The sequence below is a fragment of the Scyliorhinus canicula genome, chromosome 2 (genome assembly GCF_902713615.1).
Source record: "Scyliorhinus canicula chromosome 2, sScyCan1.1, whole genome shotgun sequence".
Lineage (NCBI taxonomy): Eukaryota > Metazoa > Chordata > Chondrichthyes > Carcharhiniformes > Scyliorhinidae > Scyliorhinus > Scyliorhinus canicula.
Window position 1 is genome coordinate 192,648,513 of NC_052147.1, and position 1,153,433 is coordinate 193,801,945.

Here is a 1,153,433-nt window from a genome sequence, read left to right on the forward strand (position 1 = left end):
TCCCTGTCTCTTATTTTACACTGCCATACCTCTCATTTTTATTCCCCCCACCCTTTTCTACCCCCTCCCTTTCTGCTGACGTTCAGTTTTCCTTAAAAAAGTCGATGAACGGCTGCCACCTCAAAGCAAACCCCTGAATTGAACCTCTCAAGGCAAACTTAATCTTTTCCAGCCTGAGAAACCCTGCCATGTCATTCACCCACACTCCTGACTTTGGAGTCTCCGAGTCCCTCCATCCCAGCAAAATCCGTCTCCGGGCCACCAGGGAGGTAAAGGCCTAAACATCGGCTTCTCTACCCCACTGGGCCCCCGGATCCGCCGATACCACAAATGTTGCCATTTCTGGACTCGGAGTCACCCTCCCTTACAGGACCTCTGACATGACGTCCGCAAATCCCTGCCAGATTCCCCTCAACTTCAGACATGCCCAGAACATGTGTACTGGTTCGCCGGGTTACCCCCACACCGCCCACACCTATCCTCCACTTCCTGAAAAAACCTACTCATCCGGGCCAGAGTCATATGAGCCCTATGAACCACCTTGAACTGGATCAAGCTAAGCCAGGCACACAACGAGGATGAATTGACTCTCTTCAAGGCTTTTTCCCATAGTCCGATTTCCAACTGCCCTCCCAACTCCCCATTCCACTTCCTCATCACCTCCTTGATAGGAACCCTTTTGCACTCCCTCAACTCCTTGTATATCTCCGAAACCCACCCCTCCCTAAGCCCTGTTTCTGACATCACCTTATCCTGTAGTCTCCTTCAGGGGAGGTGAGGAAAGCTTGGAAACTGCCTCCGGACAAAGTCCCGTAACTGCACGTATCGAAACCCGTTCCCACCCGGCAACTCAAACTCCTCCTCTAATGCCTCCATGCTCGGGAAGCCCTCCTCTGTGAAGAGATCTCCAAATCTCTCAATCCCTGCCCACTGCCACCTCCTAAAGCCCCCGTCCAGTCCCCTCGGAACAAACCCGTGATTATCACAGATCGGTGACCACACTGATGCCCCCTCCAATCTCATGTGCTGTCACCATTGCCCCCACACGCTCAGGGCTGCCACCACCACCGGCCTTGAGGAGTACCAAGCTGGCAAGAACGGCAGGGGTGCCGTTAATAAAGCCTCCAAACTTGTACCTTGCGAGATGCCTCCTCCACTCACTCCCACATTGGGCCCTCCCTCACTACCCACTTCCTAACCATATAGCGAGGCATCTGGATAGAAATTGTCCCATTGGGAAGACGCAGCATGGGTTCATAAAGGGCAGGTCGTGCCTAACTAATTTAGTGGAATTTTTTGAGGACATTACCAGTGCAGTAGATAACGGGGAGCCAATGAATGTGGTATATCTGGATTTCCAGAAAGCCTTTGACAAGGTGCCACAAAAAAGGTTGCTGCATGAGATAAAGATGCATGGCATTAAGGGTAAAATAGTAGCATGGATAGAGGATTGGTGAATTAATAGAAAGCAAAGAGTGGAGATTAATGGGTGTTTCTCTGGTTGGCAATCAGTAGCTAGTGGTGTCCCTCAGGGATCCGTGTTGGGCCCACAATTGTTCACAATTTACATAGATGATTTGGAGGTGGGGACCAAGGGCAATGTGTCCAAGCTTGCAGATGACACTAAGATGAGTGGTAAAGCGAAAAGTGCAGAGGATACTGGAAGTCTGCAGAGGGATTTGGATAGGTTAAGTGAATGGGCTAGGGTCTGGCAGATGGGATACAATGTTGACAAATGTGAGGTTATCCATTTTGGTAGGAATAACAGCAAACGGGATTATTATTTAAATTATAAAATATTAAAGTATACTGCTGTGCAGAGAGACCTGGGTGTGCTAGTGCATGAGTCACAGAAAGTTGGTTTACAGGTGCAACAGGTGATTAAGAAGGCAAATGGAATTTTGTCCTTCATTGGTAGAGGGATGGAGTTTAAGACTAGCGAGGTTATGTTGCAATTGTATAAGGTGTTAGTGAGGCCACACCTGGAGTATTGTGTTCAGTTTTGGTCTCCTTACTTGAGAAAGGACGTACTGGCACTGGAGGGTGTGCAGAGGAGATTCACTAGGTTAATCCCAGAACTGAAGGGGTTGGATTACGAGGAGAGGTTGAGTAGACTGGGACTGTACTAGTTGGAATTTAGAAGGATGAGGGGGGATCTTATAGATAGATCGTTTTTTGAAGAATAAAGGGATTAAGGGTTATGGTGTTCGGGCCAGAAAGCGGAGCTGAGTCCACAAAAGATCAGCCATGATCTCATTGAATGGCGGAGCAGGCTCGAGGGGCCAGATGGCCTACTCCTGCTCATGGTTCTTATGTTCTTATGATATGTTGGCAGCCCAGTAATAGTTAATAACATTCGGAAGACCCCCTCCCCGCGCCCCCGTTCCAAAAGTACCTTCTTCACCCTCGGGGTCTTAACAGCCCATACAAAACCCGAAGATTGCCGCGTTCATCTTCCTGAAAAAAAGCCTTCGAGATAAAAATTGGAAAACATTGAAAAACAAACAGCAACCTCGGGAGGACTGTCATCTTCAGTCTGTATCCTCCCCATCAATGACAGTGGGAGCATGTCCCACCTACGGAAGTCTTCTTTCATTTGCTCAACCACCCTGCCCAGATTTAACTTATGGAGCTGACTCCAGTCCCTAGCCACCTGGATGCCCAGGTACCTAAAATTCATCCCCACCACTTTAAACGGTAACTCCCTCAGTCTTCTCTCCTACCCCCATGTCTGGATCGCGAACACTTCACTCTTAGCCATATTTAACTTGTAGCCTGACACACAAACTCTTAGATAATCGTATCCAGCTTCCGGAAAAAGGCCTTTGGTACAAAAATCGTAAGTGTCTGGAATATGAATATGAACCTGGGCAGAACATTCACCTTCACCACATGGACTCTCCCTGCCAGAGTAAAATGCAGCATGTCCCACCTCTTTAAATTCTCCCTAACCTCATCCACCAGTTTTGTTAAATTCCACATATGCAACGTTGCCCACTCTCCCATTATCTGGATGCCCAAGGATCTGACCCTGTCTCTTGCTACTTTGTGATAGCCCCCTAGGTTGGCTCTCCGACCCAATTTGTTTACCGGGAACATTTCATTTTTCCCTACGTTCAACTTGTATCTTGAGAACGCCCCAAAACTCCCTAATAGGCCCATAATCCTCCTCATGCTCTCCAGCGGGTCAGACGTGGTCAGTAACAGGTCATCCGCATGTAGTGACACCCGATGCTTTCTACTCCCCCTCATAATCCCTTGCCACTCTGCCGACCCCGAGGGCCATTGCCAGAGGCTCAATTGCTAGCGTGTACAGCAGCGGCGACATCGGGAACCCCTGCCTTGTTCCCCTTTGTAAGTCAAAGCTTTGTGAGCTCATATCGTTAGTGTGTATACTCGCCACCGGTGGCACATATAACAGGCACATCCACGTCACAACTTTGACCGAAACCAGAACCTTCCCAGGGCCTCGAACAGGTACCGCCACTCTTCTGGTCAAATGCCTTCTCCGCATCCATGGACACCACTACCTCCAGTACCTGTTATGTCATCGGAGTCATAATCACATTGAACAGCTGCCTTTTATTACTGGAGAGCTGCCTGCCCTTTATGAAGCCTGTCTGGTCCTTCGCGATCAACTCCCGGACACAACCTTCCATCCTTCCTGCCACCAACTTAGCCAGCACTTTTGCTTAACATCGATATGGACCTATATGACCCACATTCTAACGCGTCCTGCCCCTTCTTTGGTATTAATGTGATCATCGCCTGTGCCATCGTCTCCGGCAGCTCCCCCTTCTCCAATGCCCGCTAAACACCCCAATGGACGTGATGCTAATTCCGCCTGCAAACTCCTTAATTCTGCTGGGTAACCTTCCGGCGCTGGGACCTTTCCTGACTTTTTCAGTCCAGTGCCTCCCTGAGCCCTAAAGATTCTATGAGCGCCTTCCTCTTCTCTTCCTCCAGCTTCAGAAACTCCAGCCCATCCAAAAACCGCCCATGACCCCTTCTTCACACCCCGGGTCCACCCTGTATAGTTCCTCATAGTATTCCCTAAACATCTCATCTCCCCTGGCTGCGTCACAACCTCCCCTGACTCTGCCTGTATCCTGTGGTTTGGATGTGGCCTGACTCTGCAGTTGGTGTGCCAACATTCAACTTGACTTCTCCCCATACTCATACTGCACCCCCCTTGCCCTATGCAGCTGCCCCACTGCCATTCGTGTTGTCAACCTATCGAATTGCCCTTGTAGCTTTTTCCTTCTCACCAATCCATCCTTGGTGGGTGCCCTCGAATAATCCCTGTCTTCTTCGACTATCTTATTCCATAAACACTCTTACTCCTCCCTCCTTTTCCTATCCTCATGTGCCTTAAACAAGATAATCTCCCCTCTGACCACCACCTTCCGTGCCTCCCAAAATATGGCCGCCGACACCTCCCCGTTCTGGTTCAACTTTAAATAATCTTTAATCACGACCACATCTTATCACAGAACCCTCTGTCTGCCGACAACCCCGAATCAAGCCTCCATCCCAGCCTCTGCTCCCGTTCTGATCTAAGCCAAATCTCCAGCCAGTGGGGCGCATGGTCCTAAATTACTATCCCCGTGTACTCTGTCCCCTTCAACCTTACCAACACCTCAGGGCTCCTCACAAAAAAGTTGATTCTGGAGTATACACTGTAAATCTGTGAGAAAAATAAGTACTCCCTTCTCCTTGAGTTCGCAAAATGCCACGGGTCCACCATGGCCATCTTTTCCATGAACCCTCGCAGCTCGTTTGCCATCCGTATCCTTCCCATTGACCAGGGGCTCGACCTGTCCATCTTCGGCTCTGGAACACAATTAAAGTCTCCTCCCATAATCAACTGGTACATGGCCAAGTCCGGGACTGCTGCCAGCAAGGGAAATTGCAAATGCACTTGTGATAATTTACAAAAATTCACTAGACTCTGGGGTGGTCCCGGCGGATTGGAAATTAGCAAACGTAACATCACTGTTTAAAAAAAAAGAGGTCGGCAGAAAGCGGGTAATTATAGGCCAGTGAGCTTAACTTCGGTAGTAGGGAAGATGCTGGAATCTATCATCAAGGAAGAAATAGCAAGGCATCTGGATGGAAATTGTCCCATTGGACAAACGCAGCATGGTTTCATAAAGGGCAGGTTGTGCCGAACTAATTTAGTGGAATTGTTTGAGGACATTACCAGTGCGGTAGACAATGGGGAGCCAATGGATGTGGAACAATCAGGATTTCCAGAAAGCTTTTGACTTGGTGCCATACAAAAGGTTGCTGCATAAAATAATGATGCAAGGCATTAAGGGTAAAGTAGTAGCACGGATAGAGGATTGGTTAATTAATAGAAAGCAAAGAGTGGGGACTAATGTGTGTTTCTCTGGTTGGCAATCAGTAGATAGTGGTGTCCCTCAGGGATCAGTTTTGGGCCCACAATTGCTCACAATTTACATAGATTATTTGGAGTTGTGGACCAAGTGCAATGTGCCTAAGTTTGCAGACGACACTAAGATGAGTGGCAAAGCAAAAAGTGCAGAGATTACTGGAAGTCTGCAGAGGGATTTGGATAGTTTAAGTGAATGGGCTAGGGTCTGGCAGGTGGAATACAATGTTGACAAATGGGAGGTTATCCATTTTGGTAGGAATAACAGCAAAAGGGATTATTATTTAAATGATAAAATATTAAAACACGCTGTTGTACAGACAGACTTGGGTGTCCTAGTGTATGAGTCGCAAGCAGTTGGTTTACAGGTGCAACAGGTGATTAAGAAAGTGAATGGAGTTTTGTCTTTCATTGCTAGAGCGATGGAGTTTAAGACTAGGGAGGTTATGCTGCAATTGTATAAGGTGTTAGTGAGGCCACACCTGGAGCATTGTGCTCAGTTTTGGTCTCCTTACCTGAGAAAGGACATACTGGTACTGCAAGGTGTGCAGAGGAGATTAATTAGGCTAATCCCAGAGTTGAGGGGGTTGGATTACGAGAAGAGGTTGAGTAGACTGTACTGGTTGGAATTTAGAAGGAAGTGGGGGGGATCTTACAGAAACATATAAAATTATGAAGAGAATAGATCGGATAGATGCGGGCAGGTTGTTTCCACTGGCGAGTGAAAGCATAACTACGGGGAATAGCAACAAAATAAGGGGAAGTAGATTTAGGACTGAGTTTAGGAGGAACCTCTTCACCCAAAGGGTTGTGAATCTATGGAATTACCTGCCCAGTGAAGCAGTTGAGGCTCCTTCATGAAATGTTTTCAAGATAAAGATAGATAGTTTTTTGCAGAATGAAGGAATAAAGGGTTATGGTGTTCAGGTGGGAAAGTGGAGCTGAGTCCACAAAAGATCAGCCATAATCTCATTGAATGGCGGAGCAGGCTCGAAGGGCCAGATGGCCTACTCCTGCTCCTAGTTCTTATGTTCTTATTAACCCCCTCATGAACCCTACATCATCCCAATTCAGTGCGTATAGATTAATCAACACCACTGCCGTCTCCTCCAATACCCCGCTGATCATCACATATCACCCCTCTGGGGTCCCTCACTTCCTTCATGCTTACAAACTCCATCTTTTTGCTCATCATGATAGCCACCCTTGCGACTTCAAGTCAATCTCCGAGTGAAATACCTGATCCACCCATCCCATTCTCAACCAAACTTGGTCCTTCACGCGGAGGTGTGTCTCCTGTAGAAAGACAACCCCCCCCGGCTTCAAACTCCGAAGGTACGCGAAAACCCGAGATCTTTTCACTGGTCCATTGGGCCCTCGCACGATCCACATTATACACCTTACCAGGGAGGGCTTATGTCTCCATTCCCCTCTACCATCTGCCATCCTCTCCTTTCGGCTCTGCACCCTCTAATTTCACCCTGTATCAGGCCCATCCAAGATGGCCACCTTCTCCATCCCTGACTACGTTTCTCCTCCAATCCTCCCCATTGCATTTCTCTCCCTCACCCTCCCCCCCCCCCCGATCCCCTTCCTCCTCTCCCACCTTGACCATCACTCGCAGCCATCGCCCCACCTAACTTCTGTTCACAAGCATTACCTGCCAACGTGGCAACTCCTGTCCAAAAGCTCCTCCCACCGACGTCCCCACCCCTCCCCCCACCATCACCTCTTTGTTCTGTGTAGAAGGCTCCCCACAGACCTCCCCCACCCAAACAAAGATACATCTCAAACCACAGGTTGCTTCCTCTGAAAAAATAAAGAAAAAATACTGCCACAGGCAGCGGGGGAGGGGGGTATGTTGACTGTCCCCTTGCAAATGTTTCACCCCGCTACCCTTTGTCGACCCAACAAAAGAAAAACCCACCACCTGGGAGGAAAAGAACCCCTTCTCCCACCTTCAATCCCCCACTACGCGTTTCTTCCATTATTCCAAAATGCCGGCACATCTGTCTCCCAATATTGTTAACTTCTCCCCCAGTTTGTGCTCTTTAAGAAAGTCATTGGCCACTTTTGGGGTCTCAAAAGTAGTATTTCTGGCCCTCATTGTCACCCACAGTTTTGCCAGGTAGAGCACCCCGAACCTGATTGCCGTTGATTCAGCACCGCCTTGGCCTTTTTGATCCAGCACGCCGTTCTAACAGTTCAACTCCAATGTCCCAGTATATTCGGACTTTGTTCCCCTCCCATTCACAATTCTGCTTCTCCTTGGCCCACTGCAGGATCTTCTCTTTTTCCACAAACTTGTGGAGTCTTCCGATCATCGCTCCTGGTGACTCCCCAGCTCTTGGCTTCTTCCTCAGAGGCTTGTACGCTCTATCCACCTTCGGGGACTTGTCCAGCACCCTATCCGCCACTAACCCTACAGGTAGGGCTATGATGCCCCTTCTCGGCCTGTTCTCTTGCTCTTCCACCTTTGCTCTCAGTGTCTTGCAAAGGTCTCCTCAGAGCCTCATCGCCGCCTCCAATGCCACCACTTGATCACTGTTGTCCGACATCACCCTCTCCATCTCTCGGATTTGCAAACCCTGTGCCTCCAAGCACTTTTCAACCCTCTCCATAGAGCCCTTCAGAGGTGCCGCAGCCCCCTAGATGCCTTTCGATCTGTCCTCCAGCATCTCTTTCCTTTGTTGACGGAACACTTCCCAGACGAAAGCCACCAAGTGTTCCATCTTGACCCAAGATGGTGCCGGAGCGAGGCAACTTCCTGCAAGTTGTGCCCAGCATACCCTCTAATTCTATCTTTTACTCTCATTCTATGCTTCTAAAACTGCATTCTAACTGTTTTAAACTCTCTAACAATGTTCTAATGGACCTATCTCGTATTAAGTTGATCTTTTCTCTGCACCTTGCTATAACTGTAACATTATATTCTGCAGTCTCTCCTTCCTTCCCTATGTACAGTATGCATTGTTTGTGCAGCATGCAAGAAACAATACTTTTCACTGTATACTAATACATGTGAGAATAATAAATCAAATCAAAATCTGGAGCTTTCCAACCTGAACTGACCCTTCCTCCTCCGCCATCTTTCCAATAGCTGTTGTGCCACAGGTCTCTTCCAACGTCTTGGTGAGATCTTTCACCTTTTTCTGATGTGTTTGGTAACCAGCAGACATGCCACACCTGGGGGGGGGGGGGGGGGGGACTTCTCCTCCGACCTTCAGCTACACATTTCTGTCGATGTTTCTTACGTTTTCAGATAAAAAGAGTTATTTTCTAAGCCTTTGAGCAGGAGCTGCCCTGTGTGAGATCACTCACAGCACGGCTGCCACCGGAAGTCTCCATCTGTCTGTTGACAATAACTTGAACTGTGTCTGTAGCTTTTGCCTACTTGCCAACAACTCCGGGGTATTGGTGATCCACCTCAAGAATGGAATCCACTAGTCTCTGCTGCTCCACCCTCGCTGTTTTCACCATGTGCACTTTATAGGAGATAATCTCCCTCCTGGTCCAAAATCACAATTGCTATGTAACCAGCCACCACCATAGAAGGCAGGCGAGACCGATCTACCACAAAACAAAATTTGATCTGGGGTTATACCTGATGCACATGTGATGAAAATGAAAACTCTATCACCTATGTGTAAAAAGCGGCAAGCCACCCCCCCACCCCCCCCCCCCCCCCCCCCCCCGCCGAATTTGTTCCATGAATACCATCAAAGCTCTGGCCACTCCTGATGGAGTTCGAGATTTGGTCTTGGTTAGATCCAGACCAGGGTTCAGAACACAATTCAAGTCCCCATCCAAAATAAACTGATGTGAATCCAAATCGGTGAGCGAGGCCAGTAAATTAATAATAAAACTTGTATTTCTCAATTTGGAGCATAGATGTTAACCAGAACCATCGGAGTGCCTGCCAGAGAGCCACAGACAGTAACGTGTGTCATTGGTGTCACCCACGACCTTCGTGGCAGAAAACGGAACCCTTTTATTAATTAATATCCCCACACCCTACCATCGAAGACTAAATGAAAGACTTGTCCCACCCACACCTTCCTCAGCCTTGTCTGGTCTCTCACCCGCAAATACGTCTCCTGCAAAAACACCACGTCGAATTTACTCTTAAGGTGAGCAAATACTCTCGACCTTTTCAATGGGCCATTCAACCCCGAGACATTCCAGGTGACAAAATGAATTGGGGGTCTTTTAGCCCACCCCCCCCTCAATCAGGACTCAGCCATTTCTACCAAGAAAGATTTCCCAACAGATACAAAAATGGTACAGCAATCCCAACCACCGCCGCCCCCCCAAGATGACCACCAAACCAAATTATAAAACGAAACAAAGAGAAATCTGCAGTCACTGTCAGCAAACTACTGCCACCCCCCATGTCCTTGAATACAACTCCACCCAAATATCCTTACATATAACAGCAAGGCAAACGTTAACAAAAATATACTTTTAACAAACCTAAAGTTAAACAAAACAAGAACTCTTAAGCTCATTATCTGAACACAAACCGACTATAAGGAGCTGCAGCCAAGCATTCAACACCATACCTGTTAGCTAACTCTTAGGTTACCGGGGGGGCTCCCAACTACAGTGAAGAAAAATGGTTACACACAGCAAAATATTAAAACCCCATAAATGACTGGGCTCCAACAGGGAGCTATATATTATCATAACAATTAGAACAGAATTCCTCATAGTACTAAACCCCAAATATGAGCCCAAACTGTAAAAATACAACCCCAAAAGGAACGGGAAAAAGCAAAAATAACCATGGAACCACAATAAATCAACATGTCTGTCCCCAACACCTAAAAATCTTAATCACATTATGTCCAACCCATGTTTCTGTACAAAGGAATCCACCTCCCCCGGCGCATCAAATAAATCGTCCTTTCTCTCAAAAGCCACTCTTAACTGTGCAGGGAACACCACACTGAATCAGACTGCACTTTTGTACAGGGCAGCCTTGGCTTTGTCGAATGCAGCCCTCTTCTTCACCAGCTCCGCTCCCACATCCTGGTAAAACGTGATGGCATGGCCTTCCCATTTGAAATCACTCATCTCAGAACCTGTTCTTTCTCTTTGAAGCTATGAAGCTTCATTATTACCACATTTGGTGGATCCTCAGGATGAGGGAGGCCTCTGCCGGAGTATACGGTAGGCCTAATCCAACTCAGGAGGGGATGTGAATCCACCCTTCCCCACCATTTTTCCAAACATCTCCGCAAAGTACTCAGTGGGCATTAGGCCTTCCCTATTCTCTGGCAGCTCCATGATTCGAACATTCTGCCTCCTGGATCGATTCTTTAAATCATTCACCTTAGCCTTCAGTGACTTGTTCACTTCGCTCACCAGAGACATCTCCACGTCCAATGAGGCAATCTAATTACTATGCCATAAAAGGGCCACTGTCTTTTATCGTAGCTCCATGAGCTTTCAGAGTTTTGTTGGTTTTCTCCAGAGCCACTTGGATGGGGACCAAGGCCTCCATCGATTTGTGGAGGTCCTCCAATACATCATGCCAGTGCTTCTCAAACTATTTCACCAAGGTACTGGAAAGCACCTCAGCTGTTAGGGACTGGCCGAAGCCTCCATCATCTTTTCTGCTGATGAACTCTGAGAGACCTTCAATTCCGTCGACGACCTTCTACTGTTTGCTATTTGCCCCCTGGTTTTTCTGGGTATTGCACCTATATAGGATCCTTCTCTTATTAATTCTGTGGATTTTCAAAATAAAATACCCCTCTTAACTACAAAAGGACAAAAAGAGCAGTACTCCTGCAGGAGTCACCTTGTGCACGTCTTTACCCTACATAACCACCAGAAGTCGTGTTACAATGTTGACCGTAGGTCTTCTTCTGTCTCTGTTCTTCTCTTCTCAGAATATAGCACTAGATTTGGATGTTCCTTACTTCCAAAGGGTCCAGAATGCTCAGATGGTTAGCTACACTTATGTTTTATTATAAAAGTCTGACAACCTGGATATCTTATCTGCTCTTTTAAAAAAAAAGTCATGGAATGTGGACATCACTGACAACGCCAGCATTGGTTACCCATCCCTAGGTGCCCTCGAATAGTGTTGTTTTGGCCATTTCAGAGGGCAGTCAAGAGTCATCCATATTGTTGTGGTCATGAGCCAAATGTTTGCAGATTTCCATCCCTAAAAGACATTAGTGAACCAGGCGGTGTTTTACAACGATCAGTGATAGTTGTCATGGTCACCATTACTGAGATTTATTTTATAATTCCAGATTTTATTAAATGAACTTAAATTCCACCAGCTGCCTTGGTGGACTTTAAAGCCATGTACCCAGAATATTAGCCTGTGTCTCTGGATTCTTCATCCAGTAATATTACTACAACACCATCATTTTCCTTCTTGAGGGCTGATATTTGATGCCTATAATGCAGAGACGATTTGCATAGTCTTGGGAGGGGTGGAGGCGATGGTGGGGAGGGTCATGTTTCAGACAGAAAACTCAGAAATGTGGGTTCCCCACATATGGGTGGCATGGTAGCACAGTGGTTTGCACTGTTGCAGAGTCTGCATGTTTTCCCCGTGTCTGTGTGGGTTTCCTCCGGGGGCTCCAGTTTCCTCCCACAAGTCCTGAAAGACATGCTTGTTAGGGAAATTGGACATTCTGAATTCTCCCTCAGTGTACCCGAACAGGCACAGGTGTGGAGACTAGGAGATTTTCACGATAATTTCATTGCAGTGTTAATGTAAGCCTACTTGTAACACTAATAAAGAGTATGAGATTATTATGTTGGGGATTTTTAACTCCACTATGTGCAACTTTTCTATTCTGCAGGCTCACCACTCGGATGTCAGCTTTATTGACAGGCTTGACTCCTAGTCAGGTGAGGACTCCAAAGTGAGCCACAGGAGCAGATAACTCATCTGCAGCTGCTACTTAGGATCTTGGCAGGAATAGAGTGGGTTTCAATTCATGATGATGGAGGATGGGAGGGGTTGTAATCCTTGGGAAGTCGTCCAAACAAAACATTAGGTTTATTGTGAGAACAGTAACCATGTTTAACTCTTAACTTTCAGGAACCTATTTAGATTTTGAAAGTTCATGGTGCCTTCTGAAGGTTCAGTGTACTTAGGAGACCAAACCTAACGTTTTCTGCTCTGACGATAGGTTTTATGGCTTAAACATCTGATAGATTTTAATATCATATATTTCCTCCATTTAATCAGTGACCACACTTCAAAAATACTTTGTTGAATGTAAAGTGGCTTGGGACATCCTGAAGTTGGGAAAGGTACGATGTAAATGAAAATATTTTTTTAATGTGGTACCTGATAGGGAAAGTAACTCTGCGACGATACTTTTCCGTGCGGCGTGCATACATGGCAGATGGGACTGGCAGTGGTTGCGTTTCCTGGTTCCATCCGAGATAAATGAAAAAATACAGTATCACACTGGCTGGCTACAAAGTGCTGGCTAGCATAAAACCCATCTGATAGGATATGCAAGGCCTGCAGGGGTGGGAGCATGGCAGGTGCCGGGTGCAATGGCAGCCCAATGGGAAGTTTAAACGTGGCTGCCAGTCACCACTAAGACATCGGAGGCAGCCAAGGCCTGCATCATATCGCGGCAGCACCCAGAAGACACTCCAGGTGGAGGGAACTTAAAGTGAGCATGAAGCCGACAGATTTTAGGATATTGTTTGCGCATCCTTGTGGAGGTGGTGATTGCCAGGAGGGACATCCTGATTCCATGGGATAGAAGGAGGACGCTATCCCACCTCACCAAGGAGGCCTAGGCAGAGGTGGCAGAGCTGAGGTCAGCAGGCACAACCTGGCCTGGTGACTCATGGATGCAATGCCGGAAAAGGTTCAAATGATCTTCTACGCTCGGCAAGGGTGAGTTCCGAGTTGTCCTTGTCCAACGTGGAGAAATGAGGAAGGGTTCCCGTCCTTAGCTGCACTCATGGGTGTAGGAATAGGGAGTCTCAGAAAACACCTCTACCCATGTGTGTTAAGGCTGGAGAGAAGATCTGAAGCACTGGATCTATCAAAGGGTCAGGTATGTAAAAAGGTTGGGAACGTCCACATTGTTCGCGGAGATGAAGGTGTGTGCGAAAAAGTATGGTATGGTGCTGGAGGCGGAGAGTTAAGTATTGAATGGAGCATTGCACTTACAAGAAAAATGCAGCCATAACAATGGCAAGAGATTTGTCACTGATGTTGGGGTGGCAAACCTGGCTTTCCCACCAGCCATGGACTGGAAGCCACAGAGCTCGAATGCGAACAAGGAAGGTCAGTCCTCAGGTTGTGGTGAGTCTGCAGTCTCTGAGGAAGGTAATAGTCCAATGGGCAGAAGCAGGACAGGCTGAAAGTGAAAAGAATGTAGGATTGTCTCATCCCTCAAAAGGACTTCCGTGAAACAGTGTCCAATGATTCACCAATCACTAAACCACTGTGATGCCATTGATATCACTCGCACCCGGATACATAGCATGGACATTGGTGTAATGACCAATAGGACTGACTGATTGTGTACATCCCTCACATAAGCCATCCTCCAGAGCCAGCCAGGAAGCTGGCGACCTTCCCTTAACACCAGACCAGATGCACCAAGCACCAGTGCAGATACTCACACATTGCGGTAAGGCACGGTGACAAAGGCACATCAAACTCACGAGTAGATGGTGGAGGCAGGGAATGCAGTTAGAGGACTTGCTTGAGACAAGGGCCATGCTGAGTCTTCGGAGTGGTCAATTAGGCAGCAAATGCTGGATGCCCAGTGGGATGCGTGGGGAGATTCCGAGGTTCTGTATGCCATAGTCTCTGTCATGGAGGAGTCTATGTGGAGCATAAGCACTACATTGAACCTGAACTGTGAGCACACAGCTGTATCCATTGAGAGAGCACTGAACAGCATCAGGGGTTTCTGTATTGGGCTCATGACATGGATAGGATTAAGATGCTTGGAAATGAGTTAGTGCCCTTGGTCTCAGACAGAAGGTAAATAGCAGCTTTGCTGAAGGAAGGCTGGATCAAAGCCTCTCCTGGTGTCCCCATCTCCCTGAAGGTTCCTCATCTTAGTCTCTTCATCTTCACTATTTGCCTGTCCAGACTCTGCACCGGAGTCATCATTGGATTCCTCCTCTGAGGCAGGTGCACTTACTTCAGTATTCTCCTGGTCCAGTGGTTACCCCTAGAAAGAGCAAGATTATGCAAAGCACAGCAGAAAACAACAATAAGCAACACTTGCTTTGATGGATTTTGCAGGGCACCCTCGGAGCAGTCCAGACGTCGGAACCTTATTTTAAGCAGACCAATTGTCCTGTGCACTACTGCCTTTGTGGAGAAATGGCGATGATTGTATCTTACCTCAGCTTCTTTCCTCAGGTGCCTGAGAGGTATCATCAGCTACCTTTTCAAAGGATACCCCTCATCACCCAACAACCATTTATCAAGGCAAGTTGGAACCACAAACAGCCTTAGCACTTGTGAGTGCCTCAGTATTCAAGTATTGTGGGAGTTGCCAGGATACTTTTCACAAACCTGTAGAATTTGGCACCTGTGGTTGCACACAATTTGAGCATTCACGGAGTGAAACCCCTTCCTATTGACAAAGTTGTCCAGCTCACCAGCTGGTACCTTGATGGTCACATCTGGCACTCTGGATGGGAGTGAGCTCTGCAATTGTTACAAAGCCACTGACGCACGCAGCCTGATTGGCTTCCATCCTGAAATTGATGAATGTGTTCACCTGCCTGAACAGAGAGTCAGTCACTAGCTTGACACAGCTATGTTCAGCTGACTGGGAGACTCTGCAAAGATCACTCAATGACCCCTGGAAAAATCCAGAAGCATAAAGGTTAAGAACGACAATGACCTTGAGAGCCACATGAATTCCGTGTCCACCACTCAGTTGGAAGCTACCTCTGTCTCAATCATCTGGCAAATGAACATGACACCTTACCTTGAAAGCTAGAACCTCCTGTGGCACTGGACCTCTGTCACGTCTAGGTAGCTGGATCATTGCCTGTGTACCCTGGATACCAGAGGATGGTGATTGTCTGGAATGCAGTGCCTGGGAGGACGTAGAAGTGGATTGCCTCACATCCTTTAAAAAGTACCTAGATGAGAACTTGGCACGTCATACCATTCAAGGCGATGGGCCAAACTGCTGGCAAAGGCGATTAGATAGACACATCAGGTGTTTTTCATGCGTCGCTGCAGACTCAAGAAAGGGTCTCTTCAGCACTCTATGATTCTGTGGATAGTAGCATCTTCTGTGAGGCCGCCCACTTTATCCCTCTAACTTTGGCCACTGTCTTCCTCCGAGGCGCTCCCGACTGAATAGACTAGACCCATCTACAGAGATGCAAATGAGGATGCCAAAGGGTTAGAAATCTCAGATGTCACAAAGTCTGAAATCCCCTGGAAACTCCCAACAAGATGCGCAAACGTCCAAAGAAAGCAGTGAAATCACCAAACTCTCAATAACTCTGATGAACTCAGCCTGCCTGTGCTCCTGCCCTTTTCATCCTACCCTTGGTGCTGTAATTTTTCTTTGTTCTTTAGAAAATAGGCGGCAGTTTTAGATAGAGGATTTGGATTGGTGCAGGCTTGGCGGGCCGAAGGGCCTGTTCCTGTGATGCAACTTTTCTTTGTTCTTTGGATTACAAAACGACAAAAATGATTTGGTCACCTGCCCAGGCTGCCCACGCGTCGACCTAAAAATCGCATGGACGTGAAATCCAGGTCAATTGGAGTTTAATCCTCTTAACTAGCTTCCTAATTATCAGTGGTTGCCCATCCGTTATCCCCATGACCAAAAAAGTGCTTGCGTGCATGTCGGAATGCAATTTCATGTGCCTCCAAGTCAGACGCACACCTGCCTGAGTAGTATAAAATTCTGTCCCACAATTCAATGTCATCTCAAAGCCAAAAATCCTTAGTTAGCTCCTTTGGTCATATGGTGTGATTTTAGACAGTGGTGGATTAGTTCTGTCAAGGTTTTAAAAATACATTTGAATAAATGGTGGCTTGGGTTTGGGTTTCAGATCAAGAACACCACAGGCCTCTTGGAGTCTGCATCTTGGCATTCCGAATGTTTTCATCAATGACAGCGAGGACAGCATCTCTGGCAGCAGAATGGGTTGTATTGGCTGTGTTCCACAGCTTATACATCATGTGATACTTATAACTGGCACAATGTACCTGGTAGCTTGCCATTCTTATCTCAAGTGTTGTCTTGGGCTTAAATTTGTACATGGAGGCACTAATATATTTGTACTCCCATCTGGAAGCACTATTCTCAGAGAGCCTTGGTGCTATGACTTGCTGACTATGGTTTAAATCACAGTAGAGATCAAAAACTGTGTTGAGGAAATAGAAGTTGTGAATTGGTCCTAAGAGATCTTGTACAGCATGCCAACTCCAGCTGAATAAGCAACAGCTTTTTCTACTCATATGTCCAGGTGTCCAATGGAAATGTGGCATTCCAATTACACACTAATGGAAGGATCCAAGCTATTCAATTGGACAACAATAAAAAATTATCCATTATTTATGTTTTGCCTCTCCAGCACATCCAATAGATCTATTTTTAATGTGTGCTAACAATAGTTAGAAGAATATGGGTACTTTAATTTATCACTACTTCTACTCCTTGAATTGCAGTCCAATCAGAATCATCAACGTTTGACCAACTACGACTAGCTATATCCCAAAGGGTACCAGGCACTCAGAATCAAAACTTTAGGATCCAGGAAGGAGATCTTTATCGCTTCAATGAACTTGCATCATAAAGACAGTGAGGTTAATTGCTGTCCAGGCTGATTGACAGTTTTGTGACCATCTCAAGTTCCAATTCTGATTTTCAATTTTTCCCACTTGCAGGTAGGAGAAAATATGAAGTCTGTTACCTCTTAAAATTGTGATTTCAATAGTTATATTGAAACTGAATGACAAGATATTGGGGGACTTAGGAATAGAACCATGGCACATAAATTATTCTCAGAAATAGCCTCACCAAGATTTAATGGAACTACCTATTCTGCAACAGAAAGTTTGGGGTATTGTGTTGAACATTTCTCCAAAGGTTTACATACAATTCTAAGTTTAATTGTAAAGAGGCACACAGAACATCTAGCTCTTTGACTAGTAAGATAGTTTACTAACAAATTGAACACATGGAAAGATAAGTACCGAACTATAATACAAACGGTAACAAAGTGAATTCTCCTGGAGCTACTTCTAATGTGACTGTCGTCTAGTACAACTTACTATGAACTCCCGGTTCTCTGGAGTCACATGGTGGATCTCTATCGCCACCTGTTGGCCGGAGGTCATATAGATAACTATATATACTACTGTCTGCATATCACCACATCTCCTTTCCTTTGGAGGTGTTAACATTTATAAATGCAACTATGCTCTACCAAATATGATATGCGTAACAATTTCAAACAGGTAACTGTACACAATTCACTACAAGCTCAGTCTCTCAGTTTTATGACATAATCTGGTTGATCTGCTGAGAAATGGCTGAATAGGCGATCGTGTTACACTTTCATTTATTGTTGGAGTTCCTGCTTGTTCGATATTTATTGCTGCGGATGTTTCCCTGAGTGCTGGCTCTGATTGGTGGTCTGTATCCTCTTCAAATGTTTTGGGATTACATACCAACTCTTCTGTTGGACTCAAAACAAAGGGATGTTGAACTTTAAACTGCACTCTTCGGTTTCTCCGCAGGACTGAGCCATCCTCAATGATGATGAGAAAGAAATGTGGACCTGCCTGTTGCAGTACCTTTGCATAATTGACCATCCATTGGCATCCTCCAGTCTAACCGTGTCACCTGGATGCACTGGCTGGAGCTTCCTTGCGGATCTATCGTAGAACCCTTTCTGCCTCCTTTTCTGAAGAAGCAGTTCCCGCTCCAGTCCTCGATCCACAGGGTGAGTTGTAATGGATGGCAGGTTGCCTATTCGTTCATTGTTCATAGTTGCCTATTCATCAGCAGCTGTGCTGGTGACAGCCCATTGACAAGTGGTGCAGAACAATAGCTCAAAGGGGCCAGATACATGTCTTCCTTGCTGTCAATGGCTTTTTTCAGCAGCTGTTTAAAAATGTGCACACTCTTTTCTGCCTTCCCGTTTGACTGAGGACATAAAGGACTTGAAGGAATGTGCTAAAAGTCATAATGACGGGCGAACTCAGTCCACTCATAGTTTTTGAAGCAGGGATCAATGTCAGTCATAACAGTGTTTGGTATCCAATGCCGGGAAAAATCTTCCTTAGCATGTTGGATAACACATCGAGCAGTCGTGTTTGCTGGCTGTTTTACCTTCGGATAATTAGAGAAGTGGTCAATGACCAACAGGTATTATTTTCCATTGAAGTGAAAAAGATCCATGCCCACCTTCTACCAAGGATTGCTTGCCTCTTATCTGCTCTTGTAGCCACAGTATTATATGGCTAGTCCAGTTAAAGTTCTGAGGTAACTCCCATCATGGTGATAGCAACAGTTAGCTGTGGAAAGGTAGGTCGGGAAAGGTATTAAACAGCCTAACCACTATCTCCAATACGAGTTGAAAGCTACCGCAATAAGTACTGATTGCTACACAGGTTAGCAGTAAACCATGATGACTGTCAACAAAATACTAACAAGTAATTCTAACATTGCTCATGCTATAACGTGGGTGCTCAGTTCAGCAGTTGTAAAAAGGCAAGTGAGACTAGACAGCTAAGCTAGAGTTTTCTCATCTGGATCACATGTGAGAAAAGTCAAATAGCACCTATTTTGATGTTCTGATTCTTTTGTACAAATCTGAAACTGCAAGGCAAACTGATAAAAATTAGCTGCGTGTTACAAAATTTAAATTATATGATGTATCTGCACCTGTTCATGTATGACATAAGAGGATTCTCTTCTACGTTAAGACCAATGGCATTAACAGAAGTTACAAAAGTGGTAGTCTTGCCCTGTCTAGCAACCGTCCGTATATGTTCCCACAGTTCCCCCCTTCATTACTGTCCAGATGATTAGTTCCTCTAGGAGGTTGTCTCTCGGGGCCCTGGGTACTTTGCCGTCTCCTTGCTGAGAAAGTGTTTAATTTGGAGGTGCCCGAGCTCTTGCCCAGTCGGTAATTCCAGGTCCACAGTTAGTTTGTCCAAGGGCGCGAGTCTGTCCCCTACATAGAGGTCCCTAACCGCTAGCGTCACCCCGTCCTGTCTCCATTTTTTAAAGCTGGCGTTGAGCATGGCTGGAGGGAATTTTTTTTTACTATAAATTTAGAGTACCCAATTAATTTTTTCCAAGGGGCAATTTAGCGTGGCCAATCCACCTACCCTGCACATCTCTGGGTTGTGTGGGCGAAACCCACGCAGACACGGGGAGAATGCGCAAACTCCACACGGACAGTGAACCAGGGCCGGGATTCAAACCTGGGACCTTAGCGCTGTGAGGCAGAGGTGCTAACCCACTGCGCCACCGTGCTGCCCGGGCTGGCAGGAATTTGTTGTTACCGCAGATGGGGGGCTTGGAGGACATAAGACATAGGAGCAGAATTAGGCCACTTGGCCAATCGAGTCTGCTCCGCCATTCAATCATGGCTGTTATTTTTCTCATCCCCATTCTCCTGCCTTCTCCCCATAACCCCGATCCCCTTATTAATCAAGAACCTATCTATCTCTGCCTTAAAGATACTCAGTGATTTGGCCTCCACAGCCTTCTGCAGCAAAGAGTTCCACAGATTCACCACTCTCTGGCTGAAATAATTCCTCCTCATCTCTGTTTGAAAGGCTTGTCCCTTTAATCTGAGATGGTGTCCTCTGGTTCTAGTTTTTCTTACAAGTGGAAAATCCTCTTCATGGCCACTCTATCCAGGCCTCGCAGTATCCTGTAAGTTTCAATAAGATTCCCCCTCATCCTTCTAAACTCCAATGAGTTCAGACCCAGAGTACTCAAGGGACAAGTTTCTCATAGGACAAGTTCTTCATTCCAGGGATCATTCTTGTGAACCTCCTCTGGACCCTTTCCAAGGCCAGCACATCCTTCCTTAGATATGGGGCCCAAAACTGCTCACAATACTCCAAATGGGGTCTGACCAGAGCCTTATACAGCCTCAGAAGTACATCTCTGGTCTTGAATTCTAGCCCTCTTGACATGAATGCTAACATTGAATTTGCCATCCTGACTGCTGACTGAACCTGCACGTTAACCTTAAGAGAATTGTGAACAAGGACTCCCAAGTCCCTTTGTACTTCTGATTTCCTAAGCATTTCCCCATTTAGAAAATAGTCTATGCCTAAATTCCTCCTTCCAAAGTGCATAATCTCACACTTTTCCACATTGTATTTTATTTGCCACTTCATTGCCCACTCTCCTAGCCTGTCCATGTCCTTCTGCAGCCCACCCACTTCCTCAATACTACCTGTCTCTCTACAGGTCTTTGTATCATCTGCAAACTTAGCAACAGTGCCTTCAGTTCCTTCTTCCAGATCATTAATGTATATTGTAAAAAGTTGTGGTCCCAGCACAGACCCCTGAGGCACATCACTAGTCACCAGCTGCCATCCAGAAAAAGACCCCTTTATGCCCACTTTCTGCCTTCTGCCAGTCAGCCAATCCTCTATCACACCTTGTGCAGAGAGCCTATCCCCTGAGGTGGTGATGCTGTCAACCCCAATTTGACATTTTGCGTTGTTAAGCTTTAGGCCATTCTTCTTTATACTTTTTAAGACCCGGAAAAGCCTTTTGTCATGCGCGCCGCGTGTGGACCCCAAATTTATTACGTCATCCACATAGACTCAGACACTTGGCAACCCTTCAACTATGTCTTTGGCATAGGTAGCACAGTGGTTAGCACAGTTGCTTCACAGCTCCAGGGTCCCAGGATCGATTCCCAGCTTGGGTCACTGTCTGTACGGAGTCTGCACGTTCTCCCTGTGTCTGCCTGAGTTTCCTCCAGGTGCTCTGGTTTCCTCCCACCATCCAAAGATGTGTGGCTTCGGTGGATTGGCCATGCTAAATTTCCCTTTGTTGTCAAAAAAGGTTGAGTGTGTTTACTGGGTTATGGGGGTAGGGTGGAGGTGCGGGCTTGGGTAGGGTGCTCTTTCCAAGGGTTGGTGCAGACCCGATGGGCCAAATGGCCTCCTTCTGCACTGTAAATTCTATGATTTATGTGTTCCATGGCACGATGGAGAATTTCTGAAACAGAAATTATGCCAAATGGCATCTGAAGGAAACAATCGCGCACAGTTTTAACTGCCAAAAGTTTTGTGACGCGTCCAACTTGCTGAAACATGTCGCTCCAGCCATCTCTCATGTTATTTCCTCCCTCTTCGGAATCGGTTAGTGCTCTCACTTGATGTTAAGGTTCAGGTCTTTGGGGTCCATGCATATTCGAAGGTCATTATTCGTCTTCTTGAGGCACACCGAGAGTTAACCCAGTCGGTAGGTTCCTCTATGCGTTTGATGACTCTTAGAGCCATCATTCTCTCTAACTCGGCCTTCAATTTGTCCTTGAATGGAGCTGTCATTATCAATTTGCGCATTCCTGGAGCTGGACACGTCTTGGCATGTGTATGACTCTCTTCGCCTTCTCCTCCAATTGGATGCGGTATGTAAAAGACAGAGTGCCATATTGAAATATTTCCGGAAAGCCCTTTATGATAGACTCTATGAATGCATGTTGGCACGGTACCAGGCTTTCTGCACTGTAAACCCACTTAACACGGTACCAGGCTTTCTGCACTGTAAACCCGCTTAACAAGCCCAAAGCGCTTCACACACTTCCACTCCAATAAGCAAGTCGCGCTGTTTCCACTATGGAAAATGTAATCATACAAGTTCTGTCTTTTTCAGTTACTGTGAGCTCACAGGCTCCCAACATTGTGATCTCATTACCATTATAGTCCTGATATAGCAATGAGGTTGGCATTCATTCCCATTTCGAGCTTGCATTTGATTAGTGTGCCATTAACCATCAACGGAATCGCCCATCTGTCTTCTATAGTATTTGCATCTGCATCACTATGGCTGTAAATTGTGAGAAAAAATTTGCCGTTTTGCCTGTTTGGACTATTTGTGTCCTCAGTCGAAATTATACCAACAGCAACCAGGTCTATGATGCATATCTCATTACTTAAGTTAATTGGTCCTGTTTTGTCCATTGTTGGACGGGGAAAACATTGCCTAGCAAAGTGATTTGCTCTTCCACACCTAGAACACAGCTTCCAAAACACTGTCATGGCAAATGTCGATTGCTGCATCGCTGAGACCACATTTCTTCTTTGACTGCGTCATTATGCTTATGGTGCTAGTGTGTTCTGCCATATTGGCGCCAAAATGTTTCAGATTGAGCGCGCTAATTTGCTGTGCAGCTAGCTCGCTCGCATGACAAATATTGATAGCACTTTCTTGCTGAAGCTCTTCTTCCCTCAATAGCCTCTCGCATACCTTATCATTCAATATCCTGAACACTATCTGTTGCGGATCATCAATTACCTTAAAGTACTAAAATTTCACAACTGTGCCTTCAACCGCAAGTTGGTTAAAAAACTATTGAAAGATTCGCTCACCTTCTGAGAATGCGTGCGAAAGATATAACGCTCGAACATTTCATTTTTTTGGGGGGAGCAATAAAGACCAAGCTAGAGTCGCAGATTAGCATCACACAGTTGTGGCAAGGCTTAAGCAACACAACAGGCTACAAAGCGCAGCCGAGCAGAATCTCCGGCAGCAGCACACCCCTCCCCGATGAACTCAATGCATCTATGCTTGCTTCAAACAGAAAACCATGAAACCGCTGCCGACTGCCTCAGCATCCCCGGACACACCCATTCACACCATCACAGCTTCCAAAGTCAGATTGGCCTTCTTGAAAGTGAACCCTCGGAAGGCGACCCACCGGACTGAGTCTCTGAATGGCAGATGCATTTGTGAAGATCTTCTACCTCTCCCCACTCCATTCCGAGGTCCCCACCTGCTTCAAGAAGACCACCATCATACCGGTGCCAAAGAAGAACCAGGCAACGTGCCTCAATGACTATCGTCCGGTGGCCTTGACACCGATCGTAATGAAGTGCTTTGAGAGGTTCATCATGAGGCACATCAACTCCATACTCCCAGAATGCCTAGATCCACTGCAATTTGAATACCAGCGCAACCAGTCCACAGCAGACGCCATCCCCCTGCCCCTACACTCATTCCTGGAGCATCTCAGCAACAAATACTCCTATATCAGACGCTTATTTATTGATACAGCTCCGCCTTCAACACCATAATCCCAGCCAAACTCATATCAAAGCTCCAAAACCTAGGCTCCTTGCTCTGCAACTGGACCCTCGACTCTCTGACCCATAGACCACAATCAGAAAACCAACACTTCCTCCACGATAGTCTTCAATACTGGGACTCCGCGATGCTGTGTACTTAGCTCCCTACTATAATCCCTATACACACAACTGTGTGGCAAAATTTGGCTCCAACTACATCTACAGGTTTGCTGATGACACGAACATAGTGGGTTGGATCTTGATCAATGATGAGTCAGAATACAGGAGGGAGGTAGAGAAACTAGTGCAGTGGTGTAACAACAACTATCTCCAAGAAAGCATAACAGCGCCTATCCTTCCTCAGGAAACTAAGGAAATTCGGCATGTCCACACTGACTCTGAACAACTTTTATAGATGCACTATAGAAAGAATCCTATTCTGGCTGCATCATAGCCTGGTATAGCAACAGCTCGGCCCAAGACCGTAAGAAACTACAGTGAGTCGTGAACACTGCCCAGCCAATCACACAAACCCGCCTCTCATCCGTTGACTGTCTATACCTCCCGCTGCCTTGGGAAAGCAGGCAGCATAATCAAAGACCCCTCCCACCCGGCTTACTCACTCTTCCAGCTTCTTCCTTCGGGCAGAAGATACAAAAGTCTGAGAACACGCATTAACAGATTCAAAAACAGCTTCTTCCCTGCTATTATCAGACTCCTGAATGACCCGCTTATGGACAGATCGGATCTCTTCATACACCTTCTCTACTGAGTGCCATACACTCCTGTATGCTTCATCCGATGCCTGTGTCTATGTATCTACATTGTGCATTTTATGTTTGGCCTATGTACTTCCTTTTCATGTACGGAATGATCTGTCTGAGCTGCACACAGAACAATACTTTCCAATGCACGTTGGTCCATGTGACAATAAAGAAATCCAATCCAACCCATGGAGGTGCAAGAAGTTTTTTCTCTCTTTCTTTGGTCAGCTTCGTCCCATTTTCTCCGTAGTTATCTTCAATTGTTCTACAGTTTTGATACCATGTTGTGTTCTGTGTTGTGGCTGTGGTAAGGATGCACACAGAACATCTCATTCTTTGACTAGTAAGATGGTTTATTAACAAAGTGAACTTTGTGCTTCTGATTTCCTAAGCATTTCCCCATTTAGAAAATAGTCCATGCATCTATTCCTCCTTCCAAAGTGCATAACATCACACTTTTCCACATTGTATTCCATCTGCCATTAACAAAATGATCACGTAGAAAGATAACTAACAAACTATATTACAAATTACTACCAACTCCCAGATCTCTGAAGGCACATGGTGGATCTCTATTGCCACCTGCTGGTCGGAGGTCATATAGACAACTATATACATTAATAGATAACTATATGCACTACTGTGCAGATGCATATCACCACATACGTGACAATAAATTTAAATCAAACAAATCAGCACGATTCCCCACTGCTGTGCCAGGATGTGGAGGGCACAGCAGACCACCACAATGTGGGAGACCCTCTGGGGGTGTACTGCCGTGCACTACCAGAGTGGTCCAAGCAGTATAACTCCATTTTGAGCAGTTTGATGCACCGCTCAATGACAGCACGGGTGGCAACATGGGCCTCTTTATATCGGGTCTCCAGCCTCCGCACTGGTGTCATAAGCCAGAACCTCATCTGGTACCCCTTATGCCTCAAGAGCCAACTCGTTATCCTGGAGTGGACCTCAAAGATTCCGGGGAAGGGTGCACACACGTGCATGATCCGGAGGCAGTGGTCACACACAAGTTGAACATTCAGGAAGTGGAACACCTTCCTGTTAATGAAGGGAACTCCCTGATGCTGCGGTGCACTGAAGGCGACATGTGTGTCATCAATTACCTCCTGGTCCTGGGGCATTCTGGTGATGGCAGAGAATCCGGCATCGGCATCTTGGTGGGCTTGGTCCAGCTCAAAGTTGATATAACCTGATGCCCAGGCATACAGGGCACTTCTGGCCTGTAGCTTGGGAAATGCCGTACAAATCCCTGCTCGAGCCCTGGAATGAATCGGTTGCATAGAAGCTCTGGGCTGTGGTATACGGTTACTGGGAGCGGGTGCATGGGGTGCCATGTCTGCAAGGATGTAGCACAGGTGTTGCACTGTCTCTTTGTTGAGATGGAGTCTCCTGCGGCACATGCTGTCCGTCATCTCCTCAAAAAGAACAACAACGCCTATATACCTTAGACTGTCGTTGGTGTCCTTCTCTGGGTTCCTCCGTGGCCTGATGGGCAGCAGGGTCTTCAGGGTGTACGGTGGCCCCTTGCACATGAGGTGCCGCCTCAGCCTGCGTCAAATCTGCTGTCGCCTTCTCTAGCGTCCGGCCAACCGGGCTGCCATCTGCATTGCAACGGCAGCCTCACGCGGGGCCAACATAACCTGCCATATTATTATATCTGTAAAGAATTGGAGAGGGAGAGACACCGACAATCAGTTAAGGTTTTCGCTCCGGGACATGCAATTCCTCCAAGCCTCCCCACTCTTATCTGTCCCGCCTTCTCTCAGAGTGCCATCCACAAAGCCAGCTGTGCGGGAAAACCTAGCTCGGTATAATCACCCCCAGCCACAGCAGGAGCCCCGAGACGGGAACATTAAGGCGACAGTGCTCACTTACCCAATGGTTGCAAGGAATTCGCCAGTGCTGAAGCCCAGCTTAAGAACATAAGAACTAGGAGCAGAAGTAGACCGTCCGGCCCTTCGAACCTGCTCCGCTATTCTATAAGATCATGGCTGATCTTTTCGTGGTCTCAGAACCACTTACCCGCATTCTCGCCATATCCCGTAATTCCTTTATTTTTCAAAAAAACATCTACCCTATCTTTAAATATATTCAATGAAGTAGCGTCTACTACTCCTTTCGGTAGGGAATTCCATACTTTAACCACCCTCTGAGTGAAGAAGTTCCTCCTTGATTCAGTCCTAAATCTGTTCCCCCTAATCTTGAGGCTATGCCCTTTTGTCCTACTTTCACCTACCAGTGGAAACATCCTTTCTACTTCTATCTTATCCATTCCCTTCAAAATTTTATATGTTTCTATTAGATCCTCCCTCAACCTTCTGAATTCCAGTGAATATAATCCCAATCTACACAGCCTCTCCTCATACGATAACCCCCTCAACTCTGGAATCAGCCTAGTGAACCTCCTCTGCACCCCCTCTAGTGCTAGCACATCCTTTTTCAAGTGTGGAGACCAAAACTGCACACAGTACTCCAGGTGTGGCCTCACCAGCACCTTGTACAACTGCAACATTACCTCTCTACTTTCAAACTCAATCCCCTTCGCAATGAAGGACAAATTCAATTTGCCTTCCTAATTACTTGTTGCACCTGCAGACCAACCTTCTGTGACTCATGCACAAGTACACCCAGGTCCCTCTGCATAGCAGCATGTTGCAGCTTTTCAACCATTTAAGTAATAATCCGTTCTATTGTTACTCCTACCAAAATGCATGACTTCACACTTATTGACATTATACTCCATCTGCCAGACCTTCGCCCACCCACTCAATGTGTCAATGTTCCTCTGTAAGGTTTTACAGTCCTCAGTACACTTTGCTCTGCCACACACCTTTGTGTCATCCGCAAACTTGGATACCTTACACGTAGTTCCCAACTCCAAATCGTCTATATAAATTGTAAATAATTGTGGTCCCAACACCGATCCCTGAGGCACATCGCTCGTCACTGATTGCCAGCCAGAATAGCACTCATTTATTCCCACTCTTTGTTTCCTGTTAGACAGCGAATCCTCTATCCAAGCTAGTACTCTACCCTTAACACCATGCATCCTTATATTATGCAGCAGCCTCTTGTGCGGTACCTTGTCAAAGGCCTTTTGGAAATCTAGGTACACCACATCCACTGGGTCCCCTTTGTCTACCTTGCTCGAAATGTCTTCATAGAATTCCAAGAGATTCGTCAAGCATGACCTGCCCTTCATGAATCCATGCTGCGTCCGTCCAATGGGACAATTTCTATCTAGGTGCCCTCCTATCTCTTTCTTGAAAATAGACTCAAGCATCTTCCCCACGACAGAGGTTAAGCTAACCGGTCTATAATTCCCCATCTTTTGTCTACTTCCCTTTTTAAACAGTGGCGTCACATTTGCTATTTTCCAATCCTCTGGGACTGCCCCAGTGTTCAGCGAATTTTGGAAATTTACCGCCAGTGCATCTGCTATTACTCCAGCCATCTCTTTCAGTACCCTGGGATTCATTACATCAGGGCCAGGAGACTTATCTATCCTGAGCTCCATTAGCTTGCCCAACACTTGCTCTTTCGTGATAGTAATGGTTTCCAGGTCCTCACCTACCTTCTTCTCTCGGTCAATTGCTGGCATGTTATTAGTGTCCTCCACTGTGAAGACCGATACAAAATATTTGTTCAATGCCTCTGCCATTTCATCATATCCCATAACTAAATGACCACTCTCATCCTCTAACGGACCAATGTTTACTTTAGCCACTCTTTTTAGTTTTATATAATTATAAAAACTTTTGCTATCTGTCCTTATATTCTGTGCCAGTTTTTTTTTGTGTTCTATCTTACTTTTCTTTATGGCTCTTTTCGTGGCTTTCTGCTGATCTTTAAAGTTTTCCCAATCTTCTAGTTTCCCGCTGATCTTGGCCACTTTGTAAGCCTTCTCTTTCAACTTGACAGCCTCATGTATCTCCTTCGATACCCATGGTAAATTACCTCTTTTCTTACAATTCTTCCTTCTCACTGGAATATACTTTTGTTGAGCACTATGAAAGATTTCTTTGAAAGTACTCCACTGCTCCTCAACTCTCCTACCATAAAATATTTGTTTCCAGTCTACTTTAGCGAGGTCCTTCCTCATTCTATTGTAGTCCCATTTGTTCAAGCATAGGACCCTGGTATTGGATTCTATCATCACACTCCCCATTTGTATACTAAATTCAACCATGCTGTGATCACTCCTCCCAAGAGGATCCCTAACGATGAGGTCATTAATTATTCCTGCCACGTTACACAGGACCAGATCTAGGATAGCTTGCTCTCTCGTCGGTTCCATTACATATTGTTCCAGAAAACTATCCCGGATACATTCAACAAACTCCTCTTCAAGGCTACGCTGACCGAGCTGATTTGACCAATCTATATGCAGATTAAAATCTCCCATGATAACTGCTGTATCCTTTTCACAGGCATTAGTTATCTCTTCATTTACTGCCCGTCCCAGTGTGATGCTATTATTTGGTGGCCTATAGACTACGCCTATCATTGTCTTTTTCTTCTTAGAATTTCTAATTTCTACCCAAATGGATTCAACCTCATTCTCCATAGAACCTATATCATCCCTCAATGCCACCCTGATGTGATCCTTGATTATTAGTGCTACTCCACCTCCCTTACATACCTGTCTATCCCTCCAAAACATCTGGTACCCCTGGATATTTAACTCCCAGTCGTGACCATCCTGCAACCATGTTTCCATAATGGCTATCAAGTCATATTCATTCGTGATGATTTGTGCCGTTAATTCATCAACTTTGTTACGAATGTTACGAGCATTCAGGTAAAGTGCCTTAATGCTGACTTTCTTATCATTATTAGAGGAAATTGGACATCATGCGATGTCCTACGTTATCCTTCCATTTGCTTCATTCCTAGTCTGACTTGAACTTAAACCCACCTGCACACATGCTAACCTGCTGCTTATCCGTCCATTTAACTCCCTACTCCCTGTCGCTTTCCCTTTCCCTTCCCCCCGACTCAGACGTTTAAAGTCCTACTGACCACCCTATTTATCCTTTTCGCTAGAACACTGGTTGCAGATCAGTTCAGGTGGAGACCGTCCCAACGGTACAGATCCCCCCGGTTCCAAAACTGGTGCCAATGCCCCATGAAATGGAATCCCTCTTTCCTACACCAATCCCTTAGCCATGTGTTTACTTCCCTAACTTTCTTATCCCTATGCCAATTAGCACGTGGCTCGGGCAGTAATCCAGAGATTATGACCCTCGAGGACCTGTTCTTCAATTTCCTTCCTAGTGCTTGATAATCCCCAAACAGGTCCTCCACCCTAGCCTTGCCTATGTTGTTAGTCCCAACGTGGACCATGACAACTGGATCCTCCCCTCCCACTCCAGTATCCTTTCAAGCCGGTGGGAGATGTCCCGCACCCTGGCACCGGGCAGGAAACACACCATGCGACCATGTGGGACTCCCTATCCGGCTTGCAAAGGATACTATCTGTCCCTCTAATTATAGAATCCCCTATAACAACTACTTGCCTTTTTGCTCCCTCCTCTTGAATGGCCTTTTGCACCATGGTGCCATGGTCAGCTGGCCCATCCTGTCCACAGCCCTTTTCCTCATCCGCATAGGGAGCAAGAATCTCATACCTGTTGGACAAGGTCAAGGGCTGAGGCTCCTGCACTCCTGAACTCTGAATCCCCCTACCTGCCTCACTTACAATCACACCCTGTTTTTCCTGAACACTTACTGAATTTGAATTATTTAATCTACCGGGTGTGACTGCCTCCTGAAGCAAAATGTCCAGGTAACTCTCCCCCTTCTGGATGTGCCGCAGAGTTTGAAGCTCAGACTCCAGATCATCAATTCTGATCCGGAGGTCTTCCTGCAACCAACACTTGCTGCAGATGTGGTCACTGCCGTTCACAATGGGATCAACCAGCTCCCACATCATACAGCTACAACACATCACCTGTCCAGCCATCTCTACTTATTTAATTAACGTTTACAAATTTATGTTAAATAATTTCTAGTACTTCTCTGCTAAATAAAAAGCTTAATTCAACTACTATAATACTCAATAATAAACTTATACCAAATAAGAGTAAAACAAAGAACAACTTTACCATATCAAATTGGTTAGAGGAGGAGGGCGGGTGGGAGACACTACACGTGTAGTGTCTTGGTTTTAGCCGTCGCCCAAATATATAGGATCACTTACCTACCCGGCAGCCCTCCTGGTCCACGTCACCTCCGCTCCTGCTCCTCCCTGCGAAGAAAAGGCCGCTGGCATCGACAGGTAAGTAATTTAAACAAAACGCTTACCTTCCCGGCAGCTCTCCTGATCCACGTCACCTCCGCTCCTGCTCCTGCTCCTCCCTGCGAAGAACAGCTTGCGCGTTTGATTGTTGGCTGCTGTGTCTGACGGTTTTAGAGTTCAGGCAAATCATTCAGACTTCAAAGTTTGATTGAAAAGTGATGCAATAATCATCTTCTGAGACATGCCATGTGTACCCACGAGCTGCAAAGTACTCTCACTAACAAGGCCAATTCTTCATTCATCTTTAGCTGTGAAGCTAGAGGCAGCTCACAGTCAAAGTGTGTTAAAGTGACCTTCAGTGTGGAACCAAGAGCAGGGCTCTGTCCTGGAAGTGTTTGGCAGGACAGACAGGCAGCAGCTGTAGTTGCCCTCTTATGGGTCTCCTCAATATTTAGAGATGGCTTGATGGTCTCACAGACGAAAAACCCCTGAAACTCCCTTCCCTGCCCAGGGGCACCCCCCCCGACTTGGAATGCTTCACCCTCCTTGGGGTCCAATCACCTGAGGGGTCCCCCACCCCCCAAGCACTGGGGTAGCAGCTTCAGTGCCCTTCAGCTGCATGCTGGAAAATGGAAATGGCTACTCACCTCCTCAGTTCCCCATAGTAATCACTGCACCAGCTTCACTTTTTAAAAAGAAGTGCTAAACGACACCTGTGTGATTTCTCACTGAGGAGCTGGTTAATTCCAGGGAGGCTGTAACATTCGACTTCAATCTCGCTAATGAGATGGAAATGAATGCAAATAAGGGTAAACGATATGCTCACCATATTTGTGCGTGATCCGGAACTTGCCATCGGTAGTGGGCCAGTTAGATAGCAAACTGGGTGCGAGAATCAATTGTGGCCTTTCCTGTCATTTAAGCGGTGAATCCAGATGCACGCCGGGCGCAATGTGGTGGTTATATCGCTGCCTTTATTTTTTGATGTAAACAAAAGAATGCCATGGGTGCTATCGAACGGCCGCAATGTGCCCCACTCAGGATGCAACGCGGCCAGTAAATCATCTAACCTGATCTTGATGTGTTTTCATCTGGATGCTGCCCACAATGGGAGGGACCTAAATTTGCGTATTTCAATGTGCAGTTAGGCACACTTGAATGCGCACTCGCTGGATCTAACCAGTGCCCGGGATCAAATCCTCTTGCTGAGGAGACCCCAGTTGTGAAGGCAAGTGCAACCTCAATGGGGAAGTTCCGTTCAATAGTGAGGTTGTTCTCAGCGCTACAAGTGCCGGGAAACACCCTGCTAAACCCACCCACAACAGGACTCTTTTCTTCCCATTTAATTGTTCCCTTAAATGTTGATAATCGTATTTTAAAATAAATCTGTTAATTTCTATCATCCACCATTAAAGTTGCTTTTTATTTAAGATTCGGGGTGAGACTACAGCTATTTGATCTCCAAAGTATTAGTGATCATGCATCAGCTAACGTACTGGGAGAAACCTATGCCAAATATCTATCCAGATTACTTACAACCAACTAATGGTAGTCTAGGGATGACTTTCTCACTAATTTTCACTCTACAATTTTCTCAGAGTTGCACAGCTGACATGGAATCTCAGTATTGTAAGTGAATAGAAAGGCATAAATGAAAATTCACTATTCATATATTTAAATACTTGTTTACAAATACTTGTTACAATAATAAAAAAGAGCTATGTAAAAAAATATTGATGAGATCACTATCTGGTGGTCACAACATATTAAGGTGCTATATGCAACCAGATAAGGATGTTTAAATGTTGATTCAATCAGGTAGGTTCACTGGAAATCAAAATAATTCGTAAACAGAGATCTGTTAACACATTCAGTGAACAGTTAGATTTATCAATGTGGTGTTTTCCCAACACAAACATTATGTGGCTGAGTGATGCGAGCTCAATGTGCATTGATTGTGAAATCCATCAATTATTTAAATACAGAGAAGGTTGACAAAATGGTCAATGAGAATATTACCCACTCCATTGATGCAGGTTGATCTCACTGACGGAGCAATCTCAATACCAAATGAGCAGGAAGAAAGAGGCTTGTCTGCTCTGCGGCACAGTGGTTAGCACTGCTGCCTTGCAGCTCCAGGGACCCGGGTTCAATTCCAGTCTTGGGTGACTGTGGAGTTTGCACTTTCTCCCAATGTCTACGTTGGTTTCCTCCGGGTGCTCTGGTTTTCTCCCACAGTCCAAAGAAGTGCAGGTTAGATGGAGTGGCCGTGCCAAATTGCCCCTCAATGTCCAAAAGGTTAGGTAGAGTTGCTCGGTTAAGGGGACAGGATGGAGGAGTGGTCTTAAGGAGCGTGCTCTTTCCAAGGATGGGTGCAGACTTGATGGGCCGAATGGCCTGCTTCTGCACTGTAGGAATTCTATGATGTATAGCAAATGTAAGATTCCTTCAGACATTTATTTGTCTATTCCTTCACTTAAAAAGTCTAACAGCACCTACGTTAATATTTAAACTCTTCTGTAGAATAATCTGGTATCAAAGTTTTTAAAAATGCAAGTAACTTCACCCATTCAACATACAGAAAAGCATAAAGAAATACCAGCAAAAGTTTTGCCTCTAATGCTGTTATAGTGCAAAAGAAATGTCAAGGGAGTGAAAGGGAACAAGAGAATGACACGTAACAGTACAGAAACAAAATACAGCATACTGTGTTGTTAAATGCTACACAAAACTTTCCTTTAGGAATATATGGATTATAATGGGCATCCATGTTGTTTGGAGTAGAATAAATATAAAATATTCCAAAAACATCCATCTTCTAAAAATGGTGTTTCAATATATAGTAATAATGAAGATACTGCTATATGTATAAAATAATTTCTACTTTGGTAAACATTTTATCACATAGTCTGTGGTTGGATTTAAACAGTGACATTTGTAGAATGTTCTATTAAGAGCCTGCAAGTTAATTCAATGTAATACTCATTAAAATATGCCCCCTGCATAACCACCCTTAGCAGCAATGATCACCGAATGACAGAATGATTTAATGTTCTATTAGTTGATCAAGACACTCAAGGTTGCATTCTGAACCTCTTTTTTTTGGCTTCACTACTGGTTTTGTTCAATTTATAAGACAGATTCTACTTGTATTCTTTTAATATTTCTAAACATATGCATACATAAATAAGCCTGTAGCTTAAGTTCGCCCATCGAGCTGTACTTGAAAATCTGTGCTCACTCACAGGTGTTGCACCTTGCATTATACCTCCTAAACAAAATGACAAAGTTATTTGAGTCTATTTTTTAAGCAGGCATATATCTAATTGATCAACTGTGGGCAAATCAAAAATAAGGAATGAATAACAGTCTTAAAATTAACCAATCAACTCCCTCTGGGAGCTGAATTGGATGGCCCCCAAAATTAGGTGTGAGGATAGCGATGCATGATTAACCCTCACCCATCAAAAATGGTGGAGGAAGCATAAAACTTTGTGCTGTCTGCTAATTATAATGATCGCAGCATGTAGCCCAGAGCTAAATGTGCTGCCGAGTGGCTGCACACCTCAGCAGGAGGCCCAAGTTCATGTGAAGCTACCACCACATAAAGCTAGCGGCACTACTTAAAACCAGACTTCACCTCTTAAAGATGAATGCAGCTTCACATGTCATATTCTTACAACTGCACGTCTAGCCTCACATACTGATACCATACCCCTTCACCCATCACCATCGATCGCAATCAATCACAACTCATATCTCACATACATAACCTTGTCTCATGTTCACACATTTAGCACAGCTGCAAGCTGCACACAGTGCCAACTATTCAACTGTGGTTGGCACATCACCTAAACACATTACATGACTCTAATTGACACACTTCCCTCTCTCTTGCAGAACAAAATGGCCCATAATAGCCTGTAGAACAAAGAACAATACAGCGCAGGAACAGGCCCTTTGGCCCTCCAAGCCTGTACCGGTCATGATATCAACCTTTGCCAAAACCCTCATCACTTCCTTGTGTCGTATCCCTCTATACCCATTCTATCAATGTGTTTGTCAAGATGCCTTTTGAATGCCATTAACGTATCTGCTTCCACAACCTCCCCAGGCAATGCGTTCCTGGCACTCACCACCCTCTGCCTAAAAAACCTGTCTCACACAACTCTTCTAAACTTTGCCCACCGACCTTAAACCTATGCCCCCTGGTGACTGATCCGTCCACCATGGGAAAGAGTGCCTTCCCATCCACTCTATCCATGTCCCTCATAACCTTGTAGACCTCTATCAGGTCACCCCTCAACCTCCGTCTTTCTAATGAAAACAGTCAGAGTCTATTCAGCCTCTTTAACAGCGGCTAACTGGCCAGAGCCAGGTATGGCTCATCACCATGGAGAAGATGTTGCTGGCTTAATTGGAACAACTGAGGAAGTGACGTGGAATAGTTCTTAAAACAGTGTGGATGTTAACGTGTTCCTGCTTAATCCACCTGTTCAAGCTTAATTTCACCCTCATCCTGCAATTTGTTCTTATTTACAATCTGCAAATGGTGTAGCCATGTTCACTTTCCCTTCTCCCATCCTAACTCTGCCTTTGTGCCTTTATATTTGCAGCACCAAGGAACAGTTGCCTGGACAGGCAATGATGTACGGGGCTGAAGGCTTGGATGATGAAGTGACTGAAGAAGAAGAACCACCATCACTTGATCTGACATTTGCAACCATCAGCTCAGGTACTGGCATTGTGTGAAATTAAAGGGTGGCATAGAGGTAGGATCTGCATGTGGGGAGTCACTGGGCATAAATAGCCTGCAATTCGGCTGGAGGAAAGGATAGTGAGGGTGTCAGCCCCTAGATGGTGAAGTCACACATGGGTTTTGCTGGAGAACACTGATTGGACTTTCATGAGCAGTGTGCAAAAGAAAATTGTGGGCAGGCCTGCCAGATAGCTAGCAGTCGTTGTCGAGGAATGTGGATTCAACTTTGCACAGGCCTTTGTGCAGAGATTCGAGTCCAATACTTCCAAGGTGGAAGTGGTGACTTACACTGTGGTAACATTTGCAGATTCTACCATGATGCAGTATTGGACGGTCGATGCGTCAGCTTCCATTGCAGCCGAAGAAGAAGCAATCAATTGTCTCTGCATGACATTGGAATCACAGAGTAAAGTTATGCAAGATCAGCCTAGTTCCAACATGACTGTGAATGCCAGGGCTCAAAGTGACATTCAGTGTGTCGCAGCAGTGATGCACGATCAATTGAACGAAGACTAGAGTTGGATACAACTGAGGCTTTATTGCTCTGAGATGTGTGGCCTCCCACAGCAGCTGGCGAAATGGCTGCTGCATGGAGGACACACATTATTTATACTCCGCCTACTAGGCGGAGCCAGCAGGCAGGGACTACCGGTGAACCTGTAGTACAGGTCCTACCATACATCACCTAATAAAGGTGCAACAGTGGTTTACCACAAGCAGTTTACTGGGATTGCTGAGGTGCTACCCTGGAGATATGATAGCAATGCCTCGGAGAATAATCAGCTCTCCTCTCTCAAGATAACATTCATTCTCTGAGCATGCAAGTATACCAGCGGCCTTGTTATTGCCTGTCAACCAGCTAGCCCAGCCTGCTGCAACACATGCTGAGATGGTGCAGTCCAAAGCTCAGCCTTCCATGCTCAAAACTGTTGGAGGTTGTCTTCCAAGGCCATCTGAATGCTCCTCTAGTTACAGTCAGCAGCCTTTCCAGCAGCCATGCTGCAGCCACTAGTATAACGCTGTGTAAGAACACTAAGCCAGGCAAAGGTGCAGCAAGACAGACTCTAAAAGAATTCACAAGTGTGATCAATTAAGTACACTATTATTGGATGTATATTAGATAAAATTGAAATTGAATGATTGTTTTATGATTTTAGTTGGCAAGCGTTCATTGTGATGGTCTATAATATGGATGGTAAAGTGTGGGATTGTTGAACAATGGGGATTGGTTTAGCTCACTGGGCTAAATCTCTGGCTTTTAAAGCAGACCAAGCAGGCCAGCAGCACGGTTCGATTCCCGTACCAGCCTCCCCGAACAGGCGCCGGAATGTGGCGACTAGGGGCTTTTCACAGTAACTTCATTGAAGCCTACCCGTGACAATAAGCAATTTTCATTTTTTCAATTGGGGTTTGATTCACAGGCACTGGAGTTAAATGCTGCTCTCACAGGCAACCTGTCTGGTATGTGAATATGCTGGCTACCACCCTTCATTCCTCATCCTCTTCTTCTGTCTACTCCTCTTCCAGTTCTTCCTCCTCTGACCAAGGTGATTGCCAAATGTGTGGTGGCAAGAGCTGTATCCTCAACATAGCCAAGTTGTGGAGGATGCAACAGACCACTACAAATAGTGGAGAGCTTCTCCAAAGCAAGTGAAAAGCATAGCTGTTGCTTCAGCACATTCCCTGACATACAGAAACCCTGTCACCTCTCTGATGCAATGCTGGATGACAAGTAGGAGATATTAGTTATGTTGCCTGTGCCAGCCTGGAAGGCTCTGGTCATGAGGAATTTGAGGACCAAAGTGCCCTTCATGGCTTTGAGCAGCACCAGCCTCAACTTGCTCAGAGGCTGAAGGTCTGGTTAAAGAAGTGACACAGCTCTATGACTGTCTCTATGGTGAAACACAGATACTGAACACACTTCTCCTGGCTTACCTAGGAGTGCACCTAGAAGATCTTTGGTGGGTAAGGCCTTCTGCACTTCCCTACTCCTCATTCTGTGAGTATCTTGTCTTCCTGGTTGATGCCTGGTCATGATCAATGACTTCAAAACAGGGTCAACAGAAAATAATCAGTGACTAACCTGCAAGTTGCTAATGTTCCCTTTAAATAGTGCTGATGGTGTTCTCTATTGTGCTCCTGAATGCACGATCAGCTGTGCATGTTTACGGGAGCGCAATATCTAGAACTAAATGGCAGAACTGGCTGCAAATCAACTTTAGACACTGACCGATGCTAAAATCTATTAACACTGTATACTTGCTGTACACATTCTTCACATCCACACGAATGCCCTTATCAAAATGGCATTTAGCATGGGTTATGCTGAAAGTGGGTGGGGACGGCATTGACGTAGTTTTCCACTTAGCTGACAGTACATGACTGGTTTAAAATATTATTCACTTATTCATGTAAAAACGTATGCTCTATAGCCTGCAGCTTCAAGAAAGGTGGAAAATCCATCATTGAAATCTATTTAAATAAAAACTCTAAGCTAACATAATTAGTTTAGATTAGTTATTTTGTCTTGCTAATGGGTATTTACATTTTCACCAATGCCAAAAAGACACTTTGATCCTGTCATTGGAGACTGCAGGCAGAATCAAATCGATCAGTCAGCCCTAAATCTGTAGGGTTATTATTGGAGAATAATAATCTTTATTATTGTCACAAGTAGGCTTACATTAAAACTGCAGTGAAGTTACTGTGAAAATTCCCTCGTCACCACACTCCGGCGCCTGTTCGGGTCCACAGAGGGCAAATTCAGAATGTCACCTAACAGCAAGTCTTTTGGGACTTGTGGGAGGAAACTGGAGCACCCAGAGGAAACCCACGCAGATACAGGGAGAACGTGCAGACTCCGCACAGACAGTGACCCAAGCCAAGTTAACAGCGGGACAAAACTTCACTAGGGGGCTCTACACTGACCATTACAGAACTAACTACAAATCCACTGTGGGAAGTAGGGTAGAGAAAATAAAGCTTTAGTTTATCTTATAAATGAGTAAAATAAGAAAGTTTTGAGAAGACAAGGAAAGAATAAGAAAAGAAATAAAGTAGTTGCCCATAGATATTAAGACAAATCCTCCCAGGGAGTTTAAAGAAAACAAAGAACAATATTCCGTAATGTAAATAATTGGGTACATAAGGTTAGAGAAGAACAAAGAAACAACATTACTTATAAAGCATATAATATCATTAGCTTGAGTCAGCCATATGACATACCACCTCAGGAACTTAGCCAAATTAAAAAATAAACAAACTGCTATGTTTAGGCTAAATTGTCCATAATACATTATAAATAAAAAAGGCATCATATAAATACACGTTATTTCATGTCCTTAGGACATCCCAAAGGGCTTTATAAACCAAATAAATTAGTTTAGGTGTGTATTTAATGCTGTTATGTTGGTAAACACAACAACCAATTTGTGAACATCCCAGTCACACAAATAATAAGATCAATAACCACTTTTAAATTACTGTTTTTTTCTAGTGTTTGGTGGAGGAAAGATATTGGTCAGGCTCTTTATGTATATCGATAATACCTAGCTCTACCCCAGCACGCTCAGGCGACTCCTTCACTGTCTAAATTGTCAAACTGCTTATTTGACATTCATACCGGATAAGCATAAATTTCCTCCAACTAAATATTGGGAAGGTCAAAATCTTTGCATTTGGTCCCAGCCACAAGATAGTTTCAAATGAATAGTTTTAATGTGACTAGCATTTTGTAGCTTGAATTAATAGGTCATGAAGCATTTTGTGCTAAATTGACAAAAGCCATTTAAAAAAACTAAATGCACATCATTGGAAATCAGCCAAATTAGTTAAGTAGACAGCCTTAATTGTGAGATAATTAAAGAATCCATAATTCATTGGTATGTTAGGAAGGCTGGAAATATAATTTAGAACACAAAAGTTCATAACTTTTATAATTATTAACACATTATTAATACTAGATTATTAATAGAGATTCTTAAAATGCCATGAGAATTATAAGATGTGCTCTTCCCAGATGGACACGAAAACATGAACTTGTCAGTTACTTGTGTAACCTTTGTTTTAAGTGAGTAATTACTTTGAGTGATTACTGCCTCGATGCTCTGGACATTGGCATGCCACTTCAGCAAATGCCTTTTTCATAGTCGCTTCTTTGCATCATCCACTGCAAAGTTGAAAATGGGCAGGCTTGGGACTACATAATTAATCAAAGGATTGCAGAGTCAGGTTCTCTTCTAACTTTTTTCATAATTCTTTGCTGGGTTTCTAAAATTTGTCCAATCTTCACAGTATTGAATGCTTTTACTTTCAATTTCATACAGTCCTTAACTTTCTTAGTAACCATGGAAGATGCATACTTCTACGCATAGCCATGGACTGGACAGCTTGTTTTTTGTAATAAATTTAGAGTACCCAGTTTTTTTTTCCCAATGAAGGAGCAATTTACTATGGCCAATCCACCTATCCTGCACATTTGGGTTGTGGGGATGAGATCCAGGCAGACATGGGGAGAACATGCAAACTTAACACAGACAGTGACCAAAGGCGGGAATCGAGCTCTCGGGTCCTCTGCGCCGTGAAACAGCAGTGCTAACCACTGCACCACTGTGTTGTCCCGACTGAACAGCTTATTAGCAGGACTCATGAACAGCTCTAAGCATAAATAAATTATAACAGGCTAATATGAATACTAGAATCCCTGAAAGTTAATTGAAGACAGTGAAGTCATAAAACTAGTCATGGTAAAGTAATCTTTTATTGTCACAAGTAGGCTTACATTAACACTGCCAGTGAAGTTACTATGAAAATCCCCTAGTCGCAACATTCCAGCGTCTGTTTGGGGACACAGAGGGAGAATTCAGAATGTCTAAATGACCTAACAGCATGCCTTTCGGGACTTGTGGGAGGAAACTGGAGCGCCCGGAGGAAATCGACGCAGACACGGGAGAATGTGCAGACTTCGCACAGAAAGTGACTCAAGCCGGGAATCGAACTAGGGACCCTGGAGCTATGAAGCAACAGTGCTACCGTGCTGGGCAATAGCTTCGGATGATGTATATCCAATCTTTAGTAAAAAGGGAGAACACACATTTCTAATAATCCAATTGAAGGCTTTGGTCAAGAATACAAAAACAAGGCGCTTCTGCTATTCTCTGTAATTTTTTTGAAATTATCTCAGGGTAAAGATCAAGTGTCATCTTGGGTGAGTTTGGCGGGATATTTCCCATCGGCTTTCTGGTTGGGACCCAGACTGGCATTCACTTTAAGTCATTTTTTGGGCCTTGGGGAGTTTCTGACCGGTCTAGCCCATTCTTGGAATTTGTTTTCAGCAGTGGAGAGCTGAACTCGCCAGTCAGACTGGTTCCTCAGAGATCGGGCTGCCACTTTGAAAAGGTGCCCCAATCTCTAAGTGAGCTTCAGGTTCCCCACCACTCCCCCACCCGAAGCCAATGTCCCCCCCCTGCACACATGGGCATTACCACCCCTCTTCCCCAAATGTGGACTCCTTGCTATGGGGTTGCTGAGGACCCTCCATCAATCCAAACTTTAAGAGACCCCTTCATACTTGCCCTTCACCCCCATCCTTCATACCTCTCTTTTATGAGCATGGCCCCCCTCAGGCCCTTATGCATGGGTGTGGAATCCTGGCACCTGAGCATCCTGGCACTGCCGCCTTATCCACCTGGCAATGCCACCCAGGCACCATGGCAGTACCAGTTTGCCGTGCCAAGGTGCAAGGCTGACAGTGCCAAGGTGCTTGGGAGCCAGAGGAAGAGCCAGAGTGCCACCCTGCCCAGTTGAGGCCTTACTGGGGAGGCCGTTAGTTCCTGGGAGCCCAGAGAATCCGTCACAAGGATACTTATGAAATATGCTGATCTAGATCTCACCAAGTCCGGGTGAGATCCAGACCACGATGTTTCATGAGGTTCGGTCATATCTCGTGAGAGGTCTCGAGCATCGAGGGAGGTCTCTCGCAAGGTTCAATGGTCTTGTCACAACACCCAGTTGAGAGTGACGATATCGATAAATCACACCCCATGTCTGTGGTTGAACCACCAGCTCTGAATCCACACAGAAAATATTAATAGGATAAATAATAAGAGAATCTATACATCTGTCAGGTCAAGGGGCCAACAGGTTGTTTAAAGTCCTATAAAAATGACAAATGTATCAAATGTACACTTAAAATATCAACAAATTGCTAAAAGGCTAGAATTATGACAGACTCGGCTTTGGTTTGAAAGCTGCACTTAGTACAATAATAATAATCTTTATTGTCACAAGTAGGCTTATATTAACACTGCAATGAAGTTACTGTGAAAAGCCCCTAGTCGCCACATTCCAGCGCCTGTTCGGGTACACAGAGGGAGAATTCAGAATGTCCAAATGACCTAACAACACGTCTTTCGGAACTTGTGGGAGGAAACCGGAAACCCATGCAGACACGGGGAAAACGTGCAGACTCCGCACAGACAGTGACCCAAGCTGAGAATCAAACCTGGGACCCTGGAGCTGTGAGGCAACAGTGCTACCCACTGTGCTACCGTGCTGCCCATACAACACTGGGTGGGATTTAGCAGATCTGTTAGCCGCGGTCGCAAATTCTGTCATGGCTACAAAATCTCTTGAGAGGCCAAAAAGTGGAATTTGTGCCGGTAAGATTTTGGAAAGCAATCTCCCAGACCCTCTACGATGATGTGCTCAGGTTCATACCAGGAAAAGCAAGAATCTGATATTGCATCAATTTGAATGCATTATAATATATATAATATACGTGGATAACGTTGCATCTTCAGCTCTCACTAAAGTATGAAATGAAATGGTTGAAGCATGAGAAGAGATTAATCAGTTTGGGTTTATACCCGCTGGAATTTAAAAGGATGAGAGGGGATCTGATCAAGGTACATAAAATATTAAAAGGGAATAGATGAAATAAATATAGACCAAATTGCCCCTGTGGGGCAATCTAAAATGAGAGGTTATGGATATAGGTTGAGATTTAGAATGAGCTGAGGAGGAACTACTTCTTCCAGAGGGTGTTGAATTTGTTGAACTCGCTGCCCCATAGTGCGGTGGAATCTGATTTATTAAATGGTTTCAAGAAGGAGATAGATATATTTCTGATTTTTTAAAAAACAGTTTAAAGGGATATGGGAACAGGTGGAGAGGTGGATTTGAGACCAGGAAGAGATCAGCCATGACCTGATTGAATGGCGGGGCAGGCCCGAAGCACTGAATTGCCTACTTCTGCTGATAATTCCTTTGTAAGAAGGCTACCTATTAGCTTTTTCTATTCCTGGAGCGGAAAGCAACTGACCCTCTAACATTCCTGAGACTCGTGCTCGTGCTAATTAGCCATCAAGCGTTAATCCTTATCAATGTCAGCTGCCCACAGGTCGATTTTGGTGTGACAGGAGGTCTGGGCTCGGGGGGAATGTTTCTGGTACCAGCTCCACAATAGCCCTGCCCCGGCCCCTGGTCCAACCACTGACCCGACCTCGCCACTGCCGCACCTCCACCAGCATTAAATGGCCTTGGTTTGATTTCAATCTTGGGGGAACAAATTGACGACAGAAAGGACCTTGAACCGCGGATAAGGCAGAACTGGACTTCAGGGAGGACAAGCTGTGATCTCAGCACAAAAAGCCAATGGATTAACATCCCAAGATTGAGGTGTGGCGAGGGGCCAGTTTCTGTTTGCTTGGCACCATGGTGGCTCTGTCACTGAAGATCTGTGTCCGCCAGTGCAATTCGCATGCCTGTCGAATAATGCCTGTCGCATAATCCGAGAGCGAGCGCCCAAGACTCAGATGGGACAAGCTTCCGATTATGGATTGTTCCTGTCGGATGATGATCCAAGAAAGGGGATTGACTGGAGTCTGGCCATATTCTGGATTATTACATGCTTCGCAGTGGGAAAATTCTAGAGTATAAGAAAAAACAGAGGCCGCAGAAAGTATGGATGCTGGACGGAGCCGTGCAGACTATCATGATCGATGACTCCAAAACCGTTGGTGAACTACTTGTTCCTATCAGTTGATAAGCATCACAAATTGTGAAGAATATTCTTTCATCTAAGATACAATTGAAGAGGAAAAAGATGGAACAGCGACACTGAAGAAATACAAAACTCTCCTGCGAGACGAGAAAAAGATGAAACTCAAGGAACCCTTTCATACTGCACGGAAGGGTTTCCTGCTGCACCACACCCTTCATTTCCTTGCCCTCACCCGCAGCCTGGACATGCCTTGGCTTGCCTTGTTGCCGTTTGGTGGCGGAGGTCCCCACTGGAGGTCCCTCAACAGAGGAGTCCTCCCCCTCAATCTTCGAGTCCTAGGGTGGAGAGGGAGCATGCGGTGTCCACTGCCACCATCACAGCTTTTCATGTACGGTGGCACCGCAGGGTCTGAGGTGTTTTATTGACCCTTTTTTTTTAAAACAAAATTTAGAGTACCCAATTCATTTTTTTCCAATTAAGTGGCAATTTAGCGTGGCCAATCCACCTAACCAGCACATCTTTGGGTTGTGGGGGCGAAATCCACGCAAACATGGTATCGAACCTTTTAATTTAGTTGAACCTTAAATAGTTCAAACTCAAGGAATGGGATGAATACCCAGAGTTCAAGGAGGGCTAGGGGTGTCCTCATCGCCTTCTGCTTCTTGAACTAGCACCAGCATGTCATGTTCAAATGCACAGGTGAATGAAATGAAATGAAAATCGCTTATTGTCACGAGTAGGCTTCAATGAAGTTACTGTGAAAAGCCCCTAGTCATCACATTCCGCCGTCTGTCCGGGGAGGCTGGTACGGGAATCGAACCGTGCTGCTGGCCTGCTTGGTCTGCTTTAAAAGCCAGCGATTTAGCGCAATGAGCTAAACCAGCCTCTGGTACACAGGATTGAGAAGCACTGGGCTTGCTTATGTGCCAGACCCCAATGCCTGCCAGTGAAGATCCATCAGCCCTCCAAGGCAGGTATTACTCTCCAGCAGATCTGTAAGCATATAAGCCTCCTGTCAAATCCCCAGTGAGGTAGAGAGTAAGGGAGGAGAGAACCAGATGGGAGGCCAAAGGCGACTCTGACTGGGCGAGATCACAGGTTGGAGCCAGTCATGCTATGGAGCTGTGGGCGCCTGAGCTGAGTGAGAGGTAGCCACTGGATAAGGTGTGAGACTGGCTGTTTCCATGTTCGGGAGGCCAAAGAGTCAAGGGGGGTACTGATTCCATGCAGCTGCAGCACCAACATTATTACCTAACCCTCTCTTTCTCACATTCCTTGCAGATCACCGAGAGATATCGATATGGAGTCAGTGGGTTTCGCTATTTTTTTGCTTTGCAGCACTGGAGGAGCACAGATTCCAGCAACAACGAGCAGCAGCACTCAGGGAAGACCCAGAGGCAGAAGATCAGGGGGGGTGCAGGGCAGGCTCAGGGGCGTAGGCTGCACCAGTTTACAGGGAACACAAAGGTGAAGAAGATCAAAAGTGTACAGGACTCAAGTGTCTTTCATGAAGCTGTCAGATAGCATGTGCCATAGAAGACCAGGTGACACAGGAGATTCTGCCTCACCAGACTGTGCAGTACCTGTATCACATCCCTTTAGACTTGGCGCCACGTGGAGATGGAGGGCACCCGCTCCCTGTGGTCGTGAAGGCCACAACAGCACTTAATGGGGTCGTTCCAGGACTCCACAGGAGTCCTGTGTGGCATCCGTCCGTCATTGCAACCATGAGGTAACGGATACACTCTATGCAAGGGTTTTGGACTTCATTAATTTTGACCTGGACCAAGCCCAGCAAGATGCGAGGGGTATGGGATTTGCAACAATTGCTAGTAGGCCAGAGGTACAAGGGGCAATTGACTGAATCCATATTGCTGTGTATCCTGTGGCATTAGGGTGTCCTTTTCATAAACAGGAAGGGTTCCACTCCTGTGCAGCTGGTGCATGACCTCATATGCATATTTTCCAGGGAGCGTGCATTACAGTTACATCCTCGGACAGCCACAGATCCTTGGATTTTTGAGGGTCTCCTCAGGCTGCAGGGGTGGCTTGTAGGGGACAATGGATATCCCCTGAGTTCTTGGCTGATGACATCAGTGCAGAGGCAAGATGCCACTGCAGAGGGCTGGTACAACAAGGTTCACAATGCCACCCAGTGTGTGGTAGAGCAGTGCAGCCTCCTGAAGATGCGCTTCCTCTGCCTCGACAGGTCCATTGGGGTCCTCCAGTACATGCCCCCGAGGGTCACCAGCATCATGGTGGATTGCTGTGCTATACAGAACCTGGTTCTGCAGTGGGGCGACAACCTTCATGAGGAGACCTGGAATAGCAGCACATGTCCTCGGATAAGGAGGACATTCAGGAGGGAATTGAGGATGAGGTCGTTGATGATCTGGAGGATGGAGGCCAGGCAGGGGCGTGGGCAGGAGGGCTAGGGATGCCCTCATTGCCTCCTGCTTCTTTAACGAGCACCCCCCCAAAAAAAAAGAACATGATAACCCCTCCACGACCAGGGGTTGAAAGTTGTATGTATCCAGCTCATCAGGGTGCTGGGGTGTCCTTGCTGCACAGTCATTTCAGGAGGGTGATGATGATGACTCAGTGAGGAATGGTCTGTGATAACCCTCAGCTATTGCTTATGGCCGACTCCTGTTGTTTGCCTGAAGCCAGCCGCTGACTCCCCAGCTCACTTGTGAGAGAGGTTCAGCACTACGTTCCTTTTAGACCTTGGCTCAAGAGGGGAATTAGCAGTGAGGGTCATGAGTTCACTGATTAATCTCCGAATCGTACGGTGGGCAAGGCCATCTGCCTGACACTAAGTGCCAGTGAAAAGAACTTTGTCCTGATGGGGAGTAGTGCTCTACCACTAGCAGGTGGATTCAAGAATGTGGAGTGTTAAGATGGTGAGTAATAACTGTAGCGCTAACAATTATACTCAAAGACAAGACTAGTACAATAGAGGCTTTATTGCTGTGCAATGCTATTCCTCCATCTGCAACTGTAGACTAGGGTCTGAGTGACTCACACGCATATTTATACACAAGCTCCCTGTGGGCGGAGCTAGCCGGCAGGGGCTTACCGGAGGAACCTGTATTACAGGTACAGGCATACATCCCCCTACTGCAAGTACACATCACTACAGTGGTTATATCACCACATTCACCCCCGGTAAAAAAAATGAGTCCGGCGGGGGTGATGTGTAACTATAATACAAAGGATGAGCTATTTACAAGAGGGTCCAAACAAAGAAAACCAAGAGTCCATCCGGTTAGCAGGTTACAGGTTGAGCCAAATCAGCGGTCGAACGTTCCGCTGTGATCGGCGTAGCTGTGGTGGCAACGTCGGCCCAGGCGGTGATGGCAACGATGTTGCAAGTGCTGGCGGTGTTGGTGCTAGCTGCTGGCGGGATGACTCCGAGAGTGAGCCGAAATCTTCCGTGTCCTCCAGTGTGGGCAGGGGGACGAGGGATGGACCTGGTGGGGACGAATAGGGGGGCGCCGGGGAAAAAGGGGCATGGGCATGGGATCGGCACCTGAGGGAGCCAGGTCCCGGAGCGAGACTGTGTCCTGGCGGCCGTCGGGGAACTCCACGTAGGCATACTGAGGGTTGGCGTGGAAAAGGCGTACTTTGTCCACCAGGGGTTCCGCCTTGTGGTGCCGGACATGCCTACGGAGAAGGACTGGGCCTGGAGTCGTGAGCCACGTCAGGAGCGACACCCCGGATGTAGACTTCCGAGAGAAGGCAAAAACACGTTCATGGGGTGTACTGTTAGTTGCAGTACACAGTAGCGACCAAATGGAATGGAGCGACTCAGGGAGGACCTGCTGCCAGCGAGCGGCTGGGAGGTTCCTGGACCGTAGGGCCAGCTGGACGGCCCTCCATACCGTCCCGTTCTCCCTCTCTACCTGCCCGTTTCCCCGGGGGTTGTAGCCGGTCGTCCTGCTGGAGGCGATACCTCTGCTGAGCAGGAAATGACGCAGCTCATCGCTCATGAATGAGGATCCCCTGTCACTGTGGATGTAGTCGGGGAAACCGAACAGGGCGAAAATAGAATCCAGGGCCTTGATGACGGTGGCAGACGTCATATCCGGGCATGGGATGGCGAAGGGGAACCTAGAAAATTCATCGACCACACTAAGGATGTAGGTGTTGCGGTCGGTGGAGGGGAGGGGCCCTTTGAAGTCCACGCTGAGGCGTTCAAAGGGGCGGGACGCTTTCACCAGGCGCGCGCGATCTGGCTGGTAGAAGTGCGGCTTGCACTCGGCACAGATCTGGCAGTCTCTGGTGACTGTCCGTACTTCCTCGACGGTGTAGGGCAGATTGCGGGCTTTGATTAGATGGTACAAGCGGGTGACCCCCGGATGGCAAAGGCTCTCGTGCAAGGCACGGAGCTGGTTCACTTGTGCGCTGGCACATGTACCTCGGGAGAGGGCGTCTGGGGGCTCGTTGAGCTTGCAGGGGCGATACAAGATCTCGTAGTTAAAGGTGGAGAGCTCGATTCTCCACCGCAAGATTTTGTCATTCTTGATCTTGCCCCGCTGCGTGTTGTTGAACATGAAGGCTACCGACCGTTGGTCAGTGAGGAGAGTGAATCTCCTGCTGGCCAGGTAATGCCTCCAGTGCCACACCGCTTCAACGATTGCCTGGGCCTCCTTTTCAACATTGGAATGCCGAATTTCGGTGGCGTGGAGGGTGCGTGAAAAGAATGCCACGGGTCTGCCTGCCTGATTCAGCGTGGCGGCAAGTGCGACATCTGAAGCTTCGCTTTCTACTTGGAAAGGCAGTGTCTCGTCTACTGCGTGCATCCCGGCCCTGGCTATGTCAGATCGAATGCGGGCGAAGGCCTGTTGTGCCTCGGCCGAGAGTGGAAAATGTGTGGACTGGATAAGTGGGCGGGCCTTGTCCGCGTATTGTGGGACCCACAGGGAATAATAAGAAAAGAACCCAAGGCAGCGTTTGAGGGCCTTGGGGCAGTGGGGGAGGGGGAGCTCCATGAGGGGGCGCATGTGGTCGGGGTGGGGCCCCAGTAGTCCGTTTTGGACTACGTAGCCGAGGATGGCTAAGCGGTCTGTGCGGAACACACACTTCTCCTTGTTGTACGTGAGATTAAGGAGAGATGCGGTGTGGATGAATTTAGAAAGATTGGCATCATGGTCCTGCTGGTCATGGCCGCAGATGGTGACTTTGTCGAGGTACGGGAAGGTGGCCCGCAGTCCGTACCGGTCAACCATTCGGTCCATTTCTCGTTCAAATACCGAGACTCCATTCGTGACGCCGAAGGGAACCCTAAGAAATTGGTACAGAGGACCGTCTGCCTCGAAGGCAGTGTAAGGACGGTCCGATTTACGGATGGGGAGCTGGTGGTAGGCGGATTTCAGGTCAATAGTAGAGAAGACCCGGTACTGTGCAATCTGATTGACCATATCAGAAATGCGGGGGAGGGGGTACGCGTCGAGCTGCGTGTACCGGTTGACGGTCTGGCTGTAGTCCATGACCATCCTGTGCTTCTCCCCGGTCTTAACCATTACCACCTGGGCTCTCTAAGGGCTGTTGCTGGCCTCGATAATACCCTCCCGAAGCAGCCGCTGGACTTCGGACCTGATGAAGGCCTTGTCCTGGGTGCTGTACCGTCTGCTCCTGGTGGCGACGGACTTGCAGTCTTCAGTCAGATTGGCAAAGAGTGAGGGAGGCTCGACCTTGAGGGTTGCGAGGCCGCAAACGGTGAGGGGAGGTAGGGGTCCGCCGAATTTGAGGGTGAGGCTCTGGAGATTGCACTGGAAATCCAGGCCTAGTAAGAGTGACGCGCAGAGGTTGGGGAGAATGTACAGACGGAAACCGTCGAATTCCACGCCCTGTACAGTAAGTTTAACCAGGCAGAAACCCTGGATCGGGACAGAGTGGGACCCGGAGGCGAGAGAGATCTGCCGGTTGGCGGGATGAACTGCAAGGGAATAGCGCCTTACTGTGTCCGGGTGGGCGAAGCTCTCGGTGCTCCCAGAGTCGGTGAGGCAAGAGGTCACGTGGCCGTTGAACAGCACCGATGTGGAAGAGGGTGCCAGGATGCGAGGACAGGACTGGTCGAGCGTAACAGAGGCGAATAGCGGGCGATTGGCGGTCGAGTCAGATGAGTCTGACGAGGAGCGGTAGCGACCCGTGTCCCCGTCCCGGGGGAGGACAAAATGGCGGCATCTGGAGTACCTGTGGGTAAAATGGCGCCGCCCATGGAGCGCACGTTGTGGGGTCGGGACAAAATGGCGGTGCCCATGGAACGCACATGCCGGTGGTGGATGAAGATGGCGGCGCCCATGGAGCGCACGTGGCGGGGGCGGCGAAAGATGGCGGCGCCCACTGATCACACGTGGGGTCGAGGGAAGCGGACGGCGGGGCCCATTTAGCGAGCGTCTGAGGCGAGGGGACGCGATAGCGGCAACCGTCCGGGACTGACACACCGCTGCAAAGTGGCCTTTCTTCCCACAAGTTCTGCACGTCGCGGTGCGGGCGGACAGCGCTGGCGGGGGTGCTTCTGCTGACCGCAGAAGTAACAGTGGGGACCCCCAGGGAGCACGGTGTGGCGGGCAGCGCAGGCATAGTGCGCGGGGGCGGCTGCTGGGGGGCCATTGCGGGCGTCCACGATGGGTAGGACAGGTGGGCTGAGTGGCTAGCGGAGTAAGATCGCGCACTACGGGAGGCGGCCGTCATGGAAAACACCAGAGCCTTTCAGGCCGCGAGGTCGGGGGCGGCCCCTTCCAGCAGTCATTGCCGGATGGGGTCCGATGCAATGTCTGTAACAAAGGCATCGCGCATGAGTAAGTCAGAGTGTTCCGTGGATGTGAGGACCTGGCAGTCGCAGTCTTGTACCAGAGATATAAGGGCCCTCCAGAAGCCCTCAATCGACTCACCCGGCTGCTGGACGCGCGTAGAGAGTTGATGCCTCGCAAACAGGGTGTTCGCTGACTGTGCATAGTTCTCCTTGAGCAGTTCCATAGCTGTGGTGTAGTCAGTCGCATCTTGAATTAGCAGAAAGACACTGGAGCTAAGTCTGGAGTACAGGAGTTGCTTTTTCTGAGCCTCCATCGGGGGAGGGTCCGTTGAAGAGATGTAGGCCTCAAAGACTGTAAGCCAGTGAACAAAGTCTTTTCTGGCGTGAGGCGACTGCGGATCCAGTTGCAGATGGTCAGGCTTGATTCTGCTGTTTATGGTGAACGGAAAATCACACAACAATAAATTGTAGCGCTAACTATTATACTCAAAGACGAGAGACTAGTACAATAGAGGCTTTATTGCTGTGCGATGCTATTCCTCCATCTGCAACTGTAGACTAGGGTCTGAGTGACGCATATTTATACACAAGCTCCCTGTGGGCGGAGCTAGTCGGCAGGGGCTTACCGGAGGAACCTGTATTACAGGTTCAGGCATACATCCCCCTACTGCAAGTACACATCACTACAGTGGTTATATCACCACAATAACAACATTTAATCAACTGACAAATCAGACAATATCCAGGCTTGGACTGACAAGTGGCAAGTTACTTTCGTGGCACACAAGTGCCAAGCAATGACCATCTCCTACAAGAGAGGATCTAACTAGCACCCCTTGACATTCAGTGGCATTCCCATCGTTGAATCCCCCACAATCGACATCCTGGGGGTTACCATTGATCAGAAACTAAACTGGACTAGCCACATTAATACTGTGGCTACCAGGTCAGGTCAAAAACCAGGAATCCTAAGTCGAGGAACTCACCTCCTCACCCCCTCCCCCCAAAAGCCTGTCCACCATCTACAAGGCACAAGTCAAGAGTGTAATGGAACATTCTCCACTTGCCTGGATGAGTGCAGCTCCAACAACACACAAGCTCGACACCATCCAGGACAAAGGAGCGTGCTTGACTGCTCCCCCTTCCACAAACATTCAAATCCTCCACCACTGACGACAGTGGCAGCCATGTGTACCATCTCAAAGATGCACTGCAGTAAATCATCAAGGTTCCTTCGACAACAACTTCCAAACCCACGACTATTACCATCTAGAAGGACAAGAGCAGCAGATACCTGCGCACCCCACCACCTGGAGGTTCCCCTTCAAGTCAGTCACCACCCTGACTTGGAAATATGTCGCCATTCCTTCACTGTCGCTCAGACAAAATCCTGGAACTCCATCCCTAAAAGCACAGTGGGTGTACCTATACCTCAAGTTCTGCAGCGGTTCAAGAAGGCAGCTCACCACCACCTTCTGAAGGGCAACTAGGGATGGGCAATAAATGCTGGCCTAAACAGCAATGACCACAAACCGTTAATGAATTTAAAAAAAAACAATGCTCCTTTAAAGCTAGTTGGGACACAACATAACTCATTACAATTATACTCCAAATGATTGATTCAGTTATCTTTCAAAATGCAACAAACTAATTTAAAATAATTCTGAAAATAATACACAGTATCATAAAATTGTGCGTAGAATTATACACCATTCAGCCCATTGAGTTTACGCTAGTATGCTCACAACTTAGGTGTCAATTTTCCATTAATCAGGATTATCTATTACAAAAACGTTAAGTTAACCTCTTGAATTTTTGTACAGAAGGTGACTCTAATAACTCCACCAAGGTCAGGCTTCATACAAACTCTTCTATTTGGATAATGAAAAGAGCCACAATGTACAATGCTTGTGTCCCATCCTGGGGACCATTGGGAGGAACCGGTCTGGTCTGGGCTGCAGGTTTTAACTCCTGCCGAATAGTTCAGCCCGCTCAATAAGGGAACTCTTATTCCACGAACCTCATGGGAAAATCTGTTAACGATCCCATGTGGCCTTCATGGTCATCACAACAATGAACCTTGTGCTGTATTTGAAGTCTGATCTACTTTTTCAGTTTGTATTATCAATGGGTAACTATGCATGGATAAGTGATACGAGTTTTTAATAATTTTTTAAAAATAAATTTAGAGTGCCCAATTCATTTTTTCCAATTAAGGGCCAATTTATCATGGCCAATCCACCTACTTTGGATATCTTTTGGGTTGTGGGGGGTGAAACCCATGCAGACACGGGGAGAATGTGCAAACTCTACACAGTGACCCAGAGCCGGGATTGAACCTGGGAACTCGGCGGCGTGAGGCAGCAGTGCTAAAAACTGAGCCACCGTGCTGCCCTAAGAGTTTATAATTATTTAATTTCTTCCTGTATCATACAGCTATATTTTTTAAAATATAAATTTAGAGTACCCAATTATTTTTTTCAAATTAAGGGGCAATTTAGCGTGACCAATCCACCTAACCTGCACATCTTTGGGTTGTGGGGGTGAAACCCACGCAGGCACGGGGAGAATGTGCAAACTCCACACAGACAGTGACCCAGGGCCGGGATTCGAACCCGGGTCCTCAGCGCCGTAGGCAGCAATGCTAACCACTGTGCCACCGTGCTGCCCTTACAGCTATTTTAAGGGGGCAAATAAATAACCTGCTTCAGCCTTTTATCTATTTCACTCTTGTAAGTAGATGAGAGCTGATAGTGTGTTTTACCACTGGATTTCCTCTTGTTCTTGTCCAACACCTTCCTGTCATCAAACAGCATTAAAGGAGATTAGAAAGCCACTTGTAAAACAACAAGAAAATATGCTTGCAGGACTTTTGTTCCCTTGTTGATTTTGAAATTGGAAGCGAGAATAAATCAATATTATTTACAACTTTGAGACTAGAAAATATAAAAAATCAGTTGTTCTCAGCATGTTAAAGTTTGCAGACATTAGCCATCTCAGATTTGATCACACGTCTCAAAAACCCACAATAATGGTCAGTCCAGCAGTATCCATAAAGTTGTAAATAAATTATATTTTATACAAGCTGGTCATGTTCTGAGATTCATAATTTTGGGAAAAATGAATTGTGCTATCATCCATAATGGTTTTAATTTTTTTTGAAGGTATAGAATGCATAGGTGGCTTTAATACCACTTCATAATCTTCACTTCTGGAATACTACGCAAGATTTGCACACTTTGTGCTGACACATGGGTTAAATAATACACAGCATTACCTTTATGACTTCTTTTTTATGGAATTCTTCTTGGCTATAAATATACATCAATTTATTTTTAATGAACAATTAAAATCTATCAAATCTTTTCGCTTCAAAGATTATTTGTGCAAAACAAAATGTATCAATGTAGTTTAATTCTAATACATTATAACCCATTAATTACAACATAATGTTCAAATAGAGCAGAATTATGATCCCCATTTCATAAATATATCTGATTTTGACATGTTTTCCACCCACTTCAACCTAGTATATTAACATGAGAGTTATTGGACTTTTATAATGTGTGACATGAAAAACCATGGATTGTTATTGAGACGTATCATTAATAAACACTTGCTGGAACCAGTCAGTATTTTGTTTAATCGAGAGATTAAATTATATAAATTCTATCAGATTTTAGTCATTAAAATTTTGATATCGTTAAAGTACAGATTTTGTTAAGACTACAAAATGGTTGGAAGTGGTAGCAGCTGTTGTGATATGACAATAGTGGCAGCAACCTGCATGTGCCTGTGGTGGTGAAGTGAACCAAGATTTCACAGATTGGGGGAGGGAGAAGTGGAGGAGAACAGAATCGGTAGGCAGAGCAAACAGCCAGGATATAAGGATGGAGCAATAATATAGTCAAAGATAGTTTGCAATTAAAAATTGAGCACAACGATTTCAGAAAAATGGAAAAGGTGAGGTAAAATAGAAAGATAACAGAAATATATATGATAAAGAAAAATGCATTAGTTTAAATATGAAAAAGAAAGAAAACTATGCTCAATACATAAAATTTAAGCACAGATGTAAACTGTGGCACCCATGTGCCTTAAAGGTGCAGTTTCTCATATAGTGAGCTCCTGATCTGGGCTTTCCCTCAGTGTAAAGATTAAATGGCCTACCTCATCAACGCAAAGGCAAAGTGAATAAGAACATGGGCTTGAATTGCTCAATCTGTCCATCAACTCAAGGGAATCAATAATAGAGACCGGAGGATAGGTCACCTGTCGGTTAGGATTGCATTTGCTGGAGTTCAGAAGAATGCGGGTGGGGGGGGGGGGGGGGGGGGGGGGAGAGGGGGAATCTCATGGAAACCTATAAAATTCTATTAGGACTAGACAGGGTAGATGCAGGAAGGATATTCATGATGGTAGGTGTGTCCAGATCCAAGGGTCATCACCCGAGGATACGGGGTAAACCATTTAGAACAGAGATTTTTTATTTTCCCAATTTAGGGGCATTTTCACGTGGCCAATCCACCTATCCTGCACATCTTTGGGTTGTGGAGTGAGACCCACGGACACACGGGGAGAATGTGCAAATTCCATACGGACAGTGACCTGGGGCCCGGATCGAACCCGGGTCCTCGGCGTCGAGACACAACAGTGCTCCACTGTGCCACCATGCAGCCCCATTTAGGACACAGATGAGGAGAGATTTCTTCACCCAGGGGGTGGTGGGGAAATGGATGTTGCGGATACAGTAGTTCAGGAGGAACACTGAGATACTGGATGAGATCATCATAGAGAGGAAGTACTCGATGGATTGAAATGCTTTAAAATTGATAAGGCGTCAGGGCCAGATGGATTGTTTCCGAGGCTCCTGAAGGAGGTGAGAGAGGAGATAGCAGATGCTCCAAGGATGATTTTCCAATCCTCACTAGACACAGGGGAGATAATGGAGGACTGGAGAAATGCAAATGTGGGATTGAGGGAAATGCGAAACAATTATAGGCCAGTTAGTGTTATGTCAGTGGTTGGCAAATTTGTAGGATCAATCCTGAGAGATGAGATTAACTGTCACATAGAAAGGCATGGACTAGTCAGGGAAAGTCAGCATGGATTTGTTAAAGGAAGGTCTTGCCTCATAAATTTGATTGAATTCTTTGACAAAGTGACAAGAAGGGTTGATGAAGGTAATGCAGTGGATGTGGTGTACTTGGATTTTATCAAGGCATTTGACAAAGTCCCAGATGGCAGATTCATCAAGAAAGTAAAAGCCCATGGGACACAGGGGAATGTGGCAAACTGAATAAAAAGTTGGCTTAGTAACAGGAAACAAATGGTAATGGTTGGTGGCTGCCCTTGCAATTGGAAAGTTATTTCAATTGGTGTTCTACAGGGCTCGGTGTTGGGACCCTTACTGTTGGCTATATATTAACAATTTGGATGTGAACATGGGAAGCACGATTGGGAAATTTGCAGATGCCACAAAGATTGGCCGAGTGGTGGACAGTGTAGAGGATAGCTTATCATCTTCAAAACAATATAGACAGATTGGTGGAGTGGGTGTTAAAGTGGCAGATGTAATTTAACACTGAGGTCATGCATTTAGGGAGGTCAAACAGTTGTAGGGAGTACACAATAAATGGGAAGATACTAAGAGGGGTAGACAAAGTGAGAGATCTTGGGATCGAGGTACACAGATCCCTAGAGGCAGCAGTTCAAGTAGACAATGTTGTTCAGAAATCATATGGAATGTTCTCCTTCATTGGCAGAGGTATAGAACATAAAAGTAAGGACATAATGTTAGAATTGTATAAAACATTGGTGATGCCGCAACTGGAATATTGTGTGCAGTTCTGGTCGTCACATTACAGGAAGAACATTATTGCCCTGGAGGGAGTGCAGAGGAGTTAAAAGAATGCTGCCAGGGCTAGAAAAGTGTGGCTACGAGAAGAAATTGGATAGGCTGGGGTAATTTTCCTTGGAACAGAAAACGCTGAGGGGTGACTTTATTGAGGTGCACAAAATCATGTGGGGAAGGGATAGGGTGGATAGGATAAAATTGTTTCACTTGGTGAAGAATTCTAGAACCATGGGACAGATCCAAGAGAAATGGCAGAAAGTGTAGAGGGGACATGAGGATGGACACTTTTACACAGAGGGTTGTGGGAGTCTGGTATTCGTTGTCTGAGTTGGAGGTGCAGGCAGAGACCCTAAGCTCTTTTAAAAAGTACCTGGATCTATACCTCAAGTGCTCTAAGCTACAGGGCTATGGATCGGGTGCAGGAAGGTGGGATTACAGTGTCCTCAAGTTGGCATGGCTGTAACTTTTCTATGATTCTATGAGTGGTCGGCTTCTGGAATCTTTACTGCAGGAAGTAGTTGAGGCCAAAACATTGCATGTTTTCAAGAAGCAGTTAGATATTGCACTTAGGGTGAAGGGAAACAAAGGATATTAGCTGGGGAGGCGGGGCGGAAAGCAGGATCAGACTCAAAGGGCTGAATGGCCTCCTACTGCTCCTATTTTTTAATGTTTCTAACCCTTTGCCAGCAGATATTATGACACACAATGGGGAAAGGGCAAGAGTAATTTTGGTTAATACACAGTGGCAGAAAATGATAATATTACCAGATATTCTTTTGATATGTATTTAATTTATTTTGACATCAATCTCCATAAACCACTTTAATGACATAACCTTTTTTTATTCATTCATGGGATGTAGTTGTCACTAGCTGGGTCAGCATTTATTGCTGATCCCTAATCATCCTGGAACTGATTGGCTTGCTCGGCCATTTTAGAGACCAGCCAACCACTGGATCTGGAGTCATCTGTATGCCAGACAAAGTTAAGATGGTAGGTTTCCTTCCTTAAATGGACACTAGTGAACCAGGTGGGTTGTACAACAATCAACAATGGTTTCATCTGGGTCACTGTCCGTGTGGAGTTTGCACATTCTCCCCATGTTTGCGTAGGTTTTGCCCCCACAACCCAAAAATGTGCAGGGTAGGTGAATTGGCCATGCTAAATTGCCCCTTCATTGGAAACAATTAGTTGGGTACTCTAAATTTATAAAACAAAAAACAATAAACAATGGTTTCATGGTCATCTTTAGACTTTTAATTTTTATTGTTCGAACCCAGGTCATTACCCTGGATTACTAGTCAAGTGAAAATACCACTGCACCACCACCTACCCCTTTACAGGAAACAAACTTGAGCAGCTCCGCAGCTCCACTAGAAATAAAAACAAGATTAATGTTGGTTTGAACCACAATTAGGGCGACTCTGAAACTAGCCAACTCTTGGAAATCTTGATGAATTCAGGTGTGTAAATTTTACATCCTGCAGTTACTTTCCCGGCATTGGTCGACTCTAGAGTACCCTTTAATCAAGGCTGAAGCCACCCAACCCACCCTCAATATTGCTCCATGTGCAACTGATGTCATTAGACACTTAGCAAGTAGAGACCCTGGAACTACAATTAAACTTCGATACAAAACTGTGGAGGAATCTAGGTGGGGCTGTAATGAAAAAAAAAATGAAATGAAAATCACTTATTGTCACAAGTTGGCTTCAAATAAAGTTATTGTGAAAAGCCCCGAGTCGCCACATTCCGGCGCCTGTTCGGGGAGGCTGGTACGGGAATTGAACCATGCTGCTGGCCTGCCGTGGTCTGCTTTAAAAGTCAGCTATTTAGCCCTGTGCTAAAACAGCCCCTGTAGGCCTGATGTTAGGTTGTGAGTAGGGACAGGGAACTGATTGGATGCAAGGCGCTACTAGAAAGGAAATTGAAGGTGGTGCTCCACCCCTGCTGTTGGTTGTTTGCTCCCACAGATTCACATCCTTTTCATAGGAATGCAGGAACAGAGGAATTCGGAGAAATAGGCAATTCAGCCCTTTGAGCCTGCTCCACCATTCGATCAGGTCATGGCTGATCTCTTACTGGTCTCAAATACACTTCCCCACTGTTATTTTACGTTATGTAAAATCTTATTACTCATTTGCTTTCTGCCAAGATGGTCAATAACTCAATGTTCATTAACACTCAAAGTTTTCAAATAAAGCAAATACTGTTTATTGAGTAACGATAACAATTTAATAGAACATAGAATAGTACAGCACAGAACAGGCCCTTCGGCGCTCGATGTTGTGCCGAGCCTTGTCCGAAACCAAGATCAAGCTATCCCACTCCCTGTCATTCTGGTGTGCTCCATGTGCCTATCCAATAACTGCTTGAAAGTTCCTCAAGTGTCCGACTCCAGTATCACAGCAGGCAGTCCATTCCACGCCCCAACCACTCTCTATGAGTAAAGAACCTACCTCGGACATCCCTCCTATATCTCCCACCCTGAACCTTATAGTTATGCCCCCTTATAACAGCTACATCCACCTGAGGAAATAGTCTCTGAACGTCCACCCTATCTATCCCCCTCACCATCTTATAAACCTGTATTAAGTTGCCTCTCATCCTCCTCCACTTCAAAGAGAAAAGCCCTAGCTCCCTCAACCTTTCCTCATAAGACCTATCCTCCAAACCAGGCAGCATCCTGGTAAATCTCTTTTGCACCCTTTCCAATGCTTCCACATCCTTCCTATAGTGAGGTGACCAGAACTGCACACAATACTCCAAATGTGGTCTCACTAGGCCATGTACAGTTGCAGCATAACCCCACGGCTCTTAAACTCAAGCCCCCTGTTAATAAACGCTAACACACTATAGGCATTCTTCACGGCTCTATCCACTTGAGTGGCAACCTTCAGAGATCTGTGGACATGAACTCCAAGATCTCTCTGTTCCTCCACATTCCTCAGAACCCTGCCGTTGACCCTGTAATCCGTATTTAAATTTTTCCTACCAAAATGAATCACCGCGCACTTATCAGGGTTAAACTCCATCTGCCATTTTTCGGCCCAGCTCTGCATCCTATGTCTCTTTGCAGCCTACAACAGCCCTCCACCTCATCCACTACTCCACCAATCTTGGTGTCATCAGCAAATTTACTGACTTACCCTTCAGCTCCCTCCTCCAAGTCATTGATAAAAATCACAAATAGCAGAGGACCCAGCACTGATACCTGTGGTGCACTGCTGGTAACTGGTCTCCAGTCTGAACATTTTCCATCCATCACCACCCTCTGTCTTCTATGTGATGGCCAGTTACTTATCCAATTGGCCAAATTTCCCTCTATGCCACACCTCCTTACTTTCTTCATGAGCAGACCATGGGGAACCTTATCAAACGCCATACTAAAATCCATATATACGACATCAACTGCTCTACCTTCATCTACACACTTAGTTACCTCCTCAAAGAATTCAATCAAATTTGTGAGGTAAGACTTACCCTTCACGAATCCATGTTTACTATCCCGGATTAAGCTGTATCTTTCCAAATGGTCATAAATCCTATCGTTCAGGACCTTTTCCATTAACTTACCGACCACCGAAGTAAAACTAACCGGCCTATAATTACCAGGGTCATTCCTATTCCCTTTCTTGAACAGAGGAACAACATTCGCCACTCTCCAATCCTCTGGCACTATCCCCGTGGACAGTGAGGACCCAAAGATCAAAGCCAAAGGCTCTGCAATCTCATCCCTTGCCTCCCAAAGAATCCTAGGATATATCCCATCTGGCCCAGGGGACTTGTCGACCCTAAGGTTTTTCAAAATTGCTAATACATCCTTCCTCAGAACATCTACCTTCTCCAGCCTACCCGTCTGTATTACACTCACATCCTCAAAAACATAGCCCCTCTCCTTGGTGAACACTGAAAAGTATTAATTCAATGCCTCTCCTATGTCTTCTGACTCCATGCACAAGTTCCCACTACTGTCCTTGACCGGCCTAACCTCACCCTGGTCATTCTTTTATTTCTCACATAAGAGCAAAAAGCCTTGGGGTTTTCCTTGATCTGACCCTCCAAGGACTTCTCATGCCCCCTCCTAGCTCTCCTAAGACCTTTTATTAGCTCACCTGGCTACCTTGTAACCCTGAAGTGACCCACTGAACCTTGTTTTCTCATCCTTACATATGCTTCCTTTTTCCTCTTGACAAGACAGTCAATCTCTTTTGTGAACCATGGTTCCCTCACACGGCCATTTCCTCCCTGCCCGACAGGCACATACCTATCAAGAACACGCAGTATTTGTTCCTTGAACAAGCTCCACTTTTCATTTGTGCCTTTCCCTGACAGTTTCTGTCCCCATCTTATGCTCCCTAATTCTCGCCTAATCGCATCATAATTACCCCTCCCCCAATTATAAACCTTACCCTGCCGTATGACCCTATTCCTCTCCATTGCAATAGTGAAAGACACCAAATTGTGGTCACTATCTCCAAGGTGCTCTCCCACAAACAAATCTAACGCTTGGCCCGGTTCATTACCCAGTACCAAATCCAATGTGGCCCCCCCTCTTGTCGGCCTATCCACATATTATGTCAGGAAACCCTCTTGCACACACTGTACAAAAACTGCCCCATCCGAACTGTTCGACCTATAGAGGTTCCAATCAATATTTGGAAAGTAGTTAGTTAACTGAGTCTGTTCTTTCTCAACAACTAAATTATAGATTAAATTAACAAGACTAAATACATATTAACTATGATTAATGACACCTGCACATTAAGCTACCTCTCTCTACCTCTGGTCACCAGTCACTCCAAACACAAAGAGTCGGGAACTCTCTCTGAGTTTACCTTTTATACCCATCTCTAGTGCTGCCATCTAGTGGTTATCTAGTTGTTACTTCTGTATATTAACCCATTACATACACAGAGATATGCAGATCACTGCACCCACCTGTTCCCAGATTCCTTTAACCCTTTTTTTTGTCCTCTTTCAGGTTCTTACATTTGCATCACTTCCACAAAATCTCCGACATCCTTCTACTCCATTGTAGCAGCCCCTGACCCGATAATTCACTGTTGCCATTCATACGTTTTCCACCAACATTCCATCTAGACCCCCCTCAACGTGACCATCCTTCACTAGCAAAACCCTCATATTTACTTTCCTCAACTTCATAGAAAGATTTGGTGTATTTCGCCTCCCAACCTCTCTTCTGCTCTTTCAACATAGTTGTGCAAGCTTTTCTTCAAGTATTTTTTCCAATTCCCCTTTGAAAGTTATTTTTGAATGTGCTTTCACCAATGTATTTCAGAACCCGATAATTTGTATAAATATTTTATTTTCCTCATGTCACTTTGTTTTTGTCAGTTTATCGTAAACCTGTGTTCTCTTGTTACCAATCTTTCTGCCATTGCAAACAAGTTTCTCTTTACTTACTCAATTAAAACCATTCATAATTTTTAGCACCCGTAACACCACTGAGGAAGATAGTCCTAGTTAGTCTTTCTAGATAACCTAGTCTTTTATCCCTGGTATCATTCTAGTAAATTTATTCTGTGCCACCTTTAAAGCTTTGACATCCTTCCAAAAAAATGTGGTAGCGCAGAATTGGCCACCATACTCCAAATGGTATTGGAGTTTGGTGGGCCTAGCTATTATGTTAAAAAGTCTCAGCATTGCTTCCTTGCATTTGATCTCTATGTTTCATTAAAAAGGATTCCTCAGCCCTGTTAACATCCATCTTTATCCCACCACTTATAAAGACTTGTGTATGTACACCTTCAGGTTTCCCTGTTCCTGTATACCTTTAAAATTGTACCGTATTGCTTCTTTTCATTCTTCCTAAATTAATCACTTTAGATTACTCTTCATTAAAATTAATTGGCTATGTGTCTGTACATTTCACAGTCTATGTACCGCTGTCTATGTATTCCATAAACTTTAAAATTATGTCCTGCATTCCCAAGTCCATGTCATTAATCTTCTCTACTTTTGACTCAAGGCATCCACCATCTTTTGCAGCTATTGATTTTCTTACCATCCTTCCGTACAATCACCCCTACCTTTTTTGCACTCTCCCTTGTTCACCTATTGCTTACAATGAACCTTATCTCTCCAAACCCTCATTTCATTCCCAAATCCTAACTTCCATTTCCTCACCTCATTGCATTAGCCATCTCTTCCAATCGCATTGTCTTCAGCTGCATTTCCATACCTCTTATACATTCACCCACAAGAACAAAATTTCTAAAATTGCTTTCTCTCTCCCCAAAACTACACCCAATTACCACCATCCAGTCTTAAAGGTGAATAAGTGGTTCAGATTTGTCAGTCAGAGTTTGCTGCCGTTCTATGCCGCTTTGAGGCCTGCACTCACCGGAAGTATTGGAGCAGTTGTATTTGTTCATCAAAGGAGGTCAAGTTTGGTCTCTGGGCAATTAAAGTCCTCCTGCACTTCCATTGCCACCAATTTAATTGGCAATGAAGAAAGATCTGGCTTGTTCAGAAGATAAACACCCTTTTCAGTGCTTTAATTATAAGAGGCTGTATAGTCTCTCTGAGAGGTGAGTGGCTCTAAGGCTGATTGACAGCAGTAAGGATCATTTACAAAGGCCAAAGTGGAGCATAGCACCATGACAGATGCCGAGGCAACAAATGCGATCCAAGAATCAAGGAGCATATTCAACCAATTTCTTAATAGGCTTGCCAATCTGGCTGGACATATTCTGGGAAATGTTATCACATTTCCCAGCAGCATGGTAGCATAGTGGTTAGCACAAATGCTTCACAGCTCCAGGGTCCCAGGTTCGAATCCCGGCTTGGGTCACTGTCTGTGTGGAGTGTGCATGTTCTCCCCGTGTGTGCGTGGGTTTCCTCCGGGTGCTCCGGTTTCCTCCCACAGTCTAAAGATGTGCAGGTTAGGTGAATTGGCCAGGCTAAATTGCCCTCAGGGTCCAAATTGCCCTTAGTGTTAGGTGGGGTTACTGGACTATGGGGATAGGGTGGAGGTATGGGCTTGGGTAGGGTGCTCTTTCCAAGAGCCGGTGCAGACTCGATGGGCCGAATGGCCTCCTTCTGCACTGTAAATTCTATGAAATCTATGATCTCCTACCTTCAGCTGCCCCTCCCCAGACTCCTGTCACTGCTCAAGGCTTTTCAATGTGTTCTGGTTTTGCCTTTTGAAAATCCCATGATTATTGGACAACCCAAAGCACTTTATGGCCAATGAGAAGTACTTTTAAAGTGCAGGCCCCATTTGTACTGTTCGAAATGTTTCACACTCGTATTTTAAGTTCACTAAATTTGGGGGAGGGGATCTTTCAAAAGCAATCGGCTAGTTTGAAGCTACAGCAAACTGCAGATGAGCTCAGTGATCACTGCAGCTGATTTGATTTGATTTATTGTCACATGTACTGAAGTACAGTCAAAAGTATTTTTCTGCAGCTGAGTAACGTACACAGTATGTACATAGTAGACACAAGAATAATTAGCAAGGAACATTGACAAATGGTACATCGACAATGCTCCACTTAATACAGATCTTTGTAAGATTCCCCACAATGCAAAGTGTTGCATTGTGATCTTGCCGTTGCAACAATGTACAGAGAACATCTAGTTGTTTAACTAGAACAATGATTTATTGATGAACATGTGGGAAGATAACAAACAGATGACTATACAGACAACATTACTAAATGAGTTTAGTGCACTCTCCTGGAGCTATCCTATGTGCGGCTGTCCTGTTATACGCTTTACTACCAACTGGCGAGAGTCTCACGTGACATGACCGATGTCTGACGTCACCTGCTGGCTGGAGATCGCATTATTAACAATGTACAAAACTATTCAAAGGCATATCACCACATCCCCCTTCCCCTTTCTTTGGAGATGTTAACTTTTTTTAAAATATAAATTTAGAGTACCCAATTATTTTGTTTTTCAATTAAGGGGCTAAATTGCATCATTACTATTATTATTATTAATAATGGGGAGAATGTGCAAACTCCACATGGACAGTGACCCAGGGCCAGGATTCAAACCCGGGTCCTCAGCACTGCAGTCCCAGTGCTAACCACTGCGCTACCGTGCTGCCCTGATGTTAACATTTATATACAAAAACATGATTTGTATTATTCTTTAACACAAGTTATGTATTTTTTATACAGATGCAACTTTGTTTCAATCAAAATGATATGCCTGATGAATGTATCCATGTTGCACAGCTCATTGTGCATCTCTGACAGGATCACCCCGTTGATCTTCTGGGCTCTCATCAGATTCCCATCATCTCTTTTGTTTCTGGAAGACCTGTTTCCACGCAGGTCTTTTTTATCTGAGCCTTCTGACGCGATGCGTCCTGAACACTGGTATCCTTGCTAGCCATGCCTGTGTCAGCAGTTTCTTTAGTTTTTTTGACACATTGCTTTATGTTGCGTCGTCGTGTACTTTCTGGGTGTTGGCCACATTGCCAATGTCTTCTTATTTAGCATCACAGGTGGTGTGACTCATGGTATCCCCCACTCTCCTTTTCCTCTTCTTATTCGTGATAATGATTTTGTGACTGCGCCACTTCTTCTGCTTGGCTTTGGTAGCACCCGTCTTGCTGCGAGTTGAGCTATGGGAGCAGGGGTGGATTAACCAATAAGCAAAATAAGCACGTGCTTAGGGCATCAAGGGAAGGGGGCACCACAGAAATTTTCCATAGCCGAATTTACCATGGTCCATGGGCCATATGGTGCAGTACTGCAAATGGTGCAGCTGAATCAGGATCCGCAAAAAGGGGCCCCCACATTAAATGAAAAAATTACATACAGATATATACAATAATAACAAGAGCACTCAGAGAGTGCAGACCTCCGCCAAGGGTTATGAAATCGAAGGAAAAAAAAATCCCCCCCCCCACATAAATGAAAGCAGGGGAAACTTTGTATGCAGTCTGTGAAATTTGTATACAATCTGTACGTCAGTGGAAAAAAAACAAACACACACATACTCCGACAAAAACATAACCTCCTTGGCGGAAGTAAAAATAATAATAATAGTAATGATAGAGATTAATGATATACATTAATCTTGGGAATGCAACAAGATTAGAATCTGGTAACTGCCCCACGGTCCACGGAGGCTCACGTGATCGTTCTTGTCTAAGTCTTTTCATGTCGGCTGTCCCGTTCAGTCGTCCACTGAGAATGAGACTGTGCAGGGGCGCTAGTAGCTCACTCAGCGTCAACAGGCAACAACACACGTGCCAACATTGTAACTTTATAAGTAAGCTGATTCCTTTTTTTTAATGACACTGCCTATGATATGTGTAACTGTGTTGATTGCCGCATAATAATTCAAACAAAATATTCTTTTTATTTCTGTATTTTACAGACACCAAGAACCAAGATGAAACGTGTTCAGTTAAGTGGTGCACAAAAGCGAAAACTATCAAAAAAGAAACAAGAGAAGGCTTTGGATTTAGAGTCCAAGACTGCAAAGCTGACTGATTTCTTCACACAAGTTCCACAACATGATATACCGATTCCGGGTCAAAACCAATCTCCGTCATCAGAAGTGGACACAAATATGGTAAATACCACTTTAATGGTCACAAATTGCTCAGCTGAGCGTTCATTTTCTCAGTTGAAGTATATTAAAAATCCCATCAGAACAACTATGCAACAAGGCAGGCTGGATGCCTTATCTCTATTAAGTATAGAAGCAGATGTGTTACATAAGATTAGTTTTGAGGATCTGATCAAAGACTTTGCAATTAAAAAAAGTAGGAGAAAACTTTTCAAATATAAATAAAGTGGAAGTATACAAAAATAAACATTATTTTCCATCTTACTGTAAGTTTTGTTTAATTTCGATAAATAAAATTTTATTTTATGGTTTATTATTGTTTATATTTTGAATTACATATATATGGGGGCACCAAAATCTTTTAAGTGCTTAGGGCCTCTAAGGGTCTTAATCCGGCCCTGTATGGGAGTGGTTGCTTGTGGATCGTCTGCCGAGACGTCGCATGTTTCCATACTTCTGAGGGACTGTGCGGTTGTGGTCAAGTTTGCACCTTCAGTAGCGGCTGCTGAGCCTTGCACTCTGGTGTTTGGGTTCTGTTCCTGCATCCTGTGCTTGAGCCCCAAGTGATGGCTCCTTGTCACTCGAAACGATAATGCATGGGTTATCTTTTTCTGAAGAACCAAGTAGTGGCTCATCATCATCTGGTAGTATGATATAAGTATCACCTGTTGTTGTAATGCTGCATACAGATGCACCAAATCTTATCTTTCAGTAGTGTGGTCTTGAGTATTGGGGAGTCCACTACCGGAACCATTCCATAGGGCTGAGATGACTCATTGTATCCTCTGGAGCCAGTTTCTCCAGAATGGGTATTATATCTTCCGTTACTAGTTTTTCACAGCTGGGTTGTTCTCATACAAAGTGTCTGCTACTGCAATCTCATTTTCAGTCTCTGCATATGTCATCTCAGAGCTTTCGCACTAATTGGTGTCCTGCGCAGACTGGGCGCCACTTGTGATCACTTTGTCACTCCTGCCAAACCACCTGAATAGCTCTACAAGGGCACCCTCATTTAGTTTGCCGTCACTACCGTGAAACAGCCTGACCTGCATTTCATAGTTGTCCTCATCTGGTTCACCCTCTGAGCCTCTACTTTCCTCATCGTGCTCATGGTCTTTTTACATATCGTAGTACTCATCATTGGAGTCTGCATCATGTCATGAGAATGTCACTTTAAGAAATGTTTGTCTGCTCCTGTTACTGCAGTGACGTCAGAGTGTAGGTGGAGCTGAGCTCTGGCTCTGCTTTTTAGTTTCACTTTAAGGCAAGCTTGGGTGCATCTGTTTTTTTGGTTTTGTTTCAGTGTTGGAGCTACAGTCAGCCGCAGGAGGTGCAATGTTGCTCTCTATGCCATTTAAAGACTATCTCTTGATCATTTGGCAAATTCAGAGTGATAACTGTTCTCAGTAGTGAATTTAAACCTGATGTGTTTCTGTTAAAAGTTTTTAAAAAGTCTTATGTATGTTAAAAGGAAAGCTTAAGGATTATTTAGTGTTGTATTCTTTGCGGGTTGTATTTGAATTGATGGTTGCTAAGGTGTTCACTGTATGTTTTAAAAAGGTTAACTTGAGTTCATAGAATAAACATTGTTTTGCTTTAAAAAATACTTTTCCATTTCTGCTGTACCACACCTGTAGAGTGGGCTGTGTGCTCCCCATACCACAATCTAGTAAAAGTTGTGGATCAGGTGAACTCCATGATACATTTTGGGGTTTTCTAAACCCTGGCCCATAACAATCATCACACTCATCATCATTGTTGTCCGTGAAGTATAACACTGCCCGTGGAATTTTGTGTTCATGCAGGAAATTATTGATTTTCCAGTAACAGCGAGTCTTCCTACAGAGCTTCCATCTAGCACTCCATGCTCTGGAACCACAAGAGTGAAGAAATTGAAGGAGTCATTTAGTTCAGTTTTCAAAACTGTTTTACGAGTACCCTGACTGTTATGTGACTGCTTCATTTTAATGGTTTCCAGTGTGGCATTTTTGCTTTTTCTTCCAGTCGATGTGGCAGCCATCAAAAGATTTGGCTGGTTTTTGGGTACGTGTACAAAATATGTATCTTTCAAATGTTGTATTTTTGGAGATCAATGCCGGTCGAAGTACTTTATCACCTTATAGCAGCTCTTGCTTTCCTCTTCACAATCAAAGCAAAGGTATTGTGGATTTTGATTGCTTGTGCACCTGCTACCATGAGCAGCAACACAATGTGCCTCTTGTCAGGCTGTGCCTGTTGGCCAAGGGCTGAAACATAGTTGTTTGAAAACCCGTCAGTTTCCATTTACGTTACCTGAGACTTGAAGCTGGTGGGGTGCTTTTAAACCTTCTATCTCAAACTTCACCATCATTTGTTGCGTTGAGTCGCATATAGCAGTCACAGATCTGCAGAAGAATCTTCTCTTTTTCGATCTTCACTCTATTTCTGATCGCCTTTTCTGTTGTTACCTTTAAATGAACTGAACACCTGGTACCATGTCGTGTTCTGTGATCTTGCCATTGCAATGATGCAGATAGAACATCTAGTTGTTTAACTAGAATGATGATTTATTGATGAACAGAAGGAAAGATAACAAACAGAATACTATACAGACAAAGTTACTAAATGAGTTTGGTGAACTCGTCTGTGCGATTGTCCTATTGTATGTCTTACTACCCACTGGTGAGAGTCTCGTGTCACATGACTGATGTCTGATGCCACCAGCTGGCCAGAGGCCGCATTACTAACTATGTACAAAACTATTCACAGGCATATCACCACACAAAGTACTACCATCATTGCTCTGAAGAATGTGCTATTTGTTTGGATCTAAAGAGATGAGGCAGAGCGAAGAAAATAATCTAAGCAGATCCTATACCAGTGGTTCCTAACCTTCTATCTCTCACGGCATACCTTTATATTAGAAAACTCTTGAGGCAAACATCTGATATTCTCCAACTGAGCTGCCCTAATGCAAAAAGCTTTAAATCTCTAAAATCTCATAACACCATTTAATGCAATTTTCATTCATTTAAGAAGTTTTCAATGGAAAATTATTATTTGCCTGTGACATATTGGTTGATAACACGGAGGATTACTGTAGACTGCAGGAAGATATTAATGGGCTGGTCAGGTGGGCAGAAAAGTGAGCAATGGAATCAACCCAGAGAAGTGGGTGGTGATGCATTTGGGGAGGTCAAACGCAAAGGAATACACAATAAATAGGATACTGAGAGTTGTAGAGGAAGCAAGAGGCCTTGGAATGAATGTCCACAGATTCCTGAAGGTAGCAGGACAGATCAACAAGATGGTTAAGAAAGTAAATGGAATCCTTTCCTTCATTAGCTGAGGCATGGGATGGAAGAGTAGGAAAGCTATGCTGTAACTACATAAAACATTAGTTAGGTTACAACTGGAGTAGTGAGCAATTCTGGTCACCCAGTTACAGAAATAATATAATTTTACTAGCGGGTACAGAGATTTAGGAGGGTGTTACCAGTACTGGGAAATTACAGCTATGAGGAAAGATTGGATAGGTTGGGGTTACTTTCCTTGGAATAGAGGAGGCAGAGGAGAGATTTGCTTGCGATGTACACAATTGATGTGCTTGGTTAGAGTCGATGGAACGGGCTTATTTACTTTAACTGGTCAGTGATTAGGGGGCATAAGGTGTAAAGTGATTTTCAGTAGGATTACTAAAATGAGATAAGGAAAAATGTTTTCACTTAGAGTCTGGAGTCTGGAATTCACTGCCGGAAAGGGTGGTAGAAGCAGAAAACCTCACCTCATTTAAAATGTGCCTGGATCTGCCCCTAAGGTTTAATCTGTAGTGCAATACAAAAGAAAAATACTGCAGAATGCTGGAAATCTGAAATAAAAAAAGAGGTAATTTTTCAGCATCTTTTCTACATTAAATATTATGTCTTTGTAATTTATGTGAATAATGTGTGGTGCGTACGTCAAATGCTAGGTGCTGATTTTATGCCCAATATTTTACCTGTTTCAGTACTACAAAGATTCTGTCAACCCGTTCATAGATCTTCCACAGCAGTGGGAATATGAGCAACTGTTCGGAGTGAAATTTACGATCAAAGTTCAGATTGCAAAGACATTTTAAACCCGTTTTTCCAAAGTGATAAAAAATGAGAATGGAGGAAACTGGCTGGAGTGTGTAAGTCACCTGTAAGCTAAGAGGCGGCCCCAAGCCTTTCCAGTTACGGGGGTTAAAGGAGTAAAAACTTACCTGGAGATGCAATATGTAGAATCACAGAATTTACAATGCAGAAGGAGGCCATTTGGCCCACCGGCCCTAAGGAAAGAGCACCCCACTTAAGCCCACATCTCCACCCTATTCCCATAACCCAGCAACCCCATCTAACCTTTTTGACACCAAGGGCAATTTACCATGGCCAATCCACGTAACCTGCACATCTTTGGACCGTGGGAGGAGACCGGAGCACTCAAGAGGAAACCCACGCAGACACGAGGAGAACGTGCAGACTCCGCACAGACAGTGACCCAAGCTGGGAATCCAACCTGGACCTGTGAAGCAACTGTGCTAACCACTGTGCTACCGCGCTGTCTCTGGAGAGTACAGATAAGGTAATCATTTTTACTCCAAAATATTTACTCTATTCATAAAACTTGTAAAAGTACATTACAAAACATTTCAACTTGAAAATTGCAGAAGATGGATTAAAATATATGTTGTCTCCATACACATGGTCCACTCTTAGATGCCTTCTATACAACTGTAATGCTCTTTCTACTTACAAAATACATTCCCTGTCAGGCATATAGCCTGAGCGCAAAACATTTCCCATTGAAAGAATGTGCAAAAACTTGAGCTCTACTCTGCTTTGTCGACAGGTAAGCGAATACACTTTACTCTCATAGTGAGAACCTTCCTTATATTTAAGTGGTCATCTCCCTCCTTTCCACCGAAAAATAACTTCACTGCAGAGATTTGCTGAGGTGAGGGTGGAGTCTCGCGGGCAGCCGATGGTCCGCGCGCGCTTCCAACGGTCGCTCCAGTGAGCCCAGCGACCGTACGCGCGCCCCCGCCCGCAGGTCGGTCACGCTCATAGCGGGACCGAGCGTGAGGAGGAAGCGTTGCTGTGACGGTAACAGCGTAAACAGGACGGGGCTGAGCAGGTCGGAACGAACGCAGTCGTGACCCATTTTGCGGTTCGCGCGATGTGTGCTGTCGGGCGGCGAGCAGTCACCCCCCTCACTGCCTGGTCTGAGGCAGAGGAAGGCGGCGCCGGGCGGGCAGTTTTGCAGCCCCCCGCAGAGTCCCAGGAGGTGAGGGGCACAGAAGGGGGCGGTCCGGAGGATCTGATCTGCAGGGGCATATTCCAGATAGAAAAAAGAAGCTGCGACGTTGTGTTGACATCGAGCAGATTGAAATGGACGCCGATTGAGCCGGAGAGCTTGGCAGGTGGGTGGCAGGGGTCATTGGGTTTGCCAAGAGTGAGCTGGAGCTAAGAGCAGGGATCCTGCACTGTTCACACAGCTCAGCGTTGCTGATGGAGGCTCACACATGGCTGCAAGATCCATCTAGAAGTTTTGGATTCCTGCAACATTACGGTGCAACACCTGTAGGGTTTAGCTAAGTTTGTTGGATTTCCGAAATTGTTCACGCGGGGCAAGATAACTGAAAGATCATTCTTTTTTTAAGACAAAGTTTTTAACAATAAAAGTACTCTGGGCGGGATTCTTTGATCATGAGGCTAAGCGTTGGCGCCCGTCGGAAACGTTGTTGTCTTTCTCGATGGCGTCAACGTGGCTCCAGGATCAGCAATTCTGGCCCCTACAGGGGGGCAGCAGGGCACTGGAGTGGTTCACGCCACTCCAGCTGCTGATCCGGCTGTGGAATGGACACCGAGGGATGCGTGCATGCGCAGTGGGCCCGGTGCGAACCTGCGCATGCGCAGTCCCACCAGCGCAATTTCCGCGCATGTCTCCCTTGTTCGTGCTGGCCCCGACCCAACATGGCGCAGGAGTACAGACGCTGGCACGGAACAAAGGAGGCCGACCCGCCGATCAGTGGGTCCCGATCGTGGGCCAGGCCACATCGGAGGCCCCACTGGGGTCGGACCCCCACCCCCCACCCCCCGGCTGCCTCCGGACCCTTCAACGCCGAGGTGCCGCCGGCTCAGAGAATGTTAGAACGCCGCCGGTGAGACTCGGGTTTTTTTTTACGGCCGCTCGGCCCATCCAGGTCAGAGATCACGGGGGGTGCGGGCGCGTAAATCAGCCCCCAACCGGCACCGCGCCTACCACGCTGGCCCCAATGGCGGCGATTCTCCGCTTATCGCGTCAGGGCTGTGTTGTTCCTCGTGTCTTAATAAAGCTCGCAGTCTCAAGTGTGGAGAAGATGCTTTATTGTGGGTTCGTTCAGTTTCCAGAGCTCGACCTAGAACTACCTTCCAGTGCTAACTACCAGCTTTGCTTGCTGTGTGTGTGCTTGCCAGCCCGCCTGCTGTGAAGAGTGTGTCCTCACTTCCTGTCCTGATGTATTTATATGGCTCTCCCGTGCTCCCTCTAGTGGTCGCTCAGTTGTGTTGCATCTGGTTAACTTGTGATCACCACATCCCCCTTTTTCTCTTAACATATTTTCTGAACATCGTTAAAGAAAATTGTATATCCTGTCCCAGTGTATTTATAGCTCTCCCGCTCGTGTTTGCTCTGTTGTTTTTTTTGTATCTGGTCAATCTACGATCACCACATCCCCCTCTTTCTCATTACATAGTTTCTGTACATCATTAAGGAAAATTATACAAAACAGTAACTTATGATATGCGTATCTATACAAGTGATGATGCTATTGCCTTAGTTAACAAAGCCAATGTATTTATATGTCCAAACTTAATAAACACATTTATGAGTCCAAACTTGATGAATTTGTTCAGAGCTTTTTTTTTTTTCTTTTTGTTGTTGATGACGTGGTGATATTGATATTGCAAGTCCGCTGTGAATGTTGTTGGTGTTCCTTGTTATCTTAAGTACCCAATGCGTCATCCCGAGGTGTTTGCATGGTCACATCACTGATGTTGACTGGCATGGACTTTTTTCTGTGCTTGTGGTGTTGATTTATTGTCTCATCCGCCTTGGATGCTGGTGTGCTTTGCCATTGTGTACAAGTCGTTGTTTCATTGCTGTTGTTTCTGTCGTTCCTGTTTTTGTTGTTTCCGTTGCCGTACTTGTCGCTGTTTTTGTCGTTTCCGTCTTTGTTGTTGTCGCTATCTTTGCTCCTGACTTTGTTGTGTTTGTTGCCATTCTTGTTGTTTCTGTCTCTGTCGTTGTCGCTATCTTTGTTCCTGACTTTGTTGTGTTTGTTTCCATTCTTGTTGTTTCTGCCTCTGTCGTTGTCGCTATCTTTGTGCCTGACGTTGTTGTTTGTCTTGTTGCGCTTCATGTTGCTTTTATTCTTGCTGTTGTCGTTCTCGTTTCTGCTGTGCTTCTTGCTATTGTTGTTTGTCTTGTCGCGCTTCATGTTGCTTTTCTTCTTGCTGTTGTCGTTCTCGTTTCTGCTGTGCTTCTTGCTATTGTTGTTGGTCTTGTCGCGCTTCATGTTGCTTTTCTTCTTGCTGTTGTCGTTCTCGTTTCTGCTGTGCTTCTTGCTATTGTTGTTGGTCTTGTCGCGCTTCATGTTGTTTTTGTTCTTGCTGTGTTTCTTTTGACTTTTGTTTTTCTTGTTGCTCGTCTTCCGGAGTCAAAGTCTTCTTGATTACATTTGACGCGGTGTCTGTGGACTCTCGGCGCTCCTCTTCTGGAGTCCAAATCTGCATGATTTCAGTTGAGGTGGTTTCTCTAGACTCTTGGTGCTCCGCTTCTGGAGTTAAAATCTTCATGATTTCTGTTGATGTTGTCTCACTGGACTCCAGGTGCTCCTCTTCTGGAGTCAAAATTTGCATGGTTTCTTTTTGTTTGATGTCTCTGGACTCCAGGTGCTCCTCTTCTGGAGTCAGAATCTGCATGGTTTCTTTCGGCATTGTCTCTGTGGACTCCAGGTGCTCCTCTTCTGGAGTCAAAATCTGCATGTTTTCTTTTGGCGTTGTCTCTCTGGGCTCCAGGTGCTCCTCTTCTGGAGTCAAAATCTGCATGTTTTCTTTCGGCATCGTCTCTCTGGACTGTTGGGTGGCCCGACTCTGTGCTTCTGTACAGACAAGCTGAGAACTGTCAGTCTCACTGTGATCCCGTACGTCGAGTGCGAGCACCTTGTCACTGTTTTCGCTCTGTGCTTCGGTACAGACAAGCTGAGAACTGTCAGTCTCACTGTGATCCTGTACGTCGAGTGCGATCACCTTGTCACTGTCTTCGCATGCAGTGGGCAGAGGTGCATTGTCTTCTTCTTGTTCCTGTGAGCGTGTTGGACTTTCATAGTCCGCTCTTTCTTCTTGTTCCTGTGAGCGTGTTGGACTTTCATAGTCTGCTTTTTCTTCTTGTTCCTGTGAGCGTGTTGGACTTTCATAGTCCGCTCTTTCCTCTTGTTCCTGTGAGCTTGGTAGACTTTCATAGTCTGCTTGCGGTGGCTCAGGTACAGCGGGTTTACCTTCATGGTCTTGTTCATGCTTGGTGTCCGCCCGGGAGTGTTTGCTTGCATCCCTGTTGGCGTCTTTCATCACCCGCACTGTGGAGCCTGTCATCGCTCGCTCCGTGGAGTCTTCCTGTGCTCTCTGTGTGGCGTCGTCTTCGTCTTGGGTATTGCTGTCATCCAATGTATCGACGAGCTGCCATGGCACCATGGTGTTGGATTCATCCACCATGAGTAGAGTCGTGTTGAGCTTTGCAACGGTGTCGCTGATGCTGTGATCAGCATGTCCAAATAACTCCTCCATGTCTGAGTAGTATTCTTTGAAACCCATTTCATCTTCGTTGGCTTCTTCTACCACGAGTTGATTCGTGTTGAACTTTGCGACCGTGTCGCTGATGCTGTGATAAGCATATCCGACTGACTCAGCTGTGTCTGAGTAGTATTCTCCGAAAACCAAATCATCCTGGTTGGATTCTTCTACCACGAGTTGATTCGTGTTGAACTTTGCGACCGTGTCGCTGATGCTGTGATAAGCATATCCGACTGACTCAGCCATGTCTGAGTAGTATTCTTTGAAAACCAAATCATCTTGGTTGGATTCATCTACCACGAGTTGGTTCGTGTTGTGCTTTGCGACCGTGTCGCTGATGCTGTGATAAGCATATCCGACTGACCCAGTCAGGTCTGAGAGGTAATCGTCGAAAAACAAATCATCTTTTGTTGTTTCGGAAGTCTTTTTGTTCGCTTCACTGTGTGTGGTGAAGGCAGCTTTTTCCAAGGTTATGTGCAAGTTGTTTTTCAATGTTGGTTTAACTTCAGGCGTTTTTCTGTGTTCTGAGGCAAGAAAATTTGGTTTTACCACTTTAAGTGTCTTGTTTTCAATTTTCGGGCATTTCCCTTTTAAGTGGGCGTGGTCAGGATTCTCAGACGTCATGACGTCACGCGTTGGAACGACTTGCACATGCGCAAATCGGCTTTCTTTCCTTGTGCGGTTCGGTGTCCATTGCGCATGCGCGGCTTGCGCATGCGCATGACGGTCCGCGACGAAGACTTTTTTTGACTGCGCATGCGCGGCTTGCGCATGCGCATAACGATCGGCGCCGCGATCTTTTGTAAACTGCGCATGCGCGACTTCCGGTTCCGGCGCATGCGCGACTTCCGGTTCCGGCGCATGCGCGACTTCCGGTTCCGGTGCATGCGCAGACGCGATTTGTAGTTCTTTGTTTACCATAGACTGCAAAATGTGCTCCGACGCCATTTTATCGCTGATTTCAGCGTTTTTTCTTTCTAAAAGTTGTAAGTTACCTTTTCTTTCCGATCTGGACTGGATTTCAGCGTTTTGGCTTTGTGAAAAATTCCTGTTATTTCTTCTTTTTGATCTGTACTGTGCATTCGCGATTTCCTGATCTTTTTGTGATTTTTTAAGTTTTGCATCACTCAGTCTCTGTGCATCACTCAGTCTCTCTGCATCACTCAGTCTCTGTGCAGGTTGGACTGTGAGCATGCCTTGCTGTTCAAATTTCTCACAGTACTCTTCAAATTTGTTTAGTAACGTTTGTAAGCTGTTCCTGTCTTCACCTTTTGAGTATTTAAATCCATTATACACTTTCCTATTGACAGGCCCTTCGATGAGAATTGCTATTTTAATTTTGTCTGAGGCTTCTGCAACATCATTAGCTATGAGATAAAAATCGAACATTTGTTTAAACCTTTTCCAGACATTTCTTACATTGCCAGTCGTGTCCAGCTGAGGTGGGTATCCATGCCACATCCTCGAATTAGCGATGTCTTCCCCAGTCGAATGTCCAGCAGGAGATCTCCATGCCATTCTTGGTTGAGATTTCCATGCCATTTTGTGCTTTCTGTATCTGCAGCTGAGTTGTCCTGTCGTAAGCGTCTGAAATCACTCCTAGGTACCATGTGTTGTTCCTCGTGTCTTAATAAAGCTCGCAGTCTCAAGTGTGGAGAAGATGCTTTATTGTGGGTTCGTTCAGTTTCCAGAGCTCGACCTAGAACTACCTTCCAGTGCTAACTACCAGCTTTGCTTGCTGTGTGTGTGCTTGCCAGCCCGCCTGCTGTGAAGAGTGTGTCCTCACTTCCTGTCCTGATGTATTTATATGGCTCTCCCGTGCTCCCTCTAGTGGTCGCTCAGTTGTGTTGCATCTGGTTAACTTGTGATCACCACAAGGGCGACCCGGTCGGAGAATCCTGCCCTCTGCATTTTCTTGTAGATTGGGTGACCAGAAACTCAACTGGACTTGCCATATAAATACTGTGGCTGCAAGAGCAGGTCAGGTTTAATGCAAGGAGTATAACAGGCAAGGCAGATGACCTTAGAGCTTGTATTAGTACTTGGAACTATGATGTTGTTGCCATTACAGAGACTTGGCTGAGGGAAGGACATGATTGGCAGCTAACTGTTCTGGGTTTTAGATGTTTCAGGCGGGATAGAGGGGGATAGAGTGAGATGTAAAAGGGGTGGAGGAGTTGCGCTACTGGTTAGGGAGAATATCATAGCTGTACTGTGGGAGGCCACCTCAGAGGGCAGCGAGGCTATATGGGTAGAGATCAGGAATAAAAAGAGTGCAGTCACAATTTTGGGGGTTTACTACAGGCCTCCCAACAGCCAGCGGGAGATAGAGGAGCAGATGGGTAGACAGATTTTGGAAAGGAGTAAAAGCAACAGGGTTGTTGTGATGGGAGACTTTAACTTCCCCAATATTGACTGGCACTCATTTAGTGCTCGGGGCTTGGACGGGTCAGAGTTTGTAAGGAGCATCCAGGAGGGCTTCTTAAAACAATATGTAGATCGTCCAACTAGGGAGGTGGCTGTACTGGACCTGGTATTGGGGAATGAGCCCGACCAGGTGGTAGAAGTTACAGTAGGGGAGCATTTCGGGAACAGTGGCCACAATTCAGTAAGTTTTAAAGTGCTGGTGGACAAGGAGAAGAGTGGTCCTCGGATGAATGTGCTAAATTAGGGAAAGGCTAATTATAACAATATTAGGCAGGAACTGAAGAACCTAGATTGGGGACGAATGTTCGAGGGTAAATCAACATCTGAAATGTGGGGGGTGTTGAAATGTCAGTTGAAAGGAATTCAGGACCAGCATGTTTCTGAAAGGAAGGGGGATAAGTATGGCAAATTTCGGGATTCCTGGATAGCGAGTGATATTGTAGGCCTCATCAAAAAGAAAAAGGCATTTGTCAGGGCTAGAAGGCTGGGAACAAACTGAAGCCTGCGTGGAATATAAGGAAAGTAGGAATGAATTTAAGCAATGAGTCAGGAGGGCTAAAAGGGGTCATGAAAAGTCATTGGCAAATAGGGTTATGGAAAATCCCAAGGCTTTTTACACTTATATAAAAAGCAAGAGGGTAGCCAGGGAAAGGGTTGGCCCACTGAAGGACAGGGGAGGGAATCTATGTGTGGAGCCAGAGGAAATGGGCGAGGTACTAAATGAGTGCTTTGCATCAGTATTCACCAAAGAGAAGGAATTGGTGGATGTTGAGTCTGGAGAAGGGTGTATAGATAGCCTGGGTCACATTGAGATCCAAAAAGACGAGGTGTTGGGCGTCTTAAAAAATATTAAGGTGGATAAGCCCCCAGGGCCTGATGGGATCTAACCAAGAGGAAATTGCTGAGGCCTTGACAGAAATCTCTGGATCCTCACTGTCTTCAGATGATGTCCCGGAGGACTGGAGAAGAGCCAACGTTGTTCCTTTGTTCAAGAAGGGTAGCAAGGATAATCTAGGGAACTACAGGCCGGTGAGCCTTACGTCAGTGGTAGGGAAACTACTGGAGAAAATTCTTCGAGACAGGATGTACTCCCATTTGGAAGCAAATGGACGTATTAGCCAGAGGCAGCACGGTTTTGTGAATGGGAGATCGTGTCTCACGAACTTGATAGAGTTTTTCGAAGAGGTAACAAAGATGATTGATGCAGATAGGGCAGTGGATGTTGTCCATATCGACTTCAATAAGGCCTTTCGAAAAGGTCCCTCATGGCAGACTGGTACAAAAGGTGAAGTCACACGGGATCAGAGGTGAGCTGGCAAGATGGATACAGAAGTGGCTAGGTCATTGAAGGCAGAGAGTAGCAATGGAAGGGTGCTTTTCTGATTGGAGGACTGTGACTAGTTCCGCAGGGATCAGTACTGGGACCTTTGCTGTTCGTTAAATGATTTGGAGGAAAATGTAACCGGTCTGATTAGTAAGTTTGCGGACGACACAAAGGTTGGTGGAATTGCGGATAGTGATGAGGACTGTCAGAGGATACAGCAGAATTTAGATCGTTTGGAGACTTGGGCGGAGAGATGGCAGATGGAGTTTAATCAAAAATGAGAGGTCATGCATTTTGGAAGACCTAATACAGGTAGGGAATATACAGTGAATGGTAGAACCCTTGAGTATTGACACAGAGAAATCTAGGTGTACAGGTCCACAGGTCACTGAAAGTGGCAACACAGATGGAGAAGGTAGTCAAGAAGGCATACGGCACGGTTGCCTTCATTGGCCGGGGCATTGAGTTTAAAAATTGGCAAGTCATGTTGCAGCTGTATAGAACCTTAGTTAGGCCACACTTGGAGTATAGTGTTCAACTCTGGTCGCCACACTACCAGAAGGATGGGGAGGCTTTAGAGAGGGTGCAGATTTACCAGGAAGTTGCCTGGTATGGAGAGCATTAGTTTTGAGGAGAGGTTGAATAAACTCGGTTTGTTCTCATTGGAATGGCGACTTGTTAGAGATCTACAAAATTATGAGGGGCATAGACTGAGTGGATAGTCAGAGACTTTTTCCCAAGGTAGAAGGTCAGAGTTCACGGTCATTACTCACTGAAAGCCAAATTTTTTGATTATGATAAAAATATACACATTTTAAAATGAATTTTTAAAAGTAGCTTTATTTTAGCTTCTATATTAATCCAATCATTGATTTCACCATCTAAAGTTTTAAATCAAAAGAAAAGGGTTCATTGCTTTAACTTCCTAATTTGCTGTTGGTTAGAATATTTTAATGTGATCAGTTGACATCACTGCTGCATCTTTGAGATTCCTTCATTTTCCGGATTTTAAGTTACCTCTCAGTCTTTTTAAAAATAAATTTAGAGTTGCCAATATTTTTTTTTCTTTTTCCAATTAAGGGGCAATTTTGGTACTGAGGGTGGGTACCCTGTTTCTCCAACATAAAATTAGTGTTTATACCTTTTGGCCTTGTATATATTTTTTACTGTTTTAATAAAAAGATATGGCCAATCCACCTGCTCTACACATCTTTGGGTTTGTGGGGTGAAACCCACGCAGACATGGGGAGAATGCGCAAGCTCCACATGGACAGTGACCCAGGGCCGGGATTTGAACCCGGGTCCTCAGCGCCTCAGTCCCGGTGCTAACCACTGCGCCACATCCCGCCCCACTCAGTCTTTGTGAACAACTTCCTTTCAGATCAACCTTTGCCTTAACACCGACTGCAAAATTGGGATCAGTAGATCCAGATATATCAACCTAACAAATATCTAAGGAAAATAAATGAGGCAGTAACAGTTCTACTACCGCCTAAAGCTAGTCTGTAGATAGTGTCCAGTATGGGGACAGCACTGCCAGTTACAGGCGACATCACCACACCCTGAATTTATAATTCTTCAGATTCAACATCAGTTAATTTGCAGTGCACAGATGCATCAAGATTACTGATGTCACTTCACAGGCTTCATGGATACTGGGCAGATGTCAATGTAGCTGGGGTCCACATTTGGGTGGAACAGTAGCATCAAGGTGCAGAGACCTCTGGAGGGTCAAAGGAGAGGGCAAAGGAGACCTTACAGCATGAGAGCATTTCACCTGTGTAGCATGTCCTACACTGCTCCGATGTCGGGTTTGAGGAGGCTGTGTGTAATTCAAAAACAGAAAATGCTGGAAAAACTCAGCAGGACTGGCAGCAGCTGGGGAAAGAGAAAATAGTTAACATTTTGAGTCCATTTGATTCTTTCTTCAGAACGGTCCTAATTCATCAGTTTTGGTAGGAATTGGAGCCAAATGCCAGAATGTGAACAGCACTGTCTGTGTTATTAGTTTATGGTGGCCCTGAACTTTTATCTCTCAGGGTCATACCAGGCTGCAACAGGTAATATTAGTAAGTTTGTTATCCTTATGACCATCAAGCAGATGACAGATGACTTATTCACAAGCAAAAGCAACATCATCTCAATGCAGGCTGATGATCAGGAGGAGAGAACTGTCAGATTTGCCAGGCATACGGGTTTTCCCAGATGCAAGGACTCATTGATTACATGTATATTGCCCTGTGTCGTCCCCATCAGGAACCAGCCATATTTCTTAATATGGAAGGGGATCCATTCCCTGAGTATTTAGCTACATGGTCTCTGTTATTGTGTGCAAGTTTGCTGGCAGGCTGCCTAGAGCAATTAAAAGGTTCTCTTGTATAGGAATCATTCTTTTAATGTAGGCTGTGCCCTCGAGGTCTTCATCTGTGCCCTCTGCAGCACAGCGAGGATCCAAGCTCTCCTTCTGGCAAGCTGATTTCTGGGTTGTCACATTTCCCTGCTCACGCTCCTGCACACTATTGCTCAAGATTTTGCAGTGCAGACCTCTCTAGTCTCTCCAGTAAAGTACATGTAGTGCCAGTCTCTGAGTTGGTATTTGTTAAGGTAAAATAGAGTGGCACTGTTATCATGAATGTTGCTCTCCTCCAGTTCCACGTACTCTGGACATTCTACATTTGTTCGCCTGCAATACAAGAGAGGGTCATTTAGTGTCAAGGATAAGCAGAGATAGACAGCTGTAATATGCCTTTGCAGCCAGCATAACAGATATGTATTGGGAGCCTGTATTGAAAGCACAAGATTCACAAAAGAACTTCATACTTTGTTATTGCTCCATTTGTGATCCGAGAAAGATGGAAACAGAATGTCAGGCCACATTCTTTTTGCAATTGCATGTTGATCCTTTTAAATAATATGTATTATTTCCAACAATTTTGCATGTTGATGTATGAATAATCCTGAAAATATGTTGCGAAAACATCCATTGAATGGTGATAACTTCAGAAGAAATCACAGAAACATCAATGTGTGCTTGTAAAAATTGTTTAAACTGAGAATCGGAAAGAGGATTGCAATTGTGAGCAGCACAAAGATGCAGCCAGATCTCATTACCATCAAGTGAAACTGAAACATTTTAGCCTGTCCTCAAAAGGTTCATTATCGTTGTCAGCAGGAACAGACATTTTCACTTCCACCTCATTAACCACTTTCCCATTCAAAAGAAGGCATATGGTGGTACAAACCAAGGTATTCAAGGGGAATGGTTCCGATAGCATGCATGTTGCAACAAACATTTTCTTTCCATTCGTTGAAAAGACTACAAGACTTGGACTAAAACTCAACATGTTCAAAAATGTGTTATCTACTAACATTTTACTGTCCAAAGCCCTTTGTTATATGACACAAAAAATAGCAACTTCTGCATTTGTCTGTTAATCTGCTGGTTTTCTGGACACAAAGGCACACAGAGGGAAGACAGAAGCTTCTGAGAAAAGCAGAGGAAAAAACTTTTTTTTTCTCATTGTTAGCCACCAAGCAGGATTCTGCTGAGAAATAGATCTCTGTTCAAAGAAATGGGACTTGTAGAAATTTAAGCAACAAGGATTGCTGGATTGGGCCTTGCTGCCGGAAGTCAGTTCGGGTCTACTCTGAAGACTGAATGGAATTACCTTAATAATAATAATAATAATAATAATAATTAATAATAAGAATTAATCTTTATTGTCACAAGTAGGCTTACATTGCAATGACGTTACTGTGTAAAGCCTGTTGCGCGTTTTACTGGAGTGTATTAACACGCCTCAGTTTAAAGGCCGTGTGCTTAACACTGCTATGGCTCTGTGTATGTAATTATGCTCAGGAGTCGCCAGGTGCCATATTTAGACACCTCACAAGTATATCAAGGTCAGGTTCAAAGTAATAAATCTATACACCAATTAGTAAGTCCAAACGATTGATATTTATTATGACAAATATAATAAATACACATGCATACGCTAAAGAGACTAACTTACTTCTAATACTAAACAACTAAAATACTTATCTAGACAGGAACAGGCAAGGTCAGGGAGCAAGGCCTTCGTCCCGTTCTTGGTCTGCAACTCTCAGGTATTTAAAGTTGTCAGGGTCTAGCAAAGCCTGGATCCCGTAGCGATCGTCGTAGTGGCACTTACAGTTCGATGGCTGATGGCTCAACGGCTGGTGATGGAACTGGAGTCAGGATGCGATGTATCAGCAAAGCGAAGCCGGAGCGATGAAAACAGCAGAGAGCCGGAGCCAAAAACAGACCGAACCATGTGCGGGGTCTACTTTTATAGGTCCCCCAAAGTCCGTGCCCCTTCGGGGCGGTCTTTTACCTGCCATGTATCGATTGGGCCTTTTCCCAATCGATATCTTCCAAACCCCCCAATCTGAGGGTCGCTTCTCGATGGGTGGGGCGGTACCTATGGTTCTTTGTGTTGGATACTATGGTGCCGTTCTGTCTGGGCGTCTACTCAAAAGTATCCATTCATACTTAAATGTTTCTATTGTGTGGGGTCTGGATCTGGATCACCTCATTACTATGTAGATCTTGTTGCCATTTACACCTTTGGCTGACACTCTGCACCTGGCCACAAACTGGTTTCTGTACGTGCAGAATGCTAATTAGTCTTCTGCAAACTGCTTGTCCTTGCTAAGACTGTTTTCTCCCTGCAGCCTTAGCAGTTCTCCATTTTGTAGCCCAGTGTCCATCTTAGGTGGCTACAAGCCCCAAGTCGCCAAATTCCTGCGCCTGCTCGAGACCTTTAATGGAAACTGGAAGACTCTCCCTGATGTAGCAGGGAGAAGGGAACCAGCTGTAAAGCTGGGAGGAATTTGGAACTTAACATATCTGCTGGGAGCATGGCATAAAGTAAAAATGTGTCATGAAGTATTTTGATTGTGTTGGTTAGTTAATTCTACGCTCTGCTATTCATGGTTCACAATAATTCCAAGATGATACTTTATATCATCTGCAAATTTTGAAATTGTGCCCTATACACCAAGGTCTAGGTCTCTCACGTGGGACTTGGTCGACAACCTTCTGAAAGTCCAAATATACCACATCCACTGGTTCCCCCTTGTCAATTCTACTCGTTAAACCCTCGAAGAATTCCAGTAGATTTCCTCTTCATTATACTTACTCTGTCTGATCCTGCCACTATTTTCTAAATGCTCTGCCATAAAATCTTTGACAGTGGAATCTAGAATTTTCCCCACTACCGTTATCCGACTTACTGGTCTATAATTCCCTATTTTTCTCTACCTCCCTTTTTAAATAGTGAAGTTATATTAGCTACCGTCCAATCTGCAGGAACTGTTCAGAGTCTATAGAAGATATCCACTAATGCATCCACTATTTCTGGAGTCATTTCTTTAAGTACTCTGGGATGTAGGTTATCAGGCCCTCGTGATTTATTACCCTTCAATCCCATCAATTTCCCTACACCATTTTTCTGCTAATATTGATCTCCTTCAGTTCCTCCCTCTCACTAAACCCTGCGTTCCCACCATTTCTGGTATCTGATTTGTGTCCTCATTTGTGAAGACAGAACAAAAGTATATGTTTAGTTCAGCAGCCAATTCTTTGTCCCTATTATACATTCCCCTGTTTCTGACTAAGGAATCTATATTTATCTTCACCAATTTTTTTTTCTTTTCATGTACATATAGAACCTTTTACAGTCAGTTTTTATGTTCCCGGCATGCTTACGCTCGTCCTCTATTTTCCCCATCTTAATCAATTCCCTGGTTCTTCTTTGCTGAATTTTAAACTGCTCCCAAACCTCAGACCTGTTGTTGTTTTTCTTGGCCAATTTGGATGCTTCTTCCTTAGATTGATTACTATCTCTAATTTCCCTTGTAAGCCATAGATTGGCCACTTTTCCCATTTTACTTTTGTGCCGACAGGAATAAACAATTGTTGCAATTCAATGCAACAATTAGAACATAGAACAGTACAGCACAGATCAGGCCCTTTGGCCCTCGATGTTGTGCCGAGCAATGATCACCCTACTCAAACCCACGTATCCACCCTATACCCCCCCCCCCCCCCCCCACCCCCCCCTAACCTTACTTTTTAGGACACTACGGGCAATTTAGCATGGCCAATCCACCTAACCCGCACATCTTTGAACTGTGGGAGGAAACCGGAGCACCCGGAGGAAACCCACGCACACACGGGGAGGACGTGCAGACTCCGCACAGACAGTGACCCAGCCGGGGTCACTAATTGTTGCATTATCTACTACTGTTTCTCCCAATATTCTTTGTGCCTTGATATCCCTTTCTCCAGTGTTACCTCCTGGTTCCCACTCGTCTGCCAAGTTGGTTTAAACCCTCTGATAGGTGCAACTCATCTGGCCTGTGCAGGTCCATTGCCCCCAAAACTGATTCCCATGTCTTAAGGTCCAAAGAAGACCTACGTGCCAGCGGTGGCTTTGTTGGCAGCACTCCTGGCTCTCAGCCAGAAGGTTGTGCTTTCAAGCCCCACTCCAGAGACTTGACAACAGTGACTCCAGTGCAATATGGAAGATATGCTGCACAATTTTGGATGCTGTCTCTTGCCTGTACATTGAGTCTCTTCCGAAATGCACTGGTCATATATTCTTCATTCAGCTGCATGGATTCAATTAGGGCATGCAGCATCTGTTTATAAACCTGGGGTATTCTGCAAGAGCTGTCCCAAGGCTCTCCCTCACACACCATCTCTCCAACCATGCATTCATTAACTCTATCCCTTTTTTTGTATACTCACTTGCATTTCGTACCAGGAGTAATTGAAGATTATTATTTTTGAGGTCCTGCTTGCTAGTTGCTAGCCCGGCTGAGCTATTGATGGGACGACGACTTTGCACCAGGTTGAGCCTGCTGTTTCTGAATTTAGTGGGGATGGTGGAGTCCAACAGGAGAATCAAACAAAAGAAATCATGTTGTAATGAGATCTGAGAGAGTGTTTAAGACTGAGGACGCTGCTATGTGCGGAGCTTCGAAGATGGCTCCAACTCGGTCCCTGGAGTCATACCAGAAAAGCCTGGGCCCATATCCGACAAGAAGAAGGTTCAAGCGAAAGTCCTGAGGAAGCACCTGGACCACTTAGAAGTAAAGAGCCCACTCTCGCTGAAACCACATCTCCGACCCCAGTCGCGGCCGTCTCTGGCACAGGGCTACAGCCCACCGGGGCTCCTTTGCCAATCTCCCCATATAGTGAAGACTCTGGTTCTGGCATGAAAGCAGAGGAATCAGGTTTGTCCCCGGTGGCCGGTACTGATAAAGTACCTGAGTCGGTGACCCTCAGGCGCTCTCTGAGGAAGTGAGTGTCACCTATCCGTTTCACACATCGTGATCTGGATTCACCTGCCGTGGATCCGAGGCCAAGCACAAAGAGGCAGAAGAGACCTTTATCGCTGTGAGAGTGACAGTTATGAAACGGACTTGAGAGGGGAGGGATGTTATGATGCCCATGAAGACCATGGTGGATTGTCAATTGATCTCCTCACAGGGTTCGTGGAGTACAGGTCCCATATTGGGCAGGCGGAGGCTCCCCAACAGGGACTCACTGGCAGACCTTTAAAAAGCATACCCAGACCCCGGCCGGTGTTCCCTGTGCAGGAAGGGAAGCATTGCACGCCACGGCAGTGGCTTCTTTTTGTTTCAGGAATAACCCAAGTATATTGTGTTAGCCTGGCTTCGACTGAAGTTATTATAGTATCCAAACAATTTTGCGGTTGTTCTCCACCCCAGAGAAAAGTGGAGATCAGGTCATGAGCATATTCAATGCTGAATTGGAGATAATTTTTAAAAAAAAATAATTTTTATTGAAATTTTTGACAAATGTATAGTAACAGAACAATAATAATAATAACAATAATAAACACCCCCGGCACCCGTAACAACGCATATAACGAACCCCCCCAAACCCAATAAACAACAAAATAAATTAACAATAAATTAAATTAACATAAACAATGCCCCCCTGAACACCCCCCCCCCCCCCCCCCCGGTTGCTGCTGCTGCTGACCTAGTTCCCTATCGTTGAGCCAGAAAGTCGAGGAAAGGCTGCCACCGCCTAAAGAACCCTTGTACCGACCCCCTCGGCGAATTTGACCTTCTCCAGCTTAATAAATCCCGCCATTGATCCAGGTCTCCACGCTTGGGGGTCTCGTATCTTTCCATTGCAACAAGATCCTCCGCCGGGCTACTAGGGACGCAAAGGCCAAAACACCGGCCTCTTTCGCCTCCTGCACTCCCGGCTCCACCCCAACCCCAAATATCGCGAGTCCCCAGCCTGGTTTGACCCTGGATCCTACCACCCTCGACACCGTCCTTGCTACCCCCTTCCAGAATTCCCCCAGTGCCGGGCATGCCCAAAACATATGGGCATGGTTCGCTGGGCTCCCCGAACACCTAATGCACCTGTCCTCACCCCCAAAAAACCCTCTCATCCTCGTCCCGGACATATGAGCCCTGTGCAGTACCTTGAACTGGATGAGGCTAAGCCTCGCACATGAAGAGGAGGAGTTCACCCTCTCCAGGGCGTTCGCCCATGTCCCCTCCTCAATCTGCTCCCCAGCTCCACTTCCCACTAAGCCTTCAGCTCCTCTACCGACGCCTCCTCCACCTCCTGCATCACCTAGTAGATATCAGACACCTTCCCATCCCCGACCCACACCCCCAAAAGCACCCTATCCCATACCCCCCGCGGGGGCAGCAAAGGGAACCCCTCCACCTGCCGCCTAGCAAACGCCTTGACCTGAATGTACCTGAACATACTCCCTGGGGGAGCTCAAACTTCTCCTCCAGCTCACCCAGGCTCGCAAACTTCCCATCAATGAACAGGTCTCCCAACTTCCTTATGCCCGCCCTGTGCCACCCCAGGAACCCGCCATCAATGTTCCCTGGGACAAACCGGTGGTTCCCCCGCAGCGGGGCCTCCACCGAGCCCCCCACTTCCCCCCTGTGTCGCCTCCACTGCCCCCAAATCTTGAGAGTAGCCGCCACCACCGGGCTCGTAGTGTACCTCGCTGGAGGAAACGGCAACGGCGCCGTTACCAGTGCCTTCAGGCTCGTGCCTCCACAGGACGCCATCTCCATCCATTTCCATGCTGCCCCCTCCCCATCCATTACCCACGTACGTACCATCGAGACATTAGCCGCCCAATAGTACCCAGAGAGGTTGGGCAGCGCCAGCTCCCCTCTATCCCTGCCCCGCTCCAAAAAGACCCTCCTCAGCCTTGGAGTCCCGTGCGCCCAAACAAATCCCGTGATGCTGCTGTTCACCCTCCTAAAAAAGGCCCTCGGAATGAAAATGGGGAGGCACTGAAACAAAAACCAAAACCTCGGGAGCACCGTCATTTTAACGGACTGTACTCTACCTGCCAACGACAGCGGCAGCATGTCCCACCTTTTAAACTCCTCCTCCATCTGCTCCACCAACCTAGTAAAATTATGCTTATGCAAAGTCCCCCAACTCCTAGCCACCTGAACCCCCAGGTACCTAAAACTCCTCACTGCCCTTTTTAGCGGGAGCCTACCAATCCCCTCCTCCTGATCTCCCGGGTGTACAACAAACAGCTTGATCCTGCCCAGATTCAACTTGTAGCCCGAGAAACTCCCAAACTCAGCAAGAATCTCCATCACCTCCGGCATTCCCCCCACCGGGTCTGCTACATACAGCAGCAAGTCATCTGCATAAAGCGACACTCGGTGCTCCTCCCCACCCCGCACCAGACCTCTCCACCTCCCCAACTCCCTTAGCGCCATGGCCAGCCAGAGGCTCAATTGCCAACGCAAAAAGCAAGGGGGACAGAGGGCACCCCTGCCTCATCCCACAGTAGAGCCTGAAGTACTCGGACCTCCTCCCATTTGTCGCTACACTCGCCATCGGGGCCTCGTACAGCAACCTCACCCATTTAATAAACCCCTCCCCAAACCCGAACCTCTCTAACATCTCCCACAAGTACCCCCACTCAACCCTATCAAAGGCCTTCTCCGCATCCAATGCCACCACAATCTCCGCCTCTCCTTCTGTCGCCGGCATCATTATCACATTTAGCAGCCTTCGCACGTTAGTGTTCAGCTGCCTCCCCTTCACAAAACCCGTCTGATCTTCATGTATCACCCCCGGCACACAGTCCTCTTCTAGTGGCCAAGATCTTCGCCAGCAACTTGGCGTCCACATTCAGCAGTGAAATTGGCCTATATGATCCACACTGCAAGGGGTCCTTATCTCGCTTCAGGATCAGGGAAACTAGCGCCCGTGACATCGTCGGGGGCAAAACTCCCCCCTCCCATGCCTCGTTAAAGGTCCGAACCAACAGGGGGCCCAACAGGTCCGCGTATTTTTTATAAAATTCAACCGGGAACCCATCCGGTCCCGGCGCCTTCCCCGACTGCATGTGGCCAATCCCTCTAACCAGCTCCTCCAACTCGATCGGTGCCCCCAGTCCCTCCACCTGTTCCTTCTGCACCCTTGGAAATCGCAGCCTGTTCAAAAAGCTCTCCATTCCCCCCCCCCCCCCATCACCGCCGGCGGCTCCGACCGGTACAGTTCCCTATAAAAGTCCCTAAGGACCCCATTGACCTCTGCCCCCTGCCGCACCACATTCCCACCCCTATCCTTCACTCCACCAATCTCCCTAGCCGCGTCCCGCTTGCGAAGCTGATGCGCCAGCATCCTGCTCGCCTTCTCTCCATATTCGTAGACCGCTCCCTGCGCCTTCCTCCACTGTGTCTCCGCCTTTCTGGTGGTCAATAAATCAAACTTGGCCTGCAGGCTACGCTGCTCCCCCAGCAATCCCTCCTCCGGGGCCTCCGCATACCTCCTATCTACACTCAGCAGCTCCCCCACCAGTCTCTCCCTCTCCCTCCTCTCCCTATGGGCTCGGATGGAAATCAGCTCCCCCCTAATCACTGCCTTCAGAGCCTCCCACACCATCCCCACCCGGACCTCCCCAGTATCATTGGCCTCGAGGTACCTTTCAATACATCCCTGGACCCTCCTGCACACCTCCTCATCAGCCAACAACCCCACGTCCAGACGCCAAAGCGGGCGCTGGTCCCACACCTCCCCCATCTCCAGATCCACCCAATGCGGAGCATGGTCCGAAATCGCTATAGCCGAATATTCGGCATCCTCCACCCTCGGGACCAGCCCCCTACTCAGGACAAAAAAATCAATACGGGAATAAACCCTGTGCACATGGGAGAAAAAAAAGAGTACTCCCGAGCCCTTGGCCTCCCAAACCTCCAAGGATCTACCCCTCCCATCTGGTCCATAAACCCCCTCAACACCTTGGCTGCCGCCGGCCTCCTGCCTGTCCTAGAACTAGAACGATCCAGTGGGGGATCCAGCACCGTACTGAAGTCCCCCCCCCCCCCCATGATCAAGCCCCCCGCCTCCAGGTCAGGAATGCAGCCCAACATACGCCTCGTGAAACCAGCATCATCCCAATTTGGGGCATACACATTTACCAACAGCACCCTCTCCCCCTGCAGCTTACTGCTCACCATCACATATCTGCCGCCACTATCAGCCACCACCTCATACGCCTCAAACGCCACCCTCTTCCCCACCAGGATCGCCACCCCCCGGTTCTTCGCGTCGAGCCCTGAATGGAAAACGTGCCCCACCCACCCCTTCGTCAGACGAACCTGGTCCGCCACCTTCAGGTGGGTCTCCTGGAGCATGGCCACGTCCGCCTTCAGCCCCTTCAGATGCGAAAAAACCCGGGCCCGCTTAACCGGCCCATTCAACCCCCTCACGTTCCACGTGATCAGCCGGATCGGGGGCACCCCTCCCCCATCGACTAGCCATAGCCCATCGACTGCTCGCCCCTGGCCAGCACCCCCCCACTCGTCCCGTTTCCCACGGCGAAAGAACCTCACCCCGACCCCCCCCGACCGGCACCAGCTCCTCCCTGGCCAATCCAGCAGCAACCCGGTATCCCCCCCCTCCAGGCTAGGACCCCTCCTCGCCGCGACGCTCCCTCCATAGTACTCCCGTGAGCCAGCTGACTTCTGCTGATCCTGGCAGCTCCCGCCCTAACAGTTGGAGATCATTTTTAATCAACATGGCAGTTGAGGATTATGGGGCCAATCAGGGAAATAGAGTTAAGGTCACAATCAGTTCAGCTATGATCTTATTGAATGGCGGAGCAAGCTCAGGGAACCAAATTGAAGGCAGTAGTGAGGGGGAAGGTGATTTTGTTTAAGGCTAAGGACAAGGAGGAGAGAAAGCAATGCCAAACATTGATGGAGGATATGCTGGAGTTGGATAGGAGGTAAGTGGAGGACCCGGATCTGGCCCTCTTGGCCAACAGGAAGGAGCTTCAGGCGAACTTTGACCAGTTTTCCACAGGGAAAGCAGTGCGCCAGTTGAGAAGGATGAAGGTGGGGGGGGTCGCTCTATAAGCACGGGGAGAAGGCAGGGCGCATGTTGGCCGGCTAGTTCCGGAGGGAGGTGGCGGCCAGGGAGATTGCTCAGGTGTGGGATAAGATGGGGAACGCGGTGGTGGCCCCTGAGCAGATCAATAAAGTATTTAATAATAATAATCGCTTATTGTCACAAGTAGGCTTCAATGAAGTTACTGTGAAAAGTCCCGAGTCGCCACATTCCGGCGCTTGTTCGGTACGGGAATTGAACCGCGCTGCTGCCTTGTTCTGCACTACAAGCCAGCTTTTTAGCCCACTGTGCTAAACCATTTGAAGAGTTCTATATGAAGTCATATAAGTCACAGCCACCGGGAGAGGAATGAGAGATGAGGGAGTTCCTGGATGCATTGGAGTACCCGAGGTTGGGTGAAGAGGATGGAGGAGGCTTGGAGGGGCCGGTAGGGGAGGCAGTGAAGGAGGCAATTGGGAGGATGCAAGCAGGGAAGGTGGTGGGACCGTTCCCCCCCACTCGGGTTCCCAGTAAAATACTATAAATTTATGGATACATTGGTGCCGCTGATGGTGGGAATGTTCGAGGATGAGATAGTCAGGGGTATCTTGCCACACATGATGGGACAGGCTTCGATTTCCCTGCTGCTAAAGAAGGATAAGGATCTGGTGGAGTGCGGGTTGCATAGGCCCATGTCCCTATTGAATGTAGATGCCAAGATATTGGCAAAGGGTTTGGCGGCAAAGCTGGAGGGATGTCTCTGAAGGTGCTAGGAGAGGATCAGTTTGTGAAGGGAAGGAAGCTGTTTTTGAATGTGAGGAGGTTGCTAAATGTCATCATGTCTCCGGCGGGAGAAAGGAGGCGGAGGTGGTCGTGGCACTGGTCGCAGAGAAGGCGTTTGATTCGGTAGAGGGGTTATTTGATGGCGGTATTGAAAAGATTTGGAATTGGTCCTAGATTCTTGGTGTGGGTACGACTGTTGCACAAGGAGCCGATGATAATATGAATTCAGAGTACGTTGCTCTGCACCGGGGTATGAGGCAGGGGTGTCCTATGGCTGCCTGTTGTTTGCACTGACTATAGAACCTTTGGCTATTGTGCGAAGGAGCTCGGGTTGTGCAAGGGGATAATGAGGGGGCTGTGGAGTATATGGTATCCTTGTATGCCGATGATGTGTTACTCTACATTTCAGAACCAAGGACGTCGATGGGAAGTATGGTGGAGCTGCTTCAAAGATTTGGGACGTTCTCGGGGTATAAATTGAACCCTGGCAAGAGCGAGTATTTCATGATCTCTCGCTGGGAGTAGGGGTGGGGGGTGGGAGGGCGGCCATTTCGCCTGGCGGCAAACTGCTTTAGGTACTTGGGAGTGCAGGTGGCTCGAGACTGGGGTGGGCTCCGAGAGTATAATTTTGCTAGTTTGGTGAGGAGGGTAAAGGCCGATTTGGCAAGGTGGGACAACCTCCTTCAGTTGTTGGTGGGCCGGGTGCAGGCAGTTAAAATGAATGTGTTACCGCGATGTTTGTTCCTATTCCAGTGCCTGTCAGCCTTTTTACCAAAATCATTCTTCAACGGGATGGACAAATTGATCTAGTTTTTTTGGGGGGGTGGGAGGGTAGATGTGGCCAGGATTAGGAGGCTGGTCTTACAGAGAGGCCAGCAGGTGGGGGCCTCCCAAACCTACTGCACTACTATTGGGGAGCGAATGTGGGGAAGGTGCGGGGCTGCACCAAGGAGGGGGAGACCCGATGAGTTAAGATGGAGGAGGGCTCTTGCAGGGGGTCGGGGTTACGGGCACTGGCAAAGCGCCGCTCCCGATAGCTCCATGAAAGTACTCGGTGAGTCCGGTGGTGGCGGGCACTTTGAAAATCTGGAAGCAGTTTTGGCAACATGTTAAGCTGGGGGCCATGTCAGGGGGGAACGCTGATTAGGGGGAATCCTGGGTTCAAGCCAGAAAGTACGTGAGGTTTCGGAGATGGGACGAGAGGAAGATCAAGGAAATTAAGGACTTGTTTCTTGGGGGACGATGTGTGAGCTTGGAGGAGTTTGGGGAGAAGTACAGGTTGGTGCAGGGGGAAGGGTTTAGGTACCATTAGGTTCGAGATTTTTCTGGAAAAGTTTTTCCTGACTTTCCCGATAGCACTGGCTTCCTCGTTGCTGGAGTCGGTGGTGTCAGTGGGACGGTTAGAGAGGGAGTTGTTTCAGCGATGATGGGAGGACCCCGGAGGAGGACAGGGTGTCTATGGAGGGGATTAAAGCAAAGTGGGATGAGGAGCTGGGGGGTGGGGTGGGGCGATGGAACAGGGACTGTGGTGTCAGGTGCTGTGGAAGGTAAATGCCTCAAGCATTTGTGTGAGGCATGGTTTTGATACAGTTGAAAGTCGTGCATAGAGCGCACCTCAAAATCAAAGATGAACCTGCTGTTTGAGGGGGTGGAGGATGTCTGTAAGCGATGTGGAAGGGCCCCGCAAACCACATTCAGATGTTTTGGTCCTGCCCGAAGTTGGAAAGGTTTTGGTGGAAGGGATTTAGCACAATCTCGGGGGGCAGGATTGCATACGGATGTGGAGCCCAGTCCCCTGGAAGCCATTTTCGGTGTGTCAGACTGGCCCAGGTTGCAGGCGCAGATGTCTTAGCCTTCACCTCGCTGATCGCTCAGAGATGGGACCTGTTGGGGTGGAGGTCAGTCTTTCTACCTTGTGCCTAGGCGTGGCAGGGAGACTTACTGGAGTTTTAGACCGTGGAAAAGGTGAAGTTTGAGCTGAAGGGTGGCGCAGGAGGGCTTCTACAATTCTTAGGGTTTGTTTATTATGCATTTTCGGGAGTTGGTTGCCATTTAATGTTGGCAAAATCGTCAGGGGAGGGATCTAAGTGATTGTGCTAAGAGTTGAATACCGCACTTTTGGACTGAGTGAAGGGGAACTCTTCTAATTTGTACTTTACCAAATTGAGATCACTGCAAAGCAGAGACATGTTAGAAAAACTCAAATGCCAATTGAATAATTTGGGCACTTCAACTCAAAGTGTGCATTCTTCATGGGGATGAGAGAAGAGCTAGCTAAGGTAGACTGGGAGCAAAGACTTTATAGTGAAACAGTTGAGGAACAGTGGAGACCCTTCCAAGCGATTTTTCACAGTGCTCAGCAAAGGTTTATACCAACAAAAATGAAGTACAGTAGAAAGAGGGAAAATCGACCGTGGATATCTAAGGAAATACGGGAGAGTATCAAATTGAAGGAAAAAGCATACAAAGTGGCAAAGGTTAGTGGGAGACGAGAGGACTGGGAAATCTTTAGGCGGCAACAGAAAACTACTAAAAAAGCTATAAAAAAAGAGTAAGATAGATTGTGAGAGTAAACTTACTCAATACTTCGCGAGTGTTTCCCACCCTACCTCCTCCTCTAACCAACCCCCCCACCCCACGGTGGTTGGGAAGCGGGAGCAGGGGCCTGTCGTGAAGGTGAGTGAGTGCCTTTAAATTTGCTTACCTTTGAGCGGGAGCAGGGTTTGAGGTAATATCAGGTAAGCTCTTCCTTTCTTTTTCTTTTTCTTGTTATTTTTTAAATCTAGAGGTGATGTCAGGGAAGGCAGTACAATGCTCCTCCTGCAGAATGTTTGAGGTGAGGGACGCCGTCAGTGTCCCTGCTGATTTCATCTGTGGGAAGTGCACCCAACTCCAGCTCCTCAAAAACCGTGTTAGGGACCTGGAGCTTGAGCTGGATGAACTTCGGATCATTCGGGAGGCAGAGGGGGTCATAGATAGGAGCTTCAGGGAAATAGTTACACCAAAGACTGGAGATAGATGGGTAACTGTAAGAGGGACTGGGAAGAAGCAGTCAGTGCAGGGACCCCCTGCGGTCATTCCCCTGAGTAACAAGTATACCGTTTTGGATACTTGTGGGGGGGACGACTTACCAGGGGTAAGCCATGGGGTACAGGCCTCTGGCACGGAGTCTGTCCCTGTTGCTCAGAAGGGAAGGGGGGAAAGGAGTAGAACATTAGTAATTGGGGACTCAATAGTCAGGGGCACAGATAGGAGATTTTGTGGGAGCGAGAGAGACTCACGTTTGGTATGTTGCCTCCCAGGTGCAAGGGTACGTGATGTCTCGGATCGTGTTTTCCGGGTCCTTAAGGGGGAGGGGGAGCAGCCCCAAGTCGTAGTCCACATTGGCACTAACGACATAGGTAGGAAAGGGGACAAGGATGTCAGGCAGGCCTTTAGGGAGCTAGGATGGAAGCTCAGAGCGAGAACAAACAGAGTTGTTATCTCTGGGTTGTTGCCCGTGCCACGTGATAGTGAGATGAGGAATAGGGAGAGAGAGCAATTAAACACGTGGCTACAGGGATGGTGCAGGCGGGAGGGATTCAGATTTCTGGATAACTGGGGCTCTTTCTGGGGAAGGTGGGACCTCTATAGACAGGATGGTCTACATCTGAACCTGAGGGGCACCAATATCCTGGGGGGGAGATTTGTTAGTGCTCTTTGGGGGGGTTTAAACTAATTCAGCAGGGGCATGGGAACCTGGATTGTAGTTTTAGGGTACGGGAGATTGAGAGTATAGAGGTCAGGAGCACAGATTTGACTTCGCAGGAGGGTGCCAGTGTTCAGGTAGGTGGTTTGAAGTGTGTCTACTTCAATGCCAGGAGTATACGAAATAAGGTAGGGGAACTGGCAGCATGGGTTGGTACCTGGGACTTCGATGTTGTGGCCATTTCAGAGACATGGATAGAGCAGGGACAGGAATGGTTGTTGCAGGTTCCGGGGTTTAGGTGTTTTAGTAAGTTCAGAGAAGAGGGCAAAAGAGGGGGAGGTGTGGCGCTGCTAGTCAAGGACAGTATTACGGTGGCGGAAAGGATGCTAGATGGGGACTCTTCTGAGGTAGTATGGGCTGAGGTTAGAAACAGGAAAGGAGAGGTCACCCTGTTGGGAGTTTTCTATAGGCCACCTAATAGTTCTAGGGATGTAGAGGAAAGGATGGCGAAGATGATTCTGGAAAAGAGCGAAAGTAACAGGGTAGTTGTTATGGGAGACTTTAACTTTCCAAATATTGACTGGAAAAGATATAGTTCGAGTACATTAGATGGGTCATTCTTTGTACAATGTGTGCAGGAGGGTTTCCTGACACAATATGTTGACAGGCCAACAAGAGGCGAGGCCACATTGGATTTGGTTTTGGGTAATGAACCAGGCCAGGTGTTAGATCTGGAGGTAGGTGAGCACTTTGGAAACAGTGACCACAATTCGGTGACCTTTACGTTAGTGATGGAAAGGGATAAGTATACCCCGCAGGGCAAGAGTTATAGCTGGGGGAAGGGCAATTATGATGCCATTAGACATGACTTAGGATGTGTTGGTTGGAGAAGTAGGCTGCAAGGGTTGGGCACACTGGATATGTGGAGCTTGTTCAAGGAACAGCTATTGCATGTTCTTGATAAGTACGTACCAGTCAGGCAGGGAGGAAGGGGTCGAGCGAGGGAACCGTGGTTTACCAAAGAAGTGGAATCTCTTGTTAAGAGGAAGAAGGAGGCCTATGTGAAGATGAGGCGTGAAGTTTCAGTTGGGGCGCTTGATATTTACAAGGAAGCGAGGAAGGATCTAAAGAGAGAGCTGAGACGAGCAAGGAGGGGACATGAGAAGTCTTTGGCAGGTAGGATCAAGGAAAACCCAAAAGCTTTCTATAGGTATGTCAGGAATAAAAGAATGACTAGGGTAAGAGTAGGGCCAGTCAAGGACAGTGGTGGGAAGTTGTGTGTGGAGGCTGAGGAGATAAGCGAGATACTAAATGAATACTTTTCGTCAGTATTCACTCAAGAAAAAGATAATATTGTGGAGGAGAATGCTGAGACCCAGGCTATTAGAATAGATGGCATTGAGGTGCGTAGGGAAGAAGTGTTGGCAATTCTGGACAAGGTGAAAATAGATAAGTCCCCGGGGCCGGATGGGATTTATCCTAGGATTCTCTGGGAAGCCAGGGAAGAGATTGCTGAGCCTTTGGCTTTGATTTTTAGGTCATCATTGGCTACAGGAATAGTGCCAGAGGACTGGAGGATAGCAAATGTGGTCCCTTTGTTCAAGAAGGGGAGTAGAGATAACCCCGGTAACTATAGGCCGGTGAGCCTAACGTCTGTGGTGGGTAAAGTCTTGGAGAGGATTATAAAAGATACGATTTATAATCATCTAGATAGGAATAATATGATTAGGGACAGTCAGCATGGTTTTGTGAAGGGTAGGTCATGCCTCACAAACCTTATCGAGTTCTTTGAGAAGGTGACTGAACAGGTAGACGAGGGTAGAGCAGTTGATGTGGTGTATATGGATTTCAGTAAAGCGTTTGATAAGGTTCCCCACGGTCATCTATTGCAGAAAATACGGAGGCTGGGGATTGAGGGTGATTTAGAGATGTGGATCAGAAATTGGCTAGTTGAAAGAAGACAGAGAGTGGTAGTTGATGGGAAATGTTCAGAATGGAGTTCAGTTACGAGTGGCGTACCACAAGGATCTGTTCTGGGGCCGTTGCTGTTTGTCATTTTTATAAATGACCTAGAGGAGGGCGCAGAAGGATGGGTGAGTAAATTTGCAGACGACACTAAAGTCGGTGGAGTTGTAGACAGTGCGGAAGGATGTTGCAGGTTACAGAGGGACATAGATAAGCTGCAGAGCTGGACTGAGAGGTGGCAAATGGAGTTTAATGTGGAGAAGTGTGAGGTGATTCACTTTGGAAAGAATAACAGAAATGCGGAATATTTGGCTAATGGTAAAATTCTTGGTAGTGTGGATGAGCAGAGGGATCTCGGTGTCCATGTACATAGATCCCTGAAAGTTGCCACCCAGGTTGATAGGGTTGTGAAGAAGGCCTATGGTGTGTTGGCCTTTATTGGTAGTGGGATTGAGTTCCGGAGCCATGAGGTCATGTTGCAGTTGTACAAAACTCTAGTACGGCCGCATTTGGAGTATTGCGTACAGTTCTGGTCGCCTCATTATAGGAAGGACGTGGAAGCTTTGGAACGGGTGCAGAGGAGATTTACCAGGATGTTGCCTGGTATGGAGGGAAAATCTTATGAGGAAAGGCTGATGGACTTGAGGTTGTTTTCGTTAGAGAGAAGAAGGTTAAGAGGTGACTTAATAGAGGCATACAAAATGATCAGAGGGTTAGATAGGGTGGACAGCGAGAGCCTTCTCCCGCGGATGGAGGTGGCTAGCACGAGGGGACATAGCCTTAAATTGAGGGGTAATAGATATAGGACAGAGGTCAGAGGTGGGTTTTTTACGCAAAGAGTGGTGAGGCCGTGGAATGCCCTACCTGCAACAGTAGTGAACATGCCAACATTGAGGGCATTTAAAAATTTATTGGATAAGCATATGGATGATAAGGGCATAGTGTAGGTTAGATGGCCTTTAGATTTTTTCCATGTCGGTGCAACATCGAGGGCCGAAGGGCCTGTACTGCGCTGTATCGCTCTATGTTCTATGTTCTATGTAATATAAAAACAGACAGTAAAAGTTTCTACAAATATATAATACAAAAAAGAGTGGCTAAGGTAAATATTGGTCCTTTAGAGGGGGGGGGGGGGTCCCCCGATCCGGCTGATCCCCCCAATCCGGCTGATCCCCCCCGATCCGGCTGATCCCCCCCGATCCGGCTGATCCCCCCGATCCGGCTGATCCCCCCCGATCCGGCTGATCCCCCCGATCCGGCTGATCCCCCCCGATCCGGCTGATCCCCCCCGATCCGGCTGATCCCCCCCGATCCGGCTGATCCCCCCCGATCCGGCTGATCCCCCCGATCCGGCTGATCCCCCCCGATCCGGCTGATCCCCCCCGATCCGGCTGATCCCCCCCGATCCGGCTGATCCCCCCCGATCCGGCTGATCCCCCGAACCAGCTGATGTGGAACGTGAGAGGCCTGAATGGGCCGGTCAAGAGGGCCCGGGTGTTTGCACACTTAAAGGGACTAAAGGCAGATGTAGCCATGTTACAGGCGACACACCTGAAGGTTGCGCATCAGACCAGGCTGAGGAAGGGATGGGTGGGGCAGGTCTTTCACTCTGGGCTGGACGCGAAGAGCAGGGGGGTCGCAATCTTGGTGAGCAAGTGGGTGACTTTTGAGGCGGCGGGTATTGTGGCGGATAAAGGGGGCCGATATGTGATGGTGAGTGGTAGGCTGCATGGGGCCTGGGTGATGTTGGTGAATGTATATGCCCCAAATTGGGACGATGCAGGGTTCATGAAGCGGATGTTAAGCCGGATCCCGGATCTGGAGGCAGGGAATCAGATGATGGGGGGAGACTTTAACACGGTACTGGACCCGGCACTGGATCAGTCTAGGTCGAGGTCGGGTAAGATGCCGGCTGCGGCCAAGGTCCAGAGGGGGTTTATGGATCAGATGAATCAGATGGGGGGAGTGGACCCGTGGAGATTTGCTAGGCCAAGGGCGAGGGAGTTCTCCTTCTTCTCCCACGTGCACAAGGCCCACTCACGAATAGACTTTTTCGTGGTGAGCAGGGCGCTGATCCCGAGAGTGGAGGGGACGTAGTATTCGGCCATTGCGATTTCGGATCACGTCCCGCACTGGGTGGAGCTGGAGTTGGGGGAAGAGAGGGGCCAGCGCCCGCTGTGGTGCATGGATGTGGGATTGTTGGCGGATGAGGAGGTCTGTGGACGGGTCTGGGGGTGCATTCAAAGGTATATGGAGGCCAATGACAACAGGGAGGTGCCAGTGAGTGTGGTCTGGGAGGCACTGAAGGCGGTGGTCAGAGGGGAGCTAATTTCAATCAGGGCTCACAGAGAAAAGAGGGAGAGGATGGAGAGGGAGATATCGGTGGGGGAGATACTGAGGGTGGAGAGGAGATATCCGGAATCCCCTAAGGAGGGGCTGCTGAAGGAGCGCCGGAGCCTCCAAACGGAGTTTGACTTGCTGACTACGGGGAAAGCTGAGGCCCAGTGGAGGAAGGTACAGGGTGCAGTGTATGAGTATGGGGAGAAGGCGAGTCGGATGCTGGCGCATCAGCTGCGAAGGAAGGAGGCGGCTAGGGAAATTGGGGGAATCAGGAATGGGGGGGGGAACACGGTGCAGAGTCCAGCCAAAATAAATGAGGTCTTTAGGGACTTCTATGGGAACTTGTACAAGTCAGAACCCCCGGAGGGAGGGGAGGGGAGGGGATGCGGCAGTTCCTGGACCAATTGAGGTTCCCGAGGGTGGAGGAGGAGCAGGTAGAAGTTTTGGGGGCCCCGACGGGGATGGGGGAGCTGGTTAAGGGGTTGTGGAGCATGCAGGCAGGCAAGGCCCGGGGACTGGATGGGTTCCCGGTTGAGTTCTACAGGAAGTTCTCGAAACTGATGGGCCCGTTGCTGTTCAGAACCTTTAACGAGGCGAAAGAAAAAGGAACTCTTTCCCCGACGATGTTGTAGGCTCTGATCTCGCTTATTCCCAAGCGGGACAAGGACCCGCGGCAGTATGGCTTGTATAGGCCGATTTCACTCCTCAATGTGGAAGCCAAGTTGTTGCCGAAGGTCCTGGCCACTAGGATTGAGGATTGTGTCCCGGGAGTGATACGTGAGGATCAGACTGGGTTTGTGAAGGGCAGGCAGCTGAATGCAAATGTGCGGCGGCTCCTGAATGTGATTATAATGCCCTCGGAGGGAGGGGAGGCAGAAGTGGTGGCGGCAATGGACGCGGAGAAGGCCTTCTGGGTGGAGTGGGAGTACCTGTGGGAGGTGCTGGGCAGGTTTGGGTTTGGGGAGGGGTTCATATGGTGGGTTAAATTGTTGTACCAGGCCCCGGTGGCGAGTGTATCGACGAACCGGCTGAGGTCAGAGTACTTTAGACTGTACCGTGGAACGAGACAGAGGTGCCCCCTGTCCCCCCTGCTGTTTGCCCTGACGATTGAGCCGCTGGCCATGGTGCTGAGGGAGTCCAGAAACTGGAGGGGTTTGGTCCGGTGGGGGGAGGAACACCGTGTCTCACTATACGCGGATGACCTGCTTCTGTACATCGTGGATCCGGTGGAGGGGATGGGGGAGGTCATGCAGACTCCTTAGGGAGTTTGGAGACTTCTCGGGATACAAGCTCAACGTTGGGAAGAGCGAGCTCTTTGTGGTGCATGCGAGGGGCCAGGAAAAGAGGTTGGAGGAGCTGCCGCTCAAGATGGTGGAGAGGAGTTTTCGGTATTTGGGTATCCAGGTGGCCAAGAGTTAGGGGGTCTTGCATAGGCTCAATCTGGTGCGGTTGGTGGACCAGATGGAGGAGGACTTCAGGAGGTGGGACATGCTGCCACTCTCCTTGGCGGGCAGGGTACAGTCTGTTAAGGTGATGGTCCTGCCGAGGTTCTTGTTCGTGTTTCAGTTCCTGCCTATTCTCATCCCTGAGGCCTTTTTCAAGTGGGTGAGCAAGAGTATTATGGGATTTGTGTGGGCAAATAAGACCCTGAGGGTTAAGAGACTGTTCTTGGAGCGCAGGGGGCGGTGGGCTGGCGCTGCCGAACCTGTGCAGCAACTACTGGGCAGGAAACGTGTCGATGATTCGGAAATGGGTAATGGAGGGAGAGGGGGCGGCGTGGAAAAGACTAGGGGTGGCGTCCTGTGTAGGTACTAGCCTGGGGGCACTGGTGATGGCACCGGTGCCGCTTCCGCCGACGCGGTATACCACGAGCCCGGTGGTGGCGGCGACACTGAGGATTTGGGGGCAATGGAGACGGCACAGTGGGGAGGTGGGGGCTTCCGTCTGGCCCCCGATATGGAACAACCATAGGTTTGCTCCAGGCAGGATAGATGGTGGGTTCCTAAGCTGGCACCGGGCGGGAATTAGAAGGATGGGGGATTTATTCATTGATGGGACTTTTGCCAGTCTGAGGGCGCTGGAGGAGAAATTTGGGTTACCTCCGGGAAATGCCTTCAGTTATATGCAGTTTCGGGCGTTTGTTCGGAAGCAGGTAGGGGAATTCCCGCTGCTGCCTGCCCGGAGGATACAGGACAGGGTGATCTTGGGCGTGTGGATCGGAGAGGGTAAGTTCTCGGAGATATACCAGGAGCTGCAGGAGGCGGAGGAAGCCTCGGAGGAGGAGCTGAAGGGCAAGTGGGAGGAGGAGCTGGGTGAGGAGCTGGATGATAGCCTGTGGGCAGACGCCCTGGGCAGGGTCAATTCCTCCTCATCTTGCACCAGGCTCAGCCTGATCCAGTTTAAAGTGGTGCATAGGGCGCATATGACAGTGGCGAGGGTGAGTAAGTTTTTTGGGGTGGAGGACAGATGTGTGATGTGTTCGGGGAGCCCAGCAAACCACGCCCATATGTTCTCGGCGTGCCTGCCGCTTGCGGAGTTTTGGAAGGGCTTTGCAAAGGCTTTGACCAAGGTCTTGGACACTCGGGTAAAACCGAGTTGGGGGATAGTGATATTTGGGGTATCGAACGATCCGGGAGTGCAGGAGTCGAAAGAGGCCGGAGTCCTGGCCTTTGCCTCCTTGGTAGCCAGGAGAAGGCTTTTTGTTAATGTGGAGGGACGCAAAGCCCCCAAGTGTAGAGGCTTGGGTCAACGACATGGCGGGGTTTCTCAGGCTGGAGAAGATAAAGTTTGCCTTGCGAGGGACCTTGCAGGGGTTCTCCGGGCGGTGGCAACCGTTCCTTGACTTTCTCGCAGAACGTTAGGTGGAGGTCGATGGCAGCAGCAACCCGGGGGTGTGGGGGGGGGGGGGGGGGGGGGGGTGCTGACTTCTTTTCCTTTTTGTAAGGGGCGCATGACCCATTCTGTTTTGAGTTGGGTGTTAATTTGTTAAACTGTTTATCGTTTAGAGGGTTAAATTATTTTGTTTTGTTGGCATGTTGCCCTTCTTTCTTTGTAATATTTTCCTTTTTGGAGTGTTTTGTAAACTTATTGAAAAATTTTGAATAAATACATTTTTTAAAAAAGGGAGGTAGAGCGAAAGCAAGGAATTATAGACCAGTCAGCCCGACGTCGGTAGTGGGGAAAATTCTAGAATTCATTATAAAGATTTTATAGCTGAGTACTTGGAAAGCAGTGGTAGAATCGGATAGAGTCAGCATGGATTTATGAAAGGGAAATCATGCTTGACAAATCTACTGGAATTCAGTGAGAATGTAACTAGTAGAGTTGATTAGGGGGAGCATTGTGGATGTGGTTTATTTGGACTTTCAGAAAGCTTTTGACTAAGGGCGCGATTCTCTGGCCTCGTTGCGCTCTCGCTCGGGCGAAACGAAGCCGGTGAATAGCGGAAGAGGCCAAAAACGAGAACTGCAGCAGGCACCAAACAGTTCGCAATACAACCAGCCCGCTCCCGTAAGCGAAATCGGGATCTCGCCGGAGTGTGGCGAGTAACCATTTATCACCACTTAAGCCCTATTTCCGTACAATTACTGGAGCCACCCCTTATCCAACTCCTCCCGCCATTCTGCAGCCTCCCCAGTAAGTAGTCATGCTGGCACCGATTAGTACTCCTTTTGAAAAATGTGAACCTGGTGGAAGGGCTTCTGTGGGGAGCTGAGGAGATGAGTAGCCATCTTTGTTCACAGGGAAAGAGCCTGTGGGTCCCTTTGCCTAGTACCCCAATCACATCTTAATGCCTGAGCACTGTGCTTGAACACTGCGGGAGGCAACACCACACATGCAACAGTCAACATCCGAACAGCCAGGGGATGGGACACAGTCCCGGGACATGTCCACGACCGGCTGGTGGGGGGGGGGACTGTCACAGGGAGGGGGGGGGATGCCTGGAGAGATGGGCCAAGGGTTCGGAGGTCGGCCCACATTATGGAAGAAAGTGACAGAGGCATCATACTAGTGCACAAAGGTGTTTATTTTGGGTAACAATACCCCACTCTCCCGATGGTGCCGCACCCTTCGCTCCACTCACCTCTTCCCCCCCCCCCCCAACCCCTCACCTCCCCCCAACCCCTCCACCCACCCCCGGTGCCCTCCATGATCCTCGATGTGTTTGGCCCTCCTAGCTCTACCAAAACGTCTAGGTGTGTCTTCAGGATGCACATCAGAGGTGGAGGCGGCCAGCTGCTTATCTTGTCCCGTGTCCTTTGATGCCCTGGTTGGTATCCTCTGGGGCTGGAGGGCTCCGGCTCACTTGTCAGCGGCACATGCCGCTCTGTTCCATGATCTGATTTCTAGATGCTGCTTCATCATAGGGTGGAACTCTGGGGAGCTGGTGGCCACCGTCGCCACTCCATGGGACAGGTCCGGGATGGCTTCCAGTGCCCCCATCTCCCGCTCAGTGACCATAGGTCCCTTGGGTTCACCTTGGGATACAGGGGCAACTGGTTTGAGCCGCGGCTGCCCCTGCATCATCTGGCACTACCAGCCCTGGCGACTCCCCATCGCCTGCACCATTGTGTCGAAGGCCTCAGCAATGCTTTTCAGTAACCGGGACATGCTCTGCAACGCCTCGGCAATGCCCACCTGCGATTAGGACAAGCTCCGCACCACCTCGGCCATTCCCATCTGAGAGCAGGACATGTCTCGCAGAACCTCATCAAGGTCGGCCTGGTACTGGGTGACATGCCCTAGAGTGTCGGACATTCTGCCAAGACCATCTGGCACCGACTGCGCAACGCATTGGACACCTTTACTGATGCTGCCAACGCCATGCACCAGGCTCTCCTATCTGGGGGGTGGGGTGAGGTTGCTGTTGGTGTCAACTCACTCGTGCTGCCCGGTGTAGGGTTGTTGATCTTTTCCTGGCACTGGATGCCAGTCCTCCTGGTCACACTCCTGGAGCTCACAACCGCGACCATCTCATCCCAGGCAGCACTGGCTGCCCTATGGTTGACCTTCTGGTACCCTCGGGGGGACAGGACATCCCTCTGGCCTACACTGCGTTTAGGAGTCTCCCCAGATCTGCATCCACGGGCAGCACAGTAGCACAAGTGGATAGCACTGTGGCTTCACAGCGCCGGGGTCCCAGGTTCGATTCCCTGCTGGGTCACTACCTGTGCGGAGTCTGCACGTTCTCCCTGTGTCTGTGTGGGTTTCCTCCGGGTGCTCCGGTTTCCTCCCACAGTCCAAAGACGTGCAGGTTAGGTGGATTGGCCATGCTAAATTGCCCTTAGTGTCGAAAAAGGTTAGGAGAGGTTATTGGGTTATGGGGATGGGGTGGAAGTGAGGGCTTTAGTGGGTCGGTACAGACTCGATAGGCCGAATGGCCTCCTTCTGCACTGTATATGTTCTATGTTAATAAAATCAAATCCCTGAATCATGGGGCCAATCTCCTGGCGCCATTGTTGAGAGCTGGCTGGGGTTGACTGAGCTAGTGCAGCATAAGTGCTTCTCGACTTTGTTAGCGGGGGGATGGCAAGTGCGGTGCCGGCGAATCAGCTGGCGAGCCTTCATTTGCAGCGAGAAGCCCGTGGGGGTTCATTAATTGGATCAATTAACGTTGAATAGCGTTGCCAGCCTCGCTAGGCCGAGCGTTGGGAAGCGCGCAGAAGTTCCGCTCGCTACAACATTTATAAACCTTTCCAGATAATCGCGCCACATTAGAGATTAGTGTGTAAAATTGAAGTGCAAAAGATTGAGAGCAGTGTATTGAGATGGGCAGAAAATTGCTTGCAGACATGAAACAAAGAATATGAATAAATGGGTCTTTTTGCAAATGGCAGGCAGTGACTAGTGGGGGCCTGCAGGCATCTGTGCTAGTACCCCAGCTATTCACAATATATATATTAATGATTTAGCTGAGGGAACAAAATGTAATATATCTCCAAATTTACAGATGATAAAAAGCTAGTTGGGAGGGTGTGCTGTGCGGAGGATGCAAAGATGCTTCAGTCTGATGTGGGCAAGTTGAGTGAGTGGGCAAATGCATGACACAAATGCAAGTGTAGAATAATGTGGATAAATGTGAGGCTATCCACTGTAGTAGCAAAAAACAAGAAGGCAGATTATTATCTGAATGGCTATAGACTGAGAGAGGGGAATGTGCAACGGACCTGGTGTCCTTGTACACCAGCCGCTGAGGGTAAGCATGCAGTTGTAGCAGGCGATAAAGAAGGCTAGTGGTATGTGGGCCTTCATAGCGAGAGGTTTCGAGTACAGGAACAGGGATGTCTTGCTGCAATTACACAGGGCCTTGGTGAGGCCACACCTGGAATATTGTGTGCAGTTTTGGTCTCCTTACCTGAGGAAGTATGTTATTGCTATAAAGGAAGTGCAGAGAAGGTCTACCAAACTGATTGATTCCTGGGATGTCAGGACTGACATATGAGGAGAGATTGAGTTGGTTAGGATTGTATTCACTGGAGTTCAAAGAATGAGGGGGAATCTCACAAAAACCTCTAAACTTCTAACAGGACTAGACAGGTTAAATGCAGGAAGGGAGGGAAATGCGCATATCAGATGAAGATTTGAGCCAATTTGTTTGTGCATTCATCATTTTTATAAAAACGGAAAATCCAACCTCACACTTGAATGACGTCATGAAGAGCAACAGCAACAAAATGCTTGCTTTACTCAGCACTAGATACTCCTGGGAGATGCTACATCAAAATGCTGACAGCCTCATGCGCTTTTGTTGTGTTTTAATGTTCTATTATATGTTATTGTTATAGAGGAAGTGCAGAGAAGGGCGACCAGACGGATTCCTGGGACTGATATATGAGGTAGTCTTTTAATTTGGAGTCAGCTCTAAGCTAGTAACTGAATCTGGGACTTCAACCTCAAAAGGAAATTTTTACCCACCACTAGTACTCTTTGAAAATCTGAAATGTCTCCTCTCATTTCCCAATACTTTCCTGCATATAGCACAGTTATTCGCACAGTTGACAAAAGTATACCTCAAGAAATCATCTTTATACTACTTTGTTCCTGAGCTAAGTGTCTTCATTGTAGGCTGTAAGCAGCAGCCCTGGTGTTTTGTACAGAGCTAGCACTGCTCCATCCTGCCCTGGACTCTTCTGAGCAGCTTTCTCTAGCAAATTCTGTTGTGAGATCCTGTCCAATACATAAATTGCGTAGTTGATGCTCTGGCTGTCTCTTACTTTTAAGAAAACCACTCAACTTCACAGTTCACTTGCCTTGCTTGCCAGCAGCTGGAAAATGGAAGCAACACTGCTCCATGATTTAGCAGCAAAAACACGTACCTGGAGGGCGCTTGATGTGTAAACTGCTCTCTGCTGCCGCTTCTGGCCAGAAGACTCCACTGAGCCTAATTTATTTTCATTTAAAAGGTGGCAGCGGCCACCATTCTCAATGTAAAAGCTGGTAGCGGCAATTGAGTGCTTCTCCCACAATCAGGACCACTGAGGGGATGCTGCGACCTTCCCGACACTCATATGCGACCCACCCGGGGGTCATGACCTGCACTGTGCAAAACTACAAGAAAGTTTTGGGTGATAACAGTGTGTGGTATATGTTGACATTTTATAAGTTTAGTCGATTGTATGAAAAGTATATTTTTTGATTTGTTTTGGAGAAAACTGGTGTTGCCCTGACTGTAAAGCATGGGTAAAATCTTTTTAGAATTTGTCATTGTAATCTCTCGCTGCTTCATCCATAATTCTGAGCTCTGTATGTGAATGTTTACTCTTCTAAATTCAGTCGTAATTATCAATCCCCTTCAAAATTATGTTAACTGTCCTTTCATATGATATGTAAGTAATTTGCCTGTAAACTTTAATCAATAATTTTTAACAAACGTGGTCTTGTGGAAATAGTGAACTTGAAGATATGCATAATGTATAGGGGTTTTGCATAAAGGCAATTTGCTAATCAGCTTTCAAAGCAGCAGATGCTACTTCTGTCTCCATCATGAGTGGTACAAATGTTTCACAATGGATGCCACAACTTGGTCATAAACTATTTTGCAGCTTTCTTCTTTTTTTAAAACTGCTCTCTCTGGTTGGGAATTTTTATTGTTTGATCAAAACTTCCATTAAGAAGAAAAATGGTATGGTAAGAATTTCCTAGTTTTTATTTGTTGACACGTTTTTAAAAAAGTCAAATATTATTCAAGACTTGCTATTTGCAAGACAATATGGTACAAGTGGAACTGAATTTATTCATTTAACTATTCAACCGTGTCCCAAACTAAAACATTGAACATTAATGCAATGATAAGTTTCCCTTTAGATATAGTTACAAAACCAGTGTAACTCTTTATGTCAGCAGTGTTTTTGGCATGATAACTCTACTCATGATTGAGTGGTAGCTGCAACTGTGTTTGAAGATTAGGATAGTAATTGTTGCTGTGAGTCATCGGCAATGTATTTTGCCAATTTTTGGTATTAAGCTCTGGTTACCCCATGCATACAGTGAACATAATTAGTGTTATGATGAACCTGGTATCCATCTGGAGGGAATAACTTTTTTTTACATAAGATTGCACACTTTTATTTAATCTTTAGACTTCTCACTGTGACTGAAATTAAGATTTGATCCAAACCCATTCTGTCATATTAATTATGTTAATCTAAAGGGGTCCTGATTGTGAAGCGTAATTTATTGTAATGAAAAACCTTTTGTTTATTTTTATTTTGATTCTGATATTAGCCATGTAGCATATATAAAAATACATTTACAAATAACAAGAGTTACCATAACTGATTCAGTCTAGAGTTCAGGAGAACTAAAACATTACAAAATCAGTAGAAAATTATGCTTTCACTGCACTATGTAAACATTTCATTAAATGAAGTAAAACTTTAATGAAATGGGAAAGAAAATCACTTAAGAACATTATTATTTATTTTTAGGATATGCATACCAAGAATAAATCTTTTAAGTAGCAATTGAACTTTAAGTTACTGTTGCTGATCCGTTAAATAAAATATAGATGAAGTGGAATGTTGATTGTAAAGCATATTTGTTCACAGGAATATTAACAATTGTATTACAATAGTTCTTCATCATTTTTGAAATGGTCTGACTCTTGTGTTATTGCTTTTTATATGCGATGATGTAACAGATATGTGACAAGTTGTCTCACAAAGTTGTCAAATTTTTTTTTGATGCCTTTGATGCCTTATGAAAACAAGAGTTTTATTCTCTTGACATATTCTAACATCCCTTTTACTTAATTTGGAAAATATCTTGTATGTAACAAAAAAAACACTAATGTAAAAGCAGAAAGAAAATATAGGTATTAAAATGGCAATTTTATTTAAAATGCTATAATGGAAAATTACAAACATTTATAGGCCTCCTGTCACATCTTTTGATGTAGGACAGGGAAAAGTCACTGTCTGTCACTGCAAATAGAAAAAGTTGGAAAACTCAAAAATAAGATGATGAAATAATTGAAGGGAATGAAACATTACATAAAATATATATATTAAAATAACTGAGAATTTTATAGCCTTGAACAGAGAGGACATTTTAGGGAAGACTGACAAAAATACACTATAATCTCTCCAGTCCGGAAATTTGAAGTTCAAAACAGTAGTTCCCCGCAAATGTTTCTATCAGAACCATTAACTCGTGACTCTTCGGGCGCTGCAACAAATGGGAAGACATCGGCTCACCTGATGTGGTGGATGGGTAGTGTGGGAAAATGCAGTTGGCTACAAAACCCTTTGTCTCTGTCTGTCAGTCTTTATCTCTCTGTCAGTTAATTTCTCCATCTCTCTGTTGGTCTCTATCTATCTCTCTCTTGATTTACCCCTCCTTTTGCAATGGTACTTTTGAGCAAACCCAAGAATTTCCTGTGTATAGTTAGTTTTTTGTAAACCCTTACCATGACTTTTAACAAAAGTGCAACAAAACATAAACATGTTATACTCACAATATCGGAAAAGGTGGAAATCATAAAGAAACTAGATAAGGGTGCTTCAGTGAAACATTTGTGTCAAGCATATGGTGTGGGTGTCTCCACAGTTTACGAAATTGAGACGCAATGTGAAAACCTGGAAGATACAGCATTTGGATAAGTAAAACAATTTTACTGACAATTTTTAAACACTTTTATGTTTCAGGTAAATATTTATCTTTCTGGGTTTTTCCAGTTCCAACACTTGTGATTAGGCATAATGAAATTATATAATCCTAAAAATCCACAATCTAGAAGTGACTTTGCCCCAAGCATTCGGACTAAAATCACAGAAAAATAAGTGCTAATCGAGTCTGCACCGGGACACATGAAAACACCTGACCAACCTACCTAATCCCATTTGCCTGCACTTGACCCACAGCCTTGAATGTTATGATGATGTGCCAAGTGCTCATGCAGGTACTTTTTAAAGGATGTGAGGCAACCCGCCTCTACTACATTCCCAGAAGTTGCATTCCAGAACGTTACCACCCTCTGGGTAAACAAGCTTTGCCTCAAATGAAATGAGATGAAAATCGCTTATTGTCACGAGTAGGCTTCAATGAAGTTACTGTGAAAAGCCCCTAGTCGCCACATTCCAGCGCCTGTCCGGGGAGGCTGGTACGGGAATCGAACCGTGCTGCTGGCCTGCTTGGTCTGCTTTAAAAGCCAGCGATTTAGCTCAGTGAGCTAAACCAGCCCCTCCAAATCTCCCCAAACCTCCTGCCCCTCACCTTGAACTTGTGTTCCCATGTGACTGACCCTTCAACTAAGGGGAACAGCTGCTTCCTATCCACCCTGTCCATGCCCCTCATAATCGTGTACACCTTGATCAAGTCACCCCCTCAGTCTTCCTGTGCTCCAGCGAAAAAAATCTAAGCCTTATCCAACCTCTCTTTGTAACTTAAATGTTCCATCCCAGGCAACATTCTGGTGAATCTCCTCTGCACTCCCTCTAGTGCAGTCGCATCCTTCCTATAATATGGTGACCAGAATTGCACACATTACTCCAGATGTGGCCTTACCAAAGTTCCATGCAACTCCAACATGATTCCCTGCTTTTGTAATCTATGCCTTGATTGATAAAGGCAAGTGTACCATATACCTTTTTAGCACCCTTTTAACCTGCCCTCCTGCCTGCAAAGATCTTTGGACTAGAGAGGTTATTGTGTATTTGAATACTAGTGGTATCTCCTAAGTTATGAATATTGTAATACAATTACTTTTATTTTGATATTTAATGCTTTAATCCAAAAATGTAAATTAACTTTTCATGACAGTACTTGAAATTTAGATGGGAGTATTCCGAATTTGAATAGAATCTGCTGGATTCGCATAATTTTGGTTGCATATCAACTATTCGCGTTATATAAAAAAACATAAAAATCAAAACAAGCATATTTAAACTGATCTTTTTACTTTAGAAACTGGCAAAGATTTGCATTCCCTTTTGTGAGGAACTGCTTTGTTGCACTTTTCTTCACTTAGGGTTGTGATTTACCCTTAACGAATTATGTGTGGCATAGTCCAAGTGACCTGCTGTTTTCAGTGTAGTTGTATATGGTTGACAGGATATAAATGTAACTTTGTTGCCAAATTTGAATATATATGGAGCATATGTATAATGAATTGCAACGGTGATACTACAGTGATTAAGATTGAATGCAGATTTCAGATTTGAATCAAGCTCCATATTTAAATTTGAATTTTGGATTTGGATTTGAATGATGTATTCATGTTTATACACTGACGGTCACTGGTAGACACTTGAACTGTTTGCTGTAGGTGTATTCAGAATGCATAGTCTGTAATCAGGATTTGTAAATTTCCCTAAATTTCCTCTAGGAGTGTTTCACAACACTTCACAGGTAGAATACATCCTACTTTTTAGAATTAATATTCCATAGATAATTCTTTCCATCCTATATATAGTTCATAGGAATTAAAGTAATGAACTTCAGCAGCCACCCCTGTCCAGCTATATGCCAATCTCTGGTGAGCCAAAATATTGATGGAGAGATCAAGGAAGCTGAGTGATTGTGACTCTGAATATAAATATGACAAGTTGTTGCATCACTAGGCCAGGGCAAACTTGTTTTAGAAGTACTGATTTCAGGTCTTTCCCTGCTTCACTGCTCAATTAGTCATCCACATTTTCACACTGTTACAAGGATAAATTACTTCTCTGTAAATGCAATCATTCATTTCCAAACAAAGTTATCCTCCAACATGCAACTTTTCCACGTGATTCCCCTCTGGATCTTAGCCTAGAGAGGAGAAAAAACATGTATATGCCATGTACATTCGTACAAAACCAGCCATAATCAAGGGTTTCTCAGTCTCCATTCTGGATTTCTTCAAATAATTCTGTTTTGCTCAGTTCCTGGACAATAGTTAATCTTAAATTTAATATAAAGAGTAATCCATGGAACATAGGAACAGTAAGTTAAATGTTATATCACTTGAAGGATTACCTTGAAGTGTCCATAATACACAGAGGACAATTTTTTTTTTTCAAAAGTATCTTTTTTTGTTATTTTTGTTCTTTTGTTATTTACAGCACAGAAGGAGACCATTTGGCCCATTGCGTCTGCACTGGCCTCCTAAATGAGCTATCTTGCTAGTCCCATTCCCCAGCCCCATCTAAGTGGGGCTGGTTTAGCTCACTGGGCTAAATCGCTGGCTTATAAAGCAGACCAAGCAGGCCAGCAGCACGGTTCGATTCCCGTACCAGCCTCCCCGGACAGGCGCCGGAATGTGGCGACTAGGGGCTTTTCACAGTAACTTCATTGAAGCCTACTCGTGACAATAAGCGATTTAAAAAAAAAAGTTGCCCTCTAAATTCATTACTTTCAAATATATATCCAGCCTCTCTTTTGAAACCTCCTTTGGAATCGCCTCCACCTCTCTCCCAGGCAGTGCATTCCAAACCCCAACAGCTCTCTGAGTAAAGAAGTTTCTCCTCATCTTGCTCTCCGCTCTCTTGCTGACCATCTTGAAATTGTGACCCACTAGTCACTGACATACCAGCCAGTGGAAACAGAATGTCTTTATTTACCCTGTCAAAACTGTTCATAATTTTGAACACCTCAATAAGGTCACCTCTTAATCTTCTCTCCAAGGAGAACAAGCCCAATTTCTCCAATCTTTCCTTGTATCTAAAATTCCTCATTCCTGGTATCCATTCTAATAAATCTCCTCTGCACTCTCTCCAGGGCTTTAACATCCTTCTTTAAATAAGGTGCCCAGAACTAGACACACTACTTCAAATGTGGTCTGGCCAAAAATTTGAAGAGGTGTTGCATCACTTCCTTGCTTTTATACTCTATGCCACTATTTATAAACCCAACGATGCTATAAGCCTTCTCAAACAACTGTTTCAACTTGCCTGACCGCCTTCAGAGAATTATGCTCTTGAACCCTGAGGTCCCTCTGCTCTGGTACGCTCCTCATGCTGAATATCTTTTTGTACCTGAATTGATACAGCTATATATAATAAAATTATTACCTGATACAGTAATATTTTCTGGTTAAAGCATTTAAGATACAAATAGAAAATGGATTGTATTCTGTGTTACGAATAAAGATGAAGTTATCAGTGCTCACCATTAATTATGAGTGAATTGGACAGTGACTTTCTGTACATGTGCAGTTAAATGCGGAAATCTGGAAGTTGTGGTCTAATTTGTCTTGCTGCTTCACAAACGTTGTTACACCAGTACCTCCCTGATAGACTTGACATCCAAACACATGACAGGTGTGAAGTTGCTGTACTTGCCCAGTGCATTTTACAACCATGACAGAAGAAATTGGGGCTTAATTAAAACAGAAGGGCTGGACGTGTTCAGCAGCACAAACAGCATCTCTGGGAAGAGAAATAGAACTGATGATGTGAAGCGTTAACTCTGTTTCTTTCTCCATAGATACTGCTTGACCTGCTGCGTATTTCCAGCATTTTCTGGTTTTATTTCAGATTTTCAGTATCGCAATATTTTGCTTTTGTGAAAGTTATTGCTTGTCCATGAAAATGCAAGTCATTTTTTCATGAAATGATAAATCTAATTAGTCCCTTGCAGCCCCTGAAACAAACCTCTGAAACCACTGAAAATTTACTTTTACAAGACTCATTTCTTCATATTTTAATTGGTTGAGAAAGTTAAACACATTGGGCGCGATTCTCTAAACCCGGGCCGGAGAATCGCCGCAACCACGCCACGTCGGCGCGCGATTCTCTGAGGTGCGGAGAATTGGCGCCATTTGCGCCGGTGCGTTTGACGTGGAGCCGGCTGCGGGCCGCTGGAATCGACAGGGCCACCGATTCTCCGGCCTGGGTGGGCTGAGTGGCTGCACGGATAAAGCAGAGTCCCGTCGGTGCCGTTCACTGCTGGTCGCTGCCGGCGGGAACTTAGCGCGAAGGGTCGGGGGGCGGCCTGTGGGGCGGGGAAAAGCGCTCCTTCACCGGCGGGGGGGGGCCTCCAATGTGGTCTGGCCCGCGATCGAGGCCCACCGATTGGCAGGCCGGCATCTCTCCCCCCCCCCCCCCCCCCAACCCCCGGCCATAATTTGTTGCGCGGCCGGCCCCTGAACCCCCACGCCATGTTGCGTATGGGCCGGCGTGCTGAAGAAGTCCCCCGCGCATGCGCTGGTTGGTGGGGGCCAGAATCGGTCATCCCCACGCCCGTTTCGCGCCGGCGTGAAACGCATCGGCATTCACGATAGCGCAAACACTTAGTCTCCATTTTGGAGAATCGCGCCCATTATTCTTGACTTTAACTTTTTATTTTCTCTCTCCCAATCCTTCAGTCATGAGACCAGAATCCCTACAGTGCAGAAGGAGGCCATTCAGCATATCGAATCTGCACCGATCCTCCAAAAGAGCACCCTACCTAGGTCCTATTCCCTGCCTTATCCCTGTAACCTCACTAAACCTGCACAAATTTGGAAACTAACAAACAATTATCATGGTCAATCCACCTAACCTGCACATCTTTGGACTGTGGGAGGAAACCGGAGCACCCAGAGGAAATCCATACAGACATGGGGAGAACATGCAAAATTCACACAGTCACCAAGGCTGGAATTGAACCCGGCTCCGTTACTCTGTGAGTCAGCAGTGCTAACCATTGTGCCACCTCGTCGCCTGTTATAACCTATATGAGAGCCACGGGACCGGGCCATTTAGGTTCCCTGTGACTTTCAAGGAATACCAGTTACCCGCTGAGGGGGCGGGGCTTCCTGATTAGCGAGGACAAACCTGGACAAAACATCCTCGGCCCTGGTGTGGGTCGGTCGTGGAGTCCCTTTGCGGAGTGGTGTTGTAGAGTGTTTTAATTCAATGTTTAAATAAACCTTTGTATCCTTTACACTCCTGTATGGTCGCTTCCTTGAATCCAACACTGGCAACGAGGATGGGATGTGCAATCAGATGACGGGGTTCCTTGACACATGTTTAGCACGTTTTCTCTTCAGTTACTGCACCACGCGACCACCGGTGTGGCGCCGGCAGAGCTACTTATGGATCATTGACTCCAAACTCATCTCAGCCTCGTGCTACCTGATATAGGTGGGATGATCTGCCGCGTGCAGGACCAGGTAGCACATGGCGGACGTATGCCACCTTGGTATTTCGCACCAGGGGACGCAGTCCATATTCTAAACTTCAGTCGTGTTAATTATGATGTATCTGCTGCAGTATTTTTAATATCCGTGTATTCTAGACTTTAAAAATTTATGAGAATGGAGTACATGAGGAGAAAAGGTTTGTAATAACTACCAATTTGTTCACAGCTTCCATAGGAAAAGGTGCAGAACCACAGAATTAAATTGCTCAAACACCATGTAATAAATACAATTTGACTAAATTATGATGAAGATAAATAGTTCTGATAGTTTAAGATTCCTGTTTTTCTAACTTGATATAGCTCCTAATTTACTGTGAGCAACAATTCAGGAGTTGTATTAATAGATTTTTAAAAATGTGGCCCAATGTTTCCTGACATTTCCTGCCTAAAATCAGCCAGTGGAAGTGATTGCGAAATTTGAAAAGCATTTAATGGCCATTGCAGATTGAGTAGCCACGATCTTTCACTTCAGTTTAAAAGAAGCATTTTGTTAGAAGCCAGGCCTGCTTACAGAAATAGCCAATGACCATATTATGCCCGCCTGTGGGCCTTTGAGGAGGCTTTAAAATGTTGCATGTTTAGGAGAGGTAATACGACTGGGCACCTTTTAATTGCTTTCAAATGTTTTTCTGATTTACTAAAACTAACTACTGTATCCCAGTGAAGCTAGTAAATGGTTCTGTCGCTCTTTTAAAAGTAATTTTCAATTATTTAAAATTGGTCTTCTCACAGGTGGTGGATTAGAACTGTTGATTAGACATATTTCTTTGTGATAACCGCATTTTCAGCTGTATTAATAAACATGCACCAGGTTACAGCTTTATTCTTGTCTGAGAGAGTTAGAAAATGGAATCATAGAATCCCTACATGACAGAGACGCCATTTGGCCTTTGGAAAGAGCAGCATTCTAAGCTCAAGCCCAGCCTCCACCCTATCCCCGGACCTAGTAACCTCACCTAACCTATTTGGACACGAAGGGGCAATTTAGTATGGCCAATCCACCTAACCTGCACATCTTTGGACTGTGGGAGGAAACCAGAGCACCCGGAGGAAACTCACGCAAACATGGGGAGAAGTGCAAATTCCACACAGTCACCCGAGGCCAGAATTTAACCCGGGTCCCTGGAGCTGTGAGGCAGAATTGCTAACCACTGAGCCAGCATGCTGCTCATTAAAAAATACTCCTGATTAGTTATGTGTTGGTGACTAGAGAAACTGACAGGAAAATTATACTCTAGAACGAAAACTGTAAAATTATTATATTTCATTACTTAACTAATTTTCTTGCCATTATCAAACTATTTCTCTGACTTTCTATGAACAATACCAGGGACAGCCACCGGTGCATCTTGTTTTTTTTTTTCGCCGCGTCAGCGATTGGCAGTTTGTAAACTTTCTTTTCACTAAATGAATTGGCGTAAAATGTCATGGGCTGGTAAGAGAAGAGATTAATCAAGGCCCTAGTAGTCGGCTCTCTGGCACTGAGCCTGGCTCTGTGGCTCAGAAGGGAAAAGGGGGGGGGGGGGATAGAGAAGCAATAGTGATAGGAGACTCATGGTTAGGGGAACGGATAGGAGATTCTGTGGTCGCGAACGAGACTTCCGGAAGGTATGTTGCTTCCCAGGCTCTGGATGTCTCGGATCGAGTCTACAGAATTCTTAAGAGAGAGGGGGAGCAACCAGAAATCGTGGTGCACATGGCACCAACGACATAGCTAAGAAAGGGATGAGGATCTAAAAAGTGATTTTGGGGAGTTAGGTTGGAAGCTAAAGAGCAGGACCAGCAGAGTATTAATCCTCAGGATTGCTATCGATGCCACGTGCAAGTAGATAAGGAACTGAGAGCTAGCGCAGTTGAACATCGTGACGACAGGGCTAGTGCAGCAGGGAAAGGCTTCAGATATGTGTATCATTGGGATACTTTCTGGGGAAGGTGGGACCTATACATGAAGGACGGATTACACCCTAAACTGGAGAGGCACAAATATCCTGGGTGGGAGGTTGGCTAGAGCTCTTTGGGAGGGTTTTAAACTAGTTTGGCAGGGGGATTGGAACCTGAGCTATGGATCATAGGATAGGGTAGCTGTTGAAACAGGCAGAAAAAAGTAGTGCAGCGAGTCTGAGCAAAAGGATAGACTGTTGAGAGGGCAAGTTGCACTCAGTGAATGGGTTAAAGTGCATCTGTTTCAATGCAAGGAGTGTCAGGAATAAGGGAGATGAACTCAGAGCATGGAATCAGTACTTGGAACTACGATGTTGTGGCTATTACGGAAACATGGATTTCACAGGGGCAGGATGGTTGTTAGATGTTCCAGGGGTTTAGATGTTTTAAGAAGAATAGGGAGGGAGGTAAAAAGAGGAGGGGGGAGTGGCACTGTTAATTAGGGAGTGCATCACACCTGCGGAAAAGGAGTAGTCGAGGAGGGTTTGTCTACGAGTCAGTATGGGTGAATGTCAGAAACAAGAAGGAACAGTCACTTTAATGTGAGTTTTTCTATAGATCCCCATATGCAGCAGAGAGCTGGAGGAACAGATTGGGTGGCAAATCTTGGAAAGGTGTAGAAGTAACAAAGTGTGGTCAATGGGTGGACTTCAACTTCCCTAATATTGACTGGAACCTCCTTACTGCCAAATGGTTTGGATGGAGCAGATTTTGTCAGGTATGGGTACAGGAAGGATTCTTGACTCAATATGTAGATCAGGTCGACGTGGTGGGTGGGGGGCATATTGAATTTGCTGCTTGGCAACGAACCAGGTCATATGTCTCGGTGGGAGAGCATTCGGTGACAGTGATCGCAACTCCTGGACCTTTACCAAAGTCATGGAGAGGGATAGGAACCGTCAGTGTGAAAGGTATTAAATTGGGGGAGGGGAAATTATACTGCTGTTAGAAAGGAGCTGAGGAGCATAAAGCGGGAACAGTTTTTTTGGGGAAATGCACAACAGTAACATGGGGTTGTTTATGGAGCACTTGCTGCGAGTGCTGGATAGCTTTGTCCTACTGAGACGAGGAAGGAATGGTAAGGTGAAGGAGCCTGGATGGCACGAGGAGTGGAGCTTCTAGTCAAGAGGAAGAAGGAAGCTCACATAAGGTTGTGGAAGCAAGGATCTGGTACGGCTCTAAGGGTTACAAGGTAGCCAGGAAGGAACTCAAAATGGACTTAGGAGAGCTAGAGCGGAAGGCGACGGGCCCGGACGGGATCCCTGGTCGTGCACTCAGAGCCTGCGCGGACCAGCTGCAGAGGTATTCACAGACATCTTTAACCTGTCCCTACTCCACTCCAAGGTCCCCACCTGCTTAAAGAAGACCACCATCATACCAGTACCAAAGAAGAAACCAGGGCAACATGCCTCTATGACTACCGTCCGGTGGCCCTGACTTCAGTCGTAAATGAAGTGCTTCGAGAGGCTGATCAGAAGCTCATCACCTTCATACTCCCGGAATGCATTGATCCACTTCAATTCGCATACCGCTGCAACCGGTTCACATCAGACGCCATTTCCTTGGCCCTACACTCATCCCTAGAGCATCTCGGAAAACAAGAACTCCTACATCAGACTCCTATTTATTAACTACAGCTCGCCTTCAACACCATAATCCCAGCCAAGCTCATATCAAAGCTCCAAAACCTAGGACTTGGCTCTCCACTCTGCAACTGGATCCTCGATTTTCTGACCAACAGAACCACGATCAGTAAGAATGTACACCAACACCTCCTCCACAATAGTCCTCATACTGGGGCCCCGCAAGGCTACGCACTTAGCCCCCTACTCTACTCCCTGTACACACATGACTGCATGGCAAAACTCGGTTCCAACTCCATCTACAAGTTTGCTGACGATACGACCATAGTGGGCTGGATCTCGAATAACGACGAGTCAGAATACAGGAGGGAGATAGAGAACCTAGTGGAGTGGTGTAACGACAACAATCTCCCTCAATGCCGGCAAAACTAAAGAGCTGGTCATTGACTTCAGGAAGCAAAGTACTGTACACACCCCTGTCAGCATCAACGGGGCCGAGGTGGAGATGGTTAGCAGTTTCAAATTCCTAGGGGTACACATCTCCCAAAAATCTGTCCGGTCCACTCACGTCGACGCTATCCACCAAGAAAGTACAACAGCGCCTATACTTCCTCAGGAAACTAAGAAAATTCAGCATGTCTACATTAACCCGTATCAACTTTTACAGATGCACCACAGGAAGCATCCTATCATGCTGCATCACAGTCTGGTATGGCAACTGCTCGGCCCAGTCCATCACACAAACCTGCCTCCCATCCATTGACTCCATCTATACCTTCCGCTGCCTGGGGAAAGCGGGCAGCATAATCAAAGATCCCTCCCACCCGGCTTACTCACTCTTCCAAAGTCTTCCATCGGGCAGGAGATACAGAAGTCTGACAACATGCACGAACAGACTCAAAAACAGCTTCTTCCCCACTGTCACCAGACTCCTAAATGACCCTCTTATTGACTGACCTCATTAACACTACACCCTGCATGCTTCATCCGATGCCAGTGCTTATGCAGTTACTTTGTATATCGTGTGTTGCCCTATTATGTATTTTCTTTTATTCCCTTTTCTGCCCATGTACTTTTCTAAAAAAATAATTTTTATTGAAACATTTTGTATTTATATAACAACAACGAGCCGCAATAAAATACCAACAATAACAATAATGATAACAGTCATAAACATTCGCCCATCCTCAATGAACAACAAAACATATTAACAACAACTTAAATTAACACAATATTAAGTTAAATAACCATAGAAAAAAATAGAAACAATAAAGAACACCCTCCTCCCTCCCTCCCCCCCCCCCCCCCCCCCAAACGGGTTGCTGCTGCATATTGACCAAGATACCTATCTTTGAGCAGAAAGTCCATAAAAGGCTGCCACCGTTTATAGAACCCTTGTACTGATCCTCTCAGGGCAAATTTGACCCTCTCCAATTTATAAATCCCGCCATGTCACTGATCCAGGTCTTCACACTTGGGGGCCTCGCATCTTTCCACTGCATTAAGTTCCAACGCCGGTCTACTAGGGACGTAAAGGGCAGAACACTGGCCTCTTTCGCCTCCTGCACTCCCGGCTCCGCCGCAACTCCAAAAATCGCGAGTTCCCAACCTGGTTTGACCCTGGATCCACACCACCTCGACACCGTCCCCGCCACCCCCTTCCAGAATTCTTCCAGTGCGAGCATAGCGCAGAACATAATGGGCTGATTCGCTGGACTCCCCGAACACCTGGTGCACCTGTCCTCACCCCCAAAGATCCTACTCATCTGAGTCACAGACATATGGGCCCAATGCAGCACCTTAAATTGGATGAGACTAGCCACTCTCACAGGAAGAGGAAGAGTTGACTCTCTCCAAGGCATCCGCCCAAGTCCCATCCTCTATCTGCTCCCCGTAGTTCCCCCTCCCATTTAGCCTTCAGCTCCCTCCACTGACGACTCCTCACCTCCTGCATTACCATATGAATGTCGACACCTTCGTCCCCTCTCCGACCCACACCCCCCGAAGCCCTCTGTCCCATCGCCCCCCCGCGAGGGCAGCAAAGGAAATTCCTCCACCTGTCGCCTAGCAAAACGCCTTTACCTGCAAGTATCTGAACATGTTCCCTTGGGGGAGCCAAATTTATCTTCAGTTCCCCCAGGCCCGCAAACCTCCCACCAATAAACAGGTCCCTCAATGTACTGATACCCCACCCTATACCACCCCCGAGATCCCCCATCAGTGTTCCCCGGGAATGAACCGATGATTTCCACCTAATGGAGCCTCCATCGAGCCCACTGTTTCCCCCCTATGCCGTCTCCACTGTCCCCAGATTCTTACGGTCGCCGCCACCACCGGGCTCGTGTATACCTCTTAGGAGAGAGCAGCAACGGCGCCATTACCAGGGCACCCAGGCTCGTACCTCTACAAGACGCAATCTCCATTCTTTTCCACGCTGCCCCCCCTCCCCTCCCATCACCCTTTGCGCACCATTGACACATTGGCCACCCAATAGTACCCCAAAAGGTTGGTCAGCGCCCAGCCCGCCTCCATCCCTCCCTCGCTCCAGGAAAACCCTCTTCACCCTCGGAGTCCCATGTGCCCACACAAAGCTCAAATACTGCTAGTAACCGCCTAAAGAAGGCCCTGGGGATGAAGATGGCAGGGACTGAAAGAGGAACAAGAACCTCGTAGGCGAACCAGTCATTTTGACGGACTGCCCCTCCCCGCCAACGACAATGGCGAGCACGTCCCACCTCTTGAACTCCTCCTCCATCTGATTCCACAAGCCTGAGAATTACGCTTGTGAAGAGTGCCCCCAGTCCCAGGCCACCTGCCCCCCAGGTACCTAAACTCTCCCCTGCCCATCTAGCGGGAGCCTACCAATTCCCTCCTCCTGGTCCCCAGGGTGCACCACAAACACCTCACTCTTGCCTAGATTTAGTTCACTAGCCTGAAAAGGTCCCAAACTCAGCTAGCAGCTCCATCACCCCCGGCATCCCTCCCACCGGGTCCGCCACATACAGTAGCAGGTTCATCGGCATACAACGGCACCTATGTTCTCACCACCCCGCACCAAGCCCCTCCACCTTCCTGAATCACTCAACGCCATCGCCAACGGTTCGATTGCCAATGCAACAAGGGGGACAGGGGCAACCCTGCCTGGTCCCTCGGTAAATGCCGGAAGTACTCCGACCATCCTCCCATTCATGGCCACACACGCCATCGGGGCCTCATATAGCAGCCTCACCCATCTAATAAACCCTTCACCAAATCCAAACCTCCCGAACACCTCCCATAAGTACCCCCACTCCACTCTATCAAAGGCCTTCTCCGCATCCAGCGCCACCACTATCTCAGCCTCCCCCTCAATCGCCGGCATCATGATGATATTCAACAACCTCCGCACATTCGTGTTCAGCTGCCTTCCCTTAACAAAACCTGTCTGGTCCTCGTGTACAACCCCTGGCACACAGTCCTCTATCCTGGTGGCCAGGATCTTTGCCAGCACCTTGGCATCCACATTAAGGAGAGATATGGGCCTGTATGAAGCACACTGCTGGGGGTCCTTGCCCCTCTTTAAGATTAAAGAAATCAGCGCCCGCGACATCGTCGGGGGCAAAGTCCCCCCTTCCCACGCCTCATTAAGTGTCCGCACCAGCAGGGGGCCCACTAGGTCCACAAACTTTTTATAAAACTCCACCGGGAACCCATCCGGCCCCGGCGCCTTCCCTGACTGCATCTGCCCGATCCCCTTAACCAGCTCCTCCAGCTCAATTGCCGCCCCCAACCCCTCCACCTGCTCCTCCTGCACCTTCGGGAAAGATAGCCCGTCGAGAAAACTCTCCATTCCCCTCCTCTCCACTGTTGGCTCCGACCGGTACAGTTCCCCGTAAAAGTCCTTGAAGACCTCATTCACCTCTACCCCCTTCCGCACCACATTCCCACTCTTTTATCTCTCACTCCAGCAATTTCCCTAGCCGCATCCCGCTTGCGGAGCTGATGAGCCAGCTTCCTACTCGCCTTTTCACCATGTTCATACACTGCCCCTTGTGCCTTCCTCCACTGTGCCTCCACCTTTCTAGTGGTCAACAAATCAAATTTAGCCTGTAGGCTGCGCCTCTTCCCCCAACAATCCCTCCTCTGGTGCCTCCGCGTACCTCCTATCTACCTCCAGCATCTTCCCCACCAGTCTATCCCACGAATCACTGCCTTCAGGGCTTCCCAGACCATCCCCACCCGGACCTCCCCCGTATCATTCACCTCGAGGTACCCCTCAATACTTGCCCGGACCCTCCTGCACACCTCCTCCTCCGCCAACAACCCCACATCCAACCGCCACAACGGGGGAGGTGCTGGTCCCGCACCTCCCCCATCTCCAAATCCATCCAATGCGGAGCGTGGTCAGAGATTGCAATGGCCGAATATTCGGCCTCCTCCACTCTCGGAATCTGTCCCCTACTCACCATGAAGAAGTCTATCCGAGATTAAACCCTATGTACATGGGAGAAGAAAGAGTACTCCCGTGCCCTCGGCCTCACAAACCTTCATGGGTCCACCCCTCCCATCTGGTCCATAAACCCCCTCAGCACCTTGGCTGCCGCCGGCCTCCTACCCGTCCTTGAACTGGACCGATCCAGTGAAGGATCCAACACTGTATTGAAGTCCCCCCCCATAATCAGACCTCCCGCCTCTAGATCCGGGACACGTCCCAGCATACGCCTCATAAAGCCCGCATCATCCCAATTTGGGGCATACACACTAACAAGCACCACCTTCTCTCCCTGTAGCCTGCCCCTTACCATAACAAACCTACCCCCCTTATCTGCCACCAGCTCAGAGCCTCAAACAACACATTTTTCCCCACCAGAATCGCCACTCCCGGTTCTTCACATCCAACCCGGAGTGGAAAACCTGCCCCACCCACCCCTTCCTCAGACGGACCTGGTCTGCCACCTTCAGGTGGGTCTCCTGAAGCATTGCCACATCTGCCTTTAGCCCCCTCAGATGAGCATGTACCCTAAACCGCTTCACCGGCCCATTCAGTCCTCTCGCATTCCAGGTGACCAACCGGATCAGAGGGCGTCTTGACCGCCTCCCCCGTCGACTAGCCATAGCCCGTCGACTGCCCGCCCCAGGCCAGCACCCCCCGCCCGACCCAGTCCCCACGGCGACAACACCTCACCTCTGTCCCCCCGGCCCACACCAGCTCCTTCCTGACCCTGCCAGCAGCAACCCGGTATTCCCCTTGCATTACAACCGACCCCGCAACCCCCAACCCCTAGTTCGCGTCCAGCTTCTCTGTCCGCACAAAGGCCCACGCCTCCTCCGGGGAATCAAAATAATAATGCCGCTCCAAATAAGTTACCCACAAGCGCGCAGGCTGCAACATTCCAAACTTTATTTTCTTCTTATAGAGCACCTCCTTCGTTCAATTAAACCCGGACCGCCGCTTAGCCACCTCCGCACTCCAATCCTGGTAGATCCGTACTACCCCATTCTCCCAATTGCTGCTCTTCACCCTCTTGGCCCAGCGCAGCACACACTCCCGATCACTGAACCGGTGGAACCTCACCAGCACTGCACGCGGGGGTTCATTCTCCTTAGGCCTCCTGGCCAGTACTCTGTGGGCTCCCTCCAGCTCCAGGGGCAGATGGAAAGATCCTGCTTCCACTAGCGAGTTCAGCATCATGGCCACATAGGTTGTCAGATCTGACCCCTCCAGCCCCTCCGCAAGGCCCAAGATCCTCAGATTATTCCGCCTCATGCGGAGAGCAAGCTCCTCGAAGCGGTCTTGCCACTTCTTATGGAGTGCCTCGTGCCCCTCCACCTTACTCACGAGGACCACGGCCTCCTCCTCTCGTTCAGCGGCCTGCGCCTGCAACGCCTGGATGGCAGCACCCTGGGTCGTCTGAATCTCCGAAAGCTTTTTATTCGTTTCCTGCAGAGAGCTCAGCACGTCAGCCTTAAAATCTGCAAAACAGCGCAGGAGAGCAGCTTGCTGCTCCTGCACCCACAGCCTCCACTCCTCTGGTGCTCCGCCGGCCGCCATTTTGGAATCCTTCCCCCGTTTTTTCTGGGGAGCTGCTGCCGTTTTTTCCCGCTTTCCACTCCGAGTTCGAGGCATGAAATGTGGAGAAAGTTGATCACCACACCGTCTCCCACCAGGAGACGTCGAAAAAGTTCCGTTTTGGGCTCTAAAAAGAGCCGAAAAATCCGTTTGAATCGGGAGCTCCCAAATGTGCGGCTTCCTACGTCATCGCCGCCACCGGAAGTCGTCTTCTGCCCATGTACTTAATGATCTGTTGAGCTGCTTGCAGAAATATACTTTTCACTGTACCTCGGTACACGTGACAATAAATCCAATCCAATCCAATAGAACGGGGCATGTAAAAGCCCTGGGGGGAAGGATTACGGAAAACCCCAAGGCGTTCTACAGTTATGTGAGAAATAAGAGGATGATCAGAGTGAGAGTATTGCCGATCAGGGATAGTGGAGGGAATGGAGGGAACTTGTGCTTGGAGTCATAGGAGATAGGGGAGGCCCTAAATGAGTATTTTCTTCAGTATTCACGAGAGACGGACCTCGTTACCCATGAGAACAGCGTGAACCAGGTTAATAGACTCACACAGGTTGATATTAAGAAGGGAGATGTGCTGGAAATTTTGAAAAGCATCAGTATAGATAAGTCCCCTGGGCCTGACGGGGTATACCCAAAGTTACTACGGGAAGCAAGGGAGGAGATTGCTGCGCCATTGGCGATGATCTTTGTGTCCTCACTCTCCACTGGAGTAGTACCGGATGATTGGAGGAAGGCGAATGTTGTTCCCCTGTTCAAGAAAGGGAATAGGGAAATGCCGAGGAATTGCAGACCGGTCAGTTTTGCGTCTGTAGTGAGCAAAATATTGGAAAGGATTCTGAGAGATAGGATTTATGATTATTTAGAAAAACATAGTTTGATTAAAGACAGTCAGCATGGCTTTGTGAGGGGCAGGTCATGCCTCACAAGCCTCATTGAATTATTCGAGGATGTGACACGACGCACTGATGCAGGTCGGGCAGAAGATGTGGTGTATATGGATTTCAGGAAGGCATTTGATAAGGTTCCTCATGGTAGACTCATTCAGAAAGTTAGGGGACATGGGATACAGGGAAATTTGGCTATCTGGATACAGAATTGACTGGCCGAAAGAAGACAGCGAGTGGCAGTGGATGGAAAGTATTCCGCCTGGAGGTCGGTAACCAGTGGTTCCTGAAGGGATCTGTTCTGGGACCTCTGCTCTTTGTGGTTTTTATAAATTACTTGGATGAGGAAGGGTGGGTTAGTAAGTTTGCCGATGACACGAAGGTTGGTGGAGTTGTAGATAGTTGTCGAGGACTGTTGCAGGTTACAACAGGATATTGACAGGATGAGAACTGGGCTGAGAAGTGGCAGATTGAGTTCAACCTAGATAAATGTGAAGTGATTCATTTTGGAAGGTTGAATTTGAATGCTGAATACAGGATTAAAGGCAGGATTCTTGGAAGTGTAGAGGAACAGAGGGATCTTGGCCCACATACATAGATCCCTCAAAGTTGCCACCCAGGTTGATAGGGTAGTTAAGAAGGCATATGTTGTTGGCTTTCATTAACGGGGGATTGAGTTCAAGAGCCGCGAGGTTTTGCTGCAGCTTTATAAAACCATAGTTAGACCACACTTGGAATATTGTGTCCAGTTCTGATCGCCTCATTATAGGAAGGATGTGGATGCTTTGGAGAGGGTGCAGAGGAGGTTCACCAGGATGCTGCCTGGACTGGAGGGTATGTCATATGAAGAAAGGTTGAGAGAGCTAGGGCTTTTCTCACTGGAGCGAAGAAGGAAGAAAGGTGACTTGATAGAGGTGTAGAAGGTGATGAGAGGCATGGATAGAGTGGATAGCCAGAGACTTTTGACCAGGGTGGAAATGGTTGTCACAAGGGGACATCATTTTAAAGTGATTGGAAGAAGGTATAGGGGAGATGTCAGAGGTAGTTTCTTTATACAGAGAGTGATGGGTGCGTGGAATGCACTGCTAGCAGAGGTGGTGGAGTCAGAGAGACTAGGGACATTTAAGCGACTCTTGGACAGGCACATGGACAGCAGTAAATTGAAGGGTTGTAGGATAGGTTGATTTTAGATTAGGATAAATGATTGGCAGAACATCGTGGGCCGAAGGGCCTGTACTGTGCTGTACTGTTCTATGTTCTAAGTGCTATATGAGCTTTCCTTATGTTTTCAAAATAGGAACCCATTAGGTGTGATGATCATACTAAAGACAACAGGTTACAGTGAGCAAATAGGAAGCAGGACTTATAATTGCCTTTCAAAAATCGGTAGCGAATTACACGAGCAACTTGTATTTCTATTTTGCCTTTAATGTAAAATATTCTGAGGTGTTTCATAGTAGTGTTATGAAACAAAATTTGACACCACATCACATAGAATAGGGCAGGATGCCTATTCTCTTTTGGTCAATGTGGTGGGTTTTAAGAAGCGTCTTAATGGGAAAGAGAGAGGTGGAAAGGTTTACAGAGGGAATTCCAGTACTTAGAGAGCCTGGATTAGTGAAGCGATGAAAATCGTGAATGTGCTAGAGTTTGGAATTGGAGGGACTCTGTTGCTTCAGAGGACTGTAGGGCTGGAGAAGCTGTCACGATGTGAGACTTTATAAGACGGTTATGTTTTAAACTGCTTTCTTTGAGGTCAAACAGTGTGCCGTGGAATGGGGACGGTTTAATGAACTCTGCCCAGAGACACATCCATGTGATTTGGTTGTCATTGGGACCGAGGTCGAGGCCCAAACCCATTGAAAGTCAAGTAGCAGTTTTCATATCCAAGACAAAAGACGGGCAGCTGTTCTTTTTGGACACAGGTTCTCAGACTGAGACAAGCACAGAGACCTAAAAAGGAATATCAAAAAACAACTGCTGCTGTGCCAAGCAGAGAAAATATTGTTTTTGAGTTAAACACCAAGCAGAATGCTGGTGAGAACAGATCTCCTGATTGAAGAGATGGGACTTGTAAAGATTTCAAGTCCAAAGACTTGCCAAGGGATGCTTTGCTGCAGGAAGTGGGTTTGATGTTACTCAGCAGATTGAGTGAAAGGCATTTTAGAAGAATACAAGAAGGCTTACCCTGGTGTGGCATGGAAAAGAGAGCCTGGTGAATCGTCAAGAGGATTTTGGGATTTTATTAACAAGGCTACATATCTGCTGACAGTGAAGCACAACATACAGCTGTGGCATATAGTTTTTGGTTGTTCATTATTTAATGGGATGTGGCGCTAACAATTGTACACAAAGCCTCGAGTGCAGTACAAGAGAGGCTTTATTACAGTGAGATGCTATTCCTCCGGCGGCAGCTGTAGAATGGCATTTCAGTGAAACGTACGAATATTTATACTGCTCCCTGTGGGCGGAGCTAGCCGGCAGGGGCTTACCGGAGAAACCTGTAATACAGGTACGGCCATACATCCCCTACTGCAAGCACACATATATACAGTGGTTAGATCACCACATTCACCCCCTGTAAAAAAATGAGTCCGGCGGGGGTGACGTGGAACTATAATACATAAAGTGATCTATTTACAAAAGGGCAAAACAAAAGAAAACCAAGAGTACATCAGGCAATCCGGTCACAGGTTGAGTCGGTTCGGCGGTCGAACATAGCTGTGGCGGCGACGTCTGCACTGGTGACGTCTGCACAGGCGGCGTTGGTGACGACGGTGCAGGTGCTGGCGGTGTTGGTGCTGGCCAATGGCAGGATGACTCCGGGAGCGAGCCGAAATCTTCCATGTCCTCCAGCGTGGGCAGGGGAATGAGGGATGGACCTGGTGGGGACGAATACGGGGGCGCCGGGGTAAAGGAGGGTGGCGTGGGGGGGGGGGGGTGTGGAGGGGCGTGGGCATGGGATCGGCACACGAGGGAGCCAGGTTCCGGAGCGACACTGTGTCCTGGCGGCCGTCGGGGAGCTCCACGTAGGCATACTGGGGGTTCGCATGAAGTAGGCGCACCTTGTCCACCGGGGTCTCCGCCTTGTGGTGCCTGACATGCCTACGAAGAAGGACTGGGCCTGGAGTCGTGAGCCAAGTCAGGAGCGACACCCTGGATGTAGACTTCCTAGGGAAGGCAAAAACACGTTCATGGGGTGTGTGGTTAGTTGCGGTGCACAGCAGTGACCGAATGGAATGGAGCGCGTCAGGGAGGACCTGCTGCCAGCGAGCGGCTGGGAGGTTCCTGGACCGTAGGGCCAACTGGACGGCCCTCCATACCGTCCCGTTCTCCCTTTCTACCTGCCCGTTTCCCCGTGGGTTGTAGCTGGTCGTCCTGCTGGAGGCGATGCCCCTGCTGAGCAGGAACTGACGCAGCTCATCGCTCATGAATGAGGATCCCCTGTCACTGTGGATATAGTCGGGGAAACCGAACAGAGTGAATATGGAATCAAGGGCCTTGATGACGGTGGCAGACGTCGTATCCGGGCATGGGATGGCGAAAGGGAACCTAGAGAATTCATCGACCACACTAAGAATGTAGGTGCTGCGGTCGGTGGAGGGGAGGGGCCCTTTGAAATCCACGCTGTGGCGTTCATAGGGGCGGGATGCTTTCACCAGGCGCGCGCGATCTGGCTGGTAGAAGTGCGGCTTGCACTCCGCACAGACCTGGCAGTCTCTGGTTACTGTCCGTACTTCCTCAATGGAGCAGGGCAGATTGCGGGCTTTGACTAGGTGGTACAACCGAGTGACCCCCGGATGGCAAAGGCTCTCATGCAAGGCGCGGAGCTGGTTCACTGGTGCGCTGGCACATGTACCTCGGGAGAGGGCGTCTGGGGGTTTGTTGAGCTTGCCGGGGCGATATGAGATCTCGTAATTGTTGCTGGAGAGCTCGATTCTCCACCGCAAGATTTTATCGTTTTTGATCTTGCCCCGCTGCGTGTTGTTAAACATGAAGGCTACCGACCGTTGGTCAGTGAGGAGAATGAATCTCCTGCCGGCCATGTAATGCCTCCAGTGCTGCACAGCTTCAACGATTGCCTGGGCCTCCTTTTCAAAAGAGGAGTGTCGGATTTCGGAGGCATGGAGGGTGCGGGAGAAGAATGCCACGGGTCTGCTGGCCTGGTGTAGAGTGGCGGCAAGGGCGACATCTGAAGCGTCGCTCTCTACTTGGAAGGGCAGTGACTCGTCTACTGCGTGCATCCCGGTCCTGGCCATGTCTGAGCGGATACGATCGAAGGCTTGTCGTGCCTCGGCCGTGAGGGGACATTGTGTGGACTGGATCAGTGGGCAGGCCTTGTCCGCATATTGTGGGACCCACTGGGCGTAGTAAGAAAAGAACCCCAGGCATCGTCTGAGAACCTTGGGACAGTGGGGGAGAGGAAGCTCCATGAAGGGGGCCCATGCGGTCGGGATCGGGCTCCAGTAGTCCGTTTTGGACTATGTAGCCGAGGATGGCCAAGCGGTCTGTGCTAAAAACGCACTTCTTGTTATAGGTGAGGTTGAGGAGAGATGCGGTGTGGAGAAATTTGGCACGGTTGGCGTCATGGTCCTGCTGATCGTGGCCGCAGATGGTGACATTGTCTAAGTACGGAAACGTGGCCCGCAGTCCGTACCGGTGAACCATTCGGTCCATTTCTCGTTGAAATACCGAGACCCCGTTAGTGACGCCGAAGGGAACCCTAAGAAATTGATATAGGCGACCGTCCGCCTCGAAGGCAGTGTAGTGATGGTCCGATTTACGAATGGGGAGCTGGTGGTAAGCGGATTTCAGGTCAATTGTAGAGATGACCCGGTACTGTGCGATCTGATTGACCATATCAGATATGCGAGGGAGGGGGTACGCGTCGAGCTGCGTGTACCGATTGATGGTCTGACTGTAGTTCATGACCATCCTGTGTTTCTCCCCAGTTTTAACCACCACCACCTGGGCTGTCCAGGGACTGTTGCTGGCCTTCGATGATATCCTCCCGAAGCAGCCGCTGGACTTCGGACCTGATAAAGGCCTTGCCCTGGGTGCTGTACCGTCTGCTCCTGGTGATGACGGGCTTGCAATCTGCGGTCAGATTGGCAAAGAGGGAGGGAGGTTTAACCTTGAGGGTTGCGAGGCTGCAAACAGTGAGGGGAGGTCCGTCGAATTTGAGGGTGAGGCTCTGGAGGTTGCATTGAAAATCCAGGCCCAGTAAGAGTGACGCGCAGAGGTTGGGGAGAGTGTACTGGCGGAAACTGGGCAGCACGGTAGCATTGTGGATAGCACAATCGCTTCACAGCTCCAGGGTCCCAGGTTCGATTCCGGCTTGTGTCACTGTCTGTGCGGAGTCTGCACATCCTCCCCGTGTGTGTGGGTTTCCTCCAGGTGCTCTGGTTTCCTCCCACAGTCCAAAGATGTGCAGGTTAGGTGGATTGGCCATGATAAATTGCCCGTAGAGTCCAAAATTGCCCTTAGTGTTGGGTGGGGTTACTGGGGGATAGGGTGGAGTTGTTGACCTTGGGTAGGGTGCTCTTTCCAAGAGCCGGTGCAGACTCGATGGGCTGAATGGCCTTCTGCACTGTAAATTCTATGATCTATGAAACGGTTGAATTCCACGCCCTGTACAGTGAGTTTAACCAGGCAGAAGCCCCGGATCGGGACAGAGTGGGAACTGGAGGCTAGGGAGATCTGCTGGTTGGCGGGATGGACCGCAAGGGAGTAGCGCCTTACTGTGTCTGGGTGAATGAAGCTCTCGGTGCTCCCGGAGTCGATGAGGCAGGAGGTCACATGGCCGTTGACGAGCACCGTCGTGGAAGAGGGCGCCAGGTTGCGAGGACGGGACTGGTCGAGCGTCACGGAGGCGAGTAGCGGGCGATCGGCCGACGAGTCGGTCGAGTCCGACGAGTAGCGGCAGCGACCCGGGTCCCAAGGTCCCGTCCCGTGGGAGGACAAAATGGCAGCATCTGGAGTACCTGTGAGGAAGAAGATGGCGGCGGGAAAGATGGTGGCGCCCATGGAACGCACATGGAGGCGGAGGTAGAAGATGGCGGCGCCCATAGTGCGCACATGGCGGGGGCGGTGAAAAATGGCGGCGCCCACTAATCGCACGTGGGGTCGGGGGCAGCGGCCGGCAGGGCCATTTGTGCGATCGGCTGAGGCGAGGGGGCGTTTTTTGGGCGCGATAGCGGCAACCGTTCGGGACTGGCACACCGCTGCAAAGTGGCCTTTCTTGCCACAAGTTTTGCAAGTCGCGGTGCGGGCCGGGCAGCGCTGGCGGGGGTGCTTCTGCTGACCGCAGAAGTAGCAGCGGGGACCCCCAGGGTGCACGGTGCGGCGAGCAGTGCAGGTGTAGTGCGCGGGGGCGGCTGTCGGGGGGGGGGGGGGGGCGGTTGCGGGGTCCACGAGGGTCAGGACGGGTGGGCAGAGTGGCTAGCGGGGTAGGATCACGCATTACGGGAGGCGGCCGTCATTGATAGCGCCAGAGTCTTTGTAGCCGCGAGATCGAGAGCGGCCCCTTCCAGCAGTCGTTGCCGGATGGGGTCCAATGCAATACCCGTAACAAATGCATCCCGCATGAGTAAATCGGAATGTTCTGTGGCCGTGACGGTCTGGCAGTCGCAGTCTCGTACTAGAGGTATAAGGGCCCATTTTCTGTACTTTAGAGTAATACCGCTAGGTAATATTTAATCGGTTTAATTTTTGTTTTTTTGCAGAAGTCTTAAAATGTGCAACTGTTTCCGTTGTCTCTTGGGAAACTTGTTTGCTTTTTAAAATTATTGGTCTCTACGGGACCTGAACAGACGTTATAGAGATCAAAGATACCATGAAGGGATCTGCAAATACAGAAAATAATTTAAAAATTGAGAGATTGCTGGACTGGGAGCTACTATAATGAAATGAAAATCGCTTATTTTCACGAGTAGGCTTCAATGAAGTAACTGTGAAAAGCCCCTAGTCGCCACATTCCGGCGCCTGCCCGGGGAGGCTGGTACAGGAATTGAACCGTGCTGCTGGCCTGCATGGTCTGCTTTAAAAGCCAGCGATTTAGCCCTGTGAGCTAAACATGGGTGATGCAAACAATTTCTAATAAAGCAATCTACCACAGAGAAGAAAACTCAAAACATTATTTTGACCACATCCCATTTGGTCAGTAATTTGAATTAATGTTATGATTTAGATTGGTAATACTCAAAATATATGCATTATATATTATTAAAGCTTCCCTAAACTTGCTGATGTTTTGGAAATTATCGGGCATGAATTATTCTCCTTTCCTAGAATTTGTTTCATACAGCTTGCACTTCATTATTAATATCCTTCAGTCCTGCCATGAATGGCATGACAAATCTTGTACTTGTTTAACGTAAATGGAATATATTCTAATTGGTTAGGACAGCTGTATTTTGTCTATATTTATGGATATCTTAAAGTAAACTTTTAAGTATCAGCAGAAGTAGTGATATAATATTCAAGTTAGAAAAGAGGTTCTGAATAAATATCTTGAATTTATCAAATTTAAGTAGAAATATTTAGATTTTCTGAGTCTTAGTGGAGACCTACTTTGAGAAAATGACAGATACAAATCAATTTATTTTTTAAAGTTCAGGTACTTAGCTGTATGCTGGTGAAATGATCTATCTGTTTTACTTCCTGGACAAGGAGCTGCTATAATTCGTCTCTCTTTTAAAAACTGCATTGTTTTGAACAAAAATCATACAAATTACCATCTTTCTTTGTGCCAGGTTATATCTCTAACCATGAAGCACAGGAAAAATTGTAGTCATAAATTGTCATGTGTTTGGGACAAGTGCATGGAAGATAAAATAATGTTTTGACTATTTAAATTGAAAGGTCTTTCAAAAAAATCTATAATGAAAAGCTATAGCATGGTTTGTGTAAATTTGTTTATGTAGCCCAAGTGGTATATCCATACTTTTTGGTTTCTTGAAAAAGTGGCTGTTTTATGAACATGAAAAACTGCTTTTTCAGATTTAAAACTGGCAGTGTTGGTTTGATCATGATGAAATTATCTGAAGCACTGAACTAAGCAATTGCTTTAACTGCACACATCTGATGCAATGCTTGAACTAAACAGGGAGCAGTAGAGAGACCAAAAGTACCTAACAATATGCACAGTACTGTGTGAAAGGCTAAGATTTAAGTCATAAAGCAAAAGTTCCTTCTCACCTTATGACAAATGTGCACTGTTTCAGCTCATTCCTCATGTGTGTCCAAAATATCCCATGAAGTGACATCCTTGGAATTGGCAGTTTGTCTGGCTGTTAAAATTTTTTGATTCAGTTTGTTTCCTGGAGCCTCTCCTAAGTCCTAGTTGATAGCAATGAGCGAAACCACAAGATTCCCTCACAAAACTTAATACTTTGAGATGCAAGTCATTTTTCTCTGGTGTCCTGGTAGATTCTAATCTGATAATCATGCACCAAAGTGGACACATATTTTGTAATTTGCAAAAAAAAGAGTTTTGTGTGTCAAATATGAGCCATTTTAACAAAGGATGGACATGTGCTAAAGCTGCAAACACAATTAGTATCAAGCAGATAAATCCGACTTTAATCCTGTTTATGGTCTACATCAGACAGATGTGCCAAGATTGAACAGACAAGGCCTCAGTGAACAGTCGTATTTCACCCTGCAATGGCCCATTGTTTGTTTGCTGCACCCCTGTTTAATGATTGGCTATTACCAGTGTTATTACTAATAAGCCATGATCAAAGTCCAGGTGGAAGATAGTTTAAATTTCCCAAAATAGTCTGTTGAAGGAGATTATTGTTTCTCCATGTAATAAAATGGATTAATTTAAAGGAATAAAAAAGGTAGAGGCACGCACAAGATTCTCAAATAAATAAAATATTTAAGGAATGTACCTAAATCCTATTTAAGAATGGATAGTTTTTTTTAATATTCATTTACAGGATATGGCTGTTGCTAGTTAGGCCAGCATTTATTGCCCATCCTTGGTTGCCCTTCAGAAGGTGGTGGTGAGTTGCATTCTGAAACCGCTACAATCTCTAAGGTTTAGGTACGGCATGGTAGCACAATGGTTAGCACGGTGGCTTCACAGCAGCAGGGACTTGGGCTCAATTCCCGGCTTGGGTCACTGTGTGAAGTCTGCACGTTCTCCCCTTGTCTGCGTGGGTTTCCTCCGGGTGCTCTGGTTTCCTCCCACAAGTCCTGAAAGACTTGTTTGTTAGGTGAATTGGAAATACTGGATTCTCCCTCAGTCTACCTGAACAGACGCTAGAGTGTGTTGACTAGGGGATTTTCACAGTAACTTCATTGCAGTGTTAATGTAAGCCTACTTGTGACAATAAAGATTATTATTGTTAGGGAGGGAGTTCCAGAATGTTGCCCCAGCGGCAGTGAAGGAATGGTGAATTATTTCCAAGTGAGGGTGGTGAGTGACTTGGAGTGGAACCTCCAGGTGGTTGGGTTCCCAGATGTCTCCTGCTCTTGACCTTCTAGATTGTAGTGGTCGTGGGTTTGGAAGGTGCTGTCTAAGAACCCTTGGTGAGTTGCTGCAGTGCACCTTACAGATGGTACACACGGCTGCCACTGTTTGTTGGTGGTGAAGGGTTTGAATATTTGTGGAAGGAGGACCAATCAAGTGGGCTGTTTTGTCCTGGATGTCGAGCTTCCTGAGTGTTGTTGGAGCTGCACTCATCCAGGCAAGTGGAGAGTATTCCATTACACTCTGACTTGTGCCTTGTAGGTGGTGGACAGGCTTTGAGGGGGGGGGGGGGGGGGGGGGGAGTCAGGAGGTGAGTTACTCTCCATAGGATTCCTAGCCTTTGACCTGCCCTGATAGCCACATTATTAATATGGCTAGTCCAGGTCAGTGTCTGATCAATGGTTACTCCCATGATGTTGATTGTGGGGGTTCAGTGATGGTAATGCCGTTGAATGTCAAGGGGCAGGGTTAGATCCTCTCTTGTAGGAGATGGTCATTGTCTGGCACTTGTGTGGCATGAATGTAACTTTGCACTTGTCAGTCCAAGCCTGGATATTGTCTAGGTCTTTCTGCATTTGGGCATGGACTGCTTCATTATCTGCGGAGTTGTGAATGGTGCTGAACATTGTGCAGTCATCCACAAAATCCCCACTTCCCATCTGATGGTCCTCCAACATTGGTCATTGATGAAGCAGCAAGATGGTTGGGTTTAGGACACTACCCTGAGGAACTCCTGCAGTGATATCTTGGAGCTGAGATGATTGACCTCCAACCACCACAACCATCTTTCTTTGTGCCAGGTATGACTCCAGCTAGCGGAGAGTTTTCCCCCTCATTCTCAATGACTCCAGTTTAGCTAGGGTTCCTTGATGCCAGACTCAATCAAATGCTGACTTGATGTCAAGGGCAGTTACTCTCACCTCACCTCTGGCATTCAGATCTTTTGTCCATGTTTGACCCAAACATGGCTCCGGTCTGGTGAGGTCCGGTGCTGAGTGACCTTGGCAGAACCCAAACTGAGCATCAGTGCGCAGGTTATTGCTGAGTAACTGCCGCTTGATAGTTCAAATCCTTATCAAATAAAGCAGAAAGGCTATTGTTGCCATCATCAGTCAAGTTTTGCCATTAGAGCTTTAAGTTTCATTTTGAATGCTGCTATATTTTTTGTATGAACTGTCCTACCTGACAGATTTTGTTAAATAAATATTTTTATTGAAGTTTACATTTACAGGCGATGATTAAAACGGTTTTTATTTACAATTTATATGCTGTTCCTTTTTGGCTCCCTCTCTTTCCCCCCCCCCCCCCCCCCCCCCCCCCCACTTTGTTTCTCCTCTCCCAAGCTCATCCCCTCCGCTTTCTTACTATCTTCGGGCCCTGTCTTAGGCCCTTTCTTCTGCTTAGTTATCACTCATTTTGCACTTAGAGCTTTGTGAGGGGCCCTCTGGTCCATGTGTTGGTCTCTCCCTGGGTACCCTCCTGGCGTTTCCTTGGGCCCCTCTCCTGTCCCCTCCCCCCCTTGTTCCTGTCTGTTTTGTGCGGCCCTTGTCGTTCCTAGACAACTACCCCCCTCCCTTTCTATCTGTTATTGGCTTCAAACAGGTCCTGAAACAGGCTGATGAATTGCCCCCACACTTTGTGGAAGCCATTGTCTGATCCTCGGATGGTGTATTTGATCTTCTCCAGATGGAGAAATTCCGCAGGTCTGCCAGCCAGTATGCAGCTGTGGTTGTGCTGCTGTTCGCCAACCGAGCAGGATTGTCTGGCGGGGGATTAAGGAAGCAAATGCAAGGGCGTTGGCTCTCTTCCCCACATGAAGTTCTGGCTTGTCCGATATCCCGAAGACTGCCACTCTCTGGCATGCCTCTACGCTCACCCCCACAACCTTGGACATCGCCTTGAAGAAGGCTGTCAAAAACCCGACAAGCCTGGGGCTTGCCCAGAACATGTGTGTGTGGTTGGCCGGGTCTCCCTGGCACCGTTCACATTTGTCCTCCACCTTCTAGAAGAACCTGCTCATTTGGCTTCTGGTTAGGTGTGCTCTGTGAACCACTTTAGCTGCATGAGCCTTGCACAGATGGAGGTGGAGTTGGCCCTATTTAGTGCTTCACTGCAGAGTCCCCACCCTATTTGCGTCCCTAGTTCATCCTACCTCTTCTGTCTTGCTCCGTCCAGTGATGCTCCCACCCTTTCTAAAAGTCATTCGTATGTCCAGTAGCTCCTCCAACATTGTGTCTCTTGGGGCTCAGGGTTACCTCGTCATCTCCTTGCGGAGAATGTTTTTCACTTGTAAACGGAGTTCCTGTCCGTTCAGTAATTTGTGTCGCTCTTTAAGCTCGTCTAAGGTCATGAGTCTGTCCCTGATGTAGATGTCCCTGATCGCAAGCGTCCCCCCCCCCCCCCCCCCCCCCCCCCCCCCCCCGGTCCTGTCTCCACCTCTTTTTAAAAAATTTTAGAGTACCAAATTCATTTTTTCCAATTAAGGGGCAATTTAGCGTGGCCAATCCACCTACCCTGCACATCTTTGGGTTGTGGGGGCGAAACCCACGCAAACACGGGGAGAATGTGCATACTCCACATGCACAGTGACCCAGAGCCGGGATCAAACCTGGGACCTCGGCCTCGTGAGGCAGCAGTGTGAGCCACTGCGCCACCGTGCTGCCCTTTTGTCTCCACCTCTGAAAGGTGACATCTAGCATGGTTGGTGGGAACTGACTTCCGGTTGCGGCTATGCGGAGCTAAGCCGCACGTTCGGCAGCTCCCGCTTTAATAGGACTTGTGGGCTGTTTTAAGGGCCCCAAACGCGCTGATTCGACGATTCCCAGTAGATAAAGGGGTCTGATGCAAAACCCCCCGGGATTTATGGTGCAGACTCGGAGTGGGGCGAGGAGAAAAACGGCAGCAGCTCCCCTGAAAAAGCGGGGGAAGGTGGACAAAATGGCGGCCAGTGGAGCCCCTGAGGAGTTGAGGCAGTGGGCGGAGGAGCAGCAGGCGGCCCTGCTGCGCTATTTTACGGAGCTGAAAGGGGAGTTGTTGGAATCCCTGAAGGTAACGACTAGTAAGCTGCTGGAGACCCAGACAACCCAGGGTGCAGCGATACTTGAGTTGCAGCAGCAGGCCTCTGAGCGCGAGGATGAGGTTTCGGCCCTCATGGGGAAGGTGGAGATACACGAGGCGCTTCACAAAAAGTGGCAAGATCGGTTTGAGGGGATGGAGTTTTGATCACGGAGGAAGAACCTGCGGATCCTGGGCCTCGAAGAGGGGCTGGAGGCCTCGGACCTGCCGGCCTATGTGGCCGTGATGCTGAACTCGCTGGTGGGGGCAGGAACCTTCCATCTGCCCCTGGAGCTGGAGGGGGCCCACAGAGTACTGGCCAGGCGGCCTAAGGTGAATGGACCCCCGCGGACGGTGCTGGTGCGGTTCCATCGGTTCAGTGACCGGGAGTGTGTTCTGCGATGGGCCAAGAAGGTGAGTAGCAAGTGGGAGAATTCGGTAGTGCGTATCTACCAGGACTGGAGTGGAGGTGGCTAAGCGGAGGGCCGGGTTCAACCGGACGAAGGCGGTGCTCCACGGAAAGCAGGTGAAGTTCGGCATGCTGCCGCCTGCGCGTCTGTGGGTCACCTACAAGGACTGGCATTACTATTTTGAGTCCGCGGAGGAGGCGTGACCTCATATCGGGAGGGGTCGGAGTTTGGGCGGGAGCTGCTGGGTTCAGCAGAAGTCATCTAACTCACGGGAGTACTATGGAGGGAGCGTCGCAGCTAGGAGGGGTCCTAGCCGGGGGGGGGGATACCGGGTTGCTGCTGGATTGGCCAGGGAGGGGTTAGTGTGGGTCGGGGGGGTCGGGGTGAGGTTCTGTCGCCGTGGGAAACGGGCCAAATGGGTGCTGGCCAGGGGCGAGCAGTCGATGGGCTATGGCTAGTCGAGGGGGGAGGGGTGCCCCCTGATCCAGCTGATTACGTGGAACGTGAGGGGGTTGAATGGGCCGGTTAAGCGGGCCCGGGTGTTTTCTCATCTGAAGGGGCTGAAGGCGGACGTGGCCATGCTCCAGGAGACCCACCTGAAGGTGGCAGACCAGGTCCGTCTGAGGAAGGGGTGGGTGGGGCAGGTTTTCCATTCAGGGCTCGACTCGAAGAACCGGGGGGTGGCGATCCCGGTGGGGAAGAGGGTGGCGTTTGAGGCGTCTGAGGTGGTGGCTGATAGTGGCGGCAGATATGTGATGGTGAGCGGTAAGCTGCAGGGGGAGAGGGTGGTGTTGGTAAATGTGTACGCCCCAAATTGGGATGATGCTGGTTTCATGAGGCGTATGTTGGGCCGCATTCCTGGCCTGGAGGTGGGGGACTTGATCATGGTGGGGGGGACTTCAATACGGTGCTGGATCCCCTACTGGATCGTTCTAGTTCAAGGACAGGCGGCGGCCAAGGTGTTGAGGGGGTTTATGGACCAGATGGGAGGAGTGGATCCCTGGAGGTTTGGGAGGCCGAGGGCTCGGGAGTACTCTTTTTTTTCTCCCATGTGCACAGGGTTTATTCCCGCATTGATTTCTTTGTTCTGAGTAGGGGACTGGTCCCGAGGGTGGAGGAGGCCGAGTATTCGGCCATTGCGATTTCGGACCATGCTCCGCATTGGGTGGATCTGGAGATGGGGGAGGTGCGGGATTAGCGCCCGCTTTGGCGTCTGGACGTGGGGTTGTTGGCTGATGAGGAGGTGTGTAGGAGGGTCCGGGGATGTATCGAGAGGTACCTCGAGGTCAATGATACTGGGGGGGTTCAGGTGGGGATGGTGTGGGAGGCTCTGAAGGCAGTGATTAGGGGGGAGCTGATCTCCATCCGAGCCCATAGGGAGAGGGGGGAGAGGAGGGAGAGGGAGAGACTGGCGGGGGAGCTGTTGAGTGTAGATAGGAGGTACGCGGAGGCCCCGGAGGAGGGATTGCTGGGTGAGCGGCGTAGCCTGCAGGCCAAGTTTGATTTATTGACCACCAGAAAGGTGGAGACACAGTGGAGGAAGGCGCAGGGAGCTATAAATTGAACCTGGGCAAGAGTGAGTTGTTTGTTGTACACCCGGGAGATCAGGAGGAGGGGATTGGTAGGCTCCCGCTAAAGAGGGCAGTGAGGAGTTTTAGGTACCTGGGGGTTCAGGTGGCTAGGAGCTGAGGGACTCTGCACAAGCTTAATTTTTCTAGGTTGGTGGAGCAGATGGAGGAGGAATTTAAAAGGTGGGACATGCTGCCGTTATCGTTGGCCGGTAGAGTACAGTCCGTTAAAATGACGGTGCTCCCGAGGTTTTTGTTTTTGTTTCAGTGCCTCCCCATTTTCATTCCGAGGGCCTTTTTTTAGGAGGGTGAGCAGCAGCATTCTGGGATTTGTTTGGGCGCACGGGACTCCGAGAGTAAGGAGGGTCTTTTTGGAGCGGGGCAGGGATTGAGGGGGGCTGCCGCTGCCCAACCTCTCTGGGTACTACTGGGCGGCTAACATCTCGATGGTACGTAAGTGGGTAATGGATGAGGAGGGGGCAGCATGGAAACGGATGGAGATGGCGTCCTGTGGAGGCACGAGCCTGAAGGCACTGGTAACGGCGCCGTTGCCGCTCCCTCCAACGAGGTACACTACGAGCCCGGTGGTGGCGGCTACCCTCAAAATTTGGGGGCAGTGGAGACGACACGGGGGGAAGTGGGGGGCCCGGTGGGGGCCCCGCTGCGGGGGAACCACCGGTTTGTCCCAGGGAACATGGATGGCGGGTTCCTGGGGTGGCACAAGGCGGGCATGAGGAAGTTGGGAGACCTGTTCATTGACGGGAGGTTTGCGAGCCTGGGTGAACTGGAGGAGAAGTTTGAGCTCGTCCCGGGGCATATGTTCAGGTACCTTCACGTCAAGGCGTTTGCTAGGCGGCAGGTGGAGGGGTTCCCTTTGCTGCCCCCGCGGGGGGTAAGGGATAGGGTGCTTTCGGGGGTGTGGGTCGGGGATGGGAAGGTGTCTGACATCTACCAGGTGATGCAGGAGGTGGAGGAGGCGTCGGTAGAGGAGCTGAAGGCTAAGTGGGAGGTGGAGCTGGGGGAGCAGATTGAGGAGGGGACATGGGCGGACACCCTGGAGAGGGTGAACTCCTCTTCATGTGCGAGGCTTAGCCTCATCCAGTTCAAGGTGCTGCACCGGGCCCACATGTCCGGGTCTAGGATGAATAGGTTCTTTGGGGGCGAAGACAGGTGTGTCAGGTGTTCGGGGAGTCCAGCGAACCATGCCCATATGTTCTGGGCATGCCCGGCACTGGAGGAGTTCTGGAAGGGGGTGGCGAGGACGGTGTCAAGGGTGGTAGAATCCAGGGTCAAGCCAGGCTGGGGACTCGCAATATTTGGGGTTTGGGTGGAGCCGGGAGTGCAGGAGGTGAAAGAGGCCGGTGTTTTGGCCTTTGCGTCCCTAGTAGCCCGGCGGAGGATCTTGCTGCAGTGGAAAGATGCGAGACCTCCGAGCGTGGAGACCTGGATCAATGACATGGCGGGATTCATTAAGCTGGAGAGGGTCAAATTCGCCCTGAGGGGGTCGGTACAAGGGTTCTTTAGGAGGTGGCAACCTTACCTCGACTTTCTGGCTCAACGATAAGGAACTAGGTCAGCAGCAGCAGAAACCCGGAGGGGAGGGGGAGAAAGGGGGGGGGGGGGGTCTTAGGGGGATAGTGTTTAAGTTAATTTGCTTATTGTTAATTTATTTTGTTGTTTATTGGGTTTGGGGGGGGGGGGGGTGGGGGAGTTTGTTAAATGCGTTGTTACGGGTGCCGGGGGGTGTTTATTATTGTTATTGTTATTATTGTTCTGTGATACACATTTTTCAAAAAATTCCAATAAAATTTATTATTAAAAAAAAAAATGGTTGGTGGGAACCTGTGGTTGCCGCAGATGGGGGCCATGGTGGACACCTCGATTAAGCTGAACTGTTATCTGGTTCCAGGTTCTTATCGCTGTTACCAACACTGGGCTGGATGCATGTTTTGCCGGTGGGGGTGGGAGCGTTGACGTGGGAAGGGCTCAGAGGATTGTTCCTGTGCAGGAGGACTTCTTCATCCTCATCCATTCCTTGCTCAGTTCCCCTATCCATCCCCTCACTCTTGGCGGTGGCTGCCCAGTGGTAGTATTGCAAGTTGGTAAGGGCCAGGCCGCCCATGCTTCTTTTTCTCTGCGATGTTTCTTGGATTCTTCCCCCCCCACCATACAAATGCCATAATCATTTTTTCTTTGGAAAAAGGCATTGGGAAGAAGATCATTATGGATCTAAACAGGAAGAGGAACCTCATCAGCACGTTCATCTTGATCGTCAGTACCGTTCCTGCCAGGGAAAGTGGGAGTGCATCCCATCTCTGCAGGTCTTTTTTAACTTCATCCACCAGACTAGTCAGATTTCACTTGTGGATTCATGTCTAGTCCATAAGACCAGAAGACATACAAGCAGAATTAGGCCACTTGACCCATCGAGTCTGCTCCGCCATTCAATCATGGCTGATATTTTTCTCATCCTCATTCTCCAGTCTTCTCCCCATATCCCCTGATCCCCATATTAATCAAGAACCTATCTATCTCTGTCTGAAAGACACTCAATGATTTTGGTCTCCACACACTTCTGCGACAAAGAATTCCACAGATTCACCACCCTCTGGCTGAAGAAATTCCTCCTCATCTCTGTTTTAAAGGATCATCCCTCTAGTCTGAAATTGTATTCTCTGTTTCTAGTTTTTCCAGAAGTGGAATCATCCTCTCCACATCCACTTTATCCAGGCCTCGCAGTATCCTGTATGTTTCAATAAGAACACCCCCCCCCCCATTCTTCTAAACTTCAACAAGTACAGACCCAGAATCCTCAACAGTTCCTCATATGACAAGCTGTTCATTCCAGGGATCATTCTTATGAACCTCTTCTGGACCCTTTCCAAGGCCAGCAGATCTTTCCTTCGATACGGGGCTCAGACTGATCACAATACTCCAAATGGGGTCTGACTAGAGCCTGATTCAGCCTCAGAAGTACATCCCATGTCTTGTACTCTAACCCTCTTGACATGAATGCTAACATTGCATTTGCGTTTCTAACTGCCGACTGAATCTGCACATTAATCTTAAGAGAATCGTGAACAAGTCCCTTTGTGATTTCATAAGCATTTCCCCATTTAGAAAATAGTCTATGACTAAGTGCCTCCTTCCAAAGTGCATGACCTCACACTTTTCCACTTTGTATTTCAATTGCCACTTCATTGCCCACTCTCCTGGCTTGTCCAAATCCATAGGCTCTTAACTTATTTAATAATCTCCCATGCAGCCTCTTGTCAGAGGCCTTCTGGAAATCTAAATAATAAACGTCCACTGGTTCACCTTTGTCTAACTTCCTTGTTACCTCTTCAAAGAACTCCAACAGATTTGTCAGACATGACCTCCCTTTGACAAAGCCGTGCTGACCCAGTCCTATTTTATCACGCACTTCCAAGTACTTCGCATTCTCATCTTTAATAGCAGACTCTAAAATCTTACCAATGACCGAAGTCAGGCTAACCGGCCTATAATTTCCCGTCTTCTGCCTCCCTCCCTTTTTAAACAGTGGGACATTAGCCACTTTCCAGTCTTCTGGGACCCTTCCTGCCTCCAGTGATTCCTGAAAGATCACCATCAGTGCCTTCACAATCTCCTCAGCTATCTCTTTTAGAACCCTAGGGTGTTGTCCATCCGGTCCAGGTGACTTATCCACCTTCAGACCTTTCAGTTTCCCCAGACCTTCTTAGTGATGGCCACGGCACTCACCTCTGTCACCTGATTCACCTGGAGCTCTGGCATCCCACTGATGTCTTTCACCATGAAGACTGAAGAGAGTCGTAGGCTATCTGAATCCCCAGATAGCAGAATTTGTTTTGGGCTATTCTAAATGGGAGACCCTCGAACTCTGTCCCGCCACTGTTCAGGTTCACCAGAAAAACATCACTTATGCCCATGTTGAGTTTGTAGCCTGAGAAGGCCCCGAACTCTTCCAGGAATTCATGATTTCTTTCAAGCCGTTCTACGTGTCCGAGATGTAGAGTAGCAGATCATCTGCATAGAGTAAGAGTTTGTGCTGTCTGCCTCCTCTTTGGATACCCTTCCAACCTTTAGTGTCTTGTAGAGTGATCGCCAGGGGTTCAATTGCCAGGGCCAACCAGAACGGGGACAACGGGCATGCCTGCCTGGTGCCTCTGTGCAACTGAATGTATTCAGAGCTGGTGGTGTTAATCTGAACGCTCACCTTGGGGGCGTTGTACAGGAGTTTCACCCATGAGGTGAACTCTGACCCCAGCCCAAACCGCTCCAATACCTCGATGAGGTACTTCCACTCAACTCAGTCGAAGGCCTTTTCTGCATCCAGGGAGACAATCACCTCTGGTGTTCTGTCCCCCAATGGGATCAGTGTTACATTCAGCAGCTATCTGATGTTCGCAGTTAGCTGTCTACCCTTGGCAATGCCTGTCTGGTCCTCTGCGACCACTTCTGGTACGTAGTTCTCCAGTTTCTTGACCAGGACTTTAAAGAGTATTTTTGCATCTACGTTAAGCAGCAAAATGGTCCTCTATGATCCGCATTCTGTCGGGTCTTTGTTTTATTTGGGTATCAACGATAGGGTGGCCTGTTGGCGTTGTAGGCAGGGTGTCCCTCGCTAGCGAGCCTGTGAACATCTCCCGTAGGTGCGGGGTAAGAACCGGCGCAAATTGTTGAAGTCCACTGGGAACACGTCCTGTCCCGACACCTTCCCCTCCTGCATGGAGTTCATGCTCTCCATAAGCTCTCCCAGTCCTTTTGTGCTTCCAGCTCCCTCCGTCTGTTGTCCCCAATGACTAGCATGTCCAGTCCATCAAGGAACCCTTTCATTCCTGAGGCCCTGTTGGAGGGTTCGGAGGTGTACCGTCCCCGGTAGAAGGCCTAAATGCTTTGTTTACCTTTTTTGGTTTGGCTACCAGTCCACCTTTGCTGTCCTTTACCTGAGCTATTTCCCTCGTGGCTGCCTGCTTTCTCAGCTGGTGAGCCAGTCGGCGGCTAGCCTTCTCCCCGTGTTCATAAAAGGTCCCCCGTGTCTGGCGGAGTTGGTGCATTCATTTCCTGGTGGATAGCAGGTTAAAGTCTATTTGTAGTTTTTCCTCTCCGCTAGAAGCTCTATGGTCGGGGCCTCGGAGTATCTTCTGTCAACCTCCAGGATGGAGTCGATCGGTTGCTGCCTAGCCGCCCTCTCTTCCCTGTTTCTACGAGCCTTGTAGGCTATAATCTCTCCCGCAAATACCGCCTTTAGTGCCTCTCAGAATATGGAAGATGAGATTTCCCCCTTCTGGTTGTTAGTAATGTGGCCTATGGCCTGTGATGTTTTCTGGCAGAAGACCTTGTCGGCCAAGAGGTCTGTGTCCAACCTCCATGTGGAGTGATGAATTTCATTATGCCTGCCTAGCTTAATTTAAAATGTCTTTCTATTTAATATTTTATACATCTTTAAAATATCTTACCATAATCATTTATCAGCCTGAAGGGGAAATGTCAGATGTAGGTTCTTTATACAGAGAGTGGTGGGTGCGTGGAATGCACTGCCAGCAGAGGTGGTGGAGTCAGAGTCACCAGGGACATTTGAGTGACTCTTGGACAGGCACATGGACAGCAGTAAATTGAAGGGTTGTAGGATAGGTTGATCTTAGATTAGGATAAATGGTTGGCCCAACATCGTGGGCCAAAGGGCCTGTACTGTGCTGTACTGTTCTATGTTCTAAGAGCTGTTCTTGTGGATAGCATGGTTTTCGATGTGGTCATCCTGCAGCTAAGGGAGATGCACGTAGACAGCAAAGGAGGACCAAGCAGGCAATACAGGAGCCCCTTGAGTGCATCTTGCTGATATTCAAATCTTTATAGTGGTGAGAATGATGGTTCATTTGGGGAATGTAGCCAAAGTCTTTAAGATGTAACAAATAATGTAGAAATTACTTATGATATTGTTTATTTGAACTTTAAAGAGACTGGCTGCCACATTTGCCTAAAAATTACAACACATAAGAAGTAATTTACTGGGTGTTAAGCACGTCAAGTTTCATGTTAATATAAAAATACTGCAGAAATACATGACAAATCTGTGGATGGCTCATTTGTGCTTGGAGGGACAGGAGGAAGATTGTGGTATGCACCAGAAGATGTTAATTGCTGCTTAAACACAATTTCAAAGAAGAAAATTAGACTAAGTATCACAACTTTTCTTTTTGTAATTTGATGATGAGAAGATAGGTTTACTGAATTCAGAAGCCACAAATTCCAGTCACACTTTTGGGATTTTTAAAAACTAAACTAAATCAATCACTAACAAAGCAAAGAAAACTGAAAAGACACAAAATTATGGATACAATTTACCGGCCTCGGCGCGCACGACTTGTTTACGCGATGAGGCTGTTGAATTTCGCGAGAGGCCCCACACAAGATTCATGGCACTTGTGACGTCTCGCGAGATTCGTCCGAACCCAGCGAGACATCGCAATTTGGATCTCGCCCAGTGTCAGATATACATATTTAAATGTGCTATTGGGCTGATTTCATTATGTCTGGCTGGACCTGGCGTAACGGCACTTGCGGGGTCTCCCAGACCATTGGAGATCCCTGGGTGACCAAGGACAGGACAGGGTGGCTCCCTCTGGACCCAGGCACCTTGGCACTAACAAGGTACCTGGGTGGCAGTGCCAGACTGGCAGGGGCACTTCCAGGTTGCCTGGGTGCCAGTGCCATGCTGGCAGTTGGGAACCCTGGCACTGCCACCAAGGCAACCTTGAAGTGCCCCTGCCAGTCTTGCCCTCAGGGGGGCATACCCATGAAGGGTGGGGGGGGGGGGGGTGAAGAGCGGGATGAAGGGTCACATAAAGGTTGGGGGTGGGAGGTGATGGGTAGAAGGCCTGAAAGGGGGAGGTGTGGAGACCTGAAAAGGATGAGATGGGACCTCAGCGACCCCATAGTCTGGTGTCCTCACTTGGGGAGGTGTGGGGTAATGCCCATGTATGCAGGGGGTGACATTGATCATGGGTAGTGGTGTGGGGCACCCTCAAGCTCACTAAGAGATCCGGGCATCATTTTAAAATGGTGGCTCGACCTCTAGAGAAGCCAGTCCCGCTGATGAGGTCAGCTCCCCAGTGTTGAAAAAATGTTTGTGGGCTTGCCTGCGGGGAAGCTGCCCAAGGCCCGAGAAAATGACTAAGTGGGCACGATTGTACAGTCTCATTGCTCCCGACCCGGGACACGACAAGGCCATTAAATCTCGTAAGAGGCCTCTCGCGAGATTTGCAATGCTCGGACGCCTTGCAAGATCTAATGAGATCTCGAGATTTGTCGCCACCTCGATCATGCCGTCACTGGGCAGCATCCAGATTTGCACATTAAAGTGAGCTGTTAGGACCAGGCGTGACATCACGTTGGGGGAGTCTCCCAGGTCATCAGCCCTGGGTAGTCGGGCTCTGGGCAGAGTGGTACTCTGGCACTCCCAGTACCACCCAGGCACCTTGGCACTGCCACCTGAATACACTGGCACTGCCTGGATGCCCTGATGGCACTGCCCAGCTGGCAAGGCCACTGCCAGAATGTCATGCTGGCAGTGCAAAGGTGCCTGGGTGGTAGGTTGCCCATGTCGGTGATCTGGCAAGGAGGGGCCCTGACCTTGTGAGGTAGGATGAGGGGGCTGGAGGAATCCCGAACAAGTAAGTTGGGGGGGGGGGGGGGGGAGGTCTGGAGGCTGATGGGGATTGAGAGCTCTTCAGTGCAGGAAATTAAGACAAGTGGGGTATTCCTTGCCAACGCCAGAAAAGAAAGAGTTCTGTTTATTAGCAGGGTCGTTCTCAGCGCTGCAGGTTCCGAGGATCACCCCGCTAAACACGCCCAAAATGGGACTCTGTTTTTTTCCCTGTTAAATCGCACCCTTAAGTGTGGTTGAATAGCGGTGTGAATCTCACCCAAAAGACAGCGACAAACACCCTGCCAAACAAGTCCAAAATTACTCTTCCAAATGTTTTGGTTGAATTGCGCTCAACATTTACGCAGTTAAAATTAGTCTTCCAGAACATTCCCCCAAAAGGTCTTCCTACTTGGTTAGACTCTCAAATTTCTCTTCAGGTAACAATCTTTTGTGTTTAACTATGAAAATCCAGTAATATTATCACAAGGCAACCTACTGCGATTGTAGGAAAGGTATGTCACCGGGCTGCTCAACTCCTCCTACTCTGCTCGGGAAATTCCAGAAACCTCACAACAGGCACTTTTCTGGGTTGACTGTAAAGCTGCCTCACTTTGCCTCTTCACAGCTCTTTTCACAGCACAGAGCACAACCCCTGGAGATCTCACATAGCCACTCCCCAAACACAGCTCCAACCTCTATTCCTTTGCCCCTGTCGTGTTTGAGTTCATTATTCTTAACCTATCTTTGAAACTTGGCTTTCCAAGAGTATAAAATCTTTCATGTTCCCCCTATTGCCCCACTTCCATGTCAAATAAAATTAAAAAACCCTTGCCTTATTTATTTACAACCTTTTCCAAGTTGTTTGCTTCCCTTTGGAATTTGACAGCTAAAAATCCAAATACTCACTAATCTCCTAACGCGAATTTATACCCTCAGCTTATTTACTTAGAAAATTCAACTTGTCTATATTTACTTAATGTACATGCCATTCACACTTCTTTGATGTCCCAAACGTTGTAGACATTCAGTACCCATCTTAATTAAATTATGTTCACAGGGATGCACAAGCTTACTTCACAGAGTAACACAATATATTCCAAAAATATGAAACATAATAGGCTTGATTCAATCAAATGAGATAGAAGTCCCAAAGTGAGCGTGCTAAGCCCCGTGTTTCCCGGTGCACGCAGTGCTCAGAAACACATGGCTATGCAACATGATCCGCGTTGTATAAGAGCCACGGCCTCAACAGGGAATGCGTAGCCGAGGCCGCACATAGCCCCGTTTTGTACACTGGGACTATCCAGCAAATGGAGCTCCCCAGTGTAGCGAGAGATCTGGACACCATTTTTGAATCCAAATCTTCGAGGCCCCCGAAGTGGGATCAATGGAGTCCAGGAAGGCCCCAGGTCGAGACGGGTTCCCGGCAGAGGTAGACAAAAAGTTTGGCACGAAGTTGGGACCCTTGCTAGTAGAGATGTATAATGAGCCGGTCGGTAGGGGTAAGCTGTAGCCCACTTCCCAGGCTTCAATTTCGCTCATTTTAAAAAGAAGAAGGAACCAGAGGTATATGGCTCGTTCCGCCCTATATTGTTATTAAACGTGGATGCAGAGCTGTTGGTGAAGGTGCTGGCAACGCCTATAGAGGACTGTGTGCCGGGGCTGATAGGGTTCATGAAAGGTCAGCAGCTGACGGTGAATATTAGAAGGCAAGTAATTTTTTTGTTAATTCTGCCCACAAATTGTCATAGAATCAGAAATCCAAATTTAACGTCGAAGTCAGTTCATTTCGATTCTGAAAATACTTTAATCCGATCGTGATTCTTTTCGATAAAGGCAAGGCCAATGTCACCCCTCTCTTCTGCTTGGCTACAGAAGTGACCTGGGTTAACATCGCCACCTCGTTCTTGTGATTTTGATGTTTTGGAGGGGCAGGAAACTGAGGTGATAGTCCCTATGGATGCGGAGAAAGTGTTTGACCAGATTAATTGGACGTATTTGTTTGAAGTGTTGGGACAGGTTGGGTTAGGGTTTGTAGATTGGGTTAGGTTGCTATATAGGGCTTCCACGGCTATTTTGGTCTGCATTAGGGAACAAGATAAGGGTGGTCACTGTCTCTGTTGCTTTTCATTTTGATGATTGAGCCTCTGGCAATGGCACTTAGAGCCTCGGCGGGGAGGTGGAGTGGAGGGGTATCGTGAGGGGAAGTTGGATCACCGGGTCACCCTATATGCAGATAACCTTTTGCTGTATATTAAGAACCTGGTAGAAAGCATTGATAGGATCACAGGGATATTGAGGGAGTTTGGCTTGTTTTCGGGATACAAACTCAACATGGGAAAGAGCGAGGTGTTCCTGTTCCTGACTCCAGTTTAGCTAGGGCTCCTGATGCCATGCTCGGTCAAATACTGCCTTGATACAAGGGCTGTCACTCTCACCTGACTTCTGGAGTTCAGCTTTTTTATCCATGTTTGAACAAAGGCTGTAATCAAGGCTGTGTCCAACAGTAATTGCATCTCAAAGGTAATTCATTGTTTGTGAACTGCTTTGAGACATCTTGGGAACATGAGTTGCTTTACAAATGAAAGTTCTTGCCTTCTGGCAAAACATAGCGGAAGATAATAATAGTCACAGAAATTAAAACAAAATCAATGAAATATTATAGAATTGTTTCTAAAATGCTCATGAAAGGTAACACATACCACGTGAAAAAGAGCAGCAAAATGGGATTAGATGGTTCACTTGTGAAGTAAGCACCAACACAAGGACAGTGGGATGATTAGCTACTTGATGTGCTGAAATATTTTTGATTTTGTATATTTACTGGCATAACGTAGCAATATACAAACGGTGTACATATTCTATGCTATCACTTCTGTAACCTGTTACAATTTAAGAATTAAATATGGTTATATAAAATATACATTATATAATATGATTACATAATTCGTACAGAAAACAGCGTATTATTTCAGTTATGCACCCGGCCTCCTCTTGCTTTACCCTTGTCTGAACACCCTGCTTCTTCCTTCCCCACATCTGTTTAAACATGTGAATGTTGTAGCAACCTTTGCTCAACCTCGATAATCACTATAAGTGCTGACTGCAATCTTGCTGTTTGATCTGGGCTTTAATAAAGGCAAAAGTTAGAAACTGAATAAATCAGTAAAGCAACCCACATGAAATGCATACAGGGAGCATGAGATATAGAAAAGAGACATGAGAATAGTGACTTTGGAAAGAGGGGAGAACAAAAGTGAAATATACAGAAGGACTCGGTGATAATAGTGGGTGAATGTGTGAGAAGCAGTGAGAGAGTTAAAGTAGAGGAATTGAACGCAAAGGGAGACAGATCGAATAACAATGGGAAACCAGTAAGGAAGACAGTTTTGTGACCAGTGCAATGCAACGTGAAATACTATAAATAGTGATTTATTGATCTCTAAATGGCAAAATGTATTCATAAGACGATGCTATATTTTGATACAGATGACGATAAAATGATTTCTCAACCTAAGACGGTATCTGTGGAAATGAAAGAAGTGTTTGCTGTAAAGATGAAACGTCGACGATCTGCAGGACAACAAAGAGGAGGAACTCTGTTAGGAATCACTATCTTTGTGTGTATTAAAAAGGAACAAAATAAGCTCAAAGATCGTGCTATTCATCTGAGCAATTTAAGTGAAGACTACTGTAACATCTGGTTTAAATATTTGAAAGATATTCTGAATGGTAAGTAAGTATACTTGGTATGACAAAGATACGTAGTGAACTGTCCAGTTTTAGAAAATGAGACAAAATCAAAGCTATTGAATATTTTACTCACTCATCACTTAAGCTGAGGAGAACTATAGTGGTTATCTAAACATGTTTCATTCTCGCTGTTCATTTGGTGTAATATCAGGAAAACTAATTATCAAACCAAGACATGTTTTCTAAATTATATCCTGTTTAATTATCCAGAACTCTGCAGTAATTATTCAAAATGCTGTTGTGTTTTTATCTTCTAAATTCAGTCTGAACCACCCACAACACTAGTTCACCAGTTTGCATTCTTGTGGATTAGGAGTCACTATGCAGTGTGACGACTAGGAGATGTTACGAAATTGGATCAAAGCTGTAGTGGACAACTTAGGAGTTAACAGACTGAGCGTAAAACTACTAGCACTGAGTCAGAGGTATTCCTACATCTGGCCTGAGTTACATTGTCCCATTCAGACTTAAACCGGTTAATGGGAATAAACAGGATATCCCTGTTCACCCAGGGTGATTCACTCAAGATCCATTATCCTCCGGAATGCTCTTGTCTGACCAGCGATTAGCCCATTATGGAAATTGATGGCCTCTTTTGTCCATGAATTGGAGGTTAGTTGCATTTTCATAGCATGACTCTTTTTTGTGTAAATGGGAGTGGGTAATCAAAATTCCAGATAGGGATCATGAGTTCAGTTCAAGTCTGGACACGTCTGGACAGAACTTTCTTTGAGGGGCCGGCGGAGCTCAAGAGATAAAAGAATCTTGTTCGAACAGGTGGGGGTAGAAGGATTTGGAGAACGATTGGGAGAGACCATGAAAAAGCTGCCACAAGGACAGGCTTCCGGACATGGTCTGAAGGAGCCTCACTAACAATAGGAAAATATTCTGTAATGCAAGTATAATTTTTGCCTGCCTGAGTGAGTGTTCATTTTATGCGCAGTTTAATGGAAAAACGTGTTTTGGAGTTAAGAGATACAGGTAAGCTGTTCTTCTTAGGTTTGAAATTTAAAAGTTCAAATATTGTTTTTCTTTTGTTATAACAAAGTTTTGTTTGTAAAAATAATCACAACCTATTTCTCATGCAATCACTCCTCTAGCGAATCCGTCTGTCTGCACAATCCTAAAAATAAAATAGCTATGGAGAATGATAGTTCTGGCCCAAAAATTATAATTCTAAATTGGGACAAGGCCAATTTTGATTATATTAGGCAGGAAGTTGATTGGGGAGCCTGTTTACAGGCAAGGGGACATATGGAAGTGGGAGTCTTTCAAAAGGGTGTTAACTAGAGTTCAGGGTGAGCACATTCCTCTTAGAGTGAAAGGTAAGGCTGGCAGAAGTAGGGAACCCTAGATGACTCGGGATATTGAGGCCATGGTCAAAAGGAAGAAGGAGGCATATGACATGCATAGGCAGCTGGGATCAAGTGGATCCCTTGAAGAGTATAGGGCTTGTTGGAGTTGAGTTAAGAGAGAAATCAGGAGGACAAAAAGGGGACATGAGATTGTCTTGGTAAATAAGACAAAGGAAAATCCAAGACCTTTTCCAGACACATAAGGACAAAAGTGTAACTAGGGAGAGGGTAGGGCCTCTTAAGGAAAAAAAGGGTCATCTATGTGCGGATCCACAAAGGATCTGAGGGACAGGATCTACAGGCATTTAGACAGACAAGGAATAATTAGGGAAAGTCATGTCTCACGAATTTGATAAGAGTTTTTTGAAGGGGTAACCAAGAAGGTAGATGAGTACAGTGCGGTCAACGTTCTCTGCATGGAGGCACAATGGATATTGAAGATAAGATTACAACAGGATCTTGACCAATTGGACCAGTGGGCTGATGAATGTCAGATGGAGTTTAATTTGGATAAATGTGAGATGATTCATTTTAGTAGATCAAATCAGGGCAGGACCTACTCAGTTAATGGTAGGGAGTTGGGGAGAGTTACAGAACAAAGAGATCTAGGAGTACAGGTTCACATCGCCTTGAAGGTGGATTCACAGGTGGACAGGGTGGTGAAGAAAGCATTCAGCATGTTAAGTTTTATTGGTCAAAATATTGAATACAGGAGTTGGAACATCTTGTTGTAGTTGTACAAGACATTAGTAAGACCACACACACGGAATACTATGTTCCGTTCTGGTCACCCTATTATAGGAAGGATATTGTTAAACTGGAAGGAATGCAGAAGAGATTTATGAGGATGCTACCAGGATTTAATGGTCTGAGTTATAAGGATAGGCTGGGACTTTTTTCCCTGGAGCGTAGGAGGCTTACGGGTGATCTTATAGAGGTCTATAAAATAAGGGAATGGGACGTTTTGGCGTGGCCAGTTCGGCGTGGCCCATTTGGCGTAGCCGATTCGACGGAGGAATTTTTCGGCGGAGGGACGTTTCGGCGTCAAATTAGTCGTTATAGTCGTTTTTTGCCAAATAGTCCAGTTCTAATTAGCTCTCTCTCTCGTTCAAATGAGCTATTCTAATTGCCAAATTGTCCAATTATAAGCTTCAGTGCAGTTCCTTCAGTGATTTCCTTCAGTGCAGCTTAATATTTTTCAGTCGTCTAAACCCTTTTATTCCAAATGGAAGCAAATATTTTATCAAAACGTGGAAGAAACAAAGTGATACACGATGGATACCTTTTTATTTTTGACGCAACGAGCAAAGGTGATCCTGAATTAAAGTTTTGGCGATGTGAACAGAAAGATCGATGTAAAGTGAGATTGCATATGAAGGATGGAAAAGTTATTCGCCAGTTGAATGAACACACCCATGCCGCAAAAATAGAGGTTGAAAAGATAAAAACAACTGTTAAACAAAGAAGTGTTGAAACTCTCGAGCCACCAACCGTTGTGGTAAATAAATGTTTGGCTGGCGCTTCTCAAGCTAGTTTAGCCTTAGCTCCAGACTTGCCTGCAATGCGAAAACTGGTGCTGTCTTTTCGTCCGACGTCATTTCGTCCAACGACACTTCGTCCACGTCTTTTTGTCCGCACGTCTTTTGGTCCAACGTCTTTTTGTCCGATGATTTTTTTCGTCAAAGACTTTTTGTGACTTGTTACGTTTTTTTGTCGGATGATTTTTTTTGTCAAAGACTTTTTGTAACTTGACTTTTTGTAACTTGCTTATTAGCACTCCACTCCACTCCCCACATTAACTTTTTGTAAATAGAAATCTTCTCTAATGGACATAGCAAGGTATAATATGCAATAAAGGATTTTTATTACCGGTCTCTTTCCTTTAACGAGCCTCGTTAAAGGATAGTTATTATCGTTCTCTTTCCTTTAACGAGCCTCGTTAAAGGATAGATATTATCGTTCTCTTTCTTAATTCGCCCATCCCGAAATGGCAAAGTTCATTGTGTCAACGAAGAGCAAAAGGAAGGTAGCTGATGGAAATAACTACATCTACGATTTTCATTCGAGCAGTCCAAACCTAGGAAAAGAATACTGGAGATGTGAGAAAAGAAGGCTGTGTTCAGTGCGGATTCACACGGTAACGGAAAACAATGAGCCGAAAATTATTTATTTCTCTAATGAGCACCTTCATCCAGCTGATGTTGATTCGTTAAATGCTAGAAAAGCAGTTGCAGAAATAAAGCATGAAGCAGTGGAAAACATAGCAGCAAGTTCGCGTAGCATACTAGCGGCCAAGTTTACGCAGCTATCAGAAAATATCTGCTCTCAACTCCCTAGGTTGCCCATCGTCTCAAGGACTATTCAAAGGTGCCGACAAAAAAATTCTGGATTTCCCGCTAATCCAGCGGCTAGACACGGTTTTGAAATACCTGACAAATATTGTAAACTTGACAATGGCGAACAGTTTCTGAGATACGATTCGGGCGCCGAGGATCAACAGCGCTTACTAGTATTCGCATCAGAAAGTGCTCTTCAGGATTTAGCATCATATTGTCATTGGGCATGCGATGGGACATTCAAGATTGTGCCACAACAGTGGTTTCAACTGTTCTTCATTCAAGTACAAGTTAAAGGAAGCAGTTTTCCACGGGTCTTTGCATTACTGCCGAATAAAAGAAAGCAGACATACGAATTATTTTTTGACCAATTGAAAATTATGCAACCTAATGCAGATCCGATTGATATCATGGCAGATTTCGAAGTTGCAGTTCACAAGGCAATTAATTCATCATTCCTTAATTCATCTGTCATGGCATGTTTGTTTCATTTGAGCCAATCTGTGTTTCGAAAAATTACCGATTTAGGCCTCAAAGAAAAATACAATACAGACTCTGAATTCTGTCTTAAAATTCGATGTTTTTCAGCATTAGCTTTCCTCCCCGTTGAAGATGTCGAAGAGGCTTATGAAGATTTGATAGACGATGAAGAAATACCTGCTGAATTCATCGTTTACTTCGACTTGACTTACATAGGCATTGTGAGAGGACGTGGTGCCAGACGAAGGAGAGAAACACCTACATTCCCGACAGCTGTATGGAATGTTAATCAGCGTGTTCTACAAGATCTACCGAGAACAAATAATGCTGCTGAGGGGTTTCATTCTGCGATAAAGCGTTCGGCGGGTGGAGCTCATTTGAATATCTGGAGGTTAATCAAAACTCTGAAGGAAGAGGAAGGGTTCATAATAGGCAAAAAGGCTCAAATTCTTCGGGGAGATCAGTCGACTTCATGTACGCGATATAAGAAAATAACTGAACGCCTCAAAAGATTGGTCGTTGAATATGATTCTACAACAAAAATTGATTTCTTGAGGAATGTTGCTTACAATTTACATCAATTTTAAGTAACTTCGGGAATTTTAAGTAACTAGTAAACTTTTAGATTTTTTAACTGCATTTTTAGATTTTTTAACTGCATTTTTCAACTTGCATTTTACTTGCATTTTATCAATTACTTGCATTTTAGCAATTAAATTCACTTGCTGTATTGTACTTGCATTTTGTCAATCAAATGGTTTTATACGGAGTTAATTTGTAATTGGATAATTGGACAAAAAGACGTTGGACCAAAAGACGTGCGGACAAAAAGACGTTGGACCAAAAGACGTGGGGACAAAAAGACGTTGGACCAAAAGACGTGGACGAAGTGTCGTTGGACGAAGTGACATCGGACGAAAAGACGCGACACGGCGAAAACTTATAGCTAGGAATCGAAAATTATTAAACAAGGCACCAGCTAATCCAACTGATTTGGAGCATTTAGTTATACCTGAGTCCTATACAGTATATGTTCCCCAACTGGGTGTGGAAGAGAAATTCTTATTGGGAGACACTGGAGAAAGCAATACTAGGATATTAGTATTTGGAAGAATAAGCTGGCTGCAACATTTAGTCTACTCAGAAATTTGGTTTGTTGACAGGACTTTCACTATTGCGCCTATTCTTTTTCATCAGGTGTATGTTATATCGGCTAAGAAGCGTGATGGAGTTAATCCTATAGTTTATGCTCTGCTTCCTAACAAACAAAGAGTAACTTATTTTTGTTTATTTGAGTTACTTAAAACCATCGAACCTAATTTGAGACCGACTTCTATAATTTGTGACTTTGAACAAGCTGCCATTCATGCTCTGCAAGATGCATTTCCCACCGTTCGCATTAAGGGATGCTTTTTCCATCTAGCCCAAAACATGCACAGACATCTTATTTCATGGGGTTTATCTAATCGCTATAAAACCGATTCTGACTTTGCGTTATGGGCTAAAATGATTATAGCACTCGCCTTCGTTCCATTAGAAAAGATGGATGAATACATGGATACATTAGCAGCAGTTCTTCCTGATGAACTAATAGTCTTGTTCCATTGGTTTGAGGATACTTATATTGGACGACTGAATAGGCGTCGAAATGCAAGGATGACCCCTCTTTTCGCTCCCGAGATATGGAACCTTTATGAGCGAACTCTAAATAATGAAGATTGCACCAACAATCACGCCGAAGCTGCCAATCGACGTTTGCAATATGAGCTAGGAATGCATCATCCTTCAATCTGGAAATTTATTGATGCCTTACGGAAAGTTCACAAAGGACGTGATGCATTTCTCGAAAAGTTGACAGCTGGATATCCGCCCCCCAAAAAGCTAAAAAAATATAGAGATGCTGATGAACGGATCAAAAAAGTCATATTGGAAGTTGAATCATTAGATCCTATTGAATTCCTGAGGGGTATTGCTCATAATTACGAAATGAAGAAGTAATTTCTAAGATTAAATAGCTTTACTAGGTTTTTTAATTAATTGTTTTTTATAATACAGTATTTGCAAAATTTTCAAGACAGTTTAAATATTTTAAATATAGAGATGCTGATGACGTCGAAATGTCCTGGCACCTAAACGGCTGCGCCGAATAGTCCAATTATTTCCCTGACGCCGAATCGGCCACGCTGAATCAGCTACGCGAAATGGGCTACGCCGAAACGTACTAAACCCATAAAATAATGAGGAGCATAGATAAGGTAAATAGTCAACATCTTTTCCAAAAAGTAGAGGAGTCTAGAACTAGAGGGCATAGATTTAAGGTGAGAGGGGAGAGATACAAAAGAGACCAGAAGGGACATTTCTTCATACAGAGGATGGTGAGCATCTGGAACGGACTGCCAGAGGCAGTGGTAGAGGCAGGTATGATTTTGTCTTATAAAAAGCTGTTAGGCAATTACATCGGCAGGGTAGGTATAGAGGGATATGCAGGCAAATGGGAGTAGCTTAGTGATAGAAACTGGGTGGCATTGACAAGCTGGGCCAAAAGGCCTGTTTCCAAGCTGTAAACATCTATGATTCTATCTGAATAAATGAGCTTGCACCATAAAATTATTTTTTGAAGATTAGAGAGATTGTTTAGCAGTGATTACATTTATCTCACTGTTAAAAACTCTGTTGCTTTTAGTGGAGAAGTACTGGGCAACTTCAACAGGTTCACGCCATTGGAGCTGTTTCAATGCCAAATCTGTTGATTGGGACTCCAACAGTGTATGTATCCTGTAAAGGAACAGGGTATCACTGACAACTTCCAGTTTTTAAACTATGCTTATGTGGATGCCAGAAGTTACTTATCCAATTTACACCATAATAATGGTGAATGCTAATAACTCACCTTTATAATTACCACTAAACCTGGAGCATTAAGTATCGGCCAAGTTTTTCAAGCAATCCAGTGAGTTTATTTTGTCTGTCTTTAAAGTTCAATTACGTATTGTTGACTATTTTCCGAAACTGAGTGTCTTTAAGCATTGTCCACCCTTTTTAACTGTTTTCCATGCCTCCAGTGCAGTTATTTGAAGCTGCCCAAAGCCTCCGTTTTGCAACTTCCATACTTGTTAGCAGTGGCTCACAGCTGCTGAGGCCCTTGGGTAGCTTCAGTTAGTCATTCACAAAATACATTGGGTCTCTGTCATCTGATCTTGGATTGATTTAGCACTGTGCAATACAGTCTGCACCATTTAAAAAAAAAAGCATTTTATTAAGGCATTTGTGATTTTATAACAACAGTTTCAAATATAAACAAAACTCAGTAAATCACACACCCCCAACCATACCCAGACAACATGGCTTACACACACAGTTCCCCAGTCGCTCCTCCTCCACTCGCTGATCACACCTAAATTATCTCCCCGTACCCCCCTCCTGCCCTAACCCCCCCCCCATTATCGTATCTGATAACAGTTTAATTTTCCCGAAGAAGTCGATTAATTGGCTGCCATCTCCGGACGAACCCTAACACTTATCCACCCAGGCCGAACTTAATTTTCTCAAGCCTGAGAAACACAGCCATGTCACTAACCCAAACCTCCGATTTCAGGGGCTCCGAGTCCCTCCACGCCAATAAGATCTGTCTCCGGGCTACCAGGAAGGCAAAGGCCAAAACATCAGCCTTTCTCGCCCCGTGGGCTCCGGGGTCTTCCGACACTCCAAAGATTGCCACCTCTGGACTCGGCGCCCCCCTTGTTTTTAGTACCGTGGACATGACATCGGCAAATCCCTGCCAGAATCCCCTAAGCTTTGGATATGCACAAAGCATGTGGACATGGTTTGTGGGCCCTCGTGGACATGACTTGCGCCCACACCTGTCGTCCACCACTTCAAAAAACCTGCTCATCCAGGCCACCGTCATGTGTGCCCTGTGGACCACCTTAAATTCTATCAGGCTGAACGTGGCACATGATTAAGACGTGTTGACTCTACTCAGGGCATCCTCCCACAGACCAGCCTCTAGTTCCTTACCCAGCTCATCTTTCCACTTACACTTTACCTCCCATATCTGGACTCCCTCCCACTCCATGAGCTCTTTATAAATTTCCGAGACCTTCCCCTCCCCCACTCCTGTTATCTAAACTACCTTATCCTGTGATGTACCATCAATTGGACTCGAGACACGATTAAGATCCAAACTGTGGCTTTAATCAGCTAGTTGTTAGCCCGGTGGTCGACTACAGAGAAAGGCCGACCGCCGGGAACTCTGGGTACTTATACCCAGCCTCGGAGGCGGGGTCTACTTGCCTCTCGACCAATTGGCGAGCAGTCAAATGACTAGTCCCAGCCAATCGGACGAGAGGCACATGACCAGCCAGAGCCAATGGGAAATCCATGCTGTGCACCAATGGCAGTGCTCACATTCATACCACCACATTCACCCCTTGTGGAGAAAGAAGACGGGGGGGGGGGGTGTAATTGGAAGAGGGGGGGGGGGGTCCGAGGTCTGGTGGTATGAGCAGCGAAAATCGAGAAAGGTGGGCTGCCCACTGGCTCGTGGCAAAAAAACAATACTACTACTACTAACTTAAGGTGCAACAGAATAACAACAAAGTCCAAAAGAAATGTTCCATGATCGCATCAGATGGACACGATCAGTCTGTCGGGTGCCCGTGGTGTTCTGGAGGACCATCGCAGTGGAGCCGGTGACGTCGGGCCGATGGTTGTCCTTGCCTCCGGGAGCGTCGGTCGTAGATGTGTCTCCGTACCCCGGGCCGGTGGTGGAGACCCTGTAATCGGGGGAGAGGGGGCTTGTGCGTTGGGTCATGGGGGCACTGGGGGAAATTGGGGTTGGGGGGGAGGTGTTGATGTAGGGGGAGAAGACCGCATGCCGGCGGGTGCCAGGTCCCGAAGCGAGACCGTATCCTGCCGACCGTCGGGATACTCCACGTACGCATACTGCGGGTTGGCGTGGAGTAACTGGACTCGCTCAACCAATGGGTCGGACTTGTGCACCCGCACGTGCTTCCGGAGCATTATAATGTTAGGAACAACAAGACTGAATGAATCGGGGACAAAATCTGACTGACCTCATTAACACTACACCCTGTATGCTTCAACCGATGCCAATGCTTATGTAGTTACATTGTATATCTTGTGTTGCCCTATTATGCATTCTCATGTATTTTCTTGAATTTTGTTTAATTCCCTTTTCTTCCATGTACTGAATGATCTATTGAGCTGCTTGCAGAAAAGTACTTTTCACTGTACCTCGGTACACGTGACAATAAACAAATCCAATCCAATCCAAATCCTCAACATGTTCCCTCCATGGATAAATGCCTCGTCTGCACCCAAACAGGATATAGGCAACAATTTATACCTACACACCCATAGCTTAAAACAGAATTACAGAAGAAGAAGACAATACCTGAGAACCCCAGTACTAAGGGGAATTCGGCTAACTCTTACAGCTCAATTTGAACTCTTCTCCAGACCCAGACCGAACGGGCAGCCACACTCATATTGAAGATGGCAAAAGGCAAAGACAAATTCAAGGAGAGGACAGGACACAACCAGATCCATGTTAAAAACCCATGGTCTACCATAGAGAAAATAAAAAGAGAGCAAGAATAAGAGAAAATAACTAAGAATGCTCCTGACCCCTCACCTGGTCCAAAGAAATATGAGGAAGAAGATCCACCATATTACAACAAAAATGGACCACCTAACTCTCAGGAGGAATTAACCTACATTCAGACCTACCCCACATCAACATCTCTCCGAATGTGGACCTCCCACCTCGGGATCCCCCATGACACCCACAAAGGAGGTGCCACTGCCTCAGGAGCAACAGGATAATGACCGCGACACCGGGCCTGGCCTTGCCCATTGCCACCACATGAATGAAAATATGAAAGAACTAGCCCCTAAGACTACCATGACCATCCTTATCCAACAACAACACCCCACCCCAGGCTAGACCCGTCCAGTCCCGTGCGAAACACAGCACCTAAAACTCTACCGAGAGGGCCCGTCCACCAGACACACCACCCACCACCAAAAATAAAGGATGCTAAGACCAACCTCACCACAAAAGTTCTGACAGCAGAAAAACAGTCAAAGAGGGAGGCCCAGAAAACTAGCTGACTCCCCCACCCTCCCCAACAAACCCCTGTCCTAAACAGGATAAAACGCAGTCCGCCTGGACCCGAAGAAGAATAAGCGCAGCCAAAAGAAAAGGATTAGATCTGACTATAGGAGTTCTTCCTCGAACATAGTGAGGAGAAAACTAACCTTACCACCCACACCCTCCAACCCTCACCCTACTCTGTCTCTGCTTACCCGTTTCCCAAGGATACAAAAAGGTAAAGAAACTGCACAAATCTCACATTCTATATCCAGCTCAGCACAACACAACCCCATCAATCAGCATAATTGACAGTGACAGCATCAGCCCCAAAAAATTCATTTCTTCGTAAGTAGATAAAATAACATTAACAGACAGCATCGTGATTATCAGGGAGCAAAGTCCAGGATCACAACTGAGAAGTGAGGTAGTCATCAGGATAACGGATCGCTCCACCAGTGCACAAAAAAAGTAGACATAAAGTATAAAGAGTAAAACAGAAGAACGTCCTTCAGGATCTTCTAAGGACTTCAACGATCCGAACACGAGCTTCATTACTTCCAGCCTGCTGACTCGACTGGTCCCAAGCGGGCAACAACCCAGGCTCCCGTAGTGGGGACAGCCTGGCTGGCTCAGGCTGTCCCCACCCCTCTTGATTGACACCAGACACAGGACCACACAAAACCAGAGGTGGATGGCCACCCCAACCCCAGACTTTGAAGACAAGATTAAATGTGTTCCATCAAATTTGATCTGCTTGCCCTCCAGATCGAGATTCCTGAAACATGGTCACCAGTTCTCCAACTTGGCTGGGAACCTCATCACTATCTCATCAGAGCCACCAGGCCCAACAAGACTGCTCAGCAGTTCCCCCTCGTCCTTACCTGCACCTCTCAGGATGGACAACAGGCCATTCAACAGGACCCCAACCATGCTGAGGCAGGCCTCCACTAAGGACAATGCTCTTTCTGTCACAAGAACTTGCTAATGCACCACCACCGCCATCATAAAGACACTCCACAACTCCAGAAACTGGGTTTTGACAAGCATCGCTGAGTCAAGCCATCATATGCCAGTGAACACCATAATGTAGGGGCAGGAATCCTCCCAAACATAGCTGCATCACCAAAGCAGGGCACCACCCCAAATCTTTCTAGCTGCTGGAATCAACGAGGATTGTGGTGGGCAAGGTGGCACTGTGGTTAGCACTGCTGCCTCACAACACCAGGGACCTAGGTTCAATTCAGGCCTCGGCTGACTGTGTGGAGTTTTCACATTCTCCCCATGTCTGCAAGGGTTTCCTCTGGGTGCTCCCACAGTCCAAAGATATGCAGGTTAGGTGGATTGGCTATGCTAAATTTCCCCTTAGTGTCCAGCGCTGTGTAGGTTAAGTGTGGTTCTGAGGTTGCAGGGATGGGGTGGGAGTCTGGTTAGGGTGCTTTTTCAAGGGGTCGGTGCAGACTTGATGGGCCGAATGGCCTCCTTCTGCACTATAGAGATTCTATGATCTCTTCTATGATCTCTGGTTAAAGCCTTTCAAATCAACTCAATAAAGCTGAAACACTGACCAACAACTATTTGTACATTGCATTAACCATGCAGACCAAGAAAAGACAAAATGAATGCGCGCAAGGATAAAAATAAGGTTTGAAAGATGAGCAGATCCAGAAAATACAGCCACTCCCGTGTTCACATCACATGATCCCCTGAATTGGCAAATTTGATCCAGACAAATTGTTCAAAATTAAGAAGTTAGGACAAAGAATAGAAATTGGATGGAGCATGTCGTCTATCGTGTAATGAATAAATGATCACAGAACTCCTGTTAAGAGAACTGCATCAATAGATTCATGAGGCAATTCTATGCATTTCAGGAGAGATCACATTTTGAGAGATATGGCCTCAACGTGCCTATATTTTTAGAGCTGTACTCCATAATTGGCAACTTCAGCTGAGACGCTTTTCTGGTGCATTTACTTCAACAGCCAGACACGACTCCAGCAAATCTGAAAAGGCTTTCTGAAGAGCGAGACACTGGTAAATGGATTGTATGTTGATTAGAAACTCTCTGGTGTCTCTAATGACTTTAAAAAAAGAATGATCCTTCTGCAGGTGAAATAACTGCAGTATTTTCACCTCACCTTCCGTACATACAGTCAAGAGATTCTAATTATTGTCTCTTGAGATGTTTAAGATTTCTTTTCATTATTAGGAAGTAAGGACTCAGCTGTCGCTGTTGTAATTATGAAAATGCACCAAATGGTATCCCCCATGTGATTGTAGCTGTCTCAGCATCTGTGTTTCTAGTGCCAACACAGTGCCTGTTAGCACCATATTGTGTTGAGATGAACAGTTTTGGCTTTAGTAAGTTCCCACTGATTAATTGGTTAATGCTGATGTGTGCGAGTCTCACTGGTTTATCAATTCTGAATCAATAAATCAAGATCTGCTATTATTTGCAACTTGTGGTTTAAGCCACATCTATCACACTACTTTAGCACTGTCCTGGAGACTGCACTGGACCCAAAAAGGAGCTCTCGACTAATCAAGTATTGCTGAGCTATCTGGAACCTAAAGTCGAGGCATTCCTGCATAGCCTGGGACAAATAGAAGACTTTCTTCTACTGCCCCTCCCCCCAGACTGAAATTTCCTGAGGGTTCTGCGTGGGGTGAAATCCTGATGGAACTGTGTTCTATCCAAATTCTTTCCACCCAGTCTCATTCCCTATCCTCTAGAATTTCAAGGCTTTTTTTGGAAAATAGCCTGATGATATGTTTGAAGTCTGGTCCCAGGGGAAGAGATTTTTTGAACTTTGTTTTTGAATTTAAAAAAAATGTAATTAAAATTTTCTTTTTCTGTTAATTTATCTTGTGATTGAAGAAAGAAGGAGAAAAATACTAAGTGGTTAAGAGATGGCAAAACAGCTGTGAAGAAGGGAGGAAACGCGGGCTCGCCGCCGAAGGAGACGACCAATAAGAGCGCTGATAGATGGCGGACCACGTGGTGGTGCTGCACTACTTACAGTGGAAAAGATGACCAAGATGATGGCTGTGGAGTTGGAGAAGCAATTTGCGAGGCACATGGAAGCGTTGAGGAAGGAGATAGCGGTCGCATTGAGATCATTGGTGGAGGAGGCAATCGTCCCAGTGAGGGTGGATGTGGCAAGGACATCAGCCGAGTTGAGAGAACAAGGTGAAATGATGAAGGAAGTGGAGGAGGCCGTGTCGCAGCACAGCGACCAGCTCACCTCGATGGGGGACAAACTGCGGAGGATGGTGGAAGTCAACAGAGGACTCCAAGCAAAGTATGAGGACTTGGCGAACCGCTTGAGGCTGCACAATTTGAGAATTGTGGGTTTGCCCGAGGGGGCAGAGAGCTCAAGGCCAACTGAGTACTTTGCTGAGATGCTGGCGGAGTTGATGGAGGAGGGTGAGGACCTCTCCCGGTATGAACTGGGCCAAGCTCATCGGTCGTTAAGGCTGAAACCGAAAGTAAACGAGACGCCGAGAGCAGTAATTATCTGCTTCCATAAATAATATTCCATAAATAAATACCACATGAAGGAGATGTGAAGCTGGGCGAAGCAGAAGCACGAGGTGCAGTGGGATGGTGTTAGAGTTCGGATTTACCAGGACTTGACGGTGGTGTTGGCAAAGAGACGAGCGGCGTTCAGCAGAGTGAAGTGGCATTGTCCAACAAGGAACTGCGATTTGGTATGGTATACCCGGCGAAGCTGAGGGTGACGTACAACGGCAAAGATTTTTATTTTGAAACGGTGGAGGCGACTGAGGCGTTCATGAAGGCAGACGGCTTGGGACAGAAGTGAAGAGTGGAGCTGGAAGAGAGATTGTGGACTGTGATTGGGAGCTTAAAAATGTATAAATAACTTTCTTTTCATTGACCTGTATTGTAACTTACTTGACTTCATATTTTTATAGAATTTAAGTTTTTGTTTGGTTCGATTGGCATTTGTGTTCCTTTTTTTTTTGCAACAGTTATATGTTATTTTATTGAATGAATGCGTTAGATTGGTTTTCTTTTTCTTCTGGGACTGGGTGGGTGGGAACAGTACGCCTTTTGGGGGAGAGGGGAACTACCCGTGCTAGCTAACTAAAGTGGGCTAGTAAATGGAGGTGAGGTGAGAGAAGGGCTGCGGACATTGGAGCCAGGGTAGCAGGTTTCGATGGGCCTATGAGGTGAGCACGTGTGGGGGAGAGGATCGATACTGGGTGAGATATTTTCGAGGGGAAGTTAATAATGGAAAGGGACGGGTCAGGCTCATGGGGCGGGGCCCGATGTTATGATGATGGTGAATAAGAGTGGGGAGAAGGGGGAGAGACCCCCAATTAGGATAGTTACGTGGAATGTGAGGGGGCTGGGAGGCCCAGTCAAGAGGTCAAGGGTGCTTGTGCATCTTAAATGTTTGAAGGCCAATGTAGCAATGTTGCAGGAGACTCACCTGAGGGTGAAGGATCAAGTGAGACTTAAAAAGGGGCTGTGTTAGTCAGGTGTTTTCGCTCTGGATTTGATGGGAGGGCTCGAGGGGTAGTGGTAATGGTCAGCAAAAGTGTACGCTTCCAGATGGAGAAGATTGGTGGCAGATCAGGGGGGTAGGTATGCGATTGTGACAGGGGTGGCTGGAGGGAGGCTAGTGACGCTGATAAGTGTATATGGTCCCAATTGGGACGATGTGGGATTCGCGAAGAAGGTGTGTGGGGCCATCTCCAATGTGGACACACAAACTGATAGTGGGGGGGGGGGGGCTGAAACTTGGTGCAGGAGCCCAAGAATGGACAGATCACGGATGCGCCCGTCCGTTGGTCCCCGTCGGGGAGAGAAGGCGTGGCTGGTCTCATGTTGGAAATGAGAGGTTCGCACCCGACGGAGAAGGAGTACTCCATTTTTCTCAGCAGTCCACAAGGTGCACTCGCGGATTGACTTTTCACGGTGGGGAAGCACTGCTGGCTGGGGTTAAAGGGTTGGAAGCTCTTTTCGAACATTAGGAGGGTATTGAACATGGTTATGACACTGGCGGAGGGGAAGGAAAAAGGTGGTTGTGGCATTGGGCGCGAGGAAAGCGTTTGACCGGGTAGAATGGGGTACTTGATGGCAGTTCTGGAGCGGTTTTGGAATGGAACCCGGCTTGTGGACTGGGTAGAGCTATTTATATAAGGAGCCGAGGGCCAGTGTCTGCACAATAACATCAGTTCAGAATACGTTCCTCTCCATCGTGAGACTAGACAGGGATGTCCTATGTTCCCCCCTGCTGTTTGCACTCGCGATTGAGCCATGTGGCTATCATGTTAAGAAGTTCGGGGGTATGGAAAGAATTGTGCGGGGAGGGATGGAGCATAGGCTGTTCTTATATGCCGATGACTTGTTATTATACATGTCGGAATCGAGGTATGTCAATAGGGGGAATACTGGAGCTGCTTCGGGTGGTTTGGGGTCTTTCTCAGGGTACAAATTAATCCAGTCAAGAGTGAATATTTTGTGATGCCTCGGCCAGGGTGAGGGCAGGGGGGGTGGCTGCCATTCTGTACGGCAGTGACTGACTTTAGATACCTGGGGGGTGCAGGTTGCTCAAGATTGGGGGGCGGCTCTGTAGGTACAACGTTCTAGTTTGGCGATGATGGGTGAAGCTGATCTGGCAACGTGGGATGGTCTCCCTCTGTCACTGGTGGGTCGGGTACAGGCGGATAAAATGAATGTGCTGCCGCGATGCCTGTTTATTTTCCAATGCCTGCCGATTTTCCTGCCAAAGGCATTTTTTAGAGAGATTGAAGGGATGATTACCTCGTTCATATGTGGCAGAATTAAAAGGTGCTACTGCAGGGAGGAAGGGCATGCAGGGAGTTTGGGTCTTCCGAGCCTGATGATTTATTACTGGGAGGCAAATGTGGAGAGGTATGAGCTGGGTCAGAGGGGTTGACTCCCAATAGGCCAGAATAGAGGTAGGGTTTGTGTGGGGGTTCGGGATTGAAGGAGTTAGCAATAACGCCGATCCCGACGGCCCCGGGGAGATAATCAGGGAGTCCGGTAGTAATAGCTTCAGTGGGAATTTGAAGGCAGTTCGCCACCACTTCAGATTGGCGGTAGGGGTCAAGGGAAATGCTGATTCGGGGAACCATAGCTTTGAGCCAGGGAAGAGGGATGGACATTTTCGGAGATGGGAGGAGAAAGGAATTGGGACACTAAAAGATTTGTTTCTTGGGGTCGGTTTGCAGATTGAAGGAGCTTGGAGCGGAAGTATGGGCTGGAGCAGGGGAAAATATTTAGATACGTGAGGTTCGAGACCTTTGCCAGAAGGGAGATACAGAGCTTCCAGTAGTCGGCTTACCCATTGCTGGGGAGGGGCTGAGACAGGGATTGGAGAAGGGGGTAGCTATTGTGAAAGAGAAGGCGCAGCTGGACGGGATCAGGCAAAGTGGGAGGAAGAGTAGGGAGAGGGTTATGGAGGAGGGGTTCTGGCGTGAGGTGCTCCAGAGGGTGACACGCCTCCACCTTGTTGCGAGGTTGAGGCTGATACAGTTGAGGTGGTGTAAGAGCACACCTTACAAGGGCGAGGATGACCTGGCTCTTTGAGGGGGTAGAAGAGGTGTGTGAACGTTGCGCGGGGGGGGGTGGCCCGCAAACCACGTTCATATGTTTCGGTCTTGTCCAAAGCTGGAAGATCACTGGAAGGAGATTTTAGGTAATCTCTAAAGTGGTGCGTATGAAACTCGACCCGAGCTCTTGGGAGCCATATTCGTGGTGTCAGACCAGCCGGGGGTTGGAAATGAGTGCGGAGGCAGATGTTGTAGCTTCGACTCGTTGACGGCCCAAGGCGGATTCTGTTAGGTGGAGATCAACCTCTCCACCCTGTGCTCTGGTGTGACGGGGGACCTGCTGGAATCCTTGATGCTGGAGAAGGTCAAATTTGAAACTGAGGGGGAGGATGGAGGGGTTTCCAATTCATGGGCGTTATTCATGAGAATTGGATTACATCGCACATTAGAGTGGGAGGGTGGGGGGAGGGGGACTGTATGTGTTAATGGTGACTGTGTGATTCCTGATTCACTTTTAGTGATTTGTTTATTGTTACGTGGGCTAATGTTTGGGGGCGGATGGGATCATTGTTATTGATATGGGGATTGATATTGCATTTGTTACTGATTATTGTTGCGTGTAAATTTGGGAGAAATTGTGAAAAAGGACGACTAAAATATTTTTTAAAAAAAGTAATTGGGAGCAATGTAAGTCGCCAGGCAGGAATGAGACAGGTGAATGAGGCTTGCTATTATATCATTGTACAAGAAATGGGGACTGATTGTTATGAAAATGTACATTCAGGGTGCCAAATTTTAGGCTGCACTGAGATACCCTCAATTACGACTCGGAGAGAAGATTGGTAATTCAAAGGCTTTAATTACCAGAGACCGGACAGCTGCCGAGCCAGTGTGTTCACAGCATGCTGCCCAGTAAGCATCACCTTATATACCGTTTCTTGGGGGCGGAGACCCCAGGTTCCAAGCCCGGTCTTAAAGGGCCAATGTATTAAAGGCAAGGTACAGTTACAGCAGTTATACCAATACCGTTCATCACATTCACCCCCTGTTTAAAAAAAAAAACACATAGTCCGTCGGGGGTGAAGTGGAGTTATAAGTTCAGTCTTTGGTTGGTCTGACCGTCCCGTCCTGACTCTCGTTCCGGTGGTGGTGCCGTGGATACGGTCCGTTTCGGTGGTGGTATATCCGGGAGCAAGGTTGACTGAGCCTTTGCCCGCTTTGGAGCGTGGGGGGTATCCGGGGTGACTAGGGTGATTGGTGCCGTCGCCGGCTGGGGGGAAGGGGACACTCGGGGTGGGGCGCTGTCGGGGTCGGCAGTTGGTGCGGGGAGGGGAAGGGAGCGTCGGTAGGAGGGGGTGCGGTCGGTGGGGAAGCCAGCGGGGTCGGTGGAAGAGACCAGCGAGGGTGCCAGGTCTCGCAGGGAGACGGTGTCCTGCCTGCCGTCGGGATGCTCGATGTAGGCGTATTGAGGGTTTGCATGTAGCAATTGGACCCTCTCGACTATCGGATCTGTTTTATGGCTCCTCACGTGTCTCCGGAGTAGAACTGGTCCCGGAGTCGTCAGCGAGACCCCAGAGGTGGACTTCCTGGGGAAGACAAACAAACGGTTGTGAGGGGTCTCGTTCGTAGACGCACAGAGGAGCGACCTAATGGAATGTAGGTCATCGGGTAGGACCTCCTGCCAGCGGGCGATTGGTAGACTCCTTGACCGTAGGGCTAGAAGGACAGTCTTCCAAACTGTGGCGTTCTCCCTCTCCACTGCCCGTTTCCCCGTGGGTTATAGCCTCGTCGTTCTGCTCGAGGCGATTGCCCTTGCTGAGCAGATACCGACGCAGCTCATCGCTCATGAACGATGTACCCCGGTCGCTGTGGATATAAGCGGGGAAACTAAACAGTGTGAAGATTGCTGTGCAGTGCCTTGATCACAGAGGCCGAGGTCATATCGGGGCAGGGGATAGCAAAAGGGAAGCGGGAGAACTCATCGATAATCTTGAGGAAATAGATGTTGCAGTTGGTGGACGGGAGGGGCTCTTTGAAGTCCACACTTAGTTGCTCAAGGGCCCAGAGGCCTTTATAAGACGAGCCCTGTCTGGTTGATAGAAGTGCGGTTTGCATTCCGTACAGATCTGGCATGCCTGGTCATGGCCTTGACCTCCTCTGTGGAGTAAGGTAGGTTGCGGGACTTGATGAAATGGGCAAGCCGGGTGACCCCTGGGTGGCAGAAGGTCATCGTGGATGGCTCTCAGGCGGGTCTTTTTGCGCATTGGTGCACGTGCCGCGGGACAGGGCATCCGGGGACTCGTTGAGCTTCCCCGGGCGATATTTAATATCGTAGGTATAGGTGGAGAGCTCTATCCTCCACCTCAGAATTTTGTCATTCTTTATTTTGCCCCGTTTGGGTGTTATCGAACATAAAGGCAACCGACCGTTGGTCGGTGACGAGGGTGAACCTCCTACCGGCTAGGTAGTGCCTCCAGTGCCACACAGCCTCCACTATGGCTTGTGCCTCCTTCTCGACTGCAGAATTGCAGAATTTCCGAGGCGGTGAGGGTTCGGGAGAAGAACGCTACTGGGTCTGCCCGCCTGGTTGAGGGTAGCAGCCAGGGCGACGTCTGATGCGTCGCTTTCTACCTGGAAGGGAATGGTTTCGTCCACCGCGTGCATGGCGGCCTTGATGATGTCGGCCTTGATACGGCTGAAAGCCGATGGGTCTCAGCCGTCAGGGGAAAAACCGTGGTCTTAATGAGTGGTCGGGATTTGTCCGCGATCTGGGGACCACTGGGCGTAATAGGAGAAGAGCCTCAAGCACCTTTTGAGTGCCTTAAGGCTACGGGGAAGGGGGAGTTCCTTAAGGGGATGCATGCGGTCTGGGCCTAGGACCCCGTTTTCCACGACGTAGCCGAGGATGGCTAGCCAGGTTGTGTGGAACACCCATTTCTCTTTGTTATATGTGAGGTTGAGGGCCCGGGCAGTCTGGAGGAACTTCCTCAGGTTTGCGCCGTGGTCCTGCTGGTCATGGCCGTAGATGGTGACGTTGTTCAAGTATGGGAAGGTAGCCCGTAAGTCGTACTGGTCCACCATTTGATCCATCGCCCTTTGGAAAACGGAGGACTCCGTTTGTGACACCAAAGGGACCTGAGAAAGTGAAACAGCCAACCAGCTGCTTCGAAGGCCGTGTAGGGGCGGTCCTCTGGGCGGATAGGGAGTTGATGATAAGCCCATTTTAGGTCGACCGTGGAGAATACCGATCCTGGGCGGATTTGATTCACCATTTCCGCTATGCGGGGAAGTGGGTAAGCATCGAGTTGCGTAAAGCGGGTTATGGTCTGGCTATAATCCACTACCATTCGTTGCTTTTCCCCGGAGCGGACTACCAATACTTGAGCCCTCCAAGGGCCTGTTGCTGGCCTCTATGACCCCCGCTTTTAGTAGCCGCTGAACCTCTGACTTGGTAAAAGTCATGTCTTGGGCACTGTACCGCCGACTCCTGGTGGCGACAGGCTACAGTCGGGAGTGAGGTCCGCGAAGAGGGGGTTGGCGCAACTTTGAGTGTCTCCAGACTGCATACCGTGAGTGGGGGGCAGGGGTCCACCGAACTTCAGTGTCAGGCTCCAGTGGCTGCACTGAAAGTCCAGGACCGAGCAGCAGGGGGGCGCAGAGGTGAGGGAGGGATGTAAAGTTTAAAGCGGGTGTATTCGGCGCCTGAATCGCGAGGTCCGCGACACAATACCCCGTGATTTGGACCCGAATGGGACCCTGAAGCGAAGGCGATAGTTTGGGAGGCGGGGTGGGTGTGCAGGGAGCAGCGCCTTATTGTGTCCGGATGAATAAAGCTCTCCGTGCTCCCGGAGTCGAATAGGCAGGGAGTGTCGTGGCCGTTGATTTGTACCCGCATCATTGAGTTCCGCAGGTGCTTCGGCTGCGATTGACGAGCGTGATCGCTCCTAGTTGCGGGTAGTCAGAGTCCTCGGTTGACACGGACTCACAAAATGGCCGCCGGGAGTCACAAAATGGCAGCCGCCGTCTGTCGCACGTGTCGGGATTCGAAGATGACCGCCGTCAAGATGGCCGCCCCATGACTCGCACGAGGTCGATGATGCGTCGGAAATAGGCGTGTCCGGCCGCGTTGCGGGGCCTGTGAGGCCGGGAGCTTGATTTTCTGAGCCTGGTGAGACTTTTGTTTGTGGCCTTTGGGCCCAGCCAGGCAGACTTTTGCGAAGTTGCCCCTTCTTCCCGCAGTCATTGCAGATCGCGGAGCTGGCTGGGCAACGCTGACGTGGGTGCTGGCCTTGCCACAGAAATAGCATGGGGAGCCACCAGACGTGAGCAGATCGCCACGCGGCGCAGGCCTGTAGTGTGGCCGAGTATGGAGGGATCGGGAGGGGTTCGCAAGTCTGCGGAGTATGTACGGAGGTTACGGTGGGCCGTCTCTAGAGAAGAGGCGATCGTTACCGTGCCTTGGAGGTCCTTTGCCCCGTCTTCTAGGAGCCACTGCCGGATGTACGAGGACGTGATACGGACACGAAAGCATCACGAATATGTAAGTTCATGTGGACTTCTGCCGTCACTTCTTTATGATGCAGTTCCTCGCGAGGCGCAGTGTGTCTCTCCACGTATTCGTCTAGAGTTTCCCCGGAGCGCTGGTGGCAGGTCGAGAGCAAATGTCTGGCGTGTACCTCGTTAATCAGCTTTACGAACGCGTTTCTTTAGTATTTCGACCGCAGCGTTCTCGAGCGCTGTCCATCGTGATGTTTCTGGTAATTAAATTGAGATACCCTCAATTAGACTCGGGAGAGGAAGATTGGTAATTCAAAGGCTTTAATTACCAGAGTACCGGACAGCTGCGAGAAGTGGGCTCTCAGCATGCTCGCCCAGTGAGCATCACTTGTATACAGTTTCCAGGGGCGGAGCCAGAGGCAGAGTCCCCCCAGGGTTCCAAGCCCGGTCTTAAAGGGCCAATGTATTAAAGCAAGGTACAGTTACAGCAGTTATTCCGATACCATTCATCACATTGCACCATAGTCATATGCCGAATAAAAGTATATCAATCAATCAGTCTAACAGAAACACTGAGAGCCAAAAGAAGTACACACGATGAATTTCCAGCATTTGTGTCTAAAGTGTACTTATTCCTAACTTATGGGAGCCAGAAGGCATAACATAGGTGGCACCAGTTGTATGTGAGTACAAACGCAAACATTTTAAACAAATTTAACGCAGAGCTTGATAGAATTAATGTCACAGAGAGAGAGAAAACTGTGTGAATCATGCAAAAATGAAACTAGTTATCATTGCAGTGACACAGACCTGTCCAGCCCAGAATCAATTGGGAGGCTGATGTATCACATAGACATTTAAGAAGAAGTTTAAACAAAAGTGCGGACTGATATTCAGTAGCTTTCTAAAAGGCCATAGCAAAGGGGAAGGATCAGCGACATCCTTGTTTGGCAGAAGAGAAAGGGTTAAATTTATTTAATAACCTGGGAGCTAAGTGAAGACAACAGAATAAACCAAACAATACTTTTGAAAAATTCTATACACTTCTCCAGCCAAAGTCAAATCATTGGACTTACTGATATGAATTTCAAGTACGAAGGTAGAAATCCTGAGCCCTGTTGATCATTTCATAATAATATTGGAAAATACAGCCAAAAAAATGTTAATTTAAGGACATAGATGAAAGGCTGCGAAATCAGCTCAATGGGTTTTAGCACACCCTGAAGTACAAAAATATTTAATCGGAAAGGGCATACTCACAATATCACAGCCTGTCTAGAAACTGCCAGAGCATATGAAGCCATGAGTAGAGAGGTGAAGATGCTGACAATTTAAACGACTAGCTTTCAGTTAAGTGAACCGAAGGTTAATAAGGTGGGTTCAATGAAACAAAAAAATAATGTGCACCAGCAGAGACAAAGATGTTCAGGAGCTGTAGACAACCACATAAGTTCACCGTCAGCAGAAAGAAATGTCCTGCCAAAGGATCAAACTGCAGGGTTTGTGGAAAGTCCAACCACTGGGAAACGATATACGAACAACGAAAAGAAGATGGTAAATGAGTTATCAGAAACGGAGCTAAACAGCACGAATGAGAAGTAAAAGAAACAAAAACATCCAAACCCTGGAAGATATAGAAGTCATCATAGGCATGCAACCATACCAACTATGGTTAGGCAGCACGGTAGCATGGTGGTTAGCATAAATGCTTCACAGCTCCAGGGGTCCAGGTTCGATTCCCGGCTGGGTCACTGTCTGTGCGGAGTCTGCACGTCCTCCCCGTGTGTGCGTGGGTTTCCTCCGGGTGCTCCGGTTTCCCTCCCACAGTCCAAAGATGTGCGGGTTAGGTGGATTGCCATGCTAAATTGCCCGTAGTGTCCTAAAAAGTAAGGTTAAAGGGGGGGGGGGGGGGGGGGGTTGTTGGGGTGCGGGTCTTAGGGTGGATACGGGGTTTGAGTAGGGGATCATTGCTCGGCACAACATCGAGGGCCGAAGGGCCTGTTCTGTGCTGTACTGTTTTATGTTCTATGTTCTAACTGCATAAAATGGCCGGTCGTGAAAATTTGCAAAGAAAAGAAGTGCACACAATCATTGGATCAGGAAATGGGCGGAAACAAGCTCAAAACTATTAATCTGAAACTGAGTTTGATACTTTTTGAGCATACGGTAACCACTTACAGGACACCAAAAGATCTTATCTGAAATTTGAAAGTAAATGGGAACCCAAGAAAGGTATTCTGCAACAGAACACTGTCATATCAATGGCCTATGGGAAGACTGAGATTCGACAGCTAGGAACCACCCAAATCAGAGGGTCACACAAAGGAAACCATGGTAACTATGTTCCACATCACATGCTCTTGCTCGTCAGGAGTTAAGTGAACCATGAGATAGAAAATCTAGGTATAAAGATCCATTACCTAGTGAATGATATAAGCACTGAAACTGACTCAATTAGAGATAGACCAAAAGACAAAGAGTTACAGATGTTCTCAACAAACGATCCAGGATGGCCTGATAAGATCTGGCACGTACAGCCAGCAACTTAAACTGCCACCCTCCCATTTGTGTATTTGTAAAATAAAAAGGGTGGCTAGCCGACTGCATCTACGCCTATCAGCCGAGCTGTCCCCCATATTACATTGCTGGGTAAGGTGTCGCAGCCCACCCTCCCTTAGACCTCTTGAACTCTTTTCACGGCCATTAATGACTGTTAATAGACTGTTTCTGCTTGCTCAATAATACATGTGGTTGGGGAAGGTGGAATGAAGGAGGCAGCCTGCTACTTTCCAACTCCAGCTAAAAGGCAGAAAGGAAGTTTTGGGGTTGGGGTGCCCTGTGCATATCAGGGGCAGCACAACCCCTGCTTCTACCTTGCCCAATTTGGCCTCAGCCACAAAAATCTAGCCCTCCACCCTGCTCCCAATCCCATTTCCCTCCCAAAAGTCCGTAGATTTTAAGACAGCCTGTAGTCCACAAGCAAGAGAAATAGTGCATTCTGGTGCTGCTGGGATATCATCTGCTGACCAATCAGATTGGCTGTCAGATCCAGAGGTGGGACTTTTCCTGAGTGCAGAAGCCTCACACATACCCTTGTTAACCATGTCCCCAACCTATATAGCTGCAGAGCAGCTTCTTTTAAAGTGATAGTCTCAAGAGTGACTTTTTCTGATGGGGTTGGGGTGAGGCGAGGAATATGCGTCCCTGTAAAATTCACCCCAATATCTCTGGAAGACAGTGCTTACTAGCCAGATCCAGAATAATCATACCCAAAATAATGCAGGAGGACATCTCAGAAGATGCATGTAGGCCACATGAGAATGGATCAGTGTAAGCTCCAAGCTAGATTGACTGTACGGAGAGATGTCTACCAAAAACATTGAAATAATGATGAATACATGCAATTTATGCCAGACCTACAGAAATACATAGCAGAAGAAAAGATACTGGACTACTGAAGCTCCACCCCATACCATGACATACTGTGGGAACTGATTAATCATGATCAAGAATGCTATCTCAATATTGCAGACGACAACTCAAAGTTACCATTTATTGGAAATATGAATGATTTGAGAGCTACAATAGTCATCTCAACAGTGTGAGCCCTGTTTGCTGAGCAAGGGATTCCTGAAGGAAGAATATTGACAATAGAACCCCACTTCACCTCGACAATTAAGGAATCACTGAACAGTAGGGTTCTTCATCATGACCACATTACCCAGGGGAACATGGTTTATAGAAATCACGTGCAATACGGTCAAGAGAATCCTCACAAATTGTTGAGTTGAAAAGGAAGACCAAACCTTTTTTGTCACTCGAATCTACACCTTTCAAGGCTGACATAAAACGCCTGTTGAATGGAAGAAAGCATAATACAACTCTGCCAAGCAAGATGCCCCCTACAAGGAGGAAGTAAGACAGCACAAGGGATTTTTCCAGCCTGGACAACAGCAGCATCGTCATGGGTGGATGGGGAAAATGGCTCTCCAAATTTTCCCGTCCCGCCCATGACGATGCCGGCTGATGGCGGGGCCGGAATATCCCGTCCACAACTCACTGATGCACTGCAGATGTTTTGCGGGTCTCTGCTGGTTTCACAATAATATCCTAATAAATGGAGCCAACCGTATGGATCCCTTATTTGCATGGGAGTAGGAGGGGTCACATGGGCATTATTCCAATCAAAACATTTTAGAGAGCAATCTTTTCTGATGTTTCCTGGCAAAAAAAAGTTTATAATGCCAACCTTGTTTCTCTTGAGCGAGAGCATAACAAGTCTGGAAGATCGTGCCCATTGTCACTCTACTAATAGCATTCTGCAGTAAATAATTAAAACCTCACTAATTAATGAAAAGGGTCTTCAGAGATTTCAAGTGAAAAAGATGAATGATACTCTTCCAAAAATTTTTATTAACGCAACACACTAATAAGTTTCGATTCTATTGATTAGTATTTATTTTCGTTTAAAATGTTTATTTTCTATCTGCCCCTGTTGCTGCTCATGCATGTATTATTAACTTGGGTGTCCAAATGTCACTGAATTGAGATAATTGGTGAAGATGCAACTTAAATATATAAAATTAATGTTTTACTTTCTTGTAAACCTTTAGCGGAAGACTTAAAAAACATAGAAGTACAGTGTTATTCAGGCGATTTATTTGTATATGAATTTGTAGTTCCCAAATATTGTTTCCTGAACTGTTATTTTATAAACAATTCTAAATCTTTTATATCTCTCTCCCTGGTTGGTATCCTGGACACTGGGGCATCAATTTTTCACCATGGATACTTAAATGTTTATGGAGTCATAATATGATTACTATATATTGTGTTAATTTCTGATTTTCATGAGTATTTTATCAACATATGCTACCATTGGCAAGACACAAATCAGGCTAGTGCCTGCATTTAGTGCACTGAAGCATGATCTTTTCATTTGAATGATACATATAACTTTGGTCACTTCTATAGTAACAGAAAACAGCAATCAGTTTTTGTATCCTATGATACATTCAATCTTTGTTTAGTTTTTGTTTAAATCTGTCATATTCTGGAAAACTTACACACTGTGATTTATGTATATTTGTTTATTCAGTTTTAGTCTACAGGTACCAAGTGCAATTGAGAAAAGGGTGTGAAGAGAGGCACAGATGTGAGGCTGAAACTAGCGTCTTTGCTGGTCTGACAGCCTTTGTTTCCTCAACACCCTGATTAACCCTCCGTCTTCATGGTTCAGTAGTTCCCTGATAGGTCAAGTATAAACTGGTGGTATTAGCACATTTGTTACTCTTAGAGGAACAGTTGGTCGTTCATTGTGAGCTGTTGTTTTTTTTCCCCCAATTTGAAGCAGTAGTGGGAAAGGCTAAATTATTTAACCCTTTGTGAACCTAAGTAGCAAAAATACCAAAATGTAACAAAATACATCAAATATTTGGATTCACCACCAACTCTACTGTAGAAAAATGTGGACAACGTTTTGCATTGTCATCCATTTTGATATTCAGTACTGTAATTTGCTTTTCGCAAATGACCGTTAGAACATATGCAGACATGTATCATTGCAATGTATTTGTGGGTTCATGCAGCGCTTACAATTTTAAGAAATCAGTTGATAAAGATGAATGAAACTTTAGGATGTTTGAAGTTTGAAATGTGAGCATTCATTGAATCATTTCAAACCTACTTGAATACACACTCAGTATGACTCAATTTTCTAATATATAAACCATAAATTATTTGTAAATTGCTTAGTTCTAAACCAAGGTGGACGACCAAAAACTGCTCCAGATGGGGATTGCAGTATCTCTTGTACAATTCCCAAAGACAGATTTCAATTTATGTATACCATGCAAAAGCAAAGCTCTTCACTTGTGGTTTCTTGTTACATGAAACAAGACCTCCCACATATGTCTCACTTGGACCAAAATATCTAATGGAAAGCAAAGGACACCACTGTGAAGAACATTTACTTTTTGAGGTCATTTTCTTTAATAGGGGCGAAAGGACACAATGATGTTGTTCTTGATCCAGTATTTGGATGTCAACTAATATATGCCGTGGCAGAGGCATATCTACAAAACAGATTTTTATCTCTGAACTTTCAGTGTACCCATTGGTAATGACAGTAATTGAATATGCAAAAACAGTAATATTTTGTCATATTGAAAAACACATTATGGCTGGAAGGGTTGGATTACCCTTGCTGCATGAAAAACACCTTTGTGAACTTGTGATCCATATCTCCTAATCTGCCAGTTTTTCCTCAATGTAGCACTGTTACCTTGTGGGTTCGATTCTGTATCTAGAACTGACATTCAAATCTATAATAATAATCTTTATTAATGTCACAAGTAGGCTTACATTAACATATGAAGTTACTATGAAAATCCCCTCACCGCCACACTCAGGCGCCTGTTCGGTACACTGAGGGAAAATTGAGAATGTCCAATTCACCTAACGCACATCTTTCAGGATTCGCAGGAGGAAACTGGAGCATCCGGAGGAAACCCATGCAGACATGTGGAGAACATGCAGACCACGCACAGACAGTGACTCAAGCCGGTAATCGAATCTGGGTCCCTGTCATTGTGAAGCAACAGTGCTAACCACTGTGCTACCCCGTGCTGCCAATTATTAAGAGTGCTGTATTTCCGATTATATTTTTAAAAAATAAATTTATAATGCCCAATTCTTTTTTTCCAATTAAGGGACAATTTAGCATGGCCAATCCACCTACCCTGCACATCCTTGGGTTGTAGGGGTGAGACCCACGCAGACAGGGGGAGAATGAGCAAACTCCACACAGACTGTGACCCGGGGCTGGGATCGAACTTGGGTCCTCGGTGCTGTGAGGCAGCAGTACTAACCACTGTGCCACCCAATCAGATGATGTTTTGAGCAGACTTAAGTTGTTCCAGTTGCCTGGCCCACGTTTCTCCCTCAACCAAAACCACTAAATACATATTCATTAGCCATTTATTTTGTTGCTTACATGAATGGTCTATTGTATTTGCTGACTTAAAACAGTGACTGCGGGTGGAATTCTCCCATCCTGCCCACGGCCTGTTTGATGGTGGTAGAAGAGAATTATCTAGCGGGAGCCAAAAAGTTGAAACCTACTGGTGTAAAATCATGTTGCAATTCTCTTAATGGCTGGTTGGCCTTCTCACTGGCTGGTTGTGTGAACACCATTTGTATTCATTTGCATCTCACGAATGCTCATTAAAACAGCTGCCCACCAGCATTCCGTCAGGACTTCCAGTTTTGTGTCAAGTCACCGACTGGTGTTTAAATATGATGCTGTGGTCTTCGAACCTGACAGCTGATGGCAGGCATATGCATCGGCTGCCGATTCACAACAAGAGATTTGCAGGGGAACTCACCTGTGCATAATTAATCAGCTTCCAAGTGCAGACCTGGTGTGGCACCTGGCCATTCTCGCCAGCGGGAAAGTGTTGCGCGTTTTACTGGAATGTATTAACACGCCTCCGTTTAAAGGCCGTGTGCTTAACACTGCTATGGCTCTGTGTATGTAATTATGCTCAGGAGTCGCCAGGTGCCGTATTTAGACACCTCACAAGTATATCAAGTCAGGTTCAAGTAATAAATCTGTACACGATTAGTAAGTCCAAACGATGATATATTATGACAAATAATAATACACATGCATACGCTAAAGAGACTAACTTACTTCTAATACTAAACAACTGAAATACTTATCTAGACAGGAACAGGCAAGGTCAGGGAGCAAGGCCTTCATCCCGTTCTTGGTCTGCAATTCTCAGGTACTTAAAGTTGTCAGGGTCTAGCAAAGTATGGATATCCGTAGCGATCGTCGTAGTGGCACTTACCGTTCGATGGCTGATGGCTCAACGGCTGGTGATGGAACTGGAGCAGGATGCGATGTATCAGCAAAGCGATGAAAACAGCAGAGAGCCGGAGCCAAAAACAGACCGAACCATGTGCGGGGTCTACTTTTATAGGTCCCCCAAAGTCCGTGCCCCTTCGGGGCGGTCTTTTCCTGCCATGTATCGATTGGGCCTTTTCCCAATCGATACCTTCCAAACCCCCCAATCTGAGGGTCGCTTCTCGATGGGTGGGGCGGTACCTATGGTTCTTTGTGTTGGATACTATGGTGCCGTTCTGTCTGGGCGTCTACTCAAAAGTATCCATTCATACTTAAATGTTTCTATTGTGCGGGCCTGGATCTGGATCACCTCATTACTATGTAGATCTTGTTGCCATTTACACCTTTGGCTGACACTCTGCACCTGGCCACAAACTGGTTTCTGTACGTGCAGAATGTTAATTAGTCTTCTGCAAACTGCTTGTCCTTGCTAAGACTGTTTTTTCCCTGCAGCCTTAGCAGTTCTCCATTTTGTAGCCCAGTGTCCATCTTAGGTGGCTACATTCCCTCCTTGTGATCCTCACAAGAAATTGTGAAGGATCACCTATGCACGTTTCTTCGAGTGCCTTTGGGTGCCCTCTTTGGGTTCCCTGACCTTAGCAAGTTCCTGGGCGTCTACGCTGTCTTTAACTTTGGGAAGAAAAAATTTTTATCTGACATTTCTACTTGGCCCTATGTCAAAGGGGACATGCATTACCAAAAACCGGGAACCTCTACCTATCACAAGTACTATCCTTATCTTACTTTAAACATTTTATTACAGTCTAAAAACCTTATCTATTCATACCACATTACATATCACTTTCTGACTCGGCAGTCGAGTTCAGAACAATATAATACATTGGTATCCTTTATTAACATATTGCTTTATTCATTGAGGGGCTGGGGGGGATTGGTGAAAACCGAAAATAGGGGATTGAACTCCGTAAATGGTTGAGGGGCAGGAACGGGAGGCTCTCCTTTTCCATTTCCTCAACCTGAGGGTCTGTACAATTACGCAGAGAATTGCAATCACCAGTAGTGATTCAATCACGTACGACATTGAATACCATGTCATAAATTTTGTGCACCAGGTCTGAACTTCGCTGATCAGAGCTGAGCACGGGGAAGTTGGTGTGAGGGAAACATTGACGGCGGGGGTTGTGGGGGAAACGTGACTTGCTTTCACATATACAAATACAACATTTAACAGTAATAGGTAGGCTTCCATCATGGTCTTCTCTTCGTTCTCTTTGTCTTCTTCCTTGTGTATGGCCGATCCCTGCCCTGAACCCTCTTTCGACTCTTCGAAAGCTATGGATCAGCACAGTATCTGTCATACCACAGTTTAATATCCGTACTTGTTAGTGTATCTGTCCTCTCATTCCAATTGACCCATTAAATGACTGGCCAAGTCACACCCTGTGACTCCCCTCATTTTTTTTTTCAAAAGCGAATTTTATGAACAGAATACACCTAACAACTTTCCTCCTGCGAGCCGTCTCGCAGGCCTTGCAAATTTACCATCCGAATGTCCTTGATGTAAATAGCATGTGGGATGGCGGCCTAAGGGCTACCTAACGAAAATGAAAGTAAATTTGGAACAAAAAGGTCGAATGGGTTGCGTATGGGCCGCTACGGATAAGATTTGAATGGAATCCCCGGGTAAGGCGTGCTGTGCCGTACCCGAGCTTGGCTGACCAAGTGGGTTCTCAGACAGGGCGGGTCCTCAGTGCCGTTTTCTCCACTGCCTGAGTAACCTGGAATGAACGGGCAAGAATGTGTTTACCATGGGTTTGCAGCCTCTATTCGCCGAATAGAGGGGCACCTAAAACAAGGGAGGAGCCAAGATGCTCCAACATCTAAAAACAGGGAACAAGTCGTGAACCGTGTCGGTTCACCAGAGGATGCAACTGAAGTTCTCAAAGGTATCTGCAGATAAACTAGTGTGCGTGTAAGGCGGTCACAAGCCTTACAGCTGAAAAGATCTCCAATCAAACCATTGGATTGGGAACTGAAGTTCTCAAAGGTTTCGGTGGACAAGCTAAAGTGCGTGCGAGGTGGTCACAATCTTTTCAGCTGAAAAGAAGGTGTCCAACCTCCAACTGAACCATTAACATTAAAAGACAAACAAACATAAACTAACAAACAAAACATACGTGCAGGTTCCATCAGAAAGGATATCGCTTCCCTCAAGCGGTTCCTATTTTACATCATCTGGACACCTCACTTTTCCTCTGCCTCTGTGAACAGGGTCACAAAGGGGTTGCCGTATCGGGAGTCAGACACTGTGTCGTCCTGCTCTCCCGGATCCCACACCCTTGTGTTGATCAGGCATGCAATTTTTGAATTATGTGACCGGGGGTCACTTGCGTCGTTACGGACAAGTCTGTATGAAATTGTCCCTGTGGCCAAAGTGTTGGGTCTAAACTTGAATGGGCATTGTCGGGGTAGTCGGGGTCGGGTGGTGGGTCTGGATATTTGATATAGGTTGACTTCCATGGGGTCACTGGAGTCGGGGTCATAGTCGCTACAGTGTGGGCTGTAGGGTTGTGTGCTGTGGCTGTCCTCAAGTCAGTGTCAGTATCGCTGTCTCTGCTGTGGCAGTTTGTGGGCGTTTCGGGGCGTGGTCTGTTGTGGTCAGTGGGCGGAGTCGTGGGCGAGTCCGATGATGAACTGGTCTGTGAGGGGGATGGTGGAAACGTGTCTCTAGTGGGCGGGGCGAGATGTTCTGCTGCGTCTAGCAGGACATGGTGTGCGTGGTTAGACTGTGTTCCATATGCCTTCAGTTGGTTAATATGGAACCACGCAGTCTTTCCATTGGGGTATTTTATCCTGTACACTGAGGGGCTAATTTTGTCCGAAATTGATACGGGCCTGAAAATTTTGGTGCCAAAAAACTGCTGGGGTTATACACAGATAGCATTACCTGTTGCCCAACCTGGAATTCTGTGGGGTGTACGTTCTTATTAAAGCAGGCTGTGCTTTGTCTGCGTCGTTTTCCTAGTTGAACTGCAGCTGCGATCTGTGCAGACCTCACAGTCTCAACTAGGTCTTTAACAGCTTTCTCATGGGTGAAGGCCGTCACTTCGGGGCTAGTCATGCCCAGTCCGAAAAGGAATTCTGTACCTTTCATAGGGCGTCCGGTCATGAGTGTGTGTGGGGTGAAACCTGTAGATGTGGAAACCGTATTTCTGATAAACATTAGTGCAAATGGGAGACTGAATCCCATGTAGAATTGTTCTCTTGAACCATTTTTCTAAGGGTCGATTTTAGGGTCCGATTCATGCGCTCTACAATCCCGCTGGACTGTGGGTGATACGCAATATGAAAATTTTGTTTGATGCCGAATATGGTCAGGACGTTCTTCATGACAAGTCCTGTGAAGTGAGATCCCTGGTCCGAATCTATACTTCTGGGTAAACCCCATCTCGTGAAGATGCGGTGGGTCAGGATCTTTGCAGCTGTCTTAGCTGTATTCGTGCGTGAGGGGAATGCCTCTACCCATTTGGTAAAAGTATCAATTACCACCAGCACGTATTTATAGCCATTCCTACAAGGGGGCAAATGGTTCTATAAAGTCGATCTGGAGTTTGTCCAGGGCCATTAACTGGTCGAGTATGCCGAAGCTGTGCCTTCTTGGAATACCTCTCCGGGTTATTCTGGGCGCAAATAAGGCAATTCTCGATGTAATGGGTTACATCGGTCCTTAGGTTAGGCCACCAACAGAGTTGCCTGAGGTGCCTCGTGGTCGTGTCGATCCCTTGATGTCCGTGTCCGTCATGGAACAAGGCAATCATTTGGTTTCTGTCCTGCTGCGGGACCACATAAAGCTGGTCCTTGATGATCACACCCTCATGTGTGGTCAGAGCGTGTCGGAACTTATCATACTGAGGCACAAAATTGCCTTTAAAAATCTCCCTGAGATCCTCATCCTGCTTCTGTGCCTCTGCTAAATCCTTAATGTCTGTCTGTGAGACTTGAACTGCACTCACAGGGGCGCTAGCTGGTGCGCTAGCTGGGGGTGTCCAAAAGTGTCCTCGCCTGGAACCTGCTTTAGCCAGTGCGTCGGCTTTTACATTCCCAGGGGGGGATGACCTATGGTGGCTTCTAACTTTTATAATGCCGAAGGTCCTGTCCTTCGCTTTGTCTAGAATGTGGCGGAGTAAGGGGGCTGATGGAAGGGGTTTCCCGTCTGCGGAGACAAAACCTCGTGTCCTCCACAGGGGTAGAAAAATCCGTCAAACTGTTGCAGACATATAGACTGTCTGAATATATGTCCGCCGGCTGGGGAAAGAATCGGGGTGGTCCACTATGTAAGCTATGGCTGCGAGCTCTGCTGCCTGCGCGCCTAAGTGACCTGGCAATTTTAAAGCTATTTCTTCGAAGTGCGCGACCCTGCGCGTCCTCGACATAGATGCCGCATCCAGTGATACGTCACCATCTAAACCGTGGATGACCGTCCACGTATATCCTTAGTGGGCCACACGTGTCTGTGTGTTGGGGCTTTGTCTTGGGTTCCCTATCTTCCTGGGGGGTGTCTTCGCTATGAAGGGTCCTGTGTGTGTAGGGGTGCTACAATTTCACATTCATGGGCTGTCCTGGATATTGGAGGTTGTCGGCTAAAAATGTGTGTGTCCGGGTCCGTTTTACCGTAATGTCGCGTCCTTGTAAAAGTAGTGTCCACCTAGCTGCCCTAATCTGGCTAACTGAACCGTCCTTCAGTCGACCGTCTAGGAGTAACTGTGTGGGGGTGTGCTCGGTCAAAATGGTGATGGGGTTGAGTCCGGTAATGTAGGAGAAGTATTGAACTGCCCAGAAAACTGCTAGGAGGTGCCTCTCGCAGGCTGAGAATCCTTGTTCTACTGGGTCTAAAAGTCGGGAGGCATAAGCCACTGGTCTTAGCTGCTCGTGCCGTTCCTGAAGTAACACGGCCGAGAGGGTCAGATCTGTGCTCGCTACCTCTATTGCATAGGGGGAGAGTTGGTCTGGGACTTGTAGCGCGGGTGCTGCGCTAAGGGCTCTCTTTAACTCTTCCACAGCCTCTGTATGCTGCGGAAGCCATTCCCAAGGGGCTCCTTTCTTAAGGAGGTCTGAGAGTGGGGCTGCCTTTGTCGCGAATCCATTGATGTGGTTCCGACAATAACCAACCAGTCCTAAGAACGACCGGAGGGCTGAAACATTCTGGGGAAGGGGCAATTTGACAATCTAATCAATCCTTTTGAATTCGATCACGCGTTTGCCGTGCGTGATGACTGTACCCAAATACATCACTTTATTTTCCAAAATCTGGGCCTTTCTGGGGTTAACTTTACATCCAATCGAGGTTAAAAGTTCCAGGAGCTCGGCCAGAAGCGTAATGTGCTCTGCCTTTGTGTCTGTCTGCAGTAATAGGTCGTCCACATACTGTACCAGACATTCGGGGCGGGAAAATGTTTCTAAGCCATTCGCCAGCTGTCGGTGGAAAATGGAGGGGGAATTGTGGAATCCTTGTGGAAGGCATGTCCACGTATACTGCTGTGTTTTGAACGTGAAGGCAAATTTGTACTGGCACGCTTTTGCCAATGGGATTGACCAAAAGCCATTCCTAATGTCCAATACCGTGAAGAATTTGGAGTTGAGTCCCTGTTTGAGCATGGTCTCGGGACTTGTTGCTACCGTGGGGGCTACTGCTGGGGTTACTTTATTGAGCTCCCGATAATCGATGGTCAGACGCCATGATCCGTCGGGCTTTCTCACTGGCCAAATAGGAGCATTATTGGTGGAGGCTACTGTTCTAAGTACCCCTTGCTCCAATAAGCTACCTATCACTTTCTCTATTTCTCCCTCTGCTTCTAGGGGAAATCTGTATTGTTTCTGTGGTCGGGGGTCAGGTCCGGTAACGTGAACTTGTCCAGTCATTCTGCCGCAGTCGTGCCAGTGACTGGCAAATGCTGTCCTGTGTTTGTTTAAAACTGCTTTCACTTGTCTGTCCGTGTTTAGTGTAGTCAGGTCAAATGAGTAGTCGCCTACTGCGCTAATCCGATTAGCGTACTCTCCTACTGTGAGAGTAGCGGGTGCTCTGTCTGATATTGCCATTCGCCAGACACACTGGTTAACTGGGTCGAACGACAGGCTATGGGCATTCATAAAATCTATACCCAATATGTGTTCTGCTGAACGGGGAAGATTTACTAAAACGACTGGGTGTCTGGTGGAAATGTTCCCTAGCTGGATTGCTACGGGTGCTGTAATATGTCCCTGCTGTGAGTGTCCTGTGAAACCGCTAAGTGTGATGGTGGAGGTGGTCGGCCACGTGTCTGCCTGTGCCGTGGTGGTGGAATTAATCGTGGTGCGGGACCCTCCTGTGTCCCAAAGTAACTCTATGGGCTTCCCTCTAACCTTAGCTGTGACTACCGGTCTTCCGGATTGATCCCAAAGAGTGTCCAGACCCAAGTGGGGGAGCCCGAACACCGTCAGTCCGTCCCGTCCACATTGGTCTGTCCTGACTGTATCCCTATACTATGGATCGGCTTTGCTTTGTTTCTATTCAGAGTGCCTGTCTGCTGGCCTCTCTGCGATCTTTGGGGTGCATTGCATTCCTTAGCCCAATGTCCTAACTGGCCACAGTTGTAGCATTCAAGCGACTTCTGTGGAGGGCTGTTCTTTCCTTCATTTACCCATGCGGGGCTTTGGTGTGCTCTCACTGCCTGAATGTCCGCTGCAGCCTGACTTCCTCTGGGGACTTTACTTTGCCTTTGCCCTGAACTGATTGCTCCCAAGCGCGGGACAATCTTTTCAGGGCCCATTTCTCATTGTGGGCTTCTTCTGAGGGGTCATAGCTGTTGCAAGCACTCTGTCCTGCTTCTGTGGCATGGGAGATTATGGTGCGCGTCCATTTAACCATGTTTTCACGGTTCAAATGTGCTCTATTTAAATCGCCGAAAACTGCGTTAAAATGGATCCACAGCCTTCCTGCAAATGCTGTGGGGTGCTCTGTTTTCTTTTGTCGGCATTTGTTAAGTCCTTCAACTGGGTCACCTCGGTTATACCCTATGGCATCTAAAATGGAGGTGTGCATTTCCTCTAGGGTGCCTCCGCCAACGTTCTGTGGGTCGGGGAGGGCTGCTACTACGGACTGGTCTAAGCTCAGAACCGTGAGCTTAACCTGCTCTCTCTCGTCCAGGCCGTACATGGTTGCCTGTTGTTTCACTTTCGCGAAAAATTGGTGGGGGTCTGCGGTGGGGAGAAACGGAGTGATCTTCTCACATGCGTTCCTGAGTTGGGTTACAGTTAAGGGGGTGGTGTAGGTGATATCGGGTGCGCCTTCTGTGGTTGCTTTCCTTTGGGTGGTGACTGGATTCATTGGTGCGGTAACTATCTGATCTGTGGGGGGTTGGGGTACTTGTATTTTCTGCTGCGCTGCTGGCGCACATGTTCCCTGAACATAACTCTGCGCTGTCCCACTTAATTCCTGCCAGTCTGGGGCATTCTCATCTAGCCGTGTTCCAAAAGTACTTTGAAACCCATTCTGCACTGAAAGCAGAGATTGCAGTTCCGCAATCTGCTTTCTACACTTCGCATGATCCACTGTACTCTGTCTTTGTTCTGTGTTGGCAGCATGGAGTGCTCTTAAAGCTGCCTTAAGGTCAGAGCATTGCCTCTGCAATGCCTCTACCTGCTTCTCTGATTCTTCTCTTAACAGGACGGCACGTTGCACGTCCTGATAGGCCTTTTCGTACTGGGTCTGGGAACTGCTGAGATGGGCTAGACATGACTGATGTGCCCTCTTGGCATCATCCACCTCGCTACCCTTCTCTGCCAGCTTCCCTCTAAGTTCCATATTCTCTTTCTCGATGTCCCTGACATCCACTTTGCTCATCCTATTTCGTTCTTCTAATTCTGCCCGGAGCGTCTGAACGACCTCCTCAGTGCCTCGCAACTGTGCCAAACAGGACACGATTGCCATCGGCTTGCGTGATTTACTAAGGTTTTTCTTATGAATTTGAGAGAGGTTCTCCCACCAAGTATGTCCTATACTTCCGGGACCTGTCTCCTCATTCATACAGAACTCTTTCCAAAGGGGCCATCCCTTTCCTTGCAGATACTTGCGGAGTTCCAGCTCCCACACGGGACACTGACCTACTCGGCTACTGCTGGTCGCTGCGACCATAAACCGTTCTGGGTTCATGAGGCGTTCCATTGCCTGCATGGCCATTTTGTCTTTCTCTTAAATTTGGAACAGGGGGTGTTGAGGTTATGTTTTACGAGACGGGTAAGGCTTACGCTATGTTCCGTTCACAATACTCCCGAAAGTTTGTCGCAACAAAAATGCTCTCAGGTTTTCCTTACAACCCTGTTAGTACGCATGCACAAAACACACTTCCGAATTACGTTTATTCGTTTGAACACCTTGATTACTTGTGATTTTTTTTTCTTTTTCTTTACTCAGTTTTCTAATTCAAATTTCTGGGTCCTCGACGGAGTGGGGGTGCCACTTGTAACTGCGTCCCGTCAGGATGTCGCCACTAAATGTTGCGCGTTTTACTGGAGTGTATTAACACGCCTCCGTTTAAAGGCCGTGTGCTTAACACTGCTATGGCTCTGTGTATGTAATTATGCTCAGGAGTCGCCAGGTGCCGCATTTAGACACCTCACAAGTATATCAAGGTCAGGTTCAAAGTAATAAATCTGTACACCGATTAGTAAGTCCAAACGATTGATATTTATTATGACAAATAATAAATACACATGCATACGCTAAAGAGACTAACTTACTTCTAATACTAAACAACTGAAATACTTATCTAGACAGGAACAGGCAAGGTCAGGGAGCAAGGCCTTCATCCCGTTCTTGGTCTGCAATTCTCAGGTACTTAAAGTTGTCAGGGTCTAGCAAAGTCTGGATCCCGTAGCGATCGTCGTAGTGGCACTTACAGTTCGATGGCTGATGGCTCAACGGCTGGTGATGGAACTGGAGTCAGGATGCGATGTATCAGCAAAGCGATGAAAACAGCAGAGAGCCGGAGCCAAAAACAGACCGAACCATGTGCGGGGTCTACTTTTATAGGTCCCCCAAAGTCCGTGCCCCTTCGGGGCGGTCTTTTACCTGCCATGTATCGATTGGGCCTTTTCCCAATCGATACCTTCCAAACCCCCCAATCTGAGGGTCGCTTCTCGATGGGTGGGGCGGTACCTATGGTTCTTTGTGTTGGATACTATGGTGCCGTTCTGTCTGGGCGTCTACTCAAAAGTATCCATTCATACTTAAATGTTTCTATTGTGCGGGCCTGGATCTGGATCACCTCATTACTATGTAGATCTTGTTTCCATTTACACCTTTGGCTGACACTCTGCACCTGGCCACAAACTGGTTTCTGTACGTGCAGAATGCTAATTAGTCTTCTGCAAACTGTTTGTCCTTGCTAAGACTGTTTTTTCCCTGCAGCCTTAGCAGTTCTCCATTTTGTAGCCCAGTGTCCATCTTAGGTGGCTACAAAAGGTGCAGCCGGAGCCACCCACCACTGCACTTCATCTCAAAGGTGGAGAATTCCACCCTACATTTCAGAAGCAATCAATGTAAAAATAAAAGCAATGGAGTGTACATTTCCTGAAAAAAACACGGCATGCTTCTTTAAATAAGTTGATAAGGTAAGCCAATTGAATAATAATGTATCAGGTAGATGGTACAAAGATACATTCCCAAAATCTGTTATCCATGAAAATCCAACCTCTTTCCCTTCTTATCATTTATGTTTGTGGCAAATACTCAAGCTACAACTGAAAGTCATGCATTTTAAAGTGTTTTCAGTGGTACATCTCTGGGGCAGATCTGGAATCCCAGATCCTTGCTGCCTCACTTTCTCAAGACTATTTTCTTGCTACCCAAAGAAAGGCAGCGTCCTCCAAAGGAACCCTTCATAAGATATTGTTCGTCGCTGCCATCCCCAACCCCCTCTTGTTGGAAGTAATTAGCCTGGATAGCCCAGCTTGAGCAGGGCTCCTATCTAGAGGCAGAAGCATGAGGTTGTGGGAAGTGTTCAAGTGAGAGACCCAATGAACCCCACCTTTAAACAGAATGCCCAAATATTTTGATGTTTTCAGAAGTAAGATGGTCCAAAGTCTCAATGTATTGACCCCCAGAAGATATTACGCAGGAGAGAGTCCTTTTCTACAATTTCTCAATTCTTTTCGTTCTTTCACTGTCTGGTTTAGCTGTGTTTTTCTTGAGATTCACTTAAAAATTGGAGTAAAAGCTATTGTTCTTGATGACAAGGTAGACAAGTTGAGGAGCTGTAGGAAGCCTTCAATGGCTGCACGAATTGATGTGTTGATGGAGCTCTAAATAATCTGACCAGTTCTGGAACTTTGTGCAAGGGACTAGCTCCCCCTTTCCATTTTCTCAACTCAGTAAAATATGTTTTTTTTAATCACTTAAGACTCCAGTGTTGTATTTCCCCTATTCATGCCAGTCTTTCAAATCCAATTCGTATGCAGATTAGAACACTGTGGCACGTTGTTTGTTCACCCTCCTGGCTGTAACAGCTCCTGGGATTTTTCAGTCAGCTGTGGTGCTGTTTTATCCTTGGTGTCCTGCTGCCATTAATATATTCATGTGGAGTATATCTTGATTTGTGCCAGTTGCAACAGATCAATTATTTCCACCCTGTAAATGTTGCCTTTAAATTCATGCCCAGAATAACTGTTCATAGCCATGTGGCGAAACATATTCGCCCATGATGCTTCCATATACATTATTAACAAGTCAAAAGTGCCTAACTTACTTTACTTAAAGTTGAATCTGAAACCCAAGTCAAGATTTAAATTCTGAACCCTGGTGCAAATACCAGTGATGGCTGGGAATTAAACTAAGGTACATTATTTGTGTTATACCACTATTCTCATCCCCATACCTATTACCTGAGAATTTGTAGTTTTAATAGTTACAAACAATTAACTGTGGGTTAGTCAATCTTAGATGGGCATTTTCAAATCCGTGCAATCTATTTTAAAGGTGAAAGGGTTAATATTTCTTCATTTCCTGAAGACAAGTAATATTTTCTCTATTAAAATACTGGCAATAGTCATTTTTTTAATGACCAAACAACTCAAAGATATGACTCATGAAATGTAAAATGCTATGTATTTCAATAAACATTATTGGGACATTAATTGTCGACAAACCTTTTGAAATATATACATTTTACAGAGTATCCAAAATATCGAAAAGACATGTAAACTATAACATTTTAATTAGAATACATTCAAAATTTAACTAATTTCACAATATTTATTTTCTTTTATATCCTCTTGAAGTTTTCCCCTATCAGAGTCTGACTAACAGCAGAGAATCTCCTTTTTGCACCTGCTCCTGCTGTGGCCCCAGTGTTTGGCAGACTAGAATGCAGCAAATTGTAGTATCAGATCTCATCACCAACTGTGCGCCAAGGTTATCATTGAATCCCTGTTGAGAGGCGTTCCCTTCCATTCCCCAAGAGAGGATTTTTTTCTGTTGCCTTTTGTTTTAAATCTGATCTGTGATCCCAGTATTTTCCCTTATTTGCCCCTCCATAATTCTATAGAGATGGTGGAATGAGTCATTCCAGCTCTTCTAACATCTTCCTGTACTCATTAGCTGGTCAGGACTTCATCAGCCAGAAGATCATTCAAGTGCCAGAGACATGTAACAAAGATGCTCTTGGAGAAAGTGTGAAAAAGGAGAATAAAAATATTTAAAAAAACAAAGATGCTCTTAGTGAATTAGAGGAAATGTACTTAAAGTTTATTACACTTTGCAGATTTTCTCAAGCTGTATTGAAATTGAAATTGTTAAATCTTAAGAACCTTAACCAATTAGAAAATTTAGAGGCATTTCTTGCCTCCGCACATAATAATGTGACGTGCTGGTGAAGCTGAAAACTCACTTCAAACAGAGGAAGGTTTCTTTCCCTGTATTTATTATCGCTCCAGAAATGATTATACATTTCTAATTCAGCAACCGTCTTCCAGTTGTTCAGAGTCTTGAAATTTTGGCATTATTTACTCAACATCTGATTTTTCTGTGATGTGAAAATAAATTCTAAAATACATTTTGACACAAATTGCTATTTTATTACAAGTGATATGCACCGATGATTAATGAATAAATTCTGAATACTTTTTTTTTAGGATGCTGGATTTTTAGTTGTGTAAGGCAGTGTGGCGGCGCAGCACATCAATTTACAAATGGCGTTAGTTTGCAGAGTAATTGGATTTAAATTGGGATTCTTACGCATAATTAGTTTTCGATCCACATGCCAGGCGATCTATGGTTCAGTGGTGATGTTCACCATAGAACTGATGCATGCTTCCACATGGAGAGTGAATGGTTGGAAGAGGCTGAATCTAGCCTGTCAAACACAATTCACAGAGCAGTATGTGGAAACATCTGGAAGTGGATTGAGGTTTGGATGATTTGAAGAGACCCAAAGAAGGCTGGGACAAGTCTCTGAGGTATTTAGTGTTTTATTGGCTTTGCATTTCTGGCTGTAATAATGGAAAAACCGTCGGTCTTCACCGACATTATTGCATAAATTTGACAGCAATTTGTGGCACATGAGATGCACATGAAAATTTGGAACTTGCAGTCGTCAATACCATGTTACTCCACAGAGTATATGCCAATGTAATCAGCACAGAATCAGTAATTTGATGTAAACTTCAGTATTTTATGTACTAACCTTGCTGCAAAAATTATTGAAAAAAGTTAATGTTCTTGAAAGAAGTGGGTCTGAGTTTTGAATACCGTATTAAATCAGGAGGTTATTTATGAATGCCCGCCTTCTCAACCTTGCCCTTCGCCTGAGGCATGGTAATGCTCAGGTTAAATCACCAGCAATCAACTCTCCCCCTCAAAAGGGAAAGCAGCCTATGGTCATTTGAGACGATGGCAACTTTATCTTTACCTAAATCTGGATTATTGCTGGACAATATTTCTGACTCTGAAAAGCAAATCTAGAAGTCTTGAGCAGCATTCTCTCCATTCCGTGATTAAAAATTCTATAGATTTAAAAACAATTAAAAGTCTTTTTTATATTACCTTTTGAAATTTGTTTGTGGTATTTCACTTCTACTTTACTTCAACATTTAAGCTTTAACCTTTATTTCATTTTCTGTAAAATGATTTAAAAATGAGTGATAATAAGGGTACGATCGAATCAAATGGGAACTATGTCCCATAGTGAGCGAGTTTAGCCACGTGTTTACTTGCACTCGCAGAGCCGCTATCTAATGTGGCTCTGGTTAGATATGGGGCCTCAGCGGGGAATGCACGGCTGAGGTCGCACTTAGTCCCATTTCCTGCACTAAAGAGCCCCACTCACCAAAACTCCTCAGTGCAGGGAGAGATTGGGGTGCCAATTTTAAATGGCGCCCCATCTCTCCAGTCCCCCAGGCCCCAATTCACTGTAAGGGGGTCTTTGTGGCCACACCCACGCAGGGCACACTCCTGTCTGCTCGCCACCACACAAGAAATGCCAGCCTGGCACCCTGACAATGCCCCTGCCAGCGGGAAGTGCCACCTGGGTGTGGTGAATGTGATTCACACCAGATTATAATCTGTATATACATGTGTCTGTATTGTAAGTGCAGTTGCACTACCTGTCCTCCAGGGGGAGTAGCTCTGGGAATGCTCGAGTTGTACGGGGCTTCTCCCTTGGCTCTGCCCAGGACTCCTCCCCCGGAAGCTGCTGTATAAAGATCAGTGCCACATGGCCAGCCGGCCAGTTCACCGAAAGTTCAATGGCTAATAGGCTGGCTCTGTTGTGAGTATATTAAAACCGCTATTCTAATCCTACAAGCACGTGTCCGTAGAATTGTTGGTTCCAACAATTTAATATACTCAGGAAACAGTCGAAGAAATCATGGAAGCAGCCCTCAAGCCCGTACGCCTAGAACTCGACCCAGAGGATGCAGAGGCTAAGAAAATTTTCTCCCACTGGCTGAGATGTTTTAAAGCCTACCTGGCAGAAGCCAGCACCGCCGGAACAACGGAGGAACAAAAACTCATCCTACTGCACGCGAGGGTAAGCCACAGAATATCCACACAGCTGAATCCGGCCAGTTCTTACACCGCAGCGCTGGCAATATTGGACAAAATGTACGTTAGGCCCATTAACGAGGTTTATGCACGCCACGTGTTTACGACCCGCCGTCAGCGGCCTACAGAAACGCTAGCCGAGTTTGTAAGGGAATTGAAAAATCTTTCCAATGACTGTAATTATCAAGCCGTTACCGCGGCTGAACATAGGGAGCTTGCTGTGCGGGACGTTTTCGTGGCGGGCCTTAGGTCTAACTATGTGCGCCAAAGACTGCTAGAAAAGGGGGCCCAGGACTTAGACACTACTGTGGAGGCTGCTACCACTATGGAAGTTTCCTTCCGCAGCCTTACCTCGTTTCCCGCGGACCCCGCGACCTCATCGTTGACCCCCGACCAACAGTCCCCCCAAGCCTGTGCCGCAGGGCCCCCCAGCTACCGCGCTGCCGAAGCCAGTTACTCTGCTGCCCCAGCCAGTTACTCTGCTGCCCCAGCCAGCTACTCAGCTGCTCCAGCCTGCCATTTCTGTGGCCAAAGCCAGCACCCGCGGCAGCACTGCCCGGCCCGTAACGCGACCTGCAGCAGCTGCGGGCGAAAAGGACACTATGCCAGAGTGTGTCTGGCGAAGAAAGCCCCAGCCTCTAACCCTCCCATGGCTCAAAGCACTCGTTCCCTGAATTCACAGGCCTGCAGGCCCCGAAATGCTGCAGCCTGTATGCCGACTCTGCCCCCACCCGACTCATGGGGGCGGCCATCTTGGCAATCCTCCTCCATGCAGCCGGCCATGTGCGACTCATGGGGGCAGCCATCTTGGCAATCCTCCTCCATGCGGCCGGCCATGTGCAACTCATGGGGGCGGCCATCTTGGGATCCATCCCCTTCAAACTCTGAAATTCACCTCGACGACTACGAACTCAGAGGGCAGTCATCACGGGGCCACTCCAGCAGAGCTGATCGAGCCGCCGACTACCCGCAACTCAGCGCAGTCACCCTGGATCAATGCCGCCCCAAGCACCTACGAAGTTCGACGGCGGAGGTCCAGATCAACGGGTACAGCACGCTATGCCTCTTTGACTCCGGGAGCACCGAGAGCTTTATACATCCAGAGCTGGTAAGACGCTGTTCGCTTTCTATTTTTCCGGTGAGCCACACTATCGCCCTCGCTTCGGGCTCTCACTCAGTCCAAATCCAAGGACGCACCGTTGCTACGCTCACAATTCGAGGCGCTAGTTATTCTAAATTTAAACTTTATGTCCTGCCCGACCTCTGCGCGCCACTCTTATTAGGCCTGGATTTCCAGTGCAACCTCAAGAGCCTCACCCTCAGCTTCGGCGGGCCCCTGCCCCCACTCACTATCTGCAGCCTAACCACGCTGCGCTTCTCCCCCCTCCGCTCTTCACCAATCTCACTCCAGATTGCAAGCCAGTAGCTACTCGCAGCAGGCGATACAGCCTACAGGATAGGGTCTTTATCCAATCGGAGGTCCGACGGCTGCTCAGTGAGGGGATCATAGAGGCCAGTAATAGTCCCTGGAGAGCTCAGGTGGTGGTCGTCAAGACCGGGGAAAAATTTTGCATGGTCGTCGACTATAGCCAGACCATAAATCGCTTTACGCTCCTAGACACGTATCCCCTCCCCAGAATTGCAGACGTGGTTAATCAGATCGCCCAATATCGGCTATTTTCCACGGTGGATCTGAAGTCTGCATACCACCAGCTCCCAATCCGCCCGGAGGACCGCCACTACACGGCATTCGAGGCCAATGGCCGCCTCGCCCATTTCCTCCGGGTCCCTTTCGGCGTCACGAACGGGGTTTCGGTGTTCCAACGAGCAATGGACCGAATGGTAGACCAGTACGGGCTGCGGGCCACGTTTCCGTATCTGGACAATGTTACCATCTGCGGCTATGACCAGCAGGACCACGACGCCAACCTCCACCGTTTTCTCCAAACGGCACAGAAATTAAATCTCACTTATAACAAGGAGAAATGCGTTTTCCGCACAAACAGACTGGCCATCTTCGGCTACGTCGTGGAGAACGGAGTCCTGGGCCAGGACCCGGACCGCATGCGCCTCCTCCATTCCAACCCCCAGTACGCATTCGTGGAGTTCCCGGACGTTCGCCAGGACACAGTATCCCTTCGGGACCTGGCACCCGCTGGATCCCCCTACCCCCGCTGAGGAACCCCTTACCCCGTTCCCTATGCTGCCGCCCCCTTGCGCCCCCGATTCCGCACGCTCACCCCACCGGTTCCACGCGCCAGAACCAGCCCGCCCCCAGCGCCCCAGTCTCCGGTCGAGCCAGAGGTGTATAAAGTTCGGACGAGACCCACCCCGGAGTCTGCCATCGTACCTCCGCTCTCAACACCCACACAGCCACCGCAAGAGGCTGCAACCCCGGTGCTCCGCAGATTGAAAAGAACAATTCATCCACCGGACAGACTAATTCTGTGAGCCACCACCCCCGCTGGACTCGATTTTTTTCACAGGGGGTGAATTTGGTGAATGTGATTCACACCGGATTATAATCTGTATGTACATGTGTCTGTATTGTAAGTGCAGTTGCACTACCTGTCCTCCAGGGGGAGTAGCTCTGGGAATGCTCGAGTTGTACGGGGCTTCTCCCTTGGCTCTGCCCAGATTCCTCCCCCGGAAGCTGCTGTATAAAGATCAGTGCCACATGGTCAGCCAGCCAGTTCACCGAAAGTTGAATGGCTAATAGGCTGGCTCTGTTGTGAGTATATTAAAACCGCTATTCTAATCCTACAAGCACGTATCCGTAGAATTGTTGGTTCCAACACTGGGCACCTTGGTAGTGCTTGGCTGGCACCCATCCTGGCGGTGCCAAGTTACCACCTTGCCAAGAGGGGATGCCCCTGGGGGCCTTCAATTACCTGGGAGACCCCATGAGTGCTGTTCCATCTGGTCCCTGTTTGTGGAGACCAGTACTGAACGGCGCTTTCCCGAGGTCTCCAAGGCAAAGGAGTTAGATCCCAATGCTTTGGTTACTTCAGGGAACTGCAAATTAGTGTGAGACTAGCTGTCCCTGTACTCGAAGAGAGGTGGGGGGCTGTCCCTGGCTGGGGTGATCTGCCATGGGGGGAGAGGGTGCTCCGTTGGAGAGACAACCACATGCGGCACCACCATGCCAACCCCAGAATCATGTGTACCCATTCTGGGGGCAACCCTTGTTCCTGCCTGTCTGCCCCAACGACCGCCCATAACTCCCACTGACAGCAGTAGCTTCTGGTCGTATGGCTGAAGGCTATTGCTAATAAGGAATTGGCAGTTGTGGTCAAGTGAGCTCTTCACACATCCCAAGTGGATTCCCATGGGTGGGTGTGCCATTTAGCATGTGGGAGTTATTGCCTTGCAACCCAAACAGACCGTGATGCCTGGATACTGCCTGAACACAGTGGGAGGCCACACATTCAAACACCCAGGGGCTGGGCCCTAGCCCTCGGGACATGCCCATGGCCAGAGAGTGGGTGAGTACAATGGAGAGGGGACCAGCGCCCAGTCCAGGTAACTTTATGTGCGGGTCTGGGGTCCGTGGGCAGGGCGTTCCGGCTGTGAGGAGGGGGGCAAGCAATCGGGGAATGGAGTGCCCCTGGTGAAAGACATCGCTATTTGTCAGTCTAACACCCTCTCCCAATTCCTTACAGATATTGGACGGTATGGATGAAATTTTGGACCCCAAGGAACTTGCCCTAGTGATGCTGCTGGCAGGTCGGGTGGCCAGAAGCCGGCAGCAGCAACGTCAACAGGGCCTGCCCCACACCCTGAGGACCCGGTTGCCCATCAAGCCAGGGTGAGACCCAGAGGGGAAGTCCGTGATGGCCCAGGGTGTACAAGCAACGCTGATCTTTCGAGCAGATGGGGGATAGCGCGTGCTGCAGAAGGATCCGCCTCAACAAGCAGGAAGTGCAGCACCCATGTCATGTACTCGTGCACTTGGTATCATGTGGCGGAGGAAGCCGTAAAGGTCACCGCAGCCTGAACGTTTACACCTTGAGATCCTTCCAGGTCTCCAGCTGTATCCTGTGTGGCATCTCACAGGCGACAGCCACAGGTGCATCCAGCAGGTCATTGATGCCCAGTTTGCCCCGGCAGAAAACTTATATAAACTTTGACACAGATCAAGCCCAACAAGATGTTTGGGCAGCAGAATTTGCCATTGTCAGAATACCCCAGGATCAAGAGCTGATAGACTGCACACATGATGCCTTGCGCTCTCCAGGCCTTCTGGTTGTACCCTACGTCAGTGTTTGTCAAACTTTTTTTCCAGGGATCCATTTTTACAACCAGCCAACCTTTCGGACCCAGCCCGGCCAATCTTCATGACCCACGCCGGACCGACCTTCACGACCAACGCCGGCCGCCCTTCGCGACTCACCATTTTCTCTTACCTTGTAACGTTTAGGTAAAATGTGGTGAACCTCCAATTTCTAGAGGATGAAAACATTTTCAGTTTCTGCATTTTTTTCCTGTAAGTTTTAACAAATAAAAGCTCCCTCAAACTTGTAAAAAACAAAAGGCTGCGCAACGATGAGCGGGCATGCATGTGTAGTGCGGCCGCAGTTTTTTAATATGTTCATGACTATTTTGAAGGCCACTTGCAGCCGGTGTCAGTATGGAGGCCGGAGACCAATGCAGAGACCCGATACCATGTGGCAACCCGGGCTATCATTGAGCGATGCATCGGACTGCTCAACATGTGGTTCTGATGCCTCGACCGCTCTGGTGGTGCCCTGCAGTACACCCCTACCCAAAGGGTCACCCGGTCTGCTATGCCCTCCACAATCTGACGCAGCAGCGGAGCGGTGAGGTGGAGGATGAGGATCACGTGGCCACCTTCGAGGAGGAGGACGTCAAGGACGATGAGGAGGCGCGGGACCAGCTGGGGCTGGACACAATCCCAGGGAGAAACCGGATGACCAGCTGGAGGCTGCAGGACAGGTAGAAATGGCGAGGGTCTGGCAGGCCCGGAGTGCCATGGAGGCCCTCATACTCGCCTGCTTCACATAAGATGTGGTCTGGTCCGTCAGTGCTATCTTCCACCCCACCCCCTCGTTTCCCACCCTCCCACGGTCTGTGTAACATCACTCCAGGGTGCTGGGACTGTGTCAGCACTGCCAGGAGGTCACTGTCAAGGGTAGGGGAGGGGGTGTGATGATAACCCACAGAGAGCTAAGCGCTGTTGCTCCTCAATCTATGTCATAGTCTGACCCCTGCCTGTCTGCTTAGTGCTTGCTCACACCCATCAGCTGCACGCAGTGTGAATGGAAGGTGGGTGGTCGGGGGGCAGGACTACCATGCCTAGGGAGATGGGGTAAGGATTTGGAGGTCAGCCCACATTGCAGAAGAAAGTGATGGAGGCATCAATCTTGTGGTGAAGGATTTTTAATGTATCACACAAATGTCCACACCACTGCCCCATTCTCCCAATGGTGCCGCCTCACTCTCCACCACCCTCACGCTCCCTCACCCCTTACACTCTCCGCTTACCCCCTACTTCCCTCTTTCCCCCCCCCTCCCCCCCCCCCCCCCCCCTTCCTCCAATGCCCTCTCGGTGATCCTTTATGCTCTTAGCCTTCTTTGCTGTAACACTGCGTCTAGGTGTTTCTCCAGGATGCACATCGGAGGTGTACGCAGCAACTGCTTACCACATCCCGTGGTCTTCGATGCCCCTGACAGGCATCCTCTGGGGGCTCGGGCCCAGTGGATCCTCACCTCTGTGACATGCACCAACCTCCACGTTGGTGACCGCTCTGTCCTCGGCCACTCCCGCAACCACAAAGGGCCTATTCCTCAAAGGTGGTGAGGATTCTGATGTCCAGCACCCCGCCGCCATTCTGGGCCCTCTCCTGACGGTTGTGGGACAACGTCTCCCGTGGAGACACAGAGAGGGCATCGTTAGCCGCATATGTGGTTCAACGCAGGGGGCCGGAGGGGGAGTGGATGTTCTAGGTAGGTGGTTGGGGGGAGGTCTTGGGGTGGGGGGGGGAGGGGGAGAAGGTTCTGGTGAATGTACGGCATGCGTGGGCAGGGCACTGTATGGTGCTGGACAGTGGCATTGCCATGTCAATTGCAGCCTTGTTTGCGGGGGGGGGGGGGGGGAAGAGGGGTCCGGTGACAACTGACCCATGTGGCCCGGTGTAGATCGTTGATGTTCTTGTGGCACTGTATTCTCCTAGTGACACTGCCCGAGCTGATGACCGCTGCCACTTTCTCCCAGGTGACACTTGCTGACTTTCTGGGACCCTCGGGGCGGGGATGGGGACGGGGGACGACAGGACATCTCTCCTGGCCTCGACCGCTTCTAGGATCCTTCCCAGGTCTGCATCCCTGAATCATGGGGCCGGTCACCTCGGCGTCATGGCTGCGAGCTGAGTGGGGTTGGCTGTGCAAGAGCAGTTCATGTGCTCCTCTATCTTGTTAGTGGGGGGCTGACGATCACGGTCCCAGTAAATCGGCTGGCAAACCTTCATTTGCGGCGCAAAGCCCGTGGGGCCTCCTTAAGTGGACCAATTAACGGTGAGTTGCGGTGATGGTCTTGCTCGGCCAAGCGCTGGGAAGCTCGTGGCAGTTCCCGCTCGCTACCACACTTTTTGCGGCGGAACCGTGCCCCATGTCTTTCAAAGAAAATACTTCAATTCACGATAGAAGATTAACATCATTTGTTCATATTCTGTGTATGGTTTTGAGGCAGTTATAGACATCGTTATGATATGTTCTGAGGATGGAGGATATTTTCTGGAGATAAAGATCTGCACTCCAATTGACATTGACTTTTGTGTTTTTAAAAAAGATTTTAAAATCTTGCTGAATTAAATCTGCGAATGCTGTCGCTAGGTTCCTGTTTTGACTCAAGAAAAGAGTACATTTGATCTATAAATTCATGCAAGTTTTAAGAAACGAATTCTGCAACTCAATTGTGAAGGTCAACGGAGGAAGTGACTGCAGGGTGAACTTGGAATTTTGTATGATCAATCTAGAAATTTAATTTGTAGGTAAATATAAAATAAAAGCAAATGCAATAAAGCAATTGCTGACAGGTAAATTGAAAATGTATCCATAGGGGACCTATGCACACAACAAAAATATAGTTCTAATTATTGTTAATAATTATTGCAAATAACTAAGCAAACCACAATGGAATAAGATTTGAATTATTTATTTTATTTATTTTACAGGATATTTTCCAAAGAGACCAAAGTTCCTGAAAATTATCATTAACCCACATAGTCACAAAAAGGAAGCTAAGCAAGTCTACTATGAACAAGTTGCACCTCTTTTCAAGTTGGCTGACATCAAGACTGACATCACCAGTAAGTTAGCCAGAATTTCACGTGTACAACTCGATATCTGATACTTGAGACTGGTACCTGAGCATTGGGGATCTTTCATTATCTGCATGATTTAGTATAAGGTGCCAAGCTGAATGGATTGCTAAGCCTGGATTTTCACTGAATTGAGACGAATTAGGAGCCCTGTAAAAATGGCCGGTGGAAACCAATCCCGGGATTGTTTCCCCATTTCCATTTCCAACTATTTTCACTGGCATGGGCTCTGGGTGCTGGTTGTCAGCTCACACCCACCAGTCCTACCCTTGCCAGCTCCATTGCAGGGGTGGGCAATTCAAATCCATCCTGCAATTTTGGTGGAGTTGGGCTCCTTCAGTAAATTGATGTGGTTCACAGCCTTTCAGAGTAGGCGTGAACCATGGCGAAATGGCCATCAAGTGGGGAACTAAAAAAAACAGTCACTAGGTTCTAGAATTCTTCCATTGTAAGCCTTTGAAATATAAGACAAATATTTGTTCTTTCAATTTCAATAGTTAGATACAGTATTCGAAGTTAAATGTGTTTTACTGCAGTGATTGATTATAGGAATTTGTATTGCAACGGTAAGTTGATACATTGGTCAGAATTTTGTAAGTGTTGAGATGCATTTGAGTACATTTCCCATTTGAAAAATAGCTCAAATACATGTAAAACTGAAGAACACATTGTATGGCACCTCTAGTGTAATAATCTGAAGTGATTTTAATGCTCAGAGTCCTAACAAAATGAAAAAGAAATCTTCAGCAGCTTTGACGATGAGAAAAAAAATCCTCCGCCTACTCATGGGCTACTTTGATTAACAGGATGTCTGCTCTTGCTTAGAAACAAAGGCTATCTGTTTTTTCAATTTCAGTAAAGTCCACTGTTTATATTTTCAAGGGGTTATTATAACAGCCAATTATGACTGCTTGGCTGGGTTTGAAAAGGTCAAGAATGACTTATCTCAATGGGGAGCTGTGTTCACATTTTGATTGATAGTTTTAAGACATTACTAAAGGATTATCTGTCTTTGATGTGGTTAGTGAAATAGATGTCTGTTTATTTTTACAACAGATTGACCACTTGAGAGGATTAAAATTTTTAGAATGGATTTTATTGAATTCTTTTCAGTATGAACTATGTTTGAATAAGAATAATTATATAGTTGTCTTTTCATCTCCATTTCAATGGCCTGACTCCTGAGGTCTGCCCACAGTGGAAACTAGGTGAGTGTATATGGATGATATCTGGGTGGGGGGCATGGAGGGGAAATGTGGGTTATGGGGAAATGGAGGTGAAATGGGGTAAATAAGGGGACGTGGAGTCAGGAAGAGGACATTGGGAAATATGAAGTGACACAGATGGGCATGGGGGTTATGGACGAGTATGGGGGGGGATGGAGGTGGAATGAGGAATATGAGGGGCTTGGAGGGGGCATGTGGCATATGTGGTGGCATATGTGGGGGCATGAACAGCATATGGAGGCCTTCTTCATCGTGGCCGGGGACCTCAACAAGGCCAGCCTCACGAGTGTGCTGCCAAAATTCCACCAGCACATCTCCTGTCCCACCAGGAGCGACAAGACTCTTGACCACTGCTACAAAAAAATCAAGGCGCCTACCGTTCCATTCCCCGACCGCACTTTGGGAAATCAGACCATGAGATGATGCTCCTTCTCCTGGCACACAAGTAGAAACTTAAGTGGGAGAATCCGGCTAAGAAGGTCATGCAGTGCTGGTCCAAGGAAACAGAAGAGCTCCTACATGACTGCTTGGAGATAGTTGACTGGTCCATATTTAAGATCTCACGAGACCAATCTAAATGAATATGCCACCACTGTCACAGACTTTATCAGCAAATGTGTGGACGACTGCGTGCCAAAGAAAATAGTATGTACGTTCCCCAACCGGAAACCATGGTTAAATTGGGAGATTGACTCCCTACTGAAGGTCTGGTCTGAGGCGTTCAAGTCAGGCAACCCTGACCGATACAAGAAATCCAGGTACGACTTCTGCAGAGCTATCCGGGATGCCAAGAGAGAATATCAGACCAAGCTAGAGTCACAGACTAGCCGGTTGTGGCAAGGCCTAAACAACATAAAAGGCAACAAAGCGAAGCCGAGCAGTATCTCTGGCAGCAGCGTACCCCTCCCCGGTGAACTCAATGCATTCTATGCTCGGTTCGAGCTGGAAACCATCAATCCACTGTTGAGTGCCCCAGCAGCCCATAACTCACCCATACCCACCATCACCGCTTCCGAAGTCAGATCGACTTTCCTGAAAGTGAGCCCTCAGAAGGGGACGGGTCCGGACGGGATTCCGGAGATAAAGAACCTAGTGGAGTGGTGTCAGCATCAATGGGACTGAGGTGGTGATGGTTAACAGCTTCAAATCCTAGGGGTACAAATTGCCAAAAATCTGTCCTGGGCCACCCACGTCGACGCTACCACCAAGAAAGCATAACAGCGCTTATACTTCCTCAGGAAACGAAGAAAATTCGGCATGTCCACATTAATTCTTACCAACTTTTACAGATGCACCATAGAAAGCATCCTATCTGGCTGCATCACAGCCTGGTATGGCAACGACTCGGCCCAAGACCACAAAAAACTTCAGAGATTTGTGAACACAGCCCAGTCCATTACACAAGCCTGCCTCCCATCCATTGACTCGATCTACACCTTCCGCTGCCTGGGGAAAGTGGGCAGCATAATCAAACACCCCTCCCACCCACTGTACTCACTCTTCCATCTTCTTCACGTACGAACAAACTCAAAAACAGTTTCTTCCCCGCCGTTAGACTCTTACGGACTAACCTGATCAAGACTACACCCCTGTACGCTTCACCTGATGCCGGTGTCTATGTAGGCACGTTGTGTACCTTGTGTTGCCCGATTATGTATTTTCTTTTCTTTTCATGTACTTAATGATCTGTTGAGCTGCTTGCAGAAAAATACTTTTCACTGTACCTCGGTACACGTGACAATAAACAAATCCAATCCAACCCTGGTTGTGCACTCAGAGCGTGCGTGGACCAGCTGGCAGATGAGTTCGCGGACATCTTCAACCTGTCCCTATTCTGCTCCAACGTCTCCACCTGCTTCAAGAAGACCACCATTATACCGGTACCAAAGAAGAACCAGGCAACGTGCTTCAATGTCTATTGTCCGGTGATTCGGACATCAATCATAACAAAGTGCTTTGAGAGGTTGATCTTGAAGCGCATTAACTCCACACTCCCAGAACACCTTGATCCACTTCAATTTGCATTCCACAGCAGACGCCATCTCCCTGGCCCTAACCTCATCCCTAGAGAATCTCGACAACAAGAACTCCTACTTCAGAATCCTATTTATTGACTACAACTCCGCCTTCAACACCATAAACCCAGCCAAGTTCATATCAAAGTTCCAAAACCTAGGACTCGGCTCATCACTCTGCAACTGGATCATCGACTTTCTGACCCACAGACCACAATGAGTAAGAATAAATAACAACACCTCCTCCACGATAGTCCTCAATACCGGGGCCCTGCAAGGCTGCATACTTAGCCCTCTACTATACTCCCTATACACACGACTGCGTGGGAAAATTTAGTTCCAACTCCATCTACAAGTTTGCTGATGACACGACCATGGTAGGTCGGATCTCGTACAACGGTGAGTCAGAATACAGGAAGATGATAGAGAACCTATTGGAGTGGTGCAACAACAACAATCTATCCCTCAATGCCAACAAAACTGAAGAGCTGGTCATTGACTTCAGGATACAAAGTATTGTACACAGCCCTGTCTGAATCAACGGGGCAGAGGTGAAGATGGTCGACAGCTTCAAATTCCTAGGTGTGCACATCACCAAAAATCTGTCCTGGTCCACCCACGTCAACGCTACCACCAAGAAAGCACAACAGCGCCTATACTTCCTTGGAATCTAAGGAAATTCAACATGTCCACAACTTTTGCAGATGCACCATAGAAAGCATCCTATTTGGCTGCATCACAGCCTGGTATGGCAACTGCTCGGCTCAAGACCGCAAGAAACTTCAGAGAGTCGGGAACACAGACCAGTCCATCATACAAACCTTCCTCCCATTCACTGACTCCACCTACACCTCTTGCAGCATGGGTAAAGCGGGCAGCATAATCAAAGACCCCTCCCACCCGCTTACTCGCTCTTCCAACTTTTTCTATCAGGCAGAAGATTTTAAAAGTCTTGAGAACGCGCACAAACAGATTCAAAAACAGCTTCTCCCCCGCTGTTACCAGACTCCTAAACGACTCTATTATGAACTGACCAGTGTGGAGTCTGCACCTTCTCTCCCTGTCTGCATGGGTTTCCTCTGGGTGCTCCGGTTTCCTCCCACAGTCCAAAGATGTGCAGGTTAGGTGGATTGGCTATGATAAATTGCTCTTAGAGTCTAAAAGGGTGAGGTGGGCTACTGGGTTACAGGGATAGGGTGGAGGCATGGGCTTAAGTAGGGTGCTCTTCCCAAGGGCTGGTGCAAACTCGATAGGCCAAATGGCCTCCTTCTGCACTGTAAATTCTATGATTCTATGACCTGATTAATACTACACTTTTGTATGCTTCACCCGATGCCGTTGTCTATGTATTTACATTGTGTACCTTGTGTTCCCCTATTATGTATGTTCTTTTTAAAAAAAAATATTTTCATGCACTAAATAATCTGTTTGAGCTGCTCGCAGAAAAATACTTTTCAATGTACCTCGGTACACATGACAATAAACAAATCCAATCCAATGTGGGTTTGAGGGCCTGATATTCACATTAAAGCTGGGCTGATGTCCCAGTAAACAGAAGGATACTCTAGCCTGCTGGCTGAGCCATCCACCCATCTCCATTGTCGACTTGGGCTTGCCTCCGGAGACAGAGGACTCAATTCCACCCGGATCCACATCCTCAGAATGAAAATATGGTGGCTAGCGGCCTTTTTAATGGTGATGGGTTGGGAAATTTCCTGACTTGACTTTCCCACCTCTTCCACGAAAGTCCAACTCCAAATCCCTGCCTTGACTATGCACATGGCTTCATTAATTAGTGTATATACTAAAAAAAATACAGATGCTTAGCACAATCATTACCTCAATGTGTTGTAATTTGAGAAGTGTGATGCTGAAATATTATTGTGTACAGCTAAATGCTGAAGAGCTAAGTAAAAAACCATGTCTCATTAGATAAATTTAATTCTATAAAATAATGCCTCTAAATTTCCAATCAGACATCCAGATACTCATGGTAGAGCATATTCTGATACTATTTCAATTGCAGAAGGGCTGCTGGTTAAAAATTGCTTTCAGACTGAGGGAATAGGGAGAGATATAAAAAAAGGTTATAAAAAAAAATTTAATTAAAAAAAACAAATTAAAAATTAATTAAATAAAATAGAGATAGTGGGTCAAGTGATGTGTTATTTCTGCATGATGTGGGAGCTGCTGGACCCCATTGTGGTTCTCAGAGACCATGGGCGGGATTCTCTTAGGCCGCGCCGGAGAATCGCCTGGTTGGGCGCGAATCGCGCAATGCCGCCCCGATGGTGGTTCGCCGATTCTTCGGAGAGCGGAAAATCGGCGCCATTGGCACCGGTGCGGTCAGCGCGGCGCGTTGGGGGCCCCTCTACACTGGCGCCGTTCACACCTGGCGGCCTGGTGGGGGGGGGGGGGGGGGGGGGAAGAGGGGTCCGCCCCCAGAGGGTGGCTCCGATGTGGCATGGCCTGCAATCGGGGCCTACCGATCGGTGGCAGGCCTCTCGGGCTGGGGGCCTCTTTTGTTCCACGCAGGCACCTGTGACCTACGGCATGTTGCGTCGGGGCAGGCGTGGAGAAGGGAGGCGCTACGCATGCGCGCATTGGCGCCGGTCCCACTGCGCATGCGCAGACTCACAGCGCCCATCTGACGCCGGGATCGGCAGCTGGAGTGGTGTGGGTCGCTGACCCCCTATAGAGGTCAAAATCGCTGCTCCTGAGGCCATGTTGACGCCGTCGAGAAACGCGACAGCATTTACGACGGCGTCAACACTTAGCCTCTGGATTAGAGAATCCCGCCCCTATCTGTTCTAAATGTTGGTTGCTTGAGGAATTCCAGCTCGGAGTTGATGAGCTGGATTCTGAGCTTTGGATGCTGCGACACAACAGGGAGGGGAGAGGTACCTGGACACTGTGTTTCAGTAGGCAATTACACCTCTTAGAATAACTAACTTAAATTCAACCAGTAGTCAGGAACAAGAGGGTGTGGCTGCGAGTGAGGCATTTAGAGGTATCTGGCAGGTAGTGTTGCAGGAGCCTCAGCTCTTGTCTCTGTCGAACAGGTTTGAGATTCTTGCTCCCTGTGTGGATGGGAACAGGGAGTGCAGGGAGGATGAGCAAATTGATCACAGCACCATGGTCCAGGGAGCCGTTCAAGTGGCGGGAGAGAAAAGAAATGTTGTCGTAATTGAGATAATATAGTTGGGGACATTGACACTGTTCTCTGTGACCAAGATCGAGAATCACGAAGGCTCTGTTACCTGCCTGGTGCTCAGGTTCGGGATATCTCAACTGAGCTGCAGAGGAACTTGGAGTGAGAGGGTAAAGATCCAGTTGTCGTGATCCACATAGGTACCAATAATATAGGTAGAACAAGGAAAGAGGTTTTGCTAAGGGAGTATGAACAGCTAGGAGCTGATTTCTAAACAGAACCAAAAAGGTAATAATCTCTGGATTACTACCTGAGCCACAAGCTAATTGGCACAGGGTCAATAAGATTAAGGAGGTAAATGCATGTCTCAAAGATTGGTGTGGGAGGAATGGTTTGAATTCATGAGACATTGGCGTTAGTGCTGGGGAAGAGGGGACCTGTTCCGATGGGACAGTCTTCATCTGAATCATGGGACCAGTGTCCTGGCGAACCGCATAACTAGGGCTATAGATGGGGCATTAAACTAAATAGTGGGGAGGAGGGTTCAGTTGTATGGAGAATTAGAAAACCAAAGTTAAAGGAGAAGGTAGAAGTGCAAGTTAATGATGAGAACTTTAAACTAATTAAAGGGGTTTAACTCTTCAGGAAAGGTTAGTAAAGTTTCCAGAACACGTCATAGATGTGATATAGGGTCAGAAGGCATAGAATCTGTGTCAGTAGAGTTGAGGAATCGCAAGTGAAGAAAGACCCTGATGGGGGTTATGGACAGGTCCCCTAGCAGTCGTCAGGGTGAGGGGCAGAAAATATATCAGGAGGTAGAAAAGGCATATAAGAAAGGCAATATTACAGTAATCATGGGGGACTTCAACATGCAGGTGTACCGGGAAAATCAGGTTGGTAGCGGATGCCAAGAAAAGGAATTTGTGGAATGACGAGATGGTTTTTTGGAGCAGCTTGGGACAGAGCCCACTTGGGAACATGCAATTCTGGATTTGGTGATGTGTAATGAGGCAGATCTGATTAAGGTGAAGAAACCTTTCGGGAGCAGTGACCACAATCTGATAGAATTTACCCTGCAGTTTGAGAGGAGAAGCTGGAGTCAGGTGTAATGGTTTTAGATCTACAAAGACATGAGAGAGGAGCTGGCCAGAGTTGATTGGAAAGGGAGCCTAGCAGAGAAGACAGTGGAACAGCAATGGCAGGAGTTTTTGGAGGTTATTCGGGAGGCACAAAAGAAATTCATTCCAAAGAGGAGGAAACATGCTACGGGGAGGACGAGGCATCCATGGAGGACGAGGCATCCATGGCTGACGAGGAAAGTCAGGGACAGCATAAAAGTAAAAGAAAAAGCATACAATGTGGCGAGGATTAGTGCGAAACCAGAGGATTGGGAAGCTTTTAAAAGTGAGCAGAGGACAACTAAAAAGGTAATAAGGTGGTTGGGGGGGGGGGGGGGGGGGGGGGGGGGATGAAATATCAGTGTAAGCTAGCTCGCACTATAAAATAAGATAGCAAGAGTTTCTCACCTTAAGTTCCTCAATCAGGTCTGCCTCATTACACATCACCAAATCCAGAATTGCCTGTTCCCAAGTGGGCTCTGTCACAAGCTGCTCCAAAAAAACATCTCATAGACATTCCACAAATTCCTTTTATTGGGATCCACTACCAATCTGATTTTCCCAGTTCACCTGCATATTGAAGTCCCCCTGCAGCATGGTAGCACAGTGGTTAGCACCATTGCTTCACAGCGCCAGGGTCCCAGGTTCGATTCCCGGCTTGGGTCACTGTCTGTGTGGAGCCTGCACGTTCTCCCTGTGTATGCCTGGGTTTCCTCCGGGCGCTCCGGTTTCCTCCCACAAGTCCCGAAAGACGTGCTGTTAGGTGAATTGGACATTCTGAATTCTCCCTCTGTGTACCCGAACAGGCGCCGGAATGTGGCGACACAGTAACTTCATTGCAGTATTAATATAAGCCTCCTTGTGACAATAAAGATTGTTATTATTTTTAAAAAGGTAAGAGAGAGGCAAGAGTATACTTTGGACCACTGGAAAATGAGGCTGGAGAAGTAGTAATAGGGACAAAGAAATGGCAGAGGAACTGAATATTACTTTGCATCAGTCTTCATGGAGGAAGCCACCAGAACTTCAGGAGAATCAGGGGATAGAGGTGAGTGTAGTGGCCATCACTGAGGAGAAGTTTCTGGGGAAACTGCAAGGTCTGAAGGTGGATATGGCACCTGGACCGGATGGACTACACCCCAGGTTCGAAAAAAGTTAGCTGAGGTGATTGTGGAGGCATTGGTTGTGATCTTTCAGGAGACAGGGAGTGTCCCAGAGGACTGGCAAACAGCTAATGTGACACCCCCATTTAAGAAGGGAGGAAGGCAGAAGATAGGAAATGATATGCTGGTTAGCCTGACTTCGGTCACTGGTAAGATTTTAGAGCCGGAACTCCAGTGGCGGCCATGGAGGGAAAGATCGCACCTTTGGCAGCTCCCGCTCATGGTGGGCTTTTTGTGGCTTTTACGCGGGATTGTTGCAGGAATTTTGTAAAGTAACGGTGTAGAAGCGAGAACAGAAGGAGGAGACCCCTAGTTTATGGAGCTGCGGCCCAGAAAAAATCAGAAAAGGAGGAACCAGAAGGTGGTGGTGAGTGAGGAGCAGATATCGAGTGTGGAAATGGCAGATGCACAGGGTCCGGCCCTGTCAGCTCAGTGGTCGATGGACCAGTTGGTGAGCTTCCTAAACGAGAGGTTCACCCAACAACGTAAGGAGTGTGCGGAGGACCTGGCCCGGGCGTTGGACTCGATCGAGGCGGTGGTTGACCGCGTGAAGGCGAGACTGACAACCAAGGAACAGGTGATCCAGAGGCTGGTGGAGCTGGCGGGGGAGCATGAGGAACAGTCCACCTCGATGGTAGCAGAGATTGGATTGCTGCAAGACCAGTGGAAGCGACTGCTGGAGAAAGTGGAGGACTTAGTGAACCGTTCTCAGAGGCAGAACATTCGGATTGTGAGTCTGCCGGAGGGAAGAGAAGGATCGGACGCTGGTGCATTTGTGGGGAAGATATTGCAGAAGGTGCGTTCGACAGACTGTTGGAGGTGGACCGGGCCCACAAGGCGCTAATGTGCAATATCCAGCGGGGTGAGCCCCCGAGGGCGATGGTGGTATGACTGCATCGGTTCCTGGACAGGGAACGTATTATGAGGTGGGCCAGGCAGACGAGGCGATGTATGTGCGAAGATGTCGGGATCCAGGTGTACCAGGACCTGGGAGCAGAACTCACAAAGAGCAGGGCGCTCTTTAATAAGGTCAAATCAGCCTGTAGAACAAGGGCATAAAGTTTGGACTGCTGTACCAGACCGGCCTATGGGTGACCTATGAGGGTTGGGAACTGTACTTTGGCTCAGTGGAGGATACAGTTGACTTTTTGAAAGAGAATAAACTGATAGGAAAAGGAGGTCCTTGAACTTTGACTGCGGGGAACTGAGCTGTGCTTTGTAAAACTTTTAACTTTTGATTTGCAATATTCGGACTTATTTCAGAGGTTCTGTTTGTTTCTTTTCGTTTTTTCGGTTCTGTTTGGGATTAGGTTAGTATATAGTACTTTGTTAAGGGAGGAGGTGTCGGCCTTTGTGCTCGGTCCTTGTGGGGGTTTGTTGTTTGTTTTTGCTTTTTGCCTTTGTTTTGATTGTTTGCACTAAGAGCTGAGGAGAGGGGAACCAGTAAGATGCTAGGCGCCAGGGGCGGGTGCAGCCAGGCTAGCTTGGAGGCTTGTTCACGGAAGCAAAGTGGGGGGTGAGCTGAAGACCGATGTCCGGGGGGGGGGGGGGGGGACTAGACTGCTGACAGGGAGGGGATTTTCAAGGTGGTGGAGGAGGAGGGTTGCTGGCGGTAGTTGCCTGAGCAAGCCTCCAAGCTAGCCTCCAAAAGCTGAGCGGCCCCAGCAACCCAAAAAACCTTTTATAGAACTCAACCGAATATCCATCAGGTCCCGAGGCCTTACCCGATTGCATTGCCCCCAACCCGTCTATAACTTCCCCAAGCCTAATTGGGGCTTCCAAGCCTTCCACCAACTCCTCATCTATCCTCTGGAATTCTACCCCCACCCCGAGAATCGATTCATACTCTCCTCCTCGACTGGGAGTTCCGATTTATATAATCGCTTCTAAAATTTCCGAAATACATCATTCACCCCTGCCGGATCCACCACCATCTTCCCGCCTTGTATCCTTTACTTTCTAATCTCTCTCACCGCCTTCTGTTTTCTCAGCCTATGCGCCAGCATCCTGCTGGCTTTTACCCCATAATCACTGACCGCCCCCTTAACCCTCCTCAGCTGTCCCTCCGCCTTGTCTGTGGACAGGAGCTCAAATTCCAGCTGTAGTCTCTGACGCTCCCTCAGGAGCCCATCATCCGGATATTCCGCATACCTCCTGTCCACCAGCAAAATTTAGCCTAACAGCCTGTCCAACTCAGCCTGTTCAGCCCTTTCCTTATGGGCCCAAATTGAAATGAGTTCTCCCCAATAACCGCTTTTGGTGCTTCCCACACCACCCCAGCCAAGAACTCACCCGTGTCGTTGATCCTTATGTATCCCCGAATGGCCTCCCTCACCCGCTCGCACACCTCATCTTCCACAAGTAGCCCTACATCTTACCTCCATTGAGGCCGCTGGGTCTTTCCTTTGCTAACTTGCAGGTCTACCCAGTGTGGGGAGTGGTCTGACACCACAATTGCTGAGTATTCAGTATCCACCATCTCAGCCAGCAGCGTTTTGTCCAGCACAAAGAAGTCTATCCGGGAATACATCTCATGCACATGGGAGTAGAATGAAAACTCCTTGCTCCTTGGCTTCCCGAATCTCCATGGATCCCCCCCCCCCCCCCCCCCCCCATGCGCTCCATGAACCCCCGCAGCTCCTTTGCCATAGCTGACACCTTTGCAGATCTGGGACTCGACCAATCCAACCTCGGAGCCTCCAAAGTCGGGAGTGTGGGTTAGTGACATGGCGGGGTTCCTCAGACTAGAGAAGATTAAGTTCGCTTTAAGGGGTTCAATTCAGGGGTTCGCTCGGAGGTGGCTGCCGTTCATCGACTTCTTTAAGGAAAACTGACCGTCAGTAGAAGGGAGGGGGGTGCGGGGGGGAGGCATGGCAGTGACGAATATGGGAAGGTAATCTAACATGGGTGGTCAGGAGGTAGAGTGGGGGGAAGTTGGGTATGTTACTGTGAGGTTGTTGCGTGTGTCAGACCGCTCTGTTGTTTAGAGTGTTAAAATGTTAAAATTACAAATGCTTCAATAAAATGTTTTCTTAAAAAAAAAAGAATTTTAGAGTCCATTATTAAAGATGAGATTGGGCAGTACCTGGAAATGTATGATTAAAATAGGACTGAGTCAGTACGGCTTTGTCAAGGGGACATGTCTGACAAATCTGTTAGAATTCTTTGAGGATGTAACAAGGAAGTTAGACAAAGGAGAACCAGGTGGACGTGATCTATTGGATTTCTAGAAGGCCCTTGACAAGGTGCCGTATAGGAGACTGTTAAATAAGTTAAGAGCTCATGGTGTTCAGGGTAGGATTCTGGCATGGATAGAGGATTGGCTGACTGGCAGAAGGCAGAGAGTTGGGATAATAGAGTCTTTTTCAGGATGGCAGACGGTGACTAATGGTGTGCCTCAGAGGTCAGTGTTGGGACCAAAACTTTTCACAATATACATGAACGATCTGAAGAAGGAACTGAGGGCACTGTTGCTAAATTTGCAGATGATACAAGGATATGCAGAGGGACAGGTCGTATTGAGGATGCGGGTGGGCTGCAGAAGGACTTGGACATACTAGGAGAGTGGGAAAAGGAGTGGCAGATGGAATACAGTGTGGAAAAGTGTGAGATTATGCACTTTAGTAGGAAGAATGGAGGCATAGACTATTTTCTAATTGGGAAACGGCTTTGGAAATCTGAAGCACAAAGGGGCTTGGGAGTCCTAGTTCAAGATTCTCTTCAGGTTAACGTGCAGATTCAGTCGGCAATTAGGAAGGCAAATGCAATCTTGGCATTCATATTGAGAGGGCTAAAATACAAGAGCAGGGATGTACTTCTGAGGCTGTATAAGGCTCTGTTCAGACCCCATTTGGAGTATTATGAGAAGTTTTGGGCCCTGTATCTAAGGAAGGATGTGCTGGCCTTGGAAAAGGTCCATTGGAGGTTCACAAGAATTATCTCTGGAATTAATAGGTTGTCATATGAGGAGTGGTTGAGGACTCTAGGGCTGTACTCGTTGGAGTTTAAAAGGATCAGGGGGATCTTACTGAAACTTATAGGACATTGAGAGGCCTAGAAGGAGTGGATGTGGAGAGGATGGTTCCATTAGTGGGACAAACTAGAACTCGAGGCCACAGCTTCAAACTGAAGGAACAATCCATTGAAACTGAGATGAGGAGGAATTTCTTCAGTGGTAAATCTGTGGAACCCATTGCCGCAGAAGGCTGCGGGGGTCAAATCATATAGTGTCTTTAAGACGGAGATAGATAGATACCCGATTAATAAAGGGATTAGGGGTTATGGGGAGAAGACAGGAGAATGGGGATGAGAAAAATATCATTCATGAATGAATAGCAGATCAGACTCAATGGGCTAATGGCCTAGTTTTGCTCCTATGTCACATAATCATTTAGTGGAAAGTTTGGAGCAAGACAGTGCCGCCAAGTTTCTTTGAAAATTGGGATGTCAAACAGCTCCGAGAAATACCCCGCTGTTTAACATGCCTCCAGCTAGATGGGGGGGGGGGGGGGGGGGGGGGGTCTCAGTGGGGAACACGTGGCCGAGGCCGTTTTTTGTACTAGAGATCCGCTCGTCGGAATCCTCAGTGTAGCAAGCGAACCCCCGATGCTGTGGACCACCTCCCCAAACCGTGACTCACCAAAAGGGCCCCCCGACGCTCTGGAGTCTCTGATCACCTCCACAAGCCTTAATTCACTATGAAGTGGTCCCCCCCCCCCCCCCCCCCCCTCGATGTCCACTGAGCACACCTGGCCCAATTCTCGCTGTGCGAAAAATGCCAGCTTGGTGCCTTGGGAGTGCCAACCTGGTCCCCTGGCAGTGCCCTTGCAGGCTGGCGGTGCCACCTGGGTACCTTGGCAGTGCCAAGCTGCCACTCAGGTGACACTGTCAGGGTGCCATCTTTCCCAGGGGGCAAGCACCTGGGGCCTCTGATCCCTTGGGAGACCTTTGTCCAAATTTGTGGAGACCAGTACTAAACGGCAATTGTCCAATGTCTCCAGGGCGAAGGGGATAGATCCCAATGACTCCAGCGCTTTGGGAAACTGCATATTAAGTGAGACCAGCCGCCTCGCTCTAATATGCAGATTTGCCAGAAAGTGATCCCATCCACAGTGGGTGGGATTTGATCTTGCGAGCCGTTGCGAGCCTGGTAGATCTTGTAGGCGGGCTCTCCCAGCTTCTGTCGGCCACGTTGCGCCGCAGCGCGCTGCCTTCTATCGGCTGTTAGATCATGCCCGTTGTTACTCTTGCGATGTAGGAAACACAGCAGACACATGATGCACAGCAGTGGCCCACAAACAGCAATGTGTTAATGACCAGATAACCATTGTTCTTGTGACTTTGATCGATGGATAAATATTAGCAATATATGATGCTCTTCTTGGAAATAGTTCCATGGAATGATTTACATGTATTTGAGAGGACCCTGGTTTCACATTTCATCTAAGAATAGCACCTCTAACAAAGCAACCCTCCCCCAATGCTGTACTGCAATGTCATCCTGCATTTTGTGCTCTAGCCTTTGAAGTAGAACGTCAACCCGCAACCCTTAACTCAGAAGTGAGAGTGCTATCAGTGAGCTACTGCAGTCTCCTAGATTGGGCTAAATGTTGTGAGGGCACAGGGGTTAAAGTGTCCCAAAGGGGAGAAACTAAAGGTGGCACAGCAAGATTACAAAACTGGTTGGAGGCAGGAGGGAAGTGTTCAGAAGTGGCACTGGAAAATTGTGGGATATTTGGTGAGGTTGCAGTGGGCATGTGGATGACTGCTGAGTCCGATCTGCTGCAAAGTGGATAGGATACCGCAGACAATTAAATTTGGATGAGCTGGCTTGGGATTTCTTCTCCTTGCGTGAAGCCTTCAGAATATCCTCATAGTACTTCTTTTAATAGCCATGGGATTGTACGATTGTCGCAGGATTAAAGCATTGTGGCTGCTTTGAAGACAGTGTGCAAGAATGTGCAAGAATCCTCTGAGCTCCTTGTCAGGATGCAGAACTACTCCTTTGAAAATCTAACAAATCAGACAAACTCCTCCAAGATCACAATACAGCACTTTCACAAACCTACACTAGTAAAATTAAATCAAATGCACCTCACGTGGAAGTTGAATGGTTAACCAATTATTTGATGCTACTTGAGTATCTCATGTAGCTGAAGGCATACTTCCAGCGCATGTACATCATGCCATGCTCGTACCCTCTCAGTATGTGCTGCCACACTGGCCAGAAGTGTTCCAACTTGCATTGTTTCTCTTCAATGCTTCTAAACCACAAATATGCTGTTCCAAATCATGTGGGATAGCAGCAAAAGTGGGGACATCAGTGACCAAGTCCAATATCCACACCCCAGTATTAAATTCTATCCTCCAGTCCCTGCTGATGGCTGCTTCGGCCTCACCATCCAAATATTGGCGGGGAAGCAGATGCTGAGTTCCTGACCCATCTGCCACTCCCCAAGATCACCATGGGAAGATTGGAGTGGTGGCAAGACCCTGAGTCCTTTGATGGAGGGAGAAGGACTCTACGTAGGTTGCTTTGCACTAAATTGTCGTGTAATTACTTGTCTGCTGAAGGCCTCTCAGCCTTGTTGCTTATTATTCATGGAATTGATTTGAAAATAATGTACTGCCAAGATTTAGGTACCATTAAGTTGTCCCTGCAGGCTTTTATCTGAAACAAAAAGGAATGCGGATGAGTTTTTGTTTTGGTTATCATTGATGGGTGGGGCAATTGGGCAGAGGCTGGTAGGAATTTTTTGTGGGGGCCAGAGCAAACATCTTTGGCAAGGCTTGTTTATTTGGATTTGGATTTATTGGCACATGTACGAGGTACAGTGAAAACTATTGTTCTGCGTACATTCCAGACAGATCATTCCAGACATGAAAAAACAAATGATACACAATGTGCGTACATAGACACAGACATCGGGTGATGCATATGGAGTGTAGTACTACTCAATAGAGAAGATGCATGGAAAGATCAGTTCAGCCCATAAGAGGGTCATTCAGGAGTCTGGTAACAGCGGGGGAAAAGCTGTTTTTGAATCTGTGTGTTCTCAGGCATTTATATCTCCTGCCCGATGGAAGGGGTGGGAGGGGTCTTTGATTATGCTGCCTGCTTTCCCAAGGCAGTGGGAGGTGTGGACAGAGTCAATGGATGGGAGGCGGGTTTGTGTGATGGACTGGTCTGTGTTCACGACTCTGTGTAGTATCTTATGGTCTTGGGCCGAGCAGTTGCCATACCAGGCTGTGATGCAGCCAGATAGAATACTTTCTATGGTGCATCTGTAAACATTGGTAAGAGTCAATATGGACATGGTTAGGATCATTGTTGTGAGCAGTCTAAAGTGGTCTCTTTAATCACTTTAAAGTGCAGCTGCTCAACACTCATTTTCACTGGACAGTGCGTTCATTCAGTGGAAAGCCAATATGCAACGTTGGACGCTGATTTAAATATTTTAACTTGGCTTGCGCTTGTTTCGAAGAGGAGTATTGATTCTTATTTTAAGGCCTGCCTGAAAATCAAGTTGAGTGAGTAAAGCTGGCAAGTTAGCAATAGTTATTAAAATGGTTCTGCTGATATTTCTGTTCACACTGAAAAATGGTAGGCAGATGAAAAGTGCCTCCATTATCTTTAAGATGTTACTGGAAATACATAATTATATGATCGTTCAGATATGGTCTAAATGTTGCAGCAATCAATTAGCCCTTTGTATACTATATGATATTTGCATGTTTTATTGTTAGAATACAATGTGTGTGAACTAGGGGGGCGATTCTCCGCTCTGCAGACCAAGTGCCCGCGCCATTGTGAACGCCGTCGCGTTTCACGACGGCGCAAACAGGGCCCGCGCACGACCTGTTCTGGCCCCCACAGGGGGCCAGCAAGGCACTGGAGTGGTTCATGCCATTCCAGCGTACCTACGCGGCACCCATTTGGCGCTGCACCAACCCACGCATGCACAGTTGGGGCAGCTCAATCCTGCGCATGCGCAGTTGGGCAGCGCCATCCTGCGCATGCGCGGGAAACCTCTTACGTGCGGCGGCCCCAACGCAATATGGCGTGGGTGTTCAGGGGCCGGCCGCGGCGGAATGTAGGCCCAGGCAGGGACAGGCCGGCCCGCCAATCGGTGGGCCCCGATCGTGGGCCAGACCCCTTCGGAGACCCCCCCGGTAAGGAGTTCCCTTCCCCGCGGAAGGAGGTAGGCCCGGAGGGTTGGGGGCGGGGCGGGGGGGGAAGAGGCTGGCCCGCCGATAGGTGGGTCCCCCCAGTGAAATAGCCCCCCCCCCCCCAACACACACACATGCACACACACACACAGGCCGCCCCCCGAGCGTTCCCGCAGAGTTCCCGCCGGTAGCGACCAGGGATGGACGGCGCCGGCGGACCCTGTCGTGTCGGAGCGGCTGCTCGGCCCATTCGGGCCGGAGATTCGCTGCTCGCCATTTGCGGCGATTCTCCAAGCGGCCCGGCACAATTCGCGCAGTGCTGGTTTCGGGAGTGTGGGAGAATCACGTGCGGGGATCGTGGCGCGATTCGCGCGGCGCCCCGGCGATTCTCCCACCCAGCGTTTGGGGGGGGGGGGGGAGAGAATACTTCCCTAGATCTTTCTACCATTCTAACCAGAATATTCTAAAAAGTGAACTAAATACATGCATTACACCACAACATTTGTTGTTTAAATTTAAAGTTTATATTTTAAATAAAGAGAGTTGCAATATTTGTATAATTTATCTAGTTTCAGTTAGCAATCCTCAAAGGATTAATAAATTGCCTTTTTGAGATGCTGAATAATTATACTGTTCTTGGATAACCACAGATATGTCAGTCAGCATATTCTGCTGAGCAGTTTTATTTACTGTGCCACATGTGCAGTGGAAATGATTGGTCCTATAATCCAATTTATTTAATTGTTCACTACTCCCCCTACAGTTGCACTGAAATGATTGGAATATTTTGCTGTGATACAGATGGACTCACTGGCAATTAAATGTAAAATGGAGTTTGTTAAACTGAGACGGTTAATAATTTTTTTCTTATTTATGCTGAAAGGAAAATACTTCTAATTCAATATGTCATAATTTCAAGGATCTGTTCATGTATTGATAGTCTATTATACTTAGATTAAGTACATTTATGCATGTACATTTAATATGAAGATGATCAGACATTGCACACATTGTATCCTTCATTCTTCAGTGATTCTCTGAACTCATCTGATGGCCAACATTTATGTATTTCTAAAGTAATATATTGCTGAAGGTATAACCAAAAACACACTGGTACCGGAAAACAGGCAAGCATGAAAGATTAATGTAATCTTGCAAATAATGATGCACATTCTTACACAAAAAATCCATCTGCAAGTGTCATGTCAGTCAGCAGAAATCTTTGATGGGTGGATCCAGCTGGGCCGTCTCTTCTGGCAAAGCTGCCTTAGAAAATGCTAAATGCAGTTATGATGCTTAGTGCCATCTGCAGCATGCCAGCTCATTCCATTTTCATTGGCATTTAGAATGCCACATAGGGCATAAACACAGTAGAGATGGCAATGTGGAATGACAGATTCTGATCCTCTGGAGAGCGCAGGCTCTGGTGTGTCGCTTTGCCACCTTCTCCCTACTATCATTTGATGCTGTCACTGGTGTTTTCATGCAGTTCATTCAGAGTAATATTTCTATTCTTGTTTCTCTCGTTTTAATTTAACTTAACCTTAGAAGTAAAAATGCACAAAATCAAATTGTTATATGTTGTAATACATTGTAAAAATAGATACTGAGAAGATTTTACGCAGGAGTATTCTATTTTGTAAAAATTAGTACTGACTGCCTTGGCATCTAATTACGTGTTTGCATTGCTTTTTTCTTAATTATAAAATACACGTTCTAATATAATTTGCCTTTTATAGCCTTACCATATGTTCATACATATGGCAACCGCAAGTTCAAAGGTACCTCATTTTTTTTTAAGTTGTCAAATCTTCAGATTACTTCAATTTCAATTCCTGACCATGTCTTTCTTTTGTAGTTACGGAGCATGAAGGACATGCTTTTTCAGTTCTCAAAGAATGTGATATTCAAGCATTTGATGGGTATGTAAACCCTAAACCAAAACTGTCAAAACATTTGTTGAATTCTGTCAATCTATAATAGGTTTCCCCTGAAATTATCTCCTCCACATGGCTTTCTGATAATGTACCAATAATGCAATAACTCAATGACAATAATCAACCATTTGCAATTGAAATAATTTATTTTAGGCAGAGAACTCTTTGTGTACAGTCACAGCAAGTGCGAATTTAATTACTTGCTCTGTAAGCATTGATGAAGAAGTTTTCTGCAAAGGACAACTGGTGTTAAGGTTTTATACAATAGTTTATCTCCATGGTGCTTATATTAGAGTTAAATTTAACTCACTAATATTTTCAGCTCATGTTTGCAATGTATAATGACACTGGGCTAAATTGTTGGCTTTTAAAGTAGACCAAGGCAGGCCAGCAGCACGGTTCAATTCCCGTACCAGCCTCCCCGAACAGGCGCCGGAATGTGGCGACTAGGGGCATTTCACAGTAACTTCATTGAAGCCTAATCGTGACAATAAGCTTTTTTATTTCATTTCATTTCATTATCTTATGTGATTGAGACTTAAACATTGTCATCCTTTGTTAAAGGAAAAAATGTAATGCTGAGTTTTGACTTCATCAGAGCTTATCTCTGCAATGTGTGCTTCTAGACAGTCTATCATATCTGACATAATTCATATTAGCCCTTTGAATACTGAATAGTTTTTCCAGCTTCATGAAATTTTGTACGGCAATTAAAAAGTAATTAGTGCATGGTTTTGATTATTTTAGCCTGCAGTTACCTCTTGTTTACCCCAAGACACTTTTTCCTCACTGATATCAAAAATTTGTTTAATCCAGAAGATCTTTGGGAGCTGAATTTTTGTCTGGGTGTGGAGATGCGTTTTGTTGTGCGAATGGCCACACCTCATTTCTATTGGAAGAAATCTGATTTCCCTCTGCATTCCTGGTCCATGCTGTTTTCTTTGGTTCTTTTTGTGAATTGGAAATGCTTGGTATGTAAATGCACACTCGCACCCACTAAGGCCGGGTTCCCCATTTTAAATGGGAAATGAAAATTGGATTTCTTCCCTTACACTATTTCCATCTGGCGGTGGGGAATTTTTGGAAGCCCATTTAAACAGTATAAGGGTGAGTGTTCATAAAGAAAATGGACAGTCTACTGAGGAATCTGGAATATTCTGCAAGTTAGTATACGTGATGTCACACCTTCAAATGTTACCAAGAGATGCAGCATTATAATGTAGATGTGGGGCAGCACGGTGGCCTAGTGGTTAGCACAACCGCCTCACGGCGCTGAGGTCCCAGGTTCGATCCCGGCTCTGGGTCACTGTCCGTGTGGAGTTTGCACGTTCTCCCCGTGTCTGCGTGGGTTTTGCCCCCACAGCCCAAAAATGTGCAGAGTAGGTGGATTGGCCACGCTAAATTGCCCTTTAATTGGAAAACATAATTGGCTAATCTAAATTTATAAAAAAATAAATAATGTAGATGTGGTTTTAATGTGGAGATTCGTCACCGGGATCGGTCCTTTAAAGGTAAGTTGACCCCTACATTGACCAGCATTGTGTATTTATTCATATACATTACAGTGTTTTTTCCAATGGAGAAAGCGTTATAATGCAATGACAAATTACATCATCCTATGCTGTCAATGTTTCCACTGTGATTTAAAGGCCGTAGCTGATATATAAAAAAAATGTTGCAGAGATTTTTTAAAAATCTACAGCTGTCATATAGCAGCCGCGTTAGCTGTGGACACAAATCATATAAGGGCAACTAAACCTTCCGAGAGGCCCAAAACAGGATTTGCACTATCAAGATTGCGGTATGGGATTTTCCCCGACTCCCCCTCCCATGACGTGATCAGGTTTACGCCCAGGAAGAGCAAGTGCCTGATTAGCATATTTTATAATAAATTTGAATCTAACTCTAGGGCTTAACGCCGCTACTGCCACCCTCACTGTAACATCCCACCCAGCCAGCATGACGTCAAAAACAAAAACAAGTCATGATGGCATAAGTAAGTATAGCTGCACTGCCCCCAGCACTGCATTACAATGACAGTGCAACTATGGCAGTGCCACCAGGAGCTGGCCCATTGAGGAGCCCCATTGGAATGGGATTCCCATTTGTGTGGTTGGGGGGGGTCGGCGGGAGTGTGCACCCCGATACCTGTGAGGGGGTAAGGGTCATTACATGTGAGGGTAGTGCCCTGGTACTTGTGTGGGGGATGGGGAAGTTCCGCGATACTTTTGTGGGGAGGGAGAAAGCCCTGATACTTGCATGGGGGATGGTCCCCCTGTACATGCGTGGGGGGTGCTGGGGTGCCGGGATAACCATGTTACAGGGGAGGGAGGAGTGCCCTGAAATTTATAGGGGGTCCTGCATTTCTGTGGGGGTTGGAGTTTACTTTTAGCACTGATTGTGATGCCCTATAAAAATGGTACCTGATTTCTTTGGAGCTGGCCTTGCTAACTCTATATCAGGTCTCACTCCACCAGCGTGACGGCACAAACCACTTCCACAGTTTTTCCGTGCACCAAGTGCCAGGAAATCTGGAGTAAAACTCAGCTGTGCATCTGGAGAGGTGCATGCTGGTTTTCAGTCTGAACCTGACATTCTGCCAGATTTGGGGAAAAGTCCACCCTATATTTGGAAAAATAAACTAACCACCTGGTCCTTTACATTGATTGGCAGGCACGCTGCTTTGAAATTGAAATGAACACTTGCTGTTCTTTCCTTCCCAGCTGATTGTTTGGATAGCTGTGGCCATTCTGAATGTTTGGTTGAGTTTCAAGCTAATTTGTTTCAACACAGTAAGTGTTCCGTTCATCTGACAATGACACATTCCAGAAGTTATAATAATAGACTATCCTTTTGATGTAGTTTCTGACTTGTCGGCACACGCAAATAGAATTACAAGAATGACAATATTTTTTTCAATGGAAAAATTCAATTTTCCCTCAGTTCAATTATAAAGACTTTTAATAAGTGGTAAGAGGTTTAGTTTTTCCCAAGAAATTTAAATTATTTTCCATTGCTATTACATGGAATCTGAGGACTGTACTTAGTTCATACTGAAGGTGTAACTCTGAAGGATGCATGGATAATCTGAGGGGGCTTGGTGAAATATGGGGACATGGTTTTACATAGAACATACAGTGCAGAAGGAGGCCATTCGGCCCATTGAGTCTGCACCGACCCACTTAAGCCCTCACTTCCACTCTAGCCCCGTAACCCTTTAACCTCTACTAACCTTTTTTGGTCACTAAGGGTAATTTATCATGGCCAATCCACCTAACCCGCACGTCTTTGGACTGTGGGAGGAAACCGGAGTACCTGGAGGAAACCCACGCAGACGCGGGGAGAGCGTGCAGACTCCGCACAGACAGTGAACCAGCAGGGAATCGAACCTGGGACCCTGCCGCTGTGAAGTCACAGTGCTATTCACTTGTGCGTGCTGCCCACAAAGGTGGTTTGGGTGTTATGAGGGGGTAGTGGGCTGGCATGGGGGTAGCTGGGAAGTTGAAGAGAGGGGTTTAGGGGCCTTTAAATACTGTTGGGAGCTGGAATACTGTTTTGGTGAACCAAAGTGGGTCTTTAACCTGCTTGCCTGAGTACCCACACGCCTCATGCACTCTACCACAGCTTGTAAACTGCACCACGGACCTAACCTCAGTGTGAAAAGGCAAAAATGGCATGGGAAGTCATGCATGGGTCAGGTGTGCAGTTTGCAAGCTGCGAAAGTACGCAGGTCAGGTTTTCCCTGGATCAGAGTACGATTAGGCCCCAAGGTGTCCAATCATCACTCAGAATGATTCAACTGCACTTCTATTTTTGATCATTTCCTCACCCTGTGTTATTCCAATATGACTCGACTATGTCCCCTTCCATTTTTACCTTTTTCAGCACCATAGACCCCAGTTCACTTGAAAACACAGCCAGCTCACCTCTCATAGAGTCATAGAGGTTTGCAGCATGGAAACAGGCCCTTTGGCTCAACTTGTCCATGCCGTCCAGTTTTTACCACTATGATAGTCCCAATTGCTCGCATTTGGCCCATATCCCTTTATACCCATCATACCCATATAACTGTCTAAATGCTTTTCAAAAGACAAAATTTTACACTCCTACTCCTGCCTCTGGCAGCTCGTTCCAGACATTCACCACCCTCTGTGTGAAAAAAATTGCTCCTGGACCCTTTTGTATCTCTCCCCTCCCACCTTAAACCTATGCCCTCTAGTTTTAGATTCCCCTACTTTTGGGAATCTACCTTATATCTGGCCCTCATTATTTTATAGACCTCAATAAGATAACTCAAACCATCAAGTCCCGGTAGCATCCTAGTAAACCTATTACCACTCAAGGATTGAGCCCCTCTTGAGCAAGCACATAACTTCCTCTGTTTCTTCCTTTTTAATCTGTCTCCTTGGAAGCTAATCTCTCTGCACTTAGTCATGGAGGGCAAAGTCAACCCACAACATTCAGGAGAGGAGATGGAGTGATGGTGTGCTTGACCTCAGGAATTTGCCCGCCACAGAGGTAGAGGCGATGGAGATATTGGTGAGAAGTGTACCGCCACCTCCCCCCACCTTGATCAGCAGTCTCTGCCAGCGCAGTTACTATACCCACATTGGTTTGCAGCGGGCTTGCGTTCAGATTCGGGAGGAAAATCGGCTGAGCACAACATAGATATAACCAGCTGCTGAGGGAGACTGTGGGTCCACAGATTACTGTGGGCCAGGACATTGCTGAACCTCGCACTGCTGACACGCCTCTGCTCATTATCACACAAAGCCCAACGGATGAGTAGCAGAGGTTAGGGGAAAATATAGTGCATATACCAGGAATTATGTGCAGCTTTGCACAGGGTATAGGATAGCCCATGCTAGCCATCAGTTCTGCCATGTCTAAGGCATTTGAGCATATCACTCATTTGGGCTCAGTGCAGCAGTGGCTAGGCGAGAGGGGGACGAGGCACTTGGACCTCCTTCCAGGAATGCATTTCCCAAAGGGAGTCAGGGAGGTGCTGTTGTGCACCAAGTTGAAGCCACACAAGTGGATAGCACTGTGGCTTCACAGCGCCAGGGTCCCAGGTTCAATTCCCCGCTGGGTCACTGTCTGTGCGGAGTCTGCACGTTCTCCCCGTGTCTGCGTGGGTTTTCTCCGGGTGCTCCGGTTTCCTCCCACAGTCCAAAGATGTGCAGGTTAGGTGGATTGGCGATGATAAATTGCCCTTAGTGTCCAAAAAAGGTTAGGAGGGGTTATCGGAAGTGAGGCTTAAATAGGTCGCTGCAGACCCGATGAGCCGAATGGGCCTTCATCTCAGGATTCTTCAGATCTAGCGGCATCTCCTCATCCTCTCCACTATTGACCTCAGCAGATAAGCCCTCAAGCCCCATAGGCTGGAGCTTTGAGGCCGCATGCCTCCAAAGGATCTTGTCATGGTCATCCAAGACTACGGGCCAATCACACTGAGCAGACTGTCTCCATCTCAGATGTGTCTCCACCCAGACACAGTGGTAGAAAATATAAGCAGAGAGGTGGCACAGATCTTTTTACAATTATTTTTCACTTGTAAATACATGTATAATATATTGTTTTTGTTATATTCTTGTCTACATAATCAGAATTTTTGAGGTCATCTGTTGTCCGAGCTAAATATTTTTATTCTCCTTTTTTCACATTTTCTCCCGGATTTACACCCACCAACAATAAACAATAATCAGCAACAGATATGTCAATCTAGGGCAGCACGGTGGCCTAATGGTTAGCATAGCAGCCTCACGGCGCTGAGGTCCCAGGTTCGATCCCGGCTCTGGGTCACTGTCCGTGTGGAGTTTGCACATTCTCCCCGTGTCTGCGTGGGTTTCGCCCCCACAACCCAAAAATGTGCAGAGTAGGTGGATTGGCCACACTAAATTGCCCATTAATTGGAAAAAAATAATTGGGTAATCTAAATTTAAAAAAAAACAGATATGTCAATCCCCATAACAATAACAACAATCCCATCCTCCCACCGACCCCCAAACATCAGCCCGCATGTTTACACAAACAAATGACAAAAAGGAATCAGGGATCATGGCCGCGCTCGCTGGTCCCATCAGGGGGGGTCAAAGGCGCTGGCTGGGCTAATAGTGGAAATGGGAGGGGTGGACCCTTGGAGGTTCCTGCACCCAAGGGAATGGGAGTACTCGTTTTTCTCAGCAGTCCATAAGGTATACTTGCGGATTGACTTTTTTGTTGTGGGAAAGGCTTTATACAGAGCGCACCTCACGAGGGCGAGGATGAGCCGATTCTTTGAAGGAATAGAAGATGTGTGTGAGTGTTGCCGGGGGGGGGGGGGGTAATCACGTTCATTTGTTTTGGTCTTGTCCAAAGCTAAAGGAGTACTGGAAGGAGGTTTTTAGGGTCATTTCCAAGGTGGTGCACGTGAAACTGGACCCGGGTCCCTGGGAGGCCATATTCGGGGTGTCGGACCAGCCAGGGTTGGAAACGGGTGCGGAGGCAGATATCGTAGCCTTCGCCTCGTTGATCACCCGAAGGCGGATCCTGCTGAGATGGAGAGAGGCCTCTCCACCCTGTGCCCTGGCGTGGCGGGGGACCTGTTGGAATACTTGACCCTTGAGAAGGTTAAGTTTGAACTGAGGGGAAGCTTGGAGTTCTACAAGTCATGGGCATTATTCATTTGTACTTTCAAGAACTGGATAACATCGAACATTAGTTGAGGGGGGGGGGCTGCCATTCTGTAGGGCAGGGACTCACTTTAGGTATCTGAGGGTGCAGGTTGCCTGGGAGTGGGGGTGGCTTTGCAGGTACAACATCACTAGTTTGGTGGGAAGAGTGAAAGCCGATCTGATAAGGTGGTATGGTCTCCCTCTGTCACAGGCGGGTCGGGTACAGGCGGTTAAAATGAATGTGTTGCCGCGATTACTGTTTATTTTTCAATGCCTACCGATTTTTCTCTCAAAGGCTTTTTTCAGGGAGATTGAGGGAAGGATGACCTCGTTCATATGGGGAGGGAAGGTGGCCAGAGTGAGGAAGGTGTTGATACTCAGAGTCCGGTAATAATAGCTTCATTGAAAATCTGGAGGCAGTTTCGCCAACACTTCAGGTTGGGGGCAGGGTCAAGGGAAATGCCGATTCGGGGAAACCACAGATTTGAGCCAGGGAAATGGGAAGAGAAGGGGATTAAGACGCTAAAAGATTTGTTTCTTCGGATTGAGGGAGCTGGAAGCGAAGTATGGGCTGGAGCATGGAGAAATGTTTAGATACATGCAGGTTCGAGATTTTGCCAGGAAAGAGATACAGAGCTTCCTGGAGGAAGCCTTCCAATGCCTTGACCAGTCGAGAGGGGCTCTGCAATACCCAGAGGGTATCATGAGTATTGCACAACCTGGTGATGCAAGGTGGAATGTGCTGCGACAGGAAGAGTGTGGGGAGCATAATCTCTCCTCAGATGACGTTGAATTGCTGCAGTTAGAGTAGGAGGCCATAATCTCTCCTCAGATGACGTTGAATTGCTGCAGTTAGAGTAGGAGGCCATGAATGCAGATGTGCCCTTAATGGTGACTAGGGCCATGGAAAGTGGTGCATGGGAATTAAAGGGACAACCTGACTCCACATTGCTGGAGGAGGTGCTGACGACAAGGGGACTGGAGAAGGGGGTAGTGTCAGCGTTGTACGGAGCTATTTTGGAAGAGGATAAGGCACCACTGGAAGGGATCAAAGCAAAGTGGGAGGAAGAGTTGGGAGAGGTTATAGAGGAGGGGGTCTGGTGTGAGATGCTCCGGAGATTAGAGACCCCCAGTAAGGATAGTCACGTGGAACGTGAGAGGGTTAGGAGGTCCGGTCAAGGGTGCTTGCGCATCTTAAAAGTTTGAAAGCCGATGTGGCAATGCTGCAGGAGACTCACTTGAGGGTGAAGGACCAGGTAAGACTTAAAAAAGGCTGGGTTAGCCAAGTGTTTCACTCTAGATTTGATGGAAGGGCTCAAGGGGTAGCGGTGTTGGTCAGCAAAACGGTACCCTTCCAGATGGAGAAGGTGGTGGCAGACCAGGGGGGTAGATATGTGATTGTGACAGGGGCGTTGGAGGGGAGATTAGTGGCGCTGTTAAGTGTATACGGTCCCAATTGGGACGATGTGGTATTTCCGAAGAAGGTGTTTGGGGCCATCCCCGACTTGGAGACACATGAGCTGATTGTGGGGGGGACGTTGGCACACTTTTGATGGATCAGAGGAGATAAAAAGGTTTTGCATTTTTGTGCAATTGGTATTGAATGTTCAGGTGTGTTTCCGCTTTGATACTCATCAGATTGTGCAACATGCTTTTGGATGCAGTGTGAACTGACACCCCCTTATACGTCCTACAAAGCAGATTGGCCCAGATTACTCTCAAGGAGTAACTCGCAAGGAGTATCACTGAGACAGGTGCAGCTGCACGGTGCACTTTAAGGATGGTGTTGGATCAGAATGATTGATCAACGTAGGTTGATACATATATGTCCAAGTGCTTCAAAGATGTCCTTGCGACCAGCACTCACTAATGTGTGTGTGGCAAAGCTCCACTCTCTGTTCTAATCTAGGTAGCAGCGGATGTAGGTTTATAGTTAACTTTACAAAGGAGAATGGCAGGGCTAAGTCAACATCCCAGGAAGGCGATGGAGTTCTGGTGATGGAGCAATGAAATGGTTGGGCGAACCTTGTACAGATCAGGTTGTCCCTTTAATTCCCATGCACCACTTTCCATGGCCCTAGTCACCATTAAGGGCACATCTGCATTCATGGCCTCCTACTCTAACTGCAGCAATTCAACGTCATCTGAGGAGAGATTATGCTCCCCACACTCTTCCTGTCGCAGCACATTCCACCTTGCATCACCAGGTTGTGCAATACTCATGATACCCTCTGGGTATTGCAGAGTCCCTCTCGACTGGTCAAGGCATTGGAAGTGCATTATATGTAAGCTAATGGTGTTCTCTATGATAGCTCTGATGGATGTGTGAGATTGATTGTAGTGCTCCTATGTTCCACAGTGAGGGGATGCCTCACTGGTGTCATCAGCCATGCACACACGGGAAAGCCCTTGTCACTGAGGATCCAGTTGAGGATCCACCTGTGATGGTGCTTCAAACTGCCCTGGGAGCTGCAAGTTGTGTAAGATTTGTGTGTTGTGACATCGCCCTGAGAAACTAGCATGGACCTCCTTGATTCTTCTCCTGTGGTCACACACCAGTTGGAAGTTCAAGGAGTGAAAACTTTTCCGATTCACAAAAACAGCTGGCTGTCCTCAGGGAACTCTAATGAGCACTTGGTTACAGCTGATGACCTCTTGCACCGAAGGTGGTATCTCTTCTGCCTGGCTGTCATTATGGGTGGGGATGCGGAGAGAGTCATTTGTATGCCTGAATAGGGCATTGGTCGCCTCCGTTATACAGGTGTGTGTGACAGCCTGTGAGATGCCACGTATGTCACCCCTTGCACCCTAAAGGCAACTGCTAGTGAAGAAATTGAGTGCTACTATAACCTTGAGGGCCACTGACATAAGGTTCCCACTAAATATATGTGGCTGCGTGTCTTGAAGAGCAATCTAATATATCTCAGCTATCATTTTCTGGGAAATCCTCAGTCGTCTCTGGCATCTCTAGGGCATCTGCAGGTAGATAAGTGCTCCTTGTGGTCTCTGGTCCTCGTCATTGTCTTGATATCATGGATGGTAACCAAGGACAGTTTCTTGCACACTATTATCTTAGCCAGAGTATCAGTTGCATTGGCTTCTCCTTCCACTCTGGCACCACTACCTCCACGGATCTATCCTTTTTCTCATCTACAGACTGCCCATGGCGACATCATCTGGAAACACAGTATCAGTTTTCACATGTACACTCAGTGAGGCACACCCAGATCTACCTAACCACCTTCTTTGATTCCTGCACTATTGCTGAATTAAGGCCTAAACGCTCTTTTCAGGTGGGGCAGCACTTCACGTGCACCACCTTCAATCTGGTCTATTGCATTTCTTACTCCCAACGTGGTCTGCTCTACATTGGAGAGACTAAATACAGACTGGGTGACCATTTTGCAGAACACCTATAGTCCATCTGCAAGCAGGACCCAGACTTTGTTGCTTGCTATTTCAACTCACCATCTTGTTCTCATGTCTCCATGTCCGTCCTTGATCTGCTGCAATGTTCCAGTGAAACCCAACGTAAATTGGAGGAACAGCACCTCATCTAGCGATTATGCACATTTCAATCTTCTGGACTTATCATTGAGTTCAACAACTTCAGACTGTGAACTTTGTCCTCCACCTTCACCCCATTTTTATTTCTATCAATTTATTTTAATTTCTTCCATCGATCATTTTCCCTTCACCATTGTACTCCTTGTCATGTGAGAGTACCTTTAAGAAATGGGTGTATATGAATGGGTGTGTACATAAGTATCTGTAGTGAGAATACCTTTAAGAAATGGGTGTTTATTACTGCAGTGATGTCAGAGAGTGGGTGGAGCTGGGCTGTCTGTGAGCTTTTTACTTTCGTTTCAGGCTGTTTGCTGCAGGATGTGTTTTAGTTTCGTTTTCAGTGTTGCAGCTGAAGCCAGAGACAGCAGGTGCACTGTTGAGCTCTCTGCCATGAAAAGACTATCTCTTGATCATTTGGTGAATTCAGAATTATAAATGTTCTCAGTAGTGAATGTAAACCTAATGTGCTTCTGTTAAAAGGTGCTTCTTTTGTCTTCTGGATGTTGTTTGGGAAGTTATGAAGGATTACTTATTGTTCTATTCTTTGGGGGTTGTATTTGAATTAATGGTTGCTAAGACGTTCACTGTATGTTTTAAAAGGTTAACTTGAGTTCATAGAATAAACATTGTTTTGCTTTAAAAAAATACTTTTCCATTTCTGCTGTACCACACCTGTAGAGTGGGCCGTGTGCTCCCATACCACAATCTATTAAAAGTTGTGGGTCAGGTGAACTCCATGATACACTTTGGGGTTCTCTAAACTCTGGCCCATAACACCCTCCCCATCACTCCACCCCACTTGAGCCATTTGTTCCTGTTCCTAGTTGTCCTTTGACACACGCTTACCTTTGTTCTGCCATTAACACATTCTGATGTCTTAATGTGCCACTATCAGCACTCTTCTTAGCTTTGATCACCACCATTTACATTCCCTTTGTCTGTCTCTATTGCTGACCCTCTATCTAGCTGCACTGCTCCACACCCCCTCAACAGTATAAATCTGATCCTATTCCCATTTCTCTCTAGCTTTGACATAGAGTCACCCAGACTCGAAACATTAGCTCCCATATCTCTCCACGGATGTTGTCAGACCTGCTGAGATTGTCCAGTATTTTCTGCTTTTGTTTCAGATTCCAGCATCCGCAGTAATTTGCTTTTATTTTGCTGAATAATCATGCTGCTTATCTGACATTCAGTACTTGATGAGCAAAAATTTGCTCCAATTAAATATTTAGAAGATCAAAGCAATTGGGTGGGATTTTCCATGCAACCCGCCACGTGTTTTGCGGCAGCAAAGGCGACCATTGGCCAGTGGTGGTGTCTTCTGGTCCTGCCGTTGTCAATGGCATTTCTTGTTGAATACATCCCTCACCACTAGGAAATCTGTGGTGTGGGTTGTCTGGACTGGAAGATCTCGCCAGCGTGAACGGCCGGAAAATTCCAGCCATTTATTTCAGCTTCTGTTCCGAATTCTGTTCCTTAACTACAAACTCCATTCCTCTGCTGACACCAGTCTGAGATGAAACCAGTTTGCAATCTTGGTGCCATATTTGACATGAGATGAGCTCCCAACCATATATTAACGCCATCACCAAAACTACATATTTCCAACTCTGTAACAGTGCTTGACTTCAGCCATGCCTCAGCTCAGCTGCTTCTGAAATCCGCATTTATGGCTATGTTACTTTAAAACATGACTATTCCAATGCACTTCTTGCTGGTCTCCTCCAAACTCTATGTACCATTGAGATCATCCAAAATTATGCTACCTATCTTAACTCCAGTCAGTCCTGTTCCCCTATCACCCTGTGCTCGCTCACTACATAGGCTCCCGGTCAAATAATATATTTTTCTAAAATTCAAATCCTTGTTTTCAAATTCCTCTATGGCTTCGCCCCTCCCTTTTTCCAATATTTTCCATGCTCACAACCATCCATAATATCTGTACTCATCTAAAATCTAATTCTGGACTCTTCAACATCCCCTACTTTAATAGCTCTGCCATTGGAGGCACTGTCTTTGACTGCCCAGCTCTGAAAGCTCTGGAATTCCCTCCCTACACTCCTCCATCTTCTCTATCAAATTTCCTCCTTTAAGATACTCATTAAAACCTACATCTTCAACCAAGATTCAGGTGGTGGTAGTGGGGAGGGTGGGGGGACACCACCCATCCTGACCTGTCTTCCATTGTTTGGAGGGCAATGGAGGTGCCGGCCTATACACCCACCCTTGGGCCTATTAAGATATTTAAATGGCCAATTAATAGCCACCAAATGCCTTGCCCTACACCTGTCACTATTTTGCTTGTGGCAGGAGAGGCTCACACTAGATGAGTAACACCCAACAGCTTTTACTGTGCTGGCTGATGTTAGGAAAGAGGGGAGGTGACCACCATTGGATCCTCTGTGTCCATCGGAGGCACCCCCTCACAAGTTTAATCCTGCCCTATTGGCCTCTCTTATCTGACACCCGGCCTTCATTAGTTCCTCTTACATAGAATTTACAGTGCAGAAGGAGGCCATTCGGCCCATCGAGTCTGCACCGGCTCTTGGAAAGAGCACCCTACCCCCTACCCAAGGTCAACACCTCCACCCTATCCCCATAACTCTGTAACCCCACCCAACACTAAGGGCAATTTTGGACACTAAGGGCAATTTATCATGGCCAATCCACCTAACCCGCACACCTTTGGACTGTGGGAGGAAACCGGAGCACCCGGAGGAAACCCACGCACACACGGGGAGGGTGTGCAGACTCCACACAGACAGTGACCCAAGCCGGAATCGAACCTGGGACCCTGGAGCTGTGAAGCGATTGTGCTATCCACAATGCTACCGTGCTGCCTTCTAGGTGGACTGCCTGTTAAGCCAGGATTGGCCACCACTTGAACATGACACTGCTAAAATTACAGAGCTACCAGCCAATCAAATTGGCTACTAGCTCTGTAAGGTGGTACTTCCTCCCCAGATCCTCCCTGAGCCATTAACACCCCATGAAGTGTTTGGATATATTAAAAACCTGGACGAACATTTTTATATATTAAGAACCTTCACTTGGGCATAAAGGCCATAATTTCAAAGTTTGCAGGTGTTACAAGGCTCCTGATCAAAGAAAACAGTTGGGCAAGGTGCAGTTCCCATCAACTGTTCAGGTGATGCAGCGGGAAACACCGCCATCTGAAAAATCCTGCCCCAGGAGGATAGTAACAGATTTCAGGAGAACATAGATTGGTAAATGGGGGAGACATGTGATAGACAAAATGTAATGCAAAGAAGTAATAAGTGAAGGGGGTGGCGCAGTGGCACAGTGGTTAGCATTGCTGCCTCAAAGCACCAGAAAGATTCCAGCCTCAGATGACTGTCTGTGTGGGGTTTGCACTTTCTCCCCGTGTCTGTGTGGGTTTCCTCCAGGTGCTCCGGTTTCCTCCCACAGTCCAAAAACTATGCAAGTTAGGAGAATTGGACATGGTAAATTACCCCTTAGTGACCAAAAGGTTGAGGTGGATTTACTAGGTTAAGATGATGGGGTGGTGGTATGGGATTAGGTAGGGTGCTCTTCCCAAGGGTCGATGCAGACTCGATGGGCCAAATAGCCTCTTTCTGCACTGTAGGGATTCTATAAATTTGGTCTATGAAAAAAATGAGGACAGGCAATGTAAACTAAATGGTACAATTGTACAATTGTATACTGGGGATTGCAGGTACAGAGGATGGTATTCTTCCCCCCCCCCCCACGGCGGGTGGGAGAACTGGCGGGGCGCCACGCGAATCGCACCATGCCGCCCCGACCCCCGCACACGAGCGGTGATTTTCCGGCCCGGATGGGCCGAGCGGCCACTCCGACACGACAGGTTCCCGCCGGCGCCATCCACCCCTGGTCGCTGCCGGCGGGAATGCTGGGGGGGGGGGGTGGCGGCCTGAGGGGGGGGCTCCTTCACCAGGGGGTCCACCCCCCCCCCCGCCCCTCCGGGCCTACCTCCTTCTGTGGCCGGCCCGCGTAAGAAGCTTCCCGCGCATGCGCAGGATGGCGCGGCCCAACTGCGCATGCGCAGGAATGAGCTGTCCCAACTGCGCAAGTGCGGGTTGGCAGCGTAGAGATGCTGCAGTGGCGTGAACCACTCCAGCACGTGCTGGCCCCCTGTGAGGGCCAGAATAGGTCATGCCCGGAACCTGTTCGCGCCGTAGTGAAATGCAACGCCGTTCACGATGGCGCGGGCACAGTCCCGGTAGCGGAGAATACCGCCCATAAGGTTTACATACACTAGTCATTGAAGGTGGTAGGATAAATTGAAAATTTTGCTGAATACATGATAGATTTATGGTTGTTTAGTACAGGTATAAGAGTATAAAAGAGTTAGTCCCCAGCTTGAGTATTGTGGCCAATTTCAGGCACCACGCATTAGGAACATGCCAAAGCCTTGCACAAGGTGCAGGATAGATTTAAGATAATTGGTAAAGGAATCAGAGGCAGCATGAGGAAGAAAATTGTGCAATGGGTTGTTAGGGTATGGAATACATTGTCGAAGAAAGGTGGTGGAAACAAATTCAAATTTACTTTCACAAGGGAATTGGATGAATACGTTAAGTGGAATTAATTGAGAGAAGCGAGGCTAATTCGATAGCTCTTTCACAGAAACAGCACAGCTACGATGGACTAAATAGATCCCATCATGATTCTATGAAGTACAGTTCTTTCTTTTGTTCTTCAAAAGTCTTCCTCAAGTCCTTTTTCTACCATTTTTTGGTTAATTCTCCCAATTTCACCTCCATTGCACAGCCAGAAGTATCATGCATTTTGCTAATTCTCCCACATGCTTTGAGATGATTGTCTATGTTAATGGCACTATATAATTGTAAGTTGTTGCAGTATGTGGGATCAGTTACTATTTCAGAAGTTATATTCTATAACTAAAAGAAGTTCAATGGAGCATCTTTTATATAGTGCAATGAGGAAATTCTTCTGGGTAATAGAAATGAGCAGATAATCAAGAATTTCCCCTCTTACAGGTATTTTGCAATAATACATTGAGCTAGCAATACTCATATGTTTTTCTTTATGGGTTACAGAGGTAGGCAAATATATAAACTCAGTGATTATATAAAAATATCAAATCTCTGTTCCCTTCAGCTTGCATGTATCTCATATTGTAGCTGGTAATAGATATTGCTATTCTGAACAAGGATTTACTCACCAATGGTGCAATAGCACTAACATCATCCCTTTCCAAATGTCCAGGCCTACAAAATTAAAACAGGAGAAGCCAGTGAGCAAGATGTATAGACAGAATTAGAACTGTACCTGGGCATTGAGTGCTAGATTCGAAATATCCAGAGGATATTGTTCCAGAGCTGTGAATTGACTGTCTATGGATTGAAACTCACCAAAGTAGTGGGTTGTTTTTCAAACTTGAGAGCTATGACCAGCGATGTGCCTCAGGGATGAGTGCTGAGTCCACTGTTATTTGTTGTTTCTGTTAATGATTTGGATGAGAATTTAGGATGCATGGTTATTAAGTTCGCAGATGACATCAAGGTTGGTGGCATAGTGGACAGTGAAGAAGATTATCTAGGATTGCAACAGGATCTTGATCAGTTGGGCCAGTGGGCCGATGAATGGCAGATGCAGTTTAATTTAGATAAATGCGAGGTGGTGCATTTTGGAAGAATGAATTGGGGCCATACCTACTCAATTAATGGTAGGGAGTTTGGGAGAGTTATAGGACAAAGAGATCGAGGACTACAGTTTCATAGCTCATTGAAAGTGGTGGGCAGATGGACAGGGTGGTGAAGAAGGCATTCTTGGGGCAGCAGGGTATCGCAGTGATTAACACTGCTGCCTACGGCGCTGAGGACCCGGGTTCGATCCTGGCCTTGGATCACGTCTGTGGGGGTTGCACATTCTCCCCATGTCTGCGATGTGCAGGTTAGGTGGATTGGCCACACTAAATTAATAATATTAATCTTTATTGTCACAAGTAGGCTTACATTAACACTACAATGAAGTTACTGTGAAAAGTCCCAGTCGCCACATTCCAGCACCTGTTCGGGTACACAGATGGAGAATTCAGAATGTCCAAATTACCTAACAGCTCGTCTTTCGGGACTTGTGGGAGGAAACTGGAGCGCCTGGAGGAAACCCATGCAGACAAGTTGAGAATTTGCAGACTCCACACAGTGACCCAATCCGGGAATCAAACCTGGGAGCCTGGAGCTGAGAAGCAACAGTGCTACCCACTGTGCTACCCCACGGTAATTGCCTCTTAATTGGAAAAAAAATAATTGGGTACTCTAAATTGATAAAAAAAAAAGAAGAAAGCATTCTTGGTTTCATTGGTCAGAATGTTGAATACAGGAGTTGGGACATCTTGCTGAAGTTGCACAAGATATCAGTAAGGCCACACTTGCAATACTGTGTACTATTCTGGCCACCTTATTATAGAAAGGATATTATTATTTTTTTAAAATAATTTTTATTGAAAAATTTTGTATTTATATAACAACAAACCGCAATAAAATACCAACGATAACAATAATGATGACAGTCATAGACATTCGCCCATCCTCAATGAACAACAAAACATATTAACAACAACTTAAATTAACACAATATTAAGTTAAATAACCATAGAAAAAAATAGAAACAATACGGAACACCCCCCCCCCCCCCCCCCCGCCCCGGGTTGCTGCTGCTATTGACCAAGATACCTATCTTTGAGCCAGGAAGTCCAGAAAAGGCTGCCACCGTTTATAGAACCCTTGTACTGATCCTCTCAGGGCAAATTTGACCCTCTCCAATTTTATAAATCCCGCCATGTCACTGATCCAGGTCTCCACACTTGGGGGCCTCGCATCTTTCCACTGCATCAAGATCCTCCGCCGGGCTACTAGGGACGCAAAGGGCAGAACACCGGCCTCTTTCGCCTCCTGCACTCCCGGCTCCGCCGCAACTCCAAAAATTGCGAGTCCCCAACCTGGTTTGACCCTGGATCCAACCACCCTCGACACCGTTCCCGCCACCCCCTTCCAGAATTCTTCCAGTACCGGGCATGCCCAGAACATATGGGCATGATTTGCTGGACTCCCCGAACACCTGGTGCACCAGTCCTCACCCCCAAAGAACCTACTCATCCGAGTCACAGACATATGGGCCCGATGCAGCACCTTAAATTGGATGAGACTAAGCCTCGCACAGGAAGAGGAAGAGTTGACTCTAAGGCATCCGCCCAAGTCCCATCCTCTATCTGCTCCCCTAGTTCCCCCTCCCATTTAGCCTTCAGCTCCTCCATTGACGACTCCTCCACCTCCTGCATTACCTTATAAATGTCAGACACCTTCCCCTCTCCGACCCACACCCCCGAAAACACTCTGTCCATCGCCCCCCACGAGGGCAGCAAAGGAAATTCCTCCACCTGTCGCCTAGCAAACGCCTTTACCTGCAACTATCTAAACATGTTCCCTTGGGGGAGCCCAAATTTATCTTCCAGTTCCCCCAGGCCCGCAAACCTGCCGCCAATAAACAGGTCCCTCAATTTATTGATGCCCACCCTTTGCCACCCCCTAAATCCCCCATCAGTGTTCCCCGGGATGAACCGATGATTTCCACCTAATGGAGCCTCCATCGAGCCCCTTGTTTCCCCCCTATGCCGTCTCCACTGTCCCCAGATTCTTGGGGTCGCCGCCGCCACCGGGCTCGTGGTATACCTCTTAGGAGAGAGCGGCAACGGCGCCGTTACCAGGGCACCCAGGCTCGTACCTCTACAAGACGCCATCTCCATTCTTTTCCACGCCGCCCCCCCCATCGCCCATTGACGCACCATTGACACATTGGCCGCCCAATAGTACACCAAAAGGTTGGGCAGCGCCAGCCCGCCTCTATCCCTCCCTCACTCCAGGAAAACCCTCTTCACTCTCGGAGTCCCATGTGCCCACACGAAGCTCAAAATACTGTTAGTCACTCTCCTAAAGAAGGCCCTGGGGATGAAGATGGGCAGGCACTGAAAGAGGAACAAGAACCTCGGCAGCACCGTCATTTTGACGGACTGCCCCCTCCCCGCCAGCGACAATGGCAGCATGTCCCACCTCTTGAACTCCTCCTCCATCTGATCCACAAGCCTGGTGAAATTATGCTTGTGAAGAGTCCCCCAGTCCCTGGCCACTTGCACCCCCAGGTACCTAAAACTCTCCCCTGCCCTCCTAAGCGGGAGCCTACCAATTCCCTCCTCCTGGTCCCCAGGGTGCACCACAAACACCTCACTCTTGCCTAAATTTAGTTTATAGCCTGAAAAGATCCCAAACTCAGCTGGCAGCTCCATCACCCCCGGCATCCCTCCCACCGGGCCCGCCACATACAGTAGCAGGTCATTGGCATACAACGACACCCTATGTTCCTCCCCACCCCGCACCAAACTCCTCCACCTCCCTGAATCCCTCAATGCCATCGCCAACGGCTCGATTGCCAATGCAAGCAACAAGCGGGACAGGGGGGCAACCCTGCCTGGTCCCTCGGTACAACCACTCCACTCTATCGAAGGACTTCTCCGCATCCAGTGCCACCACTATCTCAGCCTCCCCCTCAATCGCCGGCACCATGATGACATTCAACAACCTCTGCACATTCGTGTTCAGCTGCCTTCCCTTAACAAAACCTGTCTGGTCCTCGTGTACAACCCCTGGCCCACAGTCCTCTATCCTGGTGGCCAGGATCTTTGCCAGCACATTAAGGAGAGATTGGGCCTGTATGAACCACACTGCTGGGGGTCCTTGTCCCTTTTTAAGATTAAAGAAATCAGCCCCCGCGACAACGTCGGGGGCAAAGTCCCCTCTTCCCACGCCTCATTAAGTGTCCGCACCAGCAAGGGGCCCACTAGGTCCACAAACGTTTTATAAAACTCCACCGGGAACCCATCTGGCCCCGGCGCCTTCCCTGACTGCATCTGCCCGATCCCCTTAACCAGCTCCTCCAGCTCAATCGGCTCACCGAACCCCTCCACCTGCTCCTCCTGCACCTTCGGGAAAGATAGCCCGTCGAGAAACCTCTCCATTCCCCTCCTCTCCACCGTTGGCTCCGACCGGTACAGTTCCCCATAAAAGTCCTCGAAAACCTCATTCACCTCTACCCCCTTCCGCACCACATTCCCACTCTTATCTCTCACTCCAGCAATTTCCCTAGCCGCATCCCGCTTGCGGAGCTGATGAGCCAGCATCCTACTCACCTTTTCACCATGTTCATACACTGCCCCTTGCGCCTTCCTCCACTGTGCCTCCGCCTTTCTAGTGGTCAGCAAATCAAATTTAGCCTGTAGGCTGTGCCTCTCCCCCAACAATCTCTCCTCTGGTGCCTCCGCGTACCTCCTATCTACCTCCAGCATCTTCCCCACCAGTCTATCCCTCTCACTCCTCTCGCTCCTCTCCCTGTGTGCCCGGATGGATATCAGCTCCCCACGAATCACTGCCTTCAAGGCTTCCCAGACCATCCCCACCCGGACCTCCCCCGTATCATTCACCTCGAGGTACCCCTCAATACTTGCCCGGACCCTCCTGCACACCTCCTCCTCCGCCAACAACCCCACATCCAACCGCCACAACGGGCGCTGGTCCCGCACCTCCCCCATCTCCAACTCCATCCAAAGCGGAGCATGGTCGGAGATTGCAATAGGCGAATATTCTGCCTCCTCCACTCTCGGAATCAGTCCCCTACTCACCACGAAGAAGTCTATCCGAGAATAAACCCTATGTACATGGGAGAAGAAAGAATACTCCCGTGCCCTCGGCCTCACAAACCTCCATGGGTCCACCCCTCCCATCTGGTCCATAAACCCCCTCAGCACCTTGTCCGCCGCCGGCCTCCTACCCGTCCTTGAACTGGACCGATCCAGTGAAGGATCCAATACCGTATTGAAGTCCCCCCCCCCCCCATAATCAGACCTCCCGCCTCTAGATCCGGGACACGTCCCAGCATACGCCTCATAAAGCCCGCATCATCCCAATTTGGGGCATACACACTAGCAAGTACCACGTTCTCTCCCTGTCGCCTGCCCCTTACCATAACAAACCTACCCCCCTTATCCGCCACCACCTCAGATGCGTCAAATGACTAATTTTTCCCCACCAGAATCGCCACTCCCCGGTTCTTCACATCCAACCCGGAGTCGAAAACCTGCCCCACCCACCCCTTCCTCAGACGGACCTGATCCGCCATCTTCAGGTGGGTCTCCTGAAGCATTGCCACATTTGCCTTTAGCCCCCTCAGATGAGCAAGTACCCTAGACCGCTTCACCGGCCCATTTAGTCCTCTCGCATTCCAGGTGACCAACCGGATCAGAGGGCGTCCCGCCCCCCTCCCCCGTGGACTAGCCATAGCCCGTCGACTGCTTGCCCCAGGCCAGCACCCCCCGCCCGACACAGTCTCCACGGCGACAATACCTCACCTCTGTCCCCCCGGCCCACACCAGCTCCTTCCTGATCCTGCCAGCAGCAACCCGGTATTCCCCTTTCCCCCCCTCTCCCTCCCCCCCAGGCTAGGAACCCTCCTAGTCGCGAACTGTCATCCATTGTACTTCCGTGGGTCAGCTAACTTCTGCTGACCCCGGAAACTCCCGCCAAAAACCTGACCCCTCCCAGAGTGGGATCATCCCCCATCCTGTCACTCCTCAAGGCACCGCTCCAGCGCGGGGAGGAACCAGTTAAGGCCCCTCTGGCTGTGCCTTGCAGTACATCGCCCAGGGCGTCTTGCAGTACATTGCCCAAGGCGTCTCCCGCTTTGTGGTGGTTTGCTTTGCCCTCCACAATCTGCCACAGCAGCACGTCATGCTGAAGAAGGAGAAGGCTTTAATGTGTCCTCTTCTGGGGCGGAGGATTAGGCGGTCTAGGAGGGGCTGGAGGAATAGGCTGAGGGGGAGCCAGAGGATGGCGGACAGGCGGTGGCATGCCAGAAGGATCAGAGAGTCCTCATTATCTGCAGTTTCTCCTCGGACAAGGCTGTGTCTGTCAGCTCAACGCCATCACCCCCCGCCCCCCGCGCATTTCCTTCCCCACCCGCCGCGCATTTCCTTCCCCACCCGCATTTCCCTTCATCCCCCCCCCCCCCCCTCCCGCATTTCCCTTCCCTACCAATTCCCTCCCCCGACCAAATCCCACCCCCCCCCACCATTTTCCTCCCTCTCCCATCACACGGCACCTCACTGATCACCCTTTTCCCCCTTCCAGCCCGACTGAGACTGAGCTCCGCACTGTGCCTTTTCAGTGTCACCTTCTCCCATTTTAAATTAACTCCCTGTTTTTCACCCAACTCCAAAGCACTCTCGTTCAACCAAGAAGGCACTGGAATGGAGGGGCAGCTGGAGTGTGAGCACCGAGCTGTGCCTCTGCGCTGGTGGAAGGTGCAGGTGACAGCTGTGACGTCTCACCAGGGGTCGCCTCAGAGCTCTCCTCTGAGGTGCTCTCTTGAGTGGTGGTGGGGCGAATGGGGGGGCGGGGCAGTCCTCATCAGATGGTATCCTGTGAGACAATGGACATGCGGTCAGTGAGAGGGATGGATCATTTTGTCTGACATGAACAACTCACTGAGACAGATCATCTGGGTGATAGGGCAGTGGATCCTCACCTCTCTGGTGGAGGCCAATCTTGGTGTCGGTCACTGCTCTCTCCTCAGGCAACCCCGTGATTTACAGGGCCCGTTCATCCTCGGGGGTGCAGACTCGAATCTCTAGGATTCCTCCCCAATCCTCATCTAGGCCCTTTCCCATTTATTATGGGTTATCTTTTCCTGTAGGGACAAAGAGAGGGCATAGTGAGCTGCACATTTGATAGGCCAGTGGGGTCTATATCAGGTAGCATGTGTGGGCTCTGCACCTGGATATGAAAGGGTTGTGCTGGTGAGTGCCAGGGAGTTCTGAGGAACAAGCATGAGGATCAGATGTAGGGAGGATGCGAGTAGTCAGCAATAAATTGTGGGTGGGGAGGGGGAAGGACCCTTGTTGGCGGTGAGCTGCTTAGGTGCAAGTCGGGCGAATCAGACAGCGAGGAGCCAGTCGTGTCAAGAACCTCATGGGGGCTCAGTTTTGGTACTAAGTGCCATCGCCTATGGGCTGCAATCTTGCCAACACAGCTATCACAAAACTCCCCGCCAAACGCAACCAAATCACTCTCACTCGAGCGAAATGGGGCCAGTGAATAGCGGGGGAGGCGGAAATGAGAACTGTGCAAGGCGCCGAACAGTTTGCACTCGTAGGTGAAATCGGGATCTCGCCATAGCATGGCGAGAAACCAGTTATCACCACTTAAATCCTATTTCCTTACAACTAACGGGAGCCACCCCATATCCAAAGGCCTCCGATGATTCATCGGCCTCCCCAGCAAATGGTCACGTTGGCGTCGATTAGTACTCCTTTTCAGAAACGCAAACCTGGCGAAAAGACTTCTGCAGGGAGCCAAGGAGGTGAGTAGCCATCTCTGCTCACAGGCAAAGACCCCGGGGGTGCTGGGCTTGCCGCCCCAGTGATCGGCAGGGAACCCCTGCTGTGGGTAGGGGACCCTCCGCAGTGTTGAACCGCCATGGGAGGGTGAGGGGAGGCACCGCCATTCCAACCTCTGGAATGTGTGTATCTGTTCTGGGGGCAACCCTTGTCCCTGTCCGTCTGCCCCACCAACCACCTGAAACCCCCACTGACTGCCGAGGCTTCTGGCCATGCAGCTGAAAGCTATTGCTAATAGGGAAATGGCAATTGTAATTAAGTGAGCACTTCACACAACCCAAGTGGATTCCTGTGAGTGAGCGGGCCACGTAGCAGGTGGGAGTCATTGCCTAGCATCCCAATCAAACCGTATTACCTGTACACTGCCTGAAGAATGTGGGAGGCAACACATCACACAGAGCAGCTAACATCTGAACGTCAAGGGGATGGGACACAGCTCTGGGGACTCTCCACGGCCGGAGAGTGGGTGAGTGCCACGGGGAGTGGACAACGCCTGGTCCTGGTGACGTTCTAAGTGGGTGTCTGGGGTACAGGGTCTGGGATCTAGTGAGGAGACCCCGCTCTGGCCAGGTGTGTGTGGGCAGGACGAGCTGGGTGAGGATGGGGGGATCAACGGAAGGAGGAGGGTCCCAGGGTGGGAGCCGCTGCTTTTTGTCAATCTAACACAGGGGTGGGCAAACTTTTCCGTGCAAGGGCCACATTCAGAAATTCACAATTTTAAAGGGCCGCATAGTATATTAAGTAAAATAATTAATATTTAAAATAGCCAAAATAAAAGGTTTTTAAAGAAAAAAAAACAATTAATTTTTATTAATTAATATTTTAAAGTAGAAACTTTACATGAAACACATTTATTTGAAAAACAAAGTATCTCAGTTTAAAGAAAAAAAAGCAATTAATTTTTATTAATTAATATTTTAAAGTAGAAACTTCACATGAAACACATGTTGTGCCGAGCAATGATCACCCTACTCAAGTCAACGTATCCACCCTATACCAGTAACCCAACAGCCCCCCCATTAACCTTATTTAAAAAAAAAAAATTTTTAATTTAAAAACAAAAATTTTTTTTTTTATGACTTGATCTTGGTGGGCCGCATAAAGACCTTTGGCGGGCCGCATGCGGCCCGCGGGCCGTAGTTTACCCACCCCTGGTCTAACACCCTCTCCCAATGCCTTCCAGATATTGAACGCTATGGAAGGGATTTTGGACCCAGCAGAACTTGCCTGAGTGGTGATGCTGCAAGGCCGGGCAGCCAGACGCCGGAGACAGCACAGCAGCATCATCAGATATTCAAGGTGGCCGACCATGTGCCGGACCCCACTCCAAACCCTGAGGACCCGGTCGCCCATCAGGCCAGGGAGGGACCCAGAGGTAGAGTCCTGCCCATCGCGCAACTCCGCCTCTGGGTCACTCCCTGGCCTATGGTGTATTGGCGTTGCTGGTCATTCGAACAGATTAGGGACAGCGTGTGCTGCAGGAGGCCCTGCCTCAATAAGGAGATGGTGCGATACCTGTCTCATGTCTTTGCGGACTTGACACCTCATGGAGGAGGAGGACACCTGCTCCCGGTGGACGTCAAGGTCACTGCAGCTCTGAACTTTTATGCCTCAGGATCATTCCAGGGCTCGAGTGGGGACCTGTGTGGCATCTTGCAGGCCACAGCCCGCAGGTGCATCTGACAGAATACAGATTCCCTGTTTGCCTGGGCGGAAAACTACATCAACTTTGACATGGACCAAGCCCAACAGGGTGCCCGGGCAGCAGATTTCTCCGCTATCGCCGGGATGCCCCAGGACCAGGGGGTAGTGGAAGGCATGCATGTCGCCCTGCGCTCACCGGGCCATCTGGGAGTGACCTATGTTAACAGAAAGGGGTTCCACTCCCTGAACATACAGCTCATGTGCGACCATCAGATGAAGATCATGCGTGGGTGTGCAGGCTTCCTGGGAGTGTGCACAACAGCTACATCCTGAGGCAGGCGGTCATCCCTGGCCTCCTCGAAGACTATCCCAGGATGGGTGGCTGGCTCTTGGAGGATAAGGGCTGAGAACCTGGCTAATGGTGACAGTAGTTTGTCCGGAGACTGAAGTGGAGACCCGGTATAATGAGGCCCCTGTGGCCACCTGGGCTGTGTTTGAGCGGTGCATTGGACTCCTCAAGATGTGGTTCCGATGCCTCGACCACTTCAGTGGTGCAATCCTGTACACCCTCCAGAGGGTCACCTGCTTTGTGAGGTTCTGCTGTGTCCTCCACGACTTCGCACAGCAGCAGTGTGATGAGATGGAGGTTGATGATGAGGGACATGTGGGCTGCTCCGAGGAGAAGGGCGGGGATGATGAGGCAGTGCCGGACCAGCAGGGACTGAAGGAAGAGCCATGGGGGGAACCGGAGGACCAGCCGGCTGCAGGACAGCGACAGTGGCGAGGGTCCAGCAATCCTGATGGGCCAGGAAGGCCATCATACCCACCCAATTCACATAGGACCTGGCCTGGTCTGTTATCGTTACCTGACCCAGTCCCATCTCCTATGCTCCGAGGGTCTGTGGCACATCACTATAGGGTTCTGGGACTGTGTTGGCACTGCGTGCGGAGTACTGTCGAGGGCAGGGGGCTGATGATAACCCACAGAGAGCTAAGCGCCAGTGCTCCTCAATCTTTGCCATAATCTGACCTCTGCCTGTCTGCTGAGTGCTCGCTCACACCTATCACCTGCATGAGGTGTGCCGGGGGAGGGGTATGCGTGGAGATGCGGACACCGGGGAGGGCGGATGCCTGGAGAAGTGGGCCAAGGGCTCGGAGGGATGCCCACACTCCAGATGGAAGTGATAGAGGCATCATACTGGTTGTGCACAAGGGTGTGAATGTGGCAACTAGGGGCTTTTCACAGTAACTTCATTTGAAGCCTACTTGTGACAATAAGCGATTTTCATTTCAGTTTCATTTCATTATAATACCATTCCCCACTCTCTCGATGGTGCCATCCCACTCCCCTCCCTCAGTGCCCTCAATGATGCTCGATGTGTTAGGCCTCCCTAGCTCTACTCTACATCTATGTATCCCCCCAGGATGCACATCTGAGGTGGACTTCGATGCTCCTTACTGGCATCCTATGGAGGTTCTAGGGCCGGTGGGCCCCTGCATGCTTGTCGCAGCACATGCACAGCCGTGCTGCCCTGTTCTGGATGTTGACTGTGAGACGCGGCCTCATCCAATGGGTGGAACTCAGGGGGAGCTGGTGGCCACCGTCGCCACTCCATGGGACGGATCCAGGTTGGCACCCAGTGTCCCCTCCTCACGGTCAGTGCCCATAGGGCCCTGAGGTTCACCGTGGGAGGGAGGGACAGCTGGTTCAAGACCCAGCTGCCCCTGCACCATCTGGCTCTGCCAGCCCTGGCGGCTCCCTGATGTCTGCACCATCATGTCGACGCCATCGGTGATGGTCCTCAGTGATTGGGCTATGCTGTGCAGCGCCTCAGCAATGCCGTCTGTGACTGGGACAAACTCCGCAGCATCTCGGCCATTCCCATCTGACAGCCAGACATGTCCCGCAGAACCTCATCAAGACCAACCTGGAACTGGGTCACATCCCCCAGCGACTCGGACGTTCTGCTCAGGCCCTCTCACATCCCCCAGCAACTCGGACATTCTGCTCAGACCCTCAGCCATGGCCGTCACCTCTGCGCAATGTCTTGGACACCTCCACTAATGGTGCTGACGTTGTGCACCAGGCTCTTCACTGCGGCCACACCCCAGTGTTGGCCTCGGTGCCAAGCATTGTCGGCGATATCTCTAAAGCCCGTAGTCTCTGGGACCCATTCAATCGGCTACGGACCTGCTGGAGTGTCGCTGACATTTTCCTTTTGAATGTCCTGACTGCACCCTAACATCTCCATCAGCTCCAGGTAACCCTGTACCCAGCTTGGTCCTGGGATCCAGCAGCCCTCCGACTGCTGTCTCGCCTGAGGGTTCCTGCCTCCACCTGATGGGCATCAGCAGCTGTGTGGTGCTCACCAGATTGTGCCCCAGAAGCCTGATCACTAACGTTTCCCACTGAGATGCGTGTATCTGCGCTGGCAGAGGCTGGGGTGACAGCTGTGCCGCCTCGATCGTACCTTCCTCAGAGCTCTCCTTCGAGGTGGTCTCATGGGAGGCTCGAGAGGGAGACACCTGAGATGGGCTGGCGCCGTCGGCTGGAGGACCTGCGGAGGAATGGACATGTGGTCAGTGGGAGGGATGGGTCAGGCAGTAAGGCAATAACACCTCCTATTTGATAGCGCCTCCAGATGGGGCCTGGTGGTCCCTCACCTCTGCGGCCTCTGTCAAACTTCGCGTGTGTGACCGCCCTGTCCTCGGCAACTCCGGTCACCTCCATGGCACACTCCTCGAAGGAGGTAAAGATTCTTAAGTCCGGCACCCCGCCGCCAGTCTGGGCTCTCTCCCAACGGTTGTGCGAGTGCTTTTTCCTGAGGAGACATAGAGAGGGCATCATTAGCCACATGCGTGGTTCACAGTGGTGGGAGGGGGATGTGAAGGAAGGGTTGAGGGGTGTTAAGGGAGAGGGGCGATGAACGGAAGGTTTGGGCTGCATGGAGAGTTGGGGGTTTGCTTGTGAGGGGCCGGATAGGTCTTGAGGTGGGGTGATGGTTTGCATTACTCTCTACTCACTCGTGTTGCCCGATGTAGGCCATTTTTTTCAGCACTGCAGGCCAGTCCTCCTGTTCACACTGCCAGAGCTTACAGCTGCCACCACCTCGTCCCAGGCAGCACTGGCTGCGCTGTGGCTCTCTCTCTCGGGGTCCCGAGGGGAATAGGATATCTTTCTTGGGCTCCACTACATCTTTGAGTCTCCCCAGGTCCGCATCACCAAATCGTGGGGCAGGTCTCCTCAGTGCCATTTTGGCGAGCTGACAGGTTGGCTGTTGTTGCTTGGGGGGTTGGTGAGCGTGGTGCTGGGGAATCAGCTGGCGAGCCTTCATTTGCAGCGAGAAGGCCATGGGGCCTTGTTAAGTGGGACAGATTAATGCTGAATAGCGTGCGGAAGCTCACGGCAGTTCCGCTTGGTGCCACACTTAGAAATCTTTCCGGAGAATCGCGCGCATAATCTTACTTGATCAAATGATGTAGAGGGTTTCCTCTTCTGTAATTTCTTGTAATATTCTGTTTGTTGCTCTGCAGAGTAGTGTGCGTGGGTGGTGATGGGACTGTAAGTGAAGTGGCCCATGGTTTACTCCTCCGAGCCCAGACTGATGCTAGGAGGGACATCGATTCCAACTTCATGCCTGTCAGAGCATCACTTCCTCTCGGCATAATACCAGCAGGTGGGCTTCGAAAATACTGACTCATTTGGTTCTGCATCTGTCCTTATTCTGTTTTTCACCCTTTATACTTTAAGCTAAACAACTAGCATTTATTTTATAAAGATATTTTTATTTATGTATGTGCGTGCCTATATATATGCATATATACTGAAATAGGTCTTTTAATCTAAAATAATAAAGTAAATAAATTTATTTTTACTGAAAGAGAAAGGTATATCTCATGAGCCTTTTGATTTTGTTTTGTACTATCTTGCCTGATCTTTAGATATATGTCCAATGAACAAAAGGGGCTTGTAGCTTCCTGGCTCCCCCGTGTTGGATTTGGGCGGGGTACTCCAATGAAGCGCTGGGGAATTCCTTTTGGAATTGCTCAGTGTTAGGCTAATAATAACTTTGAGAAATTTAGAAGAAATAAAAACTCTTCCAACTTAAACATCACCATTTAAAATGCCCAGATCAATCCCTGGACAGGATTCTTCATCCCCGTCCCCACATCCTCCAATGGGACTATCCCTCACCTGACCTGACCCCGTCCTTCTGACTTGTCCCCGTCCTTCTGACTTGTCCGTCCTGACCCGTCCAATGTCTGACACTCCCCCCATCTCACCCTCAGTGTCTCAACACCATCCCCCAAATCCCATCTAGTTACCTTAGACACTTATCTTCTCCTTGAGCTGATATTTTCTTTTTATTAAATTTGGAATAATCAATTCATTTTTTCCAATGAAGGGGCAATTTAGCAAGGCCAATCCACCTAACCTGCACTTCTTTTGGGTTGTGGGGGGCGAAGCCCATGCAAACACGGGGAAAATGTGCAAACTTCACACGGACAGTGACCCAGAGCCGGGATCGAACCTGGACCTCGGTGCTGTGAGGCAACGGTGCTAACCACTGCACCACCGTGCTGCCCTGGGACAATGGGACCTTTCAACTCACCTGCTTGGGCTGTTTAAAAAGGGGAATGCCCTGCTTTTCTGCGATTCATATGGACTCAGATGCTGGACAGTGGGCATGCTGCGCTGCCTGGATCTCGTCCAGCCTGGGTCAGGAAGGTCAAGTGAGACAGGCACTGAAGAAAGTTAACATAGTTAAGTAGATACAGAGTGACAGTGCAGCGCTGATTGCCACTCCCAAGGAAGTTATGACCCATTATAAATCACAGTAACTGTTGGTTTTAGATATACATCAAATCTTCAATGCAATAGGCGGATCAGTTCTGTGCATAGATGGCACCAAAAACTCCAGTTCAAGCAAATTATCCAAGTTTAATATGCAATTGGAAAGTACTACACATGTTAAATCTTTAAGTACAGACCTGATCTGCAAACATGAACTCAATAAGCATTACAAGATGATTTTGCTCCAAAACATATATTGGTTTTCTAACAATAGACTGCGTTTTTCAAATCTATAAGATTGGACTCTTAATTCATTTCCATAGTGATTAAATATTATCATCATAATGGAATTCAATATGCTTAAGTTGCTTAAGTGAGGATATTTTCAATTAGATATCTTTCCACCCTTACTGCTACCCATCAGCTACACTACTACCGTAAAATTGGATTGGATTGGATTTGTTTATTGTCACGTGTACCGAGGTACAGTGAAAAGTATTTTTCTGCGAGCAGCTCAACAGATCATTAAGTACATGGGAAGAAAAAGGAATAAAAGAAAATACATAATAGGGCAACACAAGATATACAATGTAACTACATAAGCACTGGCATCGGATGAAGCATACAGGGTGTTGTGTTAATGAGGTCAGTCCATAAGAGGGTCATTTAGGAGTCTGTTGACAGTGGAGAAAAAGCTGTTTTTGAGTCTGTTCGTGCATGTTCTCACACTTCTGTATCTCCTGCCCGATGGAAGAAGTTGGGAGAGTGAGTAAGCCGGGTGGGAGGGGTCTTTGATTATGCTGCCCGCTTACCCCAGGCAGCGGGAGGTGTAGATGGAGTCAATGGATGGGAGGCAGGTTGGTGTGATGGATTGGGCGGTGTTCACGACTCTCTGAAGTTTCTTGCGGTCCTGGGCTGAGCAGTTGCCATACCAGACTGTGATGCAACCAGATAGGATGCTTTCTATGGTGCATCTTTAAAAGTTGGTAAGGGTTAATGTGGACATGCCAAATTTCCTTAGTTACCTTTTTTATAAAATTTAGAGCACCCAATTATTTTTTTTCCAATTAAGGGGCAATTTAGCGTGGCCAATCCACCTATCCTGCACTTCTTAGGGTTGTGGGGGTGAAGACACGGGGAGAATGTGCAAACTCCACACGGACAGTGACCCAGGGCCGGAATTCGAACCCGGGTCCTCAGCGCCATAGGCAGCAATGCTAATCACTGTGCCACCATGCTGTCCCTTTCCTTAGTTTCCTGAGGAAGTATAGGCGCTGTTGTGCTTTCTTGGTGGCAGCATCGATGTGGGTGGACCAGGACAGATGTTTCGAGATGTGCACCCCTAGGAATTTGAAACTGCTAACCATCTCCACCTCGGCCCCGTTGATGCTGACACGGGTGTGTACAGTACTTTGCTTCCTGAAGGCAATGACCAGCTCTTTAGCTTTGCAGGCATTGAGGGAGAGATTGTTGTCACTACACCACTCCACTAGGTTCTCTATCTCCCTCCTGTATTCTGACTCGTTATTCGAGTTCCGGCCCACTATGGTTGTATTGTCAGCAAATCTTTAGATGGAGTTGGAACCACATTTTGCCTCGCAGTTGTGTGTGTACAGGGAGTAGAGTAGGGGGCTAAGTGCGCAGCCTTGCGGGGTCCCGGTATTGAGGACTATTGTGGAGGAGGTGTTGTTCTTCATTCTTACTGATTGTGGTCTGTTGGTCAGAAAATCGAGGATCAAGTTGCAGAGTGAGGAGCCAAGTCCTAGGTTTCCGAGCTTTGATACGAGCTTGGTTGGGATTATGGTGTTGAAGGTGGAACTGTAGTCAATAAATAGGAGTCTGATGTAGGAGTCCTTGTTGTCGAGATGCTCTAGGGATGAGTGTAGGGCTAAGGAAATGGCGTCTGCTGTGGACCGGTTGCGACGGTATACAAATTGCAGTGGATCAAGGCGTTCTGGGAGTATGGAGTTGATGCGCTTCATGATCAACCTCTCGAAGCACTTCATTGCGAATGAAGTCAGGGCCACCGGACAGTAGTAATTGAGGCACGTTGCCTGGTTCTTCTTTGGTACTGGTATGATGGTGGTCTTATTGAAGCAGATGGGGACCTCAGAGTGGAGGAAGGACAGGTTAAAGATGTCGACGAACTGCCAGCTGACCCGCGCAGGCTCTGAGTGCACGACCAGGGATCCCGTTCGGGCTCGTCACCTTCCGAGGGTTTACTTTCAGGAAGGCCGATCTGACTTCGGAAGCTGTGATGGTGGGTATGGGTGAGTTATGGGTTGCTGGGGCACTCTATAGCGGATTGTTGGTTACCTGCTCGAACCGAGCATAGAATGCATTGAGTTCATCGGGGAGGGGTGCGCTGCTGCCGGAGATACTGCTCGGCTTTGCTTTGTACCCCGTTATGCTGTTTAGTCCTTGCCACAATCGGCGAGAGTCTGTCTGTGACTCTAGCTTGGTTTGAAATTCTCTCTTGGCATCTCGGATGGCTTTGTGGAGGTTGTACCAGGATTTTCTATATAGGTCAGGGTCGTCTGACTTGCACTCCTCAGATCTGTCCTTGAGTACGGATTCAATCTCGCGATTGAGCCTTGGTTTCCAGCTGGAGAACTTACATACTGCTTTTTTAGGCACGCAATCGTCCACACATTTGCTGATTAAGTCTGTGACTGTGGCAGCATACTCATTTAAGTTGATTGCTGAGTTCTTAAATATGGACCAGTCCACTGTCTCTAAGCAGTCACGTAAGAGCTCTTCTGTTTCCTCAGACCAGCACTGAACGACCTTTTTAGCTGGATTCTCCTGCTTGAGTCTCTGCTTGTATGCCGGGAGAAGAAGCACCGTCTTATGGTCTGATTTCCCAAAGTGTGGTCGGGGGATGGAGCGGTAGGCGCCCTTGATTTTTGAGTGTTGTTGCCCCTGGTGGGACAGGAGATGTGCTGGTGGAAATGTGGCAGTACACTTGAGGTTGGCCTTGTTGAAGTTTCCGGCCACGATGAACAAGGCCTCCGGGTGTTCTGTTTCATAGTTGTTTAAAAATTACTCAATTCTAAGAAATGTTCTGAGAATACATTGCCCTGCTACACCAAAATGTTCATGGCACAAAGTGGGCAATTTTAGAGTAATTTTGGCAAATTATTATGAGCTGGAATCCACACAGGCTAGATAATATAGTAATCATCACAGGCTAGATAATATAAAACAAAAAAAAATAAGGCTCATGAGATAAAATTTTCTCTTTCATCAAAAAATAATACCTGATTTATTTTTAAATTCTTAAATACCTTAATTAAAAGTGATGGCTGCCAGTAATTTTCTTCACGTTAAATTAATGTAAATATAACTGACAGTGGCAGTAGCCGAAAACTAGCCAATCCTAAATCACCTGAAATGATTTTCATAGAATCCCTACAGTGCAGAAGGAGGCCATTCAGCCCATTGAGTCCACAGCGACCCTCTGAAAGAGCCCCACCCTATCCCCATACCCCAGTAATTCCACCTACCCTTTTGGATCCTCAGGGGCAATTCTATTTTCACATTTCCTAAATATTCAATTTGACATGAACCAGAAAAGCTGATGGAACAGAAATTAATTCAATCTTGGAGGAGAAAAAAAAGCTTACAAAGATTTTGAAAATTGCAACTGAATTGGGACAATGGAGGTGGGACTGGAAAAAAATAAAGTAGCCTGCATGTGCTGGTCTGCTGCCTCCTTTCCCAGCTCTGATGAGTTTTTCGACGATGGGGGAGGGCAGGTGGTGGGAAAGTGAAGTCGCCGGCCCAGTTAATTGGCCATGTTGAAGCCACTGGGGAGCTCGTTAAGAGTTTTCTTTCTGACTTGTTAAGGTTTTCATGGTGCCGGGTGGCTTTGAAGCTGACCAGTTAGCTGCAACCTTGCCGGAACGGGGGCGGGGCAGCATTGCAAGTTTTATTTGATGCCAAGAAGTGAAAGTTTGGACCACAAATCCCTGAGCAGTAATGAAGTTTCAATAACCAATCTTGCCCTACCCTATCCCATAACCCAGCTCTTCAACAACCTTGGCCACTCACAGTGAAGATCTTCTTACTTTGTTAGACCACGGACAGACAGCAGCCACAGCAATGGTGCCACTTCAGTCCCATCGTGGCCCACTTTCCTGGTATCCACCCCCACCCCCTCCCCCCAATCTGTCAGGTCATTAAAACCTCAAGCCTTTAAAAATCGTGTCTCCTGCGTCAAGGCCAGGTTTAAGACCTGTAATTGAACTTTATTCTTGCCTCCATTGGGAAAACCAGGCCCCTACTGTTGACTCTCTGACCAAAATGAGGTGGGAACAGCTGATTAAAGATGCTTGAACTGCCAAAAAACATTTTAAACAAGACCTTGTAATTTGATGCCATTTGCCCATTATAGACAGTTGTCCATGATAAGTGTGGATGGTGTAAGTGGTTGGGACTTATGTCAAGGCCATTGAAGTATAAGTATTGCACTTATGTCTGCAAAATGCTGCAATCTTCAATATGTCAAAAATCTCAATTTCAAGAACAATGGGCTGGGTTCTCTGATTTTGTGACTATATCCGGAGGAAGCACCTGGCCTTACGACCAAAACGTCGGTGCCGTGGGGGGCTAGCAGCCGCGCTACATAAAACCCTCGCTTAACCTGCAGATATGGATGCAGAATGGCCGGTTCTGTGGGCCACGCATGCGCACAGCGGCAGCCTGCGGTGGCCGCGTCATGCAACATGGCGCCTGCCGTGAACGGACCCAGCCTGCCAGATAGTGCCCCTCTGTAACCCCCCTCGCCACCCTGGGACCACCCCCCACCCCCCGCCGAATGTGGCGTCGCTGGACACAGTCCGCAGCGACCCACACCAGGTTCACGAAGGTTGAGAGGACACACAATCGACGACGTCGGGAAGTCGGCGCATCGGAGGAGCGTGCATTTTCTTTTTGTCGTCTCTGGCCAATTGCCGAACATGATTTTGTCGTCGGCAATTGGAGAATCCCGCCCAATGTACTTATTAACCAGAAGTTCATTTTCTTCATAACTACCAAATGCCAGTGACTCAACTGGGGAGTCATCAGTAAGTCGGTTAGAGAAATTAATGGTAGGAGTTTTAGGTCCTGTCGAGTGCAGGAACAAAGGCAGGCTGGTGCTGAGAATAGCGTTGCAGACCAGCGTGCCAGTTTTCTGTTGCCATTCCTGCTACTGGTGAGTTTCAGCAAGCTGGCTGAATGTTAGTTCCAGAAACCTGCCCAATTCGACAATAAGATAATCATTAGGGAGCATAGGGAGCTACACATTGTTAAGAAGTATTTGATGACTGGCAGTATGCTCTAAAAATGATTGAAGTCAAGGATATACTGCAGGCCATTAGATATTTCTTCTAATATATTGGAAATGGAAATAATTTATGAGGTTTCTCAACCCTTAAGACACCAAAGCTTCTAAGGATAATGGTTACTTCCAGAGAGGCAGTCATTGCTACAGAGACTTGGGGCATGATTCTCCCCCAAACTTTCTGAGTTAATTTGTGGCGGGTTTTTCAGGGAGTTTGCCGCCGGCTCTGCCGGTGAGTTTCCCACTGCTATTCAGTGACTCTCAGTTACTTTCTTGGGCCCTGGAGAGTTTTTCACCGGTTTATCCCACATTTAGAATTTTGTTTAGCACTGTGGAGCTGAACTCCGAGATCGGACTGCCATTTTGAAATGAGTATAATAGTAGGCAGTCGAGTGCAAGTTTGACATACACTTCACTACTGTGATGCTTTGGGAAGTTAAAAAGGGTGATTCTCCAGCCCTGTTAGCTCTAGGCACAAATCCCGCTGAGCAGGTGAATTTGGCAAGAGGCCTAAAACAGGATTTGACAATCCCATCGGAAAACACTCGGCTGGGAGGGCGGGGAATCCCACCCTTTGTCATTTTTGGGGAGAATGATGTCCAAAGAATGACACAGTATGCACACATTTAATTATATTGTTTGGTATGAATAACAAAAATAAGTTGTTTATTGGAATTCCCTCCCTCTCATTTGAAGAAAGTATCGTAGTATCAGGATGTGCACTTGCGAGTATCGTTTCCAATTAGTGCTTATATGATTGTATTGGCCACATCAAATATTATGAACACTTATTTTCGGTCTGTAGATGTAAACTTGTTATCAACTGGAATTCAAAAGTGATATTTCTGTTTAATGTAGATCACGAAGCATTGAACATAAGATGCTGGTTCAGATGTTTAATTTAGTCATTCTGTTATAATAGCTTCAAAATGTTAACTGGTACAAACAATAAAGCTTAAATTTTTAATTTACTTCCATAAATATTTTACTAGACCAATTTGAATGGAAATTGTTTTTAGATATGCAGGACATAACCCTTCTCAGTTGTTCTGTTCACATAAAGACATATGAGGAGAGAAGAATTAAGTTGCATTGTGTTTTAGGCTGACACCAAATTGAAGGCTTTCTGAAGCAATGTGTGAACATCCAGCATGAGAGTTTATAAATTTCAGGCTATCAACATTAAAGTTTGCACACTTTTAGCTCATTGTATAACTGCTTACTTACCAATTAATGTTGTGTGCAAAATGTTGCTTAGTTCCATTTTAATTGATAAATAAGAGAAGTAACCAAGGTGAATCTGCTATTATTAACATAGTTTTTAGAAGAATTTCAGATATGCTTGAGTAGAAAGTCATTACAACACATTTATCAGCTTGAATATGGGAGACATTAACAGCCTTATGAATATGCATGAGTCTGGTTAATTAAGTTAATTGTTCTGCAGAAGTGCTCACACTTCCAAGGACAATTTTTAAAACAATTTCTGCTTGATACAATCATTAGTCGTGCTTTACCTGAACTATTAAAATCTTTGTCTTAATTTTGCTGTGGTTTGAGTTGAGAAGATTGCTATTAAATAGGTCAAAATGGATGGGACCCCGTTGTTTCTTTCGTGTTGATACCAGCTTACGTCTTGCACCTGAGTAAAATTTGTGCAATTAGGTTTTTTTCCTAATGTATAAATTAATTACTTTATCAGCACCCATGTTGAGTAGCGTCATTTTTGCCGCTCTGAAAGTGTTCACAGTGGTTTGAATAGAAAATTAACTACCCATCTCTCTCTCAAGCTGTTCAATCTCTATAGCACAGTTGTGCAGTCTGTGCAGGTAGGACCAGCGTTCAATATTTAAAAGAAAAATATGTGGCATATGGAGATTCCCTGAGAACCAAGAGACTGACAAGTATCTGCGGAGTCATTTCATTAGGGCACAGAAAATCTACGGGCTGGTAGATCACATTTTTAGCATTGCAGCATTTTTAATCTTAGTGAAATTCCCAATTCTTCCAGTGGAGCAGTTAGCCAAATATGGGAATGTGTAAATTGCAGCCCCAAAATACAATTTGCTTATGTTTTTTTTATGCCCTCATGCTTGATTTTTCCAGATTATAGAATTTATGTTGGTAATAGTTTTCATTCTTGTAAAGTACACAGGAAAAAGCTAGACTAGAATAATGAAGAAAATATTTTAATGTCTATATTAGCATTTTCTTTAAACCATTGGAAGTAATACTAAAGTTTTCTGTAATCTGTTATTTGGCTGACTGTTTTGATGAGTAGAAGATTTTTACAGAAGGAAAATACCTAACCTAAAACAGATAGCCGAATGGTGTGGAACATTGTAGCACAAATTTGTGGCAGTGCAGAATGATGGAATGGATGTTTATGATTGAAATGATCTTTTACAGTGAATTCTCAGTCTCAGTTGTTGTACGGTGCAGAAGTGCTGAGCATAGATGGAGGTTGAAAGTGGGTTGGCCATTCACCTCACAACTACATTTGCTACTTGACCTCAGTGGCAAGAAATGTGAAGAATCTAAAGCAAATTCTACCATAAAATACCACTAATGTAGGTAGATTTAAACAGAACTGCCAAAATGTATTCAATATATTTTCTTGCACATAAGTCTGGATTTAACAGAACTCAAATAATTAAGTTACTGTGAAAATCTCCTAGTCGCCACACCACGGCGCCTGTCAGGGAACACTGAGGGAGAATTCAGAATGTCCAATTCACCCAACAAGCACGTCTTTTGGGACTTGTGGAAGGAAACCGGAGCACCCGGAGAAAACCCGCGCAGACATGGGGAGAAAGTGCAAACTCCGCACAGGCAGTGACCCAAGCTGCGATTCGAACCCGGGACCCTGGCACTGTGAAGCAACAGTGCCAACCACTGGGCTACCTTGCCGCCCATTGAATCCTGCCATCTCACCACCACCCCTCCGGAAAACTAGTTGGGGGCAAGCGCATGTCCACTTCGGCTTTGCAGGCATTTGATACTTGGAGTGGCATTAATTGTTTTACGATCAGCCCCATCTGGGCAGGAAGTCACACTTCAGAGCTGCCAACCAATCAAACGACTGACAACTCTCTGCTTCCAACAGCACCACTGGCATTAGTGGTCGCTGCTGAGATTGCAACAGTCCTCAACAGGGAGGAGCTAGAGTGAAAGATAAGTGGGGTATGGAGTATCGCCAGGGTAGACAGGCCAGACAGGGGAGGGAAACAGGTGGGGTAAGGGTGTGCAGCCCTCCAATGGATCCAAGGGGCTTGTTAAGGAGATACACCCTCCACATCACCCTTGCCCGCCACCAGCCTGCGCAGTCAGGGTTGCTAGGTGGTACTCTTGCCATAGACCTCTCTAACCGATGGTTAAATCCTCAAAGTGGCAGAATAAAGTCCTTAAGTGGCCATTAATTGAGAGAAAACATTATTCTCGGCTCTGTCCAGATGAGTGACCCCTTATTTTTAAATAGTGATCCCCAGTTCTAGTTTCTCTCATTAGAGGAAACATCCTTCCCGCAACCATACCCCTCAGGAAATATATGTTTCGCCAAGTTTCAATCAAGTATATTCTTTTATTGGACTCTTAACTTCCCTTATTTCTGATATCTGTGTGTGATATCGCATTTTTATTTAATTATTTTCTCAGATTTAACGGTTATTAAAGTTACTCTTTCTTTTACTGAAGAAAACCTTGTTTGATTGGCTGCTTATTGCTCAATAGTTAAAAACATTTTGATTTGGAATAGGCATACCCTCGCAAAAAGGAAGTGGAAACCTTTATTGTGACCAACTGAGGAGGCTAAATAGAGGGGATCCAGTTCAGTCCTCCACATTTGATCATAACATTGTTGAAAATATGAATCAGAGAGAAGTCTATTTTTGGTGGAAGTAGAAAATCCTATGTACTCTCCCTGCCTTCAAATACGCTGATGGGGAAAATGTAAAATTCACCACATATGAAAAGGATAGTTATAGACCAGCATTTATATGTGTGTTTCAGTTATTACTTGCTTTCATAATAAATGCTATGTTTTTCAGGTTCCACTAATGTCTTATCATTTTCTGTCCATGGAATTAAACATCCATGTACTGCAGCAATGCATATCATCATGGGTATGTATTTCTTGCCTTTAAGCCTTCAGATATTACAGACATTTGTTTCAAAAAGTGTAATTCCACAGTACTATTCAATAGGATAATTGTACCATGCACAAAGAAAGTTCTGAATTCTTCACTTGCTACAAATTTGAATTGCATGTGCCTGTAATTTGCCTGATGCATTTTATGTGCTGCTAATATGGTTTTGCCAAGGTCTTTCTTCCAATCATTATGCCCGGGATTTTCCGGTCCAGTCCTTCATGGGAATCGCCTTGGGCAGGATGGAAAATTTGGCGGACTAGCCAAAGTTCCATTGACTTCTTCAAGTGGTAATTTCTGTGGGACTGTAAAGTCCTGGCCAATGTCTCTTGATTTATATTAAAGATTTTTTTTAAAAATAAATAAATTTAGAGTTCCCAATACTTTTTTCCAATTAAGGGGCAATTTAGCATGGCCAATTCACCTAACCTGCACATCTTTTGGGTTGTGGGGGCGAAACCCACGCAGACACGGGGAGAATGTGCAAACTCCACACGGACAATGACCCAGGGCCGGGATTTGAACCCAGGTCCTCAGCGCCGTAGGCAGCAATGCTAACCACTGTGCCACCATGCTGCCCCTATTTATATTAAAGATAGGACAGGATGAGAAAATAATGAATTTGCGAATTAGTGCCATTGCAAACTACACACTATTTTCGACTATTATTTAAGGGGATAAAAATTTCCAAGATTACAGAACCAATGAGAGAGGCAGTGTTTAATTGTATTTAATGTTTGTGTACCTTTAAGACACCGACCAATAAACATTAAATTTTAATTTTTAAAATTTGCTCTTGGGATCTGGGGATCTCTGGTTATCCAGCATTTGTTACCCGTCCTTAATTTCCCTTAAGAAGCTGGTGTGAGCTGCCTTCTTGAACTGCTGCAGTCCATGTGGTCATAGGTACACCCACAGTGCTGTTAGGGAGAGAGTTCCAGAATTTTGACCCTGCGGCAGTGAAGGAATGGCAGTATATTTCCACGTCAAGATGTGTGATTTGGAGGGGAACTTCCAAGTGGTGGTGTTCCCATGTATCTTCTTCCCTTCTCCTTCTGGATGGTAATGGTTATGGGTTTGAAAGGTGTAGTGCATCTTGTTAATGATACACACTGTTGCTACTGTGTGTCGGTGGTGGAGGGATTGAATGTTTGTGGATGGGGTGCCAATCAAACAGCTACTATGTCCAGGATGATGTCAAGCTTCTTGAATATTAATGAAGCTGCACGTGTTCAGGCAGGTAGAGAGAATTTCATCCACTCTTGACTTGTGATTTGTAGATGGTGGGCAGGCTTTGGGGTTCAGGAAGTGAGTTACTCCTCGCAGGATTCCTAGTCTCTGACGGGTTCTTGAAGACACAGTATTTATATGGCAGTCCAATTCAGGTTCTGGTCAATGGTAACCCCTCAGGATGTTGATGGTAAAGGATTTAGCAATGGTAATGCCAAGGGTGACACGGTAGCACAGTGGTTAGCACTGTTGCTACACGGCACCAGGGTCCCAGGTTCGATTCCCGGCTTGGATCACTGTCTGAGCGGAGTCTGCACGTTCTCCCTGTGTATGTGTGGGTTTTCTCCGGATGCTATCGTTTTTCCCCACGAGTCCCGAAAGACGTAGGTAGTTTGGACATTCTGAATTCTCCCTCTGTACCCAAACAGGTGCCGGAATGTGGCGACTAAGGGCTTTTCACAGTAATTTCATTGCAGTGTTAATGTAAGCATACTTGTGACAATAAATATTTTAAAAAGGGGTGATGGTTAAATTCTCTCTTGTTGGAGATCGTCATTGTCTGGCAGTTGTGTGGCACGTATTACTTGCTACTTGTCACCCCAGGCCTGAATGTTGTCCATGTGTTGCTGCATTTTCTGCAGTATCTGAGAAGTCGTGAATGGTGCTGAACACTGTGCAATCATCAGCGAGCATCTCCACTTCAATTCTTATGATCACCTACCAGCAGGTTTGAAATTGGAGGGAAAAGACTTGTAAAATGCAGTGTATGGCCTGCCCACCGCCTATCTGCCATCCCCAATCTGTCTCCCATTTTGCAGAGCGGACAATGGAGGCACCGGACAGCTTGCCTGCCTTGGGCCACGTAAACACATCATCGCTCACTGCCACTATTTTATCCATGGCAGGAGAGGCCCATACCAGGTGAGTAGCCATACAGCTTTTACCAGGTGAGCTGGTGTCAGGGAAGGGGGAAGAGAACCTCTTTCGGGGGTCCCCTCTGCCCATCGTTGAACCTCCAACAAGACCATATTCCCCCTTTACTTCATCACCCATCTTTTCAAAGCTAGCCTCTTTAGATTATTGACTGACCTCATTAACACTACACCCTGTATGCTTCAACCGATGCCAATGCTTATGTAGTTACATTGTATATCTTGTGTTGCCCTATTATGTATTCTCATGTATTTTCTTGAATTTTGTTTAATTCCCTTTTCTTCCATGTACTGAATGATCTGTTGAGCTGCTTGCAGAAAAATACTTTTTACTGTACCTCGGTACACGTGACAATAAACAAATCCAATCCAATCCAATCCTTCACTTCCTTCACTCACCCTGCTGGGGTCTGCCAGCCAGGCCCCACTGATATCTCCATTAGCTCCTCATCTTTGGGGACTGCACGTAGCACGGAAAGTGACCACTGTTCGAACCTGATGCTACTGGGACTGCCAGCTAATCAGACTCCTCCCGCCATCTTTAATACCCTTGCTACCAAGAATGCTGTTGCACTCTGCCTTGTCATTTAACCTGCTATATTTCCTACCTTTACTCTGGTCTATGGTGCTTCCTTGGGAATTCAGCAGAGGATAAAAAACTAAGAACATTAGAGGACAGGAACAGGCCCTTCGGTGCTCCACGCCTATGCCAATGATGATGCCTATCTAAACTAAAACATTCTGCGCTTCTGGGGTTCCTATATCTCTATTCCTATCCTATTCTTGTATTGGTCAAGATGCCTCTTAAATGCCGCAATCGTATCTGCTTCCACCACCTTCCCTGGTAGCGTGTTCCAGGAAGTCCCCACCCTCTGTTTTTAAAAAAAACCTGCCTCGCACATCTCCTCTAAACTTTCTCCCTCATACCTTAAATCTAAATCCTCTAATAATTGACTTTTCCACTCTGGGGAAAAAAGCATCTGACTATCCACTCTGTCCATGCCACTCATAATTTTGTAAACCTCTATCAGGTCGCCCGTCAACCTCCTTTATTCCAGTGAAAACAATCTGAGTTTATCCAAGCTCTCCTCATAGCTAATACCCTCCAGACCAGGCAACATCTTGGTAAACTTCTTCTGTACCCTCTCCAAAGGATCCACATCCTTCTGGTAGTGTGGCGACTAGAATTGTATGCAATATTCCAAATGTGGTCTAACTTAGGTTCTGTACAGCTGCAACATGACTTGGCAATGTTTATATTCAAGGCCCCTTCTGTTGAAGGCAAACATCCCATATGCCTTCTTGACTACCTTATTCACCTGCATTGCCACTTTCAGTGATCTGTGGACCTGTGTAGCCAGATCTCTCCGCCTGTGAATACTCCTAAAGGTTCTGCCATTTACTGTACTATTCCCACCTGTATTAGACCTTCCAAAATGCATTACTTCACATTTGTCATGATTAAACTCCATCTGCCATCTCTCCGCCAAAATCTCCCACTGATCTATGTCCTAATAATAACCTTTTATTGTCACAAGTATGAAGTTACTGTGAAAAGCCCCTAGTTGCCATATTCCGGCACCTGTTCGGGTGAGCTGGTACAAGAATTGAACCCACGCTGCTGGCCTTGTTCTGCATCACAAACCAGCTGTCTAACCTACTGAGCTAAACCAGCCCCTCCTGCTGTATCCTCTGACAGCCCTCTTCACTATATGCAACTCCACCAATCTTTGTGTCGTCTACAAACTTACTAATCAGACCAGTACATTTTCCTCCAAATCATTTATATATACTATGAACAACAAAGGTTCCAGCACTGATCCCTGCGGAAGTCCACTAGTCACAGCCTTCCATTCAGAAAAATGTGCCAACATTTTGATGACTTATTGGATAAATTGATCAGGAGTGCAGATTTTAGTATCTTTGGTAGAGAACTGTTCTAATGATCCAATATCAGTCGCCAGGATCACATACAACATTTTCGGGTTTTATTAATCTCCAATGCTAAAACTGTTCACTTTTCAAAGATTATCCAGGAAGACAAAGAAACTAGCTACTAGTTTCCACCATAAATCACCTCCTTAAACCACACTCCTTTGCTTCTTCCACCTTCACTTCCAACAGTAAAGGCAAGGAACTCATGGATTTCCTTATTGCAAAGATCAAGACCATCTGCTCATCGTCTTCCCTCTTTTTCCCTAGCTCACCAGGAGAAACCTCTCTAAGATTCCACCTATCCTAACCGATTTTTGCTCTAATTTCTGTATGCAGTGCGCACCAAGCTTGTGGCATTATGCAGATGCACGTCACACATAAAGGGACAGTCTCATGTGCGCAGCCCATTTATTCCCTGCCCGAATCCTGTATTTGTATTATTCTATAGTTTCTCTCCTATCTCTCCTTCTGAGCTTATTCTTGGCAATGAGACTAACCTCCTGCTCTCTAGGCCATATTCCTACTGAACTATTGAACACCCAGCTTTGCTTCCTGGCTTCTGTGTTAGCTTTTAATATTAGAACATAGAACGATACAGCGCAGTACAGGCCCTTCGGCCCTCGATGTTGCACCGACATGGAAAAAAAAAACTAAAGGCCATCTAACCTACACTATGCCCTTATCATCCATATGCTTATCCAATAAATTTTTAAATGCCCTCAATGTTGGCGAGTTCACTACTGTTGCAGGTAGGGCATTCCACGGCCTCACCACTCTCTGCGTAAAAAACCCACCTCTGACCTCTGTCCTGTATCTATTACCCCTCAATTTAAGGCTATGTCCCCTCGTGCTAGCCACCTCCATCCGCGGGAGAAGGCTCTCGCTGTCCACCCTATCTAACCCTCTGATCATTTTGTATGCCTCTATTAAGTCACCTCTTAACCTTCTTCTCTCTAACGAAAACAACCTCAAGTCCATCAGCCTTTCCTCATAAGATTTTCCCTCCATACCAGGCAACATCCTGGTAAATCTCCTCTGCACCCGTTCCAAAGCCTCCACGTCCTTCCTATAATGAGGCGACCAGAACTGTACGCAATACTCCAAATGCGGCCGTACTAGAGTTTTGTACAACTGCAACATGACCTCATGGCTCCGGAACTCAATCCCTCTACCAATAAAGGCCAACACACCATAGGCCTTCTTCACAACCCTATCAACCTGGGTGGCAACTTTCAGGGATCTATGTACATGGACACCGAGATCCCTCTGCTCATCCACACTACCAAGAATTTTACCATTAGCCAAATATTCCGCATTCCTGTTATTCTTTCCAAAGTGAATCACCTCACACTTCTCCACATTAAACTCCATTTGCCACCTCTCAGCCCAGCTCTGCAGCTTATCTATGTCCCTCTGTAACCTGCAACATCCTTCCGCACTGTCTACAACTCCACCGACTTTAGTGTCGTCTGCAAATTTACTCACCCATCCTTCTGCGCCCTCCTCTAGGTCATTTATAAAAATGACAAACAGCAACAGCCCCAGAACAGATCCTTGTGGTACGCCACTCGTAACTGAACTCCATTCTGAACATTTCCCATCAACTACCACTCTCTGTCTTCTTTCAACTAGCCAATTTCTGATCCACATCTCTAAATCACCCTCAATCCCCAGCCTCCGTATTTTCTGCAATAGCCGACCGTGGGGAACCTTATCAACGCTTTACTGAAATCCATATACACCACATCAACTGCTCTACCCTCGTCTACCTGTTCAGTCACCTTCTCAAAGAACTCGATAAGGTTTGTGAGGCATGACCTACCCTTCACAAAACCATGCTGACTATCCCTAATCATATTATTCCTATCTAGATGATTATAAATCGTATCTTTTATAATCCTCTCCAAGACCTTACCCACCACAGACGTTAGGCTCACCGGCCTATAGTTACCGGGGTTATCTCTACTCCACTTCTTGAACAAAGGGACCACATTTGCTATCCTCCAGTCCTCTGGCACTATTCCTGTAGCCAATGATGACCTAAAAATCAAAGCCAAAGGCTCAGCAATCTCTTCACTGGCTTCCCAGAGAATCCTAGGATACATCCCATCCGGCCCCGGGGACTTATCTATTTTCAACATATTATCAGGTACTGTTCCCTTTCCTTCAAATCTGCCATCATCATTGCGTCCTTAAAAATAAACAACTTTTGACTCTCTCAGTCCTTACAAACTACCAACCCCATCCTTTGCAAAGTCCTTGAACATGTTGTCACCTCCTAAACTTGTGCCTTATTTCCTGGAAGTTCATGTTTGAATCTCTTGAATCAGGGACAGTGGGTGCATTTGTTATGATTTTTCAAAATGACCTAGATTCAAGAAAAGAGGGAAAGAGAAAACAGGAAACTACGGGCCAGTTATCCTGACATAGTCACCAGGAAAGTGCTAAAATATATTATTAAGGAAGTCTTAACAATGCACTTGGAAAGGTATAGTATAATTAGAACAAGTCAAAATGGTTTTGCCAAAGGGAAATCCTGTTGGACAAATTTATTAGAGTTTTTTGGGGATGCAGCTAGTGGGGTTGATAAAGGGATACCAGCAGATGTGGTATACTTTCATTTTCAAAAAGTATTCACTAAGGCGCCACACACAAGGTTAATACACAAGACAAAGACACCTGGAGTTTGAAGTGGTACATTAGCATGGATAAAGATTTGATTAACAGACAGGAAGAAGATAGTAGGGATTAGTGTAGTCTTTTTATGTTGATAAGCTGTTGCTAGTGGAGTAGCACAAGGATCAATGCTGCAGCCTGAGCTACAATCTATGTAAATGACTCAGACAAAGATAGGGAGTAATGCATCCAAGTTTGCTGATGATAAAAAGCCAGGTGCAAATGCAAATTGCGAGGACACAAAGATGCTTCAAAGAGATAGACAGCTTAAGTGAGTGGGCAGCAAGGTTGTAGATGGAGTATAATGTGGTTAAATGTGAGGTTATTCACTGGTCAGAAGAATAGAAAAGCAGAATATTAATAAAAAGGCGTGAAACTTGTAAATATTCAGGGAAGCTTGGTTATGCTCATACAATGAACATAAAAAGTTAACATGTAGGTACTGTAAGAAATTAGCAAAGTAAATGGTATATTGACCATTATTGAATGGGGATTGAAGTACTAGAATAAATAAGTATTGCTACAATTGTACAAAGCTTTGGTGAGCTCATCTCTAGAATACTGTGTACAATTTTTGTCTCCATATTTAAGGAAGGATAAATGTCTTGGAGACAATACAGTGAAAGTTCACTAGATTGGTCCCTGGGATTAGAGAGCTGGCCTATCTTGAGAGGCTGAGTAAATTGGGTCTGTGTTCTCTGGAGTTCAGAAGAATGAGAGGTGATCACATTGTTTTCCCTAGCTGGTGAATCTAGAACAAGGGGACACAGTTTTAGGATAAGGGCCTGATCATTTAGGACTGAAGTAAGGAGAAATTTCTTCATTCAAAAGGTTATGAATCTACCCCAATAACATCATGAAATATTTTGAAGGCTGAGAGACAGGATTCAGTCTCGTAATGAGAACAGGAGAAGTTAAAAAGTGGTCAAATACAATGTACTACATTGCTTCTGATGAAAGGTCAAAGACCTGACATGTTACTCTGTTTCTCATTCCACTGATGCCGCCAAAACTGTTGAGTATGTCCAGTATTTTCTGTTTTATTTCAGTTCTATACCATCCACAATATTTTACTTTTATTTCTACAATGAAGCCAAACTTTATGATATACACATGCGCTATTTTAATGCATTTTCTTCTTCACATAGAAGACAGAGGGTGGTGGGGGATGGAACATTTTCAGACTGGAGACCAGTTACCAGCGGTGTATCACAGAGATCAGTGCTGGGTCCTCTGCTATTTGTGATTTTTATCAATGACTTGGAGGAGGGGGCTGAAGGGTGGGCCAGTAAATTTGCTGATGACACCAAGATTGGTGGAGTAGTGGATGAGGTGGAGGGCTGTTGTAGGCTGCAAAGAGACATTGACAGGATGCAGAGCTGGGCCGAAAAATGGCAGATGGAGTTTAACCCTGATAAGTGTGAGGTGACTCATTTTGGTAGGAAAAATTTGAATGCAGATTACAGGGTCAACGGCAGGGCTCTGAGGAATGTGGAGGAACAGAGAGATCTTGGAGTTCATGTCCACAGATCTTTGAAGGTTGCCATTCAAGTGGATAGAGCCGTGAAGAATGCCTATAGTGTGTTAGCGTTTATTAACAGGGGGCTTGAGTTTAAGAGCCGTGGGGTTATGCTGCAACTGTACATGACCCTGGTGAGACCACATTTGGAATATTGTGTGCAGTTCTGGTCACCTCACTATAGGAAGGATGTGGAAGCATTGGAAAGGGTGCAAATGAGATTTACCAGGATGCTGCCTGGTTTGGAGGGTAGGTCTTATGAGGAAAGATTAAGGGAGCTAGGGCTTTTCTCTTTGGCGCGGAGGAGAATGAGAGGTGACTTAATAGAGGTTTATAAGATGATGAGGGGCATAGATAGAGTGACGTTCAGAGACTATTTCCTCGGGTGGATGTAGCTGTTACAAGGGGGCATAACTATAAGGTTCAAGGTGGGAGATATAGGAGGGATGTCCGAGGTAGGTTCTTTACTCAGAGAGTGGTTAGGGTGTGGAATCGACTGCCTGCTTTGATAGTGGAGTCAGACACTTTAGGAACTTTCAAGCGGTTATTGGATAGGCACATGGAGCACACCAGAATGACAGGGAGTGGGATAGCTTGATCTTGGTTTTGGACAAAGCTCGGCACAACATCGAGTGTCGAAGGGCCTGTTCTGTGCTGTACTATTCTATGTTCTTTTCTTTTCTCCTTCACCGAAGGCTATAGCATAATGGAATAATACAAAAAGGAGGCCTTTGGTTTTAGCTCTATTTTGTTCTAGCCCTTTGAAAAAGCTCCCCAATTAATCTCACCACTTGCTCCTTCTGCCCACCAAATGCTTCCTCTTTTTTGCCACCACCCTCCCAAATAGCACATTTAAAGTAATAACTATTCGCTGCTTAATCTTTATTTCTTCAAGATACCTCTGATTTTCTTGCCGATTACCTTAAATCTGTGACTTTAATTCGCAATCCTTCTATCACTGAAACAAAACTTTCCTTATTTTCTCCTTTAAAACTGTTCATGATTTTGAACACTTCCATTTAATCTCCCCTTTCTCCTCTGATCTAAGGAGAGAAAAACAATTTCTCACGATTCTCTATGTAACTGAAATCTCTCTGATTTGACTTCATTCGAGTAAATTTCTTCTGCACCCTTTCCAATGGCTTGACATTTCCTCGAGTCTGGTGCCAAGAAATTGACCATAATAATCCAGCTGGGACTTAGCAAGTGGTCAATAAAGTCTTGGCATAACTCCTTACGTTTTCAATGAATGGGCTGAAATCTTGCCACGGACACAGGAAACATGATCTGGGTCATTTTTTTGGATCAGAATTCCACCTCGAGTAAGAAACTGATTACAGTTCAGATTTTCATGAGGTGAGTCCTTAATTGCCATGGGAGACAAGGGCACGATTTGCCGAAAAAAAAGAATCCAGTTGCGAGCTGGTTCAGTGGAATGGTTCTGGCCCAAAAGCACCAGGAATGATCCTGCTATCGAATGGGACTCTTATTTTTTCCTGCCGAGGCCACACTAACCTTCATTTCCTGCACTGAGAAGCTCTGCTATTTTTGAATGGTGCCCTGATATCAATCCCCTGACATGACCCCTGAACCCCTCCAAACCTACCTGTTGGAGGGTCCTTGAGCTCCCCCCGCACCCCAACTCATAAGGGCACCCCCGGGCCCGATCCCCACGTGGGCAAAATGTAAACCTTGGCACTGCCAAGGTTCCTGGGTGGCAATGCCTGGGTGCCTCCCTGCCCAGAGGCCGACTACGCAGGGGCCTCTGAATGCCTGGGAGATCCCCCCCCAATTGCCTGGTCCACGTCTGTGGAGACCAGTGCGAAAAGTGCTCGGCTGGAGCTCTTTGGCGATACCGTTAGATCCCAAGACGCTGGTTTGCTCTGGAAGAGACATATTTAAGTGTGCTTTAAATATGCAAATTTAGGTGGGATCCGGATCGCAAAGTCTTGTGAGATCCCATTAAATCTCGCGAACTGGGTAAACTGCGTGAGAGGCCTCTAACAAGATTTATTGGTCACGTTGCGCATGCCAGGGTTTCCTGTCCACTGAGAATGAGAGGGCTGGAATAGAGGTGAGTCAGATGAAATTTGGGGCTTATTTAGACACCTCTAAGCAGTCATTACCGAGGTTGCTGGTTGTCTTGATAGAGATTATTCCAAAGTCTTCCACTGGAACTCATCTCTTGTCAACAAGCTTTTTTGTTGATGACTGAATTGATCTCAATTGGGAGGAGAGCAGAATTCCTGTCCTGCCTTCCCTCCCAGACCCTACCTTGAAATTGACAATGATCCCAGGCTCCCACCTCCCCCAAAGCGGTATTTTCAAGGAGCCCTGCCTCTGTCCTCACCTGGGGCAGGATTCTGTGCCCTGCCGTGCCACATTACTGTTTCACCCTGCTGGCGGGATGCCCTGTTTCCGGCGGCTGCTCAATAGGGTTTCCCATTGTGGGGCAGCCCCACCCATCGGGAAACCCCCAGGCTGCCAGCAAAATGGAGCATCCCGCCAGCGGAGAATCCAATCCTTGAGGGGCCACCCAAAATTCAGCTAAATGCCTGTACTTATAAAGCCACGGATCCAATATGCCTGATAAACAGCCTTCTGAAATTGCCTTGCCACCTTCAAAGTCTGTATGCCCACCCAGGTTTCTATGCACCTGTACTCTCTTTAAAATTGTTTGAGAGGATCAATATTTTGTTATTTTTTTGTCTTAAATATTTTTGTAACTTAACACCTTTGGGTGGTTGACTAGAGATCCTAACATTTAAGTCATAGTCCAAATATGTGCAGGTTAGGAGGATTGGCCATGCTAAATTGCCCCTAAAGATTAGGTGGGGTTACGGGGATAGGGTGGAGACATGGACCTAGGTAGGGTGCTCTTTCCAAGGGCCGGTGCAGACTTGATGGGCTGAATGGTCTCTTTCTGTACTGTAAATTCGATGATTGGGCCATACCCTGCAGCGCCTCGGCAATGCCCACCTGTGACTGGGGCAAGATCTGCAGGGCCTCAGCCATTCCCATCTGAGAGCGGGACATGTCCCGCAGCACCTCACCAAGGTCGACCTGGTACTGGGTAACTTCCCCGAGCGAGTCAGACAGTCTGCCAAGACCCTCAGCCATGGCCTTCATCCACTGCGCGACAGTTGGGGCCTGGTGGTTCTTCACCTCTGCAGCTTCCGCCAATCTCCGCGTAGGTGACCACTCTGTCCTCGGCCACCCCTGTCATCTCCTCGAAGGTGATGAGGGTTCTTAAGTCTGGCACCCCGCCAGCAGTCTGGGCCCTCGCCCATCGATTGTGCGAGAGCTTTTCCTGCGGAGACACAACGGGCATCATTAGCCACACGTGCGGTTCACAATGGTTGGGGGAGGTGAGAAGGAAGGGTTGGGAGTGTGTTGAAGGTGGGGGGGGGGGGGGCGATGAGAGGGTTGTGGATGGTATGGAGATGGTGGATGCTTGTATGGGAGCGGAAAGGTCTCGGGCGGGGGGGCATTGGTGTCCATGCTGCGAGCTGGCGAGCGCGGACCCGGCAAATCGGCTGGTGAGCTTTCATTTGCTGCGAGAAGACCATGGGGCCTCGTTAAGTGGATCAATTAACATTGAATTGCGTTGCCGGCCTTGTTGGGATGAATGCCGGGAATGTCGTGGCAGTTCCCGCTCACTACCACACACAAGAAATCTTTCTGGAGAATCATGCCTTCATTCACTTTTTTGGGCCCTGGGGATTTTCTCACCGGTTTAGCCCACACTTCGAATTTTTTTTCAGCACTGGGAAGCTGAGCTCAGAGGTCGGACCGCCATTTTGAAAGAGTGCCACAATCTCGAAGTGAGCTTGTGGGCACCCGACACCCATTGGCAATGGCATCCCCCCACATACATGAGCATTACCTCCCCAACCCCCAAGTGAGGACACCCCGCTATGCGGTCTCTGGTGGGCCCCATCCTTCAGGACCCCCCAAGACCCCTTACAGCACACCTCTTCCAGGACCCAACCCTTTACCCCCCCCCCCCATCTCCCAGAGGCCACTACATACATGCCCTGCACACCCCCACCCTTCAAACCACCCTCCACTCTCCTTTCATTGGCATGGCCCCAAAGGGCCATAACCCGTGGCAGTGGCACCTGGGCATCCTTGAACTGGCATCTGGGCAGTGCTCCTGCCAGCTTGACAGTGCCACCTGGGTACCTTGGCAATGCCAGGGTGGCAATGCCAAAGTGCCAGCTGGGGGTGCAAGGTACCCATGCTCCAGGGGGAGGGTCAGGGGTCCATTTTGCACTATCCCTGACCACCTAAGGGCCTCCAATGTCCTGGGAGACCACCCGGGTGCTGTTCCGCCTGGTCCATATTCTTGTGGATCAGTACTGATTGGCACATGGATACAGCCTCCCTGGGGAGGCCGGTGGATAAAGGGAGGCTGCCAGATCTCATGTGGTAGGTTTAAGACCTAATTAAACAAGTGCTGTTTGGTCTCGCCCCATTTGGGCGGAGTTCTAATTCCAATGCTTCGCGAGACTTTGGTGTATCCCGCGAGGCATGCAGGCTGCTGGGAGGCCCAAGGAAAGCCTCACCTCAGATCTAACAGCCATGTTGCGCTCTCGCTCGAGGGCAACATGGCCACTGTATTGCGCCCGATGTACATTTAGAACATAGAACATAGAACATAGAACGATACAGCGCAGTACAGGCCCTTCGGCCCTCGATGTTGCACCGACATGGAAAAAAAAACTAAAGGCCATCTAACCTACACTATGCCCTTATCATCCATATGCTTATCCAATAAATTTTTAAATGCCCTCAATGTTGGCGAGTTCACTACTGTTGCAGGTAGGGCATTCCACGGCCTCACCACTCTTTGCGTAAAAAACCCACCTCTGACCTCTGTCCTATATCTATTACCCCTCAATTTAAGGCTATGTCCCCTCGTGCTAGCCACCTCCATCCGCGGGAGAAGACTCTCGCTGTCCACCCTATCTAACCCTCTGATCATTTTGTATGCCTCTATTAAGTCACCTCTTAACCTTCTTCTCTCTAACGAAAACAACCTCAAGTCCATCAGCCTTTCCTCATAAGATTTTCCCTCCATACCAGGCAACATCCTGGTAAATCTCCTCTGCACCCGTTCCAAAGCTTCCACGTCCTTCCTATAATGAGGCGACCAGAACTGTACGCAATACTCCAAATGCGGCCGTACCAGAGTTTGGTACAGCTGCATCATGACCTCATGGCTCCGGAACTCAATCCCTCTACCAATAAAGGCCAACACACCATAGGCCTTCTTCACAACCCTATCAACCTGGGTGGCAACTTTCAGGGATCTATGTACATGGACACCGAGATCCCTCTGCTCATCCACACTACCAAGAATTTTACCATTAGCCAAATATTCCGCATTCCTGTTATTCTTTCCAAAGTGAATCACCTCACACTTCTCCACATTAAACTCCATTTGCCACCTCTCAGCCCAGCTCTGCAGCTTATCTATGTCCCTCTGTAACCTGCAACATCCTTCCGCACTGTCTACAACTCCACCGACTTTAGTGTCGTCTGCAAATTTACTCACCCATCCTTCTGCGCCCTCCTCTAGGTCATTTATAAAAATGACAAACAGCAACGGCCCCAGAACAGACCCTTGTGGTACGCCACTCGTAACTGAACTCCATTCTGAACATTTCCCATCAACTACCACTCTCTGTCTTCTTTCAACTAGCCAATTTCTGATCCACATCTCTAAATCACCCTCAATCCCCAGCCTCCGTATTTTCTGCAATAGCCGACCGTGGGGAACCTTATCAAACGCTTTACTGAAATCCATATACACCACATCAACTGCTCTACCCTCGTCTACCTGTTCAGTCACCTTCTCAAAGAACTCGATAAGGTTTGTGAGGCATGACCTACCCTTCACAAAACCATGCTGACTATCCCTAATCATATTATTCCTATCTAGATGATTATAAATCGTATCTTTTATAATCCTCTCCAAGACTTTACCCACCACAGACGTTAGGCTCACCGGCCTATAGTTACCGGGGTTATCTCTACTCCCCTTCTTGAACAAAGGGACCACATTTGCTATCCTCCAGTCCTCTGGCACTATTCCTGTAGCCAATGATGACCTAAAAATCAAAGCCAAAGGCTCAGCAATCTCTTCCCTGGCTTCCCAGAGAATCCTAGGATAAATCCCATCCGGCCCCGGGGACTTATCTATTTTCACCTTGTCCAGAATTGCCAACACTTCTTCCCTACGCACCTCAATGCCATCTATTCTAATAGCCTGGGTCTCAGCATTCTCCTCCACAATATTATCTTTTTCTTGAGTGAATACTGACGAAAAGTATTCATTTAGTATCTCGCTTATCTCCTCAGCCTCCACACACAACTTCCCACCACTGTCCTTGACTGGCCCTACTCTTACCCTAGTCATTCTTTTATTCCTGACATACCTATAGAAAGCTTTTGGGTTTTCCTTGATCCTACCTGCCAAGGACTTCTCATGTCCCCTCCTTGCTCGTCTCAGCTCTCTCTTTAGATCCTTCCTCGCTTCCTTGTAACTATCAAGCGCCCCAACTGAAACTTCACGCCTCATCTTCACATAGGCCTCCTTCTTCCTCTTAACAAGAGATTCCACTTCTTTGGTAAACCACGGTTCCCTCGCTCGACCCCTTCCTCCCTGCCTGACTGGTACGTACTTATCAAGAACATGCAATAGCTGTTCCTTGAACAAGCTCCACATATCCAGTGTGCCCAACCCTTGCAGCCTACTTCTCCAACCAACACATCCTAAGTCATGTCTAATGGCATCATAATTGCCCTTCCCCCAGCTATAACTCTTGCTCTGCGGGGTATACTTATCCCTTTCCATCACTAACGTAAAGGTCACCGAATTGTGGTCACTGTCTCCAAAGTGTTGACCTACCTCCAGATCTAACACCTGGCCTGGTTCATTACCCAAAACCAAATCCAAAGTGGCCTCACCTCTTGTTGGCCTGTCAACATATTGTGTCAGAAAACCCTCCTGCACACATTGTACAAAGAACGACCCATCCAATGTACTCGAACTATATCTTTTCCAGTCAATATTAGGAAAGTTAAAGTCTCCCATAACAACTACCCTGTTACTTTCGCTCTTTTCCAGAATCATCTTCGCCATCCTTTCCTCTACATCTCTAGAACTATTAGGTGGCCTATAGAAAACTCCCAACAGGGTGACCTCTCCTTTCCTGTTTCTAACCTCAGCCCATACTACCTCGGAAGAAGAGTCCCCATCTTGCATCCTTTCTACCACCGTAATACTGTCCTTGACTAGCAGCGCCACACCTCCCCCTCTTTTGCCCCCTTCTCTGACCTTACTAAAGCACCTAAACCCCGGAACCTGCAACAACCATTCCTGTCCCTGCTCTATCCATGTCTCTGAAATGGCCACAACATCGAAGTCCCAGGTACCAACCCATGCTGCCAGTTCCCCTACCTTATTTCGTATACTCCTGGCATTGAAATAGACACACTTCAAACCACAGACCTGAACACTGACGCCCTCCTGCGAAGTCAAAACTGTGCTCCTGACCTCTCTACTCTCAATCTCTCGCACCCCAAAACTACAATCCAGGTTCCCATGCCCCTGCTGAATTAGTTTAAACCCCCCCAAAGAGTACTAACAAATCTCCCCCCCAGGATATTGGTGCCCCTCAGGTTCAGATGTAGACCATCCTGTCTATAGAGGTCCCACCTTCCCCAGAAAGAGCCCCAGTTATCCAGAAATCTGAATCCCTCCCGCCTGCACCATCCCTGTAGCCACGTGTTTAATTGCTCTCTCTCCCTATTCCTCATCTCACTATCACGTGGCACGGGCAACAACCCAGAGATAACAACTCTGTTTGTTCTCGCTCTGAGCTTCCATCCTAGCTCCCTAAAGGCCTGCCTGACATCCTTGTCCCCTTTCCTACCTATGTCGTTAGTGCCAATGTGGACTACGACTTGGGGCTGCTCCCCCTCCCCCTTAAGGACCCGGAAAACACGATCCGAGACATCACGTACCCTTGCACCTGGGAGGCAACATACCAAACGTGAGTCTCTCTCGCTCCCACAAAATCTCCTATCTGTGCCCCTGACTATTGAGTCCCCAATTACTAATGTTCTACTCCTTTCCCCCCTTCCCTTCTGAGCAACAGGGACAGACTCCGTGCCAGAGGCCCGTACCCCATGGCTTACCCCTGGTAAGTCGTCCCCCCCACAAGTATCCAAAACGGTATACTTGTTACTCAGGGGAACGACCGCAGGGGGTCCCTGCACTGACTGCTTCTTCCCAGTCCCTCTTACAGTTACCCATCTATCTCCAGTCTTTGGTGTAACTACTTCCCTGAAGCTCCTATCTATGACCCCCTCTGCCTCCCGAATGATCCGAAGTTCATCCAGCTCAAGCTCCAGGTCCCTAACACGGTTTTTGAGGAGCTGGAGTTGGGTGCACTTCCCACAGATGAAATCAGCAGGGACACTGACGGCGTCCCTCACCTCAAACATTCTGCAGGAGGAGCATTGTACTGCCTTCCCTGACATCCCCTCTAGATTAAAAAAAAACAAGAAAAAGAAAAAGAAAGGAAGAGCTTACCTGATATTACCTCAAACCCTGATCCCGCTGAAAGGTAAGCAAATTTAAAGGCACTCACTCACCTTCACGGCAGGCCCCTGCTCCCGCTTCCCAACCACCGTGGGGTGGGGGGGTTGGGGGGTTGGGAAGCGGGAGCAGGGGCCTGCCGTGAAGGTGAGTGAGTGCCTTTAAATTTGCTTACCTTTCAGCGGGAGTATTTTAGGGAGTATTCTGCCTAGAGGCTTTAAACGTTTTTGTGACTCACTGTCATTTGCGTGGGTTGTTGAGAAATTCGAGGAACTTGTCTTGATGGTGACTGCCATTTAATGTGCAGTCTGTGATGTGTTCAGGCACAGTTTGTTTGCCTGTTAATTCATGTTGGCCTCATGTTAATTCTGATGTGACAATGTAAGACAGAACATTGACTGTTTGCTTTGTTGATTTTTGTACAGTAATAAAATGTCTTCTGTTTGTTTAAAATCATAGAATCTTGTGGCTTTACCCCCTTAGTAAGTAACTGAAATTTCAAATTTCATCAATTTTAACAAAAGATTACTGGTCTTTAATTGGATCATAATGAAATTGGGGTTCTTGATTTGGATTCTATCAAAATTTGGGAGACTGGCCTGAATTACAACATTTGTCCAATTTACTTTATATTGCCTTTCCTCATTCTTTCTACCAAAACTAATCAATTTGCAATTCTCTTACTAGCCCTTTTTCCATATCCCTGCAAATATTTTTTCTTTGGGTATATTTTTAACTCCCTTTTTAAATTTACTATCAAATCAATCCCCAGCACCCTTTCAGGCTGGGTAATCGAAATTAAAAATAACTAATTCAGCAATAAACGACGAGATTCTCTGGCCTCCCAGTGGTGTGTTTCTTAGTGGTAGGGGGCAGCCCGCTGTTGGACGGTGGCGGAATCTTCTGGTCCGGCCGCTGTCAATGGAATTTCCCATCAAATTCACACCACACTGGTGGGAAACCCGTGAGGGTTGGGGGGTCAACGGGGCCAGAAGATTGCACTTGCAAGTTCTCTCTATTATTCCTCTCCATTTCTCTTGTTCTTTTTCCTATACATTAAGTGCGGGCACTCTAGTTACTGACTCTTCTGCCACGGCAGTTTCTCTTTATTTGATAAAAACCCTTCATGATTTTCAACTTTTTTTCCAGTTAATGGGCCATATAGGGTGGCCAATCCACCTCCCCTACACATCCTTGGCGCCGTGAAGTAGCCGTGCTAACCACGGCTCCACCGTTCCGCCCCTCTTCATGATTTTCAACACCTCTATTAAATCATCCCTTGACTTGCTCTGCTTTTGGGGAGAATGACTCCAGCTTTTCTAGTTTGTTCATGTAACTGATGTCCATCATTGCTGATACCATGTTACAGGTACAGTGTCTCAAAACTAGCTATCTGAAAAACAGGTATTTTTATTAGCTGGTATGCATCAAATTTAATTGTTATTAAATGAATAGGATAACTTAGCAGGGCAATTCGTCTGGGTGCTGCATTGTCGCAATGGCACACTGGACTAGTTATCGTCATCGCATGCTGGGCTTTTCCCATTCTCTGAGTAATCCAGCTAACTCTTGACCCCACCTGACCCAGCCTGACCTGCCCAACCAGTACTTTAAATCTAGCACAGCCTGCAAGTCAGGCTTACTTCTTACCTTATTTTTTCCAAATGTTATTTCTTCACTATTTTGAATTCTTTTTTCAAACTTTAATAAAAAGAAACATATTCACATGTTGTCAAGTGTCTCCTATTAATTGAATTAATTCGGATTTTCTTTTCTATGACAAGGAGCAAGATCCAAAATCTGGCGCAGACTTGGCCCCGAGGTTGCTGGTTTTGAGGCAACACCTGTAGTAAATATCTGCTCATCTCTAAGCCTTGAAATCCATCCTAAGGTTTGCTGCCCAGAGTTGGACACAATTCACCAGCTGGGGCCTAGTCAGTTATTTCTAACAGTTTAGCATAACTTCCTTGCTTCTGTACACTATGCCTCTGCCAGTCTATTCGTTCTTAATAATCTCCTTTCAGTTTGAGTATACTTCTTTTTAAAATAAATTTAGAGTACCCAATTATATATTTTTTCCAATTAAGGGGCAATTTAGCGTGGCCAATCCATCTAACCTGTACATCTTTTTTGGGTTGTGGGGGTGAAACCCATGCAGGCACGGGGAGAATGTGCAAACACCACACGGACAGTGACCCAGGGCCGTGATTCGAACCTGGGTCCTCAGTGCCGCAGTTCCAGTGCTAACCACTGCGCCACCGTGCTGCCCTGAGAATACTTAATATTTTGTTGTGAAGTCTGCTGTTTCACTACCACTACATCTCTGTCCCATTTGGATTTAATGATATACAATGACTATGTTTTGTCTAAGTTTTAACATTGTATTTTTTATTCTTGGTTTCTTCTTGTGCTTTAGGTAACCTCCAGGAAGTGGATGTTTGCAGCTTTAGTAGTCGCCACAGGCTGCTTCAATTTGGTTTCTCAGCCATGTTTGGCTTTGGTGGGACAACCCTGGCCTTAGCAGAAAAATATCGTTGGATGCCTTCCAACCAGCGGAAAGAGTTCGCTGTTATCAAAGCACTGACAAATCTCAAGTAAGAGGGTCTATTTGGTGTCTGTTGCCTTCTTTTCACAATTTTGAGAAAAATAAATAAATTCTTCCTTCCTTCAGCTCCAAGTTGGTTCTTTCTACAAATAAATTTAGCCTATTTGTTTGATTTAATCCATGAATGAGAGTTGAGCATTGTCTGGGAGTTTAATTTCAATAAGTAAATCTTTGACACGATACTTAAATGTGTTTCATGATTTTAGGCCGGAGGACTGTGAATTATCATTTCTACCAACAGAAAATGCTCACATGGCAGATCAGAAAGGCAAAAGGTAGGTATAAATAGTTCAGCTTGCTTATTAACTGTTCAAGCTTCAGTTAGCGAAATTCTTTCAGGTAACATTTCCTGTTAACATGATATTCCAACAGAACCAAATGAATTATCTATCTATTCCAAGAAAGATCATCCACATATGAGATGGATTGAGATCCCAAGCCAGGATATGAATCAGGCAATGGGGAGTGAAAAGTAAGGAGACAGTATAGTCAGGGGACAGAGACTGTTCTCTGCAACTGTGATTGGAAATTCTAAAGGTCATGTTTCCTGTCCACAGCCACGGTTGAGAACACCTACCTCCTCACAACTGGAGAACTTGGCGTGGAGGAGGAGGATCCAATACTGCGATCCAAGTAGGAACCAAGGACATGAGTAGAAGAGGACTGAAATTCTGTTGAGGAAGTTTGAGGGACTGAGTCCAAATTAATATGCAGAATCTCAAAGGTAATAATCTCTGGATTACTACCTGAGCCAAGCACAGATCGGCATTGTATCAAATAGATCAGAGAGTTGAATGGCACAGAACCATAGAATTCCTACATATCTGCGGCTTGGTGGCACAGTGGTTACCACTGCTGCCACTGCCAATTACCACTGTTGCTTCACAGTGCCAGGGACCTGGGTTCGATTCCCGGCTTGGGTCACTGTGTGGAATCTGTACGTTTTCTTCATGCCTGCGTGGGTTTCGTCCTTGTGCTCTGGTTTCCTCACACAGTCCAAAGATGTGCAGGTTAGCTGGATTGGCTATTCTAAATTGTCCTTAGTGTCAAAAATGGTTAGGTGGGGTTACTGGATTACGGGGATAGGGTGGAGGAAAGGGCTTAAGAAGGGTGCTCTTGCAAGGGCCGATGTAGACACAATGGACCAAATGGCCTCCTTCTGCACTGTAAGTTCTATGATTCTATGGAGCAGGAGGCCATTAGGCCCATCGAGTCTGCAACAACCTCTGAAAGAGCACCCTACCAAGGCCCACTCCCTTGACCCCACCTATCTCCATAACCCTACTAACCTACACATCGTTGGACACTAAGGGGAAATACAAAATGGCCAATCCACCTAACTTGCAAATCTTTGGATTGTGGGAGGAAACCGGAGCACCCGAAGGAAACTCAACACAGTCACCCAAGGCGGAATTGAACCCCTGTCCCTGGTGCTGTGAGGCAGCAGTGGTAACCACTGTGCCACCAAGCTGCAGATATATCTGAATGAATGATGTGAAAGAGAAGGGTTTGATTCATAGAGGACTGGCAGCAATACTGGCAAAAGAGTGAGCTGTTCCATTGGAATAGGCTCTACTTAAATTGGCTCGAACCTAGCGAACCAAATAGTTAGGGTGGTAGAAAACACTTTAATAAAAAGTGTGTGTTGGGTGGAGGGGGGGTCCGTGTGAGGGAATATTTAGAAATCTAAAAGAGGAATCAAGGCCCTAGAGCAATGTAACGATTTAGGTAAAGATAAGTAGATAAACCAGATGGAATGGAGAATTGAAAATTCTCTTACTCCTGACTACACTGGCGTTAACATTTTTGGCTGCTTTCAATGCAAGATAATGTTGATGCAGTAATTTGAATACTAAATCAATGTGGGGGTGCAGAGTATCTATGATGGCAACTTTTGGATTTATTTTTTATCTGTACTGCAGAAACTTCTATTGCCATCGAATTTCCTCCATAGTAATGATGATCAATGATATCCTTGCTATTATTCTCATTACAAATTGCAGGTTATTATATTTTGCTATCTGAATGGATTTGCTTTGGATAGCAACAGTGACAGATTTCTTATTCTTTCAATTTGTTTTAGAAATGAAGATGAAAGAAATACAATTGAACAATGTAGTAAGTACTGAATGTCAGCTGCAATTTAAAAACAGATGTATTCAGTGGTGGAATTTTATCATTATTGCATCAATTGCTGGCTCAGGCAGGAAAACTGGCATGCAGCTCGCTGGCTGTATGGCCAGCATTTCTTGCTAGATTATCCAGCACTTGATGCAAAGAAAAATGGTAGTGTGTCCCATGCTGGCGGGATGGGGCCAGAAAAAGACAGTAATGTCGGGAATCCCGAGAAAGGATGCCTCCGACCTCCGATAACATCTAAAGATGAAGATCTTCCCACCCCTCTTTCCCCCCCACATACAGGGAAACCCTCCACCCAACACCCTGCCCCTTGGCAGTGCAAGGGGGCAATACCAGGGCAGTGCCCGAATATGTCCCTCTCCCTCCCTGGTGGGTTCCCTTCGCCTGGTTCCATTTTTGAAAACCAGTTGTAAACGTGATGTCATGTCAAAAAGGGGAATTTCCTAATATGGCGGACGATATGGCAGGGAGCCCCTCTAATTATATTTAAATGTACTGAAATGAGGTTCCCTTCCTGGGTGAGAACCTCAATATGTCACTGGCGGGGCAGTGTGGAAAATGAGATCTTGCCAGTGAGATTCTCATTTTCCAGCTCTGGCAGGATTTTGCACCCACGTCAAAATCTGTGTTCACAGGAATGCAGGTGCAAAATCTCCCCCCCCCCCACCCAAAGAATTTGAAATGCAACCATGTCTTTGTAGTATTCTTCTGCAATAACATTATTTTGCTGTGCGTTTCAGATGATGAAGATAAATGGCAAACCATGCAGGCACATTTCCTCAATATTAGTGTTATGGCCATTCCATGTCTTTGTTCTATGGCACCAAGAGGCCTTGCACCTAATACCAGGTCAGTGGATTGAGAGAAATAGGCCAGTACCTATAATATTTGGCTTCCCTCTGAGGTTTTGGATTCCTTCCTAGAAATATGTACTGTGATGTAGATATTCTGGACCCTTATGAGGGCATGCACTGCAGTTGGCACATAAATCTTGTTTTTTGAAATAGTTACTGGTTGTGTCTGCTGAGGTCATGTTTGAAATAATCATTGGATAATGCTCAGATTAGGCTCAATGACAAGTCAGATTTTGGAAAATCACGTCTGCTTCCATTAGTCAAGGACATCATTCAAACCTGCTTAAATGATTAGTCTTCAACCAGTAAAGCAATTCTCTCAAAGCACTTAAAAGCTACAGGTAAAACAAATGCACATCATAAACCATTTGTAACACTAAATCAAAATGTTATAGACTCAGATTATTCATATCAAATACACACTGAAATACTGTAGTCAACTTGCAGCATTTCTTTTTTCCGCTGTTTAGAGATTTTTATGATGTTCATATGACGTGGTTGTCGCTAGCGAGGCAATAGTGCATTTATAATAATTAGTAAACTCTTAACACATTCATGACATGTGTATGGCATCCCTGTTCACTATTTTACTGGCCTCATTAATTCATTCATTTTTAATACTCATCCACTAATATCACCAATAGTAATTTGTTTTCTCCAGACACATTAACAAATCAATCCAGAAACACGTTACCGCAATAATAGTTTTAAATTCATTATTTAAACTGAACGTAATGTGCCTTTGAGTATTTAATTTTCTATTTTAGGTTGGACAATGGAAGCATGTCACTTATTGCTGTGCAAAACAGTTCACGAGCAGATTTTATAAAGCACCTAAAACGATATGGTAACCGACAGAATCAGGTAAACTTAAACATATGGCATTCTTTATTAGATCCACTAATTAGTTTTCCTGGATTAATAGATAACAAATACTATAGACTTCTCCTAATTGCGTTAGCGTGCTTCCCTCCTAAAGGGAATTAGTTTCCTGTCACAAGCCATCAGGTATTGGATTGTTACTTAATATAACACACGGTACAATCTAATCCAGATTAGCTCTTTTCAGGCTGTCTGTTAGTGGAAGGGTTTACAATCCACTCTTTTGCCACTCTATAAACAGTTGTTTATGGAGCAGTATGACTTTTAAACAATAATAAATTAAATTACGTTTATAAAGACTAATGTATTTATGTTTAGGGTAGAGTGGTCAATTACTAGGGAGCATAGCTTTAAGGTGCGAGGGGCAAGGTTTAGAGATGTGCGAGGCAAGTTTTTTACACAGAGGGTAATGGATGCCTGGAACTAGCTGCCAGAGTGGATGGTGGAAGCAGGGACGATAGTGACGTTTAAAGGGCGTCTTGACAAATAAATGAATAGGATGGGAATAGAGAGACACGGACCCCGGAAGTGTAGAAGATTTTGGTTTAGATGGACAGCATGGTCGGCGAAGGCTTGGAAGGCCGAAGGGCCTGTTCCTGTGCTGTACTTTTCTTTGTTTCAGTAATCATCTCCCGTTTGGTTTGTTACTTTTTTGGGTTTTTGCACCAGATAATTTCCTCAGGTGACCATTAAGTGAGTCCTCACTCCCTATGAACTACAGTGTGAATGAATTTGTAAGCTAATGACTCAAAATAAATGACTCCCAAAAATAATTGACAATGGATCAATCACTGTTTTATTTAATTTTTAAATTCTAAGCTGGACAAACATTAATTTATGCCTTTGTACATTGTCTCTCCTTATAGTTTGATTTTCCCTTTGTGAAGACATATACAGTCCAGGAAGTTAAAATCCGTTCAAAGATTGATTGCGGATGGACCGACATGGAATCAGAGGAGAATGCTGATTTTCATTCACATCACTCGTCTGTGATTTCTCTGAAAGGAAGCTGTCCATGGAATGTTGATGGTGACTTAATGGAGGGAACGTCAGAAGTACACATAAAGTAAACAATGAATATTTACAGATACAACAGTCAGATTTTTGATGCAGCCTTTTAATGTCACTATTTTTACATAGTTTCATTTGAGGATAACTATGAGTAAAACATTCAAAAACCAAAGAGAACAAAACCACTTGGTTTAATCCCGTGAGTTGAAACTTATTCAAGTGGTGCAGATGTTTTGTCACATAGTTTATTAATGAGCCATTTATGTTTGTAGTTCATGACTTATACTTTCATTATTGGCAAGTGTATATAATGGATCACAATGACATTTTCTGAATTTTGTAAATTATTTTTTCCACTTGACTTTCATAGAATCCACCCACAGCTAATTACTCTGTATGGAAAGAATATTGAAGAATTTGATGATCATACAGTAAAGTGCAGCTGCCTAACGTGAAGATAATACCAAAATATTCATCAAATATTTCTGAAGGAGATGAATCAGGATTATTTTAGACCATAGGCACAGTGAAGCTCCTTGCAACTAATTTTACTTTCATAAAATGAGTGCACGATATTAAGTTACATATTTAAGTCTAAATTTTATAGTTTTGAAATTTTGTTTCCTGAAAAGTGTACTTTTGAGAATGTATTCGTTGAATACCAATTTGTGATATTAGAGGAATATTTTGTGTGAATTGTGTAGTTGTAATTGTAAATATGTTTGTAGCACAAAAAGAACTGCACATTCTAGGAGAGTAGTTCAAACAATTTCATGCTGCAATCAAAAGAATGAGGACCTGTGTATATGACCTGTTGATTATTTTACACTCTTCAAAATTACAGGGATATTATAGTAAGAAATTGGTAGAATACTCAATCATAGAATTTTTTTAAATTGTAAAAACACAGTGGTGCAGTGGTTACCACTGCATGTCACACGATCCTAGGTTCGATCCCAGCTCTGGGTCACTGTCCGTGTGGAGTTTTCACATTCTCTGTGTTTGCATGGGTTTGGCCCCCACAAGCCAAAGATGTGTAGGGTAGGTGGATTGGCCATGCTAAATTTCCCCTTAATTGGAAAAAATTGTAAAATCCTTTCATGGCAAACTCTGAAAACACAGACAGAAAGATAATTTGGTAATTTAAGAAATGTATTTTATAGTATGCATTATATTTTGAGGCTAAGACAATAGACTTTTACAAGCAGAATATAGATTATGAAATTCCAAACAAAATGTCTAAGCTTCCTTTTATTCCTATTATAAAAGATTTATCTATTTTTTGGATTTCCACATTGTGATGGGACATGTATATGTTTGGTATAACTTATTGAATTTGGTTTAAGATTGTCTTTAAAATTTATGTCACTTCTGTACAAATGCAAAAAATCCTCCAGGCTTCCAATAGTTTATTAATTCATTTTAATCCACTAGAGGGAGAAGTGGAACTCTTCAAGCTAATAGATATGTGCATGATTCTAAGCAACGTCCCTCATCAGTTTGTTATTCTGTTTCACTTGTCCAGTTCTACAACACTTCAGAGTTTAAACTTCTGACTGATTTTTACTCTGGAGCTTCAGAATATAATGTGATCAGACATTCTGTACATTAGAAAATCTAAATTATTTTGTACTTGTCTGTCTTACAAAAATTAAGCTACATATTTCTACCTCATAATTAAATTTGATTAAATAATGGTCTCTTTCAATGTGGCATTTCCAGGTAGGCATCTTCTGAAACTTAAGCTTATCACAAAATTACAGAGTAGGCCCATTGTGTCTGCGCCAGCTCTCCAAAAGAGCAATTGAGTATTCCCCCACCTCCCCATAGCCCTAAACATTCTTCCTTTTCAGCTAATAATCTAATTCCCTCTTGAATGCCTCAAGTGAACTTGCCTCTACCACATTCTTGGGCAAAATGATTCCAGATCTTAACCACTCACTGTCGAAAAGTTTCTCCTAGTGTCTCCATAGCTTCTTTTGCCAATTACCTTAAATTTGTGTTCTTGATCCTTCCAACAGTGGGAAACAGTTTCCCTGATCTACTTTGTCCAGGCCTCTCATGATTTAGAATATGTCTATCAAATCTCCCCTTAACATTTCTTCTAAAGGAAAAACAATCCTAACTTCTCCAATCTACCTAACTGAAGTTTTTCATCCCTGAAACCATTCATTTTTATTTGTTTCCAGTATATGGGCGTAAGCCAGCATTTATTGCCCATCCCTAATTGCCCTTCAGAAGGTGGTGGTGATGAATTGCCTTTTTGAACCGCTGCACTCTCTCTAATGCTTTTACATCTTTCCGAAAGTGTGGCATCCAGAACTGGACACAATACTTCAGACGAGGCTGAATCAATGTTTTATTTTACCATCGCCTCCTTGCCCTTGTTCTCTGTGCCACAATTAATAATCCTGGCATTTTGTACAATTTATTGACCCGTCTCTTAACCTGTCATTCCACCTTTGATACCTCATGCACGTATATATAGCACTCCCTTTAGAATTGTTCACTTTGTTTTATAATGCCTTGCTGTGTTCTTCTGAATAAAATAAGTAATTTCACACTTCTCTGTATTGAGGTTCTACGCTATCAAGTTTAGTATTAAATGCAACAAAGAACAATACAGCATAGGAACAGGCCCTTCGACCAAGTCTGCGCTGACCTTGGTACCTGCCTAAACCCCAGGCAGCGCGTTCTATATATTCACCATCCTCTGTATAAAAATAAAACTTGCCTCCCTCGCACATCAGTTTTCCCCCAGTACTTAACTCTCCTACTCCAGGAAGAGCATCTGATTATCCACTCTGTCCATGCAACTGTTGAAAGAGCACCCTGTAACCCAGGTCTAGATCATTAACGTATATGCGGAAGAACAAGAGTCTTAACAACAATCCCCGGGGACCTCCAGTTCAAAAAACATCCATTAACTGGTACGCTATTTCCTGTCACCCAGCCAATTTTGTATCCACATTGCTAGTGTCCCATTTATTCTATGGACTTTGCTCATAAATCTTTTTTATGGCACTGAATTAAATGCCAACTCAGTACTTTCTCTGTCACCATGAACTGGGCAGCACATTCTTCCTTGCAAAGTATTTATAAGATATCTCAGCTATGTCTCTTCTCCCCAGGCATAAATCCCCTTTATGGTCCCTAATCGGCCCTACTTCTTTTAACATCCTATAAAAGACTTTGGGATTCCCTTTTACATTAGATGCCAGTCTCTTATACTTTCTCTTTGTTTCTTTCATTCTCATCCCCGCTGAACCTTCTATATTCAGCCTGGTCCTTGGTTGTATTATCTACCTGCCACCAGAGCATATTTTTTCTACTGCAGCTTAAACCCTCTCTATTTCATCATCCAGGGAGCTCTGGATTTGATTACCTACCTGTCCCCTTCTTGGGAATATACCTTGACTGTACTTGAACTATCTCTTCTTTAAAGGTAGCCCATTGTTTAATTACCATTTTAGTCTTAACAATGCAAGTAGAAAATCATTGATCAGGACAAGTCTTCATGGTTTTACTAAAGGGTAGTCCCATTTGACAAATTTATTAGAGTTTTTGAGGCTGGAACTAATAGGGTAACAGGAGGGAAATGGTAGTTGTAGCATACCAAGTTTCCAAAAGGCATTTGATAAAGTGCCACTCAAAAGATTAGCAGAAAAGATAAGGGCTCATGAACTCGATGGGAGGTGAATGTATTAACTGAGAATGGGCATAAATGGAGCATTTTCAAATTGACAAAGTAAATGCGTCGTGCCACAAGGATCGGTGCTAGGGCCTTATCTATTTACAATCCTTATTAATGACTTAGAGTAAGTTTGCTGACAATACAAAGCTAGGTGTAAGCTGTGGGGAGAATGGGGAAATGCTCCAAAGAGATATAGATAGGTTAAGTGAGTGGGAAACAAGATGACAGCAGGAGTATTATGAAAGGAAGTGTGAAGTTGTTCACTTTGGTCACAAGAATAGGAAAGCAGAATATTTTTGAAGGGTGACAAACTTGTAAATGTTGATGTTCAAAGAAACTTGTGTTAGGGCTAGAGTTATACTCTTGAAGTCTTCCTCACTGTTTCCTACTTGAATAGTTTTTTTGATAGAGTAAATTAGGGGCAACTGGCAGGAGTGCCAGTAACCAGAGGACGCATATTTAAGATAATTTGTAACAGAAGCAGGGTTGGGGCAAATAATATATTTTTTAATGTGCAGTGTGTAATTATGATATGGACTGTATTGTTTAGGTCAGTGGGCTAGACAGCTGGTTTGTGATGCAGAACAAGGCCAGCAGTGCGGGTTCAATTCCCATACTAGCTTACCTGAACAGGTGCCGGAATGTGGCGACTAGGTGCTCTTCCCAGTAACTTCATACTTGTGACAATAAAAGATTATTATTATGTATTGCAGAAGGTGCAGTGGAAGCAGAGTCAATGGTAACTTTCAATGTGAAATTGGATATGTACTTGAATGGAAAAAATTATTGGGCAAAGGAGAAGATTGACCTGACACAAGCATGATGGGACAAATAGTCTCAAACTGTGCTTTTTATGAAAGAAAGTCTCTTCCAAAAGAGATTTCCAAAACTGGCCAGCTGACACCTTACATATTGGGCTGTAACATCCAAGCTCCATAGCGTCGGATTGGGTATCCCCTCCCCCCCCCCCCGCAAGATTAAATGGATACTCCTCCCAGAAGTTCTCAGGTAAGGCTTTACATGGCAATTGTCCAGAAGTGCAAACTTCCTCTGCACAATTTCCTTGCACTGGGAACCATCTAAAAATGCAATTTAAATCACATACTTAGGTGACACAGTGGCTATTCATAGAATTTACAGTGCAGAAGGAGGCCATTCAGCCCATCGAGTCTGCACCAGCTCTTGGAAACAGCACCCTACCCAAGCCCACACCTCCACCCATCCCCATAACCCCACCCAACACTAAGGGAGGGCAATTTTGGACATTAAGGGCAATTTAGCATGGCCAATCCACCTAACCTGCACATCTTTGGAGTGTGGGAGGAAACCGGAGCACCCGGAGGAAACCCACGCACACACAGGCAGACCGCACAGTTAGCATTGCTCCATCATAGCGCCAGGGACCCGGGTTCAATTCCGTCCTCGGGTTACTGTGTAGAGTTTGCACATTTTCCCCACGTTTGAGCATGTTTCGTCCTGATGCTCTGCTTTCTTCCCATGGTCCAAAGATGTGCAGGTTAGGTGGTTCGGCCATGCCAAATGCCCTTAGTGTCCAGGGATACGTGGGATAGGACACTGAAATGGGCTGAGGTGGAGTGCTTTTTCAGAGGGTCGGTGCAGACTTGATCGGTCAAATGGCCTCCCCCTGCACCGGTAGGTATTCTATGATTCTATGGTTCTAACTTCTGGGTAACTTTTGTAAAGACATCGGCCAACCCCCTACGGGACTCCCCTATATCCCCGATTCCACATGGGATTTCCCTCAGCACATGGGACGCTCCACTAGCCCCCAATCCTCTGCCCACTATAAGGCCTGATTCTTCCCTGTGCCCACCCGAAATCTGACTATCCCACCTGAAGGCCCTAGCTCCTACCCTCCATGCTGATTGCTCGGAGGAAGAGGACAATTTTGCACCCACATTCACAGTCAGCAAGAACGGCAAGGCAGGCACAAAACTTTGTGAGATCCTTGCCCGTGATATCATAGAATTTACAGTACAGAAGGAGGCCATTCGGCCCATCTCGGTTTCTGATTTTTCCTACCCCTCACCAGTGACGTAGGCCCTTTATCAGAGGGCCTACACGCCACATGATTTCCACCAGTAATTGTGCGGGGGTGGGGGGGGGAAAGAAATGTTTCACATCAGCTCTGATCGGGGTGCCCGATCTCTGGCTCAGCAAACTGAAGGCATAAACCATGCCCCCAGATGTTTGTTTTTGTCAGAGTGGCTCGAGGTCTGGTCTGAATATCAGTAGCAATGCACACTGATTTTCAGTCAGAGCCTAACACTGGGAAAATTCCACTTAAAGTTAAATTTTGGACAATGTCGTTGACAGACCATGATACTAAAACAACAGACAACTCCCGGAGAGAGTTTACGTTATATAGTCAAAATTTACAAATAAACTCATACCATTCCTTGCTGCCTGGGCATAAAACTGGTGTTGTGGGTTAGCCATCCATTACAGAAACAACCAGGTTTTAATTTCTGCTGGAGCTAATGCAAATTAAAATCAAGTGTTTATTTAATGGATGGCTGATCTGCAAAACTAGTTCTATACCCTAAGTAGCAGGTAAATCTACTCTACGCCTTGGATTCTTAGCTGATATAACTGTGTCAAAGAACGAACAAATGTTCTGCTTATTGTTACAGGTAGAAAGGTGCATTCTTTTGGAGTAAAGTTGGTAGAATGCATTTCTCGGTAAATTTGATTGTTTGTTGTAAACACAAGGTTCGATTAAAATAAACCCTAATACAGGTAATATGTAACGTAACAAATCTATTCAAACAGAAGCAATTTAAAATACTTGCATGCACAAAAAAGTGCATACTTAGGCTCTACAAATTATAATATGGAATAATCGTAGTGAATTTCTGCAGAATCATCTCCTGCACAATTTTAAGATGTTTTTACTGAAATGTACATACTTTCCACTCTTCATATAATCCCAATGCTGTTTGATTTGCATTTCATATACTTTTCTTGTAAATTTCAATTCTTAGTTATGAATTCTGAGAAAATGTTTTCATCAGTTTCCTCTTGATTTATTGACTTCCATCCTCCTCGCTGGTTACATTTTTCTGTTTCATCATTGTCGTTGCCTTTCAATATTACACTTCTTCGAAAGAATCCACACTAAAGATGGGAGCGAGAATTAATCACAAAATTATCGATCAATTTCTTACTGCTTACATTTTTAATAATAATCTTTATTGTTTACATTAACACCGCAGTTGTCAATGTATGTCCCCTCCCTTCGCTTCAGAAAAATACTTTTCACTGTACTTCGGTACATGTGACAATAAATCAAATCAATCAATCAATTAAGTTACTGTGAAAAGCCCCTCATCGCCACATTCCAACACCTGTTTGGGTACACAGAGCGAGAATTCAGAATGTCCAAATTACCTAACATCACGTCTTTCGGGACTTGTGGGAGGAAATCAGAGTACCTGGAGGAAACCCACATAGACACGGAGAATGTGCAGACTCCAAGCCCGGAGTTGAACCTGGTACCCTGGCGCTGTGAAGCAACAGTGCCGCCCGTTACATATATTTCTAACAGTGGTTTCTGAAAATTCTTAAATGGTGGGTTTTGTCAGTTAATGGCTGAAAGAATAACTAAAATAGGGGAAACTGAAATGGTCATTATCTTGCAAGTTGCAAGTCATCTACGTACTCACCAAAACCCAAGAAAATACCAAAGGTAAAGAACATGAAAAATGAAAATTGCTTATTGTCACGAGTAGGCTTCAATTAAGTTACTGTGAAAAGCCCCTAGTCGCCACATTCCGGCGCCTGTCTGGGGAGGCTGGTACGGGAATCGAACCGTGCTGCTGGCCTGCTTGGTCTGCTTTAAAAGCCAGCGATTTAGCTCAGTGAGCTAAACCAACCCCCATGGTCATCTTTGCAGAATAAACAAGCAAGCAAAAGTGGCATTGGTAATACAAGGATTTAAATAAATATTGATGACAAGACAGAAACGGTCTTTAGATCTTTACCTCACAGATAAAAAAAAATATTTTTTTAAACAAATATTTTTCATTCCAAACACAATCAGCAAATAACAAAGCCAGCAAAAGATACAACCACAGTTTGTCATTTTTCCTCTGAACACCACTCATACTGGATCAGGCTCATCCTGGCACACGATGTTGCTGAATTCACCCAGTGTATAACTTCAGTCCAAACCACCCCCCCCCCCCCCCCCCCCCCAACCAGGCTCTATCCCAGCTTCTCCCGTTTCCGTCTCATCTCCTCCACTGGTGCCTTCTCCGTTTCCAACAACCATCCATAAATATCCACAATCTTTCCTTCCCCAGCTCATCCTGAGTTACCAATCTATCCAACATGGCATACCTTGGCAGCTGGGGAAACGAGGGGAGCTCCTTGAACACATCGGCCTGCACCTGTATGTACTTGAATTCACTCTCCCACGGCAGCTGGTACTTCTCCAGCAACTCTGCCAACCTCGTAAACCTCCCTGACCCGCTCTACTCCTTCCCTATACCAACTCCTGTATGTTGCACCTATCCCTGCTATGATTCCCGCATATCGGGATAGTAGAGAATTACCCTGTAGCCACCTGGGTTGGCCACTTCCTCACACAAAATGGAAGAACGCAAAGATTGCAGGGTAAAATGGACATTGGCAAAGAAACCAGCAGTCTGCAGAATCCCCTGTATTCCAGTTGCCACAGAAACCTGACAGAATTGTAACTAACAAGCTGCACATATTAATGAAGCGATTTACGGTGATTCCCGGGCACAATGGACACAACAGTTAAACATTCTATGGAAGGCCAGACATTCCGGCGCCAGTAGAGTCTAAGACAAAAGACACCAATAAGGTGCAAGGAACCACCCGGTGATCGAGGAACGGCCCCGTAATTGGGGAAATTCAAAGCAATCGATTGGGAAGAGACCCAATCGATTGCAGGTTTATAGAAGGTCCGCCCTGAAGGATGCGAAGCCCCTGGGACCTATAAAAGTCAGGTCCCAGGACTCATTCGTTCTCTTAGCCGGCCCTCCCAGCAGAACATCTTAGCAGCTCTCGAATAACCTTGAGAAGGAGAGGCCTGGCCAACAGCAGCCGCCATCAAGTATCATACAATGCACGCTATGAGAGTAGACACTCCTGAACCCTTTAGTCCACACCGACTGGAAGCCTGCGGATCCAGGATAAAGCAAGAGGCCATTGTTCCCTGATCCGGCAGTTCCCTTATTCCAGATAAGTGTTGGCCTGTTAGTGGTAGGATTAGCCTAGTCTTGTTGTTTTATACGCATAATTAGTAGATAACTATTATAATAAACGTGTCTTGTTTGAACTTACTAACTGGTGTATTGAGTTATTGGTTTGAACTTGAAACTTGTGGCAGTATCTCAACGATACCTGGCGACTCTAGAGCTAAGGAACAAAACAGAGCCAAATTGAGTGTAAAGCACACTCACCCAGAACGAGCAACAACCCCCACTCCAAAGTGCCACTTCAGTTGGTTCTATACCTTGAGGGACGACACCACAAGCGGGCTAACTGTACCTAACCGGGGAGAATGGGAGGGGGGGATTAATGCCAGAGTTTATAAGCCCGCCCCCACACAGGAGGCTTCCTCCACCTGTACCAATTCATTCCCCTCCCCACGACCACCATTGTGCCATCTCCACATTTTCTGCTCAATAATAATATAGCAGGTATGGGAGTGCCAGCCCTCCCACCCGCAGTCAACTCTGCAAAAACGTCCTCCGAATCCTGGACACCTTGCCTGTCCATACAAATTCCGAGATGAACTTTTCTACCCTCCGAAAGAATCACTTTGGAAGGAACATCGGAAGGGACTGGAAAGCAAATAGAAACCTTAGGAGAATGTTCATCTGTATGGTCTGTACCCTGCCCGCTAAGGACAGCAGTAGAGCATTCCACCACTTCAGACCCCTTTTTACCCCTCTACCAACCTGGCCAAGTTCCACATATGCATCATGGGCCATCTGAATTCCCAAATATTGAAATCTTGTTTTGGCCAGCTTGAATGAGTCATAGATGCTTACAGCATGGAAACATGCCGCCCAGTTTCTAGCACTCAGCTAGTCCCACGTGCCTGCATTTGGCCCATATCCAAGGACAAAATTGTACCCACCTCTACCACTGCCTCTGGCAGCCTGTTCCAGATTCTCACCACCATTTGTGTGAAGAAATTTCTCGTTTGGTCTCTTTTGTATCTCTCTCCTCGCACCTTAAACCTATGCCCTCTAGTTCTAGACTCCTCTACCTTTGGGGAAAGATGTTGATTGTCTGCCTTATCGATGCTCCTCATCATTTTATAGACCTCTATAAGATCACTGCTAAGCCTCCGACGCTCCAGGGGAAAAAGTTCCAGCCTCTCCTTATAACTTCAGACCATCAAGTCCTGGTAGCATCTTCGTAAATCTCTTCTGCACTCTTTCTAGTTAAACAATATCCTTCCTATAATAGGGTGACCAGAACTGAACATAGTATTCCATGTGTGGTCTTACTAATGTCTTGTACAACTTCAACCAGACGTCCCAACTCCTGTATTCAATATTCTGACCAATAAAACCTAGCATGCTAAATGCCTCCTTCACCACCCTGTCCACCTGCGAGTCCACCTTTGAGGAGCTATGAACTTGTATTCCTAGACCTCTTTGTTCTGTAACTGTGCCCAACTCCCTACCATTAACTGAATAGGTCCTGCCCTGATTTGATAGACCAAAATGCATCACCTCACATTTAACCAAATTAAACACCATCTGCCATTAATCGGCCCAATTGGTCAAGATCCTGTTGCAATCTTATATAACCTTCACTATGCCACCAATCTTGGTGTCATCTGCAAACTTATTAACCATGCCTCCTACATTCTCATCCAAATCATTAATATATATCACAATTAACAGTGGACCCAGCACTGATCCCTGAGGCACACCGCTGGTCACAGGCCTCCAGTTTGAAAAACAACCTTCCCCAACCACCCTTCGGCTTTGGTCGCCAAGCCAATTTTGTATCCAATTTGCTACCTTGCCATGGATTCCGTGAGATTTAACCTTTTGCAACAACCTACCATGCGATACCTTGTCAAAGGCCTTGCTAAAGTCCATGTGGACAACATCGACCACACTGCCCTCATCTACCTTCTTGGCAACCCCTTCAAAAAACTCAATCAAATTTGTGAGACATGACTTTCCCCTTACAAAGCCATGCTGACTTTCCCTAATTAGCCCTTGCCTGTCTAAATGCCTGTAGATCCTGTCCCTCAGAATACCTTCTAACAACTTAGCCATGACAGAAGTAAGACTCACCGGTCGGTAGTTCCCGGGCTTATCTCTACAGCCCTTCTTAAACAAGAGCACAACATTTGCTACCCTCCAATCTTCAGGAAACTCTCCTGTGGCTGTCGATGATTTAAATATCTCAGCTAGGGGGCCGGCAATTTCCTCGCTTGCCTCCCAGTACGTTCCGGGATATATTTCAGCAGGTTCCAAGGATTTGTCTATCTTGATACACTTTAATACCTCCTTCTCTGTAATATGTACACTCAAGACATCACTTTTTATTTCCCTAACATTTGTGCCTTTCTCAACAGCAATACTGACAAGAAATATTCATTTAGGACCTCTCCCATCCCTTGTGGATCTGCACATAGATGACCCGGTTTATCCTTAAGAGGCCCTACCCTCTCCCTAGTTACACTTTTGCCCTTTATGTATCTGTAAAAGGTCTTTGGATTTTCCTTTGCCTTATCTGCCAAGACAATCTCATGTCCCATTTTTGCCCCTGATTTCTCTCTCAACTTTACTCCGACAAGCCCTATACTCTTCAAAGTATCCACTTGATCCCAGCTGCCTATGCATGTCCTTCCTTTTCTTCCTTTTGACCGTGGCCTCAATTTCCTGAATCATCCAGGGTTCCCTACTTCTACCAGCCTTGCCCTTCATTCTTAAGAGGAATGTGCTCACCCTGAACCCTAGTTAAGACACTTTTGAAAGACTCCCACTGACCAGCTGTCCCCTTGTCTGTAAACAGGCTCCCCAATCAACTTCTGAAAGTTCCCGCCTAACACCATCGAAATTGGCTTTGCCCCAATTTAGAATTTTAACTTTTGGACCAGACTATCATTATCCATAGCTATCTTAAAACTATGGCAGGACTCCCAAATTAGCACTCCTCCCCGGGTGTTCACTGAGAATTCACTTTTACCACATTCAATTTGTACCCAGAAAAGAGGCCAACTTCCCGAACATGTCCATTATTTTCTCCATACACTCCAATGCGTTCAAGACATTTAACAACAGATCATCTGTGTACAATGACACTCTATGCTCCTTACCTCCTCTTTCAATGCCCTTCTACTCTTGATGCCCGGAATGCAATAGCCAAAGGTTCAATAGCCGACACAAACAGCAACGGGGTCAGTGGGCATCCCTGTCTCATGCTCCTATGCAGCCAAAAATATCCTGAGCTCATCACGTTCATCCTCACACTTGCCGTGGGGAAAGCATACAGCAATGGCACCAACAAAATGAATGTTGGCCAAAACCCAAACTGCCCCAGGATCTCAAATAAGTAACTCCATTCTATCCGTTCAAAAGGCTTCTGCGCGTTCATTGAAATAATAACTTCTGCCGCATTTCCCCTGGAGAGAGTCATCACCAGAATCAATAGTCGCCAAATGTTCGACAACTGCCGCCACTTAACAAAACCGGTCTGATCCTCAGTTCCCACTTCCAGCACACACCGCTCCAGCTGCCTTGCCATTACCTTAGCCAGCAAGTTCACAACAAGGGTTTAACAGGAAGATTGGCCTGTACAACCACATTTCACTGGGTCCTTATACTTTTTTGGGATCAAAGAGATTGATGCCTGAGCCAGCTCGGCTGGCAGCTCCCCCCATGCCAATGAATCATTACACATCCCCAGCAGATGGGGCACCAACACTGCCAAAAATTATTTATGATATTCTACTAGAAAGTCATCCGGCCCGTTTCCTTCCCGGACTGCATCAACCCAATGGACGTCATTATCTATCTCTTAAAGTCACCGCAGTGCCTCCAATCCATGGCCCTTCCCCCTCTCCACCTCCGGAAATACCATCCCATCGAAAAAGTGCCCATCTCCACATCCTCCCCTCAGGGCTTGGACCTATACAGTCCCCGGTAAAAGGCCTTGAATAAGACCATAAGACATAGGAGCAGAATTAGGCACTCAGCCCATCGAGTCTGCTCTGCCATTCACTCTGGATGATATTTTTCCAATCCCCATTCTCCTGTCTTCTCCGGCATCGTCACCAATCTTCTGCCCCATACCTCACCTGCGCTATCTCCCGCATGGCCGCCTGTCGCCTCAATTGATGGGACAGCAGATGGCTGGCCTTCTCCCCATACTCATAAAACACTCCCCTTGTGAGATAGAGCTGGCCAACCCCATTCCCTGTCGTCACTAGATCAAACTTCCCTTGTAGCTTCTTCCTCTTTGCTAACAAATCTCTAGTCGGGGTCACCGAGTACAACCGGTCCTCCACGATGACATCCACCAACCTCCGTCTCTCCACCCTCTCAAACTCGTCTCTGTGGACCTTATAGGATATAATCTCCCCCACTGCCTTCAATGCCTCCCAAAATGGTCTGAAATCACAATCGCTGCATATTCCGCCTGCACAATCCCTGGGAGTATTCATTTCCCCACCACGAAAAAAATCTCTGCACATGGGATAAGAAGGAAAACTCTCTCTCCTAGATGCCTAAACCTCCATCAATCCACCCCCCCCCCACCCCATCTGATCCATGAATATCCACAGCTCCTTTGCCTTCCCAACCTGGTCAATGACTTAGGTCTCAATCTATCCATCCTTGGATCGAACATGCAGTTGAAATCATCCACGTTATCAATTGATGTAAATCCAAGTCTAAGGTGGATACCAATTTCTTCCTAACAAATGCCGTGTTGTCCCAATGGGCACATAGAAGTTCACTAGAACAACCAGCGGCCCCCTCACCATCACGTCCCGCCCTCCCGGGTCCCACACCTCGCTGGCCACCACAAATGCCACACGTTTGTTAAACAAAATCATGACCCCTCTTGACTTAGAAGCAAAACCTTGAGGGGAACATCTGCCCCATCCATCTCTTTCTTAGCCTTGTCTGGTCCTTCACTCACAGATGTGTCTCCTGCAGGAAAACCACATCCACCTTTACGCTTTACAGGCGTGTGAATACCCAAGACCATTTAATGAGCCATTTCAACCCCTCCACGTTCCACGTCACTATCCTCACCGGGGGTTTCTGAACTCTGCACCCCCCCCCCCCCCCCCCCCCCCCCCAATAAGGTCCTCCATCCCATCTTGACACAAAACTCTCCTCACCACCAGGCCCCCCTGTTGTCAGGGCCCACCCATAATGGATGCTCCCTCCATTCTTGCCTGCACCTAGCCACAAAATCTCCTGCTCCTCCACCTCTGTATCTGGTTGTTTCTCTCCCAATTTCAACCAATCCCCTCCTACCTCCCATCTCTTACCTAACTGCTTCTGTTTACTAGTATCCCTGCTAGCATGGGAACGCCCACCTGGAGGTCTACACAAAGAATCCCAACCCATAATGCCCAAACCACCCACAACTCCGCCTCCCCCACTTTCGTCCTTCAGAAAGCCCCTACCCAGGCACCCCTGCCTCCCCACCAGAACTGCCTCCACCAACCCCCACACTCCAGCAGGAGAAAGGAGCCCTGACTCTGAACCATCCCCCATCAACCATAACAAAAGACTAGCATGTGCAAAAGCAAAACATTAACAAACCTTAAACATACATATCAAAATCAAATATTCCACCCATTGGAACTTCCCCAACCAAGTCATTCACCTCCACTGGCATCATGAAATATTGTTCTTTGCCCTTGTAAGTCACCCAAAGTTTGACTGGACCTTTCTCCAAAGAGTGCCACCTTGACCCTGTTAAAACCCACCCACTGCTTGGCCAGGTCAGCTCCAATGTCCTGGTAGATCCAAATCCGCTGACCCTCCCAATTACAGTCTCGTGTCAACATCGGCCACCTCAGAATCCTCTCCTTTTCTTGGAACTTATGCATCCGGATGATCAGCACCTGCGGTGGCTCCCCAGCTCTCAGCCTCTCTCGCAGCGAGGTGGTCCCGAACCACCTCCGGCGGTTTCTCAATGAACCTTTCCTCAGCCAGTTTCGTGAACATCCTAGACTCCTTCACCCCCTCTAGAAGTCCCACAAATTCTAAGTTCTTTAGGCTGGACTGATTCTCCTGATCGTCCAACTTCACCTTCAAAACCTTACAGGCTACTCCCAGCATTGCCACCTCTGCCTCCAATGACATGATCCAGTCACTGTCATCAGATACCGCCCTTTCCACCTCATGGATCATCGCACCTTGTGACTCCAAATATTTCTCCATCCATTCCAAAGTCTCGCGAAGAGAGACAACTGCTCCCTCAATTGCCTTGGACCAGTTCTCTTGCCGATTGTGCTAAAACGCCCCCTTGGTGAACTCCATCAACTGCTCCACAGTTAGTGGGAGAGGCGATGACGATGCTCCCGGCTCCGTCATGCTCTCAATTACTGCGCCACACGGATCCTCCTCCTCCTCTTGAGCCAAGGCTTTACTCGACTTCTGCCGGGTATTGTAACTCGTCGGCATTCCACTTTGGAGGAGAAACCAACTCCCTCAAATTACTTAGCATTTTGTCTGGGAAAAGTGCCCATTACCGGGTAGAAAGGGCCAAAACTAAAGCCTCCAAGCAGGAGCCACCTTGTGTGCGACTGATCAGCTCATGGCCACCTCCGTAAGTCCAATTAAAAAAAAACTCATGACTGCAGTTTTAGCTACGGTTTAAGGCCTGAGTGTGTAAAATCCTGCAGATTTTATCTGCCAGGTAGAAGATGCTTGATAGCAAAAGAGGCTATTCAAGATAACCTTTACTTTTCCTGTGTGAGACCTGGAGCGGCATAATAAGGTTTGAACAGAAATTGATATTTTCATTTTTGTCAAAATATAAATTAAAGTATGCAATTACATTTCACCCAAATTATTATACTTTATTGTTCCTTCGAAATACATCCCTGTTGGTTCAGTGTGTATTCCGACATGGGTGTATCTGTGCATTTAACATTGGATAAATTGTATTTGCAGGAAGACTCAACATAAATGGTGGAAACACACAGTACCCAGGGAGAGAGACACAGCATTCCTAGAGAAAGAAGCAGTTAATGTTTCAGGTTGCTGACCATTTATCAGAAAATATTATGGATGTAAGTTTTAAACAAATAAACTAGTAAGGAAGGAGGAAGGGATACATAGAATAAAAGAAGGAGGTCTGTAAGAGGATGGAAGGCAGGAGAGATTAATGCTGCATGGCAAAAGATGAATCATCGATGCGACATTTAAAAAAATGTGAATGGAGGAGGTACAAATGGCAATATAATCATTCTGAACAGCTATTATCCAAGAAAAATGCGAGCAATTATTATATGATCTGAAATCCGTGAACTAGATGTCGAGTCCAGAAGGTTATAAAATGCAAATTCGAAATGTGAGGTACTGTTCCATGAGCTTATATTGAGCTATAGTGGAGGCAGCCAAGGAAAAAACTGTGCATTTTAGTTATAGATGTGGAATAATATTAAACTTACTTTGCAAAGTACGACTACACACATAGCCAATGTCGAAATACCCAGGATCAGACTGAACGTGATAAGTAGCATTGCTACTTTAAGTTTTGGTTTAAAATTATAAATTGCTTCCATGTTAACCTAGGGAAAAAAAGAGGAAAACTGAGTTAATGAGCAGGAAGATAGTCATTAATTCTGAAAGATTAGGCAGAAAGTATACATGATCAGAACAATTATGAACGACAACTACTTGTATTTATAGAGTGCCTTTAACATAATAAAAAATCCCATGGTGTTTCGCAGGAGCATAACAAAATAAGATTTGACACAAGAAGTAGCTTTTTAGGAATGGTTTAAAGGAGTAAAGAGGAGTTTAATGAGGGATTCCATAGCTTAGAATTTTGTCACCTAAAGGCACATAGTAGAAATTGGGAATAGGCCGAGGTCAGAATTGAGGCATGCAAGATCCCAAAGGATTGTGGCATTGCAGGAGATTACAGAGATGGGAGGGTGAAGCCAGGGAGGGATTTTAAAACAAGGCTGAGAATTTTTAAATGGTGAATAATGAAATTAACTTACACTTTTTATAGAGCCTCTCACAACCTTAATTTGTTGTGAAGCACTTAAAAAAGGGCCGCACTGCGCATGTGTGCCCGATCATCAGCGCGCATGCGCGGCGATGATCTGGCACACATGCGCAGTGCAGTCACATTTTTTTATATGTTCACGGCCATTTTGAAGGCCGCTTGCAGCCGGCGTAATTAACAGCCGGCTGCTGCGGCTGTTGTGCGCAGATTTGCGCGATCGGAAGCGCCACGATGGATGGCTCCGCGACCCTCGTGGAATCTGCCCACGACCGACCCACGGGTCACACCCCCCGAGTTTGACAATGCCTGCAATAAAACACATTGAACTCACTTCAAAGTCTGGAGCATCTTTTACTCAAAACTGCATCAAGTGGCAGCTTGTGTTATTCCAAATTACACAACACATGATACCAGGAGTCTGTTCAGTCTAGTTAGTTAAACTCAGCAAGATCCGTGACGACCAGCAAATGTATACCAGCACAATGGAAAAGATTCTGGCTCCTCATCATCCACAAGGACCTGAACGACATGACGCCTCAGTTGCAGAGAATCCTGCTTAAAGTTAGGAGGTATGACTTCAACTTGGTGTACACACCTGGCAAGGAGCTCATCATCAGTGATGCATTGTCCCGCTCCATCACCTCACCCAGTGAGCCACTGGAGATCATCCAGCACATCGAATCGCATGTGCAGCTGTGTGCTAGCACTCTCCCAGTGAGAGATGAGAAGGTAGTTCTCACCGTGATGAGACAGCCAAAGACCCCCTCTTGCAGCGCGTCATCCACAACCTTACCAATGGCTGGCAGAAAGGGCAGTGCCCACAATTTTACAATGTGAAGGATGACCTGACGGTGATTGATGGTACCCTCCTCAAGCTGGACAGAATTGTCATTCTGCTCAGTCTCCAGAGCTTGGTGCTGCGTCAGATTCATGAGGGATACCTAGGCGTCGTGAAGTGCAGATGCAAAGCCCGGAAATCTGTCTACTGACCCGGCATCAGCCTGGACATCACGAACATGATCCTGAACTGTGCTACCTGTCAGCGGTTCCAGCCAGCACAGAGCAAGGAGATGCTCCAACAGCATGACATAGTGACCTCTCCGTGGTCCAAGGTTGGCACGACCTCTTTCACGCGAATGGTTGCGACTACATATTGATCATCAACTATTTCTCGAATTACCCTGAGGTGCTGAAGCTCCCGGACCTCACCTCCCGGACCGTCATCAAAGCCCGCAAGGAGACGTTTAAGGCATGGCATCTCAATCACCGTCATGAGCGACAATGGCCCGTGCTTTAACAGTCAAGAATGGTCCACGTTTGCCAGGTCATACAATTTCCAGCATGTCACCTCCAGTCTGCACTATCCACAATCCAATGGAAAAGTCGAGAAAGAGATGCACATTGTGAAACAGCTCATCTGCAAGGCTGTGGACTCTGCTTCCGACATACACCTTGCACTGCTCGCATACAGGGCAACTCCACTGTCCACTGGCATATCGCTGGCTCAACTCCTGATGAACAGGGACCTGCGGACGACGCTTTCAGTCATACACCTGCCCAACCTGGATCCCCTCCCGGTGCTGCAGAAGATGCAGCAGCTCAGAGACCGTCAAAAACAGGGTTATGATGCCCATGCCACCGATCTGGCCGTGCTATCCCCGGCAGACACTGTTAGGATCAAGATACCGGATGGTGGGCGGTCTGCCCCGGCTGTTGTTGTTTAACAGGCCATGCCCCTATGTTGTGCGTATGGCTGATGGCTCCATCATGCGAAGGAATCGACGGGCACTGCGCAAAGTTGCCTGCCCGCAACCATTTTCTCCTCCATTTCCATATGTTGAATTGCCACCTCCTGATACCTCGCACCACGAGGCCACCAGTCAGGCTTCGATCATGCCTGTCAAGGCGCTGTCGTCCCCTCCGCCACCTCTCCGGCGGTCGACCAGGATCAGACGTAAGCATCAGAGACTGGACCTGTGAACGTTTGTTTTGTTTGCTCTGTTCTGTTGTCCTCCGTCAGTCACTTCAGACAGACTCATTCACATGTAAACACATTCACATATGCCAACAAAACATGAAAAAAAAGACGAGATGTCATGATATGCAAACATGCAACTAATGAACACATAGAATAGGACACGACCAATGAGCAGTCAGGACACTCAGAGGTGGTATCTCACTATAAAAGGGATGAGGCACTCACACCCCACCTCTTTTCCACAGACCAACATCTACAGAGTGAGACAGGGTGTATCCTCAGCTTCACACTCCAGCACGTGGCTTAGAGCAAGGCTGGTTCAGTTAGACTGAGTTACTACATTTAGATTAGCAGAGAGTCGAACTCCTTGAGAACTGGGCTAATAGTTCAATAAAGCACATTGAACGCACTTCAAAGTCTGGCGCATCTTTTACTCAAAACTGCATCAAGTGGCAGCTTGTGTTATTCCAAATTACATAACACAACAGGGCCCAATTCAAAGGCAGTACAGCAGCCATTACTGCAGCAGCCATTAGAAAAGAGAAATGCAAGAACAAAGGAAACAAGGAGAGGCAGAAGCCTGATACCAGGGGCAGGGCTGTCCCTCGCTTCTCAGGTGCTGACATCAAAGTCCTCCTGGAGGTGGTGAGGAAGAGGAGGGACATCCTCTTTCAAGATAGTGGAAGGCAGCGGCTACTCAGCCAAATAAAGCTGGCTGAAACAGTCAGCAGAGGGAGCATAGTCCAGAGGAATTGAATTCAATGCCAAAAGAGGTTCAATTCATTTTGCCCTGGCAAACTAAGTGCAATGAAAGACTCCGATGACAGACCTCTGAATATTCAACCTCCCGAATGTTAGAAGATTGGGTGCCCAGGTACTTACTGTCCCTTTGCAAAGCTCCAAGCCCTAGTGCTGTTGAGGACCTGCAAGCACTGATACACACAGATTATATAAGTGAACAAGCATTGGTCAGAGAGGTTAGCAAGGCCTTGTCCTCTTTTGTTCTTGCGAAGAGCTTACTATGCCAGACAGAGGGCTCTTACTGGAGCTTAATGCCTCAAGTTGCCATCATCACTTTCAGGAAGGAGTGAGCCATGTAAATTACTGGAAAGGCCCGCGGGATAATGTCGGGGAAGAAGAGATGGGCATACCTGAAGGACACAGTGAAAGGTATAGCAAAAAGTGGATAAGTCCAAAGATGTCCAGGTTAGGGGATTGACTATGCTAAATTGCCCTTAGTGTTCAAAATTGCCCTTAGTGTTGGGTGGGGTTACTGGGTTATAGGGATAGGGTGGAGATGTGGGCTTGGGTAGGATACTCTTTCAAAGAGCCGGTGTGGACTCGATGGGCTGAATGGCCTCCTTCTGCACTGTAAATTCTATGAAATGCACTCACCCCCATTCAACAGCCTGCCAAATCTCAGCCTCAGCACAGCAGAGGGTTCTGCTGTCCAAGGTTAGTTCTCACAATCTCCTATTCATGTCACCCATGGATTCGAACGTGGAGGACGACTGCCTGAGGCCTGTCACGGCACCTAGGCCACCACACGAAACAGTCAGCACGGGCTGGATTCTCCGCACCCTGACACAGAAGTCTTATTTGGCGACGGGGCGGAGAATCCAGTTTCCCACATGAAATCAGGACTGGCTCCGGTTCAGTGATTCTCCACCCCCCCCCCCGAAAAGCGAAGTACCCAGGGAGTATGCCGCGCCAATTATCCACCACCGGAGACCATTGCCAGAGAGTGACCGACTTCATAGAGAGCTACATGGGGCAGCACTTGGAATAGATGCAGGAGCAGGTCACTGACATGCTCTGTTGTATGGATCAGTCAATGGCACTGTAGCACACATACATAGAGTGGGTGCCAATTGTGTCCTAGCTGATGCGCCCAACCTACACCTCACCAAAGACATCTGGAGCACCAGCCAAAGGCGGAGGCAGTCACCAATGAGGATGAGGGAGCCTCCTTCCATTTTGCACCATCATGAACCACCTATGCTTGAAGGAAAACAAGGGTCATTAAAGGGGCTGGTTTAGCACAGTGGGCTAAACAGCTGACTTGTAATGCAGAACAAGGCCAGCAGCGTCGGTTCAATTCCCGTACCGGCCTCCCCGAACAGGCGCCGGAATGGGGCGACTAGGGGCTTTTCACAGTAACTTCATTGAAGCCTACTTGTGACAATAAGTGATTATTATTATCTATTCACTGGCAGTAACAAATGAACAGGCTGCATTTTTAATAGAAGTGCTGTCATAGGCAGCTCAAAATGAGTGCCAAAGCATGCTGTTCACCTGCACTAGAAGGGTTCAGCTGGACTAGATTCTCCCTGACATTGATGCAGCTGAACATTGAGGGATTCGAAGCCCTTCCTATTAATGTATCTCATTGGTCGATCACTCAGCACCTTAATGGTTGTGCGGCTGTAATCAATGATGCTCTGCACCTGGAGAAATACAGCAATGGAGATTAATTCCACTGCCCTGTGCCTGCAATGTCCCATCCAAACGTGTATTGACCACTCCCCTCACAGCCTTTATACACCCAATGGCAGTTGCATGTGAACGGTCAAGTGCTCCTCTTAACTGTGCCCCCTCTTATGGCTCAATTTAATTTCTTGGTGAAATCATAACTGACCCACTGTATTGCCACCTCCATGACTCTGCATTGTTCCACATCCAGGGTGCAATCTTCTGGCTGTTCACGCTACCATAATCATCCGATCCTGCCGATGGTACACCACGCCACGGGTTTCCTGGTGGCATGGGGTGGTTTCAATGGGAAATCCCATTAATAAAGTGGTCAAGAAGGCATACGCCATACTTTCCTTCATCGGAAGGGGTATTGAGTACAAGAGTTGGCAGGTCATGTTATAGTTGGTTCGGCCACATTTGGAATACTGCATACAGTTCTGGTCGCCACATTACCAAAAGGATGTGGATGCTTGGGAGAAAGTGCAGAGGAGGTTCACCAGGATGTTACCTGGCATGGAGGGCGCTAGCTATGCAGAGAGGTTGAGTAGATTAGGATTATTTTCATTAGAAAGACGGAGGTTGAGGGGGGAACCTCATTGAGGTCTACAAAATCATGAGAGGTATAGACAGGGTGGATAGCAAGAAGCATTTTCCCCCAGAGTGGGGGACTCAATTATTAGGGGTCATGAGTTCAAGGTGAGAGGGGAAAAGTTTCAGGGAGATATACGTGGAAAGTTCTTTACGCAGAGGGTGGTGGGTGTCTGGAATGCATTGCCGGCAAAGTTGGTAGAGGCAGGCACGATAGCATGATTTAAGATGTATCTAGACAGATACATGAATGGGCAGGGAACAGAGGGATACAGATCCTTACAAAATAGGCGACAGTTTTAGATCGAGGATCTGGATCGGCACAGGTTGGAGGCCCAAAAGGCCTGTTCCTGTGCTGTAATTTTTCTTTGTTCTTTGACAGCAGCGGATCTGGCCAGTGACATGCCATCTCCCACTGCTGAGAAATATGCCATGGGGAGGCCAGAGAATCTCACCCCCAACGTGTAACCCCTGTGCTCCCAGCAACATTTCAGACTGGCACTTAATGAGCAGACAAGAATACTGGTCAAATTTCCAAATCGGGCAACTTTCTAGGTCTTGCCCTCCCCTCAACTCGGGAAAGTTGCTGGAGGCAGAAATAGCAAAATCTCCATGCCTTCCCCATCAGGGTCTAAAAATCCTTCCCCTAATTACTGTTGTAATGTGGGCAATCATAGCAGCCAATTTGCACATAGGAAAAAGCAAAATATTTGGTGCAGCTCAAGGGGTTATATTCTACCTCTTTGAACCAAGAGAAACAGCTGTCAGAAACTAGTGGAGGGAAAATAAAAATGGAGCTTCCAAAGACCCACAGAAACCTAGGTCTATAGGCACGTATCAAAGCAGTGAAACACATAAAATCACTTGCCTGATGCTTCGCAATGGATATTTTGCTGCATGGAATGGGAACAAGGAACGTTGCCTGTTCTCCATTCCAGAGCATCCTTCTTAGTGGTTAGTATAATATCTGTGATAACCACTTGAAGACAGAAGGCAAAGACAGACATTAAGAAAGATATGGCAGCAGAAGAGTATCACATACCAGGCAAAAAGCTTACACATGCATTCTGGAAAGTGTCCATCAACATGCTATGTATTTACAGTTGGCCCATACAAAGCTTTTACACTTCTTTCATTGCTTACTTTGTATGACCAAATCCTAGTTACAGTTTACAACTGAATACTGAAATTTTGAAAAGATTTCACACAGTAAATCATGTTTAACCCCATCCCATTCTCTCAGTTCCTTCACCTGTGTCACATCTGATCCGATGAAGCCACTTTCCAAAACGGTGCTGCTGACATGTCTTTATTCTTCCTTAATTGTGGTTTCGCACCCACTGTGGATGACAGGGCTCTTAACAATGTCCGATCCATCCCCCACACCTCTGCCCTCACCCCTTCCACTCCCTCCCAGAACCAGAATAGTGTCCCCCTTGTCCTCACTTTTCACCTCACCAGCCTCTGCATTCAAAGGATCATCCTCCACCAGTTCCATCAACTCCAGCATGATGCCACTACCAAACACATCTTCCCCTCACTCCCCCTGTCAGAATTCCACAGGAACCATTCCCTTCTGGGCTACCCTGATCCAGTCTTACATCAACCCCAACACTTCACTCTCTTCTCATGCAATTGCAGAAGGTGCAACACCTGCCTCTTTACCTCCTCCTTGCTCACCATCCAAGGGCGTAAATTCTCTTTTCAGGTGAGGCAGCGCTTCACATACATTTTTTTCTGTTTCATCTATTGCATTCACTGCTCCAATGCGGTCTACACTCTATATTGGAGAGACTAAATGCAGACTGGGTCACATTTGCAAAGCACATTGGTCCTCACAATCTCACTTGAATTAGGTGCAAAAGAGGAGAGGACAATGCGCACATCAGGTGTAGACTTCAGCCAGTTCCCTCACAAAGGACAAACCCATACCTCAAGAAATCATCTTTTTATTGCTTTATTCCCAAGTTAGTTTTTTTCTTTGTAGACTGTTAACCAGAGGCCCTGGAGCTGAGCACACACTAGCACTGCTCTGTCCTGTCTTGGACTCTCCTGTACAGCTCTGACGAGCAGATTCTGTTGTGTGATCCTGTCCAATAGGTAAACTGCCTATTTGAGTCTCTGGTTATCTCTTCATCTTCACAGTTCACTTGCCTTGCTTGCCAGCTGCTGGAAAGTGGAAGTAACACTGCTCCATGATTTGGAGCCAAAAGTGCTTACCTGGTGAGTGCTTAAGTCAAGCGTGCGTGCAGGGCGCATGTGACCTGTTCTCAGCTGCTGCGTCTTTCTGGAAAACTTCACACAGCCTGACTTATTTTCATTTAAAAGGTGGCAACGGCCAACGTTCTCTTTTTTTGTTTGTTTGCAATAAATATTTTATTCTGGACAGGTAGGCACCAGAGATCCCAACGTAACCAAAAGTAAAGAGCATTATTTTCTGGTCCGGCAATCTAGCTTTAAAAATCCATTATTTTTCCAGAATGCAGTTCCATTATAATTCACGTCAAAATGCAAAAAAGCTAAATTTGTTCAAGATAGCAATTTTGAGACATGACCAGTTTAATTCTCGAAGGTACAACATTGAAGCCTGTATTCCCCAAACCTTGTGCTCCCCTGCGCAATGCCAAAATAAGGTGTAGACTTTTCAGGGTTCATGTCGCTTTACACCAGTTTGGTTTATATTACAAGATGGAAATCCTTCTCAGTAGAGACGGGGACTAATTTTCTAAATGTGACCTCCGATACTAAAATAAAATATAGAGAGCCATGGTCACAACTCCTGAGAATAACCACGTTGACTGTAATTTCTCAGCCTGGCACTCCATGCAGCCCAGGGCTTTACCAAATACAGCCCCCCAAAAAATAAAACCTGGTGCCCATTATGCCCCCAAAACCAAACTCGCGCTGGGTCACACCCTGAACAGGGAGGGGTGCTCAGCCACCAGGGGCAATCTCAGCAGATGAACTCTCGGGCCTACACAAGCCTAATTTCCCCGGATAAATTACCAAGAGGAGCCGCGCGGGGTGGGGGGAGCAACACACCAAGCCTCGGGCACAGGTGCACCAGCAATCGGATCAAAATACTCACAAAAGGGAACGATCTTCCTCTCGACTGTGGGGATGGAGCGGCCTCACCTCCCCCTCAATCAGTGGTCCCACTCACCCTGAGCGCAGAGCACGAAACCTCCTGGACACCAGTCGACACTCGGACGTCTCCACACAAACCGGGGGGTGAGCCCTGAGCCATGGACATTTAGGTTTCTCTCTGCACCCCGCTGACCACCCCCCATTACTGTCTCGTCCTCTCCGCCGCAGCTACGGACATTTTCCAATTTGGCCGCCATTCTCAAAGTAAAAGACAGGCTCTCCTCCTGCAATTGGGACCACCGCAGGAAAGCGCGCCCAATCGTTCCTCGAGCCTCCCAACACTTGCTGGTGCCCCACCCGCAGGTCACGACCCTGTATTTGAAAAACCCTGCTCCACACGCTGTCAGACCTGCTGGGACTTTCTGTTGTTGCTTGCCGATTCCAGCATCTGCAGAAATTTGCTTTCATCACATTTAATTGGAACGTCAGCTACAGCCACACACCGTAGGTTGAGTACACATCTATGTGCTCTTTAAATTTAATGTCTCATAACTTCTGCTCTGTTTGCAAGATCATTTGGCAATTAATACAGTCTACATTAACTCAAAGTGACGTCAACTTAAGAGAAGGAATGAAACAGGATCTTTATGGCCCTGTACCACATTTTATTTGTTTATGAGATGTGCATATAATTGAAAATGTCAGCATTTATTATCCATCCCAATTGCCCTCGAGAAGGTGCTGCCTTCTTGAAACACAGCTCTCCTTATGGTGTAGGTACACCCGCAATGTTGTTCAGAAGTGAGTTCCAGGATTTTGACCCATTGAGAATAAGTAAATTCGACATATTTTCAAGTCAGGATGGTACGAGACTTGAAGGGAAACTGGTATACTTGCAGCTAATGGTGTTCCTATGGGCCCCATGGTCAATTGTAAGGTGAATCATTTCTGTGGCCACAAACAGGACTCCAAGGTGTATGTTGCCTCCCTGGTGCAAGGGTCAAGGATGTCTTGGAGCGGTTTCAGGACATTCTGGAAGGCAGAGGATGAACAGCCAGTGCTCATGGTACACATTGGTACAAACGATATAGGTTTAAAAAAATGCATGAGGTCCCAAAAGCAGAATATAGGGAGTTTGGAAGAAAGTTGAGAAGTCAGACTTCAAAAGGTAGTGATTTCAGGATTACTACCAGTGCCAAATGATAGTCAGAACAGGATATATTGGATGAATACATGGCCAAAGAGATGGTGCAAGGGTTTCAGATTCCTGGAGCATTGGGACCAGTACAAACTGGACAGGTTATACCTGGTCGGGACCAGGACTGATGTCCTAGATTTATTTGCTAGAGTGGCTGGGGAGGGTTTAAACTAAAAAGGCAGGGGGGTGGGATCCTATGCAAGGAATTAGAGGAGTGGGAATCAAGAACAAAAACAAAAGACAAAAAGGGGAATAAGAAAAGTGATAGTTAGAGAAACCAGGGGCCAGATTCAAACAGGGCCAGTGAAAAATATTTTGAACGGGACAAGTAATGTTAAAAAAACAAGCCTAAAGGCTTTGTGTCTTAATGGGCGGAGCATTTGTAATAAAGCGGATGTACTAATCATGCAAATAACTGTAAAGGGTATTATGTTATGTTATTTGAGTAACACAAGTCGCTACTAACTGCAGACAATGTTGAAGAATACTCCAGTCCTCAAAGTAAGTTGAAAGTATTTATTTAATAATGACAAAGCTAATAAATGAGTTTGACACTCTGCTGATCTAACTCTAGCAACACAGTAAACTTGACTAGCTGTTCAAACTGTATCTAAGCCACATGTGGTGGCTTGACTGTGATCTCTGCTACACTCGTGTTATTCCTCCAGTCTCTGCTGGGACTGAGAGCGAGAGCTTGTGTGAGCTGTAGTTTTATAGTGGTCATGTAATGCCCTCTAGTGGTTATGCCACAGTTGGGTGTTCTGATTAACCCCTAAATTACGGGCGAGATTCTCCGCAAATGCGGAGAATCGTAAAGGCTGCCGTGGGACAGGCCGTGACCCACGGCAGCCTTCACGACCACTTCCAGGGCCGATTCTCCCCCCCGGGCTGGGGGGTCTTGATGACGGTCATCAAGGCCGCACGTCAAGCGTCACGCCGGTTGACGCGGCCGATGATGTCGGCCGCGCATGCGCAGGTTGGACAACGCCAACCCGCGCATGCGCAGTTGCCGTCTTTTCCCTCAGCCGTCCCGCAAGATGTGGCGGCTTGATCTTGCGGAGCGGCGGAGGGAAAAGAGTGCGTCCGTTACGGACGCACGGCCCGTGATCGGTGGGCACTGATCGCAGGCCTATGCCCCCCTTGGCACGGCCGTGGTACTGCCGTGCCAACCGGGCCCCCAGATGCCCCAAACGGGCATTTGGCACCCGTTTCACGACGGCAGCAAGCAGGTGTGTTCGCTGCCGTGTTGAAACGGGCGTGAAGGCCCGGCCGCTCGGCCCATCGGCCTCGGAGAATCGCCGCTTGGCGTAAAAAGCGGCGAGCGGCAATTTGTGGCATGGGTCGGGCGTGGGGGGGGGGGGGGGGTGAGAATAGTGGGATGGCGTGAAAAATGTCGGGAGGCCCTCCCGCTATTCTCCCACTCGGCGTGGGGGGGGGGGGGGGGGGGGCGGAGAATCGCACCCTACATGTCTGTCTACATATCATTACAAAGGGTACAATATAACCGGGATTATGGAGACATGGCTGCAGGGCGATCAGGGATGGGAATTGAACATCCTGGGGTATTCAATATTTAGGAAAGACAGAGAAAAAGGAAAAGGCAGTGGAGTTCATTGCTGGTTAAAGAGGAAATTAACACAATAGTGAGGAAGGATATTAGCTCCGATAATGTGGAATCTGTATGGGTCGAACTGAGAAACACCAAGGGGCAAAAAACATTAGTGGGTGTTGTATATAGCGTTCAAAACTGTAGTGTTGATGTTGGGAATAGCATTAAAAAGACATTAGAGGTGCATGCGATAAAGGAACATCTGTAATTATGGGTGATTTTAATCTGTTTATAGACTAGGCAAATCAAATTAGTCACAACACTGTAGAGGAGGAATTCCTGGAATGTATGCAGGATGAATTTCTGGACCAATATGTTGAGGAACCAACTAGAGAGCAGGCCATCCTAGACTGGGTACTGTGTAATGGGAACGGAATTATTGGCAATCTAATTGTGCGAGGACTCTTGGGGATGAGCAACCATAATATGATAGTATTTTTCATCAAGATGCAGAGTGACGTAGTCGATTCTGAGACTAGGGCCCTGAATCCTAATAAAGAAAATTACATTGATATGAGGCGCAAATTGGCTATGATCGATTGTGAAATTTTACTTTAAAGGGATGACTGTGGATAGGCAATGGTAAATATTCAAAGAGTGCACGGGGGAACTGCATCAATTGTTTATTCCTGTCTGGCACAAAAGTAAAATGTGAAATGTGGCCAAACCACGGTTTACAAGGGAAATTAGAGATAGTATTCGATCCAAGGAAAAAAGAATACAAAATTGGCCAAGAAAAACAACAAGTCTGAGGATTGGGAGCAATTTAGAATTCAGCAAAGGAGGACCAAGGGACTGGTTAAGAAGGGGAAAATGGAGTACAAGAGTAAGCTTGCAGGCAACATAAAAATTGACTAAAAGTTTTGATAGGTACATGAAGAGAAAAAGATTGGTGACAAATGTAGATCCCTTACAGTCAGAAACAGGGGAATTTATAATGGCGGACAAAGAAATGGCTGAGCAACTAAATACATACTTTGGTTCTGTCTTCACAGATGAGGACACAAATCAGATACCAGAAATGTTGGGGAACACAGGGGCTAGTGAGAGGGAGGAACTGAAAGACATCAAAATTAGTAGAGAAATGGTATTGGGGAAATTGATGGGATTGAAGCCTGATAAATCCCAAAGGCCTATAATCTACATCCCAGAGTACTTAAGGAAGTGACTCCAGATATAGTGGATGCATTGGTGGGCATCTTCCAGTATTCTATAGACTGCAGTTCCTGAATACTAGAGGATAGCTAATATAACTCCACTATTTGAAAGGGCAGATAGAAAAGAGGAACCTGTAAGCCTGTCGTTGGTAGTGAGGAAAATTCCAGAATCCATTATCAAAGATCTTTCAGCAGAGCACTTAGAAAACAGTGGCAGGATTGGACAGAGTCAGCATGGATTTATGAAGGGGAAATCATGATTGACAAATCTACTGGAATTCTTCAAGGAAGTAACTGGTAGAGTTGATGAGGGGAAACCAGTGGATGTGGTTTATTTGGACTTTCAGAAGGTTGTTGACGAAGTCGCACGTAAGAGATTATCATGTAAAGTTAAAGCGCATGGGATTAGGAGTAGTGTATTGAGATGAAGAGAAAATTGGTTGGCAGAATGAAAACAATGAGTAGGAATGAAAGGCACTGGGACCCCAACTATTCACAATAAATATTAATGATTTGGATAAGGGAACACAATGTAATATCTCCAAATTTGCAGGTGACAAAAAGTTGGGTGGGAAGGTGAGCTATGAGGAGGATGCAGAGATCCTTCAGTGGGATTTGGACAAGTTGAACAAGTGGGCAAATGAATGGCAGATGCAGTATAATTTGGATAAATGCAAGGTTATCCAGTTTGGTAGCAAAAATGGGAAGGTAGACTATTATCAGAATAGCCATAAATTAGGAGGGGAGAAAGTGCAATGAGACCTTGGTCTCCTTGTACACCAGTCACTCAAGATAAGCGTGCAGATGCAGCATGCGGTAAAGAAGACAAATGGTATGTTGGCCATCATAGCGAGAGGATTCAAGTACAAGAGCAGGGATGTCTTGCTGCAATTATACAGGGCCTTGGTGAGGCCACACCTGGAATATTGAGTGCAATTTTTGTCTCCTTATCTGAGGAAGGATGCTCTTGCTCTAGAGGGAGCATAGTGATGGTTTACCAGACTAATTCTTGGGATGGCAGGACTTACCTATAAGGACAGATTGAATTGGGTAGGATTGTATTCACTTCAGAAGAATGAGGGGAATCTCATGAAAACCTATAAAATTCTAACAGCACTGGACAGAGTAGATGCAGGAAGTATGTTCCCGATGGTAGGTGTGTCCAGACCAGGAGTCATAGTCTGAGGATACGGGTAAACCATTTAGGACAGAGATAAGGAGAAATGTTGTCACCCAGAGAGACGTCGGCCTGTGGAGCTCATTACCTCAGGAAGTATTTGAGGCCAAAACAATGTATGTTTTCAAGAAGCAGTTAGATATAGCACTTGGGCCGAGGGGGATCAAAAGATATTGGGGAAAGGCATGATTAGGCAATTGAGTTCGATGATCAGTCATGATCATAATGAATGGCGAAACAAGCTTGAAAGGCCAAATGGCCTCCTTCTGCTCTTGTTTTCTATGTCTGCCACCCTTGTTCTTTAGATGGTAGTCATTGCAAGTTAAGAAGAAAGCTGTTGACTTCCGGTTGCGGCTATGACCAGCTAAGTCGCACGTTTGGCTGCTCCTGCTACAAAGGTGTTTTCGGGCCGATTGGAGGGCCCCAACGGCGCTGTAAGGACAAATCCCGGTGGGGGAAGGCTCCCTGAAGAGAACCAGACCAACTTTATGGTCGGTACCCGGAGTGGGGTGGTAAAGAAAGCAACAGCAGCTCCCAAAAAAAAGCGGGGGAAGAAGACCAAAATGGCGGCCGGTGGAGCACCCGAGGAATGGAGGAAATGGGCGGAGGAGCAGCAGGCCGCTCTCCTGCGCTTCTTTACGGAGCTGAAAATGGAGCTCTTGGAGTCAATGAATGCGACGACCACCAGGCTGATGGGAGCCCAGGCGACCCAAGAGGCGTCGATTCGGGAGCTGCAACAGGAGATGACTGTGAGGGAGGAGGAGGCCACGGTCCTCGTGGGAAAGGTAGAGGTGCACGAGGCACTCCACCTGAAATGGCAGAGCCGTTTTGAGGAGCTGGATACCCGAATGAGGCGGAAGAACCTGAGGATCTTGGGCCTGGCAGAAGGCCTGGAGGGGTCAGACCTCCCGGGATATGTAGCAGAAATGCTGAGCTCCCTGATGGGGGCAGGGGCCGTCCCTTCGCCCCTGGAGCTGGAAGAGGCCTACAGGGTCATGGCTAGGAGGCCAAGAGCAAATGAGCCCCCGAGGGCGGTGCTGGTGCGGTTCCAGCGACTCAGCGACCGTGAGAGAGTGCTGGAGTGGGCCAAGAGGGAAAGGAGCAGCAAGTGGGAGAATTCGACGGTGAGGGTCTACCAGGACTGGAGTGCGGAGGTGGCAAAGCGGCGGGCCCGGTACAACCGGACGAAGGCGGTGCTACATGCAAAACGGATCAGGTTCGGAATGCTGCAGCCAGCGCGCTTGTGGGTCACCTACAGGAACCAACACCACTATTTTGAGTCCCCAGAGGAGGCGTGGGCCTTTGTACAGGAAGAGAAACTGGACTCGAATTAGACCCAGGGGATACTTGGCGGCCGTAGCCGCTCGGGTACTTTCAGCTGAATTCTTTGTTTGGATTTTGAACTCTTGCTGTGGTTTTTCTTCTGATGTTTTTTCCCCCTTTGCCAACTTCCCTTAGTTATTGTTATTGTGGTTATTCATGGTTATTTATGGTTATTTATGCTGTTTGGTAGAGGGCGACTGTTAAGTACATTGTTATTTGTTATTTATCTGTTATTTATAATGTTAAGTTGGGGAGGTGGGACGGGGGGGAGAGCAGATCGGGGATTTGGGCTCCTAGGGGGGGTTCTTTTACAGGCATGGACGGGGACGGGGGTGGAACTGAAGATGGCGGGGTGGGGTGTGGCAGGGCGAAAGCGCGGGCTTTCCTCTGTTTTCCCGCGCGCGGGGCAGAGGAGGGGGGAGGGGAGGAGTGCGGGGCGTGGCTAGCAATGGCGACCTTTCCCGCGCTGGAGCGGGGCCAGGGAGGAGTGGCAAGGGGGGGGGGAGGCCCCCCCCCGAGCCGGGGGGAGTCGGAGTGGGGCAGGAGCAGCCGGGTCAGCGTGAACCAGCTGACTTACGGGAGTACGATGGAGGGTACATCGCGGCTAGGAGGGGTCCTAGCCTGGGGGGGGGGGGAGGGGGGTTAGGGAGGGACACCGGGTTGCTGCTGAAAAGACCAGAAACGGGAAGTGGAGGACTGGAGAGGTGGGGGGAGGGGGACATCGCCATGGGGAGCGGGTCAGAAGGGGAGGGTCGACCCGGGGCGAGCAGGGAACAGGACATGGCTAATCGGCAGGGGAAGGGGGCGGGTCGTCCCGCGACCCGGCTGATCACTTGGAACGTGAGGGGGTTGAATGGGCCGGTCAAGAGATCAAGGGTATTCTCACACCTGAAGGGACTGAAGGCTGATGTAGCAATGTTACAGGAGACCCATTTGAAGGTAGTGGACCAGGTTCGCCTGAGAAGGGGGTGGGTGGGACAGGTGTTCCACTCTGGATTGGACGCAAAGAACCGGGGGGTGGCGATTCTGGTGGGAAAGAGGGTGTCGTTCGTGGCGGAGGAGGTGGTGGCGGATAAGGAGGGTAGGTATGTGATGGTGAAGGGTAAGCTGCAGGGGGAGAAAGTGGTGATGGTCAACGTATATGCCCCGAACTGGGATGACGCGGGTTTTATGAGGCGCCTATTGGGCCTCATTCCGGGACTGGAGGCAGGGGGCTTGATCATGGGGGGGGACTTTAACACAGTGCTGGACCCCGGGCTAGACAGATCGAGCGCAAGGACCAATAGGAGGCCGGCAGCGGCAGAAGTGCTGAGGGGGTACATGGAGCAGATGGGAGGAGTAGACCCATGGAGGTTTGGTAGGCCGAGGGCGAGGGAGTATTCCTTTTTCTCCCACGTCCATAGAGTGTACTCCAGAATCGATTTCTTCGTGTTGAGCAGGGGGCTGATCCCGAGGGTACGGGAAGCTGAGTACTCGGCCATTGCGATCTCTGATCATGCACCGCATTGGGTGGATGTGGAAATGGGGGAGGCGCGGGACCAGCGCCCGCTGTGGCGGCTGGATGTGGGGCTGTTAGCGGACGACGAGGTGTGTAAAAGGGTCCGGAAGAGCATTGAGAGCTATCTGGACTTGAATGACACGGGTGAGGTGCAGGTGGGGATGGTCTGGGAGGCCCTGAAGGCAGTGATCAGGGGAGAGCTGATCTCCATAAGGGCGCATAGAGAAAGAAAGGAGAGGCAGGAGAGGGAGAGGCTGGTGGGGGAGCTATTGGAAGTGGATAGGAGATATGCGGAGGCACCAGAGGAGGGGCTGCTGGAAGAACGGCGCAGCCTGCAGGTCAAGTTCGACCTGCTGACCACCAGGAAGGCAGAGACGCAGTGGAGAAGGGCACAGGGCGCGGTCTATGAGTATGGGGAAAAGGCGAGCAGGATGCTGGCACACCAGCTTCGCAAACGAGATGCGGCTAGGGAGATTGGGGGAGTGAAGGAGAGGGGCGGGAAGGTAGTGCAGAAGGGGCAAGAAGTGAACGGGGTCTTCAGGGATTTTTACAAGGAGTTGTATCGGTCTGAGCCGCCGACAAGGAGAGGGGGAATGGAGGACTTCCTAAACAAATTGAGGTTCCCAAGGGTCCAGGAGGGGCTGGTAGAAGGGCTGGGGGCGCCAATAGGGCTAGAGGAGCTAGTCAAGGGAATAGGTCAGATGCAAGCGGGGAAGGCGCCGGGGCCAGATGGGTTCCCGGTGGAATTCTATAAGAAAAATGTGGACTTGGTGGGACCGGTACTGGTACGAGCCTTTAATGAGGCGCGAGAGGGGGGGGTTCTGCCCCCGACAATGTCGCAGGCTCTGATCTCCCTGATATTGAAGCGGGATAAAGACCCCGTGCAGTGCGGGTCCTACAGGCCTATCTCGCTTCTGAACGTGGATGCCAAGTTGCTGGCAAAGATCCTGGCAGCTAGAATAGAGGATTGTGTGCCAGGGGTAATCCATGAGGACCAGACGGGGTTCGTGAAGGGGCGGCAGCTCAACACGAACGTGCGGAGATTGCTGAATGTAATTATGATGCCGGCAGTGGAGGGGGAGGCTGAGATAGTGGTAGCGCTGGACGCGGAGAAGGCATTCGATAGGGTGGAGTGGGAGTACCTGTGGGAGACGTTGAAACGGTTTGGGTTTGGGGAAGGGTTTATTAAGTGGGTGAAGTTGCTCTACTCGGCCCCGACGGCGAGTGTAGTGACAAACGGGAGGAGGTCGGAGTATTTCGGGCTCCACCGAGGGACCAGGCAGGGATGTCCCCTATCCCCCCTACTTTTCGCACTGGCGATTGAACCGTTGGCGATGGCACTGAGGGGTTCAGGGGGGTGGAGAGGACTGACTAGGGGAGGGGAGGAACATCGAGTATCGCTGTATGCGGATGATCTACTGCTGTACGTGGCAGACCCAGAAGGGGGAATGCCGGAGATAATGGAACTATTAGCAGAGTTTGGGGACTTTTCGGGGTACAAATTAAATTTGGGCAAAAGCGAGGTTTTTGTGATACACCCGGGGGACCAGGGAGAGGGTATTGGGAGACTCCCCTTCAAGCGAGCAGGAAAGAGCTTTAGGTACTTAGGGGTGCAGGTGGCAAGGAACTGGGGGACCCTCCACAAGTTGAACTTTTCCAGGCTGGTGGAACAGATGGAGGAGGAGTTTAAGAGGTGGGACATGGTACCGTTGTCGCTGGCGGGGAGGGTGCAGTCAATCAAAATGACGGTCCTCCCAAGGTTCTTGTTTTTATTTCAGTGCTTGCCCATCTTCCTCCCTAGGGCCTTCTTCAAAAAGGTGACGAGTAGCATCATGAGCTACGTGTGGGCGCATGGCACCCCAAGGGTGAGGAGGGTCTTTTTGGAGCGGAGTAGGGACAGTGGAGGGCTGGCACTACCCAATCTTTCGGGGTACTACTGGGCGGCAAATGTGTCAATGGTGCGCAAGTGGATGATGGAAGGGGAGGGGGCAGCTTGGAAACGAATGGAGAGGGCGTCCTGTGGCAACACAAGCCTGGGGGCCCTAGTAACGGCACCATGGCCGCTCCCCCCCACGAGGTACACCACGAGCCCGGTGGTGGCGGCCACCCTCAAGATATGGGGGCAGTGGAGGCGACATAGGGGGGAAATGGGAGGTCTGTTGGCGGCGCCAATAAGAGGGAACCATAGATTCATCCCGGGGAACATCGACGGGGGATTTCAGAGCTGGTACAGGGTGGGCATACGGCAGCTGAAGGACCTGTTTATAGAGGGGAGGTTTGCGAGCCTGGGAGGGCTGGAGGAGAAGTTTGAGCTCCCCCCGGGAAACATGTTCAGATATCTACAAGTGAAGGCATTTGCTAGGCGGCAGGTGGAGGGGTTTCCCCTGCTCCCCAGTAAGGGGGCGAGTGATAGGGTGCTCTCGGGGGTCTGGGTCGGAGGGGGGAAGATATCAGACATCTACAAGATAATGCAGGAGGCGGAAGAAGCATCAGGGGAGGAGCTGAAAGCCAAGTGGGAAGGGGAGCTGGGAGAGCAGATAGAAGACGGGACGTGGGCGGATGCACTGGAGAAGGTCAATTCTTCCTCCTCGTGTGCGAGGCTGAGCCTCATTCAATTTAAGGTGCTGCATAGAGCTCACATGACGGGGACAAGGATGAGCCGGTTCTTTGGGGGTGAGGACAGGTGTGTCAGATGTCTGGGAAGCCCAGCGAACCATGTGCATATGTTCTGGGCATGTCCGGTGCTGGAAGGGTTCTGGAAGGGGGTGGCAAGGACGGTGTCGAAGGTGGTGGGGTCCAGGGTCAAACCAGGATGGGGGCTTGCGATCTTTGGGGTCGGGGTAGAACCGGGGGTACAGGAGGCTAGGGAGGCCGGAATACTGGCCTTTGCGTCCCTAGTGGCTCGACGAAGGATATTAATTCAATGGAAGGACGCGAGGCCTCCAAGCGTTGAAACTTGGATTAACGATATGGCTAGCTATATTCAGCTAGAAAGGATCAAATTTGCCCTGAGAGGGTCGGTACAGGGATTCGCCAGGCGGTGGCAACCTTTCCTTGACTTTTTAGATCAGAGATAGACGTTCGGGGTCGTGGCAGCAGCAACCCGGGGGGGGGGGGGGGGGGGGGGAGGGGAGGGGGGGGGGGGGAGGGAGGGGGGGGGAGGGGAGGGGAGGGGGGGGGGGGGGAGGGAGGGGGGGGGGAGGGGAGGGGGGGGGGCAGCAAGGGTCGTGGGGGGACACGCACGACTGTAACGCGGGCAAGCCTGCTCGCTGCTCATGTCTGAAACTGTAGGCTGCCTTGGTTGTTAAGGTTGCCGGGGGGGGGGGGGGGGGGGGGAGGACTGGTGCGCGCGAGAGGGCGGGCGAGGGAGGGACATTTGCCTAGAGGGATTGTGTTGTAAATAATTTAAAAATTAGTAGGGGTAAATGTCTGTATGGAAAAACTCTTTCAATAAAAATTATTTAAAAAAAAAAAAGAAGAAAGCTGTTGAAGGAGCTTTGGTGAGTTGCTGCAATGCATCTTGTATATGGGTACACACTTTTTGCCACTGTCTGGTACAGGTGGAAGTAAATGTTTAAGATGATCATCAGGGTGCTGTTCAAGCAGACTGCTCTGTCGTGGATGATATTGGGTGGTCAGGGAGTATTAAATAGCCAATGATGGGGAGTTGGTCAGGTGGTCAATGGGGGGCTTGTTTGGTCAGGGGTGGTCGGTCGTGAGGTAGTAGGGTGATCAGCTTTGGGGGAGGGGGGTGTAATTGAATGGGCAACAGAAGAGTGGGGTTAGAGTGGTCAGGGGTTGGTGTTCAGTGGAGGTTTCATTACTATAGTTACCCAGAAATTCTAAGTGGCTTTAATTCTTATTACCTCTTCCCGGCAATTGCTGAGCAATCCTTACCTGGGGACCTCTGGGGTGAGGTCATCAGCAGATCTTTGGGTTACCCTCAGGAGCTTGGAAGTTACAAGCCATGGATTGTTTTCTTTCCTTTGCATTCTAAACTTCAGTATATTCTGTAACCCGATCAGAAACTGAGTAATCCATGTGCAGGGTGGTAATTGGTTCAGCTGATTGATTTGCTCTCGCTATGCCAGGTAAAAAAAATCAATAAATCTGCCTGTTCTTGATTGTCATGTAACCAGTGACCCCTGCTGAAAAGGACTGGGATCTGCTGTGATAAGCCTAATTTAGTCAAACACCATTTAGTAACTGGACTTGCACGTGTAGAACGGCCATTGGGCAATGTTCTGGAGAGTTGCTGCCGCGGGTCATGAAATCACATACAGATTCAGGAGAGGGGGAGTGAACTGTACCTAATAAAAATATAGTGTTGTATTTGAAGACTTACAGTTGTGCTTGTTCCTCGTTCATTTTCAATAACATTTGGATTCTGTCCCGATGATGCCACAGCTTCTGTAACAAAATACGTTGAAGAAGCGGTATCCTGTTAAAATAAAATAGGTGTTTTGTTATGTTTTATCAAAAATATTAATTGAGCACTTTATGTCATACTCCATGCTGTACGATAGTTTTCAAATGTAAAAACAAAGCCTGCAAATGCTGTAAATCATAAATTTATTGAAGTTAGAATTATAATTTTATTCCTTATTATTCATTGATGTTATAATGGGGCAATCTCAACTGCAAACATCAGAATGGATGTCATTCCCTGATTATCTGACAGGAGGTGTACTCTGGGGAGCAGAACTGGACCTGCTAATTTCATTACAGCACTCCTCGACTGGGTGATCTCACAAAACTGACAAAAGAGATATGCGTAAAACAGCAGGACAGACTGTAATTCAAACAGAGATTCTTTATAACTACTAATTCACATTCAAGATGCATAAATAGTTTTGCTTACATTCCACAGGAGAGAGAGAGGAGAGGCAAAAGTTGTTGTGTTCCTCATCGAGAATATCACTATGTAGTCATGCCAACAGACATGTGCTCCTCACAGCAATAGGGAAGCCGGAGAGTACAAACACAAGATATAAATACCCTGATCTTGTTTTTGTTAAAATACTTCATACATATATGTATGATATTTGTTTTCCCCACTCCATAATCATTAGAATTTGTTTGCACATTATTCAAAACACCAAGATGATTTAGTATACAATGTTCTTTTACTATACAAGATCTCAAAGATCATATATACACAAAAAACTTACTGATGCCAAAAATGCATAATTGAGCTTCATAGCAATATGGACGGATACAGCTTTTCCACGTTCAATGTCTCCTAACTGGCATCTGATGTTTAAACAGGAAGTTTCATCTCTGAAACAGGACTGTAAAAAAAAGTTACATTTCATTTGTAAAAGGTTGAAACTTAAAAGTGATTGCCCATAATACTCTAACTGGGCAGCATGGTAGCACAGTGGTTAGCACTGTGGCTTCACAGCGCCAGGGTCCCAGGTTCGTTTCCCAGCTGGATCACTGTCTGTGCAGAGTCTGCACATTCTCCTAGGGCGAGATTCTCTGCAAGTGCGGAGAATCGTAAAGGCTGCCGTGGGACAGGCCGTGACCCACGGCAGCCTTCACGCCCACTTCCAGGGCCGATTCACCCCCCCAGGCGGGGCTAGGAGCGCAGCCCCGTGCGTCACGGCCTTAACGACGGTCGTCAAGGCCGCACGTCAAGCGTCACGCCGGCTGACGCGGCCGATGACGTCAGCCGCGCATGCGCAGGTTGGACAACGCCAACCCGCGCATGTGCAGTTGGTGTCTTTTCCCTCAGCCGCCCCGCAAGACGTGGCAGCTTGATCTTGCGGGGCAGCGGAGGGAAAAGAGTGCATCCGTTACGGACGCACGGCCCGCGATCAGTGCCCACCGATCGCGGGCCTATGCCCCCCTTGGCACGGCCGTGGTACAGCCGTGCCAATCGGGCCCCCAGATGCCACAAACAGGCATCTGGCGCCTGTTTCTGGTGTGTTTGCTGCCGTGTTGAAACAGACGTGAAGGCCCGGTCGCTCGGCCCATCGGCCTCAGAGATTCGCCGCTCGCCGTAAAAAACAGCGAGTGGTGATTCGTGGCGTGGGTCAGGCGTGGGGGGGGGGGGGGGAGAGAAGAGCGGGAGGGCGTGAAAAATGTCGGCAGGCCCTCCCGCTATTCTCCCACCCGGTGTGGGGGGCGGAGAATCGCGCCCCTAGTGTCTGCTTGGGTTTCCTCCGGGTGCTCCGGTTTCCTCCCACTGGTCCCGGAAGACGTGCTGTTAGGAAATTTGGATATTCTGAATTATCCCTCTGTATCCCCAAACAGGAGCCAGAATATGGCGACTAAGGGCTTTTCACAGTAACTTCATTGCAATGTAAGCCTCCTTGTGACAATAAAGATAATTATTAACTTATGAAAAGCCTCATCTGGAGGTGCAGAACACATGCTCATATTCAAAATACTCCAAGCAAAGTTACTAATCTCGTCCAACTGGCAATGTGCAATCTTACAAGGAAAGTGTGCTTTGTGAATAAAAGTAGAGTGGTGCTTTACACTTCCTACTGGATAGTTACAGTAACTTACATCCATTTCCACCACTCTGGAATCAGCAGATTTTGTTATAACCACCAACAGGAAACGAAAGGCAACAAAACTTAGTGTCAGAAACACATAAACAAGTTACTACTCAGTCTTTTGTGGCAAGTAGATTCCACAAAATAACAAAGTAACAAAAATCTTAAAAGGCAGATTAATCAATAGTACTTCACTTTGCACATATTTTCATATTATAAACTACAAGAAACCAAAAGGATTTCACACTTGCTGGAAATTCCATTCTAACTCTACCTATTGACGAGGCACTAATACAAGTTGAAGGAAACTCTTAAAAGGACAGGAGATTTTTAATACATGTTTTGCAGATTCCTTTAGAAATTAACAGGAAGGAACCATTTAAAATGAGTATCCACAAGAAAGGTCTGATGATCTTTAACAGTCAAAAAAAAAGGCAAAAATGGGTTATGATAAATATGTGTAAACAAGAATCTGAATTTATGAACAAGTGCATGAATGTTGCAGCATTTGAACCCACATTTGATGGATCCTCAAAGTGGTTTTAAGGATCGTCTTTTTTGGCATTTCAAGGCTGCTTCTAAAGGACAGTAGTGCATCATGCCTGGCATGACTTGGTGACCAAGATTAATCAGGGGGCAGTATTCACAACACTTAAGAAACAAATCTAGATGATGGTGGACCATTAAGTAAGGCTACCAAGTGACACGTTTACTGCTCCCCACATAAAGTTATCATGCAACTACTTGACACCTCTTTCATTGCACTTGATGTCCATAACAACAAAGACAAACAAACGCCTTTGAAGGGTTTCACATAGAAAATAATTATAACACAGTCTGGCTGCATGAAGCATCATTAGCTACTGGCATACAGGGTGGCTGCACATTGGGTATATGCCTGTCATTGTATATATTTCTTAAGTCACAATATCTCAGGACAAAGTGGCAATAGGAAGAGGGCACCATGAATATCTTTGCTCTAAGAGCATTAAAGAAGTAGTGGGAATTGAAGCCAGAAGGCTTTCCTAGCTCAAAGCTAGTTCACTCCGTTCTAGTTAAGAAAGACCTCCTTCCTCATTGACACAAAAACAGAAATAAAAATAAGCAAAAATATCACATGGTGTGCTCGACCTATTTGAATGCATCAGAGACTTTCTGCACACTGATTAATCTTGGTCACCAAGTCATGCCAGGCATGATGCACTACTCTCCTCTAGAAACTGCCTTGAAATGCCAAAAAAGACAATCCCTAAAACCACTTTGAGGATTCATCAAATGTGGGTTCAAATGCTGCAACATTCGTGCACTTGTTCATAAATTCGGATCTTGTTTACACATATTTATCATAACCTATTTTTGCCTTTTTTTTGACTGTTAAAGCTCATCAGACCCTTCTTGTGGATACTCATTTTAAATGGTTCCTTGCTGTTAACTTCTAAAAGAATCTGCAAAACATGTATTAAAAAGCTCCTGTCCTTTTAAGAGTTTCCTTCAACTTATATTAGTGCCTAGTCAATAGGTAGAGTCGTCTCTGGATATTGCATGGTTAAATTAATGTTAGTCCAAACAAAACTGACATTTTATGAAGGAGAAAAGGGAAACTTGAAAATTAACAGGAGCATGTGACATAGCAGCAGGCCACTTGGCTCCTCAAGCTGATCTGATTGTGGTCTCAATTCCACTTTCCTGTCTGCCCCCCCCCCCCCCCCAATAACCTTTGACTCCCTTGTCTATCAAAAATCTAAGCCAACCTTGTATAAATCCAACAGCCCAGCATCCATTCCCTTCTGAAGGGGAGAATTTTACAAACTACCCTCTGAGAGAAAATAAATTCTCATCTCGGCCAAGAGCATTTTTAACTGTGTCCCCAAACCTCGATCACCTAGTAAACATATTTATGTAATGCCGTTTAGATTGAAATTATTTACCTCTATTTGTGCCACCAGTTCATCTATCTTATTGCAGATGCTTTGTGCATTCAGATAAAAAAAAACCTTAATTTCATTTTTGTTTTGGACTTCTATTCCCTCAATGATCTTACTCACGAATGTAAATTTTTTGTTGCCTCCCTGTCCCACCTGACCCATTTTCCTTGCCTTTATCCCCATCATTATACTGTTCTGATGCCTCAACCTTTCTGTTGGATTTCTAAATGTCCCTTCTCCCGAACCCTTATCTCACTTTGCTAGCTTAAAGCCATGCTTACTGCCTTATTTATACCAGGACACTGGTTTAAGTAAAACTTGTCGCAATGGAATGGCTCTCTTCCCGGAGTACTGATGCCAGTGCCCCATGAATCAAAATCCCTTCTTCCCACACCACTCTCTGAGCCACATGTTTAATTTACTAATCGCTTGACCGCATGCCAAGTGCTGCTTGGCTCAGGTTGCAGATCTATAGAGATGTTCTGAGTTTTAATTTGGCCCAATCCTCAAATTATTTAATAGAACATCATTGCTTATTCTACCTTTATCACTGGTTTCCATGCGGAACTATAACGCCTGGATCCTTGCCGCTTCACCCCTGGTCAGGTCTTGCACTGTCACGCGCAACTTCATCTCCGGGACTCTCCCTGTTCTAAGTTTTGTGATCTCTCCATCATTGCTTCACATCCCAGAGTTACCCTGGATCAAGCACAATCATCACTGCTTCTCCTCTCGACTCTCGCTGATTCGAGTCTCACTCTCTCTCACTGCCTCACTTTTAAACTCTCCCTGATTCGAGTCTCCCGTTCTCTCACCGCCTCACCTCCAGACTCTCCCTGATTCGAGTCTCACTCTCACTCGCTGCCTCACCTCCGGCCTCTCCCTGATTCGAGTCTCACTCTCACTGCCTCACCTGCGGCCTCTCCCTGATTCGAGTCTCACTCTCACTGCCTCACCTCCGGCCTCTCCCTGATTCGAGTCTCACTCTCTCTCACCGCCTCACCTCTAGACTCTCCCTGATTCGAGTCTCACTCTCTCTCACTGCCTCACCTCTAGACTCTCCCTGGTTCGAGTCTCACTCTCGCTGCCTCACCTCGAGACTCTCCCTGATTCGAGTCCCACTTTCACTGCTTCACCTCGAGACTCTCCCTGATTCGAGTCCCACTCTCACTGCCTCACCTCCGGCCTCTCCCTGATTCGAGTCTCACTCTCTCTCACTGCTTCACCTCTAGACTCTCCCTGATTCGAGTCTCACTCTCGCTGCCTCACCTCCGGCCTCTCCCTGATTCGAGTCCCACTCTCTCTCTCACTGCTTCACCTCGAGACTCTCCCTGATTCGAGTCTCACTCTCTCTCGCTGCCTCACCTCCGGCCTCTCCCTGATTCGAGTCTCACTCTCGCTGCCTCACCTCTGGCCTCTCCCTGATTCGAGTCTCACTCTCGCTGCCTCACCTCTAGACTCCCCGATTCCAGTTTTTCTCTCTCACTGCTTCACCTCTGGACTCTCCCTGATTCGAGTCTCACTCTCTCTCACGGGTTTACCTCCTGGACCTTCCCTGATTCGAGTCTCACTCTCTCTCACTGCCTCACCTCCAGCCTCTCCCTGATTCAAGTCTCACTCTCGCTGCCTCACCTCGAGACTCTCCCTGGTTAGAGTCTCACACTCTTTCTCACTGCTTCTCCTCTAGACTCACCCTCGTTCGAGTCCATAAGATCATAAGACATAGGAGCAGAATTAGGCCATTCTGCACATCGAATCTTCTCCACCATTCAATCATGGCTCAGTCCCATGCTCTCTCTCGCTGCTTCACCTCTAGATTCTTCCTTGATCGAGTCTCACTCTCTCTCACTGCTTCAGCTCGCGGCTCTCCCTTTATCAAGTCTCCTTCTCGCTGCCTCACCTCTAGATTCTCCCTGGTTCGGGTTTCACACTCTTTCTCATTGCTTCACCTCCCAGACACTCCAAGGTTCGATTCTCGCAATCTTTCTCCCTGATTCGAGTCTCCCGTTCTCTCACCGCCTCACCTCCAGACTCTCCCCGGTTCGAGTCTCACTCTCTCTCGCCGCCTCACCTCTAGACTCTCCCTGATTCGAGTCTCACTCTCGCTGCCTCACCTCGAGACCCGCCCTGATTCGAGTCCCACTCTCTCTCTCGCTGCCTCACCTCGAGACTCTCCCTGATGCGAGTCTCACTCTCGCTGCCTCACCTCCGGCCTCTCCCTGATTCGAGTCTCACTCTCTCTCACTGCTTCACCTCTAGACTCTCCCTGGTTCGAGTCTCACTCGCTGCCTCACCTCGAGACTCTCCCTGATTCGAGTCCCACTCTCGCTGCCTCACCTCCGGCCTCTCCCTGATTCGAGTCTCACTCTCACTGTCTCACCTCGAGACTCTCCCTGATTCGAGTCTCACTCTCTCTCTCGCTGCCTCACCTCTAGACTCTCCCTGGTTCGAGTCTCACTCTCTCTCTCACTGCCTCACCTCGAGACTCTCCCTAGTTCGAGTCTCACTCTCTCTCACTGCCTCACCTCTGGACTCTCCTTGGTACGAGTCCCATAATCCTTCTCACTGCTGCATCTCTAGACTCTCTGGTTCGAGTCTTGCAGGCTATCTCTTGCTGCTTCACCTGCTTGACCTTCCTGTTACGTTCTGGTGCTTGGCCGGTTGGAATAAGTGTACTAGAGAACATCTAGTTCGTGACTAGTTAAATGTTTATTGTTAAACAATAACAGAATTTACGGTGCAGAAGGAGGCCATTCGGCCTATCGAGTCTGAACCGGCTCTTGGAAAGAGCACCCCACTTATGTCCACGCATCCCTGTAGCCCACCTAACCCAAAAGCAATTTAGCATGGCCAATCCACCTAACTTGCACATCTTTGGACTGTGGGAGGAAACCAGAGCACCCGGAGGAAACCCACTTAGACACGGGGAGAACATGCAGATTCCACACAATGACCCAAGCCGGGAATCGAACCTGGGGCCCTTGAGCTGTGAAGCAACTGTGCTAACCACTATGCTACCATGCCAGCCAACGCAGGTTAGATAACCACCTGAAAATGATCAAAATCTACTAACAATTATAAATTATCTAAGAGCTACTACAAATGGGACTATCCACTATGACAACTATCTCCAGCCTCCCCAAGGTAACTGTCAGGCAATTGTTCTCTGCTGCCACCTGCTGGTTGGAGCTCATATCTATCATTATATACATGATTGGTGTGCATATCATCACATTTCCCAGGTGTGATTCTCTCTCTTTTTCTCTCTTCTTCACCTCTTGCAATCATGGCTGCCATCAATCACTCGGATGTCCAAGAGCTGTCACTCAACCATCTCTCTGATCCAAGTCTCCTTTATGCTACACAATCACCTCTCCAACCCAGGCTCCTTTATGCCACTGCCTCTGATCCCAGACTCCTTTAATTAGAGAATTATTTTGTTCTAGAGTAAGCCACTCAGCCCACCATAAGGTCAGAAGTGGGGATGCTCGCAGATGACTGCACAATGTTCAGCACCATTCACAGTTCCTCAGATAATGAAGCAGTCCATGTCCAAATGCAACAACAACTGGACAATATCCAGGCTTGGGCTGGCAAGTGGCAAGTTACATTTGCCATCGCTGAATCCCCCGCAACCAACACCCTGGGGGTTACCATTGATCAGAAACTGAACTGACGAGCCATATTAATACTGTGGCTACCAGAGCAGGTCAAAGGCTAGGGGTCCTCCAGTGAATAGATCACCTCCTGACCCCCAAAGCCTGCCCACCATCTACAAGCCACAAGTCAGGAGTGTAATGGATTACTCTCCACTTGCCTGAATGAGTGCAGCTCCAACAACACTCAAGAAGCTCAACACCATCCAGGACAAAGCAGTCGCTTGAGTGCTCCTCCTTCTACAAACATTCAAACCTTCCACCACCGATGAACAGTGGCAGCCGTGTGTATCATCTACAAGCTGCACTGCAGTAATTCACCAGGGTTCTTTCGGCAGCACCTTCCAAACCCACGACTGCTACCATCTAGAAGGACAAGAGCAGCAGATACCTGGAAACCCCACCACCTGGCGGTTCCCCTCCAAGTCACCCACTACCCTGATTTGGAAATATATCGCCGTTCTTTCATTGTCGCTGGGAACTACCTCCCTAACAGCACTGTGGGTGGACCTACACCCCGGGGACTGCAGACGTTCAAGGCAGCAGCTCACCACCACTTTCTGAAGGGCAACTATGTTAGAGCAGTAAATGCTGACCTAAACAGGGACAAAAAAACCTTGCTCACAAGGCTGCTGTGTAGCATTTTATGTTGCTCTCCCATTGACTCTCTGATCCCAGTCTCTTTTACGTCTCAGTTGTTTCTCCGATCCCAGCCTCTTTCATATCACAAAGCCACCTCTTTGATCTCAGCCTCCTTTATGTCTCTCAGCCATCTCTCTGTTCCCAGCCTCCTTTATACCATCAAACCCGGAATTCGCACATGGGATAGATTTGACTCTTCCTTGCTGGCAGGTTTGAAGGTGGAGGGCACATTAAATCCAGTGGGTGGCCTGCCTACCACCTACCTGCACCACAATTATATCCATTTAAGAGCCTTATTCTGCCAGTTATAACCCTCACACATATGGGGGAATCACTGATTGATCTCCCCTCGGCATTCGCAGAATACAAGTTCCCGCTCAGCAGCAGAGTCTTAAATATCTACCACCAAACCCTGACTGACAGTTCCCATAGTCCCGGGCTGGGAAGTGTGTTTTGTACGCCACGACTGTGGCTTTATTTGTGTTGGAGAATACGCTTGCTTTGCCTTTGAGCCTGCGCCTCCTGAAATCATTATACCACCAGTCCCCAGATTCTGAGCCCCTGGGTCTAGAACCAGATGTGGGAGGTCTCAAGTCTGGTGGAGAAGGGGGTTTGTGAGGCCCAGGGGAGAGGGCATGCGAGGAGAGGGGTTTGGAGATCATTGAGAAGAGGCTAGGAGGTGAGGGAAGAGAGCACCCACAGGGGGAAGAACTTGAGAGAGGAGGCCCGTGATGGAGATACACTTCCCACTTGAGGCCTCAATTGAAATGAGGGCAACGCGTGACCTGCCTCATGTAATGTTGCAGTGGGGGGCTGGCGGGAAGCCACCTGGAGAGTTTTATGGAACCCCTCCCACCTGCAAATCCACTGGTGAGGGTGTGTAAAATTATACCACATGTTTAACTCCCTCCAATTATACCACATGTTTAACTTCCCCTACTGCAGTACTGAAACAGTTCTTATCAAAGTCACAAATAACATCCAAATAATGTCCATTGTCACTATGACCACTGTCCTTTCTTATCCTTTTAAAATCATCTGTAGCTTTTGGCATAGTTAACCACACAATCCTCCAATGGCTTTCCAACTTCATATCCGTCTCAGATGGGCCGGTGCTCATCTGATTCCACTCATCCATCTAAGCCGGGCCAAAGAAGCAGCGGCAATAGCTTCTCTTCTGGATTCCACACCATTACCTCGGGTGTTTTCCACCCCATCCCCGCAAGGATCTATCTTTGGACCCCTCCTGTTTCTTAATATATGCTGCCACTCAGCAACATAACAACAGTTACCACAAATATGCCAGAATCACCCAGCTCTATCGCAACACTGTCTCTCACAACAACTCCACTGTCTCTCAATTGTCTGACGTCTTATTGGAAATCTAGTTCTGGATCAATGTGCATTTCCCCTAATTTAACATTGGGAAGACTCAAACCATTGTCTTTGGCATCTACCGCAAACTCTGTTCACTAGCTGTCAACTTCATCTCTCCCTCTGGAAACCTTCTGTGAATGAACACAACTGCATCGTTATATCTGACCCCGAGATGAGCTGTCAACCTCATGTCCATGTAACCACTCAACCAGGGTGACCAACTATCCTGGATTTTCCAGGATTGTGCCTTAATCCTGCCTTTCATCCTGCATCCTGGATCAGGCCATCCTGGGATTCATTTTGTCCTGGATTTCCTGTCTCTGCACATGCCTCAACCTCAGCAGGTTGGTGATTTGGGGTCTGAGTTGTGTAGTAGTTTCTGAGCCAACATGATCAGACTTGGAGTGGGTTGCACAGCTGCCACATTAGTGTCATGCACGAGTGAAGGTACAACTCCCTGCCCCCCACTGCCACTATCATTACTGCCTCGCCAGAACCCCCCCAGCTCTGCTGACACCACCACACTCGGCCAGCAGCACCCCCCCCCCCCCACCCCTGCCCTCTTCTCTCTCCCTCCCCCCCCCCCCCCCCCCCCCCAACGTCTCACCAGATGCTGAAGTGTCCTTTACTTTGGTTTGGCCAGAATCAGCTACCTGACTATTTGCATCCATAGTATTATGCAACTCTGATGTTGTATTAGCTCATCGTGCTCCTGTAGTCCTCATCCATGTCTTTGTTATCTCTACTTTTGACTATTCCAATGTACTCTGCTTCACATCATTCACCTTCCATAAACCTAAGGCCATCCAAAACTCAGCTGCCCATTTCCTAAGTCACACCATGTCCTGCTCATCCATGATTGGTGATCTACAGGTGGCTTCAGTTGGGCAATACCGCTATTTTAAAATTCTTATCCTTTTTTTCAATTCACTCCATTGCCTCACCCATTTCTAGATCTGTAACCTCTTCTAGCCCAACAGCCTACCAAGATATCTGCACTCCTCTTAATTCTGGCCTCAATCTTAATACACCCTCAATCTTAATCGCTCCACCATCGTGGTCTTGCCTCGAGCCACCAAGACCTTTAGCTCTGGAATTCCATTCTTCAACTTCTCCACCTCTCTATCTCTCTTTCCTCCATCAAGAAATCCATCCAACCCTACTCTATGACCAAGCTTTTGATCGTTTGCCCCTAAAGTCTCCTCATGTGGATCAATGTATTTTTTTTGGCAGTGTTTCTATGAAATGCCTGGAGACATTTAAGGTGTTTTTTTAAACTGAAAATTGTTATTGAAATGATCTCAGGGGTATGATTTTATCTTGAGCTCTGGATAATCAGTGCTTTGCTATATTAGTTATATCTTTGATTGGATTACTGGCTTGAAATCACTTGCAATTCTCTATTTCATCAATTAGAGCTTAGTTCAATTTATATTGGTCCTTACCAATACTTTTCTTCCAAACTTATTGAAAAGGTTAAACATTTGATGAAATATTGTTACATTCTGCATTTCAGTACAGTTTACTGGATGGCTGTCAAATAGACATTCTCCAACACTGGTCTGCAAAAAAATAAAATCACATTTTTAAAAAAACATAACAAATATCAATATTAGTCATGAATATGCAGCAATTTTCATCAACTAAATTTCATGATAGAACAATCTTTGCAAACATGCAGGAAGTCAGGAAACAGTTCAGGTGGGAGAATCAGAGGGAGTGAAATTCAGAATAGAAAGCTGTACTTTTTAGCTCCACCTGGATTATAGGTCATAGCCTATCTTAAAATACTGAATAAGTGCTGTACTGACAGAGGTGTTGTTCTTCACATTAAACATTAATTGAGATTCCATGTGCCTCTGCTGGTGGCTCTTTATGTGTTGAGACTTGGGGGGGGATTTTTTCTGAGGGGTGGGAAACAGATTTTGGACTGTTTCCAGAACCAAAACCCACCTGGCGGTACATAGTCACTTATTGTGATTTTCATGGGGTGGGGTCTTTAATTGATCGAGAGACAGGCCAACCATGCAATTCAAAAAGGCAGATAGGCTATCAAAGCTGGAGAATTCATCAGGCTGTGGTGAGTAAGAGATGGTGCTTCAAGAGGCTGGTTTAGCTAAGGGGCTGGTTTAGCTCACAAGGCTAAATCGCTGGCTTTTAAAGCAGACCAAGCAGGCCAGCAGCACGGTTCGATTCCCGTACCAGCCTCCCCGGACAGGCGCCGGAATGTGGCGACTAGGGGCTTTTCACAGTAACTTCATTGAAGCCTACTCGTGACAATAAGCGATTTTCATTTCAAGATGGAGTCACCTTCTCTTTAATTTTTAAAACCTAAAGTTAGAAAATAGACTTTGACAGCCAGGCCACCACCATCCGGGGTGGGTGGAAGAGAGAGAGCGTGAGAGCGAGAGAGAGGTGTCCCTCCACAGGACAGCCTTTGGCTAGCTGCCATTTGTGAAGCTGTATTCAAGCTCCTAAACTGGTCTCAACTGCCACGAGGTATCTGTATATGAATTAGATTATCCCATTCAGCCTCCTTAAGGTGATCTCAGGTGGCTGCCATTTCAGCTACTGTCATATGTAGGCAGATAGTACCACGCTCCCAACTCGCTGTACACCCCTTCCCACACCTCCTGAATCTCAGGTCTGTAAAATGTCTTGGAGGCAGAGAACTGGCATGCTCTCCTTCCAATTTGGCCCAACAGATTTGCAAATCCAGACCTTGAGGTGTACAAAATTTGCTTCTGATTTATGATCCATGATAAGCCACTATAAAAATGCAGGTGCTTCTTCCTGGCGAGATATTCTAACATCCCTCTTATAGTTTTGCAGAGGGTCTATCAAAAAAACTGAAAGATTGTTCTTTCTTGCCTCTGATTTCCAATCTCTTTACATTATAATCTTACCGACAGTATCACGTTTCCTCTAGCCATTATTCTTAATATTTCCTCTTCCTTTAAAGTTCCAAAGTACTGTCCTTTAACATCATCTTCTTTACTCAGAAATCATTTTCTTTACCTCGTCACACAGAAGTAAAAAAACAGTTCCTACTCCAACCCTTTCTTTTCTAGGCTGTCATTGTAGAACCTGCTTACCTTTATAAGTCTTCCTATCACATACAATTTATGGACTTTTAAAGACCAACTTTGGCATCACCTGGCTACTTATTTGATTTACCAAATTTTTCACTCTTTTCAATCCTGGTGATGCATTATTTACAAATCAACATTTGGCATATATTCCATGCTACCTTTATACATGACCGAGAAACATAAACTGAAAAACTTGAAATTTGTCTTCACATTGGCATATCACTCAGCTCATTAAGTCATCAAGTCAAATCATATCGTTAATAGTAATTACATCGAAATAAAGACACTACTTCAGCTTCGGGAAATTACCAATTGTTGTATCACTGTACTAGCAAGAGAGAAAGCCAAGTAATTTTACCAGCTATGCAGTTATGTAATGGACCAGTGTGGGGAAAGAAAACTTCCTGGACAAGGTCTCGAGATGTAACACGTGCTCTTTACTTCCTCCCTTTCCACTATACTATATATAATCATTGGGTTTCTCCATGGCCGGGAACCTGAATGACCAGAGTTCAAGTTGCCTCCATGGCAATGAGTCTCATTATTGAATTTAAAAGTATCAACCCACTTTCTTGAAGCAGATTGGCTGTATATTCATCTTTCCACCAGGCGTTATCAGATTCTGTGGGGAATCCAACACTTAAAACTTTAACAGTTCACCTACCACCCCCACCACCACCTCAGCCGCACAGAACCCAAATGCTCAATTGTTTAAAGTTAAAATTCCCTTCATTAACTCTGCTTCTCTGTACACAGGAGGAACACACTTCCAAAGAGCAAGTTAGAGAATGCAATGTTACAGAAATGAAATTGGAAAAACATGTTATGGCCAATTTTGCTCTATACAAAATTGCTTAATCAAATTTTGAGAATCTAACTGTGCTCCAGCGAAGTAATTTATTTTTTTAATATACATCTCAAACAGTACAACAATTATCCTACCTTTATGTCAAGTATTTCAAACAACTTGACACTATTTTCTTTCAGTGCATTGGGCTGTGTGATTTGTAGTTCAAAATTAGGAGCTATGCTGTTCCCCATGTTAGTGACCTTGAAATAAGTTAATTATGAATAGATTAATATATGTACTAACTCATTAATATCAGAATATTTGCTGCAACATTCACACACAGTTATGACAAATACTGGTCAATAGATTATAATACAAATATTCATCCATGACTTCTTGCTGCCTTTCATATTTTATTTCTTATATATGAATTGTCAATAATCTTCCAAGAGCATTACTGACAAAGGCTGATTGTTCACCTTTTTAGGATCAGAAATATGATCTGACCCATTTTATGGGCTGTAGGATGTAAAACAAGAACAAATTAAATCTGTGGAACAATGCCTGTGCCAATTAGCCTAAGAGATGGGAAATACTACGTTGGAATAAAAGGCTGCCCAGGTAGCCGTGGTGTCTGCCTGAAACAGATGTCAGCACCCCGGAATGGCAGTAGTGAGCGATTAGCAGAGCAGTCTTTGGGCACACTCTGCTCAAAATATTTTCAGCAGTTCAAGTGGCCTAAGCAGAATTTGCATCAAAAAGTAATTCTAAGTTTGTATAGAACATAGAACAGTACAGCACAGAACAGGCCCTTCGGCCCTCGATGTTGTGCCGAGCCATGATCACCCTACTCAAACCCACGTATCCACCCGATACCCGTAACCCAACAACCCCCCCCCCAACCTTACTTTTATTAGGACACTACGGGCAATTTAGCATGGCCAATCCACCTAACCCGCACATCTTTGAACTGTGGGAGGAAACCGGAGCACCCGGAGGAAACCCACGCACACACGGGGAGGACGTGCAGACTCCGCACAGTCAGTGACCCAGCCGGGAATCGAACCTGGGACCTTGGAGCTGTGAAGAATTTATGCTAACCACCATGCTACCGTTATCTACTATATTATCTACTATAACAGTGGAATGATTCCAGAACTATTGCAGAAAATAAAAGCTCATGGTGTAGGGGGACCATATTAGTATGAATAGAAGATCATCTGGCTGGCAGAAAACAGAGAGTATGTATAGATCGGTCTTTTTCTGATTGGCAGTATGTAACTCATGGAGCCCTGCAGGGGTCTGCGCTGAAACCTCAACATTTTACAATTGATACCAGTGACGTACATGAGGACAGTGAAGGCCTCAGCTAAATTTGAAGATGACTCAAAAACGGTTAGGAAAACATGTTGTGAAGGAGGTTCAAAGAGGATATGGTCGAGTGAGTGGACAAACATCTGGCAGGTGGAGTATAATGTGGGAAAATGTGAAGTTGTTCACTTTGGCAGGAAGGATAAAAAAAAAGGCAGCGCATTACTTAAATGGAGAACGACTGCAGAATCCAGCGGTACAGGGGGATCCAGGTGTCCTACCGCATGATTCAAAAAAGGTAGGATGCAGGTACAACAAGCAATCAAGAAAGCTAATAGAATGCTGTTCTTCATTATGAGAGGAATTGAACATAAAAGTAAGGATGTTATGCTTCAGTTGTACAGGGCATTGGTGAGACCACATCTTGAATACTGTGTGCAGTTTTGGTCTCCTTATTTCACAAAGGATATAAATGTATTGGAGACAGTTCAGGGTGGTTTACTAGAATGATCAGGTTGTCTTATGAGAATAGGCTGAACTGCTCCTTCTTCATTCACCTGAGGAAGGAGCTGCGCTCCGAAAGCCTGTGTGTGAAACAAACCTGTTGGACTTTAAACTGTTGTTGTGAGACTTCTTACTGTGCTCACCCCAGTCCAAAGCTGGCATCTCCACATCGAGCATAGGTTGGACAGACTGGGCTTGTTTCCACTGTAGTTTAGAAGAATGAGGGGCGAGTGACTTTATTGAAGTATACAAGATCCTGAACGGTATTGACAAGGTGGACATGGAAAGGACGTTTCAGTCCAGAACTAGGGGGGAACCATTTTAAAATTAGAGGTAGTCCTTTTAAGACAGAGATGAGAAGAATTTTTTCACTCAAAGGCTTGTCCGATTTTGGAAGTCTCCACTTTGCAAGGTGGTGGAGGCATGGTCATTGAACATTTGAAGATGGAGATAGATAGATCTTTGTTAGGCAAGGGCATCAAAGATTATTGGGGGAGATGGGAATGCAGAATCAGAAACACAAACAGATTAGCCATGATCTTAATGAATAGTAGATCAGGCTCAAGAAGCCAAATTGCCTGCTTCTGCTCCCATTTCATATGTTCAAATTCCATTTTCTATCCCCACCACAATTTCCCTTTCAAAGGCAAGCAGCTTACGAGCAGTTCCCCCTCTATATTTTCTTACCCCCAACCACTTGCCACAAACAATATTTCCACGTGCTTTTAGCCAATACACACCAACAGGCGCACCCATTAGAAATTTGGGCCAGCCAGGCCAGCTCACTGTTAAATTCAGGTAAGCCTATTGTAGGGTTTTATAACGAATATGAATATCCTTCTGTTTTCCCCATCATCTCAAATGTTACTTTGAATGCATCTATATAAATAGTGAGCATTGATGACAGTGTCTGTAATCTGGCTCCAATTATTTATTTAGCTGTGTGTCTGCAAAATGAACTTTGGTCGTGAACTCAGGGTGCTTCCCGGTTCATTCATTTTCAACTGTGCCCATGGTAACTCTATTTTGTTACTCAATCCTAAAATTCTTCTGAGCAAGTTCTCCCAGTAAAGTCCAAAACATTCACCAACTGAGCTTCTGAAACTCTCAGCCAAGCATCTATAAGGAGTCAGTAGTAATAACAACCTTTGGAAAATGCCAACAATGAACGCTGTTAAACCTGCAGGGACAGGTCGCCTGTCAATCAATGCACTCCAGCAGCAGGTGCCTTCTTTTTTTTTACCCCAACTGAAAGTTGCAGTTTGTTTTTAATTCACTTTTGAAGGGCTCTGGATTCATGTAACTTAGATATCACTCCCACTGCCAGCAAACTGGGAACAGCTGGAAATAGGAGGGCAGAATTTCCACATCTGGGTCATGCTCTCCATTTCTTTTTTAAAATAAATTTAGAGTAGCCAATTATTGTTTTCCAATTAAGAGGTAATTTAGCGTGGCCAATCAACCCAACCTGCACACTTTTCCAGGAGACACATCCGGAGTGAGACTCGTACAGAGTGGGGATTGAAACTTGGTAATTTGGTGCAGTGAGGTAATTCGGTGCAGAGTGTGAGGAGGTACTTTTTAACCCTGGTAAGTAGTCTCTCTTTTTCTTTTCATTGTCTAATTTATTTATTTTTATTTTGAAATTCTAGTTGTTTAAGTTTACCAAGGGTTTAAGACATGGCAGGAGATCCCAGACCCGTGTCATGCTCCTCGTGTGCGATGTGGGAGCTCAGGGACACGTCCACTGTCCCTGGCTCCTTCACGTGCAAGAAGTGTGTTCAGTTGCAGCTCTTGTTAGACCGCTTGACGGCTCTGGAGCTGCGGATGGACTCACTTTGGAGCATCCGCGATGCTGAGGAGGTCGTGGATAGCACGTTTAGCGAGTTGGTCACACCGCAGGTGAAGGTTACTGAGGGAGATAGAAAATGGGTGACCAAAAGAAAGAGCAAGAGTAGGAAGGCAGTGCAGGTGTCCCCTGCGGTCATCTCCCTGCAAAACAGATATACCGCTTTGGATACTGTTGAGGAAGATGGCTCACCAGGGGAAGGCAGCAGCAGCCAGGTTCATGGCACCGTGGCTGGCTCTGCTGCACAGCAGGGCAGGAAGAAAAATGGCAGGGCTATAGTGATAGGGGACTCGATCGTAAGGGGAATAGACAGGCGGTTCTGTGGACGCAATCGAGACTCCAGGATGGTATGTTGCCTCCCTGGTGCAAGGGTCAAGGATGTCTCGGAGCGGCTGCAGGACATTCTGGGGGGGGGGGGGGGGGGGGGGGGAGGGTGAACAGCCAGCTGTCGTGGTGCACATAGGCACCAACGATATAGGTAAAAAACGGGATGAGGTACTACAAGCGGAATTCAGGGAGTTAGGAGTTAAACTAAAAAGTAGGACCTCAAAGGTAGTAATCTCAGGATTGCTACCAGTGCCACGAGCTAGTCAGAGTAGGAATTTCAGGATAGATAGGATGAATGCGTGGCTTGAGAGATGGTGCAAGAGGGAGGGATTCAAATTCCTGGGGCATTGGGACCGGTTCTGGGGGAGGTGGGACCAGTACAAACCGGACGGTCTGCACTTGGGCAGGACTGGAACCGATGTCCTAGGGGGGGTGTTTTCTAGAGCTGTTGGGGAGGGTTTAAACTAATGTGGCAGGGGGATGGGAACCAATGCTGGAAGTTGGAAGGTAGTAAAACAGGGACAGAAACAAAAGGAAGTAAGGGGAAAAGTGCAAGGCAGAGAAGACATAGTCAGAAATCCATAAGGGCGACAGTACAAGGCACAGTGACTGAGGGGAGCACAGTGAATAGGCCCAGTAATAACAAAAGGAATAAAACTGGAGATGTTAAGATTCAAAACAGAGGTAAAAAAACCAACGTAAGTGTACTTTACCTGAATGCTCGTAGTATTCGGAATAAAGTAAATGAGTTGGTGGCACAAATCATCGTAAATGACTATGATTTAGTGGCCATTACTGAAACATGGTTAAAGGATGGTCACGACTGGGAGTTAAATATCCGAGGGTATCAAACTATTCGGAAGGACAGAGTGGATGGTAAGGGAGGTGGTGTTGCTCTGTTATTTAAGGATGACATCCGGGCAATAGTAAGGGATGACATCGGTGCTATGGAGGATAAGGTTGAATCCATTTGGGTGGAAATCAGGAATAGTAAGGCGAAAAAGTCACTGATAGGAGTAGTCTATCGGCCACCAAATAGTAACGAGATGGTGGGGCAGGCAATAAACAAAGAAATAACTGATGCATGTAGAAATGGTACAGCAGTTATCATGGGGGATTTTAATCTACATGTCGATTGGTTTAACCAGGTCGGTCAAGGCAACCGTGAGGAGGAGTTTATAGAATGTATCCGCGATAGTTTCCTAGAACAGTATGTAATGGAACCTACGAGGGAACAAGCGGTCCTAGAACTTGTCCTGTGTAATGAGACAGGATTGATTCATGATCTCATAGTTAGGGATCCTCTCGGAAGGAGCGATCACAATATGGTGGAATTTAAAATACAGATGGAGGGTGAGAAAGTAAAATCAAATACTAGTGTTTTGTGTTTAAACAAAGGAGATTACAAGGGGATGAGAGACGAACTAGCTAAGGTAGACTGGGAGCTAAGACTTTATGGTGGAACAGTTGAGGAACAGTGGAGAACCTTCCAAGCGATTTTTCAGAGTGCTCAGCAAAGGTTTATACCAACAAAAAGGAAGGACGGAAGAAAGAGGGAAAATCGACCGTGGATATCTAAGGAAATAAGGGAGAGTATCAAATTGAAGGAAAAAGCATATAAAGTGGCAAAGATTGCTGGGAGATTAGAGGACTGGGAAATCTTTAGGGGGCAACAGAAAGCTACTAAAAAAGCTATAAAGAAGAGTAAGATAGAGTATGAGAGTAAACTTGCTCAGAATATAAAAACAGACAGTAAAAGTTTTTACAAATATACAAGACAAAAAGAGTGGCTAAGGTAAATATCGGTCCGTTAGAGGATGAGAAGGGAGTTTTAATAATGGGAAATGAGGAAATGGCTGAGGAACTGAACAGGTTTTTTGGGTCGGTCTTCACAGTGGAAGACACAAATAACATGCCAGCGACTGATAGAAATGAGGCTATGACAGGTGAGGACCTTGAGAGGATTGTTATCACTAAGGAGGGAGTGATGGGAAAGCTAATGGGGCTAAAGGTAGACAAGTCTCCTGGCCCTGATGGAATGCATCCCAGAGTGCTAAAAGAGATGGCTAGGGAAATTGCAGATGCACTAGTGATAATTTACCGAAATTCACTAGACTCTGGGGTGGTCCCGGTGGATTGGAAATTAGCAAACGTGACGCCACTGTTTAAAAAAGGAGGTAGGCAGAAAGCAGGAAATTATAGGCCAGTGAGTTTAACTTCGGTAATAGGGAAGATGCTGGAATCTATCATCAAGGAAGAAATTGCGAGGCATCTGGATAGAAATTGTTCCATTGGGCAAACGCAGCATGGGTTCGTAAAAGGCAGGTCATGCCTAACTAATTTAGTGGAATTTTTTGAGGACATTACCAGTGCAGTAGATAACGGGGAGCCGATGGATGTGGTATATCTGGATTTCCAGAAAGCCTTTGACAAGGTGCCACACAAAAGGTTGCTGCATAAGATAAAGATGCATGGCATTAAGGGTAAAGTAGTAGCATGGATAGAGGATTGGTTAATTAATAGAAAGCAAAGAGTTGGGATAAATGGGTGTTTCTCTGGTTGGCAGTCAGTGGCTAGTGGTGTCCCTCAGGGATCCGTGTTGGGCCCACAATTGTTCACAATTTACATTGATGATTTGGAGTTGGGGACCAAGGGCAATGTGTCCAAGTTTGCAGATGACATTAAGATGAGTGGTAAAGCGAAAAGTGCAGAGGATACTGGAAGTCTGCAGAGGGATTTGGATAGGTTAAGTGAATGGGCTCGGGTCTGGCAGATGGAATACAATGTTGACAAATGTGAGGTTATCCATTTTGGTAGGAATAACAGCAAACGGGATTATTATTTAAACGATAAAATATTAAAGCATGCCGCTGTTCAGAGAGACTTGGGTGTGCTAGTGCATGAGTCACAGAAGGTTGGTTTACAAGTGCAACAGGTGATTAAGAAGGCAAATGGAATTTTGTCCTTCATTGCTAGAGGGATGGAGTTTAAGACTAGGGAGGTTATGTTGCAATTGTATAAGGTGTTAGTGCGGCCACACCTGGAGTATTGTGTTCAGTTTTGGTCTCCTTACTTGAGAAAGGACGTACTGGCGCTGGAGGGTGTGCAGAGGAGATTCACTAGGTTAATCCCAGAGCTGAAGGGGTTGGATTATGAGGAGAGGTTGAGTAGACTGGGACTGTACTCGTTGGAATTTAGAAGGATGAGGGGGGATCTTATAGAAACATTTAAAATTATGAAGGGAATAGATAGGATAGATGCGGGCAGGTTGTTTCCACTGGCGGGTGACAGCAGAACTAGGGGGCATAGCCTCAAAATAAGGGGAAGTAGATTTAGAACTGAGTTTAGGAGGAACTTCTTCACCCAAAGGGTTGTGAATCTATGGAATTCCTTGCCCAGTGAAGCAGTTGAGGCTCCTTCATTACATGTTTTTAAGGTAAAGATAGATAGTTTTTTGAAGAATAAAGGGATTAAGGGTTATGGTGTTCGGGCCGGAAAGTGGAGCTGAGTCCACAAAAGATCAGCCATGATCTAATTGAATGGCAGAGCAGGCTCGAGGGGCCAGATGGCCTACTCCTGCTCCTAGTTCTTATGTTCTTATGTTCTTATGAAACCCACGCAGACACGGGGAGAATGTGCAAACTCCACATGGACAGTGACCCAGGGACGGGATTCGAACCCGGGTCCTCAGCGGCGTATTTCCAGTGCTAACCACTGCACCACATGCCGCCCTATGCCCTCCATTTCTAAAGGCATCCGGACTGTGTGGAAATCTGTCTCTCAGTGTCTGACTACCAGTAAATGCAAAAAATGTCAAGTATTAGCCTTTTAAAATGTGGCAAACCTCAAAATGCAGCTCCCAAATTAAATATGAACGTGTTTTCTAGGTACTTACCTATAGACAGAATTGAAACGGAATGGGGGTGGGGGGAGATTTTACTCTCCCTCCACAGAATGTTCTGCAATGGCGAAGGGAGAGTGGCCAGTGGCAGGATCACCTGGTGCCGCCATTGTCAACGGGGTTTCCCATTGAATGAACCCCTCAAAACTAATCAAACATGCGCACATCTATCAATAATCCGAAAATCTGACTTACTTGGAATGAATAATTGATACTCTGATATGTACATGGCGAATCATCGTATGTAAATGTTACTGCGTCATCATCCATGGCTCCCTCATACAGAAATGAAGGAGGATACACCGACCTGTTTAAAGAAAAGTGCAGTATTATTTTAACAGACTTGAGGCAAGTGTTGCTCAATAGTGTTCCATATGCACCCCTAGCAAAATGTACAGCACTGCAAATATATGGAGAAACCAGGTTTCATTCAAAGTGGTTTCACTGAAAGTGACGATTTATAGGAACGCAACCACCACTTGAGTGAAGCCTTGCTGTATAATGATCACCATGTTTTTAACAAGAGCGTTTTATATACATTGCTTTCCGTACTAAAAACAATCCCTATTCTTATACCACCCTGTGATTTAATGTACTTATATTAGTCCATTGTGATGGCAGTAAGAAAGTTTAGCATTACTATCAGTCACTTTTAACATCTTATTTTAGGAACATTAATAATTATAAATATACAAATATGAGTATTAAACAATTACTGCTAATGTTGCAAAGGCCTTTCATTGGGAATCCTCACAAGACACAAATGCAAGTCGGACATGGGACCATAAGAATTATAGTCCCGTTTTCAATCATGCCCTTGCTTCGTAAATCATGTTGAATTGTGCCAGAAGCAAAACAGATGCACTGGATGTTGCACAGCAATTTGTTTTTCTTCACTTCAGGCATGCACATGGCCTGTCTTCAAACACAAAGGAGAAATACAAAACTCTGAAAATGTAAGCAATAATAAGGGCAATATATTTAAGGCAATACACTAATTTATTATCTGCCTGTGCTTTTGTAATAGTTTGTCTTCAATTCTTTAGCCAATATTACTATGTGATGCCATGTTGGATAAATTAGTTGGTAAGAATTTACGAGATCTCTCTGTAGAACCACATTTTATAATTCAGCTGGCTGATAACCTCAGTATATTGTAGCCTAGATTGTCCTATCAATATGGCAGGAATGTGCAGTTTGCTTATTGTGAAAACTGTCCTTTATTGTAGTTCCAATTGTGGGAGCTGATGCAGATTAGAGATAACACCTTTGCTGAAGCCTTCTCAAACTATTAGAGGGTGGCATTGGTGTAGTGGTATTGTCACTCGACTAGCAATCCAGGGACCAAGGGAACTGGTCTACAGAATTATGAGAGGTATGGACAGGGTGGATAGCAACAAGCTTTTTCCAAGAGTGGGGGTGTCAATTACAAGGGGTCACGATTTCAAGGTGAGAGGGGGGGAAGTTTAAGGGAGATGTGCGTGGAAAGTTTTTTACGCAGAGGGTGGTGGGTGCCTGGAATGCTTTGCCAGTGGAGGTGGTAGAGGCGGGCACGATAGCGTCATTTAAGATGCATCTGGACAGATATATGAACGAGTGGGGAACAGAGAGAAGTAGACCTTGGAAAATAGGCAACAGGTTTAGATAAAAGATCTGGATCGGCGCAGGCTGGGAGGGCCGAAGGGCCTGTTCCTGTGCTGTAATTTTCTTTGTTCTTTGTAACCAGAGTTCAAATCCCACTACAGCAGATGTTGAAATCTGAATTCAGTAAAAAAAATTGGAATTAAAAGTCTAACGATGACCATGAAACCATTGTCGTTTGTCATAATAACCCATCTAGTTCACTAACGTCCCTCAGGAAAGGAAATTATGTGGCACTGGACACAGCCATATGGTTGACCCTGAAAGGGTCAGTTCATGGCAATCAGGGATGGCCCAGCCAGCAATGTCGACATCCCACGAGTGCATTAAAAAAAACTAAGTCACGTGGCAAAATACTGCAGATTCCGGAAATCAAATACAAAAGAAGGCAGCATTTGTGGAGAAAGAAAAAGACTTGCGCTGGATCACTGGATGGCTCAAAGTGCTTTACAGCCAATGAAGTACTTTTTAAAGTTTAGACACTATTGTATTGTAGGAAACCTGGCATCTAATTGTCACTCAGCGAACTCCCACAAACAGAAATGTGATAATGGCCAGATAGACGTGTTTGTTTCTGATGTTAGTTGAGACATAAATATTGGCTAGGACACCAGGGATAACTCCTCTGCTCTTTGTCAAAATACTGTCACAGATTCCACCCAATCAGGCAAATGGGGATTGAAGTTTAGTGTCTCACCTACAAGTGCAATGTTCCCTCAGTATTGCACTCAAGTGTCAGCCTAGATATTTAGTCAACTTTTCAGGACCTTTCATCAGAATGGCAACAGGTTTAAAATAAGTACAGGGGCAGGAAAATAACAAAAGGAAGATCTGTTATAGGATGCAAGGCATTAGAGATTAAATGACAATACAGATGATGGTAAGCATTGATCCCATTGAATGGCCGAGCTTCAGGGGCCGAACAGCGTAGCCCTGTTCCTATTTCTTATGGTATTGTTAACAGAGGCCTGGTAAAAGGACAGGTAATGATGGCTCTATAGGAAGTGTAAATCGCAATAGCTGAATCACCAGCAACAGCTGCTCTCTAAAGAAATGAGAATAGTGGTTATGATCTGAAATTGTTCACTCCAACGTTGAGTCCTGAAGGCTCTATTATCTAATGTACTATTTGTCAAGCTTCCAGGACTTCATTAGAAAAGGGTAGCAGACCTCAAGATAGTAAAGGTGGACAAGGAATGCATGTTGTGGGCAGGGGGTAGGGTGAAAAAGGGGAAAAATCTGTACAGACTGTATAGTTGATTGTTGGGAAGTATGTTTCCCGGGGTGTTTGTTCGCTGTAACCTGTTTTAATACATGTTTGTAATAAAATACATTTGTAAAAAAAGAAAAGGGTAGAAGAACTAAGACAGAGCCTGGAGTGGAGTATTAAAATGACAAGCAACCAGAAGCTTAGGATCGTGTTAGAGAACTGAATGGAAGGGTTCAGCAAAGCGATCATTCAATCTGCCTTTGGCCTTCCCTATGACAAGCATGTGGCATCATGAGCAATGGGGGCAGCAGGTAGTTAGCACTGCTGCCTCATAGCACCAGGAACCCAGGTTCAATTCCGACTTGGGTCACTCTCTGCTTGGCTTTCATCTCAGTGTGATCCGGTTTCCTCCCACAGTCCAAAGACATGCAGATTAGGTTAATTGGCTATGATAAATTGTCCCTTCATGTCCAGGGATGAGCAGGCTAGGTTATGGGTTTACAGGAATAGAGTGGAGTGAATCAGTGCAGACTCGATGGGCTGAATGGCCTCCTTCTGCAGGTTAGGGATTCTATGAACAAATACAGGGCGCGATTCTCCACAAATGCGGCGATTCGTAAAGGCTGCCATGAAACTGGCCGTGTTTCACGGCAGCCTCCGCGCCCCCTCCCGGGGCCCGATTCTCCCCCCCCCCAGGTGGGGCTAGCAGCGGGGCCCCGTGAAGCACGGCATCGCGGCCTTAGCAACCATCGCTAAGTCCGCGCGCCAAGCGTCACGCCGGCTGACGCGCACGATGACGTCAGACGCGCATGCGCGGGTTGAACGGCTCCAACCCGCGCATGCGCGGGGCAGTCATCTCCCTCGGCCACCCCGCGGACTGATCCTGCGGGGCGGCGGAGAGAGAAAGAGTGCGTCCGTTACGGACACACTGCCTGCGATCGGTGGGCACCGATCGCGGGCCCATGCCCCCCTTGGCACGGCCGTGGTACTGCCGTGGTACGGGGAGAATGTGCAAACTCCATACGGACAGTGACCCAGAATCAGGATCGAACCTGGGACCTCGGCGCCATGAGGCCACAGTGCTAACCACCGCGTCGCCGTGCAGCCCTCTGTTTTCCGGTAATAATAGCTTTTAATGATATCCTGGATCATTACACTCACCTCAGAGATAAGGGGCGGGATTCTCCAACCCCCTGCCGGGTCGGAGAATCGCCGGAGGTCGGCAGGAATCCTGTCCCCGCCGTCCTCCGAATTCTCTGGCCCCCCAAAAATTGCCCCAGCGTGAATCACGCCGCCCGCCTCGGAGAATGGCGGGGGCTGGCGTGACTCAATGGGCCCCGGGGGGGCCCAAATTCTCCAGCCCATGATGGGCCAAAGTCCCGCCTGCTGTTTGCCAGTCCCGCCGGCGTAAGTTGGAGTAGGTCCTTACCGGCAGAACCTGGTGGCGCGGGCAGCTTCTGGGGTTCTTGGGGATGCGCGGGGGTATCTGGCCCCAGGAGGTGCCCCCACGGTGGCCTGGTCCGCGATCGGGGCCCACCGATCCGCAGGCGGGCCTGTCCCGTGGGCAGGGCCGGCTCAAGGCACCGGCAACTCGGGCAGTCGCCCGGGGCGCCATGTGCTAGGGGCCGCCAGAGACTCGTGTCCCGCGCATGCGCAGTTGGGCCGGTGCCAACCAGCGCATGCGCGGTAGCCGCCCTCCCCCAGGGCCCCCCCCCCCCTCGGTCCGCCCCCCGCTCGGTCCGCTCCCCCCGCCCCCCCTCGGTCCACCCCCCCGCCGCCCCCTCGGTTCCGCCCCCCCGGGTCCGCCCCCCCCCCCCCGGGACCATAAATATGGACAAGGTGTACCGGCACTTGGAGGGATGTCTCCCAGGCGATTAGGGCCCTAGGTGATCTGGCTCTGGGTAGGGTGGTACCCTGTCACCCCAATGCCTCCCAGGCACCATGGCACTGTCACCCAGGCACCCCGACAGTGCCACCTTGGCAGTGCAAGGTGCACAGGTGGAACTGCCAGGCTAGCAATGCCAAGATGTCCAGGTGGCATCATGCCAGGGATCAGGCCTGTCCCTTATGAGGTGGGGTGTGGGGGGCTTGATGACCCCTTTATTGGTGAGTTGGGGCACTGGGGGGGGGGGGGGGGTGGGGGGGGGTGTCAGGAGGCTGTGGTGGGGCATCAAGAGAGCACTGGCAACAACACATTCAAAGACTTTGGAAAGGAATGGAATGTTGGAGATAGGACAACACGTTTAAAATGGAGCAACGGTTTATATATGCTCAGGCTCTAACCTGTATCACCACAATGATCACAATTTTATTGAAATTTATATTGTAGGTTAGATTACTTACCCGTGGACTGCAACGTTAACCTCATATTTCAAGGGCAAGCTAAGAGTAACAAAGTTATCTTCAAGTAAATCCAGACTCCGTTCATTTTCACTGTCGAAGTAAACAGAAGTACACAACTTCAGATGTGTGAAATTAAGTATGTTTATCTGGAAAGTGCATAATAATTAGCTTACACATGCCCACCGGCTTGTTGAAAGAACACTTGTATATCATTTCATATGCATCTTTGGGGGGGGGGGGGGGGAAATCACTGCAATCCTTGCATAAATTAATTCTCATTACTTAAACTGTTACCATCTCATCCTATCGTCAATAAAGTATCTCTTCTCTACAACGTTTCCCTACAGGCTATATAATAAATATGCATCCCTGCAAGGACTTAATGAAGCACACAAACACTCTACCCCAACATCTGCATTTCACCAAACAGTGCATCTTTTCCCTTAATGTGGCACTTCCGGAGTTTATAAAATGCTTACCAGGTCGCATTTACAGTGATGACAATGTCTTCCTCTGCTCTGGTAAATTTACTGGCATCCAGAAAAAAACTTAATCCCACCTGGATAACAAATACCAGAAGAATAAATTTTATCGTAAACTACCCTGTGACAGCTGAATTAAAAAGTAGAAAGATCAACATCAAAATTCACCGTATACAAGTAATGACAGCAACCCAAGGAGTATCTTTTAAACATTAAATTGTTAACATTATAGAATGTATTTCAAACCACAAAACATTCTGTAATGGGATATATAGACAAGGATTTTAATACATTTGCAGATAACAGAAACCATTTAAAATCTGGTCACAGCAAGCAACATTACATCTGTATGTGGTTATCATTATTTGCGGTCATTAAAATATTTATGTAAAATAATCAGAATATATCTAAAATGCATTTTTTCTTTCAGCATATTTTCATGTTTATTTTCCCTGTTTCAATTTTTTTTTAGGTAAGGTGCTAAATATTTTATTTCTGCCACCTACTTTAAGCACAAATAGTCTCAGTTCAGGGGCTGATGTAGAAAAAAAGTCTATTTTTCTCTCTCTGACTATTCAGCTGGACCCTAACCTCAATACAGTATCCTTGTGCCATCAGTGAGAATATTTACTGTTCACCAATATTCTTTGGACTTTCTGAACGAGATTCATAAGTAGTACTAAACAGTATGCAATTGTGTGTTATCAGACCATGGCCTCTGTGAAATCAGTTAAGACCAGGTCACATGAGGGCAGCACAGTAGCACCGTGATTAGCACAGTTGCTTCACAGCTCCAAGGTTTGATTCCCAGCTTGGGTCACTGTCTGTGTGAAGTGTGCACGTTTTCCCCGTGTGCGCGTGGGGTTCCTCCGAGTGCTCCGGTTTCCTCCCACAGTCCAAAGATGTGCAGGTTAGGTGGATCGGCCATGATAAATTACCCTTAGTGTCCAAAAAGGTTGGGTGGCATTCCTGGGTTACGGGGATAGGGTGGAGGTGTGGGCTTGGGTCGGGTGCTCATTCCAAGGGCTGGTGCAGATTTGATGGGCCGAATGGCCTCCTTCTGCACTGTAAATTCTTTGATTCTATGATATCAATTTGTACAAGATAACAGATCAGAGGGAAGGAGTAAGAGAGCAATTTTCAATCACACTAGCCTGGATTAGACTTGGGTAAAAGTGAAAAGGAATGGATGTTAGTTTTTAAAATATGTTTTGGGGAATATTGTGTTATTCTGGAAAGAAGGTTGTATGTCTGTGTGTGTGTAAATGATTTGATCAAACTGGGAAAAGGTTAATGGAGAACATTTGTTTGGAAGGACTGAAGCATGAAAAGGGGTGAAGGTGCAACATGCATGAATTTGTATTGAAACTACGGTCAAGTGGTTTTATGTGCAAATAGGTTTACAAATTTGCATTGGGAGATACATAGAGCCCTGTTTTTCAACTATCGAAGGGAGTAAGGAATTTGTAAAACTTTCAAAGATTTCATAGGTAAACAATAGAAAGTTATTAAATTTCATTTGACCCAAAAGTGTGTGTGTGTGTGTGTGTGTGTGTGTGCAGGGGGGGGCACAGGAAAACCTGGAAATCTTTTATATTTTGGAGAAGTTAAGTTCAAAAACGGACAATAGAAATGTACATGGAAGGGGGAAAGGATATTAGAGGAGAGATGTTGATTTTATTTGGGGTTGTTGGCTGTGAGGGGATGATCTCCCGATGTAAACAGCACTGGCTGCGAGAAGATGCAGTTTGAATCAGCTAAGTCAGAAAAGTCTTCGGTTGCAAAAAGCAGTCTTGTTTCTGAAGGTTTATTGGATTTCCACAGCAGAGCAGAGTTGGAGAAGTCATGTAATATACCTTATTAAAGTGACAGCAGCTTTGCCTTGGGTAATATTACTGAATTTGTACTGTTCCACAAATAAAAGGGAGTGTTGCTTGGATGGAGTTTACTTGTGGGTCAGACCATGTAGGAAGTTTTTTGAGGGAATGTTTTGTAAGACTAATGTTAACTGTGTAACTGTAAACTTGTGTGCTTAAATTTTATTTTCCTGTTAATAAACATTTTGTTTTAATCTTTTAAATTCCAAAATTGTTCCTGGACTTTTTAAAATCGCTGTGACGGTTTTCAGGACACACAAAAAAAGCCAAGTTTCCTTCTGGGATTTGGTTTGCTTAGCAACTGACATCTGCTATGGTCATAACAATGCACTAACCCATTCATCCACATTGTTCTCAATTATGTTCTCCCTTAAAATTACCAATTATAACTTGTGTACCTTTGATAAAGAATCCATATACAAATGTCCAATGGTGCATTCCAGACTTGTTGAATTTTCATCACTGAGCATTTCACATGTTACATGCTTTTCCACCTGCAACCATAAAGCACTGATTAAACATCCAACTACAGTCACGTTATTTTTAATTAATTAATTAGTTATGCGTACCCATACACTTTTGACATCTTCAAAGAAAGCAACATTTTATGTAACTGATCAGTAATATTCTACTTTGCAGATACATTGAAGTCTTACTATCAGTAAGTAATCCCATCCCAGAATCAACAGAAGCCCTTGAGTAGGCAATTAATGCCCAAATAAGGGCCTCATCCTGTCGCTCCTGGGGTCAGGTGGCTCACCATGCAGAGAACATTGCAAGCAAATCCTGGTTGCCAGCTGCCAGAGATATCCCTCATTCAAAGACAAGCAGTGCCTGATCAAGGGACCCAGCCTTGGGGAGGTGGGCCTGCTTAGAGACAACCCTTGCCCTTGCTGCTGACTCTACCATGATCCACACGCTGCAAACCCCTTCCATCATCACTTACTTGTGGCCTGGATCTTGGACCTCAGGTGAGTGTTGTCCCAGCAGCAAACACTGTCTCCCCAGTGGCACTGCCATTCAAAACAGCTGCCAGCATCTGATTGGCTGGCAACTCTTGGTCGGCATGATTTCTGCCTCCAAGGGCCTTATCCTGGGAGAAAGACCTGCCAGTGGCCTGTCAACTGTCTGTTTGGCACATAATATTGGTGAGCCCCCTGCAAAGAGGCAACTTGGAGTGTACCCGACTCTCTAGGCCCAAACACCGGCATAAGATCTCACCGCATATATATATTGCTTGCCATGGCTCTGCAGAGGTGAGATGAAAGCCCACAAAGATTTGCATCTCTAGGGAAAAGACCACCAATATTTTGTACCTCATGCACTTTGGTGTAAGAGTAACTTTGTTATGTTGAAGTGGTATAGTACTGCAATATTCAAGTTATTCTATACAAGAAATTATTTCTCAAAAATAATCTGCTCAGATTAATGAAACTGAAAGTGTTTGCCTTGGCAGGAAATGGCTTGTGGCAAAGATCAACAGCCAAACATAAGGCCATAAGACATGGAAGCAGAATTAGGCCAAACAGCCCATCGAGTCTACATCGCCATTCAAGCATGGCCGAGAGGTTTCTCAGCCCCATTCTCCTGCTTTCTTCCCATAACCTCTGATCCCCTTATTAATCAAGAACTAGTATATCTCTGTCTTAAAGACATTCTATGATTTGGCCTCCACAGCCTTCTGCGGCAAAGAGTTCCACAGATTCACCATCCTCTGGCTGAAGAGATTCATTCTCATCTCAGTTTTAAAGGATCGTCTCTTCAGTCTGTGGTTGTGCCCTCGGGTTGTAGTTTATCCTACCAGTGGGAACATCCTATCCACGTCCACTCTATGTCGGCCTCTCAGTATTCTGTAAGTTTCAATAAGATCCACCCTCATCCTTCGAAACTCCAATGAGTACAGACCCAGAGTCCTCAACTGCTCCTCATATGGCAAGCGCTTCATTCCAGGGATCATTCTTGTGAATCTCCTTTGGATCCTTTCCAAGGTCAGCACATCCTTCCTTAGATACGGGGCCCAAACCTGCTCACAATACTCCAAAAGGGGTCTGTCCAGAGCCTTATACAGCCTCAGAAGTACATTCCTGGTCTTGCATTCAAGCCCTCTCGACATGAATGCGAACATTGCATTTGCCTTCCTAACTGCCGACTGAACCTGCAAGTTAACCTGAAGAGAATCTTGAACAAGGATTCCCAAGTCTCTTTGTGTTTCGGATTTCCTAAGCATTTCCCCATTTAGAAAATAGTCTATGCCTCCATTCCTCCTTCCAAAGTGCATAACCTCACACTTTTCCACATTGTAGTCCATCTACCACTTTTTTGCCCACTCTCCTAGCCTGTCCATGTCCTTCTGCAGCCCCCCCCCCCCCCCCCCCCCGGCTTCCTCAATACTACCTACCCCTCTACAGATCTTTGTATCATCTGCAAACTTAGCAACAGTGCCTTCTGTTCCTTCTTCCAGATCATTAATGTATGTTGTGAAAATTTGTGGTCGCAGCACAGACCCCTGAGGCACACCACTAGTCACTGGCTGACAACCTGAAAAAGACCCCTTTATCCCCACTCTCTGTCATCTGCCAGTCAGCCAATCCTCAACTATGCCAGTATCTTACCCTTGGGCTCTTACTTATTTAACAGCCTCCTACACGGCATCTTTTCAAAGGCCTTCTGGAAATCTAAATAGATTACATCCACTGGTTCTTCTTTATCTAACTTCCTTGTTACCTCCTCAGAGAATTTTAATAGATTTGTCAGACAACTTCCCCTTGACGAAGCCGTGCTGACTTAGTACTACTTTATCATGCTCTTCCAAGTATTCTGCAATCTCATCTTTAATAATGGACTCTAAAATCTTACCAATGATCGAAGTCAGGCTAACCATAACTATAATTACCCGTCTTATGCCTCTCTCCCTTCTTAAACAGAGGTCTTACATTAGCCATTTTACAGTCCTCTGGAGCCCTCCCTGTCTCCAGTGATTCCTAAAAGATCATCACCAATGCCCCCACAATCTCCTCAGCTATCTCCTTTAGAATCCTGGGGTGTAATCCATCCAGTCCACGTGATTTATCCACCTTCAGATCTTTCAGTTTCCCCAGAACCTTCTCCTTAGTGATGGCCACTACATTCACCTCTGCCCACTGATTCTTCTGAAGTTCTGGTATCCCACTGGTGTCTTCCACCATGAAGACTGATGCCGTGTAACTATTCAGTTCCTCTGCCATTTCTTGGTTTCCTATTACCACTTCTCCAGCCTCATTTTCCAGTGATCCAATGTCTATTCTTGCCTCTCTCTTGCCTTTTATTTATGAAAAAAATATTGCTATTTCTTTTATATCGCTAGCTAGCGTACATTCATATTTCATCTTCTCCCCATTATTGCTTTTTTAGTTGTCCCCTGCTCGCTTTTAAAGGCTTCCCAATCCTCTGGCTACGCACTAATCCTCACCACCTTGTCTGCTTTTCGTTTTGCTTTTATGCTGTCCTTGACTTCCCTCATCAGCTATGGATGCCTCGTCCTCCCTTTAGCATGTTTCCACCGACATGGGATGAATTTATGTTGTGCCTCCCGAATACCCCAAAACACGCCTGCCATTGCTGTTCCACTGTCTTCCCTGCTAGGCTCCTTTTCCAATTAACTCTGGCCAGCTCCTCCCTCGTGTCGTTGTAATTCCCTTTTTCAATTGTAATACCGTTAGATCTGATTCTAGCTACTCTCTCTCACTGCTCCCTAAGGGTTCCTTCACCTTAAGTTCCCTAATCAAGTCTGCTTCATTACACATCACCAAATCCAGAATTGCCTGTTCTCAAGTAGGCTCTGTCACAAGCTGCTCCAAAAAAAATCTTAGACATTCCATAAATTCCTTTTCTTGGGATCCACTACCAACCTGATTTTCTGTACAGTTTTGACTCCTCACGGGTAACTTGTAAAAAACTTTAAATGGCTGAGTCTATGTCTGTCTGTGGCCTCTGAACAAAATAAGCTACCATGGCAGTATCACAGAAACGTGTACCTTGTTATCTCTAAAGAGACACTAATGATCTCCTGTGGGCTGCAAAGAACAAATTCAAAGATACAAATTCCAGGTGCATTTCATAAGCCAGGCTCTCTAACTGAGGCTGTCTATCTGGACAAAGGACTCTGCAACCTTTTTTTTCAAGTCTTAATGGTATGAGCATTTAACCATCTCAGGAACCCAGGCATTGGATACACACCCTTTTCGCAGATACTGTGAAGAGGTGGGATTCATATAACATGGAATCTTCTAGCTTGTGTAACCAGCAGTAGTGCCTTGATGTACTAAGAAACCTCAGTCTGCTATTTTACAATCTACATGAAGCAGCACAGGAAAGGGGGGCCAGATTGAATGCCTGGCCCCATCGGCACAGTTTCTACTGGAGATTCTGTACCATCGTCTTGAAGACTGATTCATCTCTGTAGCCGATTACCTCATGTGAAGTCAGCACTACAAGAAAATTGAATTATACACCATTGGTTTTCAACCTGCTGAAAGAATACTTCATTGGACTTTTATTCTCAACACTGGGCACACGCAGAACAATAATTCTTCTCTATGTGGTCTTTGCACTCTAAATTTTTCTTTTTTCTATCCAGCTTTTACCTTTTCTATGTGGCCATCCCCCTTCACAGTTTGAGTGTGTGTAAATAAACTAACCCTCGAGTTCATCCCATCATGTATTTGCTTAGCGATATGAATACAGAATTGGATCACACCAAAACCGACGGTTGGTAAATTATAAAGGGTGAAACAAATCAGAACAACTTTCTGTTCACAAACGGGCAGCGATGAGAAATTACGGCTGTTTAAATTAACCCCCATCCATAACAGGATGGTGAGTGACTTGGAGGCAAACTTGCATCTGGTCTTGTTCCCATGCAACTTCTTCCCTTGTAAGTAGTAGAGGTCGTGGGTATGAAAGGTGCAGTTGAAGGAGATTTGGTGAGTTGCTGCATTGCATCTTGTAGATCGTGCACACTTCTGCCATATGCAGTGGTGGTGAGAATGAATGTTTAAACTGGTAGACTGGGATCAACCAATCAAGTTGGCTGCATTGTACTGGATATTGTCGAGCTTCTTGAGTGCTGTTTGAGTTTCACTCATTGTGGTGAATGTGATTCACACCGGATTATAATCTGTATATACATGTGTCTGTATTGTAAGTGCAGTTGCACTACTTGTCCTCCAGGGGGAGTAGCTCTGGGAATGCTCGAGTTGTATGGGGCTTCTCCCTTGGCTCTGCCCAGGACTCCTCCCCCGGAAGCTCCTGTATAAAAGATCAGTGCCACATGGTCAGCCGGCCAGTTCACCTAAAGTTCAATGGCTAATAGGCTGGCTCTGTTGTGAGTATATTAAAACCGCTATTCTAATCCTACAAGCACGTGTCTGTAGAATTGTTGGTTCCAACACTCATCCAGGCAATTGGAGAGTATTCCATCACACTCCATACCCCGGTCTTGTATGTGATAGATAAGCTTTGGAAAGTCAGGACATGAGCTGCTCATCACAGGATTCAGAGCCTCTGATCTGCTCTTGTAGCCACGGGATTTACATGTCTAGTCCAGTTCAGTATCTGGTAAATGGTAACCCAGAGGATGCTTATAGTGCAGTATTCAGCGATGATAATGCTATTGAATGTCATGGGAGATGGTTAGATTCTCTCTTACTGTCCAGCATGTGCGGCGAAATGTAACTTGCCGCTTGTCAACCCAAGCATGGATATTGTCTAGGTTTTGCTGCATTTGGACATGGACTGCTTCATTATCTGAGGCATTGTGAATGGTGCTGAACATTGTGTAATCACTGGCGAACATCTCTGATTCTGACCTTATGATGGAAGACGGTCATTGATGAAGCAGGTGAAGGTGGTTGGGCTTCGAACACTACCCTGAAGAACACCTACAGTAATGTCCTGGAACTGAGATGATTGATTTCCAACAACCACAACCATCTTCTTTTATGCTAGGTATGACTCCAACCAGGGGAGAGTTTTCCCCATGATTCCCATTGTCTCCAGTTTTGCACGGGCTCCTTGATGCCATACTCGGTCAAATGCTGCCGTGATGGCAAGGGCAGTCATTCTCACCTCAGTCGGAGTTGTGCTCTTCTGTCCATGTTTGAACCAAGACTGGAAGAAGTCATGAGCTGAGTGACCCTGGTGGAATCCAAACTGAGCCGGTTACTGCTAAGCAAGTGTTGATAGCACTGTTAATGACCCCGTCCACCACTATTAGTGATAGGGCACTAATTGATTGGATTGGATTTGTCCTGCTTTTTGCGTACCTGCCAATTTTCCACATTGCTGGGTAGATGCGAGTGTCGTAGCTGTACTGGAACAACCTGGCTAGGGGTGCGGCAAGTTCAGAGCACAAATTTTCAGGACTATTGTCAGAATGTTGTCAGGATCCATAGCCTTTGCAATATCCAGTGCCTTCAGCAGTTTCTTTCTATCATGTCAAGTGAATCCAATTGTCTGAAGACTGGCATTAGTAATGCGGGGGACATCCAGGGGTGGCCAAATGGATCATCCACTTGGTACTGCTGGCTGAATATTATCGCAAATGTTTCAGCCTTGTGTGAAAGGGAGAGACTGTGAGAGAGTTTGTGAGAGTGTGAGAGTGAGAGAATGTGACAGTGACGGTGTGAAAATTAGAGTACAAGAGAATGTGTGTGTGAGAGAGAGAGAAACTGGGAGTGTGAGAGAGATTGTGCGGTAAAGAGAATGTGCGGAAGAGAAAATGTGAAAGAGAAAACGTGAAAGAGAAAATGAGAGAGAAAGTGTGAGAAAGGGTGTGATTCTCCCAAAACATTTCTAAGTTAAGGCTTTTCAGGGAGGTTCCTATCGGCTCTGCCGGTGAGTCTCTCTCCCCCACCCCCCTCCCCCCATTATTTAATGGCACATAGAGACTTTCTTGGGCCCTGGGGAGTTTCTTACCGGTTTAACCCACACTTAAGAGTCTTTTTTTAACACTGGGGAGCTGAACTCCGAGATAGGGCCGCCCATTTGAAAGGGTGTCCCGATCTCTAAGTGAGCTTGTGGGTCCCTGCCCCCACCACCACACATTGGCAATGTCACCCCTGCACACATGGACATTGCCCCACACCCCCAAGTGAGGACACCCCACTCTGGGGTCCCTGGGGGTCACCCCTCTTCAGGCCCTCCAAACCCCCTTACAGCATCCCCTGCCTTCAAGGACCCACACCCATCATCCGCCTAACCTTCCAGAGGCCCCTATTTACCTGCCTTGCACTCCCCATCCAGCAAACACCCACTCCACCCTCATTTCATGCCCCCTTGCCCTTGACAGTGCCACTCTGGCACTCAGGCACCCTTTCAGTGCTCCTGCTGGCTTGGTAGTGCCATTCGGACAACTTGGCAGTGCAGTGCCTAGGTGCCCGCGTTCCAGGGGGAAGGCCAGGGAGCTACCCTGCACTTATCCTGACCATCCTGGAATCTCTAACAACCCTGGAGATTCCCCCCGGGTGCTGTACCGCCTGGTTGACGTTTGTTTGGACCAGCACTCATTGGCGTCTGGTGCAGCCTCCCTGGGGAGGCTGAGGAATCGAGGCAGGACGGTGGATCATGCGCAGGTTGCAAGTAGGTTTACGACCAACTTCCACGAGGGTCGTACGGTCCCGCCCATTTGGGGCGGGCCCCGACTCCCGACGTCTCGCGGGACTTTGGAGAATCCCGGGAGGTGCGGGGATTGTCGAGAGGCTCGCTGGAAGCCTTTCCCAGCATTCTCTGGCAATGTAACGCTCAAGCAGAGCACAACGTGGCCAGAGAATTGTGCCTAAAGTGTGAGAGGGAGAGAGAAAGTGTGACAGAAAGTGTGAGACAGAGAGAGTGAGAAAGTATGTCAGAGAATTGAGAGAGGCGATTTGAGAGATAAAGAGGGTGAGAGTGAATGGATGGACAGGCGAGCATGAAGCTGGCGGAAGGCCCCTGTGGGAATCTGAGGAGGTGAGTAGCCATCTTTGCTTCTGGGCAATGAGCCCAGAAGGCACTGGAAGGAACTGGGGGGCTGGGGGGGGGGGGGGGGGGGGGGGGGGGGGGAGAGTATACCACCACTGGTGGGAGGGGGCGTGCCTGCATAGCTCCTGGAAGGGGGGGTGGGGAGATAAATGGATGCCTCAGCATCCGCGAGTCCGCCATGCCATTCCCTGGATCGTGTGTTCCCGATCCAGGACAATCCCAGCCCCTGCCTGCCTGCCCCACTGACCCCCCCACAACTCCCACTGACAGTGAAGGCTTCTGGCTGTGCAATAGATTGGAATTTGGGAATCAAAGGTATATGAGCACTTCACAGCTCCAAAGTGGATTCCCGTGGGTGGGCGTGCCGTGTAGCAAGTGGGAGCAATTGCCTAGCATCCCAATCAGACTGTGATGCCTGGACACAGCAGGAGGCAACACCACAAATGCAGCAGCCAACATCCGAACACCCAGGGGCTGGGCCCTAGCACCTCGCACTGGGGACATTTTGGCACCAGAGGTTGGGTGTCTGCACCGGAGAGAGGACCCGCATCTGGTAACGTTATGTGTGGGTGTCTAGGGGACAGGGTCTGGGGTCCAGTGACCAGGGGCGCCCCGCTGCAGCTGGATGTGCATGGGCGGGCGTGCACCCCCCCCCCCCCCCGCCTCCCTGTTCAACCTTCCCGGGGTCTGTGTAACATCACTCAAGGGTGATAGGACTGTGTCGGCAAAGGCAGTGGGTCACTGTCGAAGCAGGGGGTGATAATAATCCGCTGAGAGCCGGTGCTCCTCAATCTATGCCATAGTCTGACTCCTGCCTCTTCGCTGAGTGCTTGCTCACACCCATCGCCTGCATGTGGTGTGCCGTGGGGGGAGGGAGAGGGGGGGGGGGCAGAATAGGCATCCAGGATATATGCCTGGGGTATGGAATCGGTGCTCGGCCTGCATGGCAGAAGAAATTGCCAGAGGTACCATATTTCTCGAGTGTAACTTATTTTAAATGTGATACATATGTCCCCAACTGCCCGAATCATCCGATGGTGCTGCCTCACCTTCACCGCCCCTTCCCCCCCACCACCAACCCACCTCACCCCATGCCCTCTCATTAATCCTTGACCTATTTAGCCTTCCGAGCTCTTATCGCTTTGCCCAGATGCGTCCCCAGGTACACATCAGAAGCCGCGTCCCATGGTCTTCGGTGCCACTGGCGGGTGTACTCTGGAGGCCCTGAGGTTGGAGGGCCCTGGCCCACTTTCCACTGGCACATGCCCCTCCATGCCACCCTGTTCTGGGTGCTGACTCCAAAGCGCGTTGTTGTCAGGGGGGAGGAATTGTGAGGAGCTGGAGGCGGTGGTCACTACTCCATAGGGTGGTTCTGGGTCGGCACCGAGTGTCCCCTCTTCCTGGTTGGCGCCCATAGGGCTGACGTCGTGCACCAGGCTCTACGGTTGCCACCCTAGCAGCATTGGCCTCTGTGCCATGCAATTGTCGCCGCCATCTCCTGCACCCGTAGCCTCTGGGACTCCTCCAATCTGCTGTGGACCTGCTGGAGTGTCGCTGACATTTCAGTCTGAATATCACGACCGCATACTATCGACTGCATCAGCTCCAGGTAAACCTGGTTCAGAGGCTTAGCATCAACAGGAATTTCAGACCACGATGGCCTATTTGAAACAATAGCAAAGACACATTTCAATCGCCAATGATGCACATTATGTTTAGTTATACTACCACCTGGCCTATGTTCAACACCCTATAATCTAAATAGAACATGTTAACTTTGACATCTAGAGGCCAAGCTAGGTTTATTAAATGTCACTCACAAAATCAAATTTACATTGTACTGACCACTTTGACCATTTTGATTAAATATAGGTCCTTAGGCAATTTGATATGAAGCGTAGTTGAATATGCATCATCCCCTGCATTGAACAGAGATACATTCAGAATAATCCTCTTCACCTCCTGAACTGCCAGATAAGGTTTGTTGACATGGGACCTAGAAAACAAAATCATAAATCTATATTGCGATATAAACATTATGGGCTGGATTCTCCTGCCCCGCCCACTGCAAGAACCCCACGGGAGACCCGCATACAATGGAGAGTTCCATCGACCTCGGGTGGGATTCTCCGGTCGCCGGGCGGACGCGGCCGGAGAATCCCACCCCATGTTGCACAAGATTTTCTGACCATGTCAATACACATCTCACTGGACAAAGTTGTCCGCTAGGGATGTAAAGTGAGAAAATTGGCCTTTTATTCTAACAAAGTTTTGAGGCAATTATTATCCCCATCACGTTCCTCTTCCAATGCACAATCCCAAAAGTCTCGACAACATTCCAGATGCCGATCAACAAGAAAGATGCTCAGTTTGATAATGATCAAGCAAAGTTAATATTTGTATACTTTTGATTTCAATATTGTCAATCTTATCTTGCATTTGCTATAAATGTAAAATCACAGGTTTCAATATAGACACAAAAATTCAGGTATCGTGACTGTTTCCCTGCCAGAAAAACAAGACATTTGTAAGATATTCTGGCTTTTAACCAGCACATTAGTCACTGAACACCTTTGGGAAGAAACCTGGCACATAGACAAGAAACAGAAGGTGAAAAGAATTGTACGTTACTAGGTTTCAGGATAATTGCAAATTATAAACACAGAATACGAGGAAGGTATACTTTTACCAGAAGAGGAAAATACATTTTCACTTCCAACAACAATTTTGCATTCCTTTTTGTGGCAAAGATTAACATTTCAACTATTTCCCGGAGAATGTGTTATCTGGCTCGTGATGGTGTTTCCATGGTGCTGCCATTGAGATGCCCATCAGCCTGGTGCCAGGCATACAGCAGAGCACCAGGTGTGCATCTGGGAGCGTGACAAGGGTACACTAAAGACTTCCACTGATGAATAATCTTTTTTCTGTCCTCCACAAAAATTATTTGGCATAGCACAAAGTCAGACCCTTATGCAAAGTACTGGCACTGAAATAATTTGATGCAATTGAAACTAAATGGAACAGCAAAATAATTCAGTGTTGTGATCAAAGTGAGAATAAATTACACACAACTTCTCCAATTTATTTTTCTTACTATTGTAACCACTATCATTTTGATCTGACCATCATAGCATTGTCTATTTGTCTATTTCTCATTCCCCAAGAAAAAAATTCAAATTTCAAAGCACGGATTAAGCCCTTTTATAACATCTTCGTGGATCAGAGATGTTTGGTATCATCAGAGATAAGGAGATGTCAGCTCATGTGCAGGTAAAGTTAAGACAAGTGTAATGGAGCTGAGAGCTCACACTATGTTTGATGAAATATATGTGTATATATATATATTGGGGGCGATTCTCTGATCGCGGGACTAAGTGAATGCCGTCGCGTTTCACGACGGCGCGAAACGGGCGCGGGGATGACCGATTCTGTCCCCCACGGGGGCCAGCACGGCACTGGAGCGGTTCATGCCGCTCCAGCCTCCCTTCCCGGCGCCACGCCAACCCGTGCGTGCGCAGTTGGGATGCGCCAACCTGCGCATACGTGGGGGACTTCTTCAGCGTGCCTGCCCCTACGCAACATGGCGTGGGGGATCAGGAGCCGGCCGTGCAACAAAGCAGGCCCGGGGGGAGAAGAGGCCGGCCTGCCGATCGGTGGGCCCCGATCGCAGGCCAGAGCACATCGGAGCCCCCCCCCCCCCCCTCCCCTCCCCCCCGGTAAAGGAGTGCTTTTCCCCGCCCCACAGCTGCCCCCGACCCTTTGCACAGAGTTCCTGCCGGCAGCGACCAGGGGTGAACGGCACCGGCGGGACTCTGTTTTTTCTGCGCGGCCGCTCGGCCCATACGGGCCTGAGAATCGGCAGCCCCGCCGATTCCAGCGGCCGCGGCTGGCGCTGCGTCAAAGGCGCCGATTCTCTGCACCTCAGAGAATCGTGAGCCGGCGTCGGGGCACGGTTGCGGTGATTCTCAGGCCCAGCGCGGGGCTCGGAGAATCGCACCCATAATATCTATATATATAAAATCATGGCTACTTCTTAAAATTTTATAACTGGACAATGACCTTTTAAGATGACTGAAACTATGTCCACCTGGAAACCTGAACAAAAGGAACTTTCTGGCAGTGTCAGACAAGAACAAAGAACAAAGAACAGTGCAGCACAGGAACAGGCCCTTCGGCCCTCCAAGCCTGTGCTTAGCATGATGCCCCAACTAAAAAGAAACCTTCTACCTTTACTCGGACCGTATCCCTCTATTTCCTCCCTATTCATGTATCCGTCCAGATGCCTTTTAAATGTTGCTAATGTGCCTGCTTCCACCACATTCTCTGGCAACTCATTCCAGGCACTCCTTATACTTTCCCTCTCTCACTTTAGCCTGTGCCCTCTTGTAATTGATACTTCCACCCTTGGAAAATGCCTCTGACTATCCACCCTGTCTATGCCCCTCATAATTTTGTAGATCTCTATCAGGTTTACCCTCAGCCTCCGTCTTTCCAATGAAAACAATCCTAGTTTATTCAACCTCTCCTCATAGCCAACACCCTTGAGACCAGGCAACATCCTGGTGAACCTTCTTTGCACTCTCTCCAAAGCTTCCATGTCCTTCAGTAAATGTAGTGGCCAGAACTGCACGCAATACTCCAAATGCGGCCTAACCAAGGTTTTATGTAGCTGCAACATGATTTTCCAACTCCTGTGCTCAATGCCCTGGTTGATGAAGGCAAGCCTGCCATATGCCTTCTTAATCACCTTGGCCACCTGTGCTGCCACTTTTCGGGAACTGTAGACCTGCATGCCCAGATCCCTGTGTATGTTAATGTTCCTAAGAGTTCTGCCATTTGCAGTATAATTCATACCAAAATGTATCACCTTGCATTTGCCCAGATTAAACTCCATCTGCCATTTCTGTGCCCAAGTCTCCAATCTATCTCTATTCTGTTGTATCCTCTGACGATCCTCGGCACTACAAGCTGATACTTCTTCATCCCTGAGGACTCTAATGATCCTGCTGCTGCAGGAACCAAATTCAAAGAGTGTGGTGGTATGATTAACATAGCTGCCTGCCATTGGTGCAGAACACCAGCTTACCATTGGCCCTGGTCGGTCATGTGCCTCTCGACTGATTGGTTGAGACCAGTCATGTGACGGCGCCCCGATTGGTCGAGAGGCTGAGTTAACCCCGCCTCCAGGGCGAGGTATAAATACCCAGCACGCCCGGTGGTCGGCCATTTACTGTAGTCGACCGCAGGGCTAACATCTAGCTTATTAAAGCCTACTTTTGTACAGCAACTCGTCTCGCGTTCAATTGATGGTTCATCAAAGAGAATTAGACAAAGGCCATCTACATTTCACAAGCTAGGTCTGGCCACCACAATCTCCTAGTCTGCTAGGACAAAGGATCCTGAAACTCCCTTTAAAATTCTCAATGATTGGAACATTAACAACCTCAGGAACCCAGGTGAAGGAACATACACCCTTTGTCAAAGTCAAACTGGAGAGGGAGGTGTCATGTGTCTTGAACCTCCCCCCCAACCACCAACCGAACTGGGAGAATCAGTTATACTATCTTTTTGGACTGGAAGACAGCCTGTCATCTTCCATCTTAGCAAACAGCTGCTCAGAACAAAGACTCTGTCTCGGTTTGAAGCCTGCTCCCCCCCTCCCCCATCTGCACTGTCTTTTTGGGACTTCTGAACTTCTATACCATTGCCTACAGGTATAATACATCTCTGCATGCCTATCTCCATGTGAATTATCCAGCATCAGTCTTAAGCCTGTTGATCTCCGTGAAGGAATCATCATTAGAATCACATGAAACAATAAATATTTTTTCTGTGGTCTTTCCCCTGTAAATCTTTCTTTCTCTATCCCACTTTTATTGCATGAACGCACAGGAGGCTACCTAGCAATACCCCAGTCCCATGCTAAGTGCGTGCGAATAAATTAACCCTCTGAGTTTTCCCTCTCTTAAGTTTGTTATGGGGTGATTAATATGAATTGGACCACATAAAAACTAAGTCTATTAATGACCATGAAACTATTGTTGATTGTTGTAAAAACATTAATTTAGGGAAGAATATCTTGTCCTTACCCAGTCTCAGACCCACAGCAACATGGTTGAATCGGCACTGTGGCACATTAATTAGCACTGCTGCATCACAGCTCCAGGGGACCGGGGTTCAATTCTGGCATCTGTGACTGTCTGTGAAGTTTGCACTTTCCCCTAGTGTCTACATGGGTTTCCTTTTGGGTGCTCCGGTTTCCTCCCGCAGTCCAAAGATAATAATAATAACATTAATAATAGCTTGTCACAAGTAGGCTTCAATGAAGTTACTGTGAAAAGCCCCTATTTGCCACATTCCGGCACCTGTTTGGGGAGGCCGGTACGGGAATAGAACCCGCGCTGCTGGTCTTGTTCTAGATTACAAGCCAAAGATGTGCAAGTTAGGTGGATTGGTTATGCTAAATTGCCTCTTAGTAGGTTTACGAGGTTAGGGTGGAGGCATGGGCTTAAGTAGGGTGTTCTTTCCAAGGGCTGGTGCAGACTTGATGGGCCAAATGGCCTCCTTCTGCCCCGGCATAATTCTAAATGCCCTCAGGGATGTGCAATAAATGCTGGACCAATGACGCCCACATCCCATGAACGAATAATAAAAAAATCCTCTCCTCAGCATCCAGAATTAGCAGGAGTTTAAACATTAATTAACAGGCAAATTGTGGATATAGGGCCGGATTTCCTTCCCCTTCCTCAGCGTGTTCTGCAGCAGCGGTGCGCGGCTTGCCAGTGCCGTGATCTTTTCGTCCCATCGTAGTGAACAGGGCTCCTGTTGCATGCACCCCTCCTCCCTGGGAAACCTGCGATGGGGGTGGGGGGTGCACCTTCAGCTGGAAGATCATACGGCCGTAAGAAATTCACACCCATAAAACATAGATCACATTATATGTGACACTTCATTTGTGCTACAGATTATGCGGCAGACAAAACTGAGACAGATCTTACAGATCGGCTTAGCAGTCCACTCTGATTTTAATGACCACAACAGTGGCTAAGAAGAATGGAACAGACAAAGATTAAAAGCTTTTCTCACACATAAGCCAATATCATTGTCGCCATTCTTTTCCTCCGTGCTTGCAGTGGGAACAAAATAGGGTCAGCACCTGATCTCTGTATGGAATTGACCTGGCTCTGGGAAATTGAACAGGATTAAAGTATAGGCAGCACGGTAGCACAGTTTCTTCACAGCTCCACGATCCCAGGTTCGATACCCAGTTTGGGTCACTGACTGTGCGGAGTCAGCACGTTCTCCCAGTGCCTGCGTGGGTTTCCTCTGGGTGCTTCGGTTTCCTCCCACAGTCCAATGTGTGCTGGCTAAGTGGATTGGCTATGCTAAATTGCCCTTCGTGTTCAAAAAGGCTAGCTGCGGTTACAGGGAGGGGGTGAAGGTGTGGGCTTGGGTGGGATGCTCTTTCCAAGGGCCGGTGCAGACTCGATGGACCGGAGCGGCCCTCCTTCTGCACTGTAAATTCTAGGATCTAGGACCAGTCCAGCCATGTTCAGCTTCTTTATTCGGCAAAACATTTTCACATCATTTTGCTTTACTTGCAATGACCACACCTAATCAATTACATAAGACTGCAAATACTGTAACAACAAATGGGCTGGATCTTCCAGTTCCGCCTACCCGGGGAGCTGAACTCCTGCCCGAGGGTCAACAGCCTTTAAATGACCTGCCGGAACCATTCTGTCCTGCCCATCTATTGTGGGGACTGGAGCATTTACCCACTGTATTTTAGATGACCTCCAAATGGACGTTGCCCAATGTATGACAAGTAAGAAAAATGGTTGCTTTAGATATTCTTCCAATACTAAAAGCTTAAAGCATTTTTGACCAATAAAGCTTTGCTGGTGGTAATCTTTAAAACTTTCTTATACATCTGCAGCAAAACAAAGATGTGAAGTAAGACTTTCTGTTTTATTGAGTTTGATCCATACATAGCTGCAAGACTTGAGAATGTGGACATTTCATTTGTGCTACAGATTAAGGAAAATACTTTAAATTATCCTTTTAAAATATTCTTACAATGTTAATTTGCAAGGACTATATAGCATATATGTCTGCAGGAATAGTGCCAGAGAAACTGGAGGATAGCAAATGTCCCCTTGTTCAAGAAGGGGAGTAGAGCGAACCCAGTAACTATAGACCAGTGAGCCATACTTCTGTTGTGGGCAGTATTGGAAACGATTATAAAAGATATGGGGCGCGATTCTCCACCCCCACGACGGGTCGGAGAATAGCGGGAGGGCATTCCCGACATTTTTTCCCGCCCAAACTCCCGACACGAATCGCTGCCGCCGTTTTTTTACGGCCCCGGCAGCGATTCACAGCTGATAGATGGGCCGAAGTCCAGCCCTTTACGCTGTTTTTACGAACGGCAAACACCACCCTGGTTGGCCATTCGTAAAAACGGCGGGAACAAATCGCTTTTTTTATAACCATGGCACCGATTGGCACGGCAGTACACACGGCCGTGCCAAGGGTGCCATGGGCCCCCGCGATTGTGGCCCGCCGATCGCGGGCAGCCGGCCCGATGCCCGCGCACTATTTCTCCTTCCGCCGCCCCGCAGTATCCATTCGCGGGCGGGCTGAGGGGCATCCCGGCCCGCGCATGCGCGGGTTTCGCGCAAATACGCGATGACGTCATCCGCGCATGAGCGGGTTGGAGGTCTTCCAATCCGCGCATGCGCGGCTGATGTCATATGACGCGTCAGCCGGCGCTAACTCCGGCAAGCGGGCTTAACGAAAATTCGTTAAGCCCGTGATGCCGGAGCTTACGGCGTCGGGCTGCTAGCCCCGACCGGGGACCAGAACGGTTCCGGTCGGGAAGGGGCGCGCTTACGATTTCTCCGTTTTGGGAGAATGCGCCATGATTCTCATCATCTAGAACAGGAATAATTGATTCGGGTAGGCAACATGGTTTTGTAAAGGTAGGTCGTGCCTCACAACCTTATTGAGTTCTTTGAGAAGGTCACCAAACAGGTGGATGAGAGTAAAGCAGTTGATGTGGTGTAGATGGATTTCAGTAAAGCATTTAGAACATAGAACATAGAACAGTACAGCACAGAACAGGCCCTTCGGCCCTCGATGTTGTGCCGAGCAATGATCACCCTACTTAAACCCACGTAACCCGTATACCCGTAACCCAACAATCCCCCCATTAACCTTACACTACGGGCAATTTAGCATGGCCAATCCACCTAACCTGCACATCTTTGGACTGTGGGAGGAAACCGGAGCACCCGGAGGAAACCCACGCACACACGGGGTGGACGTGCAGACTCCACACAGACAGTGACCCAGCCGGGAATCGAACCTGGGACCCTGGAGCTGTGAAGCATTGATGCTAACCACCATGCTACCGTGATAAGGTTCCCCGCGGCAGGCTATTGCAGAAAATACGGAGGCATGGGATTGAGGGTGATTTAGTGGTTTAGATTAGAAATTGGCTAGCTGTAAGAAGACAGAGGGTGGTGGTTGATGGGAAATGTTCAGCCTGGAGTTCAGTTACTAGTAGTGTACCACAAGGATCTGTTTTGGGGCCTCTGCTGTTTGTCATTTTTATAAATGGCCTGGAGGAGGGCGTAGAAGGATGGGTGAGTAAATTTGCAGATGACACTAAAATCGGTGGAGTTGTGGACAGTGTGGAAGGATGTTGCAGGTTACAGAGGGATATAGATAAACTGCAGAGTGGGGCTGAGAGGTGGCAAATGGAGTTTAATGCAGAAAAGTCTGAGGTGATCCATTTTGGAAGGAATAACATGAATACAGAGTACTGGGCTAATGGTAAGATTCTTGGTAGTGTGGATGAGCAGAGAGATCTCGGTGTCTATGTACATAGATCCCTGAAAGTTGCCACCCAGGTTCATAGGGTTGTTAAGAAGGCGACAATGTGTTAGCTTTTATTGGTAGAGGGATTGAGTTTCGGAGCCATTAGGTCATGTTGCAGCTGTACAAAACTCTGGTGCGGCCGCATTCGGAATATTGCCTGCAGTTCTGGTCGCCGCATTATAGGAGGGATGTGGAAGCATTGGAAAGGGTGCAGAGGAGATTTACCAGGATGTTGCCTGGTTATGGAGGGAAGATCTTATGAGGAAAGGCTGAGGGACTTGAGGCTGTTTTCGTTAGAGAGAAGATGGTTAAGAGATGACTTGATAGAGGCATACAAGATGATCAGAGGATTAGATAGGGTGGACAGTGAGAGCCTTTTTCCTCGGATTGTGATGGCTAGCAAGAGGGGACAAAGCTTTAAATTGAGGGGAGATAGATATAGGACAGATGTCAGAGGTAGGTTCTTTACTCACAGAGTAGTAGGAGCATGGAATGCCCTGCCTGCAACAGTAGTGGACTTGCCAACATTAAGGGCATTTAAATGGTAATTGGATAAACATATGGATGATAATGGAATTGTGTAGATGGGCTTTAGATTGGTTTCACAGGTCGGTGCAACATCGAGGGCCGAAGGGCCTGTACTGCGCTGAAATGTTCTATGTTTCTATAGCACAGAAACAGGCTGGTTGCCCAACTCATCTGTGAAGATGTTACTATGTCACACATGTCTCCTTCCATTCCATCTATTTCATCCAAATCTTTCAACGTATCTATTCACTCTCATGTATTTGTCAAGTTTCCTTTTGGAAGTGTCCAAGATATTTTCTGTGATAGCGAATTCTAACATTCTAACCTCTTAATATAGAAATTGATGTATTTTCCTATTGAATGCAATAGTAGCTGCCTTTATTTGTAGCATCTAGTCTTCCACAAATGGAAACGTTCGCTCCACATTAACCCTTGCAACTTTGAAAATGCAGCTGTACCTTAAAAGTCATAGGATCAATAGCAGAAAGGTAAGTTGTGAAGCTGCATTTAAAACTGCTGAAATAATCAGCTATGCTAAATTTCCAACTTCAAATGCGCTTTTATAGGGCTAGTGGGGGTAGGCATCGTAGAGGAAAGGGAAATGAGAGGGACAGTTCTCTCTGAGCCCCAACCCGCAGCTTCTAGACATTAGCATTGTCAGAGGCCTCAAAGATTGTTACTCGCCTACTTTTATGCAACATAATATTTGGCCTGTGTTGACCAGGGAACTGGAGACGATTTGAGATTTGTAAGCTTTAAATCAGCCAAAATGTTGCCCAAAATGTTATTGTGGATAACTTTTCAGTACTTCCATCAGTAACATTTACTTCTTAGGACATCTATCTGACGGGATATTCTTTGTTACGATAAAACGTTAAAGAAAAGACCAAGAAAAAGAAAGCGAGCCTTGCATTTATATAGCGCCTGCCACAGACTATATGGACACTCCAAAGCACTTTATGGGAAAAGTAGTATTTTAAAATTTAGTCACTTTTGAAATGTAGGCAACAGAGCAGCTAATTTGCATACAGCCAGCTATCACAAACAGCAATGTCACCAATATGACAATAGCCAGATAGATCATTTGTACTTGTGATGTGATTATTGACCAGAACACTGGGAATAACTTCCCTCCTCTTCTTTGAAATAACGCCATAGGATCTTCAAGGATATCTTCGAGGGAGAGAGGCAAAACATAGGGTACTGTAGACCAGTTAGCTTGACCTCTGTGGTGAGGAAGTTGCTGTAATCAATCAGTAAGGAGGAGATGACTGAACAGTTAGAAAGATGAAGCTCAATCCACCATTGTTGGCGTGGTTTTATGAAGGGTAAGTCATGCTTGACAAACTTGCTTGAGTTCTTTGAGGACGTAACAGCAAGGTGGATAATGAGGAACCTGTTGATGTGGTATATCTAGACTTCCAGAAGGCTTTTGACAAGGTGCCGCATAAAAGATTGATCCAGAAGGTGAGATCGCAGGGGATTTGGGGTAGAGTACCTGGATTGGATTGAGGATTAGCTGACTGGCAGAAAGCAGAAGGTCGGGATAAATGGGTCCTTCTCTGGCTGGCGAACTATAACTAGCTGGGTGCCAGAGGGGTCAGCCCTTGGATCGCAAATGTTTACAATTTATATAAATGATCTGCGAGCAGGAACAGAGTGTAACATAGCAAAATTTGTGGATTATACTAAAACTGGTGGGAAAGCAGGCAGTGAAGAGGAGATAGAGATTTTACAGATGGATATTGTGGCCATCTAAAATGGCCTCCCACAAAAAGTGATGGGAAATTCGACCAAGCTTGAACACACTCAGGCTGTAGCCTGCAAATATACAAACTGCAGCCCAGACTTTATGCAGAAACTCACACCTGCAAAAGCCCATTAAAGGCTTTCTCAGGAACAATAGGACAATCCTGTCCATCACATCATCTACCTGGGGCAGCGGCACCAAGCCCCTGCTCGGAACACTCCCAGGATTGGCCACTGAGTTCCCACCCCAAAATCGATGTGGCAGCCCCTGAATGGAATTGACTGATCAGGCGGATGGAGCCCTGATCAACTGATTGACAGCGACCCAGGGACCGCCTACAAAAGGGGCAGGGAATTCCAAGCTGATTAAAAGGCAATGCAGGCCTTCACTTGCTCTCTCTCAACTGCCCCATCAACAACAGTGAATCCACCAGCCAAGCAGAGCCCACACCATCCGCAGAGGACGACAACAGAAAACGGACCACCTACAGAACTTCTGTGCTGCCAGACTACCGGATCCACATAAGGCCATATCTACTCTGTATGTGTCGGTCACCTGGAAGTTAAGCTAAGGTTGTTTAAGTGTATTAGTTTATAGTCCAATGTGCATGAATGTGTGATTAATTAAGTAAATAACCTTGTGTATGTTAAATAAACTATAATTGTAGTAAACTACTTGTGTGAACATTTGTCCACCGTCTACGGGTTAAACATACTGTGGTTATAAAAGAGCAACAATATAGATAGGCTAGGAGGCTGGGCTAATATTTGGCAAATGGAGTTCAATGAAGATAAGTGTGAGGTTATCCATTTTGGCTGAAAAAATAGAAAGGCAAATAATCTAAATGGAATGCAGATTCAAAATGCGCTTGGGCAGAGGGATCTGGTGTCGTTCATGAATCACAGAAAGTCGGTATGCAGGTACAGCATGTAATTAAAAAGGAAAATGTTAGCGTTTATTGCAAAAGGGCTGGAGTATAAAAGTGGAGAGGTTTTGTTGCAATTGTATAGAGTGTTGGTGAGACTACATCTGGAGTATTGTGTCCTGTTTTGGTCTCCTTATTTTAGGAAGGATGTGGTAGCATTGGAGGCAGTTCACAGAGGTTCACCAGATTGAATCTGGGAATGAAAGGGTTGATGTATGAGGAGAGATATTTTGGGTTTATACTCGCTGGAGTTTAGAAGGATGAGAGAGGATCTGATCAAGATATATAAAATACAAAAAGGGATTGATAAAGTATACGCAGACCAAATGTTTCCTCTTGAAGGCCAATCCCGAAGAGAGCTCACAGATATAGGTTGAGAGGCGGTACATTTAGAACCGAGATGAGGAGGAACCTACTTCTTGCTGAAGGTGGTGAATTTGTGGAACTCACTGCCTCATAGTGGTTCAAGAAGGAACAGATACATTTCGGAATTTAAAAATGGATTAAAGGGATACGGGGAACAGATGGGGAACAGATGGGGAGTTGGATTTGAGACCAGGAAGAAATCAGCCATGATCTGATTGAATGGCGGAGCAGGCCCGAAGGAGTGAATTGCCTACTTCTGCTCCTAAGTTGCTATGTTCTACTTGTAGCTGAGTGAGCCATTGGAGGGTATGATTTAGCAATTCATCCGAAAGTCAGCACCTTGGACTGAAGTGTCAGCTGAGAACCCTGTCATGATGCAGGGTACATTTTACATTATATGGGATTTGACACCAAAATAGTATCACAATATTTAGAAAAAATAATAGGCCATTGAGCCTCTTAAAATTGTTCCGTCTTTGAAACTGTATCTTGGCTGATCTCTGCCAAACTTTGTCAAATTGCACCTAGGGAATGGTACAACTAAATTACCCATCAACTACATTTGAGATGATTAGGGTCATTGGGTTCCATAGCAGCTGCAGTAGCTCCTGCACAGAATTGTTTTTCCAGTGCAGTTTTATATGAAACACTGCTTTAATTAGACAAAGCACTAGTAAATTAACAATGTTGCCAACAAAGAAACGCACGGATGATCAAGTACATACTCAATGATATGGATAGTTAAACTTACTCCTGTGTATGTGATCCTCGCTTAGAACATAGAACATAGAACGATACAGCGCAGTACAGGCCCTTCGGCCCACGATGTTGCACCGACATGGAAAAAAAAACTAAAGGCCATCTAACCTACACTATGCCCTTATCATCCATATGCTTATCCAATAAACTTTTAAATGCCCTCAATGTTGGCGAGTTCACTACTGTTGCAGGTAGGGCATTCCACGGCCTCACCACTCTTTGCGTAAAAAACCCACCTCTGACCTCTGTCCTATATCTATTACCCCTCAATTTAAGGCTATGTCCCCTCGTGCTAGCCACCCCCATCCGCGGGAGAAGGCTCTCGCTGTCCACCCTATCTAACCCTCTGATCATTTTGTATGCCTCTATTAAGTCACCTCTTAACCTTCTTCTCTCTAACGAAAACAACCTCAAGTCCATCAGCCTTTCCTCATAAGATTTTCCCTCCATACCAGGCAACATCCTGGTAAATCTCCTCTGCACCCGTTCCAAAGCTTCCACGTCCTTCCTATAATGAGGCGACCAGAACTGTACACAATACTCCAAATGCGGCCGTACTAGAGTTTTGTACAACTGCAACATGACCTCATGGCTCCGGAACTCAATCCCTCTACCAATAAAGGCCAACACACCATAGGTCTTCTTCACAACCCTATCAACCTGGGTGGCAACTTTCAGGGATCTATGTACATGGACACCGAGATCCCTCTGCTCATCCACACTACCAAGAATTTTACCATTAGCCAAATATTCCGCATTCCTGTTATTCTTTCCAAAGTGAATCACCTCACACTTCTCCACATTAAACTCCATTTGCCACCTCTCAGCCCAGCTCTGCAGCTTATCTATGTCCCTCTGTAACCTGCAACATCCTTCCGCACTGTCTACAACTCCACCGACTTTAGTGTCGTCTGCAAATTTACTCACCCATCCTTCTGCGCCCTCCTCTAGGTCATTTATAAAAATGACAAACAGCAACGGCCCCAGAACAGATCCTTGTGGTACGCCACTCGTAACTGAACTCCATTCTGAACATTTCCCATCAACTACCACTCTCTGTCTTCTTTCAACTAGCCAATTTCTGATCCACATCTCTAAATCACCCTCAATCCCCAGCCTCCGTATTTTCTGCAATAGCCGACCGTGGGGAACCTTATCAAATGCTTTACTGAAATCCATATACACCACATCAACTGCTCTACCCTCGTCTACCTGTTCAGTCACCTTCTCAAAGAACTCGATAAGGTTTGTGAGGCATGACCTACCCTTCACAAAACCATGCTGACTATCCCTAATCATATTATTCCTATCTAGATGATTATAAATCGTATCTTTTATAATCCTCTCCAAGACCTTACCTACCACAGACGTTAGGCTCACCGGCCTATAGTTACCGGGGTTATCTCTACTCCCCTTCTTGAACAAAGGGACCACATTTGCTATCCTCCAGTCCTCTGGCACTATTCCTGTAGCCAATGATGACCTAAAAATCAAAGCCAAAGGCTCAGCAATCTCTTCCCTGGCTTCCCAGAGAATCCTAGGATAAATCCCATCCGGCCCCGGGGACTTATCTATTTTCACCTTGTCCAGAATTGCCAACACTTCTTCCCTACGCACCTCAATGCCATCTATTCTAATAGCCTGGATCTCAGCATTCTCCTCCACAATATTATCTTTTTCTTGAGTGAATACTGACGAAAAGTATTCATTTAGTATCTCGCTTATCTCCTCAGCCTCCACACACAACTTCCCACCACTGTCCTTGACTGGCCCAACTCTTACCCTAGTCATTCTTTTATTCCTGACATACCTATAGAAAGCTTTTGGGTTTTCCTTGATCCTACCTGCCAAAGACTTCTCATGTCCCCTCCTTGCTCGTCTCAGCTCTCTCTTTAGATCCTTCCTCACTTCCTTGTAACTATCAAGCGCCCCAACTGAAACTTCATGCCTCATCTTCACATAGGCCTCCTTCTTCCTCTTAACAAGAGATTCCACTTCTTTGGTAAACCACGGTTCCCTCGCTCGACCCCTTCCTCCCTGCCTGACTGGTACGTACTTATCAAGAACATGCAATAGCTGTTCCTTGAACAAGCTCCACATATCCAGTGTGCCCAACCCTTGCAGCCTACTTCTCCAACCAACACATCCTAAGTCATGTCTAATGGCATCATAATTGCCCTTCCCCCAGCTATAACTCTTGCCCTGCGGGGTATACTTATCCCTTTCCATCACTAACGTAAAGGTCACCGAATTGTGGTCACTGTTTCCAAAGTGCTCACCTACCTCCAGATCTAACACCTGGCCTGGTTCATTACCCAAAACCAAATCCAATGTGGCCTCGCCTCTTGTTGGCCTGTCAACATATTGTGTCAGGAAACCCTCCTGCACACATTGTACAAAGAACGACCCATCTAATGTACTCAAACTATATCTTTTCCAGTCAATATTTGGAAAGTTAAAGTCTCCCATAACAACTACCCTGTTACTTTCGCTCTTTTCCAGAATCATCTTCGCCATCCTTTCCTCTACATCCCTAGAACTATTAGGTGGCCTATAGAAAACTCCCAACAGGGTGACCTCTCCTTTCCTGTTTCTAACCTCAGCCCATACTACCTCAGAAGAAGAGTCCCCATCTAGCATCCTTTCCGCCACCGTAATACTGTCCTTGACTAGCAGCGCCACACCTCCCCCTCTTTTGCCCCCTTCTCTGAGCTTACTAAAACACCTAAACCCCGGAACCTGCAACAACCATTCCTGTCCCTGCTCTATCCATGTCTCTGAAATGGCCACAACGTCGAAGTCCCAGGTACCCACCCATGCTGCCAGTTCCCCTACCTTATTTCGTATACTCCTGGCATTGAAGTAGACACACTTAACTGTCACTTGCCAACAGCCCTTCCACAAACCACCTTCAACTTAGACTGACCGCACTGCACGTATGCAAATTCCCCCAGAACAGCTGATCAGTAGCTTTGCTCTGCTGCCCTCTGCTGGATGCTTGCTTTCACTCAAACTCCTTGGGTCTCCTTCGCCGGTTCACCTTCAACTTAGGCTGACCGCACTGCACGTATGCAAATTCCCCCAGAACAGCTGATCAGTAGCTTTGCTCTGCTGCCCTCTGCTTGTTTTACAAAATACACCAGACTCCCAATATCAACTATTATTTGAAAATATTAGTTTGTCTAGAGCAGTCAAACTGATTTATTTTTCAGAAAAGTTAAAGTCTTGACTATCTTTTTTTTTTTTAAATGTTTTAATTCTCGATTTTCACATTTTCCTTCAAATTTACACCCCACCAACAAGCAGTAAATGGTACCAGATACAAAGTCAATCCCCTTAACATCACCAATTATCCCATCCTCCCACCACCCCAATCAACGGCCCACCTGTCAATATATGCATCAAATAAAACAAACCCTCCCACGGTGGAAAAAAAAAAGGCGAAAAAGACAAAGGAGTCCGGAATCGCCCATGGTCACTATTAACCTATAGAGTGTCCCCCCCCCTCCCCCCCGACCTCCCCGACGACACTCAATGCCACCCAACCTCCAAAAGAGTACCGTAAATGACACCCAAGAGTTGTAAACCCCCTCCCCAAATCCTCCCCTCCACTTCCTCTTGTAAAAAAATCCTTCCCCCTCCAACCTCGGTTCCTTCCCCCCAACTTTCCACCCCGGATAGACCCCTCGGACTCTGTTCTGCCAGGCTCCGATGGCCGCAGCCCCTCTCCCCCTCCCCACCGTTCACTGGCTGGCTTAAACTGGCCAGCATAGATGCCCCCGCCCGGGTCTCTTTCCCCCTTGCCCGGTCCCAGGAAAAACCCAGAAGTTCCCTTTAGCACACAAACCCCGCATACACATCCACACCCTAAAGGACCCTCATTACGACTGAAAGTCCCATTTCTTCCCTTGTCCAAATATATACAACGTTGGCTCCTATAGCCCATACACCAGCACGCAGTGAAACAAAAGAAAAGAAAAAATACAGTCATGAGGCTACATCGGTACATGACCATTTCTCAATTCTGCCACAGTCCTTCTGCCTTCGCAAACTCCTCCGCCGCTTCCGCCGTCCCAAAATAAAAGTTGATTATTTTTCTCACTGGCTTGATTATTTTATCTGCTTTCACTTCTGAGTTCCCGTTTCCTCTCTTTTCTGTGACCAACCCAAAAATGGTTGGCTGATGTTGTATGGTTGAAGAATAATTGAAACTGGTGTGTTTTAGTTTATTTATTTATTTTTTTATATATATATTTTTTTTTAAATGTTGAGTACCCAATTCTTTTTTTTTTCAATTAAGGGGCAATTTAGCATGGCCAATTCACCTACCAGGCACATCTTTGGGTTGTGGGGGTGAGACCCACGCAGGCACAGGGAGAATGTGCAAACTCCACATGGACAGTGACCCGGGGCCGGGATCAAACCCGGGTTCTCAGCGCCATGAGGCATTAGTGCTAACTGCAGCGCCACCGTGTGACCCCTGTGCTTAGTTTAAACTACGATTTTTGATATTTTATATCAAAAAGTTCTAAGATCACCTTTTAAAAAATGCTGCATACCTGCCATAATCATAAGGGGAGTGGAGCGGGGATGAAACGCAAGAGAAGAGCATGGACAGTTTAGAAGGGAAAGTAAATTTTAGCTAAAGAGCTTATAAGGAGATTTAAAGGTTATAAAGAAACTGAACATGAAAAAAAAAAGTGGGGAAAAAATAGGTTATGGAAGAAGAAAAAAGGAAAAAATTGCCAAATCATGGGAATTCAAACGAGAAGGGGCATTATTGATACACATCCATAAGAGATAAAATCATGGCATTAAGATTAATTAAAATACACAACCATTACATAATAGCAATAATTAAAACATGGTTGTCCACTCGGTCAGGCTTGGGCAATGACATTTTCTTGAATATAATTTCAGAATGATATGGAGTGGATAAAATGGGATATTGGTGGTGGTATTATTAGAAAAAAACATCACACCATTATTCCATCAGGATTTGACGGAAAGATGTTGCCCAAATAGAATCCTTTCAGATTCAGCCGAGGAACAGAAAGACATTGCTACATTTTTGGGATCATATTATCGATGATCAGGAACTGGAGGAAGAAAATTTGAGCCAAATTTTAAAAGTTGCAACATCAACAACAGAGCTTGGATTATATTTATGTAAGTATGCTTTATTTATCTAAAAATAGAGAGCAGATGGACTTGGGGACACAGATGCACAATTCATTAAAAAGTGTCAGTGGAATCCTACCTAAAAAGAAAATAATTCTTATATTACATGATATTGCAGACAAAGTACTTGGGTTGTTTGGAAGGTGCAGCAATTTGCATGTGGAAATTAAAACTAATCTGTTTAAACAGAAACATCCAAGGAATATGCTTTGCAAATTAGCGAACATGTTTTCCTCCTTTTTTGAGCTGTGGGAAAAGCATCCTTGTAATATGTTTCTGTCCATGCTACCTAACACTGCCTGGTGCTGTGGATTTCATAGCATGCGGAACTGAAAGACGCTTTGTTTAAGAAACCATGGTCAACAACTAGTGAAGGCCACTCCCAAGGTTATAAAGAATGAAGAAGTAAATTATGACGTAATGATCAGTTCTTTGAAAAGTCTTTTAAAATATCTCGCTATGGATTCATTTGGGCCAATTTTACATTATTGAAATTAACATCAATGGGTTAGACATTGGCTCAAAATGGAGTTGACAGACATACTGCTCAATTGAAATGAAATGAAAATCACTTATTGTCACAAGTAGGCTTCAAATGAAGTTACTGTGAAAAGCCCCTAGTCGCCACATTCCGGCGCCTGTTCAGGGAGGCTGATACGGGAAATGAACCCGTGCTGCTAGCCTGCCCGAGTCTGCTTTAAAAGCCAGCTATTTAGCCCATTGTGCTAAATCAGCCCCTATGGAAGGGAATCCTAGAAAGACCACAGGACCCAGACAGCCAAAGGCACAGCAGCTAACCGTAGGGGAAGGGAGGGGGGTGCACTGCACCAGAGGCATCAAGAGTTCTGATGGGGCTTGGTGGGCTGGAAAAGGTCAGAGGGATAAGGGATGAGGGATCCATGAAATAAATTAAACATGAGAATGAAAATATATAAACTTGATGGTTTGGGTGCCAGGAGCCAACGTACGTCAGCCAAGATGGACAGAGTTTGTATGGGAGAGTTTGGATGACCTGAATTGTATTAAGGGTAGAAAATAGGATACCACAGAGTACTGAATAGTCAAATCTGAAGAGAAGAAATTAATTGAGGAGGGGTTAAATATATTGAGGAAGGAACAATTATGGAGGTGAAAGCAAATTTGTGATGGAAAGGATACGGCGTTGATTAATTCGTACACCAAGTTTGTAACCAGTCTGGTTTAGTCTAAGACAAGGCAAGGAATGGGAACGGAGCAGCAATGAAGGTTTCTGGGATGGGCTGAAGACAATAACTTCAGCTTTCCTGATGTTTAACTCGCTAAACTTGCCTATGTCTGTTACATTTTGGAGTAGATCACAGAGATAAGGGGCACGATCCAAAAGCCACGCTGCACCCGAAAAGCAGCTCGCCGCGGCGCTTCATGGCCGATGAAAGCCGGGAGACCCCGTTCTTGGGATTTACCCAGCTCTTAACGCCTCATGAGATCCAACGTGATCTCGCAAGATGGTGTCATGTGAATCCATTTTGGATGCTAAACGTTTTGGCTAACCTGCATATAGAGTGAGCAGAGGTACCCGAGGCTTGGGATTCATCCCCTTCACCTCACAGACCTTGGGCAACCACCATTTAGCACTGATCCCCACAGGGACCAGACGGAACGGCATGCGTGGGGGTCTCCCAGGGGATCAGAGGTTCCCAGCTGCATGCCCTTTGCCCTGGCACTGTTGGTGCCCGCCTGGCAGTGTTAGCTCACTATGAGACTTTGTTCCCATTTAGTTGAATTGAGCCCAGAGAGTTTCAATTGAAAAGAACTCTGCTGGGGCCAACAGACAGAGAAGATCCAGAGAGCATCCCATAATGTCAGAGTAGCATTTCCAGGGGGAAAACTAGGACCACCATTAAGAAAACCTTCCTCAGCTATGAACACCAGCAAAGGACTCAAACAGTGAACTCTCCATTTTCGACTTTTATATTGAATGTTAATTTGACCAAAATTTAATCTCTTCTACTGTACAACTTGTAACTTTGCATGAATGTGTGCATGTTGTGAATGTCAGATGTATATATTTACCTTTTTAACTTATGTACCTGGGTGTATTTCTTACTTAACAAAAGATATCCCTTTGAATTTAAACTCACGAAAGCCTGTTGGACTGAGTTATTTGCAATCAACATATATATGGTTAGGTACAGACACTTCACCCTCATAAAGACCAATGAAAAAATTCTGTTATGGTCAATCAAGGAGTAGAAAGGAGAGAACCAGCCCTGGCTTCTGTCCGTACCCAATTGGAATAATATATACCAAAATTAGCAAACAGGAAAATAATGCTAAAGAATTAAAGTAAACTGTATTATGCAAGTTACCCACCCTGTTAGCAGCAGTTTTCCCGACATCTGGAGGTTAGCATCACAATCTCCAAATGCACAAAATCGTTCAAAATATGTCTATTCAAAAAAAGTAACATTCAGATGTAAGTGTGAATACCAATATGCAAAAAGAAACACAAGATATAAAAGTAAACCTTATCGTGGTAAAGGACAATTTCAAAGCTGTAAATGTGTAATTTTGGGGGCGATTCTCTGGCCGGGCTGAGTTCAGCACAATTCCACTATGTCGGGAAAATTCTGGGAGATGCCTGAAATGAGATTTGCGCTCGGTGCCAAACAATTTCCAATGCTCCCGGGCCCTCCCAGCAGATGTAATCTGGTTCATGCCCAGTGAGGGAGTGAACCAGATTAGCATATTAAAATTCATGATTAAATATCGAGGATCTGTTGTAAATCAGATTATCCCGGCACCTGCAATTCTCCCACCTGCCTGTGCATCATGGAGCCAGCATGATTCACTACTGGTCTGAACAAACAGAAACCAGACATGATGACCATGCCAGGGGGCTCAGAGGCCATTGTAGCCCCCATAGGGTCGGGGACATGGCAGGTCAGTGCCCTGGCACTGCACCCGGGCACTCTGGTAGTGCCAACTGGGCAGTTCCAAGTGGAGGGCACTTATCCTTTGGTGCCCTCTAGCAGGGCGCCACTCATCTGGGGGGGGGGGGGGGATTATTTGAATCGTGCCAGTTCGCACCAGGTTTCATGCCCGAAATGATATTTCGGAATTTGTTTTTGGACAATTCTGCCCTATATCTCGGAGATAATGGGCAGGGTTCTTCAGCCTCTCCAGCTTCCCAGCCACATGTTTGTCGGGGGTGGGTGATCGCACACTGTTCACTGGGGCGGGAATCTCTGCTCCCGCCGCCATCAACAGGAATTTCCATTTGAGCCACCCTATGCCCGCTGGGAAGGGTGCACTGCCGGCGAACCAGAGAACCCACCAGCAGCAAACAGCCGGAGAAATCTGGCCCATCTCATAAGAACAGATGAGAATTTACGGAAAAGTTGCAAACTGGGCTACAGTTGTATCGTAATTCTGATGTTGATCGAGTAAAATGGAGGGGAATACAGGCCCTTATTTGGGTTCTTGGAGTGAGGAGAACTAAAGGAGGAGAGAATGAGCACAGGCCACAACAGCTCACAGTAGTACTGTGAAGACAAGAGCAATAGTCCTGCGCTTACTCAGTACATATTTAGGTACGTAATACATAACTCTTCAGTGGCTGGCTGTTTCTTTAGGGTCAGCTGCCATCTCACCACTCGGTTTTGTGTCTAATTTGGCTTGGGTCCTAAGACAGGCATTTGACTCTAGTACCATAACTCAGAGGTTGTGGTTGTCGGATTGCTATCTAGCTCACTCCCAAAAAGGAGGTGATCAGGCACCCATAAGACTCAAGACTGGTCCCTCTAACTCTGAATTGCATTCAGATATCAGTGTGACGCATGCAAATTTCTACCCCAAGTCTTAGCTTTATCGCTGGGTGGCAGAAAATATAATTGTGCACACACCTTGTTTTTGACTCCGTTCACTTGGTTTTCTTTTTTTTGCAAAACAGGTTGGAGTGGAGGGAAAGAGTCTGTGGATTCATTCTTTACAATGTGCTTTCCCAGGGAATAGGATGCTTCAAAGTAGACCGGTGTTCTAAAATCTCGGACTTCCCTCTTTGAAAACAGAAAACAGAGTTCAGCGTATAATAGCAATGCAAATGTGAACATATTTTTGATTCATATGATTGCAATGGTGCTTTTAAGAGAGTAGTTGAGTAAAGTTCAGTGAAAGTCTATAGTAGATGCTGTCATGTTAAGAACCAGAAGGTGATAACTGACTCAATAGAGCTGTTGAACATTTCCCAGGGCAGATTCAGGTGAACTGTCAGGACATGGTAGAGATTTTACATGGTCCATTTGCATTGTTCCTTAAATCTCTGGGCAGTGTTCAAACTAATGGCACAGTCTGATAAGGCGAATTATAAAATCTATTTTTGCAAGAGGCCAGTAATCAGAGGACATACATTTGTCACCAAAGAGACAATTAGAAAAGTTTAAGATTATTATTCAATGCAAGGGACTGGTTCAACATGGAATACCATGTTAAAAATAACAAAGGCAACAAAATCTACAAGAGTGTCCAAACTGGACCTAAAAGTCTACCTTGGGTGGGGGAAGCTTTGGCCTGAAAGCAACTTCAGAGGGGAGGGGTGATGGCCTGAACATTACTTCTAATGTGCAGATTTGGTACCCTTGGTGGGGGAGAACAGTAGCGTGAGGTCCTGGGTGTAGGGGGGAGGTTGAGTTTTTACCTCCAAAATGGGGGGAAAGCAAGTTGTTAAAAGAGATAGGTTTGAAACCCAAGCCAACTCTAAAGAGGGCACATAGTTTAACAAAGGTAAGTTTGGATGCCTCAAATAACCTCAGCATGAAAGCTGATCTTTGATTAGTGCAGGTGGCCGGGTGCTTTGTGGTGAAATTACCACCTTCAGAAGATTACACTGAGGTATTTTCAATTGGCATATTTAAATTTAACATTTCCAGTGTGGATTTTCGTGGGACTCTAGTAACTGGCCAGTAAAACACAGGCTCGAATGAGCAGCACTTTAGGTGGCTAATTAAACTCGTCATTTCACCATCGGAATAAAATCTCAGTATTACAGCTGGTTTCTGAGTTGCCACCCAAGCAAACATTTGCCAAAGAGCTCGTGTTGATATGGATTTTTCTGAACCTTGGAAGCTTCCAAAGTGATAAGTTCGGGACGAGAGGTGCATTGAAGATGTTTGACAGTACATCAGAAGAGGAAGACCATTGTCATCCATCACAGTGATAGCATGCTGTGGTGGGATCAGCACAGAAAGAATATGCACAGGAGGAGCACAGACAGGGGCTAAGGTCGCAGGAGCCACTACCCACATAACAGAGGTTACCGACGTTCAGCTTCCTTGACCTCTCGGGATAGCAGGGCTTCTGGAGACAGAGGTTGTCATGTCAAGGCAATGGAACACATCTACAGACTCCCACAGGAAGACCTATTCCCTGTTCTGATCTGCAGGCCACACAGTGATGATGAAAATCACCACAGTCCTCAATACGTTTCCCTCGGATTCCTTCCAGAACACTATCCGAGATATATCAAGGGTCTCAGTCTACTGGACATAAACGCATAAACCAGATGGTGGATGGTTTGTGTTCTAGGTCTTGGAGCTATATAAACTCCCCTGTGATCCCAATAGCCAGAACCAGTGGGCACTCAGGTTTAATCTGACAAAGGGTCATCTGGACTCGAAACGTTAGCTCTTTACTCTCCCTCCAGATGCTGCCAGACCTGCTGAGATTTTTCTTTTTGGCACTCAGATTGATCACTTGGGCTGGATTCCCACAGGTTCACAGTGCCATTGACTGCACAAATGTGACAACCAAGCAATACCACAACAACCAGAATTCACCTTCTCAATCAGAGCCCCCGGGATTCAGTATTTGTGTGCATGGAGCAGAGCTTGGAGAGGATTGTGCTTTCCCCCGCTACCTGAATTCATAGATGTTACTCATGCTCAGTTGTGAGTTGTGAATCACCAGGTTAAAGCCCCACTAACTATCTAAGTGAAGTGAACTTTAATGAAGTGCTAGACACGGTTGTAGGTTTTGTAATGGTGCAGCCTCAGAAAGAATGAGATCCTCTGAGGAATCATTCTAATCAATGACTTAAAATCCATGTTCTTTGCACTAAGACCCTAGAAGAATAGAGCAATATGATTTAATGGTGTCATAGTAATCACCTTACTCAGTCTTCCATAGTTCAGACATTGATGAAAAGAAATCAGCATATCTGCGTCAGAGATATTAATAATTCTGTCACCAGCTATCTGTAAATTTCCTGTCTCTCCATCTCGGATAGAGAGCAACTCGGATTTCGCCACTTATCTCCAGGGAATCCATCTCCGCATTCGTGATCTGGACTATTTGTGGCTGCCCACCACCTCCTCTGCTTTTTCCCTGCATTTTGCACAATCTTCTCCTACAAGTAGTGAGAGAACCAGTCCTGTGTCTGTGAATGAAGGTCAGCTGTTCACCCAATGGAGGTAGTGTATTCTGTAGGGGTGACTGGGGGCCAAATGGACCATGCTGCATTAAGAATTGGGGAGAGTGGCAAAGTGGTGGATGGGTAAAGAGAGGAGTGCAGAAGGGTACAGAAAGTGAAGGCTGGATGTTCCTGGAATTGGACTGGTTGTGAAGTGGTGGAGTGTGTTTGACAGAACAAAAAGCAAGGCAGGTGTGCTTAAAGCACAGAGAAGGCTGGATCAACATGTATACTCAATTTTTCAGACCTCGTTCTGCCATTCAAATCAGTTCTGGTATTGCATCAAAGCTCAGCATGCCAGCTGTTCACCTTCAATCACATTTTCTTGATGGGAGCAATGGGTCTTTTCCCCGCAAATTGCTGAATGTACAAATTAGGAGTAGGAGTAGGCCACTCGTCCCCTCGAGCTGCTACGCCATTCACTATGTTCAGGGCTGATTTGATTGTCACTTCATCCTGACATGTCTACATACCACCGATAACCTTTCATCCCCTTAAGAAAAATCTATCTGATGCTGTCTTAAAAAGATTCAAAGATATGTCGCTCAGTCCTGACTGTATCCAGCAGTAATTCCAGGGATGTGGAAGTAGGCTTGGGTGCTTCTTTGCTCTTATGTGCAGTAATCATAAACACATCCTGACTCCTTCAATTTCCATTCGCATAGCATCCTTTAAACTACAGTGACAAATGCATCATCCTTGCTGTACATCTTAGAGATTTAACACCCAGAATTCAAATCTATTGCTTCTATTCAGTTTCAATCTCAAATTCTGATCCACTGAATTGACTTCCGGGTTTCACCTACATGTGCTCCACTTTAAGATTAATTTCAGGGCCACTAATTCTGTTAACTCATCTGCTTAAATCAACTCCACGCTGATCGTTTATGGGGCATTTGAGAGACTAGAAATAGTTGTGCAGAGCCAGAATTGCACTGTCACATTAATGGGAAAAATCTGATTAAAAAACATGACAAAAGAGATGTCTCCAGGTGTTGACACAACTAACATCAAAATCCTCAGAGAAATTGCTGACATAGAATTTTTGAATGGAAAGACGACAGGATATATGGATTTTAATAAGGTACTGTTTTAGAGCCAGAAAATTGCAGTCGTCAATTATTTATTTGGAAAGTAGGCAGGAGATGGCAAATCTTACAAATAGCAACCTCAAAAGAGCCAGTTTTTCTGTCAATGGATGCTTCCGATGATGGTGATACAAATATACAAACATGAATTTGATCGAGACAGGATTGTTAGCTCCTGTGATGTTGCCTACAGTTAAGTAACAAATTAGCATTTAATATCTTGTGTCACGATGCACACTGATGCTGTCTACGAGGATACCCAACTTAGAACACCAGTTCATGGGGGTGTATAGTTTTGATTTGTTTTGGTGTGAAGAGACAAGTGAAACCTCAGTGAGAATAAACAGCCCAGTCGTCATGTAACTATTATTAAAGACGATTTATTAAAGAAAAGACAAATACACATGATCAGTACTACTCTACTACGCAATTATAGGGCGGGATTCTCTCAGCCCAGGGCAGAGAGAGAATCGGCGCCATTGGTGCGCCGCCGGTCGGAGGGCCGCTCTGCGGGGCCCCCCCCCCGCAGATTCCCGGCCGGGGATGGGCCGAGCGGCCATCGTAAAAGCCCCGTGTCCTGTCGGCGCCGTTCACACCTGCTCTCAGCCGGCGGGAACTCGGCGTGGAAGGGTCGGGGGGGGGGCTCCGATGTGGCCTGGCCTACAATCGGGACCCACCAATCGGCAGGGCAGCCTCTCCGGCTGGGGGCTTCCTTTCTTCCGTGCCGGCCCCTGTAGCCCTGCGCCATGTTGCGTCAGGACCGGCACGGCGAAGGGAGCCACTGTGCAAGTGCACATTGGCGCCAGTGTCACTGCGCATGCACAGACCCCGCGGCGCTCAGTTCATGACAGGATCAGCAGCTGGATTGGCGTGAACCATTCCAGTGCCATGCTGGCCCCTACTGCTGATCCTGAGGCCGCGTTGACGCCGTCAAGAAACGCGCCAGCATTTCTGACGGCGTCAACATTTAGCCTCAGGATCACAGAACCCCGCCCAAGGTGTTTGAATGATTAAACACAGTTTCTATCGAACATACCCCTTGTTACATAGGGCTGGAATTTTCCACCCCACCCACCACAAGATTGCCACGGGCAAGACGTGGTCAAATGGGCAAAACCATTGACCACGGACAGGATTCTCCGGTCGCTCGGCGGAGAATCCCACCCAATATATATCTATGATACCTGAACTCTATGGGTTACCCTGTTCCCCAAACAACATCCAAATTGAATAACCAGTTATAGTTACCACACAATATAGGCAATATACTCCAACGTGGGAACCGACCTTTTCCTGGTCCAGCAAAGACGTTTTTAAACTGTTTTTCTACACTGCCTCGGCTCAAAGACTTAGAAGCTTGTTTGCTGTAAACTTGACCTTCAGGCTTGGTGGCTAGAAACTGGCCTGTCTGTTTTCTGAGACTGCTAGGTGGCAGCTGCCTCTCCTGGCATATTGGGTCTGGGCAATTATATCTTTGTTGGTCTGTGACTTACGCCTTCTGTGGATTCGTCTGGCTGCCCCTATCAACTTGCTTGATTATACATGAATATATCTATATCTCAGAGACTTTCCCAATTGTCCATAATCAGTTTCTCCTCCGTAAACTATTCACGATTATTATCTAAACTCGTTACCAGGAGAGACACATACCAATTGAATACTGTCTACTGTCCAGACAGATTCATGACACTTTTTAAAGAATGGCCCTTTGGCCATGGAAACCCATGGAACTGCACCACCACCTTGTAAATAAAAAAAATAGGAATATGGTGAAAATATATTAATATTCACATCTGTTTCAGCATACTATATCCATTGTGGAACTGAGAAAGCTAGAATAATTAATACAGGACGTACTTATCTTTTCATTGTCCAATGTGCATGGGATAGAAAGGTCAAACAGTAAATCCAGTTCTCCCAATTGAGAGCCAAGCTTAATGGGAAGAATAAAGCACATGAAAACAGCAAGAGCTGCACATCCGGAGCATCATAGCCCCATCTTTCTCTTTACACATTCCAGAATTTGGTACTCTGGCTTCGAGAAGTTGCGTTTTTACATTCAATTTGCTTTGCCAAAAAGTTACGGATTCAGTTCCTGGTCTGTGCCAAGTTATTTGGTGCCAGCTACAGCATTGCAATCGGCCTCAATGCACTAGGTTAGGGAGAGGAGAATGTGCTTGGGTCTCTGCTCCTCATTGCTGTCCAGTCCAGTGAATCTGGAACACACACATCTCAGACAAGCGCAGCATCAGGAACGGATGTGACACCCTCCTCAGCTGAATAGTCATCCAACAACAACTGTTCAGGCTCACAAACGAAGAATAACAGGTAGGCAAGGTACATTTGGACAAGGTACATGGAAGGAGCTGAAAACTGTGGAGCAGGATCTCACAAATAGTGCTTTACATAGTTAAATCAAAAGAAAGGAATTTAACTGATTTCTAACCACCCACTGTACAAAATATCCCAAGCTGTTTTTAAGCAACATAAACAGCTTGAAGCTGTGACTATTACAATGCTGGACTTGATTAAATTATTCCCAGGTGCATGTGACGACAGACAATGATTGTCCTTCCACATGCACACTGTTTTCATTCATACATACATGCTTGCTTTGACCTAAATTGAATGTCATTTAATCCATATTAATTTTCCACAAGGTCTCTCATACATCTGCAGCACATTATCTAAATGTATCTAAATACCGATTGATTATTCTGTTCTCTGAATTGATATAACTTAAGTGCATTCCAGTCAGCACTTCATTTGGGAGATAATCAAACATTTATCCTCAACAGCTTCATCATTAATACATTGCACTTTAGGTAGCGACATGTAGGTTCCTTCCATTTTAAACTAATGGCACTGTTGCAACTGGTTCTCAGACTCTGAAAGTGTGCATGGCAGATATTTGGAGCACCATGGGACATCCAAAACATTCTAGAGGTTTCTCAATCTCTGGAAAATATCTCCTTACAATTTCAAACTGTCAACTTATTCAACCGTATTCAATTACATTGTTAGTACTTAATATGACAAACCATTTTTATTGTATTTATTTTAATTAATAAAATCATTCAGTTTGTTATTATTCAGCAGAGGGTCAGAGCAGGACCTTCCACATATTGCCCGAGTTTCTTCAGGCAGCATGTGGAGGGCCCTACCTGGGAAAGGGCCAAAGATGACCTCCCCTTGGGAAATAGAGCAGGACATGTGACTGAGGTGACAGTGGGGACCACTTTGGGACCAGTGACCATAGTTCTATTAATTTTTAAATAGTTTTGGAAAGGGACAAATCTGGTCCAGACGTGCAAGTTCGAAATTGGGGCAAGGTAAATTTTGATGGAATTAGACAGGTGCTTGCAAGGGTTGATTGGAGTAGCTTGTTTGAGGGCAAAGAGACCTATGGCAAGTGGGAGACCTTTAAAAGTGAAATAGCTAGAGTTCAGGGTCTACATGTTCCTGTTAGGGTAAATGGCAAGGCAGGCAGGAGTAAGAGCCCCTGGATGACAAAATATATTGAGGTTTTGGCTATGAACAAGGAGGCATGGCTCAAGTACAAGCAGCTTGAGCAAGGGATTCCCTGGAGGTGTACAGGGGATACAGGAGTATACTCAGGAAGGAAATTAGAAGAGCAAAATGGGGGCATGAAGTAGCTTTCGCTGAAAGGATTAAGGTCAATCGAAAAGGATTCTTTAAGTATATTAAAAGAAAAAGAATAACTAGACAGAGAACAGGACCCTTTCAAGGACCAAAGTGGACACGTGTGTGCAACTGCAGGAGATGGGCAAGGATCTCAATTATATTTCTCATCGGTGTTCACGTGGAGAAAGACATGAAGACTTGGAACCTGGGAAGGTCAGTGGCGATATATTGGGGACAGTTCATATCACAGTAGAGGAGGTGATGGACGTATTAAAATATATGAAGGTGGATAAATCTCCTGGCCAGGTCGATCCAAGAACACTGCGTGAGGCTAGAGAAGAAATTTGCGGGAGTCCTAGCTGAGATATTTGCATCATTGTTAGCCATGGGTGAGGTACCGGAAAACTGGAGGGTAGCAAATGTCGTGTGCTTATTTAAGAAGGGCTGTAAGGAAAATCTGGGAATTGTAGACCGGTAAGCCAAATATATGTGGTGGGTAAGTTACAAGAGAGGATTCTGAGGGATAAGATACACAGGCATTTGAAAAGACAGGGTTTGAATAGGAGTAGTCAGCATAGCTTTGTACATGGCAGATCATGACTTACACATTTGTTTGAGTTCATTGATGAAGTGACCAGGAAGGTTGATGAGGGCAGAGCGGTAGACGTAATCTATATAGACTTCAGTAGAGCCTTTAATAAAGTTTCACATAGTAGGCTGGCTCTGGAAGGTTAGATCATATGGAATCCAGGGAGAGCTGGCATACTGGATATACAGTTAGCTTGAGGGTATTGGTAGAAGGATGCTTGTCGGACTGGAGGCCTGAGACTAGTGGTGTGCCTTAGGGGTCAGTGCTGGGCCCACTGCTGTTTGTTATCTATATCAACGATTGGACATGCTAGATCTTTTTTCTTTGGAGCTTAGGAAGCTGAGGAGTGACCTTATAGAGGTGTATAAGATCATAAGATCATAGGGTGAAAGCACTCAGTCTTTTTCCCAGGGTTGGGGAATTGAGAACGAAGGGGCATTGGTTTAAGTTAAGAGGGGAAAGAATTAACGGGAACCAGAGGAGCAACTTTTTTTCTTTTTTTTTTTACACAGAGGGTGGCACATGTGTGGAATGAGTGCTGGAGAAAGTGGTTGAGGCAGAGACATTGATAACATTTAAAAGACATTTGGACAGATACATGGCTGGGAAAGTTTAAGAGGAATATGGCCAAATGCACGCAAATTGGGTTAGCCAAGATGGGCTTTATGGTTGGCATGGACCAGTTTGGGCTGAAGGGCCTGTCTTAGTGCCGTAGATTCTATGATCTCTGTAAGTTAGAGGGTCTTGTAGGTAGGGTTAGTATCCTTGTGGGCCAAGATAGGTAATCTTCTGAGTTCATGCTCTCGGCAGCAAGCCTAGCCTTTTGGCAGCACACATTGGAAATTTAGACGTGTTGCTAACAAAGATTTCCTATCTATTAGAATTAATAGACAGAAGATTGTAAAAGGTCATTGACTTGGATTTCCAATAAGTGCTTTGGCAGACATAATTCCCCCGACTGTGCAAACTCACAAAATTCCCTCTCAAAAATATGGGATCAAATCCAGGCCTGGCAGATAACAAAGTGATAGGAAATGCGAAGAGTCTTAAGCAGGAGCACTAATTGACAGATACATTCCCCAACTGCAGGGGACAAAATGGCTGTACCCTTAGCAGAACTGTGCACTCCCATGCTCTTTGGGCAACCACCAACTCCACTGGATGACAGGGGAATTAAAAATGTTAATACATATAATAGGTTGCCTGCTTATTTTCTATTGGTGGAGGGAGTACGTGGCTGTTAGTGGGCAGTAAATCCCAAATTCAGCAGCTCCAAAAGGAATTATTTTCTGCCTGTGTGGTGTGCCTCTGAGCAGCCCGAAGATGATGGCAATCACTGGATTGGTCAGAGAGGAGGTACTGTACTTGGAAGTGGCAATTTTGGATGCTAGGGAACTCCTCTTAACCAATTAGGCAGTGAGCATGGCAAGCCATGCGTAATGCAGGTGGTGAAATATGTTGATGCAGTTTGTCGTGTCTATAGAGCAGAGGAAACACAAGGAAAAGGTTTGTGAGATGGCTCTCCTAGTAGGATTGGCTAATGGATGCCCATTCAAAGGAAATAAATGCTTTTATACAGATGCCAAGCAATCAGTTTGCAGCACCGCAATGGCTTGCAAAGCGCTAGCTGGAACACTGCAATGTTACATCCCCCAGTTGAAGCTGCCAAAGAGAAACATTTATTTTCCCTGGCAGTACAGTTGCAGGTTCTCACACCAAGTCACCACAGCCCCTCAAGTTACTGTCACAATCCTCTCAGGGACCATTAAACTTTAAGGAAGAAATCCAAAGACCCAGCAATTAACTGGCAGAACTATGCCATAGAATTCCACTGTTTTGAACAAAAAACAAACGGTATTGTTTATCAACAAGAATTAAGCAAAGTAAGCATTATTAACTTAACACTCTGGTTTACAACCATGTATGTTATGAAGTCTGTTACCCCTATTATACATTACCAGAATCATGAAGGTACATTCACTTTTCTAGAGGCCAACCCAAAGGTATGTCACAGCCCTCGGGAATTCAATGTAATTTTGTTCAGTGTTAACGTTATCCTCTAAGAAATAATTCTATGGTGTTGTTCTATTATTTTCATTTTGCTATGTGGCCCTTCACCTGTTCGCTACAGGCCTCATGGCTGCGAATGTCTCAACTTCTTGTTCGGATTGCCAGCAGGTACACAACTGCCTTCGTACAGCTTTCCAAGCTAACTCTGCTGACTGCCTTCTGTCACAAGGTTTGGTTCAGATTATTGTAGTGTTGCACTAGCTGCAAGCCAGAGCAAATCTTCCACCTGCCTTTCCTTCGTTGAATCCAAGTGCAGACTGAGCCCAATACATATGCTCTTCAGCAAACAATGAAGTTAGTACTTTCTGTGCTGGAAACGTTGGCCTAAATAACTAGCATCTCCCACGGATTCCCTCAACCTAGTGAATTGCAGTCCACACCAATACGAAGCTTCAACTGCTTCAGTCTGTTCCAAAATTGAACTGACTGCTTCTGTCACCATACACAGATAATTTTCTTGATCCTTGATCCACTATTTCGACGGTAACATGGTATGTTTTGGGAAGGTTCAAAATGTAATTAACCTATTTTACCTTCAATGCTATTCTTTGACTCTGATGTGGAGATGCCGGCGTTGGACTGGGGTGAGCACAGTAAGAAGTCTTACAACACCAGGTTAAAGTCCAACATGTTTGTTTCAAACACTAGTTTTCGGAGCACTGCTCCTTCCTCAGGTGAATCATGCCACTCCAGCTGCCGATGCCGGCGTCAACTGGACGCCGCGGGTCTGCGCACGCACACTGTGACCGGCGCCAATGCGCGCATGCGCAGTGGCTCCTTTCTCCGTGCTGGCCCCAACGCAGCATGGCGTAGAGCTACAGGGGCCGGCGCGGAGCAAAAGAAGCCCCTAGCCCGAGAGGCCGGCCCACCGATCGGTGGGCCCCGATCGCGGGCCAGGCCACACGGAGGCACCTCTTGGGGTCGGACCCCCCTTCCCACTCCACCAGGCCACCCCCGGATGGATGCACGCCGAGGTCCCACTGGGTAAGACCACACGTGGACGGCGCCGGCGGGACTCGCTGGGGGTGGGGGTGGGGGGGGCCTCGACTGGCGCCACACTGACCGCGCCACTACCAATGGCGCTGATTCTCTGCTCTCCAGAGAATCGGCAGATCGGCATCGCGCGATTCGCGCCCGGCCCGGCGATTCACCGGCTCAGCATGGGCTGAGAGAATCCCGCCACCCTGCGTCCATGAAGAAACCCCATGTTTACAAAGCTGCTTTCAGATTTCTTTCATTTGGAACTACATACATAATTTGAATCTTTTAGTGAAGTAAGGGCAGGTCTTTTGGCTCTATTATTTTATGGTTTATTGCTTTTGCTACTCAACCCATGACCCTTGTATGGTAAACATAGGTTCCTTTAAAATACTGATATAATAATCCCAGGCTTGTTTGAACTGCACCTACATAAGGGCTTTAACACTTTTTCAATCAAATATCCACTTACTTTGCATTTATCATCTTGACCCTCAACCTAAAAGTTTTATTCCTGAAACTAAAAGGCATATTCTAAAGCATATGAATTATGAACTAGATTTTCACAACACTACTTATGCACTGAATATTTAATATTCAACCCCAAATTGGACGGGTTAAGATCTAGTGGGGGCACGTAGGTTTAATGTCTGAAAAATCTGTTTCTTGACCCAAACCCACCTCCAAATCCTCACTCAGCAGAGGCATGTTTTAACTTTAAATACATAATAAGGATGCAAGCCTCATTGGCATTCAGGTTAACAACTTTAACAAGCATTGGGAACCTGGCAACTTCCTCTTTGTGAGGATGTTATTGATTCAGGAGATAAGTACTTTCCAAATCTCTGGGATCCAAACTGCTAGTTGAGAAGCATTCAAATTTCCTTCTGGGAATCAAATTCACCCTGTTCCCCATGCCTATCAGTCCCTTTCATTCCACCTCCAATTGACTCCTGCTCCAATCAATCACACAACTTATTCCTCAACCCCTCTTACCTCCTGTTTATCCACCTCTATCCCTCACACATCCTGGGTAGACCTTCATAACTGGCAAAGAATCAGTCCATTGGAAGCTTGGACTTCCCAGGCAATTTCCATGCATATCTCATTTTCCTGATTTGCATTTTCCAACAATCTGGAGACCGGTAGATCTGGGGCTGGTGTTTAACAACAGGTTTGTTTTAAATTTAAAGGTAAGAACAAGGTTACCATATGTGGTAGTCACCACTGTTGTATTATATACTGCATACGAGGGTATTACGGTAAGGCCCCTGTACTACAGGTACGGGGTAGATCCCTGCCTGCTGGCTCCGCCCAGTAGGCGGAGTATAAATGTGTGGGCTCTCCGAAAAGCAGCCATTTAGGCATCAGCTGTGGGAGGCTCCACATCTCTGCATAATAAAGCCTTGATTACGCTCTACTCTCATCTCGTCGTAATTGATAGAGCATCAATTTGTTACGCAGAGATTTTAAAACGATGGATCTCCGCATCAAGCCTGATCGCCTGCAGCTGCACCCTCAAGCAGACAACGCCAAGTCGGCCTTCGCCCACTGGCTAGCTTGCTTCGAGGCATCCATAGGATCTGCGACTGAACCACCCTCAGAGGCACAGAAGCTCCAGATCCTCTCCATGCAGCTGAGCTCGGACATCTTCCCCCTCATCCGGGATTCTCGACATATGCTGAGGCCATGGCGCTACTGAAGGAGAATTACACGCAGGAGACCAACAAGATCTATGCCAGGCACCTCCTCTCCACGCGGCATCAACTCCCCGGTGAGTCTGTGTAAGATTTCTGGCGTGCCCTGCAACTCCTGGTGAGAGACTGCGATTGCCAGGCCATCTCGACCTCTGAACATTCGGACCTGCTACTAAGAGACGCGTTCATTACAGGCATCGAGTCGGCCTACATCCACCAGCGACTCTAAGAAGGGGCTACCCTCGACCTCGCGGCGACCAGGAAACTAGCGCTCTCGCTCACGGTCGCCTCGCGTAATATTCAAGCATGTGCCCCCGACCGCACGGCCCACCCCTCCTGGAGATAGTGGACCCTGCCAGCGAAGGGCCTACCATGCACCCTGTCAGCGACCGCCCCCAGCCAACCCCAGGCCTGCGCCGCGTGGCAACCACACAACCCCGGGGGACCCAAGAGCTACTTCGGCGGACAGTCAAGCACCCTCGACAACGCTGCCTGGCACGGAGCATGCTCTACAAGGCCTGTGGTAAGAAAGAACATTTTGCTGCTGTGTGCCAGGCCCGCTTGGTCGCCACTGTTGCCCCGACGCCCCCCATGTGCCACCCGCGGGTGCCACCACCTTGCTCCCCTCACAACACATGCAGCCCGTGGGTGCCGCCATCTTACTTGCCATCTTGCTCGCCTCACACGGGCGGCCCGTGGGCGTCGCCATCTTCCCTGCCTCAGGATCCATGCTCGTCGGACACCTCATCGGGCTGCTCATCGCCTGCAAGCGCCACCGACCAGCCACGCCTGGCCTCGGTCACGATCGGCCAGACACGACCACACAACCTCACGACTACGTTGACGATGGTGAAGATCGACGGGCACAAGGTTTCCTTCCTTCTGGACACCTGGAGCACTGAGAGCTTCATCCACCCCGATACAGTAAGGTGCTGCTCCCTCACGGTCCACCCCACCAACCAGAGAATCTCCCTGGCCTCCTGATCCCACCCTGTGGCGATCCGGGGGTACTGCACTGCCACCCTCACCATCCAGGGCGTAGAGTTCAGCGGCTTCCGCCTCTACGTCCTCCCCAGCCTCTGCGCTGCCTTGCTACTCGGCCTGGACTTCCAGTGCAACCTCCAGAGCCTAACCTTGAAATTCAGCAGGCCCCTACCACCCCTTACTGTATGTGGCCTCACAACCCTTAAGGTGGACCCACCTTCCCTGTTTGCGAACCTCACGCCGGATTGCAAACCCGTCGCCACCAGGAGCAGACGGTACAGTGCCCAGGACAGGACCTTCATCAGGTCTGAGGTCCAGCGGCTGCTGCAGGAACGTATTATCGAGGCCAGCAACAGCCCCTGGAGAGCCCAAGTGGTAGTGGTGAAAACTGGGGAGAAACCAGGATGGTCATTGACTACAGTCAGACCATCAATCGGTACACGCAGCTTGACGCGTATCCCCTCCCACGCATATCTGATATGGTCAATCAGATTGCACAGTACCGGGTCTTCTCGACAGTACACCTGAAATCTGCCTACCACCAGCTCCCCATTCGCAAGGCGGACCGTCAGTACACCGTGTTTGAAGCGGACAGCCGCCTTTACCATTTCCTTAGGGTTCCCTTCAGCGTCACTAACGGGGTCTCGGTCTTCCAACGGGAGATGGACCGAATAGTTGACCGGTACGGACTGGAGGCCACTTTCCCGTACCTGGACAACATCACCATCTGTGGCCACGACCAGCAGGGCCACGACGCTAACCTTTCCAAATTCCTCCACACCACAAAACTCCTTAACCTAACCTACAGCAAGGAGAAATGTGTGTTCAGCACAGACCAATTAGCCATCCTCGGCTATGTGGTCCAGAGCGGAGTTCTAGGGCCCGACCCAAATCGCATGCGCCCCCTCATGGAACTCCCCCTCCCCCACTGCCCCAAGACCCTCAAATGATGCCTGGGGTCTTCTCGTACTACGCCCAGTGGGTCCCAAACTATGTGGACAAGACCCGCTCACTCATTCACTCCACCGCTTTCCCACTGACTGCCGAGGTTCACCAGGCCTTCAACCGTATCAAGGCCAACATTGCCATGGCTGCAATGCACGCGGTCGACGAGACATTCCCCTTCCAAGTCGAGAGCGATGCATCAGACGTCGCTCTGGCCGCCACCCTCAACCAGGCAGGCAGGCACCCTTTATGCCTCTGAAATTCGGCACTCCTCTGTCGAAAAGGAGGTCCAAGCCATCGTAGAAGCTGTGCGACATTGGAGGCATTACCTGGCCGTCAGGAGATTCACTCTCCTCACCGACCAATGCCTTCATGTTTAACAACACACAGCGGGGTAAGATCAAAAATAATAAACTCTCGAGGTGGAGAATCGAGCTCTCCACCTACAATTACGCAATTTTGTATCGCCCCAGTAAACTGAACGAGCCCCCGATGCCCTATCCCGAGGTACATGTGCCAGCGCACAAGTGGACCGCCTACGCACCCTGCACGACGATCTCGGTCACCCAGGGGTCACCTGCTTTTATCACTTCATAAAGGCCTGCAATCTGCCTTACTCCATTGAGGAAGTCAGGGCTATCACCAGAGACTGCCAGGTCTGCGCGGAATGTAAACTGCACTTCTACCGGCCAGACCGTGCGTGCCTGGTGAAGCCCTCCTGCCCCTTTGAACGCCTCAGCCATGGACTTCAAAGGGCCCCTCCTCTCCACCGACTGCAACACGTACTTTCTCAATGTGGTCGACGAGTACTCGAGATTCCCCTTCGCCATCCCATGCCCCGACATGACGTCTGCCACCGTCATCAAAGCCCTTAACGCCATCTTCGTTCTGTTCGGTTTCCCTGCCTACGTCCACAGCGACCGGGGATCCTCATTTATGAGCGATGAGCTGCGTCAGTACCTGCTCGACAGGGGCATTGCCTCGAGCAGGACGACCAGCTACAACCCCCCGGGGAAACGGGCAGGTGGAGCGGGAGAATGGGACGGTCTGGAAGGCCGTCCAGCTGGCCCTATGGTCCAGAAATCTCCCGGCCTCCCGCTGGCAGGATGTCCTCCCCGATGCCCTTCACTCCATTCAGTCGCTCCTGTGTACTGCGACTAACGAAACTCTCATGAACGTCTTTTTCCCTTCCCTAGGAAGTCCACCTCCGGGGTTTCGCTCCTAGCATGGCTGGTGGCTCCAGGACCCGTTGTTTGAGAGGGTACAGCTACTCCACGCCAACCCGCAGTACGCCTACGTAGTGTACCCCGACGGCCGCCAAGACACAGTCTCCCTTCAGGACCTGGCACCAGATGGGTCCCCGCACACACCCTTCTCTGCCCCGGCACCACCCTCCCTTCCCCCAGCGCACCCTGCCACAGCCCCCGCTCCAGGACGATCCACCCTCCCCTTGGTCCCACCCGTGGATGAAGAGGAGGTCGACCCGCTTCTGGAGTCACCGACGACCGAACCAACGCCGGCATCAACACCACACCAGCAGTGCTCGCAACGGCGGATCAAGGTGCCCGACCGTCTAAATTTGTAGACTCTTTCTAAATTTTTTAAACAACCTGTCTGTAAATAGTTTCCAACAACCTGTAAGGCGTATGGTGTGTTGGCTTTCATTAACAGGGGGATTGAGTTTAAGAGTCGAGGGGTTTTGCTGCAGCTTTATAAAACTCTAGTTAGATCTAGTTAAACTCAAGTCCAGGTCGATTAGCAAGTAGCACTTGGTCTGGTTCTGAGTTCTGGTCATTACAGGAAGGATGTGGATGCTTTGGAGTGGGTACAGAGGAGATTTACCAGGATGCTGCCTGGACTGGAGGGCATGTCTTACGAAGAAAGGTTGAGGGAGCGAGGGCTTTTCTCACTGGAGCAAAGGAGGCAGAGAGGTGACTTGATAGAGGTGTACAAGGTGATAAGAGGCATGGATAGGGTGGATAGCCAGAGACTTTTCCCGAGGGTGGAAATGGCTGTCACGAGGAGACATAATTTTAAGGTGATTGGAGGAAGGTATTGGGGAGATGTCAGAGGTAGGTTCTTTACACAGAGAGTGGTGGGTGTGTGGAATGCACTGCCAGCAGAGGTGGTGGAGTCAGAGTCATTAGGGACATTTAAGCAACTCTTAGACAGACACATCAACAGCAGTAAATTGAAGGGGTGTAGGTTAGGTTGATCTTAGATTAGGATAAATGGTTGGCACAACATCGTGGGCTGAAGGGCCTGTACTGTGCTGTACTGTTCTATGTTCTATGTATGTAAATAGTTTCCTCCACCACGGCTGGACTCTTTTTTAACAGGGGGTGAATGTGGTAGTCATCACTGTTGTATTATATACTGCATACAAGGGTATTACGGTAATGCCCCTGTACTACAGGTACGGGGGTAGATCCCTGCCTGCTGGCTCCACCCAGTAGGCGGAGTATAAATGTGTGGGCTCTCCAAGCTGCAACTATTTCGGCAGCAGCTGTGGGAGGCTCCACATCTCTGCGTAATAAAGCCTCGATTACATTCTACTCTCATCTCGTCGTAATTGATAGTGCATCACCATAGACATTTCCAAAACCTGTCACATCAGTGCTGTCTTTTGGTCAGAAATTCACACATGGCATTCAAGACGGAGGCGAGGCAAAAATTTGGTTGTGGCATAGAAATGCAAATATTCATAATGAAAATGTTTGAACATACTTCAAAAGAAGTTTATGTAAAATAGTGTAATTTTAATTGATTGAGATGCTGCTTACAAATTTATAAAATGTGTGGAGTGTACCATGGCACAGCACATGGAAGTATAGAGTGGAGGACAAATCTATTTGTGTCCACATTACTGATACTCCAATCAATATCTTTGTGGGACAGTGGACCAACACAATCAGAAATATTCTGGAAGATTGTGAAGTAGGCCGGAAAGAGAAGGTTGCTGAGACACAAAACTCACTTTGTGTAATCAAAAACGGGGTGAGAGCAAAAGGTTCACATTTGGGCAATTCACCCAAGATTGACAGTTAATACTGAATTTTTCCAAAGGTATATGGATACTTCTTTCCATTTTCAAATCTACCAAATTCAAAATTCCTCAGTTTTGCAATTCCAGCTCTTCAGTCAGGACTGTAGGAAACTCCTATGCCCCAAATAACCCACCACTCCTGCTCACTAAATTGCTGCCAATTTTGTTATTTTAAATAATATCAAATCCATATCTAAAAAGTAAGGAGTGAATTCATGATTTTAAAATGAATACTGAACTGTGACTGTACAGCCAGGTACATCTATACTTTCCCTCTGACCCTGCTCTTCCGAGGATCATCACCCTTCCGTGGAGGAGAGGCTTGCATGTTCCATTATATACAAGAGCGATGCCACCCTGAGCTGTAGCTCCTGGCGATAAGGGTGAGGGGGAGGTTCTAGACAAAGAACAATCCCAGAAACCCTCAACGGCAGAGTAGGCGGAGGAGGACAGTGTTCCCAACAACTGCGAAGGGTGAAGGCGGCTTAAATGGGGAAGTGTCCCTAGTCATCATGGTCCGCCGTGCCACGGAATCCGGTCACCACCTGCCAAAATTGTGCAGAACCCAGCTGCACATCAGAGTCTCCACATTAAATAAAGTCACACACAGGCCTCCATCAGGCAAATGTAAAAGCTCTGCGGCAATGATGATTGCCAACAGGGACAAGGCTGTGATATGTGAAGGCCTCCAGCTAAGATTCCGCATTCTGGCGACGGATGCATGGTGGTTGTAGGGTGCCTGTGTTGGGACAGGAGTGCCTTTCAGCAGCTGCATCTGTGACTGAGCAGCCCTCTTCAGGGTACCCTCTGCTTGTCCCAACAGGTCTTCAATAACAGAGGCCTTTCAAAGTGAACAAGTGGTTTATAAGGCCGGTGTGTTGTTTGCCCTTCTCCACTGTGGTGAAACCGCGACTGTCTATCAATGCCACAATAAGGCATGCAAGAGCTTCCACCAGTGGTGCTTGCGTCAAATCCTGGAGATCAACGGGAAGGCTGCTGGAACACTAGTGTCCTCCATGAAGCTGTGTCTATCAACATTGAAGCTCTGCTCCTGCGGAACCAACTCCGATGGATGGGCCTTTGTGTCTATTGGCCAAAGCTCTAAGGGCAGCCAAAGGAAAAGTATAAGGATACACTTAAGGCCACCCTAAAGCACGGAGACATTAACACCAATGACTTGGAGGAGAAGGTGTGGACCAATCGGTATGGCTCCACCTGGTCCATCAAGGCACAAGACCCTTTGAGGTTCAGCGACTTGACAGTGAGGCAGAATGACAACAGCAGTGGAAGGAGAGGGGTGCCAACCCATGGCTACGAGTTCCACTCTCCCACGCAACAACTTGTCCCCACTGTGGAAGAACTTGTGGATCCAGAATCAGACTGCTCAGTCATTTGAGGACTCACCAAGCCTGACCAGATGTCACCCTTGATTTAGCGACACTGCCGATGGGCAGTAATTTTAATTTAATTTCCCCACATGCAATGCCACAAGAAAATTTCACAGTTACATAAAACATCGTGGAAAAGTAGAGGAAAGAAAATCTCAATCATTCATTGGATTTGCTTAGTACATGTATAATTACAACCAGAGAAGTTAAGAGTAGAAAGTATTCAGCTTACCTTCATGAATGCTTGATGGGTGTTACATTTAATAATATTGTGATAGAGTGCAATGTGTCCCAAACTACTATTCAAGCTGCTATCAGACATTACATGAAATCTGGATGGAAAACCATCCCTTCTGTTGACATCGGTACTGATGTTGTAGTGCAATACTGAAAGACAGGAGACAGAAAGGATATTTGTTAACAGGCAGTTTGGGATGTTTGCTCAGGACCAGGTTCAACACCATGCAAAGTATTTGGGCCTGTGCATTCAAATATGTACATTCAGAACAGACAGAGCTTCAGAACCTTCCACAAGATGGCACTTTGTTAAGGAGCTTGAACTTGATCTCTTCAGCACCATTCTCTCCCAGCTATTTGTATACACTCTACATGTCTTGTTCTACTGAATGTGGTGAGTTCAGACCTTTAATTTTGAAACAAACCACTTGTAGACATCAAACATTATTCTTCACTATTTTATTCATAGTCTTCATCATAATAAAAGTGCACCTTGTTATTAAAGCATCCTAACAGTCCAATTACGCAAACTTAATGGTGCTATTAAAAAGTTGACAAGATTCTACATGCCTCTTGAAGTGAATTGCCAGCAGAGTGGAATGCTGCAAAGTAGATTCCACAAAGCACATCAACGTCTGTGAACATACTACAAATGTAACTATAAACCTTGCTGTGGTATTACCATAATTATCAGCATTGCAAGGGTTAATGTAGTGTCGAGAGTAGCCACCAGAGGGAGCTACAGTCACAACTAAATAAGGTAGTGAAGCTCGACCTTAGGGGAGGAGTGTATGCAGGAGTTAGCTAGTGAAGATCCGAAGAGCATATAGTGCAAGTAAGGTTAGATTTTAATTTAAACCAGTAGTGAGATTAGCAGTAGATGAGTGTAGTTAGATGTTATTGATCAATTGTGTATCCTTAAGGAGTACATGTCAAATCCAAGTTAGTGTAAATAAAATCATAGCTTTGATTAAGTTAAGGCTATTTTGTGGTCTTTTGTGAACACTATGCCAACCACCCTGAAATAAGCAACACAAAGAACACCACGCTTGATTTACATATTTGAGCACAGCAACATATCTGGAAAAAGAAACGGCACAGATTTGAATGCAATAAAATTATTCAAATAAAAAATACATACAGTAAGGTATTGTGCGCTATATACTACTTGATTGTAATTTAATGGGAACAACAGCAGCAAAAGCACAAAAGGTGTTATTTTACTCTTCCACAAGCACTCATTCACCAGGAATGCATATTGGGGATTCAAGCATGGAGCTCTGTGGACAGCATTTTATAATGCTGGGTTACAGGGATTTACCATCCATTATGGACAAAAAAATCCAACAAAAGCTACTCCTCTCCATCCCAGAATTCCTAATGTGCATAGCTATTGGTTAAAGTGTCAAGCTGGGAATGAGGATTTAAAAGATAAAAGCAAAATACCACAGATGCTGGAAATTTGAAATGAAAACACAAAACACTGGAGAAACTCCACAGACCTGGGAGGAGAGAGAAACAGAGTTAACATTTCGCAATCATATGAAACCTTCTTAGATTTGGGCAGCGGCTGAACCCAAGACACTACATGTGTAGTGTCTCCCACCCGCCCTCCTCTAACCAAAAAAAAAGAGACTGTGGTGTGTTGATAAGGTAAGGTTTTTCTATTTCTATTTCTTTTTATCGTGTGATTGGTAGCAATTTTTCTTTTTTTTTCCTTTTTCATTTATTTATTATTTGATATTATAGTTGGACTAAGTTAAGATTAAAATGGCAGGAGATCTTAGACCCGTGTTATGTTCCTCTTGCTCAATGTGGGAGCTCAGGGACGTGGCTGATATCCCCGACTCCTTCACGTGTGGTAAATGTGTCCAGCTGCAGCTCCTGTTAGACCGCTTGACGGCTCTGGAGCTGCGGATGGACTCACTTTGGAGCATCCGCGATGCTGAGGAAGTCGTGGATAGCACGTTTAGCGAATTGGTCACACCACAGATTAGGATCGCTGAGGGAGAAAGGGAATGGGTGACCAAAAGGCAGAGAAAAAGCAGGAAGGCAGTGCAGATGTCCCCTGCAGTCATCTTCCTCCAAAACAGGTATACCGTTTTGGATACTGTTGGGGGAGATGACTCACCAGGGGAAGGCAGCAATAGCCAGGTTCATGCACCGGGGCTGGCTCTGCTGTACAGAAGGGCGGGAAAAAGAGTGGAAGGGCTATAGTCATAGGGGAGTCAATTGTAAGAGAAGTAGACAGGCGGTTCTGTGGTCGAAAACGAGACTCCCGAATGGTATGTTGCCTCCCAGGTGCACGGGTCAGGGATGCTCAGATCGGCTGCAGAACATACTGAAGGGGGAGGGTGAACAGCCAGTTGTCGTGGTGCATATAGGCACCAATGATATACGTAAAAAACGGGATGAGGTCCTACAAGCAGAATTTAGGGAGTTAGGAGCCAAGTTAAAAAGTCGGACCTCAGAGGTAGTAATCTCAGGATTGTACCAGTGTCACGTGGTAGTCAGAGTAGAAATGAAAGAATAGGCAGGATGAATGCGTGGCTCGAGAGATGGTGCAGGAGGGAGGGGTTCAGATTTTTGGGACATTGGGACTGGTTTGGGGGAGGTGGGACTACTACAAATTGGACGGTCTACACCTGGGCCGGACTGGAACCAATGTCCTTGGGGGTGCTTTTGCTAATGCTGTTGGGGAGGGTTTAAACTAATGTGGCAGGGGGATGGGAACCAAATGAGGAGGTTAGTGGACAGTAAGGAGGTAGTAATTAAAGCCTGTCAGGAACTAGATCATGAAGTCAGCGTGACTAAGGGGAAGAGTAGGCAGGGAGCAGATGATGAACTCAATGGGACAGGTGGTCTGAGGTGCATTTGTTTTAATGCAGGAAGTGTAGTAGGTAAGGCAGATGAACTTAGGGCTTGGATTAGTACCTGGGAGTATAATGTTATTGCTATTACTGAGACTTGGTTGAGGGAAGGGCATGATTGGCAACCAAATATCCAGGATATCGATGCTTCAGGCGAGATAGGGAGGGAGGTAAAAGGGGTGGAGGAGTTGCATTACTGGTTAGAGAGGATATCACAGCTGTGCTAAAGGAAGGCACTATGGAGGACTCGAGCAGTGAGGCGATATGGGCAGAGCTCAGAAATAGGAAGGGTGCGGTAACAATGTTGGGGCTGCGTGAGATAGAGGTACAAATATGTAAACAGATTATGGAAATATGTAGGAGCAACAGGGTGGTGGTGATAGGAGATTTTAATTTTCCCAACATTAACTGGGATACGCTTAGTGTTAGAGGTCTAGATGGAGCAGAATTTGTAAGGAGCATCCAGGAGGGTTTTCTAGAGCAGTATGTAAATAGTCCAACTCGGGAAGGGGCCATACTGGACCTGGTGTTGGGGAATGAGCCCGGCCAGGTGGTTGAAGTTTCAGTCAGGGATTACTTTGGGAATAGTGATCACAATTCTGTAACTTTTAGAATACTCATGGACAAAGATGAGAGTGGTCCTAAAGGAAGAGTGCCAAATTGAGGGAACGCCAACTATACCAAAATTTGGCAGGAGCTGGGGAATGTGAATTGGGAGCAGCTGTTTGAAGGTAAATCCACATTTGATATGTGGGAGGCTTTTAAAGAGAGGTTGATTAGAGTGCAGGACAGACATGTCCCTGTGAAAATGAGGGATAGAAATGGCAAGATTAGGGAACTATGGATGACAGGTGAAATTGTGAGACTAGTTAAGGTGAAAAAGGAAGCATACATACGATCTAGGCGACTTACAACTGATCAAGCTTTGGAGGAATATCAGGAATGTAGGACCAATCTGAAACGAGGAATCAAGAGGGCTAAAAGGGGTCATGAAATATCTTTAGCAAACAGGGTTAAGCCTTTTATTCATATATAAGGAGCAAGAGGGTAACTAGAGAAAGGGTTGGCTACACTCAAGGACAAAGGAGGAAAGTTATGCGTGGAGTCAGAGAAAAGGGGTGAGATTCTTAAGGAGTACTTTGCATCGGTATTCACCGAGGAGAGGGACATGACAGATGTTGAGGTTAGGGATAGATGTTTGATTACTCTACGTCAAGTCGGCATAAGGAGGGAGGATGTGTTGGGTATTCTAAAAGGCATTAAGGTGGAAAGTCCCCAGGTATGGATGGGATCTATCCCAGGTTACTGAGGGAAGTGAGAGAGGAAATAGCTGGGGCCTTAACAGATATCTTTGCAGCATACTTGAACACGGGTGAGGTACCGGAGGACTGGAAAATTGCTAATGTTGTCCACTTGTTTAAGAAGGGTAGCAGGGATTATCCAGGGAACTATAGACCAGTGAGCCTGACGTCAGTGGTAGGGAAGCTGCTGGAGAAGATACTAAGGGATAGGATCTATTCCCATTTGGAAGAAAACAGGCTTATCAGTGATAGACAACATGGTGTTGTGCAGGGAAGGTCATGTCTTACCAACTTAATAGAATTCTTTGAGGAAGTGACAAAGTTGATTGATGAGGGAAGGGCTGTAGATGTCATATACATGGACTTCAGTAAGGTGTTTGATAAGGTTCTCCATGGTAGGCTGATGGAGAAAGTGACGTCTCATTGGGTCCAGGGTGTACTAGCTAGATGGATAAAGAACTGGCTGGGCAACAGGAGACAGGGAGTAATAGTGGAAGGGAATTTCTCAAAATAGAGAACTGTGACCAGTGGTGTTCCACAGGGATCTGTGCTGGGACCACTGTTGTTTGTGATATACATAAATGATCGGGAGGAAGGTACAGGTGGTCTGATTAGCATGTTTGCAGATGACACTAAGATTGGGGAGTAGCAGATAGTTAAGGGGACTGTCAGAGAATATAGCAGACTATAGATAGATTGGAGAGTTGGGCGGAGAAATGGCAGATGGAGTTCGATCTGGGCAAATGCGAGGTGATGCATTTTGGAAGAACCAATTCAAGAGTGAACTATACAGTAAATGAAAAAGCCCTGGGGAAAATTGATGTACAGAGAGATCTGGGTGTTCAGGTCCATTGTACCCTGAAGGTGGCTGTGCAGGTCGATAAGAGTGGTCAAGAAGGCATACGGCATGCTTTCCTTCATCGGAAGGGGTATTGAGTACAAGAGTTGGCAGGTCATGTTACAGTTGTATAAGATTTTGGTTCGGCCACATTTGGATTACTGCGTACAGTTCTGGTCGCCACATTACCAAAAGGATGTGGATGCTTTGGAGAAGGTGCAGAGGAGGTTCACCAGGATGTTGCCTGGTATGGAGGGTGCTAGCTATGAAGAGAGGTTGAGTAGATTAGGATTATTTTCATTAGAAAGACGGAGGTTGAGGGGGGACCTCATTGAGGTCTAAAAAATCATGAGAGGTATAGACAGGGTGGATAGCAAGAAACTTTTTCCCAGAGTGGGGGACTCAATTACTAGGGATCATGAGTTCAAGGTGAGAGCGAAAAGGTTTTAGGGAGATATACGTGGAAAGTTTTTTATGCAGAGGGTGGTGGGTGCCTGGAACGCATTGCCGGCGGAGGTGGTACAGGCGGGCATGATAGCATCATTTAAGATGTATCTAGACAGATCCATGAATAGGCAGGGAGCAGAGGGATACAGATCCTTAGAAAATAGGTGACAGTTTTAAATAGAGGATCTGGATTGGCGCAGGCTTGGAGGGCCGAAGGGCCTGTTCCTATGCTGTAATTTTTCTTTGTTCTTCAGAGCCACAAAGAGAGAATTGTAATGGATTTTGTATTGTTCAAGTTTAGGCAAAACTAAAGTATGATTCTCCAAGCATAACAACTTACTGAAAACAGGAAATGTGTGCACCAAAGCCGCCGTCCCCCCCCCCCCCCCCCCCCCCCTCCCGAACACCCACATGCTGGTTTCCTCAACTTTAATCAGTTCTTTTATCATCTTTCTGAATCTTTTCATGCACGAGACTAAAACAGCCAAGATCAAATTAACAAAATGAAATGAACTGTTTTGTATTGGGTACAGTACTTCAGTTAAAATGATGAATTGTACTTTAAAAAGTCAATACAACAAAAATACGTCTTATACGGGGGCTCCGATTATTACAGACTCCGATAAAATGCCTCAAAAATACCATTCACCCCCTCCAGCTCCAATACCACCGTACCCTTCTCGTTTCTCACCCTTTCAAAATCCTACCACCCCACCAACAACATCTTGCCCAAAACAAAGAAAGCAATACAGGAGTATACCCAGTGCACATGAGAAAAAACAAAACAAAAACTGCTTCGCCCTCAGCCTCTCAAACCGGCACAAGTCCACCCCCCCCATATGCCCCATAAACCCCAACAACTGCTTAGCCATTGCCAAAACATTCTGGGACCGAGGGCACGACCGATCCAAGCCTGGATCCAGAACTATGTTAAAATCACCTCCTCAATCAGCTGGTGTGTGTCCAGGTCTGGAACCTTCGCTAAAACTCACATCACAATATCCACATTGTCCTAATTTGGGGCATATACATTCTCTCGCATCATAGGTGCCCCTCCAGATTCCCACTCACCATCACGATAATTCCCCCCAGATCAGTCACAATACTGTCCACCTCAAAGGCTACCCTTTTGTTAATCGCAGTAAGAAGTCTTACAACACCAGGTTAAAGTCAAACAGGTTTGTTTCAAACACGAGCTTTCGGAGCACGGCTCCTTCTTCAGGTGAATGGAAAGGCTTGTTCCAGAAAAAATGTGTCTGGAACAAGCCTTTCCATTCACCTGAAGAAGGAGCCGTGCTCCGAAAGCTCGTGTTTGAAACAAACCTGTTGGACTTTAACCTGGTGTTGTAAGACTTCTTACTGTGCTCACCCCAGTCCAACGCCGGCATCTCCACATCATGGCTTTTGTTAATCAGCATCGCCACCTCCCTCGTTTTCATATCTAATCCCGTGTGAAACACCTTCCCCACTCAGCCCTTCCTCAGGCTCGCCTGGCTCCCCAACTTCATGTGCATCTCCTTCAAAAACACAACATTCGTCTTCAAACTCCTCAAGTGAGCAAAAACATGCCACCTTTTGACCGGGTCATTCAAGACCCGGACGTCCCACGTACTCCCGCCTGCCCCCTGGTCAACCCTCTTCAACTAGCTCCCCCAGGTCCATGCCTCGCTCTCCCTCGGGCCCTCCCAAGATATTCGCTGCTATCTCCTCCTTCACAACAGCGCTACACCAACTCCACCCACGTCCGCCTCCCCCCCCAAAGACAGAAACAAAAGATAGCCACCCATCCCCATCCCACCCCGAACCCCCAGTTCACTCCAGTGAACTAGCCAAACAGCTAATATGGTGGCCCCACCCGAAGCCTAGGCCTACCCCCTTCCCCCAGGCGCCCCTCACCCACAACTCCCTGGAACACACCATAAAAAAGAGAAAAAAGTCTAAAAGAACACACTCACCCACTCCGTAACTGTGTCCATTAAATACACCCATCCGACCACCATACGAAACAACATTCCCCACATTAACTTCTCCATAGTTCAATGTCCTCACTCACAACCCAGTCCATGAGCGGCATGGTGGCACAGTGGTTAGCACTGCTGCCTCACAGCGCCAGAGACCCGGGTTCAATTCTGACCTTGGATGACGGTGTGGAGTTTGCGCATTCTCCCCGTGTGGGTTTCCTCTGGGAGCTCCAGTTTCCTCCCACAGTCCAAAGATGTGCAGGTTAAGTGGAACGGCCATTCTAAATTGCCCCATAGTGTCCAGGGATGTGTAGATTAGGTAAAGGTTGGTGGGATTAGGCAGGGGTGTGGGCACGGGTGGAGTGCTCTTTGGTGCAGACTTGATGGGCCGAATGGCCTCCTTCTGCACTGTAGGGATTCTATGATCTTTCATAAATTTGGTCGTCTCCTCTGGCACGTCGAAATAAAACTCCCGATTCTGATGAGGGACCCACAAACACCGGGTACAACACCCAAATCGTCTCCGCTTCCTTGTAGAAGCCAGCCTCGATGAGATTATACTTGGCCCACCTCTTGGCCAACTGCACTCCCAAATACTGAGCTTGTTATCTTCCCAGGTGCACTTTCTTGTCTGCTTCACTCATCTCAAATTGTTTTCCTTGTCGAGGAAGCGATGCATCCATACCACCATTGCCCTCGATGCCTTTCCCCTCCTTCAGCCTCCTCCTCGGCACCCTGTGCTTGCTCCACCTCAGGGAGACTGTCAAAGACCCCCTCCCAACTTCTTAAACATGTTCACCACACATTTTGTGGCCTGCGTTCCCTCAATCCATTCAGGCAGCCCCATAATCCATAGTTTCTGCCTCTTTGACAAATTCTCGAGGTCCTACACCTTCTCCCTCAACCTCTTTTGGCTCTCCACCACAAGCGCCATCTTAACCTCCATCGAGGCCAGCCGTTCCTCATATTCGTTCACCGACTCCTCCACTTTCTGGAGCGCATGGCCGTATGGCCCTGCACCTCCAAACTCTGCTCCACTCGCTTGATCGCCTCCCTCAGTGGCTCCATCATCGTTGCCAGGTCCTCTGAGTCCTTTGAGGCCTTCAGCCTCTGCTGCTCAATCTTTCCACCATCTGCCCCAGCACCCTCCACCATCTTTTCTTGTGTCACACCCTTAATACCCTCTCGTTCAAGCTGCTGCCTCCTACTCGTCACATAGAGCACCACTATCCCTCGATGCTCATACACCTTTCACCAACTAACAACCCTTAATTCGGGTGAAAAAGGACCATAGAGTTCCACCTCGAGTGGGAGCCACCAAATATGCGGCCACTCACTCCATGGCCACCACCGGAAGTCTATCAAGTAAAATCTATAACTGAAGGCGTTGAAAATCACAACATACAATTCAAAGCACAGGTTACTGTAAATTTTTCAATTTTAATGTTGCATTTCACTCCTCAGTTTGAATGTCAGAAATCTCAGTTAATGAGATTAACAACGACAGATCAAGGTCATAACCACCATAAGCAGGTTATGCTGTGGCCTCGCCATGTTAATCCAAAATGAACACAGGGTTGTGAGTTTGATCTTATAATGAAAAACCTGTGTACTTGGCAGAGCAAATTAATCAGGAATTAGCAGTGTGCAGCTTGTGTAATATGATCTTACTTCTATTGTTTGTTACCACAGTCGTTGTACAACTTGACTGTCCCCATATATTTAATTAGTTTCACGGAGTCATTTGCAATTTCCAGGTGTTCCTGGTGAAGATGTTAGACAGCAACATCCAATATAGAGTGCAGTGTGTTATACGCATGATAAAGCATACATTCCTTTTGTTTTCCTCCATATTCAGAACGCAGAACAGTATTCTCAGTCTAGTCTGTCGATTGGTCCAATAAAACAAACAATTACCAATTAAATAGCTAACTTTTCGAATACTTGTCGACTATATCAAATTATTATAATTGTTCACATATGATTAAGTTCATATTTTAATTGAATACATAAATAAATTAAATCTGACCTCGTTAATAGCAATTGACAGTGTTGTCCGTGCAACATTACTGAAGAAGTCTTACAACACCAGGTTAAAGTCCAACAGGCTTGTTTCAAATCACTAGCTTTCGGAGCACTGCTCCTCACCTGATGAAGGAGCAGTGCTCCGAAAGCTAGTGATTTGAAACAAGCCTGTTGGACTTTAACCTGGTGTTGTAAGACTTCCTACTGTGCTCACCCCAGTCCAACGTCGGCATCTCCACATCATTACTTTTCAGTAGCTGTTATCTTCAGAAGAGTACAATTATGGAATATTCAAGCCTTTTGGTTCTGTTAGACCATGTTGGCAAATTTAAAATGTTTATTTAGCCTATCAGAGAGCTCTCAGTTTCTGCAAACTGCCAACAGGTACAGGATCGAATGACATCACTTCATACCACTTAAATAGACTAAGGTTCTCATGAAGAACTAAAAAATCATTGTCATGAGTGCCTTTGCTTAATTTTGTTGTTGTTTGTATTAAAGTTGCATTGGATTGAATCATCAGATTGAAAAATATGATACTTAAGATTCTAAAAATGATAATCCTTCATAATCATTTAATTTTGAAAGATCTACCTCAGCTTTTAATAGATTTGAGACTGCAAAACCTGTAATTTGATATACAATTATTTGAAACTACTTTTGTCAGGCCACTCTGAAAGGTTTTTAAACTGTAAATAAAATTCTCATTGTCTCAGTGATACTAGAGTATAGATTTTTTAACTAAATATTAAAGAAAAAAATCACCATTTTGGCTCAAGGGGTCTGGAACTTATTATTGTGAAACAGCATTTTCATAATTGTTTAAATTAGAGATAGTCAATACTTAAATACACAAAATCTTCATTTCAAGCAAGCCATTTACATTTCCATGTAGTTTAAAACGTGTTGTGGAATAATAGAATGGCAGAATTGTTACAGCACAGAGAGGCGCCATTTGGCACATTATGTCTGCACCAGCTCTCAAATGAGTAATTCACCTGCTTTCCATTCCTCAGCCTTCGCCCAGTAACCCAGTTAATAGTCTAATTTCCTTATGAATGCTTCGACTGAACCTGCCTCCACCACACTCAGGTAGTGCACTCCAGAACCCAATCGTTTGCTATATGAAAACAAATTTCCTCATGTTTGGGCATTTCCTCAGGCAGCACAATAGCACAAGTGGATAGCACTGTGGCTTCACAGCGCCAGGGTCCCAGATTCAATTCTCCGCTAAGTCACTGTCTGTGCGGAGTCTGCACGTTCTCCCCGTGTCAGCGTGGGATTCCTCCTGGTTCTCTGGTTTCCTCCCACAGTCCAAAGATGTGCAGGTTAGGTGGATTGGCCATGCTAAATTGCCCTTAGTGACCAAAAAGGTTAGGAGGGGTTATTGGGTTACGGGGACAGGGTGGAAGTGAGGGCTTACGTGGGTCGGTGCAGACCCAATGGGCCAAATGGCCTTCTTCTGCACTGTATGTACTATGTTGCTTCCCCTTCTTTTAATCTTTAAATCTGTGCCCTCCCATTCTCAATGAGTGGGAACAGCTCCTCAAAACCTACTCTGTCCAGACCCCTCGTGATTTTGAATACCCCTATCAAATCCCCTCTCAGCCTTCTCTTCCTCAAGGAAAACAGTTCTAACTTCTCCAATCTATCTTCATAACTGAAGTTTCTCATCCCTGGAACCATGCTTGTCAATCTTTTCTGCGCTTTCTCCAATGCCTTCCATCTTTCCTAAAGTGCGGCGTCCAGACAGAATGCAATATTCCAGCTGAGGCTTAACTAGCATTTTGAACAAGTTTGGCATAACCTCCTTGCTCTTGTACTCTGTGCACCTATTAATAAAGCCTAACCATAAACACTTAACCTGTTCAGCTACCTTCAGTGACTTATGCACCTATACTCTCAAGGTCCCTCTGCTCCTATACCATCTTTAGAATCGTCTCCCCAGCAAAATTAATCACTTCACATTTTTCCACATTGAACTTCATCTGTCACCTGACCATCCATTCCACCAACTTGCCTGTATCCTTTCAAATTTCTACACTCTTTTCCCCAAGTTCACAATGTTTCCAAGTTTCATATCATGCGCAAATTTTGAAACTGTGCCCTGCACACCGAGGTTGAAGTTATTAATATACTTAAAGAAATGAAAGGGTCCCAACACCGATCCCAGTAAACTCCACTACAAGCCTGACTCTAACCTGAAAAACATCCATTCACCACTATTCTCTGTTTCCTGTTTACTCAGTTAATTTGGTATCCATGAAGCCACTGTTCCTTTTATTCCATGAGCTATAACTTTGCTCACAAGTCTGTTGTATGGCACAGTATCAAGTTTCTTCTGGAAATCTATGTACACCACATCAACAGCATTATCCTCATCAGCCATCTCTGTCACCTCTCAACAAATTAGTCAAAAAACTATTTTTCCCCACCAAATCCATGCTGGTTTTTCTTGTTCGCCTGGCTATTACCAGTTTTTGCCCCAAGTTATCATTTCCAGAGTTTTCCCCATCAATAACATTAGCCCTATGGTTGATAAGTTTATTTTTACACCCTTCTTTGTACAAGGGTTGAACATCTGCAATTCTCTTGCAAGTCTTTTGAAACCACCCGAGTCTAAAGAAGACTGGAAAATTATATCCAATGCATTCATAATTTGCACCCGCACTTGAGTCAGCATCATTGGATGCTTCTCATCTGGTCCTTGTTCTTTCTCATCTTTAAAAATAGACAGCCTATCTAATATCTCCTCCTTATCAATTTTAAATCTTTCTCACATATTGATTATCTCCTCCTTCACCATGGCCTGAATAGCATTGTCTTCCTTGGTGAAGACAGGTGCAAAGTATAAATTTAAGACCTCAGCTATCTCCCCCCCCCCCCCCACCCCCCCTCCTCCCCCCCCCCCCCCACCCCCCCACCCCCCCCCCCCACGTCTCCATGGAAATTTCCTTTTTGGTCCCTAATTGGCCCTTCTCCTCTTTTACCACACTTATATTATTTATATGCCTACAAAAGACTTATGGATTCTCTTTTCCACAGAATCCACAGAATTCCTTCAGTGCAGGAGGTGGTCATTCGGCCCATCGAGTCTGCATTGACCCTCCGAAAGAGGGCCCTACCTCGGCCCACTCCCCCACCTTACTCCCATAACCCTACAACTTAACCTGCACATCCCTGGACACCACGGGGCAATTTTATCATGGTCAATCACCTAATTTGTACATCTTTGAACTGTGGGAGGAAACCGGAGCACCCGGAGGAAACCCACACAGACATGGTTCAAGGTCGGAATTGAACTACTGAGCCACCACGCCACCCTTTTTGTGTTAGCTACATATTCCATTTTTTAATAATTATAATATTTTCCCAGAAAATAATTTCAGGAACCATAGAGGTGAGAGAAAGTTAAATCAATTTACTGATTTCAAATAAGGAGGATGCATCAAAGAGCAAATTTATCGCTCCACATTTACTCAATGGTAACCAAGGGCTTTATTGCTTAAACTAGGTTCTTTGCTTAAAATAGGTCCTTCTGTCCTATAAGTTAAATATCACTGATATCTAACAGCAGAACAAGAGCAAACTATTGTCAAGTATAATCTAATATTATCACCTATGTCATCTGCAGCTATGTCACAATAAAATTAATGTTCAAATGCAAACAGTCATAACACAGAGTATTAAAGTTCAAGTAAAGTTCAACAATCACAATGCACTGGTGTGATTATTACCTATGTGACCAGGAATCTTCTTTCCTTTGTAACCAAAGCAGAGAGTAACATTGACACATACAACAGGCTTCCCGTTCTCAAAACATTCCTTTTTTGTACGGTTGATTGAAGGAGGCAGAGACAGGAAGGCTTCAATATTCACAACAGGCCTGCTCCTGCAAGGCAAGGAGAACAGTAATTACTAATCACAAAAGACTGAAAATCAGGAAATGTCATTACCCCGATTAAAATGTGAGCAGTGATTTCATGGTTTGCAACAGTGCCTTTTTAAAAACAATGAGAAAATAACTTGGGTTAATGCAAATAACAGGGTTGGTTACAAAAATATGTTGGGGAGAAAAGCTAGCTCCCATGCCAATTTACACAATTTTGCTATTTTTAGCATGTGCGGTGAGATGCAAGGAGAACCACCTGTACAACAGGCTGGACAGTGAATGCTGAACTGTACTAAATCCTCAAAATCAACTGGGAGCTGCAATCAGGAGATATTTCAGCACCTGAAACAGAAAAAGCTAATTGACCATTTACCACACTTCTGTAGATTTGGGCGTTACTGACTGAAAAAGCCAATTTGTTTGTCTGGGGAATGCAACAATTCTGTAAGCACTTGGGGAGAGACAGAGCACACTTTAAAGAACATATGGCTACCTTCCCAGAAGTGTCTGGTACAGCAAGCATGAAAGGAGGTAGCTTAAAGCAGCCAACACCAGTCAGGCAACACGGTCTCAGATGTGGATGGTCTACCTGCTGATCTCTGTCATTGTGTCATACACAAGAGGTCTGGAACCACTAGAATCCCAGCAGGTTGTCAGTAAATCCTGCAACCAGCCAACACACTTGTTCCTTCCACAAAGGAATTATTTAGAAAGGGTAGCGGCTAGGTGTCACACATCAGAAACAAAATATGTGTATCAAGGGGCAGCATGGTGCCAACTCAATCTGTCAACACTCACACACGACATAATACAGAAAGCAACTGCCCTGCATTTGACTCGAGTATTGTGCTGAGTAATTATTTGTCCTTGCTTACAATAAAGCAGCATAAGATGGTAATAAATGGCACTTTTGAATAACTGAACATGAAAATGTAGAACAAGAGGCCTGGGCACAATTACTCAGCAGATGTGATTCGAGCCTTTACAAAATGGCCTGTCATTGGCAGTCCTTAGAAGTCATCTTGACCTTGCTGCAATGTTGATACAACTGCTAATTGCTCACTGGCATTTTCACCCTCTTCATTTGGCATGGCTTTGCCAGTCTAATCATCAATATGGAAGCTAAGACTTCTTTTCAGGGTAGTGAAAGGAGAATGTAGCAGAGAACAATTACGCGGCATGCCCTTGGGATCAGTTGTCTTGTAGCCCTACCCAAGTAATTCATACACATGAAGTGCTGCTTCAGGATACCAATGGTCTAATGATTTTAGTTGTAGCATGCATTTGCTTGCTGCTTCTGTCTGCATTGCAATGTATAACATGAGGCATGTGGACAAAGGACAATTCTGACCTTCCTAATTCCATTCTTCATTTCCCTTAAAATACTGGTAGAATAGATCACTGCCTTAAAATAGAGGCATTATGACAGCTTCCAAGTAAGAATTAATCTATATCCCTTGGTTGTTACGTACTATGATCGCATTATAATTTAAACCAAGTCTTGGGGTCATAAAGTAGGTGATATATACGTAGTCTTTGTTGTCTTCTGGATTCATGCCGGTCACTGAAAGTGTTGCAGATTAATTTTCCAGATTTTGTTTTAGCCGCTTTCGGAAGATTCCCTGATTGATAGTGGGTGCGTATGTGCGGCCACAGCATGCTGCAGGCATTGTGGTTGCGTGGGCCAGCTTGATGGATCAACTGATTTTTGTATATTCATACATAGGTAGAGATGAAAGGTTAAACCTTGGGCCTTTCAATGTTGGCATGAACGCAGATTTTGACTCTCCGGACTCTGGGAAACCTAGTCGTTCTATAGCCCTCCTAACAATGCATCTATGAGTTCCTTGTGGGTAGCAAACTGAAGAAATGCTCCTGTTCCAGCCTGGAAAGTGATTTAAAAATAAAAGTTGTGATCATCTTGATGGCTGTTAGTACTTTCCTTCCTACATTACAACAGCAACTACACATGCAATCTACTTAAGTGACTACAAAATGTGTTGTGACACCCAGAAGATGTGAAAGGCGTGATATAATTGCTGACATTTCTTTGTTACGATAAGCAGATGCACAGTAATGTAACTGCCTCTTGTTAAACTTGAACCTATGGAATCAGCACATCCTCCATCAGCACCAGGCAGGCTATGCTTGAGAATGTAGATGCAATGGGATGTAAAGCACAAATTCAGGCAGCAAATCTCTGCCATCAGTGATGTCAGATCACGTGTCACTGGAATTTAGAGAGAGAGAGATGGTTCTGGAAGGAGCCGAGTGCTTATTTATCCCTGTACATAGAACTTTAAAAATTAATTAACTTAAGAGACTTTGTTTCCTGTAGTCCTTGTTAAACATACCCTGGGCGCATTTATGATGACACTTCACTATGGTGCAACTTAACCGTCACATGATTACAAATTCTGCCATCAAAATGGTTTGGGACTCATGATGGAGCAAGATGGTCACCCTGTTGTTTTGCCGCTGATTCAACTCCTGAGGTTAATTTGGCCCCCATGGGTCACTGCCCCACTTCGAACTGAGATGGGTGATTCGGGTGACTATGATGTAAGCAGTCGCACAAATGGTGGCTCCCGCCAAGTTACGAGATTTTTGACCATTTCTGCTCGGATTATGAGCGATTATTTGAAGGAAATTGGGGTAGTATACTGGATGAAGCTCCCCTCGTTTGAGTGATGTCTGATAAAAATAAGCAGAAGCCAGGTAAGGGAGTGTCATCAGAATCAAAAGTTCCTCGTGTTTCAACAGGGTGACAACTTCTGCTGAGTCGGAGGCCCCTCAGTGGATGACTGAGAAGTTGATTAGTTTCCTGATTGAAGAATTTAAGAAGCAGTGGCAGGCTGTCACTGAGGATCTGGAGTTGGCAATGGAGGTGGCTTTGACCCCAATTCAAGCAGCCATGAACAAAATGGACCGATGGATAAAAGTACAGGGGATGACGAGACAGAAGGTGGAGGTGGTGCTTTCCAATCAGAGTGATCGGATTGTCTCCCTGGAGGCAGAGATGGCTGAAGGGTGCAAATTCCTGAAGGCCAAGGTTGACGATCTAGAGAACTCCTCCAGGCGGCAAAAAAGAGTAATTGGGCTGCAGGAGAGACTGAAGAGACCTATCTTCATGGACTACATGTCCAAGATGTTCGGAAAGTTGAGAAGGGAGGGGGTCTTTCCGACCCTTTCTAAGTTGGACCTGGCCCATCGGTCGCTGAGGCAGAAGCCCAGGTCTGGATGATCATAGTCAGATTTAATTGGTACTTGGACAAGGAGCGGGCCCGGAGGTGGATGAAGGACCATCGACACTGTAAATGGGAGGGCCATGCCATCAGAATGTCCCAAGACATTAGGACAGAGTTGGTGAGAAGGCGTGCAGCGTTTATTATAGCCAAGGCTGCACTTTACAAGAGCAAAGTGAGATTTGAAGTGGTGTACCCAACTCATCTTTGGGTGATGTTCAAGGACAGGGACTATTACTTTGACGTGCCGGAGGAGGTGAATGAGTTCTTTAGGAAGCATGGACTGGGGGTGAACTTAAGTGCTTACAGAAGTTACAGTGCAGAAGGAGGCCATTTGGCCCATCGAGTCTGCACCGGCCCTTACAAAGAATGCCCTACTGAAGCCCACGTATCCACCCTATCGCCGTAAACCAGTAACTCCCACTTAACATTTTTTGGACACTAAGGGCAATTTAGCATAGCCAATCCACCTAACCCGCACATCTTTGGACTGTGGGAGGAAACCGGAGCACCCAGAGGAAACCCACGCAGACACGGGGAGAACGTGCAGACTCCACACAGACAGTGACCCAGCCGGGAATCGAACCTGGGACCCTGGAGCTGTAAAGCAACTGTGCTAACCACTATGCTACCGTGCTGCCCACCAATGCTTGGTCTACGGAGCTCATTGCCTGTTCTTTGTAAAGTTCATCTGTATTTGTATTTTTTGTGGGAATTTTGTAACTTAGGAATGCGCCTCGGCTTGGTGAGGGGTGTTTTTTTTCTGGGTGAAGTTGGGGTGAGTATACTGCACTGTTGGGAGTTTTGTAATTATTTTTTGTGTGTGAAGGAGGGTGGATAGGTGTCAATTTTCCTTGATGGTTTTGTATTAAAGTTTGGTTGGAGCAAGGGGAGGTGTTGATGGTTGTTCTACCTTTTAGCTGACTTTGATTTCTACTCTGTGCAGGGGTCACCCTGCTAGCAGTATAGCTAGTAAATGGGAGTGGCGAAGGGAGATGTCCGCAGCTGGTTACTGTTTGGGGGGGGGGGGGGGGGGGGGGGGGGGGGGGTTTAATTTTTAAGATAATGGGTGTGGACCTTTTGTTGGGTTTGAGGATAGGGCTGGGGGATGGGGGTTTGCTTTCTTTGTTAGTTAGTTGTTTGGTTTTCAGGGTGGGGTAGAGTTGGGAGGGGGTGGATGAAATATTTACAGTCCCTTTATTTCTGGTCAGGCTTTATGGGAGATTCAGCATGTAGGCCTGGAGCTGGCGCAGGTGGAGGCACTGCTAGATTTCCTCACAGTGTGGATATGGCTGATCCTGGGTCGGGGGAGGGTGTGCCAATGGCCTCCTGTCCGATTGGTAACATGGAATGTGAGGGGTTAAATAGCCCAGTAAAAAGGTTTTAGGTGTTTGCGCAACTGAGAAGTTTGAAGGAGGATGTGATAGAGATAGAACAGTACAGCACAGAACAGGCCCTTTGGCCCTCGATGTTGTGCCGAGCAATGATCACCCTACTCAAACCCACGTATCCACCCTATACCCGTAACCCAACAACCCCACCTTAACCTTACTTTTTAGGACACTACGGGCAATTTAGCACGGCCAATCCACCTAACCCGCACATCTTTGGACTGTGGGAGGAAACCGGAGCACCCGGAGGAAACCCACGCACACACGGGGAGGACGTGCTGATTCCACACAGACAGTGACCCAGCCAGGAATCGAACCTGGGACCCTGGAGCTGTGAAGCATTTATGCTAACCACCATGCTACCGTGCTGCCCTGGTGGTTTTCTTTCTTGCAGGAGACCCATTTGAAAATCAAGGATCAAACAAAGTTGCAGAAGCGTTGGTGGGACACATATATCACTCAAGTTTTGATAAGGCATGGGGTGGCCACTGTTGATTAATAAGAGGATTAATACATTGGCAGGCCCAGGAGGGAGGGATGTGATCGTCAGTGGGTCGCTGGCAGGCACACCGGTGGTGTTGATTAATGTGTATTGCACCAAATTGGGACAACAGCATCAATAAGGTGCTGGCGTCCTTCCCAGACTTTGATTCAGATTGGTTAATTATGTGGGGGCACTTCAGCTGTGTTGGATCCTAGGCTGGATTGGTCGAGTCCCAGGTCTCTTGAGTTCATCAGGAATTGCAAAGGAGTTGTCAGTGTTTATGGAACAGCTGGGGGGGGGGGGCAGACCCATGGAGGTTTAAGTTTCCAAGAGATAGGGAAGTTCTCCCCCTCCCCCCCGACATCCATAGCGTTTACTCTTGGATTGACTTCTTTGTGGTGGGTAGGTCTCTTCTCACTGGGGTAAAGGGGGTGAGGTGTACTCGACAATCGTCACATCAAATCACGCTCCGCATTTTGTGAACTTGTTGGTGGAGCGGGGCTGCTCTGAGCGAACCCGTGAATATTGGACATGGCGTTGTGCATGTATACGGGGTTTTGTGAGTGCGTATACTCAGCCATTGGGAAGTATGTTCAGTTCAGCAGGAGTGCAGTCCTGCCTTCTACGCTCTGGGAGCGTAACCTGTAAAGAGTCACAGTTTAACATTACAAAACCCAAATTCGCTACAGCACTGCAGGAGATGTTAGCAGACATGTTAGCAAGGGACATCCTGCCGCCAACGCTAACACAGGCCACCATATCATTGATACTCAAAAAGACAAAGACCTAACGGAATGCAGATCCTACAGACCCATTTCGCTGCTCAATGTAGATGTGAAAATGCACACAAAGGTCCCGGCTTAGTGGCTGGAGAACTGCATACCAGAGGTGGTCGCAGTAGACCAGACAGGCTTTTGTTGAGGGTAGAATACTAACTGTGAATATTAGAACACTGCCTAACGTGATAATAACCCCATCCGGGAAGAGAACACAAGAGGTAATTGTCTCCCTGGATGCCGAAAAGGCCTTTGACAGAGTCAAGTGGAAATATCTCAGAGGGACTGAAGTGGTCTGGAGTAGGGACATGGTTCGCCTCATGGGAAACTCTTGTTCAACACTCCAAGGCAAGCATTCAGACAAATGCCACCAGCTCTGAATATTTAAAGCTGCACACAGGCACAAGGCAGGGATGCCCGCTCCGCTGGGGTGCCTGGTTTCCTGGCCCTGCCCAAACTATGGTACTACCACTGGGCAGCCCCAGCAGACAGAGTGAGGATGGGTGAAAAATCAGACACGGAATGGGTGAGGGTGGAGGAAAGCTCCTGTACAGGAACCACCCTCCGGGCCCTCATCACGGCAGCACTCCCATCCCCGCCAACAAAACACTCAATAAACCCAGTGGTAGTAGCTATCCTGAGAACCAGGAACCAGATGAGGCAGCACTTCAGTCTGACCGAAATGTCCACCATGACCACCATCTGCAGCAACCATAGGTTCACACCAGCCATGCTTGACCCCACCTTTAAGAGGTGGAGACAGGACGGGGGGGGGGGATACTGACGGTTAGAGACTTGTACACCGAGGACAGACTAGCAACCGAGGGGAACTGACGGAGAGACTAAAATTACCAAACTGCAATTAACTCTTAACATCTACAGGTCAAGAGCTTTCTCCGCAAGGAGACAACAGCATACCCATGGACCCGAGAAGCACAATACTAGAGTAGATAGTGGAGGCAGAGAGTCTAGGGAAGGGAAAGTGTGGGGACCTGTACGTACGACTATTAGAAAGGATGCGCTCCCCACTGGACGAAACACAGGAAAAATGGGAGGAGGAGCTAGAGATGGAAATAGGGTGGGGCTCTGGAGCGAAGCACTGAACAGGGCCAACTCCACGTCATCATGCACAAGGCCTTATGCAGCGGAACATTGTGCACAGAGTGCACCTGACAAGAACCAGAATCATAGAATTTACAATGCAGAAGGAGCCCATTCGGCTCATTGAGTCTTCGCCGACTCTTGGGAAGAGTACCCTACTTATGCCCACACCTCCACCCTATCCCCGTAACCTAGTAACCCCAACTAACCTTTTCGACACTAAGGGGCAATTTATCGTGGCCAATCCACCTAACCTGCACATCTGTGGACTGAGGGGGGAAACCGGAGCGCCCGTAGGAAACCCACGCAGACACAGAGAGAAAGTGCAAACTCCACACAGTCACCCGAGCTGTGAGGCAGCAGTGCTGACCACTATGCCACCCTCATGAGCAGGTTCTTTCCAGAGGTGGAGGACAAATGTGAACCGTGACAGGGAGGCCCGGCCAACCATGGCAACATGTTCTGGGCATGCCCCAGACTTGTCGGCTTTTGGACAGCCTCCTTTGAGATGTCCAAGATGTGGGGGTGAGGTTGGTGTCGTGCCAAGAGTGGCAGTCTGCGAGGTATTGAACCAGCCAGCACAATTCATGGGGAGAAGGCTGACCGCCCTTGCCTTTGCTTCCCTAATCACCTGCACGGGAGCCAACAGGACTGCAGAGAACGGGGCCACAAGACCTGGAACCCCCAAAGAAATGCCGAGAGCAGGATTGGGAAGGGGGAGAGGGAGGGGAAGAGGGCGATACCAATTGACAAAGGGTGGGGAGGGAAGGGGAAGACATCTCACACTTGTAAATACCCCATAACTGCCCATTGTACAATAAGCAACCCAGGAAAGGACCCTGAAGCAACAAATGGAGGGAGCAGAGGGACCAGGGGAGATCGGTACAGAGGAAAAAGACTTGTACTGTATATTGTAACTGACACATATATACTTGCCAAATGTACAGTGTATAAAATCTAAAAACTTCAATAAAAACTATTTAAAAAACATTACGGAGCCCAGAAATAGAGAAGCTATCATGGAGCATTTGTGGGCTGGAGGAGATTACAGAGATAAGCAGGGACAGGCCATATAGTACCCTGGGGCAGCATGGTGGTTAGCATAAATGCTTCACAGCTCCAGGGTCCCAGGTTCGATTCCCGGCTGGGTCACTGTCTGTGTGGAGTCAGCACGTCCTCCCCGTGTGTGCGTGGGTTCCCTCCGGGTGCTCCGGTTTCCTCCCACAGTCCAAAGATGTGCGGGTTAGGTGGATTGGCCATGCTAAATTGCCCGTAGTGTCCTAATAAAAAAAGTAAGGTTAGGGGGGGGGGGGTTGTTGGGTTACGGGTATAGGGTGGATACGTGGGTTGAGTAGGGTGATCATGGCTCGGCACAACATTGAGGGCCGAAGGGCCTGTTCTGTGCTGTACTGATCTATGTTCTAGTGATTTGAAAATTTAAAAAACAGTTCTACACTTAACCGGGCACCCAGGTTTGTCTGTGAGCAGAGAGAGTTTTGGTGAATGATAGGGCGGCAAGGTAGCACAGTGGCGAGCACTGTTGCTTCATTGGTCCGGAGTTCCGGATTCGATTCCAGGCTTGGGTCACTGTGCTGAGTCTGCACCTTCTCCCAGTGTCTATTTGGGTTTCCTCCTGTGCTCTGATTTCCTCTCACAAGTCTTTATAGACGTGCTTGTTAGGTGGAATGGACATTCTGAATTCTCCCTCAGTGTACCCGAACAGGCGCCGGAATGTGGTAACTCGGGAATTTTCACAGTAACTTCATTGCAGTGTTAATATAAGCCTACTTGTGATAATAATAAAATTATTTGGGAAATGAACAAGAGATCGCTTCTCGGCCTTTTGGCTAAGATTGAGTGTGAGGTCAGGTGTAATGCCTGGATCTGGTATGTCTTTCTTATGGGGACCATGAATTGGATTCCATTTGAATTGGTTTTTGGAGCAGGCAAGGCGCTGGATTAAGGGTTTTCCCCTGTCCACACTCTGAGCTCTGGCTTTGTAACTCTGATAAAGTAATAAAAAAAGTTTTAAAAAGGAAATGAACAAGAGGTATGGATGACCCTCAGCTTACAGAAGATAAAATGTGGATTATCTGCCAGGTAAACAAAGCAAAAAACCAATTCTATAAAAAAGGCACAGATAAGAACATAGGAATTAGGAGCAGAAGTGGCAATTCAGCCTTCAAGCCTGCTCTGCCATTCAATCAGATCATGGCTGACCTCTGACTGGTCTCAAATCCACCTGTTGTCCATATCCCTTTAACCCATTTTTTTTTCTTGAAACCATTGAATGATTCAGACTCCACTGCACTATGGGGCAGCAAGTTCCACGTATTTACCACCTTCCCCAAGAAGTAGTTCCTCCTCATCTCAGTTTTAAATCTACCACCTCTCAACCTATTGTTCTAGGTTGCCTCACAAAACGGAACATTTGGTCTGCATTTTAGTATTTTATATATCTCAATCAGTTCCCCCCTCATCCTTCTAAACTCCAGCGAGTATAAGCCCAAACTGTTTAATCTCTCCTCATACGTCAACCCTTTCAATCCCGGAATCAATCTGGTGAACCTTCTCTGAACTGCCGTAAATACCACCACATCCTTCTCAAATAAGGAGACCAATACTGGACACAATACTCCAGACGTGGTCTCACCAACATCCTATACAATTTCAACAACGTGAGGATCAGGATTTCAGCAACAGAACAACATGAGGCATGGGTGGATGTTACTGAGATGGAAACAGAAGATCTCAGTGATAGAACATAGAGCATACAGTGCAGAAGGAGGCCATTCGGCCCCTCGAGTCTGCACCGACCCACTTACACTTCCACACTAACCCCGTAACCCAATAAACCCTCCTAACCTTTTTTTGGTCACTAAGGGCAATTTATCATGGCCAATCCACCTAACCTGCATGTCTTTGGACTGTGGGAGGAAACCGGAGCACCCAGAGGAAACCCACACAGACACGGGGAGAACATGCAAACTCCACACAGACAGTGACCCAGCGGGGAATCGAACCTGTGACCGTGGCGCTGTGAAGCCACAGTGCTATCCACTTGTGCTACCGAGCATGGAACTGTGGTTGACATTTCACTCATTGCAGGATCTAACATGACACAAAGTTTGCAGACTGTGCGGTTCAGCCACAGTTGCCAAAGCAAGGCATAAAGTCATTGGCCAAGAACCAGAGCTTATGGCAAGGACCAAAGACAATGGTTTCAGTTTTCAGAATATTTAGTTCAAGGTGGTCTACGCCTAGCAAGTACTGGGTGTCAGCCAAACGATCAGAGAATTTAGCAACAGCGAAATAATCCAGCTAGGTATAGTCAGTGTGCATGTCAATATGATGTTTTCTTTTCAGTTAGTGTCATTGAGGGGCAGCATGTAGATGAAAAATAGGAGGGATGGGGATCAAGGATATACCCTTGGGGAACACCAGAGGTATTGCCGTAAGTGTGGGAAGAGAAGGCATTTCGGGGATGATTCTCTGGCTATGATTAGATAAATAAGAATGATACCAGACAATCTACCCAGGTGGATGATAATGGAGAGGGGCTGGAGATGAATGGTGTGGTCAACTGTGCCCAAGGTCACACAGATTGCAAGTGGCTATTTTATGTGTGTCCAAGTCACATTGGATATCATTATTCTGACTTTGATGAGAGTTCTCAATTCTGTAGCAGAGGTGGAAACCTGACTAAGGGGTACCGAGAAATATGAACATGGATTTGGTAAGTGAAAGAAAGTTCAAGAACTTGAGGAAAGAAAGATTGGCAATGGGATGGTAGTTTGCAAGGGTGGAGAATTAAGGATCGTTTTTTGAGGAGATGGGTAATGCCTACAAATATGGAGGAGGAGGTAGGGAATAGTATTTGAAAAGAGAGTTTTTAATAATATCAGCAAACATGGGAGCCAGATAGAAAAGTTCAGCAGTTAGCAGTTCAGTGTGAATAGGGTGATAGGTCTCTTGGGCAGGGTGAGCTCAGAGAGGGCACAAGGGATAATAGGAGAGAAACTAGAGAAAGATGATTCCAGGGTTAGGGATGGGGTGAAGGCACTTAGAGGAGTTACTCGGTTTGCTACATTTACCACACAGGTGCCATTTGCCTCCCCTCCAAGGAGCATGATCACTTGCCTGAAGATGTATATTGTATCATTTCTAGCAATTAGGGTCAAATTTCATGATGGGAGTGAGAAATAAAGTGAAGGTAAAGGGACCTTTGGCACAACTGGCATGATTTATTTTCCTTTGTTGTTGGTGTTCAACTAAACATACCATATCAGAATTAGTTAATTTTTAGCAACAAATTCTACTTCACAGTGCAAAATATTTTTAGCACTGTGGTCAGTGTAATTATAGATTACATGTTTTTAATAAAACCCAGCTGTGAATGGGCAGAACTTTGTAAACAACTGTGCTGCAAAAACATGTGTCATCAGATTTTTCTGAATTTTCAGAAATAAATCTAGGCCAAGCTTAACCAGACACATTTGAATTTTTTTTGTTTCATCAAATATTCAACGTGAATTAACACAAATTTATTTTATTTTTCTGATTTTTAATGGCAAACCCAACGTGTTTTCCCAACTTAAATGACAATGATTCAATTGGTAAACCCTTCCTCATCTAATATCATTGATGTATACAGATATTCTGCTTTGAAGTCTGTGATCTTTTCCCCAGATTTCTGACCAATATTCACAGATAATCCCACCCACAGATTTCCACTGTACTACGTCCCTGATTGGGTCTGGAAATGTTTTCTGCTACTTTCAAAATTATCCCCTTCTTCACTTTGCATAAAGTAGCTAAAAGTTAATTTCTCCAAATAACATGACCATAAATATTTTATCTCACTTCTGGACTTCCTGTCGGCAGACATCAATTACATTTAATCTTTATCCACAAATGTCATAAACATCCACATTCTGCCATGCGCTTTTACAATTAAATTTTTAGTTTAAGGTAACAGAATTGTCACAAGAATCTATTTTGGTACCTCATTACATTGACTAATGTCATTCTGATGGAGAATTACTAGTTTAGAAATGACCATCAGCCTGGGTACTATTGAGAAAAGAGCAGCTGGATTAGAACTACCACGCTCACGCACATTATTTACACAAAGTGCAAGCTGTTTGTTGAACCCTAAGGTGCTCTTTGACAACTGGAAGAGCATTTATTTTGCATTGTTCCGAGGCACACTGCTGATGCATTAATGACCAAGTTCAACTTTGAACCCTATCGATATCATAGAATCATAGGCTTACAGTGCAAAAGGTGGCCATTCAACCCATCGAGTGTGCACCAGCCCTTGGAAAGAGCATCCTGCCCAAGCCCACACCTTCACCCTATCCCACAACTCAGCGAGCCAACCTAACCTTTTTTTTTGGACACTAAGGGAAATTTAGCATGGCCAATCCACCTAACCTGCACATCTTTGGACTGTGGAAGGGAACCCAGAGGAAACCGACAGAGACACGGGGAGAAAGTGCAAACTCCACAAGGACAGTCGAATGTCCTGTGTCCAGAAGCTGACGATTTGGGCCCTAATTGTATTTCAATGACTCTTCCTCAGTGACAAGTCTCTGAAGGTTTTGCTTTTTTGCCCTCACCTTAGGAGGTGGCCTTGTATTCTTAAGCAGTTCATTCTGTCTCATTTCAAATTGCAAAATTTCCAGTCAAGAAAAAGTTGAAAAATCGTACTTTCAAAAATCAAGAGTGACATTATAAAGGAAATGTCAGGCAAATTAAAACCTAGTCAACAACTGGGTAACTGCACAACTGATATCCAATCACTCGCTCCTTCCTCCCCCCCCCACCCCCAACTAACCCCTGACTACCCCCAATCAACCCCTGCTACCCCCATGATCATCCAACTATCCATCCAATCACTCGACTACCCCCCTAGCCTGATCAAACCAAACCCCCTGACAACCTGACTACTCCCCTCCACCACTGACCAGCCTAACACGACTATTGCCAACCAGGCCATCCCCCAAATACCCGACTCTAGCTAAGTTGCCATAGTCCTAGGTGACGTTAGGCTGCTTTCCTCTTTTTCAATATATGAAAAGGTAAGAAAGAAGCAAAAATAGACATTGGACCACTGGAAAACGTAGCTGGAGAAGTAATAAGAGGAAATAAAGAAACAGCAGTGAAACTGAATAGTTACTTTGCATCAGTCTTCACGGTGGAAGACACCAGTGGGATGCCAGAGCTCCAGGAGAATCAGGGGGCAGTGATCAGTGTAGCGGCCATCACTAAGGAGAAGGTTCTGGGGAAACGGAAAAGACGGACGGTGGATAAATCACCTGGACCGGATGAACTACACCCCAGGGTCTAAAAGAGATAGCTGAGGAGATGGTGGAGGCATTGGTAATGATCTTTCACGAATCACTGAAGGCATGGAGTGTCCCAGAGGATTGGAAAGTGGTTAATGTAACACCGCTGTTTAAGAAGGGAGGGAGGCCGAAGATGGAAAATTATAGGCCGGTTAGCCTTACTTCGGTCATTGATAAGATTTTAGAGTCCATTATTAAAGATGATATTGCGGAGTACTTGGAAGTGCATGGTAAAGTAGGACTGAGTCAGCACGGCTTCATCAAAGGGAGGTCACGTCTGACAAATCTGTTAGAGTTCTTTGAGGAGGTAACAAGGAAGTTAAGCAAAGGAGAAATAGTAAACGTGATTGATTTAGATTTCCAGAAGGCCTTTGACAAGGTGCCGCATCAGAGACTGTTAAATAAGATAAGAGCCCATGGCGTTAAGGGTAAGATCCGGGCATGGATAGAGGATTGGCTGACTGGCAGAAGGCAGAGAGTGGGGATAAAAGGGTTTTTTTCAGGATGGCAGCCGGTGACTAGTGGCGTGCCTCCGGGGTCTGTGCTGGGACCACATCTTTTCACAATATACATTAATGATCTGGAAGAAGGAACTGAAGGCACTGTTGCTAAGTTTGCAGATGATACAAAGATCTCTGGAGGGTCAGGTAGTATTGAGGAAGCAGGGGGGGGGGGGGCTGCAGAAGGACATGGACAGGCTAGGAGAGTGGGCAAAAAAGTGGGAGATTGTCTACAATGTGGAAAAGTGTGAGGTTATGCACTTTGGAAGGAGGAATGGAGGCATAGACTATTTTCTAAATGGGGAAATGCTTAGGAAATCCGAAACACAAAGAGACTTGGGAATCCTTGTTCAAGATTCTCTTCAGGTTAACGTGCAGGTTCAGTCGGCAGTTAGGAAGGTGAATGCAATGTTAGCATTCATGTCGAGAAGGCTAGAATGCAAGACCAGGGATGTACTTCTGAGGCTGCATAAGGCTCTGGCCAGACCCCGTATCTAAGGAAGGATATGCTAGCCTTGGAAAGGGTCCAGAGGAGGTTCACAAGAATGATCCGTGGAATGAAGAGCTTGTCATATGAGGAACGCTTGAGGACTCTGGGTCTGTACTCGTTGAAGTTTAGAAGGACGAGGGGAGGGATTTAGCACAGTGGGTTAGCAGAGTGGGCTAAACAGCTGGCTTGTAATGCAGAACAAGGCCAGCAGCGCAGGTTCAATTCCCGTACCGGCCTCCCCAAACAGACACCGGAACGTGGCAACTAGGGGCTTTTCACAGTAACTTCAATGAAGCCAACTTGTGACAATAAGCGATTATTATATTATTATTATCTTATTGAAACTTACAGCATACTGCAAGGCCTGGATAGAGTGGACGTGGAGAGGACATTTTCACTTGTAGGAAAAACTAGAACCGGAGGACACAATCTCAGACTAAAGGACGATCCTTTAAAACAGAGATGAGGAGGAATTTCTTCAGCCAGAGGGTGGTGAATCTGTGGAACTCTTTGCCGCAGAAGGCTTGGAGGCCAAATCACTGAGTGTCTTTAAGACAGAGCTAGTTGGTTCTTGATTAATAAGGGGATCAGGCATTATGGGGAGAAGGCAGGGGAATGGGGATGAGAAAAATATCAGCCATGATTGAATGGTGGAGCAGACCCGATGGACCGAGTGGTCTAATTCTGCTCCGATGTCTTATGAGAGAGAGAGCTGGCTGGTGATGATTTAACTTGAGGATCACCACACCTCAGGCGAGGGGCAAGGTTGAGAAGGCAGGGCCTTCATGGATAACCTCAGCAGGTACGGGAATTGAACCTGGGCTTCTGGCCTCGCTCTGCATCATAAACCAGCTATCTAGCCAACTGAGCTAAATTGACCCCCGTACCATAGAATTTACAGTGCAGAAGGAGGCCATTCGGCCCACCGAGTCTGCACCGGCTCTTGGAAAGAGCACCCTACCCAAGATCAACACCTCCACCCTATCCCCATAACCCAGTAACCCCACCCAACACTAAGGGCAATTTTGGACACTAAGGACAATTTATCATGGCTAATCCACCTAACCTGCACATCTTTGGACTGTGGGAGAAAACCAGAGCACCCGGAGGAAACCCACGCACAGATGGGGAGGATGTGCAGACTCCGCACAGACAGTGACCCAAGCCGGAATCGAACCTGGGACCTTGGAGCTGTGAAGCAATTGAGCTATCCAAAATGCTACCGTGCTGCAACCTGCTACCTACACCAGCAACCTGAGCAGACCACCCACTCACCCAAACTAGCCACTCCAAAGGAGTTCCCGAGGAAAGCTGCAATGCGCATTTCTTTTGTAGTCTGGATCGAAAGATCACTGAGGAAATGCACAGCAACATCAAGTCAGGAGAATCTTCGAGCAATTGCCAATCCGTTCATCACTGACGCTGTTCAAAAGATTCCGGCCTAGGATTTATCGGTAAAACACTGGACATGAGCTCAGATCTTTCTTACTACTCAGTGGGGTGGCACATAAATATGTGACAGTCTGCCATTTACTAATATTCTGATTCAAGGAAATCCAAATTAAACAAATTATGTTCACAAAAAAGTTGCCTGCAGGCAGCTTACATACAGCTTATTTGTTGTCTTTTATCTCTGGAATCGAACATTAAATTAGCAGAATGAAAATCTCTTCCCTCTGCTGGCAGTAAAGATCCTAAATGAAAGGGGGCTGAATTTCCACAATTCTTTAGATGCTTTCCCACCATAAACCCATTATGTGTGCCAATGGGTGCAAAATAACCTCGGAGCCACATACTTCGGGTGCTATTTAAGACTACCAGTGTCACTTTGGAGGTGAGTGGAGCCCCATTAACCCAGGCAAATGGAGTGAACATCGAACCAGGAAGCTAAACTTTTCTAGCCTTTTCTCATAACTTGGTATACTGACTGAAAAGTCCTCCGATTCACTAATTTCAGCACTTAAATGATTCTCTTCTGCTCAAGAGAGATGGTGAGCTGGTCATTGGGTTAGGTCAGTGTGGAAAGAGCAGATAAAGGAATGACAGACGTACTGGTCCTCAGAGTCGATGAATGTGACGGTATCTTTGTAGTACATACTGTGCATTCCCGAGACTATAATATTGACTTAAACAAATTCAGATTTAAATTACAACTCCCGCCAATGTTCTCTCACAGCTGCATGATCACATAGCAACATGCAAGTTGTCACAAGTTAACCTCTTACCTCACATGTGCACCAAAAACATTAGAAGGAATGTTTGCTCCCATTTTCCGTATGACTGGCAGTATAAGGCAAGTGTTACAAGATGATGGGTGACTGGGAACATGATGTTATCAGGTGAGCTGAACTCTATCTGATCTTTTCTTTTCTTCCCTCAGGATCCACTGGAACTGGTGCCACTTGGACAGTTTTTTCTACTTCCATTTCTGCCGACTTATCCCTCAGCACTCTAACTATCCACATCTTCTTCAGACCTTAGGACGGTCTTCAATCCTCTCATAATGCCTCCTTTTGTCTTGTTAATATTACTTCAGCTATTTAACATCCTCAGGTTTTATTTGAGCACTATTTGGATTTTTCCATTCCTTCACCTTTGGATTTTGTTGCCTCCTTTTCTTCCCTTCTGTTCCTTTTTAAATGCTGTAATTTATGCCAGTTCTGACAAAGGCTATACATCTGAAATGTTAACTTGTTTATTCTCGCCATGGCTGTTCACTGATCAGAGTGCTCGTACAATTTGCTCCTGTTGGATTCCCACAGCGGGTTTCTTGCTTAAAATGCAATCAAACAGAACACCTTAGGGTTTAAATAATGAACCCAACTCTACCCAGACTCTTCTCTCCTGGCTCAATTCCTATCTTTCGAACCAAAGCCAGAGAATCAAGTGAAATGGCTTCTGTCTGCACTATCACCTCAGGTAGCCGTCAAGGATTTATCCTTGGCCCTCTCCTATTTTTCATCTACATGCTGTCTCTCGAAAGCATAGCATTAGTTTGTACATACACGCTATTGATACCCAACTCTACCTCACCACCACTTCTTTTGTTACAATTCTAGTTAATAATATAACTGGACGGGAAGATCCCAGAATAGATCTCTGGCTCAAAAGACAGTAACTTTTACTTTTTATTTAAAACGGAGGAACAGAGTCTCAGAACCGCTAATTAGTTTTAACAAGAAAAAACATTTATTAAACATGAAAAAAATTGGATTATTATACAATACACCTTTACTCTCTCCTTACTTTATAAATTACACACAGCTTTTAAGATAAACACAGATTACAAAGTACATCTTAATCTACAATGGTCTCATGAACACACAAAGTCCCTTTTAAGCACACAAGATGACTGTGGGCAAATACACTGTCCACTCTGAACCATAAGTGAATGTTTGTGCATGTTTCCTCAGAGTCCCCCAGATGATTGTCACATGAGAATTTCCAAATGCCGTTCCCAAAAACACACTTTAAAATCTCCTCTCATAATTATACTTTCCCTGAGCAATTTGCATTCCAAAATCCAGACCAAGTTTTCCAAATGACACTTTTAAGCAAAGCTTCCTCTCCACTTTCAGCTGACTTTGCTTCCTTAAATCTTTCCATCTTTCTCTCTTTGCTCCTTTAAGATGTTCCTTAAAAATGACTTATTTTGCAAAGCTTTTCAGCAGCTGCCATAATATCTCCTTTGATGGTTCAGCGTCAGACTTTGTTTGATAACATCTTGTGAAGGTTCTTGGGATATTTTACTATGTTAAAAGCATTATATATGATTTGGCAACGTAGGCCAGTATTGTGTATTGCTTTGTTAGGTGCTGTTCTGCAATAACCGGATATGCTTCAAAGTAGTGCTTAGGATTGTAAACTTTAAAAAAAAAAATTAGAGTACCCAATTATTTTTTTTCCAATTAAGAGGCAATTTAGCATGGCCAATTCACCTAACCTGCACATCTTTGGGCTGTGAGGGTGAAGCCCACGCAGACATGGGGAGAATGTGCAAACTCCACATGGAAAGTGACCCAGAGCCAGCTTTCAAACCGGGTTCCTCAGCGCCTCAGTCCCAGTGCTAACCACTGTACCAAGTGCCGCCCATGATTGCAAACTTAACTTCCTCCCAAGTCAGCCCAGTATCATTGCGCATATTCCACATATTATTCTTGCAGGTGGAACACCTTACGTGATCTGTTTTCAATTTTGGCCACTATAATTCTGCTCATTCATAAATGTGGGTCCTTCTGGAATTCTTAGATGTTTTGTTCAACTTCTGTGTCCCTTCTCTTACTTTGCAAACATCTGTGGATTTGAGCAGAATGTTCTGCATTTCTGAATCCCAGATCATCTAGGTAGGGTTTAGCACCAATCACTGGCCATTTTATTCACTGCAGTTTCCAAGTTGTGGGGTCAGTTAGCTCAGTTGATTCAGTCCCAGTGCTAACCACTGCACTCAGTTGACTAGCTGTCGTGCAGAATGATGGCATCAGCAAGGGTTCAATCACCATCCTGGCTGTGGTAGTTCATGGAGGCCTGCCTTCTTGCCTTGCCCGAAACTCGATAGAGAGTGGTACCCCTCAAGTTATATAATCAATTGTCTCTCTCTCTAACGGAGAGATATACACATGGTCCCTTTTAGACTATAGCTAATTACTCCCAAGCTTGATATCAACCTCCTTGCTGCCTTCTCTCTTTCAACCAATTAACTTCCAAACTTTGCTTATTATGCCCATTGCCCTAATCCTATCGAGCTGCCTTAATGTCTTGCTTTATCATAGTCTTTCTGAAAGTGTCCTGCACCATACAGCTTTTCACAGCTGTCCAAATGAAATGTTAACATGAATAGAATAAAAATAGATCTGAAAGCTCTATTTTGAAAGCTGGCCCTGGGTCACTGTCCGTGTGGAGTTTGCACATTCTCCCCATGTCTGCGTGGGCTTCACCCTCACAGCCTAAAGATGTGCAGGTTAGGTGAATTGGCCATGCTAAATTGCTCCTCAGCGCCTCAGTCCCAGTGCTAACCACTGCACCAAGTGCCGTACTTGAGAAGCACGTTATTTTTAATCCTTTATATCCTGAGTAAAAGCAATGTTGAAAGCAAAACAGCTCACAGAATAACCTCATGTGGAATGGCAGAATAAATGACAAATCTACTGCTTGCTCCAAACAATCAGCATGAATAAAAAACAAAAGTTAAAATGGCATATAATGCACCATGACTTTAACCCTTTATATCTTGTCACTTGGTGATTACTATTTCCCATTCACCCAAACCACCGTTCCCGATAATTGTCTTAATCTTACCTGAGCAAGACAACTCTGTCGGACATAAAGGCACCAATTGCTACATCTGTAAAAACAACAAATTGATGATTGTCATTCACTCAAATAAATCAGATTTCAGGCAAATTCATCTTTCAAAGGAGCATTAAAATTACTTGGCCATTAATAATTAGAAGGGAATGAATGACTGGATCGATCATTTAGAAATTCCATACAAATTCAGCAAACCAAAGCTAAATTCATCATAAACTATTTTCTTACAGTCTGCAACAGATGTAATTTTTTCTGTGAACTATATACTTCAAAACTGTGCCCAGACCAAGCCAGAAGGATGCTATATTTACACTCTGCTTCCTGCACAATTCTGCATATTAAAACAAGATTGCGAAGGTGGAGAGATGGTGACGTAGTGGTATTGTCACTAATCCAGATGCCCAGGGTAATGCTCGAGGGCCCTAGGTTCGAATCCCACCACAGCAGATGGTAAAATTTGAATTCAATAAAAATATGGAATTAAAAGTCTAATGATGACCATGAAACCACTGCCGATTGTCGTAAAAACCCATCTAGTTCACCAACATCCTTCAGGGAAGAAAATCTGCTGTCTTAACCTGGTCTGGCCTACATGTGACTCCAAACCCACACAGCGACGTGGCGACTCTTAACTGCCCTCCACTAAAATGGCCGAACAAGCCACTCAAGTTCAAGGGCAATTAGGTATGGGCAACAAATGCTGGTTCAGCTAGCAACACCCACTTTGGGCTTGAAGTTTCGGGTTTGATGGTCAATTCCAGGTTTGATGGTCAATTTTGGGTTTGAAGGTCAGTTTCGGGTTCTGAGTGTAATGGTACCATCTTGAATGGTAGTTACATTTTGGAGGCAGTTTGGCTGTTAAAAAATGTTACAGCACACAAGGCATCTAATAGGCCCATCATGTTTGCACTGGCTCCCTGGATGAGCAACTCATTTAGTGTCATTCTCTCCACCCCTTCTCCCCGTAACCTTGCACATTCTTCCTTTTCAGTTAACAGTGTATTTCCCTTTTGAGTGCTTCAGTTGAACCTGTCTCCAGGACACTCTGAAGCAGAGCATTCCAGACTTTAACCACTCGCTGCTTGATAAAGTTTTTCCTCCTATTACTTTTGATTCATTTACCAATTACTTTAAATCTGTGCCCTCGAGTTCCTAATCTTTTCATGACTGGAAACAGTTTCTCCCCATCGACTGTCCAGACACTTCATGATTTTGAACACCTCTATCAAATCTCCTTGCCTTGTTTTCTTCAAGGAAAACAGCCTTAATTTCTCCAACCTATCTTGATATCTGAAGTGAATCATTCTCCGGAATCTTTTTGGCATCCTCTCTTATGCTTTCACATCTTTCCTCAAGTGCAGTGACCAGAAGTGGAAACAATACTCCAGCTGAGGCTGAACTAGTCTCTTACACAAATTCAACATAACCTTCTTCTTGTACTCTGTGCCTCTGTCAATAAAGCCTGGGATACTGTCTGTCTTATTAACCACTCTTTCAACCTGTTCTGCCACCTTCAATAATTTATGCACATATATACCAAAGTCCCTCTGCTTTTGCACCCCCTTTACAATTGCTACCTTTATTTTATATTGGGCGTGATTTAATGGATATTAAACAGTTCCGTATTGGGTGCGTTTAACCTGGTGTGTCCCAACGCTGATAGCGACCCTGCTATTAAATGGGACTCTGCTTCATTTCTCGGCCCCGGTGAGGAACGTCGCACCGAGGCCACACTTAGTCCCATTTCTGCACTAACAAGCTTTGCTCGCCAGTGCAGGAAGAGATTGTGTGCGATGCGGCTGGTAGATCACGGCCATTGGCTTTCTATGTTCTTCCTATTAAAATGAATCACTTCACATTTCTCCACACTGAACTTCATCTGCAACCGGTCAGCCTATTCCACCAACTTGTCAATGGCCTTTGAAGTTATACATTATCCTCCTCACAGTTCACAATGCTGTCAAGTTTTGTATCAGCCCATTGGAGCTTGGATAGCAGGCGTCAATGGGCCTACGAGGCGAGCGAGAGGGGAGGGTGGGGGGGGGGGGGGGGGGGGGAAGGGTTGGATGCTGGGGGATATTGTTTCTGGGGGAAAGGTGGGGGGGGGGTTTTCGGGAGGGGGGAAGGGGTTCGATGTTAACAATGGACAGGGGCGGGTCAGGTTTATGGGGCAGGGCCCGGCGGTATGTTGATGGTGGATAAGAAAGGTGGGGGGGGGGTGAGAGACCCCCAGTAAGGATAGTTACGTGGAACGTGAGAGAGCTAGGAGGTCCGGTCAAGAGTGCTTGTGCATCTTAAAAGTCTGAAAACCAATGTGGCAATGCTGCAGGAGACTCACTTGAGGGTGAAGGACCAGGTGAGACTTAAAAAGGGTTGGGGTAGCCAAGTGTTTCACTCTGGATTTGATGGAAGGGCTCGAGGGGTAGCAGTGTTGGTCAGCAAAAGGGTACGTTTCTAGATGGAGAAGGTAGTGGCAGATCAGGGGGGTAGATATGTGATTGTGGCCAGGGCGCTGGACGGGAGATTGGTGGGGCTGGTAAGTGTATACGGTCCCAACTGGGACGATGCAGGATTTGCTAGGAAGGTGTTTGGAGCCATTCCTGACTTGGACACACACAAGCTGATTGTGGGGGGGGGGGGACTGGAACCTGGTGCTTGAGCCAAGGTTGGACAGATCACAGCCGCGCTGGCTGGTCCCATCAGGGGTGGCAAAGGCGCTAGCTGGGCTAATGGTGGAAATGGGAGGGGTGGACCCTTGGAGGTTCCTGCACCCAGGGGAACGGGAGTACTCGTTTTTCTCAGCAATCCATAGGTATACTCGCGGATTGACATTTTTGTGGTGGGAAAGGCTTTGCTGGCTGGAGTCAAGGGGTCGGAATACTCTACAATTGCTGCATCAGATCACGCGCCACATTGGGTGGATATGGTACTGGAGAAGGGGGTAGTGCAGAGGCCGGGGTGGAAACTGGATGTGGGGCTTTTGGGGAACCAAGTATTCTGTGAAAAAATTGAAAAGGTAATTAAGGAATATGTAAGATTCAACTGTACGGGTGAGGTGTTAATGGCAGTTGTCTGGGAGGCTCTAAAGGCGGTAGTGAGGGGTGAGGTAATTTTGTTTAAGCCAGGATGGACAAAGAGGAGAGGTTGGAGCAGCAGAGGCTAATACATGAGATGTTGGAGGCAGATAGGAGATATAAGGAGGATGGGGACCCAGCAAGGTTGGGAAAGAGGAAGGAACTACAGGCGAGCTTCGACCGACTAGCCACCAGGGAGGCGGTGCGCCAACTGAGGCGAGCGAGGGGTGCAGCTTATGAACATGGAGACAGGTTAGCAGGTCAGCTCCGGAGGGAGGCAGCAGCAAGGGAAATTCTTCAGGTAAGGGTTAGGGCCGGAAAGTTGGTGGTGGCTCCGGAGCTGATTAACAAGGTTTTTGAGGAATTCTACGAGAGGTTGTACAGGTCAGAGCATTGAGGGGGAGACTGTGAGATGCTGGAATTTCTAGATGGGTTGGAGTACCCGAGGCTAGGGGAGGGAGACAAGGCTACATTAGAAGGAGCAATACTGGAGCAGGAGATAAAAGATGCGATTGGGAGGATGCAGTCGGGGAAGGTGGCAGGGCCGGATGGGTTTCCGGTGGAATATTATAAAAAATGTAAGGATAAGTTGGCACCCCGGGAAGGGAGTGCTGCCGCAAACCTTGGGGCAGGCATCGATTTCACTGTTGCTTAAAAAGGATAAGAATCCGACGGAGTGTGGGTCGTATAGGCCCATTTCACTTCTTAATGTGGACGCAAAGGTATTGGCAAAGGTACTGGCGGGTAGGCTGGAGGGGTGCCTCCCGAATATGATAGGTGAGGATCAGACAGGGTTCGTGAAAGGGAGGCAGCTGTTTTCGAATATTAGGAGGGTCTTGAACGTCATTATGGCACCGGCGGAAGGGAAGGAAACAGAGGTGGTGGTGGCACTGGACGCCAGTGGATGGCAGTGCTGGAACGGTTTGGGATTGGGCCAAGATTTGTGAACTGGGTAAAGTTATTATATAAGGAGCCGAAGGTGAGTGTCCGCACGAACAATATCAGTTCGAGATACTTTTCTCTCCACCGTGGGATGAGGCAGGGATGTCCTATGTCCCCCCTGCTGTTTGCGCTTGCGATTGAGCCGTTGGCTATCGCATTAAGAATTTCTGGAGCATGGAAAGGAATAGTGAGGGAGGGGATAGAGCATAGGGTGTCCTTGTATACCGACGACTTGCTGCTGTATGTGTAGGAGCCGAGTGCGTCGATAGGAGGAATATTGGAGTTGCTGCAGGTATTTGGGTCTTTCTCTGGGTACAAGCTGAACTTGGACAAGAGTGAGTATTTTGTGGTGTCTCAACCGGGGGTGGGGGCAGGGGTGGTGGGGCTGCCATTCCGTAGGACAGGGATTCACTTTAGGTATTTGGGGGTGCAGGTTGCCTGGGAGTGGGGAAGGCTTCGCAGATACAACATCACTAGTTTGGTGGGGAGAGTGAAAGCCGACCTGGCAAGGTGGGATGGTCTCCCTCTGTCACTGGCGGGTCGGGTGCAGGCGGTTAAAATGAATGTGTTGCCGCAATTTCTGTTTATTTTTCAATGCCTACCGATTTTTCTGCCAAAGTCTTTCTTCAGGGAGATTGAGGGGAGGATTACCTCGTTTATATGGGGAGGGAAGGTGGCCAGAGTGAGGAAGGTGCTGCTACAGAGGGGAAGGCAGGCAGGGGGTTTGGGTCTCCCGAACCTGATGTACTACTACTGGGCGGCGAATGTGGAGAAGGTGCGGAGCTGGGTCAGAGGGGTTGATTCCCAGTGGGTCAGAATGGAGGAGAGTTCGTGCAGGGGGTCGGGGCTGAAGGCACTAGCAACGGCCCCGCTCCCGATAGCTCCGGGGAAATACTCAGGGGGTCCGGTAGTAATAGCTTCATTGAAAATCAGGAGGCAGTTTCGCCAACACTTCAGGTTCGGGGCAGGCTCGAGGGAAATGCCGATCCGGGAGAACCACAGATTTGAGCCAGGGAGGTGGGACCGAAGCTTTCGGAAATGGGAAGAGAAGGGGATTAAGACTCTAAAAGGTCTGTTTCCTCGGGGTCGATTTGCAGGATTGAGGGAGCGAAGTATGGACTGCAGCAGGGAGAAGTGTTTAGGTATATGCAGGTTCAGGACTTTGCCAGGAAGGAGATACAGAGCTTCCCGAAGGAACCGGCCTGCACGTTGTTGGAGGAGGTGCTGGCGGCAAGTGGACTGGAGAAGGAGACAGTGTCAGCGGTATACGGAGCTATGTTGGAAAAGGATAAGGCACCACTGGAGGGGATCAAAGCAAAGTGGGAGGAAGAATTGGGAGAGGTCATAGAGGAGGGGGTCTGGTGTGAGGTGCTCCGGAGAGTGAATGCCTCCACCTCGTCTGCGGGGCTGATATAGTTGAAGGTGGTGTACAGGGCACACCTCACGAGGGCAAGGATGAGGCGATTCTTTGAAGGGGTAGAAGATGTGTGTGAACGTTCCGGGGGGGGGGGGGGGGGGGGGGGGGGCGCTAATCACGTTCATATGTTTTGGTCCTGTCCAAAGCTAGGGGAGTACTGGAAGGAGGTGTTTAGGGTAATTTCCAAGGTGGTGCATGTGAAGCTGGACCCGGGTCCCCGGGAGGCCATATTCGGGGTGTCGGATCAGCCAGGGTTGGAAACGGGTGCGGAGGCAGATATCATAGCCTTCGCCTTGTTGATCGCCCGAAGGCGGATCCTATGGGATGGAGAGCGGTCTCTCCACCCTGTGCCCTTGCATAGCGAGGGGACCTGTTGGAATACTTGACCCTTGAGAAGTTCGAACTGAGGGGAAGCTCGGAGGGGTTCTACAAGTCACGGGCACTATTTATTATGCACTTTCAGGAACTGGATAACATCGAACATTAGTTGGGGGGGGGGGGGGGAAGAGTGGGTGGTGTGCGGGAGGAGTGTATGTTGAAGATGGCTATAGGTAATCCCTGATTCCTTTTTTTTTCTTTGTCATTTGTTTATGTTAACATGGCGGCTGATGTCTAGGCATGGTGGGAGGATGGGATTGTTGTTACTATTATGGGGTTTGAGATATTTGTTGTTGGTTATTGATTGTTGTTGGGTGTAAATTCGGGAGAAAAATTGTGAAAAAGAATAAAAATATTTTAAAAACAAGTTTTGCATCAGTCACAAATTTTGAAATTGTGCCCTGAATACCAGTTGGATAACTAATTAATTTCCAGATTGAGATTAATTAGTTAGCAGGATTTTGCCCATTTTAAAAATCCTGGTAGTGAAGGAGTGTGTGTAGGTCTTTTGTCCACCCAGGCCTATGTTAAGGAGATGTGGCTGGGGTACTTCCTGGGCACCTCCAGTATTCTGCCCGATTCAACATTAAAGTTTCTTTGATAGTCTCAGAGAGATAGAAAATAGGAGCAGAAGGCAGCCATTCTGCTCTTCAAGCCTGCTCCACCATTCATTATAACTTGCCTTCTCTCCATATCATTTGATCCCTTTAGCCCCAAGAGAGACAACTAACTGCCTCTTGAAAACATGCAATGTTTTGGCCTCAACTGTTTTCTGTGATGGAGAATTCCATAGGCTCACCACTCTCTGGGAGAAGACATTTTTCATCATCTCAGTCCTAAAAGGGTTACTGCGTTTCCTTAGACTATGACCCCTAGTTCTGGACAGTCCCACCATCGAGAATAACCTCACGGAATCTACCCGTCTAGTTCTGTTAGAATTTTGTTAGATTTCTATGAGATTTCCCCTTATTCTTCTGAACTCTAGCAAATATAATCCTAACCGACTCAAATTTCTCCTCGTACGGCAGTCCCACCATATCAGGAATCAGTCTGGGGGTCTTGACATTGGTATCTGGCATCAGTTCTGTTGAGGCCTCTGAAAAAGCCCCAAACACACTATAGACAAAAGTAATCCATCATTGCAGAGATCAACTACATTTTCCGTGCTATAAATGGCTACTCATAGAGCAGCACTTTTTTAAAATGCTACTGATTCTTTGATCATAAAGGCCTTCAGTAGGTGTTAAGCAGAGCATTCAACAACTATTCAGCCTATGTAGGATGAATTGGTGTCTGTGGCCCACCAAAACCATGAAAATAATGTCCGTTATATACTCATCATTTTGCATAGTATATAGGGACATCACAACTAGGAGCAGGAGTTGGATTTGGGTTTACTGTTACATGTACCAAGGCACAATGAAAGGTATTGTTCTGTGCACAGTCCAGACAGATCATTCCATACATGAAAAACAGAGGACATACGATAAATACACAATGTAAATACATAGACATGGGTGAAGCATACGGAGTGTAGTATTACACAGTAGAGAAGATACGTGGAGAGATCAGTTCAGTCCATAAGACCCTCCGTCATTCAATATGATCATGTCTGATGACATCTTGGCCTCAACTCCACTTTCCTGCCTGTTCTCCACAGCCCTTTAGCACATTTCTAATTTCAAATCTGTCCGTCTCCTCTTTAAATTCACTCACTGTCCTGGCATCCACCGCACTCTGGGGAAGTGAATTTCACAGATTCACAACCCTTTGAGAGAAGTAATTTATCCTCATCTCTGTTTTAAATCTGCTACCCCATATCCTAAAAGTATGACCTCTCGTTCTAGATGGCCCCACAAGAGGAAACATCCACTCTACATCTACTTTGTCAATCCCCTTTATCATCTATTAACCTCAGTTAGATTGCCTCTCATCCTTGTAAACTATAGAGAGTTTAGGCCTAAACTGCTCAAATTCTCTTCATGAGACTGTGGTAATACCACTGTATATATATGTGTGTGCCTCTATTAGGGGATGTACAATAGTACCTGCTATTACAGGTTTGTCGGTAAGCCTCTGCATAGTTTGTCGGTAAGCCCCTGCCGGCTAGCTCCGCCCACAGGAGCAGTATAAATATCCATGAGGTCTCCTGAGCTGCCATTTTACAGCTCCACTTGAGGGAATAACATCTCACGGTAATAAAGCCTCTTTTGTACCGTTTCGTGTTTCTGTGTGCAATTGTTAGCGCATCAGAGACAAATCCCGGGAGCTAGATTCTCCGCACCCCAATGCCGAAATAGTGTCCGGTGGTGGAGTGGAGAATCCATTTCCGCATATGGAATCGGGACTGGCGCTGGTTCCACGATTCTCCACCCCCGGAAAGCGGCATATTCATGTATCCCCTACCTGCGGCCATTGCTGGAGGCCAGCCCCGCTATTCTCCGTCCCCGACCGGCCGAAGTCCCGATGGCGTGCATCTAATATGGTCCTGCCATTCGGGATACTCAGTCCGCGATCACCATGGTCGGGGGTAGGCCGATTGGAGGGCAGGGGGGGCCACATACAAGACCAGGCTAATTTTGGCCGGGTGGTCCGGGTCCGGCGCACGGCAGATCTGGGGCACTATTTAGGAGGTCCAGAGTCCACCATGGAGCACGCGCAGCCGCTGGTGGCCACCACCATGCGCAAACGCGGCCTCTGACCCGGAAGTGCTGGCGCCCGTATCTGCAGCTAAAGATACTAGATTCACAATGGGTCCCTGCTAGCCCCCTGCAGGGCTATGAATATGGGGCCTTTTCACGCTAGTTGGACAGTTTTTCTGGCATCAAAGGCCAGTTTTTATGACGGTGTGGGGCATAGTCCCTGAAACGGAGAATCCAGCCCATCATCTCTGGAATCAATCTAGTGACCTTGCACTGAACTGCCTCCAATGGAAATATGTCCCTCCTCAAGTAAGGGGGCCAAGATTGTATACAATACTGCAGGTGCAGTCTTACTAATGCCTTGTACAGTCTCAGCAATACTTCCCTACTTTTATACTCTATTCCTTTTGTACTTCTTTTAATTAGCTCAACTTTCTCCTCGTTAGGGCAGCACGGTGGCGCAGTGGGTTAGCACTGCGATCTCACGGCTGAGGTCCCGGGTTCGAATCCTGGCCCTGGGTCACTGTCCGTGTGGAATTTGCACATTCTCCTCGTGTTTGCGTGTTTTGCCCCCACAACCCAAAAATGTGCAGGCTAGGTGGATTGGCCAAGCTAAATTGCCCCTTAATTGGAAAAAATGAATTGGGTACTCTAAATTGTTTTTTAAAACTTTCTCCTGGTTGAACTTCAAAGAAGTGAAAACCCAGTCAACACCCCGAAACCTGACTCCACCTGGCAGATTCGACCCATATTCCGCCCTAATGAACCATTAAAATTTCAGGACCCCAAGTTTAAACATCAGGCAATAATTTAGATATAGCGGCCAATTGTCTTCTTACGTATCCCAAATATAACTACCAGTGCTGAAAAGTTTACACCCAGGACCATAAATTGATCTCAAAACTGAATTTTGCCTCACAATACGCACATATGAAGAAAGCAAAGAGAAAATAAACCTAAAGAAAAGCACAAATGCAAAATACTGTGGATGCTGGAGATTTGAAATAGAAACACAAAATGCTTTAAAAACTGGCAGCATCTGTGAAAAGAGAAATGGCTAACGTTTTGCGTCCACATGACTCTTCTCCACTTTACTATTCTTATTTTTGAAAATACAAAAAAAGTAGATAACAGTAAAATGTGCATCAGGACAGGGTAAAAAATGCATTATGTGGTTATCGCGGGTGGAATTCAGTGCCCTTCCTGCTGCCTGTTTCTTGACGGCGGAAGCCAGCGCGCTGTTGGCTAGTGGAGGGATTCTCTGCTCCCCCGCTGTCAATGGGAATTCCCACTGAAGCCATCCCATGCCCCTGGGAAACCTGCAGATGGAGGCGCGCTGCCGGCAGCACCAGAGCATCCCATCACCAGCGAATGGCCGGAGAATTCCAGCCCATATGTATCACATTTCAGAAATGCAAGTGGTATTTAATTCTTATTAATTGTGCAGGGGCATATCAGTTACAATAGCTGCAATTCCCTGCTAAGTTCACTTCAACTTTCCGCTGGGAATGTGACAAAGATGTTGCCCCTTGCACCTTGATACAGTACTTATGTAAGGCTGAAGAAACAAGGTTCAGACAGGGCGCTGGAGGGATACAAGATAGCCAGGAGGGAACTGAAGAAAGGGATTAGGAGAGCTAAGAGAGGGCATGAAAAATCTTTGGCGGGTAGGATCAAGGAAAACCCCAAGGCCTTTTACACATATGTGAGAAATATGAGAATGACTAGAGCGAGGGTAGGTCCGATTAAGGACAGTAGCGGGAGATTGTGTATTGAGTCTGAAGAGATAGGAGAGGTCTTGAACAAGTATTTTTCTTCAGTATTTACAAACGAGAGGGGCCATATTGTTGGAGAGGACAGCGTGAAGCAGACTGGTAAGCTCGAGGAGATACTTGTCAGGAAGGAAGATGTGTTGCGCGTTTTGAAAAACTTGAGGATAGACAAGTCCCCCGGGCCTGACGGGATATATCCAAGGATTCTATGGGAAGCAAGAAATGAAATTGCAGAGCCGTTGGCAATGATCTTTTCGTCCTCGCTGTCAACAGGGGTGGTACCAGAGGATTGGAGAGTGGCGAATGTCGTGCCCCTGTTCAAAAAAGGGAATAGGGATAACCCTGGGAATTACAGGCCAGTTAGTCTTACTTCGGTGGTAGGCAAAGTAATGGAAAGAGTACTGAGGGATAGGATTTCTGAGCATCTGGAAAGGCATTGCTTGATTAGGGATAGTCAGCACGGATTTGTGAGGGGTAGGTCTTGCCTTACAAGTCTTATTGAATTCTTTGAGGAGGTGACCAAGCATGTGGATGAAGGTAAAGCAGTGGATGTAGTGTACATGGATTTTAGTAAGGCATTTGATAAGGTTCCCCATGGTAGGCTTATGCAGAAAGTAAGGAGGCATGGGATAGTGGGAAATTTGGCCAGTTGGATAACAAACTGGCTAACTGATAGAAGACAGAGAGTTGTGGTGGATGGCAAATATTCAGCCTGGAGCCCAGTTATCAGTGGCGTACCGCAGGGATCAGTTCTGGGTCCTCTGCTGTTTGTGATTTTCATTAACGACTTGGATGAGGGAGTTGAAGGGTGGGTCAGTAAATTTGCAGATGATACGAAGATTGGTGGAGTTGTGGATAGTGAGGAGGGCTGTTGTCGGCTTCAAAGAGACATAGATAGAATGCAGAGCTGGGCTGAGAAGTGGCAGATGGAGTTTAACCCTGACAAGTGTGAGGTTGTCCATTTTGGAAGGACAAATCTGAATGCGGAATACAGGGTTAATGGTAGGGTTCTTGGCAATGTGGAGGAGCAGAGAGATCTTGGGGTCTATGTTCATAGTTCTTTGAAAGTTGCCACTCAAGTGGATAGAGCTGTGAAGAAGGCCTATGGTGTGCTAGCGTTCATTAGCAGAGGGATTGAATTTAAGAGCCGTGAGGTGATGATGCAGCTGTACAAAACCTTGGTCAGGCCACATTTGGAGTACTGTGTGCAGTTCTGGTCACCTCATTTTAGGAAGGATGTGGAAGCTTTGGAAAAGGTGCAAAGGAGATTTACCAGGATGTTGCCTGGAATGGAGAGTAGGTCATACGAGGAAAGGTTGAGGGTGCTAGGCCTTTTCTCATTAGAACGGAGAAGGATGAGGGGCGACTTGATAGAGGTTTATAAGATGATCAGGGGAATAGATAGAGTAGACAGTCAGAGACTTTTTCCCCGGGTGGAACACACCATTACAAGGGGACATAAATTTAAGATAAATGGTGGAAGATATAGAGGGGATGTCAGAGGTAGGTTCTTTACCCAGAGAGTAGTGGGGGCATGGGATGCACTGCCTGTGGTAGTAGTTGAGTCGGAAAATTTATGGACCTTCAAGCGGCTATTGGATAGGTACTTGGATTAGGGTAGAATAAGGGAGTGTAGGTTAACTTCTTAAGGGCAGCACGGTAGCATTGTGGATAGCACAATTGCTTCACAGCTCCAGGGTCCCAAGTTCGATTTCGACTTGGGTCACTGTCTGTGTGGAGTCTGCACATCCTCCCCGTGACTGCGTGGGTTTCCGCCGGGTACTCCGGTTTCCTCCCACAGTCCAAAGATGTGCAGGTTGGGTGGATTGGCCATGAAAAATTGTCCAAAATTCTATGATTAACCTAGGACAAAAGTTCGGCGCAACATCGTGGGCCGAAGGGCCTGTTCTGTGCTGTATTTCTCTATATCTAATACACGGATACTATTAACTGTTCTTTCCTATGGTGGTTTAATTAATGATATTTAATGAGGGGCTGGTTTAGCTCACTCAGCTAAACCACTGGCTTTTAAAGCAGACCAAGCAGGCCAGCTGCACAGTTCGATTCCCGTACCAGCCTCCCCGGACAGGCGCTGGAATGTGGCGACTAGGGGCTTTTCACAGTAACTTCATTGAAGTCTACTCGTGACAATAAGCGATTTTCATTTCATTTTCATATCCATTAGTGCTCCCCTCTACTTGATTTTAAAGCATATGCCACATAACTGGTATTTCTGTTGCTCAGTTTCAACATCAAATTCACACAAGAACTCTTGAAAAATTTGAATAATAACAAAGTTTCTTCAAAAAGTATAGCATTAGAAGAATGAATTAAAACCAAATGTTTTGACACAAAATATATTTCTAAAAATTTGAAAATTACCTGAATAACCATTACCATCCACATCTATACCTCCAGATATGGATTGGCCAAATGCATGCAAGGTGTTACTAATCTGTTGTCCATGAATTCGCTGTAAAGGTTTGGAAATGAAATAATGAAACACCAGATTAAAATTTTAATACCGCACAGCAATTCAATTTATTGGGTGATCAACTCAGTTTCCAGCCTTGCCATTTTGCAATATATTTTCCCCTCTTCAATTACGCTAGAGGCCATCAACCACTCTTTGCTCCAATGGTCCTCCTCCCCTGCCCACCTCAACTATCCTTCATCCCATGTAGATTTCCTGGCAAAGTCGTCCAGTCCTGGAATAAATCTGTCAGAAGCATTTGTTGGTGGGAGGCAGAACATCCCAGTCACAAAAGATGCACCAAGGGTCACTAGAAGTGGATAATCCCAGACGAAACCATTTCTCACCCGTCTGGGATGGAGTTTGACAGACAAGCATGCTCACTAAGGGTCAAGCTTCTTCCCTACTGCCATCAGACCTTTGAATGGACCTACCTCATATTAAGTTGATCTTATCTCTACACCTTGCTATAACTGTAACATTATATTCTTCAGTCTCTCCTTCCCTATGTACGGTATGCATTGTTTGTCCAGCATGTAAGAAACAATACTTTTCACTGTATACTAATACATGTGACAATAATAAATCAAATCAAAAAATGGAGGTTAACTCAGAGATTGTCCAATAAAATGGTGTAAACAGATTGAACAGCCTTAATTTATTTATTTTTAAATTGTGGAAACGTTCTGTTTTATTGATCAAACACTTAGCTTTGCAGTTGAAGTCTGCACCAAGAGTATGAAATGGCATGGTGACCAGGTTTACTTTTTTTTTTATTAGTTCATAGGATCTGGGCTTCGCAGGCTGGGCCAGCATTTACTACCTGTCCCTAATTGCCCTTGAGGGGGCAGTTAAGAGTCAACCACATTGCTGTGGATCTGGAGTCACATGTAGGCCAGACCAGGTAAGGACAGCAGATTTCCTTCCCGAAAGGACATTAGTGAACCAGATGGGTTTTTAAAACAGTAGACAATGGTTTCATGGTCATTGGAATTCTAATTCCAGATTCTTTTTATTGAATTCAAATTTCACCATCTGCAGTGGTGGGATTTGAACCTAGATCCCCAGAGCATTGCTTTGGGTCTCTAGTTTACTAATCCAGTGACAATAGCACTGAGCTACCGCCTCCCCTTGCCACAGATATACACAGGCTAAGTTGTGGATCAGATTAAATTTCAATCACTTACTTGAGAAAAGGTGGGCGATATCCCTTTCTCTCTGCCATTGTAGATATAAATAGCCCCCTGTTGATCATCTTCTTGGGGAGCTCCAACTGCGACATCTGTTGTGGATTTAAGATGAATCTTGACTCATAATCATAACCCTCTTGACTCAAATGCATGTAGGTCTATTACCTAGTTCATAAATTTCCCCCCTCATCATCTTTAAATAAATACTTCATGCTTAGAACACAGTGACCGGAATTCTCTGGCCATTCGCTGGCGCGGCGGGATTCTCTGGTCCTGCTGGCAGTGTACCCCCGCCAGCAGGTTTCCCAGCAGCTGCAATGGGAATTCCCATTGACAGTGCTGAGAACTGAGAATTCCACTACCAGCGAACAGTGCACCGCCTCCCGCCACCGGGAAATACGTGGCTGGGAGACCGGAGAATCCAGTGCAATAGTTAATTTATCATGCAACTACCAAAGCATGCCAAATTTAAAAATAGTCATTGCAAAGCCATTTCGTTGGTCCAAACAAATGCAAAAAAACATCCATTTTAATCAGTTTTCACATATCAACGGAGTGCATGGTGATCTTTCCTCACAATTTAGAAGTGCAATTTTATTAGTGGTACCTGTTGTACAAAGGCAACATCAGCCACAGTTTCAGATAATCCCTGCTCTCGACAGGCAAAGTGACATAGGTGTTGCCCAAAGCACTCATCACTTAAAATCTTCAACAAATGTGAAGGATCAATAAAACTGCAATTTGTTTGAACATAATGTTTCCTGACATCAAATTTGTGATTGATGAGACTAACTCTGAAAACCTGTCGCATTTATAGCTTCCAATGCAATTCAATGAGTTGATGATTCGAAAGTTACATGGTGCATGAGTAGTCGTTGATGTTTTAAACCATGTGTTTGTCACTGTGACTAATTCACTGCTTTACGTCGATTAAAATTTAAACCTGTTTGGCCAGGGGCTAATAACATGATGGGCAGTACTTCATATTAATGGATGTGCCGATTTAAGGTCGATTGTGCAGCTGATATGCTCAGCGGCTTAAACCTGTGGTAAAAACTGCTGATGCTCAGATATGTTGTGCAGCTTCAGTGAAGGCACACAATTTAATTATATAGTAATGGGCCTTATAATATTATTACTTTTTTGTTCATTTTCTCTGACCTTTAATTCCTTAAACTTTAGAATTTATCTTTTGCATTTCTGCAGCCTGTACTGCCAATCTTGGTGACACTGGGTCAAGTCACCATAGTCCTTCACCTCCCCTCCCCCTCAATTGGAGGCGAATGACCCAACAAAGTAATAAATTGGGCCAGCACACTCCTTAATTTCATAAAACAACAGGTCTCAGAAAATGAACGGGGAGAGAGCAATAGGCAAGGAGGGGTATTAGTCATCAGAGACTGCTTGGTCAGATTTCCTTTAAGAAAGTAGCAAACGGTGATCGACGTTCCATTGTGTGGAATCCAATGTCGTTGTCAGTAAGAAGTTTTTTTTAAAATTTAGAGTACCCAATTATTTTTTTCCAATTAAGGGGCAATTTAGCGTGGCCAGTCCACCTAACCTGCACATCTTTGGGTTGTGGGGGTGAAACCAATGCAGACACAGGGAAAATGTGCAAACTCCACACGGACAATGACCCAGGGCCGGGATCGAATCCGGGTCCTCGGTGCCGTGAGGCAGCAGTGCTAACCACTGGTCCACCGTGCCGCCCAGTAAGAAGTTCTTAATGGAGAAGACAAAGGCTGTTGGCAATGTACCACTATGGATCATGTGAAACATTTACAACCAGTGCCAGGCCTCAATGCTGCAGCACCTTACAATACTACAGGTGGGGAAAAAACTATTTAGAAAATTTTTCAAAACATCTAAATTTTAAATTTGCCAATTTCCTGAGGTAAATCACCTTAGGAAAATGGTTATTTAAATTTTAATTCCTTCCCATCCTCTCCTCACTACCCCCACCACAGGTCCAGTAAAACTACTCATTGGACAAATAGGCTGAAATTTTCCAGCTGGTCCCAATAACGATGATCCCCTGCCCTGGGTTCCCTAACGTGGAGGGGTGCAAATAACAGAACGCCCCGTTAACAACAGCGGGACCATAAGATCCTGCCAACAACCAATGACAGGCTGCCTCTGTCACTGTGAAACATGTGAGGGGGTGGGGGCGGGGCATAGAAAATTCCATCCATTGTAGAAGTTGGCATAATTTGCGTATTGCCAAACCACAACTATCAACATGTGATTGGGTTTCTGTGTGGAATCCCGCCTACCTTTTCAAAAAAAATCTTTGACAGGTGAAAAAGAATCAGAAACCTGGGATAACTCTATCTATCCCTCATCGGCCTAGATATTTGGGACTGCAATGTTTTACAACAATAAGCACATTATATGAATGGAAGTTGTGATTAACATGGTAAAATATCCCAAGATGTTCCTTAATGTGATCAGGTCGGATTCAGGAAGAAAACAACTTTTAAAATTACATATTCGTATTGTACCAAACCTGCATGTCCATCATCATCGATGTCTCCAAGATCAACGATTACATCCCCAAACCTTGCCGCGTAAGAATTCATTCCAACCAATTCCATCGCAAGCTCCTTCATCACTCCCTTTTTTCAAAAAAAATGATTAAGGTGATGAAATCTGAGATATATTTAATATCAACAAATTCAAAAGAAATTCTTCAATCTTACCAATCCTGTATTCAAATAAACATACACCCTCCCTTCTTCTCTGACTGTGCTGTACATGGGTGCTCCCACTAACAGGTCGGAAAGGCCATCTGAATTGAGGTCTACTGCACAAACCGATGAGCCAAAGTAGGAACCCAGCTGGAAGCAGAAACAACAGAAGCAAGTGAAAACTGCATCTTTGTTCTTAGAATCACAGAATTAAATAACACCTTATCTGCCATACTCACCATTTTACCCTTTGCCTTGAAAATTATTTTCAAAGTCTTCCCATGCTGTTCAAAAATGTAGACCTATAAAAATAATTTCAATCATTAGACAAAATGCGCATTTCTTTATTCCCCCCTGCCACCCCCCCAAACTACTTATTTTCTACACAATTTGTAGGAAGATATTCACACAATATTAACAAGATTTATTGTAACCCACCAGTATTACCCACCAGCAGTACCAAAGATAGATGAAAATAATTTATTGCTTTCCAAATCTGTAGTCACGTTTCCTATCATTCACTCCAATTTAATTCACTCTAATTAGGTTTCCCCCACACCATTGAAACAACTCTAATGCTCTAATCAAAATCACTATTAGATCCTAGTTCTGGTACTGCATTAACTAGCTTAGTCACCCGAGCAGTCTTTGGCACAGTTGATTATACCTTGCTCATCCAACGCCCCCCTCCATCTTCCAGCTCCATGGAATTTCCATTGCTTATTTCCACTTGCATTCATATACAGAGCATCTCATGCAATGGCTTCTCTTTCAGCTCCTACATCATTACCACCTGAATCCAAGGATCTGTGCTAAACTCCCACCTCTCCTCAGTTGTAAGCTGCACCTAGGAAAGGCCATCTGAAGAAAAGAAATTGGCTTCCATCTGTATACCAGTGATACCTAGCACTACCGCTCCATTCTCTTTCTTGATCACTCCATCACTTCAATGCTGCCATGCCACTGATCTGACATCCTCTCCTGGATCAGCTGCAGTTCCCTCCAGTTAAACAGTGGGAAGACGGACACCATTGTCTATGGCCCACACCCACTAGCACAATCTCTCCATTATCCAATGTCATCCAACTCCAGCCACTATCTCAAACCTACGGTTTGAAAATTTGGGAAAATTCTGTCCATAATATAATGGATGGCACAGCGATTAGCACTGCTACCTCACGGTGCCAGGGACCAGGGTTTAATTCTGGCTTTGGGTGACTGTCAGTGTGGAGTTTTCTCTTTCTCGCCGTGTCTACGTTGGTTTCCTCAGAGTGCTCCAGTTTCCTCCCATACGCCAAAGATGTGCGGGTTAGGTGAATTGGCCCTGCTAATTTTCCCCTTAAGTGTCCAATGGTTAGGTAGTGTTCTGGGGATAGGGTGGATGATTGGGCTTAGGGAGGATGGTCTTTCAGCTGGCTGGTGCAGTCTCAATGGGCCGAATGGCCTCCTTCTGCACTGCAGAGACTCTGCAATTCTATACTTGAACTGTATCAAATGTGAAATTCTGGAGCAATCCAATACTAATTATTCATGCAATTTCTATCAGTGTAGAGCAGAATACGGAAGAGCTGTTGAAAACATGATGCAGGAAGGAACCTTTTTGTTTAAAAAAAGGAAAATAAAATTCTTACTTGGCCCGTCAGTTCCTGTTGAGGTGCCCCTCCAACAATTTCTGTGCTGTTTGGGTCAGTGAAATGTCCTGCACTAACAGCATAACCTGGGAAATGGTAAAAATATTGATATTATGTACAGCGGTGTCCATCACATCAAACTACTTTTGGGTCAAATTACATATTGATAAAATAGTGATGGACCAGAATGGAACAGTTACAGGATGTAGATAACAAATTCAAGGAAAGTTGGAAGAATGATGGGCATAGGAAAAATGAAGAACACAGGACGAATGAAGAGCATAGGAAGATAATCAATCAAGGTCGCGGAGTTTGCAAAGCCTACCAATAAAGATGCAGCTTAACCATTCAAATTGCTCCAATAATTTAAGTAATGGGTGGAATTTTCCAGCCCCTCCAGCCAGCAGGATCCTCTGGTCCCAAAGTGAATGGAAGTTTAAACAGCCCCTGGGTATCGAATGCAGCAGGATTCATCACACGGGGCTGGAAAATCCCAATAATTCTGAACATTCCTGAAGCTAAGTATTTACTCGCAATGGTAATGCATATAATATGCATAATCCATAAAAAAGTTAATCAATTTTAATTTTATTCAGCCATGTCTCAGGAAAAACTAATCTCACCCAATAATACAAAGTCAGTTCATTAATCCATTTTCCTGCCCTCCCCAGTACTTAGGCCATGATTATTCAATGCATTGACACTGACTGGAATCTAGGACAAGATGTCTTCAGCCAGCAGTCTGCCACCCCTGATCTTAAAAATAAAAGTCTTTTTAAATGCTGCAACGTCTCATCATACCCAGCTTTGTTTCTAGGCGTTTCTTCCTGATTGTAAGGATTATAAACATGCGGAGATTTCCGGTGGCGGCCATGGAATGAATAGTTGCATATTTGGCAGCTCCCGCTCATGGTGGTCGTTTTGTGACATTTATGCCGGTTTGTCACAGGAATTTTGTAGAAAAAAGATGCAGAAGTGAGAGTAAAAGAGGGTGACCCCTAATTTATGGAAATGCAGTCCAGAAACGCCAGGGAAAAAGCGAACCAGTTGGTTGAGGTGAGTGAGGAGCGGACAACGCACGTGGAGATGGTGGACGGATAGGGTCTGGCCCTGCAGGCTCCGTGGTCGATGGACCAGTTGGTGAGCTTCCTAAATGAGAAGTTCACCCAACAGTGGAAGGAAAGTTCAGAGGACCTGACCCGGACAGTGGACTTGATCAAGGCAGTGGTTAACCGCATGGAGACGAAACTGGCAGCCAGGGACAGGCGATCCAGAGGTTGGAGGAGCTGGCGGGAGAGCTTCAGGAATAGTCAACCTCGATGAAAGCAGAGATTGGGCTGATGTGTGACCAGCAGAAGCAACTGCTGGAGAAAGTGGACCAGCAGAAGCAACTGCTGGAGAAAGTGGAGAACTGTTCTCGGAGGCAGAACATCCAGATCCGGATCGTGGGTCTGTCAGAGGGAATCGAAGGACCGGATGCGGGTGCGTACATTGGGAAGATGATGGAGAAGCTGCTTGGGGAAAGTACGTTTGACCGGCCGTTGGAGGTGGATCGGGCCCGCAGGGCACTGATGCGCAAACCCTAGGGGAGTGAGCCGCCGAGGGTGATGGTGGTTCGATTGCACCGGTTCACGCATCATGAGGTGGGCCAGGCAGACGAGGCAATGCACTTGGGAAGGCGTCGAGATTCGGGTGCACCAAGACCTGGGAGCAGAGCTTGCGAAGAGGAGGGCGAGCTTTCATAAGATAGAACATAGAACATAGAACATAGAACAGTACAGCACAGAACAGGCCCTTCGGCCCTCAATGTTGTGCCGAGCCATGATCACCCTACTCAAACCCACGTATCCACCCTATACCCGTAACCCAACAACCCCCCCCCCCCTAACCTTACTTTTTATTAGGACACTACGGGCAATTTAGCATGGCCAATCCACCTAACCCGCACATCTTTGGACTGTGGGAGGAAACCGGAGCACCCGGAGGAAACCCACGTATACAGGGGGAGGACGTGCAGACTCCACACAGACAGTGACCCAGCCGGGAATCGAACCTGGGACCCTGGAGCTGTGAAGCATTTATGCTAACCACCATGCTACCCTGCTGCCCCATGGGGCGAGCTTTAATAAGATGATGTTGGCCATGTACAAGAAGGGTGTTAAGTTTGGTTTACTGTACCCGGCTCGCCTATGGGTGACCTATGGGGGCTGGGAGCTGTACTTTGGCTCAGTGGAGGAGGCAGCGGACTTCATGAAGGCAAATGGACTGTCAGGAGAAGGAGGACCTTGAACTCTGATTGAGGAGAACTGAACTATGCTGTGAAAAACTTTGGGTTTTTGTTGTTCAGGTTTCTTTCGTCTTTTCTGTTTTATCAGTTCTATTTGGGGTTAGGCCGGCACACAGTGCTTTGTTAAGGGATGGGTCTGTGTTCAAACCTTGGGAGGGATTGTTTGTTTGTTTTTACTTCTTGCCTTTGTTTTGACTGTTTGCACTAAAAGCGGGGGAGGGTAATCAGTGGGGGGTAGGATGCTAGGCACCATGGGTGCCAGGCTAGCTGGGCGGGTTAGTTCACAGAAGTAAAGCTGAACACCAATGCAGGGTGGGGGGGAGGAGGGGGCATTATTTTGTTGACAGGGAGGAGACTTTCAAAGTGGAGGAGGAGGAGGGCTGATGACAGTAGTTGCCCGAGGCGGGGCCAGGGCAGGTGTAGGACATGGGCCGTGGACTGGCCTAGGAGAGGTGATGGTTGACCGGCAGGGGAGGGGGGCAGGGTGCCCCTAACCAGGCTGGTCACGTGCAATGTTCGAGGACTGAATGGGCCAGTCAAAAGGGCCTGTGTGTTCGCGCACTTGAGGCAACTGAAGGCGGACGTGGCCATGTTACAGGGGACACATCTGAAGGTGGGGGATCAGGTTAGGTTAAGGAAGGGATGGGTTGTTCCACTCGGGGCTAGACTTTAAATGAGGGGGGTGGCGATCTTGGTTAATAAGGGGGTGGCATTTGAGGTGGGGTATATAGAAGCGGACCCGTGGGGGTAGATATGTTATGGTTAGTGGGAAGCTGGGGGGAATGGCCATGGTATTGGTAAATATATGCCCCGAACTGAGATGACGTTGAGTTTGTTAGATGGATACTGGGGAAGATTCCGGACCTAGATTCACATCGACTGATTATGGGGAGAGAATTCAACACGGTCCTGGATCCAAGGCTAGACCGGTCCAGTTCTAGGTCTGGGAAGGTATCAGCTATGGCAAAGGAGCTCCTGGGGTTCATGGAGCACATGGGGGAGGTCAATCCTTGGAGATTTGGGAGGCCGAGGAGCAAGGAGTTTCCATTCTACTCCCATGTGCATGCGCTGTATTCCCGGATAGACTTTTTTTGTTATGGATGAGACGTTGCTGGCTGAGGTGGTAGATGCTGAATATTCAGCAATAATGGTGTCAGACCACAGCCCGCACTGGGTGGACTTGCAAGTCAGCAAAGGAAAGGCCCAGTGCCCATAATGGAGGTTGAATGTGGGGCTGTTAGCGGAGGAGGAGGAGTGTGAGCGGGTGAGGGAGGCCATTAGGGGATAAGGATTAATCACATGGGTGAGGTTTCGGGGGGGGGGGGGGGGGGGGGGGTTGGTTTGGGAGGCACTGAAGGCGTTTATTAGGGGGGAGCGTATCTCAAATCAAGCCCACAAGGAGAAGGCTGAGCGGGTGGAGTTGGACAAACTGGTAGGCGACATTTTACAGGTGGACAGGGGGTATGCGGAGTCTCCGGATGACGAGCTTTTGAAGGGGCGTCAGAGGCTTCAGCAGGAATTTGAGCTCCTATCCACAAGTAAGGGGGTGGGACAGCTGAGAAGGGTTAAGGGGATGGTCAATGAATATGGGGAAAAAGCCAGCAGGATGCTGGCGCATCAGCTGGGGAAACAGAAGGCGGCGAGAGAGATAGGGAAAGTGAGGGATACAGACGGGAAGGTGATTCTGGATCCGGCGAGGGTGAATAATGTGTTTCAGGAGTTTAATAGTAAATTGTATAAAATCAGAACCACCAGCCGGTGAGGAGGGTATGAAGCAATTTCTGGGGGGGCTGGAGTTCCCGAGACTAGATGAGGAGTTGGTAGAGGATTTGAGAGGCCCAATTGGGCTTGGGGGCAATGCAATTGGGTAAAGCCCCGGGACCAGCCGGATACCCGGTTGAGTTTTATAAAACGTTTTCCGGGCTGTTGGGGCTGTTCCTGGTAAAGGCTTTTAATGAGTCAAAGAGCTGGGAGTGCTTCCCCCAACGTTATCGCAGGCATCGATTTCCCTTATTTTGAAATGGGATAAGGATCCGGAGAGCTGTGGGTCGTATAGGCCAATCTCCCTGCTAAATGTAGATGCAAAATTGCTGGCAAAGATCTTGGCCACTCGTACAGAGGATTATGTTCCGGGGGTGATGGGGAGGACCAGACCAGGGGCGGCATTCTCCCCTACCCGGCGTGACGGAGGGTCCCGGAGTAGGGGAGTGGCACCAACCACTCAGGGGTCGGGCCTCCCCAAAGGTGGGGAATTCTCCCCACCTTTGGGGGCCAGCCCCGCGCCGGAGCGGTTAGCACCAGAAGACTGCCGCAATAAACCGGCTCCCCCGGCAGCGGGGCTGGCCGAAAGGCTTTCGCCGGTCCGCGCATGTGCGATGTGGGGTTCTCTTCCGCTTCCGCCATGGCGGCTGCGGAGGAAAATAGTGCACCCAGGGCACTGGCCCGGAGTCTGAGCAGGGGGGCCCCAATCTCGGGCCAGGCCACCGTGGGGGCACCCCCCGGGGTTCGATCCCCCCCCCCCCCCCCCCCCCAGGACCCGCTCGCGCCGCTGATCCCTCCGTTCCAGAGGTGGTCCAAACCTCGGCGGCGGGAAAGGCCTCCCAGCGGCGGGACTTCGGCCCATCCGGGCCGGAGAATCACCGCAGGGGGCCTCTCCGATCGGAGTGGCGAGATTCCTGCCACCGCCACTTCCCGGGTGGCGGAGAATCTCTGTCACGGCGGGGGCGGGATTTTCGGCGGCCCCAGGCGATTCTCCGACCCTGCTGGGGGTCGGAGAATTTCGCCCCTGATTTGTTAAGGGGGCTTCAGGAGGTGGCAGCGGGCAGAAATTGAGAGATTTGGGGATCTCTTCATTGAGGAGGGTTTCCGGAGCTTGGAGGAGCAAGAGGAGGAGTTTGAGCTGCCGGGTGGGAACGGGTTCCGGTACCTGTAGGTGTGGGATTTTGTTCGGAGGCAGACCCCGAGCTTCCCTTGCCTCCCACTAAGGGGGCTACAGGATAAGGTGATGTCAAAAACAGGGGTCGAGGAGGGGAGGGTCTCGGAAACATATTATGAATTTATGGAGTGGGAAGGGGTTCCAATAGGGGCGGTGAAGAGGAAATGGGAGGAAGAGCTTGGAGGGGAGTGGAAGTTGGGTTATGGGAGAAGACCCTGAGGAGAGTCAATGCAGCCTCGTCATGCGCCAGGCTTAGCCTGTCCAGTTCAAGATGGTCCACAGGGCTTATATGATTGTGGCCTGGATGAGTAGGTTTTTTTAGGAGGTGGAGGACAGGTGTTTGCGGTGTGGGACAATCCGGCGAATCATGTACACATGTTTTAGGCGTGTCCGAAGCTGAGGGGATTTGGGCAGGGATTCTCAGATGTCCTGTCAGAGGTCCTGGAAGGGAGGGTGACTCCGAGTCCAGAGATGGCAATATCTGGAATGTCGGAAGATCCGGGAGCCTGGGGGGTGGCGGGGGGGAAGAGAGAGAGAGAGAGGCCGACGTTTTGGTCTTTGCCTCCCAGGTGGCTCGGAGACGGATTTTGTTGGGTTGAAGGGACCCGGAGCCTCCAAAGTCGGGGGTCTGGGTCAGTGACATGCAGGGTTTCTTAGGCTAGAGAAAATGCCTTAAGGGATTCGTTACAGGGGTTCGCTCGGAGGTGGCAGCCGTTCATTGACTTCATCAAGGAAAACTGACCGTCAGCAGGGTGGGGGGGGGGGGGGGGGGGGGGGGGGGAATGAGGGGACAAGGGGAGGCATGAAAGTGATGAATAAGGGTAGGGAACATAATGTATGGGTAGCTAGGGTTTAGGGCTGGGGAGGAGTTGGAATGTTATTGTGGGGTTTCTGCTGTTTAAAATGTTAAAATTATAAATGCCTCAATAAAATTTTTCCAAAAAAACAGAAAAGGATTATAAGCATGCATTCGGCTTTTGGTCATTCAGCTGCACCGCATGATGGAACCTCACACACCAGCAACCGAAAACACATTCTTCCATTAAAGCAGAACATTCATTGGTGTACTGTAGATCCTTAAGTCTTTGGGTCTTTAGGAATCCCAATATGCTTGCCAACTAATGGATTACTTCTGAATTATCCTTATTTAGGCAAATGCTACAGCACAGTCCCATGAATCATGAACAAATGAACAGCAAGTTAAATTAATTAGTCTTTTGGTGCTGCTGCTGGTGGTATATGTGCCAGTACATTCTCTGTTCGACAAGTAACACCGTGCAGTCGTTTGCATCCACCTGAGCAGACTTTGGTTTAATGTCTCATCTGAAAAACAGCACCTCCGACAATGTGGCAGTGTCTCAGAACTACTCTGATAACCATAGTGGACTAAAGTAGCAAAGGCAGAGCAAATATGTTAAAATATATAAACTGGGAGAGTCACGTGATGTGAGCACGGGAGCGGCCTACATTTCCGCGAGCTCTGGCTCTGCTCATCTTGTAATCCTCTTTATCCTGGTACACATTTCATTTTTGTCTTTTCTCAGGATATATGGCTTGCGTTATATCCCTGGAAGATCCTGATTGATGTTTTGCGAAGAGGAGCAGAGATAAATTGCAGAAAATCCTCGTTTGGCAATGGCGCTCGGAGTGGACTGGGATGAGGTTTGGCTTGCCGTGGCGATGTTGCTGGTGATCGGGCTTGAGCCTCAGCCTTAGCCCCAGGATGATGGCCGCCATTGAGAATGTTGTTCTGGATGAAGATCTCAACTCTGTGATGCATGTCTTAGAGCTGACTTTGAAAATTTGCGACGTATCCTTGGGAGAATGGTCGAGACAGATGAGAGAGTCCTTGCATTTTCCCTTGTAAAGGTCTGCCTTTGTGACGTTGACAGCCTGCAGCATGGCAAGTCATTTATCCTGATGGGCTCAGCAGATTGGGGCTGGACAATATGTGTCCGTGAGCCTGGCGAGAGGTGGGAGGCGAGTTCCTGATTGAGTTTGACGATTGGCTGTCATGCTTTAGTAATCTTGTCGCCGGGCTGGACATATCAGGTTCGACGGAGCACAGTATATTTCAGTTGCCCCCACCTCCCCCGTGTACTGGCCTTATATTATCCTATCCTCGATGCTTGTCGCAAGGGGTTGGAGGTGGCCTTGTGGGTCGAGTCCCCCCCCCCCCCCCTCCCCCAGCAAGGCCCAGGGCTGTGGGTTGCTTGGGCGCCAGTGCGACACCATGGTAGAAGTGAAGGTGCTTTGTTCATTGGAATCCTTGAGGAATCCTGAGAGGTGCTCGTTGATCCTGACTTGGTGTCAGCCTTCTCATGCGACATGGATGGCGTCATCATCCTGTAATTCTTCCATATTCCTGGATTTTACTCATTGTTGATTACTTATTGTTGTCTTTTCTCCTGCAAAGGCGTGTGAGATGTGAGCATGAGGGAGAGAGTCATCTGCATCCTGGTATAGCAAAAATCATGTTGAGTCAATTATGTGAAATGATGTCTGTGCACAGCTTTACCTCTTTTTGTCATTGTGTGTTATAATCCTTGTAATCATAGTAATCCTTATCTTGTTTTTAATGAATAAGAGTGGAGTCAGGGCAGGATGATGGGTGGTGGTGGAGTTAGGTGATAGGGCTAGTTGTGTCCTTAGTGAGATTGAGAATAGCCCCCCCCAGTTAGAGATAACCATATAAAGGTTTGTATTTTGCTTTTTTGAGTTTAAGAATCCATGCCTTTCTCCTTCGATGGCCAGGGCAGATGTGTTCTGGGGAGGACTGGATTCTAACACTTCCTTGAGTTTGGAGTTTTCCCTCTGGGTATTTTTTGAGCTATTAGAATGGGAGAACATAAGTGGTGGCACATGCTGAGCTGGGTTTGGATAATCCTTGGCTGGTCTATTAAAGAGATTGTTCTTAGCATCCTTCCCGTGATGGCGTATAGTGCTGAGTGCTAGTTGATATTTTTAGATCAGTCCGGGCAATCGTCCCTTAGGATTTCGCATTCTTTTTCTTCCTCTCTTCATGCAAGCCAGCAGAGTGCTGTTACTAATCCTGGTCCAGTCTGGTGGTTCTGGGGATGTTCCCCTGGTTGTACCAGGGAGCAGGGAATAGCACAAGCCAACCCCCGCCCCCCACCCCACTTCTCCCCCACTCCAGGGACGTCCTGAGAGGCTTCAGGCAAAGTTCGACCAGTTGTCTGCAGGGAAGGTGGTGCATCAATTGAGATAGGTGAGTGGAGCAGTTTATGAATACAGGGGGAAGGTATGTTGGCTGTCTAGCTCCGGAGGCAGGCAGAGGGGAGGGAAATAGTCCAGGTACGGGATAGGACAGGGAAATTGGTGGTGGCTCCAGAGCAGATTAATAAAGTTTTTGAGGAGTTTAATGAGTTGTATAGGTCGGAGCTGCCAGGAGAGGAGCGAGAGATGAGGGAGTTTCTGGACGGGTTGGAGTACCCGAGGTTGGGGGAGGAAGACAGGGCAGGGCTGGAGGGTGAACATGATGTAAAGGAGGTAATCGGGAGGATGCGGTCAGGCAAGGCGGCAGGGCCAGATGGGGTCCCAGAGGAGTATTATAAGAAGTTTAAGGACTTCTGATGGTGGCTGTTGTGACATTGTACATAGGAAACCATCAAATAGATTAAATCTGTGAATTTAACATTAGTTCCTCATTGTTGATATGCTGTATGATATTTTAAACAAAAAAAAGTACAGCCATTCAATCTTGTATGGAAATAATGGAACATTTTTTCTCAAAGAAAAGGGAATGTGACATTATACAAATGTACAGCATGTGAAGAGCTAATGTTATGTAAAGCCTAGCCACTAGAGGGAGTTAAGGGACAGTACTATAAATTGCACTGGCTCTTGGGCGTTGGGGAGGAGATTAGATTGGAGCTGAAAAAGATTCATAGTGTATTGCAGAGCTAGTTAAGATATAATAGTATCAGTTAGTATATAGAGATCATGTTAGTGAGTGTAGTTTAATTCTTACATGTATGTTTTCTATTTAGAATACGTGTCAAACTCAAATATAGTAGTGTTAATAAAATTAGTTCAGTTCTTCAAAAGAGCCGTGTGTATCTTTGTGATCACTACGCCTTCCATCCTGGAAACCCCTCACAAAGATCACCACAGCGGTCTTGGGAAAGATTTGGGATTGGGCTGAGGTTCACAGCGTGGGTACGGCTGCTCTATAGGGAACCGATAGCGAGAGTTCACACAAACAACATGAGTTTGGGGTACTTTGCTCTGCATCAGGGTACTAGGCAGGGGTGTCCTAAGTCCCCCTGCTGCTTTCATTAGCGATAGAGCCATTGGCTATCCCTCTCAAGAGTTTGGGATTATGGAAGGGGATAGTGAGAGGGGGGGGGAAATGGAACATAGGGTACGCGAACGATATACTACTGTATACCTCGGAGCTGAGTACATCGGTGGGGAACACAATGGGGCTTCTCCAAAGATTCAGGTCGTTCTCGTGATATAAACTGAACGTCGAGAAGAGCGAGTATTATATTGTATCTCAGCCAGGAGTGGCGGCTGCCATTTTGTAGGGCAGCAACCTACTTCAGATATTTGGGGGTGCAGGTGGCACGTGATTGGGGGTGGGGCTCCGTGTATATAATTTTACTAGTTTGGTGGGGAGGGTGAAGGCCGTCTTGGCAAGGTGGGACAACCTCCCGTCATTGGCTGGCCGGGTATCTGTTTCAGTGCCTGACGGTCTTTCTACTCAAGTCTTTTTTCAAGGATGTGGACAAGGTGGTCACCTTGTTTATTTGTGGATTGGGGGAGTGGGGGAGGGGGGGGCAGGGGTGCGAGGTAGCCAGGATTAGGAAGGTGGTCCAGCAGTAAGGGTGGCAGGTGGGAGGTTGGGCTTCCCAAATTTGTTATATTATTACTGGGTGGCGAACACGGAGAGGGTGTGGGGGAGGAGGAGTCCCGGTCACTTAAGATGGAATGGAAGAGGGTTCGTGCAGGGGGTCGGCGTGGAAGGCGCTGGCAATGGCGCCACTCCCGATGGCCGTGGGGAAGTATTCAGGGAGCCCGGTGTTGGTGGCAACCTGAAGATCTGGAGGCCGTTTAGACAGCACTTTAAGCTGGGGGCCGGATCAGGCGGGGTGCCAGTCAGGGGAAATCATAGGTTTGAGCCAGGGAGGAGGGAGGAGAGGGGATTAGGGTCGTGCAGGATCTGTTCCTGGGGGGACAATTTGCGAGGCTGGAGGAGTTGGGGAGAAGTACAGGTTGCTGCAGGAGGAAGGGTTCAGGTACCTGTAAGTCTGAGACTTTGCAAGGAAGGAGTTTCCGACCTTCACAATAGCGCCGGCCCCCTTGTTGTTGGAAGAGGTACTGTCGGCAGGGGAGTTGAAGAGGGGGTTGTGTTGGTGATCTATGGAAAGAATTTGGAGGATGATAGGGTGTCCATGGAGGGCATTAAGGCCAAATGTGAGGTAGAGTTGGGAGAGTTTATGGAGGAAGGTTTATGGAAGAAGGGGCAATTTAGCATGGACAATCCACCTAACTTGCACATCATTGGACTGCGGGAAGAAACCGGAGCACCCGGAAGAAACCCACGTAGACATGGGGAGAAAGTGCAAACTCCACACAATCATCCAAGGCAGGAATTGAACCCGGGTCCATGGTGCTGTGAGGCAGTACTAACCACTGTGTCGCTCAACACCACTGAAACTCAAGGAATCCTGTCCCCAAAATATATCTCCATTTCTCTTACTGCAATCAACCCCCCATTGTTCCCCGAACATTAAGCTCTCCAACATTACCAGATTAAACATGACTCCCTTGATTTCATACCCAATGGGCAGAATTCTCTCCATCCCATGGTGACAGGCTTGGAGGCAGGCAGGACCAGGAAAGCAGGGGAAGTGCCACATCAAGGCAGCCCCCTGGCACATCCCCACTGCCAGGGAAGTTTCTAGTAACAGGCAGGAATGAGGATTGGCTTCCCACACAATGGAGGGCCATTTTACAAACTTATGGCCTGAAGTACAGGCAATTTTCTTTCCTCCCTGGCATCTGCAGAGTGGTCTTTTGCAACTTACAGAGGCTGTCAACGTAATGAAGTGGGCTCCCTGCAGGAGTCCAGGAGGCCATTAGTGCCCAAACCCCTAAGAGGAGACTGCAGACAACATAGAATGTCTCCACAGCCCCAGCAAACCAAGCAAAGGAGCTTGTTTCCTCTCAGAGGGGCCTTCCAACCTCCCTTTTAAATAATTATTTGTTTTGCTGACTCCAAGAGGACTTCAATTTGATGCACCCTCGTGCTCTCCTACCCGCCTTAGCAGCACCCATCTCTCTAGGTGGAGCTGCCGAGGTTCCAGAGTGGATCTGCGATTGGGCCTCCAGCAGCGGTAGCCCAACCGCCATCCCTGATAGGGCGGTGGGCACAAAGGTAGCCAATTAGGAGGTGACTTCCAGGAAAATAGCTCCCCTGTTCTGTGGACTTCCAGGCATGGTTGGGCTTGGGGCGTCCATTTAACCCTGACACTGGAGTTCCAAAGCCTGTGGGAAAATCCAGCCTTATGCCTCCATTTACAAAGTTGAGGATCCCACCACACGCTGTAATAATAGTCTTGTTAATTTATTCTGCCACATCCATTGACTTATGCATTTGTTTATGGGGGAGGGGACATGCTTGGGAAATCATTGGTTCATATGAAAAGGGTCTGGTGTTATTTTCTTAAGAGTTCTGACAGATCATATTTATTATAGCTGCACTATATGTGGATCAATAAAGTTTCAGTGGGGTGAGAGAACTGAAGGAGAATAAATAACTGAACAAGGAGAAAGGTGGAAGACATGAACAGATGAAGAGAAAATAGGGAACAAGTTACTGGACAACTGGGGGGGGGGGGGGGGGGGGGTCAGTAGCCATCAGAGGAAAGAGCAAGTATGATAACCTTAATTTTCATAGAATTGTGCACCTTGAAGGGGTCTTGCAAGCAACAAACAGAAAACTATGGTTGTAGATCAAAGTCTATAGGTGTTCCTATATATCCACATGTGCAACATCCAACTAACAGCAAGCATCTTGCCAAGTTTACCCTACTGTTCCTTTACACATCAACACACATTCTACAAATCATACTCGAAACATTGTTGAATAAAAAGAGGGGCTAAATTACGTTGTGTAGTTACGGCTGCGCATTTTAACATTCTAATTAAAATGGGTATGGGTGACATGGTAGCACAGTGGTTAGCACCGTTGCTCCACAGCGCCAGGGACCCAGATTTGATTCCCGGCTTGGGTCACTGTCTGTGCGGATTCTGCGCGTTCTCCCCGTGTCTGTGTAGGTTTCCCCCGGGCGCTCCAGTTTCCTCCAACAAGTCCCAAATGACATGCTTGTTAGGTGAATGGGACATTCTGGATTCTCCCTCAGTGTACCCGAACAGGCGCCGGAGTGTGGCGACTGGGGGATTTTCACAGTAATTTTATTGCAGTGTTAATGCAAATCTACTTGTGACACTAATAAATATTATTATACCAATGATCAGGAGTCATGTACCTAGGTAGCTTCCATATTTAACTGTATTTTCATCATCTGTGTAGAACAGCAAAGAATTAGTCTTTACATTCATGACAGCGACAGTTCCAGTCCAGTACTGAGATCCAGGAGCTCCCATTATGATTAAATCCTATAAACAAAATGTAGGGTTAATGTAATGCACATATTCATTAAGCAAAAATAAATGTTATATGTGGAACAATCACTACTCACCTCAGTCAGATAGCTGGTAATTCCAGCCTGACATAATCCTTTACCATGATCAATACGTCTATATGCTAATGAAAGAAAAGGAATTCAACTGTTATCACAAAATGTCTTCTTTAGTATATCTGCTCATTTTACAATCAAGTATTATAATGAAATATGTTTTTTTAAAGAAGTAAACTTCCTAAATGTTGCCCAACAAGTAGGCAATATTCTACAATGTGATTAAGCAGCCCACAGTGGGAAATAGAGTTTTCTTTTCTTGAAATTGCAAGTCTGCCTTTTCAACTTCACCAAGGCAAAATATTACCTGAAAGTATTTGAATGGTAATCATTCATTCATTAAGTGAAATTTAAGTTGAGCGTTACGGTGCCACTATTTCTTCCCAACATTATGAGCTACCAATACTCAGCTTTTGTCCATCTTTTAAAAATGAATCAGCCCAAGGAGGTGACTTTTCAAATTATGGGAGGAAAGGCTATAGACAATGAAGGCCAAGACCACCCTTGTCTTTTGGTGATAGCCCATCTAACTTACATACTAAACATTCAGCTGCATATAGCGAGCAACAGCGTGCCATTCTGGTCAGGGATTTCCAAGCCAGTTGGTAAAGTAGAAATACCTTTCCTGATAATGGGTTCATTTATGAAGGCAGCATTATATATGTCTGCCTACGACCTCCATGTCCCAGCAATCTCTCTTTACATTATTTTGAGTTGAACTAATTAAACTAAATTGAACAAACTGAGGAACAACAGTCTCTCTTAACAATAAAACAATGATCAATAAATTAAACAGAAATAACAAGGATAATCTCTTTCTTTATGCTCCAAGTACTTAATTAAACAATGGCCATTATTCTTTCATGGGATGGGGACGCCAATGTCAAGGACAACATTTGTTGCCCCTTCCTAAGAGCCGTTACACTGAGGGGCTTGCTAGGCCATTTCAGAGGGAAGGTAAAGTCAACCATATTTCTGAGAGTCTGGAGTCACATGTAGCCCAGAGCAGGTAAGGGTGGCAGATTTCCTTCTCTAAAAGGCCTTTAGTGAGCCAGATAGGTTTTTACAACAGGGGTGAAACATGAATTAAAAAGCCTGCCACACAGAACCAATCGCAATCCATCTGCACCACAGGGTTGACAAGTGGTTATTGTAGAAGTCACAGATGCCCCATCAATAAGGTTCTACACTTTTGGGAAGCCTGTCTGTTGTTAATGCTCAAGCTGATACGATACCTTCTATGGAGAGAGTGGTAGAAGTGCTTGCAGATTCAGTCACTTATTTTGTGAATCAGTGGACTTAAAAGAGATTGGTGTGGCAGCCAGCGATGATGACTCGCAAAGATCCAGTTGCCTATAAGTTATATAACCTTCACAGTCACAAGCCTTGCAATAGATCACATTTGTAAAACCAAGGCAACTTAAGCCAGGATAAATATTCGGGACACTTTCTGACTACTTCCTGCCAGCAATGCTCTCCTTCCCGCAATTTATTTTTGACATTCCTTCCAAACATGATATACCTAGCAATGCTAAATCAGTACCTTTCCACTTACTTTAGCCAAATCCACATTAGATAAATGGCGTGATTTCCACTGAAGTAATTGCATAAATAAAATCACTAATGGCATTCCTGTAATGGTTGTTTATCAAATGGGAGAAGACGACATTGACCTGTCAGGGAAAGGTTTGATTTTGAAGAAACTTATTCCAAATGATCTGTTGCAAATAATTTTTCAAATAATTTTCTTACCTCTAAAACATGGTATCAAACGTGAATCATGAGAAGGCTGCAAATCAGCTGGAATTTTAAAACACGAGCCAAGAGGTCGTTTGTAAAGCTCTAAATAGTATACATTTTTCCACCGATGGGCACAGGCCTTTAAAAAAAAAATCACATTTTTATATGAATATTTTCTGATAATTAATTTCACATTCAATAAATATGCATTTTGAAGAATGTGCAGGTACCAAAATGTAGCCATCTTTCTTTGGTTGTCTTGACAAACTAACACCAAGCCATTGATTATCTTTCTCTTCCACACAATCTGGTCCACATTTTTCCCCCGCAGAAATACCTAGAGAAAAATTGTGAATTATTTATTTCTCTATTTGCATGTAATATTGCATCAACATAAACAGTTCACAAAAGCTACAGTACCAAAAAAGTCAAAATGTATGTTGATTGATCTTCCTGTCTTAGTTACAGAATCACCGCTATTTTAGTGAAATACTTTCCATATGAACATGTGTTCTTATATTCATTGAGACTCATGTTAGGTTCATGACTGATTCAATGCAAGGAAAGGCAACATTTGAAATTAATCTACTGCAAAGGAGTAAATTGCAGAGTTGCCGTTTGAAGTCTTTTTGTTCAAAAGAACTGGATTTTTCCTGAATGGCAGATTTGTCACCTGAATTACCATAATTATACTCTGAAGTTACAGCATTTTTCTGGGTCAACTTAATTTTAATACTGTGATGAAAGGATCCCTTATTAGGAGCTCATCTCAGAGAGGCAGGGAAGAAGAAACTTACGATTTCAAATTCTGCACCTGGAGGTGAAGCACCCATTGGCAGCTCGCCATTTTGTTCAATGAGATTTTGCACCTCAATTTCTGGTGGCCCATTATAACATTTTTATTTTTATTTGTTTAGAGGATGTGTGCGTCGCTGGTAAGGCCACCATGTATTGCCCATCCCTAGTTGCCCTTCAGAAGGTAGTGGTGAGTTTCCTTCTTGAACCACTGCAGCCCTTGAAGTGTAGGTACAGCCACTACGCTGTTAGGGAGGATGTTCTAGGATGTTGCCCAGCAGTGAAGGAGCAACAATATATATCCAAGTTAGGATGATGAATGACTTGGAAGGGAACCTCCAAATGGTGGGATTCCCAGGTATCTGCTGCTCTTGTAGCTCTAGGTGGTAGTGTTGTGGGTTTGGGAGGTGTTGTCTAAGGAACAAATAACAAAGAAAAGTACAGCACAGGAATGGGTCCTTCGGCCCTCCAAGCCTGCGCCGATCATGCTGCCCGTCTAAACTAAAATCTTCTACACTTCCGGGGTCCGTATCCCTCTATTCCCACCCTATTCATGTATTTGTCAAGATGCCCCTTAAACGTCACAGAGAACCTTGGTAAGTTACTGCAGTGCATCTTGTAGATGGTACACACGGCTGCCACTGTTCGGCGGCGGTGGAGGGTTTGAATGTTTGTAGAAGGAGGAGCAATCAAGCGACTGCTTTGTCCTGGATGGTGTTGAGCTTCTTGAGTGTTGTTGGTGCTGCACTCATCCAGGCAAGTGGAGAGTATTCCATTACATTCCTAACTTGTGCCTTGTAGATGGTGGACAGGCTTTGGGGTCAGGAGGTGAGTTATTTGACGTAGGATTCCTAGCCTTTGACCTGTCCTGGTAGCCACAGTATTAATGTGGCTAGTCCAGTTCAGTTTCTGATCAATGGTAACCCCCAGGATGTTGATTGTAGGGGATTCAGCGATGGCAATGCCACTGAATGTCAAAGGGCGGTGGTTAGATCCTCTCTTGTCAGAGATAGTCATTGCCTGGCACTCGTGTGAGCGAATGTAACTTGCCACTTGCCAGGCCGAGCCTGGACATTGTCCAGGTCTTGCTGCATTTGGACATGGATTGCTTCATTATCTGAGAAGTTCTGAATGGTGCTGAACATCCGCAAACATCCCCACTTCTGACCTTGATGATGGAAGGGAGGCCATTGATGAAGCAGCTAAAGATGGTTGGGCCTAGGACATTACCCTGAGGAACTCCTGCAGTGATGTCCTGGAGCTGAGATGATAGAACTCCAATCACATCCATCTTCCTTTGTGCCAGGTATGACTCCAACCAGCGGAGAGTTTCCCCCCTGATTCCCATTGACTCCAGTTTAGATATGGCTCCTTGATGCCATACTCGGTCAAATGCTCGCCGATGGGGATATTTGTGGAGCCTCCTCCTCCAGTGAGTTGTTCAATTGTCCACCACCATTCACGGCTGGATGTGGCAGGACTACAGAGCTTAGATCTGATGCGTTCATTGTGGAATCGCTCTGTCTATTACCTACTGCTTATGAGTTTGACACACAAGTAGTCCTGTGTTGTAGCTTCACCAGATCGACACCTCATTTTTCAATATGTCTGATGTTGCTCTTGGCATGCTCTCTTGCACTTTTCATTGAACCAGGATTGATCCCCTGGCTTGGTGGTAATGGTAGAGTGGGGGATATGCTAGGCCATGGAGTTGCAGTTTGTGGGTGACTAAAATTCTGCTGCTGGATCATGGATCATCTGCCTCATGGATGCCCAGTCTTGAGTTGCTTGATCTGTTCCAAGTCTATCCCATTTAGCACGGTGATAGTGCCACACAACACGATGGCAGGCATCCTCAATGTGAAGATGGGACTTGGTCTCCACAAGGACTGTGCGTTGGTCACTTCTACCGATACTGTCATGGACAGATGCATCTGCAGCAGGCAGATTGATGAGGATGAGGTCAAGTATGTTTTCCCCTCTTGTTGGTTCCCTTACCACCTGCTGCTGTCCCAGTCTAGCATCTATTTCCTTTAGGACCCGGCCAACTTGGTCTGTGGTGGTACTGCAGAGCCACTCTTGGTGATGGACAATGTAGTCTCCCATTCAGGGCATATTCTCCACCCTTGCCACCCTCAGTGTTTCCTCCAAGTGGTGTTCAACATGGAGGAGTACTGGTTCATCAGGTGATGGTGGCCGGTACGTGGTAATCATCAGGAGGTATCCTTGCCCAAGTTTAACCTGAAGCTACGAGAACTCATGGGGTCCAGAGTCGATGTTGAGGATTCCTAGGGCAAATTTTTGAGGACATTACCAGAGCGGTAGATAATGGGGAGCCAATGGATGTGGTATATCTGGATTTCCAGAAAGCCTTTGACAAGGTGCCACACAAAAGGTTGCTGCATAAGATAAAGATGCATGGCATTAAGGGTAAAGTAGTAGCATGGATAGAGGATTGGTTAATTAATAGAAAGCAAAGAGTGGGGATTAATGGGTGTTTCTCTGGTAGGCAATCAGTAGCTAGTGGTGTCCCTCAGGGATCAGTGTTGGGCCCACAATTGTTCACAATTTACATAGATGATTTGGAGTTGGGGACCAAGTGCAATGTGTCCAAGTTTGCAGACGACACTAAGATGAGTGGTAAAGCGAAAAGTGCAGAGGATACCGGAAGTCTGCAGAGGGATTTGGATAGGTTAAGTGAATGGGCTAGGGTCTGGAAGATGGAATACAATGTTGACAAATGTGAGGTTATCCATTTTGGTAGGAATAACAGCAAAAGGGATTATTATTATTTAGAAGGATTTAAAAACATATAAAATTATGAAGGGAGTAGATAGGATAGATGTGGGCAGGTTGTTTCCACTGGCGGGTGACAGCAGAACTAGGGGGCATAGCCTCAAAATAAGGGGAAGTAGATTTAGGACTGAGTTTAGGAGGAACTTCTTCACCCAAAGGGTTGTGAATCTATGGAATTCCTTGCCCAATGAAGCAGTTGAGGCTCCTTCATTAAATGTTTTTAAGATAAGGATAGTGTTTTTGAAGAATAAAGGGATGAAGGGTTATGGTGTTCGGGCCGGAAAGTGGAACTGAGTCCACAAAAGATCAGCCATGATCTAATTGAATGGCGGAGCAGGCTCGAGGGGCCAGATGGCCTACTCCTGCTCCTAGTTCTTATATTCTTATGTTCTTAAATCCGTCCCGAACCCTTTATTAGCACTGTGGCTTCACAGTGCCAGGGTCCCATGTTCGATTCCCCACTGGGTCACTGTCTGTGCGGAGTCTGCACATTCTCCCAGTGTCTGCGTGGGTTTCCTCCGGGTGCTCCGGTTTCCTCCTACAGTCCAAAGATGTGCAGGTTAGGTGGATTGGCCAAGATAAATTACCCTTAGTGACCAAAAAAGGTTAGGAAGGGTTATTGGGTTACGGGGATAGGGTGGAAGTGTGGGCTTAAGTGGGTCGGTGCAGACTCAATGGGCCGAATGGCCTCCTTCTGCACTGTATGTTCTATGTCCCGACTATATATCACTGTGCTGCCAACTGTGCTGGGTCTGTCCTGCCGATGGTGTCTGGGACATTCTCCGTAAGGTATGATTCTGTGACTATGACTATGTCAGGCTGTTGCTTAACTAGTCTGTGAGACAGCCTCCCAATTTTGGCACAAGGAGGACTTTGCAGGGTCAGCAGGGCTGGGGTTGCCATTATCGTTTCCAGTGCCTGGTTCAATGCCAAGTGGTCTGTCTGGTTTCATTCCTTTTTTGAGTTTTTGTAGGGGTTGAATACAACTGAGTGGCTTGGGTATCCCATTGTCAGGTCTGCGCTCAAAAATATACCTTAGCAAATCTGTACTCGGTCTTATCCAGCTCCGACTGTAAGGGGTACATTTGTTATGACCTCAGATTACACCATTATAGAATTTGGGTTTTTTGATTCATTCATGGGATGTGGGCACCTATGGCTAGTCCTGGAGTTCCAGGATCTCGATCTAGTGACAAATGAAGGCCATATAATTCCAAGTCAGGATGGTGTGTGGCTTGGAGGGGAACTTTCAGGTTTCCATGCATCTGCTGCCCTTTGTCCTTCTAGATGGGAGAGGTCGCTGCTTTGAAAGGAGCTGTAGAAGGAGCCTTGGTGAGTTGCTGAAGTGAATACGGGACATACTGCTGCTACTGCGCATTGGTGGTGGAAGGAGTGAATATTTAAAGTGGTGTTGGGTGCCAATCAAGCAACACAAACCCATTCCATCGCAACTACATCCATCAGCACATCCAATAACATGAAGGGAAGTGAGACTCTGATTTGTCCCGGATGGCACTGAGCTTCTCGAGTGTTGTTGGAGCTGTACATGTCCAGACAAGTAGAGAGTATTCCATCACACTCCTGACTTATGCCTTGTAAATGGGAGCCATGATGTGGAGATGCCGGTGTTGGACTGGGGTGAGCACAGGAAGAAGTCTTACAACACCAGGTTAAAGTCTAACATGTTTGTTTCAAACACGAGCTTTCGGAGCACTGCTCCTTCCTCAGGTGAGTAGATGGTAGACAGGCTTTGGGGGGGGGGGGTCAAGAGGTGAGTTACTTGCTGCTGCATTCCAAGTCTCTGACCTGTTCTTGCCACAGTATTTATATGGCTGTTCCAGTTCAGTTTCTGGTCAATGGTAACCCTCAAGATATTGATAGTTGGGGGGGGGGGGGGGGGGGGGGGGGGGGGGGGTTGAGTAATGGTAATGTCACTGAACATGAAGGGAAGGTAGTTACTTTCTTTCCATATATAGATGGTCAATGTCTGCACTTCCGACTTAGTAACCCAAGCCTGAATGTTTGTCGCGGCCCTCTGCATAGGAGCACGGGACTGCTTCAGTATCTGCGGATGGTGCTGGGAATTGTGCAATCATCAGCTGACATCCCCACTACTGACCTTATGATGGAAAGAAGATCATTGATCAAGCAGTTTCATTAATGAAGCAGTTGAAGTTGGTTGAGCCTTGAACAAAGACCTGAGCAACTCCTGCAATGATATCCTGAGGCTGTGATTATTGGTGTCCAACAACCAACCATATTTGTGTTTGGTCTGACTCCAAGTAATGGAGGTTCCCCCATCAATTCCCACTGACTTTAACTCGGTCAGTTATGCGTCAGATATGAAACATTGCTTTCAGGTATGAAACACAAGAGGGAGCCTGTTCAGGATTACCATTATATAATATAATAATCTTTATTGTCACAAGTAGGTTTACATTAACACTGCAATGAAGTTACTGTGAACAGTCCTGAGTTGACACATTCCGGCGCCTGTTCGGGTTCACAGAGGGAGAATTCAGAATATTCAAATTACCTAACAGCACATCATTCGGGGTACCGGAGGAAACCCACGCAGACACGGGGAGAACATGCAAACTCTGCATAGACAGTTGCCAAAGCCGGGAATCGAACCTGGTACCCTGGAGTTGTGGAGCAGAAGTGCTAGCCACTGTGCTAGAGTAATGTGCATGGCTAACATACATGCTGAACTCATAAAAACGTTCAAATGAAAGGAAACAATCATCTTGGATCAAAGAGATTTTCTCTGTGAAAGGAATTAGATTTCAGATCCTTAATTATGCACTAACGTTGCATCACTGGAGGTGGTTTTGTGTATGCCCAATCTATCGCATTTTGATGTGCACTCTGAATCTGCATTCCCCCGTTTTGAAGGTTAGGTTGCAGGCTTTGCAATCACAGGTGACAAACAAAAAAAAAGTTTTGCTTCTGCAATATGGAGGTGAAAAATTGGAAAAGATTTTTGAGACACTTATGCCTGAGCAAAACAAATACAACTACGACTCAAATAAAGATGCACCAACAATCAACTTCACAGCCAAGATGGTTGCGATATACAAACAATTGTCTTCCAAAGCAATAGACAAATGAAACAACCGATCACTATTGTACATGATTGAACAACTCTCAATCAAATGTGACTTTGGTGATGTTGAACAGGTTAGACGGAAAATCAAAACACAATCAGAGATCATTTCTCCAGACAACTACACAGGAGCACTCAATGAAAGCCAGAAAGCGGTCAGAATTGTTAGAAATAACAAGATTGCTCTCCCTTTCAGAATTCAGAGATACTGCCATCAGTGACAAGCACACTCCAAGATCAACTTCTGTGAAGACTCTTGATTGAGCATGTGCCAGGAAACCACTGAAAGAGCTACAACGGCAGTCTCACATCAGGCCTGTCCAAATGTTTCCACTGGAGCTGCGCTCACTCACACTAGACACAATGTCCTTCTGTTGGCAAATAGCCTGTGGAAAACTCAACCAATTTGCTCCCATTTGTCACTCATCAGCCTAATTTACGGTTTATGGCAAATACCAGCAGAAAGATGCCACGTACGTACACCACAACAATAGGGCGAGAGAATGTAGCCAATGTGAAGGAGGATGATTCAGAGAATACTTTGAGTTCTCTTTTGGACATCGCAACCAGCCACCAGTAACCCTGACTACTGGCTGCTTGAAAGTAGATGCTATCAGATACAGGAGCATCTGTCAGTGCCATGGGAGACAAAACAATTAACTAACTTCAGGGCTGCTCCGTTCTCGGCAAACCAGGGAACTCAAAACAATTCCCCTGCAATAGGTACAAGCCACTGAATGTTCTCCGGACTTTTGAAAGTCCAACCTCAAAGATACCAGGACAAATGCTGTGTCCCATGTCATCTCTGGGGGAATGCAACACACTCATCAGTTTCCACACAGCAGCAGATCTCGACAGGTTTGCAGTTACATACTCAGTTCCTACGCACACAAATAATATTGCTGAATTGTAAATGCAGACTACTTCACTGCTCTTGGCAAACTGAAAGGCATTGCATGCAAGTATTTAGACCAGGGGTGGGCAAACTTTTCCGTGCAAGGGCCACATTCAGAAATTCACAATTTTAAAGGGCTGCATAGTATATTAAGTAAATAATTACTTCACCCGGTTATGATTCTGGGCGCCTCATATAGAACATAGAACAGTACAGCACAAAACAGGCCCTTCGGCCCTCGATGTTGTGCCGAGCAATGATCACCATACTCAAGTCAACGTATCCACCCTATACCAGTAAGTAACCCAACAGCCCCCCCCCCCCATTAACCTTAAAAAAATATATTTAAAAAAAAAAAATTTTTTTTTAAAAATTTTTTTTTTTTTTATAAATGACTTGGTGGGCCACATAAAGACCTTTGGCGGGCCGCATGCGGCCCGCGGGCCGTAGTTTGCCCACCCCTGATTTAGACCATAATGTGTTCAGGCAGGCAACAATATAGACAAATATCATTTCAAGTCAGAAAGCAGAGAGGAAATTCAGAGCTACTGTGCGGAGTCTGCACATCGTCCCCGTGTCTGCGTGGGTTTCCTCCGGGTGCTCCAGTTTCCTCCCACAGTCCAAAGATGTGCAGTTTAGGTGGATTGGCCATGCTAAATTGCCTTTAGTGTCCAAAATTGCCCTTAGTGTTGGGTGGGGTTACTGGGATATTGGGATAGGGTGCTCTTTCCAAGAGCCGGTGCAGACTTGATGGGCCGAATGGCCTCCTTCTGCACTGTAAATTCTATGATCTATGATCTATGATCTACACCATTAAAGTCAGGATCCTGTTTTGACCAACACAAAAGTATCAATGATTACTGTGAAGCGTGGTTCACAAATCACACTTAAAGCACGTCATGTTTCAAAGCACTGAAAGCAGCACTTCAGTATTGAAGCTGATCTGAACTTGGATGCCTTTGTTCAGGAGTCATTAAAAAGTTAACATGCAAATAGAGCGAGCAATTAGGAAGCCAAATGGTAGGCTGATCTTTATTATAAGAGGATTTGAAAATAGGAGTAAAGATGGCTAACTGCAGTTAAATAAAGCCTTGGTGAGATCACACTTGGTGTATTGCATGTAGATTTTCTCTCCTTACCAATGAAAAGATATAGAGGGAGTGTAACAAAATGTTCACTAATTTAATACCTGGGATGGAGGAATTGTCCTCTGAGGAATGATTAAATAGACTGAGCCTTCATTCCCTTGAATTTATAAGACTGTTAGATGATCTCATTCAAATGTAGAAAATTCTTCCAGGGTTCGACAGGGTGGAAATCTCTATTATTAGTGGCAAAAGTAGCAATGAAGTTGCTATGAAAATCCCCTAGTCGACACACTCCGGCGCCTGTTCGGGTTCACTGAGGGATAATTCAGAATGTCCAATGCACCTAACAAGCACGTCTTTCAGGACTTGACCGGAGCACCCGGAGGAAACACAGGCAGACACAGGGAGAACGTGCAGACTCGGCACAGACAGTGACCCAAGCCGGGAATCGAAGCCGTGTCCTCGGCGCTGTAATGCAACAGTGCTAAGATGCAGGAAGGATGTTCCACTGGTTGGGAGGTTCTAGATTCAGGAGTCACAGCCTCAGAAGATTTGGTAGGTCATTTAGGACAAAGATGAGGAGGAATTTCTTCACCCAAAGGGTGGTGAACCTTTGGAATTCTCTGCCCCAGAGGGCTGTGGAGGCTCAGTCATTGACTATGTTCAAGACGAGGTCAATCGATTTCGAAATAATGAAAACAGGAAGGGATTTGGGGACAGTGCAGGGAAAAGGTGAAGTAGATGATTAGCCATGATCTCACTGATTGGTGGAGTGGGCTCAAATGTTCAGGCACTATGACCAGGAGGACTGCCATCCAGTGTAGGAAGACGACCAACAACCTCCATCAGGCTGCAAGAGTAAGTTCACACTGACCCCTGCCCTGGCATCGGTTCTGCCTGCTACCCCACCCCCCCCCCCCGACCTTGTTCCCAGCCCAGCCCCCCCCAACAGGACAGCAGCTGGTACGCACCCTCCCTATATCCAAACACTGCACTCGTGCTCCAGCACATACTGGCACCCATCAGCACAACCCCTCCATGTTCAGGTGCGGTGCCCCTCCCCATCCCCCGACACCCCCGATGCACCAAGCACACAGTGCACAATGCCCCCTCTCTGACCCCACTGGAGAAGTTAGCACATAATAGGGGTGAAGCGGCCCAGACAGGCGGCGGGAATTCCAGACATCCAAGTCCTCACCCGCTATGAGGAACGGACCCAGCAGATCACAGGGTTGGCCAAGGAGAGAGCAGTCACCGACCGCGAGTTTGGTCTGTGCTGCATCCAGTGCCCCTTCACCCAGAAGGCCTGTCTCAAGTGAGTTGTTCATGTCAGACAAAATGATCCTTTCTCCCCACTGACCACAGGATTTCACCTGATGGGACAGGGCTATACGGGGTCACCCCCCCATCTCAACCCCTCCCCTCACATCACCACCCAAGAGAGCACCTCATGAGTGGACCAGAACAGTCTTGGTGATGGTGACCCCCAGGAACATAGCGCTATTGAATCTCCACTTCGGCACCATACTATGCTTCCTGAAGTCGATGATCAATTCCTTGGTTTTGCTGACATTTAAGAGGATTTTTCCGGTACACCATGCAACCAAGTGATCAATCTCCCTTCTGTCGTCTGACTCGTCGTTGTTTTAGATCCGACCACCAGTCTTATCATCCGCCAAATTATAGATTGAGGTGGAGTTAAATCTTGCCACACAGTCGCGTGTGCACAGCAGAGGACTAAGCACACATCCTTGCAGGGCCCCGGTGTTCAGAACTATTGTGGAGGAGGTGCTGTTGCCTATCCTGACAGATTGTGGTCTGTTGGTGAGGAAGTCAAGGATCCAGCTGCACAGGGAGGGGTCAAGTCCAAGATTGCAGAGTTTGGTTATTAGTCTTGTCGAGATAATGGTGTTGAAGGCGGTGCTGTAGTCGACGTCGGTATCCTTGTTGTTGAGGTGTTCGAATGTTGGCCCACGAGATTAACACCACCTCTTGACGCCTTCCCCCTGATTCACTCGCCCCGGGACACCTTGTACCACGTTTTGACTTCTTCCAGACCCTTCGATCAGGCACAAGATACAGAAGTCTGAAGACCCGCACATCCAGACAGAGGAACAGCTTCTATACTCCTCAACGACTCCCCCTCATAGATCATAGAATTTACAGTGCAGAAGGAGGCCATTCAGCCCATTGAGTCTGCACCAGCTCTTGGAAAGAGCACCCCACTTAAGCCAACACCTCCACCCTATCCCCGTAAACTAGTAACCCCACCAAAGCCAAGGGAAATTTAGCATGGCCAATCCACCTAACCTGCACATCTTTAGACTGTGGGAGCAAACCGGAGCACACAGAGGAAACCCATGCACACACGGGGAGAATGTGCAGACTCCGCACAGACAGTGACCCAAGCTGGGAATCGAACCTGGGACCCTGGAGCTGTGAAGAAACTGTGCTAACCACTGTGCTACCATGCTGCCCTCAGACTGATCTGTTCCCTGTAAGACACGATTCACGACGCCCTATGCTGCTCTTGCTGATGTCGTATTTGCTTTGTTTGGCCCTGTTGTTACATAACCAATTATTTATTTGTCGATGTACCGTGTACTTTTTCACATCCACTGTAACTATCCACTATTAACTACGCGGCTACCTTGCGTACCCCTACCTCTCTACCCCCCCCCCCCCCCCCCCCCCCCCCGGGCCCGGCAGTCAACACATCGGAGGGAAGGCTCCCTCCGTCCCTCCGCAAGGAGCACAGACCGCCGGAAAGTGTCACATCCGGGCGTGGTATACTTCAACGCAAGAAGCATCAGGAATAAGGTGGGTGAACTTAAGGCATGGATCGGTACTTGGGACTACGATGTGGTGGCCATCACGGAAACGTGGATAGAAGAGGGGCAGAAATGGTTTCTGGAGGTCGCTGGTTATAGATGTTTCAATAAGATTAGGGAGGATGGTAAAAGAGGTAGGGGGTGGCATTGTTAATTAGAGATAGTATAACAGCTGCAGAAAGGCAGTTCGAGGAGGATTTGCCTACTGAGGTAGTATGGGTTGAAGTCAGAAATAGGAAAGGAGCAGTCACCTTGTTGGGAGTTTTCTATAGGCCCCCCAATAGCAGCAGAGATGTGGAGGAACATATTGGGAAACAGATTTTGGAAAGGTGCAGAAGTCACAGGGTAGCAGTCATGGGTGGATTGACCATGATAAATTGCCCTTAGTGTCCAAAATTGCCCTTAGCGTTGGGTGGGGTTACTGGGTTATGGGGATAGGGTGGAGGTGTTCACCTTGGGTAGGGTGCTCTTTCCAAGAGCCGGTGCAGACTCAATGGGCCAAATGGCCTCCTTCTGCACTGCAAATTCTATGATAATCTATTCTTTTTTGTCTACCGACTGCATTTCCTTGGTTGCAGAAAAATACTTTTCACTGTACTTCGGTAAATGTGACAATAAGTCAAATCAATCAATCAAGTTCTCAGACTTAAATAAGAGTTCCACTGATAATGCAAACAAAGACAACGCAAAGTGACAGTAGTTGCAGAGCAGGTGTCAGTGGAATAGTAATCCAGAGACCCGGGGCAAGATCTGGGGAACCATGTACAAATCTCACCACCGTGAAATTTGAATTCAATAAAAATCTGAAATTCACAGATGTCCTTTACAGAGGGAAATCTGCCATCCTTACCTGGTCTGCCCTACATGTGACCACAGATCACATGCAATGTGGTGAACAAATGCTGGCCCAGCCAGCAAAGCCCATATCCCATAGAATAAAAAAATAATGCAAGAGATGCTGGAACATCCGGAGCCGACAACAAAATGCATAGGTGAACGTACCCCTAAACCTCATTCTCACCAAGAGAATGCTCTTCCTCAGCCACAGAGGACAGCAAGACAACAAGAATGGGCAGAAACAGTGAAAGAAATGACAAGACGTACGAGTACAATGTTCACCCACCAAGTTAGAGTAGCAAACACAGTTGAACGGACAAAGTAAATAAAAATAATAATAGTCTTTATTGTCGCAAGTATGCTTACATTAACACTGCAATGAAGTTACTGTGAAAAGCCCCTAGTCGCCACATTCCGGCACCTGTTCGGGTACACAGAGGGAGAATACAGAATGCCCAATTCACCGAACAGCACGTCTTTGGACTGTGGGAGGAAACCGGAGTTCCCGGAAGAAACCCGCGCAGACACGGGGAGAACGTGCAGACTCCGCACAGACATTGACCCAAGCCAGGAATCGAACCTGGGATCCCTGATGCGGTGAAGCAACAGTGCTAATCACTGTGCTATCATGCTTCCATACTGTTCACCGCAAAGGAATGGTAGGATGAAAAGATACCTAGAAAGCAGCTTAACCTCTAGATGAACAGAAAAAACCAGCAAACACACAGTCGATCATTCCTCGGGCAGGAGTGCGAATGAGATACAGAGGGTTACCTGAACCTTTAAATTCAAAAAATTGAAGGGGGGAGATGGGGTAATTGTAATGTAAACATATGAGAGTAATAACACTGCAAGACATGAAATAAATTAGTCTAACTCCAAGTTTGGAATTGGGAAGATGTAGTATTGGTGTGGCACATTAAGGTTAATGTGGGATGAGTACACATAGATGCAAGAGAACACATGACCCACTCCCAGGGTCAGTTGAGTGTTGGACAGAGCTGCATGTGCCAACAAGCACGGAGACAGCTCCTATTCTGTACTGTAAATGGTTCTGAGGGTCAGATAACCTATATATGAATATAATGACTTCTTCAGACCAGTCACACAGTAACCAACTATTACAGTCCCGGACCAGACATTACCAATTGTTATGCTACCGGACAGAATCCCCAATATTTTGTTTCATTTATAAAACTGTGAGGAAAGGATATTTCGCTCCAGGAGGGATGCCATGCACAAATAGGGATATGGTATATTAAAACAAACTTTATGACTAACACAGGATTAAAATAACTTTAACATTATAAAGAAAATAGCTTATAATTACCAGTTAAATAATGCTTAACAACGACAATGAAACACTAAATCCTAACTGCTATCTTTTATCTCCACTCAAGCAAAACTCATCTCAGGTCAAAATCCACTTTTAAATACAGATAGCCAACACAGGAATACTTGTGTAAAGAGATCTCTTGGGCGGCACGGTGGCACAGTCGTTATCACTGCTGCCTCACAGCACCAGCCCGGGGTCACTGTCTGTGTGGAGTTTGTACATTCTCCCATGTCTGCTCCGGTTTCCTCCCACAGTCGACCCACGTCGACGCTACCACCAAGAAAGCACAACAGCGCCTATACTTCCTCAGGAAACTAAGGAAATCCGGCATGTCCACATTAACCCTTACCAACTTTTACAGATGCACCATAGAAAGCATCCTATCTGGCTGCATCACAGCCTGGTATGGCAACTGCTCGGCGCAGGACCGCATGAAACTTCAGAGTCGTGAACACCGGCCAGTCCATCACACGAACCTGCCTCCCATCGACTCCATCTACACCTCCCGCTGCCTGGGGAAAGCGGGCAGCATAATCCAAGATCCCTCCCACCCGGCTTACTTACTCTTCCAACTTCTTCCATCGGGCAGGAGATACAGAAGTATGAGAACACGCACGAAAAGTCTCAAAAACAGCTTCTTCCCCACTATCAACAGACTCCTAAATGACCCTCTTATGGACTGACCTCATTAACACTACACCCTGTATGCTTCATCCGATGCCGGTGCTTATGTAGTTACATTGTATACCTTGTGTTGCCCGATTATGTATTTTCTTTTATTCCCTTTTCTTCCCATGTGCTTAATGATCTGTTGAGCTGCTCGAAGAAAAATACTTTTCACTGTACCTCGGTACACGTGACAATAAACAAATCCAATCCAATCCAATCCAATCCGGTCCAAAGTTGTATGGGCAGGTGGATTGACCGTACTAAATTGCCTCTTTGTGTCCAAGGATATGCAGGTTAAGTAATGGGGTTTATGGGGATAGGGAGGGGTGGTTGCGTGAGTGGATATGGGCAGAGTGCTCGTTCGAAGGGTCAATGCTGCCTCGATGGGCCGAATGGCCTCCTTCTGCACTATAGGGATTCTATAAGTAACTCAGAGAAGAGATCCTCCAGGAAACAGCTTGCAGATTCTTGCCTGTCAAACTACTGTTTAATCTGCAGCCTTTTCAGAAAGTGCTGCTCTGTTCACAAGCAAAATTTTTTAAAGTGAACTGCTTTCAGAGAAATTGCTAGTATGCTTATAAACCGATCTAAACACAATGGGCGTGATTCTCCGTTGGCCGAAGGCAGAATCGCGAAACACGATTGGACGGAGAATCGGTTTGGACACTAAAACCGTGGCCGGCGGCAGTTTCACGCCAAAGCGCATTTTGTCCGTGCCTCGACAGCGGCGTTGATGCATTCCAGAACAAACGTAAACGCCGTTGATATATTAGCAGGCCGGACCTGGTAACACTCCAGGGACTCCATGATTCTCCTCCTCCAATGGAGCAAATTCCTGATGGTGCGGTTCAATTGTGCTTTTAAAAAATCGTGAATCAGGTGCCATGGCTGCTGAGGGAGAGGTTACGGAGGGTGTCCAACATCACCATTGTTGTGCCGGGGGCAAGGGGTCAAGGTGGATGGGCACTGAACACCATTGCTGCGGCCTGCCAGGCAGCCATTCAACTGCGCATGCCACTGACTGCCAACTATGAATTTAGGGCCGCAGGTCATATTGGTGTCCCCCCAGGTAAGGGGGGTGCGCTCCAGCACAACCAATGCCATCTTGTTGGCTGGGAGGAGCGTGTGTGTGGGGAGTGAAGTGAGTATATGTGGCTACAGCTTGTCAGCCTCCCGAGTGTCAATCGCGAATCCAGCACCTTTTCTCATTGGAATCGGTTGTGCCCCACGTGGCACTAGTACAAGCCCATCAACGGTTGCTGAATCAGTCCAGGTGTGGCGCCGGTTTTGCAGTCGTGGAAGGCCATGAATCCTGCCCTGGTGGCAACACTTAGTCTCAGGAACTGAGAATTCTGCTGAATGTCTCTAGTTATCTACTCCCCAGGGAGCCCTCATTATATAAACAAAATTCCGTTGACCCAACTTGTATGATGCTTTAATTGCATCTCCAAAAAGCCTACTGCCTTTTAAACCAAGATTTATAAAAGCATGACTGCAGAAATCACATACTAACCCTTCCGGTACCAAATACACATAATACAAATATATATCTGAAATTCCTACATGATAATAAGCTTTAATTGCAAGTAGGCTTAAATTAAGAATTTAACGACGTTACTGTGAAAATTCCCTAGTCGCCACTCTCTGTGGCATTTTCAGGTACACTAAGGGAGAATTCAGAATGTCCAATTTACATAACAAGCATGCCTTTAAGGACTTGCAGAGGAAACCAGAGCACCCGGAGGAAACCCACATAGACACAGGGAGAACGTGTTGTCTCGGCAAGACAGTGACCCAAGCTGGGAATCGAAGCCGGGTCCCTGGCACTGTGAAACAACAGTGCTAACCACTCTGCTACCATGCCACCCATACATTCATTACACAACATATTTACAACACTTATCAAGAACTTAATACATCTTTCCTGAAGATTACATGATTTGGCCTTTAAATAATACCCCGATCCACACAGGATCCCCATGGTACAAAATGGAAGATCATGAGTCAAATCAGCATTAAGAAACTGATTGAAGTCAGAGTCTGCCCACGCTGCATACTTCTGAGACGTGCATGCAACCATGGCCCTCCTGCAAGAGCATCTTTACAATCAGGACGTACTTGTGCAGGACACACCAGAAGTGGCCGGAAGCATTCCAGCCAAAGCTTTTTGAAATTCAGGCTACCGTGGTGATAGTGCCAGTGTTTCAGAGCTAACTTTCATGGCTGCAATCTTTACCAATGTAAAAAGAGTTTTGTGAATCCTTCCGAGGTCCTCAAATTATGCAAGTGGACTTGCCGCACTCTGAAATGACAAAGTAGTCAATGAACCAAGCAGAATGCGTGACAGAATCACTGAGCTCTAAATCCTTAGAGAATTTTGTTTTGATTTATTATTGTCACATGTATTAGTGTACAGTGAAAAGTATTGTTTCTTGCATGCTGTACAAACAATGCATACTGTACATAGGGAAGGAAAGACTGCAGAATATAATGTTACAGTTATAGCAAGGTGTAGAGTAAAAAATCAACTTAATACGAGGTAGGTCCATTCAAAAGTCTGATCCAGCAGGGAAGAAGCTGTTCTTGAGTAGATGGGTACGTGACCTTAAACTTTGGTATCTTTTTCCTGACGGAAGAAGGTGGAAGAGAGTATGTCCGGGGTGCGTGGGGTCCTTAATTATGCTGGCTGCCTTTCTGAGGCAGCGGGAATTATAGACAGTCAATGGATGGGAGGCTGGTTTGCATAATGGACTGGGCTACATTCACAACGTTTTGTAGTTTCCTGCGGTCTTGGGCAGAGCAGGTTCCATACCAAGCTGTATACCATACCAGAAAGAATGCTTTCTATGATGCATCTGTAGAAGTTGGTGAGGGTCGCAGCCGACATGCCAAATTTCCTTAGTCTTCTGAGAAAGTAGAGTCGTTGGTGGGCTTTCTTAATTATTGTGTCAGCATGGGGGGACCAGGACAGGCTGTTGATGATCTGTACACCTTAAAAACTTGCGGAAGGATTTGGACAAGCTAGTAGAGAGGGAAATTAAGTGGCAAATGGAATAGAATGTGGAAATGTGTGAGGTTATGCACTTTGGAAGGAGAAATGGAGGCATACAGGATACTGCATGGCTTGGATAGAGTGGACGTGGAGAGAATGTTTCCACTTGTAGGACAAACTAGAAGCAAAGGACTCAATCTCACTAAAGAGACGATCCTTAAAACAGAGATGAGGAGGACTTTCTTCGGCCAGAGGGTGGTAAATCTGTGGAACTCAAATCACTGAGTGTCTTTAAGACAGAGATAGATAGGTTTTTGATCAATAAGGGGATCAGGTGTTATGGGGAGAAGGCAGGAGAACGGGGATGAGAAAAATATCAGCCATGATTGAATGGCAGAGCAGACTCGATGGGCCGCGTGGCCTAATTCTGCTCCTATGTCTTATTGATAGTGATGGTTTTGGTTAAATGATAAATATTGGCTAGGACACTGAAAAAAACACTTCTGATCTTGGGCTACGCTCACCCGAATAGACAGATGGGTCTTGTTCCAATAGAGGAAATAGGAGTAGGCCATTCAGCCTGTCCAGCCTGTTCCACCATCCAATTAGATCTTGGCTGATCATCTACTTTGATGCCACTTTCCTGTGTTATTTCCATTAAACCTGATGTCACTAGCATCCAGAAAGCTGTCTTTCTGTTTTGAACATGCTCAATGATTGGATTTCGGCAACCTTCTGGGGCAGGGAATTCCAAAGATTCCCCACCCTCTGAGTGAAGAAATTCCTCCAGATCAGAGTCCCAAATGGCCCATCATTTAACATTTAATTTAACATCTCATCCATAAAATCAAATTGTAATTCTAGGTGGTAGGATGTGTAAAGATCTTGCGTTCCTCAATGTACAGCTTCTTGAACAAAGTGTGGGGAGGTCAGATTGATGTGGGGATGCGGGTGGCCAGAGAGGTTGCAGGGGAGAGGGGAAGGTGTGAGGGGTGTCCAGAGTGTGGAGGATGTTCTGTGTGGGGCTCGGTCTGGGTGATTGAAATAGTTATTCTGAAGCCAGAAGTGGTTTTATTTCTTCCAATTGTTTCAGAGTAAATGTTGTGAAACTAAAAAAATTACCTAAATTTAAATTGCTTTTGTCAGATAGTTCCCTGCACCGTGCAATTATCACAGGGGAAGTTCGCGTTTCTAGACAACTGCAGTGTAAACTCTTACTTGGGGACTTCCCAGGGGGATTCGCCAACGCTTCTTTGGTGTATCCTTGGGGAGCTGGGACACGCACCCAGAAAAATATAGATAACACTAGGTACTGAATGCTGGAACAGATAATTCTCTATGTGACAAGATAGCTGCCAATATTTTAGTTAAAACCAGTTTCAGTTGCTGTACTCAAAGCACAAGAGAACACAGCAACTCCCTCCCGTAACTTCCTCAGAATGGCAAACAGCGGTAAATTGGCACTCTGTAGTGCTTAAAATGGAAAGTGTCTATCTTTCCTGACCTTCCTGACTTAGCCCAGGTGAAGTGCAAATGGAGTGGAGAGAAGGAGGACACACCTTTTTACAGCCCATAAAACTGGTGAGTGGAAAGGTCCCACTGAAAGAAAGTAAGTTTTGTAGGTAAGTCAATGGGATGTGGGGGTGGGGTGTAGATAAATTGGACATGGGGGGGCGGGGGTCAGGGTTGTAGGGGGTGTCCCATGCGGGGCTCGGTCTGCGTGTTTGAAATAGTTACTTTGAAGTTAGAAGTGCTTTTTTTTCTTTCTAATTCTTTCAAAGCAACTTTTGAGGTCAAGACTGGCAGAATCCTCTGATGTTAGTGATTTAGATTGCTTTGCCACATCATTCCCAGCACAGCACAATTGTACCTGGGAAGCTAGCCCTTTTGGACAATTGCCAGGTAAACCCTGACCTGGGAACTTCAAAGGAGGATTTCCCCAATGCAACTCTGCGATAACCCCACCCAAATCTGAGGCTGAGGTGTCTGCAACATATGGCCCAATATTTTAATTAAACAAAGTCCTATTGTGTATTATACCATATCATTTAAAATTGGGGTGAAAAGTTGAAACTTTTCGTGCTGACGTAGCCTTGGGTCACGCTCCATCTTACAGAAAAGCCTATCTGAAGAAGTGTACATTGAACAGCTGTACACCATGGGCTAATTTTAGTTTTAAATGCACAACAGGAAATCTGAGCCATTCTGAGACACAGGCTTCTTTTTTATACTGTCGGCAAATGGGGAGGGCAGGAAATTGGCCTAAATTGTTCAGCTGCTTTATTACACAGACAGCAAGTGAACATACAGAGTATCAGCTGTGATTGGATGTACTTAATTAAATCAGTACAGATGGGGTTGGGCAATAAAGAGTATGGAGCAGTTTGCTGGGAAACTACAAAAGAGGATCTGATCTGGGCATGGGTTGAAGGCACTGGAGGATTTTCTCTGGCTGCAGCAGTGGATATGTGAATGTGAATGGAACAGGAGCTAGAGTGGATTACCTATTAGGAGCAGCTGCAAGACTTCAGCTGCAGAGAAAGTTTAAGAATACAGTGCTCAGGTTTTGAAAAATTCACTCTTGGGACGTAGACATCACAAACGGAAATAACAATGTATTTTCAAATCAGGATGGTGAGTGACTTGGAGGTGAACAGTTGTTTTCTATGGATCTGCTGCCTTGTCCTTCTAGATGGTAGTGGTCATGGGTTTGGAAGGTGCTCCCTAAGGAGCTTGAGTGAGTTCCTGCAGTGTATCTTGTAGATCGTACACACTGCTGCTAATGTGTGTTGGGAATGGAGGGAGTGAATGTATGTGGAGGGGTGCCAATCAAGCAGGCTGCTTTGTCCTGGATGGTGTTGAGCTTCTTCAGTGTTGTCGGAGCGACTCTCATCCATCACACTCTTGATTTGTGCTTTGTAGGTGGTGGATGGGCTTCGGAGTGTCAGGAGGGGAGTTACTCGCCACAGGATTGCTTGCCTCTTATCTGCTCTTGTAGCCACAGTATTATATGGCTAGTCCAGTTAAAGTTCTGAGGTAACTCCCATCATGGTGATAGCAACAGTTAGCTGTGGAAAGGTAGGTCGGGAAAGGTATTAAACAGCCTAACCACTATCTCCAATACGAGTTGAAAGCTACCGCAATAAGTACTGATTGCTACACAGGTTAGCAGTAAACCATGATGACTGTCAACAAAATACTAACAAGTAATTCTAACATTGCTCATGCTATAACGTGGGTGCTCAGTTCAGCAGTTGTAAAAAGGCAAGTGAGACTAGACAGCTAAGCTAGAGTTTTCTCATCTGGATCACATGTGAGAAAAGTCAAATAGCACCTATTTTGATGTTCTGATTCTTTTGTACAAATCTGAAACTGCAAGGCAAATTGATAAAAATTAGCTGCGTGTTACAAAATTTAAATTATATGATGTATCTGCACCTGTTCATGTATGACATAAGGGGATTCTTTTCTACGTTAAGACCAATGGCATTAACAGAAGTTACAAAAGTGGTAGTCTTGCCCTGTCTAGCAACCGTCCGTATATGTTCCCACAGTTCCCCCCTTCATTACTGTCCAGATGATTAGTTCCTCTAGGAGGTTGTCTCTCGGGGCCCTGGGTACTTTGCCGTCTCCTTGCTGAGAAAGTGTTTAATTTGGAGGTGCCCGAGCTCTTGCCCAGTCGGTAGGTCCAGGTCCACAGTTAGTTTGTCCAAGGGCGCGAGTCTGTCCCCTACATAGAGGTCCCTAACAGCTAGTGTCACCCCGTCCTGTCTCCATTTTTTAAAGCTGGCGTTGAGCATGGCTGGAGGGAATTTTTTTTTTAACTATAAATTTAGAGTACCCAATTAATTTTTCCAAGGGGCAATTTAGCATGGCCAATCCACCTACCCTGCACATCTCTGGGTTGTGTGGGCGAAACCCACGCAGACACGGGGAGAATGCGCAAACTCCACACGGACAGTAAACCAGGGCCGGGATTCAAACCTAGGACCTTAGCGCCGTGAGGCAGAGGTGCTAACCCACTGCGCCACCGTGCTGCCCGGGCTGGCAGGAATTTGTTGTTACCGCAGATGGGGGGCTTGGAGGACATAAGACATAGGAGCAGAATGGCCAACTTGGCCAATCGAGTCTGCTCCGCCATTCAATCATGGCTGTTATTTTTCTCATCCCCATTCTCCTGCCTTCTCCCCACAACCCCTGGTCCCCTTATTAATCAAGAGCCTATCTAGCTCTGCCTTAAAGATACTCAGTGATTTGGCCTCCACAGCCTTCTGCAGCAAAGAGTTCCACAGATTCACCACTCTCTGGCTGTAAAAAATCCTCCTCATCTCTGTTTGAAAGGATTGTCCCTTTAATCTGAGATGGTGTCCTCTGGTTCTAGTTTTTCCTACAAGTGGAAACATCCTCTCTACGTCCACTCTATCCCGGCTTCGAAGTATCCTGTAAGTTTCAATAAGATCCCCTCTCATCCTTCTAAACTCCAACGAGTACAGACCCAGAGTCCTCAACCGTTCCTCATACGACAAGTTCTTCATTACAGGGATCATTTTTGTGAACATCCTCTGGACCCTTTCCAAGGCCAGCACATCCTTCCTCAGAAATGGGGCCCAACTGCTCACAATACTCCAAATGGGGTCTGATCAGAGCCTTATACAGCCTCAGAAGTACATCCCTGGTCTTGTTTTCTAGCCCTCTTGACATGAATGCTAACATTGCATTTGCCTTCTGAACTGCCGACTGAACCTGCACATTAACCTTCAGAGAATCGTGAACAAGGACTCCCAAGTCCCTTTGTGCTTCTGCTTTCCGAAGCATTTCCCCATTTAGAAAACAGTCTAGGCCTGGATTCCTCCTTCCAAAGTGCATAACCTCACACTTTTCCACCTTGTAATTCATTTGCCACTTCATTGCCCACCCTCCTAGCTTGTCCAAGTCCTTCTGCAGCCCCCTTGCTTCCTCAATACTACCTGTCCCTCTACAGACCTTTGTATCATCTGCAACAGTGCCTTCAGTACCGTCTTCCAGATCATTAATGTATATTGTTAAAAGTTGTGGTCCCAGCACAGACCCCTGAGGCACACCACTAGTCACCGGCTGCCATCCTAAAAAAGACCCCTTTATCCCCACTCTTTAGCTTCTGACAGTCAACCAAACCTCTATCCATGCCAGGATCTTACCCTTAACACCATGGGCTTTTAACATATTTAACAGTCTCCTATGCGGCACCTTGTCAAAGGCCTTCTGGAAATCTAAATAAATCACATCCACTGATTCTCCTTTGTCTAACTTGCTTGTTACCCCCCTCCTCAAAGAACTCTAATAGATTTGTCAGACACGACCTCCTTTTGACAAAGCCGTGCTGACTCAGTCCTATTTTACCATGCACTTCCAAGTGCTTCGCGATCTCATCTTCAATAAGACGCTAAAATCTTACCAATGACCGAAGTCATGAAGAACAAAGAACAATACAGCACGGGAACAGGCCCTACGGCCCCCCAAGTCTGCACCGACCATTGCACCTGCTTAAACTAAAACCGTCTGCACTTACGGAGTCCATATCCTTCCATTCCCACCCTATTCATATATTTGTCTAGATGTCCCTTAAATGCCGTTATCGTACCTGCTCCCATCACCCCAGGCAGTGCTTTCCATATATTTACCACCCTCTGTGTAAACAAAACTTGCCTCATGCATCTGTTCCAAACTTTTCCCCATGCACTTTAAACCTATGTCCCCTAGTACTTGACTCTCCTACCCTAGGGAAGAGCATCTGAATATCCACTCTGTCCATGCCACTCATAATCTTGTAGACCTCCATCGTCGCCTCTCAACCTCAGTCGTTCCAATGAGAACAGACCGAGTTTATCTAACCTCTCCTCATAGCTAATGCCCTCCATGCCAGGCAACATCCTGGTAAACTGCTTCTGTATCCTCTCCAAAGCATTCACATTCCTCTGGTAGTGTGGCGACCAGAATTGTACACAATATTCCAAATGAGGCCTAACTAAGGTCCTGTACAGCTGCAACATGACTTGCCAATTTTTATATTCAATGCCCCGACCGATGAAGGCCAGCATGCTGTATGCCTTCTTGACCACCTTATCCACATGCGTTGCCACTTTCAGTGATCGGTGGACATACACGCCCAGATCTCTCTGCCTGTCAGTACTCGCTAGAGTTCTATCATTTATTGTGTAATTCCTACATGCATTTGACCTTCCAAAGTGCATTACCTCATACTTGTCCGGATTAAACTCCATCTGCTATTTCTCCACCAAGACTCCAACCAGTTTATATCCTGCTGTATCCTCTGACAATCCTCGTCACTATCTGCAACTCCACCAATTTTTGTGCCATCTGCAAATTTACTAATCAGACCAGCTACATTTTATTCCAAATCATTTATATATACTATGAACAGCAAAGGTCCCAGAACTGATCCCTGTGGAACGCCGCTAGTCACAGCCTTCCATTCAGAAAAGCACCCTTCTACTGCTACCCTCTGTCTTCTGTGCCCAAGCCAGTTCTGTATCCAACTTGTCAGCTCTCCTCTGATCCCGTGACTTCACCTTTTATATCAGTCCACCATGAGGTACCTTGTCAAAGGCTTTACTGAAGTCCATGTGCACAATATCTACTGCCTTTCCCTCATCTATCATCTTTGTCACTTCCTTGAAAAACTCGATCAAATTAGTGAAGCATGAGGTAGTTTATGGGAGTGCTGCCATAGCGAGTGCTCGAGGGTCATTCCCCTTGCAGGAGGGCCTCTCCAGCCTCACCCATTCTGTGTTTGGCTCTCGTATCCATCGCCTCACCCTCTCGGTTGTGGCTGCCCAGTGGTAGTACTGTAGATTCAGCAAGGCTAGACTACCCATGTTTTTCCTCCTTTACAGTGTCGACTTTGGGATCTAGTTTCTCTCCCTCACCCCCCCCCACCCCCCCATGAATCCTCTGGTTTCTCCCCACCCCCCCACACACAAAAGGCATATTCATTTTGTCTACTTTGTGGAAATAGGCTTTGGGGATGACGATCGGCATGGATCTCAACAGGAAGAGGAACCTCGCAGTACGTTCATTTTGATCATCTGCACTCACCCCGCCAGGGAAAGCAGGAGTGCATCCCATCCCTGTAGGTCCTTTTTACTTCCTCTGCCAGACTGGTTAGATTCCACTGGTGGATCTGTGTCCAGCCAGGGGCTATCTGGATCCCCAGGTAGCGGAATTTGTTTTGGGTTAGTTTGAATGGTAGTCCCTCCAGTTTTGTCCCTCCCCCATTTAGGTTCACTGGAAATGCCTCGCTCTTGCCCAAGTTGTAGCCCGAGAAGGCTCCGAACTCTCTCAGAAGTTGCATGATTGCTTTCAGGCCATTCTGTGGGTCCAAGACGTAAAGGAGCAGGTCATCCACATAGAGTGACACTCTGCTCTCTGCCCCCTCTTTGTATACCCTTCCAGCTTTCCACTACTCGCAGAGCAATCGCCAGTGGTTCAATTGCCAGGGCGAACAAGAGCGGGGACAGTGGACAAAACTAGATGGAAATGGGAGGATGAATTGGGGATAGAAGTGGGTTGGGGAGTGAAGCACTGAGCAGGGCCAACTCCACCTCCTCCTGCACAAGGCTCAGCCTCATGCGGTTTTAAAGTGGTGCACAGAGCACACCTGACTAGAACCCGAATGAGCAAGTTCTTCCCGGAGGTGGAGAACAAATGTGAAAGTTGAAAGGGCCAACCACTAAATCATGTTCTGGGCCTGCTCGTCGGGTTCTGAACAGCCTCTTTCTAGGCAATGTTCAAGGCTGTGGGAGTGAAGGTCGAGCCGTCCCAGAGAGTGCCAGCCTTCAGGGTACCGGAGCAGCCAGGTCTTCATATGGGAAATGGGGCCGACGCCCTGGTTCCCGCATTTTGCTTCCCTAATCACACGCCGGAGAATCCTGCTCAGCTGGTGATCAGCAGCACCACCCACAGCTGCAGACCGGCTGGCACACGTGGCAGAATTTCTCTATCTTGAGAAGATCAAGTACACCATCCAAAGGTGCATGAGGGCATCCACAAAGTGTGGGGCCATTCGTCATCTGTTCCATGACCTGTTCAAGGCCAACAGCAACTAGGATGCGGGGGAGGGGGGAGACATACAAGACGGAGACGGAAGGGAGGGGAAAGGGATCCCAAAGACAACACAAAACATCCCCAACCCTCCCCAAAAAACACAAAAAAAATAAAACCCCCAGCAGGAGAAATAAGTGGAACATGCCACAAACAAGGGAACAGGGGCGGGGGGGGGGGGGGGGGGGGGGGGGGGGGGGGGGGGGGGGGGGGAGAGGAGAGGAGGAGGAGGGGGAGGGGGCTGTATGTAAAACCGTTGTACACATGACCCAAACTTGTTTGTAAATATTAGATACACTTGAGCTATTACTTTATAAATATTATGTGCTTTATATGTTAAACTGTTATACAGTTAAAGTTGCAGAATGCAAATAAAAATATTTTAAAGAAAAGTAGTTACAAAAGTGTAAAACTGCAGAAAATGGTGCTGTCAGCAGACATGTGGGCCGGGATTCTCCAAAATCCCAGCTAAATGTTGACGCTGGCGTAAACATCGAAGTGTTTCACGCCGGCGTTAATGGGCCTCTTGCTCAGTGATTCAGTGACCCACAGGAGAGAGTGCTGCACATAGCTCCGGCGCCGATACGTGGCCCTGCACTGCTGGCGTGGGTCCATGCATGCGCGTGGTTACCGTTTCCATGCCGGCTCATGCACGTGGTCGCCGTTTCCGTGGCCCAGGTGTAGCATTGGACTGGGAGTTAGCCTGCTGGTCGGGTTGTTGAGTCACTGTCTGTGGTGAATTATACTGTATTGTAATTCACACTGTACTGCATTGCATTATGTCCTTGTGGGCTCTGTACGTGAGCCGTTGCACGGCTCTGCCCATAGGGGGAGATGAGGAGCTTGTACAGGGTTCCACCCTTGGCTCCGCCCATGGCCCCTCCCACTACTGGAAGTATAAGTTCTGCAGCCATAAACCTGCTCTCAGTTCCTCTGGTCGCAGGCAGGCTCAGTTGTAAGACTATTAAAACCACAGTTTACTTCCAATCGTGTCTCTAGTGAATTAATGGTCACATCACTGTCTTGGGTGGGGTGAGAGAGAGTGGGAAATGTGAGAGAGAGATTGAGGTTGATTGAGCAGAGTTTCAGGAGAGCTATGGGTGAGACACCAAAGCTGTGTTACTCAGGGCTTGTTTAGATGATTTAGTGTTATCTAATTTGAATATATATAGTATTTATTATATTCATAGTTTTATTTTATATTGGCTGTTATTCCAGCTAGGAATGCACAGTGCTGCACATGTATGGTACAGTACCTCAACTTGAACATGATTTTTTTTTTCTTGGGCAAGAAATAGCTTGTTACTGCATTTTCAGTTGAGTCATAAGTAATTTTGATTTTGCTCAGGCATTAATGTCTCAAAAATCTCTTCCAATTCTTTACTTCTATAGTAGAGAAGCCAGGCCCTTTTGCTTTTGTTACCTGAGATCACAAAACCTACTATCGCACCTTCAAAATGTCACAGCCATTTTTAGCACGACTCCAAATGCACATCAAAACATGGTAAACTGATCATAGACAATTCATCTTGATTGGCAATAGAGTGACTGTGCATCATCAATGATCTGGTATCTCCCACAGAAATACTTTTCTGTAATGCTCAGATTTTCTTTCCCCCGTTTGGATGGTTATTCTTGTGAGATCTGTGTGCACATACACCATACCGGTCTCCGTGTTGTTAAACCCAAACTGGAGTGTCCAACAGTCTACAGCCTCAATGCATTCTCTCTTAAATCTCCAACTTAAAATGCAGAAAGTAGACAAAGACTTCACAGAAGTTGCATGCGGAAAGCATAGTTTCCCGTTTCCCACCATCTTTGTCACCACTGTGAATTTCTTGGGGAGAAACTGTAAGAGTTTGTAAGAAGTGGAACTGCTGCACATGTTGTCTCTTTATTCACCATCAAGATATACCGACAGAGGTATTGCGCTTTGGAAGGGAACCTTAACTAGACAAAAGATACACATACCCCTGCCCCCACAGTGTTCTTCTGTACTGTGGCATGCAGTGTATGCAAAGTCAAAATGTGGGAGGCCACACAACATGGAAATCTCCACTTGCTTTTAAATTCTAATCTTCATGTTGAAACCCTTCTGTGCCTCAAACCTACCTCTCGGAAATGGTCAGTGCGATGCATTCTCGGAACTCAGTAATGCTACATAAGAAACAGGAACAGGCCATTGGGCCCCTCGAGTCTGCTCTGCTATTTATTATGGATGATCTTCAACCTCAACTCCACTTTTATACTGGATCCAATCTCTCCTGACTGCCTTAGAGTCCAAAGATTTATCAACTTCAGCTTTGAATATACTCAATACATGACTATCGACCGCTCTCTAGGATACAGAATGTCAAATATTCACAACCCCCTCCTCATCTCATTCATAAATGGCTGACTCTTTATCTTGAAGTTACGTCCCCTACCTCTGGATTCTCCTGCCAGAGGAACCAGCCACTCAGCATCTACCCTGTCAAGTTAGCTTTGAATCATACAAGTTGCCAGACCCATTCTACTCATCTCCTTGTCGGACAACCCTCTCATCAAGAATCAATCTGATCAAACTTTGTTGCACTCTCTCCAAGCAAGTAACCATTCTTTAGCTTTGAAGTCCAAAACTCTACACAGTACTCAAGGTGTGGCCTCCCTAAAGCCTGATACAACTGCAGTAAGACTTCATTAAGCCTTCATTACTCCAGTACTCCACCCAGTCCCTTTGCAATAAAGCTCAACGTACCATTTGAACTTCCTAATTGCTTGCTGCACATGCATGTTAAGTTTGTATTTCATGTACAATGGCACTCAAATCCCTGAACACCATTTTCTCACCATATAAAAAAGTTATTCTATCTACCTACATCTCACATTCTATGCCATCTGCCACCTTGTTGTATGCTTGCTTAACCATTCTATAATTCTTTGGATACTCCTCACAGCTCACTTTCCCTCATAGCTTTGTATCATTAGCAAACCATGATACATTACCCGTGATCCCTTCATCTGACTGATTAATGTAGTTTGTGAACTGGTCATTGTGACAGCAAACTAAGAACAGCCTGCCAACTTGAAAATGACCCATTTATTCCTACTCTGATTTCTGGCCATTAGCCAATCCTCTATCCATGTTAAGACATAGACCCAACCCTATGAGCTTATATTTTGTGTAACAACCTTTCATGTGGCATCTTATCGAATGCCTTTTACAAATTCAAAAATCCCAAATCAAATGGGCTCCCTTTATCTACCCAGCTAGTTATATCCTCAAAAAACTAACAGATTTGTCAAACACTGCTTTCCTCGCAAAACTATATTGGCTCTGCCTACTCATATTAAGATTTTAAAAGTTCCTTGTTATCTTTTCCTTAATAACGGATTCCAGCATCGTCCCAATGATTGACATCCAGCTAATAATAATCTTTATTAGTGTCACAAGTAGGCTTACATTAACACTGCAATGAAGTTACTGTGACAATTCCCTAGTCGCCACACTCCGGCACCTGTTCGGGTACATTGAGGGAGAATTCAGAATGTCCAATTCACCTAACAAGCACGTCTTTTGGGACATGTGGAAGGAAACCGGAGCACCCAGAGGAAACCCACGCAGACACAGGAAGAACATGCAGACTCCGCACAGTGACCCAAACTGGGAATCGAACCCAGTACCCTGTCTCTGTGAAGCAACAGTGCTAGCCACTGGGCTACCATGCCACCCTATTGGCCTGCTGGAGTACTGATATATCAGAGGGTTATGGGACTGGAGAAGATTACTAACATTGGGAAGGGCAAGAGGAATGGAGTGATTTGGAAGCAAGGATGAGAATTCTAAAACTGAAGCACTGCTTGTCCAAGAACCAATGTAGACCAATGGCCGTAGGGGTTATAGATGAATGAGACTTTGTGTGAGTCAGGGAGAAGTGGAGCACTGGATGATCTCCAGTTTAGAATGTGAGAGTCTAACCTGGAGTGTGATTGGTTAGCCAAGCCTAGACGCAATAAAAGCATGGATAAGGGTTTGGGAAACAGAGAATTAACTGGTTGATGCTCTTATATGTGGCTTGGTGTTGTAGTTTGTTTCAGAATGCCTTTCTGAAGCACCATGGGCCACTTTATTATGTTAAAGACATAAATCTAATTTGTTGTTGTATGCAAAACTCTCAGCAGCCAAATATACAGAACTAACTCACCATTATGATAAAGGCATAAATCTACGTTGCTGTTTCATGCAACACTCTCAACAAGCAAATATACAAAACTAGCTCCCCATTATTGCAAAACCGAATTGTTGATGCATATTTTAGTGAATCTGCAACGGCAGTGGATTGTGAAATCTGCGATTGTTCGCTAACTGAGATCTTCAAATGTGTGAGGACCTGAAGGGACTGTTTAATCTAAGCATTGTTTTATCTTTTTAAAAATGGTTGCTGTTTGAGTGGGCACGTTTAATTGCTCGTACTTAATTACTCAGTTGATAAACTTTCGATGCAGTGGAAGATACAACTGAAAGTCATCTATTTCCTGCCCGAAGACATGGAAAAAAAAAATTATTTCCCTCAAAATAGATCGGGCAGCCCGTCTAGAGTCTAAGGTTAATAATTCTAAGTGCGCCCATCTATTTTAATGTTAAGCATTATTCGACCCAATTTTGCCACACAGGTTCCAACCCCTAGGTCACAGCAAAGAAAAAGCTTATCAAAGGGTAGGGCATTTGGCACACCTGGCTTTGTAAATCCTTTCACTTCTCCACAGCTCCTGGTCTCTCACCATTACAAACAAAATCTAGATTTGTCTTTCTTGGATCCAATGTGGTGGACATTTCACACTTTTCCACATAGAGATCCATCTGCCATAGTTTTGCCCATTCACTTTATGTACCCTGCTCGCATTCTACTCGATGACCTATTTTCCCAACCAAATTATGTTACAAGGTTACCTCTCATGAGCACTTATTAATGCCAATAAGCTCATCAAACACCTTCTGGAAATCCACAGAGATAGTATCCACAGACTTCCCCATTAGGCTACTGCCTTTTTCAAAAAATTCAACTATTATTGGTTGACATGACCAATTCCGGCTGAATCTCCATTACCAAATTCTAATGGTCCAAGTGTTCTCGTAGTCACTATCTTTGATGTTTGTTTTCCAGTAATTCCCCAAAATGATGGTAAAATAACTATTCAGTAGCTGCGCGATTTTTAAGTAAAGGACAGTCTTTTAAAGTTTTCCAATCCAAAGGCATAATGCATCAATCTGGAAAATGTTGAAAAATATATGACTAGCATATCTGCAATTTACCCAATTCTTCAATTCCTTGGCATGGACACTACCTGATTCTGGAGGCTTGTTTATTATAAGAACCATTATTTTCTCCATTACCACTCATTTTTTTCAATAAGTTCCTCCCTTCAAAATTATTTTTTTAGGGTCCCTTGTTATTTTGGCTTCATCTTCCACTGCAAATTGCAAAAATAGAAACAAATTACTCATCCTCGTGGAGGCCTAGCAGTAGTGAGATGCAGCGACAATATTTCAACGCTTTGCATCTGCTGTTTTGACTTCTCCAAGTTCTTCTATTCGAAACAGGCAGAGCATTCAGAACCTCAATGAATACCTATCCTAACCCACCCACATTTCAGAGGAGGCCTGATTCGGAAGTGAGAAGTGCAGAGATCCGGTGCAAGGAAAGTAAATAAAAGAGGATGGCAATCTGATAAAAATTGCCACTCCCCTGAAGATTCAGCTGAATGACGACTGTACCCAAAAAAATCTGACGACTGTCACCAAATATCTATTGAAATTGCAAACACCATTTTTTTCAACTGAAAGACATTCCAAGCCTTAAAAACAAATTAAAGAGCAGGGTATTTAAATGACTGAATGGCTCAATGCTCCCCAGACCTTAAGCAACTTTTACAGACATTCACATCTACTCTTAACAATCCCAAAAGGGGTGTCTAAACCTCTCCAAAAAGCTCTGGTAGGTTTAGACCTATTTTCGCTAATTTGTAAAACTTGAATCATGTTTCGGAAACCAGGATGACGACAATCACTTCTGAGTAAAGATAGCTGCACTTTAAATGTTCTACTGCCTCCATGCACCACAAATGCGTAAAGTACATACCCTCTCCCAGCGAAATGGTTGGGGCAGGGATTTGGGGCTCACATCTTGTGAAAATCCGAGCCTTATTCTACAACCACTGCAGGTCCAGGCATGTCACTTAAGGGAAGCACTGGAAATTCCAAAACAGTATTACTGGGGTAGAGACGTGGTGGTGGTAAATGCCTCAGCACCCCCGCCCCCATTTACTCTTAGTTACACCTAGTAACTGAGTTTTCTTAGATACAAAAAGGAGACTATGGGCGAGGTCGAACAGCCTGATTCGGTGACGCGATGCGGCCGTTAAATCTCGCAAGAGACCTCTCGTGATATTTGCGATGCTTGGAATGGGGGATCTAACCAGATCTCGCAAGACGTCATGGTCTGGACCTCGCCCTCGCTGAGTGAGATCCAGATTAACATATTTAAATGAGTCATTAGGCTCATTTAAATATGCTGGTGCCCAGGAATGAACACCCATGTCTTGGAGACCTTTCCATGGCACTGTTTAGCACTGGTCTACACAAACGTGGAGCAGGCATAACAGCACCTGGGGGTCCCGTAGGCCATTGGAAACCCCTGGTGGTCAGAGAGGAGGAAGGGTGGTTACTCTGGCTCTTTTTCTGGCACCAAGGCACTTGGCAGTGCCAGGCTAGCAACTTGGCACTGCTAAGGTGTTTAGGTGACACTGCCAGGCTGGCAGAGGCACCGCCAGGGTGCCATGTGATGGTGCCCTGGTGGCACTGCCAAGGGCTGGGGCATGAAGAGTGCGGGCTGAAGGGTGGGGGTGAAAGGTGCGTATGAAGGGGCCTCCGAAAGGTTGGGGGGTGAAGGATGGGGGGTCCAGAAAGGAGAAGGGCCTGAAAGGGGTGGTCGCGAGGCCTGAAAAAACGGGGGGTAGATCCTGGGAGTGGGGTCTCCTGGCTTTATCGGCCATGCTGTGCTGCGGCAAATTGCTTTCCCGGTGCAACATGGCCGTTGGATTGTGCCCTTAGTATGGCTGGACTAGGGAGAAACTTCCTAAGGTCCAAAATAATGACGAAGTGTGGATAAATACTGATGTGGATCTCACCAAAAAAGCCAACTAGGTTCACCCTGCCAAACGTGTCCAGAATGACACTTAGAAATGTTTACATAAAATAATAATAATCGCTTATTGTCACAAGTAGGCTTTGTTGGGTTATGCTTCTTCATGTTGCATAAGCTGCTTCCTTGATGTATACTCTGACAAAGGACGGTTCAGACTTGGAGATAGCTTTAACACATTTATTGAACAGTTAACAATTCTCCTACTTGAGTTCAACTCTCCTGCTAATCTTGCTATAGTAACTCTGTCAAACTAACCAGTCTGCTCTGAGCCATGCAGTGGGTGTGATGCTTCTGATCTGCCCTTGTGCTTCTCTCTGCGTGTTGCCTGTGGAAAGAGAGAGCATGTGTGCCCTGTCCTTTTATATGGGTTGCCCCCTTGTGGTAGTGTCACTTCTCGGTGTCTTGACTGCCCATTGGTCGTGTCCTATTCTATGTGTTCATTAGCTGTATGTCTGCATGTAATGATGTTCCTGGTGTTCCCTCTTGCGTTTACTTAGGTGTAGTGTATTTACATTAACCCCTTGTATATTTACAGTTATGCATATCACCACATCCCCCCCCTTTTTTCGTGTTACATATTTTCTGTACAGTGTTAAAGAAAATTGAACAAAATAGGCAGATAAGTGATGACATGTCAAATCATGATGACAGTGAAGATTATACCAAATAATATGTATGAGTCCAAAGTTCATGAATTAATATGGTCGAGTCGCTGTCTTGTTTTGTTATTGAGGTGTCAATGTTGATGTTGATATTTCCTTGTGAACGCCGTCAGTGTCCCTGTGCTTAAGGAACCATGAAGTAGTCAAATCACTTAGTTGTCTGATTTGGACTTTTGTTTTCTATGCTTGTGGCAGCGATGCAGTATGTCATCTGTGTTGTCCAACCTGGACTGTTTCTTTTGATTGCGATATTGATGCAGTATGTCATCTGCCTTGAAAGCTGATTTGCTTGTTCGTAGTGGAGCAAACTCATCTGCCTTGAAAGTTGGTTTGCTTCTTTGTAGTGGAGCAAACTTGAATCGGTGAGATTTGCTGCCATGCCATGGGATGGCTGTACTCTTGCCAGTATTAGGAGCTGTGCAGTTACATAGTCCTGCATTTGCAGAGTTGTACCATGTCGTACCAGTCGTTGTTTCAGCGTTGTTGGTTTTGTCATGCTTGTTGTTGATGTTGGTGGCTTTGGTACGCTTCTTGTTGTCTTTGCTGTTGTTTTCATAGGTTTTGTTGTTGTGTTTGTTGCGCTCAATGACCACACCTAGTGGAGAATTCGAATCCTTCACAAAGTTACTTGTGTCAGTGTCCTTTGTGCCATCTGCTGTTTCATTGAACGTGCCGTCTCTGATTCCTCGGCGCTCCCCGTCTGGAGTCATGTCCGGTTCACTGGAATCATCTTTGGCTTGTCGATGCTCCCTGTCTGGAGTCCTTTCTGGTTCACCTGAATCAGCTTTGGTTTCTTGACACTCCCCGTCCGGAGCCATTTCAGGTTCACTTGAATCATCTGAGGTGTGACTTGAATCATGAGGTGTCTTGATGCTCCCCATCCGGAGTCAAAACACCAGGGGCAGCACGGTATCACAAGTGGATAGCACTGTGGCTTCACAGCACCAGGATCCCAGGTTTGATACCCTGCTGGGTCACTGTCTGTGCAGAGTCTGCACGTTCGGCCCGTGTCTGCGTGGGTTTCCTCCGAGTGCTCCGGTTTCCTCCCACGGTCCAAAGACATGCAGGTTAGGGGGGTTGACCATGATAAATTGCCCTTAGTGACCAAAAAGGTTAGGAGGGATTGGTTACGGGGATGGGGGGGGGGGGGGGGGAGGAAAGAGTGAGGGCTTAAGTGGGTCGGTGCAGACTTGATGGGCCGAATGGCCTCCTTCTGCATTGTATGTTCTATGTTCTAAAACGTTCAGGAATGCATTTTCTTGTGGAGTGGCTCGAGTGGATGAGGTTTGAATTAACATGGTGTCACTGGAGTCACTAGTAACCTCACTTGGATTGTTGAGTGCCTCTGTACATATTAGCTGAGGTCTGTCAGTCTCGCTGAGATGTCGCGAATTGTGAAGCCTTTGTCACTTGTCGCACATACAGTGGGTAGACCTTCAGTGTCTTCTTGTCGGTTAGATGAGCCAGTTAGACTGTCAGAGTCTTCTTCTGGTGGTTCAAATAATCTGGGTAGACTGTCATAGTCTTTTTGTTGTTCACGTGAGCGTGGTAGACTGTCATAGTTGGATTGCTGTGTACTTGAGCGGGGCAGACTTGCATCGTCTGCTGCTGGTTTCTCAGATAACGTTGCTAGACCTTCATGGTCTTGTTCATGCAAGGACTGCGCTCTGGAATCTTGCGTTGCTTCCATCGTGGAGTCTGCCATCGCTTTCTGTGTGGAGTCGGGGACTCTTTGTGGTGCGTGGACAACTGGTTTGGCGCAGGCCGCTTTCTGTGGGCTTGGATCTCTTTCTGTCTCTTGGCGTCAGGCCACAGCAGAATCCTGTACTTCTGGGTTAGGATGTCGTCTGTGCTGGGCTGAGGATCCTCACATCCGAAGAACTTGTCCATGTCTATGTCAGATTCTTCACTGTACAACACATCTCGTTGCGGTTCGGATTTGGTACTGAGGTTGCCACGTCCAATGATGAAATCACCATCTGAGTCATAGTCTTCAAGGACCAAATCATTTCTTTGGTCGGTGCTAACTTTTGTTGCAGGATTCTGCGGATGTTACTTTCAGCTACTGGTCGAAGTTCAGGCATTGTGCTGTTGTTCCAGGTGAAAGAATTGTGTTTTACAGCTTTAAATGTTTTTTGCTTATTTTTGGGCATTTCTCCTTTAAGTGGGTGTGGTCCGGGGCCTCTGACGTCATGACGCTTGTGACATAGAGCATAGGAATTGATTGCGCATGCGCAGATCGCTTTTCCTTCACTTTGCGCCGTTTTCGCAACTGTGCATGCGCGGCTTCTTGCCCATGCGCAGAACACCATTCTGCCAATTCACATCTTTTGGGGAAATGCGCATGAGTGGCTCCTTTCACAAGATGGCCACCAATCAAAATCGCCGTTTGATATGTTGCAGGCCTACCTTTGCCTTGTGGTGAGTATTGGCACCTCTTTTACTGATGTCTTTTGTATGTTCTTCGCAGTATTTTTCAAACTTGTCCAGGACAGTCTGGAAATCTTTCTCATCTTGCCCTTTGGAACACTTGAAGGTCTTGAAGATTTCTGCTGCACTTTCACCCGCAATGGTGAGCAGAAGCTTTATTTTCTCTGCACGGCCACGCCATCTCGGTCGGACGCTAACAGGTAGATCTCAAGTCTCTGCCTGAATGCACGCTAGTTTGCACTGAGATTGCCATGATACCGGAGCTACTGTGGAACCGGAATCTCTTGCCTGGGTGCTGTGCTGGTTGTTATGGATATGTTGAGTTTAACTATATAGATTCAACAGGCACTCACTGGTACCATGTTGTGTTATGCTTCTTGATGTAGCATAAGCTGCTTCCTTGATGTATGCTCTGACAAAGGAAGGTTCAGACTTGGAGATAGGTTTTAGCACATTTATTGAACAATTAACAATTCTCCTACTTGAGTTTGACTCTCCTGCTAATCTTGCTATAGTAACTCAGTTGAACTAACCAGTCTGCTCTAAGCCATGCGGTGGGTGTGATGCTTCTGATCTGCCCCTGTGCTTCTCTCTGCATGCCGGATGTGGAAAGAGAGAGAGCATGTATGCCCTGCCCTTTTATATGGGTTGCCCCCTTGTGGTAGTGTCACCTCTGGGTGTCTTGACTGCCCATTGGTCGTGTCCTATTCTATGTGTTCATTAGCTGTATGTCTGCATGTCATTATGTCTCTGGTGCTCCCTCTAGTGTTTACCCAGTCTTAGTGTATTTACATTAACCCCTTGTGTATTTACAGTGATGCATATCACCACAGGCTTCAATGAAGTTACTGTGAAAAGTCCTTAGTCGCCACATTCCAGCGCCTGTTCGGGGAGACTGGTACAGGAATTGAACCCGCGCTGCTGGCATTGTTCTGCATTACAAGCCAGCTATTTAGCCCAATCACGCTCCAAATCCTTAATGGAACATTAAGGGTCATATGAACTCAAAACATTAACTCTGTCCCTTTCTCCACAGATGTGCCAGACCTGCTGTGTTTATTAGCATTTTCCTGGTTTTATTTCAGATTTCCAGTATCTGCAGGATTTTACTTTCATTTGATTATATCCGTATTTTAACTTGGGTAGAATTAAGAGCAGAAAGTTAATTGGACACACACACTTTATTCATAAACAAAGATCTTCAAGAAAAAGAGAGAGGCTGGAAATGGGAGGCAAGAGGAGCAATCAGGTGACAAGCTTTCCTTTGTATTTTGCTCAAGTGTGACAATGCAATGCTCGATTTATGGAAGCAGAGTTCAAGCCATTATTTGACTGTTATTGAGAGGAAATGAAGCCATTCTGACATTGTCAGGTGCACAAGGGCTCACAGTGCCAAAACTTAATTAAGCTCTTAAGTATTGGACATATTGCGGGGGTGTTAAATTGCCACCTGAAAAATAGTGACTGGCACCAGAAATTGAGTGGGGGAGGGGATTCCTAGCCATTCCTTACACACCCATGGTTCTATTGACACAGAAATATTACTTCTTTCCAGCCATATTTCTTCCCCATTGAAATAAAGGCCCAGATTATCCTTGAGATTGCTTTTTGTACTTCAGCATTAGCTTTTAATGGTTGGTGCTCATGGACAGCTCCTAGATTCTCACCATCAAGACAATATTCCAATGCCTTTGATAGATCCAAAGTAGGTGACGCTTGCCTAAATTTGTATGCTTATGTTCACTCAATATGCTTTATTTCCACCCTGCTTAGCAGGATTCCTGAAAAGTACAACAGGGCCTTCAGCTTGGAGGGAACAATACAACATGCACAAAAATGCCAAATCGTTGCTGCATGTGTTCCAAATTGCTTAAGATTCTATAGTTGATATAGTTGGGGGAGGGAGAGGAGGAGAGAGAGAGAGAAATGGAGAGAGAGGAGGTGCACTTATTTGTCGAGAGGTGGGGATGTGCAGAAACTGCCGGGAGATTCAGGTGTGAAATTATGTTTGTATGCGGTGAACCAATATTGTCTTTCCACCCACATATTTTGTCAGCCTCCCCTGCAATAATATCAAAAGATCTGTAAATGAGTTTTTGCAGATAAAAAGTGCACTTTATAGGAACAAACAAAATGACAAGCACAGCTCAGTGTGAAGCACAGCAGAATAATATCTTAACCAGTGCCTCCCATTGAATGAGAACAGTAAAACCATATTTCACACAAACTAAACAAATCATTTTCTTTACCCAACTTATTGCCTTGTTAATACTTTCATTTTTCAGTTGGGCAAATAACAAAATATTACACTTCCCAAGAGATGTAATACTGGCTGGATGACCAGTAACGCTGTGTGTGTGTGTTGGGGGGGGGGGTGGGGTACAATTATATTGTCCATGGAGAGACCAGAATATATCTGTTGAAATTTAGCATTATCAAAGCTTGCACAATCACTGCACTTTACGTGCAGAAAATAGTAAGCTCCCATTAGACATTTAAAAAGTCTGTCATATTTGTCCTAGATCCCCCCCCCCCCCCCCCCCCCAACTTGTAAGTTACAATTTTTGATATTTGCATAATTCTTTAAACCGTGTTTCTAGTTTTCCTCTTTGGAAACTGAAATTTATGCAGAAACTGAACTGTGCTATCATCGCAACTAACCTAAATGTAGTTCTTCACAAATCCCTTCAGGATTTTGCCCAATTCGGCATTTGTAAATAATTCCAGGATTTACTATTGCATCCTCACGGGATGAATTTGCTTTTGGAGCACCAACAATAAACCTGAAGTCACAAAAAGGAAACAAATTAGGGAATAAATATTAAGTCAGTGATGCCTAGAACTTTTTATACATTACACTTAACTCCACTGACAAGACACGTTGGCTTCAAAACTTTTGATAATTGGAACAGATTCCCTGCCATTTAAATCTGGGATTTGTCGAAACGTCACCAGGCCCATTTTGAAAAATAGCAAATTTTTACCCGTATATATATTTTTTGATTTTAACTGGAGAATTTTCAAAATCAATGGCACTGGTATTTAAAAAGAAATAAAGTTCATTGCATTGCCTTTGTTTACACTTCGCCACCAATTAAACCAAAAATGTGATATGAACTACATCAAAAGAAAAACTCACCACTTTTCGCCTTTATAGCTATGTAATAGTACCGAATAGCCAAACAATGTTCCTTCAAGTCCTTTCACCAGGACAGGACTTTCCACATCCAGATTGTACAAATGCACCGTCCCGAATAAACAACACAGAACCAAGTTCCTCCAGATATCACACCAGTCCAAGCCCTCCACAAACTTCCTCAGTCCCATTTTTCTTTTCAACTTTAGTTGCACCATGAAACAAAAATGTGAGGGAAGTTCTGCTCCCCAACTTGAGTCTTATTCCGAGACCTGGCCATAACAGAAGCAACTAAACCGCATAGTAACACCCACTAACAAAACCCACCCGTTCTTTGCAAACACTCAAATAAAACACCGGCCCCGAGTGACGACTGCCCAGAGTCCGCGGTGGGGGGCGCTGTTCACCTCCTAGCCCAGAGTCAAGAGCAGGGCGACCTGACCAATAGAGGTCAAACCAGCATAACTGTGCATACGTTGCACTAGGTTCATATGAAGACACTTTCAATTATGACATTTACTTTATAAAAATTCTAATTGCAAGGGAACGTGGTGTAAGCACGAGTGGTCCGGGGTGGGAGGGAGGGTGCCTGAGGAGGGATACCCTGACAAGTTTTGCGAGGAGGATTTGGCACCGGCTACTCAACGAGAACCAGAGTGGATTTATTAAAAGCAAATTGTCTCTGGTTAACGTTTGGAGTAATTGAGGCATTATTGCACAGAAGGAGGCCATTCAATCCATCAAATCCATGCCAGCTCCCCGTAGAGCAATCTAGTCAGTTCCCCAGATCTACTTCCATAGACTGAAAGTTTCCTCATCCAGTTTCCTTTTGAAATCATTAATCATCTCTGCTGCATCGCCCTCCTAGACAGCAAAATCCAGGCCATTACTACTCACTCCATGAAAATCTCTAACATTTCTAACATTCTTCCCCCCCCCCCCACCAACCAACCACATCTCTTGCCCAAAGCCTTAACTCTGTGTCCCCGGGTCCTTTAAATCTGTGTTCCCGGATCCTTGTATCATCAGCCAATTGGAACAGTTTTTATTTGTCAACCTTATCACTATCTAAACTTGTAATCATCTTATACAGCGCAATCAAATCTCCTTTTGCTCAGAGCCGAACCACCTTAGATCTCCAGCATCACCTTTTGGGTAAATGCTCTCATCCCTGAACCATTCAGGTAAATCCTTGCAACCTTCAGGGATGTTCACATGTTTATTCAAGTGTATTGACCAGAACTGGATGCAATACTCTAGTTGTGCTCTACCCAGAGTTTTCTAAATGTTCAGCACAACTTCTCTGCTTTTGCAGCCAATACCTCTATTTATGAAGCCCAAGATCTCAAATGTTTGGCAAACTGTTCTCTGAATATGCCCTTCCACACTCAAAATCTATGTACATGCACTTCTGGGTCCCTCTATCCCTACATCATCTTTAGAACTGTGCCATTAAGTCAAATTACCTCTCCCAATTTCTTTTGCCAAAATACATCACCTTACATTTCCCTGTGTTAAATTCTACCTGTCATTCTGCTAGCCTATCTATGTTCTGTACAGTGGGTTTGCATAATCCTCACTATTTTCCACACATCCAATTTTGGTATCAATGGCAGAGTTTGAAATTTTACACTTTATTCCAGTATCCAAGTTATGTATATATATGAAAAAGCTAAGCCTGGAGGAATACTACTGCCTAGCATCTTCTAATTGGTATCCAGAGCTCAGTTTTCAGCACACCTTCCTTCGAATCACAAGTTTGCAAGCTCAAATGGGCAGCACGGTAGCATTGTGGATAGCACAATTGCTTCACAGTTCCAGGGTCCCAGGTTCGATTCCGGCTTGGGTCACTGTCTGTGTGGAGTCTGCACATCCTCCCCGTGTGTGCGTGGGTTTCCTCCGGGTGCTCCGGTTTCCTCCCACAGTCCAAAGATGTGCAGGTTAGGTGGATTGGCCATGCTAAATTGCCCCTAGCGTCCAAAATTGCCCTTAGTGTTGGGTGGGGTTACTGGGTTATGGGGGATAGGGTGGAAGAGTGGACCTTGGGTAGGGTGCTCTTTACAAGAGCCGGTGCAGACTCGATGGGCCGAATGGCCTCCTTCTGCACTGTAAATTCTATGAAATAAATCCTACTCCAGGGCTTGAGCACAAAAATCAAGGTCGATACACCTGCGCAATACTGAGGCTGCAGTGCATTGTCAGAGGGGTTGTCTTTTGGATCCGACATTGAACTGAGGCCTCATTGGCTGCTTGGGCAGAAGCAAAAGATACGATGGCACTATTTTGTAGACGAACAGGTGAGTTATCTTCGGTATTCTGGCTAATATTTACCCCTCAATCAACATCACAAAAACAAATTCTCTCATCTGGTCATTCTCACATTGTGAGAATTTGCTGAGAGCAAATAAGCTGTCGGGTTTCATACATTACAACAGTGACTACACTTCAAAGAGTACATCATTGGCTATAAAGCACTTTGAGATGCCCCGTGATCACGAGAAGCCTATATAAATGCAAGTTTTTACTTTTTTCTCAAATTTGGAAAGCAGCCATGAGCCATGACTTGCTGTTTTCTATCTTTAAGCCAATTTTTCAAATCCAAATTGGCCCTCCTGTTCCATGAGCCTCAATTTGGTAAACCAACCTTTTTTGTTGTACTTCATCACTGTGGGCAGCACAGTAGCACAGTGGTTCACACAATTGCTTCACAGCTCCAAGGTCCCAGGTTCGATTCCCGGCTTGGGTCACTGTCTGTGCGGAATCTGCACGTTCTCGCCGTGTGTGCGTGGGTTTCCTCCGGGTGCTCGGGTTCCTCCCACAGTCCAAAGATGTGCAGGTTAGGTGGATTGGCCATGCTAAATTGCCCTTAGTGTCCAAAATTGCCCTTAGCGTTAGGTGGGGTTACTGGGTTATGGGGATAGGGTGGAGGTGTGGGCTTGGGGAGGGTGCTCTTTCCAAGAGCCGGTGCAGAGTCGATGGGACGAATGGCCTCCTTCTGCACTGTAAATTCTATTAACACTTTGAACTCTATATGGACAACATGTATTGCATTCCATTCATGCAACTTCTCTGTTACTTCAAAAAATTTAATTTGATGAGTCAAGCATGGTCTGCCTGTTACAAATCTATGTGACTCACCTTAATTAACTCAAACCTCTTCAAGTGCCTGGCAGGTTTTCCCCTGCTTGTTACTTCCAAAACCTTGCACACCATTGTTTAATTGACCAGCCTGTAGTTACAGAAAATGTCCTTGCACTGTTCTTGAATAATAGTGTCATATTTGCCATGCTAACAAAACATCTGGGACGATGTCAACTTTACCTTACCTGCTAGCAAAACAAAGAAAAAGATAGCAAATCTTAAAACAACAGAGGCATTAATATAATAATAATAATCACTTATTGTCACAAGTAGGCTTCAATGAAGTTACTGTGAAAAGCCCCTAGTCGCCATATTCTAGCACCTGTTCAGGGAGGCCGGTACAGGAATTGAACGGGCGCTGCTGGCCTTGTCCTGCATTACAAGCCAGCTGTTCAGTCCACTGTGCTAAACCAGCCCCAGAAAGACCATTTTTCCTACTTATCACATGAAATACCATGGTGAGTGGCGGGGCTGACTAAAACATTATAACAGACTAAAATAAAATAGAATAAACTTTGAAATCCTCAAATTTGCTTTAAAATATTGTTCTCATAGCCTTAGCTTCTGATCTGGATTTCCACTATTACCTGGCACATCATTGTCCAGTTGACTATTCATTGTCCAGTTCATTGTCCAGTGTCACTATTCCACGTTTAAATTTTCGATGACAATGCTGAATAAAATCATGATTGTTACCTCTCATTCAAAGGGTGGACCAGTTTTAGCTGCAACAGACACTCAAAGTTTTTGCTTATGCAGCTTTAATGCCTGCAAGTGCAGCAGAAGAAATAGGTTGAAGGAACTGAAATAGTTTATTCATGTGGTTTCTCTAAATATTGTTCTCTCAGTTTTATTTTATGTGTGTGTACATCAGTGCTTTGGGTTCAACATAGTAAGTAATGCCAATGAAAAACCTCTCTGCAGTTTGGAAACTAGTGCACAGGTGAGATGTGCAGTAAACCTTACTTAATACGGTTCCACAATACATTTAAACCAAACCCTTTTACAGTTTAACAGTTCCATTTTGTATACCATACATCCTTTTGAACTTTATAAATGAAGTTAGCAGGTTATCATGACAGAAGTGGTGCGGGGAGAGGCAGAGCCAGAGAATTAAAAAAGCAGGGTTGGTGCTCACCATAAACAGAGGGGCCGATTCTCCAAAATGGAGACTGAGTGTTTGCGCCATCGTGAACGCCGTCGCGTTTCATGACAGCGTGAAACGGGCACGGGGACAACCGATTCTGTCCCCCACAGGGGGCCAGCACGGCACTGGAGCGGTTCACGCCGCTCCAGCCTCCCTTCCTGGTGCCGTGCTAACCCGCGCATGCGCAGTTCGGCTGCACCAACCTACGCATGCGCGGGGGACTTGTTCAGCGTGCCGGCCCCTACGCAACATGGCGTTGGTGTTCAGGGGCCGGCTGCGCAACAAAGTAGGCCCGGGGGGGGGAACGGGGAGAGGCCGACCCGCCGATCGGTGAGCCCCGATCGCGGGCCAGGCCCCATCAGAGGCCCCCCCCGGTGAAGGAGCGCTTCTCCCCGCCCCACAGGCTGCCCCCTGACCCTTCGCGCAGAGTTCCCGCTGGCAGCGACCAGGGGTGAACAGCGCCGGTGGGAAACTGCTTTTTCCGCACGACGGCTCGGCCCATCCGAGCCGGAGAATCGGCGGCCTGGCCAATTCCAGCGGCCCATGGCCTGCGCAGCATCAAATGCGCCAGTGCAAATGTCGCCGATTCTTGAACTTCGGAGAATTGCGCGCCGGCATCAGAGTTGCAGCGATTCTCCGGCCCGGCGCGGGGCTTGGAGAATCGCGCCCAGAGTTTGAAAAATAACGAGAGATGTCATAGGAAAGTGGTAGGTTGATTGGTTGGTACGTGACGGCTAATTTGCATTACCTATTCTAATTTACTTTCAGTTGCAGGTAAAAAGAAGAAATATTTTACAGGTTAGAAAGACTAAAAACCAGCAAGAAATTTAAATTAAGGAGCAAAATTAAATACGAATGAAATAAATTGAGATGCAGGGCCAAGCTATGTGTTGTTCCTGCATGACGTGGGAGCTGGTGGATCCCATTGTGGTTCCCAGTGAACACTTCTGTAGCAAATGTTGGCTGCTGGAGGTACTTCGGCTGAGAGTTGATGAGCTAGAGTCTGAGCTTCGAACACTGCTACATATCAGGTAGGGGGAGTGTGTTTCAGGAGGCAGTCACACCGCTTGAATTTGACTACTAGTCCGGTACAGAAGTATATGGCTGCAAGTGAAGTAGGTAGAGGGATCCAGGAGGTAGGGTTGCAGGAGCCCCTGTCCTTGTCTAACAGGTTTGAGATGTTTGTTTCTGTTCGGATGGGAGCAGAGACTGTGTGGAGGATGAGCAAACTGACCACAGCACCATGGCACAGGAAGCCATTCAAGTTGGGGGAGAGAAAAGAAATGTAGTCATAATTGAGGATAGTTAGGGGCATAGACATGTTTTCTGTTGCCGGGATCGAGAGTCCCGAAGGCTGTGTTACCTGCCTGGTGCTCGGGTTCGGGATATCTCATCTGGGCTGCAGAGGAACTTGGAGTAGGAAGGTAAAGATCCAGTTGTCATGGTCCACGTAGGCACCAACAATATAGGTAGAGCAAGAATAGGGGTTCTGCTGAAGGGCTAGAACATAGAACATTACAGCGCAGTACGGGCCCTTCAGCCCTCGATGTTGCGCCGACCTGTGAACCATCTGAAGCCTATCTGACCTACACTATTCCATTTTCATCCTTATGTCTATCCAGTGACCACTTAAATACCCTTAAAGTTGGCGAGTCTACTACTGTTGCAGGCAGGGCGTTCCACACCCCTACTACTCTCTGAGTAAAGAAACTGCCTCTGACATCTGTCCTATATCTATCACCCCTCAATTTAAAGCTATGTCCCCTCGTGTTGGTCATTACCATCCGAGGAAAAGACTCTCACTGTCCACCCTATCTAACCCTCTGACTATCTTATATGTCTCTATTAAGTCACCTCTCAGCCTTCTCCTCTCTAACGAAAACAACCTCAAGTCCCTGAGCCTTTCTTCGTAAGACCTTCCCTCCATACCAGGCAACATCCTAGTAAATCTCCTCTGAACCCTTTCCAAAGCTTCCACATCCTTCCTATAATGCGGTGACCAGAACTGCACGCAGTACTCCAGGTGCGGCCGCACCAGAGTTATGTACAGCTGCAGCATGACCTTGTGGCTCCGAAAATCAATCCCCCTGCTTATAAAGGCTAGCACACCATATGCCTTCTTAACAGCCCTATTAACCTGGGTGGCAACTTTCAGGGATTTATGTACCTGGATGCCGAGATCTCTCTGTTCATCTACACTACCAAGAATCTTGCCATTAGCCCAGTACTCTGCATTCCTGTTACTCCTTCCAAAGTGAACCACCTCACACTTTTCTGCATTAAACTCCATCTGCCACCTCTCAGCCCAGCTCTGCAGCTTATCTATGTCCCTCTGTATCCTATAACATCCTTCAGCACTATCCACAACTCCACCGACCTTCGTGTCGTCTGCAAATTTACTAACCCATCCTTCTACACCCTCTTCCAGGTCATTTATAAAAATGACAAACAGCAGTGGCCCCAAAACAGATCCTTGCGGTATACCACTCGTAACTGAACTCCAGGATGAACATTTGCCATCAACCACCACCCTCTGTCTTCTTTCAGCTAGCCAATTACTGATCCAAACCGCTAAATCACCTTCGATCCCATACTTCCTTATTTTCTGCAATAGCCTACCGTGGGGAACCTTATCAAACGCCTTACTGAAATCCATATACACCACATCAACAGCTTTACCCTGATCCACCTGTTTGGTCACCTTCTCAAAAAACTCAATAAGGTTTGTGAGGCATGACCTACCCTTCACAAAACCGTGTTGACTATCGCTAATCAACTTGTTCTTTTCAAGATGATTATAAACCCTATCTCTTATAACCTTATAATCTTATAATCTTACTCTAGTCATTCTTTTGTTCCTGATATACCTATAGAAAGCCTAAGGGTTTTCCTCGATCCTATCCGCCAACGACTTTTCGTGTCCTCTCCTCGCTCTTCTTAACTCTCCCTTTAGGTCCTTCCTGGCTAACTTGTAACTCTCAAGTGCCCTAACTGAGCCTTCATGTCTCATCCTAACATAAGCCTTCTTCTTCCTCTTGACAAGTGCTTCAACTTCCTTAGTAAACCACGGTTCCCTTGCTCGACAACTTCCTCCTTGCCTGACAGGTACATACTTATCAAGGACACGCAGTAGCTGTTCCTTGAAAAAGCTCCACATTTCGATTGTACCCATCCCCTGCAGTTTCCTTCCCCATCCTATACATCCTAAGCCTTGCCGAATAGCATCATAATTGCCTTTCCCCCAGCTATAATTCTTGCCTTGCGGTATATACCTATCCCTGCCCATTGCTAAAGTAAACATAACCGAGTTGTGATCACTATCGCCAAAGTGCTCACCTACATCTAAATCTAACACCTGGCCGGGTTCATTACCCAGTACCAAATCCAATGTGGCCTCGCCCCTTGTTGGCCTGTCTACATACTGTGTCAGAAAATCCTCCTGCACACACTGCACAAAAACTTTCCCACCTATAGTACTCGAACTATAGTATTTCCAGTCAATATTTGGAAAGTTAAAGTCCCCCATAACAACTACCCTGTTACTCTCGCTCCTGTCAAGAATCATCTTTGCAATCCTTTCCTCTACATCTCTGGAACTATTCGGAGGTCTATAGACAACTCCCAACAGGGTGACCTCTCCTCTACTGTTCCTAACCTCGGCCCATACTGCCTCAGTAGACGAGTCCTCAAGCGTCCTTTCTACCGCCGTAATACTTTCCTTGATTAACAATGCCACACCCCCCCCCCTCTTTTACCATCTTCTCTGTTCTTACAGAAACATCTAAATCCTGGAACCTGCGACAACCATTCCTGTCCCTGCTCTACCCATGTCTCCGAAATCGCCACAACATCGAGATCCCAGGTACCAACCCATGCTGCAAGCTCACCCACCTTATTCCGGATGCTCCTGGCGTTGAAGTAGACACACTTCAAACCAGCTTCCTGCTTGCCGGTGCCCTCTTTCGAACTTTTAACCCTATCCCTGACCTCACTACTCTCAACATCCTGTACACTGGGACTACAATCTAGGTTCCCATCCCCCTGCTGAATTAGATATTAGATATGAGCAGCTAAGTGCTAAATTAAAAAGCTGAATCAAAAAAGTAATAATCTCTAGATTACTATCTGAGCCACGAGCTAATTGGCACAGGGTCAATAAGATTAAAGAGGCAAAGGTGTGGTTGGTGTGCGAGAAATGGGTTTGAATTTATGGGACATTGGCACCAATATTTGGGAAAGAGGGGACCTGTTCCAATAGGATGATCTTCACCTGAATCAAGCTGGGACCAGTAAATTGCATAACTAGGGCTGTGAGTAAGGCTTTAAAATGAATAGTGGGGGGGGGTTCAGGTGTATGGAAAATTAGAAAATCAAAGTTAAAGGAGAAGGTGGGGGTGAGGGTGCAGGTTAATGACAAGGACTTTAAACAAGTTAAAGGGGTAGAGGATTCAGGCGAGGTTAATAAAGCTTCTAGAACATGTAATAGAATTGAGAGTGGCAGGAATCTGACTTCAGGTACAGCAAAAAAGGGGACAACTATGAGAAGGTGGGCAGTTAACGCAGGACTGAGAGTGTAGTAGGGCAAATCCAGGGCGTGCATGTTGCAACAGGGAAAAATGCAAGGAAAGGGTTAAAAAGACAATTTCCACAGCCATGTTGTTATGGGAGCGGTGTATTCAGAACCCCAAAATGTATCATGGAGTTCAACCAACCGCCCACCTTAATGAATTATTTTTGAAGCACATGGCTTTTTCTCCAGGTGTGGTATTACAATTAAGGACACGTGGGTTTTTAAACAACACACGCAAACAGGCATAATAATATAGTCCATTTTTCTTTGTTCTTTTTCCTCCAACCGAAAACTTTCTCGATTGACAGTCTCTTTGAACAAGAAAGTCTCTGCACGATCCATCCATTCCTCTACTCCTCGGCATTTCTCTTTATAACCAGATACTTTAGTTCAATCTGACCAGAGTCCCTTGCAATTCTCCAATACAGGAGCATCGGTTATCACAGCTTTCAGGCAGTCATATGCCTGTTGAAAGACCGCTGTCCTTTGAAATTTTTGAAGTTTCTTTAGCAAGTCCATCAGTGGAGTAATCACACCACAAAACTTTTGCACAAAGGTTCGAACAAATCCACTCATGCTAAGAAATCGCATTATTTTGCATCTTGAGGGTATCCAAAACTCATCAAGGAAAGTGATTCGGGCTTCTCCAAATTCACTTTCGGCTAGGTTCATCACCAAACCCGCCCCCTGAAGTCGATCGAAGAACTCCATACAATGTTTTAAATGTTCTTTCCATGTCTGGAAGTTGGAAATAAAAGCAGAAATTCCCATTTTCACAATGCAATCCTTCAAACGTGGGGTAGGATAAGAGTCCATTCTTGTAACTGCATTCACCTTTCAGTAGTCCACACACAACCGTTGGGTACCGTCTGGTTTAGGTACCATCACTATGGGTGAGCTCCATTGGCTGCAACCCACTTCAATTATGCCATTTTAAGCATACTCTCAATCTCTCTGTTAACCTGTGCCAATTTTAAAGGATTAAGTCTATATGGATGTTGTTTGATAGGAACAGCATTTCCCCATCTACATCATGTATAGCCATTTTAGTACTTCCCAATTTATCTCGACAAACTTGCCCATGTGATATCAATAACTCTTTCAGGTCAGTTCGTTTTTCCTCTGGAAGGTAACATAACAATTCATCCCAATTTTTAAGAACATCCTCATTTTCCAATTTAATTTGAGGTATGTCAAATTCACAGTCATCTGGATTTGGTTCGTCACTTTGAGTTGGAATCATTAAAACCTTATTTTTCTCTCCTTCCCTTTCAAAGTACCTTTTAAGCATATTCACATGACACACTCGGTGAATCTTCCTTCTATCTGGTGTTTTTACCACATAATTCACCTCACTTAATTTCCTTTCAATCTGATACGGTCCACAAAACCTAGCTTTTAAAGGCTCACCTACCACTGGTAACAACACTAAAACTTTATCTCCACTGACAAAACTACGAACTTTGGATATCTTGTCCGCTACCCGTTTCATCACATTTTGTGCAATTTTCAAATCTTGTCTAGCCAATTCACCTGCTCTATTTAATCGTTGCCTAAAATTTGACACGTAATCCAATAGTGTAATTTCCGATTTCTCACCCACTAAATTTTCCTTAATCAATTTAAGTGGTCCAAAAATTAGTTCAAAAGGACTAAATTTGGTAGACTCATTAGGTGCATCCCTAATTGCAAACAATACGAATGGGATTCCTTTATCCCAATCCTCTGGATAACCTTGACAATACGCCCTCAACATTGTTTTTAATGTCTGATGCCACCTTTCTAATGCTCCCTGCGATTCTGGATGGTACGCAGTTGATTTAAATTGTTTTATTCCTAAGCTATCCATTACTTCTTTGAATAACTTTGAAGAAAATTCGATCCTTGACCTGATTGAATTTCTGTGGGTAGTCCATATCTAGTAAAGAATTTAAGTAACTCCTCCACAATCCTTTTAGCTGTAATATTACGTACTGGAATGGCCTCTGGAAACCTAGTAGACACATCCATTATAGTCAAAAGATATTGATTCCCACTTTTTGTGTTAGGAAGCGTTCCTACACAATCAATTAGGACCCTTGTAAAAGGTTTCTCAAATGCTGGAATGGGTATTAAGGGCGCTGGTTTTATCACTGTTTGAGATTTCCCTATCACTTGACATGTGTGACATGATTGACAAAATGTAACTACATCTTTATGTAGTCCAGGCCAATAAAAATGTTTCTGGATTTTAGCTTGAGTTTTCCTTATTCCCAAATGACCTCCCACTGGTACCTCATGTGCAACTCGCAACACCTCCTTTCTATACCCTACCGGCAATACTACTTGATGAACTTCTGCCCACTTTTCATCCGCCTGCATATGTAAAGGTTTCCATTTTCTCATCAAGACATTACTTTTACAGTAATAACACTTTGGTGTACTCTCAGATTCCTCTTCCGTATGTGCTTTCTGATAGATCCGTTTTATTTCTACATCTTTCTGTTGTAACTCCGCCAATTTTCCTGAACTAAAAATATCTGCCTCATCCTCCACCTGTTCTTGTTCTTTTTCAATCATCTGATCAAAAATTGTTTCTGATAATTGCACTTCAACTTCATCTTCACTCTTTGATTTCTCCTCTTGTCTTAACCTGTGACTTTGCGACCTTGTTACGACACAATCCAGAAAAATCCCAGGATATTCGTCCTTCAGCCCTTCAGTTGTCTGATTTTCCACTGGTTTATCAACCACAGTAGGCATCACTCCCACCTGTGATCCAGCTATATCATTACCCAAGATAAACTGTATTCCTGGACAAGGTAGTTTATCTATTACTCCTACTACCACTTCAGCACTCTTCACTGGACTTCCCAACCTTACCTTATATAATGGAACGCTACTCCTCTCACCCTGAATTCCACATGTCACCACCTTTTCTGGCAACATTCTTCCCAAACTACATAATTCCTCATCTCTTACCATTACAGATTGACTAGCTCCTGGATCTCTTAAAATTGTGACTTCTTTAGCTGCTCCTCCTGATACACATGAGTAAACTTTACTCACACAAGTAAATTCTTTAAAGACATCTGGCACCTTCTTAACAATTACTTCTTGAACAGGCTGTACAATCATTTGCACCTCCTTCGTTTCCCTTGGGCTTTCCTTACCACTTTAACAAACCCCACTGTCTTATCCTGTTTTACCACATCAGCCTTCCCAGTGCTTTTCTTCACCCACCAACACTGTGATTTTACATGGCCTAGTTTATTACAGTGAAAACATTTGAAACTTTTCATCTCTTTTCCACCCTCCTGGATTTCTTTTTTAATCAGTGTGGTACACTGTCTTTATTGTCTCCCATCAGATCACCTTTACCTTTACCACTTGAGTATTTCTTATGTCCCCGGTTTCTATCCCTCGCTGGCTGAAACTGATGTCGGAAACCAATCTTTGATTTATGAACTAATTCATAATCATCTGCCATTTCTGCTGCTAATCTCACAATTTTAACCCTCTGTTCTTCCACATCAGTTCTCACCACATCAGGAATTGAATTTTTAAACTCCTCCAAAAGTATAATTTCTCTGAGAGCTCCAGACGTTTGGTCTATTTTCAAAGCCCTTATCCACCTATCAAAATTACACTATTTGAGCATTTCAAACTCCATGTATGTTTGACCAAATTCTTTCCTTAAATTTCTAAACCTTTGTCTGTAAGCTTCAGGCACTAGCTCATACGCACCTAAGATGGATTTCTTCATCTCCTCATACGTTCCAGATACCTCCTCCGGTAGTGATGCAAACAGTTCACTAGCCCTACCTATCAGCTTTGTTTAAATCAGTAATACCTACATGTCCTGTGGCCATTGCATTTGTTTAGCTACCTTCTCAAATGAAATGAAAAAGGCTTCTACCTCCTTCTTGTCAAACCTTGGCAATGCTTGTCCTATTTAAATAGATCTGCACCATGTCTTTGACTATGACGGTCTGTCTCATTATCCTCATCCATCTCCTCCAACTGTATGTGTTCCTTTGCGTCTGCCAATATTAACTGATTTTCATGTTTCAGAGCCATTTTCCGAAGTTCAAACTCACTCTCTTTTTCCCTTTCCGCTCTATCTCTTTCTTTGTTTCTTTCTTCTCTCTCCTTTTCTTTTTCCTCTCTATCTCTTTCTTTTTCTTTCATTGCATATTCAAGCCACTTTAATTTTTTTCATGTTCAAGTTGCTTTAATTCTTTTTCATGTTCCATTTGCTTAATCTGCAACTGGAGCTTTGCCATATCTAATGAGCCAGAATGTATCACAGGCAAACGTAAATGCGCAGATACCGCGTTAATTACCTCATCTTTTCGTATTTTGTCAGGTAATGTTAACTGCAATGCTTTTGCCAAACCTAACAGTCTGTTTTTAGTCTCTGTCCGTAAGGTATCATGTGTTACCGCGTCCACCCCTAAAAACTTCTGAGCCTCCGAAAGAGACATTGTTCACGACACTCTCCCCACTTAAACTAAAATACCACATCGGAACAGCAACAATCCTTCACTGTCATTAAATTCACAAAAGCCAATCCAATAGATAGACTTTTAACCCCCTCGTGCCCCCAATTGTTATGGGAGCGGCGTTTTCAGAACCCCAAAATGTATCATGGAGTTCAACCAACCACTCCCTTTAATGGATTGTTAGCTTTTGAAGCACACGGCTTGTTCTCCAGGTGTGGTATTACAATTAAGGACACAAGGGATTTTAAACACAAAACAATGTTTATTCCATGAATTCAACTTAACCTTTTAAATAAACATTGGATCACTTAACACCCCTTACTTCAAAGATAACCCCGAAAATAATACAACACTAAATAATCCCTCAAAATGTTCCTTCAAACCTCCAAAACACTTCACCTTTAACAACAGACATGAGGTTACATTCAATATACTTATCGTCTTTGGATTCTCAGACATCAACAGACCAGTTATGTGTTTTCTTCTTCCAGCTTTTTGCAAAACACACAAACGTTCCTAACTTTCTCCTCAAACCTGAAACAAAAAGCAGAAGTGAGCTCAGCTCAGCTCACCCCACCCTCTGACATCACTTCAGTAATATGAGCTGCTTCATTTCTTAAAGGTACATTGCTTAAACATCCATTTCTTAAAGGTACTCTCACATGACAATGTAACGATGTTACAATTGAATAAAGGTAACTACAAAGTCATGAGTGGAGAGCTGGCCAGATTTAATTGGAAGGGGTGCCAAGCAGGCACAGCAGTGGAACAGCAATGGCAGGAGTTTTGGGGGTTATTCAGGAGGTACAACAGAAATTCATGCCAAGGTGGAGGAAACATGCGAAGGGGAGGATGAGGCATCCATGGCTGACAAGGGAAGTCGAAGACAGCAGAAAAGCAAAGGAAAAAGCATACAAGTGTCGAGGATTGGTTGGAAGCCAGAGGATTGGAAGCCTTTAAAAGTGAGCAGAGGAAAACTTTAAAAATTCCTAGTTGCCACATTCCGTCGCCTGCTCGGGTACACAGAGGGAGAATTTAGAATTCTCAGCAAGTACGGGAATTGCTGGCCTTGTTCTGCATTACAAACCAGCTGTCTAGCCCACTGAGCTAAACCAGCCCACTAAAATTGATTTATATTAACGTGATTACAAGCCTCAATCTTCTTTGTTTTAGTCTGATAACACACAATGCAATATTTCTCTTGTTCCCGGGCCTTCTGACACTCCAAATATCACTACCTTGAGCCACCTTTACCCCCAACACCTCGAACATTACGACTGCAAACCCCTTCAGTTTAAGACACGCCCAGAACATGTGGATATGGTTCGCAGGTCTCCCTGCGCACCGTTCACACATGTCCTCTTCTCTCTCAAAGAATCTTCTCATCCTCGCCACCGTCATATGCACCCAGTGAACTTCTTTAAACTGAATAAGGCTGAGCCTTGCACACGATGAGGATACATTCACCCTCTGCAGGGCCTCTTCTATGTCCCGGCCTCCACCCCAGCTCCTCCCATTTCCGTTTAACATCTCCTATTGAGGCTCCCTCCCAATCCATCAGCTCCTTATCAACCTCAGACACTTTCCCCTCTTTCGGCACCTGTCCTGCAGCCTCAAGGACGGCACCTCTCTCCTCACAAAGCCTGGGCCCTCTAAGTATCTAAACACATTCCCACTTGGACAGCTCATATTTTCCTCCAGGTCTTCTAAGCTCGTAAAGCTGCCCCTATGAACAGATCCTCAAACCACACAATCCCTGCCTGGCACCACCTCTAAAACCTCGCTTCCAGCATCCCCTCCCACCCCCCATCCCCACCCCCAGTGCAAACCTATGGTTATCACAAGTCTGTGCCCACACCACGGCACCCTCCTGTCTCAAGTGCTGCCTCCACTGCCCCATACCCTCAAGACCGACACCACAACTGGGCTTGCAGAGTACTTGGTTGGCAAGAACGGCAGACACTGTCAACAATGGTCCTAAATCCGTTCCCCTCCAAGATGCTGCCTCCATCCTCCCCAATACTGACCCCTCCCCCACCACCTATTTTCTAACCATAGCGATGTTAGCCTCTCCCCTATTTGAAAATTGCCCTCTTGACCCGCAGGGTCTTCCATGCCCACACAAATCCTGAGATCAATGCATTGAACTTTTTAAATAAATGACTTTGGAACAAAGATTGGGAGGTTCTGAAATACAAACAAGAACCTTGGCAACACTGTCAGCTTCACTGCCTGCACCCGTCCTGCCAACGACAATGGCAACACATCCCACCTCTTAAAATCCTTGAATCTGCTCCACCAATCGAGCCAAATACAACTTGCGCAGCAGCACCCAGCCCCGCATCACCTGAACGCCCAAGTACCTAAAGCCTGCTCCCACCACCTTGAACTGCAGCTCCCCCAACCTCATCTCCTGCCCTCTGGTCTCAATCGGGAATACCTTGCTGTTTCCCTATGTTCAACTTGTATCTGGTAAAACCGGCCAAAGTTCTCCAAAATCCGCTTCGTTCCAAGTTTGACCAAACCTCAGATGGAAATTCCAAAACTTGAGATGAGGTTAATGACAGGATGTTTGAAAGCAGTCATAAGTCCAGCCTGTTTGAAAGTTGGAACAAAGTGTGCCTGGGATGGTGACTGTAGGTGTTTAAACCCAAAAACTGTGTGGGGCATGGTTAATTGGTTCATAGTGTGATTCCCAGCATAATTATGCGATGAACTGTTTTTTTTTAAGTAACCCATGAGACTGAAGAGTAAAGTCACCATAATCCTAGATGATCCTAGGCTGCTTGGTGATGATTTAACCTGAAGGTCACCCACCTCCGGTGAGGGGCAAGGTTCATGAATAACATCAGCCAGTATGGGAATTGAAGCTATGCTGTTGGCCTGGCTCTGCAACACAAACTAGCCGTTCAGGCAACTAAGCTGGACTGAAAATGATGGTGACTGCCATGATGGAATTGGATTGTTCAAGAGCTTGATTCCAGTAATGAGCATCTTGATGGTCGATTCCTTCAACTGTGCAGTTTTGGGCAGTGATTGCACTTCTACAGTGATGTAGATTGGCTTAACTGCTATCTGAGGTGTCTCTGAGAGACACCCCAGAGACACCCCAGAGATGTGAAAGGTCAGGGAGTATCAAGTGACACCTGCTTCAAGTTTGGAGATGACAATACTTTCACATCCTGTAAATAGTAGCCCTCGCTTGTAAGATCAATTCATTATCAGTACTGATGTGGTTTCTAGCAAAAAACTGTTATTGTTAAGTCGATCGCTGATTGGAAAGTCGATCGCTGATTGGAAAAAGGCTTAGATGATGCTAGATATGAAGAATGATCAAACTAGTGATTGATAAATATGTGGATCTGCATTTTACTTGATCTTACTCATTGCTTACCACTAAGGAAGCCAGAGATTTCTCATCAAAAAAGTCATTAAAAGGTTAACCACTGAGAATGAATTTGGTAGACAGAAAGATAATCTTGAAATTACACAGACAGTATGCTCATCCAGTGCCACAGAAACTGAAGGTTCTACTTTGCGATGCAAGAGTACGTGATAAAGGATATGATGACCTTATTGAATAAATCGCTGTTGTTAAATATCGTAAGACACCACCACATCCTGTTTGTGAGCTTGCCATTAGCCAGGGAGTTTCATGATGCAGTTGCAATGGATTTAAGTTTGTGTCAAGGAGAGGTGTATTTATATCCAACACTTCATAGGTGTGGCTATCATATTAGCCTATCCATTGTGATACAGATTAAAAACAAAAGGACCATTCTTTGTAAGGTCATGAAAATGGGTAGGCACACCAATGCAATCACTGACAGATATTGGTGGGGAATGTGCCAATGAGGAATTTCAATGTGCCAAAAATCTAAACCTTGTAGTCCTGCAGAGGAAAGCTGTGAACCCGAATGGCACGTTACATAAAACATTGGCTGATCAACCAGATTGTGAATTGCAAACGACGTGGGCAGTACACGCAAAGAGCTCTTGCAGATGGTTGGGTGGTACAGTCCATACCAGTTAGTGTATGGAAGAAATCCAAAATTTCCTTCAATGTTACCAGGTGCCCTCCCTGCTCTAGAAGGAACCATTCTACTTTTCCTGTTTAATTCTGCCTGCAATACATTCAGATAAAGCTGAAGTTTTGGAGAGAATTCAATAAGTCCTAAGGCACATCATAAAGCCATCGGGGATATAGGGCACGATTCTCCGACCCCCACGCCGGGTGGGAGAATCGCGGGAATGCCGGGCGATTCCCGCCACGCCGCCCTGGCACCCGCTCACGATTCTTCCCCCCCCCCCCCCCCACCCCCACCCCCAAAACGGCGTGCCGAGTTTTACGACAGGCCGCTCGGAGAATCGCCACTTGCCGTTTCCAGCGGCGTGCAGAGCGGCGTCCATTGGATGGGGGCATCAGCAGATCTTCCTCAAGGCTCCCCTTCCTCCCGCTCGCTTCTACCCGCAGCGTGTGGGGAGGGAAGCGTTCAGTACGCCGGGAAGAGATCCTTTGGGTCTCTCTCTGCCTGTGTTCTGTGTGAAGGCGATCCACACAAGATTGAATGTTCCGCTGTGGGCTGAGAGAGATGGAAGAATGAATTGCAGTTGGAGCAATGCTTTTGTGTATGTGTATGTATGTCTGTGTGTCGATGATGGTAAGTTCTCCTCACATCACATGATTCACGAGTTGTGATTCTTTTTAAACTGTGCTAATTGTTGCCTGACAGCCTAGAATTCTGCCGCTCGACTCCCAGTGACTCCAGAGAAACCAATCCCACTGTGAGCAGATAGGTGACATAAACCACTGACAGGGTGAAATCACACCGAATCATCCATTGAGCCCGAATTTCTCTTAGAAATATAACATATCCACCTGATTCCATCTCGCCCTTCAGAATTCCGATCGGAATTGCCAGGAAAAAGAGCATGTTTATTGGATGTTTCGGTTAATTTGTGATAATCGAACAGAAAAATCAATTATGTTCTGATTATAGCAAAAGTATTCTGCATTCTACTTGGTTCATATCTTCATTAATTAGCATCTCCTATCAAACTAATGGAGAGAGATGGTGGGGCTGTTTAATTTTGTCCAATTGCTCTACAGCATAATTTATTTTTTGCACATTATAAAGTAGGACTTTTAATACGAAAAGAATCAAAGGCTGTTGCAGTGGCATGGTCTGTCAGTTATTTATCACCACAATGTCAACACAAGCCCATGTTCAGGATGGCTCCCTCTGCATTTAGCACATCAAAATGGATTGTTTGATACGATTAATTATTTACAGCATTTAAGTCAGCCTAGCAACAGGAAATGTGGAAATATTAAAAGAGCATTTGAATATGTTTGATGATCATATTCAAAAGCACCCCCCCCCCCCCCCCCCCCACAAGTTTTTCCTTCCTGGAGTTTCCAGCCGGAGATGTCTTTGAGTTTGTCCACACCAGGACCGTGAAGCCACAGCAACAGGTCATGTATCCCTCCCCAATTATTTTGCTCCCAATATACAATCAACGTGAAACAAATAATGGGTGAAGGTCACAGGATGGCAGAAGACTGACATCCACTAATGAAAAATAAAAGTTGCACTCGGTACTTGTTGGAATTGTTTGGCATGTTGCTGCTTGTTCCCGGCCTTTCAATTTCCATTTTCCATTTGCAAGTCATGAAGAGCTAGACGGAGAAGAGTTTATAATCCACCATCCCTCCATTTAATTTCCTGTCAGTCTAATCAGGTTGCTTTCACCCACAGCTGCCTTGGTGGTTTGCTTTGCAATGTTTCTGGAAGAGTGGGGAGGGAGGAGATTAATCACTGCAAACAAATATCTTCACTTTCTTCACTGGTTTTCTTCTATACAGACAGAGAGAAAAGGGGGCCGGGCTTCATGCATTTTATTGCTTCTTAATATGGGGTTAGGTTTTAATAAAAGTTAAACGGTCTCTGACCAAATTGATTCTGTGCAGTTATCCATGTCACAAGGAAACACGTTTGCCGGTGTAACTGCCTGAAGGATTTTGCTGTCCCTTGGCCCCAGTGAGAGCGTTGTAAAATGCATTCAAAGTGTGGCATCGGAGGAACTATAATGACACAATGCAAGACTGACCTTGCTTTAAGACGAGTGCTATTGCCATGCGCATAAAGTGGGGGGGGGGGGGGGGGGTGCTACTTGAGTCTTTGGGGCATACATTCAAGATTTGCCCCGGGCATCACCAGACCTCTGCACGGCACTGGCCGTTTCTAACGGTCGAGCGGCGATTCTCTGGCCCCAATGGGCCGAGCGGCCTGCCCAATCCGACCGGTCTGCCCAATCCGACCGGTTCACGCTGACGCCAACCACACCTGGTCGCTGCCGGCGTGAACAGCACGCGAACGCTGCGTGTGCGGCCTGTGGGGGGGAGGGGGAGGGAGGATCGAGCACCAGGGGGGTGCTCAGTAGGGGCCTGGCCCGCGATCGGTGGCCACCGATCGGTGGGCCGGCATCTCTAAAAGACGCACTCTTTGGCCTCCACCGCCCCGCAAGATCAAAGTCCATGTCTTGCGGGGCACCCGCGGGGAGGACGGCAACTCCGCATGCGTGGGTTGGTGCGGCCAACCTGCGCTTGCGCAGGTGACGTAATTTAAGCGCCGCCGGCCGCGTCATTTACGTGGCACCATTTTAACGCGGCGCCAAGACCCGGCGCGTGAAATTGACGCGGCGCAGCTCCTAGCCTCTGGGGGTGGGAGAATACAGGGCGAGGAGCGGCCTCCAACGCCGGAGTGAAACACTCCGGTTTTCACTCCGGCGTCGGCACTTTGTCTCCCGTTGGGAGAATTTCGCCCATAATTTCGGAAAGGTAATGGGGGATAATGGTACAACATGGTAATCAAATTGTTTGGGTATATTCTCTGCGGTTCATTGGTACTAACTACACAGCTCCTGAATAGCACTTAAGTGAGGAGGCACCATGCACTTCACATGCACATGCATTGGGTAATCATGAGGAATAGATGGCTGGGGATACAAGGTAGACAGACTATGAACGGAGTAATATCAAGACAGAAGTTGACATTATTTGTTCAAAAGAGCAACTACCTAAAGTAGGAACTAGGGTAACATACATACCAGAAGGGACCAGTGTATGGAGAGAGGCTACTTTAATAGGGAGAGCAAAGAAAACCTCTGAAAATACGAAAATTGATTAAACATGCAGGTGGATGAACAAGGAACAGACAAGAGACAATCTATGGATTGGCAAAATTATGTGAAAACTATCGGTTTCTGACACTCATCATGACCCCAGAAACAAATTGGGAACGAACGAGTCTACTCGTTTGGGAGAATGGTCATTTAGTGGTAGTTCAGAGTTAATGACAATGAGGCTGAGGCCCAGAGAGCAACCTAGCAATCTCAATAGAAGTCCTCATGATTGAAAGATTTTAGTAGCTCCTAATAAAGGAAGACAGATGGAAAGAGTTAGGAATTTGTAGAATATACTAACGTACCTGACAGGGATGGCCAGCTTTATCTCACTCGTGGATCTGTACAGAAAAGGTACTCCCATACAGCACAGATGAGGCCAAAGCAAGATAGTAACCTGAGACGACTATGAAGGAAGATGAGAGGATCAGGATGTCGGTTGGGCTCACCTACTGCAAAGAATATAGAATGGAATAGAATTTACAGTGTAGAAGGAGGCCATTCGGCCCATCGAGTCTACACCAGTCCTGAGTTTGAAATATTTTTTGGCTATATTGGCATCAAGTTCCTGGAAATGCAAATCTATTGACATAAAGGCTGTGTTTTACAAGGGGGGGGGGGGGGGGGGGGGGGGGGGGGGCAAAGAAGCTGGTAACATAGAAGGAAAGCTATGGAAATGATTGAACCCGTTGACAGATTGAATCACGTGTCAAGAGTGTGGTATTTTTCCATGAGGTTTGTTTCTGTTGGAAATGGGTGGTGGTGACCCCACAATGTTCTAGAAGGAGAAACTAGCTGCCATTTTGATCATGCATCTTGATGATTTCAGGATTTCCCTGTGGCAAGGCTCTGAATTTGAGCAAGGGGTAATCAAGGTAAAGTAGGAAATCTGGCTTCAGGGGTTTTTAAATGGATAGGTGGTTTTAAAATGTATAGGTGGTTTTGACATTGGGCAAAACAAGATAGGAGTGACACTGAATCAGCAATCATAGCTAGAATGTTAATTATATCCTCCAAACTCTTAGATCCTCACAAAGAGGAAACAGAAAAATTCAGTTTGATTGGACAGCGCAGCACCGTAGCACAGTGGTTAGCACTATGGCTTCACAGGGCCAGGTTCGATTACTGGCTTGGGTCATTGTCTGTGCGGAGTCTGCACATTCTCTCCGTGTCTGCATGGGTTTCCTCCGGGTGCTCGGGTTTCCTCCCACAAGTCCGAAAGACGTGCTTATTAGGTAATTTCGACATTCTGAATTCTCCCTCTGTACCCGAACAGGCGTCGGAATGTGGCGACTAGGGGCTTTTCACAGTAACTTCATTGCAGTGTTAATGTAAGCCTACTTGTGACAATAAACATTATGATTAGTAAACATCAGGAGCTGCGGCCACAGTGGCTCAGTAGGCGGGGACGGAGGTGGGCTGTGTGCGGGCGGTCGGGGGAGTGAGGAGCTCAGTGCTTGTGGATCCTACAGGCAATCCCTCAAATTGTGCATACCCATAACAGGGGCAAATACAGCTGGCTCACCAAACACTTCCAGAACGGAGTCCTGTTCATGGTTGTATGATGAAGTTCACTTTAACACCCTTTGACTGTGAGCAGCCTCTAGCTGTGCAGCTGAAGACTATTGCTAATAAGGAATCGGCATTGTTAGTTATGTGAGCTATTCACAGCTCACCCGTGCATTTTCATGGGGACACATGCCATGCTTCGGACGGGTTTCATTACCTAGCATGCCAATCAAACTGCAAGGCCCAGACAAGCCTGAACCACAAGAGGCAGCAGTCAACAATCACTAGAGTTGGTCTTCAGCACTGAGGATATCCCCAGAACAGTGTGAGATGTGGATCAGATGAGGGTACCTGAGCTCAGTTTCTCTGATGTTTCCATCTAGGGTCTCCTGAAGTGAGCAGGGTGTGCAGGGTGGGGTCCCTCAGCACAACCAGCTTATTTCCTGCTCTGCACTCCTCAACCCTGGCTCAGGAGTGGCGCAACATCCTGGAGGAGGAGGGACATGCAACCTTGACTGAGGAGGGACTGGAAGACTAGCCTGGGGATGAGCATAAGGAAAACAGACAGTGGCGGCAATGGTCTGCCATGCCCAGAGGGCCTGCAAGGCCCTCCTCATCCTCGCCTTCCTTTTTTCCCCCCCCAGACCAACCATGTTCCACCCTCCCAGAGTCAGTGCAACGTCACTCCAGGGTGATGGACCTGTGTCAGCCTTGCAGGTAGGGGCAGCCTTCTGCTTCTCATGGCCTTTGGTGACCCTGGCGGGCATTTTCGGAAGGGCAAGGTACTTGTACCACCCTGTTCACCCGCCGACCTTGAGGCACCGGTGTCAGGAGGGGGATTCAGGTCTCTCTGGTGGAAGGCACTTGGTCAGCCTCCAGTGCTCCTTCCTCCCAGATGCTGCCTGTGGGGGGCCACCCTGTTCTGTCTGCTGACCTTGACGTACTGGTGTCGGACGGGGGCTTTGGGTGAGGCGGGGACCACGGTCTTGCTGGTGGAAGGCACCGGGTCAGCCTCCAGTGTTCGCTCCTCTCAGATGCTGCCTCTGCGACCCTGGGGCACTTCATGGGATGGCAGGGCAGCTGGAGTGAACTCCAGCACCCCTGCGCCAACTGGTCCTGTTGCCTCTCCATTGTCTGCACCATAGTGTTGACAGCCTCAGCGATGCTCCTCAAGTGGAGGAGAGGTGGGACACCCTCTTCCCCAGGGTGGAGCAGAGACCAAAGCCAGCCATAGTGAACAGCTCCTGGGAGGAGGTGGCAGAGACGGTCATTGCAGCCAGCCTGTCGAGGACTGGAACCCACTGCCACAAAAAAGATGAATAACCTAAGGGCAGCTCAGGTGAGTCACCACCTCTGTGCCCCTCAGGTTGAGATCGCAAAGTCCCTGGCGGGAATGTCTAACTCCCTGGACTCCGCCTCTGCAAACCTTCGGATCCTGGTGGATACCGTTGCAGGCCTCCAGGACTGGCAGTGCCAGGTGTCGGTGGTGCGACGGGGCAACTCCCCGCTCGCACCTCTGTCCCAAAGTGAGGCCCGGGGGCCACCGGGCTCCCTGAGTGAGGAGGAGGTTTCGGGACCGTCCCATTAACTCCATCACGGGACATCCCGGAATTCTCGGCCTCCCCCCCGTCCCATCCCTGGTGCATCGGGTGGGCAGCAGGCAGAGCAGAGTGGCACAACGTCACCCGAGACACCCGCAGAGCAGCCTGGCCCATCAAGGCCGGGTCGCCCCAGGAAACGCTTGCCGAAGGAGAAACAAGTCGAGGGGGGCGATTCGCAGCAGTCCTCCTCCACTCCTGCTGTATCATCTGGGGAATCACTTAGACGTAGTGGTAGGGCCCGTAAGGCAACAAAGAGAGACACAGAGTAAGTTGGCATGGGTGAAGGGCACAGTTTAGTTGTAGGGGCTAGGCATCTGTAAATTATTGTTAACATTAAACGCACTGTTCCACCTTACTTGTAATACCGTGTGATTGTTCCACAGCCACAGGGATCGTGATGGTGACTGAGTGTCGCTGGGGTTGATGAGCAATGAAACTTCGGTGCCGTGTGTGCAGACCCTTCCCCTCCCCACACCCCCTCCCACAGCTACCCCGCGCGGGTACGCGATGGATTGTCCGTGACGAACTCAGCGGCCATGGGTCAGACCCTCTCTAACGATTCTGAAGTCACAGCTCATCGCAGAGCGGGCTGTCATCATTCCACATGGCTCTGATCACACCCGCTAACACCGCCATCAATGTTGTGCCATACCGTCTGGACCCAGTGGTAAGGGTGATGTCGAAGTGGAGCAGTGTACACGGAGAGGGGGTGTGGGGGGGGGGGGGGGGGGGTTTGTGGTGGTGACAGTTGTGTGTTGACCCTCTGCACGACTGGCAATGCAGGTGGTGGTTTGGTGTTCAGCGGGGACGTTGCATGCGACGCGTGAACCGTGCTGCCACCAAGGCGTTGCGTGCCCGCCGTCCTCGCCGGGTCCGTCGTGCCACCTCCTGGGCATCATCAGCACCTGGGTCGTGTCTGCGTGTTGCGCCCGCCAATCCGCCAGCCTCCTCCTCCTCCTCCTCCTCCTCCTCCTCCCTCTCCTCCTCCTCCTCCTCCTCCTCCTCTGTGCTGCCACCACTGCCACTGGTTTCTCCCTCCGCCTCCTGCAGCAGGTCATCTCCCCTCTGCATCGCGATGTTGTGCAGCGCACAGCAGACCACAACAATGCGAGCGACCCTGTCGGGCTGGTACTGCAGGGCCCCTCCGGAGCGGCCCAGGCACCTGAATCTCATCTTCAGGGAGCCAAGGCAGCGCTCCACCACACACCTGGTTGCTGCATGGGCCTCGTTGTATCGTGTTTCCGCATTGGTCTGAGGCCTCCGTATAGGTGTCATCAGCCAAGACCTCAGCGGATAACGATAAAATATTAAAGCATGCCGCTGTTCAGAGAGACTTGGGTGTGCTAGTGCATGAGTCACAGAAGGTTGGTTTACAAGTGCAACAGGTGATTAAGAAGGCAAATGGAATTTTTTCCTTCATTGCTAGAGGGATGGAGTTTAAGACTAGGGAGGTTATGTTGCAATTGTATAAGGTGTTAGTGCGGCCACACCTGGAGTATTGTGTTCAGTTTTGGTCTCCTTACTTGAGAAAGGACGTACTGGCGCTGGAGGGTGTGCAGAGGAGATTCACTAGGTTAATCCCAGAGCTGAAGGGGTTGGATTATGAGGAGAGGTTGAGTAGACTGGGACTGTACTCGTTGGAATTTAGAAGGATGAGGGGGGATCTTATAGAAACATTTAAAATTATGAAGGGAATAGATAGGATAGATGCGGGCAGGTTGTTTCCACTGGCGGGTGACAGCAGAACTAGGGGGCATAGCCTCAAAATAAGGGGAAGTAGATTTAGGACTGAGTTTAGGAGGAACTTCTTCACCCAAAGGGTTGTGAATCTATGGAATTCCTTGCCCAGTGAAGCAGTTGAGGCTCCTTCATTACATGTTTTTAAGGTAAAGATAGATAGTTTTTTGAAGAATAAAGGGATTAAGGGCTATGGTGTTCGGGCCGGAAAGTGGAGCTGAGTCCACAAAAGATCAGCCATGATCTAATTGAATGGCGGAGCAGGCTCGAGGGGCCAGATGGCCTACTCCTGCTCCTAGTTCTTATGTTCTTATAACCCCTGTCGCCTAGCAACCAGCCCCTCAGCGGGGGGGGGGGGGGGGGGGGGGGGGCGTCCCTCAAACATCGCAGGGATGAACGACTGCCCCAGTATGTAGGAGTCATGCACACTCCCTGAGAACCTTGCACAGACATTCATGATCCTCATGTGGGGGTCGCATACCACCTGGATATTCATGGAGTATGACCCCCTGCTGTTTGTGAAGACCTCCCTGTCCCCTGCAGGCGGGCGCATGGGGACGTGAACACAATCGATTGCCCCCTGCACCATCGGTATCCCGGCCACGCTGGCAAATCCACGAGCTCGTGAGTCTTGACTTGCTTGGTCCTCGGGAAAGGTGACGTAGCGATCCGCGATGGCATAGAGGGCGTCGGTCACATCCCGGATGCACCTGTGCACCGATCACTGGGAGATCCCGGAGAGGTCCCAGCTCGGAGACTGGAAGGAGCCGGTCGCATAGAAGTTAAGAGTGACCGTCACCTTGATGGCAACCGGGATCGCGTGTCCTCCCCCCATTCCACGTGGGGCGAAGTGCGACAGGAGGTGACATATATGTGTCACCGTCTCTCTACTCAGCCGGAGTCTACTCCTGCAGGTGATGTCCGTCATTGTTAGGAAAGAGACCCGGACACGGTACACCCTCGGCCTTGGTCGTCGCCTCTGGCGCCGTGGCTGCACCCTCACTCTCTCCTCCTCCCCCTCCTCCTCCGCCCCCCATGCTGCTCGACGACTGGCAACTCCTCGGCCCTTCCCTCTGCTGCTGCAGCTGGCCCTGCATCCACTGCGGGTTGTGGCTGTGGATGCTGCTGCATCTCCAAATGCAGTGCAGCAGCCCCAACCACTGCGCAGAACATAGCCGTTCTGTTCACAGACATTGTGCTAACCTACAGAAGGGTGGTGGGGGGCAGAGAAACGGGACATGTTAGACGGAGGTTAGTCGATACCTCGGCAGCCGCCTGCCACGGGATACCTGTGTGTCCCGGTGGCCTGATCGCGCTGCTGACACGCGGGCAGCCTAACCCCTGGTCACTTTCTGCATCCAACGGGCAGTTAACTATGTCCTCCTCACCGGTGCGTCAGTGGCCTGTGGCCGGAAGCCACAGGGGAACCAGCGGCCGTGTCCTCGTGACCGGCACACCATGGCATGGTGGCAGACATTTTGTAACTGGGGTTGGACGGGTCACTCGCTCACTCTCTCCCTACCCCCCCCACTCCCACTTCCCCCTCAGTCTCCCACTTCCCCCCTCCGTCTCCCACACTCCCCCCCCCGTCTCCCACACTCCCCCCCCCCGTCTCCCACTTCCCCCCTCAGTCTCCCACTTCCCCCCTCCGTCTCCCACACTCCCCCCCCCCCCCCCCCCCGTCTCCCACTTCCGCCCTCCGTCTCCCACACACTCCCCCTCCGTCTCCCACTTCCCCCCTCAGTCTCCCACTCCCCCCCTCCGTCTCCTACACTCCCCCCCTCCGTCTCCCACACTCCCCCACTCCGTCTCCCACTTCCCCCCTCAGTCTCCCACACTCCCCCCTCCATCTCCCACCTTCCCCCCCCTCAGTCTCCCACACTCCCCCCTCAGTCTCCCACACTCGCCCCCTCCGACTCCCACACTCCCCCCTCCGTCTCCCACACTCGCCCCCTCCGTCTCCCACACTCGCCCCCTCCGTCTCCCACTTCCCCCCTCAGTCTCCCACTCCCCCCTCAGATGGATGATGATGACAAATTCGACCTATTTTAAAAATTTTCTGTGAATGACATGTCAATGTGAGAACCAAAGGCATCCACTTTGCCTTGAATAGAAAGGAATTGCTATTAGAAACTAGGGGCTAGATCTACCAACTGCGTCACAGTCGAACGCGAGCCAGGTGAAGCCTTCCATGGGCCTCCCGGTGGCCAGTAAGCCTCATGAGATCTACCAGATCTCATGAGGGGTCGGAGATCTGGTATCTGGTCGGGATCAGGATCCCACCACAATAGGCGTAACCAAGCCGTGCTTGCTTAAGTAGGTTTTAAACCCAATGAAGCAATCTCATCCAGGATCTACCAGCCTCCTCAGGGGAGCCACAGCTGAGCGCCATTCAGTACTGGTCCACACAAACATGGACCAGGCAGAAACGCACCTGGGGGGGGGGGGAGGGGGGGGGTAGGTCTCCTAGGTCATTGGAGGCCCTTGGCACTGGCAAGGTGGCACTGCAAAGCCAGCAGGAGCACGCCAGGGTGGCATTGCAAGGATGTCTGGGTGCCATGGTGGAACTGCCAAGGGTCAGGGCCTGAGGGGGGCCATGCCTATGAAAGGGGGGTGGAGGAGGTGTATGAAGGGTGGGGGGTGTGTGTGGGGAAAATTAAAAACAGGCCTCTGGGAGGTTGGCGGGGATTGAAGAGTCGGGGTCCTGGAAGAGAGGTGGGTGTAAGGGGTGTGTGTGGGGGGGGGGGGGCTGAAGAGGGGGCTGTCCCAGGGACCCCATAGCGGGTTGTCTGTGATGGTATGATTAGCATAGCTGCCTGCCATTGGTGCAGAACACTGGCTTACCATTGGCCCTGGTAGGTCATGTGCCTCTCGACCGGTTGGTTGAGACCAGTCATGTGACGGCTCCCCGATTGGTCGTGAGGCTGAGTTAACCCCGCCTCCAGGGCGGGGTATAAATACCCAGTATTTCCGGCAGTCGTCCTTCTACTGTAATCGACCGCAGGGCTTAACATCTAGTAGATTAAAGCCATACTTTTGTTCAGCAACTTGTCTCGCGTTCAATTGATGGTACATCAGTTTAATATGCTAGAAATTTGAAAATGGAGCTCCGGATCAAGCCCGAATGCCTCCGCATCAGCCCGCAAACTCCGAACGCATCGGCAATCTTCAAACATTGGCTGGCGTGTTTCGATAGCTATCTGGCGACCGCAAGCAGCCCCCCCACCATGGCACAGAAACTTTATATTCTCCATTCCAGCGTGGGCATGGCGGCCTACGCGATGATAGAGGAAGAAAAGGAAAATGACGTGGCCATGGATACGCTAAAAGGACAATTTCTTAAGCCGGTAAACCGAGTGTACGCCCGACATCTGCTGGCTACCAGCCAACAGTTCCCCGGTGAGTCCTTAGATGATTTTTAATGGGCCCTCGCTGTCCTGGGGAGGAATTGCGCCTGCCTCCAAGTTTCAGCCACTGAGCACATGGAACTTTTAATCAGAGATGCTTACGTGGCTGGGATGCAGTCCGCCGCAATCCGCCAGCGGCTGCTGGAAAAAGACGACCTCAGCCTAACTGAGGCACGGACTCTCTCCACCTCCCTGGAGGTCGCCGACTTAAACGCCCGCGCCTATGTCCCCAGCTGCGCTGCTGTGCCCTGGGCCTCCTGGCACGCTTCCCCACCGCCATCCGCCGCTCCCAACCCCCCTCAGGCCTGCGCCGCGGGATGCCCCGACAAGTCCGCGGGGCCCCGCTGCTATTTCTGTGGTCTTGCCAAACATCCCCGCCCGCGCTGCCAGGCCCGCTCCGCCCTGTGTAAGAGCTGCGGGAAGAAGGGACACTTTTCGACGGTCTGCCAGGCCAAATCGGTCGCTGCTGTGCCGCGCAGCGACCGGGGATCTCCTCCTCCGGGCCCTTCCAGCGCACCACGTCAATCCCCCCCCCGCCGCCGGGCCCCTGCATCCGGCCTGCGCGCCTCTCTGCCCCTGCTCTCAACCGCTCCAATCGGCCCACCGACACCGCTAACCCCGCCCCCAGCAACCATAGGGGTCCTGCGGGTACCGCCATCTTGGGCCCCGGACGCCACGTGCGGGTCCTGGGCGCCGTCATCTTGGGGCCCCGACTCCACGTGCGGGTCCTGGGCGCCGCCACCTTGGGGCCCCGACTCCACGTGCGGGTCCTGGGCGCCGCCACCTTGGGGCCACAACCCCACGTGCGGGTCCTAGGCGCCGCCATCCTGGACTGGCACACAAGGTCCTGCCAGCACCCACTCGGCCGACGACGACGACTATGGATCTTCTCCACGGCTTGCGGCCATTCAGCTCGACCAGTCACATCCACGCACGTTCGCCAAGACGACGACACAAATCCACCTCAACGGGCATGAGACAGACTGCCTGCTGGACTCCGGGAGCACGGAAAGCTTCGTACACCCTGACACGGTAAGATGCTGCGCGCTCCCTGTCCACCCTGTAAAACACAAAATCGGGTTAGCCTCAGGTTCGCACTCCGTCCGCATCACCGGGTGCTGCATCGCAGACCTCACGGTCCAGGGGAAGGTTTTAAAAAATGATAAACTCCTTATCCTCCCCGACCTTTGCGCACCGGCACTCCTAGGACTGGACTTCCAGTGCAACCTGCAGAGCTTGACCTTCCAATTCGGCGGCCCTATACCCCCCCTCACTGTCTGCAGCCTCGCGTCCCTCAAAGTAGACCCCCCCTCCTTGTTTGCTAATCTTACCCTCGATTGCAAACCCGTCGCGACCCGGAGCAGATGGTACAGCGCCCAGGACCGGTCCTTCATCAGGTCCGAGGTCCAGAGGTTGCTGACGGAAGGGGTCATTGAGGCCAGCAACAGTCCCTGGCGAGCCCAAGTGCTGGGGAGAAAAACCGGATGGTCATCGACTACAGTCAGACCATCAACCAGTTTACGCAACTGGACGCGTATCATCGCCCCCGTATTTCCGCCATGGTAAACGAGATTGCGAAATACAAAGTTTTCTCCACGGTGGACCTCAAGTCCGTTTATCACCAGCTCCCCATCCGCGCGAGTGACCGCAAGTACACCGCGTTCGAGGCAGATGGGCGCCTCTACCACTTCCTCAGGGTTCCATTCGGAGTCATAAATGGTGTCTCGGTCTTCCAACGGGAGATGGACCGAATGGTCGACAAGTACAGATTACGGGCTACCTTCCCATATCTCGATAATGTCACCATCTGCGGCCACGACCAGCAGGACCACGACACCAACCTCCGAAAATTCCTCCAAACCGCAAAACTCCTTAACCTAACTTACAATAAGGATAAGTGCGTGTTTAGCACCGACCGTCTAGCCATCCTCGGCTACGTAGTGCGTAACGGAGTGATAGGCCCCGACCCCGAACGCATGCGCCCCCTGATGGAACTCCCTCTCCCCAATACCCTCAAATCCCTCAAACGCTGCCTGGGTTTCTTCGCTTACTACGCCCAATGGGTTCCCAATTACGCCGACAAGGCCCGTCCCCTCATTCAGTCCATGACCTTCCCGCCATCGACAGAGGCCTGCCAGGCCTTTAGTCGCATCAAAGCGGACATTGCAAAGGCCACGATGCGCGCCATCGACGAGTCCCTCCCCTTCCAGGTCGAGAGCGACGCATCAGAAGTAGCTCTGGCGGCCACCCTGAACCAAGCAGGCAGACCCGTGGCCTTCTTCTCCAGAACCCTCCAGGCTTCCGAACTCCGCCACTCCTCAGTGGAAAAAGAAGCCCAGGCCATAGTCGAAGCTGTGCGACATTGGAGGCACTATTTAGCTGGCAGGAAGTTTACCCTCCTCACAGACCAACGGTCAGTAGCCTTCATGTTCGATAATGTACAGAGGGGCAAGATTAAGAACGACAAGATCTTGAGGTGGCGGATCGAGTTGTCCACGTACAACTACGATATCTTGTATCGTCCTGGGAAGCTCAATGAGCCTCCTGATGCCCTGTCCCGTGGTACCTGCGCCAGCGCGCAGATAGACCGCCTCCGCTCCCTCCACGCGGACCTCTGCCATCCAGGGGTGACCCGTTTCTATCATTTCATAAAGACCCGCAACCTGCCCTACTCCATCGTGACTGCCACATCTGCGCAGAGTGCAAACCGCACTTCTACCGCCCCGAGCGTGCGCATCTGATCAAAGCATCCCGCCCCTTCGAAAGTCTCAGCATAGACTTCAAGGGGCCCCTTCCCTCTAGCAACCCCTACATTTACTTCCTGACGGTGATCGATGAATACTTCCGCTTCCCCTTCGCCATTCCCTGCCCCGACATGACCACATCGACTGACATTAGGCCCTCCTCTCCATCTTCTCCCTGTTCGGCTACCCCACATTCATACATAGCGATCGGGGGTCCTCATTTATGAGCGACGAGCTGCGCCAATTCCTGCTCAGCAGGGGCATTGCCTCTAGCAGAACGACTAGCTATAACCCCCGGGGTAACGGACAGGTCGAGCGGGAGAATGGTACCATCTGGAAGACCATCCTACTGGCCCTCCGGTCCAGAGATCTCCCTATTTCCCGATGGCAAGAGGTTATCCCCGATGCCCTACATTCCATCCGCTCCCTCCTCTGTACAACAACTAATCAAACACCTCATGAACGTCTTCTTGTTTTCCCCAGGAAGCCGTCCTCCGGATCCCCCCTCCCGACGTGGCTGGCCGCCCCCGGACCCATCTTGCTCCGGAAGCATGTGCGGGTGCACAAGTTCGACCCGTTGATGGAACAAGTCCAGTTACCCCACGCTAACCCGCAGTACGCGTACGTGGAGTACCCCGACGGTCGGCAGGACACGGTCTCCCTCCGGGACCTGGCACCCGCCGGCGTGCAGCCTTCCCCCGCTTCACCACAGACCCCTCCCCGCCCCTTTTCCCCCAGCGCCCCACCCAGGCCACCCCTTCCCCATCCATGGCGTCTCCACCACTAGCGCAGGGTATGGAGACAGTTCAAGGACCATCGCTCCCGGACTCCAGGACATCAGCGGAACCACCACCATCGGCTGAACCAACGTCACCAACTCCCCTGCGGCGGTCTGCCAGGACGTCACGGGCAATGAAAAGGCCGATCGAGTCCATTTAACTTCAACACCACCATGGACCTTGTATGGACACTATGTACTGTTGCTAAATGTCTGGGCCAGTGGGAAGCCAAGGATACATTTTTTTTTCTCCTTACTACTCATACCACCAGTTTCTCTCCCCCCCCCCGCAGCTCTCGTTGACATCCCCCCCCCCCCCCCCCCCGCGGCTTCTTTCTCTGCAAGGGGCGAGTGTGGTGGTATGATTAGCATAGCTGCTTGCCATTGGTGCAGAACACCAGCTTACCATTGGCCCTGGTCAGTCATGTGCCTCTCGACCGGTTGGTTGAGACCAGTCATGTGACGGCTCCTCGATTGGTCGAGAGGCTGAGTTAAGGGGGCGGGGTATAAATACCCAGTACTCCCGGCGGTCGTCCTTCTACTGTAATCGACCGCAGGGCTTAACATCTAGTATATTAAAGCCATACTTTTGTTCAGCAACTCGTCTCGCGTTCAATTGATGGTACATCAGTGTCCTCGCTTGGGGGAGGTAACATTGTCCCTGGATGGGGGTGTGGGGACTCACAAGCTCACTTCGAAAGCGCAGCACCCTTTCAGAATGCTGGCCCGATCTCTGAGGAGCCAGGCTGGCCAACAAATTCAGCTTCTCAGAGTCTGGAGTAAACCGGAGGCGAAACTCTTGCTGGCAGAGCTGGCAGGGAAACTCCCAGCAAAACCTGCCACATTTGACAGTTACAAACTTTTCCATTAGATTGCACCAAGGAATCCTCTCTAGTTCAGAGCTACCTAGACTTTTACCTTTAAGATAAGGGCTCCAAGGAGGGATGTGGATGATCAATCGCAGCCCAATTCCCATACCAGCCTCCCCGAACAGGCGCTGGAATGTGGCGACTAGGGGCTTTTCACAGTAACTTCATTTGAAGCCTACTTGTGACGATAAGCAGTTTTCATTTCATTTGTTTTCAATAGTGGCAAGTGGACTGAAGTCACAGAACGGGCCTTGAACTTGTAAAACCTGATTGACGAGCCAGTGCTGCAAAATGATAGATTGCTGAACTCTATAGATTTAAGTATGTTATATATTTCTGAGAATGGTAAAGAGAGGCGAGAATAATTGGAACTCGTGTTCAAGGGAAGCCTATCCCCTTGTTACTGGATGAAGGGTTGATGTTTGAGCTACTCTGATAAATATTAATGGTGATAACAGCACCATATTAACTTTGCTGTATGAAAAGATGGCGAGCTCCAGCCTGTTTCTGAGAGATGGTAGAAATGGCTCAGCTGTGGCACATAGGGGCGGCAATGAGGCAGTGAATTCAGCAAAACAAAAAGCTGCAGTCTAAAATCATCCTGATGAAATTACACTGATTTAATTTCCATGCTGTAGAGGCATTTGGCACCACTTGGACTTGTGCCCTGACATCTTCATCAAAGATAAATTGAATGAAAAAAAACATACAAAAGCCTCCAATGACATTTACTGTACTGTATGACTGATTTTTGCTAGGTTCCATATGATCTTTTGACATCAGCTCTCTCTCCATTTTACTCCGAGGCTATTTGTACTGATACCAATTTTTGTTTGTAAGCCTCCGCTATCACCTTCAAAAATGTGCAAAATGTGTTGTGCCAGAATGCCTCAGCTGTAATAAAGTTTGGCACCAACAGCTCACCATATACCTGCACCATCCTGTGCAATTTAATTGGCATTCAGTGGGTTGATAAATGGATTGGCTTAATGGGACAATATACGTGACATATGCAGAATTCTCCTGAGAAATAGGATTCATTTTTGTTCTTCACACTTCAACATGCCGCAGATACCAACACAGCCTTTTCCGACAGCTGTGCCACTCTGAATGACATTCCTGCCAGCACCGCAACCCACCACTTTGTCTCCTGTGTAAACCCACTCAGTCCAGAGGTTGATATCTCCTTATTTATAATCTCCTCTCTCCTTGCTCCTCTATCCTAGAGTCAGAGTCAGAAATTTGAAGCATTGCAATGTTATTTATTTCTGTAGCAACACATGTGCGACAATGAACAAATGTGTAGCCATTGCATTTGCTGTCAAATCAGCACTGAGGAACTTAATGTCAATTCATGGCCTTTGTTGTATGCCTGTCAGCCGGGTTAAACCCAGCTGCAGTAGTGCTTGGCTGGTTGGTCAGTAAGAATAATTACTGCGACTTTTGCACCCTCCTTTCGGACACGGACTACCAGTCTAATCTGACCTATAGCTCCAGTGGTTAGGCTGTTGCTTGGGCTGTCACAGAGCCTGCCGCTGGCCACCTGTCCATGAGGTAGAAGGAGTGTGCGTGTCACTGTCTGAGATCCCAGCTGGGTGCCGGTTTGCTGCTCGGAATTTCACTTTGAGGAAGCCTCGCACATGCAAATAAGCTGAAGGAAACTGAGGAACGAAACGGTGTGTGACAGTTTCTAATTACTGCGTAAAAACAACATATGGAAACTTCATTGTCCATTTCATCCCTCAACATGTACTATCAAGTCAGATTTCCTTTGCTCAATCATTCTCTCTAGAGCATTTAGAACTGTTTCATTTGTTTGAGCTGTTCAAAAGCAGCACTTGACAGGGCCGCATGATGATTTCATTTGCCAGATCCATCCTTTAAAGATCATTAATTCCTTAAACCTTTAATAATTTCCTGTTCTCACTTAACTCTCAAAGTACCGGCTTCATTTTGAAGCACCAGTTCAATGCAGGAGAATATCTACAATTGCACGAGATTTTTTAATTCTTGGAATAAAGTATATAGGACATAAAAGATAGCTTAAATAAGTAATTGCTTCATATCCTGTACCTCAATTCTAAATACCGATCAATGTCAAAACCTTTGTCAGCACTACACTTAGCATTTCAGTGGAAGTAATATCAACGGTAATCATTAGCACAGATTTATAAAGTTCAGTCAGGTCAAAGGACTGAGGCAATCATCAGGGTCCATCTTGAGTCAGCAAAGACCCTCCAGGGTTTACTTTGATACCCTCTGGCCGCAGCGGCAATGTCAGTTAATGAATCAGAAAAAAACCTGGTAACCAGATGTCCCAGCTTATTAACACGCACATCATTTTCAAAGCAGCCTGTAATGGCATTCAATGAGCAATCTGTGTGGAGCAGACACTGACAAACTTACAGACCTAATTTAAATGCACGTTTCACTGCGTAACTTTCCAAGTGTAAGTCTCATTGCCATCAAAGGCAATTTATTAACTGATATGTTAATTTTCAGGCAAAAAGTCATCATAATCAAGAATTTCAAATTATTTGCCACGGAATGCAAGCCTCTCCAAGGCTTCTTACATCTTTTTTCCATCCTCAGATGCTCCTACCTTGTTGTTGAGCATTTCCCTTTCAAACCCAAGAGACATTTCTGTTCTTTTTGATCAGCTGCAGTTAATTTTAATGCCACCCATTGCTCAACACTGCAGTCTAATTTTATGTTAATATCCTGAAAGTTGTCAAATCTTGGCAAAATCCATGCATAAATTATACAGGAAGTGACTCACAGGAGGGAGACATAATGACAGTCATGGTTAGCCAAGCCTGTTAATACATAGGAAAATACCAATTCCAGAGCACTGGTCAACCGCGAAAAGGCATCTTCAAAATGTCTGGCAATATGGATTGGCATGTAAGTGAAAGATTAGCATTATTTTTAAAAAGATTATTTGCAAACAAATGGTATTGCATGTTAACATTTTGCAAAATCTAACAGTTCTGTGTCATTTAAACTTTGAAACATTATTGACCTCCAGCCCTGACTGGAAGGGCTGCCACCATTTATCCCACCAGTGTACAGAGCCACCACTGTAACCATTAAATTCAGTCCTATGTTGCTCTTCCTTCACTGTCACTGGGTCAAACTCCTGGACATTTCTACACAATAGCACTGTGGGTGTACGTGCATCACATAGACTGCAGTAGTTCAAGAAATTGACTCACTGTCACCTTCTTAAGGGCAATTAGAAGGGTCATAAATGTTGGGTTTGCCAGCAATGCCCACATCCCATGAACAAAGAAAGTAAGGTTAGTTAGTGGTTATTGCTTTGGTTTGTGTCTCCTAAAGTGTTGGATCACACCTTTGTGCTGAAAGTTGTGATCTGATAAGCTCACGATTCTTGGGGAGCCAGGTGATACTTTTGCTTTGTGTTAGCGATACTAGAACTGTTAATTTTACCTTTAATAAACTTAATCTTTGTCTGGAACTTTGCTGTTTGTGACAATCAGTTTAATGAACGGATTTCTGGTGGCGACTATAGAATGAGTGGTGGCACATAAGGTGGTTCCTGCTGGAGGTCGGATTTCCTTGGCCCCTTCGGTCCATTTTACAGGGCTGCTACAGGTGGAAAAAGTTGGACAATTAAGGTTTTCTCCTTCAATGGGGAATGCCAAAGGGGTACCAGAGGAGTGCGTCAAATAAGGGGCACTCTGCAGAACAGGAGGACACATGTGGCGTAGCAGGGGAAAAGGTGGCGGAGGGACCTATGGCGTCGTTGGTTGACAGAGCAGTTGGTCGAATTCTTTGTGGCCGAGTTTAAAAAACAGTGGCAGGTGACCTCAGGGGACCTGGTGAGGGCGGCAGAGCTGATTCAGGCTGCCCAGGAGAGAGTGGAGCAGAAGCTGGAGGCGGAGAATGCGTCGATCCAAAGGTGGAGGAGATGGTGACTGATCATGAGGATCATATTGCCTTGTTGGAGGCAGAAATGTTGATGATGGCACCTAGAGAACTGCTCAAGGAGCAGAACCTGAGGATTGTGGGGCAGTCTGAAGGTATTGAAGGAGGGAGGACCATGGAATATGAGGCCAAGATATTTGAGAAGTTGGTGGGGGAGGGGGTCTTCGACCACTATCTTGAGGAAGACCAGGCACAACGGTCGTAGTGGAGCAAACTGAGAGCAGGGGAGCTCTCGCTGGCAATCATCATGAGGTTACATCGATACTTAGACAAGGAAAGGATGCTGAGGTTGTGATGATAGGTAGACTATCATCTGTATATAGTATGAGAAGATCATCATCATCTGTATGTGTATTATAAGTTATATATTTTGCTGTTGTAGTTCTAGCATCCAATCAGCAGGTTGTGCGAGTATGCAGGCACATGGCCCGGACGCACTGTGTGTTCTGGGACAAGATGTTAGTAAGGAGTTGATAGCAGTCGCATATTAGAGTAGTTCTGGGGGATCTTAGTGTAAGTTAGTGTTGTATCATTATTTCCAACTGTATTAAACTTAGCCATTACAGTAATCCTTTACAGCAGTGTAGTAATAAATAGTTTTGTTGTAAAACAAAGTCGAATGTTCTTTGTTAACACTGCCACAGAAGATTCAACATCAGCATAATCAAAGAACATTACAGAGGTGGTGAAGGAGATATGGTAATGCACCTGGGAGGGCCATACAGTTTGCATTTACCCGGACTTGGCAGCAGAGCTGACCAAGCAAATGACTGGGTTCAATAAGGCCAAGGCAGCCCTATTCAAGAACAAGGTGTAATTTGGGACGATGTACCCTGCCCACCCGTGGGTTACACATGGGGGAAAGGAGCACTACTTCAATGCGCCGGAGGAGGCGAATACCTCTTTAAGGGACCATGGACTGGGGGACGTTTGAAGACTTTGGATTTTGGGTGGGTTCACCTGAAAAATAGACTGGAGGAATTCTACTCAGGAGAGGTGAGGGATGGGATGGTTTCGGGTGGGGTTGTTATGTTGCCTTTTGTTAGCATTACCAACTCTGTATCGTTAATTGTGAAGAAGAATTTTGTACCATTTTCCTCCTTACGTTTGCAGGTGTTGAATTTGGGGATATTATGGGTCAGTTGGGTAGGATAAATGGGTCAGGTGTGTAGCGCAGGGCAGGAAGGAAGGGGGGGAGGGAAGTTGGGGACGAAGGAACTTGGTGCGACCTGGTGACAAGGTGGGACAGGTGGGGAATAAGGGGGTGATGTTATATTGGAAGTGCATTGGGTTGGGTTGGGCAAATATTTCATTTGGGGTTGGATACGAAGGCGAGGGGGACTGCAGTGTTAATTCGTAAGAGGGCGGCATTCTCGGTGGATAACACAGCAGGGGCACGGGATAGATATGTTCTGATGAGTGGAAGGTTACAGGAAGCGTCCATGGTGCTGGTGAATGTCTGTACCCACGACTGGGATGATGTGCATTTCACGAAGAGGGTGTTGGTAAAGGTTCCGGCCTTAGACATGCATCAGTTAATTATGGAGGGGAGGGGGACTTTAACACTGTTCTTGATCCTAGGCTGGATTGGTCGTGTCCAAGTCCTTGAAGGTGTCAGCAATGGCAAGGGTATTGGTGGGGTTTATGGAGTGAATCCATGGCAGTCTGGGTGCCTGAGAGCAAAGAATTTGTGACCTTCTCGCATGTGCATTGGGTGTTTTCCAGAATCGACTTTTTTGTTATGAATAATTCTTTGTTGGTGGTTGGGATGGAGGACTCGACGATTGTGGTGCCTCACCATGCACCGCAATTTGTGGATTTGTGTGCAGAGAAGAGGGGTTCCCAGCAACCGCAGTGGAGGCTGGATGTGGGATTGTTGGCCGATAAGGGGGAATGTAAGAAGATAGGGGTGGCTATACACACCCATGTTGAGTTTAATAAAAGTAAGGAGGTTTCTGACTCTGTGCTTTCGGAGGTGTTGAAGAGGTAATTAGGAGGGAGCTCTTTTTGATCAAGGTGCACAGAGATAAGCTGGAGCGGTTGGAAATGCAAAGGTTAGTGGAGGCCATTTTTGCAGTTGGGCAGAGGTACTCGGCAGCCCCTGAGGAGGGGTTGTTGAAGGAGAGGAGGAAGCTGCAGATGGAGTTTGAGCTTTAGTCTATGGGGAAGGTGGTGGGGCAGTTGCACCTGGTAAGAGGGACATTTTATGAGCATAGGGAGAGGGTCATAAGCTACTTATATGCTAGTTGAGGTGGCAGACGGTGGCGAGGGAGATTGGGCAGTTATGGGATGGGCTGGTGGGAGCAGGGGACAAGGTGGTCACTGAGTCAGGTAAGGTAAATGGAGTGTTTGAGATCTTCTACCAGGGGGCGGTGGGGGAGTGGGAGTACTCTACAGGTCAGACCCCCCTGGGGGGAAATCGGGCATGAGGCAGTTCTTTGACGGCTTGGGGTTCCCAATGGTGGAGGAAGGCAAGGTGCAGGGGCTAGGTGCTCCAGCTGGGGTGGTGGTGGTGATGAGGGGTATTGGGTTAATGCAGTTGCGCAGAGGGACTTCCAGCAAAATGTTATAAAAAGTTTGCTCCAGAGATAGGGAGATGTTTAATGGTTATCTTTGTTTTACATTATAATTATAAAGTAGGGGTTTTGGGATGTTCCAGGAAATGAGAGGGGGGGGGGGGGGGGGGGTTGTATTGCAGCAAGTGTATAAAGATGATTGTTTTGTGTGTTTTGCACATAAATTGAAAATGCTCTGAATAAAAATTGTATTAAAAAAAAATAAAGTGTGATTTCCTGCTCTGAAGATCATAGCAACAAAACAAGATAGTGCCTTTGAAGTGGCCTTGGAAAGGGTCCAGAGGAGATTCACATGAATGATCCCTGTCGTATGAGGAACGGTTGAGGACTCTGGGTCTGTACTCGTTGGAGTTTAGAAGGATGATGGCAGATCTCATTATAGGATACTGTGAGGCCTGGATAGAGTGACGTGGAGAAGATGTTTCCACTAGTAGGAAAAACTAGAATAAGGGGGCATGATCTCAGACTAAAAGTTCGATCCTTCAAAACAGAGATGAAGAGGAATTTCTTCAGCCAGAGGGTGGTGAATCTGTGGAACTCATTGCCGCAGAAGGCTGTGGAGGCCAAATCACTGAGTGTTTTTAAGACAGAGATAGATAGGTTCTTGATTAATAAGAGAATCAGGGGTTTTGGCGAGAAGACAAGAGAATGAGGATGAGAAAAATATCAGCCATGATTGAATGGCGGAGCAGACTCGAAAGGCCGAATGGCCTAATTCTGCTCCTATGTCTCATGGTCTTATGGTCTTAATGTAGAAAAACATTCCAAGACAGAAACAAACTTGGAGCAAAGCGATTATGTGAAAAGTACAAAAAACCAAGAAAACTGGATGTGAAAGGGAAATAAATAAGGGGTCAGTTTATGAATGACTAATAGGAAGGTAAATCCAAATAATAATCTAAATAATAGTCTATATTTCAAATAATTATATTTCCTTTAACAAGAAGCATTGGAAGTGGTCGCACATCAAAGAGTTTGCAACCACTTGTAGCTCCAGCCCTCAGTCAGCCTCATCCCTTACACACTCCCTATGCTGCACACGTGGCAGCCCATGCCACCTCATGTCCTGTACCCACTCCCATGTCTTTTATAGTCCCATGCCAACCCGTGTCCATGTACCAATCATCCATGACTCTTTGTAACCCCTATCCTAACCTATGTTTCTACATCACTTCATACCCTCCATGCCAACCTATACCCGTATCCAAACCCTCCATGGCCCTTTATAACCTTTATCCCAACCCATGCCTCTATATCCACCTCCAAGACCGGTGACCCTGACCTCTACAAGAAATCTACGTACAACTCCCGCAAGGCCATCAGGGATGCCAAGAGACAATACAAGGCTCAGCTAGAGGCCTAGACTAATGACACAAACTCTTGTCAATTGTGGCAACGCTTACACAATATAATGGGCTACAAGGCAAAGCACAATAGAATCTCCAGCAACAGAACACATATCGGATCGGCCGGGGTTGGAAGCGGGTGCGGAGACAGATTTGGAGCCTTCACCTCACTGATGGCCCAAAGGCGGATCCTGTTGGGGTGGAGGTCAGTTTCTCCATCCTGTGCCCTGGCATGGCGGGAGGATCTGTTGGAGTTTTTAGCACTCGAGAAGGTGAAGTTTGAGCTGAGGGGAAGGATGGAAGGGCTCCACAATTCATGGGCTTTGTTCATCATGCACTTTCAAGAATTGGATGACATCGGACATTGGGTGGGGAGGTTGCACTGTGTATATTGTTGATTACTATGTATGGGTGGATAGTGGATTCATGAATCCTTTTATTTGACGTTTCTATTTAAAATGTTGAGGGTTGTTTGGGGGTTGATGGGAGGAAGGGATTGTTGGTCAGGGGATTGATATTGTATTTGTTACCATTGATTGTTTGTTAGTGAATGTAAATTTGGATAAAAATGTGAAAAGGGAAGAGAATAAAAATATTTTTAAAAAACAGAACACGCCTCCCAATAAGCTCAATGCATTCTATGCTTGTTTTGAGCAGGAAGCCAACAAAGCAATGTCACCTGCCCCAACAGTCTCGGACACACCCATATCTACTGTCACAGCCTCAGAACTTAGACTGGCCTTCTCGAAAGTGAACCCATGGAAAGGAATGGGTCCTGATGGAGTCCCTGGTCGTGCATTCACATCCTGCGCAGACCATATGGCGGGTGTGTTCACAGACATCTTTAACCTGTCCCTGTTCTATTCCGAGGTCCCCCCCTGCTTCACGAAGACCATCATCATACCAGTGCCAAAGAAGAACAACGTGTCTCAATGACTACCAACCGGTAGCCCTTGTATCTATCATTATGAAGTGCTTCCAGAGGTTAGTCATGAGACACATTAACTCCAACCTTCCGGGATGCCTTGATCCATTGCAATTTGCATACTGCCACAACCATTCCATAGCAGACGGCAACTCCCTGGCCATATACTCATCCCTGGAGCATCTCGGCAACAAGGTCAGACTCCTGTTCATTGACTACAGCTCCGCCTTCAACACCATAATCCCAGCCAAGCTCTTATCCAAACTTCAAAACCTAGGACTCGGCTCCTCCCTGTGCAACTGGATCCTCGACTTCCTGACCCACAGACCGCAATCAATAAGGATAAACAACAACACCTTCTCCATGATAGTCCTCAATACCGGGGCTCTGCAAAGCTGTGTATCTAGCACCCTACTGTACTCCCTATACACACATCCACAATCGTGTGGCAAAATGCGGCTCCAACTCCATCTACAAGTTTGCTGACAACACGATTATAGTTGGTCAGATTTAAAACAACAACAAGCCAGAGTACAGGGGAGATAGAGAACTTAGTGACATGCTGCAATAACAACAATCTCTCCTTCAATGTAAGCAAAACCAAGGAACTGCTCATCAACTTCAGGAAGTGATGTGTCGTCCATGCCCCTGTCTGTATCAATGGTGCTGAGGTGGAGATATTTGACAGCTTCAAATTCCTAGGTGTGTACATCGCCAACAATCTGTCCTGGTCCACCCATGTTGATGGTACAACCAAGAAAACACAACAGCACCTATACTTCCTCAGGAAATGAAAGAAATTTGGCATGTCCACAATGACTCTTACCAATTTTTATTAATGTACCATTAAAAGCATCCTAACTGGCGGCATCACAGCTTGGTATGGCAATGGCTCGGCCCAGGACCGTAATAAACTACAGAGTAGTGAACATAGCCCGGTCCATCACGTGAACCCTCCTCCCATCCATTGACTCGGTCCAGACCTCCCGCTGCCTTGGAAAAGCGGGAACCATAATCAAAACCTCTCCCATCCAGGTTATTCTCTCTTCCAACCTCTTCCATCGGGCAGAAGGTACAAAAGTTTGAGAACATGTACCAATAAAATCTAAAACAGCTTCTTCCCCACTGTTACCAGACTCCTAAATGGTCCTCTAATGGACTGAAATGATCTTTCTATGCATCATCTCTACAGCTGTAGCACTATATTCCATATGTATCATGTTTATGTATTTACATTGTTCATTTACCGTATGTTCTATGTTTTCATGCATGGAGCAATCTGCTTGGACTGTATGCAGAACAATACTTTTCACTGCACCTTGGTAGACATAACAATAAATCTAAATCTAATCCTGCTGTACCTACGTACTAGTTTTCTGAGATCCATGCATGGGTACACCCAGATCCCTCTGCATCGAAGCACTCTCACGTTTCTCTCCATTTAGATAATAAGTTGCCTTTCCATTTCTCCGACCAAAATGGATAACCTCACACTTATCCACATTAAACTCCATCTGCTAAATATTGGACCACTCACCCTAAGCTATCATTATCCATTTGTAAATTTCTTATTTCCTCTTGCAACTTACTATCCCATCTATTTTAGTGTCATCTGAAAATTTGGCTGTAGTACCGTCTGTCCCTACACCAAAGTCATTAATATATAGTAAATAGTTGGGGCCCGAGGACCGAACCCTGTGGCACCCCACTAGTTACACTAGTTGCCAACCAGAAAAAGACCCATTTATCCCAACTCTCTGCCTCTGTTGGTTAGCCAGTCTTCTATCCAAGCTTATAAATTGCCCCTAATCCCAAGTGAACCAACCTGTGTCTTAACCTTTTGTAGGGCACTTTATCAAACGCCTTCTGAAAGTCCAGATATACTACATCTACAGGATGTCCATTATCCACTTGGCTTGTTACACAGAATCATAACATTTACAGTACAGAAGGAGGTCATTTGGCCCATCGAGTCTACACCGGCTCTTGGAAAGAGCACCCTACCTAAGCCCATACCTCCACCCTATCCCCACACCTCCACCCTATCTAGACATTAAGGGCAATTTAGCATCGCCAATCCACCTAACCTGCACATCTTTGTACTTTGGGAGGAAACCGGAGCACCCGGAGGAAACCCATACAGACACGGGGAGACTCCGCACAGACAGTGACCCAAGCCGGGAATCGAACCTGGGACCCTGGAGCTGTGAAGCAACTGTGCTAACCACTGTGCTACTGTGCTGCCCATCTTTGAAGAACTCTAGCAAATTCCCGTACCAGCCTCCCCGAACAGGCGCCTGAATGTGGTGACTAGGGGCTTTTCACAGTAACTTCATTGAAGCCTACTTGTGACAATAAGCAATTATTATTATGATTAAATTACTCAAACCCGATTTACACCTCATTAAGCATGCTGACTCTGATGGATTGCATTTTGACTTTTGAAATGTCCTGTTATTATTTCCTAATAATGGTTTCTAACAATTTCTCAATTCCAGATGTTAAACTAAGTGGTTTATAGTTTCCTATTTTCTGCCTCCCTTCCTTTTTGAATATGTATTTTTCTAATCCACTGGAGCCTTCCCGCATCCAGGGAACTTTGGAATATTATCATCAATGGGTCCACTATCTCCACTGTCACTTCCTTTAAGACAATAGGATGTCGGCTATCAGGCCCTGGGAATTGCCTGCCTTCAATCCTAATAGTTTGTTTAGTACTTTTTGCATATCGATGATGATTTTACTAAGTTCCTCCCTTTCTATTACCTCTGCATTACTTGTTACTATTGAGATGGTACTAGTGTCCTCCATCATGAAAACTGAGGCAAATATTGATTAACACCTCCGCCAACTCTGTTCTATATTAACTCCTCAGTCTCATCCTCCAAGCCACTAACATTCAAGCTGTTGCTATCCTTTTCTTTACTTTGCGCTAGTTTTCTTTCATAATTTACCTTTGCTCGTTTTATTACTTTTTTAGTAACCCTTGGTCGATCTTTAAAAGTTTCCCAATCTTACAGCCTGCCACTGTCCTTTGAAATATGGTGTGACTTTGTTGTTGTCTTTATGTTAACTTTAACATCCTTGCTCAGCCATGGATGTTCTTTCCCCTCTTACAATCTTTCTGCCTCTCTGGAATACATTTTAGTTGTGATAAATTGAATATCTCCTCAAACAACTGCCACTGCTCATCAACTGTCCTAACTTTTAGTCTTCCTGCCAAGTCCACGAGGGCCAAATCTTTCCTCATGTCAATGTAATTACCTTTGTTTCTCGCCTCTGCTATGATCGCTCTTCCCTGGAGGATCCATGGGCGCGATTCTCCGCTCTCACGCCGGTTCGGAGAATAGCGGGCCGCGCCGATTTTCACAGCGACGCCGGTCCGACGCCCTCCCGCTATTCTCTGAACCCCGCACAAACTTCACGTCGGCATTCCCGGCAAAGGCCTCGACAGACCCCCCGACACGACCAGAAGCCCGCTGTCCGGATGGGCCGAAGTCCCAACGTCATCATGCAATGTTTTCACGCCGGCCAACACACCTGCTTTTCAAGTTCGTCAACCAGTCAAGCTGGCTGACGAGAGCATCGAGGAGGTGAGCGCACCGCTCAGCGCACAGCTCGGCGCACTGCTGGAGTCTGGCCACAATGGGGAAGGCATCCCCGAGAACGGGAGGGGGGTCCAGAGCGGGGGGGGGGGGGGGGGGGGGGGAGACTGAGGGGGGGAGTGGGAGACTGAGGGGGGGAGTGTGGGAGATGGAGGGAGGGAGTGTGGAAGACGGAGGGGGGAGTGGGAGACTGAGGGGTGGAGTGGGAGACTGAGGGGGGGAGTGTGGGAGACGGAGGGGGGGAGTGGGAGACTGAGGGTGGGAGTGTGGGAGACGGAGGGGGGAGTGGGGGAGACTGAGGGGTGGAGTGGGAGACTGAGGGGAGAGTGTGGGAGACAGAGGGGGGAGTGAGACACTGAGGGGGGAGTGTGGGAGACGGAGGGGGGGAGTGTGGGAGACGGAGGGGAGGAGTGTGGGAGACGGAGGGGGGAGTGTGGGAGTCGGAGGGGGGAGTGTGGGAGATGGAGGGGGGGAGTGGGAGACTGAGGGGGGGTGTGGGAGACAGAGGGTGAGTGGGGAGACTGAGGGGGGGAGTGTGGGAGACGGAGGGGGGGAGTGGGAGACTGAGGGTGGGAGTGTGGGAGACGGAGGGGGGGAGTGGGGGAGACTGAGGGGTGGAGTGGGAGACTGAGGGGGGGAGTGTGGGAGACAGAGGGGGGAGTGAGACACTGAGGGGGGAGTGTGGGAGACAGAGGGGGGGAGTGAGGGAGACGGAGGGGAGGAGTGTGGGAGACGGAGGGGGGAGTGTGGGAGCCGGAGGGGGGGAGTGTGGGAGACGGAGGGGGGGAGTGAGAGACTAAGGGGGGAGTGTGGGAGACGGAGGGGGGGAGTGTGGGAGACAGAGGGGGGGAGTGGGGGAGAATGAGGGTGGGAGTGTGGGAGACTGAGGGGGGAGCGTAGGAGACGGAGGGGGAGTGTGGGATGTGACCGACGCCCTCTATGCCATCGAGGACCACTACATCACCTTTCCCGAGGACCGAGCAACTCAAGACTCACGAGCTCGTGGATTTGCCAGCGTGGCCTGGATTCCGATGGTGCAGGGGGTAATCGATTGTGTTCACGTCCCCATGCGCCCACCTGTAGGGGACAGGGAGGTCTTCACAAACAGGAGGGGGGGTCATACTCCATGAATATCCAGGTGGTATGCGACCCCCACATGAGGTTCATGAACGTATGTGCAAGGTTCCCAGGGAGTGTGCATGACTCCTACATACTGGCGCAGTCATACATCCCTGCGATGTTTGAAGGATGTTCCCCCCCCCCCCCCCCCCGGCTGAGGGGCTGGTTGCTAGGCAACAGGGGTTATCCGCTGAGGTCTTGGCTGATGACGCCTATACGGAGGCCTCAGAACAATGCGGAAACACGATACAACGAGGCCCATGCAGCAACCAGGGGTGTGGTGGAGCGCTGCCTTGGCCTCCTGAAGATGAGATTCAGGTGCCTGGACCGCTCCGGAGGGGCCCTGTAGTACCAGCCTGACAGGGTCGCTCACATTGGTGTGGTCTACTGTGCGCTGCACAACATCGCGATGCAGAGGGGAGATGCCCTGTGGCAGTGGTGCCAGCACAGAGGAGGAGGAGGAGAGGGAGGAGGGGGAGGAGGAGGAGGAGGAGGCTGGCAGAGTGGCGGGCGCAGCATGCAGACACGACCCAGGTGCTGGTGATGCCCAGGAGGCGGCACGACGGACCCGGCGAGGACGGCGGGCACGCGACGCCTTGGTGGCAGCACGGTTCACGCGTCGCATGCAACGTCCCCGCTGAACACCAAACCACCACCTGCATCGCCAGTCACGCAGAGGATCAACACACAACTTCCACCATCCACCTTGGTGGCCGCTGAGATCGTCACGGACACTCTATCACGTGCCCGCGTGGGCTAGCTGTGTGAGGGGGGGGGGGGGGAGGGGGGAGGGACTACACACCCGGCACCGACGTTTCACCGCTCGTCAACCCCAGCGACACTCAGTCACCATCACGATACCTGTGGCTGTGGAACAATCACACGGTATTACAAGTAAGGTGGAACAGTGCGTTTAATGTTAATAATTTACAGATGCCCTAGCCCCTACAGCTAAACTGTGCCCTTCCCCCGTGCCAAATTACTCTGTGTCTCTCTTTGTTGCCTTACGGGCCCTACCACTACGTCTAAGTGATTCCCCAGATGATACAGCAGGAGTGGAGGAGGATTGCTGCGAATCACCCCCTTCGACTCGTTTCTCCTTCAGCAAGCGTTTCCTGGGGCGACCCGGCCTTGATGGGCCAGGCTGCTCTGCAGGCGTCTCGGTGACGTTGTGCCACCCTGCTCTGCCCGCGGCCCACCCGATGCACCAGGGATTGGGGGGGGGAGGAGCATTCCGGGACGTCCCGTGATGGAGTTAATGGGACGGGCCCCGAAACCTCCTCCTCCCTCGGGGAGCCCGGTGGCCCCCGGGCCTCACTGTGGGACAGAGGTGCGAGCGGGGAGGTGCCCCGTCGCGCCACCGACACCTAGCGCTGCCAGTCCTGGAGGTCTGCAACGGTATCCACCAGGATCCAAAGGTTTGCAGAGACGGAGTCCAGGGAGTTAGGCATTCCCGCCAGGGACTGTGCGACCTCAACCTGAGAGTGCACGACGCCATCCAGCACGTGTGTCAGGCGGTTGATGGTCTCCGCGACTGACTGCTGGGACTGTGCCATCGACTGCTGTGACTGTGCCATGGCGTGCTGCGACTGGGCCATGACCTGCTGAGACTCGCACAAGGCCCGCAGCGCCCCGCAATGTCGTGTTGGCTCTGGCGCATTGCTGCCTGTGAGAGGGCAACCCTGTCCAGGGCCGAGGATGACGCATGCACATTAAGCCCAACGCCTTGCAGAACCTGACCCATTGCCTCCACCGCTGATGCCACCCATGCGGTGTCGGCCTGGGTTGCTGCCATGAGCGGCACAACTCCCTGCTCCTGGATGCGATTCGACTCCTCTAACTGCGTTTGCAGATGCTGGAAGATAGCCCTCATCCCGTCATTGTGTCCCTGGGTTTCTTGATGCATCGGCTGTGCGGGTGGGTTGAGTAACTCCAGGAACTGTGAAAACGTCTGGGGGCCAGCTGCATGCTAGGCCTGGCCTGGCCTCCGCCAGTCCGGGCCTTCGGCAGCTCCGACCTCCACCTGCTGTACCTGCTCAGCTGTGATGTGCGACCCAGACTGTGACCCAGGAGACTCATCACTAAATAGCCCAACCGGGGTGAGTGTCTCTGGGATGGTGGATGGTGTGGGAGATAGCTGTGCCGCAAGGTCGAGGTCGTCTTGGGTTGACGCCTCCTCTATGTCATTGGCCCGCTGAGAGGCCGCAGGGCGTTCGCGGGCCATTTGTCTCTCTCCCTCTATCGCCGCCCTCTGGGCGTCCTGCTCCACAGATTCGGTTGGGGAGGATGGGACTCCCCGCTGATCGGGCACCCTCTGTCGTGCGGCCCTGGGTGCGGTGGGGGCAGATGCCTGTCTCCGCCTGGAGGCAGACGGCCCTGGTCGTACGGCATCACGTCCGTGAGAATGAAACGGGTTATTTAGAGACGCTCGGCCGGGCGCTGGACGGTCCCAGTGGGCAGGATGTGAAGGGAAAGAGGATGGGGGAGGTGTCCCAGTGGGCAGGGTGTGAAGGGACAGAGGATGGGGGAGGGGGGGGGGTTATTTGTCATGCAGAGTTGTCTCACTTGGTGCAGCTCCGCCAACCTCGCATTGCGCGACCTCCTGGGTGGCAGATCCCCCAACAATGTCCAGTGCCCTCTGCTCGAACGTGGTGAGGGGGTGTAGAATGGGCGAACCCCCTCCAGTCTTGTTCCGCTCACGGGTGTTGTGAGCGGTCTTGTCCTGTTGGGGGAGGGGGCATAGGTATATCATTACAATACGGCAGGTATCAGCAGTCCGTTCAGATACTGGCACAGTTTGGGGGTCAAGTTGTAACAAGACCATTGCATCTCTCCACGGGGGCCAGAGCGCTGGGTCTGTGACTACTTAGTGAACCACCATCCACTCACTCTGCCCCAATCCCCCTCCACCACCCGTGCCAGGGGGGGAGGTGGGTGATCAAGTAAAGGGGGGGGAGGGATGGTTGTGACCCGGGGGCACCCTCTTGGCACTTACCCTGGCAGCCCTGGTGAGGTTGTGCAGCGTTTTGCGGCACTGCTCCCCAGAGCGAGGGGTCTGCCCCACAGCACTCACGGCAGCAGCCACCTCTCGCCAGGCTTGGCGCACCACGCTTGCAGGGTGGCGATGCCCTCTTCTCGGGTGGATGATGCCCCTCCTCTGCTCAACTTCATCGAGCAGCGCCTCGACGTCAGCCTCTGTGAACCTCGGGGCTGCCCTCTGTGGCTCCGATATCTCTGGCCTCCCGTTGCTGTGCTTACCCGCGCCTTTTTACGACGTCGGGTGGCATCACGTGGGCGTGTTCGTGGCGTCGCCGCGTTCCGACGTCATCTGGCACGTAATTGCCGCGGCCCCGTTCCTAGCCCATTTCCCGGGCGTGAATACCTTGGGAACGGGGTCGTGTCGGGCCATCGGCAAAATCCGCGGGTGCGGAGAATCGCGCCCCATAAATATGAGGTAATTAATGAACCCCTCCTCATTGAATAATACCAAATCCAGAATAGCCTGCTCCCTGGTTGGTTTCACAGCATATTGCTCCAAGAAACAATCTCTAACACAGTATATGAACTCTCCCTCGAGGCTACCTTTGCCAATTTGATTAATCCAGTCTATATGCATATTAAAATCACCCATGATTATTGTCGTACCTTTCTCACAAGCCTCCAATATTTACTGGTTTATACTGAACCCACTGTACAACTACCATTTGGATATCGCCACACTCTGGTGCCTGTTCGGGTACACTGAGGGAGAATTCAGAATAGGGCAGCACGGTAGCATTGTGGTTAGCACAATCGCTTCACAGCTCCAGGGTCCCAGGTTCGATTCCGGCTTGGGTCACTGTCTGTGCGGAGTCTGCACATCCTCTCCGTGTGTGCGTGGGTTTCCTCTGGGTGCTCCTGTTTCCTCCCACAGTCCAAAGATGTGCAGGTTAGGTGGATTGGACATGATAAATTGTCCTTAGTGTCCAAAATTGCCCTTTGTGTTGGGTGGGGTTACTGGGTTATGGGGATAGGGTGGAGGTGTTAACCTTGGGTAAGGTGCTCTTTCCAGGAGCCGGTGCAGACTCGATGGGCCGAATGGCCTCCTTCTGCACTGTAAATTCTATGATCTATAGATTACTCCCACCAGGGACTTCTTTTCATTGCTATTTCTTATTTCTACCCAGGCTGATTCCACATCTTGATCTCCAGTGCCTATATCTAATCTAATCTAATCTAATCTTTATTAGTATCACAAATAGGCTTACATTAACACTGCAATGAAGTTACTGTGAAAAGCCCCTAGTCGCCACACTCCGGTGCCTGTTCGGGTACACTGAGGGAGAATTCAGAATGTCCAATTCACTTAACAAGAACATCTTTCAGGATTTGTGGGAGGAAACCAGAGCACCCAGAGGAAACCCACACAGACACGGGGAGAACGTGCAGACTCTGCACAGACAGTGGCCCAAGCCGGAATCAAACCCAGGTCGCTGGTGCTCCAGAACGTGCCGCACCCCTAGCCAAGCTGTTCCAGTGCAACTACAATGCTAGCATCTACCCAGCAATGTGGAAAAGTGCCCAGGTGTACACAAGAAACAAGACAAATGCAAGCCAGCCAATTACTGCCCTATCAGCCTACTCTCCATTATCAGCAAAGTGATGGAAGGAGTCATCAAGAGGGCCAACAAGCGGTATTTACTCAGCAATAACCTGCTCACAAACACTCAGTTTGCACTCAGCTTCTCTCATTACAGCCATGATACAAACATGGACAAAAGTGCTGAATGCCAGAGGTGAGGTAAAAGACTCTCCCCTTGACAGTCGAGTATGGCATCAAGGATTCCGAGCTAAACTGGAGTCAGTGGGAAAACTCTCAGATTGGAGTCATACCTGGCACAAAAGGAGATGGTTGTGATGGTTGGAAGTCAATCATCTCAGCTCCAGGACATAACAGCAGGAGTTCCTCGGGGTAGTGTCCTAGGCCCAGCCATCTTCAGTTGCTTCATCAATGACCTTCCTTCCATCATAAGGTCAGAAGTGGGGATGTTTGTGGATGACTGCACAATGTTCAGCATCATTTGTGACTCCTCAGATAATGAAGTAGTCCATGTACAAATGCAGCAAGACCTGGACAATATCCAGGCTTGGGTTAACAAGTGGCAAGTTACATTTGTGCCACATAAGTGCCAGACAATGACTATCGCGTACAAGAGAGGATTTAACCATCAACATGGTCACCTTGACATTCAATGGCATTACCAGCGCTGAATCCCCCACAATCAACATCCTGGGGGTTACCATTGATCAGAAACTGAACTGGCCTAGCCACATTAATACTGTGGCTACAGGGGTGGAACGTGGCGCAGTGGTTATCACTGGGATTACTGCTTTGAGGACCCGGGTTCGAATCCCATCCCAAGGTAACTGTCCGTGTGGAGTTTGCACATTCTCCCCGTCACCCCCAAAACCCAAAGATGTGCAGGTTAGGTGGATTGACCATGCTAAATTGCCCCTTAATTGGACAAAAAATAATTGGTGCTCTAAATTTATTTTTTTTAAATACAGTGGCTACCAGGGCAGGTCAAAGGCTAGGAATGATACGGCGAGTAACTCACCTCCTGAACCCCAAAAACACATTTACTATCTACAAGGCACAAATCAGGAGTGTAATGGAATACTCTCCACTTGCCTGGATGAGTGCAGCTCCAACAACACTCGAGAAGCTCAACACCATCCAGGACAAAGCAGCCCGCTTGATTGCTCCTCCTTCTACAAACATTTAAACCCTCCACCACCAACGAACAGTGGCAGCCGTGTGTACCATCTACAAGATGCACTGCAGAAACACAACAAAACCTTCCAAACCCATGACCGCTACCATCTGGAAGTACAAGAGCAGCAGATACCTGGGAACCCCACCACCTAGAGATTCCTCTCCAAATCATTCACCACCCTCAGTTGGAAATATATTGTCGTTCCTTCACTGTTGCCGGGGCAACATCCTGCAACTCCCTCCCTAACAGCACAGTGGGTGTAACCTACACCTCAAGGACTGCAGTGGTACTGCAGTGGTTCAAGAGAGCAACTAACCACCACCTCCTGAAGGAGAACTAGGGATGGGCAATAAATGCAGGCTTAACCAGCAACGCCAACATCCCGTAAATTATTTTTTTAAAATGAGTACATTCTGAAAGATTAATCAGCTCAAAAAGAATGTAAAATATGATTGAATACTGCAAACGACATTAAAAAGAAAGCAAATGTACTGGTGGAAATATAAAAAACAAAAAAATTTGCACCGGAAGGCTTTTAGAAAAAGGTACATTTAGAAAAAGGCATATTTAGTAACCGGATGTAATCGAACATATGGTAAAATCAAGACAACGTTATACATTGTCACAATGTGTTAACACAGCTTCCTGTTATGTGCCTATATTTCCAATGTGTAATTCTCTTATTCTCCAACAGCTGTCATGATAAAAAAAAATGTGAATAAAGTCCTTGTAGTCTCATCTCAATAAACTCTGCCAAAAATCTAATCTAATTGCTAACAGACCCATCTTTCTGGAGTTGGCTGTGAAACATAATAGACTTGAATTATCTGTTTATCATACCTTTAACTTGATAAAATAACTACTCTTTAATAAACTTTTGCTTTCAAAGCAGATTTTGTTTTGAACATGTGCTTCATCGGGTTGCTAATACAATCGTGGACACCGCAGCAAGATCGGCATAAAGACCTGGGGCTGGATTCTCCATTAGCTGACGCTGAAATTGGGAAACCCGATTGGGTAGAGAATAGCTTCCGACGCCGAAATTGCGGTAGACGCCGGTTTGACGCCAAATCGGGATGCTCTGTCAGCCATAAAATGGCAAAATGGCGTGGCTTGAAAATACAGTAGACATATCATTATCAGGCCTGACTCCCGATGCTCCGGGGCCTCCGCAATTCAGCATCTCCGATGGGCCGAGTTCCCGACGGCGTGGTTCACTTGTGGTTATAAAAATCGTGAATCTGTCATCCTGGTGCTGAGTGAGAGAGAGGAGGTAGGAAATGGCGTGGAGTGACTGCGGGCTGTCAGCTCGGACACCGGCCATGCTGGCTGCGGCGGGGAGGCCCCTGACAGGGCCAGGGGAGGAGAGGGGGAGAGTGGTGGGGGGGGGGAAGGCAGGCCGAGCAGCCGAGGAGCCCCCCCCCACAGAACTGGGGTGGCACCCAGGACCACCCACCCTGGTCCCTGGTTCTACACAGTGACCCCTGCTGTATGGGTGCCCCTGCCCCCAAACACCCCACCCAACCAGCAGCCACCCACCGGAGGACCATCAAGGGCCACAACCACGGCAGCCCCCAGTCAGAGCAGTGCCAGCCAACGGTGCCCCTGGCAGCAGAGTCGGGCACCAGGAGCAGAGGCGCTGATGGGGCATGAGTGCGGGGTGCGGGACATGCGTGGGTGGGGCCCACAGTGCCAACCGGGGCCACCATGTAGTCCATGGCACCTGGTTAGGCATGGGATCATGCACCACGCTAACATGTTGGCCTTTCACCCCCTGCAGAGAATGGCATTCGGACATCAACCCGTGATGCTGGGCTGCAGAGGGGCAGGTGCCAGCCGCTCAGGATGGAGGGCCGGCTGCCGAAGAGGCCGAGGAGGAGGAGGGGGTGCCAAGGAGACACCAGATGAGGCCCCACAACTACCGCCAACGCCTATCGTTCGAGGACCTTCCGGATCGGGCATGCAGATCGAGAATGCGGATCAGCAGAGAGACTGTCAGATACATCTGCCAGATGGTGGCACAGCTGGCACTGCAGGTGTATGGGGATGACACCCACTGCCGTTGACTGTCAAGGTGACTGTCCGTGCCATCACGGATGCCCGGTAGGCCCAGGGGGGGGTGGTGCATACTGCACCCTGTGGACCGCGCAGCGGGGTTCGCTGCCGTTGCCGGGATGCCCCAGGCCAGGGGGTGATCGACGGGATGCATGTCGCCTTACGGCCACCGGCGGATAAGAGGCCGCTATACACGAACAGAAAGGGGTACCATTCAACTAACATTCAGCTGGTCTGTGACCAACAGATGTGCATTATAACCGGGCAGTGGTTTCACTTGTGGTTATAAAAATCGTGAATCTGCCGTCCTGGTGGTTTTTATAACCACAATAACCGGGCAGTGTGCACGATTCCTTCATACTGGCACACTCGGTAATCCCGACATGTTCAAGGGGCACCCCCCCAGCTGCGGGGCTGGCTGCTGGGTGACAGTGGATACCCATATGGTCGTGGCTGGTGACGTCTATCCGGAGCCACAGACTGACGCGGAAACCCACTACAACGATGCCCATTCAGCGACCAGTGGTGTTATCGAGTGGTGCTTTGGGGTCCTGAAGTTGCACTTCAGGTGCTTGGATCGCTCCGGAGGGGCCCTCCAGTACGAGGCTACGTCTTCCACAATATAGCCCAGCAGAGGGGCGGTGCTGGAGAAGGATGAGGAACAAGGGCAGGCCTCGTCAGATGACGAGGATGATGGGGAGGGGAACAATGAACGGGACATGGGGTCTGGCGAGGCATAGGAGGCCGCACAACGTCATCACCAAGGCCAGCGTGTATAGGACGTCCTCATTGCCTCACGTTCACTCACTGGAAGGGGAGGTGGTCGCTGGCCAGGGGCATGGACACCACCATCCCAGACCCACACCTCTCACCTCCCACACCACCAAACCACCCGCATCCACACCCCCTCCATTATACATACCTGCGGCGCTACGAGCTGGGGGCACTGGGTACGCAGTGACAGTGGGTCTGGTCCATAGGATGGAGGATGATGACAACCCAATGAACTCCGTGCTCCACATCGTACGACAATGTCTGACTCATGCCCAAAGTAGCATCTTCCACCTGGGTGATCCCTGCATGCGAGCTGGCCAGTCCATCACACGGTCCTGTCGAATTGCTGGGGTGGGGTTGCTGGGGACGGTTGGGGTGGGGAGGTTGAGGGGGCGGGAGCACGGTCCACCCATGGGGTCTTCACTCAACCCCAACGCCCACTCCCACTGGCCAGCACTGACCGCCCCACACCCACACCCATCGGACACAGCACTAAAGCAGGTTTCAATTGTGTGAACATGTGTTTATTGTGCCCTAGCCCCTATAATTCAACTATGCCCTGCACCCGTGCCAACTTAACTGGTATCTATCTTTCTGGCCTTGCGGGCCCTCATACTACACCTAGCTGGTTCCCCAGATGGTACAGCAGGAATGGAGGCGGTCTGCTGTGATTCCTGCCCTGTGACAAGAGTCCCCATTGGCGCATGTCTCCTGAGGCGACCCGGTCTGGATGGGCTCGGCTGCTGCTCAGGCGTCCCGGCTGGTGTGGTGCCGCCTTGTTCTGCCCGCTGCCTACCAGATGCACCAGGGACAGGAGGGGGCAGTCTGAGGTGCTGCTCAGTTCTGGGACTTCCCCTGCAGGAGTCACCGGCAGGGGCCTAGCATCTCCTCCTCCCTCGGGGTGCCCGATGGCCCCCGGGTTACTCCATAGGACTGGGGTGCGAGCGGTGCCATCCCCTGAAGCACCCTGTCACCTGGTGCTGCCAATCTTGGAGGCCCACTCTAATCTCGACAACGGTCTGCACGTTAGTGGCCATGGAGCACACGGACTGGCCCATCTCCGTCTGGGACTGTGCCGCCACACTGAGGGTCTGTGCCACATCAGCCAGTGACTGGGCCACGTTCCTCTGGGTGTGGGCCACCTCCTTCTGAGTCTGCGCCACGCCGGCCAGCACCTGGGCAATCCCGCCGACCCTCTCAGCCATGGCCTGCTGTGACTGGGCCACACTGAGGAGTGCCGCTGCGATGTCCAGGTGGCTCTGGCACATGGCTGCCTGTGAGAGGGCAGCCCTGTCTTGGGCGTCAACCACCACCTCCACAGAATGCCCCAGACCATGCACACACTGACCCATATCCGACACCGTCGCCCCCATTTCCTCCACCGCGGATGCCACCCGTGCGGTGTCGGCCTGGGTGGCACGCATGACCGGCACCACCCCCTGCTCCTGCACACGGATAGACTCCTCCACCTGCTCCTTCAGGTGCTGGAAGCCAGCCGTCATCCCCTCCTGTAGTCCCTGGGTCTCTGCCCAGGGTGGGACTGGATTTTCCAGGAGCCCAGGACCTGTCTGGGCGCAGCTTTTCCTGGGGCCGAGCTGTCCTCCGACTGTCTGGCCCCTCGGCTGCTGCTACCTCCACCTGTTGCACCGGACCGACTGTATGGTGTGCACCAGATAGTGTCCCAGGAACATCCTCATTAAGCCTCATAATTAGGGTAGCGCGGTAGCATGGTGGTTAGCATAAATGCTTCACAGCTCCAGGGTCCCAGGTTCGATTCCCGGCTGGGTCACTGTCTGTGCGGAGTCTGCACGTCCTCCCCGTGTGTGCGTGGGTTTCCTCCGGGTGCTCCGGTTTCCTCCCACAGTCCAAAGATGTGCGGGTTAGGTGAATTGGCTATGCTAAACTGCCCTTAGTGTCCTAAAAAATAAGGTTAATGGGGAGGGGGGGTTGTAGAGTTACTGGTATAGTGTGGATACGTTGACTTGAGTAGGGTGATCATTGCTCGGCACAACATCGAGGGCCGAAGGGCCTGTTCTGTGCTGTACTGTTCTAAATGTGCCCAACTGAGGTGATAAACTCTGGTATGGTGGAGGGTGTTGGAGACAGATGTCAGGGAAAGTCTGTGTCCTCCTCCGACCCGAAATCCGGCATCTCCTGGGTCTCGGGCGGAGGGCTGATGTTCAGGCTGCTCTCCCTGTCAATGCTCGGCCAGCTGGACGGCAATGACTCTGGCTGTCGGCGGCAGTCTCCGGATGGGCGGGGCCCATCTCCGGCAGGTCCTGCAAGACACAAGTTTGGTTAGACAGCCAGACGGGGGTGGGGTGGGGGGGGAGGGGGTTCGGCGGGTGCGTGTGGGGCAGGGATTGAGGGTGCGGGGGAGAGGGGGGTGTGGGGGTGAGGGTGAGTGGGTGGGAGGGGTGATGGGTATGAGGGGGTGAGGGTGAGTGGGTGGGAGGGGTGATGGGTATGAGGGGGTGAGGGTGAGGGAGGTGTGGGGGGTGTCCACTTATGTGTCATGAGAATCCGCAACTAAGCGTGGTTCTCACTTTCCGGCCTGCCGCCAATCTCAGCGTCGGCGACCTCCCTTTCCTCAGGGCCTCCGACCATGTCCAGTGCCCTCTGCTTGGGCATGGTGAGGGGCCTCAGGTCTGGTGGTCCCCATCCAATCTTCTCCCACTCCCGGCGGTTGTGCGCAACCTTCTCCTGGAGGGGGGCGGGGAGCAAACACAAGCAACGACACTGTTAGACAGTCCAGTGCATGGGCCGGGTAGATGATGGCATCAGTGGCCAAGGCACCCGGCCATTGTGGCTGGCGTGGGTGCAGGAATGTGGGGTAGGGTGGGGGTTTGGCCGTCCTCGGGGGGGGGGTCTGTGTTACATGTGTGTGGGGGGTAGGGGGGGTTGGTGCCAGGGACACAGCGCTACCTACTCACCCTGGCTGCCCTGAGGAGGTCATTCAGTTTCTTCCTGCACTGGATGCCAGTCCGGATGACATTGCCCACAGCGCTGACTGTGTCTGCCACCTGCGCCCAGGTACAGCGAACGGCGGCATCTGGCAGCCTTCCTCCCGGGCCGGGGTATAGGGTCATCCTTCTCTTCTCCACGATGTCCAGGAGGGTGTCCAGCTCAGCGTCCCTGAACCGTGGCGCTGCTCTCCTTCCAGCCAGCTTGTTGACCGGGGCGGTGTGTGTTGGGGAAGGACAGTTTAAGTGCAGCTGCTGCGTATGAGTCTCATGCGCGGCAATCACGGACCCAGCGAATCCGCCACCGTTTCGCATGGAACCGTTTGCGTTCCACGCGGCGATGGTTGTGGTGAGATAACCACTGTAGTTATGTGTACTGCAGTAGGGGGATGTATGCCTGTACCTGTAATACAGGTTCCTCCGGTCAGCCCCTGCCGGCTAGCTCCGCCCACAGGGAGCTTATGTATAAATGTATGAGAGCTGCTCAGACCCTTAGTCTACTGTTGCAGATGGAGGGACAACATCGTACAGCAATGAAGCCTCTATTGTACTAGTCTCTCGGCTTTGAGTATAATTGTTAGCGCCACAATGGTGCTAGCCCATTTAGAGTTTCTGCATCGGTGCACATGTGGCGCCATTTTTCCTGCCGTAAAGCACCACGGTTTTCCTGTCGTTAAACTCCACAGTTTCCTCGCCGGTGTCAGCACTTAGGGGCTGGATTCTCTGATTTTGAGACTGAGGTGTGCCCTAATGCTGGATAGTGAGGAAGGTTGTTGCCGGCTGCAAAGAAACATGGATAGGATGCAGAGCTGGGCTGAGAGGTGGCCGATGGAGTTTAACCCTGACAAGTGTGAGGTTGTCCATTTTGGAAGGACAAATATGAATGCGGAATACAGGGTTAATGGTAGGGTTCTTGTCAATGTGGAGGAGCAGAGAGATCTTGGGGTCTATGTTCATAGATCTTTGAAAGTTGCCACTCAAGAGGATAGAGCTGTGAAAAAGGCCTATGGTGTGCTAGCGTTCATTAGCAGAGGGATTGAATTTAAGAGCCGTGAGGTGATGATGCAGCTGTACACAACCTTGGTCAGGCCACATTTGGAGTACTATGTGCAGTTCTGGTCACCTCATTTTAGGAAGGATGTGGAAGCTTTGGAAAAGGTGCAAAGGAGATTTACCAGGATGTTGCCTGGAATGGAGAGTAGGTCATACGAGGAAAGGTTGAGGGTGCTAGGCCTTTTCTCATTAGAACGGAGAAGGATGAGGGGAGACTCGATAGAGGTTTATAAGATGATCAGGGGAATAAATCGAGTAGACAGTCAGTGGCTTTTTCCCCGGGTAGAACAAACCATTATAAGGGCACATAAATTTAAGGTGAATGGTGGAAGATGTAGGGGGGATGTCAGAGATAGGTTCTTTACCCAGAGAGTAGTGGGGGCATGGAATGCACTACCTGTGGAAGTAGTTGTGTCGGAAACATTCGGGACCTTCAAGCGGCTATTGGATAGGTACATGGATTATGGTAGAATGAAGGGGTGTAGATTAATTTGTTCTTAATCTGGGACAAAAGTTCGGCACAACATCGTGGGCCGAAGGGTCTGTTCTGTGCTGCATTATCTATGTTTCTATTTTTCTAATGTGAGGTACTCCTGTTATCTCATAATTAGGTAACCTCCCCCTAATGACACGGAAACAAGGATGTCAAGAGATGTTGCAATTATCTCCAGCTTCAGTCTATGAGGAGCCAGGCACAATTACCATGGTCACCTTCATCCTTACCCAGCTCTGATCGTGCAGTTGTGGCTGAAGCACATGGCTAATTTAAGTTTGGATCTCCTCACTGCAGTGTAGAACTGTTCTTGCTAAAGTTCAGGGAGGAGAATTGCTTCTTGAACACCCTGCGCTGATACTTGTTTCCACAATGAGAGCCCTTCCCCTCTTTCTCTTTCTCCCTTTTCCAGTATCTGAGTGGCCTTGGGTCATTCTGTGTTCCAAGATGGATTGAGATGACCATGCCAATGTCAAACAAGCAACTCATTTTTGCACAAATCTTCAATCTCCTTGAGTTTTGAAGAAGAGTCATATTTGACTCAATTTGTTCACTCTGTTTCTCTCTCCACAGATGCTGCGAGACATACTGGACGGAATTGTCCGTTAGCTGACGCCGAAATCGGGGCGTGTGGTCGGGCAGAGAATAGCTTCCGACACCAAAATCGCAGCAGGTGCCAGTTTGACCCCAAACCATGATGTTCCGTCACCTCTAAAATGGCGTCAATGAGATGCACACCGTGTATACTTTAATCACCGTTTGCATATCATTAGTGGGCCCACCTGCGATTCTCCACCTCCGATGGGCCGGGTTCCTGACGGCGCAGCCCACGTGTGCTCTCAAACATTGTGAACCTGACATGGTGGTTGCTGAGAGAGAGAGAGAGGACAGTCTCCAGCACCGCCATATTTCGCCGAAAGATGTGCCTCCGGCCTGGGGGGCTCCTGCCAGGGTCGGGGGGAGTTGTGCGGGCTGGCCCGGAGGTGTGCTGTGGGGTTAGGGTCGATGGGTATGTCATTACCGCAGCTGGCAAGGCAGCCATGCGGCTGCGCATGCCACTGACAGCCCACTACAAACCTGGTGCCCTGGGTCGTTCAGGTGACCCCCCCCAGCCCCCCCCCCCCAGGTGCCCTCTGGCCCCAGCCAACCCATCAGCCGTATGGGCACTCCAGCACAACCTGTCGCATCTTTTTGGCCTCCATCAGTGTGTGCGTGGGGAGTGCAGTGTTTATGGGTGGCTGCAGCTTGTCAGCCCTGTGAGTGTCGATCACGGACCTGATGAATCCTGCACCATTTTTCATGGGAATCGATGGTGATCCATGCGGCAGCAGTGCTAGCCCCTCATCAGCGGAACCAGTGCAGCTGCTGTGCCATTTTTCCTCTCACGAAAGTCCACGGATTCCCCGTTAGCGTCAACACTTAGTCGCAGAAACGGAGAATCCAGCCCACTAAGTTTTGCTGGTATTTGGTTTTATTTCAGAGTTCCAACACTGCAATATTTTGCTTTTACCTTAGGGTAGAACTTCTTAAGTGTTTGCCACAACCACTACCTGTAGACATCCGTGAGGATAAACAACAATTGGAAATGTTCTTCCCGCAATCATTTTTAGAATTGAAGAAATGAAGTCGTAACTAAACTGTAAGCAGTTAATGATCCTTTTAACTAATGCTGGTGTTGGGTCCTTCCTGCTGCTGAATGCTTGTTCATCTCTGTAAGGTTAAGAAAGAGTGTGCCTGGAACTGGTGCCAGAACAAGATTCCACACTGATTGATGTCATCCTCTGCCTGTTGTACACACATCAGGGGCTGGTTTAGCTCACTCGGGGCTGGTTTCGCTCACTCCGCTAAATCGCTGGCTTTTAAAGCAGACCAAGCAGGCCAGCAGCACGGTTCGATTCCCGTACCAGCCTCCCCGGACAGGCGCCGGAATGTGGCGACTAGGGGCTTTTCACACTAACTTCATTGAAGCCTACTCGTGACAATAAGCGATTTTCATTACATTTCATCTGCACTCTTCACTTTGTGCATGTTAAGTATAAATGCTTGAGTATAAAAATTGGCAAGTCATGTTGCAGCTGTATAGAACCTTAGTTCGGCCACACTTGGAGTATAGTGTTCAATTCTGGTCGCCACACTACCAGAAGGATGTGGAGGCTTTAGAGAGGGTGCAGAAGAGATTTATCAGGATGTTGCCATGTATGGAGGGCATTAGCTATGAGAGGTTGAATAAACCTGGTTTGTTCTCACTGAAACAAAGGAGGTTGAGGGGCGACCTGATAGAGGTCTACTACATCATGAGGGGCATAGACAGAGTGGATAGTCAGAGACTTTTTCCCAGGGTAGAGGGGTCAATTACTAGGGGAGCATAGGTTTAAGTTGCGAGGGACAAGATTTAGAGATGTACAAGGCAAGTTTTTTACACAGAGGGTAGTGGGTGCCTGGAACTCGCTGTTGGAGGAGGTGGTGGAAGCAGGGACGATGATGACATTTAAGGGGCACCTTGACAAATACATGAATAGGATGGGAATAGAGGGATAGGGACCCCGGAAGTGTAGAAGATTTCAGTTTAGACAGGCAGCATAGTCGGCGCAGGCTTGAAGGGTCTGTTCCTGTGCTGTACTTTTCTTTGTTCTTTGTTGTTAACACTTTCACCAGAATGGTGCAATTCACCCCAGAAATGGGTGCATGTGACATGGCTGCCAAACTAACAGTGGGTGTCACCTATTCCAATTTTGTGATGAGTAGATTTGAGAAAGGGTGCAAAATTAGATGAGCTACAGTGTTTCTGAACTTGGGCCAGGGGCTACACATGAGAAATGACTGCTGAGTTTCTTTTGGAGAGCGAATAGTTGAATCTCTCTGTTGGAAAATTCAAATGCCACTGACAGCTTTTCGGCCCATTCAGCTCTTTGTGTCTGCTGCCCCTTTCCCACCCTTCTTCCTCCTTGTAGCCTCTTTCCTAACTCATGGAACTTCTTCCCTCCCATTCTCTCCTGATCTCCCTTTTATATCTTCGCAGTGCAATTTGAGATGTTAGTAATAGAATTGACATTCGCAGTTACGTTTTGTTGCAGTTTGATCATTTAATACTTTTTGCTTTCTTTTTCCTGCTAACCGTCTCTGTCATTAGTTTTGTTTTCTGTCACCATTTAAATCACTCCATACAAAATGGTGAGGATGAGAATTCCTTTGAGGGTTTCCTTAGCCCTGTAAGATGCAAAAGAGGAAGACAAGTTAATGAGGAAACAACAAGTACAGGTGTCATGGCACCTGAGGTGTTTTGAATCCATCCATCATTAACCTGTGACCTATATTTATGGGACTCTCCATATCCACCTGGTGGAGGACTCCTGTCATTGCCGAATCCACTTCAGAAGACAGGCTGTCACAAAGTGTTACCATCTGCTACGCAATGACCTGCAGAACAACATCTGGATCACTGGGAGCTCTCTTCATGGAAATAAAGGTTAACACAGCCACCCTGGGGATTTCTGTCACATCAGGCAGCCTACATTGCACATATGGATCAAACAAATTGATATGTATGGTACTTACATACTGTTAATGGAACGCTAGATCACCCCCAAATAGGTGTGAGCACATTGCAGTAATTACACTCCAAAATTTATCTCCTATTGCTGTTGTTATTCTTTGGCACAATAATGTAAAAGGTTAGCAGATTAAGTAGTTAATAATTACCATGTCAATTCACATTCTCCTTGTCTCTCACAAAGAGCTGCAAACCTATCGTCTCTGTCCTTACTGACTTTCTTGGCTTTGCATACCCACTTTATAATTGCATCCTTCCTTGTCTCTAGAACCTCCAGCCCTACATGTTTACTTGTATATTCCCATCCTCCTACACTGACCCTGGTGCATCCCTCTTTCCCTTTATTCCATCACTATAATGTTAAAGCCATGAGCTCTCTAGAAGTCAGATCAACACCCCCATGACCTTCAATCCACCCAAACCCGAACCATTTGTCTTGCCTTCTTTGTCAGGTATCTCGAAAATGCAATGAACCATTAAACTTACCTTGTTTACGGCAGCTAGTGCCGTGGTAGCATAGTGGTTAGCACTATTGCTTCACAGCGCCAGGGACCTGGGTTTGATTCCTAGCTTGGGTCACTGTGTGTGTGAAGTCTGCATGTTCTCCCTGGGTCTGTTTGGGTTTCCTCCGGGTGCTCCAGTTTCCTCCCACAAGTCCCGAAAGGCGTGCTTGTTAGGTAAACTGGACATTCTGAATTTTCACTCAGTGTACCCGAACAGGTGCCGGAATTTGGCAACTAGGGGATTTTCTCAGTAACTTCATTGAAAATGAAATGAAATGAAAATCGCTTATTGTCACGAGTAGGCTTCAATGAAGTTACTGTGAAAAGCCCCTAGTCGCCACATTCCGGCACCTGTTCGGGGAGGCTGGTACGGGAATTGAACCATGCTGCTGGCCTGCCTTGGTCTGCTTTAAAAGCCAGCGATTTAGCCCAGTGTGCTAAACCAGCCCCAGGTCATTGCAGCATTAATGTAAGCCTACTTGTGACACTAATTATGTTTATTATTATTATTAAAATTGAGACGTCGCCTATTCTCTTCAACTCTCTTTGACTTTGACGCTGGACCGCCGGGTCGCACTGCACTGCCTGGATCTCACCCGGCCTGACTCAGAAGGTCGGGCGAGACAGGCTGGGAAGAAAACTAACAAAAGTAATTGGGCATGGAATGGCAAAGCAGATTGTCACTGCGGGGAAGTTCAGGTCCAATATGTCAGTTGGGAGGTTTTTCATAATTAATTCCACCCTGTCTCAATGTTAAATCAATAATGGATGAAGTTCTCTATTTGGAAGACAACGAGCACGATTTAACCAAATGAGGACAAAGTCCCATAGCTGGCGTCTTTAGCACGTGTTTCCCAGTGCTCGCAGTGCCGAGAAACACTGAATATTTAATGCGCCACTGGTTAGATAGGGGCCTCACCAGGGAACGCATGGCGAGACCACACATAGCCCCGTTTTCTACACTGAGGAGCCCAACAGTTTTCAACAGTTTGTCAGTGCTTTTGTGGTCTCCTGCTCCCCCTCCGCAGCCATGGCGCCCAGTCCACATGTGTAAATTCTTGTAGTAATTCACGTCGGCGAGACGTCCGCCTGAGAGGAGCGGAGCATCGCGGAAGGGTGGAACATACTGTATCCAACCCACTAATCACATTTAAATGCATGCAAATACAACTTTTGCATGTTGCCACCAGTGCTTCATTATCGCCATCAACGAGGGACCAGAGTCTGAACTCTCCCAATACCCTGACATAAAACTTTTGAGGTGCTTGTGGATTTAGTCCAAAATTAAAGCAGTCGGTGATAATGCAACAATGCGATTCAATTTCATGACAAGAGCCCCAGGGGAGATGGTAACATTGTCCGTGGTGTGCCTAAAACAAATGGCTGCGTATCGCGAGTTTGGGGCTGCACTCAATGTCATGTTGAGAGACAGGCTGGTCTGTGGTGTTACCGACACAGCCAGACAAATTAAATTGTTAGCAGAGGTTTTCCAAGATAAAGTAAGCAGGTTTCAGGGCCTGAAGGCACAGATTTGCATGGATCCGGAGGCCACGCCCAAGTTTTACCAAGCCCGACCCGCCCCCCCCCCTCCCCCCCCCGACTTACATGAGAAGGTTGAGTGTGAATTCAAACAGATGGAAGAATGTGGCATTATCGATCTTGTATAGTTTTTGGAGTGGGTGGTTCTTATCGTGCCAGTGGTTAAGTCAGATGGAACCATTAGGATATGTGAGGACTACAAATTACCTCCACCAGTATCACTGGAAATCATTCCGGCTTTAAACTTTCTCGATACATTGCCAGTGTTGGCACAACAGGTAAGGTTTTGGACCCATATTATCTCGAGTCAAATACATGGTCTTCCACGGCTGGCAACATAGCTGGTTAACACCCTTTCAGATAAGAAAAGACGAGTTAGGTTGCGAAGATGGTGTATTATTATGGGGAGCAAGGGTGGTCATTCCCACTCCTGGTAGACATCTATTACTATAAGAGTTACACTGTACCCATCCTGGGATGATGCAGTTGTGTTTGGTGGCCCGGGATGGATATTATAAGACCATAAGATATAGGAGCAGAATTAGGCCATTTGGCCCATCCAGTATGCTCCGCCATTAGATCATGGCTGATAAATTTCTCATCCCCATTCTCCTGCTCCTCATAACCACTGATCCCCTTATTAATCAAGAATCTATCTAGCTCTGGCTTAAAGACACTGAGTGACTTGGCCTCCACAGCCTTCTGCGGCAATGAGTTCCATAGATTTACCACCCTCTTGCTGAAGAAATTAATCCTCGTCTCAGTTTGAAAGGATCGTCCCTTTAGTCTGAGGCTGTGCCCTCGGGTTCTAGCTTCTCCTACTAGTGGAAACATCCTCTCCGCTTCCACTCTATCTCGGCCTCTCAGTATTCTGTAAGTTTCAATGAGTTCTCCCCTCATCCTTCTAAACACCATCGAATGCAGACCCAGAGTCCACAACCATTCCTCAAAAGACAAGCTCTTCAATCCAGGGATCATTCTTGTGAACCTCCTCTGGAGCCTCTCCAAGGCCAGCAAATCCTTTCTTAGATACGAGGCCCAAAACTGCTCACGGTACTCCAAATGGGGTCTGACCAGAACCTTATACATCCTCAGAAGTACATCCCTGCTCTTGCATTCTACCCGTCTCAACATGAATGCTAACATTGCATTTGCCTTCCTAACTGCCAACTGAACCTGCATGTTAACCTGAAGAGAATCCTGGAACTAGGATTCCCAAGTTCTTTTGTGCTTCAGAAGCCTTTTCCCACTTAGAAAATAGCCTATGCCTCTATTCTTCCTACTAAAATGCATAGCCTCACACCATCGACATAAAGAAGCTGGTCAAACGATGTGACCAATGTCAAATGCAGTAAAACGTGCCGTCTACAGCCTTAATACAACAGTAGAAGTGGCGAGGTCGGTCATGGTATGACTATACATTGATTTTGCAGGCCAATTCATGGGCTCCATGTAGTTGCTCATCATAGTTGCTCACTTCAAGTGGTAGGACATATACAAAATTAAGTCCACAACCTCATCAGCAATGGCAGAAAAATTGCGACAGTCATTCGTCACCCACGGGCTACCCGAGGTGCTGGTCTCAGATAATGGACAGCTTTTACTAGTAAAGAGTTCCAACATTTCATGAGAACCAACAATATCTAACATGTTCAAACCTGTCCCTACCCCTGCCTCCAATGGGCTGACTGAGAGAGCCGTCCAAACATTTAAAGCTGCCACTGAGAAAGTCATCAGCCTCTGTACAAACAAGACTGTCCAATTTCCTGTTCACCTAGAGAACAACACCTCATCTCACCACAGGTGTTACACCCTCCGAGTTGCTGATGTGCAGATGCATTCGAATACGGTCGGATTTGATATTTTCAAATTTTGCTGAGAGGGTGGAAGTAAAGCAGAATGAACAGAAGAAACATTACAACTTGAGAGGACATGTGAGGTGGACGACTTGGTAGTTGTAAACAATTTTGGCGCTGGTCCCAATTGGATCCCTGGAACGGTTGTGGCCAGAACAGGTTCAGTGTCATATGAGATAGATGTCCAAGGAAAAAGGATGAAGGAACACCCGGACCATTTGAGAAGAAGTGAATCGCACACCAAACAAGTGGGGTAGCTTGTTCCTAGCATGCCTGTCAGTGACATTACTATGGATGAAAGTAATGCTGCAGCAAGCTATCCCGAGTTAGAGTCCAGTAATATTCCAGGGGATCTGGGGAAATTTTCTGCACAGAGGCACCTTCGCAAGTCAGGAGTCAACTCATTGAGGTTCAAACAAAAGTTACCTCCACTGTTGGAGCAGCTGTGAATGAATTTGACGCTTTCAAACAATCAGAAAGGCCCCAAACCAAATTATCTTATAAGGGATTGTGCTGAGATCCATTTGTTGTATAACATTGTAAATAGTTCCATTGTTGTTGTAATGTGTTAATGAGAGGTAAAATAACATTTCAATTTGTTTCTTAAAAGCACGATTGACTGCATGCAATATTCTGGTGATCTAAGCAATGTCAGTCACAGAGGGGCAAAGGATTGACTATATAGTTGAGAGTGTGGGTATGAAATCATAGAATTTACAGTGCAGAAGGAGGCCATTCGGCCCATCGAGTCTGCACCGGCTCTTGGAAAGAGCACCCTACCCAAGGTTAACACCTCCCCCTATCCCAATAACCCAGTAACCCCACCCAACACTAAGGGAAATTTTGGACATTAAGGGCAATTTATCATGGCCAATCCACCTAACCAGCACATCTTTGGACTGTGGGAGGAAACCGGAGCACCCGGAGGAAACCCACGCACACACGGGGAGGATGTGCAGACTCCGCACAGACAGTGACCCAAGCCGGAATCGAACCTGGGACCCTGGAGCTGTGAAGCCATTGTGCTAGCCACAATGCTACCGTGCTGCCCCTAGTTATAATTTGAATCAGAAAACTACAACAGGAATTCGGTGAGGAAGTATAGAAGGCCAGAATTGTGCTGGCAGTATCTATGTGCAGCTTCATAAATAGTTGTGGGCTCCGACTTGCATCAACAGCAAGTTATGTTGGCATCATGCAGGAGACAATAAAATCAATATGAACAACAATGCTAATTGGATTGGATTGGATTTGTTTATTGTCACGTGTACCGAGGTACAGTGAAAAGTATTTTTCTGCAAGCAGCTCAACAGATCATTCAGTACATGGGAAGAAAAGGGAATTAAACAAAATTCAAGAAAATACATGAGAATACATAATAGGGCAACACAAGATATGCAATGTAACTACATAAGCATTGGCATCGGTTGAAGCATACAGGGTGTAATGTTAATGAGGTCAGTCAATAAGAGGGTCATTTAGGAGTCTGGTGACAGTGGGGAAGAAGCTGTTTTTGAGTCTGTTCGTGCGTGTTCTCAGACTTCTGAATCTCCTGCCCGATGGAAGAAGTTGGAAAAGTGAGTAAGCCGGGTGGGAGGGATCCTTGATTATGTTTCCCGCTTTCCCCCGGCAGCGGGAGGTGTAGATGGAATCAATGGATGGGAGGCAGGTTCGTGTGATGGACTGGGCGATATTCACGACTCTCTGATGATGACTTGAATTTGAGTTCACTCAGTTTGTGGCTCGTAGCAAAGGTACAGCTAGAAGAACTGGAAGCTAGGAGTTACTGGAAGGTTACTCATCCTGTGATATAGAATCCTTTTTTGTGGGAATCATGATGAGGAGCTTCAGACATGGATACAGTCCAGAAATATAAATCAATTCTAAACTGACAATATTGCGCACTTAAATAAACAATATTTATATAGCCTCTTCACTGTAGTGAAGCATCCCAAGGTACTTCACAGAGACATTATAAAGCAAAATATGACACTGAGCCACATAATTAAGAAAGATAATCAAAAATGTGTTGAAGAGGCAGAGTTTATGGGTTGTCCAAAAGGAGATGAGAGGTAGAGTGGCAGAAAGGTTTAGGGAAGGGAATGCAGAGCTTAGGGCCCAGGCAGCTGAAGGCACAGTGACCTATTTTAGATTGATTAAAATCAGGGATGATCAAGTGACCAGACACAAAGGAGCTCAGGTACCTCGGTTGTTTGTGGATTGGAGGAGATTAATGAGATAAGGAGGGATGAGGTTATGGAGGGATTTAAAATCAAGCATGAGAATTTTAATATCAAAGTGTTTCTTACCTAATAAAGAACTACTAACTGTGAGCGGAAAAGCATTTTTATCTCTATACACAATGAAGCTAAAGCATTCACTGGCAGGCTTAATAATAATAACAACCCTATTGTTAACTTCTTGTAAAGTTTTGAGTTATTGGATGACTATACAATGGTGAAATCAATTTACCAAACCTTTACACATCGCTCACATATTCACCTGTGTATATGTTTAATTGTATACATACAGGTAGGTTGTTTAGAAAAATCATGCAAGTTATTAAGTATAGGGCGCACTGCAAGGTTGTCACGGGCGAGACACACAATGGAAAAGTCCACTGACCTCGGGCGGGCTTCTCTGGTTGCCGGGCGGGCAAGGTCGGAGAATCCCACACATAGAATTCATTCTACATTTGCACGGATAGCTCAATCCACATAGCTAATACTGAGAGTAAAAAGCAGGGTCCAAAGTTGGCAGCAATCCCCGCTCAAAACAGCAACAATTTTCAATCAGTATGTAAGAAAGCAAGTTCCTCTGAAATACGCAAAACAGTTCAAGAATTATTACCACAGTTATTTGATTCTTGCAAATGTTCCCTTAAAAATTTCAGCGGTGATGCCTTGAAACGTGGGTGCTGATTTTAAGAATCACACCTGTTTTGGGCAGCAGTAATGACTGCCCATTTCAAGGCCCTGTTGGAATTTCATGACCTTAGCTGGCCAATGCTTTTTAAAATAATTGTTATCTGCCAATCACCATGAACAGATTGTGTTTATATTTATTCAGCGTCTGGATTTTGAACTGAATTCTATTCTGTTGCTGATTCCATTTAAGGAATTTTATTAGCTTCTTTGAAATGCTGATGTGACCAGACCTAACTCAATAATTCATGACAGTAGACTGAACATACCACAACCTGGAGATAGCAATACAGTGGTCCATCAAACCAGTGGACAACAGGGCACAATTGTTGCAAGAGGACGATTGGTGAGGCTTTGCTCAGCAGAAGAACCTTATGCATTTTTATTATTAATAAAAATCAGATATACGTGACCGCTGGATGTTTCACTATTAGTTGCAATTATAAAGAAAAAAACTTACATTAAAAAGGTGGTTTCCCTTTAAATCTTCATTCTCAATTTCTAATTTAACCTGTTTCAAATACCTGTCAGGTCATTTGCACTAAATTGGGCATTTGCAAAATTAATTCATCTATATTTCCAAGAGCAGATGTTACAACATTCTACAATTAGTCGATATTCCGAGATTTGTTGACAGATGTTAACAAACCTATTGACTACGTGTAGTCATTCCTGAATATTTTTTTTCTCCATTTACTGACTAGATTTACTCCAGTTGACACAGAAACTGGCATTTTCAATTTCATTTAATTAGGAGCATTGGAAATTTATGAAGGGTGCAAATTGGGACCTTGTAATTAAAATACCTGCCTTCAGGTTCATAAATATGTAATCTATTAAAGTTATAGCAAAAGGTGGTACCAACGATTAACCATTTATTTATCTTGCATAGCTTCATTGTATAGTTTCCCAAAATGTATTGTCACACCACTCTTTTATATTTTTTATTCAAATTGATTTGTTGTGTAATTCTCTTGTGTGCTTCACAAATGACCATGCATGTGCGGCAGATAAGCTATGATTGTTTATTCTTCAAGTTATTTCCTTCATATTGTCAGCAAAAGTAATTCACAGTTTGATCCATATCAACGCTATCCGAAGGGTCAGGTGTTGTGGTGCTGGTCTTGATTTAACATTTGAACACATTAGTCCTCAGTGTTTGAGGTTTGCCTGTCCACGACCAGCTACACCTAGCAGAAACTAAACTGTGGCAAAGGCAGATCCATCACACATCAAAGGAGCAGGTCATTTATTTGGACCTAGTTGTTCCATGTGGTTTTGGCACACTGTGGGTCTGCCTTCCTCGGAAATAACATGAAAAGAGCAGTGAGGGAATAAAGGGAGAATATGTATAGGGAAATAAATATAGTTGTAATACCGCTCACATTGCTATCATTTCAGGCAGGGTTGTGAAATCCTGGGCGGGATTCTCCGACCCCGTGCCAGGTCAGAGAATCCCCGGTGGGCGGCGCGAATCCTGCCCTGCCGCTCCGACGCTGGCTGCCGTATTCTCCAGTGCCGATTTTCGGGCGGGAGCGGGATTTACGCCATGACGGTTGCGGGGCCGTTGGCAGCGCCCCCCCCCCCCCCCCCCCCCGTCAATTCTCCGGGCCCCGATGGGCCGAGCGACCATCATTTCGTGGCCAGTCCCGCCAGCGTGAAATGGACATGGTGCATCATGGCGGGACCTGGCTTGTAGGCCGGCTAGGTGTGTCCTCAGGAGGGGCGCAAGGGGATCCGGCCCGGGGGTCCCCCACGGTGGCCTGGCCCGCAATTAGGGCCCACTGATCTGCAGGTGGGCCTGTGTTGTGGGGGCATTCCTTCCTCCCGCGCCGGCCTCTGTAGGGCTCCGCCATGGCTGGCACGGAGAAGAACCCCCCCCCCCCCTGCACATGCGTGGAACCACACCGGCGGTCTGCGCATGCGCCAACTCGAGCCGGCCCTTCGACGCCGCTTGGCGTGGCGCCAGCTCCTCCGCCGCCGGACTAGCCCCCGGAAGTGCGGAGTGGTTCGCACCGCTCTTGGCGCCAGCATTGGGTCATCCGGCCAATTGCGGGAGAATCCCGCCCCTGTGAATGTTATTTAGTATATGTCATTTTATGTTCCGTACCTCTAATACCAAGTGTGAAAAACCTGTAGATTTCTTCATCTCCAAGACAGAGACCACCAGTGCACCAATCTACCAATCCTCCTCACATTTTACTCCCAACCACCCTTCAGTCTCCCATCCTCTTTTGCTTCAATCCTCTGTCATCCTGAAGTTGCTTTCATATCTCCCTCTCACCCTTTCCAAACTTATCTCTTACAAAAGACCCACTGACCCTCATCAATGCCTGGCTGCTAATCACCCTCCTGAATTCCATTCTAGTCAATGTGGTTCCTTTTGCTCAGGCAGTGCCCCTTCCCTTCATCCACATTCTCCAATTATTCCAACACATCTAATCTTTTGTCACCCCTTAAATCCTTGTCCACCTCGTTCAAAACTCCATTGAAATTCATTCATACCAATCTGCTCACAACACTAATATTGCCTTGCCAAAGTTACGAATGATATCCTGTGTGGCCATGAAGTGTTCCTTATCCATCTCAACTTCTCTACAATATTTGATACTGTCAATCATACCATTTACTTCCTCTCCTTTATTTACCCTGCCCCTGCAAGGTTTCATCTGGACATTTTCCAACCACAGCTAGTACATCTCTATACTTTCTCTTCTTTCACCAGACAGTCTTCAAACTGGAGCAATCTATCCTTGACCCCCTTTCTCTTCCTCATCCAGATGATACCTCTAAATGACATAGTGCAGGAAGGGATCAACTTCCATACAATATGTATTCAGGACGCCGAAGTAAGAACAGAAAATACTGGAAAAACTCAGCAAGTCAGGCAGCATTTTGTGGAGCAATAAAAGAGTCAGCATTTTGTCAGAACTGCTTCAGACTCCATAGCTCTGCAATGGACACCCAACATTCCTCCAGTCCTACAATCACCTCTGTAATCTACGACTGCCCGTTGCACATCAATTCAGTCAAAATCTCCTTCAACTGAGCATTAGGGAAACTGAAGTCATTGTCTTCTGCTCCTGCCAAATTCATTGTTTTCTGGCTCTTTGTTCAGAATGAACCAGATCAAAATCGGAACATTTTGTTTAATCGGGTGCTGGAATTCAAATTCCAGATTGTCCCATCACTAAGTCCATTTATATCTTTGCAATATTACTCTTCTTTGCTCCAAAACCTTCAGTCACCTTAACTACATTTTACATATTTCCCCAATGCATCCCCTTCCACTAACACACACATACACACACAACATCCTTCTCGCCCACCTTAACACATATTTTTTTTTTCACATTTACAAAAAATTGTATAAGTGCAAATTGTTATTCTTGTTCTCTTTCTTCATTTTCTCATTTATTCTTCCTCATGAATGTAACAGATAATTAAGTCAGGCTAATAAGTGAACAGGAGTCAATAAAGTGCCTCACAATTCTTGGTAAAGGAGACTGTGCAGTAGTTCATGGTGAAAGGATGTCTAAGTCATACTGAAAAAGTTGAATATGAAGACAAAGATAAAGAGCCAAGGTGTGAACGTTGAAGTGAAAGGTCAAATGGGCATAGAAAAAAAACATTAGCTACGTTTATCATTTTTACATCGATGATATCAATTGCTACTGTTATTTAGAGATTTGATAAAACCAAATTAATTTCAACTTACTGACAAACTTGGGGAGCAGCCCTAAGTCGTGGTCCACATAGGCACCAACGACATAGGTAGGAAAAGGGATAGGGATATAATGCAGGAATTCAGGGAGCTAGAGTGGAAACTTAGAGCTAGAACAAACAGAATTATTATCTCTGGGTTGTTACCTGTGCCACGTGCTAGTGAGGCGAGGAATAGGGAGAGAGAGCAGTTGAACATGTGGCTACAGGGATGGTGCAGGAGGGAGGGTTTCAGATACCTGGATAATTGGGGCTCATTATGAGGTAGGTGGGACCTCTGCAAACGGGATGGTCAAACCTGGCCCAGAGGGGTACCAATATCCTGGGGGGGGAATTTGCTAATGCTCTTCGGGAGGGTTTAAACTAATTCAGCAAGGGGTTGGGAACCTGAATTGTAGCTCCAGTATACAGGAGGTTGAGAGTAGTGAGGTCACGAGTAAGGTTTCAAGGTTGCAGGAGTGTACCGGCAGGCAGGAAGGTGGTTTAAAGTGTGTCTACTTCAACGCCAAGAGCAAACGGAATAAGGTGGGTAAACTTGCAGCATGGATTGGTACTTGGGACTTTGATGTTATGGCCATTTCGGAGACATGGCTAGAGCAGGGACAGGAATGGTTGTTGCAGGTTCCGGGGTTTAGATACTTCACTAAGCTCAGGGAAGGTGGTAAAAGAGGGGGAGGGGTGCATTGTTAGTCAAGGACAGTATTACGGTGGCAGAAAGGACGTTTGATGAGGACTCGTCTACTGAGGTAGTATGGGCTGAGGTTAGAAACAGAAAAGGAGAGGTCACCCTGTTTGGAGTTTTCTATAGGCCTCCGAAAAGTTCCAGAGATGTAGAGGAATGAATTGCAAAGATAATTCTGGATAGGAGTGAAAGTAACAGGGTAGTTGTTATGGGGGACTGTAACTTTCCAAATATTGACTGGAAACGCTATAGATCGAGTACTTTAGATGGGTCCGTTTTTGTCCAATGTGTGCAGGAGGGTTTCCTGACACAGTATGCAGATAAGCCAACAAGAGGCGAGGCCACATTGGATTTGGTACTGGGTAATGAACCAGGACAGGTGCTGGATTTGAAGGTAGGTGAGCACTTTGGTGATAGTGACCACAATTCAGTTACGTTTACTTTAGTGATGGAAAAGGATAGGTATATACCGCAGGGCAAGAGTAATATCTGGGGGAAAGGCAATTATGATGAGGCAAGACTTAGGATGCATAGGATGGGGAAGGAAACTGCAGGGGCTGGGCACAATTGAAATGTGGAGCTCGTTCAAGGAACAGCTACTGCGTGTCCTTGATAAGTACGTACCTGTCAGGCAGGGAGAAAGTGGTCGAGCGAGAGAACCGCGGTTTACTAAAGTAGTTGAATCACTTGTCAAGAGGAAGAAGGAGGCTTATGTAAAGATGAGACGTGAAGTTTCAGTTGGGGCGCTCGAGAGTTACAAGTTATCTAGGAAGGTCCTAAAGAGGGAGCTAAGAAGAGCCAGGAGGGGACATAAGAAGTATTTCGCATGTAGGATTAAGGATAACCCTAAAGCTTTCTATAGGTATGTCAGGAATAAAAGAATGACTAGGGTAAGAGTAGGGCCAGTCAAGGACAGTAGTGGGAAGTTGTGCGTGGAGTCTGAGGAGATAGGAGAGGTGCTAAATGAATATTTTTCGTCAGTATTCACGCAGGAAAAAGACAATGTTGTCGAGGAGAATACTGAGATACAGACTACTAGACTAGTAGGGCTTGAGGCTCATAAGGAGGAGGTGTTAGCAATTCTGGAAAGTGTGAAAATAGATAAGTCCCCTGGGCCGGATGGGATTTCTCCTAGGATTCTCTGGGAAGCTAGGGAGGAGATTGCTGAGCCTTTCGCTTTGATCTTTATGTCGTCACTGTCTACAGGAATAGTGCCAGAAGACTGGAGGATGGCAAATGTTGTCCTCTTGTTCAACAAGGGGAGTAGAGACAACCCCAGTAACTATAGACCAGTGAGCCTTACTTCTGTTGTGGGCAAAGTCTTGGAAAGGTTTATAAGATATAGGATTTATAATCATCTAGAAAGGAATAATTTGATTAGGGATAGTTAACACGGTTTTGTGAAGGGTGTGTCGTGCCTGACAAACCTTATTGAGTTATTTGAGGGGGTGACCAAACAGTTGGACTAGGGTAAAGCAGTTGATGTGGTGTATATGGATTTCAGTAAAGCGTTTGATAAGGTTCCCCACGGTAGGCTGTTGCAGAAAATACGGAGGCATGGGAGTCAGGGTGATTTAGCAGTTAGGATCAGAAATTGGTTCGCTGTAAGAAGACAGAGGGTGGTGGTTGATGGGAAATGTTCAGCCTGGAGTTCAGTTACTAGTGGTGTACCACAAGGATCTGTTTTGGGGCCTCTACTGTTTGTCATTTTTATAAATGACCTGGAGGAGGGCGTAGAAGGATGAGTAAATTTGCAGATGACACTAAAGAGTTGTGGACAGTGTGGAAGGATGTTGCAGGTTACAGAGGGACACAGATGTGGTGAATTCATACTCTATTTTAATTCACACTGCATTGCATTGCATTGTATTATGTCCTTGTGGGCTCTGTATGTGAGCCGTTGCACGGCTCTGCCCAGAGGGGGAGATAAGGAGCTTGTACTGGGCTCCACCCTTGGCTCCACACATGGCTCCGCCCATGGCCCCTCCCACTACCGGAAGTATAAAGTGCTGGAGCCGTGAGCCTGCCCTCAGTTCTTCTGGTCGCAGGCAGGCTAAGTTGTAAGACTATTAAAACCACAGTTTACTTCCAATCTAGACTAGAACTCGACCCGCAGGCTGCAGAGGCGAAGGAAATCTTCCTACACTGGCTTCGATGTTTCACGGCCTACCTGGCTGAATCAAGCACATCCGAGACTACAGAGGAGCAGAAACGCAGCCTACTGCACACAGGGTGAGCCACCGTATCTCTACGCAACTCAATTGTACCACCTCATATACGGAGGCACTGGTTTTGCTCGACTGATTGTACGTGCAGCCGATTAACGAGGTCTATGTGCGGCACATTTTCACGACCCGCCGCCAGCGCCCTGCAGAGTCGCTGGAAGAATTCCTGTGCGACTTAAAAGCCCTTGCTCAGGACTGCAATTTTCAGGCTGTTACGGCCTCCCAGCATATGGAACTCGCTGTCCGTGATGTATACATTGCAGGGCTCGGGTCTAACTATGTGCGCCAGCGACTATTTGAAAAAGGGGTCCAGGGGGACACTGTAGAGTTGGCAATGACTATGGAGGTCGCGTTCTGCAGTCTGAGCTCCTTCCCCACGGACCAAGCGACCCGATCGGGGGCCCCCGACCAGCGACTGCCCCAGGCCTGCGCCGTGCGGCCACCCACCCACTATGGAGCGCCAGCGTGCCATTTTTGTGGCCAGCCCCAACACCCACGGCAGCACTGCCCGGCCCGCAACACGACCTGCAGCAGCTGCGGTCGCAAATGACACTATGCCCGAGTCTGCCTGGCAAAATCGAAACTTTCTAACTCCCCCGCAGTCCAGAGCACTCCCCTCCCAAACTCACAGGCACGCAGACCCCGTAATGCTGCAGCGTGTCTGTCGACTCCGCCTCCGCCCAACACGTGCGACTCATGGGGGCCGCCATTTTAGCAATCCTCCCCCGCGCGACTGGCCATGTGCGAGTCATGGGGGCTGCCATCTTGGATGCCATCTTCCTCGCCGCCCACCACGTGCTATCCACGGGGCGGCCATCTTGGACGCCATCTTCTTCATCACCCGCCACGTGCGATCAACCGGGGCCGCCATCTTGGCCATCAACCGAACCGAACCTCGACGACTACAACCTCAGCGGACAGTCATCACAGGGCCACTCCAGCACTGCTGATCGAGCCGCCGACTACCCGCAACTCAACGCGGTCACGCTGGACCAGTCGCGTCCAAAGCACCTCCAGAACTCGATGATGTCCGTTAAAATCAACGGGGAAAAGGACACCGTGCCTCTTCGACTCCGGGAGCACCTAGAGCTTCGTACATCCTGACCTGGTAAGACGCTGTTCGCTCCCTATCTTCCCTGCACGGCAAACTATCTCCCTCGCCTCGGGCTCGCACTCAGTCCACATACAAGGGCGCACCATCGCAACCCTAACGATTCAGGGCGCCAGCTACTCTAATTTCCAGCTGTACGAACTCCCCAACCTCTGCGCCCCATTCTTACTCAGGCTCGACTTTCAAGGTAACCTCAAGAGCCTCACACTCAGCTTCGTGGACCCCTACCTCCACTCACTTTCTGCAGCCTAGCAACTCTGAAAATCGACCCCCCTCCCCTCTTCGCTAATCGCAAACACGTAGCCACTCACAGCAGGCGGTGTAGCCTGCAGGACAGGGTATTTATTAAAGCCGAAATCCAGCGGCTCCTACGTGAGGGAGTCATAGAGGCCAGTAATAGCCCCTGGAGAGCTCAGGTGGTGGTCGTAAAGACCTGGGAAAAGTTCTGGATGGTGCTTGATTACAACAAAACCATTAACCGGTTCACGCACTTCGATGTGTACCCCCTCCCCCGGATTGCTGACATGGTCAATCAGATCGCCCAGTACCGCATATTCTCCACGGTGGAGCTGAAGTCTGCATACCAGCAGCTCCCAATCCACCCGGAGGACCGCCACTACACGGCGTTCGAGGCCGACGGCTGCCTCTTCCACTTCCTCCGGGTCCCCTTTGGCTTCACGAATGGGGTCTCGGTGTTCCAAGGGACAATGGACTGAATGGTGGACCAGTATGGACTGCGGGCCATGTTTCCGTACTTGGACAATGTCACCATCTGCGGCCATGATCAGCAGGACCACGATGTCAACCTCCACCGATTTCTCCAAACCGCCCAGAAACTCAACCTCACTTACAATACGGAGAAATGCGTTTTCCGCACAAACAGACTAGCCATCCTCGGCTATGTCGTGGAAAACGGAGTCCTAGGCCCCGACCCGGACTGTATGCGCCCCCTCTTACAACTCGCTCTCCCTCATTGTCCCAGGGCCCTCAAGAGGTGCCTGGGATTCCTCTCGTATTTTGCCCAGTGGGTCCCTCAGAATGCGGACAAAGCCCGCCCACTATTTAAGGCCACACTCTTCCCACTGTCAGCTGAGACCCGCCAGGCCTTCAACTGCATCAAGGAGGACATCGCCAAAGCCGCCATGCGGGCGGTGGATGAATCCGTCCCCTTCCAGGTGGAGAGCAACGCCTCAGTCCTATGTCAATGTCCGAAATCTGCCTTTCTCCACCGAGGAGGTAAAAGCCATCACCAGGGATTGCCCGATCTGCACGGAGTGCAAACCGCACTTCTATAGACCAGACAAGGCCCACCTGGTAAAGGCTTCCCGGCCCTTTGAACGCTTGAGCATCGATTTCAAAGGGCCACTCCCCTCGACCAATCGAATGTGTACTTTCTTAACGTCATCGACAAATTCTCCCGCTTCCCCTTTGCTATCCCGTGCCCTGATATGACCTCCCACACAGTCATCAGAGCCCTGCACAGCATCTTCACCCTGTTCGTGTTCCCCAGCTACGTACACAGCGACAGGGGCTCGTCCTTCATGAGCAACGAGCTGCGTCAGTACCTGCTCGACAAAGGCATCGCCTCGAGCACGACCACCAGCTATAACCCCAGGGGGAACGGGCAGGTGGAGAGGGAGAACACGACGGTCTGGAAGACCGTCCTACTGACCCTCCAGTCCAGGAAGCTCCCAACCTCCCATTGGCAGGAGGTCCTCCCCGACGCGCTCCATGCCATTAGGTCCCTTTTATGCACCGCCACCAACCAGACCCCTCACGAACGACTAGTTGCTTTCTCTAGGGGCACTACCACGGGGGCTTCGCTCCCATCCTGGTTGAGGACACCGGGCCCGGTTCTCCTCCGGAAGCACTTCCGGACACACAAAACGGACCCGCTAGTAGAGAGAGTGCTACTGCTTCATTCAAACCCCCAATACGCTTTTATTGAATAACCCGACAGCCGTCAGGGCACCGTTTCCCTCTGGGACCTGGCGTCTGCAGGATCCACCACCACCACCGCCGAGGTACCCCTCACACTACACCCCACCGAACCCCCCATGCCCTGCGCCCCTGCGCCTATAGGTTTCCTGCGCCCCCCGTCGCCCATCGCACCGGTCAGGAATGAAGCTCGGGCCGAAACACCCCCGGAGTCCACCCTCATACCCACACTGAGCGTCACCACACAGCCACCCGAAGAGGCTGAAACCCCAGTGCTCCGCCGATCCCAAAGGACGACTCGGCCACCGGACCGGCTCAACCTGTAGACCCGTCACCCCCACCGGACTTGATTTTTTTTACAGGGGGTGAATGTGGTGAATTCATACTGTATTGTAATTCACACTGTATTGCATTGCATTGTATTATGTCCTTGTGGGCTCTGTATGTGAGCCGTTGCACGGCTCTGCCCATAGGGGGAGATGAGGAGCTTGTACTGGGCTCCACCCTTGGCTCCGCCCATGGCTCTGCCCATGGCCCCTCCCACTACCGGAAGTATAAAGCGCTTGAGCCGTGAGCCTACCCTCAGTTCTTCTGGTCGCATGCAGGCTCAGTTGTAAGACTATTAAAACCACAGTTTACTTCCAATCGTGTCTCTAGTGAATTGATGGTCACATCAATAGATAAGCTGCAGAGCTGGGCTGACAGGTGACAAATGGAGTTTAATGCAGAAAAGTGTGAGGTGATTCATTTTAGAAGGAGTAACAGGAAGACAGAGTACAGGGCTAATGGTAAGATTCTTGGTAGTGTGGAGGAGCAGAGAGATCTCGGTGTCCATATACATAGATCCCTGAAAGTTGCCACCCAGGTTGATAGGGTTGTTAAGAAGGCGTACGATGAGCTAGCATTTATTGGTAGAGGGATTGAGTTTCGGAGCCATTAGGTCATATTGCAGCTGTACAAAACTCTGGTGCGGCCGCATTTGGAGTATCGCGTGCAGTTCTGGTCGCCGCATTATAGGAGGGATGTGGAAGCATTGGGAAGGGTGCAAAGGAGATTTACCAGGGTTTTGCCTGGTATGGAGGGAAGATCTTATGAGGAAAGGCTGAGGGACTTAAGGCTGTTTTCGTTAGAGAGAAGGTTAAGAGGCGACTTAATTGAGGCATACAAGATGATCAGAGGATTAGATAGGGTGGACAGTGAGAGCCTTTTTCCTCAGATGGTGATGTCCAGCACGAGGGGACATAGCTTTAAAATGAGGGGAGATAGATATAGGACAGATGTAAAAGGTAGGTTCTTTACTCAGAGAGTAGTAAGGGCGTGGAATGCCCTGCCTGCAACAGTAGTGGACTCGCCAACACTAAACGCATTCAAATGGTCATTGGATAGACATATGGATGATAAGGGAATAGTGTAGATGGGCTTTAGAGTGGTTTCACAGGTCGAAGGGCCTGTACTGTGCTGTAATGTTCTATGTCAGGGGTGGGCAAACTACGGCCCGCGGGCCGTATGCGGCCCACCAAGATCAAGTCATTAAAAGAAATTTTTTTTTTTTTTTTAAATTTTTTTTTAAAGGTTAATGGGGGGGGGGGAGGCTGTTGGGTTACTGGTATAGGGTGGATACGTTGACTTGAGTAGGGTGATCATTGCTCGGCACAACATCGAGGGCCGAAGGGCCTGTTCTGTGCTGTACTGTTCTATGTTCTATATGAGGTGCCCAGAATCATAACCGGGTGAAGCGCCATTTTTGAAAAGTAGAGAAAAAGAGGGCTAAAGGCAGGATGCCGCCGGGCGAAGCACTGAGGTATATGCCGCACGCTAATTGGTTACAAACGGGACTATTAATTAATATACTATGCAGCCCTTTAAAATTGTGAATTTCTGAATGTGGCCCTTACACGGAAAAGTTTGCCCACCCCTGTTCTATGTTCTATGCACAATGGCAAAATTACTTTCAATATTATCTTGGTAACAGTGCAGTAATCAGAATCTAGAAGTCGATTGAACATTTATCACTGTCCGTCAGCACAGTTACACCCTGGAGGTTTTTATAACTATAATTATTTCTTTCATTTTACATAATTTTTGTTACAAAGGAAATACTGACCTCATTGATTTATAGTGCAATGACAAGTATGTATTACTGTATTATTTTTCAACAATATTGCAGAAATTTGCAAAGGCATTATTCATTTGAAAGTTCATTAATTATGCAAATGAGTTGCAATTAACTAATCTGTTCAGACGATGCAATTTACATAATAATGTAATGTTCGCAATGGTGCCATTATTTAACAATAAATACTCTTATGCAATTTGAACAATCATTCCTAAAATGTAAAAAGCATGCAGGGATATTGATAAGAGTTGGTTGCTACTAACAGAAAATATTTTATAATTGCTACATAAAAATAGGATTATGATCTGTAGGATCATGCAGAAAGCCGCAATGCATACATTGACACACAGCTTTTATGTTGGCATTTGAAGGTGCTTGCCAAACCTACTTCATGTAAATTTGCACAATATCCACATGGATTAGGAGTCACAAATAAAATTATCAGCAGAGCGCTGCAAAAGAAGACTTAACATTACCAGAAACAGCATTGTAATTTTACTATCTGTCCAGATGAATTTTCTGTAATCTTTTTTTTTAAATGGATATCGTCCATTTAACGCAGTGTTGGGTAGTACTGCCGAAAAATATTCTGCTGCATAATTTTCCAATGTTTTCCGAAAGCCACTTTCTACAGCAGTAAATGAAAAGTCTTCAGTCACTTATAGAACTGGGGCTTGGAGAATGTAGGATGCTAAGTAATATTCCTGACTGCTTCTGTAGATCAGACATTTCTGATCTGCATAAACATTTATCAACATTTTTGTAAGACCAAATGCATGGCTTACCCATCCTCATTGCAGTTGCAGTTTGTTATTCCACAGAATAGCAAGCATCCTGCATTCTTAATTTTCAACTGACTTAGTGAACTCAGCTGAGTCTTACCCCATCCACTCCCCACCACCACCACAACCCGAATAATCATTGCATGCTGTTGCCCTTCTGTCCACACTTTATGTACACTGGCACTGTCCAAGTGTTTAATTAAAGCAAAAACAAAACTATGTTAGCTGTGACATTCATGTATATATTATGGGTACACATACATTTTAAGTTCTAGCTCAGGTCTCATCTGCATTCCCTGAAGCCTCCTGATATGTTTCAAACCTAACTGCCACTATTAAAACAAGCTTTGACTTCTCGTGAATCTGTACACCAACTGCTCCGAGCGATGTAATACATAACAGGAGGAATTAGCAGGTTCCAAACGCTATATCTGGAGCTGGATTCTCTGGTTCCCCAGCGACGTGTATCTTGGTGGCATGCCGTGCGATTCTGTTTCCTGCCACTTGCCGATGGGATTTCCCATTGAAACCACTTCACACCACCAGGAAACCCATGGGCAGGGATGCACTGACACGGGGAAAGTGAATCACGATGGCCATAGGATTCCAGTCCTACGTTATGATTCTGAGGAGAGTGGAGAGAAGCAAGCTGCCCAAAATGATGAAATGGCCAGTTAAGGCCCTTAAGCTTCTTGCACCTTGTTAAAGGCAAATTTAGAATTGTCTTCATAAGGCACGGGATCGATGCACAACCTCAATAATGATGAGGGGGGAGGTACTAGCACAGTGGGGCATCAGCAAGAGGCACTATTGAAGAGGGATGTCTCAGAGAAGGCCGTTATTCACGCACAATGAGATGTACAGCATCAGAATTATTTATAATACTTACACTCTTGACAAAAGCATTTTGCGGGGTGGCTTTAGGGGACAGGTCCTTTGCATAAATGTTTCACAGGTTCATGAGAGGAGGGTTCGGCAAGATCCCACATTCCAGAAATGAAGGAAGGGCATTACAGGAAATGGGATAAAATTGCTCTGAGATTGGATTGATTTATGAAGTGGAACAGTCTCTACAGAAACAGAATCAGGTCCCTGAGCAACAGGAACAAGGGGGGAGGAATGAGTGCCCAGACAACACCAAAGCAGATACCCTAAAGCAGCAGATCTAGTAGCAAAGGGCAAACCAGCTGGTAATGTTGGGGCATTAGTGGCACAGAAGACTGAGTCTGTCCAGCCAGATTGTTGCAGATTTGTGTGCTCTTGTTGAGGGTCATCCGAAGGTTCAGGAGCTGTTTTTAAGGCCTTCCTGTGGCTATAAACATTACAGTAAGCAACCTTGCACTTCTTTGTAAATAGTTCTGTCTAAGGAGCGGCAGCAGACGTTGATGGAATCTCACTTAAGACAATTCTTAATTACATCACTGAGGCAATGATTGCTCTTTTCTGGAGGGCAGGGAGTTACAAGTGGTTTGGGGCACTGAATCTCCAAAGGCAGTGGGATTTGTCTCCTTTGCTAGATTCCCTCAGGTGCAGGGGGGTCAGCAATTCCACACATGTGTAACGTAAAGTCCCATAGTCCCAGATGACCTTAGGCTGCTTTCCCCTTTGAGGGGGAGAGCTGACTGATGGCGGTTTAACCTGAGGATCACCACATCTCAGATGAGGGGCAAGGCTGAGAAAGCGGGGGGGTGGGCCTTCACGAATATCCTACACATGTAGCCATCAAGGCACCAACTGAACAGACAGGGAGATTCTTCTATACAAAGGGATTCCACTCCCTAAATCTTCAGCGGGTAGGCAGCCACAGCAAACAGTTAATGTGAGTGTGTGCATATTATCCTGGATGTTGCCATGACACCTTCAATCTCCAGCAACTGCAAGTGCGCAGCTCTTAATGAAGCCATCGCAAATCCGTTGACAGCAGATAAAGCTGATCCTATGAAGAGCTGGTTGATGTCGCCAGTGCCTAAAAAGCTGCACAGAGACTAAGAGACAGTACAAACGATGCCATCTGAGCACAAGGGTCATCGCTGGACAAGCCATCAGTCTCAGGAAAATGAGGTTGCGCTGACTTGACGGGTTAGATTGCATCATCCAGTACTCCCTCAAAAACTTACGCATTGTGGGGTCTGCTGCCATAACATGGCCCTCCGAAAGGGAGTTGACCTTGAAGACAGAGAAGAGCTACAATGGTAAAGTAATCAGAGTAGGAAGCAAAGTAAGAAGAGGAAGAAAATGAGGAGGAGGCTGAAGGAAGATGATGGAAGAGTTCCCATTTCGCAATTGCCTGGTAGGTTCAGGAGGCAGAGTCCCCATCAGGAAGACAGGGATCCTGATACATTTCTCCTGATAAATACTCAGTCTGCAGGACATGTGGAGAGGAGATTTTCCTTCATCTGAGTGCAGCAAATGTCAGCAACCTTTCAATGGTACAAACACTGCAAGACTCCAGAGCCTCCAACTGATACACTCTTCCTCAATGTATGACTTTGCTTTTCTAACCCTTATTTTCCATTCTCCTTCCTTTTGCCTATATGGAAATAAGTAAGTCTACCTTAGTGCACATACATTACTAGTACTTTGAGGCACAACAGTTTATACTGTGCGTAACCGAAACACCCAAGTGACCCACAAAGTGACAACACAGGTGGTCTCCATTCATGTCCACTGCTAACAATTACTCCCCCTCTGGCTGAGAATGAGGTGGAAGCAAACTGCTGACTGATGCCCGTCTGGGCCCAAGATTCCCCTGGTGGTTGGCCACATTATAGAGGTGCCAGGGCACCTCCAAAAGCTGCTGCACCAGAATCACTACATCCTCCATCTTAGAGCGGAACTCTGCAGATACTTCATCCATAGAGGAGCCATTGAGGTTGATGATGATGACAGGGACTCATGGTAGTGGTGGTGGTGGTGGTGTGGAGGGGTTGGGATTCTTCTTCACATTTGTCCCTTTCCAGGCCTTCCATAGCACCTTGATCGCTGGAAGAAACCAGCCAAAGCGGCATATTTGGTGAGCAGTTTATGCTTATTTGAGCCACTTACTGGTCAACATTTCAAACTGCAGCTTGTCAGTGCCCTGTCACTGTAACCACTCTGAGTGATGCCACATAAGAGTTCCTATGTGGGTGGCCAATCTCCAATGGAGGAGCTCGGGTCCACAAAGCACTGAGAACATGAGATGACTGGTTTCCGGAAATTCTCAGCCCATGACTCTGCAGTACCTCAGGTAACTCTGATGTGTTGACACAAATTTCATCCTGATTCTGCAGTATGAACCTTCTAATTTTGACTCCCTGGGCTCTGCAGCTCAGCCCTATAAGCAGGACTGTACCTGTCCTCCAATGCCTGAGGGGGACTGGCTACAGTGGACTCTGCCTTCTCACCTCCTCTTGCCTGTGGTGTAAGTATGTGCACTGGTGGAGCATGTGCAAGAACAGCGTGATGGTGCAGTCTCTGATGTGTCTTACCCCACTTACTGATACAGAACAAATTGGTGTAGGCCACATCCTGTCCCTCTGCAGCTTGTCCTGTAGTAGACATTAAAGAAGACGAACCTGCCTCCCATCCATGGACTCCATCTACACCTCCCGCTGCCGGGGGAAAGCGGGCAGCATAATCAAGGATCCCTCCCACCCGGCTTACTCACTTTTCCAACTTCTTCCATCGGGCAGGAGATTCAGAAGTCTGAGAACACGGACGAACAGACTCAAAAACAGCTTCTTCCCCACTGTCACCAGACTCCTAAATGACCCTCTTATGGACTGACCTCATTAACACATGTATGCTTCATCCGATGCCAATGCTTATGTAGTTACATTGTATATCTTGTGTTGCCCTATTATGTATTCTCATGTATTTTCTTGAATTCTGTTTAATTCCCTTTTCTTCCCATGTACTGAATGATCTGTTGAGCTGCTTGCAGAAAAATACTTTTCACTGTACCTCGGTACACGTGACAATAAACAAATCCAATCCAATCCAATCCAATGAGAAATTAGCATAATCAACAGCCTTCACCCGACCGTATTTTCCACAAGTTCTCGGGTTATAAACTAAGATTATGGGTTATCAATGCGAAGAGTGGGACTTCTCAATGATCTTGAATTCATTGCATTCTGTGGAGACGTCAGCAGCAAACCTCTGGTTGATATTAACTACCAGATTTCCTCATTATTATGTTCACGTAGGAAACCAGAGGTTGTTGCCAGTTTCAGAGAAGAAATAATGACAAAGATCATTCACAAGTACAATTTGGGCATAAATTCCTGTTTCAGCCCAAAGAAGGAAAACTATTCCCACATCTTTCATGCAGAAAAACATTTTGACACACTTCAAAGAGACATAAATCAGACAAAGGTGTATGAATGAAAATCGCTTATTGTCACGAGTAGGCTTCAAATGAAGTTACTGTGAAAATCCCCTAGTCGCCACATTCCAGTGCCTGTTTGGGGAGGCTGGTACGGGAATCGAACCGTGCTGCTGGCCTGCCTTGGTCTGCTTTCAAAGCCAGCAATTTAGCCCAGTGAGCTACACCAGCTCAGATGTACGCTGAGTCAAAGGGCGAGAAACTAGAAGGGTTGTATTTATGAGAAGTTAGAGTTAGGGAGGGTGAAGCTAGAAAGGGGTTTAAACATAAGGAGACAAATTTTAAATTTGAGGTGTTATAAGAACTAGGAGCAGGATTAGACCATTTGGCCACTCGAGCCTGCTCTGCCATTCAATGAGATCATGGTTGATCTTTTATGGACTCAGCTCCACTTTCCGGCCCAAACACTATAACCCTTAATCCCTTTATTCTTCAAAAAACTATCTATCTTTATCTCAAAAACATTTAATGAAGGAACCTCAACTGATTCACTGGGCAAGGAATTCCTTAGATTCACAACCCTTTGGGTGAAGAAGTTTCTCCTAAACTCAGTCCTAAATCTACTTCCCCTTATTTTGAGGCTATGCCCCCTAGTTTGTTAAAGCATTTTCTATTCTATGTTACATAGAACATAGAACAGTACAGCACAGAACAGGCCCTTCGGCCCTCGATGTTGTGCCGAGCAATGATCACCCTACTCAAGTCAACGTATCCACCCTATACCAGTAACCCCCCCCCCCCCCATTAACCTTATTTTTTAGGACACTAAGGGCAATTTAGCGTAGCCAATCCACCTAACTCGCACATCTTTGGACTGTGGGAGGAAACCGGAGCACCCGGAGGAAGCCCACGCACACATGGGGAGGACGTGCAGACTCCGCACAGACAGTGACCCAGCCGGGAATCAAACCTGGGACCTTGGAGCTGTGAAGCATGTGAAGCATGTGAAGCACTGGGTGAAGTTCTGCCTTCACCCGCCAGTGGAAATAACCTGTCTGCATCTGTCCTATCTATTCCCTTCATAATTTTATATGTTTCTATAAGATCCCCGCCGCATCCTTCTAAATTCCAATGAGTACAGTCCCAGTCTACTCAACCTCTCCTCATAATCCAACCCCTTCAGATCTGGGATTAACCTAGTGAATCTCCTCTGCACACCCTCCAGCGCCAGTACATCCTTTCTCAAGTAAGGAGACCAAAACTGAACACAATACTCCAGGTGTGGCCTCACTAGCACCTTACACAATTGCAGCATAACCTCCCTCGTCTTAAACTCCATCCCTCTAGCAATGAAGGACAAAACTCCATTTGTCTTCTTCATCACCTTAATCATTCTTAGTGGATATCGCAGGAAATAAGGGAGAGCATCAAATTGAACGAAAAAGCATAAAAAAAGATTAGTGGGAGAATAGAGGACTGGGAAATCTTTAGGGGGCAACAGAAAGCTACTAAAAAGCTATAATGAAGTTTAAGATATAAAGTGGTACATAGAGCCCACTTAACAAGAACCCATATGAGTAGGTTCTTCCCGGAGGTGGAGGACAGATGTGAACGGTGCCAAGGAGGCCCGGCCAACCACGCCCACATGTTCTGGTCTTGCCCCAGACTTATGGAGTACTGGACAGCCTTCTTTGAGGTAATGTCCAAAGTGGTGGGGGTGAGAGTGGAGCCATGCCCAAAAGTGGCGGTCTTTGGGGTTTCAGACCAGCCAGATCTATTCCTGGGGAGGAGGGCGGATGCCCTTGCCTTTGCCTCCCTGATTGCCCGCTGTAGAATCCTGTTTGGCTGGCGGTCAGCAGCACCGCCCAGACCTGCAGACTGGCTGTCCGACCTCTCGGAATCTCTCCAAATGGAGAAAATCAAATTCGCCATCCGAGGGTCAGACGACGGCTTCCACAGAACGTGGGCTGATTTATTTTCCTTTTTGTAAGGGGCACATGCTCTATCCTGTTTTAAATTGGGTGTTAATTTGTTAAACTGTTTATCGTTTAGAGGGTAAAGTTATTTTGTTTTGTTGGCATGTTGCCCTTCTTTCTTTGTATTTTTTCCTTTTTGGAGTATTTTGTAAACTTATTGAAAAATGTTGAATAAATACATTTAAAACAAAAGAAGAGTAAGATAGATTATGAGAGTAAACTTGCTCAGAATATAAAAACAGATAGTAAAAGGTTCTACAAATATATAAAACAAAAAAGAGTGGCTAAGGTAAATATTAATAATGGGAGATGAGGAAATGGCTGAGGAACTGAACAGGTTTTTTGGTCGGACTTCACAGTGGAAGACACAAATAACATGCCAGTGACTGATGGGAATTAGGCTATTACAGGTGAGGACCTTGAGAGGATTGTTATCAATAAGGAGGTAGTGATGGGCAAGCTAATGGGGCTAAAGGTAGACAAGTCTCCTGGCCCTGATGGAATGCATCCCAGAGTGCTAAAAGAGATGGCCGGGGAAATTGCAAATGCACTAGTGATAATTTATCAAAATTCACCAGACTCTGGGCGGATTGGAAATTAGCAAACATGACATCACTGTTTAAAAAAGGAGGTAGGCAGAAAGTGGGAAATTATAGGCCAGTTAGCTTAACTTCGGTAGTAGGGAAGATGCTGGAATCTATTATCAAGGAAGAAATAGCGAGGAATCTGGATGGAAATTGTCCCATTGGGCAGATGCAGCATGGGTTCATAAAGGTTAAGTCGTGCCAAACTAATTTAGTGGAATTTTTTGAGGACATTACCAGTGCAGTAGGTAACGGGGAGCCAATGGATGTGGTATATCTGGATTTCCAGAAAGCTTTAGACAAGGTGCCACACAAAAGGTTGCTGCATAAGATAAAGATGTATGGCATTAAGGGTAAAGTAGTAGCATGGATAGAGGATTGGTTAATTAATGGAAAGCAAAGAATGGGGATCAATGAGTGTTTCTCTGGTTGGCAATCAGTAGCTAGTGGTGTCCCTCAGGGATCAGTGTTGGGCCCACAATTGTCCACAATTTACATAGATGATTTGGAGTTGGGGACCAAGTGCAATGTGCCCAAGTTTGCAGATGACACTAATATGAGTAGTAAAGCAACAAGTGCAGAGGATACTGGAAGTCTGCAGAGGGATTTGGATAGGTTAAGTGAATGGGCTAGTGTCTGGCAGATGGAATACAATGTTGACAAATGTGAGGTTATCCATTTTGGTAGGAATAACAGCAAAAGGGATTATTTTTTAAATGATAAAATATTAAAACATGCTGCTGGGTGTCTTTGTGCATTAGTCGCAAAAAGTTGGTTCACAGGTGCAAGAGGTGATTAAGAAGGCAGATGGAGTTTTTTCCTTCATTGCTAGAGGGATGGAGTTTAAGAGTAGGGAGATTATGCTCCAACTGTATAAGGTGTTAGTGGGGCCACACCTGGAGTATTGTGTTCAGTTTTGGTCTCCTTACCTGAGAAAGGACGTACTGGCGCTGGAGGGTGTGCAGAGGGATTCACTAGGTTAATCCCAGAGTTGAGGGGGCTGGATTCTAGGGAGAAGTTGAGTTGACTGGGACTGTACTCGTTAGAATTTGGAAGGATGCGGGGAGGATCTTATAGAAACATATAAAATTATGAAGGGAATAGATAGGATAGATGTGGGGAGGTTGTTTCCACTGGTGAGTGAAAGCAGAACTAGGGGTCATAGCCTCAAAATAAGGGGAAGTAGATTTAGGACTGAGCTTAGGAGGAACTTCTTCACCAAAGGGTTGTGAATCTAAGGAATTCCTTGCCCAGTGCAGCAGTTGAGGCTCCTTCATTAAATGTTTTCAAGATAAAGATAGATAGTTTTTTGAAGAATAAAGGAATAAAGGATTATGGTGTTCGGGCAGGAAAGTGGAGCTGTGTCGACAAAAGTTCAGCCATGATCCCATTGAATGGCGGAGGAGGCTCGAAGGGCCAGATGGCCTACTCCTGCTCCTAGTTCTGATGTTCTTATGGAGCACCGGGTTGGTCTATCTCCATCTGGGACCATGGCACATCACCATTGACTGTGCCACCACCTTCTAGGCTTGTGTCACATCAGCCAGAGACTGTGCCATCTCCCTCTGGGACCGGGACACCTCCTTCTGTGCCTGTGCTCGGTCGGCCAGTGCCTGGTCAATGCTGCCTATGTTCCTAACCATGGCCTGCTGTGACTGAGCCACGATCAGGAGCATCACTATGATTTCAAGGTGGCTTTGGGATATGGTCATCTGTGAGGCGACAACACTGTCCTCGGCGTTGGTCAGTGTCTGCACAGAATGCCTCAGACTTTGGACATCCATAGCCAAAACCGTTGCCCCCAGTGCCTTCACCACGGAGTTACTTGTGCAGTGTTGGCCTGGGTGGCTCACATTGCCAGCCTTACCACCTGCTCCTGCACACATTTGGACTCCTCCAACTGCCCCTGTAGGTGCTGGATGCTCGCCAACAACCCCTCATATAGTCCCTGACTCTGCAACTGCATCTCCACTGTCTGAGCAAACTGTCCGTTCCAGAAGCTCAAGGCCCATCTGGACAGCAGCTAGTTCCTCGGGTCGGCCTGCCCTCTGACCGTCCGCCCCCTCGGGTGTTCCAACTCCACAATTCACAGTTTTAGGTGCTAATTGAATGCATGTAGCAGAGAGGTAAAAATGATTAAAAGTGTCTTGACTGTGGAAATCATGACATTGTTTCAGTCAATGTTTCACATGATGAATTAGCCATTCTATTCCAGTGTATTCAGCAATAATACAATGTATCAACTAATCAGTTACAGTAAGGTCTCTGGATCGAACTGTGGCATGAGAAACATATCCAGTAATTTTCCTAAGACTGTGCACGCAGATAGACACCAGTAAATCTTAAGTAATGTCCAATGTTTGATTTATTAGTCATCCTCTAAGCAACAGACATCCATTTGAACAAAGCAGGAAGTCTCAGCTGAGAATTAGAAACCAATGAGAATAAATGAGGGATTAAACCGTAGATAAGAATTTGCTTAAAAGTTACACCTCGTTGTCAGGGCTTATTCCTGAATTCCTGCATTCCTGAATTCTTGAATCATCTCTGTTTGTTTGTGTTTAAAGTAATTTCTTTATACCTTTATATTTTTTGCTTTTTGCCATGAAATCGACCCTTTTATGTATAGTTTGATATTTCATTTCTAAAGTTTTGATTCAGTTCTTAACCAAGTGTATTCAAGTGAATAATTAGCAACAAAGTTGTATTTTGATACCTCCAATCATCCGGACTAACGATTCTTATTAGAAGGTAAAATAAGAGTCCCAACACATGACCAGCTGAGGTGAGTGTCTCTGGATGGTGGAGGGTGTTGGAGACAGTTGTGATGAAAAATGAGTGTCATCCTCTGACCCGAGCTGCGGGGTCTCTGGAGTCTCGGGTGGATGGCTGGTGTCCAAGCTGCTAGGCTCACGGGGGTGGAGCTCCGCCTGGCTGGGGGCGGGGGATGCCAGATGGACCCGCCTACTCCCAGCAGGTCCTGTAAGACACAAGGCAAAACGCATGATTAGACTGCATGTTGGGATGGTGTGGGAGCGAGGGTGATGTGGAGGTGAGGGTGGTGTTAGGGTGAGTTTGGTGTGGGGGTGAGAGTGGTTTGGATGATGGTGGTCTCGGTGTGAGGTTGATGTGGGGGTGGTGTTGGAGGGGGTTGGCACACGTGTCATGGGAAACTGCAACTAAGCAGGGTCTCACTTCCTCGCCCACAGCCGAGCTCCACCTCAGCGACCTCTCTTTCCTCCAGGCCGCTGATCACATCCAGGGTCCTCTGTTCAGGTCTGGCAGTCCCCCTCCCGTCTTCTTCCACTCCCGGCGGTTGTACACAACCTTCTCCTGGGGTGGGTGGTGTTATGGACGGGTTTAAAAACTCCAAAATATATTATAGAGTTCACCTGACCTATAGCTTTTTGTTGAATTTGGCGAGGATGAGCACAAGAGACTACCCTTCAGATCATAGAATAGAATTTACAGTGTAGAAGGAGGCCATTCGGCCCATCGAGTCTGCACCGGCTCTTGGAAAGAGCACCCAACCCGAGGTCAACACCTCCACCCTATCCCCATAACCCAGTAATACCCACCCAACACTAAGTGCAATTTTGGACACTAAGGGCAATTTATCATGGCCAATCCACCTAACCTGCACATCTTTGGACTGTGGGAGGAAACCGGAGCACCTGGAGGAAACGCACGCACACACGGGGAGGATGTGCATACTCCGCACAGACAGTGACCCAAGCCGGAATCGAACCTGGGACCCTGGAGCTGTGAAGCAACTGTGCTATCCACAATGCTGCTGTGCTATTCAACCGTGTTATTCAAAAATCTGCCTAGACACTGTAATCAAAATAAGCTTTATTCTAAGAACTTAGTTAACATTTATATATGAACAAACAGCAAGATTTCTCATCAATTACAAACATAAAGACCCCATACAGCTCCAGTAGTCTATGTATAGCCCTTAATGAATTCCCCCTTAACTGTTCCAATTCAAAACCAAAATCCCACAAACCAAAAACCCGCTTTTTAAGGGCGTGGCCCAGCACTCTGCATTCTCACTTGAATAAGACTGGCCTTTCCTGAGATTCTGACCGCGTCTCATCAGCAGACTTAAAGCCTTCGAGAAAGCAACTATATCTTTTAAGTTATTAAAGCAGGTAGCTATAATCAATGTTTTTTTCTTGGAACAACTCTTTAAAATGAAAAGAGAGAGACAGGCCAAAACACTTCTGTTCTGTGCCTGAGTCCACCGCAGCTGAATGTGAAAGCGAAACCAAAAACAGCTCACAGTGCCACATCCCAGCTCCATCCACACATTGACACCACTGAAGCCATGTGATAAGACAAAAACCTTTCTTAAAGAGACACTCAGATGACAGGGGGAAACAGAAAACGACAGTGTTAGACAGTCTGACTCATGCAGCCCAGGGGTGGGAAACTGGTGGCCTCAGTGGCTAGGGTACCTGGCCATGGCAGTCGGTATGGATGCCAGCATGTGGGGCAGGGTGGAGGTTTGGCCACCCACTGGGTTGGGTGGGGGGGAGGTGTGTGGAATGCGGATTATTGTCGGGGGTACAGTGCTGCATACTCAACCTGCCCCCCCCCCCTTGATGAGATTGTGCAGACGGTGTTACTGGTGGCGCTGACCGCTACTGCGCCCAGGCTTGACGAACGGCGGCAGCTGTCAGCCTCCTTCCGGGTCGGGGTTCTGGGTCACCCTCTTCTCCTCCACAGTGACCAGGAGGGTCTCCAGCTCGGCGTTGGTGTAACGGGGTGCCGCTCTCCTTGCTGCCATCTTGTTGGTTGGGATGGTGTGTGTGGGGATTGTGATGTGTATATGCGGTTACAGCTTGTCAGCCTCCTGAGCGTCAATCGCGGAACCGGAGAACCCGGCACCGTTTCCTATTAGAATCAACTATGTTCCACGTGGCTCCAGTACTAGCCCCTCAACAGTAGCAAAATCGGTCCAGACGTTGCGCCACAAATTCTGCGTTGGCGTCAACACTTAGTCTCAGAAACGGAGAACCCCGTCGATAACTTGCAAATTTGTCTGATGATTAACTTCTGTTATATTAAAGATCAGCATCTTTATTTTCATGCTACAGATTTTGTAAACACAATACTGCTCCTGCTGCTTCATCAGGAGGAATTTAAACTCATTTTACAAAATAAGATTTGTGTATGTACTGATTTGTGCAACAATATTTACCAACAGTGTTAAAATTGAATGTGACAGCAGAAAATGAATAATTTCCCCACATCAGTGAGTGTAGAATATTATAATGTTGTAACAATATTCCACAATAAGGAATGCTGGCAGTGGACTGCTTATTGACAAACTGATCATACTTGTTTGATAAATACTCCAGAAAATTAACTTTAGCTGGTGCAATGAAAAGGAAATTCATCGAGGACAGGAAGAATTCATTTTTCAGCAGTTGCCTTTTATCACAAGATCTCTGACTTATCCATGAACCTTGTGCACAGTTTTGTTTTCTTACATTCATGCAAAGGTGATGCAAATCAACCATTGCTTGCAAAACCAGAATAAAACACATTCCAATAACTGAAGCATTGATCATATGACCGATTCATGTGAAAATATTGCATACTGATGCTGAAAGATACAAATCGGAGAGATGTTCTTGCCACATTTTTTATTCTAGACATTATTCATAGGCTCTGCATTTCAGACCAATTGTTTAAGCGATCTTCAGCTCCCTCTGACTTCGAGGCACACAAATATTTAAGTAATTTATAGCAAGCCCAGGGATCAAACAGAAATATCACATGCCATGGTGAATTTCTTAACTTCCGAAGACAGCAGAATAAAATATTCACTAGACTCTGGCTGAAGCTTTGTTGGCCAGTGAATGGTTAAATGAAAAGAAACAAATGGGGTCATTGTAACCACAGAAAATAGGTGGGCATGGGTCAGGTGAGATGCTAAAATATAAAATAAAAGTCACATCTGAAACCTGAGATGGCTTCAGTCTTAATGGGGACGGGTCAGGGAGCAGGCAACACACCTGAGGAGGCAGTTGAGAGAATCAGAGAATAGTTACAGCACAAAAGGAGGCCATTCGGCCCATCATATCTGTGTCAGCTCCCTGTAAACTCATGTCAGCTGGTCCCACTCCCCTGCCTTTTCCCCTTAGCCATTCAAATTCACTTTTCAGGCAATCGTCCAATTCTACTTTGAAAGCCATGGGCGCGATTCTCCCAGAGGGGGAGAAATCGTAAGTCTGGCGTCAAATCGGGGCGGGTTTGACGCCAGCCCCCCCCCTCCCCGACCGGGAACCGATTCTGGTCCCCGGTCAGGGCTAGCATGCCGCCGCCGTAAACTCCGGCATCGCGGGCTTAACGAATTTCGTTAAGCCCGCTTGCCAGAGTTTGCGCCGGCTGACGCGTCATATGACGTCAGCCGCGCATGCGCGGATTGGAAGACTCCAACCCGCGCATGCGCGGATGATGTCATCGCGCATTTGCGCGAAACCCGCGCATGCGCGGGCCGGGATGCCCCTCAGCCGCCCCGCGAAGTGATACAGCGGGGCGGCGGAGGGACAAAGAGTACGCAGGCATCGGACCCGCTGCCCGCGATCGGTGCCGGCCGTGGTACTGCCGTGCCAATCGGTGCCATGGTTTTAAAAATCGGGACTTTACGGCCGTTTTTACGAACGGCCAGACCAGGTGTGTTTGCCGTTCGTAAAAACAGTCGTAAAGGGCTGGGAACTCGGCCCATCGGACAGCTGAGAATCGCTGCTGGCCGTAAAAAAACGGCGGCAGCGATTCGTATCGGGAGTCGGGCGTGGGGGGGGGAGAATAGCGGGAGGGCGTCGGACTAGCGTGGCTGTAAAATTTTACGAGCCACGCTATTCTCTGCACCGTCGTGAGTGCGGAGAATTGCGCCCCATGGTTTTTCCATTTGGTTCTTTATATTGCAGTCCTTTATTTTGGTGTCCTCTAACTTTCTACCCTTCTGATTCTGGGAACTGTTTCTCCATATCTACTCTGTCCAGACCCCACATGATTTTAAATACCTCCATCAAATCTCCTATCAACCTTCTTTTCTCCCAAAGAAACCAGCCCCTACAACTCCAATTTCTCCATGAAACTGCAGTGTCTCATTCCTGGAACTGTTTTCCTCTCTCATGTCTTCACATCTTTCTGACCGTGTGGTGCCCAGAATTGGACACATACTACTAGCTGAACAAATGTTTTACAAAGGTTCACCATAACTTTCTTGCTTTTGTAATCTATAGGTGGGATTCTCCGGCCTATCGAACCATGGGCGGGGTTCTCCATTTCTGAGACTAGGGGCAGGGTTCTCCGATTGTCGACTCTGAAATTGCGTTCATCGATTGGCTGGAGAATCCGTTTTGACACCAAATCGGGGGTAGTAATGTTTTTTGGCTGATCTGCCCCCTCAAAAATGGCGTAATTGATGAGTACGCAGCACACATTGGGACGGCTTCAGGATGTCACATCAGGCCCTCCCCCGATGCTCCACCCCCGATGAGCCGATTTCCCGACGGCGTCGGTCACGTGTCCTCTCAGTTTCCAGGGAGCTCGTATGGCGGCTGTGGACTGAGTCCAACATTGCCACAGTCGGGGGGGCGAAGGCGGTCCCCTGGCCGGAGGGGGGCTTTGGCAGGGGCTGGGGAGCCTAGTGGGGTGTGGTCCGGGGTTGGCGATGGGGATTAAAGGGGGGCACTATCTGGCAGGCCAGGTCCGCGCGCGGCCACGGACCCGGCCATTATCCGTCCGTATCTGCAGGTAATGCCAACACACACTCATCTCAGCCAACAAGATGGCACTGGTTGTGCTGGAGCGCACCCATACAGCTGAGGGGTCGGCTGGGGCCACAGGGTACCTGGGGGGGAGGCCTGGGGGGACACCTATACAACCTGTGGCTCTAAGTTCACAGTGGGCTGTTAACGGTGTGTGCAGCTGCATGGCTGCCTTGCAGGCTGTGGCAACGGTGTTCCATGCCAGTCCACCCTGACCCCACAGCCCACCTCCTGGCTGACCCCCTGCTACTCCCCCCGACCCTGGCAGAATCCCCACAGCCAGCGGCACAACTGTCAGCAAACTATGTTGATGTTGGACACTTTCCATACCCCCCTCTCTCTCCCGCATCAGCCATGACGCCGGTTTCACAATTTTTAAAAGCACAAGTGAACTGTGCCACCGGGAACTCAGCCCATGGGGGGAGGTGAATCGCGGAGGCCCCAGAAAATACAGGGTCAGGCCCGTTAATGACACGTAAATGGTGTTTACTGTACGTGCATTCCGGAATGCATTGATGCCGCTATCGAGGTGATGGAGAATTACAATTTAGTATCAAATCGGCATCCGTCGCAATTTTACCGGCGGAACCTATTCACCACCCAACCATGTTTTGCGATTTTGGCATCAGCCAATGGCGAATCCCGCCCCTTGTGTCTCTCAGTGGCAGGAGGAGGTGTGGCATTCGCTGGCAGTGAGATTCTCTGCTCCAGCTGTTGTCAATGGAATTCCCATTGAAGCCACCCCACTTCCCGATAAACCCGCAGGTGGGGAGGGGCGCTGCTGGCAGGACCAGCCAATCCCGCCGCCAGTGAATGGCCGGAGAATTCCAGCTTATGTCTCTATTTATAAAGCCCAGGATCCAATATGACTTACTCAACCTGTGCTTTCTCACCCTGCCCAGTCACCTTCAATGATTAGGGTAAAATACTTCTGCTCCTGAATGCCCTTTAGAATGATATCCTTTATTTTATATTACCTCTGCTCATTCTTTCGATCAAAATATGTCACTTCACACCTCTCTGCATTGACTTTCATCCACCACAGGTCCATCCATTCTACCAACCTTTCTGTGTCCTCTCGAAGTCTATAACTCTCCTCCTTACAGTTGGCAATACGTCCAAGTATTGTATCATGCACAACTTTTGAAGTTGCCTTCACACTCAGGGTTAGGTCACTAATATTGATAAAGAAAAGCCTAATATTGCCCCGTGGGGGACCTCACTATTGACGTTCCTCCACCCCCAAAAAAGACTGTTTATCGCTACTCACTGTTTCCTGCCACTCAGTCAACTTCATATCCTTGCTGGCACTGTCACCTTTATTCCATAGCCTTTAACTTTGCTGACAAGCCTGATACTTTATCAAATGCCTTTTGGAAGTCCATGTAAATCATATAAATAGCATTCGCCTTAGTAACCCCCTCTGTTAATCCTACAAAAAAATCTAATTAAGTGCGATTTGCTATTAACATTTAATCATTTTAAAGAGGCTTTGTGCCTCAGATTTTATCTCTCCTATAGCTTGAGGACTTGCCAGCAGCATTTTAATGCCTCAGGAATCTTAGAGGCTGAAGGGAGGTGACAGCTTCTATCTGGAAGAGGTAGGTGCTTTCCCACAACTTTTCAGTCAGAAAAGGAATGCTTTTCCCAGGCCCTCCAAACAAACCTATTTCCCACTCGATGAAATCAGGCACAGACCTCTTCTCCGATTGTTGCCCTCCACAATGAGACCCCCATTGGCAAACAGATATATGCCACTCCCCCCCACCCCCTCCCCCCTGCACCCCCACCACAAACTCTCATCATCCCAATATAATTGTTTCCCCCAATTCCACCCTGACTACTTGCAATCACCCCGACTGTCTAAACAACACCATACCCACCACTCCCTCTCCCCCCCCCCCCCCCCCCCCCACCCCACCCAACTCAAACTCCCAACTTCCCCTTTCTTTCCCCTCGGGAAACTCTCTTTCCTCGGCAGCAGGAATGTGTACACCTGGGACAAGCTCTGCAGCTTTCCCCACATGACAGGGAACCAAGTCTGTCAAAGAGGTTGCCCTCCGGCCCGGGAACCTGTTAAAAAGGATGTATGCACTGTGGGTTCAAACTCCACAAACTTTGTGGACGGTCCATTCTTGGGACTCCAGTGTCATTAAACAGCAGGGTCAGGAACACTAAAATGAAAGAAAAATACTGCGGTTACTGGAAATCTGAAATGGAAACAGAAAATGCTGGAAATTCTGAGCAGGTCAAAAAAATTTACATTACAGTCCCAGGCTTAACCAATGTTCCTTAAAAACAGAAAAGCAAGAGTCAAATCTTTGGGAGCAAACTTCAATACACACTAAACTATTCACAAGGGGCGGAATTCTCCATTCCAGCAGCGAAGTATCAGCGCCAACGGAGAATCCATAGGTGGTTCACGATGGGGAAATTGGCGCAAACTCTCACTGATTCCGGTACCGGTGAGGAGCTAGCACCGGCGCCGCATGAACCACCGCGGATTACATGGAAAACGGCCGGAGAATGGCTGGGTCCCGGGCCACGCATGCGCAAGGCAGACGGCCTGCACCGGTCACGCCAGAAAACATGGCGCCAGCCATGCTGGAACCCTAACCCACCCCGACCCCACAGCCCATCCCCTGACCACCCCCCACCAATCCCCCCAGCCCTAGTTGAAGCCCCCGACCAGCGACATGGATCCCGGATGAGTGTGGTGGCGCTGGACACAGTCTGCAGCCGGCACGCCGGGCTTCCGACTGCTGGGACCACACGTGGCCCGTGCTATCGGGAACTTGGCCCATCGGGGGCGGAGCATCACGGGTGGGCCAGCCAATGGCAAACAAACGGCCTTGTGACTGCGTGTGGCGCGTGTCTCGATGACGGTGGTTTGTTGGTGGCGGAGCTTCGCAAAGTGGCGTCAAACCGGTGCCTGCCCAGATTCCGGTGTCGGAATCGGTTCTCCGCCTGATCGCTGATTCTGATTTCGGCGTCATGCTACAGAGATTCCAGCCCAAGGCATTTAAATATCAACCACCCCATGACGGTTTGTTGATGCTGCTTCATGGAGTATTTCAGACTGATTGATCACTGATCTCTTCGAATGGATGACTCAATTTAAACAAAACAGCCAGGCAAACGTTTCAAAACTGATTGGGACAAATTAAATCGAAATACGCGAATCTTAAATTCAAAAATAGTTTCTTGTAATTTTTCTGTCTGGTTTATCACAATGTACAAGAGTCGGGTGAAAAGTCCTTTCATGCATCTAACTGAAAAATTAAAGGTAGTTCCTGAGAGAAATTGGCCAGGATTCCCCTACCCGGTGGGGCGGGTGGTCCCGGCAGGATGGAGTGGCGTGAACCACTCCGGCGTCGGGCCGCCCCAAAGGTGCGGAAGTCTCCGCACCTTTAGGAGCCAGGCCCTAACATTGAGGGGCTAGGCCCGCGCCGGAGTGGTTGGTGTTCCGCCGGCTGGCGGGAACAGCCTTTGGCGCCACACCAGCCATGGCCGAAGAGACTTCGCCGGCTGGCGGAAGTCCGCGCATGCACCGGCGCGTCAGACATTGAGAATAGTACAGTTGACCCCTATCTTGTCCTATAAAGACTGTCTCTGGGAAATTAAACTGCCACTATTTCATACTAAACAAACAGTTTTCTTTTAATTATCCCACATCGCCTTGAGCAGCTTCTGCATTTTTTGACACACATCCTTGCCTCACCCATGCTGCTTCTGCTTTTCGTTTTACAAAATATCCTCTGTAAGCTTGTTTTGTATCATTTTTATTTGAATGGGACTAACCAATAACTTTTTCCCTTAGCCTGTACTCTGTGATAGTATGCTATTCTTGAATCAGAAAGCTGCGGCTTTAAGCTCCACTTCAGAGATTTGGGGCTGGATTCACCGGAAACAGATGATGGGTTCGATTCTGGATCTCAAAGTCCCCTCCATTGGGAAAATGTCACTATTGCTAGGGTCAGGGCCTTATTGGCTTAGGGATAAGTCTGCTGCCCGAGCAAGTGGCTAGGAGGCAGCCTAACCCCAGTGCAGGCAGGTAAAATGCCCATGTCAGTATCCATCATCATTGGCATTACTCCTGCTCAAAGTCCTGGAAAGCAGTTTAAACATTGATCTGCTGTCTCTACTTCCTGCATTTTGTTTATAACATGCACCAGAAAGTCTTCTCTCTTAACGGACCACAAATTCAAAGTCAAAGGTCTCTGAAACTTGGATTGGTTTCCACCTACACCTTGGCTCACAAACACACACTCACACACACTCAGAGTTTGCTTCCAAATTCTGTGCATGAATGATGGAGCGCAGACCGTTGCTTTCTCTCTTCTCTCTTTGGGTGCTGACTGTAATGTACAAATAATGGGCTGGATTCTCCAATCCTGCGGCTATGACCAGAAAGTCGGCCCCGCCCCGCACCGATCCGCACCAGGTGGGGGGCTAGCAGCCGCGCAGTGCAAAGCCCTCAGCTTTACTTGTGGATACGGCCAGAGAATGGCCGGGTCCGTGGCCGCGCATGCGCACCGCAGCGGCTTCACGCAGACGCGGCCTACAAAAAACTGCCCCCCGTGACCAGCCTTATTACCCTCGCATCACGCCCCCACCAGTCCCCCCAGCCCCCGCCGAAGCCCTCTGCCAGCGGTACCCCCCCCCCCCCCCTCGGACTGTGGTGCTGTTGGACTCAGTCTGCAGCCGCCACGCGAGGTCCCCGAAGGGTGTGAGCACACGTTTCCCACGCCGTTGGCCCATTGGGGTGGAGCATCGAGGGAGGGCCTCAGGTGACATCCTGAGGCCATCCACACGACGTGCGGCGTATTCCCTGAGTACGCCGTTTATGAGGGGGATTCCCTGGCCGATCGCCGAGCGTGATTTCGGCGTCACCAATCGGAGAATCCAGCCCAATGCATCCGACAGTAAAGTAATGGTTGAAAGGATAAGCCATTTTGAGGGCCTCCCTGGGTATATGACTCCGAAAACCGCCTTGGGCATAGCTAACCGTACAAAATCCCATGGACGGAAAGAACTTAATAAGGTCAATTGTTTATCAACCTTGCCATGCAGCAAGAAGCCATTCCATGATGGCCTTCACACATCAACTATAAAGTAACCACACTTACAAATGAAGCACCCATCCTTTGTTGTCCACAACTGACTCGCCACTCATTCCTGTAATGTTTCCTTGCCGAGGCGATATTCAGAATAAAATAGAAATTATTTTGACGTCTGTTTGACATCGAGACCAGGACTATTGCAGCAGACCAGCAGCAGCCAGGAGAGATGGAGCAGGATTGTCCATTTTGGACGCTGACCTCCAGACACTTGTGAATGCTGTAAGAGAGAGACGGGCATCCTCTTCCCAGAGAGGCAAAAAATGCTCCAAATCACAACCAAGGTCGTGGACTTGGGAGTCGATCAGAAGCAGCTGATGTGTCTCCAATTGTTGGAGTTCCCTGTGGCCCAGTGGACTCATGTTCTGAGAATTTGGGGGGGGGGGGGTCCCTGCAGCAGCTGACCTCAACAATCTCTTAGGGATTTGAGCCCATCAGCTTCCCCAATGATCTGGTGGCCAACCACATTGAAAGCCATATGCAGCAGCTCCTTGGGGAATGCAGGTAGAGGCAGTGCACTGTCATGTGCAGAGCACATGGTGCTTGATGTAGCCTGGACCCTCTCCATTCCAAGGTGGTGGTGGAGTGTGGCATCTCTCTGCGATCCCTCCCCCACAGATCCTTTTCCTACATCTCTTATAACTGGACTAACCTTTTAAAACTTAATTCTAATACTAACATTATCTCTAACCATTTTCTTTTATGTTCTATGTATTTACATTGTGTATTTATGTATGTCCTATGTTTTTTCATGTATGGAACAATCTGTCTGGAATGTACGCAGAATAATTGCTTTCACTGTACCTCGGTACACATGACAATAAATAAATTAAATTAAATCAAATCAAATCAGTTTGTCCAGAACATGAGCAACAGGAATACATGACGCTTTTTGTAGGCTAGCCAGTGCGATGATATGCATAAGCAGTTAAGTAAATATTAACATATACAACCTCCAACCAGCAGGTGGCAGTACAGAACAACCACGTGACGCTGCAACCTCGAGGAGTCTGGGGGTAGTCATCATAGTGGATAGTCACACTTGTAATAGCTCTTGGATAATTTTATAATGGTAATTTAATAGTTAGTGGTTTTAGTACTTTTCATTTTATTATCTGACCCACATTATCGTTAATCAATAAACATTCAACTAGTCACGAACTAGATGTTCTCTAGTGCACTAATTCCGTCTGGCCAAGCACCAGAACATAACAGCCAGGTCAGTCACAAAGGTGGCCTGATGGTGGTTTGAGGGGATACCACTTGAACCCCAGTGGCAGCCTCCCTCAAGCTAGCTGGAGCGCTCAACGTTGGGTGTGAGCTATAAGAGGTTAGGGGCCTTACCGCTTGCAGCTCCCTAATCACCTTCAGCTTCCTCAGCCCCATGAAACTCATAAAATATTTCTGAAGGAAACATTATAAAAACATTTCAAATCGTTTTAACATGAAAATGCATTGATATTCACATTTTTTCCAGAGATCAAGATGCACTCTGAGATGCTTCAATTCAGTAATGAATGAAAATGAAAAATGAAAATCGCTTATTGTCACGAGTAGGCTTCAATGAAGTTACTGTGAAAAGCCCCTAGTCGCCACATTCCGGCGGCTGTCCGGGGAGGCTGGTACGGGAATCGAACCGTGCTGCTGGCCTGCTTGGTCTGCTTTAAAAGCCAGTGATTTAGCCGAGTGAGCTGAACCAGCCCCTAATGTAATGTAATGAGAACATTACATACATTTCAATACTTTCAAATCTGTTCAAACAAGATTCATTGGTCATGCTGCTGTCTGCAGTGCTTCATTACAGTTATATATGGTTAGGAATAAGCACACAGTCCGAGGGGTTTCACACGATTACCAGCCCTTCAGTGTGTATTGACTGAAAGGCCTTACAAAGTGACCTTTCTCCATTGCACTTTGGCAGCGGCTGTCCCAAGATTGAGTGTGTCGAAGTCAATTCTTTTCGCTGGAAGATCAACATGTTTTGGATAGACGAAAGAGCGTCTTTCACCAAGTTAATGGTCTTCCAGCAGCAGTTGATATTTATCTCTGTGTGTGTCCCTGAGAACAGCCCATAGAGCACAGAGCCCTGAATACAAAGAACAAACAACAATACAGCACAGGAACTGGCCCTTCAGCCCGCCAAGCCTGTACCGGGCATGATACCAGCCTTTGCTAAAACCCTCAGCACTTCCTTGGCCATATCCCTCTGTACCCATCCTATCCATATGGATGTCAAGATGTTTTTTGAACGCCGTTAATGTATCTGCTTCCACAACCTCCCCTGGCAATGTGTTCCAGGCATTCACCACCTTCTGCGTAAAAAACCTGACTCGTACATCTCCTCTAAACTTTGCCCCATGGACCTTAAACCTATGCCCCCTGGTGACTGACCTCTCCACCCTGGCAAAGAGTGCCTGCCCATCCACTCTATCCATGCCCCTCATAATCTTGTAGACCTCTATCAGGTCACCCTTCAACCTCCGTCTTTCTAATGAAAACAGTCCGAATCTATTCAGCCTCTCCATGTAGCTAACACTCTCCAGTACAGCCAACATCCTGGTAAACCTCCTCTGCACCTTTTCCAAAGCCTCCACATCCTTCTGGTAGTGTGGAGACCAGAATTGTGCACAATATTCCAAGTGCAGCCTTACCAAGGTTCTATACAACAGTAGCATGACTTGCCAGTTTTTATACTCAATGCCCCAACCAATGAAGGCAAGCATTCAGTATACTTTCTTGACTACCTTGTCCACTTGTGTTGTCACCTTCAAAGATCTGTGGACCTGAATGCCCAGATCTCTCTGACTTTCCATATTACGAAGAGTTTTACCATTTACGGTATATTTCCCCTCTATGTTAGACCTACCAAAATGCATTACCTCACATTTGTCCGGATTAAACTCCATTTGCCATTTCTCTGCCCAGGTCTCCGACCTATCTATGTCCTGCTGTATCTTCTGACAATCCTCAACATTATCTGCCACTCCACCAACCTTGGTGTCATCCACGAACTTACGAATCAGACCAGCTACATTTTCCTCCAAATTGTTTATGTATACTACAAACAACAGAGGCCCCAGCACAGATCCCTGTGGAACACCACTAGTCACAACCTTTCATTCAGAAAAACACCCTTCTACTGCTACCCTTTGCCTTCTGTGACCGAGCCAGTTCTGTATCCATTTTACCACCTCACCTCTGATCCCGTGTGACTTCACCTTTTGTACCAGTCTGCCATGAAGCACCTTGTCAAAGGCTTTACTGAAGTCCATATAAACAACATCCATTGTCCTCCCTGCATCAATCATCTTTGTCACCTCTTCAAAAAACTCGATCAAGTTAGTGAGGCACGACCTCCCCTTCATAAAACCATGCTGTCTATCGCTTATGAGTCCATTTGTTTACAAATAGGTATAAATCCTTCAGAAGTCTCTCCAATAATTTACCTACTTCACCGACTTATAGTTGCTAGGATTATCCTTGCTGCCTTTCTGAAACTGCGGATCTTAAAAAATAAATCTAGAGGTGTCCGGGATGAACCTTGACAAATACCATTGCATCTCCCTCCAGACCTTCTTTGCAAAGGCACATTGCACAAGGAGATGTGCGGTTATCTCCCCTCCACCCCCCCCCCCCACTCCCCTCTGCTCCACAGCCATATTGAGGGCAGCATGCGGTGGTGCAGAGACCTTGGGTGTGGATGAAGGATCTGAAGGGGAGTGCCTTCTCACCACCAGCCAAGATAGTTCTTGGTGTTTGTTTGAAAGTTCTGGTGATGAGGCATTCTGGCAGATGATTGACAGTCTGCTCAAGGAACCATCTGACAGGATGCAAAATGTCCTTTTCCTTTCGGTCTTCAAGGACATTACATGCAGACAACACGAAAATGTTTTTCTTAATGCATTTTTCCATGAGAGACTGGTGATATGGCACGGTCCAACTACTTGGAGCGCGACACAGCAACGTGGCTAGGCCCACCCTTCACAACACCAGGGACAGATGGAACCTCAGTACATAGGTTTTCCGTACCAGGAGCTCCCAACACAGCTTGATGCAACCGCGCACAAAGTTGGCCATCAGGATGAGGGCGATGTTGGGTACATTTCTCCCTCCCTTACCCAGATATTTATGCATGATCCATCTTGGATCTCCAGATGAACTTGAAGATAGCTGGGTGACTGCTGCGGTGCAGGATCGGGGTAAGGGCCAGACCTGCGCCACGTAAACAACACCGAGAGAACCTCACACTCTCACGCTGCAAAACCTCCAGTGCCAAGTTATTCTTTATTAATAAAAACCTTTTTGTCCCCAACAAAGTCTGAAATTTCTTGATGATGCCAGGAGTGGGCCACACAATTCATAACGTGTTGTGTGGGCCACACAAAACTTAACACTTGCCCTCCCTGCCTGAACACTAAGGGCTCCTGAAGTTTGTTGGTTCTGGCAAAGTCACAAATAGTCTGAAAAATAAGCTTTTGCTAAGACTTCAAGTACGCTAATTGGCTTTTTAATAAAGGTGGGTCAGCTCAGGTCCCAGCTCAAACCCATCCTTCATGCAAGCCACTAATGATGGGAACAGAGGCAGCATTTCCGGCTGCACAATACAGTGGCCATTTTCCTGAACTGTCAGCTTCTGTACTGGCACAATCCAGGACAGGAAAATCTGACCCTTGAACACAGCTAGACTAACATTTAAATGCAGTATTGAAGGAATAGCACAGTAGCAAAGTAGTTAGCACTGTTGCTTCACAGCTCCAGGGTCCCAGGTTCGATTCCTAGCTTGGTTCACTGTCAGTGCGGAGTCTGCTCATTCTCTCCGTGTCTGCGTGGGTTTCCTCCGGGTGCTCCAGTTTCCTCTCACAGACCAACGACGTGCAGGTTAGGTGGATTGGCCATGATAAATTGCCCTTAGTGTCCAAAACAAACATTAGGTGGGGTTACGGGGATAGGGTGGAGGCGTGGGCTTAAGTAGGGTGCTCTTTCCAAGAGCCGATGCAGACTCGATGGGCCGAATGGCCTCCTTTTGCAATGTAAATTCTATGATTCTATGAGTGCTAAATTGTAGGAGGCGCTATCCTTTTGATTAAAAAAAGTTACGTGGCTCGCTGTGTGGGTCCGCCATGTTACGCTGGGCCGCCACCACAGGCGGCCGCTGTGCGCATGCGCAGATCCGCAGCCGGAAGTGCAGGGCTCTATATTGGCAGCCGGAGCTGCATGGAGCACTTCGGTGCCCTGCTGGATTACCACACAGAGTTAAAAAAATAAATAAATTGTGCACAGACCAATGCTGCGATTAAGTGACCATATTGCGCCTGGCGCGGAGCAACTGGTAAATCCCTCGAGAGCCACAAATCGCCGTCCGTGCTGGGCGCTAGGTTGATCGCGAGTCACGTGTCTCACCCTGCCCGGCACGATTTGGATCTCACCCTCACTACACATGATCTAGATCTGTATATTTAAATGAGCCATTAGGCTCCTGCACCCTGGCAGTGCCACCTGGGTCCCTGGAAGTGTCCATCCAAGACTGACTTTAAGGAATGTGCAGCGATCAGCATCCATGAAAGATGCTGGGCAGGAAGTGCATCTCAATCATGGGTGCTGGGTGAAAAGCATTCATCCACACTGCAGTGTTACACATTGGCCGAGGCTTAGGAATTGCAGCTCAGAGGCCATGTATCGTGAGGGTAAGATTGACCATCTGCTCTGCCCACTACATTGCTGCGTTGATATGTCAGGTGTCACAGGGTGTGTTTCGTGCAGTAAGCAGGGGTACATGGGATCCTGGAATGCTGAATATGATGCCCACATCAGAAACTGGACCAGTAGCAGAAATGGATGCTGGGCAAGTTCTTTCAAAGAGTTGTTTTTACAGTTATCGACTTCGTGTGCAGGGTGTCTTACCTACATGTGTGATACAATGTACATTCCTATCAGTATGTATAGGGTTTGACAGCTGACATTCTGTCACTGTCAGCATTGTGGGCATGGTTTGATTATGGACAAGTTGGCAGCATGGCCCCCTCATTTAGTTATTGTTGTTCATGTTAGGGTGTTAGCTGGTGAATGACTTATTACAATGTGTGTTTGCAATATGATGAGGTCCATGGTTATCATTGTGAAGGTTTCAGCCATTTGAATGTGACGACTCATTACTGGCATTGTCTCCTTTGTGGGGGAATGGGTAGTCCCTGGAGTCAATGTACAAGGTTCTGGAAATACGCCACAGGGGATTGGCTGAGGTAATAGTGATATCAAAGACCTTATAAGAATTTAATTTGTACAAGGACCTGCCTGGTGATGCTCCCCTCCTGCACAGAGGCAGCCCTTGCTACATGGTCATCATACCTCCCAGCTGCTCTGCCATTGGCGGCTTCCTCATCCTCATCTTCCAAATGGATAGGAACTTCCCCGTCCTCATCAGAAGTTGGAGCTGTGCCATGGTGTCATAATCGTAGAGTTTTATGCCCCCCTGCTGCACAATGTTGTGCAGTATGCACCACACAATTACTATTCTTGATACTCGCACTGGGACATATTGCAGAGTCCCATGAATGATTAAGGCACCTGAAGCACATTTTGAAATGCCAATTGCCTGCTGAAACCTGGTACTCCTGGAGATGACATGGCTGCCTCCGTTTGTGGGCTCCTAAAGGGGGTCATTAACCAGGTTCTCAGTAGCCCTCGTCTCCTAGAGGTCAACCGCTGATATGCATTGGTGGCTGAACTAGTATGAAGGAGTCATGACAGCTGCCAGGGAACCTTGAACAGGTAGGCCTTATTGTGGTCACAAACCACCAGTACATTAATTTAGTGGAAATTTTACAAAGGTGTCTGCAGGTTGAATTGGGGCCTTTATTTTAACATGGGTGCAATAAGGATGTCTTCTAAATTGGCAAAGACTGTGACTCTTTATGTCAGAGACACCAAATCTATCGAGACATTGTGATCCCCACACAAGCAAACAGGACATTAGTTACAGGCTTAATGCAGCTGGGTACTGCTGAGTGGGATATACCAGACAGGTCTCCTGATGAGTGCTGGAAAGATCTTGAGGCATAGAAGTTGAGAATGACGGTTATCTTTATAGCCATTGCCAGGGCATAATGGTCAACAGAGTGAGGTTCCAGTTGATGCTGGACCAGGAGACATGTGTCTGTCACCACTAGAAGGGATAGCCTCAATCATCTATGACACTGGTTCTTCATCATATTGAGGTAGGATGTCCTAGGTCTGTACTCCCCACAGGGTGGTACCTGCTTGTCCCTCCTCTCCTCCCACTTCTTTCCTGGTGCACTGGCAGCAGCCTCTGCCTGTTGACCTTATGCCCTACCTCTGGCCTCCAGCACATCATGGTGAATGGCTTCTATGTGTGCAAGGGTGAGATTCCCATCTTCTGTCTTCCTTCACATGAAGTGCCACGCGCCCTTCTCCAGCACAATGTTCTTCCTGGCACCTGGGAGCATGAGTCAGTGGAGGCAAAAAAATAATTGTCCTGTGATGCCAGGAACCCCATCCTCCTACTCCCCCGTGGGTTAAGGGAAGACAATAGTATTTTGTGCCAATTCTGGGGTTGTGAATAAAATGTTAAGACAACAGCTAAAAGGATACCCTATCTCTCCAAAGGCATCCCTCTGGCTATCCAAAGATACATGGCAAGTTCAGACATGCTTTTACCAGGTCTACATTGCAAATTTCAGGATCCACCCTCTTGGGTGACCAAAATTAGACGAGAGTAGAGGCAGCTGTCTCTGCACAAGCATGAAACGTGCCCCATCCCCATTCCTGCCCCATAAAAATGGGAAGTGCTATGTTCGGGGACATGACTAATGATTTCTGGGTAGTTACGCTTATCGCCATGGTAGAAAGGCTTTCCATCTTGGTTAAAACCTGGGCTCAGGTTTCTGATCAGGGAGAATTAATGATACACATTCTTGAGAGCAGCACAAGAGATTTAAACTAACAAAGGAACAGGACCCTGCCTGAAATCCATAAGGAGGCAGAGAGTTTGGACTGGCCTTGACCTACCTTTATGAAGAGCCAAACCTGTTTCTCATTGCAGGGGGTTGACTTGACATCGACTGGAATGAAGCCAGAGAAAGCTACCACTGCAAACAATAACCACAGTGAATCAGTCTTCCTCAACCTCTATTTCTTCAGTGGACCAAAAATAAATCACTGGCCTGCAACATTTCAACCCTGCCGTGAGAGAAGCAAGTGAGAGAAGCAATGAATGTTTGGACCTTTAAGATCTAAGATCTAAGTGCATGCTACTTCTTTTGTAATCAGAGGAATACAAATACTGAGGAAGTGAACTCATAAAGTGATCAGGCATCTGCAAGGTAACTATGAGGAATAACTGAAAGACCTGAAGGTGGATAAGTCACTTGGACTGAATGGACTACACTTCAGGGTTCTAAAAGAGATAGCTGTGGAGATTGTGGAGGCATTGGTGGTGATCGTTCATGAATCACTGGAGGCAGTAAGGGTCCCAGAGGACTGGAAAGTGGCTAATGTAACACCCCTGTTTGAGAAGGGAGGGAGGCAGAAGACGGGAAATTATAGGCCGGTTAGCCTGACTTTGGTCATTGGTAAGATTTTAGAGTCCATTATTAAAGATGAAATTGCGGAGTACTTGGAAGCACATGCTAAAATAGGACTGAGTCAGCACGGCTTTGTCAAAGGCAGGTCACGTCTGACAAATCTGTTAGAGTTCTTTGAGGAGGTAAGAAGGAAGTTAGACAAAGGAGAACCAATGGATGTGATTTATTTAAATTTCCAGAAGACCTTTGACAAGGTGCCGCATAGGAGACTTTTAAATAAGCTAAGAGTCCATGGTTTTAAGGGTGAGATCCTGGCATGGATAGAGGATTGGCTGACTGGCAGAAGGCAGAGGGATGGGGATAAAGGGGTCTTTTTCAGGATGGCAGCTGGTGACCTTTGGTGTGCCTCAGAGGTCTGTGCTAGGACCACAACTTTTCACAATATAATTAATGATCTGGAAGGAACAGAAGGCACTGTTGCTAAGTTTGCAGATGATACAAAGATCTGTGGAGGGACAGGTAGTATTGAGGAAGCAAGGGGCCTGCAGAAGGATTTGGACAGGCTAGGAGGGTGGGCAATGAAGTGGCAAATGGAATACAATGTGGAAAAGTGTGAGGTTATGCACTTTGGAAGGAGCAATTTAGGCATAGACTATTTCCTAAATGGGGAAATGCTTCGGAAATCAGAAGCACAAAAGAACTTGGGAGTCCTTAAGTAAGATTCTCTTAAGGTTAACATATAGGTTCAGTCGGCAGTTCGGAAGGCAAATGCAATGTTAGCATTTGTATCAAGAGCACTAGAATAGTGTTCTTCAAACTTTTTTTCCGGGGACCCTTTTTTACCATTCGCGACCCACGGTGGGTTACATTCGCGACCCACGGTGGGTTACATTCGCGACCCACGCCAGCCGGCCTCAGCGACCCACAATTTTCTCTTACCTTGTTTGCTGCTGACAAAAATGGAGGAAATTGTTTCGGGTACCTTTGGCCCTCGTACACGCTCCTCCAATGGAACCTGTTGGGTGAAGGTTAATCCTTCCGGTGTCGGAAAGTATGGAGTCTCCATCTGTCCAACCTTCTGCATTTTCTTCCTATAAAATTTGATCAAATTAAACCCTCCCCTGAACTTGTAAAAAGAAAATACGAATAAAATAAATGAATAAAATGCATAAAACCGCTCCAAACTTGTAAAACAAAAAGCTGTGGCTGTTTTGTTTAAAAACGGCCGCACTGCGCATGCGTGCCCGATCATCAGCGCGGATGCGCAGTGTGGTTGCATATTTTTTACATGTTCATGACCATTTTGAAGGCCGCTTGCAGCCGCCGTTATTAGCAGCCGGCTGCTGCGGCTATTGCGCGCAGATTTGTGCGATCGGGAGTGCCGCAACAGACGGCTCCGCGACCCTCCCGACACCCACCCGTGACGTACCCGCGGGTCGCGCCCCCGAGTTTGACAATGCTTGGGATAGAATACAATGACCAGGGATGTACTTCTGAGGCTTTATAAGGCTCTGGTCAGACCCCATTTGGAGTATTGTGAGCAGTTTGGGGCTCCGTATCCAAGGAAAGGTGTGCTGGTCTTGGAAAGGGTCCAGAGGAGCTTCACAAAAATGATCCCTGGAATAACAGCATGTCGTATGAGGAATGGTTGAGGACTCTGGATCTGTACTCGTTAGAGTTTAGAAGGATGATGGGGGATCTTATTGAAACTTACAGGATACTGCGGATGTTGAGTAGGAAAAACTAGAAGAAGAGGACACAATCTCAGACTAAAGGGGCGATCCTTTAAAACAGAGATAAGGAGGAATTTCTTCAGCCAGTGGGTAGTGAATCTATGGAACTCTTTGCCGCAGATAGCTGTGGAGATAAAATCACTGAGTGTCTTTAAGTCAGAGATAGATAGGTTCTTGATTAATAAGGGAATCAGGGGTTATGGGGAGAAGGCAGGAGAATGGGGATGAGAAAGTATCAGCCATGATTGAATGGCGGAGAAGGCTGAGTGACCTAATTCTGCTTCTATTTATTATGGTCTTATGGTCTAATAAGTGCTAGAATAAGCTTTAGACGAGTTTGTGGTCATTTGTCACTGCTCCCATCTTTCCTGTCCAGTTTAGGTGATTGAAGAGCTTCCAACTTTGGACCCTGGACCCTCATGCCGCTGACCTCCTGGCTAATTTTCAGCCAAACATTTTCTGCGTCAGCAGCAGTCTCTTCCCCCCCATTGCAAGGGTTCAGAATTTCCACTCTGGGTAGTCACAGGCCCGAGCAGAGCATTTGGGAAGACATCTGTGAAGCAGACTGCAGCCTTCACCCAAATAAACACTGCAGTACTAGTTTATCTCAATCTCCCAACTCCTCTAACATGTATGCTTGGAGTATCCTTTTAAATACTGGATTTGAGGTCGCATCATGCGGGCTGCCGTCACACTCGTAAATACTATTTGGATTGGCTATGCTAAATTGACCTAGTGTCCAAAAAAAGGTTAGGTAGGGTTACGGAGATAGGGTGGAGGTGTGGGAATGGGGTGAAGGTGGGGGCTTAGAAAGGGTGCTCTTTCCAGGGGCCGGTGCAGACTCGATGGGCCAAATGGCCTCCTTCTGCACTGTAAATTCTATACTCTATACTGGATGGGAAAGCCTGAAGTTAGTATATTAATAAGAATGAATAGGAACACATTTCAGAAATGCACACCTATGGCTAAGACATTGCTAGATGGATGATAATTATTATGAATGCCAACAGTCTAAACATAACTGAGAAAACTATGTAGACATTACAGGGGCGATTCTCCGATATGGAGGCCAAGTGCCGACGGCGCGAACAGGGCCTGGGCACAACCTATTCTGGCCCCAGCATGGCGCTGGAACGGTTCATGCTGCTCCAGCCTCCTTACGCGGCGCCGAATGGGCACTGAGTCAACCCACGCATGCACAGTTGGGCCGCGCCAACCTGGCATGCGCAGGGGACTTCTTCCGCGCGTCGGACCCGACCCAACATAGGGTCGATGTTCAGGGGCTGGCTGCGTCAGGAAGTAGGCCATTGGGGGAGAGGCCAGCCCGCCGATCGGTGGGCCCCGATTGTGGGCCAGACCCCATCGGAGGCCCCCCCCCAGTGAAGAAGCCCCCATTCCCCTCCCCACATGCCGCTTCCTGTGCGTTCCGGCAGAGCTCCCGCCGGCAGCGACGAGGGGTGAACGGCGCCGTCGGGACTCTGTCGTGTCGGAGCACTCGCTCAGCCCATTCGGGCTGGAGAATCGGCATCCCCGCCGATTCCAGCAGCCCGCGGCCAGCGCCACGCCAAACGCGCTGGCGCCAATGGAGTCGATTCTCCACACCTCGGAGAATCACACGCCAGCGTTGCTCCGATTTTCCGGCCCAGCGCGGGGCTTGGAGAATCACCCCCTACAAACTTTGAAGTTATAAATGATGTCCTTGACTAAAAAACTGTCCAATTTATAAACCTTTGCGTTATCTGCTAAATCATGTTCTTTGGACTGATTTTACAGAGTGATGAACGCTCCTTCCACATGAAGGCCAACAAAAAAATGCATTTTGATGTTTCTATGCAAACGCTGTATTTGTTAAGTCGGCTGAGGCAGAGAGAAAATAAACTGAATGCATCAACAGTGTTTCTAGCACACAGGTTAAACAAAGGTAGATGTCTGAAAATTTGCAATATTTCTTTTTTTTAATGCTGGTACGATTAGCTAATGGAAGTGAGAAGTTATTATCTGGAAGGCACTGATTGTGCAAACAACTGGAAAAAAACGTACTGCTGAAGTTCAACATGGTCGCATTAGTGCAAGCAGATTGTCATCACATTCACACAGGAGCATATGCAAATGAACATATTCTGATCAGTAAGCTTCAATCTCTCCAAATGTAGCACCTTCTAATTAGCACTCCAAATCATGAATACTACCATAATAATTTAATAAAACAACATAAATATGAATCTCTATCATGAAATATAATTGATGAAGGTAGGGCGAATGATTATTTGTGATTCTCTTACAATAGTGCAAAACATGTAGGGAAGTCATGCTTAGTAGCTAATCTCAGTTCTTTTGAGTTAATGCATTTGACTTCCAACTGATGATTATTCATTAACAATTATTTCTTTTCTCAGCAATCTACTTCATTTTCAGCTCTTACAGTAAACATGCAATGGAATAATTACAACAGGAAATTAAAATGCAATTAGTAGCAAAAAATGCCAACATCTGAATTTAAAAAGCCCACACTAGCTCAGCATCATCTTATTATAGCTGCAGATTTCAAGCAGGGCGGTGGAAATCATCTTTGGAATTTTTCCGACTGCTATGAGTCTTATGGTGCAACTTTTCTGGTGCTGTTGAAACGTACATAATAAATAGACTTTTATGAATGGATACATATTTCCATGACAATTTCAGAGGGGATGAGTGGCATGATCCAATTTAAAGTTTCCTTTACATCAGAGCTCGAATAACAGCATAGAAAGATGAATTATTTAATACTATGTCTTTCTGATCTTCAAGAGAAGGTTGAGGGGAAACCTGATTGAAGTGTACAAAATTATGAGGGACACAGAGAGGGAAGATAGGAAGAAACTTCTCCCCTTAGTAAAGGGAGCAATAACCAGGGAGTATAATTTAAGGTCAGGGGCAGGAGACTTCGCGAGGATTTGAAGGAAATCGTTTTCACCCATAGAGTGGTGGGAATCTGGATCTCATTACCTGGAAGGGTGGTAGAGGCGGGAACTCTCACAACATTTAAGAGGAATTTACATGAGCACTTGAAACACCAAAGCATACAAGTCTACGAACCAAGTGCTGGAAAATGGCATTGGAATAGATAGGTGCTTGATGGCCGGCGAAGACACAGTGGGCCAAAGGGCCTTTGTTGTGCTGCACAATTCTATGACTCTTTGACAGCTCACAGCGAATGACGTGTGAAATCCCACATTAAACCTTCAGAGGTTTGTTTGCCTTGGAGGAGATTGGAAACATAACATGCATTATCAGTGGTCACGTCTTCTATAAGGGCGATGGTTAGCACTGCTGTCTCACGATGTCGAGGACCCAGGTTTGCACCCGGGTCACAGTCTGTGTGGAGTTTGCACATTCTCCCCGTGTCTGCATGGGCCTCACCCCCATAGCCCAAAAGGTGTGCAGGATAGCTGGATTGGCCATGCTAAATTGCCCCTTAATTGGAATTTTCTTTTAAAAACTAAAAATTTTTTAAAAATGTTTTCTTCTATATGGAATTCATACACCATCCTCTGAAAGCTGTAACACCAGTGAACATTGCACTTGTGACAATGCAAAAACATGAAATGTCTGAAGGCACCATCAAGCTCCAAATGGCAGCATATTCAAGGCAAAAGTCAAATATTGTTTCAGCAGTTTTTATTATTTCAGCTCTATTTTTCATTGATACGACAATTTGATTTGCACAGCACCTATCAAATAACGAATCATATGAAAACATTTCACAAGGTAGAAAAATGAATGCTAAACAGAGATGAATAAAATGAAATAAAATGGCTGTCAACAATGTCAAAGGATCTTTTTTTAGAATGCTGTATTTTTTTAACCATGCAATTAAAGATGACAGGGAAAGTGGTTTTCGAAAAAGAATTTCAGAGGTCAGGCACAAATCACCACAGATTGCTTCTGTGATGAATGGTATCAGTAGCTGCTGTAACTGTACCTTACCTTTAATACATTGGCCCGTTAAGACCGGGCTTGGAACCCTGGGGGACTCCGCCTCTGGCTCCGCCCCCAGGAAACGGTATATAAGTTGAGGCTCACTCGGCAGCATATGGTGAGCACACTTCTCGGCTGCTGTTCAGTTCTCTGACGATTAAAGCCTTTGAATTACCAATCTTCTCTCCTGTGTCGTAATTGAGGGTATCTCAATTTAATCATCAGACGCATCAAGATGGACAGCGCTCTAAAGCCGGAGAAACTCAACCTGGATGCTCGGTCGCCGGAAGCCCCGTAAATTTTTAAATATTGGCTCCGGTGCTTTGAGGACTATCTTGACTCCTCAGCGACTGATGTCGATGGCGCTCGCAATCTGAGATTACTACATGCCCGGGTGGGCCACCGACTCTCCTCCGTGATCGAGAACACTACGACCTACGAAGCTGCGGTCGAGATACTGATGAAATGCTTCGTGAAGCCGAGTAATGAGGTACACGCCAGACATTTGCTCTCAACCTGCAGCCAGCGTTCCGGGGAAACTCTGGACGAGTACGTGGAGAGACTCACTGTGCTCACGAGGAACTGCAACCATAAAGCAGTGACGGCAGAAGCCCACATGAACTTGCATATTCGCGATGCCTTTGCCTTTGTATCAGGTCCTCGTACATCCGGCAGCGGCTCCTAGAAGACGGGGCAAAGGTTCTCCAAGGCACGGTAACGCTCGCCTCTTCTCTAGAAACGGCCCACCGTAACCTCTGTAGATACTCCGCGGACCTTGCAAACCCCTCTCGATCCCCTCCAGACTTGGCCACGCTACAGGCCTGCGCTGCGCGGCGATCCGCTCACTCCGGGGGTTCCCCATGCTATTTCTGTGGGCAAGGCCAGCACCCATGTCAACGTTGCCCGGCCCGCTCCGCGATCTGCATTGACTGTGGGAAGAAAGGGCACTTCGCTAAAGTCTGCCTGGCTGGGCCCAAAGGCCACAAACAAAATCCTCACCAGGCCCAGAAATCAAGCTCCCGGCCTCACAGGCCCCGCAACGCGGCTGCACGGCGGCCGGACGCGCCCACTTCTGATGCATCATCGACCTCGTGCGAGTCATGCGAGCGGCCATCTTGGCAGCGGCCATCTTCGAACCCCGACACGTGCGACCGACGGCGGCGGCCATTTTGTGACTCCAGGCGGCCATTTTGTGAGTCCGACTTAACCTAGGACTCTGACTACCCGTAACTAGGAGCGATCACGCTCGATCAATCGCGGCCAAAGCACCTGCGGAACTCAATGATGCGGGTACAAATCAACGGCCACGACACTCCCTGCCTATTCGACTCCAGGAGCACGGAGAGCTTTATCCATCCAAACACGGTAAGGCGCTGCTCTCTGCGCACCCACCCCGCCTCCCAAACTATCGCCCTCGCCTCTGGGTCCCATTCGGTTCAAATCACGGGGTATTGTGTCGCTGACCTCGCAATTCAAGGCGCTGAATACACCCGTTTTAAACTCTACATCCTCCCACACCTCTGCGCCCCCCTGCTGCTCGGTCTGGACTTTCAGTGCAGCCACCAGAGCCTGACACTGAAGTTCGGCGGACCCCTGCCCCCACTCACGGTATGCAGCCTGGCGACACTCAAAGTTGCGCCACCCCCCCTCTTCCCGAACCTCACTCCCGACTGTAAGCCCATTGCCACCAGGAGTCGCCGGTACAGTACCCAAGACATGACTTTTATCAAGTCAGACGTTCAGCGGCTACTAAAAGAGGGGTCATAGAGGCCAGCAACAGCCCTTGGAGGGCTCAAGTATTGGTAGTCCGCTCCAGGGAAAAGCAACGAATGGTAGTAGATTATAGCCAGACCATAAACCGCTTTACGCAACTCGATGCTTACCCACTTCCCCGCATAGCAGAAATGGTGACTCACATCGCCCAGTATCGGGTATTCTCCACTGTCGACCTAAAATCGGCCTATCATCAACTCCCTATCCTCCCAGAGGACCGCCCCTACACGGCTTTCGAAGCAGCCGGTCAGCTGTTTCTCTTCCTCAGGGTCTCTTTTGGTGTCACAAACGGAGTCTCCGTTTTCCAGAGGGCGATGGATCAAATGGTGGACCAGTACGGCTTACGGGCTACCTTCCCATACTTGGACAACGTCACCATCTGCGGCCATGACCAGCAGGACCACAAAGCAAACCTGAGGAAGTTCATCCAGACTGCCCGGGCCCTCAACCTCAGGTACAACAAAGAGAAATGCGTGTTCCACACAACCCGGCTCGCCATCCTTGGCTACGTCGTGGAAAACGGGGTCCTAGGCCCAGACCCCGACCGCATGCGTCCCCTTAAGGAACTCCCCCTCCCCCGTAGCCTCAAGGCACTCAAACGGTGCTTGGGGCTTTTCTCCTATTATGCCCAGTGGGTCCCCAGATATGCGGACAAAGCCCAACCACTCATTAAGTCCACGGTTTTTCCCCTGACGGCTGAGGCCCAGTCGGCTTTCAGCCGTATCAAGGCCGGCATCATCAAGGCCGCCATGCACGCGGTGGATGAAGCCATTCCCTTCCAAGTAGAAAGCGACGCATCAGACGTCGCCCTGGCTGCTACCCTCAACCAAGTGGGCAGACCAGTAGCGTTCTTCTCCCGAACCCTCACCGCCTCGGAAATTCGACATTCTGCAGTCGAGAAGGAGGCACAAGCCATAGTGGAGGCCGTGCGACACTGGAGGCACTACCTAGCTGGTAGGAGATTCACCCTCGTCACCGACCAACGGTCGGTCGCCTTTATGTTCGATAACGCACAACGGGGCAAAATAAAGAACGACAAGATTCTGAGGTGGAGGATAGAGCTCTCCACCTATACGTACGATATTAAATATTGCCCGGGGAAGCTCAACGAGTCCCCGGATGCCCTGTCCCGCGGCACGTTCGCCAATGCGCAAAACGACCACCTGAGAGCCATCCACGATGACCTCTGCCACCCAGGGGTCACCCGGCTTGTCCATTTCATCAAGTCCCGCAACCTACCCTACTCCACAGAGGAGGTCAAGGTCATGACTAAGGCATGCCAGATCTGTACGGAATGCAAACCGCAATTCTATCGACCAGACAGGGCCCGCCTGATAAAGGCCTCTGGGCCCTTTGAGCGACTAAGTGTGGACTTCAAAGGGCTCCTCCCGTCCACCAATCGCAACATCTATTTCCTCACCGTGATCGATGAGTTCTCCCGCTTCCCATTTGCTGTCCCCTGCTCCGATATGACCTCGGCCTCCGTGATCAAGGCACTGCACAGCATCTTCACACTGTTTGGTTTCCCCGCTTATATCCACAGCGACCGATGTACATCGTTCATGAGCGATGAGCTGCGTCGGTATCTGCTGAGCAAGGGCATCACCTTGAGCAGAACGAGGAGCTATAACCCGCGGGGAAACGGGCAAGTGGAGAGGGAGAACGCGACAGTTTGGAAGGCTGTCCTTCTAGCCCTACGGTCAAGGAGTCTCCCAATCGCCCGCTGGCAGGAGGTCCTACCCGATGCCCTACATTCCATTAGGTCGCTCCTCTGTATGGCCACGAACGAGACCCCTCACAATCGTTTGTTTGTCTTCCCCAGGAAGTCCACCTCTGGGGTCTTGCTTCCACGTTGGCTGACGACTCCGGGACCAGTCCTACTCCGGAGACACGTGAGGAGCCATAAAACGGATCCCATAGACAAGAGGGTCCAACTGCTACACGTGAACCCTCAATACGCCTACGTTGAGCACCCCGACGTCAGGCAGGATACCGTCTCCCTGCGAGACCTGGCACCCGCTGGCTCTCCCACCGACCCCGACGCTTTCCCCACCGACCCCCCCCTCCTACTGACGCTCCCCTCCCCGCACCGACTGCCGACCACGACAGCGCCCCTCCCATAGCGCCCCCTGCCCCCCAGCCGTGCCGGCACCGATCACCCTAGTCACCCCGGATACCCCCCTCTAAGGCTGGCAAAGGCTCAGTCAACCGTTCTCCCGGAAATACCACCATCGAAACCGACCGTATCCACGGCACCACCACCGGAGAAAGTCAGCACGGATGCTCAAACCACCCACAAGACTGAACTTATAACTCCACTTCACCCCCGACGGACTGTGTTTTTTTTAAACAGTAGGTGAATGTGATGAATGGTATCATTAGCTGCTGTAACTGTACCTTACCTTTAATACATTGGCCCTTGAAGACTGGGCTTGGAACCCTGGGGGACTCCGCCTCTGGCTCCGCCCCCAGGAAACGGTATATAAGATGAGGCTCACTCGGCAGCATGTGATGAGCACACTTCTCGGCTGCTGTTCAGTTCTCTGATGATTAAAGCCTTTGAATTACCAATCTTTCTCTCCTGTGCCGTAATTGAGGGTATCTCAGCTTCTGATAGTAGAATGAAGCATCAAGAACAGGTAATGACCCTGTTAGAGAACAAAGGAAATTTGTGAAAAGGTTCATGTTGAAAACATCAAGTTGTCTGTTCTCTTCACAGATGCTGCATGATCTGCTGACTTTTTCCATCATTTTCTGGTTTCTTGCCTCAAGTTATGGAAAACATAAAACATTACTTGAACCGAGAAAATAGCCCAGTTGTATATATATTTTCTGAAAATTGTGCTGTGTTTTAATTGTTGTTTATTCCTGCACATCTTTCTGTAAATTTCAAAGTCATTATGGAAAAGGATAAGAATAGTCCAAAAATCAAGGGTGCGATTCAGCGGACTGAAGTTGACGTCCGCTGAACGGCACCTTTAGTGCGGTATTTCTTGGCAGCCACAGCGCTGTATGACTCATTTAAATTGAAATTGCGCTGGGCGGAGTGAGTAGGGTGACTCGTAATCGGCCTGGCGCAGAACCCGTGTGGGGCTTCCACGCAATTGACCCGTTGTACCCAGATCTGTGCCAAATGCAACAGGGTCGCTGAACCACGCCCCAAGTTTCTGAATTGGGGGAAGGCCAATTTCAATATCATTAGTCAGGATTAGGAAAACGTATACTGGGAGCAGCTAATTGCAGGTAACTCTACAGTTGGAAAATGGGAGTCTTTTAAAATGAAATAGTGAGGGTTCAAGGCCAATGTGTTCCTCTAAGAGTGAAGGGCAAGAGTGACAAGTCCATTGGAACCTTAGGTGTCAAGGGATATTGAGGATTTGACAAAGTAAAAATAGATATGGAGCACTAAAAACAAAGGAGGCCTCTCAGGAGTATAGAGAGTGTAGGGGGGTGCTTAAAAATAACATTAGGAGGGCAAAGAGGGGTGACAAAATATTATTGGCTGATTGGATTAAGGAAAACCCTAAGGTGTTTTATAAGTATATTAGGAGCAAGAGGATGACCAGGGAAAAGGTGGGCCCATGAGGGACCAAAGGAGCAATCTGTGCATGTAGCCAAAGGCTGTTGGCAAGGTCTCAAATAAATATTTTTCATTTGTATTCACGAAGAAGCAAGATATAGTAGCTCGAGATTTCAGTGGGGGTGGTGAGATTCTAGAACACGGTAAGATTAATAAGGGACCCGGGTCACTGTCCGTGTGAAGTTTGCACATTCTCCCCTTTTCTGCGTGGGTCTCACCCCCACAGTCTAAAGGTGTGCAGGGTAGGTGAATTGGCCAAACTAAATTGCCCCTTAATTGAAAAAAAAAAGGAATTGGGTACTCTAAATTAAATAAAAAAGATAAGAAGGTCGAGGTTTTAGGGGCGCGATTCTCCGAGGCCGCGCCGGTTGGGAGAATCGCGGGCCGCACCAGTTTTCCACGCGATGCCGGTCCGACGCGCTCCCGCGATTCTCCCAACAGGCGAAATCGATCCCGTCGGGTTACGCATGGCGCAAGCCAGAGAATCGCCCAAGGCACCCAAAATGGTGATTCTCCGGTACCCTCGCTATTCTCCGGCCCGAATGGGCCGAAGTCCCGATGGTGTGACCCCAGTTCACGCCGTCGCCGTTCACACCTGCTATTTTTAGTCGTCAGCCAGTCGTGCTGGCTGACGCTGAGCGCTGAGGAGGTGAGCGGACTGTCCCGGAGTCTCCGCAGACTGGGGAAGGCATCCCCGAGAACGCTGCGGCCAACGGGGGTGGGTGGGGGGGAGGGGGGAGTGAGGTGGGAGAGGGGTGGGAAGGAGGGGAGAGAGGGAGGGAATGGAGGTGGGAGGGGGAGAGGGATGGAGTGGAGGTGGGAGGGGGAGGGAGGGGGTGGAGGTGGGCGGAGGGCGAGGGAGGGAGTGGAGGTGGGAGGGGAGAGGGAGGGAGTGGAGGTGGGGGGAGGGGGGAGGAGGGTGGGGGAGAGGAAGGGAATGGAGGTGGGAGGGGGAGAGGGAGGGAGTGGAGGCGGGAGGGGGAGAGGGAGGGAGTGGAGGCGGGAGGGGGAGAGGGAGAGGGAGGGAGAGGCGGTGGGAGGGGGAGAGGGAGTGAGTGGAGGTGGGAGGGGGAGAGGGAAGGAGTGGAGGTGGGAGAGGGAGAGGGAGGGAGTGGAGGCGTGAGGGGGAGAGGGAGGGAGTGGAGGTGGGAGGGGGGGAGAGGGAGGATGGAGTTGGGAGGGGGAGGAGGTGGGGGGTGTGGGAGAGGGAGGGAGTGGAGGTGGGAGGTGGAGGGAGGGGGTGGAGGTGGACGGAGGGTGAGGGAGGGAGTGGAGGCGGGGGAGGGGGGAGGGGGTGGGGGAGAGGAAGGGAATGGAGGTGGGAGGGGGAGAAGGAGGGAGTGGAGGCGGGAGGGGGAGAGGGAGAGGGAGGGAGAGGCAGTGGGAGGGGGAAGAGGTAGTGAGTGGAGGTCGGAGGGGGAGAGGGAGGGAGTGGAGGTGGGAGGGGGAGACGGAGGGAGTGGAGGTGGGAGGGGAAGAGGGAGAGGGAGGGAGTGGAGGCGTGAGGTGAGGGAGTGGAGGTGGGAGGGGGAGAGGGAGGGTGGAGGTGGGAGGGAGAGGGGGTGGGGGGGTGGTGGGAGAGGGAGGGAGTGGAGGTGGGAGGGGGAGAGGGAGGAGGAGGGAGTGGGGGTGTGAGGGGGAGAGGGAGGGAGTGGGCGGTGAGGGGGAGAGGGAGGGAGTGGAGGTGGGAGGGGGAGGGAGTGGAGGTGGGACGGGGAGAGGGAGTGAGTGGAGGTGGGAGGGGGTAGGGAGTGGAGGTGGGATGTGGGAGGGGGTAGGGAGTAGAGGTGGGCGGGGCAGAGGGAGGAGTGGAGAAGGGAGGGGTGGGAGGGGGGTGGGGGAGAGGGAGGGAGTGGAGTTGGAAGAGGGAGGGAGTGGAGGTGGGATGGGGAGAGGGAGTGAGTGGAGGTGGGAGGGGGTAGGGAGTGGAGGTGGGAGGGGGTAGGGAGTGGAGGTGGGAGGGGGAGAAGGAGAGGGAGGGAGTGGAGGTGTGAGGGAGGGAGTGGAGGTGGGGGGAGGGGAGGGGGGTGGGGGAGAGGAAGGGAATGGAGGTGGGAGGGGAGAGGGATGGAGTGGAGGTGGGGGGAGGGGGAGGGGGGTGGGGGAGAGGAAGGGAATGGAGGTGGGAGGGGGAGAGGGAGGGAGTGGAGGTGGGAGGGGGAGAGGGAAATGGAGGGAGTGGAGGTGTGAGGGGGAGAGGGAGGGAGTGGAGGTAGGAGGGGGAGAGGGAGGGAGTGGAGGTGGGAGGGGGTGGGGGGAGAGGGAGGGAGTGGAGATGGGAGGGGGTAGGGAGTGGAGGTGGGAGAAGGAAAGGGGTAGGGAGCTGAGGTGGGAGAGGGAGAGGGAGTGAGTGGAGGTGGGAGGGGGCGATGGAGGCAGTGGAGGTGGGAGCGGGAGAGGGAGGGAGTGGAGGTGGGAGGTGGAGATGGAGGCAGTGGAGGTGGGAGGGGGAGAGGGAGGGAGTGGAAGTGGGAGGGGGAGAGGGAGGTAGTGGAGGTGGGAGGGGGAGGGGGTCAGGGGGGTGGGGGGCAAGGGAGGGAGTGGAGGTGGGAGGGGGAGAGGGAGTGGATGTTGGAGGGGGAGAGGGAGGGCGTGGAGGTGGGAGGGGGGAGGGAGTGGAGGTGGGACGGGGAGAGGGAGTGAGTGGAGGTGGGAGGGGGTAGGGAGTGGAGGTGGGAGAGGGAGAGGTAGGGAGTGGAGGTGGGAGGGGGAGAGGGAGGAGTGGAGAAGGGAAGTGTGGGAGGGGGGTGGGGGGAGAGGGAGGGAATGAAGGTGGGAGGGAGAGAGGGAGGGAGTGGAGGTGGGAGAGGGAGGGAGTGGAGGTGGGACGGGGAGATGGAGTGAGTGGAGGTGGGAGGGGGAGAGGGAGGTGGGAGGGGGAGGGGGTCGGGGGTCGGGGGGAGAGGGAGGGAGTGGAGGTGGGAGAGGGAGGGAGTGGAGGTTGGAGGGGGAGAGGGAGGGAGTGGAGGTGGGAGGGGGAGGGAGTGGAGTTGGGACGGGGAGAGGGAGTGAGTGGAGGTGGGAGGGGGTAGGAAGTGGAGGTGGGATGTGGGAGGGGGTAGGGAGTGGAGGTGGGAGAAGGAGAGGGAGGGAGTGGAGGTGGGAGGGAGAGAGGGAGGAGTGGAGAAGGGAGGGGTGGGAGGGGGGGGTGGGGGAGAAGGAGGGAATGGAGGTGGGAGAGGGGAGAGGGAGGGAATGGAGGTGGGAGAGGGGAGAGGGAGGGAGTGGAGGTGGGAGGGGGAGGGAGTGGAGGTGGGACGGGGAGAGGGAGTGAGTGGAGGTGGGAGGGGTGGGAGGGGGGTGGGGGAGAAGGAGGGAATGGAGGTGGGAGAGGGGAGAGGGAGGGAATGGAGGTGGGAGAGGGGAGAGGGAGGGAATGGAGGGGGTCGTCCATCCGCGGATGCCACATGTCAGCCGCCCTGCCATGGCAGGACGGTGATGAGGACAAGTCCGCAGGTTGTCGTGTGGCTGATGGGCACAGCCCAGTGACCCACCGGTGAGGAGGACTTTGTTAGACCATAAGACCATAAGACATAGGAGTGGAAGTAAGGCCATTCGGCCCATCGAGTCCACTCCGCCATTCAATCATGGCTGATGGGCATTTCAACTCCACCTCCCAGCATTCTCCCCATAGCCCTTAATTCCTCGCGACATCAAGAATTTATCTATCTCTGCCTTGAAGCCATTTAGCGTCCCGGCCTCCACTGCACTCTGCGGCAATGAATTCCACAGGCCCACCACTCTCTGGCTGAAGAAATGTCTCCGCATTTCTGTTTTGAATTTACCCCCTCTAATTCTAAGGCTGTGCCCACGGGTCCTCGACTCCTCGCCTAACGGAAACAGTTTCTTTGCGTCCATCCTTTCTAAGCCATGTATTATCTTGTAAGTTTCTATTAGATCTCCCCTTAACCTTCTGAACTCCAATGAATACAATCCCAGGAACGCCAGCCGTTCCTCATATGCTAGACCCGCCATTCCAGGGATCATCCGTGTGAATCTCCGCTGGACACGCTCCAGTGCCAGTATGTCCTTCCTGAGATGTGGGGCCCAAAACTGGACACAGTACTCCAAATGGGGCCTAACCAGAGCCTTATAAAGGCTCAGTAGCACATCGCTGCTTTTATATTCCAACCCTCTTGAGATAAATGACAACATAGCATTCGCTTTCTTAATCACGGATTCAACCTGCATGTTTACCTTTAGGGAATCCTCGACTAGCACTCCCAGATCCCTTTGTACTTTGGCATTATGAATTTTCTCACCGTTTAGAAAGTAGTCTATGCTTGGATTCTTTTTTCCAAAGTGCAAGACCTCACATTTTCTCACGTTGAAATGCATCAGCCATTTCCTGCACCACTCTCCCAAACTGTCTAGATCCTTCTGCAGCCTCCCCACTTCCTCAGCACTACCTGCCTGACCACCTAACTTCGTATCATCAGCAAACTTCGCTAGAATGCCCCCAGTCCCTTCATCCAGATCATTAATATATATGGTGAACAGCTGCGGCCCCAACACTGAACCCTGTGGGACACCGCTGGTCACCGGCTGCCATTCCGAAAAAGAACCTTTTATCCCAACTCTCTGCCTTCTGTCAGACAGCCAATCCTCAACCCATGCCAGTAGCTCACCTCGAACGCCATGGGCCCTCACCTTACTCAGCAGCCTCCTGTGTGGCACCTTATCAAAGGCCTTTTGGAAATCCAGATAGACCACATCCACTGGGTTTCCCTGGTCTAACCTACTTGTCACCTCCTCAAAGAATTCTAACAGGTTCGTCAGGCACGACCTCCCCTTACTAAATCCATGTTGACTTGTTCTAATCCGACCCTGCTCTTCCAAGAAATTAGAAATCTCATCCTTAACGATCGATTCTAGAATTTTACCAACAACCGAGGTTAGGCTAATTGGCCTATAATTTTCCATCTTTTGTCTTGATCCTTTCTTGAACAAGGGGGTTACAACAGCGATCTTCCAATCGTCCGGGACTTTCCCTGACTCCAGTGATTTTTGAAAGATCTCAACCAACGCTTCCGCTATTTCTTCAGCCACCTCCCTCAGAACTCTAGGATGTAGCCCATCGTGGCCAGGAGATTTGTCAATTTTAAGACCTTTTAGCTTTTTTAGCACCATCTCTTTTGTAATGGCAACCATACTCAACTCAGCCCCCTGACCCTTTATAATTTTTGGGATATTACTAACGTCTTCCACTGTGAAGACAGACGCAAAGTACTTATTAAGTTCTCCAGCCATTTCCTCATCTCCCATCACTAGCCTTCCAGAATCAGTTTGAATTGGCCCAATGTCTACTTTGGCCTGACGTTTGTTTCTTATGTATTGAAAGAAACTTTTACTATCATTTCTTATATTACTGGCTAGCCTGCCTTCATATTTGATCCTCTCCTTCCTTATTTGTCTCTTTGTGAACCTCTGTTTGTTTTTGTAGCCTTCCCAATCTTCTGATTTCCCGGTGCTTTTGGCCACTTTATAGGATCTCTCTTTTTCTTTGATACATTTCCTGACCTCCTTTGTCAGCCATGGCTGTCTAATCCCTCCCTGGATAATCTTTCTTTTCTTGGGGATGAACCTCTGTACAGTGTCCTCAATTATGCATACAAACTCCTGCCATTTTTGCTCTACTGTCTTACCTGCTAGGGTCTGCTTCCAGTTGATTTTCACCAGTTCCTCTCTCATGCCCTCGTAATTACCTTTATTTAACTGTAACACCATTACATCCGATTTTGCCTTCTCTCTTTCAAACTGCAGACTGAACTCAACCATATTATGATCGCTGCTTCCTAAGTGTTCCCTTACTTTAAGATCTTTAATAAAGTCTGGTTCATTACATAGCACTAGGTCCAGAATAGCCTGCTCCCTTGTGGGCTCCATGACAAGCTGTTCCAAAAAGCCATCTTGTAAGCATTCCATGAATTCCTTTTCTTTGGATCCACTGGCTACATTATTTACCCAATCCACCTGCATATTGAAGTCCCCCATGATCACTGTGACCTTGCCTTTCTGACATGCCTTTTCTATTTCCCGGTACATGTTGCGCCCCTGGTCCTGACCACTGTTAGGCGGTCTGTACATAACTCCCATTATGGTTTTTTTTGCCTTTGTGGTTCCTCAATTCTACCCACACAGACTCCACATCATCCGACCCTATGTCGTTTAGTGCCATAGATTTAATTTTGTTCTTAACTAACAAGGCAACCCCACCCCCTCGGCCCACCTCCCTGTCTTTTCGATAGGTTGTATATCCTTGGATGTTTAACTGCCAGTCCTGAACCCCCTGCAGCCATGTCTCTGTGATGCCTACCACATCATAATCATTCACGATGATCTGTGCCATTAGTTCATCTACTTTGTTACAAATGCTACGAGCATTCAGGTAAAGTGCCTTAATGTTAACTTTCTTATCAGTACAGATATTGGAAGTCCTAAGATGTCCAAAGTTATCCTTCCTTTTTGTTGCATTCCTAGTCTGCCTCAAGCTTAAATCCACCTGCCGACATGTTATCCTCCTGCGTATCTTGCCATTTAACTCCCTGCTCCCTGTCGCTTTCACTTTCCCTTCCCCCCAACTCAGAAGTTTAAAGTCCTACTGACCACCCTATTTATCCTCTTCGCTAGAACACTGGTTCCAGATCGGTTCAGGTGGAGACCGTCCCAACGGTACAGATCCCCCCGGTTCCAAAACTGATGCCAATGTCCCATGAAGTGGAATCCCTCTTTCCCACACCAATCCCTTAGCCACGTGTTTACTTCCCTAATTTTCCTATCCCTATGCCAATTGGCACGTGGCTCGGGCAGTAATCCAGAGATTATGACCCTTGAGGACCTGTACTTCAATTTTCTTCCTAGAGCTTGATAGTCCCCGAACAGGTCCTCCACCCTAGCTTTACCTATGTTGTTAGTCCCAACGTGGACCACAACAACTGGATCCTCCCCCTCCCGCTCCAGTATCCTTTCAAGCCGGTCAGAGATGTCCCGCACCCTGGCACCGGGCAGGCAACACACCATGCGAGACTCCCGATCCGGCTTGCATAGGATACTATCTGTCCCCCTAATTATAGAATCCCCTATAACAACTACTTGTCTTTTTACTCCCCCCTCTTGAATGGCCTTCTGCACCATGGTACCGTGGTCAGTTGGCTCATCCTGTCAGTTGTTAACTGACCATTGGACGCAGACAGTGACCAGGGGTTAGGCTGGCCGTGGGTCAACAGCGCCACCAGGCCACCGGGGCACACAGGTATCCCATGGCAGCCGGCTGCCGAGGTGTCGAAGAACCTCCGTCTAACATGTTGTTTCTCTGCCCCCCACCACCCTTCTGTAGGTCACCATGTATGCCAACTAGACAGCGATGTTCAGCGCAGTGGTTGGAGCCGCTGCACTGCAGTTGGCCATCCAGCAGCGTTGACTGCGACAGGCCACAGTGGATGCAGATGCAGGGGCTGCTGCTGCAGCAGAGGGGATGGCCGCGGAGTGGCCCGTCGTCGCCGCGCAGGCCGCAGGCACTCACGGCCGGTATATTCAGGGGGATGCCGAAGGGAACATTGACCACCAAACGCCGAGGAAGGCACAGGATGTGGGCACTGATGTCGAAGTGGATGGGGGGCGGGGTGGAGGAGGCGGAGAGGGAGGAGCCACTGATGGTGGAGCCAGGGCGCCACAGGCGGCTATCAAAGCCTAGGGTGTACCGTGACCGAATGTGGTTCGAAGCCTTACCGGACCTCACATGCAGGAGGAGACTACGGTTCAGCAGGGAGATGGTCGCACATATCTTCCACCTCGTGGCGCACCTCGCACCACATGGAACGGGAGGAGGACACTCTATACGGTATTCGTCAAGGTGACGGTGGCCCTAAACCTCTACACTACTGGTTCCTTCCAGGCTCCGAGCGGGGACCTATCTGGGATATCACAGGCATCGGTCCACAGGTGCATCCCGGACATGACCGACGCCTTGTTCGCAATCGCGGACCATTACATTATATTCCCCGAGGACCGAGCACATCAGGAAGCACGAGCCCGTGGATTTGCCAAGGTGGCCGGGATTCCGATGGTCCAGGGAGTGATCGATGGTGTTCAGTCCCCATGTGCCTGCCTGCAGACAACAGGGAAGTGTTCACTAACAGGAGGGGGATATACTCCATGAACATCCAGGTGGTCTGCGGCCCCCACGTGAGGATCATGAACGTGTGCACAAGGTTCCCCGGGTGTGTGCATGACGCTTACATTCTTGCGCAGTCGTTCATCCCCCAATGTTCGAGGGAAGCCCCCCCCCCCACCCCCCCTGCCGAGGGGCTGGTTGCTGGGCGACAGGGGTTATCCGTTGAGGTCATGGCTGATGACACCGATACGGAGGCCTCAGACCAACGTGGAGACCCTATGCAATGAGGCCCATGCCGCAACCAGGGGTGTGGTGGAGCGGTGCTTCGGCCTGCTGAAGATGAGATTCAAATGCCTGGACCACTCCGGAGGGGCCCTGCAGTACCAGCCCGACAGGGTCGGTCGCATAGTTGTGGTCTGCTGTGCGCTGCACAACATCGCGATGCAGAGAGGAGAGTGGAGGGGAGAGTGGAGGGAGAAGCCGATGGCAGCGGTGCTAACGCTAACAAAGAGGAGGAGGAGGATGAGGAGGAGGAGGAGGAGGAGGATGGCGTGCAGCAGGGTGGGGCACGGGGCGCAGGGCACAGACACAACCCGGGTGCTGGTTATGTCCAGGAGGATGCACAACGGCACCGTCGAGGACAGCGGGCACGCGACGCGTTGGTGTCCGCAAGGTTCATGCATCGCGTGGGAGGGGATCACTGAACAGTACCACTTGCATCATCAGTCGTGCACATGGACAGCACACAACCCCCACCACCCCCGCACCCCCGCTCTGCGTACACTGCTCCAATTCAACATCACCTTACCATTGCAGCACTACGGTATAGCACTACATTGATGGCTGTGTCAGCGGGTGTGATCAGTGCCATGTTGAATGATGACAGCCCGCTCTGCGATGACCTGTGAGCTCAGAATGGTTAGACAAAGTCTGACTCATGGCAATAGCTGAACCATCCATCTCGGTGGTCGCTGTGTTCATCAGGGACACTCCATCACATGCCCATGTGGGGTAGCTGGCATCGGAATGCCGAGGACTACAGTGTCCGACAGTGGGGGGGGGGGGGGAAGGAACTGCACACCCGGCACCGACGTTTAACCGCTCGTCAACCCCAAGAACAGTCGGTCACCATCAGGAGCCCCGTGGCACCGGACATAGCACAGAGTCTTACAAGTTAGGTGCAACAGTGAGTTTCATAGTGAAGGTTATATACAGATGCCCTAGCCCCTACAATTAAACTGTGCCATGCACCCGTGCCAACTTACTATGTGTCCCTCTTCGTTGCCCTACGGGCCCTACCACTATGTCTAGGTGAATCCCCAGATGGTACAACGGGAGTGGAGGCGGACTGCTGAGAATCACGCCCCGCGACATTGCTCCCCGTCGGCACTTGTTTCCTGGGGCGACCCGGCTTTGATGGGCCAGGCTGCACGGCAGGTGTGCTGGATGACATGGTGCCTCCCTGCTCTGCCCACTGCCCACCAGATGCTCCAGGGACGGGACGGGGGAAGGACGAGCGTACAGGGACGTCCCGTGATGGAGTTAATGGGACGGGCCCCAGAACCACCTCCTCCCTCGGGGAGCCCGGTGGCCCTCAGGCCTCATTGTGGGACGGAGATACGATCGGAGATGTGCCCCATCGCCCCACCGAAACCTGGCGCTGCCAGTCCTGGAGGCCTGCAATGGTATCGACCAGGGTCCGATTGTTCACAGAGATGGAGTCCAGGGAGTGAGACATTCCCGCCAGGGACTGTGCGACCTCAACCTGTGAGTGCATGACGCCATCCAGCACATGTGTCAGGCGGTTGATGCTCTCCGCGACTGACTGCTGGGACTGTGCCATGGCCTGCTGGGACTGTGCCATGGCCTGCTGGGACTGGGCCATGACCCGTTGAGACTCGGCCAAGGCCCGGAGCCCAGTGGCAATGTCGTTTTGGCTCTGGCGCATTGCTGCCTGTGACAGGGCAGCCCTCTCGTGGGCCATGGATGTCGTGTGCACGTGAAGCTCAACGCCTTGCACAACCTGACCCATGGCCGAAACCGTTTCACCCATTGCCTCGAACGCGGACGCCACCCCTGCGGTGTCGACCTGGGTGGCTGCCATGAGCGGCACCACTCCCTGCTCCTGGATGCGGATGGACTCCTCCAACTGCGTCTGCAGCTGCTGGAAGACAGCCCTCATCCCGGCATTGTGTCCCTGGGTTTCAAAATGCATCGGGTGGGTCGAGTAAATCCAGGAACCCGGGAACCGTCTGGGCGGCAGCTGGATGCTGGGCCTGCGCTGCCCTCCGACAGTCCAGTCCCTCGGCTGCTCCGACCTCCACCTGCTGTACCGGCTCAGCTGTGTGGTGCACACCAGACCGTGACCCAGGAGCCTCATCACTTAATTGCCCAACCGAGGTGAGTGTCTCTGGGATGGTGGATGGTGTGGGAGACAGCAGTGCCGCAAGCTCTAGGTCCTCGTCCGTCAGTACGTCCGTTGTGTCCTGGTCCCACTCATGGCCTGGCGCAGGGCGTACGCACAGGGCATGTAAAGTTCCGCAGTGGGTGAGTCCATTGACTGCGTGACCGTCCTCTGTGCGTCTGGGTCCACAGTCCCCGTCCTGTCCCCGTCACTGTGTTGTCTCATGGCCCGACCTTCGGGCAACGCACAGCCATGATTGTCGTCACTGTCCGTCCTCTGTACGTCCTCCTCCAGAGTCCCGGATTTAGAGGATGGCCCTCCTGGCCGATCTCCTGCCACCCTCTGGCGTGCGACCCTGGGTGCGGGTGTCGTTGCGGATGGTCGGCTCTGTGTTGTACAAGACGGCCCAGGACGTTCATGGCTGGTCCTGGGGCACAGAATGATACGGGGTTCGTTAGACACGCTCGGCCAGGTGTACGGTGGTCCAGTGGGCAGAGTGTGAGGGGAGAGAGGATGGGTGGTCCAGTGGGCACAGTGTGAGGGGAGAGAGGATGGGTGGTCCAGTGGGCAGAGTGTGAGGGGAGAGAGGTTGGGTGGTCCAGTGGGCAGAGTGTGAGTGGAGAGAGAATGGGCTGGGGGGGGGGGGGGGGAGGGCAGGCAGGGATGTCTCACTTGCTTCTGTGCCTCCAACCTCGCTTTGCGCGACTGATGGAACCATCAATTCACCAGACACGAGTTTCCGATATGAATCTAGGCTTTAATCAACTTACTGCAGAGCCAGCCTGTTACCTGTTGATGAACTGTCTGTTAACTGCAGGCTGACTCTGGACAAGGGTATTTACACAGCAGCACTAGGGGGAGGAGTCATGGGCGGAGCCAAGGGTGAAGCCCTGTACAAGCTCCTGAGCATTCCCAGAGCTACTCCCCCTAGTGGTCGGGTAACGCTACTGTGCTTACAATATACAGTGTGAATTTACCATGTTATATTCACCACATTCACCCCCTGCAAAAAAAATCAAGTCCGGCGGGGGTGGTGGTTTACAAAGTCAGTCTGTCCGGTGGTCGAACTGTCCGCAGTGATCTGCGGAGCACCGGGGTATGATTACGGACTCCAGGGAGGGTTGTATCCGAGCTTCATACTCTCCTGGTTCGACCGGGGACTGGGGGCGCTGGGGGCTGGCCGGCGTGGGTGCGCGGAACTGGTGGAGCGAGCTCATGGGCTCGGGAGCACGAGGGGGCGGCAGCATGGGGTGTAGGGTGAGGGGTCCTTCTGTGGGGGTCGAGGGGGCGCTGGATCCAGCGGGTGCCAGATCCCGGAGGGATACTGTGTCCTGACGTGCGGTTTGCACTCCGTACAGATCGGGCAGTCCCTGGTGACCGCTTTTACCTCCTCGTTGGAGAAAGGCAGGTTTCGGGCTCTGACGTAGTGGGCGAGCCGGGTGACCCCCGGGTGGCAGAGGTCATTGTGGATGACTTTCAATCGGTCAATCTGCGCGCTGGCGCATGTCCTGCGGGATAGGGCATCCGGAGGCTCGTTGAGCTTCCCGGGTCGATACTTAATGTCGTAATTATAGGTGGAGAGTTCGATCCTCCACCTCAGAATTTTGTCGTTTTTAATTTTGCCCCTTTGCGAGTTGTCAAACATGAAGGCAACCGATCTTTGGTCGGTGATGAGGGTGAACCTCCTACCTGCAAGGTAGTGCCTCCAGTGACGAATAGCCTCCACAATGGCTTGTGCTTCTTTCTCGACTGAGGAGTGTCGGAGTTCTGAAACGGAGAGGGTACGGGAGAAAAATGCGACTGGTCTCCCTGCCTGATTTAATGTGGCTGCTAGAGCTACCTCTGAGGCGTTGCTCTGAACCTGGAATGGAGTGGATTCATCCACCGCCCACATGGCCGCTTTGGCGATGTCCTCCTTGATGCTGTCGAAGGCCTGCCGTGCCTCGGCTGACAGGGCAAATTGTGTGGCTCTAAAGAGGGGGCGGGCTTTGTCCACATATTGAGGGACCCACTGTGAGTTGTAGGAAAAGAAGCCCAAGCACCGTTTGAGGGCCCTGGGGCAATGGGGGAGGGGGAGTTCTAAGAGGGGGCATACGGTACGGGTCTGGGCCCAGGACTCCGTTTTCCGAGGCTGCAGATAGTGAGTGGGGGCAGGGGCCCACCGAAGCTGAGGGTGAGGCTCTTAAGGTTACATTGGAAGTCTAGGCCTAATAATAGTGGCGCGCAGAGTTCGGGCAAAACATAGAATTTGAATTTCGAGTAGCTAGCGCCTCTGATTGTGAGTGTCGCGGCGGTGCGTCCCTGGATCTGGACCGAATGGGAGCCTAGGGGACAGAAATGACTGTAATTATCAAGCGGTTACCGCGGCTGATCACAGAGAACTAGCTGTACGCGATGTTTTTGTAGCGGGCCTCAGGTCTAATTATGTGTGCCAACGGCTGCTGGAAAAGGGGGCCCAAGACTTAGAAGCGACTGTGGAAGCTGCGACCACGATGGAGGTCTCCTTCCACAGCCTTAACTCTAGGGCCCCAGCTTCCAACTCCCCAGCGGCACGAATGAATCGCTCCCCACTCCCGCAGGCCCGCGGGGCCCGAAACGCTGCGGCCTATGCCCCGACTCCGCCCCCTCCCGCCATGTGCAATCCATGGGGGCCGCCATCTTGGAAAACCTCCACCACGCGGCCGGCCACGTGCGACTCATGGGGCCCGCCATCTTGGACGCCATCTTCCTCGTTGCCCGCCACGTGCGGTCCACGGGCCCAACCGGTATCTCCATGCTCGGACAACTCCTCAGAAGAATACGACTACGAACTCAGAGGGCAGTCATCACGGGGCCACTCCAGCACAGCTGATCGAGCTGCCGACTACCCGCAACTCAGCGCAGTCACTCTGGACCAATCACGCCCGAAGCACCTGCGAAATTCGATGGCAGAGGTCCAAATCAACGGGTATAAAACGCCATGCCTCTTCGACTCCGGGAGCACTGAGAGCTTCATACATCCAGACCTGGTAAGACGCTGTTCGCTCCCCGTTTTCGCCGCGCGGCAAACTATCTCACTCGCTTCAGGCTCCCATTCGGTCCAGATCCAGGGGCTCACCGCCGCGACACTCACAATCAGAGGCGCTAGCTACTCAAAATTCAAACTCTACGTTTTGCCCGAACTCTGCGCGCCACTATTATTAGGACTAGACTTCCAATGTAACCTTAAGAGCCTCACCCTCAGCTTCGGCGGGCCCCTGCCCCCACTCACTATCTGCAGCCTCGCTACGCTGCAAATCCCCTCCCCTCTTCTCTTCGCCAATCTCACAAAGGACTGTAAACCTGTAGCCACCGTAGCAGGCGGTACAGCCTGCAGGATAGGGTCTTTATCAGAACAGAGGTCCGAAGGCTTCTCAGTGAGGGGATTATAGAGGCCAGCAATAGTCCCTGGAGAGCTCAGGTGGTGGTTGTTAAGACCGGGGAAAAATTCCGCATGGTTGTGGACTATAGTCAGACCATAAATAGATTTACGCTCCTCGACGCGTATCCCCTCCCCAGGATTGCAGACATGGTAAACCAGTGTAATGGACAATTTTAATACTTAATATTGAATAACTGCTTAATATTGTGATTAACTAAAGCTGCAGGCGTTTGTGTGTGTGTGTGTGTGCAAGGTTAGAGAGAGAGAGAGAAAAACTGATATCCCATCTGTCTGAAGGTTGAGATAGTAAAGTTAGGAGAAAAACAACTCCTTATATGGAATGGAGATTTACTTGTATCTTTTGAATGTATAAAGACTGAAGGTTGTGGCGCTCGGCGGGCTTTCCTCTCTCTCCTGTAGAGAGAGGAGGGTGACCTATGCAGAGTTAAGAAATAAACTAACTTGCTCTTATTCATGACTGACTGTTTCTGAGTTTTCCTTTTTCCCACCACACCAGATTGCCCAGTACCGGCTCTTTTCCACGGTGGATCTGAAGTCTGCATACCACCAGCTCCCAATCCGCCCGGAGAACCGCCACTACACGGCATTCGAGTCATTCTCTATGCTGCAGGTGCGGAGAAACACCCCACTAAACATGCCCAAAATGGGACTCTGTTTTTCTCCCGTTAAATCGCGCCACCTGTCCAATGATTTTAATTGATTTTTTAAAAAAATATTGATGTGGGTAGCCCAGTTGTTGCGGTTTACATGGACTTCAGTAAAGCCTTTGGCCAGGTGCCACATGGAAGGCTGGTCCTAAGGGTTTTAGAGCCCATGGGATCCAGGGAAAGTTGTCAAATTGGATCTAAAATTGGCTTGTTAATAAGAAGCAAAGGGTGTTAGTGGAGGGTTGCTTTTGTGATTGGAGGCCTGTGACCAGAAGTGTAGTACAGGGATTGTTGCTGGGACCTTGATGTACAAGACCACGGATCTCTGAAGGTGGCAGCACGGAGATAGGATGGTGAAGAAGGGATACAGAATGTTTATCTTCATTAGCCAGGGCATAGAATGTAGGAGCAGGGAGGTCTTGGTAGAACTTTATAAAACATTGGTTAGGCCAGAGACAGAATATTGTGTGTAGTCCTGGTCGCTGCACCATCAGAAGTACATGATTGCACCTAGTGCACAGGAGTTTCTCCAGGATGTTCCCTTGATTGGAACATTTCAGCTATGAGGAGAGACTGAATGGGCTGGGTTTGTTTTCCATGGAGCAGAGAAGACTAAGGGAGGATCTGATAGTGGACTACAAAATAATGAGAGACATAGATAGGGTAGATCGTAAAAATCTTTTCCACATTGCAGAGGTGTCTAAGACCAGAGAGCTTAGATAATAATAATCTTAGAGGAGTAAGAGATTTAGAGGGGACCCGAGAAAATATTTTTTCACCCAGAGGATGGTGGAAATATGGAAGGGGCTGCCTGAGAGGGTGGAGGCAGGTACTCGCACAAAATTTAGAAAGCATCTGGATGTGCACTTAAATCACCAAGGCATGGTAGACTTGCAAGTACTGGCAAATAGAATTAGTATAGATTGGTATTTGATGGTCAACATAGACATGATGGGCTGAAGGGCCTGTTTCTGTGCTGTTGACTCTATGACTTTTCTACAGGCTTGCTGAACAGAGGTGTAGCAAGAGTTCATCAAGGCTTACAGACAAAGATCATCACGTATTTACAAATGAATAGCCCCCCTCCCTCCCCTCCTCCTTTCAAGTAGGTAACCCTGCCCTCAATCTCATCTCCCTCCACTGTTGAGGTGTTCCCTCGGTTTCTGGGTTTGTTTGCATTTTTGCAGGGTTTTGCTTGTTTACTTGTGCCTGGCAGAGCCCTAGGTCATGCACCTGGTTCTGTTTGTTTGCTGGCTAGAATGGACTTTCCCACCCGGAGGTGGGGGGGGCGGGGGGTGGGAAAGTGGGGGCGGGGGGGTTGCCGGTGGGGGGTTGTTGTTACCCCTCCCCATACTGGGTGGTTCGGCCTTGGCCGGCCCTCATTCTGATCTGGGGCCCTTTGTCTCTGCAGCAGGGCCCTGTATTTGTGGCCTTGTTTTTGGCCCCCCCCATTGTCTATTCCGGTTGTTTCTGTCCCCCAGCCTCCTCCTTATTCTTTGGTGCCTTAGTGGCCCCTATGTGGCCCTCCCCTTCCCCTCACTCTATTGGCTGTTGGCCTCATGCAGGTCTTGGAACAAGTTAGTGAATGGCTTCTACGTCTTGTGGATGCCCTCTCCTGCCCCTCGGATGGTGAATTTGATTTTCTCCAGGTGGAGGACTTTCTTCAGGCAGGCCAGCCAGTCTGCAGCTTTGGGTGGTGCTGCTGATCACCAGCCGAGCAGGATTCTTCAGCAGGCGATTAGGAAGCAGAGGCAAGGGCTTCGGCCCCCTCCCCATAAATAGTTCTGGCTGGTCTGATACCCTGAAGACTGCCATGTTCGGGCTTGGCTCCACCCTCACCCCTACAACCTTGGACATTGCTTCAAAGAAGGCTGTCCAGTACCGGTCCAGTCTGAGGCATGCCCAGAACATGTGGCCGTGGTTGGCCGGGCCTCCTTGGCACCGTTCACACTTGTCATCCACCTCCAGGGTGAAACCTGCTCATTCGGGTTCTTGATGGATGTGCTCTGTGCACCACTTTCAGTTGCATGAGGCTTAGCCTTGTGCAAGTGGAGGTGGAGTTGGCCCTGTTCAGTGCTTCGCTCCAGAGTTCCCACTCTATTTCAATCCCTAGTTCTTCCTCCTGTTGCTGTATTTATCTGGTTATAAATATGGCAGTCAAGATGGTCGCCTTCCTTAATCCTAATTATGTTTGCTTTCGAGTCGCCAGGTATCTTTCAATACTGCCACAAGGTTCAAACCCGAATACTGATCAAAAGCCAATACACCAATTAGTTAGTTCAAAGTCAATACTATTTATTTACACACACAGTAATATCTACTCATGCACAAAGTACTACAAACTAAACTATCTCTAATGCTAATGCCTATACTTAACTTTGGGTGCCCACTCAGTCAGAGGAACAATGGCTGTTGTTCGGATCTGAGGTTGTTGGGTTCGAAGTGGTACAGGAGAACAGCTAAGGTCGTCCGTCTGGTAGTGAGTGTGACCTTGGACTTACTTGCTTCTGGTGCAGCTGGTGGACGGGTCTCTCCACTTTGAGGGCCGAGTCCAAGAGAGCGATTCCCTCTTGGCGCCTTCTTCTTATACCCGAAGGGGATTCACATGCTTTTGGGTGGGCCTTGAACGTGGCCCCAATTAATTGGGCCGTATCTTGATCACTCGTATTGATCTTGACCAATAAAGGGATGGGTGCCCTGATGGCTGGGCGTGTCCTAGGTGGCCGTTGGCCTTGCTTTGTTTATGCTTTCGGTTTGGGGAACTAGCGCTGGGGTGTCTGGATCTAGATCGGTTGCTTGAGTGTCCAGTTTCAGTCTCGTCTGGGAGTTGCCTTCTCAATACGCATACAGGCTCTGTGCCTGCTTGCTTTCCTAACATTGTCCATATTTCCCTACAGTCATTGCGATCATCCATTTTGTATTCTGGAAGTGGCCATCCCAGATGGCTACACTCCCATTTTGTCTGTGTCGCATCCAGTGGGTAGTGTGTCCCTTCCAGTAGTTATCCGTACAGGTCCCAGCATTTCTGCCCTCCCAGATTGCCCACGTCCAGTAGTTCCTCTAACATTAAATGTCTCAGGGTCCATGGGTACGTTGTCTCCTTGAGGGGGAAGTTCTTTACCTGTAGGTATTGTAGTCCGTTCCTGTTGGGTAGTTATAGTTTTTCTGTCAGTTCTTCTAACGTCGCTAGTCTGTCCTCCGTATCAAAGCCCCTAACAGTCAGCGTCCCCCCGTCCTGTCTCCACCTCTTAAAGATGGTGTCCAACATGGCTGGTGTGAACCTGTGGTTGCCACAGATGGGGGTCAAAGTGGAAATTCTGGTTAAGCCGAAGTGCTGTCTTATTTGATTCCAGGTTTGGAGTATGGCTACCACCACTGGGCCTGTTTGCGCTTGGCTAGTGGGGATGATAGTGCCACTGTGGCGAGGGCTCAGAGGGCCATCCCTGTGCAGGAGCACTCCTCCATCCTCACCCATTCCATTTCCATTCTTTCACCCATCCCCTTACTGAACAGGGCCAACTGCACCTCCACTTGCACAAGGCTATTCTGCTCTGGCTGCTCAGTGGTAGTATTGTAGGTTTAGGAAGACCAAGCTCCCCCTTGCATCCCCCCCCCCCCCCCCCCCCCAACACACAAAAGCCATGGTTATTTTGTCGACTGAGTTAAAGAAGGCCTTGGGGATGTAGATCGGGATGGATCTGCACAGGAAGAGGAACCTGGGCAGTACGTTCATCTTGATCATCTGAACCCTCCCCGCGAGGGAGAGTGCGAGTGAGTCCCACCTCTGCAGGTCCTTTTTAACTTCCTCCGCCAGCCTGGCCAGGTTCCACTTGTGGATCTGTGTCCAGATGTGGGCAGTCTGGATCCCCCAGATAGCGGAATTGGCATTGGGCTTGCTTGAATGGTAGTCCCTCCAGCTTTGCCCCTCCTCCTTTCAGGTTCACTGGGAAGACTTCACTCTTGCTCAGGTTGAACTTGCAGCCAGAGAAGGCTCCAAACTCACTCAGGTGCTTCATAATCACTTCCATGCTGCTTTGCGGGTCTGAGATGTAGAGGAGCAGGCCATCTGCATGGAGCGATACTCTGTGCTCTCTGTCTCCTCTTTGGATTCCCTTCCAGTTTTTCACCCTCTGAGGTGACTGTCAACGGCTCAATTGCCAGGGTGAATAGGAGTGGGGACAGCGGACATCCCTGCTTTGTGCCTCTGTACAGCTGGAAATATTCAGAGCTGGTGGTGTGGGTCCATATGCTTGCCATCGGGGCATTGTAGCCGAGTTTCATCCATGAGGTGAACCCTGTCCCCAGCCCAAACCGTTCCAGTACCTCAATGAGGTATTTCCACTCAACTCTGTTGAAGGCCTTTTCTGCATCCAGGGAAATGATCATCTCTGCTGTTCTCTCCTCCGATGGGATCATTATCACGTTCAGCAGTCGCCTGATGTTCGCTGTTAGCTGTCTACCCTTAACAAAGCTGTTCTGGTCTTCTGCGACCACCGCTGGTACGCACTTCTCCAGTCGCCTGGCCAGGATTTTTGCAAGTATTTTCACATCCACATTGAGCAGCGAAATGGGACTGTAGGATTCACATTCGGTTGGGTCTTTGTTCTTGGGTATCAGCGATATAGTGGTTTGTGCCAAAATTGGAGGCAAAGTGCCCTTTGCTAGGGAGTCTGTAAACATCTCCCGCAAGTGTGGAGCCAGTGCTGCCACGAATATTTTGTAGAAGTCCAACGGAAACCCATCTGGGCCCGGTGCCTTCCCCGCCTGCATGGAGCTGACGCTCTCCTTGACTTGCAAATTGCAAGATGGCGCTGGAGCGTTGGGACTCTCTGCGAGCTCTCTCACACAGATCCTCTTCCTATATCTCTTTTGTGTATTTATGTATCTCCTATGTTTTTTTTTCATGTATGGAATGATCTGTCTGGACTGATGCAGAATAGTACTTTCCGCTGTACCTCGATATCCGTGGCAAACAAATCCAAATCCAAAACTTCTCCCAGTTCTAGCGGTGCTTCGGCCCCCTCCCCTATCTTCCCTCATGGCTGGCATGTCCAGTCCATTGAGGAACTGTTTCATTCTCTGGCGGGGATTCTCCGATCCTGCGCCGGGTTGGAGAATGACTGGGGGGGCGGGGGGGGGGGGCTCGAGTGCCCGCTGAGTTCGGCTGAGTACCGCCGGTCTGCGTTACGTATGGTCCCACCCGTGGGACCTCAGAGTTCTGGCTGAGGGGGCAGTCCTGGTGGGGGGGGGGCGGGGGAATCCGACTCTGGTGGGGTCCTCCACGGTAGCCTGGCCCACGATCAGGGCCTACCGATCGGCGGGCGGGCTAATTCCATTGGGGGCCTATGCTCCTCCGCGCCGGGCCCCTGTAGGGCTTCGCCATATTGCCCAGGTGCCGAAGCGGAGGTGTGAACCCATGCGCATGCGCGGACCCGTGCCGGCCGTGGTGTGCATGCACGGACTCGTGCCGGCCGTGGTGTGCATGCGCGGACTCGCGCCGGCCGTGGTGTGCATGCGCGGACTCGCGCCGGCAATGGCTGCACCGGCTTTCGAGTGTCAGAGCAGCGGACACCACTCCGGCACTGTATTGGCCTCCTAGGAAGGGGTGAATAGGTGGGCCTGGCAGTCCGTTAACGCCGGAGTGGCTCGCACTGCTTTTGAGGCCGGCGTCAGAACTTGGCCGTGGGATCGGAGAATCCCGGCCCCTAGCTTTCCTGCTAGTCTGGTGGCCCTCCTCCTGTGGTCTGCCCAGCCCCCCTCCTAAGCCCGCTGTTTTGATTTCCCCTCTATCACTTCCTCACCCTCTCCTGCACTCTGCTGCTCTCGTCCCCTCCTTTCTGTTAACTAGTTGCCCAGTTCAGAACGAGGCCCAAATTGTCCTTTAACTTTCTCTGTCTCTCCGGTGTCCGCCTCATCGCGGCCTTCTCTGTTGGTGTCTGGTCCTTTCTTTTGGATGAACGCGTCGCATTTGCAGGGACGGTAAAATAACGTTCCCTGCCCTGGTATGTTACCCAAAGTCTGGCTGGGTTCAGCTTCCCAACATGATGTTGTTCTTGTACAGGGACGACTTTGCCCTGTTAAAGCTCAGTAGGCTAGAGAGCTGGTTTGTAATGCAGAACAAGGCCAGCAGCGCTGGTTCAATTCCCATACCAGCTGAGAATTCTGAATTCTCCCTCTGTGTACCCGGATAGGCGCCGGAATGTGGCAACTAGGGGCTTTTCACAGCAACTGTGTTGCAGTGTTAATGTAAGCCTACTTGTGACAGTAAAAGATTTTTTAAAATAATAAAATTCTGCCTGCCGCTTTGCCAGGTCTGCCCCAATGTCTTGGTACACCCTGATCCTGTGTCCCTCCCAGCTGATGTATTTCATTTGCCAACACAGGATTCTTTCTCAGTCCTAGTACCGGTGTAACATGGTGATGATAGTTCCCGGCTGCTCCCCAACCTTGGGTCTCGGCCGGAGTGACGTCTGTGGCCTATCGCTCTCCGATGGGTTGGAGAAGCTGTCCCTCCCCATCAGGTTTCCCAGCATGGGGGCCATGTAGTCCATTGGGTCCCTGCCCTCTTACTTCTGGCAGGCCCACTATTCTGGTTTTCTTGCGTCTCAACCGGTTCTCCTGGTCCTCCACCTTCCCCTTCAGGTTCCCCTGGGTCGCCACCAAGCTCTTTATTACAGCCTCCAGGGCGATGATTCAGTTGCCCTGGTCCAATGAGGCTTTTTCCAGTTCTTTGATTGTATTTCCCTGGGTCTCTAAATTCTTTTCCACATTATCAACGGCCACCTGCATGGTGGCCAGCACTTCCGTTACCACCACCTTGACCTGCCGCTTTGAGTTCAACTTTTAGTTCTTCCTTCAGCTCTTTCAATTCCCTCATCAGCAATGTCTTCCAACCATACTCCAGCAGGGGGAGTGGGGGGGGGGGTGGGGGGGGGGGAGAGTGGGGGCTCAGATTCTCATATTACGTGTCGCTTTTTTCCCTCTCTCAGGTGTGGCTGGGGACCCCCCCCCCCCCCCCCCCCCCCCCCCTCGCCTTGTGGGTCCACTGAGCTGCTTGCTCGCTGCTCATGTCCTTTATCGCCGTTTGTTGTTTCTCTGCGGCCTCTGGAGCTGCTGCTTCCTAGAATTCTGTTAGTCCTCATATTGTTGAGGACGAGGGGATATTTTAGTCTGTCTTTTCTGGGCTAATTTCAACTAAAAGTGGCTATTTTCTTGTCCTTGGGAGGAGATACATCTGATGTGCGTCTACTCAGCACATCCCCGTCATCGGAAGTAATCTTTCACATACTTCTAATTGAACGTTTGCGCTGGTGGAAGAAATTAAGGGCATGTTTCCAACCAGTGGCCTTACTACTGCTGGCATGAAATGTGAAGGGACCAAAGGGATACCTTTCCTAGCATTAGAAAATTGCTTAGAAATATGGCATACAGGGATTTTATCATCCATTTAGAAATATGCCAAAAAAAGCATAATGTGATGGATATTTTGTACTGTTTGATTTTGATTCCGCTCCATATTTATCTAGAGGAGGCATTTTCTTTTCCTTTTTGAAGAGGGCAATTTGGGAACCTTTAGATATTTACACTGCAACCAGTTTAAAAGAGTCTAGTTCCATTATTTGCTGGAGAAGTTAAAATCTTCAGTTCTGCCAAATTGTAAAAAGACACCACAATGACAATCTGTTAGTTGGGGCTGGCTTCCAGGCATGAAATGTACAGGTGTTCAAACTCAAGGTCTATTCTACACTGTGGGACAGTGTACGGGTTTATGACTCCAGGATGTCTGCTGATAAAAGCTGGGAGGAAGTTGATTGATGGCTACATCCCAGATATCAGACCACCGATATTACTCATATGAAGACAACATACATGCCTTTGTAGAGATTGGATGGTTTAATTAAGCATGCAGACCTTTAATGTGATTGGCTAATTATTCTCATATATTATGCATGATGTAACCTTAATTGATAGTCATGATTGGACACAAATAACTAGTAACAAATGATTGATACATGCTAATTTATTGAAATCGAATCTCGAAGTATAAGCTGTCTGTACTATCCTTGAATCTGTGTCTCAATTTGGAATGTCAAAAACCCTTGCTATAGCTTGTAATAGAGGATTCGTTTTTACTCCAAGAGTCTTCACCTGGTCTCTCATGAGCGTGAAGGCGAAGTACACTATAGTTGAATAACTATACAACTTTCCCACTTTTATACAAAATAATCTCTGGGTATTTTGGAATTTAAAATAAGTGCTTATGATTTTTTAGTATGTGTTTGCATCAGAGCATGCAGAGATTGTTTGCAGAAAATGGAAAAGCACTGAATATTATATAGAAAATAAACAGAAATCAGCTATCAAAACCTTGGACACCACCATTTGCCTGCCAGGTTGCAGTGTTACCATGTGTTCCTTCAAATACCATTCAGGGAAATCCTTATCAGACCCACCTGATGTGGCAGAACATCCACTTTACCAGCCACCAGACAAGGTTGTATGGGTGCCAAGCTACACTTATCACTTTCCCACAGATACTGTTTCCTGACTCCACATGTTTGGTTAACCAGTTAACCACAGAAAGCCACTTCTTTCCCCCTATACATTCTTTGAAAAACACTAATGAAAAATGTTGTGCCCACTGGCACTTGCTTAGCTTTAGGCAACTGGATTTTCTTAGTTTTGTCCTGAAGCTTACTTAGGTCTGGAGACGGGCATTATTTTCCACTATCCTTTCTGGTAGATGGTGAAATGAAATGAAATGAAATGAAAATCACTTATTGTCACGAGTAGGCTTCAATGAAGTTACTGTGAAAAGCCCCTAGTCGCCACATTCCGGCGCCTGTCCGGGGAGGCTGGTACGGGAATCGAACCGTGCTGCTTTAAAAGCCAGCGATTTAGCCGAGTGAGCTAAACCAGCCCCAGTAGGTAGAATCTATCCAGGCTTTATAGAATCATAACAGCATAAGGGGACCATTTGATCCATCATACTCATGTAGTCCCACTCCCCTGTTCTTTCCCCATAGCCCTGAATATTTTTCTCTGAGTATTTATCCAATTCTCCACTGAGTCTGTTCCCTCTGCCCTTTCAGCCAGTGTACTCTGAATACCAACTCACTACTGAAAAAACATTCTGCTCTCTTGTTCCTTTGGCAATTACTTGGAACATATGTTGCTTGTCCTCCTGCTAATAGTAATAATTTCTCCCATTTACCGTATCAAAGTCCTTCATAATTTTGAACATATTTATGCAATCCCCATTAATCTTCTCTCTCCTAAGGAGGCGTGTACCAGCTATTCCAGCCTAGCTTCATAACTGAAGTCCCTTATAAATAAAATAAATCTTTATCAGTGTCACAGGTAGGCTTATATTAACACTGCAATGAAGTTACTGTGAAAATTCCCTAGTCGCCACGCTCCGGCGCCTGTTCGGGTACACTGAGGGAGAAATCAGAATGTCCAATTCACCTAACAAGCTTGCCTTTCTGGACTTCCGGGAGGAAACCAGTGCACCCGGAGGAAACCCATGCAGACATGGGGAGACAGTGACCCAAGCTGGAATCGAACCTGGGACCCTGGCGCTGTGAAGCAACAATGCTAGCCACTATGCTACCGTGACACCCATATTATTCTGGATGCAAAGGATCATTCTCATAAATCTCCTCTGGACTTTCTCCAAGGCCTTCCTGTGCTAGGGTGCCTCTTTAAGGGGCGAGTTCCCGGCTGGTCATATGGCCTGATTGATCAATGTGCTGGAGCGCGAGAACCCTGGGAGGGGAGCACATCTTTCCAATTAGTTAGGGGTTTGGAGTCCTCGAACATTGTAGCTTTTATCTCACTCTCTGTATATAGTGTGGTGATATAACCACTGTAGATATGTGTACTTGCAGTAGGGGGATGTATGGCTGTACCTGTAATACAGGTTCCTCCGGTAAGCCCCTGCCGGCTAGCTCCGCCCACGGAGCTGGTGTATAAATATGCGTGTGAGTCACTGAGATTCTATTCTACAGCTGCCGCTGGAGGAATAGCATCACACAGCAATAAAGCCTCGATTGTACATGTCTCGAGTCTTTATGTGCAATTGTTAGCGCCACATATAGTTTCTTACTTTAATAAGTGGTGGTCACCTGTCTGTCAGGATATTACATTAGCAGTGTGGATCACTGGAGTGCCTTCCTGCTGTTACAGAAATTGGGAGAGAAGGCCTCATGTGAAAATTTTTCCTTTGACGCAAATGTGTTCTGTGAGTGACAAAATGGCCCTTTTTGACAAACTAGAACCATTGGACCTTAACACAGAGCAAATGTCCAAGATCCTATATGCTTCTTCAACAACCTTGTCCTCCCACCTTCAAAAATTTGGGTATGTGATTCCTAGGTCTCTCTGCATCTGCACCCCATTTCAAATTGCACCATATTACCCCTCCTCAATCTTCCTGTGAAAATACTTCACTTTACACTTCTATGCTCGGCACAACATTGAGGGCCGTAGGGCCTGTTCTGTGCTGTACTGTTCTATGTTCTATGCAATACATTTCACATGCCCTATGTCTGCCCATTTCACCACTCTGTCTATACCCTCCTGACCCCTGAAACGATTCTCCTCACTGTTTACTACATTTCTGGATCATCTGAAAAGTTTGAAATTACGGTGCCTTTACCCAAATCCAGGGTATGTATGGAAATAAGCATTAATTCTCGGGTCGACTTGTCGCAGTTCAGGGGAACACAAAGCTCACGTTACTTCTGTCTGGCACTGTTATACCGTGTTACGTCTGTGGCATGCACAGAGCAGCAGCTGGGAGCTTCAGTCACAATGTTATGATTGCAGATAAATAGTGGTAAACTGACAGCACTGCAGGTCACACACTTGGGGGCTTGAAATGTCAAATCACAGAGTGACTGTGAGCTCCTTTTCACTGCCTGCTTCAGTTTCTGTGATTTCTCCAGTTTTTTGCTGAGTTTAGTTTTCCACGTTTACAATTTCACATTCATGAACGCAAAAGACATTAATATTATACATAATTGACTTATGTATCCTATTTTAATGGTGCTATATAAATGTAAGTTGTTTAGTTTTTGTTATCTAATTCTTTCTACTATATATCATTTCTTTCCAGGAGTGACTTCAGCCTTACTTTACTGGGGGAAACTGGGCAGGTGGGAAGTTAATATTGGTGAGTATCCACAAAGAAACTTTGGGCCTCCCCTGTTCCAGATGACCACTTTTTCACACATGAGAAGGCCCCTTCCCCACCAGTTTATTCCTGACAACCCTTCCTTGGCATAAAAACAGAAAATGCTGCAAATACTCAGCGGTATAGCAGCATCTGTGGACAGAGAAACAGGGTTCGCAGGCTGTATTTTAACATGGGCTTCGGGACCTGGCATGAGGCTAAATAAGGGGGGGATTCACAAGCCTGCATTTACTGGCAGCAGAACTGGCTCAGCAATCTTTCTGGAGGCAGTCATCTTAATGTGCCACCTCCACACTCACCGTCTAATTGATGGCAGACAGGATGTAAACATTATTGGCCCGGAGGGCACGCAGTTCTGAAGCCTCAACAGGGCCACTGGGAAATGTAGATGTTACTGATGCAAGTTGAAGAAATCAAGAGGGTACATCAATTTCAAAATGCCCTCAGAGAAGTAAGCAATATATTAAAAATCAAACGGACCAAGGAGGCAGGCCCCACTGCTGGCCTATTGAGGCCGCAGCTGCAGCCTACCATGCCTGCACTCTCCTCTTTCAGGCATGGAGTCTCCAGCTCCAATGACAGCCCCCATCCCACAACCACCCCATCACCGGATGGCTAAAGGCAGGTTGCCCCTGTGAAGCTGGAGCCTTCCAAATTCATGGGGGAATCCACTTCAGCACTCGCAAAATGCTGACTGCCTGGGGAAGGGAAAAAACACCCTTAATAAATCCTGTAATTATTTAAATTGGCTGCCCACCGAAAGGAAACGGGCAACCAATCTGTCTTCCAGTCCATCATTGGGAAACTTCCCCAGCTGTAAGACTGGGAAGCCATCCCAACACAGATCCCTGCTATATTTCCCAACCTCCCAGACCATCACTGCAAGACTGTGAACATCTTGTCCAACACTGTCAAATAAGTGATCTTTCAACAGAACCGGAAAACATTATAGAGATATAACAGGTTTTAAGCAAGTACAAAGGCAACAAAATCAAGGATTGGAGCAAGTAGAAAAAAGAGGGCAGCATACTGACAGGCTAGAAAGCAAGAGAGATGTCAAAATGGATGTGGACTCTTGGCAACAGGACAAATAAAGAGAAAGAATAGTCTGGATGCAGTATAAATGACAGAATAATGAACAGTTGGGATCTTAAAACCAAAAGAACAGGCCGTGCTTGTGGTCAGCAACTCCTTTTTGACAAATGCCCACTCTCATCTTCCGGTCAACTAGTTGCCACCATCTGCTCATTACAGCCAGACGGCGAAGAGATGATATATCTTATGACCAAGAGATTTCACCCTGCCATCCTTTGGCGATTGCCATGCCTGACTAAACCCCATCCCGAGTTAAAAAACAGAGCTTTTGTTTCTTTTCTCAGTAATTACTGCCCTTTTCCTTCTATCGGCTCTCTATGTTGTGTTTCTCTTCCTGTAGACTAGATGGGCATTATTTTAACACTGGCATTAATCTCATTAAAATAGCAGTTAGAAAACAGAGGTCCTTCTGCTTTCTCAGGCATAAGGGGCTGGATTCTCCGACCCCCCGCTGGGTCGGAGAATCACCGGGGGAAGGCGTGAATCCCGTCCCCGCCGTCTCCCAAAGTCTCTGGCACCAGAGATTCGGCGGGGGCGGGAATCACGCCGCGCCTGTCGGCGTGCCCCCCCTGCTATTCTCCGGCCCGCTGCTGTCATGCCAGTCCCGCCGGCGGGAATCAAACCACCTACCTTACTGGCGGGACCAGGTGGCGCAAGCGGGCTCTGGAGTCCTGGGGGGGGGCGCGGGGCGATCTGGCCTCCGGGGGGTGCCCCACGGTGGCCTGGCCCACGTTCGGGGCCCACTGATCGGCGGGCGGGCCTGTGCCGTGGGGGCACTCTTTTCCTTCCGCGTTGGCCATAGTCTTCACGATGGCAGATGTGGAAGTGACCCCGTCCCCTGCGCATGCATGGGGATGCGTCAGCAGCCGCTGAAGCTCCAGCGCATGCGCGGACTGCCGCCGGTGGGTGAAGTCTCTTCGGCCCCAGTTGGACTTGGCACCAAAGGCCTTTCCCGCCGGCTGGTGGGCGCCAACCACTCCGGCGCGGGCCTAGCCCCTCAAGGTTAGGGCTTGGCCCTAAAGGTGCTGAGAAATCCGCACCTTTGAGGCGGCCCGACGCCGGAGTGGTTCACACCACTCCATCCCGCTGGGACCCCCCGCCCAGCCGGGTAGGGGAGAATCCCTGCCAAGGCAACCAACTTCGGAAGAAATTTTCACCTACATTGGATTGGATTGGATTGGATTTGCTTATTGTCACGTGTACCAAGGTACAGTGGAAAGTATTTTTCTGCGAGCAGCTCAACAGATCATTAAGTACATGGGAAGAAAAGGGAAGAAAAGAAAATACATAATAGGGCAACACAAGATATGCAATGTAACTACATAAGCACTGGCATCGGATGAAGCATACAGGGTGGAGTGTTAATGAGGTCAGTCCATAATAGGGTCATTTAGGAGTCTGTTGACAGTGGAGAAGAAGCTGTTTTTGAGTCTGTTCGTGCATGTTCTCAGACTTCTGTATCTCCTGCTCGATGGAAGAAGTTGGAAGAGTGAGTAAGCCGGGAGGGAGGGATCTTTGATTATGCTGCCCGCTTTCCCCAGGCAGCAGGAGATGTAGATGGAGTCAATGGATGGGAGGCAGGTTCATGTGATGGACTGGGCGGTATTCACAACTCTCTGAAGTTTAATGCGGTCCTGAGCCGAGCAGTTGCCATACCAGGCTGTGATGCAGCCCGATAGGATGCTTTCTATGGTGCGTCTGTAAAAGTTGGTAAGGGTTACTGTGGATATGCCGAATTTCCTTAGTTTCGCCGTGAAGCGTAGGCGCTGTTGTGCTTTCTTGGTGGTAGCATCGATGTGGGTGGACCAGGTCAGATTTTTGGAGATGTGCACCCCTAGGAATTTGAAACTGCTAACCATCTCCACGTCGGCCCCGTTGATACTGACAGGGGTGTGTACAGTACTTAATAGGTGTTATGTCTTCAGAAAGTCTTAGAAAAGCACTTTACAGCCAATGAACCACTTTAAGTGTCAGCATTATTGCAATGTAGACAAACATGGGGCGAAATTCTCTGACCCCCAGCAGGGTCGGAGAATCGCCTGGGGCCGCCGAAAATCCGGCCCCCGCCGTGGCAGAGATTCTCCGCCACCTGGGAAGTGGCGGTGGCGGGAATCTCGCCACTCCGACCGGCGAGGCACCTGCGGTGATTCTCCGGTCCGGATGGGCCGAAGTCCCGCCGCTGGGAGGCCTCTCCCGCCGCCGAGGTTTGAACCACCTCTGTAACGGCGGGATCAGCGGTGCGAGCGGGCCCCCGGGGTCCTGGGGGGGGGGGGCGATCGGACCCCGAGGGGTGCCCCCACAGTGGCCAGGCCCGCGATCGGGACCCCCCGCTCAGACTCCGGGCCAGTGCCCTGGGTGCACTATTTCTCTTCCGCGGCCGCCACAGCCTCCGCCATGGCGGAAGCGGAAGGGAAACCCACATCGCGCATGCGCCGGTGGTGACGTCAGCGGCAGCTGGCCGCTGACGTCACCGCCGGCACATGCGCCGACCGGCGAAAGCCTTTCGTCCAGCCCCACTGCCGGGGGCGCCGGTTTTTTGTGCCAGTCTTCTGGTGCCAACCGCTCCGGCGCGGTGGAGAATTCCCCACCTTTGGGGAGGCCCGACCCCTGAGTGGTTGGCGCCACTCCCCTACGCCGGGACCCTCCGTCACGCCGGGTAGGGGAGAATCCAGCCCATGATAGCCATTTGTGCACAGTAATGCTCCACAAACTGTAATGAGATAAATGAGTAAATAATCTGTTTTAATCATGCTCGCTGAAGGATAAATATTCGCCAGGACATCACAAAACTTCTTTGTACCTTATGTAGCTACTAGGGGAGCAAATAAAACCTTAGTTTAACATCTCAGACAAAGGGAACTACTTCTATCAGTGCAGCACTCCCTCATTGTTGGACTAAAGTGCCTGGAATAGGTGCTTGAAGCGGGGCTTGAACCCATAACCTCCTGATTCAAAAGCAAGAATGATAACACAGTGCGACGGCTGGCATGCACTAATAACAAACACCCTGCACCAGGCAGACATATCCCAGACTTTGGCATTTAATGGTCTGATAGTGAAGAAGATACTCTTCACACAGCAGATTTTCAATGATGTAAGAGTTCCAGCAAAAATAGAAATTTCAAATGTGCTGCCAGTAAGTTAACAGTATGGCAGATACTAAAATTCTGAAATAAAAACAGATGCACAAAATTCAGTACGATTTGAAAACTGATAGAGAGATCGCGGTGCTCCGTCTCGACTCCTGCCAATGCAGGCAACATATTTTGCACTCATTTCAATGATTGTAGCAAGCAGCCAGCACTAAGTGTTCTCTTGATCGAATGCACACAGAGCAGTTAGCAAAACTCGTGAGAGGCTGGCACCATTTTAAACCACCCTGTAGGGATGGATTTCCGCTGGGGAAGGTCACAGAAATCAGTCTAAAAGAAACTCGGCAAGGAAAGATGCAAGAATGGCACAATGTGACAGTATGGGCTCCACCCCTAGAAGAAAGAAAACAGTAAATCTCGGAAATGGCTGGTACTGATACGAATTGGAACTCTATTTTTAGATATACAAGACCAACTTGGACTAGTATCAGGCACTTCCCAAATTTTACAGGCTCCTCAATGCTGCACTGAAAGACTTGTTAGAGGAAGTGAGACATTGGGCGTAATTCTCCCATCGGGAGACTAAGTCCCGACGCCGGAGTGAAAACCGGACTGTTTCACTCCGGCGTTGGCGGCCGCTCCCAGCCCCCTATTCTCCCACCCCCCGGGGGGGCTTGGAGCGGTGCCACGTCATTTACGTGTGGCGAGCCTTGGCGCAGCGAAAAAGCGGCACCGCGTAAATGACGCGGCCGGCGCCGTGTAAATGACGTCACCCGCACACGCGGGTTGGCCAGCGCCGACCCGCGCATGCGCGGTTGCTGTCCTCCCCGCGGCCGCCCCGTGGCGGAGGAAAGGAGGTCCTTCTTCAGAGAGGCCGGCCCGCCGATCGGTGCCCACTGATCGCGGGCCAGACCCCTTTTGAGCCCCCCCCCCGGAGCAAGAACCCCCCTCACCCCCCCACACAGGCTGCCCTCCCGGCGTTCCCATGCAGTTCCCGCCAGCAGCGACCAGGTGTGGACGGCGCTGGCGGGAACCTGTCATGTTGGGCAGGCCGCTCGGCCCATCCGGCCGGAGAATCGTCGCTCACCCATTATGAACGGCGAGCGGCGATTATCCTAGCGGCCAGCTGTGAATCTCGCCGCGCCAGTTTGGGGGGGGGTGGGAGAATCGCGTGCGGGTGCCGGGGCGACGTGGTGGGACTTACGCGGCGCCCCGGCGATTCTCCCACCCGGCGTGGGGGGGGGGAGAATTCCGCCCATTGTCTATTCCCAGAGATCCAGATACTGTGGCCATCAATACCAGGAATCTACACATGCACCAGGTCTTCGATATAGAGCTTCAGGAAAGTTCAATGACCTCACAAGAGCAGTCAAGATCATTGAATGCATCTTCCAGTGCAGTATTCCACCAACTGCTTCAGCCACTGCTCAGTTTCCAATACCTCCATCACTCACCGACCAACAGTATTTATGAATCATAACTCATACCTAACATTCACAGCTTCACTTAGCACTATTGCAAACATCCACATCTTAAAATTTGCATACATTTTCTTCTTCTAAAACGAGAACAGACACCCCAGCCAAACACATTGGGCGGGATTCTCCGGTTCTGAGACTAAGTGTTGACGCCAACGCAGAATCTGTGAACTTTTAAGGCAGAAAAGCCAGCGCCGCACCTGGACCTATTCCGCTACCGTTGAGAGGCGAGCATCAGTGCAGCGTGGAACATAAAAGATTGTGTGCTGGGATTATGAAGTGGTGGGGGTTGGGTCTGAGAGTGCAGGTAACTAACCAGATACAAAGCCTATGTCCCCAAGAAACCAGCTTCTGGTTTCTCCAGAGCACTGAAGATGATAGACAGGCTGATTGGAGCAGGATGCATGTATTGTGCCATCCAGGCTGAAGCCATTCACCAAAATGATGGACTTGGAATGAGTGCACAACAAACCCTTATTTATGGATGAAAGACTTTGCAGTTCCCATATCTCTCTGTTGACATGGCAGTGGAGGCCTGCAGACACAGTTGAGAGTGACAGTGAACGTTTTGACCATTAACAGGCCTATACTCTACCTCTGAGGCCCCAGGCTGGGTTGAAAGGGATGATATAATTCAGTGACCAGCTCCCTGTTGAACCTAAGTCACCTCAGACACTGCTCCTGGCACAAACATTGGTATATTCATAGATCATAGAATTTACAGTGCAGAAGCAGGCCATCCAGCCCATTGAGTCTGCACCAGCCCTTGGCATTAGCACCCCACTAAAGCCCACACCTGTAACCCAGTAACCCCACTTAACCTTTTTGGACACTAAGGGCAATTTAGCATGGCCAATCCACCTAACCTGCAAATCTTCGGACTGTGGGAGGAAATCGGAGCACCTGGAGGAAACCCGCGCAGGCACGGGGAGAACGTGCAGACTCCGCGCAGACAGTGATCCATGCCGGGAATCGAACCTGGGATCCTGGAACTGTGAAGCAACTATGCTAACCACTGTGCTACCGTGCAATTCAGTCACCTTGGTGGACTGGAGAAGATGGGGCTGTTCTCCTTGGAGAAACAAAGATTAAGAGGAGATTTAGAGAGATATTCAAACACATGAGGAGTCTAGGCAGAGTAAAAAGGGAGAAACTGTCTCCACTGGTGGAAGAGTTGAGAACCTCCAAAGACTGATTTAGAGTGATTGACAAAAGCAGCAATGGCAACATGAGGAAAAACGCTTATGCACAGCAATTGCGTTGGAATGCCTTGCCCTAAAGTATGGTTGAGGCAGGTTTTATTGTGGCATTTGAACAGAGAATTTTATAATTATCTGAGGAGCGAAGGAAAAAAGAACAGAGCTATGGGAAAGGGTGGGGGAGTGATATGAGGTGACTTGCTGTTGCGGAGAACACAACAGACTGAATGGTCTCCTTTATGTGCTGTAACCATTCTCTGATAGATAGTGCACGTAGAAAAACCTTTGCTAGTAGGGCCATCTGTGGGCAGTCCGCCTCCTTCTACCTCTTCACAGAGCTGACACTCTCACCATTCTCTGCTTCATTTCAAGGTCATGTTGCAGATTAAGAGACAATGAAACAACAGCTCTCCGTCCTGGATCAGGCATTCCGCTGTCCTCCCTAATTTGAATCACCAACTTTCAAAAACCAGCTCCCAACAATCAACAAAGCGCCGCCACAAACATAGCCTCAGCATAAAAGATGTATTTTTTAAAATAAATTTAGAGTAAAAAAAAATTCTTTTTTTCCAATTAAGAGGAAATTTAATGTGGTCAATTCACCTTCCCTGCACATATTTTTGGGTTGCGGGGGTGAGACCCATGCAGACACGGGGAGGATGTGCAAACTTCACATGGACAGTGACCCGAGGCCATGATCGAACCCGGGTCCTCATCGCCATGAGGTAACAGTGCTAACCACTGTGCCACCATGTCACCCTAGCATTATGGTAAGCCAAAAGCACTTCATCTGCAACTTGGTGACCAGTAGCATTTGTGCAGAACCCCTCTTGTAGCTGCGGCATCTGATCTTTTGTGAGTGACAAGTGAGTTCATTCAATGTATGTATAGTGTCCAAATTTAGAAGCTGACCATCACATAAGCCTGTTGGGCTGTGTGATGTCAGGATAGGAGGGGCTCCGTTGCTTCCAGTGTATGCAGGGGACACCTGCACAAGTGCCCTTTTCGAGATGGGGCATACTGCAGTCGCATCAGGAACACTTGGCGATGCAGTTCGCATCCCAAGAGGGGCAAGCTGAATCTTCAGCTTTCAGATTTCAACTCCAACTAAACAAAAATCAAGCTGTTTTATTTGAGAATATTTTAATTTATGCATTAGTACCTTCCAATTAATTTGGTTTGAAAGATTTTTTTGAAGAAAATTATAAGATGGTATAGGCACAGAAACTGTTATGTACTTCTTGCATATGGTTGGTTCTAATATCGAAAATAATTTCCCACAATTGCAGTTTTCAAATAAGGCTGTCATTCTGTGAACACATCACAGTGTTCAATTAGTTTAAGACTCCCAAATGTGGCAACATATGGTATGAAGGCAACTTCTTCCTGAGAGGTTGCAAGTTTACAGAATATGGGCAATAAAAATGTCACACTAGTACAGCAGGAGGCATCTGTCAGAAAATAGGATTGATAGGATAGGATAGGATAGGATAGGAGTTTCTATATTGTATCAATCTGTAATTCTTGTACTGTTCGAGAATTAGATGCTAACATAGATCTTAATTCTATTTCAGATTGCAGCAGTTAGACCAAATTAACGGTCCTCAGAAATGTAGTAATAGGCCAGAATCTGCTGTCAATATAATAGTGAGAGAAATGGCACAGTAACTTCAGGCAAGTGATGGAACGGTTAAACCTGAGTATCTAAACATTGCTGCCCAAAATTCTCCCCTGCACTTTAATGAAAACAGTCAGCTGAATTCACTGACCCAGATAGCCAGTGGCAATCAAATAATGGCCAGAGAGCTCTGAAAGAATTAAATGTCATTCAGGCAGTTAACCCTGCTACCAAGCTTTCCATGGCTTTACAGATGAAAATACTGCCTCAAAGAGCTGCCAGGCAGTCAAAGGGCCAGGAGCTCTCCCAGCAGAATCAGCAGGAGCACGGAGCTCCAGAGCAGCAACCATTCAGGGGGTCTAAGAAGAGAGGTGAGTGGGGTGGGTTCGCTGGGCCCAGTTAAACAGGCCACCCAAAGCAGGCCATCAGAGAAGCAAACTGGGTGTGGGGTGCGGTGGGTCTCCACCCCACATTTCCATTGCCCACTTTAACAGCCCCAGTGTCCCTCACCGCTCCACCTCCCTGCTAACCCACTCCCGGGAGCTGCTGAAATTAAATCCTACCCAGCATACGTAACGCTGCCTCACCATTAAAACTGTGTCAAGTTCTGTATTTTTTCCAATAGAAACATATTAAACTGGCCCCATGAATTAAGTCTTTAAGTGGAAGTATCCTTTTAACAAAATAGTAATTGTGCCAGACACCCTCTGTAGTATTGAAAATTGACTATTACAATTGTGCGGTGACATTCACTTAGGTTTGAATTTAGTGGATTCTTTTTCTGTGCCAGACCATTATAATCTCACAATGCTTCAGTCCAATTAGTTAAGGAAATGCAAGGTTAAAAATTGGTAGAGCCTAGTTTTTCAGGCACAGAGGTCATGATTGGTGTTATGTATCAGAAAATACATCCCTGCTTGTAAAGTGATGTAAAGTGACGTCAGCAGAATGTTTGTGTAGGCTTTGCAAAGTTCTCCATCTTTTCTTTCTCTTTTTATAAATTTAGAGTACCCAACTCATTTTTCCCAATTAAGGGGCAATTTAGTATGGCCAATCCACCTTCCCTGAACATCTTTGGATTGTGGTGTTTCGCCCCCACAATCCAAAGATGTGCAGGGTAAACATGGGGAGAACAGGCAAACTCCACACGGATAGTGATCCAGAGCCGGGATCGAACCTGGGACCTCAGCGCCGTGAGGCAGCAGTGCTAACCACTGCGCCGCCATGCTGCCCCAGCAAAGTTCTCCATCTTATGTTGTATGAGCAACACCTCTTAATAAACCTCTCATTGTGTTGTGAAAGAATTCAGAGTGTGGGTAACTCCATGCCTTTTCTCTTTGAGGAAACAAAGAAAGATAACAATTGGCCATGCCAGTTCTGTTAGAGATGGGCAGTAGGTAAATTTGCTACTGCTACCTTATTGCCCTGATTGGAGCAGAGGGCCAAGTGGGTTCTGTGAGGGGCAAAACAGGGTTGGGTTGAGACAATCTCATGCATCCAGCTACATTTTTAAATGTAGTCTGTGTCTTTTAAAGAGAAGCTGTATGTAAAAATTGTGATGAATGTATAATGCTTAATTCACGCTATGTATTATTGTGTCCTTGTGGGCTCTGTCTGTGAGCCGTTGCGCGGCTCTGCCCACAGGGGGAGATGAGGAGCTTGTACAGGGCTCCACCCTTTGCTCCGCCCATGGCTCTGCCCATGGCCCCTCCCACTATCGGAAGTATAAAGTGCTGCGGTCTTATGAGTCTGCCCTCAGTTCTTCTGGTCGCAGGCAGGCTCAGTTGTAAGTCTATTAAAGCCACAGTTTACTTCCTCTCGTGTCTCGAGTGAATTGATGGTCACATCAATTTAATAGACTTTTAAAAAACCACCATGGAATCAGCCCTCAAACCTGATCGACTAGAACTCGACCCGCAGGCCGCAGAAGCGAAGGAAATCTTTCGATACAAATACAAGGGCACACCGTTGCGACATTAACAATACAGGGCGCCAGCTACTCTAACGTCCAGCTGTATGTACTCCCAGACCTCTGCGCCCCCTCCTACTCAGGCTCGATTTTCAATGCAATCTTAGAAGCCTCATACTCAGCTTCAGTGGACCTCTACCCCCTCTCACTAGATGCAGCTTAGCGACTCTAAAAATCGACCCCCCTCCACTCTTCGCCAATCTCACTGCTAACTGAAAACCAGTGGCCACTCACAACAGGAGGTATAGCCTGCAGGACAGGGTATTTATCAGATCCGAAGTCCGGCGTCTTTTACGTGAAGGAGTCATAGAGGCCAGTAATAGCCCCTGGAGAGCTCAGGTGGTGGTCGTAAAGACCAGGGAAAAGTTCCGGATGGTGCTTGATTACAGCCAGACCATTAACCGGTTCATGCACCTCGATGCATACCCCCTCTCCCGAATTGCAGACATGGTAAATCAGATCGCCCAGTACCGCATATTCTCCACGGTGGATCTGAAGTCTGAATACCACCAGCTCCCAATCCACCCGGAGGACCACCACTACACGGCGTTCGAGGCAGATGGCTGCCTCTTCCATTTCCTCCGTGTTCCCTTTGGCGTCACGAATGGGGTCTCGGTATTCCAACAAGCAATGGACCGAATGGTGGACCAGTACAGGGTGCGGGCCACGTTTCCGTATCTGGATAATGTCACCATCTGTGGCCATGACCAGCAGGACCACAACGCCAACCTCCACCAATTTCTCCAAACCGCCCAGAAACTCAATCTCACATACAATAAGGAGAAATGCGTTTTCCGCACAACCAAACTAGCCATCCTCGGCTATGTCGTGGAAAACATCCTCGGCTATGTCCTGGGGCCTGACACGGACCGTATGCGCCCCCTCTTACAACTCCCTCTCTCTCATTGTTCCAGGGCCCTCAAGAGGTGCCTTGGATTTTTCTCCTATTACGCCCAGTGGGATTCCCCAGAATGCGGACAAAGCCCGCCCACTATTTAAGACGACACTCTTCCCTCTGTCAGCCGAGGCCCACCAGGCCTTCAACTGCATCAAGGAGGACATTGCCAAAGCCGCCATGCGGGTGGTGGATGAATCCGTCCCCTTTCAGGTGGAGAGTGACGCCTCAGAGGTCGCTCTCGCTGCCACTCTGAACCAGGCAGGGAGACCAGTAGCGTTCTTCTCCCGTACCCTCTCCGCTTCAGACTTCGACACTCCTCAGTCGAAAAATAAGCTCAAGCCATTGTGAAAATCTTGAGTTGGAGGATCGAACTCTCCACCTACAATTATGACATCATATCTCAGCCGGGTAAGCTCAACGAGCCCCCAGATGCCCTGTCCCGCGGCACATGCGCCAGCACGCAAGACGACCGATTACAGGCTATCCACAATGACCTCTGCCACCCGGGGGTCACCCGGCTCGCCCACTACATCAAAGTCCGAGATCTGCCTTTCTCCACAGAGGAGGTAAAAGCCATCACCAGGGATTGCCCGATTTGCGCGGAGTGCAAACCGCACTTCTATAGACCAGACAAGGCCCACCTGTTAAAGGCTTCCCGGCCCTTTGAACGCCTGAGCATCGATTTCAAAGGGCCCATCCCCTCGACAAATCGAAATGTGTACTTCCTCAACGTCATAGATCAATTTTCCCGTTTTCCGTTTGCTATCCCATGCCCCGAGATGACCTCCCATACAGTCATCAGAGCCCTGCACAGTGTCTTCACCCTGTTCGGCTTCCCCAGCTACGTCCACAGCGACAGGGGTTTATCCTTCATGAGCGACGAGCTGCGTCAGTACCTGCTTGACAAGGGCATCGCCTTGAGCAGGACTACCAGCTATAACCCCAGGGGGAACAGGCAGGTGGAGAGGGAGAATGTGACGGTCTGGAAGACCGTCCTACTAACCCTACGGTCCAGGAACCACTAGTAGAAAGGGTACTACCGCTACATTTGAACCCACACTACGCCTTTATAGAACACCCCGAGGGCCGTCAGGACACCGTTTCCCTCTGGGACCTGGTGTGGTGACTGTGGTTCACACCGGATTATAATCTGTATATACATGTGTCTATGTTGTAAGTGCAGTTGCACTACCTGTCCTCCAGGGGGAGTAGCTCTGGGAATGCTCGAGTTGTACGGGGCTTCTCCCTTGGCTCTGCCCAGGACTCCTCCCCCCGGAAGCTGCTGTATAAAGATCAGTGCCACATGGTCAGCCGGCCAGTTCACCGAAAGTTCAATGGCTAATATGCTGGCTCTGTTGTGAGTATATTAAAACCGCTATTCTAATCCTACAAGCACGTGTCCGTAGAATTGTTGGTTCCAACACCTGGCACCTGCAGGATCCACCACCACCACCAGCGCCGAAGTACCCCTCACACTACACCCCTCCCGACCCCCCACACATACAGGTTTCCTACGCCCCCCTTCGCCCGTCGCACCAATCAGGAACGAAGCTCTGAACGAACCACCCCCGGAGTCCACCCTCAGATCCACGCCACCCGTCAGCACACAGTCATCCGAAGCGGCTGCAACCCCAGTGCTCCGCCGATCCCAGCGGACGACTCGGCCACCGGACCGGCTCAATCTGTAGACCCGTCACCCCCACCGGACTTGATTTTTTTACAAGGGGTGAATGCGGTGAATGTATAATGCTTAATTCACACTATGTATCATTGTATCCTTGTGGGCTCTGTCTGTGAGCCGTTGCGCAGCTCTGCCCACAGGGGGAGATGAGGAGCTTGTACAGGGCTCCACCCTTGGCTCCGCCCATGGCTCCACCCATGGCCCCTCCCACTATCGGAAGTATAAAGTGCTGCGGTCTTATGAGTCTGCCCTCAGTTCTTCTGGTCGCAGGCAGGCTCAGTTGTAAGTCTATTAAAGCCACGGTTTACTTCCTCTCATGTCTCGAGTGAATTGATGGTCACATCAAAAATACAACTGCAATTTAAAAGATGGATAATGGAACTTCAGGGCAGGGAGAAGCTTCCAGGGTGATGAATGCAGCACTAGAGTCATTCATGGTGAAGGTGTGAAGGAGGAGAGATGTCCTGGTTCTGAGAGAGTCAGATGAAGACCCACAGAAGGAGTGGAAGGATGTGGTCAAGGAGGCTTGAATATCCATGGCCAACCATGTAAAAACTATGGCATTAGAGCAGGTAAGAACCTGGATAATCTGTGGTGAGTAACCAACCTTCTAACTCCACAAAGCCTCTCCACCATCTATAAGGCACAAGTCAGGAGTTTGATGGAATACTCCCCACTTACCTTGATGAGCACAGCAACAGCAACAACAACACTCAAGTAGTTTGAGCCTATCTGGAACAAAGCAGGCCACATAATCAGCATACAATCCTCCATCTTAAACATTCACTCCCTCCAACACCAGTGTATAATAGCGACAGTGTATACCATATACTGCAGTCATTTTCAAACTCAGGGTCACCACCAATCTTGGTGTCATCTGCAAACTTACTAACCATGCCTCCCACATTCTCATCCAAATAATTCTCTCTATAACAAATAACAGTGGACCCAACACCGATCTCTGAGGCACACCGCTGGTCACAGGCCTCCAGTTTGAAAAACAACCCTCCACAACCACCCTTTGGCTTCAATCAGCAAGCCAATTTTGTATCCAATTGGCTAACTTACCTTGCATTCAGTGAGATTTAACCTTGCGCAACAACCCACCAAGCGGTACCGTGTCAAAGGCCTTGCTAAAGCCTGGGATTCATATTGCATTACATTCATCCCCCACCATCTGGCCTGGGCTTGCAAAATCCTACCAACTGTCCTGGCTTGAGACAATTCACACCTCTTTAACCTGGGGTTACCCCTATCTCTGAATCTGTAAAGACTTAATCACCTGCTAATGCTCGCATTCTGAGCATTGCCTGGCATCTTTGAATTTGTCTATATTTATGTTTCTGGAACATACCTCTTCATTCACCTGAGGAAGGAGCAGTGCTCAGAAAGCTAGTGTTTGAAACAAACATGTTGGACTTCTTTTTGTGCCTTGAGGTACGGGTTTATTAATTGTGCCACTGCAAATCAAGATTCAAAATTTGTGTTACGTGCAGGAAGCACTGGCAAATGAAAGTTTTAAACCCTGAAAACTTCAAAGATATGGCGAGTTTGACGACAAACCTCTTGATATTTTTCAACGGATGCAATGAGGTCTTAAATCATCAGCTGAAGTCATGTAACATTGAATAACAAAGCAAGTGAGGTTGTGAGGACCGAGCAGGCTCAGCTGTCACATTAAAGGTAAGTGAAAATGGTGGGTCACGATTTTCGGGCAGCATGGGTCGCAAATGTTGGCTGGCATGGGTCGCGAAGGTCGGCCGGCTTGGGTTACGAAGGTCAGCGGGCGTGGGTTACGAAGGGCAGACGGTGTTGGTCCCAAAGGATGGACAGTTGGTAAAAATGGATCCCGGGCACAAAAGTTTGAAAAACATTGGCATACAGGATGCATTATAGCAATTCACCAATGCTCCTTCAACAGTACTGTCAAAACCCCTGACCTCTATCGAATAGATTAGAAGGACATGGGTAGCAGATGTATGGGGAAACCATCACCTGCAAGTTACCCTCCATGTCACGCACCAACCTGACTTGTTGTTCCTAACGAGATTGTGGGTGTATCATGGACTGGAGTGGTTCAAGAAGGCTATTCACTACCACTTTCCTAAAGGCAATTAGGGATGCGCAATGAATGCTTTACCAGTGACCCCTACATCCTGTGAACAAATGAAAAATTAACCTGAGGTCAATAGGGAAAACATACCAACTGATGGTGTTTCTCACACATCTGCGCAGAGCGATTTTAAAATAATTTTTATTATTTAAAAAGATTAGCAATAAATGTAGCTACACTTTCCCTTGCACTGTGGATGCATTAGATGCAAAATCCTTTGGTATAGATCACCTGTTGTTAAAAGGATTCATATTTCAGCTAAATTTGGACATGATTTTTTAGATTGGGAAAATGTAACCGAAAGACTAAATCTGATACAACGACTGATAAGGGAACTTCCAAAAGAGGAAGCTGTGGTCACTTAGGCCGTTTTGCATCATATAAATCATGCTAAGGCTTTGAAGGGTTCGTATATTTTTCCTAACCGTCCTTTTTTCAAAAACATGTGGTGGGGGTAATAAATGGTGTGGTTATTGCACATTTTCAGTGTTTTCATAGAACGGGAGTAGGTCATTTATCCTCTCACACTTCTTCAACCATTTAATGTTGATCTGTGGATTCATTTCATATACCCAACTTTGCCTCATATTCTTCAATACATTTGGTTAACAGAAATCTCGGATTTAAAATTAGCAATTGACTCAGCAACAACCTTCTTCCACCCTTTGAATATATAAGTAATTCTCAATTCCTCTCCTGAAATGCCTGGCTCTACTTTACATGATTTATCCCCAAGTGCTAGATTCCCCATTTCAAGAAGCTGCAACAATATTTGCTTACATACCTGTCATTGCACTGCAAACATAATGTAATGGGTGAAACTTAAATTTGCAGGGCAACAGTGGGAAAGCATGTGCAGGGAACTAGATGAGTAGCTCTTAAAGAGAGCTCAGTAAGAAGTCTTACAACACCAGGTTAAAGTCCACCAGGTTTGTTTCAAACACTAGCTTTGAGAGAGCTGGCATAGACACGGTTAGGATACTGGACCAGACCCAAACTTTGGTTAGGATACTGGTCGAAAACCCTAAACAAATTTTCAATTTGTAAGACTGTGAAGAAGGGATTTTTCACTCCGGGAGTGATGGCTCTGACCAATTGGTATCTTTTATGTGAAAACAAACTTTTTTTAAACATAGAATTAACCACATTAACATCAAAGAAATAGCTTTATCATTAACTGTTAAACAACTCTTAAATAAAAGGAAAAACTTTAACTTGCTACATACACCTGCCACTAATTCCAAATTAAGCAATCCATTACAGTTCAAATGCCACTTATAAATAAAGTTAACAAAACAGGCCTCTTGCTTATCTGCGCAGACCTTTGAAGAAAGAGAGACCCTTTTCAGGAACAACCTGAAATCCTTCTGTCTTGTCAGTCTCTTCTGCTCAACCTAACAACATTTGGCAAAACTGCAAACTACAGACAGACCTGGTTCCTCCCATTAATTACATCATCTTTATCCCACTAAGATGTCCTGCTTAGCTAGGACTAAATACAATCCCTCAAAAATTACCTACTCTCCAGGGAATCGCCAGCATTCAAAACAATATCCCATCAGCCATCTCTCTGTAAACAAGTAAATGGTTAAAATAAATCATTACCTCACCTTTTACAACTTCTTTAGCATAGCTTTAGCAGACACAGTTCCTATATTTTAAACCACTGCTTTTAATAACATTACTCTCACAAATGCAGAGCCAGGGGCCCAGAGAACACAGTAATTCTTCTGATGAGTAGTGCCTCATTGACATGCTGGTTGTAGCCAAAGTGGCAAGGTAGTCCATGACTAGCAGCTCATCAGATCAAGATAAAGTTAACTCCCACATGTTTCTATACTTTAAAAATGCATGCAGAAAGTGATTTAATTCTCAATTTATTTTTCTGATGACTAATAAAGGTTCCAACAATTCATAAAAGAAGGAAGCTTCTAAGTGGAACAAATGAATACACACTACTGACACCAATTAAAAGATAAGAAACTGACACTTATGGATTTGGATGCCACATTTTCCCAAGTCCAAAACACAAGATTGAGCTTTGGTTCAATTCTGGCTTCATTTGCATGGTGAGTATTCTTGCTGTTCAAAGTGAAACCTGCAGAAGCATTAGTAACTACAAACCAACGTCCCAGACAATTGATTATGTAAGTTGAAGAATATGGTATTTTGTAATGATGGGAACAGTATATGATGTAATAAGTGATATTTACCTATAACGGACCAATATTTGCATCTTCATAACTCTTACTTGATAGGTGTAAAGGAACTGCCTCGAAGAAAATTGCCGGGTACTCAGATGTGCTTATCTCTGTTTGTCCCTTTAAAGTCACAAAGTGTACTCTCCGTGGAAAAGTGTTACAGATAAGCACATCATTAGATCAACCAGAGGATAATTTCAGCCTCTAAATTGGCAGCTGTTTGTAAATCCCTGGTACGCTCCGAGGTCAATTAGAGGCCAATTACTTTTGTTGAGGGAAAAGACTCTTGTTCCATTGTATCTGGTTACTCTTTAATGAATATGATAATTGAGCAAATCAGATGAAATGTGACAAATATTTTTAAGTGCGATGTTTTGAAGTGTAAGGGACAATTTAGATGCAAAACTCTTTTATATGCTAATAACTCTCCCGTAGCATTGCTCATGGTGGCTCTGAGGTTACACTGGTGGGTGCTTTGTAACCTGGAGCATACTATCAGGGCCACACATCCATTGTGATTGAACAATTGGAATTGTACTTTTCAAACAAATTATTGTAAGATCAAATTATAATTTTATGTGAATATATAAAAGTTCTAAATTAGTGCCTGTGGGGGTAATTTTAACTTCTATTACCGAGTGAGAAGTGATTGACTACAATGGGAAAGACAATTAGAAAGGGTGTAAATCAGGAGTACAGAATTACTATCATTAAAATTTTAAGTTAGTCTCTTTGATTTTTCTTAAACATATGTCCAACTGTGTTGGATAGTTTATGTCATATCTTCTCAATCCAGAGGAAGGTGCTCCAAGGTTCAAGAAGAGAGAGGGTTTGTAGAAGAACGCAATAGGGGGGAGAATATGTGACTGTTGTTGCATTGGGGGAGTGATTTAGGAGAATGGGAGATGATGGATGTGGACGAAATGTTGGAAACTGAGAACATAGGGAGAGGAGTCATCCTTGGGTGTCACAATCCGGGAAGAAATTCCGAAGTCCGAGTCTATTCAGCCTCTCCGCATGCTAACGCCCTCCAGACCAGGCAATATCCTGGTAAATCTCCTCTGCACCCTCTCCAAAGCCTCCACATCCTTCTGGTAGTGTGACGACCAGAATTGCGCGCAATGTTCCAAGTGCGGCCTTACCTAGGTTCTATACAACTACAGCATGACTTGCCAGATTTTATACTCGATACCCCGTCCAATGAAGGCAAGCATTCCTTTCACAACCTTAGGTCATCTCAAAATGTTGCCCAGCCTATAAGTGTCGTCACTGATCTAATGTGGGAAATAACATCAAAAGTCAAATTGCATACAGCAAACTCCCTGCAAATAACAATGTGATAATGACCAAATGATGTGATGTTAATTGAGGGATACACATTGACCAAGACATTCCCCTATTCTTTGAAATAGCCCCATAAGGTCTTTTACATTCACCCAAGGGGGCAGACGAGGCCTCACTTTTAACATCCCATTGTAAGGGTTCCTATTAGTTATTCCCGTCTATTCCATTATTTACCCCTTTTTTGTTTTTGCCGTTACATTTTTGATCCATGGATGATTTATGGGCATGTGTCTTTAAGGCAGCCTGTATCTTTAATTCAAGCAGAAGAGAGTAGGACGGGATTCTCCCATACCCGGCGGGGCGGGGGAGGGGGGGTCCTTCAGGGGCTAGGCCGGCGCCGGAGTGGTTTACGCCCCGCCGGCTGGCGTGGAAGGCCTTTGGCGCTGAACCAGCTGGGGCCGAAGGGACTCCGCCAGCCGGCGAGAGCCCACGCATGCGCGGGGTGGGGGGGGGGGGGAGGGGGAGGGGGGGAGGTTCACCTTCACGCCAGCCATCGCAGAGGCTTTCATGGCCGATACATAGGAAAAGAGTGCCCCCACGACACAGGCCCGCCCGCAGATTGGCGGGCCCCAATCGCGGGCCAGGCCACCATGGGGGCATTCCCCAGGGCCAGATCGCCCTGCGCCCCCTCCCCCAGGACCCCGGAGCCCACCCACGCTGCCAGTCCCACCAGTAAGGGACCTAGTCTGATCCACGCCAGTGGGACTGGCAAAGAACCAGCGGGACTTCTGCCCATCGCGGGCTGCAGAATCGCCAGGGGCGGGGGGGCACTGCGAATGGCCGGCGAATGGCGTGGCGTGATTCCCGCCCCCACCGCATCTCCAGTGCCGGAGAATTTGCCGGACGGCGGGGGTGGGATTCACGCCGCCCCCTGGTGATTCTCCGACCCGGCGGCGGGTTGAAGAATCTTGCCCGTAGTGTCTGTGCCTTTAATGCAAATGGAAGGATCCAGAAGATGGTGCTGATTTAAATTGTGGACGGGACGAAAGACAGAGATTGGCCAGGGCTCAGTTCGATTAATTTGGCTGGTGGCCAATTAATTAGCCCAAAGGACTGTGCTCTGTCCGGTAACAGGTGAGGATATTGTCCCTCTGTAATGTTTTCAGTGCCACGAGTTTCCATTTTAAATTTCACTTTTGATTCTGGCAGCATGGAGGTAAAAGACCCAGTTAAATCTTCTGCAGAAAACTGCTGCTAAGCCTCTCCAAAAAAGATCCAACTAACTCTCTCTCCAGTGAGCCTGTGGATGTTGGATTCCTGAAAACAGGGCCTGAAGGAAAGCCACGAACTAAGAGAAAAGTCTGATGAAACTCTGTCTCTCCAGGAAAATTGTGAGTACAGGCTGCAAAATAAGCACTGCGATTTACAAGCTAACTGTGGGAAAAGCCTGCAAGGAACCATCATCTGAAGCAAAAACTAATTTCTATTTCATTTTATGGGTGGCATGGTTGCACAGTGGTTAGCACTGTGACATCACAGCGCTAGGGTCCCAGATTCGATTCCCGGCTTGGGTCACTGTCTGTGCAAAGTCTGCACATTCTCCCTGTATCTGCATAGGTTTCCTCCGGGTGCCCCGGTTTCCTCCCACAGGTCCTGAAAGACGTGCTATTAAGTCATTTGGACATTCTCCCTCTGTGTCCCAAACAGGCACCAGACTGTGGCGCATTTGGGTGCCAGAATGTGGCGAGTTGGAGCTTTTCATTTCAGTGTTAATAGAAGCCTACTTGTGACAATAAAGATCATTATTATTGTGTTTTTCTCCTTCCCCCAACCCCCTCTGTGTTTGTCTGTCTTGTGGGTGTGCAGAGGGTGGAAAGGAAAGCTACAGTAGGAGTGAAGTACTTATTAATATTTAACCAACTGTATCTGCTGCGTATTTCAACATTAATCTTGTTATAAATAAGCAGTAAATGTGTTGCAACTTGCAAACTTGGCGACTTTAATTATTGGGAAGCCAAGGACCCCAAGACTTTGGGAATTTTTATAAGAATTATTGGTTAATTCACTTGTGTTGTGACTCTGGGACACTGGGACTGGAATTGACCACACACTTGTCCAGGATGCTGTAACACCATCCAAAAGAACCCCATCCCCCACCCCCGCCAATAGTGTAATATTTCCCTTTGCATTGCACTGAAGTATTCACCTAGATTTCTGAACCCACAATCTTCTGACTCAGAGACAAAAGTGCTACTAGTTGAGCCATTGTACACACTAAAACGAATTCTGAACTCATTCAAGAAGCATGTATATGTTATCATGGAGGTTCTGTGGGAGGTTAAGCTTGATAGATGCTCTCTGGCGAGAGTAACAGTGTGTGAGTTTAAAGCATGCCTCCTAACATTGCTCTCAAAACAAATTTAGAAAAATGTAGCTGTTCATTCTCCTTTTCTCTCTGGTCCAGTGTTTGTATCTTTATTACTAATGGAAATTGAAATTGATATCTCTGCTGAGTTGATCCAGCATTTTCTGTTTTTTATTTCATATTATTTTTATTGCATTCATATATAAATTTAAATAACAGTGCTGATGCCGGATCTAACCGGATCCTGCCATCTATTGGCATCCCCAGGGAGGCCCCAGCCAGGAACCCTTTAATACTGGTGCACACAAACGTGGACCAGGCAGAACGGCACCTGGAGGACCTCCGAGGCCATTGGACGCCCCTAGGTGGTCAGAGACAGGACAGGGTGACACCCTGACTCTCCCTACCACCAGGGCACCTTGGCACTGCCAGGCTGGCATTTGGCTCTGCCACCCTGGGGTGACATGCCCATGAAAGGAGGGATGTGTGGGGTATGATGGGTGGGAGGTGAAGAACGGGCATGAAGGGGCCTCTGGAAGATTTGAGCGGTATCCATTCTCCCGTAAGATCTACATCTGTTGGTGGCCCCACCACCCCCACTGCCCACCCCCTGCCCGTCTTCCAAGAGAACACCTCGGCGGAGAGCTCCGGGGATGTCATCAGTGAAGCATCACAGCTGTCATTGCCACCCTGCACCTCGCTGGGCGAAAGCAATGAACAGGCTTCTGGGGCACCATCTGGTGAGCACCACATAGTTGCTGATGCACATTAGGTGGAGGCAGGAATTCAGGGGGGACAGCAGTCGGAGGTCTGCTGGATCTCAGGACCCAGATTGGTCCCAGTCCACTGGGGAGCATCTGGACCAGGTTATCCCAGAGTTGATGCGGTCGATAGGGTGCAGCTGTGAGATTCAGAGACGGATGTCAGCGACACTCCAGTGAGCCCATAGCCGATTTGAGGAGTACGCAAGGCTACAGGTGCAGGAGATGGCACTGGCAATGCGTGACACTGAGGCCAACACTGCGAGGTGGTGACCACAGTGGAAAGCCTGGAGCATGATGTCAGCACCATGAATGGTGGTGTTCAAGGCTTTGCTCAGTCAGTGATGGCTGTCATAATATCCATTCATGTATATAATGAGATGCAGACAGGCAGTGATTGACACACGGGATAACCAATGAACACACACGAAACAACCAATCACCAGACAGGACACTATCACTATAAAACACACAAGGCATCCCGATTCTCCCTCTTCTCACGGGACACAGCTACAGAGATATTTAGAGTGCACAAGGCAGTAAGCACCATCTCCATGTGACAGAGAGCTAGTCTGGTCAAGCCAGTTAGAGGTTATCAGTTTAGGTTAATAGAGTGTCAACCCACAGCTGATTATGTACAGCAATCAACAGGTTCAATAAAACAGTGTTGGACCATCTGCTTTGTCAGAAGCCTGTTTCTAGTCTCACTGCATCCAGTTGCAGTCAACGTTAAACCAACTCATTTAACACATCATGGTACCAAGGAACTATTAACTCTAACGAACCTACCTCATGTGAATCTGCAACGACCAGCATGCAACCATCCAGCGGCATGGAAAAGATCCAGCCTCCTCCGCAACTCCAGATCTCCGCAACCTCGGCGCCAACTGGAAGGTCTTCAAATAGAATTTCCTCCCATATATTGAGGCCTCCGACCTCGAGGCAGCATCGGATGCCAGGAAGATTGCATTGTTCCTGTCGACTGCGGGGGATCATGCCATCCACATCTTTAACTCGCTCACATTTGCCCCTGGTGAAGACAAGACGAAATTCAAGACAGTTCTGCAGAAATTCGACAGCCACTGCGAAGTCGAGGTGAATGAGAGCTTTGAACAGTACATCTTCCAACAGAGGCTTCAGGGTAAGGATGAACCTTTTCAGTCCTTCTTGATCCATCTCCGCATCCTAGCGCAGTCATGTAATTATGACTCGACGGCTGATTCCATGATCCGGGATCAGATCGTTTTTGGGGTCCAGTCCGACTCCCTGCGGGAGCAGCTCCTCAAAATCAAACAGTTGACCCTCTCCATCGCCATCGAAACGTGTGTTGTCCATGAGCATGCCAAAAATCATTACTCCCGCATCAGGGCGGCAGAAATTGCAAAACTGGTCTCCCACGAGGCAGAAAGGGTGCAGGCCATCGCAAAAATGCAAGGCCTCAGCATTGAGGAGAGTTTCGTGCGCTTTTCCCGGATCCCTACGTATGCGCGCTACGACCGGGAGGAGGATGAGGCCGAAGACCCTACTGCGCATGTGCGAATGTCGGCCGACCGCACTACGCCTGAGCGATGGCGCACAGAACGCGCTGACGTCAGCGTCATGCGTGTCCAAATTGTGGCTCTGCCCATTTAAAGCGGCAATGTCCAGCCAAAGGCAGGCGATGTCGACAGTGTGGAAAGCCTGGGCATGATGCGGCCCTCTGCAGGTCCGCTCCACTGAGCAATAGGCAGTGATCCCAGCTGCAGCGCAAACGTGTCCGCTGCATACAACAGGGCATGTAGGATTCTGATCCCGAAAGCCCAACAGACCCCGATGCTGACTACCTCGAGTCTCCATATCGGGTGGGCATCATCACCACATGCAAGCTGGTCTCCACCGCGCCTGCAAACCGCCTTTCAATCCTGAGTGTGGATCCTGATGATGAGTGGTGTGCTGTCATCACGGTCAACCAGTGTCTCATCTGATTTAAATTGGACACTGGCGTGTCTGCGAATCTCATATCACAGTCAGACCTCAACAGCATCCAAGACCAACCTTACATTCTTCCACTAGCCTGCCAGCTCCTTGACAACAATGGCAATGCCATAGCTGCCAGTGGATCGTGTCAGCTAGGTGTATCTCACAAGGCAATCAAGGCGACGTTAAGATTCAAGATCATCCGGCCTGACAAGGCATCCCTGCTCAGTGCTCATGCATGCTAACTCCTAAATCTGGTCCAGCGCATCCATGCCATGTCCTCTACACCTGCGACTGCCTCGCCCAATGCGAATCTACAGGCTGAGATAGACGACATTCTCACGCAATACCACAATGTGTTTGATGGGATGGACACGCTCCCATATCGCTACAAGATACTACTCAAGCCGAATGCCACCCCAGTCATCCATGCACCATGCCGGGTGCCGGCTCCTCTCAAGGATCGTCTGAAAACGCAGCTACGAGAGCTCCAAGACCAGGGCATCATTTCAAAGGTCACGGAACCAACAGACTGGGTCAGCACCATGGTCTGTGTCAAGAAACCCTCTGGTGAATTCGGCAATTGCATCGATCCCAAAGACCTGAATCACAACATAATGCGAGAGCACTACCCGATCCCGAAGCGGGAAGAATTAATCTGTGAGATGGCTCATGCCAAATTCTTCACCACGTGGTTTCGGGCAGATACAACTGGTCGAGTCCAGTAGGAAGCTGTGCACGTTTAACACTCCGTTTGGCAGGTATTGCTACAACCGCATGCTTTTTGGTATCATATCAGCTTCCAAAGGCTTTCATCGAATAATGGAGCAAATGATGGAGGGCATCGAGGGGGTGTGAGTCTATGTGGACGACGTGATCACCTGATCCACGATGCCCGAGGATCACATTGCTTGCCTCAGACAGGTTTTCCAGAGGATTCATGAAAATGGCCTCCAGCTCAACAGAGCCAAATGCTCACTTGGTTGATCCGCTATCAAGTTTCTGCGTGACCACATTTCGCAGCAGGTTGTGCAACCTGATCCTGACAAGGTACTGGCAATCAATGCCATGAAGACCCGAGAGGGCAAAAAGGCAGTCCTACGTTTCCTTGGGCTGGTAAGTTTTCTAGGAAAATTCATTCCTAACACGACATCCCAAACACAGCCCTCCGCCCCTCGTAAAAAAGTCCACAGTGTTCCAGTGGCTTCCCGCACATCAAGCGGAGTGGCTTGAGCTGAAGGCGAAGCTCACCACAGCCCCAGTACTGGCATTCTTTGACCCGACCAAGGACACCAAAATATCCACAGACGCAAGCCAGGACGGCATTGGTCCAGAGAGGCGACTCCTCGTCCTGGGCTCCAGTGGCATATGCATCCAGGGCCATGACTCCGACCGAACAACAGCATGCCCTGATTGAAAAAGAATGCTTGGGTCTCCTGACAGGAGTAGTCAAGTTTCATGACTATGTGTATGGTCTGCCAAAGTTCACGGTGGAAACACACCACAGGCCCTTAGTCCACATAATCCAGAATGATTTAAATGATATGACACCTCGGCTTCAGCAAATTCTTCTTCGTCTCCACCGATATGACTTCGAACTCGTCTACACACCGGGTAAGGAGCTGATCATCGTGGATGCCCTATCCCGATCCATCACTATGCCGTGTGAACAGGGCGACTTTATTGACCACATTGAGGCACAGGTGTAGTTGTGTGCCAGCAACCTCCCAGCCACTGATGAACGAGTTATCCAAATACGTGAAGAAACTGCCAAAGATCCTCTACTGCAGCGTGTGATGCAACACCTCGCCCATGGCTGGCAAAAGGGGCAGTGCCCCCAGTTCTTCAACGTTAAGGACGAGTTAATGGTTGTTATGGGGATCCTTCTTAAACTGGATAGAATCGCCATTCCCCAAAGCATGCAAACCATGGTGCTCAGACAGATCCATGAGGGTCACCTTGGGGTCGAGAAATGTCGACGCAGAGCTCGGCAGGTAGTTTACTGGCCTGGCATCAGCCAGGACATTGCCAACATGGTCCTCATCTGCACAACATGCCAGAAATTCCAACCATCCCAGCCCAAGGAAACACTGCAACAGCGCGAGATCATGACCTCACCGTGGTCCAAGGTGGGGATAGACCTCTTTCACGCAAATGGGCATGATTACATGCTTTTAATCGACTACTTCTCCAGCTACCCGGAAGTGGCGAAACTGTTGGACCTCACGTCCAAGTCAGTCATCAAAGCCTGCAAAGAGACGTTTGCCAGGCACGGGATACCACTCACAGTAATGAGTGACAACGGTCCATGTTTCTACGGCCAAGAGTGGTCCGACTTTGCACGATCCTACCACTTCAGTCATATCACACCCAGTCCCCATTACCCGCAATCAAACGGGAAGGCCGAGAAGGGGGTCCATATTGTCAAGCGGCTGCTTTGCAAGGCTGCAGACTCAGCCTCTGATTTTAACATGGCGCTGTTGGCATACAGGGCAACCCTTCTGTCGACTGGTTTGTCTCTGGCGCAGCTGCTCAGGAACCGCAACTTGCGGACGACTGTTCCAGCCATCCATGTTCAAGACCTTGACCACCTCACGGTGCTGCAGAAAGTGCAGCGATCCAGGGACCAGCAGGAGATCACGTATGATGCTCATGCCAGTTATCTGCCTGCGCTGGCTCCAGAAGATGTTCGCGTTCAGCTGCCTAAGGGAGGCTGGCCAGCCCCAGCTGTTGTCGTCAGACAGGCTGCTCCCAGGTCTTTCGTTGTTCAAATGGCTGATGGCTCCATTCTTCGGCGCAACAGGAGGGCGCTGCTCAAAGTTGCCTGTCTACCACCTGATCGCACTTCTCCGCATGTCATCATGCCGCCTCAGGACATCTCGCACCACGCGGCCAATGATCTGGCAGCGATCCCACCTGTCCAGAAGACCACCGATCTGGCAGCAATCCCGCCTGTCCAGGTGCCGGCGTCCCCCCCTCCACCTCTGAGGCGATCGACAAGAATTCATCGCCCACCACAAAGACTGAATCTATAGACTTGAATCCTGTAAATTTTGTTCAATTTGCTCTGTATCTGCACAATAGACAACTTCCCATGTAAATATGTTCATTCACTCACCACTTGTACATAGTCACACATGTATTTACAGCCACATTCCAAAATTTATTTCAAAAAGGGGAGATTTCATAATATCCACTCACGTATATAATGAGATGCAGACAGGCAGTGACTGACACACAGGATAACCAATGAACATACACGACACAGAACAACCAATCACCAGACAGGACACTATCACTATAAAACACACAAGGCATCTAGACTCTCCCTCTTCTCACAGGAACAGCTACAGAGATAGTTAGAGTGCACAAGGCAGTAAGCACCGTCTCCATGTGACAGAGAGCTAGTCTGGTCAAGCCAGTCGGAGGTTATCAGTTTAGGTTAATAGAGTGTCAACCCACAGCAGATTATGTACAGCAATCAACAGGTTCGATAAAACAGTGTTGGACCATCTCCTGTGTTGGAAGCCTGTTTCTAGTCTCAATGCATCCAGTTGCAGTCAATGTTAAACCAATTCATTTAACACATCAACGGCCATGGCTGAGGGCCTCAACAGCATGTCCCTGATGCAGGTGGACCTTGCCGAGGTGCTGCGGAGCCTGTCCCAGTCACTGAGGACTGTGTCCCTGATGCAGGTGGACCTTGCCGAGGTGCTGCGGAGCATGTCCCAGTCACTGAGGACTGTGTCCCTGATGCAGGTGGACCTTGCCGAGGTGCTGCGGAGCCTGTCCCAGTCACTGAGGGCTGTGTCCCTGATGCAGGTGGACCTTGCCGAGGTGCTGCGGAGCATGTCCCAGTCACTGAGGACTGTGTCCCTGATGCAGGTGGACCTTGCCGAGGTGCTGGGGAGCCTGTCCCAGTCACTGAGGACTGTGTCCCTGATGCAGGTGGCCCTTGCCGAGGTGCTGCGGAGCATGTCCCAGTCACTGAGGACTGTGTCCCTGATGCAGGTGGACCTTGCCGAGGTGCTGCGGAGCATGTCCCAGTCACTGAGGACTGTGTCCCTGATGCAGGTGGCCCTTGCCGAGGTGCTGCGGAGCATGTCCCAGTCACTGAGGACTGTGTCCCTGATGCAGGTGGACCTTGCCGAGGTGCTGCGGAGCATGTCCCAGTCACTGAGGACTGTGTCCCTGATGCAGGTGGACCTTGCCGAGGTGCTGCGGAGCCTGTCCCAGTCACTGAGGATTGTGTCCCTGATGCAGGTGGACCTTGCCGAGGTGCTGCGGAGCATGTCCCAGTCTCAGGTGGGCATTGCCGAGGCTCTCCTGAGCATGTCCCAGTTGCTGAGGAACATCTCCCAGATGCAGGTGGACATTGGCAAGGCACTACAGAGCATGGCCCGGTCACAGAGGGGCATCAGTGAGGGCATCAACAGCATGCTGCAGGCAATGGGGAGCCGCCAGTGCTGGCAGAGCCAGATAACACAGGGGCCTCTGGAGTTCACTCCAGCCACCACTCTATTCCAAGGTGGCCCCCAGCCCCTATAGTAATCTACTGCACCCTTCCTATTTCTCAGCTCCACCCATATTGCCTCAGTGCTCGAATCCTCCATAATCACAGCTGTGATATCATCTCTGACTAGTAATGCAACTCCTCCCCTCCTTCTACCTCCCTCTCTATCCCTCCTGAAGCATCTATACCCTGGGATATTCAGTTGCCAGTCCTGCCCTTCCCTCAACCAAGTCTCAGTAATACCAATAACATCATATTCCCAGGTACTAATCCAAGCCCTAAATTCATCTGCCTTACCTGCTACACTTCTCGCATTAAAACAAATGCACCTCAGACCACCTGTCCCTTTGCGTTCATCATCTCTTCCCTGTCTACTCTTCCCCTTAGTCACATTGAGTTTATTATCTAGTACCTTACTGGCTTTAGTTGCTGCCTCTTTACTGACCTCTAACTTCCTAATTTGGTTCCCATCCCCTGCCACATTAGTTCAAAACCTCACCAAGGGTTAGTTGAATAAGGCTCAGGGAGTCCAAAGTAAGGAAAAGTCAACAACTTTTATTTTACAACAATTATATACATGAGTACTGACAGAAACTCACCAGTTACTCTCTCCTGTTGGTTGGCTCCAGACTGGCCAACCTTTTATACAAGTACAGGTGAGCACCCTGCCCCGAGCAAGGGAGCTTGTACTCCTCAAGAAGCAAGGGGAAAACAATCATTTGCACACCATGGGCCAGATTCTCTGATTCTGAGGCTAAGTGTGGAGGGTCCGAGCGTTTTACGTGGAAAGAATCTCACGATTCTGCAACCGGTGAGGGGCTAGCAGCCGCACCACTCCCAGCATCCATGAAATAAATGGCCAGAGAATGGGCGGGTCCGTGGCTGCGCATGTGCTCGGCGAAGACCTGCTTCGACCGCGCCGTACAACATGGCACCGGCCGTGCGCAGACCGACCTGACAGATAGTGCTTCCCTGTACACCCACTCGCCACCCACTGGCCAACCCCCACCAGCAGTCCTCCCAGCCCTCACAGAACCCCCCCCCCGCCCACCAGCAGCATGGCTCCAGCCCGACTGTGGCAGCACTGGACTCAGTACACAGCCGCCACGGCAGGTTCCCGTACGGCTGGGACTACACATCTCCCGCACCATCGTGAACTTGGCCCATCAGGGGCGGAGCATCGGGGAGGGCCTTCTGGTGACACGCTGAGGCTGTTTCAATGGTGCGTGGCACGGGTCGCGATGACGGCATTTCGGAAGGGGCGGAGTATGCAAAACCAGTGTCAAACAGCCCCCCCACCCCCCAATTATGTCAGAAAAAGGGATTCTCCGCCCGAACGCTGATTACAAAATCGGCATTGGGGAACGGAGAATCCCGCCCCATATGTCCCGTGCTGGTTAATACAGTAAGTGACTCAAATTAATACATGGAAATAAGCTCTGTTATGGTTGTAAATGTAAATAAACCTCTGTGGAACTTTCTGCTCTGTTAAAGATGCCGCAGGAAAGATGTAACCTGCAGAGTCTAACTCTCTTCCCACAGATTCCAATTTTAACCTGCTTTTCTGAGAAGAGGAGAAGATTCTGGTGTTGCTGACTGCTAGTTTCATGAGAAGCTTGCACAGGAAATTGACATGTGGCTTCCATGTCAAATCAGCCAAACAGATGGAGTAATGAGGGCCTGAAAAGTTAGGTTGATTTTTAAAATTTGCCTTGGACCGCCCCTTCCATTCCCTTGGCATGGTGATCTCAGCTCTCTGTTCAAAAACATTATCCTGGTCAGACGTGTTAAACTCTGAAGTGGCCTCTTCACTGTGAATGGCTCTCCCTGACAGCTGATGATCAGCCCAAGCAATTCAGTGAAGAATCAATGCACAAACACTTTCCCTTTCCGAACATCTGCCTCCTCAGTCCTATGCGTTTGAAATTGCAGCTTTTGAAGTGTCAGTGCCATCCTAGAGAGCCCTCAACACTTGAAAAGGCTTCAAAACCACCTCCATTCCTTTGAAATAAGCATCCATTCGATTTCTCAGAGCAGTACCTTTCACTAGCCTGTGATTGTCAGGTTAATGGTTCAGACACAGCTGCTATGGGTTTGTTTATTTATCTTTACCTTCATGCTTGAATGCATCTCAAATACCCTCCTGTGATCCTAACCACAATGTTTATAAACACTCTTGGTGTGATTGACAGCTTCTGACCACTTCAAAGCAGCTAAGTGGTTTCACTTCCTCCTTCGTAACAACAGAAATCACTTGGCATTGTTCAGGTGGTCAGGAGATGTCAATCATACCAAAAATGTTCATAAACATTGGGGTTAGAATCAGATGCATTCATGTGTGAAGGGAAAGATAAATAAACAAACCTTCTGGCAGCTGTGTGGAAACCATTAGCCTGTCAATGAAAGGCTAGTTAACTGTACTGACTGTTAAATTGAATAAATGCTTACCATTTCAAAGGCTCACGGGGGATTTCAGGTTTTTGATGTGCTGTGGGCTGTCTAGAAAAGCTCTGGCACTTCAAAAAGCAGCAGTAATTACAATAATTGGGCTGAGGAAGCAGGTGTGAGGAAAGGGGAAGTCCTCTTGACTGTGGGCAGCACAATGGTGGTTATCACAGTTGCTCACAGCTCCAGGGTCCTAGGTTCGATTCCCGGCTTGGCCCACTGTCTGTGTGGAGTCTGCACGTCCCCCTCTTGTGTACGTGGGTTTCCTCCGGGTGCTCCAGTTTCCTCCCACAGTCCAAAGATGTGCAGGTTAGGTGGATTGGCCATTCTAAGTTGCCCTTAGTGTCCAAAAGGTGAGGTAGGGTTACTGAGTTACGGAGATAAAGGGGATAGGGTAGAGGTGTAGGGCTTAAGTAGGGTGCTCTTCCCAAGGGCCGGTGCAGACTCAATGGGCTGAATGGCCTCCTTCTGCACTGTAAATTCTGTGACTGGAATCTCCAATGAACTGTCTGATCTGCTCTGCACCTGACAGGCAGAGCAGTGCAGAGTGAGTGGGCCAGTTCAGAGTTTACACAGGTCAGACCAGGACTAATAATTAGAAGAGAGGGCTGCCTGACATCAGCATGCCAACATTGATGATCAGGTTTCCTGTTGCTGGAAGGGGTAGTCAAACACTGGACCCCCATCACGGGGGATGGTGCGAAGGTCCACTCCTTCCCCACAGCCCAAGCACACCCTAATCCCATGATACTTAGCAGATCCTCCAGCCTGACAACGGCAGAGGAGCATGGGAGCACCGGGCTCACCTACTTGATCCTGGGGATCTATCACACTAGGGTGTCACTGCCAGGGTGTCAGTACCATGGTGCCAAGGGGCTGTGCACCATTGACAATGCTAGGGGACAGGGAGTGAAGGCGGTGCTTGAAGGATGGGTTCATGGCTGTAGAAGGGGAGGACTGAGGTGGGGTCTTGTCACCCTAATGCATGCATGGTTTGGGGGTTGACCTGTCATTTCTGTCGTGGTGGGGGAGGATGCCATTCTTTGCTGGGGGGTGGGGTGCTCCCTGTTTCAGCATGGGAGGTGAACATTTGTCTTCTGGGGGGAAGGGGGGCCTGCTGCTGGATGCTGGAATCGGGGCCCCATTCAAAATGGTGGCCTGAGACTGGGAGGGGAAGGCAAACAGGCATGCTTGCCGCTATGCAGAAATTAGCATGGCTGAGGTATGGGAATAGCACCTGGGTGACTCTCCTAGCATCAGCGCGGAAGGGTCCTGATTCCCCACTGGTGGGAGCAGTTAGACTCGGAACAGAGAATCTCGCCCGAAATGTTTGATTTGGCAGATTAGCAGTCATTGCAATTGTCCTGTATTCAGTTGAGATGATGTAAGCAGCATGCAAACTTTATGCTGTCTATTCATCACCATAATTGCAATATGCAGCCCAAGACTAAGCGTGCTGATGTTTGGCTATAAGGTCAGCAAGAGGCCCAGGTCTGTGCGAGGCTACACAAATTAAAACAAGACTTCACTTTTTAAAGGCATTCTGACTACAGCAGGATCTGGGACTTTGGATGTATTTCTTACAATGAAGGAGGAGCAGTGGGGCAGCAGGGCAGCGCTAGGAGACCCCAAGTTCTCCAATGCAACTGGAGGCTTTAGTGATGGATATAGAAAGGAGAGACATCGAGAGGGATTCTCCATCCCAGGATGCCGGAATGGGTTCCCTGATGGAACGGAGAATCGGGCGTCGGAAGAAAATCAGGATCGGCGCCAGGCACCAATCTAAATGTGATGCTCCAACCCCCTGCTGGAGACGTGAACAAGGTCAACAATGCGCATTGGCAGTGGATGTAAATAAATGCGAATTGGTCTTAATGACTCATTTACATCTATTCAGTGGGCCAAGCACCCTATGCTCCAGACTCCCGCGATTCTCTGGTCCCCGTGGCCAGGAAGCAGGTGGGCAGGAATCACTTGTGGTCTCAGCAATCAGTACGAGGTCCAAATATCTATGGCTGATTTGGCTGATTTATCATTGATGACCTTCCCTCCAACAAAAGGTGAGAAATGGCGATGTTTGCTGATGGTTGCACAGCACTCAGTACCATTCGTGAATCCTCAGATACCAAAGCAGTCCATCCCCAGCAAGATTTGGATAATTTACAGGCCTGGGATGATGAATGGCAACTGCCATTTGCACCACAAGTGTCAGACAATGACCATCTCCAACAAGCACCTCCTCATGACATGCAAAAGCACTACCATCATTGAACACCTCAGCATCAATTTATGGGGGTTACTTATATGTACCAGTCATATAAATACAATGATTATAATAGCAGGTTAGAAGATGGGAATTCTGCACCAAGTAACTCATCTCCTGATTCCACCATCCACAAGACACAAGTCAGGAGTGTGAGGAAATAGTCTCCACTTACCTGAAGAATGTGTATCCAACCATGCTCAAGAAGCTTGACACCATCCAGGACAAAGAAGCCTGTTTGATCGGCACTCCGTCCATCAAATTAACCATTCATTCTCTCCACCACTGACATATAGGGTTCTTCCACAGCTCCTTCCAAACTTGCGACCTCAACCACCCAGAAGGAAAAGAGCTGCAGATGCATGGGAACGCCACCAGCTAAATGTCCCCCTCCAAGCCACATACCATCCGCAATTGACATTGCTTAATTGTCACTGTGTCAAAATCCTGGAATTTTCTTCCAATTCCTGGGAAAGAGAACGTCATTCTTTGCTCTAACCTCAGAAGAGAATTTGGGAGTAATCTTGCATCCAAGTTGGAAGAATCAGCTCCTTGTTAGAGCAGTAGGTGTTATGATATGATGAACCTAACCAGAGAAATGTTATGGTGCAGAAAGAGGCCATTCAGCCCATCGTGTCTGCGCCGACCAAAAAAGAGAAAAATGAAACTTCCCGTTTATTTTAATCCCTCTTTCCTGCAGCTGGTCCACAGCCCTGCAGGTTACATACACCTGTAAGGGAGAGTACCTTAAACTACTGTCAATCATTGCCACCTCGACAGGTTGAGGTGTAATAGCCCCATGGCTTGCCGGAAGTCTAAAAATGCAGTAGTTGAGAGCAGAGGTGTGTACAATAGTGTTCCAGTTAATTTGATTTACCTTATCCTCAATCCTTGTGTATGATTGATAAGTTGACATTAAAGGAAAAAAATGAGCACTCAGCAAGAAGTGCCTGCATAGATCTTGGGAGGTCCAGAAGAAATCCAATCTTGTAAATGATCCACTCGCAACTCAAATAGTTAAGCAACATGCCAAACATAACCTAATCAATCACAGGAATGTAAGTCTGCCAAGCTTCACACTGCTGACGTAGTGTCGATTCACTACCTGCTTCCAGTTAAAATTCCCCTTATAGATTTGAGGCGCACTGCCTGGACCTGCTTTAAAATGGTAGGGAGGTGTCCAGCCATAGCATATCATTTAGAGGGACATCTTCTGTCCGCTCTTACCACCGGTGAAGCAGCAAGGAAAAGTCGGTTTGTTACATTCTCAAAGGGAGTTACGTATGACAGATAGAAAAAATCCATCACATTAGCAACATAAATTTGTCACAAAGTCTCTACGCTAACTGCCACTGCTTCTGAACAATGATGTTTCCGGGGTGCTATGCTGCCGAGGACTGTTGATCATTAGAGGGGTGTGAGGCACAATTTGCCTGGTACAAGACGCATTGTTATGTGCAGTTAATTACCCGCAAGCTTAGTGTGTGATGAATGAGCTGAAAGAGCATTTGCAACGGGCTGCCAGCTAAAAGCAGAGTCTGAGTGTAGATTAGCATGAAGTGGAGACATTCGCTACCATACCCAGCTGGTTCACTAATGTCTTTTAGGAGTGAAACTACCTGCCCTTATATGGCCTGACCTAGATTTGACTTCACTCCATACCAATGTGGTTGATTCTCAATTTCATTCTGACAAGGACCAAACCACTTCATTGTGTCAATCTGATGTGACCATCAATTCAATCAAAGACACGAGTTGAAGTAAACTGTGGCTTTAATCGGCTTACAACTGAGCCTGCCTGCGACTATACTGAACTGAGGGCGGACCTGCAGGACCGCAGCACTTATACTTCCTGCTGGGGGCGGAGCCCTGTATATGTTCCTCATCTCCCCCTGTGGGCAGAGCCACGCAACGGCTCACAGATGGAGCCCACAGGGACACAGTAATGTAGAGTCTGAATTTATAGTGGTTACACATTCACCACAGCTACGCCTTTGGTTTGGAGGAAATGAGACATGTTAAAGGAGAGATTGTTGAGTGAGAGGATAAGTTCAGCCAGACAGAGGAGAGTGGTGGTGGATGGAGATTGTTCAGGCATCTGTTTGAGGAAGACGTGGAGAGCTCTCAGACTATCCTGGTGAGGATTAGAGGTATAAAAGAATTAGACATCCATGGTAAAGAGGTGGCGTAGGAGCCGGGGAACTGGAAGTTGTTGATATGATGTAGGGCATCGGAGGAATCACGAATGTAGGTTGGAAGGGACTGGCCAAGAGGTGAGACTAAACGCAGACTAGTTGACCATTTTGCAGAAGCCTGTTCGCAAGCAGGACCCAGACCTTCCTGTTGTTTGCCATTTAAACTCACCGTCCTGCTCTCACGTCCACATGCCAGTCCTTGGCCTGCTGTAATGTTCCAGTGAAGCCCAGCGCAAACTGGAGCAACAGCACCTCGTCTTCCGATGAGGCACATGACAGCCTTCCAGACTTAACATGGAGTTCTACAACTTCAGACTATGAACTCTCTCCTTCACCTTCACCCCATTTTTATTTCTGTCAATTTATTTTCATTCCTTCCATTGATCTGTTTTCCCCTCACTATTGTTCCCCTCCCCCCACTCCACTTGGGCAACTGTTCCTAGTTGCCCTTTAACACACTGCTCACCTTTGTTCTGCTATTCTCATTCTAGTTTTTCTATGTGCCACTATCAGCACCTTTCTTCGCCTTAATCACCCCCATTTATATTCCTTTTGTCTTCTGTCCTTGACATCTTTGTCAACCGGCACCTATTTGCGGCAACAGAGGGAAGTAGACCTTGGAAAATAGGAGACAGGTTTAGATAAAGGATCTGGATCGGCGCAGGCTGGGAGGGCCGAAGGGCCTGTTCCTATGCTGTAATTTTCTTTGTTCTTTGTTCTATTGCTGGTCCCCTATCCAGCCCTACCTCTCCACACCCCCACTACAGTATAAATCTGACCCCATTTCCAGTTCTCACTAGCTTTGACAAAGAGTCATCCAGACTCGAAAGGTTAGCTTCCTTCCCTCTCTACAGATGCTGTCAGACCTGCTAAAATTGTCCAGAATTTTTTGTTTTTGTGCCAAAGATGAGCAGGTTAGGTGTATTGGTCATGATAAAGAAATTGGCCCTTAGTGCGCAGCGATTTGCAGGTTCGGTGGGATAATGGGGATAGGTGCTCTTTCAAAGCGTTGGCACAGACTTGATGGGCTGAATGGCCTCCTTCTGCTCTGTAGGGATTCTATGATTCTATTCCTCTATCATATGGCTAGATCAGCTAGGAAAGGTATTTAAAATAATTTTCTCCTAATTTGAAACTGAGTTTGACCTTTTCTGTACCAAATTCCCACTTTACTCTGGGGCAGCACAGTAGCACAGTGGTTTGCATTGTTGCTTCACAGCTCCAAGGTCCTAAGTTCGATTCCCAGCTTGGCTCACTGTGCAGCATCAGCTCATTCTCCTTGTCTCTGTGTGGGTTTCCTCCGGGTACTCCGGTTTCCTCTCACAGTCCAAGGTTGGGAAGGTTAGGTGGATTGGCCATGCTAAGAAAAATTGCCCTCAGTGTCCAAAAAAAGATTAGATGGGGTTACTGGGTTACAGGGATAGGGTGAGTTGTGGGCTTAAGTAGGGTGCTCTTTCCGAGCACCGGTGCAGACCCAGTGGGCCGAATGGCCTCCTTCTGTACTACAAATTCTATGATTCTATAATTGAATTGTTGAATGTAAACTATTATGTGATCCAGATTTCATTTATTATCAGCATGTATTATATTATCAGCCTTAGGCTGCAACTTTGGAACAACTTCTCATATTGACGGTATTTATAATTGAAGAAATGAAAGGAATGTTTTGTGTAACAAGCTGTATTCCTGCATCGTTACTGGAGTAGGACTTTTGTCACAGCCAGATATAATTTCTGATTCCTCTGCTTGTTAAGTGCATTTGGAAATTTTACAATAATATTTTCCCTCAGTTGAACACATGAGAATTTGTTTTCTTGGTTGGTGTATATATATATATATATATATATATGTACATACTGTATATATATAGAGAGAGAGAGAACATTCTGTGAAGTTAACACCTCGCCCATAGCTGAAATGTCACTGCTCTGTTACATACACCCTTTTAAGTAGGGGTGAGAACTAAATTCAGCTTTACAATGGGCGTTGTTTGACAGCTCTTCCTCTCAGTTGAATGATAGTTCATCGTTTTCTCAACTGTGAATCAATTTATAAGATGATGCTTGTCCCTGCTAATTCCTGAGCCAGGAACTAACACTTAAATTCATCAAAATTTGTTCACAAGATACGAAGAAACTGACAGTGTGTGGAACTTTAACAACCTGCAAAACACAACTTTTGGCTATCTTTATATATAGAGAAATGTGAGTGGATTAGTCAAAACGATACAATTTGTAGAATATGCCCTGCGGTTACAGTACTGGACTTCGGTCATGAGCTCAAATCCTATTACTGTGGCAAGTTGCGAGATGCACTTTAACCAATTTTCCAATTTGTGGTATCACTCAAGGAAACTGAAAACCTCTGGTTTGCTCTGAAAACTCAGTCGTACTGTCCTGTGAAGCGAATTAACGAGGCAACCAGTGGAAAACTAACCCTAAAAGGTCAGTAAATGGCCAGGTCAGGTAATCTTGGCAAAGTCCTCTTTATTAATATCTAGGACAATTGTTCTATAGCTTTATGAAACAACAGACTGGCAGAATAATACCTGCGGAATCATATCTAACATCCATCATCCCGCATTCCACCAGCACTGAGTCCTCCTCCATCAGCTGATATTCTTTGACTCACTAACAATCATTCACATGCATCAAGTTAACATCCTGAACTGCTTCACTGGAGTGTTAGCAGAATAAATTTGCCACTGAGCCATATATGGAGATGTTAGGACAGATGACTGAAAGCTTGATCAAAAAGGTAGTTATGAGGGAGCATCTTAACAGGAGAGAGGGAATTCAGCATCTTAAAGCACAATTGCCAATGGTGAGCTAAAATAAATTGGGATTGCATAAGAGGCTGGAATTGGATGGGCACGCAGTCTTCCTAGAGTTACTGATCCACTGATCCCACCATTACCCCACAGGGATGGAGGGCCGGGTGCCATACTTAAGTGACACCCAGACAGGAATCTGCACCCTGCAAGCCAGCAGCCTCATCTGCCTGTTTCATAGGAAGCAGCTAAACTAAAAAAGCTGCTACCTGGTGCCCGTTTGCCACATTTGGTTCTCTGGAATTGCTGCCACTCCTTCCTCACCTGTCACACTCCTGGAACTGCCGTCATCCCTTCCTCATCTGTTGAACCCTATCACCTGCTGTCACCCCATTCAAAAGTGGGAGAATGATTGGCCCCCATGGTTTACCGATGTCTCCCTGCAGGTTCTCCTCCCAGCTATCTGGCAACGGCAGGAGGTCTTCTTTCCCAGCGATGGCACCAGGAGACGATTCTGCTTGGTCAAGGTGGCTCGGTGGAGATTACAATGGAGGTTAGCAGTCATGGGGCCCACAAAAGAAATTGGATCCAATTTCAAAAAGAATCAATGACTCCTCTACTCCACACGGGTAAGTGGCACAATGCAGTCATTGAAAAGTGGCACTTATGATGGCATCAAGAAATGTAAATGTGCAAGTGGAGAGTATAGCAGGCTGCAGTTTGGGTTCTGGGCCTCAGCACCAGGTGGATCATGTGGACTGAATGTATGGGAGCCAGCAAAATCTGTACCAATTACATGAGAGTATGTATGTAGAACACTTACTCGGGAGGTGACATTAGCTGTTATAGGGCCTGCCTGACGGATAAAAGCACATAAACTCAGGGAGGGCTCAAAAACTGGTTGTAACGTCCCTAACCTCTGCATTGTAAGGGCCCTTCCTGTTGATTCCCGTATTTCCTATTTCTTTTATGTTGTTGTTACAAATTTTAACCATGGATCTTTAGTGGACATATACCTTTCAGTCAAGCAGAGGAAGTGGGGAACTTAAAAGTTTCAAAATGGTGCAGTGTGCTATAAAGTTTTATCTTTTGAACAGAAGAACTCAGACTTTCTGGCACCCGAGAGATTGAAGGGTTTCAGTTTGATTGATTGGCTGATGGCCAATGGATTGACCAAGGAGTGTATTTTGCCTGGCAACAGACAGTCATTGAGTCTTGCCAGTTGGGGTGATTTCAGAGACCCCAGGAGAAAGCTGAGAGGAGAGATTGTGTATTGCTCTCTCTCTCTCTACCTTTCTCCCAAATGTTTCCTGCCTGCTGGTTCTGAGTCTGCAGAGAGGTTTTGAGACCCTGATGAAGCTACAGTGCAAACCATGACAGACTAAAAGCAAATACATCCAACTAGAGGCCTAGACTTAAGAAAAATCTAACTAGAAGACGTCCATCTGAAACAGAGGGTGCAATTCGACGGAAACACTTCTAAATGTCATTTTGTGCGCGTTTGGAAGGGTATTTCTAAATGGCTGGGTGGCGACATTGTGGCCCGTACTCAACGACACTTAATGCCAAAAATGAGCCCCCACAAAATTCTCACAGGATCTCAGACTGTTGATTATGGGGATTCGGCGATGGTAATGCCATTGAATGTCAAGGGGTGATTGTCATTGCCTGGCAACACGGTAGCACAGTGGTTAACACTATGGCTTCACAGCGCCAGGATCCCAGGTTTGAATCCCGGCATGGGTCACTGTCTGTGCGGAGTCTGCACGTTTTCCCCGTATCTGCGTGGCGTTCCTCCGGGTGCTCCGGTTTCCTCCCACAAGTCCCGAAAGACATGCTGTTTGGTAATTTGGGTGTGGGAGGAAGGGCCACTGTGCGAAAGCCTGCCAGGCCCAATCTCTCCCTAAAACTTCTAGGCCCAGCAGCGCTGCCGGCTGCCTGTCGGGGCCGCCCCTAGCTGCCGCGCCACTCGCCATGTGCAATCCATGGGCGCTGCCATCTTCGCCGCCATCTTCGATTTCGGCCGCCACGTGCGACCCATGGGGGCCACCATCTTTAACGCCATCTTGTACTCCACCCGCCACACGCGATCCATGGTGGCCGCCATATTTAACGCCATCTCCGATGCCACCCGCCACGCGCGACCCATGTGGGCCACCATCTTGGGACCACTCCACAGCCTCCTGGGAGCCCTGCTCACCCGATCGTACGCTGGCCGCCTACCTATCACCTTCCGAAGCTCGCCTCCATCACGCTCGACCAGTCCTGGCCTCATCACCTCACAAAATCTACGATGACCGTCCGGATCAACGGGCACGAGATGGCCTTCCTTTTCGACTCCGGGAGCACAGACAGCTTCACACACCCAGATACGGTAAGGCGCTGCTCCCTCCCAATCTTACCCGTGACCCAGAAAATCTCCCTGGCTTCCGGATCTCACGCAGTAGAAATCCGGGGGTACTGTGTCGCGACCCTTACTGTACAAGGCGTAGAGTACACTAACTTCAAACTCTATGTCCTTCCCCATCTCTGCGCTGCCCTGTTACTGGGGCTCGACTTCCAGTGCCACCTCCAAAGCCTTACTTTAAAGTTCGGTGGACTCCTGCCCCCCCCCTCACCATCTGTAGCCTCGTGACCCTGAAGGTCACCCACCCTCGTTCTTCGCTAACCTCACCCCAGACTGTAAGCCCATCGCTACTAGGAGCAGACGATACAGTGCCCGGGACAGGGCCTTTATCAGGTCGGAGGTCCAGCAACTCCTACGAGAGGGGATCATTGAGGCTAGCAACAGCCCCTGGAGAGCCCAAGTGGTGGTTGGCAAGACTGGGGAGATGCACCAGATGGTCATCGACTACAGTCAGACCATCAACCGGTACACGCAGCTCGTTGCGTACCCCCTCCACCGTATATCTGACATGGTCAACCACATTGCACAGTATAGAGTCTTCTCCACAGTTGACTTGAAGTCCGTGTACCACCAGCTCCCTATCCGCCTGGAGGAGCGCCAATACACTGCCTTCGAGGCAGATGGCCGCCTCTACCACTTCCTCAGGGTCCCGTTCGGCATCACCAATGGGATCTCGGTCTTCCAACGAGAAATGGACCAAATGGTTGACCAGTACGGGCTGCGAGCTACGATCCCGTACTTAGATAATGTCACCATCTGCGGCCATGGCCAGCAGGACCATGACGAAAACCTCCGGCACTTCCTCCACACCGCTAAACTCTGAACCTCACCTACAGTAAGGAAAAATGCATTTTCTGCACAACCCGCCTAGACATCCTTGGCTACGTGGTGGAAAACGGAGTCCTAGGGCCCGACCCCGACCACGTGCATCCCCTCCTGGAACTTCCCCTCCCCACTGCCCCAAGGCCCTGAAGAGATGCCTGGGGCTCTTCTCTTACTATGCCCAGTGGGTCCCCAATTATGCGGACAAGGCCCATCCACTTATTAAATCCACCATTTTTCCCCTGACGGTTGAGCCCACCTGGCCTTCAACCGCGTCAAGGCAGATATTGCCAAAGCCGCGATGCACGCTGTGGACGAGTTCATTCCGTTCCAGGGAAAAAGCGACGCGTTGGACATTGCCCTGGCCGCTACCCTCAACCAGGCGGGCAGGCCCTTGGCTTTCTTCTCCCGTACCCTCCATGCCTCCGAAATGCGACACTCCTCCGTCGAAAAGGAAGCCCAAGCCATTGTGGAAGCTGTGCGACATTGGAGGCATTACCTGGCCGGCAGGAGATTCACTCTCCTCACTGACCAATGGTCAGTTGCCTTCATGTTTAACGATACACAGGGGGGCAAGATCAAGAGCGACAAGATTCTGAGATGGAGGAATCGAGCTCTCCACCTACAACTACTATATGTTGTATCGACCCGGGAAACTCAATGAGCCCCCAGATGCCCTATCCCGCAGTACATGTGCCAGCGCACAAGTAGACCGACTTCGGGCCCTCCACAATGACCACTGTCACGAGGGGGTCACCTGTTTTTTTCACTTTATCAAGGCTCGCAACCTGCCTTACTCCATCGAGAAGGTCAGGACCGTGACCAGGGACTGCCAGGTCTGCGCGGAGTGAAAACCGCCCTTCTATCCGCCAGACAGGGCGCACCTGGTAAAGGCCTCTCACCCCTTTGTGCGCCTCAGCATCGACTTCAAAGGGCCCCTCCCCTCCACTGACCATAACGTGTACTTCCTCAACATTGTGGACGAATACTCAAGATTCCCTTTTGCCATCCCATGCCCTGACATGACCCTGCACAGTATTTTCACCTTGTTCAGGTTCCCCACCTACATCCATAGCGATTGGGGTTCCTCCTTCATGAGTGACGAGTTGCATCAGTTCCTGCTCAGCAAGGCCATCGCCTCAAGCAGGACGACCAGCTACAACCCCCGGGGCAACGGACAGTTGGAGAGGGAGAACGCGCCGGTCTGGAAGGCCGTCCTCCTGGCCCTATGGTCTAGAAGTCTCCCAGTCTCCCGCTGGCAGGAGGTCCTCTCCGATGCGCTCCACTCCATCTGGTCGCTCCAGTGCACTGCCACCAATGAGACCCCTCACAAACGTATGTTTGAATGCAAGGATTCATAAATCTGATCCCCTCGTCGAGAAGGTCCTGCTCCTCCATGCCAATCCACAAAATGCCTATGTGGCACATCAGGATGGGCAACAGGACACAGTCTCCCTTCGGGATTTGGCACCTGCAGGTTCCCTAGCGACCATCACCACCACCCCTGACCCTACACTGTCTCCCTCCACCACTACCCACCTCTCTCAAGAACTGGCACCCTCAGGCCCACCGGCGACCATCACCACCACCCCCGCCCATACACCACCCACCCCCCCCTCCACCGACTCAACAACTGGGTGAAGAAGGGGACAACACGCTCCCGGATGCGCAGAGCTCGACACCGGTGCCCAAACCACAGCCGGGACAGATCATGGCAGAAGGTCAAAGACCCCGACAGACTTGATCTTTAAGTCCGCTTCACCCCCACTGGACTCTTTTTTTTAACAGGGGGTGAATGTAGAAAACCACTGTAGTGTATAATATGTGTATTGTGGTAAATGGCCACTGTATTATATGTAATGTGGTAAACTACTGCCCACTAGCTCCGCCTCCCCTCGGTCCCAGTGTAAAAGTGGCTGGTCTCCGTCTCTGATCCAGTTCAGGATCAGTGGCCAGGAGCCTTTCTGTTTAGTTTATTAAAGCCTCAGTTACGTTCACCACTCGTCATGTGTTCATTGATGGCGTATCAATTGTGGAGCGGCCAGGAATTATAAACAACTTTGTGCTGGAAATGGAGGAATGCATACCTTGAGTTCTGCCATATCCCAGGGATTTGAACGCATGGCTTCATCCATGGAGAGGATGGAAACTGCCATGGAGATCCAGGTTGGGCATTTATGCACTCGGATATGCATTTTGTTGCTCTAGTCATGAACTCAATTCCACAGTGGCTAAATGAGAAGGGGATGACCTCCCTTCAGATGTCCCTTCTCCACAGGGAGACAGGGAGATGCCATCATCCACCCAATTGAAGGAGGAATGTGTGCCAGCTATCCCGGAAGCTTCGTCTCAGGGAAATCCATGCTGAATAACATTTCCTCATCCCCCCCCAGCAGACAATCCCAAGGACTGAAGCCTGCCCCAGTGCAGGAGACCCCCAGTAGCTTGGTGCCATCAAAGCCATGTACCTCCAGAGGCCTCCAGCCACGGGTTGACCATGACAATGAGCAGACTGCCTCCACCTCAGTGGCTGATGCTGGGGGTTGCACCTAGATATAGTGGTAGAAAAAGAAAATTGAAAAAAATATGAGTATCAAGGTGGCACTTGTTAAAATGCACACAATATAACTTGTGAGACTTGTTGGGGCCTGTCATGGTATCAGATGTAATACTGATTTCCCAGCCGTGTTTCTCACAATGTGATGGTTGGAGAGGAGATAGGGACATTTTATTGGGATTTTCAACCCCCTATATCAGCGGGCATTGAAGTGGGCGGGACAGGGAGATTTGGAGAACTGTTAAAAACCAATGGGGCCGAGAAATCTCGAGATGTGCTGTGTTTCCATGCATTGTTTACTGAATGTTTGTGTAAATTTTTACTTCTGCAATGATAGTTCTGTGGAACATGGATTAAAATGCAGGCACAGCTGCTCCCCCCGTCTATGCAATCTAGAGGACATTGGCCCACTTTACTCTCAATGAGCATAAATGAGACAGGTGCGGTTGCATTCAAAGCACTTGGAAGGTGATGCTGGATGAAAATAATTGGGAAAGGCTGTTACATGGATGTTCATATACTCCTGGTACCAAGACACACTAGCGAGTGTGTGTGACAAAGCTCTGTTCCCCCATTCTATTCTAGGTGCTAGAGGACACAGGATGATTGTTAACTCAGCAAGGGAGAATGGCAGAGCTAGGTCTCTACCCCAGGAAAGCGATGGAGGTCTGGTAATGGAGCAATGGTCATGCAAAGTCTGTGTAGATCTGGTTGTCCCTGATATCTCTTGCATATCTCACATTGGCCTTGGCATCCACAAAAGGCTCTTTTGGATTTATGGCCTCCGCCTCATGCTCTGACAAATCCTTGTTATCTGAAGATGGCTGACCTTTCTTGTGTGTTGCAACATCTGTCTGTGTTGCAACGCCAAGTCATTAAGTTAGCACGTGGGGAGGTGGTTGAACTACATGGAAAATTATGAAAACAGATAATGGGAAGATTAATTCAGGAGATGTTATTAATAGGGGTGTTAGGATTCAAAAAGAAGGTATAATAACTAGCATAAAGGCACTTTACCTGAATGCTTGCAGAATTCTAAACCAGATAAATGAGCACAAATCATCACAAATGAGTCTGATTTAGTAGCCACTACAGGGGGCTGGATTCTCCGGTTTTGGGACTATGATCCCACGCCGTCATAAAAACTGTGGCCTTTCACACCAGAAAGACTGGCATGAAAAGGCCCCATATTCATAGCCCTGCAGGGGGCGAGCAGGGACCCGTCGTGAATCTAGCAGCTTTAGCTGCAGATACGGGCCCCCGCACCTCCGGGTCAGAGGTCTGCGCATGCGCACAACAGCGGCCTCCAGCGGCCGCACCATGCTACATGGCGGACTCAGACCACGGAGCTGGACCTCCCAAATAGTGCCCCCAATCGGCCGCATGCCCAACCCGGAATGCCCGCTCAAAAGTTGCCCGGTCCTGTATGAGGCCCGTTCCCGATAATGGCAGCTGCGGACTGAGTCCGCAGGCGCCACACGAATATCCCAAATGACAGGACCACATTACGTACACGCCATCAGGATTTTGGCCGGTCAGAGGCGGAGAATAGTGGGGCAGGCCTCCAGCTATGGCCCAGGTAGGGGATACGTAGTGCAGCTTTTCGGGGCCCGGAGAATCAGGGAACCAGCGTCAGTCCCATGCGGGGAAATGGATTCTACGTCCCGGCACTGGACGTGATCTCAGCGTTGGGGTGCAGAGAATCCAGCACATGGCTGCAGGGGGTCACGGCTGGGAGTTAAATATCCAGGGGTATCAACTATTCAGAAGGACAGGCAGGAAGGTAAGGGAGGTTGTGTAGCTCTGATATTTAAGGATGACATCAGGGTGGTAGTGAGAGAGGATATAGGTTCTATGGAGAAAACGGTTGAATCCATATGGGTGGAAATTAGAAATCATAAGGAGGAAAGGTCACTGATAGGCATAGTCTATAGGCCACCAAATAATAACATCACAGTGGGATGGGCAAGAAACAAAGAAATAACTGATGCATGTAGTGGGGTAAATGCTTGAACCTATCATTAATGATGAAATAGCGAGACATCTGGATAGAAATTGTCCCATTGGGCCCAGCATGGCTTCATGAAAGGCTAATTATTGGACTAATGTAGTGGAATTCTTTGAGGACATTACAAGAGCAGTGGACAATGGGAAACTGGTGTATCTGGATCAAAACAACATTTTGTGTGGCTGAAATAACCAGGATTATGCTTACATGCAAAAAAATAAAAAAAGAGAAAGAAACAAATAGCAAGGCTGAAAGAAAATTGCAATGCAAGTGGAAACAAGTAGTTAAAACTTATTTTTGGTTCATTTCTTCTGCTCGTAGTAATTTTAAAAACTGCATCTAGATTGTTCTCTATATACATGCACTAAAGAAAATACAACTTTTGATATATTGTGCTTCTGAGAAATTTTACTTTGATTCTCTTTGCACATCCCACCCATAACTGGCAAACATTCAGTGTTAAAATAGATATAAGCTGAAAAATGTGTACGCACCCGAGTATGAAATGTTCATGTGTTAGATTCAGAGATACATTTGTTTTGATAACGTGCCATCCAAGATGTTTGTTTGAATAATCACCTTATCATCTTGAATCTTAACAGTTTAACCATTAAGGTGAAGATCCGTGTTTGGGTGTTGGCCTGTCATCTTTTAGGTGTTAGTGAGCATGTTGGATGCCTTCAATGTGTGTTTGCAATGCACTTTATTTGCTTGGCTAATCACACATCTTTTGTTCTTGTAATTGCACCAGTCAATTCACCGCCTCCAATTTTCACCTCTGTTCAGATATTTGAGAAAAATTCGGAAAGTTGAGAAAATTCTGAATGCTTACCTGCTGCAAAATAAACAAGCCTTGATAAATACTGTTTGAGCACAAAGGAGAGGTTGTCGTCACCCTTCTGCAAGTCGCCACGAGCCCAGGGAAATGTCTCATGCAGAAGCAGCAACCTTTCAGTGGTGATGGTGAAAGAGCTACAACCTCAAGGGACCACTGCTGCAGAGAGGCAGAGAAGATCATTCGGGGAAGAGCATCTGTGCTTCCTTTAATACACCAGAGAAAAGCACGGTGGCACAGTCGTTATCACTGCTGCCTCACAACGGCAGGGGCCCAAATTCGATTCCCGGCTTGGGTCACTGTCTGTGCAGAGTCTGCACATTCTCCCCATGTCTGCGTGGGTTTCGTCCGGGAGCTCCGGTTTCCTCCCACAGTCCAAAGCTATGAAGTGGCGTTACAGGGATAGGGCAGGGAGTTGGCCTAAGTGCAGTGCTCTTTCCGAGGGTCAGAGCAGACTCGATGGGCCAAGTGGCCTCCTCCTGCACTGTAGGGATTCTATGGAAAGCAATAGGAAACCACGTTATGCGTTCCTTTCTTTAACCACATTGCTCATTGAAATTGAAAATGGGAGGCTTTCACCAGCAACTGAAAAGGAAATTGCAAGACCATGAAATGTGAAGAAATTGAGGTCCTGCCTTTAGGATTACTATTCCACACAGATATTGATGACTTATTTTGTATTTGTATTGTTTTCTGGTTTTTATTTCAAATTTCCAGAGTTATTTGCAGCTTTTGCTTTCTTTTTTCTTTCAAAAATGTGTTTGGGCATTTCTCCCAAATGACTATTCCATAACCCACTCACCCTCCTTCTCTTTTTCCTTTGTTCAACTCCAACAAGAGCTCACTTATCTTTCAGCTCGTAGTTCTGATAAAGAATTTACGTCCAAAAATAAGCCCTTAGAAAATTCTCCCCCAAGTCACTTACAAATACACTTTCAAATTCTTGACTGTCCTCCATTTGCTCCATTTCTGTAGCTACCGATCTACTCAATCACATCTCCACCTTCACCTCTCTTACATTGCAACAGTGATTAAATCGCAGATTAGTCTTAAATAGTTGAACAATCCCACACCCAACAGATCAGCTCTGCCATCCTACCACTTCCAATCATGAATCGTGATGGACAATTAAACAACTTACTGGGTGAGGAGACTGCAGAAACATCCACATGCTCAACGAAGGAAGAGTGCAGTCCCTCAGTGCAAAACATGAGGCTGAGGCATTTGAAGCTGCCATCAGCCAGAAGTACCAAGCAGCTGATCCATCTTAGCCTCCTCCAGAGATCTCAAACCTCATCCAGAGATCTCTAACCTCATATATGTTTGATTTCCACCAATTCAATTCATGCCATTCACATAAATTATAGAATTCCTACAATGCAGAAGGAGGCCATTCGGCCGATCAAGTCTGCACTGACCCTCTGAGAGGGCACTCCAACCGAGCCCACTTCCCTGTCCTATCCCAATAACTCTACACATCCCTGGACGCTAAAGGGCATTTTAGCATAGCCAATCTACCTAACCTGCATATCTTTGGACTGTGGGAAGAAACCAGAGCACCTGGAGGAAACCCATGCAGACACGGAGAGAAAGTGCAAACTTCACACAGTCACCCAAGGTCGGAATTGAACCCGGGTCCCTGGAACTGTAAGGAAGCAGTGCTAACCGCTGTGTCACCATGCCGCCCATTCAGATATGTACTTGATAATCAGCTGTACTGCTAGACAAGTTGTTCCTGTACAGCTACAACACTGGAATCTAGCTGACAATGTGGAAAATTGTTCAAGTATGTCCTGTCATCGAAGCATAGAATTTACAATGTAGAAGGAGGCCATTCGGCCCACCAAATATGCACCAGCCCTTGAAAACAGCACCCTACTTAAGCCCATGCCTCCACACTATCCCCGTGACCCAGTAACCCCACCTAATCTTTTGCTCCTCTGAATGTCCTATCCTGTGAAAGCAAGAAAAATCCAATCTGGCCAATTAGGTCCACATCAGTATACTCTCAATAATCAGCAAAGTGATGGTAGGTGGCAGTTACAATGCTATCAAGTAATACTTACAGGGCACGATTTAACAAAAAAGAAACAGATTCCCATTTTGGATACGTTGAACAGGTGTTTCTTGGAACCTGCAGCATTGAGAACAACCCCGCTATTAGATGGGACTCTATTTTCTCTTTCGGGCCTCGCTGAGGAATGGCCCAGCTGAGGACGTGCTTACTTTAAATTTTAAATATTGTCCCAATCTCTGGACCCTCCCAACACGGCCTCTGGACCCTGCCCCCTGCATGCCCCAACTTAGCGATTAGGGATCCTCGAACCACCCCATCACCCCACTTCATAAGTGCAGGGCACCCCCAAGGCTGATCCCCAGAATGAACATAATGGCACCTGGGCACCTGGGCACCTTGGCACTGCCAGCCTGGCACCCTGACAGTGCCCCAGCCAGCCTGGCAGTGCCCAAATGGCATCAGGGGTGCCAGGGTATCACCCTGCCCAGAGCACGATGATCTGGGGTCCTTTGATCACCTGGGAGATCCCCAAAGTGCCGTTACGCCTGGTCCACATTTGTGGAAACCAGTGCTAAACAGCGCTGCCACGAGGTCTGGCAGAGGCGGGCATTCGACCCAGTGCCTCGGGATACTCTGATAGCTCACTTGAATATGCAAATCTGCATCTCACCCAGTGAGGGCTAGATCCAGATTGCAATGTCTCGCGAGATGTCGTTAGATCTCATGAAGCGCCACACGTGTCGTAAATCTTGGGACGTGCCTCTCACGAGATTTAACAGCTCCGTCGCATCACTGAGTCTAGCACAACGTGGCCGGGCGATTGCCCCAGCTTTACCTGCAGATACGGACAGAAAATTGCCGGGCCCATGGCTGCACATGCACACGGCGGCAACCTGCAGCCGGTCGCACGTGGGCCCAGCCTGCCAGTTAGTACAACTCTGTAACCCCCTCGCCAACCCCAGACCACCCCCCACCAGTCCCCCAGCCGCCGCCAAAGACCCCCGGCCAGCGGAACAGCTCCCTCCCCCGACATCGGCCACGCGCGGTCCCCGAAAACTGTGAGCATACGCACCCCGCACCATCGGGAAGTCGGCCCATCAGGGGGGGGGAGCATCGGGGGGGTGGCCTCAGGTGATGTGCTGAGGCTGTCCCAACGGCGAGCAGCACACTCATCAATTACACTGTTTTTGAGTGGGTGGAGCATTGAAAAAATGGCGCCCACCTTGATTTCAGCATAAAAGCGGATTCTCCGGCCAATCGGCGAACGCGATTTCAGCATCAACAATCGGAGAATCCAGCCCAACATCCTTTCCCAAAGGTAGGAGAGTCTAAAACTAGAGGCAATAGGTTTAAGGTGAGAGGGGAGAGATACAAAAGGGTCCAGAGCGGCAATTCTTTCACACAGAGGGTGGTGAGTGTCTGGAATGAGCTGCCAGAGGCAGCAGTAGAGGTAGGTACAATTTGTCTTTTAAAAAGCATTTAGACAGTTATATGGGAAAGATGGGTATAGAGGGATATGGACCAAATGCGGGTAATTGGGACTAGCTTAGTGGTAATAATTGAGCGGCATGGAGAAGTTGGGCCAAAGGGCCTGTTTTCATGCTGTAAACCTCTTTGACTGTATGACAATGCGGAGACTGTTCACTGGCTGGCATCATGCCTAGTCCAATGAAAGAGTAATCACCTTAACCCCAAGACAGCACTGCCGAAGTTCCTCAGGGTAGTTTCTTAAACATAACAACCTTCATCTGCTTTATCAATGACTTTCCATCCATCCTAAGAACAGAAGTGAGGATGTTCACTGATAACAGCACCATTTACAACTCCTCAGATAATGAGGCAGTCGGTTTGGCTATGACTTTCTCTAATAAGAGGATCTAAAAACCTCACCTAGAAATTCAACAGCATTACCATTGTCAAATCCCGCGCCATCAATATCTCAGGGATCACAGCTGTTCACAAATTTAACTGGACCGACCACATAAATATTGTGGCTCTCAGGAAGCTTGATATCCTGTGCAAAGCGACTCAATATCTGACTTCCCAAAGCCTGTCCATCGACAAGGCACAAGTCAGGAGTGTGATGGAATACTCTCCACTTGCCTGGATGAGCGTAACAATATAGAAGCTCGACACCGTCCGGGACAAAGAAGCCCATTTGATTGGCACTCCACCCACCACCTTAAACATTTACCATTTCCACCAATAATGCACAATGGCAGCACTGAGTACCATCTAAACGATGCGCTGTAGCAATTGGCCAAGGCTCCTTCAACACCTTCCAAATACCCATGATCTTTACCACATGGAAGAACAAGGGCAACTGGCAAATGTGGAGACCACAATCTCCAAGTCACACACCATCCTGAATATTGTCATTCCTTAATCATTGCTGGGTCACATCCTTAGTACTCCCTCTATAATAGGACCATCGAAGCATCTGCACCATCTGATCTACAGAAGGTGACCACCACATTTCGAAGGCAATTACTGATAGGCAATCTGTGTTGGCTTCGTCTGGATGCCTACAACCCAGGAATGAAAAACAAAGGATTAATAATTTGAACAGAACTCAAAAATCATGGGTGGGATTCTCCATGGGCCGATGCTGAAATCAGGAAAGGCGAATGGACAGAGAAGTGGTCGTGAAGCCAAAATTGTGGCGGATTCCCATGCTCCGTGCCCCAACAACGGCGTGAATGCATTCTACTCCGCACTGTTATGGGCCTGGGCTTAGAAACTCCAGAGTATATTATGAAGTCCACTTGACCTACAACCTTTATGTTGAATTTGGCTAGGATAAGCACAAGAGCCTTCCCTTCAGGTGTGATTCAAGAGTCCTCCTAGACACTTAAATCAAAACAAGCATTATTCCAAGAACTTAGTTAACATATATATGTTAAACAGGCAGCAAGAATTTTTATCAATTACAAACATAAAGACACCCCACAGCTACAGTAATCCATGTAAAACACTTAATGAATTCCCCCTTAACTGTTCCAAATCAAAAGCAAAATACCATAAACCAAAAACCCCTTTTCAAGGGCGTGGCCCAGCACTCGGCATTCTCACTTGAATGAGACTGGCTTTCCCTGAGATTCTGACACCACCTCACCAGCAGATTTAACTCCTTCTGGAAAGCAAACTATATCTTTTAATTTGCCAAAGCAGGTAGCAGTAATCAATGTTGTTTTTTTTACTGCAACAAGTCTTTAAAATGAAACCATAGAAACAGAGGAAAAACATGTCTTTCTCCCTCTGAGTCCAAAGCTGTCAAAATGAAAGTAAAAGTAAAGGAACCTCGCAGCCACAGCTCAGCTCCACCTGTCAGGGAGGGGTTTTGCCCCAGCCATAGCCATGTGATAAGACAAAAACCTTTCTTAAAGGAACACTCCCATGACAACTGTACAGTAAACGCTGTTTGCAGTACATTAGCCGGTACTCTCTGGGTCTCCGTGATGCTCTGCGTCTGCTGGGGGAATTACCGACGGCGAGTTTCACTTGTGGTGTGAAAAATCGGGAAATAGGCATCATGGTCGCTGAGGGTGAGGAGATAGTACAAATAGAGGCTGCCAGTCCTGCCACTGGCAGGGCTGGTGGGGGCTTCTGCCAGGCCCAGCTGGGCAGCAGGGGGTGACAGGGGGGTGGGCCATGGGGTTGGGGTGATCGCCCATGGAACTGGGGTGTACAGGCACGGACCACCATTGCGGCAGCCTGGAAGGCAATCATCTTGCGGTGCACCCCACTGACCACCCGCCGTGGCCCTTGGTCATGGCCCCCCTGTCGTGGGGCAAAATCCCTCCCTAACAGCACAGTTGGTGTACCTACACCTCAAGAACTGCAGCAGTTCAAGAAGGCAACTCACTACCACCTTCTGAAGGGCAACTAGGGATGGGCAATAAACGTTGACCTAGCATGTGGGGGCAGGGGCTGAGGTGCAGACCAGGGCCACCATGTAGCCCGGTGGATCTGCTTGGGCACGGGGATTGGACCATGCTAATATGTCTGACTGTCACACCCTGCCATATGGCAGGGGCTTCATGGGAGGGGCTGGTCAGCCTGGGAGATGGGGGTGTGGGAATGGAATGTCCGTGCCATTGGACACGACAATGGACTTCAGAATTCAACCAGGAATGGTGGCCTTCATCCTGGTCGCCACAGCCCTGGGGGGTGCACTGAGGTTGTATGGGCTGGACTCTGCAGAAGCGGAGCCTGCCCCGGAGCAAACAGGGGTTATCGACTGCGGTCTAGCTGATGATGCCTATCTGTTGGCCACATACCGAGGCGGAGACGCACTACAATGATGCTCATGCAGTGACCAGGGGTGTGATTGAGCAATGCTTCAGCATCCGGGAGATTCGGTTCAGGTGCATGGACTGCTCTGGAGCAGCCCTCCAGTATTGAGCTAGGAGAGTCTCACACATTGTGGTGGCCTGCTGCGTCCTCCACAACATCGCGCAGCAGAGGGGCGATGTGCTGAATGTGGGATATGAACACTAGGCCTCATCTGACAAGGATGGGCAGGACATAGGGCCCGGGCAGGCATGGGAGGCAACACAACATGAGCGCCAGGGCCGAAGCGCACAGGACACTCTAATCGCCTCCAGGCTCACGACAAGGGGACAAGCCAATGGCACGGACATTCCATTCCCACACCCCCATCTCCCAGGCTGACCAGCCCCTCCCATGAACACCCTCCCTGCACAAGAACCACCCCCTCCCGCTTCCCACCCCCTCCCGCTTCCCCCCCACACCTGCAACCGTCTCTGTGATTCCTATCTGCCTCACTACGGGGTGCGGCCTCTGGGATGGCAATGACACCGGGTCTGGCCCATGGGATGGAGAATGATGACAACCCACTTTGGGATGAGCTCTGGTTCTCTGCATCGTTTGACAATGTCTGATTGCAGCCACAGGAGCACGTTCCACGTCCACCTGGGTGATAGCTGCATGCGAGCTGGCCCTTCCATCACTGGAGGGGTGGGCACTGGATGATCTGGGGTCCCTGGGCCAGGTCCACCCCAGAATCCACCAATTCTGCCACCCTCCCCCCCACCCCCTGGGCCGGGTGGGAGGGTGGGGTTATTGGTGTGTGGAACAGGGGAACAGGAAGTAAGGGGAAAAGTGCAAGGCAGAGAAGACATAGTCAAAAATCTAAAAGGGCAACAGTACAAGGTACAGTGACTGAGGGGAGCTCAGTGAATAGGCCCAGTAATAACAAAAGGAATAAAACTGGAGATGTTAAGATTCAAAACAGAGGTAAAAAAACCAACATAAGTGTACTTTACCTGAATGCTCGTAGTATTCGGAATAAAGTAAATGAGTTGATGGCACAAATCATCGTAAATGACTATGATTTAGTGGCCATTACTGAAACATGGTTAAAGGATGGTCACGACTGGGAGTTAAATATCCGAGGGTATCAAACTATTCGGAAGGACAGAGTGGATGGTAAGGGAGGTGGTGTTGCTCTGTTATTTAAGGATGACATCCGGGCAATAGTAAGGGATGACATCGGTGCTATGGAGGATAAGGTTGAATCCATTTGGGTGGAAATCAGGAATAGTAAGGCAAAAAAGTCACTGATAGGAGTAGTCTATCAGACACCAAATAGTAACGTTATGGTGGGGCAGGCAATAAACAAAGAAATAACTGATGCATGTAGAAATGGTACAGCAGTTATCATGGGAGATTTTAATCTACATGTCGATTGGTTTAACCAGGTCGGTCAAGGCAACCTTGAGGAGGAGTTTATAGAATGTATCCGCGATAGTTTCCTAGAACAGTATGTAATGGAACCTATGAGGGAACAAGCGGTCCTAGATCTTGTCCTGTGTAATGAGACAGGATTGATTCATGATCTCATAGTTAGGGATCCTCTCGGAAGGAGCGATCACAATATGGTGGAATTTAAAATACAGATGGAGGGTGAGAAAGTAAAATCAAATACTAGTGTTTTGTGTTTAAACAAAGGAGATTACAAGGGGATGAGAAAAGAACTAGCTAAGGTAGACTGGGAGCTAAGACTTTACGGTGGAACAGTTGAGGAACAGTGGAGAACCTTCCAAGCGATTTTTCACAGTGCTCAGCAGAGGTTTATACCAACAAAAAGGAAGAACGGTAGAAAGAGAGAAAATCGACCGTGGATATCTAAGGAAATAAGGGAGAGTATCAAATTGAAGTAAAAAACATATAAAGTGGCAAAGATTGCTGGGAGATTAGAGGACTGGGAAATCTTTAGGGGGCAACAGAAAGCTACTAAAAAAGCTATAAAGAAGAGTAAGATAGAGTATGAGAGTAAACTTGCTCAGAATATAAAAACAGACAGTAAACGTTTTTACAAATATATAAAACAAAAAAGAGTGGCTAAGGTAAATATTGGTCCTTTAGAGGATGAGAAGGGAGTTTTAATAATGGGAAATGAGGAAATGGCTGAGGAACTGAACAAGGTTTTTGGGTCGGTCTTCACAGTGGAAGACACAAATAACATGCCAGCGCCTGATAGAAATGAGGCTATGCCAGGTGAGGACCTTGAGAGGATTGTTATCACTAAGGAGGTAGTGATGGGCAAGCTAATGGGGCTAAAGGTAGACAAGTCTGGCCCTGATGGAATGCATCCCAGAGTGCTAAAAGAGATGGCTAGGGAAATTGCAGATGCACTAGTGATAATTTACTGAAATTCACTAGACTCTGGGGTAGTCCCGGTGGATTGGAAATTAGCAAACGTGACACCACTGTTTAAAAAAGGAGGTAGGGAGAGAGCAGGAAATTATAGGCCAGTGAGCTTAACTTTGGTAGTAGGGAAGATGCTGGAATCTATCATCAAGGAAGAAATAGCGAGGCATCTGGATAGAAATTGTCCCATTGGGCAGATGCAGCATGGGTTCATAAAGGGCAGGTCATGCCTAACTAATTTAGTGGAATTTTTTGAGGACATTACCAGTGCAGTAGATAATGGGGAGCCGATGGATGTGGTATATCTGGATTTCCAGAAAGCCTTTGACAAGGTGCCATACAAAAGGTTGCTGCATAAGATAAAGATGTATGGCATTAAGGGTAAAGTAGTAGCATGGATAGAGGATTGGTTAATTAATAGAAAGCAAAGAGTGGGGATTAATGGGTGTTTTTCTGGTTGGCAATCAGTAGCTAGTGGTGTCCCTCAGGGATCCGTGTTGGGCCCACAATTGTTCACAATTTACATAGATGATTTGGAGTTGGGGACCAAGGGCAATGTGTCCAAGTTTGCAGATGACACTAAGATGAGTGGTAAAGCGAAAAGTGCAGAGGATACTGGAAGTCTGCAGAGGGATTTGGATAGGTTAAGTGAATGGGCTCGGGTCTGGCAGATGGAATACAATGTTGACAAATGTGAGGTTATCCATTTTGGTAGGAATAACAGCAAACGGGATTATTATTTAAACGATAAAATATTAAAGCATGCCGCTGTGCAGAGAGACTTGGGTGTGCTAGTGCATGAGTCACAGTAGGTTGGTTTACAGGTGCAACAGGTGATTAAAAAGGCAAATGGAATTTTGTCCTTCATTGCTAGAGGGATGGAGTTTAAGACTAGGGAGGTTATGTTGCAATTGTATAAGGTGTTAGTGCGGCCACACCTGGAGTATTGTGTTCAGTTTTGGTCTCCTTACTTGAGAAAGGACGTACTAGCACTGGAGGGTGTGCAGAGGAGATTCACTAGGTTAATCCCAGAGCTGAAGGGGTTGGATTATGAGGAGAGGTTGAGTAGACTGGGACTGTACTCATTGGAATTTAGAAGGATGAGGGGGGATCTTATAGTAACATTTAAAATTATGAAGGGAATAGATAGGCTAGATGCGGGCAGGTTGTTTCCACTGGCGGGTGAAAGCAGAACTAGGGGACATAGCCTCAAAATAAGGGGAAGTAGATTTAGGACTGAGTTTAGGAGGAACTTCTTCACCCAAAGGGTTGTGAATCTATGGAATTCCTTGCCCAGTGAAGCAGTAGGCTCCTTCATTACATGTTTTTAAGGTAAAGATAGATAGATAGTTTTTTGAAGAATAAAGGGATTAAGGGTTATGGTGTTCGGGCCGGAAAGTGGAGCTGAGTCCACAAAAGATCAGCCATGATCTCATTGAATGGCGGAGCAGGCTCGAGGGGCCAGATGGCCTGCTCCCGCTCCTAGTTCTTATGTTCTTATGTTCTTATTGCCAGGTCACAATGCTGCCTACTCATCCTGGCTGCCCTGAGATGGTTGTGCAGTATTTCCTGCACTGCTGACCGGTTCTGATGTGTTGCCCACGGAGCTCATGACCTCTCCCACTGAGGCCAAGCCCGGTGCACGGCAGCAGGTGGCACAGCCTCCTGGGGTACAAGGTAGCGTGCCTCACCTCCACTGCGTCAAGTAGGGTCTCCAGCTCAGCGTCCATGAATGGGTGCAGCTCCCCTTGCTGCCATCCTTTTGCCTGGGATGAATGTGTGAGGGGAGTGGAGTGCTTATGTGCGGCTGCAGCTTGTCAGCCTCTCGAGTGTCAATCCCGACTCCGGCAAATCAGACCCCGTTGTTCATTAGAATCGGTCATATTCGACGTGGTGCCGGTGCTAACCGATTAAAGGTCTATGGATTGATCTGGTAAAGGCGGCAATTTTGCTGTTGTAGAACACAACCGATTCAGTCCTGTACTAGTTTCTGGGACAGAGAATCACGCCCATAAATCTGAATTTTCCCGTCACAAATAAAAATAGAAAATATATTATTGCAGCAAGGAATTATGTTACATTATAGTTCTCTTAACTTTGAGCAAATCATCTACGAAAACAAAATCGACGTTCAGATATTAATAACTTATGATGTTTGAGACACATGACATCCAAACCATGTTTTTTTCTCATCAAATGTGCATTTGTAAAGGCACAGCTTTGCCACTCTGCTGTGAACATCACTGAAATGTCGCAGCTTGTTTTCTGTTTGGTTGCCATAGTGATTGCTATTTTGAAATACTAGCAGTAATCCTTAGTGATAGCATAAATTGCCACTCATTCATAGTCAGTTGGGGAACAATCTAGACGATGCAATGTTTCCAGGAAAATACCCTTTGGAATATTTATTATAGCTTTTAAAAAGTAATTAATGAAACCACGAGACATAAATATTACTATGAGATCCAACTTATCTTCTTATGGACCAGGGGCTGGTAACTTGCAGCACGTTAGCATAGTGGTTAGCACTGTGGCTTCACAGCGCCGGGGTCCCATGTTCGATTCCCTGCTGGGTCACTGTCTGTGCGGAGTCTGCACTTTCTCCCCGTGTCTGCGTGGGTTTCCTTTGAGTGCTCCAGTTTCCTCCCACAGTCCAAAGACATGCAGGTTAGGTGGATTGGACAAGCTAAATTGCCCTGAGTGCCCAAAAAGGTTAGATGGGGTTATTGGGTAAGCGGAATTGGGTGGAAGTGAGTGCTTAAGTGGGTCGGTGCAGATTTGATGGGCCGAATGGCCTTCTTCTGCACTGTATATTCTATGATCTGGGGGGTGCAGGGTGGGCAGTACATGTGCAGAACAGCGTTCTTCAGTACACCTGCGAGAAAAGAAAAAAAGAATTGGTGCGAAAACCACAGTCATATGATTGGGAGCTGAGTGTCATAAATGAGAAAAGTTACGGATGCGGGACAGGGATAAAAGATAAGAAGAGGTCTCATTTAAGAAATAAGAGGAGCAGAGAAAGAGACTCCAAGCAGAAAAAAAGGTTGTGGTTGGCAGACCTTAAGTGAGGAGGGCTCAGGAGAAGCCCTGGTGATCAAAGAAGGCAGGAGAGGTTTGGTGATTCTGTGCTGTGGAATGCTGGGTAACCTTTTGGTGTAGTAGCATTCTCCTCAGCAGGACTGAAGAGTTGAAGTTCCACATGTGAGTTGGTGCTGGAGTGCAGACTGGGCAATCTAGGGAAATAGAGTCTCAGGAGATAATACTGAAACCCTGGGAGGTGAGTCATAAGAACATAAGAACATAAGAACTAGGAGCAGGAGTAGGCCATCTGGCCCCTCGAGCCTGCTCCGCCATTCAATTAGATCATGGCTGATCTTTTGTGGACTCAGCTCCACTTTCCGGCCCGAACACCATAACCCTTAATCCTTTTATTCTTCAAAAAACTATCTATCTTTACCTTAAAAACATGTAATGAAGGAGCCTCAACTGCTTCACTGGGCAAGGAATTCCATAGATTCACAACCCTTTGGGTGAAGAAGTTCCTCCTAAACTCAGTTCTAAATCTACTTCCCCTTATTTTGAGGCTATGCCCCCTAGTTCTGCTGTCACCCGCCAGTGGAAACAACCTGCCCGCATCTATCCTATCTATTCCCTTCATAATTTTAAATGTTTCTATAAGATCCCCCCTCATCCTTCTAAATTCCAACGAGTACAGTCCCAGTCTACTCAACCTCTCCTCATAATCCAACCCCTTCAGCTCTGGGATTAACCTAGTGAATCTCCTCTGCACACCCTCCAGCGCCAGTACGTCCTTTCTCAAGTAAGGAGACCAAAACTGAACACAATACTCCAGGTGTGGCCGCACTAACACCTTATACAATTGCAACATAACCTCCCTAGTCTTAAACTCCATCCCTCTAGCAATGAAGGACAAAATTCCATTTGCCTTCTTAATCACCTGTTGCACTTGTAAACCAACCTTCTGTGACTCATGCACTAGCACACCCAAGTCTCTCTGAACAGCGGCATGCTTTAATATTTTATCGTTTAAATAATAATCCCGTTTGCTGTTAATCCTACCAAAATGGATAACCTCACATTTGTCAACATTGTATTCCATCTGCCAGACCCGAGCCCATTCACTTAACCTATCCAAATCCCTCTGCAGACTTCCAGTATCCTCTGCACTTTTCGCTTTACCACTCATCTTAGTGTCATCTGCAAACTTGGACACATTGCCCTTGGTCCCCAACTCCAAATCATCTATGTAAATTGTGAACAATTGTGGGCCCAACACGGATCCCTGAGGGACACCACTAGCTACTGATTGCCAACCAGAGAAACACCCATTTATCCCAACTCTTTGCTTTCTATTAATTAACCAATCCTCTATCCATGCTACCACATTACCCGAAATGCCATGCATCTTTATCTTATGCAGCAACCTTTTGTGTGGCACCTTGTCAAAGGCTTTCTGGAAATCCAGATATACCACATCCATCGGCTCCCCGTTATCTACTGCACTGGTAATGTCCTCAAAAAATTCCACTAAATTAGTTAGGCATGACCTGCCTTTAACGAACCCATGCTGCGTCTGCCCAATGGGACAATTTCTATCCAGATGCCTTGCAATTTCTTCCTTGATGATAGATTCCAGCATCTTCCCTATTACCGAAGTTAAACTCACTGGCCTATAATTTCCTGCTTTCTGCCTACCTCCTTTTTTAAACAGTGGCGTCACGTTTGCTAATTTCCAATCCACCGGAACCACCCCAGAGTCTAGTGAATTTCGGTAAATTATCACTAGTGCATCTGCAATTTCCCTAGCCATCTCTTTTAGCACTCTGGGATGCATTCCATCAGGGCCAGGAGACTTGTCTACCTTTAGCCCCATTAGCTTGCCCATCACTCCCTCCTTAGTGATAACAATCCTCTCAAGGTCCTCACCTGTCATAGCCTCATTTCTATCAGTGTCATAGCCTCATTTCTATCAGTCATCATTGAGGCTGTTCCTGTTGGGACTGTTTTTTCATAAGTTGTGAGATGTTCGAAGACTGGAATCCCTCATGAGAGAGACGGAGGTACAACAACAGGACCCTCAGAATTCACTAATGTCCGGGTGGGTTATTGAGAAATTAGAATCTGTCTTCATCACATCTGCCATTTATTGTGCAGTGTGTTCAACCACAGCTTGGCTGCTCATTCACATGTACCCCATAGGAGGCCAGTTTGACTCAATTTGATGGACAACTGTTTGTGCTGCAGAGCAAGGCCAGCAGCGTGGGTTCAATTCCTGTACTAGCTAAGGTCACTCATGAAGACTCCGCCTTCTCAACCTTGCCCTTCACCTGAGGTGTGGTGATCCACAGATTAAATCACCACCAGTCAGCTCCCCCCTCAAAGGGAAAAGCAGGTTATGGTCATCTGGGACTATGGTGACTTTACTTGCCTCATATTAACCTTGGAGAGTAGAGTAGAAGATAAATGTTTGTAAATTGTTTATCTTTCTGTAGAATAATGTTTATTTTTGTTAGTTCAAAACCCATGGAATCTTGTGCCTTTATTTTTCTAGAAACTACCTTGAATCTTAAATTTTGTCTATTTCCAAACTAAAGTTATTTTTCCCTTACCAGACCGTACCAAATATTTGGGGTCTGGTCCAGGATCATGACAATATAGCATAGTATAAAAGTTTCCTAATGTCCACATCATCCTCGTTTTCACTAAATTCAAATGATATTTAATTCAAATAACTTAAGATAGCCCTGGGATTGGTAAATTGATTACTAGCTTGATAGGTCAATGAGCTGTTGGCTTTTGTTTACTCTTCATGTACGTTTTCATATATTGAAACCGTATAAACCTCAGTACATGTTTATTTTTCCATTAGAATACACATAAAACATGAACAAAGATGTTGGCAAGAAAACAACAAACTAGACATCCGGTGGCGGCGATGTCCGAGAGACTTCCGGTGGCGGCGATGTCCGAGTGAGCCGCACATTTGGCGGGCTCTCACTCCAGCGGGCGTTTAGGGGCTGATTCCCCGCGATAGCGGGACCACGGAGCTGAAGGAAGGCGGCAGCGAAAGTGCTGAGGAGCGGGCTGCGGCACATGGAACAGCGGGAGTCCAGAAGGCAGAAGAAAAGAGAGAAAAAGGGACAGAGACAAGGACCTGAAGAAACTTACCTGGAACCTAAGATGGCGGACACACAGACCCTGGACTCAGCAATCCAGCAGGCGCTGGATAACATGCTCCAGGTAATGAAGTCCAGTTTTGAAGCGCTGAAGCGGGACAGCTTGGACCCAATCGAGAAAGCGGTGGATCAGCTGAACCAGAGGCTGGATGCGCAAGATGTTAAAGTTAAGGAGCTGGGAGAGGAGGTGGAGGAGCAGACGGATGCACAGACGGTTGCGGCGCTAGAAGTTGACGGGCTGAAGGAGCGGCAGAGAAGACTGCTGGACAGAGTGGAGGAGCTGGAGAATAGAGTCCGCAGGAACAACCTGAGGGTGGTCGGCCTCCCGGAGGGGGCTGAGGGAACTGATGCTGCAGCGTTTGTAGCAGACCTATTGATGCAGCTGATGGGGGCCGAAGCCTTTCCACGACCGCCGGAGCTGGAGGGGGCATACAGAGTGCAGGCGAGGCAGGGGCGGCCGGGCGGACCCCCCCCGCCCGATGGTGATTAGGTTCCACAGGTTCGTGGACAAGGAGCGGGTGCTGTGGTAGGCAAAGAGCACCAGGAGCAGCACGTGGAACAACAGTGTCCTCCGCATTTACCAGGACCTAAGCCAGGAGGTGGCTCGGCGGCGAGCAGCCTTTAAGAATGTCAAGGAGGTGCTGTTCAAGAAGCACATGAAGTTTGGTCTGCTGTTCCCGGCTCGTCTATGGGTCACGCACCAAGGTCAACACCACTTCTTCTCCGAGCCTGAAGAAACGATGGACTTTGTGAGGGATCAGGGGCTGGTCCCGAAAAGAGGCCCCACGGACGCGAATTGGGGCCTGAGGACTACCGTAGGAAGGTACGCCGAATGCGCCTGGACTGCTGTTCAACGGTTTGCTGGGTCAAAGGTGCCAAGCGGAACATTTGGGACTCTTTCCTTTGTTCATGGACATTGGTTTGGGTTTTTTTGTTTGTTTTTTCTCTTATGTTTTTGTTTTTTCCTCTTTTTTCTGTTTTTTCCTTTTTGGGCGGATTTGTACTTTTTGTGCAGCTCGCGGAGGACACTGGAGCTGGCACGGTAACGAAGGGGGGGCCGGTCAGCAAGGGGGGCCAAGGACGTGGGTTGGGGGGGTTTTTCTTGAGGGGTTCTTTTTTGTTTTCTTGATGTCCATGCCTTCCTGTGCCAGTGAGTTTGCTCCAGTGGGTTGGAGAGGGGGATGGGGCGCCGGGGAGTGGGGAGGAGGACGGGGAAACAATGGGAATGAGACAGGAAGGCGCCGGAGTGTTGAGTCACCGGGCTAGCAGATTGGCTAGTCAAGGGAGTCAGGTGGGGGGGGGGGGGGAGATCACAGCCAGTGGATGGCAGGGGTGGGGGTATCGGGGGATGTTGTTGAGGGGGGGGGTTGTTCTGCTGCCGTGGGAGGGACTTGAAATAGGCACTGGAAAGGAGGTTGAGGGTGGAGGCAGCCAACAGGCGGGCCAGGAATGGCGCGACGCACGGGCCGGGGGCCGGCCCGAGAAAGGCTATGGCTGACCAGCGTGGTGGGGGGGTGGGTTGTGCCCCCCGACCAGGCTGATCACCTGGAACGTCAGGGGACTGAATGGGCCGGTTAAGAGGGCGCGGGTGTTCGCGCACTTGCGGGCTCTGAGGGCGGACGTAATTATGTTGCAGGAGACACATCTGAAAGTGTCTGACCAGACCAGGCTAAGGAAGGGCTGGATTAGCCAGGTCTTCCACTCGGACTTGGACTCGAAGTCCAGGGGGGTGGCAATCATGATCAACAAGCGGGTACAATTTGAGGCGGAGGGCATAACCGCAGACGGGGGGGCAGATACCTGATGGTACGGGGCAGACTGGAGGGGAGAAGAGTGGTGCTGGTGAATATATATGCCCCGAACTGAGATGACGTGTACTTCATTAAAAGAGTGCTGGGGAAGATCCCGGACCTGGACTCTCGCAGGCTAATAATGGGGGGGGACTTTAACATGGTCCTTGACCCGGCTTTGGATCGGTCATGTCCCAGAACGGGTAGACTCCCAGCAATGGCAAGGGAGCTGAAAGGGTTTATGGAGCAAATGGAGGCAGTGGACCCCTGGAGAGATAGACAGCCAACAGGAAGGGGCTACTCGTTTTACTCGCACGTCCATAAAGTATATTCTAGGATAGATTTCTTCGTACTAAGCTGGGATTGTGTAGGGGAGGTAAAGAACACGGAACATTCGGCAATTACCATTTCAGACCATGCCCTGCACTGGGTAGACCTGCAGATCGGGGGGGCGAGCTACCAACGCCCGCAATGGAGGCTAGACGTGGGACTGCTGTCGGAGGAGGGGATCTGTGAGAGGCTTCGGAGGTGTATGCGAAATTACCTGCAGGTGAATGATACGGGGGAGGTCTCAGCGGCGCTAAAGGCAGTAGTGCGGGGGGAGCTGATTTCAATTGGGGCCCACAGAGCCAAGGCAGACAGGGCAGAGATGGATAGATTGGTCAGGGAAATGGGTCGGATAGATGAAGAGCACGCGGAGTCCCCGGGGGAAGTTTTACTCAGGGAGAGGTAGAGACTACAGGCGGAACTGGGGGCACTATCCACGAGTAGGGCCATGGAACAGCTTAGGAAGGCGAGGGGCGTGGTGTACGAGCATGGGGAAAAGGCTAGCAGACTGTTAGCGCAGCAATTCAGGAGGAGGGAGGCGGCCAGGGAAATAGGTAGAGTGAGGGATGGGGAGGGGTGCAAAGTGGAGGACCCGGCAGGATTGAATAAGGTATTCCGGGACTTCTATCGTAAGCTGTATACTTCGGAGGGGTGCAAAGTGGAGGACCCGGCAGGATTGAATAAGGTATTCCGGGACTTCTATCGTAAGCTGTATACTTCGGAGCCGCCGGAAGAACCGGAGGAGATGAAAAGGTTTCTGGACGGGTTAACATTCCCAACAGTAGGTGGGGGGGCGAGTGGATGAGCTGGGGGCCCCGATTAGAGTGGAGGAGGTAATGGGGGGCCTTAAGGCTATGCAGTCGGGGAAGTCCCCGGGGCCGGATGGATACCCAGTAGAGTTCTATTGGAAGTTTTCTGAGCTGGTGGGTCCGGTCTTGGTGAGAGTTTTCAATGAGGCAAGTGACAGAGGGACCCTGCCGCCGACAATGTCGCAAGCCACTATATCACTGATATTGAAGCGGGGTAAAGACCCGGAGGCGTGCGGGTCCTACAGGCCAATCTCCCTGATTAATGTTGACGCCAAGCTCCTGGCAAAGGTACTGGCGGTTAGAATGGAGGACTGCGTACCGGAGGTGATTGGGGAAGACCAAACTGGGTTCGTGAAAGGTAGGCAGCTGGCGACCAACTTGAGAAGATTACTTAATGTGATAATGATGCCCCCGGCGGGCAGGGAGGTGGAGGTAGTGGTGGCGATGGACGCCGAGAAGGCCTTTGACTGGTGGAGTAGGACTATCTATGGGAGGTGCTCGGACGGTTTGGGTTCGGGGAGGGACTGGTGGATTGGATCAAATTATTATATCAGGCCCCGAGGGCCAGCGTCAGGACCAACAGAGAAGTGTCGGAGTACTTTAGGTTGTACCGAGGGACCAGACAGGGCTGCCCGCTCTCCCCGCTGCTGTTTGCCGGTGGGCATAGAGCCGCTGGCGATTGCGCTGAGAGCCGCAGAGGGTTGGAAGGGGATGGTGAGGGGTGGGGCAGAACATAGGGTCACTCTTTACGCAGACGACCTGCTCCTGTACGTGTCGGACCCAGTGGCCGGGATGGGAAGTATACTGGGAATGTTGAGTAAGTTCGGCCAGTTTTCAGGATACAAATTAAATACGGCCAAGAGTGAAATGTTTGTGGTACAGGCAAGGGGCCAGGAGAACAGATTGAGAGGGCTACCGTTTAGGCTGGTTGAGGAAAATTTCCGGTATTTGGGAATCCAGGTGGCACGAGACTGGGGCAGGCTGCACAAGTTAAATTTGGCCAGGGTGGTGGAGCAAATGAAGGGAGAGTTTCGGAGATGGGATGCACTCCCGCTGGCAGGGAGGGTACAGACTGTAAAGATGACAATCCTCCCTCGATTTTTGTTTATTTTTCAATGCCTCCCGATCTTTGTCCCACAGTCCTTCTTCAAAAGAGTTAACAGGATGATCATGAGCTTTGTCTGGGCGGGAAAATCCCCGCGTGTGAAGAAGGCGATGCTGGAGAGGAACCGCAGTGAGGGAGGGCTGGCTTTACCGAGTCTGATTAATTATTACTGGGCGGCCAACATCGCTATGATAAGGAAGTGGATGGTGGGTACGGGGTCTATCTGGGAGCGGGTGGAGGCGGCTTCGTGCAGGGGCTCCAGCTTGGCAGCCCTGGTCACGGCTCCTCTACCACTACCGCCGGCCAGGTACTCCACCAGCCCGGTAGTGGTGGCGACCCTGCGGATATGGGGCCAGTGGAGGAGGCATGTAGGGGAGACGGGGGCGTCGGTTTGGACGCCAATCTGCGACAACCATCAGTTTGCCCCCAGGAGTATGGATGGGGGGTTTCGAGTATGGCGGCGGGCGGGGGTGGGAAGGGTGGGTGATCTGTTCCTGGAAGGGAGCTTCGCGAGTTTGAGGAGCTTGGAGGAGAAATTTGGGCTGGTAAGGGGAAATGATTTTAGGTACCTACAGTTGCGGGACTTTGTTCGTAGACAGGTCCCATCTTTCCCACGCCTCCCGCCAATGGGGATCCAAGACAGAATAGTCTCTAGGGGTGAAGAAGGGGAGGGTAGAGTCTCTGATATTTATAAGGTGCTCATGAGGGAGGAAGGGTCCCAGACGGAGGAGCTGAAACTTAAAAGGGAGGAGGAGCTAGGCGGGGAAATGGAGGACGGGCTGTTGGCAGAGGCCCTGAGTAGGGTAAATTCGACCGCGACATGTGCCAGGCTCAGTCTGATTCAATTTAAGGTCGTTCACCGGGCCCACATGACAGTGCTCGGATGAGCAAATTCTTTGGGATAGAGGACAAATGTGCTAGGTGCGCGGGAGGACCAGCGAACCACGTTCACATGTTTTGGGCATGCCCTAAGCTTAGGGGGTACTGGGAGGGATTTGCGGGCATCATGTCCCAGGTGCTAAAAACAATGGTGGCGATGGGTCCAGGGGTGGCAATTTTTGGGGTTTCAGAAGACCCGGGAGTCCAGGGGGAGAAAGAGGCCGATGTTTTGGCCTTTGCTTCCCTGATAGACCGGCGACGAATACTATTGGCGTGGAGTGACTCAAAGCCCCTGAAGACTGTGTTGTGGCTTGCGGACATGTCGAGTTTCCTGGGTGTGGAAAAAATTAAGTTCGCCTTGAGAGGATCTGTACAGGGGTTCGCCCGGAGGTGGCAACCATTTATTGACTTCTTTGCGTGAGAGTGAGCGTCAGCAGTGGTGGGGGGGGGGGGGGGGGGGGGGGGGGGTAGAGTAGAGTAGGAGGGATTAAATGGCGGGTAGTACCGGTGGGAGAGGAGCGGGCTTGTGCAGTATGTTACGATTGAAGTATTGAAAGAACGTGGATGTTTGCACATTTTTGCCTTTTTTGCTTTTTTTCTGTTGATGTCTGTAACTGTTCACAAAGCCAAAAACGACCTCAATAAAATTGTTTATTAAAAAAAAAGAAAACAACAAACTAAAAGTGCACGGCAATATTAGATTATTAAAAATCCAGCAACTTGTGGCAATGAAGCAATAGCCCATGAGTTTTTAAATCAACGCAAATAGTTAGATGATATTCCATTAGCTCTAAATAACACTCCATCCACAATTACACAAAACAGGTTATCCATCAATCTTCCTACGCCCCCTGTCTGTACAGGGGAATAGGTAGGGTGCACAGGACACTGGAAACAGCTGAAGGAACTGGCAAGGTCGATGATATGGTGCTCCTACCAAATTCAACACAAGGACCTCAATATAATTTCTTACACCTGCGTTTTGTCCTGCAACCAGGCAAATTATTAGCCTGCTTGGCTGCTGGGCAGGACGAGCAGTGGAAGGTGGATGCAGCTGGGTCCTTTATTGATGGTCTATGGCAATTTGGGGGATGGGACCAGCTGCTATTGGCGAGAGAGAGAGAGAGTTCACTGGGGCGGGAGTAGGATGGGTCAACAATAATAGGAGAATAGGAGAGAGATAAACCCTGATCGGCAGAGATAAGGCTTCTTTGAGGGGCTGGGGTAAGACTCCCTCTTTACCTTTGTCTTGGGCCATACAAATGCTATAAAACGCACTTACAATGTGGAGCTCACAGTCCCCTCCTCCCTTTCATAGTAGATTTCTGTGGTGATATGCATGTACACACCAGTGTACTTAGTTGTCTATCAGTGCACATAGTTATCGGTACGACCTCCAATCAGCAGGTGGCATCAGAGATCTATTACGTGACTCGAGACACCCACAAGTTGCTGGTAAGTCATACAGGCAGATAGTCACACATAGAGTAGCTTCAGGAGAATTCACTGAGTTCACTTAGTAGCCATCGTCTGTATTATAGTTCGTTAGTTAATTTTTCCAGTGTTTGTTAATAAATCATCTTCCCAGTTAAACAACTATATATTCTGCGTACATCATAACAACGGTTATATCACAGAACACAATAATTTCCTGACCTATGGGAAATCTGCACAGCAACTGTAAGATTCAAACCAGTCTACTAACTGCATTGTGGATTTATTTAAGTAACAATTTGGGCAGCAGGGTAGCATGGTGGTTAGCATAAATGCTTCACAGCTCCAGGGTCCCAGGTTCGATTCCCGGCTGGGTCACTGTCTGTGTGGAGTCTGCACGTCCTCCCCCTGTGTGCGTGGGTTTCCTCCGGGTGCTCCGGTTTCCTCCCACAGCCCAAAGATGTGCGGGTTAGGTGGATTGGCCATGCTAAATTGCCCATAGTGTCCTAATAAAAGTAAGGTTAAGGGGGGGTTGTTGGGTTACGGGTATAGGGTGGATACGTGGGTTTGAGTAGGGTGATCATGGCTCGGCACAACATTGAGGGCCGAAGGGCCTGTTCTGTGCTGTACTGTTCTATGTTCTATGTAATTTGTTGGGAGTTGAATTAGCGCCACTTGATTTGTTACCACTTCCAATGTTTGAGCACATTAAAGTCATGTTCCTACCTTTTGTTCCAGAATAAATGATTTTGTACTTGCTATTTTCAGCAACAATACACTTTGTAATGTGCTACTTTACGTTTACCCGGTAAATGTAAAGCAGTGGGCGGCACGGTCGCACAGTGATTAGCACTGTTGCTTCATAGTGCGAGGGACCCTGGTTTGATTCCTGGCTTGGGTGAATGTCTTTGCGGATTCTGCACATTCTCCCAGTATCTGTGTGGGTTTCCTCCGGGTGCTCCGCTTTCCTTCCACAAGTCCCGAAAGATGTGCTTGTTAGGTGAATTGGACATTCTGAATTCTCCCTCTGTGTACCCGAACATGCGTCGGAGTGTGGCGACTGGGGGATTTTCACAGTAACTTCATTGCAGTGTTAATGTAAGTTACGCCCAAAATGACACTTAGAAATGTTTCAGTTAAATCATACCAAATGTTGCATCAAACAAAGTTGCTGATACCCTCTAATCTTTTTAAATACAACATCATGGGTTATTTTAATCTGTGATTGCAGAGTGTGTGATTGGAAATGAGTTATGTTAGCCTTTCTCCTTCGCCTTTAAAATAAGTTGTCTCTCTTCATCAGCTCTATTTATGTTAGATTCCTCGTAATAATGTATTGTAAAGAGTGAGAGAAGCTTCAACAATGACCCGCACTTCAAAAGAGTCACATACTCTTTTTTTTTTAAAAGCTTTATTTTGTATACCAACTAGCATTTTGAGATCTATATTTGTTTTAAGTATTAGGATTCTGAATTAACTCCTAATCAGGATTGAATATTTTATGAAGAATTTCCACTGATATGACATTAAAAATGGGAATGGTGAGTTGGGTGTAGCAATCCTTGCTCTTAATCCGCCTGGACTCAAGCGCATGATGTCACAAAGATTGCTGCATCAAAGGGCTGACGCCAGATTCCTTGCACCTAAATCACACATGATAACATTGTGCAGCTCTGTCACTCAGATAATACACATATTCTTTTCTTTTGATGGGCCTCAAATGCTATGCTTCCTGTTGAATTGAGACTAATATCTCATGATATCATTATCAAATTGATATGACTCTTTGTGCAAGCTCCAACCCTCCTCCGTCTATTCCGTGTGGAATGTGTTGATTCACTCATGGTGACATATCGCCCTGATTATACTCATCATTTTTGACACTAGCAGTTAACCCTAATTGTATACAATGCTGCCAAGAGATGCGATATCTCAATAGAAAATGGATAGTCATAGAATTCTGGCTTGTGCAAACATATTGCACGCACTAAAATTTAAAACACAAAGTACAGGGTTAGAATATATGTTTAGCAAAGCCAGGAAATCATATTTCTGGAATAAAGGACAACTGGGTTCCTGGGAATACGGTTTTACATGAAGTTTTTTCACAAATTGTGTTTCTAATTATGTCAAGTGTTACTAACCATCAATTAATTCCTGCTGCAAATGGTGCTGCATATCTAACATTTCATTTTGTAATTTAAGCCATATGTTGCCTGATCTCTCTAATCAAATAAGATGTGAATTAGTAAATTCTCCTTCCAAAACCCACAGGTTCTCACCAGCACAGTATGTTCCTGGAATCATTGTATTTAATCTTTTGCAAGCAACATTTACATTAAAGTAATCTTCTTCAATCGGAAAGGTAAGCCATTCAATGATCTGCAAGTAAAGGGCAAAAGCAATTGCTCTATGAAAGCTGTGTTTCCCACACAGCTGATATTCTGGTTGGTAGTTGAAGAAACCTTGCAGCAATTTCAGTACTTGTGCCATGTTCCAGCAATTGAAAAGTTCATAAATTAAATAGAATGAAATAGTATCACCATGAAAAGTTATTTTAATACGATGGTTTAAAATGACTCACTAATGTCATTTCAATGGGACAACTCAGGAACATATGCGCATTAAGAAATAACACGAGCTAAGCAGAAGGATGTGTTCATGACTGGAATATGATGTCTCTCATTATGAACCAGCTTGTTCATAAATGACTCAACAAGAGTTGGCAGATGGCATGTTCCACACCCTCCAGCCTCCACCCCCACACAATACAAGTCTACAAATTCTTAATAATGAACTGTTCTCTGAATACATTTCCAGTGACTTGTTATCATTATACCAAGACATTTCTGCACTAAAATACTAAGTGGGCAAAATTAGCATATTTATGATTTATATTTTCACACACATCTACGTTGCACTTTGAATCAAATTCTTACATGTTAATTATCTGTATGTCGTACTTATGACTCCTTCACTCTCACCTTCTTGCAATAATACAAATGATAATATAATTGAAGTGCCAAATATTGAAGATATTCCTTGTACATTAATTCCTTGCTGAATGTTGCAGTTGTACTCCTGAATGAAACAGCAGTAACGAATCAGACTTTCCCATTACAATTAAAACTTGAGTTTGGTTCTGTAGGATTTTTCCCATCAGAAAGAAAACATGTAAAAATTAGACCTGTAAGTTCAAATACAGTACATTGCCACATTACTGTATTGGTAAATAAAATAAATATTCAAGTTAAACAAATTTAGATGTTCCCACAGTCCCCCCCCCCCCCCCCCCCGTGGTGATATGCATCACTGTAGATACACAAGGGGTTAATGTAAGTACACATAGACTAGTTAGACACTAGAGGGAGCACCAGAGACATGACACACAGACACTCAACCAATAGGTCAGTAAGATAGGACATGACTAATGGGCATTCACGATACACACAGAGGTGACACTACCACGGGGGGCATTGCACCAACCCATATATAAAGGACACAGCACACATGATCTTCCTCTTTCCAATAGAGACACTCAGTGAGTACAGACACAGGGTTGATTCAACATCACTCCCACCACGTGGATTGTAGCAGACTGGTTCGTCAATCTGAGTAGCTATAGAAGGATTAACAGTAGAGGCGAATCCGAGTAGGAGAATTGTTAATAGTTTAATAAACGTGTTGAAGTTATCTCCACGTCTGAACCTTCCTTTGTCAGAGTGAACATCAAGGAAGCAGCTTATGCTATGCCAAGAGCATAACAAAGTATATGAAATAAATTTTCAAGTTGAACAAAATTTAATGTTCCCACAGTCCCCCCCCCCCCCCCCCCCTCCCCCCTCCTTACTGTCCATGTTTATCAGCTCCTCTAATAGTTTGTCTCTCGGGGCCCTGGGGTATCCTGCCGTTTCCTTGTGGAAGAAGTGTTTGATTTGGAGGGGACGGGGTTGGGGTGCGTGCTGGAAACCGGGCCTGCCATTCTGCCCACGGCACATATTCATGGAGGGGATATGCCAATGATGAAACCCTGTCTACTCCCACCCCCTACAGGTCGTACAATGTTCAGCCATCTTCCAGCATTGTTGGCCACCGTGGCGGGGGCTGCTGCCCTGCATGAAGCCCAGTGGGAACGGGCGTGAGAGGGAGGTGGTAGAGCCTGATGTAGAGCAGCGGACTGCAGTGGGGCACAAGCAAGCTGCCCAGGCCACAGCGCGCACGCCCGAGAGGCACAGGAGGAGCACCACGCCGTGCGGGTGCCACAGCACGGGGATGCCAAGGGGGGAGGAGGAGGAGGAGGAGCAGGAGGAGGAGGAGGAACAGGAGGTGGAGGAGGAGGAGGAGATGGAGGAGGAGGAGGAGGGAATGCCACGGCCCTGCATGTCCTTCGAGGACTTCCCGGACAAGGCATGCAGGAGGAGATTGCAGATGAGCCGCGAGACCGTCGCCCACATCTGCCACCTGATGGCACAGCTGGCACCATGCGGGACCGGGGGTGGACATGCCATCCCCGTGGCCGTCAAGGTGACGGTCGCCCTCAACTTCTTTGCGACGGGGTAATTGCAGTCGCCGAGAGGGGACCTGTTTGGCATCTCCCAGCCATCGGTGCACAGGTGCATCCGGGCCATCACCGATGCCATGTATGACATCGCAGACTGGTACATACAGTTCCCTGCGGACCGCGCCCACCAGGATGCCTGTGCAGCGGGGTTATCCGCTGTTGCTCAGATGCCCATGGTGCAGGGGCGATCGATGGAGTGCACTTGCCATGCGGCCCACCTCGGAGAATAGGAACATGTGCCTAAACAGGAAGGGTACACATTCAATGAACGTGCAGGTTGTCTGCGACCACAGCATGTCAATCCTGCACGTCTGCGCCAGGTACCCTGGCAGAGTGCATGACTCCTTTATACTCTCCCAATCGTTCATCCCTGCCATGTTAAAGGGACACTTCTGGTTGCTGGGCGACAGGGGTTACCTGTTGCGGTCGTGGCTGATGACGCCTATACGGAGGCCACAGACCGACGCAGAGCAACGCTACAACGAATCCCATGCAGCGAGCAGGGATGTGGTCGAGAGGTGCTTTGGGCTGCTCAAGGTGCACTTCAGATTCCTGTACCGCTCTGGAGGTACCCGTCAGAGAGGGTCAGTCGCATCGTCGTGGTCTGCTGCGTCCTACACAACATAGCACAGCAGAGGGGCGATGTGCTGGAGGAGGAGGAGGACAGTTAGTCTGAGGGGAACTCCTCCCCAGATGAGGGGGATGGCGAGGGGGGGGGGGGGGCAATGCACGGGACATGGGGGATGGACGGGAACACGAGGCTGCCCAGCGCTGCCGGCTGTGCCAGGAAGGAGGCGCTGGTAGCTCCCCGTTTCGGCGACCACGGTGGGCGGCAGTAGTGATGGGTATGGGCACAGGCAGCGGATCCGGCATCTCCCCAACAGACGACCACCCTCACCTCCCCCACCCCTAACCCTCCCACAACCACAACACCCGCATGCACACCACCCTTCCATGACACGTCCGCCTGTGGCACAACGGGATGGGGGCATAATCGATGGTGTGTGCGGGTCTGCTACAAGGCAGATGGGCTCTGAGCCATACATCATTCGACAATGTCTGACTCATGGCCACATCATGACCCTCCACCTGGGTGGACTCTGCACGCAGCCCCGACACTGCATCTCATAGCCCTGTCGTGTGGCCGGTGGCGGGCTGGCGTAGGGGAACCATGGACAAGGGGGGGTGGGGGGGGGGGGGTGAAGGGGGGCGCAGGTCACACGCACCAGAGCCTCTATCGTAGCACCCCTCACACACTGGCACACAGTCCCCGACCCACCCCCACACGCATCGGACAGAGTACAGAGGCAGTTCGCATAGGTGTGGAAAATGTTTAATAACAGGCGTCCTGTACATGTGCCCTAGCCCATCTAACTAATCTGTGTCCTGCACCCGCGTCAACTCACTCATCCGTGTCTACCTTTCTGGCCTTATGGGCCCTACGACTATGTCTAGGTGTTCTCCCAGACTGTACAGGAGAACTGGAGGTGAACTCCTGTGATTCCTGTCGTGTGACGAGGGTACCCGTCGGCGGCCGCTTCCTGTGGCGGTCCGGCCTGGATGGGCTAGCCCGCACCTCGGGCAATTGGGATGGCGTGGTGCCACCCTGTCCTGCCCGCTACCCACCAGGTGCACCAGGAGCAGTAGAGGGGGAGGCTGAAGTGGCGCGGGGATCTGGGACGCCCCTGCAGGGGGAACCGGGACGGGCCCCAGCGCCTCCTTCCCCCCCCTCCCCTCCGGGGTGCCCAGTGGCCCTGGGGCTCTCCATGGGATGGGGGTGCGGGTGGATCCAGCATCTGGGGCACTGGCATCACCTGGCGCTGCCAGTCCTGGAGGCCCGCACTGGTATCGACCAGGGTCTGGCATTCATGGCGATGGAGCTCAGGGAGAGCGCCATCCGTGTCTGGCTCTGTACAACACTGTCCATCACCCGGCAAATGGCGTTGATGCTGACAGCGATGGCCTGCAGAGACTGGGCCATGACCTGCTGGGACTGGGCCAGGGGTTGTTGAGTGCCTCTGCAATGTTCAGCTGGCCCAAGGCTTCCTGTGCGACAGCAGCCCTGTCCCAGGCCGCGGTGGCCGTATGCCCTGATAGCCCCAGGCCTTGCAGGCTCAGACCCATGCCCGAGACCGTCGCCACCATTGTCTCCACAGTGGACGCCACCCATGCGGTGTTGGACTATGTGGCACTCATGACCGGCACCATTTCCTGCTCCTGGACACGGATGTACTCCTGCACTTGCGTCTACAGGTGCTGGAAACTGGCCGTCACACTATCACTCCCCAGGGTCCCCGACTGCATTGGGTGTGGTAACTCCAGGGACCCGGGACCCAGGACCCATCCGGGAGACAGGTGTTTGCCGGGGCTGGGCTGCCCTCCCACCGTCCAGCCCCTCGGCTGCTCCTACGTCCACCTGCTGTACCGGAACGGCTGTGTGGTGCGCACCAGTTAGTGTCCCAGAAGCCTCACCAATAATATGGCCAACCGAGGTGAGTGTCTCTGCGATAGCGGGGGGTGGAGGAGATAGCTGTGGTGCAACCTCAGTGTCTTCATCAGACCTGTGGTCGGGGTTCCCTGGGGTGCCGTGTCCTGTCTGTCTGTCCCCTCCGTGTTGGTGTTGTGTTGTGTCCTTTCATGTCCATCTGCCCCCTGTGTGCTGGCGTCCAGAGCGGTCATGTCATGTCCGTCTGCCCCCTGTGTGCTGGTGTCCTGTGTGGTCATGTCATGTCCGTCTGCCCCCTGTGTGCTGGTGTCCTGTGTGGTCATGTCATGTCCGTCTGCCCCCTGTGTGCTGGTGTCCTGTGTTGTCACTGGACTGGGCCGTCGGGGGCTGTTGTTGGAGCTGCCCTCCCCGTCGCTGCTAGAGTCCCTGCGGGCTGGCCGCCCAGGCACTGGATGCGGGCGGTGTCTGCCAGGTGCGCCCCGGGTTGATCTGCGTCGGCTGGCCGTCCAGGTGCTGGATGCGGGTGGTGTCTGCCAGGTGCGCCCCGGGTTGATCTGCATCGGCTGGCCGTCCAGGTGCTGGATGCGGGTGGTGTCTGCCAGGTGCTCCAGGACGTTCACCGCGTGGCCCTGCAACACACAATACACATCATTGTCAGGCGGGTGCAGGGGGGTGTGGGTCGCGGTATGGGGTGAGGGGGGAATGCTGAGGAGAGAGGGCTGATGGGAAAGGGCTGAGGGGAGAGGGTTGATGGGAAAGGGCTAAGTGGAAAATGCTGAGGGGGGAGGGCTGAGGGGAAGGGGGCCAGGCAAGGGGGGGGAGGGGAATCACACTTGGTGGCACGCCCCCAACCTCGGCATGGGCGATCTCCCGGTTCTCAGGTGCACCGGCTATGTCCAGTGCCCTCTGCTCGTGTACAGTGAGCTGGCGCAGGTCAGATTCATCCCCTCCGGTTCGAGCTCGCTCCTGCTGGTTATGGGCGCTCTTTTCCTGGGGGGGGGGGGGAAATATAGCATTGTTAGGCGGTCCACTGCATGCAGTTGGGTCTATGTTGGCATGGGTGCACAGGGCAGGGCCAACGCTGCTCATATGGGTGGCTGCACTGCTGCCTCACAGCTCCAGGGTCCCGGTTTCAATTCCGGACTTGAGTGACTGTTTGTGCGGAGTCTGCACGTTCTCCCCGTGCCTGCGTGGGTTTCCTCCGGGTGCTCCGGTTTCCTCCCACAGTCCAAAGATGTGCAGTCAGTGGCGGACTGGCCAGGGTGTCAGCTTGCCCTATGGCAAGTGGGCCCCTGATGAAGTGGGCCCCCTATATCAAATAAAAATGCAATAAAGAAACAAACACAGACAACTGTTTTAGTAATAAAAAGGAATAAGAAAAAAAAAGAGAACAGGACACAAATAAGCAGTGCATGAAAAGGAACAAAGCAGGGGAGGTAGTGGAAAGATGTGGAATAGGGGGGCCCGGGTCGTGCATGATTAAGGAAATTCCATGTTTTAAGCAAGAGTGTGTGAATTTAAAGATAAAGTTACAATTCGTGATTTGAGATGGTCGGCAACTTCAAAGGATATCAAGCAGTAGTCTTCGTTCAGCTGGTACATCGGTCCAGGGCCCGGAGAGCCAAGAAGGGGCCCGTGAATCTCTGAAGGGCCCTTAAAAATTATAATTAATTAGATAAATAAATCTCCAACTTCTTTCCTGAGATTTGTATTCTAACTTAATAAAATATAATTGTTTTTAAAAAGAGCAATACCAAATAAAAATGCAATAAAGAAACAAACAAATAATCACTCAGTGTATGAAGGAATGAAGCAGTGTTAAACGGATGTGAAAAGGAGTGGGGGGGGGGGGGGGGGGGGGGGGTTGCTGGTTCACCCGGGTGGAACATAGTTGGAAATCCACGTTTTCAGCAAGAGTGTGTGAATTTAAAGATAAAGTTACAGTTTGTGATTTGAGATGGTCGGCAACTTGAAAGGATATCAAGCAGTACATAGGGTCGTGAGGTCACCGAAAAGGAGAAGCGGTACCTTTGACTGTGAATCATGAGGTCAAAGATATTGAAGTGATAGCCATGATCGGTAAACTCAAAGGGTTGCGACTTGTAACACTACACTGGTAACAAACTGGACATGTTAACTTTGGTTAACTTTGGACCATTCTTAATGTCTTACTATAGTCGGACCAAACTTCTAAGTTTCAACACTTGTCTCAGTTGCTTGCTGGTTTGAACACTGGACAGTGGATTGTCTCCTCTTCTGAAGCTGCATAGGCCACAGTAGTATTGACTAATGAACATAGCCTATTGAAGTGTAAGTAAGTTATTATATATTTTTTATCAAATAGGGGTTTATCTGGCATTCCTTCAAGTTATTCTTGCAATCATCAATATTCATTTTTCCCAAAGTGGGCTATTTTTAATTAAGTTTTTATTTCAGGAATATTACCCCTACCAGCATGGAAAAGAAAAAGCATAAATCTGGGTCACTAAAACGCAAAGAACAAAAAGAAGCAGAAAGGAAGGAATCAGCCAAGCGATGCAGGCCTATTACAGAGTTTATAATACCACAAGCACAATCCACATCAATATCCAGTTCTGCAACAAATAATCAAGAAGCAAGAAACAATGCTCATGGTGATGATGCAATGACATGCGAGTTACAAGAACAGAGAAGAGCTACTTTGAATGTAGAGACAAATACAAGTGCATCCATTACTAATCAACCCAGGCTCAATATTTCTTCTGGCTTCCTTGTTCCGGTATCTGTACTGCCTGTAGTTGCAACATCTGAACACATAGCTTCAACTAGTGACAGGGAATCAGATATTCCTTCAAGCATAAATGACTGAAGCACATCCTTTAAATGAACCTACGCAAGAAAATGAAAGATCAATTACTGGAATCTTCCAATATCCATCACGAGCAAAGCTAAAACAGTTTTTTGCTGAACATCCACTTCAGCCACTTGATGATCTGCCATTTGATGCTCGTTTGTATGAGAGGAAAATTATGAATGACTCAGTCCCAAGAAAATGGCTAACATATAACAAAGAAAATAGATGCTTATATTGTTCATACTGCTTAGCCTTTGAGTTTCCCAACACTTGTAATCCATCACCCTTTGTACATGGCTTTAGTGACTACAGGCGTATTAGCCAGAGCTTGACTTTACATGAATCGACAACAACACATGTCAGAAATGCTCAGCAATATATCAGTGTGGTTAATGATGGCACCTTAGATAAACGTTTTGCAGCATCACTAATTAAAAGGAAAGAAGAAGTATTGAAGCAGAGAAGTATTGTCATAAGGATTATAGACATCATAAAGATGTTAGGCAAGCAAGCACTTCCTTTTCGAGGTCACAGAAATGAATCGGCCTACACTCTAGATAATGAGGTTCTGAATCATGGCAATTTTTTAGCTATACTGCAGTTGATGGCAAAATATGACCCCATTATGGCAGCTCACATTTCTTCAGTGCAAAACAAGTCTAAACAAAGAATCAAATGATTAGAGCAACAAGGAAAGGCTCAAAGTAAAGGCCATGGTGAACTTGTTACATACCTGAGTAAAACAACTATAAACATGTTAATCAAAATTATGAAGAATATGATACAAGAAAGAATTAGTCATGAAGTTTCTCAAGCAAAATATTATTCTATTCAGGTTGATTCAACACAAGATAATTCACCATTGATCAGTTTAGCATTATTATTCGGTATGTGCTTAAAGGTATTATCTGTGAGCGACTACTTTCAGCTGTGCCAAGTAATGATGGTACAGGACTGGGACTTTTTGATCTATTGATTGAAACATTACAGCATCTTAAAATTGACCCCCAAAAATGTTTATCTGATAGCACAGATGGCGTTGCAAGCTACCATGGCCAGTATAATGGTTTACAAAGTAAAATTGCTGATGTGGCTGATCAACATGTTCATATATGGTGCTATGCCCATGTCTTGAATTTGGTGATAACTGAAACAGCAAAATGTTGTGTGCCTGCAGTTTCTTTTTTCAATTTGCTCCAGAAGTTTGCAACTTTTGTGAAAGCATCATACAAGAGAATGGCTGTATGGATAGAAGTTGTTGGAAAACATCTAGGACAAGAAAAAATGAAACAATTAAAGCTAATTGGTGAGGCCAGATTGTCAGGAAATTCCAATGCAGCAACAACTATATTTGGACGTTTTGATGATGCCGCTGCCAGTACTTTTGTAAATCTATTGACATGCTTATCAATGATACAAGATTCAGAAAAGTTTGATGCAAAAACAAAACATGAAGCAAATGTTTTACTTCAAAGACTTCTAAAGTTTGAAACCATATTGACAGCATTTACTTACTTGTATATATTTGAAACTACAACCCCGTTATCAAGTTATCTACAGACAAGTGGTTTAGATATGTTTACTGCATGGAGTTTGGTAGATTCAGCTACGACAAAGTTGAAGGAACAGACAAGAACATTTGATAACGTTCACAGCAAGGCTTTTGAATTTGTAAATAAATGTAATGACAGGATTTCACAGATGAATATGGATGAAAATCAAACATTGGAAATTGATGCGTTGGAAACAGCATTGCCAGTTAAGAGGCAGAGGAAGAAGAAAAGAATGGCAGATGAGCTTATTGATGATGAAAGAAATTCCTCAGATTCTCTAGCTGATTTTCAAATAAATGTGTTTAACCTAATAATGGATCGCATTGTCCAGTCACTAGAATCACGCTTTGTACAACACAAACAGTTGTATAAAGATTTGTCCTGCTTGGACCCAGCAAAGTTTAAAACTATTGCAGAGAAGGGCCGTGAAGATGAAGCATTGGAAGGTATTATTAAGCTGTTTCCACAAATCAGCAAAGATCAAGTAATATTGGAATTGTTTTCTTTTGCTTCAAACTTTGATGTAATAAAGCTATTGCTTAATGATGGTAAGAATATGGATTCCAGTTGCAACAATTGTAACATTTGCAGTACTTGCCCATCGTGTGTACTAAAAATTCTGGCATCCAACAGACTTCATGACAAGGCATATGATAACCTTTATGAACTTTATAAAGTCATCTGCACACTATCAGTTACTCAAGTCCAATGTGAGAGGACATTTTCAAAGCTAAAGATCACAAAGACAAGGTTAAGAAATTCGCTGTCTGAGGAGAATTTGGAATCATACATGTTGCTATCCATTGAAAAGGAATTGTTAGATGAATTGGATGCAGAAGCAATTATTGGCAGATTTGCACAATCATCTAGTGAACACAAACGATTGCTCTTAATATGGTGGACTGCATGCAATGCTCTATTGTGCTTTTGAACTATCTGTTAATGTGTAAATTGTGCAGTAAACTATTTTAAAAATCAACCAATTACTTAAAATTTTAAAAAATAAATAAAAAATTCAATTATAACATTCTGTATTTACATTTGGTATCTACTGCCAGTAATATGTACAGTACATGTACACTGTAATTACTAAGAAATACACATTTTTTCCATAAACATTTTAATTGTACCCTTTTTTCCATATGTATTTTTTGAAAATTTTATTTACTCGTTATGAAAATTAAATGATAACATTGTAGTTGTGGGTGGGCCCCCTTTGTCTCCTGGCAACCAATATTTTTAGACCCAGTCCGCCACTGGATTGGATTGGATTGGATTGGATTTGTTTATTGTCACGTGTACCGAGGTACAGTGAAAAGTATTTTTCTGCAAGCAGCTCAACAGATCATTAAGTACATGGGAAGAAAAGGGAATTAAACAGAATTCAAGAAAATACATGAGAATACATAATAGGGCAACACAATATATACAATGTACTTCATAAGCATTGGCATCGGATGAAGCAGACATGGGTGTAGTGTTAATGAGGTCAGTCCATAAGAGGGTCATTTAGGAGTCTGGTGACAGTGGGGAAGAAGCTGTTTTTGAGTCTGTTCGTCCGTGTTCTCAGACTTCTGAATCTCCTGCCCGATGGAAGAAGTTGGAAAAGTGAGTAAGCCGGGTGGGAGGGATCCTTGATTATGCTGCCTGCTTTCCCCCGGCAGCGGGAGGTGTAGATGGAATCAATGGATGGGAGGCAGGTTCGTGTGATGGACTGGGCGGTATTCACGACTCTCTGAAGTTCCTTGCGGTCCTGGGCCGAGCAGTTGCCATACCAGGCTGTGATGCAGCCTGATAGGATGCTCTCTATAGTGCATCTGTAAAAGTTGGTAAGGGTTAATGTGGACATGCCGAATTTCCTTAGTTTCCTGAGGAAGTATAGGCGCTGTTGTGCTTTCTTGGTGATAGCGTCAACATGAGTGGACCAGGATAGATTTTTGGTGATGTGCACCCCTAGGAATTTGAAGCTGCTCACCATCTCTACCTCGGCTCCGTTGATGCTGACAGGGGTGTGTACAGTACTTTGCTTCCTGAAGTCGATGACCAGCTCTTTAGTTTTGCTGGCATTAAGGGAGAGATTGTTGTCGCTGCACCACTCCACTAGGTTCTCTTTCTCCCTCCTGTATTCGGACTCGTCGTTATTCGAGATCCGGCCCACTATGGTCGTATCGTCAGCAAACTTGTAGATGGAGTTGGAACCAAGTTTTGCCATGCAGTCGTGTGTGTACAGGGAGTAGAGTAGGGGGCTAAGTACGCAGCCTTGCGGGGCACCGGTATTGAGGACTATTGTGGAGGAGGTGTTGGTGTTCATTCTTACTGACTGTGGTCTGTTGGTCAGAAAGTCAAGGATCCAGTTGCAGAGTGGAGAGCCAAGTCCTAGGTTTTTGAGCTTCGATATGAGCTTGGCTGGGATTATGGTGTTGAAGGTGGAGCTGTAGTCAATAAATAGGAGTCTGATGTAGGAGTCCTTGTTTTCGAGATGCTCTAGGGATGAGTGTAGGGCCAGGGAAATGGCGTCTGATGTGGACCGGTTGCGACGGTATGCGAATTGAAGTGGGTCAAGGCGTTCCGGGAGTATGGAGGTGATGCGCTTCATGATCAGCCTCTCGAAGCACTTCATTACAACTGACGTCAGGGCCACCGGGCGGTAGTCATTGAGGCACGTAGCCTGGTTCTTCTTTGGTACCGGTATGATGGTGGTCTTCTTGAAGCAGGTGGGGACCTCGGAGTGGAGTAGGGATAGGTTAAAGATGTCTGTGAAAACCTCTGCCAGCTGGTCCGCGCAGGCTCTGAGTGCACGACCAGGGATCCCGTCCAGGCCCATCGCCTTCCGTGGGTTCACTTTCAGGAAGGCCGATCTGACTTTGGAAACTGTGATTTAGATTTAGATTTAGAACAGTACAGCACAGAACAGGCCCTTTGGCCCTCGATGTTGTGCCGAGCAATGATCATCCTACTCAAACTCACATATCCACCCTATACCCGCAACCCAACAACTTCCCCCTTAACCTTACTTTTTAGGACACTACGGGCAATTTAGCATGGCCAATCCACCTATGGTGGATATGGGTGTGTGGGTGGTGGTGGGTATGGGTGAATTATGGGTTGCTGGGGCACTCGATAGCGGATTGTTGGTTACCTGCTCAAACCGAGCATAGAATGCATTAAGTTCATCGGGGAGGGGTGCACTGCTGCCAGAGATACTGCTCGGCTTCGCTTTGTAGCCCGTTATGTTGCTTAGTCCTTGCCACAACCGCCGAGAGTCTGTCTGTGACTCTAGCTTAGTTTGATATTCTCTCTTGGCATCTCGGATGGCTTTGCGGAGGTCGTACCTGGATTTCTTGTATAGGACAGGGTCGTCTGCCTTGAACGCCTCGGATCTGTCCTTCAGTAGGGAGTCAATCTCGCGGTTGAGCCATGGTTTCCGGTTGGGGAACGTACGTACTGCTTTCTTTGGCACGCAGTCGTCCACACATTTGCTGATGAAGTCTGTGACGGTGGTGACATACTCATTTAAGTTAGTCGCTGAGTTCTTAAATATGGACCAGTCCACTGTCTCCAAGCAATCACGTAAGAGCTCTTCTGTCTCCTCGGACCAGCACTGCACAACCTTCTTAGCTGGATTCTCCCGCTTGAGTTTCTGCTTGTAAGCCGGGAGAAGGAGCACAGTCTTATGGTCTGATTTCCCAACGTGCGGTCGGGGATGGAACGGTAGGCGCCCTTGATTTTTGAGTAGCAGTGGTCAAGAGTGTTCTCGCCCCTGGTAGTACAGGAGATGTGCTGGTGGAATTTTGGCAGTACACTCTTGAGGTTGGCTTTGTTGAAGTCTCCAGCCACAATGAACAGGGCCTCCGGGTGTTCTGTTTCATAGTTGTTTATAACTGTGTACAGTTCGTCCAGCGCCTTCCTCACTTCTGCCTGGGGTGGGATGTAGACCGCTGTGATAATGGCTGAAGTGAACTCACGTGGACGATAGTATGGGCGGCACTTTACGGTCAAGTATTCCAGGTCTGGGGAGCAGTAGGTCGCCAGGGTCACCACATCCAAGCACCAGGAGGAGTTGATGAGGAGGCAAACCCCTCCACCCTTCGCTTTGCCTGAAGATGCCGTGCGGTCCGCCCGGTGAATAGAGAAGCCTTCAGGTTGTATGGCACAGTCCGGTGAGGCGGGGGTGAGCCATGTCTCTGTGAAACAGAGCACACAGCAGTCTCTTACTTCCCTCTGAGAGGTAAGTCTGGCGTTAAGTTCATCCAGCTTGTTTTCAATCGCTTGGACGTTTGTCAGGAGTATGCTGGGGAGAGGGGTCTTGAAACCGCGTTCCTTCAGTCTAACCTGCAGACCGCTGCGTTTCCCTCGCTTTCTCGGTCGGCGGCTGCTGCTGGATGATCCTGGGATCCGATGGGAGACGTTCGCCCTTGTGGAAGGTAGGTGGTTGCATCTGGCGGGGTCCAGGGCGCTGGCGGAGTCCAGGGTGCTAGCGAGGTCCAGGGCGCTGTTTACATTTCCGGGGTCGCGTCTGGCAGGGCCCCGGGCGCTGGTTGAGGTAGTGGGGTTGCTGGGGGGGGTGAGTTTGCGATCCGGATGGGTCCCGGCGTTCTGCGGGCGCGGGAATACTTTGCAGCGTGTTCGGGTCCTCGCGCGTGGTCTCCGTTGTTTTTGGGGTCCTGGGTCGTGGGCAGGGGCTTCCTGAGGCAGATTGGGCTAGGTCCCATGGTCTGTTCCCTTCCTGGGCGCTCCTGGGGTCAGATCTTGAAGTCGGCACGGTGGTGCCTCCATGTGGATTTTTCTTTCTTCCATCACCAGGTAGGTCGGGTTGCTGGGCAGGCCTCTCCGGGTCGGGTCGCTGGGCGGGTCTCTCGGGGTCGCGTCGAGCCGTGTCTTGCCGTCGGGGGTCGGGTCGGGAGCTCCGGGGACAAGGCCGGGCGATCCCGGGGCTGGCGTCGGTTGTTAGGCCGGGTTTGGAGCTCCGAGGCCCGGGTCGGCTCCAAATCGAGGTCGGGGCTCCACTTCCGGTTTGGGCCCGGTCTTCTTCCAGGTCACGGAGGTCAGGTCGGGTCGGGTCGGGTCACAAGGTCTCCAAGGGACTCGGAGGATCTTCAAGCCTGCAAGAGAAGATAAAAGAGAGAGGTTAGTAATAATGTTAGCTTTAGAATTAATTTGTATAAGGTTAGAACGAGTATAAATAAAGTTAAAAGTGGATCTGTTGGGGAGAGCCTGCAGAGTCGCCTCGCTCCGGCGCCATCATCTCACTGTGTGCAGGTTAGGTGGATTGCCGATGATAAATTGCCCTTAGTGTCCATAAAAGGTTAGGTGGATTTACGGGGATAATGTGGAGGTGCGGGGATGGAGTGGAGGTGGGGGCTTGGATAGGGTGCTCTTTCCAAGGGCCAGTGCAAACTCAATGGGCCTCCTTCTGCACTATAAATTCTATGATTCTATAAACTCTTCCAGGAGTTGCATGATTGCTTTCAGGCTGTTCTGTTGGTCCGATATGTAGAGGAGCAGGTCATCCGTATGGAGTGAAACTCTGTGCTCTCTGCCTCCTCTTTGGATACCCTTCCAGCTTTTTGTATCTCGCCGAGCGATCGCCAGGGGTTTGATTGCTGGGGCAAACAGGAGCAGGGACAGTGGGTATCCCTACCTTGTGCCTCTGTGCAGCTGGAAGAGCTGGTGCTGTTGGTCTGAAAGCTCGCCTTGGGGGCGTTGTACAGGAGTTTCACCCAGAAGGTGAATACTGTCCCCAGCTCAAACCGCTCCAATACCTCAACGAGGTACTTCCACTCGATTCTGTCAAAGGCTTTTTCTTCATCCAGGGAGGTGATCACCTCTGGTGTTCTCTCCTGGGGGGGGGGGGGGGGGGGGGGGTGGTCATTATTATATTCAGCAGCAGCCTGATATTCGCTGTGAGCTGCCTACTCTTGACAAAGTCCTCTCTTAAGGAAGACACTTAGTGGTTTGGCCTCCACAACCTTCTGCGGCAAAGAACATGTATATCTCTGTCTTAAAGAAAATCTATGATTTGTCTCCACAGCCTTCTGTGGCAAAGGGGGGCCACAGATTCACCACCCTCTGGCTGAAGAAATTCCTTATGTCTGTTTTAAAGGATCGTCCCTTTAGTCTGAGATTGTGTCTTGTTGCTCTGGTCCACTGAGGCTCTCTCCAGGTCATGGATTATCCTCTCCTGCACCTCTACTTTTGTCCCAATCCGTCAATTGTTTTTTGTAAGGCGACCATAACCTCCGTCACCACTACCTTGACCGCCATCTGGATTTCAATTCCAATTGTCTCTTTCTTGGCAGCCAGCTCCTTCTTGAGGAAGTTCTTCCGTCCGTCTCCAGGTGGGACATAGAATAGAATAGAGACATAGAATTTACAGTGCAGAACGAGGCTATTCGGCCTATCGAATCTGCAGCGGCCCTTAGAAAGAGCACCACACTTAAGCCCCACACCTCCATCCTATCCCTGTAACCCTAGTAACCCCACTTAACCTTTTGGACACTAAGGACAATTTAGCATGGCCAATCCACCTAAAGTCTTTGGACGGTGGGGGGAAACTGGAGCACCCAGAGGAAACCCATACACACGGGGAGAATGTGCAGAGTCCACACAGACAGTGACCCAAGCCGGGAATCGAACCTGGGACCCTGGCGTTGTGAAGCAATTGAGTTAACCACTGGGCTACAGTGCTGCCATGGCGAGGGGCAGGCTGATGCTTGGGTCGATAGTCTCCCTCTCTCTTGAGCGGCCAGGGCCCCCTCGCCTCGTGGGTCCGCCGGTTCGTCCGCTTGCTGTTCGTGGCCCTTTCCCCAACTTCTGCCGTCCCTTCGGCCCCTCGAGCTCCCATTTGCTGGCACTTCTTTTGCGGTTGTTTGCTTTCCTCCGTCGAGCTTACTTTGCAATCGATTTTTTGTGCAAACTTCGCCAAAGGTGCCTATTTGATTCTGGTTAAATGAAAACAACCTAAAATGGGGAAACTTAAAGCGAACACTTACTGCAGCTGCATAACCATACTTGTGTCTATTAGGATCTTTGATCAGTGACTAACCAAGCCTCTTGCTCACTTTGATTTTATAGTTCTGCAGAACTGTTTTGTGAATGTGCGCTGTATCAATATTAAGCACTCAGTTGGAAGCACCAACCTGTAAATTAGCAGTCACGTGCTTTCATTAAGGTTTGCTGATGTGTAAATTCCCACTCGATCAGAGATCAAGTTATAGAAACCTCAAACTGCTGTTAACCACAAAAATCATAGGATCAATTAAGCCCCATGTGTTTACCAGTGCTAAATGCAGTTCTAAACCTGAGGGAAAATTACCTGAATAGATCCAAACTCTGAGGAATCCATTATTTAAGTAACGTTTAGAACATTACTGATTAACATGAAGAATCAGTAAGCGATTAGATGTGCAGGTTAGGTGCATTGGCCATACTAAATTGCCCCTTGGTGTCCAAAAGGTTTGGTGGGGTTACTAGGTTACAGAGATAGGATGGAGACGTGGGCTTAAGTAGGATGCTCTTTCCAAGGGCTGGTGCAGACTCAATGGGCTGAATGGCCTCCTTCTGCACTGGAGGAATTCTATGATTATATTCCCACATTCCAGTTCCCCCATTCCAATGATTGCTTTAAAATTTTATTTATCACAATACTCCCACTCACCTGCTGAAGTTTTGGCCTGATAGGGTAAACTGTTTTTAATGATGGCAAAATGAATATTGGTGAGTGGATATTGCCTTTAGGTAGGCCTTAGTAGATGCACACGTTTAGAAAATAGTTTGGTGCCAGCAAGTAGAGGAAGTTCACAAGTTTGGAACATATTCATGTCCAATTTAGTTTGTTAACGGTCCTGTGAAATGCTTTGGGACATTTTACGATGTTAAAGGCATTATGGAAGTACAAGTTGATGTTGCAAATTTATTTGCTTGGCCTGATGCGAGCCATCAGCAATTTGGCTTAACTTGAGCTATTGATAGAATGGACCAAAATTCAGAATACAATTCCGATACAAACGTTTTTGCCCACCAAAGCTATTGGCCCAGATTTTGGTTTGAACGCTTGATGTTCATTAGGCTTAAGGGACCTGGGATCTGGGTGAACAGGGCAAACAGAAGCCTGCCCCTTCAACCAACCAGGTTGAAGGATCCTCACTGAGGGACACAAACCCCAACTTTTACTGAGGTGGGTATTCTGAGTGGGGAGAAAGAGCTGTGGTTGGGACATCTGCAAATCCAGGCCTCCCCGCATGTTGAAGAGTTTTAATACCACCGCAACAGCTATATTTGGTAGCTGGTATGCCGGTGAAAAGTCAGCCCGATTGACAGGTTTGGCTGACAATGGGGGTTTGCAGAGCTCAGCAATTTTGGAGGGAGGGTTGGCAATACAGGAGAGGGAAAACAGGTCTGTTTTGGGAACTGGAAGAAAGCACAGCTGCTCCCCTGGATCACCAGCAGTATTGGAAAGGTACTTAGCTATTATATACAATATTTCTCTTCTTCCTGCAGCTGACAGTTTTCCCAGCACTGACGAAACTTGGCCATCCAGGGTTGAAACTGGAAGACAGACTGATACATATAGCCTGTGCCCCTTACGCCCCCTGGGTCTCCTGTATTGTCCCATGCCTGCATTGCCGCCACCCACCACCCCCCTGCCTACTCCCACCCCTCAACCGTCTCCGACACGCCTGGACTGAAGCTCAAGCTCCAGACACAACGCCCCCGGAGTCACCACCTGCAACAACTGTGCCCGCCACATCGCCAGAGCTGAGGAGGTCTAAAACAATGATCCAGCCTCCGGACAGACTGAATATTTGATGACCCCATGTCACCCCCGCTGGACTTGATTTTTTTAAACAGGGGGTGGATGTGGTGAATGTATTCACCTAAGTATGAACTGTATGTATAGTGCTGTGACCTATGACCTTGTACTGGAACCCCAGTGGGCTCTGCCTCTGGCTCCGCCCTTCCTGGGGCGATATATAGACCGGCCACCTGTGGGTGGCACTCATTTGTACAGCCAACACTGGCAGGCGAGTTCCTGGATAATAAAGCCTTATATTCACTTGTTCTCACAGTCTCACAGTGCATTGACGGTATAACATGGAGTTTGTACTTTCTCCCCGTGTCTGCGTCGGTTTCCTCCCACAGTCCAAAGATGTGCAGTTTAGGTGGATTGGCCATGCTAAATTTCCCCTTAGTGTCCAAGTATGTGCAGGTTAAGTATGGAGTTACAGGAATAGGGTGTGGTGGACAGGGGAATGGACATGGGTAGGGTGCTCATTCGACGGGTCGGTGCAAACGTGTTGGGCTGAATGGCCTCCTTGTGCACTGTAGGGATTCTATGATTCTGTAAGAGTCCGAGAAGAACAGGCTTTTTATATGAGGGGCAATGGATACATCAATGAACACATCAAGATTTGTAACACCAGTTAATAATTATGTTGATAGTCAAGAAATGTTAGTTGGATTCAATAAAGCATGTCAAATTTCTCACGTTTGAGGAACTATACAATCCAAAGGTCAATTTATTGCTGGTGAATGCTAACCATCTGTATTTCATTTTTTTCTACTTCACTACCACTTACAAAATAAACTCTGCAATTATGTCATCATCATTCGACAATACACGAGATGAATGATTGATTCAAATTAAACCTAATTCCTTGAAAATATTGCGCTTTACATCTATTCATCATCTGAATTATGTTTCTGAAATCCACTGTGGGGAGTGTATTCTTTTTTATCATTCAAATAAAATATAATAAATCTTCAGTGATACCCTATAATACCCTCCCAGTGATTACAGTGAAGCTGAATTATCAATGTTCCATGTATCATTAGGAATACGCTGTATCACTTCAACTAAAACTTGATAATTGGACATCAATGTTGGATCCAAAATATGCACATAAATGAAGCTGCAACTGTTCCATTTTTATTTTTCTGAAAAACTGCGAACGGAAATTAATTTTACAATCCCAAAATATGATTATTTTGGAAGTGATTATTGATGAGAGCTATGTAAAGAAATCATTGCATTACATTGATTTGGTTGTTTGTTTGCCAAACACATTTTTATGAGTCTCACACATTTCTATTGCGTACCATATTTGGTAATTCTAAAGATCTTGGGCTGGATTCTCCGTTGGCTGACCCCAAAATCATGAAACGTGATTGGACGGAGAATAGGTTCCGACACCAAAAACGCGGCAGGTGCCAATTTGACGCCAAATCGCAATTCTCCGTTACCTCGACAGCGACACCAATGCATTCCAGAACGCACATACAGTAAACACCGTTTTCATATCATTAGCGGGCCTGACCCAGTATTCTTCGGGACCTCCGTGATTCTCCACCTCCACTGGGAGGGGATTAAAGAATATCACGAAAGATTTAATTATTTAAAAAAATTCTGTGCCCACAGTGGATTTCACAGTGGTACATGTAAAGCACAATATTTTCAAGGGATTAGGTTTAATGAATCAATCATTCGTCTCATGTCTTGTCTAATGGGCCGAGTTCACAATGGCGCTGTTGACTTGTGCTTTTAAAGATCGTGAAACCGGCATAGTGGCTGATGAGAGAGAGAGAGGAGGGGAGCGACCGTGGGCTGCTGGGCTGGACACTGGACGGGCTGGCAGGGGCGGGAGGGGGGCCCTGCCGGGGCCGGGCGAGGGGCGGGGTCGTGACGGGGAAGCAGGCCGAGTGGCCGGGGTGACCCCCCATGGGACTGGGGCAGTGTCCAGTCCCGGAATGCCATTACCACGGAATGCAAGGCAGCCATCTTGCTGCGCACCCTACTGACCACCCACCTTGGCCCCTGGTTCTGCAGAGTGCCACCGGCCATATGGGATCCCCCACCCCTGCACCCCCGCACCCAACCATCTCCCATACCGCCCGCCCCTCACATTCGGGGCAGCAGGGTAGCATGGTGGTTAGCATAAATGCTTCACAGCTCCAGGGTCCCAGGTTCGATTCCCGGCTGGGTCACTGTCTGTGTGGAGTCTGCACGTCCTCCCCCTGTGTGCGTGGGTTTCCTCCGGGTGCTCCGGTTTCCTCCCAAAGATGTGCGGGTTAGGTGGATTGGCCATGCTAAATTGCCCGTAGTGTCCTAAAAAGTAAGGTTAAGGGGGGGGTGTTGTTGGGTTACGGGTATAGGGTGGATACGTGGGTTTGAGTAGGGTGATCATGGCTCGGCACAACATTGAGGGCCGAAGGGCCTGTTCTGTGCTGTACTGTTCTAGGTTCTATATGCTGGCGGCCCACCCAGGACAATGCCCACAGTACCCCCTATGGGGGCACTGGGCGGGGGCCATGGAGCATACCCCTGGAAAGGGCAGTGCCAACCGATGGAACGGACAGTCTGTGCCAACCAATGGTACCCCAGGCTTCAGGGACAGGCGCCAGCATCAGAGGTCACCACTGTGGCAGCCACTGATGGGGCCAGGGTTGTGGGGATGGGGGGGTGTCTGAGGGGAACATGCAGGGCAGATTCCGCAGTGCCAACCAGGGCCATCTTGTAGCCCGGTGGACCTGGTTGGCCAGGGGGGTACGCATCATGGAGAGCCGACTGCCCAACGACCGAGGAGGAGGAGGTACCGAGGAGATGCCACGAGGCCTCGTGTGTACCGGCAGCGTCTGTCATTCGAGGACCTGCCGAACCGGAAATGCCATCGAAACAGGATGGCAAGCAGGAAGACAGTGCGACATATCTGCCAGATCATGGCACACCTGGCACCGCAGTGTATGGGGGAGGACACCCGCTTCTGGTGCCCACTCCTGATGGCCATCAAGGTGACGATTGCCCTGAATGTTTACCCCCCGGGATCCTTCCAGGCACCGAGTGAGGACCTGTCCGGAATTTCACAGAGCTCGTTGCACAGGTGCATCCATGCCGTCACGGCGGCCCTGTAGGCCCAGGCGGCTCAATATCCACTTCAACATGTGAAGTGTTGGCCTGTGTAGACTTGAGAGATGAACAGACACTTCCAACACTGATGAAGGTTCAACTCAATTTTATTAACTACTTCTGTGGGTCTAAATGATGCTAACTTAAACTAGAGACCTAAGCCTTGTCCGAACCAGTTGATTCTCTCAGCACGTGTTGTGAGTCTGTGCTAGGCTGGATGAGTTCCTGTTACACTCAGAAGCAGCACCCAGAATGAACGGGAACCGTGGTGCCCTCTGCCTTTAGAGTGTGTGTATTCTAACTGGTGATTGGCTGCGGTGTTTGTACATGTTGATTGGTCCCTATGTGTGTCCATCAGTGTGTGCCTGCACCATGATATACTGGTGTATATTATGACAATGTGGACCAAGCCCACCAGTATGCCTGGGCAGCGGGGTCACCACCATTGCTGGGATGCGCAGGTCCAGGGGATGATCGACAGGATGCATGTCCCCCTACGAGCACCTGCCGCTCTGCACCAACCAAAGGGAGGACCACTTGATGAACCCGAAGCTGATATATGACCATGAGCTACACATCATTTACCTTTGCGCCTGATATCCAGTCTGGGACTGTCCGTTCCAGAAACCCAAAACCCATCTGGACGAAAGCTAGCCCCTGGGGTCGGTCTGCCCTCTCACCGTCCGCCCCCTTGGGTGTTCCTACCTCCACCTGCTGTACCGGAGCAGCTGTGTGGTGAGTACCAGAAAGCGGCCTTCACTAAAGTTCTCAACCGAGGTGAGTGTCTCTGAGATGGTGGAGGATGTTGTAGACAGCTGTGATGGGAAATGACAGTCGCCCTCCTGAGTCTGGGGCGGAGGGCTGGTGTCCTGGTTGCTCTCATCACTGCTCAGCTCACAGCGGGGGGGCTCTGAGTGTGGCACTGGCTAGGGGCGGGGGGTGCCAGACGGACCCGCCCCATCACCAGCAGGTGCTGGAAGACAGGATACATGATTAAACCTTGGGCTAGGGGGCATTGGGGCTGAGCGTTTGGGTGTGGGTGGTGGGGGTGGTGTGGGGGTGGTGTTGGTGGGGTTGATACACGTGTCATCAGGAACCCACACCTAAGCGGGGTCTCACTTTCTCGCCCGCGGCCGAACTCCATCTCGCCGACCTCCCTTTCCTCTGGTCCACCAATCACATCCAGGGTCTTCTGCTTTGCCACAGTGAGGGGGTGCAGGTCTCCTTCCAATCTTCTCCCGTTCCTGGCAGTTGTGCGTGGCCTTCTCCTGGGGGGGGGGGGGGGGCATAGAAAACAACAGTGATGGACAATCCAATGCATGCAGCCCAGGGGGTGCGTAGCTGGTTGCCTCAGCGGCCAGGGCACTCGGCCATGGTGCAGGGTAGGGGTTGTGCCACCCTCCGGAGGGGGGATGGGGGGGGGGTAGGGTTACGTGTGTGTGCAACGGGATTTAGTGCAGGGGGCAGAGTGCTGCCTTCTCACCCTGGCCACCCTGAGGAGGTCATGCAGGTTTTTATGGCACTGCAAACGACGTTGCCCACGGTGCTGACTGCTCGGCCACCTGCAGCCAGACACGGCGAATGGAGACGGCTCGTAGCCTTCTTCCCAAGCCAGGGTACAGGGTCATCCTCCTCTCATCCACAGCGTCCAAGAGGGTCTCAAGCTCTGCATCCGCAATCCTTGGGGCTGCTTTCCTCACTGCCATCTTGTTGCTGGGATGGTGTGTGTGTGGAGAGTGCAATGTGTATATGCGGCTGCAACTTGTCAGCCTCCTGAGTGTCAATCGCGAAACTGGCGAATCTGGCACCATTTCTCATTGGAATCGATTGTGTTCCACATGGCGCCGATGCTAACCCCTTAACAGTAGCGGAATTTGTCCAGGTGCGGCACCAGTTTTGCTGTTGCGAAAGTCCACGAATTCTGCCTCGGCATCAACAGTTAGTCTCAGAAATGGAGAATCCCGCACCTCTTCTTTAGGATCATGCATTATCAAATGGGCGGCACGGTAGCACAGTGGTTAGTACTGTTGCTTCACAGCGCCAGGGTCCCAGGTTCGATTCCTGGCTTCGGTCACTGTCTGTGCGGAGTCTGCACGTTCTCCCTGTGTCTGCGTGGGTTTCCTCCGGGTGCTCCGGTTTCCTCCCGCAAATCCTGAAAGACCTGCTTGTTGGGTGAATTGTGCATTCCCTCAGTGTACCCGGACAAGCACCGAATGAGGCAACTCGGGGCTTTTCACAGTAACTTCATTGCAGAGTTAATGTAAGCCTACTTGTGACAATAAAAATTATTATTATTATCTTCGTTTTGATTCAAACATTTGGACTATCATAGCTGATCTATGCAAATAACTATATTTTCCATAAAGCAATGTTAAATAATGAAAGTCAAATCGTTTTTGACATTAATGTTTTATAGAATTGTTTTCAATACTGGATTTGATATGCCCAGACAATTCTGTTTGGTAACATACATGGAGGTTTTGTGGCACAGTGGTATCCTTATATCTGGACAAGAGGTTCTGGGTTCAAATCCAATGTTAGGACTGGTTGGCAACATGAAGGAGTTTGATAACGTGGTTCAATGGGTTGTTAATCAGCTTGGGAAGCCTTCCTCCACTATTCTCCAAATGGAAAAGAGTGAAGATATGTTTTAAATAAATGTATACAGGCCATAACTTTTTAAGTAGCAGATGAATTGTTGCACTCACAGTGGAACAGTCGAGCAGAGGTTCTTTTTAAAATATATATTTTTATTCAGAAATGTTTTTCCAATATTAATGACTTCAGAACTATGTTCAAACAGCAATTACAATATTTCAACCCTCAAAACCAATCCAAAAAGAACAAATAACAATCCCCCCCCCCCCCCCCGATCCCCCCCACCCCCCCCCCCCACCCCCCCCGATCTCCCCACCCCCCCTCCCACCCCCCACCCCCCCCCCCCCCCCCCAAACACCTGATGCTAAACAGCTCCTAGAAGCAGGAAATAAACTGCTGCCACCTCAGAGAGAACCCTTCCGCCGACTCTCTCAGGATATACTTTATCTAAATGTAAAAAGTCCATCAGGTCACTTAGCCGCATGGCGGCAGTGGGCGGAACCGAAAACTTCCATCCAAACAGCAGTCGCCATCAGGCTATTAGCGAGGTGAAGGCCAGAGCATCTGCCTTCGACCCCATCTGCAGCTCTGGTCAATCTGAAACCCCAAAGATAGCCACCAAAGGACAAGACCCCAACTCAATCCAAAGAATTCCCGATAAGGAGACCCAAAAGATCATAAGCTTAGAACAAGACCAGAACATGTGTGTATGATGCAGCGGACCACTCGAACAGCGCTCGCATCTATCAGCTACTTTCGACAAAATCCCAATCAGCTGTGCCCTGGTCAAATGTGTCCTCTGAACCACTTTGAACTGAATCAGGCTGACCCTAGTGCATAAAGAGTTGGAGTTGGCTCTGTGCAGAGCCTCACTCCACACCCTTGCCTCAAACACCTGGTTAAGCTCCTTCGCAACCTCATACAGTGGAACCTGTTCCATCGACACGAGCCTACTATAAATGTCACAAAAAAACACCGAAAGATCCCTATCCATTGGGCGGCACGGTGGCACAGTGGTCAGCATTGCTGCCTACGTCGCTGAGGACCCGGGTTCAAATCCCGGCCCTGGGTCACTGTCTGTGAGGAGTTTGCACATTCTCTCCGTGTCTGCATGGGTTTCACCCCCACAACCCAAAGATGTGCAGGTTAGGTGGATTGGCCACGTTACATTGCCCCTTAATTGGAAAAAATTAATTGGATATTCTAAATTATTTTTAAAAAGATCCATCAACTAGGATGAGGGTGCCAGGGGGAAGGAAGAAATCTCCCTGCATACAAAGGCGCATATCTGATAATACCAAAACAGGTTAGCTCGCAGAAGCCAGTACTTACACAATCTCTACATAAAAATCAGCGAACGTCCCATCTATAAACAAATCTCCAAACCACTCCAGCCCTTCCTCCCTCAATGTTCCAAACAACGGGTCCAAGGCCGCCGGTACAAAACAATAATTCTCGCAGATTGGGTCCAACAGTGACAGAGCTTCGGTTTAAAACGCTGCTTAAACTATCTCAATATTCTCAAGATAGCTGCCACCATTGGATTGGAAGTCCGGTTTGCTGGGGAGAATGGAAGGGGAGCCGTAACCAAGGCTCTCAAACTGGAACCTCTTCAGGCACTCCTCTCCATCCGCCCCCACACAAAATCCATTCCCTACACCACCTCCGCACCCTCTCAATATTCGCAGCCCAATAACAGATTGGGAAAAGCCATACCCTCCGACTGCCTATCCTTTTGCAAAAACACCCTGTCAATCCGTGGAGGTTTGCCTGTCCCAAAAAAAGAAGATAACATTTTATTGACTTTCACAAAGAAAGATTAAGGGAGGAAAGCTGGAAGACACTAGAAACAAAAATAGAAACCTTGGGAGGATATTCATTTTCACCGACTGAACCCCAAGGAGGTTTCCCACCTTCTCAAGTCAGCCTTCATTGATTGACCAGATCCCCAAAATTTAGTTTATGGAGCGAGGTCCAATCATGGGGCACCCGATTCCCAGTCCTGCCCACGCGATAGGGCAGCCTCTCCAGATCGGGTCCCCTCCCTGGGAGATTCACCAGAAAGCATTCGCTTTTGCCCAAGTTCAATTTATACCCCAAGTAGGAGCCATACCGCCCGAGCAGCTTCATTAACTCCTCTGCTCTGGCGAGAGAGTCCGTCACATATAATAACAAATCGTGCACTTGCAATGACATCCTATGTTCCATTCCCCCCTCTCTATCCACCTCCACTTGAGATGACCTCAAAGCTATGGTCGGAGGCTCAGTTGCCAAGACAAACAATAGCGGGGACAGTGGGCAACCCTGTCTCATGCTTCTCATCAGGTGAAAGCATTCATATCAACAATTGCGGTGGGGGCTCAATATAAGAGCTGGATCCAAGCTATAAATCCAGACCCAAAGCCAACGTTCCCAAGGATTTCAGACAAATAACCCTACTCCACCCTATTTCCACATCTAATGAAATAATCACCTCCGGCTCAGGGGCAACAGAGAGAGACAAAACAACATTAAGCAGTCTCCGAACATTGGGCGACAACTGCCTACCATTAACAAACCCCATTTTCTCCTCGATATAACACCTGGGAGGTAGGGCTTTAAGCGCATAGCCAAGACATTCGGCAACAACTGTGTCTGCATTCAGTCACAGAATAGGGTGATACGATCCTCACTCTGCCAGATCCTTGGGCGGGATTCTCCAACCACCTGCTGGGTCGGAGAATTTCCAGAGGGCGGCGTGAATCCCGACCCTGCCGGCTGCTGAATTCTCCGGCACCGGGGATTTGGCGGGGACGGGAATCGCGCCGCTCCGGGCAGCGGCCGCTGGCAGCCCTGACGATTCTCCGGCCCGCGATGGGCCGAGTGGCCGCCCGTTTTCTTTTTGCCGGTACCGCCAGCGTAAATTAGAGTAGGTCCTTACCGGCGGGTACTGGCGGCGCGGGCAGCCTCCGGGGTTCTCGGGGGGATCTGGCCCCTGAAGGTGCCCCCACGGTGGCCTGGCCCGCGATTGGGGCCCACCGATCTGCGGGCGGCCTGTGCCGTGGGGGCACTCTATTCTTCCACACCGGCGGCTGTAGCGGTCCGTCATGGTCGGTGTGGAGACAAAGCCCTCTGCACATGCGCTGGGATGATGCCAGCACACTCTGGTGCTCCCGCGCATGCACCAAGTCGCCAAGCCATTTCCCCGGCCGGCCGGCCCTGAAGGTGCGGAGGATTCCGCATTTTGGGTAGCCCGACGTCAGAGTGGTTCTCGCCCCGCCGATTATGGCAGAATCCCGCCCCTTATCTCTCTTTAAGATCAATGAAACTGACACCTGCGCTAATGTGACCGGCAATGTACCCCCGTGACATTGAACCCTTAAACATTTCTAACAGTGGGCAGCGCGATGGCGCAATGTTTAGCACTGCTGCCTCATGACGCCAAGGACCTGGGTTCGATCCTGAGGCCATGTCACTGTGTGGAATTTGCATAATCTCCCCGTGTTTGCGTGGTTCTCACCCCCACAACCCAAAAATGTGCAGTGTAGATGAATTGGCCACGCTAAATTGTCCCTTAATTGGAAAACTATAAAAAAACTTTTCTAAAGCAACGGGGCCAGCTGTCCCTGTGAACCTTGCAGGATACAAGCTCCCAAGTTAAGGAACAGGGGACCTCTAAACAATGTACTGTTGTATGGTATATAAAGCCGGCTAGATGGGCACTTGCAAGGCAGACGTAGTTAAGATCTACAGTGTGATGTTTATAATAGATATTGTAAATATCGGGGCTTAAGTGGCGTGCTATTTCCAAGAGCCGGTGCAGACTTGATGGGCCGAATGGCCCCCTTCTGCACTGTAAATCCTATGATTCTAAAGAAACTAACGGCGCGATCCAGTGGCAACGCTGCACCAGAAAAGCAGCTTACCATGGTGCAGCATGGCCAATGAAAGCCGGGAGACCCTGCTCCCAGGATATACCCGGTTCACAACTCCTGGCGAGAACCAACGTGACCTTGTGAGACGTTGTTATGCAAATTCCACCCATTGTGGGCGGGATCTCTGTTTAGCAAATCTGCATATTAGAGCGAGCCAGCTGGTCTAACGCTAATGGGCAGATAGGGCAGCACGGTAGCACAGTGGTTAGCACCGTTGCTTCACAGCTCCAGGGTCCCAGGTTTGATTCCTGCTTGGGTCACTGACTGTGAAGAGTCTGCACGTTCTTCATGTGTCTGCGTGGGTTTCCTCTGGGTACTCCAGTTTCCTCCCACAGTCATCTTCTTCAGGCTTATTCAGGTGGAAGATACAGGCTCCTGGCTGACACCTACCTCTCCTGGGGCGCCTTGATCTCTGGTGGAACTGCGGTCTGTGCTCTCACCCCTCCGTTCCCCGGGTGGCCCCATAAGGATTGGAGTGGAGATAAACAAGCATATGCTGGATATGGAACTGGACACTGGCACGACAGTTTCCATTGTAGGACAGAATATGTTCGACCACATTAAACAGGGAATACAGAATTTGAATCTAACCAATACCAAGGCTAGGTTGGCCACCTCCACTGATGAGCCATTAGATATTGCAGGTACCATCATGACTTGGGTGGTTTATGGCCACCAACCAGCACGCCTCTTGCTAATTATGGTCAGGGGACAAGGCCCCAGTTTGTTAAGCCGTGATTGGTTGGGCCATTTACAGTTAAATTGGCAAGATATCCTCCAGATGGAGTCCAGGGGTTTAAGCGAAGTGTTGGGCAAATACCCTAAAGTATTTCAACCTGAACTGGGGAAGATAAAAAGGACCACAGCTCACAGTCATGTCAACCCGGGAGCCCACCCTCGGTATTTCCGGGCACATCCAGTTCCCTATGCATTGTTCAAAACAGTAGAAACTGAACTCAGTCAATTGGAGAATTTGGCTATAATCAGGCCCATCCATTTCGTGGGTTGGGCAGTGCCGGTGGTGCCAGTGTTAAAACCAGGCAAGACAGTCTGGTTAATGGGGGCCTACAAGCTCACCATGAATATGGCTTCAAGGTTGGATCACCACCCCAGGCCCCGCACTGAAGATCTTAATGCAAGATGGGTGGACGTTCGATAACTAAACATGATGTGGGCCACCAGCATTTACAGCTTGAGTTGGACGCGGTCGCCCGGAAATATGTTACAATAAATACACACAGCGGACTGTATGAGTATGCTCGGCTGCCTTTTGGGGTGTGCGCTGCCCGTGCCATATTTCAACAAGTAATGGAAAACATCCTGAGGGGGTTGCCACACGTGATGGTTTATTTAGATGATGTGCTGGTCATGGGAGCGACTGAACGAGAGCATCTGGAGAACCTTGAGGCGGGACTGAAACATTTCTCTGGGTCTGGTGTCCGCCTGCGGCGGGTGAAATGTGTCTTCAATGCAAGGGAGGTTGTCTACCTCGGTTACCGGGTGGGCCACGAAGGCTTACACCCCATCGCAGACAGATGCTTGCCATTCAGCAGACACTCACCCCAACGGCCTCCTCAGAACTTTGTTTATTTTAGATATTTAGATTTAGATTTATTATCACATGTACCGAGGTACAGTAAAAAGTATTGTTCTACGTAGTTTAGGCAGAACACTCCATACATGGAAACTATAGGACATACGATAAATACACATAGACGTAGACATTGGGTAAAACATACGGAATATTTAATTATTGTTAACTAATGTGGCAAGTTCATCCTGAACCTTGTGACCATGTTGGCCCCCTTACATTTCCTTTTGAGGAAGAATCAAGTGTGGGCGTCAAGAAAACCCCATGAAATGGTTTTTCTGCAGGTGAAGAGGCAGTTATCATCTTCCAGGTTACTGACCCACTACAACCTGCCAAACTCTTACGCGTCACGTGCAACACATCGCCTTACGGTATTGGGGCTGCCCTGTCACACTGGATGGAGAACGAAAGGGAAGCGGCTGATTGCTTTTGCTTCCTGGACGATGGCTGTGGCGGAACCAAAATATGCGCAGATTGAAAAGGAAGTGAAAAAATTGAATGCGAATGGGGTGCGGTACATCGGTACTGCCCCGTACCACCTGATTTAGTAGAGCCAGGGGTACAGATGTTCAAAACAGGCCTCAAGAAGCAGTCTTCAGGGCCGATTGACACAAGGCTGGCTTGGTTCTTATTTTGCTACAGAACCACTACCACGGAGTGACCGGGGTGAAATACTGATGGGGAATGGGCTTCAAACTCTGCCTTAGTATGATTTTCCCCAACATAGATGTGAAGGTGCACCACAACCAAGAACTACAAAGCCATTACCCTATTCAACCACCCAGACGATTTGTGCCAAGTGATTTAGTATACATTCCAAGCTTTGCAGAATGTGCCCATTGGGTCTCTGGGACTATCCCCACCAGACAGGACCAGTTTCCTATCAAGTACAAGTCTAAGGTCAGATCATGTAAAAGCACCTTGATCATATTCGGTCCAGGTGACCAATACTGCGAAGGTTCCCTTGTGAGTGTAAAGTTCTCGTCCAGCTGACTCCGATACCACGACAGCCCGTAACGTGCCCTAAGGGAGTCAAAATGCCGAGGTGACTGAGGTTGTGGACCCAGACTCGGAAATGGAAACTTAAGCATCAGAAATCTCCCATGGGGAGTCACCAGTGCAGCAGCCTCTGACGGAGCAGGCACCGCGATGCCTAATCCGGCACCTCGTGTGTACAACATCTAACCAGACGCAAGTGTTGCCAGCGTCCTCCTTCCCCACATACATCAGATGATTCTTTGGATTGGGGGGGGGGGGGGGGGGGGGGGGGGGGAGGAATATTATAACCTGTAAATATCTTACGGGGTTGGAACAATTAACTTCCCATGAAATTTGCAAAGTACGAGTCCCTCCATTAAAGGGTCAGAGGACCTCTAAACAATGTATAGTTTCATGGTATATAAAGCTGGCCAATTAGGCACTGGCAGGGCTGACCATCGATCTGGCCGTGAACCAAGGATCTACCGTGTGATTTATATAACACTTATTCTTTTTTTTTTAAATAATTTTTATTGAAAGAATTTTTTACATGAAGATATTTACCCCAACTAACTATAAAATATTACAAAATATTCCCTCTTAACAAATATCCCCCCCCCACCCGAACTCGCGCGCGCGTTGTCCCTCCCCCCCTCCCCCCTCCCCCAAAAACAAACAAAGCAACAATCAACATCAAACATGAACTGCGAGCAAATTTGCCCGCATTTCAACCGTAAATAACCCACCACAACCGTTGTTGCCACCCCTCCCCCTCCCCCCCCCCCCCCCCCCCGGGTTGCTGCTGCTGCGACCTCTGTACCCTATCTCTGAGCCAAAAAGTTGAGGAAAGGCTGCCACCGCCTGAAGAACCCTTGTACCGACCCTCTCAGGGCAAATTTGACCCTTTCCAACTGAATAAAGCTTGCCATGTCATTAATCCAAGTTTCCACGCTTGGAGGCCTCGCGTCCTTCCACTGTATTAGTATCCTTCTTCGAGCAACTAGGGACGCAAAGGCCAGTACTCCGGCCTCTCTCGCCTCCTGTACCCCCGGCTCCACCCCAACCCCAAAGATCGCAAGTCCCCATCCTGGTTTGACCCTGGATCCCACCACCCTCGACACCGTCCTTGCCACCCCCTTCCAGAACCCCTCCAGTGCCGGGCATGCCCAGAACATATGGGCATGGTTCGCTGGACTTCCCGAACACCTGACACATCTGTCCTCACCCCCAAAGAACCGACTCATCCTTGTCCCCGTCATATGGGCTCTATGTAGCACCTTAAATTGAATGAGGCTAAGCCTCGCACACGAGGAGGAAGCATTAACCCTCTCCAGGGCATCAGCCCATGTCCCATCCTCTATCTGTTCTCCCAGCTCCCCCTCCCACTTGGCTTTCAGCTCCTCTACTGATGCCTCCTCCGCCTCCTGCATTACTTTGTAGATGTCCGATATCCTCCCCCCTCCGACCCAGACCCCCGAGACCACCCTATCACTCGCCCCCCCTACTGGGGAGCAAGGGAAACCCTTCCACCTGGCGTCTAGCAAATGTCTTCACCTGCAAATGTCTAAACATGTTTCCCGGGGGGAGCCCGAATTTCTCCTCCAGCTCTCTCAGGCTCGCAAACCTCCCATCTACAAACAGATCCTTCAGCTGCCTGATGCCCACCCTGTGCCAGCTCTGAAATCCCCCGTCCATGTTCCCCGGGATGAATCTATGGTTCCCTCTTAACGGTGCCTCCATCAGACCTCCCACTTCCCCCCTGTGTCGCCTCCACTGCCCCCAGATCTTGAGGGTGGCCACCACCACCGGGCTCGTGGTGTACCTCGTGGGAGGGAGCGGCCATGGCGCCGTTACTAGGGCCCCCAGGCTTATGTTGCCACAGGACGCCCTCTCCATTCGTTTCCAAGCTGCCCCCTCCCCTTCCATCATCCACTTGCGCACCATCGATACATTTGCCGCCCAGTAATACCCCGAACGATTGGGTAATGCCAGCCCTCCACTATCCCTACTCCGCTGCAAGAAGACCCTCCTCACCCTTGGGGTGCCGTGCGTCCACACGTAGCTCATGATGCTACTCGTCACCTTTTTGAAGAAGGCCCGAGGGAGGAAGATGGGCAAGCACTGAAATAAAAACAAAAACCTCGGGAGGACCGTCATTTTAACGGACTGCACTCTGCCCGCCAGCGACAGCGGCACCATGTCCCACCTTTAAATTCCTCCTCCATCTGTTCCACCAGCCTGGAGAAGTTCAGCTTGTGGAGAGTCCCCCAGTTCCTTGCCACCTGCACCCCTAAATATCTAAAACTCTTTCCTGCTCTCTTAAACGGGAGTCTCCCGATTCCCTCTTCCTGGTCCCCTGGGTGTATCACAAATACCTCACTCTTGCCCAAGTTTAGCTTGTACCCCGAAAAGTCCCCAAATTCTGCTAGCAGTTCCATCACCTCCGGCATTCCCCCTTCTGGGTCTGCCACGTATAGCAGCAGGTCGTCCGCGTATAGCGATACCCGGTGCTCCTCCCCGCCCCTTGTCAGCCCTCTCCACCCCCCTGAGCCCCTCAGTGCCATCGCCAATGGTTCAATTGCCAGTGCGAAGAGCAGGGGGGGACAAGGGGCACCCCTGTCTGGTCCCCCGGTGGAGCCCAAAATACTCCGATCTCCTACCATTCGTCACTACACTTGCCGTCGGGGCCGAATAGAGCAGCTTCACCCATTTAATAAATCCCTCCCCAAATCCAAACCGTTCCAGCGTCTCCCACAGGTACTTCCACTCCACCCTATCAAATGCTTTCTCCGCGTCCAATGCCACCACTATCTCCGCCTCACCCTCCACTGCCGGCATCATGATGACGTTTAGCAGTCTCCGCACGTTCGTATTAAGCTGCCGCCCTTTCACAAAACCCGTCTGGTCCTCGTGTATCACCCCCGGCACACAATCCTCTATCCTGGTAGCCAGGATCTTTGCCAGCAACTTGGCGTCCACATTCAGGAGCGAGATAGGCCTATATGTCCCACACTGCACGGGGTCCTTGTCCCGCTTCAAGATCAGAGAGATCAGTGCCTGCGACATTGTCGGGGGCAGAGCCCCCCCCCTCCCATGCCTCGTTGAAGGCTCGTACCAGCACAGGGCCCACCAAATCCGCATATTTTTTGTAAAATTCCACCGGGAACCCGTCTGGCCCCGGCGCCTTCCCCGTCTGCATATGCCCAATCCCCTTGACTAGCTCCTCTAACCCTATCGGCGCCCCCAGCCCCTCTACCAGCTCCTCTTGGACCTTGGGGAACCTCAATTTGTTCAAGAAGCCCTCCATCCCCCCTCCCCTCGTCGGCGGCTCTGACCGATACAGCTCCTTATAGAAGTCTCTGAAGACCCCATTTACTTCTGGCCCCTTCTGCACTACGTTCCCACCCCTCTCCCTCACTCCCCCAATTTCTCTAGCCGCATCCCGCTTGCGGAGCTGATGCGCCAACATCCTACTCGCCTTCTCCCCATATTCATAAATCGCGCCCTGCGCCCTTCTCCACTGTGTCTCCGCCTTTCTGGTGGTCAACAGGTCAAACTTAGCCTGCAAACTGCGCCGTTCCCCCAACAGCCCCTCCTCTGGTGCCTCCGCATATCTCCTATCCACGTCCAAAAGCTCCCCCACCAGCCTCTCCCTCTCCTGTCTCTCCCTCCTTTCCCTATGTGCCCGTATGGAGATCAGCTCCCCCCGGATCACCGCCTTCAGGGCCTCCCAGACCATCCCCACCTGCACCACCCCCGTGTCATTAGTGTCCAGATATCTTTCAATGCTTTTCCGGACCCTCTTACACACCTCCTCATCCGCCAGCAACCCCACATCCAGGCGCCACAGCGGACGCTGGTCTCGCGCCTCCCCCATTTCCAAATCTACCCAGTGTGGCGCATGGTCTGAGACCGCTATGGCCGAGTACTCCACTTCCCGTACTTTCGGGATCAGTCCCCTGCTCAATACAAAAAAGTCAATTCTAGAATAGACTCTGTGGACATGGGAGAAAAAGGAATACTCCCTCGCCCTCGGCCTCCCAAACCTCCAGGGATCTACCCCTCCCATCTGCTCCATAAACCCCTTTAACACTTCTGCCGCTGCCGGCCTCCTACTCGTCCTTGAACTCGATCTGTGCAGCACGGGGTCCAGCACTGTGTTTAAGTCCCCCCCCATGATCAGGCCCCCTGCCTCCAGGTCCGGAATGAGGCCCAGTAGGCGCCTCATGAAGCCAGCGTCGTCCCAATTCGGGGCATACACATTAACCATCACCACTTTCTCCCCCTGTAGCCTACCCTTCACCATGACATATCTACCCTCTTTATCCGCCACCACCTCCGCCGCCACGAACGACACCCTCTTCCCTACCAGGATCGCCACCCCCCGGTTCTTTGCGTCCAGTCCTGAGTGGAACACCTGTCCCACCCACCCCCTTCTCAGGCGGACCTGGTCCGCCACCTTCAAATGGGTCTCTTGTAGCATTGCTACATCCGCCTTCAGTCCCTTCAAATGCGAGATTACTCTCGTTCTCTTGACCGGCCCATTCAGCCCCCTCACATTCCAAGTGATCAGCCGGGTCGAAGGGCAGCCCGCCCCTTTCCCCTGCCGACTAGCCATATCCTGTCACCTGCTCGCCCCGAGTCAGCCCTCCCCTTCTGACCCGCTCCCCATGGCGATGGCGCCCTCCCCCCACCCCTCCGGTCCTCAACTTCTCCTCCCTGGCCTTTTCAGCAGCAACCCAGTAGCCCCCCCCTTCCCCCCTCCCCCTCCCCCCCCCCACCCCCCTCCCCCCCCTCCCCCCCCAGGCTAGGACCCTTCCTAGCCGCGATGCACCCTCCATAGTACTTCCGTAAGTCAGCTGGTTTACGCTGACCCGGCTGCCCCTGCCACAATCCGACTCCTCCCGGCATGGGGGACATCCCCCCCCTTACCACCCCTCCTTGACCCCGCTCCAGCGCGGGAAAGGGAGCCATTGCTGACCACGCCCCTTCCTCCCACCCTCCTCCCTCCTCTGCCCCGCGCGCGGGAAACCAGAGGAAAGCCCGCGCTTTCGCCCTGCCACTCCCCACCCCTCCATCTTCAGTTCCACCCCCGTCCCCGATCCCACACCGATAAAAAAAACCCCACAAGAAACACATACCCCCGGCACTCCCCCCCCACCCCGCCCCCCCAACATAACATTATAAATAACAGAAAAAAGAAAAAAACTGGTAGAGAGAAAAAAAGGGTCCAAAAATACAGCCAAGTGAAAATCCCACCAAAAGAAAGCCACGTGTCCAGCTTAAAGTACCAGAGCGGCAACGACCGCCAAGTATCCCCTGGTTCTAGTTCGAGTCCAGCTTTTCTTCCTGGACAAAGGCCCACGCCTCCTCCGGCGACTCGAAATAGTGGTGCTGGTCCTTATAGGTCACCCACAAGCGCGCTGGCTGCAGCATCCCGAATCTGATTCTCTTGGCATGCAGCACCGCCTTCGTCCGGTTGAACCGGGCCCGCCGCTTTGCCACCTCCGCACTCCAGTCCTGGTAGATCCTCACTGTCGAGTTCTCCCATTTGCTGCTCCTCTCTCTCTTGGCCCACCTCAGCACCCTCTCCCGGTCACTGAGTCGCTGGAACCGAACCAGCACCGCCCTCGGGGGTTCGTTTGCTCTTGGCTTCCTGGCCATTACTCTGTAGGCCTCCTCCAGTTCCAGGGGCGAAGGGACGGCCCCTGCCCCCATCAGTGAGCCCAGCATTTCTGCCACATACCTCGGGAGGTCCGACCCCTCCAGCCCTTCTGCCAGGCCCAGGATCCTCAGGTTTTTCCGCCTCATGCGGGTATCCATCTCCTCCAGTCGGTTTTGCCATTTCAGGTGGAGTGCCTCGTGCACCTCCACCTTTCCCATGAGGACCGTGGCCTCCTCCTCCCTCACAGCCATCTCCTGCTGCAGCTCCCGAATTGACGCCTCTTGGGTCGCCTGGGCTCCCATCAGCCTGGTGGTCGTCGCGTTCATCGACTCCAGCAGCTCCACTTTCAGCTCCGTGAAGAAGCGCAGGAGAACGGCCTGCTGCTCCTCCGCCCATTTCCTCCAGTCCTCGGGTGCGCCGCCGGCCCCCATTTTGGGTTTCTTCCCCCGCTTTTTTCGGGGAGCTGCTGCCGCTTTTTTTTCTGCCCCACTTCGGGTGACGACCATAAGTTTTGCAGGGTTCTCCTCTGGGAACCTTCCCCCACCGGGAATCGTCGTTCCAGCGCCGTTAGGGGCCCTCCAATCGGCCCGAAAACACCTTCCTCGCAGGAGCAGCCAAACGTGCGACTTAGCTGGTCATAGTCGCAACCGGAAGTCCATAACACTTATTCTTAATAAACCAAATTCCTTTGAACTACTCGGTGTTGTCTCCTCCATGGCTTTATAAATGGCATATATATTGACCAGCACCACGGGGCACCTTCCAGCAATCCACTAAGCCTAACATATCTCTGATTCAAATCCATCAAAACCGTAGCCGTGGAAAAGCTACCTTCTTATTAATCAAGATCGCTGCCCCCCGGGCCCCTACTATCAAATCCCAAATGAAACACCTTCCTTATCCAACCCTTCTGCAACCTTTACTGATCTTTAACCCTCAAATGGGTCTCCTGAAACAGCACCGTATCAGCCTTCAAACCCCTTGATCTTTTTACAGGTCCACTCAAAGCCTTCACATTCTATGTGACCAGCCAAATTGTGTTTGTTGGGGGGGGGGGGGGAGTGGTCATCTCTCCCCCCCCCCCCCCCCCCCCCCCCCATACCAGGGTCAGCCATTCCTAACAAACTTTCAAGAAGAGCCATCACCAGGCCCACCCAAGATTGTCGCCCCTATACGACTGTAGGACCTCTTATTTACCTTCCAAATCAGAGTCAACAGTCCGGTTGATTGGAGTACGGATTTATTGATAAATAGTCACTTTAATACACTTGCATAAGAACTGAATCAAAACCTAGATCAAAATAATACATAAACTTGTCAGAACATAGCGAAAAGCATTAAAATATAATCATAATAAAAATATAAAGAAATCGCTTTAAAACAAAAGTAATTTTACAGATGCTTCAAGAATTCCGGAAAGCAAGAATTCAGAACATAACAATTGATCATATCATAGATCATAGAATTTACAGTGCAGAAGGAGGCCATTCGGCCCATCGAGTCTGCACCGGCTCTTGGAAAGAGCACCCTACCCAAATTCAACACCTCCACCCTATCCCAATAACCCCACCCAACACTAAGGGCAATTTTGGACACTAAGGGCAATTTATCATGGCCAATCCACCTAACCTGCACATCTTTGGACTTTGGGAGGAAACCGGAGCACCCGGAGGAAACCCACGCACACACAGGGAGGATGTGCAGACTCCGCACAGGCTGGAATCGAACCTGTGGACCCTGGAGCTGTGAAGCCATTGTGCTATCCACAATGCTACCGTGCTGCCCTTTTTAAAAATAATCCCAAAGATCATAGATCATAGAATTTACAGTGCAGAAGGAGGCCATGATCTTACCCTACAGGAAATCCTTACCTCTGCTTTAGTCCCTTATTTATTTTTCATTGGTTCTAATTCTCAGGTGAGCCTTCCCGATTACCAATCACTTAAAAGGTGATTAGTTAATTAAACATTAGTCATTTACTCAAGATTAATTAATGGTCATACTAATATCATCCAACCAGTACAAAAACATTTATCTCAACACCAGTCCATTTCTCTCCACAAATTCTTCAGCCTCCTCTGGAGCCTCAAAGCAATGATCTCGATGTTTGTAAGTCACATGGAGCCGTGGTGTAAACAACGCCAAATTGAATCTTGCTGCGATACAATGCAGCCTTGGCCTTATTAAATGCTTCATGCCTCTTGGCCAGCTCTGCTTCGACATGTTGATAAATTCTCATCACATGGCCCTCCCATCTGCAATCACGATGACCTTTGCCCAACATAAACCTCTTTGTCCTGAAGCCTGTGAAAACGCATGATGATCGCACACGGTGGTTCACCTGCACGGGGCTTCTGCCTCAACAACCTGTGGGCACGGTCCAACTTGGGAGGGGTCACCATTTCCCCCACCTCCACCATCTTCCAAAACAATTGCAACATGACCTTGTCAGGCACAGGCGCTCCAGGCCGTTCAGCAACCCAACAACCCTCAAGTTCTAATTACGAACAGAACTCTCGAAGCTTCCAAATACGATTCTAATTCTTTCTTTCCCTGCTGCATGGTCCAGTATCTATTGGGCATTGTTGTGGATGCCTGGTCATCTCTCAACAGTGGCTAAGAGACTTGACCAGAGCTTCAACTTTTTAAAGTTTTACGGCAGAGCGGACAGATCAATTTGCTCCAGGAGTGAAATCACAAGAAATAGGACTTAGTTATGTTTTAAACAAACCTTATTAAAACAAAAGAAAAGAAAACATTTAAACTTTTGCACTTCAACCTTTCAATAGCAGACTACATGCAGTTTCTTAACCTTAACAACTAGTTTCCATTAAACAGCACTTTAAATGAACATGCAACTCTCATTCCACTTACACCGGTAGGCGACTGCAATACTGGCATTTATGAAGCAATTTTTCTTCAGTTAGCGAAAATCATGTCAGAACTTTTTTCAAAGCATGCCAAGAGGTTCTTGGGCTCTTGCTGCAAGCATGAAGCCTCTATTGGAGATAAAATATCTAAATTATTACTGGTAAACTAGGAATGTTACAACTTACCATTGGACACTCAAATCAAATCAACACGGTGAAGTGAAGTATATCATGTGTGTGCATTATATTTGATTCAATGACCAGATGGCTGTGGGATCCCACCTTCCCATCTCCCATGGCCAGTAATGCCAAGAAACCATTCACCCCCAGTGTTCCCACCCTGCAGTTGTCATCTGTTTGAACTGTGATAGTCCATATCTGTTTCTCTCCCTCTCCTTTGTTTATGTGCTCTATCTCCTGCAATGGGGAAAAACGCGAACCTATGAGTGGCTCTAATGGCTTGTGTGGATCAGTGCATTTGGTGAGCATGACTATCAGGGAGAGGTTTCAAATTGCACAAAAATGAGAAAGATTGGCCGTGTTGGGTAGATAGATGAGAATGTGAGTAAGTGTGTGGAAGCCCAGGTCACCAGGTGTGAGGAATGATGTGCAGCACGCTATGTCAAGGAAGAGTGAGGGTGATGTGCAGGATGTGGAGGATGTCCTGATCTCAAACTGCTCAAGTGCTTCATGCACTACATTATTCATGTCTTACTTTGTGAAGGCAGAAACAAAGTATGAATGTAGCTCCTCAGCCATTTCGTTTTTCCCTGTAATGAATTCCGCCTTTTCTCACTTTAAGGGGCCTACATTTGTTTTTAATCAATCTTTTTCTCTTTACATACCGACAGAAACTTTTACAGTCAGTTTTTATGTTCCCCATTAACTTACTTTCAAATTGTATTTTCCCCTCCCTTGGTCTGCCTTTGCTGAATTTTAAACTGTTCCCAATCCTCAGGTCTATTGTTTTTTTCTAACTAATTTGTATGTCTTTTCTTTGAATCTAATACTATCTCTAATTTCCCTTGCAAGCTATGGTTTCGCCACAGTTCCCTTTCTAATCTTGCGCCAAATAGGAATAAACAACTTTTGAAGTTCACCAATTAATTCCTTGAAAGACTGCCATTTCCTGTCTCCTGTAGTCATTCAGTAATGTTTCCCAGTCCATCATAGCCAGCACATGCCTCATACCATCATAGTTACCTTGATTGAGATTCAGGACCCTGGTCTCAGAATCAACTACATCACTATTCACCTTGATAAAGAATTCTCCCGTATTATGGTCACACATCCCCAAGGGTTATCTCACAACTGGATTGCCAACTAACCATTTCTCGTTGCACAACATCCAGTCCAAGGTGGCCTGTTCTCTTGTTGGTTCCTCAACATACAGGTCCTGAAAACCATCCCATAAACACTCCAGAAATTCCTCCTCTATTGTACTGTGACTAATTTAAGTCACCCAATCTATATGCAGATTAAAGTCACCCAGAATCACAGACGTTCCTTTATCACATGTGTTATGGGCCAGGGTTTAGAGAAACCCAAAGTGTATCATGGAGTTCACCTGACCCACAACTTTTAATAGATTGTGGTATGGGGAGCACATGGCCTATTCTAGAGGTGTGGTACAACAGAAATGGAAAAGTAAGGCAGCACGGTGGCGCAGTGAGTTAGCTCTGCTGCCTCACGGCGCCGAGGCCCCAGGTTCTATCCCGGCTCTGGGTCACTGTCCGTGTGGAGTTTGCACGTTCTCACCGTGTTTGCGTGGGTTTTGCCCCCACAACCCAAAGATGTGCAAGGTAGGTGGATTGAACACACTAAATTGCCCCTTAATTGGAAAAAAATTAATTGAGTACACTAAATTTAAAAATAAAAAAAAAGAAATGGAAAAGTATTTTTAAAAATCAAAACAATGTTTATTCTATGAACTCAAGTTAACCTTTTTAAAACAAACAGTGAATATCTTAGCAACCATTAATTCAAAGATAACCCCCAAAGAATACAACACTAAGTAATCCTTTAAGCTGTCCTTTTAACATCCAAAAGACTTAACAACCTTTAAACAGAAGCACATCAGGGTTTACATTCAATACTGAAAACATTAAAATTTCTGAATTCACCAAATGATCAAGATATAGTCCTTCATGGCAGAGAGATCAACAGTACAGCTGCTTTGGCTGACTTCAGCTGCAACACACTGAAACAAAACCAAAAAGACAGACACACCCAAGCTTTTCTCAAAGTGAAACTAAATAGCAGAACTAGAGCTTAGCTCCACCCACACTCTGACATCACTGCAGTAACATGAGCAGCTAACCATTTCTTAAAGTGACATTCTCATGATACCTCCCCCCAAGAAAAAAAATAAACCATCAACTTCAAGATGGTTTCATTTTTCACCTTTTCACCATCCTTTAAGAAATGCACACAGTAAATATAATTTATTGTTTAAAAAAAAACCACAAGCAAACAGGTGTAATGATATAGTCCATTTTATTTTTGTTCTTCTTCCTTCAACTGAAATTCTTCATGATTGACAGTCTCTTTGAACAAGAAGGTCTGCACGATCCGTCCATTCCTCTGTGCCTCGGCATTTCTCTTTAAAATCAGATACTTCAGTTCAATCTGATCACAGAGTCCATTGCAATTCTCCAACACAGGAATATTGGTTATCACAGCTTTCAGGCAGTCAAATGCCTGTCGAACTTCCGCTGTACGTTGAAATTTTCAACGTTTCTTCAGCAAATCCATCAGTGGAGCAATCACGCTACAAAACTTTGGCACAAATGTTCGATCAAATCCACTCATGCCAAGAAATCGCATTATTTCCCTTTGTCTTGAGGGTATCGGAAAATCCTCAAGGAAAGTGACTTGGGCTTTTCCAAATTCACCTTTGGCTAGGTTTATCACCAAACCTGCCTCCTGAAGTCGATCAAATAATTCCATCAGATGTTTAAAATGGTCTTTCCATGTCTGGTTGAAAATTACCTGATCGTCAATGTATACCGCACAATTGGGTAATCCAGAAACAACTTTGTCAGTTAACCGTTGACATGGACACAAGTGAAATGTGGAACTTGTTCAAGGATCAGGTACTGCGTGTCTTTGATATGTATGTCCCTGTCAGGCAGGGAAGAGATGGTCGAGTGAGGGAACCATGGTTGACAAGAGAGGTTGAATGTCTTGTTAAGAGGAAGAAGGAGACTTATGTAAGGCTGAGGAAACAAGGTTCAGACAGGGCGCTGGAGGGATACAAGATAGCCAGGAGGGAACTGAAGAAAGGGATTAGGAGAGCTAAGAGAGGGCATGAAAAATCTTTGGCGGGTAGGATCAAGGAAAACCCCAAGGCCTTTTACACATATGTGAGAAATATGAGAATGACTAGAGCGAGGGTAGGTCCGATTAAGGACAGTAGCGGGAGATTGTGTATTGAGTCTGAAGAGATAGGAGAGGTCTTGAACAAGTATTTTCTTCAGTATTTACAAACGATAGGGGCCATATGGTTGGAGAGGACAGCGTGAAGCAGACTGATAAGCTTGAGGAGATACTTGTCAGGAAGGAAGATGTGTTGCGCATTTTGAAAAACTTGAGGATAGACAAGTCCCCCGGGCCTGACGGGATATATCCAAGGATTCTATGGGAAGCAAGAAATGAAATTGCAGAGCCGTTGGCAATGATCTTTTCGTCCTTGCTGTCAACAGGGGTGGTACCAGAGGATTGGAGAGTGGCGAATGTCGTGCCCCTGTTCAAAAAAGGGAATAGGGATAACCCTGGGAATTACAGACCAGTTAGTCTTACTTCGGTGGTAGGCAAAGTAATGGAAAGGGTACTGAGGGATAGGATTTCTGAGCATCTGGAAAGGCATTGCTTGATTAGGGATAGTCAGCACGGATTTGTGAGGGGTAGGTCTTGCCTTACAAGTCTTATTGAATTCTTTGAGGAGGTGACCAAGCATGTGGATGAAGGTAAAGCAGTGGATGTAGTGTACATGGATTTTAGTAAGGCATTTGATAAGGTTCCCCATGGTAGGCTTATGCAGAAAGTAAGGAGGCATGGGATAGTGGGAAATTTGGCCAGTTGGATAACAAACTGGCTAACCGATAGAAAACAGAGAGTGGTGGTGGATGGCAAATATTCAGCCTGGAGCCCAGTTATCAGTGGCGTACCGCAGGGATCAGTTCTGGGTCCTCTGCTGTTTGTGATTTTCATTAACGACTTGGATGAGGGAGTTGAAGGGTGGGTCAGTAAATTTGCAGATGATACGAAGATTGGTGGAGTTGTGGATAGTGAGGAGGGCTGTTGTCGGCTTCAAAGAGACATAGATAGAATGCAGAGCTGGGCTGAGAAGTGGCAGATGGAGTTTAACCCTGACAAGTGTGAGGTTGTCCATTTTGGAAGGACAAATATGAATGCGGAATACAGGGTTAATGGTAGGGTTCTTGGCAATGTGGAGGAGCAGAGAGATCTTGGGGTCTATGTTCATAGTTCTTTGAAAGTTGCCACTCAAGTGGATAGAGCTGTGAAGAAGGCCTATGGTGTGCTAGCGTTCATTAGCAGAGGGATTGAATTTAAGAGCCGTGAGGTGATGATGCAGCTGTACAAAACCTTGGTCAGGCCACATTTGGAGTACTGTGTGCAGTTCTGGTCACCTCATTTTAGGAAGGATGTGGAAGCTTTGGAAAAGGTGCAAAGGAGATTTACCAGGATGTTGCCTGGAATGGAGAGTAGGTCATACGAGGAAAGGTTGAGGGTGCTAGGCCTTTTCTCATTAGAACGGAGAAGGATGAGGGGCGACTTGATAGAGGTTTATAAGATGATCAGGGGAATAGATAGAGTAGACAGTCAGAGACTTTTTCCCCGGATGGAACACACCATTACAAGGGGACATAAATTTAAGATAAATGGTGGAAGATATAGAGGGGATGTCAGAGGTAGGTTCTTTACCCAGAGAGTAGTGGGGGCATGGAATGCACTGCCTGTGGTAGTAGTTGAGTCGGAAAATTTATGGACCTTCAAGCGGCTATTGGATAGGTACTTGGATTAGGGTAGAATAATGGAGTGTAGGTTAACTTCTTAAGGGCAGCACGGTAGCATTGTGGATAGCACAATTGCTTCACAGCTCCAGGGTCCCAAGTTCCATTTCGACTTGGGTCACTGTCTGTGTGGAGTCTGCACATCCTCCCCGTGACTGCGTGGGTTTCCTCCGGGTACTCCGGTTTCCTCCCACAGTCCAAAGATGTGCAGGTTGGGTGGATTGGCCATGAAAAATTGTCCAAAATTCTATGATTAACCTAGGACAAAAGTTCGGCGCAACATCGTGGGCCGAAGGGCCTGTTCTGTGCTGTATTTCTCTATCTATCTATCTATGTGGCTGGGCCGTTTTTCGTGCCAAATGGCATAACTTTGAATTGGTATATACCAGCTGGAGTCACAGAAGCTGAAGTCTCCTTCGCCCTTTCGGATAAAGGTACCTGCCAGTAACCTTTAAGTAAATCCAATTTGGATATAAAAGCGGACTGTCCCACTTTCTCAATGCAATCCTCCAAACGTGGGATAGGATAAGAGTCCATCTTGTAACTGCATTAACCTTTCTATAGTCCACACACAACCGTTGGGTACCGTCTGGTTTAGGTACCATCACTATGGGTGAGCTCCATTGGCTCCAACCCACTTCAATTATGCCATTTTTAAGCGTACTCTCAATCTCTTTGTTAACCTGTGCCAATTTTAAAGGATTAAGTCTATATGGATGTTGTTTGATTGGAACAGCATTTCCCACATCTACATCATGTATAGCCATTTTAGTACTTCCCAATTTATCTCCCCAAACTTGCCCATGTGATAACAATAACTCCTTCAGGTCAGTTTGTTTTTCCCCTGGAAGGTAACTCAACAATTTATCCCAATTTTTAAGAACATCCTCATTTTCCAATTTAATTTGAAGTATGTCACATTCACAGTCATCTAGATTTGGTTCGTCACTTTGAGTTAGAATCATTAAAACCTCCTTCTTTTTCTCTCCTTCCCTTTCAAAGTACCTTTTAAGCATATTGACATGACACACTCGGAAGTATTCTTCCTTCTATCTGGTGTTTTTACCACATAATTCACCTCACTTAATTTCCTTTCAATCTGATAAGGTCCACAAAACCTAGCTTTTAAAGGCTCACCTACCACTGGTAACACTAAAACTTTGTCTCCACTGGCAAAACTACGAACTTTGGATTTCTTGTCCACGACCCGTTTCATCACATTTTGTGCAACTTTCAAATGTTGTCTCACCAATTCACCTGCTCTATTTAATCGTTCCCTAAAATTTGACACGTAATCCGATAATGTAATTTCCAATTTCTCACTCACCAATTTTTCCTTAATCAATTTAAGTGGTCCTCTTACCTCATGACCAAAAATTAGTTCAAAAGGACTAAATTTGGTTGACTCATTAGGTGCTTCCAAATTGCAAACAGTACGAATGGAATTCCTTTATCCCAATCCATGGATAATCTTGACAATAAGCCCTCAACATTGTCTTTAATGTCTGATGCCACTTTTATAATGCTCCCTGCGATTCTGGATGGTACGCAGTTGATTTAAATTGTTTTATTCCTAAGCTATCCATTACTTCTTTGAATGACCTCGAGGCAAAATTTGATCCTTGATCCGATTGTATTTCTGCGAGTAGTCCATATCTAGTAAATAATTTAAGTAACTCCTCCACAATCTTTTTAGCTGTAATGTTACGTACTGGAATGGCCTCTGGAAACCTAGTAGACACATCCATTATAGTCAAAAGATAGTGATTCCCACTTTTTGTTTTAGGAAGCGGTCCTACGCAATCAATTAGGACCTTGTAAAAGGTTCCTCAAATGCTGGAATGGGTATCAAGGGCGCTGGTTTTATCACTGCTTGAGGTTTCCCTATCAGTTGACATGTGTGACATGACTGACAAAATTTAACTACATCTTTATGTAGTCCAGGCCAATAAAAATGTTTCTGGATTTTAGCTTGAGTTTTCCTTATTCCCAAATGAACTCCCACTTGTACCTCATGTGCAACTCGCAACACCTCCTTTCTATACCCTACCGGCAATACTACTTGATGAACTTCTGCCTACTTTTCATCCGCCTGCATATTTAAAAGTCTCCATTTTCTCATCAAGACATCACTTTTACGGTAATAACACTCTGGTATACACACAGATTCCTCTTCCGTGTATGCTTTCTGATACATCCGTTTTATTTACATATCTTTTTGGTGTAACTCCGCCAATTTTCCTGAACTAAAAATATCCGCCTCATCCTCCACCTGTTCTTTTTCTTATTCAACCATCTAATCAAAAAATGTTTCTGATAATTGCACTTCAACTTCATCTTCACTCTTTGATTTCTCCTCTTGTCTTAACCTGTGACTTTGCGACCTTGTTATTACACAATCCGGAAAAATCCCAGGATATCCGTCCTTCAACACTTCAGCTGTCTGGTTTTCCACTGGCTTATCAACTACCGTAGACATCACTCCCACCTGCGATCCAGCTATATCATTACCCAAGATAAACTGTATTCCTGGACAAGATAGTTTCTCTATTACTCCTACTACCACTTCAGCACTCTTCACTGGACTTACCAACCTTACCTTATACAATGGAACACTACTCCTCTCACCCTGAATTCCACATATTACCACCTTTTCTGGCAATATTCTTCCCAAACTACATAACTCCTCATCTCTTACCATTAAAGATTGACTAGCTCCCGTATCTCTTAAAATTGTGACTTCTTTACCTACTCCTCCTGATACACATGAGTAAACTTTACCCACACAAGTAAATTCTTTAAAGAGATCTGGCACCTTCTTATCAATCACCTCTCGGTCAGTCTGTACAATATTTTGCACCTCCTTCCCTTCACTTGGGCTTTCCTTTACCACTTTAACAAACCCTACTGTCTTATCCTGTTTTACCACATCAGCCTTCCCAGTGCTTTTCTTCAACCACCAACACTGTGACTTTACATAGTCTAGTTTATTACAGTGAAAACATTTGAAACTTCTCATTTCTTTTCCACCCTCCTGGATTTTAAAACAAATCTGAGGTACACTCTCCTTATTATCTCCCATCAGATCACCTTTACTTTTACCACTCGAGTATTTCTCATGTCCCCAGTTTCTATCCCTCACAGGCTGAAACTGATCTCGGAAACCAAGCATTGATTTATGAACTAATTCATAATCATCTGCCATTTCGGCTGCTAACCTCGCAGTTTTAACCCTCTGCTCTTCCACATGAGTTCTCACTATGTCAGGAATTGAATTTTTAAACTTCTCCAAAAGTATAATTTCTCTGAGAGCTTCATCCGTTTGGTCTATTTTCAAAGCCCTTATCCACCTATCAAAATTACTCTGTTTCAGCCTTTCAAACTCCATGTATGTTTGACCAAATTCTTTCCTGAAATTTCTAAACCTTTGTCTGTAAGCTTCAGGCACTAGTTCATATGCACCTAAGATGGATTTTTTCACCTCTTCATATGTCCCAGATACCTCCTCCGGTAGTGATGCAAATATTTCACTAGCTCTACCTACCAGCTTTGTTTGAATCAGTAATACCCACATGTCATGTGGCCATTTCATTTGTTTAGCAACCTTCTCAAATGAAATGAAAAAGGCTTCTCCCTCATTCTCGTCAAACCTTGGCACTGCTTGGACCTATTTAAATAGATCCCCACCATGTCTTCGACTATGACGCTCTTTCTCACTATCCTCATCACTATCATCCAACTGTATGTTTCCCTTTATGTCTGCCAATTTTAACTGACTGTCATGTTTCATGGCCATTTTCTGAAGTTCAAACTCTCACTCTTTATCTTTTTCCCTGATCTGTATCTCCCTTTCTTTTTGTTCTGCTAGGGCTATTCTTTCTCTGTTTCTTTCTTCTCTCTCCTTTTCTTTTTCTCTCATTGCATATTCAAGCTGCTTTAATTATTTTTCATGTTGAAGTTGCTTAATCTTTGCCATTTCTAATGAGTCAGAATGCTTAGCCACCACCATAATTACCTAATCTTTTCACATTTTGTCAGGTAATGTTAACTGCAATGTTTTTGCCAAATCTAACAGTCTGCTTTTAGTCTCTGTCCGTAGGTACTCCGTGTGACCGTCTCCACCCCCAAAAACCTCAGACTCTGAAAGAGCCATTGTCCAAAACACACTCCACACTTAAACTAAAATACCACACCTGAAAAGCAACCACAATATGCTCACCCTTCACTGTCTTTACGTTCATGAAGCCAATCCAATAGATAGACTTTTATCCTGGACGAGCCCCCAATTGTTATGGGCCAGGGTTTAGAGAATCCCAAAGTGTATCATGGAGTTCACCTGACCCACAACTTTTAATAGATTGTGGTATGGGGAGCACACAGCCCACTCTAGAGGTGTGGTACAGCAGAAATGGAAAAGTATTTTTAAAAAACAAAATAATGTTTATTCTATGAACTCAAGTTAACCTTTTTAAAACAAACAGTGAATATCTTAGTAACCATTAATTCAAAGATAACCCCAAAAGAATACAACACTAAATAATCCTTTAAGCTGTCCTTTTAACATCCAAAAGACTTAACAACCTTTAAACAGAAGCACATCAAGGTGTACATTCAATACTGAAAACATTTAAATTTCTGAATTCACCAAATGATCAAGAGATAGTCCTTCATGGCAGAGAGATCAACAGTACAGCTGCTTTGGCTGACTTAATCTGCAACACACTGAAACAAAACCAAAAAGACAGACACACCCAAGCTTTTCTCAAAGTGAAACTAAAAAGCAGAACCAGAGCTCAGCTCCGCCCACACTCTGACATCACTGCAGTAACATGAGCAGCTAACCATTTCTTAAAGCGACATTCTCATGACACATGCATCTCTGATTTCCAGTCTAATGCTATGCCCAAAATTACCACTGCAGTTTGGTGGTCTGTACAGCACCCCATGATTGTTTTTTGCCCCTTAATGTTTCTTAACTCGATCGAGATTCCAATCATCTGTACTAATATCTTTCCTCAATATTGTATCAATTTTGTCTTTAATCAACTCCACCGCCTTTTTCTTTCTGTCTGTCCTTCCTAAAAACTGAGTAATCCTCAATGTTTAGTCCCCATCCGTGATAATCCCAACTATATCATATCTCTTTACATCTGTCTGCGCAACTAATTCATCCATTTTATTTTGAATGCTCCGGGTATTCAGGTACAAAAGCTCAAGACTAGTCCTTTTAACGTTCCTTGTCCCATCCCTACTATTTTTAAAAGTGCCATTATCTGATACAGGCCCTTGATTTCCCTGCCGATCACTTTTCTTATTCTCCTTTCTGTCTATTTCTCTTGTTCTTGATTCCCCCTGCTCTGAATCCTTACATAGGTCCAGATCCCCTTTGTGACAATAAAGATTATTATTATTATATTAGTTTAAACCCTCCCCAACCACTCTAGCAAGTACCCCCCACCCCCAAGGACATCAGTCCCGGTCCTGTCCAAGTGTAACCCATCCAGTTTGTACAGGTTTGTTCAGGAGATTGACAGATAACTGCCACTCAGCTATTTCTACAACTCACTGTGAGTGCGCTTTGAAGCTCATTACTTAAATAGAGCTGAGATTGTCTGAGATGACTCACACACCAGTTAAGCTTCAAATTATGTAATCGACACCTCTTGCCTGCTGATCAGGCTTCAGGAGATTGACAGATAACTGCATTCAGCTATTTGGGGCAGCTCCTTATTAACACTTATTAACCTTTTAATTGGACAACTAAACTTATAAAAAAGGAATAGACTTACAAATTCAGATTTCCAAGTTTAAAGCTCACTTTGTCTGTGGCCTCACTCCAGATGTAGTCTCTCTCCCACTGCTGTGCGCAAAGCTCACAGTTTCCTATTGGAATTATATGTTATTGTATTTATATGATTCTGCACATCTGGATAATTTCAAAAGAAATACAATTGCCTCTCATAGAATCATAGATAAAATCATAGAATCATAGAATTTATAGTGCAGAAGGAGGCCATTTGGCTCATTGAGTCTGCACCGGCCTTTGGAAAGAGCAGCCTACCCAAGCCACCACCTCCACCCTATCCCCATAACCCAGTAACCCCACTTAACCTGTTTGGACTCTAGGGGCAATTTAGCACGGCCAATCCACCTGACCTGCACATCGTTGGCCTGTGGGAGGAAACCAGAGCTCCCGGAGGAAACCCACGCACACACGGGGAGAACGTGCAGATTTCACAAAGGCAGTGATCCAGCAGGGAATCTAACCTGGGACCCTGGAGCTGTGAACCAACTGTGCTAACCACTGTGCTACCGTGCCACCCATAGATGGAGAATGCATATGAAAAGATGACTAAAAAGTTATGTGATGTGAGGAAATAGAATATTTTTATTTGATTCTTGCTTAGAGTGAAACTATTCATGCAGATCCATGACAAAGACATTATTTGGTGCCCAATCATGGGCAGAGATGGGCTGACACTTTTAGAGGCCCTGCGGTCTCCCTCTTTGAAGGGCCCTACATCACGCTCCACACACCAGTGATGTGGTGGCCCACCCCAAATGATGTCAAGCCACGCCCAAATTACATCAAACCCCTCCCCCAATGTGTCCCCTCTCATGACCACTGATGCTTCCTGCTAATCTCTTCCCTACAATTGTTCATGCAGTGCTGCCCTGAACATTAGTGCCATAAAATAATGTTTGTGCCTTTTTTTTGGTCCATGCAACTCAAAATTGGCAGTCTGACTAGTGTCCCGCTGAAAAGCCACTGATATTTCAGACAGTTGTGGGGTAACGGTGTAGGTGGCACAGTGGTTAGCACTGTTGCCTCACAGCGACATGACAGTCTTTGTGGAGTTTGCACGTTCTCCCCGTGTCTGCATGGGTTTCCAGCGGGTGCTCCAGTTCCTCCCACAGTCCAAAGATGTGCAAGTTAGGTGGATTGGCCATGATAAATTGCCCTTTGGTGTCTAAATATTAGGTGGGGGTTACGGTTCGATGGGGAGCGGCCGGGGGGGATTGGGTCTGGGTAGGGTGCTCTTTCGGTGGGACGATGCAGACGCGATGGGTCGAATCGCCTCCTCCTGCACTATAAGAATTCTATTCTATGAAAGTTTTGGGGTTATATTCCTGAATGATACTAATAAAGGTATCATCAAAATTGGTGTTGCAGAGGGAGTGCCTCTGCTGGTCCCAGGAAATTACTGAGCATAGTGCAGCAGTTTTATTCTACACTGTGTTAGAAGTTGCCTGAAATGCAAACATTCAGTGTTAAAATTCCTTCCCTCAATCAGCACAAAATTAACAAAAAAAATGATTTAAGTAGCACTGTGCCGCCAGAGAGCCTGCTAGAGTGACAATGACTTGAGCTTTGTCAGAGTGCCAGTGTTACTGAGTTGGCCAAGACTACAGCAGAGGCACAAAATGATGGAAAACGCAGAGTTAATATGAGTGGATTTTGCCAAATCTGATTTTAACACATTGCATTTGTAATAAAAAGAAACAGGAAATGCTCAGCAGATCTGGCAGCATCGGAGCGAAAAGAAACTTCAGATTGGTGACCTTTTATCAGAGCAGTTCTGACGAAGGGTCACCGACCTGAAACATGAGACAACATTTTCCCAAGCTGTTGGAGGTGGTTTCCAGGGTGAGAGGAGTGGGAAAGGACGTTGCAGGGGGGGTTCTTGATGTGATCCGACTCTCTTGCAGCTTTTTCAGGGGTAACATATGAGTCCCGAGGGTAGGTGGGAAACCAATTATAGTTTAAAAGACAATTCAGATCCTTTTAAAGCTTGGGAGTATTTATTTGCAACATCACATGAGACACACACTGCGAGTGCTATTGTCCATGTTGGACACAAGTGCTGGATAGCGGGATCTCACAGAGCGAAACTGACCTGCTGATATCAAGAGTACATGGGAGCGAAGCATGGCAAGTGTCAGCCAAGGTGAAAGGTTACTGCTGACTGAAGCAGTTCTTTCAGCCGCCACAGTTGCAAGTGTCTTGGACATTTCATCCTGAGGGTCAACACACCCCGAGAGTCAGCTAATTGCCTGTTAAAAATCCCAGTTAAACGGTGTTTTTTGAAGTTAATTATAGAATCATAGAATTTACAGTGCAGAAGGAGGTCCTTCAGCCCTTTGAGCCTGCACCGGCCCATGGAAAGAGCACCCTACCCAATCGAACACCCACATCTCCACCCTATCCCCATAGTCCAGTGACCTCTCTAAATAGTGTTGTCCTTGGCATCGCCCCAAGTCTACATTCCTGGCTTCCCAGGGCAAAGTGCCAACTCTCTGAAGGCACTCAAGTTATTGCCCAGTTTATTAATCTGATTAAGATTTAAGACCACCAATAAGACCACTGCAAACTTGCAAAACATGTTCTGGCCGCCTCTGCTGGAATTTGGCAGCCACGGTTAGCAGGACGGGTTCACGGAAGCGGGTTTAGACTGATTGGTGTGACCACACCATAGCCACCGCACTGTATTTCCCGGTTGTACCTGTGCCGAGACCAGAAACTCACACCCGAGGTCAACAGATCTTTAAACGGTTCCCGTGGCAGGCGGGGTCGGAAACTTTATCCAATGATGTGGCTGCAACATACATCTGAACTGGGAGATCTGATGCCGGCCCAGGACTTTGTTTTGTTCTTCGTTTAAACAACATGGAGGAAGTAGCAGTTCACTGACTGCAGAATTTAATATCACTCCGCCTGCTGGAATTCAGGGGGAGGAATGCTCCTGGACATCTCAGCTGCACGTGTAAGGGAAATAATGCTTGTTTTAGCCAATTGCCAAGAATACTTGACCCATAGAGTGGCACGGTGGCACAGTGGCTAGCAGTGCTGCCTCACAGCGTCAGAGACCCGGGCTCAATTCTGTCATCAGGTGACTGTGTGGAGGCTGCACAATCTCCCCGTATCTCCGTGGGTTTCCTCCGGGTGCTTTGGTTTCCTCCCGTGGTCCAAAGCTGTGCAGGTTAGGCGGATTAGCCATGATAAATTGCCCCTTAGTGTCCAAAGGTTATGTGGGATTACTGGGATAGTGTAGGGAAGTGGACAGAGGTGGGGTGCTCCTTTGGAGGATCAGTGCAGACTCGATGGGTTGAATGGCCTCCTTCTACACTGTAAAGATTCTATGATTTTGAAAAATATTTTTATTGAAATTTTCAACATTTTAACGTCTTTACAACAAATAAGCACAAACCCAACACCGTCCCCCCCACCCCGAACTACCCCCTCCCACCCCTTGATGGCAACCAGAGCCCCAAAGTGTCATGTAAACAAACCCCATTTCTTGTAGAACCCCTCATCTGCCCCTCTCAAAGCAAATTTCACCTTCTCCAAATACAGGAACCCCATTATAATAATAATCTTTATTATTGTCACAAGTAGGCACACATTAACAGTGCAATTCATCCACTGTGAAATGCCACCAGGTGCCATGCTCTGGCGTCTGTTCGGGTACTCAGAGTGAGAATTCAGAATGTCCAATTCACCTAACAGCATGTCTTTCGGGACTTGTGGGAGGAAACTGGAGTACCCGGAGGAAACCCACGCACACACGGATAGAACGTGCAGACTCCGCACAGACAGTGACCCAAGTAGGAATCGAACCTGGGAACCTGGTACTGTGAAGCAACAGTGCTAACCACGGTGCTACCGTGCCACCCATAGATCCCCCAGCCGCACTGAGGCATAAGGGGAGAAGCTGTCCTCCACCCCAACAGGACCCGCCTGCAAACGATCAACGATGTGAAGGCTAAGGCATCCGCCATGCACCCGTCTGCAATGTCAGCAGGTCTGATATGCTGAATACAGTCTCCAGGGGACCAGACTTCAAATCCATTTGGAGAATGTCAGACATGGTGCTGAAAAAAGACCCCCAATGTTTCTCCAATTTGGGCGCGAGCATGTGAACATGTTCCCCTCCCACACCGCTTGCAGCTATCCTCCACTCCCCAAATAATCGGCTTATCCTCGCCTTTGTTAAATGCACCCTGTGCACCAGTTTTAATTGAATTAACCCCAGCCTCGCACACAAGTTCAAGTCTTTAGCCCTCTGCAGCACCTCGCACCAAAATCCCTCCTCCAACGCCATCCCCAGCTCCTCCTCCAACTTAACCCCTTCCATGGACACCTTATACTCCTCCATAATCCTACCATAAATCACCAAAACAACCACACTCTCTAACCCCCCCCACCAACAGCACCTCCTCCAGCAACGAAAAGGGTGGTGCCATCGGAAAGTTCGGGAAGTCCTTTCTCGTGAAGTTCCACACCTGCATATATCTGAAGCCCTCCTCACGCTGGAGCCCAAACTTCACCCCCAGCTCCTTCAAGCTTGTGAATGGCCCCTCTAAAAACAAATCATTCATCTCCTTCACCCCTCTCTCCTCCCATCCCCAGACCCTTGCATCCATTCCCCTGGCTCAAACCTATGGTTCCCTCTTATCAGAATCACCCCTGAGCCTGCCCTCAACTTAAATTGCTGTTGGAATTGCCTCCATATCTTCAGCATGGCTACTACCACAGGACTGCCCGAGTACTTCCTTGGGGCAAAAGGTAGTGGTGCTGTTGCCTGTCCCTGCAACCCTGACCTCTTATAGGAACCCTGCCTCCATCCACCCCCATAAGGGCTCTGTCAAATAATCTGCCTTCCTCACCCCAGCTAGTAGCGCCTTCCCACCATGAAATGGTTGGTCCTTGAGTGCATCTTATGCACCGGTGAAAAAACGAGTACTCCCTATCTCGTGGGTGTAAAAGCCTTCAGGGGTCCACCCCTTCCATCTCATTCATGAACTCGGCCAAGACCTTTGCCCCGCACCCCCACCCTGCCCCCCCCCCCCCCCCCCCCCCCCCCCGGAGGGACCAGCGAGTGTGGCTGGGAACTGTCCACCTTCGGGTCCAACACCATATTCCAGTCCCTCCCCCAATATCCAGTCCCTCCCCCAATATCCAGTCCCTCCCCCAATATCCAGTCCCTCCCCCAATATCCAGCCCCTCCCCCAATATCCAGTCCCTCCCCCAATATTCAGTCCCTCCCCCAATATCCAGTCCCTCCCACAATATCCAGTCCCTCCCCCAATATCCAGTCCCTCCCCCAATATCCAGTCCCTCCCCCAATATCAACTGTTGGGTATCCAAATCCACAATGGCAGCTAACATTTTCCTCACAAACACAGCAGCGTCCCAGTTTGGGGCTTGCAAGCTAGCCACACCACCAGACTCCCTTCTAATGTACCCATCACTATCAAGTAATTGCCCCCCTGCTCCACCACCACCGTTTCCATCTGGAACCACATTCGTTTGTCCACCAGTATCACCACCCCCGGGCCCTGCTGTCGATGTCCGAATAAAACACCTGGCTCACCCAACCCTTCCTCAGCCTCATCTGGTCCTTCACCCTTAGATTGGTCTCCTGTAACAGCACCATGTCTGCTTTAAGGTCCTTCAAGTGCGGGAAACGCGCGCTCTTTTCATTGGCCCACTCAATCCTCGCTCGTTCCACATCACCGCTCTGACCGGGGGTCTCTCAGCTCCCGTGCACTTCCTACTCACCATGACCACCCCCGAGGCCCCACCTGATAGGCAAGAGCCCTGACCCTAGTCACTGTCACACCCCACCCCTCCCCCTTCCCAGAATCCCCCCAACCACTTCCTCTTGAAACCACCTCACCCAGTTTCATCCCCATCCCCCACCATTCACACCTCCCAGGCCCATCGAAACCTGCCTATGCAGGTTCTAACGATCGCAATCCCTCCCCCCACTACGCTCCTGTTCAATAGCCAACATTGCGTATGCTAGCGCGGCGGCCCCTGGCTGAGCCCCCTACCCCATGTCGAAAAAGCACACCAACTCCAAAGCCCTCCACACCCACCCCCTCCAAACTCCCAACAGTCGAAGTTCAAACTCAGTCCAATCCCGGCTTTCTGCCTTCATAAACACCTCCACCACCGTCTCAAAGTAGTAGTAGCATGATCATAGCTTCGCCGGGTCGACCACATCAAACCACACATTATGTTTATACAACGCTGCCTTAGCCTGACCGAAGACCGCCTGTCTCCTCAGCAGCTCCGTTGTCAGATCCTGGTATATACATATACTGTTGTCGTCCCACTCCACCTCCCACTTCTGCTTTGCCCACCTCAGCACCTTCTCCTTTACCTGAAAATTGTGAAAGCAGGCGATCACAGCTCTTGGCAGTTCATGCATTCTTGGTTTCGCCTGGAGTGACAAGTGGGACCTGTCCAATTCATAGTGGGAGGGGTCCTCCCCTTCGCCCATCAACTTCGCAAGCACCTCGACCAAGTACTCTGTAGGACTCTGGCCCTCTAGCCCCTCAAGCACGCCCACAATCCTCAAGCTATGTCTTCGCAATCTGTTCTCCAGGTCTTCTACTTTGGCTCTCAGCCCTCTGTTGACCTCTGCCACCTTTCGCAACTCCTCATTCATTAAGGTAAACTGGTCGCTGTGCTGCGGAAATGCCTCCTCCACCCCGTTCATCTTTTCTCCTTGCTCGCGCATTGCCATCAAAGTCTCCAGCAACTCCTCTCTCATAGGGGCAAGTGCCTTGCCCACCCACTCCTTAAGCAAGGTCATCATCTCTGTCTTATGCCTTTCAAAATATTTTGAGAATAGCCGCTCAAACTCCCCGGCCATCACTTCGGCCATCTTTTCCACTGCGATGGGCATTGCCCCACCAAAGAGCTCTTTCCCGCCATCCTTTCCTCCACTGGACTCCTCACCACGTTCGATGTTGGACTTACACACACTTGCCTTCTTCCTTGGTTTTTTTTTCCGGTTTTTGACATCCTTGAAATGCCTCAGAGTTTCTTCAACTTCTTACATAAGGATTTTCCCAAAAAATGGGTGTAAAGAGCCTAAAAAACCAATTCTGGTAGGAGCCACCAAACATGCGACCTCCATCTACAAACCTCAACCGGAGTCTGGGATTCTATGGTTGGGCATTTTTAGGCCTTCCCCAAAATTGAGCTATGATTTGACCATTGTACACTGTTAAAACAGATCAATAAAGTCCAATTTTTACATCCCTTTTCAGTTAGTTGTACAATATATAATTGTGAAGCATGTCTTTCTGATCATTAAACAGAAATTACTGGGTGCAGAGAAATATTTTTCCATACTTTGGTGGCATTAGCTGCTAGGATCTTAACTCCCGTAACAGCCTCCCCAAACAGGCGCCGGAATGTGGCGACTAGGGGCTTTTCACAGTAACTTAATTGAAGCCTACTCGTGACAATAAGCGATTTTCATTTCATTTCATTTTCAACTCTGTCTCAAGTTACACATCACATTCAGGATGTTGTTGCCTCTTTCAGCTCAAAATATGCACACAAAGGATTTTCAGCCCGAGCTCAGGTTCTAATTGGAGACAGTTTGCTTCAGTAAACTCTAAACTGGGGCTTCATCACAAGGCACCATTCAAACAACAGGTAACTTCCAATATGCACAAAGATTTCTATGTGGCAAATACATGTGTATATTCTCAGACCCAACCTACCGTTCCTGTGCTTTATAAGTTCTGAATTTTCAATATGATTTCTTTGTTTCTTTCAAACTTATTTTCTCCTTAAAATTCTATCCTCTGGCAATGATAGTTTGGTTATTTCTGTATACTTATCATTGCCTGAGTGTGTTTCGGTTCTAACGTGTCAATGTGTGTATGTACATGTACATAGTGTTTATATTGTATATGTGTATATTAATATATATATGTATATGTTAATACATATATTTTTATAGATCTGATAGCTACTATTTTGCCTTTTATTTGAAAGAATTATGTCATATAGCAGTTTTTTTAATCTAAGATTGGAAAGTTTATATTCTGGCATAAACAAATAAATTCACGTTTAATCCGTGTGGTTTTTCATTTTGTTAAAAAATATTAATGCACTTCTTAATAAGGTCAAAAAAAATCTTGGTCCATAAGACATAAAAAACAAAAGATATAGGTCCTCAATGTTTCAGCATTTTTCAATATCCATAATTTTTATTATTTTTCCGCTTTGGTTTAAGATAACAGAAATGCAATGGAAAAGTGTAATTAGGAGCAAAGTTGTCCAAATACTAAATTACCTCCAGAGGAGATGAAGCCGGCTATGTGAGCCTTCTTTCAGTGTGCAAATCATTCATTCAGTCATGGAAAATTCCTCAAACCATGTTTACTCAAGTCATTTAAAGTAAAATTTAAGCACTATTTTATTCTTTGGACAATATCACATTTATTGCTCACCATTAGGTGTCACGAGAAGATGGGTTTTCTTCTTGATGTGGTTGGTTTTACAGCTAACTGGCTTGCTGGAGCGCTTCTGAGAGTTTAAGAATCAACCACATTAAAATGGGACTGAAAACACACAGGAGTAAGAGTGGTAATTTCTCTACCCTGAGGTAAGTGGCTTTCATACATCAATTTCATGATCATTTTTATGAGAGTCCCCAGCCACAAATTTCTTGATTTATTGAATTATATTTCATAGCTTGCCACCATAGAACTTAAACCATTGACATTGAGGCTGATCGTCCATTTCTAGTGTCGTTGTTACCATACATAAACTTGTTACGATCCCCATGGGGGAACTGCAGCCAATATAACTGAATTTACTGAATGCCACACAAATGAAGAAAATACCAACAAAATTTCACTTTTTGTAACTTTCATTTTAACATAAATCAGAACCAATGTAAATTAAAGGTAAATTAACAGGCAAATGATACTACAGATAAAAAGGTAAATTTCACTTTAGTCAATGCAACAAAGGTAGGTTGTGCACAACTACAAGCATCCGCATAACCCCCCCCCATAGATATGTGGCATCGCATGGAGTTCCAAAGATCTCTAACTCGGCCTCTGCTATGTAGAATCCCTCGCTTTGCCACTCATCAGTTCAGACCGCGATTGACTATACTATATTCCATCCAAGGTCCCCAAGATTGTCAACATCCGAACAGCACACCCCTGCAGAACCTGTTACAATGCCTAGCTCACAACACAGAGTGTAGGTATAGATGAGCATTTCTCAGTTTGGTGTTCCCCAGGGCTCAGTGTTGGGACCTTTGCTTTTTCGGGTAGATATAAATGGTTTAAAATTGGGTGTGGAGGGCAAAATCTCTAAATTTGCAAGTGATATTAAGCTAAGGAGAATAGTGAATTGTGAGGATGACGCTGAGCAAATTCAGAGGGACATTGACAAGTTGGCCAAATGGGTAGACACCTGGCAGATGAACTTCAATGCAGCAAAATGTGAGACAATACATTTTGGTAGAAGAAACATGGGGAGACAATATAGTCCAAATGGTACAACTTTGAGGGGAGTATAGGAGCAGAGGGACCTTGGGGTTCAAGTGTATAATTCTCTAGGTAAGTTGAAACAGTTGTTCCTATAGGATCCTTGTTTATAAATAGAGGCATAGAGTATAAATGCAAGGAACTAATGCTACACCTCTACAAATCATTGGTCAGACCACATTTGAAGTAGTGTGTTCAGTTCTGGGCGCCTTATTTAAGGAAGAATATTAAAGCCCTGGAGAGAGTGCAGAGGAGGTTTACTAGAATGATAGCAAGAATGAGGAATTTTAGATATAAGGAAAGATTGGAGAAATTGGGCTTGTTCCCCTTGAAGCAGTGAAGATTAAGAGGTGACCTTATTGAGGTGTTCAAAATTATGAATAGTTTTGACAGGGTAAATAAGGGCATTCTGTTTCCACTAGCTGGTATGTCAGTCATTAGTGGGTCACAATTTCAAGATGGTCAACAAGAGAGCTGAGAGCGAGATGAGGAGAAACCTCTTTACTCAGAGAGTTGTTGGGGGTTGGAATGCACTGACTGGGAGAGTGGTGGAGGTAAATTCCATAGGAGGCTTCAAAAGAGAGGCTGGATATATATTTGAAAGTGATTAATTTAGAGGGCTACGGAGATAGGGCTGGAGAATGTGACCAGCTAGGTTGCTCTTTTGACAGCCAGTGCGGATACAAAAGGCCAAAAGGCCACCTTCTGTGCAGTAAATAACAACAATCAAACACATGCACACACATACACATGAGCTCGCGTACACGCACACACACATGTCAAGGATTACCAGGTCACATGACCAGTATTTCTTATTATTCAAGAAAATTGTAATTGATCCCTTACAATTGATGATACTCTCAAAGTCCTTTTCAAACATTCTAAGCCATTTACAGGTTCCACAGATATTTTCAAGAAATTACAGTCTTTCCTTATTGTACAGTTTCCAGATTAAAGGTCATCACCAACTATATTCTTGAGCACAATGCTATCAACTATTCAAATACAGACAGTTAATAATGACAGTCACTGGATACACTTGGCAGAATTTTCCCAATTTGAGACGTTGTCATGGCAGGGGATGGAATGTGGAGTGTTTTCTGGAATCTGGTGGGAGAACACGCCCAATCTTCTGGCCCTGACTTCATCAATTATGCACCCAGCTGATTGTTTGCCGTATTCAGTGGCAGGGTTGGCCTGGATGATGCATAGACTGGCATCATAAATTGATGCCATATAGTAAAGGCCAACATCACTGACTCACTATTGAAGAAAGAAGGTGAACCTCTTGAGAAAGTTAGTTCTCCAGGAACATTCTGAGGCTGGAAAATGGATTTCTTCAGGACACCGAATCTGGATGGTCCACCTTCATTTGCTCCCCTGAACAACTGCTGAGCTGTTCCAGGGTCATGGATGGTTCCATCCTGAACTCCGGAGGCAGTCCCAGGCATTGACCAGATGAGTTCCGAGATCTGTGTGTCCCGTCCTGCTGTGTTTTTCCGTTGGCATCGCAAAAAAATCTAACGTGGGGGGTGGGGGGACAGGCCTTCATCTGCATCCCATTAGCAGGATGCAAATGAAGTTCACTCTGGCCTCTGGCAGGTTTTCCGACCTGCCATGGCGAGTCCAAGTGAAAGATCCCGCTATAAATTCACAGCAGTGTGAAACAATTTCTGGGCCTCCCACTATATTCTTCTCCATATCCTCCTTCAAACATGCCAGTGGGGGCTTGGGAGAATTTTGCTCACTGTGTCTCCTGCCAATGCAAGAAGCCGCACAAGATGGGCAAGGATACCCATCTTCTCATGCACTCGGGCCCACACATGAGCAGAAAACCAATGATGTAATTTGCGGGAGACACTTTGCTGGTTGCATCTTATTTGTATCCTGAAGGCATTACCTAGTTTCTGAGCCTCTCAGTGGATGACAACCAGAGAGCAGCCTCCGCACAGTCTCCTGGAATCGGGATGGGAAAGAGGGGTGGCTTCCGATCCACCTGATAATGGCTGCAATTCTGGATTACAACTTCAATATATTGTGTTATCATTTCTGAGGTAACTTCCTGGTGATAGGCCCAGGTTAAGGGGAAGAGGCCGCAGAGTAGCAGGTGGGAGATTCAAAAACCTGACTCACAAACTGACTGAATGGCTTCAGGGTCTGAATGAGATTCAACCAGGAGAAGCCCCAGACATGTAAACATGGGTTATGCAGTTTGTAATCCATGTTCGGGGCTGTCACTGGAGGGATTAAAAGCCTCCCCTGTCTCCCCCTCTCAAATTCCAGCTCCATTCCTTCCCTCCGCCTCACTGACCTGAAGAAGGTGAGGCTTTTTAATCGGGGGTGGAACATTCTCATTTTTTTGTAGGGTATGGCAGCAAGTGGGAAAAACACAATGAAAGCTGCTGGCATCAGCAGCGGATCCCTCTGCCGTATTGCTAGGGATTCTGTACCAAAAAATCAAAGGGGCAGATCTCACAATGTCACGCTGGCAGGACACCACCAGTCTAATTTTAAAAATAGAACCCCCCCCCCGAAACAACCCCCCTCCCCATATCCACCTGATCACCATCCGGACTGCACTAGGCTCAACAGACCACCCCCATCAACATGCACCACCCCCCACCCCCATCAACACCCCATCCCAACACCCTCACTGGAACTCCCCCACGCAACGCCTTGTTCCAGAGGGCAGTGCCAAGGGGGCAGTGCCCACAAAACACCAGGGGAATGCCAAACTAAGGCCTACTTCCCCGAGCCAAGAATTCACTTGAACTGCTCTGGGCTCTGGTGGGTTCTGCTCGCCAGGTGCACATTGTGGGAGGTCGTACCTATTTATGTTGTCGTGCCCTCATGTTGATGTGAATGATCAATCTAATGGGGCGGGGGGCTATCAGCCGTAAATGCCTGTTAATTAAATTTAAATACAATCAAATGTGCATCAAATTCAAGATTCCCATTATGCCATTGTTGGGGAACAGGGACAAATGGAATGGGAAATCTTGTCGACGTAAACCACAATTTGGGACTTTGCAGAATTTCCTGCCACTAATCCCACCTGCTGAAAATGGGAGCAGAAAATCCACCACCCCCTCCCCCAACCATTGTCATTCATTTAAAATATCTCATTCATTTGTTTTCAATTAAGGGACAATTTAGCTTTAGCATGGCCAATCCACCTACTCTGCACATCTTTGGGTTGTGGGGGTGAGTCTTTAATATCTGTCTGATTAACATCTCCGCTCCTGTTCACTCCCTACTCTGTCGCTCACAGAGTAACTGTGCATTTATGGCATTGGCACAAAACGTAGCCAAATGGAGAAGAAGGTCAGCAGGATTTACAGCAAGCACAAATATCATTAAAGAAGGGAAATCGCAGGTCACAACAAGCATAGACCTCACTTTTTTTCAAAATATTTGCTTCAATTCTTGAGCCATCTGACCCCTTAGCGTGCTGGATAATATTCCTCTTTTGAAGAAGAAGATCGTTTCCTTTTTCATTCAAATATGCTGCTATTTTTCTATTTTATAAATTAATTTGTGTGTTACTTGCCAGGAAGTTAGCTATTTTATTCATTTAGTTTTAGCATTTAACCTTTGTGCTCATTTCACCATTTTCTAATCCACTGCTGTCTTTGGTATCATTATAAGCTTTGTGCATCAGCCTCGTTTTATTGACCACTTGCGTGATGGCTTTTTCATTGTTTTGCTTACAAAATTGAACGTACACCAGTTTTCGATGGAACATTAGGGCGGATTCTTCCAACGGGAGACTAAGTGCCGACGCCGGAGTGAAAATCGGAGTGTTTCACTCCGGCGTCGGAGGCCGCTCCTCGCCCCCTATTCTCCCAGGGGGCTAGGAGCGGCGCCATGTCATCTACGCGCGCCAGGCTTGACGCCGCGTAAATTACGCGGTGCCGCATGCGCAGGTTGGCCAGCGCCAACCCGCGCATGCGCGGTTGCTGTCCTACCCGCGGGCACCCCGCAAGAAATGTCGGAGTGATCTTGCGGGGGTGGGGGCGGAGGAAAGGAGTGCCTACTTCAGAGAGGCCGGCCCGCCGACCGGTGGGCACGATTGCGGGCCAGACCCTTTTTGTGCGCCCCCCCCCGGTGCTGGATCCTCCCCTCCCCCCACAGGCCGCCCAACCCCCCAGCATTCCCGCGATGTTCACACCGGCAGCAACCAGGTGTGGTTGGCGTCGGCGGGAACACATTGTATTGGGCAGGCCGCTCCGGGCCAGAGAATCGGCCCTCACCTGTTACAAACGGCGAGCGGCAATTCTCTGAGTGGCCAGCCGTAAATCTCATCGCGCCGGTTTGAGAGGGTGTGAGAATCGCATGCGGGTGCCGGGGTGGGACTCAAGCGGTGCCCCCGCGATTCTCCCACCCGGCGTGGGGGGGGGGGGGGGGGGGGGGGGGAATTGCGCCCTAGGTTTATTTCAAATCAATGATAATTCTCGAGATCTATTCAAACTGATGCTCATTCCTGTATCTTTGCAATTAATGCACAGCAGCTGTATTTTAAGCACTTATAAAAATATAGGTGCTCCAATCAAACTGCTCGAGGTGCTAATTTTGCAGAGCATTAATATTTAGACTCTCTGTTTATGGATTTTTGAATAATAAGAGAGTCGCAGGATTACCAGTTAAAGCAAATTAAAATCAGCGTATTCATGAAAGGGACATATTTAATCATGAAACTAAACAAAGATTAATACTATGATTTGCAATGCGGTGGAAATAGCTGGCCCAGATTTAGAATGAAAAGCAAAGCTGTCATTGTCATTCGTTTGCAAAATTCACACATGTAAAGTAACACTGCTCTGAAGCACAAGTGGCTTCACAAAACATATTCAATGCCGCCTTAAGTGAGATCAAATAAATTGCTTTCTCGCAGCTTGTTACACTTATGAAATGAAATAAAATAACTATTAAAATTCATAAATGCTAATCTGCACATTATAGTCAAATAGATGGTGGTGATATTTGGGGTTTCAGAGAAGCCGGAGCTCATGGAGCGGAAAAAGGCCGATGTCTTGGCCTTCACCTCTCTGATTGCACGGTGACGAATTTTGCTGGAGTGGTGGTTGAAAATGAAATGAAATGAAAATCGCTTATTGTCACAAGTAGGCTTCAAATGAAGTTACTGTGAAAAGCCCCTAGTCACCACATTCCGGCGCCTGTTCGGGGAGGCTGGTACAGGAATTGAACCGTGCTGCTGGCCTGCCTTGGTCTGCTTTAAAAGCCGGCAATTTAGCCCAGTGTGCTAAACCAGCCCCATCACCACCGGGGATAGCAGCATGGTTGGGTGACCTGTATGACTTCCTGCAGTTAGAGAAGATAAACTATGAGTTAAGGGGCTCAGCAGGGGAGTTTGAGAAAAGGTGGGGAATGTTTGTGACTGTGTTTGAGGAGCTGTTCGTCGCAGGGGGTGGGGGAGTGGGTGATGGGGAGGAGGGATGAAAAAGGAGAAAAATCTGTACAAACTGTATCGTTGATTGTTGGGAAGAATGATTCCCAGGGTGTTTATTTGCTGTAACCTACTTTGATATAAGTTTGAATAAAATGTGTTTGAAAAAAAACAAACTGATGCCATTTTGCAACATCTTTTTTTTTAGAAAATATTTTATTGAGGCATTTATAATTTTAACATTTTAACATTTTAACACATGCAAAACCCCCACAGTAACAGACCCAACTTCCGCCCTAACTCCTAGCTACCCATATATTAAATTCCCTGCCTTATTCTTCACTGGCATGCCTCCCCTTCCCCCCCCCCCTGCTGACGGTCAGTTTTCCTTAAAGAAGTCGATGAAAGGCTGCCACCTCCAAGCGAACCCCTGTAATGAACCCCTAAAGGTGAACTTAATTTTCTCTCGTCTGAGAAACCCCGCCATGTCCCTAACCCACATTCCTGACTTTGGAGGCTCCGAGTCCCTCCATCCCAGCAAAATCCGTCTCCGGGCCACCAGGGAGGCAAAGGCCAAAACGTCGGCCTCCCTCCCTCCGAGGCTCCTGGATCTTCCGACACTCCAAATATTCCCATTTCTGGACTCGGAGTCACCCTCCCTTCCAGGACCTCTGACATGACATCTGAGAATCCCTGCCAAATCCCCTCAGCTTCAGACAAGCCCAAAACATATGTACATGATTCACCGGACTTCTCCCACACCACACACACCTGTCCTCCACCTCCTAAAACCTACTTATCTGGGCCACAGCCATAAGAGCCCTGTGCACCACCTTGAATTGGATCAGGCTAAGCCTGGCACAAAACGAGAATGCATTGACTATCATCAGGGCCTTCTCTCATAGCCCAACTTCTAACTCCCATCCCAACTCCTCCTCCCATTTCCTCTTCACCCCTGACATCTTCACAGTCTGTACCCTCCCCGCCAATGACAGTAGGAACAAGTCCCTCCTATGAAAGTCCCCTTTCATTTGCTCAATCACCCTGCCCAAAATTAGTTTATGAAGCTGACCCCAGTCGCTTGCCATCTGAATCCCCAGGTACCTAAAACTCCTTCCCACCACTTTGAACGGATCCTCCCTCAGTCTTCTCTCCTGCCCCCTTGCCTGGATAGCGAAGACCTCATTCCTGCCCATATTCAGTTTGTAACCTGAGAACTGGCCAAAATCCTCCAATATTCCCATAATTCCTGTAATTCCCCCCAACGGGACTGCTATATAAAGGAGTAAATCATCTGCATAGAGCAAGACCCTATATTCCATCCCCCGCGCTCACTATCCCGCACCAAATGTTCGATGCCCTCAGTTCTATTGCCAAAGGCTCTTTGGCCAGGGCAAACTGTAGTGGGGAGAGTGGACACCCCTGCCTTGTCCCCTTGCACAGACTAAAGTACTCTGATTGAACCCGGTCGGTCCTTACATTCACCACTGGCACCTGATATAACAACTGGACCCAATCCACAAATCCCTGCCCAAACCCAAACCTTCCCAGTACATCCCACAGGTACTTCCACTCCACCCAATCAAAGGCCTTTTCTGCATCCATGGTCACCACCGCCTCGACATCACGCCCCTTTGCCAGCATCATTATCAGCCGCCTAATGCTGGACGTCAGGTGACGTCCCTTCACAAATCCCGTCTGGTTCTCCTCATTACCTCCGGAACACAATTCTCTATGCGGGTGGCCAAGGGGCGGAATTCTCCGCTCCCCACGTGGTGTGGGAGAATCGTGTGAGGGCCTGCCGACATTTTTTACGCCACACTGGCGCCCCCAGCATGCGCGGGTTCGTGCCGTCTGCGCGCTGATGTCATCCGCGCATGCGTGGGTTGCCGGTTCCAACCCGCGCATGCGCGGATGACATCAGAAAAGCGCCGTTTCGTGTCATTTCCGGCGTGGGGGTGAATTAGATGCGGGGAGTGGGCCCCGAGGCCGTCGTGAAGCTTGGCAGATTTCACGACGGCCATCCCGATTTTTATCGCGAGCGGAGAATACCGCCCAAGATCTTTGCCAGCAATCTTGCATCTGCATTTGAACATAGAACATGGAACATACAGTGCAGAAGGAGGCCATTCAGCCCATCGAGCCTGCACCGACCCACTTAAGCCCTCACTTCCACCCTATCCCCGTAACCTAATAACCCCTCCTAACCTTTTGGACACTAAGGGCAATTTATCATGGCCAATCCACCTAGCCAGCATGTCTTTGGACTATGGGAGGAAACCGGAGCACCCGGAGGAAACCCACGCAGACACGGGGAGAATATGCAGACTCCACACAGACAGTGACCCAGTGGGGAATCGAGCCTGGGACCCTGACGCTGTGAAGCCACAGTGTTAGTCACTTGTGCTACGTGCTGCCCTAACAGGAAGATTGGCCCATATGACCCATAGCTGTCTGGGTCCTTAACCGGCTTCAAAATAAGGGAAATCGATGCCTGCGATAATGTTAGGGGGAGCTCTCCCAGCTCCTTGGACTCATTAAAAGCCTTTGCCAGGAGCGGCCCCAGCAGCCCGGAAGACTTTTTATTAAACTCTACCGGGTATCCGTCAGGTCCCGGGGCCTGACCTGTTTGCATCACCCCCAACCCGTCTATAACCTCCCCAAGCCCAACTGGGGCTCCCATACCCTCCACCAACTCCTCATCTATCCTCAGAAACTCCAGTCCCTCCAGGAATCACTTCATACACTCCTCCCCGGCTGGGGGTCCGATTTATACAATCCACTGTAAAATTCCGAAACAAACCATTCACCCCCGCCGGATCCAAAACCACCCAACCCTCTGTATCTCTTACTTTCCCAATCTCTCTTGCCGCCTCCTGTTTCCTCAGCTGATGTGCCAGCATCCTGCTGGTTTTCTCCCCATATTCATAGACTGCCCCTCATCCGGAGACTCTGCATACCTCCTGCCACCTGTAAAATGTTGCTTACCAGCCTGTCTAACTCCACTCGCTTAGCCTTCTCCTTATGGGCCCCAATTGAGATGAGTTCCCCCAAACCACCCCCGCCGAAACCTCACCTGTGTCATTGATCTCTATATATCCCCGAAAGGCCTCCCTCATCCGCTCGCACACCTCCTCCTCCACTAACAGCCCCACATTTAACCTCCATTGCGGGCGCTGGGCCTTTCCTTTGTTAACTTGCAGGTCTACCCAGTGCGGGGCGTGGTCTGATACCACAATTGTTCAATATTCAGCATCTACCACCTCAGCCAGCAGCGTTTTGTCCAACATAAAGAAGTCGATCCGGGAATACAACTTGTGCACATGGGAGTAGAATGAAAACTCCTTACTCCTTGGCCTCCCAAATCTCCACAAATCAACCCCACCATCAACTCCATAAACCCCCGCAGCTCCTTTGCCATAACTGACACCTTTCCAGACCTGGCACTCGACGGGTCCAGCCTCAGATCCAGGACCATGTTGAAATCTCCCCCCATAATCAGTCGATGCGAATCCAGGTCCGGGATCTTCCCCAGCACCCGCCTAACAAACTCAACGTCATCCCAGTTTGGGACATATACATTTACCAATACCATAGCCATTCCCTCCAATTTCCCACTAACCATAATTTATCTACCCCCCAGGTCTGCCTCTATCTTCCCCACCTCGAACGCCACCTGCTTATTGACCAGGATTGTCACCCGCCTCGTTTTTAAAGTCTAATCCCGAATAGAACACCTGTTCAACCCATCCCTTCCTTAACCTAATTTGATCCCCCACATTCAGAATGTGTCTCCTGTAATATGGCCACATCTGCCTTCAATTGCCTCAAGTGCATGAACACACAGGCCCTTTTGACTGGCCCATTCAGTCCTTGAACGTTCCACGTGACCAGCCTGGTCGGGGGCAACCCGCCCCCTCCCTTGCCAATCAACCATAACCTCTCCTAGGCCAGTATGCAGCCCATGCCCTGCACCTCCCCTGGCCAGCCCTCAAGCAACAACCATCATCAACCCTCCTCCTCCTCCATCTTGAAAGTCCCCTCCCCGTCAGCGGTCTAATCCTACCCCCACCCAACCCCCCCACTCCCCCTCCATCCCCCCCACATCGGTCTTCAGCTCATCCCCCACTTTGCTTCAGTGAACTAGCCCACCCAGCTAGCCTGGCAGCCCCTGCCTATGGCGCCTAGCATCTTACCCCCCACTGGTTCCCCTTCCCCCCGTCCTTAGTGCAAACAATCGAAACAATGGCAAGAGCCGGGATTCTCCCGTACCCGGTGGGGCGTGGGGTCCCGGCGGGACGGAGTGGCGTGAACCACTCCGGCAACAGCCCACCCCAAAGGTGCAGAATCCTCCGCACCCTCAGAGGCTAGGCTGGTGCCGGAGTGGTTTGCGCCCCGCCGGCTGGCATGGAAGGCCTTTGGCACCACGCCAGCTGGAGTCAAAGGGACTCCGCTGGCCGGCGCGGGTCCTCGCATGCGCAGGGGCGTCAGTGGCTGCTGACGTCATCCCCGCGCATGCGCGGGGGAAGGGTTCACCTACACGTCAGCCATCGCGGAGGCTGACACAGCCGACGCATAGGAAAAGAGTGCCCCCACGGCACAGGGCTGCCCGCGGATTGGTGGGCCCCGATCGCGGGCCAGGCCACCGTGGGTAAACCCCCCGGGGCCAGATCGCCCCACGACCCCCCCCCCCCCAGGACCCTGAAGCCCGCCCGCGCCACCAGGTCTCGCCGGTGAGTGACCTAGTCTAATTCACGCCAGTGGGACTGGCAAAGAACCAGCGGGACTACGGCCCATCGGGGGCCGGAGAATCGCCGGGGGGGCACTCGCATTCTCCGACACAGCGGGAGGGGGGGTCGGAGAATCCCGCCCAAGAAGTAAAAACAAACCAACCATCCCTCACAAGGTCTGATCCCAAAGATCCACACCTCCCCCCTTAACAAAGTACAATATACCTGCCTAACCCCAAACAGGACCGAAAAAATGGAAAGAAACAAGCAAAACCCTGGAAATAACTCTGAACAACGCAAACCCAAAGTTTTACAAAACATAATTCAGTTCTCCTCAGTCAAAGTTCAAGGGGCTCCTTCTCCTGCCAGTCTATTCTCCTTCATAAAGTCCGCTGCCTCCTCCGACGAGCCAATGTACAACTCCCAGCCCCCATAAGCCACCCATAGGCAGGCCGGGTACAGTAGACCTAACTTTATACCCTTCTTGTACAGGGCCGACTTGACCTTATTAAAGCTCGCCTTCCTCTTCACGAGCTCCGCTCCCAAGTCTTGGTACACACGGATCTCGACATCTTCCCAAAGTGCATCGTCTCATCTGCCTGGCCCACCTCATAATACGTTCCTTGTCCAGGAACTGATGTAATTGTACCATCTTCGCCCTCTGCTCACCCCCCTGGGGCTTGCGCATCAATGTCCTGTGGCCCCATCCACCTCCAACAGTCGATCAAATGCATCTTCTCCAAGTAGCTTCTCCAACACCTTCCCCACATATGCACCAGCATCCGATCCTTCGATTCCCTCTGGCAGACCCACGATCCGAATGTTCTGCCCATGAGAACCATTTTCCAGGTCCTCCACTTTCTCCGGTAGTCTCTTCTGCTGGTCACGCAGCATTCCAATCTCTGCTGCCATTGAGGTGGACTGTTCCTCCTGTTCCCCCACCTGCTCCTCCAACCTCTGGATCGCCTGTCCCCGGGCTGCCAGTCTCTTCTCTGTAGTGATCTCTGTATATCAATATACATAATCAATGTATGTAAAACTAGTACAGTCAATTCAATACTAGATGTCTCACTATCAGATGGTATAGGAAAGTCTTTCCCGCTCTTTCTGAGAGAGTGTGCTTCAGAAGAGTGAACAGACAAGACAGAATAGCTAGAGAGAGAGAAGTTAGAAGTTATTTTATTATTACATTGCATAGTTAGTTAGTTATCTTTGCTGTATTTTATTTCTTTTACTAGTTGAGTATTAAGTAAAAAAGACTCACAAATATTATTTATATTACTCAATAAATTAGTTCATCTTTACAAGAAGACTATTGTTCATTTCATCAACCCGGCTGGTTCAAAGAGTAATATACTATGTGACACAAGGTAATATCACAGTCTCCAAGAGGTTAACCACCGCCTTTATCGAGTCCACCGCCCGGGCCAGGTCCTCCGCATTCTCCTTCCGCTGTTGGGTGAACTTCTCATTTAAGAAGCTCACCAACTGGCCTATCGACCACTGAGCTGACGGGGTCCGAACCTGTTTGTCCGCCATATCCACGCACGTTGTCCACTCCACACTCACCACCACCAGCTGGTTCATTCTTTTCTGATTACTTCTGGACCCCAACTCCATACACTAGGGGTCAATTTCTTCTGTCCTTGCTTCTACACCTTTCCTCTACAAAATTCCTGCAACAAACGGCATAAGGCCACAAAAAGATCACTATGAGTGGGAGCTGCCAAATGTGCGACCATGATCGCCACCACAAGTCATCATTTTGCAACGTCAAAGATTATGTGCAGCCCAAGCCACAAGTGCTTTGCATGAGTTAGATTAATTTAACAAGCATTGCAATACTATGAGAATATAAGCTTAAATATGATGTACAGGACGTACTTACAGGAATCCCTCCAGTACATAACCTCACGGAGAAGCTGATCACAACCAGCATAATTTGGAAGTTTATGAGTGTAATAATCCAGGAAACATGAAGATGAAGGTTTAAACAGAATTATTTAGGGGTGTCACAGTGTCAGGAATCCGGGTTCGATTCCAGCCTGGGCATCTGTCTGTGTCCCCGTGTCTGTGTGGGTTTCCTCCGGATGCTCCGGTTTCCTCCCACAGTCCAAACATGTGCAGGTTAGGTGGACTGGCCATGATAAATTGCCCCTTAGTGTCCGAAAGGTGTGGTGGGATTACTGGATTATGGGGACAGGGTGGAGGCGTGTATCAAGATAAGGTACTCTTTCAAATGGTTGGTGCAGAGTCGATGGGCTGAATGGCCTCCTTCTCCATTGTAGGTATTCTATGAATCTGCAGTAAAGCTGTATCCAGAGCGCACAACACAGGTGTCCGAGCCCAGACCTATCAGAACTCATGACCCAGGTCCAGGACAGCATTTAAAGGGCTTAGTAACATGCCCAATTTGGGCATCCCTCTACCATTGCCATGGAAACCCGCACTGCACGAGCCCATTGGGTAGATGGTGATCCCCGTGGTCCTCATGAAGGTTAAGACAGTGAGTTACAAGGAAAAGTGAGTAAACAAGCTGCTGTGTCCCCTGCCAGATCACAGTCAGAGATAGGAGTGACTGCAGATAGTAGATTGGGATGCAATGGGCGATAAGGCATATCTTGTTGATTGGGAAGATCCCTGCAACCCCCCCCCCCCCCCCCCCCCCCCCCCCATGGCCGTGGATGTCATTATCGAGATTCAAACCTTAAATGCTAAAGGGGGTCAGGTAACATCCAGAGACATGTTCTCCGTGTCAATGAGCTAAGCTGCATCACCCCTTCTGATTGCCCCGTTGATGCGATGGTTCCAGAATATTTGGAATTAGTGCCGTGCAGATTTGGAGGATACAGAATTAATACATTAATACCCACCCTCCTGGCAGCAACCAACCCTGGAACACAGTAAAACCTTCTCATCCCTGTGTTTGATTGGGGCACTACTCCACTTCAGTTAATGGAAAGTATCCAGGTTCAGTTCAGTTAATGGAAAGTATCCAGGTTCAGTTCAGTTAATGGAAAGTATCCAGGTTCAGTTGGCTATTAACAGCATGGATATGGCCAAAAAGCTCCATCAAACCATCCGCGGTGTTGTCGAGTCGCTGACTGTAAACAGTGAGAGATTATATTCTGTTAGGCCTGAGAATGAAGAGATGGGGAAAGATCATGAGCCATTTAAAAGGCAGTTCTTAAGAGAATGGTGACTGGATTTAGTTTTACAGTTCAAAAAGTGATAACAAAACTTGGGGATTGGCAACTTCTGTCAATTTCTGTGCTGAGAAAATGCTTTTGAAAATGCAGGATGAAAAATACCAGGAAAGGAAATAATTTAAGAGCCAACAGCTTGAGAAAGGGGCAGAGTTCTCCGGTTCTCCAACCGTGTGTTTCTCGGAGAGGCGCGCCGTTCACTGGCAGCGGGATTCTGTCTTCTTGCCGTTGTCAATGGGATTTCCCATTGTAATCACCTCACGATGCCCGGGAAACCCATGGGGATGCGCTGCCAATGGGAAAAGTGATTGGCAACGTCCGAAGAACTCCAGCCTAGGTGCAGTGTTCTAACCCTATATAGTTTGGCTTTAATTTTGAAAGCATGGCCTGGTTTCTCTGCCGCCTGTGGCTGGTAGCTGGGTCCCCAATGCAGCGGAGAATCAAAAACTCGGGATCGATGCCGGGCGTTAGCAGGCGCCAATCTGAACGCGATTCTCTGACCCCACCCCCCCCCCTCCCCCCGGTGGCAGGATCGACATTCATGCCCTTGTGCCAGTGGGAGGATGTAAAGGAATGCAAATGGTTCTTATTGATGCCCTATTGATGCATTGGCACCCTTTTAGTGGGCCCAGCACGCTTCTCCAGCCTCCATGATTCTCGGTCCCCTGGACTGAGAATTATGTGGGTGGAGATTACTACAGGTCTCACCAAATGTGAACCTGACGTGGTGGTCCTCGCGGTGGGCCAGGGTGGTAACTCCTCAAGGGAGTTGCCACCAAAGTCCACCTGAGGGCCACCCTCCCCCTCGCAATGCACTACCTGCCCATCCCTACTCTACCAAACCCCTCCCCAGAGACCCCCAAAATGGGAGAACCCACCAATAGGGATACCCCCCTGGGACTCCTTAACTGGAGGAACTCTCTACAGCAACCCCCTAACTAGAAGGACCCCCACAGAGACCCCGTAACTAAAGGAACCCCCAACAGAGAGCCCCTAACTAAAGAACCCCCCATAGAGAGTCCCTAACTAAAGGAATCCCCCACAGAGAGTCCCTAAATAAAGGAATCCCCCACAGAGTGTCCCTAACTAAAGGAATCCCCCACAGAGACACCCTGAATAAAGGGCCCCCACCAGGGGGCCCTTGACTAAAGCCCCCCCCTCAGAAAAGAGGCCCCTATCTGGAAGCTAGAGAGAAGTCCAGAGAAGGGCAGTGGAAAAAGGTACCACTGTAACACTTACCTGGAAGCTCCACATGTCCATTCCTGGAAGAAGAACAGCTATGATCTGTGCATAAACACCTCAGATCCAAGGAGGCATTTGATATTTATATGGTTGTGCTATAGCACCATCTAGTGACTAGAGTAGTAACATTACATTAGCCCTTTATGTGCTTCACAATATCCAAATATTGGGACATCCCCCTTCCTTTGAAAAATTTGAACTTGCATTCAAATATTCATACAGGTACTGTATGGGAATTGTACAACAATGAACATCATTAAAAGTTACATGTGAGTTACATCAGTGTTTTCAGTTCATAAACTGAGATGATCAGGTTTTTACACAGAAGGTAGTGGGTGTCTGGAACCCGCTGCCGGAGGAGGTGGTGGAAGCAGGGACAATAGTGACATTTAACGGGCATCTTGACAAATACATGAATAGGTTGGGAATAGAGGGATACGGACCCAGGAAGTGCAGAAGATTTTAGTTTAGACGGGCAGCATGGTCGGCACAGGCTTGGAGGGCCGAAGGGCCTGTTCCTGCGCTGTACTTTTCTTTAGTTCTTTCTTTAGTTCTTTAACTGCCAGTGAGTCAGAATTTTCCAACTTCTGCACATTTGTGCTCAGGTGTTTATTTTGCAAAGAACATATGAACACCAATATGAAGGTCTGTGCCCCAGCCCCTAACTATCCTATGTGCTGCAGCCATGCACACTTAACTGGTGTCTAACTTTCTGCCCTTCTGGGCCCTAATGTTATGCCTAGGTGAATACCCAAAGTGGGTGCAGCACAGGTTGTGGGCAGTTGGTGGCCCTCGTGGCCAGGGCACCCGGCCATGGAGGCCAGTATAGGTGCTGGCATGAGGTGCAGGATGGGGAGCGTGCACACTGTCGGTGGGTGGGGTTCGGTCGTCCTCCGGGTTGGGGGGGCAGGGGCGGGGGGGGCAGCCTTACGGGTGTGTGGGACGGGTTGGTGACAAGGGCACAGTGCTGCCTCTTCACCGTGGTCTCTCTGAGGAGATCATGCAGTTTCTTTTGCCACTGGCGATGTGGCCCACGGCACTCATGGTCTTTGCTACCTGCACCCAGGCCCAGTGTATTGCGGTGGGTGGCAGCCACCTTCTGCCCCCCACCCCGCTGCACGGCATGGGGTAGCATTTAGAAGGGTCTCCAGCTTGGCGTCCGCATACTGGGTGCCGCTCTCCGTGCAGCCATCTTGTTGGCTGGGATGAGTGCGTGGGGAGTGGAGTGCTAATATGCAGGTGAAATGAAATGAAAATGAAAATCGCTTATTGTCACGAGTAGGCTTCAAATGAAGTTACTGTGAAAAGCCCCTAGTCACCACATTCCAGCGCCTGTTCACGGAGGCTGGTACGGGAATTGAACCATGCTGCTGGCCTGCCTTGGTCTGCTTTAAAAGCCAGCGATTTAGCACTGTGCAAAACCAGCCCCTATTGGATGGGATAAACATGAGGAGAGAGGGAGTACTCAAAGGATTTAAATCCTTGAAAGTTGTAGCTGCGAGGAGAGATTAGATAGGTTGGGTTATTTTCCTTGGAACAAAGGAAATTATTAATCTTTTTCTATATTCTATGATTAATCCAGGACAAAGGTTCGGCACAACATCGTGGGCCGAAGGGCCTGTTCTGTGCTGAATTTTTCTGTTTTTCTATGTTCTAAAGAAGGTTGACGGGTGACTTAATTGAGGTTCACAAAATTATGAGGGGAAGAGATAGAATAGACAGGATTAAATTGTTTCCCATGGTGGAGAATTCTCGAACCAGTGGACAAAGATTGGGAGGCACGGCAGCACCGTGGTTAGCACAGTTGCTTCATAGCTCCAGTGTCCCAGGTTTGATTCCTGCCATGGGTCACTGTCTGTTAGGAGTCCGCACGTTCTCCCCGTGTCTGCGTGGCTTTCCTCCGAGTGCTCTGGTTTCCTCCCACAGTCCAAAGCTGTGCAGGTTAGGTGGATTGACTATGGTAAATTGCCCTTAGTGTCTTGGGTTGGGTGGGGTTACTGGGTTACGGGGATAGGGTGGAGGTGTGGGTTTGGGTGGGGTGCTCTTTCCAAGGGCCGGTGCAGACTCGATGGGCCAAATGGCCTCCTTCTGCACTGTCCTATGATTCAAGATAGGAGAGATAGCAGAAGGTGTTCAGGGGACATAAGGAAGAGCTTTTTTACGCAGAGTACTGGGTGTCTGGAATTCAGTGCCGAGTTGGTGGTGGAGGCAGAGACCCTTAACCTGGACTTGCACCTTTAGTGGACTCTACTAGGGCTACAGACAGGATGCAGGAAGGTGGGATTAGAGAGGGACTGGGTGTCCTTGGGCTGGCGTGGACAAGGTGGGCCAAATGGCTTCCTTCTGTGCTGTAACTTTTCTATGATTTGTTTCTACATTGTGAGGAATTCCATAATTTGGATTATCATACAATTCACACATATTCTGTCCAGTTTTTTTGCTATTTGCATCCCTTTCAAACAATAGGGATGAGCAATAAATGCAGGCCTTGATAGCAACTCCCACCCCAAGAAAATCAAGAAATAAAAAGTCACCAAGCACAAAATCCTGCTGGTCATCTTCATGTTTCATGATTGCATTAAATAATTAAACACGGTTTTTGAAAATGTTATCTTCACTGTGGTTGGACCTCCAACCACACAGTCCTTGTGAAAGTTATTTGTGTTTTCCTCTCCTCTCACAAGGTTTTAGATATTGGCCATTGATTATATCAATTACCAATTCCCACGCTAACTACCACAGTTTAAGCATCCACATCCCCCATGGTTATAGCTTTTAGTTGTTGGTACAGACTGCACACCCTCCCAGATATACATTTTCATTAAAAATATTAACTGAAAAGGAACACCAATCTCATTAAAATCAACGCGCTGCCAGAATCCAACTTAAACATTGTAATGAATGATCTCTTTTTGAACTCAATACTGCCTATCTACAGGCAAAAAGATAACAGGGGGTAAATCAGACCCGTCACTGGCTGTGCAAACCAATACTCCCGCAGCATGTTTCAATTGGAATTCGTGCAATCGCTCTTAAAAAGGCTATTTTCACACCCTGGAGTACAGAATGTTCTTTGGTGTTCTAAACCAAAATGCCTAGAGAATGGAAATGACTTTTCAAGGAGAGTTTTCGAGCATGAAAATACATTTCAATGTTTTAGCTGCAACTAAAATTTCTCACAAAACCTAAATAGAATTCAATTTGAGCCATTCTTTGGAGCAATTTTTAAAAACCCATTATTGCATATAACCTCAGAGATGGACGAGGAAAAGATGCATAGGGACACCATAACTTGCAAGTTCCCTTCCAAGCCACACACCATCCTAATCTGCAATTATATTTTTATTCTTTCACTGACAAAATCCTGGAACTCCCTTCCAAGAGTACTGCGGACGCATCAGATGAATTGCAGAGGTTCAAAAAGATGGTTCCTGTGAAAGAGTATACAAAAAGGTTATATTAGTTCCCCAGTCATTGAATCTGCAGAAATAGCTGGATACGAAGCACTCCTTAAGAAAAAACAATTTAGTTTCCTTTTAACGAGAGGAGAGGAGGGGAATAGGTTGGAGGAAGGGGGTAATGGTGGAGAGAGAGTGAGTGAAAGTAAGGATTGATTTTCTATCATTCCAGAAAGCTGTTTCCATTATGACGGATTTTAGATATATTGAATTATAAACATTTGGCAATTTAAGGGTTAAAAGCCTGGTTTAGAGTGTGTTTGGCTGCAATCATCATGTATTTAAAAGACCAGAAAACTTTTAGAAGCCAGAGAGGAAATTGATCAGAGTCACAAGCCTGAGTTAATGCACTGTTGTTTGACTAGGGAATGTGTTTTCAGTCTGGGGAGTTAATTTGTTTCCAGATTGGTGGGGGGCGGGGGGGGGGGGGGGGGTGTAATGTTATTTCTGGGTAGAGCTAATGTAATCAGACATTTTAAGAAAGCTTTTGGAGTTGAGTTTTGATTTGGCTACCCTTTATACCACAAGTTTAGTACTTTGCTGTCACAGTAGGATGATGAAAAAAGATCAATAGTATTTAAAGCAGTGCAGACTTGTCTGAGGACAAGGACGAAGCTGAAACAAACCATTTGAAACAGCTTTTTGAAAGCATCCAGCCAGAGTTAGCAGGGGTTCTAACAGGAGCCAAATCTGTTATGGAAAGCAAGTATAAATCTGTGCCATTGGAATGTAGGATGGAGTGAGAGCTGTTTTCTTTTCTTTCTTGTTGTTTGAGAATAGAGATCATAATTAAGGGTATTGTATTTACTGCATTGAGAAGTAAATATTGTTTAAGAGGTAATTGTAAGCTATTTTTAGTGTGTTGTGAAATTAATATTGTTTTAATAACAAAGTTTTGTTTTAAAATGCCAAATCCCTATTTCTTTGTGCAATCACTCTTAGGGCGACACATTCTTTCCGCACAGTTTTGCAAAATAAGCTAAAATATTGGGGTTTCAGTCCAGTATACTAATCTTTGTTGGGGTTTCTGTAGGTGGCTGAGCAGCATGTGCTTTTAGCATGAGCTGCAGTCAGCCTGCTTCTCTCAAAGGAGGTCTGTCTCTCTTAAAAGGAGATTGCATTAAATAACAGGAAGCTGCTGTTGAATGCCAGGGCTGCTGAATGTAATTCTGCAATATTGAGGAAAGAAAATTGAACACCGGGGCAAACAGGTTAAAAATGCAGTACGAGAGGAGGACGTGGACGGGATGCCATGAATATGTGGAACACCAGGAAGCCCTTAAATGGAGATAGGAGGATAGGGACACCAATTCTTGGAATCTGGCAGCAATGCTACTAAGAAGTCTGATGTGGGACTCGAGGTCGGTGAATGCATCTTCACAATATATCTCTCAGCCACCATACTACCAGTAACTCACGATGCTCAATGCACACATCCATCACTCACACAACAGCACTCTCTCGCACTCAGGACCAGCCCTTAATGTCCAGACACTCTGCCTCACCCTCTGATACATTCCAATGATATCAGCCTTACACCCAGCTCCCACTGCTTCTACATGCATCCAACTATTCCGCTGTAGCAGACACATCACCAAAACAGAGTGCAATGCAATCCTTAACATTCGGCTCTTTCTCCTGGAGGAAAAAATGCCCCATAACTGGAGGGAGTGAAGCAGAATCAGTGAAGGGGACAAGGTCACCTACAGCTCCTGAGGCCCACAGAGGAGATAGTACTGCTTATTATGGGGCTGACTGCAGCTGAGCCTGTGGCATCTGACGCTACCGAGAACACCAAGGACAACAGGATGTTCCTGCTTAATGCCATTTCTCAACACTCAGTTCACATGTCTTCCTAAGATCTAACATGATTTGCAAGCTGCAGATGTTGCGAACATAAACCTCTTAATTTCCTTCCCACTACACCCCTGCATACTAACTTTCTCTTTTATGATATCCTGCTTTCAGAAACCACTCCGTTGCCATCCCAGCCACAGCACAGCCAGGAGGGGGAGGAGCGAGCAATGCCACAGCACTCGGGGGGGGGGGGGGGGGGGGGGGGGGGGGACGGGTTCTACCACAGGGAACTCAGATGAAATGTCACGTACATTGGCCGGCCTGCCAGATAGCCTCCTATTGCTGTCAAAGAACCTGGAAAAGTCCAGCCCCTTCTTAGCAGAGGACCTGGGTAATTCTTCCACTTTCCACAGCCTTTACCCCATTTCCCAATCCCACTGTTAGCCCTGAGGAACTGTGAATGTAGGCACCCTATACCTGTTGCAGCTGTTTTCATGAACAGGTCAACAAATCCTCCGCTCTCCCTGTGAGGTTGTAGCCATACTCCCTGGCAAAACAAGGAACTCGCCACAACACCTCCAAAAGCACTCTAAAGTACTTTCAAGAATCTGCCACAGCAGAAGTAATTCTAAATGATCCTACTTGAAAGTTGGGTGCTTGGACCTTTAAATAATGCTCGTGCCATGCCCTCTTACAGCTGAATGACTTTTCTTTTGTGAGTAACAAGCAAATACTTTGAGTGGACCTGCCTGGTCCAATTTTACAAAGTATCAAATCGCCCAATAGGACTGAGTGACGTCATGAGTCCAACTTTCTGGACATGGAGCCAGCATAACTATAGACTTGAAATAAAAACAGAAACCGTTGAAAAATACACAGCTGGCCTGGCAGCATCTATGAAGAGAGAAACAGGATTATTCAACTTGAAATGTTAATTCTGTTTCTCTCTCCACAGATGCTGCAAGATCAGCTGAGCATTTTTCACCACTTTCTTTCCAGATATCAGATTTCCAGCATCTGTAGTATTATGGTTTTGCATAACTTTAGGCCTCACTGATAAGTCTTTGGGATGTCCGCATTTAACATATTTCCATCTCGGACCCATAAGTGCATGTAACTGCAGTTATAACCGAGAGTGATTGTTTTATTAACAATAAAGTGCATTTCTGAAGTGCCGACATAGTCAAGTGGACAATCTGGTCATTTTTACAACATGGTGCCACATCAGACTGAAATTATACTTCAAACAGCATCAGACTCACTTTTAGATTTTATCACCTGTCACCTGTATTTCCAACTGACCTCCCAACCAGTGGCGTGCAGAGGGGGGGGGCCGACGGTGCATTGGCCCCGGGCATCCATTGGATGGGGGCATCCAATCAGAGAAGGAAAAAAAAAAAAAAAAAATTTTTTTTTTTAAAAAATTTTTTAAAAAAAAATTTAGATTACCCAATTATTTTTTTCAATTAGGGGGCAATTTAGCGTGGCCAATTCACCTACTCTGCACATATTTTGGGTTGTGGGGGCGAAACCAACGCAGACACGAGGAGAATGTGCAAACTCCACACGGACATTGACCCAGAGCCGGGATCGAACCTGAGACCTCAGTTCCGTGAGGCGGTTGTGCTAACCACTAGGCCACCGTGCTGCCCCAGAGAAGGAAATAAGATAGTAATTTTAAAATTTCAGCGGTGATAAATCAATTTTTGGAGGCTCACCACATTGCAGAGGCAGTTGTTAGCCCTTGATTCCTTTAACATGGTGTACCCTTTCTGTCTAGAGAAAATGGTCCTTCTCCCCATCCCCCCCACACGCATGCGCATGATGTACGTGGTGCAACCATCAAAATCAACAAGCAGACGTGGCTGTTCGTTCCTGCGTTTCCTCGAGTCATAACTCGTCTTTTCTTCAGCTTTTTGTGCATCTAGATTAGTTCTTTTACCTACTCAGGTCAGTGAATAGCTCAAGAACAGGTGCAACTACGGTTTTTATAGGTTTTTGGCGATATTTAATGAAATATTTACGTGGGATGTAGTAAGAGTGAAGCCTGGATGATCAGAGGACTGCTATGGCATTTAATCTCGGAATAGGAGACATTTATTCCTTAACATGCTAATATTCGAATACAGATACCACTAATTTGCAAGTCTATGATATAAATTGCACAAAATTATCAGTGGAGAATCAGTGTGAAATAATTTGATACGAAGGAACAAAGAAATGAAATATGGTTTATCCGTCTGCAACTGACCGATTGTTTACCATTTTCTTCCCATTTTCTCATGCGTCTTACGGTTTTTGAGATAGAAAATGAAATGTTACGAGTATTTCGTGTACAACCGAGCGGAGCACAGAACAGGAAAAAAAAGAGGGCCAGAGTCGAAGAAGAGTCCCATCAAAGAGGGGCATTAGATGCATGGATAAAAAGAAGTAAAGAAGAAGTAGGAGAACCTGGAGAAGTAAAAGATGATGTGGGTACAGAGAAGGATTTTTCTGATACGGATTCAGCTCGGTCAGAACATCATACTCTCTCTCCTCAGTCTCGTTGTCAGGATGATGATCCATGTGAAGAAAATAAAGAAGATATTTGCATATTTTTGCAAAGAAGCGATTTTGGCTGTTTGAAGAAACCGATTACAGATCATTTGAAGATGACAATATTACAACATGGCCCTGAAAGATATCAGAATAAAAGTGGTCCATTTGCTGAGAAGGATGGGAGATCATTTTCCAAACAGTGGTTTGATAAAGTTTCCACAAACGGAGAAATTGTGGAGAGAAAATGGTTGTTATACTCTCCATATCGGAAAGCATGCTACTGTTTTGTTTGCTTTTTGTTTTCAAAGGAGCATTTGTCGTCTGTGTCAAACTTTGGAAAGGAAGACGGTTTCTCCACTTGGAGAAAACTAAATCCAACAATACCTGACCATGAGAAAAGCCCTTCTCATAGAGCTCACATGAGGGAATACCTGAACCTTGTAGTTCGACTCCATCATTCAACTACGATAGATGCTGAACTTCAACAGCAAATGTCTGCTGAAAAGAAAAGATGGAAAGCTATAACTGAACGGATTGTCGAGGTTATATCCTTTCTGGCAAAACAGAATCTGGCCCATCGTGGACATTGAGGAGAAGGAATATCTGGGTTATCAGAGCCAGGGGAGACAGTCAGTGAAAATACAGGAAACCTTCTAGCAACAATCAGACTTTTGGCCAAATATGATGACATCTTAGCAAAACACTTGCAGAGAGGGAAAGAGAAACCAAAAAGTGTCACCTACTTGTCCAACAGAATTCAAAACGAAATAATCAATCTTCTTGGTGAAACTGTCAAGAAAAATATAATTTCCGAAATTAAGGACGCAAAATATTTTAGCATAATGCTGGATTCAACTCCAGATATTGCCCATGAAGATCAGGTTTCTGAAATTCTGCGTTACGTTCATATTGATGAAAACAGAAAAGTAGAACTAAAGGAGACATTTCTGGGATTTTTTCAAGTCAACAAGAAAGATGCAGTCAGCCTGGTAAATAAAATTCAGGAAAAATTGGAAGAAGACAAAATTTCCATGAATGACTGTCGTGGTCAAGCATATGATAACGCAGCAGTTATGGCTGGAGTGAGAGGAGGTGTTCAACAAAAAATTCTTGAAGTTAACCCAAAGCTGTGTTTGTGAACTGTGAGAACCACAGCCTCAATTTGTCCTGTGTCCATGCAAGTGAGGTGCAACCTGTTGTTACATTTTTTGGCATTCTAGAAAAACTCTACTTTTTTTTCTTCATCTACTTCTCGTTGGGAAGTGTTAAAATCATTTGTCACTCGGACTGTGAAAAGACAGTGTGACACAAGATGGAGTTCCAGCCATGATGCTGTGCAAGTAATCCACGAAGAGTGTGACAACGATATTGCAAGCCTTCAACACCTGCTGGAAGGAGAATTTTCAAGGGAAACTAAATCTGATGCAGGATCGCTACTGAACTCTATTCAACAGTTCCCGTTTATAGCTTTATTAAATTTTTGGTACTCAGTTTTATCATCAGTGGATAAAGTCTCAAAACGTTTGCAGGATCCGAAAATGGGGTTCCATGAAGCTTCTTGTGATCTGAGAGGACTTATTCATATCTTGAATTTGAAGAATGACGAAATTATCCACAATGCAATAGATTTAGCCAATGAATATTGTCAAAATTGGGGAATACCAATTGCACGAACAAGGAGAAGAAGAATAATGCCTGGAGAGTCAGCAAGAGATAGTGGACTGACGGCACAAGAAGAAATGAATAGAGTAATGTTAGAGATTGTGAACAGATTAAAAACTGAAATTGAAGACCGCAGTGTCCGTCTTCAAAGACTCAGTGACCGATTTTCTTTTCTTCTGAACTTGAATTCAGGAGTGATTGAAGATAAACAAGAAAGAGAGAAATTATAAAAGGAATGTTCAGACTTTGCAAATTATTATGACAATGATGTGGTTGCAATTCAGTTATATGACAAAATTATTGATTTTGTAATGCTCCTTCGAGCTGGAGGGAATAGAGTTCCCCCTGATCCTAAAGATGCTCTGGAGTCTTTACTGCAGTATGGGAGGGATGTCTTTCCGACGCTGTGTGTTTCATACAGATTACTGCTTACAATCGCATTTTCAGTCGCAAGCTGTGAAAGGTCATTTTCAAAACTGAAATTAATAAAAACATATCTGAGGTCTTCTATGTCACAGGAGCGACTGACCAACCTGGCTTTAATAAGCATTGAAAAAGAATTTCTCACAGCTGATGTAAAAAGTGAAGTAGTTCAGGTGTTTTGTGACAGGAGGTATCATTTGGGGAAAAGAACTTAATAAATTTGATTGATTTATATTAAAATCGAATAAAGCGTTTATTTCATGTTTCATCTGTGTTTATATATTCAAAATGTTTTCCTTTCTCATAATATTTCTCAGTATATTAGGCCTTATACTTGAGTCTTTGGGGCATACAATCAAGATTTGCCCCGGGCATCACCAGACCTCTGCACGCCACTGCTCCCAACCTTTGTTTTCATCCGGTGTCCCAATCTCCACCTCTCTGAAACATAAAAACAATGGCAACATATTTTGCAACTTATTGTCAAATGAGAAAAAAAAGTCACAGTAATATTCATGTAATATTTATGCAGCCGCATTATATTTCTAGTTCATTTTATGATTTCCTACATTATCACAGGCCATCTACGTAAGGGCTGGTTACATAATGACAGTGTCGGAATACAATAACCAGGTCACACACCTCCGAAAACTAATATAAATAAGTTAAGTTGGTGGACGCCTGAGACGATTCTGAAGAACTAGAAGTTTTATGATATTCCAATTGGACAAAAAATGTATTAATAGCAATAACAAATTCCTGTGGCATCAAAAGTGCAACTTTATTAATTAAAAATAGAACATTTCAGGCCTTTCATCAGAAAGGGATTGTGGTACTATCATAACTGTCAGACCTGCAAGAGTTAATGAAGTGTCTAGAGTGGCCACTATAGGAGCTACAGGTACAAGTATATAATAGAACATAAAAGGCAGTGGCTAAGCCTTGTTGGAGAGTGTGTGCAAGAGTTAGCTAGAGAGAGTCAGAAGTACAAATAGTGTGAGTGAGAGCAGATCATAGTTTATATCTGTATTAAGATTAGCTACAGATGAGTATAGTTTAAATGTTATCAATCAACTGTGTATTCTTTAGGAATCCAAATTAGTAGTGTTAATAAATTTATGGCTTTGTTTAATTTCAAGCTATTTTGTGGTCTTTGTGAACACTACGCCAACCATCCTGAATTAAGCAACACAAAGAACACCACAGGGGTAGAACATCGAACATACAGTGCAGAAGGAGGCCATACGGCCCATCAAATCTGCACCAACCCACTTAAGCCCTCACTTCCACCCTATTTCCCCGACCCAATAACCCCTCCTAATGTTCTTGGACACTAAGGGCAATTTAGCATGGCCAATCCACCTAACCTGCACATCGTTGGACTGTGGGAGGAAACCGGAGCACCCGGAGAAAACCCACGCAGACACGGAGAGAACGTGCAGACTCTGCACAGACAGTGACCCAGCAGAGAATCGAACCTGGGACCCTGGCACTGTGAAGCCACAGAGCTAACCACTATGATGATGTGTGACAGGGTGAAAGGGAGGAGAAATTCATGAATAAGATGATAGTGCAAGATAAAAATAGGGTGGTGTTTTGTTATGCTCTTGACGTAGCACAAGCTGCTTCCTTGATGTGCACTCTGACAAAGGAAGGCTCAGACTTGGAGATAGCTTTAACACATTTATTTAAACTCTTAACAATTCTCCTACTTGGATTCGACTCTCCTGTTAATCCTGCGAAAGCTACTCAGGCTGAAGAACCAGTCTGCTACGATCCACGTGGTGGGAGTGATGTGTTTCAAATCAACCCTGTGTACTCACTGAGTGTCTCCCCTGGAAAGAGGAAGATCATGTGTGCTGTGTCCTTTTATATGGGTTGGTGTAATGCCCCCCTGTGGTAGTGTCACCTCTGGGTGTGTTGTGAATGCCCATTGGTCGTGTCCTATCTTACTGGCCTATTGGTTAAGTGTCTGTGTGTCATGTCTCTAGTGCTCCCTCTAGTGTCTAGCTAGTCTAAGTGTATTTACATGAACCCCTTGTGTATCTACAGTGATGCATATCACCACAGGTGGTAGTCTGATAAGTAAAGAAAAAAGATAGATTGTGAGGAGGTGTAAAAGGTGATAGCAGAATAATTACAAACAGCTTCTCTCTAAAAAATGGAAGCATTCATTATGATGTGAAATTGTTGAATTCAGTGTAAAGTGTGTGTAATGATTCATTAGAATCAAGAAAGGTATAAGCAGTAGCCCCCCCCCCCCCCCCGCCCCCCCCCCCCCCCCCCCCCCCCGCTGCCTCAACGTGCTGCTGTTTTCAACGTGCCCCCTGACTAAGAGAGGACTCAATTGGTCCCCCAAGCCAAGTGATTCTCTTCTGCTCTGTCGCTCTAAGAGGGACAATCAACACAAACCCCCACACTGTGCCAGGCAGTAAAATGCCTCATGAATTGATGAGTTACAATTCCTCGAGCTTCTGTTGGTCTTCACTGAGGGACAGTGTAGGATGCTGAAGAAGTGGAGGGCAGAATGAGAGTGGACTTCTGACCCAGGTGTGTTTTTTAATACTGCCATAAACAATTCTTCATTGGAAAGAACTTTATAGTTTGCTCCACTGAAGCTGTATCCTGCAGTATCCCAGCTCACACTGCCCAGCATCCAACTCAATTTTGATTCCAATTTTTTAACTGTCAAATTATTCCAAAAATGATATCATGCTTTCCCCCCCTTACAGGTCTCGCTGGGCCAACAGATTCCTATAACAAGACCACCTGCTCCTTGGACTCTGCCAATGCTGCTCTTCAGCTGGTCGTGTGAAAGAGGACAGCTTACCATGGTGACTGTCTTTTCTATTTTCCCTATCGACATTGAAAACTCAGTGAAGTGTAGAATTGAAGCTGTGCTTCTCCCGTGCTATAACTTCAGCACGCTGAGGCCATGTTTGCCATCAAGGTCTGAATGTCAAATGCTACCTTGAAAAGAAAGCTCTCGTTTGCTGCTTTTGAAACATGTTTTTTGAGTCGGATTATTACAAAATGTTTTCAATGGATCAGAACCATTCTAAACAAGAAAAGATTCCTAAGTCATGCATCCTTTACATTTCCTTCCGCTACATTACGCGATTGAACTAATTCCAAAAGAAAAATGGCATTAGGTAATAAATTCATTTAGTATAGCACTTGGGTTCCATTTTCTAAATGAAAATCAACAAATTATTTCTGATTTAATTTTCTTCCTTCTTAATTTCACCATGGATATTTCACTTTCAGCGAAGAGTGAGAAAGTAAACTGCAATTCCCTGCTGTCTGCTCAAAGCCTCCTGTAGAGATGGTAAATCTCACCAGCTATCCCACTGTGCTTATATAATTTAAGAATATTTGTGTTGCATTATCTGGGATTGTTCAGTGACACATTTCTGAGGAAATACATTAACTCCAGTTGCTTGGACGCACCTCTACTTGTAAGTATTTGAAGAATGAGAGGAATTAAACCATTGCAGAGAAAACATATAGAAAGTAAAAATTAACGCATAGGCAAAGCACACTTTTAGAACTTGTGTTTATTTTAAGATTTTTCAGTAAGAATCTTATAATCATTATGTGAGGTTTACTATCAAACTATTTTAACTTCAAACATCACCCATACATTCCGAGTCAAAAAGAAAATTAACAGTCAATCAGTAAGCAGTGTAATCAAGAACAACAATAACCCCAACCCCACTTCCTCCCCACAATTTTCAATGGCAACCAATTCTCAAAAGTACATAATAAACAATCCCCATGAATTGTAGAGCACTTCCTTCATTTCCCTCAGCTCAAACTTCATCTTCTCAAGAGTCAGCAATTCCAGTAGCTTCCCCTGCCAAGCCGAGGCACGGGGCGGAGAAGATGACCTCCACCCAACAGGACCCGCCTCTGGGCAATCAGCGAGGCAAAGGCTAAAACGGCTGACCCCGCACCTGCCTGCAATCCAGGTCAGTCCGACAATCCAAAAATGGCTCCTAGGGGCCCTGGTTCCAAGTTCAGGTGCACTATCCCCGAGATGACACTGAAAACCTCCCTCCAATTCTTCTCCAGCTTCAGAAAACCAAAACACATGTACGTGGTCTGAGGGGCTCCTCCTACATTGCTCACATACGTCCTCCAGTCCCTCAAAGAGTCAGCTCATTCTCGCCCTCATGGGTTGCGCCCTATACATGACCTTTAGCTGCATTACCCTCACCCTTGTGCATGCGGTTGAGGCGTTCACCCTCCGGAGGACCTCACACCGCAGACCATCTTCCGTAACCTCCCCCAACTTTTCCTCCCACTTGGTTTTGATCCTCTCCATGGACATCCTGTTCTCCCCCAAAATCCTCCCATATATCGCCGACACCACCCCCATCCCCATCCCCCCTGCTGTCGAAATCTCTTCCAACAATGAGGGGGTCGTGCTATCGGGAAGCACTGAACCTCCTTCCTTGCACAGTCTCGGAGCTGCAGGTACCTAAACCCTTCCCCTTGCCCCAGTCCATACTTCACCCCCAGCTCTTCCAACCTCGCAAAACATCCAGCCAGGAACAGGTATTTAAATACGTTGACCCCTACCCCTACCCCCCCCCCCCTCCCCCCCCCCGTCCCCTCCCATCTCTGAAACCTCCCATCCAGCTTCCCTGGCTCAAACCTATGATTCCCCCTAATTGGCATCTCCCCTGAGCCAGCCCCCAGCTTAAAGTGCTGCCTCAACTGCCTCCAAATCTTCAGTGTTTCCACCATCACGGGACTCCCAGAGTACTTGCCCAGGGCCATCGGGCGCTGTTACCAATGCCTTAACCCCTATCCCCTGAACAGACCCTCCTCCATTCTAACCCACTGGGACACCCCCCCACGCCCTCACCTTTTCAGCATTTGCCGCCCAATAGTAACATTATAAATTTGGGAGGCTCAATCCTCCTGACTGCCGCCCTCTCTGCAGGCCCACCTTCCTAACCCTGGCTTCACCCAACCTCCCCCACCCCCCCACCCCAAATAAATGAGGTGATCAACTTGTTCACTTCCTTAAAAAGCGCCTTTGGAAAAAAGATCAACAGGCACTAAAATAGAAACAAAAATCGTGGCAGCACATTCATTTTAATCGCCTGCACCCTACCTGCGAGTGACAGAGGGAGACCGTCCCACCTTGCCAAATCCACTTTCACCTCCCCCCAAGCTAGTAAAATAGTGCCTACAATTGCCCCCCCCCGAAGTCCTGCGCCACCTGCACCCCCAAATACCTGAAGTGGGTTGCCGCCCTGTGGAATGGCAGGCCTCCGACCCCCACTCCCGGGCAGGACCCCACAAAGTATTCACTCTTTTCCAGGTTTAATTTATATCCTGAGAAAGACCCAATAGTTCAGAGAAGTTCCATTATGTTCCCCATTGATGCACTCGGCTCTGACATATATAACAATAAATCGTCTGCGTACAGAGATACACTGGGCGGATTCTCCATCCCGCTGTACCTGCACCCCGGGATTCTCCCTCTCGCCAGCCGGCCAATGGAGTTTCCCATTGTGGTCAGCCTCACGCATCGGGAAATCCCCGAGTTGCCGGCGCAATGGAGAATCCCGATAGCGGAGAATTCAGCCCCCTATGTTCCACCCCGCAATGGGAAACCCCATTAACACATATAACAACATGAAATAAAAACTAGAACAGTATACGATCCTCCATTCCCCCTACCTCGGTCCAAGACCAGTCCTCAATCCCATTTCTCACTTCTATCCTTCTGTCTTCACAAATGCCTCCACTGCTTCCACCATCTCAAAATAAAAGTCTTTGGAGTTGTAGGTCACCCTCAACTTAGCTAGGTACAGTATGCCGAACTGCACCCCACTGTTATACAGTGTCGTCTTCACTCGACCGAAAGCAGCCTGCCTCCTCACCAACTCCACAGTTAAGTCCTAGTAAATAAGTATACCAGCTCCAGACCAAGGCACCTGCTGCTTCTGCTTTGCCCAACTTTCTCCTTCACGTGATACCTATGGAAATAAATAATCACTGCTATTGGCGGCTCATTCCCTTTTGGTTTAAACGACCGATAAGCCTGATCCAGTTCTTACCAGAGAGATCTTTCCCCTCCCCCAAAAGCATTGCCAACATTTTGGCAAAATACTCTGTCGGCCTCGAGCCCGCCACCCCTTTGGGCAGGCCCACGATCCTCAGACTTTGCCGCCTAGATCTGTTTTGAGGTCTTCCACTTTGGCTCACAGACCTTTGTTGGCCTCGACCACCCTCTGCAGCTCCTCCCCATCGAGGTGAGCTGATTGCTGTGCTGCGACCCGTCCTCCTCCAATCCCTTCATTTTCTCACCCTGGTCCCGCACCTCGGCTGATGTCTTTGACACCATCGCTTTCACCAAGCAAACGCCTCCTCCACCAGCACCTTCAATACCGCCATCATCTCCTTCCTCATAACCTCCATGTGATTTGCAAACTGTTTCTCGAATTCCAAAGCCATCACCTCGGTCATCTTTTCTGCCGTGAGCAGTGTGGCCCCACCCAATGACCCAGCCTCATCCATCTTTCCAGTTGCTGAGCTGACCCTTTTGCTCGATGGCGAACCTTCATTCGTCCCTTTCTTCACAGCGGCTTTCCTTTGGTTTATAGGCCTCCCCCTCGATCCTTATTTCTTCCTGCAATTATTTGTTGAAAGATTGCCCCAGGACCAGGCATTGAATTCTAAAAAAACAAGCCTCAAGCAGGAACCACCCAACATGTGACCTCCTCCTACATGCTGCCACCAGAAGCCATTTAACCGATTCAAATTCATTATAATGGTGTTCCCAACACCCGAACATTCGGATTCCTGTTACGTTATGGTGGGAAGCGGGAACAATCGCAGTGACACTTCCCACCAATGCATAACCACGATTTGAACCTGTCACAAGATTTTAAGCTCCCGCCACCAGCCCACCCGAAAAGAACAGGAGGGGAAAATCCTGGCTGTAGTGTGCATTTTGCCAGCTGTGAAAGATGGCTGTATCTAGCGACACTATAAGTTCTGGCAAATGATTGGGCGATACCCTGTCAATCACAGCTGAAGACCACACTACTATAAGTGACGGATTGATGCAATGCACATAATTGGTATTATATAATTATTCTTCACGCCCTTCATTTTGCAGGAGAAACAATCCAGAATCAGGAGTCTAGTTTTGGTCGTGAGTTCTATTTGATGAAATTCATGGAGACATTGGGTGGGATCTTGTCAACTGCAAAAGAGGCAGCTTTGGGGGTGAGATGGCGGAGAAATTATGACAGGTTTTCTACCCGACCCATTCCCACCTCCGAGCGATCTTGTCTCAGGTGAGGTTGTACCAGCATCAGCTACCCATGTGGTCAGCAGTCAATTAGCATCAATTAAATCTTACAAAACAGCACATGATCCCACAATTTACCAATACCTCAGCAGATCAACTGAGGCAGCTACACAATGCAAGGGAATTATTCGCTCAAATTGACGTCCAAGATGAACATGAAAGACTGAGGCAACAGAGACAATCACTTGCTTAGGTACATGCAAACATATGAGTGAGGAGCAGCAGTAGGCATTCAATAAGGTCATGGGTTGCACAGACTGTAACCTTCCACCAACCTCAATAAACTTTCATTCCTTATCTCTGCCTTGAAATTTTAAAGATTCTGTTTCCACTGCTGTTCTGCTAGCCACAAAGGCCATAGGGGGATCGTCAGTGGATCTACCCATGGGCTTAATGGAATGTGAGCTTCCCTATTGAGCAGGAAGGAGCTCACCCAATGGGAAATGAGCAGTCGGTGTTTCAAACCAACTGCTTCAATCCGGGCCAGTATTCTGTTGGTCCCCGGGCTTGGACTTTTGCGCTGTGAGCCGCGGAAGCCATATGCTTCGGAGATACTGCTTTAACATGGCAGGGAGAACCCCAGGGTAAACTGTCACCGAATCTTCGGTCAGATTATGAAAATTGACAGAACATTGTGAAGTCGGACCATTCCTGAATGAAATGTTGTGAAACAGATTGGTATGCGGAATGAACAATCCAAAAGAAATTATTGACAGACCCCAACTTGGATTTCAAAAAAGCCACTAAAATAGCTCTATTACTGGAAAATGCAGAAAAAGGGGCTCAGGAGTTACAAGGGGCATCAGACAGCAATGTCTTCTGGTTAGGAGGAGGGGCCTCGTGTAACAGTGACTATTGCTAAACTCAAGGTGCTTGTGTATATAAGATATCAGATAGTCCATTACAATATCAGAGCAAAAGCGGGTCGGCAGAGCTCCCACCGGTGGCCACTATCTATGGCGCTTTCGAGGGTTTCCCCGATTCTTCGCTCTCCCTCCCGATTGTTGTCGGCCTTTGGGGCCATCCCGGGTGTCAAGCTGGGCTGGTTTGAAAACCGGCGAGAAACCCCACACGAGTGTCAGGCGGCTGGAGCTGAGGCGTCGGGCCCAGGGCACGCGGAGGTCGGAGCAGCGGGGGCGGAGCCAAACTGAGGCCGAGGCGGCAGGCCCAAAGCCAGGGAGTGATGTAATGGAGATGTTCCACATTGGGTGGCTCCCGCCTAGAATATGTTTGTTTTAAGAAGTCTGAAGTCCGGTCCCAGGGGAATTTTTGAGGAATACAAAAAAGAAGAGAAAGAAGTTTTAAAGGAAGTTTTAGAAAATTTTATTTTGAAGGAAGAAAAAATTTTTTTTAACAAGGTTGAAGAAGGAAAGAAGGAAAAAAAAAAAGAAAAATAATAAGTCGTTAAAGGATGTGAAAAGCAGCGTCGAAGAAGGGAGGAAACGTGGGCTCGCCGTTGAATGAGAGGATCAGCAAAAGCGCTGACATAATGGCGGATGCCGGACCGCATGGTGGGGCCGCACTGCTTACGGTGAAAAGTATGACCGAGCTGATGGCTGTGGAGCTGGAAAAGCAGTTTCTGAGGCACATGGAGGAAGGAGATGGCGGTTGCATTGAAGTCATTGGTGGAGGAGGCAATCGCCCCGGTGAGGGTAGCAGTGGGAAAGACATCAGCCAAGGTGAGAGAGCAGGCAAGAAGATGAAGGAAGTGGAGGAGGCCGTGTCGCAGCACAGCAACCAGCTCACCTCGATGGGGGATGAGCTGCGGAGGGTGGTGGAGGTCAATAGAGGGCTCGAGGACTTGGAGAACTGTTTGAGACGGCACAATCTGAGAATTGTGGGCTTGCCCAAAAGGACAGAGGGCTCAAGGCCAACAAAGTACTTCATTAAGACGTTGGCGAAGTTGATGGGGGAGGGTGAGAACCCCTCCCAGTATCAGCTGGACCGAGCTCATCGGTCATTAAGGCCGAAGCCCAAAGTAAATGAGCCGCCCAGAGCAGTAATCATCTGTTTCCATAAGTACTGCATGAAGGAGAATATGTTAAGCTGGGCAAAGCAGAAGCGCGCGGTGCAGTGGGATGATGCTAGAGTTCGGATTTACCAGGATTTGACGGTGGAGTTGGCAAAAAGAGGAGCGGCGTTCGGCCAAGTGAAGGCAGCACTGTACAACAAGGCGGGGCGATTTGGCATGGGATACCCGGCAAAGCTGAGGGTGGCGTACAACACCAAAGACTTTTATTTCAAAACAGTGAGGCGGCTGAAGCACTCGTGAGGGCAGAAGGCTTGGGACAGACATGAGGAGCGGAGCTGGAAGAGAGACTGTGGACTGTGATTGGGGAGCTGGAAAATGTATAAATGCTACAACTTTCTTTTCATTGACGTTTATTGTAATTTACTTCACTTCACATTGTTACAGCGTTCACGTTATTGGTTGGCATTCTGTGTTGCGACGGTTATATCTTATTTTAGTGAAATGTATGGGTTGGATTGTTGCTTTTTCTTTTCTCTGGGACTGGGTGGGAGGGGACAGTATATCTTGGCGGGGGGAGCCACCCGCGCTAGCTAACTAAAGTCGGCTAGCGAATGGAGGTGAGGTGAGAGGAGGGCTGCGGACATTAGAGCCTGGATAGCAGGTTTCAATGGGCCTACGAGGTGAGCGGAGGGGGAAGGGATCGATGCTGGGAGACGTTTTTTCGAGAGAAATGTAGGGGGGGATTCTGGGAGCGGGGGGGTTCGATGTTCATAACGGATAGGGGTGGGTCAGGCTCATGGGGCAGGGCCTGGTGGTATGATGATGGATAAGAAGGGTGGGGGTATGAGAGACCCCCTGTTAGGATAGTCACGTGGAACGTGAGGGGGTTAGGAGGTCCGGCAAGAGGTCAAGGGTGTTTGCGCATCTTAAAAGTTTGAAAGCCGATATAGCAATGCTGCAGGAGACTCACCTGAGGGTGAAGGACCAGGTGAGACTTAAAAATGGGCTGGGTTAGTCAGGTGTTTCACTCTGGATTTGACAGAAGGGCTCGAAATGTAGCCGTAATGTTCAGCAAAAGAGTACAGTTCCAGATGGAGAATGTGGTTGCCGATCAGGGGGGTAGATATGTGATTGTGACAGGGGTGCTGGAGGGGAGGTTAGTGGCACTGGTAAGTGTATACGGTCCCAATTGGGACTACGTGGGATTCGCGAAGAAGGTGTTTGGGGCCATCCCTGACTTGGCTGAACTGATGGTGGGGGGGTCTGGAATTTGGTGCAGGAGGCAAGGTTGGATAGGTCATGGCCGTGCTCGCTGGTCCCATCAGGCGAGAACGAAGGTGTTGGCTGGGCTAATGGTGGAAATAAGCGGGGTGGACCCGTGGAGGTTTCTGCACCCGAGGGAGTGGGAGTACTCATTTTTCTCGGCAGTCCATAAGGTGTACTCACGGGTTGAGGGGGTTAAGGGGTCGGAATACTCGGCAATAGCAGTGTCAGATCATGCGCCACATTGGGTTGGTATGGTGCTGGAGAAGGGGATAGCGCCGAGGCCGGGGTGGAAATTAGATGTGGGACTTTTGGGGGACCGAGGGTTCTGTGACAAAATTGAAAAGGTAATTGAGGAATATGTAGGTTTCAACTGTACAGGTGAGGTGTCACAGGCGGTTGTCTGGGAGGCTTTAAAGGCGGTGGTGAGGGGTGAGGTGATCTTGTTCAAGGCTAGGCAAGACAAAGAGGAGAGGTTGGAATGTCAGAGGCTGATAGATGAGATGTTGGAGGTAGACAGGAGGTATGCAGAAGATGGGAACACAGCGAAGTTGTAAAAGAGGAAGGAACTACAGGCGAGCTTTGACCGACTATCTACCAGGAAGGCGGTGCGCCAACTGAGGCGCGCAAGGGGTGCAGTTTACAAGCATGGAGATAAGGCGGGTTGGTGGGTCAGCTTCGGAGGGAGGCAGCGGTAAGGGAAATTGTTCAGATGAGGAACAGGGCAGGGAAGTTGGTGGTGGCTCCGGATCTGATTAACAAGGTCTTTGAGGAATTCTATGAGAGGTTGTACAGGTCAGAGCCACCTGGGGGAAACCGGGAGATGCAGGGCTGGATTACCCGAGGTTAGGGGAGGGGGACAGGGCCACATTAGAAGGAGCGATAGTGGAGCAGGAGATAAAATTGAGAATTTGGAGGCAGTTTCGCCAACACTTCAGGTTGGGGGCAGGGTTAAGGAAAATGCCGATTTGGGGGAACCACAGATTTGAGCCAGGGAAATGGGATGGAAATTTTCGGAAATGGGAGGAGAAGAGGGTTAAGACACTAAAAGATTTGTTTCTTAGGGGTCGGTTTGCAGGATTGAAGGAGCTGGAAGCGAAGTATGGGCTGGAGCAGGGGGAAATGTTTAGATACATGCAGGTTCAAAACTTTGCCAGAAAGGAGATACAGAACTACCCGGTGGAGCCGGCCTCCACATTGCTGGAGGCGGTGCTGGCGACAGGGGGATTGGAGAAGGGGGTAGTGTCGGCGGTTTGGAAGAGGAGAAGGCTCCACTGGAAGGATCAAAGCAGAGTGGGAGGAAGAGTTGGGAGAGGTTATGGAGGAGGCGTTCTGGTGTGAGGTGCTCCGGAGAGAACGTCTCCACCTCGTGTGCGAGATAGGGGCTGATCCAGCTGAAGGTGGTATACAGACACACCTCACGAGGGCGAGGATGAGCCGATTCTTTGAAGGAGTAGAAGATGTTTGTGAATGTTGCAGGGTCGGGGGGGGGGGGGGGGGGGGGGGGGGGCGCAAATCATGTTCATATGTTTCATCCTGTCCAAAGTGTCATAATATCCACCCATGTATATAATGAGATGCAGACAGGCAGTGATTGACACATAGGATGACCAGTAAGCACACAACACAGTGCAGCCAATCACCAGACAGGACACTACCACTATAAAGCCAGAGGGCACTAGGTTTCCCGCTCTCTCTGGACCCAGCCACTGAGACAGTCAGAGTCCACGAGCTAGCAAGTGCAAACACCATGCGGTAGCTAGTAAGTCTGGTCAGGCTACTACTAGGTCTCCAGTCAGTTCAGTATTATGTCGACCCACAGCTAAATATGTATAGCAGTTCTATCATTGAATAAAACAGTGTTGGGTCTTCTCCAGTGTTAGACGTCTGTTTCTAGCTTCCCTGCATTGAGTGCAGTCCACATCGAACCAACCTGCCTAACACATCACAAAGCTGGAGGATTACTGGAAGGAGATTTTTAGGATTATCTCTAAAGTGGTGCATGTGAAACTGGACCGGGCCTCGGGAGGCCATATTTGGGGTGTCGGACCAGCCGGGGGAGGGGGGGGGGGGGGGGGGGGGAATGGCTGCGGAGGCAGAGATTGTAGCCTTCGTCTCGTTGATCACCCGAAGGCGGATCCTGATGGGTTGGAGAGCAACCTCTCCACTCTGTGCCCTGGCGTGGTGGGGGGACCTGCTGGAATTCTTGACCCTTGAGAAGGTTAGGTTTGAACTGAGGGGAAGGATGGAGGGGTTCTACAATTCATGGGCATTATTCATTATGCACTTTCAAGAACTGGATTACATCGAACATTAGGGTGGGGGGGTTGGGAGAGTTGGGGGGGGGAGGGGGGCTGTGTGTGTTAATGGTGACTATGGGTGATTGCTGATTCCTTTTTGTTATTTGTTTATGTGAACATGCGGGCTAAAGTTTGGGGTTTGGTGGGAGGATGGGATTGTTGTTATTGATATGGGGATTGACATATTTGTTACCGATTATTGTTTATTATTGGTGGGTGTAAATTTGGGAGAAAATGTGAAAAATGAGGAGAATAAAAATATTTTTAAGATAAACAATATTGGAGCTCAACTCACATCACCCGGCAGTCAAGGAAATGCAATATCAACCCCAAGAATACGCAGGAACATGCTCTGGAAAGTTGCAGGTGCCAGATGATGGACTGGTGCAAGCACTACAAAGGGCACAGCTAAACTAAGTTGTGGTGATATGCATCAGTGTAGATACACAAGGGGTTAATGTAAGTACATGTAGACTAGCTAGACACTAGAGGGAGCACCAGAGACATGACACACAGACACTCAACCAAGAGGTCAGTAAGATAGGACACGACCAATGGACATTCACGATACACACAGAGGTGACACTACCACAAGAGGGCATTACACCAACCCATATATAAAGGACACAGCACACATGATCTTCCTCTTTCCAGTGGACACAGGGTTGATTCAATATCACACCCACCACGTGGATTGTAGCAGACTGGTTCATCAGTCTGAGTAGCTATAAAAGGATTAACAGTAGAGGCAAATCCGAGTAGGAGAATTGTAAATAGTTTAATAAACGTGTTGAAGTTATCTCCACGTCTGAACCTTCCTTTGTCAGAGTGAACATCAGGGAAGCAGCTTATGCAATGCCAAGAGCATAACAAGCCATAAGTTATAGAAATAGACAAACCATGTGCTGTTCAGGGAAGTAGCCAAGGTTAGTAATGATCTGCACTATGCAGGCATACCCACTACCAGAAACAGGGACAATGCAACTAAACTATATCATTACAACCAAGGTTGCCCCAATAATGATGGAAATGCTGGTAAATGGTCATCCATTGAAAAGGAGGTGGACAAGGAAGCTACAGTCTCGTTATTGGGGTGCAGACATATGATCATCTCCAAACTGGTATTCAACTCTTGAGCTTAGAAGACACAAAGGACAGACTAGCCAACTATATGGGGAACAACTACAAATAAAGAGCACCACAATGACCCCAGTGACTTACAGACATAAATCAGCCCGACTCCCACTTGTGGGGGGGGGGGGGGGGGGGGCAAGGACCAAGCCTAATGGGAGAGATTGACTCCAACGGATCTGACTGAACTGGTAGGGAATCTTCAGTGGTAGGACTGTATGAAATCATCAGCATATACCCTGAGGTTTTCCAGGAAGGACTTGGGAAAATAAGAGGAGCTAAAGCCAGGATATATGTCGACCCTGATACTGCGCCAAAATATTTTAGAGCGAGACCGATTCCAGACTGTCCAAGGCACCGGAATGTGGTGACTAAGGGCTTTTCACAGTAACTTCATACTTGTGATAGTAAAAGATTATTATTATTAAGTCCTTCTGCAGCCTCCTTGCTCCCTCAACACTACCTGTTCCTCTACAGATCTTTGTATCATCTGCAAACTTCGCAACAGTGCCTTCAGTTCCTTCTTCCAGATCGTTAATGTATATTGTGAAAAGTTGTGGTCCCAGCACCGACCCCTGAGGCACACCACCAATCACTGGCTGCCATCCTGAAAAAGACCCCTTTATTCCCACTCTCTGTCTTCTGCCAGTCAGCCAAACCTCTATCCATGCCAGGATCTTATCCATAACACTGTGGGCTCTTCACTTATTTAACAGTCTCCTATGTGGCACCTTTTTAAAGGCCTTCTGGAAATCTAAATAAATCACATCCACTGGTTCTCATTTGTCTAACTTCCTTGTTACCCCCTCAAAGAACTCGAACAGATTAATCAGACATGACTTCCCCTTAACGAAGCCGTGCTGACTCAGTCCTATTTTATCATGCACTTCCAAGTACTCCGTGATCTCGTCTTTAATAATGGGCTCTAAAATCTTATCAATGACTGACGTCAGGCTAACCCAGTGCATGGCAATGGCATTCAAGGTGCCGTGCTTTCAATCAGGACATTACCGCAAGGGCTGAATATCCATAGTTATTGTAAAAGTCACCAGGGGACAACCGACACGAGGCTGACTGTGGCTCCTCAGACTTGGGTCTTTTGAACCTAATAAAGGCCTTCATTGTGAATACACATTTAGATCTGAGGGGAGAACTCAAGTTTCACTGCAGCTGGTGGATATTAAATCCAATTAATTAATAATTATGAAATATAAGGTAGTCTCAGAAATGGTGCCATGACAACTGTCACTGATTGTTGTAAAAACCCACCTGGCTACTAATGCCCTCTAGGGAAGGAACTTCACCATCCTTATCTGCACACAGCAGTTAATTCTTAACTGCCCTCTGATGGGGCCGAGCAAGTCACTCAGTTAAAGGACAAATAGAGATTGGCAACAAATGATGGCCTTGCCAGAATTGCCGACATACCATGAAAGAATTTTTAAAAACCACATTAATTTTGTACATCTCAATTGAATCTCCTTTAAGTATATTCTGTTCCAAAGAAAACAACTCCAGCCGATCGAACTGTTCACTGTAAATTCCTGGCAATATTTTCTGTAACCTCTCTAGCGTGATTACCTCCTTCCTTAATTCTGCATGCAGTAGCGATGGCCTAACTTATGTTTTACACAATTCAAGCATAAACTCCTGCTCTGATATTCTATGCCTCAATTCATAAAGGAAAGTATCCCATCTGCCTTCTCAGCCACTATATGATCCACCTTAACTCATTCATCATGTATTGTTGTGTGGTGTGGGATCTAATGTTACAAAAGTTCATTCTACGGCAGTATTAACGTAATGCATTCAGATCAGATGCCAGATTTATACCTCACCCATGTTTTAGCTTAACTGAAGTCAATGGAGCGCAAGATCAGGCAGGGAGTAAATCAGGTATCTGACTCCAATGTGGCCCATTCACATCAGACGTGTATCTTAAATGTGTCTTCACTATTTTGAATCACTGCCCCATTTTCCTGCCTCTTGTTCTATTTTAAAAACCTATCAACTACCTTTTAATGCTGTTTCTCTAATCTTCTTGTACAAATCAGTCCTCTCATGACGAAGATTAGTCGCATAGTTTGTTTTTAACCAAGCTTCAAGGCTTCCATTTAATGTGGAGGATAATACAAATGCATCAGTTGCCAATACTGGGGTGGTGGGGCGGTGTGGAGCAGGGGGGGTTACTGGAGATCCGAGGCCAGTGTCAGGGCAGGTGCAGACTGAAAGCTTTGGGGGTGGAAATTGGTAAAGGTGGAATTCTCCTCCCTACAGCTACCAGGTTTCCGGGTGAAACCTAAAAGGATTTTTTAAAGTCTGAGGCTTAAAAATATTTAAGTGATCAACCTGCTTCCTGGAAATGTGTCAATTGCAAGCACAGCCCCCCACCAACCACATGCCCCCCACTCCAATCCCCCTACCCTACTCCTCCCCCAACAACCCTCAGACCACCCTGTCCTACCATCCTATCTCTGCTATCGCAAGGAGTGAGCTCATTATGGATGGATTTGTTTACTGTCACGTGTACCAAGGTGCAGTGAAAAGTATTTTTCTGCGAACAGCTCAACAGATCATTAAGTACATGAAAAGAAAAGGAAATAAAAGAAAATACATAAGAGGGCAACACTTTAGGGTGATGTTTTACATTTTCACTTCCCATCCGACCAAAATTCACCAGTTTTTGAGGGTGAAAATTGCCCCCTTAAGTGCTAGTTTAAACTGAGCTAGGGCCATATATTTCTTATTGTTCCAGACTATTGAGGCCGGCAATCTTTAAACAGTGTTTAGTTTTGAATATTTCTGATTCTTCATGCCATGCATACATTTATTGCAGAATTACAATTAAAATTGTTTGCGAAACTACTGTAGTCTCTTTACTTCCCATGTACAAATACACTTACATGTATTACATTAGTTTTCCAAACTATTGTCTAACATTCCTAGATGCATTTGCAAATATTAGCTTTGAGTTTCCTCTGTAATATTAAATGTAGAATATGTTGTAAATAAATATTACATGAAGGCAATGGTGCGATTAAGATGTTCACTACATTTGTTTTATAAATTTGTCAGTACATCATTGCAATTTAGGAGTAAGAGCAATGGGAATGAGGGGATAGTTGAGCAAATTGGCAGCTGTAGAAATATCATGCTGAATGGTGAACTAAAGCCCAAAATGTTGGGAGATTAAAAGTGCAATTACAGGTTTGGTTAGGAAAGATTTTACAGGGTTGTACCCAGAGGGGGCGGCACAGTGGTTAGCACTGCTGCCTCACTGTTTCAGGGACCTGGGTTTGATTCCAGCCTTGGGGGACTGTGTAGATTGCACATTCTCACCGTGTCTTGAAGTAAAAAACTCACCACTATTCTTAGAATTCCCCTATACCAAAAAGGGTCAATAAGACATTCTAAATGGTGAACAGGGATTCTCACTCCCTGACTCCTATGCAGACTTAGGTGGGTGCTATTTAGGTCAATCTATATTTTCAAGTTATCCCCTGGTATAATCCATATCTTCATAGAATATTTCATCTACTTATCACTTAGTAGCATCGATCCTGGGTCCCGCATTGTTAAGTAAAGTAGACGTTGTAATAATCACTATTTCAAACTTTAAGTTATTTTATTATTACATTTTTGCTTTTAAAAGATGCAGTCACTGTCTTTACAGAAAAGTGAAAAGATCTTGCTTCTGGATTCTCCTGGTTGGTTGAAAAGACCATCAGGTCTACCTTGACAATCTCTCTTCTTTATCTTTTTGGTTTTCTCCTGATGGATTCGCTGTTCTGCTTGGTTTCTGTGTTCTATCCTCCCCATGACCGAGGGCAGCTATGAGAGCAGACTCTGCTGGCTGTTACCGATTTAGGGTTTATATTTACCTCACCACAGTTATTAAGTTTATATGTCATTATCGTAAAGTAACTTTATTTTGCTCTTGTTTGTTCAAAGTAGCTATAATCTTAATTACTTCTAACACGACTATGTATTCATGTTGAGCATGACTTTAGCTCATCGAGCTCTGATTAAATTTTTTCCCTTGTAATGTTCAAAAGTGCTTTGATCCTAGAGGGATGTTACATCTGGTTCCTGTCACTTCTAAAGTTACTTTATTATCAGAACTCTGACTCTGATTTGGGGTTAACCTGTGTTCACGTGGACACGTTATCTCCAGCTACCCATATTCAACTGGTGTCAGCAGGATTTCACACCTAAATATTTGTCACTCAATTCAACTGAAGATCCTGGCAATTCTTTTCAGCTGCTTACTAAAAGAATTAACTTCAAAGAAGGTGCGAAATATTGTTTTTTCTATATAACTAAAAGTTCAATCTGCTTTGACTTGAAAGACAGGCATCAGTTTTACAGCTTGAGCAGTCACAAGCTGTTTTCTTAACTCCTGTTTGATAAAGACTATCTGCATTTCAAAACCTTCTTTTGCAGCTGCTGTTAACCCTTAGTGGGATTTTTCCCTGCATTTTCTCATGTACCCTCAGGTCAGGTTTTTGCCAAAATTCCTTGTTTCAAATGACATACTTTCCCATTTTTACTTTACAGTCTGTGTGAGTTTCCTCCATGTTCTCCGGTTTCCTCCCACAGTCCAAATATATTCAGATTAGGTAGATCGGTCATGCTAAATTACCCCATAGTGTCCACAGATGTGCAGGTTAGGTTAGGTATGGGCAATGGTGCGATTAAGATGTTCACTACATTTGTTTTATAAATTTGTCAGTACATCATTGCAATTTAGGAGTAAGAACAATGGGAATGAGGGGATAGTTGAGCAAATTAGCAAATTATACGGGAGAGTGGATCGAGCTAGGGTGCTCTTTTGTAGGGTTGGTGCAGACTCAATGGACCAAATGGCCTCCTTCTGCACTATGAATTCTATGTGGGAAGTGGGAAACTGTGAGGGGATGTGGGTGGTGAGGGGTACAAAGACAATGGGATTCTCCATCACGGGACACCAGAATGCATTCCCTGATGGGACAGAGAATTGGATGTAAGGGCAAAATCGTGAACGTCGCCATATGCCCCCCCCATTAATGGGGTGAATGCGCACCGGCAGGACCATGTAATTCTATTTAGCGGGCCCGGCGCCCTCTGCTCTGGCCTCTGGACCCTGCGGCCAAGTATCATGTGGGCACAGATCACTTGTGTTTTTTACCAGCATGGCCCTGATGTGGTGAACCTCACGATGGGCCAAGCCCCCTGTGAAGGCAGGCAGAGGCTCGCTGTGGGGAGGGTCCCCTTATTACAGGGGTCCCTTGGGTTCGCCTGCTTACAGGGTTCCCTGGGGGGAGGCTCCAATTGCAGGGGTCCCTGGGAGGTAGGTTTACCCCCATGCTTGGGATTGGGGGTGGAATCCAGGAAATCCAGAGATAGGAGCTGCTGTACGGAGGGGGTATGTGGTCGGGGCAGATTTGTGCTGGGGGGGGGCTGTTGGCCGGCTGTGGCCCTTCACTATTGGGCCACCCACTCAAGATGAGGGTCCCTAACAATCCCTAATTTTCCACGCGCTATGCAACATGGCGCCAACCGCTTGTGGGCCTGGCCTGCAAAATAGTGCCCCCCCTTTGGCGGGTTCGCGCCCGGACCACCCCCCCCCCCCACCAGTGTCCTCAGCCCCTGGCAAAGTCACCCCTGCCCACGGATTGGCCTTTCCCCACTGTGGCGGCGCAGGACTCCGCCACGCAGGGTTCATGAAAATAAAAAGGACGAGTGTTACACGTCATTAGGAACTCGGCCCATCGGGGGCAGAGCATCGGGGGAGGGCCTCAGGTCCTGAGGCCGTCCCAACGGCGTGCGGCGTATTCGAAGAGTACGCCATTTTCGTGGGGGTGGAGCTTTGCAAAAGCAGCAACGCCCCCAATTTCGGCGCAAACGGGGATTCTCCGGCTGATCGCCAAACGTGATTTTGGCGTCGGCAATCGGAGAATCCCACCCATGGACGTGGTTGTGATATTGGAATAATTGTTTATATGGATACAGATGTTAATGGAGGTTAGACTGTTTATAAATTCGAAGGAGAAAGGGTAAGAAGCAGAGATGGAGGTTGAAATCATAAAAGATATGCAGTCAAAATGTAGTGGACCAAAGTCGGAGAGTTATGAAGATACCTTAGGGAGAGTCTAAGGATGGAGTTGGGAGTTTAAGTTAAAGGTGAGGTGAGTTGGGCAGCACTGTGGCGCAGTGGTTAGCACTGCTGCCTCACGCGCGGAGGTCCCAGGTTCGATCCTGGCTCTGGGTCACTGGCCATGTGGAGTTTCCCATGTTTGCATAGGTTTCGGCCCCACAACCCAAAAGATGTGCAGGGCAGGTGGATTGGTCATGCTAAATTGCCGCTTAATTGGAAAAAATAAATTGGGTACACTAAAAAAAGGAGAGATGCTCAGAAGCCTAGGATGTCAAATGATGTATCTCATCACCTGCTTCTTGGCTCAGGATATTATAAAGCCATGCAGACCATTGTGTGAACTGATAGAATGGCCAATCCCGTGCCAGGTTGCATCTCTTACATCAGAGATGATGAAGTTGTCAACTATTTACAGGGTTCACAACTTGGGCTGCATTGTGAGAATTGCCCATTTCTGAAGGGTTCATGCACAGAATGGTGAATCATTCCCTCTTGGCAGATGCTGCTTGCCCTGCTGAGCATTGCCAGAATATTCTATTTTTGGCTCTAATTCTGAGGTCCCTTTCTCCAGAAGGACAGTGCAGCAAGGCCTGTGTCCCCTGATCCTGTTGGAACTCATCATTTCCATTGCTAGCATAAGTGACTTATATCCGTGGGGGTGCATCAGAGACACCAGCTCTGTTTTGACAGTTCAAATCAGAGTCAAACCTAAATGAATAACAAGGTTTGGGAAGAAGTAAAAACTGAAGTTACGGGTTTTTAAAAACATTGTTCTGAAGGGAATGAAGTGCCATCATTTTTAAGATAATGTCTTCTCCAGAATCAATTATCTGTTTTGGGCAGCCTTCAGGATTTATATCATGTTGATACTGGATTGACTGGGTCCATCAATGTCAGAAACAAAATGCCCAAAATGTCTTCTACGTGTATGGGGAGCAAGCGGAAGATTTACCTGTCCTGCTCCCAATCAGAATTTGCATCATATGAGATCTGATGGGTACACCATACTCATTTCCCCACCCCATACATACTGTCTCCATTGTCAAACCTCTCTGTGGCATCAAAACATTAGTCATTTTGTGATCCTAGCATGTGAGGGCAGCATGGTGGTGCAGTGGTTAGCACAGCTGCCTCACGGCACTGAGGTCCCAGGTTCGATCCCGGCTCTGGGTCACTGTCCGTGCGGAGTTTGTACATTCTCCCCATGTTTGCGTTGGTTTCGTCCCCGCAACCGAAAGATGTGCAGGGTAGATCCAGCAGAGGGCAGCAGAGCAGAGCTACTGATCAGCTGTTCTGGGGGAATTTGCATACATGCAGTGCGGTCAGCCTAAGTTGAAGGGGAACCGGCGAAGGAGACCCAAGGAGTTTGAGTGAAAACAAGCATCCAGCAGAGGGCAGCAGAGCAGAGCTACTGATCAGCTGTTCTGGGGGAATTTGCATACGTGCAGTGCGGTCAGCCTAAGTTGAAGGGGAACCGGCGAAGGAGACCCAAGGAGTTTGAGTGAAAACAAGCATCCAGCAGAGGGCAGCAGAGCAGAGCTACTGATCAGCTGTTCTGGGGGAATTTGCATACGTGCAGTGCGGTCAGCCTAAGTTGAAGGGGAGCCGGCGAAGGAGACCCAAGGAGTTTGAGTGAAAACAAGCATCCAGCAGAGGGCAGCAGAGCAGAGCTACTGATCAGCTGTTCTGGGGGAATTTGCATACGTGCAGTGCGGTCAGCCTAAGTTGAAGGGGAACCGGCGAAGGAGACCCAAGGAGTTTGAGTGAAAACAAGCATCCAGCAGAGGGCAGCAGAGCAGAGCTACTGATCAGCTGTTCTGGGGGAATTTGCATACGTGCAGTGCGGTCAGCCTAAGTTGAAGGGGAACCGGCGAAGGAGACCCAAGGAGTTTGAGTGAAAACAAGCATCCAGCAGAGGGCAGCAGAGCAGAGCTACTGATCAGCTGTTCTGGGGGAATTTGCATACGTGCAGTGCGGTCAGCCTAAGTTGAAGGGGAACCGGCGAAGGAGACCCAAGGAGTTTGAGTGAAAACAAGCATCCAGCAGAGGGCAGCAGAGCAGAGCTACTGATCAGCTGTTCTGGGCGAATTTGCATACGTGCAGTGCGGTCAGCCTAAGTTGAAGGGGAAACGGCGAAGGAGACCCAAGGAGTTTGAGTGAAAACAAGCATCCAGCAGAGGGCAGCAGAGCAGAGCTACTGATCAGCTGTTCTGGGGGAATTTGCATACGTGCAGTGCGGTCAGCCTAAGTTGAAGGGGAACCGGCGAAGGAGACCCAAGGAGTTTGAGTGAAAACAAGCATCCAGCAGAGGGCAGCAGAGCAGAGCTACTGATCAGCTGTTCTGGGGGAATTTGCATACGTGCAGTGCGGTCAGCCTAAGTTGAAGGGGAAACGGCGAAGGAGACCCAAGGAGTTTGAGTGAAAACAAGCATCCAGCAGAGGGCAGCAGAGCAGAGCTACTGATCAGCTGTTCTGGGGGAATTTGCATACGTGCAGTGCGGTCAGCCTAAGTTGAAGGGGAACCGGCAAAGGAGACCCAAGGAGTTTGAGTGAAAACAAGCATCCAGCAGAGGGCAGCAGAGCAGAGCTACTGATCAGCTGTTCTGGGGGAATTTGCATACGTGCAGTGCGGTCAGCCTAAGTTGAAGGGGAACCGGCAAAGGAGACCCAAGGAGTTTGAGTGAAAACAAGCATCCAGCAGAGGGCAGCAGAGCAGAGCTACTGATCAGCTGTTCTGGGGGAATTTGCATACGTGCAGTGCGGTCAGCCTAAGTTGAAGGGGAACCGGCAAAGGAGACCCAAGGAGTTTGAGTGAAAACAAGCATCCAGCAGAGGGCAGCAGAGCAGAGCTACTGATCAGCTGTTCTGGGGGAATTTGCATACGTGCAGTGCGGTCAGCCTAAGTTGAAGGGGAACCGGCGAAGGAGACCCAAGGAGTTTGAGTGAAAACAAGCATCCAGCAGAGGGCAGCAGAGCAGAGCTACTGATCAGCTGTTCTGGGGGAATTTGCATACGTGCAGTGCGGTCAGCCTAAGTTGAAGGGGAACCGGCAAAGGAGACCCAAGGAGTTTGAGTGAAAACAAGCATCCAGCAGAGGGCAGCAGAGCAGAGCTACTGATCAGCTGTTCTGGGGGAATTTGCATACGTGCAGTGCGGTCAGCCTAAGTTGAAGGGGAACCGGCGAAGGAGACCCAAGGAGTTTGAGTGAAAACAAGCATCCAGCAGAGGGCAGCAGAGCAGAGCTACTGATCAGCTGTTCTGGGGGAATTTGCATACGTGCAGTGCGGTCAGCCTAAGTTGAAGGGGAACCGGCAAAGGAGACCCAAGGAGTTTGAGTGAAAACAAGCATCCAGCAGAGGGCAGCAGAGCAGAGCTACTGATCAGCTGTTCTGGGGGAATTTGCATACGTGCAGTGCGGTCAGCCTAAGTTGAAGGGGAACCGGCAAAGGAGACCCAAGGAGTTTGAGTGAAAACAAGCATCCAGCAGAGGGCAGCAGAGCAGAGCTACTGATCAGCTGTTCTGGGGGAATTTGCATACGTGCAGTGCGGTCAGCCTAAGTTGAAGGGGAACCGGCAAAGGAGACCCAAGGAGTTTGAGTGAAAACAAGCATCCAGCAGAGGGCAGCAGAGCAGAGCTACTGATCAGCTGTTCTGGGGGAATTTGCATACGTGCAGTGCGGTCAGCCTAAGTTGAAGGTGGTTTGTGGAGGGGCTGTTGGCAAGTGACAGTTAAACCCGAAACACTTCGTGAGTGTTTCCCACCCTACCTCCTCCTCTAACCAACCCCCCCACCCCATGGTGGTTGGGAAGCGGGAGCAGGGGCCTGTCATGAAGGTGAGTGAGTGCCTTTAAATTTGCTTAACTTTCAGCGGGAGCAGGGTTTGAGGTAATATCAGGTAAGCTCTTCCTTTCTTTTTCTTTTTCTTGTTTTTTTTTTAATCTAGAGGTGATGTCAGGGAAGGCAGTACAATGCTCCTCCTGCAGAATGTTTGAGGTGAGGGATGCCGTTAGTGTCCCTGCTGATTTCATCTGTGGGAAGTGCACCCAACTCCAGCTCCTCAAAAACCGTGTTAGGGACCTGGAGCTTGAGCTGGATGAACTTCGGATCATTCGGGAGGCAGAGGGGGTCATAGATAGGAGCTTCAGGGAAGTAGTTACACCAAAGACTGGAGATAGATGGGTAACTGTAAGAGGGACTGGGAAGAAGCAGTCAGTGCAGGGACCCCCTGCGGTCGTTCCCCTGAGTAACAAGTATACCGTTTTGGATACTTGTGGGGGGGGACTTACCAGGGGTAAGCCATGGGGTACGGGCCTCTGGCACGGAGTCTGTCCCTGTTGCTCAGAAGGGAAGGGGGGAAAGGAGTAGAACATTAGTAATTGGGGACTCAATAGTCAGGGGCACAGATAGGAGATTTTGTGGGAGCGAGAGAGACTCAAGTTTGGTATGTTGCCTCCCAGGTGCAAGGGTAAGTGATGTCTCGGATCGTGTTTTCCGGGTCCTTAAGGGGGAGGGGGAGCAGCCCCAAGTCGTAGTCCACATTGGCTCTAACGACATAGGTAGGAAAGGGGACAAGGATGTCAGGCAGGCCTTTAGGGAGCTAGGATGGAAGCTCAGAGTGAGAACAAACAGAGTTGTTATCTCTGGGTTGTTGCCCGTGCCACGTGATAGTGAGATGAGGAATAGGGAGAGAGAGCAATTAAACACGTGGCTACAGGGATGGTGCAGGCGGGAGGGATTCAGATTTCTGGATAACTGGGGCTCTTTCTGGGGAAGGTGGGACCTCTATAGACAGGATGGTCTACATCTGAACCTGAGGGGCACCAATATCCTGGGGGGGAGATTTGTTAGTGCTCTTTGGGGGGGTTTAAACTAATTCAGCAGGGGCATGGGAACCTGGATTGTAGTTTTGGGGTACGGGAGATTGAGAGTATAGAGGTCAGGAGCACAGATTTGACTTCGCAGGAGGGTGCCAGTGTTCAGGTAGGTGGTTTGAAGTGTGTCTACTTCAATGCCAGGAGTATACGAAATAAGGTAGGGGAACTGGCAGCATGGGTTGGTACCTGGGACTTCGAAGTTGTGGCCATTTCAGAGACATGGATAGAGCAGGGACAGGAATGGTTGTTGCAGGTTCCGGGGTTTAGGTGTTTTAGTAAGCTCAGAGAAGGGGGCAAAAGAGGGGCAGGTGTGGCGCTGCTAGTCAAGGACAGTATTACGGTGGCGGAAAGGATGCTAGATGGGGACTCTTCTTCTGAGGTAGTATGGGCTGAGGTTAGAAACAGGAAAGGAGAGGTCACCCTGTTGGGAGTTTTCTATAGGCCACCTAATAGTTCTAGGGATGTAGAGGAAAGGATGGCGAAGATGATTCTGGAAAAGAGCGAAAGTAACAGGGTAGTTGTTATGGGAGACTTTAACTTTCCAAATATTGACTGGAAAAGATATAGTTCGAGTACATTAGATGGGTCGTTCTTTGTACAATGTGTGCAGGAGGGTTTCCTGACACAATATGTTGACAGGCCAACAAGAGGCGAGGCCACATTGGATTTGGTTTTGGGTAATGAACCAGGCCAGGTGTTAGATCTGGAGGTAGGTGAGCACTTTGGAAACAGTGACCACAATTCGGTGACCTTTACGTTAGTGATGGAAAGGGATAAGTATACCCCGCAGGGCAAGAGTTATAGCTGGGGGAAGGGCAATTATGATGCCATTAGACATGACTTAGGATGTGTTGGTTGGAGAAGTAGGCTGCAAGGGTTGGGCACACTGGATATGTGGAGCTTGTTCAAGGAACAGCTATTGCATGTTCTTGATAAGTACGTACCAGTCAGGCAGGGAGGAAGGGGTCGAGCGAGGGAACCGTGGTTTACCAAAGAAGTGGAATCTCTTGTTAAGAGGAAGAAGGAGGCCTATGTGAAGATGAGGCATGAAGTTTCAGTTGGGGCGCTTGATAGTTACAAGGAAGCGAGGAAGGATCTAAAGAGAGAGCTGAGACGAGCAAGGAGGGGACATGAGATGTCTTTGGCAGGTAGGATCAAGGAAAACCCAAAAGCTTTCTATAGGTATGTCAGGAATAAAAGAATGACTAGGGTAAGAGTAGGGCCAGTCAAGGACAGTGGTGGGAAGTTGTGTGTGGAGACTGAGGAGATAAGCGAGATACTAAATGAATACTTTTCGTCAGTATTCACTCAAGAAAAAGATAATATTGTGGAGGAGAATGCTGAGACCCAGGCTATTAGAATAGATGGCATTGAGGTGCGTAGGGAAGAAGTGTTGGCAATTCTGGACAAGGTGAAAATAGATAAGTCCCCGGGGCCTGATGGGATTTATCCTAGGATTCTCTGGGAAGCCAGGGAAGAGATTGCTGAGCCTTTGGCTTTGATTTTTAGGTCATCATTGGCTACAGGAATAGTGCCAGAGGACTGGAGGATAGCAAATGTGGTCCTTTTGTTCAAGAAGGGGAGTAGAGATAACCCCGGTAACTATAGGCCGGTGAGCCTAACGTCTGTGGTGGGTAAGGTCTTGGAGAGGATTATAAAAGATACGATTTATAATCATCTATATAGGAATAATATGATTAGGGATAGTCAGCATGGTTTTGTGAAGGGTAGGTCATGCCTCACAAACCTTATTGAGTTCTTTGAGAAGGTGACTGAACAGGTAGACGAGGGTAGAGCAGTTGATGTGGTGTATATGGATTTCAGTAAAGCGTTTGATAAGGTTCCCCACGGTCGGCTATTGCAGAAAATACGGAGGCTGGGGATTGAGGGTAATTTAGAGATGTGGATCAGAAATTGGCTAGTTGAATGAAGACAGAGAGTGGTAGTTGATGGGAAATGTTCAGAATGGAGTTCAGTTACGAGTGGCGTACCACAAGGATCTGTTCTGGGGCCGTTGCTGTTTGTCATTTTTATAAATGACCTAGAGGAGGGCGCAGAAGGATGGGTGAGTAAATTTGCAGACGACACTAAAGTCGGTGGAGTTGTAGACAGTGCGGAAGGATGTTGCAGGTTACAGAGGGACATAGATAAGCTGCAGAGCTGGGCTGAGAGGTGGCAAATGGAGTTTAATGTGGAGAAGTGTGAGGTGATTCACTTTGGAAAGAATAACAGGAATACGGAATATTTGGCTAATGGTAAAATTCTTGGTATTGTGGATGAGCAGAGGGATCTCGGTGTCCATGTACATAGATCCCTGAAAGTTGCCACCCAGGTTGATAGGGTTGTGAAGAAGGCCTATGGTGTGTTGGCCTTTATTGGTAGAGGGATTGAGTTCCGGAGCCATGAGGTCATGTTGCAGTTGTACAAAACTCTAGTACGGCCGCATTTGGAGTATTGCGTACAGTTCTGGTCGCCTCATTATAGGAAGGACGTGGAAGCTTTGGAACGGGTGCAGAGGAGATTTACCAGGATGTTGCCTGGTATGGAGGGAAAATCTTATGAGGAAAGGCTGATGGACTTGAGGTTGTTTTCGTTAGAGAGAAGAAGGTTAAGAGGTGACTTAATAGGGGCATACAAAATGATCAGAGGGTTAGATAGGGTGGACAGCGAGAGCCTTCTCCCGCGGATGGAGGTGGCTAGCACGAGGGGACATAGCCTTAAATTGAGGGGTAATAGATATGGGACAGAGGTCAGAGGTGGGTTTTTTACACAAAGAGTGGTGAGGCCGTGGAATGCCCTACCTGCAACAGTAGTGAACTCGCCAACATTGAGGGCATTTAAAAATTTATTGGATAAGCATATGGATGATAAGGGCATAGTGTAGGTTAGATGGCCTTTAGTTTTTTTTCCATGTCGGTGCAACATCGAGGGCCGAAGGGCCTGTACTGCACTGTATCGTTCTCTGTTCTATGTTCTATGTAGGTGGATTGGTCATGCTAAATTGCCCCTTAATTGGAAAAAAATGAGTTGGGTACTCTAAATTTTTTTTTTTACATCAATTTCAAGGCAACTCACTCTGCATGGAAACTGGGCCCTGTGTGGACAGGCCAACAGTGTCTCTACTGAATTAAACAGATAGAACAATCCTTACTTCCAGATGCAGATTCTGAACTAGGAGGTGTTATCAAGAATATTTAATTCAAAGTCAAATCAAGCACAGTAAATTAGATAAAAAGATGGAAACAAAAATGGAATTAAAAGAAAGTGAAAATTAAGCATTTTTAAATCTCAAAAGTTAAAATCTGAAGGAATGCAACTCCACGCTTGTAGAAGTTCAATTTTAGTGTCAGCAAGGTTGTTTGGCTGTACCTAAGGCTTATCACACCATTTAAAACTCAGTTACATTTGAACTGATAACTTTTTCTGGCGATTTGATTGGTTACCTTTCACGGAAGCACAGCAACTTTATTCCATAGAATTCCATACAGTCCCTAAAGTGCAGAAGGAGGCTATTCTTCCCAGGAAGTCTGCACTAACCCTGTGAAAAGGGTCTCGGGCCACTCACCTGCCCTATCCCTATAACCCCACCTAACCTAATCTTTGGCCACTAATTTTAGCATTATCAGTCCACTTAACCTCCACATCTTTGGATTGTGGGAGGAAACGTGAGCACCTGGAGGAAACCCACGCAGACATGGGGAGAACGTGCAAACTCCGCACAGTCACTCGAGGTCGGAATTGAACCCAGGTCCCTGGCGCGGTGAGGCAGCAGTGTTAACCGATGTGCCACCGAGCCGCCCTTTATACGTTTATGCCATTCATATGTTTCGATGCTGAACCTTTCAGAATGTTAAAGAAGCTCCATTTCTGGAGGAGGAAGGTGTGGTAGGCTATATTAGGGGTATCGCGGTACCTAGGTGGGATGTACCTTATCCTGTAGTATGAGTGGTAGAACCTGCCTGCTGGTTCCGCCCAGCAGGCGGCGCATAAGAGTCTGTGTTTCACCCACAGCAGTCATTCTGTACCGGAGCTGCTGGGGTAACTACTTGTTCATTAAAGCCTTCAATTTGACTACAATCCCACTTCAGTAGTGATTGATCGTGCATCACAAGGCAACTAGGACAGCAACTTCCTGGTATCAGTATTTAACTACCTGTGTGCGGTTGCTGGAGGGTGCTATCTGATTTACTACTCCTCAGTGATGGTGAGTGCTGATGGCCTCACCATAATTGGTGTGTTAACCTTCAGACCTTTATATAGAAAACTATTACCAAACAGTACAGTGAACACATTGGTTATTTTTCAAAGTGAATACTCACTAAACAAAATGATTTGATCGTAAAAGATCCATAAAATTGAAATTAGCAGTTTAAGCTTGTACACCAGTGCAAATTACATTCCCATTGCAATATTTTGAAAGTCACTCCTACATTTTTCAAAGTCACGCTGAAAGATAATTTTTTCTTGATAAACAATGTAGAAAAGTATTTCTGTGTGACCCACGCTACAGAGATAGTAATAAAAATGATGCATAGTTCTTCAGGGTCCTCGAAACAGTAAACGGCGCTAATACATTTTTTACTGAAGTCAATGTCATTTAAGAAGTGAACTTCTAGGGCAGCACGGTGGCGCAGTGGGTTAGCCCTGCAGCCTCACGGCACCGAGGTCCTAGGTTTGATCCCGGCTCTGGGTCACTGTCCGTGTGGAGTTTGTACATTCTCCCCTTGTTTGCATAGGTTTCACCCCCACAACCCAAACGATGTGCAGGGTAGGTGGATTGGCCACGCTAAATTGCCCCTTAATTGGAAAAAATGAATTGGGTACTCTAAATTTTTTTAAAAAGAAGTGAACTTCTTATGAACTTCAGCTGTTGGTTTTACAGATGATGTTCAAAAGCTAGTGGGCGGAATTCTCCGCACTCACGACGGGGCGGAGAATAGCGGGCGGCGTAAATTTTTACGGCCACGCTGGTCCGACGCCCTCCCGCTATTCTCCCACCCCCCCACGGCCGCCTCCCGACACGAATCGCTGCTCGCCGTTTTTTTACGGCGAGCAGTGATTCTCAGCTGGCCGATGGGCCGATTTCCAAGGCCTTTACGGCCGTTTTTATGAACGTAAATCACACCTGGTCTGACCGTTCGTAAAAATGGCCGTAAAGTCCCGATCTGGGGAACCATGGCACCGATTGGCACGGCAGTACCACGGCTGTGCCAAGGGTGCCATGGGCCCGCGATCGTTGCCCACCGATCGCAGGCAGTGGGTACTTACCCCGCGCACTCTTTCTCCTTCCGCCGCCCCGCTGTATCCATTCGCGGAGCAGCTGAGGGGCATACCGGCCCGCGCATGCGCGGGTTTCGCGCATATGCGTGATGACGTCATCCGCGCATACGCGGGTTGGAGTCGTCCAATCCGCTCATGCGCGGCTGACGTCATCTGACACGTCAGCCGTCGCTAACTCTGGCTAGCGGGCTTAACGAAATTCGTTAAGCCCGCGATGCCGGAGTTCACGGCCGCGGGATGCTAGCCCCGACCGGGGACCAGAATCGGTTCCCGGTCGGGGGGGCGGAGGCGGCCGTAAAACACGGCCGTTTTCGTCGCAGCCTTTCGTCGCGGCGGCCGTTGGGGAGAATCGCGCCCACCTGTAATCTAATGTAACTGACAGATTAGCCAGGGAAGGCTGGTGAAATCATTGTTTTCATAACCTCTGAGCTTTTCTCGTTTTGTGTGAAATATTTTTGACACAGAGCAGAGGGGGTTTTCCAGTGATAACTGACATCAATTCTCAAAGATTGTAATGCACATTTGGAAGTTGATAGGAAAGTGCTGGCAGAAGCACAATAAAAAACTATTTGTCACATTGCTTTATGAAATGTTTCAGTGTGTGTCACAATTCCAGCAGACTAGATAATGCTAACTTCAAGAAAGAATTTACGACATAAATGAATCAATCCAGAGTCTACGCAGCGCCGGCCCTAGGGTTGCTGGCGCCCCGGGCAAGTTGAACTTCGGCGCCCTTCGGGGGGGGGGGGGGGAACACCGGGGGGGGGGGGGGGTTCCGGGGGGTGGAGGGGGGGGGGGGGTGTCCGGGGGGGGGGGGGGGGGGGGGGGGGGGGGTCGGGTCTGGTCGGGGGGGGGGGGGGGGGGGCGGAGTGACCTGGTATATGATCGGGACTCACCGATCGGCGGGGTGGTCTCTCTGTCGGCAGGTCTCTGACGCCGGTCACGCACTCGTTGATGGCGCCCCCTAGCACATGGCGCCCCGGGCGACTGCCCGAGTTGCCGGTACCTTGAGCCGGCCCTGAGTCTACGTGTATATATCGCATAACTATTAATTATTTTAAATATATGCTTTCAATATGGATTGAAATATTTAGTAAAATGCAGAAATCTCCCTCTGAGGACATTATTGTAAAACATAGATAGCAATCAAGAGTTGCACATTGAGCCTTCAGTAGCTTTAACTGGTGGAAACGAGAACTACAGGCATATGGTCAGCTTCCACATGTATGCTGGCAAGACCCAGCTCCTTTACATCACATCTGTCAAGCCTGCCAACTCTTCCATATTCAAACACCTGTCTAATATCCATGGACGAATCAGGATTTTTCCACCACATTCTCATAGCATTTTTAGCTCTCAGCATAATTTCCTCTTTCTTACCATTCATTTGATCTCCTTGCCTCTTCCCTCACAACTCACTCAGGCTGAACCAGACAATGGGAGACTTTGGTGTACTATTCAATGAGAACTGAGGTACGTTGGTTCCTTTCTGTCCAATGGTGCACTATTCCTTCACCAGATTAGGCCTAAAGCCTATCCATTAATAAGGCCACTTGTTCCTCCCCCACGTTAACATTACTTTAACCTTAATCACACCACTAATGAAACCCTCACCCATATTTCCTTCAACAGCGGACTCAATTACAACATCACTTTCCTTGATATCTTCTATTGTCCACGCTGTAGGAACTAACAGTTCTCATAAACACGACGGCAGCACAGTGGTTAGCACTGATTCTTCACAGCGCCAGGGATCCGGGTTTGATACCCAGCTTGGGTCACTGTCTGTCTGGAGTCTGTACCTTCTCCCCGTGTCTATGTGTAGGTTTCCTCTGGGTGCTCCGGTTTCCTCCCACAAGTCCCGAAAGACGTGCTTGTTAGGTAAATTGGACATTCTGAATTCTCCCTCAGTTACCTGAGCAGGTGCCGAAATGTGGCGACTAGGGGATTTTCACAGTAACTTCATGGCAGTGTTAATGTAAGCCTACTTCTGACACTAATAAAGATTTTTTTTATTATTATTAGGAAGCAAATACTTAAAGCTTTATTTCTGGACTACTCATTGCATAAATTTAAATTCTTAAAATTACTACTGATCGAACATTCCTTTTCACGTGACATTTTTCAAGGTAGAAGAAGGAAGTATATGGAATAAGTTCACTTGTGCTATTAGTGAACTGCCCATATCTATGCAATCGAGGCACATTAGGGAATAGTTGGAAATATTCAGGTAGTCAGCCACAAGGAAAAGAGATCAGGACTGAATAGGCTGCTCACATTTTATTTTGGTCCAAATTAAAGAGAAATATATATTTAATTTAATGACAAGTTGAAAGACATGCATTATTGATACATGTTAAATAACAAAGACACATGTGTGGCATAAAGCTGAGAATTAAATTACCAGATTTAAGGATCCAAAGTGAAACACATTTCAGCAGATTAAACATTATTTGTAGGACAAACCAACAGCATGAAACTGCCCGGAATTAAATGCCAATTACTAATCTCAATCTGCAAAGCCAGAAGGGTAGTTGATTCAGAAATAGGAAACTGTATTGCTCCAGGTGAGTGATGTTCCTGCGAACTCATGGCAGAGGTGTTGTGAGAGTTAGGGCCTTTGTCACATTTAAAACCATCACATCTTTATATTTATAATATCCAAGTGACATGGCGAGTCATATTACATTTGCATGTTGATAGAAAATCTCTCAGCTGTGTCTCTCTGCTGACATGTTCCCTACATGCTGGAGAGGATACACATCATCGCCTGATATTCAAAACATCACAGATGTTCATCGCACGTTCTCCCTGTGTCTGCATGGCTTTCCTCCGGGTGCTCCGGTTTCCTCGCACAGCCCAAAGATGTGCAGGTTAGGCGGATTGACCATGCTAAATTGCCCTTCGTGTCCAAAAAGGTTAGGTGGGGTTATGGGGATAGGGTGGAGGTGTGGATTTAAGTAGGGTGCTCTTTCCAAGGGCTAGTGTATACTCAATGGGTCAAATGGCCTCCTTCTGCACTGTAAATTCTATGATTCTATGAATATTAATTTTTACCATTTGGACCATCCCCACTGTCCTTGAGGGGTAGGGGCACCTGGAGGGAGGTTGAGGTGCCCTGCACCGCCCTCTCATATAGCCACTGCAAATGCTCACCCATGGCTACAGTAGGTCTGCCCACATCACCGGCACAATCTGCTGGACTAGGTTCTCCATGGAGTCTACCACCCTCTCCATGGAGACCTCCGGTCAGTACCACGTCATCAGCCAGGAGGCTGACGGACTCTTCAACCTCATTATTGATGCCCTCAATGCTTGAGACCCTTCCCCCCCACCCACCACCCCAAAAATAGCATTTTCTGTGGAAGGCCAGAGGGCCCCACAATGGCCCTTTCCCCTGCAGAGTAGATTGACTGCAGTGGGGCTATTAGGCGTCACCAAGCTGCTCAGAAAGACATTGCTAAATTTGGGCACCAGAGCTCCCCTTTCTGCTTTGGGCATCTCCTCCCACAAGGTTGGATGTATTGCTGTCCAGCCGCCTTTTAAAAATGACTCCCGGAAATGACAACGACGCAAACGCCATCCAACGCCAGCCACCGCACAATACGTCGGGAAACCACGACTGCATAATTAATGAGGCTGGGGTCACGTGACACCAGGCAAATTCTGGGTGGCCTCCACAACGGGAAACACACCTCAGTGGCATGGTGGAATTATCACTGCACGAGTATTCCAGAGGTCCAGAGTACACTGGGGTCCCAAGTTCAAATCCCACCACTGAAGATGGTGGAATTTGAATTCAATTTAAAAATAAAATCTGGAAGTCCATGAAACGATTGTCTTAAAACCCATTTTATTCACTAGTGTCCTTTCGGGAAGGAAATCTGCCATCCTTACCTGATCTGGCCTATATATGACTCCAGACCCACTTCAAAGTGATGGATCCTTAACTGACCCTCAAGGGCAATTAGGGATGGGCAATAAATGCTGGCGCCCACATCCTATGAACGAATAAAAACAAAAATCTCTGCCCCATCATGGGACCTAAACCTGGAAAGGAAAATTACCGAAGGAACTACTTAAGCAACTTAGAACATGACTTTTAAAACTTCAACCAGTTGCGCAGTCCATTGAAGCGTATTCATCCTCTCGAGTCTCTCATCTCGACCTTGAACCCACTTTTGAAGAATGACATGTGGCTCATACTCTGGAGTCTCTGGAGCAATAAAACCCAATTAAACCCCCACTTTGAAGCATTTTAAGGCCCAATCAACTTAATGCATTAACAGAAACAAACTCAGGGAGCGACGGAAACTTGTCAAACATCAATTCAAAATGTGATTAAAAGGGTTGCTAAAGCATTCCAACCCCTGTGGTGCCCACCAGGCACGGAAGGCCTTGATGGTGCCTTTGACCCTCCATGTTTAACTTTTAGATGACCATCATGCATGATCAGACTATTGGTGATTTAATGATTGGTTCTAGCTGTTACTGGATTAATTTAATTTGTGTGCAATTACACCTTCCAGTTTATGATACTTGGGTGCTCCGGTTTCCCCCACAAGTCCCGAAAGACGAGCTTGTTTAGTGAATTGAACATTCTGAATTCTCCCTCCGTGTACCCGAACAGGCGCCGGAATGTGACAACTAGGGGCTTTTCACAGTAACTTCATTGCAGTGTTACTGGGGCTGGTTTAGCTCACCAGGCTAAATCGCTGGCTTTTAAAGCAGACCAAGTAGGCCAGCAGCACAGTTCGATTCCCGTACCAGCCTCCCCGGACAGGCGCCGGAATGTGGCGACTAGGGGCTTTTCACAGTAACTTCATTGAAGCCTACTCGTGACAATAAGTGATTTTCATTTCATGTAAGCCTACATGTGACAGTAATAAAGATTATTATTAGAATCATAGAATTTATAGTGCAAAGGAGGCCATTCGGCCGATCGAGTCTGCATTGGCCCTTGGAAAGAGCACCCTACTCAAGCCCCACGCCTCAACCCTAACTCCCGAACCCAGTAACCCCACCTAACCTTTTGGATATCAAGGAGCATTTTAGCATGGCCAAACCACGTAACTTGAACATCTTTGGACTGTGGGAGGAAACCGGAGTACCCGGAGGAAACCCACGTAGACACGGGGAAAACGTGCAGACTACACACAGACGGTGACCCAAGCCGGGAATCGAGCCCAGGTCCCAGGCACTGAGAAACAACAGTACTAACCATTGTGCTACCATGCCACCATTATTATTCAAATTCCAAACGAAAACTTCCTGATTGCTATGTATGAGCCAAATTTTCCTGTTGACATCAAAAATCCGACATGGGCACAATGTCCGGGTCCTGCTGGTGACCGACATCTGCCACTCCGTGTGAGCTGATGGGAGAAGGCCAATGAAGAGCCAACTTCTGTGTTCATCATCCAGCTAGGGGTGGCGGGTGGCAGATCCTGGATATGGGAGCACAGCATATTGTGTCCCCTGTAACCCTGGCTGGCATACTTGTGACAATAAAGATTATTATTATTATTATGCTGCCTTCTCCTGCCTAGAAGGACCAATTAATAATAATAATCTTTATAATTGTCACAAGTAGGCTTACATTAACATTGCACATTGCAGACACCACATTCCGGCGCCAATTCGGGTACACTGAGGGAGAATTCAGAATGTCCAATTCACCTAACAAGCACGTCTTTTGGGAGGAAACTGGAGGAAACCCACGCAGACACAGGGAGAACGTGCAGACTCCGCACAGACAGTGACCCAAGCAGGAATCGAACCTAGGCCCCAGGTGCTGTGAAGCAATGGTGTGCTAACCACTGTGCTACGGTGCCGTCCACAGCAGTGACGTGGATGACCTTAATGGGCGGGCAGCCCTCATTCTGCTTTGAGGCTTCAGGCCAGTGTAACACAAATTCCAACATTGCCACATAGTGAATTGCAATCCCCTCGTGCACTGCTCCTGACTCATAACTAAGTAGGAGTGGTGCTTCCAAAACACCCTTTGTAGTGTATGGCCTTGATATGATAAGCTTTCTTCTCTTTCCCTCTTCATAGAGCTTCCACTCTGCCTCCTCCTCTCTGTGTCCTGGTCATGTCACAGAACAGAATGAAAATTTTCAGGTCAATGATTCTGCATGCACTGCTGATTCTTTCCTGTTTTACGTCCCCCCTCATCTAAAAACATCTGTGCAGCAAATGTCTTCAAATTGCCCCAGCAATTTACCACAGTGTTTCCACCAATTTTGCTTTAGCAATGGTCAGTCAAATACACATCACTTTGTTGAGTGGCTCTTGATATCGGCCCAGAACAGAGCCTATCTAACCTCATAATACTTGTTGTTCCAGGAGTGAATCATAAATGTTCTGCACATGCACTGACTAAATTTAATGTCCAGGTGTTGTTTACCCAGATCGAGTCTCTGTATAACATCAATTCATTAATGCACTAACACTGCATTGACGGGGCAGCGCGGTAGCATAGTGGTTAGCATAAATGCTTCACAGCTCCAGGGTCCCCAGTTCGAATCCCGGCTTGGGTCACTGTCTGTGTGGAGTCTGCACGTTCTCCCCGTGTGTGCGTGGGTTTCCTCCGGGTGCTCCGGTTTCCTCCCACAGTCCAAAGATGTGCAGGTTAGGTGAATTGGCCTGGCTAAATTGCCCTCAGGGTCCAAATTGCCCTTAGTGTTAGGTGGGGTTACTGGGTTATGGGGATATGGTGGAGGTATGGACTTGGGTAGGGTGCTCATTCCAAGAGCCGGTGCAGACTCGATGGGCCGAATGGCCTCCTTCTGCACTGTAAATTCTATGAAAAGCAAGAATCAACCAGTGGCACATCACACGAGGTAGATCATTGGTGCTACGCTGTTCAACTCTGTATCTAAGCTGTTTTGTGCTCACTTATTTGGCAGATAATAGAAAAATAAATGCATTATCGGGCGGCGTGACATACGCTATAAATAAAGTAAATGTAAAGTTGTCATAGTCCCAGATCACCAAAGACTGCTTTCCCCTTTGAGAGGGAGAACTGACTTAAGGGGCTGGTTTAGCACACAGGGCTAAATCGCTGGCTTTTAAAGCAGACCAAGGCAGGCCAGCAGCACGGTTCAATCCCTGTATCAGCCTCCCCAAACAGGTGTTGGAATGTGGTGACTAAAGGCTTTTCACAGGAACTTCATTGAAGCCTACTCGTGACAATAAGCAATTTTCATTTCATTTCATTTTTTTCACTTAACCTGAGGATCGCCACACCCCAGGCGAGGGACAAGGTTGAGAAGGCAGACCTTGATGAATAACCTCGGCAGAATTGAACCCGCGCTGCTGGCCTCGCTCTGCATAACAAACCAGCTGTCAAGCCAACTGAGCTAAATATGTGAATTGTATCTGACAAGAAAAAATTTACAGTAATACTAAATCAATAGAGCAGCTTTTGCTTGATAACTGACCTTATAATCTGTACCTCCTCAAATAAATAATAGCAATAGATGAAGATCTTCACTAAGACACACTCTTAGAATACTAAAGCTGGACCAAGTCCATGATATAACACGTACAAGGAAGGTCTCTTTCAAGGGTTGGAGTTAGTGTGGAGCAGAACCACACGATTGACCCTCAGCATTAGAAATCTGAGTTAGGTGGAAAGAAAATAAATCTGTACTTTGTAGACTTGAGCAGTGCCTAAGCAGTGATCTAACAAATGTGTATAATATATCCATAAATCCACCCACATGAGGACTGAAGAGGGGCCGGTTCAGCACTGTGGGCTAAACAGCTGGCTTGGAATGCAGAGCAAGACCAGCAGCGCGGGTTCAATTCCCATACCGGCCTCCCCGAACAAGGGCCGGAATGTGGCGACTAGGGGCTTTTCACAATAACCTCATTGAAGCCTACTTGTGACAATAAGCTATTATTAATAATAAACTGTATGGAAAAGTAAAATTCAGTAAATTATTTTCAATATCATTGTGAAATTGGAAAAGTAAAATTCAGTAAATTATTTTCAATGTAATTGTGAGTAGGACAAGGGAACACAAGATAAATTTGTAAAACTTAAATGTAGTACTGATTTCACACCAAGTGATCACCAGATGAAATGGAATAATGGATGCAACAACCATAGATTCAACTAGAAGCCAATTGGATGCTGTCATCAAAGACTTTACAGTATTCCTGGTTGGATGAACTAAGTTAGACCACATGGATTTCCTCAACCATAAAATCTTGTGATCGAACCACGATCAACCTCCATAAATCCACCCACATGAGGGCTGAAGAGGAACTGAAGACGGAAAAAGGTTATTACATCTGTTCATTGATGCGCTATCAATCATACTAAAGACTCGAATGGGTAAAATAGAGGCTTTATTACAGTTAGATGTTTATCCTCCGACTGCAGCTGGTAGAATGGCTGCTCAGAAGAACTCATGCATATTTATATGGCTCCTTGTGGGCAGAGCTAGCTGGCAGGGGCTACCGGCAAAACTGTAGTATACGTACTGCTGTACATCCCCTAATACAGGCACACACACAATTACACAGTGGATCACCACATTCACCCCCTGTTAAAAATGAGTCCGGTGGGGGTGGCGTGGAACTATATACAGAATTGTGAATTATTTACAGAGGGGAGGAAAAAAAATATGTGTCAATCTTGTAACCCGGTGCCCGTCAGAGGTTAAGTCTGTCCGGTGGTCTGATGGTTCGCTGGGAGCGACGTAACAGTGGTGGCGATGTCTGTACAGGCGGTGGCGGAGTCGACGGAGTCGGTGCTGGCGGTGTTGGTGCAGGCGGTGTTGGTGCTGGCCAGTAGCTGGATGACTCCGGGAGCATGCCGAAATCTTCCTCGCCCTGTAGCGTGGGCAGGGGAAGGAGGGATGGACCTGGTGGGGCTGAAGATGGGAGCGCGGGTGGCGCGTGGGTGGGGAGGTGTGTGGGAGTGGGATTGGCACCCGAGGGAGCCAGATCCCTGAGCGAGACCGTATCCTGGCGGCCGTCGGGGAACTCAAAGTAGGCATACTGGGGGTTCACGTGGAGCAGGCGTACCCTGTCCACCAAGGTGTCCGTCTTGTGGAGTCGGACATGCCTACGCAGTAGAACCAGCCCTGGAGCTGCGAGCCAAGTCGGGAGCGACACCCCGGATGTGGACTTCCTAGGGAAGGTAAAAACACGTTCATGGGGTGTGTTATTCATGGCAGTGCACAGTAGAGACCGGATGGAGTGCAATGCATCCGGGAGGACCTGCTGCCAGCGAGCGGCTGGGAGGTTTCTGGACTGTAGGGCCAGCTGGACTGCCCTCCATACCGTCCCGTTCTCCCTCTCTACCTGCCCGTTTCCCCGGGGGTTGTAACTGGTCGTCTTGCTGGAGGCGATACCTCTGCTGAGCAGGAACTGACACAGCTCATCGCTCATGAATGAGGATCCCCTGTCGCTGTGGGTGTAGTCGGGGAAACCAAACAGAGCGAATATGGAGTTGAGGGCCTTGATAACGGTGGCAGACGTCATATCCAGGCATGGGATGGCAAATGGGAACCTAGAGAATTCATCGACCACACTAAGGATATATGTGTTGCGGTCGGTGGAGGGGAGGGTCGCTTTCACCAGGCGCGCGCGGTCTGGCCGGTAGAAGTGCGGCTTGCACTCCGCACAGACCTGGCAGTCTCTGGTGACTGTCCGTACTTCCTTGACGGAGTAGGGCAGATTGCGGGCTTTGACGAGGTGGTACAGTCGTGTGACCCCTGGATGGCAAAGGCTGTCGTGCAGGGCACGGAGCTGGTCTACTTGTGCGCTGGCACATGTACCTCGGGAAAGGGCGTCTGGGGGCTCATTGGGCTTGCCGGGGCGATACAAGATCTTGTAATTATAGGTGGAGAGCTCGATTCTCCACCTCAAGATTTTATCATTTTTAATCTTGCCCCACTGCGTGTTGTTGAACATGAAGGCTACCGACCGCTAGTCAGTGAGGAGAGTGAATCTCCTGCCAGCCACGTAATGCTTCCAGTGCCGCACAGCTTCAACAATTGCCTGGGCCTCCTTTTCAACAGACGAATGTCGAATTTCGGAGGCATGGAGGGTGCAGGAAAAAAATGCCACGGGTCTGCCTGCCTGGTTTAGAGTGGCGGCAAGGGCAACATCCGAAGCGTCGCTCTCTACTTGAAAGGGCAGTGTCTCATCTACTGCATGCATCCCGGCCTTGGCTATGTCTGCTCTAATACGGGCGAAGGCATGTTGTGCCTCGGCCGTGAGGGGAAATTGAATGGACTGTATCAGCGGGCGGGCCTTGTCCGCGTATTGTGGGATCCACAGGGCGTAGTAGGAGAAGAACCCCAGGCAGCGTTTGAGGGCCTTGGGGCAGTGGGGAAGGGGGAGCTCCATGAGGGGGCGCATGCAGTCGGGATCGGGCCCCAGGAGTCCGTTTTGAACTACGTAGCCGAGGATGGCCAAGTCGTTAGTGCTGAACACGCACTTCTCCTTGTTGTAAGTGAGGTTGAGGAGAGATGCGGTGTGGAGAAATTTGGCAAGGTTGGCGTCGTGGTCCTGCTGGTCATAGCCGCAGATGGTGATATTATCTAAGTACGGAAACGTGGCCTGGAGTCCGTACCGGTCAACCATTCGGTCCATTTCTCTTTGGAATATCGAGACCCCGTTAGTGACGGCGAAGGGAACCCTAAGAAATTGATAGAGGCGACCGTCCGCCTCGAAGGCAGTGTATGGACGGTCCGATTTGTGGATGGGGAGCTGGTGGTATGCGGATTTAAGGTCAATCGTTGAGAAGACCCGGTACTGTGCAATCTGATTGCCCATATCAGATATGCGAGGGAGGGGGTACGCATCGAGCTGCATGTACCGGTTGATGGTCTGGCTGTAGTCCACGACCATTCTGTGTTTCTCCCCAGTTTTAACCACCACTACTTGGGCTCTCCAGGGACTGTTGCTGGCCTCGATAATACCCTCCCGAAGCAGCCGCTGGACCTTGGACCTGATGAAGGTCTTGTCCTGGGCGCTGTACGTCTGCTCCTGGTGGCGACGGGCTTGCAATCTGCAGTCAGATTGGCAAAGAGGGAGGGAGGGTCAAACTTGAGGGTCGTGAGGCCGCATTACGTGGAGGTTACATTGAAAATCCAGGCCCGGTAATAGTGTAGCACAGAGATTGGGGAGAACGTTCAGGCGGAAACCGCTGAATTCAACGTCTTGCACGGTGAGGTTGACCACACAGAAACCCCGGATCGGGACAGAGTGGGATCCGGAGGCCAGGGAGATCCGCTGGTTGGCGGGGACCGTGAGGGAGCAATGCCTTACCGTGTCCGGGTGGATGAAGCTATCGGTGCTCCCGGAGTCCAGTAGGCAGGAGGTCGCGTGGCCATTGATTAACACCATCGTCGAAGCGGTAGCCAGGTTGTGAGGACGGGACTGATCCAGCGTCATGGAGGCAAGCAGCGGGCGGTTGTCCGAGGAGTCCGATGAGGAGCGGCAGCGACCCGGGTCCAGCGGTCCAGTCCCGAGGGGGAGACAAAATGGCGGCGATGGCGACGTCCGAAGGACCTGTGGGGGAGAAGATGGCGGCGCCCATGCAGCGCACGTTGCGGGCGGGGGGCAAGATGGCGGTGCCCATGCAGCGCACGTTGTGGGCACGGGGCAAGATGGCGGCGCCCACTGGCCGCACGTGGGCCTGGGGGAGAAGATGGCGGCGCCCATGGTGCGCACATTGTGGGTGTGGTGCAAGATGGTGGCGCCCACGGGCCGCACATGGCCCCGGGAGCAGAGGATGGCAGTGCCAATTGTGCGATCGGCTGGGAGAAGGGAGCAAAATCGGGCGCGATAGCGGCAACTGCGTGGGCCTGGCACACCGCCGCAAAGTGTCCCTTCTTGCCGCAGGATTTGTAGGTGGCGGCGCGGGCTGGGCAGCGCTGGCGGGGGTGCTTCTGTTGGCCGCAGAAGTAGCAGCGGGGACCCCCAGAGTGCGCAGCGTGGTGGGCAGAGCAGGCATATTGTGCAGGAGCAGCCCCAGTCGGGGGGATCGGTTGCGGGGTCCATGAGGGGTAGGATGGGTGGGCCGTGCGGCGAGCGGAGTAGGACTGGACATTACGAGAAGCGACCGTCATGGAGAGCGCTAAAGCTTTCGTCTCCGTTAGGTCGAGCGCGGCCCCTTCCAGCAGTCGTTGCCAGATGGGGTCCGATACAATCCCTGTCACGAATGCATCACGCATGAGGAGATTGGAATGTTCCGTGGCCGTGACGGCCTGGCAGCCGCAGTCCCGTATGAGAGGGATAAGGGCCCGCCAGAAGTCTTCAATCGACTCACCAGGTAGTTGTACGCGAGTGGCGAGTACATGCCTTGCAAATAGAGTGTTCGTCTTCTGGACGTAGTTTTCTTTAAGGAGTTCCATGGCGCCTGCGTAATTCGGCACATCCTGTATCAGCGGGAACATGCTGGAGCTCAACCTTGAGTTGAGAACCTGGATTTTCTGAGCTTCCGTCGGCGCGGGGGTCGCTGAGTTGATATAGGCCTCAAAGCAAGCCAGCCAGTGATTAAAGTCCTTTCTGGCGTTCGGCGATTGCGGATCCAGCTGCAAGCGATCTGGTTTGATTCTGATGTCCATGATGCGGAAAATCTAACTGTAATAAATTGATGCGCTATCAATCGTACTAAAGACTTGAATGGGTACACTAGAGGCTTTATTACAGTTAGATGTTTATCCTCCAACTGCAGCTGGTAGAATGGCTGCTCAGAAGAACTCATGCATATTTATATGGCTCCTTGTGGGCGGAGCTAGCCGGCAGGGGCTACTGGCAAACCTGTAGTATAGGTACTGCTGTACATCCCCTAATACAGGCACACACACAATTACACAGTGGATCACCACATTCATAAACTCCATAGAATTTACTGTGCAGAAGGAGGCCATTCGCCCATCGAGTCTGCACCGGCCCTTGGAAAGAGCACCCTACCTAAGCACATACCTCAATCCTCTCCCTAAACCTCCACCCTATCCCTGTAACCCCACCTAACCTTTTTTTTACACCAACGGCAATTGAACATAGCCAATACACCTAACATGCACATCTTTGGACTGTGGGAGGAAACCGGAGCACCCGGAGGAAACCCACGCAGACACGGGGAGAACGTGCAGACTCTTTACAGACAGTGACCCAAGCAGGAATCGAACCTGGGACCCTGGAACTGTGAAGCAACAGTGCTAACCACTGTGCTACCGTACCGCCCGCACTGAGCTACCATGCCAAGTTTTTTGTTTACTTTTCAGACACTCCCGATCTTTATACCAAAGGCCTTTTTTGGAAACTGGACACAATTATTTCCGACTTTGTATGGACGGGGAAGGCGCTAATCGTCAGGGGGACCCTGCTACTGAGGCAGAGGCATCAGGGACGGTTGGAGTTACCAAACTTGCTTCATCATTACTGAGCGGTGGATGCTGAAATGGTGGGGCGATGGTGGGAAGGAGAAGAGGTAGAGTGGGTTAGGATGGAGGAGAAATCTTGTAGGGTATCCAGATTAAGGGCCATGGTGTCAGCAGTGTTGCCAATGGCGCCGAGTAGGCATTCAGGGAGCTTTGAAGGTACAAGTCAGGAGCAGTCCATGGTGAAGAATTGGGATCATTTGAGGAGGCATTTTAGAGTGGAGGGGATGTCAGTGTTAACGCCGCTGTGTGAGAATCATGGGTTTGAGCCGGGGGGGAGGATTGATAGTGTATGCAGGAGGTGGAGGGAAGCGGGGTTGATCAAGGTGAGGGATTTGTATTCGGAGGAAGGGTTTGCCAGTTTGGAGGTGCTAAGTTAGAGGGTAGAGCTCCCGAGAGGGAGTGAGTTCAGGTGTCTGCAGGTTAAGGATTTTGAGCAAAAGATCTGGAGGGAGTTCCCTAGGTTGCTGGGATACACTCTGCTGGAGCGACTGTTGCTTCCGGATGTAAAAGGGGAGGGAAGAATTGAGGATATATACAAGTGGCTGGGGGAGCAGGGAAGCGAGCAGGTGCTTAAGATCAAGGAAAAATTGGAATGGAAATTGGGAGGAGAGATTAATTGGGGATAATGGAATGCGGCACTGCGTAGCGTAAATGTGACCTCCTCTTGCGTAAGGATGAGCCTGACACAATTTAAGCTTGTATGACTTGGACGAGAATGAGTGGGTTCTTTCAGGGGGTACCAGATGAGTGTAAGAGGTGTGGGCGGGAGCCAGCGAATCACACGCACGTGTTCTGGGGTTGTGAAAAATTGGGAAGATTCTGGGCGGGAGTCTTCACGGTCTCAGCCAGGATAGTGGGGGGGGAGGTGGATCCGGACCCGTGGGTGGCGATATTCGGGATTTCGGAGCAGCCGGAGCTCATGGGAAGGAGGGGGCCCATGCCGTGGCCTTCACCTCTCTGATTGCACGGCAGCGAATTTTACTGGAGTGGCGGTCGACATCACCACCGGGGGTAGCAGCTTGGTTGGGTGACCTGTACGACTTACTGCAGTTGGAAAAGATAAAGTATGAGTTAAGGCGCTCAGCAGGGGAGTTTGAGAAAAGGTGGGGGATGTTTGTGACCGTGTTTGAGGAGCTGTTTGTCGCGGAGTGGGCGATAAAAGTTGTACAAGCTGTATAGTTGATTGTTGGGAAGTATGTTTCCCGCGGTATGTATGAGCTGTTACCTGTTTTGATCCACGTTTGTAATAAAATACATTTTTTTAAAATGCTCGACACACAGAATTAAAAAAATTATTTCATGGGCGTCGCTGGCTAGGCCAGTGGTTGTATTACCCATCCCTAACTGCTCGAGATCATGGTGGCGAACTGCCTTCTTGAACTGCTGCCAATACACCCACTGAGCTGCTTGGGAGGGAGTTCCAGGGTTTTGACCAAGTTGCAATAAAGGAACAGCAATATAGTTCCAGGTCAGAATGCTATGTGACTTGGAAAAGAACTTGCAGATGGTGGAGTTCCCATGCATCTGCTGCCCCTGTCGGTTGAGGTGTAGATGTTGCGGGTTTGGAAGGTGCTTTTGAAGGAGTCTTGGGGAGTTGTGGCATCTTTTAGATGATACACTACTGCCATTGTGCATTGATGGTGGAGGAAGTGGATGTGGAGATGGTGGATGGGGAGCCACTCAATCAGGCTGCTTTGTCCCAGATGATGTTGAGCTTTTGAGTGTTGTTGGAGCTGCACACATCCACACAAGTGGAAAATATACCATTACACTCTTGACTTGTACCTTGTAGATGGTGGACAAGCTTGGGGAGTCAGGAGGTGAGTTAATCGCCACAGAATTTCCAGCATCTGGCCTGGTCTTGTAGCCACAGTATTTATATGGCTGGTCCTATTCAGTTTCTGGTCAATGGTAACCCCCAGGATATTGATAGTGGGGGATTCAGCGATGGCAATGCCATTGAATGTCATGGGGAGATGGTTGGTTCTTTGTTGTTGAAGATGAAATGAATGAAATGAAAATCGCTTATTGTCACGAGTAGGCTTCAATGAAGTTACTGTGAAAAGCCCCTAGTCGCCACATTCCGGCGCCTGTCCGGGGAGGCTGATACGGAAATCGAACCGTGCTGCTGGCCTGCTTGGTCTGCTTTAAAAGCCAGCGATTTAGCCCAGTGAGCTAAACCAGCCCCTGGTAATTGTCTGGCATTTGAGTAGCACAAATGTGAACATTGTACAATAATCCCCACTTCTTTTTTTAAAGTATTTTTATTCAACAAATTGGCAACATTTTCAAAAAACAACACCCAAACAACCCAAGCAACCCCCACAACAAATAAACAAACAAGATATCCCCCTACCTTCCCCCCTCAACAGTCAACGGCAACCAAATCCCAAAAATGCACGATAAACAAACCCCAACAACTGTAAAACCCCCTCCTTCATCCCCCTCAGCTCGGACTTCACCCTCTCTGGGGTCAGAAACTCCAGGAACTCCCATCGCCACCATGAGGTGCAGGGTAGAGAGGCTGACCTTCACCCCAGCAAGACCCACCTTCAAGTGATCAATGAGGTGAAGGCTAAGATATCTGCCCCCACGGCCGCCTGCAGCACGAATTGCTCCGCCACCCCAAACATGGCTTCTCGGGGGCCGGGCTTCACGTCCACATGTAAGACCCCCAAAATTGTCCTGAATATCATTCCCCAAAAGTTTTCTCGTTTTGCACAGGACCAAAACATGTGAACATTGTTCGTGGGGCCCCTTCCACAACGTTCACAAACACATGGGCCGAAGGGCCTGTACTAAGCTATACAGTTATATGTTCTATCCTCCAACCCCTCGAACAGCCGGCTCTTCCTTGATTTTGTGAGGTGCGCCCTATACACTACCTACAGCTGTATCAGCCCCAACCTCGCACATGAAGTCGAGGCATTCACCCTCCGCAGCACATCACACCACTATCTCTCTTCTCGTGCCACCCCCAGCTCCACTTTGCCTATCCCCCTCCATGGACACACCATCTTCCTTCAGTATCCTCCCGTAAATCGCCGTGACGACTCCCTTCGCCAATCCCCCCGTGGACAACACCTCCTCCAATAACAAGGAGGCCAACGCTACCGGGAAGGTGGGGAATACCTTCCTTGTGAAATCCTGCACTGCATGTACGTAAACCCCTCCCTCTGCTCAACCCATATTTCTCTCCCAACTATTCTAGACTCGCGAATCATCCCCTAAGGAACAAATCCTTCATTTCACTGGTACCCCTTCTACTCTCAATCCCAAAACCTCGCATCCATCCTTCCTACCCTGGCTCAAACCCATGATTCCTCCTAATCGGCATCCCCCCCCCCCCCCACCCCCCCCGACCCAGCCCTCAGTTTAAAGTGCAGTCTAAACTGCCTCAATATCTTCAGTGTGGCCACCACACCTGACTCCCGGAATACTTTCTTGGGGCCGTTGCCAGCGCCCTCTAACCCAACCCCCTGCAAGATCCCGCCTCCATCCTTTCCCACAGAGCTCACTGGGCTAAATCGCTGGCTTTTAAAGCAGACCAAGCAGGCCAGCAGCACGGTTCGATTCCCGTACCAGCCTCCCCGGACAGGCGCCGGAATGTGGCAACTAGGGGCTTTTCACAGTAACTTCATTGAAGCCTACTCGTGACAATAAGCCATTTCCATTTCCATTTCCATTTCCTCCTTGCACCATCCCCTCACCTTCTCAGCATTTGCCGCCCAATAATAGTAAAGCAAGTTTAGGAGGCCTAGTCCCCCCTTCCACCTTTCCCTCTGCAACATCACCATCCTAATCCTGGACACCTTCCGCCCCCAAATGAATGATGAGATCAACTTATCCAACCACCCCCTTGAAAAACGATTTAGGTCGAAAAACCGGCAGACACTGGAATGAAAACAGGAACCGCAGCAACATATTCATTTTGACTGGCTGCACCCGTCTGCCAACGACAAAGGAAGATTGTCTCACCTCGCTAACCCAGCCTATACTACCTCCCACCCGCCGGAGGGGAGTGAGACGCCACCATCAAGCAAAATGGCAGCCCTCCTACCCCACATCCCTTTCCCAGAGGGGAGACCATGAAAACCTCACTTTTCCCTAGGTTTAACCTGTACCCATAAACTTCCCAAACCTCTGAAGCAGCTCCATTATACCACGCATTGATACCTTTGGCTCCGAAATGTACAGGAGCAGGTCATCTGCACATAGGGACACCCTATGTTCTAACCCGCCCCTCACTATCCCCTTCCACAGCCCCAAGTTCCTTAGAGCAATGGCCAAGGGCTCTATAGCCAATGCAAACAGAAGGGGAAACATAGGGCACCCCTGCCTCGTGCCCCGATGTTAAATACCCTGAGTTTGAATTATTTGTGCGCACAATTGCCCTTGGTTCCTTATAGTAGCCGCACCCATGCCCCAAACTTCGGCCCAATCCCAACCCTCTCCAGTACCGCCATCGTATAACCCCATTCTACCCGATCAAACACCTTCTCTGCATCCAGAGCCAACACCACTTTCATCTCCCTTCCCTCCGCTGGAGAGAGGACCACATTCAACAACCTCCTCACATTCGAGAACAATTGTCTTCCCTTCACGAACCCTGTCTCCTCCTCCCCGATCACCATCAGGAGACACCCTAAGAATACCTCCCATCCACCACTAAAATCTCCTCTATCAGTCTTTGCCATTCTTCCCTCTCCACCCTGTCTACCTTCGCCTTGAACAAAATCACCTCCCCCCCTACTACCGCCTTCAGCGCCTCGCAGACCACCGGTGCGAGGCCTCCCCCATACAATGAAACACCACATACTCCTTAATCACCTTCCCGATGTTCTCACAGAAGTTCCGGTCCGCTAATAACCCTCACAATTGCTGTGTACTCGGATCTCCGAATCCCAGCCAATAGCGCCTATCCCACCATGAGGAAGTCAATTCTTGAGTACACCTTATCAACCAGTGAAAAAAAAGAATATTCCGTACCTCTGGTTGTAGGAGCCTCCATGTTGTATTCCTCCCACCTCCCTCATAAGCCCAGCCAGCGCTCCCCCCCCCTGCACCGCCCCCACCCCCCACCATGCCCCCCACCCAACCGATTGTGACAACGAACGCAGTGGGACCTGTCCAGCTACGGTTCCGAAGCCATGTTCCAATCTCCCCCTATTATCAGCTCATGGGTATCCAGATCCACAATAGCACCCAGCACCCTCTTTGCAAACCTCGCATCATTCCAGTTGGGACTATATGCACTTACTAATGTCACCAACCTCCCCTCCAGCACACCCATACGTACCTGGTCCACCACCACCTTCTCCATCTGAAACCTCACCCCCTTAACCCCAATACCGCCACACCCTGAGCCCTACTGTCAAACCCCGAGTGAAATACCTGACTCACCCAGAGCTTCCTAAGCCTCACCTCAACTTTCATCCTCAGAACTTTCATCCTAGGGCAGCACGGTAGCATTGTGGATAGCACAATCGCTTCACAGCTCCAGGGTCCCAAGTTCGATTCCTGCTTGGGTCACTGTCTGTGCGGAGTCTGCACATCTTCCCCGTGTGTGCGTGGGTTTCCTCCGGGTGCTCCGGTTTCCTTCCACAGTCCAAAGATGTGCGGGTTAGGTGGATTGGCCATGATAAATTGCCCTTAGTGTCCAAAATTGCCCTTAGTGTTAGGTGAGGTTACTGGGTTATTGGGATTACATGTTTTTAAGGTAAAGATAGATAGTTTTTTGAAGAATAAAGGGATTAAGGGATATGGTGTTTGGGCCGGAAAGTGGAGCTGAGTCCACAAAACATCAGCCATGATCTCATTGAATGGTGGAGCAGGCTCGAGGGGCCAGATGGCCTACTCCTGCTCCTAGTTCTTATGTTCTTATGTGTCTCCTGCAGCATCACTATATCAGCCTTTAAGCTCTTCAAATGTGTGAAAACCTTCGTCTCTTCACAGGTGCCCTTAACCCCCTCACATTTCACATTACTATTCTGACTGAGGGTCTCTCACCTCTCCCCCCACCCTTCCTATCCGCACCATCGTAACTCCAGGTCCTGCATTTCAGGCCGAATCCCCCCCATCCTTTTGTTACCGTCGAACCCCCCTTAAAAGCCCCCACCTACTTCCCGTTACCATTCCCTATCGCAGTATCCCAGTATCACTCCCCTCCACGCCAGCCCCCCATTCACACCTACGAGGCTCATCACAACTTGCTCGACCGGGCTCCGACCACTGCAGCCCCTCTTCCTACCACACTCCCATTCACTAGCCAAACTCTGCTTGCGAATGCGAGGGCCCCTGCCTCCTCCCAATCCCCCCTTCCATAGCCCAATCCTGTAAAAGAAACCTCCCCACCCATCACCCCTCCAAAGCTAGTGCACATACCCCCCCCCCCCCCCCCCAAGCCCAAAATACGGGCAGCATGGCAGCACAAGTGGATAGCGCTGCGGCTTCACATCGCCAGGGTCCCAGGTTCGATTCCCTCCTGGGTCACTGTCTGTGTGGAGTCTGCACGTTCTCCCTGTGTCAGCGTGGGTTTGTTCCTGAGTCCTCCCACAGTTCAAAGACGTGCAGGTAAGGTGGATTGGCCATGCTAAATTGCCCTTAGTATCCAAAAAGATTAGGAGGGGTTATTGGGTTCCGGTGATGGGGTGTAAGTGAGGGCTTAAGTGGGTCGGTGTAGACTCGAATGGCCGAATGGCCTCCTTCTGCACTGTATGTTCTATGTTCTTTAACAGACTCTAAACACAGCTAAACTACCCTCCCACATTAAACCAACCCCAAGACCGCTACATTCCCACCACCAAATACAGAAATGGACACCATAAAAGGGAAACAAAGACAAAATCCAGTTCTCTTCCCCTCAGTCCAAATCTCATTTCCAGACCAGTTTCTCATTTCAATCCCAGTCCTTCGACCTTCACTAATGCTTCCACTGCTCCAAAGTAGAGATCTTTCGGGTTGTACATCACCCTCAACTTCGCGGGATAGACCACTCCAAGCCGTACACCTTTGTTGTGCCGCCTTCACCCAACCAAAGGCTACCCACATTCTCGCCAATTCCACTGTCAAATCTTGGTATATTTGTGTACCAGCACCCTCCCACTTTATCTCTTGCCTTTGCTTTGCCCAATTTAGGACCTTTTCCTTTGTACGATACATGTGTAAGCGAAGTATAACTGCTCTTGGCAGCTCATTCATTTTTGGCTTCAGCCTGAGTGACCGATGTGCCCAGTCCAGCTCGTATCGGGAAGGCTCTTCCCCCTCCCCCATCAGCTCTGCCAGGTCAGCCTTTGGCCCTCCACCCCCTCCGGCAGACCCACGATCTGAAGGTTTTGCCTCCTTGACCTGTTCTCCAGGTCCTCTATCAATTTACATCCATTCACATAATCTGCCTTCCTTTTTTGCAACAGAAGGGGTTATCTCACATTTATCCACATTATACTGCATTTGCCATGCATTTGACTCAGCTTGTCCAAATCTCGCTGAAGCATCTCTGCATCCTCCTCATGATGGAAGCTGAGTGGCCCCAGCAGAACCAAAACTGAGCATCAATGAGCAGGCTGTTACTGAGAAAGTGCCAAATCATAGCACTGGCGATGGCACCTTCCATCAATTTGCTGCTGATTGAAAGTAGACTAATTGGGCAGCAATTGGCTGAGTTGGATTTGTCCTGCTTTTTATAGACAGGACATATCTGTACAATTTTCCATATTGTCAGGTAGGTACCAGTTTTGTAGCTGTACTGGAACAGCTTGGCTAAGGATACAAGTTCTGAAGCATAAAATGCAGTACTCTGGCAAAGGTGATCTGCTGAATATAGAGATTGGTTGGGTAGTGAGAGTAAAAGATCTCCATGAACTGGGAAGTAGGGGAAGGGGTGAGAGCTGAGAGCAGAAGGCTATATGAAACAGACACACGTGGTCGAGGGCCCCATTTACAACAGTGGGGTGGTGGATACCACATTGAGGAAAAAGACATATCAGGACATAGCATCATCTGAACAAATGTGACAGAGACAAAGAAACTGGGAGAATGGAATAGAATCCTTTCAGGAAGCTGGCTGTGAGAAAGTGTCGTCAAGTTAGTCGTGGGAGTCAATGGGTTTCTATTCAATATTGGTTGAAAGCCTATCCCCAGAAATGGAGACACAAAGTCAAGGAAGGGAAGAATCAGTCATAGACCATGTGAAGATGAGGAAGGTGGAAATCGGAGGCAAATCTGATGACATTTTCCAGTTTAGGCTGAGCGTAGAAAACAATAAGATTACAATGTACAAAGAGGTAGAAAAGAGGTGAGGGCAGGAGCCCAAATAGGATTGGAACAAAGAATTTTCACATTTCCGACAAAAAGGCAGGTCTTCCAGAATTTAAATATCGTCCGACAGCAATATCATTGTTTAACGTATGAAGAATATAAGGGCTGCGAATTGCCATGTCCTAATCGTCTGATGTGCCCTAATCATCTACTTTCCACTTCAGACACTTTCTCATTAACAGTTCTCAGATTGTGCAACTGCAAAGATTCACAGTCAGTATAATTCAAGCAAAGCCTTCACCACTCTTTTTCTGAGGCAGAATATAACTATTTCAATGGTTATTGCACTTTTGGTTACGCTGTGCTAATGTTCATTTGCACCTCCGACAGGTCACGTTAAAGAAACAATTCTCACCTTTTTAAAAGCAAATTCAAATTGACAAGTTAGATGATAAAATTGAGAAGCTGTCAAAATACCTAAATAATGTTAAAAATGTGTAAGTTAATATGAAGTTTTATCATAACAAGTTCTTCCCATAGTGCCCAGACACCAAGCATGCCGAGGTTTACACTCCTGGCATCAGCTATCATTCGTTTGCACATTTACTGGTGATTAAATTAGATGACTGTTCCATTATGTTCTACACAGTAGAATGGTATGTTTCATAGTCCATCCTTTTTCTCCTGTTTGATCAAACAGCAAGACGACTTATTTATATAGTGCCTTTAACATAATAAAATGTCCAAGATGCTTCACGTGGGCATCTCAATAAAATATATTAGGAACAACAACCAAAGGTTTGGACAGAGAGACAGTTTTTTAAGATTTTATCGCAACAGAGAGAGGCAGAGATGTTTAGAAAGGGAATTCCAGAGATTCGGGCCTTGAAAGCAACATCTCCCGATTTCAATCCTTCTTCAACTCCTCTACTGCTGAAACCCTAATCGATGCCTATTCCAATGGTCATCTCTCCATGTTCTACAGTCCATAAACTTAACGCCATCCAAAACTCTGCTGCTTGTGACCTCGCCCTCACCAAATCCCATTCATTCATCAACCATCTGCTCGCTCATCTATACCATTACAAGGTTAAGAAACACCTCATTTTAAAATCCTCATCCTTGTTCTCAAGTGGTTTCATGGGCTTGCCCCTCCTTATCTTTATTCCACTCCATCTCTATAATCCTCTGAGATACCTGTGCTCCTCCAGCTCTGGTCTTTTGAGTATCCCCGATTTTAGTCACTTTATCATTGTTGGAGTGGTAGTCAGTAACGCCACCGGGGGGTGACGGCCTGGCTGGGGGACTTATGTGACTTTCTTTGGCTGGAAAAGGTCAAGTACGAATTAAGGGCTTCAGCGGAGGGCTTCGAGGCAAGGTGGGGGGATGTTCATGGCCGCTGTTTGAGGGGCTATTCATCGTGGTGGGAGTGGTCAGGGGTGGGAGGAGAAGGGGGGAAAACGGAAACATTTGGACAAACTGCACAGTTGTCTGTTGGGGAGTTTTCTCCCTAAATTGTTTATGTTTTGTAACATTTTATATAAGTTTGGAATAAAATACATTATAGAAAATGCCATCATAGAATCATAGAATTTACAGTGCAGAAGGGCAATGCAATAATCATCATCTGGGGCATGGCATGTGTACCCACGAGAATCCACTTGAGTAATATTTTATTGGCAAAAACAGTCAACAGTAACAAAGATTTGTAAATCAACTATGTAACGTTCCACATATCACACTAGCCATTAACCAACAAGGAAACGTCGCCGTTCTATATTGGCACCAATACCATCCAAAAAAATATCATCCAAAAAAAACCACATAGAACATAGAACCTTACAGCGCATTACAGGCCCTTCAGCCCTCGATGTTGCGCCGTCCTGTGAAACTCCTCTAAAGTCCCTCTACACTATTCCCTTATCGTCCATATGCCTATCCAATGACCATTTGAATGCGTTTAGTGTTGGCGAGTCCATTACTGTTGCAGGCAGGGCATTCCACGCCCTTACTACTCTCTGAGTAAAGAACCTACCTCTGACATCTGTCCTATATCTATCTCCCCTCAATTTAAAGCTATGTCCCTTCGTGCTGGACATCACCATCCGAGGAAAAAGGCTCTCAATGTCCACCATATCTAATCCTCTGATCATCTTGTATGCCTCAATTAAGTCACCTCTTAACCTTCTTCTCTCTAACGAAAACAGCCTCAAGTCCTTCAGCCTTTCCTCATAAGATCTTCCCTCCATACCAGGCAACATCCTTGTAAATCTCCTCTGTACCTTTTCCAATGCTTCCACATCCTTCCTATATGTGGCGACCAGAACTGCACGCAATACTCCAAATGCGGCCGCACCAGAGTTTTGTACAACTGCAACATGACCTCATGGCTCCGAAACTCAATTCCTCTACCAATAAAACCTAACACACCGTACGCCTTCTTAACAACCCTCTCAACCTGGGTGGCAACTTTCAGGGATCTATGTACATGCACACCGAGATCTCTCTGCTCATCCACACTACCAAGAATCTTACCATTAGCCCAGTACTTCCTGTTATTCTTCCAAAATGAATCACCTCACACTTTTCTGCATTAAACTCCATTTGCCACCTGTCAGCCCAGCTCTGCAGCTTATCTATGTCCCTCTGTAACTTGTAACATCCTTCTGCACTGTCCACAACTCCACCGACTTTAGTGTCATCTGCAAATTTACTCACCCATCCTTCTACGCCCTCCTCCAGGTCATTTATAAAAATGACAAACAGCAGCGGCCCCAAAACAGATCCTTGTGGTACACCACTAGTAACTGGATACCAGTCAGAACATTTCCCATCAACCACCACCCTTTGTCTTCTATCAGCTAGCCAATTTCTGATCCAAACTGCTAAATCACCCTGAATCCCATGCCTCTGTATTTTCTGCAATAGCCTACCGTGGGGAACCTTATCAAACGCTTTACTGAAATCCATATACACCATATCAACTGCTTTACCCTCATCCACCTGTTTGGTCACCTTCTCGAAGAACTCAATGAGGTTTGTGAGGCACGACCTACCCTTCACAAAACCATGTTGACCATCTCTAATCAAATTATTCCATTCCAGATGATTATACATCCTATCTCTTATAAACCTTTCCAAGACTTTTCCCACAACAGAAGTAAGGCTCACTGGTCTATAGTTACCGGGGTTATCTCTACTCACCCCTCACAGGTTCCTCAACAGAAATGGAGGACAAGCCTGAGACAGTGTTATCATGTCCAGAACTTTGTCATAGAAATGATCTGCCCATCAATGTGTTACTGGTTGGCTATTCTATGTATCAGTGCCATTCCCATCCAGGAACCACAGCTGTGGAGGCCCTCCCACACGGCCCAATCTCACCAGAACCAAATCCTGGCATCCACATATTCCACTTATGCTCACGGTGCAGTTGAACATCCTTGACCCAGTGTGTTTAGCCTGTGGTGACGTGCCAGTTACATGCAGCACTCACCACACCAGCAACCAAAGCATCAGCAATCTGTGAAAGTTCTGGGGGTGACGGAGGGGGAGTGGGGGAGACGGAGGGGGGAGTGGGGGAGACGGAGGGGAGAGTGGGTGAGATGGATTTGGGAGTGGGGGTGACGGAGGGGGGAGTGGGTGATACTGAGGGGGGGAGTGGGGGAGATGGAGGGGGGAGTGGGGGAGACTGAGGGGGGAGTGTGGGAGACGGAGGGGGGAGTGGGGGAGACGGAGGGGAGAGTGGGTGAGATGGATTTGGGAGCGGGGGTGACGGAGGGGGGAGTGGGTGATACTGAGGGGGGGAGTGGGGGAGATGGAGGGGGGAGTGGGGGAGACTGAGGGGGGAGTGTGGGAGACGGAGGGGGGAGTGGGGAGACTGAGGGGGGAGTGGGGGAGACTGAGGGGGGAGTGGGGGAGACGGAGGGGGGAGCGGGGAGACTGAGGGGGGAGTGGGGGAGACTGAGGGGGGAGTGGGGGAGATGGAGGGGGGAGTGGGGGAGACTGAGGGGGGAGTGTGGGAGACGGAGGGGGAGTGTGGGAGACGGAGGGGGGGAGTGGGGGAGACTGAGGGGGGAGTGGGGGAGATGGAGGGGTGAGTGGGGGAGACTGAGGGGGGAGTGGGGGAGACGGGGGAGGGGAGTGGGAGTGGGGGGGGAGTAGGGAGAGTGAGCGAGTGACCCGTCCAACCCCGTTACAAAATGTCTGCCACCATGCCATGGCGTGCCGGTCACGAGGACACGGCCGCTGGTTGCCCTGTGGCTTACGGCCACAGGCCACTGACGCACCGGTGAAGAGGACGTAGTTAACTGTCCGTTGGATGCAGAAAGTGACCATGGGTTAGGCTGCCCGCGTGTCAGCAGCGCGACCAGGCCACCGGGACACACAGGTATCCCGTGGCAGGCAGCTGCCCAGGTGTCGACTAACCTCCGTCTAACATGGCCCGTTTCTCTGCCCCCCACCACCCTTCTGTAGGTTAGCACAATGTCTGTGAACAGAATGTCTATGTTCTGCGCAGTGGTTGGGGCCGCTGCACTGCATTTGGCGATGCAGCAGCATCCACAGCCACAACCCGCAGTGGATGCAGGGCCAGCTGCAGCAGCAGAGGGAAGGTTCGAGGAGTTGCCAGTCGTCGAGCAGCGTGGGGGGGAGGAGGAGGAGAGGGAGGAGGAGAGAGTGAGGGTGCAGCCACAGCACCAGAGGCGACGTCCAAGGCCGAGGGTGTACCGTGTCCGGGTCTCTTTCCTAACAATGACGGACATCACCTGCAAGAGGAGACTCCGGCTGAGTAGGGGGACGGTGATACATATCTGTCACCTCGTGGCGCACCTCGCCCCACGTGGAACGGGGGGAGGACATGCGATCCCAGTTGCCATCAAGGTGATGGTCGCTCTTAACTTCTATGCGACCGGCTCCTTCCAGTCTCCGAGCTGGGACCTCTCCGGGATCTCCCAGTCATCGGTGCACAGGTGTATCCGGGATGTGACCGACGCCCTCTATGCCATCGCCGATCGCTACGTCACCTTTCCCGAGGACCGAGCAACTCAAGACTCACGAGCTCGTGGATTTGCCAGCGTGGCCGGGATACCGATGGTGCAGGGGGCAATCGATTGTGTTCACGTCCCCATGCGCCCGCCTGCAGGGGACAGGGACGTGCTCACAAACAGGAGGGGGACATACTCCATGAATATCCAGGTAGTATGCGACTCCCACATGAGGATCATGAACGTCTGTGCAAGGTTCCCAGGGAGTGCGCATGACTCCTACATACTGGCGCAGTCGTTCATCCCTGCGATGTTTGAGGGACGTCCCCCCCGGCTGAGGGGCTGGTTGCTAGGCGACAGGGGTTATCCGCTGAGGTCTTGGCTGATGACGCCTATACGGAGGCCTCAGACCAATGCGGAAACCCAATACAACGATGCCCATGCAGCAACCAGGGGCGTGGAGGAGCGCTGCCTTGGCCTCCTGAAGATGAGATTCAGGTGCCTGGACCGCTCTGGAGGGGCCCTGCAGTACCAGCCCGACAGGGTCGCTCGCATTGTTGTGGTCTGCTGTGCGCTGCACAACATCGCGATGCAGAGGGGAGATGACCTGCTAAAGGAGGCGGAGGGAGAAGCAAGTGGCAGTAGTGCCAGCACAGAGGAGGAGGAGGAGGAGGGGGAGGCTGGCGGAGTGGCGGGCGCAGCATGCAGACACGACCCTGGTGCTGGTGATGTCCAGGAGGCGGCACGACGGACCCGGCGAGGGCGGCGGGCACGCGACGCCTTGGTGGCAGCACGGTTCACGCGTCGTATGCGACGTCCCCGCTGAACACCAAACCACCACCTGCATCGCTAGTCGTGCAGAGGGTCAACACATAACTGCCACCACCACAGCCCCCCCCCCCCCCCCCCCCACTCCCTCTCAGTGTACACTGCTCCACTTCGACATCACCCTTACCACTGGGTCCAGACGGTATGGCACAACATTGATGGCTGTGTCAGCGGGTGTGATCAGTGCCATGTGGAATGATGACAGCCCGCTCTGCGAAGAGCTGTGAGCTCAGAATCGTTAGAGAGAGTCTGACCCATGGCAATAGCTGAACCATCCACCTTGGTGGCCGCTGAGATCGTCACGGACACTCCATCACGTGCCCGCGTGGGCTAGCTATGGGAGGGGGTGGGGGGGAAGGGACTGCACACCCGGCACCGAAGTTTCATCGCTCGTCAACCCCAGCGACACTCGGTCACCATCACAAATCCTGTGGCTGTGGAACAATCACACGGTATTACAAGTAAGGTGGAACAGTGCGTTTAATGTGAACAAAAATTTACAGGTGCCCAAGCCCCTACAACTAAACTGTGCCCTTCACCCGTGCCAACTTACTCAGTGTCTCTCTTGTTGCCTGACGGGCCCTACCACTACGTCTAAGTGATTCCCCAGATGATACAGCAGGAGTGGAGGAGGACTGCTGCGAATCGTCCCTTCGACTCGTTTCTCCTTCGGCAAGTGTTTCCTGGGGCGACCCGGCCTTGATGGGCCAGGCTGCTCTGCGGGCGTCTTGGGTGACGTTGTGCCACCCTGCTCTGCCTGCTGCCCACCCGATGCACCAGGGATGGGACGGGGGGAGGCCGGGAATTCCGGGACGTCCCGTGATGGAGTTAATGGGACGGGCCCCGAAACCTCCTCCTCCCTCGGGGAGCCCGGTGGCCCCCGGGCCTCACTTTGGGACAGAGGTGCGAGCGGGGAGGTGCCCCGTCACACCACCGACACCTGGCGCTGCCAGTCCTGGAGGCCTGCAACGGTATCCACCAGGATCCGAAGGTTTGCAGAGACGGAGTCCAGGGAGTTAGACATTCCCGCCAGGGACTGTGCGATCTCAACCTGTGAATGCATGACGCCATCCAGCACGTGTGTCAGGCGGTTGATGCTCTCCGCGACTGACTGCTGGGACTGTGCCATCGACTGCTGTGACTGTGCCAGCGACTTCTGTGATTGTGCCATGGCGTGCTGCGACTGGGCCATGACCTGCTGAGACTCGGCCAAGGCCCGCAGCGCGCCGGCAATGTCGTGTTGGCTCTGGCGCATTGCTGCCTGTGAGAGGGCAACCCTGTCCAGGGCCGAGGATGACGCGTGCACATTAAGTCCAACGCCTTGCATAACCTGACCCATTGCCTCCAACGCGGATGCCACCCATGCGGTGTCGGCCTGGGTTGCTGCCATGAGCGGCACCACTCCCTGCTCGTGGACGTGGTTCGACTCCTCTAACAGCGTCTGCAGAGTCTGGAAGACAGCCCTCATCCCGTCATTGTTTCCCTGGGTTTCTTGATGCATCGGCTGTGCGGGTGGGTTGAGAAAGTCCAGGTACTCGGGAAACGTCTGGGAGCCAGCTGCATGCTGGGCCTGGTGTGGCCTCCGCCAGTCCGGGCCCTCGGCTGCTCCGACCTCCACCTGCTGTACCTGCTCAGCTGTGATGTGCGACCCAGACTGTGACACAGGAGCCTTATCACTAAATAGCCCAACCGGGGTGAGTGTCTCTGGGATGGTGGATGGTGTGGGAGATAGCTGTGCCGCAAGCTTGAGGTCGTCTTGGGTTGACGCCTCATCTATGTCATCGGCCCGCTGAGAGGCCTCAGGGCGTTCGCAGGCCATTTCTCTCTCTTGCTCTGTCGCCGCCTTCTGGATGTCCTGCTCCACAGATTCGGTTGGGGAGGATGGGACTCCCCGCTGATCGGGCACCCTCTCTTGTGCGGCCCTGGGTGAGGTGGGGGCAGATGCCTGTGTCTGCCTGGAGGCAGACGGCCCTGGTCGTTCGGCATCACGTCCTAGGGAAGAGAATGAAACGGGTTATTTAGATTTGCTCGGCCGGGCGCTGGACGGTGACCCAGTGGGCAGGGTGTGAAGGGACAGAGGATGGGGGAGGTGTCCAAGTGGGCAGGGTGTGTGAAGGGATAGAGGATGGGGGAGGTGTTCCAGTGGGCAGGGTGTGAAGGGACAAAGGATGGGGGAGGTGTTCCAGTGGGCAGGGTGTGTGAAGGGACAGAGGATGGGGGAGGTGTTCCAGTGGGCAGGGTGTGAAGGGACAGAGGATGGGGGAGGTATCCAAGTGGGCAGGGTGTGAAGGGACAGAGGATGGGGGAGGTGTCCAAGTGGGAAAGGTGTGTGAAGGGACAGAGGATGGGGGAGGTGACCCAGTGGGCAGGGTGTGAAGGGACGGAGGATGGGGGAGGTGTCCAAGTGGGCAGGGTGTGTGAAGGGACAAAAGATGGGGGAGGTGTCCAAGTGGGCAGGGTGTGTGAAGGGACAGAGGATGGGGGAGGTGACCCAGTGGGCAGGGTGTGAAGGGACAGAGGATGGGGGTGGGGGGGTTGTTTATCATGCAGGCTTGTCTCACTTGTTGCAGCTCCGCCAACCTCGCATTGCGCGATCTCCCGGGTGGCAGATCCCCCAACAAGGTCCAGTGCCCTCTGCTCAAACGTGGTGAGGGGGCGCAGGATGGGCGAACCCCCTCCAGTCTTGCTCAGCTCACGGGTGTTGTGAGCGGTCTTGTCCTGTTGGGGGAGGGGGCATAGGTATATCATTACAATACGGCAGGTATCAGCAGTCCATTCAGATACTGGCACAGTTTGGGGGTCAAGTTGTAATAAGACCATTGCATCTCTCCACGGGGGCCAGAGCGCTGGGTCTGTGACTACTTAGTGAACCACCATCCACTCACTCTGCCCCAATCCCCCTCCACCCCCGTGCCGGGTGGGGGGGAGGTGGGTGATTAAGTTAAGGGAGGAGGGATGGTTGTGACCCGGGGGCACCCTCTTGGCACTTACCCTGGCAGCCCTGGTGAGGTCGTGCATCTTCTTCCGACATTGGTCTGCTGAGCGAGGGGTCTGCCCCACAGCACTAACAGCAGCAGCCACCTCACGCCAGGCCTGGCGCACCGCGCTGGCAGGGTGCCGATGCCCTCTACGCGGGCAGATGATGCCCCTCCTCTGCTCGATTGATTCGAGCAGCATCTCCACGTCAGCCTCAACGAATTGCGGGGCTGCTCTCCTGAGCTCCGACATCCTGGCCTAGTTTCTGTGCTCGCCCGCGCCCTTTTACAGCGTTGGGCGGCGTCACGTGGGCATGTTCGTAGCGACGCCGCGTTCCGGCGTCATTGCGCACGTGATTGACGCGGCCCCGATCCTAGCCCATTTCCTGGACGTGAATACCTCGGGAAATGGCCCGTGTCGGGCCGTCGCAAAAGTCGGCCGTTTTCACGGCCAACTTCGCGATTTTCCGCGGGTGCGGAGAATCGCGCCCAGAGAATCCAGCTGCCGGGAACGGATGGAGAATCCAGCTGCCGGGAACAGATGGAGAATCCTGCTGCAGTGAACGGATGGAGAATCCCGCTGCCGTGAACGGATGGAGAATCCAGCTGCCGGGAACAGATGGAGAATTCTCCTGCAGTGAACGGATGGAGAATCCCGCTGCCGGGAATGGATGGAGAATCCCGCTGCTGTGAACGGACGGAGAATCCCGCTGCCGTAAATGGATGGAGAATCCCGCTGCCAGGAACGGACGGAGAATCCCGCTGCCGTAAATGGATGGAGAATTACCTCTGCCGTGAATGGATGGAGAATCCCGCTACCGGGAACGGATGGAGAATCCCACTGCCGTGAACGGACGGAGAATCCCGCTACCGGGAACGGATGGAGAATCCCGCTACCGGGAACGGATGGAGAATCCCGCTACCGGGAATGGACAGAGAATCCCGCCCTTGCAAACAAATATTTTGTCAAAAATAAGCTTCAACACAATGGATTTACATTTATCATTTTCAAAAGTCATTCAGGAATTACACTGAAAAATTAATGAATGTAAATATTGATCAAAATGATTTAAGTCAGCTCCAGTGAAAACTTACTAGACGTGTATATACTCCAATTTCAATTCTCTTCCTGCACCTAGCGGTGCACTAAGGCAGACTTCTGTCTGTTTCCATAGCTAATGATTCTGGGAAAAGATTGCTGTCGCCAGAGTCTTATAGCTTGAGGGGAGCCATCCACACCGAGCATAGCTGACCAAGAGTCTCTTCTGCTCTTACCACCAGCCATTGATGTGTTTGGAAGGATTTGCAGGTTGGGATGTTCAACCTGTTTGGCCACGTTATGAATGCACATTCCTTGGGTGGGACCGGACCCGGAATTTCTGGGTCAGAGACAAGGACACTATTCACTGTGCCACGAGACCTCCATGTATATATTGATGCACAATAACAGTTCCAAATAAAGTACACGCATCGCATTTCATTTTAATCTTTCAAAATTGAAACATGAACACAAAGTTTTCACAAGGGGTAGCTGTTTCAACTGAAATAAGACACTTGCATGGCAGTTATGGAAATTCCCAATTGCATCTGCATTATCAATTATATTTTAACAGTGATTGAAAAAAGAGGTGGGTTTATTGACTTTTAATTCATTCTTGGGATGTGGGCATCGCTGGCTGTGCCAGCATTTGTTGTCCATCCTTAATTGCCCTTGAAATGAAATCTTTATTAGTGTCACAAGTAACCTTACATTAACACTGCAATGAAGTTACTGTGAAAATCCCCTAGTTGCCACACTCCGGCACCTGTCCGGTTACACTGAGGGAGGATTCAGAATGTCCAATTCACCTAACAGCACATCTTTCAGGACTTGTGAGAGGAGACCGGAGCACCCGGAGGAAACCCACGCAGACACGGGGAGAACGTGCAGACTCCACACAGACAGTGACCCAAGCCGGGAATCGAAACCAGGTCCCTGGCGCTGTGAAGCAACAGTGCGAGCCACTGTTCTACTGTGTCGCTGATCTCAGTAGCGTGTTACACCATTTCACTGGGGGGGGGGGGGGGGGGCAGTTAAGAGTCAACCACATCGTTGTGTGGGTCTGGCGTTACATGTAGGCCAGACAGGGTAAGGACAGCAGATTTCCTTCCCTGAAGGACATTACTAAATCTGATGGATTTTTATATGACAATGGTTTTACACAGTCATCATCAGATTTTTAATTCCAGATTTTTATTGAATTCGAATTTCACCATCCTGGTGGGATTCGAACGCAGGACCCTTGTCAATGGATTGTACAGTCATCCTCGAGGTTTGCGGGGGGCCAGTTTAACTACTTGGAGGCAGCCACCCAGCAACAAACTGGGGTGACAGCTCTCCAGCTGTGCATAGAAACCTTCTTATCCTGTCAGGATGCTGCAGCAGCTATAGGCCACCTTCTATAGTGACTCCATCTCCCCAACAGTGGTGGCTTGGCTGCAAATGCCATTTTCTATTTAATCTATACAAAAGTTGAAGAGAGGGCACTATCATTTAGAAACTCACTTATCATCCATTGCAACTGCTGTTGTTTTCAAGCTGGAAGGTCTCTGGACAAAGAACACATCCTCTGGTCATTAATTGGCCACCACAGGATTTTCCGGCCGTTCCCGCCGGCGGGATCTCCCAGTCCCCCTGATGGTGGACCCCTGCCCCAAGCCCCCAGTGAACCAGAAGATCTAGCCACTGGCCAATGGCGGGCTACCTCTGCCGCCTAATGAGCGATGATTCCTACACAGTATGACCTCTGACCCACACTGGAGTCTGTCAGTGAAATTCAGAAGCCTGCAGGAAAAATCCAGCGCAGGTTTTGATTGCTGATTACCGACCCTTGACTGTCAGTGGGATTCTTTATTCTATTTTTTTCGTTCCTTTATTCTTTCGTGGGATGTGGGCGTCGTTGGCAAGGCCTGCATTTGTTGTCCATCCCTAAATGGCCTTGAATTGTATGGCTTGTTAGGTCACTTCAAAGGCCAGTTAAGAGACAACTACATTGCTATGGATCCAGAGTCACATGTAGGCCAGACCAGACAAAGGTGGCAGATTTCCTTCCCTGAAGAACATTAGTGAATTGGGTGGCTTTTTACCATAATCGATGATAGTTTCATGATCACCATTACTGAGGCTAGCTTTCAGTCCCAATTTTTTATGAATTGAATTTAAATTACATTGGCTGGCATGTTGGGATTTGTAGCCATGTCCCCTAGGCATTAACCTGGGCCTCTGGATTACTAACCCAGTGACATTACCACTATGCCACCCTCTCACCCTAAACTAAGGACTGAAGAGGAATGATGGGATTCCTGAGGATTGAAGCGGGATGATCGGATATTCAGCTTGAATGTAAGAAGGTTGACTACCGGTTAAAAATTTAAGTATATAATGGGCTTCACAATGGTTGCATCCAGTTTTCTGCTCAGTTTTGCTGCTGGTACCAAACTTGCAAACTTTTGACAACCTAATACTCTACCTTGATGTTGATGCTAAGGACAGATGTGCTTAAATAGCAATTAAATATTGCAGCACAAACCTACAATTACTGCCGCCTATCATGGCCTCTTTTGAGTTTGCTGTCTCATCCTGTGAAGCAGATTCAATTCTGAATACAGCTCTGGGCTTTGTCTTTTGCTGACTGAATCTGTCTGTCAGTAGAAAGCTACAGGCTCTCTCCTGTCAGCTCTTGTTTGGCTGCACCATGTCCCTCAGCTCACGTGTGTTCCATGGAGATCCTGAGCCTGCGACTCATAGAGACACACATTCAGATCAGCTGCAACGGATTTATGCAAATTAATTTATAATTCATTGGAAGCTAAAAGTAAAGAAAATTGGAAAGCAGATTACAGCTCAAAATCTTGTCATTGTATATTAATAAGCAATGGTAAATACAAGCTGTCTTTATTATACCATTGAGTTGTTCTATACTTCTGTGGCTTTAATTTTAAGTGTTATTTATGTTGAACACTTTAAACATTTATTTCAAAATACTACTCAACATAAAATTGTGTACATAATTCCCTGCTCCCCCGCCAATTATATGATGGGTTCCCGCCATACAATGACAGGAACCCTGGGCTGGATTCTCCGCCCCACCACATTTCTGTTTCAGCACGCCAGCGGGATGCTCCGTTACGCCGGCCGGTCAATAGGGTTTCCCATTGTGGGGCAGCCCACGCCGTCGGGAAACCCCCGGGCTGCCACCAAAATGGAGCATCCCGCCAGCGGAGAATTCAGCCCGCCTATTTAAATATGTTTGAATATCATTAGTGGGCTTCTCTGCTGGACTATCCCCCTATGTTAGGATTTCCCTTTTGCAAAACGAGAACCTGACGAATGGTCCCCACTAGGGGGCATAGATAACCATTGCCCCCAGAGGGGAGAGTGAAATGCCCGGGCATTACCATGGCACTACCCTTGCCCCTAGGGCAGTACTCTGGGGTCTTCCATTGCAGAGGTTTGGGGTTGGGAGTGTGTTCCCTGGCATGGCTATCTATGGGAAAGGTTTATCATAGAATTTACAGTGCAGAAGGAGGCCATTCGGCCCATCGAGTCTGCACCGGCTCTTGGAAAGAGTACCCTACCCAAGGTCAACACTTCCACCCTATCCCCATAACCCAGTAACCCCACCCAACACTAAGGGCAATTTTGGACACTAAGGGCAATTTATCATGGCCAATCCGCCTAACCTGCACATCTTTTGGACTGGGAGGAAACCGGAGTACCCAGAGGAAACCCACGCAGACACGGGGAAAATGAGCAGACTCCACACAGACAGTGACCCAAGCCGGAATCGAACCTGGGACCCTGGAGCTGTGAAGCAATTGTGCTATCCACAATGCTACCGTGGTGCACGGGGTGGGGGGGGGGGGGGGGGGGGTTTGTCCCTGCGAGGGTCCCGTGTCTGTGGGCTGTGGGAGGTTGTCCCATGTCCATCAGGTGATCAATGTTTCATTTTAGGGCGAAAGGCCGAATTTGTCCGCAGAATGAGCCTGTCCCAACAGTATGTTGTTGTGGGACACGTCTCGAGCACAGCCGGCAGACTGCACACCACTTTTCCCACCCATTCAGAGTGATTCGCGCACGTTTTTTTGTGGGAGTGGGGACATAGCTCCATTATTGGAGAATCCCACCCATGTTTTCTGTCCAGAAACCACTGTGATGATAGGTTTGGCTCCTGTTTGGGAAGGGAATGGTCCAGAAGTGGCCAAAGCCCAGGTTCAGGTAGGTTTTCCTCTGCTTTGAGTAAAGATCCTGCTGCTTTGAGTCAAGAAAACCATGCAGTGCTGGTCCAAGGCATCAGAGAATACTCTCTGTGATTGCTTGGAGTCTGTGGACTGGTGCATATTCAAGGACGCGGCAGCTAACCTGGATGAGTACGCAACCACCATTACAGACTTCATCTATACGTGTGTCGAGGACTGTGTACCAAAGAAGACAATACGGGTGTTCCCCAATCGGAAATCCTGCCTCAACCAAAGGGTTCACTCCCTGTTGAAGTTCCGGACAGAGGTGTTTAATTCTGACGACCCTGACCTACATAAGAAATCTAGGTACGACGTACGGAAAGCCATCAGGGATGCCAAAAGTCAATACCGCATCAAACTAGAGTCCCAGGCCAACGACACTAACCAACAACGTTTATGGCAGGGCCTACATAGGATCACAGGCTACAAAGCAAGTCCAGGCGGAATATCTGGGACTGGAGCATCCCTACCCGATGATCTGAACAAGTTCTATGCCCGCTTTGAGCAGTCAGCCAATGTATCAGTGCCACCCGCCCCAACAGCCCTGGAGACACCCATACCCACTGTTACAGTCTCAGAGGTAAGAGCTGCCTTCTTGAAAGTGAATCCGCGGAAAGCGACAGGCCTCAACGGAGTCCCTGGGCGAGCGCTGAAAGCCTGTGCAGATCAGCTCCCGAGTGTATTCGCAGATATCTTCACCACCTCACTCCTCCTCTCTCAGGTCCTCACCTCCTTCAAGAAGACCACCATCATACCAGTACCAAAGAAGAACAAGATAGCCTGCCTCACCGACTACCGACCGGTAGCCCTGAAGTATGTTATCATGAAATGCTTTGAGCGGCTAGTCATGAGACAGATCAACATCAGCCACCTGGACGGTCTCGATCCACTGCAGTTTGCCTATTGCCGCAACTGATCCACAACAGTTGCTATCTCTCTTGCTCTACAATCAGCACTCGAACACCTCAACAACAAAGACACCTATGTCAGACTGCTGTTCATCAACTACATCTCCGCCTTCAACACCAGTATCCTGACAAGACTAATAACCAAACTCCGCTATCTTGGACTTGACCCCTTCCTGTGCAACTGGATCCTTGACTTCCTCACCAACAGACCACAATCTGTCAGGATAGGCAACAGTACCTCCTCCACAATAGTCCTCAACACCGGGGCCCCACAAGGATGTGTGCTCAGTCCTCTACTGTACTCCATATACCACATGACTGTGTGGCAAGATTGAACTCTAATTCAATCTATAAGTTTGCGGATGATACGGCTCTGGTGGGTCGTATCTCAAACAACGACAAATCAGATGACAGAAAGGTGATAATTCACTTGGTTGCATGGTGTATCATAAACAACCTCTCTCTAAATGTCGGAAAGACCAAGGAACTGATCATCAACTTCAGGAAGCGTAGCATGCTCCCCCACCCCCACCCCCCCGTCCACATTAATGGCTCCGAAGTGGAGATGTTCGATAGCTTTAAGTTCCTGGGGGGCCACCATCACCAACACTCCTGGCCCACTCATGTTGATGCAACAGTCAAGAAAGCCCAACAACATCTCTACTTCCTACGGAAGCTGAAGAAATTTGGCATGTCTGCATCGACTCTCACAAACTTCTACAGATGTGCCATAGAAAGCATCCTATCCGGCTGCATCACAGCTTGGTATGGCAACAGCTCGTCCAAGATCGCAAGAAACTGCAGCGTGTGGTGAACTCAGCCCAGCACATCACACAAGGTTGCCACCCCAACATTGATTCTGTCTACACCTCCCGCTACCTCAGGAAGCCAAACAGCATTATCAGAGCATAATAATGCAGCATCACAGGGGCTGGTTTAGCACAAGGCTAAATTGCTGGCTTTCAAAGCAGATCAAGGCAGGCCAGCAGCAGGGTTCAATTCCCGTACCAGCCTGCCCGAACAGGCGCCGGAATGTGGCGACTAGGGGCTTGTCACAGTAACTTCATTTGAAGCCTACTTGTGACAATAAGCGATTTTTCATTTCATTTTTAAATTTCAATTCAGAGATCTCTCCCACCCAGGCATTGCCTTCTTCCAGACCCTTCCATCAGGCAGAAGGTACAGAAGTCTGAAGAACCGCACATCCAGACATAGGAACAGCTTCTTCCCCACATCAACAAGACTCCTCAACGATTCCCCCTCGGACTGATCTGCTCCCTATAAGAACACTATTCACGACGCCCCAAGTTGCTCTTGTCCGTGTATTTGCTTTGTTTGGCCCTAGTCCCGCACTGTAACCCTTCACTATTTGTTGATGTACCATTTGTCAATGTACTCTGTCGATTATTCTTTTGTCTATTATGTACATACTGTGTACGTTCCCTTGGCCGCAGAAAAATACATTTCACTGTACTTCGGCACATGTGATAATAAATATCACTCAATCAATCAATAAGTAAGGGGATGGGCTATGGGTACAGCACGGGTTGGGACTTTGGGGGAAGGGGGTCAATAATTGCAAGAGATTCTGATCACCTTGGAAGTTCCTATGGGTGACCTTGCAAGTATTTGCAAGGAGGAGGTTTATTTTGGCACATATATTGATTGTATCAATTTCACTTGGTATCTCCAACTTTAGAGAGCTCAGGGAACAGATTTAAGATACTATTCCCTCTGTACTTCTCAATTTGGGATGCCATCGTTTTATTTTTTTGCGATAAAGCATCTGCTGCCACAGCTCTAGTGTTAGACAAATCACCCAGCAAAAACATGACACCAAAATATGTAATGATGTGATAGGCTTCTTTCCAACTGAATGAATCAAGTTCCATTATGTTAAAAAAAAATGGGTAACTTCTTACAAGCTTTTCTGGAAAAACGATCTGTAGCAGTTAATCTCTGTTTTTTTTGGTGGTGGGTTTGTGGCACCTTTCCAGCATCTCTGCTTTTGATTCCAAGCTTCATTCATCTTCGCTTTTTCCCCTCGGCCATTTACTTGTTTTTGGCTGTGCATGGTCCTTTTCCCTGCTTTTCACCAACTTTGTTACTGTTGTGCCAAGAAGGTGTATTGCCTCGTTGATGCTATCTTTTATTTCATCCTCCCTCTCAAGGTCATTTAACCCATTAATTCCCTCTTAGCAATTGGAGAAGCTTTGTTGGTACTTTTCCCCCACTACATTCCCTCCCATTCTGTACAGACGTTTGCTTCTTTCAGTTTGCAGTTCCATTTTGAAACTGTTTTTAAAAAAATAAATTACAATATGATGGGACCTCTGAGTCCAGCCCTAAGGAGAAAATTCACAATAGTTTTGCACACAGCATTGCAAAAGCATTACCAAGTGGAGAGTTATAAAGAACACTCACACAAACATGCAGGATTAGTAATATTCAAATAGATCAATACTTAAAAATATATCATTAGTCACCCATCTGGTGCTATATAAAGAAGCCACTAAAATGATTTCAAATGCAACAGTTTAGTAAAGAATGTGTTGTATCTACTAATGCACATCATTACTATTTAAAGAAATCCTTAGCTAAGCAAGCCTCCTGCTGACTTGTTTTACAACACTTAACCAGAAAACTGTTAAATGTAGTCTTTTTCTTTTTCCCATCTGTACTAGACAAAAAACACCCATCACGTTTCTCAGAAGCACATTGATGTCCTCTCTTTCACCTTCACATTTGACTGTGATCGTTTCTAACCACACTAATGTGACACATTTCCTAACACATTTTGAAACTTGACACTCCATAACAAAACTAAATGAACTTTTGCTCTTTCCTGATTGTGACAAGTATGTTCATTGCAAGCAAATTTCACATTATGTTCCCCTGTACAGCGTGGTTAAAGCCAGGTCATCATGGCATACCTAATCTTGTTTTCCATGTTGTGTTAGGTACACTGGTCTAACACTGGCTGCAACTGGATGCAGCTTAGATCAGAAAGATACTCCAGACCTTGAAGTTAGTTCAATCAGGTTTATTGAACTAATAGCACTGTTAGCACAGTTCTCTGGGAGTTCGACTCTCTGTTAACTTAAGTGTGGTTACTCTGTCTGACTGAACCAGACTAGCTCTTAGCCACGTGGTGGAAGTGTGAGATTGTAACAACACCCTTGACCGACTCTCTAGATGTTCATCAGTGGAAAGAGGAGGAGTGTGAGTGCCTCGTGTCTCGGGGCACACGCCCTGCTGAGAGATCTGGTCACCTAGGACTTGAATGTCGTCACGCCAAAGCAACATTTGGCCCTGTTCAGCTTTAGGCCATTGGCGTGGGCACGGCGGAATACCTGCTGGAGACGGGAAACATGCTCCTCAGGGGTCGTGGACCATATGATAACATCATCCATGTACACACAAACCCCTTCGATGTCCTCCATCGTCTGCTCCATGATGCGATGAAATATCTCCAATGCTGAGACGATGCCGAACGGCATAAGGTTATAGCAGTATCTGCCAAACGGTATGTTGAAGGTGCAGAGCCTTCTGCTGGACTCATCCAGCTGGATTTGCCATAATCCATGTGACGCATCTAACTTCATGAAAAACCGTGCATGTGCCATCCCACTGGTGAGTTCCTCCCCCTTCGGGATGGGGTAGGGTTCACGCATTATATTCTGGTTGAGATCCTTGGGATCAATGCAGATGTGAAGATCTCCAAAGGGTTTTTTAACCACCACCATCGAGCTGACCCAGTCAGTCGGTTCGGTTACCCTGGAGATGATTCCCTGCTGCTGCAGCTCTTTGAGCTGTTCCTTCAGGCGCTCCTTCAGCGGAGCCAGGACCCGGCGTGGTGCATGGACCACTGGCTTGGCATCAGGTCACAATAGGATCTTGTACCGATATGGCAAAGTGCCCATCCTGTCAAACACATCTGGATACTGAGCGAGGATGTCGTCAATGCCAGCTTGAACATCCATGTTGGAGGATGTCGTTGAATAAACCCGCTGCACCAGGTTTAGCTTTTTGCAGGCATGCGCACCCAGTAGGAATGCCCTGTCCGGCTCGACAATTTCAAACCTTAGCCGTGCATGGGTACTCCAGTTGGAGACGAGTAGATGGCAGGACCCCAGTGCCATGATGGCATTATCGTTATAATCCAGGAGCTGGCAGGCTGCTGGAAGGACCTTGGGGGACCTTCTTGATGCGTTTGAAGTCTGCCTGTGAGAGGAGGTTGGCAGAAGCACCTGTGTCCAGCTTGAACTGGATGTAGCAGCGGTTGACCTGCATCACCGCCGCCATTCATCCTCCGAATCCACAGCAAGGATGGACTGAATGCGAGATGAGTTAGGTGTGGCATGGTCACGTGTGGTAATGAAGCCCACTCGGTAGGCGGACTCCAGGCACTCGTCCTCTGGATCCGTTGTACTGCCAGGATCAGAATCCTGTAATCGTCGTTGCACATTCTGGACGTGCCGTCGTTGGAATTGGGAGCGCTGGCCTCTGACTGGTGATGCAGACCTGCACAAGGCTGCATGGGCAGCAGGGTAGCATGGTGGTTAGCATAAATGCTTCACAGCTCCAGGGTCCCATGTTCGATTCCCGGCTGGGTCACTGTCTGTGTGGAGTCTGCACGTCCTCCCCGTGTGCGTGGGTTTCCTCCGGGTGCTCGGTTTCCTCCCACAGTCCAAAGATGTGCGGGTTAGGTGGATTGGCCATGCTAAATTGCCCGTAGTGTCCTAATAAAAGTAAGGTTAAGGGGAGGGTTGTTGGGTTACGGGTATAGGGTGGATACGTGGGTTTGAGTAGGGTGATCATGGCTCGGCACAACATTGAGGGCCGAAGGGCCTGTTCTGTGCTGTACTGTTCTATGTTCTATGTTCTAGTGTCCAGGCTTCCTGCAGTTTAAGCATCGCCTGCCTCTTGCAGGGCAGTGTCCCTTTAGGTAGGCGTCGCCACAGTTTGGGCACATCATGACGTCGGCGTCGTGACATGGTGTACGTTGTCACACATGCGCAGTGCGATCGGCAGACGTCTGCACCTGCGCAGTGTGGGTGTCGGCTGCTTCGTTTTCCCGTTCGCATCGCGCATGCGTGGGGCTCCGGGAAAAGCGCGCGAGATGGCCGCTGTCTTCAATGCTGAGGCGCTGCATCCTGGAGATGGCCTGCACACTCACTGCCTCGTGAGAGGCAAGTTTCTCACTTTCAGCCGATTTGTATTGGGTATACCGACTTTTTTGCGTGCTCATGCACTGTACATGTTTCAATCGCGACTGGCAGGGTCATATGCTTGATTTTTAAGAGCTGCTCTCTCAGACGATCATAGTGAACTCCAAACACAATTTAGTCTCTGACCATGGAGTCAACAATATTACCAAAGTTGCAGGACAGCGCTAGCAGGCGGAGGCTAGTTAAGAAGGCATTGAAATATTCATCTTTACCTTGAAGACATTGTTTGAATATGTAGCATTCAAAGATTTCATTGGTGTCCACTTCACAATGACTATCGAATTTGTCCAGGATGATGTGAAACTTTGTCTTGTCCTGGCCTTCGGTGAAGTTGAACGAGTTGAAGAGTTTGATGGCTAGATCACCAGCTGTTGAGAGGAGAAGCGCAATCTTTCTTGCATCAGACGCACCGTCGAGGTCTGAGGCTTTGATGTACAGCAGAAACTTTTGCTTGAATACCCGCCAGTTGGCACTGAGATTGCCAGAGGTCCTGAGCTGGTGAGGTGCCTGAATCTTCTCCATGGTGCCGGGATACATTTGCTGGTCGTCACGGAATGGACTGAGGTAAGCCACCTTAAATTAGTATTCTCCTTGTATCATGTCGTGTTAGGTACACTGGTCTAACACTGGCTGCAACTGGATGCATCTTAGATCAGAAAGATATTCCAGGCCTTGAAGTTCATTCAATCAGATTTATTGAACTAATAGCACAGTTAGCACAGTTCTCTGTGAGTTTGACTCTCTGCTAACTTAAGTGTGGTAACTCTGTCTGACTGAACCAGACTAGCTCTTAGCCACGTGGTGGGGGTGTGAGATTGTAACAACACCCTTGACTGACTCTCTAGATGTTCATCAGTGGAAAGAGGCGGAGTGTGAGTGCCTCGTGTCTTTTATAGTCAGATCCCACCCTGCTAATTGGTCAAGTCCTGTTCTCTGTGTCCATTAGCTGCTTGTCTGTATATCATTATGTGTGTGTCTGCATATCATAGATCATAGATCATAGAATTTACAGTGCAGAAGGAGGCCATTCGGCCCATCGAGTCTGCACCGGCTCTTGGAAAGAGCACCCTACCCAAGGTCAACACCTCCACCCTATCCCCATAACCCAGCAACCCCACCTAACACTAAGGGCAATTTTGGATACTAAGGGCAATTTGTCATGGCCAATCCACCCAGCCTGCACATCTTTGGACTGTGGGAGGAAACCGGAGCACCCGAAGGAAACCCACGCACACAGGGGGAGGATGTGCAGACTCCGCACAGACAGTGACCCAAGCCGGAATCGAACCTGGGACCCTGGAGCTGTGAAGCAATTGTGCTATCCACAATGCTACCGTGCTGCCCATGACATTCCAATCCTGCAGCGGCCTGCAAAACTACAGTGAGACAAAGGAAAGCATGATGCTTATGGCACAAAATGGCAGCTACTGCATTAAATTATTTACGTAAGAGTCATAAGCTTGTGCTGTGGTATTTGGGACTTCTGTTAAAAGGTCTGTCATGCTGTGATGAGATTAGTCTCTAAATTGAAAATTCTGAATTCTCCCTCTGTGTACCCGAGGAGGCGCGTGGCGACTAGGGGTTTTTCACAGTAACGTCTTGCAGTGTTAATGTAAGCCTACTTAGAACATAGAACAGTACAGCACATAACAGGCCCTTCGGCACTCAATGTTGTGCTGAGCTTTGTCCGCAACCAAGATCAAGCTATCCCACTTCCTGTCATTCTCGTGTGCTCCATGTGTCTATCCAATAACCGCTTGAAAGTTCCTAAAGTGTCTGACTTCACTATCACAGCAGGCAGTCCATTCCACACCCTAACCACTCTCTGAGTAAAGAACGTATCTCAGACATCCCTCCTTTATCTCCCACCCTGAACCTTGTAGTTATGCCCCCTTGTAACAGCTACATCCACCCGAGGAAATAGTCTCTGAACATCCACTCTATCTATCTGCCTCATCAACTTATAAACCTCTATTAAGTCGCCTCTCATCCTCCTTCGCTGCAATGAGAAAAGCCCAACTTGTGACAATAAAGGTTATTTATTAATATTTATAATTGTGACAAATACATTTGTTTACAGCTAAGATCGTCTTAGTTTTTATTCTTTTCTCTATTCTTCCAAATCGCATGATACCCTTAAAAAAAAGCAAGATAAACTCAATGGGTGTGATTCTCCGAAAAGATTTCTAAGCGTGGTCGCGAGTGGGAACTGCTCTGAGCTTCCCAGCGCTCGGCCTAGCAAGGCCAGCAATGCTATTCAACATTAATTGGTCCATTTAGCGAGACCCCATGGGCTTCTCACTGCAAATGAAGGCACGCCAGCTGATTCACCGTCACCGCGCTCACCAACCCCCCGCTAACAAGGTCGAGGAGCAATTAAACAGCTCTTCCTCAGCCAACCCCAGCCAGCACACAACAATGGTGTCCAGGAAACAGGCCCCAGGACTTGGGGTTGAAGATCTGCAGCTGGATTCTCCGAGCCTCTGTGGCAAAATTACGTTCGGTGCGGCGGCGGCGGGGGGGGGGGGGGGGGGGGGCAGAGAATGGTCGTAAAACCGGAAATTCGGACCGGCGCTGTTCCCATGATTCTCCGGTCCCCAGAGGATCACTTGAGAATTGCGCGCGCGCGAACTATGCAGCGCGGGTAGGGGGCAATTGACAGAGGTCCCCGCGATTCTCCACTCGCAACTGGCCAAGTTCCCGACGGCATGGTCCTGGTGGAGGGCAGGGGGATCATTCACTGGGGGGGGGGGGGGGGGGGGGCTTATGGATGGCTAGACAAGCGATCGGGCAGCAACGATCCGCGGGCGCACGCGATTACGGGGGACCTACTTCTTTCATCACGGTCCGCGGTGCAAGTCCGCCATGTCACATGGGGTGGCCGCCGCAAGCTGCTGCCGCTCGCATGCGTGGACTCACGACCAGAAGTGCAGGGCCCCGTATCCGCAGCCAGAGTTGCGAGGAGCACTCCGAGGGCCTGCCAACCCCCTGCAGGGAAGTGAATCGCTCAGGACTTCCTTAAGGAAAGTCCAGAGTGAAACGCCAGCGCTTCTACGCTGGCATGGGGACATAGCGCCATTATTGGAGAATCCAGCCCCTGGTCAGGCTTCTAGATGCCGTGGAGGCCAGGAGGGATGCCCTGCTCCCCCAAGGGTCCTGGAACGTCAGTCAGAGAGCAGCCAGTGCTGCCTGCGAAGAGATGGCTGCGGCTCTGAGCTGTGGGAGTGTGACTAGGAGGAGCAGCCTCCAGCGCCGGAAAAAGGTCAACAGCCTACACTGGGAAGCACGAGTGAGTAGACACCAACTTCGCTTGCCCCCCTCCTCTTTCCACTGAGACCCTTGCGCTCCCACGCCAAGACCCTTGCGCTCCCACGCCAACATCCACCCCCCAATTCCCCATGCAACCTCCAACCCTCTCTCCACTCCCTTTCTCCCTTCTACCCCACCCCCAACACTCTCTTCACACTCCCTCCCACCACTGGGAACCATGCATGTGGCTAACATTGCCCTCTCTATGTCTTCTCAGGAAAAGCTCTCCCCCAATCGCCGAGAGGGGGCCCAGACTGGCACTGGGGTGCCGGACGTAACAATTCTCACCACATTCGAGGAGCGGCCCCGGAGGTGACTGGGTGACCAAGGACAGAGCAGTCACCAACGCGGAGGCTGGCAGATGCCGCTGGGGTGAAGAACCACTGGGCCCCAGCCAAAGGACCTGTCAAATGTGAGTTGTCATTGTCTGATTGACAAACCCATCCCTCCCACTGACCATATGTCCATTCTCCCGCAGGTCCTCCAGCCGATGGTGATGGCCCATCCGGGTGGCACATCCCTCCAGCCTCACAGGAGACGACATGATCGAGGTATCACAGCTGTCATTCCCACCCTCCACCAGCACTGATACACACACCTCAGTGGGAAACGTTAATGGTCAGGCTTCTGGGGCACAACCTGATGAGCACCACACTGCTGCTGATGCACATCAGGTGGAGGCAGGAACCCCCACAATAGTCGATGGTCTGCTGGATCCCAGGACCTAGCTGGGTGTGAGCCTGGTGCTGAGCCTGTGGAAGAGGTCGTCCCGGAGCTGATAGAGACATTAGGGAGCTGCCAGGACAATTAGATGGAGATGTCAGCAACACTCCAACAGATCCATGGCCGATTGGAGGAGTCCCAGAGGCTATGGGTGCAGGAGATGTCGCTGGCAATGCGTGGCACCGAGGCCAACACTTGCTCGGGTGGGGACTGCAGTGGAGAGCCTGGTGCACAACGTCGACACCATTAGTGGAAGTGTCCAAGCATCACGCAGTCGGTGACAGCCATGAGGGTCTCGGCAGAATGTCTGTCTCACTGGGAGATGTCACCCAGTACCAGGCCGACCTTGATGAGGTTCTGCGGGACATGTCCTGCTCTCAGATGGGAATGGACGAGGTGCTGCGGAGCTTGTCCCAGTCGCAGATTGGCATTGCCGAGGCACTGCAGAGCATGTCCCAGTTACTGAGGAGGATCACAAGGGCTTTGACACGATTGTGCAAACCATGGGGAACCGCCAGGGCTGGCAGAGCCAGACGATGCAGGGGCAGGAGGGGCTTGAACCAGCTGCCCCTCCATCCCAAGGTGGATCCCAGGGCCCCCTGGGCACCGACCGAAAGGAGGGGGCACTGAGTGCCGTTTCCATGGAGTGGTGACAATGGCCACCAGCTCCCCTGAGTTCCACCTCTCTGATGAGGCCGGGTTTTGAAGTCAGCACACTGGACAGGCTGGCACGGCTGTGCATGTGCCAACAATAATTGAGCCAGGGCCCTCCGGCCCCCGAGCCCTCAGAGGACACCCACCAGAGGCATTGAAAACCATGGGACATGGTAAGCAGCTGGTTGCCTCTACCTCTGATGTGCATTGTGGGGACACACCTAGGTGTAGCGATAGAGCTAGGAAGGCAAAGCATATCGAGGATTACTGAGGGCTCCAGGGGAGGGGGGAGAGGGTAGGTATGGGGTGAGTGTGGGGAGGTAGGGGGCGGCAACATCGGGGGGGAATTGTAAAACACCAGAAACACCTTGTGCACAACCAGTATGACACCTCTGTCACTTCCTTCCGCAATACGGGCTGACCTCCAAATTCTTGGCCCATCTTTACAGGCATCCCCCCTCCCCTTGGCACGCGCCCACCCTTCAGCTGTGGACGTGTCCCTAGAGCTGTGTCCCATTCCCTGGGTGTTTGAATGTTGGCTGCTGCGTGTGTGGTGTTGCCTCTCGCTGTGTTCAGGCGCAGTGTCCATGCAGCAAGGTGTGATTGGGATGGTAGGCAATGAGCTGCGCATGCTACATGGCCAGTTCATCCACAGGAATCTACTTGGGTTGTGTGAAGTGCTCACTTAACCACGATTGTCAATTCCCTATTAGTAATAACCTTCAGCCGCATAACCAGAGGCTTCAGCAGTCGATGGATGTTCTGGGTGGTCGGTGGGGCAGATGGGCAGGAACAAGTGTTGTCTCCGGATAAGGTACACACAATCCAGCAGTTGGCATGGTGGTGCCACACGCGATTTCCCCCCCCGGTTGACCCCCCAGAACCTTCGCCCCCACCCTCCCATGGCAGCCCATCCGTGCAGAGAGTCCCCCACCCCAGCTAAGGTTCCCCCACTCCAGCCGGGGTTCCCCCAACCCCAGCTGAGGGTCCCCTACACACCCAATGGGGTGGCAAGCCCAGCGCACACCGGGCTCTTTTCCTGTGAGCAAAGATGGCTACTCACCTCCTCGGCTCCCCACAGAAGCCCTTCCGCCAGATTCATGTTTTTCAAAAGGAGTACTAATCAGCACCAGCGTGAACACTTGCTGGGGAGGCCAATGAATCACAGGAGGCCATTGGATGTGGGTGGCTCCCGTTAATTGTATGAAAGTAGGGTTTAAGTGATGATAATCGGTTTCTGCTATGGCGGGATCCCGACTTCTCCTACGGGACTGGGCTGGTTACATCATAAACTGTTTGGCGCCCGGCACTGTTCTTGTTTTTGGCCTCTCCCGCTGTTCACTGGCCTCGTATTGCGAGACAGCAACGACAGAGCAAAAATGCAAACTGTTCCTAACTTCTTTCCCGACTCAGTGTCACTCACCCACCTCCGCACACATAAATGTTTGGGCAAATCAGTTCCTTCATTGTCACGCATATTGCAAATGAATTATGAGTCATTATTACCGACAAGCTGAAGGGCCTAGATTTTATCAAAGAGTTTCGTTTCGTGCTGGGGACAGTCAACAAACCTGGAAAAATGGCTTTCCTAAATGTTCCACAATGTTTAACAATAGAACATAGAACATAGAACGATACAGCGCAGTACAGGCCCTTCGGCCCTCGATGTTGCACCGACATGGAAAAAAAAACTAAAGGCCATCTAACCTACACTATGCCCTTATCATCCATATGCTTATCCAATAAATTTTTTAATGCCCTCAATGTTGGCGAGTTCACTACTGTTGCAGGTAGGGCATTCCAGGGCCTCACCACTCTTTGCGTAAAAAAACCCACCTCTGACCTCTGTCCTATATCTATTACCCCTCAATTTAAGGCTATGTCTCCTCGTGCTAGCCACCTCCATCCGCGGGAGAAGGCTCTCGCTGTCCACCCTATCTAACCCTCTGATCATTTTGTATGCCTCTATTAAGTCACCTCTTAACCTTCTTCTCTCTAACGAAAACAACCTCAAGTCCATCAGCCTTTCCTCATAAGATTTTCCCTCCATACCAGGCAACATCCTAGTAAATCTCCTCTGCACCCGTTCCAAAGCTTCCACGTCCTTCCTATAATGAGGCGACCAGAACTGTACGCAATACTCCAAATGCGGCCGTACTAGAGTTTTGTACAACTGCAACATGACCTCATGGCTCCGGAACTCAATCCCTCTACCAATAAAGGCCAACACACCATAGGCCTTCTTCACAACCCTATCAACCTGGGTGGCAACTTTCAGGGATCTATGTACATGGACACCGAGATCCCTCTGCTCATCCACACTACCAAAAATTTTACCATTAGCCAAATATTCCGCATTCCTGTTATTCTTTCCAAAGTGAATCACCTCACACTTCTCCACATTAAACTCCATTTGCCACCTCTCAGCCCAGCTCTGCAGCTTATCTATGTCCCTCTGTAACCTGCAACATCCTTCCGCACTGTCTACAACTCCACCGACTTTAGTGTCGTCTGCAAATTTACTCACCCATCCTTCTGCGCCCTCCTCTAGGTCATTTATAAAAATGACAAACAGCAACGGCCCCAGAACAGATCCTTGTGGTACGCCACTCGTAACTGAACTCCATTCTGAACATTTCCCATCAACTACCACTCTCTGTCTTCTTTCAACTAGCCAATTTCTGATCCACATCTCTAAATCACCCTCAATCCCCAGCCTCCGTATTTTCTGCAATAGCCGACCGTGGGGAACCTTATCAAACGCTTTACTGAAATCCATATACACCACATCAACTGCTCTACCCTCGTCTACCTGTTCAGTCACCTTCTCAAAGAACTCGATAAGGTTTGTGAGGCATGACCTACCCTTCACAAAACCATGCTGACTATCCCTAATCATATTATTCCTATCTAGATGATTATAAATCGTATCTTTTATAATCCTCTCCAAGACTTTACCCACCACAGACGTTAGGCTCACCGGCCTATAGTTACCGGGGTTATCTCTACTCCCCTTCTTGAACAAAGGGACCACATTTGCTATCCTCCAGTCCTCTGGCACTATTCCTGTAGCCAATGATGACCTAAAAATCAAAGCCAAAGGCTCAGCAATCTCTTCCCTGGCTTCCCAGAGAATCCTAGGATAAATCCCATCCGGCCCCGGGGACTTATCTATTTTCACCTTGTCCAGAATTGCCAACACTTCTTCCCTACGCACCTCAATGCCATCTATTCTAATAGCCTGGGTCTCAGCATTCTCCTCCACAATATTATCTTTTTCCTGAGTGAATACTGACGAAAAGTATTCATTTAGTATCTCGCTTATCTCCTCAGCCTCCACACACAACTTCCCACCACTGCCCTTGACTGGCCCTACTCTTACCCTAGTCATTCTTTTATTCCTGACATACCTATAGAAAGCTTTTGGGTTTTCCTTGATCCTACCTGCCAAAGACTTCTCATGTCCCTTTAGTGTTATAAGTAGGCTGACATTAACACTACAATGAGGTTACTGTGAAAATGCCCTAATTCCGGCGCCTGTTCGGGTACACAGAGGGAGAATTCAGAATATCCAATTTACCTAACAAGCACGTCTTTCGGGACTTGTGGGAGGAAACCGGAGCATCTGGAGGAAACCCACACAGACACAGGGAGAATGTGCAGACTCCACATAGACAGTGACCCTAGCCAGTAATCGAACCTGGGACCCTGGAGGTGATAAACAAACACTGTGCTACCGTGCACTCCAGGATGGCATGGTGGTGCAGTGATTAGCACTGCTGCCTTATGGCGCCGAGGACCCGGGTTCAGTCCTGGCCCTGGGTCACTGTCCGTGTGAAGTTTATGCATTCTCCCCGTGTCTGAGTAGCTCTCACCCCCACAACTCAAAGATGTGCAGTTTAGGTGGATTGGCCACGCCAAATTGCCCCTTAATTGGAAGAAAACATAATTGGGTGGTCTAAATTTATTTTTTTTAATGTTTCAGGTACCTTACATATTTTCTATGAGATTTTGCCCACAAACAGCCTGATTAACAGGGAATTAAAGGCACAGTGAATATATATGTTTTGCCATCGCAATAGCGGATGGAATAAGACCTGATGATTTTAAAAAGCAGACAATGGAGGGAGATCGGCTCAAGTATTGTGTAAATCACAGGGGGAGAAGCATGAAAGACGGAATTCTCTGGCCGTTGCAGCGGGTTTCCCAGTGATGTGGAGTGTTTGCAATGGGAAATCGCAGTGTTAGACAGTCTGACGCATGTGTAGCTGGTGGCTTCAGTGGCCAGGGTACCCACCATGGCAGACGGTATGGGTGCCAGCATGTGATGCAAGGTCGGGGTTCCTCCTGGAGGGGTTCCTCCGGGAGGGGGTGGTGGGGCTACGGCCTACGGGTGTGTGGCAGGGGTTGGTGCCAAGGACACACTGCTGCCGACACACCCTGGCCACCCTGAGGAAAGTGCGCAGTTTCTTTTGGCACTGCTGACCGTCGGGACGGTGTTGCTCACGGCACTTACAGCCTCTGCTACTTGCGCCCAGGCATGGCAAACAGTGGCAGCTAGCAGCCTACTGCCTGGGCCATGGTACAGGGTGACCCACCTCTCCTCCACGGCAGGTTCTCAAGCTCAGCATCTGGAAAATGGGATACTGCTCCTCTCTGTCCATGAGACTCACTTGTACAGACCTTATATGATGTAATTTAATCGGAACCAAACCTTGGTATCCACATGTTCCATTGGCAGTCAAAGCACAATAAAACAGCTTTAATGTCCAATGATCAGGTCCTAATTCGGATCAATCCGCCTCTATCTCTCCCCCTCCTGCAGCTTTGTGCAGTAGACCCGTGCTGGAGAAAATCACACTGACACAGAGCATACCAGAAGAGAGAAAGAGCTCCCCTTCTCCAGCCCTGGCAGCAGCTCACCTTACAGTCTCTTTTCTTACTCTAGGCCACAAAAGCAACGGTGCGGCAGCAAACAAACATACAACCTCCAGGCAGCTGCAGCTGTATTTGGTTCAATCCACCTCTCCCTCTCTCACAGCTCCCAGCAGTAGACTGCTCAACAGTGGAAAGTCACACCGATGCAGAGCACGCGAGAAGAGAGAAACAGCTCCCCTTCCCCAGCACTGGTAGCAGGTCATCTTACATCCTCCCTTTCCTTACTCCAGGCCACGGAAGCAAAAGAGGCAGCAGCAAACATACAGCCTTCAGGCATAGCAGCTACCAGCAGGAGCAATCAGCAAAAACAACCTGCAGCACCACTTGAGAATATTTTATTTATTAAATGATGAACAGTAACAAAGATTTGAAAATCAACTACGTAACATTCCACATATCACACTAATTATTATACAACAAGGAAACGTTACCGTTCCATATTGGCATCAATACAAATTTATATCAGCTCATTTTCACATACAGAAATGGAGGATAGGCCTGAGACTGTGTTATCATGTCCAGAACTTTGTTATAGGAATGATCTGTCCATCAATGTTCCATGTTCCACTTTTTCCATGTATCAGTGCCATTCTCCATCTAGGAGCACAGCTGTGGAGGCCCCTCCCACACGGCCCAATCTCACCGGAACCAAATCCTGGCATCCACATATTCCACTGGCGCTCAGGGTGCAGTTGAACATCCTTGACTTCCTGCATGTTTGACCCTGTGGTGACGTGCCAGTCACATGCAGCACCCACAACACCAGCAACAAAAGCATCAGCAATCTGTGAAAGCATTTATTCAACGGCATCATCAGATGGCCCATTTGGATCGATGTCGAGCACCATATCCTGCAGCATCTTCGTGCTTCAAACCGGATTGCCTTCTGGACTCAGACTTCCCCCTGAGCCTGGTGTTCCAGGACCCAGGTATCCTTCTTTGTCCTTTCTGGCTACAAAAAAGGAAGGAAACAGCAACAGCCGCTCCCAGGGAATTGCAGGCGTGAGCAGGAGCAAGCAGCAAACACAACCTGCAGCTGTGAAGTGCTCACATAACTAACATAGGCAATTCCTTATTAGCAATAGCCTTCAGTCGCGCAGCCAGAGGCTGCTCACAGCCAAAAGGAGTTAAAGTGACCTTCAGCATATCACCACGAACAGGGCTCTGACCTAGAAGTGTTTAGTTGGACAAACAGGCAGCAGCAGCAGTTGCCCCTATTATGGGTATACACAATTCGGGGGAATGGCCTGTAAGACCCTCAGGCGCTGAGCCCCTCACCCACCCAGCCCCTCACCCACCCAGCCCAGGGGTGACCTTCGACTGATGGCACCCAGCTCTCGACCAGGTACGTACCCCCCACCATCCCCCCCCCCCCCCCCCCCCCCCCCCCCCCCCCCCCCCCCTCCCGGCCGGGGCTCTCCCACAACCCCCAAGCACTGGGGCAGCAGCTCCAATGTCCCTGGGCTGCATGCCCGAAAACAAAAATGGCTACTCACCTTCTCCGATATACTCAGCAGGACAAGGTTCCCGTTTTTATACAGGGGTGCCCGTGCGACCTCTCGTTGGGGAGCCAGTTAGTTCCAGGAGGCTGTTAGATTGGGTTTCCATCTCGTTAATGAGATGGAGATTATTCTTAATTGGTGTCAATATTGCCATTTCTAGGTGGGATCTGGAATCCACCATCGGGAGCGGGCTGGTTAGATTGTAAACCAATTGACGCCTGGCACAGAACCCAATTTTGGCCTCTCCCATGATTTACCCACACGCACGGATCTGCGCTGGGCCCAACGCGGTCCTTAAATCACACCTGATAGCTCCAAAAGCAGGTCGAGGCTGGGAATTGTGCGATGATTAATTCACCTCCTGATTCCCCAGAACCTGTTCATTGTCTACAAGGCACAAGTTAGAATTGCAATGGAATACCCTCTATTTTCGTGGATGAGTGAAGTTCCAACTGCACTCAAGAAGCTTGACACCATCCAGTACACAGTAGTCCACTTCATCGGAAGCCCATCCACCACCTTGAGCATTTGCTCCCTCCGTCACCGACACACAGTGGCAGCAGTGTACACAATAGACAAGAAGCACTCCAGCAGCTCACCAATGCTCCCTCAACAGCACCTTCCAAAGCAGCAATGTCTAACATCTAGAAAGACAGGGGAAGAGCAGGCTTATTGGAACACCACCATCTACAAGTTCCCCTCCAAACCACACACCTCCTGACTTGGAACAATATTGCCGTTCCTGTCACTGGGTCAGAATCTTGGAAATTCCTTCCGAACAGCCCTGTGAATGTATCTGCATCAGCTGGAATGGAGCAGCTCACCATCACCTTCTCAAGGGTAACCTGGGGTCGACAACAAATGCAGGCCCAGCTGTCCACTGCGGATTGGGAGTTAAGATTCAGACCAAGGTATCAATAGATGAAAAGGTAAGTATTGATAAAATCAAGACAGTTATTATCATTTTTAAAGAGATCAATAAAATGGTAAAGGTGTTGATTTTAATGTTGCTTCATGCAGAAGTTGAGTAGATCAGGACAGGTTCATGGTAACGGAAGCAGTATATTTGTTTCATTTGACTGAAACAGTCATGTTTTATAACTCCCTTTCCCCCCCCCCCCCCCCCCCCCCCACCTACAGGCATTATATGGTATACAGTCTCTCATGTGGTGGGCAAATATCCATGCTTGCGCATTAAAACAGGTGGATAATATTTTTGTCAGCACCTTCTATAATGGTTTGATCAGCCACAGAGTCTATTCCCTGCAGGATAACACCATTTCACAGATTAATTAGACAATTAGTGGAAAGAAAAGGGCCTGCTGCTCCTCTCTGACCCAGTTCTTGGACCACATTTCAGTCCTTTCATTATCCTTCAACAAGTCCGCAGGCTGTTACCCTGGAATAAGTTTAAAGCAATTAAATTTAGAAGCTTGCCTCTGAAATAATTTGGTAAGGATGTTATTCCTTTCAAAGTCAGAGAAGGTGTATAAGGTCATGGAATTCGCAACTCATCATCATGACTTCTTACTGTAAGAAACAGCTCTGTGACCTAATAGTCTATTAACTTGGGGTTAAACAGGAGTTGATTAATGGAATAGCAAGTCTCAAGCAATTAAAATGATCTCAAGCAAAGCCTCACTGAAATTCATCCATACCCAAATTCAAAGTCTTGAACTCAGATCATGCTAAGTAGGTTATATCCAATAGGATTAGGAGGTCCCTGACATTGTTGGAGCTGTGGGAAAAATAATTTTTTTGTTCTCGTCGAGGTACATAGTTCTTTGCAATAATATGAAATATGTATTCCTTTACATTCCAGCTTCTGACTGACTATGGGAGCAATTTTCCAGCCTCGTTACTCTCCCACACAAGCGAAACGAGGACGGTGAATAGCGGGAGAGGCCAAAAACGAGACCCGCGCCAGGCGCCAAACAGTTTGCGATGCAACCAATCCACTCCCGTAGGCAAAATCAGGATCTCGCCATCGTAAGGAGAGACACCAATTATCGCCACTTAAGCCCAATTTCCATGCAATTAACGGGAGCCACCACATATCTAAGAGCCTGCTGTCATTCAGCGGCCTCTCCAGTAAGGGCTCTCCATGCAGGTGCCATGCAGGGCAGCACGGTAGCATTGTGGATAGCACAGTGGCTTCACAGCTCCAGGGTCCCAGGTTCGATTCCGGCTTGGGTCACTGTCTGTGCGGAGTCTGCACATCCTCCCCGTGTGTGCGTGGGTTTCCTCCGGGTGCTCCTGTTTCCTCCCACAGTCCAAAGATGTGCAGGTTAGGTGGATTGGCCATGATAAATTGCCCTTTGTGTCCAAAATTGCTCTTAGTGTTGGGTGGGGTTACTGGGTTATGGGGATAGGGTGGAGGTGTTGACCTTGGGTAGGGTGCTCTTTCCAAGGGCTGGTGCGGACTCGATGGGCCGAATGGCCTCCTTCTGCACTGTAAATTCTATGATCTATGATTAGTACTCCTTTAAAAAAAATGTGAACCAGGCGGAAGGACTTTTGTGAGGAGCCGAGGAGGTGAGTAGCCATCTTTTCTCACAGGAAAAGAGCCGGAAGGTGCTGTGGTTGCCGCCCCAGGGCTCGGTGGGGGGTGGGGCACTCGTCTGGGGGTGGGGGACCTCCACAGGGGTGAGTTGCTATAGAAGGGTGGGGGGAGAGGCTCTGGGGGGGCTACTGGGCGGCAACTGCTCACGACACTACCATGCCAACTTCTGGATCGTTTACCCTTGTCCCTGCTGTCTGCCCCCGGACCACCCATAACCCTCAGAGGCTGCTAAGACTTCTGGCCATGCGGCTGAAGGCTATTGCTGATAGCGAATTGGCAATCATGGTTAAGTCAACATTTCACATATCCCAAGTGGATTCCTGTGGGTAGGTGGGCCATGTAGCATGTGGGAGACATCACCTAGCATCCCAATCACACCTTGATGCCTGGAAACTGTACTTGAGCACTGCGGGAGACAACACCACACAAGCAGCAGCCAACATCCGAACACTCAGGAGATGGGACACAGCTCTGGGGACATGTCCGCGGCCAAGTATGGTTGGGTGCATCGGGGAGAGAGGGTGCCTGGAGAGATGGGCCAAGGGTTCGGATGTCGGCCCGCATTGTGAAAGAAAGTGACACAAAGGTGTCTGCTGTATTTTACAATTTCCCCACTCTCCGGATGGTGCCGCACCCCAACCCCCATAACCCTATATACCCCCCTCTCCCTCCCACGGTGCCCTCAGTGATCCTCAACGTGCTTGGCCCTCCTAGCTCTACTACTACATATAGGTATTTCCCCAAGATGCACTTCTGAGGTGGAGGCCTCCAGCTGCCTATTTCATCCCGTGGCCTTCAATGCCCCTGGCGGGCATCCTCTGCGGGCTCTGAGGCTGGAGGGCCCCGGCGCATTTATCAACAACACACGCACAACCGCGCTGCCCTGTCCCGAGTGCTGACTTTGAGACGTGGCCTCATCAGAGGGGTGAACGTGCAGGAGCTGGTGGCCACCGTCACCACTCCATGGGATGGGCCCAGGTTGGCACTCACAGCCCCCTCCTCTCAGTCGGTGCCCAAAGGGCCCTAGGTTTCACCTTGGGACGGAGGGGCAGCTGGTTTGAGCCCCGGCTGCCCCTGCATCATCTGGCTCTGCCAATCCTGGTGGGTCCCCATGGTCTACACCATTGTGTCCACACCCTCGGCAATGTCCCTCAGTGACTGGGACATGCTCTGCAGCCCCTCGGCTATTCCCGGCTGAGATTGAGACATGTCCCACAGAACCTCATCAAGATCGGCCTGGTACTGGGTCACATTCTGCGATTCGGACATTCTGCCGAGACCCTCAGCCATGGCCGTCTCCAACTGCTCGACGCTTTGGAACGCTTCGCTAATAGTGCCGACACCGTGCACAGGTTCTCCACTGCGGTTACACCCCAGCAGTTTTGGCCTCGGTGCCATGCATTGCCAGTGACATCTCCAGCGGCCCTAGCACTTGGGACTCCTCCAAGCGGCAATGGATCTGCTGATGCTGACATCTCCCTCTGAATGTCCAGGTTTGCCCCTATCATCTCCATCAGCTCCGGGTATCTTTGTACCACAGGCTCAGCATCAGGCTGAGATCCAGCTGAGTCCTGGGATACAGCAGACCTCTGACTACTATCTTGCCTGGGGTTCCTGTCTCCACCTGATCACCTGATGTGCATCATCAGCAGTGTGGTGCTCACCAGATTGTATCCCCAGAAGTCTGTCCACTAACGTCCCACCGAGGTGCATGTATCTCCGCTGATGAAGGGTGGGGGTGGCAGCTGTGCCGCGACTATAACGGTTGCATCCCCAGAGCTTTCCTCTGAGGTGTTCTCCTGGGAGTCAGGAGAGGGGGTCGCCCAGGATGGATCAGCGCCGTCGGCTGCTGGACCTGCGGGAGAATGGACATGTGGTTAGTGGGAGGGATGGTTCAGTCAGTAAGGCAATCACTACTCAAGTTTGACAGATCCCTCGGGTGGAGCCTGGTGGTTCCTCACCTCTGTGGCATCCACCAGCCAACGCATTGGCGACCGATCTGTCCTCGGTCACCCCAGTCACTTCCAGGGCACGCTCCTCGAATGAGTTGAGGATTTTCAAGTCCGGAACCCCATAGCCAGTCTGGGCCCTCTCCGACCATTATGGGAGAGCTTTTCCTGAGGAGACATAGAGATGGCATCGTTCGCCACATGAGTGGCTCACAGTGGTGCGAACAAAGAACAAAGAAAATTACAGCACAAGAACAGGCCCTTCAGCCCTCCCAGCCTGCACCGATCCAGATCCTTTATCTAAACCTGTCTCCAAAGAAAGAACAAAGGTGGGTGTGAAGGGAGGGTTGGGGGATTGAAGGGCGGGGGGTCGCATGGGAAGTTGGAGAGTGGATGCTCCCTTGGGCGGGGGGGGGGGTCGGTGAGCGTTGGTGTCTACTCGTGCGGCCCGGTGAAGGTCGTTGATCTTTTTCTGGCGCTGAAGGCCAGTCCTCCTGGTCACACCCCTGCGCTCACAGCTGCCGCCACCTCATCCCAGGCAGCACTGGCTGCCTTGTGGCTCACCCTCCGGGATCCTCGGGGAACAGGACATCCCTCCTGGCCTCCACGGTGTTTCGCAGCCTCCCCAGATCTGCCGCAGTTGGACTAACGATGCCCTCTCTGTCTCCACAGGAGAAGCTCCCCCACAATTGTCGGGAGAGGGTCCTGACTGGCGGACAGGTGCTGGACGTAAGAATCCTCATGACCTTCGAGGCACGGGCTCTAAAGGTTAAGGACCTTAGACAGAGTGGTGACCAATACCAAAGTGGGTGGATGCCACAGTAGTGAGGATCCACTGGGCCCCACCCGGAGGACCTGTCAAAGGTGAGTTGTTATTGTCAATCTGAATGACCCATCCCTCCCACTGACCACTCCCATTCTCCCACAGGTCCTCCAGCCAACGGCACTGACCATCTGGAGTGGCCCCTCCCCTGCCTCCCATGAGGCCACCTCAGAGAGGAGCTCCAAGGATGCCACAGTCGATGCCTCACAGCTGTCATCCCCACCCTCCACCAGCACAGAGACACGCACCTCAGTTGGCAACTTTATTTGCCAGGCTTCTGGGGCACAATCTGGCGAGCAACACACAGTCATTGATGCACATCAGGTGGAGGCCGCAACGCCCAGGCGACGCAGCACCTGGGAATTCCCCCCTCCCTCTTGTCCTTGGTGCATCTGATGGACAGTGGGCAGAACAGGGTGGCACAACGTCACCTGAGATGCCTGTGCAGCAGCCGGGCTCATCCAGGCCCGGTCACCCCAGAAGACGCCCGCCAACGGGGACCCAGGTCGCAAGGCTGGAATCACACAAGCCACCTCCACGTCTGGGGAACCACCTAGACGTAGCATTAGAGCCCATAAGGCCAGAGAGTTAGACACTAGTTAAGCTGGCGCAGGTGCATGGCACAGTTTGTTATAGATGCTAGGGTACAAATCTGTATATATGTTGTCACATGAAACATCTGTTCACACTCTTACAACCTGCCTCGGTCAGATGGGTGTGAGGGGTGGGCTGGTCTGGGCTGGCCAGAGTCGGGGGTGGGAATGAGTGGACGTTGTGGGTGGCCTGGGCCGACGCACCACTCAATTACGTACCTGGTCGCTGTATGCCCAGGAGCCAATCTCCCAGCTGGGAGCGGCATCTCAAATATGTCAGGAATCGTTGGGTGTGCCAGGATGAAGGTGTCGTGCGCACTGTCCGGGTATCGGGTGCAGACGTATATGATGCGCAGCTGATGGTCACATATCAGCTGTACATTCATCGAGTGTAATCGACTTTCGGGTGGTGCAGAGCGGCCTGTCATCTGCAGGTGATCGTGGGGGACATGCATCCCGTTGATCACCCCCTGGACCCGGGCCATCCCATCGATGGCGGCTAACACAACTGTCCTGGTGGGCTCGGCCAACATTGAAGTGGATGTATTGAGCTGCCTGGGCATATAGGGCTTCCGTGATGGCACAGATGCACCTGTGCACTAAGGTCTGTGAGATCCCAGACAGATTCCCACTTGCCCCTGGATGGACCCCGTGACATACAAGTTGAGGGCAACCATCACCTTGTCGGCCACCAGGAGCAGGTGTCCTCCCCCATACCCCCGCGGTGCCAGGTGTGCGATTATCTGGCCGATATGTCGCACTGTCTCCCTGCTCAGCCAGAGTCTTTGATGGCATGTCCGGTCCGGCAGGTCCTTGAGTGATAGGTGCTGCTGGTACACATGAGGCCTCCTGTGCTGCCTCCTTGGCACCTCCTCCTCCTCTGCCTGTTGAGAGGCTCGCCGTCCTGTTCCTCTGGGGCACGGTCCGCTGCTGCAGCTTCCTCCTCTTTGGGCAGCTCTAACTTGTAGGGCTTCCCTCAGGGCTGCGGCGACTAGCAGGGAGTCCACCATTGCTGGTTGAATTCCAGTATCCATTGTGTGCAGGGGGTGAAAAGCCAACATCTTAGCACCCCCGTGCTCAGCCAGGTCCAACAGGTTACATGGTGACCCTGATGACCCTGATTGGGCTCTACCCCCACATGTCCCATCTCCCCCCCCCCCCCCCCCCCGCCAGCCTCTGTACCCCTGACCCCATCAGTGGCCGGCACCGCAGGGGCCACTGGCTCTGGCACCCATCCCTGTTGCCAAGGGTACCGTCGCCTGGCGCTGGCTGCTCTTGCCTGTGGTGCGCTCCGCGGCCCCTGTCCAGCGCCCCCACAGGGGCTCCTGTGGGCATAGCCCTGGATGGACCTCCTGACGACCTGCCAGCGGGTGGCGGCTGGTGGGTGGGTATGGTGGAGTGTTGGGTGCGGGCGTGGGGGGGTGGGCGCCCCCGTACGGTCGGTGTCACACTGCAGAACCAGGGGCCAAGGTGGATGGTCAGTGGGATGTGCAGAAAGATGGCTGCCTTGCAGGCTGTGGCAATGGCGATCCGTGACTGAACAACCCCCCTGTCCCATGAGGGAGGTCACCTCCCAGTTCGTGAATCTGGAGGATTTCAGAGCATCCCATGTGCGTTGGCCCTGGCGCACACGTCATGCCGCCTCATGTGCCTGCTTGGGCTCCATGTCCTGCCAATCCTCCCCCTCCCCACATCCTCCACGTCGGGTGAGGACTGGCATTCCTCCTCATGGTGGCCACTCAGCCTGTTCCCCCACCACCCCCCTCCCCGGCCTTGACAGGCCCACCCCCACCCTAGCCAGCCATCCAGTGTCCGGCCTGGCAGCCGACAGTCGCGCCTCTCTGCGTCCTACTTCCTCTCTCTCCCTCATCAACCACAACGCTGGTTTCATGATTTGTAAGAGCATTACTGCAGCCGGCAAGGCAGCCATGCAGTTGTGCATGCTGCTGACAGCCCTCTTTACCTGGAGCCCTGGGTCATGCAGGTGCCCCCCCCCCTTACGGGGCACCCCCTGGCTATCCCCTGGCCCCAGCCAATCCATCAGCTATATGGGTGGTCCAGCACAACCTGTCCCATCTTTTTGGCCATGATTAGTATGTGTGTGGGGGGGGGGGGGGGGGGGGGTGTATAGTTTCAGTATGGCTGTAGCTTGTCAGCTCTGTGAGTGTCCAGCATGGCCCCAGCGATTCCCACACCATTTTCTGTGGGTTTTGATGGTGTTCCATGCAGTGCTGGTGCTGGCTCCTCACCGGTAGCAGAATTGGTGCAGGTGATGCGCCGATCTTTCTCACGTGAAACTCCACGGATTCTTCGTTGGTGTCAGCACTTCGACTCAAGAATGGAGAATCCGACCGAACCTCTTCCCCGCTGTTACCAGAGTTTTGAATGACCTTCTTACGGACTGAACTGATCGCTCCACACATCTTCTCTATTGAGTAGTACTACACTCCGTTTGCTTCACCTGATGTCTGTGTCTATGTATTTACATTGTGTATTTATTGTATGTCCTATTTATTCTTCTTGTATGAAACGATCTGTCTGGACTGTAGACAGAACAGTTTTCACTGTACCTTGGTACACATGACAATGTATCCAATCCAAATCCTAAAGTTGAAAAAAAAATTAAAATCTCTTATTGTCACGAGTAGGCTACTGTGAAAAGCCCCTAGTCACCACATTCCGGCACCTGATGGGGAGGCTGGTACGGGAATCGACCATGCTGCTGGCCTGCTTGGTCTGCTTTAAAAGCCAGCGATTTAGCCCAGTGAGCTAAACCAACCCCTAACTGTTAATAAACAAAATATTCTCAAATGGTGCTGCAGGTTGTGTTTGCAGCTTGCTGCTGCTTGTGGCTGCAAATGTCTGGGGGCTGCTGCTGTTTGCTTTTGGCTTTAGCCTGGAATAAGGAATGGGAGGATGAAAGATGATCTGCTGGAGAAGGGGAAGGGAAGCTGTTTCTCTCTTCCGGTGTGCTCTGGGTTGGTGTGATTTTCCACTTGTGGGGAGTCTACTGCTGGGAGCTGCAAGAGGAGGTGAGAGAAGTGGATTGATCCGAATGAACAACTTGATGAAGGGATTAAAGAAAAGCTTTTGCAGATTGCTGGTTATTTTATGGTGAGTGTGGTGAGTGTTGCCACATCGACTAGCACGTTGCCGTGAGTCAAACACGCTGGATGTCGAGGCTGTTTTACTGCACCTTGAATGCCAGCGGAACATGTGGACACTGAGCTTTGGTTCCAATGATATTAGGCCGTATAAGAAGGCCTGTAAAATGGAGGCTCATGGACAGAGACTGATATGTAAAACGGCCTCACACGAACCCAGATGGATCCTCCATTTTGTTGAGGACCTGCGTGGGGTAATACAGTGGGCGGGATTCTCCGTTTCTGAGACTACGTGTTGACGCTGACGCAGAATTCGTGGACATTTGCAACAGCAGCAGTGGCGCCAAACCTGGATCAATTCAGCAACTGTGGGGGGGCTAGCACCGGCGCCAATCAATTCCAATGAAAAACTGTGTGGGATTCACTGGGTCCATGATTGACTCTCGGGAGGCTGACAAGCTGCAGCCGCACATACACATTACACCCCCCACACACACTCATCCCAGCCAACAGGGTGGCTCTGGTTGTGCTGGAGCGTGTCCATTCAGCTGATGGGTCCGCTGGGGCCAAAGGTAACCTGGGGGGGAGGCATGGGGGCACACCTGTATGACCCGTGGCCCTAAGTTCGCAGTGGGCTGTTAGTGCCGTGTGCAGCTGCATGGCTGCCTTGCCAGCTATGGCAATGGTGTTCCATGCCTGTCCAATTCGACCCCACAGCCCACTTCCTGATCAACACCTGCTACTCCTCCTGGTCTTGGCAGAAACCCCCTGGCCAGCGGCACAACTGTCAGCAAACTATGGCGATGTTGGACAATTTCTGTACCCCCACACTTTTCCTCATCAGCCACGATTTTTTCACGTCCAGAACTCAGAGGCAGAGCATTTTGGAGGCCCCGGAGAATACTGGGAGGGGCCCACTAATGACATGCAGACGGTGTTTACTGTATGTGCGTTCTGGACTGCGTGGACACCACTGTCGAGGTGATGGAGAATTGCAATTTGGCGTCAAATCGGCGTACGCCGCAATTTAGCATTGGAACCTATTCTCCGCCCAATCCTGTTTTACGATTTCGGTATCAGCCAACAGAGATTCCTACCTGGGGTGTTTGGTTTCCTTTGTACAAAGGAATTGTTATAGTTTTATGTTTGTACTGATAGTCTTTCGTGGAAAAGTACTTCTATGTGTATGGCATGGTGCCTTTTCCTTGTTGATTAATGGTTAGTGTGATTTATGAACTGTTAAGTTGTTGGTTTTCATCTCTCAGTATAAAGGTCCTGTTCGGACAGCATGGTGGCGCAGTGGGTTAGCCCTGCTGCCACACGGCACCGAGGTTCCAGGTTCAATCCAGGCTCTGGGTCACTGTCCGTGTGGAGTTTGCACATTCTCCCCGTGTCTGCGTGGGTTTCACCCCCACAACCCAAAGATGTGCAGGCTAGGTGGATTGGCCACGCTAAATTGCCCCTTAATTGGAAAAAAAAATGATTTTGGTACTCTGAATTGATAAAAAAGATAAAGGTACTGTTGGCCATTTAATAAACAAAATATTCTCAAGTGCATTCTCGTGGATACACGTGCCATGTCTCAGACGAGTGTTATTGCCGAGCATTCCAAAGAAACTGTGAGGCCTGGACACTTTTCCTGACTCCTGGGGCATCAACACCACAATCAAACATCCTAGAGCTGGGCTTCAGCACTGGGGATATCTCCACAACCAAAGGGCGAGTGTGTGGATCAGGGAAGGGTACCTGAGCACGGTCTCCCCAATGTTCCAATGCAGAGGTCAAGGGGCTCCTGCTATGGCCAGTGTGCACAACTGGCTCGGGGAGTGGCACTCTGAGAGAAGGCGGGGGAGGCTCGGAGTATATGACGGTCTCGGGGTGGAAGCCCTAACTGATTGTCGGTCTCTCTCCTTCTCAAATCCCTTTCGGCAACCAAGATGGATGGTGTTGTCCCCGCAGTGGCAGCCCTAGCAGTGCTGGTGGCAGTCCAGGCGGCCAGACGCCAAAGAAGGCGACAGCAGCATGTACGGGGGGCCGCCACACATCCTACAGACCCTGCTGGGGAGGGACGCAAAGGAGGACACCAACAACGGCCCAAGGTGTACAGGCGCAGTTGGTCGTTCAATAAGATGGACAACATGTGCCATTGGAGACTCCGTCTCAACAAAGAGACAGTACAGCATCTGTACCATGTCCTTGCGGAGGAGGAGGACGACCGTGAAAGAGGAGGATGCCCGCTCCCAGTGGCTGTGAAGGTCACCAGAGCCCCAAACTTTTATACAACGGGTTCATTCCAGGGCTCGAGTGGGGTCTTGTGGGGCATTTCCAAAACTACAGCCCACAAGTGCATCCATGGTTGGGGCTGGTTAGCTCACTGGGCTAAATCGCTGGCTTTTAAAGCAGACCAAGCAGGCCAGCAGCACGGTTCAATTCCCGTAACCGCCTCCCCGGACAGGCGCCGGAATGTGGTGACTAGGGGCTTTTCACAGTAACTTCATTTGAAGCCTACTCGTGACAATAAGCGATTTTCATTTCATTTCATGGAGCCACGGATGCCTGGGCAACAGGATTCTTTGCAGTCGCCGGATGCCCCAGGTCATTAAATGAAATGAAAATCGCCTATTGTCACAGTAGGCTTCAATTAAGTTACTGTGAAAAGCCCCAAGTCGCCACATTCCGGCGCGGTTCTGGGAGGCTGGTACGGGAATTGAACTGTTCTGCTGGCCTGCTTTTGTCTGCTTTAAAAGCCAGCTATTTAGCCCAGTGTGCTAAACCAGCCCCTACATGGTCATGGGGTAATAGATGGCATGCATGTCGCCTTGTGCGTACCGGGGCATCAGGGAATGCCCTTCATTAACAGGGAAGGGTTTCACTCCGTGAATGTTCAACTCATGTGCGACCACCGCCTCCGCATCATGCACATGTGAGCATGCTTCCCAGGCAGCTCCATTCTGGCACACTCGGAGATCCCCAGCATCTTTGAGGACCACCCCAGGATGACGGGTTGGTTCTTGGGGCATAAGGGGTACCTGCTGAGGTCCCGGCTGATGATGCCAGTGTGGAGGCTGAAAATGCAGTTCTGATGCGTGGGCCACTCTGGCGGTGCACTGCAGTACACCCCCCAGAGGGTCTCCCACTTTGTGGTGGTCTACTCTGCCTCCCACAACCTGGCACCGCAGTGGGGTGACATGCTGTAGAGGAGGAGGTACACGAAGGACAAGCCCTCGGATAACATGTGGGAGCAGCCAGAAGAAGGAGGATAGGCTGAGCGAGGGTCCGGCATGCCCTGACAGTGAGGGAGGCCCTCATCCTGCATCAGGTACTATTGCTGTAGGAGCACTGTCGGGGGTGGGGGTGGAGCAAGCCCGCTGTGAACAATAACCTGACACAGGCTTCACATGTATCAGATGTAACATGTTTTAATAGTGAGCATTCACAACCCCTATTGTCCCTAGTTACAGATGGTGCCCCCCTACCCCCTCCCCCCAAGTGCCCACTCAGTGATCTTCAATCTTCTTCGTCTTCTGTGCTCTGCCACTACATCAAATTGTATCCTCTAGATGCACATCACAGGTGGAGCCAGCCTGCTGCTTGTCACGTCCTGTGGCCTTTGATGCCCCTGGCAGGCATCGTCTGGGGCTTAGAGCCGGAAGGCCCCGGCTGACTTACCGGTGCAGAAAGGCCGATTCGTTCCAGGAGTGAGAACATAAGAAATAGGACTTGGCTAATATACAATTTGATTCATCACTTTGAAGTTCCAACGAGCTGTCAATCACAATGCTTTTAGTAAGCAATGGAGTGCGAATTTCAATGTAAACAATCCAGTTCAAAGCATTCAGCCTCCTAGCCATACACAACGCCTTCAATCCCTCAAAAAGCAATGAAATTAACTGCGTGAAAACCATTTCAAAGGTTTCCACCACTGTAAAGGCATAACTTTCACCTTCATCTCACAGACCTTGAAACTTGGCATTGTTTTTGAATTTTTAACGGGTTTAGAGGTACAGATGGGATCATTTTAATTTTATCATGAGAAAACTTTATTTCCTATTTACTGGCTTACTGTTTACAGGGTTTATAGGGGTGCAGATGTGAACATTTTCACTTTATTATAGGAAAACGTTAAATTTTACATATTGAGTGCCTGTTCAATGCTTTTAAAGGCTGCAGATTGGGATAGCAACCATCCCAGCGCCCCATCCCAGGGAAGACACCAGACCTGAGCCCCTCCAATCCAGAACAAGCCCCCCTCACCTCCCACAAAGGTCCGATTTGGCACCCTGGCAGCTATTGTTGCAAGTGTGCTTACCACCCCTCAGACTGCAAGATGCCAGGTTGGCACTGCCGAGGCAGGGCGTGAAGGGGGGATAAAGGGGGGCTGAAAGGGGGTGTGGCAGAGTGAGGGGGGCTGAATGCGGGCCTTGGGGGGCCTGAGGGGAGACTCTGAGGAGGGGCCTTGCTGGCGATTAGGGTGGCGTTGTGTCCTGTCTGCGATCCGAGGGAGGGGAGAAAGGCTGCAACAGCCAGTGGAGGTCGGAGTGCCCTTTAAAAAGGGAACCCCGATCACAAAGGTGCGGGACCTGTCTTGCGAGATTAGGCCCTGCACCTTTCATTTGCAGCTCAGATCTGATGTGCCATTCCATGGCACGGAAAACCCAATTTCTCCCAATAAAATTTCCAAGTGCCATGGAATGGTACGTCTGGGGCGCTCCAAGCACCAGCAGGGATCTGTCCCGATTCTCTGCCGGTGGCAGCACTTCTACTCTGGAACGGAGAATCCCGACCCATGTTTTGTGAAGAGTTTATCATAGAATCATAGAATTTACGGTGCAGAAGGAGGCCATTCAGCCCATCGAGTCTGCACTGGCTCTTGGAAAGAAAACCCTACTTAAACCCCACGCCTCCACCATACCCCCCTTTATCCCCATAACCCAGTAACCCCACCTAACCTTTTTGGACACTAAGGGCAATTTAGAACGGCGAATCCACCTGACCTGCACATCTTTGGACTGTGGGAGGAAACCAGAGCACCCTGAGGAAACGCACGCACGCACGGGGAGAACGTGCAAATTCCACACAGACAGTGACCCAAGCCAGGAATCGAACCTGGGACCCTGGAGCTGTGAAACAACTGTGCTAACCACTATGCTACCGTGCTGCCCGTGAATTTAAAGATTACACTTTAAACTGATGCAGTGGGAAACGCTGAGGCTTTATTGTTAGCATTGTCAGCCAATGCTGCCTGTGAATAAAGTTAACCTAATTAGCCTTGATGCAACAAATTCAGAAAACTACCACTGATTGTGATCTTTGCCAAAAGCAGCGGAAATCCAGACACGTGATTCTAAAACCTTCCCTACACCTTCTGTTACAAAGTTTCAGGAAAAATGACAGGATGGTGCTGCTTGACTCTGACATCAATTGTCCAGATGGTATTCTCCAGTGGCTATGAGCATAATAATGTCATATTTCTCCATCAGAATGATAGCTTCACCTGTTCTTGAAGAGGCACTGAAGTTAATAGAGAGATGCAATCTTACCCAGTACATCCATTTGTCTGTTTGGTAAAAGAATGCGGTTCCAGGAACATTTAAAGACTTTTCATTTCTGCTTGCTACCTACCTCTTTCCTTGAAGCTGAATACCCAACCATATAAAATGTTAAAAATCAATTTTATTTTCCCACATAAGCCATTCTAAAGCAGTCAATAGGCTACTGTCAACAGTTTTATAAAATAACAAGCAATGTACTCAACTTAAGAATGTGAAGGCACACTCCCATCTGAAAATTAGTTGCAAAGCCATATATACCCCGAAAACTATCATAAAATAGGAGATCATTTCAATTTGATGCCCAAAATATGTTACGTAAGCACTGATTGGAAGTGCCACCAAATCTCATTTTCCCATAATTCACCCAAACCATCACCTGCGACAAACAAAAGCAAATGGTGATGTAAATGCTTCAACTAAATTAAAGCGACTGAAACTTTAATGGAACTGCGATTAAAATGGCCAAAATCAAAATCTCCATCTTTTGAGCTGTCGGTTGTACATGTACTTAATATAAATTTAATATTTTTCCTTCCATAAAACCAAAAAAACTACACACATAAAGGCACAAAAACAAATATTTCCTCATAGATTAGTTGAAGCAATTAAAATTATTGAGTAACAGGGAATTTGCAAAAGTCACAACACCACCATATCACAGCACTTAACAGCTGTTGTGATGTGCAGCATCTATTTTATGTCAGTATTTGACTGCTAAACTGCAGTCACAATGATATCCCTTAGGAAGCATTTAAAGGCCCATGTGGATAGCATTTTCAAATTGAGGAGGAACATGACAAAACAAGCTTAATATGCGAGAAATGTTTCTCTGTTTGCTTCTATACAGCGCCATCTGGTGGACCTACATTTTAAGGTAAACTCCACTTGGGCGTTATGCCATACACTTTTTTTTGACAAAGCACATCAATTTTTAGCTGATTGACTGTCAGCAACTACATATTTCTCAGTAACTGATTTAATTGTCCCAGCTTGGTACCACCTATTAACCTGTCAGTTAGCGGGAAATTGTAACAGGGGCTTCACACACATATCAATTTATTCACTTTGTAATAAAGCAATTTGTAGACCAGTTCAGACTTGTTTAATATCCCATTTACACAGAAGCAATTAATTCACTACGTTCATGAAAACATATTCTCGTTGATCGTGACTTACGAACACGTCAGAATGTATGTGAGAAATCTATTTGATCTGAATTAACTGGCTCAGTTGTGCTCAGAATGTGGACGAAATCACAAAAACAAATTCGTATTTATACCACTATATCTCCAATGTCACCACATTTGCAGAATGTCTAAGTAGGAAACAGGAGGAAAGCTGCAGATCCAACTGGCTTTGAGCTAATAATTTCACTTGATTCCAAAATGGTTTACCTCATGGGCGATATTTTATGAAGAGGTTTCCAAGTGTGGGAGCGAGCGGGAACTGCCACGAGCTTCCCGACACTCGACTCAGCGAGACTGTCAACAGTATCAAATGTTAATTGGTCCACTTAATGAAGCCTCACAGGCTTCACGCCGCAAATGATGGTCCCACCGGCTGATTCAGTACTTAAACCGATCCTGCAGAGCAAACCCTACACAGTGCGCAGCCATGTTTCCGAGGACACCAGAATCACGATTTGGGGATGCCGAATTCTGGGGCACATTCTGGTTACATTGTTGGTCACGGTCGAGTCCAGACGGGATACCCTGTTCCCCCAAGGGGTTTGGAAGGTCAGTCAGAGGAATGCCAGTGGTGCCTGGGAGGAGGTGGCAGCGACTGTCAGCTCAGGGAGCATCACCAGGACTGGCACCGAGTGCCGGAAGATCAACGACCTCCATTGGGCCGCACGGGTGAGTTGGCACCGACCCCCCGGCACCAGCCCTTCCCGCCATCCTCCCCCGAGGATCATGTGCCTGACACCTCCCCCACCCAGCACCATATCGTGCCCTAGCCCACCGTGTCCAGAAGTGCTGCCCACACCTGGTCCCCCTTTCCCCATCTCCTCCCTTCACGATGAACAATGTTTGCGGCCACTCTGTGTCATCGCAGGAGAATTTGGCCCACAACAGAAGGGAGAGGGTCGAGATGGACATCAGAGTCTCAACCCAAATGAGGAGCGGGCCGTGGAGGTCATAGGGATGGCCGAGGACAGATCGGTCACCAACGTAGAGATTGGCATGAGACGCAGTGGTGAGGATCCATCGTCCCCCATCCAAGTGACATGCCACACGTGAGTTCTTAATGCCACACAAAATGATCCTTCTTTCTCACCTACCACATGTCCATTATCCCGCAGGATCTCCATCCGATGGTGCGGGCCCATCCGTGGTGGTCCCGCCTCCCATGGGAACATCTCGGAGGAGAGCTCTGAGGAGACAACCATAATCGCGGGACAACTGTCATCTCCAACCTCCATCAGCGGAGAGACACACACTTCGATGGGCGACAGTAGTGCTCAGGCTTCTGGGGCACATTCTGGTGAGCACCAAACAGCTGTTGATGCACATCAGGTGGAGGCAGGAATTCCCCAGGCGAGACAGCAGTCGGATCTCTGCTAGACCCCAGGGCCCAGCTGGGTCCCAGTCAAATGTAAGCCCTGGACCATATTTATCCAGAGCTGCTGCAGACGATAGGATGCGGTCATGATATTTATTCAGAGGGGGATGTCAGTGACACTCCAGCAGGTCCATAGCCGATTGGAAGAGTCCAGAGGCTACAGGAGATGGAACAGGCAATGAGTGACACCGAGGCCAACACTGCTAGGGTGGCGACCGCAGTGGAGAACCTGGTGCACGACGTCAGCAGAGTGGTGGTGTCCAAGGCGTGGCTCAGTCAGTGAAAGCCATGGCTGAGAGCCTCAGTAGCATGTCTGACTTGTTGCAGGACATGTCCCAGTCCCAGGTGAGCATTGCCGAGGCACTCCAGAGCATGTCCCGGTCACTGGGAGATGGCGTCCCAGTCCCAGGTGAACCATTCTGAGGTGCTCCAGGGCATGTCTCAGTCACTCAGGATCAATGCCAAGGGCGTCGACACCATGGTGTAGACATTGGGAGCCACCAGGACTGACAGAGCCAGCTGACGAGGGGCAGCTGGAGCTCAATCCATCTGTTGATCCCCAGGGATCGGCGGGTCCTAATCGGGAAAGGGGCGGTGTAGCACCATCGGGGGCTGGGGCAGTTAGGGACACATATGTACAGCATTACATTGCACCCAGAAATATGACATCTCTGGCAGTTTCTTCCGCAATGCGGGCCAATCGCCAATCCCCTGCCCAGCCCCTCGATCATGGTGGCCCTGGATTTCACCCCCCACTCCCAGATACACCACATGCAGGTGATGGGTGTGAGCAAGCACTCAGCAGACAGGCACGGGTCAGAAAATGGCGTAGATTGTGGAGCCCTCAATGGGTTATCATCACCCTCCTGCCTTTGACAGGAACTCGTTGACAGTGCTGAATCAGTCCCGTCCCTCTGGGGTGATGTCACAGAGACCTTGGGAGGGTGGAACAGCATGCTGGTGGTGCTGGAGGGGTGGAAATGAGTGGGGGGGAAGGGGGGAGAGAGTGGTGGGGTGGGGGGGGGGGGGGGTGAAATGACTGATGAAGCCACATCCTGGGCGGGATTCTCTGATCCTGAGACTAAGTGTTGAGACCGTCGGAAACGCCGTTGCGTTTCTCGACGGGGTCAACATGGCCTCAGGATCAGCAGTTCTGTCCCCTAAAGGGGGCCAGCACGGCATTGGAGCTGTTCACGTCACTCCAGCCGCTGATCCCGGCGTCAACTGGGTGCCGCGGGATCCGCGCATGTGCAGTGGCACCGGCGCTAACGCGCGCATACGCAGTGGCTTCCTTCAATGCGCCGGCCCCGAGGCAACATGGCGCAGGACTACAGAGGCCGACGCAGGAGAAAGGAAGCCCCTAGGCAGAGAGGTCGGCCTGCCGATCGGTGGGCCCCGATCGTGGGCCAGGCTACATCGGAGACCCCCCCCCCGGGGTCGGACCACCCCACCCCCACCACAGCCCCGACCCTTCCACAACGAGTTCCCGCCGGCTGAGAGCAGGTATGGACGGCGCAGGCGGGACTCGGCATTTTCATGACGGCCCATCCCGGGCCGAGAATCAGCGGCAGGCCGTGTAGAGCAGCCCCTGACCATCGCCATGCCAACCACGCTGGTGCCAATGGCGCCGATGCTCTGCTCTGTGGAGAATGGCGTGCCGGGGTGGCATGCACGATTCACGCCGGTCACGGGGATTCTCCGGCCTGGCCCCAGGCTGAGAGAATCCCGCCCCCCGGCAGGTGAGGATAATGTCCTCCCTGACCATCCAGGCTTGACTGATCCTCGCCACTGCCACTTGTCCTTCATCCACCAGCTGGTCGTGCGGGTCCGCCCCAGGCTCATCCTCCAGCCTCTCCCTCTTGGTCCAGCGCCTCCTCCGCGTGATCCTCCCACCCCCTCCACCTCCAGCATGTCGCCCCGCTGCTGTGCCAGGTTGTGGAGAGCACATCAGACCACCACAAAGCGGGCGACCCTCTGGGCGGGGGGGGGGGGGGGGTACTGCAGTGCACTACCAGAGTGGTCGAGGCATCGTAACCACATTTTGAGGAGTCCAATGCACTGCTGTATCAGGTCTCCGCATTGGTCACCACCCTTCATCCTGGCATCATTAGCCAGATCCTCAGTGGGTACCCCTTATCTCCCAAGAGCCAACAGGCCATCTTGGGTGGTCCTCAAAGAGGCCGGGGATGTCCAACTGCCCCATGATGTAGCTGGGAAGCGTGCACACTGATGTACCATCAATTGAACGCGAGACGAGTTGCTGTACAAAAGTATGGCTTTAATAAGCTAGATGTTAGCCCTGCGGTCGACAACAGTAAATGGACGACCGCCGGGCGTACTGGGTATTTATACCCCACCCTGGAGGCGGGGTTAACTCAGCCTCTCGACCAATCGGGGAGCCGTCACATAACTAGTCTCAACCAATCGGTCGAGAGGCACATGACCAACCAGGGCCAATGGTAAGCCGGTGTTCTGCACCAATGGCAGGCAGCTACGTTAATCATACCACCACATTCACTCCTTGCGGAGAAAGAAGCCTGGGAGGGGGGGGGTCAACGAGAGCTGGGGGGGGGGGGGAGAACTGGTGGTATGAGTAGTAGCGAGAGAAGGAAAAAAAATGTATCCTTGGCTTCCCACTGGCCCAGACATTTAACAATAGTACATACTGTCCATACAAGGTCCATGGTGGTGTTGAAAGTTAAATAGACTCGATCAGCCTTTTCGTTGCCCGTGACGTCCTGGCAGACCGCCACAGTGGAGTTGGTGATGCTGGTTCAGCCGATGGTGGTGGTTCCGCTAATGTCCTGGAGTCCGGGAGCGATGGTCCTTGAACTGTCTCCGTCACCCGGGCTGGTGGTGGAGACGCCATGGATGGGGGAGGGGTGGCCTGGGTGGGGCGGTGGGGGAAAAAGAACAGGGGGGGGGTCTGTGGTGAAGGGGGGGAGGGCCGCATTACCAGCGGGTGCCAGGTCCCGGAGGGAGACCGCGTCCTGCCGACCGTCGGGGTACTCCACGTACGCATACTGCGAGTTAGCGTGGAGTAACTGGACTTGTTCCACCAACGGGTCGGACTTGTGCACCCGCACATGCTTCCAGAGCAAGATGGGTCCAGGGGCGCCCAGCCACATCGGGAGAGGGGATCCGGAGGACGACCTCCTGGGGAAAACAAGAAGACGTTCATGAGGTGTCTGATTTGTTGCGGTACAGAGGAGTGAGCGGATAGAATGTAGGGCATCGGGGATAACCTCTTGCCATCGGGAAATAGGGAGATCTCTGGACCGGAGGGCCAGTAGTATGGTCTTCCAGATGGTACCATTCTCCCGCTCGACCTGTCCGTTACCCCGGGGGTTATAGCTGGTCGTCCTGCTAGAGGCAATGCCCCTGTTGAACAGGAATTGACGCAGCTCGTCGCGCATAAATGAGGACCCCCGATTGCTATGTATGTATGCGGGGTAGCCGAACAGGGAGAAGATGGAGAGGAGGGCCTAATGTCAGTCGATGTGGTCATGTCAGGGCAGGGAATGGCGAAGGGGAAGCGGGAGAATTCATCAATTACTGCCAGGAAGTAAATGTTGCGGTTGTTAGAGGGAAGGGGCCCCTTGAAGTCAATGCTAAGACGTTCGAAGGGGCGGGATGCTTTGATCAGGTGTGCGCGCTCGGGGCGGTAGAAGTGCGGTTTGCACTCGGCGCAGATGTGGCAGTCACGGGTTACTGTCCTGACTTCCTCGATGGAGAAAGGCAGGTTGCGGGCCTTTATGAAATGGTAGAAGCGGGTCACCCCTGGATGGCAGAGGTCCGCGTGGAGGGAGCGGATGCGGTCTATCTGCGCGCTGGCGCAGGTACCGCGGGACAGGGCATCAGGAGGCTCATTGAGCTTCCCAGGACGATACAAGATCTCATAGTTGTACGTGGACAACTCGATCCGCCACTGTAAGATCTTGTCCAGGGCCGGCTCAAGGCACCGGCAACTCGGGCTGTTGCCCGGGACGCCATGTGCTAGGGGGCGCCAGACTCGGGTCCCGCGCATGCGCAGTTGGGCCGGCGCCAACCAGCGCATGCGCGGTGGCCGCACTCCCCCAGTGCCGCACTCCCCCCGGTCCGTCCCCTCGGTCCGCCCCCCCGCTCGGTCCGCTCCCCCCCCCCGCCTCGGGTCCGTCCCCCCACCCCCCCCCTCGGGTCCGCTCGCCCCGCCCCCCCCCCTCGGGTCCACCCGCCCCGTCCCCCCCTCGGGTCCGCCCCCCCCCGCTCGGGTCCGCCCCCCCCGCCCCCCCCTCGGGTCTGCCCCCCCCCCCGCGGGTCCGCCCCCCCGCCCCGCCCCACCCCGCCCCCCCCCTCGGGTCCGCTCCCCCCCTCGGGTCCGCTCCCCCCGGGTCCGCCCCCCTCTCGGCCCCGCCCCCCTCGGCCCCCCCCCCTCTTGCCCCCCCCCTCGGCCCCGCCCCCTCTCGGCCCCGCCCCCCCCCCAAGGGCGCCGAAGTTCAGCTTGCCCGGGGCGCCAGCAACCCTAGGGCCGGCACTGATCTTGTCATTCTTAATCTTGCCCCTCTGTGCATTATCGAACATGAAGGCCATTGACCGTTGGTCTGTGAGGAGGGTAAACTTCCTGCCGGCCAAATAGTGCCTCCAATGTCGCACAGCTTCGACTATGGCCTGGGCTTCCTTTTCCACTGAGGAGTGGCGGAGTTCGGAAGCCTGGAGGGTTCTGGAGAAGAAGGCCGCGGGTCTGCCCGCTTGGTTCCGGGTGGCCGCCAAAGCTACTTCTGATGCGTCGCTCTCGACCTGGAAGGGGAGGGACTCGTCGATGGCGCGCATCGTGGCCTTTGCGATGTCTGTTTTGATGCGGCTAAAGGCCTGGCAGGCCTCTGTCGACGGCAGGATTGAATGAGGGGACGGGCCTTGTCAGCGTAATTGGGAACCCATTGGGCGTAGTAAGCGAAGAAACCCAGGCAGCGTTTGAGGGATTTGAGGGTATTGGGGAGAGGGAGTTCCATCAGGGGGCGCATGCGTTCAGGGTCGGGGCCTATCACTCCGTTACGCACTACGTAGCCGAGGATGGCTAGACAGTCGGTGCTAAACACGCACTTATCCTTATTGTAAGTGAGGTTAAGGAGTAGAACATAGAACATAGAACACTACAGCGCAGTACGGGCCCTCCAGGTGCGGCTGCACCAGAGTTATGTACAGCTGCAGCATGACCTTGTGGCTCCGAAACTCAATCCCCCTGCTGATAAAGGCTAGCACACCATATGCCTTCTTAACAGCCCTATTAACCTGGGTGGCAACTTTCAGGGATTTATGTACCTGGATGCCGAGATCTCTCTGTTCATCTACACTACCAAGAATCTTGCCATTAGCCCAGTACTCTGCATTCCTGTTACTCCTTCCAAAGGGAACCACCTCACACTTTTCCGCATTAAACTCCATCTTCCACCTCTCAGCCCAGCTCTGCAGCTTATCTCTGTCCCTCTGTATCCTATAACATCCTTCCGCCCTGTCCACAACTCCACCGACCTTTGTGTCATCTGCAAATTTACTAACCCATCCTTCTACACCCTCTTCCAGGTCATTTATAAAAATGACAAACAGCAGTGGCCCCAAAACAGATCCTTGCGGTACACCACTAGTAACTGAACTCCAGGATGAACATTTGCCATCAACCACCACCCTCTGTCTTCTTTCAGCTAGCCAATTACTGATCCAAACCGCTAAATCACCTGCAATCCCATACTTCCTTATTTTCTGCAATAGCCTACCGTGGGGAACCTTATCAAACGCCTTACTGAAATCCATATAGACCACATCAACCGCTTTACCCTCATCCACCTGTTTGGTCACCTTCTCAAAAAACTCAATAAGGTTTGTGAGGCATGACCTACCCTTCACAAAACCGTGTTGACTATCGCTAATCAACTTGTTCTTTTCAAGATGATTATAAACCCTATCTCTTATAACCTTTTCCAACATTTTACCCACAACCGAAGTAAGGCTCACAGGTCTATAATTACCAGGGTTGTCTCTACTCCCCTTCTTGAACAAGGGGACAACATTTGCTATCCTCCAGTCTTCCGGCACTATTCCTGTCGACAAAGATGACATAAAGATCAAGGACAAAGGCTCTGCAATCTCCTCCCTGGCTTCCCAGAGAATCCTAGGATAAATCCCATCTGGCCCAGGGGACTTATCTATTTTGACATTTTCCAAAATTGCTAACACCTCCTCCTTGTGAACCTCAATTCCATCTAGCCTGGTCGACTGAACCTGAGTGTTCTCCTCGACAACATTGTCTTTCTCCAGTGTAAACACTGACGAACAATATCCATTTAATGCTTCCCCTATCTCCTCTGATTCCACACACAACTTTCCACTACTATCCTTGATTGGCCCTAATCTTACTCTAGTCATTCTTTTGTTCCTATAGAACCTATAGAAAGCCTTAGGGTTTTCCTTGATCCTATCCGCCAATGACTTTTCGTGTCCTCTCCTCGCTCTTCTTAACTCACCCTTTAGGTCTTTCCTGGCTAACTTGTAACTCTCAAGTGCCCTAACTGAGCCTTCATGTCTCATCCTAACATAAGCCTTCTTCTTCCTCTTGACAAGTGCTTCAACTTTCTTAGTAAACCACGGTTCCCTTTTGCGGAACTTTTGCGGAGTTTTGCGGTTTGGAGAAATTTCCGGAGGTTGGTGTCATGGTCCTGCTGGTCGTGGCTGCAGATGGTGACATGATCGAGATACGGGAAGGTAGCCCATAATCCGTACTTGTCGACCATTCGGTCCATCTCCCGTTGGAAGACTGAGACCCCATTTGTGACACCGAATGTAACCCTGAGGAAGTGGTAGAGGCGGCCATCTGCCTCAAACGCGGTGTACTTGCGGTCACTCGCGCGGATGGGGAGCTGGTGATAGGCGGACTTGAGGTCCACAGTGGAGAAGACTTTGTATTTCGCGATATCGTTTACCATGGCGTAAATACGGGGGAGAGGATACGCGTCCAGTAGCGTAAACCGGTTGATGGTCTGGCAATAGTCGATGACCATCCGGTTTTTCTCCCCAGTCCGGACCACCAGCACTTGGGCTCGCCAGGGACTGTTGCTGGCCTCGATGACCCCTTCCGTCAGCAACCTCTGGACCTCGGATCTGATGAAGGTCCGGTCCTGGGCGCTGTACCGTCTGCTCCGGGTCGCGACGGGTTTGCAATCGGGGGTGAGATTAGCAAACAAGGAGGGGGGTCCACTTTGAGGGACGCGAGGCTGCAGCAGTGAGGGGGGTATAGGGCCGCCGAATTGGAAGGTCAAGCTCTGCAGGTTGCACTGGAAGTCCAGTCCTAGGAGTGCCGGTGCGCAAAGGTCAGGGAGGACAAGGAGTTTATCATTTTTAAAAACCTTCCCTTGGACCGTGAGGTCCGCGATGCAGCAGCCGGTGATGCGGGCGGAGTGCGAACCTGAGGCTAACCCGATTTTGTGTTTTACAGGGTGGACAGGGAGCGCGCAGCGTCTTACCGTGGCAGGGTGAACGAAGCTTTCCGTGCTCCCGGAGTCCAGCAGGCAGCCCGTCTCGTGGCCGTTGAGGTGGATCAGCGTTGTTGTTTTGGCGAGCGTGCATGGCCGTGACTGGTCGAGTTGAATGGCCGTGAGCCGTGGAGAAGATCCATCGTCGTAGTCGGCGGCGGCCGAGTAGGTGCTGGCAGGACCTTGTGTGCCAGTCCAGGATGGTGGTGCCCAGGATCTGCACGTGGAGTCGGGGCCCCAAGATGGCGGCGCCCAGGACCCGCACGTGGAGTCGTGCCCCAAGATGGCGGCGCCCAGGACCCGCACGTGGCGTCCTGCACCCAAGATGGCGGTGCCCGCGGGACCCTCGCGGTTTCTGGGGGCGGGGCTAGTGGTGCCGGCGGGCCGATCGGAGCGGCTGAGAGCGGGGGCAGAGAGGCGCACAGGCCTGGCACAGGGGCCCGGGGGAGAGATTTGCGCGGTGCGCTGGAAGGGCCCGGAAGGGCCCGGAGGAGGAGGAAAGGCGCGCAGGCCGGGCGCAGGGGCCCAGGGGCGGGGGGGGAGAGATTGGTGCGGTGCGCTGGAAGGGCCCGGAAAGGCCCGGAGGGGGGGATCCCCGGTCGCTGCACAGTACAGCAGCGGACGATTTGGCTTGGCAGACCGTCGAAAAATGGCCCTTCTTCCCGCGGCTCTTACAGAGGGCGGAGTGGGCTGGGCAGCGCGGGCGAGGGTGTTTTGCGAACCCACAGAAATAGCAGCAGGGCCCCGCGGACTTGTCGGGGCGTCCCACGGTGCAGGCCTGAGGGGGGTCGGGAGCGGCGGATGGCGGTTGGGAAGCGTGCCAGGAGGCCCAGGGTGCTGCAGCACGGCTGGGGACATAGGCACGGGCGTTTAAGTCGGCGACCTCCAGGGAGGTGGAGAGAGTCCGTGCCTCAGTTAGGCTGAGGTCGTCTTTCTCCAGCATCCGCTGGCGGATAGCGGCAGACTGCATCCCAGCCACGTAAGCATCTCTAATCAAAAGTTCCATGTGCTCCGTGGCTGAAACTTGCAGGCAGGTGCAATTCCTCCCCAGGACAGCGAGGGCCTGGTAAAATTCATCTAATGACTCACCGGGGAACTGTTGTCTGGTAGCCAGCAGATTTTGGGCAAATACTCTGTTTACTGGTTTAAGAAACGCCTTTCAGCTTAAGCATGGCCGCATCGTAATCTTTTTCCTTCACAATCATCGCGTAGGCCGTCATGCCCACGCTGGAGTGGAAGATATGAAGCTTCTGTGCCATGGTGGGGGGGGGGGGGGGCTGCTTGCAGACGCCAGGTAACCATTGAAACATGCCAGCCAATGATTGAAGATTTCCAAAGCGTTCTGAGTTTGCGGGCTGATGCGGACGCATTCGGGCTTGATCCGGAGCTCCATCTTCAAAATTCTAGCTTATTAAATTGATGTACCATCAATTGAACGCGAGACGAGTTGCTGTACAAAAGTATGGCTTTAATAAGCTAGATGTTAACCCTGCGGTCGACTACAGTAAATGGACGACCGCCGTGCGTACTGGGTATTTATACCCCGCCCTGGAGGCGGGGGTTAACTCAGCCTCTCGACCAATCGGGGAGCCGTCACATGACTGGTCTCAACCAATCGGTCGAGAGGCACATGACTGACCAGGGCCAATGGTAAGCCGGTGTTCTGCACCAATGGCAGGCAGCTATGTTAATCATGCCACCACACACACTCCCTGGGAAATGTGCATAAATGTGCATGGTCTTCATGTGGTGGTCACACACTATGCTTAGCATCAGTATTAGGCAAAACAATTTTGCAGAACAAAACTAATAATAATAATAATCTTTATTAGTGTCACAAGTAGGCTTACATTAACACACCAATGAAGTTACTGTGAAAATCCCTTAGAGGCCACGCTCCGGCACCTGTTCGGGTACAGTGAGGGAGAATTCAGAATGTCCAATTCACCCAACAAGTACGTCTTTCGGGACTTGTGGGAGGAAACCGGAGCACCCAGAGGAAACCCATGCAGATATGGGGGAACGTGCAGACACCACACAGAGACCCAGCCGGGAAACAAACTCGGGTCCCTGGCGCTGTGAAGCAACAGTGCTAACCACTGCACTCTCATTGCCAGATATTTGTAAGCAGCTTCTGGTCATCTTGGAGTGTGGCGCCTTTACTTTCTAGCTTCTCAGAATGAGTTCTAATACAGTGAACATCGACAGGACTCAGTTCTGCTTGGAATTTCCCCTGATTCTTACTAAGGAATTCACTCTCTGCACTTTACCCATGGCATGAAGTCCTGTCATCTAGAATCAAAGGTCACTGACTTTATTTCTGCTATACGGGGCTTCTGAATGTCTGCGTTTCTCCGTCAGCTTCTTCTGGCACAGTCCGCACAGTGAGTCATCTCGTGTCCTGGAAACTAACGATGGAGCACTATCCTGATGTAACACAACTGCTGCCTGCAATAACACTAAACTTCCAAATTTAGACCAATCAGGCAGTTCACCCTTTACTCTGCAAGCAAGTGTTGTGCTGAAATGGAACCTGTATGAACCGTATTTAAAGTGCAGGTCTCCGATTTGCTGGGGAGGTAATTTTGAAGAACTTCTACTCTAGCAAATTGTCTGAAGTGCAGTGGAGTGTTTTTGCAGGTGTTGTGGTGAATTCCTGAGCATGGCAGGGAGTGTAGCTGCATCCTCGCAGCGATGGCGAAGGTGTGGATGTTGTGTCCATGCAAAACATTGCAAAGTCCATGCAGGCTGCAGTTGCGGTGCATCTGGGTCTGCAGCACAGCAGGGAGATGAAACAGAGGCTGTGGAGTGGGCAAGATCTTCATGATACCTTCTGCCAAGCTAGAGTTTGTACATCTCCATGTTCCTTTTTTTTAAATAATTTTATTGAGAAAAGTTTTCCATTACAACAAGATAAAAAACAATTACATACAAGAAATATAGCCTCAAAATACGATGAAGTAGATTTAGGACTGGGTTTAGGAGGAATGTCTTCACCCAAAGGGTTGTGAATTTATGGAATTCCTTGCCTAGTGAAGCAGTTGAGGATCCCTCGTTGAATGTTTTTAAGATAAAGATAGATCGCTTTTTGAAGAATAAAGGAATAAAGGGTTACGGTGTTCGGGTGGGAAAGTGGAGCTGAGTCCACAAAAGATCAGCCATGATCTCATTGAATGGCGCAGCAGGCTTGAAGATGGCCTACTCCTGCTCCTAGTTCTTATGTTCTTATGTTCTAAATAAGATTTCAAAATAATCCCACCCATTTCTAACCCCCCTAATCCAACCCCACTCCCAAGAACAAACAAAACTTAACAGAAACCAACAACCCCCCCCCCCCCCCCTAACAACTGACGATGACTAACTCCTTGAAAAAGGAAATTAAAGGCTACCACCTCAAGTGGAATCCTTCTACCGAGCCCCATAAGATGTATTTTACTTCTCAAGATACAAAAATTCCAGTAGATCACTCAGCCAGGGCGAGGCACTGGGTGGCGCCGGGGACCTCTACCTGAGCAGAATCCGCCTCCGGACTATAAACAAAGCAAAGGCGAGGGCATCCGCCTTCACTTCCACCTGCACCACCGGCAGTTTAAAACACCAAAAATGGCCACCAACAGGCAAGGTTCCAGCTGAATACCCAGAATCCCTTACATGGTGCTGAGGAAGGAGATCCTGAAATTACAAGCTTAGGACAAGACTAGATCATATGCGTATGGTTTACCGACCCCCTAGAACAACATCCGCACCCATCTTCCACCCCCAAGAAGAAGCCACTCATCCACACCTTGGTCAAGTGCGCCCTGTGCACCACTTCGAACTGCACCAAGCTGAGCCCAGCTGAGGAGGTGGAGTTGACCCTGTGAAGACCCTCACACCACACCACACCCCCCTCAAAAACCAGACCCAGTTCACCCTCCCACTTTCTTTTTACTTCCTGCTACGAAGCCTGCTCTGTCAACAGGATCCAACCATAGATATTTGAAATTCTCCCTCACCCAACTCGGCCAGAGACAGGATTGTGTCTAAGAGCGAGTGCGACGATGCCAGAGTAAATGAAAATGTCTTTACGCAAAAGGTCGCGAACCTGTAAATATCTAAAACATATTAGTTCTCGGGAGGTGGGACCTTGCATGTCCCCAAACCTCTCCAGCCCCTTCCTCCCCCATGCCTCGAACATCAAGTCCAAACCCACCGGCACAAAGAAGTGATCCCTGCAAATAGGGACCAACATTGACATGGGGCCCAGCATAAAATGCTGCCTGAACTACCTCCACATCCTCAACCACTACCAGGCTCAAAGTAAATTTTGCAGGAGAAAATGGAAGTGGGGCAGTAACTAGGCCTTCAAACTCAAAACTTCACAAGAGCACACCTCCACCCCCCCCCCCCCCCCCCCCCCATGTAGAATCTGGATCCTTAAGACACCCTCACACCTTTTCAATATTTTCAGTCCAATAATAAAATAACATATTACATAGCGCCAAGCCTCCAACTGCCTCGCTCTCTCTGTAGAAACATCCTACAAATCCGTGGGGCGTTGCCTGTCCAAATAAAGGAGGATAGATTTGGGAAGAAAAAGTGCGAGGCACTGAAATAAAAACAAAAACCTCGGGAGAACGTTCATTTTACACTCTGAACGCTGCCGGCCAAGGTCAGACCGCTTCAAGTCAGTCCCAGAAACTAGGCGGAAAGGGTCAAAAACAAAGTACCCTGGTGGGAACCACCATGTGTGCAAGTGCTCACTACATGCAGGTACCGGAAGTATCTCCATGTTCCTTGGCAGTGACAGATGGCTGTTCGGTTGGTCTGTCAATGCACCCAGCATCGCCACATGCATGCCCACCAGCGCTCTCCTGACATCAGATCGAGGCCCTCACCTGTGTTGTCCAGTAAATTTTTGTGTGGCTGAGCCCTCCAATGAGATGGCAAATTAACCCTTTACCCCGAGTATGACTTACCGTACACTGATTGCCACTCTCCAGTAGCCTGCCTCCAGGTAGGTGCAGTGACAGTACCTGAGCTGGAAGTCTCAGGTCAAGTGATGGGGTCTCTGTGTCATTGCCGTAGTATTTCTCTCTCTTCTCCTCAGGCTGCTCTAACTGGGTGGGTCCTGGCTTGTGAATGTCTGAAAACAGAAGTCAGAAGGGGAAGTTTCTGACCATCCTTTTACACAAACCAACGATTCACCACTGTGGTTGACAGGGCTGTGAACCATATCCAATCCATTTCCCACACACTTCTGCTCTCGTGCCTGCCCCTCCCACCCTGAGGGTGTTCCCCTTGTCTTCACTTTCCACCTCACCAGCTTTCACATGGAAAGGGTCATTTTCTGCCATTTCTGCCATTTCCAGCATAATGCCACCCCAAACACATCTTCTCACCTTAACTGTCAGAATTCCAAAGGGAATGATCCTTCTGTGAAACCCTGGTCCACTCCTCGATCACCCCCAAAACCTCAGCCCTTTCCATAGAATTTACAGTGCAGAAGGAGGCCATTCGACCCACCGAGTCTGCACTGGCCTTTGGAAAGAGCATCCCTACCCAAGCCCACACCCCTACCCTATCCCCGTGACCCAACCCAACCCAACCTTATTGGACACTGAGGGCAATTTAGCATGGCCAATCCGCCTAACCTGCACATTTTTGGACTGTGGGAGGAAACCGGAGCACCCGGAGGAAACCCATACAGACACAGAGAGAACGTGCAGACTGCGCACAGTGACCCAAGCCGGGAATCGAACCTGGAACCCTGGATCTCTGAAGCAACTGTGCTAACCACTGTTCTACCGTGCCCCCCTTCCCATGGCATCTTCCCAAGCAATCACAGGATGTGTAACACCTGCCCTTTTACTTCCTCTTTCCTCACTGTTCAAGGCCTCAAACACCCTTCCAGGTGAAGCCGTGATTTCCTTGTACTTCTTTTCGATTAGTGTCCTATATTCACTATTCACAATGCCGTCTCCTCTACACTGGGGAAATTAAAGGCAGCCTGGGTGACAGTTTTGTGGATCACCTCCACTTAATCCACAAGCTTCTAGCTGCATGCTATTTTAATTCATTACCTTGCTCTCAGGCTCACATTTCTATCCTCGGCCTGCTGCAATGTTCCAGTGAAGGCCAATGCAAACTCACAAAACAGTAGCTCACATTCTGATCAGATACTTTACAACCTTCTGGATTCAACACACAGTTCAACAATTGCATTCCTTGAACTATGCTACTCATTTGTTTTTTAAGGCGCCAGTCTGAATCTTCATTTTTTTTGTTTTTGGACAGAAATATTCATTCTTCTGCCATCTGGACTAATACTTTGTTTCTTTACTACAACCATTAGCACTCCTTTTGTCTTTTGTTCTAAAATATATTTTCATTTAATCTCTCTCCTGCCCACTGTCCTATCTCAGGCCTTTTGTTTTGTTCTTTCTTTCACTTTCCCCTTCCAACGATATAAACTTCCATTTCTCCTTCCTTTTAGTTCTGAAGAAGAGTCATATTCGTGTCGAAATGTTAACTCTGTTTCTCTAACTGTCGATGCTGCCTGACCTGCTGAGTGTTTTGTCAGACGGGAATTTTAATGTGAAGGGAGAGCAAGAGTATTATGGTCGCACCATCCACAGTTTGCTCACCAGCCCAGCTCACAGGAAGAGAGTGATCTGTGTTTTGAGAAGGGGCATAAAGCAGGATTATACCATCATCCTCAATGTTTTCACAGGATGCCATGGACTCTGTCGCAGCTGGGTCCATGATGCTGAGAACCATCTGCTTCACAGAGTTCAGGAGATGAAGTTGCCTCTATCAAAGTACAAGAACAATACAGCACATGAACAGGCCCTTCGGCCGTCTAAGCCTGTACCGGTCATGATACCAACCTTTGCCAAAACCCTCAGCATTTCCTTGTTCCGTATCCCTCTATACCCATCCATCCATGTGTTTGTCAAGATGCCTTTTGAAGCCACTTATGTATCTGCTTCCACAACCTCCCCGAGCAATGCCTTCCAGGCACCACCCTCTGTGTAAAAAGCCTGCCTCGCACATCTCCTCTAAACGTTGCTCCCTGGTGACTGACCCCCTCCATCTGGGAAAGTGTGCCTGCCCATCCATTTTATCCATGCCCCTCATAATCTTTGACAAAGCTTTGACAAAGAGTCATCGGACTCGAAACATTAGCTTTTCTCTCCCTACAGATGCTGCCAGACTTGCTGAGATTTTCCAGCATTTTCCCTTTCGTTTCAGATTCCAGCATCCGCAGTAATTTGCTTTTCCCCTCATAATCTTGTAGACCTCTATCAGGTCGCCCCTCAACCTCTGTCGTTCTAATGAAAACAGTCCGAGTCTATTCAGCCTCTCTGCATAGCTAACACCCTCCATACCAGGCAACGTCCTGGTAAGACTCCTCTGCACCCTCTCCAAAGCCTCCACATCCTTCTGGTAGTGTGGTGACCAGAATTGTGCGCAATTTTCCAAGCGTGGCCTTACCAAGGTTCAGTACAACTGTAATGTGATTTGCCTGTTTTTATACTCGATGCCCCGTCCAATGAAGGTAAGCATTCCGTATGCTTTCTTGACTACCTTGCCCACTTGTGCTGCCACCTTCAAAGATCAGTGGACATGCACGCCCAGATCTCTCTGACTTTCTATATTCCTAAGAGTTTATCCTCCAACCCTTCTATTGCATCTGGTCCTGCAACAAAGCAAAAGATCAGTGTTTGTGTCGCACTGTATTTGGAGTGATGTCCCACATAGCTGAATAGCTGGAGGTATGTGGATGCAGGGAGATTTGGGTTTGAGGCTGACACATGTGCTAAGTGTGTGAAGGTGAGGTGGAGCATATGGAGGCAAGCCAAGAGTCCTGAGTGTCCAGGATTGCTAATGGGTGAGTGTGGTTTATTGAGCAATGCGAGAGGTTGGTGGTGTGGTGGGTAAGAGATGTCATGTGAAGATGCATTCACTGACCTTGGCCACTCATGTGAGTCGTGATAATGCTGCCACCTTCTCAGATACAGGAATTGACCTCCCTGGCCACCTGTTTGAATGTAGTCCTCTAGTGTCTCCGGAGAACCACAGCATCTCTCCATGATCCACCTCTAATACCTCCAGCACCACATATACTACTCTGGAACCGTTTCTCTCTCTACCCTGGTGTCCCATTTTCCATATTTTAAATTGTAGTAATCTTTTTCAGCACAGGTTCTCTTTAAGTAAAATAGACTGCCTTCACAATCTGGAGCCCAGTTGGAGCATAGGTGAGCAGATTATTTATTAGTTTGTGCTGCTTGATCATGCTGTCAATGATACACTCCAAACTTCTGAGCCAATAGAATCATAATGCAGGAGACAACAGAGTTATAACACAGAAGGGGGCCATTCGGTCCATTTTGTCAATGCCAGCTATTTGGAAGCTTCGTCCCACACCCCAGCTTTCCCTCACAACTCTGTTAATCAGTTTTCTTCAAATACCTGCACAAATCCTTTTGAAAGTTCCTGTGGAATTTAATTTATACAACCATTTCAGGCTGTGAATCATGTGGGCAGGGAACATTACTAGTATTTACTAGCATGGCCCAGATATGATGGACCTTGCCGTGGGTCAAGGGGGTAGGCCCTTCAGGGAGTTGTCCCCAAAGTCCACCTGAGGGCCACCCTCATTCCCCACAATGCCAGACTTGCCCCACCCCCATCAGACACCCGAAGGCCCCCTATAGACCCCCTAAATAAAGTGACCCCCTAAATAAAGTGATGTCGCACAGAGTCCCTCTAAATAGGGAGACCCCCCCCCCCCCCCCCCCCCCCAGAGATCCCCTCAATAGGGAAACTCCCAGAGATCCCCTAAGGGACTCAACCAGCGAGCCTATAAATAAAGGGACCCCCAGAGGCCCCCTATATAAATGCCCCCCCAGATATTCCATAAACAAAGGGAACCTCCAAGGTGCACAGATCCCACAGAATGCCTTCCAGACAGGGACAAGTGAAAACAAATTATTGTTGTAACACTCATCTGCTGCTGGCTCAGACAGAGGAAGCACCACGTGTCAGTTCCTGGAAAGAGTAAAATAGTGATCTGTGTTTAAACCCCTAAAATCATTGAGCTGCAAGCCATTCATTCATTTCCCTTAGTGGGTTGTGATTGACAGCTGTGAGCCTTGCTTCATTCATCTTTTTTATCTGCGGGGACCTCGCGCTGCCCACACAAAATAGTGGCCCAGTAGCAGGATCCCCTCAGGAATCCCTCGTACTCCTCACCATGCATCTATTTGCATGGCGAGAAATGCTGAATTGCTGAATTCCAATTCCAAACTTTCTATGAAAGTTTCTATGAAAGTTTCTATGATTTGCCTCCGGTGGGAGAAAATCATCCCCCAAATGGAGAACCCCTACTTGGTTACTGCCCCAATGCCCCTTGATGTGCCTCAGTGTCAAATTTTGTTTTATATATCTCTTGTGAAGAACTGCAGGCTATTTTATTACATTATGGACACTATGTAAATAGACGTTGTTGTAAACCTCCTCTATACTCTCCCCAAAATCTTGGCATCCTTGCCAAAATGTGATTCCCACAATATCCAGCTATGGCCTGAGCAGTGATTTATAATGCATTGGTATTGTGTTCAGGTTTGGTCTCCTTACCTGAGAAAGGACGTACTGGCGCTGGAGGGCGCTGGAGGGTGTGCAGAGGAGATTCACTAGGTTAATTCCAGAGCTGAAGGGTTGGATTATGAGGAGAGGTTGAGTAGACTGGGACTGTACTTGTTGGAATTTCGAAGGATGAGGGGGATCTTATAGAAACATATAAAATTATGAGGGGAATAGATAGGATAGATGCGGGCAGGTTGTTTCCACTGGCGGGTAAAAGCAGAACTAGGGGGCATAGCCTCAAAATAAGGGGAAGTAGATTTAGGACTGAGTTTAGGAGGAACTTCTTCACCCAAAGGGTTGTGAATCTATGGAATTCCTTGCCCAGTGAAGCAGTTGAGGCTTCTTCATGAAATGTTTTTAAGATAAAGATAGATAGTTTTTTGAAGAATAAAGGGATTAAGGATTATGGTGTTCGGGCCGGAAAGTGGAGCTGAGTCCACAAAAGATCAGCCATGATCTCATTGAATGGCAGAGTAGGCTCGAGGGGCCAGATGGCCTACTCCTGCTCCTAGTTCTTACGTTCTTGTGTTCTTATGTAGTATGACTGTTTTTACATTCAATTATTTGCAATACAGACTGTTGCTTTCTTAACTGCCTTATCAACATGTCCTTCCACCTTCAATAATTTGTAAATATCCCAGATCCATCTGCTTTTGCACCCTGATCAATACAATACCATTTAGATGACACTGACACTAAGGTGCATCATTCACATTTAACCATATTAAATTACATCTACTATGCGTCTGTTTATTTACTAGACTATGTGCTCCTGAAACCGTTACTATCCTGTTCATTAATTTTGTTGTCAAGTTTTGGACGATCCACAAACTTCAAAACTGTGCTCCCAAACCCAACTCCAGGTCATTTATACATAACAAGAAAAATCATGTTGATACCGACTCCAGGGAGACTCAACTTCTTTACTCCTGTCAGAAAAGCTCTCCACCACCATTCTCAGTCTCTTTTCTCTTAACCAGTTACATACCTAAGTTACCCCTGTTCCTTTAACCATCTGGTTCTATTTCCTGAATAATTTTGCTTTGCCATACTTTATCAAATGACTTTTGAAAGTCCACGCATATATAACATCTATTTCGTGACCTTCATCAACTCTCTATGTTATTTCACTGAAGAACTCAACCAGGTTAATCAGACACAGTTTGCCTTTAAATCTAGGCTGGCTATCCCTTGCCGTATTAACATGCTTCGCCAAGTGAGAATTAGAATGACTCTATTGCCTCATTAATTAAGTACACTGAGTTGCCCTTGATGATCCATTAGCTTATAATAGGAATTGATCATAATCATTTATTAAAACCACTTTTACAAAATATGAGAAATTGCTGTAACCTGGGACAAGAGCAGGGCAGTTTGAAACACAGCTTAAGTATTTTTGGAAGTATAATCACAGTATAAAAGCGCAACTTCAGACTCATGTCCAGGATTTTCCACAGAACAACATAAAATCAGGAACTATAATTCTGGTTTTAAAACTTTAAAGTGAAAGTAGAAACAGAATTACGTCTGAGAGCAGTTATGGGATGTGAAGGTATTTTATCTAGATTTTTAAACCTTTACAATACAGAAGTAACAATTCTTTTCCCTCTTTGTTTCGAATTATTTCATTTTCAAGACTATGTTTTCTGTTTCCAAATATGTTTCTGGAAGCTGTTGTACGTTTTGATGACATGCTGCATGTAGAAAAATATATAATTCTTGACTGTTTATGAATTGCTTGCAGTTGCGAAACTGCTTTCTCTGTGCAGGAAACTGGTTCAGATGTTGGCGAGGAAATATCTGTGCTAATTTAGCCCCTAATAACATGTCTCACGACTACTTGGCAATTGTAGAATTCCAGGCAGTGATCAAATATCACTTGTTGGGATATAGTTCAACCATGGCTGTTGTAAGGAGGATCAAATTGCCTTGTAACCAATAGTGAGGGCTGTTAGTCTGTGAGCTGTATACTTCCAATGAACTAACAAGCATTGGGCTAGATACTCCGAAAGTGTCAACTTGACTCAGCAGTGGCACTTTCACCTTCTAGACAGAGGCTCCTGGGTTTTAGTTCGATTTTAACAAAATAAAACATAGGGTGCAACCCAATTGCCACGCTGTGCTGGAAAACAAGCTCACCATGGCGTTACATGGCCAATAGAAACCGGGAAACCCCGCTCCCGGGATATACCCAATTTGCAACACCTCGCAAGATCCAACCCGATCTTACGAGAAGTTGCGATGTAAATCCCGCCCATTGTGGGCGGAATCACTTTTTGGAAAATCTGCACATTAGAGCGAGACAGCTATCCTCACTATAATGTGCGGATTCCTGAGGTACCTGAGGCTTTGGAATCCAACCCCTTAGAGATCTCAGGCGAGCGCTGTTCAGCACTGGTCCCCATAAAAGGGAACCAGACAGAATGGCGCTCATGGGGGTCCCCCAGGGAATTGGAGGACCCCAGCTGCATACCCTTTGGGCAGGGTGGTGCCCTGGCACTGCGATGTCACCTGGGTACCCTGGCAGTGACCAGGTTGGCAGTGCCAAGCTGGCATTTTTTGCATGTGTGCTTTTGGCCTGGGGTGCCCTGCGTGGGTGTTGGTGGGGTTTGGGGTCTCCTATAGTCCATTAGGACTGGGGGGAGTTGAGGATCGCTTTAGGGGCTCCCCAATGTACAAAATAGGGCTATGTTCAGCCTTAGGCATGCGTTCCCCATTCAGGGCCCATATACAACACGAGTGCTGGAAACACACGGCTAAACGTGCTTGCTATGGGACTTTGTTCCCTTTTGAGAGAATCACGCCCATAATGTAAGACAGCACTGAAGCATTACATTATTGACTGAGACTTAAACCGAGGCCCGATCCTTTTGCTGAGGTGAAAGTAAAACATCCAACGGCACTCTTTCAATTTATTTTGGCTAACATTTCTGCCTGAACCAAAGCAAAGTAATTGGTCATTTATCTCATTTTTATTTATGGGAATGTGTACTGAAATCAGGTGACTGTGTAAACTGTTAATGATTGGCAAGTATGCTGAAGCACGTCGAGCCATGTATGGGTACTTTCTGTCCAGCCAGAGTTATGGTACTGTCAGGTTTAAAGTGCACAAACTGGGATCACGATTCCTGATTTAGGCAATTCAAAACATAAACATCAACCTGATTTTGATATTGAGGAAGCAGGAATGAATCACAGTACATCAGCTTTGTAATGCTGCCTGTACTGGACAATAATCTTTAAAATAGACGCTCAGAAAAAAGGACTAAATTCAATACCTTCATTAATAAAGGTCTTTGCAATGAAGCAACACTATATTGTCACAGGAAGGTGAAAGCACAAAAATTATGGAAATTTTACTTAAGCGTTGAATAGCATGACAATTATGTTTTTTTTCCTCCTGTGTATTTACAGATTTATTGGTGGTGGGAAGATGTGTGTGTCTGTGAATGCTCCAGGATCTTCACTACTTGAGTTAAGCCATCCATTCCACAAGTGGCTACATAATATTATTTAATCAATGAGTGATCAGTAGCCCAAGATGGCACCGGAGAATGGTGACTCTCAGCATGCTCTCTTCCACAGATCGCCTTCCAACATCTCTTATAACCGTACTAACCGTTTAAAACTTAATTCTAACACTACCACTATCTTTAACCTTTCCCTTTTTGTTCCCTTACAGGTCTGAAGATCCTCTGACGTCCGTGGGCTGGCCTACATGACCTGACCCAACCCGACCCGGCAGGAATCCTCCAGCGACCCGACCCTGGCCTTGACCTGGAAGTGGATGAGGCCCGACCCTGAAATCCGACCCCGACCCAACACGGCTCTCGGAGCACCACACCTGGCCTGGGAAGCAATGCTGGCCCCCTGAGTGCCCGATCCAGCTCCCGGAACGCCCGACCCGGTCCCCGACCATGAGACCCAACCCAGAGAGTCCTGCCCTGCGCTCTGACTTACCGGCAGATGGAGGAAAGCCCCATTCCAGGAGCGCCCGACCTGACCATCAACGCTGGAACCGAACACATGACCCAGCCCAAACTGACCCAGGAAGACCCTGCCTGCGAGACTAAAGACCCCCAAAAAGCCGTCGACCCTATGAGAGGACGAGGACTTACCGAAAGGTAGACTTGTCCTCGCAGAACACCGGGGTCGACTGGATCAAGGGTATGCCCCCCCCCCCCCCCACCCCCAGCAACCCCAAAATCACAAGTGCCCTGCCAGATATGACCCCAAAATCGCATCAAGTACCCAGAAGCCCGCCAGATGCAACCACTTACCCTCCACAAGATCAGACCTCTCCTATCGGATCTCAGGACCATACAGAAGCTGCCCCCGACCAAGGAAGCAAGGAAAACATGGCGGCCTGCAGTTGAGACTGAAACAATGCGGCTTCAAGTCTCCTCTTCCTGGTAAAAGTCTAAGCGATCGAAAACAAGCTGGACGAACTTAATGTTAGACTTGCCTCTCAGAGGGAAGTCAGAGATTGCTGTGTGCTCTGTTTCACAGAGGCATGGCTCACTCCTGCCTCACCAGACTCTGCCATACAACCTGAAGGCTTCTCAATTCATCGGGCGGACCGCAAGGCCTCATCGCGCAAAGCAAAGAATGGAGGGGTATGCCTCCTCATCAATTACTGCTGGTGCTCGGATGTGACAACCCTGCCGATCTACTGTTCCCCGGACCTGGGATACCCAGATTGTGAAGTGCCGCCCATACTACCTTCCACGGGAGTTCACTTCAGCCATCATCCCAGAGGGCTACATCTCACCCCAGGTGGAAGTGAAGAAGGCACTTAGTGAATTGTACACCGCTATAAATAACAATGAAACAGAATGCCCGGAGACCTTGTTGATTGTGGCCGGGACTTCAACCAGGCAAACCTCAAAATTTCACCAACACACCTCCTGTCCCACCAGGGGCATAAACATCCTTGGCCACTGCTACACAAAATCAAGGGTGCCTACCGATCCATTCCCCGACCGCAGTTCGGAAAATCGGACCATAGGACAGTGCTCCTTCTCCATGCATACAAGCAGAAACTTAAGCGGGAGAATCCGGTTAGGATGCTCGTGCAGTGCTGGTCCAAGGCAACAGAAGAGCTCCTACGTGACTGCTTGGAGTCAGTGGACATGTTTATATTCAAGAACCTAACAGCCAACCTAAACGTGTATGCCACCACGTCACAGACTTGATCAGCAAGTGTATAGAAGATTGCGTGCCAAAGAAGGTAGTACGTATGTTTCCAACTGGAAACCATGGTTGAACCAGGAGATTCACTGCCTATTGAAGGCCAGGTCTGAGGAGTTCAAGGCAGGTGACCCTGGCCTATACAAAAAACTCAGGTACGACCTCCGCAAAATTATCAGGGATGCCAAGAGACCATACCAGAATATGCTAGAGTCACAGACTAACAACACAGATTTTTGTTGGTTGCAGCAAGGCTTAAACACAATGGGCTACAAAGCAAAGCCGTTAGAATTCCAGCAACAGCGCACCCCTCCCCAATGAACCCAATGCAGGAAACCAACAAACCGTTGTCAACAGCCCCAGCAGCCTCGGACACACCCATACCCACTGTCACAGTTTCCAAAATCAGATCGGCCTTCTTGAAAGTGAACCCTCGAAAAGCAACAGGTCCAGACGGCGTCCCTGGGCGTGCACTCAAATCCTGTGAGGACCAACTAGCGGACATCTTTAACCTCTCCCGAGGTTCCCATCTGCTTTAAGAAGACCACCATCATACCGGTGCCAAAGAAGAACCAGGCAACGTGCCTCAACGACTACCGTCCAGTGGCCTTGACATCGATCATTACAAAGTGCTTCGAGAGGTTCGTCATGAGACACATGGGCCGGGATTCTCCCTTCTGTGGACTAAGTCTCCACGCCGGTGCCAAACACTTCGGCATCAACAGTCCCCGAAAGTAAGGAATTCTCCGAACTTTCGGGGGCTAGGTGGACGGCTGAGGGGTTGGTGCTGCTCCAGCCGGCAGCGAAGGGACTGCGCGGGTTCATGCATGCGCGGAATGGCCGGTGTGACCATGCGCCTGCGTGGAGTGGCTGGCATATTACTGTGCATGTGAGGGGTTTCTCTTCTCCGCGCTGGCCCCCAGGCAACATGGCAGAGTCCTACAGGGGCCTGGCATGGAGGAAAGAAGTACTCCCACGGAACAAGCCCACCCGCAGATCAGTAGGCCCCGATTGCGGGTCAGGCCACCTTGGGTGCCCTTCCCCGGGGTTGGATCACCCTGGATCTCGAACAATGATGAGTCAGAGTACAGGAGGGAGATAGAGAACCTGGTGGTGTGATGTAACGACAACAATCTCTCCCTCAATATCAGCAAAACTAAGGAGCTGGTCATTGACTTCGGGAAGCAAGGTATCGTACACACCCCTGTCTGCATTAATGGCAGTGAGGTGGAGATGGTTGACAGCTTCAAATTCCAAGGTGTGCAAATCACCAACAATCTGTCCTGGCCCACCCACGTCGACACTATTACCTAGAAAGCATAACAGCGAGGGCCTATACTTCCTCAGGAAACTAAGGAAGTTCGACATGTCCATCCTATCTGACTGCATCACAGCCTGGTATGGCAACTGCTCGGCCCAAGACCGTTGTGGTGAACGTATTGCATTAACCATTCACCATGTATGTAACTGTATCACGCTGTTGCCCATGTGGGCTCCACCTATGGACCATTGTACGATATTACATGGAATGTATCATGTTGGTGTCTTTGTGGGCTCCACCTCTGGCTCCTCTCCTTGAGGGGAGGTATAAAGAGCAGTAGCCCTGTAGGCGGCTCTCAGTAGCAGAGCAATTGCAGGCAGGCACTGTTCTAGTCGATTAAAGCCACAGTTTACTTCTCCTCCTTGTTTTGCGTGAATTGATGGTCGCATCAATTTAATCGACTACAACATCGCTATTGAAGCAGCCCTCAAACCTGACCGACTGGAACTCGACCCACAAGCCGCGGAGGCGAAAAGGATTTTTTCGCACTGGCTCCGCTGTTTCGAGGCCTACCTCGCCGCCTCCTCCTCGCCTTCCGTCTCCGACGATCAGAAGCTGAGCCTCCTCCACGCCCGGGTGAGCCATCGAATCTCTGTAAAACTCGAGGAACCTTCCACCTACACAGACGCCCTCGCGATGCTGAAACGTCTATATGTAAGACCAGTGAAAAAGGTGTATGCGTGGCATCTCCTCACTACTCATCGCCAACGCCCCGGGGAATCGCTGGAGGAGTACCTACGCAACCTCAAAGTCCTTGCGCGAAGTTGCAACTACCAGGCCATTATGGCACCTCAACATATGTACCTCACCGTCCGAGCGCCTATGTGGCTGGAGTCAGGTCCAACTACGTGAGACAGCGCCTACTCGAGAAGGGTGCCCTCGACCTGGAAGAGACGGTAAAGCTAGCCTCCTTCCTAGAATTAGCGTTCCAAAGCCCCAACGCGTTCCTGTCTGATCACGCGACCCTCTCATGGACCCCCGACCAAAGAGTACCCCAGACCTGTGCGCACGGCTGCCCGCCCAACACAGGGGGCTACCCTGCTAGTTCTGCGGCCAGCATCAGAACCCCAGGCAGCGCTGCCCGGCCTGGAACGCAAACTGCAACAACTGTGGAAAAAAAAAGACATTTCGCTAAGGTTTGCCTGGCCAGGTCCAAGCCCTCAAAATCACAGGCCCGACCCTCAGACTCACAGGCCCGCAGATCCCGTAGTGTAGCAGCCTGCCCCCCCCCCCCCCCCCCCCCCCCCCGGACATGTCATCGGCCTCGTGTTGTCCGTGGGGGCAGCCATCTTTAAGCCCGCACAACATGTGCGAGTCACGGGGGCAGCTATCTTGGCCATCCTCGCCCACGCGGCCCGCCACGTGCGAATCATGGGAGCTGCCATCTTGGACGCAATCTTCCTCGCCGCCCGACACGTGCGACCGATGGGGGCCGCCATCTTGGCTGCCTTCTGCAACGCCGCCGGACTCGTGCGACCGACTGGGGCAGCCATCTTGGGACCACCCCAGCACCTCCAACCACGCCGGCTACCCACAACTCAGCGTGGTCACCCTCGACCAGTCATGGCCAAAACACCTCCGGAGCTCCATGATGACCGTCCGGCTAAATGGACACGAAATACCTTGCCTGTTCGACTCCGGGAGCACGGAGAGCTTCATTCATCCAGACATGGTAAGACGTTGCTCGCTCCCAATCTGCCCGGCACATCAAAACATCTCCCTCGCTTCTGGGTCGCACTCGGTGCAGATTCGTGGGTGCACTACCGCAACCATAGCAATACAGGGCGTCGAGTACGCCAATTTTAAGTTATATGTATTCCCTGACCTCTGCGCCCCTCTCCTGTTGTAACCTCAGGGGTTAATTAACCAATCCTCTATCCATGCTACTACTTTACCCTTAATGCCATGAATCTTTATCTTATGCAGCAACCTTTTGCGTGGCACCTTGTCAAAAGCTTTCTGGAAATCCAGATATACCACATCCATTGGCTCCCCGTTATCTACCGCACTGGTAATGTCCTCAAAAAATTTCACTAAATTAGTTAGGCACGACCTGCCCTTTATGAACCCATGCTGCGTCTGCCCAATGGGACAATTTCCATCCAGATGCCTTGCTATTTCTTCCTTGATGATAGATTCCAGCATCTTCCCTACTACCGAAGTTAAGCTAACTGCCCGATAATTACCCGCTTTCTGCCTACCTCCTTTTTTAAACAGTGGTGTCACGTTTGCTAATTTCCAATCCGCCGGGACCACCTGAGAGTCTAGTGAATTTTGGGAAATTATCACTAGTGCATCTGCAATTTCCCTAACCATCTCTTTTAGCACTCTGGGATGCATTCCATCAGGGCCAGGAGACTTGTCTACCTTTAGCCCCATTAGCTTGCCCATCACTACCTCCTTAGTGATAACAATCCTCTCAAGGTCCTCACCTGTCATAGCCTCATTTCCATCAGTCACTGGCATGTTATTTGTGTCTTCCACTGTGAAGACTGACCCAAAAAACCTGTTCAGTTCTTCAGCCATTTCCTCATCTCCCATTATTAAATCTCCCTTCTCATCCTCTAAAGGATCAATATTTACCTTAGCCACTCTTTTTTGTTTTATATATTTGTAGAAACTTTTACTATCTGTTTTTATATTCTCATAAACTATTTTACTCTTCTTTATAGCTTTTTTAGTAGCTTTCTGTTGCCCCCTAAAGATTTCCCAGTCCTCTAGTCTCTAAGGCTACATGAAAACCCATGTACATTCCTTCTACTACAAACAGCAAACATTTCATTCAATTGCACAATCCCGCATATAAACAAGTAGTAATTTTTATAATCTGACTTCAAAGAGCCCATAACCAGTTGGAGCTGTCAGTCAAATTATGAAATGGTGGCCCTCCACTGTGATAATGAGAAATCAGTCATGCAGCATAAATCCAGTTTTAGTTGCCCCGCGCATATGTCAACAGTTGGAGTGAAATAGCAAGCAATTATTCTTTTAAACTCCAGATAGTTTCTTCAAAGAGTTAAAGGGCAGTAGTTTTAAATGCCTTGGCAGCTTCTATTGACAGCTCACCTTGACACGTTTGACAGTTATTTTTCACAGATCCAATGGGCTTCACAGTTCCAATGAGTTTATGCACGTTTTATGCACTTTTATGACTGCTTTTAGTAATGCCAAAGGACTCCTTACCTCTCCCAAGGGAACCTGACCTCTCCCAAAGATGTTGCTGGACCATATCCAGAGGGGTACTTTACGTCCCCAAAAGGGTACGCTGGGTATCCAAATGAATCCACAATGTTCAGACCTGCTCCGACCAGATCTTATCTGCAAATGTTGGGTTTCAGACACTTCTCAGACCAAAATTATACATGGGTATTCAACTTATTTATCTGATTTTCCAGCCAGCACTGTGCGGCTCCCTGAGTTCCCAGTTCAAGTATTGGATCTGCTACACGCTAATTGTTTCCCCAGAGCTCTGGTGAAGGCTAATTACAGTCAGAGACAGTGGAACTTTCAACTTTCATTTTGCCTGACAGGCCAAATTCCTGTGATCAGTGTTACACAGTGGCAATGCTAAATTTGGTCATTTAAGCAAAATTCTTTTGTGTTTTAAATTAAACTTTTGCAAAACTCAATTAAATAAACTGACAATATGCACATAAATGAAAGTGTGAGGGAGTGAAATCTTTTGTAACCATTCACAGCATCAAATACAGGTCAAAGCATGGTTAATCATACTTCCTTCCCTTGTTGATAATGTACATTACCTGAATGCTAATCTCTCAGGAATACTCACACACCTTAGTTGTGAGAGCGGAATATTTTGAATTCTAACTCAACATCAATGTGGTTTCGCTGAATAAGGCAGTTGCATTAATGTTATTGGTATTAGATTCAGCCTTTTGCCATGGTCTGTATTCAATGACAAACTGATTTGAGACAGTCAACTTTGATGATGCAGGAATCACTTACGGTAAGTTTGTAATTGTATGTAATGTTACATATATGCACAGCTGTCAACATCATGCAAATATAAGTAATGAGATTTCTATTGCAAAAGATTGTAAACTCAGTCAAACATATGGGGCAGCATTTTGTTGGGCAAAATGGGGATGGGATCTGAATGCAGAATTTTTCTAATGCTGATCGCTCATGCTGGTTTCCCAACACCATTCCCGACAGTCAGTGGTTTTTGTGATGAGAGGGATAGGCAGGATTCCGCCACCAGGAATCTTGGCAGTATGTTCATCTTCACCACCTGCACCCTCCCTGCCAATGTCAGGTGCAGAACATCCGACCTGTTAAGGTCACCCTTAACATCCTCCACCAACGGCGCCAAATTCCACCCATGCATCATGGCCCACTCATGCGCTATCTGAATTCCCAGGTACCGGAAATGTTCCCTTGCCACCTTAAATGGCAGTGACCCCAGGTTCGCACACCCCCCCCCCCCCCTACCTCCGTCCCACTGTATTCACTGGGAACATCTCGCTTTTCCCTACATTCGATGGACGAGCATGCACCTTTTCCCCATACTCATAATGCACCCTCCATAGCTGACTTACGGCCTTTCCCACTGTCAACTAATCGAGATGCCCCACAATATCTTTTTTTCTGCCAACAGCTCCTTTGTGGGGGCCACAGAGTACCTCCTATATACCTCAACTATCTCGCCCAACACTCGCCGATGCTCCTCCCTCCCCATCCTACCCTTATGGGCCTTGAACAAAATACTTTCCCCCGCACCACTGTCTTCAAGGCTTCCCAAAACATGGCTGCTGAAATCTTCCCATTCTGATTAGGCTCAGTATGATTGTTAAACGTTACTGCCACCTTCTCACAGAACTCCTTGCCACTCAAAAGCCCCGAATCCAACCTCCACACCGGCCTCTGCACCTGACCCGAACAGGGCGTGGTCCAAAATCACTATTCCCACATATTCCGCACCTTCCACCCCCATCAGCACTGCCCAGCTAACTGCAAAAAGTCAATCCAGGAATCTACCCTATGCACATTCGAGAAGAAGGAATACTCCCTCTCTCCAGGCTGCCCAAACCTCCACAGATCCAGCCTCCCTATCCTCTCCATAAACCCTCCCAGCTCTTGCACTATTCTCGACCTCCCCATCTACCTACCACCCTTGGCTCCAATGCACAATTAAAATCCCACCCCCCATAATCAGCTGGTGAGAGTCCAAATCTGGAATCGCCCCTATAACCTCTTCATGAATCCAGCATTGTCCCAATTAGTCGCATACACATTTACCTACACCACCGCAGTCCCCACTAGCACCCCGCTTACTATAAACCCCCCACCCCCCCCCCACCCCCGGCCTGGTCCCACAGCTCCCTAGTCTCCGTAACCTCGTTTTCTTGTTCAACAGTATAGTGAACTCCTCGACTTCGAGTCAAATCCCAAGTGCAACACTTGCCCCACTCACCCATTCCTCAACCTCACCTGATCTTTCACCCGGAGGTGTGTCTCCTGCAGGAAACTCATCTCTACTCTGAAACTATTCAAGTGCGTGAACACCCGGGACCGCTTAACTGGCCCATTCCAGAATCCATTTTATTTTTAATTACTCCCCAACTTATATCCAAAGACCTTCAACAGTGCCAATTCATGACAGAACATTATCTGTGGTATTGAAAGTGAATACTTAGCAGATGATTGTGAGAGGTGTGGGCGGGGGCCAGTGAATCATGCACACATGTTTTGGAGTTGTGAAAAATTGGGAAGATTCTGGGCGGGAGTATTCGCGGTCTTAGCCAGGATAGTGGAGAAGGGAGTGCACCCAGACCCTTTGGTGGCAATATTTGGGGTTTCAGAGAAGCCGGAGCTCATGGAGAGGAGGAAGGCCGATGTTTGGTCTTCGCCTCTCCGATTGCACGCCGACAAATTTTGCTGGAGTGGCGGTCGGCATCTCCACTGGGGGTAGCAGCTTGGTTGGGTGACCTGTATGATTTCCTGCGATTAGAGAAGATAAAGAATGAGTTAAGGGGCTCAGCAGGGGAGTTTGAGAAAAGGTGGGGGATGTTTGTGACCGTGTTTGAGGAGCTGTTCATCGCAGGGGGTTGGGGGTGGGTGACGGGAGGGGTGAAAAAGGAGAAAACTCTGTACAAACTGTATAGTTGATTGTTGGGAAGAATGCTTCCCGGGGTGTTTATTTGCTGTAACCTACTTTGATACAAGTTTGAATAAAATGCGTTTAAGAAAAAAAGTGAATACTTTAGTCATCTCTCCTGCAAAACATACAGGGTGAGAAATATGTTTACACAGCTCTGTTTCTAATGGCACTACAGAGTTTGCCATTGATTCACTAGCAGCAAGCTGTGCCGCAGGCAGCTACCTGCGTGGTCCACATAACATGCTTCATGCCACAATCAGCACTATGCTTACCTTTTAATTCACGGCAGCCTGTATTTTCTCTCTTAATCCATGTTTGCAGCATGTACTTTTTAAATCAAAACCCCATCCAGAATATGTCAGCCTGAGAAATATATTGTACAATGCATAAATCCTGAGGGATGGCGCTCATCTCCTATTTCTTAAACATTTCATCAGTCAGATGTCATTTTGTGTTCCGAGAAATCTTTGACAGCTGGGTTTGATTACTGTGCTGCTGATTAATGCCATGGGGAAGATGGCATAAATAACAGTGTGGGAGAGTGACTGGTGGTATTTTATTAAGCAATAAAATGATACTAACTGTGGCACTAAATACACCAGAGAGGCTAATTACACCGCATCGGTGCAAAAAGCTATGTTATGCCGTGGACACACAATTAGTGGCATCAAACCCCACATTACAAACAGAAATAGCGCTGCCATCAGCCAGGTATAGCAGCATGTGACTTCATGACAACACTTTGTGCAAGTGAAAATGGGAATAGAATGTTCTCCATTCTGTATAGAGAGTATCAAATCTAAAATAATATCATGGTGCCCAACATGATAACTTATTTCTGGGGCTGGTTTAGCACAGGGCTAAATCGCTGGCTTTGAAAGCAGACCAAGGCAGCCAAGCAGCAGGGTTCAATTCCTGTACCAGCCTCCCCAAACAGGTGCTGGAATGTGGTGACTAGGGGCTTTTCACAGTAACTTTATTTGAAGCCTACTTGTGACAATAAGCGATTTGCATTTCATTTCATTTCATTTCCTACAACCGACATATTCACTGTATAGCAGCAATGGGGAAATATGAGCTGAAAAGGATACATTGTGTACTATGTTACCAAATATATAATTTGTGTGGTAGCAAGACATTGAATAATACAGGATTGAACTGTTCACATGGTCTCTTGTGTTCATAGAACCACAGGATCCCTAGAGCAGTGTTCTTCAAACTATTTTTATGGAGACCCATTTTTACCAAACGGCCAACCTTCGGGGCCCAACCCGGCCGACCTTCGCGACCCACGCTGGCCAATCTTCGCGACCCACGTCGGCCAACCTGCGCGACCCACCATTTTCTCTTACCTTGTCTGCTGCTGACAAAAATGGGGGAAATGGTTTTGGGTTCCTTTGGCCCTCGTACACGCTCCTCCAATGGAACCTGTTGGATGAAGGTGAAGCTTTCCTGTGTGGAAAGTATGGAGTCTCCGTCTGTCCAAAGTTCTGAATTTATTTCCTGTAAACTTTTATCAAATTAACCCCCCCCCCTTCCGAACATGTAAAAAAATTAATAAAACGAGTAAAATAAATGAAAAAAATGAATAAAACCCCCCCCGAACTTGTAAAAAAATTTAAAATGAATAAAATAAATGAATAAAATAAATGAATAAAAACCACTACAGACCTTGTAAAACAAAAAGCTGCAACCGTTTAAAAAAATAGCGGCTGCGCGGGCCGATCATCGTGCGCGCATGCGCAATGCGGCCAAATTTTTTTTTTAACATGTTCGCGGCCGCTTGCATCCGGTGTTATGAAAAGCCGGCTGCTGTGCCGGGATTTGCGCGATCGGGAGCGCCGCGGACAACGGCTCTGCAACTCTCCTGACACCCGCCCACGACCCACCCACGGGTCACGCCCCCGACTTTGAAGAACACTGCCCTGGACTGCAGAAGGAGGCCATTCAGCCCATCAAATCTGCACCACCCTATCCCCATAACCCCACCTAACCTGCACATCTTTGGGCTTTGGGAGAAAACTGGAGCACCCAGAGGAAACCCACACAGACACAAGGAGGAAGTGCAAACTGCACAGAGGCAGTCACCCAAGGCCTGAATTGAACCCTATCATTATTTTACCTATATTCTCATGCATGGGGAGCCGGTTAGTTCAAATAGCTAGCGTATGCTTCAGAATAACACCAACAGCGCAGGTTTGATTCCTGTTCCTTCCAAGGTAAACCTGGGACCTGCCTCCTGATCTTACTCCTGAGAGTGGAAGGCAACGACAAACTACCACTGGCAAAAACTCCAAAGTATGAAGTATCAGCAGGCAATGAGCCAAGGACCTGCAATTGGACAGAGTACATATGAATGAGTTCTCATGCATATGTTACTTCTGCCATTTAGCTATCTTCTGTCTTTTATGGAAGCACACTGCCTGTCAGTATTCTATTTCAATTCTTGTCCATGTTGTTCTTTTCCCCTCTGCTGGGTCTTTGTTCTGTTCCTTTTCAAATGCTGCTCAAATAAGATCTTCCAGCTCAGAAAAAGGGCTTAACATTCCTGAACTGAATTCTCTATCAATTCCACAAATGCTATTTGACCTGTTGCCCATTTCCAACATTTTCTACCTATGGTAACAAAATTTCACTTTAATCAACCAAAATAGAACAATATTATATGGGTGGAATTTTCCGATCTTTTGTCAAAGTGCCAGGCTCGGTGTGAAACCCAGCGTACAGCTCTCCAGCTGCACAGTCAAGTTTTTAGTCCACATTTTCAGACACTCTGAAAAAAAAGAATTCAGTGGGAATGTTTTTTGCCGTCACTGTTGAGGGCTTGGGGACGAGGCCTGCTCAAGATGGGCTGCCATCTTTAAAGCGTGCCCCCATCCAGCACAGAAAGGAACCTCCCTCTTGCCACAGGCATCAGCATCAGGGCCTCGTTCCTCCATCACAAACAGAACGGTAACCCCGCACCCAATGCAGCTCTCCAGAGGGCCTGCGCCATCACTGCCAACCTGTGCCAGGGAGCAGTGCCAGGGGATTCCCCAGGGACTATACTTACCTTTGTGCCCCCAGGGGATCCCCTCAACTGAATCACATTTTTCAAAACCTGTTGTAAACCATGCCAATGTCACATCATGTTGGCGAGGGTTGAATATTCAGTGAGGGGGGTCAGGTGGCCGGGGGGGACCTTCTAATTTTATGTAAATGCATTAAAATTATTAAAATTCTCACCGTCCGTGGGCGTGAACTCCATTTATGGAAAATCGGGACAAGAGATCTCGGGAACTGGTGCTGCACATTTTCAAAGATCCTAATTTCCTAATGTGTAGTGCCCAGAGCTGAATTCTAAATTTGCTTCAATTAGCGTGTCCCATCCATTTATCATTTTAAATACTTTTATCCCAATATGTGTTGTTCCAGTGAAAGACACAAGTTTTTAATTCTTTCTCTGTGCTAATGTTTCTTCATTCCAGCCACCACCCGAATGAATCTGCGCTGCATCCTCCTTAAACATAGAACATAGAACAGTACAGCACAGAACAGGCCCTTCGGCCCTCGATGTTGTGCCAAGCAATGATCACCCTACTCAAACCCACGTATCCACCCTATACCCATAACCCAACAACCCCCCCCCCCCCCCCCAACCTTACTTTTTAGGACACTACGGGCAATTTAGCATGGCCAATCCACCTAACCCGCACATCTTTGGACTGTGGGAGGAAACCGGAGTACCCGGAGGAAACCCACGCACACACGGGGAGGACGTGCAGACTCCACACAGACAGTGACCCAGCCGGGAATCGAACCTGGGACCCTGGAGCTGTGAAGCATTTATGCTAACCACCGTGCTGCCCCAAACGCTCAATATTCTCCCCAAGTAAATTCTTGGAAACGAATGCGTTGCCATTGATTCCTGAACTCCCAAATCCCACCGCTTTTCCAAAGCATCAAGCCTTCTTCATTTTTTTAAATAAAACTTTTTCATCTCACACTTACTGGCAAGGAAATTTTTAAAAGCTCAGGAGACTCGAGAGGGTGAATCAAACTGGCAGTTTATTTTCATCCAAAAGAAAAGGCCGCAACACAGCACATTGGTCCCAACCGGGAATACCGGTCCCAATCCAGGCCGGTTTTTAAGGATTGATTCTATGAACCCCAGCTGACAGGCCTCCGCCCATTAGCAGGGAAGCTCATATTCCACGAGCCCCATGGGGAGATCAATCAGGCCGACCCCGTGGGTCTCATGAAGATTATTACAAATTCCAACTCAATGCTTTTCAACCCAGTCTTTAATCTTATCAACATCCTCTTGCAGCTTCCTTTGGTCTTGCAAAATGTTATCTATAACTCCAAACAACAATATTTCTCCTGTAACAGGACCTTAGAAGAGTACATTATTTATTTTTGCTTATAATATTAGATACAAAAACCTAAAAGCAACAGATCGTTTGGTCAAAAAAGGCAAATGCATAAATTGCTGTTTATATAGATTTGTAATCCCAAGGAAAACCTCCTAAAACGGCAATATTTCACTGCAAAATGGATACCTTGCGGGTCAGGTAGGGTGTGGGTGCACTTTGTAAACAATGCTCCTGAATGTCTTGTTAGCCTGTTGATGTCTCCAGAATTTTCAAAGCGAGGATGGTTTGATCTGGCAACCCACTGCCTTCCGATTAACTCACTGCTCAGTTTGTTTATCGGCTGGTGAGGGACAGAAAGATGAGAATGGGAAGAGCAAACAATCTGGGACATGTTGGTGCACAGCTCTCGGGAGCACAACAGGGAGCCATTATTTCTTGTTGCTGTTGATTTGAACTATTTTTCAAACAAAGAGAAATTCAAAAAGAGATACTGAAGTCATGATAAAAAGTTGCCATCACTTCAGCAAACCTGTACCTGGTGAGTAGGATTTTGGGGACTTGTTTGGACTGTGAGGTTCCCAGCTCTCTGGTCTCCTGCATGCTCCATTCTCTAACACAACTGTATAACCAGCCATGGCAGCCTCTCTGCCTTTGACAATAACCCTGAAAAAACAGTTATTGCCTCCAGGCAGCACTTGGCACTATTAATTGGGCATGGAGCAAGCCTCCAGACAAACTGGAGTATTGCATACGAAAATAGCACTTCAAGAGGGACGCTTAAGTGGTGTGAGGTCAGGACCCAGATCTATTCATAATAATAATCTATAATCTTTCTTATTGTCACAAGTAGACTTACATTAATACTGCAATTAAGTTACTGTGAAAATACCCGAGCCTGTTCAGGTACATCGAGGGATAATTCAGAATGTCTAAATTACCAAACAAGCATATCTTTCGGGACCTGTGGGAGGAAACCGGAGCACCTGGAGGAAACCCACGCAGACACAGGGGGCGGGATTCTTCCATTCGGTGGCAGAGTGTCCACACTGTTGGAAATGCCGTCGCATTGCACAATGGCGTGAACGGGCTGCTGGGAGTACCGATTCTGGCCCCTACAGTGTTGCTCGTTCTGGGTGAGTGTGCTTAACACTCGATTTGGCTCTGTTTCGTTACTTAGCTCTGGAGTCGCCAGGTATCGTTAAGATACCGCCACAAGTTTCAAGGTCAAGTTCAAAGCAATAAACCATACACCAATTAGTAAGTTCAAACAAATGAGTTTATTATAATACAATTATAATACTACCCATGCACACACTAAGATGATTAAACTATTCCTACCACTAAATAAACCAATACTTATCTTAAAGGGAACTGCCGGATCAGGGGACAAGGCCTCTTGCTCTGCTCTGGGTCCGCAGACTTTAGGTTGGTACGGGTTAAAAAGGGGTCAGGAGTGTCTATCTCTGGTAGCGATCGTTGTGAGACACTTACTTGCTGGTGGCTGCTGTCCCAAACCTCTCCTCAACGTCTTCTTTGGTAAAATCTGGTCGAGAGGGCTGGTCAAGAGAGGAGGGCTTGTCAAGAAGAATGAACTAAGTTTGGGACCTGTCTTTTATAGGTCCCAGGGCTTCGCGCCCTTCTGAACGGACCCTCTATCTGCTGGGGATCGATTGGGTCTCTTCCCAATCGATTTGTTTAAATCCCCCCAATACTGAGGCTGTCCCTCGGTTGCTGGGCGGGCCTTCAGGTGCTTTTTTTTTTAACCCCGCTGGTGCCGGAGTGTCTGGTTTCCCATACACTGTTGCAATCACTTCCCTATTTGTGTCCATTGTCCCTGGGATCGTCCCATTACCATGTTAACTGTCCCGGAGATTGCCTCATTAGTATGTGGAATGTTCATTTCGGTGCTGTCTGCTCTCTTAGCAGACAGAATACACATTGGCTTGGTGCAGCCTGCTTGTGCTGCAAACTTTGTCCATTTTAACCTGCAAGCTTTGCGTTCCTCCATTTTGTGTTGAGGGAATGGCCAACTTCGGTGGCTACACCAGCACGGTGCTGGAGCGGTTAACGCCACTCCAGCCTCCCATCCCGGCGAGAACTGTGCACCGCGGGACCCGCGCATGCGCGGTGGCCTCCCTCAACGCGCCAGCACCGACGCAACATGGCGCAGGAGTTCAGGGGATGGCGCGGAAGAATATAGGTCCGGGGAGCAAGAGGCCGGCCTGCCGATCAGTGGGCTCCATTCGCGGGCTAGGCCCCATTGGAAGCCCCCCCCCAGGGTCAGAGCCCACCCCCCCCCCCCCCAGGGTCAGAGCCCACCCCGCCCCCCCCCATCACAGGCCACCCACCCGACCCTGCGCGCAGAGTTCCCGCCGGCTGCGACCAGGTGGATGGCGACTGCGGGACGCAGCCTTTTTAGCGCGGCCGCTCGGCCCATCTGCGGAGAATCGCATGCCAGCGTCGGGCGGCGTGGCCCAGTTGCGGGGATTCTCCAGCCCAGGGCTGGGAGAATCCCGCCCAGGGAGAATGTGCAGACTCTGCATAGAGAGTGACCCAAGCAAGGAATCGAACCTGGAACCCTGGCGCTGTGAAACAACAGCGATAACTACTGTGCTAATGTGGCGTGCTCTAATTTTCTTGATAACAGGCAGTTAATTGGCAATAATGCATACGTAAGTTGTATTGATATGATACTAAAATATATATTTGCATAATGTGTTACTGTACAATATTATTTTGTTTCACACCGCATTTTACAACCGTAGACTTAAATGAGTTTTTAATTTGTTGCAAGACTTTCTGTTTTATAATTAATCTAACATATGTCTAGATAAAATAATAAAGTGGACTAATTTTCAAAATTTAATTTATTAACCTTTAACTCCAAGGAAATGATAGCCTCTGCCTTATTAACCAAAAGATTTACGCTTTCTTCTGTTAAAGTAGAAAGTCTATTTTTAATTTGCCCTATTTACATATGTAAATCAAAGGCAATTAGCAAAATTGCTGATACACTGAACAGCATCATTATAGCTTCCAATTTTGGAAAGATAGTTCACGTTACTTTTCTTTATGAGAGAAAGTCCACTCTCTACTTGACGTAATTTAAGTAAATGGCACAGCTGCTTTAAATGAGATCAAGAGTTTTTACTACCAGGAAAAGATCATTTTAGAACATAGAACATAGAACAGTACAGCACAGAACAGGCCCTTCGGCCCTCGATGTTGTGCCGAGCAATGATCACCCTACTTAAACCCACGTAACCCGTATACCCGTAACCCAACAATCCCCCCATTAACCTTAAACTACGGGCAATTTAGAATGGCCAATCCACCTAACCCGCACATCTTTGGATTTTGACCACAACCTCATCATTTTTTTTTACTGTTTTATCACTCTGATTTTACTCCCCCGCTCTTCTGCTGAATCCATTGACATCCTTCCTTACTATGATTGCAAGGACATGCTTGTCAAAGAACAAAGAGAACAAAAGAACAAAGAACAAAGAAAATTACAGCACAGGAACAGGCCCTTCGGCCCTCCCAGCCTGTGCCGATCCAGATCCTTTATCTAAACCTGTTGCCTATTTTCCAAGGTCTAATTCTCTCTGTTCCCCGCCCGTTCATATATCTGTCCAGATACATCTTAAATTATGCTATCATGCCCACCTCTACCACCTCCGCTGGCAAAGCGTTCCAGGCACCCACCACCATCTGCGTAAAAACCTTTCCACGCACAGCTCCCTTAAACTTTTCCCCTCTCACCTTGAAATTGTGACCCCCTTGTAATTGACACCCCCAGTCTTGGAAAAAGCTTGTTGCTATCCACCCTGTCCATACCTCTCATAATTTTGTAGACCTCAATCAGGTCCCCCCTCAACTTCCGTCATTCCAACGAAAACAATCCTAATCTACTCAACCTTTCTTCATAGCTAGCACCCTCCATACCAGGCAACATCCTGGTGAACCTCCTCTGCACCCTCTCTAAAGCATCCACATCCTTCTGGTAATGTGGCGACCAGAACTGCACGCAGTATTCCAAATGTGGCCTAACCAAAGTCCGATACAACTGTAACATGACCTGCCGACTCTTGTACTCAATACCCCGTTCGATGAAGGCAAGCATGCTGTATGCCTTCTTGACCACTCTATCGACCTGCGTTGCCACCTTCAGGGTACAATGGACCTGAACTCCCAGATCTCTCTGTACATCAATTTTCCCCAGGACTCCACCATTGACCATATAGTCTGCTCTTGAGTTAGATCTTCCAAAATGCATCACCTCGCATTTGCCTGGATTGAATTCCATCTGCCATTTCTCTGCCCAACTCTCCAATCTATCTATATTTTGCTGTATTCTCTGACAGTCCGCCTCGCTATCTGCAACTCCACCAATCTTAGTATCATCTGCAAACTTGCTCATCAGACCACTTATACCTTTGTCGAGATCATTTATGTCGATCACAAACAATAGTGGTCCGAGCACGGATCCCTGTGGAACACCACTAGTCACCTTTCTCCATTTTGAGACACTCCCTTCCACCACTACTCTCTGTCTCCTGTTGCCCAGCCAGTTCTTTATCCATCTAGCTAGTACACCCTTAACCCCAGCCCTCAGGCACAGTTATCACATGAGCCTTTACAGTGAATTTCAATGACATTCCCTTACTCCTTACCCTCAGCTTCTTATAAAGTTAACACTGAGGCCAGCAGTGTCCATAGCAGCATGGGAACATGACCAGGCCATTTAGACCCTCAAGCCTGTTAAAGGTTCCTCCAGTTAAACGTTAATTCCCTAGCTCTTCTGAACGAAGGGACACAATTCATCGCAAACACCCAATGGCAAGAAGAGGTTTGGTAAAGGAGCCTGAGAAAGAACTATCAGTGATCTCGAATATAAGGACCTCCCAGAAACACCTGCCAAGTGTAAGGTTGGAGATCTGGCTCTAGAATCGGGCTCATCAGCCATGCAAGGACCCACAGAACCCATGACTACGAACAAAGTTTCTTCGGTGGACAATCATACTCGTTAGCGAGTGATTGCCGAAGAAGAAGATTCCACATATCCACCTTTACCCTATGTTCTTTAATTACGGGCGGTATGGTAGCACAGTGGTTAGCACTGTTGCTTCACAGCACCAGGATCTCAGGTTCCATTCCTGGCTTGGATCACTGTCTGTGCGAAGTTTGCACGTTCTCCCCGTGTCCGCATGGGTTTCCTTCGGGTGCTCTGGTTTCCTCCCACACTCCAAAGATGTGCAGGTCAGGTGGATTGGCCGCGCTAAATTACCCTTAGTGTCGTAAAAAGGTTAGGTGGGGTTACTGGGTTACGGGGATAGGGTGGAGGTGTGGGCTTAAGTAGTGTGTTCTTTCCAAGGGCTGGTGCAGACTCAATGGGCCGAATGGCCTCCTTCTGCACTGTAAATTCTATGATTCAATGACCTTTGGTTGACAGAAATTTATCAATCTCAGGTTTCAAATTAACAATGGACCCAGCATCAACTGATCTTTGTGAAAAAGAGTCCCAAACTTCTACCTCCCTTTGGGCATAGAAGGGTTTCCTAACTTCACCCCTAAAAGGCCTACCTCTAATTCCGGGGAATTAAAATAAAATTAATGAGAAATGAGCATAGCTGGCTAGGTCAACATTTATCGCCCATCCCTAATTGCCCTTCAGAAGGTGGTGCTGAGCTGCCTCTTGAACCGCTGCAGTCCCTAAGGTGTAGGTACACCTACAATGGTGTTAGGACGGGAGTTCCAGGATTTTGACGCAGCGGCAGTGAAGGTACAGTGGTATATTTCCAAGTCAGGATGGTGAGTTACTTGGAGGGGAACCCAGGTATCTGCTTCTCTTGTCCTTCTAGGTGGCAGTGGTCGTGGGTCTGTAAGGTGTTCCTTAGGAACATTTGTGAGTTCCTTCAGTGTATCTTGTAGATCAGTGTTTTTCAAACTTTTTTTCCGGCAACCCACTTTTACAAAATGGCTGACTCTCACGACCCACACCACGTTCACAATAGACTCTCCGTAGTTACTTTTTAAAATGTCACATTTATTGTTGGCACTTCAGCATTATTAAATGTAAAAATTATAAATAAAAATATATTTTCTATTTTTTGTTGTTAGTTGGAGATATAAATAACTTGTAATAAGAATCTCTGCACAGATTAGTATGCAAGACTTTTGATCGCAGACTCCTGGGGCGGGATTCTCTGTTGACTGACACCGGAATCAGGAAACACGATTGGGCGGAGAATTGGGCGTCAGGCCAAAATCGAGGCTGGCGCCAGGTGCCGAACAGAATACCATGCTCTGATCCCTCAACAGCAGTATGAATGTGTGCTATATCGCACTCCAATAAAGATTATTATTAGAAATTGACCAGTAAATATAATTGGTATATCATTAATAAGAATAATCTTTATTGGTGTCACAAGTACATTAACACTGCAATGAAGTTATTTGAAAATCCCCTAGTTGCCAAATTCCGGCACCTGTTTGGGTACCGCAGACACGGGGAGAACGTGCAGATTCTGCACAGATAGTGACCCAAGCAGGGAATCGAGCCCAGGCCCCTGGGCTGTGAAGCAACAGTGCTAGCCATTGTGCTACTTGCTGCCCTAACGGGCCCGACCCGGTATTTTCTCGGCCTCCCGTGATGCTGCACCTCCACCAGGAGGAATTTCCAATGGCGAGGTTCACTTGTGGTATTGACAATCAGGACACAAGCACTGTGACTGCTGAGGGAGAGGGGCTTATCCCCGGTCCCAGGCCACCACCCTAGGTACCCTCTGGCCTCAGATGACCCATCAACAGGATGGGCTAATGCCATCATCTTGGCTGCGATGAGGATCAGCAAGGATATGTGCTCAGTCCTCTACTGTACTCGCTATACACACATGACTGTGTGGCAAGATTTAACTCCAACTCAATCTATAAGTTTGCGGATGATACGACTGTGGTGGCCCGTATCTCAAACAACGACGAATCAGACTACAGGAGGGAGATAAATCAGTTGGTTGCATGGTGTACCGAAAACAACCTCTCTCTAAATGTCAGAAAGACCAAGGAGCTGATCATTGACTTCAGGAAACAGCACAACACACGCTCACATCCTGCATCAATGGCTCTGAAGTGGAGATGGTCGATAACTTTAAGTTCCTGGGGGTCACCATCACCAACAGTCTGTCCTGGTCCACTCGCAATAGTCAAGAAAGCCCAACAACGTCTCTACTTCCTACGGAAGCTGAAGAAATTTGGCATGTCGCATTGACTCTCACAAACTTCTACAGACGTGCGATAGAGAGCACCCTATTCGGCTGCATCACAGCTTGGTTTGGCAACTGCTCGGTCCAAGATTGCAAGAATCTGCAGAGTGTGGTGAACTCAGTCCAACGCATCACACCATCTTGCCACCCGCACATTGATTCTGTATAAACCTCCCGCTGCGTCAGGAAGGCGTCAGCATTATCAGAGACCCCTCCCACCCAGGCTTTGCCTTCTTCCATAGCCTTCCATCCAGCAGAAGGTACAAAAGTCTGAAGACCTGCACATCCAGACATAGGAACAGCTTCTTCCCCACAGCTACAAGACTCCTCAACGACTCCCCCTTGGACTGATCTGTTCCCTGTAAGAACACTATTCATGACGCCCTATGCTGCTCTTCCTCATGTATTTGCTTTGTTTGGCCCCTTGTTCCGCACTGTAACCAATCACTGTTTATCAATGTACCATTTGTCAATGTTCTCTGTTGATTATTCTTTTGTCTATTATGTACGTACTGTGTACATTCCTTCGGCCGCAGAAAAATACTTTTCATTGTACTTCGGTACATGTGACAATAAATCAAATCAAATCAAATCGGCATGCATTGGAATTGCACTAGTTCCAGCCCATTAATGGGACCTGAATTGTTCCAGGACCAGCACCGCTTTTGTGAACGGAGAATACTCGCGATTCAGTCCCGGTGTCAGCATTTAGTCTCTCAAACGGAGAATCCAGCCCCTGGTGTTTGAAGGGTAATGAGAGAATTGTTGGATCACGCTTGGATTTGGGGTGGATGGGGAAGGAAGGAGGCTCACATTAATCATAATGTCAGTCTCACTGAAAGATTGAATGATCTCAGAAAGTGGGCGGAGAGCTGCTCCCCATTTTCAATGTACATCAAACCTCTTATGCACAAACATCACAACATTAAAGATAAATCTGATTGACAAGGCTAAGCATAACAGAAATTCAACAGACATCAACATGATTAACTGTAGCAGAAATTTAACCAACACTGACAATGTAGGTTGGAGAAATTCAAGGTTCATTGACAATGGTAACAGTGGCAGATATTAAACATGTATCCACTTCAGAACTTTCACCCTGAAGTCAGACTTTTTGTGTGATCATTGACTCTGTGCTTCCTATGAGCTGTAGTTGAACAGATGCATTTCCCCCTTGACTGGGATTGATGGCGTTCCCAAACCCACACCCCTTGCCCCATGGCCAAGTTCAGAATGGGGCAAACATGAATCATCTTCATAACAATGGACCAACTGAAAGGCGGGAGATCCCCACAGGTTAAATCTTGTACTTTGAGTCCTCCGGCTACAAGTTGCGGACTGGGATACTTGTGGAAACATATGCCAGTAGGCAGTCATTTGGGTTTGGGTAGGAGATGCATCCCTGGAAAAGAAAGAGCTTGAAGCATTAACAGAAACAAATTCTGCGCGGAAGGACTAAACTCGCCGGTCAGCCAGGTTAGGTAATCTTTGGGGATCATTTTTGGCGACCCATTTTACATCATCCCACGGCCGTCACTTTAAAAAATGCTGTTGTAAATGGTACACACTGCTGACACTGCTCATCGGTGATGGAGGGAGTGAATATTTGTGGAAGGGGAAGCAATCAAGTGGGCTGTTTTGACCTGAATGGTGTCAAGCTTCTTGAGTGTTGTTGGAGCTGCACTCATCCAGGCAAGGGGATGAATAGTGCCTTTGTGGTAGTATGACTAGGGGTATTACGGTACCTGGGAGTGTGAGCTGCCATTGGTGGAGAGGATTCGCTGCCCATTGGCCCAGGTATCGTGTTCTCCATATTCCTATTGGCTAAGAGGGAGGTAGCTCCGCCTATGAGGCGGGGTATAAGAACCCGTGTTCCCCAGCAGCTAGGCCATTTCTGTACGTCTGCTGCCGGGCTCACTTCTTGCTGATTAAAGCCTTTCGTTTCGGACTTCACCTACGTTTCGTGTCCATTGATTGTACATCAATTTAATCAGCAATATTTTAAAGGATGGAGCTCCGCATCAAGCCGGAGTGTCTTCGACTCAGCCCCCACGCAGTGAATGCAACAGCAGCATTTAAGCACTGGCTGGCTTGCTTCAACAGTTACCTTAGCATGGCCCAAAACGTCCCGACGAGGGAGCAGAAATTGCACATCCTCCACTCATGCGTCGGCACCACCATATACACGCTCATAGAGGACATGACAGACTACGACGCGGCTATGGACTTGCTCAAAGGACATTTCATACGGCCGGTGAACCAAGTCTACGCTCGGCACTTACTAGCCACAAGGCAGCAGATACCTGGTGAGCCCTGGACGATTTTTACCGTGCCCTCCTCGTGCTGGGGAGGAACTGCGGCTGCCCACAGGTGTCTGCTGCTGCGCATACTGAACTTCTGATTCAGGACGCCTTAGTTGCAGGTATGCAGTCCTCGCAGATCCGCCAAAAACTGTTGGAGAGAGAAACTTTAAGCCTCACGGAGGCATGGGTCTTCGCCTCCTCCCTAGACGTCGCAAATCGAAACGCTCGCTCGTCCGCCCCCGACCGTTCAGCGGCCCCCTGGACAGCGTGGAACTCGGCCTCTCTCTTCCCCACTTTTACATCACCCCATGGCCGTCACTTTGAAAAATGCTGTTGTAAATGGTACACACTGCTGACACTGCTCATCGGTGATGGAGGGAGTGAATATTTGTGGAAGGGGGAGCAATCAAGTGGGCTGTTTTGACCTGAATGGTGTCAAGCTTCTTGAGTGTTGTTGGAGCTGCACTCATCCAGGCAAGGGGATGAATAGTGCCTTTGTGGTAGTAAGGTGGTCGCTGCGGTCCCAAGCAGCGACTGCGGGACTCCCCCCTCGTTCCCTTCAAGGGCCCCGTGCGGCCCACGGATCTCGCTGCCCCATCCCCCAACGCCACGTGTGATCCCCGAGCGCCGCCATTTTACGCCCCAGACGCAATGTGCGACCCCCAGGCACCGCCACTTTGGACCCCCGACTCCACGTACAGGGAACGGGCGCCGCCATTTTGTCCACCCCCCACCATGTGCGGCTGATGGGCCCCGCCATCTTGGATCGGCTCCGAGGAACCTGCGGGTGACTACTCCTTGCTTGATGAAGACTCCGACTATCTGCCATGACTCGCTTCAGTCACGCTGGATCAGTCTCGGCCCCGTACCCTCTCCACAGCGACCATGAAGATTCTGCTCAATGGCCACGAGACGAACTGCCTGCTGGACTTCGGGAGCACAGAGAGTTTCGTCCACCCTGCCACGGTAAGATGCTGCGCTCTCCCTGTCTACCCGGTTAAGCAAAAAATCGCCCTGGCCTCCGGCTCTCACTCAGTACAGATCACGGGGTGCTGCATAGCGGACCTCACGGTCCAGGGGAGGGAGTTTAAAAACTACAAGCTATTTGTCCTCCCTCACCTCTGCGCGGCAGCACTCCTGGGGTTAGATTTCCAGTGTAACCTCCAGAGCCTAACATTCAAATTCGGCGGCCCTATGCCCCCCCCTCACTGTCTGCAGCCTCGCAACCCTCAAAGTCGATCCCCCATCCTTGCTTACAAACCTCACCCCGGATTGCAAATCTGTCACCACGAGGAACAGACAGTACAGTGCCCAGGACCGGACCTTCATCAGGTCCGAGGTCCAACGGCTTCTGAAGGAAGGGGTCATAGCGGCTAGCAACAGCCCCTGGCGAGCACAAGTGCTGGTGGTAAAGACCGGGGAGAAGAATAGGATGGTCATAGACTACAGTCAGATCATCAACAGATTTACGCAGCTGGACGCGTATCCTCTTCCACGTATTTCCGAACTGGTCAACAGGATTGCGCAGTACAAGGTCTTCTCCACGGTGGACCTCAAGTCCGCCTACCACCAGCTTCCCATCCGCGCGAGTGATCGCAAGTACACTGCGTTCGAAGCGGACAGGCGGCTCTACCACTTTTTAAGGGTTCCCTTCGGTGTCACAAACGGGGTCTCGGTCTTCCAAAGGGAGATGGACCGAATGGTCGACCAATACGGTTTATGGGCAACCTTCCCGTATCTCGATAATGTCACCATCTGCGGCCACGATCAGCAGGACCACGACACCAACCTCCGTAAATTCCTCCGAACCGCAAAACTCATGAACCTGACCTACAACAAGGACAAATGCGAGTTTAGCACCGACCGTCTAGCCATCCTCGGCTACGTAGTGCGTAACGGAGTAATAGGCCCCAACCCTGAACGCATGCGCCCCCTGAAGGAGCTTCCCGTCCCCCACTCCCTCAAAGCCCTCAAGCGCTGTCTTGGTTTCTTTTCATATTACGCCCAGCGGGTCCCCAATTACTCCGACAAAGCCCATCCCCTCATCCAATCAGCCACATTCCTCCTGTCGATGGAGGCCTGCCAGGCCTTTAGCCGCATCAAAGCAGATATTGCAAAGGCCACGATGCGTGCTATCGACGAGTCCCTCCCCTTCCAGGTCGAGAGCGACGCGTCCGATGTAGCTCTGGTGGCCACCCTCAACCAAGCGGGCAGACCCGTGGCCTTCTTCTCCCGTACCCTCCACGCTTCCGAAATCTGCCACTCCTCGGTCGAGAAGGAAGCACAGGCCATAGTAGAAGCTGTGCGACATTGGAGGCACTATCTGGCCGGCAGGAGGTTCACCCTCCTCACAGACCAATGGTCAGTGGCCTTCATGTTCGACAATGCACAGAGGGGCAAGATAAAGAACGACAAGATCTTATGGTGAAGGATCGAACTGTCCACCTACAACTACGACATCTTGTATCGTCCTGGGAAGCTGAACGAGCCTCCCGATGCCCTGTCCCGCGACACCTGTGCCAACACACAAGTGGACCGCCTTCGAACCCTCCATGCGGACCTCTGCCACCTGGGGGTCACCCGCTTTTTTCACTTTATCAAGACCCGCAACCTGCCCTACTCCATCGAGGAGGTCAGGACAGCCACCAGGAATTGCCACATCTGCACAGAGTGCAAGCCACACTTCTACCGGCCAGAAAAAGCGCACCTGATAAAGGCTTCCCACCCCTTTGAACGCCTCAGCATGGACTTCAAAGGTCCCCTACCCTCTACCAACCGCAACACGTACTTCCTCAACGTGATTGACGAGTACTCCCGCTTCCCGTTCGCCATCCCCTGTCCCGACATGACCACACCCACCATCATTAAAGCCCTCCACACCATTTTCTCCCTGTTCGGATTCCCCGCTTACATTCACAGCGATAGGGGGTCCTCCTTTATGAGTGACAAACTGTGTCAATTCCTGCTCAGCAAGGGCATTGCCTCAAGCAGGACGACCAGTTACAACCCCCGGGGTAACGGACAGGTCGAGAGGGAGAACGGTACGGTCTGGAAGACCATCCTGCTGACCCTATGGTCCAGAAATCTCCCAGTCTCCCACTGGCAAGAGGTCCTCCCAGACGTCCTCCACTCATTCCGGTCACTTCTTTGCACATCCACTAATCAAACGCCTCACGAACACCTTCTTGTTTTTCCCAGGAAGTCTTCCTCAGGGACCCCGCTCCCGACCTGGCTGGCTCCCCCGGGCCCATCCTGCGTGCGGGTGCACAAGTCGGACCCGTTGGTCGACAGAGTCCAGCTGCTCCACGCGAACCCACAGTACGCGTATGTGGAGTATCCCAACGGCCGACAGGACACGGTCTCCCTACGGGACCTGGCACCTGCCGGATCCCGACAACCACCCCCGGTGCCAGCCCTCCCAACCACCCCCTAACCGCAACTGCTCCCGGCAGGCGCTCCCCTCCCTGGCCCACCGACACCCTGACACACGCTGCCTATAGGACCGGACGACCCTCCCCCGGCCCGGCCCTCGCCAGCTCCAACTAGGGGTACAGACGCAGCCGCAAGGACCGGGTCATCGCTCCCGGAGTCACGGACACCCACAACTCCAACGTCTCCAGCGAAGCTCCGCAGGTAGCACAGGACGATCAAGGCCCCCGATCGGCTGATCGAGTCTATGTGAACTGTTGATGGACCCTTGTTCTTGCTTGTTCTCTCGTTTTTTTCTCTCAAACCTGTATATAGTTACTGTGTTCTGACTTGTCCCTGTACATAGTTGCGGGCCAGTGGGCAGCCACTGTTGAAGAGGTACGATCCGACATCACTAGTCATTCTACCAGTCTCTTACCCACTCGCACGGGACATCCCCTCTCTCTCTCCATGTCTACATTCCCCGTACACCCACCCCCCCCACCGGTTCCTTTCTCAACAAGGGGTGAATGTGGTAGTATGACTAGGGGGTACTATGGTACCTGGGAGTGTGAGCTGCAATTGGTGCAGAGGGCTCGCTGCCCATTGGCCCAGCTATCGTGTTCTCCGTATTCCTATTGGCTAAGAGGGAGGTAGTATAAGAACCCGTGTTCCCAGCAGGCAGGCCATTTCTGTACGTCTGCTGCCGGGCTCACTTCTTGCTGATTAAAGCCTTTTGTTTCGGACTTCACCTACGTTTCGTGTCCATTGATTGTGCATCAGCCTTGTAGATGGTGAACAGGGTTGAGGAGGTGAGTTACTCTCAGCAGGATTCCTAGCCTTTGACCTGCTTTAGTAGCCAGTGTTTATATGGCTAGTCCAGTTCAGTTTCTCGTCCAATGGTAACCCCCAGGATGTTGAAAGTGGGGGATTCAGCGATGGTAATGCCATTGAATGTCAAAGGGCAATGGTTAGATCCTCTCTTGTAGGAGAAGCTGAATACTGCAAATGCATATAAATGCGTTGGAAGCAGTCCAGAGAAGGTTTCCCGCATTAATACCCGTTATGGGTAGTTATGAGGAAAGGTTGGACCCACATGTGAATAATAGATAACTGCCCATTGTACAAGGCTTGGCACAACATCGAGGGCCGAAGGGCCTGTTCTGTGCTGTACTGTTCTATGTTCTATGTTCTATAGTCATTGCCTGGAACTTGCGTGGCGTGAATGTTGCAATACAATAGTTTGTCCAATCTCTCTCTTTGCAATTTAATCCTTGAAGTCCCAGTCTGGCTCTTGTAAATCTACACTGGTCAGCCTCCAAGTCCAATATTTCCTTCTTAAAGAGTGGTGCCCAGAATAGCTCACAGTTCTCCAAGTGTTGCTCAAACAAGGCTTTGTACTCCCTGGTTACTTTAAAGATGAACACTGCAGTACACTTCTCCCACATGCTTCCAAGCTGCTAACCCGAGGCTGGAGGAGTATGGAAATTGATTGACATTCAGGAACAAAATGGAAGTTCATGTTCCTGTTGATTCACAGCGCCAGGGACCCGGGTTCGATTCCCGACTTGGGTCACTTTCTGTGCGGAGTCTGCACATTCTTCCCATGTCTGCGTGGGTTTCCTCCGGGTGCTCCGGTTTCCTCCCACAGTCCAAAGATGTGCAGGCTAGGTGGATTGGCCATGCCAAATTACCCTTAGTGTCAAAAAAGGTTGAGTGGGGTTACTGGGTTACGGAGATAGGGTGGAGGCGTGGGTTACAGTAGGTGTTCTTTCCAAGGGCCGGTGCAGACTTGATGGGCTGAGTGGCCTCCTTCTGCACTGTAAATTCTGTGATTCTATGATATAACAAATGATGAATGAAATGTATGTCAAGCAGAGTATAGAAGTGTTGGATCTTAAATATTTTCAGAGCAATCAATCACCTCAAACCTTGGAGATTTTAGGAGGTTATGGCCGGGATTCCAGAGTGTTTAACGCCGGCATCAACAGGCCTCTTGGCCCAGCGATTCTGTAGCCCACAGGGGGCCATCACTGCGCTGGAGTGCTCCGCGCTGCTCCAGCTGCCATACGTGGCCCTGCACTGCTCGCTATGGGTCCGCACATGCGCGCAGCGGCCACGTCCGTGCCGGCGCCACGCAACATGGCGGAGCGACACAGCGGGCTGACGCGGACGCAGGTAGCCCGCCCCCCCCCCAGACCACACACGCCTGCTGATCGGTGGCCCCTGATCGCGGGCCTGGCTGTCGTGGCAGCCCCCACCGGACACTGATCCCCCGCCACCCCACCAGGGCAGCCACCGCAGCCACGACGCCGAGCACCCGCCGGCGTGAACCATACGTGAACCACGCGGTGGGAACTCCACTAGTCAACCGCGGAGAATCGCTGCGGGGGCCTCTTTCAACGGTCCCCGACTGGCACCGCGTCGACTGCGCGCGTGACTGCCGCTGATTCTCCGGTACCAGAGAATCACGTCCCGGATCCGATCGCGGGTCTGGGGCCCCATTCTCCAGCCCTGCACCAAGCGCCATTTCGGCTCGGAGGCTCAGAAATTCCCGGCCTATATCTACATCTTATTTTACCATTTTAGAAGTATAGCCTTTCTAGTATAACTGTCATACACATCTAAACTTTGTAACAAGGTTCCCTCTAGTTTCCAAGTATCAACTGCTAAATCAAGAATATGTTACTTGCAACTGCCCCAATAGTAATAACATTTGCACAATATCACTGTTGCTTCACAGCGCCAGGGTCCCAGGTTCAATTCCCGGCTTGAGTCACTGTCTGTGTGGAGTCTGCATGTTCTCCCTGTGTTTGCGTGGGCTTCCTCCGGGTGCTCCGGTTTCCTCCCACAAGTCCTGAAAGACGTGCTGTTAGGTGAATTGGACTTTCTGAATTCTCCCTCGGTGTACCCGAACATGCGTCGGAGTGTGGCGACTAGGGGCTTTTCACAGTAACTTCATTGCAATGTTAATGTAAGCCTACTTGTGACAATAAAGATTATTATTTGTCCAGTTCAATTTCTGGTTGATGGTGACCCTAGAATATTGATGCCATGAATGTCAATCAGATGTGGTTAAGCTCTCTCTTGTTGGAGATGGTCATTGCCTGGCACTTGTGCGGCATGAATATCATTTGCTACTTATCAACCGAAGTCTGGATGTTGTCCAGGTCTTGCTGTATGCAGGAATGGACCACTTCATTAGCAGAACTTTGGAGCCTTGTTTCTGTTCAGAGGGGCAAGATTTAGAAAAACTGTGACCAACGATTTCCTGGAATGACTCAGATATTTATGATGTGCAATAAAGTCCCCATTATGCAGAAGAATCGATTTCGAACATAGTCTACTGTTGCAATTTCAAAAACATTTAATGAAGGAGCCTCAACTGCTTCACTGGGCAAGGAATTCCATAGATTCACAACCCTTTGGGTGAAGAGGTTCCTCCTAAACTCAGTCCTAAATCTACTTCCCCTTATTTTGAGGCTATGCCCCCTAGTTCTGCTTTCACCCGCCAGTGGAAACAATCCGCCCGCATCTATCCTATCTATTCCCTTCATAATTTTATATGTTTCTATAAGATCCCCCCTCATCCTTCTAAATTCCACGAGTACAGTCCCAGTCTACTCAACCTCTCCTCGTAATCCAACCCCTTCAGCTCTGGGATTAACCTAGTGAATCTCTTCTGCACACCCTCCAGCGCCAGTACGTCCTTTCTCAGGTAAGGATACCAAAACTGAACACAATATTCCAGGCATGGCCTCACTAACACCTTATACAATTGCAGCATAACCTCCCTAATCTTAAACTCCATCCCTCTAGCAATGAAGGACAAAATTCCATTCGCCTTCTTAATCACCCGTTGCACCTGTAATCCAACTTTTTGCGACTCACGCACTAGCACACCCAGGTCTCTCTGCACAGCAGCATGTTTTAATATTTTATCATTTAAATAATAATCCCTTTTGCTGTTTTCCTACCAAAATGGATAACCTCATATTTGTCAACATTGAAATGAAATGAAATGAAATGAAAATTGCTTATTGTCACGAGTCGGCTTCAAATGAAGTTACTATGAAAAGCCCCTAGTCGCCGCATTCCGGCGCCTGTTCGGCGAGGCTGTTACGGAAATCGAACCGTGCTGCTGGCCTGCTTGGTCTGCTTTCAAAACCAGCGATTTAGCCCTGTGCTAAACAGCCCCTGCTGTGTTCCATCTGCCAGACCCTTAACCTATCCAAATCCCTCTGCAGACTTCCGGTATCCTCTGCACTTTTTGCTTTACCACTCATCTAGTGTCGTCTGCAAACTTGGACACATTGCCCTTGGTCCCCAACTCCAAATCATCTATGTAAATTCTGAACAATTGTGGGCCCAACACTGATCCCTGAGGGACACCACTAGCTACTGATTGCCAACCAGAGAAACACCCATTAATCCCCACCTTTTGCTTTCTATTAATTAACCAATCCTCTATCCATGCTACTACTTTACCCTTAATGCCATGCATCTTTATCTTATGCAGCAACCTTTTGTGTGACACCTTGTCAAAGGCTTTCTGGAAATCCCGATATACCACATCCATTGGCTCCCCATTATGTATCGCACTGGTAATGTCCTCAAAAAATTCCACAAAATTAGTTGGGCTCGATCTGTCCTTTATGAACCCATGCTGCGTCTGCCCAATGGGACAATTTCCATCCAGATGCCTTGCTATTTCTTCCTTGATGATAGATTCCAACATCTTCCCTACTACCGAAGTTAAGCTAACTGGCCTATAATTACCCACTTTCTGCTTACCTCCTTTTTTAAACAGTGGTGTCACGTTTGCTAATTTCCAATCCACCGGGACCACCCCAGAGTCCAGTGAATTTTGGTAAATCATCACTAGTGCATTTGCAATTTTCCTAGCCATCTCTTTTAGCACTCTGGGATGCATTCCATCAGGGCCAGGAGACTTGTCTACCTTTAGCCTCATTAGCTTGCCCATCACTACCTCCTTAGTGATAACAATCATCTCAAGGTCCTCACCTGTCATAGTCTCATTTCCATCGGTCACTCGCATGTTATTTGTGTCTTCCACTGTGAAGACCGACCCAAAAACCTGCTCAGTTCCTCAGCCATTTCCTCATCTCCCTTCTCACCCTCTTAAGGACCACTCTTAGCCACTCTTTTTGGTTTTATATATTTGTAGAAACTTTTACTATCTGTTTTTATATTCTGAGCAAGTTTAATCTCATAATCTATCTCACTCTTCTTTATAGCTTTTTTCATAGCTTTCTGTTGCCCTCTAAAGATTGCCCAGTCCTCTAGTCTCCCACTAATCTTTGGAAGGGTTATTAGTTATGGTGACTTTGAGGGAGATTCTTTGTTTAGGAGACTGTTCCCCGAACAGAAGCAAATCGGAAAGCAACTCCATATCCCTTGCCATGGAAAGGAAAGGTTTGCCAAGGGAATCCCGCTATCCGGCTGCCATTTTGAGCGGGCAGCCCAATAGGGAAATCCTGCAGCCAGCCACAACCCCCACCCTGCTCTGCAAAGCAGCCCCCCACTGCCCAATTGCCTGGGTGCCTGCCTTTCCCCAAGTACGGTGGTGGCCCGACCTGCCCCCCCCCCCCTCCCCAGGGACTCCCTAACTAGAGAGACCGCTCACCCCCCCCCCCCCCCCCCCCCAGTGGACCCACTGAATAGGAGATTTCACCCCAACCCCGACCCCATGAACTGAAGGAACTCCCCACAGAGACTCCTAGCTGATGGAACTCCGTGCAAATACTCCCTAACTAAAGGGACTTCCCCACAGGGACTCCCTGACAAAAGGGACCCTCACAGAGGCCCCCTAACTAAATGGATCCCTAAAAGTGTTCTCCTATTAATGGGGTCCCTGGGGGATTCTCCCTATTCAGGGAGTCCCTCGGGGGTCTATTTATGGGGTCCCTGAGGTTCGGATAGGGCCCATAACATCTTAAGACATAGGAGCAGAATTAGGCCACTCGGCCCATCGAGTTTGTTCTGCCATTCAATCTGGCTGATATTTTTCTCATCCCCATTCTCCTGCCTTCTCCCCATAACCCCTGATCCCCTTATTAATCAAGAACCTATCTAACTCTGCCTTAAAGACACTCAGTGATTTGACCTCCAGAGCCTTCTGCAGCAAAGAATTCCACAGATTCATCACCCTCTGGCTGAAGAAATTCCTCCTCATCTCTGTTTTAAAGGATCGTCCCTTTAGTCTGAGATTGTGTTCTCTGCTTCTAGTTTTTCCGACAAGTGGAAACATCCTCTCCACGTCCTCTCTATCCAGCCCTTGCAGTATCCCATAATTTTAAATAAGATCCCCCCTCATCCTTCTAAACTCCAACGAGTACAGACCCAGAGTCCTCAACCGTTCCTCATACAACAAGTTCTTCATTCCAGGGATCATTCTTGTGAACCTCCTCTGGGCCCTTTCCAAGGCCAGCACATCCTTCCTTAGATACGGGGCCCAAAACTGCTCACAATACTCCAAATTGGGTCTGACCAGAGCCTTATACAGCCTCAGAAGTACATCCCTGCTCTTGTATTCTAGCCCTCTCGACATGAATGCTAACATTGCATTTGCCTTGCTAACTGTCGACTGAACCTGCACATTAACCTTGAGAATTGTGAACAAGGACTTCCAAGTCCCTTTGTGCTTCTGATTTCCTACTCATTTCTCCATTTAGAAAATAGTCTATGCCTCCATTTCTCCTTCCAAAGTGAATAACCTCACATTTTTCCACATTGCATTCCATATGCCACGTCTTTGCCCACTTTCCTCGCTTGTCCAAGTCCGTCTGCAGCCCGCCTGCTTCCTCAATACTACCTGTCCCTCTACAGATCTTCGTATCATCTGCAAACTTAGCAACGGTCCCTTCAGTTCCTTCTTCCAGATCATTAATGTGTATTGTGAAAAGTTGTGGTCCCAGCACCGCCCTCTGAGACACACCACTCGTCACCGACTGCCATCCTGAAAAAGACTCCTTTATACCCACTCTCTGCCTTCTGCCAGTCAGCCAATCCTCTATCCATGCCAGGATCTTACCCTTAACACCATCGGCTCTTAACTTATTTAACTATGCGGCACCTTGTCAACTTCCTTGTTATCTCCTCAAAGTACTCTAACAGATTTGTTAGACATGACCTCCCCTTGACAAAACCGTGCTGACTCAGTCGTGTTTTATCATGCACTTCCAAGTACTCCGCCAGCTCATCTTTAATAATGGACTCTAAAATCTTAACAATGACTTGGGGGGACATGGGGGGGGCTTCTGGTAGAGGAGGGTGGGTGGGGAGAGCGCAGGGCCCTCGGATGGACCACTTAATTCCTGGCCCTGGGGAAAGGAGAATCACAGAGGACCGGGGATTAGGGGCCCAGGCTGGCCAAGTGAATGCAAATGGGTTATTAGAATTGCATTCATTTATATCCTCCCGCTGGCTCGCTGGCATGGATTCTGATCACTCCGCCAGCGTAAACAGATTGGCATCTGCTGACATCTGGTGCCGATCCCGATTTTACAATTCTCCTTCACATCAGGAAATGCACTTCAGGCTTCCCGGGATGGAGAATTCATCCCTTTGTCTTTTAAAGGTAATATAAATAGATTGTCTTGGGACTAGGTTTAGAAGAACTATTCCAGAATACTTGTTTTATGTTCGTTGGCTAGCAAGGAATCTGTCAAACTACTTGTAACTTGTCCAAACCAGGATCTTTATTAAATCACACGTGATAAGATAATGTTCTGATACAGAGCAAGTTATCATGGAGTTTCTCTGTACTCCCCTGGAACTACCCCTATGCACTAATGTCCTCATGTACGTCTTATAACCATTTCTTGAGCACCAGATGTGCCAGCACTGATATCTGAGTGCCTTGTCACATGACCACTGTCTTGACACCGCATGGTGGGTCTGTACCGCCATCTGCTGATTGGAGGTCGCACCAACAGCATCTACAATATTGCTTACAGGCATATCACCACATCCCGCATCCTCAGAAAACATTAATGTTTGTTTACAACCATTATTACTTTATACATTTGTGATATGTTTAAACAATGTGAACAAGTTTAACTAGGGTGTCCATAGACATGATATGCCTGGTCAGTGTCCATCTCTTTCGCACAAGTCATTGTGCCTCCCTCACGGTATCACCCCTGTGATCACTTGGGCTGTTGCCAGCCTCTTCGAAGACTGGTTTGCATGCCGGTCTCTTGCTTCATCTCCTCTTTGCTCTGTGCCTCTGGAAGGCCTGCATTCGTGATTGTCACGCTTGTATCACCAGCTTCTTTTTCCTCTTCTAGCCACGACGCTGTTTGCTGCTTCTCTGTGTCTTTGCCATTTCCTTTGTCTCCAGCTTGTCAGTCATGACCTCACCTTTTTTACTTTTGTCAGTGGGATGAGCTAGTTCTCCCAGTCTTCTCCTCTTCCTCTTTCTTGTTTTGACAATTGTTTTGTGAATTCTTTAGTTTTTATGTTTGGGCTTGGCAGCCTCTGGTTTGGTGCTGGTCTACACCCTATGCTTAGAGGTTTGTGGAATCTCAGGTAGATCCTGAGGTGCCAGCGTGTCATCACTGGATTGTTTGGCCAAGCTCACTTCCGCAGCCTCAACAGGATGTTGGAGTGCCTCGCTTTCTAATGCCTGGGTGGAGGTTAGATCTACGGCAACTGGTGCCGCCCCTTCTTGGCTCGTTGGAACATCGCTCAATGGCTCCTCTTCACTAGAAATAACTATGCTTACATTCTCTGGTCATGATGATCCAGGTGTTGGGTCATCATGCTCTTGTTCGAGAATATACGAGTGATCCATTGAGCTGCATAGTGAGATAGTCATCAGCTCCTCCACTGTTTCACTCTGAGTTGTCAATCTCTTCAACAGGCATATCACCACAATCTACAGTTATCATTAACACTTTGTTCCAAAATAATTGGTGCTGTTGGTAGTTATAGTAACGGGGGTGTTTGCCCCTCCCTCCTGCCAACCAACCCTGGGCAGTGCCAATGCAGTGCCCCGGAGTAATAAGATGGGGACGAGCCTGTAAATATCTCAATGTGTGTGCCCAATAAAGTTTAGTTGCCACAAACCGGCTCCCGCCTCAAGATAACGACAAGGATATGTGACTGATGCTGTTTACTTTGCCACAGGTACCATACAGTTCAAAGAACAGCAAAGAAGTCTTAAACGTTTTTCAGGCTTGAAGAAGATTCCGGAAAAGTGCGGGGCAAAAATAGGGAAAGAAAAATACCTGCCGCTTTATAAAAGGAATTGTCCTGAAATCCAGCAAATTGCTGCAGTGTTTGTTTTAAGTCAAGATCCAGTTTTGAAAGTCAAATGAAGGAACACATTGCTGCAGAGCTGACAATTCCCAACTTTTACAAAGAAGCATGGCTGCTGAGACTCCGAAATTGTGGCAAGGTCAAAGCCAACAGAATTCAACATGTCTGCAAAACAAAAGTGTTCTGACTTTAAAAGTTTGTCAAAGAAGGCCCAAGTCACTGGAGAGTCTGCCTAACTCATAAAAGGGCAGGAAAAACACAAACTCACAACTGGGAACTTGCAGTGACAGGACTTAAAGGGGCAATGCAACGTGATCAACACACACACATACACACAAAGAACATAGCCAGAACCTGCAGAAGAAACTAGAAAGAAGACTTAAGATTGCACCACTGATCGATGCAGGATTGGAGTCAGTACTTTGAGAGGCTCGTTTTCTATTCCATGGTGAATTAAATTACTGTTGCAGGGAAACATAGAACTATCCTGCTAAGCGTGAGTAGATGTAAAATGTAAACCTTATCAGGAACCTCATTGCTCCGGATACACCCAGTACTAGGTCATCCAATGAGTTAGTGGAGCTGGTGAAACCCCATTTTCAGCCAAAACCATCTGTAGTTATGCATCACTTCAAGGTTAGCACAAGAGTTCTTGCACCAGGGGAATCTATTGCTATCTTTGTACTGAACTCAAAACAATTCGCTAAACACTGAGAGTTTGGGGATGTCTTGAATGATATGCTGTGGGTCAGGTTGGTATGTGGGGTGACTGACAACGCCATACAGCACTGTTTGCTTGCTGAACCGGATATTGAATTCAAACATGCTCCAGAATTTCTCTCGCCATGGAGAGTGCAGCAAGCAATTCTCAGGATTTGCACCATTTTAGACAGAAGCCAATCACTGACGCAAGGAGTGTTACAGCAGATTTTCAACACAATTCTCTGTCTGTCAAATGACAAGTCAGGAAGCCTATTTGCAATGTACCAGCTGAAAAGGTACGGACCTGGAGGGAACCGTGAAGCAGATTGAGAGAGGCAGAGGGCCATTATTGCTACAAGGTAGGACTCCAGCGATGTAGGACCAAAAAGCAACCAACAGCACAGCAGAGAACGAATCTGATCAAGTTAACTGACACTGAGGAAGTTGCTGCTGCTGCATACTCTCTGTATTATGTGACTGTTGTTGAATTTATGCTCTTTATGGTGACAGCGCAGGTGAATGGTAAACAACTGCAGCTGGAAGTGACCATTGGTGCTTCAGTTACTTTTGTTGAGGAGCACACAGTCAAGTACCTCGTGAAGCGAGTAAACCATTGATATTGGAGCGCATGTCCATCCAACTGAAAACCTACACTGAAGATTGCATCCATGTCAAGGGCCTTGCTGCTGCTACAGTCTGCTGCAAACAGCAGATAGCCCAGCTTCCTGTGATGGTCATAGAGTGAGAGTGGCTCAACCTTTTGGGCCAAGATTGGATGCGAAAAATCAAAATAGACTGGTCAGAGATAGTCCATATGATGCTGATCGAATTCCGGAGCTTGTGAAGGAATGTGACACAATTTTTCAGGATAAATTGGGAAAACTGACGGGCATGCAAGCTAAAATACATGCCCATTCCCACACTGTTTCAGGGCCTGGTAGGGTGCCTTACTCCCTTAGAGGAATAGTGGAAGCAGAGTTGTGTAGATTGGAAATTCTGGGAATAATTCAGCTTGTCCAGTTTTCTGATTTGGCCACATCGTCCCAGCTCTTAATTGAGACCAGACCATATGCCAGACGACCATATGACCACAGATTGACAGTAAACAGAGCAGCAAAGTTAGACAAGAATCCCATTCCCAGAATAGATGACTTGGTCACGAGTTTGCAGTAGGCAAGTCAGTCCCAAGCTAGATATGAGTCATTCCTATCAGCAGCTTGAATTGGACAGCATGTCAAGAGAGTATATGATGGGCAATACTCGCAGAGGCCACTACCAGTCCACCCAGCTGCCTTTTGGAGTTTCATCTGCATGTGCCATTTTTCAATGAGCTATGGAGAGTCTCCTGCAGGGACTTCCGTGCGTGGTTGTTCATGTAATTAGGTGATTTCCTCGTCACTGGGCGGACTGAAGCTGAACATTTAGCCAACCTTAACTAAGTGTTGAAAATATTTATGGAAGCAGGGATGCACTTGAAAGACATTCCAGACCTTGGAAGTCACAGGTGAATGAGCAGTGCTCCGAAAGCTAGTGATTCGAAACAAACCTGTTGGACTTTAACCTGGTGTTGCAAGGTGTCTTACTGTGCCCACCCCAGTCCAACGCCGGCATTTCCACATCATGGCCACCATCGACTCTGGGATGTGTGGTCACCTTACAGCTGTTCTTCCTGATATACCCACCAATCGAGCTACAAGTGCAGAGGCGTGTCTTTTTCTGCAGCTAAGGACCCCATGATTCCTGTTCCAGGAACTGCACGGTGGAGTTGTGTCACTCTGACCATCCCCTCAGAGACCTAGTTCGTAGAAGAGGGGCAGCTAAAGCTAGAGAGGCACCGCTGGTGTTGTGTACTTTGTGTAAGGAACTTAACGGGGGTGGAAATGTGGTCATGGGAGTGGTTGTCCCTCCCTCCTGCTAATCAACTGGTGGGTGGCACCAGTGCTGTGCCCAGGATAGTAAGACGGTGACAAGCCTGTAAATATCGCAATGTGTGTTCCCATTATGTTTGTTTGAAACTCCACCGTCCCTCAAGCTATCAGAGCAATGTGGTTTTATATGCATTGTGATCATATTTACATCTCCTGGACATATAAGAATTTTCTTGTTGTGGACATATTTCAACTCTTGATCATGAGAAATGCTGCACACTTTCTAATTTTAATGCAGCCTCCCTGTTGCTGCATTAAACACACACTGACTAAAACAAACATCATTGGGTTTCATTAGTAAATCATATGGCGCAAAACAAGGCTATTTATATTTAGCACATTCATATCCGTGCCGGCCCTCTGCGAGAACAACACAATTAAGCCCATTCCGCTACCTTTTCTCCATAGCCCTACAAATATTTTTTTTCTTCAGATGATTATCCAATTCCTTTTTGGAAGCCAAGATCGAATCTGCCTCCTCCACACAGGCAGTGTATTCTGGATCCCAACCACTTGCAACAGGAAAAGGCTTTTCTTCCCATCGCCGATTTTGACAAGCACCTTAAATTGGCATCCTCTGGCTCGCGACAGACCCCTCGTCACTTTGAACGCAATCAAATCTCCTTTTAATATTCTATTCTCCAAGGAGAATCTATCGACAGAACTGAACTTTTCCAGTATAATCTCAAATCAGGAAAGTATATTCCGCCCCCAGTGTGGGCTGGTTGTCTTCTTCCGACATTTTTTGAAACAATCTAGTCAGATCATTTTTAGTTGTCGCAGCCTATTTTAAACCTGGTTGCATCCCTAATAAAATACAGAACAAATCTGGCTGGGGGGTGTATTGTAAGTCTGTAAAACCACAGCGGGTCCTAAACCATAAAGACAAAGCTCTTCCAAGATGTGTGCAGTCAGCAGAAGCCCTAAGGTGGCATAACAGCTTGTAATATATTTCCGAACAAATGTTCTTTTATACCACAGATACAGAGGGGGGCACTGACAAGATTCTAATGTAAATGGGCAGTTTCTGCTGTTCCAGCATCACCATCTGGGGTCTTTCTTCCACCACATCACTATGTTTTGCATTCAGTGTAAGTTATATGAGAGAAAGGACACTGCGATCACCATTGTGATAGAAGTCACAATTCCAAAGCAGAGTAAGACATTTCTTATGTTTTGTTGCAAGGTAATAAGAATATTTCCTATCTTATATATTAAAAATTGAATGTCAATTCAAATTTTAAACATTCTTCGGGCAACAAGGTGGGTCTTAACTGTCCTGAAAATTCAATTTCAACTTGATATAGGAAGTTTCAGCATAGGACGCATAAACTTTTTCATCTCTTCATTAACAAATAAACCCAATGGGTGGGATCCAGTCCTGCTGAAATTGACCCCTCGCAGTGGGTTCTCTGGGTGGGCGAGCCATGACTGTGGCGGGGCCAGAAGATCCTGGGATGGATTTGGCGCAGGCCCACGTCGATATCGCGCTTGGCTCGGGGCTGATGATCGTGCATCAATTTATTGCTCTAAGATTTTCAATAGATGGACCTCCGTATCAAGCTGGATCGCCTGCAGCTGGATCCGCAATCAAGCAACGCCAAAAGGGACTTTCAGCACTGGCGAGCTTGTTTCGAGGCGTACATCAACTCGGCACCAAGCCCTGTCTCGGAGGCTCCGAAAATACAGATACTGTACTCGAGGTTGAGCTCCAACGTCTTTCTGCTGATCCAGGACGTGCCAAACTATGCCGAAGCCATGGCACTACTTGAAGAAAATTACGCCCAGAAGACGAACACGCTCTTCGCCAGGCACGTACTCGCCACTCACTCTCAACGCCCTGGTGAGTCCATAGAAGGCTTCTGGCGGGTCCTAATCCCACTAGTCCAGGACTGTGACTGTCAGGCCGTTACGGCCACGGAACATTCAAACCTCCTTATGCGGGACGCTTTTGTTACGGGGATTGGGTCGGACCTCATACGGCAACGACTTTTAGAAGGGGTCACACTCGATCTCGCAGACACAAAGAAGCTAGCGCTCTCTATGACGGTCGCCTCGCGCAATGTTCAGGCCTACACCCCCAGCCGTGCGGCCCACCCATCCTACGCCGAGGCTCAACAGGCCTTCGCCGGTATCAGAGTCGATATCGCCAAGGCCGGGATGCACGCAGTAGACGAATCGCTGCCTTTTCAAGAGGAATGCGACGCTTCAGACGTCGCCCTAGCCGCCACTCTCAATCAGGCAGGCAGAGCCGTGGCATTCTTCTCCCGCACCCTTCATGCCTCATAAATTCAGCACTCATCCGTTGAAAAAGAGGCCCAAGCTATCGTTGAAGCTGTGCGGCATTGAAGGCATTACCTGGCTGGCAGGAGATTCACTCTTCTCACTGACCAATGGTCGGTAGCCTTCATGTTCACAGCGGGGCAAGATCAAGAATGATAAGATCTTGAGGTGGAGGATCGAGCTCTCCGCGTACAATTATGAGATTTTGTATCGCCCCGGCAAGCTCAACGAACACCCAGACGCCCTATCCTGAGGTACATGTGCCAGCGCACAAGTAGACCTACTCCGGGCCCAGCACGACAGCCTTTGTCACCCGGGAGTCACACGGTTGTACCATTTCATAAAGGCCCGCAATCTGCCCCACTCCATCGAGGAAGTACGGACAATCATCAGTAACTGCCAGGTCTGTGCGGAGTGCAAACCGCACTTCTATCAGCCGAACCGCGCGCCTGGTGAAAGCGTCTTGCCGCTTTGAACGCCTCAGCGTGAATTCCAAAGGGCCCGTCCCCTCCACCGACCGTACGAAGTATTTTCTCAGTGTGGTCGATGAGTACTCCAGATTCCCCTTCGCCATCCCATGCCCCGACATGACGTCTGCCACCGTCATCAAAGCCCTCAACACAATCTTCACTCTGTTCGGTTCCCGGCCTACATCCACAGTGACAGGGGATCCTCATTCATGAGTGATGAGCTGCGTCAGTTCCTGCTCAGCAGGGGTATCTCCTCCAGCAGGACAACAAGCTTTAGCCACGGGGAAATGGACAGGTAGAGAGGGAGAATGAGACAGTATGGAGGGCTGTCCTACTGGCCCTACAGTCCAGGAACCTCCCGGCCTCCCGCTGGCAGGATGTCCTCCCTGATGCACTCCACTCCATTCGGACACTACTGTGCACCGCCACTAACAACACAGCCCATGAACGTCTCTTTGCCTTCCCCAGGAAGCCCACATCCGGGGTGTCGCTCCCGACTTGGCTCGCAGCTCCAGGACCCGTTCTTCTCCGTAGGCACGTCCGACTCCACCAGGCGGACCCGTTGGTGGAGAGGGTGCAGTTGCTCCATGCGAACCTCCCAGTATGCCTACGTGGCGTACCCCGATGGCCGCCAGGATACTGTCTCTCTCAGGGACCTGACACCAGCAGGTTCCCCCCACACACATCCCTCTGGCCCGGCGCTACCCTCCCCTCCCCCAGCGCTTCCAGCAGAACCCCCCCAAGGACCATCCGTCCACCCCCTGTCCACGACCAAGGATGAAGAGGATTTCGGCACGTTCCCAGAGTCATCGAAGACCAGAGCAGCTTCGACATAGCCGCCACCACTGCGTCGCTCCCAGCGGCACATCAAGGCCCCGGACCGGTTAAATCTCTAACTGGTCCACTGGACTTCAAAAGACATTTCTTTTCTCACAAAAATTGTAAATGTTAAATTCAATTGTTGTATATAATTCTCCACCAACCCTGCCGGACTCAATTTTAACAGGGGATGATTGTGGTAAACTACTGTTGCACCTATATTAGGTGATGTACGGTAGGACCTGTACTGCAGGTATGACGATAGTCCCTGCCTGCTGGCTTCGGCCAGTAGTCGGAGTATAAATATATGTGTCCTCCATGCTGCAGCCATTTCGCCAGCTGCTGTGGGAGGCCACACATCTTAGAGCAATAAAGCCTCAGTTGTATTCAACTCTCGTCTTTGTGCAATTGATCGTGCATCAAGTGCTTTATGGTGGCAATGACAACAAGGTTGAAAGAAAAGGCTGTCACCAGGACTATGGCTGAATGTAGCAGCAAATTCTGCTGTGGGTCAAGGTGGCAACATCTGTATGATTTTGGAGTTCAATTGCTATATTTTTTCAGCATCCCATTAAAAAAGAGATTGATAGATCAAAGTGTGTAATAATAACCTTCTTACAGTTCATAGGATAATTCCTCTGCCGGATGACATCCTGGCCCAGACTCCTGAATGACGCAGAGACACCCCCCCCCCACGACTTGCACCGCGAATTGGCCACAACCCCCCAGGTAGCCGTTAATTGGTCATCCAACGTTTTCTACGAGCGGCACGGTAATGCAGTGGTTAGCACTGTTGATTCACAGCATCAGGGATCCGGTTCGATTCCCAGCTTGAGTCATTGTCTGTGCGGAGTCTGCACATTCTCCCCGTGTCTGGGTGGGTTTCCTCAGGGTGCTCCAGTTTCCTCCCATAAGTCCCGAAAGACGCGCTGTTAGGTGAATTGGACATTCTCCCTCTATGTACCCGAACAGTAAAAAGATTATCATTAGTATTAATATACGAACAGCATTTACTGTACAATTTGCAGGGCCACGCCATGTGTGCGTGGAACACATTCATGCCGTTGTCGAGGGACCAGAGCACGGCATTCTGTTCGGCGCCCGGCTCAACTTAGCTCTTGTAAGGTGTGCCCAGTATACCATCGTCAACCATATCAACTCTAGTCTGGCTCATGACAAAGTGGTGTTCACCCTACACAAGGTCTCACACCATACCCCTCCTCCAGTGCCACCCCTCCCACTTTGCCTTAACCCCCACCAGGGGCATAGCATCCTGAACCATTATTTTCCCGTACATTTCCGAGGTACACTCCTCTTCCAAACTTGCAAACGTCAAAACCCTTTCTAAATGAGGGCGGAGGCACTACTTACCGGAAAAGATGGGGAAACCGTCTTCGCAAAGTCCCTCACCTGCAGATATCTAAAGCTTTCAGCCTGCAAAAACCCAAACTTTGCTGACAGCTCCTCCAGGCTCGCGAGCCACCTCTTCAACAACAATTCCCCCATGACATCCACCCCTTATCCAACCAGCCCCGAAACCTGGCATCCAGTTTTGTCAGCTCATACACATGATTATCACAAATCGGTGCCCGCTTCGAGATCCTACCTAGTTTAAAATGCTGCCAACATTGATGCCAGAATCTCAACATCGCAACCACCACCAGATTACCTGAGTAACTACCTGAGATTATCTGTGGGTTGCCAGCACCCGCAGCCCCATCCCCTTACATGAGCCCAACTCCATCCTCACTCACACTGCCTCCTGGTCCCCACACCAACCCAACACCTCTGCATTCACCGCCCAATAGTAAATCAAGCTTGGTGATGCCAAACCCCCTGACTGCCAGTCCCATTGCAGGACCGTTTTGACAAATCCTAGCAACCTTACCCACCCAAATAAAGGACAGTCAGTCTCTCCATTCCTACAAAAAACATCTTTGGCAAAAACAAAAGGTAAACCATTGGAATAGGAACAGAAAACTTGGCAAAATGTTCATCTTCATGGACTGCATTCGGCCTGCCGAGGAGAGAGGGGGGCGATCCCACCTCTGTAAGTCCACCTTAACCATACCCACCAAACTCGTAAAGTTTAATTTATAAGCTGAGCCCAATCCCATGCTCCCTGCAGATCTAAATACCTAAAATGTCTGTCACCAAACAAAATGGCATCATCCCCAAATTACCTCTGTTCTCTGGCGGGGTAACCGAAAAACACTCACTCTTCCCCAGGTTTAACGTATACCCAAAGAATGACCCAAACCGCTTCAACAGCACCAATATGCCCTTCACTATAGGAACCAGGTCTGAAAAGTACAGTAACAGATCATCAGCGTATAGAAAAACCCTATGTTCCACATACCCCCCTCACTACCGCCCTCCACCCACCCAAATTCCTCAATGCGATGGTGAAGCTCTATTGCCAACACAAATAATAGCAGAGACATAAGGCACCGCTGCCTAGTTCCCCTATATAGCTGAAAATTCTTTGAGCTCATATTATTCATGTAAATATTAGCCGAGGTTCTTTTATAACACCCTCACCGACGACCCACAAACTTGGACCCAATCTGAACCGCTCTAAAACTGCAAACAAATAGTTCCACTCAATCATATGGAAGGCCTTTCTGCATCCAGCACCACAATGACATCCTGCTTCCCTCCCCACCAGCAGGGACAGGATCACATTCAACAGGCGCCGCACATTAAAGGGCAACCGTCTACCCTTCACAAACCCTGATTGATCCTCCCCAACAAGGCTCGGCAGGCATCCTCCATTCTGAGTGCCAGCACTTTTCCCAGGATCTTTGCAGCCAATGCTCAGTAATGAAATCGACTGATAGGACTCACAGTCTATCGGGTCCTTCTCCTTTCTCAGAAGGAGCGAGATAGCTGCCTGTATCATCATCTCTGAGAGTGACCCCCAAGCCATTAAGTCCTCAAATGCCTCCACTAACAATGGTGTCAGCCGGTTGGCAAAGCTTTTTAAAAATTCAACCGGGAACCCATCTGGTCCCAGCGCCTTGCTCATCTGCATATTTCCGATTGCCTTCGGAACGTACTCCCCGCCCAGTGGCTTCTCTAGCCCTTCCCAATAGGTGTCTTCTTACATCACTGTGCAGGGGTTAGTATTCTCAGTCCCACACTAACCCTTTGTATTCCAGACCTTTTTACTAGAGATCCTTAAGGCGGTAAAGTAAGACTCTGGGGTAGAGTTCTACTTCAAACACAATCGACAGTGTGAGCACAAATGCAATGGGAAATTGTGCTGGTTTTCTGAAGGGAAGCAATGGTTCAAGTTGCCACTTAAACTCAGAAATGTAAAATCCTTCATGAACCAATGCAGTTGGGCAGCATTTTAAAACATTCTTTTCCTTGAAGTATTTATGACTGGGAACTGTGATGGTTTTATTAATGCAGCTGAAAATGGGTTGATCATAAATAATCCATACCTTTAGTAAGAGTGCCCAGCAGCACCTGTGAGGAATCAGATTTAAAATAACTTTAATATAACTTAAAAATAACTTTAAATGCCTTTAAGAAAAATTGTGCAGAACCATCAATGCATGCTGGTCCATGTCTTAGTAAATTCTATATTATTAAATGTTAAAAACCTAAAGGTTACCTAAAATGTACTTAATTTGATGAACCTCCTTGAAGACCTCCATACAGAGAATTGGTGGAAACTCAACACATTGATTAATTTGATTGGGGACGTGTCCAGTTTTGAGAAAAGAGTCAGCCTCCAACCACAAAACCAGTGGAAACACTACCTCCCCACTCCATCACCCCCCCCCACCACCTCCCCTCACCCAACTATCTCCCCGTCACCTTCTTTATCTTGTTAAACTTATGGAAGGAAGGAAAAAAATTAATGTAACATACATTACTGTACATAAATACAATGGATAATATTTCTTGATTTTAGAATCGTTACAGCCACGTTTATCCACATCAGTTAGCCAGTTTAGACATGCAAGCATAGCAAACCCACATTTTCCTCTTTGCCCATTCACACAGTTTCTGATTCGGAATTAAGGAGCTGGGACCAATTAACCGATTTGCATCTCATCAAACGAGAAACATTGGGAATCTGTCATTTTACACTCAGTACTTCAAAATAATGCAGCTACTTTCTCCACAACAAAGGTACCTAGTTTTTTTTAATAAAAGGAAGCCAAGCATGGCACATCTGTGCCCATTTTCAAATAACCCAGCACAAATTTCACTATTTGTGACACTCCTATAACATGGACATTATATGATGAGGATGCTATTATGAAGATCAGTCACTGTGGAATTTATAACCTAATTACCTGCGTTCTTTGAATGAAAAGATTAGAAATAAATTGCTGTTCAAAAGGATAATTGATTTGGTATTATACTCAATACAGTTGAACAGCATTTTCTGTAACAAGCTTTCAATAATTTTGATTAGGCCATGGTTGAAGCAGGCCCTAACGTAATTATAAGATGAATAACCAAGATAAACAGCCTATTTGGTCACATTGCTCTGCTGTTGTCCAATATAGATGCTGGGCACTAATACAATCACTGCCATTAAAGGCGTAACAAAAAACAATTGTGGTTGTTTCACCACTGCAACAGTGCAATTTGCATACATTTAAAATGGTCGCCACTATTTTTTAAATGTTATAAATGACTAAACGCCATTAGAATTAATATTTTATGCCTCATACAGTTTAAGGTGCTGCATAGGGCTCACATGACTGGGACAAGGATGAGTCGGTTCTTTGGGAGCGAGTACAGGTGTATTAGGTGCTCAGGGAGCCCAGCAAATCATGCCCATATGTTCTGGGCATGCCCAGCGCTGGGGGAGTTTTGTAAGGGCGTAGCATGGACGCTGTCGAGGGTGGTAGTATCCAGGGCAATCCGGGCTGGGGGCTCGCAATATTTGGGGTGGCGGTGGAGCCGGGAGTGCAGGAGGCGAAAGAGGCCGGCATTCTGGCCTTTGTGTCCCTAGTAGCCCGGCGGAGGATTCTTCTTCAGTGGAAGGATGCGAGGTCCCCAAGCGTGGAGGCCTGGGTCAACGAAATGGCGGGGTTTATTAAATTAGAGAAGGTGAAATTTGCCCTAAGGGGGTCGGTGCAGGGTTTTTTCAGGAGGTGGCAGCCATTCCTGGATTTCCTGGCAGACTATAGGAGAAGGCCAGCAGCAGCAGCCCGGGGGGGGGGGGGGGGGGGGGTCGTTTCTTTGCTTTGGACTGAAGGGACTGGCATAGATGTTCTGTGCTAATGACGGGCGCTATTTGTTTCTTCTTTTGTGTATACACGGGGTGGGGGGGTTCTGTCCTTTCTGTTGAAGGGACGGACAGTTGTTTTGTGGGAATGATGGGTGTTCATTTATCTCTTCCTTTGTATATGCATGGGGGGGGGGGGGTTGTTCTTTCTGTTCTTTGTAATTTTTTTCTTTTTGTTGTTGATATTTTGTGAAAATTTGAATAAAAATTATTTATTAAAAAAAAACAAATTAATATTTTATTTTGCATTAGCCACCTATTTACCATGTCGCAAACCACAATCCAGATCTCAGCAATGTTAGGGTCATCTGACCAAACCTGGCCCAGTAACTGATTTAGAAAAATGGAGAACTGTAAAATTCCATTGAAAGGCATGAAAAATAACTTGTATAAAGCCCTGCTTCACAGACGCAGCAACAACAACTTGCATTTATATAGTACTTTCATATAAACTATTTGGTGGCACAGTTTTCAGATGTTTTTGCTGGACAATTTTTAGGTTCAAGCCACTGGTCACAGCGGCCTAATATCTCTCAGTGTACAGTAACGGTTGCTGAAAGTGTGTGTTCACTTAAGGATTTATTAACCCCGAACCATTTTGACCATGATGATGCATTATGCTTCAGACCAAACTGAAGGGAGTTAACCAAAAAAAGTAGATGCTTGAGCCTAATGTGTAAATGAAGGATTAGAAAGTAGGCTTTCGAATGTTTTGGAAGGATTTATAATGTCTGGTGGGATAAATTGCATTCACGTTGGACTCCTGATGCCACGTTGATAGGATGGGACTGGCTTCACAAATTCTTTGGCCCTTACAAAGCCAGCATTTCAATAAACATCAGCCAAGTTTTCAGAATCAGAATGACTTTCGGATCATGTAACTTGCAGATAATTGTTTTATTATTTGGGGGGAAATGTTGGCAGCAATGGCCAAAGCCAGCATTGATCACCCACCCCGAATGTTAAATGTCTTAAAGCCAGCTGATGGAGGAGCAGACCAGAAATCAATCTTTACTCAGTTTTGGTTTATTCACAAAGTGCAACATTATGACTGTTTCGCTCTTAGCCCTACAACCACCATCAGTGTCAATAAGTGTTTCTTTTTATTCTATTTTACCAGCAATTTATTGCAAAGACACGTGGTTAAAATGAGGAATAATGAGAAGTGTCATCAATCAGACTCAAACCTACGTTGGGGAGACCCCAGCAGATTTCTAATCCCCCGTCTCAACCACTCGGTCATGCCTGTGGCCGTATTCAATGAGTGCTCCCACCTCGACACTTACACCAAGATTTACCGTTCTGGGCTGAGCTCCCATGGTGGGAGTGGGAAGCCAGATGCTATTCATTGCAGATCCCATTGGGAAATCACACCAAAGTGTGGACTAATTAATGATGCGGCCAGGGATTTCCCTGTGCTGTTCATGGCAGGGCGGGCAGGATGTCACACACCGTGCTGTCATATTCAGGTACCATGTTTAAAAGGCGGCCAGGCAGCTACTGCTTTATCGCGCTCTCATCTATGGATCAGGAGATGAAATGCAGAACCTAAGGAGCACTGGTCCCCAGATTCAGCGATGCTTCATTGGAAGTACTAATGCATGCAGTGGAGAAGAGGAGGGACGTCCTCTACCCAAGGGATGAAAGGAGGATGCCCGTCTGGCTCACCAACCCAGCATGGGAGGCAGTACCAGGGTGATTAGTGCCAGCTCTATACACAGGAGGACCATCCTGCAGTGCTGGAAAAGGATGAAAGGCCTCGCCCGTACCACCAGGGTAAGTGAATCCTCTATTGTCTATACTCACCTCACTGAACTGACATGGGCCTCAGTGGCAAAGCCACCACCTGTGCTGCCCATATATGGCGGTGCATGGACTTCCAGTGGCGGCCATGGAGTGGTCGCACACAGGGCATCTCTGGCTCGAAGACATTGGTTTTGGCTTTTTTCACCTGTGTATTGGGTAGATTCAGCAGAAAAGTGAAGCGTAAAGTGCGCTAGTTTGGCATATCTATTGGCTATCAGATCTGGCTGAAGGCAGTGAAAGATCTGGCTAAGGAGCTGGAGAAGACTTGTGGTGCAGCACCAATTGAGAAAATTGTGGAGCGCGAAGGGTCGGCAGCAGAGGGAAAGCAATTGACGTGCTTCATCAAGGAGGAATTTCAACAGCAGAGGGCGGAGATGCACAGTGACTGGTCAAAGGCGATTGAGGGAGCAGTGGCACCTCTTCGCGGGTCCCTGGATCGGGTGGAAAAGTGCCTCGAAGCGCAAGGGGCAACAATCTGGGAGGTGAAAAAGTTGGTGTCAGATCCGAGTGACCTTGGAGGCGGAGGTGGGGATCCTGGAGGATCTATGCAAGTCATTACGGTTGAAGGTGGAGGAGCAGGAGACCAGAGCCAGACAACATAATTTGCAGATTGTGGGTCTGCCGGAGGGTGTGGGGGAACGAGTGCCGCAAAGTATGTTTCAAGGATGTTGGCCAGGTTAGGGTGGACTGCTGGGGGAGTGCAACATGGCAGGTTTGGAGGATGAGCGTTGTCATGGGTGGAGTGGGGAGCCATCTTAGATGGGCCCGGTTCAGAGTGGGATTGGGCGAAGCAGAACTGAAGGGGGATGATGGCGGACAATCGAGGGGGGTAGAGGTGCAAGCCTCCGATAAGAATTGTGACATGGTTTGTCTGCGGGCTAAACGGACTGGTCAAGAAGTCTCGGGTTTTTGCACACCTGAGGGGTTTGAAAGCGGAGGTGATTTTCCTGCAAGAGACGCATCTCCAGGTGACGGATCAGGTTAGGCTGAGGAAGGGATGAGTGGGTCCAGTATTTCACTCAGGGTTTGACTCTGAATGGCCATTTTGTTGAGCAACAAAATGGGATTTGTGGGGGCCAGGAAGGTGTGAGACCCAAGGATGGGGGGAGATTTGTGATAGTGAGGGGGCGGCGGAGGGGACGCCGGTGTTGTTAGTCAATGCTTATGCGCCTAACTGGGACAACGTGGGGTTTGTAAAGAAGGTACTGGGGTGATTCTGGACTTGAATTTGCACTAGCTGATCATGGGAGGGGATTTCAACTGTGTGATGGAGCCGAAGGTGGACAGGTCAAGCCCCAAGTCAATGGGAGGTCGAGGATGGTCGAGAGAGCTAGGAGGATTTATGAATAGAATGGGAATGGTGGATCCGTGGAGGTTCAGGAACTCGGGACGGAGGGAGCTCTCCTTCTCGCACGTGTACAAGGTGTACTCTAGAATTGATTTTTTTTTCAGGTGAGTCGGGTGGTGCTGATGAGGGTGGTGGGGCCAGGATATGTGAGAATTGTTATTTTGGATCACACACAACATTGGCTGGATGTGAGACTTAGTTCAGGGCAGTTGCAGAAACTGGGGTGGAGGTTGAATTCGGGACTTCTGGCGGACAAGGCTTCTTGTGAGAAGGTGAGAGTGGTGATTAGGAATGTGAAGCTTGATACGAATGGGGAGGTGTCGGCGGCCACGTTCTGGGAAGCCTTAAAGGCGGAGGTCCGAAGTGAGATTATTTTGTTTAAGGCTCAGTGGGATAGGAGGAGGAGGGAGGATCACTGGCGGCTGTTAGACGAGACAGTCGAGATGGATAGGAGATATTCGGCGGCCCGAGGAAGGAATTGTTGGCAGAAAGGAAGAGGTTTCAGGGCAATTTGACAGGTTGACGACAGGCAAGGGAGTTGCGGAGGACAAGAGGGCGCAGTATGAGTGTGGAGTGAAGGTGAACGTCTGTTGGCCCACCAATTGCAGAGTCGGGCAGCGTCCAGGGATATTTTTCTGGTCAGGGCGGAGAAGGGGGAATTAGTATCAGAGCCGGAAAAGATAAATGAGGTGTTCAGGGGTTTCTCCGAGAAGCTGTATAAGGCCGAGCCAGCGGGGGGGGGAGAGGTGGAGGATATGGGGCAGTTTCTGGATGGATTTGAGTTCCCAGAGCTGGTGGAGAGGAAGAGGCTGGCATTGGAGGAGCCGCTGGGGCGGAGGGAGGTGATAGATAGTATCAGGGGAATGCAGTCAGGGAAAGCCCCACGATCGATAATTTTCCTGCAGAGTTTTATAAACAATTTGCGACAGAGTTGGCCCCCCACCTGTTGGGCATGTTTAGTGAGGCAGTGGAGAGGGGTGAGTTGCCAGCAGCATTGTCTCAGGCGTGGATTTCTCTGATCCCGAAGAAGGGGAAGGACACATCGGAGTCTGGATCCTGCAGGCTCTTCCTTGTACACGGATGTTAAAGTACTGCCGAAGGTGTTGGCGTGTAGGTTGGAGGGGTATGTGCCAGAGGTGGTGTCTGAGGACTAAACAGGTTTTGTGAAGGCTAGGTAGCTCTCCAGCAACATTAGGTGGCTGTTGAATGTAGTTATGGCTCCATCAAAGGGTCGGGCATCGGAGGTTATTGATCCATGGACGGCCTTTTAACTGGGTAGAGTGGAGGTACCTGTTTGAAATTCTGGGTAGGTTTGGGTTGGGCCGAAGTTTGTGGCATGAGTGCACCTTTTGTATGTGTCCCCGATGACAAGCGTGTGTACGAACGAGACGCATTCAGGATATTTTGGGCTGCATAGGGGAACGACGCAGGGGTGTCCGCTGTCGTCATTGTTATTTCCGCTGGCGATTGAGCTCTTGCCGCTGACCCTGCGGCGGCTGGCCGAGTGGCGAGGGATTATGAGGGGGGGGACAGGGAGCATCGGGTGTCGCTGTACTCAGATGACCTGCTGCTGTTTGTGTGTCAGACACACAGAATTATGGGCCTGTCTGGAGAGGTTTGGGGCCTTCTCTGGGTATAAGCTGAATGTCGGGAAGAGTGAGTTGTTTCCGGTGAATGCGACAGGGCAGGGGGCCCATTTGTGGGCATTGCCGTTTAAGGGGGCAAGACTGCAGTTTAGGTATTTCAGGGTTTAGGTGACACGAGTGGGCCACAATGCACAGGCGGAACTTGGCAGCATTGGTGGAGGAGGTTACTGGATGTGCTGCCAAAGTTTCTGTTTGCCTTTCAGATTCTCCCGATCTTTCTCCCTAAAGCCTTCCACTGGAGGGTGGAGGCACTGATTTTGGAATTTATATGGGCGAGGAAGGTACCGAGGGTGAAGAGGGCTCTGCTACAGAGGCAGAGACAGAAAAGGTGGTTGTCGCTCCCGAACCTGGTGTATTATTACTGGGCTGCGAATGTGGAAAAGGTGAGGCATTGGTCTGTGTGTGTGTGTTGGGGGGGGGGGGGGGGTAACGGATCAGGTGGAGGAGTCCTGCAGGGGTTCTAGCTTGGAGGCCTTGATAACAGCACCATTTCCATTAGCCCCACGGAAGTATACGGGGAGTCCAATGGTGCTGTTGACTATCAGGATGTGGAACCAGTTCAGAAGGCATTTTAAGCTGATGCCACTGTGTGGGAATCATAGGTTTAAGCTGGTGGAGGGGGGCGGGGAGGGTGGATGGGAAGTGGAAGGAGGCAGGCTGGAAAGGGTTAGGGACTTGTTTTCAGAGGGGATGTTTGTGGGGCTGGTTTGAGTTGCCGTGAGGCAGTGAGTTTAGGTACATGCAGGTGCGGGTCTTTGTGCAAAAGGAGTGGCAGACGTTCCCCCAGTTACCAAGTGCACGGTGTTGGAGCAACTTCTGTTCCCTGGCAATATGGAAGAGGATAGGATTAGAGGCATACACAGGTTGTTGGGGAGTAGGGAAAGGCACAGGTGGTGAGGATAAAGTGTAAATGGGAGGAAGTGTTGGGAAGGGAAATAGGCTGGGGACTGTGGTGCGAGGCGATGTGTAGGGTGAACACAACCTCCTCCTGTGTGAGGATGAGCTTGATTCAGTTCAAAGTGGTGCACCTGGTACACATGACTCAGGTGAGGATGAGTGGGTTCTTCCAGGGGGTGACCGATGGGTGTGAGAAGCCTGGGTGGAGGCCGGTGAATCATACTCACATGTTCTGGGAATGCGAGAAGCTGGAGAGCTTTTGGGAGGCGGTGTTTGGGACATTACGCAGGATAGTGGGGGCTGAGGTCAGGCATGTCACTATGGATGCGATCTTTGGGGTCGTGAAGGAGCCTGTGATACTGGAGGGGTGGGGGCCGATGTTGTCACCTTTGCCTCTCTGATTGCTTGGCAAAGGATTCTGTTGACTTGTAGGTCGGAAACACCACCGGGTATGGTGCCCTGGCTGAGGGTTGGGGGGATTAAAAGGGGAAAAACTGTACAAAATGTTAATCAAGCTTTGATGGACTGTGTATTTTGTTGATGTCGTGTATGTTTGGAATAAGGTAACTTTTTCTTAAAAAATGGAAACAATGCTTTGCAACCTGATGCTGTGATGTCTCATAGCCCCACTGATGCCCTTTTAATCTGCAGGTAGAGTGTCGACTGAAGGTCTGACCGTGCATTCGCTGCTGACACCATGACCCTGTCAGCCTTATCCAGGGTTCACCGTGCCCCTGTCAGCCTTATCCAGGCCTCACCGTGCCTCTGTCGGCCTTATCCAGGGTTCACCGTGCCCCTGTCAGCCTTATCCAGGCCTCACCGTGCCCCTGTCGGCCTTATCCAGGCCTCACCGTGCCCCTGTCGGCCTTATCCAGGGTTCACCGTGCCCCTGTCGGCCTTATCCATGGTTCACCGTGCCCCTGTCGGCCTTATCCAGGGCTCACCGTGCCCCTGTCGGCCTTATCCAGGGCTCACCGTGCCCCTGTCGGCCTTGTCCAGGCCTCACCATGACCCTGTCGGCCTTATCCAGGGTTCACCGTGCCCCTGTCGGCCTTATCCAGGGCTCACCGTGCCCCTGTCAGCCGTATCCAGGCCTCACCATGCCCCTGTCAGCCGTATCCAGGCCTCACCGTGCCCCTGTCGGCCTTATCCAGGCCTCACCGTGCCCCTGTCGGCCTTATCCAGGGCTCACCGTGCCCCTGTCGGCCTTATCCAGGGCTCACCGTGCCCCTGTCGGCCTTGTCCAGGCCTCACCATGACCCTGTCGGCCTTATCCAGGGTTCACCGTGCCCCTGTCGGCCTTATCCAGGCCTCACCGTGCCCCTGTCAGCCGTATCCAGGCCTCACCATGCCCCTGTCAGCCTTATCCAGGCCTCACCGTGCCCCTGTCGGCCTTATCCAGGGCTCACCGTGCCCCTGTCGGCCTTATCCAGGCCTCACCGTGCCCCTGTCGGCCTTATCCAGGGCTCACCGTGCCCCTGTCGGCCTTATCCAGGCCTCACTGTGCCCCTGTCAGCCTTATCCAGGCCTCACCCTGACCCTGTCAGCCTTATCCAGGGTTCACCGTGCCCCTGTCAGCCTTATCCAGGGTTCACCGTGCCCCTGTCAGCCTTATCCAGGCCTCACCGTGCCCCTGTCAGCCTTATCCATGGTTCACCATGACCCTGTCGGCCTTATCCAGGCCTCACCGTGCCCCTGTCGGCCTTATCCAGGGCTCACCGTGCCCCTGTCGGCCTTATCCAGGCCTCACCGTGCCCCTGTCAGCCTTATCCAGGGCTCACCGTGCCCCTGTCGGCCTTATCCAGGCCTCACTGTGCCCCTGTCAGCCTTATCCAGGCCTCACCCTGACCCTGTCAGCCTTATCCAGGGTTCACCGTGCCCCTGTCAGCCTTATCCAGGGTTCACCATGACCCTGTCGGCCTTATCCAGGCCTCACCGTGCCCCTGTCGGCCTTATCCAGGCCTCACCATGCCCCTGTCGGCCTTATCCAGGGTTCACCGTGCCCCTGTCGACCTTAGCCAGGCCTCACCATGCCCCTGTCAGCCTTATCCAGGGCTCACCGTGCCCCTGTCGGCCTTATCCAGGTCTCACTGTGCCCCTGTCAGCCTTATCCAGGCCTCACCCTGACCCTGTCAGCCTTATCCAGGGTTCACCGTGCCCCTGTCAGCCTTACCCAGGGTTCACCGTGCCCCTGTCAGCCTTATCCAGGCCTCACAGTGCCCCTGTCAGCCTTATCCATGGTTCACCATGACCCTGTCGGCCTTATCCAGGAGTTCACCGTGCCCCTGTCGGCCTTATCCAGGGCTAACCGTGCCCCTGTCGGCCTTATCCAGGCCTCACCATGACCCTGTCGGCCTTATCCAGGGTTCACCCTGACCCCGTCAGCCTTATCCAGGCCTCACCATGACCCTGTCAGCCTTATCCAGGGTTCACCGTGCCCCTGACGGCCTTATCCAGGCCTCACCGTGCCCCTGTCGGCCTTATCCAGGCCTCACCGTGCCCCTGTCGGCCTTATCCAGGGCTCACCGTGCCCCTGTCGGCCTTATCCAGGCCTCACCGTGCCCGTCAGCCTTATCCAGGGCTCACCGTGCCCCTGTCAGCCTTATCCAGGCCTCACCGTGCCCCTGTCGACCTTATCCAGGCCTCACCGTGACCCTGTCGGCCTTATCCAGGGCTCACCGTGCCCCTGTCGGCCTTATCCAGGGCTCACCATGACCCTGTCGGCCTTATCCAGGGTTCACCGTGACCCTGTCGGCCTTATCCAGGCCTCACCATGACCCTGTCAGCCTTATCCAGGGCTCACCGTGCCCCTGTCGGCCTTATCCAGGCCTCAACGTGCCCCTGTCGGCCTTATCCAGGAGTTCACCGTGCCCCTGTCGACCTTATCCAGGGCTCACTGTGCCCCTGTCGGCCTATTCCAGGGCTCACCGTGCCCCTGTCGGCCTTATCCAGGGCTCACCGTGCCCCTGTCGGCCTTATCCAGTTCACTATGCCCTTGTCGGCCTTACCCAGGAGCTTGCCATGCCTCTGTCTACCCACAGAAATACAATCGGATCACGGATCAAATTTTACCTGAAGGTTATTCAAAGATGTTATGGATAGCTTAGTAATAAAACCATTTAAATCAACTGCATACAATCCAGAATCACAGGGAGCATCTGAAAGGTGGCATCAGACATTAAAGACAATGTTAAGGGCGTATTGTCAAGATTATCCAGGGAATGGGATAAAAGGAATTCCATTTGTACTGTTTGCAATTAGGGATGCACCTAATGAATCAACCAAATTTGGACCTTTTGAACTAATTTTTGGTCATGAGGTAAGAGAACCACTTAAATTGATTAAGAAAAAATTGGTGAGTGAGAAATCAGAAATTACATTATTGGATTACGTGTCAAATTTTAGGGAACGATTAAATAGAGCAGGTGAATTGGCTAGAAGGAAAACTCACCGAGTGTGCCATGTGAATATGCTGAAAAGGTACTTTGAAAGGGAAGGAGAGAAAGAGGAGGTTTTAATGATTCTAACTCAAAGTGATGAACCAAATCCAAATGACTGTGAATTTGACATACCTCAAATTAAATTCGAAAATGAGGATGTTCTTAAAGGTTGGGATAAATTGTTGAGTTATCTTCCACAGGAAAAACGGACTGACTTGAAGAGTTATTGATATCATGTGGGCAAGTTTGTAGAGATAAATTGGGAAGTGCTAAAATGGCTATACATGATGGAGATGTGGGAAATACTGTTCCAATCAAACAACATCCATACAGGCTTAACCCTTTAAAATTGGCGCAGGTTAACAAAGAGATTGAGAGTATGCTTAAAAATGGCATAATTGAAGTGGGTTGCAGCCAATGGAGCTCAACCATAGTGATGGTACCAAAACCAGATGGTACCCAACGGTTGTGTGTGGACTATAGAAAGGTTAATGCAGTTACAAACAGACTCTTATCCTACCCTACGTTTGGCGGATTGCATTGAGAAAGTGGGACAATCAGCTTTTATTTCCAAACTGGATTTACTTAAAGGTTACTGGCAGGTATCTTTATCCGAAAGGGTGAAGGAGATGTCAGCTTCCGTGACTCCAGATGGTATATATCAATTCAACGTTATGCCATTTGGCATGAAAAACGCCCCAGCCACATTTCAACGGTTAACTAACAAAGTTGTTTCTGGATTACCCAATTGTGCAGTACACATCGACGATCTGGTAATTTTCAGCCAGACATGGACAGAACATTTAAAACATCTGATGGAGTTATTCGATCGACTTCAGGAGGCGGGTTTGGTGATAAACCTAGCCAAAAGTGAATTTGGAAAAGCCCAAGTCACTTTCCTTGGCCATACAATCGGACAGGGTCGAATGGTCACACGGGATGTGAAACCAATAATTATTGAGGATTTTTCAATACCCTCAAGACGAAGTGAAATAATGCGATTTCTTGGCATGAGTGGATTTGATCGAACATTTGCGCAAAATTTTTGTAGCGTGATTGCTCCACTGATGGACTTGCTGAGGAAAGGTCGAAACTTTCAATGGACAGCGGAGTTTCAACAGGCATTTGACTGCCTGAAAGCTGTGATAACCAATGCTCATGTGTTGGAGAATTGCAAGGGACTCTGATCAGATTGAACTGAAGTATCTGACTTTAAAGAGAAATGCCGAGATGTAGAGGAATGGATGGATCGTGCAGAGACCGTCTTGTTCAATGAGACTGTCAATCGAGAAGGATTTCTGTTGGAGGAAGACGAACTAAAAACAAAATGGACTATATTATTATACCTGTTTGCGGGTGTTGTTTTTTGAAACGAAAAAGTATATTTGCTGTGTGCATTTCTAAAAGGATAGTGAAAAGGTGAAAAATGAAACCATCTTGAAGTTGATGATTTATTTATTTTTTCTTGGGGGCAGGTGTCATGTGAGAGTACCTTTAAGAAATGGGTGTTTAAGAACTGTACCTTTAAGAAATAGGTGTTTATCAGCGATGTCAGAGTGTGGGTGGAGCTGGGCTGTCTGTCAGCTTTTTACTTTAATTTTAGGCTGTTTGCTGCAGTGTGCATTTTAGTTTCATTTTCAGTGTTGGAGCTGAAGCCAGACAAAGCAGGTGTACTGTTGTTCTTTCTGCCATGAGAAAAAACGATCTCTTGATAATTTGGTGAATTCAGAATTTTAAATGTTTTCAGTCGTGAATGTAAACCTGATGTGCTTCTGTTAAAAGTTGTTTCTTTTATCTTCTGAATGTTGTGTTGTGTTCTTTGGGGGTTGTATTTGAATTGATGGTTGCTAAGATGTTCACTGTATGTTTTAAAAAGGTTAACTTGAGTTCATAAAATAAACATTGTTTTGCTTTAAAAAAATACTTTTCCATTTCTGCTGTACCACACCTCTAGAGTAGGCCATGTGCTCCCCATACCACAATCTATTAAAAGTTGTGGATCAGGTGAACTGCATGATACACTTTGGGGCTCTCTAAACCCTGGCCCATAATAATTTTTTCAAACTGGTCTGCCATTTTGTATATATGCCCCCAGGTCTCTTTGTACCGTTTATTTTACATGGTCTCTCCATGTTCTTCCAACCAAAACTATATCACTTCACATTTCTCCACAATGAACTTCATCTGTAACTTGTTCACCCAATCGATTAATTTATATCTGTAACTTGTTCACGTAATCTATTAACTTATCTCTGTCCTTTAATGTTCAACACTATCTTCCTCACAGTTCAGTGTTTCCACATTGCGAACCTTCAGCAGATTTTGAAATTGTGCCCTGTACACCAAGGTCCAAGTCATTAGCATTTGTATCAGGAAAAGCAAGGTTCCCAACATCGACTCCTGGAGAACTCGGTTACAAACCTTTGTTGTACCAAAATATTTCAAACAGGGTAAACAATCCAGGAACTGATTGTGATTTTTCTGTTAGATAGATACCCGTAAGTGATATATATATAATTATATTATGTCAGAAACTGTCACTTTGAGTAACAGAGTTCCATATTTTTAAAATTAACTTCTACTGCCTTTTATATGAACAGATTCATAGTAATTACCAGTAATAAATATTATTTTGCATGCTAAAGGCATACATTGCCTCGAAAGAAACAGAAAATTAAATTGCAACACATACATATTTCTATTTATTGTGAACCTACCAACTGCTGAGATTTTTGGTCTAATTCTACAGGCAATCAGTACAAATTGCAAATTCTGAATCTTAAAGTCATCCACAACTCTGCTGTTAGTATCTTGGGCGAGATTCTCCCCTACCCGGCGGGGCGGGGGTCCCGGCGTATTGGAGTGGCGCCAACCACTCCGGCGTGGGCTTCTCCAAAGGTGTGGAATTCTCCGCACCTTTAGGGGCCAAGCCCTCACATTGAGGGGCTAGGCCCGGGCCGGAGTGATTGCTGCTCCGCTGGCCGATGCAAACCGCCTTTGGCGCCCCGCCAGCCGGGGCCGAAAGGCCTTGCCGGCGTAAGTCCGCGCATGCGCCGGAGCGTCAGTGGCTGCTGATGTCATACCGGCACATGCGCAGGGGAGGGAGTCTCTTCCGCCCCCGCCATGGTGAAGGCCATGGTGGGGGCGGAAGAAAAAGAGTGCCCCCATGGTGCAGGGCCACCCGCCAATCGGTGGGCCCCGATCACGGGCCAGGCCACCGTCGGGGCACCCCCTGGGGTCAGAGCACCCCGCACCACCCCCCAGGACCCCGGAGCCCACCCGCACCGCCAATCCCGCCAGTACCAGAGGTGATTTAAACCACGCCGGCGGGAAAGGCCTGTCAGCAGCGGGACTTCGGCCCATCGTGGGCCGGAGAATCGCCGCGGGGGGCCCGCCAACTGGCGCGGTGCGATTCCCGCCCCTGCCGCATCTCGGGGGTCGGAGAATTCCACCCCTTAACTTTCTCCAAATCCCTTTTACCAATCACCCCTGTGCTTGCTGACATACAATGGCCCCTGGTTTAACAACAATTGAATTTTAAAATTCTTATACTTATTTTCAAATCCCTCCATGGTCTCACTCCTCCCCATCTCTGTAACCTTCTCTAGTTCTATTGACCACCAATTTTGCTCTTAAATGCATAATCAGGAGCCATGCTTCTAGTTGACTCGGCTGAAAATATTAAAATTCCTTTCCTGGACCATTCCACCTCTTCAGACCCTTGTCCTCTCCTAAGATGCTCCTTCAACTAAGCTTTTGGTTACCGTTTAAATTTCCATTGGCGCCTTGCAGCTCTGAAGTGGCGGGGTGATACAGTGGTTTGCACTGCTGCCTCACAGCATCAGGGTCCCAGGTTTAATTCCAGCCTTGGGTGACTGTATGACGTTTCTAAATTCTCCCAGTGTCTACTTGGGTTTCCTCCAGGTGCCTCCCATAGTCCAAAGATGGGCAGGTGAGGTGGATTGACTATGCTAAATTCTCCCTTAGTGCCCAAAAGGGTAGGCAGGGTTACCGCGTTATGGGGATAGATAGGGTGCTCTTTCAGAGGGTTGGTGCAGAATCGATGGGCCAAGTGGCCCCCTTCTGCACTGTAGTGATTCTATGATTCTAATTGAGCATATTACTATTAAGTGCTATAAGAATACAAATTGTTGTTCTATCTGATGGCTTGGGATATTAAATGTGTGAATCCTGAAGCCAGAGCCAGCCATTTTGTCCTGAGTTCTGTAAAAGATCCAAGACTGAGGCAGCTTTAAAACACGCTCTCTCTCTCAGCTCTCGCTGCCTGATGATTTAAGAGGCTTCCAGCCAGACCCGTGGAAGTCACCCCTGTTTAAAAGACTGCAGGCAGTAGCCAGTCCTGTGAAAGGAACACTAGTTTAAAAGGCTGCGAGCAATTTCTCCCACCAGGTCTGAATGGCTGGGAAAAGCCCAGTCTGAGAACTCTCTTCAGATACAGCCAATATCTCTGCACGGAGACCAGACAAGCAGCTGAAAGGCAGAGTGGATGTAGAATCTGCTGTGTAGAGAGCATTTTACAGCCTGCGGGTTCAGGCTGAAGACACCAGTAGAAGATTGCTGGCTACAAAGACCGCTACCTCAGCAGAAAATAACCATCACATACCTCGTAATCCCTGTTATTTCTGAACCCCCCCCCCCACCCCACTCTCCATTGTGTGTCTGTCATGTGTGTGTCTGGGTGGAGGGTGGGACAGGGGTTTGGGAATAGTTCGATTAGCAGACCGTCGTTTCATTCTTACCATGATATATTCATCTTTTACCTTGTTATAAACAGTTTTCATGTTTTACTTATATATCTGGTGCCTGTAACCTATTGGAGCAGTCTAGTGCCAAAAATTCGGCAAGTTTATAAAAATTATTTGTTAATTCACTTATGTTGCGACTCAGGGTCAAGGGGGGCTGGAATTGACAGTGCCCCGGGTGTCGTAACAATTGTCAGTAGGGTAATAAGATGAGCTTCAATGTCCTTGAATTATTGAGAAAGCTACCAGGCAGTCATATATCTCCTATTTGCTATAAACTCCTGTTGGAAAATGCCTGTCTGTGAATTCCATCTTTGAAAAGCCTGCCAACACTCACCACCTCAGCTCATTTGTAAATTCATCGAGCCTACAGTGGAGCAAGTGGAACTCAAAGTGAATCAGGGTTCACAGAATACACATTTCAACACAGTAGAGTTGTGCTCAGTCACACTCCTTTCAATTTTGGCTCCCTGGTAGAACAGTGGTGTTGATAAATTGACACTTTGAAGAACAGCTCACAGCCAGTGTACTCCAGGAGGAGTCACAACCTTCAGGAAAGAAGAGGAGGAGAAATTTGGTTGCAACACAAGAAAATAATGTAATTTTGAAATAATTGAGCAAGTACAGGTACAATGTCTCAAGTCCGTGCCAGATTCTGGATCTTACTGGTTTTTGGAAGAAATAAACCAGAAGCTTAATTCAATTAATAGACTCATGAATCAAGTGAATAAGTTTATTTTTTATTAAAGCTTGAAAAAATAATTCATAATAATGAAGAAATGACAATTAAACAGTTCAATAATAAGGTAAGTAAGGCTGATTCACAGGCTGGGCTGGATTCAAAACACAGGCATGTGAGTGAAACTACTGGAAAATTGCAGCTTCCTGTATGTGTCGAAATGTGACCTATCGAAAATTTCAAAAAATGTCAAGCACAGTGCACAGAATGCATCTCAGTGGCTAATAATTGTCATAATATACATCCGGGTATATGATGGTGCACATTCAGGCAATGATTGACACACAGGATGACCAGTGAACACACAGAACACAGCAGCTAATCACCAGACAGGACACAACCACTATAAAGCCAGAGGGCACTAGTTTTCCCTCTCTCTCAGGATCCAGCCTCTGAGACAGTCAGAGCTCATGAGCAGCAACTAGAACAAACACCATGTGGTAGTAAGATAGTCTGGTCAGGTTAGCCTCAGGTCTCCAGTCACTTCAGCATAGTGTCAACCCACAGTTAAAGTATGTATGATAGGTAAGTGTTCAATAAAATCGAGTTGAATTTCTTCAAGTGTTGGAAGCCTGTCTCTCTCACCACTGCAGTAAACACAGTCCTCGCAGACCCAGCTTACCCAACAGATCAATAATAAAACTGTGAACAGTGCATCACTGTCACTATCAAGACTTGAAAGGAAAATCGCTTATTGTCACAAGTAGGCTTCAAATGAAGTTACTGTGAAACTTCATTTGAAGCCTACTTATGACAAAAAACTATTTTACCCATGTTATTAGTCGTCGGGTCTGGGTTGACTGTTCTATGTGGATCAGATAAATCGGGCCAAGTCAGCTCGGGTGGGGTCAATCACAGAATCTTTATAGTTAAGGAGGCCATTCAGCCCATCGGGTCTGTACTGGCTCTCTGGACGAACATCCTATCAAGACCCCCTCCCTTGCCTCATCCCTGCAACATTGTACATTGTCGCTTTTCAGATAGCAAACCAATTCCCTTTGGAATACCTCGATCGAACCTGCCTCCAGTACCCGCTCAGGAAGACCATTCCAGACTCCAACCACCCTCTGGATAAACATTTTTTTTTCCTCACATCACTTTTACCCCTTTTGCCAATTATTTTGAACGTATGTTCTCTAGTTCTTGAAACTCTCTTGAATGGGGACAGTTTATCACAATTTACCCTGTCCATACCCCTCAGGATCTTGAATACCTCTATCAAATCTTTTGGTTGTCGAGAGGAAGGTCCCTGCATTTGAATTTATGTTGCTTCTAGCAAGCATAAATGAGCCACATTGCAAGCTTGTACAAGCTTGGTTGTTAGAGTAGCTATTAACACACTCAGGGTTGTCCAGTCTTAAGTGCTGCCCAATCGCGAAATCGTATCTAACAGTAGACAATCTGTTTTCGGTTTCGAAAGCACAGACTACTTGAGTACCTCAGAACAACCAAAGGAACATGTTTTTTCGATCAGCGAATCACTAGGATGTATGGCCTAGGTATCTGGCATTGAAATTCATACATAATTTAGCAACTACAGTGAGTGCTAACTAAAATTGTCTCCTCACTATTTTTACATATAAATTACAGGAACTAAACATTACATTTAAAGTGACATGTGTTGTCACAATAAGGTTGTTAAATGAGCTTCTCAGTCGTGTTTGTATGTGAATAAATTTATGCCATAATTCACAAAACTAAATTTAACTCTGTTAAAGTATGATTAAAATTCATCACCCTGCAAAACAAAACATAAATACTCTCAGTTATTGAAATATTCCTGCTCCAATCGAGCACAAGCAAAGTCTCTCCACACTGGTGTGCAGCTGAGTGGGACAGTCGTTCTCTGGTTCCATTCTCATCTATCCAATCCTGCTAAGAGAATTTTCTTGTGATGCAATTGTATTACTTCCCAATGGTTCCCTTGATGAGTCGTTTGTTTTTGAAATGCTTTACTGAATACTTCCTGTTTCAAAATCCATTGTATGGAAGAAATGAAAATTCTGAAACATGGCAGTCTGTGTATCTGGCATGACTGATATCAATATCCTCTGAAGTAATACAGCCTCACAACATTTGTGCTTTTATAATAACATTCATTCTTTACCTTGTGCATGTCTTTTAAGTCATGCAATTTCTTCCTGATGCCAACAGATGTGCAGGCTTCACTTTGTAGACGACTTCAATGTCATTTACCTTGCTTAATACTTTTGTTGCACATTTAAAACCTACCTACCCCACAAAAGAAATGAAAAAAAAACACTTTTCACAATCATTGTTGAGCCATATAGGGCGCGATTGTCCGAGCCCCCCGCCAGGCCGGAGAATCGCCGCAACCGCACCATGAAGCCCTGACGCCGGTGCGCGATTCTCCGAGGTGCGGAGAATCTGCGCCATTTGTGCCGGCGCGTTTGACGCGGCGTCGGCCGCGGGCCACTGGAATCGGCAGAGCCCCCGATTCTCCGGCCCGGATGGGCCAAGCGGCTGCGCAGTTACGACAGACTCCCACCGCCGCCGTTCACCCCTGGCCGCTGCTGGCAGGAACTCTGCGCGAAGGGTCGGGGGGCAGCCTGTGGGGCAGGGAAAAGCGCTCCTTCACCGGGGGGAGGCCTCCGATGGCATCCGACCCGTGATCGGGGCCCATCGATCGGCGGGCCGGCCTCTCACCCCCGGGCCTACTTTGTTGCGCGGCCGACCCCTGAACCCTGATGCCATGTTGAGTCGGGGCCGGCGCGCTGAAGAAGTCCCCTGCGCATGTGCGGGTTGGCGCGGCCCAACTGCGCATGTGCGGGTTGGTGTGGCGCCCATTTTGCGCCGGGAAGGGAGGCTGGAGCGGTGTGAACCACTCCAGCGCTGTGCTGGCACCCTGTGGGGGACAGAATCGGTCGTCCCCATGTCCATTTTGCGCTGTCATGAAACGCGACGGCGTTCAGAACTGCGCGGACACTTTGTCTACATTTTGAAGAATCGCCTCCATAGTCTATAGCCATAAATGTTAATTTCATTAAGATGAGGTGAGAATTTGAAACCTCATTCGCTGTCTGTACAGCATTAAAGACTCTTTATTACCTGTGTATCATGATTGGCTGCTCTTTTAAAAAGGCCTGGAAATCTGAAAGAAACTTGCATGGCCAGCTAATCAGCAGCTGAAAATTCCCCAGAACAAAAAAAACAGTAAAAACAGGGAAATGAGAATACTGGCCTGTACTGTATTCTCCTTTAAGAGAAAAAAAAAATGCAGATCCTTCATCAGGATTAGAACTTGAAAGACAAAATAAATCTTTATCAGGCTGAATAGAAAGTGAGAAGAAAGGGGAAGAGGAGAATAGGTTAAAAGTACCCTAACACTTTCACAGGAAGGGGCATTCTACCAGCTATAGAGGTAGATTGATGTACTGAAGTGTTAATGGGTTAACAAATGATTTTATGAAATGCTGAGAACTGTTAAAAACCTATAAAGTTATCGTTTACAAATGCTATGAAAGGTCTTCAAAAGAACAGGGGAGTGAGTTCAAAAATGTCCAAATAAGGCATGGGAAAATTTGAGATGTAAAAGACTTAATCCCCTCCATTTTGTTACCATTGGAGGGCTCATTATGTTCCAATCTCCAGTTCCAATGAAGGGTTTCTCCACAAGGTTAATCTGCCTTTTCTCTTTACAGGAGATTTGCTATTAATTGTTCATTAACGCTAATAAAATGTCAACCTCAGGTGAACACACAATTCTAACCATCAATTTCTAGAATATCATACATAAGGGTGAAAAATTTGAATTTCTCGCTTTAAAGAAGGAGGAATATCTAACCCAATGATTAAATTGTAAACCTAATTAGGTTCCATTTGGCTGGCCCCATGATGACATAGTTTGGAAGGTGAACCTTACAGAATGGGAGACGTGTCATTCATGCATTTGACTGGAAGGTTTTATTTTTGCTATGATGCCTGGCAGCAAATATGCATACACATATGGTCTGCCACATGGGTTTATGCTTAGCTGCAACATGAATGCAATAAGGTTTTGGTAGATACCAGTTGACTGAATTTGTTGGTAGATATTGACCTTGTTCTAGTTTGACCCTTTCTCAATTTTGTTTACACCTCGGGAAATCGATAGCCCATGAATTTTCTGGTCATAGAATACCTACAGTGCAGAAGGAGACCATTCGGCCCATCAAGTCTGTACCGACCCTCTGAAAGAGCATTCTACCTAGGCCTACCCCCTTACAATCCCATAACCCCACTTAACCTTTGAACACTAAGGGACAATTTAGCATGGTCAATCAGCCAAACCTGCATAACTTTAGACTGTGGGAGGAAACCGGAGCACCCGGAGGAAACCCATGCACACATGGGGACAATGTACAAACTCCACACAGACAGTCACCCAAGGTCGGAATTGAACCCGGGTCCCTGGTGCTTTGAGGCAGCAGAGTTAACAACTGTGTCACTGTGCTGCCCTTTTGTTTCCCTTTTCATGAGGTTTTCAGTATATTCATGTCTATATTTGAAATCTATTTGAATATTAACCAGTGAGCAGATCTTGAAACCCTAATTTCAGCAAGTGCTGTTCAAAGAAGAAATATCACCAGGGGAGATGGATAGTGTATACAGGAGGTGGAGGGAAGTGGGGCCGGTCAAGGTGAGGGATCTGTATTTGGAGGAAGGGTTCACCAGTCTGGAGGAGCTAAGGGAGAGGGTAGAGCTGCTGAGGCGGAGTGAGTTCAGGTACCTGCAGGTTAGGGACTTTGCGTGAAAGGTCTGGAGGGGGTTCCCTAGGTTGCTGGGACACATCCTGCTGGAGCGACTGCTGCTCCCAGATGGGGAAGGGGAGGGGAAAATTGGGGATATATACAAGTGACTGGGGGGAGAGGGGAGAGAGACAGGGATACGAGCAGGTGGTGAAGATGAAGGAGAAATGGGAAGGGGAGTTGGGAGGGGAGATCAATTGCAGAGTATGGAGTGAGGCACTGCGTAGGATAAACGGGACCTCCTCCTGTGTAAGGATAAGCCTGATACAGTTTAAGGTGGTGCACAGGGTGCATATGACTCGGGTGAGAATGAGTGGGTTCTTTCAGGGGGTAGCAGATAAATGTGAGAGGTGTGGGCGGGGGCCAGCGAATCACACGCACATGTTTTGGGGTTGCGTAAAATTGGGAAGATTCTGGGTAGGAGTGTTCGCGGTCTTAGCCAGGATAGTGGAGGAGGAGGTGGACCCGAACCCTTTGGTGGCGATATTTGGGGTTTCAGAGAAGCCAGAGCTCACGGGGAGGAGGAAGGCCGATGTTGTGGCCTTCGCCTCTCTGATTGCACGGCGGCAAATTTTACTGGAGTGGCGGTGGGTATCACAACCGGGAGTTGCGGCTTGGTTGGGTGACCTGTAAGACTTCCTGTGGTTGGAGAGGATAAAGTATGAGTTAAGGGGCTCTGCAGGTGGGGTTTGAGAAAAGGTGGAGGATGTTTGTGACCGTGTTTGAGGAGCTGCTTGCGGTGGGGGGTGGTGTAAAAGGGGAAAACATTTGTACAGATTGTATAGTTGATTGCTGGGAAGTATGTTTCCCGGGATGTTTATTTGTGTAACCTGTTTTGAAATTAATTAAATGAAAATCGCTTATTGTCACAAGTAGGCTTCAAATGAAGTTACTGTGAAAGGCCCCTAGTCACCACATTCCGGCACCTGTTCGGGGAGGCCGATAGGGGAATTGAACCTGCGCTGCTGGCCTTGGTCTGCTTTACAAGCCAGCTAAAACTGCCCCAGAAATGCGATGGTAACAAAATACATTTTTTTAAAAAAGAAAAATTATTTTAATGTCATAAAACTATGCATCACAGATTTGTTGAAGGGTATCAGACACATATATGTAATTAGATTGATATGGCAACATTCTCTGAACATTAACCTGCATATTTAGTAAATGAAAAGTTGTCAAAGTGCAGTGCATTTTCCCACTGATAATACATCAAATTTAGTGCAGTTAAGATGCATTTCAAGCTAACATTGTTATATGAACTTGCATAGCCAAACACATAGAGGTTTAGAAAACTGGGCTAAATATCTGGCTTGCAATGCAGGACAAGGCAGCAGCGTGGGTTCAATCCCATACCGGTCCTTCCGTACAGGCACCGGAATGTGGCGACTAGGGGCTTTTCACAGTAACTTCATTGAAGCCTTCTTGTGACAATAAGCAATTTTCATTATTATAGGGGCAGCATGGTAGCATTGTGGTTAGCACAATTGCTTCACAGCTCCAGGGTCCCAGATTTGATTCCCGGCTTGGGTCACTGTCTGTGCGGAGTCTGCACATTCTCCCCGTGTCTGCATGGGTTTCCTCCGGGTGCTCCGGTTTCCTCCCACAGTCCAAAGATGTGCAGGTTAGGCGGATTGGCTATGCTAAATTGCCCATAGTGTCCAAAATTGCCCTTAGTGTTGGGTGGGGTTGCTGGGCTATGGGGATAGGGTGGAGGTGTAGACCTTGGGTATGGTGCTCTTTCCCGGAGCCGGTGCAGACTCAATGGGCCGAATGGCCTCCTCCTGCACTGTAAATTCTATGATCTAGGAATTCCTTCTCACCTAATATCAGGTACTGACCCTAGAAGGCATAACTTTCTGCTACATCTGTCCATGCTGTTGCTCATTAATGCAAAATGGTCCTCAACAACATAAGGAGCCTTCCTTGTCTCCAGGGTCAACACAATTTTGTAGAACAGTGCACTTCTTACCCCTAGTCTTCCATCATCCATTCTCCCCTGTTGAGTCTTAGGGAATTTAAGGGCAACCAAAGCTTTTTAAGAGCTGCTGTTACCGACTAAGCCAGTGCTGATTCCCTGTGGCTCCCAGCAAAATCCAACAGCATGTGTAAAATGGATGAGATGTAATACCAATGTCTGCCATCTTAGGTGGTCATGAAAGATCCCATGAGACTTTCCGATCCAGGCAAGGGGACAGGAGAGGAGGTTGGGCGAGCTGCCGTTTAAAGTAGTGGGGACAAGCTTTAGGTATCTGGGCATCCAGGTGGCACGGGGATGGGGACAACTACACAAATTGAGTTTTCCACGGTTGGTGGAGCAGATGAAGGATGAACTTTACAAAATGGGACTGACGTGCTCCCGTTGTCGCTGGTGGGATGGGTGCAGACCGTGAAAATGACAGTTCTTATTTTTTCAAGAACCTTCCGACTTTTATTCCAAAGGCCTTTTTTAGGAAAATTAATGCTTTGATCTCGGGGTTTGTGTGGGCAGGGAAATTCCCATGGTGGGATGTGGCTGGCCTTGCCAAATATAATGAACTGTTACTGGGCAGCGAATATAGCCATGCTTAGGAAGTGGGTAGTGGGGGAGGGGACAGATGGAGGCAGCCTCTTGTAAGGATATAGGTTAGGGGCACTGTTGATGGCACCTCTACCATTCTCGCCATCCATGTATTCCACCAGCCCGGTGGTGGTGGCGGCCCTGAGGGTGTGGGGGCACCCCACAGAGATTTGAGGGTGCCTTGGTCTCGGCATCGATTTGTGGGAGAGGAATTGGAAGGAGTATGAGCTGCCGAGTGGGAATGGGTTCCGGTACGAAATTATGTTAGATGGCAGATGCCGTCCTTTCCCGACCGACCAGACAAGGTGGTGTTGAAAGCAGGAGTTGGCGAGGGTGGGGTGTCGGAGATTGATGCAGAGTTAATGGATTGGGAGGGAGCCCCGATAGGAGACGTTAAATGGAAGTGGGAGGAGGAGTGGGGGAGGGAAATGGAGGCTGGGTTGTGGGAGGAGGCTCTGAGGAGAGTGAATGCATCCTCCACGTATGCTACGTTTAGCCTTATTCAATTCAAAGTAGTTCATAGGGCACATATGATGGTGGCACGATGAGCAGGTTTTTTAGGAGGTGAAGGACAGTTGTGGGCCGGGGGGGCGGGGGGGGGGGGGGAGGCCCACTGGGGGGCCCGCGAACCACGTCCACATATTTTGGGCATGTCTGAAGTTGGAGGGATTCTGACGGGGGTTCGCTGAAGTTATGTCCGAGGTACTGAAGGTGAAGGTTGCTCCGAGTCCAGAAGTGGTGATTTTCGGAGTGTCGGGAGTCCAGGGGGCTAGAGGGGCCAACATTTTGGCCTTTGCCTCCCTGGTGGCCGGGAGATGGATTTTGTTGGAATGGAGGGACTCAGGGCTGCCGAAGCCGGGGGGGGGGGGGGGTTGTTATTTATTGTTATGTGATTTCCTGTTGGTTCTCGATTTGGTTTTGGTTGTGTTTAATGTATATATTTTGAAAAATATCTTTCAAGAGGGGCAGATAGGAAAGGGGAGTTGAGGCCACAATCAGATCAGCCGTGATCTTATCGGATGGCAGAGCATGCCCGAGGGGCTGAATAGTTTACTCCTGCTCCTACTTCTTGTTCTAGATCATCATACATATAAACCAAGAAAAGCTGTTGTTGTCATACAATGTTGTCCACGTATGCCACACCAACTGCACTACCCTCATCACCTCTCTCTATTTACTCATCGAAAACTCAGTCAAGTTGGTTAGACATGATTTTCCTTTAACAAATCTATGCTGGCTTTCCTTAATTAAACTGTATTTGTCCAAGTGACTTTTAAATTTGTCGCAGATTATTGTTTCCAAAAGGTTAAACTGACTGGCCTGCAGTTGCTCCTTTTATTGTTATTTTACTACACTTATGTTGATAGAGGACATTTCGATTCCTTTCCATTCTGGCTGCCCGTCTCTTCTCAATGGCTCATTTAAATATAATTATCTGGATCACACCCGGCTAGGGCATGATCCAGATCTCGCTGGGTGCTGCGAGACCTGCTGAGACTTTCTTGCACTTTCTGTTTCTATTTCAGATTTCCAACCTTTATCGACATTAATAAGTTACTGCCGGCGCCATGAGCTTTTAGGTTGTGAAATAACCTTTGATTTGGCACGTTCTCGAATGGCTTTTGGAAATCCAAGTGTACCTCATCTACAGGTCCCCTTTTAACCACCTTACTTGTTACGTCCTCAAAGAACTCTAATAAATTAGTCAAACACAATTTCAGCACTTGCTGAAAAACCCGGAAAACCATCCAATTTAAGATTATCAGCAGGACATGCAGTGTGGCTCACTTATGCTTGCTAGAAGCTGTATATCTTCATTTGAAGGGCCATGTCTCGACAAACAGGAAAAACATGCCCAGGCCTTTTTCAATTAAGCAAAGGTTTAAGTGACAACTGCTCCCTGGTTCATTTTCCATGGCCATGGTTCATCCAAAGTCTATTAACCAACCAATCAGCACTGTTGCTCCCTTTGAAATTTGGCATTCTTGTATCCATCCTGATGAGTGCAAGACAAAAAGTTTTGACTGTATGTCTTTTTTTCAGTAATGCTCAAGTCCTGCACCATCAAGCTACTATTATTTTATTGTTTCTTCACAACAAGAAGAGAAATGGCTCAGAAATGTATTCTCCAGTTACAAGAATCTCCTCATTACTATTATAAAGTTTGTACTTTACTATTTTCTTTCCTTAACAGAATGGCAGCTACGAACTCTTCTTGTTTACATCATCTAAGATAATGCCTAACAGGTCCATTTTTGGTGGCTTTAAGGGGCTGGTTTAGCACAGTGGGCTAAACAGCTGGCTTGTAATGCAGAACAAGGCCATCAGCACGGGTTCAATTCCCATACCGGCCTCCCCGAACAGGCGCCGGAATGTGGTGACTAGGGGCTTGTCACAGTAACTTAATTGAAGCCTACTTGTGACAATAAGCGATTATTATAAGGGCAGCACAGTAGTACAGTGGATAGCATTGTGACTTCACAGCGCCAGGGTCCCAGGTTCGATTCCCCGCTGGGTCACTGTCTGTGCGGAGTCTGTACGTTCTCCCAGTGTCTGCATGGGTTTCCTCCGGGTGCTCCGGTTTCCTCCCACAGTCCAAAGATGTGCAGGTTAGGTGGTTTGGCCATGCTAAATTGCCCTTAGTATCCAAAAACATTTAGGAAGGTTATTGGGTTATGGGGATAGGGTGGAAGTGAGGGCTTAAGTGGGTCAGTGCAGACTTGATGGGCTGAATGGCCTCTTACTGCACTGTATGCTCTAAGTAATCTATGTAATGGTTCAACATGCCAATTTCCTGGAGTTCAGAAGAATGAGGTGGGATCTCATAGTAACCTATAAAATTCTAACAGGACGAGAAATGGTAGATGCAGGAAGGATGTTCCTGAAGGTGGGGGTGTCCAGAACCAGGAGTCACAGTCTAAAGTTCCGGGTAGACCATTTAGGACTAAGGTGGGGAGAAATTTCTTCTGGGGAGAAGTAAGCCTGGGGAACCACATAAAGCAGCTGAGGTCAAAACATTGTATGTTTTCAAGAAGCAACAAGATATAGCACTCGGGGCGAAGGGGGTCAAAGGATATGGAGGAGCAAGAGGGATCAGGCTATTGAGTTGGATGATCAGCCATGATCATAATGAATGGCAGAGCAGGCTCAAAGGGCCAAATGGCCCCATTTTGCTCCTATTTTCTATATTTCTATGAAACTATGCAGTGAATGCAATTATTAACTTGCAAAGGCCACTTGTACAAAGGGGGAAAGGAGGAGAGGTAAAAAAGGAAGCAGTCTAGAAAGTCAACAGACAAATGACAATGCAGAAAAGGTTAAACTATGAAGAGGGGAAACTGCAAGAACAGTCACTCCCATTTCAATGTTCACTTGAGGAAGGGGTAAGAAAGTTATACAAGGAAAGTGTGTGTTCTCTTTTTCATATGAAGTGGTGTTTAGTCTATTGGAAGGTATGAGTTAGCCTTGTGAAACAGTTAAAATTTTCACAGATAAACATTTAACCTACCAGATCATTCATCCACAAAAATTGATTCTTTTATCCAGAGCAGTCCAAAATCTTAATCTTTTCATAAATATTTTAGAATACTAGAATATCACAAAGATTGAAACCAATTTCTTTATTCTTGTGGCTCATTGGGGAAATATTGCATGTAATTATGACTTTCCACTTTTTAATAGTGCTTCAAAAGATTGAAAAATGTTTGGGGTAGAGTAACAAGATAGATTTGAGAATTTATATATATTAAGTTAGGAAAAGGATCTTTTGCTATAGTTTAAAGAGTTGACCACTAGATGGCAGCATGAAATCCAATGATTTCAAGGTCTTGAGCCAAACCTTGCTGGAAAAATGACAGCAACAGTTATCAGTGTACGAGGTACGACAAAACTCTAGAATGTGCTGGGCAATATATTTTACTCCACCAGTACCTTCACACAAACTGCACTTTGTCCTTCACGCAAACTGCATCTTGTCCTTTGGCTCCCTTTTATTTTTTTTAAAAACTTGCTGGACTTGCACATGAACTGCACATTTAATTCACCCCAAAGTTAGTCTAATAATTAACAGTAATAACAAGTTTTTAAACAGTCATGCTAATTATTATTGTAATGTCAAACAACCGCTGGACCCCAGAAATTGAATAATTTAAGTAATAGTCTCATTCTTTTAAGGGATGAATTGTTTTTAGAAGATTGTAAAAACATCAAATTTGAAGGACGGAATGCTCCTATCCCCACTGGGCAGGTTTGGTGGCTAATGGGCACAGTGAATTTGGCGGGAGCCAAAAAGTTGTGAACATGTCAGCGTAAAATTATGTCGCAATTCTCCCAGTGGCGGGTCACTCTTCCTGCTGACAGGTGGCACAAATGCCATTTGCATCTCATGAATGCTCATTGAAAGAGCCGCCCACTGGTACCATATCAGGCCTTTCAATCCTGCATTACGCTAGTGAGAATTTGCATTGCTGTCAAACCAGATTGCTAATGAGTGGCATTCACGAGGTTGTCCCCCAATTCTCCAGAGATTTTGGGATGAGTGCAACAACTTTCTGGCATAGGGATGCGCTGTTCATCACTCTGCCAGGGAAGACCAATTCCTACCCTCCATCTCCATGCTGAACTTGTCCTCATGGTTAGCAGCGTGCTATTGGACCCATGATCCCTCTTGTGTCACTGAGTCAAATCAGTTTTGCACCACAGGTTGGGGCGTGGCGGAGGATTGGGGGGGGGGGGGTTGTTGATACAGCCAAACAAAGACAAGGGGGCTGTGTGAATGGAGGGCTGTGCAAGGAGTGGTGGGGGGTGGGTACGAGGGCTCACGATGGCAGGCAGAGGGACAAGGAGGTGAACGAAGATGAACAATGGAAAGCAGAGGGAAGATGAAGGGGAGGGAAAATTAACCCCAAAAAGACTGCATGACAAGCTCACAAACAAGGGGACCAAAGAGATACCACATCATTTACTGGAAGGGCATTCCCACAGACCCTGGATGTGGTGGGTGAGGGTCCCACTGGGGCATGAGCACTCTGCAGGTAATGGGCTTGGGGGAGGGGGGGCTGATTGAATTGAGGAACAGACATTCTTCATGAAGCTCAAGCCTTTTCCCTCTGGGTTGCTGACATCCCGTACAGTCTGGTGAAGACAGGTGCGCTGGAGAGAGTGATCCGAGTGTGCTAGACTAGTATATAAATACGGCGCCGGGACCTTTGAACCCATCAGCTGATGGCAGACGGGCGAGTCAGCTGGCGGTCTGCCAGGAGAGCCGGAGGAGAACCCGCTTGTGCATAATTAATGAGCTTCCAAGCAGAGAATCTGATGCAGGAACCCGCTTTTTTGGCCGGCAAGAAAGGTGCCGCTGGAGCTGCCGTATTGAGTCTCAAAATGGGAGAACTCCGCCCCAAATCTTTACACTATTTTTTATACCTGACACCTACACATTAATATTTTCCAGAATGTGGCGACTAGGGGCTTTTCACAGTAACTTCATTTGAAGCCTACTTGTGACAATAAACAATTTTTATAGTAATCAGAAGTGAAAAAAATCTTCACCGTTAATTCCTTTATAAAAAACACAACAAACTAAACAGGCACCATCATTACGCTCTGCAATATACAATGTAGTGGTTATTCATTTAATGAACCAAGGAGGGGTCACTTTCATAGAGTAATAGGTTAACACCAGGAGCACCTGATTCTGGAGTAACTCCTGATCTGACTATAATACAATGTCACTTAACTAAGAGATTGAGATCTGGTGGGAATCTGAACTTTAAACTTGTTTGGAATACTGAGATGGGTATGTAGGCCCCCAAAAATAAAGAATGTTTATTATGAAAACAGCCTATGGCAGCATTCTTGGGGTAACAGAAAACCCCTAATGAAGCCTTATCTACACCCCAAACCCGAGATAAAACATGGTGGCAACTGGTGGTTTCTGCTGACTGTTCACCCACACCATCTGAAACACGGTAGCAGCGGACACACTGCAAAGACCCAGAAAATCTCCAAGAGTTTGTCTCCTGCAGACTTTCTCCTGCAACTCTGGCAGACCTTGGAAATCCTTAGAAAAAGAACAAGAAAAAACAAAAGATTGAAGGCTCACCTGAGAACAGAGCATGGTGGGTGCTGCAAATGCAAGTAAACGCACAAGCCTGGAGTCCAGACAGAAGTGAGTACAGATCACAATCTACGAGCCAAATGTCTGAATCAGCAACAGATCCAGAGTGTGGGGTAAGCATGAAGTCTACATTTCCACTCGCAGAAACATTGCGAAGCCCTGAAAGCTTGCAACAGGCTCAAGACTGGGACAACTGGAAGGGGAGATTCTCCAGACACAGAACATCTTCACGGGAGCAGCATGGTAGCACAGTGGTTAGCACAGTTGCTTCATAGCTCCAAGGTCACAGGTTTGATTCCCGGCTTGGGTCAATGTTTGTGCGGAGTCTGCATGTTCTCCCCGTGTCTGCGTAGGTTTCTTCCGGGTGCTCTGGTTTCCTCTCACAGTCCAAAGATGTGCAGGTTAGGTGGATTGGCCATGATAAATTGCACTTAGTGTCCAAAAACGTTAGGTGGGGTTACTGGGTTACGGGGATAGGATGGAGGTTTGGGCATAAGTAGGGTGCTCTTTCCAAGAGCCGGTGCAGACCAAATGGGCCGAATGGCCTTCTTCTGCACTGCAAATTCTATGATTCTATGATTCGCATTAGAAGGATCAGAATAAAGAACATACAGCACAGGAATAGACCCTTCGGCACTCCAAGGTAACATCATTGCAGTGTTAATGTAAGCCAATTTATGACAATGAAGATTATTATTATTAACTGTTGCTAATATGCCTGCTTCCACCACATCCTCCAGCAGCACATTCCAGGCACCCTCTGTCTGAAAAACATACCCCGCACATCTCCCTTAAACTTTCCCCCTTTCACCTTGAACCTGTTCTCCTTTGTAATTGATACTTCAACCCATGGCAAAAGCCTCTGACTATCCACTCTGTCTATGCCTGTCATAATTTTATAGACCTCTATCAGATCTCCCTTCAGCCTCCTTCTTTCCGGTGAAAACAATCCTAGTTTATTCAACCTCTCCTCAGAGCCAACACCTTCGAGACCAGGCAACATTCTGGGGAACCTTCTTTACACTCTCTCCAAAGCCTCCATGTCCTTCTGATAATGTGGTGACCAGAACTGCAAGCCATACTCCCAATGCGGCCTAACCAAGGTTTAATGTAGCTGCAACGTGATTTCCCTACTCCTGACTTAATGCCCCAGCTGATGAAGGCACGCCTGCCATATGCCTTCTTAATCACCGGGGCCACCTCTGTTGCCACTTTTAGGGACCTGTGGACCTGCATGCCCAGATCTCTGTGTATGTTAATGTTCCTAAGGGTTTTGCCATTTATAGTATTAAGGCTGGCAGTGCCAAAGTGTCCAGTTGGCATCTTGCCCATGTCAGGAATCAGGCTCAATGGTGCTCTGCCCTTATGAGGTAGGGTGCAGGATGCTCGATCAACAATCATACAGTTTACAGTGCACAAGCATGCCATTTGGCCCACTGAGTCTGCACCGGCCTGGTCTTGAAAATACAGAAAAATGTGTCATTTGAAACATGGAAGTCTGGCAATATCTGGTCTGAGAGAAATCTGAGAGGATACAGGGAAAGATCCCACAAAAGGTTAATAGCAGCTGCAAAGAGCAGGATTATAAAATGCAGATGCTTTCTCACAAGCAGGCTTAGCAAACACACAGGATTCATGTAATAAGCTAAAACAATGGCTCACACCTTCATTGAATGTAACTATCTTAGGAAGTTTCTGGAAAAGCATAGATGAGAGTTTCAATTGAATTAAGTGACAAATGTTTAAAACAGGCAGGTCTTTCAAGTCATAACCAAGTAAAATTTTAGCATACAGCTAAAAGCACAGGTTTCACACCTTCACTGAAATTAACTCTCTTAGTAAACAGCTGGAAAGGATGGATATGTTCAGTCAAATTTGGTGTCAATTCTAAGTGTGAAATTCTACTAACATCAAGTCAATTAAAAGAAAATTGGAGACAACCTGTCTATGAGGAACATAATTTAAAGTCAAAATCAAAGGCAAAGTTATGAGCTGGGGACAATTGTAAAATTAAACTATTCACATGACAGGAATTAAACCAAAGCAACTTTGAACATCACAAAGGACAATGTAATCAGATCTGAGAGGCGAGGTTATGCCCAAAATGAATACTTAGTTGTATTAGAATGTTTACATCAAAGATACTTTTTTAAAATCAAAGTGAAATAAGTTAATTTACAATAAGGCTCTAAAACGTAATAATTGGTAGAAAGAGAATATAAACCCAGGGAGCAGAAGCAGACCAGCAACAGGAGGGGAGGAGAACTGAGAGAGAGGAGAGAAGCATATTTCAGCTCTCACAGCTCAGTCATGGGAAAGACAAGACAAGCAGCCGAGCTTAAACAGCTATACATCTAAGGAAGACTAGAATTTAAACAGGAGTCAGAGTCAACTGAGAGATAGCTAGCAGAGCCAGTTCTTATAGCTCAGTACATGGATCGACAAAACAAAGCAACAGAGCTAACCAGCGAATACATCCCAAGAAGACCAGAATTTAAAGAAGATTGACTGTCAAGGTGGGCCTGAAGGTCCCTTCAACCAACCAGCAGGATCCAGAAGTAAGATCTTTTTACCTTTCTGTAAAGAAAGTGTTTGCAGCTTTTAAAAGAAAAAATTATAATAATAAAATAACTTAACTTGACCTGAAAAAGTGGTTTATACCTAAAGTCTAGGTTACTTACTTAGCAATGCAGGACCCAGGACATCGATGCTACTAAGTGGTAAGTAGATAAAATCTTCGGTGAAGGTATGGGTTATACCGGGGGATAACGTGAAAATATAGTTTGACCTGAATAGCACCCACCGAAGCCTGCATCGGAGTCAGGGAGTGAGAATCTCTGTTCACCATTTAGAATATCGGCCCTTTTTGGTATAGTGGGAATTCTAAGAATAGTGGTGAGTTTTAACTTCAGGCCCTTGGAAAGAGCACCCTACCCAAGCCCACACCTCCACCCTATCCCCGTAATCCACTAACCCCACCTAACCTTTTTTTGGACACTAAGGGCAATGTATCATGGCCAATCCACCGAACCTGCACATCTTTGGACTGTGGGAGGAAACCGGAGCACCCAGAGGAAGCCCACACAGACATGGGGAGAACATGCAGACTCCGCACAGACAGTGGCCCAAGCTGGGAATCGAACCTGGGACCCTGGAGCTGTGAAGCAACAGTGCTACCACTGTGGTACCGTGACCTCCTTATTGGTAAGTTTGGGCATTGGGGGGGTTAAGAGATCAGGGTGCCATTTAAAAATGCCACATCAGTCTCTTCCTGCACTGGTGAGCAGAGCTCATAGTGCAGGAAGTGAGCCTAAGAGCGTCCTTAGCAGGGTGTTCCTCGCCAGGGCCCACAAATGGAGCAGAGTTTTGTTGAATAGTGAGTTAGTGGTCAGCGCTGCCTGCACCAGGAAACACCTAACTAAATATGCTCGACAAAGTTCTCTTTCATTTCCGTTAAATCACGCCCTAGATTGCTAACTACCGTTATCATGCAATTTGGTTATTGTTTTGAGTTAACTTTTGGAATGGCTTTTGCACCCGAGATATTCCGAGGCAGGATGTTGGAGACCCTGGAAGACATGGAAAGTGAAATATGTCACTGGGAGGTAGTGGTATAGTGCTACCGCAGCTGGAAACCGGTTTGACATGAAACCACAAATGTGAATTTGCAAAGCCTACTATAAAATTCAGGAAGTCACAATGTGAAAGCTTCAGGAATTACAGCTAACCCACAGAAAACTAATATCATTAGAGAGTTCCCACAGTCTAAAAACATCACAGAATGACAAAGATTCCTTGGGATTGTCAGCCAGGTAGGCAGGTTCCAAGCAATCTTGTATGGAAATCAATGAGTCATTGCAGTAGCTGTGCAGGCAAAGTCTGTGGTGCTGAAATATGGGCCAGCAAAATGCTTTTGGCAAGATATAAAATACCTAATTTCACGAGAAATGGTAGCGTAATATGATCCAGAGTTGCCAACAACTGTAACAACGGATATCTACACGCTTAGGGTAATACTGTTTCGAATTCAAAAGACTGGACAAAGGCAAGCAGTTTATTTCACTGAAGATCTCTCACGGACACAGAGAAGAGGTATGCAAGCATTGAGAGGGAAGTGTTAGCAGCCACATGGGCCTGTGAGACATTCTCGGATTACATCATGGAATAATGTTGAAAATTGAAACCAACCACAAACCTTGGGTTGCTCTTCTTAACCCAAAGGAAATTGCAAATTGCCACCGAGAATTTAATGTCTTAGACTGAAACTGAGATAGATTTAATTTGCAGAGTGTGTTAAAGGGAAGTACCAGAGTGGATGTATTGAGGAAGTGGAAGCATATACTTCAATTCCCAAAAACCTACCAACCACGAGAAGAGTTTACAAGAAATTAAGCAAGCACAGCAGCAGAATGATGAGCGCATCAAAATAAAAGAGTTTTGCCAAACAAATGGCTCGATTATACCCCTAACAACCCAGTGTTTCACCAATACTTTGAATAGAGAAAACATTTCACAACCATCCATGATTTCTTAGTTTTTAACAACAAAGTAGCCATCCCCAAATCACTTCAACGTGACATTCATCAGAAAATCCATCTTGATAAAAGCAAAATGCCAAACAAGAGCCCAGCAGTCAGTCTGGTGGTGAGGCATCAGTCACTCCATTGAAGAGTTCATCAGAATTGATTTACGTGTGCCGTGGGTAACCTTGTGTAGAGAACTGTTCCAGATAGTTTGAAGTGAGTAGGTTGCATCGCACCATGGCAGAGGCAGTCATGACAACACCAAGAAGAATCTTGGGTGACACATGGAATCTCAGACGTTGTGGTATCAGATAATTGTCCTGGGTTTGTTAACGAGCTGTTCCATAATTTTGCACAAGATTATGGTTTCATGCATGTCACCAGATATCCTCAGTCGAAGGGAGAAGCAGAAAAAGATCAAGCAATCAAGGAATTGACGAAAAAAAAGATATTAACCTAACCCTTCTCCATTACATAACCTCGCCACTAAAAAAACATGCTCCCGACATCATCGGCTGCGAACACAACTCCCACCTCAACAACAAACTCCACAGCCTAACATTACCTCAGAAGATCATGAGGATGTTAGGGAGCATAAGGAGCTGCAAAGAGACAGTGAAGCACAAAAGTCCAACGCAGAGCATGAGACTTGAAAGTGCTACAGCCCGGGGAGAGTGTGTAGAAACGAGAACAGAAAGAAGGCATTGTGATAGGAAGAGCTCCACAGCTGGGATCTTATAGGATTGAGACGGGCCAGGGAAATATCAGAAGGAACTGGAAAGCATTGATATCATTGGGAGGGAAACCTTGGACAAGCTATTTAGATCTGGATGGAGACAAGGAAGCAGAGAGCATTAGAAACTCTCCAACCACCCAGGTGGAAGACACTCCTATCAAACGAAAAGAAAATGTAGTTTATCCTCAACCTCAAAATGAAATAAGGAACAGGTCAAGGAGATTGCTCACAGTGCCACTGAGACTAACTCTGTGAAGTCCGAGACTTTGGGGAGAGATGTAGGAGGATGTATATAGTTGGGATAAAGATTTGGTTAAGATCAGGAGCATCTAACACTAATAATGATGCCATATGACATGATCATGAAACCAATCTGGTGGGAAGCAGAAGTATAACCTTGTGTAGAGTACCGAGATTTACTCTAAATAAACAAGAACATTTTTTATGAACAACAGTCTATGGTAGCATTCTTAGGGTAACAGTCAAACCCTAAAGAAACCTCTTCTAGACCACACATCCAAGATGAAATCATTTTCAGAATCTTTGTTTTGTTTCCCACATAGAAACAATTTTAGGACCAAGTTACATTTAAAGATTGCGGGGGGCGATGCTGCAATATTGGGCCCAAGCGTTCGCGCCATCGTGAACACCGTCGCGATTCACGACAGCGCGAACCGGGCCCGGTCACGTACGATTCTGGCCCCCATAGGTTCAGTTTCAGGCCGCTCCAGACTCCTTACGAGGCGCCAAATGGGCCCTGAACTGAATCAAGCTGAGTCAAGCATTTACCGTTTTCAAGGCTTTTTCCCACAGTTCAGTTTCCAGCTCCCCTCCTAGCTCCTCTTCCCACTTCCTCTTCACCTCTCTGATAGGGGCCCCTTCCCACTCTAACAATTCCCTGTATATGTCCAAAACCTTCCCACCTCCAACCCCTGTTTTTGACAGCACTTTATCCTGTATTCCCCTCAGGGGGAGGCGAGAAAAGCTTGGGACCTGTCTCAAAGTCCCACATTCGAAGATATCGAAATCCCGTTCCAACTTGGCAAATCAAACTCCTCCTCTAATGTCTCCATGGTCGGAAAGCCCTCCTGGATGAATAGATCTCCAAACCTCTCAATCCCTGCCAGCTGCCATACCTTAAAGCCCCCATCCAGCTCCCCGCCCCCCGCCCCCGGGACAAACTGGTGATTGTCAAAGATCGGTGACCACACTGACGCCCCCTCCAGTCTCATATGCTGCCTCCATTGCCTCCACACTTTAAAGGCTGCCACCACCACAGGACGTGTGGAGGACTGAGCCGGCGAGAATGGCAGGGGCGCCGTCAGTAAAGCCTCCAGGCTCATACCTTTGCAGGATGCTGCCTCCATCCGCTCCCAGACCGACACCCCCCCCCCCCCCCCCCCCCCCCCCCCCGCCCCCACTACCCACTTCCTGACCATCGATATGTTGGCAGCCCAGTAATAGTTTTTAAAAATCAGGTGCCGGGGCTTTATCCGATTGCATTGCCCCCAGTCCCTCTATCATCTCCCCAAGCCCAATTGGGCCCCCCTTACCTACCTTCGGGAACTCTAGCCTCGCCAGGAATTGATTCATGCCCTCCTCCCCAACCGGGGGTTCCGACTCGTATAGCTGGTTATAAAATTCCCGGAACACTTCATTCACCGCCCTTGGGTCCGTCACCATCTTTCCCCTCAAATCCTTTATTTTCCTATTTCTCTCATCGCCTCCTGTTTCCTCAGCTGATGTGCCAGCATCCTGCTAGCTTTCTCCCCATGTTCATATATTGCTTCTTTTACCCTCCGCCTTTCCTGTGGAAAGGAGGCCAAACTCCATTTGAAGTCTCTGACGGTCCTTCAGGAGCTCCTCATTTGGAGACTCCGAATATCTCCTGTCCACCTGTAGGATTTCTCCTGCCAACCTGTCCAGCTCCCACCGCTCAGTTTTATCCCTGTGGTCTCGAATAGAAATACATTCCCCACTAATGACCGCTTTCAGTGTCTCCCAGACCACCCCAGCTGCAGTCTCTCCCGCATCATTGATCTTCATGTACCTCCGAATGACCCCTCTCATTCGCTCACAGATCTCCTCATCTGCTAACAGCCCTGTATCTAGCCTCCACTGTGGGTGCTGGGACATTCCAGTGTCTGCCCGTAGGTCTATCCAGTGTGGTGTATGATCCAAGACCACAATTGCTGAGTACTCAGTGTCCTCAACCCCTGCTAACAGTGTTTTATCTCACATGAAAAAATCTATCCTGGAGTACACCTTATGTACATGGGAGTAGAATGAATATTCCCTGCTCCTTGGTCTCTCAAATCTCCACGGATCCACCCCTCCCATGCACACCATGAACCCCCACAGTTCCTTTGCCATTGCTGATAGCTTCCCCAACCTAGCGCTCGACCAGTCAAACCTTGGGTCCTGGACCGTATTAAAGTCACCCCCCTGATCAGCCAGTGCGAGTCAAGGTCTGGGATCTTCCCCAGCACCTTCTTGATAAATTCAACATCATCCCAGTTTGGGACATATATATTCACCAGCACCACTGCCATTCCCTCTAGCTTCCCGCTAACCATAATAAATCTGCCTCCCTGGTCTACATCTATCCTCCCCACCTCGAATGTCACTCTTTTATTAAATCAGGATAGCCACCCCCCTTGTTTTAAAGTCCAGTCCTGAATGAAACACTTGCCTGACCCATCCCTTCTTTAATCTAATTTAGTCGCCCAGCTTCAAGTGTGTCTTCTGTAACATAGCCACGTCCGTTTTTAACTGTCTCAGGTGTGCAAACACACAAGCTCTCTTAACCAGCCCGTTCAGTCCACGAACATTCCATGTAACCAGTCTGGTCAGGGGGACTTTTGCCTGCCCCCCTCCCCTATTGGTCAACCATGACTTTCCGAGGCCAGCTCCTAGCCCGTGTTCCGCACCTCACTTGATCCGCCCCTTGGCGGCGACCGCCATCTGATCTCCATCTCCAGTCTCCTAACTGTCCCTTACCCATCAGCAGTACCCCCCTCCCACTCCCCACTCCCCCTCCCCCCCACTTCATCTTTCCTCAAATCCCACCCTCCCCCCACTTTGCTCCCGTGAACCAGCTATCCAGCTAGCTCAGCATCTCCCACCCTCTGGCGTCAAAAAGCCAGCCGACTGCTAGATTCTATCACACCTGGCAATTACACTAGGACTCAACACAGTAACAACAATCCCAAAAAGCAAACATACCATCCCCAAAGTGCAGGCAATGAGGCAAACCCCTACCCTTTTAACCAATTCTTATCAGTCCTGTCATCTTCAAACAGAAACCAACATAAAAGCAGAAGCTTCAAGCAGCTTAAGCAAAATTATGCATGCAAGAATCAATCATCCTTCTTGCCGAAACTAAAACACCCCATTGCATCTTAAAAGTTCTTCCCTCTGTGATCCAGTACATAAAGCAATAAATCAAAATCAAACTACAAAATGAAATTACACAAGAGAGGAAAGAAAAAAAATAAAACACCAAAACCCTTTTCTTCCCGAACATTGAAACTTAACTCACAGAATTAGAAGACCGAAATTTTAAACAAGACATAGCAAAACATAGAACCATTTTTCTCACCTCCCCGCCTTCCTGTCCCTTCCCCCCAACTCAGACCACCACAGTTTGACTTTAAAAGTCGTTACAGCAGATTGCCAGGTTCTATCCCCTCCCACTTTGACCGATTCTTATCAGTCACTTCACCTTCAAAGAGAATCAAACACAATAGAAGAAGCTTCAAGCAGCTTAATCAAAATTATGCATGCAAGAATCAACCATCTTTGTTACAGAGAATAAATCAAAATCAAATCACACGAGAGAAAAGAAGAGAAAAACGTGTTTTTAAAAAAAAAATAAAACACCCAAACCCTTTTCTTCCCAAACATCGCAACTTAACCCACAGAATTAAAAGATTGAACTTTTAAACCAGACAGAGCAGAACACAGAACCATTTTTCTCTCCTACTCGCAACTCCATCACCTCCCTCAAACTCAGTCCACCACAGTTAGAATTTGTTATAACCTGCCTGCTTACCATTGGCTGGGGACGAATGACAATCCCACAATCCTATGGGAGTATGAGCTTCCCCAATGAGGGGGGCGGAGAAATCATTAGCAGACTCCCTGCAAAAATAGAGCTGGCCAGTTTGGAACCAGAGAGAGGGGTTTGGCAGCTGCTGCTGCTGTTGTGTATATATATATGTATATATGTTAATTTGTAAATTAATGTTATTTCTTTGTATCCTGAAAACTTGTGCTGGATTCTTCGTGGCCCTCACAAAACTGGTGACGAGGGTTAAAGTGAACAGCTGTCTACACTGCTGAAGCCACCTCCCTGGATTTTTGTTGGACACAGGTTGGGAGTTGTTTTCTATTACACCATGCCTCTGTATGGACGTTTGGATGTTTTTGACGCTGCGCTGGAAAGCTGGAACCAGTACGCACAAAGGATACGTTACTATTTCCGGGCAAACAACATCACCGAAAACGAGCGGCAGGTGGTCATATTGCTCACCGCCTGCGGCCCGCATACGTTTGGGGTGATTAGGAGCCTTATGTACCCAGCTGCGCCAGACACCAAAACGTTTGATGAACTTGTGAACTTAGTGGGGCAACATTTAACCCAACCCCATCCACGATAGTCCAACGTTACCGGTTTAATACCGCTGAAAGGACCCCAGGAGAATCCCTTGCCAACTTTCTATCCAGGCGACTGTGACTATGGTGAGACCTTGTCAGAAATGTTACGCGACCGTTTGGTTTGCGGTATTAACAATGCGGCCACCCAGAGAAAGTTGTTAGCCGAGCCAACATTGACTTTTCAACAGGCCATTCAAAGCGTATTGTCCCGAGAGAGCGCAGAACGAAGAGTGCAGGAGCTACAGGGAATGGAGGTGCATGACTTGGGGCGCAACCGCTTCTGTCCGAAAGCATCCCCCCGCACCCCTGTGGTACCTTAAGCAAGGCGACGTCCGGATCGACGTCAGTGGCCGTCAGACAGTCCTCCCCAAAGGGAGCCTTCTCCAGAACCAATGGATGAGGAGCCATCTCCGTGTCAGACTTGCAGGCGCCGACCCCGTCGCGGACACCGGTCCTGGGGGCGCCAGAGGCTCCGTCGTTCCGACCGAAACTGGGGCCAGCCTAGTACCTTTCATTTGGATGAACCTGCGGCGACTACTCCCGAGGACGTGGAGACGGAGGATGACTGCCTGCAGCTGCATTGTGTGGCAGCTCCCCGTGTGGCCCTCATTAAGGTGACAGTACGGGTCAATGGTCACCCGCTTGAGATGGAGTTGTACACTGGTGCAGCGGTCTCCGTGATCGCCCAGAGGACATTCGACCGCATCAAGCAGGGTATACAGACCCTTACATTAACTGACACACAGGCCAGGTTGGCCACCTATACGGGGGAACCATTGGACATTGCAGGAACTACGATGACCCCTGTTGTTTATGGACACCAGGAGGGGTGTTTCCCATTTATCGTGGTGCCGCGGCCATGGGCCCAGCCGGTTGGGTTGGGACTGGTTGCGCCATTTGCGGTTGCAGTGGCAGCACATCCTCCAAACAGTTTCTGGAGGGTTGACGGAGGTGCTAGGACAAAACCCAGATGTATTCCAGCCCGGTTTGGGGAAAATAAAAGGGGCTTTAGCCCGTATCCAAGTCGAACCAGGAGCCATGCCACGCTATTTCCGGGCGCGCCCGTTGCCTTACGCCTTGCTCGAGAAGGTAGAAGGGGAGCTCACTCGTTTGGAGACTTTGGGTATCATCAGGCCCGTCCGTTTTGCTGACTGGGCAGCACCAATTGTACCTGTAATGAAGCCAGATGCCACAGTTCACTTCTGCGGTGACTATAAACTTACAGTGAATACGGCTTCCTGACTCGACCGATACCCAATGCCTCGCATAGAGGATCTCTACACGAAGCTTTCAGGCGGACTCTCGTTCACAAAATTAGATATGAGTCACGCCTACCTACAGTTGGAGCTGGACCCTGCCTCCCGGCCATATGTAACGATTAATACACACCGGGACCTTTATGAATATACACGTTTGCCCTTTGGAGTATCCTCTGCCTGTGTTATTTTTCAACGCATTATGGAGGGCATTTTGAGAGGTTTACCGCGTGTTGCTGTTTATTAGATGACGTTTTGATCACAGGGACGACGGAGCAGGAACATTTAGAAAATTTGGAGGCTGTCCTTAGACGCTTTTCGGAGGCTGGAGTCCGTTTACGTCGCACAAAGTGCGTTTTTCAGGCGAAGGAAGTAGTCTACCTGGGTTATCGGGTGGACCGCGAAGATTTGCACCCCGTCGCAGAGAAGGTGCGCACGATTCAACAGGCCCCACCCCGACTGACACTTTGCGTCTTCGTTCGTTTCTCAGCCTGGTAAACTATTACGGGAAGTTCCTCCCCAATCTGGCAACTACGCTGCACCTTCTGCTAAAGAAGAATCACACCTGGGTTTGGGGTTAGCTGCAAGAAACCGCTTTCCGGCGGGTAAAACAACAATTGTCGTCTTCTGGGTTACTAACCCACTATGATCATGGAAAGCCTTTGCTCATCACGTATGATGCATCCCCGTATGGTATTGGGGCCGTCCTGTCCCACACGATGGAGAACGGGGCCGAGCGGCCGATAGCTTTCGCCTCCCGCACATTGACTGCAGCGGAAAAAAAGTATGCGCAGATCGAGGAGGGGGGCCTGGTGGTGGTCTTTGCGGTGAAACGTTTCCACCAGTACGTATATGGCCGCCACTTCACTATCGTGACTGATCATAAGCCTCTGCTGGGACTTTTCAGAGAGGATAAGCCAATACTGCCCATTGATTCCGCACGGATCCAGCGCTGGGCTTTGTTGCTCGCTGCATACGAGTATTCTCTGGAACACAAACCAGGAACTCAGATAGGGAATATCGACGCACTGAGCCGATTGCCTTTATCAACCGGCCCCATGTCGACCCCCATGACCGGTGAGGTGGTTGCAACCCTAACTGTTATGGACACCTTGCCTGTCACGGCATCACAGATCCGTGAGTGGACCCAGACGGAGCCAGTCCTGTCAAAGGATTGGCACATAGTCCTGTATGGTGGGCAGCATAGACAGTTCCCAGGCGAGTTGCGGGCATTTTCTTCCAAGCTTTCCGAATTCAGCGTGGAAGACGGCATCCTCTTGTCGGGGACGCGTGTGATTGTCCTGGAAAAAGGACAGGATCTGATACTGAGAGACTTGCACAATGGGCATCCAGGTGTGACCAAGATGAAATTGTTGGCCCAGAGTTATGTCTGGTGGCCAGGCCTCGACACTGACATTGAGAAGGTGGCCCGCTCCATTTGCCAGGAGCATCAGAAGCTTCCGCTGGCCGCGCCCCTACATCACTGGGAATGGCCAGGGCGGCCTTGGGCGCGCTTGCATGCGGATTTCGCCGTCCTTTTTCAAGGATCCATGTTCCTGCTATTAATCGACGCCCAGTCTAAATGGCTAGAGGTGCATAAGATGGGAGGCACAATATCCTGCACAACAATCGAGAAGATGCGTTTGTCTTTCAGTACGCATGGCCTCCCCGAGGTGCTGGTCATGGACAATGGCACTCCGTTCACAAGTGAGTAGTTTGCAAGGTTCATGAAGATGAACGGCATACGCCATATCCGCACTGCCCCTTACCATCCGGCTTCAAAGGTGTTGGCGGAGCGCGCAGTGCAGACATTCAAACGAGGCCTAAAGAAGCAGTCTTCCGGGTCGATGGACACAAGACTGGCTCGGTTTTTGTTTGCATCTCGGACCACCCCCGATGCGGTGACTGGGGTAGCTCCCGCAGAACTCTTAATGGGCCGGAGACTTCGCACCCGCCTTAGCATGGTTTTCCCGGACATTGGCGCAAAAGTACGCCGCACACAAGAGCGGCAGGGACATGGTTTTTCTCGGCATCGGCCAATTCGGCAGTTTACGCCCGGTGACCCAGTGTTCATTCGAAATTTTGCTGGTGGTGCCCAGTGGTTCCCTGTCGTAATCTTTCACCAAACGGGCCCCATCTCTTACCAGGTACAAGCCCAGGGTCGTCTCCAGTGCAAACATGTAGACCATGTGCGGTCCAGAAGACTATCCCTGCCAAAGATTGCCCGCCCCAGGAGCTCATTCCTACAGCCGTAGAGACCAGACACGATGGAAAGTATTCCTCACATTCTTCCTCTGGTGCCTCACTCAAAGCCTGCGCAGGTCGTGACAGAACCTTGTGGAGATAAAGACACCGAGGCAGCAGACTCTGACTCCGAGATGGAGACACAAGACACCTCAGAGGGGGAATCCTCGGGACGACGGGCCGTGGATGTACAACCGTTACGTCGTTCATCACGGAAGCGCCGGTCTCCATCTCGTTACACGCCGCCTGATCCAGCGCCTTGTGCAAATGGTGTCCGGCCTGCGGCAAAACGAGTCCGACGCCCTCCTTCGCCAGGGTCTTCGGTGGATTCCTTGGTCTTTGGAGGGGGAGGGATGTTATAACCTGCCTGCTTACCATTGGCTGGGACTAATGAAAATTCCACAATCCTGTGGGAGTATGAGCTTCCCCAATGAGGGGGCAGACAAATCATTAGCAGAGTGGGCAGCAGGGTAGCATGGTGGTTAGCATAAATGCTTCACAGCTCCAGGGTCCCAGGTCCCAGGTTCGATTCCCGGCTGGGTCACTGTCTGTGTGGAGTCTGCACGTCCTCCCCCTGTGTGCGTGGGTTTCCTCCGGGGGCTCCGGTTTCCTCCCACAGTCCAAAGATGTGCGGGTTAGGTGGATTGGCCATGCTAAATTGCCCGTAGTGTCCTAATAAAAAAAAAGTAAGGTTGGGGGGGGGGGGGGGGGGGTTGTTGGGTATAGGGTGGATACATGGGTTTGAGTAGGGTGATCATGGCTCGGCACAACATTGAGGGCCGAAGGGCCTGTTCTGTGCTGTACTGTTCTATGTTCTATGTTCTAGACCCCCTGCATAAATAGAGCTAGACAGTTTGGAACCAGAGAGAGAGGAGTTTGGCAGCAAGAGAAGTTGTTGCTGCTGTTGTATATATATATATATATATATATACACATGTTAATTTGTAAATAAATGTTATTTCTTTGTATCCTGAAAACTTGTGCTGGATTCTTCGTGGCCCTCACAAAAGAATTTAAGAGTCCTTAAGCCAGATTATTGTCTTTCATGAAAGTAACCACCTCTTCCGAAGAATTAAAGTACAGTTCCTGGTTCTCGTAGGTCACCCAAAGACACGCCGTGTATAACAGTCCAAATTTAATGTCTTTCTCAAACAGGGCCGCCTTAACTTTGTTGAAACTTGCTCTCCTCTTTGCGAGTTCTGGTCCCCAGTCTTGGTACACCGGGATCTCTGATTCTTCCCACATGTACCCTTTCATCTGCCTAGCCCTCTTCATGATACGTTCTTTGTCGAGGAATCGATGCAGCCTCACCACCATGGCCCTCGGGGGCTCACGACCCTGGGGCTTACGTACGAGCACCCTGTGCGCCCGGTCCATCTCCAGCGGCTTGTCAAACACATTGGCCCCGACCATCTCCTGCAACATCTTCCCCACATACGCTCCTGCATCTGATCCCTCCTTCCCCTCTGGCAGCCCAATGATTCATATATTTTGCCTGCGAGACCGGTTCTCCAAGTCTTCCACCATATCTAGCAGCCATTGCAGTGGACTCCTCCTCTCGTTCAGTCGCCAGCTTCTGCAACTTTAGAATCTCCTGTCCCTGGGTCGTCAATTTCTCCTCCACTCAGTCAACCACCTCTTTAATCGAGGCTATCATCTGGGTTACATCTTCTGCACACTCCTTGCGATGCCGGGCAAACTTCTCATCCAGGTACTTGACCCACTGCTCCATCGACCAGTGAGCTGGCGTGGACGAGCTTTGTCTCGTTATCATTGAGCTTGATGACCTCTGATTCTTGCTTTCACTCATCTTTTTGTTTCTCCTTTTTCAACTCTTATTTGGATTCCATAAATTGAGGGTGGCCTCCTTTTCCTCTCCCTTCGATCAACTTATGTTGAGAAATTTTCTGAAAAATCCGGCTTAAACACCATTAAAAAAAAACACTAAGGGCAAGAGCTGCTGAATGTGCAACCGTTTACTCCATGGCCACCACCGGAAGTCCTAATTCTGTGTTTTAGGATGATGTTGCCAAGGGGCAGCATGTAGATGATAAATAGGAAAAGGACAAGGATAAATCCTTGGAGAACATCAGAGGTAATGCTGGAGGAGCTGGAAGAGAAGCTATTGCAGATGGCTCTTGCTACCATTAGATAATCCCTCGTGTCCTGGTCAATATATATCCCTCAATCAACATTAATAAAACAGATTATCTGGTCATTATTACACTGCACTTTGTGGGAGTTTGCTGAGACCAAAATGGCAGCTGTATTTCCTACATTTTGAAGTGGCTTATAGATAAATAAGAATGGAAACAGGCAAATGCAGTTTCACCCAGCTGGATGTGGATGGACGGGGTTGTCAGAAAATGGTGTAGTCAACCGTGTCAAAGGCTACTGATTAGCTGAGAAATAGTGTATTTCTCAGGAGAGATAGTGTACCTTGGGCACAGTCAAATAGAATGTCATTTGTGACCTTGATAAGGGCCGTTTCAGTACCGTAGCCAGGGCATCAACCCTAGTGAATGATGCAAACATGGTGTCCTTGGAAAAACGGGCACAGATTTGGGAGGTGACAAAATATTCAAGGCGTTTGTAGGAAAAAGAGGTTGGAGATGATGCGGTACTTTGCCAATAAACTTCACCATTTATTTGTTCCAATGTTAATGCAACATAATTTTTTTTAGAAGGTGGATCTCAGTAAAGCATTAAAAAAAATTTTTTAATATTTAATTAGCCTAAGCACCAAGAAACATATTTGCAGGGATCTTGTTTTGTCATATAAATGGAAACAAAACTGAATGAAGGAAATGTGCAGAACAAAATACTAGATAATACAATTTCCGCAAATGGAATGCACTTAATTCAAACCGAAGGCCGTCGAATTTTAGTTTAATGGAGATACTATTTTGGGGCAGTACAATGGCGCAGTGGATAGTACTGCTGCCTCATGGCGCCGAGGTCCCAGGTTCGATCCCGGCCCTGGGTCACTGTCCATGTGGAGTTTGCACATTCTCTCCGTGTTTGCGTGAGTTTCTCCCCCACAACCCAAAGATGTGCAGGGTAGGTGGATTGGCCATGCTAAATTGCCCCTTAATTGGGGAAAAATGAATTGGGAACTCTAAAATTAAAAAAAAAGATACTATTTCTCTTTTTAATTTTTGACCTTTCTTATAGAATCATTGAATTTACAGTGCAGAAGGAAGCCATTGGGGCCATCAAGTCTACACCAGCCCTTGGATTGAGCACCCTACTTAAGCTCAGGCCTCCATCCCGTCCACGTAACCCAGCAACCCCACCGATCTTTTTTTTTTGGACAATAAGGCGCAATTTTCCCGTACCAGCCTCCCCGGACAGGCGCCGGAATGTGGCGACTAGGGGCTTTTCACAGTAACTTCATTGAAGCCTACTCGTGACAATAAGCGATTTTCATTTCATTTCATTTCAAGTTTGCATGGCCAATCCACCTAACCTGCACATCTTTGGGCTGTGGGAGGAAATCGGAGCACCCGGAGGAAACCCATGTAGACGGTGGGGGGGGATGTGCAAACTCCACACAGACAGTTCTCCAAAGACACTGGCTCATGATGGAGTATGTTTGAATCGATACTTGTTAACCTGTTAATTCAGCAATGTAAATTCAATGATTCTATGATCCTTTGTACAGGGTTGGCCAAATTAGAGCCACATACGATCATCTACAGACATTCGAGAGTCACAAGACATAATATGATAATCTTTATTGTCACAAGTAGGCTTACTTTAACACTGTAATTAAGTTACTGTGAAAAGCCCCTAGTAGTCACATTCTGGCACCTGATTGGGTACACAGAGGGAGAATTCAGAATGTCCAAATTACCCAACAGCCGGTCTTTCGGGACTTGTGGGAAGAAACCGGAACACCCGGAGGAAACCCACGCAAACACAGGGAGAATGTGCAGACTCCACACAGACAGTGTCACAAGCCGGGAATTGAACCTGGGACCCTGGCATTGTGAAGCAACACTGTGCTACCATTCCGCCCGGAACTGTGCCACTTTTACAGATGTATTTTTGGTACTATTGCACACATTTGCTTGAGGAAATCTATTTAACTAAAATATAAGTGTAAATAGTATAAAAAAGTACATGCATGCAAGAACATTTACTCGTGAATGTATTTATCTTTTAACTTCAATAACTATAAAGTATTTGAACCACAGTTTTTAAACAAAAATTAATCACTATATTTTGCCTTTATTCATTATGTTTGTTTAAATTAAATTTCACCTCGTAAAATTACTATAATAGCAAAATGCCTGAAGTAAGATGATACATCGTTATCAGGACCAGTGCTAAAAGCCGGGGCCTTGCGAGTCCCCATCCTGGATACAAGTCTTCAGAAATATGTCAATATGTTAGCAAAGTGGTATGAAGGAGATCCAGTGAGTACCGACTTGTAAGGGTTGCACATTGTTTCGATTTTACAAACTTCCTCACAGAGTACACCAATTCACTGCAAGTATGTTGTGCCAAAAATGGAAAGAATTCACATAGCAGTCTTTTTGAGTTGAGGATACTTCGCCTCCGACACTTGCTTTCAGAACTCCATTGAAGATTGGGATTCATGCATCAGCTTTAATCCCTGAAATTCCAACTGTTTCATTTCTACAGTAGATGTTTCTGCAACAAGGATTTGAGAATCAGACAACTGTCATTGACCACATCAACCATGAATGGATTCACAAGAAAAGCAAGTCAGGATCTCAGCTTCTGCAAGTCATCAAACCTGACCGAAAGTCATCAAGTAGACCTTGCAATTATCTTTGTATTCTTCCAGTTTGTAATCTCTTACTGCAGTTTCATGAAATCTGTTTATTCTTCTCTTGACCTGGGGAAAGTGGCTGGAGTTCCTTGCAAGTGAGTCTCTTTGCAGAAGCTTTACCTTATTCTGAAAGCTGAATAAGGTCACAAATAATCTTACCTTCCCCTGGAGTGTCAAGAGTTTGCAAATGTTGCATTACATTAATTAAAAATCAACAGTTCCTGCACCCATTCATCATTATCCAGCAGTGAATATAATTTCTTTCCTTTCATGAAATCAATGATAGGCACCAATTGTTTACCAAACCTATTGAAGACATTTCTGCTCGATAACTACCTCACAACATATTCAAAAGAAACCTCATTAAATTTGTCTTCAAGATCCAGCTCTTCAATGAAAGTCCTGAACTGTTGGCTCTGCCCGGGATGGGCTGAGCGGCCATACAAAAAAAAACGGAGTCCCGCCGACGCCATTCTAACCTGGACTTACTCGACGGACCTCAGCATGAATGGATCCAGGGGCAGCCTAGTTGGGGGGGGGGTCTGAACCCTCCGCTGTGGCCTGGCCCGCAATCGGGGCCTACCGATCGGCGGGCCAGCCTCTTGGGCTGGGGGCCTCTTTTGTTCCATGCCAGCCCCTGGAGCCCTACGCCCGGTTGCGTCGGGGCCGGCACGGAGAATGGAGCCACCGCAGTTGCGGGGCAATCACGCCGGTCCCACTGCGCATGCATGCATTGGGACTGGTCCAACTGCTCATGCGCAGACACGCGGTGCCCATCTGACACCGGGATCGGCAGCTGGAGCGGCATGGGTTGTTCCAGTGCCATGCTGGTCCCCTGTAGGGGTCAGAATCGCTGCTCCTGAGGTCATGCTCACACCACCGGGAAACGCGACGGCATTTACGACGGCGTCAACACTTAGCCTCCGGATCAGAGAATCCCGCCCAATATCTAGGAGAGTTTCAGAATACTTTTTGTACTTGAAACACCTACTTGCTAAATGATCCTGATGAATGCAATGAAGTGGGAGGAACTCTTGAAATTTGGGGTTACTTTGCCAAAATGTAGTCGAAGGCCTACATTTGTTTCCAGCATAGCAGGGGTCCATCCATTGCAACACAGACACGTTTATTCACTGGTACACCTGTCAGTACTTTGACAAGTGCAATTTTTATGTCAACACCATGCGTGGTTTCTCTCAGCAGTACTTAGCAGTTCAACATTTTTCCTTTTACAGTTGCGTCCACAGAAATACAACAAACAAATATAATTTGTTGAGTTATTTTTGTATAACTGTGGATTAGACAAGAGCTAAACAGCATGCTAGAGTGTTCTTCAGATCATTTTGCTTCTTGCTTGCAACTTCAGCACAAATCTGGGAAATACATCTCTGCAATGTACCACAAATTTGGAATATTTGTTATTAGTCGCTGAGGTTTGGTGTTATTTGGAACTAAAATTGCAACTATTTCAGCAATGCTCTTTTTAAAACATTCTTCATCATAGTATGAATGCCTAGCACCAGGCAATTCCATGGCACAGCAAAACTAGCTTGAGTAGTTGAGGCAGCCTCTATACTGAAAGTTGAAAGTAGAGCTGCTGATTATTTAGGTTAGATTTTAATGTGATTAGCTTGTTTTTCTGCAATTCTAACTCGAGAGGATATTCAGAAGAAACTGCTTTGTGGTTAATTTTGCGGTGACATTTCAAGTTACTAGCTTTGTAGTGAGTGAGCGAAATATTTCAGATAAGACACATAGATTTTCCATCTTTAACAGCGAAAGCAAAACCTACTGCCCATTTGCAAAACCTACCTCCCATTCTAGTCTAAAACGTTGGCTTTCCTCTTCATTCTTCCATTTCTTACAATTTCACGTCTTTATTTTCATATCCACGATGCTTATGAAGGATTTAAGTTCAACTTATACTTTGATCTGAAATCTCCATTTCCATACCCACACAGATTTTAAAGCCACCGGGAGCGGCTCCCACATCCATAGTGCAGGTGGAGGCAGAGTAAGCGAGGCTGATGCCCCACTGGTTTCACTGCGATTGTGGGTCAGTTAGCTCAGTTGGCTGAACGGCTGGTTTGTGATGTGGAGTGACGCCAACAGTGCGGGTGCAACTCCCCCGAACCAGCTGAGGTTATTCATGAAGGCCCCGCACATTGCAACCGTGAGTCTTGCTTGAGGTGTGGTGACCTTTAAGTTAACTGGTGGTGATTTAACCTAAGTCTCTTTCGAAGCCATTGGTCCTCAATGGCTTTTTTTTACTGCAATGGAGAGGACTTGTGTTCTGGCCTGCTTTCCTGAATATATTCAATCAACTGTCTCATTGTCAGGCTCAGGGATTTGTTATCATTTCTGATCAGAAATGGGTGAAGCTCATTCATGAACCAACTTGAAGAGAATTTACCTCCTGCATTTTGTTGCTCATCTGCAGAGCTCTCACTCATGGAAAGGGTTCGGAAGAAGGAAGTGATGAGCAGGAGAGTTGGGGAGCGGGTGATTCGATAAAGGTTAGGATCAGCGAGAGGGTGAGCCAGGGAAGAAGCGGCCATAAGTCACAGGGTCAGCAGCCAGAGGGTGGGTCAGGGAGGCCACTCCAAAATGATACCGATTAGATCACATCCCTACATCAGACTAGTGGGAAACAACATTAAGAGGAACTTTACAATACTAAACGGGATTACATGACCCATTAGTTGATCGATGTTAAAGTGAAGCAACTTTAAACAAGGCAACGCTACCAAGAGACTCACTATATGTTTGTTTAAGTAACTTTCAGCAGCCCTCAGTATTTCACTGAATAAGAGGAGCTCATTTACCTGCCCCATCCAGTGCCATTGTAGCTCGTGGAGGGGGACAGCCCATGGAATTTGAGGATAAGTTATACCCATATTTTTCTGTGAACCACCCTTTGTGTAAAAGATGTGGTTTGGTTACCCCTGTTCTAGTATTTTATTCAAATTGTCATTCTAAATGAGAGAATTTTGAGAATGAGTATCAACAGATATTTTTCAGCTGTTATTTTAGGGTTTGGAAGCATCCTGAATGAGTTTGAAGCTTAATCCTGAACACATCGAACAACCATACCTTGCACAAAGTCATTGGCTGATGACCATAAGCGACAGCCCCATTACTTGTTTCACCACCCACCAATCTGATGGCACTGCGGGCGTTTATAGCTTCCCCTCCCCTCCATCAATCCTGAAATTAGTTAACTTGGTTCAGGCTGGGAATCAAATCAGGAACGCCCGGCCCATTTATATCAATAACACATTGAGCAAGGCCTGAAACTGTGACCATTTGTTCTATATTCCTTAGCCAGGAGAAACATTCTCAGCAACACCCCTGTCAAGTACCCGTACCAGCCTCCCCGGACAGGCGCCGGAATGTGGCGACTAGGGGCTTTTCACAGTAACTTCATTGAAGCCTACTCGTGACAATAACCGATTTTCTTTTTTTTTTCAAGTCCCTGAGGAATGTTATTATACCTTTCAATAAAATCATCTCTTATTCTTCTAAACACCAGGGGCTAAATGCCTGATCTCCTCAAACACTCATTATAGGACAATTCCCTCATCCTAGAACCAGTCTATTAAACATTTACTGCCAATCCACGATTGCCAAGATTTTTGCAGGGCAAGAATGCCCTTTCTTCAGTAAGGAGACCAAAGACTGCGCACAGTATTTGAGTGTGGCCTCACCCTGTATAATGTAGTAAAACATCATCACTCTTAAACTCTAATGCTTTGTCCCAAAGGTTGATATACCATTTGCTTTCTTAATTGCTTGCTGTACCTGCATGGTAATTTTGTGATTCCTGTCTAACACTTCCCAGTCTCGCATCACTCATAAAACATTCTCCTGTTTTATTTTTCCCATGAAAATGGGAACTTCACACTGCATCTAACATAATAACAATCTTTATTTCCCCCCACTGTATTCTTTTTGCCATGCTCTTGCGCGCTCACCCAATCTGTTAGCATCCCTTTGCAGCCTTGTGCTTTTGCCACCACTTAATTTTCTACCTAACTGTACGGTCAGTAAACTTGGATACATGACACTCTCTCCTCCTTTGGGTCATGAATAAAAGGTGTAAATAGTTGAAGCAAAAGTACTGATTCTTGCAGAACCCTACCAGTAACTGCTTACCAACCCAAGGGTGTCCTGTTTATTCCTACTGTTTCCTCCATTTACCAAAACTCAATTATTTGCAAGAAATTATCCTCAATGCCTTTGAACCAAATCTGGTGCAATAACCTATGTGGCATCTTATTGAATGCTTTTTGAAAATCTGAATACACACCTACACCGCCTGGTTCCCCCTTATCCATTCTACTAATTACATCTTCAAAAAACTCTTTGCGGTTTTGTCTTTCCTTTCATAAAGATGTAGTGTTTCTGCTTGATTAAATGTGATTTTCAAAGTGCCCCTGTTAGCACAGTCCTAATAATGTATTGTGTAATTTTGCCTATTGTTAGGCTAAGTATCTCTCCCAACATTCTTAAAAAATGGGGTAAAGTTTTCTACCTTCTAATCTTTAGAACGGTTTTAGAATTTAAGGAATTTTAGAAGAACTTTACTTCACTCTCCACAGATACTGTCATTCCTGATGAATACTTTCAGCATTTTATGTTTTTATTCATGTCATTTATATCCTGAATATGTATTAATTACTGTAGTACAAAGCTGAATTAGCAGTTATAACTTGCGTCACAATCTCGCGGTATTAAGTTGTATTTCTAACCTTGCACAGGGTGGTCGCACAATTGAGTCCACTGTAAACTGAGCCAGCAGCTGTTGAACTGGCGGCGGAGAAGCAGGCATTGTGGCACATCAGGGAGGGGCGAGAGTTAATCGGAAAGTTCACTAAAGGAGAAAGTCATACCCTTTTGGTTAAATAGAACTTCAGAGTTGGTCATGGTGAGTTAGGCAGATACGTGTACCCAGGATGTAGTGATCGAAGAGGTTCAGCCTTAACTTTGGCCAGCAGGTACAAGTTACTCATTAGAACATAGAACATAGAACAATACAGCACAGTACATGCCCTTCAGCCCATAATGTTGTGCCGACCATTTATCCTAATCTAAGATCAACCTAACCTACACCCCTTCAATTTACTACTGTCCATGTGCCTGTCTAAAAGTCGCTTAAATGTTCCTATTGACTCTGACTCCACCACCTCTGCTGGCAGTGCATTCCACGCACCCACCACTCTCTGTGTAAAGAACCTACCTCTGACATCTCCCCAATTCCTTCCTCCAATCACCTTAAAATTATGTCCCCCTCGTGGCAGCCATTTCCACCCTGGGGAAACGTCTCTGGCTATCCACTCTATCCATGCCTCTCATCACCTTGTACACCTCTATCAAGTCACCTCTGTGCCTTCTTCACTCCAGTGAAAAAAGCCCTAGCTCCCTCAACCTTTCTTCATAAGACATGCCCTCCAGTCCAGGCAACATCCTGGTAAATCTCCTCTGTACCCTCTCTAAAGCATCCACATTATCTGTGCGAATGAGAACAAGGACTGCAGGATGGATGGACAAACAGATGGTTGTGCAGGAAGCCATTCAAGTGGAGGGAGTGACAAGGAATGTGGCAGTGAAAAGGGGAAGATTTTGTCAGGGGAATGGACTGTCCTCTACAGGCAAGACCTGAACCGCCATCAGTACTGAGGAAAGTTAGCTCACTGGGATAAATCGCTGGCTTTTAAAGCAGACCAAGCAGGCCAGCAGCACGGTTCGATTCCCGTACCAGCCTCCCCGGACAGGCGCCGGAATGTGGCGACTAGGGGCTTTTCACAGTAACTTAATTGAAGCCTACTCGTGACAATAAGCGATTTTCATTTTTTTCATTTCATTGTGCCAATGGGATGAACTCCACTTAACTTGGGCCGAGATCAGCATCCTGGCGCATCATCTCACCAGGGCCATGAGTTGTGCTTCAAACTCAGAGGAGGGAAAACCCGTCAGGTGAAGAAAAAGTCCTTAGAAATCAAAACAGAAATGTGGAGATCATTAAGCATTGTAGCGATTTGGGGAAATATAATTAGTCACATAGTAAAGGACACAAATTGTAATGGTAATAGTTCACCAGCAAATAAGGCCCATATAAAGGACAGTGGCAAAATAATAAAATTAAATGTTCTTTATCTGAATGCACAAAGCATCCATAACAAGATTGATGAACTAGCAACAGAAATAGATGGGTTTACTATAATCACCATTGAAGAGATATGGTTGCAAGGTAACAAGGTTGCGAAATAAATACCCCAGAACATTTCAAAAAGACTTGAAGAATGGAAAATGAGGACAATCAGCCCTGATAATAAAGGATAACATACAGACACGAGGAAGACAGCTCAGGAAATAGAATCAATATGGAAGAAGATTATTAATAACATAAATCAGAAAACACAGGTGGGAAATGTTTATAGGCCCCATAACCATTGAATTATAGAACCCCTGATGTGGAGATGCCGGCGTTGGACTGGGGTGAGCAAAGTACAAAGTCTTACAACACCAGGTTAAAGTCCAACAGGTTTGTTTCAAACACGAGCTTTCGGAGCACTGCTCCTTCCTCAGGTGAATGGAGAGGTATGTTCCAGAAACATTATAGAACCCCGACAGTGCCGAAGGAGGCCATTTGATCCATCAAGTGTGCACCGACACTCTGAAAGAACATCAGACCCAGACTCGCTCTCCATGCCCTATCCTTGTAACCCCACCTAATCTTTACATACCTGGACCCTAAGGGGCAATTTAGGGTGGCCAATCCACCTAACCTGCACATCTTTTGACTGTAGGAGGAAACCGGAGCACCTGGAGGAAACACACGCAGACATGGGGAGAATGTGCAAACTCCACACAATCACACAAGGCAGGAATCGAACCCGGGTCCCTGGTGCTGTGAGGCAGCAGTGCTAACCACTGTGCAGCCCTCAGTTGTCATATCATTGGACAAAGCATCAAGCAATAAAACTTTGGATTTTGTAATAAAGGCAATATAATAATCATAGGGTCATTTACTCCAGCCTATCTAACCCCTCCTAAAGATTTTCAGTGCTGACACTATCCTCATAAATCTCCTCCCTCTGCACCATCTTTGGCCAAATTATATTCTCCTTGTAATGTGGTAACCAGAGTTGCATGCGGTATTCAAGCTGTGGTCTAACTACTGTTGCATACAGTTCAATTATACTCTGCCTTTTCTTAATATCTATGCCTCGGCTAACAAAGGAAAGCACACCGTCCCAGCTCTCCTGCTATCTTTAAGAATTTAAACTGTGAGAAGGACACAAAGAGGCTGAAAATTATATAGGCAGATAAACTGAGTCGAATGTGACAAAATGTTACTTTGGCAGTCAGAATAGAAAAGTACAACTTTAAAAAAAAGTAATTTTAAGTGCCGACGATAGTCAGAGAGACTTGATGGTACTCATACAAGCAGTACAGAAAGTTAGCATGCAAGTACCACAAGTAATTAGGGAGGCAAATGGCATGTAGCAAGGGGATTGGCGTACTGAAATAAAGTCTCACTACAATTGTACAGGATTCTGCTGTGATCACACCTGGTGTTTTTGCACAGTTCGGTTTTCATACTTCAAGGAAGGATATACTTGCTAGCGGAATGGTGAAGGTTCACCAGATCAGTACCTGAGCTGAGAGGGTTGTTAGATGATGAGACATCAAGTAAACTGAGTCTATACTCTCCGGAGAAGAATGGGAGACCACCTCATTGAAACCGTTGCACCTTAAACTTGGGTCAACTCGCGTTACGGACAAAACATTCAAACCCTCAAATTAAGGTACCAAAATCCCCTTTATTGTACCTTACCGAGTTAACCACAGAAGTATCAAAACACCATGATAAAGGATATCAGAAGCACTGTTACACAGTATTAAAACTATTTTCTACAAAATGTAGCAAAACTCATGGCTTGGACCTAAATGCCATCCATTAAGAGATGATCAGACTCCCTCTTGGTGGATCCCGGTGTCCTCACTGGGTCCTGGACCCAGGACACGGTTTCTTATGATGGTTATTGTACAGGTTATCGCTTCAGAAGTTCCTTTGTCTCTCCTTTATATAAAGATCTGGCTCATGCTTCCTGTCACATACTCACAGGCCAGCACTAGTCAATCAATGTCCCTGAATGTTCAAGAGTTGTGACTCACTCAGGGGTCGTACTTCTTGACACACAGGTGGTCTGTGTTTAATCACTTGTCTGTTAAAGGCACAGCAACAGCCACTGTCAAATTATCTCCTGTGCTCACTTCCTAGCTGCACATCCTGTTCTTCACTGCAGACCCCTGCAGCCTTGCTGCTCCTACAACCCCTAGCCTGATACGGTGTTAGTCCTTTTAACTATCAGACTTTGCTGGTTGTAATGATATGCATAAGCAATTCTGTATGTTAATATGTTGGACCTCCAACCAGCAGGTGGCAGTAGAATTGCACCACATGGATATGGGCGGCATGGTAGCACGGTGGCTAGCACTGCTGCTTCACAGCTCCAGGGTCCCAGGTTCGATTCCCGGCTTGGGTCACTGTCTGTGCGAAGTCTGCATGTTCTCCCAGTGTCTGCGTGTGTTTCCTCCGGGTGCTCCGGTTTCCTCCCACAAGTCCTGAAAGATGTGCTTGTTAGGTCAATTGGACATTCTGAATTCTCCCTCCATGTACCCGAACAGGCGCCAGAGTGTGGTGACTAGGGGCTTTTCACAGGAACTTTATTGCAGTGTTAATGTAAACCTACTTGTGACAATAATAAAGGTTATTATGTTTACAGGCACAGCCTAATGAGAGAAAAATAGCATTGCTGTTCACTGCAGCAGGTCCAACTTATTGGACTTTTAAGCAGAAAATGACAAATCGCTGATTGAAAAATAATTCACCCTTGGAAACGTAATCACCACTGGATCATCTTTCTTTTCCCTGATTATCACTGGCAACTGGCATGTGTACAAAAAAGGATACAAGAGCAGATTGCTGCAAAGATGGGCAATCAAAATCTTTAACACGTTTGTATTTGAACGAGAGACAGATAGTGAGAACTTAGATTCAATCGTTAAAAACTTTGATGGGCATTATACCCCGAAGAAGAACAAAACTTTTGAAAGGCCCATTTCCAGAACGCGCACACGGCAGACAGGCGAGTCGTTCGACAGTTTTCTCACGGATCTAAAATTAAAGGCTCAGGCTTGTAATTTTGCCACATTAAAGTCATCAATGATCAGATCGTATTTTGCATAAAAAACGATAAGTGTGTGAATGTCTTTTGAGGGAAAATGAGCTCTAGCTCAAAGACGCAATAAAAATTAGCCATGCCAGCGAGTTAGCCGTGCAGCAAATCAATACGTTAAACATGAGGGGCGCGATTCTCTGAAATGGAGAGAAACAGCCGACACCGGAGTGTTTCACTCCGGCATCGGAGGCCGCTCCTCGCCCCCTATTCTCCCCCCCTGGGGGGCTAGGAGCGGCGGCGCGTGAATCCCGAGCGCCCGGCCTTGACGCTTGCGTCAAAGCGGCGCGCTGGGAATGACGCGGCCGGCGGCGCCTAAGTGACGTCCGCCACGCATGCGCAGGTTGTCCGGCCCAACCCGCGCATGCGTGGTTGCCGTCTTCCCCTCTGCTACCCCACAAGACATGGCGGCTTGATCTTGCAGGGCGGCGGAGGGAAAAGAGTGCGTCCTTTAGAGACGCCGGTCCGACGATCGGTGGGCACCGATCGCGGGCCAGACATCTCATGAGCACGCCCGTGGTGCTCGATCCTCCCTCCGCCCCCCACAGGTCCCACACTTACTGGTCGCGCTATGTTCATGCTGGCAGCGACCAGGTGTGGTTGACGCCGGCGTGAACCGGTCGGGTTCGTCAGGCCGCTTGGCCCATTCGGGCCGGAGAATCGCCGGTCGCCGTGAGAAACAGCGAGCGCCGATTCTCCCAGCGGCGTGTCGCGTTTTCATTTGGGGGGGGGTGGGAGAATCGCGGGGTGTACCAGGGCGGCATGTCGTGATTCGTCCGGCCCTCCCGCGATTCTCCCACCCGGCGTGGGAAGCGGAGAATCGCGCCCGAGAAGTTTAGGGGCAAAAATAGGTAATGAAGCAGATGCCATCGATGCTGTGGCGTACCCAAAAGTAAAACATGGTCCCAACATCGGCCATTTTAAGCGATTGCCAGACGCCATCATTTTATGTGAGCGGTGTGGAAATAAGCACTTCCAGAGGCAATGTCCCATTTTTGTGAAAATTTGTGCGAAATGCAAAGGCAAAAAACACTGCCAACAAAAAAGTCGACTCACTAAAATCTATAAACACTGTTGAAGAAATTAATTTATAGGATACATTCTTCTTTGATGTCATTGCAAATGAAGACAGGGCCAACGTAGCCAAGCAAAATGAAATATCTTTGATGAACACAAGTAGTAGTAATAATGAAGTATTTACTGTAAATAAAGATAGCTGGACAGTTTCTTTACTCATAATCAAACGTTTATAAATGTCAAACTTGACACAGGAGTGAGATTGAATCTCATCAGTATCACGGATATTGAAGCGATGAGAATCAAGCCCAAAATTTTGAACAGAGGAGTATTTTTAAAAAGATTACAATGGTCAAAGGATTAATTCTTTAGGCATGTGTGAGCTTGAACTTCAAGTCAAAGATAGAATCCATAAAGTGAAATTTTCAATTGTAGTCACAGATCTTGTGAAACACTTCAGTTAGTCAAGAGAGTATGTAGTGATGACTATGCTTTGAATGTGCACAGTGGATCAGTGGATTCAGTAGTACAAGCATTCCCAGAGATTTTTCAAGGTTTTGGTGTCTTACCATTTACTTACTCGTGCTCAATGTGGGAGTTCAGGGACGCGGCGGATGCCCTTGACTTCTTCATGTGCGGGAAGTGTGTCCAGCTGCAGCTCCTGGCAGACCGCATGACGGCTCTGGAGCTGCAGATGGACTCACTTTGGAGCATCCGCAATGCTGAGGAGGTTGTGGACAGCACGTTCAGTGAGTTGGTCACACCACAGATTAGGATTGGTGAGGGAGACAGGGAAGGTCATGGCACTGTGGCTGACTCTGCTGCACAGAAGGGCGGGAAAAAGACTGGCAGGGCTATAGTCATAGGGGATTCAATCGTAAGGGGAGTAGACAGGCGTTTCTGTGGTCGAAAACGAGACTCCGAAAGGGTATGTTGCCTCCCGGGTGCACGGGTCAGGGATGTCTCAGATCGGCTGCAGGACATACTGAAGGGGGAAGGTGAACAGCCAGTTGTCGTGGTGCATATAGGCACCAACGATATAGGTAAAAAACGGGATGAGGTCCTACAATCAGAATTTAGGGAGTTCGGAGATAAGTTAAAAGTAGCACCTCAGAGATAGTAATCTCAGGATTGCTACCAGTGCCACGAGACAGTCAGAGTAGAAATTCAAGACTAGTCAGAATGAATACGTGGCTTGAGAAATGGTGCAGGAGGGAGGGGTTCAGATTTTTGGGACATTGGAACCGGTTCTGGGGGAGGTGGGACCATTACAAATCAGATGGTCTACACCTGGGCAAGACTGGAACCAATGTTCTAGGGGGTACTTTTGCTAACACTGTTGAGGTGTTTTTAAACTAATGTGGCAGGGGATGGGAAACAGATTAAGAAGTTAGAGGTCAGTAAATAGGCAGCAACTAAGGCCAGTAAGGTACTAGATAATAAACTCATTGTGACTAAGGGGAAGGGTAGACAGGGAAGAGATGATGAACGCAAAGGGACAGGTGGTCTGAGATGCATTTGTTTTAATGCAAGAAGTGTAGCAGGTAAGGTAGATGAATTTAGGGCTTGGATTAGTACCTGGGAATATGATGTTATTGGTATTACTGAGACTTGGTTGAGGGAAGGGCAAGATTGGCAACTAAATAGCCCAGGGTATAGATGTTTCAGGAGGGACAGAGAGGGAGGTAAAAGGGGTGGAGGAGTTGCATTACTGTCCAGAGATGATATCACAGCTGTGATTAAGGAGGGCATTATGGAGGATTTGAGCACTGAGGCAATGTGGGTAGAGCTAAGAAATAGGAAGGGTGAGTAACATTGTCGGGACTTTACTGCAGGCCTCCCAAAAGCGAGCGTGAAGTAGAGGTACAAATATGTAGACAGATTATAGACAAATGTAGGAGCAATAGGGTGGTCGTGATGGGAGATTTTAACTTCCTCAACATTGAATGGGACTCGTGTAGTGTTGGAGGCGTAGATGGAGCAGAATTCTTTTTCATAGAATTTACAGTACAGAAGGAGGCCATTCGGCCCATCGAGTCTGCACCGGCTCCTGGAAAGAGCACTCTACCCAAGGTTAACACCTCCACCCTATCCCCATAACCCAGTAACCCCACCCAACACTAAGGGCAATTTTGGACACTTATCATGTCCAATCCACCTAACTTGCACATCTTTGGACTGTGGGAGGAAACCGGAGCACCCGGAGGAAACCCATGCACACACGGGGAGGATGTGCAGACTCCGCACAGACAGTGACCCAAGCCGGGAATCGAACCTAGGACCCTGGAGCTGTGAAGCGATTGTGCTATCCACAATGCTAATTTGTAAGGAGTATCCAGGAGATTTTTAGAGCAGTATGTAAATAGTCCAACTCGGGAAACGGCCATACTGGACCTGGCATTGGGAAATGATCCCGGCCAGGTGGTTGAAGTTTCAGTCGGTGATTACTTTGGGAATAGCGATCACAATTCCATAAGTTTTAGAATACTCATGGACAAAGACGAGAGTGATCCTAAAGGAAGAGTGCAAAATTGGGGAAAGGCCAAGTATAACAAAATTCGGCAGGAGCTAGGGAATGTGGATTGTGAGCAGCTGTTTGAGGGTAAATCTACATTTGAAATGTGGGAGTCTTTTAAGGAAAGGTTAATTAGAGTGCAGGACAGACATGTCCCTGTGAAAATGAGGGATAGAAATGGCAAGATTAGGGAACCATGGATGACGGGTGGAATTGTGAGACTAGCTAAGATGAAAAAGGAAGCATACATAAGATCTAGGCGTCTTAAAACTGATGAAGCTTTGGAGGAATATCGGGAAAGTAGGACAAATCTCAACAATAAAGAGGGCTAAAAGGGGTCATGAAATATCTTTGGCTAACAGGGTTAAGGAAAATCCCAAATCCTTTTATTCGTATATAAGGAGCAAGAGGGTAACTAGACAAAGGATTGACCCACTCAAAGATAAAAGAGGGAATTTATGCATGGAGTCAGAGGAAATGGGTGAGACTCTTAATGAGTACTTTGTATCGGTATTCACCAAGGAGAGGGACATGACGGATGTTGAGATTAGGGATGGATGTTTAAATACTCTAGGTCAAGCCGGCATAAGGAAGGGGGAAGTTTTGGGTATTCTAAAAGGCATTAAGGTGGACAAGTCCCCAGGTCCGGATGGGATCTATCCAGGTTACTGAGTGAAGCGAGGGACGAAATAGCTAGGGCCTTAACAGATATCTTTGCAGCATACTTGAGCACGGGTGAGGTCATGGAGGACTGGAGAATTGCTAATGTTGTCCCTTTGTTTAAGAAGGGTAGCTGGGATAATCCAGGGAATTATAGACCTGTGAGCTTGACGTCAGTGGTAGGCAAACTGTTGGAGATACTGAGGGATAGGATCTATTCGCATTTGGAAGGAAATAGACTTATCAGTGATAGGCAGCATGGTTTTGTGCAGGGAAGGTCATGTCTTACAAACCTAATAGAATTCTTTGAGGAAGTAACCAAGTTAATTGATGAGGAAAGGGCTGTCATATACATGGACTTCAGTAAGGCGTTTGATAAAGTTTCCCATGGCAGGTTGATGGAAAAAGTGACATTGCATGAGGTTCAGTGTGTACTAGCTAGATGGATAAAGAACTGGCTGGGCAACAGGAGACAGTAGTGGTGGAAGGGAGTGTCTCAAAATGCAGAAAGGTGACTAGTGGTGTTCCAGAGGGATCCGTGCTCAGACCACTGTTGTTTGTGATATACATAAATGATCTGGACGAAGGTATAGGTGGTCTGATTAACAAGTTTGCAGATGATACTAAGATTGGTGGAGTTGCAGATAGCGAGGAGGACTGTCAGAGAATACAACAAAATATAGATAGATTGAAGAGTTGGGCAGAGAAATGGCAGATGGAGTTCAATCCACCCGTCACCCAGGCAAATGTGAGGTGATGCGTTTTGGAAGGTCCAATTCAAGAGCGAACTACATGGTCAACGGAAGAGTCCTGGGGAAAATACGGGGTATTGAGTACAAGAGTCGGCAGGTCATGTTACTGTTGCATAGGACTTTGGTTAGGCCACATTTGGAATACTGCGTTCAGTTCTGGTCGCCACATTACCAGAAGGATGTGGATGCTTTAGAGAGGGTGCAGAGGAGGTTCACCAGGATGTTGCCTGGTATGGAGGGTGCTAGCTATGAAAGAAAGGTCGAGTAGATTAGGATTGTTTTCGTAGGATTGTTTTCGTTGGAAAGACGGAGGTTGAGGGAGGACCTGATTGAGGTCTACAAAATTGAGAGGTATGGACAGGGTGGATAGCAACAAGCTTTTTCCAAGAGTGGGGGTGTCAATTACAAAGGGTCACGATTTCAAGGTGAGAGGGGGAAAGTTTAAGGGAGATGTGCGTGGAAAGTCTATTTACGCAGAGGGTGGTGGGTGCCTGGAATGCTTTGCCAGTGGAGGTGGTAGAGGCGGGCACGATAGCATCATTTAAGATGCATCTAGACAGATATATGAACGGGCGGGGAACAGAGGGAAGTAGATCCTTGGAAAATAGGAGGCAGGTTTAGATAAAGGATCTGGATCGGTGCAGGCTGGGAGGGCTGAAGGGCCTGTTCCTGTGCTGTAATTTTCTTTGTTCTTCTTACCGAATTCAACTAAAGGATGATGCACAACCCGTAACACATGCTCCTAGGAAAGTACCAACACCATTAAGAGATTGGTTGAAAGCTGAACTTGATAGAATGAAGAATCTGGGGGTCATTAAAAAAAATCAAAGAACCAACAGATTGGGTAAAATCAATGGTGCGTATTATAAGTAATTCTGTATGTTAATGTTAGACCTCCAACCAGCAGGTGGCAGTAGAACTACACGACATGACACTGCAACCTTGGGGAGTCTGAGTAAGGAGTCATTGTGGAGAGTCATATGAAATGAAAATGAAATGAAAATCGCTTATTGTTACGAATAGGCTTCAATGAAGTTACTGTGAAAAGCCTCTAGTCATCACATTCCGGCGCCTGTCCGGGGAGGCTGGTACGGGAATCGAACCGTGCTGCTGGCCTGCTTGGTCTGCTTTAAAATCCAGCGATTTAGCCGAGTGAGCTAAACTATTAGCTCTCATATTCTAGTTGTTAACAATTTACAGTTCGTCAGTAGTATTAGTATTGTTTTCTACCCACATTATTGGAATTTAATAAATCTTAATTAGTCCCGAATTAGACATTCTTTGGTGCACTGATTCAATAATTGCAACGCACTAGGGCGTAACACTGGTATATTCACTAATACCCATCAGGGTACATACTTGAGCTTTAAGGGGCTTTACAGACAGAGGTTGTTTCCCCTGGCTGGGGAATCCAGGCATATGGGCACATCTCCAGGATTAGGGTTTGTTCATTTAGAATTGAGAAGAGGGGAAATTACTTCACTCAAGAGTTGTGAATGCTTCATCGTTGGGTATATTCATAGCTGGGATATTTTGATCTCTCACGGAATTACAGGACATGGACAGTTGGTACAAAAGTGGAGTTGCGGCAGATCAGCTATTCTCATGGTGGAGCAGGCTCGAGGGACCAAATGGTCCATTCCAGTTCAGATTTCTCATGTTCTTATGCTCCAGCCATGTGGTCAATTCCTCTACAGTATTTCTACTAAGTATTTCTCTTCATCCGCCATTTTGTGCGGAAAAGGAAGATTTCTCTCCTGTTCCAACTCTACATCTGTCTTTCATATTTACAGCTCCCTGAACTTCCCTCAACGAGGTGAAGCATGCATTCATATCTTGAGTAATCATCATTCTGCAGCCTTGCAACATTTTGGGGACACTCCATTTATGCTGGCAAATATTATATAGAAAGAGATAGAGAAATACAGCACAGAACAGGCCCTTCGGCCCACGATGTTGCGCCGAACTTTTGTCCTAGGTTAATCATAGAATTTTGGACAATTTGTCATGGCCAATCCACCCAACCTGCACATCTTTGGACTGTGGGAGGAAACCGGAGCACCCGGAGGAAACCCACGCAGTCACGGGGAGGATGTGCAGACTCCACACAGACAGTGACCCAAGTCGAAATCGAACTTGGGACCCTGGAGCTGTGAAGCAATTGTGCTATCCACAATGCTACCGTGCTGCCCTTAAGAAGTTAACCTACACTCCCTTATTCTACCCTAATCCAAGTACCTATCCAATAGCCGTTTGAAGGTCCATAAATTTTCCGACTCAACTACTACCACAGGCAGTGCATTCCATGCCCCCACTACTCTCTGGGTAAAGAACCTACCTCTGACATCCCCTCTATATCTTCCACCATTTATCTTAAATTTATGTCCCCTTGTAATGGTGTGTTCCACCCGGGGAAAAAGTCTCTGACTATCTACTCTATCTATTCCCCTGATCATCTTATAAACCTCTATCAAGTCGCCCCTCATCCTTCTCCGTTCCAATGAGAAAAGGCCCAGCACCCTCAATCTTTCCTCGTATGACCTACTCTCCATTCCAGGCAACATCCTGGTAAATCTCCTCTGCACCTTTTCCAAAGCTTCCACATCCTTCCTAAAATGAGGTGACCAGAACTGCACACAGTACTCCAAATGTGGCCTGACCAAGGTTTTGTACAGCTGCATCATCACCTCACGGCTCTTAAATTCAATCCCTCTGCTAATGAACGCTAGCACACCATAGGCCTTCTTCACAGCTCTATCCACTTGAGTGGCAACTTTCAAAGAACAATGAACATAGACCCCAAGATCTCTCTGCTCCTCCACATTGCCAAGAACCCTACCATTAACCCTGTATTCCGCATTTAGATTTGTCCTTCCAAAATGGACAACCTCACACTTGTCAGGGTTAAACTCCATCTGCCACTTCTCAGCCCAGCTCTGCATTCTATCTATGTCTCTTTGAAGCCGACAACAGCCCTCCTCACTATCCACAACTCCACCAATCTTCGTATCATCTGCAAATTTACTGACCCACCCTTCAACTCCCTCATCCAAGTCGTTAATGAAAATCACAAACAGCAGAGGACCCAGAACTGATCCCTGCGGTACGCCACTGATAACTGGGCTCCAGGCTGAATATTTGCCATCCACCACAACTCTCTGTCTTCTATCGGTTAGCCAGTTTGTTATCCAACTGGCCAAATTTCCCACTATCCCATGCCTCCTTACTTTCTGCATAAGCCTACCATGGGGAACCTTATCAAATGCCTTACTAAAATCCATGTACACTACATCCACTGCTTTACCTTCATCCACATGCTTGGTCACCTCCTCAAAGAATTCAATAAGACTTGTAAGGCAAGACCTACCCCTCACAAATCCGTGCTGACTATCCCTAATCAAGCAATGCCTTTCCAGATGCTCAGAAATCCTATCCCTCAGTACCCTTTCCATTACTTTGCCTACCACCGAAGTAAGACTAACTGGCCTGTAATTCCCAGGGTTATCCCTATTCCCTTTTTTGAACAGGGGCACGACATTCGCCACTCTCCAATCCTCTGGTACTACCCCTGTTGACAGCGAGGACGAAAAGATCATTGCCAACGGCTCTGCAATTTCATTTCTTGCTTCCCATAGAATCCTTGGATATATCCCGTCAGGCCCGGGGGACTTGTCTATCCTCAAGTTTTTCAAAACGCGCAACACATCTTCCTTCCTGACAAGTATCTCCTCAAGCTTATCAGTCTGCTTCACGCTGTCCTCTCCAACAATATGGCCCCTCTCATTTGTAAATACTGAAGAAAAATACTTGTTCAAGACCTCTCCTATCTCTTCAGACTCAATACACAATCTCCCGCTACTGTCCTTAATCGGACCTACTCTCACTCTAGTCATTCTCATATTTCTCACGTATGTGTAAAAGGCCTTGGGGTTTTCCTTGATCCTACCCGCCAAAGATTTTTCATGCCCTCTCTTAGCTCTCCTAATCCCTTTCTTCAGTTCCCTCCTGGCTATCTTGTATCCCTCCAGCGCCCTGTCTGAACCTTGTTTCTTCAGCCTTACATAAGTCTCCTTCTTCCTCTTAACAAGACATTCAACCTCTCTTGTCAACCATGGTTCCCTCACTCGACCATCTCTTCCCTGCCTGACAGGGACATACATATCAAAGACACGCAGTACCTGATCCTTGAACAAGTTCCACATTTCACTTGTGTCCTTCCCTGACAGCCTATGTTCCCAACTTCTGCACTTCAATTCTTGTCTGACAGCATTGTATTTACCCTTCCCCCAATTATAAACCATGCCCTGTTGCTCGCACCTATCCCTCTCCATTACTAAAGTGAAAGTCACAGAATTGTGGTCACTACCTCCAAAATGCTCCCCCACTAACAAATCTATCACCTGCCCTGGTTCATTACCAAGTACTAAATCCAATATGGCCTCCCCTCTGGTCGGACAATCTACATACTGTGTTAGAAAAGCTTCCTGGACACACTGCACAAACACTACCCCATCCAAACTATTTGATCTAAAGAGTTTCCACTCAATGTTTGGGAAGTTGAAGTCGCCCATGACTACTACCCTGTGACTTCTGCACCTTTCCAGAATCTGTTTCCCAATCTGTTCCTCCACATCTCTGCTGCTATTGGGGGGCCTATAGAACACTCCCAACAAGGTGACTGCTCCTTTCCTATTTCTAACTTCAACCCATATTACCTCAGTAGGCAGATCCCCCTCGAACTGTCTTTCTGCAGCTGTTATACTATCTCTAATTAACAATGCCACCCCCCCACCTCTTTTACCATCCTCCCTAATCTTGTTGAAACATCTATAACCAGGGACCTCCAACAACCATTTCTGCCCCTCTTCTATCCAAGTTTCCGTGATGGCCACCACATCGTAGTCCCAAGTACCGATCCATGCATTAAGTTCACCCACCTTATTCCTGATGCTTCTTGCATTAAAGTATACACACTTCAACCCATCTCCTTGCCTGCAAGTACTCTCCTTTGTCATTGTTACCTTCCCCACTGCATCACTACGTGCTTTGGCGTCCTGACTATCGTCTACCTTAGTTGCTGGACTACAGATCCGGTTCCCATTCCCCTGCCAAATTAGTTTAAACCCTCCCGAAGAGTACTAGAAAACCTCCCCCCCAGGATATTGGTGCCCCTCTGGTTCAGATGCAACCCGTCCTGCTTGTACAGGTCCCACCTTCCCCAGAATGCGCTCCAATTATCCAAATACCTGAAGCCCTCCCTCCTACACCATTCCTGCAGCCACGTGTTCAACTGCACTCTCTCCCTATTCCTAGCCTCGCTATCACGTGGCACCGGCAACAAACCAGAGATGACAACTCTGTCTGTCCTGGCCCTTAACTTCCAGCCTAACTCCCTAAACTTGTTTATTACCTCCACACCCTTTTTCCTACCTACATCGTTGGTACCAATGTGCACCACGACTTCTGGCTGCTCACCCTCCCCCTTCAGGATCCTGAAGACACGATCAGAGACATCCCTGGCCCTGGCACCCGGGAGGCAACATACCTTTCGGGAGTCTCGCTCGCGACCACAGAATCTCCTATCTATTCCCCTAACCATTGAATCTCCTATTACTATTGCTTTTCTATGCTCCCCCCTTCCCTTCTGAGCCCCAGAGCCAGACTCAGTGCCAGAGACCTGGCCGCTGGGGCCTTCCCCCGGTAGGTCATCCCCCCCAACAGCATCCAAAACGGTATACTTGTTTTGAAGGGGAATGGCCACGAGGGATCCCTGCACTGTCTGCCTGTTAGTTTTCTTTCCCCTGACTGTAACCCAGCTACTCTTGTCCAGTACCTTTGGTGTGGCTACCTCCCTGTAACTCTTCTCTATGACCCCCTCTGCCTCCCGGATGATCCGAAGTTCATCCAGCTCCAGTACCTTAACACGGTCTCTGAGGAGCTGGAGTTGGGTGCACTTCCCGCAGGTATAGTCAGCGGGGACACCGGTGGTATCCCTCACCACCCACATCCTACAGGAGGAGCATGCAACTGCCCTAGCCTCCATCCCCTCTTACTTTACAGAATTAGCTGCCCCGTGGACCAACTGGACCTCCGCCCTCCGACTCTACTTCCAGTCAGCTGTACTCTAAACTCCTGGCTCCCTTCACGCTCTTTGATAAATATAGGAAATTAAATGAAAGGAGAACCTTACTCCCTCCTCACCTAACTCCCTCAGTCACCAAACTCTCACTGTAGCACTCAAATGCCACAAGCTCAGCACTCCCTCAGTCACCAAACTCTCACTGTAGCACTCAAATGCCACAAGCTCAGCACTCCCTCAGTCACCAAACTCTCACTGTAGCACTCAAATGCCACAAGCTCAGCACTCAGTGCAAACAAAGTCTGCACTGTATCTAGCCCCTATTTATACTGTGACTCTAGCTTCTAAAAACTGGCCTAATGCAATTAACTAATTAACAAGCTCCAGCTGCAAGTAAGTCCAAGTAGAACCTTGTTTAAAGCTGATTCAAAATTCACCTTCTTATAGACCAAACAGCAACTTTTAAGTTAATTAACTAAATAAAAGAAATACTAGACTTTAAATAACCCTTATACTCCCTCAGTCACCAAACTCTCAATGTAGCACTCAAATGCCACAAGCTCAGCACTCAGTGCAAACAAAGTCTGCACTGTATCTAGCCCCTATTTATACTGTGACTCTAGCTTCTAAAAACTGGCCTAATGCAATTAACTAATTAACAAGCTCCAGCTGCAAGTAAGTCCAAGTAGAACCTTGTTTAAAGCTGATTCAAAATTCACCTTCTTATAGACCAAACAGCAACTTTTAAGTTAATTAACTAAATAAAAGAAATACTAGACTTTAAATAACCCTTATACTCCCACAGTCACCAAACTCTCACTGTAGCACTCAAATGCCACAAGCTCAGCACTCAGTGCAAAAAAAAAATATAAGCCTGGTCTATGTGCAACTGACAGGTAATGCCTGTGCCAGTTACATAGCAGTGGGTGGTTAGTATTTTAACCAATAAATGTTGATACTTTAAAATATTTTTTCTCTGAACTTATATACCTTTGTTCTGCGAAGCTTAATACTTATTGAAGTAATCAGCTGAATCAGAAGGGCAACAGCAGCAACAACAATGACAAAATGTTGGCTTAGTCTGCTAGCTTAACAAGCTGCAAACCACATGTTAAGAAGCAAACCACTACCAAAGTTCACAGGTAGGACATGATCAGTGCAATAATTATGGACATTTAAAATTATGCATTATGGCACAATCCCCATTCCAACCAGTAACTTTTAAAATTAAAATAATCCACACAAAACCAATGGGTAAAATTTCACTTTATATACCTGGAACAAACCAACTAAAATCCACAGAATCCAAATATTATTTCAAATAAAAAGATAGATTTCACTTTAAATTGTGGCTACAAAGATACATCTGACATTATAAGCACTTGTGTTACCGCACAAAGTGGTACCATTGGCAATCGCAGTCTTTCCAACACAACATTCATTTTGGAGGATCTCTCACTTACCAGTGAATCGTTTCAGCGCCCAAGTCACATTCACCAGCTGCCATATTCCAATCAAAATCCCTGGACACTGTTGTCACCAACAAAGCAACTGTCTATAAACACACTCTCATTCAGGTCACGACAGTCCTGATGGCACTAAATTTCCAAAGACTTTTTCTCCCAGCCCGTTAAATGTCTGATGGGATCGGCATCCCTTCAGCAGCAATGGCTATTATCTGGTTCACAATCTCTCACCCTTCTTGACTTCAGTGTTCTGTCCTTACCAACTGTAGATCACTTGGTAGCAGTCTGTTTTATTCTGAGGCCTGCTTCACAACGAGGATTTGTTTAAAACTGCCAACAGAAACGGTTGCATGTGGAGAGGACCTTCCTTGTTTTCTCTCACCCAAATTTTCAGCGTGTTCTGAGCGGCCAGAGAAAACACAGAATAAAACCCAATCCCACTTCAATAGTTTTCTATTTACTCTTTGATTTTTGGCAACCCCAGGTTACGTGGGCATTTCTTAGAATCTAATGATCTCATAATCGGGAAAGCAATTATCCCTCTTTCAGAATACCCTGCCGCCAACATTATTCTTAAAGGTGTATGGAAAGAAAGATGATCCATGCTTCCCAAAGCACATGGCTCATCACAATTAGTAAAACGCCATTAACAAGTTGGTAATTGTTTCCTATTTTTAAAAATTAATCATTGAAAGAATGCTTTATTTCAAACTAAACACATTTTTACTTTCACGCAGCTACTTCTAAAGCTTGTCAAATTCATAAAATTGACTGTTTTAAAGTAGTATTCCTGAAATCTCTCCATAATGAAAGTATAAATTCATAGTTGCAGAACAAGTAGACATTGAAATTTACTTATGTTTTTCTACCAAGTAGTGCTTTGAACAAATCATAATACAGGGACTTTGTTGGCAGTGATCCTGGAGCACACCCTGGGATTAGTGTTGTGACAAATGACAGATCCTGAAACCAAATGCAAATTGACCATCCCTGCAGATGTCACTGAACTAGACTGCAGAGCAGAATCACGGCAAGAAGTCAAAGTTTCAAAACATGCACATGGAAACAAAGACAGAAGAAATCTAATGCAGACAGAAAGGAAACAGGCGGGCGGCTCGTGGCACAGTGGTTAGCACTGGGACTACGGCGCTGAGGACCCGGGTTTGAATCCTAGCCCTGGGCCTCTGTCCGTGTGGAGTTTGCACATTATCCCCGTGTCTGCATGGGCATCACTTCCACAACCCAAAGATGTGCAGGTTAGATGGATTGGCCACGCTAAATTGCCCCTTAATTGGAAAAATAAATAATTGGATACTCAAATTTTTTTAAAAAGGAAACAGGCAATACATGCATTTCATGAATGGTATCAAAATATCTAGTGATGACATTGAAATATGCTCAATGGTGTAAGGGAATCTATTATCTTTTTCAAAACCACACCATAGAATTCCTACAGTGCAGGAGACCATTCAGCCCATCATGTCTGCACCTACCCTCTGAAAGAGCACCCTTCCTAGGCCCATTCACCCACCCTATCCCCAGAACCCCAACTAACCTTCACAAACCAGAAACTGTGCCTTGGAACAGAGGCTGATCAGAATATGGGGCTGAGTTCTGGTTGTAGAATGTGAAGGAACGTGAATGGGCAGAATGCCTGCAAAGCGAGCGGCACAAAAACGCAACCATATGATATAGTGTGCAGTGCCAAAACTAGCTCACATGCCAAGAATGTGGCAGCACGGTAGCATGGTGGTTAGCATAAATGCTTCACAGCTCCAGGGTCCTAGGTTTGATTCCCGGCTGGGTCACTGTCTGTGTGGAGTCTGCACGTCCTCCCCGTGTGTGCATGGGTTTCTTCCGGGTGCTCCGGTTTCCTCCCACAGTCCAAAGATGTGCGGGTTAGGTGGATTGGCTATACTAAATTGCCCTTAGTGTCCTAAGAAATAAGGTTAATGGGGGGGGGGTTGTTGGGTTACCGGTATAGGGTGGATACGTTGACTTGAGTAGGGCGATCATTGCTCGGCACAACATCGAGGGCTGAAGGGCCTGTTCTGTGCTGTACTGTTCTATAAAGTTCTAATAGAGTGAGCAGCAACTGTTGGCTCAGCCCAGCTAGGGAGCTGGGACCTTGCCATTGATTAGGTGGAGTGTAGCTTGACCAAGCCAGCAGGATTCAGTCTTGGAAAATAAGTGATTGAGCAGATAGGCAGTCAGCAGTCACTGTGGCATTCTGAGCTTGAGCCTTGCTGCCTGACAATTAATTGCAGGCTGAAGAAGCAAGAACATCTCTATGCTGAATTGATGCTACAATTGATTGGAAATCAGAGGCTGAATCTTTAAAGGAGAAAAACTGAAATTCCTCATGAGGAAGACAGAGTTTGAAGGTCTTTGGGACACACCGCGATCCATAAAATCTGAGTAAACTGCTGGGCCAATTTGCAAGATCGGTCTTGGTTGTGTCTGCCTTCTACGGTGCAATTTATAGTTCATATTTGTCTACCATTTACCTATTAATTCATGTTGACCTCATGTTAATTTTGTATGTTAAAAGGACAGAACAGATTGAACTTAGCATTTGCTTTTTTGACTCCGGAATCTTGTAGCTTTATTCTTAGAATTAGAATTTTGACTCTTATTAAAAAATAGTAGAACATAGAACATACAGTGCAGAAGGAGGCCATTCGGCCCATCGAGTCTGCACCGACCCACTTAACCCCTATCCCCGTAACCTCACCTAACCTTTTTTTTTTGGACACTTAGGGTAATTTATCATGTACAATTCACCTAACCTGCATGTCTTTGGACTGTGGGAGGAAACCGGAGCACCCGGAGGAAACCCACGCAGGCACTGGGAGAACGTGCAAACTTCGCACAGACAGTGACCCAAGCCGGGAATCGAACCTGGGACCCTGGAGCTGTGAAGCCACAGTGCAATCATACCGTGCTGCCCGTGCTACCCAAGTGGTCGCTAACGATATCGTAACAAGATTGGGAGCCAAGTGCGGGATTTTAATCCACTGATGCATATTGGTGCTGGGATTTGCTGAGGTTAACACTAAACTAACTCATCACAGCATGGCAGTATAATACAGTGCAGAAGAGGCCCTTTGGCCCATCAAGTCTGCACCGATGTAGACCCTGACCTACCTAATCCCATTTGGCAGCACTTGGCCCACAGCCTTGAATGTTATGATGTGCCAAGTGCTCACCCAGGTACGTTTTAAAGGATTTGAAGCAACCCGCCTCTATCACTCTCTCAGGCAGTGCATCATAGACCGTCACCACCCTCTGGGGAATATGATTTTTTCTCAAATGGCCCCTAAACCTCCTGTCCCTCACCTTGAAATGTGTTCCCTCACAAATGACCCTTCAACTCAGGGAAACAGTTGCTCAATATCCACCCTGTCCATGCATCTCATAACCTTGTACACCTCAATCAGGTCGTCCCTCAGACTTTTCTGCTCACCAAAGTTCTATATAACTCCAACATGTCCACCCTGCTTTTGTAATCTATGCCTCGATTGATAAATTTCACAACATGTATTGAAGAGCATGAGGATTTGTCAATTGCTAAGACTCTTCTGCAGAGGAAATATTTAACCCAGAGTGATTTGCAACAATTAACCAAGGTTGTAATAATAATAATAATAGTGTCAATAGCTTTGGCAGAAAAGTGCGGCGCTCTTTGGGCTGGCGCAGACTCGATGGGCCGAATGGCCTCCTTCTGCACTGTAAATTCTATGATAAGTCTATGAGAGTTAAAAGCTGGGTCTAACATGAAAATTAGTTGCGGCAAAAATAGGATAACTGAGGTTGGGAAAAAGAGAGTCACATCTCCCTTACTCACTCCTTTTCTCTCGTACTCTCTCCCTCCCCTCTCACTATCTCCCTTCTCACACCCTCCCTCCCGCACCTCCTCTCCTCACATCCCTCTCCTCCTCCTCCCACATCCCTGCCCTGCTCCTCCACATCTAATCCCCACTCTTCTCCTCCCATCCCCTCACACTCCTTCTCACACACACACTCACTCCTCCTCTCACACACTCGTTCCTCCTCTCACACACACACACTCTCCTCTCATTTCTTGAGTCTATGGTTTAGCGTGCAAATGCAAAGTACACTCCCTTTATGGCCCTTCTTCACATCTTGTCCCGTCCATTGAATCTCTAACACCTTAGATATGGGTCCCAAAACTGCTCACAATACTCCAAATGGGGTCTGACCAGAATCTTATATAGTCTCAGAAGTACACCCCTGGTCTTGTATTTTAGCCCTCTCGACATGAATGCTAACATTGCATTTGCCTTCCTAACTGTCGACTGAACCTGCACGTTAACCTCAAGAGAATCGTGATCAAGGACTGCAAGTCCCTTTGTGCTTCTGATTTCCGAAGCATCTTCCCATTTAGAAAAGTCTATGCCTCCATTTCTCCTTCCAAAGTGCATAACCTCACACTTTTCCACATTGTATTCCATCTGCCACTTCTTTGCCCACTCTCCTAGCCTGTCCAAGTCCTTCTGAAGCCTGCCTGCTTCCTCAATACTACCTGTCCCTCCACAGATCTTTGTATCATCTGCAAACTTAGCAACGGTGCCTTCAGTTCCTTCCTCCAGATCATTAATGTATTTTGTGAAAAGTTATGGTACCAGCACCGACCCGAGGCAAACCACTAGTCACCGGCTGCCACCCTGAAAAAGACCCCTTTATCCCCACTCTCTGCCTTCTGCCAGTCAGTCAATCCTCTATCTATGCCAGGATGTTACCCTGAACACGCTCTTAACTTATTTAACAGTCTCCTATGCGGCACCTTGTCAAAGGTCTTTTGTAAATCAAAATAAATCATGTCCACTGGTTCTCCTTTGTCTAACTTTCTTGTTACTTCCTCAAAGAACTCTAATAGATTTGTCAGACATGACCTCCCCTTGACAAAGCCGTGCTGACTCAGTCCTATTTTATCATGCACTTCCAAGTACTCTGCAATTTCATCTTTAATAATGGACTCTTAAAATCTTACCAATGACTGAAGTCAGGCTAACCGGCCTATAATTTCCCATCTTCTGCCTCACTCCCTTCTTAAACAGGGGTGTTACATTAGCCACCTTCCAGTCCTCTGGGATCCTTCCTGCCTCCAGTGATTCCTGCAAGATCATCACCAATGCCTCCACAATCTCCTCAGCTTTCTCTTTTAGAACCCTGGGGTGTAGTCCATCCAGTCCAGATGATTTATCCATCTTCAGAGCTTTCAGTTTCCCCAGAATCTTCTCCTTCGTAATGGTCACTGCACTCACCCCTGTCCCCTGGTTCTCCTGGAGCTCTGGCATCCCACTGGTGCCTTCCACTGTGAAGACTGATGCAAAGTAACTGTTCAGTTCGTCTGCCATTTCTTTGTTTCCTATTATTACTTCTCCAGCCACATTTTCTAGTGGTCCAATATCTATTTTTGCCTCTCTCTTACCTTTTATATATTGAAAAAAACTCTTCCTATCTTCCTTTATATTACTAGTTAGCTTGCACTCATACTTCATCTTCTCCCCCTTATTGCTTTTTTAGTTCCCTCTGCTCGCTTTTAAAGGCTTCCCAATCCTCTGGCTTCCCACTAACCCGCGCCACTTTGTATGCTTTTTCTTTAGCCTTGACTTCCTCGACTTCCCTCGTTAGCCATGGATGCCTTGTCCTCCCCTTAGCATGTTTCTTCCTCTTTGGGATGAATTTCTGTTGTGCCTCCCGAATAACCCCCAAAACCTCCTGCCATTGTTGTTCCACTGTCTTCCCTGCTGGGCTCCTTTTCCAATCAACTCTGGCCAGCTCCTCCCTCATGTCTTTGTAGTTACCCTTATTTAATTGTAATACCATTATATCTGATTGCAGCTTCTCCCTCTCAAACTTGTAGCCACCTGGGGTGGCCACGTCCCGATTCCAAAATGGACACTCGCAAAGAGTACAGGGAAAAATGGACAGCACTAGAAAAACAAGCAGGTACAAGGTTTCCTTTGGATTGGAACATGCAGAGCCCAGACAGAACTGAAACTACAAGCCATTAGCATAGTAATGAGCTATCTCCGGGGACAAAAGAGAAACATTTAAACAATCGATACCAGGGCAGACTCCCAGGCGCCAGTGGAGACTAAAACAAAGGCAGGCCAACGGTTACCTAGAGCCCGCCCAGCGATCGGGGAACAACCCCGTTATTGGAGAGAATCGATACAATCGATTGGGACATGGTTCAATTAATTGGGGCCAAGTCCAGGGACCGCCCAGAAGGGCGCGAAACCCTTTGCACTATAAAACAGAGTCCCCCAAGGTCAGAATGCTCTCTGAAGCTCTCGGAAGAACTCCACCTTGGCATTTGGCTCTCAGCGACGAGAGGCCCACCAAGCACCAGCCAAGTAAGTCTAAGGTCAACGCACGCTACGAGATAGGCGCTCCTAGCTACTATTCTATACCAGTTCGAAGCCAGCAGTATCAGTACCGGACAATGGCCATTGTTCCTCTGACTGAGTGGGCCACTCGAAGCTAAGTATAGGCTTTTAGTAGTAGTTGTAGTTTAGTGAGTAGAGTTTGTGCATGAGTAATAATTGACTGTGTGTGTAAATAAATGTGCATTGATTTCAAATTTACTGACTGGTGTATCGAGTAATTGATCAGTATTCGGTTTTGAACCTTGTGGTGGTATCAGAAAGATACGTGGCGTTTCTTGAGCAATGGTGATTAAAACAGAGCAAATTAAGGAAAGCATAACGAGCAACAAACTGCAGGGTAAATTCTATCATGTTGATAGAGTTACAAAGGCTGAAATCTCCTTCACCCTTTCCAATGAAAGTATTTGCAAATATCCTTTGACAAATCCACTTTCATAATGAACTCTGACTGTCCCACTTTTTCGATACAGTCTACCAACCTTGGAATAGGGTATGAGTCCATCTTTGTTATTTTATTCACTTTCCTGTAGTCCACACACTGTCTTTTAGGTTTTATCTGACTTTGGCATGATTATAATAGGTGATCTCCAATCACTAGAACTCAATTCAATCTTGTAATTTTTGAACATAAATTCAATTTAGTTTTGCATCTGTGATAACTTTACTGGATTCAATCTAGAAGGATGTTGTTTATTGGAACTAAATTTCCAACATCGATACCATACATGGCTATATTCATTTTTCCCAAATTATCCACACAGATGGATTTATTCGAGCGCAGTGGCTCTATCAACTCACCTCGATACTTCTCTTTCAAATGTAACAAGTACTTCCTCATTACATATTTCTATTCGAAGAAAATCATCTTTAAGAATCTTTTAACTTTTTCTTCCTTTTCCTGAATCATCATGACTATTACTTCTTACGTTTGGCTATTTTTCCGCTTGAATAGTTACGTGAATTACTCCCCGGGCTAGTATATTAAAGTCACTTCTTGAAGGGCTTTAAAGGTTCCCTCTACTTATAATGCGCTTATCCTCCTATCAAAATTATTCTGTTTAACTCTTTCAAATGCAACACAAGTTTGCTCAAAAGGTTTTCTTATATTTCAAAACTTTTTTATATAGGCCTCTGATACAAACTCTGATACCAAGGGCAGCTTTCTTATATTCATCATATTCCCCAGATATTTTCTTTCTAGCAGAGATGCATATATCTCATTAGCCCTACCTAATAATTTACTCTGCAAAAGTAATGCCCAGATTCCTTTCGGCCACTTCATCTGTTTAGCTATTTTCTCAAATGAATTTAAAAAATGCTTCCATATCTTTTTCTTCAAACTTTGGTGGAGCCAATATGAATTTAAACATATCCCTACTGGGTTATGTTCTAGAATTAACTCCTTTCTCTCCACCTCCTGGTACTTCTCTTTGTCAGCTTTCAAAGCCAAAATTCTTGGTCTCTTTAATTGGACTCGATCTACCACCCATGTCACAGCTCATTGGGACATGACGCGGCTGACATCCCAGGTAAAGCCTCCCGTGGGCTACCCGACAACAACGATATCTCACGGGATCTACCCAAGTCGTGTAAGGCATCGGGATCAAGAATCCATCCACAATGGGTGGGACCAAGCTGCATTCGCGTAAGTAGGCCGTAAACCTACTTAAGACCTACTTACCCAGTGTCTGCCGGCCTTCAGAGACCGCAGCCAGGCACGATTCACAAACATGTCTCCCATGCCATCATAGGCCTGTGGATGGTCAGGGACAGTGCAGGGTGGCCTCATGGCCCTCTGGAACATAAGCACCTTGGCACTGCCAGGCTGACTCCTTGGCACAGCCACCCTGGCATTGCCAAATTGGCAGGAGTACAGCCAGGGGGCTTGTGCAAAGGTGCCTGGGTGCCGCTGGCAAGGGTCAGGGCCAGAGGGGGCCAAGCCCATGAAAGGAGGGTGGACGGTGGGTATGAAGGATGGGGTGCAGGGTGGGTATGAAGGGGCCTCGGAGAGGTTGGGGGTGACAGATGGGGGTCCTTGAGAGGGACCCAAGGAGGAACCCCAGGGATCCCATAGCAGGATGTCCTCACTTGGGGGTGGGGGTGACATTGCCATTGGGTCAGGGACCCACAAGCTCACTTGAGGCACTCTTTCAAAATGGCAGCCCGATCTCTAAGTTCAGCTCCCCACTGCTGAAAAAAATTCTAACCATGGCCAAACTAGTGAGAAACTCCCCAGGGCCCCAAAAAATGACTAAGTGTCATTAGATAGTGGTGGGGAACTCGCCAGCAGAAAGCTCCCATCAAATTCCCAATCGAATGACACTTAAATCACGTCCCTTTTTGCTTTCCTGCCTTGGTAATGTTGCCACTTCAAAATTCCCTTTCCGGTCTTCCATCTCTCTCCTGCTTTTTTGTTGGTTCCCCTTGAAATGCCCATTCGCTTTTCTTTACCCTCTTGTTCCTTCTCTTCCCCCCCCCCCCCCCCCCAAGTTCCTCCATCTGCAACTAAATTTGAGCTCATTTCAATGACCCACCCCAGTGAACCCAGTCTGATGGGTTTTCTTTCCAATCCCAAATTCTGTGCCATACTTTCAATAATATCTGTTTTTCTTACCCCTGTAGGTAATCATAATTGCAATTCATTTGCTAATTCCATTAATTCAGCTTTAGTTACCTTTTGCAAACACTCCAAGGTTATATTTTCTACTCTCAGGCAAGCCTTAGTGATTGACAAAGCCATTTTGCAGTCGCCCACTTTAAAATCTCACAATATCACTCCTGGTTCAGTACTCTCCTCACTCTCTTTGCCTTTAAATTCACAAAGTTCAAGCCATTCAAGGAAATATTATTTTATTATCCTGGGGAGAGCTCCCAATTTTGTTATACTGAGTTATTCCAAATCCCAGAATGAAAACTTGAACCAACGCCCTCAACTGTATCTTTTGCAATTTGGTATCATATGAAGTAGGGTTTGAAGTCCAGAGAATGATGTCCCAGACATTTTGTGATGATCTCAAATAAATGTTTATTAAGCAATATAATAAACAACAATAAACTAGAGGTACACTTGGGACAATGGATATATACAGTATTGCTAAATTTATGGTTCCAAATAAACTTCACCCAGAGCTGACATGCCCAGAGGCTCCACAACACCTTATAGACTTTACAAATTATAGAAATCCAGTAACAGTTACCAGAGAAGACAGTAATATCTCTTTGAGGTTGCTTCTGAGATAGAATAGCTTTCTTTTCAAGACAGGTTTTCTTCACAGGCACTGCTTTTCCTGATGTTGGCTGAAGGCTTTAATACACCTCTCCCTCATCAGTTTACTCATCACCTTACATAGTTTCCCCCCTGATCTTCCCTTATCTAGCTAACTTTTTCAGAAGTAAACCTTTTGTACCTTCACTTCTTGAGTCTAGCTTTTAGACTGTAAGTGCAAAGTACACTCATGACTCTTCTTTCCACCTTGTACCTTCCTTTGAACCTCCATCACCGTATTCAAATCCCTTCATGTTCCGTTTCCCATTATTCCCAACTTGCCTTAGGTAAATATCGGTTTGCAGTGTTTCTGAGCTCCTTAACACATCAAAGGCACTAGTTCCATTAACATAGCTAAGCTGTCCTTAACAGAGCCAAGCTCTCCCTACTTTAAGCAGCTAAATTTTCCCAGTTTTTAAAAATATAGAACAAGCAGAAAATGTTCCAATTTGTTGGATTTCTCTGTTAGTTTCATGTTAGCACCATTTTCCTGACAGTGGTTGCAGTGTGACCAAGACTGTGAATTGAATATTTGAGGCTGTGTCTTTTAGGAAGGATAGGCAAAAAGGAAAATTAATTTGGGTGGTGCTGTTAATGCGGGACAAGATCAGTACATTAGGGAGAGAGGATTTTGGATCAAAGGATCAAGATGTAGAATCAGTTTGGGTGGAGCTATGAAACAGCAAGGGGCAGCAAACATTACTCGTAGTTTATAGGCCACCAAACTATAGTGGTAACATTGAACATTGTATGAATCAGGAAATTAGTGCTGCAGGTAATATGGGTAATATGGTAACAATGGGCAACTACAGCTTACATATAGATTGGGTAAACCTAATTAGCATGACTGCGGTGGCGGGTGAATTCCTGAAGTGTGGACAAGGTGGGTTTCTGAAGTAGAACATTGAAGAACCAACTAGGGATCAGGCTACTCTAGATTTATTATGAGTAAGGACTCATTAATAACTTTGCTGTTAAGGAGGCTTCAGGAATAGTGATCAGAATATGATATAATTTTACATTAAATTTGCAAGTGATATAGTTAATTTTGAAAATAAATTCTAAAATCTGAACAAAAGTATATAGTTGGCTATGGTGAATTGGGAAAATTTTACAATTCTGGACCAGGCCCCAACAGTGGCTAGGGTACTGGACAGAAATCCCAATATTTTACTTTAATTTTGTAAGACTTTAAGGAAAAGATACCTCACCCCAGGAGTGATTTCACGCAAAGATATTGGGAGTAGTGTGTTCAGTTCTGGACATTTTGTTTAAGGCAGGATGTTAAAGCCCTGGAGAGAGTGCAGAGGAGATTTACTAGAATGATACCAGGAATGATGAATTTTAAAAACAAGGCAAAAATTGGGGAAATTGAACTTGTTCTCTTTAAAACAGAGAAGATTAAAAGGTAACCTTGTTGAGGTGTTCAAAATTATGAACAATTTTGATAGGATAAAGAAGGATATTACACTCGAACAACAAAACCATCTCAGGTTGCAACCCACTTTTAACTACAATTAGCAGACTCAGGAATACTTGCTGTAAGAGATGTCTTGAATACTCCACTTGAGAAAGAGAGATCTTTTGATTGAGACTGTTTGAAAGAAAGAGACCCAACACCCTGTCAGATAATGTAGAATCTCTGGCTGTTTTTCTTCAGAAACCTTCTCAGCTCACCTTCCAGCCAAAAACGAAAACTCTGAAAAACCTTAACACCTGACTGCTTCAGCCCCTGGCTCCTCCGATGAACTATTGCCTTGCTAAACTGAGCACACCTTGCTAAACTGAACATAATGTCTCCAATTGACTACTCTACTGGGAACCCTTTAATATAAATGATAACCCAAACTTTTACAATGCTTTAAATGTACCTCTGGCTCCAAAATGCTTAGACAACTGCAGCAGTCATATACATACTAACCCAGGCTTTTAACCCTTACTGCACCAAATACATATAATACAATGTATCTGAAATTCCTACATTCATCGCAAATACAACAAAAATGTTTTATGATAGACAGGCAATGGTTTGTATTTAAGGAAATATTACATAATTACATATATAAATAACATATATATAACATTATATATTACAACATATATAAATTCATCGAAGGCACATAACCCAACAGGAAAAATCAATAGGGAAGTGGTAGAAGAACTAAACAATTGCTTTGCATCGGTTTTCACTAAGGAAAATACAGAAAATCTGAGAAATACCAGGTAATCAAGGGGTTTGTGAAAATGAGGAAGTGAAAGAAATGAGTATTAATAAAGAGGAAAAATTAATTGAGCTTAAGGTTAATAAATACCCTGGACCTGGCAGCACGGTGCTGCAGTGGTTAGCACGGCACTGAGGTCCCAGGTTCAATCCTGGCTCTGGGTCACTGCCCGTGTGGAGTTTGCACATTCTCCCCATGTTTGTGTGGGTTTCGCCCCCACAACCCAAAGATGTGAAGGATAGGTGGATTGACCACACTAAATTGCCCCTTAATTGGAAAAAAATAATTGGGTCCTCTGACTTTATTAAAAGATAAATAAATAAACACCCTGGACCTGATGAACTACATCCCAGACTGTTGAAAGGTGTGTCAATGGAGATAGTCAACGCATTGGTGGTCATCTTTAAAAATTCTATAGACTCTGGAAAGGCTATTCAACATGGATTTATGAAAGGGAAATCATGTTTGATAAATATGGTGGAGTTTTTGATGGATGTTACATGCAGCATAAAGGAGAACCTGGGATGTGGTTTAAGTGAACTTTCAGAGGTGAGTTAACAAAATTAGAGCACATGGGTTTGGGGTAATATACTGTTATGGATTGTGTAATGAACTCCAATTGGCTTTATTGGTTGGCCAATTGGAGTATGAGCTCCCTCAATGATAGCTCATTGAGGGGGCCCATATAATCACCTGTGTAGGCTTTGTGAGCAGTCTTAAGTTGACTGGACTGCTAGCAGCACTGTTTGTAGCTGCTCCTGTAATATCGTTATTGTAAATAAATATTGGTGTGGTGACGGAACTCCTGCCTCCCGTGGATTACTACAGTGGCGACGAGGTAAACTACGAATTTTGTGGAGACCAGCTAACCCACTCGGAGGGTAGGCCTTGCCATTTTAAAAATGCCGTTTTTTGGGAGGTTAGAGGCATTTGACCCGGCTATTGAGGACTGGTCCCAGTATCTGGAGAGAATGTGTTACTTCTTCCGGGCAAATGATATACTGACGGACGAAAAGAGACGGCTTATCCTGCTGTCGGCGTGCGGACCCTCCGCTTTCGCCATTATACGTAGTCTGACTTATCCCGATGCGCCGGACACAAAAACTTTCCAAGAAGTAACGGAATTGGTGAAAGAGCACTACGACCCAAAATCACCCCTCATTTTGCGTAGGTACAGATTCTACACAGTGAAGCGGAAAGACAGAGAGTCAGTCACGAATTTCTTGACCCGCCTGAGAAGGCTGGCGGAAAAATGTGAGTTCGGCCCGACGCTAAATGAAATGCTTCAGGACCGGTTCGTGTGTGGTATAAATGACCTCACAATACAGAAAGGCCTGTTGGCGGAAACAGAGCTAGACTGCAGGCAGGCGTTACAGCTCGCACTGTCCCTAGAAAAGGCAGCAAGTGGGGCGCAGGAACTACGGGGCACGCCAATGGAGGTAGAAACCTGTGAGAGGGACTCCCACAACGGGTCCTGCTACCAGATAGCCGCTCCCAGGAAAAACCTGAGGAATAGAGGGTAAAAGGAAAACCCCAGAACTGCCCTCAAGTCTGCCAGGACTAACGGGAGACAGAGGGAAGTACCGGCTGAGGCTCCCCCAAGAGAGAAGGACCGTTTCTGGCACCAGACAGAGTGGGGTAACAACGACAGAAACTCTAGAAGGAGGTGGCAAAAGAGGAATAGCAGGTGGGGACGCAGGGTAGTACACAACCTAGACGCCCCATCCTCCTCCGAAGGGGAACAATTATATAATATTACAACGAAGAAAGCCGAACCCATTAGGATTACCCCACGGGTGAACGGGCGGCCGACAATAATGGAAATAGACACGGGTGCGGCCGTATCAGTAATGGGAGTGGCAGCATTTCGAAAAATCAAAGATGGGCTCCAGCCACTAACCCTAACAAAAACATCGACAAAACTTAAAACCTACACGGGGGAACCCCTGTAAGTTCTAGGCACGACTCATGTACCTGTGGAATATGAGAAACAATTGCTCAGATTACCGTTGACGATAGTAGAGGGCTCCGGACCAAGCTTAATTGGACGGATCTGGCTGAAAGACCTAAAATTAGATTGGATGAAAATTTTCCAGAGTGGAAGCGGGCAGTTGAGTGGAGTACTCCAAAAATACCCGGAGGTCTTCCAGGAAGGTTTGGGGAAAATCATAGGCGCCAAAGCAACTTTGTACGTGGACCCAGAAGCCCTTCCAAAATTTTGTAAGGCTAGGCCGGTACCTTTTGCATTAAGGAAGAAAGTAGATGACGAAATAGAAAGGTTACGGCGCAACGGCATTATCAGGCCAGTACAATTTTCGGAATGGGCAGCACCGGTGGTACCAATTTTGAAGCCAGACGGCTCGATACGTCTCTGTGGGGATTTCAAACAGACAGTAAACAAATACACACTGCTGGACAAATACTCAATCCCGAAAATAGACGACCTGTATGCCAAATTGGCAGGTGGGCTGTTGTTCACGAAACTAGACATGAGCCACGCCTACCTGCAGTTAAAACTAGACAAGGGCTCCCAGAAGTTCGCTACAATCAACACCCTGAAGGGCCTTTTTCGTTATACTAGGCTACCTTTGTCATCAGCCTGCGCTATATTCCAGCGTACGATGGAAAATATTCTGCAGGGACTACCGCAGGTGGCGATTTATTTGGACGATGTCTTAATCACGGATAGGACAAACAGGGAACACTTAAGGAACCTGGAGGAAGTGCTCAGGCGTTTCGCAAAGGCAGGCGTACGGCTAAAAAGGGGAAAATGTGTTTTTCTGGCCCCACAAGTGACGTACCTGGGATATAAAGTAGACGAGTCAGGCTTACATCCATTAGAAGACCGAGTAAGGGCAATAAAAGAAGCCCCAGCTCCCACCACGGTCCAGGAGTTACGATCATTTCTAGGGTTGGTAACCTATTATGGAAAATTTATTGAAAATAGGGCGTCCATCCTCGAACCCCTCCACTTGCTACTAAAAAAGGGGCAAGAATGGAAATGGTCCACCCGCCAAAACCGAGCATTTAGGGACATTAAGGAACAGCTGTCATCCGAAAATGTCCTAGAGCATTATGACCCAAGGAAGGAGTTGGTGGTCACTTGTGATGCATCCCCCTATGGGGTAGGAGCCGTCTTAGCCCACAGAGGAAGGAATGGGGAAGAACGGCCAATAGCCTATGCTTCGAGGACCTTGGCAATGGCTGAGAGGAAGTATGCCCAAACCGAGGAAGGAAGGACTGGCGGTGATATTCGCAGTAAAAAAATTTCACCAGTATCTGTACGGGCGTAAATTCACCATAGTGACAGATATTAAGCTGTCATTAGGGTTATTAAAAGAAGACAAGTAAATACTCCCGATTGCATCAGCTAGAATCCAACGCTGGGCGTTGCTACTGGCGGCATATAGATACGTTCTGGAGCACAGACCGGGAACGCGTGTAGCACATGCAGATGCTTTGAGCAGACGTCCCCTCCCGGACACTCCGCCGCAAATACCAAAAGTAGAGGAGACAGTAATGACTCTAAATTTTTTGGACACCCTACCAGTAGACGCACAACATATTCGGTTGTGGACTCAAAAAGACCCAGTTTTAGCCAAGATGAAGCATTTATTGCTAACAGGGGAACTGGAAAGACCAGTGGAGCCCCAGATGCACCCATACTGGAGCAGAAGGGACCAAATAACCGTAGAAGACGGTATCCTACTATGGGGAACCCGGGTAATCGTCCCAGCTCAGGGCCGTCAGGCAATCTTAACTGAGTTACATCACGGACACACAGCGATGTCTAAAATGAAGATGCTAGCTGGAAGCTACGTTTGGTGGCCAGGTTTGGACACAGACATAGCAGCCTTGGTACGTCGGTGCCAGGAGTGCCAACAGGGGCAAAGAGTGCCACCAGCGGCGCCATTGCACCCGTGGGAATGGCCAGGCAGACCGTGGACCCGCCTGCATATTGACCACGCCAGCCCTTTCATGGGCTCAATGTTTTTGGTAAAGTGGACGCCCACTCCAAATGGTTGGACGTCCACCGGGTAAGCACGGCAAGCACAGCATCGACAATTGAAAAGCTCAGGGCCTCGTTTGCAACACATGGACTGCCGGAGGTATTGGTGTCGGACAATGGAACGGCATTCACAAGTGGGGAATTTAGAAAATTGCTGAAGGAAAACGGAGTCCGTCACATCAAAACGGCCCCTTACCATCCAGCGACCAACGGCCTGGCAGAGAGAGCGGTCCAGACACTTAAAGCGGGACTCAAGAAGCAGCCGGCAGCGTCAATAGACACAAAGCTCTCCCGCTGGCTGTTTGATTACAGGACCACACCGCATTCCACAACGGGCATACCGCCAGCTGAACTCTTAATGGGAAGGCGGCTGCGAACGAGGCTGAGTCTCCTTTTCCCAAATTTAACGGGGAAAGTGGAGAAACAACAGAAGGCCTAATGCAGGGGGCATGATAATAGTCGGCAGCAGAGACATTTCCAGGTGGGGGCACCGGTTTGGGTCAAGAATTATGGGAATGGACCAACGTGGGTCAAAGGCACGGTAGAGTCCCAAACAGGGCCCATATCCTGAGGTTTCAATAGGAGGTAAGGTACTGAAGAAACACCTAGACCAAATAAGGGCAGCGGAACCACACCTGGAGGCAGGCGAAGCAGGACCGCCTCAAGCTGGGATAGCCCAGACGGAAAGGATACCCACACCCCAGCCCCGAGCAATTTCTCCAGACCCCGTCATCCAGTCATCAGAGTCGGAGATGGACACACTCGACAAGGCTGCCGCGACACCTCTCCCCGAGGAGGAGGAAGAACAACTTCCAAGGAGGTCGTCAAGGAAAAGACGGGCACCTATAAGGTACACCCCGCCCACTTCGGAGAATGACCCGGCGGACGACACAGAGGTGACCGACCCAGACATGAGGAGCAGGAAGAAGCTCAGAGGAATGGGGGGGGGGGTGTAAGTTGACTGTTTGTAGCTGCTCCTGTAATATCGTTATTGTAAATAAATATTGGTGTGGTGACGGAACTCCTGCCTCCCGTGGATTACTACAGATTGCGAATTAGGAGACAGAAAACAGAGGGTAAGAATAAATGGCTCCCTTTCAAGATGACAGACTGTTGACACTAGTGGGGCACCACAAGGATCAGTGCTGGGGCTATAGCTGCTCATACTCAATACAAGTAATTTGTGTGTGGGGACCAAATGATACTTCCAAACTTGGTCAGAATGTAAATTGTGAGGAGGATGCAAGGAGGCTTCAAGCTAAGTGAATGGGCAAGGACATAGTACACGAAATATAATGTGAATAAGTATGAAGTTATTCACTTTGGTGGAAAAAAAACAGAAGTAGAATACTACTTAAATGGAGAGGGGTTGAAAAGTCTTGATTTCCATAGGGACCTGGGCATCCTTGTTCACAAGTCACTAGAAGCTAGCATGCAGACGCAGCAAGCAATTAGGAAGGCAATTGGCATGTTGGCTTTCATCATAAGGGGATGAGAGTACAGAAGATATCTAGCCGCAACTGTACAGAGCCTTGGTGAGACTGCATCTGTAGTGTTGCAGCACAGTTTTTGTCTCCTTATTTAAGGAAGGATATACTTGCCATGGAGGGAGTGCAACGGAGGTTCACCATAATAATCCGTGGTATAGAGGGATTGTCTCGAGGGAACTGAATTCTCTAGACTTTCAAAGAATGAGGTGATCTTATTGAAACTTCCAAAATTCTTACAGGGTGCGACAGGGTAGATATAGTTAGCATGCTTCATCTGGCTTGTGAGTCTAGTACCAGGGGACACAGGCTCAGGATAAGAAATAGGCCATTTAAGACTGAGGAGGCATGCCTTTCACTCGGACGGTTGTGACTCTTTGGAATTCTCGACCACACAAGGGCTGTGGAAGTTCAATCACTGAGCATATTCAAAACAGAAATAATAGATTTCTAGATACTATGAATGACATCGAGAAATGGGGATAGTGTGGCAAAGTAGCATTGAGGTAGATGATCAGCTATGATCTAATTGAATGGCAGAGCAAATTTGCTAGGCTGAATGGACTACCCCTCCCCCATGTTACTAATTAAAAAATTTGATTTAATGCTTTTTCACTTTCATGCATTGCTTTAAATAACTATTTAAACTGATTTGATAATGGTTCACGAGTTACTTGTTGAGTCTGGTTGTTTTCAGCACACTTATAAAGACAAAAATCGGTTATTCAATGAAGTATGTTAAAAGGTAGGATTTGTATTGCTTCATTTTTAAAATAAAGCAAAAAACAAAGACAACATATGCAAATGATATTTCAGGGAACACTAGTTGACAATAACTCAAACTGTACTAGAAACCATAAAACAGTAAAATAGCAGGAAACATAGGAAACGCTTGTCTAATTGAATTCTGCGAGGAAACTGCCAAGCATTTAAACAAAGGGACTGCAACAAATGTAATGAATATCACAAATGCTTTTTTAAAGTGTCACAAAGAGCTTTGTTTCAAAGCATAAGGTTCATGGTTTTAGAAGTATAGTGGTGGCAAATTAGGAAGTAGAAATGGGATTAATTGGTAAAATGAAGTAAGTGACATGTCCCATATTTCGCTGTACATACCGGATCTGAATATGGGAATGGAATGGAAAGATGATCATAGATCAAATGAAATAGCATAGCAACCTCAAAAGTTGCCCAAGAAACTGCAACACTTAACAGTTAATGGAGTAGGTAATGCATCATTAATATAGTAGTTTAAGATTGATAAATGTGAAATTAAGTTGCGGGCTAAAGCAATCCTGAAATGTAATGAAGTTGGAAACGAAAAGAACTGCTAATGCACAGGCAGATCCCCGAAACAGGATTGAAGGTGAAAAAGATCATACAGCCACATACCTACATCGATTACATTAATGTCACACATTAGTCGTTAATCTCATTATACGGAACAGAATTTTTTCTTGACTTACGAATATCAGCTCAACTAGACAAAGAGTTTGGCTGACAGTTTCAAGTTCTATGTCTTGAGCACTTTGAAAAACTGTTTAAAAAAAAAAAACATGCTCCTTTACCCAACAGATATCGCCGATAAAGGTACGTACGTCATGGATAAGGCTGCACAACACATCTATTCCAAAATCCTTTGAAGAGTCTTCATGCAAACAATTGTGACTATTTACTCAAGTTTAGTTCAGAATTCCTACTCAAATTGTTCAACCTTTTTTGAAGAACAGAACTTATTAACCATTATCTTTCCACACTATACCAAAAGGATACCTCTACTTGTTCCTTTTACCCTAGCCCATAGTTATATTTTAATAGCTGATGGCCACCATGCATTCCCTTTACACAGGCATTTTTTGCATCAGAAGACAAGCTATACATTCCTATTATGACACTTCAAAACCATCCTGTTCATTTTAGAAAACCTGTTGTTTTAAGATACAAAGACGTTCAACTATTCGGCTTCAACTCCCCAACATACATTTACCCATGATGTCCACTACCCAACTCCATACTCGCCTCTCTCATTTCACAAGCCCCCAGCACTGCAGCAAACAAGCCAAACTCACCTGACATTCTTGACAACTGCAAACATGATGCAGCGTCTGCTCTTGGTTCCAGACATACAGCATTTGACATCCCAACTTCGTGCACCATTTCATCCGCTGACCTACTTCAGAAGGACTCTCCTCGTTTGCTTGAGAGGCTGAATTTCTTTTCCAATCCCACATAAGTCATTTCTATAGCATCTCAAGGTTCCATTCTTGGAACCACTTAATTTATATTATTTGTAGGCATAGAATCAGTTACCACATGGATTATAATAATGCTCCAAGTTTCTCACACAGCTCCTCAATAATATATTGCACGTCCATTATTAAATGGATGGACCAGTCCCTCTTCCCACTCACTTCCATCCCAAAAAAAAACTATGCACCCTTGCTCTTTAACCTACCTTGTTCAAATCCTAAGCCCAAACCATCACCAAAGCTGCCTACATCCACATCAACTACTTACCTTATCCCATGCTTGTCTTCAGAGACAATTTTACTCAGTGGTCTTCAAAGTTTCACTCCAACATCGCCAACTTGTTCCAATTCTGCAACCTGGATCTATTCCTATTCAGCTGTCATTTGTAAGCTGGATGATATCAATTTGCTATCTTTCTTAGAGAGGCAAAAAGAGAGTATCAGAAGAGGCTGGCAGCTAGTATAAAAGGGAAACAGAAAGTCTTCAATAACCATGAAACTATAAAAAAAATAGTACAAGGACGTGGGATCAATTAATGACAAAAGGGTGACTATGCAGGAGGCAAGTGACATGCTTTGCTGAGGTACTAAAATGAGTAAATTGCATCTGTTTTTACCAAGGAAAAAGTTGCTGCCCAAGACCAAGTGAAAGAGGAGGTAGTTGAGAAACTGATTGGCTAAAAATTGACAAAACGAGGTATCAGAAAGGCTGGTTATACTTAATGGGGATAAGCCACCTGAACCAGATAGGATGCATCCAAGGATATTAAAAGGAAGGAATGCAATTATAGAGGCACTCGCCATCATTTTCCAATCTGTCTTGGACTTGGGGGTGCCAGTGAAAAGAATTCAAAAAGTTTCACTGTTGTTTAAAAAAAAAATGCAAGGTTAACCCTAGGAACCACAGGTTCCTGTGTAATGAGACAGGATTGATTCATGACCTCATAGTTAGGGATCCTCTCGGAAGGAGCGATCACAATATGGTGGAATTTAAAATATAGATGGAGGGTGAGAAAGTAAAATCAAATACTAGTGTTTTGTGTTTAAACAAAGCAGATTACAATGGGATGAGAGAACTAGCTAAGGTAGACTGGGAGCAAAGACTTTATGGTGGAACAGTGGAGAGTGATTTTTCAGTGCTCAGCAAAGGTTTATACCAACAAAAAGGAAGGACGGTAGAAAGAGGGAAAATCGACCGTGGATATCTAAGGAAATAAGGGAGAGTATCAAATTGAAGGAAAAAGCATATAAAGTGGCAAAGATTGGTGGGAGACTAAAGGACTGGGAAATCTTTAGGGGGCAACAGAAAGCTACTAAAAAAGAGTAAGATAGAGTATGAGAGTAAACTTGCTCAGAATATAAAAACAGACAGTAAAAGTTTTTACGATTATATAAAACAAAAAAGAGTGGCTAAGATAAATATTGGTCCTTTAAGGATGAGAAGGGAGTTTTAATAATGGTAGATGAGGAAATGGCTGAGGAACTGAACAGGTTTTTTGGGTCGGTCTTCACAGTGGAAGACACAAATAACATGCCAGCGACTGATAGAAATTAGGCTATGACAGGTGAGGACCTTGAGAGGATTGTTATCACTAAGGAGGTAGTGATGGGCAAGGTAATGGGGCTAAAGGTAGACAAGTCTCCTGGCCCTGATGGAATGCATCCCAGAGTGCTAAAAGAGATGGCTATGGAAAATTGCAGATGCACTAATGATGATTTACTAAAATTCGCTAGACTCAAGGGTGGTCCCGACGGATTGGAAATGAGCAAACATGACACCACTGTTTAAAAAAGGAGGTAGACAGAGAGCAGGAAATTATAGGCCAGTGAACTTAACTTCGGTAGTAGGGAAGATGCTGGAATCTATCATCAAGGAAGAAATAGCGAGGCATCGGGATAGAAATTGTCCCATTGGGCAGATGCAGCATGGGTTCATAAAGGGCAGGTCGTGCCTAACTAATTTAGTGGAATTTTTTGAGGACATTACCAGTGCAGTAGTTAACGGGGAGCCAATGGATGTGGTATATCCGGATTTCCAGAAAGCCTTTGACAAGGTGCCACACAAAAGGTTGCTGCATAAGATAATGATGCATGGCATTAAGGGTAAAGTAGTAGCATGGATAGAGGATTGGTTAATTAATAGAAAGCAAAGAGTGGGGATTAATGGGTGTTTCTCTGGTTGGCAATCAGTAGCTAGTGGTGTCCCTCAGGGATCCGTGTTGGGCCCACAATTGTTCAAAATTTACATAGATGATTTGGAGTTGGGGACCAAGGGAAATGTGTCCAAGCTTGCAGATGACACTAAGATGAGTGGTAAAGCGAAAAGTGCAGAGGATACTGGAAGTCTGCAGAGGGATTTGGATAGGTTAAGTGAATGGGCTAGGGTCTGGCAGATGGAATACAATGTTGACAAATGTGAGGTTATCCATTTTGGTAGGAATAACAGCAAATGGGATTATTTAAACGATAAAATATTAAAGCATGCCGCTGTGCAGAGAGACCTGGGTGTGCTAGTGCATGAGTCACAGAAAGTTGGTTTACAGGTGATTAAGAAGGCAAATGGAATTTTGCCCTTCATTGCTAGAGGGACTGAGTTTAAGACTAGGGAGGTTATGTTGCAATTGTATAAGGTGCTAGTGAGGCCACACCTGGAGTATTGTGTTCCGTTTTGGTCTCCTTACTTGAGAAAGGACATACTGGCACTGGAGGGTGTGCAGAGGAGATTCACTAGGTTAATCCCAGAGGTGAAGGGGTTGGATTATGAGGAGAGGTTGAGTAGACTGGGACTGTACTCGTTGGAATTTAGAAGGATGAGGGGGGATCTTATAGAAACATTTAAAATTATGAAGGGAATAGATAGGATAGATGCGGGCAGGTTGTTTCCACTGGCGGGTGAAAGCAGAATTGAGGACATAGCCTCAAAATAAGGGGAAGTAGATTTAGGACTGAGTTTAGGAGGAACTCTTCACCCAAAGGGTTGTGAATCTATGGAATTCCTTGCCCAGTGAAGCAGTTGAGGCTCCTTCATTAAATGTTTTTAAGGTAAAGATAGATAGTTTTTTGAAGAATAAAGGGATTAAGGGTTATGGTGTTCGGGCCGGAAAGTGGAGCTGAGTCCACAAAACATCAGCCATGATCTCATTGAATGGCGGAGCAGGCCCGAGGGGCCAGATGGCCTACTCCTGCTCCTAGTTCTTATGTTCTTAAAATAGACAGACAGAAACTGCTCCCAGAACTTGAGGATAGCAATTTAAGGTGATTGGCAAATGAAGGAATGGAGAGATGAGGAAAAGGCCTTTTACCCAAGTGGTTAGGATTTGGAAGGTACTATGAAAGTGTGAAGGAAACATTCAATAGGACTTTCAAAAGGCAGTTGGGGAAGTATCGGAATAACAAACATTGCAGGCTGATGGGGAAAGGACAAGAGTGGGATTAGCTGTGTTGGAGAGTTGGCATGGGCATGGTGGGCTGAGTGGTCTCCTGTGCTGTAACCAAGTTTCTACATGCCAAAATCAAAAATCTTGGTTTTAAATACCACCCATAGCCTTATACCGTTGAATGTCTTGAACATACATGATCCCCAAATCCTCATATACATCCATTCCCTCCAGCTCTGTCCTTTCATACAATTACATTTTCTTTGCTCCATCAAGTGTTAAAATCTTGTCCAAGTTCTCTGAAATATTTCCCAAATGCATCCACATTGCTTCTTTGCCCATGACATTTTAAATTCTCCTAAAAATGTATCTTCTGGCCAATGATTAACAGATGGCTTTCACCATTGAAATACGTTTATTACTTTTAAGCTACTATAAAAATGGCTATTGAAAGGACTGTATTTTTAAAATAATCATCTTCTCCATCAGAAAAGGTCGCTTTTCCTTCACGTATTTACATTTCCTGCTCCTCATTTCCAAAATAGATGTGCCACTTTTGGCAAAGCTGCACTTCAGGAAGGGCTAGCCCTACTCTTGATTCTTAATATACCATCCGCCATGTTCTATGTCGGATTATGGTCACAATATCCACACAAAAGACATTCCAAATCCCAGAGCACAGAATTGTTATTTAATAGTGCAAACCATATTACATTGAAAATTATTAAAAAAGAATCCTTGCATCTTATTTATTTATAAATCTCCTGCATGGATTTCACATAATGTGAGCAATTGTGATCCACACTGGCTTGTGTAGTTCCCACACCTAAAAATGCCGACAGGTGATCAACAAGATGGGATAAGGTAGGAAAACTTCTTAGAGACACTTTTCAAATGAAATAGCTAATTTTAAGTTAGGGTCAGATTTCAGGACTGTATGGCATTTTGTAATATTACTATGCATCTTATTTTGAGCTGTACTAACTGACCAGAGTAAGGGAGGGAAACTGCAGGCCAAAAGCAGTTGGGAAAAAATTGTTCTGTCAATTTTGTTCCAGATTGCTGCTTTGAAAACAAATTTGATGTGTTTTGTCATTTCTGATTGCTATTTAAAAAAAAAAATATTTTAAAATCTTTTTTTGGTAAATTTCAAGGGCGGGCTTGTCCCAACGGGAGTCTAAGTGCCGATGCCGGAGTAAAAACCTGAGTGTTTTACTCCGGCGTGGTGGTGCCCGTTCCCAGACTCCTATTCTCCTCCCTCCGTGGGGCTAGCAGGGGCGTTGCGCGATTTATGGGGGGGGGGGGGGAGGCCTCAGCGCGCCGTCAGAGACCCGGCGCCTTGGGTCCCGCGCATGCACACTTGGGCAATTCGGGCGGCGCTGGTTTTGGGAGAATCGCGTGTGGGGGTCGGGGCGGCGTGGTGTGATTCACGCAGCGCCCCGGCGATTCTCCCACCAGGCCGGGGGGGGGGGGGGGGGGGGGGGATCCCGCCCAAAGTACCCAATGTAATTTTTTTCCCAATTAAGGGGCAATTGTAGTGTGGCCAATCCACCTTCCCCGCATGTCTTTGGGCTGTGGGGGTGATATCCACACAGACACGGGTAGAATGTACAAACTCCACACAGTGACCCGGGGCCAGGATCGAACTTTGGTTCTTGGCGCCAGGAGGCAGCAGTGCTAAGCACTACCGAACTGTGCCGCTCCCAGTAATTTTTCTCATCAGTTCACCAATCACAAGTCCTTTGCTTTTAATCATGGGGTGCTTTCACAAACCAACTAACTAAAGAAACAATGATAATTTCAGCCAATCGTGAATTTGTTTGCCTATACCACTGTTTTTGAGCTGTGTATGCCTTGAATGTCGAGACCATAGACATGCAGAAACAGATGAGCGATGGGCATCCACAAAAAATTACCAGATAGGTTTATCTGCTATTATCAATGAATTATGCCAATTGGATAAAGCAAAGCAAAGGCTGTGACATAACACAAATAAGTGACAGCACCATTCGAAATCCAAAACAGCTTTATTTTTGAAGAGGCTACATACATTTCTAGTCCAAATTCGACCCCACTCCTCATTTTGGTTGCATTGTTCAACAAATTGTTTACAATTACTTTAGAAAATAAAAAATATCTTAAATCAATTTAACAGCATTTATTGTTTGCCAATTGTCTCCACTCCATCTTCTGTCTATACATGTTGAGCCCTAAATGAGCTGCAATGCATAGTGGCTACTATGCCCGAGACCCGACAACTATTATCAGGGTATAGTAGGGAAGCGCACCTGTTTCTTCATATTACTGGAAGCCTAATAGCATATCATAAGAATAGATTGAAACTTGCTCTCTGAAGTATACTGTGCACCAGATTGTTTTGTCAACAAAAAAGTGACGGTATAACTGCATGCTCATGCTAATCTACTGCCATTTACCCACTGTCAACCTTCTGCACAATGAGATTTTGTTACTTATTAAAGCCTAGTTTGCTTACCCTAAAGAATGGTCATTTTTGACACAGCTATTCCTGTTGCAATTCCACTTGTTATCCAGTGATGTTGTCACCTTTGCAGAAACGAGCAAGTGCATTAACAAGAGCCAAAATATAACCCAAGCTATATTACTCCCCGACCAAATAACACACTGAATATAAAATAAATAAATAACCTCGGAAACAGTTTATTGTGTTTTGAGATGATACATCAGGTGCTCATTATTTAGAGCTACAAAGGTTTAAATGAAATCTCTTCATTACAAATTGACAAAAAGGTAAAACGGATTCACAACAGCATGTACCACATGATCGGAAATGGAACTGGGTTCAATACGAATGCCAAAATTCTAATAATCTACAGCTATCATAGATTTCATACAGATAATGGATTAGGCTAAAATGCACCATAATATTTGGTTGACTTGAGGAACATTTTCCTTATTACATCACAAAATACATTTTGATATCCCAAAGAAGCAGACTTGCAAGTAGGCATTTAAACATAACTAATCTACTGCTACAAAGATCTACTTCAATAGCTTTTACCTTTAACAGGGCTTGTCCCAATCTTCAAAAGATAAAAGCAGAGATTAGAATCAGTATAACATATACACAGAAGTCCGTATTGTAAAGGCTATAAAGAATTGTTGCACATTGTAAATAATGCCTCCTGCTCCTTTTCACAACACAGGAAGTGATGCAATTTATGTAGCATATCTCTTGGTCCACTGTCTGGCTATCCTGTCATGTTCTGCTCTGTTGGTCAAATATTGGGTTGCTATGCTCCCAACTAGAGGATCCGCTGTGAAACAGAAAGAAATGAATGAATAAGCCAAAGCTGGAAAAATTAAGGATGCTTTATTATTCACTTTTTCACCAGTTTCCCTACCCACATTTTCCCCACCAAATGCACCCGTGCAATGTACTGGCTTCCAACACTTTCATGTCACATAGAAAATCATGAAAAAGTTTGTTTTCAAAAATCAAGCCAAAGCAAAATTGTTACTAGAATGAAGATATCTCCAAAAATGCAAATGTTCAAATGGAATAATGGCATAATAATATTTCAAACTTAAATTATGGCATTATTTGCAAATAGACATACATAGGGAATTCACAATGGAATATGGTTTTTGTTTTGCCTTCATGGTTTTATGGTATCACGGCCAACCTACAATTTATACATGGGCTGGATTTTGTGAGCAGTGGTGAACCGATAGTGCTCGCCACTGACCTTGAAAAAGGTGCCCACCATGATTTAACTTAGCTTAGATCACCTCTATTTTGATGTCACTTCAAATTTAGTATGGCATCCAGCCAATCACACTGAAATCTTCTCCGAGTACAAAATCTAATTCACATTCTAATAACTGTGCAGAAAGTCAAATAAAGATTGGAGTGCACAACTTGGATTGAGAGAAGCAGAAATCTCATTTTAAAACATATATCAATTTTCAAATGTTCTTTGAAGGAAATGTGTAACAAGTATAAGGTTAGCAGCAATGCGGCACAGTGGTAAGCATTGCTGCCTCAGCACCAGGGACCCGGCTTTGATTCTAGCATTGGGTGACTGTGAAGTTTGCGTGCTCTCCCAGTGTCTGTGTGGGTTTCTTCTGGGTATTCTGGTTTCCTCCCGCAGTCCAAAGATGTGCAGGTTAGGTGGGTTGGCAATGATCAATGCGCAGGGTTATGGAGATAGGGCGGGAAAATGGGCCGAGGTAGAGTGCTCTTTCGGAGTTTCGGTGCAGACTTGACAAATGGTCTCCTTCTGCACTGGAGGGATTCTATGACTTCTATACCTTTTGGGCCCAGAGGTTGTTCAAAAATAATTGTGACTTAGTACGTTATGAATATACTTGATTAATCCAGTAAGGCTCCCCACTTCCATTGGTTTTTTTTTACAGCTAAAATAGTGCACAAAAGGTTCATGCCAAATCAGTGACTCTGTGCAGATGGCGCGGGCGACAATTGCAAGAGCATATTCTAATGAGGAGCAGTTTCACTGACAGCAATTTCCAGATCTCCTATTTAACTCTGCATGCATGGATGCCAGAAGTTGCCATCAGTTTTTAAACAGTGATGGTGGTGAACGCCAAAGATTTTTGGGTCAATAACAAAGCTTATTTTTGGTGCACTTAAGTTGTGTGAGTTATCTAATGCATTTTGGAAAAATCATTTTCCGATTCAGTGGTATCTTTGTTGTTCCATTATGCATTTGTGCTGCTGAATAAGATAGATTTGTAAGGCGACTGATCGCATCAATTCAGTGCCTAAAATTCCTACATCCCTTTGGCTTCCTTAAATATTTAATTTATGTCAGAGCACTGGTCTCTATTTTTAGGGAGTACAGAAAAGCTCCAGAAAGTGCAACAGGATTCCAGCAATCAACAGCCTGTCTGCCTGCTGGACAACTCATTCTTCCATTATGCCTTTGAAAAAACATCAGAACAATGCTAGTGGCACGTTGCACACAAACAAATTGAGAGCTGTAATCAGTTCATTCACAGTGTTTGACCTCAGATTCTAGAAAAAGTGAAGAGTGCAAGGAACTTGCCATACTGGATTTGGTATTGGGGAATGAGCCCGGCCAGGTGGTCGAAGTTTCAGTGGGAGGCATTTCGGTAACAGTGATCATATTTAAGTAAGTTTTAAGGTACTCATAGAATTTACAGTGCAGAAGGAGGCCATTCAACCCATCGAGTCTGCACCAGCCTTTAGAAAGAGCACCCGACTTAAGCCCTTCCCTGTCCCCGTAACCCAAGCCCTTGCCTCCACCCTGTCCCCGTAACCCAGTAACCGCATCTAACTTTTCTGGACATTAAGGGGCAATTTCGCATGGCCAATCCACTTAACTTGCATATCTTTGGACTGTGGAAGGAAACCGGAGCACCCGGAGCAAACCCACACAGACACGGTGAGAAAGTGCAAACTCCACACACTCACTCGAGGTCGGAATTGAACCAGGGTCCCTAGAGCTGTGAGGCAGCAGTCCTAACCACTGTGCCGCCCCATGGTACTGCTGAATAAAGATAAGAGTAGTCCATGAGTGAAGGTGCTAAATTGGGGCAAGGCTAATTATAATAACATTTGGCAGGAACTGAAGAATCTAGATGGGGCAGACGTTTGAGGATGAATCAACATCTGGTATGTGGGAGGTTTTCACATGTCAGTCAGTAGGAATGCAGGCCCGGCATGTTCCTGTGAGGAAGATGATTAAGTATGGAAAGTGTCGGAAACCTTGGATAACGAGGGATATTGTGAGCCTAGTTCAAAAGAAAAAGGAAGCATTTGCCAGGGCTAGAAGGCTGGGAACAGGCAAAACCTGAGGAATACAAGGACAGTAGGAAGGAACTTGAGCAAGGAGGCAGGAGGGCTAAGAGGGGTCACGAGAAGGCATTGGGAAACAGGATTAAGGAAAATCCCAAAGCTTTTTACACGTATATAAAGAGCAAGAGGGTAGCCAGGGGAAAGGGTTGGCCCACTCGGACAGGGGAGGGTATCAATGGGTGGAACCAGAGGAAATGTGTGAGATACTGAATGAGTACTTTGCATCAGTATTCACAAAAGAGGACTGGTGGATGATGGGTGTGCAGATAGTCTGGGTCATATTGAGATCAAAAAGATGATTGATGAAGGTAGAACAGTGGATGTTATCTACGGCATTTGACAAGGTCCCTCATTAAGAAGTCTTACAACACCAGGTTAAAGTCCAACAGGTTTGTTTCAAATCACTAGCTTTCACAGCATTGCTCCTTCATCAGGTGAATGAAGAGGTAGGTTCCAGAAACATATATAAAGATAAAGTCAAAGAAGCAAGACAATGCTTTGAATGCGAGCATTTGCAGGTAATTAAGTCCTTACAGATCCACAGATAAGGGTAACCCTGGTTATGTCATCCTGGGCCTGTGAAATCCTACCAACTGTCCTGGCTTGAGACAATTCACACCTCTTTACCCTGGGGTCAAGAAGGCATGTTGGCCTTCATCGGCCAGGGCATCAAATATAAAAATTGGCAAGTCATGTTGCAGCTGTACAGGAACTTCATTAGGCCTCATTTGGAATATTGTGTACAATTCTGGTCGCCAAATTACCAGAAGAATGTGGATGCTTTGGAGAAGGTACAGAAGCGGTTTACTCGGATGTTGCCTGGTATGGAGGGCTTTAGCTATGAGGGTAGGTTAGATAAACTCGGTCTGTTCTCACTGGAACGACAGAGGTTGAGAGGCGACCTGATGGAGGTCTACAAGATTATGAGTGGCATGGACAGAGTGGATAGTCAGATGCTCTTTCCTAGGGTAGAGAGTCAAGTACTCGGGGACATAGGTTTAGGAAAGTCAAGTACTCGGGGACATAGGTTTAAAGTGCACGGGAAAAGTTTAGAACAGATGCGAGAGGCTAGTTTTTATTTTTTTTCCCCCCCACAGAGGATGGTAAATATAAGGAACGCATTGCCTGGGGAGGTGGTGGGAGCAGGTACAATAGCGACATTTGAAGGACATCTGGATAAGTATATGAATAGGGTGGGAATGGAAGGATACAGACTCCGTAAGTGCAGACGGTTTTAGTTTAGGCGGGCACAATGGTCGGCGCAAGCTTGAGGGCCAAAGGGCCTGTTCCTGTGCTGTATTGTTCTTTGGCAGAGCAGACTCGATGGGCCAAATGGCCTATTTCTGCTCCTATGAACTTATTCAGTAAAACGTTCTTCAGGGCCTTCGAGAAAATAGCAACCCAAATGGAGTGGCCAAAAGCGAAGCGAACATTATTCTTGCAGAGTAAGTTGACGAGGCGAGCAAAGGAGGTTTATGCTGCCTTGTCAGAGCACCATTTGAGGGATTATGACCCAGTCAAATAGGCCACTCTAGATGCATATGAATTAGTTTTGGAAGCATTTCAGCAGAAATTTTGGAATTAGAGGGCAGATGTTTAAAAGGGTTAAGCAGAACAATTTTACTAGATAAGTGCGAGCATTGGGAGTTGAGACTACCTATGAGGCTCTGGGAGGTCATTCTCTTGAGTTTAAGAATTCCTCACTGTCGATAATAAGAACCCATGTTGAAGACCAGAGGGAGCAACTGCTAGGCAAGCAACAATTATGGCTGACCATTATGAGCTCATCCATAAATTTAAACCTTTGTTCCGTCGCCCCCATAATTTTGAGAAGGATGGGGAAGTGGGAGAGTGAGTGAACGGCAGGTAGCCAAGGTAAGAAATGGATAGCTGGGAAAGATCAGAGATCGCCTCCCAAAAAGGTACTGATAAGTGAGACTTGGAAGCCTAGGTGTTACCATTGTAACAAGGTGGGACATGCTTGGTCAGTATGTTGGAAGTTGTAGGGAAAGCCCATAGAACTTGTGGGGGTTTGAAAGGAGGATTTTGAGAAGGAAGCTAAAGTAGAGAATGCTCCGGTGCAGACAGTAGTATTAACTGGACAGGAGACCCAAGGTAAAAAACTGCTGTAAAACACAGGTGTGAGAAATGAGGGTGACGGGAGATAACAGATATCAGGATGGCCGAGTGGTCTAAGACACCAGGCATAAGTGTCCTTCATTGACATTGAGGACCTGATGATTTCTGGTCCCTTTCTCGGGTCGTGGGTTCAAATCCCACTCCCGAAATCCCCCTTCTCAACGGCATGGTAGCACAGTGGTTATCACTTTTGCTTCACAGCGCCAAGGTCCCAGGATCGATTCCCACTTGTGTCACTGTCTGTGCGGAGTCCGCACGTTCTCCCTGTGGCTGCATGGGTTTCCTCCAGATGTTCTGGTTTTTTCCCACAAGTCCCGAAAGACGTGCTTGTTAGGTGAATTGGACATTCTGAATTCTCCTTCTATGTATCCAAACAGGTGCCGGTATGTAGCAACTAGGGGCTTTTCACAGTAACTTCATTGCAGTGTTAATGTAAGCCTACTTATGACAATAAAGATTATTATATGCCAGTTTTGTGTCTAAGGAGAAAGTTACCCCATTTTCCTCGGCAGAAGTAGCCAAACCCACAACAATTTTAAGAGACACCGGTGGGCTACTGTGTTGGAGAAGGATTTGTTTTGTCCTCCAGAGAGCTCAGCGAAAACTGACGTATTTATGAATGGGATGGGTGGAAGTTGTATCCCAGTTTCATTGTATAAAGTGCAGTTGAGTGTGATTTCGTGTCAGGTGCAGTCGTGGCTGGAGTGGTTAAGGAATGCCCAGTGGAAGGAATAGACTTTGGGGAATGATTTAGCAGGAGTGAAGGTTGTAGCTTCACCCATGAATACGAAGGAAGTACTGCAGTTAGCACCTGAAATGTTGACTGTAGGGCATGTGGGATCTGGGAAAACCCATTGGGCGGTAGCCGGCTCAGAGAAATAGATGTCGACGGCTGTTGAGCATGTTTCAAGTGACCATGGTAGTGAATCAGGTCCTGAGCATTTTCAGACTGAAGGGGACCATAAGGATGAGGAATTGGACAAGTCTTGATTTTGATTATGGAGGGACTGGTAAACAGTTGTTACAAGAGTGTTGGTAAGGAAGGGGAAATCAGACAAGGGTTTTGACTTCGACTGAGGTCCCGGTCACAAGTAATGGTAAATAGTTGTTGTGAGAGTGAAGGTAGAGAGGAAGAATCAGGTGGCAATCTTGACTTTGATCTCAGGTCTGACTATGATGCGATGATAGAGAGTTGTACCAGAGTAGACTTGTCACCAATTAAGCTTGGACCACTGGCAAGCAATTCTTCCAAAGCCAGTAAAGGAGTTAGCAACCCAAAGGAAGTGAGTGAATTGGACTTGCCAAAAAGTAATTTGCTACCGCCTCTTGTGGTAAACCCATTGCCATTCCCTTCAGGTGAGGGAAGTTCCCAGGGGAGGCTAGCTCTGAAGGAAAGTGTACCTAACTGCACAGCATCAGTTAGTCAGGACAAGGACAGTAAGGACTGGGGAGTGATACCATGTGAGCAGCTGATTGACCCACATCCGTTTAAAGGTTTACAGCGCCTCTTTGAGGTGGCAGAGGTAGATAGCCAGGAAGGTGAAGTAATTGGCCGCGAACACCTTTTCAAGAGTTAAGGAGAAGGTGGTTGACACATTCTGTAGTGATTCTGCAACCACAGAGGCTAGGAAATCCCAAACTGTTCATACAGTCAGCGCTGCCCCATACTCTTGATTCTGAAAGTGGAAATGCAGGCGATGGTTACGAAAACTCTGATCTCAGCAGCACGTGTTGCAGAAGGTGATCGCGTGAAGGCCAGGAGAAAATGTAAAGCTGGTGTGGTTGAAAAGAGTATCAGTCACAAACAAACCCAACAATTCTTTCAGGGTTAACAATCCTAATCATAGTCTAGTAGCAGGAAACCTTCTTCAGACCTTCAGGAATGACTGTTCATGTTATATGAGAAGCAGAAAGCGGCAGGTATACTGAAGATACTAAAGGAGCACAGACGAAGTTGTAAGGAAACACTAGGGAGCACTTTGTTAACTTTGCGTGGTGCAGACGTCCAAAACCTTGAACCATCAAAGCCACTTCAGTCTTGACTAAAACATCAGAGACTGGCTCAATTAGAAACTGAGGAGAGATGCATGTTGGACATGTTGCAGAAACAAGCTAAAACTGTTGCCGTCCACGGAATGCTAAGGAGAGTCTGAGAGATCGATGGCCATGTTAACGGATGAATGGATGCTCGCCGCCTCAGACTTTTCTGAACTGTGAACAACTTGCGTTTGCAGAGACATTTGAAACCCAGAGGGCAAGATTTTACGTCAGTTGTTTTTGTAGTTGTTCATTGCAAACACTGGAAGCAATAGTTGCAAGTACTTTGTCATGTGTTTAAAATCAAATCATTACTAATGCCAAAACCGTGCAGGGAATTGTATAGTGGGGAATAATTTAGACAGGTATGTGTGGGTGTCGTACATCTTGCGCATCTCATTTTCCAACGTCCATGTTCTGACGTATCATTCTTTTTGTGTGTGTGTGTGTGTGTGAGTGAGTGAGAGAGTGTGTGGAGCGAGTGTATGTGTGTGTGGAGCGTAGAATGTAGACATCATATGCATGAACCCAGTCAGGTCATGCTCACGGCTTTGAACTTGAATGCTGTCATTAATATACCTCAACAACAGACTATTTCTCCTCCCAAATATGATGCTTCGATTCTGCTGCAAAGTTAGGAGTGTTTCAGTGTGCTCAGGATAGAGATTTTGCACTTCTGTGTAAGTGTACAATGAAATATAGATCAGAGGGAAAAAATATCAAAGCAAATGAAAAAATAACTAATATTGCCAGTGGATACCATGGTGCCATATATGCTGTCCTTGAGGTTGAAAAGCAACTTTGTAAAAGCTGCAATCACAAAATGGCCAACATTTGAATTAAGTATATATGATTACGCATAGCTATAAATTCAAAGATGAAAGGATTATGAAGCATGACTATTAATGGATCAAAAGATACTTCTACAAACACAAAACCAATGGTTGCAACTGAATAAAATGTTCGACAAGGGAATAGCCACAAGGTAAGATCTCTGGGAACCCATTAATGATTCCTTACTCAATGCAGTTGAATGGCTATGGGAACACAGTACTTTTAAGATGATAAACATTACTGATACAACAAGATATGGGAGTAGTCGTAAGCAAAATAGATAGCATTCAAAAAGATTTAGATTAAACCTTATTGGAGACACACCGACCGACTTCATATTTTTGATTTATATTCTGACTGCAGTTTATAATTGGAAGTCCACAGCACTTCAGGTGGACATAAAATGGATCACTACCCACCAGAACATGGTGATCCAATTTGTCCACTGATGCCTGCATGAAATAACCCACACAGTTTAGTGATAAATCTATGAGCCGAGATCAATCAACCTTAAGAAAGGATTGAGCTGTCTGCATTATGATAGACATCCATGGAGTACTAGCTGATGACCGCTGTGTGATACAAAGCTTCCCCAGAGAATTGTCAAACAATTGTCCTGTGCTCGTTAGGACCAGGAAAGTATCTATTAGCACAGCAGCTCATGAAATAGCTTGCTTGCATACAGCTTAGTCAAACATTGAAGATAACAATGGTGACCAACTCCCGTGTTCTTGGTCTGATAGTGACAGTATTCCACTGGAATTCTTGATCACTCATGAAAAGAACATAGCAGTGGAAAGGGCTGCACATCAATCTGGGGCAGGAGGATCTTAGAGTGGTCCAGAATAAAGCAGGGTGTCTACAAACATTCCAATTCTGGAAATAGTTAATGCTTTGGATCATTAACCTTCAGTTTTGACAAAAAAACCATCGAGCTGAAATGTCAACTCTGTTTCTGGCTGCCTGTCTCCATAGATGCTGTCTTAATTGCTGAGTTCTCCGGCACTTTGTTTACATTACAAACATACTGCTTTTGTTCAAGACAAACCTTCCACAGTTGGCATCGAAGCCAACCTCCTGGAATATGGTGAGTCTCTGCCAGATGAGTGTTTTTCAAACATGTTTGCCCAGGACACATTTTTACCAACAGGCCATCCTTCCTGATCATCATGACCCATGACGGCCAACTTTCGTCACCCACCGTTTTTGCTTACTTTTAAATGTGACAGGCAAGTTTACTTAGTCCTCTCGATCTCACTTGCTTTGTTATTCAATTTTACATTTCTGCTAAGGACTTCAGCTGATGATTTCCAATCTCACTGTATCCGTTCAAAAAAATCAAGAGGTTTGTTCTTGAACTTGCCATGCTTAGTCTTGAAATGTCTTTGAAGTCGAGGGTTTTAATATATCATAGAACATAGAACAGTACAGCACAGAACAGGCCCTTCGGCCCTCGATGTTGTGCCGAGCAATGATCACCCTACTCAAACCCACGTATCCACCCTATACCCGTAACCCAACAACCTCCCCTTAACCTTACTTTTTAGGACACTACGGGCAATTTAGCATGGCCAATCCACCTATCCTGCACATCTTTGGACTGTGGGAGGAAACCGGAGCACCCGGAGGAAACCCACGCACACACGGGGAGGACGTGCAGACTCCACACAGACAGTGACCCAGCCGGGAATCGAACCTGGGACCCTGGAGCTGTGAAGCATTTATGCTAACCACCATGCTACCGTGCTGCCCACCATTTGCCAGTACTTCCATGCATATAACACACATGAACTTTGCATCCGGATTTGCAGTGGCACAATTAATAAAGCATCAAGAAATCCTCTTTTATACTGCTTTGTTCCTGTTCTCAACTTCCTCATGGGCTGTTTACCAGAGGCCCTCGAGTTTACACCAACACTCCTGGCAGCTACAAAATGGAGGTTGAGAACAGATGTGTGAGGTAAGTTTTATTTACGCAGACTGTGGTAAATATATGGAACACGCTGCCTAGGGAGGTGGTAGGAGCAGATATGATAGTGGCATTTAAGGGGCATCTAGACAAATATATGAATAGGGTGGGAATGGAAGTATACGGACTCCGTAAGTGCATACGGTTTTTGTTTAGGCAGATACCATGGTCAGCGCAGGCTTGGAGGGCTGAAGGGCGTGTTCCTGTACTGTATTATCATAGAATTTACAGTGCAGAAGGAAGCCATTCGGCCCATCGAGTCTGCACCGGCTCTTGGAAAGAGCACCCTACCCAAGGTCGACACCTTCACCCTATCCCCATAACCCAGTAACCCCACCCAACACGAAGGGCAATTTTGGACATTAAGGGCAATTTATCATGGCCAATCCACCTAACCTGCACATCTTTGGACGGTGGGAGGAAACCAGAGGACCCGGAGAAAACCCACGCACACACGGGGAGGATGTGCAGACTCCGCATAGACAGTGACCCAAGCCGGAATCGAACCTGGGACCCTGGAGCTGTGAAGCAATTGTGCTATCCACATACTGCCCTTCTTATTCTTTGAATATCTCTCACGCCCAGAGAACGTGACATCAGTGTATGGGGAATGTCTGCACGACCTGCTCTCTGCCACCGCTACTGGTCAGGAGACTCCATCAATTTAAAAAAAAAAATCTGCTCCTGGGTCAGCGCGCTGTCAGGAGGCGGTCAGCCTTGCTGGGCTTCCGGGTGCTGGGGGGTACGCATGCATGGAACGGCTGGCATAGCACCATTTTTAAAAGCCAGTCGTTGCCACTGGGCACTTCTTCCGGCAATCAGGAACACCCCGACCGATGGCCCCATGACCCACCCGCGACTCGAGATCCTGACTTTGAAAATTACTGTGCTAGATTGTTCTTAATGCAATCTTTTGACAGATTAACATCACCAGTGCAGCATTAACCTGCTTTAACAGACAATGTTAAAAAGCTAGTGGAGAGTGAGGCCAGAGAAGTGTGAATTATAACTTTCTTCGGTGACCAATCAGTGATGTGTGTGTGTGTGTGTGTGTATGTGGAGAAGGATTTGTTTTTTCCTCCAGAGAGCTCAAACGTTAGCTCTTTTCTCCCCCTACAGATGCTGCCAGACCCGCTGATATTTTCCAGCATTTTCTGTTTTGGTTTCAGATTCCAGTATCCGCAGTAATTTGCTTTTATCTATGAATTGGTCATTTGTGCTACCTTCGTTCACCTTCCAGACAAGTAATTAATTTTAAAAATGGGCAAGAGTTCAGCATATTCTGACTGAACAGGTTTCAGCATATGTCACTTCCAGCAAGCATAAATGAGCCACATTACAAGCCTGGCTGATTATTTTAAATTGGTTGCTGGTTTTAGCACACGCGGGATTGTTCACCAAGTGCTGCCCAATCGCTGAATCATATCTAACAGTAGACATTTTGTTTGCGTTTTGGAAGCACAAGCTGGTTGACTACAGCGTGTAAACAACCAAAGGGACATGCTGTTTGATTCAATCAGGCAATCACTGAAACATATGGTCTACATACCTGGCATCAGACCAGCAATGGAATTCATATGCAACATTGTTCAATCATATTAAGGGCAGCACGATAGCATGGTGGTTAGGACAATTGCTTCACAGCTCCAGTGTCCCAGGTTCGATTCCCGCTTGGTTCACTGTGCGGAGTCTGCGGTGTGTGTGCGTGGGTTTCCTCCGGGTGCTCCGGTTTCCTCCCACAGTCCAAAGATGCGCAGGTTAGGTGGATTGGCCATGCTACATTGCCCTCAAGTGTTCAAAATTGCCCTTAGTGTTGGGTGGGGTTACTGGGATAGGGTGGAGATGTGGGCTTGGGTAGGGTGCTCGTTCAAAGAGCCGGTGCAGACTCGATGGGCCGCATAGCCTCCTTCTGCACTGTAAATTCTATGATTCTATGAGATGGTTGGCAGAAAGTCTTTCTGGACTGACATCAGCATCCTGCTATTAGGAAATACCACTCTTGCAGCCACTGCACTGCAGTAGCATAAGACTGCTTCCTTAATGTCTGGTGCGGAGAGGTTTCAGGACCAACTCAGATATAAAAACTTGCAATAATATAAAAGTAAAATACTGCGGATGCTGGAAATCGGATATAAAAACAGAAAACACTGGAAAAACTCAAGTCTCGCAGCATCTGTGGAGAGAGAAACAGGGGAGTTAATGTTTTGAGTCCAATAGGACTCTGCTTTGGAACACAATTTTGCATGCCTGAAAAAAGGATTGTAGTAATCATTCTAGACAAATACAATGTTGATAAAATGCACACTATTCTTAATGACAGTTATCAGGATGCAAAAGCCCATGTGTGTCATGTCCAGGGAAGTATTGGCAAGTGAAAGTTTAAAACCCTCAAAACTTCAAAGACATTTGAAAGCCAAGCATGGTGAGTCGAGGACAAACCTATTGTTTTTTTTTTTCAAACGCGGCAGCGAGAATCTAAAATAGTAAACTGAAAAGTAACATCGAATGAAAAAGCAAGTGAAATAAAATGAAAATCGCTTATTGTCACGAGTAGGCTTCAATGAAGTTACTGTGAAAAGCCCCTAGTCACCACATTCCGGCGCCTGTTTGGGGAGGCTGGTACGGGAATTGAACCATGCTGCTGGCCTGCCTGGGTCTGCTTTAAAAGCTAGTGATTTAGCCCAGTGTGCTAAACCAGCCCCTTAAGTGAGACACTGATGAGCAAGCAGGCTCACCTGTTGCATTAAAGATAAGCTAAAATGGTGCATCGCGAAGGTCAGCCAGCCTGGGCCGCGGAGGTCGTCGGCTGGTAAAAGTAGATCCCGGGGGAAAAAGGAAGTTTGAAAAACACTGCGTAGGAGAGGCAAGCAGGGCTCGAGACAGGAAGGACTGTGAAGAGCGAAGTGGAAAGGGCTATAAAGAGAGAGGCGGGAAGAGCTGTCGCGAAAACAATCCAGTCCACCACGTGAACCCGCCTCATTCATTGACTCTGTCTACACCTCCCGCTGGCTTGGGAAATCCGGCAGCATAATCAAAGACCCCTCCCAACGGGTTATTCTTTCTTCCAACCTCTTCTATTGGACAGCAGATACAAAAATCTGAGAACACGCACGTAGATTCAAAAACAGCTTCCTCCCCGCGGTCACCAGTCTCCTGAACAACCCTCTTATGGGTTGAATTGAATTGATCAGGGTCACAACTTGCAGGTGGGTTGCAGAGCAGTCGGTCATGATGTTCCTGCTCGTGGGAAGAAGTGCTGAACAGCCGTGACATGCTTTCAAGAATGTCGGCTGTCCTGCGGATGTTTGTCCCCTCAGCTGGATGTAGCAGTGCAGAGGTCCTCCATTTTGTAAGCCAGGATCTCACAACTGAATCGGAAGAGAGGCTATCTGAACAGTGCATGGCAGGACAAAGACGTGTTGGTGTGGGCTGTATCCAGAGCTCCAAGGCCTCTGATGAAACCCATTAAGAAGCTGAAATCTGGAACAAAGCAGTGTAAAGATGATTTCTTGAGGTATGGCATTATTAATTGTGCCAATGCAAATCAGGATGCAAAAGCCCACATGTGTCATGTACAGGGAAGTATTGGCAAGTGAAAGTTTAAAACCCTCAAAACTTCAAAGAAATTTGAAGACCAAGCATGGTGAGTTCGAGGACAAACCTATTGTTTTTTTTTTCAAAGGAGGCAGCGAGAACCTAAAATAGTAAACTGAAAAGTAACATTGAATGAAAAAGCAAGTGAAATGAAATGAAAATCGCTGTACAAGAGCGAGGCTTCAGCGAGGAGGGTGGGGCTGTAAAAGAGCGCGGCTTCAGCGAGGAGGGCTGTAAAGAGCAAGACTTCAGCGAGGAGGGTGGGGTTATACAAGAGCGAGGCTTCAACGAGGAGGGCTGTAAAAGATCGCGGCTTCAGCGAGGAGGGCTTGAAAAGAGCGAGGTTCCATGGGGTAGGACCCGGTGGTATGATTATGATGGGTAAGAAGGTGGGGCGGTGGGGGGTGGTGGTGTTGGGTGGCATGAGGCCCCCAGTGAGGATAGACACGTGGAACGTGAGGGGGCTGGGAGGCCCAGTCAAGAGGTCAAGGGTGCTGGCGCATCTTAAAAGTTTGAAGGCCGACGCAGCAATGCTGCAGGAGACTCACTGGAGGGTGAAGGACCAAGTGAGATTTATAAAGGACTGGGTTAGTCAGGTGTTTCACTCTGGATTTGATGGACAAGCTCGAGGGGTAGCGGTAATGGTCAGCAAAAGGGTACGGTTCCAGATGGAGAAGGTGGTTGCAGAGCAGGGAGGTAGGTATGTGATTATGACAGGGGCACTGGAGGGCAGGCTAGTGGTGCTGGTAAGTGTATATTGTCCCAATTGGGACGATCTGGGATTCGTGGAAAAGATGTGTGGGGTCATCCCCGACTTGGGCACACACAAACTGATTGTGTGGTGGGGGGGTGGGGGGAGACACGGTCGGACGACTGGGGGGGGACGAAGACTGGGGGTATGGAACTCGGTGCAGGAGCCAAAATTGGACAGGTCACGGCCGCGCTCGCCAGACCCGTCCGGGGGAGGGGGGGGGGGGGGGGGGGGGGGGGGGGGCGCTGTTTGGGCTAATGGTGGAAATGGGAGGGGTGGACCCTTGGAGGTTTCTGCACCCGAGGGAGCGGGAGTACTCTTTTTTGCTCAGCAGTCCATCAGGCGTACTCGCGGATTGACTTTTTCATCGTGGGGAAGGCGCTGCTGGCTGGGGTTAAAGGGTCGGAGTACTCGGCAATTGCAAACCAGATAATGCCGCCCCATTGTATGGATATGGTACTGGAGAAAAGGGGATGGTACAGAGACCAGGGTGGAAATTAGATGGGGGACTGTTGGGGGACCGAGGGTTCTGTGACAAAATTGAAAAAGTAATCGAGGAATATGTAGGTTTTAACTGCGAAGGCGGCTGTCTGGGAGGCTTGAAAGGTGGTGGTGAGGGGTGAGGTGATCTCGTTCAAGGCTAGGCTAGACAAAGAGATGTTGCAACGTCAGAGGGTAATAGATGAGATGCTGGAGGCAAACAGGAGGTATGCAGAAGATAGGGACCCCGTTTATGAGCATGAGGAGAAGGCGTGCTGTATGTTGGCAGGTCAGCTCCGTAGGGAGGCTGCGACAAGGGAAATTGTCCAGGTGCAGGACAGGGCAGGGAAGTTGGTCGTAGCTCCAGATCAGATTAACAAGGTCTTTAAGGAATTCTATGAGAGGTTGTACAGGTCAGAGCCACCTGGAGGAGGTCAGGAGATGGGCTGGAGTACCTGAGGTTAAGGGAGGGGGACAGGGCTACATTAGAGGGGGGGGGGGGAAATAGTGGAGCAGGAGATAAAAGATGTGATTGGGAGGATGCAGTCGGGGACGGTGGCAGGGCTGGATGGGTTTCCGGTGGAATGTTACAAAAAATTCAAAAATAAATTGGTACCGCTGATGGTGGGTATGTTTGAGGAGGCGATAGGGAAAGGGGTGTTACCACGAACTTTGGGGCAGGCATCGATTTTCCTGTTACTTAAGAAAGATAAGGATCTGAGGGAGTGTGGATCGTACAGGCCGATATCACTTTTAAAAGTGGACGCAAAGATATTGGCAAAGGTTTTGGCAGGTAGGCTAGAGGAGTGCCTCCCGAAGGTGATGGGTGAAGAGCAGATGGAGTTTGAGTGAGGGGGGCAGCTCTTTTTGAACATTAGATGGGTATTGAACATGGTTCTGGTACCGGCGGAGGGGAAGGAAACAGAGGTGGTTGTGGCATTGAATGCCGAGAAAGCGTTTGACCGGGTAGAATGGAGGGTATTTTATGACAGTTCTAGAGCAATTTTGAATTGGACCCAGATTTATGGACTGGATAAAGCTATTATATAAGGAGCCAAGGGCCAGTGTCTGCACAAATATCAGTTCAGAATACTTTCCTCTCCACCGTGGGACTAGGCAGGGATGTCCTATGTCCCCCTCTGCTGTTTGCACTCATGATTGAGCCCAATGGGTCAGAATGGAGGAGAGTTTGGGGAGGGGGTCGGGATTGAAGGCACTAACAACAGCGTCGTTCCTGACGGCCCCAGGGAGATACTCAGGGAGTCCGGTAGTAATAGCATCGTTGAGAATTTGGAGGCAGTTTCGATAGCACTTCGGGTTGGGGACAGGGTTAAGGGAAATGCTGATTCGGGGTAACCATAGATTTGAGCCAGGGAAGTAGGATGGAAATTTTCGGAGATGGTAGGAGAAAGGAATTAGGACACTAAAAGATTTGTTTCTTGGGGGTTGTTTTGTGGGATTGATGGAATTGGGAGCGAAGTATGGGCTGGAGCAGGGGGAAATATTCAGACACTTGCAGGTTCGAGACTTTGCCAGAAAGGAGATACAGAGCTTCCCAGTGGAGCCGGCTTCCACATTGCTGGAGGAGGTGCTGACCACAGGGGACTGGAGAAAGAGGTAGCATTGACGGTTTACGGGGCTATTTTGGAGGTGGAGTAGGCGCCGCTAGGAGGGATCAAGGCAAAGTGGGAGGAAGAGTTGGGAGAGGGTATGGAGGAGGGGTTCTGGCGTGAGGTGCTCTGGAGGATGAACGCCTCCACTTTGTGTGAGAGGTTGGGGCTGATACAGCTGAAGGTGGTGTATAGAGCACACCTCACGAGGGCGAGGATGAGCCGGCGCTTTGAGGGGGTAGAAGATGTATGTGAACGTTGCGCCGGGGGGGCGCAAACCACGTTCATATGTTTTGGTCCTGGCCAAAGCTGGAGGATTGCTGGAAGGAGGTGTTTAGGATAATCTCTATAGTGGTGCATGTGAAACTGGACCCAGGCCCACGGGAGGCTATATTCGGGGTGTCGGACCTGCCGGGGTTGGAAACAGGCACGGAGGCAGATGTTGTGGCCTTCTCCTCGTCGATCGCCTGAAGGCGGAACCTGTTAGGGTGGAGATCAAACTCCCCACCCGGTGCCCTGGCATGGCCTGCGGGACCTGCTGGAATTCTTGACGCTTGAAAAGGTCAAATTTGAACTGAGGGGAAGGGTGGAGGGATTCTACAATTCATGGGCGTTATTCGTTATGCACTTTCGAGAGTTGGATCACATCGAACATTAGCGAGGTTGGGGGCTGGGAGAAGGGGGACTGTATGTGTTAATGGTGACTATGGGTGATTCCGGATTCCTCTTTGTCATTTGTTTATGTTAACATCCGGGCTAATATTTGGGCGTTTGGTGGGAGGATGGGATTGCTGTTATTGATATGGGGATTGACATTACATTCGTCACTGATTATTGTTTATTGTTGGGTGTAAATGTGGGAGAAAATGTGAAAAATGAGAATTTTAAATTTAAAAAAAAAATACTTCAGCGAGAAGGGTTGTAAAAGAGCAGGGCTTCAGCGAGAAGGGCTGTAAAAGAGCTCAGCTTCAGCGAGGAGGGCAGTAAAAGAGCTAGGCTTCGGTGAGGAGGACGGGACCAAAAGAGCGAGGCTTCAGCAACAAATGACTGACTAGAGGGAGCCAGGAGAAATAGCAGCAGAGACCACATGCTTGCTTGGTACCTGTGGAGGAGCGTAGCTTCAGCTTTCAGCGCACGAGATTGAGAGAAATAAATTCACATGGTGACCTTACAGGAAACCACAAGTCGATTGGTAACTGCTGTTGGGAATAGTTTGTGTAGACCTCGAATTTAGAAGTGTGTGAACTTGTAAATAACACAACGTATAATTAATGAGATACTAGCAGAATGGAAGTCAGAAACTAGTGAATCCATTATATCTTTTATTCTTAACTGACAGCACATATTAGATTCAGGTTTAAATTAGTACAGTAAGTGAGGAGAAGGGGCATTAATTTAATTCAAAATTTATAAAGAAAATGAATGAATTAAGATACAGTAAGGATGGTAGGACAGGGGATGTGCTGCGAGTGCAGGATGTGGGAGTTCCTGTCATCCAGGACAAACATGTATGTAGGACGTCTGTGTGGCTTGAGAAGCATTGGCTCAAGTTATTGAGCTGGAGACTGAGTTGAAAGTGTGACAAAACAGGGAATGTCAATATTACCTGTACATTTTGTTCCAGAAGGCAGTCAAACTGCTTAGGATAAAGGTATTCTGTTCTGGTCAGTAGTCAGGGACTCGAGGGTGTGACTGCAAACAAGGCAGGTAAGGGGATTGTGAAGGTAGAAGAGGAGCCTGAGCTCTTGCAATTGCCCAAAAGATTAGAGATGCTTTCAATCTGTACGGGCGAGTGTGGGAACTGCAGGGTGGATGAGCAAACTGACTACTGCACCACAGCACAGGAGGGAACTAATAGGAGCATTGTGGTCGTAGAGGGACAATACTGTGAAGGGGATAGACACATTCTCCACAGGCAAGAGCAAGTGCACAGAATTCGGTTTTGCCTGCCCAATGCAAGGGTTCAGGATATCTGCTCCAGTTGTGGGGAGGATCTGGCAGTTGTAGTCCATGTAGGCACCAACTACATAGTAGGAAGTTCTGCTTAGAAAGTATGAGCAGCTAAGGGCTAAATTGAAAAGCAGAATCTCCAAGGCAACCTGAGCCATGAGCAAATTGGCACATGGTAAGTTTAAAGAGTTAATGTGTAGGTCAAAGGTTGGTGTGGGAGAAATAGGTTTAGATTCCTTGGGCACTGGCAGCAGTACTGGGGGAAGTGGGAGTTGTACCGGTACACGGTCTTAACCTCAACTGTGCTGGGACCAGTGTTTTTCATAGATTATCATAGAATTTACAGTGCAGAAGGAGGCCATTTGGCCCATCGAGTCTGCACCGGCCCTTAGAAAGGGCACCCTACCCAATCCCACTCCTCTACCCTATCCCCGTAACCCCATCTAACTTTTTTTGGACCCTGTAACCTCATCTAATCTTTTTTTTTGGACACCAAGGGCAATTTAGTATGGCCAATCCACCTAACCTGCACATCATTGGACTGTGGGAGGAAACCGGAGCACCCGGAGGAAATCCACGCAGACACAGGGAGAACGCACAGACAGTGAGCCAATCCGAGAATCAAACCTTCTGGCGTATAACTAAGGCAGTAGAAAGGGCTTCAAAATAAATAGTGGTGATGGAGAAGATGTGATAAACTAAAAAGAGAAAGGAGAAGCTAAGAGAGCGGGATAGCTATAAGGCAAATGCCAATCAGAATATGACAAGAAGACAGATCATACAGGGTATTGAGGAGGAAAGATGAAAAGGAGGTGGTGTCACATTGTTAATAAAAGAGGTGATCGGTACATTAGTAAGAAACACTATTCGATTGCAAGATCAAGATGTATAATCAGTTTGGATGCAGTTCAGAAACAGCAAGGGCAGCAAATTTTGGTAAGAGTTGTTTATAGGACACCAAATAGTAGGACACAGGATAAATTAGGAAATCAGAAGCGGATGTAATAAGTGTAACACATTGAGAGATTACAATCTACATAAAGACTGGGTTAAACCTAATTAGCACTAATGCTGAAGACGAAAAATTTCTGGAACGAATACACAATAGTTTTCTAGAACTGCACATTGAGGAATCAACTAGAGACCGGACTACTGTGCAATACAAAAGGGCTAATTAATAATCTTGCAAGAATATAAAGGAGCCTTTAAGGTTATAATATGATAAATTTGGAAGTGATATAGTTCAATCTGAAATCTGGGTTTTAAAACAAAGAAAACTACAAAAGGTGAGGGGCAAATGGGATTGGGGAACTAAATTTAAAAAAATATGGAAGGTAGATAGGTAATGAAGGCAGATAGGCAATGGCTAGCTTTTGGGGAATTAATACATGGTTTACTTCTTGTAAGGGCAAAAAGCTAAACGATCCAATCATGGTATTTAAAGTTGAGAAAAAAGTAGGAAACCTGAAGAGTAGGAGTATTTTAAAATTCAGCAAAGGAGAAACAAGAAATTGATGGAGAGAAAATAGAATACGAAAGCAAACTAGCGAGGAACATAAAGGGACCGAAAAACAAAAGGTTAGTAAAGACAAATAATAATAATCTTTATTGTCACAAGTAGGCTTACATTAACACTGCAATGAAGTTATTGTGAAAAGCCCCTAGTCGCCACATTCGGGCGCCTGTTCGGGTACACAGAGGGAGAATTCAAAATGTCCAATTCACCTAACAGCACGTCTTTCGGGACTTGTGGGAGGAAACCGCAGCACCTGGAGGAAACCCACGCAGACACAGGGAGAACGTGCAGACTCCGCACAGACAGACAGTGACCCAAGCCGAGAATTGAACCTGGGAACCTGTGAAGCAACAGTGTTACGCACTGTGCTACTGTAAATGTGGGTCCATTCCAAACAATGGAGAATTTAAAATGGGAAATAAGGAAATGGCAGAGGAACTAAACAATTACTGAGAGTTATAAGTAACAGCAGAAATATGCGGGCACTTCTATAATGCCATGACAGTTACTTTCCACATCATAGTTATCAATGTAATGTTTTGCACACAGTCAAGTTCAAGCATATATACGGATGATGGGTTAGAGAAAAATTTCGCAAATAAATTTGACTGGTGCGACTATTTGAGACTTGTACTCAATTACAAACCTTGCCCTTAGCCAAGTTGTTGCAGTACAGCTACAAGACTGGTATCGAGCTGGCAATATGGAAAATTGAACAGGTATGTCATGTATACAAAAAACAGTACAAATCCAACCTGACCAATTACTGTCCCATCAGTCTATTCTCAATCAGCAAAGTAATGGCAGGTGTCATAGACGGTGCTATCAAGTTGCACTTGCACAGGAATGAATTGCCCACTGACACTCAATTTGGGTTCCACCAGGGTCACTAGCTCTTGACCTCATTACAGCCTTGGTCCAAACACGGACAAAAGAGCGACGAGTGAGATGAGAGTCACTGCCCTTGACATCAAGGCAGCATTTGTCCTTTGAAATCAATGGGATTTTGGGAGAAAGTTTTCCACTGATCAGAAGCAGACCTAGCACAAAGGAAGATGGCTGCGGTTGTTGGAGGTCAATCATCTCAGCTCCAGGATATCACCATAGGAGCTCCTCAGGGTAGTGTTCTCAGTCCAACCCTATTATGTATTTTCTTGCCCTATTATGTATTCTCTTTTATTCCCTTTTCTTCCCATGTACTTAAAGATTGTTGAGCTGCTCGCAGAAAAGTACTTTTCACTGTACCTCGCTACACATGACAATAAACAAATCCAATCCAAGCCAATCCAACCACCTTCAGCTGCTTTATCAATGACCTTCCCCCCATTATAAGGTCAGATATTGCTTTGCGATACACCTTTGTTCTGCCTGCATGTCAAGTTTCTGGTGGTCTATCATTTTACTTCTTCACTGTGCTCTCATGCTGACATTTCTGCCCTTGGCCTACTGCATTGTTCCAGTGAGCTCAAAGCAAACTTTCAGAAAAGCCCCATGTCTTGTAATTCGGCACTTGACAGACTTCTGGGTTCAACGTTGCATTCAACAATTTTGGATTGTAAACTCTATCCCACATGTAGTTTTTTTTTTCCTGCTTGTTTCGTTTTCTTTCCTATTTGTGCTCTGTACACAGTTTGTTTCTTTTCTTTCCAACTCAATTTCCTTTTGCCCTGGCAGACAAAATTTTTGTTGCTCAACCTCGCCTGTCTGCCACCCTGACATTCTTTTGTCCTCCCCACCCCCTCAGTTCTGATGAACGGTCATTAGTCCGAAATGGTAACTCTGTTTTTCACACTATGCAGATGCTGCCTAACTGCTCAGTTATTTTTCAGCATTTTCTTCTTTTATTTCAGATGGGGCTGTTTGCTGACGATTGCACAACATTCAGTCCCAATTTGAATTTGCAACTCCTCATATATTGAAGCAGCCTGTCTACATGCAGCTAGACTTTGGCAACATTCAGGCTTGGGTTGATAAATGGCAAGTACCATTCACGCCACACAACTGTCAGACAATGACCACCGCCCATGACATTCAATGACATTACATACATAGATACAAAGATAGGAGCAGGAGGACGACTTTTGGCCCTTCGAGCCTGCTCCGCCATTCATCACGATCATGGCTGATCATCCAACTCAATAGCCTAATCCTGCTTTCTCCCCATAGCCTTTGATCCCATTCTCCCCAAGTGCTATATCCAGCCGCCTCTTGAATATATTCAAAGTTTTAGCATCAACTACTTCCTGTGGTAATGAATTCTACAGGCTCACCACTCTTGTGTGAAGAAATGTCTCCTTATCTCTGTCTGACATGGTTTACCCTGAATCCTCAGACTGTGACCCCTGGTTCTGGACACACCCATCATTGGTAACATCTTTCCTGCATCTACCATTAAAAGCACTTCCCAAACCCATGACCTCTCTACTCCAGAAGGACAAGGGCAACAGATGGATGGGAATACCACCATTGAAAGCTCCATTCAAAGCCGCACTCCATCCCGACCGGAGATTATATTGCCATTCCTTCATGGTCACTGGATCAAAATCCTGGAACTCCCTCCACTTTTAGTGTCCCTGTACCCACATTGACTGCAGTGGTTTAGGGCTGCAGCTCACCACCACCTTCTCAATGGCAACCAAGAATGGGCAACAAACCTTGGCCTAGCCAGCAATGCCCAGATCCTGTGAAAGAATAAAAAAAGTTCACCATGAATCAGAGAACTGATCAGGTGATGTAATATTAAGTTGTAGTGGATATCCACCATTGACTCACTAAGAACTGCCACAAGAGATTCACAAACAAGATCCAGTGCAGCTGTTGTCAAGCCAACACTGGACAAGTTCACACAAGATATCAATTAACTGTGTAGTCACATTGATTTTGGTGCTCTATGTTCTTGAGTGTTCCTTTATCTTGCTTCATCCATTTTGTTAGTTTATACTGTTCTTTGCTAAATAGGAAATGCATACTACAGGTACCAGTTTTAGATGACGTGAACATCTCTCCTCTGGTATTGATTTAATTTGCTGTTTATTTATGAGTGTTATCAGAACCAGGTGAAGCACATGTATTGAATTAAGTTTAGCTCAGGTGGCAGGATAGCTGGTTTGTGATGCAGTGCGAGGCCAACAGCGTGGATTCAGCTGCTGTAGCAGTTCAGATTATTCATGAAGGCCCGCCTTCTCAACCTTGCCCCTTGCCTGAGGTGTGGTGGTGCTCAGGTTGAATCACCACCAGTCAGTGCTTCCCCCTCAAAGGAGAAGGCAGCCTATGGTCATCTGCGACTATGGTGACTTTACTGCCATAAAAATGTAAATGATTACATTTTATTGCAAGTGTACGCAAATTCCATTTATAGATGCATTTACAAGTAGAAAATGCAAATACGCACCTTTATTACTAGTATATATTAAAACAGTCCATACAGCTAGCACAGATAACATTCCAGGATGCAGGTAACGAAGTTGCAAGTAATGCATGTAGAGAAGTGGAGAGTATCAAGTGATTAGCTAAAGTTAAGATAGTAGTGCAGCTTGACAAGAGAAGAAAGGTGTTGGGGCTCCACAAGGAAATTAATGTTGCAGGAATACTGAGAGGTGATGGTGGGAAGAAAGTGATCCAAGGTATAAGAATGATCTATTAGATGGGAAAGGTATCTGGGGTGCGTTGAGACTGGGGTAGAATCTGGAACCACAACATCATACTCCCCATAATTATCTTTAACTCACAAAGCAACGAGATAAGTACATGTTAATTATAGATAGTAATAAGTTTAATAATAATAACCTATTATTGTTACAAGTATGAAGTTACTGTGAAAAGCCCGTAGATGCTATAGGTCTCGAAATACTAGAATATAGAGCTCTAATAATCAAATTAGAAGAGGAGCAAATAGTTGAGGATGATTATTAGAAGATGTACACACGAGGAAAGATGGCACCCAAATGGAACACAATATTCCACAAAAGAAAAATAATATGAAGTAGCAGGCGCACATCACTTCATATGTTTATAAGGCAGTGTGGGAAGTATCCTGCAGCAATGCTTAGTGGGTCAGTGGACACATTTATTTTTCTAGAGAGTGAGATCGAGAGAGAGCTCCTAACGCAAATTAGAGCTGGTAATGGTGCCCCAAGGGCTTCACGTCAGATATTACTGTCCCATCACCTGATTGGCCTGGATCGCACCCGGCATCTCCCCACTAACGAGGGGAACCAGCACAAAATTGATCCCGCAGAGCAACCCCCAGTCAGCGCACAGCCATTCCACCATGCAGTCCACCCCCACGATTTGGAGATGCTGACCTGGCCAGACTGTTGGATGCAATGGAGTCCAGACGGGATACTCTGTTCCCCCGTGGGACAACCACCGAGCAGTCAGTGCCATCAAGCCACTGGCCCCACCCTGATGACCCACTGGCCCCACCCTGATGACATGACACAAGCGAGTTGTTCATGCCATGATCCTTCCCTCCCACTGACCTCATGTCCGTTCTCCCTTAGGCTATCTATCCATTGGTGCCAGCCCATCTGGGGTGACCTGCCCCTGCCATCCAGGAGAAAACCTCGGAGGGTAAATCTGAAGATGCCACCATCGAAGCTAAACAGCTGTTATCCCCATCCTCCACCAGCGCAGAGACACAAACCTCCATGGGTGAACGTAGGGAACAGGCTTCTAGGGTATGCCAGATACTCCAGCGCATCCATAGCCGATAGAAGGGGTTCCAAAGGCTGTGGGCACAGGAGATAGCGGCAGCAATACATGGCACCGAGGCCAACACTGCAAGGGTGGCGACTGCAATGGAGAACCTGGAGCACGATAACAGCAGCATGAGTGGTGGTGTCCAAGATCATGCTCAGTCAGTGACGGCCGTGGCTGAGAGCCTCAACTGCATGTCCGGGTTGTTGGGGAACGTGTTCTTGACGCAGGAGGACCTTGCTAAGGCACTGCAGAGTATGTCCCAGTCGCTCTGGACCATGTCCCAGTCTCAGATGGGCATTGCCGAAGCACTCCCACATGTCCCAGTGGCTGAGGAACATGTCCCAGGTGCAGGTGGACATTGGTGAGGCATTGTAGAATGTGGCCCGGTCACAGAGTGGCATCGCTGAGGGCAGGAAGGAAGAGATGAAGGACCAAGCCACAAGCAGATGAGGAGGAGACCTCCCTGGCCCTTTGGACATGCCAGATCCTCGCTACTGCCGGCCACAGTGGGCACCCCTGGACATCACACCTCAGACCCTGGACAGGATTACTTGGACTGTGCGCACGTTCCCTCCCTGATCCACACATTCACCCTCTGGTCGTGGGATGCCCCCAGCACTGAAGCTCAGCTCTCTCGTGGATTATTGGCTGCTGCCTCTGATCTGTTAATGCCTCCAGTGTTCAAGCAAAGTGTCCAGGCCTCACAATCTGATTGGGGTGCCAGACAGTAACACTCCCTTACAACGTGGCACATCTACCCATGGGAATCCACTTGGGAAGCTGTGAAGTACTCACATAACTAACATTGCCAGTTCCCTATTAGCAGTAGCCTTCAGATGTGTAGCCAGAGACCATCACAATCAGTGGAAGTTAAAGTGACCTGCACCATATTACCACAGACGGGGCTCTCCCCTGGGGTTGTTTGGTGGGTGGGATAGACAGGCAGCAGCTGAAATTGCCCCTTGAATGGGTATACATGATGCAGAGAGTGGATGTTTGGACCTGTGGGTGCTGTGCCCCACGCTCCTCAGCCCAAGGGCAAACCCCCCCCCGAAGCACCGGGGCAGGGCTGACTGCTCTATTTCCATATTGACTACTCACCTCCTCTGATCCCCAGAGCAGAATTGCGCTAGCTTCATGTTTTTAAATAGGTGTGCTAAGAGTTGCCTGTGTGCCCACTCGCTGGGGAGCCAGCTGGATCACAGCAGGTCGTTCGATAAGGGGTCCTTCCCTTTAATGGGATGGAGATTGGCCTTAATTGGTTTCTTGCCACGTTGCGGCCAGTTAGATTGGAAACCGATCAGCGCCCGGTGCGGTTCCAATTTCAGACTCTCCCGGATTCATGCTTAGCACGATGCGGCCTTTGGATCGAACCCATAGAACTAGGTTTGGTCCTTTGTGCCTGCTCCACCTTCACTATGATTATGGCTGATCCTCCATCTCAATACCATATTCCTGCTTTCTTCCCACATTCCTGTACGCTGTTAAAATCTAAAGAAATCACCATCTCTTTCTCAAATATATTCAGTGACTTGTCCTCCGCAGCCATCCGAGATTGAGAATTCCACAGGTTCACTGCCCTTTGAGTGAAGAAATGTTTCCTTATCTCAGTCCCAAATGCCTACCCCGTATCCCGAGACTGTGTACCCTGGTTTTAAACTCTCCAACTAGGGAAAACATCCTCCTTGCATTTAGTCTGTGCAGCCCCGTTAGAATTGTATACGTTTTAATCAGATCTCCCTCACCCTTCTGAATCCTAGTTACTATATGCCCAGTTGAACCAATCTCTCCTCATCAAACAGACCCACCAACCCCAGTATCAACCTAGTGAACCTCCGCTGCATTCCCTCTATGACAACTTTATTCTTTCTTAGGTGAGGGAAATAGGCCTGTTCACCAGCTCGAGGTCAGCCCATTACTAATGAGGAAAGATGAGGCACGAATTTACCACTTCCAATCTGGTCTTTTTCCAAATCCAAATTGAGATGGTCAAATGGGCCAGTGTTACTTCACTTGAAAATGATAAAACATCAAAAAGTAGTTGGGGCACAGGCATGTATAGGTGGAAAAATAAAATGGCAGGCAAACCCAAGTGACTCACACAACAGCATCTATTGCATGTATGCATAATTAACCAGACTTAAACAGAATCTGTGAACTTAGCCACAAAAACGTTGGCAAAAAAAATCATTAGAATCACAAGTAATAAAACAGATGGCCGGACACCATAAAAATTACCAATTACATTCACCTTTTGGTAATCCTCGCAGTGATCTCCAGGTTTTTATTTTTTAGTTCAGTATTTCTCATTTGCCCATAAACTATGTGAAAAGAACACTTTGACAAGATTATAATCACAGCACAGGAATATAAAAGGGGCCAATAGATTAAAAAAGTTCACTCCAATATATTTTATTGCAACACAATTTCAAAATATCTTGCCTTGGTCAGTTGATAATAATGCACATGACCTTCCACTGCAAGTTCCAAAATACCCCAGATAACAGCATCATTTTGATAAGCTTTTCAAATTTAAGTTGTCCCGAATGATGTCTCCAGGAAACAAAATTTGCCAATTTGTGTTAGCATCTGGCTGCAATGATGAGCTCAGATGACTAAACTGGCCAATCGCTAGAGATACTGGCTCATCTAGTTAGTGATCCAAGATTTATTGAACATCATGAGATTTGCAAATGGATTTAAAAAACAATAAATGCAGAAAAACATGCAATTTAAATGGTATATTTTCATATTTATTGTGGAATATACCATGTTCGCATCAGTTTGGATACCAATTAAAGAAGGTCTTAGTCTGTTAAACAAAAGTTATTCCACTGGACCTCAAGCTTGAAGAAATTTTAATGCTTCTTATTAATACATTATATAGATCTAAACTTGTAGACCAAAGTCCGCTACTGACAAAGAGACTGTATAACCCACAAGAGTAGAAGATACAAACTGGTATCTAGTTCAGTGACATGGATGATGATATGCAAGCCAACTTCAGACTTTACAAGCCTCAGGTTTGGTGAATCCTGCACCATCCAACCTCTCTCCCTTGGAATAATGCTATGTCCACCCTAAATTGTGCCAATAACCCTAGCTTTGCAGTATGTTTTGTCGTTTCTTATTAACTATCAAGAGAATGTTAAGGAGCAAGGATTTTAGAAGTTAATCAAAAATATAAGGTCTGCAACTAACTGGAAACGTTCACTACAATTACGGACTTGAGCTAAACATCACCTCCACAGTATGACTTGATGATAAAGGAAAATGCAAGAATCAGTATAAGCCAAGTCTGAGAGGTGGACAAGCTGAGAGAAGGAAAAAGAACAAATATGAAAGGAAAACCAAAATGCATTTGTAGTGCAGTGAAATTTGGACTATTGGCTCTATTACGTGTTACTGTAATAGTAAGTCATGTTTTCATTATCTGTTCACATAATTATGAAATTTCAGAATGTAAAGCCACAAGATCTGCAACAACGCATGCTTAGAAATCATAGAATCATCAAATTTACAGTGCAGAAGGAGGCTATTCGGCCCATCGAGTCTGTACTGGCCATTGGAAAAAGCACCCTACCCAAGCCAACACCTCCACCATATCCAGTAACCCCACCCCACCTTATTGGACACATAGGGCAAATTAGCATGGCCAATCTACCTAACCTGCACATCTTTGGACTGTGGGAGGAAACCGATGCAGACATGGGGAGAACATGCAGACTCCGCACAGACAGTGACCCAAGCCGGGAATCGAACCTGGGACCTGGAACTGTGAAGAAACTGTGTTAACCACTGTGCTACTGTACTGCCTCTAGCAGACAAATAGCTGACAATACTTTTTTGACGCTTACATGTGAACAGTGATACAACAGGTGCATGTTCCTTGTATGCCAGAGCCGATTCCCATCTTTAACAGCATGATACCTCCTTGACCAAGTAATAAGCTGGAAGCACACGAGGTAATGACCAGATGGAACTCATAGCTGACAATACTTTTTTGACGCTTAACTGTGAACAGTGATACAACAGGTGCATGTTCCTTGTATGCCAGAGCCGATTCCCATCTTGAACAGCATGATACCTCCTTGACCAAGTAATAAGCTGGAAGCACACGAGGTAATGACCAGATAGAACTCACGGTAACTGAAGAATATCAGTGATTCAAAGCAGTTCAACACGTAAATATAAGAGTTAATTTGATATATCCAAAATTTTGGACATATACATATACATGCGCAATAATGGCTCGTTTGTAGACTGAAAGATTAAGAAAATTGCACTTTTCTTTGGAGGAACTGAGGTGACCGAATTAAAATGCACTACTGGGATAGATGAGTTAAATCTAGGAACTTAGGAACAAGAATATTGGGGCTGAACTTCTCATATAAACAGCAGAAATTGAAGAAACGAAAATAATACTTAAAGCATTGAAGCACAATATAAAAGAGCTAAAGAGGCAATAAATTAGTTTCTGGAGATACACTAAAGAACCAATTAAATAGTTGAAGACAAATCGATGAGGTTGCTAGAGTCTAACTGCCTGTTTTTATAAGAACTACCCAACATCATTCACAAGTGTTAATTTTAATACGAGAGCTATGACATGACTGCTATACAAATACATGCCTTAAAACTTCTCCAGTAAACTAGATATGAAGTGTCACTCCTTGGATCCTAGTTTTCTTACCTGGATTACAGTCTGTCAGAAGTGAACAAATAGAAAGTAGAACCTTTGAAATGGTCAGAGCTGGGCTCCAGTTGTCTTTCAAAATGTCCAAACAGATTACACCCTGACTGTTGATATTGCAGTGATAGATCCTGGTCCGGAAAGTTACCTGAAGATAATATGCAAAGACAATGAATTGTTCGTTATAGTGAACAGACCATTCAATAATGCTGTCAATGGTGACCCAAGTTATGTGAAATTGTGTCACTAATTAGTTTTCATCTCCAAGCTACAAGAGAAGGAAAATGGGTTGAAGTGAAAGGAAGGAAAATAATTTTATTCAATAAAGAGGTGGTGGCAGCAATAGTCTTAAATTTTCTAGGATATTTAACCGCACAAACAATATGAAGTAGTGATTGTGGAATGAATTGCACATCGTCCACACATATGGAATGCAACTTCAACATAAATAATTGTGTAGCATAACCACCAACTAAAAATAAAAACAGAAACAAATGGAATCACAGTGCATGCCTATCAGCATCTGTGAAGAAAAAAGCCTGGTTATGATGTATTGGATATGCATAATCATTAGTCAGATCAGATGTTTGTGGCAGAATTTTCAGAGCAGGTTGCTTCTTGGGATGGATGCAGGGTCCCCACCTCAACAGTTCGAACACTATCTTCCTTCTGAAGTTCTTTAAAAAGCTGTACACCTGTAGTTGAGGAAGGGTATACACCTGAAATGCCAAGTGATGTGTTTTTGCAATTTTTGCTGATTTTAAGAATAAAATTACTTCTGAACTGGAATCAAATGGGTAAAAATTAGATAAGGAAATAGAAGGTTTATGATGCTTTGGATATACATTCATCAAACTGATCAGATAGGCGTGGCAGCATTTTCTGAGAAGGTTGCTTCTTGGAATGAACGCGGGATCCCCACCTCAACAACAGTCGGAACATTGGGTGGAAAAGGATAGAATCTAGTTAAGAGGATTACTAGCTAAGAGGGAATTTTCCTTCAGAAGTACCTTTAACTTCAACTATGTAGCTTTTTACCTCAAAACTTCTTTCTTACATTTTCAGTGCAACATTAAACAATAATTGCAATAGTTTTGTGTCTCATTTCAGTAACTTGGTCTCTGCTGTGACAAAAAGTTTTCAGAGGGCAAGGTCAAAAAATTCAGGAATGGCTGCTTCGAAGATTTAAAACGTAAATAACTGGAAATAATTTGCTGTTCTTGCTTCAGATTCCAGTATCCGCAGTATTTTGCTTCTTATAGGAATAATAGTTTGCCTGCTATTAAAAATAGAAATGCGAAGGAGCATCATGTTTCATCAGTGCATAGATATGGACTGCTGTTGAGGAAACTATTGGTTCAATAGTATCAATTCATGTATATTTAGCCTTAATTGACCCTAATTAGTTTCATTGTCCACTTATTGTTTGGACAACAAGTTTTGTTTAAATTACTGTTTAACTGTTTTAATTTAGTCACAGTTTCTGTGATGAAATGGATCATACTTCAGAAACAAAACAAAATCTTGTTAAGCACTGATGTAAGCAGGAAGGTTCCTTGCATTACCATAAATTGTTTTCTGGCTTTGTATCTGAACTTTTAAAGACCGGATTAAAAGAACATAAATTACATGTTACTGCATTCAGGAAAAGGCAATCAGAATGGGACTAACTGAATATTTCCCTGCAGCACAAGGAACCAAATGGGCAACTTCATTTTTGTAGGATTTTAATTTTATATGCTTGCTGCAACTTTCCTCAGCAAATGAATACCATGAATTACCAAATGTCTACAAGAACTAACACTTACAGCTGCAAATACTGACGGAAATTTGAAATAGCAAAGAACTGTGATGTAAGATGGGAGATGAAAACATAAAATAGAAAACAGCCATTTGGTGGTATGGAATTGGAGTATTGCTGAAGAAATATATTTTGTCGACACTTTTCATTTTGTACTCATTGGTATTCTTGCGACTGTCTTGATGTTGGGAAAACAGCAACTTTATACTGTATGAGAAGAGAATTTATTCTTTGGCAAGTGGACTCGGATTGGTAGAGGTATTATCATGAAAAATGTATCGATTGATGGTGACTGTCCATTAACTGCCAAGTATTATTAAAAAATTGTAACCAGCCTTACAAAATAAGTAACAGTCCTGGTTCACTCCTCAGGCTAATGGCTTGACCATAGACCCATAGAATTTCTACAGTACAGAAGAGGGCCTTTCAGCCCATCGAGTCTGCACCGTTCCTCTACCTAGGCCCACACCCCGCCACATCCCCATATCCCCACCTAACCTGCACATCTTTGGACACGAAGGGGCAATTTAGCATTGCCAATCCACCTAACCTGCACACCTTTGGACTGTGGGAGGAAACCACAGCACCCAGAGGAAACCCACGCAGACATGGGGAGGAACCGTAAACTCTACAGTCACCCAAGGCCGGAATTGAACCTGGGTCCCTGGTGCTGTGAGACAGCTGTGTTAACTACTCTGCCACCATGCTGCCCGGTTTAAATTTTCAAACATTTAACTGTCAGTCACCATTAACTAGTGCAGTCTCCATGGCAACACCTCTACCAATCAAAGTCTACTTGCCTACTAATCAGCACTCTCTTCTCATATAATATAAAGTTGCTGCTTCCCTGACATTCCCTGTCTTGCACTTGCCCTGATGTATGCAAGATGAAAAAGTTTTGAAAACAAATAGATAAAATGATCCAGAATGTACTTAAATTAAATTAAATTTTTCTCCAATCTTAAGATGACACTTCACTAATTAAATAGTCTTGTTGCATACGATACAAAAGCATTCGGCAAAAAGGTCATCCACCTTTACAATATTTCAAAATTTTAGACTAAACATTCAAACATCATTGAATTATTGTAAACAGCAAATTATTTTAAAATCTACTTCAATAAATATAATACATCAAGAATTACCTTTGGTGGTTTGAATGGATAGTCAGATGAGAAAGTGATGTCCAGAAAAAAAACACCTCCCTCATAAACTGAACCAGGAGGGCCTAGTATGGTAGATCGCCACTCATATATATTGTCGCCTTTTGGACCAGCACTGAAATAAATTCATTAGAAGTATGTTAAACATATTATTTGCAACATTTCAGAACAGTTACCCCCCATGAACTAACTTCTTGCTGCCAGCAAGCTTAATCAAAATCAATATACAAGAAGTATCAACATGCTTTTTTTGCATACGTGATCTTGCACAAAAATAGATACGACTGAAATGTCTTCCACCATGTGCAGAAATTGTGATCAGTTTCACTTGGGTTCCTAAAATGCTGCACAAAATCTTTGCACAACTCTATTATCTATTCCTACAATGCATAGACATGTTGCATGACTCAGTTACCAAAACTCAAATCGTTACTATCAAAATTCATTAATTTCTATCTGTACAACATTGTCTATTCCCTCCCATTACCTCAATTACTTCCTTCTCTGCCTAAATCTTATACATGTCTTTGTCATCTATCACAATGTCCACCTCCCTGGTCTATCACTTACTTCCTACCTTGTATTGTCCAAAACCTTTTAGTACATGTCCCATTATGTAGCAAATCTCACTGTCTTCATTCATGTCATCACTGACATAAATTAGTTCCACATTCTCAGTGCAGTAAATATATAGTCTTGCAGCACCAAAATGCTGCAATCCTCTTCAAACCTTATCCCGATCCAAAATGAAAATATGAAGCATGACATTACAGGGAAACGGGTAAGTGGTTGGCGAGTACTTTGCTGGTTTATCTTTCAAAATTCATGTAATTTGAGTATCCATAGGATCCCTATAATGCAGAAGGAGGCCATTTGGCCCATCAACTCTGCACTGACCCTTTGACAGAGAACTCCACGTGAGCGCACTTCCCCACCCTGTCCAAATACCCCTCAACTTAACCTGCATATCCCTGGACACTAAGGGGCAATTTAGCATAGCCAATCCACTAACCTGCACATCTTTGTGGGAGGAAACCAGAGCACCCAGAGGAGACTCACACAGACAGGGGAAAGAAGTGCAAACGCCTCACAATCACCAGAGGGTGTAATTGAACCTGGGTCCCTGGCACTGTGAGGCAGCAGTGCCAACCACTGTGCCACCATGCCACACAAGGTTTCATTCGTAGGCATTTCAGATACATTGTATTATATGTATTTGGTGCAGTAAGGGCTGATAGCCTGGGTTAGTGTGTGGATCACTGCTGCAGTGATCTTTTTTAAAAAAAAAGTCCTGGTTTAAAAAGCAGGCTTCAGAGGTGCAACAAATCGTAAAAATTAGATAATACATTCCAACCAAGGATACTGTTTACCTGAAATTGGGCTAATGGAATTTTTTAAATATGAACAAGGTTCCCTGGGAGTAGATAATTAGAGACATTGTGTTTAGCTTTAGTGAAATTATGTAGTTAAGCTTTAGCGCGATGATGTAGTTCATGGGAGGAGCAAGAATCTGAAGAGGGCAGCTGTGAATTTTGGAGTTCAGTTTTTGATCTGTCGATGATCAGACTAACAGATGTTCTTAAAGCAGTTTAGTTAAAAATATTTCGCTTGTGAACAGAACAGCAGTTTCTGGAAAGGCTTACAGGTTGAACAGCGGTTTGACACAGGAAAGAATCTGCTAGTTGGTTCCTGGAGGATCTCTGCATCATATTGGCTCATCTAAGACATCGTTTTACAACAAGTATTACTGTATTCCTGGGTTACTAACAGCATTTAAAACTGGATTTTGACTGGAGATGGGGTTTGTTTGGGTGGAGACAAAAGATAGCAGTTAGGATACAGTTAATTTTCATTGTTTTTTCTGAATGATTTTTATTGGTTTTTTTTTTAATACATGGTATATATACAGGTGTACGCAAAGAGAATCCAAAAAGATAACAAAAACACAACATAAATAAAAAAAACAAGGGGTGGGAAAGTAAAAACTGGGGAAGTGCATATACATAGAAGCAACAAAGACAATTACGTTATACATGTCATGGGGGGGGAGGGGGAACTTTCTACACCCTTTTTTCTGCTTTTTTTTTTAAAATAGAAAAAAAGAAAATGCATACAGCACAAGCAAAATAAAACAAAACTGGGAGGGTGGGGCGTCGCCGCTTGCTTCTCCTGCTCGGTTTTCGCTGTTGTTGTGCGTTTGCCTCCACGCAAGCTGTCTGTCATTCCTTCCTCCTTTACTTTCTTACTCTCTGTCGTCCTGCTTTGTTCTTTATAGTCGTAATTTCCCGTGCGCTCCTTCCAATTTGTGTTTTATAATAGAATTTCAGTGCAGAAGGAGGCCATTCGGCCCATCGAGTCTGCACTGGGCCTTCGAAAGGGCACCCTACCCATTCCCACTCCTCTACCCTTTCCCCGTAACCCTGTAACCCCATCTAACTTTTTTTTGGACCCTGTAACCCCATCTAATCTTTTTTTTGGACACCAAGGGCAATTTTGTATGGCCAATCCACCTCACCTACACATCTTTGGACTGTGGGAGGAAACCGGAGCACCCGGAGGAAACCAACGCAGACACAGGGAGAACGCACAGACAGTGAGCCAATCCATGTGCCTGTCGAACCCGAAAGGCAAATAGCAAGTCCAAAACATTCTGATAAAAAAAAGTACCCTTTCCCAAATTACAGAGCCAAGTTCAAAAGTCAGTATGCGCTCTAATGATTCAATTTGCATTTTCTGATGATCTCAATGGAAATGGAACTTCAAAAAGTGCTGGTGGAGAGTGTTACTGAACATTCGTTTCACGTTTTCCAGCTCCATTGAGACTAGCACAGAATTGGTTTAAAATAGGATTGCTGATAGACTTGTTAATTACGTTCACTTATTTAGCAGACAGGATGCTGAGGTTAGATTGAAGGGAACACTTCTTGTAGGTCGATGGCAAACAAGGTGGTTGGGATTGCAGGAGTATGCCTGGCTGATCCTGTGACGACTGGCTGGGTCACAAAGTAATGAACAAAATTGGAAAATGAGTCAGCGCCTAAAACGGATGTATTCACTTAGCTAATGTCAAAATTTGTTAATTCCAGATTGCTGCATTTATGGGAATGACATTAGTAAATGATTTCTACCATTCCTACACGTCGAACTAGATGCCAAGTTGATTTTTCCGCAGTCTCTACTATTTCCAGGAAATTGCGGCAGGTCTACAGTGTACACTCAAGGTGTGAGAGCAGAAAACTGGTCAAAAATCATGACCGACTCAAATGACATAAAACCAGTAAATGTTTAAAGAATAGTGAAGATTTGTATATCAATAAGAAAAAAAACAGGTTAAAGTCCAACAGGTTTGTTTCAAACACTAGCTTTCGGCGCACTGCTCCTTCCTCAGGTGAGCAGTGCGCCGAAAGCTAGTGTTTGAAACAAACCTGTTGGACTTTAACCTGGTGTTGTAGGACTTCTTACTGTGCTCACCCCAGTCCAACGCCGGCATCTCCACATTAAGGAAAAAAAACAGCAGGAAGTTCATACCAGATAAAATCTGGTTAGAGATCAGTTTGACTGGTTAGGATATGAATAAGCAATTGATGTTGGTTCAATTACAGCAATATATTCAACAGAATACTCTGATTTTGGGGAGCATGGTAGCACAAGTGGATAGCACTGTGGCTTCACAGCACCAGGGTCCCAGGTTCGATTCCTTGCTGGGTCACTGTGCGGAGACTGCATGTTCTCCCCGCCTGCGTGGGTTTCCTCCGGGTGCTCCGGTTTCCTCCCACAGTCCAAAGATGTGCAGGTTAGGTGGATTGGCCATGATAAATTGCCCTTAGTGACCAAAAAGGTTAGGAGAGGTTGTTGGGTTATGGGGATAGGGTGGAAGTGAGGGTTAAGTGGGTCGGTGCAGACTCGATGGGCCGAATGGCCTCCTTCTACACTCTATGTTCTATAAATTAAGTTTTTAGAATTTCTAACTTTCATTGTTCATTTTATAAGGTGCCAACATCAAAGGTTATTGTGGAAAATAAAAGCTTGTTGTGTAGGCCTGTATGGGGTAAATTAGTGGCATGGACAGAAAACTAACCAGAACGGCTAGCCAACAAGAAACCAAGGGCAGGGACAAATGGGCAGTCTTCTGCTTGGCAGAATGCAAGAGCAGTGCGCATGCCACAGGGATCAGTGCGGAGGCCTCACCTCCTCACAATTTATACAAATGCCTTAGATGAAGGGATCGATGGAATGTTTGCTAAATTTGCTGATGACACAGATAGGTTGGGAACTAAGTTGCGAAGAAGACATGAGGCTGCAAAGGCATATACATAGGCTATGCGAGTGGACAAAGATCTGGCAAATGGAGTATAATGTGGGAAAATGTGAAATTGTCTATTTTGGCAGGAAATAGATGATCGAAACGGAGAGATTGCAGAGCTTGGAGGGCGGCACAGTAGGACAGTGCTTCACAGCACCAGGGACCTAGGTTTGATACCCGGCTTGGATCACTGTCTGTGTGGATTCGCCCTATGTCTGCGTGGGTTTCCTCCGGGTGCTCCGGTTTCCTCCCACAGTCCAAAGATGTGCGGGTTAGGTGGATTGGCTATGCTAAATTGCCCGTAGTGTAAGGTTAATGGGGGGATTGTTGGGTTATGGGTATACGGGTTACGTGGGTTTAAGTAGGGTGATCATTGCTCGGCACAACATCGAGGGCCGAAGGGCCTGTTCTGTGCTGTACTGTTCTATGTTCTAATATAAAAGTGGGGAGGTTACATTTCAGTTGTACAGGACTGGTGAGACCACATTTGGAATACTGTGTACAATATTAGTTTTCTTATTATAGAAGGATGTAAATATGTTATAAACAGTTCAGAGAAGGTTTACTGAACTAATACCTGGGTTGTACTGGTTGTCTTATGAGGAAAGGTTAGACATGCTAGGCTTGTACCTCCAACCAATTAGAAGATTGAAATACATTTATAATATTTTCCACTTGCACAACACACCTCAAAAGAAATAAAGGAAGCATACGACACACAAAATTAACTGTGCCTCCACAACCCTATCACAAAGTGCATTCCACCCGCGACCACTGGTTCTTTTGCAATTTATTCTCACCAATCTGCGCACCTAGTTCTTGATCTCCGGAAAAAATTCTCTTCTTACTCCTGCGGTTACAGCCCTCAAATCAAATCGCCTTTCAACCTTCTATGCTCCGAAAAGAACAAGTCCTGGTTCCGCCAAATTATCCTCAAGTCCTGAATTCCTGAAACCATACTCAAAGCTTTTCGGCACCAGAGTGAGGAAGTTGCCCGGAATATTGATAGTCATCGTCCCAAGATTGTATAGGCTCTGGAACAGTTCCCACAGATTGGACGGTACCTAATATAACCCCACTATTTAAAAAAGGAAGGTAGTGAGAAACCAGGGAATTAAAGACCAGTAAGCCAACGTCAGTAGTGGGGAAAATTCTAGAATCCATTATCAAAGATTTTAAAGCACAGTACTTAGAAAACAGACTAGCTTTTAACTCCAGATTTATTAATTGATTTATATTGCATCAGCTGCTGTGGTGGGGGTTGAACTAGTGTCCCCAGACTTCTAGATGCCTCGTCCTGTGGCATTACCACTATGCCACTAATTCCCTGAAACCACTTCCACCACATCCCCAAATATTGGACCATCGATTGTAGTCGAGGCCAAATCAGTGTTTATTATAAAGATCGCCAAAATGTCCTTATTTTGCTCTGTGCCGCTATTCAAGGCCAGGATACCGAAAAGCTTTTTCACCCACTTGGGTAGCCTGCTACCTTTTAAAAAATTAATTTGTAGGATGTAGGCATCACGAGCTAGACCAGCATTTTAACCATCTTCACCTTGTGAAAGTGGTGGTGAGTTCTCTTCTTGAACCACTGCTGCCCGAAGTGTAGGTACACATAGTGCTGGGAGAGAGTTCCAGGATTTTGCCCCAGCAAAAGTGAAGGAATTGCAATATATTTCCAAGTCAGGGTGGTGAGTGACTTGAAGGGGAACCTCCAGGTGGTGGTATTTCCATTTATCTGCTGCTCTTGCCTTTCTAGATGGTAGCAGTCTTGGGTCTGGAAGCTGCTAAGAAACCGTGGAGAGTTACTGCAGTGCATTTTGGAGATGGTACACATGGCTGCCACTATTCTGTTGGTAGTGGAGGGTTTGAATGTTTGTGAAGTACATTGTGCACATGGTCTCAGGTCTCAGTTCCTGCACATCTTTTGAATTCTACCTTTTAGATAACATTGCCTCCTGTTGTTCCTCCTAGAAAAATGCATCATTTCACATGTCTCTGCATTAAAATCTAATCTGCAATGCCCAGCATATGCCCTCTTGACGTCCATCACTATCTTCCTCATAGTTCACAATACTCCAGGACAAGAGAAGGACAGACAGTGGGAAAGAATAAGCAACAGTGCACGCTACATCTGGGCAGCACAGTGGTTAGCACTGCTGCATAGGGCACAGAGGACCCGAGTTTGATCCCAGCCCCGAGTCACTGTCTGTGTGGTTTGCACATTCTCTCCATGTCTGCATGGATTTCACACCCATAACGCAAAGATATGCAGGCTAGGTGGATTGGCCACACTAAATTGCCCATTAATTGGAAAAAAATAATGGGGTACTCTAAAATTTATAAAAGAGTACATGCTGTATTAACATTTTCCTGTTGCTTGCTGTTTTAAATTATTGTTGCATGCAGCAATCATCACACAGTCAACTGGTTGTATACATCTGCAGATATTTAAAGGTAGCCTGCACCTGTTAAAAACAAAGAACATTTGGCTGCAAGTGGAGAGCTCAACAGACTGAAATGAAATGATAAGGTGAATCTTCAAATGGCATAGTCTACCAACTGTACCATGAGTCATATCTACTACTCAACTCATGACATACCCATCACATATCTACCAAAAAAATCTAGATCAATGAGTTAACAACCTTTCACAATTCATATGCTTTCCTTTATTCTCAGTCATTTAGCACAGGCATTGTCAAACTCGGGGGCGTGACCCGCGGGTGGGTCGCGAAGCCGTCCATCGCGGTGCTCCCGATCACGCAAATCTGCGCGCAACAGCTGGCTGTTAATATCGCCGGCTGCAAGCGGCCTTCAAAATGGCCGCGATCATGTAAAAAAAAAACGGTCGCAGCTTTTTGTTTTACAAGTTCGGGGGGGTTTTATTCATTCATTTTCTTTTTATTTTTTTCATTTATTTTATTCATTTCATTTTTCTTTATCTTTACTAGTTCGGTGGGGGGGGGTTAATTTGATAATTGATAAAATTATACAGGAAAAAAAATGCAGAACTTTGGACAGATGGTGACTCCATACTTTCCAACACCGGAAGGTTTCACTTTCATCCAACAGGTTCCATTGGAGGAGCGTGCATTGGGGCCAAAAGGACCCAAAACCCTTTCCCCCATTTTTGTCAGCAGCAAATAAGCTAAGAGAAAATGTTGGGTCGCGCAGTTCGGCCGGCGTGGGTCACACAGGTCGGCCGGCGTGGGTAAAAATGGGTCCCCGGAAAAAAAGTTTGAAGAACACCGATTTTGCAACACTGCAAATCTTGCACACACATTCACAATTTGTACACATTTGTCAGCTATACAAACATGACAGCCACACTGCAGGAGACTCACTAACATTTTTGCTATCTTTTGTACAAGAATCACAGAATTGTGACAATGCAGGAGACTGCTATTTGGCCCATTGTGTCCACAGCAGTTCCCGACTATTCTCCCACCTTCTCCCTGTAATCTTGCACATTCTTCCTTTTAAGAAAAGTCTAATTTCCTTTGAAAGCCTTAACACTCCACTCGCAACACTCTCGGGCATCATACCCCAGAACTTAATCAGAGAACTGTTACAGCGCAGTATGAGTCCATTCGAACCATCAGGTCTACAGCGGGCAAATGTGTGAAGGGAGGAGGTCTCATGAACTGGTCCTGGAAGTGGAAGTGGAGGAAAGAGAATTTGTCCCTGAAGACACTTGGCCAATAGTGTCCCGTCTCTTCCATTTTCTTGCAGCTTGTCTTGATCTTTGTGATCGCCTCGAGTTACTGTCTGTGTGGAGTTTGCACTTTCTCCCCGTGTCTGCGATGGTTTCCTTTGGGTGCTCCAGTTTCCTCCCACAGTCAAAAGATATGCAGGTTAGATGGATTGACCAAGGCAAACTACCCCTAGGCGTCCAAAAGCTTAGGTGGGGTTACTGGGTTGTAGGGTGCTCTTTCCAAGGGCCAGTAGAAACTCAATGGGCCAAATGACCTCCCTCTGCACTGTAAATTCTATGACTCTAATTCATTCTTCCAGTCAAGTTCAATTCCTGAAAAAGGCTAGCAGGTCATCCATATCAGGAAACCTGTTTTACCTCACGTCATTAAATGACCAAAAGCTTCAACATCAGCCAGGCAACTCCCTGTGAATTATTCAAACTTTAGCAGAAAACTGCAAAAACACATGGAATTGCACGTGCAATTATCTGCCAACAGTTCATGATTCTTTTCAATAGAGTTGGTTGTTAATTCCTGTTGATATCATGACCAATAAGATAGGGAATCCACTGCAATATGGAGTTTAAAAAATGGCAGCACTACAGCTTTACGACACAAAAGAACTCTCAACAGGGCTGTGAGCATGGTCATCCTGCAAAAAAAAAACCCACCTCACAGACCACTCCAGTTATTGTGCCCAGGTACCAACTCCTTGCAATCAGGCAGCACGGTTGCATTGTGATTAGCACAATTGCTTCACAGCTCCAGGGTCCCAGGTTCGATTCCCAGTTTGGGTCACTGTCTGTGCGGAGTCTGCACGTTCTTCCAGTGTGTGCGTGGGTTTCCTCCGGGTGGTCCGGTTTCCTCCCACAGTCCAAAGATGTGCAGGTTAGGTGGATTGGCCATGCTAAATTGTCCTTAGTGTCCAAAATTGCCCGTAGTGTTGGGTGGGGTTACTGGGTTATGGGGATAGGGTGGAGGTGTGCACCTTGGGTAGGGTGCTCTTTCCTGGAGCCGATGCAGACTCGATGGGCCGAATGGCCTCCTTCTGCACTGTAAATTCTATGATCTAAAAAAATTATATGATCAGGCATAAGTTGACGTATGCTGACTATTGATACAAGTGCTGCCCATCTTTCCCTACTTCCAAGATTGCCAAAGTCTCATTTCCAATCTGACTCAAACTACAATGAACTCAAAAGCCAAAACTACACTGGAATCAACTAGATACCCATTGCAGATGCATAAAAAAAACCCCACTATTAACTGCATCCCAAACCTCCCTGAAAAGTTAAACTGCTTCACTCGACTTCTCAACCTGGCAGCCATCAAATTTGTTACCCGGGGTTCTGAGAAACCTTTGACCCTTGTTGGAAATCCCAGAAGAATACTGGGAAAATTAAGAACCTGATGTGGCAACAACAGTCCAAGACCCAGAATGAAGAACTCTTCATGAGATGGCTGAAATAGCAGAGAACATCTTCATGCACTCAAGCCAAAAGGCACGGAAACTCATGTGCCGCCTGGAGCCAACCAAACGGCAATCACACCAATGTAGCCCAGAATCAATGCTGTGCCTTTGCTTTGCAACTCCTCAAATTCAAAGTTATCAACAGAATAGGCAAAGAAAAACATCCATGATCCAGTCTCTCAAGATTGCCCAGAATGAACAGACTTCTCAAGCCCCCCCACCCCAACAGAAAGTGAGCAGTGTCTTGACAGGAACAAAGTGTCATGTGAGAGTGCCTTTAAGAACTGGATGTTTCAGAAATGAACGTTTAAGACATGAAGCTGATCTTATTACGGAAGTGATGTAACGGTGGGGGGCGGGAGGAGCTGAGCTCACTTCTGCTTTTTGGAAGTTTTAGTTTTCAGTTTGAAGAAAGCTTGGGTGTTGCTGTGAGCTGCATTGCTGGTGCTCTCTGCCATGAAGGACCATCTCTTAAGCCTTTGGTGAAATCGGAATTGTAAAAAGGTCTCAATATTGAATATAAATCTAATGTGCTTCTGTTTGAAGGATTTGTTAAGTCTTTTGGATGTGTAAAGGAACAGTTTGCAGGATTGGGTAGTGTTGTATTATTTTCGGGGTTATCTTTGAAGTAAGAGGTGTTAAAAGATCCAATGTTTATTTAAAAGGTTAATTTGAGTTCATGGAATAAACATGGTTTGTTTCAAAAACCCTGTGTCCATAATTGCAATACGACACCTGAGGAACAAGTTGTGTGCTTCAAAAGCAACAATCCATTAAAGGTGGGGGTTGGTTGAACTCATGATACATTTTGGGGTTCTGAAAACACCTCTTCCATAACAAAAGTCACACAAAGCAGCTGATGAGATTTACCCAGAATGCTTGACGAATATCAGATCACAGGAAGGAAGTGACTAACAATGCTGTTTGGACTTTCCCCGATCTGCCGCCCATTGGGTTGCAGGACAAGGTGGTGTCGAAAACAGAGGTGCCGTTACCAGTGCTCCTAAGTTAGTGCCCCTAACTGATGCCGCCTCTATTCGCTCCCATACCGGCCCTCCCCCCACTTCCTGATCATAGCTATATTTTCCACCTAATAGTAATTCCTAAAGTTCGATAGGGCCAATTCACCCCCCATTCCCCGGCTCCGCTCCAACAGCACTTTCCTTACTCGCGTGGTTTTACCCATCCATACAAACCCAGAGATCGCCGCATCAACCTGCTTAAAAAAGGCTTTGGTATAAAAATAGGGAGACTCTGGAAAACAAACAAAAATCTCGAGAGAACTGTCATCTTCACATCAGTACCCTCCCCGCTGGTGTCAACGGGAGCAGGCCCCACCTCATTTGCTCAACTAACCGGGCCAGATTTAAATTTATGTTACTGCTCCCATCCCCGTGCCACCTGCATTCCCAAGTATCGAAAACTCTCTCCCACCACTTTGAACGGCAACTCTCCCAGCCTCCTCTCCTGCCCCCTCGCCTGGATCACAAAAAACCTCACGTTTCCCCATATTCAATTTATACCCCAAGAACGGGCCAAATTCCCCTAAGATCCGTATAATCTCTCTCATCCCCCACAATGGGTCAGAAATATACACGAGTAGGTCGTCCGCATACAACGAGACCCTGTGCTCCTCACCCCCCGGACTAGCCCCTTCCAGTCCTTTAACGCTCTCAGCGCCAATGGCTCTATAGCCAAGGCAAACAACAATGGGGAGAATGGGTATCCCTGCCTTGTCCCCTGGTATAGTCTGCCGGTGTAGTCTAAAGTAGTCCGAACTCACTCGGTTTGTCCGCACACTCGCCACCGGCGCCTGGTACAGTAACCGGACCGAGTCTACAAGTTCCTGCTCAAAGCCAAACCGCCCCAGGACCTCCCACAAATACTCCCACTCCATCCGGTCGAAGTCCTTCTCCGCGTCCATAGCGACCACTACCTCCACCTCCCTCCCCTCGGAGGGCAGCATGATGACATTCAAGAGCCTCCTGACATTGGCCGTTAACTGCCTGCCTTTGACAAATCCCACCTAGTCACCCCTATCGCCCTCGGTACACAATCTTCTATTCTCGAAGCCAAAATCTTGGCCATCAATTTGGCGTCAACATATAGTAGGGAGATTGTTCTGGGTCCTTCTCCCGCTTCAGGATCAATGAGATCGAAGCCCGTGACATTGTTGGGTGAAGAACACCTTGCTCCCTTGCCTCATTTAATGCTCTCACCAGTACCCCAGAAAACTTTTATAAAATTCCACTGGATAACCGTCCGGTCCCAGGGCCTTGCCCGACTACATGGCCTCCAATCCCTCTACTATTTCCACAATCCCATTTGGGGCATCTAGCCCCTCCACCAACCCTTCCTTCACCTTCGGAAACTTCAAACTCTCCAAGAATTGCCGCATCCCCTCCAGCAGGGGGGCTTCGACTCATAAAACCGACTGTAAAATTCCTTGAATATCCCATTCACCCCCGCTGGGTTGAAGACCGTGTTCCACCCCTCTATCTTTCACTCTTTCTACTTCCCTGCTGCTTCCCATTTCCTAAGCTGGTGTGCTGGCATCCTACTGGCCTTCTCCTGTCTTGCCTTCCCCAACTGCCCCATTGACAGACATAAGGAGACACTTCTTCACATAAAGAGTGGTGAGCCTGTGGAATTCATTACCACAAGAAGTAGTTGATGCTAAAACTTTGAATATATTCAAGAGGAAGTTGGATATAGCACTTGGGGAGAATGGGATCAAATGCTATGGGAAGAAAGCAGGATTAGGCTATTGAGTTGGATGATCAGCCATGATCGTGATGAATGGCGGAGCAGTCTCGAAGGGCCAAAAGGCCTCCTCCTGCTCCTATCTTCTGTGTATCTATATATCGCATTCCCTGTGGATATGAGCCCAAACTCCATCTGCAGCTTCTGGGTGCTTCTTCAACAGTCCTGCCTCCAGGGCTTCGGAGTATCTTCTATCTACCTGGAGTATCTCCCTAACCAGCCTATCCATCTCTGCCCGCTCTACCTTCTCCCTATGAGCCCGTATCTAAGTCAGCTCCCCTGTAACTACTGCCTTCTGCGCCTCCCATACTGTTGCCGCTGAAACCTCCCCAGTGTCATTTATCTCCAAATAATTCTGGATGGCCTCCCTCACCACGGCACCTCCCCTCGTCCGCTAGCAGTCCACATCTAATCTCCAGTGCGACCGCTGGCCCTCCTCCTTGCTCAACCGTAAATCCACCCCAGTTTGGGTCATGGTCTGACACAACAATCACTAAATATTTGGCATCCTCCCCCCCCCCCCCCCCCCAAATCTGTTCCATAAACCCCTTTAGCTCCTTCGCCGCGGCTGGCACCCTCCCTGCCCTCGAACTCTACCGATTCAAACTCGGATCCATAACCGTATTAAATTTCGCCCCCTGCCCCCCCATGATCAACCTATGCGAGTCCAGGTCCCGGATCTTCCCCAGCACCCGCCTCATCCCAGTTTGGTGCACAGAAATTCAGTAATACCACTGGCATTCTCTCCAACTTCCCACTCACCATAACGTACCTACCCCCCGAATCCACCACACTGCTCCCTACTTCAAATGACACCTGCTTATTGATCAAGATCGCTAGCTCCTAGTTTTAGAGTCCTGCCCCGAATGAAATACATGCCCGACCCAACACTTCCTCAGCCTAGTCTGATCCACCAGGCATGTCTCCTGTAGCATTGCCACGTCCGCCTTCAAAACTCATCAAACCCTCTTGACCGGCCTATTCAGCCCTCTCACGTTCCATGTGATCAGCCTGGTCGGGGCACGGGCACGGCCGCCCCCCCCACACACGCCGATTAACCATCACTCCAATTTGTCTCCATGCACCAGTCCCTCCCTCAACAACAGAACAATTCCCCCCATAATAAAACAATCCCAACCCCGCTCAACAAACTGATCACCTGCCCGCCCCCCACTGCGCTTCCCTGTGCTAGCCCGCCCAACTAGCCCCCACACATGGTGCCAAGCATTCTATCCCCCCCACTGATCCCCCCCCCCCGCTGTAACATACATATACAAACATTACAATCCCCAACGAACACAAAAGAAGAAACGTCCACCCACCATTCCCGATTAAGAATAATGTTAACCCGCATACAAAACTGAGCCACAGCCCAAAACTTAGTGCAAAACAACACATACAAAACCCAAAAGATAAAAGAAATTTAGCAGCGTAACACAGCTATTCGCCCCCCATGTTCAATGTCCTCCATCACCTGCCAGACCCCTGGACATGACAAAGTTCATCGCCTTGTCCGGCAATCCAAAATAAAGTTCTGGGCCCTCAAAAGTAACCCACAAACAAGCTGGGTACAACATGCCGAACTTCACCCCCTTTCTTAAACAGCCGATTTCACTTTATTTAAACTCGCCCTTCTTTTGGCCAGATCTGTACCCAAGTACAAGAAAATATGCAGCTTGCTATCTTTCCATTTGTAGCTCTTCGTCTGTCTGGCCCACATGAAGGTCTGTTCCTTGTTCAGGAACCGATGCATTCATACCACCATCGCCTAGGACAACGGCTTCCTCATCAACACCCTGTCCATCTCCAAGGGTCAAGTAAACGCACCTTCCCCCAGCAGCTTCTCAAACATACACACCACATATGTCCCTGAATCCAACCGCTCGCTGCCCTCTGGCAGGCCAACGATCTTCGGATTTCCCTGCACGGCCTGTAGGCGGGATTCTCCGGTTGCCGACACTGAAATCACGTTTGGTGGTCGGTTGAGAATCCCCGTTTGTGCCGAAATCGGGGGGTGCCACCGCTTTTGCGATGCGCCGCCCCCTTGAAAATGGCATACTTGTGCGCCGCACGCAGTATGGACAGCCTCAGGACTTCCAGTTGCGGTTATGCGGAGCTAAGCCGCACGTTCGGCAGCTCCCGCTTTAATAGGACTTTTGGGCTCTTTTAAGGGCCCCAAACGGCGCTGATTCGACTATTCCCGGCAGATAAAGGGGTCTGGTGCCATCCCCGGGATTTATGGTGCGGACTCGAAGTGGGGCGAGCTGAAAAACGGCAGCAGCTCCCCTGGAAAAGCGGGGGAAGGTGGACAAAATGGCGGCCAGTGGAGCCCCTGAGGAGTGGAGGCAGTGGGCTGAGGAGCAGCAGGCGGCCCTTCTGCGCTATTTCATGGAGCTGAAAGGGGAGTTGTTGGAATCCCTGAAGGTGACGACGAGTAAGCTGCTGGAGACCCAGACAACCCAGGGTGCAGCGATACTGGAGTTGCAGGAGCAGGCCTCTGAGCGCGAGGAGGAAGTTTCGGCCCTCGTGGGGAAGGTGGAGATACACGAGGCGCTTCATAAAAAGTGGCAAGATCGGTTCGAGGAGATGGAGCTTCGGTCACGGAGGAAGAACCTGCGGATCCTGGGCCTCGAGGAGGGGTCGGACCAGCCGGCCTATGTGGCCGTGATGTTGAACTCGCTGGTGGGGGCAGGATCCTTCCATCTGCCCTTGGAGCCTGGAGGGGGCCCACAGAGTACTGGCCAGGCGGCCTAAGACGAATGAACCCCCGCGGGCGGTGCTGGTGCGGTTCCATCGGTTCAGTGACCGGGAGTGTGTTCTCCGATGGGCCAAGAAGGTGAGGAGTAGTAAGTGGGAGAATTCGGTAGTTCGTATCTACCAGGACTGGAGTGCGGAGGTGGCCAAGCGGAGAGCCGGGTTTAACCGGACGAAGGCTGTGCTCCACGGAAAGCAGGTGATGTTCGGCATGCTGCCGCCTGCGCGCCTGTGGGTCACCTACAAGGACCGGCATCACAACTTTGAGTCCCCGGAGGAAGCGTGGGCCTTTGTGCAGGCTGAAAAGTTGGACTCGAACTAGAGATTGGGGGATGTGGGAGTTTCTCTATTTTTGTATCATTTTTTATGCTGCAGCAGGTTATTCGGTTTGTTTCTGTTTTTTCTCTTGCTTTCGGACGATGTGGGTTATGGTTTTGTGTTCTAAGGGGGGTACTGGGGTTTGTGGTTGATCTGTGTCTTTGTTTGTACGGAGTTGGTGGTTGGGTTGGGACTGCTGTTTGGGAGCTGCGTTGGTGGGGTGGAGCAGTGTGAAAGCGCGGGCTTTTCTCTGGTTTCCTGCGCTGCGGGACGAGGGGGTGGAGCTGGTGGCGAGGGGTGTGGTTATTAGACCGGGTTTCCCACGCTGAAGCGGTGCCAAGGAGCTGATGCAGGGGAGGAGGGGGGACCTCATATCAGGAGGGGTCGGAGTTACAGCGGGAGCTGCCGGGGTCAGCAGAAGTCAGCTGGCTCACGGGAGTACAGTGGAGGGAGAGTCGCGGCTAGGAGGGGTCCTAGCCTGGGGAGGGGGAGGGGGGTGCCCCCTGATCTGGCTGATTACGTGGAACGTGAGGGGGATGAATGGGCCGGTTAAGCGGGCCCGGGTGTTTTCCCATCTGAAGGGGCTGAAGGCGGACATGGCCATGCGCCAGGAGACCCACCTGAAGGTGGCGGACCAGGTCCGTCTGAGGAAGGGGTGGGTGGGGCAGGTTTTCCACTCAGGGCTCGACTCGAAGAACCGGGGGTGGCGATCCTGGTGGGGAAGAGGGTGGCGTTTGAGGCGACTGAGGTTGTGGCTGATAGTGGCGGCAGATATGTGATAGTGAGCGGTAAGCTGCAGGGGGAGAGAGTGGTGTTGGTTAATGTGTACGCCCCAAATTGGGATGATGCTGGTTTCATGAGGCGTATGTTGGGCCGCATTCCTGGCCTGGAGGTGGGGGGCTTGATCATGGGGGGGGGGGGGGGGGGGGGGGGGGGGCGGGGGGGGGGGGGGGACTTCAATACGGTGTTGGATCCCCTACTGGATCGTTCTAGTTCAAGGACAGGCAGGAGGCCGGCGGTGGCCAAGGTGTTGAGGGGGTTTATGGACCAGATGGGAGGAGTGGATCCCTGGAGGTTCGGGAGGCCGAGGGCTCGGGAGTACTCTTTTTTTCTCCCATGTGCACAGGGTTTATTCCCGTATTAATTTCTTTGTTTTGAGTAGGGAACTGGTCCCGAGGGTGGAGGGGGCCGAGTATTTGGCTATTGCGATTTCGGACCATGCTCCGCATTGGGTGGATCTGGAGATGGGGGAGGTGCGGGACCAGCGCCCGCTTTGGCGTCTGGACGTGGGGTTGTTGGCTGATTAGGAGGTGTGTAGGAGGGTTCGGGGATGTATCGAGACGTACCTCGAGGTCAACGATACTGGGGAGGCCCAGGTGGGGATGGTGTGGGAGGCTCTGAAGGCAGTGATTAGGGGGGAGCGGATCTCCATCCGAGCCCATAGGGAGAGGGGGGAGAGGAGGGAGAGGGAGAGACTGGTGGAGGAGCTGTTGAGTGTGGATAGGAGGTACGCGGAGGCCCCGGAGGAGGGATTGCTGGGGGAGCGGCATAGCTTGCAGGCCAAGTTTGATTTATTGACCACCAGAAAGGCGGAGACACAGTGGAGGAAGGCGCAGGGAGCGGTCTAGGAGTATGGAGAGAAGGCGGGCAGGATGCTGGCGCATCAGCTTCGTAAGCGGGACGCGGCTAGGGAGATTGGTGGAGTGAAGGATAGAGATGGGAATGTGGTGCGGCAGGGGGCAGAGGTCAATGAGGTCTTTAGGGACTTTTATAGGGAACTGTACCGGTCGGAGCCGCCGGCGGTGGGAGGGGGAATGGAGAGTTTTTTGGACAGGCTCCGATTTCCAAGGGTGCAGGAGGAGCAGGTGGAGGGACTGGGGGCGCTGACCGAGTTGGAGGAGCTGGTCAGTGGGATTGGCCACATGCAGTTGGGGAAGGCGCCGGGACCGGATGGGTTCCCGGTTGAATTTTATAAGAAATACGCTGACCTGCTGGGCCCCCTGTTGGTTAGGACCTTCAACGAGGCATGGGAGGGGGGTGTTCTGCCCCCGACGATGTCTCGGGCGCTAATCCCTCTGATCCTGAAGCGTGATAAGGACCCCTTGCAGTGCGGATCATACAGGCCGATTTCACTGCTGAATGTAGACGCCAAGTTGCTGGCGAAGATCTTGGCCACTAGAATAGAGGACTGTGTGCCGGGGGTGGAACATGAAGATCAGACGGGTTTTGTGAAGGGGAGGCAGCTGAAAACTAACGTGCGAAGGCTGCTAAATGTGATAATGATGCCGGCAACAGAAGGAGGCGGAGACTGTGGTGGCATTGGACACGGAGAAGGCCTTTGACAGGGTTGAGTGGGGGTACTTGTGGGAGGTGTTGGAGAGGTTCAGGTTTGGGGTGGGGTTTATTAAATGGGTGAGGTTGCTGTATGAGGCCCCGATGGCGAGTGTAGCGACAAATAGGAGGAGGTCCGAGTACTTTAGGCTCCACCGTTGGACGAGGCAGGGGTGTCCCCTGTCCCCCTTGCTTTTTGTGTTGGCAATTGAGCCTCTTGCCATGGCTCTCAGGGAGTCGAGGAGGTGGAGGGATTTGGTGCGAGGTGGGGAGGAGCACCGAGCGTCGCTGTATGCGGCCGACTTGCTGCTGTATATAGCAGACCCGGTGGGGGGAATGCCGGAGGTGATGGAGATTCTTGCTGAGTTCGGGAGTTTCTCGGGATATAAATTGAACCTGGGCAAGAGTGAGCTGTTTGTTGTACACCCGGGAGATCAGGAGGAGGGGATTGGTAGGCTCCCACTAAAGAGGGCAGCGAGGAGTTTTAGGTACCTGGGAGTTCAGGTGGCTAGGAGCTGGGGGACTCTGCACAAGCTCAATTTTACTAGGTTGGTGGAGCAGATGGAGGAGGGATTTAAAAGGTGGAACATGCTGCCGTTATCGTTGGCGGGTAGAGTACAGTCCGTTAAAATGACGGTGCTCCCAAGGTTTTTGTTTTTGTTTCAGTGCCTCCCCATTTTCGGTCCGAGGGCCTTTTGTAGGAGGGTGAACAGCAGCATTCTGGGATTTGTTTGGGCGCACGGTACTCCGAGGGTAAGGAGGGTCTTTTTAGAGCGGGGCAGGGATAGAGGAGGGCTGGCGCTGCCCAACCTCTCTGGGTACTATTGGGCGGCTAATGTCTCGATGGCACGTAAGTGGGTAATGGATGGGGAGGGGGCAGCATGGAAACAGATGGAGATAGCGTCCTGTGGAGGCACGAGCCTGAAGGCACTGGTAACGGCGCCGCTGCCGCTCCCTCCAACGAGGTACACTACGAGCCCGGTGGTGGCGGCTACCCTCAAAATTTGGGGGCAGTGGAGGCGACACAGGGGGGAAGTGGGGGGCTCGGTGGAGGCCCCGCTGTGGGGGAACCACCGGTTTGTCCCAGGGAACATGGATGGCGGGTTCCTGGGGTGGCACAGGGCGGGCATTAGGAAGTTGGGAGACCTGTTCATTGACGTGCAGTTTGCGAGCCTTGATGAATTGGAGGACAAGTTTGAGCTCCCCCCCGGGGAATATGTTCAGGTACCTTCAGGTCAAGGCGTTTGCTAGGCGGCAGGTGGAGGGATTCCCTTCGCTGCCCCCGCGGGGGGTAATGGATAGGGTGCTTTCGGGGGTGTGGGTCGGGGATGGGAAGGTGTCTGACATCTACCAGGTAATGCAGGAGGTGGGGGAGGCGTCAGTAGAGGAGCTGAAGGCTAAGTGGGAGGTGGAGCTGGGGGAGCAGATTGAGGAGGGGACATGGGCGGACGCTCTGTAGAGGGTGAACTCCTCCTCTTCATGTGTGAGGCTTAGTCTCATCCAGTTTAAGGTGCTGCACCAGGACCACATGTCCGGATCTAGGATGAGTACGTTCTTTGGGGGCGAAGACAGGTGCGTCAGATGTTCGGGGAGTCCAGCGAACCATGCCCATATGTTCTGGGCATGCCCGGCACTGGAGGAGTTCTGGAAGAGGGTGGCGAGGACGGTGTCGAGGGTGGTTGGATCCAGGATCAAGCCAGGCTGGGGACTCGCGATATTTGGGGTTGGGGTGGAGCCGGGAGTGCAGGAGACGAAAGAGGCCAATGTATTGGCCTTTGCGTCCCTAGTAGCCCGGCGGAGGATCTTGCTGCAGTGGAAGGATGCGAGACCTCTGAGCTTGGAGACCTGGATTAATGACATGGCGGGATTCATTCAACTGGAGAGGGTCAAATTCGCCCTGAGGGGGTTGGTACAAGGGTTCTTTAGGAGGTGGCAGCCTTTCCTCGACTTTCTGGCTCAACGATAAGGTACTAAGTCAGCAATAGCAGCAATCCGGGGGGAGGGGGGGAACGGGGGTTTAGGGGGATAGTGTTTAAGTTAATTTGCTTATTGTTAATTTATTTTGTTGTTTATTGGGTTTGGGGGGGGGGGGGGGGGGCGGGGGGGTTTGTTATATGCGTTGTTGCGGGTGCCGGGGGTTGTTTATTATTATTATTGTTCTGTTGATATATATTTTTCAAAAAATTCCAATAAAAATTATTTTTTTAAAAAAGTATGGACAGCCTCAGGACGTCACCCGAGGCCCTTCCCTGATGGGCCGAGTTCTCAATGGCTTGAGTCACTCATGCAATTTTTTTTTGTGAACCTGGCGTGGCAGCTTCGAACTTGAGTCAGAGGGGAGCTGCTCTGTTTGTGAAAGGGGGGGGGGGGGGGGGGGGCGCGCATACGGCAATTCTCCGGTCGAATCCACAGGTAAAGCTGGTGGCATTATGCCGCATGCCTACTATCCCCCCACCAGATGGGAGAATTTGCTCTGTTTTTTCTGGAGTAAAACACCACTGTTCCCACACCGATGTCAGCACTTAGTCTTCAAATCGGAGAATCCAGCCCTATGTATTTATCGTATGTCCTATGCTTTTCATCTATGGAATGATCTGCCTGGACTATACGCAGAACAATACTTTTCACTAAACCTCCGTGCATGTAACAATAAATCTAGATTCCACGTTCTTATTCGTTTGATACTGATGAGCTTGCATATCGATGAAGGTCTCACAAAATGTTGAGCTGGGAGGCCTCACTCCCTCACACGTTGAGTGTGACAGCAACCTTCTTTGAGCGCTCTCATCTGCATTGTTGTACTGATGCCTCGGATGGTGATGGCTAGCACGAGGGGACATAGCTTTAAATTGAGGGGAAATAGATGTAGGACAGATGTCAGAGGTAGGTTCTTTACTCGGAGAGTAGTAAGGGCCTGGAATGCCCTGCCTGCAACAGTAGTGGACTCACCAACATTAAGGGCATTTAAAATGGTCATTGGATAAACATATGGATGATAAGGAAATAGTGTAGATGGGCTTTAGAGTGGTTTCACAGGTTGGTGCAACATCAAGGGCCGAAAGGCCTGTACTGCGCTGTAATGTTCTATGTTCTTGCCCTTTTGCAGTTCACCATTGCCTTCCATGCAGGGGTTGGTTTTGTCACCATCAATTTGACTCCTGTTACAGGTCGTGCTGAGCCAAAATTATACCAGGAGCAGATCTTTCATGACTGACCCGACTATATGGGATATTGGAACAGTACTGTTGCTGAAGGAAAAGATGACAAAGCATTGCTGCTTCCAGTATCGGACTTGGTCTGTTCAGCAAGAACTGTTTCAGATCTTGTGTTAGAGCATGGCAAAAAAAAAAATGGAATTAGAAGTCTAATGAAGACCGTGAATCTATGCCCTTCAGGGAAGGAAATCTGCAGTGCTTACCTGATCTGGTCTACATGCGACAATGTGGTTAACTCTTAATGCCCTCTGAAATGACCTGGCAAGCTAGGTGCATCAAACTGCTATAAAGTCTAAAACGACAGTCCAAGCAGATGTGATGGCAGTGGGGAAGGAGTTGCTCTAGGAATCCCCAATGTCGACTGGGTCCAACAAAGTCTCAAACATGGGAAAGGAAACCTCCTGATTACCACATACCGTTCCTTGCACACACCCACAGCTGATAAATCAGCATTCCTCCCCGTTGAACACCACATGGACGAAGCACCGAGGATGGCAAGAATGTAGAACCGTCAATCTACTCTGGATGGAGCACGTTCCATCACCAAAAGTGTCTCAGCCACACCCTCCTGTGGCAGGCAGCAAGGGGACCAACAAGAGGGAAAAACATACATGACCTCATGCCCACCAACCTGCCTGCTGCAGATGCATCATTCCACGAAAGTGGGTAGGAACAACTGCCACAGTACGAAGGCAAAGTCCTGTCCTCACATTCAGGATGTGTGGCACTACCACGGTGCTAAATGGAACAGATCCAAGTGGTGTTCCAACAGATCTAGCACTCAAGACTGGACAATCATGAGGTACTGTGGACCAACAGCAGCATTGCAGAAAAGCTCAAGCTGTAACCTCATAGCTTAGCATATCCCCCACTTTCCACTACCACAAGCCAAGGATCATCCCTGGTTCAATGTCAGGAGCAGCATCATGAATACCGAAAAATAAGATCAACTTGGTGAATCTACACATCTACTTGTGCCCAGCAACATAAATAGCAAGTGATGAAAAGAGCTAAACGATCCCACAGTCAACAGATCAGATCCAAGCTCTGCAGTCCTGTGATGTCGAGTCATGAATGTGGTGGACAATTAAACTCACTGGAGGAGGAGGAGGAGGTGCCACAAGATGAGGGAGCCCTGCACATTAGTGCAAAAGAGGCGGCTGAAGTATTTCCAGTAATCTCCAGCGAGAAGTTCCATTTTGATGATCCATCGTGGCCTCCTCCAAGTGTCCAGCATCACAGGTCCCAGTCTTCAGCCAATTTGATTCACCCCATGTGATATCAAGCAACGACAAAGAACAAAGAAAATTATAGCACAGGAACAGGCCCTCCCAGCCTGCGCCGATGCAGATCCTTTATCTAAACCTGTCTCCTATTTTCCACGGTCTACTTCCGTCTGTTCCCGCCCGTTCATATACCCGTCTAGATGCCTCTTAAATGATGCTATCGTGCCCGCCTCTACCACCTCCACTGGTAAAGCGTTCCAGGCACCCACCACCCCCTGCCTAAAAAACTTTCCACGCACATCTCCCTTAAACTTTCTCCCTCTCACTTTGAAATCGTGACCCCTTGTAACTGACACCCCCACTCTTGGAAAAAGCTTGTTGCTATCCACCCTGTCCATACCTCTCATAATTTTGTAGACCTCAATCAGGTCCCCCCTCAACCTCCGCCTTTCCAATGAAAACAATCCTAATCTACTCAACCATACTTCATAGCTAGCCCCCTCCATACCAGGCAACATCCTGGTGAACTTCCTCTGCACCCTCTCCAAAGCATACACATCCTTCTGGTGATGTGGCGACCAGAACTGCATGCAGTATTCCAAATGTGGCCTAACCAAAGTCCTATACAACTGTAACATGACCTGCCGACTCTTGTACTCAATACCCCGCCCGATAAAGGCAAGCATGCTGTATGCCTTCCTGACCACTCTATCAACCTGCGTTGCCACCTTCAGGGTACAATGGACCTGAACTCCCAGATCTCTCTGTACATCAATTTTTCCCAGGACCCTTCCATTGACCATATAGTCCGCTCTTGAATTTGATCTTCCAAAATGCATCACCTCACATTTGCCTGGATTGAACTCCATCTGACATTTCTCTGCCCAACTCTCCAATCTATCTATATTTTGTTGTATTCTCTGACAGTCCTCCTCGCTATCTGCAACTCCACCAATCTTTGTATCATCTGCAAACTTGCTAATCAGACCACCTATACCTTCCTCCAGGTCATTTATGTAGATCACAAACAACAGTGGTCCGAGCACGGATCCCTGTGGAACACCACTAGTCACCCTTCTCCATTTTGAGACACTCCCTTCCACCACTACTCTCTGCATCCTGTTACCCAGCCAGTTCTTTATCCATCTAGCTAGTACACCCTGAACCCCATACTTCACTTTTTCCATCAACCTGCCATGGGAAACTTTATCAAACGCCTTACTGAAGTCCATGTTCCCGTACCAGCCTCCCCGGACAGGCGCCGGAATGTGGCGACTAGGGGCTTTTCCAAGTAACTTCATTGAAGCCTACTCGTGACAATAAGCGATTTTCATTTTTCATGTACATGACAGCCCTTTCCTCATCAATTAACTTTGTCACTTCCTCAAAAAATTCTATTAGGTTTGTAAGGCATGACCTTCCCTGCACAAACCATGCTGCCTATCACTGACAAGTCTATTTTCTTCCATATGTGAATAGATCCTATCCCTCAGTATCTTCTCCAACAATTTGCCTACCACTGACGTCAAGCTCACAGGTCTTTAATTCCCTGGGTTTTCCCGGCTACCCTTCTTAAACAAAGGGACAACATTAGCAATTCTCCAGTCCTCCAGGACATCACCCATGCTCAAGGATGCTGTAAAGATATCTGTTAAGGCCCCAGCTATTTCGACCCTCGCTTCCCTCAGTAACCTGGGATAGATCCCATCCGGTCCTGGGGACTTGTCCACCTTAATGTCTTTTAGAATATCCAAAATTTCCCCTTCCGTATGACAACTTGACCTAGAGTATTTAAACATCCATCCCTAGCCTCAACATCCGTCTTGTCCCTCTCCGATGCAAAGTACTAATTAAGAATCTCACCTATTCCTCTGACTCCAGGCATAAATTTCCTCTTTTGTCTTTAAGTGGGCCAATCCTTTCTCTAGTTACCCTCTTGCTCCTTACATACGAATAAAAGGCTTTGGGATTTTCCTTAACCCTGTTAGTCAAAGATATTTCATGACCCCTTTTAGCCCTCTTATTGCGCGTTTGAGATTCGTCCTACTTTCCCGATATTCCTCCAAAGCTTCATCAGTTTTGAGTTGCCTCGATCTTATGAATGCTTCCTTTTTCATCTTAGCTAGTCTCACAATTTCACCCGTCATCCATGGTTCCCTAATCTTGCCATTTCTATCTCTCATTTTCACAGGGACATGTCTGTCCTGCACTCTAATCAACCTTTCCTTAAAAGACTCCCACAATTCAAATGTGGATTTACCCTTAAACAGCTGCTCCCAATCCACATTCCCTAGCTCCTGCCGAATTTTGTTATACTCTGCCTTTCCCCAATTTAGCACTCTTCCTTTCGGACCACTCTTGTCCTTGTCCATGAGTATTCTAAAACTTACGGAATTGTGATCGCTATTCCCAAAGTAATCACCGACTGAAACATCAACCACCTGGCCGGGATCATTCCCCAATACCAGGTCCAGTATGGCCCCCTTCCGAGTTGGACTATTTACATGCTGCTCTAAAAAACTCTCCTGGATGCTCCTTACAAACTCTGCTCCATCTACACCTCCAACACTACACGAATCCCATTCAATGTTGGGGAAGTTAAAATCTCCCATCACAACCACCCTATTGCTCCGACATTTTTCTATAATCTGTCTGCATATTTGTACCTCTACTTCATGCTCGCTTTTGGGAGGCCTGTAGCAAAGTCCCAACAATGTTACTGCACCTTTCCTATTTCTTAGCTCTACCCACATTGCCTCAGTGCTCGAATCTTCCATCGTGCCCTCCTTAATCACAGCTGTGATATCATCTCTGACGAGTAATGCAACTCCTCCCCTCCTTCTACCTCCCTCTCTATCCCTCCTGAAGCATCTATACCCTGGGATATTCAGTTGCCAGTCCTGCCCTTCCCTCAACCAAGTCTCAGTAATACCAATATCATATTCCCAGGTACTGATCCAAGCCCCAAGTTCATCTGCCTTACCTGCTACACTTCTCGCATTAAAACAAATGCATCTCAGACCACCTGTCCCTTTGCGTTCATCAACTCTTCCCCGTCTTCTCTTCCCCCTAGTCACATTGAGTTTATTATCTCGTACCTTACTGGCGTTAGTTGCTGCTTCTTTACTGACCTCTAACTTCCTAATCTGGTTCCCATCCCCCTGCCACATTAGACAAGGCACGGATAATGCAAAAGCTACAGGTCTTGACAACATTTCGACTATAGTACTGAAAACCTGTGCTCCTAGCCAAACTGTTCTAGTACAGCAACAACACTGATATCTATTGGCAATGGGGAAAATTGCCCAGGCACACCCTGTACTCAAAAAGTAGGACAAATCCAACCTGGATAATTACCATCCCGTCAATCTACCACCAATTCCATATTTAAGAGTTGACCATGCCCATACATAATTAGGGACTATGATCCGTTGTCACGAAAAGCGTGTACCATTTACAAGGTGCGCTGCAGGAACTCACCAAGTCTCCTCGGACAGCAACTTCAAACCCACTGTAAAAATCCCCTAGTCGTCACACTCCGGCGCCTGGTCAGGTACATTGAGGGAGAATTCAGAATTCTCAATGGTTCGCTACCATTTAGGAAGGCAAGGGCAGCAGATACATGGGAACACCACCACCTGGAAGTTCCCCTCCAGGCCACTCACATCTTGCCTTCGAAATATAGCACTGATCCTCAACGGGTCAAAATCCTAGAACACCCTTCTGAACAACACTGTCGCTGAACTTACACAATATGGATTGCAGTGGCCCAGGCAGCTCACTTCCACCATCTCAAGGGCAATTGGGATTGTAACAGTAGCACAGTGATTAGCACTGTGGCTACACAGTGCCAGGGTCTCGGGTTCGATTCCTGGCTTGGGTCACTGCCTGTACGGAGTCTGCACCTTCATCCCGTGTCTGTGTGGGTTTCCTCCGGGTGCTCCGGTTTCCTCCCACAGGTCCTGAAGGACATGTTGTTAGGTGAATTGGACATTCTGAATTCTCCCGCAATGTACCTGAACAGGCGCCAGAGTGTGGCGACTAGGGGATTTTCACAGTAACATCATTGCTGTGTTAATGTAAGCCTACTTGTGACGATAATTTGGGCAGCAGGGTAGCATGGTGGTTAGCATAAATGCTTCACAGCTCCAGGGTCCCAGGTTCGATTCCCGGCTGGGTCACTGTCTGTGTGGAGTCTGCACGTCCTCCCCCTGTGTGCGTGGGTTTCCTCCGGGTGCTCCGGTTTCCTCCCACAGTCCAAAGATGTGCGGGTTAGGTGGATTGGCCATGCTAAATTGCCCGTAGTGTCCTAATAAAAGTAAGGTTAAGGGGGGGGTTGTTGGGTTACGGGTATAGGGTGGATACGTGGGTTTGAGTAGGGTGATCATGGCTCGGCACAACATTGAGGGCCGAAGGGCCTGTTCTGTGCTGTACTGTTCTATGTTCTATGTTCTATGATAATAAAGAATATAATCATTATAAATGCTGGCTCAGCCAGTGACACACACATCTCATGAATGAAAAACGCAGATTCCCATTTTCAACAAATTTGATTTGATTTATTGCCAAGTGTACCGAGGTACAGTGAAAAGTATTTTTCTGTGTACAGTCCAGACAGATCGTACCATACATGAAAAAACGTAAAGGATATCATAAATACACAATGTAAATACATAGCTGCAGGCAGCATACGGAGTGTAGTACAGAAGAGAAGTCTTCAGTACTTCAGTAGAGAAGATGTGTGAAGGGATCAGTTCAGTCCATAAGAGATTCATTCAGGAGTCTGGTAACAGCGGAGAAGAGGCTGTTTTTGAACCTGTCAGTTAGTGCATGTTCTCAGAGAGAAAGAGAGAGAGCGAGAGAAGGAATAACCTTTCTAGCAGGGGTCTTTGATTATGCTGCCCGCTTTCCCGAGGCAGCGGGAGGTATAGACAGTCAATGGATGGGAAGCGGTTTTGCCTGATGGATTGTGTTCACAAACTCTCTGCAGTTTCTTATGGTCTTGGGCCGAACTATTGCCATACCAGGTTGTGCAACCAGATAGGATGCTTTCTATGGTGCATCTGTTAAAAATTGGGAAGATCAATGCGGACATGCCAAATTTTCTTAGCTTCCTGAGGTGCTGTTTCCAACTGTGTATAAAATGTGCTACATTTACAACCATTCCCCACATCAAATGCTGTTTACTTACATACGCCTTTGTGAGGCACAGCCAACTGACAAGCTTCTTACTCAAAGTAATTCGCACTTATTCAGGCAATCACTTATGTTTGGGCCAGGGTTCAGAGAACACCAAAGTATATTATGGAGTTCACCTGACCCACAACTTTGAATAGATTTTGGTTATGGGGAGCACAAAAGCCCACTTTACAGGTGTGATGCAACAGAAAACTAAAACTATTTTAAAACAAAAACAATATTTATTCTATGAATCCAGTTAACATTTTATGAACACCCAGTAAACGTCTCATCAACTACCAAAACTGGTAACCCCCCAAAAAGATACAGTACTCTACAGGTAACCCTTAGTAACACCCTCAAAACACCCTTTTTAACAAAGACAGTAGGTTTGAATTCTCTACAGAAACAGTTATCACTTTTAAATTATCAAGTGATCTAAACACCTTGTTTAACATACAAAGAGACACCAGTATACATCTGCTTGGTTTGAATGCAGCTCTCCAACTGAAAGCGAAACTAAAACAGAGCCAAAAAGAGCTTCCAGCTCCACCCACACAATGACGACATCACTGTAGCCATTTGATAAAGCACATTTTTCTTAAAGGGACATTCACATGACACTTGGTTGAATTCCACTTTTTTGCTGTTTTCTTCAACAAAGTGTCAAATGAACTGCATGTCAACGTTTAAGTGAAATTGAAAAAGTTGAACTGAAGTCAAGCTTGAGATCTGTCCACCCGCTATTAACCAGAGGTACCCTGATCACCAAAATCCCTAACTTTCCACATTTTCTGAAGAGTTTATAACCATAATTCATTTCAGGCTGTCCTTATTTATGGACCAGTTGAACCAGGAACATTCCTCGTCACAATGGACGTCTCGGCACTCTACACCAGCATCCCCCATGTCCCCCATTGGACAACGGCATTGCTGCAACAGCCTCAGTACTCAACACCGACAACTGCCAATCTCAATTCTGCAACTCATCCTGGATCACAACGTCTTCACCTTCAACAACAAGTTCATCCAGACGCAAGGAACAGCCATGGGGACCAAATTCGCACCTCAATATGCCAACATCGTCATGCACAAGTTTGAACAAGACCTCCTCACCGCACCGGACCTTCAACCGATATTACACACGAGATACGATGATATCTTTTTCCTTTGGACCCACGGCGAAGAATCACTGAAACGACTATACAATGACATCAATAAGTTCCATCCCACCATCAGACTCACCATGGATTACTCTCCAAAATCAGTTGCATTCTTGGACACACTCATTTCCATCAAGGACGGTCACCTCAGCACTTCGCTTTACTGCAAGCCCACGGATAACCTCACGATGCTCCACTTCTCCAGCTTCCACCCTAAACACATTAAAGAAGCCATCTCCTATGGACAAGCCCTCCGTATACGCAGAATCTGCTCAGACGAGGAGGAGCGTAACAGACATCGACAGACGCTGAAAGATGCCCTCGTACGAACGGGATATGGCGCTCGACTCATCGATCGACAGTTCCAACGCACCACAGCAAAAAACCACACCGCCCTCCTCAAAGACAAACACGGGACACAACCAATAGAGTACCCTTCGTCGTCCAGTACTTTCCCGGAGCGGAGAAACTATGACATCTTCTTCGCAGCCTTCAACAAGTCATCGATGAAGATGAACATCTTGCCGAGGTCATCCCCACACCCCCACTACTTGCCTTCAAACAACCGCGCAACCTCAAACAAACCATTGTTTGCAGCAAACTACCCAGCCTTCAGAACAGTGACCACGACACCACAAAAACCCTGCCATGGCAATCTCTGCAAGACATGCCAGATCATCGATATGGATACCACCACCCACCAGGTACGCGGTACATACAGTGCGACTCGGCCAACGTTGTCTACCTCATACGCTGCAGGAAAGGATGTCCCGAAGCATGGTACATTGGCGAGACCATGCAGACGCTGCGACAACAAATGAATGGACATCGCGCGACAATCACCAGGCAGGAATGTTGGCAAGGACATTCAGCCTCTGATCTCCAGGTAAACGTTCTCCAAGGCGGCCTTCAGGACACGCGTCAACGCAGAATCGGCGAGGTGAAACTTATAGCCAAGTTCCACACACGAGTGCAGCCTCAACCGGGACCTGGGATTCATGTCGCATTACATTCATCCCCCACCATCTGGCCTGGGCTTGCAAAATCCTACCAACTGTCCTGGCTTGAGACAATTCACACCTCTTTAACCTGGGGTTACCCCTATCTCTGGATTTTTATCAGATTTTAAATGGAGAACCCTTATAGATAAAAATCATGACAAAAAATGTAAGGAATTAAAATAGAATACCAACATGGTTGACTGCATTGCAATGCAGGATGTAATTAAAATGTCAAAAGATTTAAGTATTTCCAAAATATGGCATATGAAGTAGAAATATAGCATAATTTTTTGATTATTAAAGTTCAAAATGACACAATGCCAATCACAATTGCAACATTTAAAACATAAAGCTATCAGAATAATTATACTACATATTTTAAGAAATCACATTTTAATTGCAATAACAATTCATTCTCAAGCTTTGTGGATTTGCTGTCTTGGAAATTACTGACTTAAGTTTTCAAGCTGGTTTAATGAGAAGTGCAGGAGAGAGTGCAAGCCGGGAGCAGACCCAAGCACATTGAAATTGAGCTGTCAACTTGAAGCTACAACACAGGCCACATCCATGCCATACAGTAAATGGAAGCAGCATGCAGTTGCCAGAGTTTACCAATCTTAAACCAACAGATCAGATTAGCTCGGCAGCCCTGCTACAAATAGCGACGGACAATTTAACAACCAAGTAAAGATGGTAGCTCCACAAATATCCCTAATGATGACTGTGCCAGGCACAGAGTCATGGAATATTTATAGCATTGAAGAAAGCTATCAGCCCATCATTTCTATGCCAGCTCTCTGCAAGAAAAATTCAGCTAGTCCCATTCCCTAACCAGTGCAACAGACTGAAGAATATGCAACCATCTTCAGCCAGAATCGCTGAGTGGAAGAAGTCACCCGATACTACCCGCCAGCCTATTCTATCAGTCCACTTGACATAAGGAAACAGCTGAAGGCTTTGACACAGCAAACATGACGTGCCATAATATCCTGACAGTCACCCTGAAAATCTGTGCTCCAAAACTAGCCATGCTTCTTGCCAAGGTGTTCCAGTACAGTTACTAGACTAGCATCTGATCAGTGGAAAATTGTCCAGGTTTCTCATAGAATTTACAGTGCAGAAGGAGGCCATTCTCAATTCTACAAAATGCAGGACAAGTCCAATCTGGCCAGTTACCACCCCATCGATCTACTCTTGGTCATCAGCAAAACGATGAAAGAGTTGTCAACAGTGCTATAAAGAGGTATTGATTCAACAATAGCCTGCTCACTGACGGTCAATTTGTATTGTGCCAGGACCACTCAGCTCTGGACCTCATTACAGTCTAGGTTCAAATATGGATAAAATAGAACGTCAAAAGGAGAGGAGAGTGACTGCCCTCGACATTGGCTGCAGAAGGACTTGAACAAGCAAGGAAGTGGGCAAAGAAGTGGCAGATGGACTATAATGTGGAAAAGTGTGAGGTTATGCACTTTGGAAGGAGAATGGAAGCATAAACTATTTTCTAAATGGGGAAATGCTGAGGAAATCAGAAGCACAAAGGGACTTTGGAATCCTTGATCAAGATTCTCTTAATCAGGTTCAGGTTCAGTCGACAGTTAGGAAGGCAAATGCAATATTAGCTTCATGTTGAGAGGGCAAAAATACAAGAGCGGGATGTGCTTCCGAGGCTGTATAAGGCTCTGGTCAGACCCCATTGGAATATTGTGAGCAGTTTTAGGCCCTATATCTAAGGAAAGATGTGCTGACCTTGGAAAGAGTCCAGAGGAGGATCACAAGAATAATCCCTTGAAATGAAGAGCTTAGCATAGAGGAGTGGTTGAGGACTCTGGGTCTGTATTCATGGACGGGGGAGATTATTGAAACTTACAGGATACGGAGAGGCCTAGATAGAGTGGACGTGGAGAGGATGTTTCTACTTGCAGGAAAACTAGAGCCAGAGGACACAATCTCAGACCAATGGGATGATCATTTAAAACAGAGATGAGGAGGCATCTCTTCAGCCAGAGGGTGGTGAATCTGTGGAACTCTTTGCCACAGAAGGCTGTGGAGGCCATATCATAGAGTGTCTTTAAGACTGAGATAGATAGGAGATTCTTGATTAATAAGGGGATATGGGGTTATCGGGGGAAGGCAGGGGAATGGGGATGAGAAAAATATCAGCCATGATTGAATGACAGAGCAGGTTCGATGGGCCAAATAGCTAATTCCGCTCCTATGTCTTATGGAACTGCATGTGCACCAATCCTTGAAGATGGAAAGACATATTGAGAGAGAATGGTTCCAAGTCATTTGAAATCTTGGGCTTCATAAATAGGGGCACTGAGTGCAAAAAAGGAAAGTAAGCTGAATACGTATAAAGTTCTGATTAGGCCCTAATTGAAGTACTGTATTGCACCCAGTTCTGGTCACCATACTTTAGGAAGAACGATGAACTCTCCTTGAAAGGGTGAAAGAATTGACAAGAATGGGTGAATTTTAGTTACAAGGTTAGTTTGGAAAAAACTTTGGTTGTTCTTCTTAGAACAAAGGAGACTGGAAAGAGATTTGACCGGTGTGCAAGATAATGACAGGTTTGGATAAAATTCACAAGGAAAAACTGCTCCCAATCACTGATGGCATAAGGATTAAGGGACAAAGATATCGGATTTTGGGCAAGAGGCGCAGGTGAACGGATGGAAACAACTTTTTTTAAAAAAAATATACACAGAGTGCAATGACCTGGAACTTGCTGCCCACAAAAGTGGTGCAAGGAGCAACAACAATTTCAAAATGAAATTTGATGGACACTTGAAGTTAATAAATCTACAGTGCTACTAGAATTGAGCAGGGAGTGGACTTGATTGCTCTGCATAAAGCTGGCTTGGATTGGGTGGGATTAAAGATCTCCTTATGTGCCATAAATGTCCATGACTTATCAATGATCTTCCCCCATCATAAGGCCAGAAGTGTTGATATTTGCTGATGATACCAGTAATCAATATCATTCACTGCTCCTCATTACAGAAACAGTCCATGTACAGATGCCAGACCTGGACATCATTCAGACTTAGGCTAAGTGAAAAGTAACATTCACACCACATAAGTGACAGGTAATGACCATTGCCAACGAGAGAATCCAAACACCTCCCCATGACATTCAATGGCATTGCCATCACTGAACCCCCAGCATCAACATTTGAGGGTTACCAGAAACTGAATTGGATAAGACACGCACACACACAAACCAGGAGAAAACAGACCACCAGATTGGCAACCCACCCACGAGCTTAAACATTTATTCAACCAACAATGCACGGTGGCAGCAGTGTGTACCATACTCAAGATGCACAATTGCAGCACTAGCCAAGCCTCCTTTTGAAAGCAGCTTCCAACCCACAACCTTAATCCCCAAGAAGGACAAGGGTAACAGGAACACCTTTCCATCTAACAGAAATTTGTATTTTCACAATTGCCACAACATAATCGTTTCAGTCACACAGCTTTTTTGCATCAAGACAAATGAATGGATTGGTAACAAAATAAAATGAAATGACTCCATTTAATAAATGAAACTATTAGAACCTGAAATATTGCTTCAACCCGAATTGCTGTTCAGATACCACTGTTATTCAATGCTTTGCTCGATCACAGTTGGTGAATAAATATTTACTAGTACTATCCTTGCACCAACTATAAATAGTTTTGCAATAATTTATTGTATTGTTTCAATCAAAATACTGCAACTGTACAACTATCTCTTCCTCAAAAGTAGAATGGAAAATAGTCATCAGACCTCACAACTTTGCTGACAGTTATGCAGGCCAGACTATGACCGCTGGCTACCATCCAGATTTTGAAGAGAAAAGAAACTCAAAATATTTTCAGTAAAGCAACAGCAAACATCCCTTCAGGCAGCTGGTGGCAAGTGTCCAATCATAACACCCAGCAACTTCAAGAACATTTTGACACTAAGGTTGCCACACACAAAATTAACTTGTCACCTTTCAAATGTTAAGTACACCATATTAAAAAATGAACAGACTTAAATTGAAATTTATGGAAATAAGAGTATCAAAAGCAAAAATATTTCTATGAACTGCAGAATGTCAACATTTCAATTACAGATTCGAACAGTCAGCTGTTCACCTGTCATACAAAAAAAAAATCTAAGGCTGCTGTTAAATACTTCCTGACTGGGAAATACCAGAACAGGGACAAAGAAATTTATGGAGCTAGAGACAGACAGATTAAGTTGGGCCATTTTCACCACCAGCGAAGACAGTTTTCTGGCAAGGAACTATTACAACACATACCCAAGAATGTTTCTCGAACCAGTTTTCAAAACATTCCCAAACAGTTGGCACAGAAAGTTACTTTGAGTGCAACTGTTTTTGCCCAAAGAGTGCAACGGTGCTGGTAATAGCACAGAGCGAGGGGAAGAGGGGGCGCTTTACTTTGGAGATTTAAGACCAAATTCTAAGGCTTACAGTGAAACAACACTACAAGAGGGAAAGAGGAGAGCGAGCGTGGGTTTGGGGATAACGAGGAGGTGGGCGAGGAAGTGGCAGGTGAGCTTGGATGGGGGGGGGGGGGAGAGAGGAGGAGGAGGAGGGCGAGCGTGGGAGGGGAAAGGAGGAAGACGAGGTCACACACGGGGGATAGGAGTGAAGAGACGAATGAAGGCAAGTGCGGGGTGGTAGTACAGAGCAGGTGGGTGAGCGGGTGGGGGGGGGGAAGAGAAGGGGAGAGAGAGAGAGGGGGGATGTGGGCAAGCATGTGGTGATGGGGGGGGTGGGGAGGAGAAGGAAATGTGGGTGAGCATGTGGTGGTGGGGGGTGTGGGGAGGAGAAGGAAGATGTGGGGGAGCATGTGGTTGAGAGGGGTGGAGGAGGAGGAGGAGGAAGAGGGCGAGTGAGGGAGGGAAAGAGGTGGGCGAGCGTGGGAACGAATGGAGGTCGAGCGTGGGAGGGAAAGGAGGAGGAGGTCGAGCGTGAGGGGGTGCGGGTGTAACGAAGAGGTGGGCGAGAGAACAGGAAGACAGGTGAGCATGGGGATGGAGGTGGTGAGCGAATGTAGAGGAGGAGGTGGTGAGCGAGCGTAGAGGAGGGGGTGGGCAAGCATGGGGAAAGAGGAGGTGGGTGAGCAAGCATGGGGTGGGGGGGGGAAAGAGGTGGCAAGCATAGGGTGTGAAGGAGAAGGAGCGTGTGCGCACACACGAAGGGTGGGGGGTAATGAGGAGGAGGGCGAGCGCAGGGGAGGTTGACAGGGGGAGGGGCTGGGGGGGTGGAAAGACGACAGATAGGGGGAAGGCGCCGAGCGCATGCAGTGATGGAAGGAGGAGGGCAAGAGCAAAAGGGGAGAGGGTAGGACGGGAGCAGGGAAAGAGAGGAAGAGAGGGAGGGGATGACATAATACAACCAAGTGTTTATGCGTGAGTAGAAAAGAAACAACACTATTAATGCTAAAAAATTAACTGGGCAGCACGGTAGCAGTGGGCAGCACGGTAGCATGGTGGTTAGCATAAATGCTTCACAGCTCCAGGGTCCCAGGTTCAGTTCCCAGCTGGGTCACTGTCTGTGCGGAGTCTGCACGTCCTCCCCGTGTGTGCGTGAGTTTCCTCCGGGTGCTCCGGTTTCCTCCCACAGTCCAAAGATGTGCGGGTTAGGTGGATTGGCCATGCTAAATTGCCCGTAGTGTCCTAAAAAGTAAGGTTAAGGGGGAGGGGGGGGTTGTTGGGTTACGGGTATAGGGTGGATACGTGGGTTTGAGTAGGGTGATCATTGCTCGGCACAACATCGAGGGCCGAAGGGCCTGTTCTGTGCTGTACTGTTCTATGTTCTATGTAACCCGCTTTAGCAGAGTTACTTCATTTTCACGAGTTTAGAGGAGTTGAAATAGAAATAATGGCTCGGTCATTGCAGCAATGATAATCATAAAACTAATCAGAATGCGAGAGCAACTTTTATCCATGTGTGCTGTTATGTGCAGGAATCAGGAATTTGCATGCTTTGCTGCACCAGCATAAAACAGGTCAAGCGAGTAAATGTGACACCCAATAAATATGTGTCAACCTGCCATAAAATCTGATTGAAAAGCCACACTGAGGTTACCTTGGTTCGCAAAACTCCCCAAGCCTGCTGTAGACTATGCATACTGAACTAGCTCTCCAATCCCATAAATTGTATGCAAAAGCCCACAACCACACCCAAGATACATGCATAATAAGGGACCTCACGGTAGCATGGTGGTTAGCATCAATGCTTCACAGCTCCAGGGTCCCAGGTTCGATTCCCGGCTGGGTCACTGTCTGTGTGGAGTCTGCACGTCCTCCCCGTGTGTGCGTGGGTTTCCTCCGGGTGCTCCGGTTTCCTCCCACAGTACAAAGATGTGCGGGTTAGGTGGATTGGCCATGCTAAATTGCCCATAGTGGAAGGTTAATGGGGGGATTGTTGGGTTACGGGTATACGGGTTACGTGGGTTTAAGTAGGGTGATCATTGCTCGGCACAACATCGAGGGCCGAAGGGCCTGTTCTGTGCTGTACTGTTCTATGATTCTATAATACATGGACACAAAATATTTAGATACCTTGTGCTGAGGGAATGAAGAATCCTTTTTCCCCCCAAAACGGCTCAGCGGGGGGGGATGAGAAAAAGATGAGAGTAGTGGAAATTAACCAGTGTCTCTGGTAGAATGTATAAATTGCATACAAGATAAATATTATTTCCCCAAATGATACATAAATTCAGATAGACCCAACTCTGAATTAGCGTTAATTATAACTATAATTTTGTCCCCAAAATATTTTTAAAACTTCATCCTTAATTTGCCAGGATGACAATTATTTCAGCTATTACTTTGAGTGATTGACAAAAATAGCTTCAGACTCAGCCATATTAGAAGCAATAATAGTGGCAACTTTAAAACCTCTCTTGCTCCAAAGGCATTACCTATAACCATGGTGTAGCTATACCAAACAAATTTATTCAGAGCGTAATGATTTTCATGAAAGTAATGTCTGAATTCAGAGTGCAACACAATGATTATCGCTTTTCTCACCACAATGAAAACACAGCTCTCATTTCCCCTAATTGAATTTTGTTGGCATTTTTCAACTGGCAAAGATTGTGAATTGTAAATGTGCTGTTGCAGACTCCTGATCTGGACTGAGATTTCAGAACTGCTGCGCTATAAAAGGCATCATCTTACAAATGAAAAGTTAAACCAAGCATTTTTCTGCTTGCTCAGGCTGACTCAATATCCCAAGGTAATTCTTTGAAAATAACAAGTTTTTCATGTCATCCCTCAACAAAACCGATCGGGGTGGCTAGCGCGGTTTGTGTAACTTTTCTATGCACAAATTAATTGCTGCAACTGATTGGTAATTCATTGGATATGAAGAATTTGACATCTCAAATCTGTGAATAGCACTAAATAAATGCAATATTCTCGTTTATTTGCAGCAGCTAACACTCCGAGATATTTCAGAATATTTTAGAATGCAGCTTGTTGGTAAGGAAATGATAAATTGTGGAAAGTCTAGTTTTTTTTTTGCAACTAGCGGACAATACGTCGACTTACATCCCAGAGGTGGTGGGCAAAAGTTCAATACACAGGTACGTGCACATGCCAGACACAGCTGTTTTTAAGTGATTGCACGACAATCTGACAAAGTGCTTAAAATATTGGTGTTTTCACGTTAGCTATCTATAATTGAAATTTGATGGAAGAAACTAGCCAACAGTACAAATGCTTTATACTTCAGAAAAAAAAACAATGTGATAAGAGATGCACGACCTTCTTGAAGGCTATATTGAAACTAAACAGGCTTCAAGCGAGTTCTGAAGACTTTTGTTGATAAACTACCAACAAAACTATGATAACTTGATAACTTGCATTAACATTAATCTGGCAGAACCTTTCTAAGAGGGCTGCTTTATCAAACATTTTATGCACTACAAAAAAGATAACTTGTGCGAAACAAGTCTAACCAAAAGTTAGGCAGATACTTTTATCCTCAGTGGTTAAATAAAATTTGGCATTTCAAATTATACTGGCCTGTCTTGCTCTCTATTCATTTTAATTTAATTGCATGGATACAAACAGCAATATTTCGGAGGGTTGTTGTGCCACCAGCATTTTAATGCACCTTTCTTTTCTATTTGTACAGTTAATGCTGTCAAAATCAATCACTCAAAATGCCCCTGAAATACATAACATCTGGTGTCACTCTCAATGCCCATCAGAAACATGAACATCAGTAAAATTTCCAAGTGGCTATACTAAGTGCACATCTTGGAACTTTGCAGCACTTAAAGGGGAATCTGCAGCTAATTGTGCCTATGTAAGAATTCTTCCAAACGGTTACACTACTCTCTTTCCCTATTAGCTTTTAAAGTGGGTAAATGAAGATGAAGTATCAGAAGAAAGCATTATCTATTTTGCTTTCACCACTGTGATAATGCATCCCATGTCCTTGCCACCCCGTATTTAAAAATATATTACATTCACCACAATAATGCAGTATTTGTCTTTTAATAATGATCTTTAATTAATTTCCACAATTTATGGTTTTTCCTCATCGAGGAATGGAGACATTTTGAATGTCTTAGTCCGATGATCTTTTAATCCTCTGTCCCAGTCAAACGCACTTGTGTTGGTCATTCCTTCTCCTGAACAGAAGCTTTCCCGCCTCCTTCAAAATATTCTAGGAGTATGATGGAATACTCTCTGCCTGCCTGGATGAGTGCAGCTTCAAAAACATTTAAGATGCTTTACACCATCAAGGCCAAAGCAAGTCACTTGGTCCCTTCTCAATTTACTCCCTCAGAAGCAGTGTAATTGGGCCAGTCTCCATTCTTATCTAGGACAAAGGCATTGGTTTTGGTCGTGTTGAATTGACAATGACCTTTTTTGGCAGAGCTCTCGGTTTCACTTGGATCTGTGGTTCCAGATGAACTTACTACAGTATACGCCCACAAGTGACAGTATCAGAACTAGCTTTCTTAATTCCAGATCACTTTGAATGTTGCCCTTAATTCTGCCTGTAACAGACTGGTGTAATCAAGAGTTAGTGTCAGTTAGTGTCAAGCTGTCTGAATCAAAGAGGCAAATGTCAAACTATCTAAAGTTAAAGTGCATAGGACTGTGGGTAGTTTCCGGAGATGGATAGAAAACTGGTTAGTAGACAGGGAACAAAGTAGGAATAAATGTTTTTTTTCCTCCAATTGGCAGGGCAGTGACTAGTGGGGTATCGCAGGGATTTCTGCTAGGACCCCAACTGTTCACATTGCATATTAATGGTGTTAGATTTAGATGTAGGTGAGCAGTTTGGTGATAGTGATCACAATTCGGTTATGTTTACTTTAGCAATGGGCAGGGATAGGTATATACCGCAAGGCAAGAATTATAGCTGGGGGAAAAGGCAATTATGATGCTATTCAGCAAGATTTAGGATGTATAGGATGGGGAAGGAAACTGCAGGGGATGGGTACAATCGAAATGTGGAGCTTTTTCAAGGAACAGCTACTGCGTGTCCTTGATAAGTATGTACCTGTCAGGCAGGGAGGAAGTTGTCGAGCAAGGGAACCGTGGTTTACTAAGGAAGTTGAAGCACTTGTCAAGAGGAAGAAGGCGGCTTATGTTAGGATGAGACATGAAGGCTCAGTTAGGGCACTTGAGAGTTACAAGTTAGCCAGGAAGGACCTAAAGGGAGAGTTAAGAAGAGCGAGGAGAGGACACGAAAAGTCGTTGGCGGATAGGATCAAGGAAAACCCTAAGACTTTCTATAGGTATATCAGGAACAAAAGAATGACTAGAGTAAGATTAGGGTCAATCAAGGATAGTAGTGGAAAGTTGTGCGTAGAATCAGAGGAGATAAGGGAAGCGTTAAATGGATATTTTTCGTCAGTGTTTACACTGGAGAAAGACAAATGTTGTTGAGGAGAATACTCAGGTTCAGTCGACCAGGCTAGATGGAATTGAGGTTCACAAGGAGGAGGTGTTAGCAATTTTGGAAAGTGTAAAAATAGATAAGTCCCCTGGGTCAGATGGGATTTATCCTAGGATTCTCTGGGAAGCCAGGGAGGAGATTGCAGAGCCTTTGTCCTTGATCTTTATGTCGTCTTTGTCGACAGGAATAGTGCCGGAAGACTGGAGGACAGCAAATGTTGTCCCCTTGTTCAAGAAAGGGAGTAGAGACAACCCTGGTAATTATAGACCTGTGAACCTTACTTCGGTTGTGGGTAAAATGTTGGAAAAGGTTATAAGAGATAGGGTTTATAATCATCTTGAAAAGAACAAGTTGATTAGCGATAGTCAACACGGTTTTGTGAAGGGTAGGTCATGCCTCACAAACCTTATTGAGTTTTTTGAGAAGGTGACCAAACAGGTGGATGAGGGTAAAGCGGTTGATGTGGTGTATATGGATTTCAGTAAGGCGGTTGATAAGGTTCCTCACGGTAGGCTATTGCAGAAAATAAGGAAGTATGTAATTGATGGTGATTTAGCGGTTTGGATCAGTAATTGGCTAGCTGAAAGAAGACAGAGGGTGGTGGTTGATGGCAAATGTTCATCCTGGAGTTCAGTTACTAGTGGTGTATCGCAAGGATCTGTTTAGGGGCCACTGCTGTTTGTCATTTTTATAAATGACCTGGAAGAGGGTGTAGAAGGATGGGTTAGTAAATTTGCAGATGACACGAAGGTCGGTGGAGTTGTGGATAGTGCTGAAGGATGTTATAGGATACAGAGGGACATAGATAAGCTGCAGATCTGGCCTGAGAGGTGGCAGATGGAGTTTAATGCAGAAAAGTGTGAGGTGGCTCACTTTGGAAGGAGTAACAGGAATGCAGAGTACTGGGCTAATGGCAAGATTCTTGGTAGTGTAGATGAACAGAGAGATCTCGGCATCCAGGTACATAAATCCCTGAAAGTTGCCACCCAGGTTAATATGGCTGTTAAGAAGGCATATGGTGTGCTAGCCTTTATCAGTAGGGGGATTGAGTTTCGGAGCCACAAGGTCATGCAGCAGCTGTACATAACTCTGGTGCGGCCGCTCCTGGAGTACTGCGTGCAGTTCTGGTCACCACATTATAGGAAGGATGTGGAAGCTTTGGAAAGAGTTCAGAGGAGATTTACTAGGATGTTGCCTGGTATGGAGGGACGGTCTTACGAGGAAAGGCTCAGGGACTTGAGGTTGTTTTCGTTAGAGAGGAGAAGGCTGAGAGGTGACTTAATAGAGACATATAAGATAGTCAGAGGGTTAGATAGGGTGGACAGTGAGAGTCTCTTTCCTCGGATGGTGATGACCAACACGAGGGGACATAGCTTTAAATTGAGGGGTGGTAGATATAGGACAGATGTCAGAGGCAGTTTCTTTACTCGGAGAGTAGTAGGGGTGTGGAACGCCCTGCCTGCAACAGTAGTAGACTCGCCAATTTTAAGGGCATTTAAGTGGTCATTGGATAGACATATGGATGAAAATGGAATAGTGTAGGTCAGATAGGCTTCAGATGGTTTCACAGGTCGGCGCAACATCGAGGGCCGAAGGGCCCGTACTGCGCTGTAATGTTCTATGTTCTAATGATTTTGACAAGGGTACTAAGTGCATTATTTCCAGATGATACAAAAGTTGGGTGGGAGGGTGAGCTGTGAGGAGGATGCAGAGATGCTTCGGCAGGATTTGGAGAGGCTGAGTGAGCAGGCATATGCATGGCAGATGCATTCTAATGTGGATAAATGTTAGGTTATCTGCTTCGGTAGCGAAAATAGGAAGTCAGATTATTATTTGATGGGTGTAAATTGAGATAGCGGGATACTCAGCAAGACCTTGGTGTCTTCGTACACCAATCACTAAAAGTAAGCTCGCAGATATAGCAGGCAGTATAAAACAAATGGTATATTGGCATTCATAGCAAAAGGATTCGAGTATAGGAATAGGGATGTTTTACTGCAATTCTATAGGGCGCTGGTGAGGCCACACCTAAAGTATTGTGTGCAGTTTTAGTGTTCTTTTCTGAGGAAGGAGGTTTTTGCTATGGAGGGGGCGCAGCAAATATTTACCAGCCTGATTTCGGGGATGGTGGGACTGCCATTTGAGGAGAGACTAAGTCAGTTGGGATATTCATTGCAATATACGAATATGGAGTTAAAGCTAATTGCTTGTTGGCTGGCCGGTTAAGGTGGCAGGCAGCTTCCAGAGAGATTATTCAGGTGTGGGATATGGAAGGTATCCTGAGAAGGTGAATTAATGTTTTATGAGAGGCCGTATGTGTCGGAACCACCCAAGGACATGTCGGACATCGGCGAGTTTTTGGAGGATTGGAGTGTCCTAGATTAGGTGGGGAGGATCGGGAAGGTTAGAAGAGCCACTGGGGCCAGAGGAAGTTCAGAAGGCAATCGGAAACATACAAGGTGCCGGGGCTAGATGGGTTCCTGGTTGAATTTTATAAACCGGTTTGCCGACTATCTGATACCACTGCTAGTGGAGGCTATTGAGGACTTCGACAGGGTAGAATGGAAATAACTGTTTGTGGTTTTAGAACGGTTTAGGATTTGGCCCAGGTTTGTGTCATGGGTGGGACTATTATACAGGGAACCCAAGGCTCGTGTCCACATAACTACTACGAGATCCAAGTATTTCCAGTTGCACAGGGGAACGAGGCAAGGGTGCCATATGTCCCCTCTCTTTGCGTTAGCGATACAGCCTTTGGCCATCGCATAGAGGAATTCAGGAGAGTGGCGGGGGAGAAATGGAGCATAATGGAGAAATGGAACCCTGTACATTGATGACTTGTTACTGTACATTTGACGAGTCTTCTCAATGGGGAGCAGAATTGCTCTGATGAAGCAGTTTGGTGCGTTCTCGGGGTACAGGTCAAATCTCGAGAAGAGATTGTTTTTCAGTTACCCTGCCAGAGATGGGAACTAATTGGAGGGGGTTCGCCATTGCGATTGACGGGCACTCATTTTAGGTACTTTTCTAGCAGGCAGCACTTGGAAATTAAACATCACCAGTCTGGTGGGTAGGGTTAAAGCTGACCTAAAGAGATGGGATAGCCTCCCCTTGTCCTTGGCAGGCTGAGTGCAGTCCGTGAAGATGAACATTCTGCCATGGCCCCTGTTCCTGCCCCAATCCTGGTCTTTATTTGGCCAAATGTGTTTTTTGTGGGGGTAGAGAGACTGATATAGTCCTTGATTTGGGTGGGTACATTGCTCGGATTCGGCGAATGGTTCTGCAGAGGGACTGGCAATCTGGAGGTAGGTATTGCTGAGCCTGATTTACCATTATTGGGCAGCAAATGAGGTCTTGGGCTGGTGTGGGGACGAAGAGGCAGTTTGGGGAAAATGGAATCGGTTTCATGTAGGGGGTCGAGGCTGGGGGCACTGGCGACGGTCTTGCTCGTGTTCTCTCCAGGGAAGTATTTGTGTAACCCGGTGGTGGTCGGAACGTTGAAAATACGTTGAATTCCAGCAGCATTTTAAATTGGGTAGGATGTCGAAGTTGGCACCGATTCGTGATAATCACATGTTTGAGTCGGGAAGATTACATGCCAGGTTGAGGCTGGGTGGACAAGGGGTGGAAAGCATTGTTTCTGGAGGGGCAGTTTGCAAGCTGGGAGGAGTTATCAGAGATGTTTGGGTTTTCAGTCGTAAAACTTTATATACCTGCAGGTGAGGGACTTTGCGAGGAAGGTCTTTCCTTCTTTTCAGATTCTGCTGCTTGTCTCATTGTTGGAGAGGATTCTGTCACTTGCGACAATGGAGGAGGGGGCACCTCGGGGATTTACGGGAGGATAATGGTGGAGGCAACTGCATTCCTGGTGGAGACTAAGGTCAAGTGGGAGGAGGATTTGGGGGTGGAATTAGATGAGGGGGTGTGGTGTGAGGCATTTTTAATTATAGAGTACCCAATTCTTTTTTCCCCAATCAAGGGGCTATTTAGCGTGGCCAATCCACTTAGTATGCACATCTTTGGGTTGTGGGGTGAGACCCATGCAAACACGAGGAGAATGTGCAAACTCCACACGGACAGTGACCCAGGGACGGGGTCAAACCCGGGTCCTCAGTGCCGTGAGGTAGCAGTGCTAACCACTCGCCACCGTGCCACCAATTGGTGTGAGGCCCTGCATAGAGTGAACACTTCATTGTCGTGCAAGAGACTGGGGCTGATACAGTTGAAGATGGTGTACTGGGCGCACTTAACTAGGTCTAGGATGAGTTGGTTGTTTGGGGGGGATGGAAGAGGTCTAGGATGAGTTGGTTGTTTGAAGGGATGGAAGATAAGTGTGAACATTGTGGGAGGTGCCCGGCAAATCATGTGCATATGTTTTAGGCATGTACTGAGCTGATGAGATTTTGGGTTTCCCTCTTCAGCACCATGTCGGCAATTCCACAGATAGAATTGGAGTCCAGACCCCTGCTGGCCATCTTTGGGGTGTCAGACCTGCCGAGACTGCAGACAGGTGTGGAGGAATATGTCTTGGCCTCACCTCGCTGATCACTCGCAGGCGGGTGCTGTTGGAGTGGAGGTCAGCTTCTCCACCCAATGCCTCGGCATGGCATGGGGATCTTGAGAAAAAGCGAGAGATATTTTTAAAAGATAGCATCCTTCTATTGTTTTTTTAAAGAGCTAATCACCGTCAGCTGCTGGAGGAGGGTGGGGGTTGCAGTTTTGTTTGAGGGGGTGCTTGAGTTTATTTTATTGTTTTGTATTCATTAAAAAATGTTCAATAAAAATATTTTTTTAAAAAAGGAACATGTTCACTGGAATGAGGGGAAAAAAATCTCAAACTTATTCTAACAGGATTAGACGGGGCAGATTCAGAAAGAATGTTCACAAAGGTGGGCGGGGGGGGGGGGAAAGAGGGAGAGAAAGAGTCCAGAACTAGGGTCATAGTTTTCAGGATAAAGGATACCTTGAGGGGAAGAGAAATGTCTTCACTCAGTGGTGAATCTGTGGAATTCACTATCACAGAAAGTAGTTGAGGCCAAAATGTGGTGCGATTTTAAGAAGGGGTTAGATATAACTCTTGGGCTAAAGGGATGTGGAGGAGGGGGTAAAGAGAGAGAAAGGCAGGATCAGAGTATTGAATTTGATGATCAGCCATTATCAAAATGAATGGCAGAGTAGGCTTGAAGGTCCAAATGGCCTACTCCTGCTTCTATTTTCTATGCATGCATGTTTCTATGTATGTCACCACGACTAATGCCAGCACTTTTACTTCCACCCAAACAGGGTTCCCAATCCACTATTATTAACAGCTGCAGAGTGTCAACGTCCACACAAAAAGCTAGAGTCTTAAAACAAACTGATAGTTTTACTGACTATTCTGATGACAATGCTTTTCGATTTGCGTGTGTCCTTCCTACCCCACCACCCAGGTACGATCAGGATATCAGTGAAGACACACAACTCTGCTTGTTTTTAAAATGTAACATTTATTGCAATAGTAAAGTACTCGATCTTCCTATCAGTTGTTCATTCATCGGTTACAGGCATCAGGTGAAAGGTAGTATGTCCTAATGTCTCTTCAAATGTGTTAAGAGTTATTGAATCCAAATTCTTGATGGTATGTTCACATACGCATTGATTATGTAGCTTTGTAGCATACTAACAATATGGACTTTCAGCATTTAAGGAACGTACAGGAGCCAATCTTTAAACCAATTAGAAGCATTTATTTATTTATTTAGGGATAAATTACAAATGTGCACCTGAACCAATGACCATTGTTTAATCCCAGAAGCATTAACTCGGTTTCTTTCCCGATAGATGCTGGCAGACCTGCTGAGTTTTTCCCAGTGTCCTCCGTTCTTGTTTCAGATTGCAGAATCCACAGTATTTTTCTAATTGTTTCATTCTGTTCCATTTTATAGGACCACAACTGAATTCCCCCAGTTAATATCCACCACCTGTATACAATTAAATACACTTGATATACAATTTAAATCTATCACATTAAATATTAACTTGGCTCAACCACCAAGACTGCATTATGTGCATCCACAAGATGTGCTACAGCACTTGCCATGGCTTCCACAACAGCATCTCCCAAACCAGAGACCTCCATTACCTGGGAAGACAAGGACAGCAGGTGCACTAGAACATTATACCACCTTGCAAGTCACACACCACGTCTGATTTGGAACTGATTTTACCATTTCTTCATTATTACTGGGTCAAAATGCTGAATCAGAGAGTACTTTCACCTGACTGCAATAATGAAGACAGTGGTGCAATGCCCGCATCCCCAGGTTTAACACTTTTTGATTTGATTTGATTGGATTTGATTTGTTTATTGTCACGTGTACCGAGGTACAGTGAAAAGTATTTTTCTGCAAGCAGCTCAACAGATCATTCAGTACATTGGAAGAAAGGGAATTGAACAGAATTCAAGAAAGTACATGAGAATACATAATAGGGCTACACAATATATACAATGTAACTACATAAGCATTGGCATCGGATGAAGCAGACAGGGTGTAGTATTAATGAGGACAGTCCATAAAAGGGTCGTTTAGGAGTCTGGTGACAGTGGGGAAGAAGCTGTTTTTGAGTCTGTTCGTCCGTGTTCTCAGACTTCTGAATCTCCTGCCCGATGGAAGAAGTTGGAAAAGTGAGTAAGCCGGGTGGGAGGGATCCTTGATTATGCTGCCTGCTTTCCCCCGGCAGCGGGAGGTGTAGATGGAATCTTTTTTAATTAAAAGAGAAAAAAAGTTTATAAGCAACAAATGTGCAATATCAATGTCCCCGATTCTGGCCAGGGAGGAAGCAGATTGTTTGCGGGGTCATTGGTTATAAGTAGGACTGCAATGTGCACAAGTGTGCAATTGACTCGCCTGGTGATTCGTGCTTTAATACTTTCACTGCAGATGACGTGCACACAAAATTGGCTGAGCCACCCAAATGGGGCACTCAAAAGCAGAATCATGGGCGCGATTCTCCGAAATGGAGACAGTGTTCGTGCCGTCGTGAATGCCGTTGCGTTTCACGATGGCACGAAACAGGCACAGGCACTACCGATTCTTGACCCCACAGGGGGCCAGCACAACGCTGGAACGGTTCGGGGCGCGCCAACCCACGCTCACGCATAGAACATAGAACAGTACAGCACAGAACAGGCCCTTCGGCCCTCGATGTTGTGCCGAGCAATGATCACCCTACTTAAACCCACGTAACCCGTATACCCGTAACCCAACAATCCCCCCATTAACCTTACACTACGGGCAATTTAGCATGGCCAATCCACCTAACCCGCACATCGCAGTCGTGGTGCGCCAACTCGCGCATGTGCAGGGGACTTCCTCAGCGCGCCCGCCCCTACACAACATGGCAGAGGGGTTCAGGGGCCGGCTGCGTAATAAAATAGGGCCGGGGCTGGAGATGCCGGGCCGCCGATCGAAGGCGTCTCTGTCCTCCCCCCCCCCCCCCCCCCCCCGCGCTCGATGAAGGAGCGCTTTTCCCCGCCCCATAAGCTGCCCCCGACCCTAAACGCTGAGTTCCCGTTGGCTGCGAGCAGGTGTGAATGGCGCCAGCGGGACTCTGCCGTTTCCGCGTGGCCACTCGGCCCATCAAGGTTGGAGAATTGGCGGCCCGGCTGCTGACAGTGGCGCCAAATGGCGCCTATTCTCCGCTCCTCGGAGAATCGCCTACCGGCATTGGACTGGTGCGTGGGAAAAAATGGCACCAACGGCGATTCTCCCATACGGCGCAGCATGGGAGAATCGCGCCCTATATCTTCTCTCGCATTGATTCTCCCTTGATAACAAATATGTCTGGCAGTAAAAGGTGCCTTTAAAGACAGTGTCGAGGCAGTCATGACTACACTAGTTTTAGGATTTCTGATCCTGTTACAGACTGGTAACTTTTAAAGATAAATTCAGACACCCAACTGACAGAACCACACAACAAAATTCAACATTTCTCAATCATAGAATCCCTGCAGTGCAGAAGGAGAACATACGGCCCATCAAATCTGCACTGGCTCTTGGAAACAGCACCCTACTTAATTAAGCCCGCGTCTCCACCCTATTCCCATAACCCAGTAACCCTACCTAATCTTTTGGACACTATGAGGCAATGTAGCACAGCCAATCCACTAACCTGCACAAATTGTACTGTGGGAAAAAGCCGGAGCACCCAGAGGAAACCAGCGCAGACAAGGGGAGAAAGTGCAAACTCCATGTAGAAGTCATTCGAGGCCAGAATTGAACCCGGATCCCTGGAGCTGGAGCTGCTAACCACTGTGCCGCCCCAATGAAAAGCCTGTACATAGAAAAGCTAGCACTATTAACACTATAGGTTACTTAGTTAATGAAGTCAGTTCTATACTCTTCTCACCCCAGGCCATGAATTCTTTACATGTTGCAATAAACATGAAAAGGTTAATTTCAATGCTCCTCTGTGTCCCAGAGCTTCAACCGCCTCTCACAGCTTTCATGTTCCTTGGTGTTCCAGAGCCCCAACTGCCTCTTACAGCTTCCAAGTCAACGTTGCTGACCACTTTTTACCACCAGTCTCCATGAGGAACCCTGTAGATTTATCCCAGTAACTGAAAGGCACAACTGTGTTTCCCCTCAAAAATCCAAACTCTGAGAGCACTCCAACTGGTATCCTATGCGGTGAACAAAAAGGTGCTATTTTTCTGCTTGAAATGCAGGCCTAACTGACCATATTCTATTGGCTCCTTCAGTCCAGTGGCAAAGTAAAGCTGCATCGGTCTCGGTCTGTTCCCAAACTATTGCTTCCTCGTCAACAAACACAGACAAATTTAGTTGCCAGTACTTCACTGCATATAACACACATGCATTCCGATTTGCAGCGGCACAATTAATAAAGACACACCTCAAGTAATCATCTTTATACTGCTTCGTCCTGTTTTCAGCTTCTTCATGGGTTGCTCACCAGAGGCCCTGGAGCTAACACCAGCACTGCTGACAGTTTCAAAATGGAGGAATTCTCTTGCGCCTAGAGCTCTTGACATCAGTGCTCTCTGCCACCGTTTCTGCATCGATTTTTTAATCAAAAGAATTTGCTCCTGGGACAGCACATTGGCATCCGGAGGTGGCGATCTGCCTCGCTGGACTGTGGGCCTGTGCACAGCTGAGATGACATACATGCACGGGACAGCCAGCATTTTTCAAAGCCGGTCACGGTCGTTGGGCACCTGCTCCCACGATCGGGAATGCACAACTGATGGCCCAGTGACCCTCCCGCAATCCACCCATGGGTCACCCTGACTTTGAAAATGACTGGGCTACAAGAATAGCTGAAAACCAAAATAAGCCAGAATAGTTTTACATAGATCTATCATGACACTTGGAAACAGGAACGGTGTTTGGAAAATACAAGGCCTAGTGTGTTTAAGATCCAGACAGCTTCCTATTTCCTCAGGCAAATTTTGATTTTAAATCCATCTGATTTTAAATCCATTTTGCAACCCCAAAACATGTGTGCATGATTCGCTGGACCCCACCCACACCTCACTCATTTGCTACCCCCCAAAAGAACACTTATTCTCGCCTGAGTCATATGTACCCTGTGCACCACTTTAAACTGTATCAGGCTCATCATTGCACAAGAGATGGTCCCGGTTACCCTTCGCAGTGACTCACTCCATACTTCCCAATTGATCCCCCCTCCCAACTCAGTTTCCCATTTCTCCTTGATCATCACCACCCGCTCACCTTCCTGCTCCCCCAGCCACTTGTATATATCCCCAATTCTTCCCACCCGTTCCACATCCGGAAGCAGCAGTCGCTCCAGCAGGGTGTATCCCGGCAACACCCTCCAGACCTTTGCATAAAGTCCATAACTTGCAGATACCTGAACTCATTCCCCCTTGGCAACCCTTAGCTCCTCCAGACTAGCGAACCCTTCCTCCAAATACAAATCCTTCACCTTGACCAGCCCCACTTCCCTCCACCTCCTGTATACATTATCTCCTCCTCTTCCCCCCCCCCCCCCCCCCCCCGGGCCCAAACCCATGATTCTCGCACAGCGACATTAGCATCGACATCCCTTCCACCCTAAAATGCCTCGTCAGCTGATTCCATATTGTGGACTGCACTACCAGGCTCCCCAAGTACCCTACTCGTAGCCATTGGCAATGCTGTCGTCACCATATCCCTCAAACTAAACCCCTTACAAGATTCCTCTCCATCCTAAACCACTTTTCCCCATCTCCCTCCCACTAACACCGCACTGTATCCACATTCGCCGCCCAATAATAACAAAGAAAGTTTGGCAACATCAAGCACCCCCCCCCCCCCCCCCCCGCCTCTGCAAGCAGGATCCTCCCCACCCTTGGAAACCTCCTTCCCATACAAAGTCCAAGATGATTGTATCCACTTTCTGAAAAAAGGCCTTTGTAAAAAGATCGAGAGAGCCTGAAAGATAAACAAGAACCTCAGCAGAATATTAATTTTCACCATTTGGACCCTCCCCGCCAACGTTAGGTGCAGGGTATCTCACCTCCTAATATCCTCCCAGGCCTCCCCCAACAGCTTTTTTAAGTTCCACCTATGGAGCCCCATCCATTCCCTTGCTACCCAAATACGTAAACCCATCCCTCGCTCCCGTAAATGGTATCCCTCATAAATTAGCCCGCTATTCCAGCTCATTTACTGAAAATACCTAGCTTTTCCCTACATTCAATTTGCAACAAGAGAATGCTCCAAACCTCCCCAGCAGGCCATAATCTTTTCCATACTCTCCAACGGATCCGAAACATACAGCAAGAGGTCATTGGCATAGAGCGGTACCCGATGCTCCCTCTGTCCCTCATCATCCCCCGCCACTCCCGGAGAACCATCGCCAATGGCTCTATGGCCAGTGCAAACAGCAACGGCTAAAGCGGGCATCCCTGGTTCGTACTCCTATGCAAGTCAAAGCTTTGTGAGCTCATATCATTCGTCCTCACCCTTGGTGCCACATAAAGCAACCGTACCCAACAGGTACCGCCACTCCATCCGATCAAATGCCTTCTCCGCGTCCGGTACAAGAGCCCCCGACGGATTCATCACCACATTCAACAACCGTCTTCTATTACTCGTGAGCTGCCTGCCCTTCATGAAGCCCGTTTGATCTTCTGCAACCACCCCAGAGACACAGTCATCCATCCTTTCCACCAACTTAGCCAATACTTTCACATCTGTGTTCAATAGGTATATGGGCCTATGCGATTCACATTCCACTGGGTCCTTCCCTTTTTTGGGGGTTAGTGTGATTACTGCCTGCGTCACCGTGTCCGGCAACAACTCCTTCTCCAGTGCTTCATTAAAACGCCCCCACCAGATGTGGTGCCAGCTCCGTCGCAAATTCCTTATAAAATTTTACCAAGTTGTTTTGTTAAATATGACTAGTTAAAGCATTTCCTCCTAACCCCATTGACTTCAGTTTTACCAAGATGATCATACTTAGCCAAATGTTGTCTTGATGTTACCTCGATAATTAATTCTTTGGACGGAACTATAAATGGGGGCTGGAGCAGTGTTGTCTTTGCAAAACCACAACGGAGTGTCATTGAGAATTTTTTTTTTTATAATCAACAAGTGCTGCTTGTAAGCACTGTTGAAAAATGTTGCATCAGCTGGCTGGTGATTTATGCTATAATGACAATTTGTCAGGTTGGATTTTCCCTTTTTGAGAACAAAACATAGCTGAGCAATTTTCTACATGGTAGCTAAAGTAGAAGTTTATTCTTAGAACACAAGTCTTCAGCGATGCATCCTTGATCATCAGCATCCATAATCTTGTGCCACCAATGCATTCAGCCATTTCTTGATACCACGTGAAGGGAATTGACTGATGTGTAGCAATTGTAACAGTGACGACTTTAGTCTGTTGAATTGTCTTCCCCAGAAAGCAATGGAGGCTGGATCCTTTAATTTATTCAAGGCTGAGCTAGATAGGTTTTTGATAGACAAGGAGTAGAGACTTGTGATGGGCTGACAAGAAAAGTGAAGTTTGACACCACAACCACATCAGCAATAATCTTATTGAAAGGCAGAGCAGGTTTTCAAGTGCCAAACAGGCTCTCCCTGTTCTAAAGTCCCATGTTCCTATATTCTCATGTGCCACCACGGACCTCCTCCACCTGGTTGAACTTGTTCTCACATTGAGCAACTTCTCCTTTAACTGCACTGACTTTCTCTAAAGAAAAGGCATTACAACTTGGATCTTGGAAGTGCCTGCTTGGATCCCAGCTATGGCTGCCCTTTTGTGGGATATATGTAACATGCCTGGTGTTAGAAAAGTTGGACCTCTAAAAGAGTATTCGGTTGTAAAATGTCTCCTTAAATTTCAAGATGAGAAATAGCATCCTGAAGCCGGGGGGGGGGGGGGGGGGGGGGGGCATATTAAATACTTATGTCATCTAGTTGCCACGGCAAAGAATCTCAAACGGAGACGGTTGCCATGGCAGTTAAATCTTAAAAGCAGCACAGTGGTTAGCACTGTGGCTTCACAGCGCCACGGTCCCAGGTTCGATTTACCGCTGGGTCACTGTCTGTGCAGAATCTGCACGTTCTCCCAGTGTCTGCGTGGGTTTCCTCCCCCAGTCCAAAAGACGTGCAGGTTAGGTGGATTGGCCATGATAAATTGCCCTTAGTGTCCAAAAAGGTTAGGAGGGGTTATTGGGTTATGGGGATAGGGTGGAAGTGAGGGGTTAAGTGGGTCGGTGCAGACTCAATGGGCCAAATGGCCTCCTTCTGCATTGTATGTTTTTCAAATGCTTTGCCTGGTGTGCATAAACAAAAATATCAAGTGCCAGTTTCCACACCTTTCCACAGTCTGAAAAGGGAAGGGATAGCTGCTTCGTGAGATGGTGAGAGACACACACAC

At 47.5% G+C, this 1,153,433-nt stretch overlaps 3 protein-coding genes, 1 long non-coding RNA gene and 1 pseudogene across 12 annotated transcripts in view; 3 read left to right on the top strand and 2 right to left on the bottom strand.

Annotated features, from left to right (window-relative positions):
* The first annotated feature begins 43,158 nt into the window (after positions 1 to 43,158).
* Positions 43,159 to 43,489, top strand: LOC119962299 (annotated as a pseudogene).
* A 27,133-nt stretch (positions 43,490 to 70,622) lies between these two features.
* On the top strand, positions 70,623 to 286,327 carry cerkl (ceramide kinase-like). 7 transcript variants are annotated; one of them, XM_038789257.1, is made up of 13 exons: positions 70,623 to 71,044; positions 151,100 to 151,342; positions 201,833 to 201,967; positions 220,680 to 220,743; positions 248,629 to 248,771; positions 259,262 to 259,336; positions 278,680 to 278,857; positions 279,075 to 279,143; positions 280,952 to 280,986; positions 281,748 to 281,856; positions 282,629 to 282,725; positions 283,610 to 283,809; positions 284,125 to 286,327. In XM_038789257.1, exons 1-13 carry the CDS (start codon positions 70,801 to 70,803, stop codon positions 284,207 to 284,209), a joined length of 1,677 nt encoding a protein of 558 aa, XP_038645185.1. In that variant the 5' UTR covers positions 70,623 to 70,800; the 3' UTR covers positions 284,210 to 286,327. The 7 variants fall into 7 exon arrangements, with proteins under 7 accessions (XP_038645185.1, XP_038645186.1, XP_038645189.1 ...); XM_038789263.1 differs by having other exon boundaries at positions 70,629 to 70,758; XM_038789262.1 differs by having other exon boundaries at positions 70,802 to 70,908.
* A 4,052-nt stretch (positions 286,328 to 290,379) lies between these two features.
* Positions 290,380 to 505,783, bottom strand: itga4 (integrin alpha 4). Of its 2 annotated transcripts, XM_038789255.1 has the most exons (28): positions 505,439 to 505,783; positions 504,961 to 505,082; positions 466,809 to 466,915; positions 466,591 to 466,717; positions 464,842 to 464,906; positions 464,629 to 464,758; positions 451,890 to 451,975; positions 450,498 to 450,560; positions 450,271 to 450,408; positions 450,078 to 450,186; positions 447,569 to 447,663; positions 446,291 to 446,381; positions 433,672 to 433,717; positions 413,885 to 414,039; positions 400,701 to 400,855; positions 381,478 to 381,630; positions 379,946 to 380,022; positions 360,042 to 360,192; positions 350,600 to 350,695; positions 348,322 to 348,401; positions 347,843 to 347,932; positions 342,844 to 342,955; positions 334,909 to 335,016; positions 332,320 to 332,436; positions 321,940 to 322,059; positions 321,114 to 321,209; positions 300,113 to 300,232; positions 290,380 to 290,586 (listed from the first exon to the last, which is right to left on the bottom strand). In XM_038789255.1, exons 1-28 carry the CDS (start codon positions 505,651 to 505,653, stop codon positions 290,443 to 290,445), a joined length of 3,168 nt encoding a protein of 1,055 aa, XP_038645183.1. In that variant the 5' UTR covers positions 505,654 to 505,783; the 3' UTR covers positions 290,380 to 290,442. The 2 variants fall into 2 exon arrangements, with proteins under 2 accessions (XP_038645183.1, XP_038645184.1); XM_038789256.1 differs by lacking the exons at positions 290,380 to 290,586; positions 300,113 to 300,232 and adding an exon at positions 309,642 to 309,838.
* LOC119961847 lies at positions 486,346 to 548,760 on the top strand. Its single transcript, XR_005459755.1, has 2 exons — positions 486,346 to 486,557; positions 547,135 to 548,760. It is a non-coding gene; the product is annotated as an uncharacterized LOC119961847 (long non-coding RNA).
* A 520,022-nt stretch (positions 548,761 to 1,068,782) lies between these two features.
* ube2e3 (ubiquitin-conjugating enzyme E2E 3 (UBC4/5 homolog, yeast)) overlaps positions 1,068,783 to 1,153,433 on the bottom strand; it is a 194,024-nt gene continuing 109,373 nt past the window's right edge. For both annotated transcript variants that reach the window (XM_038789266.1, XM_038789265.1), the window contains exons 4-6: positions 1,101,169 to 1,101,301; positions 1,098,223 to 1,098,370; positions 1,068,783 to 1,069,423 (exon numbers count right to left, since the gene is read on the bottom strand). In XM_038789266.1, the coding sequence (XP_038645194.1) occupies positions 1,069,326 to 1,069,423; positions 1,098,223 to 1,098,370; positions 1,101,169 to 1,101,301 (379 nt within the window). In that variant the 3' untranslated portion in view covers positions 1,068,783 to 1,069,325. The remainder of the gene's footprint in view (positions 1,069,424 to 1,098,222; positions 1,098,371 to 1,101,168; positions 1,101,302 to 1,153,433) is intronic.

What these genes read in the sequence shown, in the direction of transcription:
- cerkl (XM_038789257.1), top strand. Translation starts at nt 70,801, where the DNA reads ATGTGTGCTGTCGGGCGGCGAGCAGTCACCCCCCTCACTGCCTGGTCT. An exon ending in CATCAAGACTGACATCACCA is followed by an intron (nt 201,968 to 220,679) that starts GTAAGTTAGCCA and finishes TTTCTTTTGTAG; the next exon opens with TTACGGAGCATGAAGGACAT. An exon ending in TCTCGGCATAATACCAGCAG is followed by an intron (nt 248,772 to 259,261) that starts GTGGGCTTCGAA and finishes TATGTTTTTCAG; the next exon opens with GTTCCACTAATGTCTTATCA.
- itga4 (XM_038789255.1), bottom strand. Translation starts at nt 505,653, where the DNA reads ATGGTGCAACTAAAGTTGAAAAGAAAAATGGGACTGAGGAAGTTTGTG. An exon ending in GGAAAACTGCTGCTAACAGG is followed by an intron (nt 360,193 to 379,945) that starts GTGGGTAACTTG and finishes TTTGTTTTCTAG; the next exon opens with GTCCCATGTCAACAAACCTT. An exon ending in AACGAGGAACAAGCACAACT is followed by an intron (nt 300,233 to 321,113) that starts GTAAGTCTTCAA and finishes TTTTTTCCCTAG; the next exon opens with GTTAACATGGAAGCAATTTA.